This window comes from Phacochoerus africanus, chromosome 1 (assembly GCF_016906955.1).
Source record: "Phacochoerus africanus isolate WHEZ1 chromosome 1, ROS_Pafr_v1, whole genome shotgun sequence".
NCBI classification, from domain to species: Eukaryota; Metazoa; Chordata; class Mammalia; order Artiodactyla; family Suidae; genus Phacochoerus; species Phacochoerus africanus.
In genome coordinates, this window is record NC_062544.1 from 147,428,233 (window position 1) to 148,581,665 (window position 1,153,433).

Here is a 1,153,433-nt window from a genome sequence, read left to right on the forward strand (position 1 = left end):
AATATTGGAGTAGTTTATAAGGAGCAAACACCGGAAATAAATGCGTAATGAATACTGTTTTTTAAGAGGGAAAAAAATGAAGGAAAACAAAATAAGGAAAGAAAGAAGAGAGAGGAAGAGAGAAACAGGGGTAAAAAGAAGTAAGAGGGAGGGTCAGAGAGAAAGTGAGGGAGGAGGAGAACAGGGGAAGCAGACCCCCCCCATGTCCCCTCTTCCCCCACCTGCCAAGATTTCTGCAGCTCCCAGCAGCCTGGGCAGACAAGTGAAATCCCAGGTCTCTGCAGTGTTCTCTCCCATGAAGACATCAGGCTCCTGGCTCCTGCCGCCTCCAGCCCCAACCTCAGGAGAGTGCTTTGTTCCCTTATCAGTGAGAACCAGCAAGGACCACATGGCTGGACCAATGCCTGGCCCACTGATTGCAAATTGTTTCCGAAGGAGCATTTTGCAGTGGGCTTTCCCTCTCCTGGGACTATTCTAGGAATGTCAATAGCTTCTGTTTGGCATAAAAATGCTGAATCCATTTCTCTCATAAATAACGATATTGTGATTAGCTGCCATTCTGAAAGTGGAGCAGGCATTTGCTGCTTCTGGATTTCCTAAGATAGAGATAGATGTATAGATGCCAAAGCCCTGATGGGGCGTCCACTCCAAGCCAGGGTTTGAGAGCTGCAAAGTCCTTCCGCCTCTCAATACCTCTCCTGGGCTGCGCTGTGTAGCAGAGGAAGAAACTGTGGCCCAGGGATGTCACTCAGCTTCAAAGTCCCAGAACGAGCCAGGGACTATTGAGTCTAAGACCAAATACACATGTCTATACCCCAGCTGCCCCTTACTCTTATAAACCCGAGTAGACTCCGGATCAGGCTCCCTGCCTCGGCCTCATCAGACGTCAGCTTTCTTTGCAGTGCCCACCCCTCCCCTGCTGGTGTGTCCTGCATAACCCTGGACCTCATCTTTCCTAGGGGCCCTGGCCAACCTCCCACTCTGTTACCAGCAACTTCATCCTGGGGGCTTCCCCACACCCCAAAAGGCTGCTCTGCCAAGTACCTGCTGGTACACAAGTGCCAGGAAGTGAGCACCTTGGAGCAGTCTTCAACCAAAAGCTGGCAAGAGTTGGTGTATGATACCCCAGCTCACTTTCTCCTCAGGTGGGGGTAACTCTGAGGTGCACCTGCTACCCTGTTTCCTAGTTTTGTCCCTGGAATTAAGAGCCAACTGCCTACCTGGTAGCTGGCTGGATCACACACCCCACGCCAGCTGCCTGCCCTTCGACCTTACGTCCTGTTTCCCCACTGTGTTCCCTGCCCCTCCCAAATAACTATGCGTTCATGTACTTGTCCACAGGTCAGCCTCAGGGAACTCCCAAAAAGATCCCCTCAAGAGCCAAGATCCAGACACTCTCTGAGTCTTAGTTTAATCTGTAAAATGGGAATAACACTACCCATCTCGTGGGGTCACTGGGAGGGTGATTGCAATGATCCAGATGAAGGGCTTGGCACTAAGTATAAGCTTTATAAATACCTGTGTAGTTACAGTACTTAAAATTATAAATGAATGAACTTGCCCTTGGCAGCTCCTGGGTGGTGACTCTGTCTCCCCGCCCCAGGCCTGTGTTCCACAGCACCAATGGTCTCTTCATGCCTTTCTTCCAGGCCTCTGGTTTTCCTCCTGTGCAGTCACCTCACTCCCCCTCCCCAGATCCTCCTGGGGGTCCTCAGTGATCCCCACAGGGGAACCAGTCTGGGTTGGTTGTCAGAGGCCCACAGGTGATGGTGACATTCAGCTCCTTCCTGGGAGTGGCTGTGATGCTCACCAGTGGGCAGGGTTTTGACTTCTGGGAGCCTGGCTGTGCTCAGGGGAGAAAAAATAAGGATTTTCTGAACTCTGAGCCCTGCTCACACCCTGTCTACCTGAGAGGCCAATGGACAGGTCCTCAAGAACCTGCCACCTGAGTGAGACATGAGCTTGTGGTTTTCATGTGTGCGTTTCTCTCTTCATCCGATATTTAGTGAGCACTTTTTGTGTGCCAAGCACTGTGCTGTTTACTCATTCCTGACCTCACAGAGCTTACAGTCAAGCGGGAGAGACAGAGGATGAATCCAGGAGCTAAACAACCCAGCGTGTGCATTTCCACGATAGGGGAATTATGCAGAGTGAAAACAGCTAGGGAACTGGGTCAGGCCAAGAAGGCAGGTGTTGTCCTACTGGCACAAGTTGAAACCTGCAGAGTCGAGGAGAGTCTGTGAGAGAAGAGGATAAGGGAACAGTGTTCCTGGTAGAGGGAACAGCATAGATAAAGGCCCAGAGGAGGGAACCTTTTGAGGAGCACTGAAAGTAGTCTCATATGGCTGGACATCGGCAATGAGTGCAGAAGGAACACAAGAGTCCCAGGCTCTCTGCCCTGGGAGGGAATATAAGGGTCAAGGAGTATTGAGCCCCTATTGTATGCTGGGCACCCAGGGACGGCAGTCCCTGCCCCAGTGAAGGGGGAATGGTGAGTACCTGAAGGGAGGCAGGAACAAGATCTGTGTGGGGATTTGAGGGAAGAAGAAATCCTATGTGGTTGGGCCAAAACCAGGCAAGATTCTTGGAGGCAGTGGCATTTGAGACTGCCTTAAGGTAGCTTGCAGATAGCACCTGAATAGTAAAATTATGTTGAGCAATTATCAAGCCCAGAGCATGAGCTGGCTTTCTCCCCAGCAACACTGTCAGATATAAGCTATATTATTACTATTATTATCATCATTATTATTATTATTACTATTGACTTTAAAAATGCACAACCCAAAGTTAAGTTTTATTTGGGGCAAAGTTAGGACTTTGCCCAGGAGCGAGCATCTCAGGTAGCCCTGAGAAACTGCTCTGAGGAGGCCAGGGGCAGCTAGAACATAAGAGCTTTTGCAACAAAGGGCAGGTTGCAGGAACACAAGAGGTTTGGGCTCACTGAAATCAATCCTTTGATATGTACCTCAGCTATGGGGCCAGTATCCTGAGATTTCACAGTCCTCAGGGCTCACCTGTTCACCCATCTGAGGTGGCCACATCTGCAGATGGCTGTGACATCCTTTGTTTTGTCCATTTAACTACGGCCTGGGCAGATAGCTCTGAAATACTGCACCACAGAGGCAGGAGGAAATAATATCAGTGTATATGATAAAGCTGAGGGGAAAGTGTGTGCAGCCATGCACATATTTTACAAAAGTTTATTGCTGGTCTCATGACATTTACTACTAGTCACAAGGAGCAGACATCACCAAGGATTTTCATGTTTTTCTAGCTATGAGGAGATGCAAGAATTGAGCACATCAAATCTCCTAAAAATATCTGACTATCTGAAGACCTGTTCTTCCAGTTTTCCCAGAGCACAGAAGGCTTCATTCCTGATTTCCACCCTGAGCTCAGCTCAGGCGATGCTGCGGGTCAGCAGCTGCAGTGACTCATGACTGAATCCATGTAGAGGCAGATGACAAGTGCCAAACTCCAGTTCACATTATTATTCCCATTCTATAGATGAGGAAACTGAAGTCTGGGAAGGTGAAGTCACTTGTCCAAGGTCTCTCTACCTCCAAAGCCCACACGTGACCCACAGTGCTGCATGCGGTTGGGAAATATTTATCTGGTCAGCTCAGGATGGGTTCCACCTGCACTGAGCACTGCCTGCTCTCCGCCTTGTGGGGGTTGTCCCTTTGGAAGTGGCCATCTCCCCAACTGTTTAAGTATTGATCCCAGCATGGAACGACATACACAAATATTTGAACATTCAACAACAAGGCTGCTGCTGGGGATCTGTCCCAGCGTGACTCAGGGACAGGATAACAAAATGATCTTATGTCCTATTATCTCCCGCAAGGTTTATTGTGGTTTTTCAAGTGGTTACACGCATTAATGTGGTGGCTCTTTTGCTAATGGGGGAATTTCTGGCGTGGAGGGGGGTGTGGTTAAAGTAATAGCATCCCGTCTGAAAACAAAACATGAAGCCTGGTTTCCCTATGAGAGAGATTTTCTTAGGTCGAAGGGAGGCTTCTCAGTTTTACTATAACTTTGGACAAGCTGGATGAGGGACTTTGTTGTTCATGGAGACAGAGTCTGCTCCAAGCAGCTAAGGGGTTCAGGGTAGGAGGCCTGGGCAGGGCGTGGGGAGCAAATTCAGGCATGGCCCTGTCCTTGAGCCCCTCATCCAACAGCCTTGGATGTAGCAGAAGGGAAGTGCAATCTCTTTAATTTTCAGGTGAGGAAACTGGGGCTCAAAGAGGGAAAGGGACTTGTCCAAGGACACACAGAGGGCTGGAGATAGATCTGGGCGTCCTGGCCCCCCTCAAATCAGGACTTTTTCCACAGCAACACCTGTGGCCTGATGAAAGATTGCCTGGGGGTGGCAGGAAAGCCCCGGGGGCAAGATTAATGAACTGGAGTTCCAGTTGTGGCTCAGTGGGTTAAGAACCCAACAGAGTGTTCATGAGGATGCTGGTTTGATCCCCAGCCTCCCTCAGTGGGTTAAGAATCTGGTGTTGCTGTGAGCTGTGGTGTAGGTCACAGATGCTTTTCGAATCTGGCATTGCTGTGGCTGAGGTGCAGGCTGGCATCTACAGCTCTGATTCAACCCCTATCCTGGGAACTTCCATACGCTGCGGGTCAGGCCACAAAAGAGAAAAAAAAAAAAAGGTTAATGAACTTAATGGCCCAAGGTGCTAGCTTTGGAGCCAGCCAGCCTTAAGTTGGGATCTCAGCTCCTCTTCTACTGTGTGACTTTGGTCCAGTGACTCTCTGGAACTCTGTTTCCCACATGTCAGTGATTAGCATGCAGCTGCTGCTCCAACATGCTGTTCATGGTCACCACCTTCCTGGCTCTGATACCGAGTAGCCAGCTGCTCCCAGGCATGTCACTGCTTTTCTCTGGGTTTCAATTTACTCACTTCTAAAATAAAAGTCTTAGGAGTTCCCGTCGTGGCTCAGTGGTTAACTAGGAACCATGAGGTTGCAGGTTCGATCCCTGGCCTTGCTCAGTGGGTTAAGGATCCGGCGTTGCCATGAGCTGTGGTGTAGGTCGCAGACGCGGCTCGGATCCTGTGTTGCTGTGGCTGTGGCGTAGGCCGGTGGCTACAGCTCCGATTAGACCCCTAGCCTGGGAACCTCCATATGCCGAGGGAGTGGCCCTAGAAAAGGCAAAAAAGAAGACAAAAAATAAAATAAAATAAAATAAAAGACTTCAACTAGGTGATATCTCAGGGCCATTTCCAGTCTGATGCCCCATAAATATATCAACTACCCCAAGTGGGGGAGGGGAGGAGGTCTACAACAATGATATTAACAATAATATCAACCATGCATTGAGGGCCCACTGTGTGTGAGAGAACTTTGCTAGGGCCGGCCCCCCTCATGTCACACCTACAGTATTATAGCAGCCCCCCATTGGCCTCTGGGCTTCCAGTCTTCTTCCGTTCAACCCAACTTGCAGACCTGGCCAGTTTCAGCAATTTTAAACCCTACCTGACTCTTCCGCCCCAGCACATTCAATGGCTCACCCAGCACCTCCCAAGGTCAAGTGCAATTCTTTAACACAGGCTAAGTTTTCCATGATCAGGCCCTGCCCTCTCTGATGAACCAGCCTACCAGCTGCATTGTCTCTTTGTCTCGTCTTTCCCTGTGGCTCCTCTCGAAGGTGCTCAATGAACATTTGTTGAGTGAATGAACACACGGCTGAAATGTTTCTCTAAATTAGGCTACTCAAAAAACTTTTGTTATTTGCAAAGCAGCCACAAGAGTTTTGCAAAAATCTGTGCATTGTGTCTATTTTTATTTACTTAAGTATTTTCCTTTTTTAGATTAAATAAATGTATCTGAAAAGGAAATTGTACATCGTACTGTAACTCGAAGATCAGTATTACTTGCCAGAAATAGGTCTCCACTAAAATAGATACAAGGACAGACAAGGAATGTATTCAATTCTAACTAGATACCGGTGTCCACCAGGGCTGGCCTCCTAGGGCTTATCTCTCATAGTCAAAACAGAATTGCTCAGTACCATGGAGAAGTGTTAAAGACAAATTAGCACCAACCTGAGACTCACCCATGAACAGAAATCACAAGGATGTTACAGGGAAATGAATATGGAAGAGCTATTTCTCTCCAACTTATTCCACTCCACTGAGAATTATCCTGCTACCACCATGGTTGCCAGCCCACAAGTGGGAACTAACAGAACCCATCACTTTAGCCCATGAGGGATGCATGTGAGTTCTCTGGAACACTTGAACTGGGTGACAAAAATGGCTGCCGGCAACTCCAGGCTTTGAAACCAAGGTGGAGATCAAACTTCTGTTTAACAATTGTTTTAGCAAAAGTCCCGGGGAGAGTTCTCAGCAATCCAGCAGGTGTCACACATCCCCCACCCCCCCAAGATCAGGCTGATGTGCTCTGGCTGTACCTGGGTCACTTGTCCACCTCTGAAAAGAGGGAACCCCACCAAACCATATGAATGTGAGTGGAGGAGGGGACGTTTTCCAAATCACAGTGGAGATGCTATCACCTGAGCTAGCTAAAATGAATATCAGGTAAGCAAAACTAGCTTCTATTTTTACTGCCCTCATATCCTTGCTCAAATCTGTGCTCCATATCTCCATCCAGATGGTGTCTATTCATCCTTCAGTCATAGCTCAAATGGCACTTGAGGACTTCCCCACCCATCCCAAGCAGGGCTGGGATCCCCTGAAATGTGTGCTCCCTGCAGAGTTTGTCAGTCTGGGCTTGTGTGGTTATTTGATAGAAGCCTGTCTCCCAGGCTGGACTAGAACCACCTTGGGGTCTGCGGCCTGTTTTGTTCACCATGGTGTCTCCGGAGCCCAGGATAGTTCCTGGCAAATAAAAGGAGCTCAGTAAATATTTACTTGAGGTACAGGGGGAGGTCATAAGCACATGGAAGCTGGTGACTAGTTATGGGGGAGGAATGGATGGGTTAAGTAAGGTTTCAAGATTCCACACCTGGGAGTTCCCATCATGGCTCAGTGGAAACGAATCTGACTAGCATCCGTGAGGACACAGGTTCGATCCCTGGCCTTGATCAGTGGGCTAAAGATCCAGCACTGCCATGAGCTGTGATGTAGTTCACAGATTGGCTCAGATCCTATGTTGCTATGGCTGTGGTGTAGGCTGGCAGCTATGGCTCCAATTTGACCCCTAGCCTGAGAACTTCCATATGCCATGAGTGCAGCCCTAAAACGACAAAAAAAAAAAAAAAATTCCACACTCATAGGTGAGAATGTGGGAAAGTGATGGGGCAGTCATGGTGACCTTGGGAGCACTGGGTATTGTGGGACCCCAGGGTGGGTGACAGGGTGAGGATGGGGAGTCAATCAGCAAATGCCAGCCCTGGATTCAGAGAGAGGAGGCAAAGAGTAGGTCAAGGCTGAGAGAAGGAAATCATTTCTGTGAGTCCATAGGTACCCAGAGAGAAAGGTAGTCGTGGACCCATTCCCAGGAGCCTTTGTGAAAGGGGTCAAGGGTTAGGATTTGGCAAGGGGAAGGAAGTCCTCTAGCACTGGGTGTGCAGAGGAGGCTATCTGGTGGGGAAGTGGAGGGGGGGTTAGTTCTGCTGCCGTCCTTGGGTGTTGTTCCAGGCTGGGTTTCCCTTTTTAATCATCTGTTTATCCATCTGTCCATCCACACATATAGCCACTTGTGTCTCCACCACGGAGCCCTGAGCGCCAACAGGGGGTCCTTCCCAAGCCGCCCCTCCCTGCCATGTGCACACTTTCAGCCTGGTACCAAGAGCCTGGTCGCTCCAGGTCAGAAACGGTTCCGTGTAATAGGCAGGGGGAGGCTGCCCCAGGGAGGAGAGCAGAGAGGTGACAGGAGCCCGCCCCTCACCCACACTGCAGGGACCTTGTGATCTCCAGGGAGAGAAGAGGGTGACAGAGAAAGAGAAAAAAGACCAACATAAGCAGATCGGCAAGGCTGGAAAGAGAAAAGCCAAGAGGGAAATCCATGTGGAAAAGGACTGGGACACAGATACCCGGACGGTCTGGCCAAAGCAGGGAAGAGGACACCAGACTGAAGGAAAAAGAAGTGGGGGTGGGGGGCGGAGAGGGGAGCAGGCGAGGGAGAGGAGAGAGAGAAGAAAGGATAAAAGAGGAGAGGGAGGAGAGATGTAGAGCGAAGTGGAAGCGAGAAACAACAGAGAGGAAAGAGGAGAAGGCAAGGAAAGGAGAAGGGTGAAGTGAAGCGGGAGGGGCGGCCCGGCCGGGGGCGCGCGGTGGGCGGCAGGCGGGCGGTGCGGCAGCGCCCCTCCCCGAGGTGGGCGGGCTCTGGCGCCCCGGCCCCGCCCCCTGCCCTTCCGCGCTCCCCTCCCCTCTCTTCCCCGCGTGCCTCCGCCCGCCCTCGGAAGACCGAGCGAGCGGCGAGGTTGCGGGCGATAGTCGCGGAGCTGAGGAGCCGGGAACGCAGCGGAGCGGCCGAGCTGCCCGCGCAGCGCCCGCCGCGGGCAGCGCAGCCCGGGCCGCAGGTAGGAACGGACGGCCGGCGTCGGGGCGCGGGGCGTAGAGCCCAGGACTGCCAGACAGCGCAGTCCGGCGCCCCAAGCCGCCGCCGGCTGGGAGGGATGTGGGGTCGGGCACATGGAAATTCCAGCGCCTTGCTCGCCTGGCCTTGGGCCACAGCAAGGAGCCTGGGGCGCCTCTCCGACCGTCAGCGCGCATCCCGGCCATCCCCCAGGGAAGCGCGGGGGGCCAGGGGAACTCGCATGAGGAGCGCGAGAATCAGCCCATTCCTGGTCGCGGGCCGCTTGGTTTCTAGTTGGCGCTCAATTCTGCTGGAGCCGTCGAAGCGCCGCGTTCATCCCCAGAGGGTGGTGGAGGACCCTGGAAAGAATGATAGCGTTTGGGGAGCTGTGCGCCACTTCGTCTGGGGTCAGCTGCACCAAGGTCGAGCTGTGCCCCCGTTCTATTCTCTGAGGGCTAAGGGAGCAGGCGACTGGGGAAGGGGACACCTCCTTTCTGTCTCTCAAGAAATGTTGCCTAGAAAGCACACCATGGCTTGGGCTTGAGCTGAGCGCACAGAAGCTCGCGCTCGCACTCTTCCCACTCCTTTCCCGGAGGAATATGGGGTGAGCGGGGTCCTCCTGAAGGTTTGAGGACTGTCTCCTTGCTACCGCGGGGACTATGCTCACTTTCTTGCCTTATGTCCTGGCATTTACTTTCTGGGAATTGGAAAGGGGGGCAACTCTGCTCCGCGCCATTTCCGCGGGGCAGTGACCAGCGGGTCTTCATACGTGGTCCCTTTGTGCCCACTCATCTCTACAGCTGGCACCCACAGATGTCGCATTCTAGCTTAGCTTGCTTCTCAGACAAGGAATTCAGACCCAGCAGCCCGGCTCGGAGGCTCTGAGCTAATCTCCCCAAAATAGACGTGAACCCCAAGGAGAAAATTGGATTTTTAAAAGCCCAGTGGCAATGCTGTTTCTTCCCAATGTGGGGCATGAGCTCTCCCTCCCTCTCCCAGAAAGCTCAGCCTCATCTTCATGAAGAGCTGGGGAGGGGGGGAAGGCACTGAATAAAATGGCTCCTGAGCTTTGATGACACCCCCAAATCAGTGACTCTATCAGGCTGAGTGGACTTTGAGGTTGACCTTCATTTTTCTGTGACACACAAGGTGGGTGCTTGGCAAGAGAGGGGGTGTTGGGTGCTGGGTATTGCCTAGATTCTCTCTTTGGGAACTTTGGGGGAAATGCATTCATAAGGGTGTCTGAAAAGCATATCCTGACTCCCAAATTCCAGAACAAAGGAGTTTCAGTGGGACTTACAAGCATCAGTACTCTGTCTCTCTTGCTCTTTGGAGCACTCTCCAGGAAGGGTTGATCCAGCCCCTGCTCTTGTCCTGGTCAGAGCAGCTTCACACCCTCCCCCACGCACAGGAGGGAGAGGAGAACTTGCCCTTCGGGGCAAAAGTCCCTGGAGAAGTGAAAGGGACCTTTTCCCAGAGCAACGGGGCAAAATGGCTGAGCTTCCCTTGAACCTCAGAAATAAATTGTCAGGCAGGCAGCAAACAAAGAAAGCGCTCTCTCTCTCTCTCTAGCCAAGCGCTGGCTCAATGGCCAGTCCTTGGAGGACAAACAGAGAGTCCCAGGCAGTGGGATGCAGCCGGGCTTGTCTGGCAGAGCATCTGGAGAGTGGGGTGATCCCAAAGAATTACATGGGAAAAGCAGCTGCTGTGGGAGAGAAGTGAGGACCATCTCTGCTCCTGTTCTATCCTTAAGTCCAGGGCTGGAGGCTCAGGGGGAACTGGATCCCCCAGGAACTGAGGATGGGGCTGGGAGGGGTGTCTGGGGGCCGAGGAGGAGGCAGCTCTGACGGTAAAGGAAAGAGCAGGTCCCTCCAAGCTGAAAGATGCACAATAGCTCAGTCTCTCCCCGGATTTCACTTGCCTGGCAACCAGGCTCCAAATGCTGTGGATTTGTTTATGCGGGGCCCAGCACCCAGCAAGCACTCAGTAAATGTCTTAGAATAAAGCCTGCATGGATAGGTGGTGAGGACAGCACCAGCATGGACCTACCTGTGTCACTGAGTAAGAAGGCTACGAAATGTGGTCTCTGAGACCACTGCCAGGAATGAGCCCTGGACAAGCTGGCTTTGAGCTGGGCTCCTGCCATTTTCTTCTGTGACCTTGGGCAAGTTCTCGTCCCTGCGGGAAGGTAGGGATGGAGTACCGAAAGCACCCAGTGTGCCCAGCCCACAATTCCTACAGTGACCTTGTGCAGCAGGTACTCTTCTAATCCCCTACTTGAGAGGTGAAGAAACTGCAGCACAGAGAGGGGCAGTGACTTGCCCAAGGTCACACAGCCAGGAGGAGGCAGGGCAGAGATATGAACACCAATCTTCTGACTTCCAGGCCAACTCTTTGCCTGGTTGCTGGGTCTCTGGGCCTTGGTTTTCACCTCCATGAAGTGTGCTGCTGGGGTGATGGTCAGGATTTGATGACTGACAGTGAGGCCCCTCGGGACTGCCCGCCTTCCTGGTATATGCTAAGAGCAACATTAAGTAAAGCCCAAATGTCAGGGAGCTTCTTACCTTCACATAAAGATGTTCCAGTACTTGGCTCGTGAGCTCAGTAGCTGAGATAGAGACATCCCCAGCCACTTGGAATTTGGAGATTTCTTTTATGTCTCCCCTCCGCCTTTCTTGTGATATATGGATCATAGGCTGAGTGTCAGCCCCAGTTGAAGTCTAGCCCATCACCTCTAGTCCCCCTGCTTCCTGAAGTCCATCCCCTTTGTCCTTGGGAGCAGGTAGCGTGCCTGAGCCCCTCCCCATCACCTGGCCTGAGGTGTGCCTAACAATTCCTTCCTTTGCTCACCTAAGCCCTCCCCCTCAGCCACAGCTCCAAAACTAAACCCAGTTAGAGGCTCTTCATCACCTTGTTCCTCAAACAGAAATGACGTGTCAGCCGGCCTGGCTTTGCCGGTATTAGAACTGCGCCTGCAATTCAACAGGGCCAAGCACAGCCCCTGCCTTAATGAAAACAACCCTGAATTGACAACATTTGTGACAGCAGCAACCTTCCCCCGCCTCCCCCTGCCCCCCCGATCATCAGGTGTTCATCCATTGCTCCGTGGCATTCCTCAGCACCAGCTCCTAAAATGGGCCCAGCACCCACGGGCTGGAAGGGAGGGGAAGAGCCTGGTACTTGAGAGGGGGAAAGGCTGGGAGGCCTGATGTGGATCCCCAAATCAGGCATCCCAGGAAATATGCCTCCTTGATCTTGGTGAACATCCAGCATCTCCACTGTGGGCTTACCTGAGGGCTTCCGGAGCCAGGGAAGGGACTGGGAGTCAGGGGGAAGCTGGCTAATTGTGGAGACAGGGTTGCCTGGCAGAGACGGTAGGTGTGAACGCAAGCTGTGATATTTCAGCACAGACTTGGATCCAGTAATAAATGGGGGGGGGGAACAACACTAAATGTTGTTCCAATGATAATGTCATCAATAACAGTAATAACTAAGCCTTATTGCAAGTTGATGATCTGCCAGGAAGTCTGCTGAGTGCTTGCGTGGAAGCACTACATTTAATTTTCACAAGTCCCCATGGGCTATGTAGTAGAACTGTCCCTGTAAAGATGAGGAAACTAAGGAGAGAGGGTAAGCCACCTGCTACAAGATTGTTGGGCTGGGAAGTGGCCATGGAACCCTGTTGCAGCTGCCACATGCTGACACTCCTGGCACGGAAAAGGCCCTGGCCTTGCTGGCTTGGCAAGAACCGCAGTGCCCCATTTAAGGAGCTGTGCAGTTAAAAAGCATTTCCCGGTTCGTTCCATCAATTGAGCTTTGCCACAGCTCAGGAGGCCTGTGGCCCAATAGCTGCTATTTGGTGACTAGGGAGGCTGAGGCACAGAGAGATGAACTTGTATGCAAGATCTTTAGCTGTGAGGTTGCAGAACTGAAATTCGCACTCAGGTGCTCCTGGTATGGGATATTTGTGACCTATGTTCTGGCTTCATTTCAAGCTGGTGTTGATGTTGTGCACCCAGCCACCTTTCCCTAACTCTAGGGTGGCCCCCCTTTTGTCACCACCTTCTTGCTGCTCTGAAAGCCATAGAGAGCAGCCGAGGAAGTCATCAGTCCTGTTTACCATGATCTGACATGACATGAAAGTGGCATCTGATTTGATGCGAGCTGCCTGCAGCGAACGGCCTTCTATTTTTACATTTCTCACAAATTGGAAATTACAAGGAGACCAGGTCTTGCAGAGTGATTGGCTGTGGCACGCTATAAGCTGGGGGTGTGCAGGAGGTGGAACGGGCCACATTAGGGGGCCAGGGGCCCTCCTGGCTGCAGAAGGGGCCCCTAGCTTCTGGGACTGGATGGGATCCTGGCTCACAAGCCAGGCTGGAGGACGCAGGAGTTAGTGGCTGCTTCAGTGACCTGCAGCTCTGCCTACCTGTCAGCTGCACTATGTCTGCAAGATCAGTGTTATATGCCAGTTCTGGAGATAACTGAGTTCTGGCCAGAGGGACATTCAAGGTCAAAGATGCCCTGAAAGACACCGACAGCAGGTTGCTTTCATGGCTTTATTGTTTGGTAAGGAAGTTCTGTGCAGGGAGAAGGCAGCAGCCACAAGGAGGTGAGAAATGACATTTGGTATCAGTATTGCAGTTTTCTGGAACTGAATACTGATAACGGTTCTCCCAGTCATCAGAACAGCACTTCTAAGTTTGAAAAGGGGGGGGGGGGGCTCTTGTGGCTGTTTTTCCTTTTGCTCCTGTATGAAGTATTACAGGGGAAGAAAATATGGTCTCTGATAGCCTGGAGAAGAGTCCTCTGTCAAACAAAAAGGGATTTTCTAGGGCTCCTTTTCTCAAAAAACCCAAATCAGAACGACCTTGACTCAGATGAGACCTCTTTGCACACACGTGAATACAAACACACTTGACACGTAAGTAGAATTTCACAACGTGATTTCCATTGATGTTTGCAAGTGCCCTAGGATCTCCAAGTGAAATTAATATTATCATCTCTGTCTTTTGGATGAGAAAACAGGCCCAGCAAGCCCTGAACACCCTCATCCCTGACCTCAGGTTTTCCAGCTAAGGGTGGCCACCACTTAGTCTAAATCCAAATTCACCAGGTAGCCCCTTAGAAGGAACCCAGAGGAGCCCCCATCTGTAGGAGGTAGAACATAGCACGGGGATCAGGACTGTTGGACGGTGTGAGATTTTGAGGAAAGGGCCCCAGATCGTCTTCTAGCTTCATCTGAGCTCCAGACAGTGGCAAATGTCTCCTCCGTCATGTTCAGCATTTGGGATCTGGGGTATGCTCATTGATGCAGGATGGGAAAAGAAGGATGATTGCACTCAGATGCATGAGCACGTGTACAATTGTGCTTATCTAGGTGGATTTGGATGAAAATAAACACCAGGGACCCCAAGAGACCATCTCAAAGGATCTAAGGGCCTTGGTAATGAGGAAAAGCATGTGGAAGTGTCTGTATATGAGCCTCAGCATTTGGGACCTGCTGGAGGAGTGGCTTTGTGGTTCTGAGTCGTGCCCAGCCAGGAGGGAAGGGAAGGGGTGGGGCGTGGGATGAAATCACTGACTCTGGCCATGACCCCCTTCCCTTCTGCCCTTGGGCTGCTGCCCATGCTGAAGAGTGTGGACTCTCACGAGTTCTGGGTGAGGTAAGGGCACCTGAGGGTTTGACATGTCCCCTGGCTGAGTGGCCAGCCCAGCCCTGACCACCAGGAAGGGAGCACCTCTAGGGGAACCAGTTGTGGGCTGTCAGAGGCTGGTAAGAAGGATGCTAGGGGATGGATGTGTTGTCCCCATTGGCCAGAGGAGGACCCCGAGGTCCAGGGAGGGATTACATATCAGAGTTCAAAGCCAGGTCTTGAAGGTACCAGCCCCCTGTGCTTTCCCACGCCACCCAGAGAAGAGATTGTAGTAGGGGGCTTGGAGCTTTGACTCAGTGAGAGAGAGGATAAACAACACAAAACAAAAATGACACAGTCAGAGGCCATCGCTTCCCAGGCGCTGTATGCTCCCCATCCTGCGTCCAACCCTTGCAGCCAACTGAGACTCCTAGCACTCTTTGTGGCTGTTGCCAGAGCTTGAGGTCAAGGACCCACCTATGATTATAAAAAAAAAAAAAAAAAGTGGCTTAGGGATGAGGAAGAAGTCATCTGGCTGAAGAGATGAAAAGATGGAATTTAAATGCACTCATGTATTGTGTGTACATTATTAACAGGTTGGTTCAGCACGGTGACACCAAATCATTAGGTCCCTACAAGCCCCAGTTTTGAGCTCTGACTGCAACGTGGGCACTGAGCCCAGCACTTGCCGTGTCCTGGGATCCTCTGTAGGAAACCAAGCCCAGGGTGCTCACTTGGTTGCCCAAGGTTGCCCTGCTGACTGACACACACTGGGAGACCCAGAGCCGGGGCTTGCAGACCCCAGAAAGTGGTGAGAGAGACATGTCCCATGCAGGCTGCCTGTGCACTGGGTCCTTCTCTAATCTGGGTGTCGCTTTCTCAGTCCATAAAGCCAAGGGCTTTGGACTAGACAGGTCGATGGGCTGCTCTCTTTGCCCGGCGCCAGCTCTCCAAGGGGGGAAAGGGAGGCTGCACGCCCCACTTCCTCCTCCATTTCCCCATAATAGCCTCCCCAAGACTAATGACTGGGAAACTAAGAGCCCTTTCTCCAAATGGCAGTGAATGCCACTAATGACAGAGCAGATGCAGCACTGTTAATTATGCCGAGGGTATTAAATGAAAACGCCAGCCCCAGAGGAGTTACATAGCACCACTAGGCTGGCAATGGCTCTGCCTAAAAGTGGTGCCATCAGCCCGCGCCAAGGCAGAACTGCCCCCTCCCCAACCTCGGAGCCAGCCAGGAGTCACAAAGCCTTGTTCACTCTGGCCCCCTCTTCAGCACAGGGTCTGCAGAGTCTCCTGGAGTGGGGCATTGGTGGCCACTCTGGGAGATTTTCCTTTTTTTTTTTTTTTCTGCTTTTTAGGGCTGCACCCACCACATATGGAGGTTCTCAGGCTAGGGGTCTAATCGAAGCTACAGCTGCCAGCCTGCGCCAGAGCCACAGCAACATCAGATCCGAGCTGCATCTGTGGCCTACACCACAGCTCATGGCAATGCTGGATCCTTAACCCACTCAGCGAGGCCAGGGATCAAACTCTCAACCTCATGGTTCCTAGTCAGATTCGTTTCCGCTGCACCACTTTGGGAAATTCACGCTCTGGGAAATTTTCTATGAGACTTCTGGGGGTGGGGTGAGAGGCAGATGTGGGCAAACAACTGGACCAGATAAAACTTTGAGCCCTACTATGCATGATGGAGATAAACCAGATACTGGTTGTGTCCTCCAAATAGCTGCTCACGGTCAAAGCCGTTAAGTTCCCTAAGAGCAGGAATACTGTGTCTTCAGGTGTCTCAGATGCCCAGCATAATTGGGGACACATAGCAAGGACTTACCTCTTGCTTTTGATTGTCTCCATGACTCCTTAAGTGAGAGCCAGAGGCCACACGGATGGAGCCAGAGCAAGACTAGCTGTGGGCTGAAAGGAGCAGAGGGACAGGTAGGAGGACTGGCTCACTTCCCTAGGCAGCACCAGCCTGGCATTTCTGGATAGCTGGACTTGCCACTTGCTGGTGACCATGGATAACCCATTGCCCTCCCAGAGCCTCAGTTTGCATATATGCAAATTGGGCACAGTGAGGTGTGATGGCTGCAGGCAAAACTCTGTCTCTGAACCATCCCTAGCCCTAAACCAATCAGGTTGCAGAGATTGCATGGTCAGAAAAATAACATTTGGGAGGCAGTTCAGCAGGAGAGGGCAGTGTCACCAAAGGCAACTTCCGGTTATTCTTGTGGATTAAAAGTGTCACTCAAACCTTCAACCTTCTCCAGTAGCTCTGGTCCCTTTCCCCCTGCTTCTTGAACCTCAAAAGCCATTTCTTAGGATTTCCTAGGCCAGAGAACATCACAAAACCCACCCATTTAAGGCTCCTCTGTTACAGGTGGCTAAACTGAAGCCTAGAGAGGAGGAGTCCTAGCCTGCAGGTGCTAGGACCCAGAGCTACTAACCCCTAACCAAGTGCTCTTTCCTAACCCCTAACCCAAGCCAGCCCAGCTTCACTGTTGAGAAATTATTAAATAGAGTTGGTGGAAGGACTCTGGTTGCCATGACAACGGATCTTGTGTCCTCGGGAGATAATGGCGTTGCACAAGGCAGAGTGATGTGTGTTGAATGCTGATTCGGGAGCTGCTAGAGCAGTCTAGCAAGCGAGAGAGTTGGGGGCTTGTGTCTAGGGCTTGAGCCTCCCCAAGAAAAAGGTTCTGGGTGGGGGCAGCTGCTGAGAAGGTCGCTTTGCCTGGAAGCATCCTTGCTACAACCTCGCAGAAAGGGATGATTTCCTTTACTCAGTGGAGGTGCAGAGTGATGTGTGGAGGGGTGACATGGCTTCACTTAGGTCACACACCTGGCCAGAAGACAGGGTTGGGATTCAGACCCCCAGCAGCTACAGAAGGTCTAGGCTACAGAGGGCCTGGGAGGGGGCAGGGCGAGGAGGAGGGCAGTTGATGAGCTGGGCACGTGGTGTGCTCAGGGTACCTAGACCTCTCTAGAGACTATTGAGGAGCATCTCAAACATGGAGCTTCTGATGGGCCAGGAGCAACCTTTCCAGCCCAAGAGGGGTGAGAAACACAAAGTCCAAAGTTGAAGTCCACCCTCCTGCTTCTTAGCTGTGTGACTCTGGGCAAGTCATTTCACCTCTCTGAGCTTCACAGTCCTCATCTGCAAAGTGGGTAATAGCAGACCTACTTCCTATGATTGTTAGGAGACCAAATAAGGTAAGATGGGTAGAGCATCAAGGCCTACTGCTGGGCATCTGCCATCGCTGTTATTAACCCAGGAGAAGAGGCTCAGAAAAGAGTCAGCTCCCAGCTGTGTATCAGCTTGTCATGTGTGGTATTGGAAGAGTGAAGCCGGTTAACATGAGTACAAGAGCCATAAATAACAGGGATCTTCATTCCAGGCTACTGACTATCAGCAAAACAAACCAGCAGCCCCCATCCCCCAAAATATGCATATGTACTTTGTCTTTGGAAAGCATGACTGGTGCACCTCACTGTAAATGGACTGTCCCAGAAAGCCTATGCACGGACCACACTGGGGGAAGTCGTGTTTGCTCTGGGCCCACTGACATGATGACCCAGGGCCCTGAGCCCTAGGTCCTGTCACCTCCACTCTGCATTTCTCTGTCCCGAACTGCTGGTGCAATATATTCATTTCCCTACTTGGGGGTTGGGGAGCATGGGGTTAACACCCCGAGAAACCCCAAAGTACATCATTTGCATGCTGGCAAAGATATGAGGCGAGCTGGCAGACAACCCCACTCCGTTCTGGATGCAGAAAGAAGGTGCTGGACTTAGGCACTTGGCTGTTTCCAAAGCAATGGTGAGAGCTGGGGTCCTGATTAGAGACAAGTCACCATTTTGTTTGTTACCACAAACCAGATCCACCCCCAGAGTGGCACCCTGTCCCCAGATTCCCGGAAAGGGAGGGTTCGTCAGTGAGCCCAGGACCCCCAACTCTGACCCCTTCATCCTATGCAAGCAGCAGAGTGTAGGGAGATTCATTCCATGGGCACGTGAAGACAGTTGACATTTAATGGGATTTGAACAGATGTGCTAATTGCAGGGCTAGGTACCAATGTCCACCCGAGGAACCGTGTTCAAAGATGTTTGCCCTGAGGATTTGATGTGATTGGCATCTGCTGGCGGCTCCACAGTTCTCCTTTATCGACTGCCTGTGGGTTAAGGTAACTGTGGCATTCTGCCCAGACCTTTTTTTTCCCCATATAGCTCTTAAAAAAAAAATTGCCCCACACAGGTGATTTATTATCATTTCTGCCAGGTGATACTTGGTACTAGGCTCTGTATTAACCACATTCCGTAGAATCCCATGTCATCCTCACGGTGGCCATAACCATAGCCATCGTCACTTCAGACTTAGGTTCTGCAGTCACACAACATCCACACTGGGACTCAAAGCCAGGTTTTCTTGCCCTGTTCTGTCCTGGCTCATGACAAATAAACCTCTGAACACAGCTGACATCCAAGTGAGTTTCTTCATGTTCATGGAACTCAAGAATGTTTTACTCAACTAAAAATCCCCTTTTCCCAAATGGAGAAGTTATTCTTGGTGCATGGGATTTGTTCCCTTGACAAAGAAAGGGGGATTCCTACTATAAAAATTCCTTTAGAAAGCTTAGTGAATGAATCAGGAACAGATGCATTGGCTTAAGTAAGCATTTGTTTGAGTCTTTTAAAAAATGCAATTGGTTTTCTCTCGTAGGAAATATCCAAGACCAAAGAATCTGACCCTGCATCGACTTTGAAAATACACACCCTCCTCATTCTTGCAAAATATTCTTAAGCAGTGTCTCTCAACATTTAAAAAAAAAAAGCCAACTGAGCTGTACTAAAAGAACAATAGGATTTATTGTATCCCAAATATAAACTCCTAATACTGATCATCCTTGTTTAAACACCCCCACCTCCAGGAGGTTTGCGTATTTCCTAGGAAAGGGGCAACGGTAACCTATCCTCTATCACTCTGAGAAAGAGCTCTCTAGAGTGGCTAGACTATGCCCTCTATGTTAAGGTTGCCAACTCATAGGCCATGGTTGGTCAGGCAGGTCAAAACGATGAGTAGAGAGGTCAGGAACAAGGTGATGCTCACAGTAGGACTGGCAGTAAACTGGAAAACACACACCCACTCTCCCTCCCCAAAGCACACAACCAAATACATGTGTGGGACCCCTTTGGCCCGCGGGGCACTAGTTTGAGATCTCCCACTGGTTCTCATTGTGACTTTTTGTGATCCTAGTCCAGTCTGTGTTTGGGGCTTTGGTGTGCATGTGACCAGCCAGAATGGGGTTGACAAAGCCTACAGAGTTGTCAAGAGGAGGAAATGGAGTCCCAGGTGTGGACACTTGGTAAGGAACCATGGAACCACCCAGGGCCACCATCACCCAAGTACCATTCTGTGGCACACAGTCAGCTCTCCAATTTGGCTGTGCGTCTGCGTGCGCCTTGTTATGGATCACCATTTAGTTCAGCCAGTCCCTGCAGCGTACTGTTTTTCTTTTTCCCAAATCTGAGTTCTTAAAAGGCCTTAATCCTGCTGCCCTTCAGAGTCCTTCATGCTGCACATCTTGAACAGGAGAGAACGGTTATTTAACCTCGGGGTTTTCCTACAAGTTTGTCTTAAAAGGCAGAGAATGATATAAAAGAGTGCCGGGTGGGCATCATGCCCCTCTTATTTCCTGATCTGACTTCATCCTTTCTGGCCAGTGGAGCGGGGCCTTGCCCCAGGCAGCCCCTGAAGTCAAATCTGCAGAATTCCCCACATCGGCAGAGGGAGGGAGGGAGAGGGATGGAAGCTGGAACAGGGCTGCGAGGGCCCAAAGGATGGACCCTTGGCTTTCAGGGTGCCTGCAGCCTGCCCTGGAGGGCCAAGACCTATGGGCTGGCCCAGGGCACATCCACTTAAAGCGGCTGGAGGAGGCCAGCAGGGGTGGGTGTGGGGGCTGCAGCCTGGGCTCCAGGCACAGCTCCTCAACTTCTTGTGACCTTGGGTTCTGCCAACCACAGGTGTCTAAGACACAGGCTCCATCCCTCTTCGGGGTCTCAGGCAGGTTCCCGAGATCACAGAGCAGATCCTCTGCAGCACACACGAAATCAGCACACCCATGTCCCCTGCCTGCCAGCCTTTTTCTCCTTCCTCCCTTCTGCCTCCTGGCCCCTTCTCCCCATCACCCTGCTGCTCCCCTCCTGTCTCCCTCTCCCCTCTTCCCCCTCATCTTCCACGTCCCAGGCTTCCCTTACAGGGAAGCAATCAAGAGCCAAGGAGGCTCATCTCTTCCCCATCTGGTGACCTCATAGCACCCCGTACCTGGCTGTCGTATGAACATGGATACCACAGAAAGCAGTGGATGCCCCAAATGGGGCCGGCTGCTTGCTTTCCAGAGCTCTCTGTTAACCCCTTACCAGCGCACCACTGCTTTGGAGACGGGTCCACCTTATCCAAAGCAGACCTTTCTCAAGAACTTGTAAGTCCCCTGCCACAGGGATGGAAGAGCTGGTGTGTGTCTGGCACCGTGTGAGCTCCTGTGGGGGAAGCTGAGCAAGTCGAAGACCCAGGTCCCATTGGTACAGAGGCGACAGTGGAACTGGGGAGACAGGACAGAAGAATCAGTTGCCGACGGGGTAGAAGCCAATCTGTGTAGAGTGACTAGGCCTCCCCATCACCCCCACGTGGTCCCAGCTCAGGCACCGGACTTCTATCCCCTTGCCCCAACCCCCAAATCACCATCACAGCAAACCTCCCCACCTTCAAAGGCTCCAGGTTCCCCCCTCCAGTGCCCACCAGGGGGGAGGGAGGGGCAGTTAGAAGCAGACACTTGGGAGTTCAGCAGCCACCTCCTGGATCTGGGACCCTGGGCACGTGCTCTCCTTTGAGCCTCAGAATCCATGTCTGTGAGAGATAAATACCACCATCCCTGAAGTGCACTGAATAGAGTAAGCCCTGATTAAGCATTTGGCCTGATCCGTTGTTATGACAGGATACAGTGCACCCTCTTTTCCTGCCCTCAGAGCCCCTTACTGCTACTGCCACCTTCCCAGACATGCTTTGCAAATCACCCCAGATTCTCGCCAACCAAGCCAGCCTCTTTACTGTCTCCAGATGTGTTCTGCTTTTCCCGTGTCTTCTCTGCCCAGCATGGGTCAGAAGCAGTTAGGCTTGTGGCTGGGATTCTAGTCCTGCTTCTCTACCCGTGATTACATGAAGAATACCCCCACTTCTGTCCCCTGTCCACCAGCCCAGATGCCACCGTCTCCCAGTTTCTTGCCTGAACCCAGGCCCCCTGAACAGGGCCCATCCCTGGGGTGTGTCGGAACTTACCGCGTGGATGTTGGTTACCCCTGGCCCATCACCAGCTGTCTCCAGTGCCCTGTGGCAGCACTGCTCGGACTCCAACTGGCATCTTGATCCCTGTCACCCAGTGTGGGCCCTGGCTCCCTGAGGTGCACAGTCAATACAGGCTGGATTGGGTTGAAAATTGCCTTGACAGAGCAAGGTGTGCAGTCAGGCACTGCAGACATTTAGGGGCCAGAACAGATATTAGCAAACCACCGATTCTGTGAGCAAGACAGGCAGGCTGAGAGTGAGGAGAGGAGTCAGGAGGTGCTAGTGGCCAGAGTCTGACTCCTCTCCTTGCACATGGAGGAAACTGAAGCACAGAGAGGGGAAGGGACTGGCAAAGGTCGCACAGCCTGTGATGTGTGGAGTGAGGATTCCAGAAAGGGTGTGCGGGCTCCAGAGCTTCAAACTAATAGCGCTTCCTCCTCTGCTGGCCCCTAGAAAGGCCCTGGTCCAAGCACAGGCTATGACTGCAGGTGGAGGAGTGCTGGGGACCCCCAGAGGGGATCACCACCCCCAGGGAAATTTCATTGGAGCCCCAGCCCCCCAGGGGCCTGGTGAGAGCTGCTCAGCTAGGATCCTGTGTGACCTCTTGGCTCCCAGGACGCCTGTGGGGTTTGCCTAGTGTGACCACGGGGACAAGTTAGCCTTTTGTGGAGCCAGACCTCAGAGCTTGTCATGTCAGCAGCCTCTCTTGGTTTCTTATAAAGAAGAGCAGGCCTTGGAGCTCCCTCTATGGCACAACGGGATCGGCGGCATCTTGGGAGCACTGGGACACAGGTTTGATCCCCAGCCCCCCACGGTGGTTTGGAGATCCGCCATTGCCACAGCTGCAGCTTAGGTCACCACTGCAGTTCAGATCTGATCTATGGCCTGGGAACGCCATATGCCGCAGGGTGGCCAAAGGGGGGAAAAAATAGAGAAGAGCAGGCCTTGTCCTTGGGGGTTGCCCTGGAGGGAATTGCCATGCCCCCACACCCCAGAGGTGGGGCCCCGGCAGCCCACTGACGACTGCAGAGTAGAGTGGTTGAGGGTGTGGACACAGCAGCCCAGCTGCCTGGGTCCCAGTCCTAGCCTGCTGGCTCCTAGCTTGGAGACCTTCGGGAAGCCCCTTCCTCTCACTCTGCCTTGGTTCACCCAGCAGTAAAATGTGGGGGAGGGGCAAGAGGGGCTCATTTGAAAGCATTTAAAACAGGCCCTAGCGTGTAAGTGAGCGCCCAGCCCACTCTCTTCCCACACTCCTCTCTCTCTCTCTCTCCCTCCCTCCCTCCCTCCCTCTCTCTCTCTCCTTGTTTGTTAATGAAGAGTTGGGAGCTTCTCCCTGTGCAACCACAGAGGAAAGAGCCACATGACTTATTTCACCTTTGCATGGGTCCAGGAAGCCTCCAGCAGTTATAAACCTTTTTTTTTTTTCTCTAGTGGGCATGGGGCGTCCTCTAACCTTGATGCGTGTTGTGGCTTCGGAGGCACCCTTGAAACCCAAAGGCCAGGCTCTCTGAGGCTGCAGGCAGAGGGGAAGGGCGTACACCTCAGTTTCCTTGTCTGTCATGGGCTGTGAGGCCAGGCAAACCCCTCTCCACGCCATCACCACTTTTCCTCCCCAGAACCCAGCAGGCAGGCTCAGAAGATCATAGGCCACATCCAAAGGCTTCAGAGAATTTCACACAGGCCAATGTGTGGGAGGCACCTGCTGGGTGAGCACAGGGCCTGGTTTAAGTCCTGTGTGACCTTGGGCAGGTTATTTGACCTCTCTGAGCCTCAGTACCATCATCTGCAAAATGGGACTAATAATCACTTAAGCTTCAATGTGTTTAGCGTTTGCTGGACCAGGCCCAGGACTAGAAAATCTAAATCTAGTCCTCCTACTATGTAAAGTGCTTATTACCTTTGGCCCCATTTCCTGATGAGGAAACACACACTTGGAGAAAAAACAAAACTTACTTGAAAGTCACACTGGGATGTTGTAAAGAATAGGCATTCAATACTTGCTATTGCAGATGGCCCCTAAGCTTTGTGGATGTGTCTGAGGGGTTTGCACCAAGATGTGGCGCTGCCTTCCTTCATTTCTTAAGTAAGAGTGTGCAGTGGGCTGTGAGTTGGGGTGGTGTGGGTAAGGATCATACCACTCATGTGCTGTGTGGCATTGGACCAGCCTCCAGCCCTCTCTGGGCCTTTTTTCTTCATCTACAGACTGCCCATGTAGGCCAGGTGTAGATAGTGTGGCATGAAGCAAGTCTAGAGCAGGAAGGAGGCTGCCCAGGTCCTGACCTGAAGTGCCACTGGCTGAGGGTCCAAGGATGCGGGCCTACCACCTGGACTTGTGGCCATCCTTTGCCTGCAGCTTGCACCCTGGCAAAGATTGACTCCTTGCCCCCAGACTGGGCTCAGGCCTCTGAGACCTGGATCCTGAGGCCTTGGAGGCCCCCTGCAGCTGCCCCTTCCCCAGGGGGCCTTCCCTGACCTCCAGGGCCGAGTGTGTAGGGGCTGCCCACAGCATCTTCCCTCCACCTGCGCTTTCCAGCTCCCTCTAACCTTCTGCAACTGGATCGTCAGCTATTAATTGGTCCTCACATTTGTGGGGTGTTTTTTTGATTACAAAGCACTTCCTTAGCCATTCACCTCTTTGAATGGCCGTCTAAACTGCTATTTATCAAGCACTTCCTGTATGCCAGGCCCTCTGCTTTCTGGGCCTCATTCCCTGCATTATCTCACTTCAGAGTTTACAACAATCCTATTAACTACAGAGGTCCACTTTTTCAGATAAGGAAACTGAGACTCAAGCAAGCTAAATATCTAGCCACTGGTCACACAGGGATTTGAATCAAGCTCCGTGTAATAATCAGGGGCACCCAGAACCTACTGCCTCTGAAGCTGCCGTGTGTACCTAATCCCTGGGACCTTGTTAAAAGGCAGCTTTTGATTCCTTGGGTCTGGAGATGGACCCGGGACTCTGCATTTCTAACAAGCTGCCAGGTGATGCTGATACCACCGTCGGAGAACCAGACTTGGAGTAGCAAGCCCTTGAATCACTGAGCCATTTGAGATTCCTTTCCAATACCCAAGGCTGGCAAGCTTCAGTTTCCTCATCTGTCAGATAAGTGAACTAGCACTTGGCTTTTAGAGATGGGATGAGGCCTGGATGCCATAGCACCTGGGAAATGCCTGGCACACAGTAGGTGCTCAATGAATGCTGGCTCCTCCCTTGATAGGAGCTGGCGTGGGTCTGGGTGCACAACAGATGCTCCCTAAAGCCTTGCCCAATTGACTGAGCCCAGCATTTCTCCCTAAAGCAGAGAATAAACTGCATTCTGTTTCCCCTTGGCATGCTGCCAAACCCAATATTAATTTTTTTTTCTTCAACCGCAGAGTTTCCAAAAGAAATAAAAGCGAGTAGAGTGATTGCAGTCTGAAGCGAGCCTCTGTAATTTCTGTAATTACAGAACGGGAGCAAAACAAAGCAGGAGTGCGCACAGCGTCATGGGAGGGAGGGAGCCCCACTCCCGGGGCCCCTGCTGCCCCTCCCCACCTCTGGCTCTTCGTGGGGCCCCCTTCACACCCAGTGGGTTCCGGCCCAGCCCTGGCCCTGGACAATAGCAGCCTGCGACTTGGCCTTGGCCCTTCTGCCTCTGCCTGGGTTTCCACCCCACGCAGCCGCCCATCCCTCTGATGCAGGGGGACAGAGGGGGATTGTCCAAGGCAGCTGCTACAGGCTCCCCTCCCCCCAGCCTGCCATCTGGCCCAGGGCTGGGCTGCTGACAGCCAATGGGCCAGCAAGGCCTGCTGGGCCCCACCTCCAAAACAGATCCACTCCTCACCCTCACTGCCCCCATTCACGTCACCATCGTCCCTCTCTCTCCTGGACACCTGGCTCTTAAGGAGCCCCTTGCTTCCACCCTTGCTCCTTTGCAGCCAGAATGAGACACGAATGTCAGTCAGACCACCTCTGCAACGTAAACCCTCCACTTTCTCTTGCCCCTTTACAGTAAAATCTGAACTCCTGGCCATGGTCTCTGAGATCTTGCATGATCTGACCCTTGCCTGCTTCTGACTTGATTTGTCCTCTCCCGCCCTGGACTCCAGCCACCCTGGCCTCCACACTGACTCCTGCCTCAGGGCCTTTGCACTTGCTCTTCCCTCTGTTTGAAATGCTGTATCCCTGAGAATCACATTTCTGGCTCCTAATTCAAACTGAAAAATATTTTTGTTCAGGCCAAATGAAACAAGCCCAAGGGCCACTTTTGACCCATTTTTGCCACTCCTGATCTGGAGCTTCCAAACTCCACATGTTTTCTTTTCCTCATGAAGCATTTCCTCATTCAGGGATGGACAGATGAATTCTTTCTGCTTGGTTTGGCCTCATTTTTATCTGTGGTTTTAGGACTTGGTCGCAGAATGCACATCAAGGAAAGACGGGGTGTCATGAGAATACATTTAGCACCTTCCTGTCTCGAATCTCTTTAACTCCATCCTTCCCAGAGCCTCCCTGAGTGAGTCTTCTTCTATAATATGAATCTGGTCATGTTACCCCTGTCCCATCCCTGTAGTTGTCCCTGAGTTCCTTAACCTGGCTTTTAAGGCCCTTCGCAAACTGACCTTCGAACCTCCCTACTTTTGTTCATGAGTTTCCCTCTACTTGGGATGCCCTTTCCCTCTTTCTGAGCCTAAGGAACACCTATACAACCTTCAAAACCCAGCTCCAATGTCCCTTCCTCTGGGATACCTTCTCTGGCTGAATTAAGTCACGCCTTCTAGGCCTACAGTATCTAGTTCATTCCCTCTTGCAGCACTTACCACAAAGTGTAATGACTAGCTATAGCAGAGCGATTTCTCTTTAAAGGCTGTGACCTTGTCAAGGTCAAGGACCTGGCCGTCTTCATCCTTGCCACCTAAGTGTCCAGCCCAGCTCCATGCACACATTAGGCTCTTGGAAAATAGTTACAGAACAGAATCTTTCTGCTGGCACCTGTTCGTTCATGGATTCAGACTCCAGTAACCAGTGCGTAGTTCGGAATGCAAAATGCTTGAAACAATTGTCCTATTGCCCATTCAGCTCTTAGCACGTGTGCAGTGAATGCCTGTTGAATGAAGGCATGAAGGAGTAGGTGAGGGAGTACAGAGGACTTGTCGCTGTGGCCTCACATTAACTATACTCTTTTGAATGCTGCTCTGGCGGAATTCAGTTAATGGTGGCACGTTAAGGACCTGGAGGAATGTGTGGCCGGATTCTTGATCTGCAGAATGTTACCCCTTGATGAGGAAGAGTTGGAAGACCCTGGAAGGCCTTGGAAAATGCCCCAAATCTTGAGGGGATGAGGCCTCCTTCCACCAGCTCTGCCAGCAGGGAAAGGAGGAGGAGAGAGAGGAGGAGACTCCCAACCGCAGACCCGCAGAGCCATCCTCCGACCACAAAGCGCCAGAGCCTGTCTCTGGAAGGATGAAGCAGTGAAAAGGCTGCTTCTGCATCTGAGCTCATTAAATTTCTAGAAAGACAGCGGGTCCCCTTCCCGGGAAAGTGCACACGTCTGTGCTCTCTGCATGCTGTTATAAATGTGACGGAAGCCACTGGTTAACCATCTGGGTCAGGAATTAAAATTCCCAAGCAGCTCTTCCCCCAAGTGCAGCGCATGAGCGAGGCAGCTTCCTGGAACCACTCTGGGTTAACACGGGGTCCCAAGCTCTTTCACTAACAGGAGTTCCTTTATTGTTTTCCTCCCATCGCTGAGAAGTTTTGGATTGTTTTTCCTTACCAGATTTTTTTTACTGTAGAATATTACTTTTTCTTATTAACCAAACATACAGAGGTACCATTTGCAGCTTCTGACTGACCGAGGGTGATCAGCCAGACCACTTGGAGTTGGTGTACAGAGATCAGAGGGCTTGACATTTTTATTAGCTGGTATTCCCCAGGGCGACGAAAAGGTTGATTTCTATCTGGCTTCTGAAAGTGCTGGAAGATGCTCCAGGGCCTGAATAATAAGCCCTCAGTAAATGTTAGCTGCTCTTCTTATTACTGTTAAAATTGTTATGTCATCATCATCCCTGTGGCCTTCTGGGACGCTGAAAAACCAGGTGAAGAGCCCCTAACTGCACACAGATGGCAGCAATCACCTTGGTGATAGCGACCAGTGCTCCCTACACCCTCTCTGGGAGCCTGGCTGTCTTTCCCATGCTTTACGGGCATGATCTCATTTAACCTTCATCACAGCCCAAGGAGGGAGGTGTTATTATCCTCCAATTATGCAGATGAGCATCAAAGACATGATGTCACTCAACCCAGAGTGAGTAAAGGTCAGAGGGAGCCAAGGTCTGTCTGATTTAGCCCCAGGGTGGTCCTTGTAAGACAGACCTTCTCAGTCTGGACATTCAAAGAAGCATCAGTGATATTAATTCCTGGCTTTGCATCCTTGATCCTTATACATTGCATGTCTCTGAAAGGAAAGCTCTGCTTGTGGAGCCTCCCAAGAGGGAATTTACAGACATTGGTGAATCCAAATACATTTGCAAGTTCTGGAAACCACACCTGTGTTTTCCTCGTGATGAGATCTTTGGATCAGCTGCCATCTTGGATCTCTCTGGGTTTGGCATGAGGTGGTCTTCAGGATACGCACGGAGAAGGTCATGGAATAAACTCCTGGAGAACCAGAGCTTTCTTTCCCCCTCAGCCGTGAATGGCTCCCTCAAGGGAAATCCTTAGTTCTGCCCTATGCAGTACACCCTGCCATCTAGTCTGCCTGCTGGGGGCTGAGCCAGAGCTGCACCCCCCGCCTCACTCTCGATTTCAGAGTTTGGGTTGCTTGAGTCTCCTTGATAATCAACAAGGAAACCCAACGTGGAGGCCAGAAGTTGCTGTTTCCACAGGACATGGGTGTGTGAGCAGAGATTCAGGACTGTAGCAGGAACCCCTGAGCCAATGGAAGCAAGAACTGGGAATTTATTTGATGACCATGGTGAGGCTTTGTAAACTCCAAGAGCGGGGATGTAGCCAGAGTAAGAAAGCCTCGAACCGCAAAGTAGAATGCCTGGCAGATTCTTTTGATCTCTGATCTCCTTCCCCCTCAGCCGACCAACTCTCTGTTCCTCTGAGTGCAATGTGGGCCAAGGATGGCTTTCTCAGAGTTCCTAAGTTGCTGGAGAGACGGCCTTCTTTCTCAGCCCCACACCAAATTCCCAGGGAAGGAGCCTTAAGTGACTGGCAGGGGTCAGGTGAACAGCCCTGGTGCAAAGCAGTTGGATCCTTTGAGCAGATATGGAGGCTGGTACTCACAAGGATAAACCATGGAGACAAGGTTAAGGGCATCATTGTCTTGACAGTTAATGGTTGAGCCTTCCCCCAAAAAGGGGGTCTACTTTAGCCTCTCCAGGCTTTCCTGAGGCTGCTCTGTCCCCTGCGTATCCATAGACTAGCTGGTGGGTCGCACAATTGGCTGCCTCCTGAAGTTCCTGATTTAGGAGGCAGTCACCCTGCCTGAGTCTAGAGTACCCTCTGCTGTTGACCTTCTCAGGCCAGGATCTAGGCAGGCACCCAAGACCAGCCTATGGGTCATCCTTGAGAACAAGAAGCAGGGTTGGCGGTAAAGCTTGGATTGTCCGAAGGTGATCTGGTTCTCCTTGAACTCTAGGAAGAGACAGTGGTGTTTGGTAACGGGGACTGCATGTGAGGGGTGGGGGTAGGGGGCACAGGTGCACAGCAAACAGGGTGCCCCCCTCTCCCCGGGGAGGGGGCAGAGCTGAGGGGAGGAGGCCGATGGGGCAAGGGCCAGGGCCCACACTGCACGCTGCTTTGACTCAGCCCCTACTCCTGAGAGCTCCAACCAGCACTCACATGTTCCTTTTGCTCTAAGGGTTCCATAAGTTTATTCTGGTATTTTATTTTATTTATTTTATTTATTTTATTTTATTTTATTTTAATGTGGAACATTACAGAAATCCAGAAAAGCATGGAGAAGAAAACAAAACTCACTTAGAAAGTATTCACTGTGAACAAAATGTATATCCTTATGGTGTTTAGTGTTTTGTTTTTTTAAATGAACTTTTGATGGGGGATGGGGTGGTCAATAATAGGGTCACACTAAATAGACTATTTTTTTTTGTCTTTTTTTTTGTCCTTTTTGTTGTTGTTGTTGTTGTTGTTGTTGCTATTTCTTGGGCCGCTCCCTCGGCATATGGAGGTTCCCAGGCTAGGGGTCCAATCGGAGCTGTAGCCACCGGCCTACGCCAGAGCCACAGCAACGCAGGATCCGAGCCGCGTCTGCGACCTACACCACAGCTCACGGCAACGCCCGATCGTTAACCCACTGAGCAAGGGCAGGGATCGAACCCGCAACCTCATGGTTCCTAGTTGGATTCGTTAACCACTGCGCCACGACGGGAACTCCTAAATAGACTATTTTTGTGGGGTTTTTTTGTTTTTTGTTTTTTTCTTTTCAGGGCCATACTCACGGCATATGGAAGTTTCCAGGCTAGGAGTTGAATCAGAGCTACACTTGCCATAGACCACAGCCACAGCAACATGGGATCCAAGCCGTGTCTTCGACCTACACCGAAGCTCACGGCAACACCAGATCCTTAACCCCCTGAGCAGGGCCAGGGATCAAACCCGTGTCCTCATGGATACTAGTCCTGTTTGTTACTGCTGAGTCACGATAGGAACTCCTAAATAGACTTTTAAAACCTGCTTTCCTCACTCACAGAACATAGTCCTCTCTCCCATGGCTGGACTGCTGCAGCCCCCTCTGTTGATTTCGATTTGCCTTCTGATAAAATTATGGAACGTCTTTCCCATGACGCGAGCATGCTCAGGCCCATCCCCGCCACTGTCCCCACTCCTGCATGTTCCCAGCGCCCCCTGGCTGCATATGCTTGTTGCAGTCACCCTCATTGGGGTGGCTCCGTCCACGTCCATGGTATAGATGTTGGCAGGCTTCCTGCACCCCTGCTGCTCTCTGCCAGGGCTGCCTTCATCCCTGACGGCGAGGTCACCATCCCTCTTCTCCTCTGCTTTGCAGGCTCTCACCTGGGGTTGCAGGGGGAGCTGCTGTGGAGCTGACCCAGCACAGAAAACCATCAGGTAACATCCGCAACCATTTCTGGGATTCCCTTTCTGAACCCATTGGGTGCAATGCACCCTTTCCGCTGTTAAAGTTCATTTTGGCCATTAATTCTACCAGCTGGATAGGATTATCCCCATTTTATAGGTAGGGAACCCGAGGCTAGAGCAATCAGGAATAGTGCTTAGGGTTAGGCAGCCTGGGGATTTGAACCCAGGACTGGTCTGATCTAATGTCATGCGCTGTCCTCTATCTCACACTGCCTCAAGACCTAAGAAGGGCAGAGTGTAAACACAGCATTTGTGGGAGACCAAGTGTCAGGTTATCCTCGCCTGAGAGCTGGGCTGGGCTCTAGGCCTAAGAATCCCCTTTTGCTGGGATCTGTCATAAGTATAGATTGGAAGCTGGGCGCTATATCCAATCTCTTGTGATAGAACACGATGGAGGATAATATGAGAAAAAGTGTGTGTATGACCGGGTCACTTTTCTATACAGCAGAAATTGACAGAACATTGTAAATCAGCGATAATAAAAAAAAATTAAATAAAAGAAGGGAGAGTGAGGCCCATAGAGGTTAAGAAGTTTACTCAAAGTCACACAACTCCATAGTGGCAAAGAGGACTTGGATCACAATCAGAGTCTGTGCCCACAAACCGTCTTCACCCACCAAGTGCAGCTAGGACACCTCCCTGTTCAGCCCCACAGTAAGATCCTGTATTGCTTCCCCTGCTTTGGCTGTTACGGCCTCAGGGAACAAACAATCTCCCAGTTGCATCCTGGGAGGCAAAGAGGAGGTGCAGTTAATATTCCTGTTTGGAAGATTGGTCACCTTGGGCTACTCTCAGACAAGGACACATAATTGAGGGTACATGACACAGACGACCAGCATCAACACTGGCCCCAGAGACACCTAGACCACATCCTCACTTGTTGACCTTGGAGACAAAAGGTGCTTTCCTTCCTCTGGGAGCAGAGGCTGGAGGACAAAGAGGGCTTGGGGGAGAGCTCTCTTTGGCCCCTAGTTTGTGGGTTTTGTGGGGGCGGCTCTAGGATCTTGATACCCCCGTTGCCTGTCACCCGAGCTCCCTCTTCTTCTAGGGTGACCTTGAGCCGCAAAGCTGCTGTCCACGTGGACTGGAGCTGACATCACGCGTCCATCTGCCAGGACCCCTGCATCCAGACTCCGAGACATGGCAACCAATGGCAGCAAGGTGGCCGATGGGCAAATCTCCACGGAGGTCAGCGAGGTCCCTGTGGCCAATGACAAGCCCAAAACCCTGGTGGTCAAGGTGCAGAAGAAGGCAGCGGACCTTCCGGACCGGGACACATGGAAGGGCCGCTTCGACTTCCTCATGTCCTGCGTGGGCTATGCCATTGGTCTGGGCAACGTCTGGAGATTCCCTTATCTCTGCGGGAAGAACGGTGGTGGTAGGTGCTGGCAGCCTTGGGCTGGGGCTGGACCCCGTGGAGAGGGTCCTGCTTAGGCATTTTCTAGGGTGACCTTGGGGAAATGGGTCCCCTAAAGATTCCCCTAAAGGAGTGTCAGTCCCCAATTCCTGTTTCTTATCTTATCCGAAGAATTCCCAGAGGTTGATAGTCCTGCCAATGATATCAAAAAGCTTACCTCTTTATTTTGCCTAGTTGTGTTTTGAGCCAGGGGTGTCCTCAGGCCTCTCTTTGGCTGTGGGCGCTGCTTGTGAGACAGGGTATAAGGAAATCGTGGCAGGAGCCCCAGCACACACCCTATGATGCTCCCCTGACCGATTTCTCAAAGCCCTGGGACCACGAGCCTCTCTCTTCTTGACCCTGCAGGGGCCTTCCTGATCCCCTACTTCCTGACGCTCATCTTTGCGGGTGTCCCGCTCTTCCTGCTGGAGTGCTCCCTGGGCCAGTACACATCCATCGGGGGCCTGGGGGTGTGGAAGCTGGCTCCCATGTTTAAGGGTAAGCGTGCGAAGTGGGGCTGTGGGTCATGGTCCTGCCCCTGCCCACACCTCCAGCCCCTGGACACAGAGGGAGCTGTTGGGTCTGAGCAGGGTGGAGCCTTGCAAGGGGCCAGGTGACCAATGGCAATGCTGTCAGAGCCTCAAGCCACAGAGGGGGAGAGAAAGACCCCATCTAGAGGCCCCGGGCACGTTGGCCGGCCCTGCCCTGTGAGTTCATTTCCCTAGTAGGCCTGGGTGCCACTTTCTTTACTTCCTCATTCAGCACCTGACAGACACTCAGATGGACACCTGGGGGATCATCCTGGCCTATAAGCCAAGACCCCGGCCCCCCCCATGCGACCAGCCTGTGCTGGGTCCCCAGTGCAAGTCCTGGCTCCCTCACTGCCAGATGTGTGTGACCTTAGCCCAGTCCCCGCCTCTCTCCAAGGTCCAGGGAGATTGTTAATGTGGAAAATGACAGCAACTGGAATGGTCATTATTATGACTATATTAAGTGAAGGTCACGGTGGCGGGTCTGCCCCCAGGTGTGGGCCTCGCCGCCGCTGTGCTCTCGTTCTGGCTGAACATCTACTACATCGTCATCATCTCCTGGGCCATCTACTACCTGTACAACTCCTTCACCACAGTGAGTGGCCCCTGGGACCTCCCCTCCAAAGGAGGCAGATGCAGACCCTGCCCTCTGCCTGCTAGAGCCAGCATTCTGCCGACAGGGCTGGTCCTCCGAGTGGGGACAGGGCATCTTGTCCTCAGCAGTCCTTGTCTCCCCACAAGTCCTAGCATCGTTATCCCATTTCATGTGGACTGAGACAGTCTGGGTTCAAATCCTGACCCCAGTATATCAGCTGTGCAGCTTCAGGAAAGAGACTTAACACCTCTGAACCACAGTACTCTCATTTATAAAATGGGGGTAAAAATAAACCCCCCCATAGGCTTCCTGTGAGGATTAAGGAGTAAATATGTGTAAAGTGCTTAGAACTGTACACAGTGAGGAAGAAGCATGTAAGTGCGCACAGGCTCAGGTGGGCAAGGTTTCCTTCACGAGGTCACATAAGCAGGGAGGTGACCCCAGGATGGACAGAGGATACCTTATGGTATAGCTTGGAGAGCTGGTTTTCAGAGCAGAAAAGTTGAAGTTCAGATTCAGTCTGACATTTGGGAGCTGTGTGATCTTGGGCAAGTTGCTGCCCCTCTCTGATCTCTAAAATGGGGGTCACAATATGACCTGCACCCAGGAGCTGTTGGGAAGGGGAGGTGAGGTAATGGCTGTGAGGAGGCTTGGGGACAGTGAGGATGTGCGGGATGGGCTGGGACCACTGCTGCCAGTCCCTGGGGGCTTAAGGGATCTGTCTGTGCCACTGTGTCTTTGTAGACGCTGCCATGGAAACAGTGTGACAACCCCTGGAATACAGACCGCTGCTTCTCCAACTACAGCATCGTCAACACCACCAACATGACCAGCGCCGTGGTGGAGTTCTGGGAGTGAGTGTGGGGCCGTCCACAGGGGCAGTGGTGTAACCCAGAGCCAGGACGCACTGAGACACCCACAGGAGGGTGGTAAAGAGATAGGTGAAGGGCTATTTGCACTATTTGTGCAAATGTGGGCAGGGCTAAGGAAGCTGCAGGGAAGTTGAAGCCCTGTCCTCCCCCAGAGAGAGCTGGGCTGTGGAAGGGGCCGCTAGACATGGACTGTGGCCTTTGATAGAGACACCACCTGCAGACAGAGCCACCTCCAGCAGATGGGACGCCTTCCTCAGCCTCTCTCCTCCTGCTCTCCAGGCTCCTGCCTTTGCTCAAACCTACCTAGAAGCTGAGGGCAAGGGGCCCAGTGATGCAGCCGTTGCAGTCAGCCTCTGGGGATCAGAGCGGGGTGGGTGGATCTGGAGGGCCCGGCAGAGGGCATGACCTGCATTGGCCCAGAAGAATCGCCAGGAGAGGCCAACAAAATCCCATTTCATCCTGAAAACTACTGCAGTCTACTTTGAAACCCAGAATCACTCAGGATAAAGACACACGCACACGTACTGTCCGTAGTGAAGGCCATGCTGATTATACCCTCGGGGGGGCACATCATAGAAGGCATGTGTTGGGGGCATTGATTTTCCAAAATGAGGTCCTAGGGCCCAGATCTCTTGGGCATGGAGGGAGCACCTGTGCTGGGTGGCTCCGTAGGGTCTGGGAGCAGGTGGGAGGGGTCCACTGCACCTTGGACAAGCTGCCAGGAGGAGCTGTTCTAGGAGGTGTCAGAACACGTTGTCTCTTGGTGCTGGATGCTCCTCATCTAGGCTGTCTCCTTCCAGATGAAAATCAGGTTCTGTTCCTGCTGGCTCTGCTTTCCAGCATGTCACATAGAGTTCTGTCACACACATGCATGTTGTTCATTCAGTCATTTCTTTCATAAACATTTCCTGAGCACCTACTGTGTGCCAGGCTGGTTAGTGACAACAGACCAGTGCTAAGAGAAAGGATGCATGGGAGGCTGTGGGGGCTCCCATGAGGCGCCTGGAGCAGCCTAGGAAAGCAGGGGCTTCTAAAGCTGAACAGCACCATAGGGAAGATGACAGGTATTGGCAGGAGGGAGGCGAGGCTTGGGCGAGGGGAGGAAAGTAGCCCCTTCTGATGAGAGCTTAAGCCCTTGCAGGGCTGTCCTGGGGCAGTTGGGCTTTGTTCTGAGGACAACAGCAAGCATTCACTGCAGGATTTTAAGCAGCACAGTGACATGATCAGACGGTAGAAGAATGCCTGGGGCTGCAGTGGGGACAGAGCAAAAGTGAAGGTGGGGTCCTGTTGGGAGGCCCCTGAGGACATTCAGGTAAGAGGTCACTGTGGCTGAACTAAGGTGCTGGCAGGTCCCTTGAGCAAACAGTACGTTCGTTCTCCCAGTGAGTGTAATGGGTCTATGGTTTCTGCCCATCTCCTGGAGCCCAGCTTCCATAGCTGTCAGCACCGTGACAGTGGAGGATCTCACCCATGGCCACGCCCTGGGAACCCCCAGGTCACTCCAGCCCCTACCAGGCCCATGTGACTTTCTTCCCCACTCCCAATGTTCCACCAGGCGCAACATGCATCAGATGACAGACGGGCTGGATAAGCCGGGTCAGATCCGCTGGCCTCTGGCCATCACCCTGGCCATCGCCTGGATCCTTGTGTATTTCTGTATCTGGAAGGGTGTTGGCTGGACTGGAAAGGTAAGGGGTGTGCACCATGGGGGATGGGTCTACAGAGGGATCTCTGTCCTGGCCAAGGACTCTACCTCCCAGGAACCCCATCCAGCCTTGAGTAAAGCAGGTCCCTTCATCTCTCTGTGCCTCAATTTCCTTTCCTGTAAAATGGGAATAATAAAATGACCTGCCTTCTGGGCAGTTGTAAGGATTAAAGGAAATAATGCAAGTCCAGGCCCTTAGCACAGTGCCAGGCTCACGGTGAGTCCCCTTGAGATTCCCCTTGGCCTGACAGAGCCATCGCAGCACAGAGGGCAAGTGTTGCTCCTGGACCATTGAACAAACCATCCCTGAGATTTGTTCTGTTCCCAGCTTTGTTCTAGGTGTGGGTGAGCTGGAGCACGGCACATCCTGGCCTTTGGGGGACAACAGAGATGGATTGACTGATCGTTAAATAGTCAGGCCCTGTGTTCAAATAGTTCTGAGTCCAGAGCCCATCTTGGCTGCTTACATGGCTGTGTGACCTGGGGCAAGTCACTTTGCCTCTCTGAAATTCAGTTTCCTCTTCTGTAAAACAGGGCCAATAACTGCTTATCCATTTGCTTGTTGTGTTAATCAAATGGGCTGGTGATTTTTTGAAGAACTCAGCAGCTAGCAAGTGGAGTTTTGTTTTTGTTTTTATTATCAGCAAGGGCAGAGCCATGCCAAGGTGGGATATCCAGCCCAGGAAAAAATGGAGATCAAACTGCCAGTCAAATCAGGGGTGAGGGTGGGGACTGGCCTCACCACCCCCCAACCTCTTTCCATCTTCAGACCCCATCCCAGGAGTCCAGGGGCAGAAGACGGCCGAGGCTCTCGCCAGCCTGGGCCTGAAGGAAACTCAGAGGGCAAAGGTGTTTTCTGAAGTCTTAGCATAAGTCGTGGAAAGAAAGGACTAGAACTGAATCAGTCCAGGGAGGTCGGACTACCCAAGAAGCTGAAATGAGCAAAACAGAACTGTAATGAATGCCACACTTGGGCATGGACACAGCTGACAAAAAGCTGCCCCATTGCAGGCAGATGGGACCTTTGGACCCATTGGGTTCTCAGACCTAAGACCACCATCAAAACATCCTTGCTTTGTCCCCAGGCTAGGTGAGCAGAGGGGGGCACAGTGTCTCCCAGTCCAACTTCAGGAATTAGAAAAATGCCAGGCCCAAGAAGGGCTTTGGAAGAGACAGCTGGGTTTGAATCTCAGTCCCCTGGTTCTAGCTGTGTGCCCTTGGGCAAGTCACTGCACTCCTCTGAGCCTCAGTCTCCTCATCTATTAAATGGTCACAATAATATACCTTACAGGGTGGTTGCAAGACAGTGGGGGCCAATCGATCTATACAGAGTGTGGAGCATATGCCTTGCACACACTTGGCACTCAGCACATGACGTCTCTTATAATCATTTGTGGATGGTACCTAAGGTTCCTGCTATAGTAGGAGACTGACTGCTTCTTGAGTCAGGCCCCTCTCACTGCATCTTTTGCATGAGTTGACCAATCTATCAGTAAGCATTTACTGAGCACCTACTATATACCTAGCTCCATGCTGAAGACACATTGAAGAGCAAAACCCTGACAACATGTATTAAGCATGTTGTATGTCCTCACGTACCCAGCGTTTCTGAGCCGCAAGGTTGATTGTACCAAGAAAACTGACCCAATGTAGGTAACACGGATGGTTTTAAATTCCTTTTTCCTAATTCCAAGTACAGTGGGTTTTCTGCTGGATCATGGTTGCCTCTCCTAAGGAGATGTCTCAGAGTCAAGTCAGGGAGATGAGACCAACCTGGAGAGCAATTCATGCTGACCAGGAAGTAGGGTCATTGAAAATTGCCCTTTCCTTCTAGTGAGCAAAGAAATGCCACTTCAGACAGTGACATTAGTCTTTTGATAATCAACTTAAAAATAACTTGTAAGGTGATTATCCTCAGTGCTGGCCCCTTTGCAGGAAATGTTGGATCAAGTTCTTTTTCTGGAAGGTAATTAGGCAGTGTGGATCAAATAACCGTTGAAAAGTTCATTCCCTTTTTTTACTCAGTAATTCCACTTCTAAGAATTTTTCTCCAGGATAGTATAGTGATCTTGCAGACAAAGTTTTATCTACAGGATTCTTAGTGTAGTGTTACTGAGACTCGCATAAAATTGGAAGTAACCTAAATGGAAAACAGTAGGGAAATTTTTAAAGGGTGGTGAGAGAATTCCCATTGTGGCTCAGTGGAAATGAACCTGACTAGTAGTATCCATGAGGATGTGGATTTGATCCCTGACCCAGCTGTGGTGTAGGTTGCAGACGGCTTGGATCTGGCGTTGCTATGGCTGTGGTGTAGGCCAGAAGCTGTAGCTCTGATTTGACCCCTAGCCTGGGAACTTCCATATGCTGCTCATCTGGCCCTGAAAAGAAAAAAAGGGTGGTGAGGAGTTCTGGCTGTGGTGCACGGGTTCGGTGGCATCTCTGGAGCACTGGAATGCAGGTTCAATCCCCAGCTGGACACAGTGGTTACGGATTAAGGATCCCGAGTTGCCACAATTTCAGTGTAGGTCACAACTGCAGCTTGCATCTGATCCCTGGCCCAAGAACTCCGTATACCATGGGCAGCCCAAAAAAAAAGTAAAAATAAAAATAAATGAATAAATAAATAAAAAGGGTGGTGAGACCTCCTGAGGGACTGTTTCTATAATTAAAAATCACAATGTTATGTGTCAATAAAATGGCATTCAATAAGCAAAACAAGAAACAAAGCTGTATTACTGTGTGTTTTTTTGAACCTTAAACACATTAAATGAAAAGGTAAGTGTATGATTTGAACCTCATTTGAAGAAAATGTGATCGTATTTGCAAAGAAAAGTCTCAAAAGAAGACATTAAAATACTAACATCCATGGACTTATGTGTTTGTCAGGCACTGAATGAATGTCTGCTGTATACCATGGACTGTGCTAGGCCCTGGGAAAACAAAGACGTGAACAAGACAAGCCCTGTCCCTCTTGTAACTTATGTTCTCTGGGCTGTTGCAAGGAATTTTAATTGTGTGTGATCATGTGTAATTTAAAAATTTTCTTGTTATCCCATGTATTACGTGAACAATTTAAAGAGAAATTTAAAAATAGGGGGAGCAGGGGAAGGCAAAAATGGGTGCTGAGGGAGTTCCCATCATGGTTCAGTAGTTAACAAATCCTACTGGGGACCATGAGGTTGCGGGTTCGATCCCTGGCCTCGCTCAGTGGGTTGAGGATCCAGCATTGCCGTGCACTGTGGTGTAGGTTGCAGACACGGCTCTCATCCTGCATTGCTGTGGCTCTGGCGTAGGCCGGTGGCTACAGCTCGGATTCAACCCCTAGCCTGGGAACCTCCACATGCCCTGTATGCAGCCCTAGAAAAGACAGAAAGACAAAAAAAAAAAAAAAGTGCTGAGCTGGTTGGTTCAGATACCAAGGAGGGCCTTCAGAAGAATGGCCAAGCAGAGTGGGTTAGGAAGCCAGGAAGGCTTCCTGGAGGAAGAAGAACTGGAACCAAGGCCAGAGACACCACAGGTATGAATGTAGGTGAAGTGGGGAAGGGGAAAGCGTGAGCGTGACCCATCACCCTCTTTCCTCTCAGGTGGTCTACTTCTCAGCCACATATCCCTACATCATGCTGATCATCCTGTTCTTCCGTGGGGTGACGCTGCCTGGTGCCAAGGAAGGCATCCTCTTCTACATCACACCCAACTTCCGCAAGCTGTCAGACTCTGAGGTGAGCGCCCCTCCCTTCCTGGTCCTGGGGCCCTGCTGGGATAAGAGCACACCTGAGCCTTGAGCCACTGTTTACCCTCTCTAGGATGTTACCACACCTCTCTGACCTTAGGTAAACTGGGGCTGCTTCTTGTAGAACTGGTTTGCATGTGTAAAAGGCCCTGGGGTGCTGGGGCTTTGATGATAATAATGACTGTTTTTTGAACATTCTGCCTGTAGGTGTGGCTGGATGCAGCTACTCAGATCTTCTTCTCATATGGACTGGGTCTGGGGTCCCTGATTGCCCTTGGGAGTTACAACTCTTTCCACAATAACGTCTACAGGTGCTACCCCATGGCCACGCTCTTCTGTGACCACGCCCCTGGCCTTTCTCTGTGGTCTCCTCCACCCCTTTCTGAGCCAAAAACACTCTGGCCGCTACTCCCAGCTCCACCTCTTCTCTGGGAGTGGGGGTGGGCACACCTGCCCCATAGCTCTGCCCCCCTGCCCTCTCCTCTGCCTGGCCTGTTTGTAACCCCTGCTCACTAGCTCACCTTCTTGCCAGCCCCACTCCTCCTGACTCCACCCCTGCCTCTCTGCAGGGACTCCATCATTGTCTGCTGCATCAATTCCTGCACCAGCATGTTCGCAGGATTTGTTATCTTCTCCATCGTGGGCTTCATGGCCCATGTCACCAAGAGATCCATCGCTGATGTGGCGGCCTCAGGTCAGCACCACACAGGGGAGGGGTGGGGGTGGGGGTGCACACCGTACAGGCTTGGGGTCTTCATCGCCATCACCGTCACAGGGGCTCGCTGGCCTTGAATGGCAGTATCCCTATTACCAGCAGTGCACTGAGCGTTGACGTGGACTGTGAATTTGTCCAACACTGTGGGGTGGACGTTGTTGTTATCCCCATTTCATAGCTGAGGAAACAGACTCACTGAGCTCACCTGCCCAAGTTCATGGAGCTCAAAGGGGGTGGAACTGGAGTTGACCCCAGACCTGGCTGATTGCAAAGCCAGGCACTTCTAGCATGACCTTGGACATCTGTGGAGAAAAGATATATTCTTGCCCTCTGGAATTTAAACTTTGGTCCAACCCAGACACGTTCACTATTGTGACTCAAAGCACTCACTTCAGTGCTTTTGTCCCAGCTCCAAAAAGGTTCTCAGTAAGTGGGCTGTGCCCACTCTGCTTGCCACTTGGTCTTCCGTGCTCAGCCAGCATAAGGGACCCACTGTGTGTAGGGCAGAGCCCCCAAGGCTCAGGGGGGCATGTGACTTGTCTCTTCCCTGCCATGGAGAGTTGGGTGGGTTGTGCAGAAAGGAACGTTCTCCACTGAGGTCCTAATATCCCTACCATCTTATTTCTTTAAAACTTTCCAGCCACCCCAGTTTCCAGAGCCAGACCCCAGGAAAGTTACATTCCCTTTCCTTCCTCCCAGGCTTTCCCTGATCTCTTGAATACCCTCCCAGACACTCATATACAGTATGTCCCAAAAGGAGGAGTTTCCATCATGGCTCAGTGGTTAACGAATCGGACTGGGAACCATGAGATTGCAGGTTCAATCCCTGGCTTTGCTCAGTGGGTTAAGGATCCAGCATTGCCGTGAGCTGTGGTGTAGGTTGCAGAGGTGGCTTGGATCCCACATTGCTGTGGCTCTGGTGTAGGCTGGTGGCTATAGCTCCAATTCGACCCCTAGCCTGGGAACCTCCATATACAGTGGGAGTGGCTCAAGAAATGGCAAAAAGACAAAAAAAAAAAAAAAAAAGGAGCTCCTCCTCAAGCCTTCCCCTACCCTGTGTCCCCATGGCAGCAAAGGGGTCCAACACCCAGTGCCCAGGACCAGCCCATGTGCCTGCTGAGTATCTCTCCATCTGGGCTGCCCTCTGCACCTGCACCATCCCCACCACTGGCCCGGCCACTGCAGTCTCTTATTTCATCTCACAGGTCCCCCTTGGCTCTGAACCAAACTCTATAACCTCCTGCACTCCCCTCATCCCCCCGTTTCCTCGTCTAGAAGAGGAGGCTGACAACACTCACAGGAAAGATTCTTCCGAAGATGAGATGAAATAAAGCTTAGGAAGCCGGCATGCTGGGGATGTCAGGTGCTCAGTATCTTTCGTTTTTTTCTCTCCTCCCTTCCTGCCACAGGCCCCGGGCTGGCGTTCCTGGCATACCCAGAGGCAGTGACACAGCTGCCCATCTCTCCCCTCTGGGCCATCCTCTTCTTCTCCATGCTGCTCATGCTGGGCATTGACAGCCAGGTGAGGCCACTCTCCCTGGCACCTTGAGGGGCCCCCGCCCAGCCTCCTTGGTCTAGGACCAAGCAGAGAAAGAGCCCATTGTCTTAGGCCCCCAAGAAGATGGCCAAGAGTTTCAGACCCCCAGAAGGTTCCACCCTGTGAGATTTCAGGGATCAGCTCAGCCACCTTCCCCATTTTTCAGATGGGGAAACAGATGCCCAGAGGGAAAGGACTTTCCCAAGGTCACTGAGGGAGGCAGAGGTGGGCAGGCCAGGCTCCCAGGGCTCTCCTTGCACTGCTGGTCCCAGAGGGTCAGGCTTTGGGGTTGGGGGCTGACCTCCGCTTCCCCGCAGTTCTGCACCGTGGAGGGCTTCATCACTGCCCTGGTGGACGAGTATCCGAGGCTGCTCCGCAACCGCAGGGAGCTCTTCATCGCTGCCGTCTGCATCGTCTCCTACCTGATCGGCCTCTCCAACATCACCCAGGTGGGCGCACCAGTTCTGCCCACCCAGGGCCACTTCCCAGTCCCCCTGCCCCAGGCTGTCCCATCCCACCCTTCCTCCACTCGTTGAGCACCATCTGCATACCAGACCCTGAGCCCTGAGCCACACGGGGTCTCTGCCTTCAAGGGGCTCCAGGCTGGTGGGAGACACTCTGAGCTGGAAATGAGAGGACTGAGCTAGAAAATATAGCCTCCACCCCAACGTGAGGCCCCAGGGATTGCTTCCTGTTGGGGGTTGGCGTGCAGGGCTGAGCTTGAAAGACTCACAGAATTAACTGGAGAGTCGAGTGGGAGTTGGGCCTTTGAAGTTGACATTGCCCCTTCCTCTCATTCCCACATTTCTATTTCTACCCAGAGTCATGAGCGGTGCTGTCTGCCTTCAAGGGCCTCTCATTCTCATCACAAGATAGACACACAACTGAGCAATTACCCAATAGATATCAATGACCCTAAAGCCATGAGCATAGCGGTGTAGGTGTGCTCTGATGCAGGATTTACAAAACCAGCCCAGGGTCCAAATACAGTCCTACCGTGGGCTTGGCATGACCCTAGAGAGTCAGCAGTTAACTGTTCTCTTGGAGCTGACATTTTAGTGAACAAGACTGATGTGCAAATTGGATCATTAAGTGCTGTGAAGAAAAGAGGACAGTGGGACAGAATGACCAGCAGGGGTGGGAAGAATGCGGCCTCAGACAGAGTAACCAGGGTAGTCCCTCTGAGGAAGTGGCAGGTGAGCTGAAACTCACAGGGCGAGGAGGAGCCAGCCATGGGAAGCTCTTGCTAGGGAAGGAAAGCACAGCAGGTGCAAAGGCCCTGGGGTGAGAATGGCCTTGGTGAGCTTGGGACAGAAAGAAGGCCAGTTGGGGTGGGGACAGAGGGAGCAAAGGGGCAAGTGTGTAGAAACAGATCTTGCAGGACTTTCCAGGGAAGGCATTTGGATTTTATTGCCTTTTATATCTCTTTACTTTTTTAATGTGTTATATTGCTGCCTTATTTAAGCTGTGGAAGGTTTGAATCAGGGGAGACACATGACTGGTTTAATATTGTGGACAGGTGGCTCTAGTGACCAGCTCCTCCCTCTGCCCTCTGGCCTTTCCAGAAATGGGGCATTTCCCTCCACCACCTGGACATTTTTATCCCACTCCCTAGAGTCAGTGCCCACATCCTTTCAGGGTTGTAAGACCTCTGTGCTTCCTTTAATCTACCCTCAAGCCTTCTTGCTGCAGTGTAGCCTAATCCTAACGTGCAAAGCCTGTGTTGACTGTGATCTGAGTGCACTGGGCACTGGAGGAAGTGAGCCCTCTCTCACCTCTTTTCTTCTTGCAGGGGGGCATTTATGTCTTCAAACTCTTTGATTACTACTCTGCCAGTGGCATGAGCCTGCTGTTCCTCGTGTTCTTTGAATGTGTCTCCATTTCCTGGTTTTATGGTGAGCAGTGACCATACCCCCTTCCTCATTCAGTCATTCATTCCTTTCTTCAATCATCACTCAGCAAATACAACTTGAACACCAGGCCCTTTCCATGATTAATTTTTTTGGTCCTCACAGCCATTCGATGCAGTTAGCACAGAACGTCCCATGTTTAGAAGATGCCATAAGAAGAAGGTTTATATTGAACTCATTTAAAATGGGGGTGAAAATTTTTTCATAAATTTTGGGGAAAAGGTTTGTTTGAGGAGTTCCCTGGCAGTCTAGTAGTTAGGACTCAGTGCTTTCAACTGCTGCAGCCAAAAAAAAAAAAAAGTTTGAGGTTTTTGTTTGTTTTTTTTCTGTCTTTCAGGGCCACACCCACAGCATATGGAGGTTCCCAGGCTAGGGGTTGAATTGGAATTGGAGCTACAGCTGCCGGCCTACACCACAGCCCCAGCAATGCCAGATCCAAGTCAAGTCTGTGACCTACACCTCAGCTCACAGCAACGCTGGATCCTTTAACCCACTGAGAGGCCAGGGATCGAACTCGCATCCTCATGCATACTAGCCGGGTTTGTTTCTGCTGAGCCACAATGGGAACTCCTGAGATTTTATCTAGAAAGGGAAGACTGGAACTACAGAAATGTTCTAAAGTTCAATATTTTTTAAAAGCTAGGCTATGATTAAAAGTACACACAGAGTTCTTTTGTGGTGCAGTGGGTTAAGGATCCAGCGTTGTCACTGTAGCAGCTGCGGTCACTCCTGTAGTGCAGGTTCGATTCCTGCCTTGGGAACTTCTGCATGCCATGGGTACAGCAAAAAAACAAACAAACAAAAAAACAAAAACAAAAAACCACTTTCTTAGAACAAAGAATGTAGGAAATGAAGATTTTTATTTGTTTATCTTGTGGCCCAAGTTTCCAGATCCAACTGCATGATAGTCAGAAGGCTGTCCTTCCTTGCATTTCAGTTATCACTCACAGCAAGGTGGTGTTTTTGGAAGGCTTATTCTCCAGGGTCCCTCTGGTCCTTGATGTTCACCGTATCTTCTTTGCAGTCCTACCACCTCTGCCTCCTCGTCAATTTCCCTTCCATTGCTCTTCACAGGTCTAATGCTGTCAGGTCCTCACTGTCAGGGACTTTGCTTTTAATCTGAGCAGTGCCCAGGGTCACTCTCCTGAATTTCATGACCTCTGCAGTTTGGGTGGGTTTTTGTTTTTGTTTTTGTTTTTGTTTTTTTGCAAGATTTGTAGTTCGTATTTGCAGTCTCCCTCCAGTTGCTTATGGCATCAGGTCCACAGGGAAAACCGCCCCTGCCCAGCAAAGCATTGAAGGCATAGTTGGGAAAGATGTTGAGTTGGGGAGACAGAGCGATGGGGCCACTTCTTCTAAGTCCTTTTGTGAGTGGACATTTTCACATTCAGATAACTTGCATTCCCGTGCACCCCATTTGCTGGAGGATTTGTTTTGTATGTGTGTGTGTTTGCCTTTTCTAGGGCCTCTCCCACGGCAAATGGAGGTTCCCAGGCTAGGGGTCGAATCAGAGCTGTACCCAATGGCCTACTCCAGAGCCACAGCAACGTGGGATCTGAGCCGCTCACGGCAACACTGGATCCTTAACCCACTGAGCAAGGCCAGGGATCGAACCCGCAACCTCACAGTTCCTAGTCGGATTTGTTAACCACTGCACCACGGCGGGAACTCTCATTTGCTGGGGGATTTGGTCATTGAATAAGGACCTCCCCACCCCCGACCCCAGAGCATTAGCTCCATGTTACAGATGAGGAAGCTGACACTCAGAGAGGTTAGGTGACTTGTCTGAAGTCACACTATGAAAAAGCAGCAGATCAGGGCCTTGAGCCCAGACCTCACCCATGCCTCCTGCTCTCCCTCCACTTGTCACAGGTGTCAACCGATTCTATGACAACATCCAAGAGATGGTCGGCTCCAGGCCTTGCATCTGGTGGAAGCTCTGCTGGTCCTTCTTCACCCCCATCATTGTGGCGGTAAGAACAGGCCAGACCAGCCCTGGGGTGCTCAGGTCCAGAGAGAAATTTATGGAGCCAAAGGCAGGTGGAAGAGACCCACAGACACCTGTTCCCTAGTAATACCACACTCTCCCATTTGTGCTGAGCATCTGCTCTGTGCCCTGCACTGTACCAGCGTCCTCACTAACCTCAGCAGGATGGGCGTTACTGCCCCACTTTACTGCTGCGGCCCCAGGCTTACTCAGCCAGCATCACCCAGCAGGGTGGTGCTGAACTCAAACTGGGTCACCTGATTCTAAAGCCAAACCATTGGCACAGGGAGGCCTCTTGTCCTCAACATCCCTCGTTCCCTCCTGCAAGGGGCTCCTGGGAGGGGCTGCCCTTGGTCCTTGCAGGGTGCTGGGCGACTGCACAAGGGCACCCAGCCAACGGCAGACAGTTGGGGGGTGGGGTGGGGCAACATTGTACCCTTGTTCTGCTTGCCAAACTGCTTAGCCTGGAGAACGGGGTGCCTTTTTCTGTTGGTCCTCCCAGAGGAGCCCCCATTTGCAGTTGGTCCCTCAGAGAGGGCACCATCTTCATAGGGCTCTCCCACCAGGGCTGTCCTTTTCTATTGGTCCCCCCAGGTATGGTGGCTTTTTCTATTAAACACAAAGGCACCTTCTGTCCTGGCAGTGACCTTGGGTGCAGGATTCCCAAGATGCTGGGTCCTTGTGAGGGTCAGCCCCAGGGCAAGGCTGGAGGTCAGTGGACCTGTCAGCTGCAGGGATTGGGGGGGGGCTTGGCTGTCCAGTCTATGCGACCCCCTGCCCCCGCCCCCTCGCAGGGTGTGTTCATTTTCAGTGCTGTGCAGATGACCCCTCTCACCATGGGAAGCTACGTTTTCCCCAAGTGGGGCCAGGGTGTGGGCTGGCTCATGGCCCTGTCTTCCATGGTCCTCATCCCCGGATACATGGCCTACATGTTCCTCACCCTAAAGGGCTCCCTGAAGCAGGTAAGTCCTCTCTTTACCCTTTGTGTCGCTGGGCTCCTTTCTTCCCTCTGATGGACAAACCCTACCCTTTTGGAGCACAGTCTAACTGGGGAGACAGACAAGTTGATAGCCAATGAGAATAGAGTGTCAGAGGTCACGATTGGGATGAACCAGGGAGATGGGGCCGCCCTGCCTGGGTAGAAGAGGGTTGGAGATAGCTTCCTGAAAGGATAGCAAAAAAGGAGGTCTAAGGATAAGCCAGACTTAAGTCGAAGCAGAAAGAATATTCCTGGAAGGGGATAGGAAGCATGTGCAAAGGCCCGGGGGTATAAACTGATCCATGTGGCTGGAGGGTAGAGTGGAGAGGAGTGCAAGGGGGTGATAAGAGGAATATAAGAAAGTTGGGCCAGATCAGGAAGGGCTTTGAAAATCAGGGCAAGAACTCTGGACTTTATCCTGAGAGCTGTGGGGAGCCATTGAGGTTTCAGAGCAGATGAAGTTTGAGATCAGATGTGTTAGGATCTTAACTCTAGGTTTCATATGAGACACACTGCCCCCAGCAGGGGCCCACTAGCACAGGCAAAGTCCACATCAGCTCTTTGTTAAATTACATTGAACTCTTGAGTGAAACAGGTGGTGCTGGAGGCACCCAGGTCCTGAGACGCTGAAGGAGTAAGTATAGGCGGGGGAGTTTCCCTGAGGAGGGGTGGAGGGCCACAGCTAGGCTCTCAACCTTATTTCCCACCAAGACGTACCTGCCAGACCCACTCAGAGCCAGAAAGAGGGGCTCTAAGGTCTGCAGCTTAGGGAAGATGGTGGGTTGTGTGCAGCCCCCAGAAGTGCTGGGCTAGCTCCTCCCTTGACAGGTAAAGAAACTGAGGCCCCAAGTGGGGAAGCTGCTTCTGCATCCCTTGCAGTCATGTCTGAGCAGAGCCGGGGCCTTACAGCCCTTTCTTCCAGCTTCAGGCCCAGTGCTTTTGTTTTCCATGATTGGCTGCTGAGTGAACAGGTCTGAGAGAGGCAGAGGGGGTGGGTTTGTAGAAGAAAGCACAGCCTGTGCAAAGGCCCAGTGGTGAGAAAGGGTCAGGCCTGTCTGAGGACAACACACTGTCCGATGGGACAGGATGGCAGGGGCATTTGCAGGGAAGGTATGTGTGTGGGGGAGGGGGGTGTCACTCATTCCACAGACATGTTTTGAACACCTGCTGTGTACCAGACACTATTAGCCATGATAGTGTCACAGCTGGAGACACAGCCATGAGCAAAACTCCCACCCTCATAGAGCTTACATCCTAGGAGGGAAAGATCAACAATTAACACAAAATCATGTGAGATGGGATATGTCCTGTGGAGAAACCTAAAGTCGGAAAGGGGTCTTGGGTGTGCTGGGCAAGGCCTGGCTGAAGCGATAACACCCAGCAGAGACCTAGGGAGGTAGAGATGGAGCTGTGTAGCCAGGCAGAGGGTACCACAAGGGCAGAGGCCTGAGCAGGCTCTTGCTTGGTGTGTGGAAAGAGCAGCGAGGAGGCCAGTGTGTCTGGAGCTGGGTAAGTGAGGGGCTGAGGAGAGAACATTGAGGTCTGAGGTGACAGGGGCCCAATGGGGGGGGGGGCTTGCAGGATTTGGTGAAATGGGAGCCATTGCTGGGTCCTGAGGAGCAGAGAGATGTGATATGACTTCTGTTTGAATATAACCTTGTCTCCTGCCGCTGGGGTATTGAAAATGGAATGAAGGGGATGAGGGGCAGAAATGGAATGGGGGTACCAGTGGGGAGATACTGTGATAACCAAGGAAGAGAGGTGGGCGTGGCCCCCATTGGGGGCTGCCCAGGGGAAGGGGGCGGAGTCTGGGTGCCCCTCGCAGGCAGAGACCCAGAGAGGCTGGAAAAAGAAGGTGGGCAGGGAAGAGGGGGCCAGCCGGCTTCCATCCCAGCCCCAATCCTCCCGCTGTCCGCTGTCCGCTGTCCGCAGCGCATCCAGGTCATGATTCAGCCCAGCGAAGACATTGTTCGCCCCGAGAATGGCCCGGAGCAGCCTCAGGCCAGCGGCTCGGCCAGCAAAGAGGCCTACATTTAGGGGTGCGGAGCGGCTCGCCCACCCACACTCTCGCCCCCACCCTGGCTGCACACGACCACCACTTGATGTCTGAAGATACCGTCTAGCTCAACCTACCTCGAGTGGCGAGTCCAGACACCATCACCATGCAAAGAGAGGGAGGTGGGGACAGTCACACCCCCATGGGCCCCCACTATGGGTGAAGATGCTCGATGGCTCCGGCACCTGCGGGCTGGTGACCTTTTTAATCCGGGCCCCATAAGCATCAAGCAGTTGGCCTCTGTGACCGCTGCGCTAGATCATTTTTATTCCGCCGGCGAGTGCGACGTGCTCCTGGCTTTTAGTTGCATTCCTGACTGTTCTCTTACTGCCGAAACCCATGACTGTTACCTTGGACTTCGGTTCGGTCAGAACGCTGCTCTGTGCACGTGAAGAGGGCAGTTTGTATAATGGGCATTTCCAGGGAGAGCTCACTCTTAAGAGCAGGGAGCCAGGAGAGCTCTTTCAGTTTTTGGTTTTTTCCTTCCCGAGGCAGCTCGACAGCCCCCCCGCGCCCCGCCCCCGGTTCGTATCACCAGAGCTGCTTTTTCTCAAGCCATCCGCGTAGTGTCCTATTCCCCGGCCACTCGGCTGAATGGGCATCTCTGCACTAAGCTTTCCCAACCCCCACTCCTGGCCAGGGCCTTCTGATTGTGCCCGGCCGGCAGCCATCCTTCCAGACCGGTCCTGCCCCTGGGAAAACTGCCACAAGCACAACTGACTTTGCTATCTCCGTTTTGTGGGGCCTGAGATCCCGCTGGGGAAATTCCCTAATAGGAGGAGCCCCAGTTTCTCTTAGGCTGCCGGGCTTTCCAGAGCACAGAACCGTTGCAGAGCAAATGTGACCTGGAGTCAGAATGGAGCCAGTTATCTGTCTCCCACACTGCACCCCAGTCAAGGCTGCTGCCTTCAGAGTTCCCACTGTGGCTCAGCAGGTTAAGAACCCTGTCTGTTCTTAACCTCCGTGGCCTAGCTCAGTGGGTTAAGGATCTGAGGTTGCCTCAAGCTGCAGTGCAGGTTGCAGATGCAGCAAGGATCCGGCGTCGCTGTGGCTGTGGCTAGGCTGCGATTCCACCCTTAGCGTGGGAACTTCGTTTTGCCACAGGTGCAGCCCTAAAAAGAAAAAAAAAAAAAAGTTTGCTGCCTTCCCCCTTCTCTGAAATTCTTGAGCAGGAATCCCCTCACTGCCACTAAAATACCCAGCCCCAGTAACTGAGGAGCTAGTGTTCATCCACCCCCACGTGCTTCCAAGATTAAAACTGCTTCAGTGAGAAGTAGTGTTCTTTCCTTTTTGAAATTGGGCTCCACAGTGGTGGTGGCAAATCGGGTGAAGACTTTCTTGCAAGCTTCAGTAACTCAGTGTTTCTCACTTGCCAGGAACATGGGTTCCCATGTAGCAAATCCTACGTCGTGCCCTGTACTCCTTAGCTAGTTAACTCACGAACTGTGTTTTACGACTAATCCTTAATAACCATGGTAAATAACTGTGACTGTGGGGTTTTTAATCTGTCATTCTCATCTGAAAGTGACCAGCATACCAGTTCTTGCAATAAGGTTTTATCCTCAGATTATTAAGCACATTATTGTAGAAGAAAAAAGAGTCTGTGTACACATATAAATGCACACATATGTACATTCATCCTCACCCGTGGTACATAAAGTCTCATTTGATATTGTGTAGGAAACCTAAAACCTTTTCCTGAAGTCATCTGTAAAATAGTCTCATTCTTAAGGCATCGTGAATGCCGTCTGGTGAATCCAGGATCGAAATGCATATGTATTGTTAACTTATAGGGTTTAGAACAAAGGAACCCTTCACTGTCTCATGGTCCCACCCCCCATTCTTTGTGTGAATTCCTTTAGAATAAGGGCAGGAAGAATTCTAACTTTCTCTTTGTTCTTCAGCCTGAGATGGAGAACAAGTCTTCCGAAGACAAAGGCAGTGTGGTATTTAATGTTTGTAAGCAAATCTAAGTGAGATGTTTGGCAAGAAATCCCTTAACTGATTTCCATCCAAACCTACTTATATAGCACAATATTATGTGTCGTAAACTTACTGTGAGAACTGTGAATATGTGTTCCTTTTTTAGTATTTGCCCTGGGGAGGGAAAGATATTGTATTATCATATATGCTTTTTTTTTTTGCAATAAGGATTTATTCTCAGAACACCAAGTAAATCTATCTCTATATTAAAAAATATATGTAATATATACATATTCAAACTATATACAGAGCCTGTTTTAAGAAAAATTACAGTATTATTTAGTAAAATTATCTGTTCTATGGACCAAATGTAAAATATTTATAAATGAAGATGCATTTTAAATGTCTATAAATGGTGTCATAACTAGAGCACGGGCGTTATGTACGTTTCTAAGAATATAGAGGAAAAGTAATAAAGGTTCTATGATATACAATGTCAGACCTTTAATTCTTGGGTTGGGGCACAACAGCCTCTTTCATTAGAACAACAACAGATATACACAAAACTTTTTTCCCCAGCAGAGAGAAAGAGAGATTTGGGCTCAAAATCCAGGGAGATGGAGCTGAACTTCCCCTAAAAGTCTTGGAAGGAGTGGATAGAAAGTGATTCTGAGCCATATAAAGGAAGTGCTTTCACTGTTTTAAGAATCTTTAAGGTAATCAACTAAATAAAGATCTAAACCTGGGGTAATGGGAGCACATTTAGTTAACAACCACACTCATTCATTCACTCGTGATTCATTCCTCAAAGTATTTAATTTTTAAATCTTATTTAGAAAAATTTGAACTTAACAGAGTAGTTGTAGCATGGTTCAACAGACTCCCAGATTCATCAGCTATTGACATGTTTCCACTTTGCCCATCAGGGTTCAATCTGGAAGAAGCAGAGCCACTATAAGCATTATGAAATAAGGGACAAGACCTTATACAGCTGTGAAAGAAGTTAGGAAGTAAGGGCCTGAAAGAGGCTGGAGATCAGAGGAAAGTCACTCATCGGGTGAGCAGCCAAGGAGGGGGCATTAACAGTTCCTCGCTGCTCCTTTGCACAGTGTGGCATTCATGATGCGCCCCCTCCCCACTGCATTTCAGTGGACCCACCATGTGGGAGCTGAATGAGACTCAAAACCAGCACAAGGTAACCCTGTTGTGTCTACTGAATGAAATGAGCCCTGAGAGCCCACACTCTATTGTGCTTGCTCCCAGCACAGGGAAAAGGCAATGATGTTGCAAGAAGTACCCAACTCCACCTTGTTCTGTGGTGGCATAGCAGGTTAAGATGTGGGTTCGATCCCTGGCCAGGGAACTTCCACATGTTAGGACACAGCAAAAAAAAAAAAAAAGAAAAGAAAAGAATAAACACCCAACTCCTAAGGAAGCCTGTCATATTTTTTCTTGCTTGAATTTTTTCCCTTCCCACTTATACTGAAAACAGTGTCATAGAAGGAAAGGGAAAGATATGGTAACCCATGCCTTCTTTCCCTTACTTGTTAGTTAGCTGAAGGTAGTGAGTACTGGCAGAATGTGTGCATATCAAGAAGTGAAATTAAAACAGTTTTGTGCAGTTTCCTACTATTCTGGTGAGAACAAAATGCATATGCATATGTGCAAGCTTCCAAGGACGGTTGTGTGATTCCTGCACAAATTAAATGGGCTTATATTTGCATTTGCTCACTATAAAGATGAAGAATAAAATCATGCTGAAGATTTGGAGTTTGTTTCCTTTACTTAGAATGACATTAAATAGCAAATTAAAAGACACCATGACTAGTTCAGGGAAGAACCATGAAAGAAAGGAAAAGCCTTGTAAATGGGGCTCCTTTCCTGCCCTTTAAACAAGAGGCCCTGCATTTCCCTTTTGTGCTGGAACCTGCAAATAAAGCACTGGCCCTGGGGAAAGTCCTGGGAAAGCTGTTGCCTCCCTCTGCCTAGAATCTGCTTCTGGACACCTGGTGGATGCTGCAGAGAGAGTAGTCCACAGGACAGAGGACAAGGGAGAGTAAGGACAAGCCCTGCCCCACCAGAATTTCTCTGCACATGGGCCTTTTGCTGCACCTGACCCTGAAGACCTTTCGGAGGGTAAAGACTCCTGTTTCATGTCTGCCCCCCAAAACTTGGGCAAACGTTGCTTTTGGCCAGCTATCATCCAAAACTATACAGAGGAGAGGCATCTGGAAAATGCAGTTTTAGCTTAACTAAGCAGACCGTGCAATGCAAACCCCTCCCATTTTCTGTCTTTCACACACAAACATCATCATCCTCATCTGGTAAACTATCTGAGAATGAATTACTAACATTTGGACCCTGTTTCTCTTCAAAAATGAATATGTCTCCTCTGAGAATAAGGACATCCCCTTACATAACCGTGATACATTTATCAAATGCAGGAAGTTTCACAATGTTAGAATACTATTATCTCAACTGCAGGCGATATCCAATTTCTTTATTTGTCCCAATAATGCCCTTTATAGCAGTTTTTGTCTCATCCAGGATCACACATTGCATTTAGTCTCCTGGCAAATAGCTTTGAGTACCTACTACTTCCCAAGGAGAGATGACACAGCCAGCATCCCAAACTCACTGGGCATTGATTTGGCAACTTGACCTTCTCCTTCCCATGCTCCATTGCTTCTCTCTTCTCTGAATGAAGAGTAGGGCCAGGCTCCTGCCTCTACCATCGTCAGCTCTTCGGAGAAACAAGAGCCAGGGTTTTGCTACAGGCATATCAAAAAAGAATTGTGGGAGTTTCCTTCGTGGCACAATGGTTGACAAATCCGACTGGGAACCATGGGGTTGCGGGTTCAATCCCTGGCCTTGCTCAGTGGGTTGGGGATCCGGTGTTGCCGTGAGCTGTGGTGTGGGTCACGGACGCTGCTCAGATCCCGTGTTGCTGTGGCTGTGGCGTAGGCCGGCAGCTATAGCTCCAATTGGACCCCTAGCCTGGGAACCTCCATATGCCACATGAGCAGCCCTAGAAATGGCAAAAAGACAAAAAAAAAAAAAAAGGGGTGTATTCCTCAAGAAAGAGGACAAAAGTTCAACTAAGGAAGCCACCACCTGGGGGAGGAGGCCTCTCTGTTGCTTCTTTCTCTGGCTACCTCTCCTTCCCTCTCTCCTCTCCATGGCTGGCTGGCTGCAGCCCCTTCTGGGCCTTCCTCCCTGAACCATAAGCACTTAAAGCACAAACAGAAAAAAGGAAATCTGAAATGAACCTCACCTATCAAACAAGGCCACAATGATCCTGTATGGTCTCCCCCTGTCTCCCCTACACTAAAGTGGTCTTCTAGACCCCTCCCCAGCTTTCCCTCTCCGCTATTCAGCAGCAAAATGGAAATAGGTCAGAGGATTCAGTTTTGGGAAGAATCTTAAAGGTCATCTGGTTCTATTTAAAGTTCAAACTGTTTTGGGAACTTGCTTCTTCAACTGCAATGTGCATACAAATCACCTGGGGATTTTGTCCAAATGCAGATTTTGATTCACTCGGTCTGGGGTGAGGCCTGAGATTCCACATTTCTAATCAGCTCTCAGGTATTGCTCACAGGAATTTGCCCTGACTTTGCAGAGCAAGGATCTAAAGAAAAGCCATTCGGCCTCTTCTGAAATATTCTCAGGGAGTGGACCACCTCCTTAGGAAACTGACAGGAACTCAAATTGTCAAGAATAAAAGAGGGAGTTCCTGTTATGGCTCAGCAGTAACACACCTGACTAGTATCATGAAGACATGGGTTTGATCCCTGGTCCCGCTCAGTGTGTTAAGGATCTAGCGATGAAGCTATGGTGTAGAACACAGACTCAGCTTGGATCTGGGGTTGCTGTGGCATAGGCCAGCAGCTACAGCTCTGATTTGACCCATAGCTTGGAAACATCCATGTGCCATGGGTGTGGCTCTAAGAAGATAATAAATAAATAAATAGGAGTTTGTTGACACAAAAAAATTCCAAATCACTGGCTCAGGCACAGCTGGATACAGGTGCTCAAAGATGGAATTGAGAATTGATCCCTCTCCACTTCCCAACTCTGCTTTTCTCTGCCCTGGCTTTACCCTCAGAGTGTCTCTACTCTTAATGGGGGGCAAGGGGGCAAGCTCCAGCAACTTTTGCCTACCAGACTGGCAACCACACTATAAAGTAAGATTCCTGTCCCCATCACTTCTGCCACAGTCTGGTACTGGGTCTCAGTGGGCCAGCCTAAATTACATACCCATGTCCTAAATGGTCAGGGTGGCCAAGAGGATGGAGTGTGTTGCCTGGCCAGGCCTGGGTCACCTGGATACCTCTTGAGCTGCACCCAAGCACAGGAATGCACAATCGAGAGAGCAGTGTGTCCCCAAAGGAGGAAGGGAGGAAGAGATGTGGGACAGGCTAACCCCTCAAAGGCCCATCAGAAAAAGCCATTATCTCTTCAAATAACCCTTTGAAAGTCTCCCAATAGGTGTAATATTTCCCTCCAGTTTCTAGTACAAGCCCTTTGTGCTGTAGGCCAATCAGAAAGACAGACTGAGGAGAGGAACTGGGTGTGTCTGAGACGGGTTGATTGATGTTGCTGGGTGGATCCAGAGGTGGAAGTCAGGAACGCTGCCTCCTCTTGGTCCAGACCAGTAGCATGGCTCCACTGGACCCAGCAGTGGACTCCTGACTCCCTGCCTCCAGTCTGGTCCCTGTAATCCATCTTGCAACAGTAGCCAGAGTGAGTTCTTAAAACTATATATCAGATCATGGCATTTCCCTGCTTAAAATGCTCCAGTAGCTTCTCCCACCACATTTAGGGAAAAAGTCCCATTTCCCTGTTCTGACCTGTAATGTTCTCCGTGACCTGACCACTGTCTCACTTTCTGAACTTGGTGAACACCACTCGCTCCCTCATTCACAGCTCTTATCCATTGCTTTGTCCCTTGAGCCCTTCAATCTTGTTCCTGCCACAGGACCTTCGCACTCACTGCTTCCCTGTGCTTCGAACATTGCTCAGGGAGCTGAGGAGTCACCAAGGAGGCACCTATTTCAGCCTGAAAGGACAGGGATGACTTCCAGGGAAGAAGCCACCTAAGGTGGGAAGCAAAAATGACTTAGCCATGGAACTTTGGTCAAACTGAGGTCCCAAACCTGCCCAAAAATGAAGGATGAGGAAGAGCTGGTTCAGAGAGATGGCAGGGGTAGAGCAAAGATCCAGAGCTTTGGAACACAGGGACATGGGCAGAAAAGCCCTGCAGTTCCATACTAGGGGAACCAGGGTTCCCTCTTCCTCTAAGTATCCTCAGGCTGGTCCCCTCCCTTCAGTCGGGTCTCTGCTCAAATGCCACCTCCTCCCAGAAGCCTTCCCTGACCCCCTTAGCTAAAATAAAAATCCCCCCCTTTCTGTCCCCTAATTCTGCTTTATTTTTCTTATTCTCAGCACTCAGATGTTTAATAATTTGTCTATCTCCTTCATTATAAGGAAGCTCCAGGAGAATGGGAACTTCTTCTAGTTCACTGCTGTGTCCCAATGCCCAGAACAGTGCCTGACACACAGTAGGAAGTCACATATACATGAATGCATGAATATGAACGGCCAGGAAAGGACAGTGTAACAGCTGTCAAGAACACTGGCTTTGGGGTCAGATAGCCCTCAGTGTGAGTCCTGGCTCTTCCACTCTCTCTCCATGCAGCCCTGAACACGGTACTTAAATCTCTGTGCCTCAGTACCCTCACAAAATTGTCGTTAAAGTGAAATGAAGTAAGACAAGGGAAGAACAAAGCACAGTGCCTGGCCCAAAATGAGCAAGCAAAAGCCAGCAAGTGTTATGAAAGCAATGGTCCCGGAGATGCTCTTTTAGAAGGACCTCTTTAATCAAGGTCCACCACCGCCCCCACCTCCACAACCCAGAGCTCTGTGTATTGGGGGATTTTTGTCTACCAAACTTTGCTTGATAATTAAGCCCTCCTTTGTATGAATCAGATGTGGCTGCTAATTAGAGCTCCTGATTAGCATGAGGTAACCAGGGTGACAGCACTGAGCTGATATCATTCCAGGCAAAAGCAAAGCAATGGGGCATTTGGGGTGCCCAGCTCACCCCGATGGTGAGGAATTGTGATTCCCTCTGTGCTCTCTGTAATATGGCAAAGAGGTTGTGGATGCCCCATCGGTACCTCCAGGGACCCTCTTTGGTTCAGGGCCACAGGTGGGGCCTGTACCTCCATCAGCTCACAAAAGATTTGGCTGTAGATTTGCATTTTCTTCTCTTTAAAATCAAAGCCATGCAGAGTGCTCCTAGGATCAAACTTCCTTAAAAGTGGGGTGAACAGAACCCTTACTCAAATTAACAAAAAAGGTCATGTATTTGGCTCACGATCTTGAAAGTCAAATTGTGTGTACATGTCTTTTCTTCAGATAAACCTGTGACAGAGGAACTGCCAAGTTAATTTTTAAGAACTGTATGTTTTAAGACCACTCATACCTACTGCTAAACTCTTTTCCAGGACAATTGTGTCCATTTTCATTCCCCCAGAAGTATTGGTAGTGAAAATTTCACATACCCTTTCCAAAGCCAGGTCTTTTATTTTCAAATATCTTCCAATTTCACAGCAAAGACATCTTAATATTTGAGTTTGTGTGTCTTTGAATTTCACTGATGCTGGTCATTTCTCCACATGTTCTCTTTCAAATTTTATTCTGTGAATTTATAGTTCATAGATATTTTGGTTTTTTATCTCATTTGTGTTTTTAAAATATATTGGGAATAATAACTCTTTATCTTATGCATGTTGAAAATATACAGTAAATCTTGGGCACCGAAATCACAGGATACAGGTATAGATATATAGGTGTAGGTGCAGATGTAGGTGTAGGTGAGGAGGTAGGGGGACAGGTAGGAATAGATATAGGGGTAGGTGAAGGTATGGATGTAGGTGTAGGTCTAAGTATAGATGTTGGTGTAGATAAAGATATAGGTGCAGGTGTAGATATAGGTGTAGGTATGGATATAGATATAGGTGTAGTTGTAGGTAGAGGTGTGGATGTAGGTGTAGGTATAGATGTGGATGTAATTGCTGCCCCTTCCTCTTAGGGTTGAGGACTCATGATGCGATAAGTGTAAGTGCTTAGCAGCAGGCCTGGTGCATATCCAAGCTTAGGTGGAGCCATTGTTAGGACTGGCTTTCTGAGCCCCAACAACGGCGCCCACCAATTACTCCCTCTGGGTCCTCACAAACCATCCTTTTCCTGATCCTCTTACAACCCCCCTGGGACACACCTTAGGCTCCCTGAGCTGTTGTGGGACTGCTTGGGGGAGCTGCTCCATGGGCTGTGGGCAGTGGTGGCCATAACAACAGTGCTGATGATAACAGACCTACTGTGGACCTACTGAGCAGGAGGCCCTGCGCCAACGCTTCTCAAGCACCTTCTCACCTAAGGCTCAGGACCCCCCAGGAGGAGCAGACACTCCTCACCCTCACTCCTTGGCTTCACCTGGGCTCCCTTCCCACTTTCATTCTTATACACACTGGCTCCCCACATGCCTTCACCTCCTGTCTGTGCCACTCTTTTATAACGGGAAATACATAACAAACTGTAATTTTTAAAAATCACCAGGCCACGTGGGCTTGCCACTGTGGAGGAGGACAATTTACTGACAAGAACATTTCATTGCAATGCACATACAATTAAGGACTGTGCATATTTTGCTCTGGAAAGAAGTCTTGTGCTAAAAAAAATGCTAATAGGGACATGAGGGAGCCCAGCCGTGATGGAGAGAATCACATCATAATGCTGTCGTCTAAGGAGAAATCAGGGGCTCCAGGGACATGCTCCCTGGAGGTGTCATCTGATATTTTCAAGGAGATTTGTTAGTGTTTTCCTTGAGGTTTGGGTCAGTTCAGATCTGAAAGAAGCAGACACCAAGACAGAGTTAGAAGTGCAAGAGATTTGGGGGATAAATGCCTGAATGGCACATGGGCAAAAGGGCAGGAGCAGGCAGGGAAACACTCAGGCACCTGTGCCAGGAGAGGGGGAAGGAAGGAAGCTGGGGTGGGAAAAGCCTCAGGCTGTGGGACAGCCCCAGTGTCATGGCTGTCATGAAAGGAGCCCCATCTGGAGAACTGCCCAGGCCCCAGCTCGGAGGAGGTCACCATGCTGGATCCTGACCAGGGCTGCTGGGGGAGTGTGGACTTGAAGAAATGCTGCAACTGGAGCTGGAGGCTGATAGCCAGCTGCACTCTCCATAGCACATCTCAAATTACAGGAATGGGGGTGGGAGAGCAAGGAAAAGACAGGTACATTTCTGAAAGCCTTCTACCTGCTCAGCACTTTCTCCTGGAATGCTGTTTACCCACCACTACCAAACTGCAAAAAAGTTACAGGTTACTATTTCCATTTATAAATGAGTACGTGAAGGCTTGCTCAGAGAGGGACAGCAATTGCCCCAAGGCTACGCAGCTCTAAATCAGGGGATTGGACACCACAGCAGCCAACTTGGGCAGAGACACTCATAGGGCACCAGGCGAAGGTCTAAAACCAGGCAGAGTTTAGGCTGGAGGGCCATCAGGAAAAACCTATGGCATGGACATTGGGGCCTTCTGATTCTTTTTGGCTAAAGCCTCAGGAATTAGCCCCACCTCTTCTGCCAGCCCCTCTGGACCTAACAGTGGGCTGACCCAGTGAGTCTGCAGAGGGCTCCAGAGTAGATCTGTATGGATAAGGAAGTTTACGCAGATCATGACTGATTGCACCAGCCCAGAGGCCCAGAGCACAGAGTACCCTGACTGTGTCTTCAGAAGAAGAAAGCTTTAAACCAGCAGTGTACACGAGGGTCAGGTAGGGTGCCAGAGCAAAAGCTTATCCTTAGGTCCCATCTCAAACATTCTTATACAAGAAGTCTGAGCCACAGCTCAGGAACCATCTCCTAGAAAGGACTCTGATGGAAAAAGTTGGCTGCCAAGCACAGCAAGAAGCACTATTTAAAAGAATCCAGGAGGAGTTCCGTCTGTGGTGCAGTGGGTTAAGAATCCAACTGCAGCAGCTTGGGTCACTGAAGAGGTGCCATGGGTTAAAGGATCCTGTGTTGCATAGGTCACAGCTGCAGCTCAGGTTCAATCCCTGGCCTGGAAACTTCCATATGCCATGGGTGTGGCCATCAAAAAAAAAAAAAAAAAAGAAAAAAAGAAGAGAAAAATAATCCAGAAACCTAAACTGAGAGACATTTTACAAAACAACTGGCCTATGCTCTTGGAAAATAACAAGGTCATAAATGACAAAGATGGAAGAATTTTTCAGATTAAGGAGACATGACAACAGAATGCAATGCCTTATTTTTTTATTTTTTGGCTTTTTTTTTTGGCTTTTTGCTATTTCTTTGGGCCGTTCTCGCGGCATATGGAGGTTCCCAGGCTAGGGGTCTAATCGGAGCTGTAGCCGCCAGCCTACGCCAGAGCCACAGCAACGCGGGATCCAAGCCGCGTCTGCAACCTACACCACAGCTCACGACAACGCCGGATCATTAACCCACTGAGCAAGGTCAGGGACCAAACCCGCAACCTCATGGTTCCTAGTCGGATTCGTTAACCACTGCGCCACGACGGGAACTCCTCAATGCCTTATTTTGAATTAGCCTTTTTTCTTTCTTTTGCTGTAAAGGGCATTAGTGGGACAATAGGTGAAATTTGAATAAGACGTGTAGATTAGATAGTAATGTACCAGTGTTAATTTCCTGATTTTGATCAATCAATTGAGGATATGTAAGAGAGTGTCCTTGCTTTCATGAAATGCATGCTGAAATACTCAGGGGTATAAGACAACATTTCTACACTATACTCTCAAAAGATTGAGGAAAAATAATAATTTACACATATGTGGTATGTGCATACGTGTGGTGTGTGTCGGGTGAGAGAATGATGAAACAGGCAAATATGGAGAAAGAACACTTGAAGAATCTGGGAGAAGGACGTACACTTTATACTTGTTTTGCAATTTCTAAGCATGAAGCTCTTTAAACAATCTAGGAAAAGCCTGGGTATCACCTTCATTTGACGAGAACCACATAGCAGGGCTGTGGGATGGGGGTTTCTGCTGGATTGAGGAGTGGGCGAGGAGAACTGGACGCACAGGCTTGGCCTGGACCAGGACCACTCCCAACTCAAACACTCCCACCCCTGTAATTGCCCTTCTTCTTCTGGAAGCCCCTCTTTCATGTCTCAGCCCAGAAGTCACCTCCTTGGAAACTTCCAGGCCCACCATGGCCCAGGCACTCAGAACTGTGGGGTCAGTGTCCTCCCCTGGCTGTGCCCTGTCTTCCCTAACCCCCTGCCCGGCAGCCTCTGGGGGACGGAGGGGAATGGCTGTGTTTCATGGGTCTTCGGGTCCTGACATGATGTTTGCCAATGCACAAATGAGATCTGCCTTTGATTTCTGAGTCCTGAAATCCAGCATTTCATGACACACACTGCCTAACCAAGCCTCGCCCAACCTCTATCTCATTAGTACCCATAGAACCTATAAGGTAGTGGTACCCACACTTCTGAGTCAGGCCCTATAAGGGTCTTCCTGCCCAGGGCTGTTTGAGCCAATAGAATGAGACCAAGTCTGGTTGAGAAGCAGAGGAAAGTTTACTCTTTGATCAAAGAAAATAGAGGCAAGAGGTTGCTCTAAAGCACAAGCTTTACCAGACAGGCCAAGGGCAGGGCCGCCTTATAGGGAATCTCCTCAGTGGGGGGCGGGGAGGAGGAGGTGGAGTTCTCCTGGGGCGAGTACAGCTGGGAGGCTGCTGTGCTGGGCAGAGCATTGGGCGCAGCAATTCCGCACACGGCCCGCCACTGCCGCCATCTTGGACTGAAGAGCGTGGGAGCGTCTGCACACGGCCCCCCCCTGGAGCTGCGTGCGGTGTCCTGCCCGCAGTGTGCACCAGGAGCTGTGGTCGAAAGGGCTGGTGGGAGCCTCTACACACAGCACCCTGTGAGCCAGTGAAGCTACATTAAGGACAAAGGAGAAAAACAGGTTAGACTTTATTTTATTACCCAGCTGCTGTTATTTGCCGGGAATTGTTGTTGGGCTTTGCCTGACTGTTTCCCGCAGGTTGGGGCGTTGTCATATCATATCTGGGTGGAGGAACAGAACGGCTCCCCAGATGCCCTTAGGTGTGTCTGGTTGTCACCAGGCCTCCAGCCTGACTGCTGGCATCCCCGAGTGGCCCCCATTGGTCTAACCTTTTGGAGACAAAGGAAACCAGACAATTTAAGATCTGTGGCCCCAATATTAGCAGGAGAATAAAGGTCACGTGTCAAGTTTTTGCTGAAAATGGAGGTATCTTGGTCTTTGGCTACGGGAAATCCACCCCTAATGTCCAGGCTCTGCTGGGGCTGAATCTCCTTACTCACACTCTTGGAAGAGAAGCTTCAGGTCAGAGAGAGGGGGTCACACAGGGAGTCAAGGGGTTGTTGCCCCAGGTTGCCCTGTGGAGTCTGGGGCTTGGGGGTACTCTTCCCTCTAGTGTGATGCACCCACAAAGTGACCCTCGCAACTTCGGGATAGATAGGCTAGAGTCACTGGGTGGGATTGTTGCCAAAACTCAGCCCCTGTCCACCAATACCAAATAGAAATGCAGAGACAGAGTTTCGGGCTAAGGAGGAAAACAAGTAGCTTTTATTGCTTTGCCAGGCGACGACATAGCAGGCTAATGCCTTAAAGACTATGCCCTCCTTTGGGGAAGAATTGCAGGGCGTTTTATGGTCTAAAAGGAGAAAAACAGGATTTCAGATAAGAATTAGGATTGGGGCAAACATGTTCTTTCTTTTGGGGAAATCTTAGTCCTTGAAGCTGGTGTCAGGAGATCCCGGCCTGATCCTGGTGGGGGTCTTCTGGGTTATTGCCTAGAATAACAGTACTTGTGAAAAGGGCATATTGATCAGAGATGAGAGCAAACTAGGAATGTTTCTGAAAAAATTATGTGTTTATAATCTTTAACACATAGACAATTGCATTCATTGTGCCTACGCTTTAACTCACAGGTGATTGTGTTTAGGGTGCAATTCAATGAGGGAGAAGCACAGGAGTGGCTCCAAGCTGTTCAGTTTTAAAGTGTTCATTTCTAAAAGAAGCATAAGGAATGTAACTTTTCTCTTGGGTGTATAAAATGCCTACATCATTAGGTGTATCCCATGAGAGGGAACCAGGATCCTGCTCCAAGGCTGTACTGTTGTTGCTTGAATGTTCCTCCCTTTTCTTTGAGTCCCTCCCTTCCCTGATCAGCAACTGTCTGAACCTACCCCCTTGGAGCTCAGGGAAGGCTGTGGAGGCTAAATGAGGCCCATTTCCTAAAAACAAGAAATGGGGGACACAGAAAGGGTTTTGTGCCCATGAGCCCCCCAGGACTCTGCTCATTTACAGCATCCATCCACTTAGGGGTGAGTTGGGCTTGTGGGCCACCAGTTTGTCAGGGCTTAGGTGTGCCTGGTCTCCTGGCCAGAAGGGGTAGAGGGCCAAGTGGGTGGGTGCAGCAGCACCTGGTCACCGTGAGGCCTCTCTTGGTTCCTCCTACCGGGAGGACACACTGGGGTTGTTCCATTTCAAGGGGGTTAAGGTGGCCCTTCTTCTAGATTTGGGGAATGGGTCTACCATACAGTTCAAATGCACTTAGCTTTAACTCACCTTTCGGGCCTTGCTGCGGGAAGAACAGGGCAGTCAGAGAAATGTCATGGAATTTTCTTGTATTTCCTGACATAGCTTAGCTAAGGCCCATTTCAAGCTCTAACCGGATCCCTCTACTTTCCCCAATGCCTGGGGTCTCCAGGCTGAATGAAAGGCCCATTCTCTGTCTAGGGCCCTCATTATCTCCTTTGTCACTTGAGATACAAATGCTGGACCATTACTGCTTTGTAGGGATCCTGGGAGCCCAAACCTGAAGATTATTTCTTTAGGAATGCCTTAGCCATTTCAACTGCCTTAGTTCCAACAGGGGTTGCATCTATCCAGGCAGAAAATGTATCTACAAACACCAAGAGATTCCTGAAATTGCCCAGTACGCTTGGCACGACATTGAAAACTATCTGCTTGTCTTTCCCAGGATGTGTCCCCCTGGTCTGAATGGGGGGTGTCTTGTGTTGGGGTTGTTACTCTTCATGCCAGGAGTTACCATGACCAGATATTTAGGGATTCCCTCCTGTAGTGAGTTCCTTGATGAGCCTCCCTGATGGCTTGACAGGCTGCAGTTGGGGAAAGAAGTATTGCCTGTGTTGATTAACAGGCCGCCCATGGCTTCTTAGATTTTTTTTCAGGATTTGTCTAATTCTTCCTTTGTGTAGATTGGGAACTAATCGAATGGATCTAGTCTTCAAGGCGTGAGGGGTAGTTGTAAGTTTCTGGCTCTAGGGACACCCTTTTGGCAGTTTGGTCCACCTTGTTTTCCTTTATTACCACTGCACCCTCTCTTGGTGGCTCCTACAGTGGACGACAGCCACATTTTTTTTTTTTTTTTGGAAGATGCACTGCTTCTAAGAGCTCAGTATGCTTCAGCCACATTTCACTGGTTATTCTCTGCAGTAAGCAGACATTTTTGCTTCCAAATAGCTGTGTGTGTGTGTGTGTGTGTGTGTGTGAGATGGCAGATGCATACCTGGAATCTGCAAACATTTAACATCTTCCCTGTCCCACATTCTAAGACTCAGGTGAGGGCTATCGGCTCCACCTTTGGGCAGAAGTCCCTTGGGGGAGGCATCTTGCTTCTCTGACTTGGGTCTGGGTGGTCACTGTGTGTCCCACCAGCCTTTTTTCCTCGCATAAAACTGCTCCCACCTGTGAAACCTTCCTCTTTGGCCTTTGTGAGGGGCAACTGGAATATATCTTGTCTGTGGTTCCTATACAGTCTTGCTACAGGGGCCCTATTTCTGTGGGTGGGAGGGTGGCAGGATTGAGCATGTGGCAGGTTTCTGTGGTAGCCCCTGGGTTGTCTAAAAGCATAGCCTGAACTTGAATCAACCTTCTGGGGGAGAGTCCTTCTGTTCCCTTAGAACTGACCAAAGCCTGAACCTGCTGTGGGGCCCAAGTAGTGATTGGCTGACCAAACATTACCTTTTTAGCCTCCTTTAGCAGGGTTGTAACAGCTGCCCGTAGGCAAAGAGGCCAGCCCTTAGTGGTTTGATCTGGTTGTTTAGAGAAATTAGCAACCATCGAGTAAGGGGGTCCCAGTTTTTGAGCTAATACCCCAAGGGTGAGTCCCCTTCTCTCCTGAATGTAGAGGTCAAAAGGTTTAGCTAAACCTGGGAGTGCCAGGACAGGGGCCTGAGGTGATAGGTGTTTTAGCTCTTGAAAGGCCCCCTCACTTTCTGAATCCCACTCAAAGGGAAAAGAATCATCCTTTCAGCTTTTCATATAGAGGCTCAGCTAGTGGACATAGTTTGGGACCCAGATGAGGCAAAACCCGGCCATTCCCAAGGGAATCCTTAACCTGTCTTCTAGTTTTAGGAGAGGTGAGGCTGCAAATGGCCCCCTTTCTTTCCTGGGATTGGCTTCTCTGCCCTTCTGTGAAAATGAAGCCTGGGCCTGTCACCCTAGTTTGTGACTTTGAGCCTTTTTCTTGGACGTCGTTTATTCTATGTCAGCTAGGTGGTTCAGGGTTACAGTATTCTTGTCAGAGGCCTCCTTAGTAGGAATGGCCATCAGGTGTCACCCACATACAGGCCTCCAGATGTAGATCTGTTAGGTCTTCAGCTAAAGTTTCCCCAAAGATGGTGGGGGACTTTTTGAACCCTTGGGGCAGGATTGTCCAGCAGTATTGTTGTTTTTATTGCAGGTTTGGGTCCTGCCATTCAAAAGCAAAAATGTCTTGTGGCTCTGGGGCTAATGGAATACAGAGAAAGGCATCTTTTAAATGTAATACAGAATCAGGTCCTAGAGGGCGGTAGAGTAACCAGCCGGGTGTAGACACTGGGGACCACTGGGTATGTATCCTCAGTGGCTTCACCGACTGCCCTGAGGTCCTGTACCATCTGATATTCCCCACTAGGTTTCCTTATGAAGAGAATGAGAGTATTGCAGGCTGATTGGCATGGTCTAGAAGGTCCTGGTCAATTAGCAATACCTAACAAGGCCTCCTGATGGAGAGGATACTATTTTCTTTTCTTTCTTGTAATTAAAGTATACTTTATTTACAGTGTGCCAATTTCTGCTGTACAGCAAAGTGACACACACACACACATTCTTTTTTTATATTATTTTCTATCATGGTCTATCCCAGGAGACTGGATATAGTTTCCTGTGCTGTACAACAGGACCTCACTGCCTATCTATTCTAAATGTAATAGTTTGCATCTTTTAACCCCAAACTCCCCGTCCATCCCACTCCCTCCCCTCCCCCTTGGCAACCACAAGTCTGTTCTCTATGTCTGAGTCTGTTTCTGTTTTGTAGATAGATTCATTTGTACTTTATTTTAGATTCCATAAAGAAGTGATATCATATGGTATTTTTCTCTTTGTGACTTACCTCACTTAGTATGAGAATCTCTAGTTGCAACCATCTTGCTTCAAATGGCATTATTTTGTTGTTGTTTTTTTTTTGGTCTGAGAAGTATTTCATTGTATATATGTATCATTTCTTCTAATCTACTCATCTGTCAATAGCTATTTAGGTTGTTTCCATGTTTTGGGTGTTGTGAATCAGGTTCTGTGTGGGGCCTGTATGTCCAGGTTTTAGTGGACTGTCCCCCTATCACAGGATGGGCTCCTACAGCTTGTCCCACCCATCCCTGGGCCCAGCCCTAGAGATTTACTCCAAGGAGGTCAACTTGCTCTGTCTGGGGAGGTTTGTCCTTGGCCATTAATGTTATTATCTTGTGCCCTTTGTCTAAGGGGACACCAGTATCCCGTTTATATCCTATCAGGTGAGTAGTAGCCCTGATTTACATAAGACTACCTCTTCCTGGTGGGGGTATAGGGCATGGCGACATAAAACAGGAAGGAATGGGTGAGAGTGTGTTCATCCAATTTACATTCTCATGGCTCTGTGAATGCCTATTCTTGGGGCATTTCTGATTCCCTCATAATTATGCAACTCTTGTGACATACTTTGCCTGATCTGGTGCTCAGAACTGAATAAATGGCACCAGTGTTGACTAAGATTCCATGATCTTTCCCCCATGTCAGTGTCAGCATGGGGCTCCTCAGGGGTCAGGTGGAATGTCAGCTTAGGAGCCCTCTGGCCCCATCACTATTCATCTGTTTGGACCATCTCCCTTCTCAGGTGGCTGGGATCTGACATTTCCGTTCCCCTGTGGGGGAAGCAAGGCATTCTCCCGTCCTGGGTCCCTCACTGACTGAGTCCTAGTTTCCTTGGTTTATTGCCCCTTGTTGGGGGCTAGGGGTCACTCACCAGAGTTGAGAGTATCCAGTTAGGCAGTTAGTCCAGATTCCTTTGCCAGTGAGTGATGGCTTGATGTGAGATCTTAATTCTCTGCTGAGGAATCGGACCTGGGCAGCCCGGGTGAAGACCAGCAGTTCTAGCCACTAGATTAGCTAGAGGCTGAAAGCAGAATTGCCGTGATTCTTACCCCTTCTTGAAAGTAAGAATGTTTCAAGCAGGCAGAAGCTGTAAAAACAGGTACAAAGCTTATTGTTAGAAACACAGTACAACATGTGGGAGAGTGCACAGAGAACTAGTCTATTCATCTAAGGCAGAAGCAAAGCAGTAATACACACCGAAAGGCGGAGTGCAGGTGTGGGCGTCCCCCTTGAATGAGGAGCACCCCAGAGAGGTGATTTAAGTCATTTAGATAGGGCAGTTCCTCCGGATCTTTGTTTTCCTTTGGCCAGTTTTACTGCTTTATTTCTAACATCTGACTAGACCCAGGGCCCTCCCTGATATGTGCACACACCTTTTTTTTTTTCTTTTCTTTTCAGGGCCGTGTTTGTGGCATGTGGAAGTCCCCAGGCTAGGGGTGAATCAGAGCTGTAGCTGCCGGCCTACACCACAGCCACAGCCACACCAGATCGAAGCCATATCTGTGAATAATGCCATAGCTTGCAGCAATGCTGGCTCCTTAACCCACCATGCAAGGCCAGGGTCAAACCTGCATCTCATGGATACTAGTTGTGTTCTTAATCCCCTGAGCCACAACGGGAACTTCCTGTGTGCACATCTTTTGGCCAAGATGGATTCTAGAGTAAAGGGTTATGGAATGGTTATCAGGACTTATTAGGGCCTGGCATCCCCTCCCTTTTTGATCCCTAGGAGCATTTCTGCACATGTACAGCTAGGATATCCCTGACCTTGAGGCTAGGAAGTATGTGACCTGTTCATCTTTTGCCCCAGCAGGGCTTAGCCCCTCTCTGCCCCTGCCGTTACCATTGTTTAAATTACCCACAGAAGACAAATTCCAGTTATTTACCTTGTGCCTGTTGTTGTTTCTCTCTTGAAGTATAAACAGATGGCTGGTTCTAAATGTCTATCCTGGAGCCCACCTATCTGCTGCCTCAAGAAATATAAACAAGAGGCTGGCTGTAAATGTCTATGCTGGAGCCCACCTATCTCCTGCTGCAAGCTGACATTGGAGGGCAAAGCCCACCTTGCCTCTGGGCCTTTTTTTCCTCTGACTTTTCTTCCTCTACATCTCAGTTATTAAACACCCGGTAGGCAACCTCAGTCGGGTGAGAGGTAGGGTGCTGAAGTTTACACCTCAAGTCAGGGGCACTTTGAGAAGCAAACATGACCTCGGGATTGCCTTCCTTTCCAGTGCCTCAGGGTCAGCAGTGGACTAGATTTGGAGGCTTCCCCAAGGTGCTCTAGGAATGCCAAAAGGGTTTTCTGTTGGGTGCTGATTGATTTCCTTTATTTTATTCCAATTGACAGGTTTCTTTCTTCCCTGTGCCTGGATTCCCTTGAGGATAATATTATTACAATGGGTCAACCTCTGTCTCCTCCCCTGCCCACTTTCTCCACTGTCCCCATGGTCCAGTTGTATTCATCGTTTGGGACCTCTTGATTCCCTGGCCTGAAAATAGCATAACCTGCATTGTTTCTGGTCCCTTTGTTTGCTTCCTCTCCACCTTTTGAAAAGACCATGACCTTTTCTTCCTCTCTTAGGAGTACTTTGAGGAGGCTCTGGATGTCAGCCCGATGGGTTCATAGGTCTGAAAGATTCTCCTAATAAGATTCAGGAGCCCCTCTAGATCTTCCTCAACCCCTTACTATGGCTTTTCAGTTATATAGATGAGAAATGGCAAATGGGATGTGTACCTGGATAAGCCTTACTTCAAAGGGAGAGCTCTGCCTGAATTTCATCCCCATTCTTTTGTCCAGCAGAACAGGTCCAGTTGTAAAATGACACTGTCATGTAGAGACCCACTGATGGGCCAACTCTCCCCATCTCTCTGCTGGTGCGGAGGCCAGACTACTACCTGGAAAGATTAAATGTGAGGAGGTGAGTGGGTGACACCCCCAACTTCCAGTTCTGTTGGACTCACCCTAACAGGATATCCTTTGTTATGGTGGGTGTTTTGTTCCATACCTAAGATGTTCTGTTTTGGATTTGTTTCCCACCACCCAGGGTGGCCATTGGTGTGATTTGACCCGAATCAGATTTCTGGGAAATTTGGAACAAGCATCAAACTGTTAGTGAATTCTTCTAAAGAACAAAATAGAAGGCATTCACATGGGTGATTCTGCTAAAACTAGGGGTCCCCCTTGGATTTGTAATGGTCTGTGCTTGAGAGTGTCAGTCTCCCCTCAGTCAGAATTCCCACGAGGTTCGATGGGATGCCTCCAGGCCACAGCAGCTTAGTCACATTAATTCCTGAACAACATGGTACAGCTGTCTAAGATGGGGGTGGGGCGGGGGTGGAGAGGGGATTCTTCTCTTTCCTCCTTTCGGCTGAAAAGGGGTTTTTGGACTTCCCACCAATTGAGAGATAAAAGCATGAGGGATTCCAATGGGGTGCTCACCCAGCCACTGGGGCAGCTGCTATTCTGTGCAGGTACTGGGAGGAAAACCCATGAACCTTAGTTGATAAAGAATCACCCAGGTTTCACTTCACAGGCAGAGGGGAAGAGAGATCAGGCAGTGTGTGTTTCCTGCTCTCACCAGCAGCTCACAGCCTCCCCAACAATGGGGTTCCTGTTCTTGCCAGTGGCTGATGAGACTCCCAGCCCACCTTGGAGAAACTAGTGCTGACCAAAAGAGGTCAATTCACTGGTCATGTACCTATTTTGGGACCCTCTCACACCTGAGTGTCCTCGATTCCTTTTCTTGAACTTAGATCAAGCATCCTTTTTTTTTTTTTTTTGTCTTTTTGCCTTCTCTAGGACCACTCCCGTGGCATGTGGAGTTCCCAGGCTAGGGGTCTAATCAGAGCTGTAGCCGCCGGCCTACACCAGAGTCACAGCAATGCCAGATCCGAGCTGCATCTGCGATCTACACCACAGCTCACAGCAACGCCAAATCCTTAACCCACTGAGCAAGGCCAGGGATCGAACCCACAACCTCATGGTTCCTAGTCGGATTTGTTGACCACTGCGCCATGACGGGAACTCCAGATCAAGCATCCTTGTTCCATTTTGTCAGGTGGTCCTCATCACCTGGACCTTTTCCTGGTCACACTTCATGACTCATGGTGCTGGTGACTTTCCTTTACCAAACTGAAGTGACCATGGAGAATGCTACCCTAGACCCCTGGAGGCTGCCAAGGAGGGCAAAAAGCCCTGGTGAGGCAGCTACTGCCTTGTATAGGGGTCAAGAGAACAGCACTATTGGTGAGACAATTAGCCAGACTATGGTGGCTCCCTCTTGTCCACAGGTTCCCACCTTCTCAGTACTGGAAGGCCAGCTAGAGGCAGTGAGCAGATGTGTGCTTGTTTCACGTCTCCAATCCCCAGTGCCACTATGTAATCCCCTCAAGGGGGGCACAGTCCAGCTTACTCATGAGGCTATGTTGTATGTGCAACATACCCAGGTATTAGGTTGCTGAACAGTGTTGCTCTGAATTTGGCCAAAAGCCATCATGCTAGCCTGTTAGAGTGTCTGCAAAAACCAGAGGCAGCCATTCCCACTTGAACTTCCCAAAGCCTCCACAGTCGTCCTGCTGGAGCTGGGGCACACACCAGAGCCTAATGGATAAGTGCAAGCAAAAAGCCCTGGTCTGTCCCATCTGGGTCACCAAAATTTACTACCAGTCTTGCGCCAGGAGAACAAGACCAGGTTTGGTTCAGCAGCAAAGGAAAGTTTTATTCTTTGATCAAAGGATGAAGAGGTGAAAGCTTAGGATATAGAGTGCACGCCCTTGATGGGCCACGGGTGGGGCTGCCTTATAATATCCTTGTCAGCAAGGAGCAGGGCAGGATTCTTACAGGTCAGGTACAATCGTGATGCTCCCAGTTCTAGATCCAGGTGCAAGGTTCACCATCTCTGCACACAGCCCACCAAGTTGAGGTGTTGGTATAACCATTTTGCTTGAGGAGCTCTGGTCTGCAGTGGTAGGAGGCCTTTGCACATGGCACCCTAGGGGCAAGTGAAACTAGACTAAGCACAAAAGAAAAGAAAGAAAAAAGGTTAGGCTTTACTAAGATTCTTTTTATATTCCCTAGGAATTATTAATAGGTTTTGCCAGATAACAGCAGGCTTGATTACTCCTATTTCACAGATATAAAAAATAATGCTTAGTACTCCAAAAACTATTTAAGGTGCTGATCACATAAGTTGAAGATAATGCATATTCTTGAAGACAGAGATTGAAGATAGACCATGTTCTTGGATTGAAAGAATCATTACGGTTAAAATGATCATACTATTCAAGGCAATCTACAGATTTAATGCAATCCCTATCAAAATACCAATGCCATTTTTCACAGAACTAGAATAAATAATTTCAGAACTTGTATGGAAATACAGAAGATCTGGAATAGTCAAAACACTCTTGAGAATGAAGAAAAGAGCTGGAGGAATCATGCTCCCTGACTTAAGACTATACTACAAAGCAATAGTCATCAAAACAGCATGATATTGACATAAAAACAGACACATAAATGGATGGAAAAGGATAGAAAGCTCAGAAACAAACCCACACACTTATGATTGATTAATCTATGACCAAAAAAAGGGAAGAATATACAATGGAGAAAAGAAAGCCTCTTCAATAAATGGTGCTGGGAAAACTGGACAACTACATATAAACGAATGAAATTAGAACATTATCTAACACTCAGTATGAATTACAGACCTAAATGTAAGACCAGATACTTTAAAACCCCTAGAGGAAAACATAGGCAGAGAACACTCTTTGACATAAACTTAAGAAATATTTCTTTGGCCCCCTCTCCTAAAGTAAAGGAAAAAAAAGCAAAAATAAACAAATGGGACCTAATTAAACTTAAAGCCTTTTGCCCAGCAAAGTAAACCAGTTACAGAATGAAAAGACAACCCACTGAATGGAAGAAAATATTCACAGATTTTATTACCAATAAGGGATTAATATCCAACATTTATAAGCAGCTCATACAACTCAACATTTAAGAAAAACCTGATGAAAATATGAGCAGAAGAACTGAAGAGACATTTTTCCAAAGAGGAAATGTAGGTGGTGAACAGGCATGTGAAAAGATGCTCGGCTTCTCTAATCATCAGGGAAATGGAACTAAAAACCACAAAGAGATACCACCTCACAACCGTCACAATGGTTATCATCAAAAAGTCTACAAATTACAAATGCTGGAGAGGATATGAAGAAAAGGGAACACTTGTAAACTGTTGGTGGGAATGTAAATTGTGCAGCCACTGTAGAAAAACAGTTTGGAGGTTTCTCAAAAATCTTAAAATAGAACTACCATATGATCCAGCAATTTTACCCCTGGGTATACATCCAAAAAACCCCCAAAACACTAATTCGAATAGGTATATGCACCCCAATATTTATAGCAGCGTTATTTACAATTGCCAAGATGTGGAAGCAACCATCAGATGAATGGATAAAGAAGATGTGGTATTCATATGTAATGGAATACTACTCTGCCACAGAAAAGAATGAAATTTTGCCATGTGCAGCAACAAGGATGGACTCAGAGGGCATTATGCTAAGTAAGTCAGACAGACTTACACGTGGAATCTAAAAAATACAACAAAAAGTAGTGAAAGTAGGTAAAAGAAGCAGAGTCCCTTATGTAGAGAACAAACTAGTAGTTACCCCTGGAGAGAGGGAAGGGGGGAGGGGAAATAAAGGGGTGAGGAAGTGGAAGGTACAAACTCTAAGGTGTAAAGAGGCTCAAGGATGTATTGTGCAACACAGGGAATGTAGCCAATATTTTGTAATAACTGTAAATGGAATGCCACCTTTAAAAATTGTATAAGGAAATTTAATGTTTAGAGAAAAGTGGTTTGATTTTTTAAAATTTATTGAATGGATAAGTGAATAAGGCAGAAGGTCAAAGTGTTGTGTGACCACAGAGCTGACAAGGGTGTAAGTATAAGGGGTGGGTGGGAGACCCCAGGGGACAGTCTCCAGTTTAACTGAAGGAGGCACATTTTCCTGGTCAGGACTTTCTCCAGCAATGGAACAAGCTGCTGTGGTAGTGAGTGAGCTCCACAGCTCTGGAGGTGTGCAAGCAGGGAGCTTCACCTTGGCAGGGATGAAAGGAAGATGACAAGTGTCTGCATACCTGGGAGGGTTGATTCTGTCACTCTCCTGATAGCAGATGGTTTCTGAGCTGGTCCAGTGGGACAAGGGACTTGGGACACCAGATACCTGAAGATAAGTATTTATTCTCTTTCCTCATCCCCTCAACCCGGCAGCATCAGCTTCCCCAGGGGAAGCAGTGGAGCATGGTAATCACCTGATTCTGGAGATGGTACTGGCGCTGCTGGTTGGGGGGAGTCCTTGGAGGCTCAGGACTCTAGAAGCCCTTTCTCCCCTGTCCTTTACAGAGAAGAAGGATGAGAGGGCTGACAGGTAATGCTTGCTGGTCTGGGAAGGAAGCTACGCAAGGTGGGACAGAGACTGCTCTACCAAGAAACTTTTTCTTTACTTGCCCATTTTTGTGATGGGGAACCTGAGGCTTGGGGGCATTTAGTAACTCGCCCAAGCCTACAATTAAATTTTTTTTTCTTCTTCTTTTTTTGTGTGTCCTTTTTACAGTTGCACCTGTGGCATATGGAAGTTTCCGGGCGAGGGGTCAAATCAAAGCTGCAGAAGAGGCCTACGCCACAGCCACAGCAACACTGGATCTGAGCCACATCTGTGACCTATGCTGCAGCTTGTGGAAATGCCGGATCCTTAGCCCACTGAGCAAGGCTAGGGATCGAATCCGTATCCTCACGGATGATGTTGGGTTCTTAACCCTCTGGGCCACAATGATAACTCCTAGAATCACATCTTTTAAAAAACTGATTTAATGGAATATTTATTGAGCTATGCATCAGGCATGGTTCTGAACTGGGGGTGGGGACAGGCCTCTTAACTGAGCTCTGCCTTCTTCCAAGCTGAATAGGCACCCTAAAGGTTGGAATTGTGGACAAAGAATGTCACCTACCATTTTAGTAAACAAAAGGCATTGCAGCCATCCACGTTTCCCAACCACTGCAGCCAACCTGGATGGTGCACCCTGAGGGGACTCGGGATGGAGAAAACAGGATACTGGGCCTAGATGGTTAAGATGCATATCAAAGAAATAATTTCAGGAGTTCCTGTTGTGGCACAATAGAAACAAATATGACTAGTATCCATAAGGATGCAGGTTTGATCCCAGACCTTGCTCAGTGGGTTAAGGATACAGCATTGCTGTGAGCTGTGGTGTAGGATGCAGATGCAGCTCAGATCCCACATTGCTGTGGTGTAGGCTGGCAGCTGTAGCTCTGATTTGATCCCTAGCCTGGGAACTTCCATATGCTGCAGGTGCAGCCCTAAAAAGAAAAAATGATAATAATTAATTTCAGTAAGGCCATACTCTTGCATCTTTCTACACATAGAAAAACACTAAATTCATTAAATTGAGATGTGTGGTTTTTCTTTAATGAGCAGTAATCTAATGATTTTTATATTCCTGCTTATTCTGACTTCTCCCTTACCTCTTCAGAACAGTCCCTCAGAGATGTCTGAGAGGCTGCATCCTGGGCTTAAATCCTCAGTAATGCCCCAGTAAAGCACAACTCTCAACTTTTAGGTTGTGTTTTTTCTTTTTCAGTTGACAGAACCTAGGGATTGGAGGTCCCTGATGGGGGCTCAGCTCCAATTCAGCTGGCCCAGTCTGCCTGCTTCCCCTACACTCCAGAAGAAGAAGCAGCTCCATCCCTGCTTCCTGGGCCTCTGGGGTCTGCCTAGGCCCAAGGGGGACACAACCAGGAGCAAACGAGGCAGACAGCTAACTGGAGGCACCAGGCTCACAACCACATGGGATGCTCCCTTCCTTGGGGGATGCTCAGAGTCAACACAGCCCATTTTCCTGTCTGCCAAGGTGGGAATCTGGAGAGAGCAAACCAACAACATTTCCTTCCTTCCTCAGTACCAAACCCTGACCCTGTTCAGGTATCAGGCAGCCTCAGAATACGGGAGAGGAGGGGCTCTGCCCCAGCTCCAAAGGGTGAATCTTGATTGGTCTGTGTCAATCATGTGATCCTCTTCTTCTGGGCAGTGATTGGTGGGATTATGGGCATGGGAGCAGTTATGGCCAATGCAGTGTGAGAAGCAAGGTAGTAGGAGGGGACAGGGAATTTTCTGGTTCTTGAAAATAAGATGATGGGGGGAAAAAAAGGATAAAGAATGGATAGACTGTGGATTGATTGATGGAGATGTGATAAAAACAATTGTAATGGAGTTTCCCTTGTAGTTTAGCAGTAATTAACCTGACTCATATCCATGAGGACACAGGTTTGATCCCTGGCCTCACTCAGTGAGTGAAGAATCCAACTTTGCCATGAGCTGTGGTATAGGTTGCTGACTTGGCTTTGCTGTGGTGTAGGCCGGCACCACAGCAAAGCCTACACCACAGATTCGACCCCTAGCCTGGGGACCTCCACAGATGTGGCCCTAAAAAGCAAATAAACAAGCAAAAAACAATTGTAATAAAATGTTAATGGTAGAATCTAGGTGATAGTATATAGGTGCTCACTATACTATTCAACTTTTCTGTATGTTTGTAATTTTTCATAATAGAATGTTTTAAAAAATGAAGACTGATATCAGCTAAATCTAAATATATGCATACTTTATGACCCAACCATTTTTGTTTTAGATAAAAGAGAAATGCATGCTCATGCTCACCCAAAGGTGTGTGTAAGGGTGTTCATAGAGGGAGTTCCCTGGTGGCTCAACAGGTTAAGGATCCAGCGTTATCATTGTTGTGGCTCAGGTTGCTGCTGTGGCAAGGGTTGGATCCTTGGCTCAGGAACTTCTGCATGCTATGGGCACCGCCAAACAAACAAACAAAAGAATGTTGTTTTTTTTTTTTTTTTTTTTAGGGCTGAACCCAGAGCATGTGGAAGTTCCCATTGCTACAGATGAAAATGGAGCTGCAGCTGCCAGCCTGCACCCCAGCCACAGCAATGTGGGATCTAAGCCACATCTGCGACCTCCACCACAGCCCAAGGCAATGCCAGTTCCCTAACTCACTGAGCAAGGCAAGGGATTGAATCCACGTGTTCATGGATTCTAGTCGGGTTCATTTCTGCTGAGTCACAACAGGAACTCCAACCAAAGAGTGTTTATAGAAGCACTATTTGTAACAGCCCAAGACTGAAATGATCCGGTGTTCACTGATGGAAGAATGGGCAGAAAAACTGTGGTGTATTCATGCAACAGAATACTACACAGCAATGAGAACCAACAAACTACAGCTACTCCCAGTAATGGGTGAATCTCACCAATATAACCTTGGCCAAAGATGCAAAAGCGAGAGAGTGTACAATTACATTTCCTTAACACATAAACAGGCTAAACCAAACTAACCTACAGGGTAGTGGCTGGAAGGGAGGACTGGGAGCTCATAGGGTATCTGGAATGTTCTGCTTGTTGAGCTGCTGCTGGGTTCAGGAAATTGAGCTGGGTGCTTCTTTTTGTGTACTTTTCTCTATGTATGTTCTTCGATTCAGAGTTTAAGATACATATGCTTGAAGAGAGACCCCCTTATGGATGTAGGACAGATACCTAAATTGATTTTTTAAAGCTTTCTGGCATGATTTGGTGATGTAGTAAGAATACTTATTCTTTTTTGACTCAGCAATTCCACCTCTAGGAATATCTTAGAAAATACTCAACAATGCTGGGCAAAATCTGTATTAAAAGTTTTTCATTATGGTATTATATTTAACAACAGCAACAGAAGAAAGGAATTCACCTAGAAGTTCAATAGTAGGCTTGGTGGGATGGATGATGGCACTCCCAACCTGTGAAACATGACCCAGCTACTAAAAGTGATGTGGTAAAAGAAAAGTCAGTGTCATTTTTCTAAAAATGTCCAAAATTCAATGATGAGTAAAAATAAATAGGGTACAAAATTATATATACATAGCATCATTTGTGCTGTGTTGGGTTGGGTTGTATTGTATTATTATATGCCTGGAAGGAAATCTGCCCAAAGATTACCACTGAAGCAGCAGTACTGGCTAAATTTATTGAGCAGGACATAGAATGATCTGATTCATCCTCCTAACAATTCCTGAGGTGGCCAATATTATGCTTCCCATTCCACAAATGTGACCCCAGAGGCACAAGAGATTAAGGTCCTCATCAAGGCCAAGACTGGAGTTCCTGTGGTAGCTCAGCAGTAATGAACCTGACTAGTGTCCATGAGGATGCAGGTTCAATCCCTGGCCTCGCTCAGTGGGTTAAGGATCCGGTGTTGCCATGAGCTGTGGTGTAGTTCTCAGATGTGGCTCAGATTCCATGTTGCTGTGGTGGTGGTGTAGGCTAGTAGCTGTAGCACCAATTCGACCCCTAACCTGGGAACTTTCATATGCCACAGGTGCAGCCCTAAAAAGAAAAACGAAAAAGAGGCCAAGACTGTCCAACTCCATAGCCAGTATCTTCCATATTCTTTTCTATGTTCAGTCTCTTGGTGTGGCATTATGGGTAGGCAGTTAAAACTTTTTGTGTGCTCTTTAAAACTTATTTTCCAGGCTGTTTACAATGAACATCTATCACTTATATAATCAAGGGAGGGAAAGCCATAAAGTCATTTGTTTCTGCAAAGTGTCCAGAAAGTTCCGGAAGGTGTACACACCCAGGTGTTCGCAATGATTATCTCCGGCTGGAGGGAAGACTAGGGCATTCTGGCCTCTTTATCTTGCTCTGTTGTCATTTTTCTATAGAAAGTGAGCACAGGAGTTACTTAGAATTGGGCTGCATTTGGTGACTGGGGCCTCCATAGGCCGGCTCTGAGGGGTGGGGGTGGCCCCTGCACACCCCTGGCTGCCTTCTACCCCCCCCCCCCCCAGCCTGGGGTGTGGCCTCTCCCTCCCTGCAGGAAAAGTGCCAGCACCAGCTGGTGTCTCTCCTCGTTCCCTCCCAAGAGGACCATGTCCTTGCTCATCTGTAACTTTCAATTAACCAAGCACTGGGCTCCAGCTCAGAGGCTGAGCCAATGTTCCAAGGAGGAAAAGAAAAACCAGCCCAGCAACTCCAGGGAGGAATTTCCTTTTAATTAAAGTGAGGATCAGGGTGGCTCTGAAAGCCCTTTCTGCTGAAATGTGAAGTTGGGCAGGACAGGTGGTGGGGGAGCTGCCTCCTGCCCCTGCAGCTCCCTCCTGAGGCCCCCTGTGGGACTAGGGTCTTTAATTGCAGTGCAGAAGGATGACTGGTCTCAGCATTCAGGCCCGCCTGCAAGGGGAGGGGGTTACTGCAAACACCAGCTGTTAGAAGAGTAGGAGGGTGTGGGTGTGGACCAAGCTGGGGAACAGGGGCTCTGGGTTCCTAGGCCTCCTGTTCCTTTTCCTGCTCCCTCTTGGCCCACCTGCCAGCCAGCCTGACTTCTACTTAGACAAAATGAAGCAGAGGCAGAACCCTCCCTGCTCACCTTTGTCACTTCTCTTAAGCCAGGTTCCCAGAGGTCTGGCAGCAGGGCTGGAGGTTCAGGCAGTGGTGGGTGATGATCATGGTGGTGTTGGTGGCTGCATCATTAGCCAATATTTACTGAACTTAACTGCTGACCCTGGGGGTGCACTGGTGAGAGCATGGACTGCAGAGCTCAGCTGGTGGATTCGAATCCCGCCTCTGCTACTCTCTAGCTGTGTGACCGAGAGCAGGATGATCTGCCTCTCCGGGCCTCAGTTTCCCTGCAAAATAGGGATAATAGGCCTTTCTCACAAGGCTCTTGTGAGAATTAAATTAGTAAGGATATGTAAAGTGTAAGAGAAGGGTGTGGTACATGGCCTGCACTCAGTAAGTGTTAATTATTATGGAAACACTTAATATTTATACAGGTTAACTCACTGATCCATTCCAATGTCCTACTTTATGGTCACTTTCATTATCCCACTTGGCATATGGAAACACTGAGGCACAGAGGGGCTGGGTCACACAGCACTCCTGGTAGGGAGAGGAGCAGGATTCAGGGCCAGGCCCTAGAGCTCCACAGCCGACATGCTTGGTCATCAGGTTATTCTCCTTCCCAGTGCGGATGTATGGATACGGAAAGGGAGGCATGGGTTGTACTTTGTGGCAATTTTTTAAGATGATGACTATTAAGGAAGTAGATGTCAGAATTGAAAGGGCAGGCACTCAGGTCAGGCAGGCTCATTCAAGCCTCTGTGGGGCTACTTCTTGGTGCATGTCTTGGGACAAGTCATTTGGTCTCCGTGTGTGGCCATTTCCTTGTCTGAAATGGGCTCCCTGCCCCTACCCAGGGATCATATGGTAATTCTGGATCATATGGTAGTTCTATTTTTAGTTTCCTGAGAAATCTCCATATTGTTTTCCATAGTGGTTGCACCAACTTACACTCCCACCAACAGGGTCACAGTAGAGTAAGAGGGTTATGAGATGGATAGGGAGGGGATGGCCACCGAGAGAAGGCCTGTCCCCTCTGGGCCCTGGACCCCTGCTACTGGAAGGGGATCTTCCTACATCCTCTGCTCCCTGCCCCCTCACAGCAGCCCAGAGCCCATAGAGCAGCTAGAGGCAAAGCTTCAGATGCCACCACCACCACCTATGCAAAGCAATGAAGCATGAGGTCCCGTCACATGTGATCCCAGCAGGAGGCCAGCCAGCAGGGCTTAAGAGGAGGGAAGGGGGGACTACGGAGGGCAGGTGGGGTGGAGGCAGCGAGTGAGAATCCCATCACACTGGCCACTACAGTCTGTCACCTCCACAGACACACAGGCAGCCCAAGACCCCCCCCCCCCAAATCTGGCTCCTCCCTTCCCCACCCCCAGTCCTCTTCACTCAAATCTAGCCTCCATGCTGCAGCAGAGGGATCTGTCTAGGGTGCAGACCTGATCTAATCTTGTTACTCTTGCCTAAAACCCTCCCATGGCTCCACCCCCCCATGTGAAGCCCAAACTCTGCTGTGACCATGAAGTCGCCATCCTCCTGACCTGGGGCTGTGGTCACTCTTCCATCTTTTCTGGTCATTGTCCTCCCCCATGCCAACTGCTAAGCTCCGACCACACTGAACATTTTTTTTTTTCTGTGATCTCTTACTTCCATACTTGTCAATGCAGTTCTCTCTGTGGGAAGCTCCCTTCTTGCTCACTTCTCTTTTCACTACCGTGAAAATTGCTGCACTTATACACTCTTCTGTGGATAAAGCCTCCCCAGCACCCCCCCACCTCCAAGCTGAGTCAGCTGCTCCTGCTAAGGGTTTCTACAACCTCCTAAGCTTCCCTCTTTGTGCATTTATTATACTCTGCTGTAATTGTTTTAAAATGTGTCTCATCTATTGGACTTAAGGAACTCCTTGAGGAAGGGGACCAAACTGGGGTTGCTTATTATAAATATTAGTGCCTGGGACAGAGAAAGTGCTAAGGTCTGATGGATGAGTGAATGAGAAGATGGATGAATGGTTGGTGGCTGAGTGGGTAAATGGGTTGCTGAGTGGGCGAGTGAGTGGGTGGATGAACAGGCAGGTGGATCGATGGGTAGATGGATGGATAGATGTATAGATACGTAGTTGAATGTCAAGAGAGAATGCTATATTGGTAGATGAATAATAAGGGAATTGACAGATTAATAGTCGATCGTGGATGAGTAAATGTGGATGGATAGATGAATGATTGGAAGATTAGTGGACCTATAGATAGATGAATGGATGCTGGTCCTTCCTCAATCATTCTAATGATTGAGGGAAGAAAGCTCTAGTTTTGGATTTCAAGGTCTAGAAAGCCACTGCTCCTGCTCCCCAGCCTTACTTAAAATTTTTTTTTAATTTAAAGTGCATTTTATTTATAATGTTGTGCCAATGTATGCTGTACAGCAAAGTGACCCAGAATATATATATATTGTTTTCCATCATGGTCTATCCTAGGAGATTGGATATAGTCCCCTATAGGTCCTATACAGTAGGACCTTGTTTTTTATCCTTTCTAAATGTAATAGTTTGCATCTACTAACCTCAAACACCCAGTCCATCCCACTCCTCCCTTTCCCCATGGCAACCACAAGTCTGTGCTCCATATCCATGGGTCTGTTTGTGTTTTGTAGATAGGTTCACCTGTGCCATATTTTAGATTCCATAAAGAATTGATATCATATGGCATTTGTCTTTCTCTTTCTGACTTACTTCACTTAGTATGAGAATCTCTAGTTGCATCCATGTTACTGCAAGTGGCATTATTCCATTCTTTTTCATGGCTGAATAGTATTCCATTGTATATACATACCACATGTTTTTAATCTCTTCATCTATTGATGGACAATTAGGTTGTTACCATGTCTTAGCTATTGTGAATAGTGCTATGAACACTGGAATGCATTACCTTTTTTAAGTTATAGTTCTGTCTGGATATATGCCCAGGAATAGGATTGCTGGATCCTATTTTTAGTTTCCTGAGAAATCTCCATACTGTTTCCCACAGTGGTTGTACCAACTTATATTCCCACCAACAGTGTTGGAGGGTTCCCTTTCCTCTACACGCTCTCCAGCATTTATTATTTGTAGACTTTTAAATAATGGCCATTCTGACTGGTGCAAGATGGTAGCTCAATATAGTTTTGATTTGTATTTATCTAATAATTAATGATGTTGAGCATTTCTTAACATGCCTAATGGCCATTCGTATGTCTTCTTTGGAGAAATGTCTATTCAGGTCTTCTGCTCATTTTTCAATTGGGTTATTTGTTTTTTGTTGTTGTATGAGTTTGTATATTTTGGAGATTAAGCCCTTATTACTTGCATTGTTTGCAAATATTTTCTCCCATTCTGTAGCTCATCTTGTTTTTATGGTTTCCTTTGCTGTACAAAAGCTTGTAGGTTTGGTTAGGTCCCATTTGTTTATTTTATTTAATCTCTATTGCCTTGGGAGACTGACCTAAGAAAACATTTGTACAATTAATGTCAGAAAATGTTTTGCCTATGTTCTCTTCTAGGAGCTTTATGGTGTCTTGCCTTATGTTTAACTCTTTAAGCCATTTTAGTTTATTTTTGTGCATGGTGTGAGGTTGTATTCTAACTTCATTGATTTACAGGCAGCTGTCCAACTTTCCCAGCATCACTTGCTGAAGACACTGTCTTTTTCCCATTTTATACTCTTTGCCTCCTTTGTCAAATCCACCTTATCATATAAAAATAGTAACATATTCTTAAGTCAGATTTCTTTAAAAAAAAAAGATGTGAAATTACTATTAAATTAACCATTTTATTTATTTTATTTTATTTTTTGTCTTTTTGCCATTCCTTGGGCCGCTCCTGCGGCATATGGAGGTTCCCAGGCTAGGGGTCCAATCGGAGCTGTAGCTGCCAGCCTACGCCAGAGCCACAGCAACGCGGGATCCGAGCCACGTCGGCGACCTACACCACAGCTCACGGCAACGCCGGATCGTTAACCCACTGAGCAAGGGCAGGGATCAAACACACAACCTCATGGTTCCTAGTCGGATTCGTTAACCACTGCGCCACGACGGGAACTCCAAATTAACCATTTTAAAGTGAACAATTCAGTGGTGTTTAGTCCATTCACAATGTTATACAACCTCTCCCTCTATCTAGTACCAAAACATTTCGTCACTCCAAAATAAAACCCTGTTAAATGTCTCTACCCATCCTTCCTTCTTTCTGTCTCTATAGATATACCTTTTCTGGACATTTCATATAAGTGGAATCATACCCCATGTGACCTTTGTCTCTGGTTCTTAAATCAGACTTCTCATGGGCAACAAAAAGTTTTTGAGGTCAGCAAGGAATCTGCAAATGGGACTCCGAAAACCCTTGCCTGGACGCTCTTGTTGGGAAGATGGAAGAGCTCATGCAAACAGCTGGGGCTGAGGAGCAGGTGGGAGAGACTCAGACTGTAAAGTGGCTGGAGAAGAGCTGACCTCTCAGGGTGGTCAAGCACTGGCTCAGGTTCTGGCAGGTGGTGAGAACTTAACTAGAAGGAACTGGAGTGACCTTTAGTGGACGGCAGGAAGAAGAATAAAGATTCCCCTCACCTCCTGGCTCTGTAGTGGTCACAGAGAGAAACTTTCCTCCACATCAAAAGACACCAATAAATGCCAATAAACAGGTAGCACTTGCTGTGTTTTCACTTTTCCTGACAACCCTGCAGAGGGTCAGCAGAAGACCCATTTTACAGATGGCAAAGCAGAAGCCCAGAGAGGTAAAAAGACTTACCCTTGGAGTTCCCGTTGTGGCGCAGTGGTTAACGAATCCGACTAGGAACCATGAGGTTGCGGGTTCGATCCCTGCCCTTGCTCAGTGGGTTAACGATCTGGCGTTGCCGTGAGCTGTGGTGTAGGTTGCAGACGTGGCTCGGATCCCACGTTGCTGTGGCTCTGGCGTAGGCCAGTGGCTACAGCTCCGATTGGACCCCTAGCCTGGGAACCTCCATATGCCGTGGGAGCGGCCCAAGAAATAGCAGCAACAACAACAAAAAAGACCAAAAAAAAAAAAAAAAAAGGACTCACCCAACACCACCCAGCAGAAAAGTGGCTGAGCTGGGCTTGAGCCCAGGTGTGTCCAGAACCAACCTGTTCAGTTCCCCCTACAACATGCAGCCTTTCCTCTCCTCCTTGTTGGGGCCTTGCAGCCTCTGCATTGGATTCAAACTCTGAAGGACATAAGAACCTGTATCTCACCTCCTGGACTCTTGTGAACCACCTCCTGCTGCCCCTGGAGCCCCATACATGCTCCTTCCCAGAGCATCCTTGCTCACTTAAAGGCAGCAGCTGAAGGCCTCTTCTTGGAACAGGGCTTCCACCTGGTGGCTGTGCTGAGTATAGCAGCCACAGAGGGAAGCAGAGAGGGGAGTCTGAGAATTACCTGCCCAGGCTGGACCACCTGGCCTCCCAGAAAGGAACCTGCAGGAGACAGAGCCCATTTGATTCAGGCTTTTCCCTGTGACTGGTCCTGTTCTAGGTGCTTTACCTGCATTGATCTTCAACCTCACTGTAGCAACACAAGAACCACTTCCTATGTATATAGAAGGGGCTCACACGTGACAAAAATATAAAACCTTCCTCTTATATGAGGTGCCTGGAGTAGCCAAAATCATAGAGACAGAAACTAAAATGGTGGGTGCCATGGCATGGGGGAGGGGAAATAGGGAGTTGGTGTTTAATGGGGGCAGAATTTCAGTTTGGGAAGATGAAAAAGTTCTAGAGATGGATGGTGGTGATTATAGCACAACGTGAAGGTACCCAATGCACTTGAACAGCACACTTAAAAATGGTTAAAGTGGTAAAATTTGTGTTATGTATATTTTACCATAATAAAAAAAGAAGTATATGTGTGAGTTAATCAACTAAGAGATGAGCAAATGAATAAAAGCATAAGTGAATAAATGAATGCATAATCACAGTAACAATATTTACTGAATACTTAGAGTCTAAATACAAAGTGTGTTTCAACACATAAGTATTTTTGTCAAGTGTACAATGTGCTCAGCCCTGCAGGAGGCTCTTGGGACACAGCAGCGAGTAAGGTCTTTACCATGATAGAGCTGACATTTTGTGGGAAAGCTAGTGAACAAGGAATATTAAAATGTCAAATGGTGGTATGTGCTATAAAGAAAAAAATAAGGCAAAGTGAAAGGATAAAAAATGGCTTGGAGGAGTTCCCTTTGTGGCTCAGCAGAAATGAATCTGACTGCTATCCATGAGGATGCAGGTTCGATTCTTGGCCTCACTCAGTGGGTTAAGGATCCGGTGTTGCCATGAGTGGTAGTGTAGGTTGCAGACACAGTTCAGATCCTGCGTTGCTGCAGCTGTGCAGCAGGCTGGTGGCTACAGCTCTGATTCAACTCCCAGCCTGGGAACCTCTATATGCTGTGGGTGTAGCCCTAAAAAGAAAAAAAAAATTTGGAGGAAGACAGGGAGCTCTTTCAAATGGGCATAGGCTAGTAAGGCTCCTCTGAGAGGTGGTATGTGGGCATTACTAGCTTGATCCTCACCACCCATTAGGTAGATGCTGTGATCATACCCATTTTACAGATGAGGCATATGAGGCTCAGGGATTGCTCAGGGTTGCACAGCAAGAAAGTGGTCCGGTTTGGAATTGAACCTAGGTCTGTTGGAGCCCAGCTATGGAGCTCTTAACCATGCTGTGAATAAGCATGGGAATGATGGAACATCTTGGCTCACACCCTGTAGGCACATTCTTCACCTCTTTGAGAGCCTGGGGGCTAAGTCCCAGAGCTTGCCTGGTCCCTTCCCTTGCTGCCATGAGGCAGCAACAAGAGATGCAGAAGTATTCATGTGTCCAGCAGGTGGCGCTGCTGCCTGATTCAGAAGCCCCAGCCCTGCAGATCTGCCTATACCAGGCTGAGAAGGGACCAGCCTGAAGTGATGGTAGCCCCCCAGACATTCCAGATAAAGATGAGAAGCCTCCTGTAGTATTGCTGTCGCCCTCCCTGTCAGACGAGCCAGATTTAGAATGTGGGTCTTACTGATGAGTGACCTCTGGTCATATGCTGAGTCTTTGCTTCCTCCTCTGAAGATGGGGTTGAAAAAATCCCTTCCTCATAGATTGTTGGGAAAATTCAAGGAGGCCATGTATTCATCCATTCAAATTAATTTCTTGAGAACCTCCTATGTTGCAGGCTCTGGGGATTCAGCAGGGATCAAAGCCAACAAAAACCCTTGCCCTGGGAGAGGTCCCGTTTCAGTAGAGAGAGAGAGTAAACAAGAGAAATAAGATACCTATTAAATTGAGGGAGAAACAATAGTAAAGCAGAGGAGGCAGATGGGAAGCATGTAGTCAGGGGGTTAAACATTAAGAGGTGCCTGGGAACACCTTCGTGAGAAAGTGATGTTTGAGCAGATAGGGTGAGGTAGCAAAAACATAGGGATAACAGGAACTGCATCCTGGCAGTAGGAAGAGCAAGGGCAAAGGGCTGAGGGGAATCTTGCTTGGCATGCTGGAATAATAGCAAGGAGGCAGAGCAGGTACCAGACAGTGAAGAGCTTTCTAGGTCCTGGTGGGAAGAACCAGGCTTTCACTCCGAATGAGATGGAAGGCCAAGAAAGTTTTCAACATGGAATGCCAGGACTCTTAAATAGTAACAGGGTCAGAGTTCCCATCATGGCTCGGTGGTTAACAAACCCAACTAGTATCCATGAGGATGTGGGTTTGATCCCTGGCCTCATTCAGTGGGATGGTGTGGCCGGAGCTGCGGTATAGGTTGCAGACACCGCTCGGATCCCACATTGCTGTGGCTGTGGTGTAGGCTGGCAGCTGTAGCTCTGATTCAACCCCTGGCCTGGGAACCTCAATATGTTGCAGTGTGGCCCTAAAAAGACACGCGCACGCACACACACACACACACACACACACACACGCAAATAGTAATAGGATCTTTCTAGCTATTTGATAAGGAAAGAACATGACCCATGGGAGATGCTTAATAAATGGTGGCCATTTGTACTGGTAAGGACAACCTAAATTATGCTGGGTAACAAATAATCTCACATCTCAGCAGCTTAAAGCAACAAAGATTTATTTCTTGTTTACACTATATGTCCAACAAAGCACTGGCCCAGGTGGGTGGGGGCCCTTCACTCAGGCATCCAGCTGATTAAGGGCCTGCCCATTTATGACATGGATGTTTCAATACAGGGCTTCAGGGTTACTGAGCCAGGGAAAGCAAGTGGTGAAAAGCTGAGCAGCAGCAGTAGCAACTAGATGCTTCTGACAAGAAACGACATACGGCACTGCCTCTCACTGACTAATTCATTGATCACAATGAGTCACAGGCCCATGTCCAGCTTCAAGGGTGGATTAGTCAGGGTTCTCTAGAGGAACAGAACAGTAGGAGATAAACAGCTATCTATCTACCTTACATCTACATCCATCTTATCTCTATCCGTCTATATCTGTTTCAGTCATATATCAATCATCTGTTAGTCTGTGTGTTTACCATCCATCAGTCATCTGTCTATATCTATCAATCATCTATCTCTGTTTATATCTATCATCTATCTATATCTATCAATAATCTATATCTATCTCATCTATCTATGTCTATATATCATCTATTATCTGTATATATCTACATATCTCTATCAATAATCTATCTCTTTCTATATCTCATCTATTAATCATCTCTTTGTCTATATTTATCTTTATCTGTCATCTGTCTACCTAAGAGATTTATTATGGGAATTGGCTCAGGCTCTTATGGAAGCTGAGAAGTTCCAGTCTTCTGTCTGCAAGCTGGAGTTCTAGGAAAGCTGACGGTGTAGTTCCAGGGTGAGTCTGAAGGCCTGAGCACAAGGAGAGCCAGTTGTGTGAGCCCAGTCCCAGAGCTCAAGCAGTCCTAATTTTTGTTGGATTCAAGCCTTTCACAGGTTGGGTAATGCTCACTTGTCCTGGGGGCAGGGAGCCAAACTTCTTTTCTCAGTCTATCAACACAAACATGAGCCTCCTCGGGAAACACCCTCCCAGACACACCTAGTAATAGTGTTTACCCAGACATCTGGGCTCCCATGGCCCAGTCACGTTAATACATCAGCCATCCCAGGAGTGAGAGGAAGTGTAACCCTCCAGATACTTGGAATCAGGGAGTAGGGTTAGCAGTGAATACCACGCTGCTATTGTGATTCCTATCACGAACCTCTGTTACTGGTTTAATTTTTTTTTTTTAATTATAAGGTTATAAAACCTCCTCTCCCAGCTGGAGGACCGAGTAACTACCTCCTTTTCCCAGGGAGCATTTGGGCTGAAATCAGGACCCTTAAGAAGAGTAGAATCCAAAGCTTCTGCACCCCCTTCCCCCCAGCTTCCCACAGCAGGAACCCAGCATCACTGCGGACTCTTGCGAACGCTCTCTCTCCCATGGCCAGTCATCACGACCTACCTGTTAGTTTCACCTCCCAAAATGCATCTCACCTCCCAAAATGCATCTCAAGTGCATCCTTATCTCTCAGTCCCAGCCACAGACCACTGCCTGGCTCTGATTATCACCTTCTCTCACCTCGTAACAGTCTCCAGGTCTCCCTGTGCAGTCTTGCTGGTGAGGACTCTCCAAATGGCCTCTCTAACCATGTCACTTCCCTGCCCCCTCCCCTGGGGCTCCAAATGGTATCATAAAGCCCAGGCAGTTTCCCCGGCCTCCGGGCCTTTTGGGTTCCAACTTATCTTATTCTCCACCCCTCGCTCCATTTCCAGCCACACTTTCCATCCTCCAGACCCACTGGTTGTCTAGCTCCTCTCTGTGCTCTTCCATGCCTCTCTGCTTTTGCACATGCTGTTCCCTCCACCTACAGTCCCTTTCCTCCTTCTTCAGTGGAAAAACCCCTGCTCCTGTTTCAAGACCCAACTCAAATGTCACCTTCTCTGTACAGCCTTCCCAGTAGAGGGACTGAGCTATGCTTACCCCCAGCACATCCCCCCATAGCACCTGCATGCATGTTGTCATTTATTTCCAGGCCCCCAGCCCCCCAGCAGAAAACACCTTTCCCACTGAAATCCAATACCCACATTCACACGAACATTGGATGCAAAAGTTTCCCTTGCTAACTGTGATACACACTCATATTTTCTATTATAGCCTATTCTGTTTCACTCTTTATGCTAGTGGATCCATTAAATTCATTTCGCTGCAATCTGAAAATCACTGCCTGGAATCTCCTACAGGGCTGTACAGATTGCATTCTTAATTCTCTCTCCGTCTCCCAGAGCTTAAGACATTAATAAATGGCTTACTTAAAAAAAATAAGAAATAAGGGAATGGTTATTTACATGTTAGTGGATGAATGAATGATTGAGTGATTAAGCAAATAAACTGGAGAACAGATAAATGAATGTGTGAATGAATGGTAAAGTGACTCATCATGTTGTGGGGACCAGCAGTACAAGTCAGTGGGTTGCCCGGGCCCTATACTAATTGTGTAGGGGTTTTTGCAGGTGTGGTTCCAGGGGAGCATAGTAAAAATGTAGGTGCTCAGTACCCTCTCAGAACTACTGAATCTGATTTTCTGGGCTGAGGCACAGGAGTCAGCATTTTTGAAAGCTCCCTGCTTGTACTAAAGTTCGAAGATACTGCTCTAGCACCAACCCAAGCTGCTGTTGGAGGGAGCATGGTGAAAAGAAAGGAGCAGTGCAGAAGCAGCAAAGACAGATAAGAGTCTCCCTGAATCCGTCCTGACTAGGGAAGGGGAGGTGGGAAGGGACTTCTGTGAGCCTGCTCCTCCGCTGTGCCCAGGCCTGACAGTGATGGGGTGACAGACAGAACCCCATCCCGTGCTGCTGACATAGTATATGCAGGAGGCAGTGGTTGCCATGGCAGCACATTCGCAGATGCAGAGCCATCTCCAGTTGCAGCATATAGAAAGGCTCAACCCTTTGGGACATGGCGCAGGGAGGGAAATCTCTCCCCTGGCCTTGTAACTAACAAAGCCATAGCACAGTGCCTCTAATGAAACCCTTTCACAGGTGTTACCGCATGGGGTACTCACGAGCAAGCTAGGGAGTGGTGTCCCCATTTTACAGATCAGAAAGCTGGGGCTGGAGTCACCTGCCAAGCCAGTCAGTGGTGGGACTGGTATTTGAATGCAGCTTTCCGGATTTCAAAGTCTGTGCTCTTTTCCCTCTGATAGTTGCCCATCTCTGGGACATGCCGGGCAAGGACACAGAGATGCCAGAATCCCCTTGAGGGACTGGGGTTGGGAGGGGTATACGCATTGACCTGGAACTCTCCATGGCCCACTATACTTGGCACTTATCTAGGAGAGCTCACACTGGCACAGACCTACAAGCAGAAAAGCTTCCAGAATCCACATGTGCAGGCATGTAGCACATGAATACATACTCAAAATGTAACATACAGAGGCAAGTTCATGTGCACATACACCTGCAAATACATAAGCAGGCACACACCTGTATGTACATAGAAGCATACAGAGAATTGATTGTTGTAATGATTGAGTTACCATCCCACCAGTGGCCACTTCTTCTGACAAGGAAGTTCCTCTCCCCTAAGAGGGGGTCTCTTCCCACCCCTTGAATCTGGGCTTGGCCCTGGGACTTGCTTTGGCCGATGGAATGTTAGCAGACTCAATGTAGGTAGAGCCTTGAAAAGTGCTTATGTCTGTCTTCTCTTCCCTCTTTGCCTTTACCGTGAAAACATGCCTAGATAGAAGACAAGGCACATGGTACAGAACCAGGTCACTCCATTGGTCCCAGCTGTATCCTACCTACAGCAGCCATTCCATGGCCAGCCATCATGAGTGGGGCACTAGCTGAAACAAGGACCATCCAACAGAGCACAGATTGACTCATAAGCCAAATAAATGTTTCTTGTGCGCCATGAGGTTTTGTGGTTGTTACACAGCATTACTGTCCCAGTAAAAAGTGATACATATATACAGCAAAGGAGAATTTATGGTGATGTGCATGCCCTTTTAGAAGACCTGGGAGGGCACTGTAGCAATGCGTTCACCTGATCATGTGGTTTTGTATATTTCACAAATGTAAACTTTTTAAAATAACAGCTAGCAATATAACTCACATACCATAAAACTCACCTAAAGTGTATGATCCAGTGGGACTTTTTTTTTTTAGCATATTCAGAGTTGTACAACCATCACTCCTATCTTATTCTAGAACTTTTTTATCACCCCCAAAAGAAACTCCAAACTATTAGCTATCACTGTCCATTCCTGTCCTTCCAGCCCCTGGCAACCACTAATCTACCATCTGACTCTATGGATTTGTCTGTTCTGGACAATTTGTATCAATGGAATCATATAATATGTGGCCTCTTTTGTTGGGCTCCTTTCACTGATGTTTTCAAGGTTCATCCATGTTAAACATGTATCATCCTTCACTTTTTATGACCTGTTGTATTTATCCATTTTCTTTATCCATTCCTTGGGGAAAAGTAGATCATTCTAGCACAATTGGTTAAGACCACCCTGCCTGCCGCTCCGCCATGCTTTCATTCATGACAGCAGCATTTGAGGATACAGGTAGTTTGGGACCAAGTGGTCTATGTGTGTGGTCCATCGTCTCTCATACAGATGGTTTATTATGGCCTCCAGGAATCGTGCCACTGCCGGGTGCCAACGTCCACTGCATCAGGACATGGAGGAGTCGGGCCAGCAGTTGGGCTGAGCTTTCTCAGTGTGTGCTCTGGTTCCTCACACACCAGAAATGTGTGGGTAGTAGCAAGAAAGACAGGAAAGGTGCAGAGCCAGAAGTTAGTCTTAGAAATGGAAATGCAAGATTCTTCTATTCATCAGATATGTAGTATTAGAGTTGGATTCAGTCCTCATTGACACCTCGTCATAGTTTTTTCTCCACTTGGGTATATGTTTGATAATGCAGCGCATGCCCAGATATGCAACATATATCACTCCAAGTACACTGTATATTTTTCTTCCTTTGTGAGAGGAAGAACACAAAATAGAGTTGATCAGAACTCCTGTGTCCATAGGAGGAGCGAAATATCTCCATAAAGTCATGTTTTATTCAGCCTAACTTTTTTTGTTGTTTTGTTTTGTTTTGTTTTTACAGCTGTACCTGCAGCACATGGAAGTTCCTGAGCTAGAGGTTGAATTGGAGGTACAGCTGCTGGCCACACTACAGTCCAGCCATGCCAGATCCAAGCCACATCTTCGACCTATGCCACAGACTTGCAGCAGCGCCAGAACCTTAACCCACTGAGTGAGGCCAGGGATCAAACTCGAATCCTCACAGATACTATGTTGGGTTCTTAACCTGCTGAGCCACAATGAGAACTCCCCTAACTCAATAAAAGCAAACTGCAATTACCTTGCCAGACAAAGACTGGTTTATCTTTCTTTTCTCTGTATAGAAACTATTCTAAAAATCCTGCATATATGAAGAGGCTGTCAAGGAGTATACAGCACCCCCCCCCCAAAAAAAAGAAGAGTAGAAAATGCATTTCTGGGAGTTCCCATTGTGGCTCAGTGGGTTAAGAATCTAACATAGTGTCTGTGAGGATGCAGGTTCAATCCCTGGCCTCGCTCAGTGTGTTAAGGATACAGTGTTGCCACAAACCGTGGCCTAGGTTGTAGATGTAGCTTGGATCTGGTATGGCTGTGGCTGTGGCATAGGCCTCAGCTGCAGCTCCGATTTGACCCCTAGCCTTGGGAACTTCCATGTGCCACAGATGCAATCTGAAAAAAAAAATGCATTTCCAGTGGTATCAGGGAGTTAATGAAATATGTGTGAATTGTCTAGCTCTTGTGATATTTCTGGTATTCTTCAGTTTTTAAAAAATGTGCTCTTTAAAAACTGAAATACATGTGTACCTAAATTCATCTTAATGATATTGAAATCTTTGTCTTAAAGAGGCTTCCCCAAATTGTATAAACCTAAACCCTAAATAAAACATGGATCCATCCCTGATGCACACCAGTGCCCAGGGCATACACATGTGTGCACAGACCTGGGTATCCACAGGCCTGCATGCTCACCATGCAGGCGCTCTCCGAGGGCAGAGGTGGGAGGAGGAAGTGCAGCTCGGCTCTTAGGAGGCAAATGACCCCTAAGTCACAAATGCGATCCCACCTTTCCAAAGCCCCACAGTGGCTCAGTGACACTTGCCAGCACCAGCTCATCTCCGATGACAGCACATTTGCTTTTGCATCCAGTGCATCTGGCTTTCCCTCTCCCTTCTTCCAGGCCTCTGGAAATCTCTGGCAGCCTTGTCTCCTCCTGCAAGATCTCATCAACTAATCCACACTTGCGGTATGGGGTGAGGATCAAAGACCCTCCCCAGGGGGGTATTTGAAAGCAATGCTCTTCCCAAAGGAACAGCTCCAGGTGGTGGAGTTTCATGCTGGCAAAAGATGCCAAGTGGAGATATTTAAGGAACTGCCACCCTCCCGCGTCACACTGCATGGGCGGGTGTCTCCTGTTCTCTCCCAGTTTTCTGGTTGCATGTACTCTCACTTCCTCCTCTCTTCTCTGCTTCTCTTTCTGACTGCACATCTGCTGGGGCTGCATGCCAGAGGCTGGCAAACTTCTATAGAGGGCAGATTGTGGGCCTAAAATTTGTGGGCCACATATAGTCCCTGCTGTAAATACTTAATGCTGCCGTTGGGTGAAAGCAGGCATAAAAAAATACTCAAATGAATGAGCATGGCTGTGTTCCAATAAAACTTTATTTACAAGGACAATCTGTGGGCCAAAGCTAGTCCCTGCTCTAGACTCTAAGCTCCTTTAAAGCAGGGCCTGATTATTTTAAGCACTGAATGTCTAGGGCCTCCCAGAATGGCCCGCATGGAATGAGATCTAGGTATGTATTACTTGGCTCTGACTCTGCCCTTTCACTTCCTATTCCTCTGTCTCCGTCTATCCATGAAACCTCACCAGGCCTCAGCTTTTCAGAATACCGGAGGAATCCAGCAAGGATAAACGCCTTTCACTCTGGCAATCAGCTAACTGGCACAGCTCTGCCAGGTACTCAGGCAGTGAAGGAAGTTTCATGCTTAATTCAGCTTCTTTCCCAAGGATTAACCCAACCTGGGAGATGCATTAAGACACAGGGACCAAGGAAACCTCAGGAAGGGATGGGGCTGGCATCTCTAAGATAGGCAGCAGCTTGCAGCCACATGTCTGCTCCCCTCATCCACAGCCCTGAACCCCTTTCTCCTTTCCTGTCATTTGTTCATACCCTAGTTAGGTATTTCCTGAGTGCCAGCACCATGCTAAACACAGGGATGCAGCAAGGGAGACAGAAAATTAACACTGGCACTGTCATTGGCACTTAGAATATAACCCCCCAAATTGTTCACGAACAAATGGTCAGTTGAACCAAAGGGTGTTGGAGATAAGGCTTGGTTCTGCCAGCAGCAAACAGGCACTTTGCCTAAGGATGAGCATCCTGGGATGGAGGCCTCTGGCTGAGCAACTTTGGCCTCCTGGACAGGACCACCATTGCCAAAACGAAAGATGTTAACCAAGAATTCAATTAAAAAATGGGCAGAGGATCTGACCAGACATTTTTCCAAAGAAGACATACAGATGGCCAGCAGGTACATGAAAAGGTGCTCAACATCACTAGCCAGCAGGAAAACACAAATCTAAACCACAATGAGCTATCACCCCACACCTGTTCCAATATCTATCACCCAAGAGAGAAGACCTGCAAGGGTTGGTGAGGATGTGGAGAAAAGGGAACATCTTGTGCACAGTTTGTGGGAATATAACTTGGTGCAGCCACTATGGAAAACAGTATGGAGGTCCCCCAAAAATAAAAAATTAAAACTACCAACCAATCCAGCAATTCCACATCTGGGTATTTATCTGAAGGAAACAAAAATGCTAGTTAGAAAAGACACATGCACTCCCATGCTCATGGCAGCATTACTTAAAATAGCTAAAGTTTGGAGACCATCCAAGTGTACATCAGTGACCAATGGATAAAGAACACATGATATTGATATGTGATATATATATCTCATATTGTCTTTATTGATATATACACCACACACACAATGAAATATTATTCAGCAATAAAAAGAAGGAAATCTTGCCATTTGCTATGACGTGGATGGACCTTGAGGGCTTGATGCTAAGTGAAGTCAGACAGGGAAAGACAAATGTGTGATCTCACTTGTATGTGGAATCTAAACAAACAGACAAAACCAAGCTCATAAATGCAGAGAACAGATTGATGGTTGCCAGAAGCAGGGGTAGTGAGAGGTGGGAGAAATGAGTAAAGGGTGTCAAAAGGTGCAAACTTCCAGTTTGTAGAGTAAGTCCTGGTAACCCCCAGCATGGTGACCCTTTGTAGTACTGTGTTGCATACACGAAAGTTGCTAAGAGAGTAAATGTTAAAAGTTCTCATCACAAGAAAAAAAAAAAGCAGGAACTCTGTGGTGATGGATGTAAACTAGACTTATTGTGTGATCATTTCACAATATATACAAATATTAAATCTGTGTTGTACTCTTGTGTACCTGAAACTAATGTAATGTTATACATCAGTGATACCTCAGAAAGAGAGATGGAGAGAGGGAGAGAAGGAGGAAGGAAGGAAGGAAAAACATAGGGGTTGAAAAATGTCCAGACTTGTCCATAGGAAGCCTGAAATGGCCTTGCCAGAGACTCTGTCCCCAAAGCAGGGCCTATGCCAAGGATGTAGGGCCCCAGTCACCTTAGAGATGGGGACATTGAGGTGCACTGGGGGAGTTGACTGTCGGAAGTTTACCACCACGATGCTGAAAGTCAAGTCTAAAACACTCTAGAGAAGATAATGTGAGATAAACACATGTTCATGTTCAAACTATAGTGCCAGAGGAGTTTTCAGTTGCTTAACCTGGAATTCACAGTCCAGCTATAAATTCTCTCCAGGAAGGCCTCGCTGGCTCCAGAAGCCACTCGGACAGTGTTGATCAACACCAGAGGCATTGCTGATTAGCATAATGACTGTTAAAAATAAATGAGTTTTCAGAGCTGAAATCAGTGGCTTGTTAGCCAGCTTAATGGATGCTAGAAACAGGCACTTGAGGAAGTTGATGGCATTCAGAGTACATAGCTTGGTTAAAGCATTTTAGAGATGCCCCCTCCACTGGCATGAACAGGGTGTAAGAATTCACAAGCCCGCTGGATCCAGCCACCCATGTAGGGTGATTCTGGTGGCCTGGCGGGGACTCTATTGGTTGCAGAATGTGGCTTTGGAATAGTTTTATATCTGCTTCAGGTTTACTGAATTTAATAGTATGTTGCATGAATTGTGTGGGGCCTGAGCCTTCTTGCTCATAATAACTGCTTAATAAACGTTGTTGTGCAGGCAGAATCCTGCAACCAATTCTGTCCACAACTTACTTTCAGTGTAGCCTGGTAGCAAGACTGTGGCAAAGCTGCACACCCTCACAAGCTCCCACCCAAAAAACCTCCGTTGTGCATTTCACATTGGCTTGGGTCTTTTTGCAGTGATGACCCCAGGAGTCAGTGAACCTTGAACCAGGTCTCTTAATTCCCAGGCTGCTGCTCTGCCCCTGCCAGCCAGGAGGGGCCAAGATGCAGTTCAGCCACCTTCCAGAAGGCATCTTTCCTCCGGTCCCACGACTGGGCTGCTGACTAGAAGCCATTTGTCTAGCAAAAGGGACAACTAAGGAAGAGCAGTGTCTCAGCCTTCCTGAATTCCATGAGAGAGTTGTGCTTGAGATGGGCTTCTTTGGGTTTCTGTATCACCAAGGACGTTCCAGAGATATCCTCCATGACCCCAAATCTGGGCACTGGCCTCCCTTTGTCCTCCTTAGCTTGTCTGGGAGTTTCCTGCCTTCCAAAGCCTTTGAGGGGTCCATGAGGCAGGAAGTCCACAGCAGAGGAGAAGGGGACAAATATACTTCTCATCAATGCCCCCAACACCCATCTGGGTCAATAGCAGAGGCATCTAGTGGAGAGAGCGCACCCTGCTGGATGCTCTGAGAAGTGCAGCTTTGGGTGGGTTCCAGAAGGAGCGGAGTCCTTGGGAAGATGTCCTGTTTCAGAAAACACTTCCACTCCAACTCAGAAATGCCTGGGGCCTGGATTGTGAATTTGGAGCTGTCCCTCCACCTGGCATGTCTCCAGGCCTTCCAAGCTGCAGGGAAAATGTCACCACCTGCAGCCATCTCATCCAGCCAGGGCTGGGCTGGACAGCCACCTTGACCTCCTTCCAGGGGGCACTAGGGGAGTTGGCTGGGTCTCCTACAGGGGCAATGCTCCCTCCTTCCTTTGGCAGGGGACATCAGGAGGTCCTCTGTCCCCTCCTCAGGCAGTCTCAGGTAAGTTGGCCCCAGGTGCCTGCAGTAATGACCTTGATGACATGTCTTTATATTGGCTTCCCTCCTACCCCTTCTCACGTCCCTTCTCCCTCCTTGCTGCTCCCCAGGGTCCCCTCCTAAATAAACCACTTTTAGCCAAGTCTCTGCTCATGCTCTGCTTTTGGAAATTCCAGCTGAGACCCTCCTCGTGCATGCTTTCCCTGACCCCTCAGAGGAGTCTGGGTCACTCCCTTACACTGGCACCTCCACACAGACTGTTCATCATTCTTGTGTTAGCAAGAAAAGACCTGCTGCCTGCACACATAGAAGCCAGCACTACTGCACCAGCTTCTAAGAAGACAGAGCTGTATTGCAAAGTAGATCAGCAAGGACACAGGAGGCAAAATTCTCAGATCTGTCTCCCCAATTCAGGGTTCAGGGTGGGATGGAAGGGGTTAACAGAATTTCAAACTTGGAAGCTGATTGGCCAGAGGGTCCATCCAAGCTACTTGGGTTGCTGGGAGCTGGATTTTCCTAATTGAAGGACTTCTCGCTTCATAAAAGGCTCTAGTGGCAACATTTCTGTGCTTTGAGTTCCGCGGACAAGACTCATGGTCCAGAGTCATCCTGGAGACACAGGCTCCTGTCTGGCACATGTGCAGTGCTGTCTCTGCAAAATAACTCTAGGTTTGATCAATCAACACCTATTTAAGGAGGCACAGCCAGTTTAAGCTGATGCTGTTTCATTTGTGATTAAAAACTCTTGTGTCTGTTTATTCAAGCCTGTCTCCCAGCTTGACTCTAGATTCCACAGGCCAAGATGAGTCTGTACTGGTAACTACTTTATGCTTTGAGCAGGTAGTAAGTACTCAAGAAATATTTGCTGAATGAACGAATGATGGACAGACAGCAGACCTGCCTTGGAAATTTGGAGGAACAGGAAGTAGCACTTAGTCAGCACCTGCTGTATGTCAAGTACTCAGTGGATGTTGTCACGTACACATGTTAACCTGTGTCCTGCTGCACTCCCTGGAGCCTGGGGAGAGCTGTGATGGGAAGGCCTAGCTCTGCTCACACTGGTGGCCTCATTGTTGGGTCAGTAAAAGCCCATCTTCATCTTTAACAAGAATAGAAGACACTCATCACTCTGCACAAGCAAGGTGCCCCCCCCCCACCCCCAAACAAAGGTAAGGACCATTGTTATCCCCATTTGACAGATGAGGAAACCTAGGATCAGACTGTGAAGTCATTTGTATGAGGGCATGTGGTTTAAAATGAGCAAGGCATATTCAAGCCCAGATCTGTCTGCTATCAAAGCCCAGAGCCTTGCCTCTCCCTGTTTCTGGTCAGCCAGAGGAAGGCAAGGGAGCCAGGAATCGTGATTGCCTCCTGGTACCTGGGGCTGTGCCTTTCGGTCCATGTGCAGAATGCAGACAAGAAGGGTGCAGGCTGTGTCCCCAGATCAGTAAACAAACACCAACATTCCCTTATGGCAGGAGTCATTTGAACACCCCCCACCCCCAGCCAAACTTCTGCTGCCATGGCAACTCCAACATAAAGGCAAGCCAGGAAGCCCCCATCTGGGAGAGGCTGAGCCTGGGCCAGAGGGGAGGCTGGGGGCTGGGTCCCTATGCATTAGCTCCCCCTCAGGGGAACCTTGCAAGGTTAGCATAGCACCCTTATTTTCCAGAGGAAGAAAGTGAGGCTCAGAAAGGGGGTACCCTTACCCAGTTTCATAAGCTGGGCTGTGACTGAAGCAGGCTTCTCCTTGCAGTCTGAACCCAAAGTCCACATTCTTTCCTGTTGCTATGTTTCCCCTCTGAGAAAGAAAGTCATTTTAAAAATAAAAAAAGAGGGGGGCTGCTATAGCAGTGTAGAATTCAGTTGCATTGCTGTAACTGATTAAAGTGCCATTATGCTGCTGGGATTGGCAGACCTGAGGATGAAGAGCTGTGAATCCTTAACCCTTGACATCCCACCCAGGGCTTGGCTGTGTCCTGCCATTCTAGAACCTTCTATCAACTTTGAATTGTTTTATTTTTTCACATATCTTACCTTGTTGGTGCTACTCAACCACTCTGTAAGGTCTGGTCATAGCTCCATTTTACAGATGAGGAAATCAAGGCCCAAAGAGCTTAAGCAAGTTTCCTGAAGTTACACAGGCTAGGAAGTGGTGGAGACAGGATTCAACCCAGACTAAACCCCAGACCCATTCTTTTAATGACCGTATTTAACTAGATTGTTTTTTTAAAAAAAAACTCAACTGAGTAATTATAAAGATATTATCAACTTCATTCAATGACTCACGAAACGGGAGCAAATAGAAAGTTGCTCTGAGGAGCTGTGTAGAATGAAAGATTTCCAGGCAGAAAGGGGTGGAACAAGGAAGTTACACTAGCCAAGAGCTATTTGTGACAAGGTCACCTTTCTTTAAGGGACAGCAAACTTCTATCAGGCAGGTTACCTCACATGTACTAACCAGGTAATTCCAGATTGGCTGGTTTAAGATTCTATTCCTGGGGGAGGCTGAATTGTAATTAAATCAGGTTGTAAGTCTCAATGTGGTAACATGAGGTTTAGCACAAATGACTCCATTTTGGACCTGCTATCTGTCTGTCTGTCTCTCTCCCTTTTTTTAACAGCCACACCTGTAGTATGTGGAAGCTCCCAGGCAGGGGATTGAATTAGAGTTACAGCACCACAGCCATTGCCCCTCTGGATCCAAGCCATATCTGTGAGCTACGCTGCAGTTTACAGCAATGCCAGGTCCTTATCCCACTGAGTGAGGTCAGGGATTGAACCCGCATCCTCACAGAGACAAGGTCATGTCCCCAACCCACTGCTGTCTCTTTTTTAATAGGGTTGCAGGTTAAGTGCTTTGGAGTCATTCCTTCACTTAATCCTGGTGATAATCTTGCAATATAGGGGGAATTGTTTAATCCCACTTACAGTTAAAGCAACAGAAACTTGGGGAGAGGATGGCCCTTGCCCAAGTCACTGAGGAAGCAGCATCTATCCACCAGGAAAGCCCAGGGACACACCCCTTGATGCTCTGGGAAAATGACAGCCAAGATTCTCCATCATGGTACTGGGCTTGCATTTGGCCGAGTAAGACAGATGTGAATTTTGGACAAACCTGTGGAAGGAAGCTTGCCATGGTTGTGGGATAGGGCTGGGGGGGCTCCAGTAACTTAACAGGTCAGTTAGTTGGCGTGGCCTGGGATCTTTTCAGCCATCAACTACAGAAAGGGGAAAGGAGCTCAGTCTGACCCATTACCTTTCTCCCATTGTTTTCTCACTGGGTCCTTGAACCTTCCCAGTAGAAATAACTCTCCCCATCTTGCAAACAAAGAAGCAGATGCCTAGGGAAAGTGACTCACCTAAGACTCACTGAATACTGAGGTCTTATTCATGAGGGTCTCCTAAGACCTTGAAAAGTTAAAGAATACATCAATCCTACTTAAGGCCTTTTCTTCCTTTTTGCTTGCTGCTTGACCCTTGCCAGGCTCGGTGCCAGGCTAGGGTTCCACACCAAGGCTGTATTTGCCCAAATCTGTGCCCTCCAGACAACATGAGCCTTGCCCTTTTCCCGGCCTCCCATCCTGGATGGGACCCCAGGGAGAGCAAAGCAGATAGACAAGGCCAAGTGCCAGAGGCTTGAAAGCCTTACAGCTCTTGGGAAGGAAAATGTCAAACTTTATAGGGAGGAAATGGTCTTTCACACACTCAGATCCAGATTCTCAATTCCTTGCCATTTCGTGCCTAAACATATGTCTGTTAAGGAGGAAAAGATTAATTTTTCTCATTTGTTTAAGAAAGATGGTGAAGGAGTTCCCTGGTGGCTCAGCAGGTTAACGATCTGGCATTTTCACTACCATGGTGCAGGTTTGATCCCTGGCCCAGGAACATCTATGAGGAACATCTACCAGGACCATTCCATGGGCACAGCCAAAAAAAAGTGTAAGAGATATGGTGAGATATGGAGAGGATTCAACAAGAGCCTTGATGGGCCAGAGAAGGAAGAGACTTGGCTGGAAACTTAGTTCTGCCTTGACCAAGCTGGGGGACCTTGGGCCAGTCACCCTCCTTCTCTGGGCCTCATGTACAAAATAAAAATGTTGAAACATGATCTTGAAAATTCTGCCATCCAGCCCTGCCTTTCTGTTCACTGAAATCAACATGACCCGTGTCTGTTTTGCTCAAAATATATTGCCCTTGTCCATCAACTGAAGACTGAGTGAATAAAACGAGGTCTAGTCATATAATGGAATACTATTCAGCAATTAAAAAAGAATGGCTGTGGTTAAATGCAACATCATAGATGAATCTCCAAAACATTATATCAAGTGAAAGGAACTAGACACAAAATACTACAGACTGTAAGAGTCCATGATACAAAGTTAAAAACAGACAAAACTTAACCGTGGTGATTCAGAGTCAGAAAATGGTTGCTTTGTGTGTGTGGAGGATGGTGGTTATTGACAGCACAGGAGCACGGGGAACTTTTGGGGGAAATGGATGTGTTCTACCCTGTGATCTGGGTGGGGATTACAGCGTATAGACGGATGTGAATATTCATCAAGCTGCACTAAAATTTATGCACTTTTCTATGCTGTAATAACCAGTCAATATAGTACTATTAATATATAATTATATAAGTGCTAGTACACAAACATTATATGTATATGTGTGTGTTGCTTCTAAAACTATTCACTGTAAAAGCCATTAGAAATGTCCAAGTGCCAAGTTTTCACAAAACAATTAACAAAGTATGCCCCTGGGTGTACTTTTGCTCCAAAAGGAAGAAAAACGATCTGATCCATTTTGATAAGAACTGTTTTTGGTGTGACCAAGCTTTGGAAAATGCCACTTTGACCAAGAGATGAGAGGAGAGAATGCTTCGGTTGGAGGAAGTCGGCTGAAGGCTCTTGGGAGCCCAATCAGTGCGCTGAGGTGGGAACAAGGCTATGAGACTTGTTTTCCAGATGAGGTGGAATTGCCACCAAACCCTGCCCTTGTCAGCACAGCCAGAGCCTTTAAGGGAAGGCAACGTGTCTGGTCAGGGCCCTTCCCGGAGGTTCTCTGAGCAATCCTGGGCCATCTGCCCATCACCCCCAGGCCAAGCCCACCCTGGTCCACAGTCAGTTCTCCTCTGAGAAGCCACAGCGGCTGCCTGAGTGGTGTCCTGGGAGTCAGCTCGGGCTGCTGTAACAAAGTGCCACAGACCAGACAGCTTAAATGATGGGAATGTACTTCCCCATAGTTCTGCCGATTGGAAGTCCAAGATCAAGGTGCTGGCAGTTTGGTTTCTTCTGCGGCGTCTCTCCTTCCTTGTAGATGACTGTCTTTCCTCCATGTCCTCACTGGTCTTCCTGCTGGGTGTCTGTCCAATTGTCCTCTTCTTATAGTGGCACCAGAAATCCTGTATTAGGGCCCACCCATAGTCCCTGATGTTAACTGAATTACCTCTTCAAAGCCCCATGTCTCAAAGCAGTCACATCCTGAGGTACTGGGGTCAGGACCTCAGCACATGGATTTTGAGCAGAACCCACCCCCCCCCCCATCAAGGACACTTTCTGTCCTGTTGCCAAAGGGAGATTTCCAAAACGCAAATGTGTTTCTTGCACTCAAATGTGCTCCATGTCTCCCCCATTCTCAGGGTACATTTTAAATCTCTTGTGCTGACTCCAGGTGTCACTGAGGTCTGGCCCTGCCTCCCGCCCCCTCCTCATCTCTCGCCTCTCCCTCGTTCTCTACTCGTGCCCAGAGCCTTTGCACAAGCAGACCCCTTTGTCTAAGGTGCAGCATCACTTCTTGAGGAACTCATTTCTGACTGATTCTCACCCATTTCTCCCTGATTCAGATGACTCAGAAACATAAGAAGCCTTTATCAACTCCTGTGCTCTCCCTCAAACCTGCTGATAATTCTCATTTTAGATTTTGATACCTGCAGGAGTTTTGTGTTTCAGAGCCTCAAACAGAAGCCTCTGGAAGGGCCCTTACCTATGCCAATCTTAAGATAGAGAAGCGGGAGTGTCTGTGGAGGGAGGCTGGGGTGAAGGCAGAGATCTGTTGGGGGAGGAAGGGGCTGGAAGGGAAAGGAGAGTTTCTCAGTGTGGTTGGTTTGCAAGGCAGGAGGGCGGCCGGTGTCCCTGCAGTTCCAGAATCCCTGGGGAAGCTGTAGAGATGGCCCTTAGAACTTGAGGAATGGACTTTCCAAGGCCAGGTGTGTGGATGGTGGTGAGGGACAATTGTGGAATCAGCAGGGCCTGGTCGATGGAGCACAGAAAAGCAGGCCAAACAGCTGCCTTGGGGAGCAGAAGAATAAATGACCACAGTAGCTTCTCGGTGGGCTGGGGACCAGGCCCTGTCCCTGTTTTCCTATTGTCACTGAAGCCCCAATCCTTGATTCTTGTTTGAGCCTGAAAAAGAGTAGCCTGAGGAGGTCCCATTGTGGCAGAGTGGAAACAAACCCAACTAGTATCCATGAGGATGGAGGTTTGATCCTTGGCCTCACTCAATGGGTTAAGGATCCAGCATTGCCATGAGCAGTGGGGTAGGTTGCAGACACAGCTTGGATTCTGCCTTGCTGTGGCTATGGTGTAGGCCTGCAGCTGTAGCTCTGATTTGACCCCTAGCCTGGCAACTTTCATATGCCACAGGTGTAGGCTCTAAAAAGCAAAAAAAAAAAAAAAAAAAAGAAAAGAAAAAAATATAAGAGTAACCTGAGACTGAAGTTCTTGCCATAACTTTCCTTGATTGAGACAAACAAGATAACGTGATTTTTGTGTACCCACATGTTGTAAAGCAAATCGGTGCCTGTGGTGGTCAATTCTTTTTTGTTTTCTGGGTGTGCATTTATTTAAGTAAACAAAGCCCATCAGCCCCTAAAGGTATACCTGAGTCCCCATCCCCAGTATTCCCTCTTCCCTCAGCTTCACTATGATGATCAATTCTCTATGTCAGTTTGCCTGGACCACAGATATTTGGTCAAACATTATTCTGGATGTTTCTGTGAAGGCATTTTTGGGGATGAGATCAACATTTATATTGGTGGGCTTTGAGTAAAGCAGATTGCCCTTCATAATCAGGGTGGGCCTCAATCAATCAGTTGAAGGCCTTGATAGAACAAAGACTGACCTCTACTAAGCAAGAAGGAATTCTGCCAGCAGATGGCTCTTGGACTCAATCTGCAACTCTTCCCTTAGCCTGCGGGCCTACTCTGCAGATTCTGGATTTATCAAGCCTGCACAATTATGTAAATGAATTCCTTAAAATATACCTTTCTATACACATATGTATACATTCCGTTTATTCTGTTTCTCTGGAAGAACCCTGACTAATACACTGCCATATACTTTTTAGCTTGCCCCAGGCCACACTGCTCATATTCTGGCTAATTCTGCTCACCCTTCAAGACTCTGCTTAGATGGCATTTCCTACAGGAAGTCTTCCCTGACTACCATCAGCCCCACTCCCAAACTAGATGAGGTGCTTCCTCTGTGTTCCCTTAGAATCCTGTAGGCCCTTCTTTGTTGTGCTCAACAAACTGAGTTTTAATTTTCCCATTTTAGAGATTTCCAAATTAAGTATTTTTTAAGTCTGAAAAAGTTATTTTATTCCCAGGCTTTAAAAAAAAATTATTATAGTTGATTTACACTGTTCTGTCAATTTCTGCTGTACAGCAAAATGACCCAGTCATACATCTATGCACAATCTCTTTCTCTGTTCCTTGTGTTTATCATTGCTTTTACAAATAGGTTATTTTTTTTTTCCTTTTAGTTCTGTATAGTGGCTTATTTAAGTGATTCGTTTCCAGTTGTGATTTCCTCCATATCTTCTTACTTCTTTCCTATTTAGAGAAGCCCTTTCGGTATTTCTTTTAGAATAGGCTTACTATTGCTGTATTCTTTTAGTTTTTGTTTGCTGGAGAAATTCTTTATTTCTCCTTCTATTTTAAATGGTAATCTTGCTGGGTGGAAATTTTCTTTTTAGAACTTTGAATATATCTTGCCACTCTCTTCTGGCCTATAATGTTTATGTAGATAAATCAGGTGATAGCCTTATGGGGGTTCCCTTATAATTACTTCTTTGTTTTTCTCTCGCTGCCTTTAGAATTCTCTCCTTATCTTTAATCTTTGCCATTTTTATTATATTATGTCTTGGCATGGGTCTGTTTGGGTTCAACTTTTTTGGGGCCCTCTGTGCTTCCTGTATCTTGACATCTGTTTCCTTTAGATTTAAAACGTTTTCAATCTCAAATATATTTTCAATCCCCTTTTTCTTCACTTTCTGGAATTCCTATTATGTGTAGATTGGTCCACTTTTTATTATTCCATAGATTTCTTATTTTGCTTTCATGTTTTTTTCATTTGGTTTTCTGCCTGCTGTCCTGATTGGGTGATTTCCATTATTCTATTTTCCAAGTCACTTACTTGTTCCTCTGCATTATTCATTCTGTTCTTCAATGCCTTTAATTCAGCTTGCAACTCTGCAAATGAATTTTGTAATTTTTCTTGGCTCCTCTTTATATTTTCTAGTTCCTTTCTAAAGTAATCTGCATTAATTCCTTCAGTATTTTCACTATCTCCTTTTTGAACTCAATGTCTGTTAGACTGCATAGGTTTGTTTCTTTGTTTGCTCTTTTAGGGGAATTTTACTATTCTTTTAACTGGGAATGGTCACTGGGCTTCTTCATTTTGCTTATATTTTTCTTATTCTATAAGTTTAGGAAAAACAACTACTGTGGTCTCAGAGGGCTATTTATATGTGAGGGTGCCCCTGGGTAATTTGTGAGGGCTTATTGGTTTTTTGTTTTTGTATTTTGTTTTGTTTCACTTTGTTTTGTTTTTTGACATGGGGGCTGCTTTTGGTTTGGATACTTGCTGTCTCTTTTCTCAGTGTGTGCAGGCTGTTAGCCCCTTGATAGGGGGTGTGCTGGTGTAAGGTAAGGCCTGCAGTTGTTTCCAAGAAAATGAGGCAATGGGCAGGGCCAGTAGCCAGTGCCTGGTTGCTAGGCCCTTGACAATGGTGAGGACCTGTGGGGAGGTGGTGAAGGTTGCTCCTGGTTGCAGGGCCCTGGGAAGTAGCAGTGACCCTCAGGGAGGTGTAGGTGGTGCCTAGAGCCTTTGACAGTGGCAACAGCAGGGTGTGTGCATTCCCAGGTGAGTGAGGGCAACCAGTGGTGCTAGGTTGCACTACCCTCCTCTGCAGTGACCCTAGAGGCAATTGGGGCTGCAGGTGGTGTCTATTCATGGATGCCTATTGGTGGTGGGCCATGCCCAACTCTGGAGTCTGAGTTTGCCCCTACCACCCATAGCCCATGCAAGAGGTGCCCTACCACCTGAGAGCCCATGTGTGCACAGAGAAAGATATTCCTATGGCAGTCCTGCCCCTCCTCCTCTCACCCTCCCCATCAGTGGTGCCTTGCTTCTCCTGTAGGCCCAACCCTCCTCCTGTGCTCACCAGCCCATGGCACACTACTCCCTATCCCCTCAGCCTTTCTCCACACAGCCAACCCTAGTCCTCTCCTTAGAACTGACCTCTGAAGCCTGAGTCTCAGCACCTAGGCCCCTCCTGAGTGTCTCAGGCTGTGTTGTCCAAGGGTGTTGATAGTGATGGTCTCTGTGGCTCTCTTTCTGTTTTGCCCTCCTCAGTCTAGCTGCTGAGCTTTTCTCTGAGGCTTTGAGGTTCCCCCTCCAGGACCATGGCCTCCCAGGGTGTGAGTTCCTTTCCTCTTTCACAGCTCTCTCTCAGGTGTGCTGGTCCCATCCCGATTCCCTTTTTTTTTTCTTCTCTTTCTCTCTCTTTTTTACCCCTTCACTCTACCCAGTTTTGTGGAGGGTTTCTTGCCCTTTTTGGAGGTTTAAGATCTTCTGTCAGTGTTCAGTAGCTGTTCTGTGCCAATTCTTCTACATGTAAATGGGTTTTTTTGATGTGTTTGTGAGGTGAGTACCACATCTTACTCCTCCATCATCTTGATCCCACTTCCCAGGCATTTGTTTTTTTTTTAATTGTAGTTGATTTAAAATTTTGTGCCAATTTTTGCTGTGCCAGCAAGTGAGCCAGTCACATACATATTCTTTTTCTCAGATTATCTTCCATCATGTTCTATCCCAAGAGATTGGACATAGTTCCCTTTGTTATACAGTAGGATCTCATTGCTTATCCACTCTGAATGTAATGATTTGCATCTCTAAACTCAGCCTCTCAGTCCATCCCACTCTCTCCCTCCTCCCCCTTGGCAACTACAGGTCTGTTCTCTATGTCTGTGAGTCTGTTCCTATTTTGTAGAGAGGTTCATTTGTGCCATATTTTAGATTCCACATATAAAGACTATAATATGATATTTGTCTTTCTCTTTCTGAATTACTTCACTTAGTATGAGAATCTCTAGTTTCATCCATGTTGCTGCAAATGGCATTATTTGGTTCTCTTTTTATGGCTGAGTAATATTCCCTTGTATATGTGTACCACGTCTTCCTTAATCCAATCATCTCTCCTTGGACATTTAGGCTGTTTCCATGTCTTGGCTATTGTGAATAGTGCTTCAATTAACATAGGGGTGCCTGTATCTTTTTCAGTGAAAGTTTTGTCTGGATATATACCCAAGAGTAGGATTTCTGGATGATATTTCATTTTCTCAGGAACTGCCATACTGTTTTCCATAGTGGTTGTACCAATTTACAATCCTACCAACAGTGTAGGAGGGTTCCCTTCTTTCCACAGCCTCTCCAGCACTTGTTATTTGTAGACTTATTAATGACAGCCATTCTGACTGGTGTGAGGTGGTACCTCATTCTAGTTTTGATTTGCATTTCTCTAGTAATTGGTGATGCTGAGCATTTTTTCATGTGCCTACTGGCCATCTGTATGTCTTTGGAGAAATGTCTATTGAGGTGTTTGGCTCATTTTTCAATTGAGTTGTCTGTTTTTTTGTTATTGAATTGTATGAGTTGTTTGTATATTTTGAAGATTACGCACTTGTTGGTTTCATTGTTTGAAAATATTTTCTCCCATTCTGTAGGCTTTCTTTTCATTTTTTTTTAATTAGGCATCATTCGTTTATTTTTGGTTTTATTGTCATTATTATAGGAGGTGGATCAAATCAGATATTGCTGTAGTTTATGTCTAAGAGCGTTCTGCTTATGTTTACCTTTAGGAATTTTATCGTATCTAGTTTTTTGTTTTGTTGTTTGTTTGTTTGTTTGTTTTTTGTCTTTTCTAGAGCCGCACCTGCGGCATATGGAGGTTCCCAAGCTAGGGGTCTAATCAGAGCTGTAGCTGCCGGCCTACACCAGAGTCACAGTAACGCCAGATCCGAGCCGCATCTGTGATCTACACCACAGCTCACAGCAACGCCAGATCCTTAACCCACTGAACAAGGCCAGGGATTGAACCCACATCCTCATGGTTCCTAGTAGGATTCATTAACCACTGAGCCACTACAGGAACTCCCCTAGTCATATATTTCGATCTTTAATTCATTTTGAGTTTACTTTGTCTATGGTATTAGAACATGTTCTAATTTCATTCTTTTGCATGTAGCTGTCCAGTTATCCCAGCACCATTTATTGAAGAGACTGTCTTTTTTCTGTGTTGTGTTCTAGTCTCCTTTGTTGCAGATGAGTTGACTGTAGGTGCGTGGGTTTGTTTCTTGGCTTACTGTCCTGTTCCAGGGACCTGTATTTCTGTTTTTGTGCCAGTACCATACTGTTTTGATAACTATAGCTTTGTAGCATAGTCTGAAGTCAGGAAGCCTAATTCCTCCACTTACATTTCTCTTTTTCAGTATTGCTTTGGGTATTCAGGATCTTTTGTGTTTCCATACAAATTTTAAAATTTTTGGTTCTAGTTCTGTGGAAAATGCCATTGGTAATTTGATAGAGATTGCACTGAATCTGTAGGCGGCCTTGGGCATTATAGTCACTTTGACAATATTGATTCTTCCAATCCATGAGCATGGTATAATCTTTATACCTGTTTGTGTCATCTTTGATTTCTTTCTTATAGTTTTCAGGTCTTTTGTCTCTTTAGGTAGGTTTATTCCTAGGTATTGTATTCTTTTTGATGCAATGGCAAATGGGGTTTTTTTCCCCTAGTTTCTCTTTCTGATCTTTGTTAGTATATAGAAATGTCGTCGATTTCTGTGTATTAATTTTGTATCCTGCAATTTTTCTAACCTCACTGATGAACAGTTTTCTGGTGGTGTTATTAGGATTTTCTAGGTATAGTATCATGTCATCTGCAAACAATGATAGTTTTGCTTCTTTTCCAATTTGGATTCCTTTTATTTATTTTTATTCTCTGATTGCTATGGCTAGGACTTCCAAAACTATGTTGAATAACAGTAGTAAAAATGGCCATCCTTGTTAGCAGACACTCCTAATCTTAGTGGAAATGTGTTCAGTTTTTCACCATTGAGGATGATGTTAGGTGTGGATTTGTCATATATGGCATTTATTATGTTGAGGTAGGTTCCCTCTATGCCCACTTTCTGAAGAGTTTTTTTTTTTTTAATCAGAAATGGGTGTTGATTTTTGTCAAAAGCTTTTTCTGCATATATTGAGATGATCATATGGTTTTTATTCTTCAGTTTTTGGCTGAAGTGTATCACACTGATTGAATTGTGGATACTGAAGAATCTTTGCATCCCTGGGATAAATCCCACTTGATCATGGTGTATGATCCTTTAAACTAAGTATTAATTATCTGTGTCCCCAAATAGATGATGAGCAGAAACTGTGTTTTACTAAGAGGGCCTGGTACATCATTGCTGAATGATGAATGAATGAATGAATGAATGAATGAAAAGAATATTTATGAATACTTAGAACTTTCTACTGCTTCTGTAACAAAGTTAAAAAGCAAAATTCAACTAAGTAAATTTTATTTTTTAAATTGAAGTATAGTTGATTTACAATGTCATGTTAATGTCTATTGCACAGCCAAAGTGATTGATTTTATACATACACACATTCTTTTTTTAAGTATTCTCTTCCATTGTGGTTTATCATAGTATATTGAATATAGTTCCCTGTGCTATATAGTAGGGCCTTGTTGTTTATCCAGCCTATATATAATAGCTTACATCTGGTAACCTCCCACTCCATCCTCCCCCACCCCCACCAGCAACCACAAGTCTGTTCTCTATGTCTACAAGTCTGTTCCTGTTGTGTAGAGAGTTTCATTTGTGCCATATTTTAGATTCCACATGTAAGTGATATCATATGATATTTGTCTTCCTCTTTCTGACTTAGCATGAGAATCTCTAGTTGCATCCATGTTGCTGAAAAGGCATTATTTCGTTCTTTTTTATGGCTGAGTAGTATTCCATTGTGTATGTATCACATCTTAATCCATTCATCTGTCATGGGAAATTTAGATTGTTTCCATGTCTTGACTATTGTGAATAGTGCTGCAATGAACATTGGGGTCATGTAGCTTTTTGAATTATAGTTTTGTCTGGATATATACTTAGGAGTAGGGTTGCTGCATCATATGGTAATTCTATTTTTAGTTTTCTGAGGAGCCTCCATACTGTTTTCCATAGTGGCTGCACCAACTTAGCTGAGTAACTTTTGAAGATCATACTTGCTTTATTTGACAATTCATGATTTGGGTAGCATCTCATATAGCAGATAAAAGGGAGCTCTAAGGAGCTATACACAATGAAAGACTTACAGGCAGAAAGGAACAGGGGGACATGGAAATTATACCAGCAAAAAGTGGATTGATGATGACAAGGTCACCTTCCTATAGAGGATGACAGGTTTTTTTCAAGCAGATGACCTCACAGGTGCTGACCAGGTAATTCTTTTTTTTTTTTTTTTGTCTTTTTGCCATTTCTTGGGCCGCTCCTGCGGCATGTGGAGGCTCCCAGGCTAGGGGTCGAATCGGAGCTGTAGCTGCCAGCCTACGCCAGAGCCACAGCAATGCGGGATCCGAGCTGCCTCTGCAACCTACACCACAGCTCACAGCAACGCCAGATTGTTAACCCACTGAGCAAGGGCAGGGATCGAACTCGCAACCTCATGGTTCTTAGTCGGATTCGTTAACCACTGCACCATGACGGGAACTCCAGACCAGGTAATTCTTGACTGGTTTAAGTTTCCATTCCCAAGAGAGCTTGAAACTGTGATAAAGGTAGGTATTAGTCTCAGTTCGGTTATGTGGGGCCTAGTGTAAGTGACTCTATTTGGGGTCTATTGTCTTTTTTTCTTTCTAACAATTCCCTTCTTTTGATCAAACTCACAGCCTAACTGAGAAATGCAATAAAAATTTAAAGCATTAGCACTCCTCTCAGCTACCTCTCTGGAGTTCTCATAGTTTTCACTGACCCTCTGTGTGGAATTTACAAGTGATGACATCTTTCTGGGGAATCTCTATGGTATTCCCAGGTCAAAATGTCACATTTATATTCTTTAAAGTCGGCCCTTCTCATCCTTCCTTTTCTGACATGCTAGTCTTAGGGAGGTCATTTGCTTGGTGGCTGGTAGCTGCAAACATGAATTTCAATCTTTTAAGAGACTACAATGCACCAGGGGAACTACTGTGATTATTATAAGCGGGATAATTCCCAGTGTCTGGAGTGTACTTCAGAGCCATGTTCCTAAAGACTTCAAAGAATAGAGTCAATTTCTTAAGCCAAGTGCCTTGTTCAGCGATCTTACATAGCTGAGTTTCAGTTTCTTCAGAAGTATTAATCCAGTTTCAGCAAGTGGTGTTGGCCATAACACAAGTACCTCCTTGCTCAGCTAAAGGAGAATCAGGGGCTAGCCTTTTATCAAAAAAAACTGTGTGGAGTTCCCATCGTGGCACAGTGGTTAACGAATCCGACTAGGAACCATGAGGTTGCGGGTTCGGTCCCTGCCCTTGCTCAGTGGGTTAAGGATCCGGCATTGCCGTGAGCTGTGGTGTAGGTTGCAGACACAGCTCGGATCCCACATTGCTGTGGCTCTGGCGTAGGCCGGTGGCTACAGCTCCAATTGGACCCCTAGCCTGGGAACCTCCATATGCCGAGGGAGCGGCCCAAAGAAGTAGCAAAAAGACAAAAACAAAAAAAAAACTGTGGCCAGAGAATTTAAGGATTTTTGTGGGGCGCTATTGCTTTACCAGAGGATTCTGCAAAATCTTCAAGCATTAAGGAGAGGTTTCCGATCACAGCCTCATTTGCATTTACTCCTCTCAAGGGGTGGAGATCTACCAAAGGAAGCTAAATTTGAATCACGAATGCCTCCTCATAATTCCGGTTTGAATCTATGGCTCAGAACTAGAAAGGTGACAGCCAGGGAGCCCAGTATGATGTAAGGGTCTGTACACCACTTAGGAGGTTTTATTCTGCTTCCCCTTGCCTTGTGTCCCTTTCCTTATACACAGCCTGGGTGCAGGGTTCCCTGGGTTTGGGGTTGCTAACCAGAGGAAAGACATCAAAGAGAAGTGTGTGACAGGCAGATCTACACGATCACCAGCATTACAGCAAATCCAAAAGTCAGTTTACCCTCCATAGCGTTGGCTGAAGATATACGAACCGTTATCTTTCCAGGCCAGACCCAAGCAAAAGGTGGATGAAAGGATCATAAAGAGCTTCCAGGTATGAGAATTAGCAACAGGCTAGTCAGCAAGGGAAGAAGGAGTGGAGGGAAACGTGCTCGATCCTCTTGATCTGATGTCTGGGGAGGAGGCAGTCTTCCTCAATGGTGGTTGCGTCTCCCTACTCACTTTGATTCTGAGGTCTCTGGTATTTACACAGATGTCAGATGGGGGCTTCTTCGGTTGCCAAGTACACACCCAAGTTTCAATATTTTAATTTGGCCCTGGTGTCCGTGGTCAAAAATAATTGTTAGGGTCCTTTCCATGCATATTGCTTTTGCAATAGCATCAGAGTAGAACAGTAACTACCTGTAAATGACAAAAGACTTTAATAATGGCCATAGGTAAAGGTCTGATTAGACCTCATTATAATACAATTGACAAAGAAATTTGATTATTTCTGTGACATACAATATTTAAAATAATGACTAGAATTATTTTTTGGCCACACCCACAGCAGATGGAAGTTCTCAGGCAAGGAATCCAACCCGAGTCACTGCAGTGACACCAGATCCTTAACCTGCTGTCTCACAAGGGAACTCCATAATGACTGAAATTATGATTGATAGCATTTTACCAGAACATATCAGAATTTTAGGAATTTCATAGAATTTACAACTTATACCTTTATGAATTCAATGTAAGTAAGGCTTAATATTAACAAAGCTTCCCATATAATTTAACATATCAAATAAGCCTAATTAGCTTGACTTCTCCCTTTTTATGAGGAGAGAGAATATTTCCTCTGAGATGTTCCTCTAGAATATCTCCAAGTTACTTTTCGGTCAAAAAGACTTCTTTTTTTTTTTCTTTTCTTTTCTTTTCTTTCTTTTTTTTTTTTTTCTTTTTGCCATTTTTAGGGCCGTTCCCTCGGCATATGGAGGTTCCCAGGCTGGGGTCGAATCGGAACTGTAGCCACTGGCCTACACCAGAGCCACAGCAACTCGGGATCCGAGCCGCATCTGCAACCTACACCACAGCTCACGGCAACGCCGGATCCTTAACCCACTGAGCAAGGCCAAGGATCAAACCTGCAACCTCATGGTTCCTAGTCGGATTCATTAACCACTGAGCCACAACGGGAACTCCCAAAAAGACTTCTTTTAAACAGACTCACAGACTTTGAAAACAAACTTATGGTTACCAAAGGGGCAGGTGTGGGAAGTGATGGACCGGGGGTTTGGGACTGGCATTTGCACGCTGTAGTATATGAAATGACTGGCCAATGGGGACCTGCTTTATAGCACAGGAAACTCTACCCGATATTCTGTGATAATCTATGAGGGAAAAGAATCCAAAAAAGAAGTGTGTATATATATATATAATTGAATCACTTTGGCTGTACAGCAGCAATTATCACAACATTGTAAATCAACTATTCTTCAATACAAATTTTAAAAATGAAAAAAGACTTCTTTTAGAATTTGATTTGAGGAAGTTGGTAAAAACTATAAAACATTTTTGACATTTGACTAAATAGGGACTAATGCCCTCATGAAACAATACTTAGTTATCTATTTAAGCAAATGATAATACAAGATTTCAAAGGCAAATACAAAAGATTACATGCTATAAGCAAAACTTAGCTCTTTTACCATTGAGACAACTCAGTTTTCTTAAATATTCGAATACCTGATTAAGACAACATGAAGCACAGGAAATTCTTTTGGTAAGACATAAAATCTTTGCTTTTTAGACAGATTACTGAAAAGGTAAAGAAAAATGTTTCACAGTATCTTTCTTATCAAGTGCAGACTGATAGTCAAACAAAAAAAGCTGAGAAAAACCAAATTCTGATTTTTTACAAGTGTGCTTTAGATTTAAAATCCCTCTTTAATTTAAAGAAATTCATTCCAGTCTTAGACAACACATAAGATTCCTTTCCTAAGATTCCTTTCCCACAAATCTTACACAAGTTTTTAAAAATATCCCTTCATATTTTGTTCTATGTTTTTCTTCTTCCTCAGCCTGGAGCAATTATTTTACTTTCTTTACCTAATTTTCATAAGCGCCGACTTACTTTCATCCTTATTAATTCTAATTGGTTTTAATTATATATGCTGGTTAGAATTCTTAACGCTTGTAATCTTTAAACTCCAGTGAAAACTAAGAAGTAAACACTGTCTCTTGCACTAATGTTCTCTAGATTGGCAAATTTATGAATAAGTGAATAGCCTCTAGAAGCATATGCTTTCTCACAGGTGTCTTTTTTTTTCTTTCTTTTTGTGGTTGGAACAAATTAAGTTTACTTGCTCAGATGGCCAAAGGTTTTTCTACTAATATTTTTGGAGGAGACTCTTAAGACTTGTATTCGTCCTTGGCAAGTAATATTATGGAAGCTGTGGACTAGATTTGGGGCAAGGGAGTTTCTATGACAGTTTGTATTTCTAAAAAGCTTCTTTCTCCTTTCTTTTTCAGTCTTAGGAATTGGAGATGGTAAAGATAGGTGGACTTTGAATTGTTTCTAGAGCTGTATTTTTGGTTTTGCAAAAATATGAAAGCAATAGTTGTTTTCATTCTTTAAAGAATGGGTTGTAGGCGGTAGGGCACCAGCGTGTAGGAGCTTGGCGGAGACTCTGGAATCTCAGTGAGTCCCAGCCTACACCGCACCCCGAGTTGCCATCGCAGCTGCCTACAAGCTGGTGCTGAACCGGCACAGTGAGAGCACATGGAACCAGAGAACCGCTTCAGCAGCTGGTACCACACAGACCTGAGCCCAGCGGGGCACAAGGAGGTGAAGCGCAGCAGACAGGTGCTGTGAGATGCTGGCTATGAGTTTGACATCTGCTTCACCTCAGTGAGAAGAGAGCAAATCAGACTCTCTGGACAGTGCTGGATGCCATTAACTAAATGTGGCTGCTAGTGGTGAGGACCTGGCACCTTAATGAGCGACACTATGGGGGTCTGACTGGCCTCAATAAGGCAGAAACTGCTGCCAAGTATGGCGAGGCCCAGGTAAAGATCTGGAGGCGCTCCAGATGTCCCACCACCTCCAGTGGAGCCCAACCATCCCTTCTACAGCAACATCAGTAAGGTCTCAGATATGCAGACCTCACTGAGGATCAGCTGCCCTCCTGTGAGAGTCTGAAGGACACTATTGCCAGAGCTCTGCCCTTTTGGAATGAGGAAATAGCTCCCCAGATCAAGGAGGGGAAATGGGTACTGATTGCAGCCCATGGCAGTAGCCTTCGGGGCATCGTCGAGCATCTGGAGGGTTTCTCTGAAGAGGCGATCATGGAGCTGAACCTGCCGACTGGCATTCACACTGTTTATGAATTGGACACGAAGTTGAAGCCCATCAAGCCCATACAGTTCCTGGGTGATGTAGAGACTGTGCATAAAGCCATGGAGGGTGTGGCTGCCCAGGGCAAGGCCAAGAAATGAGGGCTAGAAGCAGAAGCAGATTACTTTCCCAAGGAGTCCCTTCCCGGCCCCCCACCCACCCCGTCCCATTCCTTTGTACCGCTTCCCTGCACATGTCACACTGATGACATCTGTAGGCATCTTTTTTTTTTTTGTCTTTTTGCTATTTCTAGGGCCACTCCCGTGTGGCATGTGGAGGTTCCCAGGCTAGGGGTCCAATCGGAGCTGTAGCCGCTGGCCTACGCCAGAGCCACAGCAACGCGGGATCCGAGCCACATCTGCAACCTACACCACAGCTCACGGCAACGCCGGATCCTTAACCCACTGAGCAAGGGCATGGACCGAACCCGCAACCTCATGGTTCCTAGTCGGATTCGTTAACCACTGCGCCACAACGGGAACTCCTGTAGGCATCTTAAGTTGTAGCTGCAGATGGGGACCACTGGCTGCCAATTTCATTTTAGCTATTTTATCTCTTGCACCTACTCCCTCATACAGCCTAGTCAGAACAGCACCTTGGGGCATGGCCCTCAGTCCAGGCAGAGGGAAGACTTATCCAAGAGTGTTGAGAGGTAGGAACTAGGTGGTTTGCCAGTTTGTTTATTACTAAGGACCTGCCTGAGTAGGGGATAAGGAGGAACCATGAAGGTGTGACCAATGAGGAGAAGCAAGAGAGCCTATTTATGTTTTCAGGAGGCAGCTGGGCACTGTTCTATTCAAGTGACTAGGGGTTCTAGTCATTCCAGTGAAAGACAAATATAACCTGCACGGTGATTCAAACAAACATTTCCTCCCTTACTCCAAAAGATTGGGATCGATCCTGAATGTTTGTGTGTAGCATTTACTTTTACAAAAAAGTATACACACACACACACACACACACACACACACACACATACATACATATATATACAAAAAAACCCTTGTGGGGTTTTTAGTGGTGGTTGAAATATTCCCACATGTGGTCATCAGAAAATAAGCCATTCCTTATACCATCACAGGATAAACTTGACTCCTAAGAGGTAGGAGTTCATCCTGCTGTGTGTTTTAGAATCTCCTCCCTGCCTTATTGTTTTATGGCAGTGGAATGCCTCTTGATTACATCTAAGTGTGACTTTCACTGTGCCTGAGTTCTGAATCATGTTGCAGTTGCTCAGCCCATCGTTTGGGCTAGGTACTCATTTGAGCATAACTGTACTAAATCTTTTTTCTAGATCAGTATAATAAAGGAGTGATGTGCAATTAAAAAAAAAAAAAGAAGAAGAAGAAGAATGGGTTGTAGCCTAAATGATATCTAGGGGCTGATCTGCCCTGCCAACTGCACTATCTTCACTTTGCTTCTTCATATCAGGGAGCAGATTTCCAACTAAGATGTAAATTAAATGAATTCTGTGTTCTGGATATAGGGCTGTTTGTCTTTGGAATGTTTTAGTAAATCTTTCAATAAGAGCTTCAGAAGGTTTTACTTTCCCTCTAGATACATTTAGCTTAGGAGAAGAGGCCTAAAAAACCATTCCTCTCAGGTTCTGAATATCAGCTTTCAATTTGGCCAACTTCTGACAACACAGCTACGTTGAAAAATCCTTTCAAATACCTTGTCAGGTTTCAGCTGGGGCAAACAGTAAATATTTCTGGTGGTACTGAAAAACCCCATAGACCCAAGAGGTGTCTGCAAGAAGGGTGCAAAAGATAATACCCTCCCAAGATCCAGAGCCACTCCCAAAGAAAGCCAAGAAAGGACTTAGACAGTTCCCCTGAGGGCTGGCAGTAGACCCTAGCCACAAAGGGAGTTCAGTCCACGTTTCTGTCCTGTCATATCTAGCTGTACATGAGGTGTAACCTACATTTCTGTCCAGTCATATTTTGAGGCCCCTAACCTGGCAGTTGCCAAACCAAGCTTTCAAGACACAAAACAAAGCAAACAAGGTTACAGCTGTCCCTTGGAGAGAAAGGATCGATAACCAGTGGGTATGTATTTGGAAAGGGACAGTGTGAAACTGTATTTTCCTTTCTCAACCAAGCACCACAGGCAGAGAGATTCAGGAGGGCTGATTTGGGTAAGAAGTCTCACCCATTCACTGGCTTCTGTCAGTTTTCCCAGGATCCCATCTTCAGGCTCTATTATCTAGAAGAATTCGGCATGGTTTTCCATTAATTTTTTTTTTTTTTTGGCTTTTTAGGGCCGTACCCAAGGCATACGGAGGTTCCCAGGCTAGAGGTCTAATTGGAACTACAGCTTCCACAGCCACAGCAACACCAGATCCGAGCCTTATCTGCAACCTATACCACAGCTCATGGCAATGCCAGATCCTTAACCCACTGAGTGAGGCCAGGGATTGAACCCACAACCTTATGGTTCCTAGTCTGATTTGTTTCTGCTGCAGCACGACAGGAACTCCAGGTTTTCCATTAAATTTAATTTTAGTTTCCCTTGGCCATTTGAGGGAATAGTGGAGCAGGTTACCGAAAAATCCCTCGGAGACCCATCAACCCTGTGAGGGGCTTGTGTGGGAGTTCTTCAGTGGTAGATTTGGGGCATCAGGTTGATGTGGAAGAATTTTCATAAAACCTTTAAAGAAAATCTTTTTTACAGTGTCCCAGTTGATTATGCATGAGCCATTGAACCATGAGCCAACATTTGGATGACAGACTCCTCACAGGGTGTCATGGGAGAGGCCTATGTATTGTTTTAGGTTTCTGGCCTTGGAGCTATTGCAGCTCTAAGGCTAATAGCTTGATAGACCCTGGTTTACAGTCTTATTCCAAAGTCCTTTCAAAGTGCTCAGCTATGGTCAGACCCGTGGCCTCCCATGCTATTTTCTGCCATTTATCAATCCACTGATCTCAAGAGATAATCTATTTACAAATAGAGCAGCTAGCACAGGTTGAGTGGCATCATTTATTGTGTGGAACCCTGAATGTTGTAGGAAGAGAGCTTCCAGATGGGCTTTAAAGTCTGCGGTAGATTCATCTTCCTTTTGTTTGCATGTTTGAATAATAGACCAATTAGTGCAGGCAGGGAAGACTCTAGGAATGGCTTTTAAGAGATGGGTTGCTATTTTGCAAGCTTTTTCTGGTCCATAAGGAAACCACATCGAAGACTGAGATGTTCAAATGTTATCCTCAGGGTCATGCCATTCTGCTTTCTGCATCCATTTTGGGCTTTACCAGGCCCTATAGCATGTGCACAAGCTGATGAAGACCTGGCAGTCTAGGGCCATGGGCCTCAAAAAGGACTCTAAACTCTTTAGAAAATTTTTGGGGATCCTCCCTGGGTTTAGAAAATTCTTTAATTCTTTGTTCAACCCTTGACCAAGACGCAAAAGGTCCCTGGAGAGGACCACCTGGGCAGCCTCAGGTGGTCTTCTTTTGTTTCTCTGTCATTTTAATGTAAGGTTGAAACAGACTGCACAACAGCACTGGCAATTCCACAGAGAACTGCATGATTTTGGTATTAGAAGATATTTGTTGAAACTTTTGAATTTAACCTCTTTTAAAAAAATGAATATGGTCCATAAAGAAGAATGAATAAAGGAGATGTGGTGCATGAATGTGTGTGTGTGTGTGTGTGTGTGTGTGTGTGTGTGTGTGTGTACTGGAACACTACTCAGGCATAAAAAGAATGAAATTCTGCCATTTGCAATAACATTGATGGACCTAGAGAGTATTATGCCCAGTGAAATGTCAGACAAAGACAAATACTGTATGTTATCACATATATGTGGAATATAAAAAAGAAAACAAATGATGGAATGAATATAACAAAATAGAAACAGGAGTTCCCCTTGTGGGGCAGTGGAAACGAATCTGACTAGGAACCATGAGGTTGCAGGTTCGATTCCTGTCCTCACTCAGTGGGTTAAGGATCTGGCGTTTTTGTGAGCTGTGGTGTAGGTCACAGACAAGACTTGGATCCTGCATCGCTGTGGCTGTGGTGTAGGTTGGCAGCTGTAGCTCCAATTAGACCCCTAGCCTGGGAACCTCCATATGCTGTGGGTGCAGCCCAAAAACAGCCAAAAAAAAAAAAGAGAGAGAGAGAAAGAAACAGACTGACAGAACAAACTAGTGGTTACCAGTGGGGGCAGGGGAGGGGAGATGGATGAGATGGGGGAGGGCATTAAGAGATTAAAAATCCTACGTATAAAATAAGTTAAAAGGATATATTGTACAGTACAGGGAATATAGCCAATAATTTACAATAACTTGAAATGGAAAATAATATATAAAATATTCAATCGGTATGTTGTACACTCAAAACTAATATAATATTGTAAGTCAACTATACTTCAGTTTTTAAAGTGAATATGGAGGTTTCATGCGTTTTTGTCAGCACACAGTCATTCACAGCAACCTTCTAGATGTCTACTTTTTCCTCAACATAATTACCATTACCAGAATCTTCCCCACTACAGAAGGATTAACTTAGAATCCTAAATACAACTTAGAATCATCAGAGAAAGAGTTAAAGCCATGGTTTTCCCCAAACTCTCTCAATGTCTTCAGGCCAAGTTCCATGTAATCTGAGTTATACTCCAAGCTACAGGAACCTTTTAGTATATACTGGTCTTCAGAGGAGTTAAAGCCTTCACAGTTCATCAGAGTTTTTACAAATTTGTACACAGTATCTAAATAGGTTGTACATTCCCACTGTACATTGTAACCATTCCAGCCTTTGTTCTGACACTGTATGAATTTGGGGGTACAAGCATCACATTTGGCTGGGCCCCCAACACATTTCACTGTGGGATTGGATCCAACCCACAGGAAGCGGTGCAGTGGAGGGCATAGTGGTCTAGTGAAGTGGTCCTAGTGGAGGGTAAGAGTTTTTACATCCTGCAACAATATTCTGTCTGGGTCGTTCCAGCCCCAGGCAGAGACCGAAATCAGCAGAAGGGAAAGGAAGCTGAGGAGAGGGTAGTGGCTGAACACTTCTGCCCCCCCCCCTTGACTTTGGCCATGGTGCTCAGCTAAGATGGCAAATAAAGAGGGATACAGGGGAACAGTATGAGTTATGTCAGTCTCACAGTCTTTTGTTTTATGTGCATCTTATACCTTTAACTTTTCATTCATCTTTGGCAACTTCTCTTGTTTTTTTTTTGCTATTTCTTTGGGCCGCTCCCGCAGCATATGGAGGTTCCCAGGCTAGGGGTCTAATTGGAGCTGTAGCTGCCAGCCTACGCCAGAGCCACAGCAACGCGGGATCCGAGCCGTGTCTGCAACCTACACCACAGCTCACGGCAACGCCGGATCCTTAACCCACTGAGCAAGGGCAGGGACCGAACACGCAACCTCATGGTTCCTAGTCGGATTCGTTAACCACTTCACCACGATGGGAACTCCCGGCAACTTCTCTTTTAATGAAGCTATTTTGGAGTTCTGAAGCCTTTGGAGGCTTCTGCATGACAACTAAATTAGGTAACCTATTCTGTTTTTTCGATTTGGGAGCCCTTGTTTCAAGTGCATTTCCTAATTGATCTTCACTTGGAACATTCCTCATGATGGCCATTATAATCCTAGGTTGTCTTAGAGTCTGCCAATTTTGTAGATATCCACAGCTCCTGGAACTTCAGTTCTTAGCCATAAAGAAGCAGATGTGCCAAGTGGTGTGCTCAGTTCTTGGGAACTTTAGGATTCCATTTCTCTAGCTAAGCCTTGGGTCTCTTGGAACCAAATTAATACCTAAAAGGCATGTTCTCTGAGTCAGGGATTGCATCTTGTTTTTGCAGTGTACCTGGATGCATGGAAATTTTCTGGAGGGTGGTGGGTGACTAGTGTCAATCTAACCCATTCTGTGACCAACTTATTCTAACACAGGAGTGTTGGAGTTCAGTGGTGAGTGCTCTGACAGCCTTTAAGTTGCTCAATCCATGTCCGCCAGTCTTGTGGCTTTTGGCTTCTGAGATTCCCATTAGCAATAGCCTTTCCCACCTGTGGCATGTTAACACACCAACGCTAACCAGAGATGCTATGGCAGACCAAGGAAGGCCTTCTGGGCATCGCCAGCAGTTCCAATGTGGAACTGGAGGAAGGACTGAACTAGCACATCCTCAACAAACAGGGAATTCCACTCAAGTGGTCACTGTAGACTGAACCACCAGCCTTTCCCAACATGGAATCCAGGGACTGAGCCAAGGCCTGGTAATTCCAATCAAAGGAGAGGCTCGGGACGAAGGACTAGGGTGTGGGTTCCGGGTGGAACTGTCTGCTAACTCAGGGTGATCTGCTCTGGGCTGGAGAGCCATTTAGATCAGGAGCTCAATGCAAAGAGAACTTACCCACAGTCCTAGAAAATGATGAGAAAGAGAACTAAAAGGGTTTGCGGGTACCAAAGCCTATAATGCAAGTTGTCCCCAAAGCAGTCAGACGTTTCCTCCAGGTCCCATTGCTGCAAAAAAAAAAAAAAAAAATTCTGTTTAAAAAACAAAATTCAACTAAGTTTTAAAGCTCCTACCAGCTTTATTCCGGGATTCATGAATCAGGTGGTTTCCCAGCTAGCAGATGGAAAGGAGCTCTAAGGAGCTAGACAGAATGAAAGACTTATAGGAAGGGAGCAGGACAAGGACGTTATCCAGCTGAAGAACAACTGGTTAGGCCCAGCCACCTTCCTTTAGGGGACAGCAGGCTTCTATTAGGTAGGTTCACTAGTGCTTCAGGTCATTCCTGACTATTTCAGATTCTATTCCTGGGAGAGGCTGAAACTGTAATTAAATTAGGTCTCAGTTTGGTAACATGGAGCTTAGAATAAGGGACTCCATTTTTGGCCTGTTGTCTCTTCTTTATCACAAATTACCATCAGTTTGGTGGCTGAAAAACACAAACTAATTAACTGACAGTCCTGGAGATTAGGAGTCTGATGCAGTGTGTTGGCCGGGCTGTGTTCCTTTCCGGTGGCTTCCAGGGAAATTCATCCCCTTGCCTTTTCCAGTTTCTAGAGTCTGCCCATGTCCCTTTGTACAAGGACCCCTTATTCCATCTTCAAGGTCAGCAGTGTTGCATCTCTCTGAACTGATTCTCAAGCTCTTTTAAGAATTTAGGTAATTAATTTTAATTAATCTCAAGATCCTTAATTAAATCCCATCTGCAAAAGCACTTTTGCCATGTAAGTTATTGTCAGTTTCCGGAGATGGGGATGTGGCCACTGCCCTTCCTCTCACGGAACTTCATCATTCCTTAAACAGACCAGCCCAGACTTCCCCTTTAGAATCTGCACTTCCACTAACAAGTGATAGGACACTGTTTAAGGCACCCATCTGACATATGAGAAAACTGAGGCCCTGGGAGACAGGAGCATTTATTTGTGCCTATTGCATGCCAGACCCATGCTAAGTGCCTCACATGGCTTGTCTCACTTGATTCTCCAAACAACCAGAGAGGGCTGTGTTATTGTTGTGCATACAGTACAATTGAAGGACCCTGCAATTGCAAGGGACAGAAAACCTAACCTAAACTGGCTTTGGCCAAAAACAGCAATTAAAAACACTGAGATTAATCTTCAGGCCCAGCTGGATCCAGGTATTCAAAGGACATTATCAAGAACCTCTCTCTCTTCATCTCCAGGCTTTGTGTCGGCTTCTTTCTAAGTCACATTCTGCTTTTGTGGAGGCAAAATGACCATGAGCAGCTCTGAGCAGAAACCTTAATCTTGCTGAGATTCCTGTGGAAAGAGACTTTCTGTGTCTTGGTTTCCAACACAAGTCCTGGAATTGAGCCTCATTGAGACTTCAGGGGTCCAGCATCCGTATCTGAACATTCAAGGAGGGTGTGAGGTTAGAAGATGCTCATAGGCTAGGGCTGAGATTTATGCCCAACATGAATGCTGGAGGTCAAGGCTAACCTTTCCCCAACACAGGGCCTGGGTGTTCCTGGGCCTTTCCCTAGGAAAACAAAGTGCTATTACAGAAGTGACAAGGCATGTATGTAAAGGGGTTAAAAACCCACTATCAGGGAAAGATGCTCATTGTCATTATCATACCCATTTTATAGGAGTAGAAACTGAGGCACAAAGTGGTTCCAAAAAATGCCCTACATCACATAGCTGGTAAGTGGCCATGTCAGGCCTCGACCCCCAGATCTCCTCCCCCACATGTGGCAGTCCCAGAACTCAGGACAGGGCCCCCCACTCCTTGATCTCTTTCCCACTTCCTCTGAACCGCCAGACTCTATCAAAAGATACACTTTAGTTGTTAGCTACTTCAAGGTTAGGCTGTCTGTGCCCTGATCTTTAAGACCTAAAAATCCCCCTTGCCTACAAAGGCACCTTAATGTAGGGAGGAAGCAGGTGCTCAGGCATCCCACCAACAGCCCCTTTCAAGTCCTTATCTGTGATGGCAGATGCCACTAAGGCTGTGTACCATCTTAGCAAGAATTCCAAACAAAAGACATAGCTTACTGGCAAAGGTGTCACCTTGGCCAAACTATCCTTCCAAGGAAAAGGCAGCCGGATGAAGGGACAAAGAGGGTGGTCGTAAAAGAGATGAGTCTCCTGGGAGATGTAAGAAACAGCTGAGAGTAAGTAATTAAGCTTTTATGGGGCAGTTCCTGGAACTGGGGCCCGAAACTGACAGGACGAGGGCCCTTTTCTGAGGGTAAAGAGGTTCATTAGGGTAAACAAGCAGAGTGAGCCGGACCTTCTAGTGCAAGTGGTGAACCTGGGAAAGCTGCTCCCCCAGGGATGACAGCAAAAATACAACATCATTCCAGAGGAGACAGGGGGCAAAGGGTGACTACAAATCAGAGGCTTATTGCATGCTGAGTGCATCACGTGATAAGGCTCTTACTCTTCCTAATCACTTTCTGAGTAAGCACATAAATTTATCCATTTTTTACAGAGGGGGAATCTGAGGCTCAGAAAGGCAAAGCAACTTGATCAAGAGCACACAGCCATCAAATGGCAGAGCTGGATTCACACCCAGGCCTGTCTGACTCCAAAGTCAGTGTTCTTTCCTCCCACAATGTATGTTATTTGAGGCAACATGGGCATCCCAGGAACATTTCTAACTCACTGTTTCTGGAAAGCCCTATCAAGAGCAGAGTCTTGGGTTGGATGTACCAGGAGATGACATCCAGAGGTCCATTTCTCAAGTTCTTAGAAGCACAACATAGAGAAATGTCAGGGGGAGAAGTGGGCACATATGACCAGAGGCTCACCTGTTCCAGGTAGGTGTGCAAGATCCTCCAGGTACATGGAAGGCAGGCAGATGGTGTGGCAAGCTGGCAAGACCAGATGGTAGGTGGCCACTGCCCCAAGTCTCTAAAGGGCTCCGCATTGCCACTCCACCCATCTTCCTTGGGAACCCCAAACTTTCCTATGATCCGGGAGTAAAAGAGAGCCTCTAGGACCCAGGTGCTCTTCCAACTACAGGCTGTTAAGTGTTTCTGTATATTGCTCTTGCTTAGATGCATAGATTTTGGGTTCTCACTCTGCCCTGGTCCCTAAAAAAATACTGCATCTGCAGTAGGCAGGGCACACATTTATGGCACTAGGTACCCTTTCTCTTACAAAGAAATAGTTACTGTTTCTTCACTGCCTATCGTGTGAAATCACAAAAGCCCTGGGTGATGGGTATTTTACCCCTAGAATAGTTGCCTTGGGGCCACAACAGCAGGAGATCTCCTGTCACCAGGCCAGCATGCCCACCCTTTAGTGGTATGTTAAATACTAAGAGCTCACAGCCTGTCCCCCTTCCCCAGAGAACTGCTCTCTGTTGACAGGAGCCTCTCCAGGTGGCCACATCCTTTCAGGAGCATCCCATAGTGAGTGGTGACATAGGGGTGTATCTGGGGTGAGTAAATAACTTTGTGATGTGATCAATCCCAGAGCCCCAGTGGACCTAACCTAAGGCTGGACCTAACTCGTGGCCATTTTCCCCTCTTGACTACCCCCCACCACATTCCTATCCTGTTTCCCTTCCCCCTTACAGATTTTTTCCTAAGTGTTCATCCCCAGGAGATCACCTGACGCCCTAAGACACCCCCAAACCATTTTACAGAACAGGAAACTGGGACTTAAAATAGGATGCCCCCAACTGGGTCTGTCCCCAAAGCCCAAGCCCTTTCTAAAATTCCTCCATCCTGCCTGGACAGAATGGACAGCAGACAGATAAGGAGCAGAAACCTGAAGTCCCCGCAGGAATGGGCAGCTTTTCCTCCCCCAGCTGCAGCCCTGGCCTCCTCCGTGGAGCAGAGCGTGGCTCCTGTCCCCCTCCCCCGCACTGAGTCATCACCCAAGCAGAGCAGTGAGAAATCATGGAGCAGGACTGGGCAGGCGGCTGGTACTTGAAATGACATTTCTCAGAAGCCTCAGGCCTGCTCTGCTCAGGAAAGCAGGGGCTGTGGGGGAGGCCCCTCCCCACTCTCAGTCACTCCAAGACTGGAGGCAGACCCAGCAGCTGAGCATCTCCTCTGGGACCAACTCCCCAAGGTGTTTCAGGAAGGATGGGGCCAACAGCAAAGCCCAGATACTAGGAGCCAGGCTGACTCAGCCACCAAAGCTGCACAGAAGGGGCACCAAGAAAGACAGCTTCCGGGAACACAACAAAGACTCAGCCACCCACCCCAGCTTAAGTGCCTCTTTGTCCTCAGGGCACAGATCATCAAAGGCAGACTCTTTAGTCCTGAATTCCTGCTTCTTCTAATTTGGCTCTGGGCACCTTTCCTCCATTCATCACTTCGGCCTCTCACCTTTTTCACTTCTTTTAATTAAAGTAAAATTTACTTACGCTGAAATGCACGTCTTGAGTGTACCAATAAGCAAATTGGGATAAATGTGCACATCTGTGTCATGAACACAGTTCCCAGCACATAGAACATTTCCGTCACTCCAGATGGTTTGTTCTTTCTTTCTTTCCTTCCTTCCTTCCTTCCTCCTTCCTTCCTTCCTTCCTTCCTTCCTTCCTTCCTTCTTTCCTTCCTTCCTTCCTTCCTTCCTTCCTTCCTTCCTTCCTTCCTTTATAAGGCCACACCTGCGGCATATGCAATTTCCCAGGCTAGGGGTCAAATCAGAGCTACAACTGCCAGCCATAGCCACACAGGATCCAAGCTGCATCTGCGACCTACACCACAGCTCACAGCATTGCCGGATCCTTAACCCACTGATCTATGCCAGGGATCGAACCCAGTTCCTAGTCGGATTTGTTTCTGCTGCGCCACGATGGAGACTCCCTTCGTGTTCCTTTCTAAATAACTCCTGTAGGCAATCACTGTTCTGATTTCTATCACCGGGAATTAAATGTACCTGTTCTGGAACAGCCTATAAATGGAATCACACAGTATGTACTTTTTGGGGTCTGGCTTCTTTCACTTGACATCTGGCCTGTGAAATTTGTCCATGCTGGGCAGACAGCAGTAATGATTCCTGTCCGTTACTGAGTGGTATTCCGTTGTGTGAATATACCACAATTGTTCCTACATTGTCCCTGTTGAGGGACATCAGGGTTGTTTCTACTCCTTGGCTATTACAAATCAGGTGGCTATGAACATTCTTGCGTAAGTCTGTGGACATATGTTTCTGTTTTTGTGGATTAATAGCTAGGAGTGGAATTGGTGGGTCATGGAATAGGTGTTGCTAACTTTACAAGAAGCTAAAAACCTTCTCTAAAATGAGTGTATCATTCTTTTCTCCCACCAGCAATGTTTGACATGTTGAGCTGCTTGATTGCCTCACAAACATTTGGCTTTTCAGTGCTTTGCCTTTAGAAGTGGTATTTCCTTGATGACTTAACGCAGTAAGCTCTTCTGCCCACACTCACTGGCCATTGGTATACGTTACTCTGCGAAGTGTTATTCAAGTCTTTGGCCTATTTTTAAAAAATATTTATTTTATTTATTTCAAATTGTTGTTAAATATTTTTCCATGGAAGCATAGGAAAGAAATATTCTACAAATCACCCCTTCTTAGGAGTAATTAGAAATTAACGCATGTGTGCTGTTGAGGCACATGTATGTCATTCCAAGGAGTTCTCCGTATTCTGTAGCTAAGCTCTCCTGCAGGTGATGTCCAGCTGTTGAAAGATGGAACCTTTCAGGAGATTCTCTGGCAATGAGGATGGAGGTCATGATGCAGCCTTGGTTGTTACTATTGCATCTTAAGTCTCTGTAGAGAATACTGGATTCCACATTGTCCACACACTTCTTTCTAACTCATTGATTGAATATACTAATATTAGGTTAATCAAATTTATAAAAATTGCATCAATCATATTCGGTTGAGATAACTTAATTACACTCTTGGCTTCCTATCAAGCATTCATTTTCCCCTTCTTTCCTAATTCTTACTATGTTCAGGATCCACTCCTTCCCCATCCAGCCACTTGCTGCACCCCCAGTTCAGACAGGATCTTAGTGGTCTGAGGATAATCCTATCTGTGTTTGTAGCGATGGCTATAGGAAAGGCACAGGAGCCAATTCTGACCATGAGCTGTGAGGGCATGTCTGCTGGGGACTTAGGGGTAAATTTCCTCTCTCTTAAGAGAAAACTATAGAAAGACGATCTCTCTTTTTTTTGCCTTGGACATTGCTTTGTCCAAATGTGATGCCTGGGGTCACTTGCAATAACTTACTACCAGCCTGAAGGAAACCTGACACTGAGGACTACAGAGCAGAGAGCTTTTAAAACTCTGGGCCCAGCTACTGGATCAGTCAATCCTGAAGGCTCCTTCTGCCTCTGGACTCCCAAGGTTCATGTGCCAGTAAACTTTTGATTAAATTAGCGGGGGTTGTATTTCTGTTATCTGTAGTTAAAAGTATATGTGCTGCATATGCACATTAGTGTTTTAATTATTTTTATTAAACTAATATAGCATTTAAAGTATACAGTCAGTGTTTTCAGTATGTTCATAAAGTTGTGTATATTAAATACCCCCACTATTTAATTCTAGAATATTTTCATTATCTGAAAGAAAACCTGTACCCATTTTCCATAATTCCCAATTCCCTTCCCCCACAGCTCCTGGCAAGTATGAATCTACTTTCAGATGCTGAATTTGCATATTCTGGAATCATATAATGTGTCCTTTTCTATCTAGCCTCTTTTACTTGGCATATTTTCAAGGTTCATCCATGTTAAGCACATGTAAGTGTGCCTTTTTTATGACTGAGTAATATTCTTTTGTTTGGATATACCACATTTTAATTATTGATTCATCAATTGGTAAACATTTGGGTTCTTTGTTTCTGTCTGATTGTCTGTCTGTCTGTCTTTTTAGGGCTGCACCCATGGCATATGACCCCGAGCTCACAGCAATGTCAAATCCTTTAACCCACTGAGTGAGGCCAGGGGTCAAACCTGCATCCTCATGGATACTGGTCAGGCTCATTACAGCTGAGCCACAATGGGATCTCCCATTTGGGTTGTGTCTACTCTTTGGCTTTTTTGAATAATGCTGTAATGAACATTTGTGTACAGGTTTTTGTGTGAAAGTATGTTCTTAGTTCTCTTGGGCGCATACCTAGGAGTGAAATCTTTGGGTCATTTGGTAATTCTGTGTTTAGCTTTTCAACAGCAACTGCACCTTTTCCATTCCCACTAGAAATGTATAAGAGTTCCAGGTTCTCCACATCTTTGCCAATACTTGTTACTGCTGTTTTTTTCTTTTTTGTTACAATTATAATAGACGTGGAATGGTATCTCATTGTGTTTTTGATTTGCATTTCCCAAATGCTAAGCATTGTTTCCTGTCCTTGTTGGTCATCTGTATATTTTCTTTAGAGAAATGTCTGTCCAGATCATTTGTCCATTTTAAAATAGGATCATTTGTCTTTTATTGTTGAGTTCTAAGAATTTCTGCGTATTCTGAACATTAGACCCCTTATCAGGTATATGATTTACAAATATTTTCTCCTTTTCCGTAGATTGTCTCTTCACTTCCTCGATGATGTCCTTTGAAGCACAAAAGTATTTAATTTTGATGAAGTGTAATTAATTTTTTTCTTTGCTTGTGCTTTTGTCTCATACTAAGAAATTACTTTCTAACTCAAGGTCATTAAAAGTAACACATAGGTTTCCTCTAAGAATTTTCTGGTTTTAGCTTTTCCACTCTGTGATTTATTTTACATGTGGATATCCAGTTCTCCTGGTACCTATTGTTGGAATGACTATTCTTTTTCCTGCTGAATTATCTTGGCACCCTGACAGAAATCACTTTCTGGACCCTCAGTTCTATCCAAATGTCTGTCTATCCTTATGCCAGCATCAGAGTCTTGGTTACTTGATAGATTCGGATTTTCGAAATTAGGAAGTATGACTCTTCCAACCTTGTTATTCTTTTTCAAGGTTATTTTGACTATTTTGGGTCTCTTGCATTTCCATATGAATTTTAGCATCAGCTTGTCAGTTTCAATGAAAAGAAGGCAACTATAATTTTGATAAGGAATGCAGTGAGCTATAGAATATTTGGGCAGTATTGAATCTTAACAATATTGTCTTGCAATTCATGAACACAAATGCCTTTCCATTTATTTAGATCTTTAGTCGCTTTCAAAGATGATTTGTAACTTTCATTGTAAAAGTCTTTCACCTCTTTTGTTAAATTTATTCCTAAGTATTTTAAAGTTTTGGTTGTAAATGGAATTGTTTTCTTAATTTCACTTTTGGACTGTCCATTGCTAGTCCATTGAAATAGAGTTGATTTTTATATACAGATCTTGTGTCCTGCAACCTTCCTGAATTATTATTAGGTCTTTTTGTTTTGTTTTGTTTTCTGTCTTTTTTTAGGGCCACACCCATGGCACATGGAGGTTCCCAGGCTGGGGGTCCAATTGTAGCTGTAGCTACTGGCCTACACCACAGTCACAGCAATGCCAGATCCAAGCCATGTCGGTGACCTACACCAAAGCTCATGGAAATACAGGAACCTTAACTCAATAAGTGAGGCCAGGGATCGAACCTGCATCCTCATGGATGCTAGTCAAATCTGTTTTCCCCTGAGCTGCAATGGAAACTCCTGTTTATTAGCTCTAATAATGCTTTCCTTCTTTCCTTCCTTTCTCTTTGCTTCTGTTTGCTTTTGTTTCAATTGGCTTTTCTCTTTTTAGTTTCTTAGGGTGTAAGGTTAGGTTATTAATTTGAGGTATTGCTCCATTCTGTAGGTATTTACAACTATGATGATTTCTAATTATACTCCACTGTAGTCAGAGGACATGCTTTATATTTTCAATTTTAAAAGTTAGGAGTTCCCATCTTGGCACAGCAGAAACGAATCCAGCTAGGTACTATGAGGTTGCAGGTTCGATCCCTGGCCTTGCTCAGTGGGTTAAGGATCTGGCGTTGCTGTGAGCTGTGGTGTAGGTCTCAGACACGGCTCAGATCTGACATTGCTGTGGCTCTGGTGTAGGCTGGTGGCTGTAGCTCCGATTCGACCCCTAGCCTGGGAAACTCCATATGCCGTGGGTGCGGCCCTAAAAAGACGAAAGGCAATACATACATACATACATACATACATACATACATACATACATACATAAAATTTATAAAGACTCCTTTTAAGGCCTATTACAACTATTGCTATCTTTTGAAAGTCAAAATAAAAATAGATCAAAAATCAAAAAATGGAGGAGTTCCCGTCATGACTCAGTGGAAATGAATCTAACTGGTATCTTTGAAGACACAAGTTCAATCCCTGGCCTCACTCAGTGGGTTAAGGATCTGGTATTTCTGTGAGCTGTGGTGTAGGTTGAAGATGTGCCTCAGATCTGGTGTTGCTGTGGCTGAGGTGTAGGCCAGTGGCTACAGCTCTGATTTGACCCTTATCCTGGGAACCTCCATATGCTGTGGGTGCCACCCTAAAAAGACAAAAAAAAAAAAAGATGGAGGAAGATATATCATCCAAATAGTAATCAAAAAAAAAAAAACAGAGCTTGATGGGGTCCCATTGTGGCTCAGCAGTAACAAAACCCGACTAGTATCCATGAGGACTCAGATTTGATTCCTGACCTCACTCAGTGGGTTAAGGATCCGGCGTTTCCGTAAGCTGTGGTGTAGGTTGCAGACATGGCTTGGTTCTGGCGTTACTGTGGTTCTGGCGCAGGCCGGCAGCTGTAGCTCTGATTCAACCCCTAGCCTGGGAACTTCCATATACCGCAGGTAGAAGGATATTTTATAATAATAAAAGGGTCAATACCTCAAGAAAATGTAATAATTAAAAATATGTATGTACCTAACAATAGAGACCCAAATACCTGAAGCAAAACTGACAGAATTGAAGGAAGAAACAGACAACTCAACAATAAGTTCAGAGACTTTAATACCACACTTTCCTAACTTCTATTTACCTAATAAGGAATGAGGTGGAACATCTTTTCATGTGCTTATTTAACATTCATATGTCTTCTTTGGTGAAGTGCTTGTTCAAATATTTCCCCCATTTTTTATTATTATTATTTTTAAATAGTTACTTCCCCAGCACAATTTTTTTTTCTACTGTACAGCATGGTGACCCAGTTACACATACATGTGCACATTACTATTTTCGTACATTATCATGCTCCATCATAAGTAACTAGACATAGTTCCCGGTGCTACACAGCAGAATCTCATTGCTAATCCATTCCAAAGGCAATAGTCTGTATCTGTTAACCCCAAGCTCCCAATCCACCCCACTCCCTCTCCCTCCCTCTTGGCAACCACAAGTCTATATTCTCCAAGTCCATGATTTTCTTTTCTGTGGAAAGGTTCATTTGTGCCATATATTAGATTCCAGATATAAGTGATATCATATGGTATTTGTCTTTCTGTTTCTGACTGACTTCACTCAGTATGAGAGTCTCTAGTTCCATCCAAATGCTGCAAATGACACTATTTTGTTCTTTTTTATGGCCGACTAGTATTCCATTGTGTATGTATGCCACATCTTCCTAATCCAATCATCTATTGTTGGACATTTGGGTTGTTTCCATGTCTTGGCTATTGTGAATAGAGCTGCAGTGAACATGCGGGTACATGTGTCTTTTTCAAGGAAAGTTTTGTCTGGATATATGCCCAAGAGCGGGATTGCTGGGTCATATGGTAGTTCTATGTATAGATTTCTAAGGTATCTCCATACTGATCCATAGTGGTTGTACCAGCTTACATTCCCACCAACAGTGCAAGAGGGTTCCCTTTACTCCACACCCCCTCCAGCATTTGTTATTTGTGGACTTATTAATGATAGCCATTCTGACTGGTGTGGTGGTATCTCATGGTAGTTTTGTTTTGCATTTCTCTAATAATCAGGGATGTTGAGCATTTGTTCATGTGCTTGTTGGCCATCTATTTTCCCCATTTTTAAATTGAGTCGTTTCCTTGTTTTCTTATTATTGAGTTTTGACAGTTCTTTATATGTTCTAATACAAGTCATTTGTCAGTTTTGTGATTGGAGGTATTTTTTTTTCCAGTATATGGCTTGTCTTTTCATTCCCTTAGTAGTGTCTTTCATGGAGCAAAAGTTTTACATTTTGATGCAGTCCAGTTAAATTCTTTCTCTCACTGATCATACTTTTGTTGTCATATCTAAGAGTTTTCCTGTGTTTTCTTCTTAAATTTTGTGGTTTTATGTTTTCCATTTAGTTCTCATTCCCCTCTTGACTTAATTTTTGTATAAGGTGTGATATATACATTGAAGTTTACTTTTTTGCATATGGATTCCCAATTATTCATGCATCATTGTTGGAAAAAAAAAAAAACTATCCTTGTCCGTTGAATTGACTTTGCACATTTGCTGAAAATCAATCGATGTGTCAGTCTCTTTCTGTACTCTATTCCATTATCTATATACCTATCCTTTTGCAAATACCACACCATTAATCAAGAGATTATTGTAGCTTTATAGTAAATATTGAAATCAGGTGATGAGAGTCTTCACAGTTCTGTTAATTTTCAAAATTGTCTTGGTTATTCTAGTTCCTTTACCTTTTAATAAATTTTAGAACCAATTTGTCAATACCTATAAAAAAAATTCTCCTGGCGTTTTCGATTGAGATTGCATGGAAGTTGGAAAAAATTGACTTCTTAATGATTGAATCTTAACAATCTGTGAATATGGTATATATTTCCATTTTAGATTGTTGATTTTAAACCTTTTTTCTTTCCTGATATAAATATTTAAACTTATAAATTTATCCCTAGTTACATCCTATAAATTTTTTTTTTTTTTTGGCCTTTTTACGGCTGCACACAGCATATGGAGATTCCCAGGCTAGGGATCCAATTGGAGCTGCAGCCACTGGCCTATACCACAGCAATTCCAGATCCGAGTCACATCTGTGACCCACACCAGAGCTCACGGCAACGCCAGATCCTTAACCCACTGAGTGAGGCCAGGGATTGAACCTGCATCCTCTCGGATACTAGTAATATTCATTTCCACTGAGCCGCAATGTGAACTCCCCTATAAGTGTTGATCTGTTGTGTTTTCATTATCATTTAGTTCAAGATATGTTCTTAATTCCCTATTGACCATGGCTTACATAGAAGTGTTAATTTTGATATATTTAGGAATTTCTTTAGTTTTTCTGATTGCTAATTATATCTAACACTAAAGTCAGAGAACACACTCTATAAGACTTCAGTCTTTTGAAATTTATTGAGACTTATTGCCCAGTTTATGATATATCTTGGTGATTGTTTCATGTACTTGGAAAAAGGGGTATTCCCCTGTTATTTTTGAAAATTAAAAGTATAGGTGATTTACAGTGCTGTACCAATTTCTATTGTACAAAAAAATGACCCAGTTTTTCATATATACATATGTGTGTATATATATATACATACACACACATATCTATATACATATGCACGTGCACGCACACACACACAAACACTCTTTTTCTCATACTATCTTCCATCATGGTCTATCTCAGGAGAGTGGACATAGTTCCCTGTGCTGTACAGTAGGACTTCATTGCTTTTCCATCCTAGATATAATAGTTTGCATCGGCCAACCCCAAATTTACAGTCCATCCCACCTCTTCCCCCTCCCCCCCTTGGTAACCACATGCCTGTTCTCTATGTCTGCAAGTCAGTTTCTGTTTTGTAGATAGGTTTCATTTGTGCCATATTTTAGATTTCACACGTAAGTGATATCATATGGTATCTGTCTTTTTCTGACTTCACTTAGTATGAGAATCTCTAGTTCCATCCATGTTGCTGCAAATGGCATTAGTTTGTTCTTTTTATGACTGAGTAGTATTCCATTATATATATATGTACCACATCTTCTTAATCCATTCATCCATTGATGGACATTTAGGTTGTTTCCATATCTTGGCTATTGTGAATAGTGATGCTATAAACATATGGGTTCATGTATCTTTTTGAATTATAGTTTTGTCTGGATATATGCCCAAGGATGCGATTTCTGGATCATATGGTAGCTTTTAAAATGTCAGTAAGATCTGGAGTTCTCCTGTGGTGCAGTGGGTTAAGCATAGAGGTGGATTGGGTCATAGCTCTGGTGCAGGTTCGATCCCTGATCTGGGAACTTCACATGTCACAGGCATAGGCATATCATATATATATGATTGGGGTGATTGATAGTGTTCAAAGTTTCTATTATCCTTATTGATTTTGTCTGCTTTTTCATTAAGTACTGAACTTCTTTTAGCAATTCTTGTAGTGAAGGTCTGTTTCTAAGAAATTCAATTTTTATCTAAAAATGTCTTTTTTAATACTCACTTTTGAGAGATATTTCACTGAAATATATAAAAGGTTGATAGCTTTTTTTTTTTTTTCCTTTCAGCACTTAATGCTATTCCACTGTCTTCTGGCCTCCATTATTTTTAATGAAAATTCAGCTGACCTCCGTCCATGACTAGCAGGAATAGGTGTATAAATGCACCCATTCTATTGCCTCTCCATTGGGTTCATTGAGGCACATTCGACACTGTTTCCCAGAGTTCCCCAGGGGCATAGATAGAGTCTCAGCTGCTGAAAAAGGGATCTGCTCTGTAGTACACCCTTTGTTGTGTTCCTTCCCTTCCCCATTCTCTTCCCTCTCTCCCCTAGTGCTTCCCGGGATAAACTGTTTCCATCCACACCTTTGTCTCAAGGTCTGCTTTCTGGGAATGCGACCCAAGACATTGTATCTTACACCTTGATTTGTTTGCCTAACAATATAGGTCTGAGATGATCCCACATCAACTCTAGCATCCAGCCACTTCTCCCTCTGCCATCTGGGTCAGTGGCATCACTACAGAGGTACCCATACAGGTTTTCTAGATTCCACTCTTGCTTTCATCCCAGTCTATCCTCCCAGAGCAGGTAGGGGGGTCCTGCTAACTCCTCCAGTGCTGTTCCTCTGTTCAAAGCCCTCCATGACTCCCCATGATACTCAGAATACAGGGTGAATCCTGGATACTCAACACAACCCTACGTAAACTGGCCCCATCCCCGACTCTCTCCCACTGCTCACTTTGTCCCAGTCACGCTGGCCCCCTTGCTGTTTCAGTACCTGCCAGGCACTTTTCTGTCTTGGGGCTTTGCACTGGCTCTTGCCTCTCTTCCCAGGTACCTTCATAGCTCATTCCATCACTTCCTTGGGAGTTCATTTAAATAGATTGTTTCTGTGAGGCCGCCTCTACAAACAATCTAAAATTCAACACTCCTTCCTAACCATTCCCATTTCCTTCCTTTTTTAAGAAAAGGTTGTTACATCTCACAAACACACAATGCCGCCCAGGAGTAGCATTACTCCTCTTGGATTTCTGTTACCTCCACACTAGCCAACTCTGACAGCAATCGCAGTAGTGTGTTTTTATTACCAGCATCATCATCACCCACTGCTCAGATCTGGTTTGTAACCTGGGCACTTGCTGCCGCTGTTCTTCCCATGTCTGTCTCCTTCATGAGACTGGGTGCTCTTTAAGGGCCAGGCGGCCCCAGGGGTGTCTGAGATAAGTGCCCTTGGTGTCCAGGACAGGATCTGACACCATCAAGACCCCTCTTTGTTTAATGAAGCCAAGAGGCCCTGTTCTGGCACAGGTATGGACCATGAATCAGACAGACAGACCAAAATGAACTATGACATGTGAACCATGACACAGCTGCCCTCAGGCCAGAGAGAGGAAGGCTCTGATTCCCCAGACTCACTGGTACGGTCCCAGCACAGACACCAGGACTGCAGGATGCAGACACAGGGCCTGTGACTCAGGCAGAGCTGGGTCTAAGTCCAGCCCTGACGCTATTGGTGTGACCTTAGACATGTCCTTTTATCTCCATGAGCTGTGTTGCCTCATCTGTAAATTGGGCACAGCAGACTTACCTCATACAGTGGGTGTGGGCAGTGTGGCACCGCTAGGGCACCTGAGGCGAAATAGATGCTGAATACGTGACTAGAAACACAGGCAAACTTTGCGGAGCACTTCCGGCGTGCCAGGCATAACATACAATCTCATTTAATCTCCACAATATTCTCCATCAGGGAGTATCATCCCCATTTTATGATGAGGAAAATAAGACCTAGAGAAACAACGTAATTTTGCCCAGAGTGACCAAGCTAATTAGTTACAGCACAGACTTCAAAACACAAACCCCTCCAGCTCAGAATTTGTGATCACAGCTGATGCTATGCTTCCAAATGAACAGGGTGCTGCCGGGTTCTCCTCGCTCCCTGCCTTCCACAGCCTTTCTCAGGGATCCCCACCCCTACCTCCTGCCCCTCAAGGAATGGCAGCATTACACAGAGGTCAGGAACCTCGGAACTGAAGATAAGCAACTCTGTGTCCACATCCCAGCTCTGTCAATTACTGGCTGTGTGGTGTTGAGCAATTCACTTGCCCATTCTGAGCCCTAGTTTCCTAGGGCTGCTGTCACCAATTCCCACACTCATTTAATACTACTAATAAAGCTCATTTAACAATAAGCATTAACAACAACAATAATAATAACAAACTCATTTAATTTAATGATAAAGCACAGCTTTATTTTTTCATAGCCTGTAGCTCAGAAGTGCAGGGCCATCAGCTGGCTACTCTGCTTAGAGTGTCACAGGCTGAAATAGAGGTGTCGGCCAGCCCAGGCCCTCACCTGGAGGCTCTGGGAAGGAACCCACTTCAAGGTGGAGTCAAGTCGTAGGCAGAACGCAGATCCTATGACTATGACTGAGGGCCCTGCTTGCTTACTAGTGATCAGCTGGGAGCTAGGCTCTGCTCCTGGGGACTGCCCACATTCTCTCATGCAGGTCAAGTCTCTCCTGCTTTGAAACTCTCCAGCTTTTCCTTCTGCGTTGTCTGCTTTTAGCAGCTCATGTAATTAGATAGAGGCTACCAGGATAATCTCCCTATTTTAGGATCTGTAAATTTAATTACACCTGCAAAGTCCCATTGCCATGTAACATAACATAGTCACATATTCATAATGGGATCAGGCCACTGACATCTTTGGCTGGGGGTTGCGGGGGTGCATTCTGGCAACTGCAATTTCCTTTCCTTTGTTCATTCATTGGACAAACATTTATTAGCTTTGTAGCGGACCCCATCGGTGCCTTCAGTACATGCCCACCCTAGCTTCTTGAGGCCAGTGCCTGCATCACCTGGTCGGAAGCTTTCTGATTTTCCAGCTGCCCGAGCAACTCTGCAGAGCCCATAGGGCAGGACCGAATTCACACCCACCCAGGAGCAACCCTCAACCTATGGCTGACGGGAGCTGGTGGGTAAACACCCCAGCCCCATCACCCTTCGGATGCAGGAACTCAGCCTGTGTCTACACCTGCTCCTAGCCAGCTTCACCTCTGGTTGCCCACTGTGATCACTTAATTAATAGAAACACTTCGTGACCTGCTTTCCTTTCCTTGCCTCACTCCCTACTCCTGGCCTCTGATCTCCCTAAACTAATTACTTCTGCTGGTATCCTTGCCTCAGGAAATGCTTCTGGGGTAATCAAGACAAGCCCTTGCTACATGGCTGGTGCTACTCCAGGCATCATTATCATTCCCTTTTACAGGTGGGGAATCTGAGGCAGGGAGCAGCTATCTAATTTGCCTACACAGCCAGCATCTGGCAGATGCAGAATTGAACCTAGGCCATGGGGTTCCAGGGCCCCTGCTCTTGTAAACTAGACCAAACCAGCTTTCTCCTAAGCCATAAATCAAGAGCAGTGTTCCCTGAATCATAGCATCATGGTGAGGATTAAATGAGATAGGGCTTGTAAAGGCTTAGTTATGATACCACACACAGTGGGCACTCAATAAATGGTAGCTCAAATCAACAATAGCAATAATAGCATGACTAATAGTAATAAGAGTAATTGCTCAAACCCAACTCTGAGGCCAAAGGGGGACCGGCTCCTCTGCAGGCAGATCCATTAACCGAAAGGGAATAAACAGCCTGGCTAAGTGCAGAGGAAGGTGGTGGGCGTTGTTATAGCAACTGATGAGGCTTTTTGTGTCCTCCCGGCCAAGTGGGCGGTGGAGCAGGGGAGGAAGAAGCTCCTCAGAGGAAGCCAGCAGAAGGTAAGGGGGGCAGACCAAGGAAAGCTCCCTGGCCCCATCCTGGCTCGGCAGCCGTAACTTCCATACCTTGGGCTGAGACTGGTTGGGGCCAGACAGGCTACTTTCTTGCTGGGGGTGGGAGCACAGAGATGCTCAGAGGCCAGGAAGAGGGGGAAGGCACCAGCAGCCATTGCCCTCAGGCCCTAATATCTGAGTGACAGACAGTAAGCTTTGTGGACCAAGAATGCAGGTCCCTCACCTAGGGTGGAGTGAGTGTTCGGAAGCATAATTCCAAGAACAGAATCAGACAGCTCCGCAAAGGGACTGGTATGACTCTCATGGACCCCAAAAGCAGAGCCTGCTAAGGGCTAAGGCATAACCACTCAAGTGAAGAAACCAAGCCACCTCTTCTCTCTCTCCCTCTGTGCCTGGTATGGTATAGATTGATACCTATGATTGTATTCCTCCATAAGTTGTGTGATCTCATCCATCCATCCACCTGCCAGCCAGCCTGCCGGCCAGCCAGCCATTTATCATCCAGCCAGCCAGTCATCCAGCCTTATATACATATATAGATCTCTACTGTACACCAGAGACTGAGCTAGGCAGGTGGGATTCTGCTGTAAACAAAGAATCACAATCCTGGCCTCTGAAAGCTCAGGGTCTTCTGAGAGAGGCAGACAGACAGATAGGCATGCCTTTACAGAGAAAGTAGCACACAGTGTAGGTCGCAGACCAGAGGTTTCCAACTGGTGGCCCATAGGATAAATTCATCCCATAGCTACTTTTGTCTGGCCTTCAGAGGGTTGTTGTTGTTTTTTTAAATAACATTTTACATAAAATTTCACATTTTCAGGTTCTCATGAAAAATCTGGTGGTCCTGAGCTTCCATCTCACGTGGTGACAATCACTAGAACCTAGAAGCAGAACTCCTCAAGTGCTCCCCAGTTCCCACTGCTCCATATTGTTCTCCAGCCAGCCTGTCCCTTCCAGGCATTTCTGTCAGCCTGCCCAGGAGTAGAGTCAGGAAGACTCAAGACAGCAAAAAAGACATGAACCTCTGAGGCCTATCCTCAGATTAGCCTATAAGACCTCTCTGGCAATGTCATAGACAGGGATATGTAAGTTGGTGAGAGGTGGGCGTGAAGTGTTCAGGGAACACCGTCCTCAGTATAGGCTCTGGGAACCATCACTGAAACCAACCTGGGACTGGCAGGAACATGCATTGCACCCTGGCCAAGCCTCCAACACAGATGACCTGGCTGCCACACCCACTTCTCCAGCTTTGCTTGACTCAGGGCCTTCTTCAAGCTCACTTTGCCCCTGAGATGGTTCTGGGCTATTATAGTACGTGAGTTTGTCTTACCAGGATTTGGGTTAAGTAAATAATTACACAGTTTGCTGCCGAAGGTCCGTGCTTTTCAGCTTGGTTTCTTAAGGTGCAAGCAACAGAAATGGACTCAGGCTAACGTAAGGCAGAGGGAGTTGGGTGGATTCACATAAGGAGCTGAGAACTTGGTGAAGGCTGGAAAACCTGCCTGGGACCCATGCAGGATCCAAAGCTGAGTCAGAGGACTAGATGCCGGGACCTGGGGAGTGAGACCAGAGCAAGGGCAGCCTGGTCAGTACCCCACCCCCTGAAGAACAAAATCTAACCACTTTCATCTCTTTGTCCCTCTGTGAGACATTCCAACGAAGTATGACTAGTGGGCCAGTTGATGGGCCATGAGTCAACCCTTTAGCTAGAAACCTTTGGCTTCACTCACACTAGCTGCAGCTTAAGAGTAGAGGCAGATCCTCAAAAGGAAACTCTCAGAGATTGAAGTTGGGCTCCTTTGTGCCTTGTTTTGTAGATTTGACTCAGGAAGCATCCAAATATTTTACATGATTATGAAACAAAATTGAAGTTAAAAAATCATTAAGTAAACATAAAATGAGAGAAATAAACCCTCAAAAATAAGTCAGTGATATAACCACATAGAGAAGAATTATTTCTTAAAAAACAGAGTAATTTGACTGTACATCCCTGGTGGGATAAACCTGAAGAGCACTAAGAGCAAAATTAACTACAGGGAGTTCCCCTGTGGCACAGTGGGTTAGGATCCAGTGTTGTCACTGCAGAGGCTCAAGTTGCTGCTGGTTCCATCCCTGGCCCAGGCTAGTGCCCAGGCCGCATGCCGTGGGTGTGGCTAAAAAAAAAAATTAACTGCAGAAAAGAAAAAAAAAAGTGCTTAAGTTCCTACCATGTGTCATGTCTGTGTGAGATGCTAGGAAACACTGATGAATAAGCACATATCCCTGCCCTCATAGACCCTCTTCATTTTGTGGTTCTACTATCCCTATTCCTTTCCAATGTCATCACAGTTTCCTTAATTTCTTTTTTACTATGGAAAGTGTCAAATATATAACAAAGTAGCAGGACAGTATAATAAAACAAAGGCATCTATTACCTAGCATCACCCATTATCAATCTTGTTTCATTTTACCCCCTTCTTTTCTTTCCTCCCATATTATTCTGAAGCAAATTTCAGACTTCATATTATTTCAGTATGCCTTCATCAATATTTCAGTATTCTCTCTAAAAGATAATGACTTTCTCAAAGAAATCAGTAACCGCAATATTATTATCACAGCTAGAACAAATAACATTTTATTAGCATCAAACATTCAGTGTTCAGATATCCAGTTATTTCATAAACACTATAAGGTGTTTTATGGATTGTTTGGGGTTGGTTACACATTTGATTGGTTGGTATGGATATTTCTGAAGGCTGTTAATTTATGGATTCTCTTTTCATTATTTTCCCCTTTACAATGTAAAGAATTTAAAAAAAAAAAAAAAGCTGGGTTGCTTTTCCTGTAGCTTTCTAGAAATCCAAAGTTTCTGGATTTTGCTGATTGCATTGGCGTGCTATTGTTTCACGTGTCCCCTTGTCCTCTGAGTTTCCTGGCAACTGGCAGTTGATCTGGAGCTGTGCTGTCTGGGACAGCCACTGCCAGCCACATGTGACTACTGAGCACTTGAAATGTGACCCATCCAAACCAAGATGTGCTGTATTTGTAAAGTGCACACCAGGTTTCAAAGACTAGCTATGAAAAAAGAATGGAAACTATTTCACTATTTTATATTGGTTATATATTGAATATATATATTCCACCAATATTTTATATGGAAATGATAATATTTTGGATCTATTGGGTTAAATAGGATATATTATTAACATTAATTTATACCTGTTTCTTTTTACTTTTTTCAGTGTGCTTTCTAGAAAATTTTAAATTACATATGTGACATGTTGACTCACCTTCGTATGTGTTACTTTGGCTGGCGCTGGCTTAGGGGTTTGATCAGATTTCCATTAAATTTTCTGGCAATTTCAGGGCCCTAGTAGGTTCTACTATTATAAGGCACTTCCTGTCTGCTGGCCTTCCGATTTGTGACGTTTGCAACCACTGATGCCCGAGACCTGGATCCAGTCATCTCTTAGGGGTGGCAAAATTATGATTTTTTTCATTCTGTTATGTCATGTTTATCTGCTGCCATTCGCTAAGGAAAACTCTTAGGGGAATTAAGTCTGCCCCTCGGAGAGGTTCTCCCCGATGTCTTTGTATAGGGTGGTTCACAGTGGTTTCATTGACTGCACATCACCTCCTTCATGGCCTTCTCACTGTTTGCCATCATCACTGTATTTGCTTGCAGCCTCTTCATCTGTGGGATTTTTTATGACAGTGTAAGCCTGGGAGGGGAGAGTCTACTCTTTTTAGTAGTCTTTTTAGTCAGCCATGAGGTCCCAGCGTCCCAGCATGGAGGTGCTGGGTGAGTATTTAGTGAATGGATGGAGAGCTTCAGAACTGGACAAAGCCCCAAACCACCACACAGGAGGTCTGAGGTCTCATTCCGCCTCTGCTGTGTGCAGAGGGTCGGTCCCACCTCTGGAGGTCTCCTCCTCCTCCTCCTCAGGGCTGAGCAGGTGGGCAGAGAAGTGTGGTTTCAGCTCTGAGGGCTCTCCCTCTGCAAGAAGGGCCTCCCATCAGCTCATGCTTCCAGAGGCCTCTCTCCTCAGGGCTGAGCTGGGGCCAGGTGGCAGATGATTAAAGAGACACCCCACAGCTAAGAAATCCAAAAACTAATTAACCCCAGCCCAGCAGACTCAAGGGAAGCCAGTCTGACCAGTGCTCTGATGGCAGGTGGCATTAATACCTAATGGTTCATTCTAATTGCTGTCTTTCCCCAAGTCCCTCTTGTTTCCCAAAGCACTTTCCATCAGGCAAAAAGCATCCACAGAGTACCTCTGAGCCCTGTCCCCTGGGGAAAAGAGGCCATGAGACAGAAAGCCACCCCACCAGGAGCTAACAAGTGAGCCAGCCAGACAAGATTTAACATTCAGAGCGGAGGAAAGAGCAGAGCCGGCCAGGGTGACCGAGGCTGCTGCACCTGCCTCTCAAAGTTCTCGGAAAAAATTGGAGATGTAACCATTCCTTGCACTCCGCCTGGTGCATCTAAATGCTCCTAACTGGTGTTGGTCCCTCACAGTTGTATGGGTCACCCCAGGGAATGGGATTATCCCCACCAGACCTTTTGGGAAATAGGCTCAGGAGCAGGAATGACTTGCAAAAGTTATAGAGCTGGAAACCCAACCCACACTGCTCTGTTCATTCACTCAAAATATTTACCAGGCACCTGCTGTACAGAGGACTATATGCCAGGCATTCAGGGCCCAAGTGCCTCAGTGCAGGTTCCCAGGAAGGGGTGCCCAAGTGAGGAAGCTTATGCCTGTGGGGCAGGGGGTGGGGGAGCAGTTGCCCTGAATGAGTATGTGGTTTCTGGAGGAGGCTGGCACCTGCCTAGCCCTGCAGGGCAGCACTGATGAGTTGGTCCCACCTTGAGGTAAGGGGACAGGATTTTGTACCTGTGTCAGCCATTGAACACAGGCCATCTCAGGTGTGGAAGGCAATGGTGCTCCCCTTTGGCCAAGACTAATTCTCAGGAGAACTGGGAGGGGCGGAAGAGCACACAGTCAGTAGGCATACACTAGGGAAAGAAAACAGGGCCTTACAGTGAGGAGGATAAATATCAAGGGAAACCCTCTGAAAACTCATGAAACCTCCTGACAGCACCCTTTTATTTCCCACATCTCATGGGAAATAAAAGTAACAGTCATTAAAGACAATTTTGTGATAACTACCATGTGCCAAGCACAGTTTTAAGCACTCGAGAGGCAGTTGTGGGGGTGGTGGGGGGAAGGCAGAACTTATACTCCAATGGGGAGCAGGACCACCTGTTGTGCATCTCCAGGAGGTGACATTGACCTATCACAGTGTAGTCTGTGCAAACAGTGACCTCCGGAACCATGCAGTGCACAGACTGTGCAACAGGACACAGCTGTCCCATTTACAGGAGGTAGATAGGCATAGGTGCAATATGCAGCATGTGAGATGCTGAAACGTGCTGAGGAACGCAAAGCAGAGAATGCAGAGAGGATATGGACATGGGGGCGAGGATGGCCAGGCACAAGCTCCCTGAGAAGACTGCCTGAGCTTGTCATTCAGCAGGATGAAGGAAAACTACAGGGAGAGGGGAGGGGGGCTACTGTCCCCCTGCAGCTGCAAGAAGAAGAGACAAGACTGAGGACAAAGAGGGGGAAGGCTGTGTGCACATGGCCTGCAACAGTCACCTGGCAAGGGAGCCTGGGGAATTAATCCCCATCCTCACGCCTCTCTTCCTGTTCATCAACCTTCTCACGGCGCCCCCCAGCGGCCAAAGCGAGTGAAGCCAGAGGGCAAAGGAGCCTGTGGGTTTCGTCCCTACGGTTGGCACCTGGGACAGGGCAGGGTAGACCTAGGTGTTGACTGGATCCAGGTGTACAAATAGAAGATGCACTCTGACATGTGATCAGAGACCTGAAGGAGGCAAGGTCAAGAGGCCAACTGGAGAAGAGGATTCCAGGCAGAGGACAGAGTGTGGGCAAAGGCCCTGCTGTGGAGAGTGGCTGGCAGGTCAGCGTGGCAACAGAAAGAGAGAGGAAATACATGAAATCCCAGGATTACAGAGGTTCCGGGCAGCAGCATGTTGTCTCGGCTCTCGGATGTGATGAATAGCCCTGGAGGGTGCAGAGCAGAGGAAGGTGTGCTCTGGCTTAGGTTTTGCCAGCATCCCTTGGGCTCAGTGGAGAGATCAGGCCGAGTAAGGCAGAGGGGGAATCAGGGAGAGCAGGGAAGAGGTAGGACAGGCGCCCAGGTGAGAGATGTGGTTACTGGAATGGGAGTGTGATGGGAGCAGAGGTGGTAACAGAAGTTGGATTCTGATTCTATGTTGGAGGTGATGGGATGGAGTTTTCTGTTGGAATAGTTGGGGTGGGGGGAGAAAAAGAACTTGTTACTCTTGTCTGTTACTTTTAGCAACTTACTTATGGCTCACCTGTCCCCCTTCCAAGAGGCAGCTTGAGGTAGGAGAACCTATGACATCTGCAAATTCACTGTGAAGCCTCTTTGGGGATTAGTATTGGTGGTGGGCAGGGCATTGAGCATAATGACAGTGTTATGATTCTGCTTAAAAGTGATGTCTTTGTCTCTTAGAGTTTCATTCTGAAATACTTGCTCACAGTGAAATGATAAAGTGGCTGAAATTTACTGCATAATAGCATGGGAGCATGGAGGCTATAGAGGAAATGATATTGGTCATAAGTTGAGAGTTAGAGTTGGGCGATGGTACATGAGTGTTTGTTTATTCCACTGTGCTTTAGTGTAGCTTCAATTTTTCCATTTTTTTTTTGTCTTTTTGCCTTTTCTAGAGCCACCCCTGCGACATATGGAGGTTCCCAGGCTAGGGGTCGAATCAGAGCTGTAGCCACTGGCCTACGCCAGAGCCACAGCAACGCAGGATCCGAGCCTCGTCTGCGACCTACACCACAGCTCATGGCAACGCCAGATCCTTAACCCACTGAGCAAGGCCGGGGATTGAACCTGCAACCTCATGGTTCCTAGTTGGATTCATTAACCATTGTGCATGACGGAAACTCCCAAAAGATTTTTAAAATCCCTCTTGTGGATCCTCGTGATGGAACTGTTCTGTATCTTGATTGTGGCATTGGTCACATGAATCTATGCATGGGATAAATTTGCAAAAAAAACTGATTCTACACATGCACACGTACATGTAAAACTGGTGACAGCTGAATAAGGTCAGAGGATTGTGTCAGTGCTGATATCCTGACAGTGTGATATTGTGAAAGCTGTGAAAGATATCACCCGTGCATAGAGGTGGGTGAAAAGTATGTGGGGCTCCCCACAGTATTTCTTACAATTGCATGTAAATTGACAAGTATCTCAAAATTTAAACAAAGTTAAGTTCCTATAAAAGATTAGAGGACAAAATAAAAAAAAGAGTTCCCATCGTGGCTCAGTGGTTAAGGAACCTGACTGGCATCTGTGAGGATGCTGGTTCGATCCCTGGCCTCACGCAGTGGGTTAAGGATCCAGCGTTGCTGTGAGCTGTGGAGTAGGTCACAGACACAGCTTGGATCCTGCATTGCCGTGGCTCTGGCGTTAGGCCAGCAGCAATAACTCCAATTCAACCTCTAGCCTGGGAACCTCCATATGCTGTGGGTATGGCCCTAAAAAGACAGAAAGACCAAAAAAAAAAAAAAAAAAGTTAGAGGAGAAAATAACAAGTGTTGTCAAGGATGTAGAGAAATTGGAACCCTTGTGCATTATTGGTGGGAATGTGAAATGGTGAAGACCCTGTGGAAAATAGCAAAGTGATTCATCAATAACATAAACACAGAATTACCATATGATCCCACAATTCCATTTCTGGGTATATATCCAAATGAATTGAAAGTAGGAGTTCGAAGAGATATTCATACACCATGTTCATAGTGGCATTGTTCACAATAACCAAAAGGTGGAAACAATAGCATATTATTTAGCCTTTTAAAGGAATGAAATTTTGGAGTTCCCACCATGGTGCAACGGAATCAGCAGCACTTTAGAAACCCTGGGTTGAGGGTTCGATCCCCGGCCTGACAAAGGGGTTTACGGATCCAGCATTGCTGCAGCTGTGGCTTAGGTCAAGACTGCAGCTTGGATCCGATCCCTGGCCTGGGAACTCCATATGCTTCAGGGTGGCCAAAAATGGAAAAAAAAAAAAAAAAGGAATGAATTCTGACACATGCTGCAACATAGATGAACCCTGAAGACTTTATGCTCAGTGAAATAAGCCAGTCACAACAGGAAAAATACCATATGATTCCTCTATGTGAGGTCCCTAGGGTAGCTAAATTCATGGAGACAGAAAGTAGAATGGTGGTTGCTGGGGGCTGGGAGAGGGTATAATGGGGACTTAGTGTTTAATGGATACAGAGTTTCAGTTTGGGAAGATGAAAATGTTCTGGAGATGGATGGTGGTGATGGCTGCATGACAGTGTGAATGCACTTAGTGTCTTTGAACTGTACACTTAAAAATGACTAGGGTGGTAAATTTTATGTTATGTGTATTTACAACAATAAAAAAGATTAAGGGAAAGCAGGTCCCTTGATGTACTGAAAAAGGTGAAAGTGGATTATAACCCATGTTACCAGGTTCCCTTATTCTCTGCCCAGAATGGCATCATCAAAGGCAGAGGGAAAGCCATTGGCAGTCTTTCTATCAGTGCCTGCATTTCCATTTCAGGGCCATTAGCGGAGTCCCAGGCAGGGCTCTTTCAGACAGCAGGGACATCCCCTGTATGGCCGCCCTGAGACAGTGAGATATCTGCCATCAAATGGTCAATCGACACATGTGACAGCCATTTAGAAGGGATCAACAGGATCTGATAACATATAATGGGTCCTGAGCACCTAGTTGACTTTGACTTACCCTTCAAATCTCAGCTTCAGTGTCCCTTCTTCCTCAAGGAAGTTTTCTCTGATTTCCTGGACTAGATCATGTTTATTTCAGAATCACTGTATATCCCAGTTGCCCCAGGATTGTCTCAGTTTACGCCAGTTGTCCAGGGATAATTATTAGTAGCACTCGCTTTCACTTTCAAAGGGGTGCATATTTCAAACATAAATTATATGTTGACCCCCGCCTGTCATAACATCTCTTTAATTGTGACTGATACATCATGTAATATCTGTCTCCCAGCTGTGGTTTAAAAGCTCCTGAGGGCAGGGGCATGCCTGTCTTATACACTGTGCTTTATGTTTCATGTGAGCTCAACAAATAGAGGTGGGATTAATGAGTATTTCCGTGTGTGTGTGTCTGTGTGTGTGTCTGTGTGTGTGTCTGTGGTGGCCATGGACTTGCCCCTTTAAGATTCCCTCCCGGGGAGGAGTGTATTTGGCTGACAGCCTCCAGCTCCTGCGCCAGCTGTTCCCAGACAATGACTGTGCATGGTGGGAATACCAGAGCTGGAGCCGGGCCTTCCCTTCCCAGTGGGGGCTCCTCTAATGGCCCTGTAGGGTCTTCTCAATGCCACACCACAGTCTGAGCCTCCTTCCACCCAAGCCTCTTCCTCTCCTCTCTTTGCACACATGTCCAACCAGCACTGCAACTGGAGGCTGTCCTGTCTACTTCTTGCTTTCTTTTGGCTTTATTCCTCACTAGGAGCTCCCCCAGTAAATTCCCTGCATGCCTGTTATCTGGGGTTGGCTTCTTGGAGGACCTGAACTGGCATTCCATCATAGTAAGACCATGAGGTGGGAACCAGGGTCCAATGTTCTGGTTCCCAGCAAGACACACCCCTTCCCTTGGGAGGGAGGTGGGACCCTGCCCTGCCTGCTCTCCCATCCCTCATAGTCAACAGCTAGGAAGGATGACCTCTGGCCAGTTCTCTGGTGCTTTCACAGATTTTATTTTCCATTTCTTCACTTACTCTTGCCCAATTAGCTCAAGAAAATGTCTTCATCTTCCTCTCTCCTCTGTCTCTGTGTGTCCCTGTGTCTCTGTGTGTATGTCTGCCTATCTGTTTCTGTCTCTCTCTCACATTCTCTTCTTCCCTATGGGCTCCACCTTTGCGAGTTTCTCTCCAGCTCTTACTTCCTTTAACTGGTTCCTCCAAAAATTAGCCTTATGAACATGAGTTTCTCCTGTGACATAACCTAAACCTAAAACAGCTAAGAGAAAAATAACAAGCAACAATACAACTTGGGAAGCCCTTGAAGGTGTCCAGGCATTGTCATCAGCATTTTCACAAATGCCTCGCCTCCTCTAATTAAATCCACTTTTCTCCAGCTGCAATATTCAAGATCAATTAAATAAAGGGCATTGATTAAACAGCTCTAGCTCCAGTGATACACAAGCCTGGCTGCACATCAAAATCCCTTGGAAGCTTCCTAAAAACAGCAATGCCCAGACCCCATCGCTGAACAGTTAAAATGCTGATACCCAGGCCCTACTCCAAGAGGTTAGGGTTTCATTGTTCATAGATGGAGCCTGGGTGTCCACTGACCGAGGATTAGAATGTGCAGCCAGGGCTAGGATCCACTGATGGGAGAAATTTCACACATGCTTTCGTTTATTCAGTCAAATGAGCACTACTACTTCGTTTTGCAGATGAGGAAACTGAGGCTCAGTTTCAGGAGGAAGTAGAAAAGCAGATGACCCAGGTCTGTGTCTGGTACTGGGCAGAGGTGGGCTGGAGCAGAGACAGAGGAGGAGAGCAGCTTCCTCTCCCTCCCACACCCGCCTCCACCCCCGCAATTCAAGGCTGTCTGTGCTTACCGTGCCATTCTTTAAGACTTGTGGCCCTGGCCTTGATTTGTCAACATATTTACAGCCACCGAAGGGGTTTGAATCTTATTGTTATGGATTTGATTGTAGAGCCCAGCACAGGGCTTGGCCAAAATGTAATGCTTCAAAAATGTTTGTTGAAGGCCTGTTTGGATATATGTCAGACAGAATGAACGAACAGATGGACAGAGAGACAGACATGAATAGCTGGTGATAAGCAGATAAAGGGATATAAGTGAATGGATGGGCAGTCAATTGGATGAGTGGATGGATGGATGCATACATGCATGAATGCAAGAATAAACATATCTTCACCTTGCCTTGTGTCACAAAGAATTTGACATATTTAAAAGGATCTGACATACTTAACAGAACTTGAGATAGAGTAAAATTACAGCATAAAGTTTGAGCACCCTCTCTGTACCTGGCTATTATGCGGTAGGCATTAGAAAACATCCAGTGAACAAGAGGCAAAGGTTCTTCCCCTTGTGAACCTTACAAATGAGCAGCATGAGACAGACAATAAACATAATAAATGAGTACATTACAGAGTTTGTTAGAAGGCTAAGAGCTATTGGTAAGAGAAAAGGGCAGGAAAAGGGAGACTTAGAAAAGCCCAAGAGGCGAGGGTGGGATGCAGTTCTAAATGGGGAGATCAGGGAAGGTCTCATGGAGGAGGTGACCTCTGAGCAAAAACTTGAAGGAAGTGAAGGAGGGAGCCCTGCAGAGACCTAAGGGGAGAACATTCCAGGTTGGGGAAGTGTCTGGGTGGCAGTGTGCCTGCTGAGTTTGAGGGACAGTATCAGATGCCAGGCAACTGGGACAGAGGAAGTGAAGGGGAGAGTAGAGAAGGTCAGAGGTCACAGGGTGGCCAGGTCACACAGGGCCTTGTAGGTGATGGTGAGGACTCTTGTTTTTTGCTGAGTGACATGGGAGCCCTGGGAGGGCATTGAGCAGGGGAGGGATGTGATCTGGCTCAGACTTTTAAAGGATCCCTCTGGCCACGCTGTTATAAATCACCAGGCCGGAGGGGGTTAGGGTGGAAATAGAGCAATGAGAAGTCATCCAGCTAAGAGGGGAGGGGGCTCACACCAGGGTCATGGCAGCTGAGGAGAGTAGAGGTGGTTGGAGTTGGCTATGTTATGAAGGTAGAACCAGCAGGATTTCATGGCAGTTTGGATACGGGTGTGAGAGAAAGACAGGGTGCTGGGGTTTTGGCCTGAGTTACTGCAAGAAAGGAGTTGCCCTCAACCTAAAAATGAAAAGCTGGAGTCAGGTCAAGGTTTTGGTGGGGGGTCAAGCAGGAGTGTGGTTTTGGGCGTGAGGGTTTGTGGGTATACTGGCTATCCGGTGGAGATGTCAAGTAGGCGTCCAATGTTAGTTGGGATTCAGGAGAGGTCCAGGTTGGAGATACACACATGGAGTCACTTACACATAAATGGTATTTAAAGGGATGAGATGGGTGAAATTACCAAGGGAGTGACATGGGTGGAAGAGAGCAGAGGATCCAGGGCTGAACCCCAGCTCATCCCAACATGAAGAGGCTTGGAGAGAAGAGAACTGGTGGAGGAGAATGAGAAGGAGAGACCAGTGACATAGGGGGACTACTAGAAGAACATGGGGTCCAGAAATCAAGTGGAGGGGAGTAGTCGATGGTACCAAGCCACACGGGAGACTAGGCCTGAGAACTGGCCATGAGGAGGCCATTGGCAACCTTGACAAAGGGGGCATCTGTGAAGCAGCAGGGGTGAACACCTGATTGGAATGGAGTGAAGAAAATGGGGAGGAGGGATTGGAAAGACTGAGGATGGACAGCCCTTCTGCAAAGGGGAGTGTGGTGGTTGGTTGGCTGATGGCTCTCAATGACCTTGTCTCCTGGTATTCATGGCCAGGTGTAGCCCCTCCCCTTGGACCTAGGCTCTCTCCATGAATGGCTTTAACCAGTGAATGCTGCGAAGCCACATGGTGCTAGTTCTAGGCCTAAGCCTTCCAAAGACCTGGCAGCTCTTGCACTTTTGGAACCAGACCACCATGTTCTAGGAAGTGCAAGCCACATAGAGACCACATGGAGGAGGGAATGGGGGCCCTGGGCTCAACACACCAAATCGAGCTCCAGCCAACAAACCAGTACCCACCACTGGACCTTGTAACATCCCAGCTCAGTGGAGCCTCCAGAAGCCTACAGTCCCAACCAATTTCACATGAAGCAGAAGGAGCACTCAGCAGAGCTCCATCAACCCACTCAACTGAAGAGATAATAAACTGGTTGTTGTTTGAAAGCCACCAAGTTTGGGGTGGATTGTTACACAGTAATAACTAACCCAAATAGAATAAAGGGGTGATGAGAGGGCAAAGGTTGTTTTATTGTTGTTATTGTTTTAAAGATGGGAGAAATGGAGTTTGCTGATGGCTCAGTGGGTTGAGGATCAGACATTGTCACTGCTGTGGCTTGGGTCCCTGCTGTGCTGAGGGTTCAATCCCTGGCCGGGGAACTGCCACATGCTACAGGTGAAGTCAAAAAAAAAAAAAAAAAAAGACAGGAGAAATAATGGTCTGTTTGTATGCTGATGAGAATGAGCCAGAGGGAGGGTTGCCAGAGAGACATCCTTGAGCAGAGTAAGCGGGTGGGGTCCAGTGTACCACATAGATAGGTAAGAGTGTGGTCAGCTCACCTGTGGCAACAGGTAGGAAGGCTGAGTAGTGGACGAAGATGCTGGTGGGAGGGTTGGTGCCTGGAGTTCTAACTGCTTTGATTTTCTCAGTGAACAGGAAGCCAAGAGTGAGGACTAGGGAGGAGGCATTGAGTATTTGGGGAGCGGGGGAGGTAGCCTGGAGCAGAGCTGGAGAGTGAAAGAAGGTGGAGGTAGAGTGGATTTACCAGGTAGCACTGAGGGCTCTCTTAACATTCAAGGTCGAGATGTAAAGCAAGCCCAGCCAGGGTGGTTACCAGCTCTTCTCCAGCTTCGCCAGCTGCATAGGGGTGGGGGCAGGGTTGGCTGAGAATGGGACACAGCCAGAGTTGTGGCTTTGCCAATCGAATGTGGCAAACAGAGATAATGAATGATGAAATAGAGACCTGAGGAAATGCAACTCAGATTAAAAGCTCAATACAGGGGCAAAATTAGAAAGCAGACCATGGAGGGAGAGGGAGGAAGAAGGAAAAGAAAGAAGAAAAGAAAGGAAGGAACATGGTCATGTTTAGATCAGTATTAACCAGGCAATCACACTCAGATCCTGCCTTTTGGTGGGAAGGGCGGGCAGGGAGCCAGGAGAGTACCAGGAGCCTTGGGGCAGACGTGGAGGGGATAGCTGACCACCACCCCTCATCTCTGTCCCCACCTGGTCCCTACCTGTGACAGACGCCTTTTGAATTTGGCTTCCGTTCTGTCCCTCTCCAACTTTTTCCTCATGCCCCCAAAACTGCCCTTCCCAAGAGTCTGAGGAGAAAGCTCCTCAGAGGAGCTGGCTGCCTGCTGGGAAGTTTGTCTCCCCAGAACATCCTTAAGAGCCAAGTCCACAGCACAGAGGCGAGAAATTTCCAGCAACTTGGCAGGAGGGAAGACAGCCTCTGGCTTCCAAGCCAGGAAAGCAAGGCAGTCTGGCCACCACAGCCCAGACCTAGTGACCCCTCTCCAGAGGCACACCTCAGGATTCTGGGAAGGGAGCCACACCCCACCAGGAGATGGGCCCCTGGAGCTCCCACACTTATCTTGCCTATCCTCCTCTGAGCAGTCAGCTGCCCCCCCCCGCCCCCACTTCCCAGCAGAAGCAACTGTTGAAAAATACAGTGGACGGGCATCTACCCAGCTGGCAGTAAGATTTAGGGAGCCTTATTTCTATCAAATTCCCCTGGTGACCCTAAGACACAGTCAAGGTTGGAAACTATATTCCTCTCTTTGGGCCTTGGTTTCCCCATCTGTTATCAAAGTTAACACAGGGTCTAGCTGGAGGTTTACAGAGGTGAAGGCATGAAGTGGTGGCTCTTTCAGCCCTTGGCTGGAGGAATCTAAGCGGGCAGGGGAATTTGCCTCCCCAGGCTTGGGGTTGACTCAGGCTCCCATATCCCAGGAGCCTCTCAGGTGACTGGGGTGACTCCCAGGTGGGCTAGGTGTCCAAGTGCCTCACTGCACAGGATGAGAAAGGTTCCCTTCTGGGACCCACACCTTTCCCCTTCCCCACACAGACCCCCAGCTCCTCCCTGACCCGATGCTGCCCACCCTGGGCTCTCTTTTGAACGTCTCCACCGGCCCTCTCTTTACTATCCCCAAATCAGAGGGGATGATTCCTGCCCAGCGTGGAGGCGGGGTGAGCTGGGAAATTGGGAAAGGACCCAATCTGGCTGAGTCACTTCAAGAAAGGGGTGGGGAGAACAATCCCAGCCAAAGGTCGCTTCCTGTGCGGCTTTTCTCCTGATGATAGTCAAGGAGAAGTTGTCAGCCAGGGAGCCCCAGGACGGATTTTTACTTAAGACAAGTCACTCTGCTCCTGCGCGGATGGACTGCGCGGATGGACGGGAATGGATTGGAAGGAGCAAGCCGTGAGGTCTGCCCCCTGACTGTGACTGTGAAGCTGGAGCCTCTTCAGGTAACCGCGATCTAGACTGGGTGGGGGGAGAAGGAGGAAGGAGAGGTGTCGGCCTCGGTGGCTGACTGGCTGGCGGTGCGAGGGGGCGGAGTCAAGGCCACCCGGTGGAGGGTTTGGAGAGCCTGGATGATTGACTGGTGGTATTGTTATAGGAGATGGAGAAGCGAGTGAAATGGGGCTGTCTTATCTCCAGATTTAAGACCCTAGTGCCAGGCACGTGTCAGACATGCTCTAAAGGTACAGAGGTGCTACCATGTCCTCTTGGTGAGACTTAGGAGAGATTGTTTCTGTTTTCATGGCAGGAGAGTGACTGGGGCTGTGGCACCAGGGTTAAAGTCCCCACTAGTCCCAAAGGAACCCTGGTAGGAATCAGAAAAAGGCAATGCCCAGAGAATGGGAGAAAATATTTGCAAGTCAGATATCTGATAGGGATCCAGTATCTAGAATATATTAAAAATTCTTAAAATCAATACTAAAAAGCAAATAATCCAACTAAAAAAAATGTACAAAAGATCTGAATGGACATTTCTCCAAAGAGGATGTACACCTGTCCAATAAGCACATGAGAAGATGCTCAATATCATTGGTCATTAGGGAAATGCAAATCAAAACCACAATGAAATATCACTTCACACCCACTAGGATGGATATATAAAAGGAAGAAAAAAACTGACAAGTTGGCAAGGTTGTAGAGACTTTGGAATGTTCAAATACTGCTGATGGAAAAGTAGAATGATGGAGCTGCCATGGAAAGCAGTTTGGTAATTCCTCAAAAAGCTAAGCATAGAATCACCGTATGATCCAGCAATTCCATTCCCAAATATATACACAAAAGATTAAAAAACATAGGGTCACATGCAAAAAAACCTTGTACAAGAATATTCATAGTAGCATTTTTCATAACAGCCAAAAAGAGGTAACAACTCATGTGTCCATCGACAGATGAATGAATACACAAAATGTGGAATATCCACACAATGGAATATTATACATCCATAAAAAGAATGAAAGTACCTATAAAGGCTGCAACATAGACAAACCTTGAAAATGTTATGCTAAGTGAAAGAAGGTACTCATATCAGACAAGGTCGTGAAGTTGATTGCATTTATATGAAGATGCAGAATAGGGAAATCTATAGAGACAGAAAGTAGGAATGAAGAGGGGATTTGGGAGATATGGAGTTCTTTTGGGGGAGTGACGGAAATGTTCTAGAATTGGATAACAGTCATGGTTGTACAAAATTGTGAATATACTAAAGCCACCCAAGAAGCAAAAGAAGCCCCTTTTCCCCTTTAGGCACATGGCTGACTTTGACTCCAGCTTCAAGATCTCTCACTTTGCACATCCCTCCAGTTGCAAGCCTGCCAACACAAATTCCCTAACCAAGCCTCGTCTACACACCCAGACTTGCTCCCTCTTTCCACTGAAGCTATGCTCCCTTTTTGACTTCACGCACCCCTGGAGCCTCCTGGGATCTTACTTTGCACCCCCACCCACACACAACCCTACCATGCCCCACCCTCTCCACTAAGCTGCCTCCCCGTTTCAAAATCCTGCTCCCTGCTCACCTCTTACTGGAACCTCTCTTAGAGGGAACCCACTCCCATCAACACTTTGTAGTTGTGAAAACATTCAATTGCTGAGTTTTATCCTGGGCTCTGCCACTTAAAGCCTGTGTGACTCTTTGAGACACTTATCTGGCCTTCACTGTTCCCATCTGTAAAATGTACATGTCCGTGTATCTTAGTCTGCTTGTGCTGCCATAAAGTACCACAGACTGGATGGTTTGAACAACGTAAACTTACCTTCTCTCAGTTCTGGAGGCTGGAATCTGAGATCAGGGTGGCCAGCATGTTTGAGTTCTGATGAGAGCTTTCTTCCTGACTTGTAAGCAGCCGCCTTCTGGCTGTGTCCTCACATTTTTATTGTGGTAGAATACACATAACATTAAATTTACCATTTTATCCATTTTTAAGTGTACAATTCAGTGGCATTAAGAATATTCGCAATTTTTGTGCAACCATCCCCACTATCCATTTCCAGAAATTTACGTCATCCCAAATAGATGCTTTCTACCCATACAAAAGCTTTATAGTGGAGCCTATATTCATTACAGTGCTTTCAGTTAGAAGTGACAAAAAGCCAACTCAAAAGATCTCTCCAGGAGTTCCCATTGTGGCGCAGTGGAAACAAATCCAACTAGCATCCACGCACGAGATTATGAGTTCAATCCTTGTCCTCGCTCAGGGATCCAGCATTGCCGTGAGCTGTGGTGGAGGTCACAGATGAGGCTCATATGCATGTTGCTGTGGCTGTGGCTTAGGTCGGCAGCTGGGGCTCCAATTTGACCCCTAGCATGGGAACCTCCATTAAAAAAAAAAAAAAGATCACTCCAGGAAAAGAATCTCTTGGCTCACAAAAATGAAAACTCTAGCTTAGTCCTCAGGCATGGCTGGATCTAGGAGCCCAAACAATATTTTCAGACACACAGATACCTCTTTTGTTATGGTTACTGCCTCCCCTTGGCTCCCACAGAGTGCTGTGTGTTTACCTCTTCATGGCACCAGGGGTAGTATATTATTTTTGAAATGTTAGCCTCTGTGTTTTTTAAGGAAAATTTGATTTCTTAAAACTGAGGCATAACAGAAACAGACTCACAGAGGACAGACTTGGGTTTACCAAGAGGGGAGAGGGGAGGGAATGGGATGGATGGTGAGTTTGGGGTTGGTAGATGAAAACTATTGCATTTAGAATGGATAAGCAATGAGGTCTTACTGTACAGCACAGGAAACTATATCCAGTCTCTTGGGATAGACCAGGATGGAAGATAATATAAGAAAGGGAATGTGGTCACTTTGGCATATAGCAGAAATTGGCATAACTATACTCAAATAATTTTTTTAATTGAAGTATAGTTTACGTATGGTAAAATGTCCACATATTAAAAATTTTCCCTATCTGTATATCTGTGTTCCCATCCCAAAGATCAAAGTTTAAAAGCTTTCCATAACCTACTTCCACTGCTCCTCCTGGGTCAATAACAGTTTCCCTCCCTCTTCCCCAGAGGCAAGCACCTCTAAAACTATAGATTCATTCTGCCAGTTACTGAACTTCATGTAAGTAGAATTATATAATATTTACTATTTTATGTTTAGTTTATTTAGAATAATGATTTTGACTTTCATGTCTTATGGACAGTAGTAGTTCATCTACTTTTATGGTTATATGGTTTTCAATAGTATGAACTCACCAAAATTTGTTTATTTAAACATCTGCTAGTGGCTATTTGGGTTGTTTCCAGTTTGGGCTATTCTGAATACAGCTGTTATGATATCTGCACAGTCTTTTGTGGGCATATGTTTTCATTTCTCTTGGAGCTATATATAGGAGTGGATTATAAGGTAGATCTATGTTTATCAGAGTTGCCAAGCAGTGTTCCAAAGTGCCAACACCATTCTGTATTCCCACCAGCCGTGTAGGAGAGTCCCAGGGGCCTCCATCCTGACCAGCACTTGCCGTTGTCAGTCTTCTTAATTCCATCCATTCGAGGTTGATAGGTTGGCATGGAGGGAGCTCATTGAGTTGTTTTTCATTCTTGCCAATTCCTGTTACCTAGAAGCCTTACAGGCACCCCCTGCCTGTGGTGTTACAACAAACAATAGTAGGCCATTGCAGCAAGGCTACCGTCCTTTTCTAACCCTGTAGAAAAAAAGGAACAAGAATCTTTTCTTGGCTTTTAAGTTTGAAAAGTCTAGGGTCTCAGGGCAATAGGAAAATGCTCTTGTGCTTCGATGACGTGATTGGTATGGGGAAGTGTTGGGGGTTTAAGAGCAAGGTTCTGCCTCCTTGAAACTAGACAGGCGTTTCTAGACAAGAGAGGAGAGAGCTGGGGCAGCAGCAAAGGGGGAGATGGATGGTGTAAAACCCCTGAGGAAAGGGACACTTGAACCTGCCCCTTCTCTGAGCAGAGCCCTGAGCTTGGAGGGAGATGCCAAGAGTCCCCAGGTAAGTTGGATGCAGAAAGGACTTGTGCTCTTCTCCCAGGCAGACTCTCTAGTGGGAAATGGCTGCAGGGCTGGACAGAAAAACATCATAGGTCTAGCAGAACCCCCTGTTTCCCAGAGGTCATGGAGCTGAGCAGTGGTTCCTATGGCCTTGGAAGGCCCCCAGAAGCAGCTGAGAGAGGGGATGAGACTTAGAAACAAGGGACAACTTAGCAGTGGCCTGTGTGGATGGGTGACCCTTCCCCAGATAGGAAGAACAATGTCTCAGTAGGCGTTGGCATGGATAAATGATGATGCACCCCAGATGCTCCCCACTAGATCCCTGGAACTGAGACAGCACCCCATAGAAACAGGAAGATCTCAACTTACCTGCGAGTAAGCTTCCCACCCAGTATGGGAGATCATAGCAGGGACTGAGCTCGTGTAACCAAAAATAGAGTTACTTTTTTTGCTCACCTGTGTTCAAGAACTGAAATTGGACCACTATTGTACTTTCCACAAAAAAAAAAAAAAAAAAAAAACCACGGAAAGTGTTATACTTGTCTCTTTATTTTCCTTTCTTCTCCTTGAGACTCTGAGCAGCTGCAGGTTGGGGAGGAGATATGATTCATCCTGGAATCAGCAACTTCTGGCACAGGACTGGCACAGAGTAGGGGCCTGGGGAAATGAATGTAAATGTTCTTGTCCTCAATTTCTCCATTTAAAAAATGGGAATAAATCACCTCAAAAGCCAATCCCAGTTTGGACATGCTCAGTGTCCATTGTATAAATAGTTAAATGGTAAAAAATGAAAACCTAGGGAGTTCCTGTGGTGATGCCATGGGTTAATGATCTGGCTTGTCTCTCTGATCCCTGGCTGGCCTAGTGCAGTGGGTTAAGGATCTGGCATTGCTGCAGAAGCTGCTGCATCCATCACAGATGCAGTTCGGATTAGATCCCTGGCCCGGGAACTTTCATATGCCCAGAGTGCAGCTGAAAAAGGGGGAAAAAGGAGGAAACCAAGCCAACTAGGTGCTATGTATAGCTTTTGTTCTTTACTTCTTCTGCATAAACACATCTACATGTTTTGCATACAAATAGAAATGACCTGCATACTATTCTATAATCAGCAATTTCACTTACTAGCATATGAAGGGGCTGCTTCTTGCTAGGTCAAACTAGCTTGTAGAGATTAATCTTTTCAATAAACAACTAGAAAACCCAATAAAACTGAAAAGAAAATGAAAATGTGTTAGAAGGTACCAAAGAACTATCCAGGAAGCCAGGACTTGAAGGATCAAGAGCCCAGAGTGAAGACAAACACATGAAGTGAGCCTGACATACTATGTGCTTTTCCATGAATTTGCCAGTTTTAATGTAGCTGGACGGAGGGACCAAGAACTGAGCAGAAAACAGATGCTAAAGCACTGAGAGGCCAAGCAGAATTTTCTGCAATCTCACAGGGCTGGGGAGACAAAAATAATTTATGCTGAACACATTTTGGGGTCCCCTGGAACATATGAATGCTCACTGGAATTCACAGAACTTATCCATACTAGAATTTCCACACTGGGAAGAACTGCAGAGATAATGTAACCACATGCTTCATTTTGTAGATGTAGCACCTGAGGCCCAGAGGTGCTAAGGGACTTGCCCAGGGTCACACAGCAAATGGGCCCAGCCTCCTAGTACAGCTGTCTTGCAGTGTTCCATAATTATGGCTGCTGCTCCCAGCCTTTAGCTCCCATTGCTCCCAGAGATATCAATTTAACCTCATTTCTGATTGTGATCTTTTAATAAATGAAAGTGCTTTTTTAAAAGGAAACCAGGACTTCCTGTTGTGGAGCAGTGGAAATGAATCTGACTGGTATCCATGAGGATGTGGGTTCAATCCCTGGCATTGCTCAGTGTGCATCTTCATGAATCCAGTGTTGCTGTGAGCTGTGGTGTAGGTTGCAGACATGGCTCGGATCCCACATTGCTGTGGCTGTGGCGTAGACCAGTAGCTGTAGCTCCAATTTGACCCCTAACCTGGAACTTCCATATGCAGTAGGTACTGCCCTAAAAAAAAAAAAAAAAAAAAATTAATCAAACACAAATCCTTTTATAAAAATTATTGAGCATTTTTCCTAATTAACAAAGTAATACAAATTTACTAAAGAAATGTTAGAAAATATAGGTAACTGAAAACCAAAAGCACCCCAAATTTTTCTCTCTGATACAACCATTTCGAGCTTTTTAATACAAAAACAGGTATATTTTTTCACAAGAGGAGTTGACACAAAACTTAGTCACTTACAACTTGCTCTTTTAACATTCATATTGTAGGAATGTTTCACATAATCCTATATTCTCTAATATTATCAGTATAATAGTGATGTACCATAGTTTACTTAACCAAGTAGAGTAAGGTTAGTCATTTGGATTATTTGCAATCTTTTACTCTTATACACAATCCTGCCATGAACATCTTTATGAATGTCTTGTTGATATCCATGATTATTTTCTCAGGAAAAATTCTTAGGGTATGGAATAATAATCTGAATATTTTAAAAGTTCTCAACATCGGCTTCAGATTACCCTCCAGGAAGGCTGTGGCAATGTGTGTACGACAAAGCCATGTGCTCTACTTGAGGGGGGATGGTGGGAGCTGTATTATATTTCCAGCTCGACGTGTGCCATTCTTGCTCACTTTCCCTTAGATAGCTTTGCATCATGCCTGTCTAACTAAATTTAGAATGGAGAACTCAGACTAACGGCCAGAAACTTGAGAGCCGAGTCAAGGGCCAAGTTGAAAGGGTAAATTTTGACAACTCTCCATCACATGCTTGCTACTCGGTCCACTTTGTCCCTGAAGGATGCACGTCTGCTCTCACAAACTGAGTGGGAAATTAAACAAGAGAAGGGCCGTCTTGCCTACTTTGGGCAGCTATATGAAAAGTGACTGCTTGGACCTCTCAGCACCCAGAGTGCAGAGTCCCCAGAGGGTTCATAATGTGATTGGGGGAAGCTGCAATGGCCCTCAGCCTGATGCACAGCTTGGAGCACAGCTGGGAGCCCAAATGAGTAGCATCGTTTCCTCTGGGTCTTACGTGCTTTGTGATTTTCCAGTCTCTCCTGTGCAAATGCTCCCTTGATTAGTGGGGGATCTAAAAGTTCTCAGCTAAGACTTTAACTGGGATTTGTTTCAGGTCAAAAAATACTGATATTATGACTGATCATCTGGGTTCTATGGCTGATGAGTTGTGTCACCTTGGGCAAGACCCTTCCCCTCTCTGGGCCTCCTTATTTTCTCCATGGAAGCAAGGAAGCTGTTGGCCTGGGTTTGGTGCTACGCAAATCCTGTTTTCCAGAGGAGAGGGAAGAAGTGAGGGACTGAGCACCGACCAGAGCCAAACACTCTGCACACACAAGCGAGCGTGTTCCATCCTAACCATGGCTCCGTGAGGAGGCAGGTGTCTGTGCTGGTCGAGGACCAATGCCCCGTTATTCTGCTAATAGCACCCTGATATTCTTTTAGAGAAACATCCCTCACTCACTTCTAGTCTTTGTGGCTTGGGAGGGGCAGACCCTATCCCCTGACTCCAGTTGTAGGTGTGTGACTCAGGTTTGGCCCATCAGAGTGACCATGATGGTTTCAGGGCTGGCCAGGTTAACCAAGCCAGGCCAAGGGAAATCAGGCCTAGGATTTTTCCTGGAAGACTGAAGAATGTCTTGCTGTGAGAGACCCAGGCTGCTAATAAAACTGATTCAAAAGAAAACAGTAAAAGGACAGAGGGAGACAGCATCATGACAACTTCCTTGAGCTTCTGGCAGGGACTGTGTCTGAATCCAGAACTATTTCCTACAGTTTTCAGTTTAAAACCCCTTTTGGCCGAAGCTGGTTATAACTGAGTTTAATACCCTGCAACCCAAAGAGCATCACTAAAATCCCGGACGTGGCATAGACTGTATTATTCTCATCTTACAGGTGAGGAAACTGAGGCTCAGAGAAGAAAGTCAACAAAGAACTAGCAAGCAGCAGAGCGGATTTTTAATTTTTTAGTATAGTTGATTTACAATGTTCTGTCAATTTCTGATGTACAGCAAAGTGACCCAGTTGTACACACACACACACACACACACACACATATATATTTGTTTTCTCACATTATCTTCTATCATGTTCTATCACAAGTGATTGGATATAGTCCTCTGTGCTATACAGCAGGACCTCATTGCTTATTTGTCCTAAATGTAATAGTTTGCATCTACTAACCCCAAACTCCCAGTCCATCCCACTCCCTCCCTCTCCCCCTTGGCAACCACAAGTCTGTTTTCTATGTCCATGAGTTTGTTTCTTTAATGTAGACAGGTACTACTTTAGATTCCACATGTAAGTGATATCATATGGTATTTGTCTTTCTCTTGCTGACTTATTTCACTTAGTATGAGAACCTCTAGTTCTATCCATGTTGCTGCAAATGACATTATTTTTTTTTATGGTTGAGTAGAATTCCATTGTGTATATGTACCACATCTTCTTAATCCATTCATCTGTTGATGGACATTGAGGTTGTTTCCATGTCTTGGCTGTTGCGAATAGTGCTAAAATGAACATAAGGGTGCATGTATCTTTTTGAATGAAAGGTGTGTCCAGATATATGCCCAAGTTTTGTCGAGATATATTTGTCCAGAGTGGGATGCTGGATCGTATGGTAGTTGTATATTTAGTTTTCTGAGGTACCTCCATACTGTTTTCCATCGGGGTTATACCCAGAGTAGATATTTTTAACCTACTTCTTTCAAAATATGTACCTCTGGCCTCTCCTCAAGGGCTCAAGTGGTCCCCCCCCCCTTTTTTTTTTTTTGTCTTTTTGCTATTTCTTTGGTCGCTTCTGCGGCATATGGAGGTTCCCAGGCTAGGGGTTGAATCGGAGCTGCAGCCACCAGCCTACACCAGAGCCACAGCAATGTTGGATCCGAGCCACGTCTGCAACCTACACCACAGCTCACGGCAACGCCGGATCGTCAACCCACTGAGCAAGGGCAGGGACCGAACCCGCAACCTCATGTTTCCTAGTCAGATTCGTCAACCACTGCGCCACGACAGGAACTCCGGTCCCCCTTTTTAATTTCCTTCCACAAACCACAGAAGTAGGAACAGGCTTGTGGAGGCCCAATGATCCAGGATCCAGACCTAATTCTGTTGCTTCCTACCTGTCTGATCTTGAAGTGATCTGACTGCACACCCTGAACAAGTCTCCTCATCTCTTTGTGCGTCAGTTTTCTTATCTGCAAAATAAGAATACACCTATCTCATGGGATTGCTATGAGGAGTAGCTAAATTAGATTATGTAACACTCTTAGAACAGCACCTGATGCACAGGGTGCTGTGTGTGTCTTAAGGACTGGCTATAGTTATATAGTTTTTCTTCTGCTGCTTGTATACTGTTAGTAAGTTGGCAGATCTCTCCCCACTGCACACATCAAGGATATGGCCCAGGTTGTCTCATGATACATCCATTTCAAATGCCACAACAAAGCAACACATACCCTAAGGGCTTCAAGTTATGTTTGACATACTATTTCTAAAATGCTGATGTTTCTAAGAATGCTGATCACTTTGGACTTAGCAGTCCTAAAACTAGCCCAGGAAGTGAAACTTTGGAGAGGAATTCCAAATAATCATGGCTCTGCTGAATTGCAGAAAGGAGAGAGAGGGGAATGGATATGGACCCAGCCATTTCCGAGATCTTTTTTCCTCTCACTCCTATCAGCCCTACAGCTGTAGGGAGCAGAAATGCATTTCCTCTAGAGTTTATAACAGTTGCTACCACAAGTGCTAACTCAGTTCCAAAGGGTGTATCAGTCTGGTAAAGTGTAGAATGTGGATTCCCAGAGAATCACCAGGGAATGGGAGGGGGTTGCGTGGCTTCAGGGTGAGTTCTGGTTTGGGGGTAATGCTATTGCACAGGGGGTTAGTCAGAGGCAAGGGGAATCCCTTGCCTCTCTGATTTGTAAAGGTCAGAGGTGGTACCTGAGATAGTAACATGCTCTGTCAGTTATCCAGAATCCAAAGCCTTCTATTTGTGGGCCTTAACATCAGCCCTTTAAATCCCCACCTTGTGGTCAGGTTTAGTGGTCTGTGAGCTATTATTTATGGAGCACTTGCTAAGTCCTTTATGTAAATGACCTTCTGGAACTTTCCAGAAGCCTCACTGAGGTGAAGATTATAGTACAGGGATTATGCCTTTGGATCTTGTAGCCAAGGCTGCATTAGGCTGGATTCCTGGTTCTCCTGTGTGACTTTAAGTTACTTAGCCTCTCTCTGTCCCAGTTTTCTTCTCTGCAAAGTAATGATAATAATAGTTCCTACTTATTCAGGATGTTGTGAGGATTAAATGAGTATGCCCCTGCAGCATTTAGAAAAGTGCATGGCACAACAGCCGCTGTTGTCACTAACCCTCGTTTTACAGCTGTGGGCCTCATGGCAGGAGATCACTTAGGTTCCATACACAGCTCATGAAGCTGGGCCTCTCACTATGCATTTAACCACCATGGAGTGGAATTGCCTCTACTCAGAAGAGGCTTGGATACCCCCAAACCTGCACCCAGCCACCCTGCCCCAGTTCCCTCCTTCTCAAACATCCCCCTCTCCCTCTGAGTCTGGGTGTCTCTTTTGAAGTGTTGAGATAAGCTAACAGTGTAGAGGTTCCAGTGGAGACCTCCTGGCACTGAGCAGGGACAGAAAACTGCTTCTGTCCCCAGCTCTGGAAGTGAAGGCAGCCAGGAAGAATTCTCAGGTTTCCAGCGTCAGGGGCAGAGGTTCCTGCAAAAGAGCCATCCCCCTCCCTTACCCTTCAGGATGCCAATTAGAACTTGCTGAATTTTGAAACGTGAGCTCATCTGTACAGACTAGGGGAAAACAGCGGAAGGGTGTGGAGTTCTAGACCTTGCGGGGGGGGGGGGGTGTCTCTCTAGTGCCCCATGGAAACTCTCCAGGAAGGTCCCTGTCTGTCAGTGTTAGTCTTTCTCTCCCTGTCTTTGTCTTTTTCTGGTTTGGCCTCTCTAGAAGGGATCAGGGGAAGTGGGGTATCACTATGCGTCTTTGTCAGTAGAGCTATGGTTCACTTTGCCAAACATCCTCACATCACTGCCTCTGCTTCCTTATCTTGACTTAATCTATTTCTGTCTGCCCTTAGGGTGTGTGTGTGTGTGTGTGTGTGTGTGTGTGTGTGTGTGTGTGTAGCGAGGTGGAGTGGGGAGTTCTCGCCAAGGTTCTGAATCTCCTTTCGCCTCTCCCTCCGGACCCAGGGAGCCTCCCCACCTCTCAGAGCCTAAAGCTAGGAAGCCCTGCGGAAGCGGCTCCAACCCTGGGGCTGCCTAGGAGGCGGGGGCACTGAGGACCCGGGGTCCGGGTCTCCGCCTCCCTCCCCGCCTCCCTCCCTCCCTCCAGGCTGGCCCCCCTCCGCGGGCTCCTCCTCCTGGGCCCCGCCTCCTCGGTCCGCTCCCCTGGTACCCCAACCGCCACCGAGCACCGAGCAGCCTGGCCGCGGCCGCGGTGCCACCAAACTTTCCCCGGAGCCGGTGAGTCGGAGTGGAGCGCCGGCAGGGAGCGAGCAAGGGGCAGGCAGGGGCTGGAGTGGGGCCGCGGGGTGAGGCTGTGCGCGGCCGGGCTTGGGTCTGGACATCCACGCAGAGCCCCCCGGAGCAGAGGACGTGGGGTGGGCGCGCTCGGGAGCCTGGGGATGTGGGCGACGCGGGTAGCGTCCCCGAGTGCAGCTGGCTCCGGCTGACTCCGCGGCACCCTATCTGGCACCTAGCTCCGTCCCCCGCCCTGACGCGCAGACACCTGTGGCTTCACCCGGGTTCGCTGGGGTGTGTGGCCCTAGTGTCTACCTCGGGCTCTGACACAGAGAGAGCGAGCCTCCAGTTTCCCCAGAGCTGCCCCAGCCTCCGAGTTTGATGCTCCCGGTGGTCCCAGCCCATCTGTCGAGTGTGTTGCCTGTGCCAGGCACTGGGCATCCATGATCTCTTTAGGTTCTCCCTGTAACTCAATGAGCCGGGTATTACTATCCCATTTTACAGAGAAAGAAAGAGGCTCAGAGAGAGAAAGTTGTGCCCAGTAGCACTGCCGAGTTAGGAGAGAGCCAGGAATTTGAGACCAAGTTAGCCAGACCCAAGGCACTTAACCACACGCGGGCGATCTCCAGGTTCAGCGTTATCAGGGGGCGGGTGTGGGAAGCGTCCACCGTCCAGCTGCGGACCACCTCCTCCTCGTTGTGCTGCGCGGAGAACCCTTTGGAAAAAGGGCTGGCCATTATTGTAATGAAGTGGATTCTGGTGGCACTCGTGCTTTAGAACGGCCCTTTCAGGTGAGAGGGGCCAAATTCTGAAAGTTGCTCTCGATTTTTCTGGAAGGAGCCAAGGAAGTCAGGAGCAGGGGCTGAAGTGCAGCAGTTCTCCACGGAAGCCTCTTTTCCCCGCCCTGGGTAACTCTCCCCTCCCACTGCCGCCCAAGGAGACCCCACCTCAATCCATTAATGCTGAGGTATCCGCTCTGCCTAGGAACTGCTAGTGCAGAGATGCTCCAGGCAGGGTCGCTCTCCTCCAGCAGGGGGCTCCACCTCAGGTCTGGAGCCCGATGACGAAGGAAAGCTGGGAGTACTGTGTGAGCAAGGTCCCCTGGCAGGAAGGTGCTTGGAGAACTCTTTCCCTGATGAAGACTAGCTCCTGGTGAGTGGAGCACAGATGGAGTGTCTCCAGAGCATGAAGGAGAGGGGAACTGGGAGTCTGACAGGCAGGTCTCAAATGCCCCAATCTTGGCTTTAATCTTGGGGCCAGCCTCAACCAGCAGAGAGGAAAAGAGGGAGAGGGAGGGAAGTTGGGAGAATGGACTCGTCAGAGTATCATTAGGCATTATCCCACTTAGTTTTCACAGGAGCTTTGCAATGTAGACACTATTATTACTACCTTCATTGGACAGATGGTTTGTTGAGGCCCAGAGAGGTTAAATAACTTGCCTGAGGTTGCCCAGCTGGTCCATGGGAGAGTTGGAATTTGAACACAGGTCTTACCTGACTCCTTCCAGATTATCAGTGACACTCACACTGCAGATGAGACCTTCCATCTGCAGCAAAGGTGAAAATAGATGCCAGCCAGCAGGGCCCCCGATGCCCCCACACCACTTTCCTTTCTCTAGGGTAGGTGTTGTGCAAGAGGCTTGCTGCTAAGAAGAAATCCCTGACTCCCCATGTCAATTCCCTAATATGACCCCGGGCTGGCTGAATTCTCACACAGAGGCCTGAGGCTGCTGCCTCAAAAAGTATTTCCCCTGGTGGAGGGAAAGGGAGGCTGGTACCATTTTGAAGGGGAAGAGAGAATCCCTCCAAGGTAGCAATGGCCTTGTTGCTTGAGCATGGTTTCAGAGCTGGGTGGAGGCCAGAGCTTCTTCCAGGTCCCTGCAGCCCAAAGGTGTTTGGCCAGCGCTGGACTGGGAGTGGTCTTTTCTGGCCTGTAGCTGAGTGTCTCAAGTAGGAAGAACTTGTATCTGAACTTCCTCCCCTCAGACTCTCTCAGAATTCCATGTTCCTGTTTGCATGTTCCTTTTTTATGATCAAGGAATGCCTGGTGGAAATGGTGTGGCCTTTCTATAACAAAGGGAAAGCATGGCAAAGAGGTCAAAAGTGTGGATTCCAGAGTTGGCTTAGAACCCAACACTGTCACTTATGAGCTCTGTGGCCTTGGGCAAGTTACTATACCTCTCTGTTCCTCAGTTTCTCCATCTTTAGGATGGGAGTATTCTTAGAACATTTGTCACTGGGTTGGGGAGAAAACTAATTGTGTTCATATGCATAAAGCATCTAGATGGTGTCAGTTGATACATAAAAGTACTATTCGAATGTTAGTCATCACTATGGTTACTACTAAGGTCAAAGAGGCCCGGCTTGGTAGCCTGGCTCTGCCACCTGCAAGCTGCCGGACTTGCGTTAGACTCTTGCTTTCTCATCTGTGAAGGGGGAACAGTCTAGTGTGAGATGGAATGTAAGAAGTCTGAGTGCAGCCTTATTTAAACTTTTGGTGCCTACAAGGCACTCAGCAAACACGATTACCCCACTCCTTCACACTGTAGCTTGAACTGGATGCTCTGGCACGCTTTTGAGGGCCATGGATTGGTGACAGTTTTCTGGCAGGAAAGACACCCTTCTTATCTTTCTACCCAGAATCGCACTTCGTGGTCATTTCCCAGGAACAAGTGTGGGCCTCTTGGTGGCCATGGCCATGGGATGGCAGAGGGTAGGTCTGAAGTTCATTTCATAAGATCTGCCCTGTCCTCACCAAGATAAAGATGTCAATGGAACATATCACCCCAGCTGCCTTTCAGATTGCTATTTTGTGCACCTTTCAGGCAAAGGGGACATACCCAGAGTTCTGAATTTTTTTCCCCTTAAAGATAGAATGGTGGAGAAAAAAAAAAAAAAACAGTTCAGCATTAGAACCCCAGCCCTGGCCCTTTGAGCTGAGTGACCTTGGACATCAGTTTCCTCATCTGCAAAATGGCCATTAATCATATTTTCCAGTGTCTGTATCTCAGGGTTAATTTCAGGATGGAAAAGGAAAAAAAAAAAAGAAGAAGGAAAAAAGCAGATAGTATAAATTGGCAAAGAATTACATGCAATTGTAAGTCATTCTCATTAGCATTCCGGCTGGGCATTAGCTGTAATTGCTCCTGATCCAAGACATTTTATCTGAAAGATGTACCTGGCAGAAGATCATTCAAGCCCAGTCACCTGCTGCCCTCCCTTTCACAGTGACGCTGAGCATTGCTGAATCTTGGGATGTAATTATAATAAAGCTCCAGTGTCTTATTTATAAGTGACTCACTTCTGCCATTAATGGTGGCCGCGGACTCAGCACACACTCATTGGGAACAATGCCGCTGATGCCAGGGGGAGGGGGTACAGGATGCTTCTCTTCTTTTATGCATTCATCTTCCCTGCTGTAATTCTCCAGTGATAATGCATGAGGATCACATGGGCCAGGATCGAAGCTGACAGTTCTTAATTTTTGCAGCAGCTTGGATGGCAAGACCCATTGAAACTTGTCGCTGCCAGTGGAGTGGATGTTAGAAACCATTACATCACAGGAGAGAGGATAGAGCAGAGGAGGGCAAGGAAGGCACCTCAGGGGGTGGTTAGAAGCATGGATTTTGGTTTCCAACAGACCTGAGTTTGAATCTTGGTTATGCCAGCATGTTAGTTGTGCTGTGATTTTTGTCTATCTTCCCACCTCCTCTCTGAGTTCTGAAAGAGCAGGGACCATGTCCATATTCACCAGGGTATTCATAGCTCCTGGCACATAGAAGGGCTTATGAATGAAGAAGGAAGGAAGGAAAGAAGGGAGGGAGGAAGGGAGGAAAGAAAAAGAAAGAAAGGGAAAGAAAGAAAGAAGAGAGAGGAAAAGGAAGAAAAGAAAAGGAAGAAAAAAGCGAGGGAGGAAGAAAGGGAGGGAAGAAGAAAGAAAATATGAATTTTTGGTAAGTTGCTTGATTGTGCCCCAGCTTTCTAATCTGTAAAATGGGGTTAACATAGCACCTGCCTTACAGGTTGCCAGAGGACTAAATGAGGAAATGACACATACAGAATAAGCACTCAGCATTGCCCTTGATGATAAATTGATGTACAGAAGCAAGGACGCAGCTGGCCTTATCTGGGAGAGACACCTTTTCCCCCCACCCTCAGGCCAACAAGGGGCAATAATGCTAGTTGTAAGAATCCCTGTATTTATACAACACTCTGCAAAGTGCTTTGTTTTCTTTCTTTATTGAAATATAGTTGATTTACAATGCTTAGCATGTACAGCAAAGTAATTCATTTACATATATATGTAGCTTATTATGATATTAAATATAGTTCCTTGCGCTATACAGTAAGTCCTTGTTGTTTACCTCTTATACATATATAGTAGTGCTATCCGTTTATCCCAAATTCCCAATTTATCCCGTACTCACCCCCAGCAAAGTTCTTTCTTATCCAATGACTCCTCACAACTAGACGGGAATGGCAATCCCTGTTTTACAGGTGAGGAAACCTGAGGCTCAGAGGGCTTCCCGAACACCCATAGTTGCACATTTTAGAAGCACTAGGGGCTAGAAAACAAGTCCAAGTTACTCCGATCTGCCAAATGGTGTTCCTGCTGAGCTCTCTCTTGTGCATCAGGGTTGGAGGGTGCAGGGTTTACACTTTAGTGAATATGGTATCTCTCTCCATTATTTAGGATACAGTTTAGTTTCCTCATTTTCCCTTGGTGGTCTTGCACAAATTTGTTAGATGTATTCCTAGTTATTTTGATATTTTGTCTGCTATTGTATATCTATCTATATCTATCCACACATACATATTTTTTAAATTAACGCTGTGTTGGTTGCTTTGGAGAGAAATATTTTTGCATTTTGCATATTGATTTTGTTTCAGAAATCTTGCTAAATTCTCTAATTCAAGAAAGTGTATTTGTGGATTATTGTGGAAACGCTGTTTATGCAATTGCAGGAGGTGCAAATAACTATTTTGTTTCTTCCTTTCCAATCCTTTTTTTCCTTTATTCCCACCCACTGCCCCTCGTGGAGGATCTGTCCACATGTGACAATTAGGTATAATGTTTACTCTAGCGTTTTGGGAGATAATCTTTATCAGATTAAAGAAGCTCCATTCTTTTTTTTTTTTTTTCTTGTTTTTTTAGGGCCGCACTCGCAGCATATGGAGGTTCCCAGGCTAAAGGTTGCATCAGAGCTGTAGCCGCCGGCCTATGCCACAACCACAGCAACACCAGATGTGAGCCGTGTCTACAGCCTACACCACAGCTCACGGCAATGCCAGATCCTTAACCCACTGAGCAAGACCATGAATCGAACCAGAATCCTCATGGATACTAGTCAGATTCGTTTCCGCTGAGCCATGACAGGAACTCCAAAAAGTTCCGTTCTATTCCCAGTTTGCTGACTATTTCTTTATAGTCATAAATGAAAGTAGATGTTTTTCTGCATCTGCTCAGGTGATTACATGATTTTTATTTTTCAATTTGTCAACATGGTGAATCACACTGATTTTTACATTTCTGGTTAAACTCAGTGTGGGCTGTCCTGTCGCATCTTCATTGCTGGATTCTGTCTCCCGATGTTTTTGTTGCGGACTTTAGGATCATGAGTTCATGAGTGAGATGCACTGGTGATTTTTCCTTTCTGGTGTTTACTTATCAGACTTTGGTGTCAAGGTTACGCTGGCCTCACAAAACAAGGTGGACCTCGTTCCCACTTGTTCAGTTCTCTAGAAGAGATTGTGTAAGCTGGGTGTTGTTTTGGTCAAGTGTTTGAGGACTCATGAGTGGGCCCCCAGTGGGTGGGAGCCCAGTGCAGGGTGGGGAGGATAGCTGGTTTCAGCTCACTCCAAGGAGGAACTTTCCAACAAAAAGCAGCTCAGCGGCTTGGGAGGAAGTTGGCAGAAGCTGTGCACCCAGCTGTCCTGACCATGGCAGAAGAACCAGCCTTGGTCTCCAGGGAGGGTTCTCCAAACCTGTGATCCTAGATGAAGGGAGTTCCATGCAGGGGGAAAGTCTGGTGTCCATCTCCTCCTGCTTCTAAAATTGCTTCGTCTGCAGACAGTGTTCTGGCAGTGAATTTCTGTTCCCCAGTGCCTGCAGTGGAGGGACCTGACTCCATGCATGCCTCCCCTTTCCATCTCTGTGACAGCAGTTTGCCTGGAATCTTTAGGACCTGGGGCCACACCCTCCAGCCAGTTCCCTGTGACCCCAGGGTAGCTAGATTTTGACAAGCTTCTTAGCCGAATAGTCCCTCAGTCCTCTTTTCTAAGGTGCCAGGCCCTGGGCTAACTTGGATCATCTCTCTTAACCCCCATAACAAAGCCACAAAGTAGCTGCTGTTACCCCCATTACTCAGATTAGGAAAACAAGGTTTCTGGCTGTGAATGGTTGTAATGGTTTCACAGTAAATTATCACCCTCTAACCTCTGTGGGCTTAGGTGTACAATGAAGGTCTCACTCAGTTTTCTTCTCACATATTTCCCTCAATGTCCCTGACCCGTTTCTTTCCCTCACCTCTGTCCCCTGCATCATCAGATCCACAATTGCTCTACGTCTTCAGAGGCAGAGCTCACAACTCCAGGGGGCACCATTCAGGTGGTTTTCTACTGCAGGCCTCGGGCTTTGCAACCTGGACACCCCATCCTTGGCAGCGGGTCTCCTTCCAGCTGTCTGTTGGGGTGTTGAACTTTCTGCTTATTCCAGTGGCTGAGCATCAGAGTCACAGCAGGTCACATGGCAGAGCATGGGGGGAGGAGAGCAATGGGCGTCTGTATGGCGAGGCTCAGTGATTCTCAGAGCATAAATCATAATAGTTCGTAAACTGCTTCCCCCTTCTTTTTCTCTTTTTTTTTTCTTTCTTTCAAAGTTTCTAGGCAGTTTTCACTGGGTTTATTCTTTCAGGAGAACTTGATTTATTTACTAGCTGGCTTTTTTTTTTTTTTTTTCTGTCCCTGGAGAGAATCATCACTCCATAAATCCATCCTCCCGGACCTCTCCCCCAGCTCCCTTGCCAGCCTGCCATTCCAGCCAGAGGTTCTGCACACATGAGTGTTGATGCTGGGCCTTTAATGGAAGCCTGTTTTCTTTCCTTTTTCCTTGGCATTTAACTGCTTGCATGGTGGGTCCACCCTGATGGGCCTAACATGAACCTCTGAGTGAGCTCAGAGTCAGCCTCCCTGGAGCACGATGGGCTAACTGCGAAGCATCTCCCAAGGTCTCCCCAAAGCAGATTTAGGGGAAACCCTGAATTCTGCATTTAAATCAGACCATCTCCTGAAGACAAGTTCATGTGAGGTAAAAAGAGACATAGACAAAATGGACTTATATTTATAAACTCCATTGTATAAAGAATGCATGTAATTCAGTTTCTGGTTAAAAGCAAAGGTTCCAGCCATGTCGACTCGGATCTTGGCTCCACAGCTTTCCAAAATATGTCCCAGGCAGGCCGTCCAATCTGCCTCTGCCTTGATTCCCTCAGTGAGAAGGCAGGGTGAGTGAGTGTGTTAACTTACAGGATTGTTATGAGAATAAAATGAGTCATGAGGTTGGAAAGAATTAATATTTGAAAAGCATTTATAGCAGAACCTGGCACCTTAGGAGTGTTCATTAAAGAAACCAATGAATAAATAACTCTTTTATATGGATTTCTTCCCCCCCAAGAAATTGGGAGTTATTTTTGTCATGTTTCAAAATAAATCCCCCTGGATTTTAAAAATTGGAAGCTATATTAACCCTGCACATTAATTTCTGACTCACCCCATGTGATGAGTGCTTTCTGTGAGATGATATTTTCTTGAATTAGTGTGGAGGCTCCTTGAGGGTGTGCTGCATTCTACTTTGTGGAAGATCTCCAAAGTGAAGATAATTTTTAAAAGTGCAAGACCCTAGAGGCAGGTGGGTTTGGTGGCAATAGTTGGGGTTTCAGAGTTTTGACCTGGATGCACATCCTAATGCCCTAAATAGTTATCTCTTTGGCTTTGGAGGAAGCATGTTAACCTCCCTGGCCTCAGTTTCCACCTCTGTAAAAAGGGAATCGTAATTTTTTTTTGTCTTTTTAGGGCTGCACCCACAGCATATGGAGGTTCCCAGGCTAGGGGTCTAATCGGAGCTGCAATTGCCGGGATCTGAGCCATGTCTGTGACCTACACCACAGCTCACGGCAATGCCGGATCCTTAACCCACTGAGCAAGGCCAGGGGTCAAACCCACTTCCTCTTGGATCCTAGTCCGTTTCGCTAACCACTTAGCCACGATGGCAACTCTGGGAAAAGTAATGCTAATTATATTAACACCACCTCTCACAGCATTATTGAGAGCCTCTTCCCCCAGATCTTGCAATGGCTCATACCTTCCCATCACTGAGGACTCAAAGATGTGTCCTCCTCAGAGAGACCTTCCCTGACTACCCCGTTTTGACCCCAGTCCAGTCCCTGTCTGTTGATTTTCTTTATCACCGCCACCAGGTTGCCAGCTCCAGAGGTATAGGGATGTCATCTGCCCAGCTGATAGCTGTACCCGCCGTGTCTCTTTAATGGCCCCTGGCACCTATTAGGTATGCAATAAAAAGCTTACTGGATGGAGAAAGTGACTTCACAGCTAGATCCTTAAAGACAAGGGCCTGCCCTGATCATGCAAATGCCAGTAAAGACCCCCTGGTTGGTGAGGGTACTGGCACTTCATGGCACTCATGTGCCTGAAAATGCTTTTTAGGCATTTCTGAAGTAGTAAGAAACACTGAGCATAGATGAGCTCTTTTCACAGTTGTAGCAGGAGCTCAGTGAATGGTTGTCAGTCTCTGACGGACTCGTGCTCCCAGCACCCAGCCCCAGGCTTGACAAGGCTGAGAAGCACCACTGACAGGTTGGGAACACAGGACAGGGGCTTCTCCACTCCTCAGTCCTGTAGGGGTTGAGGGGATGGTGAATAGCACTCTTCTGCCAGCCTGAGTTCTGGATCAACTGGGTATTAAGACAAAAAGCAAGGTAGCCGAGAACGAAGTGTCACCATTATTGCTGATCCGACTGACATTGGTGCATGTAGGCTGGCTAATGCCGAAGTCTAGAACATGTGGGGTTCTTCACCTGCCCTGGGAACAGGCAAGACTGGGTTCCTGCAGAGTCTCTTTGGACTCATGCTCCCAGCAAGCAGGCTGGTTCCCAAAAGAATCCTAGAAGAGCTGAATTATATTTGCCTATTTCATCTCTCAAACCTCTTATCAATACATAGTACTGTGCAGGGATGCAGAGAGCAAGTGAAGAGTGGGAGAGAGGCCAGGCTCTGAGACTAGAGGAAGTCCCATTACAACGAAGGAAACAAGGGGCAGGAAACTGACAGGAGGCCCTGTGGGTGGGGAAGTGAGTCAAGAGAGGCAGGGAGATGCAGAGGCCACTGGTGCCTGCTTCTTATATGCGCCAGCAGACTAGGAAAGCAGGAGGGTCCCTCACCTTTCTGAGCCTTTCCAGCTGGCTGACGGAGGAAAGGAACTGTCATCTATTAAGAAAGCATTGCCACCCAGGGCTTTTGGTTCACTATGTCACCCCATCCTCTCAACAGCCGTGTGAGATAAGTGTTAATGCACCCATTTTAGAGGTAAAAAAACTAAGGCTGGAGATGTGGACTGACATATGCTAGAGTGGAGCTGGCGAGACCAGGAAGGAGGCCGCTGCAGTCATCCAGATATGAGAGTAGGGTCTCTTGGACCAAAGGTGGTGGCCCTGGAGAGAAGTGGACAGAATGAGACTCTTTGGAGCAGGTGCAGAAGGACTGACAGGTGGCAGAGTATGTAGCTGGACAGGACAGTACTAGGGAGTGTCAAAGCAGTGCTGCTAGCTAACTTGTGCTGGGAGATTTGTTTTGTTTTTTGCACTTTGGGTAGAATAAATATGACCCTCCTGGGCAAAGATGATTCATTGAATTAAGAATTGCATAAATTCATTGAGTAATAATAAAAAATAATAATAATAAAAATAAATTAAAAAAATAAAAATAAATAAAAATCTGAAAATAAATAAATAAATAAACTGGCAACCCAGAGGCTAAAAAAAAAAAAAAGACTTACACAGGCACCACATCTGCACATGTCAGTGGAACTGAAACTGAAAACCACTGGCTATTAATTGGAAGTGCCTGCTGGGGTGTGCTAAGAGAGACTCGAACATGCAGCCTGTGATGAGAGTGAAAGGGAAAAGACGCTGGGTACACGTGTAAGAGACTTGTAAGCATGGGTCTCCCTTCCACCAGATGGAGAGGGACAGTGCTGTACCCCACTGCTGGTCACTTTCCTCCCTCTCCCAGCCTGACCTTGGGCCTGGTCCTCCACCCAGGGACCCCAATACAGGTCCACTGCCCCTGGGTGGTTCCCTGCCTGTTTCCCAGGGAAGAATCTGATCCAGTCACTTCCCTGTCCAAAACCAGTAACATCCTCTGTAGCCATTAAATAGAATGAAACCCGAGTTGCACTGCTTGGAAAGATGTCTGTGGTAAATGCATAGTTAAATGAAAGGAAGTAGTGGCAGAATAACCTTGACATTGTAGGCTGAGTGTAGTGGTCCAGAGCCTGAGCTCTGGGGCTGCACTGAGTTTGGACCCTGGCTCTACCACTTAGTAGCCATGTGACCAGGAGCAAGTTCTTAACTTCTTTGTGCCTCAGGTTCTTCATCTGACAATAAGAGTAATAACAGTTCTCACTCCCAAAGGGTTGTGAGGGCTGAAAAGGAGTTAATGCATTGCAGTGCCTAGCCCAGTGCTTGGCTCCTAGTAGCACTCCATAAATGTCAGCTCTTACTACAATTATATAGGTTCACATACATCCAAAGGCACGTCTCTCCCTTCTCACCTCAGTCTTCTGAACTGAGATTAGAAGTCCCCTCTTCAAGGAGTTCCTATTGTGGCTTGGCAGATTAAGAATCTGATTAACATACTTGAAGATGTGTGTTTGATCCCTTGCTAAGGATCCGGCGTTGCTGCAAGCCGCAGCTGTGTCATAGGTCGCAGACGTGGCTCGGATCCTGTACTACTGTGGCTCTGGCATAGGCCGGCAACTGCAGCTCTGATTCCACCCCTAGCCTGGAAACTTCCATAGGCTGCAGGTGTGGCTGTAAAACAAACAAACAAACAAATGAACAAAACCAAAAAGTCCTGGGCTAGGCCCCTTCTCTGGACTCAAATCTACCACTTGTTACTCTTTATTGTAACAAAGAACACGGGCTGTGGCTTCCCCATTGTATCCCTTGTACCTGTCACAGGGTCAAGGACATAATCGGCCTGTAGAAATACTTATAGAATGAGTGAGTGGCAGCAGAGCTCTGAAACATCAGGTTTCAAGGTGTGGCGATGAGGCGGAAGGACATTCCAGTCAGGTGGGAAGGCACGTGCTCCAGGAAGAACAGGTGGCCTGGGCGGCCCTCATCAATAGTGTGTGGTTAGGTGGGCAATTAAGGTGGAACAGAAAGCAGTTAAGGTGGGAAGGGGGCATGAGGAGTGGATGTCACAGGGAGAGCATGGATAAGGACAGGGTCTGTAGGGCTGCCATCTCCTCTCACTCCTGCCCTGACCCCCCCAGGCTGGCTTAGGTGCCTCTGGAACACCGTGCTTATCGGAATGGAAAGGAAGTACCTGCTGGAGTTCCCATTGTGGCACATTGGAAACAAATTCAACTAGTATCCATGAGGATGCAAGTTCGATCCCTGCCCTCGCTCAGTGGGTCAGGGATCCAGCGTTGCCATGAGCTGTGGTGTCGGTGGCAGACACAGCTTGGATCCCACATCGCTGTGGCTGTGGTGTAGGCTGTTTCCTCATCCACGCCTGCTTCTTCTCTGCCACATGGGGCTGCAGACCTAGGTTGTGTTGTGGTCTGACATATGGTTCCTGGTAGAAGTCTCTCCTGTTCTTGTGGAAGTCCATGATTTATAGCTTCTCCATTGTAATCGGACCATTCCCCTGACTACGCTTCCATTGTGGAGTGCTTGTATCAAGCCAGAAACAAGAATGGCCTCGCAGTTCATTCTTGGGTCAGACAATGCCTTGGCCTTTGACCAGTCAGTGGTCTGCAGAAGAAAAATCCTCGCTTAAGTTTTGGGGGCTGAACAGAATCCTTGCCAAACCCACAGCAGAGATGCAGGAAGTTAAAGCTGGCGTTGGAGAGTTTATGGAGACAGGGCAGTGGACAGACAGACACAGCTATTGGCTTTAAAGTGTGATAAAGACAGAGGCTGGATGAGTAACAACCAAGTGGGCTGTGATGTTCTTAGATGGGGAAGCGCAGTGCTAACAAAGACTCAGAGAAGCTAAGTGGCTGGCCCAAGGCCACACAGCTAGTTTAGTCTAGTGGGGGTTTGAACTGACACTCAGCCCCCTATCCCCTGTGCTAGGAAGCCCCTCAAGGTGAAGTGCTAATTGCCCAAAGCATTTTTTTGAAATCGCTCAGCCTTAGGTAACCCTTCTTGGTAACTTACACTGCATTTGTCCATTTAGCGTATTCTTCTATAAATATAGAATGTGGGTGTTTCTAGATGTTAGACTGTTAGTGCCCTTTCTCCTGAGCTCCAGGCTAGGTAGCAGGTTAAGTCACAAAACTAAGCCTTGGGTTTCTGATGTTGAAAGCTCACTGATACCCAGAGATTTTGTTTTCTCTCTGTTCCAAGTGGGAAAAAAAACACACAGATGAGAAAGGAAGAAAAATCTAGTGAACATCTGGCTCTTCAGGTTGAAGGACAAGAATGAGTGAGTTACAGGGATGGGGGCCCCAGGTTTGGGCTGACTTGGGGCCAGGCTGAGCTCACCGTGCCGCTTCTGAATACCCAGGGCTCTCTGCGTCCTTGGTCACTAAGGGAAACCAAGCACTTTTCTTAAGAATGCCTTTTATTCCCTTTCATCCCAGACACCAGGCTGTGTGTCTGTCCATGCACTATCCATGTGACTTTGGAAACCCTGCAGCTGGGGGCAGGTCTCCACTTCTTTGCTGTTTGGTTTATAGTATGGTCCTTGGGCGCCTTAGTGCCATCACCTAACATGAGGCAATGATGGTGATGGCTCTGCTGGGTGCCCAGGATTGTGCTCAGCTCTTTATATCTGTTGCCTCATTTGGCCTCCAAGCAGCCTTGTGTGTCAGGACTGTTGTCCCTGTCCCAGAGATAAGGAGCCCAGGCTCACAGAGCGAGGAAGTGGAAGACCTGGGCTTCTAGGCCAGGTCTGGCTCCCAGTCCCATGCTCCTTGAGGGAAGTTAGAGCTCCAAGGGACTTTGAGAGATGAGGGAGGCAGGCTCCTCCTGCAGAGGAGGAGAAAGGGGCTAGGAGGGGGAGGTGACCTCCCTGGGACCACACCTGCTGTAACAGTAGCATGGGCTCTGGAGCCCAGCTCCCCTAACCTCTTCAGGCAGAGCACGCTCTTTCTAAGGCTCTCCACAGGGATCCAGACCCTCCGCCAGCATTCTGGTCCTAGGCTCTTTCAACACTGGCCCTGGATGCCTTTCAGCCCCCACCCCTGGGGCTCTCCATGTGCTTCCTCATCACCGTGTCTGCTGCCAACATACCCTCCTGCCTCCTCTGCCCCCTCTAAGTCTCCAAGAGTTTTATTCTGAGGGTTTTTTTATTGTGATAAAATATACAGAGAGAAATAAGTGAATCTCATGGTATGTAAAGTGCATCTCAATAAGGTGGTCTCCCCGACCCCGCCCAGCCAGGGCCGTACTTGAGGCATATGGAGGCTCCCAGGCTAGTGGTCAAATTGGAGCTGCAGCTGCCGGCCTACACTACAGCCACAGCAATGCCAGATCCAAGCCACATCTGTGACCTACACCACAGCTCATAGCAATCCCAGATCCTTAACCCACTGAGCAGGACCAGGGATTGAACCCACAACCTCATGGATACTTGTCGGATTTGTTACCTATGCCCCAATAGGAACTCCTCAATAAAGCTGTTTTTAAAAAGGAAAGGAAGGAGAGGGGCCTGGGTGGGGTGCCTGTTTCAAATTTCCTTTTCTATGGTGCCTCTTCCAGGAAGGCCTCCCTGTTAGCAGGTTGTCTGGGGTTGCAGGGACTAGAGACGTGCCCAGGTTAGCTTGGGTTAATGGGGTTAATGTGGTTAATGGGTTTTGTTGTCTGATACAGGGGGGATGTAACAAAGGCAGAAAGCAGTGTCGCTGCATACTGCGAAACCCCACAGGAACCGCAGGGTTGTTCGGATCCACTGGAACCCCGCTAACCTGCCTCCCACCCCCCTCACGGATGTCTTTCGCTTACCACTTGGGTTTGAGGAGCCTCTGCCCCTCGCTCTCCACTTTGGCTGATCCTGCTTCTGCCAACTGACTCTTTTCTTCTTCCTTCCTTTTCTCTGCTCCACCTTCATTCATTCAGCAAACACTTACTGAGCACCTATGTGCCCCAGGCCCTCCTACAGGCACTCCAGATGCTGTGCAGAACAAAGCAAAGATGCCTGCCCAGGTGGAGCCTCTTTCTACCTCCTGGCTTCTTCTGGCCCTTGACATCTGTTGTCTCCTGGCTTCTGCAACCTCATGGCTTTTGATTTCTGCCCCTGATTATTACCAACTGCTGCTGTTCTGCGTGTTTCATATTCAGCCTCTCAAGAAGGAATCTTATTAGTTCAGTTAGCCGGTGTCTGGTTGTCCAAAAATTTTTCCCAGGCCACCCTACAGATAACCCATGAATAGGGGTCAAGGACTCCTCTGGGCAGTGAGGTACAGGGATAACAGGATGGACAGTCCTGCCTTCCTGGAGCTTACATGCTTGTGCGGGGCCAGGCAGGAAATATACTGACAGATGGATGTATAATGCAGTGCTGAGCGTCAATGATGAGAAGGTGGGAAAATAGGAGGGGTCATCTGCACAGGGTGGGAGGGGTGGCATTTGAGTCACAAGAGGAATTGATTCAGGCTCGTATCTGAGGGAAAAGCATTCTGAGCAGAGGGAACAGCAAGGCCCTGGGCTGGAGGTAGTTTCGAATGTTCTAGAAAGAGTGAGGGAGCTTCAGTCACTGGAGCAGGGCAAACAAGTGTGAGTGTAGGGGACAGGGTCAGAAAGGTCACAGGCTGGATGAGCAGGTTCCTGACGGCCATAGTGAGGACCTGGCTTTTGTTTGGAAGACACTGGAAAAGTTTTGGCCTCTGATGACAGGATCAAATGTGTGTGAGAAGCACTGCCCTACCTGCCGTGTGGACGAGACACAAAGGGAGGGGTGTGGTGGCCAAGTGACCTTCGGGAGGCTGGCTGTGGCCACCACGGGAAGGGATCAGCTTCCAGGTCTGTTTTGAAGGTCGAACGGAGCCTAACAGGTGTCTCTCATATGCACTCCAGTCACTTGGGGGTCACAGGCACCACACTTTTTCATTCCCGAGGGGCTCCCCTGGACTGCCAGTGTGGGGTTTTCTGACCTATGACACGAGGGTTATGAGTGGGTCTCCCTCCTCTGTGAGTGAGCAGAGCCCCAGCAGGCTCCTGGCACAAAGTGGGTGCTGGCAGCCAAGCGCTATTGCTGTGGGAGGACTAGGGCGACAACGAAGCCTCTGGGCCGCTTCTCCTGGCAGGTGCACAGCCACAGCTCCACTCACCCAGGAACCCTGGCTGGGAGTCACTCCAGTTGGAGAAGGAGAAGCAGACCCCTGACCTGACTCCAGCCAGGAGCTCAGGCCTCAGTCCTCCCTGCCCCTCAGAGCAATGGCCCTCACTGTTGTGCAGAGTCCCAGAGAGGCCAAGGATTCACCCAAGAGCCTGCGGTGTGGCAGAGCCCTGGCCTGAACAACTGAGCCCTGGCCAAGAGGTGAGAAGTGATTAAAGGACTGGGCTTGGGACCCACAGAAATCTGAGTTTGAATCTTGACTCTGCCACTGACTGGCTGTGTGACCCTGAGTGTGTCCCTTCCCCTCTCTGTGCTTCGGTCTCCTTATCTGTGAAATTGGGATAATAGGTTCCCTGCCTGGTCAGGTGATGGATGTGAAGTCTTGGATAGGACCACACGGAGCGGGCACTTGACAGATGAGAGTGCCCTTCCCTCATCCCCAGGCTTGCGTGTCTGCAGCTCCTGCCTGGCATCCCTGCCAGCATTTTGAAGTAGATGCCTCATTGCCAGACGCTGCCATGGAAACCAAGTGATGGGGGAGTAGGAAAGGCCCAGAGGAGGTGTGGGGGAGGGGACGTCCTTTCCTCTCTCACCCTCCAGCCCACCTCAGCCAGCTCATTATAGCAGTGATGCTCAGAGGAAGAGCACAGGGGCGGGAAGCGGGGCAGTGATGGAGACAAAGGCTGGCTGGGCTTCCCTGGAGGCTTTGTTCTTGTGAGGAGTGTGGGATACAGCACCCCACCTGTGGGGCCATGTGCAGCCACCTCCCAGGTCCCCTGAGGCTTGGCTAGGCTGGAGCTGGGATGTGACTCATTCTGGAATCCTTTGCCCCTCTGCCTGTCCCTCTTCAAGAGGCGATGCATTCATTGTCTTTCCCTTTGAAACAGCCTCTCCACCCCATCTTCATCAAGTCAGAGCTGGTGGCACTTCTCTGAATAGATATCAAAGTGCGTGCTCACTGCCTTGCAGGTAGGAACAGTTCTGTTTGAGGACTTGGTCCCCCATCCCAATTCCTGCTCTTACTGCTTCCTCCTCCCTGGTGTGTGACCATTGTCAGGCCTGTCCCTCCCCCATTTTGAATATGAACATCAAGATTTACAGCTTTGTGAACCCAGCAGAAGGACCCCTGTGCATCGAGTCACACAGAGCTGTGCTGGAATCCCCACGTGCTATGCCACGTAGGTGCCACTGACAGCTCACTGGCCCCGTGAGTCTCAGTTTTCTTCTCTGTTCAAGGGGGCTGATAGCAAGACCTGCCTCCCAGGACTCAGTGAGTTAACCCAGGTGAAGCATCTGCAGCCTGGCTTCCTGTTACTATCATTGCACACCTTTCTTTGAACTCAGGAAGAAGGAAGAAGGAAGAAGTCAGAAAGCACACACACGTATTTTTTTAAATAAATCATTTCTCTTTGAGATGGAAAGAATCTACTAATCTCTTTCCTGAGAGATGTTGCTGGCTTTGGATCAGTCTGGCAAATATTAATTGCTCATCTGCTATGTGCCAGGCTCTGTTCTAGGCATTGAGGAGACACAGGAGACAGGCTGATTTGTGCTTTTGAATTTACAGCCCGGTGAGGAAGGCAGACGCAGATGCAGACAGTCTCCATGTGTTATGGTCCAGATGTTCACAAGGGTTATGTGTGTGTAGAAGCCAGGGGCGGGGGCAGGGGGAGGTACTGATCCCAACCTGAGATGTGCACGGTTTTCAAAGATGAGTAGGCCTTAATTCAGCAAAGTAAGTAAGAAGAGCTCTCCAAGCAGAGAGTACAGCCTGAGCAGAGCAACATAGTATCCACAGGGGTGTGGTGTGTACAGGAACCTATAAGGAATTAGGTTTTGCCAGAGCATAGAGTAAGTCTCCAGAGATGGAGACCCCCAGAGAGACATAAGCAGAGCCATCAAGGTCCACCTCCCTCCCTGTTTTGGTCTAACCTAGAATATTTTAATAGCAGTGAAACTTGCTGGAGTTTCAGGTCTCCTTGGGACCTGGTGGGGAGGTGGGGGGCGGGGGGGGGGGGGGCTGTGGGAAGAAGTTTGCTCTTCCTGGGGTGGTCCTAGGACCAGGAAGGCCACCATCACTTGGGCGTTTGTTGGAGATGCAGAGTCTCAGCCCCCACCCAGACCTGCAGAATCAGGCTCTACATTTGAACGAGGTGACACAGATGCACCTTACAGATTGACGTGCACACAGTGCCTGGAGGCACTGAGACATCGCCCAGTCTGCTTCTGGACCCCTGGCAAAGGTGGGCTTTTTGCTCCTTAAGAAAGCAAGGACCCCTGAATAGTCATGTGCCATTGGTCTTGGGGAAGGACCAGGAGGTTGCCCCAACCCTGGGACTGCTGTAAAAGGGGAGACTCTGAACCCCTTTTATTAAATCCCTGGGGTCTCCTACCTCATCTGAAGTAGGATGAAGGGGGACATCTCAACCCAACATTCTTACTTATTTGGTCAAGAGAAAGCTTTCCTCTGTTCCTTGATAAAAAGTCTCCAAATAGAAGATATTAGGGCAAGAGATTTGGCAGGTGCTACTTGGCTTCTTCCATGAGATGGCCAATCTTCAAGGACAGGGCACCTAGACCTCAAGGCTCGTGCTTAACAGTTAATCTGTGTGTTCTCTGGAGAAACGGAAGATGACTACAAAGTCTCTCCCTTTTCCAAAGAAAATCAAGCTCTGTGATCTGGACCTCTGCTGGGGGCACCAGGGAGCCATAGAAGGGTTCCAAGGAGGGGAGAGACACATTGAATATTGCCTGTTGAAAGATCTCTCTGCCAGCAGCCAGGAGGTGACAGGAAGGGTATGGAGACATGAGGGCAGAGGCTGACATAGGCGCCCAAGTGAGAAAGATATGGCCTGGTTTAGCCAGTGGCGTTCTTTGATCAACCGCATTAGCCCTCAGAGGGCCATTCTTTCTCCTCCGAAGTGGGCAAGGGCTCAAGGACTCTGAGTTCCTAGCCTGTCTAGCTTCCAGGATACTCAAGCAACAGCTAAGTTTGAAGCAGTAGCTCAGAACTGGCTGAGAATAAAATTTGGAACCCTCTGTGGGTAATATGTGGTCAATGAGCTCATCTGTTTAGAACTGCACAGTTTTGGAGCTGTCTGCTGGAATCCCAGTCTCTCCTGGGAACCCCTCCTAATTCTTGCACCAGCCCCTGCTGTGATCCCAGAGGGCTGGCTAGGACCAGGGGCCCAGCTGACGAGGGGGACAAAGAAGAGAGCAGGGCCTCTGAAGTCCATTTGTTGCTTTCGGTAAAACTTCTGGAACAGACTGGAGCAGTGTTTCCCAAAGTTGCTCTGTGGAACGCTAGCTGTAAGAAGGGTCCATGGCTGAAGAGGTCTGGAAATGCTATATAGCACCTTCCTTTCTCTAGGATTCATCATATCCAGTAAAGAATTAAGACTTTGGGTCAGGCAGAACCTGATTTTGCATCTCAGCTGTACCACTTATGTGTGATCTTGGGCAATGAACTTCACTCCTTGAGTTCCTTGATTCATTCTTCCTGTCTGCAAAATAGGAATAATGGCAGTGCCATTGACATAAAGTTTTATGGGAATTCTGACATAAAGTTTTATGGGAATTCATGAGCTAATGCATAGCACGTCTTGTGCTTTAGAAAACACCAAACAAAAATAGCTATTAAATTATTATATTTTAATATTGTTAAATTATGTCGTAAAATTTTATTTTTAATATGTAAAATTTTATTATCTTCTTTTACCATAAAAGGCTCTGAGAAGTGCTGCAGTAAAATCTGCTTGGCTTTGCATACTCAATGTTTCTGAAATTTATTTGATCTTGGAGTCTCCTTTCTCACATAACATACAGAGCTTTCCTAAGGAATTCATGTTCTGTGGGACTCTGGGAAATACTGATGTTTGTGTTTTGGGAACAGTATGGGGAAGCCAATGTCTTTGAACCAGGACCCAGTCCAAACATGAATTCTTCTGGGTGCAAAAAGTTGTGTTCCATCCTCAGTTTCTCCTCTATCTCCTGGTCCCCCAGTTGTCATTCAGGATGAAAGGCATGGGCTAACCATGCCAGGATTGTATAGCTTAGAGATAGGGGGTGAAGTTTGGGAGTCTAGCTCAGGCCTTGGAAAACTCCTGCTCATCCTTCAGTACCCCATTCCAGTATTAACTTTTCTCAGAAGTCTTCCCATCTTCCCCAGGAGAATTAGTTGACTATTCTCAGGTGAGAAGGCCCATGGACTCTAGTGTATACCTCCTACTCAGCATGGACCACATCAGACTGCAGTTATTTGTTACATGACTATCCATCTCGGCCAGATTGTGAACTTTTTCAGGGCGGGCCTCCTAGGTGTGTCACCTCTGTATTCTCCTTAAGTACTTGAACAAGACTAATTTCATTCATCAACTTCTTAGGGATTCCTAACAACTCCACCAACAGGAAAAGCTGGCTCTGGGTCTTCTGAGGCTGGGAGGGGCCATCTCAGCTCTGACAGCTCTGCTGGTCCCCATTGCCCTGGGGGAAAGAATCAGTTCCCTCTGACTGCCAGATGCAAGGTTCAAGACCTTTCTGGGGTCACTGCGTGCAGAGGCCCAGGGGGTAGAAATGAAAGCTGAGATCCCTGCTCTCAAAGGGCAGAGAGAACCATGGAGGAACGATGATTTTAAAAAGACAGCCATTAAAAAGAACGAAATACCAGCATTTTTTGCAACATGGATGGACCTAGAAACTATCATGCTAAGTGAAGTCAGCCATACAATGAGACACCAACATCAAATGCTTTCACTGACATGTGGAATCTGAAAAAAGGACAGACTGAACTTCTTTGCAGAACAGATGCTGACTCACAGACATTGAAAAACTTATGGTCTCCAGAGGAGACAGTTTGGGGGGTGGGGGGATGTACTTGGGCTGTGGGATGGAAATCCTGTGAAAGTGGGTTGTTATGATCATTATACAACTACAGATGTGATAATTTCATTTGAGTAATAATAATAATAAAAAAAGACAGCTCCCAGCACCCACTCCAGAGTTCACGCACCCTGAACTGTCGGGTTGGTGGCTCGCTGAGAGCCAGGTAGGGCCCTGTGGATGCTCAGCCTCAGAAGAAGGCAGCTGTTTCCAGTGCTCTGCAGGCCAGGGGCCTGCCTAGTGCAGAGGGGCTGACCTGGAGGCTGCTTCTGGCTGGCCCCACACCCTAGGGACTCAGCATAGGGCATGCCAGGGCCCCAGCAGTGGGGAGGAACACAGGGAACGTGAGCTGGAGGCCAGCATGGAGGCTCAGGGATCTTTTGGGCAAGAATCTGCTTCCCGGTCAGCACCCAGGGCACCATTCAGTAGAGAATGAGGCCTGATTCAGCCCCAGATTGAACAGGGTCCCAGTAGGGGTGTCTTAAGTTTCATGATTTATGTGCATCAGGACCCATCTCCCCATCAGTGTCTAGATTCAGGATGCTGAGCCAGACTGGATGGTTCGGAGAGGAGGGGGAGATGCTAAGGCCAAGTCACATCTCAGTGTCCCAGCTGGGGAGGATTCCTTGGAGAAATAACAACAGCAGTAATAATGATAATAGCAGCCTCTGTTATCATGGATCACTTAATTGGTGTCTTTCTACAGTCTACCTCATATAATCCCCATGATAACCCTCTGAGGTGGGTATTTTATCCCCATTTTGCTGATGAGGAAGCTAAGGGTTAGCAAGGTTATACAGATTCCCCCAGGTTATAGAGCTAGTAAGCAACAGTGCTAGGTTTCAAATTTCCATCCTTCTGGCTCTCATATCCTGGCACTGATCCTTTGGCTATACTGTCTGCCCTCCCAAGGGAAATTGGATAGATTCCCAGTTGTCTGGACCAGGCCAGTGGGTCTGAGTCCTTCAGTCTCAATGCTCCCTTTATAGTAAATAGTTGGTGACACCCTCTCACCATCTTGAAATGCAGTTTATATATAGACCATATAATCTATCTACAAATACTAAAAATAGTAGCAATAGTAATAACATACTAGTCACATGGTAAAGGAAAAATAAAAGGAAAGCCATTTGTAATAAAATAGTAATATTGGAGTTTCCGTTGTGGCTCAGTGGTAATAAATCCAGCTGGTATCCATGAGGATGCGGGTTCAATCCCTGGCCCTGCTCAGTGGGTTAAGGGTCTGACATTGCCGGGAGCTGTGGTGTAGGTCAAAGACACGGCTCCGATCCAGTGTTGCTGTGGCTATGGTGTAGCCTGGTAGCTGCAGCTCTGATTCGACCCCTAGCCCAATAATGTGGCTCTAATGAAATAATATATATCCCGCCACATAAATGCTTGGGCATCTCCACACCCGAAGATTTTCTGAAGCAGTCAGTGCCTATAATCACATCTAAAATTGGGTAAATACACAGCTACACATGCACAGGGATGCAGGTATACTAAATTGGCAACTCAGATATCATCAAGAGCTTCAACTGATGGGAAAGCTCCATACAGAACAGTTCATTCCCTTCCCTCATTTTACATCATCAGAGCAACCTTAGACAATTTAGAGCAGATTAAAGCTGTGCAGTGAGTTTTTGTGTTCATATATAAATGGATTGGATAATTATAAACAGGTTTTCCTAGCTACATATCATCCAGGGGATATTTGGAAGGCGGCAGGACAGAGGACAGGAGTCCAGTATGTGGAACTGCGGTGGCCACTGCCTACTAAGCACTCCTTGTGTCCTTCAACTCACTGCGATAACTCAGAACGCCCCCTCTGTCCATTTCCAGATGTGCTGCAGAAGATGGTACCTCCCCCGCACCAGCAGCATCCCTCCATCCCCCAGAGCCAGTACAGAGGGTCAGGTGGGGTCTGAGGTTTAGAGAGGCACTCAGGCACCACAGTCCCCACCCTCCCACACACAGTGAGTTCCAGGCCCTCTGGCCACAGTTCCAGGTGCCAGGTCCTGGTGACCCTGAAGGTGGTCAGTGTCTCAGGTTGGCCCAGGGCCTGGGCAGGCTAAGCCCATAGCCAGATAAGAAAGGGAGAAAGAAATCAATGAATCCTGAGTGTTTACCCTTAGCTGGTGCCAACATCATGTGGTTAATGAGTGGTGAAGCCAGGATTCAAAAAGGACTGACTCCAAAGGGGATGATTTCTACCACACTTAAAAAATTAATGGGAGTCTCAAGACAGTATTATATAGTATTCATAGCACAACTCAGATTCAAGCACAACCCTAATCCTACTACTCATCAGCCAGGTATCTTTGAGACTATTTCTCTCATTCTTTCTGGTAAACTCCTACTCATCCCTCAAAACCCAATTCAAATTTCACCTTATTTGTGACCTAGCCTCAGCTCCTCCAAGACAATGGAGTATTCTCTCCTCGGGGTTCCTACAATCCCATCCTTAACTCTCACTGTAGCGCTTAAGGCCTTGTGTTATGATTCCTGCTATGTCTCCCCCACTTGACAATGAGCTTTAGAGTAGAGACTTTATTTGATTCATTTTAAGACCCCCAGCGCCTTCCCTTTACCCCCAGTGCCCAACATAATGCCAGCCAGGTGCCTCACAGGCATGAATAAGTGTAGAATGAGGGGATGTTTGATTGAATCAACTCACGATGCCTGGTAAACTCTTCTCAGAGCAGACCCTTCATACTGGGTGACTAAGTGGAACAGGTCACAGTCACCTGAGATTTACCAGCTGTTGACAGCCTCTCTTTAAACACTGCAGCTTCTCTGTTGGCCCAAATAGAGGCAAGAGTCAGCATGTCCCTGCCTCAGTCCAGCCTCCCTCTGAAAAGGTTTATCCAAGAGGATTCCTCCATGGGATTTCTTTCAAACACGTCTGCATCTGCAGTCACCTCTGTTGTCTGGGTCCGTCCACCCCCTACCCAAAGTTCTCAGCAGCGGAGAAGAGGTGGTTGCATTGCATTTAGGTCCAGGCCATTGGGGGGGGGGGCAGTGCTGCTCACCCAAACCGTCATCATCCCATAGCTCCCACCTCATGCTTACTTTCTCCTCTTCTGTCTTCCTTGGGGTCCCTGTTCATGTCCTTCTTGAGCCAATGGGCACCATCCTCCTTTTCCCCTGCCTCTGCTCGCCATCCTCACCCTTGTGGGCCATGCACTAGCTTCTTCTTCAGCCTGGTCTTTGGATGCATCCCTCTTGAAGAGGGTGAGAAGGTCATGGATTGGGGGGCAGACCTGGGTGAAAATTCCAGATCCCTTATTTCCTAGTTAGGTGTCTGGGATAGACGGTGTTGGTGTTCTACCCCGAGCCCCCTGGATCCTTTGCCATTTCTGTGGAGCTCTCCTCCAACAGTTTGCACTTGTGACTCTTCTCTGGAGGCTGCTGTTGGGCTCTGAGCCATGTGTCCACAATGCAGAGACTCAGATGTGTCTGGGATCCCACCTGTATCCCCGAGGCTCTTGATCAAAGGCTGTTGGGTGTGGGAGTAAGAAAGCCCATCTCCCTTGCCCAGCCAGGGCCAAGCCTATGGGGGGGGGCAGGGCTCTCCCTGAGATGCCCACCTGTCCTGCCCCCTCCCTTTTCCACCTTCCCCTCAGAGCACTTCTTTCATATCTCTCTCCAGTTCTGGGGAACTTGAATTAAGACGATGACTCGGGCAAGTCACTACACATTTCAGAGCCTCAGTATTCTCATCTGTGTCTTGAGATTAGTCTTGCATGTTTCTTAGTTGTTGGCAGGATTAGATAAAATAGCATGCGAAGTGCCTGGCGTGGGGCAGTGAGCCCACAGTTCCTTTTTGAACATTCTTTTTAAGAAGTCAGCCAGAGGGGCACTGGCCTGGGAAATGGGAGTCCTAACTCTTGCTCTACAGTTGCTCATTGTCCTTCGGTAAGTGTCTTTGCCTCCCTAGGCCGCAGTTTCTTTCTTTCTTTCTTTCTTTCTTTCTTTCTTTCTTTCTTTCTTTCTTTCTTTCTTTCTTTCTTTCTTTCTTTCTTTCTTTCTTTCTTTCTTTCTTTCTTTCTTTCTTTCTTTCTTTCCGCTTTTTAGGGCCACACCCGAGGCATATGGATGTTCCCAGGCTAGGGGTCCAGTCAGAGCTACAGCTGCTGGCCTACACCACAGCCACAGCAACTTGGGATCCGAGCCACATCTGTGACCTACACCACAGCTCATGGCAATGCCAGGTCCTTAACCCACTGAGCAAGGCCAGGAATCGAACTCGCAGCCTCATTGTTCTAGTTGGATTTGTTTCCTCTGTGCCATAATGGGAACTCCTCTTTCTTTTTTTAAGCATCTTTATTAGGATATAATTTGCATATCATGCAATTTGCCCATTTAAAGTGCACAGTTCAGAGTTTTTCAGTATGTTCACAAAAGTGTGCCGCCATCATCACAGTCTAATTGTAGAACATTTTCATCACCCCCAAAAGAAAGCCCTACCCATTACTGTTTCTCCCCATTTCCTCCCACCCCACCCCCAGCCAATGGCAACCACTAATCTGCTTTCTGTGTCTATAGATTTCCCTATTGTGAACATTTCATATAAGTGGGGTATATAATATATAGTCACTGATGATGGCTGGCTTCTTTCACTTAGCATGTTTTCAAGGTTCATCCCTGGTATATTATGTGTCAGTACTCCGTTCCTTTTCATGGTTGAATAATATTCCACTCTATGGATGTACCACATTTTGTTTATCCATTCATCTGTTGGTGGACATTTGAGATGTTTCCATTTTGTGGCTAATGTTAATAGTGGTGCTGTGAACAGATTTTTTTGTGTGTGGATGTACCTTTTTATTTCTCTCAGACATATATATATATGTATATATTTAGGAGCGAAATGCCTGTGTCTTATGGTGACTGTATTTTTAACATTTTGAAGAACTGCCTGTTTTCCAAAGAGGCTGCACTATTTTACAATCTCATCAGCAGGTATAAAGTTTCCAACATCTCTACATCTTCGATAGCACTTGTTATTGTCTGAGTTTTTGATTGTCACCATCCTGATGGTTGTAAAGAGCAACCCCACTCTGGTTTTAATTTGTATTTGCCTGGTAGGTGATGATGTTGAACATCTTTTCATGTGCTTATTGGCTATTTATATAATCTTCTTTGGAGAAATGTCCGTTCAGAGTGTTTGCTTATTTTTCAGTTGAGTTATGTGTCTTTTTAATATTGATTTGCCTGAGTTCTTTATATTTTCTGGATATTAGTCCCTTATCAGCTACATGAGGCCTTAGTTCCCTTGCCTATAACTTTCCGTGTTCCCCAGATTAGACACAGAATGTGTAAGATGTCTGACACATGCCAGGTGGCTATTATCATTAATAGAACATTCTTTTTTTCCCCTTTTTTGGTCACTCTGTGGCATATGGAGATCCAAGCCTCAATTGCAGGTTCAGATCCAAGCCTCAATTGCAGCTACAGCAATGCCAGATCCTTAACCCACTGTGCTGGGCTGGGGATCAAACCTGTGCCCTGGTGCAGCAGAGATGCCACCAATCCTGTTGCACCACAGCGGGAACTCCTAGAACATTCTTTTAATTCAGAGGACCAGATAGGCCTCCAGATATCATCATATCTGCCCCTCTCCTCTATCCACCCATTTCACAAGTGAAGCAATGGATCCCAGAGAGAAAGAAATTGAAAGAAACTGAGGCCAGAAAGTTACTTCTTGCTTTTGGCTTCAGAAATGATTTAAAGCAGATCTGGGATGGAGCCCAGATCACTCAAGCAGTCACCTCCTCTCCTTGCACCTCTGTGGATTCTTGCATGGAATGGAGGGTGGGGTGACAGCTCTCCAGCCCTGGGCATCTCAGGTATGTGAGCATTGTCTGAAGCACATCATCTTGCTCAGTTCTCCCAACTTTATTAAGTCATAGGTATTCCTACCTGCCCATTTCACAGACGTGGAAACTGACAGGCAGAGAAGTGAGGTCGCTTGCCTGAGGGCTTCTGTCTAGAAAGTGACAATATCAAGATTCAATGCCAGGATTTTTCAACCCCAATGTCCGTCTCTTCATTTGCTGTGACTTCTGGGAAGCATTTTTTTCCTTTTTCTTTTTTTTTTTTTCCCCTAATATTTATTGTGCTTGTATCATGAATTTTCTAACAACAGAGGAAACCTGAGGGAAAAGCAAATGCTTTTATCACTTCTTAGATCTACTGATTCTTTCAAATGCAATCCAGCTGAGTCCCACCTTTTTAAAGTGATGGCCTGAGGAGGCCAGACATTTAACCATTTCCAAGGCCAACTCCGGCCTAGACTAGGCAAGTTCAAGGGCAGAGATCCCCTGGGCCTCTCCTTTTAGACATCAGGCAAATAATATTTTCTCACTGGAGGTGGTGGAGATGTCTCTTGGGGTAGGCGCTGTGTCTCATTCACTGGTGTATCACCAGTGCCTAGCACAGTAAACCAGCATAGCTGGTTCTTAGGCAGGACTTGCTGAATGAAAACAGTGGGTCAGAGAAGATGCCTTCTGCTGGATTAAGTCTTAGCCACGGCTGGCCCCTGACTTTCCACCTCCAACCAGCATATTACTATAATGAAAGCCAGTATTTATGTAAAATTTACTGTATTTGGTGGGCGCTCTTCTAAGTCCTTTACACATATTGACTCAGTTAATCCTCAGACAACCTGTAAGGTTGATATTACCCCATTTTATGGATAAACGGAAACAGAGAGGTTAAGTAACTTGTCTGAAATTGCACAGCTCAGAAGTAATAGAGGCAGAATCTGAACCCAGGCTGGCTCCAAGCTCTTTACCACTTGTGCTCTCTTTCTTAAAAACTGCCTGTGAAGCACAGCCTGCCCTCCCTCCCTCAGGTCTCAAAAGGAGGCCCCCCCTTTTCTCAGACAGGCATACAAAATTCCCAGAAAAACAGAAAAGAAGAAGAAGACATTCCCAGAGCTCAAAGCCTGTCTGACAGTGCCAGGCATTACCAATAGGAGGGAAGGAAGCACTTTCCTAATGTGTGCAGATAATGCTTTCCGAACACAGGGGAGAGCATCATATTGGTTGTGACAGGCTAAATGGATGTGAGATTTATCCCTGGGGCCTCTGGCTTTATTTTTCTATTGAATTTAGAATTTTTATTAAAATCAACCATGTTCATAAAAGAAAAAAATTGCCACTAGCTGCCCATTGGATGGCAGGTCCTAAATATACATTCTCAGATAAAAAGCCAGGAGGCCGTGCAAAAGTTCAAGTGCTTGGGTGCTAGCACTGCAGTTTGGGGTCAGAAGGTCGAGGTGAGGCCTAAGAGTAGGTATTTCTAACAAGCTTCCCTGGAAATTCTAAAGGCCACCAGAGAGGGCAGGAGCCTGGAGTGCCGGAACCTGTGTTTTCAGTCACTGAGGACTAAAACGCCTGCTCATGGTTGATGAGGAAAGCATCATTCAAGTTCTGGCCTATAAGTCGCCTCCTCTGGGAAGCCTGCCCTGATTCAGAGTAGCAAATCACTCCTTCCCCAGCCTCCCACAGCTATTTGTACACCCATTACCCTAAACATCACAGAGTAGTTATTGTCTTTGGTCCTTTTTTTTTTTTCTTCATTTTTGGCCACCCTGCAGCATATGGAGTTCCCAGGCCAGGGATCAGATCTGAGTTGAAGTCATGCCTAAGCTGCCGGGCTGGGGATTGAACCTTCAACCCAGCACTCCCAAGATGCCACTGATCCTGTTGTGCCGCGGCAAGAACTCCTGTCTTTGGTCCTTTTGAACAAGAAATGGGTTTTGTCTACCTCCATACACCTAGCACCTGTTCCATTGATGAGCTGACCATTGCTCGAGGAATATTTGTTGAACAAGTAGATGATTAAACAGACAGTCCACTTTGGCCCTTTCTGGAGCTCCTTATGGTTTGGCCTTCAAGCTGAAAAGACCTGAGTTTGAACTTTGCCGCTTGCCATTGTCTTGACTCTGGGCCACCCATGTGCTCCATCTGAGTCTCAGTTTGCTCATCTAGAAAATGGGAATAATATTAATCCCTCCCTCTTAGAGGAGCTCATATAACATGGGCAAACAGTGCAATGGTGTGTTGTAAACCTGAGGTGCTGTGCTACTGTGGGTGGGGGTGGGCAGCACGGGGGCTCTGTTGTTTCTGCTCTGGAATGTGGCTGCTCAGAGAGACGTTGTTCACAGCGCTTCCGGGGCTCTGTGCCTGGCTTCCCCTGGGCTCCCAGCACTTGGTGACAGCAGGTGAAAGTTCCTGCACAGCAGTGCAGTATGTGATGCCCCTAGGGAACAGCATTGTTGGGTCGCGGGTGTCGTGTGGAAGACTCACCCTCCATCCTCCTTCCCAGCATCCGCATTCTGCCCCCGCATCCCCACTCTGCTCTGTGTCCCTGCCCTGCCCCATGTCCCACTCTGCCCTACATCCCTGCTCTGCCCCAGCATCTCTGTTCTGCCCCATATCCCATCTTTGCCTAGTGTCCCGTCTCTGCCCAGTATCCCTGTTCTGCCCTGTGTCCCTGATCTTCCTGCCCACCCTGCAGGGCCCCTTATGACCCCTGGGCCCCTGCTAGGCAGGTGAGCCAACACTGAGCCCTTTACTACTCTGAGGTCAAACTTAGCACCCCCTGAGTCTGTCCTGCTCTCTTTGGAAGCCCTGGCCTTGGAGTCCTGGGCCCCAGGGGTGTCGGTGGCCAGAACTTTAGACCCCTGAACCAGTCCCTGCTAAATCAGAGGCCAAGCCATGGGCATTATTTGCCTCAGAAGGAGAGAGAGCGGCTCCACTGTGGTGGCAGCGCCCCCCATTGTTGTAACTGTGGTTTTGCCCGGCATCAGATGGCTGCATCCTGAAAATATGACGTTAGTGTTGTTATTATTATTATTACCATTTTGCAGATGGGAAATTGGGGCTCCTAGAGGGGAGCTGACTTACCCAAAGATAAACCACTGCACTCCTGAGGAAGCTGGAGTCCAGCTCAGAGCTGGCAGACGCCATGCACTGCCTCTGAGTGACCCCCACCCCTTCCACCCAGAGTTAGGGTACCATCACCACCCAGTTATGGGAGATAAAGGTGACCTGACTCTGGCCTCACCTGCAGCACAAGTGTGCTTTGGTTTAATGCGACTGTGTGTAAAAGTGGCCCTAGAATAAATAGGCGGGCAGACACACAGAACAGAAGAGAGTCCAGAAACAGACCTAGATACATACATAGGAGGAGTTAGTATATATTAAAGGTGACATAGTATACATTAAAGTCAAAAAACTAATGAGTCACTTGGAGAAAATACTGATCAACATATATCCCAGACAGGAGCTAATGGGACTCCTTAATGGATAAAGAGTCCCTACCAATCGGTAAGAAAAAGATCAAACCCCATAGGAAAATGTTGTCAAAGAACATGAACAGAAATGGAAATACAAATGGCATTTAAGCCTGAAATGATGCTCAACTTCCCTTATGGGAAGTGTACGTTAAACTACAATGAGGTACCATTATAATGCATCAGATTGGCAAAAATTTTAAAACTGGACAAGACATCCTGTTATCAAGATCGTGCAGAGCAGACTCCCTCATAAATTGTGAATGCTACACAAACAGTACAGCCTCTGTGGAGATTACTTTGGATTTTATGAATGTTTAAGTGCAGAAGTCCTTTGACCCAGCAATTCCACTTCTAGAAGTGCATCCTACAGACAGACTTGCATGTGTGTGAAGCGATGATTATATGAGGAGTATCTGTGAAGTGGCAAAAGCTTGGACACAACCATAAATATTCACCAACAGGGCACTGGTTACATAAATGGTCCTCTATCCATATATGGCTTGTTATGCAACTATGGAAAAAAAGAAAGCCAGCCCATAGGAACTGATATAGAACGCTTTTCTAGGACCATTTGTTGAAAAGAAAGAAGGGATGAGTAAGAGAGGGGGGAAAAAAAGAGGACGGAGGAAGCAAAGAGCAAATGCATATACTTACATGCACGTAGCCTTCCAGGGCACACAGGTGGTGACAGATGCTTCTGGGAATAAGATCTGAATGGCTGGGGGGTAGGGCTTGGTTTTTACTCTATTTTCTTTAATATCATTTTTTATTACACTGTGCATAAATCTATTTGTCATATGTTACAATAAATCAATAAAAGAACAAAACAGCACAAAAACACCTGGCACATGTGAGGTGTTTAATAGATCAGCTCCCCTCCCCCTCAGTGAACCACACTTTCCCCTTCTGCTAAAGTGCAAAGCTGAATCCCACCGCTGCCGTCCTCGCCTGGCCAGTGGACTGAGTGCAACAGTCAAACGAGAACATGGTTCAGGTCTTTTGATGCTTGAACGTCAGTAGTAATAATAACAATGTTGTTGTTATTTAAGGTTTTTCTGGGCGTCCCACAGGCCTAGGGACTGAAATTCTTCCTCTCTGGGCTTCAATTGTATCTTCTGTAAAATGGGCCCATCTAGGTCTATTGTGGGTGATTCCTGACCCTGCTTCCTCCTTGTTTTAAAAGGAGCTGCCCAACTCCTTTCCTCCCCAGTTGACTGGAGGCCCCTCGGGATTATGCAATTCCAAACCTGCCTTCTTACCAAAACTCCAGGGTGGGGATGGGAGAGGGACCCAAATGCTTGGGATAACCCACCTCAAGGTCACTATTGTGAACCTGCTTGCTACAGATGGCAAAGATATCCTTTTCTCTTCTGATTAAAATACCAGCCGATTTATTTAAGTAAATCAAAAGTTCCTAATCTCCTGTGACACAAACACAGAAGTTTTTGAAGGACACAGAGAAAGTTCCAAGAAACTGGGAAGGTTCATTTGGAAAGTCAACTGAAAACGTGTGTTTCAAGTATTTTTTCTTTTAACTACACAGGTAATGTAACAGAATTACATAAGATTTTGAAAAAGAGAAGGAAAAAAAGAATGTCTTCAGAAATTCTAACCCTCAAATATAGCTCCTACTGTAATTGGTATCTTTCTATGGGTGTTAACATACATGATACACATTTAGTTTTATAGCTGCTTTTTTTCATTTAACATATGTCATGTTTCCCCACGATGCAAAGCCTCTGTATCCTCAAATTGTAATGACTGCATAATATACCCTCTGTTAGCTGTGTGTTAATTGACTTCATATTTCCCTTTTGCTGGACATTTAGACTTCATCTCATTTTTCCTATTATTAAAATATGTGGAGTGAAGCTTTCCTGCATGTGATATAGAAAATGGTTCTTTAAAAGAGCATTAGGACAAGTCAGAATAAGATATAAATGGCCAGAAGACACTTTGGGGGAAAATATCTTCACTAATAAGCTAAATTTAGGATAACCGTGAAATATCGCTTGTTTAACTTTATCAAACTAACATTCAGTTTTAAAAATGACAATATCCAGGGAGTTCCCATTGTGGCTCAGCAGTAACAAACCCGACTGGTATCCATGAGGATATGGGTTTGATCCATGGCCTTGCTCAGTGGGTTAAGTATCTGGCATTGCCATGAACTGTGGTGTAGATAGATCATAGACATGGCTCGGACCCGGCGTTGCTGTGGGTGTGTGATAGGCCACCAGGTGTAGCTCCAATTCGATCCCTAGCCTGGGAACTTCCATATGCCATGGGTGTAGCCCTAAAAATCAAAAAATGAAATAAAATAAAAATGACAATATCCAGTGTTGGTAAGAATATGATGAAAGCGTGACGTGGTATAGCTTTTACGAGAGCAGTTAGTTATATATGCTAACAGCCCTAAAAATAGTCGTACCTTTAGACCCTGTAATTCCATATGTGGGTATGTATCCTAAAGAAATAAACTGATACATGCACAAATATTCATTTATAAGAAGTGCATTTCAGTTCTATTTATATATTAAAAATTAGAAACAACCTTGAATATTCAAGTATAAGTTAAAGGTATAAATTATGGTAAATCTATTTGATAGAATTTGTATGTAGCTGTTAAAAATCATGGGTTTTTTTATTAATTTTTTTTTCCCACTATACAGCAAGGGGATCAAGCCATCCTTACATGTATACATTTTTCCCCCCACCCTTTGTTCTGTTGCAACATGAGTATCTTGACATAGTTGTCAATGCTACTCAGCAGGATCTCCTTGTAAATCTATTCTAAGTTGTGTCTGATAAGCCCAAGCTCCCGATCCCTCCCACTCCCTCCCTCTCCCATCCAGCAGCCACGAGTCTATTTTCTAAGTCCATGATTAAAAATCATGTTTTTGAGAAATACATAAAGACACAATGTCACATTAAGTAAAAAGTAGAAGATGCAGGAGCTCCCTGGTGGCTCAACAGGTTAAAGGTTAAAGGTGTCGTCACTGCTGTGGCACGGCTTCAGCCCTTGGTCAGGGAACTTCCACATGCCCTGGGTGCAGCAAAAAGAAAAAGAAAAAAAGAAGACAAAAAAAGGATAGGGGAGTTCCCGTCGTGGCGCAGTGGTTAACGAATCCAACTAGGAACCATGAGGTTGCGGGTTCGGTCCATGCCCTTGCTCAGTGGGTTAACGATCCGGCGTTGCCATGAGCTGTGGTGTAGGTTGCAGACGCGGCTCGGATCCCGTGTTGCTGTGGCTCTGGCGTAGGCCGGTGGCTACAGCTCCGATTGGACCCCTAGCCTGGGAACCTCCATATGCCGCGGGAGCGGCCCAAGAAATATCAAAAAAAGACAAAAAAAAAAAAGGATAGGTGTGCCCATTATGGCTCAGCGGGTTAAGGACCTAAGGTTGTCTCTGCAAGGACGCCAGTTTGATCCCTAGCCTCGCTCAGTGGGTTAATGATCTGGTGTTGCCGCAAGCTGTGGCATAGGTCACAGATGCAGCTCCAGCTCAAGCCCTAGGTGGGAACTTCCATGCTGCATGTGTGACCATAAAAAGAAAAAAGAGGAGTTCCCGTTGTGGCACAGTGGAAATGAATCTGACTGGTAACAATGAGGTTGTAGGTTTGATCTCTGGCCTCGCTTAATAGGTTGAGAATCCGGCATTGCCATGAGCTATGGTGTAGGTTGCAGACACAGCTCGGGTCCTGTGTAGCTGTGGCTGTGACGTAGGCCAGCAGCTGTAGCTCCATTTCAACCACTAGCCTGGGAACTTCCATATGCTGCAGGTGAGGCCCTCAAAAGCAAAAAAAAAAAATAATAATAATAATAAAAAGATAAAAAGTAGAGGATGCAAAACCAGTCAGACAGGGTCCTCCAAATTTCAGAAGAGATTTATGTTACATATGTTATTTATATAATGTTATATTTACGTATATACGCACATGCATAAACACATGTGCACATATAATGTTATTTATATATTTTATACATAGAGAAATGGCTGGCAGGAAATTCACCAAAATATACATTAAAAATGCTAACTTTGGGAGTTCCCGAGTGATGCAATGGTTAATGAATCTGACTAGGAACCGTGAGGTTGCGGGTTCAATTCCTGGCCTTGCTCAATGGGTTAAGGATCTGGCGTTGCCGTGAGCTGTGGTGTAGGTCGCAGATATGGCTCAGATCCCGAGTTGTTGTGGCTGTGGCTGTGGCGGCTACAGCTCCAATTAGACCCCTCGCCTGGGAACCTCCACATGCTGAGGGAGAGGCCCTAGAAAAGGCAAAAAGAAAAAGAAAGAAAGAAAGGAAAAAGTTAACTTTGGGGGAATGGGATTAGGAATAATTAAAGAGTATTTAAATTTTCTTTTTATACCTTTTCTCACTTTTCCACGGTAATACTTTTCTTATTGGAGTAAAACAATGCATGTTTTTTTTAAAGCCTGATTATATGAAAAATAATCAGATTATCAGATCAAATAGGTTTGCATAATCATAGTCTCATAAACTCCTGTCACTGACATCCATTAGTTGTTGCAAATGGGTGGGCGTGGGCTTCAGCCAGACAGCAGATGAAGCTGATTTGGTTGGTCTGCTCACATTTCATACATAATTTTGTCTTTCCTTATACTCTTGAAAAAAATCAAGAAGCCTGCCAACACTGGACCCACATTCCTCTGTGGTGAGAGTAGCTGGAGCTGAGGGGGCCAGCTGGCCCATTTGGCTGCAGGATGCATGCAGGCTGTCCACAGCCCCTGTTCCCTGGCTTCCACCATCCCTGTTGTCCACACCTGGCCTGCTGGTGTGGGCAGTCTCGTGACCTCTGCTGACCCTACTCCTCTGCTTGGAGATGAGGTTATGGCTTAATCTCCTGCACATTCCCAGCCCTTCTCTCAGGCTGCATTGCATGCTTGTTGAATGAGTTTTCATGAGAGTAAAGGGAAGCCCAGGGAAGAGCTATGTGTTGTCCAAATTCGCCCAATGATGTGGTGGCAGAGCCAGGACCAGAGAACACCTGAAAGCCCAGAGGGAAACATGATGATAAGCTATTCTTTCCAGGAGAAAGGAGCATTCATGAGCCCCACATTCTCCAACCGGGTAAGGGGGAGTCAGCAACTGTCAGGAATTCCCTTGGGTAGATGTATCCACTTGTTGTGACCCATGGAGGTTTGGGTGAATGTAGGGCAGGAAGGAGGACTTTGCAGAATTCTGGGTTTGTTAAGAAGGGACAAGAGTGGAAGGAACATTGGTCTACCCTGACTTGTTTGGGGTCCATGGGCAAACCATGCTGCCTCCCTCCGCTGATTCCCATGCCATGAACCATTCATCTACCCCCACATAATTTAAGGGTCCTGAGAAGGGCTAGAAATATTGTTAAGAAATGCAAACATCTTATCTTGTCCTTGGCAGTCCCATCCCATCTCCTCTTTTTTTTAAATGTAAACTCTTAGTCTAGACATGACCTGGGTTTTTCCTTTAATTCGAAAGATATTGGCAAATTCACCAAAGTGAACATTATTTGTAAAGTTCTGAAATACTTGCTTCAGTGATAAATCACAAGATGAGAATCACAAACATCTGACTAAAATAAAAAGAAAAAAATCATTTTGGCTAGAAAATTATTACATCATCAGAGAAGGCTTTTGATTTGCATCTTAGTTTCTATAATAAGCACTGTGGAAGAACCAAAGGTGAACAGAATTTGGCTCCATATCGCATACAGAGTAATGCTCATCTAATAGTCTGGGTGCTCCCCTACATTTCCCAGCCCCGTGCAGCCAATCAGGGCCAGTAACTAGTCCACACTGGTCAAGTCCATAGCATTTGATTGGCTATTTGAGACCCTCCAACATGCTTTTCCCTTGTGCTCTTAACCAATAATGTTTCAGATGATGAAACCTCTTCATCCTGGCTCCCTGAGTCACCACACATGGAGCAGAATCTCCTGCTGACCAGCCCTAGCCATTTAGTATGAGTGAGAAATTAATTTTTCATTCTTAGACCTCTGAGATTTGGGTGGAAATTTGTTTCTGCAATATAACCTAGCCTATGCTGGCTATTACAGTCCCTCCCTTCACTAATAACAGCTTCCATTTATTGAATGCCTCTTGTATGCCCAAGGACTTAAGTTGCTTTATCCCATTTAATCTTCACAGCAGCCCCATGAGCAAGCTCTTATTATCTCCATTTTCCAGATGAGGAAGCAGTTCAGAGAGAGAGTCTCACCCAGTGTCATGCAGCTAGTAAGCTGCAGAGTCAGAATTCAACCTCGGGTCTGTCTGACCTCAAGGTTGCTCTTTCCTACTAAATTAGTTTCAAGTCCAAGGGAGCCTAGACAAAAAAAAAAAAAAATGTATTCTATACGGTGAAGGTTGGACTCTGGGGAAGCTTAGTTTCAGGTGAGGAGGAGCATCCAGGCTCAAGATCCCAAACCAGAATTCTGATGTCATGGAGACAGAAATGCTACTTTAAACATTGTTTATGTGTCGCGTGTGTGGACGCCATGGATATCTGCCAGACGCATTTCTATTGCTTGCTCCCACCAACGAGAAGAATTCCTAATGTAAGCAATTTGCTATTTCATAAGTATTTTAACCTAGAAATAAGCTCAAAGCCATAAAACATTAGAACAGGAAGGGACCTCCTCTGAGATGCCCTCGTTTTGTAGCAGAGGAGGGTGAAGCCCAGAGATTGAAGTCTCCTGTTTCAGATCACATAGTGGGTTACCGGCAGACCTCTCAGCTGGGCCTCAAACACTTGGCTGAGTGCAGAATCCACGAAAGAAAACGTGTGTCTGCTCTGTAAGATCCTAGTGCTTCCTGAAGGCAGGGGCAGCACTGAACTCATCCATTTTTCTCTATCCATTCATGCACACATTTGCCAGAAACTGTCTTCACATCAGTTATCTTTTTGACTATGACAGGGACCATCTGGGTGAGCAGAGCAGGTCTTGTCCCCCTTTACAGATGACGACATCCCAGTGAAGTAGGGTGGGTTGTCCAAGGTCACACAGCTCCACATCACTGTAACGCAGATTTCTCTACTCTCAGATAAGCCTGTGATCCTTCCAAATCCAGGAGCCCAGCTCCTGTCGTAGACTGGCCGAGGGGTTATGGGCATGGCTCGCCATTCCTAATCCAGCCAGTCAGTCCTTTGTGACTCAGTTTCTCCATCTGTAAAATTGGGAAGATAATAGCACCTTGAGAGGAATCAAATACGCTCATGTGTACAAAGGTCTTAGTACAGCACTGGTGACATAGTGCTCTGCTGACATCAGCCAGGACTCTAAGAGACCCCAGGCAGCAGTGATTGGGTGGTTTGGCACTTCTCAAGGAACCTTAATGGTCCATGATGTGTTGCAGTTTGCTGTTTTGCTGAGACAGAAGTTGACTACTCATGTGGAATGAATGACACTATGATGATAATGTAAACACACACTTTATAAAAAAGGGCCACTGAGGGAGTGAGAATAGTGAAAATCTAGGTAATTGGATGAGGAGCAGACAGGAAGCCTGCACCTCTAGAGTGACGGCATGTGGGAAGAAAGCCTGGAGTCTCTTGGGTGCCATACGGGAAGTCTTTGGGAAACTCTTTAACGGATGTTAGTAGAAGGGTGTTATCCAGGTGGTGTTTAGCCTGGGGCCTAGGAATACCTCTCGTGACCTGCAGGTCCTAAGGGGGACTATTCTCAGCCCAGATGATGCTAAGCAGCTTGTCATGCTGCAACCCCAGGGCACCAGCAATCCACCTGGACCCTGAGTGAGCACTCCCTGAGCAGTCTGGAAGGCAGCCTTACCTGGTCCTCCCTCGGGCATGAATACTTTCCACCTCAATAGTGAGAGCAGACCTGGTTGTCACAGGCTTCCTCAAGGCCGAGCCAACCCAGGCTGCTCGCCTCAGGCCTCCTGAGTGCAGGGCACGGGGCCAGCCACATGGAAGGAAGAGCTGGTCTTAAGGTTTGGAGTTGTCCAAGCACAGGTGCAAATAGATGCACAGCATATACACAAGGGTTGGGGTTATAGGGGCCAGGTACCAAGTCTGGGGTCTTTATGAGGTCTTCATGACGGACAGTTGTATTTTCCTAGAGAAGAGCGAATGATGGATGGGTGAGGGTGATATGGTGCAGTTAGGTGGTCTGGGCCTGAAGGCAAGCAGATCCACGTGCAAATCCCAACCTTGGCGCTTTCCAGTTCTCTGAGTTTGGACAAGTGTTCTCCTTTCTCCAAGCTCCATTTATCAACTCTAAAATAGGAATGATAATTCCTCCCTGCTTGTTGTAAGGATCAGCGATGACGTAGGTACTTGCTAAGTGGTGGCTGTCATGATGAGGCTCCTGGTCTGTACCAGGTTCTATGCCAGCTGCTTGCCCACCCAGCATCTTGGTGTCCTGCAGATGTCACAGCCTTGGCCTTACTCATGTACCAACTGCACTATTGTTTACTGCATAACTTTCTAAGTCAACTCACTTGGTAATTTAAGCCTCATCCTAAGCAAGAGTAGACATGAAATGAGGGGTTTGATATGCTTTTTTTTCTCATATGCCTTAAAATGTACCTATAACCATTAAAAGAATCATTTTCTTTGTGTGAGACCAAAAAAAAAAAAAATCACTGTGCTTACTAACATTTGTATGCACAGCATACTTTGGGCCACCCCAAGTGTCTATGTTTAATCCTCAAGAAGTCCTATTGCGAGAAGTACCCCCTGTTCAAGATAAAGAAACAGATTTCCTGATTAACAGTGCACATCCACTTGGTAGCTCTCAGAGGTCAGTTTGACATTCCTACAAGACATTTTCGTTTTAAGAGAGATCTTTCAGATCCTGAGTTGCCTTGCCTGTCACCAGAAAAGAGCAGAGCACTGTTGCAAGTGGTTCCCTGGACCCTGAAGCTTCCTGCAAGCTTGTTGTTCCTTTTGAAAAGATTCACATTCATCTCAGTCCCTTGTAAATCAAACCCAAACCTCCAACGTGAGGGGAAACCATAAATAGCTTTGAATGGGGCTGCCTGGAAAGGGCCGGAGGTGGGCCTTCAAAGCTGGTTTGTGCATCCAGCCAGGACCGTATTTAGGCATATCTGTCACGTGGTCCCTCCGCAGTCCTCTGCCTGCTCCTTCCCACCCCGAGGTTGGCTGGAGATCAGCACAGTGGGTGGGAATGACCTCGTGTGACTCTGCCAGGGCTCAGGAACTCACAAGTGTTCATCAGAACCTGGTGACTTTGCAAGGGCATTGGCTCCAATCTTGGGGCACCACCACTTGCCTGTGTGGTACTCATGCATTTTGGAAAGCCTCTGTTCAAGCATGCTGCTAAAGTCTCTAGGACACTCTGGGTTGCAAGGGACAGAAACCATCTCAACCAAGGTGCTCCTTGTGGGGATACAGAGCATCCTAAGGAAGTCAGGGCAAGGCTGAACAGAAGCCTCAGGAGGAGCTGGAAGCAGGAGCCGAAATGCAACAGAGCTCCCCTTTTCTATCCTGCAAGCCTGCTCTCTCCCAGTTCCTTCCTGTGTGTCTGAGCAGACTGTTTGTCCCGCTTCCAGCAGCCATGGGGCAGGAAGTGGCCATCTACTGCTTTAGAGTTTTCTGTCACCCAGAGTGAGACTGAAATGCCATCTCTGTCAGGCCTGATCCCTCCCATGCTCCCTGAGAAGGGACTCCTACTCTGGCCCCTCCAGCCCCTCCTCCTTCCTGCATCAGAGTGATCGTTTCAAAATCCAAATTGTTTATCTTCTACCTCCCCACTTAAGACTGTCCAGTGGCCCCTCACACTCTTAGGATGAAGGTGAAACTCCTCCTGAGGTCCTGCATGTCTCCAGCCCTCAGTATCCCGCATCCAGCCTGGCCCAGTTGCCCTGGGTCCTCAGCTAGGCCCCTGCTGGTATTGTTCTCTCTTCCCCCAGCCCCTCGCCTCCCAACCAAGTCACACTCCCTGTTACAGACACTCCTAACTTTTGTCAGAGATGGCCTTTTATATTCATCTGCATTATGATTCTTTGACTTTTACTTGTATATCGCCACTCAACTGCTCACTCCTCCAGGATGGGGACATGTGCATTAACTTTCCTAGTGCATAGTAGGTGCACCTCAGAATCAGCACCTTGAGCCTAATTGTGTCATCCCTCCGAGCCTTTCAGAGCATCTGTTCTTCTAACCTATGTAGTGTGTTGGAGATGCTGCCCTTTTGGTTTGTTTGTTTGTTTGCTTTAGTTGTACAACAGTCATCACAAACAAATTTTATAGCATTTCCATCCCAAACCCTCAGTGCATCCCTCCAGCACCCCCAACCTGTTTCATTTGGAAACCATAAGTTTGTCAAAGTCTGTGAGTCAGTATCTTTTATGCCAAGAAGTTCATTGAGTCCTTTTTTTTAGATTCCACATGTAAGTGATAGCATTTGATGTTGGTGTCTCATTGCCTGACTGACTTGATTTAGCATGATAATTTCTAAGTCCATCCATGTTCCTACAAATGCCATTATTTCTTTGCTTTTAATGGCTGAGTAATATTCCATTGTGTATATGTACCACTTCTTCTTTATCCACCCCTCTGTAGATGGACATCTAGGTTGTTTCCATGTCTTAGCTATTGCAAATAGTGCTGCAATGAACACTGGAGTACATGTATCTTTTCGAGTCTTGGTTTTCTCTGGATAGATGCCCAGGAGTAGGATTGCTGGATCAAATGGTAGTTCTATTTTTAGCTTTCTGAGGAATCTCCATACTGTTTTCCACAGTGGTTGTGCCAATTTACATTCCCACCAACAGTGTGATAGGGTTCCTTTTTTTCCACACCCTCTCCAGCACTTATTGTTTGTAGACTTTTCGATGATGGCCATTCTGGCCAGTGTGAGATAGTACCTCTTAGTGGTTTTGATTTGCATTTCTCTAATAATGAGTGATGTTGTACCTCTTTTCATGTGTTTTTTGGCCATCTGTATGTCTTCTTTGGAGCATTGTCTGTTTAGATCATCTGCCCATTTTTTGATGGGGTTGTTCGTTTTTTGTTTGTTGTGTGTTTGTTTTTTGGTATTGAGCTGTAGAAGGTGTTTATAAATTTTGGAGATTAATCCCTTGTCAGTCACTTCATTTGCAAATATTTTCTCCCATTCTGTGGGTGGTCTTTTTGTTTTGTTTAGGGTTTCCTTTGCTGTGCAGAAACTTTTAAGTTTAATGAAGTCCCATTTGTTTGTTTTTGTTTTTATTGTCAATACTCTAGGAGGTGGATCTGAGAAGATGTTGGCTGTGGTTTATGTTGGAGAGTGTTTGGCCTTTGTCTTCCTCTAAGAGTTTTATAGTATCTGGCCTTATAGTTAGGTCTTTAATCCATTTCGAGGTTATTTTTGTGTATGGTGTTAGGGAGTTTTCTAATTTCATTCTTTTCCATGTGGCTGTCCAGTTTTCCCAGCACCACTTATTGAAGGGGCTGTCTTTTCTCCATTGTATGTTCTTTCCTCCGTTGTCATAGATGAGTTAACTGTAGGTGCATGGGCTTAATTCTGGGCTTTCTATCCTGTTTCACTGCTCTATATTTCTGTCTTTGTGCCAGTACCATGTAGTTTTTATGATTGTTGCTTTGTAGTATAGTCTGAAGTCAAGGAACCTGATTCCTCCTGCTCCATTTTTCTCTTTCAGGATGTCTTTGGCGATTCTTGGTCTTTTGTGCTTCCAAACAAACTTTAAAATAGTTTGTTCGAGTTCTGTGTATAACGTCCTTGGTAATTGGATAGGGATTGCACTGAATCTGTAGATTGCCTTGGGTAGTATAGTCATTTTGACAATATTGACTCTTCCAATCCAAGAGCATGGTATGTCTTTCCATCTATTTGTGTCATCTTTGATTTCTTTCATCAGTGTCTTATGGTTTTCAGAGTACAGGTCTTTTGTCTCTTTAGGTAGGTTTATTCCTAAGTATTTTATTCTTTTGGATGTGATGGTAAATGGGATTGCTTCCCTAATTTCTCTTTCAGATCTTTTCGTTGTTAGAATGCTGCCCTTTTGTAAACTACATATGATTCTCTTGTAGGGAATTCTATCCCAAATCACAGTAGCCATTCAGTTATTCAAAGTGTGGTCCCCAGACCAGCTGCATCGGCCTCACCTGGGAGCTGGTTAAAAATGCAGAATCTTGGGCCCAACTGCGGCCCTACTCATGTGGAATCTACATTTTAATGAGTGATTCATGTGCAAGAAGAGTTTGAAAAGCACTGGGTTGGGACATACTTTCCTGTGTTCCTATAACCTCCCTCAATTTCTTTCCATTTCTCGTTCTTCTTTAGTGTCGGGCTGCTCTTCTAAACTGTGAGCTTCCTAAGGGCAGAGACCCTGGCTGTGTGCCAGCTCATTGACCTCGGGTCCTGGTATGTCATGTGGCCTTGCATACATAGGCAAAGATTTTTTCCCCTAAAATTAATCCCCCAGGAGGATCCATACAAAGTCTTTCATATTATAGGATGCACTATCAATTACTTTGTTTTGAACAAAAAGTACTGTCTGGGAAGGAAAGGCACATTATCTGAAAATGGCCTCAGTGCTAGTTTATGTGTTTATAGCAGTCACCCAATGGATTCAATAAAAAATAGGTAAAGAAATGCAACCCAATTTAGTCATCATTTCTGGAAAGTATGACTTCACAATTGTAATTGCTGAGTGTCACTGTACACATGCCCTTTGAAGATCATCTTTAAAAGTATTAAAGCATATGGTTATGTTGTGGGGTCACAGCCTACATCCACAAAATTAATTCAGAAAAACAACACAGCTTGTTGGAGGCTTCCCTCCCATCTGCACCGTGTCTAGCCCTGCAGCCTTAGCACTCAGCAGCTGAGCAAGCAGGAGTACATTGGGCACGTTGTGATTGGGAAGCCCTTGCTCTGCCTTTATGAGTTGGTGATTGCAGGTGCACTTTCAACTCCAGCCTTCATTCCGTGCCTGGAAAATGAGGGTGCTGTTAACCAGCTCTGCTCATCTTTCAGCATCATTTATTCCACCGTGTAGCTGAAGACTCCGTTATTCAACTACCCACCAGACCTCTGTTGTTACCCCCTTCACTACCTGTAGCCTCTTCTATCTGTAGCACAGGGGACATGGGGACCCCAGGCCCAGCCTTCTGCAAAGCATTAGATCAAAAGGGCTGCAGTTGGTCCTCTTTGCTCTCATACTTCCTGTTCCTGCACACCCTCCACCTTGCACACCTTCTACCTTGCACACTCCTCCACCTTGCACACACTCCACCTTGCACACCCCTCTACCTTGCATGCTCCTCCACCTGGCACAGCCTCCACCTTATATGCCCGCAGTGCGTGCTCGCCATCTTCCCTGCAAAGTCCCATCCAAACTAACTTCCATTCCCCACCCTCACTTTTTAATTCCCCGTGCTCCAAACATTCTCTCCCTCTGATCTAATTCCCATTTTGTCAGGGCCCTCCTGCTAGGATTTTTATTTAATGAAGGAACTGGATGATAAAAGCATATAAATGACTTAGAGATCTATTTCTTATTATTATAGTAATTGTTGCTCTGTCTTGGACATCTGGTTTTGCCTGGCTTCTGGGCTGGAGGTGCAGGTGGCTGGAGATGCCATTCTTTGGGGTGTAAAAGAGGACAGTGGGGGCTTCCTACTAAAATGGCAGACTGAGTCTTCAACAGAGGACCCATCCCTGGGCCCACCTCTAATGGTTGTGGGGTCTAAGGCAGGAAAGAGTTCAAATGGTCTGGGGCTGGCTGTAATCATGGGTATGGTGGTGGGGGGAGGTGGGAGTTGAGGTTGTTCAGAGCCACTTTGTAAGGGGTCTTTCATGTCCATGACTGGGTTTATCTTGTAGGACATGGGGAGCCAGTGAGGAATGAAGCAGAATGCTGGCATGATCTGATGGCATCTTAGGACAGTCTCTCTAATAGCAGCATAAGGAAAGGATCAGAGAGGGCAAGACTGGCAGAGTGCAGACCAGTAGGAAAGTCTTAGCATTCCTGCCACTTGAACTAAGGCAGTGATGTGAAAATGACAGGATTGGTGTGTAAGACCTTTCCAGGGCAGAAGGGGGATGGGGAACAAAGATGATGAGGATGACTTCCTGCTTTACAGGTGTTCAGCCGGTAAGGAGGGAATCCAGCCTCAGACATAGGCACCCAGCTGGAGGCTGGGAAATGCCGGGTTTGAGGTGCGCTCCACCTCAAACCCGGCATGTTTGAGGAGGTCTTTGGATATGTGGGCCTGGCAGATCTGGGCAGATTTGGGGGTTGAGGCGGGCATACAGAAGCCTGGAGCTGCCGTCCAGATGAGAGATGAAGGTGGCCTGGCCCAAATGTGACAAAATGATCTAGCAAAGTGGACGGAGTTGAGAAGCATTAGGGAGGTAGAATGGGCAGCACTTAGAGGTGGTTGGAACGTGGGAGATGAGGTGGATTTTGGCTCTGGTTTTCCAGGTGACAGCATCTGGGAAGAGCAGCACCATCCAGGGACAAGCACAGCTGTGGGGGAAAGGTGATGGCTTAGTTTGCATTGTCCCCAAAGCAGACTTTGAGGCAAGGATTTGCTTGTAAGGAGATAATTCGAAGAGGCGAGTGGGATGTGGGATGTGAGTGGGAAAGGAGGATACGGATGGAGGGTAAGGTACACGTTACTGTGGTGGACAGCAGTGCCTTGCCCTCCAGGGACCCGCTGAGACAGGGCCACACCTGAGGTTGGTCTCCTGAAGCTGGTTGAAGGGGTTAACTCTCCAGCACTTCCAGCCTGACCCTTGGGGGTGGGGGGAAAACTTCCTTAGGAGCAGAGCCCCTCTGAATGCACGACTGTCGCAGAGGAGACCAAGGAGTCTGCTGGGTCTGCAACGGGTCATGAGACAGCTCGGGTAGGTTGAGTCCCAGGCATCTGAGACTTCCAGCTGTCCCCAGGGGTGATAATATAGTAGCCATCAAAGAGCCCTGAACGCTGTGCCCTGGAAGGATGGCACCTTCATGCTTGTTTAGGGCCCTCACGTGTCCGTGGTCTGGTTGGATCCGGTGCATGTGCTCGTCTCCCCGCCCCTGGGCTGGCTGCAAAGCCCACTCTAGGCCTTTCCCACAGAATAGTCCTCGGCTGTTTCCACACCTCTGCCTTCCCTCTTTCTAGATCACGAGCGCCATTTGTCAACAGTTCCAAGAAACGGGGCTCACTAAGCAAAGAGGAAGCTGGGGGCCTGGGTAGAGGATAGGTCGGTCCACTTGAGGACCATTTGCAGATTGAAAAATAAGAGAGCCGGGTGGTAATGGGGAGCGCTGCCCCATCACATGGCCAGTCTGAGTGAGTTCCTGGGCAGTCGGAGGAGAGGAATGAGAGAAGGCGGGGACTTGGTGCCAGGTCTCTGTCCCCACAGCGCCCTCCTAGCCACTGAACAGGCAGGGTGTTGAATGGGTCTGCATCTCCATTTCTTTACATGTGCAGTGGGATAACATGCCTAGCCCAGCCCCATCTAGTAGAAAAACACAAGCCACATGGGCCACAATGTGATTGTAAATATCCAGTAGCCACATTTTAAGAAGAAACAATTGCCATTCAGTTTAAGAATATAGTTTATCTAACTCACTGTATCCCAAATATTGTCATTTCAGCAGATAATCAACATGAACAGTTTGAAGGAGATATTTTACATGGAGATGAGGGGAGGAGCTAATTCTTCAGGCTCCAGCGTGTATTTTATACTTAACAACAGATCTCAATTCAGGCCGGGCCGCATATCTGATGGCGCAAGCCCAGACCTCCTGCCTTCGCCACAGGGAGGAGTTCAGCCCCACCCACCTCTTCTGGTCAGTGCTTCATTGTAGGGTCCAATCCCCATAATAAGATAATTATGATACTTGGGAATTTACACTGTGGTGTGAGCCCGGATCTGAGTTGAGCCTCACACCCACCATGTGAGATATGTTTATGATCCCTATTCTATAGGTGAAGCAGTAGAATCAGGCACCGAAGGGTGTAACAGCTCTTCTAGAGTCCTGTTCCTTGTTAGTGGTGACTCCAGGATTCAAATCATATCTCTTTGACTCAGGTCTTGTGCTCATCCATAAAACATAATGCCAGTTCCAGGAGAAATGCTTTCATTCACCTCAGGGTCTTTGCACCTGCTTGTTCCTCTGCCTTTAGTGCCACCACACCCCCATTTCCCTGCTTAGCTAAGTCCCACTTTTCCTTCAGGTTGTGGTTTGGGTTATTCCTCCTCCAGGAAGCCTTCCCTGCATACACCCTTATTGTCTTGGGCAGGCTGAGCCTCCTCCCTGGCATCCCTGTCATCCTTGTTCCCCTGCCATAGCACTTGTCACATCATCATATTGTAATTGCCTGATTACCTGTCTAGGTAGAGGACTGTCTGTCTGGCATATTGAAATCCTCCCAGAACCTAGCACAGAGCCTGGCACATGTTAGAGACCCAGGTATATTTGTCATATGCTGTTATGAAACTCAGATAGTGCCTGGCTGAAGACGAGTATGGTTGACCACCATCGTTGGTTCCGTTTCAGATCTTCCCAAGATAAGGAACCTGAGAAAGAGTCATTGTGGTTTATGTGTGTAATAACAACAATTGACAGCCATCCCCCTGTTTCCTGGCCAGTAGAACCCTCATTTTGTTTGGGAAGGTGACCCTGTTCTTAGCTTAGCCAACACTAGGAAATCTAACTCCACTGCTGGTGATCCATTCAGTAGTGGGCAGGAGACATGAAGGAGGTTGGTAGGGCTAGGGTCTGTGCATTTTAGGAAAGTTCTCCTTCATTTTAGGAAAGAAACTCATAGAGCAGGATGTCATCATGTCTGGGTGTGACCTCTGGGTTCAGGCAGCTGTCTTGTGACCAGGAGGTGATCTGCTTTGAGAACATTCCTGACAGACACTGAAGATGGCAGAGCCAAAAGTTGGAGAAAGACTGGAATCCTTGATGATATCCTTGAGATGCTGAATTAACCTGCCTGGAGCTCCCCTATCTTTGGACTTCTCATTAGAGGCAGAGTACATTTCCTTATTACTTCAGCCAAGTGAGTCGAGGTTTTCTATTACTTTTAGTCTAAATCATCCTAACACTTACACTGTGCAATGGAGACTAGTACAGTCTGAGACCAGGTGGAGGACAGAGCCGGAATGTGGGTTCCAACTCCAGCATTGGTGCCCTGGGACCTCTTTCTGCAAAACTCTGATGCCACTTCCCTACAAAGCCTTCCCAGAGGCCCATCAGGAGGTGGGTGCTCCCTCTTTTGGGTTCCTCTGTGTATGTCTCCATGACCCCTGCTCCCACCTTCTCTCCCCGAGGCTTGTAGGCTCCCTGAGAATGGAGCCGGGTGTGGGTCCTTTCTGTATCCCCACGGTGGTACCATGCACAGAGTGGGTGCTTGAAAAGTCATTGGGCATTCAGTGGAAGGCTGAGTAAATCCCTGTTAATATTGCTAATTCCTCATTCATAAGAAAGATGATACTTCCCCTAAACATTCTATCTGGCTGATGGATGAGGAATTGTTTCCCAGCTCTGAGGCTCAGCTTCTTTGGAAAGACTGGACTTGAGCTCCAGGTCAGAGCAACTCCATGATGTGACAGCATTTTATATTGAGGGCTGGCTGTGTTCAGGGCTATGCAGTACAGGAATTAGACATATTCCTGTCCATCGAGACACTTAGGGGCTGGGGTGAAAGTTATATACTTCTAAGGGGGGACAAATCCCTTAGGTGGCCTCTTACCCAGAAAACTGCTTCTACCCTCACATTTTTGCGAACAGTTTTAGGGGATCCATTCAGCTAGAGAAAGGCATCCAGAGGCCCTCCCCTGCCCGCCAGCCCTGTCTGAGCTGGAGCAAGGGGGACAGGGAGGACTCCATCCTCACAGAGGAGCCCTCAATGCAGAAGGGGAGGAACACAAAGGAGTGCAAAGGAACATAGGAGAAGGCTCTGCTGCTTGTGTAGGAGTTCGCCAGGTGCTCAGAGGGAGGAAGGTACACACGCCGGCCACCGCTGCCAAGGTGGAGAAGGCTCTGGATCGTGGAATGTGAGTCACTGTGTGGCCAGAACACAGCAAAGGAGACTGGGGAGGGGGGTGGGGAGGAGGAGGAGGGTGGGTACAGGGTCCTTTGGGGTGTGCCAAGAGTGGGGAGTGGGGCAAGAAGCCTCTGCAGAGGTTCATAAGGAGTTAAGGTCAGATGCAGACTTCCAAGAAACAGGCTGAAAGCAAGGCAACCTCAGGCTCTGTTTGTCAAGGATCATCTTTAAATTCAAGGTGTCTCCAGGCTCCCACTGCTCCCCCCTCCCCGGAGAGGGAACTACTCAGGGAAGGAAGCTCTCCTCTCCAGGATTTGACCTGACCCTGCTGAGCTGCCCAAAGGAAGCTTGTCCAGCTTGGAAAAAAATAAAAGCAGAGACCTTTCCTCTTTGTGTGGTCACATTTCGGGAAGTTAAACAAAATAATTGACCTGCTGCCCAGGCCTCCCTTTCTGTGGGAATCGCCTCAGCACGGCAGCTCTGCACGGCTCCCCTCACACTGGGCAGGCACCAGCCTGGTGGAACAGGATGCCTTTGAGTAATTCAAAGCTTGAAAAGTAGAGTCTCCCTTAATCTGTGGAGTTTTGTGGTAGATGAAATTATTTCATGGCAGGAAAAATTAAAAGGCGCCTTTGCTTGGGAGCCAACTAACCCTTGCAGTGTCAGCACCCCAGCTCCCCACTTGCCTCTATCCCTGGCCAAGCTGCTCTTTGAACCAGCTACACTCCTGCTTCTGACTCCTCCTTAATCCAAAGGAAGAGGGGGATGTGGAGATGGTCTGTTGAGGACCTACTGTGTGCCACAAATCATTTATCATTTCACAATATTGTGATGAGGGGTGGGTATCATGATTCCCACTCGACAGATGCATTCACCGATGTTCAGTGAGGTGTGTATATTCACCCCATTAAACAAATGTGAGTTAAGGACCTGCGTGTGATGGGCACTGAGCTGGGAATGAGACATACAATGCAGAACACAATAGAAGTGTTCCCTACACTCATGGAGCTTACTGGCTAGGAGGGGATAGGGGGTCCTAATGAAATCATCCCATAGATAATTGGTGTTAGGAGAAGTTAGTCTGGGCTGGGGAGGGCTTCCTGGAAGAGGTGCTTCCAAGATCCGAAGCATGCATAAGTATTAACCAGGCAGAGACATGGGCCAGCTGATTCATGCAGAGGGAACAGCATTCGCAAAGCCCTTGAGGCAGGAGGGAACGTAGAGCTTCCCAAGGACTCAGAGGTGTGTGGCAGGAGCATAGAGGTAGGGATGTAATATGCTGCTCACTGAGTCACAGATAGGGATCAGCTTTGCACAACCTCCTGGGCCTTGGGTACATAGAGAGGGCACAGAGAAAGAGAACTAAGTTTGTGCCAGGCATTATGCCCATGATCTCGTCTGATCCCCCAAGCCACCCATCCTGTTTACCCATGGCAGAACTGAGGCTCAGAGAGGCAGGGAGCTGTGGGTCCTGTTGCCAGTCAGAGGCAGAGCCAGGCTTCCCTGGTCCCACAGCCCAGGCCCATCAGCTCACAGATCCAGCCTGGATGCACCAGCTGTGGCTTTTCCAGCTTCAAGGTCTCCCACAGGGACGGTCCAGCCACGCTCTCCTCAGCCCCACTTTTGGCTTCTGGCCTGTCTCTGTGACATCCTTGCTTGGAATCAGAGGGAGAAACTTGGGGTCTGGTAATTGTATTCCATTGAACCTAATTAAGATGCAAATTTGTACAGTTAATGAAGAAGGCAATTTGGAGGCAATTTCACTGGTGACTCGGGCCTCTTGTCAGTGCCTCTCTGCTCAGTAGGTAGGTCTGGGGAGAGCAGAAATGTATGCACTGCCACCCACCATGCTGCATCTGGCTGGCCCCAGGGGGAAATTCTTCCCACCCCAGTAGAACACAAGGTGAAGAAACTGCTTGGATCACGTGGCCCCTGATGGGGGGCTTACCTAGTTCTAAACTCCTGCCACCTCCCTCTCCTTGGGACCCACGAGCCCCAACTGCAGGCTCTGCCCTGACCAGGCCTCCTGGTGTGGCCCAGAAGGGGTTGAAGCTGGTCGCTGGAACCTGATTACCTGGGTTTAAATCCAGCTCTGCCACTCACTGGCTGTGTGTTTGGGGGCAAGTTTCTTAACTTCTCTGAGATTGAGTTTTCTCTTCCCTGAGATGAGACACAGATGGTATTACCTGATGAGGCTGCTGTGAAGATGAAATGAGACAATGCCTGGGAAACCCTTGGCAAGCACCTGGTCCTGTGAATGTTGGACATTTTCATTAACTCTCCTGGTTCCGCACATTGTATGAGTAATTCTCCCCTCACACCCTATGCTCATAAATTTCTTACTGCTGCTGTCAGAGGCCTACTGTCCTGGAGTTCGACTTTCTTGAGGTCCTGGGTGCCCTGTCCGTATGGTCCCACCGGCTGCGAAGTTGGGGTACACCCAATTGCTGCCCTTTTGCATAGATTGGCACCTGTTCATTAGCTGTTTTCCCATCCTTGGATGTCCACATTGGCCTGCTGGGCTAGACTTCCTTCTAGCACCTGACCCCACTTTCTCTCACCACCTCTATGGTCCCTCCACTTGTATTCATTTACAAACAAATTACTCAACTGACATCATAATTATAGCTAATATCTGTGGAGTGTTGCCTTTATCAAGCTCTTTCCCTGTAATTATGTCGTTGCATCCTTACAACAATTTACAAATGTAGAAACTGAGGCTCAGAGGGGGAGAGTGTCTTGCCCAAGGTCACACAACTGGTACACGGCCAAAGTGGAAGTCAAACCATGTCTATCTGACCCCTCACCTCATTTGCAAGCCTCTAGTCAAGCTCTATGATTCCTGAGTGCCTGCTGGGTGCCAGGCTCTCTGCCTTAAGCCCAAGGCAGAGAGATGTCTGCACTTACCCTCAAGAAGCACACAAGCTAGTAGGAAGGGACAGACAGGGGACAGAGTGGGACAGAAGTGCAGTGGTGGAGGGAGCTCAGAGGAGCATGGAGAGGACCTTTGTCTTCTTAGGGAGGAGTCAAGAAAGGAAAGGCGCTCAGAGGAGGGAGCACTTGGCCTGAGAGGTGCTGGAAGGCTGGAAAGCTCTGGAAGTTTGTGGTGGGAAGGGCGTGACCGGAGGGGTAGCACCAGGTGCAGTGGCGTGGAGGTGCAGGATACCTGTGTGCATTGAAATGTAGGGGCCAGGGACCGCTGGTAGGCTGGGAGCAGCAGCTGGGGTGGGGGGGCACAGAAAAAGTGGGTAGGGGCCAGGTGATGCTGAGCATCAAAGGCCAGGCTGGGCATTTCCGTCCTGGCTCAGCAGTTAATGAACCCAACTAGGATCCATGAGGTTGAGAGTTTGATCCCTGGCCTCACTCAGTGTGTCAAGGATCTGGCGTTGCTGTGGCTGTGGCGTAGGCCGGCACCTACATCTCTGACTCAACCCCTAGCCTGGGAACCTCCATGTGCCTCAGGTGCAGCCCTCAAAAGAAAAAAAAAAAAAAAAAAAGGCCAAAGTTAGAATTGACTAGAGGTTTGGAATAGGAAGTTCGAGAATCAGACAGACCTGGAGTGGAGTAGTGTCTTACCTGCTGTGTGACCTTGGACAAGACACTTTGCCTCTCTGAGCCTTGATTTCTTCAACTGTAAAATGGAGGCGGGATAATCAAAAGGCCTGTCTCCTAGGGTGGTTGTGGGGAGATGCACAGAAACAGAGCACAATTTCTATGGCGTGAACCCTTAATCATCAAGACCTGCTTCCGATGCAAACTATTGCCTTTGGAATGGATAAGCAATGAAATCCTGCTGTGTAACCCCGGGGAACTATGTCTAGTCACTTATGATGGAGCGTGATAATGTGCAAAAATAGAATGTGTACATGTATGTGTAACTGGGTCACCATGCTCTACAGTAGGAAAAAAAAAATGTATTGGGGAAATAACAATTAAAAAAAAAAAAAAAAAAGACCTGCTTCCTCTTGCTGCAGGGATGGAGGTGTGGGGACCAGGAGCCACTGCATGAGAGGTGGGTGCTAGAGGGGAAGTCAAGCAGGCTAAGAGGTTAGAGATAACAAGAGAGAGGGCTTAGGGAGGAGAATTATTTAAACCAAATGGACAAGGAAGGTGGCATTTAAGCAGAGATCTGAACATGGTGACATGCACCATGGAAAGCTTTAATGAGCAATTTTGATGCCCAAAGCAGATGCCAGCAGGGCCCTCAAACCAGCCTTGTCAGTCGTGAGGAAGAGGGTAGCCAGGCACTGGATCCGGGCTTGCTCTCCTGAGAATTCTAACCATAGATGCTGAGCTCTTTTATTTCCAGCTGCTCCGGGAGTACCTACTGTCAACACGTAAATTTGACAAATTGAGAAATGAAAGAGTATTTCATAATCACAAGCGGGCCTTTTTGTTATTGTTCATCATCACAGCAAGGTCTGGCATCATCTCCCTGATGGCTGTTTCCAGGGCAGCTGCAAAGCCCAGGCCTGGGCTTCCCTGGGCAGGACCAGGGAGCACCCCCTCGGGGTAGCCAAGTCAGGGTGATCAGTGCAGGGATTTGGATGAACCTCGGCAAGGGCTGGGATTTCAAGATTCTCGTCTGTTCTCCTTTGCCCGGGATGGTTCCCAGCCCTACCAGGAGCCCAAGTGTGCTTCTCACAGTCTGAGAAAAGATTGGAGGCCACTTGTCCTATAGGCTTAGATGCAGAAAGACCGGGCTGTCTACGCTACCTCTCTTCTCAGTTTGGGGCAGTGTTTCTTAGACCACAGTCAGCAGGGACTCTTTATTAAAAAGGCAGCTTCCAGGCCTTGCCCCAGACCTCCTGAGTACAGTTCCCTTTGACCTGCATTTTAGCACGCTCCCCCGTGGTTCTCATGCACTGCAAAGCAGGGGTCAGAGGTCAGCCCATGGGGATTGTCCTAGGACCGCTGAGGCATGCGCCTGCTGTCCTGCAGTCACGGGGTGCTTCTGAGCCAAGTTGCCACATCCCCCATTTGTATTTTTGCCTCAGAGGGGACTGTGGCAAGAATAAAGGCAGGAATTTTAGAAGCTGGTTTGTGTCATGCTGTGAGGCAGTGTGTGTGAGAAGTCTCTGTCATCCTTCAAAAGAGAAGAAAAAAAGAAAAAGCTTGATAGATATATATATATTCTGGAGGCAAATGTGTCACTTTCAAATGGGTTCTTTCCAGCCTGAACACATTTTCATTTTTCTCGGGTGAGTCATTGCAGAAGTTGCGTTTTTCTCAATGCCTCTTATGAGCAAAGGACACATTTCCCGGAGAGGCTGCAATCTCCCTGGTGCCGGGACTGGGAGATGTCCTTTTTATCAGGTCCAGTTAGAGGATCTGGTGAGGCTGTCCCCACCCCATCCTGTGCAGTATAGGAGCCACAGAGGCTTCTGACAATTGAGGGGATGGTCATGCTCCCTTTAATAATCACCCATCCTTGTTAGCTCATATCTTGCCATCTCTTGGCCTGTTTTCAGACTGTCTGGCTGCCAACTTGCTGGTTCTAATGAGAAAACATTCCCAAGTACCTTTTGACTTTCATTCGCATATCCATCAGTTGTGTGGCATGGTAATTAGAGCATGAATTCTGGGAGCCATCCTCTAGTGGCTTCCCATCTCACTCAAAGGCAGAGCCAAAGCCCCTCCCACATCTGCAAAGCCCTTTGTGGTCTAATTCCTGCCATTCTCTAAGTTCTCCTGCTCCTCAGCTCCAGCCCTACTCACCTCCTTTCTGTTACTGAACATGTCATGGATGGATCCACCCCAGGGCCTTTGCACAGGCAGTTTCCTCCTCCTGCCTCTCCTTCCCAGATCCCTGGGAATCATTTCCTCACTTCCTTTATGTCTCTGTTCAGAAGTCACCATGTTACCCTGACCATCCTAAATTAAATAGCACTCATCACAGCCACCACTAACCCCCTTTTTTTCCCTCAGAGCATTTATCACCACCTCACATAGCATTTATTTTCTTGCATTTTCTATGATCTCTCTCTCCCCACCACAATGATAGCTCCTTGTGGATGGGAACTTTGATTTGGCTACTGCTATTTTCCGAACATCTAGAATATGTCTAGTGTATTGTAGGCTCTTTAATAAGTAATGATTGGTTGATTGAATGGCTCTTTTCCTTACTGGTTGTGTGGCCTGGGGCTCCTTAGCATCCCTGAGCCTCAGTTTCGGTCTATAAAATGAAAACAGTTATGAAAGTTTGCATGTTAAATGAGAAAGTGCATGTAAGTGCTTTGCTTGGTGACCAGCACACTTAAAGTTCTCAACAAATGATGACTGGCCTTGACTGTTATTAATTAGACTGTTAGTACGAAGACAAAATGTGCTAAAGAAAATGAAGGAGGTTTGCAAAAGGACAGTGTGTTGACTGCTGGGAGAGTTTCTGTCCAAGTGGCTGGAATCAGGAAAAGCTTCCCAGCAGAGCTGGCATTGGAGGAGGGCCTCTGGGTTAGACAGCTCTCAGGTGGTCAGTGCTCAGTTTGTGGAATTATGGTCTGGGGAGAAGGGGCAGCGTGAGTGAAGAGGCAGAAGGGAGGAAGTTTGGGAACTGGTCAGGCTTGCTTCCTGAACACAGGGAGGGAGGGAGAGCAGAAAAAGGAGGTGGAAGCATTTTTTTTTCCCCCTTTGGAAGAAGAGAAACCAGTGAGTGCTTTCCAACAAGCTGAGCAACAGTAAAACAAAGAGAAATTCTGCTTGGCAGTGCCTTTCTGGGGCAGAGAGCTTCACAGTTAATAAAGCAGTCTGTGGGCATCATACTGTTGGCTCCTCACAACCCTTCTCCAGGTAGGCATGGCTTATTAGGTGTTTGTATTTCTAATCTGGAGTCACCTGCAAATAACGCTGAATGGAGTATCAGATCCCTAAGATATCTATTGGCTATGGTGGGATTTCTGAGTATGGTAGTATCTTGCTGTTTCATAGACTTGGAAGAAGTTCAGAACACAGGTGGAAGGGGAAACGAAGAGGGACGGTATGAGGGAGAGAGACTAAATGGGAAACTTCAGAAAGCAGGAGGACTTGCATTTTTCCTTTCTTCCTTCCTTCTTTCCTTACTTTCTCACTCAGCACATTTTTTTCTTTTTAAGATTTTTTTCTGTTATACTTGATTTATGATGTTCTTTCAATTTCTGCTGTATACCAAAGTGACCCAGGAGATATATGTGTGTGTGTATATATATACATATATCTCCTTTTCTCATATTATCACATTCTCACATTATCCTCCATCATGTTCCATCATAAATGATTAGATATAGTTCCCTGTGCTACGCAGCAGGATCTCATTGCTTATCCACTCCAAATGCAATAGTTTACATCTACTAAACCCAAACTCCCGGTCCATCCCACTCCCTCCCTCTCCCCCTCCCCCTTGGCAACCACCACAAGTCTGTTCTCTGTGTCCATGAGTTTGTTTATTTTCTGTAGACAGGTTCATTTGTGCCGTATATTAGATTCCAGATATAAATGATATCTTATGGTATTTATCTTTCTCTCTCTGACTTACTTCACCTGGTATGAGAGTCTCAAGTTCCCTCCATGTTACTGCAAGTGGAACTCTTTTGTTCCTTTTTATGGCTGAGTAGTATTCCATTGTGTATATGTACCACATCTTCTTTTTTTTTAAGGCTGCACCCATGACATATGGAGGTTCCCAGGCTAGGAGTCAAATCAGAGCTGTGGCTGGTGGCCAGTGACACAGCCACAACAACACCAGATTCAAGCCATGTCTGCGACCTACACCACAGCTCATGGCAACACTGGATTCTTAAGCCACTGAGCAAGGCTAGGGATTGAACCTGTGTCCTCTTGGATACTAGTCAGATTTGTTTCTGCTGAGCCACGACAGGAACTCCCATACCACATCTTCTTAATACATTCATATGTCAGTGTTTAGGTTGTTTCCATGTCTTGGCTATTGTGAATAGTGCTGCAGTGAACATATGGGTGCATGTATCTTTTTCAATAAAAGTTTTGTTCAGATATATGCCCAAGAGTGGGATTGCTGTGTCATACAGTAGTTCTATATTTAGTTTTCTGAGGAATCTCCATACTATTTTCCATAGCAGTTGTACCAATTTATGTTCCCACCAGCAGTGAAGGAGGGTACCCTTTTCTCCACACCCTCTCAGGCATTTATTTGTTGACATTAATAATGGCCATTTTGACCTGTGTGATATGGTACCTCATTGTACTTTTGATTTGCATTTCTCTAATAATTAGTGATGTAGAGCATTTTTTCACATGCCTGTTGGCCATCCATATGTCTTTGGAGAAATTTCTATTCAGGTCTTCTGCCCATTTTTCAATTGGGTTGTTGGGTTTTTTGTGGTTGAATTGTGTAAGTTGTTTATATATTTTAGAGATTAAGCCCCTGTGGGTTGCATCATTTGAAACTATTTTCTCCCATTCTGTAGGTTGTCTTTTTGGTTTTTTTTATGGTTTCCTTTGCTGTGCAAAAGCTTGTAAGTTTAGGTCCCATTGGTTTATTTTTGTTTTTATTTCTGTTGCCTTGGGACACTGACCTAAGGAAACATTTGTACAGTTGATGTTAGACAATGTTTTGCCCTTGTTCTCTTCTAGGAATTTTATGGTGTCTTGTCTTATGTTTAAGTCTTTAAGCAATCTTGAGTTTATTTTTGTGCATGGTATGAGAGTGTGTTCTAGTTTCATTGATTTACATGTGGCTGTACAGTTTCCCCAGCAGCACTTGCTGAAGAGACTGTCTTTTTTCCATGTTATATTCTTACCTCCTTCATTGAAGATTAATTGACCGTAAGTGTCTGGGTTTATTTCTGGGTTCTCTATTCTGTTGCATTGGTCTGTATGTTTTTGTGCCAGTACCACACTGTCTTGATTGCTATGGCTTTGTAATATTGCCTGAAGTCTGGGAGAGTTATGCCTCCTGTTTAGATTGTTTTCCTCAGGATTGCTTTGGTTATTCTGGGTCTCTTATAGTTCCACATAAATTTTTGGGTTGTTTGTTCTAGTTCCGTGAAAAATGTCATGGGTAATTTGATAGGAATTGCACTGAATCTGTAGATCGTTTTGGGTAGTATGGCCATTTTTACAATATTAATTCTTCCAATCTAGAAGCATGGAATATCTTTCCATTTATTTGAATCCTCTTTAATTTCCTTAATTAATGTCTTATACTTCTCAGCATATGTCTTTCTCCTCCTTGGTCAGGTTTATTCCTAGGTATTTAATTTTGGGGAGTGCTATTTCAAAAGGTACTGTATTTTTATATTCCTTTTCTAATATTTCATTATTAATACACAGAAATGCAACCAGTTTCTGAATGTTAATCCTGTATCATGCTAAATTGCTGAATTCATTGATCAGTTTGAGTAGTTTTTGTGTGGAGTCCTTAGGGTTTTCTATATATATAGTATCATGTTATCTGCATAGAGTGACAATTTTACCTCTTCTCCTCCAATTTGGATACATTTTATTTCATGTGTCTGATTGCTGTGGCTAGGACTTCTAATACTATGTTGAATAAAAGTGGTGAGAGTGGGCATCCCTGTATTTTTTTCTCCTTTATTACTCAGTGAATTTTATTACACTTATAGTTGTACAATGATCATCACAACCAAATTTTATAGCATTTCCATCCCAAACCCTCAGTGCATCCCTCCAGCACCCCCAACCTGTTTCATTTGGAAACCATAAGTTTGTCAAAGTCTGTGAGTCAGTATCTTTTATGCCAAGAAGTTCATTGAGTCCTTTTTTTTAGATTCCACATGTAAGTGATAGCATTTGATGTTGGTGTCTCATTGCCTGACTGACTTGATTTAGCATGATAATTTCTAAGTCCATCCATGTTCCTACAAATGCCATTATTTCTTTGCTTTTAATGGCTGAGTAATATTCCATTGTGTATATGTACCACTTCTTCTTTATCCACCCCTCTGTAGATGGACATCTAGGTTGTTTCCATGTCTTAGCTATTGCAAATAGTGCTGCAATGAACACTGGAGTACATGTATCTTTTCGAGTCTTGGTTTTCTCTGGATAGATGCCCAGGAGTAGGATTGCTGGATCAAATGGTAGTTCTATTTTTAGCTTTCTGAGGAATCTCCATACTGTTTTCCACAGTGGTTGTGCCAATTTACATTCCCACCAACAGTGTGATAGGGTTCCTTTTTTTCCACACCCTCTCCAGCACTTATTGTTTGTAGACTTTTCGATGATGGCCATTCTGGCCAGTGTGAGATAGTACCTCTTAGTGGTTTTGATTTGCATTTCTCTAATAATGAGTGATGTTGTACCTCTTTTCATGTGTTTTTTGGCCATCTGTATGTCTTCTTTGGAGCATTGTCTGTTTAGATCATCTGCCCATTTTTTGATGGGGTTGTTCGTTTTTTGTTTGTTGTGTGTTTGTTTTTTGGTATTGAGCTGTAGAAGGTGTTTATAAATTTTGGAGATTAATCCCTTGTCAGTCACTTCATTTGCAAATATTTTCTCCCATTCTGTGGGTGGTCTTTTTGTTTTGTTTAGGGTTTCCTTTGCTGTGCAGAAACTTTTAAGTTTAATGAAGTCCCATTTGTTTGTTTTTGTTTTTATTGTCAATACTCTAGGAGGTGGATCTGAGAAGATGTTGGCTGTGGTTTATGTTGGAGAGTGTTTGGCCTTTGTCTTCCTCTAAGAGTTTTATAGTATCTGGCCTTATAGTTAGGTCTTTAATCCATTTCGAGGTTATTTTTGTGTATGGTGTTAGGGAGTTTTCTAATTTCATTCTTTTCCATGTGGCTGTCCAGTTTTCCCAGCACCACTTATTGAAGGGGCTGTCTTTTCTCCATTGTATGTTCTTTCCTCCGTTGTCATAGATGAGTTAACTGTAGGTGCATGGGCTTAATTCTGGGCTTTCTATCCTGTTTCACTGCTCTATATTTCTGTCTTTGTGCCAGTACCATGTAGTTTTTATGATTGTTGCTTTGTAGTATAGTCTGAAGTCAAGGAACCTGATTCCTCCTGCTCCATTTTTCTCTTTCAGGATGTCTTTGGCGATTCTTGGTCTTTTGTGCTTCCAAACAAACTTTAAAATAGTTTGTTCGAGTTCTGTGTATAACGTCCTTGGTAATTGGATAGGGATTGCACTGAATCTGTAGATTGCCTTGGGTAGTATAGTCATTTTGACAATATTGACTCTTCCAATCCAAGAGCATGGTATGTCTTTCCATCTATTTGTGTCATCTTTGATTTCTTTCATCAGTGTCTTATGGTTTTCAGAGTACAGGTCTTTTGTCTCTTTAGGTAGGTTTATTCCTAAGTATTTTATTCTTTTGGATGTGATGGTAAATGGGATTGCTTCCCTAATTTCTCTTTCTGATCTTTCATTGTTAGTATATAGAAATGCCCTTGATTTCTGTGTATTAATTTTGTATCCTGCAGCTTTGCCAAATTCATGGATGAGCTCTAACAGTTTTCTGGTAGAGTCTTTAGGATTCTCTAGGTTTAGTATCGTGTCATCTACAGGCAGTGATAGTTTTACTTCTTCCTTTCCATTTTGGATTCCTTTTATTTATTTTTCTTCTCTGACTGTTGTGGCTAGGACTTTCCAAAACCAGGTAGAATTTTAGCGGCAAGAGCAGACATCCTTATCTTGTTCCTGATCTCGGTGGGAATTCTTTTAGCTTTTCACCATTGAGAAGGATATTAGCTCTAGGTTTGTCATATATGGCCTTTATTATGTTGAGGTAGGTTCCCTCTATGCCCACTTTCTGAAGGGTTTTTATCAGAAATGGGTGTTGGATTTTGTCATGGGCCTTTTGTGCATTTATTGAGAGGATCACATGGGTTTTTACTCTTCAGTTTGTTAATGTGGTGTATCACACTGTTTGTTTGTAGATATTGAAGAATCCTTGCATCCCTTGGATAAATACCACTTGATCATGATATACAATCCTTTTAATGTATTGTTGGATTCAGGTTGCTAGTATTTTATTGAGGATATTTGCATCTATGTTCATCAGTGAAATTGGCCTGTAATTTTCTTTTTTTGTGCTATCTTTGTCTGGATTTGGTATCAGGGTATTGGTGGCCTCATAGGATGAGTTTGGGAGTGTTCCTCCCTCTGCAAATTTTTGGAGTAGTTTCAGAAGGAGAGGTGTTAGCTCTTCTCTAAATGTTTAATAGAATTCTCCTGTGGTGCCATCTGGTCCTGGACTTCATCTTGTTGGAAGTTTTTTTAATCACAAGTTTCAATTTCTGAAGTTTTGATATGGGAGTCTATATATATATATATGAGATTGTTTTAAGTTGTTGGTCTCTTAATTGCATCTCCAGTGTCCTGCATTTGTACCCTCCTCTTCTCGTGATTTCTGATTTTGGTAGCATAATTGTGCATGAATGATTTCTTATCTTTACTGTATATATGCCTTTATTGGTGAGCCTTGTCATTTGTGGTAAATTCTTTTTCTAGTTGTGGCCTATTCTTTTCTGCCTAGAGAAGTTCCTTTAGTATTTGTTGTAAAGCTGGTTTAGTGTTGCTGAATTCTCTTAGCTTTTGCTTATCTGTAAAGCTTTTGATTACTCCTTCAAATGTGAATGAAAGCCTTGCTGGTTAAAGAAATCTTGGTTGGAGGTTTTTTCCTTTCATCACATTAAGTATATTGTGCCTCTTCCTTATGGCCTGTAGAGTTTCTGCTGAAAAATCTGCCAATAACCTTATTGGGGTTCCCTTGAATGTTGTTTCTTTTCCCTAGCTGCTTTCAGTATTTTCTCTTTGTCTTTAATTTTGGTCAGTTTGATTATTATGTGTCTCAGGGTGTTCCTTCTTGGGTTTATTTTATATGGTACTCGTTGTGCTTCCTGGATTTGAATGAGTGGTTCCTTTCCCAAGTTAGGGACGTTTTCGGCTATTATCTCTTCGAATATTTTTTCTGCCCCTTTCTCTCTCTGTTCTCCTTCTGGCACCCCTATAATCCTATAATATGGATGTTCCTCCATTTAACATTGTCCCAGAGTTCTCTTAGATTGTCTTCATTTCTTTTCAATCTTTTTTCACTTTTCTGTTCTGCTTCAGTGATTTCCACCAGTCTGTCCTCTGCCTCACTTATTTGTTCTTCTGCTTCCTGTATTCTGCTGTTTGTTGCTTCTAATGAATTTTTTATTTCAGTTATTGTATTTTGCAACTCTGCTTGCTTAAGTTTTAAATCTTGTATTTCTTTGCTCAATGTTTCCTGTAAATTATCAGTCTTTGCCTCCATTTTATTTCCAATGTATTGAATCATCTTAGCATCATCAGTCTAAAGTCTTTTTTCCTGGAGGCTGACACTCTCCACATCACTTAGCTGTTTTACTGGGGGTTTTTCCTTCTCCCTCATCTGAGTTATAGTTCTCTGCCTTTTCTTTCTTTCTTTCTTTCTTTTTTTTTTTTTGTCTTTTTGCCATTTCTTGGGCCACTCTCTCGGCATATGGAGGTTCCCAGGCTAGGGGTCCAGTTGGAGCTGTAGCCACTGGCCTACACCAGAGCCACAGCAATGCAGGATCCAAGCCACATCTGTGACCTACACCATAGCTCACGGCAACGCTGAATTCTTAACCCACTGAGAAAGGCCAGGGATCGAACCTACAACCTCATGGTTCCTAGTCGGAGTCATTTCTACTGCTCCACGATGGGAATTCCTGCTTTTTCATTTTTATAGGCTTTTGGTGTGGTGTCCTTTTTGCAGACAGTAGATTTGTAGCCTCTCTTACTTCTAATGTCTGCCCCCCTTGTGGCTGATGGGCATCCATGTGTTGTTCTAGGTTTTAGTGGGAAGGCTTTCAGTTTCTCTCCATTGCGTAATATTTTGGCCCTGGGTTTGTCATTAATGGCTTTTATTATGTTGAGTTATGTTCCCTCTACACCCACTTACATAAGAGTTTTTATCATGAATAGATGTTGGGTTTTGTCAAATGCTTTTTCTGCATCTGTTGATATGATCATGTGGTTTTTGACTTTTCTTTTGTTAATGTGATGTATGACATTGATTGATTTGCATATGTTAAACCATCCTTGTGAACCTGGGATGAATCCCACTTGGCTGTAGTGTATGACCTTTTTTATATGTTGTTGGATTCAGTTGGCTAAAATTTTATTGAGAATTTTTATGGCTATATTCATCAAAGATATTGGCCTATAACTTTCTATTTTCATAGTGTCTTTGTTTTGGCATTAGGGTGATGGTGGCTTCATAGAATATCTTTGGGAGTGTTCCTTCTTCTTCAACCTTATGAAATAGTTTAAGAAAAATAGGTATAAGTTCTTCTTTGTATGTTTGGTTGAATTCACCTGTGAAGCCATCTGGTCCTGGACTTTTGTTTGTTGGGAGTGTTTTTCTTTCTCAGCACTTAACAAGACAATATGTTCAGGCCAAGGACCCAGTGGCTAAGATTTCAGTGACTTCGTATAGGTTTAATTTTCTACCTGATTTATTAAAGGTTTTTTAACGTGAACTTCCCTTGTGGTACAGCAGGTTAAGGATCCAGGTTTGATCACTGGCCTGGGAATTTCCACATGCCACAGGTATGGCCAAAAAATAAAAATAAAACCTAACTTAAGAGAATGGGGGAGGAAGCACAGGTCTAATCTCAAATGTCAACACCAGTAGATTTATTAAGGCTACCCAGAGAGAGTTTCTAAGATGACTGTGTGGACTCAGCAGAAGGAATCTGGTGATTGATTAGTGATGTTTGCCATGAGTCTCAGAGGGAAGAATAGTATGTCAAATTCCATACATTTGCTGCTGTAGCTGTGGATAACTATAATACGCTGACCTGAGGCTTCATAACAAAAGAAAATAGTTTCTTGAGTCTGCCCGGTTGGTGAATTGATGTGGCTGATAACTCACAATGGAGAGCTGTGGACATTCAGGACAACAAAGGGGGCAGGGATTGATGGCCCAGGGTGAAAACTCAGAGAGTAGTTCCCCTCAAAGAGATGGTGTCACCAGACTTCCACGGTTGTCTCATCCACCCCTCAGTGGACACTTGCTAATGCATTTTCCCCAAGCATTCAGCTTTGTTCCATGGACACCTATGTGCACTCATATTTCACTCTCTTGTGCCGTATGTTGTTAATTGACATACAATAATCAAAATACCCAAGTTTAGCTAATTCTTAGTTATTATACAACTCAATGGATGGGAACAAAAGGTGTCAAAACTAGAGGTGTTGGGTCACTGTGTTTTACAAGGACAGGGGAGGGATTTTGGTTAATCTGGTGAATTGGTTAAGTGAAGGTTAGTTAAGACAGCTTCTCCTGTTAACAAATAGTTGTCTTTAAAAAAAAAAAAAAAAAAAGGAGTTCCCGTCGTGGCGCAGTGGTTAACGAATCCGACTAGGAACCATGAGGTTGCGGGTTTGGTCCCTGCCCTTGCTCAGTGGGTTAACGATCCGGCGTTGCCGTGAGCTGTGGTGTAGGTTGCAGACGCGGCTCGGATCCCGCGTTGCTGTGGCTCTGGCGTAGGCCGGTGGCTACAGCTCTGATTCAACCCCTGGCCTGGGAACCTCCATATGCCGCGGGAGCAGCCCAAGAAATAGCAACAACAACAACAAAAAAGACAAAAGACAAAAAAAAAAAAAGATTCACTCTTAATATTCTGTTTTGTAGGCTTTTTTTCCTGAACTTAAGCAATGAGTAGAGGCATCTTTTATGTCATCAAGTACTCGCTAACCACAGTATTATAGATGGCTATATGGGATTCAGATATAGAGATCTACCACTAAATTGGTCCTTTTTGTTGTACCGTTAGATAGTTTCCAGTTTGGAACTTTTATAGGGAACATTACCTTACAGTTACCCCTATGGGCAGTTGAGAGCTCTGAACAGCGAGGATGGTGAAAAGCAGAGATGGACATTCATAGGGAGCAGGGGATAGGATGTGCAGTGGTGCAGCCTCTCTGGAAACCCGTAGGTTAGTTCTTCAACAGTTAAACATAGGATTACCATATAACAGCAATTCCACTTCAGGGTATTTATCCGGAAGAATGGAAGGCAGTGTCTCAAAGAGATATTTGCACGCTTGTGTTCATGGCAGCATCATTCCCATTAGTCAAAGGGTGTAAACAATCCAGGTGGCCAACAGCAGATGAATGGATAACGGAGTGTATTCTGTACACACAGGGAATATAATCCAGCCTTAAAAAGGAAGGACAGGAGTTCCCATCAAGACCTAGCAGAAACAAATCCGACTAGGAACCATGAGGTTGCGGGTTCAATCCCTGCCCTTGCTCAGTGTTAAGGATCCGGCATTGCCGTGAGCTGTGGTGTAGGTCGCAGACGTGGTTCCAATTTAGCATTGCTGTGGCTCTGGCGTAGGCCGGCAGCTACAGCTCCAATTAGACCCCTAGCCTGGGAACCTCCATATGCCGCGAGTGCGGCCCTAAAAAGACAAAAAAAAAAGGGGGGGGAACATTGTGTGGTTCCCGTCATGGCACATAAGAAACGAATCCAACTAGGAACCATGAGGTTGTGAGTTCAATCCCTGGCCTCACTCAGTGGGATAAGGATCTGGTGCTGCTATGAGCTGTGGTGTAGGTTGCAGACGAGGCTTGGATCCCACATTGCTGTGGCTGTTGTGTAGGCCAGCAGCTGTAGCTCTGATTGGACTCCTAGCCTGGGAACCTCCATTTGTTGTATGAGCAGCCCTAAAAAGCGGAAAAAAAAAAAAATGGAAGGACTTTCTGACACATGCTACAGTATGGATAAACCCTGAGAACGCTATGTGAAGCAAAATAAGGCAGTCACACAAGGATAAATACTATGAGATTCCACTTATTTGAGGCCCCTAGAGCAGTCAAATTCAGTCAGAGAGTAGAAGGTTGGTTACCAGGGCCTGGGGGAAGGGTGTGGGAGTTGTTTCATGGAGACACAGATTTAGTTTTGCAAGGTGAAAAGAAGTCTGGATATTGGTTGTGCAACAGTACAAATATACTTACCTCTGTTGAACTTTACACTTCAAAATGGTTAAGATGGTGAATTCTATATTATGTGTATTTTACTGCAATTTAAAAAAAATGTTTTTAAAAAGAATCATATGGGTGGATATAGACACTAAGTATCTGCAGCTGCTAATGTTATCCAAAAATGAGAAAAGCAGATATTATTTACTCCCAAAGAAGCATCTGAGTCTAATCCAGTCTCTGGAACCAGCTGCCAGTTTGTAGGATGGACAGAGGACAGAGGAGCCATTAAACTGGACCCTGGGCACACTTGGCAATGACAGACCGTAGGAGAGGCTGTGGTCAAGCTCCCAGGCTCTTCCAGGGAACACATGACAGGAACAAAAAGAATGGCTGAAGAACCTACAGATTAAAAGAGGTTTAAAAACTAATCGTGGAACTCCCTGGTGGCCTAACAATTAAGGATCTGGCATTGTCACTGCTGGGTTTAGGTCACTGCTGTGGCGTGGATATAGTCCCTGGCCCGGGAAATGCCATGTGCTGTGGGTACAGCCAAAATAAATAAAGACAGATCAAATTTTTCAAATGGACCAGAATATATTGTCCAAGGATACGCATTTGGGTAATAAAACAATTTTTTTAAAAAGACACAGAAAGTGGAGTTCCCACTGTGGCCCAGTGAGTTAACAATCCAGTGGCAGGAGTTCCTCTTGTGGCTCAGTCTGTTAAGAACCCGAGTAGAATCCATGAGGACTCGGATTTAATCCCTGGTCTCGATCAGTGGGTTAAGGATCCAGCATTGCTGTGAGCTGCGGTGTAGGTCAGATACAGTAGCTGTCGTTCCAATTCGACCCCTGGCCTGGGAACTTCCATGGTGTGGCCTTAAAAAGCCCCCCTCCCCCAAAAAAAGTATCCAACTTCAGTGGCTTAGGTTTGATCCCAAGTGGGTTAAAGCATCTGGTATTGCCACAGCTGCAGTTTAGGTCACAGCTATGGCTTGGATTCAAAACCTAGCCCCAGGAACTTCCATATGCCAAGCGTACAGAGAAAAAAAAAAAAAAAAAGGCACAGGAAGTGGTTCCTTAAAAGGCAGTTTAGTGGTTGTGTGGATATGAGTGGAATAGGAAGTGCTTGTGCGGGGGCTTCTGGGCTTGGGTGCAAAGAGGTCTTTCTTTTCTCAGTGGTGTCTGCCTTATGATGTTCCACTAATTCACACCCTAGATTTGTGTGGTTTTCTGTGTTGGGTTTGTTTTTTTTTGGGGGGGGGGAGGTTTAAGGCCACACCTGTGGCATATGGAGGTTCCCAGGCTAGGGGTTGAATCAGAGCTACAGCTTGCAGCCTACTCCAGAGCCACAGCAACATGGGATCTGAGTCATGTCTTTGACCTATACCACAGCTCGCAGCAACACCAGATCCTTAACCCACTGATGAAGCCAGGGATCGAACCCACATACTTACAGATGCTAGTCAGGTTCATTACTGCTGAGCCACAATGGGAATTCCTGTGTTTATGTTTTATTTCACAACAACAACCAAAAAAAAAAAAACTTTTTTAAAGGAAGGAGGAGCTGTTAGATACAGAGAGAGAGAGATCACAGAATCTGGATATGGCTGAGCTTTGCCTCCTGTCAGCTCCATGACCTTTGGGGAGTTACCCTCACTAAGCCTCAATTTCCTCATCTGGAAAAGAAGTTATGATAGTGCTTAGCTCCTAGCACTGCGCTGATCTTTTAGTAAAACTGTGCATACCTTCTACTAGCAGTGTGCTGGTGCCAGTAAATGCTGTGAACGCAAGTTGTTGTTGCTCCTGCAGTAAGAAGCCCTGACTGCCCCCTCCTCCACCCCTGCATGCTGGTCGTCCTGGTCTGGGTGCTTCTCTGCGCTTGGATGCCTCATACTCTCCCTCATAATCCTGAGCCTTTGTGAGATTGCTGACCGAGGCTGTGGGCCGCTTGCTGGGACCTGTGGAGCTCAGGGCTGAGCCTGCCCAAGCTTGTATTTCCTCCAACAAAGCCTCTGTCACCCCAGGAAGCGGAGGCAAGGAAAGGCGTAGACTTGTCAGTGCAGGTGAAAATGCACCCAGACACACGAAAGAGACCGTAAATTGCTTTCTGCCATCCTCTGCTGGGGAAATCATGCTGTTTCTATCCATGTAGGACTGGGCTGTCCTGTTGGCTTTCTGCTGCCTTTATCAGGCTGGGTGAAGTTAAAGAACAGCCAAGTGAAGGATGATGACAGCCACCTTGGGGGAGGGCTACCTGCCTATCAGAGCCACTTTTGACGGCAGATTTCAGGATCCTGCTTCCCCAGCAGCGTGAGAGGGGCGGCCAGTTCCTGATCCCTCAACTGAACTGACAGGGGAATTGAAGTAACAAGGAGTGCCTAGAGTTGCTATTCCATGAAGTTTCTGAACATGGGAATGAGTATGCAAGAAAATTTAATGTGTTACCTAACAGTTTGGTGGAGGTGCTGGCATCTATTAGACACTTGCACTTGCCCTACCCTGGATTCCCAGGAAGATTCCCTCGAAAGATCCCCTTTCAATCAGCAAATACTTTTTTTTTTGTCTTTTTGTTGTTGTTGTTGTTGTTATTGTTGTTGTTGTTGCTATTTCTTGGGCCGCTCCCGCGGCATATGGAGGTTCCCAGGCTAGGGGTCGAATCGGAGCTGTAGCCACCGGCCTACGCCAGAGCCACAGCAACGCGGGATCCGAGCCACATCTGCAACCTACACCACAGCTCACGGCAACGCCGGATCGTTAACCCACTGAGCAAGGGCAGGGACCGAACCCGCAACCTCATGGTTCCTAGTCGGATTCGTTAACCACTGCGCCACGACGGGAACTCCCTCAATCAGCAAATACTTTATGTTTAGGAATCCCTCCCACCCCTGCCTGCCCCACCCCCACCACCTGCCATCACTCAATCCAGAAGGATATAAGGAGCTGCCTGGTTTCTTTCTTTCTCTCTTTCTTTTTCTTTCTTTCTTTCTTTCTTTCTTTCTTTCTTTCTTTCTTTCTTTCTTTCTTTCTTTCTTTCTTTCTTTCGTTCTTTCGTTCTTTCGTTCTTTCGTTCTTTCTTTCTCTCTCTCTCTCTCTTTCTTATTGTGGTAAAATATACGTGACATGAAATGGACTATTTTCAACATTTTTAAAGTGTCCACTTTAGTGGTATTAGGTATATTCACATCGTCATGCAACCATCACCCACCATCTCTAGAATTTTTCGTCTTATAAAACTGAAACTCTTTCCTCAGCAAACACTGACTCCCCACCTTTCTAGCCCCAGCTGCTGGCAACCTGCACACTACTTTCTGTCTCTGAAATTGACTGTTCTAGGTAGGAATCCTACAGTACTTGACTGTTTGTGATTCGTTTATTTCACCTGGCACAACGTCCTCAAGGTTCACCAGTGTTGTAGCAAGTGTCAGAATTCCATTCCTTTGAGGCCAAATAACATTTCATTGTATGGATAAACATGTTTGGTTTATCCATTCATTCATTGATGGATATTTGTGCCAGTTCTATCCTTTGACAATTGTGAGTAATACTGCTATGAACATCAGTATGTATGTTTCTCCTTAAAATTGTTCATTTAAAAAAAAAAAAGAATGGAGTTCCCATTGTGGCTTACCAGCTTAAGAAACCAACGTAGTGTCCCTGAGGATGTGGGTTCCATCCCTGGCCTCACTCAGTGGGTTAAGGATCTGGCATTGCCATGAGCTGTGGTGTAGGTTGCTGATGTGGCTTGGATCTGGCATTGCTGTGGCTGTGGTTTGGCCTGCAATTGCAGCTCCGATTTGACCCCTAGCCTAGGAATTTCCATATGCCAAGGGTGTAGCCATAAAAAGAAAAAAAAAAAAAAAGACTTCCTTAGTGGCCTAGCAGTTAAGAATTTGGTGTTGTCTCCTCTAGTGCTTAGTTTTGATCCTTAGCCTGGGAACTTTTGTATGCCATGGGCACAGTCCCCCAAAAATTGCTTTTTTTTTTTTACTTTTTAGAGCCATACCCTCAGCATATGGAAGTTTCTAGGCTAGAGGTTGAATCAGAGCTGCAGCTGCCATCCTACACCACAGCCACAGCAACGCAAGATCCAAGCCTCATCTGCACAGTTCACAGTGACCTTGGATCCTTAACCCATGAGTGGGGCCAGGAATCAAACCCAAATCCTCATGGATCCTAGTCGGGTTTGTTACTGCTGAGCCATGACGGGAACTCCCCCAAATTGTTCATTAATCCTTTCTTGCAGGTATTGTGTGGTGTCATGATTGTATGGGATACTAATAGGTACTCGGTCAGCTAATACTTGTCTTTAACACCTACGCCCTGAGCCTAGGAGCTGGAGAAATGGCAAAGCAGCAGGAGGCTGAGGCCGGGTAGGGCAGGAACAGCCAGGTCTGGGCCAGGGTTAGGGACTAGGGCGTGCTTGTACATCCACAGCTGCAACCTCCCTGGGTTGGGAAGCTTCTCTTGGCAGCTGTTGATGGAAACAGGGATCATTTTCCATTTCACAGTCTCCGTGATTGTTTTCACAAGAACCTAAGTGGTTCCCATGTGATTATAAATCCCAGGTGTTGTGTGGAATTTTAACTAAAACACCAAGAGCTAAGGCTATTTGCCTATCACTCATCTGTTTGTTCCACTTCCTCTGAGTGCACTGTACTATTTAAATTGCTTACCACCAGTGGAGGTCTTAGTTTTAGCAAACAAGAAGAGGGAAAAATTGGTGGAAAAAAGTGGGGTCAAAACAGATGCCCTTTAGGAAGAAAGACAGCAGGCTGACAGTGGTCCAAGCTGCCAACTGCTATGTGGCAGGCCCACTTATGTATGTGTCAAGACAGACCAAGTGGTCCCCTGGATTCAGGGAAGTTTCAGGCGCTGGGAAGCATCCTTCCACCATCCTGAGACAACCTTCCTTCCCTCTCCCACTCAAGGTACCTCTCTTTCCACCCTTCAAGCAATGATAGTTGTTTAAATGTGTCAGAAAGGATTTCCCCTTTTCGGAGCCACTCTCTTAAAATGCAGATGTCCTTAAAGAACAGCCTGAATTTTCAAGCTGTAAAGACTTTCCGGGTTCATCTAGCATGGTCATTATCAAGCTGTGGCCTGAGGGGCTTCTGAGGAGTCTGGGGGTAAAGAGAGAGGGGATTCTGGGTCCCCCACTTTTTTACTCCAGCCAGAACGATCTGCTTTTGTCTGTTTGATAGAAAGTTTTACAAGAACCAGTAGTTGCACTCCCAAGAAAAGGGGGAAAAGTTGGAAAACCTCTGATCTAATCCAAAAGCTTTGTTTGACAAAGGAGGTCCAGAGAAGTTGAGAGAAGTGTTCAGAGTCACACAGCAGGAGTTCCTGTCATGTCACAGTGCAAACAAATCGGACTAGGAACCATGAGATTGCGGGTTTGATCCTTGGCCTTGCTCGGTGGGTTAAGGATCCAATGTTGCCATGAGCTGTGGTCTGGGTGGCAGATTCAGCTCAGATCCCTTATTGCTATGGCTGTGGCGTAGGCTGGCAGCTGTAGCTCCGATTAGACCCCTAGCCTGGGAACCTCCATGTGCCATGAGTATGGCCCTAAAAAAAAAAAAAAAAAAAAGTCACACAGCAAATTCATTCCACAGATATTTACTGAGCATCTGCTATGGGCCAAATGCCCAATAAATCCATTGCCACGAGGAGTGGGCTCTTCTCTCCAGGATGCTTCCTCTGCAGCCTTGGAGGCACATGAGGAGCTATTGATGAAGAAGGGGACAGCCTCTGCCCCCACCCCCATGGTATATGCCAGCCAGATGATCCTCTCACCCCACATGGCTGATGCCATCACTTCTGGACATGCAAAAGGGGACAGACGTGTCTTCTCTTTAGTATATTGTTCCCTACCCCCCAAATTGTTTCATCCTTCCTGAAGTCCTGGGATATGTGCACCCACTGTGCACCAAGCAGTCCTAGCATTGGAGGCTTCACTCTGATTAAGACAAGGCTGTGCTTCCAAGCAACTTCTAGCCTGATGGTGGGGGAGAAAAACTCGATGTACATGATCACATTACAGAGTCAGCACTAACCATCAGAAAGAGGCACTGATGTCTTTGCCAGCCTTGGTGTTTGGGTGGGAGAAAGAGGAGACCTGTCTATTGAGTAGGGAAGAGAGGAGACCTGTTTGGCCAGGGCAGGTAGCATTGGCACTGGGTCTGTCTCTTACCTTCCCTACTTTTAGGATTTGGATGTTAGAGTCAGGTAGCCCAGCCAGGCCACATAACTGTGAAGTTGGACAAGGGACGGGGACAGGGTCTCAGCTGCGAAATGTGGGTGATAATAATAATTCCTCAGGGGAATACCGTGAGGATTAAATGAGGTGATGCATGTCCAACTCTTAGCCTCAATCAGTGTGGTTCTTGTTTCTAGACTTTAGAGATGAGGTGATGGTGGGAGAGAAACACTGCAGACAAAGGCACTGCCCAGGCACAGAGTAGAGATGGGAGAGTGGGCAGCACTGAAGAGGATGTTCCATCTGCTGATGCTGAGAGCAAAGGAAAAGAAATGCCTGGGAAATGTGGATCCAGGCAGCTGGGGGCCCCTCTGACCCCAAACTAAGGACCTGAGCCCTGAATTCATTAGTTCTAATAGTTTTCTTGAATATTTCTTCAGATTGTCTCTGTGCGAGATAATGTCATCTGTGACTAGAGACAGTTTTACTTCTTCCTTTCAAGTCTAGATGCCTCAGGAGTTCCCATCGTGGCACAGCAGAAACGAATTCGACTAGGAACCATGAGGTTGAGGGTTCGATCCCTGGCCTCACTCAGTGGGTTAAGGATCCTGCGTTGCTGTGGCTGTGGCGTAGTGGCAGCAATAGCTCAGATTAGACCCCTAGCCTGGGAACCTCCATGTGCCGTGGATGCAGCCCTAAAAGGACAAAAGACAAAAAAAAAAAAAAGTCTAGATACCTCTATTTTATTTCTTATGCCTGATTGCTGCACTGCTTTTAACTCCCTTTATTTTTGACTAGGTGAGAACCAGGCCTGGCTGGAGTGAAAGACGGGGACAGGCCACCTTTTGGAGGGCTGGCCAGATGAGGGAGGGTATGTGGGCATTGCTAGGTAAGTGCTAGGGTGATGGCTCAAGTTCCAGCATGACATGCTCCCAGGCTTTCCCAACTGGTGAGCAGAGAGTGGAACACTAGTCAATGCTTTCCTGCACCACTCATAACTGGAGCATATTTCTGGAGCACTCAGAAACTGTTTATGGAGCACCACCCTGGTTCTTGGGGCTGAGGACCAGAGATGAATCAGACTTAAATTTGGCACCTATGGTCTAATGAAAAATCTGATTGGTGGTTAAGGAATCACAGCCCAGCTTGATACAGGTTATAATAGATATCTGAACAAAGTTCAGAAAAACCTTGGAGGAGGAAGCGAATGAACCTGGTAGAATGATAAGGGCCTTAAAGGATATGACACCAGAGCTGGTTGTAAAACATTAGTTTGAAATCTTAGGCTGAGAGGAAGGGAACAGCCATCCATGGCAGAAAGAGCAGCATTTGCAAAGCTGTGAGGATATAAAAAGGGCCAGGCCTATTTAGGGAAAGTGAATTATCAGAAAATGAGGCTACCCAGTAAGTTGTGTCCAGACAAAAAAGGCTCTTGTGTGATAGGATCAGAAGTTTTAATATATAACAGTCACTGCCTGGTCCTCTGCCTCAGTTTCCAGAGTAGAATCTGTTTTCAAATGTATGTCTCATGGGCTTTTCTTGTACTGATTGCAGTAATGAATAAAGAGAAGGTATTGGGAATGCTAAGTGGATTTATGGTGCCTTTCAGAGAGATTGGAGAGTGGGTAAGAGTAGAGCAGAGCCAGTGAGTGCAAGCTCAGGTTTTTTGGGGGGCAAGCAACTGACATGGGAAGTGGTATTATGGCCTGACAGATTGGAGAAGAGGTTCTTTAAGTTTGATTTTTTAAAATTTTATTTTGTTTTGTTTTTTAGGAGTTTTTAAATTTTGTTTTGACTCTTTGAGAGTCTTTAATAGTGGTTTAAGTTATTTTCCACTGTTTTTCTTTTCTGGATGTTGGACTTGAGTTTCTTCTGAATGTAATACCACAGTTAGACTGGACATAAGGCAGCCCAATTTTATTTAGGTTACACTTGCATGATACATGAGCTTATCCCTTGTATCCTATTATATCCTGGCAGCAGTGGCAAGCCATTAAAGAGTTTCAGATAGAAGGGTGTTCCCTGGTGGCCTAGAGGTTAAGGACTCAGCATTGTCTTTGCTGTGGCTTGAGTTACTGCTGTGGCTCAGGTTAGATCCCTGGCCCAGGAACTTGTATATGCAACAAAACGACAACAACAAAGGAGGAAGAAGTCATTGGATTTGTGGTTTTAGAAAAATTATCCGGCTTCTCTGTGTAGGATGGGCTGACCCGGCCAAGTCCAGGATCAGGATGGCCAGTTAGGAAGCTGTTAGGACAGTTGAGAGGAGATACGTGTTATCAAAGTCTGCACCAGAGCAGGTAGCACTAATTGTTAGCTCTGCTCCTCAGTAATCTTTAGTGCAAAATCTTTAAGCAGTGAAGGGATGGCAGCCGGGAAGGAAATTCCCTTTACCTTGGGGTAATTGAGATCTTAATCATATTCTAAGGCCCTAGATTTTCTTTGTGTAAATACACACCCAGAAGGAAGTTTATTTTGGTCTGCCTCCTGAGACTTGCCTTTCTCCTCCGCAGAGTTTGGAGAAGTGTAGACAGAAACACCTTTTTTTTTTTTTTTTTGGTCTTTTGATTCACACACACCCTTCCAGGAAACTTTCTCTCTGGGAATGAATAGTTTGTCCGTACATTGCCAAAGGAAGCAGCCAGGAGTAAGGTTTGCTGTCAGTCACAAGGGAGGTGATTGCAGTTGAGACTGGCCAGTTAACCAGCAGGACAAAGTGTCTGGGTGGATGGGGACTCAGCCAGCCCCAGCAGAAGGGGGGTGTCTTAGTCATGTTTCTGTTTTCAGCAGCTTGCCCTTGCATAGCACCTGGTACTGTATTACTGCTTAATTAATAGTTCCTGAATATATTCGTGAATTAGCATAACAAGAAACCCTGAAAATGAGCATATTGGGTCAGGAATGTGATGTGTTAAAGGCAGGATTCCTCCATTTACTCATTCATCATTTACTGAGCTCCTCCTAGCCCTCCACTTTGGGTTGGGACAATGGTTTGAAATCTTGGCTGCATCTGGAGAGCTTTCAAAAATCCTGAGACCCAGACCACACACCAGACCAATTAAATCAGAATTGTGTCAAAGGGGGGGACCTAGGCATTAGTGGTTTTTTTTTTTTTTGAAGGTCCCCATGTGATTCCAGCGTGCAGGCAAGGTTGAAAACCACGGGCCAGGTGCTGAGTTATAGGAAAATATCCTATTACCCCTACCCTTGTAAGGATCAGTCTAATGAAGGAGACCTGAATTCACTCATTCATTCGTTTACGTAGAAGAAAGAGAGTTATTCATATGCACAATACAGAGAGTTAAATGCCTTGATGGAGATATGGAAAGAACACTGTGGGAACCCAGAGGAAGGCTGCTTGGAGGTGGCTAAAGGATATGGGAAGGATATGGCTTCAAAGAGGAAGAAACTTTTCAGATGGGTTTTGTACAACACATGGAAGCTCACCAGTACCTTCCTTCCTCCCTTCCTCTCTACCCCCTCCCTCCATCCTTCCCTCCCCTCATGCCCACTTTGCTCTCTTCCTTTCTCTTTTATTCCCTTCTTTTTTTTTTTTATCAAACTTTTCATCCCTCCCCCTTTTTCATCCTTCTCACCTACTTTGCTCCAGGAAGGCTCTTCAGTAGGCCTGGAAGGAGACAAGAGTGAACAAAGATGGGTCCCTGACTCTCAAGGCACATGAGGGAATAGCATATAGCTCAAAGGCTGAAAGAATCTGGATTTGGGGGACAGTGAAATCATTTTTACTGGAGTTTAGTGGGTCAAATGTGAAGGAAATGTCATACCAGCAGCAGGAAGAGTTTGTACTTTTCCTGAGAGGCATTTAGGAGCAAAGCAATTGCATGATGAAATTCAAAACTGTAGTTATTGCATTTTAGGTGGTGCCTGAAGTGGCTTTAAATGGTATCCAGATGTGGCATTAATTAATACTGAGTCACACTGGTTTTCAGTCCTTCTGATTACCTCCAGGAGAGTCTCAGTTTGCTGCCGGTAGGTCTTTAACACCTATCTTAAACTTGCTCTTCCTTCTTCTTTCCTTTCTTCCTTGTTTCTTCCTTTCTTTCTTTCTTTCTTTCTTTCTTTCTTTCTTTCTTTCTTTCTTTCTTTCTTTCTTTCTTTCTTTCTGTCTGTCTGTCTGTCTGTCTTTCTTCCTTCCTTTCTTCCTTTCTTCTTCCTCTTTTTTGGCCAAAAGTATGCAGCAGCTTGATGTGGAATCTTAGTTCCCAGACAGGGATCAAGCCAGCTGCATCAGTGAAAGTGCCAAGTCCTAACCACTAGACCACCAGGAACTCCCCTACTCATCTTTTTTTTTTTTTGTCTTTGTAGGGTTGCTTCCATGGCATATGGAGGTTCCCAGGCTAGGGGTCTAATTAGAGCTGTAGCCGCCGGTATACACCACAGCCACAACAATGCCAGATCCGTGACCTACACTGCAGCTAGCAGATACTGGATCCTTTAACCCACTGAGTGAGGCCAGAGGTCGAACCTGCATCCTCATGGATACTAGTTGGGTTCTTAACCTGCTGAGCCACAATGGGAACTCTCCTTATCTTTCTTTTTAATGAAGCAGAGCCTTCTTTGAAATGTCTGGCCAGAATTTAGATTGTTTTGTTGTCACTCTTTATTCTTATAGAAATTTTCCGTAGATGACAAAAAAGCAGATGACTAGTTTTTCATATGTAGTAGTGAAATGAACTTATACTTTAAAAAAATATATGTATGTATACACACACACACACACACACACACACATACACACACACACTTTAAAAGTATATAAAGTAAATGTGGTATAAGAGACACGTAGATCCAGCCAAGATTGTGATGGGAGTAGGTAAATAGCTGAAGGAGAGAGCCAGTTTGTCAGTTTTTCTTTTTATGGTTCCTGCTTTTGGTGTCAAGACTAAGAACTCTTTGCCTTGGCCTGGACCCTGAAGATTTTCTGTAATGTGCCTGCCTTCCCTTCCCTTCGTTCTATTTTATGGCCATACCCATGGCATATGGAAGTTCCCAGGCCAGGGACTGAATCTGAGCCACCGCTGCAACCTACACTGTAGCTATGGAACCCGGATCCTTTAATACACTACACTGGGCTGGGGATGGAACACACTCCTCCACAGCAGGCTTCTACAGTCAGATTCTCAAAACACTACGCCATGGTGGAAACTCCTGTAATGTGTTTTTGTAAAATTTTTTAATGGTTTCATGTTTTATCTTTATGTTTGTGAACCAAAGTAAATTTTTTAATGATGTATGAGACTACAGTTTTTGCCTATGGATGTCCAGTTGTTCCAGTACCATTTGTTGAAAACACTCTTTCCTTAGTTAGATTAATTTTACACCTTTGGCAAAATCTCCTGGGCATATTTGTACACGTCTATTTTCTGGTTCTCTGTTCTATTACATTGCTCTGTGTCTACCCCTCCACTAATACCGCAATCTTGATTATTATAGTCATATAATAAGTCTTAAAATTGTGTGAACTGATTTTTCTATTCTGTTTTTCTTTTTAACAAATTATTTTAGCTATTTCTAGTTAATTTGCCCTTCCATATAGATTTTAGAATAATCTTGTCCATATCTGTACATATCTGTAAGTTATCTTGCTGAGATCTGGCCAGAAATTGTGTTAAATCTGTATATCAATCTGGAGAGAATTGATTTATGTACTATCTTTAATCTTTTTTTTTTTTTTTGCATTTTTAGTGCCACACCTGAGGCATATGGAGGTTCCCAGGCTAGGGGTCTAGTTGGAGCTATAGCTGCCAGCCTGCACCACAGCCACAGCAACACCAGATCCGAGCCATATCTGCAACCCACACCGCAACTCATGGCAACTCCAGATCCTTAATCCACAGAGCAAGGGCAGGGATTGAACTGGATTTGTTTCTGCTGAGCCATGACAGGAACTTCTATTTTGATAATTCCCAACATCATTTTTTTGGGGGGGGTCTTTTTGCGTTTTTTTAGGGCCATATCCACAGCATATGGAGGTTCCCAGGCTAGGGGTCTAATTGGAGCTGTTGCTGCCCGCCTACGCCAGAGCCATAGCAATCCGAGCCACGTCTGCAACCTACACCACAGCTCATGGCAACACTGGATCCTTAACCCACTGAGCGAGGCCAGGGATCGAACCCGCTACCTCATGGTTCCTAGTTGGATTCGTTTCCTATGTGCCACGACCGGAATGCCCCTATTTTGAATCTTCTAACCCATGAGCACTGTGTATCTCTCCATTTATCTAAATCTTTTATTTCTTTCATCAGCATCATATAGTTTTCAGCATACAAGTCCTGTACAAGTTCTTCATCTGAAAATGTGTTGACTTCCCTTTATTCTTTAAGGATATTTTCACTGAGATTCTGGGTTGACAGGTCTTTTCTTTCAGCATCTGAAAAACACCCAGTCACTTCTTTCTCATTTCCATATTTTCAGATGAGAAATCCACTGTCATTCATATTATGGTAAGATTTTTTTTTTTTCCTCTGACTGCTTTCAAGATCTTTTCTTTGTCTTTAGTTTTTAGAAGTTTAATTGTTATGTGTCCTGGTGTGGTTTTTTGTTTTCTTTGTTTGTTTGTTTAGGGCTGTACCTGAAGCATATGGAGGTTCCCAGGCTAGGGGTCAAATCAGAGCTGTAGCCACTGGCCTACGCCACAGCCACAGCAATGCCAGATCTGAGCCGAATCTGCAACTACACCACAGCTCATGGCAACACCGGATCCTTAACCCACTGAGCAAGGCCAGGGATTGAACCTTTGTCCTCATGGATACTAGTCAGATTTGTTTCCACAGAGCCACAATGGGAACTCCAGGGGTTTTTCATTTTGTGTGTGTGTGTGTGTGTGTGTGTGTGTGTGTGTGTGTGTTTGTCAGGGCAAGGGAGTTATCCTGTTTGAGGTTGACTTAGCTTCTTGATTTTGTAGATCTATCTCTTGCCAAATTAGGAAGTTTTCAGCCATTATGTCTTCAAGTATCTTTTCATCTCCACCCTCTTTTTCATCACCTTCCAAGACTCTGATTACAGGAATCTTAGCTCTTTTGTTGTAGTCCCACAGGTCCCTGAGACTGTTCTTTTTTTTTTTTTTTTTTTTTCTTTTCCCAGTCTCTTTTCCTTCGGATGCTCAGATTGGGTTATTTCTACTGTTCTGCCTTCTAATTCACTGATTGTTTCCTCTGCTTCTGCCTCATGTTGAAGTCTTCCCATTGAGGTTTTTTTCAGTTCTTAGATTTTTGAGGTCTAAAATTTCCATTTGGCTCTTCTTTTTATCTCCTGTTGTTTTGCTGAGACTTGTTACTTTTTCATTTGTTTCAAGCATGTTCCTATTTGCATGTGGAAGCCTTTCATGATGATTTCTTTAAAATATTTATCGGATAATTCCCAACATCTTTGCCCTCTTGACAGTGGTGTCTTTGGATTGCTCTCTAAAGACTCCATTTGAAAGTTCCCCGGGTTTTGACATGACCAGTGATTTTTGATTGAAGGGTGGACATTTTAGGTATTAGGTTATGAGTCTCTGGATCACATTTAATTTCTCTTTTTATCTGACTTCATGAGTCACTGCTCTGATGGAGGAAGTAGGGGCATTGGGGGCAGGCAGACTGGCTCATTACTTCCAGGCAAGAGTAAAATTCCAGGTTCCTTGCTTGGCTTCTGAGACACTTGAAGGAAGCGGGAGGGGTCTTCCTTACTGATGAGCAGGAGCAGTTCTGGCTCCCCTCCAAGGCCCCAGGGATAACTCCCTGGCTGGGAGGGGTGGATGTGCCTCCACTGACACTGTGGGAGTGGGGGCAGGGCTTGTCTCCACCTGATGGAGATGAAAGTCCCTGCTAGGCACCACCCCAGCAGCGGGGCTTGGGTCACCTTGTCATAGCCTGGCAAGGCTAGATGCCTTGGCTCCCTTCTCAGCCTTTGCTGGCTAGGATGGGAACAGGGTTCCAGTTTTTTCTGCACTGTTTGGCTACAATAGAGCAGTTATTGTCTAGAAGTTTTCTATTTTGCTGGGCTGTGCCTTTCCTGTGTTTTTGGCTAGATACAGCAGTCTTTTATTGTGGGGTTTTTGTTTGTTTGTTTGTTTGGTTTTTGTCTGTGCCCTCTGGTGTTTTGAATTGCCAGCTTCATCATCACAGAGTCTCCTATATGACCAAATGAAAATCTGAGGAACTTACCATTGTGTTATTCTTTTGAGTCCTGGGATGCCAAAGAATTCCAAAGAATAGCTGGTCTTGCCTTGCCTCTCCACTTCTCAGAGCCATCTTTGGTTTGTTTTAAACATGATGTCCAGGGTTTTTAAGTGTACTTAGCAGAAGAATAGGGAAAAGTACCTGTACCCCATCTTCCTTGAAGCAGATGTCTTAGTATGTTTTAGAAGCTCTCCAGGCAGCCAAGGTTGTGAGCCACCAATATAGGCTGTAAGCTCCATTTGGTCAGGGATTGTGTTTATCCTTTTCCTGTTATAACATCTGTACCTGATACCTCAATAAAGACTTTATGGTTGGGTGGATGGATTGATGGAAGGAAGGGAGAATGGGTGGGTAGATAGATGATGAATAAATGAATGAATGAATGAATGAATATCAGAATGGAACCAGCAGCCAGACTGATTCACACACACCTGTGTCCCACTGCACACATATCCCTGACCAATCTGGGTCCAGAATTGTTGCTGAAATAGCAGCTGCCTCTGTACACCGATGCCAAATAGAAAGATGAAGAAATAGTTGAAGGGGAGTTCCCGTTGTGGCGCAGTGGTTAACGAATCCGACTAGGAACCATGAGGTTGCGTGTTCGATCCCTGCCCTTGCTCAGTGGGTTAACGATCCGGCATTGCCGTGAGCTGTAGTGTAGGTTGCAGATGCGGCTGGGATCCCGCATTGCTGTGGCTCTGGCGTAGGCCGGTGGCTACAGCTCCGATTCGACCCCTGGCCTGGGAACCTCCATATGCCGCGGGAGCGGCCCAAGAAATAGCAACAACAACAACAACAACAAAAAAGACAAAAGACAAAAAAAAAAAGAAAGAAAGAAAGAAATAGTTGAAGGAAATAGAAAAAGTAGCTCTAATTCCCAGGCAGAGAGGGGAGTACAGCAGGCCAGTGCCTCAAAGACTGTGCGCGCCCCCCACCCCCACCTTGGAGGGGGTAGTGAGGAGTCTTATAGTGTTTGAGGAGCAGGGGGTGATCAGCTCATGATGTTTTCCTGATTGGTGGGTGCTGAGGTGGTTGGGAGTCAGCATCATCAACCTTCTCATTCTAACCGGTCTGGGGTCTGCGTGCTTGTGGGCAGCGTACAGTTGACTTCTTCCACCTAGTGGAGGCTTCAGCACCTCCAAAACAGCTCCGAGGACATGGCGCAGCATATTACCTATAGTCCTTAAAGAAGAACTTACTAAAGGTCCTGGACTTTGTTGAATGGCTAAACTACTATTATTCTGTCTTGCTTGACTGTTTTTCTTTTTCTATTTTCTCACTTCTCTGATTAAATTCTTTGACTAAACTTGTTCTACAGACAAAAAGGCAGGTGGAGGACATGAGTTAGGGGTCCTCACAGGGTCCTGCTCTGTTAGAGAACCAAGGGGAGGCTTAACCAGCAGGTGGCGCTAAAGAGCCCCAGATGTGGGGCTGGGGTGGCCACTGCAGTCAGGCTCCCAGTCACTTGACTGGAGACAGAGACATTAAAGAAAGTCCTGTTCAACTAAGAGCTCTGTCTTATAAACACTGTGTATGCCTCTCCTTTCTCTCCTGCCAGTTCTTTTATTTACTTCAATATCATAATTTCTTTTTTTCTTAAGAAGAGGACAGCCTGGATAACTTTGGTCTTTGAGAGTGCCTTTCTCTCAGCTTAATCTCCAGGGATTTGGAACAGCAAGAAAGCATTATTCATCATGTCCTGAAATGATATGTATATGTGTGCTGGGACTGGTGCTGCGTTTGCCACATCCTTGACTAAAGTTAGCACGGATGTTCATATTTCCAATTACATGAAATCTTTATTTAAAGTGTTTATTCACTTCCCTCTCTCACCATAATGAAAAAGAGGATGAGGTGGGGCGGGGGTGGCATGCAGCTCATTCAAACGTCTTAGAAGGTGGATGTCACTTGGGCCTTTAAATGACGTCACTTGCCAACCCTTGGAGCTTAGTGCAAGGCAACCACTAAACTCCAGAAGTCTCTTTCCACATCTTTAAATCAGGGCAAAAACGATTCCTTCACTGTGAGGTCATCAGCACTGTGAGGATTAATGAGGAAAACCTCCCAGTCCAGTGCAGGTAGGTAGAAACATTACTTTTCTTTTTTCTTCATGGCTTTTCTTGCATGAGGGTAAGAGGTAATGGAGCTGGGCTTTTTATGCTTCTTTTCTTTGCCATTAAGGATGATTATTCTTTAGCTTCCCTTTCCTGTGTTGCCTGTTTTTAGAAACCTCAGCCTGTCCCACCCGGGGTGGGGAAGGAAAGGGGCAGGCAAACGAACAAGTCCAGCCTCCCAAACTCTTAAAGTCAAATTATAAGATGAAAGAAAACCAGAGAGGTACGGGGGGCGGGGGGGGGAAGGTTTCCATACTTCCAGTTCTGCTGATTAACTAAGAAATTATGTGTTAACATATTGCTGTGCCAACCTTTAAAAGAAACTATGTGATGCATTTTATCCAAAACCTAGTACCAGCCAGTAGTTTGCTTTCATTTAAATGGCACTAGAGGAGTTCCCCGTCGTGGCGCAGTGGAAATGAATCCGACTGGGAACTATGAGGTTGCAGGTTCGATCCCTGGCCTTGCTCTGTGGGTTAAGGATCCGGCGCTGCCGTGAGCTATGGTGTAGGTCACAGACATGGCTCGGATCCTGCATTGCTGTGGCTCTGGCATAGGCCCGCGGCTACAGCTCCGATTCGACCCCTAGACTGGGAACCTCCATGTGCTCGGGAAGCGGCCCTAGAAAAGGAAAAAAAAAGACAAAATAATAATAATAATAATAATAATAATAATAATAATAAATGACACTAGAGTCTTGTAATTGATCACATATTTCTCCTTGCTCTGGCTCCTAGGAAACTCAGAGCAAAACTGTGGCCTAACTATAGTAGCTCTTTAGGACCCACTCTTAGTTTCATCCATATTTGCCTAACATGTCTTTATTTCCCCTATTAAAAAAACTCCTGTGGTATTTTCAGGAGCAAAACTAGTGTACTAAAATAGATTTTTAAAACAGACAGAACTGGAAACACTCAGGCAGCCTCTCTCTTTCTTGGACCTTTGAATTTCTTTTGTTTCTTTCTCTTTTTTTTTTGGCTGTCCTTGAGGGGTATGGAAATTCCCTGGTCAGGAATCGAATCCGAGCTACAGCTGTAATCTATGCTGCAGCTGCAGCAATGCCAGACCCTTTTAATGCCAGGGATCCAACCTGCATCTCCAAAGCTACCCAGGCTGCTGCAGTCTGATTCTTAACCCACTGTGCCACAGCGAGAACGCCATTCAATTTCTTTTTAAACAACTTTATTAAGATATAATTTACATGCCATGAAATTCACTCTAAGTGAATCATACAATTCGATTATTGTTAGTAAATGTACAGAGTTATATAATCATCACCAGAATCCAATTTTAGAACATTGCCAACATTTGCAAAGACTCCTTCCCATCCCAACCCCCAATCCCAAGCAACCACTAATCTCTTTTCTATCTAAATAGATTTGTCTATCTTGGACATTTCATATAAATGTAATCATATAATATGTGGCCTTTTGTGTCTGGCCTCTTGCACTTTGCATAATGTTTTTGCAGTTCGTCCATGTCATAGCATGGATCAGTACTTTATTGCTGACAAATAATACATAGATATACCATATTTTTATTATCTACTCCTCAGCTGATAAACATTTGCGTTTCTTTCACTTTTTGGCTATTTTGAATAGTGCTGGAAAGATTCATACACACATATATGGACACAGAGCTTCAGTTCTCTTGGGCACATATCTGGATATGGAATTTCAGTGAAATCTGGTAACTATTTTAACTATTCAGGAACTGCCAGACTTTTCCACAGTGTCTGTACCATTTTTACATTCCCCAAAACAATATATGAGAGTTCTAACTTCTCCACATCCTCATCAACATTTATTATTGTCTGTCTTTTAAAAATATATGGAGTTCCTGCTGTGGCACAATGGCATTGGCAGTGTCTCTGCAGCACCAGGATGCAGGTTCAATCCATGGCCTGGCACAGAGGGTTAAAGGATCTGGTGTTGCTGCAGCTGTGGTCACAACTGCAGCTCAGTTTCCAACTGTGGCTTGGTCCAGAAACTCCCATATGCCATGGAGTGGCGAAAAAATGATTGATTGATTAAGATAAAAGTATAGTCCTCTCCTATAATCCTAGTGGATGTAGAGTGGTACCTCATTGTGTTTTGATTTGCATTTCCCTGATGACTAAGACGGCAAGCATCTTTTCATGAGCTTGTGAGCCTTTCCTGCATCTTCTTGGGTGAAATGTCTATTCAAATCCTTTTCCCATTTTTAAATTGAGTTTTTTCTCTTCTCTCTGTTGAGTTGGGAGAGTACTTTATTTATACTGGTTACATCAGATATACAATGTGTCAGCTGTATGATATACAGCTATTTTCTCCATTTCTGTAGCTTTGCACTTTCTTAGAGGTGGCTTTTGAAACACAGAAGTTTTTTGTTGTGATAAAGTCTAATTTAGCAGTGTCTTCCTTTATTGGTTGTGCCTTTGGTGTTGAATCTATGAAATCTTTGCCTTACTCAAGGTGACAAAGATTTTCTTTTGCTTCTAAGATTTTCCAGAGGTACGGCTCTTACACTGAGAACTTGTCAGTGTGGAGTTAACCTTTGTGTGTGGTGTGAGGGAAATGTCTAAATTCATCTTTATGCACAGAAATATCGGTAATTCCAGCACGGGCATTTTTGCGTTTGTCCGCTGCCTCCTGTCCCTGCTTGTCCTTTTGCCTGGAGGTGAGCAACACTGCCCCTCAGTGGCAGCCTCAGCCATCACTTCCCCGTCACTTCAGTTCACGAGACCATCTTATCTGCACACCCCAATTCTTGTTTTCCAGAAGAAAGAATGGGACTGAATGGCTCATTTGGGGTCAGAAGACGACCTCTGGTTCAGCCACGTGTGTCCAGGGGTTGAGTTAAAAGGTGTAACTTTGGCTGCCCGGGCCCGTCCCTAGGTGGGTGATGGTTCTCAGAGAAGAGGCTTGTTGTAAGCTGGGCAAATACCCACAGAGATTCGTTAGCCTGTGGTCATCATCTTGGAGCTTATGAGCTAGATTCACATTTCTAGCTCCAGGCTCACAGGTCAGATCCCCCACATTTGTTTTCATTTGACCTGTGTGTAAGTGTCCAAGAAAACACATGGAACAACTGAATAGTTGAGAGCACTTAAAAATTAAAAGATTTTAGATGACAATCCAGCTTTTAGGCTTCATTTTAAAAATTGACAGACCCAAGCCTGCCACGGTCAGAGGTATCTAGGTGGCTTCTGTCCTCTTAAAACAGCGGATATCCTCTGGCTGGTGGCGCCAGACCCCACCACTCCGTCCTGGTCCACACACTGTCCCCAGTTCTTTTGAACTTTTCCTCCTGGACTCTAGACATTTGAATGTGTACCTCCTCCTCTAGAAGAATCTTCAGGGCCATTGCCTGCCCACAAGGTCATCTGCCTCTTGCATCTCATGCAGAGGCTAACTCCGAGCCCAGCACTGCTCTAGATTCTGAGTCAGCCACATTCCCGCAGCACTGGGCTCATAGGGGATTTTGCTTTTTGCAGTCTGCTCTCTGCACCACCGTGAGTGGCATTGATAAACCTGAGTGTTTTATGGAAATGAGGTGCAGGCCAGACTCAATGAGAATATGCAGTACTTGGGGCCCCCTCATGCATGGCGCCTCTTTCTTAGAATTAGAGCAAAGAATTTAATGTTCTGGCTTCCTTGACTAGAATAACTATCCAACACAAATGAGGCAGAAGGCAGAGCAGTTTGGAATGGGGAGTGGTGGGTGAGGCAATTTAGAATGTATCAAGAAAGGAAATCACAAACTCTCACTTTTTACTAAAGAAAATAAAATATGTACTAAGAATGTGGAAGGCATAACATTTTTTATCCAGTGGAATAAATCTATTCTATTTTGTTTTAAAAATAAATGCAGTTAGTTCTTATTCTTCCTATTACAAAACTAAGATGTCTTCATTGTTGAAGTCTTGGAAAATACCAAAGATAATCACATCACTTACTACCCCGAGGAAACCACTATTAACATAACATTGCGGAAATTCACCCCCTCTCTAAGCCTATTAGTTAGTAGAACTGACATCATCCTGTACAAACAATGTCTGTTGTAAATTTAATTTCATCATAAGCATTTTTCCACATCATTACTTGTGCTCCATAAATGTGATTATCGATGACTGCAGTTATCCCATAAAATGTGTAGTTCCCAAATGTTAGATTATTTCCTTTTATTTCCTACCTTAAATAATGTTGCAGTAAAGTGTCTTTGTCCATAGACCTTTATTCATGTTTTGAATTACCGTGAAAGAAATTTCCAGAATTTTCCAGGAAACAGGAAAGGTAGCTGACAGACAGATACCAAGATTCATAAACAGGATAAATCTTATCTCAAATTTTTATTGGTTTATATAGCTTTGTGAGGGAGTTCCCTGGTGCCTCAGCAGGTTAAGGATCCAGCATTGTCACTGTTGTGGCACAGGTTCAATTCCTGGCCCAAGAACTTTCGCATGCTTTGGGCCATGGTCAAAAAATAAAAGAAAATTCTTGTGAAAAATATGCCGCACTTTCTGCATTTATGTCCTTCTTCCTGTGTCTTCTGCTGCTCTTTATCTGTGAGTGTCTCATTTTCTCAAAGTTCACCCAGGAAACTTCTGTCGAGCACCTGTCGCGTGCCAGCCCAGGAGAATGGCAGTGAGGGAAAAAGTGTGGTCCCTGCCATCAAGGAAGGGGTGTCCTCCTCATGGTCCTGGATGCCAGCCTTCAGAAACAGAATTGGTGGGCACCCTCCATGCTCTAGAGGTGCTCCCTTGTAGTTGGTAAGCATCAGGTAAAGAATGAAAGATAAGATAAGTAATATAAAGGGGACTATTAGAAGTATCATGGGGCACACAAGGAGGAGGCAAAGACAGAGAGGGTAAAAGCACTTCCTTACCCCCGGGCTCCAACCTGTGTCTCCATACTCTTCACTCTGAGCTCCATTCATTCCCAACGATGCCCTTTGATGTCCTTGACATCCCCACTCTACCTTAGGAATGGCTGTTCCTTCCTCCTCTGTCCTGCCACCAGCTGGGATCTTACCTTTTATCATCCTTGTCCCGTTTGCACTGTAGAATTGGTTTTTTGGGTTTTTTTTTTTTTTTTTTAATTTCTCTTTTTAGGGCTCCACTGGCGGCATATGGAAGTTCCCAGGCTAGGGGTCCAGTCGGAGCTGCAGCCGCTGGCCTACGCCACAGCCACAGCAACACCAGATCTGAGCCGCATTTGTGATCTACATCACAGTTCACAGCAATGCAGGATCCTTTAACCCACTGAGTGAGGCCAAGGATCAAGCCCACATCCTCATGGATACTAGTTGGGTTTGTAACCCTCTGAGCCACAATGGGAACTCCCTGTCCAATTTTTAATTACATTTTTCTGATGCTATTTATCTTTTATCCTCTTCTTATCCTAACTGACAAACTCCTTAAAGTCAGGGGTTAATCAGTTAAGAATTGATTTTGGAGTTCATGATAGAAAACCCAAGCTAATCCAGAGGTGGTCCTGGATTGTATGGCAGCTCTGCAATCATCAGAGAGAACTCAGCTCCTTCCAAATTACTGCTTCACTTTCTTCATTTTATGGCTCTTCCTCATGGTCCTAACGTGGCTGCTTAAGCTCTATTCATCCTATCAACATACCAGCCAACTGGAAGAATGAAAGGCCAAAGAAAAGAATATATCCACCTCTGGAGTTCCCACTGTGGTGCAGTGGGTTAAGGATCTGGCATTGCTGCAGCTATAGCAGAGATCACAGCTGTGGCTGGAATTGCATCCCTGCCCTAGGAACTCCCATATGCCATGGATGCAGCACCCCCCCCCCCCAAAGAAAAGAAATACATTCTCCCTCTAGGGCTGTTTTCTGGCAGTTGCAGTTGCAAACTCCATTTCCAAGTCACTGGAGCTTAGTCACACGGTAATACCCAGCCACAAAGGAGCCTGGGAAATGTAGTCTCTATTACAGGCAGCCATGTATTCAGCTGAAATTTAGTCTGTTCCTAAATAGAGATCCGATACTGGAAAACTATTAGCAGTTGCTGCCACAGTGAAAAACCAAGGAGGAATCAAGGATGACTTCTCTGAGCTAGACAGGGCTGCCTGTGGGGCCAGTGTGTCACTCACCAAGAAAGGAAGAAAACACAACAGCTGCTGCTAAATGGGTACTTCCTGTATGTCAAGCACTGTACTCAGTGTTTATCTCTATTTTATTTTATTTTTATTTATTTATTTATCTTTTTGCCTTTTCTAGGGCTGTTCCCTCGGCATATGGAGGTTCCCAGGCTAGGGGTCTAATTGGAGCTGTAGCCACTGGCCTACACCAGAGCCACAGCAACGTCAGCTCACCACAGCTGACGGCAACACCAGATTCTTAACCCACTGAGCAAGGGCAGGGATCGAACCCACAACCTCATGGTTCCCAGTTGGATTCGTTAACCACTGAGCCACGACGGGAACTTGTGAGATGTGAGGAAAAACTCAGTCTTTGTGAAGTGAAATGTCTTGGCCCAGCTAATTAGGGCAGAAGCAGGATGAGAGTAGAGGTTTACTAGTTTACAAAGCCTAGGGTTTTTGTTTTTCTTTTCTTTTTTTTTTTTTTTGGCTGTGCCCTTAGTGTATGGAATTTCCCAAGCTAGGGTTCAATTTGAACCTATACCACAGCAGCGACCCAAGCTGCTGCAATGACAATGCCAGATTCTTAATCCTCTGTACCACAAGAGAACTCCACAAAGTCTAAGTCCTTAACTGCTACCCTACTCTACCAGCCAAACGAGCCCCAACCCTTCTGTGGACCAGCACTGCTGCAATGGGAGAGAAAGTAAAGAAGGTTAGGCCACTTGGAACCTCATTTAATGTGTAGCATTTCTTTAAATCGTATAGTTTCTCTGGCCTCCCTTTCTGGCTGTCAACAAAAATTCCTGTTCATTGGCCCCTTTTGTCTAAAACCAGCAATTACCATTAAGAAAGCAGTATTTCTAATTTGGAATCGTATTCAGGCTACCTCTTCTCATCTCCTATGATGGGGGAGCTTATTATCTCTCAAGCCCATTCAGTGCATCGTTGGATAACATCTGTTTTTAGAAACTCTTCCTTCCCTTGAGCTGAAGGCTGTTTCCTTTGGCAGTTCAGGGTTCATATTCCTCAGTTAGATCAGTGGGTCTCAGCTACCGGTCACTTTACTTCCCAGTGGATACCTGGCAATGTCTAGCTAGAGATACTTGCATTTGTCCTGTCTGGGAATGGGCCGTGGGGGAGGCAGGTATGCTGTTGACATCTGGTGAGCCGAGGCCAGGGGTGCTGCTAAACAGCCAACCGTGCACAGGACAGCCTTTCACAACAAAGAATCACCCAACTCAATGGAAATAGAATGAAAGTTGAGAAACGCTGAGGTAGACAGACCTAGTTTTTGAATCTTGGCTTCACCTTCTACCTCCAGTGTGTGACCTTGAGTAAGTTGCCTCACCCTTCTGAGCCTGAAGCTGACCATTGTACTCATCTCTACCTTGAGGAGCATCAGAAAAACCTCCCTTTGGCCTCGTGGTGGACACTTAATAAACAACATATGAGAAGCTTAGAGCTGGCTTTCTGTCATAGCTGCCCCTGTTAGTGCTCCCAGGACGTGGATGGAATGTTGACTACCTTTGTGTATTTGCTGGCATATGGACCTGATAGGATTATTCTGTAATCACTCTAGTAAAAATTCTACTGCAGCTCATGATTTTGGAGTGGAGCCATTGCCTTAATTCAGAAATGGGGGCTTGCTCATGTATGTGAGCCTCTTAAAGAAAAAGGGTCCCTTTTGGCTTGTCACCAAGCTGTCATCAATGGGGTTAGCAGAGTTCTCCAGTGTCTCAGCAGAGGCTCCAGACAGCCAGGGAGAAAAGGTTATATTCTTTTTCCTGCTTTGTGTGTGGGGGGGGACATTAGTGAGAACTCTCATCCACTGCCCCTCCCTCCTCGAGGGGCATGTGCTATAAAGAGGCTGCAGGTGCCCACCCTTCTGGAAATGCCCTGTCTCCAATGCCTCCTCTAGCTTGCATGCTCTCTCCTTCGGGCATATCCTTTTTGTAGGCCCCAGAGGACTCTGGGGTCTGGGCAGCCCGAGGGGAATGTGGCCTCCCGTGCATCGTGGAGAGAAATAAGAATCTGTGTCCATAGATACCTCCCATTCTCTGCTGGGAGGTATTTAGGGAGGGGAATGGTTCGCAGATCTTCCCCCAGGAACACAGATCCCCAGAGAGAGGAGGGCGCCTTATGTTGGCTGTCTCACTGAGTGGAGCCCTCTCCAGGACTGGGTGATAGAAGAGAGACCAGAATGGCAGCCACACAGGCCCTGGGCTCAGGAGGGCCCCACGCTTGGTTGTGTTCTGCTGCCTCCATCTTGACATTCTTAATAAGATAAAGTCTTTTTAAATTTTCCCCTGGGCCCCACAAATAACACAGCAGGTCCTGACTGGGGCATGCAGGGGCACAGCTGTGCTCCTGTCGCTTCCCCCAGGCCACCGTCCCAGTGGGGCCCCTGCATGAGCAGCGTGGATGCTGTGGTTGCCTTTCCAGGAATTTTTCTGAATCTCATGCTTTCAGAGGACAAAAGTAGGTTTTCTTTCTCCCAAAACAGATCACTGAGTTGAAAAGGACCCTTTCACCAGTGAGTATCTGTCAAATGAGTAAGTTTTGAGTTGAGATATTTCAGCATGTCTTGTCTCTCACTTACTTAGAAAATGCTTCTTGATCCTCTGCTTTTAGTTTTACCCCCAGTGACATGTCCAAGCTAGGAAGGAGGAGACTTGATAAAGAATCAAGCTTACAGTAATAGTTAAGAAGATAAACTTATGCTGTATTACTTTTCTCCAACATTCTTTAAAAAAAAAATTGAAGTATAGATGGCTTAACAGTGTTGTGTTAGTGGAATTCCCTGCTTGGGCTCAGCAGGTTAAGGATCCAGGATTGTCACTGCCGTGGCTCTGGTTACAGCTGTGGCATGGGTTTGCTCCCTGGCCCAGGAACTTCCACATGCCATGGGTATGGCCAAAAAAACCCCAGAAACAAAAACAATGTTGTGTTAGTTTCAGGCATACAGCACAGTGATTTGAGTTATACATTTATGTACACATTCTTTTTCATTGTTGTTTATTACAGGATATTGAATGTAGTCCCCTGTGCTATACAGTAGGACCTTGTTTATTTTATAGTTTCCAACATTTTCTTATGAAAAGTGTCAGTGAAATAGAAAAATTAGAACCATTGTACACTGACCATCCATATACTCAATACCCAGCTCATAAATTAATGTTTTGCTCATTTTGCTTTGTCATATACATATATTCATTTATCTATTCTTCTAACCAATCAGCCATCCAACTGACTTTTTGACTCATTTCAGAGTAAGTTGCAGACACCAGTAGATTTCACCCCTAAACACTTAATACACAACATTAACTTCTTTTTTTTTCGGCCATACCCATGGCATGTAGAAGTTCCTGGGCCAGGAACTGAACCTGCTGCATTGCCATGGGAGCAACACCTGATCCTTAATCTGCTGCACCACACAGGAACTTCCACAACACTAATTTTTATTTCAGGAATTTCAATTCAATCAGGACAACTTTTGTTTTTTCATCAAAAGGGAAAAAAACACATAGATTTGTGTAAAAAGTATTATTTTCTGTCAAACATAACTGCTGTGGAATAAATAAATAGTATATATGCACAGTGAAAAAAATTATTTGTTTTCCCTCTGTGTTTTTGAGATAAAGAGATAAAAGAGAAATAAGAAATTTCCAGAGTTCCTTTGCGGCTTAGCATGTTAAGAATCTGGCATTGTCACTGCCATGGTGCAGATTCGATGCCTGGCCTGGGAACTTCCATATGCCACAGGTGTGGCAAAAAGAAAAAAGAAAAGGAAAGGAAAGGAAAAGAAAAAGAAAATTCCCTCAAGGCAATGAGGAAAGAGAGAAATGAGACATGTCTGTGAGAGTGGGAAGTGAGAGCTACTTTGGGAATGCTAAGCTGTGTTTTCCTGCGTCCTCCCAACCAAAAAAAAAAAATTCCCGAGTTGATACTCACTTAGCCTTCTTTGCCCCTTCCTGAGCTGACTGTGGACAGTTCCAAGTGATTTGGACTTGGTCAGGGTTGAAGGGGAGGCTGTGAAATAATGGGCGTAGGATGTGGGAGTGGAGGGGAGTTCATGCTGAAGCTGTAGATGTGGGGGTGGTCCTCACAGAGGTGATGCTGGAATGGGGTGGGGTGAGTGGATAAGACCCCTGAGGCCAAGAGCAGATAATGGTGGGAGCAGAGAGCGGGTTACAGGAGGGGATGGTGATGCTACTAAAGTAGTCAGAGGAGGCACGGTTGGAGGAGTCAGAGGGCTGCCCTGGCTGTGGAGTTCAGGGCTAGACAACAGCATGGAAAAACACCTACAGAGACTCTAAAAAGGGGGCCTGGAAAGCCCTTAGAGACCACCTGCCCCACCTCTCGCAGTTGCCGCATGAGAAGACATAGGCTGAGAGATCACTCAGAAAGTCAGTGACAGAGCTGGGGCAAAATCAGTGCTAGTGGTGCTTTTCCAACAAAGTAACTCAAAGGGTTCCTTCCACAGGATCAGATGACTTGGAGGCCTTGCTTTTTCTTTTTTTTTTTTTTCTTTTCCTTTTTCTTTTTTAACTGAAGTATAGATGATAAGCAATATTATACAAGTATACAACTTAGTGATTCAATATTTTTGTAATTTATACTCCTTTTCAAATTATTATAAATATTGGCTATATTCCCTGTGTTGTATAATATATCCTTTCAGCTTATTTATTTTATACATAATAGTTTGTACCTCTTAATCCCCTACCTGCTTCTCTATCCTCAGTGGTAACCACTGATTTATCCTCTATATCTGTGACTCTTTTTCGTTATTTTCATTAGTTTTTTAGATTTCACATATAAGTGATATCATACCGTATTTGTCTTTCTCTATGTAACTTATTTCACTTAGCATAATACCCTCCAAGTCCATCCATGTTGTTGCAAAAGGCAAAATGTCATTCTTTTTTATGGCTGAGTAGTATTCCACTACACACACACACACACACACACACACACACACACACACACACACACACACACTACCACATCTTCTTTATCCATTCATCTGTTGATGGTTGCACCCATATCTTTGGCTATCATAAGTAATGCTGCTGTGCCTGTGTATTTTCAAATTAGTGTATGTGAGTGAGTCCAAACAAACCAAAACATTGGAGTTTGGAAGAGAGAAAGGTTTATTGAAGGGCTATGCAAGGCGACAAGTGGCTTGTCATCCCCACCTCCCTCAAATATCCCAAACACCTAGAACCAAAATTTCAAAGCATTTTTAAAGGCAAGGCAAGAGAGGGGTCAGGTTGGTTGTTGCAGAATTCCTGGTGAGGAAATCCTTTCTTCTTGCAGCTATCCACAGAGGTCAGGTCAGGATGTTCCTGTAAACATCCAACAAGATACATGTTACACTTTAGCAAGGAGCTAAAGCAGAGGATATGGGGGAAGAGCCTGCATATGGGGGAAGGGTCTTGTATGGTTACATGTTGACCATCTGCATTTCCTCTTTGAGAAAATGTCTATTCAGTTCATCTGCCCATGTTTTAATCAGTTTTTTCTGGGTTTTTTTTTTTTGATGTTGAGTTGTATAAACTGTGTGTGTAGTCTGGTTATTAACCCCTTATTGATCATATCATTTGCAAATATTTTCTCCCATTCTGTAGGTTGTATTTTCATTTTGTTGTTAGTTTCCTTTGCTGTACAACAGAATAAGTTTAATTAGGTCCCATTTGTTTATTTGGGGTATTGGTTTTTGTTTTTGGTTTTTTTTTTTTTTTTTTTTTTTTTTTGGTCTTTTTAGGCCTATACCCACAGCATATAAAGATTCCCAGGCTAGGGGCCAAATTGGAGCTGTAGCTGCAGGCCTATGCCACAGCCACAGCCATAGCCACACCAGATCTAAGCCGTGTCTGTGACCTACACTACAGCTCATGGCAATGCCAGGTCCTTAACCTACTGAGAGAGGCCAGGGATCAAGCCTGCATCTTCATGGATACTAGTCAGATTCATTTCTGCTGAGCCATGACAGGAACTCTGGGTCTTGCGTTTTGTCTTTAAAAATCATGTGAATTTAGCCTTCTATTCAATAATTTATCTGGATTCATCTTAATGTAAAAATAATTTGTTTTTGCTAAATTATCAAGAGACAGTTACGCACCGTTAGCACTTCCCAGCTTTCTTTAAACTCATACCACTTTTTGATGAATATAAAAATCTAACAATGTCTTCTGAAGGTTTTAATACATACTTTAACTTCCCACCCTAATTGAGGATCATCTATAAGAGATTCCAATCTGTTTTCAGGATAGCCCCACCAGCAAAGATGTTTTTGTTACACATTAGTTTGCACAGTTTATGTTATGAGAAATTCAAATATAAAAGTAAAATAATAAACATGCTTTCTCAAATAACATGCCTCTCTTTCCATTTGAGAACCATTCATCTGAGGAGATGTTGGAGATTTATTTCATGCTCTGTGTGCCCTAGTAACCTCCCCCATATTGGTTAGGATTGCTTTTATTTTAATTTAATTTAGGTTTATTTTATTTTATTTGCCCAAGCCCCCTGCATGCAGAAATTCCCGGGACATAGATCAAAACCAAGCCATAGCAGTAACAGTGCTGAACCCTTAATCACTAGGTCACTGGGGAACTCCTGGAGTGCTTTTAGATGCAAGTAAAAATCCCCACAACAGTGACTTAAACAAAAAAGCATATTTAATTATTTCCCATGATAACCAGCCTGGAAGAAGAAGATTCCAGGGTTGGTTCACTTGCTCTGTAATAATAGGACTATGACTTGGCATCTCAGTGGTTTTCTTGGCTTTTCCCTGGTGACCCAAGATGACTGCTATAGCCCCAGCATCACACCCTGTCCGGAAAAGGGGGCAAGTGGGAAACACCCTTTCACTTCTTTTGCGCATCTGTCAGAGAGGAAGAACTTTGCAAAATACCCCCCCCCCTTTCCTTGAGACTTCCTTGGCCACAGTTGTGTCTCAGACCCACTCATAGACCAGCCACTGACAAAAAGGAATGAGGATGCCATGTGTAGCTTAGACCAGTCATGGTGCAGCCTCTCTCCTAGAACACATGCAACCTGGGACATGTACAAACCTCATCTTGTTTTTGCCCAACCCCCTCAATAGAATGTGAGTTCTTTGAGGGCAGCAATTTTTATTTTGTCCACTGCTCTATCCCCAACCCCAGAATAATGCCCAGGAATATAATAAGTAGTCATGGAAGGAAGGAAGGGAAGGAGGGAGGGGGGAGGGAGGGAGGAGGGGGGAAGGAGGGAGGGAGGAAGACCTAAGGAAGTGGGGGATATAGGCTGTAGGTATCTAGCAGCATCTCTTGCTCCTTGACAGCATACACTCCAGTTTGATTACCATGATAGCACTGAGTCTGCTGATCACCAGGGCTCTGACGTGAATCCTCATGTCTTTCTTCCCAGGGAGTGAACAGGAGCTGGAGGCTACTCTTGTGCCAATGACCTTTCCTAATTCCTCCTTTACCTTGGAAGACAATATGTGTGAGGCGAACAAGACCACCATGGCCAACCCTAAACTGATGCCCCTGGTGGTGGTCCTCAGCGCTGTCTCCCTGGTCACGGTGGGACTCAACCTGCTGGTCCTGTGTGCCGTGCGCAGTGAGCGGAAGCTACACACGGTGGGGAACTTGTACATCGTCAGCCTCTCGGTGGCTGATCTGATCGTGGGGGCCATCGTCATGCCCATGAACATCCTCTACCTCCTCATGTCCAGGTGGTCCCTGGGCCGCCCACTCTGTCTCTTTTGGCTTTCCATGGACTACGTGGCCAGCACAGCGTCCATTTTTAGTGTCTTCATCTTGTGCATCGATCGCTACCGCTCTGTCCAGCAGCCCCTCAGGTACCTGAGGTATCGAACCAAGACCCGAGCGTCGGCCACCATCTTGGTGGCCTGGCTTTTCTCCTTCCTGTGGGTCATTCCCATTCTTGGCTGGCATCGCTTTGTATCACGGACCTCAAGGCGCCGGGAGGACAAGTGTGAGACAGACTTCTATGATGTCACCTGGTTCAAAGTCATGACCGCCATCATCAACTTCTACCTGCCCACCCTGCTCATGCTCTGGTTCTATACCAAGATCTACAAGGCTGTGCGGCGGCACTGTCAACACCGGGAGCTCATCAATGGGTCCCTCCCTTCCTTCTCTGAAATTAAGCTGAAGCCAGAGAACCCCAAGGTGGGGCCTAAGAAAGCAGGGAAGGAGTCTCCCTGGGAGGTTCTGAAAAGGAAGCCGAAAGATGCTGGTGGTGGATCTGTCTTGAAGCCCTCATCCCAAGACTCAGTGGAGATGAAGTCCCCAGGCGTCTCCAGCCAAGAGGATGGAGAACTGGACAAATTCCATTGCTTTACACTTAACATTGTGCAGACGCAGATGGAGGCAGAGGGGAGCAGCAAGGGATACGTAGCCGTCATCCACAGCCAGAGCCAGCTAGAGATGGATGAGCAGGGCCTGAACATGCGTGGGGCCAACGAGATATCAGAGGATCAGACCCTGGGTGACAGCCAGTCCTCTCGGACAGACTCAGACACTCCTGCAGAGCCAGCACCGGGAAAAAGCAAACCGAGAAGTGGGTCTAGCACAGGCTTGGATTATATCAAGTTGACTTGGAAGAGGCTCCGCTCGCATTCGAGACAGTATGTGTCTGGGTTGCACATGAACCGAGAAAGGAAGGCCGCCAAACAATTGGGTTTTATCATGGCGGCATTCATCCTTTGCTGGATTCCTTACTTCATCTTCTTCATGGTCATCGCCTTCTGCAAGAGCTGCTGTAATGAGCATGTGCACATGTTCACCATCTGGCTGGGCTATATCAATTCCACACTGAACCCCCTCATCTACCCCTTGTGCAACGAGAACTTTAAGAAGACATTCAAGAAAATTCTGCACATTCGCTCCTAAGGGGTTTCAACCCAGTGATGTGTATGATGTCCCTGAAGGAAATGGAGGAGGAATGCCTGTGTGTTGCCAGGCACCTGAGCTTTCTGGAGTCAAAAGAATAAGTCATAGGGGCTGCCAAGTAGTTTGGAAAGTTCATGGTTACCACTGGAAAAACAGCAGATGGTGGTGGTCAGCAGAGAGATTGTACCCTGAAAGCAGACTAATTCCAATAGAACTGGAGCTGAATGAACTCTCCTGCTCCTGGGGAAATATGGGAACCTCAGACTCTCCTTGCAAGTCAAGCTTTCAGATTCGAATTAATGGGCCACTGAAGAGCCGTGTGGGTAGAGTTCCACTGGAGAGGTAGACAGAACTCTGGAGCCTTCCTGGAATGGAGCTGTGTGACTATACAGAGACCTTATAACAGACACATGCTGTCCCCTGCCAGGGGTCACCTTGAGAGGCATGACAGCTATTCGACTGTGACTGCCACTTCTCAGAACACCTCTCTTCTGAGCCTCTTTTACAGCATTCTCCAGACCCAGTGTCTGAACCACTCTGGAAATTCTGCCTTATTATTTCTCACTCACATACATCTTGGAGCTGATAGGAAATTATGCAGCTTGCACATCCATCATTTCAAACCCAAATTCCTTTCTGCTGTTAAAAAAGGTTAAATGCTGTCGTCAAAAAAAAAAAAAAAGAGAGAGAAAAGGAATTTTTTTTTTAATGGTTGCACATTAAAAACAAAAAAGGAGAGTGGGGAGAAGAAAGTCATATTTCTTGAGGGCTGTGCCAAGTTGATTGCATTAAAGCCCCATGACACCCCACAGCAGGAGGATGGTGTCACTAGAGAAGCAATTTGAAGTGCAGCAAGGTCAAATTAGGTGCCTGAGATCATAGAGTTAGTTATATGAGAGCTAGAATAAACATCCTGTAGTTTCAGCTAATTATAATACATTTTCTCCAAAAGGCAAGAATTTGTCCTATTTAGCATGTGCAAAGGCAAGAATTTGTTCTATTTCGTAGGCGCCGCGCGCGCGCGCACACACACACACACACACACACACACATACACACACACACACACACTATTCCCTAGAGGGGTGGCAGTTCTCAAGAGTGTATTGAGGTGGAGTTCCCTTGTGGTGCAGTGGGTTAAGAATTCAGCCTTGTCACTGCAGTGGCTCAGGTCACTGCTGTGAGGCAGGTTTGATCCCTGGACTGGGAACTTCCATATGCTGTGGGCATGGCCAAAAAAAAAAAAAAAAAAGAACATACTGAGAGGAGCAGTAATAGCTGATGGAGAAGATGTCTGTGGCCATCTAGGTGATACTTTTGAAGAGACAGTGTGCATTTTCATCCCTGAGTTCTGTGTTTGTTCAAGAAAAGTCATCTTCTTTTATGGTCACACCTCTTAACTAAAAACTAGCAAAGACATGGGAACAGGCAGTTTTCCTTGATGTTTATGTTGCAATCTGGTTGTTATTTGTATTTTAAAACTTGATGTTTAATATATGTAACCATACCAGTGGGAGTACCTATACAAGCTGATATTTTATGTCTTGTGTTCCCATTTGCATGATCTGTTAAAATGAACGATTTTTATCTATCTAAAATATTATATTTGAAACTATACTGTTACAAGTTTATTGATTTAATTCTGCCTTTCTGAGTCTCTTGGACTAAGAAGATGTATTGAAATGTAGTTATCACATGTTACAGGATCTGATATAGGGTTCTCTTTGGTTTCTGGTCACATTTGTAAATATCTTTAGAAAAGGACTTTTTATAACAAGCTCCACCTTCCTCTCCGCATCTCCCAAAACTCTTCTCCCTCAAAACTGGGGGAGCTAAGGAGACTTTTATCCTGGTCTAGAAGCTGCGGCTGGTCCATTTCCAGGTCAGAAACCAGGGATAATTGCTTCCCAGGATCCCTCAGGACCAAGGAGCACTTAAGAAGACCACCCCATATAGACAGATGGCTAAGTGCCTATTATTGATGTTAATGAATGGTTGAGGCAACTAGTGAAGAGAAGTGGTTACAAACTCTGACTTCGGGTCAACAGGAACTGGATTTGAGTCTGACAGGAACAAGAAAAGTCAATATAAATGGCCAGAGCATAGAAAACAAGGCCCATGCGGTATTGTGTATGGGGTTTATGGTGCTTGCAGCATGAATGGTACCCAGTAGGGACACGTAAGTAGTTTTGAAATAAACTGAGCACATACCACGTGCCAGGCAGATCTCTGTGTTTTTATAAACAGGCAAACTAAGGCACAGGGAGATTAAGAATGGGCTGTAAGACCTGATTCTGGAATGGGCTTCCTTTCCATGGTATTAACCTATTCTTCCTACTCCTGTCTGTATGCTTGAATTAATTCTTGAACTGGTGAAAAGCAGTTGACTGTGGTGCAGACACAACTCAGCCCTAACCCACTCAGGAAAGAACCAGTGGGTGATGATTTATGCAGAATCCACTTAAACCAGGCTCTCTGCCCTAAATATGAAAATAAATGCCTTCTTGGGAAAGGCTGTCACAGACCTTGATTGTAGATTAAAACGTACAGAGGCAGAAGCCCCTTCAGGTTTCTTTTTATGAGCTTAAAGCAAATTCCTCCACTGACCAATTTACCAAATGTTGACCTCTTTTGAACTATTTACAAGGTTTGCAACAATGCATCTTGGATAAGGTTTTTTTGTTTTGTTTTTTTTTCTTCTCAGGGCCCCACCTGCAGCATATGGAAGTTCCCAAGCTAGGGGTCCAGTCAGAGCTGCAGCCGCTGGCCTATACTACAGCCACAGCAACACCAGATCCTTAACCCACTGAGTGTAGTCAGGGATTGAATGTGCGACCTCATGGATACTAGTCGGGTTCATTACCACTGAGCCACAACTGGAACTCCCTGGATGAGGTTTTTTGTTTGTTTTTTGTCTTTTTTTTTTTTTAGGGCCACACCCATGGCATATGGAGGTTCCCAGGCTAGGGGTCCAAGCGGAGCTGCAGCCGCCAGACTACACAACAGCCACAGCAACGCAGGATCTGAACCACATCTTCGACCTACACCACCGCTCATGGCAACGCCAGATCCTTAACCCACTGAGCAAGGCCAGGGATTGAACCCACATCCTCATGGATGCTCGTGGGTTCGTTAACCTCTGAGCTACATCGGGAACTCCTGGATGAGGTTTTTAAGAACAGTTTTCTACAGTTGTTATGAAGTTAGAGTAACTGATTTTTGTTTTTCTTCCTTTTGCATATTAGGGAAGGTTCAATATGCTTTGTCCCAGATCACTGCTATTGCAGGGAGAAATCCAGTTGCAGAGAGTAGAGAAGTAGAGGTGAAGAGATGACAGGTGGAGGGCAAGGGGTAGAAATAAGAGGAAACTAGGGCAGGTGGGGGTGTTACCAAGTCCAAGTTCCTACTGCTTGCTACACAATGGGCCAGTAAATTGAGAGGTGAATTGTTGGAGCAAGGAATTGTGACTTTATTTGCAAAGCCAGCAGACCCAGAAGATGGTGGACTGGTGTCCTTAAGACATCTTCCCCAGGTTAGAATCCATGCTGGTTTTATACTAAAAGAGGAGGGGGTCGAGTCCTGCTTCTGGCCAGACTCTCTAGGGGATGTGTTAATTTCTTCTTTGCAAACTTTCACAGGTGTGATCTCAGAGAGACATTGGTGAGTGATGGCTTGATGCAAGATCTGAATTCTCTGCTCAGGAATTGAACCTGGGCAGCCTGGGTGGAGACCAGGAGCCCTAGCCACTAGACTAGCTAGAGGCTGCAAGCAGAATTCCCCTGATTCTTGCCCCCTCTTGAAAGCAAGAATGTTTCAAGGAGACAAAGATTGTAAAAACTGGCACAAAGTTTATTATTAGAGACACAGTATAAAATGAGGGAGATTACATAGGGAAATCGTTTATTTATCTAAGGCAGAAGCAAAGCACTAATACACACCCAAAGGAGGAATGCGGGTGCAGGTGTCTTCCTCCTGAATGACGAGCACACCACCAGAGAGGTGATTTAAATCAATTATATAGGACAGTGCTTCTGGGTCTTTGTTTTTCTTTGGCCAATTATCTTGTTTTATTTCTCACACCTGACTGGACCCCGGGCCCTCCCTAACATGCATGCACAGTTTTTGGCCAAGATGGATTCCAAAGCAAGGCCTTGTGGGAAGGCTAGCTAGACTTATTATGGCTTGGTGTCCCCTCCTTTTCTGACCCAGAGGGGTCTTTCTGTGCATCTCCCTGACCTCAAGGATAGGAGGTATGTGACCTCTTGATCTTTTTCCTAAGCAGGGCTTAGCCCCTCTCTGTCCCTGCCATTACCACTGTTTAAAGTACCCACAAGACAAATTCCAATTATTTACCTTGTGCCTGTTGTTATTTCTTTTTTGAGGTATAAATAGGTGGCTGGTTATAAATGTCTATCCTGGAGCCCACCTATCTTCTGCTTCAAGAAGTATAAGCAAGAGGCTAGTTGTAAATACCTATCCTGGAGCCCATCAATCTCTTACCTCACTTGGGCCAGTCCTTGGGGCCAGGTATTAGGAGACAGTGGAGGACATGACAGACATGGCTTCCATCCAATGAAGCTACTTCAGGGTTGCAAGTGACATAAACCAGCTTGGTAAAGGCTGCTGGGATGTTTGGGGGAGTCCAATAACACTCCGGATGACCTTGCTTCTGAAAGCCAAGTCAGCCGCAGTCAACAACCAGAATATGAGGAAGGTTCCACTAGAATGCTGCTATTAATCTATAGGAATTATTTCTATTCCCACTCACTGTGATCATCCATTCAAAGGTCCAAAGCCCAGGGTAAAGAAGGGACTTATATTGGAGTTCCCATCATGGCTCAGTGGTTAATGAAACCAACTAGCATCCATGAGGATGTGGATTCGATCCCTGGCCTCGATCAGTGGATTAAGGATCTGGCATTGCCGTGAACTGTGGTGTAGGTCACAGATGCGGCTCAGATCAGCTGTGGTATAGGTCAGCAGCTACAGCTCCGCTTGGACCCCTAGCCTGGGAACCTCCATATGCCTCAGGAGTGGCTCAAAAAGACAAAAAAAAAAAAAAAAAGAATGGTCTTATATCCATTTCTGCTATCATCAACTCTAAAGGGAGGTGGGGGCCAGCTGGCATACGCGGTGCAAACATGGCTGGAAAACCAACAGTTCCCAGAGAAGCAGGAATCTTGTGAGCTGGGCAAAAACTCCAAAAAAGTATTAATCACAAGGATCTTGAAATCCAGCAGAGGAAACAAGCTCATGAAGAACTAACATTGCCAAATGAAGTGTGTATATATTTGATAACTGCGTACTTCTGGTGATGGCACAGTTTGGAATATTATTTTTTACTCAAGTTTTATAAAAATGCAGATTTTTTTTTTTTTTGGGTCCTTTTAGGGCCGCACCTGCGGCATATGGAAGTTTCCAGACTAGGGATCTAATCGCAGTTGTAGCCACCAGCCTACACCACAGCCACAGCACATGGGATCTGAGCCACATCTGCAATCTGCACAGTTCACAGCAATGCCAGATCCTTAATCCACTGAGCGAGGCCGGGGATCGAACCTGCAATCTCATGGTTCCTAGTCGGATTTGTTTCCGCTGTACCATGACGGGAACTCCAGAATTTCTGTTTAAAAAAAAAAAAAAACGAAACACAAAAACTGACTTCTCTTGTGGCACAGTGGATTAAGGATCCAGTGCTGTCACTGCAGTGGCTTGGATCACTGCAATGGCATGGTTTGATCCCTGGCCCAGGAACTTCCACATACTGCAGATGTGGCCAAAGAAAGACAAAAACAAAAACTAACATCAGCCCAGCCTCACGTATTTTTAATCAAGTGAAACCCCAAGGTAGGTGAGTGTCAGACCTGCCTTTACTTAGCAGGTGACATCGCTACTGATTTTTTTTTTAATCGAGTTTATTACATTTAATATATACAGTAAAATGCACCCATTATAAAGGCAGAGTTCAATGAGTTTTGACAAATGTGTACACCCATGTCATCCCCATCTCAAACAAGATATAGAACATTTATATCGCCACAGAAAATTTCTCAAGCACTTTGCAGACAATGCTCCCCGTTATGCCCCAGGCAGCCACTGATCTGACTTCTGTCACCATAGATTAGTTTTGCTGATTCTAGAACTTTACATACGTGAAACCATATAGTATGGATGCTTTTTCCATCAACATTTTCTCTAAGATTCACTCACATCAGAATTAATGTGACCCAAGCATGCAGTCTAAGAGGGCAGTGGCAGAAAAGGTGGCGGCAAGACTACACACAGTCCTTTAAGAATTACTATTCTTGGAGTTCCTGTCGTGGCACAATGGTTACCGAATCCGACTAGGAACCATGAGGTTGTGGGTTCGGTCCCTGCCCTTGCTCAGTGGGTTAACGATCCGGCGTTGCCGTGAGCTGTGGTGTAGGTTGCAGACTCGGCTTGGATCCCACGTTGCTGTGGCTCTGGCATAGGCCAGCAGCTGCAGCTCCGATTGGACCCCTAGTCTGGGAACCTCCATATGCTGCAGGTGCAGCCCTAGAAAAGCAAAAAGACAAAAAAAAAAAAAAAGAATTACTATTCTTTACCTTGTAAATGTTTAGCTGGACCACCTATCTCCAGCAAATTTTAAACTTCACTCATTCCCCCAGGCTCCTTACTTTTGTATTGGACTCAGTCTGAGCCAGCATATAAACCCTCCCAAGTACAGGCTGGCCTCAAGGTAAAACATTTTCTGATTTACTGCTATTGGATCAAGCCACCCTTCCTTCCCACTTTTCCACCTCCAGTTTTTTCTAGCTTTTTTCACTCTTTCCAGGAAGGAAAAACTCTTTTGCATAACCCTTGAGACACTGAGCTTTTGGTGGGAGTGGTCTCACCACTGCTATAGTCCTTCTCCACCCCACCTCCCCTAACCCTTACAATAATCTTTTTGAATAAAGTTATCTCCTTACTAAATTTGGATTTGTTTTCTTATTTGGTAAACAGGCTTTGATTAGAATCTTAGCCCCAGGAGTTCCCGTCGTGGCGCAGTGGTTACCGAATCCGACTAGGAACCATGAGGTTGTGGGTTTGGTCCCTGCCCTTGCTCAGTGGGTTAACGATCCGGCGTTGCCGTGAGCTGTGGTGTAGGTTGCAGACGTGGCTCTGATTCCCGAGATGCTGTGGCTCTGGCATAGGCCGGCGGCTACAGCTCCGATTGGACCCCTAGCCTGGGAACCTCCATATATCGCGGGAGCGGCCCAAGAAATAGCTAAAAAGAAAAAAAAAAAAAGAATCTTAGCCCCAGATCTCTTGAACCCTCAACAAGTCACAACTTTTCTTAGGTTATGCTCTTTCATGTGTAAAATGGGGATAATATAATATTTACCTTGTAGGACCTTTGTGCTACTTAGAGATAGGAAGCCATGAAGATATGATAGATAATAAATAGTAGTCTATCGAGTTACATTAGAGTCACAGCTTTATGTGCCTAATAAAGTCAATACTCATTCTTGTGTCTTCAACACTTCTCCAATGCTTGGCACATGGTATATGGTCAATAAACATCTTAGAATGAATAAGGTGATAGCTGGGGAGCTATGACAGTAATACCTGGTTTAGAAAGAACAGGTTGGTCACAGCTGACTTTTTTTTTTTTTTTTTGTCTTTTTAGGGCCGCACCCAGGGCATTTGGAGGTTCCCAGGCTAGGGGGTCCAATCAGAGCTGCTGCTGCTGGCCTATGCCAGAGCCACAGCAATGCCAGATCCCAGCCACCTCTGCGACCTACGTCACAGCTCACAGCCGGACTCTTAACCCACTGAGCCAGGCCAGGGATGGAACCCGCAACGTCATGGTGCTCGGTCGGATTCCTTTCCACTGCACCACAAAGGGAATTCCTGACTTTTTTTTTTTTTTTTTGCTTTTTTGTTGTTGTTATTGTTTTTTAGGGCCTCAGCTGCCGCATATGTAACTTCCCAGGCTAGGTAGGGGTCGAATGGAGCTACAGCTGTTGGCCTAGACCACAGCTATGAGACGTGGGATCCAAGCTGCGTCTGCGACCTACACCACAGCTCATGGCGGCGCAAGATCCCCAACACAGTGAGGCCAGAGATTGAACCTGCATTCTCATGGATACTAGTCAGGTTCGTTTTCACTGCACCACAATGGGAACTCCACGGCTGACTTTCAACCGGCCTTGACATATTAAACAGGCCTGTTTCTCCACACCTGCCTCCCTAATGGTCCCTGGCATACATCTGACGCTGCCTGTCCCTGGAAAATGGAAATGATATTTCCTGTCATCCTTTGAAATCAAAAAAGAGGGAGCACCTTTTAAAAAGCCTGACAGGCACATGCAGTTCCCGCACCTGATGAGGGAAAGTCTCTTCATCGGCTCTCACAAGGGGGCCGGGCCCACATCCCCATGCCCCGCCTTCCCTGCGTCTTAAGTTCCTCCTACCCAGCTGGGTGCTAGGGGCTCCTTTATCCCGTAGGCCAGCGGATCCGCGCACGCGCGCCACCACCCTGCCTGCGGGTGGGGGCGGGGCCACATTGCGTCATCGGGGAGCGCTGCAGACAACGCGAGTTTGCCGGAAGTTGGGCGGTGGTAAGTGAGCCACGCTGGTGAGGGCGCAATGGGGTCCTGCGAGGTCGGTTTTGGAGTCCTGGGGAGAAGGGGCGAGCTCGGCGAGGAGGGCGAGGGTCCCGGAGTGTCTGAGGATCCTCCTCCAAGAGGCAGTCCTCCCTCCTCTTGGGAGTCACTGACTGTGACTCTTGCCTAGCATCTCCAATTTCGTCCCCTCAGACTGGTTGAGCCCGGGTTCTTCTGACTGGGAAGCTCCTGCTAATTAACTAGGTCATTCCCGCCTGTCCCCTGGCAGCGAGTTCTCAGAATCTCCAGTGTTGGGAACGCGGGCGATAGGACGCCTGGGTTCTCATCCTGGCTTCGCCCGGTTTTACTGCGTGACTGACGCGTCGCTCCCCTGGCTGAACCCCTCTTCCTTCATCTGTAGAATGGGAATGAGAATAATGTCAAGTGTGATGCGAGGTTAAATTAAGTCACCTCTAAAGGCTTTTCTGAGCTAAGGTTTTCGGTTCCTTGGTTTGATCCAAGGGTTATAAACTTGAATATTTAAGGGCAAGGTAAATGTAGGTGTGAGATTTCTATGTCAGAGTTTAAACTTTTATTTTTTCTCAATTGGGTTTTGTGAAAACAATACTAAAGAAGTATATTGGAAAAATGTAACCAAAATTCCAGTGTGTATGTGCCCGCACACCCATTGTCTTTAATTTTGAACACTGGCAACTAGTATAATTTTTAAAAATACGGAGTTTCCGTCGTGGCACAGCAGAAACAAATCCGACTAGAAACCATGAGGTTGCGGGTTCGACCCCTGGTCTCGCTCAGTGGGTTAAGGATCCGGCGTTGCCTTGAGCTGTGGTGTAGGTCGCAGATGCGGCTGGGATCCTGCGTTGCTGTGGTTGTGGTGTGGACTGGCAGTTACAGCTCCAATTTGACGCCTGGCCTGGGAACCTCCATATGCCACGAGTGCGGCCCTAAAAAAAAGCCAAAAAATAAAAAATAAAAATACAATTAAAAAATTGACAATTCAAAAAAATTTATTTTTAAAACTCTGTGTAGTGGAAACCAAGGGTATCTATGGCTTCCAGTTTGGGACTTCTGGGTCCTAGACTCCCTTTCCCATTGAATACTTGGATTTCCTCTATGAAACCCCTGCCAACTGTTTATATATCTTAATGACAGAAAGATCACCACTTTCGTTAGCTCCTGTTTGGTCTTCCCACAGTTCTGACTCTTTCAAAGTCTTAATTTTGAACTGAAAGTGGGGTACTCAGTAATCTTAGCTCGCTATCCCTCCTTCAGGCTCTTCGGATCTCCCTTCCAGTTAATTTCCCTGCACACCTTTGAAAGCTACTAATTTGTCTTTCTCTTCCCACTTTTCTTCTGCAGGCTAAGCACATTTCATTTACTTAGCTGTAGTAAACTCCACAATGAATGAGAGTTTTGTCTTGTTTTATGTGTAGTTATATCCCCAGCATATGGAAGAGTGCCTGGCTTGTTTATGCTCAATAAATACTTGTTGAATGAGAGAATAAAACATACCTGAGTGCCTGATGCTCTGCACATTCTTGTAAGCACTGGTGGGGTAGCAGTAAAATAAGAAAGAACCATATTTTCTGGAGCCTACTTTTTGGTCATGCTGTTGGCAGTGGTAGTGGTGATTGGCAATGACTTGGTACTATCAATAACACAGTTCTTTTAATGGGTAGTAGGTGCTTCAGATACTGATAGATGCTTTGAAAAAGAAACAGGGTAATAGGATGGAGAGTAACTGGTGGGAAGCAGAGGGAGCTATTTTGCTTATTTGTTTGTTTTGGCTTACAAAATTCCAGGGCCAGGGACTGAACCCATGCCACAGCTGCAGCCCAGCCACAGCAGTGACAACACTGGATCCTTAACCTGCTGTGCCACCACAAGAGAACTCCAGAGGGAGCTATTTTATTTTATTTTTTATTTTTTGGACAGTTGGAGGCTTTGGGTTGAAGCTTGGATTGTGGGGTGTGGGAGATCCATTCTCTGTATGGTTTACCTCTACCTACCGCAGATCCATCTTTCTTTCTTTTCTTTTCTTTTTTTTTTTTTTTGTCTTTTTAGGGCTGCACCCTCGGCATATGGAGGTTCCCAGACTAGGTGTCAAATTGGAGCTGTAGCCGATGGCCTACACCACAGCCACAGCAACATGGGATCCGAGCCAAATCTGCCAACTCAGATTTGTTTCTGCTGAGCCACGACAGGAACTCCCAGAGGGAGCTATTTTAAAAGATAGGTGGTGGAGTTCCTGTCGTGGCTCAGCGGTAACAAACCCTACTAGTATCCATGAGGATTTGGGTTTGATCCCTGGCCTTGCTCAGTGTGTTAAGGATCCAGTGTTGCTGTGAGCTGTGGTGTAGGTCACAGACACAGCTTGGATTCCAAATTGCCATGGCTGTGGTGTAGGCCAGCGGGCGCAGCTCTAATTCACCTCCTAGCCTGGTAGGGGTGACTTCTCTGAGGAGGTGACATTGGAGCCAATGAGCCAGTTCTTCTGAATGAAGAAAAAGCCAGATCTGTGAAGGCTCTTCTTGCCTAATTGTCCCCCATCTCCTAACTCTGCTCTAGTCTTGTTAAACTGCTTATAGGTTGTGTCTTACCTGTATCTCTTTATTCCTGCTGCTTCTGCTGACTAGAACATCTCCCCTTCCCCTTTTGTTTTTCTGGCTAACTCTTTACCCCTTCATTTGACATGATATTGAAACCTTTTAAGAAACTAAGTACAGGACTGTTTTTTGTTTTTTGGTTTTTTTTTTTTTGTCTTTTCTAGGGCCTCACTCGTGGCTTATGGAGGTTCCCAGGCTAGGGGTCTAATCAGAGCTGTAGCCACCTGCCTACACCAGATCACAGCAACTCTGGATCTGAGCCGTGTCTGTGACCTACACCACAGCTCACAGCAACACTGGATCCTTAACCCACGAGGCCAAGGATCAAACCCGAAACCTCATGGTTCCTAGTCGCATTTGTTAACCACTGAGCCACGACGGGAACTCCATGAGTACAAGACTCTTAATTCAACTACAGGGTCCTGGCCAGTTTTTCATACTAGAGAATAAGTATAAATACTAGTTGAGCTTCTGCTGTGTGCCTGGCACTGCTCTGTAAGCTAGAAATACCAAAATGAGTGAGATACACATCCCTATTCTCAAGGAGTTAATTTTTTTTTTTTTTTTTTAGTCAAGATGCTAGACAGCTGCACTGATGAAGCTATCATAGAGTTTTCTAGAGGAGTACTTATGTGCTCCTGAGTCAGGCTGAGGGATCAGTAAGCTTATGTGAAGTGTTACTTTATCCAAGTCCTAAAGGATGAGCAGGGTTAGTCACGTGAAGTGGGCTGGGAGGTGGGCCCACATCACAGATATTGGGAGTGGTGTGAACGTAAAGCTATACAGTGAATGACCTGCAAGTTCATTGGAGAGTAGAGGTGTAGAAGAGGTGACTGGAAAGCCAGATCATGGAGAATCTTATGGGCAGTAGCATGTGAGGAATATAAACTTTGGAATCTTTGGAAACTGCTGAGCTAGTTTCATGACCTTGGGCAAGTTGCTTCCTTGCAAAGCTTCAGTTACTTCATAAAAAGGGCAAACCTACCTCCTAGGGTTATGGGAAAGAATGAGATGATATATTACCACTTGGTACTAGTTCATAGCAAATAATAAACTATAGCAGTTTATTATTTTTTATTTTTTCAGGTTTTTTTTGGGGGGGGTCTTTTCTAGGGCCACACCCACGGCATATGGAGGTTCCCAGGCTAGGGGTCTAATTGAAACTGTAGCTGCCGGCCTACACCACAGCTACACAGGATCCCAGCTGTGTCTGTGACCTACACCACAGCTCCCGGCAACACCGGATCCTTAACCTGATGAGCAAGGCCAGGGATCGAACCCACAACCTCATGGTTCCTAGTTGGATTCTTTAACCACTGTGCCACGATGGAAACTCCAACTATAGCAGTTTACATTGCCATGTTAAGAAGCTCTATTTGTGTGTGTGTGGGGGGGGGAGTTCCCATTGTGGTTTAGCATAAGGAACCTGACCAGTAAGCCATAAAGACTCAGGTTTGGTCCCTGGCCTCCTTCAGTGGGTTAAGGATCTGGCATTGCTGGGAGCTTTGGTGTAGGCTGCAGATGTGGCGAGGATCCCACATTGCTGTGGCTGTGGTGTAGGCTAGCAGCTGCAGCTCTGATTCAACCCTTAACCTGGAAACTTCCATATGCCACAGGTGTGGCATTTAAAAAAAAAAAGAAGCAGCAGTTCTATTTTGGAGTTCTCTTGGGGCTCAGTGGGTTAAGGATCCAGTGTTGCCACTGTAGCTGCTGTGGTGCAGTTTTAATCCCTGGCCCAGGTTCTGCATGCTGAGGGTGCGGCAAAAAATAAATAAAAAAATAAAAAGGAGTTCCTGTTGTGGCACAGCAGAAACGAATCTGACTAGGAACCATGAGGTTGTGGGTTCAATCCCTGGCCTTGCTCAGTGGGTTAAGGATCCGGGTTGCCATGAGCTGTGGTGTAGGTTGAAGATACGGCTCAGATCTGTTGTGGCTGTGGCTGTGGTGTAGGCCGGCAGCTATAGCTCCGATTTGACCCCTAGCCTGGGCACCTCCATATGCCATGGGTGGGGCCCTAAAAAAAAAAGACCCCCCCCCCCCAAAAAAAGAAGAAGCTCTATTTTGAAAGCGTGGGATGGAGGGTGGGGCCCTGAGGAGTTTTAAGCGGGGGTGTGACAGGCTGTCCTCTGTTCTAACTTACTCAGGCAACTACTCAGTGATTACACTGGACAGGGCAGGACTACGGAGAAACCAGTCAGGGCACCGTTGTCGTGGTCCAGGTGACAAGAGGGAGGCCTGAGCTGCGGCTGGGAGAGATAGAAAGGGATGTGTGATTTGAGAGGCAAACAGTGGGATTTACTGTACTGGAAACTGATTTCGTGATACAGGGAGCAGAGGGAGTCAGGGTACTGGGGGTGGGGAGGAGAATGAATCCTCTGCGTGGAAGTAAGTAGTAAGTTCTTTGGTCATTGCTCCCTGGTTGGTTATCCTTGACCTCAGAGATTTTATGCGGGAGTCTGAATGGCCTCTGTCCTCCACTTTTAGCCTTGGAAATAGGGTTCACTCATGCCTTCCTCTTCTCTGTCTCCTGATCCCTGCTTTTCTCCAGTGTAAGTGAGGCCCCATTGTGTGTTCGAGGGAGATTGAGTAGGTGCTGCTCTGTTAGCAGGTAGATGACATGCATCTCCATGGCCTCGGCAGGCTCGGGGGACAGCCTGTCTGCCTGGCGTCAGTCTCACCCCAGGATGCTCGCCTTTGGGGTTTCTTCACACCCTCTTTCTGGTCACTCTCCTCTGAACTTATCCCTGTGTGTCAGCCTCTGAGTGAGTGTGGCCTGGGAAGTCCTCTTTATGCCAGGAGTCTGGCTGTGCAGAGGAGGATTCGACTCGCCTTGTAGTAACCTAAGTCTTCACTGGGATTTGTTGTAGACACGTAATGCTCCTGAGACTAGCACCCTGTGTGACAGCCAGACTCTCAGTGCTGCCCTGCACCAGTTCTTCTCTCCCACATGGTCAGCCCTCCCCCTCTGCCTCCTACCTCACCTTCACCCTCACTAAGTTGCAGCAAACCATTGCAAACTTATCTCCAGCCGACTCTTTAACTTATTCTTATTCATTGGAAAAAATGGTATTTGTTCTAAGGCAAATTCTTTGCTTATTCTGAGATCTCATCTCCTCCTTTTCCTCAGGGCATGGTTCCTTCATTTGTCTCATTTCTTCCCTGTTTAACTGATCCCTCTCATTTAAATATTCTCTATTTACTCTCATTTTGGGAAAAAAACAAAATACCTTGCTATTAACCTCAGCTGTACCCTATCTTGCCTCCTCTTCCTGGCCACATTTCTTGGACTGCCGCCTCTCCTTCCTGAAGTCATCATTCTCTGAAATTCTACCTCTGCATCACCACCCCTCCCCAACCAAAATGAGCTCCTCAAAGGCCTCAGACCTCAGTGCTGCCAGAACCCCAGAACTTTTTTCCTTCCTTGTCTCTGTGTTCTCAGCATGTCTGACCCTGCTGATACCCCTTTCCTTGTGAAAACCACCCCTACTGTGAACTCTCTCGGTTTCCATTGCAGCCTCTTTCCCTCCATTTGTCCTTTAAATGCTAGTTTTCACCAAGGCCCTGCTTTCTGCTTGTTGCTTTTCTCATCCACAGTGTCAGCCCTCATTTACGCGCCAGTGACCCCTGCTCTGGATCTGGAGTCCAGATCTTTCCTAAGGACCAGCCCTCAAACTCAACTAAGCTTGTTATCTTCTCCAGACCTGCGATACTTTCTCTCTCTCTCTCTCTCTCTCTTTTTTTTCTTTGGCTGTACCTGCGGCATGTGGAGGTTCCTGGGCAAGGAATTAAGCTCACAGTGCAGTTGGTTGTAACCTGTGGCTCCACAACTGCAGCAATGCCACATCCTAAACCCGCTGTGCCACTAGGAACTTCCTTTTTCTCCATTCTTTACTCTTTCCCCTTCTGCAATTATTCATCCCAAACAGAGCCCTGGGAGTCATCTTGGACTTTTCCCTGTCATTGCATCCCACCCTCCCTACTTCCTGGCCCCGGCAGTCATCAGAGTTCTACTCCACAGATTCTCCCTCCTTGATGTCTCCTGACAAGTTCCGCCTCAATCCCCCCCCCCCACCTCCTTAGTTCATGCCCCTCTCACTTCCTGCCCTTTTTCTGCACAGCCTCTGAGCTCTTTGCCCTGCCTCAGCGGTCTGGCTGGTGGGTGCCACTCTGGTGCTGCAGTGCCCTTTCTGAAATACAGATCTTTGCTAAAATGCAAATCCATGGCTTTTCATAGAAACCTTTCATGATTTGGTGTTTGCCTAGTTTTCTGGCCTGGTTTCCAGCTACTCTGCCATGTGAACCTTTCCTTCTAGCCTTATAGAACTCTTTGTATTTTATAAAACATAGCACACGATTCCCTTTGTTCATAGATGCAAGTCATCAGCAAGTATTCTATCAGGCACCTGTGAGGTGCTAGGACCAAGTCAGGTGCTGGGAAAGCTGATGGAGGGAGGAAAATGAGAAATTGCCACAGTCCCTTTCTCAAAGAACTTTTGCTCCAGTACAGCAGACTGACTTTCATCAGGATACATAAAACAACTGCGCGTGTGCTATGAGGGGGGCAGTAATGTTGCACTTTGGGGGTACCTACAGGAGAATTGACCTAAGCAGGAAGTAAGGGGTCAGGGAAGGCTTTTCTCCTGTGATGGTTGAGCTGAGATTTGAAGGGAGAAGAGGAATTAAAGTAGATGATGGGCAGATGATGGACAAGAATATTCTGAGCTTGTGTAGAGGCCATGGGGTATTTCTAGAATTTGAGACATGGAACTGAGACAGCTTCCTCCTTTTGCCTGGAGTGTCCCCACTCCCCTCCTGAAGCCTTCCTCATCCAGTGGTCCTGGCTTGGAGTGGTGCTGCCAACTACTACCACCCCTACCCCTAACCATCAAGAGGCCATTTGGAAGTGTGTGGAGCTGTTTTATTTTGTGGCATGACCACAGGGTGTTACTGCGTTTAAAAGGGTACCAGGTGCTGGACATTCTGCAATGTAGAGGGCTGGCCCCAAATGGAAAAGAATTGTCCCACCCAACCTGTCAAGTTGTGCCCTGTGGAGACTCTACTGCCAATTGTTTTAAAAATCGTGGCTCGAAGTTTTCTGTGGGGAGCACCCCTGTCTCTTCAGTCTAATCTAGCTGTCCTTCCTTCCTCCTCCCATAACACCTGTACAAACACCACACTGTACTGTGCTTGTTTTACCCATGACTTGCTATGCTGTCATTCCTGTTCTATCTTACCCTCAGAACTGTTAGCTCCCTAAAGGCAGTCTATGGATTTTTGCCACCAAGTCCTGAAATGTAGCATAGAGACTAATTCATCATATAAATGTTTATTGAAGAAAAACTGAAATGGAAACCCCAGTGTTTTTGGCAAGTGTTTTGTTGATAGTATTTGTATTTTTCTTTTGAGTGCCTCCTGTGTGCCAGACACATGCATTTCCTAATTGAATCCTCTCGATAACTGCACTGCAGGTGGTATCTCAGCTTACAGATGAGGAAGCAGGCTCAAAGAAGGAAAATGACTTGCCCAGGGTTGTATGGCTGGAAATAGCAGAGGCGGGGTTTGAACTCGGGTCTCTCTGGCCTGTCTGTCTGTCATACCAACCCCAGTGTATCAAACTTCATTATTGTCCATTTGCTTTTTTTGGTCTGAGATTTAAGACCCTAGATTTACATCTGTGACAATTTTAATCTTGTTAAGTAGACTTGTCATTCCAGGATGGTCAGAATCCTTTATTTTGAATTTCTGTTATCCATCATATTGCCTATTCCTTTCTGCTTCGTGTCATGTGTGGAATTGATAAGCAAACCTGTATTGTTATCTAAGTCACTGGTAAAAGGTGGTTATAAGAATATCTTATTCTTACTCAGTAAGAATATCTTACTGAATATATTTGTTTATATCAGTTTCCCTGCTGTAACAAGGTTCAGTATACATGAATGCTTGGCAAATACTGATGAATATTCATTCATATCAATAAGTAAATTGAATAGGTCCCAAGACTGAGCTAAAGACATTCCTATTGGTTCCTCAATTCATTCTTTAATCAACATCTTTGAATACGGTTATTTTTATCAGTTTTAGGTCCTTCTAATTATTTTGGTGTTCAATTCCCACATTGTCATCTTGACTGCTATCTGGAGAAGGCTTGTCAGAGACCTTCTATGAGGTCCATGAATCTTATCTCCGTTGTCTGTGGTTCTTCCATAATCAAGGTAGAAATGCAGTAACTCTGTCATGACTTGTTCTTAGACAAACCATGATGGCCTTTTGTGATTTCTCAGAGTTGCTGCATACAGTTCTGCAGGTTGCCAAGTGCACAAGATGTGACATCTGAGAGGGTTCCATTTAGATCATAGGCATCACGGGTATATTTTTGTAGTGACAACTTTCTGGCAGACAAGGGTAAAGATGTCTTGAGCTAACTTAATATATGATGACAGTTTTCTCAGAAAAGAGGGTAAAATGTCTTGAGGAAGGGGTGCAGTTTTCTAATTGTACAAAGATGCCATGTGACCTAGCATGGACTATATGACACCTTTCCTGGGAGCAGATTCTCTGTGGGCTACAGAATCCAACTATATTCTCATCTTTGGAAGTCAAGTATTTTGAAAATCTGAAAAGAAGTGTTTCGCCCAGTTTTTCAACACTTCTGTCATTTTCCAGGACTCCTTAAAGATCACCGGAAATGGGAGTTCCCGTCATGGCTCAGTGGTTAACGAATCCGACTAGGAACCATGATGTTGCGGGTTCGATCCCTGGCCTTGCTCAGTGGGTTAACGATCCGGCGTTGCCGTGAGCTGTGGTGTAGGTCGCAGATGTGGCTCGGATCCCACGTTGCTGTGGCTCTGGCGTAGGCCAGCGGCTACAGCTCTGATTGGACCCCTAGCCTGGGAACCTTCATATGCCGCAGGAGCGGCTAAGAAATGGCAAAAAGACCAAAAAAAAAAAAAAAAAGAAAAAGAAAAGATCACCAGAAATGAGGACCACACTCTATTACTCTGAAGCAAGCCTTCCTAACTCAGCCAGCTTTTAGGAAACCATCATGGATTTTAGTTGTTGTTTGACCTAGGGGTTCCTTAGTGATTCCAGATGGCTGTACAGTGCTGACACTGCTGATTGGTGGGCATAACTCAGAGGACTCAAAAATGGGCACACTGTTCTCCCTCTTCCTCGTATGATGTTTCTCTCTCCTGCCTGATTTTCTCAGCTCTCACTCTCAGCCACTCATAGGCTTGCCACAGTCCGCAGTGCTGGTAGCAATGCATCTGTTCTCAAACACTGAGACTGAACAAGAGAATAGGTTGTCTGTGAAGGTTGGGTTAGTACAGCAGAAGGAAAATAGGACAGAAGAAAAACCACCCCCAGAAGTAACTATTGAGAGTGAGGGTTAGGGTTTGAAGACTGTGGAGGTGATGGCTGGTTCCCCAGTTGACCTCCCAAAGAAGTGAATAGTGTCGATCCCGTGGGGGCAGAGGAGGCTCACCAGGCTGGGGACACAACTCATCCATAAAAGCAGATACTGGCCTGCTTGTATACCTACCTCAGCATAGTCACAAGCCATTTTAGGTGACTTAGTGGCTTTGGGAGACATCCATTTGGCCCAGGGACAGCTTGACTCTAATGCAGTTTTTAAAAGGAATTGAAGCTTCTGTACCCAGCTGGCTTCCCTGTAGGAGTTCTGAGTTTTCATCTACTGGGAAAGCTAATCTTTCTAAGTTTGGAAGTTTTCTCCCTCTCCTTTTGGAAGGGAAGGCTTTTTAAACCTCCCTCTTCAGCAGCCTTCCAAATTATTTCCCAAGCTTATGAAGTTGCAGAAGCATCGTTAGCCTACAAAATGTGCATTGGCTCCAGCTGTGAGGGGGCCTTCTCCCCACCCTTGGCTGTGTCTACCCCTTCCCCCATCAGCTGCTCAGAGCCTATTGTGTTTGTCAGTGGGGCTGGGTCACGTGGTTCAGTGCTTATTTTACTGACTGCCAGAGCCCACAGCCCCGCAGCTGGGAAAATGAGAACAGAAGCTTGTGCTCCATTTTGGCCCAGAGATGGTACTTCAGGGCCAAATTGCGGTTATTCTGGCACTTCTGCTAAGTGATTGGCCCCATGTGGCCTCAGAGAAATTGAACATAGTGCTCCTAACCCCTCAGCACTTGCTGCTCTCTGGACTTCCCCTGGATGACCCATGGCAGGAGACCATGTATTTCGATTTAATTAAACCTCTGCTGTGTCTGCAATGCCCCTGTGAGGGAGGTGAGACTGAAATGAGGCCTGCTTGAGGCAGGAGACGTTTTCATAGTGAGCGTGGGGAAGGGCGACTGCATTGTCAGGCACTGGTGGCTGATGGGGAGGCAGGATGACAGATACGACAGCTGACTGTAAGCTGGGCACTGGAACACGCACATCACACACTTTCTTGTTTAGCCCTTCCCACAATCTTGAGGCTTGGGTATAATTATCCTCATCTTACAGACAAGGAAATGGAAGCACGGGGGATGGAGTTACCTGCCCCATGCTACTCAGCCAGTGAGAGGAGGAGCTGGAACTCAAAGATGGGTTTATCTGACTGGAGACTAGGTTCCCAAATACCTTAGCTGCTTTTTTTTTAGTTTTTTTTTTTTTTTCCCTTCTATTTTTAGGGCTGCTCCTGAGACATATGGAAGTTCCCAGGCTAGAGATCCAGTTGGAGCTACAGTTGCTGGCCTATACCACAGCCACAGCGACATGGGATCCAGACTTGTCTGCAACCCACACCACAGCTCACAGTGAGGCCAGTGAGGCCAGCTCACAGTGTGTCCTCATGGTTACTTCTCGAGTTTGATACTGCTGCACCACAATGGGAAACTCTTTTTTTTTTTCCAGATGCCTTGGCTTTTACCATCCTTTCTCTGAACCATTAAAGCCCCCTCTGCCTTCCCAAAGCAAACAGATACAACCCCAACAGCACACGTGTGAAAAATTATAGCGAGAGGTGTTTTGGGTAGTTGAGCTGATCTGTTTCTCTCTTTTCCCCTCAAAGGTCTAGTTTCTCTAAGGACAGGTTTGTTTGCCTTTTTTTTTTTTTTCTTTGTATGGCCACACCCACACCATATGGAGGTTCCCAGGCTAAGGGTCAAATTGGAGTACAGCTGCCGGCCTACACCACAGCTCACAGCAGCAGTGGAGCCTTAACCCACTAAGCGAGGCCAGGGATCGAACTTGCAACCTTATGATTTCTAGTCGGATTTGTTGCCACTGCACCACAATGGGAACTTCTGTTTGCTTTTTAATCTCTATGGTTGTTGCTTATTTTCTACCAGTTTTACTTCTTCTTTTCCAAAAATCCTCCCCTGGCCTTACATTTGCTGCCACCAATCCTGTCGGTTCCCCACAAGGAGAGAACTGTTGGGCAGATTCACTCCAGGAGGTGATTATGCCCCAATTTTATAAGCTGCAAAGCCCAAATACTTTCATCTTCAGCATCTTTAATAACAAAATGCTAGAAAGTTTATGGATATGGTATTTCATTTTCACCCCTTAGAGCAATGAGTTTCTTTGCAACAAAGCTAGATTTAAATCAGGTCATCTGTTAACTGTTGAATGAATATAGGAAGGTTCTTTGTGGGATTGGTATAACTTGAATATAGGGTTTTCTGTTATTTTGTATTTAGGTATAACATACATAAAGAAACTGGGTCACCTTGCTGTACCGTAGAAAACTGACAGAACACTGTAAATCAGCTATAATGGAAAAAAGTAGAAATCATTATATAAAAAAAAATACATAAAGAAAGTAAATTGCACTAAACGTGAATATATAGCTCCTGGATTTTTACATACGTACACCCCTAGTAACCAACATACAGCTCATGGAATATAGAGTATTTCCAGCTTTTCAGAGGCTTCTCATACCTCATCCCAGTCAATAGCCTCACCTCACCCTATCATTACTATTCTTCTATCACACTGACTGATTTTGCCTGCTGAATAATAGAACAGGTTGTGTTTGTGCAGGCACATCTTAGTATCTTATTTTAGAATATTTTCAAACTTACAGAAACACCTTAAAGCAGTAACACAAGGACCTTCAGTATACAGTTCTCCCAGAGACTGCATTCCAGTTTTATCCCAATAACTTCCTTCATAGAGCGTCAACGCACGATCATGAATTGCTCCCAGTTGTCAAGTCTTCATAAGCTCTGGAGTTGTTCCTTAGTCTTCCCTTGACTTTTAAGATTTGACACTTTTGAATATTATAAGCCAGTCCCATTCATTTTGGAGAATGTTTTTCAGTTGGATTTATCTGGTGTTTCCTCCCAATTGGACCCAGGTTATGAGTTTTCAGCTGAATACCATAGATGCTGTGTTCTTTGCATTGCCTTCTGTCAGCTAGCACACAGTGTCTAGCTGTGTCGACTTTGATCCCTTCATTAAAGTGGTGTCTGACAGATATTGTCACTTGAGAGTCACTTTTTCTTTTTTGTAGTTAATGGGTTTTGGGTTTTTTTTGAAGAGATACTTTGAGACTGAGTGTGGGCTTTTAACTTATATAACCGTGGAAAACCATTAAGAGAGAAGTCTTTAAGTTTCATTTATTTATTTAATTTTTTTGCTTTTTTAGGGCCGCTCCGGTGGCATATAGAGGTTCCCAGGCTAGGGGTCTAATTGGAGCTATAGTTGCCTGCCTGTGCCATGGTCATAGCAACACAGGATCCGAGCCGTGTCTGTTATCTACACCACAGCTCATAACACCAGATCCCTAACCCGCTAAGCAAGGCCAGGAATCGAACCTGCAACCTCATCATGGTTCCTAGTCGGATTTGTTTCCACTGCGCCACGATGGGAACTCAAGTTTCATTTAAATTAATTTGTGTATGCATATTTCCTATCTTCTAAGATCTTAGTCCTAAAAAAGTTTAGAGACCTTCTATGTCATATGGTGTGTCTCTGTATGTTATTCACGATTTTTTTTTTTTTTTTTTACTCCCATCTCCATCTTCCATGGTAATAAGGTGCTTGTTGTCCCAAAAGCCTGGGTTCGTTCTTTCTCTGATTTCTCTTATGGAAGTTACCCATAAAAGGTTTCCAGAATCCATCTTACTGACATTTGAGCGCCACTCTGAAAGGGACTGGGGTATATTGAGAGGAATATGAGCCAGGATCTATGTGTGTGTGATTTACAGTCAGGTTGTTGGAGGCAACGCATCCAGGTACACAGAATTGAACAACAGTACTAATGTAGAGGTAGCCGTTGGGTAGGCAGGAGGCCAGGAGAGGAATAGAGAGTGAACGGTGGCTCTGGAAGGCCTTCTAGAGCACTCAACCTCTGTGCAGGGGCTTGAAGAGTGCCAGGCAGTCATGGGGGCAGGGGTGCCTTTCAGACAGGGCTGGGGAGGCACAACAGTGGGTATGCTAGCCAAGCAACTGGGTGTTTCTGCAGCATTAGCTCAGAGGTGAGAAGTGGCAGGCCCCCCAGGGTGGCCCTAGAGAACTTGGGAGGCAGTAGCAGGGCTCCAGGAGAAAGTATGAAGGAAACTGCTAGGGGTGTGGTCACGGACCTGCCCAGGACGTGGAATGCTGGGGTGTTTCCTGCTTGTGATGAGCCTCAGGAAATACCGAATGAGCTTGATTTTGGCTTAGTGATGCTGTCACATGTGGGAGAGTGTTGTGTGGAGACCGCATTTACCAGTCCATAAAAATGTTTGTGTAGGAGTTCCCACAGTGGGTTAATGATCTGGCTTGTGTCTTTGGCGGTGCTGGTTCAATCCCTGGCCTGGTGTGCAGCTGTGGTATAGGTTTCAGCTGTGCTCAGATTCCAGCCCTGGCCTAGGAACTTCCAAATGCCTCAGGTATGGCCAGAAAAGAAAAAGCCAAGCCAAATCCTGTGTGCAGCATCGTAAGGTGCACATCACAGACAGCAAATGTGACCTCAGAACCTGGTCTTATAATCTACCTCACCCTCAGCAGCCCTTGAAGATCTCTGCTGCCCTCTGAAAAGATTCTGCCAAAAATGTTAGCCTCCCCAAAACCAAAATGCATTATTGGCATCTTTAAAAAAATAAAAACAACAGTTTGGAAGATCATCTGGTCCAAGGTCAGCAAACAACAGCCTGGGAGGTACACCCTGCCCAAGGCCTCTTTTTGTGCAGTCTATGAGCTGAGAATGTTTTGGAGGGGTGTTTTTTGTTTTTTTTTTTAACATTTATCAAAAGTTATGGAAATAAAGAAGACGAAAATATGACAGAAACTGTTTTTGGTCTGCAGTATCTGAAATATTTACTCCTTGGCCCTTTTCAGAAAAAGCTGGCTAACCCCTGTTCTCATTTGACTGTCCGATACTATAATATTTTGTGCATTGTTACTTGGCAAATGATCAACTAACATGTGTTTGAACACTTCCACTAATGGAAAATTCATCATCTCTATGGTCGGTCTACTTCCTATTTAGACAATTCAGGCTATTAGTAATTTTTCAACTCTGCTAAAATCTTGTCTCACTATAGCATCCATCCATTGGCCTTTTTGGGAGAAGAAAGCTATTATTTCATGTCAACATTTACTGAGGTCCTCATCTATTCTAGGCACTTGCTAAGTGCTGAAGAAAGATGAACAACACAAACTTCTTGCATTATGGTTTCCCAGGAAGGCAGTATTTCTTAGAAACAAGGCAGTTGAGCTGGTCATCTTTTTTAAAAAATTAATTAATTAATTTTATTTTTTTGGCTGCTCCGGATCATATGGAGCTCCCAGGGCCAGGGATCATATCTGAGCTGCAGTTGTGACATACGCTGGATCTTTAACCGCCTGCACTGGGCAGGGGATAGAACTGCATCCCAGGGCTTCAGAGACACTGCCGATCCCATTGTGCCACACAGCAGGAACTCCTGAGCTGGTCATCCTATATCTCATTTCTTCTCTTCTTGCCATTGGGTTAGGGCTTTTTTCTTTAATTATTTTACTTATTTCTGTATGATTATTTCTGAATTTTGCCTCCCAGTACAAAATTCAAAAGACAAAAAGGCCATACAATGAAGTAAATTTCTCCGCACCCCATCTCCTGACCCCAGAGCTTCTCTCCTGGGAGACAGCCACTATGACACATTTCCTTTGGGGATTTGAGGTTGAAGAGTAGCACTGATACCAGGGTTAGGTCCATTTGGACAGGAGCTTTTGGTAAGTACCATACAGTGCCATTTTTGTGAGCTCTTGTTTAAGTTGGTGAGTGTGACTTGGTTTTAGTTCCATGAAAGCCTGAAATTTACCTGTTCTGGTGGTAGATGTAGCCCCAGAGGGTTCCCATTGCTTAACACCCACCTGCTATTTCAGTGAAATTTTAACTGGATATTTTGGTTACCGTTGGGTTTCCTCTCCTGCTGGCATTCTTGTTCATTACAATGTTGAATCTTTGTTAAAGCCTTTCCTCTTTCATTGGAAGTGACACAATCCCATCTTGTGTAACTTTCAGGTTTCACATCCTGAATATCCTGTTGAAGTGTGATAGAAATAAACTTTTAGCTGTTTTTTTGGGGGGTTTTTTTGTTTTTTTTTTTTTTAAAGGGCTGCATTCTCAGCATATGGAAGGTCCCAGGCTAGGGGTCACATCAAAGCTGCAGCTGCTGGCCTACACCACAGCCACAGCACGCTCCCTCTTTTAGCTTTCAAAGCTAAGCAGAAGCCTTGGGTCTCGCCTGTGCTGTTCAGGATTAGCTGGGCAAACCTGACTTTTCAGGACACAGGTAATTTGTAGCTAGGTTAGTTACGCATGAATAACTCTGCACCTAGGACTCACTTCCTCTTCCTCCAGAATTCCCTCTGATCATTACTCCTTAAGTCTTCCCTTCTAGTTTAAGGAAGATGGCAATGTGACAGAGAAGTACAGGTTGCTAAGTGATATCTTTATATGAATATTCTGTTTAGATGTTTCCAGCAAATTCCTAATCACTTGCTGCTGTTGCTTAAGACCTTTCTGCTGCCTTAGACTCTCAGACAGCAGTTTAGCAACTGGACACCAACCACATCCTCTTGTGAAATTGGCTCTTGGGCTCTGTTGAGAGTTTGAGAAAGACTAAGTATGTCAGAAGATGAAGGATGGGCCTCTTATGCAAATTACTTTCTTAGCGTGCCTGTCCATCCTCTTCTGTAGCCCCCCCCCACCTTGAGTCACTTTTTCCTAGCTGCTGAAGTGCTGTATGGAATAGAATTTTCTCTTTTGTCTCTGGAGCTGGTAAAATTCCATCCTGGTGATCTTAGCAGGTCATCATGGTGTGGTATAAGTTATCGTTGACTTTAAGAATAAGTCATGGGGAGTTATGGGGAGTTCCCATTGTGGCTCGGCAGGTTAAGATCCCAGCATAGTGTCCAGGGGGTTGTGGGTTCTATCTCTGGCCTCGCTCAGTGGGTTAAGGATTTGGCATTGCCACAAGCTGCGGCTTGGATCCCATGTTGCCGTGGCTGTGGCTGTGTCTGTGGTGTAGGCCAGCAGCTGCAGCTCTGATTTGACCCCTAGTCTGGGACTTCCATATGCTGCAGGTATGGCCATAATAAGAAAAAAAGAATAAGTTATGGGTGAGTGAAGTGTATAGGGACCTGATGATTGATCCACAGAGGATGTAAGATGAAATCTGTTTGTATTGCTGTCTGCTACTGTGGTGATTCTTACCTCTCAGAACCTCAGTTTTTTCCTCTGCGCAATTGGAATTGTCACTTCTAAGGACTTTGGGGAGGAGTAGATTCAGGTGGCAGGGCCTGGTTCTGGCCAGCACTCAGTAACTGCTACTTTCATCTCATGCCAGAGGACTGTTCAAGGTTGAGCCTGTAGCATTTAGCGAATTATTGGATGTGAGAGAGAAAAATTGCGGATAACTTAGAGTTTTCTTTGTGGATATATGGTGGTGCAATTAAGTAAACTAGGACATATGAGAAAATGGGTAGAATTTTAGTGAAAGGTATGTTCAATTTTGAATTTGTCAAACTTGAAATGTCTGTGAGAAATTCAAGTCCTGGCTTTGGAAGACACATAGGTGGTTGGAGGCTAGCACTAGAAGTACAGTCCTGGAATTCATTGGCTTATAGATGGAAATGGATATAGAAAATGAAAAATTTTGTTTTGTGGAAAGCCTGTAGACTAAGGATTGGGCTGAGCATGGAAACATTCAAAAACCAACAGAAGGAACATGTTAGCTGTGTTGAGAAAGAGAGAAAGGAGCAGTTGGAGGCCTGGAGAACTAAGCAGGAGGCTGTTAGGGGGGTTCTAGACTGGCATTTCTCAAAGTTTGTGGGCCCCAGCTTACCTTTGTGAGGGTCTCTTTCTCCAATGCTGCTGAAGCCACAGTGCATAGGATCTACAAACTTTGTGGTGCCTGTGAGTATAGGAATGACCTGAGCAAAGGTGAACATTCTGAGCAAAGTTATAAAGAACCTTTTGAACAAAAGGCAGAAATTATTTAAAAATGACACAAGGATGCATTTCAGTATGTTTGACATAATTTAGAGGTGGGAGCTTCAAAAGTAAGAGTGTCTGAAGGCTTCAAAATGGTGCCAAACTTGAATCCAAATCACCTGGGGCACTAAGCCTGGCCACCCTCACCATCCTTTCTCTCGCATACCCCAGCATGAGGAGCCCACACATCTTCTTTTTTAAATAAGTCCTCCAGGTGGCGAGAGTTTGAAAACACGGGTCAAGCACTGTCTGATACACGACACCACAAATCTACACTGAGGCAGTGCAGGGTTTTAAGGTCACCTTCACAGAGCCTTCCGCCCTGCTCTGCCCCACACTCAGCTCCTCTTTCTTGATTTTCAGCACGTTTATGTATTACTAACTTTGCACTGTACCATATTGTTCTATCAGACCAAGGCTCCTTGTCTCCAATGCTATTATCTAACAAGTTTAGAAAAGTGAAACATATTTAATGATCTTGGCACAAAACTCACATGAAACCTCTCTGAATAGATGCGACTTGTCTCTTTAAATTTATCTCATGAGTATGCCCGTTCATATGCTCTACTGCAGAAATAGTCATCTGGGGGCAGTTGGACAGGATGGAAAGTGAAGCGACTTCATCAGCTCACGCGTCTTGGAAGTGCCAGCTCCCTCCTGTGTGGTCTTTTCCCCCTAGGGTCTTGGTACCCCTGAGAGTGTGCAGGGGGTATGGGGATTACAGTATACACATGCCTGATCACCGGGATGGACATGTTTATTTGAAGATTTGAGGGGAGCAGTGGAATATTAAAATGCATATGGTAGAGTCAAGTGCAGATTTTCTGCATTTGAAAGGTAAAAGGTGAGATTTCAAAGAAATCGTGGTTCTGTGATTGAGGGGGGAAGTCTTCATCCTTCTCCGCTGGGGTGCTCAGGTGCTGCCTCCCTCGGAACCCTGACATTTTGCATTGCTATGTTGCTAACCAACTGGACTTGGGTTTTTTGCTTGTAAAGTTCTCTAGGGTCACATGGGATGGCGGCAACATCTGAGACTGTGACTGTGGTGGAGGACTTGCACTAGTGTGCCCGTCAGACTGACTTGTACAAGAAAGGAAGAGACGTGGAGGCGAAGGCCAGGAAGGTCAGTTGTGTCATGAGGAGGCTGCATTTGACAAAATAGCCAGACGCCTCCGCTTCACTCCCAAGATTGTGTCTTCAGGTGGCCCCTCTGGTTCTCATTACCTTTTGTTTGTCTGTTCTGATTAAGCATACCCGCACATGTCCTTTTTCACCATGTTTTGTGCAATGTGGCTGTGTTCTGTTTTATTTTTAGCAGGCAAGAAATAATGGCAGCAGCTATGGGGGATCCTGGACTCTGCAAGTTGCAGTTTGCCCCCTTCAGCAGCGCCTTGGATGTGGGATTCTGGCATGAGTTGACCCAGAAGAAGCTGAATGAGTATCGGCTGGATGAAGCTCCCAAGAACATTAAGGGTTATTATTACAATGGTAGGCGATGGGGAACTCCATCTTCCATCATCTTCTGTTACCTTCTGTGCCCAGGTTGGGGTCAGCTTTCCTCTAGAAAGGATATCCTTGACTTTTATAATTAATGCTGTTGACTAGTTTCTATTTTTCTTCCTGACTTTTGACCCAAGTTCACTTTCACTTCTTTCTTTTCTCTTATTGGGAAAAGAAAAGGAGAACCCAATTTATTAATCTAAAAAATTAATACTGGAGTTCCTGTTGTGGCACAGGGGAAATTAATCTGACTATGAACCATGAGGTTGCGGGTTTGATCCCTGGCCTCGCTGAGTGGGTTAAGGATCCGGCTGTTGCGTAGGTTGCAGATGCGGCTTGGACCCTGTGTTGCTGTGGCTGTGATGTAGGCCTGCAGCTACAGTTCCAATTTAACCCCTGACCTGAGAACCTTTATATGTCCCTTGGGTACAGCCCTAAAAAGCAAAAAAAAAAAAGAGAGAAAGATTTAATACTGATTACTTGCTAATGCTGGGGGAGAGAATTGGAAATCTTTTTTCCAGTGAACCTTTTTTTTATATATTCTTGGCAAATTCCTTGACATCACAAAAGCTGTCCTCTTCTGCTAAGTCCCTGTTTTATTTGGATAACCAGGAATTGGATGGGGCACTCAACAAAAACAACAAAACTATTTACACACATCTTTATTATAACTGCTACTTTTATTGCCTTGCAACTGAACATGTGATTCTCCTCCTGTCCAGGTGATTCCGCTGGGCTGCCAGCTCGTTTAACCTTGGAGTTCAGTGCTTTTGACATGTGAGTATTATTTTGCTCAAAATCTAAAATAAAGAACACTTTTTTGTTTTTTGCATTCTTAACTTTCATTGTAGGTGGACCAAGGGGAACTGTGAAAACTTCTGTCCTGTCCTGATTGTCTGGCATCTCCTGTGGCACAGACAAAGCGAGATGCTTAGGATTATCTGGTTCACTTTTTTCAGCAGATATTGCAGAGCCTGTTAGGTGCCAAGTACATTGGATCTATTGAGTTTAGATTACATTCCTCCTGGCTCTTATTGTAGTTAATATTTGAGATTCTTTATTGTTACCCTTGACTTACTCCTTTAGTTGCTTATCCATAGGCATCGATGAACATTTATCAGGCAACTTCCGTATACAAGTCACTGTGCAAGGCATTGTAGAGATATACGAAGAAACATGACATACGCCCTCAAAGAGTTTTTTGGTTTTGTTTTGTTTTTGTTTTGTTTAATCTAATCAGAGGCCGTGGGGAGTTGCTGGAGAGAAGAGAGACATTTATTGACTTAATTAGCTGAGTATTTTCCACACATAATCCTTTTGACCTGCCAAGTGTGCTTTTTCTCTCTTTTACAGATGGGAAACCATGAGTTAAAAGGTAGAATGACATCCCCAAGGTCACATGGGGCTAAATTTAGGAGGCGAGAGTGAGAGAATGGTAAATTGTATTTCTGAGGTTGCAGTCTGAGAAGCTGGGGGCTTTTGTTGTCTTTAGAGCAACTGAGAAGCCAGGAGAGGGATGCACTTTGGGGAGAAGGTAAGTTTGGTTAGAACATGTTGAGTTTGAAATGACAGCAGTGGAGATGACCAGGAGGCACTGGTGTCCATGAGGGAGGGTTGTCCATGAAGAGGAGAGCCTGAGGCTATAAGAGAGGGAGAGACTCAGGCCCAAGGTGAAAAAAGGACCAGAACAGTGATGGGACCTGATGGGGGCAGGGAGACACAACTCTGCAGAGACTCGTCAGAGAAGAACCAGAAAAGAGTTTCAGAAACCAAAGAAGGAGATGTTTTTAGGAGGGCAAGAGAGGGTCAGTAACGTTAGAAGCAGAAAGGTCAGAGTTCAATGTTAAAGTCCCTGGAATTATTGATTGGGTTGTTCGAAAAACTATATTCTTCACAAAAGTGGAGCACAAACCAGGTCAAGAGGCTTTACAATAACCGGGAATTGGAGGGTTCAAGGCTACAGGGAGGGAGGGCAACTTTTTCTGCTCTCTCCTTTGTTAGCCCTTTCAGGGTAAGGGGTCTGGAGAAAGCCAAGAGGGGTTTGTAAGGGCTGCCTGGCTCTGGAAAGTGGTAGTAGTCAAAGGTTACGATATTTCAAATAAAGTCTCTGTAGAATTAAAAAAAAAAACAAACTCTCCAGAAGTCAACGTATTTTATTCATCTTTTGCAATCAAATTGTGAAATTGAATTGCACAACATCAGTCAAAAATGATGTTAGTTTTTATATCTTTAAAAGGTATGTGTTGGCATTTCTTATTCCCTTCAGGGCGCTCTTGTGCCATAATAAATTCCTCGTGATTGCTGTCAAAACAAATGAAGTCCTAGTTATCTCTCTTCTGTGTTGGCAAAGGCTAACCTACTTCTGGAGCAATTACAAGATAATGAGGAAAATACATTCAATGTACAGCCTTAAATTATCTGGATCCAGTAAAGGGGGAATATCAGCACTGGAATTTTAGCATAATCTGAGTCCAGTATTCTTTGCAAGCTAGCCTCCCTCCTGTCTACTCCTGACACTAGACCAAAGTTAGTACTTTTTGAGTTTCAGTAGTTTTATTCTTTGGCACAATTAATTATATAGAAGAAGGCAGTTCACAGAAGTTACATTTGATCTGGTTGCAAAATCCAAGCATCTTAAGCCTTAGCAATCCAGAAGTTTTAGTTGAAGTAGATAAGAAAATCTATGATCCTGTAGCTGTGGCTTTCTCACCAACTGCCCTATTTTCCTGGTCACGGTTTTTCATTTTGCTGTTGCGTACTCACAGTGTGTGAGGGGAGATGAGCAAGAATAAGACATGTGGGGAGTTTCCACTGTGGCTCAGTGGGTTATGAACCCAACTAGTATCCATGAAGATGCAGTTTCGATCCCTGGCCTCGCTCACTGGCTTAAAGGATCCAGTGTTGTGATGAGCTGTGGTGTAGGTCACAGACGTGGCTTGGATCTGGTGTTACTGTGGCTGTTGCATAGGCCGGTGGCTGCAGCTACGATTTGACCCCTAGCCTGGGAACTTCCATGTGCCACAGGTGTGGCCCTAAAAAGCAAAAACAAAAAAACAAACCAAAAAAACCCCTGTGTCTGCAGCCAGATAATTATTATCTGGAATAAGTTCATTTTTTCAGGTTCAGTTTCCTCTTCTCTCTCAGCTTCTAATGTTCTTCCTATTTTTAAAAGTTCCTGATTCAGAGTGCCTTTTTCTTAGGATGGTTAGGGCTGTGGCCTGAACATTTGTGTCCTTCAAAAGCTCATTTGTTGAAAATGCAGTGCCCAAGGTCATCTCATTAGAAGGTAGGGCTTTGGAGGAGCCAAGAGCCTGCAGGACAGCCCTCATCAGTGGAATTAGTGCCCTTATAACAGAGGACCTGGAGGTCCAGCTCGCCCGTCTGCAACTGGAAGGGGGCCTTCACCAGAATCCAACCCCGCTGGCCCCTTGATCTTGGACTTCTAGCTTTCTAAGCTGTGAGAAATAAATATCTGTTGTTTAGCAGACACTCAGTCTGTGGTGGTGCCTTAGCCAGGGTGGACTAAGACAGTTGGGCAGTTTAATGAAAGCAGTTGGAGCACCTCAGGAGAAACGAGGCCTTTGTATTTAGATTATTTTCATTCTTACTGTTCTCTCTTTGCCTTTATTGTGGAACATCTGCATGGGTTTGTAGGGAAAATCTTTATGAATTTGTTCATCAAACACCAAATGCTTCTTATGTGCAGGATGTGTAGATGTTAGGAATACAAAGACTTAGGAAATAGGGTGCTCTGAAGGAGTTCTGGGTGGAGGTAAGAGACAAGTATTGGCATTACAATGCATGGGGTGCTGGAAGAAGTGTGGCAAGATAATGGTTATTTCAGGCACACTTACGGATTGCTTCCTCTGTGTCTTGATGATAGAATGTGCTGGGCACTGGGCAAACAGAAGACTAAGGTACAGTCGGAGAGCTAACAGCCTAGTGTGCATGTATAGCTGCGAAATAAAGCTCAACTTTGCACAGCATCAGAGAAATCCCCTTTCCTCTGAGTCTTGGATGCCTGCTGGATCTCTGCCAGCAATTAGCAACACAGCATCCTGTTCTCTGTATTGTATCCGGTGCATCATCAGTCAAGTTGCATTTTGTCAGGCACCAACTGTCTTGCTCTGGAAGGGGCTATCTTAGGGTGGGGTGTACTGCTGAGCTGACTGCAAAATGTAATGGCCTAGACACAGAGGGAGTCTGTTTCTTGCCCACTTAATTGTCCAGGGCAGGAGTCCAGTCTCCTTCCCTCTTATGGCGCCACCATCCTGGATGGTTTATGTGCTACTGAAAACTGAATTGTCACCTTCGGGTAGCAAGAACTAGAAGGCAGAAGAGAACCAGAGTGAAAATAGGGAGAGATATACCCACTTTCTTAAAGGCCCTCCCCTGCTGGGGCCATGCATCACCCCGCTCAGATTCCATCAGGGAGAGCTCAAGGCCTCACCTTTCTTTCAGGAAAGACTGGGAGATGAGGTGTTGAGCTACAAGCATCAGAAGATTATTTATTTGGGGGATTAAGGATGTAGCTTGGGGGATTAAGGATCCATTGTCGCCGTATCTGTGGTGCATGTTGCAACTATAGTGTGGGTTCAATTCCCCGGCCAGGGAACTTCCAGGTGCTACAGGTGTGGCCAAAAATAAAGTAAAAGAAATTATTTGTTTAAGAAGAGAAAAATAGGAGTTCTCGATGTGGCACAGTGGGTTAAGAATCCAACTGCAGGAGTTCCTGTCGTGGCTCAGTGGAAACAAATCTGACTAGGACCCATGAGGTTTCGAGTTCGATCCCTGGCCTTACTCAGTGGGTTAAGGATCTGGCATTTCCATGAGCTGTGGTGTAGGTCACAGACTTGGCTCAGATCCCGTGTTGCTATGGCTATAACAAAGGCTGGCAGCTGTAGCTCCAACTCAACTCCTAGCCTGGGAACCATATTCCTAAAAAGCAAAAAAAAAAAAAAGAATCCTACCGCAGCAGCTTGGGTCACAATGGAGGCTTGGGTTTGATCCCCTGCCTAGTTCAGTGGGTTAAAGGATCCAGCGTTGCTGCAGCTATGGCAGGTTGCAGCTATGGCTCAGATTCAGTTGCTGGCCTGGGAACTTCCATATGCCTCAGGTGCAGCCATTTAAAAAAAAAAAAAATTCTGGGAGTTCTCATCCTGGCTCAGCGGAGACGAATCTGACTAGCATCCATGAGGACACAGGTTCGATCCCTGGCCTTGCTCAGTGGGTTAAGGATCTGGCACTGCTGTGAGCTGTGGTGTAGGCTGCAGACGCAGCTTGGATCCTGTGTGGCTGTGTTTGTGGCGTAGGCCTGCAGCTTCAGCTCCAGTTCTGGGAACTTCCATATGCCATGGGTATGGCTCTAAAAAGATAACAACAATAATAAAACCCTTTGTTTTGAGAAAGATTTACCTATTTAATCATAAGAAATGTTCTTCTTGGAGCTCCCTTTGTGGCTCAGTGAACTCAACTGTGATCCATGAGGATGTGGGTTTGATTCCTGGCCTCACTCAGTGGGTTAAAGATTTGGTGTTGCTGTGGCTGTGGTGTAGGCCAGTGGCTAAAGCTCCAATTCAGCCCCTAGCCTGGGAACCTCCATATGCTGTGGGTGTGGCCCTTAAAAAGACTGTACCTACAGCATGTGGAAGTTCCTGAACTAGGGGTCGAATCTTCAACACCAGATCTGAGCCTCGTCTGTAACCTACACTAGAGTTTGCGGCAACGCCAGATCCTTACCCCACTGAGCGAGGCAGGATTTGAACTCGAATCCTCACAGAGACAACATTGGGTCCTTAACTTGCTGAGCCACAATGGGACCACTTTCTTTTCTAAGCCTCAAGTTGGACTTAAGAAAAATGGAAGGCCTAACCCTGCCCTCAGTAACTTAAACAGTAGCTAAAGAAAGAAGTCTTGTTTGCAAAGTCACCTGTGCAGGGCACAGGCCCTTATTCTCTGCTGTCTTGCTAGTACCTAACTCAAGTCTGACTGGTACTAGTTGCTCGGATAGTTGTTAGAGTCAATTACAAGCAGTCTACGGGCCTGGCTGGCAAAATGGCATGTGGTGTGGTTGGTGGAAAGATGGCTGTGGACTCTGTTAGCGGCTGGGATAAACACATACTCCCAGAGATTGTTGCAGAAAGCAGGAGATAATGCATTGTGCCCCTGACTGAGTGGGACACATTAGATTCCCGAAGTTCCCCTCGGGCATGCAGTGCTCTGCAGTCTTAGCAAAGATTTCTCGGGGTGTAAAAACTCACCTCTGTCCTGGGGGATTTATTCCATCCCGGCCATCTCCACTGCCTTGCTCTGACCACATGCCTGCCTTTGGCCGGGAGATTACAAAATAGCCGTGGTGCGTTCCTGAGTAATCACAGCGAGACTGGGAAGAGTGAAGGCCAGGTGTCGGAGGTCACATCCCTAAGGAAGCCTGGGCTTCAGGCCTTTGTGGGCTGCACTCTTCACCAGGTAAGTGTGTACATCTTTCAGAGTTCACGCTTGGCTTTGGAGTATGAGGAAGGTTTCTAATTCTGGTTGTTTTTTATTTTATTTTATGGCCGCACCCTTGGCATATGGAAATTCCTCAGTCAGGGACTGATTCTGAGCCATGGCTGCAACTTATGCTGCAGCTGCAGGATAAGTTAATAAGAATTTGACTGCAGCAACGCCAGGTCTTTTAACTCACTGTAGTGGGCCAGGGATTGAACTCACACCTCCAAGGTTACCCAAGCTGCTGCAGTCAAATTCTTATTAACCCACTGCACCGTGGTGGGAACTCCTAATTCTAGTTTTTTAAAATAGCGTAATTGAGATATATTTTACATACCATAACATTGTCCTGTTTAAAATGGACATTTCAGCAGTTTTTAGCATATTCATGAGGTTGAGTGACCACCACCACTATATTTAGAACATTTTCATCACCCCAAAGAGAAGCCCAGTACCCGTTACCCCTCACTCTCCACTCCTCCCCTCCCCCTTTCTCCAGCACTAGGCCACCCCCAGTCTACTTTCTGTCTCTGTGGGTTTGGCTTTTCTAGAGCCAAATGTAAATGGAGTCATAGGAGACTAAATTTGTTAATGTCCAGCCCAGGATTTGGACTAAATTCTCTTGTTTCCATGTCTAGGGCTCTTTCCAGCCCTCATCTGAGCCACCTCTTTGTGGAACGAGTGGAACTTGAACCCTTGAGAAACTACTAGAGTGGTTTCCCTCTCATTATCACTTTCTAAATTCTTTTTCCTGGCCACCTCCCCTGGTAGGATTTTAGTCATGAAAAATGCTTCTCCTTTGAAGTGCAGCTTGTCCTCATTTATTAACTCATGGGGTGGAGAGGGGGGTTGATGTCCTAGAAGTGTAGCCATCCTGGCAGCCCCTTGAGTCCTTGTGCTGTGGTTTCCTCTGCACCTAGAGCAAGCCTTTGGCATGGCCTTTGCACACCTGGGACATTTGGATGCTAGGAGGGAGGGTACCGAACTGGATCATAGCATCCTTCCTTCCATCTTGGCAGTCATCTCATAAAGCCAGGGTGAATGTACGGGGCCTAGTTTACCAACTGCTCTGCTTCCTTCTCCCCCCTGGGCTTAATCTTGTCCCTTTGTTATTTCTTTTTCTCTTTAAGACTGTCCTTCATGTCCTCCTCACCTAGATGAAGAGTGCTTTTATTGGAGTTGAGTGGGGACAAACAACCCAGGGTTTGCTGACTCATCAGCTCCCGAAGGAAGGCTCTGGCCTTTGCAAGTTTCTTCTCTCCCAGGACTTGGCATTTGAGCCATACAGAGGGCACCCCACCGCCTCCTGCACCCATTGCATCCCTCCACACTTGTTCTAGGTTTAGATCTCTCCTTGCAGCCCCCAAACCCAATTTTACTCAGCCTCCAAAGGGAGAAACGCTGCGTCTTTTAAACCATACAGCTACCATCTGTGTCATCAGTAAAAATGCAGACTCTGCAGCAGTTGTAACCACAGCATTCAGCTACTAATGAAATGAGTATTGTTTTCATTTAGCACCTGGAAACTCTGAGACACAGGTTAATCATTTCAGACAAGACCAGACTTTGCCACATCTGAGTTTATGTTCAGGATCATCTCATCCTTCTCCTCTCCTGACCATGGTCACTCTGAGGCCTTCAGGGACAGTGCAGAATGTGACCCACATGTGGTATGACAGACTGATAGGTGGCCCAGGTGCAGCACATCGCTTGGCATGGATCAGATGCCCCTTGGCCTTGTGCAGAGCCTGTTTGTGCCGGGTGAGGTCGAGGTGCAGTCAGAGGAGGGAGGCGTGTTCCCTGCCCTCGGGGAGCTTGCTGTCATCTGTGTGGGTGTGAGACTGCTGGTCTGGAAACCCTTTAAAAATTATGCTCATTGCCAGGGAAGGGGGCTGGATGGCTTCCTGGAAGAGGAGGGTTTGCAACAGGTTCTTTAAGTCAGAGAATAGACTCTCAGGAGAATTCAAACTTTGTACAGTTCTTGGCACAGTAGGAACTCAATAAGTAATGTCTCCCCTTCAGGTTAAAGATGGGAATGAATTTTAAAAATAAGAAAGAATTTATATTTGGGGTGGGTGGAAGAACAGCATGCTGAGAGATTAGGGGAAGGGGGTTGGAGAAGCATTTGGGGAGTATAGGGCCTGTTTTTACTCCCTAGGCAATGATACTCATCTTGTCCCAAAGAAATGCAAATCAGTTTTCTATTTGCCCTGCAGAGTGCTGTCCTTTGTCTCCTACTGTCGTCTGGTTTGTCACTTCCTGGCTCTCTGAGTACCAGATGTGCCTGTTAACTAAATCTCTCCTGTCCAGGAGTGCCCCAACCCCGGCCCGCTGCTGCCCAGCTACGGGAACACTGTATAACACCAACACACTCGAGGCCTTCAAGGCTGCAGATAAGAAGCTACTTTTGGAACAAGCAGCAAACGAGGTTAGCTGGGAACCATGATGGACCCGTCATGTTTTCTGTGGTCCTATGGGCGGGACTTCTGCTTAAGTGCATGAGTCTGTTGTAGAAGCTAGTGAATAGTTGGTTTTCAAACTTAGTTGTGGGCTTCTGTGTTGATGGGAAGGTCAGGGAGAAGGCAGTCCGGCTCTTGCCTCAGGAGAGGCCCAAAAGTCATAATGGATGGCAGGGCTGTGTGTGAAAGCCCTGCTGCTGATCTGCAGTTCGCCTTTTGCAGCAGCTTGGCCTCTGGGTGGGGGTTCTGGTTCTGTGTCTGAATGTGTTTGGGTTTTTGGTCCTTTGTGCCCCTTGGAGAGGCTCTCTAGTCCTAAGTGCTGTCCTGCTATCATGCAGTTTCCCCAGTATCCTCAGGGCTAAATCTAAGCCATTCTGTCTGATTTACAAGGTCCCTTGTGACCTCTGTCCCATCACACTTGCCTGAGCCAGTCTCAGCAGATCACTTAAAATTCCTTCCTTTGCCACTTTTTGTTCTCTTCTCTCCCTTGGGGCATGATGTTCTCTCTGCTTGGAATGTCCTTCCTTTCCTTCTTCACATCTGAGTTAGTGTGAGGCATCGAATGGAACAGTTTACCCCAGTCCCATCTAACAGCCTCTTAACTGAGTGGTCTTCACTCTAGGCTTATAGAATAGTAGAGGCTTATTTACGTGGCTGCTGAGGCCAGAGATGGAAGTCTCCTGCCTTTGGTCTGAGGAAGGTGTCCCTTCTGTCCCTGCTGGTGGAGTCAGCTTGTGACCCCGGGTACCTTCCTTGGCCTGAGGCGTTACTGCTCCTGGGCTCCTGCTTTGGCTGCACATTTCAAAATTCATCTGCAAAGAGGTGGATCAGGCCTCATGGAGAAAAGCAGGGTCTCTGCACAGGAAACCCACAACACCTCCCACCCCCGGCTTTGTCCAGGGCTCAGCTTCCCCCCCACCGCCCGCAAGCAGTTCTCACTTCCCTCAGTTTGTCAGACGCAGGCTTCCTCTGTGGTCCAGCTCCTTCCAGGTTATTATTTATTTCAACAGCAGGAACTTCTCTTTGCATAGTTAACTTTTCCACTCATATGTGGGCAGGGACTATTATTGGCACCACTGTTTGTCTTGCTTGGTGACACAAAGTTTAGCAGCTAATCTTAGTTACTAAAACATCTTGCCATCAGTAGTTGCTGGCCAGGACCAGCTTCTGCTTCCAGTCACAATACTTACTGAGTATTCATAAACCTGATTTTTTTTTTTTCATTACAGGGAGCATTAATCCCAAATAAGATGTTTATGATATCCCCTGCCCGTAGTTCAGGTCACTGCCTGCCAGCCCCCCGCCCCCAGCCCTTTTCCCTCCCCCGTCCTTAGCCGAGTTCATTGCTCCTTCCAGGAACTCCACCTGCTTTAGGGTAGCATCTGCTACCTGGTAGTGTCCATGCCTGTCTCTCTCATAGACTAAGCTTCTTGAGGGTGGGGATGTGTCTTTCATGTCTGTAGCCCCAATGTGCCTATGTAATCAATGATTAGGAAATGTTTGTTGAAGGTGTGAACACGGCCTGGTTGCCTCCTCTGAGCCGAGAGCCCCTGAGAGGAGGCGCCTCGGTTCTCTGACTTCCCGAGGTCTCTGCAGGGAGCGGAGTGAGGGAGAGGCATTGTGAAGCGGGCAGAGTGAGTTGCGACCCCTTACTCCCGGGGTCATCGTGCAGGGCCTGCTGTGCCACCCAAGAGTGAGGAGCTTGGCAACGTGGGAAGTGCCTTGACGCGTTTCTCTCTTCTGGCAGATATGGGAGTCCATCAAGTCAGGGGCCGCTCTTGACAACCCTGTCCTCCTCAACAAATTCCTCCTCTTGACGTTTGCAGTAAGTACATGTACTCGGTGGCTTCCCAGCCACAGGACTGCCCCACCAAGCCCGGCCCACTCCCCTTCCCTTGGAGCATTGCCCTCTGTGAGTCCAGTTGTGGCTGTTGAGTAAATGCTCAGTTAGTTAGTGGCCCAATAGTGCTATCACTTACCAATGATGCAGAATTAATTTGTTCTTACTGATCATGCTGGTGGTTGTTGCATGGTTTGTGTAACATGGTGACCTGACTCTGGTCATTCAGGACATGATGAAGTCGGGTTCTGGGAATAGCGTTGTTCCTAACATCTTTGTTAAATTTAGTACTGAGCTCAGTTGCTGGTCCATTGACAAAGGGAACAGGGGATGATGACTCTGGGATCTTGGCCATCCCCAGGTAGCTTCTCGTTGAGAGGGGATCACACTATGTTGCTTGTCCACACAAGTGTGTTTTTTTAAAGACAGACAAATACGGAGTTCCTGTGCCTCAGCAGTAAGGAAGCTGACTAGTATCCATGAGGACTTGGTTTCGATCCCTGGCCTTGCTCAGTGGGTTAAGGATCTGGCTGTTGCCGTGAGCTGTGATATAGGCTGGCAGCTGCAGCTCTGATTTGACCCCTAGCCTGGGAACTTCTATATGCTGTAGGTGCAGCCCTAAAAAGACAAAAAAAAAAAAAAAGAAAGAAAGAAAGAAAAATGTGTGCTTGTGTGGGGGTGCTGGGAGGCAGGGGGCTATCTGCAAGGAGCATAGTTCTCAGAAGTTACAGTGCTTTCTGTGTGATAGTAGGGAGATAGAAAGATGTTTAAATTCTTCAGGGGATTACTAAGCATAATTTGGCATTGATAATGTGTCTGTAAATTTGAGTCATTTTGTAAGCTCACTACTAATGTGAATATAAGCAGTGCTAATTAAAGATTTGTTTTTTTTTTTTTAAACTTTAACACCAATACATTTTCAGTAGTAAGGATTCTAGTTACTAGAATCTAATCAACAATGATGCCTTTAATGAGGAAGCAGCATTAGCTCACACTTAAAAGTTCTAAGGCATTTCCCAGAATCAGGATATGCACTGGCCTTGTTGCCCTTTCTACTGAGCATTCTTAGCCTGCCTTTAGAAAAATTAAAAGTCTCTTTCTTTTAAAATATTTAGACACAAAGAGCTTTATGTTAAATTTAATCAAGACCCTTTGTATCCTGAAAAGAACCTGAATAAATTCAACCCTTTTGACTTTTGAAGATGACCTGATAATCCTTCTTAAAAACTGTGAAGTCCTTCGTCTTGATGCAGCAGAATCCAAGCTGCATCTTCAACCTCACAGCTCACAGCAACACCGAATCCTTGAATTGTTTACCCTTTTACTAAAGATCAGTTATGACAAATCATTTAAGTAGAAAGAAGAGAGAATAATCTCCAGAGGTGTTTTGCCTTCTTTTTTCCTGTTTTTAGGACTCAAAGATACAGACAATTTTATTAATTTCAATTTTGCAGTTTGTGTTGCTGTTGTCAAAGGGCATTTATTCTTAGTTGATCATTGAGTAGCAGAATTAAAGACTGTGGATCCTATAATTTCTAGACTTTTTCTTTTCTTTTGCTTTTTTGGGTCCCATGTATAGCATATGGAAGTTCCTAGGCTAAGGGTCAAATCGAAGCTACAGCTGCCGGCCTACACCACAGCCACAGCACTCAGAATCCAAGCCTCATCTGCAACCTACACCACAGCTCATGGCAATGCCAATCCTTAACTCACTGCACGAGGCCAGGGATCGAGCCTGAGTCCTCATGGATACTAGTCAGGTTCATTACCACTGAGCCACAACAGGAACTTCTCTAGATTTTTTCATCTGGACACATGTTTATAAGTTTATATTTAAAAAGTCATCTAGTGTGATGCCACTTATATGAAAAGTCCAGAATAGGCACATCCATAGGGATAGGATATAGGCAAGGGGTTTTCAGGGGATAAGAAGGAGGTGAATGAAGAGTTTCTGTGAATGGTATTTCTAATTAGTATACTAATGGGGGTGGGGGGTGTTCTGCTATTGGGGTTTCTTTTGGGGGCAGCGAAAATGTTCTGGAATTGGTGGTGTTGGTGGTACAACCTGGCTAGAATACTAGAAAACCACTCTTGTAGACTTAAACAGGGTGAATTTTAGGGTATGTTAACTATGTCTTCTTAAAAGTTTTTTTTTTCTTTTTTCTTTTTGTCTTTTTAGGGCCACACCCATGGCATATGGAGGTTTCCAGGCTAGGGGTGGAATCAGATCTATAGCTGCCGGCCTACACCACAGCAGTGCAGGATCCAAGCTGCATCTTCGACTTACACCACAGCTCACGGCAACACTGGATCCTTAACGCTCTGAGGCCAGGGATCAAACCTGCATCCTCATGGATACTAGTTGGGTCTGCTAACCGCTGAGCCATGACGGGAAATCCATGTTAGCTATATCTTGATGAAAAATCCCCAGTCAACCATCCAGTCTTTATTCTTGGTAAGATTCATTAGCCAGGGTGGTCGGTGGTAATGGACTGGTGGGGAAGCCATTGAATCCCACATAACTATGGGCTCCTACCCCGTAAGGGCTTCTCAGCACACCTGCTGCAGGAATTCCGGGGCAGGAATATTCGACCTGAGTGGGAACAGCATTTACAGCTCCTTCACAAGCAGTCCTGCATCCTTCCCCCTGGTTGTGAAGCAGGCATACACCCCTGGAGATGTAATGTCTTATGTTATTGACACTCCCGGGTTCTGATCAGGCCCTTCCTTTATCTCTGTCTGTGCAGAGTGAGCTGCCTGAGGGCCAGACTTGGTTTGATTCATCATCTTATTGTCAGATTGTCTCACGTTTTGCCTTGTACACAGCAGGTGCTTGATTGTTGACTTGAATTTCACCAATATGGCATATCTGGAAACAGCATTAAATTATCTCAGGCATGTGTAGGTTATGAATAGCATGTTTTAATCACTTTAATAACATGCTTAGTTCATTCTATGAAGAATAATCAACTGTGTTTGGAGGTCGTGCCCCCACAGATGGCACATCGTATAAGCATGGTGCAGTGGATAAAAGCCTTAGGGAGAATTCTCCTTTTCCTCTCTGCCGCTTAGTATCTTTCTTTAGTTCAAGATTTTTCACCCCTCTCTAAGCTTGTTTTCTCTCTATACTATGGGATGATAATAGCTAACCTCTCAGGGCAATTTTGTGTATTAAAAAATGGTGAGAATGTCAATTACTTATTGAATACTTTCTGTTAGCTAGTAAACAATAAAGTATACTATGTTTATTATGATGTATTAGTATGTGGGGTATGGAAATGTTTTGGATAAAGATGGCAGTTCTGTATTCTATCAGGAGTTCTGTTGGAGATGAGAATTTCTGACAAGCTGATTGAGTCTTTGGTGCATTAGTTTTTCTGTCTTATGTAGCTTTTGGGAAGTTACATTGATGGATGCATTTCAGTTTAATCATTGAGACAGGAAGTAGACAAGGGGTTTCCAGGGAATGGGACGTAATCTGATATGTTATATCATTTCTTCTAGGATCTAAAGAAGTATCATTTCTACTATTGGTTTTGCTCCCCTGCTCTCTGCCTTCCAGAGAGTATTCCCCTCGTTCAGGGGCCAGTGGGCTTGGATCAAAGATTTTCACCAAAACAGGTATTAACCAATAAAACAAAATGCAGGTAAAACTGGGTTTAATGTGCCTGAGTAGTTTGTCTAGCTCATTCTGAAGATAAATTGGCACTTGTCTGGGTGGAGAGGTGGTCACTGTGGAATCCTCCAAAGACAATGCTAGGAGCAGATTGACTTAGGCCATATTTATGAGCTCGTTTTGAAGAGTAGTATGCAACACTTCTCCCAGTTCTCAGTGACATCTGTTAAAATGCTAAGCTGGTATGGAGGAATTACAGAAACATTTTGACAGACTGCACAAATTTGCCCAAGCCTGTCCTTCACTCATTGAGGGGATCCTGAGGCAGCACACTTTGGGGAGAAATCTCTGAAATCAAATAGAAGACCTCCTTCTCCCTTTGTGCCAAGTTATAGAAATTCTCCGTGAAGAATGCTGCATGCAGAGATAGTCTTTTCAGTTTAAGAAAAATAATTAGGTTATTAGAGATGGTTCCCTGAAGAGCAGTGAAAATAATCAAGTTGGTAGAGCCCTCAACAGGCCCCCAACCAAAAAATTCTGATCATTGGGGAGGCAAAGATTGAGTGGCAAGATGACTTGAATTCAGGAAGCACACCAAACACTAAAGCCCTGAATTCTGAAACCAGGGAGCAGCCCTTATTGATTAAAAAATAATAATAAGCTCATTTACTAAGATAAGTTAAAGGTTGTGATTTTGTGGAATTAATTTTTCAAGAAGAAATAGAAGTGGGAGAAGAAGATTAGGCCTCGGATTGACTGCCCAGGGGGTTTGAGGTTTCTTTTAACGGGGACAAAAATGTTCTCTTTCTCTCTCTTTTTTTTTTTTTTTTGTCTTTTTGCTATTTCTTTGGGCCGCTCCCGCGGCATATGGAGGTTCTCAGGCTAGGGGTCGAATCAGAGCTATAGCCACTGGCCTATGCCAGAGCCACAGCAACGCGGGACCCGAGCCACGTCTGCGACCTATACCACAGCTCACGGCAACGCCGGATCGTTAACCCACTGAGCAAGGGCAGGGACCGAACCCGCAACCTCATGGTTCCTAGTCGGATTCATTAACCACTGCGCCACGACGGGAACTCCAAAAATGTTCTTAAGCTATTGTGGTGATGGCTGCAAATTCCTGTGAACATGCTAAAACCAGCATTGAATTGTGCACTGTAATTGAGTCAATTGTATGGTAAGTAAAGTAAGCATGTCCCAGTAAAGCTGCTAAAGATTATAGAAAGGTTCAGGGTAAAATTCATCCATGGTAGATTCATGCTTGGTTATCATAGGAGAGAAATGTTTCAATACCACTCTAAACTTCTGTGGTGACATCTTAGCAAACCATCATGCTCTACCATAAAATGTCCCCTGCCTCTGAGACACACCACCATGCAGGTGGAAAGTGTTACATGTAAATGAGGTGCTGTTATTTGGTTTATTTGCTACAAAAGCCTAACAGGGGTGTGATCGATCACTTCCAGTCTTCTGGCTTGGAAGTACCTTTTATTTTATGTTAACTTCTAGCTCAGAACTAGATACATAATTGTCTGGAGAATAACTCAGTGTTTCCTGTTTTCAGATTCAAGCCCTTGAGCGTGCGTATGATAATCTTTGTCAAACAGAAGGAGTCCCGGCACTTCCTTACTTCCTAATCAAGTATGATGAGAACACGGTGCTGGTTTCCTTGCTTAAACACTACAGTGATTTCTTCCAAAGTCAAAGGACAAAGGTCAGAGAAACTCTGAGTATCATTTTGTTATCCAGTGAAAACAATCTGATGTTCATGTTATGATAGATCACTGCAACATTCCATCTCATTTAGATTTTTGACCCCCATCCCTGCCAAAGAAGGTTTCAGCACATTTCCTCATCTTCATCCTCTTCCTCTGCCTGCAGCAGTTCCCAAATCAGCTCCTCCCCCAGATTTCCTGAGCTCTGTGGCACCTCAGAGTAATGTTGGATTCCTGACTTCCTGTTAGTGGTGAAGTTACTTTAGTTTTTTCTTCCTGATACATTTTGTATCTGTGTTTTAATTTACTCCTGCAGCTGCTCTGTAGTGCAGACCCTGGTCATCTCACTCCTGGTCAGTGAGAGTCTCTTCCCTCCGTCTTGTACTCCTCCAAGAACCAAGGAGCTCCCCCAGGCCCCTCAGGTTCCCTGTGTCATTCACCGATCAAGAGTTCCTAGTGTCTTGCCTCTGCTTCCAAACCCCCTTCCTGCCTCATCCTCCACCATTTCCTCATAAGCCATGGCTCCAGCTAAGTATCTCTTTTTGTCCCTGGACAACCCTCCTAATCAAATAGGCCTTGAACTTCTTCTATATCTCTCTTTGTCCTCATGTTGTATTGCCTTCTTGAAACAGGTACTGCCTGTGGGAACCCTAAGACACTCTCTCCCCTTGTTGACACCCTGCTCCACAGTGAAGCCTTCTCATGCTGTAGCAGGTGGGACATGTTCCCTCTGAACTCACTGCACTCACTCCCCATTCCCTTTGCCTTTTGTGCCATTAGACTGTAAGCTCCCAGAGGGCAGGGACCGAACCTGATGTATCTGTGTCAATGTAGTGTCAGGCCCTTGTCTCAAGCCCTCAATAAAATTATTTTGAATGAATGAAGGAGTACTGTAAGTGTCTTTTAGATGTGGTGAGATAGATAGTAAGCAGTCTTAACCATATTAGACATTGCAACTTAAAAATCCCATTGTGGCTCAGCAGGTTAAGAACCCAAGACTAGTATCCCTGAGGATGAGGGTTTGATCCCTGGCTTCACTCAGTGGGTTAAGGATCTGTTGTTGCCGTAAGCTGCAGTGTAGGTCACAGGTGCAGCTCAGATCTGGTAATGCTGTGGCTCTGGCATAGGCTGGCAGCTGCAGCTCAGATTCAATCCCTAGCCCAAGAACTTCCATATCATATGAGATAAAAATAAAACACTGATAATGAGTATTATGCAGTAATGAAATCCAGTGGGAGAATTTCACTAGCCATGTAGAGTAGAGCTGAGAGGAGACCGGCCTGTCACTGATGCCCTGACTCTTCCTAGCTTGAAGTCCAGGTACCTTTTTTTAAGTAGAATTTTTTTTCTCAACTACATTAGCATTTTCTTTTTCAAAATGAGCCCTTTTTAAATTGATGACTAGGGATTGAATTTTTATTAAAATCATCCCCACACCACCCCCGACCCTGCCCCAGGCAGGTTTGCAGGACTGTAGCTAAATTAGCAGCAGTGAGACCAGCCATTGATGATTTGAAGCCCAGTCGAGGGTAAGGTGCTATTGTGACAGCAGGTGGGATGAAGCAGTCTGGGTGTCAGAGCAGCTGAACTTCAGGTTGTCTGTGGCGAATACTTGGGCCTCCCCAGGGGGCAGCAGCACCAAAATAACCATTTGCAGAGCACTCAACAGTTTAAAAGGAGCTTTCACGTACCTGATGGCATAATAACTTTGTGAAGCAGGGGTCACACAGTATCTGCATTTTCTATTTGACAAAAATGAGACTCCAGGTCACACAACCAAATTGTCCGATTCCAAAGCCTGTGTGCTTTCCTCCATTTGGTTCTCATGTCACTTGGGGATGGCGGTTCTTGCTTGACACTTGAAATCAAACAGGTCTGGCTTTGACACCCACCATCGCCACCTTGCAGCTCTGTGACCTTGAGGAATTTGCACAGCCTTTCTTCATCCAGGTCTACCTGCTCCATGGTGGTAATGCTGCCTCCTCTGAGGCTGTGTGATGTGGATAAAATGCCCCACACAGCAGGTGCTCAGTGTGTGTCCACTTCCTTTCTTCCTCAGCAGCAGCCACTTTTCAACCACCGAACAACTCTTTTTGAAGTAGCCTGGGTGACTTTGCCCTCACCCTTACCGGGAGGCCAACCACTTGCCAAGGCATGCATAGCAGCCTTCACTTGGCTAAAGTTGTATCTCAGGAAAGCCCAGCGTTGCTCAGGGCGTATGTTGAGCACCGCCTGTGAGCCACAAGTTAATGAAATATGATTATAGCTGTTCCCACAGAATCTTAGGTCTTCTAGGGGAGATGAGATGACCGTGGAAGCTAACTAGAAATTCAAGTCATGGAAGAGAAGTGCCAGTGAAATGATTTGGATGACACTTGGGCTGTTTGGTCCATGCATCTATGCCCTGTCTTGTTCTAGAAAGGCTCACCAGAGGCTGTACAGATTGCTGGCCTCTTAAGAGTCTCCTGGCCTTGCAGACCTTCCCATCTGTGGTCCTGAATGTCCCATCCCTGCCCCACACTGCTGCCCAAATGCATTTTCTAACATATATGTTGGATTGAGTCAGTCTTCTACTTAAAATGCTTCTCTGGTTCCTGTTGACTTCAAGATGAAGTTAAAAATACTTAGCTCACATTCAAGGCCTCTTGAAACCTGGTGCCTGCCTGTCCTTCTAGCCTCATCTTCTGACGTTCCCCAAGATGCAGCCTGTGCTGTGGCTGCAACTGTGCCCTCCCAATGCCCCACTTCCCCCTCCCCCCATCTTTCTGCCCTCAGCCATGCCTTTGTTCTGCTCCCTTCACCTGGCTCATGCCTCTCCCACCCCTGTCTGGTTCCTCACCCCTGGGAAAGCTGCTGTTCTATCCCTCCTCTGGGTTCTGATAGCGGCCCCTCCCCTAGCTGACTGACCGGGCAAGGGTGCTCTCAGGTGACTGTTGGTTTGCTGCTCATGTCCCTCACCTGTATCCCCTTATCAGCCCGGAGCTCCTTTAGCGGAGACCATGTCACACTCCACATGGCATCCTTGCGTCAGTGTAACGCCAGATGCTTAGTGTGTGAGTGCTGAGAGAAGAGTTACTTGCGGACTGGCATGATTGCGGAAGGTTCTGGCATAATCTCAAAGGTTGGGATGTGGGAGGTGGGTAGGACTTGAGCTGAGCCCTGAAGAAATGATTTCTGTGAAACCTCTATCACTTCCCTTGAGTTCATGCCTGCCTTGGTGGCATTCATCCAGTTTACTTGCTTTCACAGAATTCCAGTTTCTCTTTAGTATTCCTTGAGTTGTGAAGTTTTCTTGAAACTTTGTATCATCTTCTCCCAGAAATAGGCACTCTTTCCCCAGTGAAGCCCTACAGTTGTGTCCTCCTTTCATATTTCACTCTATTTTCTACCTCTTACCAGGACTTTGACCCCCTGAGAAGCCACTGTTCTCTGTGAGTCGTAGTGTTCTCACATGTAAGATGGAGAAATAAGGGGTCCCTCCAGGTTGCTCTTTTCAGTTTTTTCTCTCCTGGGGAAGCTTGGTGCCCATAGCTCCAGTGCCCCCTTCTTCAGCCTTCTCCATCCGCCTCTTGCCTTCTCCAGCACCTCCAATCCAGTATGTCCAGGCCGAACTCGTGATCTTCACCCCAAGTCTGGTCCTTTTCCTGGCATTACCATCTTGCCGTGACACTGTCATCCATCCAGTCACCAGAGCCACAAATATGGGCAGCCTCTGCACTTTTCTGCCCTATGTCCTCTATATGTCATCTCCTAAACTTCTCTCAGTCTGCCGCCTTTGTGTTTCTCTGCTGCCACACCAGTCTGAGCAACTTGGTCTTTGAGCTTCTTTACGGCAGTGACCCTGTTTCTCCTCAGGCCTCCCTCCCATCCGTCCCTACATCATCCAGATCCTCTGTAGGGCAAATCTGACCATGTCTCTCTTCAAGACTGTTTTTGCTCTTGCGTCTTCAGAATAATGACCACATTCTTCATGTGGCCGACCCCCAGTGTGGGTCTAGCACTGAGTCCTTCTGTGTTCCCTGCAAAAACACTGGCTGCCCTCCTGCTGTGGGCCTTTTGCACATGCCTTTTTTTTTTTTTTTTTTTTTTTTTTGCTGTGCCCGCACATGCAGAGGTTCCAGGGCCAGGGATTGAACTGTGGCCTCAGCAGCTACCTGAGCCACAGCTGTGACAAAGCTGGATCCTTAACCCCTAGGCCACCAGGGAACTCCTTGCACATTCCTTTTGCCTGGAACTCCTGTCTCCCTTCTCTTCTGCTTCTTCCCGCTCTATCTCTATACCTCCCCTTTGCCCAGTGAGGTGTTCACTCTTTCTTCAGATTTAAACTTAATCACCATTCCTTGGGGACAACCCTCCCTGACCTCTGTAAAACAGTTTATTCTGTTCATAACAGGTTCTCGTAGCACTGTGGTGGCTCCTCTTTGTAATATTCAGCACAGTTGTAATTGTACATTTTCTTGGGTGATCTTTAATTCAACTCTTCTTCCCCCATGTAAATGTAAGCTCCATGAGGGCAGGCACCATACCTCTGATTTCCCACCATTATGTCTGTATCCCGTGGTATTGTGTCTGGTGTGTAAAACGTGAGGAATGAGGGCATGTGTGCATGAGCTGTAAGGGTTGGAACTTGCACATATGAAGCAACCGGCTCAGTTCCCCCCACCTAGTAGGCCTTCAGTCAGTTGTGGGTCACTTCTAGTATGGCTCATTGTAGGTATTCCCTTTAATATGCTGTTCCACTGCCTGATTAAGGCCATGTTGCTTATAAAGGCTTTCCCAAGTTATTGATGCACTGTCTAGCATGAGCCGGGGAGGTGCTTAGCAGTCTGACAGGAGACAGGATATGGGAGATGGGGACATGAGGTCTGCAATGGGTAATTTAGATCAGTATTTTTTTTGGGGGGGGGGGCTGCCCCTGCAGTATTTGGAAATTCCAAGGCTAGGGGTCGAATCAGAGCTATGGCCGCCGGCCTACTCCACAGCCACAACACCACCAGATCTGAGCCTCGTCTGTAGCCTATGGCACAGCTCACGTCAGCGCCAGATCCTTAACCCACAAAGCGAGGCCAGGGATTGAACCCGCATCCTCATGGATACTTGTCGGATTGGTAACCTGCTGAGCCGCAACGGGAATTCCTAGAGCAGTCGTTGTTAATTTGGGGCAGGAGTGATGGTCCAAACATATAACCTCTGAGAATTTGGTGGAAGCAGTGGATCCTTGCCCACCAAGAATTCACATCTCTCTACTCAGGGTTCTAGAGTCTAACACCAGGGAACCCACAGAACACTGAAACCCACTCATGGGTCCTGTTTGGGCCCCTAGCTTAAAGGAGAATGAGGAGAAGGACAGGAGTTAGCCTGCCCTGGTTTGGAGGGGAGGCTGTAGGATTGCTGAGATCCAGAGTGGGGTGGCCCACCTCTGTTCCAAGCCAGAGGGGGACCTTTTCATTGGGAGGTACAGCTTGCCCAGGTCCCGAGCCTCAGCTGGCTCCAAAGGAGTGGGTACCTGCCCTGAGGAGGGCACCCGTCCACTTAGCCAGTGGCTGCAGCTACTGTGTGCTGAGCTCAGACCCTGGGTCCACCACTCGTGGTCTCAGTAATCCTTCCAGCTCCCTGAAGAAGGAGTAGCATTGTTCTGGTTTTAGAGGTGACAATGGAAATGAGGCTGGGGAATGGCAGCCCCTTCATGTGGAAATTTTCTTACCTCCTAGAGTCAGAATGCTTCCATAATGAAGAAAAGAGTGTCCATGTTTTTCTCAGTAGTTCACAGCCTGGTGTGATGGAGGAGGAAGGCTAAGGCCTCACCCCTATAGACAGTTGTGAGCATTAAGAGATGATGAGTGTCAACAGACTTCATTAAGTTTTACATGTTATTATTGTTCTTACTGTATTTTACTAGAATAAATTTGTTAGTTTTCATTGTCAAAGGAAAATTATTTTCTCTAGATAGACTTTTGTCCTCTGCTATTCTATAAAAATGGAGTTACGTGGCCCTGAGTCATGCAGCCATCTTTGCCTTTATCAAGAAAAGGCACACTTTTTTGGTTTTTTAAAAAACTGAAGAAATTAGTAGTGGTCTGCCTGCAGGAAAATCCCCTCTGGAAATGTGCAGGGTAGTTGCTTCAGAGGCCCTCAGAGCATCCAGAGAGATTTGAGCAGTTTACTAATGAGGCTTTCCTTTTTTTTTTGTCTTTTTGCCTTTTCTTGAGCTGCTCCCTTCCCAGGCTAGGGGTCCAATCGGAGCTGTAGCCACCAGCCTGTGCCAGAGCCACAGTAACCCGAGATCCGAGTCGTGTCTGTGACCTACACCACAGCTCACGGCAACTCCGGATCCTTAACCCACTGAGCGAGGTCAGGGATTGAACCGGCAACCTCATGGTTCCCACTGCGCCACAACGGGAACTCCAAACGAGGGTTTCTTTAAAGCTCAATAGCAAATGCCACTTTGCTTGGTTTCCTCTCATTTCTTGGACGGCTTATGGGTGATAAAGTTGATTGCGTAACACCCAACTCTTTGACTGCCACTTATAGTTAAAAATACCTGTTGTATTATGATTCAGTAATCATATGTGTCTTTAGATATACACACATAGAAAACTGAAGCAAAACTTGAACAAAATATACTTTGCTAGGTGTTATGCAGTATTTTCTCTTGTATTCCTTCTTTGTGAAAGACACTAAATGTGACCCATTGAGTGATTTTGGGTTCACAATTAAACCATCATTTGTAGTTTGGACAGTGCTGTGTGCCCATTTTGAGAATAGTGGCAGATGAATGAGCTACACTATCTGTTCATTATTTTTATGTCCAACTTCATCCTTGTGTTTTCCCTTTTTTTTTCTCCCATCTTTTCAGGGCCGCACCTGCGGCATATAGAGGTTCCCAGGCTAGGGGTCCAGTTGGAGCTGTAGTTGCCGGCCTACACCAGCAACACAGGATCCAAGCTGTGTCTGCTACCTGCCCCACAGCTCATGGCAACGCAGGATCCTTAACCCACTAAGTGAGGCCGGGGATCAAACCTGCAGCCTCATGGATACTAGTCAGGTTCATTAACTGCTCAGCCATGACAGGAACTCCCCTTCTGTTTTTAAAATCTCACAAAGCTCTTTAATTATTAAGTTTTTTGATTTTTTAAGTAAATATTTTTTGTATTTCCTTCTAATCCTCTGTGCATTTTTGAAAGACTATGGTTGCACTGCATTCTGTTTTATTTTAGCAGTTTAGCATGATAATATTAAAGTCTATATAACTCTGCATCAACATCCTTTTTAATAGATATGTATGATAATGTATTTATCCATTTTTTGACATTTAGGTTTCTCATAATTCTTCACTACTTGGAGCTTCTTTATACATGACCTCCAGCTTCCTATTTCCTTAGGATTTCTAGTATGGAACTTACTGGGTTTAAGAGTTGGAACATTTAGAATTGGTCATGTTCGGGTAAATGTTTCACAGTGGGCTCTCGGGGGTGGGGGTCCCCTGATTTTTGCGGCCGCTGCTGTCTGCGGTATCACTCTCCCCCCATGGCCCGAGTTGGGCCACCAATGTCAAATCACAGGCTGTGGAGCCGGGAGGAGGCTGTCCCTGTTGGCTTTCCCAAGCCCAGGGAGCCAGCCCGGCACACCACTACTGATAGCAACTATTGCCCACAGACTGCCATTTTCTGCTTCTCCAGCTTCTCTTTGCTTAGCAGCATTGAATGTTACATATGTTTTTACACATTTGGTTGGTTGAAAATGGGGCTCGTTTAAGTTCCGTTTTCCCTCAGGGAAATGATTCCACTCTCAGTCACTGTGGCGTTGCCCTGTTACAACACATGGTCCTGGTGGTTACACCAAAACAGCCCATGTCACCACCCCATTGCCTGTCTGTGGGAAAGCCTGCCTGAGTGAGTCGACTTCTTTCTTCAGAGCAGTTACTGAAGAATGAATGTTTGGGAAATGTTCTGTAATTTCGGCAATATTAGTCTTTAATTCTAGGGCTTTAAAATCTTTGGACAAGAGTGGTAGCCAAGGAGCCATAATCAGTGTGCTGTTAGCAGGGCACTTTCCTGACTTATCTGTCTATGCATCTTGGCAGCCGTCTGTGACATCGCTGTGGGTTAGATATTTGGACTTTTCCCCTGTACTTTTAAGACATGTGATCTCTTTGTGCATTTCCTGTTGTATCGAGTGTTTGGGTATTTGATAGCCCTTTGTCAGATAAGTGTGTTTTATGGCACTGGTGTGGAAATTTCTCAAGCTGAAGGCACTCATGTTGACAATTTTGCCCGCTTGTCTTTCTCACATTGTACTTTTCCAGCAAATTGCTGGGTGGATTGTAGCCAGATCATGACTGAACTACTTTAATGAATTGTATGCTCTCAGCCAAGGAGGAAGGGGTGTTTATTTCATAAACCTTCAAAGGGTTTTTTTTTTTTTTTGCAATTGTTTTGTTTCTTTCTGCTGTCTTGCATTATAAAAGGAAGTGATTTGCCCAAGTTCACAGAATGAATTGGTAGCAAAGCCAGTTCTAAACCCCAAAACTTCTAGCCAATAGTTATTTCTTTTCTTTCTTTTTTCCTTTCTTTTTTTTGTTTTCTGTTTTTTGTTTCTTGTTTTTGGCCACGCCTGTGGCATGTGAAAGTTCCTGGGCTAGAGATCAAGCCTGCACCGTGGCAGTGATCTGAGCTATAGCAGTGACAAGGCTGGGTCCTTAACCCACTAGACCACCAGGGAATTCTGCCAGTGGTTATTTCTCACTGCCATTAAAAAAAATCTGTTTACCCACATAGTTAAACTGGCTTACGCAGCCTTGTGCAGACCAGTTCCTGCAATGACTGAGGTTCCTGATTTTGTTCCTAAAGTACTCACAGATTTTGGGAGTCACTTTTTTTGTTTTTTTTTTGTTTTTTTTTGTTTTGTTTTGTTTTTTTTTTTTTGTCTTTTTAGGGCCATCCTCACGGCGTATGGAGGTTCCCAGGCTAGGGGTCAGATTTGAGCTGTAGCTCCTGGCCTATCACAGCAACGCCAGATCCTATCTGTATCTGCGACCTACACTATAGCTCACAGCAATGCCGGATCCTTAACCCACCGAGCAAGGCCAGGAATTGAACCTGCGTCCTTATGGATGCTAGTCAGATTCATTTCCACTGAACCATGACAGGAACTCCGGGAGTCACTTTTGAATCATTAAAGGAATATTAAATGATGTTCAACTTAGTGTCAAATGGATTCTGTCATTTTTCTGTCCAGATGCTTGCTTTTTATACTCATGCATGTCATGTGGGTAGGAGAGTTACTTAAAAGCATTTTCAAGCTGACCTCCCTTTACAAGTGACAGATTTCTCTTTAGCGGTTCATTCTTGCTCTGTAGCTCGTTTTAGGTCAAGTTGCTCTTAGAAAGTTATTCCTGGTCTTCTCAAAAAAGATTTTTTTTTCTTATTCCCTTCCTGCCTCATTGCTTTTGTATTTAGTGCCAGAAATGTGCTCATTCTTTGAAATTAGGTAGCCACTTGCAGTATCTAATATAACATTCAAATTTATGTAATTTAACTATCATTTAGTCCCAGCTCTACAGTTGCACATGATAAAACCTAGACCCAGAAAATATTTGATAAACTCCTTTTTTCTCTGCCAGTTAAGAAAGAATGACCTTAAAACTGAAGGTAAAGAATTAACATTTATCTGAGCTGATCAAGAGGTCAATGAATTTACTACTATGGAGTTTATTTATATTGTTGTTATGTTATCATTTGTTGAATGCTTGCCTGTGCTAGCACTGGTGAGAGTTACCCTATAGATGAGAAAATTAAGGCATAAAGAGGTGAAGTAAATTGCTGAGGGTCAAATGAGAGTAACTCAGAACATTTGGCAAGAGCCTAGGTTTATGGAGTCATATTTGAAAATTGAAACAGCTTTTCTATATGAATGGCATTTTCTGGATCTGTAGTGTCTGGATTCTTCCTAAAAAAAAATTGAAGAGCCTTTAGCCACCTGGTAAGACTGTGACTTAATGTAGTCTGTGTTGTTTTGTAGTTTGTTTGTTTGTTTTTCTCTCTTTAATGGTCTATACAGCTCTATAATTCTGGAACTAGAAGGAATCCTTTGAGATGAAATGATTTTACCCCTTCTTTTTATAGGTGAGGGAAGAACTTCCCCAGGGTCTTAAAATCCAGGATTAGAACACATGCCTGCTGGCTCTCCAGCTGTGCTCTTTTTTTTTTTTTTTGCTGGTCAGGCCCTTCTCTTCTCTAAGCTGTTTCAGATGTTACAGTAGTAGACTGCCAGCTTCTCCCTTCTCCTCCCTTTTCTTGCTGGATAACTGAGCTGTAATGCCTTTGGTGAAGTTTGAAGTGATGACTGCTTAATAAATGTAGTTTGTGTGGAAGATGCTGTCCATCACAGTTGATAGAGAGGAACAAAATAAAAAGGCACTCCATGCAGTGGCGGTGGCCAGGTGCACCAGAAGAGCCCCCGGGGGACACAGCCTCTTCATTCAGAGGGAGCCCGAGGCTGGAGGCCCCATTCTCAGAGTTCTCTTGTTTCTCGTAGGAAACCCTCTCTTAGACCATACTCTCACATTCTCACGCTGGAGAATCTCAGGGGTAAAATGTCACAGAACCGAAAATCTGTGATGTTGAGAAAGAAAAGGGGGGTGAGGGTGGGGAGGAACTTGCCAGGATGTTGCATCACAGGTATAAATGTCAGCTTCAGGTCTCCTGTCAGACACCAACCTTTCCTCCTCCAGCTGCGTCCTAGGATCCCTGCCCCAGGTGCGGGTGGGGTGGGGGGCTTTCTGTCTACTGGGGTCTTAGAAGTTAACCAGTTCTGTCATTTATTCAGCAAATATTTGCTGAGCTTGAGGTACTGTGCCAGGCATTTGGGATGGAAAGTTGAATACGGTAAACACTACTGCCCTCACACTGGTTATAGAGCAGCAAGAGAAACAGGGCATGCATCCTTATTTTCTGCATTCTAAGTGCTTTTTTCCCCACTTTTTAGTCTTCTGAAGTCAGGAAATGTTTACAATTATTGTGTTGTTTAATGCGATGATTTTTCTTTTTTTCTGTACAGTTTGAAAGTGTGTTTTATAATCTATAATGCCTTTGAATCAAGAAAATAAAGATGCTCAACAAATAATCACAGTTACTGTAAGGAAGAATATAGGGTGTGATGAACCACATTTTAGGCAAGGAGTGGTTTTCTCCTTCGTAAACTCTAGGTGGCCAGTGCTGAAATGATAGTATAATAGGAACCACATGGGCAGGTCTTGGTGCAAATATTGGTACTTAGGAATGTCTGGGATGGAGTCTGGGGTGATCCAAGTTCAAAGAGCTTTCCAGGAAATTCTGATGCAGGTGGTCTAAGGTGGACCATGCTTTGAGATACTGCCACAGGCTCTCAGGTTGTGATTTGCAACCTGGCTGCACATAAGATTAACCTGACAGCTTTTAAGCAACTAATATTCAAGCCACAGCTCCGACTGATGAAATGAGACCCTCTGGAGGGACCCCTGCAGTAGGGTTTTTGAAAGCTTCCCGGTGATCCCCATGTGCCTTCAAATTTGAGAACCAGGGCTTGAGGGGGTTAAGGAGCTGAGCAGCACCCCTCAAACTGCACTGAGCGTGCAAGTCACCTGGGTCCTTATTAAAATGCCAATTGCGATTTGGCAGGGCTGGGGACTGGGCCCCAGAGAGTCTGTCTGCATTTCTGACAGGCTCCCCTGGGATGCTGGTGCAACTGGCGCAGGGACCCTGCAGAGCCAATCCAGAGTTTTCAAGGGCATGAAAAAGAGCCCTGCGGGCAATTTTTCCTTTTGTCAAGAAGACTGCTTTCTCTGATGCTTCCCAAATTGAAGTCTGCAAACTGGACCAACTGCATCAGAACCAGTTGGGCACTTTTTACACATACAGATGGCGGGGCTGGCCACTGGAGATTCGGAGCCGCTGATCATCATGTCAGAAGTGCTATGCATGTGCAGGGCTCTCCCTGTTCAGCACCATCTTATTAATCCTCATTACAGCTCTACATTTTCCCCATGATTCAGATTAGAAAAACTGAAGCCTGGAGAAGTTGATGAGTTTGCCCTGGGCCACTCACTGGGGAAGGGCAGGACTCAGAATAATCTGGGAGTTCTGTTTTTAAAAGCTCCATAGATGCTGATATTTTATCTTCCTGTGGAAAAGGAAATTTCAGAGTTACCCTGTATTTCCTGAAAGCATGGTCATGCCTGTGAGTCTTTGGTGAATTAAGTATCAATCTGGCTCTTCGCATTTAAGACATGAAAGTGCATCTAGACCAAAAGCTGAGGAATAAGAAGATTTCACATAGCAGAGGAGGCTGCAAACATTTTTAAAGAATATTTTGGAAATAATGCAGTAATTATCTGATAAGACAATAGTAAAATCCATTTTTAGAGATTTATTGAGCACAGACGAAGACGACTTATTTGTCCTTCACTAGGAAAAAAAAAAAGGTTGTGGTGCATCAATATGACGGAATGCCATTGTGCCACTCCTGACAATGGTTGTAGAATGACATTTTGGCATGGAAGAGAGTTCACAACAGAATAAGAGATAGAAAAAAATATTTCTATAGAGTTCCCACTGTGGCACAGTAGGTTAATTATCTGGCTTATTCTGTGGAGGTGCTTTTTCCATCCCCTGCCTGGCACAGTAGGTTACAGATCCTGCGTTGCCACACCTGTGGCTTGGATTTGATTCCTGGCCAGGGAACTTCCATATGCTGAAAAAGAACATTAATAGTGGCTTTCTCTGGGCTTTATGTGCACGCTTCCTCTTTCCCTCCCTCCCTTTCCCTGGGGAAAGGCTCTTGCTTTGTATCTAACACTGTATTGAGCACTGCAGTGAATAAATGGAATTTTGGGGGCTGATCCCATCCTTCTAGAACTCACTGGCCTAGATTAACCAAAGTCCTGCCATGTTTTTATTTCACCCACATCTATACCTGTAAAGGAACCTGTGGGTTAACTTAGTGGTTTTCCGCATGCCATCTTCCCTCCTTTTTCTCCACCCCCACCCCCACTCAGCCTCCCTTCCTCCTGTCCCCTCCCTGCTTCCCTCCCTTCCTTCTACCCACCCACTTATCATCCAAGCTGAGTTCACTCAGTATATGCTGTGCACCTGTGACCAGATCCTGGTGAGATGAAAGATACTCCCTGCTCTCTAGATGCTTACTGTCTTCTGTTTTTTAATGAACTTTATTTTGGAATCGTTTTAGATTTTCAGAAAAGTTAAAATACTGTACAGAGTGTTCCCATCTACCCTCACCCGTTTCAGTCATCACGTCCTGATATCATCACCTTACATTCCCACTGTGCATTTGTCAAAAGCGAGAAACCAATGTGAATACATAACTATTAACTAAACTCTAGACTCTCTTCAGACTTCCCCGGTTTTTCTGTTAACATCCCCCTTCGTGCCAGGAGCCCATCCAGGAGGCTACCTCACATTCTCTTGTCATGTCTTCTTTGTCCCCTCTGGTCTGTACCAGTTCCTCAGACTTCCTTTGTTTCTAATGACCTTGACCTTGACAGTTTGGAAGAGTACTGGTTCAGTTATTTTGGCTGAATGCCTCTTAATATGGGTGATGTTTTCTCATGATTAGACAGGACTGTGGGTTTGGGCAAAGAAAACCACTCAGGTGAAGTGCCCTTGTTGTCACTTCATATCCGAGGTGCCTCATCCCCACGCGGCATCCCTGGTGGTGGTAAACTTGATCACTTTGCTCTTTAGGACTGCACCCACGGCATATGGAGGTTCCCAGGCTAGGGGTCGAATCGGAGCTACAGCTGCCGGCCTGTGCCACAGCCACAGCAATGCAGGCTCTGAGCTGTATCCATGAGCTGCACTGCAACTCATGGCAACGCTGGATCCTTAACCCACTGAACGAGGCCAGGGATTGAACCCACGTCCTCATGGATACTGTTCGGGTTCATTACCACTGAGCCACTATGGAAACTCCTAAATTATCTTTTTATTAAGGAAAATTCCAAATATACTTGCAAAACTTGATCACTTTTTAGAGTAGTATTTGCCATGTTTCTCCATCTTAAATTTGCTATTTTTGCTTTGGGAATGACTCATGAAGTCGAGCCCCCTTTTGGTTTGAGGAAAGAAAACTACTCAGGGTGGAGAAGGAGTAAGCTCTACTTCTGTGGGGGTATCTACATGTGTTGTTTGGAAATCTTCTGTAAGTGAGACTTGTCCCTTCACTTTCTTAGATTTACTTAACTCTCATTTATTTGTATCAGTACGGACTCATAGATATTTATTTCACCCTTTAGGTTGTAACCCAATACCGCGTTGTTTATTGTGTTGCTCACGTTGTTCCAGCCTTGGCCAGCAGAGCTCTTTCAGGTGTCTCCCGTGCCCCCTTGACACGCGCCCATCCTTCCTTCCTTTCTGGTGCACAAGGTGCTCCAGGCTCTTCTTATGTTTTCCCTGCTTCAACCCTAGAATTAGCCACATGTCCAAGGAGCCCTGCTTCCTTTGCCTGGGGAATGGCATTTAGAAGTGAAGGTCTTGTTGTGTGTTGAGAGGAAGGAGGCAGAGAAGGTGAGAGATGTGAAGTGTAGTGTATGTTATGTATACAAAAGCAGAGAGGACAGGGTGACTGCTTCCACCAAGGGTGCTCTGGGTTGAAGAAACGGTATTTGAAGTTCAGTAGAGTTTTCCAGTTGGAGACCATGGGTGGAGGGAAGAGTGGGAGGAAAGGTATTAAGGCATCTGGCTTTTTAATTTGATCTGACAATAGACGTCCAATACTAATGACCCTTTGATTTTCTCATTACCTGAAATAGCAGTTTTCACAGATGATGTCTCTTTAGGAGAGGATTTTCTCCGTGTAACCCTGACTGTTTACTGCCCTACCCCGCATTCAGTCTTTCTTTCTTCTAAATGTATCTAGTTCCTCCTCTCTGCCACACCCAACATAAAGGTGCAAGGGTGCAGAGAAGGATTTGACGGTCCCTACCGTCAGGAAGTTCTCATGTCTGATGTGAAGTCCTTTTGCTTTCTTATCTTCCCTCTAGCCCTTCACCAAATGTCTAATGGTTGGTGCTTTTGCAAAATAGCATCAACAGGAAAGGAAGGGTTAGCCGTGTTTTATTGTGAATCTGACGTGATACTTGTCTCACTCAGAAAGTCTTTTCTGTTCACAGGTAACTATTGGTGTCTATGATCCCTGTAACTTAGCCCAGTACCCTGGATGGCCTTTGAGGAATTTTTTGGTCCTAGCAGCCCACAGATGGTATTTATGTGTGTGTGTGTGTGTGTGTGTGTGTGTCTGTGTCTGTCTGTCTTTTTGTCTATACATTTTTTGACATTGTGTATGGTTATATCTATATTTCTGGTTTCCCAAATGGATTTTTTTCTTTGATAGCGTAGAAACCAGATAATTAATCAGTCATGATCTGATTTCTGGCAGTGGTGAGCCTCTAAGCAGGTCTGTTATGGAGCTTCAGGCTCTGACCATACTGCACTGAGATATTTTAGAGTAGGGCAGGGCCAACAGCTGGAGGTCCCGATCCAGAAATTTTCGGCACCTCCCTTCAGCTGTCTGAGTCGCTTTCAGATTGGATTTTCCTGTATATTTGAAAAGATGCTCAACATCATTAGTCATCCAGGAAGTAAAATATAACGAGATACTACTCATTAATAAAGATAATGAGATACCTAATGAGATCATGCTACTTTCTCACCAGATAATGAGATACCAGAATGAGTTTAAAAAGATGACAATACCAAGTGTTGTCACAAATGTGGCTGAATTTGAAACCCTCACACACTGCTAGAAAACTGTTTGGCAGAATCTACCAAAGTCAAAAATATTTGTGGCTCAGCAGTTTCCCTCTCTGGTATATGAAGCACAGATGCACATACTCAAATGCAAGCAAAACACATATGCAGGAATGTTTATAGTAGCATCCTTCTTAATAACCCAACATTGGGAATAACCCAGATGTCCTTCAACAATGGAAGGATAATAAATTGGGGTGTATTCATCACAGTGGAATGCAGCATGGTAGTGAATCTGAATCAGCTACTGATACACATATCAACATGGATGAATTTTAAAAAAATAATGCTGAGTGAAAGAGGCTGGACCGACCTAAGAGAATATGTGCTACCTGTTTCTATGATGTAAAGGTCAAAACAGGTAAAACCCAAATAAGAGTAGTAGTTACTTTTGAAGAGGCTGGTTAATGACTGGGAGAAGACATGGGACAGGCTCCTTTAGGATTTATGTCACCTTTGTGTCTGCTTTACTTAAATAACAGTGTTCACTGAAGATAGCTAAATAATACAATAGCTTGTCCCCCAGAGGGAGAGTGTTACACTCACTCATCCTGGTAGGGTCTGTAGTGCTTCCTCACTACTTCTGGAGCTGCTGTTCCATAGATTGCAGGTTCAGATAGGAAGAACCCATGCTTGTCTTAGAGCTTCTTAATGTTTTAAGAGTTTCCCCGACCCCTGCATTTAAGATCCATCTGTCAGAATTATTTGTGTGCACTGTGAAATTGTTAGATAAAGCTCAACTAAAAAGAAATCCTAGCCCGTTCCACACTCAGCCTCTAAGCACTTGGACAAAGGAAGCCTGTGTTCAAAACCTCCCAGAGGTTAAGACTGTCCCCCAGGGGTGTCAGGGAGGCATAATAACAATGAATTGAATCCTCTCCAACTGGGTTTGCCGAAGCTCTCATGCGAGCTCTTTCTTTTCCTTCCTTGAAAAAAATAAAAAATAAAAATCTGGGCCTGACATCAGGAGTAGCAGTTTCCAGTCTGTTGAAGTCCTGTGCTTCCGGGATCGAACGCTGCAGGGGGTGAGAGACATCGCCCACAGCATCATCTTCGAAGTGAAACTCCCAGAAGTGGCATTTAGCCCAGGTAATTTGCCGGTCTTGAGGATACATATAATTATCATTTATCAAAAGCCAAATCAGGTTTAACTTTTCTTTCATCCCTTCACAATGGCAACAGAAGTAGAGAAAAGTACAACTCCTACCTTTTTGCCAATGGGAACACTTCTGTGGAACAGAGGGCAGCTCAGCTATTCATAAAGGAACAAAGGCAAAGATTGTCCTCAGGAAATTTCCTCCAGGCAGTTTTTTCAGAGAATTTTTCTTTCCTTGATTTTTTTGTTTTTGCTTAACATGCAAATCTTTATTCCTTACCCTTCTTACAGGAAGAATAAAGTATTAATGCACCTACATATTTATTTGTTACACAAAATTGTATGTGATCCTATTCTCTGTGTAGGAAACCAGTCAGCAAAAGTGCCCTTTCTCCTTCCATGTTTAATATTCTCCATTTGATCTTGTGCGGTAGGTAGACGTCAGCTCTCATTCCCCTTTCATAATTTAAGAAATGTGGGCTCCCAGATACTTTATATGTATAGGTGTGTGAGTGTATAGATACATACACCTGCATTTATGTATATTTATGGACATGTCACAAAGACGTAATAACATATTCAAATTTGAGTAAAATAAAGATAATAATACCCACCTCATGGAGTGCCCCAGATGAGGAATCTGAGTCCTGTGTAAAAGACAGGTGTAGTGGTGTCATCTTATACTTGCTTATTAAATGCTAACTTACGTTAATTTGCTATTGTACCCAAAGCTCAGAACTCTTTCCAAATGATCCCTCAGATTTCTATGACATACGTGTTTTCCAAATTACTTTTATATACTATCATTGTTTAATTTGCTCCTTACAACATCTTTATTGTCCCAAGGCACATTGCTTTCTTTAATGCATGGGTCATGTGCCTTAAAGTATGTATTTATTTGTTTTAGGGGGATGGGAGTGGGGAGTTTAAAATCTCTCTCTTTTTTTTTTTTTTTGCTTTTTAGGGCTGCACCTGTGGCATATGGAAGTTCTCAGGCTAGGGATTGAATCAGAGCTCTAACTGCCAGCCTATGCCAGAGCCACAACAACCCCAGTGCCAAGATACATCTGCCACCTACACCACAGCTCATGGCAACGCCGGATCCTCAACCCACTGAATGAGGTCATGGATCGAACTCGCGTCCTAATGGATACTAGTCAAGTTTGTTACCACTGAGCCACAACAGGAACTCCTAAAATCTCTTTCGAGATGTCATTTTCAGAGACCAGAGTCCAAAGGATTCAGGATTGGCTCTGAGTACACTTTATCAGTGATTCTCTGTCAGCACTGAAGAATGTCTTCAACAGACTTGTTAGAAAGAGCTAGAGAACACCCTGCTTGGTCAGGCAAGAGGAAGCTGTTTACTTGGTAGTTTAGAGCCTTAGATGTTTGGCCTCTCTGCCTGGTTTAGGAATTTGCATTTGGTTTAGCACCCTCTTCTGGCACATTCTAAAATAGCTTCCAAGTTAGTGAAGTTAACTTAGGTGCCACACCTTTGTTTTATTAAGATAAACTAGAGGGCAGCTCCAGGGGAGTGAGGTGAGCATGAACTGACCAGTCATGGGTGCCTGGCCTGCACTGGGCAGGCCACCAGCCACCTCACACGTTGCTCACTTACTCCTGCCAACCACTGTTTGGGGAAGGCACTTTTCTTTCCATTTTTAAGATAAAGTCACTGAATTACTCCCAGCTCCCAATGATACATACCACTGGTGCTGGGCAAACCTGGCAAGTCCAGGACACCCTGCATTTCCATGTGAAAAAGGAGTTTTAGTGCAGCAGTGCCGGCAGTACAGCTTTACACTTGATACTGAGTGTGGATTATTTAAGCAAGGCGAATGTTCCTGTTTTTTACATGTAAATTAATGTTTTCCTTCTGAGCCGTAAATTAAATGTTATAATAAATAAAACTTTATAGTTATTATATATTGAAATGTAAACTGAAGGTATTAGTATGGTAGTATCTTTCAGTATTTCTAAACATCCCATAGTGGCAATTACAATATTATAAGAAATTTGACTATCCTGTATCTTCCTTGTGTAGCCAAGCTCCTCTCCTTTGCTCATCCCAGGATTCAGGCAGCTGGCTGAAGGAGGCTGCAAACACTGTGGAGAGAGGGAGCTCTCCTCCTTTTAATTCCTGTCCTTAATGTGCTTCTCCTGTTTGTCCAACTATGGGAAAACAGGACCTAATTTTCCCCTAAATTTTTTCTCATTAATTTGGGGTATGTCCTATTGGATGTAGATTTTATGGAAGCAGATGTGATAGATTAAATATTATGGTCACATGTAGTATTTTTAAAAAGTTATGAATAAGTTTAAAGTACACCTAATTTTCTTAAAATATCAATGGCATCTTGAATACAGAGATGTTTTAATTTGAAATGACATTTTATTTTTGTCTTATGATTTCTTATCTGTAACGGGAGAAAGCTTAGGCTAGAGTTATTAATTATAGTCTCCAAGACTGTGGTTGTGAAATTCTTGTCAAAGTTCTGTGCTACGTGTTAGTGAACCATTTTTTTTTTTTTTAAATGGCTATACCCATGGCATATGGAAGTTCCCAGGCCAGGGACTGAATCTGAGCCTCAGCTGTGAACTATGCCACAGCTGTGGCAACACCAGATCATTCAATCTACTGCGCCAGGCTGGGGATCGAACCTGCACTTTCGCAGTGACACAAGCCATTGCAGTCAGGTTCTTAACCTACTGTATCACAATGTGAACTCCTAGAGAACCCATTTTTAAATTTAATGTAAGAATAGTGAAGAAATCATGGAGTTCCCTTGTGGCCCAGTGGATTAAGGATCTGGGGTTGTCACTGCTTATGGCTCTGGTCACTGATGTTGTTGTGCAAGTTCCTGGCCTGGGAACTTCCACATGCTGTGAGCCAAAAAAAAAAAAAAAAGTAAGGAAATCATACAAATTATAAGTATTAACAGTTCTGAATTCTTTTTTATTTTCTCCAGAAAAATAATTTTGGAGTTCTTATCCTCTTTAAGAACTCAAATCTATTATTTCAGTTTTAATTTTTCATGACACCAAAAAAGCACTACACCAGAGCACCTAGGTTAAAAAAGGAAGTGACCTTTGTTTTCCAGCTTCTTGGGGTGAAGGATGTCCCCAGCTGAGTAGCTTTTGAAGGTAATTGGCTCTCTGGTTTCTCATTGGTCATCCTATCCCAGAAATAAAAGGTTGTGTAAAGAAAATCAACACCTCTAGGTCCCATAATTATATCAAGCAGTATTATTTTAAGAAACAAAGGTTGAAAGCTAATGTTCCCAAGAAAAGGAAAATAGAGGTGTTGATAGACAGGTACAAGTATGAGTCTGTCCTCAGAAAAAGTGTACAGTTAAGGACAAACATAAAATTCCTCCCAATAGTCCTGCTCCTCTTAACCTTAAGTCAAGGAGCTTCTGTTTTCTTCAGAGACTGTTAGTTAAAGTAGGTATTGGAGATGATGCTGGAAAGGTTGTCGACTGAGTAAATTCCCTGCTAAGGAGCTGAAGCTTTATTTGAATTTTGAGGATTCAGTGAGGAAGGGAGAGTGAATGAGGTCTCATGTTGTGGTGAGTGTAAGAGTGGTGACCCCCATTAGTAGGGTTTATAAGACTAGATTTTCACCAAGGAAGCCTGGTGCCCACTAAGGTAAGGAGGTAGCAGAAGTATTCTGCAAAGCACTTGAGGGTTTTTAGAGGATTTGGCAGTGGTGGAATAGAGCAGCATTTCCCTGAATGTATCCCATGAGATTTCTTTTTAGGGCCGCACCTGCAGCATAAGTTCCCAGGCTAGGGGTTGAATCACAGCTGCCGCTGCTGGCCTGCACCACAGCCACAGCAACACTGGATCCTGAACCCACTGGGCAAGGCCAGGAATTGAATCCACATCCTTATGGACACTATGCCTGGTTCCTAACCCTCTGAGCCACAATGGGAATGCCTATCCTATGAGATTTTAATTGGTGTCACTGGGTTAGGAAGACGCCAAGAGCCAGGTAAATCTGGAAAAAACTCAAAACCAAATCCAACACAGTGGCTCCTTTCCTGCGGATTCCTCAGAGCTTTATTTCCCTCACGTGCCATGTGACTCTCCAGGTTGGGTAGGGAGCTGGATAGAGGGCCTGGGAGCACAGAAGCATTTCCTTTCCTATTAGCCACAGAATCCTTCTCCTCTCGGAGCTTTGCCTAAGGCACATTTTGAGACCAGCTGGAATTGGAGTTACAGAGGCTCCCATGGCAGAGGTTAAAAAGAGGTTAGTGGAAAAGGTCCAAGTCAGGGAAGAGGAATGTCTGAGTGGATAAGGAAAGTCTGAGTGGTAAGGAAACTGAGAGGCTGGGGGCAGGGGAGTTGGGAAGGAAGAGGAGTGGGAGGGGCTGAAACATAGAAATTAAATCCTGATGGGACTCGGCAGAGCCTGTGTGTAGCCATACTGGCTTGTCTGCCTCAGATGGAGAGCCCTTCACAGGGTTCCACCCTCTCCAGATATAGCATCTGTTTTTGAGCAACTTCCGGTAACTGCACAAGGTGAGGTGGCTCAGGCCAGAGTCCTGGACTATTTCTGAAGCCCCTCTGTGGGAAGACCTCGACTCTTATGGTCTCTCAAGATTCCTCATGGCCGGAGTTCCTGTCATGGCTCAGTGGTTAACAAATCTGACTGGGAACGATGAGGTTTGGGGTTCAATCCCTGGCCTCGCTTAGTGGATTGAGGATCTGGCGTTACTGTGGGCTGTGGTATGGGTCGCATTGCTCTGGCAAAGGCTGGCGGCTACAGCTCCAATTAGACCCCTCGCCTGGGAACCTCCATATGCCTCGGGTGTGGCCCTAGAAAAGAAAAAAAAAAAAAAAAAAAAGATTCCTCATGGCCAAGGAGCATGGGGTGGAACCTGAGGCAGGTAGATGAAATTCAGGTCTGTGAACCTCCCTGAAAAAGAAGTGAGCTGCGTGTGGGCCATCCTGCTGCTTTGACTTACTTTTCATTCTTCCCTCCTTCACCAGACTTACTGTTTTGTTTCCCTTAAGATTGTCCCAAAGCAGTTGGATGGGAAAAGAACCAGAAAGGCGGCATGGGGCCCCGGATGGTGAACCTCAGCGAATGTATGGATCCTAAGAGGTATTGTTGGGAGGCTGTTCTCCCCAGTGGGGCTTTTTGTGACCAGCATGCACCCCAGGTCCCGGCAGGCCAAGGGCTCTGCCCATTCAGTTGGGGGCCATTCATGTTGAGGATGATGAGTGGTGTTCCACTTTGCTGCCTCTTAACCTAATTTGGTGGTGAGAATTAATATTCAGGATGGATATTCTGAGGGGCACACAGGTCTTCTGTTTTCTAGACTTTCTAAATTTTGTTCTCGCTTCAAGCTCAGACTCACACTTGTGTCCCTAAACCACCTTTTAGCTCTTTACTCATTGCCCTTTATTTTTGTCCCATTAGCCTACATTGAAGTTCATGATAAATATTTCACAGAAGCCAGTATTATATTGAAAGTATGATGTAAGAACCTCCCCTTTTATTGAGGGGACAAAAGTTTCTCTTTTTTTGGTATTAGGGAAAACTAGCCTCTTAAGCAGCCTGGCCACAGTAACTCATGTAACTAGTCATCTTTCCTACTTCGCTCGGCTGCTAAGAGCTCAGGATCAGGTCTGTGTCCCACCCCTACCCTTGGAGAGGATTATGATGGTGTGCTTTCTGTGTGGTAACCTTTCTCCTCCTTGCCTACCCTCACCTTTGCTATGTTTTTCCTTTGATTCTCTTTTCTTTAGATTCTCATTTCCTTAGTATTTGTTCTTATTTTCTTATGCAGCTACTTTCCATCTAGAAAGGCCAAGATTGGAGCATAAACGAGTGATGGGCTAAGTAAATAAATAATTCTCTCATTTCTAGGTTAGCTGAGTCATCCGTGGACCTCAATCTCAAGTTGATGTGTTGGAGATTGGTCCCTACTTTGGACTTAGACAAGGTTGTGTCTGTCAAGTGTCTGCTGCTTGGAGCCGGCACCTTGGGTTGTAACGTAGCTAGGACGTTGATGGTAAGTTTGTGGGGGCTGGATGGCACCTCTGAAGCCATGGCTTCTCCTCTTATTTCACTGCATAGTCCACCTGCTGTACCTGTGGGTTTCTCATCCGAGGATATGGATGGCCTTGTATTTTATGTAAGGGGTTGGAGCATCTGGATTTTGGTACCCCTGGGGCTTCTGGAACCAGTCCCCCAGGGACACCAAGGGATGATGGTCCCTGAGTGCCTCCCATCTCCCAGATTCCCCCTCTTCTTTCTCCCTCTCTCTTTTCTCCCTTTCTTTTTTTTTTTTTCTCAGTGTCTCTTTAAGTATAAAAGGAATATATGCTTTCATTATAAAGTAGAAAATGGAAACCTCTCTCCTCCCCCATCGCAAGTCCTCCTTCCCAGAATTAAGCAGATGTTATAATTAGTACAGAGCATCTTTCCCTGAAGTTTTCGTAGGCGTATGCAGATACAGAGCGAGACATTTGTCATCCTTGCTCTTATTTTCTTGTCTGTACTCACAAAAGTTTGATCGTAGCATTCTATCTATAGCAGGTTTTTATTTTGAACTCAATAGAACAATAACTGTGCTTCTCTTTCTATGTATTTCCATATTATGTATATGTAGTATTTTATTGTATGACTTGTTCTCCACTTAATCTATTTTAGCATATTTTTCTTTTGTAGATGCTATTGACATGAACATTCTTATATCTTATTCTTATATGTCCATGGGATTATTTCTTTAGGAGAAAAGCCCTAGAAGTAGAATTAATATGTTAGAAACAATGTAAAACAGAGCTTAGCTTTTTTATTTGCATTTCTTTAAATAGGGTTAATCTTAAATTTTATTTCTTTTGTGAACTTTATTTCTTCTATTCATGTCCTTTGGGCTGTTCTTTTTATTAACTTGGAGTTCTTTTTTTAATGGCTATTAACGTTTTTCTTCTGTAATATGACACATATTTTTCTCGATTTAAGTTATCTTTAGCCCTCTAAATTTTTAAAAATACTTTGTTATTAAATATGTCAGTCTTTACCTTTATGGTTTATAGAACTCTTTTTTTTTTCTTTTTTTTGTCTTTTTAGGGCCACACCTGCGGCATATGGAGGTTCCTAGACTAGGGGTCTAATCAGAGCTGTTGCTGCCGGCCTACTCCACAGCCACAGCAATGCCAGATCCTTAACCCACTGAGCGAGGTCAGGAATTGAACCCTTAACCTCATGATTCGTAGTTGAATTTGTTTCCTCTGCTCCAAGATAGGAACTCCAGAACTCTTGTTTTTTTGTTGAGGTCTTTATCAATGTGGAATTTATTTTTGTTTTATGATGAGAGGTAAAGATCTTAACTTTTTTTCCACAAAATGGATAGTCATTTGGTTGTTTTTTGTTGTGGCTGCGACTATGTGGAAATTCCCAGGTCAGGGATCAAACTGTGCACCACAGCAGTGACCTGAGCCACTGCACTGACAACACTGGATCAAGTGCTCTGCTTGATCCACAAGATAACTTCCTCTGCACCACAGGAAAACTCCAGTAGTCATTTGTTTTAATGGCATCCACTCAGTAATACAAATTATCATTTTTCCATCTTTAGCAAATGTTAAATCCCCTTTTGTACCCAAGTCTCTCTCTCTCTTTTTTTTTTGTCTTTTTTTTAGGGTCGTACCCATGGCATATGGAGGTTCCCAGGCTAGGGGTTGAATCGGAGCTACAGCTGCCAGCCTACACCACAGCCGCAGCAATGAGGGATCTGAGCTGCATCTGCAACCTACACCACAGCTCATGGCAATGCCGGTTCCTTAACCCACTGAGCGAGGCCAGGGATCAAACCCACGTCCTCATGGATGCTAGTCAGATTCGTTTCTGCTGAGCTATGACAAGAACTCCCCAAGTCTCTTTTTGGATTCTCTCTCTTTCTTTTTTTTGGCCATGCCTAAAGCATGTGGAAGTTCCCAGGGCAGGGCTTGAACCTGTGCCACAGCAGTGACAAGGCCAGGTGTTTAACGTGATGAGCCGCAGAGGAGCTCCTTGGTTCTCTTTTCGTTCCATCATTCCATTTGTTCAATCCTGTATTATTATTCACAGCTTTAATTCAAATTACAATTAAGTTATTGATAAGTTGAGAGGGATTGACATCTTTATAATATCAAGCCTTAATTCATCTAGAAGCGTTATTTATCTCTTAAATTATGTAGATCATCTTTGTCCTTCAGTAGCATTTTCTTTATATAGGTCTCCACATGTCTCATTTAGCTTATTTTCACATATTTAATTGTTTTTATTTTTTTTCCTTTTAAAGATAATGTTTCTCCCACTACATTTTCAAGTTGACTATTACTGGGATGTATACTATAGTGAGTTTTGAATGTTCATCTTCTATCTGGCCATCTCTCTAAGCTCTCTTAGTTATAATGGCTTTTTATTTGATTCTTTGGAATTTTGCAAGTTGATAAGTGTTCCTCACCAACATTCACATCTCTTTTCCTTGTCTTATAGGATTGGATAGGACTCTGTTTAGTGTTGAGGAAAGGCAGTGAGAGTTGGAATCCTCATTTTTGTTACTGATTTTAATGAGAAACTTTTAACTTTTGTTCTTTAATTTTGATTTGTGCTGTTGGTTTCTGCTAAATTCTCTTTTATAAGTTGAGGAGGAGTTTTCTTTCTAGTTAACTATGAGATTATATCAGAAATGATCATTGAGTTTTATCAAATACATCTATCAAGATTATGAAAATATTCTAATGTTGAGCATTCCTGGAAAAACCTCTGTTTGTTTATGGTATAGTCTCCTTTTTTTTTTTTTTGTCTTATGTCTTTTGTCTTTTTAGGGCGCACTTGCAGCATATGGAGGTTCCCAGGCTAGGGGTCAAATCGGTGCTATAGCTGCCACCCTACACCACAGCCACAGCCACGCAGGATCTGAGCCACGCCTGCAACCTACACCACAGCTCATAGCAAGGGTGGATCCTTAACCCACTGAGCAAGATCAGGGATCAAACCCACGTCTTCAGATACTAGTTTGGTTCTTTACTGCTAAGCCATGACGGCAACTCCTGTTCTTCTAATATACTGTGGAATTTAACTGGTAATATTTTATTGCTATTTTTTTGTATCTGTATCTGTAGTTCAAGTTGGTTTATAGTAATGCTTTTCTTTTTCTTTGTAGTGTTACTGTATGTCTTATAGCTGAGTTATGCTATGTTTATAAAATAAAATTTTCAGAGTTCCCATCATGGCGCAGTGGTTAACGAATCTGACTAGGAACAATGAGGTTGTGGGTTCGGTCCCTGGCTTTGCTCAGTGGGTTGAGGATCCGGCGTTGCCGTGAGCTGTGGTGTAGGTTGCAGACGTGGCTCTGATCCCGTGTTGCTGTGGCTCTGGCTTAGGCCGGTAGCTATAGCTCCAATTCGACCCCTAGCCTGGGAATCTCCATATGCCGTGGGAAGTGGCCCTAGAAAAGGCAAAAAGACCAAAATAAATAAATAAATAAAATTTTCTGTCTCTTTATATACTCCAGGACACTTTTATGTTTCTGACTTAACAGTTCCTTGATGGTTTTGGTAAAATTCATCTAGAAATACATCTGGGCTCCATGCCTTTTAGAATTTTGTTGGTGTTAAGGGCAGGAAATCTTTGGGAACTTTGACAAATGTTTCTATGTTCATTGACCTTTAAAGATTTTATACCACTTTTGAGTCAGTTTAGTCATGTTGTTTTCCTAGAAAATCATCCATTTCATCTAAATTTGAAAATTAATTAATATAAAATATATGTGTACTCTCTTAGCACCTTTTAAATATTTTTTTTTTTTTTTTAATAGGGCCTCTCCTGCAACATATGGACGTTCCCAAGCTAGGGGTCAAATTGGAGCTGCAGCTGCAGGCCTTCGCCACAGCCACAGCAATGCCAGATCCAAGTCACATCTGCGACCTACACTGCAGTTCAGAGCAACACCAGATCCTTAATCCACTGAGTGGGGCCAGGGATCAAGCCCACATCTTCATGGATACTAGTCAGGTTTGTGACCACTGAGCCACAACGGGAACTCCACTATCTTTTAAATCTTGTCTTTATCTTCTTTTTAATCTCTTCTTATTCCTTACGTTGCATATTTATATTTTCTCTTTTTAGTTCTTATTCATACACGCTAGAGGCTTGTCTATTTTCTCAGTCTTTTCATAGAACTAAATCATTTATTTATTCTATAATTTTTGTTACTGTTTTATTTCCCTTCCAGATTCATTTAATATCTAGTTAATTTCTTCCTCTTTTTTGTGAAATTTCTTTTATTCTTTTCGTAACTTCCAGAATTAGGTGCTTAGGTTTTCTTAACATTTTTAGAATTATAAAGTCAGTATAGACCCATTATAGAAAATTTGTACAGTGTAAAATTTATAAAGCAGGAAAAGAAGGACTTGTTTAATGTATATTTTAAAATATTTTTTTGCGGGGGGGGGGGGTCTTTTGTCTTTTTTAGGGCCACACCCATGGAATATGGAGGTTCCCTGGCTAAGGCCCCAATCAGAGCTGTAGCCGCCAGCCTACACCACAGTCACAGCAACATCAGATCCAAGCCGTGTCTACAACCTACACCACAGCCCACGGCCCCACGGCAACACTAGAGCCTTAACTCACTGCGCGAGGCCAGGGATCAAACCCTCATCCTCATGGATACTAGTTGGGTGCATTAACCACTGAGCCACGATGGGAACTCCTAAAATCTTACATATAAAAATGCCCCTTGCTTTTATCAGTTAACACTGTAAATACTTTCTCATGTTATTAAAAAGGAAACCTAAAAAGCTTTTTTTAATGGCTGTAGAATATGACTTCCTGTATGATAAAACATGATTTATTTAGTCCCCTAATTTTAGACATTGACATTACTTCCAGTTTTTTATACCATAAATTATATTACAGAGAACACCTTTGTGATTACATTTTTGTATATCAGAGTAATTCCTAAGATGGATTGCTGGAAGTAGGTCAAAGGATATGAACCTTTAAAATCTTCTAAAAACATATCACCAAATTGCTTTCCAGAAAAATTACACAAGTTTACATTCTCAAGTAAAATAGTTTTTTCCTCACCTATCCTCATTGGCACTGAGTATTGTAATTTTCTTTAATCTTTGCTAATTAGACATTTAAACTCTGTAGCATTCCAGGAGACCAAAAGTTACGTGTGAAGTCCACCTGCAGAGACTAACTTTTGGCATGTTTGTAGTTTCTCTAGCTTTCTTCCCACTGCCCAGCGTGTTCCCAGACTGCCTTCTTGCTGTCCACTCAGCATTGCTTAAAGAATGCAGGATTACTTCCTAAATAAATATCCCCCAAACCAAGGACAAGTGACTTCTGAATTTTCCATACCTTTACTCCTTCTCTGTGACAGTTTGCTGAGCTGGAAAGAGTCACTTATAAAACCGGGTGGGTAGGCCGAAGTCACCAGTGGGCTTCAGAACTAATGGCCAATCCAAGCTATATTTTTGAAAGGATGGATTCTGGTCCATTCTCAACCCCGACAATGAATCTTAGATTGTTGCCTATCTTCCTGGAACCATCAGGCTAACTGAATTTCAAAGTCTCAAATGGAAGGATGTTGAAATAAGACGGAGGTCAGACTCTTAGATTCGTAGGCAGTCTAACAGGGCTTCATTTTGATTGCTGTGCTTGTTTATGATTTACTGAAATACACACCCCCACCTCAGTCCCAAGAAAGTCAGCATCTTCATTTGATTGCCAGTCTGGGTGTCTTATCTCTTCCGCATCATTAACCAGATCTATGACCTAACATGAGTCACATATTTTTTTCTGGGCTTCAGTTTCTGTATCTGTGAAAGAAAGTAATTGAACTAAAGATTTTAGCCTATCTAACTTAAAATTCATGTGGTTCTGTAAGACTTCATAGGAGCTGTAATTGAAATGAATGAAATGAGAAAACTATTTCTGAGAATGGAGAATTATCCCCTTGGAGAAGTAGTACAAAATCTTCTATGATGTTATATAATTGGAAATAACTTATAAATCACTTTTACGAGGAGTTAATCCAGGTTTTAAGTGAATTTTAGGATGAGCTGTTACTTATGCTTCATTATTCACTAAGGGAAAGGGAGGACAATGGGTGGCCATTGCTAATCCTTTCAAGACAGCAACATGGGCAGTCCTTATGGGACTCACCCCCAGAGCCTCCTCTGGTGCCACTGTCAAAAATAATGAATTGTTAGTCAGACCCACGATGACATCTCTTAGTCTCATTACAGTAGGAAGCCAGGCACTGGGTACATAATTATTTTGTCTTTTAAAGCAAGTTGACACTCTGTTTATCAAAGACTGAATTTGCATAGTTCAGTTTCTAGACTTTCCTATATTTTGAGGTTCCCAAGCTGCTCTAAAACAAAACCCCTTTTAGGGATTTCAAGAAAGACACCCTGTGAAATGTTCATCAGAAACATATCATGATCTCCTCTCTCCATTCAGGGTTGGGGCGTCAGACACATCACATTTGTGGACAATGCCAAGATCTCCTATTCCAACCCCGTGAGGCAGCCGCTCTATGAATTTGAAGATTGCCTGGTGGGTGGTAAGCCCAAGGCCCTGGCAGCAGCAGACCGCCTCCAGAAAATATTCCCCGGAGTGGTACGTTGATGCTGTTTGGGAACATCGGAGGTTTTGTCCTGGGTCTTTCAGTGTTTAAGTCTTGGGGAATGAGGCCTGTGGTTTCGGTGACAGAGAGTCAGACCCCTGTCACTTGCTGCCAGGCTCTCATGTGGCTGAACCTCTGTTTTCTCATCTCAGAGATGGGAATTAAAAGAATGAAACCAAAGCCTCTTGTATTATTGTGAAAATAAAACAAAGAATCCATGAAAAAATGCTTTATAACTTGCAGCGTATCATCTGAGTTTAAGTTGAAGAATTTGAGGTATGCTTATTTTTAGATACTTCCATGTTCCAAAGGGATTTATGGTGGCTCAGGTGCAGGATATTATTTTCCTTCATCACCAGAATACTTGATGGTTGGTACAGGTTTATGAAATAAAATTGAATGTAGGTCTGCAGAAGAAAGATCTGGCTAAATGTTAGCTTTTCACTCTAGCTGCTTGTTTTTGGTTTTCATAGTTTACTTGAAAAACACCAGGTAATAAGAGGCAAGTCGTTCAGCTCATTTGATTAAGAATCTTGCCAGTGTTATTGAAGTCATCCAGCAAAAAAGATTCTGCATCTTGCATGCTTAATCAATTTATGTGACAGAGGTGAGGTTAGGTGTCTCCCAAGCATCTGCTTTTGCTTAAAGTGCCACAGGAGGCTCTCAGCCCTGCCTAAAAAAAGCCTGCTTTCTCGAAGTTTCTCTGTCTAGTCGCTCAGCATTAGATTCATTCATTTTAACAGTCTTTGCTTTATAGCAACTTTGTTTGGTCCCTGTCACCAGTGTCCCAGAGGAATGTCATTGATTGGGTTTAATTCAGCAGTGATGATTGAGCACCCACTGTGTTCCCAGCCAGGTTCTGGATGCCAAAAGAAATAAGGATAAGTTGCACCCCCTCATTGAGGAGCCATGTTAGGTTTCTGCTGTGACAACATTGCACATCACACATTCCCAGCATCCAGGTGGTTCATGGTCATGCACATTCGTTTCATGCTCACAGGTCTGGAGGTTCGCTGTGGCTTGGCTCCTGGGCTGGGCTGGACCCAAGCTTCCAGTCAGGTTCTGGTCTACTCTATATATCATCAGCTCAAAATCTAGGCTCAGGGAGCACCAGCCACCTGGTCCTAATCTTTTCATGGTAGAAAGTGGAAGAGTAAAGGGATGGATGAGATTTACCATTCCTGTACCTCTTAAAGTCTCGGCTTGGTAATGGCCCTGTGCAAGGCCCGCTGTCTCCACTGCCAGAGTAAGTCACAGGGCCCCCCTTAGTCAGTGGGGTGACCTGGTCATTATGCCCTACCTCCCTAATGCATGGTCCTGCAAAGTCTTGTGGCAAAGGCCATGGATGTGTAGTTCTTTCAGAGGGAGGCAGTGCATCATTAGGAAAAATAATCCAGTCTATTCCAGACAGTATTATGAACTCCCCTTGGGGCCCGGACAGACCTGGTCTTGAATCCGAGCTCTGCCATTTATTTGTTGCCTGATACTTTTGCTTGCCCAAATCCTAGCCATGGTCTATGACCCAGTGCAACTCCTCCTATTTATTTGCTCATTTATTCTATTACTTATTCATTCCTTGCATGTTTATTTAAGGCCTACTGTGTGCTGGGGAACAAGGCAGACCAAAAGTCCCCTCACCCTCATGAGTCTAGTGGGGGACACAGTCAATAACAACTAATTTTACAAACAGTTACAATTATAATAAGTACACAAAGGAAACGCTCAGATGCCGTGAACATGTTTAATAGGTAGGCCTGACCTCAACCAGACTCCCTTGAAGAAGCAAAGTACTGAAGCATGGGTGGCAGTTAGCTGGACCAAGACAGGCAGAACTGTCTGTGCAGACGCCTGAGGTAGGAAGCAGCATGGGGCTTCCATGGCCTGAAAGAAGCCCGGACTGCTGAAGCATAGAGGAAGACAGATGTGGAACTAGAGCATAAGCAAGGGCCAGATCATGCTGGCATTTGAGATCAAGTTTAGCTTTTCTTGAAAACATCAGCCCAGCAGGGTCAAACCTTTTCCTCAGGATTTATGTCATGTTACTCCTTTTTCCCTATTAGATTTTTCAGTCCTTACCCCCAGGAGTCAGGTCTCTTATACTTGTATTCTTCCTGCCTTATAAGCAGTGATAGATAACACAGAACCCATCTAAGTATGTCGTCAAATCTGTGAAAAGTACTTGTGAAACTGTTTCACTTGTTAGTTAGCCAGGCTTACATGATTTTCTTCGTATGTTCAATTTAGTGTAGTTTTTTTCCCTTTTTTCATTCAACAAATATTTATTCATCACCTCCCTTATTAGGCCATGAACAGAAGGCTAGTCTGCTATATATACCATGCCTAATCCTGGGGTTGAATTACTTGAATAGGAAAAACAAAAAAAAAAAACCTGACCTTTAATAAATAACTATTTGAGGTCACTATTTTCTCCCCAAAGGTAAGGCAATAAATTATAAGTTGATAGAGCCATATTGGATGTTTTCAAATCCAGCCCTGGACATCTGCATCCAACCCTGATGAGTAACTGATGCTGGACTAGACTCCTACCATGATGTACCTCACAATTGTGCATCTGGGTAAATGCAACAGAATGCCTCTGCAGACAGTGAATGGTAGGCAGTGAAGGCTGTGGTCTCAGGCAGAGGGAAAGAATATTTGTCTCAAGTTATCACATGGAGACACTTTTTAACCATGTCACAGCCCTGGGGAGCCCAAGGAAATGGTGTTGGTTTTGAGGAGCTGAGGAAGAGATCAGAGTTCAGAGCAGCTCAGGTGGCTGGAACTTGTAGGACAGAGTATTGTGGGAACTACGCAGAGAAGGAGTTCCAGAAACCCATCTCGGCAGCACCTTAAGGCTTTGACCGAATGTCGAGTTGCACCTCCTTGGGGCAGGACTCTGTAATCCTGGGAGAAAGCACCTGCATCCTGTAAGCAGGATGGAGATTCCAAAGCTTCTAGAGCCTGGGAGGCATTGGAGTCCCAACTGCCCACTGACTTCTCTGGGCCTGTTGGTAACACTTCAGTAAGGCTGTAGAACTAAACCTAAGGGCTAAGACTAGAACGCTTCTAGGAGAAAGCAGCCTGGTGATCTTGTGGTGGGTTCTTAGGACCCTGGAAATTGTGATCATGAGTAAAAAAAAAAAAACGGATAAATCAGGCTTCATCAAAATTTGAAATTTCTGCTTCTCTGGTAAGAGAGGGAAAAGGCTGGCCAAAGCTGAAACCAGTCACCAAACTTAGGTTCGGCAAACAGCTTGTATCCAGAATATATATGCAGCTCCTGCCATTCAATAGTAAGAAAGCAGACAGACCATTTTTCTTAAAGGGAGCAAAAACTTGGACTGACACTGCTTCATAGTGAAGGGTCTGTCAGTGGCCGGTGAACACATGTCATGTTCAACATCAGCAGTGATCAGGGAGTATAAATTAGAGCCATATCACTACACACCCACTAAAATGGCTAAAATTTAAAAGACTGACAATGCTAAGTGTTGTCAAGGTGGGGAGCAACCAGAACTCTCATATCTGGGGGTAGGAAATAGTGGGGGTTGATTGGGAAGGGGTACAAGAATGTGTTCTGGGGTAACAGTCTACACCTTGAGAGGTGCATGCAGTGGATAATCTGCAGTTTGTCAGAACACATTGAACTGTACATGTGAGATCTGTGACCTTCCCTTGCTGTAAATTATACCTGCTCTGGCTATACATTTGAATCAGAAGAGTTTTGGAAAATATTGGTATCTGGGCACATTCTCAGAGATTCCAGTTTAGACGGTCTGGGGCAAAGCCTGGGAATTAGGCATTTTTAAAAGCCTCTAGGTGGTTCTGATGTGCAGCCAAGATTGAAAACTACTGTGTTGAAACTTGCTGAGTTCCAGCCTCAGATTTAACAGTCTAAATGGTAGGCTAAGATTCAGTCCTCTGTCTGCTTGCTGGCTGGAGTTTTAGCAAGCCGAGATTCATTTAGCTTAGCTAAGTAGATGTGGGTGAGGATCTGAATTATTCAGAAGGTCAGAATTGGTATTGAGTAATTATGCTTTAATCTTAGTATCATTAAAATACCCAAGTAATAGCTTTTTGGATCGAGCAACCATCATTTAAAACATTTGTCAGTTGTGATAAGACAGTAAGGTATTCTTCTTCTTAATATTACAGTGGTTATTGCTTTTGCTACTGTTTATTACAGGATTTGGTAGTGGCCGGTGCACAATACTTAATGAATGAATGAATGAATGAGGTCCTGAGTTGTCTTTGTGGTGTTGTCATTGTTTAAATGGACTTGTGTTGAACCTTTCTTCTTTCTGAAGTCCTTTCTGCCTGATGTCCTTTCCTGCTTTGCTTGCAGTTTTTTTTCCCTTCATTCTTTTTGAAATTTCGCTGTTGTTACTATTGTCCCTTTCTTGAATTCCAGATAATAGGTTTAAAGTTGGAGAAAATAGCTACAATCTATAAAATAGATTTTCCTTTGTAAAAGGACCTACTTAATCTGCCCCTGAGCTATTTTTCTAGTAGGTGAGAGGTTTTGGCAAATGACTGAAAAAGCTGATGTTTTCACACACTGTCCTGTGGCCACTGCCATGCAGGGGATTTAGGAGTCAGTTTGTGGTTCTATAACACTTTCTTTTCTGTGGAAAGTTAATGTCCCTGGCTTCATTGGCACCCATATGTGGCTACTGTTCATCTGCCAGGACACTAATGGAGCCAACAGGGGACAAATGGTAAATTGCAGAGCTATTTTAACCCCAAGAAAAGTCCTGAGTCCCCGCACTTGAAGAAAATCCAGGTTGCTGGGCAGTGTCTACTTTTGGGCAGGAAATGAAGCTTCCCTTTGGTACCATGCTCTGCCCTCTCCCTCTCCCTCTCCCCCAATCCTGCCCCCAGACAAATATCTGCACCCTCCTAAGTCAGTTTGCTGGTTAATGTTAGCACGTAGAGTTTTTGGGGGTTTGAGGCTCTTTGTTGTTGTTGTTGTTGTTGTTAAGGCATATACCCCTAAGAAGATTAACACAAGACTCTTAGGCATTCTAATCTTATGTGAGTTTATTAAATCAAATTAATTTTGTCCTCACATCCCACCCATTTGCAGGTGTTCTACACGAAGGAAGTGGAGGGGAGGGCAGTTTGGGAACAGGTGGGGACAGACAGCCTGGCTGGATGGAGGGACTGGGGCAGGCAGAGAGCCTTCTGAGGACGTTTCTTGGCCTCAGATTGTAGGAAAAAGCCAAAGAAACAGTTTTCTCCAGTGTCTGCCTTTCCTCTCATGGCAAGTGCACCACGGCCACTTTGAAACCAGCATCCACATGTCTCTGCTGCTCCGTCCAGCTCGGGACCCCTGGGGTAGCAGGGCAGGGTAGTCTAGGTGCAGAGGTGAAGAAGGGGGAGGGCACAGGCAGCAAAGACGGGGCAGCATGGTCGTGCCAGAGAGCTGTCAAGTTGTAGGTGACATGTGTCCTTGTGGCCACGGGGAGATGGCCCCTTTGCTTCAGGTGTCCCTCCCTCTGCTGTTTCCCCAGAATGCCAGAGGGTTCAACATGAGCATCCCCATGCCGGGACACCCTGTCAACTCCTCCAGCATCACCCTGGAGCAGGCCCGCAGGGATGTGGAGCAGCTGGAGCAGCTCATCGAAAGCCATGACGTCGTGTTCCTGTTGATGGACACCAGGGAGAGTCGGTGGCTGCCTGCTGTCATCGCTGCCAGCAAGAGAAAGGTAGGGCGTGGGTCCTGCAGTTCCCATCCCCGGCTGGGACTTGGCTCACCATCACCCTAGAAGGGGGAGTGTCCCCAGCCCGCCCCCTCCGGAGAAGAGGTGTGCCAGAGGGCTTCCACTGCAGACTGTCTCTGCCTCACACACCATTATCCCACATGAGTTCACTTTTCATAACAACCTTTTAAGATACTTTACACTAGAAGGAGACTCTGCTTTTACCAACAGTAGCTTCTAGAATTTGATGACACTCATATCCAAACACTTATAAATCTATTTTTAAAGGGACCAAATATGAAGTTAGCCATGGCTTAACATATGTAAGTGTCTATCAGTGTTCCTTGGTGGCTCAGCAGGTTGAGGATCTGGAGCTGTCACTGCCACGGCTTGGGTCACTGCTGTGGCGCACGTTTGATCCCTGGCCTGAGAACTTCTGTGTACTGTGGTCACAGCCAAAAACATAAAGTGTTAACTCTAGTCTTTTATTTTTTGACACTCACAGCTGGTCATCAATGCTGCGTTGGGATTTGACACGTTTGTTGTCATGAGACATGGCCTGAAGAAACCTAAGCAGCAGGGAGCTGGGGACCTGTGTCCCAGCAACCCTGTGACATCTACCGACCTCCTGGGCTCATCACTTTTTGCCAACATCCCTGGCTACAAACTTGGCTGCTATTTCTGCAATGATGTCGTGGCCCCAGGAGATGTAAGTGGACTTCTTTGAGGTTCCAGATATTTCTTACAACTGTCTTGCCCACTAGGGTGGAGAGACCCAATACTTTCCTTTTTGACTGTGTATTACCTTTTAACAAAGGGAAAAATTCTCCTGTTTGCAGGGTTCATTATCCTTCTGTGAGCCTTGATTGTCATCATCAACCAATACAGCTGTTCCTTGTTCTCCAATGTAAACCCAGTGACAACTATTTTTATGGAAAACTTGGCAAGGAAACTGCAGGCTAGATGGGTCCCTGGCAGCACTCAGCACTGTCTGCTGTGCATATCTTAGTGAAGAGGGTGTTAAATGGGAGTCTGAAGGCCCAGCCTTTAGTCTAGGTTTGGACACTGGCTCACAGTGTCATTCAGAATCAATCTCTTGGCTCCCTATGCTTCTGCACAGTGGACCTGAGGACTATAAAGTTGTCGGATTTAGCAAGTCAAAATACAGGATTCATGGCTAACTTTGAATTTCAGTAAATAGTGAAAAATATTTTAGTATAACTACATCTCATGTAATATTTAAGACATGTTTGTGCTAAAAAAAAAAGTTATTTAAAATTCAGATTTAACCCAGTATCTTGTATCTTACCTGCTAACCCCAGTAAGGAAGGGAGGGGTACTTTCACTGACTGCTCACAGTACAAGGTCGAATGTGAAGGTGCTGTGAAGAGCAAGCCCCACACTGTTCCAGTGTAAGGTTCTATGGTCTTAATACTGCCTCGCAAGCAGGGTCAGTACGAGTGGCCTTGTGTCAGAACAGGCAGGTATTTCTAGTAAAACAAAGCAGAGGTGTTCATCCCTCCCTTCCATTTTCCCCTTCTTTTAAAACTTGTTCCTGAGCAATTCATACTACTTTTGGGTGACTGGCTTTTGTGTCTTCCCAGTATTTTTAAGAAAAAAAAAAAAAGATAAATATCTGCCTGTGTGAAGAAGGGTGGCTTTAGCTCCATCATGGGTTATAATATCCAGCTGGCCCTGTTGTTTCCTGATTACCAACATGAGGGACTAAGGGTCAGTTGCAGTTAAGTCATGTCTGTTCATAAGGCACAATTTTCAGAGTTAAAATGATCCCTAACAACCCCTTAGATTTGCCTGGAGTTGACAGGTAAGAACTTCTTGTGTTGAACTAATGAAGGCTTGTGTTTGGAGCCGCGTGGTAGCATAAGTTCTTGTCCTTAAGCCCAGGGGTGATGAGATGCACACGGTGTGGGCGGCACGTAGGGACAGAGGGCCGCAGGATGGCTCATCGTTCCTCCTGCCCCACAGGCGCTCTGAGGCTCTAGCGCAGTCAGAACAGCGGGGTGGGATCATTTTTTCTGTTCAAATGTTACTCCTGTCTGTGTCTCTGACTCCCAGCTAACAAGCACAGTAGAGTTGAGTCACTTAAAAACACGCAGTGTGCAACTCCTGTTTGGGGCAGCTAGGCCCCTAATCTTTCATTTGTTTATAAATGCTAGTCATTTTTAGCGTATGACTGCATTTAGTCACCTAACTTGTATACTTCAATTTTTCTTGGTAGTTGCAAGAAATGATATTATGTGAGGCCGACCGGTCTTTGCCAACAGAGCGACTGGCTCTGTGGTGGAGCTTTATCGTGGAGGGAGTCATGCTTAGATGGCTAGAGCTGGGTAGGATGGAGCTATGAGTGCACAACAGTGACTGTTTCTCTGTAGTCCACCAGAGACCGGACCTTGGACCAGCAGTGCACTGTGAGTCGTCCAGGACTGGCCATGATTGCAGGAGCTCTGGCAGTGGAATTGATGGTTTCTGTTTTGCAGCATCCGGAAGGGTAAGTTTGCTGGTTAGAGGTGGGTGTTTAAACAAAGAAAGCTTTCGTGTCTCCCTTGGCCTTTTCTCAGTCTGACTCTTCTGAGAGTCATTTTTCTCTTCCCAGCCTCAAAAAAAACCAAGATTTTTAAAAGCCTACTCTGATTCCTTGGCCTAGAAAACTTGTCATATAATCTTTAGGGCTGTATCTCTGCATCCTTCTGGAATTGGACTCTCCCATAGTTAATTGGTAATCAGTGATAAGGAAGGATGAAAATTTTGGTACAGGCCTTAAGGACCTTCATGCTTTATTCTGTTAAGCCCTGATCTCCTTAGCCCTGAGCATTTGTAAGGCAGTACCTGAATCACATCGGGTAGAAATTGCATTTGGCTGTATGTAACAGAGATCCATCTTCATCGGCTTAGCCAAATGAGTAGGGCTTTATTTTTCTCTTGCAGCAAAAAGCTCAGAGGCAGGCAGTTCAGGGCTGGTACAAGGGCTCCCACATGCCATCAGGAACTCTAGTTCCTTTTCTTTCACTCAGCGACTTTAGCTTTCTTCTTTATGTTTGTCACCTTGTGGTCACAAGACGACTGCTCTGCCTTCAGTGCTGCTTCTGTGTTAGAGAAGAATTAACCAAAGGATGAAAGTTGTGCTCCGCTGCAGCTGCCCCCTTTTAAAGAGCTCTCCTGGAGAACTTACCCATTGATTCTAAAAGTCTTAATGCACATGACCTTGCACTGTTAACTGCAAGGAAGGCAGACAAATGTAGTTCTTTGGGTGGACACATTGCCTCTCTGACAAAACTGTGATGAAATAGAAGTGAGAATGGACGTTCGGCAGGCCACCAGGAGAATCTGCACACCTGTTTTTTGAAATTATGTATGTATTTTCAACCCCAAGAGATATTATTGTTATATAATTGACAGTCATTTCATTTTGTTGATATTTTCTTTTTTGTTGCTTTTTATCTCTTTCTATATCCTTAGGCCTCCATTCAAGGGCATTTTCCTTTTCCCTGAAGAATACTCTTTATTATTCCTTTAGAAATGCTAGTGGCGAAGATGTTTCAGTTTTTTTTGTCTGAAAATGTCTTTGTTTTATATTTATGTTTGAAAGATATTTTTGCTGTGTACAGAATTCTGGATTGGTGGTAATTTTCCTTGAGCAAGTTGAGACTATAGTCCTATTGTCCCTGGCTGCCTTCATCTTCGTTGAGAAGTAAGGTGTTTATCTCATTGCTGCTCTTTTGATGTAATTTGTTTTTCTCCCTCTTCCTCTACCCTCAGTTGCTTTTATGATTTTCTCATTGTCTTTGGTTTTCAGAAGTTGGAAATATATACCTAATTCTGTCTTTATTATTCTACACCTATTTCTGTATTTATTCTGATTGTGCTTTCTAGTGCTTCTTGAATCCATGGCTTGCTATGTTTTTTTTACCCATTGTGGAAAATTTTCAGCCATTATCTTCTAAAGCATTGCTTCTGCCCCTTTCTTGATTCTTTCCTTCTGAGTCTCCAGTTGCTTGTTAGAATTAGCCTGTGCTCTTTTCTGTATTTTCCATCATTTTGTCTTTCCTTGCTTCAGTCCAGTGATTTTTTTCTGGCTTATCTTCCAGTTTACTACTTCTTCCTTCTTCTTCCTCTTCCTCCTCCTCCTCTTCCTTTTTTTTTTTTTAAGGGCCACACCTACGACGTTTTTAAGTTTCCTGGCCAGGGGTCAAATTGGAGCTGCAACTGCTAGGCTATACCGCAACTTGTGGCAACAACAGATCTTTAATCCATTGCCAGGAATCAAACCCGTATCCTCGTGGATACTGGTTGGGTTCTTAACCCACTGAGCTGCAATGAGAACTCCTTCTTTTCCTTTTTTGTCTATTTGTTAAACCATTTATTGAGTTTTATTTTGCTTATTTATTTCGGCCACAGCTGTGGCATGCAGAAGTTCCTGGGCCAGGGATTGAACCTAGGCCACGGCAATGAACTAAGCCACAGTAACAATGCCAGATCCTTAACCTACTGAGCCACCAGAGAATTCCCAATTGAGTTTTAAATTTCATTATTGTATGTTTCCTTTCTAGAATTTCCATGTGATCTTATTTTATACATTTTTTTCTTCTTTGCTGAAATTGTGATTTTGGTCCTCTTCATTCTTTGAAAACATTTAGTCATGTTTTTCTTTTAAGTCCTTATCAGATATGTCCATTAATGAAATTTCCTGAGTCTGTTCCTACTGTTTTTATTGACTTTTTATTATGTATTATAGCCTCATATATCTGTTTTTTTAAGTAAAACCTTTTTATTGCAGAACAAACAAATATATGAAAGAAAATAACATACATATATAATTTGTGTGTATATATATTTGTATGTATATATAAATTCCCTTTTATGCACCATCCAGCTTCAACAATTACCAACACATAGCCAGTCATCATTTATCTGTACTTCTGTCCACGTTTTTTTCCTCTGCCCACTGACTTTTTTCCCCCCAATGACTTATTTTAAAGTAGTTCCAAGGCATAGCATTTCACTCATAAAATGCCTATTTTTAGTATGTATCTTTACTATTTCTACTTATAAAAACAAATAAAAAGCAATTCCCAATATTATCACATATCCCATCGTTATTTAAATTCCCTTAATTCCTTGCATCTACTTGGCTATATTTGATTGTGCAGTGGACAGTATATATGAAAAATTACAGGAATGCTATGATTTACATTTCTTTCTGGCAAACTGCTTGGCCAGTGGACTACTGATACTGAACCCAAGTTCACTCTCCTTGCTGTATGACAGGCCAAGAAATTCAAAGATGAGTTGTTGGGACAAGGAATAATGACTAATCAGAAAGCCAGCAGACTGAGAAGATGGCAGACTAGTGCCTCAAAAAACTGTCCTGCCTCAGTCCGAATTCAGGCTCCTTTTATACTGAGAAAGGGAAGGGGGAGCAGCCACCAGTCACTCACTAGCAATCACTTGTTTGGGGGAGGGCTCACTGCAATGCTGACCAGCGGCTGAGCAGGACCACTAGTGGTCACTCGCTTACAACTCCCCACTGTCAATGTCCATTCCACAATCTTGCGGGGAAGGGGGCGATGATGGGCAGTGGGGTGATCATGAGATGGAACTGATCAGTCTTGGGCCCGGAATATTAATACAATTCATTTTATCTACAACTATTTAAACTTGATGAAATTCCTTCTACAAGGAAATTCTAACCACAATGGCTTATCCTTTTTAAAGAGCCACCTTACATCTTCTAAGGGTTCACAACCTTATTGCTCTCCAGGCTTCTCAGATGTTGGGTCCTTTTCTGGTGTTAGTGGGGCTACTTTGACCTGAGTGTGATGAACCCGTGGCTTTATTCCAACTAACCTGACAGATGAGTGTGTGGTAAGTAATACCACATGTGGTCCTGTCCGCCTTGCTGTCAGCTGGTGCTTAGACCCTTCTTCTCTCCATGTTTTAAGGAGGACTCGGTCTCCAGGTCAGAAAGGATGTCCAGTTACCTCAGTTGGATAAGCACACTTTGGTCCATGAAGCTGCCTCCACTGGTGAGCAGTTCTACATCCAGCTCAGCCAAGGGCTGGTCCATCAAGTCTGGTCCGCTAGAGCACGCCAGCTCCATGATGTGCAGGCTGTTCTGCTCTGGGGATTGTGCAGCATCAATCGGGAGCAGTGTGGCTGGATTCAGGGCTTTTTGTAGATCTCTGTGGGAAAGAGCTCTGCCTCCTTTTCTGGAGCATCCTTGAGTGCCATATATAGGCTCAGAGTGTTCTCTGGTGGGATCCTGATGTTAAACTCTTCTGGCAAAAAAGTTAATGGAGCATTTAATTTACAAAGAAGATCTTGGCCCAGAAGAGGGATTGGACACCCTGGCGTATATAAGAAATTGTGTTTCAGGATGAGGTCCCCTAACTGGCTCTAGAGGCTGTAAGAAAGAACAACTTTATACTTCTCCAGAAACTCCCATAATCAGGATGGATTGGGATGTCTTGTGTATCACCTTAGTCTTTACCAGAGTATGTTGCACACGTATCTATCAGAAAGTCAATCAAGTTGTCCCCAATTGTCAGTTACCTGGGGCTCCTGTGGGTAAATTGGAATTTGGCCCCTCAAGTCCAAGAGAGCCACCAGACCTCATCATTCCTCATCAGAGTCTTCCTCTCTTCCTACCATGTAAGAGGCTCCCATCTTTCTTTATGGATATTTGTCTTATTCTTTAGCTAAGACACTTTTTCCCAGTGCCCTTCCTCCTTAAAGGAAGCGCACTGTCCCTCCCCAGTGGTGGCTTACCAAGAGAGGTTGCTTGGCTTCCAGGAAACCAATGCTGCTGCAGAAAAGTGGCATTCCGTCTTGCGGCCTCTGGCTTCTGACGTTCCCTGTTGTTGAACACTTGAAAAGCAACATCTACCAGCTGAGAATGATTCATTCCAAATGCACCATCTAACTTTTGTAATTTCCTTTTTATATCTGGGACACTTTGCCCAATGAAAGTCCTGTTTACCATTCTTACATTTTGGGGGGCCTCAGGGTCTACATCAGTGTAGCACCTATAAGCTTGATAAATTCTTTCTAGAAACTCTGATGGATCCTACTTGGATTTTTGGTGTATCTTCTGAATTTTGTTTAAGCCCTTTTGCCTAGGTAGCCCTTTTGAAGACCCACTAAGATACACTTCCTATATTGCTGTAGGTGTGGATATCTCCATTATTGGCATCCCATTCAGGCTCAGCAGTGGGAACTGCCAGGTTTGCTTCAGCGGTTCCATCTGGATCTGCTAGATGGAGATGTGTGTGTGCTTCCTCTTTAGTCTTGTCAATGACCATCCTCCTTTCCTCCCCAGTAAGCATCATGTTTGTAAGAGTGTGAATGTCCACCCAAGAGAGATGGTGAGTGGCAAAGATAGAAGGGAAAAGTTCACTCATACAGAGGGGGCTCCTCTTGGTAAGCTGGGTTATGGTTTCCAGTTAAACAAATCTGAAGTTGAGAATGGCTTGTGCATCCATAGAAACCCAGCTGGTTGGCCATTTTCATTAAGGCCTTCTAAGGGAAACTGTCCTGCTGCGGAAGTGGCTCCCAGTCAAAATTTGCCACCCTGTCAGGTCTTAGATGTGACAGCAAGCAGGGCTTCTGTGCTCTGGGGGTTAACCTCCTAGTTGATCCCCATAAGAAGGGGAAACAAGAGGGTAAATCTGCTGGTGGCATCGGAGCAGTTGGAACAACAGCTGGTGCAGCCTGCTCAGCTAATGGGGGCATTGCGTTGGCTGGAGGGGGGGTTAAGGTTTGAAATAGCATGTCCTCACTCTCATTTTCTCCCTCTCCCTCTTACAGAACAGGTTTTCCCTATAGACCACTGTACCGTAAGGTGGCAGCCCTCTAACTTCTTTTCCTCCTGATGCAATAGCATAAAATGCTTCTATACATGGAATCTCATCTTTTTTACCTGCTCATTCACAAAACAGTTCTAATTGCAAGATTGTATAATAATTAAGTGAGCCATTCAAAGGCCATTTCTCTCCTGATCCTAATACATACTGGGACCACACACCATTGCAATAGGGTACCATCTTTTCCCTAGTCTTATGCCCACAGCTGTATTTTGTGCAATTGTTTAAGGGTTTTCCTTAGGGACAGGTGGAATATTGCCCACATTTTTAAGTTCAAGAACAGCAAAACACAAAAAGCACAAACAAATTCCAATACCAAAGACACAGATTCCATCATGGCTGAATGAAAAACAAAAGCAAATGAACTGGCTCACAAATCAAATCAGGTAGAGTCCAACAACAGTTCCCCTCTCCAGCAAGGTACCCCAATCAAATGCAAAACAAATTGGCTTTTCCTTTAAAGGAAAAGCCTGAGTTGAGAGGGGAGATGGTTCCCGGTTGTACACACTGGAGCGACTTACCCTACTGTATGGAGCCCATCAGCTCCCATATGTCACTTCCTTCCTCCAACTGCTAAGTGCTAGGACAGCTGGAGCTGCTTCAGATAATTCTGAAGGACATATCCTCAGGACAAATGGTCCTGGCAGCTGCTAGGGCCTATCTAGATATTCCCCAACTGGGACTGGCTGGCCAAAGCAGCAAGGCTTTTGGCTTGTCTCACCAAAATTGATACTGAACCTAAGTTCCCTCTGCTCACTTCACGACAGGCCAGTAAGTTTGGAGACCAGTTTTTGGGTCAAGGAATAACGACTTTATTGGAAATCTAGCAGACTGAGAAGATGGCAGACAAGGGTCTCAAAAAAACATCTTGCCTCAGTCCAAATTTGAATTCTGGCTCCTTTTATACTGAGAAAGGGGAGGGAGAGGGGCCAAAGGTCACTTACAAACTGTCACCTGCTTGGAGGAAGGGCTCACTACAATGCTGACCAATGGCTGAGCAGGACCACTAATGGCCACTTGCTTACACTACCATCTTAGAATATCTTATTTAATCAGGGCTTGTCTATTTCTTTTTCTTTTTTCTTTCTTTTTTTTTTGTCTTTTTGCCTTTTCTAGGGCCGCTCCCGCGGCATATGGAGGTTCCCAGGCTAGGGGTCTAATCGGAGCTGTAGCCACTGGCCTATGCCAGAGCCACAGCAACGCGGGATCTGAGCCACGTCTGCAACCTACACCACAGCTCATGGCAATGCCAGATCCTTAACCCACTGTGGAAGGCCAGGGATCGAACCCTCAACCTCATGGTTCCTAGTCGGATTCATTAACCACTGCGCCATGATGGGAACTCCAGGGCTTGTCTATTTCTTTTTCACTCTTAATCTGAGCATCTAGCCCTTCATGATCCCATCTGAAATCCTGGGGGGATTTTCCATGTTTTCTTCTTGTTGGCAGACCTCAAACTCCGGATTTTCCCATCAGCCTCATGAGTCAGCATCACTGCTCAGCTTCTGATCCTGCCCTGCTTTTGGAGATGGGTGATCACTTTATGGGTGAAACTTCCCTTGCAAATGCCTGGCTTACCTCCATGGGCCTTCCTCCTCACAGACCTTGGCTCTGCAGTTCTCCCCTACCTTGGTAGCTCTCTGATGCTTTCAAACAAAGGTTTTTATACTCTGTCTTGCTTTTCTATTTGTTCTCAGTGGGAACGTTGGTCCTTAATTACCATCTAGTCCACCAGTGCCACACCAGTTTTTTTTTTCCCCTTTTACAGCTGCACCTGCGGCATATGGAAGTTCCCAGGCTATGGGGCCTATGCCATAGCCACAGCAACACTGAATCCAAGCTGCATCTGCAACCTGAGCCACATCTGGGACCTGTGCCGTAGCTTCTGGTGACGCCGGATCCTTAACCCACTGAGCAAGGCCAGGGATCAAACCCATATCCTCACAGACATGATTTCACATTCTTAACTCACTGAAGCTCAATGGGAACTCCTGCCACACCAATTACAAAAATATTTTTAAATTTATTAAGTACTTGTAGTGGTAGGCTTGCATGTGCGACAAAGGAAAGGAGTAGGCGGATGTGTTTTGTTTCAACTTGACCTTGGGCCTTTCAATGGTCTATATGTTTAATATGTTTTGTGTTACAGATACAAAAATGAGCACAAATGTGGTCTAGACACCCCATCTTATCCAAGCAAGGAGAAGATCCTACTTTATGACTTATGAACAATAGAAGTAATAGATCTCGTAATAAATAAAAGTGAGACAAAAATTAAATTAATTGAAAAAATAGTAATTAAAAAAAGAAAGGAAAGGAAGAAAAGAACAAGAAAAATTAATAAAGATTCTTTCATGGATTCATCATTCATCTGATGTCTTATAGTGAGATCAGACTGGAGTCAAACAGATGTACACCTGACCGTGTGACAGAAACACTGTAATTTATCTGATTTTCAGCACTTACATAGTGCTTACATTGTGCTAGGCATTATTCTAAGCACTTTATAAATAGTAACTGATTTAATCCTCATAGCAAATGTATTAGGAATGAACTATTATCAGTCCCATCTTTGATGGGGAAATTGAGGCATAGCAAGGATAAGGAAGTTGCTGTCATTCACAAAGCTGGAAAGTAGTAAAGTTGGGAGTTAGTTCAGCCCACTCTGGCTCCAAGCTCTGTTTTTAATCATTCTGCTATGCTCATTGTAATACAGGCAGGAGGGAATTGAATTTTCAAAAGTCTTACTTTTCCAATTCTCAGAAATCAACATGATTATTCTGTTTACTCTATGACTCAGAGTTCTTCACAGTTGAAAAGTTGGCCTCTGTACAATGTTGGTAGCATACGTCACTAGTGTAGATGCTTCACAGTTAAATGAAGAGAAGTAGCTCTTTTGTCTTTCTCTCATCTTTGTCATCCCCCTTGGCTGAACCTGGCACCTATGTTTATTGTGGTCCCTGACAGGAAGCATTTGGGATAAAGTGTTTCAGAACCAACCCGACTCCTTCACACTGATCCCTCTGTCTACTACATTTGCCTTGGTCACAGGCTAAAATCAGGGCCTGTGTTGCATCTCTTCCGTGACATAAGTAAGCATCTCACCATTGTTTGGGATGGACTGTGTTCATTCTGCCCAATACATTCCTCACTTTTCCTCCCCCCACCCCCAGCCCCATTGTGATAGCATTTACATAACCTCAAGAAGTCAAGGTTGGAAGGTTTTCTATTTCAAAATATCAATTCAACAATGTACTTTGGTGTTTTACAGGGCTGTCTCAGAGTAGGGAAATTAATACTTTTTTGGTTTATCATTTGCCAGACGTTGTACTTGACAATTTCTCTAACTTATTACTAATTCATTCTTCACAGCTGTCTTATTTCTATTTCATAGATATGGACCTGAAGCACAGAGAAATTAAGCAACTTGCCTGCAGTCACAAGCTCTGGTCTTTCTGACTCTAAAACACAGGCTTTTTTTGTTGTTGTTGTTAAAACTATTCTTCTGCTTCCCCCCTCCCACCCCTGGAAAATTAGGGTTTTTTTCCTAGCTTATGGTACCTAGCAAGGGGCTTTTCAGTAATCCTTATAAATCCCCCCTTTTATTTTTTTTGGTCTTTTGTGTTTTTTTTTTAGGGCTGCACCTGCGGCATATGGAGGTTCACAGGCTAGGGGTCCATTTGGAGCTACAGCTGCCAGCCTACACCAGAGCCACAGGAATGCAGGATCCAAGCCGCGTCTGTGACCTACACCACAGCTCACGGCAATACCAGATCCTTAACGCACAGAGCAAGGCCAGGGATCGAACCCGCAACCTCATGGTTGCTAGTCGGATTTGTTTCCCCTGCGCCATGACGGGAACTCCTATCCTTATAAATCTTACATGGGCCTCCTCTAGATCATCCTCATAGGAGTTAGGCATAAACTTTCATGAAATGAGCAGCTCTAATTGTTTACTCTTCTCAGGGGCTACGCCATTGCCAGCAGCAGCGACGACCGCATGAATGAGCCTCCGACCTCCCTCGGGCTCGTGCCTCACCAGGTCAGTGGTTGGACGTGAAATCCCAGTTTGGGACCCAATCCCAGTGGTGCCCTGGGAGAGTATTTGGGATCACTACCATGCTGTCCTCCCAGCCCACTCTTCTTCACCCTCCTTATCCTCCAGCTGCTCTAGAATTTCAGTGGGAATTCCTTAGGACCAGCTGGAGGGTATCCCATCCTGTAGGATGGTGACAAGAAGAAATCATGAACAAGCAGCGTGTCCCAAGGTCTTTGGTGCATTTGGCACATTGACTGGGGCCTCATAATGGAGTAGAAAAAAAAGAACAGACTTTGGGATCAGCCAGATGGCAGCATAAATCCTAGCCTTGCAGTTATTAAATGCCCTTCCTTGGCCAAGTCACCAAACTTCTCTCAGTTTTCTTGTCTGTAAGATGGAGGCCAGAATAAAGATCTCAGCTGGTCAGTGCCAGGGTTAGAGATGATATGCAGAAAGGTATGTCACAGCTGTCAGTAAATGATGCTGATACTTTTGTTGCTGTTTTTTGCTATTAAGCATTGACTCCTTAGCCAAACAGAACCCTTAATGGCCATGCCTGGGAAGACCATTAGAAGTGTACAGCATCACCAGAAAGAGGGGAATCTTCGGAAAAAGAATCTGAAGCATCATAAGGAAGGTCCATCCCATAGAGACTGAAAGAGAAAAAAAGTGGTGGAATGAAAATTTTAAATTTGTGTTGCTTTTTCACTAGTTTTGTTGGTTTTGTTTGTTTTGTTTTGTTTCCCCTTTGGTGATGGTGGTAGGGAGGGTTCCTGGGGTTGTTTTTTTGTTTTGTTTTGTTTTGTTTTTGGTTGTGCTTGTAGCATGTAGAAGTTCTGGGGCCAGGAATTGAACCTGGACCACAGCAGTGACAATGCTGAGTTCTTAACCGCTAAGCCACCAGGAAGCTTCTCTTCACCAGTTTTTGTTGCTATGCTTTTGGGGGGTTCCTGGTCTTGCTCCTTGGCAGTGGTTTCTCTGGGCTCTGTGTGTTTGAGTCTATAGCAGGGAGGCTGTCTCGGGAGGGAAGCAGTAAGAGTCCAATTCAGGGACACGTGAGGACAGACTCGAATAGGAGTGCAGAGCTGGGTGAGTCACAGACCACATTTGTCTCTCTCTGCCTCCCCTTGCCTGGCCTGTCATTTTCCACTTGAGGGTCTGACTCAGAAGAGGGGAGATTGCTTGTCCACGGTCACAGAGAGAGGTAGTGAATATGCCGACATCCACACCTAAACCTGGCCCTCTGACCAGTGCTCTCCTGAGGTTTTATGACTGGAAATAGTGTAGCCTGCATATCAGGAGAGCTGACTTTGAATTGCTACTCCTGAGCCGCCCATCATAGACTTGTGTTAGGTCACTGACCCTCCCTCAGCCTCAGCGTCCTATCAGTAAAAGCAGGTGCTTTGCCTTGTGTCCAGAATTGTCTTTGATGAGGCTTTTTGTAAACCAGGAAACACAAGACAAATGTGACTTTTCCAGTGTGTCATTTATTTGAAATGAATGTGTTAATCTCTTCTGCAGAGACATTTCAAGTAGGACCCAGCAGACACTGTCATAACCTCCATCACAGGAGCCGTCCTCCAGAGCCAACCTGTGCAGTTGATGTGCTCATTTGAATCCCTTGCCTCTTCCCCTTTTTGCATGTCTCTCATCTCCTTCCCTCCTTCTGCCCTTGAGATGTGCCCTCCTCTCCTTTACAGATTTCATACGGAGAAGGGCCTTAATTAAATTTTCAGTCATGCCCCTGCACTGGTTTCCTTCTTTAAGTCTTTTATGTTAAATTACTGCAGTTGTAGTTTTCTCAGTGCTGAGGCCAGAGAGCAAATCAGTCCCTTTATAGAAAGGGTTCAGTGTCAAAATGCATGTGCCCATGTTTTTAAAGTACTATGGCAACTAATCCCTGTCAGTGTTATTTACCCCCATTGAGCCTTGCAACTGTTTGTCATTCACCCGCTCTTCTGGTTCTTTCTCCTCGTTGTTAAATGTCTGAAGGATTATTTTGGTTGTTGGCCATCTCTTCATTTGGCCTTTTCAAAGGCTGAAGAATAATGCAGCCATATATGGAAAAAGCCCAGTGTGTGTGTGATTACTTGCTTACATTATTTCAAGTTTCAAGCCTTTATTTTTAGCTACTTTGTAAAAATGACAGCAGAGAAAGAACTTTAAAATTAATCAGGGTTGTGTGGTACCTTTTTATAGGCTTTACATTTCTTTTATTTTTCTCCTTTCTGAAGTGGAGTGAGTCCATTTATGCGACTGTGTTTTGATTAGCAGGACATCGTTTCCACAAAAACACTGGGCTGTGTTGCAATGCAGACTCAGCACCTCCCCCCCTCCTCTTCCTGGCTCTCCTGACAAATGACTTCCTGCTGCAGTGGAACTTGGTAAACCTCTTTGTGTGCTTTGTATACAGAGAGGGGCCTGTGACGCTCCCTGGGCTTTTTTTTTTTTTTTTCTCACCTGCCCGAAGGACAGTGCTTATTACTTGGCTCCTGTAGAATGAGCCGTGGTAGAATAGTGCTTGTCCTTGGCCGGGGAGTCACATGCCACCCCCACCAGCAACTCCTTGTGTAATGTGGGAAGAGGACCTCAGCCTGTGCTCTCCTCTGCATCAGGCCTGAGGCCTGAGGATGACTTAGTTGCTCTTCTTCCTTTGGGGCCATAGGCAGAATTTGGCCCATCCAGAGATTGGCCACATGCAGAAACAGGCTTGATGAAGCCCTGAAATTCAGTGATACTCAGCCTGAAAAAAAAATCTGTTACCGAATTTGAAAACTGTGGGAAAAAACCATTTGAAGGTGAGAAAATAGGCCTCTAGGTTTGTTCTTTTTTTAAAAGTCTTTGGCCCAGTGTATGTGAATGCGATTCTGCAAGTGGGCAGTGATGTGTATAAGCCATTTTCTCTCTATAAAGGGAATATCTTTTTTTTTTTTTGTCTTTTTGCCATTTTCTTGGGCCGCTCTTGCGGCATATGGAGGTTCCCAGGCTAGGGGTTGAATCGGAGCTGTAGCCACCAGCCTACGCCAGAGCCACAGCAATGCTGGATCCCAACCGAGCCACGTCTGCAACCTACACCACAGCTCACGGCAACGCCGGATCGTTAACCCACTGAGCAAGGGCAGGGATCGAACCCGCAACCTCATGGTTCCTAGTCAGATTCGTTAACCACTGCGCCACGATGGGAACTCCGGGAATATCTTTAATTTGCCATTTTTATCTGTATATAAAACACAGAAAATCACACTTAAATCATTAAGTATATATCTTGGATTATCACAAAATGAACACCATTCACCTGCCTGGCACACGGATCAAAATGAAATGTTATTGAGCCTCCCCGCTGCCCCCCTCATGGTTCCACTTATCATCACCTCCTTTCCACACAGAGGCAAGCTTCTCCTCACTCTGAACACCTTGAGAGAAAAGTAGAGAATACTTTTTCATTGTAAATCTTAGCATGCTATTTTTTTCTCTGCTGCTAACAAGTGGGATCTTTTATTGACAGTCAGACAGACAGAAAGAAGAAAGAAAAGGAAGAAAGTAAGTGGTCTTTTCCTGGCTCCTGGGATGGTGCTGAGTTCTGTGAGGCCAGCCAGACCCCTTTTCTGGCTTTTTGTAGAGGCCACTCCTGGTATCTCCAGGAGGTTGGTGTGCAGGCTGATGAGAGACCCTGAATGGGGCACAAATTAGCAGGCAGTGGAGCTGCTGATCATCAGAGAATGCAAATCATGTCCATTTAGTAGCTGTCCAAACAGCATGGTCTTGAGGTTAGTGGTCCTGCTTTTATCTCCCCCAGGTAGTTCACCTTTTCTGTCTTTGGGTGAATGTACTCTTGGTCCTCAAGTCCTAGTGAATGAAGATTTGGATGCGCATGTTCCTCCTAGTGGTTTGGACTTGCCAACTCCTGCTTCTGTCGGGCTCCTGTGTTCTTCATTTGTGTTACTTTTGGAAGAATAGAACAAAGCCCAAACTGGGGCAGGACCTGGGGAGGGAGCAGCCCAGGAACTCTCCACGTGGAACAGCAGCTTTGGTCTCTTGCCACGCCTTGGCCTGCTCTTTATTTGGCCTGTCTGCAGAGGCTCTGCCCCCGAGTCCTCAGGCCATTCGCCTTTAATAAGGTTTCCATTGGGCCCAGAGGCTTATCTCTTGTGCCTCTAGGGATGTGGGTGGACTGACTGTTGAGGAAGGAGGTTAAGAAGACAAGCCAAAAGAGCCAATTTCCTGAGGTAGAGCCCTAGAAAAGGACCGACCCTCTTTCTCCCTCCTATTCCATCACCCTCAAATTGATGGCCCCAGAAATGTCAGGAAAAACAGATAGTTCCAATGTCTGCTGTCTCACTGTTTTGCCATTGTGGTTTGTGACCTGTTCACCCTCCCTCCAGCCATCCCTTCAGCAGGTGATGCCAAACACTGACTCTGTGCCAAGCACCATTTGGTTCAGAGAGGTTAAGTGACTGGCATCTGTCACCAGGTGTCTGGTTCCACTTGCTTTGGAGTCATCTAAGGAGGCGGATGTCCCCCAGGCACTCAGATGTGGTGGGCTCTGGTTCCAGTGGGGAGGCTTCTGAATCCAGGAGGAATCTGGGTGCAAGGCCTGGCATTGTCTGGTCTCATGTGCGAGGCCCTAAAAGAGAGGGGCGTTCCCCTCCCTCCGTGCACAAGAAGTGGGTAAATCACACACCATCCGGAGTTCTGTAGCATCTCAGGTAGCATCTCTTGTCCCAAGAGGATTTGGGCGTAATTTTATCAGTTGAAGGATGGTACTTGTGCCCCACGAGTTTGGCTCACCTGATGAGGCTCTCCTGTTCTGGAGGTCTCACGGGGAGGGAACCGGCAGCTTTGTGACCGTACAGATCTGACTAGAATCCCAATTTTTGTCTCTGACTTTCACTTTCATCCACTTGTTCATTAGCTCCTTTGACAAAAGGATTTGAGACCGTTCTTGCCGCTCATCACTGTGTGACCCTGGGCAGGCTGCTGATCCTTTCTGAACTTCATATTTTAAATGACTAAAATGGGCATAATAATATACTAAACAACCAGAATTCATGTACAGAATAAAACTTCACAGTTCTGGGCACATAGGGATACCTGTAAATGTTTTTATCTTTCTCTCTCACTTTTAATTAAAGTGGAACTTATCTACCCTTCTAAAAAGAAAGTTACAAGGAATCTCATAGAACTTTGGAAGCAGTGAGTGTGTAGGGCAGTGCTGGAAAGATTAGTTCCATCGTGCAGTGTTTTTCTAAGGATGATGCTGGCTCATCTCCAACTTGCTTCTTCTGCCCCTTGGTGACCCTCATGTGATAACAAGAGGTGGGTCCATGGTGGCTGCCAGAACTGTTGTCTGAAACAGACCTCTGTGGTCTCTTGCTAAACTCTATTTTGGCATTGAATTTGATTCAGACTCTTCAGCATCCAAGAGTGATACAGAGTTTGGAGTTGGCTTTTGTTTTTGCGTACTCTAAGCTCTAGAAAACGGTGTGAGGTTAAAGCAGCAGGTTGCTGTTGGGCTGCAACTTCTAAGAATGGCTTTTTGTTGCTGGGCATTGGGTCTTGGCTCCCCATCCAGATGAGGTGGGCTTGGGCCACAGCTGCTTTTACTCTGCTTAGCTGTGAGTACCACCAGGGGTGGCCCAAAATGGAAGTGATCCCTCATCTATTTATTTTGTAGCCAGCTGGACATAATGGAAGATAATTTAATCCACTCAGGCCCCAAAAGTAACCATCTTGACATTAGGTTTGGGGGGGAGTTTTTTTTTTAATTCCTCTGGTCTGCTCTTCCTTCCTCCCTCCCTCCTTGCCTTCCTTTCTTTTTACCTTCTTGCTTTTCCCCCTAAACGTTGGAGGGAAAGGACAGAACTCAGATCCTGGCTTTGCCACTTGGTAGCTGTGGAATCTTGGAAGAGCTGTGCCACATCCCTGAGCCTCAATTTCTTTATCTAGACTATGGGGAACAGTCACAGGATGGTAGTGAGGCCAGGATCAGATGAGTATGTGACAACACTCAAGAGCTGGGATGGCCCATAATGAGTGTTGGTCCTCTGCTCAGTCCCCTTGGCCACCTTTTCCACATTTTGCAGGACATGCCTCCCACACAGCATCCAGGGTTAGGAGGGAGAAGTCCTTTATGTGGAATCGAGAAGGAAAGGGAGCTAGCACTTCAGAGGAGGCACAGGAGAGGTGGAGAAGATGAGCAATAAGAGCGCTTGGTGGGTTTGAGAATCTGAAAGGTGACTGACTTTCCTGTAACAGGAAAACTGGGAGAGCATGGTGGAAGAGGAGGGGAGGCAGGCAGGGTCTCTTAGGCCATCTTGAAGATCTGGACCTTCACCCCAGGAGCAGCAGGAAGCCATTGAAAGTAGAGATGTGACAGGACCAGGCTTGGCTGCTACGTGGAGAATAGACTGAGGGGAAGTGTTAGTGGATCTGTGTACAGAATTGGGGTCAGTTAACCTTTGAGTGGAAGACAACATAATCCAGGGGTTCCTGCATCTGGTGTATCAGAATGACCTGGGGAGCTGTTCCAGAATCCACTTTTCCCAGCCCTGTTCCAGATCCATTGAATGACACCCCAGGGGCATGAGGCATTTGAGAAGGATAGCTTCAGTCTATAAAAACGGTTTCTTAATGGCATCCTTTGGGACAAAGTATATAGCTCGTCAGGTCAACATCGACCAAATCCTGCTCTTTGAACATGCTTTTGAGTTTTGTGCTCCCACCAACACTAGTTCTTTTTCCGAAAGGACCCTTGACTTCCTGTCTCTAGCACATGTGCGTGTACACACACACACACACACACACACACGCACGAAAGCACGCACGCACGCGTGCGCTTACCTCCCCCAAGCCAAACAACAGGCTGTGAACCTTTGGGTACTAATTTGACCCTCACAGGTGTGCCTACCAAAATCAGCGGGGCCCACCCGTTGTGCTGCTGGGAAGGCCTGGAGGGAGGCCAGAGGAGCACAAATAGGCCCTGCGCTGATGCTTCCTGCATCATCTCTGTCATATTTGCACTCCTCTCAGTTAGTGGAGCCTGTCCTGTCTTCCAAGCCTCGTTAACCAAATGCAATAGAACCCAGTGCATCGCTGGTGTTTGACGACAGGGACTTCAACTTAAGCTGCTTTTTGGGGCCTGGGCGTGATGAGAAGGAAGGGAGCCAGGGAACACAGGTAATTGTCCTTCTAGCTTCTGCCGTTCCCAGGTGGGTTTTTTTTTAATATTCAGGAGTTAGCAAATACACGTATTGTAGAGCTGGTTTATACATAAAACTTTTTTTTCCCCCCTAAAAGGCTACACAGGAAAATGATGCTGGAGATTTTTATTTTATTTTATTTTGAGGCAGAGGGATTGGGGGCAATATCGACTTTATGCTTTTCATTTTGTACCTTTCCATACTGTTTTGAAAATGTTAATAGGATCATAAACCTTTTTTTAGTCACCTCTTTTGAGGGATAACTTAGGTACAGTCAAATGCACCCATTTAAATGTGCATTTCAGTGAGTTTTGACACGTGTACGTACTTGTGTATAATCACCACCACCACAAACAAGATTTAGAACATTTCCATTCACCACCAAAGTTGACTTTGTGCTTTTTCTAGGTAATATCCCCATCCTCAGCCCCAGGCAACCACTGATCAGATTTTCACTTGGGCCATTTTAATATCTTCTTTATTCTTTTCAGTATTAGGAGGGAAAAAACTTGATCATTTTAAATTTAGAAAACAAAGTATGCAGGGAGGCAGGCAAAGTTTGGCCCCTCTAAAGAATCCCTCTTACTAGCCAAAAAGCTAAGTAGTGTTTGTGTATGTGTATTTGTGTGTGTGTATGTATGTATGTATAATTGGCAGTTTTTCTGCCTCTGGGGGAGGAGGGGGATTGAGAAGCCAGTAGTATTCAGAAGAGGCTGTTTAAAAGAAAGTTAAATATTTAAATATTCTATTTTTTAAAAATAGGAAAATGAGAGTAAATATGCTATGAGACTGTGGTGGGTTTTTTTGTTTGCTCATTTGTTTTTGCCATACGTTTATTTTTATTATAGGTAGAATTAAACTTTTTAAAAATGGCTGTTTAATACTTACCCTCCTCTAAGGAAAGATTGACAGCAAATATAGTATCAGATAAGAGTTTAGAGTAAGCCGTGTGCAGTCCCCAAAGTTAGAAGATTATACACTGAGCAGCGTAAAGAGGCCTTAGTTCCCGGATGGATAAAGAAAGCACTTTGCAATGCCTTGTCATTTAGATGTGGCTAAATTAGCTGGTTGTGGTGGTGCTATGTTTAGAAAACGTGTGAAGAATGAGATGCTTGCTAACTGCTTCCAACCATTTTCTGACATCCAACAGGTGATATTGAGTATATAGAGCAAACCACAGAAAGGTGTAAATGAGATTGGTAACAAAGCATCTTGTTTCAAATGCCCACCGTATGAGAATCACCTGGGCTCTGTTAAACCTACAGATGCTCAGGCCTTAGCTCAGATTTTTTTAATCAAGTTCCAGGAGAGTCTTCTGACCAGGCAAGTTTTGCAAAACACTGAATGAGCATATGGCTTCATATACTTTGCACACTTCTAAGTAAGAAGGTATTGGTGAATTTTTCTTCACCCAAGTAGGGCAGAGTAGGGCAGAAAACCTTATAATTTCTTTGATTGTGAATTGGTGCCTGGCCTCTCTAAATAGGTAGAATATTTTTATTAGGATTTTGCATCAGTGCCTGGGTTTTAGGCTGCTCTGAGATTTTTATGCATGTCTAAGAAGGGTGCTAAAATTTTAAGTAGCAATTTCTGCTCTTTAAGTTTTATGCATTTCTAAATACAGAGCATATTGTGAGAGCTCAGTGCATGTGTAATACTGGATATTTAAAGTGTTGTTGATGGAGAAGGGCTTCAAATTGCCTGGAAAATGTAAATGGTGGTAAGAGGGAATTTTTCTTTTGGTTTATTTGGAATGTGTTTTCTCTGTATACTTCAGGGATGTTTGTGTTTTTCTCATTCATTCATTTCATAATTAGTATCTCTTCTGAGCAAAGCACTATGCTGTGGACAATGCAAATAGTTCAACTCTTTAAAAGAAAGAGAGAATTTTTAACATAATTTATTATGCAGGCTGATTCTAAAATTCATATGGTAAGGTAAAAGACCCAGAATATAAAATAACCTTGGAAAAAAAACAAAGTTGGAAGACTCATACTTCCCAGTTTCAAAACATACAGAGCTACGTTCATTAGGACAGTGTAGTACTGTCATGAAAATAGACAATGAGGGTCCAAAAATGAACCCTTACATTCATGGTCATTTCTTGACAGTTCAATGAGGGAGGAAGAGTCTTTTCAACTAAGTAGTGGTACAACCAGATTTTCACTTGCAAAAAAATGAACCCTTACCTCACATCATATACAAAAATCACTTCCAACTAGATCATAGACCTAAATGTAAGAGCTAAATCTATTAAATGAGAAGAAAACATACTAAGTCTTAATGATCTTTGGTGAGAAATTGTTGTATATGATACCAAAAGGTCAAGCAACCAAAGGAAAAATAAATAGGGCATCAAGAAATAAAAATGTTCTATGCTTCAAAGGATGCCATCAAGAAATTGAAGAGACAAGCCACAGAATGGGAGAAAATATTTGTAAAATTATATTTTGGATAAGAAACTTGTCAGAATATATAAACAATGATTCAACAATGAAAGGAAAAATAACCCAATTTAAAATTTGGCAAAGGAGGTTCCCATTGTGGCTCAGCGGATACTAGAGCCCAACTAGTATCCATAAGGATGTGGGTTTGATCCCTGGACTCATTAAGTGGGCTGAGGATCTGATGTTGCCATGAGCTGTGGTGTAGGTCACAGAAAAGGCTTGGATCCCGAGTAGCTGTGGCTGTGGCGTAGGCCAGCAGCTGTATCTCTGATTTGACCCCTAGCCTGGGAACTTCCATATGCTGTGGGTGCAGCCCTAAAAAGCAAAATAAATAAATAATAAAGTAAAATAAAATTTGGCAAAGAATTTAAATAGATATTTCTCCAAAGAAAGATAAACAAATGGTCAAGAAGCACATGAAAAAATGCTCCATGCTATCAGTCATTAGATAAATGCAAATCAAAACCACGGTGAGATTCCACTTCACATTCGTTAGGGTGGCTGTACTCAAAATGAAGTAAGTGTTGACAAGAAGGTAGAGAAATTGAAACCCTCATGCATTGCTGGCAGGAGTGTGGTATTTTGTAGTCACTTTGGTCCTCAAAATATTAAACATAGTTACCATGTGACTTGTTAATTCTACTCTATGTATATACCCAAATGTCCATCAACTTATGAATGGAAAAACAAAATATGGTGGAGTTCTTGCTCTGGCATAGTGGGTTAAGGATCTAGGATTTAGCAGTAATGGAGTGAAGTACATACACAATATGCTGAGTGAAGAAGCCAGTCATGTATGATTTCATTTCTAGGAAATATGCAAATTAGGCAAATCAATAGAAATAGGAAACTGGGTGGTTTCCAGGGTCTGTGAAAAGTGGAGAATGGGGACTAATTGCTTATGGGTTCTGAGTTTCTTTTGGGGGTGATTAAAATGTTCTGAAATTAGATATTAGTGATGGTTACAACATTCTAGGAATATACTAATGGGAAGGCTTTCAGCTTTTCTCCACCGAGTATTATATTTGCTGTGAGTTTGTCATAGATGGCTTTTATTATGTTAAAGTATGTTCCCTCTATACCCACTTTGGTAAGAGTTTTGATCATGAACGGATGTTGGACTTTGTCAGATGCTTTTTCTGCATCTATTGAGATGATCATGTGGTTTTTGATGTTGATTTTTTTTGTTAATGTGGTATATGATGTTGATTGATTTGTGTATGTTGAACCATCTTTGTGAACCTGAGGTGAATCCCACTTGGTCGTGGTGTATGATCCTATATATTGTTGGATTTGGTTGGCTAAAATTTTGTTGAGAATTTTTGCATCTATGTTCGTCAAAGATATTGGCCTATAGTTTTCTTTTTTGGTGATATTTTTGTCTGGTTTTTGTATTAGGGTGATGGTGGCGTCATAGGATGTCTTTGGGAGTGTTCCTCCTTCTTCAAGCTTTGGAAAAGTTTAGGAGGATGGATCTAAGATCCTCTTTGTATGTTTGGTAGAATTCACCTGTGAAGCCATCTGGTCCTGGACTTTGTTTATGGGGAGTGTTTTTATTACATATTCAATTTCATTTCTAGTGATTGATCTATTCAGTGGATCTAATTCTTCTTGGTTCGGTTTTGGCAAGCCGTAAGTTTCTAGAAAGTTTTTGTTTTCCATTTCTCCTAGGTTGTCAAATTTGTTGGTATACAATTGTTCATAGTATTCTCTTACGGTTTTTTGTATTTCTGCAGTATCCATTGTGCTTTCTCCTTTTTCATTTCTTATTTTGTTTATTTGGGTTTTTTCTTTCCTCTTCTTGGTGAGTCTGGCCAGAGATTTGTCAATTTTGTTTACCTTTTCAAAGAACGAGCTCTTGGTTTTATTGATTTTTTTTCTATTGTTTTTTGAATCTCTATTTTATTGATTTCCTCTCTGATCTTTATGATTTCCTTCCTTCTGCTGACTTTAGGTTTTGTTTGTTCTTTTTCTAATTAATTTAGGTGATAGGTTCAGTTGTCGATTTGAGAGTTTTCTTCTTTTCTGAGGAAGGCCTGTATCGCTATGAATTTCTTTCTTTCTTTTTTTTTTTTTTTTTTTTTGCCTTTTCTAGGGCCACTCCTGCGGCATATGGAGATTTCTAGGCTAGGGGTTGAATTGGAGCTACAGCTGCCTGCCTGCGCCAGAGCCACAGCAACGGGGGATCCAAGCCCTGTTTGTGTGCGACCTACGTCACAGCTCACGGCAACGCCGGATCCTTAACCCACTGAGCAAGGCCAGGGATCAAACCTGCAACCTCATGGTTCCTAGTCAGATTCGTTAACCACTGCGCCACGACGGGAACTCCATGAATTTCTTTCTAAGCGCTGCTTTTGTGGTATCCCATAGATTTTGAATGGTTGTGTTTTCATTATCATTTGTCTCAAGGTATTTTAATTCCTTCTTGATTTCCTCATTGACCCATTGGTTTTTTTAGTAGCATGTTGTTTAGTCTCCGTGTAGTTATTAGTTTTTATCATTTCTTTTCCTGTGGTTGATTTCTAGTTTCATGCCATTGTGGTCAGAGAAGATACTTGAAATAATTTCTATAGTATTAAATTTGTTGCGATTAGTTTTGTGCCCCAATATGTGATAGATCCTTGAGAATGTTCCATGTGTCCTTGAGAAGAATGTGTATTCCGATTTTTTTGGATGTAATGTCCTGAAAATGTCAATTAAGTCTAACCTTTCCATTGTGTCATTTAGGATCTCTGTTGCCTTATTGAATTTCTCTCTACAGGATCTGTCTATTGATGTGAATAGGGTGTTAAACTCTCCTACTATGATTGTATTCCCATCAATTTCTCCTTTTATGTCTGTTAGTATTGGTTGTATGTACTGGGTGCTCCTGTTTTAGGGGCATATATTTTGACAATTTTAATATCCTCTTCTTGACTGTATCCTTTTACCATTAAATAATGTCCTTCATTGTCTTTCTTTATAGCCTTCATTTTAAAGTCTATTTTGTCTAATACGAGTATTGCAACTCCTGCTTTCCTGTCTTGTCCATTGGCATGAAATATTTTTTCCCATCCCCTCACTTTCCTTCTATATGTGTCCTTTGCCCTAAGATGAGTCTCTTGTAGACAGCAGATTGTAGGGTTTTTTTTTGTTTTGTTTTGTTTTGTTTTTTTGTCTTTTTGCCTTTTGAGGGCCTCTCCTGAGTGCGGCATATGGAGGTTCCCAGGTTAGGGGTCTAATTGGAACTATAGCCACTGGCCTATGCCAGAGCCACAGCAACTCGGGATCCGAGCCACGTGTGCAGCCTACACCACAGCTCACGGCAACGCTGGATCCTTAACCCACTGAGCAAGGCCAGGGATCGAACCTGCAACCTCATGGTTCCTAGTCGGATTCGTTCAACCACTGAGCCACGGCCAGAAACTCCAGGTTTTTGTTTTTTTATCTAATCTTCCACTCTGTGTCTTTTGATTGGAGCATTCAGTCCATTGACATTAAGGTAATTATTGATAAATATGTATTTATTATCATTTTAAACCTTGTTTTCCAGTTGATTCTATGTTTCTCCTTTGTTCCTTTCTTTTTTTGGTTGTATGATTTCCACTTATTTTATGCTTGTGTACTTTTCTTTTTGGTTTTTGTGAATGTCATGTTTCATTTTGATTCGTGGTTACCCAAGAATATACTAAAAGCCACTGAATTGCATATTCTAAAAAGATGGTTCTTATGGTATGTGAATTTTATCTCAGTAAGTCTTTTAATTTTATTTTTAATTTTAATTTTTTAAAGAAATAAATATTACACAAGGTATTTGGGTACAGTGAGTATTTATGAAAGAGGTGTGTTTGAGCTTGAGTGTCTTTTTAAGGAAGATGTGAATATTTAGCTTGTTCCAAAAGGAAGAGTTCTGAATCATGGCAGCCTGAGACAAGGTCAGCAGTGTGGGAATGACTTTGGAGGGTAATCTGTAGTTCAGTTTTGTAGTTGTTTGAAGCCCATGAAGAGATTCAATCCAAGACACAGTTGAAAAGGCAAGATGAGCCCAGATTAGGGAGGGTCTTGAATGCCAACATAAGGGATCCTCTGCTGTATTTGGTCAGCTCTAGGAAGCTGATAAAAAGTGACACATTGCAGCACTGTGTATTAGGAGAATTCATCAAGAACAGGGTGTTGAATTCAGTGGAAGGGAGACAGCTCACCTGCAGAGATGCCTGTTAGGAGTATATTGCAATCAGTGTGAGAAGAGGCATTCCTCTTTTCAGTTACCTAACACTGGAATTAGTTTGGTTGAATCCTGAGTCTCCTGATATCAACTTGGTGAATTTGAAAGGCCTCACACACAGATGTTATTCAACTTCATTTTCTGGGAAAATGAGTCAGTTTCCTGGTAAGGAGCTGTCAAGGATGCTGAACAATGGTGTTTGGGCCCCTGCTTGCCTAGTCCATTCACTTCGGCTCCTTTCTCTTCTGTTGCTCACCACCTGTGTTTTTGTTTATATTTTCTCTTTCCTTCCTCCCTCTCCTTTTTCTCTTTTCTTTACTGCTCCTCACTGGGTCTACTGTCTCCCTTCCCTTTGGCTTTGCCTCCCCACCTCCAATCATGAAACAGTTTCACAGAGAAAGTTACCACTATTCCTTTGCACAGCATAAAGAAAGCTTGATATCAGCTTTATGAGAGGAAAGAGAATTAAGAAATCTTTTCATGAAGCATATATGGAGGCCTTAACATGTAGGCCCATGTCAGTAAACGGAGAATATGCTACATATGATAAAATTTTTGTAGGTAAACTTAGTGTAAAACCTGTTGAGGTATGAGGAGACTCACCGTGAGAATTTTTTCAGACCTACAACTTCCATATCTCCTCAGGATCGCAACCTGCCATTATTCTTTTCTGCTAGTTTGCTGTCTCCTGCTTTGGTGTCCTGGTTAGCAAACTCAGGACCCTGATGGGGCCTCAAGTACTGTATTAGGAAATGGTCACACATTCATGGGATGCAGGGAAATAAAGATCTCACATTTTCACAGGTGCACAAAGAGGCCAGCTAGCTAGTTATCACAACTCTCTCATGTATCATTTCCACCACTCTTTTGCTCTTGGATTACACTGAAATCTCCTTACACATACATAAGGACATTTAAGAGTTTGCCATTGGCATTTCCTTTAAGGTTAGATTTTCCAGGGATAAATATGCAAATGAAGTGACTGCTGGTTGCAGAGTGGAGTTACCTATACTTGGAAAGAAGCCTATTTCTTTATAGTTTGCCAGGTTTTGTTGGTTTTGTTTGGGGGGGTGGTGTTAGTTAAAGGCAACAAGGACTGGGGGCGTGGGGGTGGTTCTTTTGCTCTGTTGAAGTGAGGTTGTTAACGTTTGTGGTGAGCCCAGTATGGAAGACAAATCCGTGCAGTCCTGCGAGGAAGGGAAGGAGAGGGAGCCCAGGGCCTGGCCAGGTTTGCAGCCCGGGGCCCACTTCTGAATCTTAGTTCCTCACTTTCTGTTTTTCTGAGCCAAGTTGCTTCACCCTCCCCAGCCTGAGTTTTAGGGTAGTAAAGATTAAGTAAGTTAACTCATGAGTAAGTTAAGTTTTAGGGTAGTTGTCAAGATTAAGTTAACTCATGAGAAAATTCCTGATGTTTAGAGTATTATAAATGTTGAGTCCCAAGGAGACCTTGGAGGTTTCACCATATATATGTTTAGTAGTAATGTTTTAGTGATGTATTTAACAATGGAAAATTCCCTTTTGGTGTAAATGTAGTTTTGGAGGTATAATGTCTGAATAAATTACTTTAATCAGAGTTCGTGAAATCTGGTTAGGGGCGATACCCCATAATTGGAAATCAGTTGCAGTTCAGAATTTTATGCTCAAGGTGGCGTTGTTTCCCTATGAATTTGGTAATGCTTTGCATTTTATCCAAATAAGTTCCTAGCCAGGCAAGTAACTGGGTATGTATTTAGGACCATTTCTGTCTTCTCTAGTCCCCAGGTCTTCTTACTTTGTGAGGCCCCATCCAGTGTCATCTGCTAGAAATACGCATGTATCTTATATTCACTGTAACATATATGAGAGTTGTCATGATAAACTAATTGACCAGTTATATATTTGAAGATATTTATCAAAATAATACAATTTTATGCCTTTCTTTTTTGTATTTTGGAGTCAACTTGTATTTAGGTCTCAAATATGTGCAAAGCTTATAGGCCTGATTCTTAACAGAATAGAGGACCTAACAAAGTTCTTCCTCAAACTGATTATATAGTGCAAAGGAAAATATCCACATTGAATTTCATTTTTGTTAGTAATTTGTGTCAAGACCGCCATATCAATTGTTTCCCACTTCTTGTCAGAAACTACACATGTATTTCATAGGTGTGTCATTCTGGGCTTGATATGAATTGTTTTGTTTGTTTTTAGATCCGAGGATTTCTGTCACGATTTGATAATGTCCTTCCTGTCAGCCTGGCATTTGACAAATGTACAGCTTGTTCTTCCAAAGTAAGTCGCTTTACATGTGAGGGACTTGTTTTTTAAAATGAGCCCTTTCAGCCTTACCAGCCAGAGGCCCTGAAACCAGCTGAGGGCTTTTTTGTGGGGGAGGGGGAAGGTCTAAAAAACCAGAAAGGATTTTCTTGTTTTCATTTATCTGTTTCCTTCTCACAGAGAAACTAGCCTGAGAAAGTGGGGTTTATGGTGTACAGAGAGACTGAATTAGATTATTATAGTTCTGGATCAATACTTGTATCATGGTAATTTGGGCTTGAATTTAAACTCGACTAGTCTTCATTCCAGATTCCTCACTCACACAGACCATCACAGAGCACTTTTTAAGTGTTACTCAGAGGATGGGGGGGTACCAGCAGTCCTGGTGGTGTGTCTTTTGGAGATCTCCATAATGGCAAAGAAAAAGTAAACAGAGATTAGGGGCCTGGATGGGGAGCCAATAAAAGGGCCCTTTCAGCTTTGATCTCTCCAGAGGCTCTAAAAACAGAGCTGGTGTGTCCTCCATTGTAATGGGAAATGGCTAATGTATCTCAAAACTATAATGATGGCATCTCATTTTTTAATAGACTCAGAGAGTCTGAGTTATTTTTACATGTATACTGTGTGTTATAGCTCATTTCCTTTTGAATGTTTCTTTAAACCTTCTAATGCCCAGTGGTTTGACCTGGGCCTTTAAAACTTAGGATTCTTGATAAGTAAGACTTTCATGTTTAACTTGTAGGCGAAAGAGCGGTGGGAGGTCATTAATCCCAAATTCTCCGCTCTCGGTTATAATTTGAGATTTCTTTGCATACATCAGCCAGTCTAAAAGAGATTGAATTATAGGGTAAACCTCTCCACTCATGAGATGATAAGCTTTCTTTGCAAACTTTACTTGAATCTTTTCTATGAGAAGCACAATCCTGGCCATTTTCTCTAAAATGTTGACTCAAATTTGACAGTGTTTGATAAGTTTAGTTAATTTTAGGTGCTTGAACACTTTTTTTTTCTTCAGAAGTAAACTAAGCTCCTGTCTTACCGTTATGAATCCCGAGTGTCTGTGTTTCAATTTAAAGCTTACCATTTGTCAGTTGTCCTTCATCCTTTCTGTAGGCTCTTTAAGGCACCTTATATCTGCTCAGGTCAAGGCCTCAAGGATGTCTACATGTCTACTTCTGTCTTAAGAAATGGAAGTTTGAGGATGATAGGCTCTTTGGTGGAGCACATTTTTTTCTTTGAATGGCTGAGCTAATTGGTCTCAAAATAACTTGGCAGTATTAATTTTCGTATTGAAGTTGTTTGGCACAGGTGCCAGAGGTTTTTCTGTGACTTTATATAGCTGGTTAGTCAGTGAAATAAAGATAATTGAGTTCTTTAAGTGAAATGCAAACACTCACTTTTTCTTTTTCTATTTCTAATTAAATTAGCCCTTTAGATAGTGTTTGTAAGAGGATCACAAGCATGCCCACTAACTGAGGTCCCTTATATTCTTTGAAAGAGAATAGCTTGGCATTTTTCTTTCACACTTATTGTAAGCATTAAATTAAATATAGGTATCACTTTTTTGTTAGCAAAAATTATTTCCTCTCGGTGATCATTCTGAGAGTCCTGCTTTACATAAACACGCTGGGTGATTTAATACAAACTGACTTGGATTTTAACAGCTGTGCTATTCCCATAGTGATCACTTTTCATGTGGTCTGGGTATTAAATTTCTTTTGTGCTGAAAAGGTTGCTTCATTGGTGCATGTATTTCCTTACAGTAGAAACATAACGTTTACTTACTTGGCGAACTTATTTATTCGCTTATGAGAATGTCATTCTCTATTATCTGCAGACCCAACATTAATACTTTGAAATGACAAATCCAGTTACATTTTTATTTCTTTGCATGTGAATTTTTCTTAATGCGTACTTAGCATAATATTTTTTATATTGAGTCATATCATAGTTGTTACTGTTTCAAAGAAGATTCTTTGGGGCTAAAAATGACTTTTTAAAAATTCTCCTTTGGCTTTTTAAAAATCCCTGAAGTAATTTTTTCCTTTGGTTGTTGTCAGTATTTTTGCTTTTTTTCCCTAGGACTAAGGCTATACTTGTGTTTTGATTTAACCACAAATACAGACAGAAGGCTTAGGGAGGCAGAATAAGCTTTGCTGAGTAATAAATAATGCCTTCAATTACCTTACTTACACAAATAAGGTATAGACTATTTATAAGGCCTGAGGGGGGGAAGAGAACAGTTCTCTGCTTCTGGGGCAGGGAAAGCTGAATCACCTACACACAAATTCCTTGTCCTATTTGATTTTAGCTTGGCATGCAGCCAGGTGAACTGTTCCATCTTCCAGAAAAAATATTGAAGAATCTGGAGGGAAGGAGGGTGCTGAGGAGTCATTTTCATTCCAGTTTCTGTTTATTGCTTTGCAAGACTTTCTAAAATGACATTATATGTCACTGGAATTTCAAAAAACCCTATTTGAAGCTATCTGAGTCCGTTTTCAGTTTTTTTGTTGTTGTTGTTTGTTTGTTTTTAGCTGCACATGCAGCATATGGCAAGTACCCAGGCCAGGGATTGAACCTGAACCACAGCAGTGACCAGGGGTGCTGCATTGACAGTGCCGTATCCTTACCCTGCTGCCCCACAAGGGCACTCCCCTTTTTCAGTTTTAAAAAAGAAATCAGAACCACATAGTTTTGTGGAATTGTTACCAAAGGGAAAATATAATTTTGAAACCAGTATTCCTAAAAGTATTTATGTCAATATGTTGAGTTAGTTTGTTTTTAGCTTTACGCCTAAATATCTGGGGAGAACTTAGAGTATTTGAGGGGTACCTTTCTATTTTGATATTAATTTTAAGCTTAAAAGTTGCAGGAATAGTACAAGGAGCCCCTTTACCCAGACTCACCAGTTGTCTACACATTCCCCAATTGAAAGTGTGCACTCTTCTCTCTCCCTGCCCCCTCCCCTTCTATTTTTTATGAAACTTTGGCAATGAGTTGGAGACATTGTGGTTGTTTACAGCTAAATACTTGAATGTACATTTCCTAAGAAAAAGGTTCTTCTCTTTCCTAAACACAATGCACTTAACAAATTCAGGTAGTTTAATGTTTGCATAACACTGTTATCTAATACACAGTCTCTATTTCAGATTTGTTATTTGTACCAGTAATGTTCTCCATAAGTTTTTTTTTTTTTTTTCTCTCAGATCAGCATCCAGTTCAGGATCGAGCAGTTGCATGTAACTGTCATGTCTCTCTGACTTCTCTCAATCTGAAAAAGTTCCTTAGCCTTTCTTTGTCTTTCTTAACTTCAACGCTTTGACATTTTGCCAGTTATTTTGCAGAATTTCCCTTGACTTGGATTTCCTTATGATTAGATTCAGGTTATGAATTTTTGGCAGGAATACCAAAGAAATGATGATGTATCCTCATGTTAGGACACCCATGATGTACTTCATCCCCTTCGGTAATGCTTCTTTCCCCCTTTCCTTACAAATACCTGGGGAAGGTATTTGTAACTACCTTCCCCAGCAGTGAGAAACCTGGCTCCCATTATCCTGGATATAGTCACTTGCTCAAGCCTAGAATACACAGAAAGTAGTTCTAAAATTGCTAGTCTATACTCCTACAGATAGTAAAGTTACTAACTAGAGATTGGTAATCATACATGGTTCTCTTTTTTTTTTTAGGTAAAATTTACATACAGTGAAACACATGAATCTTAAGAGAACCATTCTTTAATTTTGGCAGTGTTTCCATCACCCCAGAAAGTTCCCGGGTATCCCTTCCCAGCCTGTCCTGGGGGAGAGGAGCAGCATGTTGAATATTGTGACCATTGTCTTTCACTAGAAGGAGTAAAACCAGACACCTTCTGGTGTTTTATGTAGCAGTAGCCTTGTTCCTGATACTGGAAACTTCTCTCAGATCTGTACAGTCAGGAGCAGAGAGACCTGAGGAGACTCTTGGCAGAGTATCCTTACTCTCGTACAATTGTGTCTCTCAGAACCTTGGTGATATTGCAGGAACAGACTGTTTTAAAGAAGCAACTTGGCGTTCATACCATCTGGGACTACCTAGTACACAGATGTGGCACAATGTGCCCGGAAACCTGATCTTCAGAGTTTAATTAGCCATTACCAACCCTAATACTATATATACTCATTCTGGTGTTTACAGTATGATGGGCTCTTCTGCTGATGGGTTATGATTAAACTTCCCAGAGTGACTTGTTATTAGCTTTTTTGTGTGCACCTGTGTATGTGTGTCTTGAGAGGCGATAGGGAGAGGTTGCTATAAGAAGGATGTCTTGCTATCACCATACAGTAAACTGTACGTCCTTTTTGCCTTTGTCATAGCCACCCTGTCCACTTATCTTTTGATATGATAGAGTCCACCTTTCTTCTCTCATTTCTCTTAAATTTGTTACTTAAGCATGAAATACCGAAATTAAATTCAGCTATTTATTTAAACTTTTTTTTTTTTTTAAAGAAAACCTGTATCACAAAGCAACTTGTTACCTAAATGTGCTACAGATGCGCTGTTTATTTTTATTTTTATTTTTTTTGGCCGAGTCCGCAGCATAGGGAAGTTCCCAGGCCAGGAATTGAATTCAGGAGAGAACAGTAACAATACTGGATTTTTAACCCCCTGAGCCACTTAAAGAATAGATACAGTGGAGTTCCCATTGTGGCGCAGCAAAAACAAATCTGACTAGCAACCATGAGGTTGTGGGTTTGATCCCTGGCCTTGCTCAGTGGGTTAAGGATCCGGTGTTGCCGTGAGTTGTGTAGGTCACAGACATGGCTTGGATCTGGCGTTGCTGTGGCTGTGGTGTAGGCCGGCCAGCAACAGCTCTGATTAGACCCCTAGTCTGGGAACCTCCATATGCCACTGGTGCGGCCCTGAAAAGACAAAAGACAAAAGACCAAAAAAAAAAAAAAAGGAATAGATACAGCATTTAGAGAACAGAAAGAAAGACCAATGGTAGATTTAGAGGGAGAAGTTTCCGCTCTTAACTGTGTATCTGTTAGCACACATTCATTTTTCAACTGACATTTGAATGTCTGCTGTATGCCCCAGATACAAAGATGATTAAAGTAACCACTGCCCTCAAAGAACACTGTCTAGAGAGTAAGACCTATAAACCAACATCTCCCTAACACTCTGTTAAGTTCTGCAGGCAGGGTACATCCTCTTGCTCCGGTATCCTGTACTATTGACTTTGTGAATGGGAAAGACCAGAGAGGCCTTGCAGTGTCTTCTAGGTTGATGCTAGAGGATGAATAGGAATTTGTAGAAATTCATGGGAGAGAGGGCAAGAGGAAGGTCCCACAGGCACGGGGATCATGTGTTTGATAGCCAGAGGCCAGCAAACAGTGTTGATGCCATTGTCCTGTGTAGCAGTTGTGATAGAGTCTGGGTCACGTAATTCAGTACTAATTGTTCTCTTGTCTTGGTGAGTGCCATTTTGATTTCAGCTCTTCTTGAGTTGGAGTCTGACGTACTTTTTCTAGCACTTAAGGCTTCTGTTTTGAATTTTATAATTCCGTGTAAAACTTTCTCACCTAGCACAGGCTTAGGGGGTTTCCTAGCCTAAGGAATCCAGCAGCTGTAGTGGTTGGGGAGGGGAGGCCCCAAGGGTGGGGGGGTGCAGGAAGGCAGTCAGGGGATTTCCAGGCCCTGGCTCTCCATCCCCTGCTGGCCACAAGCAAGGTGCCCCCCCCCCATCCCCGTCTGCCCGCCTCCCTTTCTTCTTTTGTTAAATGAGTCAGTCGGATGAGATAAGCCCTGGCTCTCTATTGATGCTCCAAGTTACTAGCGTTTATATTTCCTTTACTTACTTTTATTTAATTCTTTATTCCACAAGCAATGCATTTTCATTGCAGAAAAATCAAAAAATATATTTAACTATAAAGAAGTAATCAACTACATTCCAGCCACTCAGATTATTGTTAGATGTGGATATCTACCATTCTTGGCTTAAAAAAAAAACAAAAAAAAAACTGTATTTCATGGGTATGTGCAGATAATTGTCCTCTCTGACCATTCCTATTGTAGGTTTGAAATGAGCTTTAGAGAGAGGGGTTTATGGGGCTGCCTCAAGGATACTCTCCGCTCAGATTTGATAGGGTTTTAAATCTCAATCATTTACAAGGACTGGCTGGAGCCCAATCGGAAGAGCTCTCCAAAGCTTGTGCCAGGAATTTTTGCATACAGCTTCTCAGTGGCAAATATTGCTCAAAACTGGGCTGCAGCCAGATTTTCCTTCTCTTTTCCAAAAGGCACATAAATCTCTGATCTGGAAAATGATGAGTAACCCCCAGGTTCTCTTTTTCTATCTCATTTACCCAGGGAGAGCTCAAGTCTTCTGTTTTAATGTGTGATGGATTCCATATGTACGATTGTGTGGTGTAAACTGTTATCCCACATCTTGTCCTTAGCAACTAGTGTTTCCCCCATCTCCAGAACCGCTTGGTTCCCAAAAGGAGATGGAATATCCATCCAGAGCCAGTGTGGAGTATTTAGCTACAAGCTCTAACCTCAGAGCTCTTGGCTCTTCACCTCCTTGAAAAACCTTGGACATTTCTCCCTTTGCTTCAATTTCCTCATCCATAGAGTGGGGAAAATATTTTCTGTTTCCCAGGGAAATTGCAATGGCTGACGTGTATCCAGTTCCCCGTGACCAAGTACCAAGGCCTTTGCCCACTCCTGGGACTGATGTTGACATTAGGAATAAGAGGAAAACAAAGACCCCTGTGATCGAGTTGGGTCTCCCAGGGTGTGTGGCACCCTTTCTGGGCTCACTCTTCAGAAGCAGGTATAGTGAAAGGCCTGATTGAAAGTCAAGGCTGTCTTGGCTTTGAGAAGCTGCAGAAACCTCCCATCATGGTTCATGATGACTACTACCACCAAAACATTTTCTGGAATTCCAGAGAACTCAGCCTTACTGGTTACTTCTGACCTGTCTTCTGAGGCCACCTAATCAGTCATTAAGGTTCATGCTCCTTACTCCTGCCCCTGTCACCTGAAGTCACAAAGACCTGCCTCCCTTGTCTAAACACATGCCTTTTTCCTTATAGAATCTCTTTTACCATCCAGGCTAGAAAATTTAGGGCTGTGTTCTCCTTAGATGGTTCTACTGGCTGCCTGGCCCAAGAACAGTCTTCAGGTTATTGAGAATCTGGGTTCCTTTTAATTTGAAATTACTCTCATTCACTTGTAGCCTTTTCCCCAAGCCCAACCCTTGACTTAGTGGTTCTTAATTTTTTTAAGTCAACTGGTCCAGACGGATGAAAGCCTGCTCCCCTTCCCCCAAATGGAAGGCACTCACAATTTTGCCGACAATTTCATGGGCTTCAAGAAGCCCCAGAAATGTACCTGCGGATCCTAGGAAGGCATCCTTGCTGAGTTTCTTTGGTACTGTTCCCACATTCTCCTGGGTGAGACTTTGGGGGATGTGGGTTGCAGCCAGCCCCAGCCCCGCGATGACCTCTCTGTTTAGCTTTAGGAAAGCAGCCCCCTTTCTCTGAGGACTCACTTTCTTCAACTGTAGTAAGTAAAGGGAGGTACATGGGCTGATCCATCACTGGGTTTTGTTACGCGACTCTGAGACTGTGTAGTCTCTTGATCAGTTACTTCGTATCTTGAGGCCCAGCTGTATACAGCTGGCACTGGAGGAAACACTGACCTGCTCAGAATTCTAAGAATTAATTCTCCTTCCTCTGGTGGTTCACTGATTTGACTCCTGATGGGCAAAGTGCCCCAACTGTCATCTGTGGCTGTTCTTTCTTTCCTGCCTATATATGTAATACATCCATCTTCTTCCCTCCTCCTTCCACCCTTAATACCTTTGCCAGGTAGGGAGAGGGAAACATAGTAGTAACTGCTGGTTTTTTGCAATAAGGGAGCTATCAGCTTGGATTGGGAAACCTTTTATGGATGTACATGCTTGTACATACACAAGTTGCATACAGTTATATATTTAGCTGTTTAGATTGAATAAACACCCAAATATATATGTATATGACTTTATTTTAATGACTTGTCATAGTTCAATTCAGCAAATATTGGAGCTTCTGTTTCATGATATACTTTCAGATGATACAGAGGTCAATAAGACAGCCTCTGAAGATTCTGATGCTATCCTTCTGGACAAGATAGTAAAGTTATACTACACAGTTATATACATGCCAGCATATTAACTTATTTAAATATCTTTATTCAGGAAATATTCCTAAGCTTAGATGGGATTACTATTTCCTAGCTGATGATTAAATATGCTTTGAGTGGCAAGAAAAATTAATGAATGTTTTTGTAGATAAATAAGTGAACAGCACAAGAGAAAGGAATGGGAAGAGAGCCTGTGCCCTCTAGGGGCTCAGTCTGGTAGGTAGCTAAGGCTTGGTAGCAGGTGCCCTCTGCCTACTAGTGCGGAAGCGGAAGCATGCTTTATCATGAAGCCATAAGGGGCAGCTGTTATCAAATGATACATTTCAGTGCTCTCATTATTTATTCAGCTGAGCTTCTTTCCAGCTTTTACTATCTTGTGTGCTTTACTTGATGCTTTCGATGATTTGTTATTGTGTTGGAGGATCATTTCCAGAGTATATTAAAATAAGGAGCCTTTGGGATTCATCAAAGATGACTTAACGTTTTATGAAAGGACACATTCTGGCAGTGAGCTCCTCACAAGGTTTTGCTTGCTCTCCTGCAGCATTTGAAAAGTCTCCATTTTATTTTTTCTAAAAGGCCTTCCAATATCCTGTTCAGGTATTTCTAAAAGTTCTTATCACTGCAGCCTTTCTTGCCATAGAAGATGTGAAAGAACTGTGTGAGAACATCCTATTCCCAAAGTTATTGTTGGTATAACTTGTTGATATAATATCCTATGTGATGATAGTGATAAATCCTAAAGTGTCTGGCCTTCCCTAGTTTTAAGCAATTCTTCCAGCATAAAAATTTTGTTAAAGTTTTTTTCTTAACAAGGAGGAAAAGATTACGTGCTTCTGTTTTCTGGAGCATCTAAGGGCTGGCTAAGGCACATACTAAAGTTACACATCTTAAATGTATAGCTGTCAAACTAATGCTGGGGAAATACCTCCTCTGTGGTCATGACAGGGCTGCAGGTGTGCCAAAGGGACAGTCAGTGGGAGAACAGATATGGCAAATTTTGTAAACTGGAAGAAGCATCTGGACACTGTGTAAGTGCATACCCAGCAGTAAGTGTACACTCATAGGGAATGGCAGTATCCCTGGGTAATTGCCCATCTCCCAGGAGGATAGTTTGGAGGGTATGTTGAATGGTCCCAAGGCGTGCAGTCAGAAGGTAACTGTCACCAGAACTCCAGACAGCTGAGGTAGCTTGACAGTTGACTCTGGATTTACTGAAGCATTTGGATATTTTTAAGACTGTTATGAGCCCTCCAACTTGAGGCAGAAATCCATGCAGAAGTATATTTTTGTGTCGCTTGTAAAAGCGGGAGAGAAAATGTGGGTTTCTCCTGGTTCTCAGTTGTACTTAATGTTTCCCTTGCCTTTTATGTTAACTTTTTCGTGAAGGATCCTAAAGGGAGGTGATTTAAAAAAAAAAAAGAAAGTGGGGCTTGAAGCAAGTGGTAACAATTCACTGTTGCATTAAACCCCCTCATATATCCCAAGCGTGGAATGTGAGCTTCATGTCTCTCTTTCTTAAGGGGGAAAGTGACTGACAGATGTCTGGGATTGCTACTGTGCCCGTACCCCGATTTTCTAAAATAGTTCTGTCTGACCTGACAAAACTTGACTTCAATTATAATGCAAGTGGATTTAAAAAAAATAATAATAAATGAGCACAAAATGTCTTCCTGGTAGAATAACATACATAAGTAAGAAAACAAAAACACAGACGCGCCACTTGGCTCTACTGGAGGAGTAAGAGTTTTATTTCACAACATCTGCTGTGCTTTGCCTAATCACTCACTGCTTCCTATTACTGAGAATATTCCAATAGGCACTTAATACCTGAAAAATGAGGCCCACATCACCCTATTACGCTGTCTGCAAAAGAACTGCAAGTCCCAAAAAATTGGCCCTTTGAATGTTCCCCTGGTGGGAGGCGGGGAGAGTAGTGTACTTGTTTTGGGTCTGTGTGTTCGCTCAAAACAGTTGACTAGTTCTTGGGAAATTGCTTTAGATCTCACAATATTTTCCTCTTGACAGCCTCAGCAGTGATGAATTCTTGACTTTTGAGGGTGGGTCTGATTTTTTTTTTTTTTTTAAGAAAGGGCCAAAAATAATATTAAGCTGTGTGTTGGAATAAAGAGAATGAGCCATTTGCAAGAGAAAGTTTTTAAAATTATAAAAGAATGGCTAAGGCTTCAGACGGCTTGTGGGTCTGGGCAAGTATGAGCACCAGTTCAACGGAACCGACCTTTTTGACTCTGAGCTGGCGGAAGGCAACAGGCCACTCGGATAAGGTTCCTGCAGTAGAAATGAGCACTGGCTGTCAAGACAAGGCCGCCAGCTAACTGTATGATCTATGACAGTGATTTTGAAGTTTTTGAGTTTCAGTTTTCCTGAGGTGGAACATAGTTAAAATTCTTTTTTCGTGGCCACAAAGATGAAGTGAGAGCTGGTGTACTGAGGGTCTTGTACGAGCAGAGATCAGGTGCCGTTCTTATTTCCTTTACAAGTGTACTCACTGTGTGATTTCTAGCCATAAAAAAAAAATTTCCATCTTTAGAAGTTAACAAAAAAGGAGGGGGATAAAAAGTAAATAATTCTTTAAAAAAAAGGCATGACCTCAGAGTTTGTGGCTCAGCAGGTTAAGAAACCCACATAGTGTCTGTGAGGATGCAGATTCCATCCCTGGCCTCGCTAAGTGGGTTAAGGATATGGCATTGCCATGAGCTGTGGTGTGGATCACAGATGCAGCTTGGATCCTGTGTGCCATGGCTATGGCCTAGGCTGGCGGCTGCAGCTCCGATTCAACCCCTAGCCTGGGAACTTCCGTATGCTGTGTGTGCAGCCCTAAAAAAGGGGAAAAAGGGGGGGGGGTATCACCTCAAGAGGTGAGCAGATATTAAGTGTGCAGGTTATTAGATTCTCTGTCCTTTTCTTTCCTTTTTTGCTTTTCCAGTACGCTGTTAATCTAGGGGTTTAATTATTGTCCAAGATGAAGTGAGATTTATGTTCCCAGGAGTGAGCACTCAGGGAGGGGTGAACCCTCTTATTTCCTGAAGGTCTGTGCAGGTATCTGTGGTCAACACTGGGTCCATAACTTTAGAGGCGCTAATATGAACCTTGGGGAAGGCTTCTTGGCTGTGTCCCCTCTGCATTCTGAGTTTCTCTGTGCTCTCAGAGGCAGGGACGTGAGAGACTGGGTGGCAGTGCTAGGCTGCTGCTTGTCCTTGGTGTGTTCTCGTCCCTGCCCCACGCTGCCACTCGGAGCCCTGTCCGCTCCGCAGCCATCGTGTGTGCACTGGCAGCCCAGCAGGGAGGGGTCAGCCTCCTTGGCTTAATCTTTTCAAGTGCTACGGCAGCATTTCTGCCTGCCTTTGGCATTATTTGATGGATGTTTTCCCAGTATCTCTTTTTTCGTTTCCTGTGAAGTGACTAGCATGGGGCTGGTTAGAGAGATCATGAGGCTCAGAGACACTGGGCGAAAGTCAAAGATTTCCAATTCCCAGTTCACTTACCTGCTGTGTTACACACCTTTCGGACAGAGAGGTAATAGGGTTAATTCATATTCAGAGAATTCCAGTGTACCCTTTGGTGGTAGGGGCAGGGAGAGGAAGTTTCCACTTCAGATTTTTAGCAGTTTCTAGAACAGATTGGTTAAGCTCCTTGGTGAACCAGTTTGTCGACTACCTTTGGGGGACTTGACCTTTTATTTATTTTTATTTTTATTTTTGTTTTTTGCCTTTCTTTAAGGCCCCACTTGCGGCATATGGAGGTTCCCGGGCTAGGGGTTGAATCGAAGCTGTAGCCACCGGCCTAACCACAGCCTCAGCATCGCAGGATCTGAGCTGCATCTGCGACCTACATCACAGCTCACAGCAACACTGGATCCTTAACCCACTGAGCGAGGCCAGGGAGCAAACCTGTGTCCTCATGGATGCTAGTCAGTTTCATTTCCGCTGAGCCACCATGGGAACTCCGGGACTTGACCTTTTAAAGGGAGATCCTGATACCCAAAGGAATGTGTTTCTTGGGGTTGCATTTTCAGACTGCAACCCATCAGGGACATCATGTTGGGGGGAACAACATCTTGGTGCCCTCCAGTGCAAATGCAGGGTGGGGAGTGAGAGTTTGATAGATACTCCTCAAGAAACTGTTTATGACATAGTTCACTTTCCTATTTCGGTGAATTTTCAAGCTTAAATATTTTTTAAGACATTTGGAGGGCAGGGACTTACAGCAGTTAAGAATCCAAGACAAGTGCTGTTTTGGAAATGCAAATGCTTCTGTTTTGCATTTACTTGAAGAAACAGAATTGCCTCTGCTCTATTCCTTTGAATACAGACACTGTGTAAATGACATCGTTTTGTGTAGAATACTGAGTCTAGGTGGTTTGGGAGAAGGCTTTGGGGCGGGGGGGGGGGGGGGGGGGGGGGAAGCTTGGGTATCATTGCATTCTAGGGGCCAAGAAAGGAAAGGGAATGATGGTATTTTGGGCAGGTTCCCATTCCCAACAAAACCCACACCCCAAGGCTGTCTCTGCAGCTTCCTGTGGTTTTCCCACTGAAGAGAAACAGCCTTTCTCTTTGAGGGTCCAGGTTGTCAAGTTTGTACATCAGCTTGATCAGCATGATGTTCCTGCTTTGAGGTTCCATCCCAACAGGCTTCATTTGGGAAATGTGATGCACCACAGTTACTACAAACTGAATTGAGCCTGTCGCACTGGTCACTCACTAGTGCAAATCTTTTTGGTAGAAATCAGTAGATTCCAATAATTAGAAGTTATTATACTATTGTGTGGTCTGAAACAGTAAATTGAAGTCTCAGATTTTGCCACACATATGAACATTTATCAGCAAGCAGGCACAAGTTAGTCACTCAACCTGTTCTTAGAGACTGGGGAAAGCCCCTCCCTTTTGCCTGTGATATGTACCCCACATCAAAGGTTCAGTAGAGACAACTGCGGGCATACTCTTATTACAGGACATGCAAACCTTGCAGTTGGATCAAGTGATGGAATTCTCTGTTACATGTCCAGACCCAGGACCAAAGCCCCAGGCCCAGAGCAGTACTACAGAGAGTGTTAGGTTCCCTGGTTGCCAAATTCTTAGAACCCATATGTACATACAAGGTTGGATGCTCATGAACAGTTGCTGTAGCCAACCTGTACATATTGAATACTTTTATTTTCACCAGAAAAGTTATTTCTACCTTCTTTTATTCTCATTAGGGAACCCTCTAATACAGATTTAGATAGCTATATTGATACACTTGTGATTGCCTGACTCTGAAGTTTGAACTTCTAGTTAGTGTTTCACATGTGGCAGCCACACCTGGAATATGCTTTTTTTTTTTAATTAAAGTACCTGAAGCACTGCCCACCTACCACTAGTAGTTAACAGTGTGTACATCGTATGTGTGCACACTATGTTTATACGCAAGTATTTAAACATACAGAAAATATAAAAATAGGCATCTTCTGATTGGATCCTGTAATACTGTGTCTCCTGTAATGTTTCCAGACAACGAGTGACCTGAGGTACCAGTTGAGCACTAGCCTGCCATGATGAATTAGCTGAGCCATGAATGAGTAGTTCATCCATGGGCAGAGGAAGGAGGGAAGAGAATTATAATTTTAGTTGGTTTTCTAGGCTTTTTCAAGTTCTTTTGTATTCCTTCATCTGGTCTTATTTTATCTGTGGATGTATTATTTCCCCTATCCAATTTTGCAAACAAATCTTTGTCTACGGTCATAGAGTGAGTAGACGACAGGAACTATAACTTTTTATTGAAGTAGAGTTGATTTATAATAGTTAGTTTCAAGTGTACAACAAAATGATTACATATACATATATATGTATATATCCATATTCTTTTAAAAACTTTTTCCATTATAGGTTGTTATAAGATTGAATATAGTTCCTTGTATTATACAGTAAATCCTTGTTGTTCATCTGTTTTATATATAATAGTGTGTATCTATTAATCACATACTCTCAATTTATCCATCTCCCCTCTTGCACTTTGATAATGATGTTTGTTTTCTTTGTCTGTGAGTCTGTTTGTTTTGTAAAGAAATTGACTTGTACTGTTTTTTAGATTCTACATATAAGTGATACCATGTATTTTTCCTTCTCCGATTTACTTTACTTAATATGATAATCTCTAGCTCTATCCACGTTGCTGCAAATGGACCATTTCATTCTTTTTTATGGCTGAGAAATATTCCATTGTGTGTGTGAGTAATATATATATGGAGGGGAACTATAACGTGAAATCTCATCCTTCACAATTCCTCTGTACTGTAGGAGTAAGTTTCTATGAAGAGGAATTGTCAGTATTCTTCAAAGAATATCCTAGAACATTTTGATCTTGAGGTAGGTGTTGCCAAGGTGTTGCCAAGCTAAGGCCATGTACCAAAATGTTATAACATAAAACAAAATTCTGGGAGCTTTCTACTTCAGCTAGTGGTAAGCCATGTAATTCAAACAGCTCTCTTACTGAAGTCACCTAAAGAAACTAGATATATCTCTTTCGGATGAGATTAAAATGGCAGAGCAGAAGGACTGGAGCTCAACTTCTCCCATAAAAACAACAAAATTACAACCAAATGCTGAACAACCTTCAGCCAAATGGACTAGAAACTTTCAAAAAGATGTCCTCTCCAGAAGACAAAGAGGAGGCCACATCAAGAGGTAGGAGGGGAGATTATGCAATATAAGCAACCCCATACCTGCCGGGTTGGGAAGCCCACAGACTGGAAAGTAACTGTATCACAGAGACTCACCTACAGGAGTGAGAGTTCTGAGCCCCATGTCAAGTCCCCAAACCTGGGGATCTGGCATTGGGAGAAAGAGCCCCTGGAGCATCTTCACTGAAGGCTAGTGGGGCTCGTGTGCAGGAGCTCCACAGGACTGGGGGAAACAGATACCTCATTCTTGAAAGGTGCACACAGGTTTTCATGTGCATTGGGTCCCAGGGCAAAGCAGAGGCTCCATAGGAATCTAGGTTGGACCTGACTGCAATTCTTGGAGGCTCTCCTGGGAAAATGGGGTGACTACGGCATGTTGTGGGGGAAGGGCATTGGAGGCAAAGCTCTCGGGAATATTCATCAGCGTGTGTTTCTCTGGAGGTGGCCATTTTGGGAAAATCTGGCCCCACCCATCAGTGCTGAGAAGCCCCAGGCCAAACAATAACCCAGGTGGGATCACAGTGCCACCCATCAGTAAACAGGTTGCCTAAAGACACCCCAGGTGCACAGCCACCTCTAATCTCATCCACAGACAAAGCCCCACCCACCAGAGGGATAGGAATCAGCCCCGCCTACCATTGGGCAGGCACCAGTCTCTCCCATCAGGAAGGCTACACCAAGCCCCTGTACCAACTTTAGCCACAAGGGGGGAAAAATCAGAAGTAGGAGAGGCTACAACTCTATTGTCTGCAAAAAGGACACCACACCAAAAACCTATAAAAATGAAAAGGCAGAAAACTATAACTCAGATAAGGGAGAAGGAAAAAAATCCCAGAAAAATAGCTAAGTGATCTGGAGATTATCAGCCTCCAGGAAAAAGACTTTAGACTGATGATGCTGAAGATGATGCAATACATTGGAGATAAATTGGAGGCAACGATTGATAATTTACAGCAAATAGAAAAGAAATACATGATTTAAAACTTAAGCAAGCAGAGATGCAAAATACAATAACTGAAATAAATTCATTAGAAGCAACAAACAGCAGAATACAGGAGGCAGAAGAATGAATAATCGAGGTGGAGGACAGACTGGTAGAAATCACTGATGTGGAACAGAAAAGTGAAAAAAGATTGAAAAGAAATGAAGGCAATCTAAGAGAACTCTGGGACATTAAACACACCAACATCCATATTATGGGGGTGCCAGGAGAAGAGAGAGCGAAAGTTTGGACACAAAAAATATCCGAAGAGATAATAGCTAAAAACTTCCCTAACATGGAAAAGGAACCACTCACTCAAATCCAGGAAGCCCAATGAGTCCATATAAAATAAACCCAAGGAGGAACACGCTGAGACACATAATAATCAAAAATGACCAAAATTAAAGACAGAGAGAATATTGAAAGCAGCTAGGGAAAAGAAACAAATAACATACAAGGGAACCCCAATAAGGTTATCAGCAGGTTTTTCAGCAGAAACTCTGCAGACCAAAAGGGAGTGGCACAGTATACTTAATGTGATGAAAGGAAAAAACCTCCAACCAAGATTACTTTACCCAGCAAGGCCCTCATTTAGATTTGAAGGAGTAATCAAAAGCTTTACAGATAAGCAAAAGCTAAGAGAATTCAGCAACACTAAACCAGCTTTACAACAAATACTAAAGGAACTTCACTAGGCAGAAAAGAAAAGGCCACAACTGGAAACAAAAATACCACAAATGACAAGGCTCACAATAAAGGCATATATACAGTAAAGGTAGGAAATCATCCACACACAAATATGCTACCCAAAACAGAAATCATGAGAAGAGGAGGGTACAAATGCAGGACACTGGAGATGCACTTGCAATTAAGAGACCAACAACTTAAAACAATCTCATATATCAGAGCTTCAACGTAACTGCAAACCAAAAATCTACAATTGGTACAAACACAAAGAAGAAAAGTCAACTCAAATGCAACACTAAAGATAGTCATCAAACCACAAGAGGAGAGAAGAAGGGAAGAAAAAAGAGCAACAAAACCAAATCCCAAACAGTTAATAAAATGGCAATAAGAACATATATATCAATAATTACCTTAAATGTAAATGGACTAAATGCCCCAACCAAAAGACATAGACTGGCTGAATGGATACAAAAACAAGATCCATATATATGCTGTCTTCAAGAGACCCACTTCACTTCTAGGGACACAGACAAACTGGAAGTGAGAGGATGGGAGAAAATATTCATGCAAACAGGAATCAAAAGAAAGCTGGAGTAGCAATACTCATATCACACAAAATAGACCTTAAAATAAAGAATATTTTAAGAGACAAGGAAAGACATTACATAATGATCAAAGGATCAATCCAAGAAAAAGATATAACAATTTTAAATATATATGCATCCAACATAGGATCACCTCAATATATAACGCAACTGCTAACAACCTTAGCAGGAGAAATTGACAATAACACAATAATAGTGGGTGACTTTACCACCCCACTTACAGCAATGGACAGACACATCATCCGACAGAAAATCAACAAGGAAACACAGGCCCTGAAAGAGGCATTAGATCAGATGGACTTAATAGATATTTATAGAACATTCCATCCAAAAGCAGCAGAATACACATTCTTCTCAAGTGCACACAGAAGATTCTCTAAGATTGATCATATTCTGGGTCACAAATCAAGCCTCATTAACTTTAAGGAATTTGAAATCATATGAAGCATCCTTTCTGACCACAATGCTATACGACTAGAAATCAATGACAAAAAACTGCAAAAAACACAAACAGGTGAAGACTAAACAACATGCTACTAAACAACCAATGGATCACTGAAGAAATCACAAAGGAAATTAAAAAATACCTAGAAGGAAATGACAACAAAGATATGACACTCCAAAACCTACGGATGCAGCAAAAAGCGGTTCTAATGTAGAAGTTCATAGCAATACAAGCCTACCTCAGGAAATAAGGAAAAGCACAAATAAACAACTTAATTTTACATCTGAAACAGCTACAGAGAGAAGAGCAGACAAGACCTCAAGTTAGCAGAAGGAAAGAAGTCATAAAGATCAGAGCCGAAATCAATGAAATAGAAATGAAGAATACCATAGAAAAGATCAATGAAATGAAAAGCTAGTTCTTTGAAAAGATCAACAAAACTGATAAACCCTTTGCCAGACTTACCAAGAAAAAAAGACAAGGGACTCAAATCAATAAAATTAGAAATGAAAAAGGAGAAGTTAGACATCACAGAAATACAGAGGATCATAAGAGACTATTACATGCAACTGTATGCCAATAAAATGGAAAACCTAGAAGAAATGGACAAATTCTTAGAAAAGTATAATCTTCCAAGATGAAATCAAGATGAAATAGAAAAGATGAACGGACCAATCACAAGTACTGAAATTGAAACTGTGATTGAAAAACTTCCAACAAACAAAAGTCCAGGACAGATGGCTTCACAGGAGAATTCTATCAAAATTTAGAGAAGAGCTAACACCTATCCTTTTGAAACTATTTCAAAAATTTGCAGAGGAGACAAACCTCTCAAACTCATTCTCTGAGGCCACCAATACCCTGATACCAAATCCAGACAAAGATAGCACCAAAAAAGAAAATTATAGGCCAATTTCACTGATGAACATAGCTGCAAAAATCCTCAACAAAATGCTAGCAAACCGAAGCCAACAATACATTAAAAGGATTGTACATCATAATCAAGTGGGATTTATCCCAGGGACACAAGGAGTCTTCAATATCTGAAAATCAGTTAGTATGATATACCACATTAACAAACTGAAGAATAAAAACCTCTTAATAGATGCGGGAAAAAGCCTTTGACAAAATCCAACACCCATTTCTGATAAAAACCCTTCAGAAAGTGGACACAGAGGGAACCTACCTCAACATAATAAAGGCCATATATAACAAACTCAGAGCTAACATCATTCTCAATGGTGGAAATCTGAAAGAATTCCCGCTGAGATGTAGCTAGACAAGGATGTCCGCCCTTGCCACTACTATTCAACATAGTTTTGGAAGTCCTAGCCATAGCAGTCAGAGAAGTAGAAGAAATAAAAGAAATCCAAGTTGGAAAGGAAGAAGTAAAACTATCACTACTTGCAGATGACATGATACTATACCTAAAAAATCCTAAAGACTCTACCAGAAAACTTGAGTTCATCAATGAATTTGACAAAGTCACAAGATACAAAATTAATACACAGAAATCAACTATATTTCTATATACGAACAACAAAAGATCAGAAAGAGAAATTAGGGAAACCATCACATTTACCATCACATCAAAAAAATAAAATACTTAGGAAATAACCTATCCAAAGAGAGAAAAAACCTGTACTCTTAAAACTATAAGACACTGATGAAAGAAATCAAAGATGACACAAACAGATGGAAAGACATACCATGCTCTTGGATTGGAAGAGTCAATATTATCAAAATGACCATACCACCAAGGCAATCCATAGATTCAGTGCCATCCCTATCAAGTTACCAAGGACATTTTCCACAGAACTAGAACAAAATATTTTAAAGTTTGTTTGGAAGTACAAAGGCCCAGAATAGCCAAAGCCACCCTGAAAAAGAAAAATAGAGCTGGAGGAATAAGGCTGCCTGACTTCAGACAATACTACACATCTATAGTCATCAAAACCGTGCAGTACTGGCACAAAGACAGAAATATAGATCAGTAGAACAGGATAGAAAGCCCAGAATTAAGCCCATGCACCTACAGTCAACTCATCTATGACAAAGGAAGCAGGAATATACAATGGAGAAAAGACAGCCCCTTCTATAAGTGGTGCTGGGAATACTGGACAGCCATGTGTAAAAGAATGAAATGAGAACACTTCCCAACACCATATGCAAAAATAAACTCAAAATGGATTAAAGACCTAACTATAAGAGCAGATACTATAAAACTCTTAGAGAAAAACATAGACCAAACACTCTCTGACATAAATGACAGCAACATCTTCTCAGATCCACTTCCAAGAGTAATGACAATAAAAACAAAAATAAACAAATGGGGCTTCATTAAACTTCAAAGTTTCTGCACAGAAAAGGAAACCCTAAACAAAACAAAAAGACAACCCACAGAATGGGAAAAAACATTTGCAAATGAAGCCACTGACAAGGGATTAATCTCCAAAATGTATAAACACCTCCTACAGCTCAATACCAAAAAAAGAACAACCCCATCAAAAAATGGGCAAAAGATCTAAACAGACAATTCTCCAAAGAAACATACTATGGCCAAAAAAACACATGAAAAGAGGTTCAACATCACTCATTATTAGAGAAATGCAAATCAAAACCACTAAGAGGTACCACATTACACCAGCCAGAATGGCCATCGTCAAAAAGTCTACAAACAATAAGTGCTGGAGAAGGTGTGGAGAAAAGGAAACCCTATCACACTGTTGGTGGGAATGTAAATTGGTACAACCACTGTGGAAAACAGTATGGAGATTCTTCAGAAGACTAAAAATAGAACTACCATTTGATCCAGCAATCCTACTCCTGGGCATCTATCCAGAGAAAATCAAGACTCGAAAAGATGCATGTACTCCAGTGTTCACTGCAGCACTATATACAATAGCCAAGACACAGAAACAATCTAAATGTCCACTGACAGAGGACTGGATAAAGAACAGGTGGTATATATACACAATGGACTATTACTCAGCCATTAAAAGGAAAAAAGAATAATAGTAACATGGATGGACCTAGAAATTATCATGCTAAGTGAAGTCAGATGGTAAGACACCAACATCAAATGCTATCACTTACATGTGGAATCTATAAAAAGGACACAATGAACTTCTTTGCAGAATAGATACTGACTCACAGAGTTTGAAAAACTTACAGTTTCCAAATGAGACAGTTTGGGGGTTGGGGAGATGCACTGAGGGTTTGAGATGGAAATGCTATAATTTTTGGTTATGATCATTTTACACCTATAAATGTAATATAATTCATTGAGAAAAAAAAAACTAGATACAAATTTGTTTACTCTCAAAATTGAAGAACTAACCAATTGTGAGGGGTTATTGAGTTAAGTTATTGAGAGAGAATGAAAACACAAAGGAATAAGCCTAGCACTGGGACCATTTTTGTCTTGTGGGTCTTTGCTGATCAGGAAAAGGAAATTGAGAGTCTAAGCTCACCTTTGGTTTCTCTTCAAGGTTAGGGGGACAAAAATTGTAGTCTGAGAGTTCCTGTTGTGGTGCAGTGGAAACGAATCTGACTAGTAACCATGAGGTTGCAGGTTTGATCCCTGGCCTTGCTCTATGGGTTAAGAATCTGGCATTGCTGTGAGCTGTAGTATAGACTCAGCTCAGATCCCACATTGCCATAGCTGTGGCATAGGCCAGCAGCTGTAGTTACAATTAGACCCCTAGCCTGGTAACATCCATATGCCGCAGATGGGGCTGTAAAAAGCAAAAAAAAAAAAAAAATTGTAATCTGAGTCTTTCAAACTTGGAAAATCTGGAGATGTATTTATTAGTTTGGGTTGGGACTCTCTGAAGATATATGTCTAGGACTAAGAGTGAACTAATAGTAAACCAACTCACATTGGTGGCAGCTCAGTTTCACATTATCTAAGTAGTACAGAAACCATAAGGCTTACTTGCAATAAGATAACCCCATTCAGCTAATGACCCTAGGTGCCAGGTAAAAGCAATGAAGTTTTCTTAGAGGAAGGTGTAATGATTCTAGTCCTCAAATGCTTTCTACAAATAAATTTTCAATCAAAGCATCTGGCCACAATCAAAAGTAACCAGGTACACAAAAGAGAAGATACCATAGGTGAGAACCAGCAAAAGTAACAGACAACAGAAATAGACTTAAGAGATTCCAGATACTGTACTTACCAGATGCAGAGTATTAAATACTGTGCTTAAAGTATTAAAGGAAATAAAAGCAAAACCTAGCAAGGACTGGAAACTCTAAAATATAGCTTTGCAGATTAAAAAACAAATTCCAGAAATGAAAATGTAAAAACGAAATGAATAAGTTTATGGGCTCTTAGACACTGCTGAAAAGTAAATAGTGAACTGAAGAATTTCTTAGAAGAAACTATTCAAAATGAAGTACAGAGAGAGAAAAGAAATGAAATATATAAAAGAGAAGTATGAGGATAGAGTAAGGCCTAAAAATCATATAATTGGAGTCCTAGAAAAGAGAACATAAAATGAATGCAATATTGGAAGGATCATTGCTAAACCTTGATAAGTGACCTCAAATTAAGATCCAGGAAGCACCCCCCTTCAAAAAAAAAAAAAAAGCTAAAACAGTTTACAATTAAATCTATACCTAGAGTCATCATAATGCAACGTCTGAAAACAGAATGCAAAGAGATATCTTAAAGCAGTAGTGGGGAGAAATGTCATTAACTTCAGAAGAGTCTGATGGTCAGACTGACAGTTGACTTTTCACTGAAGACTGTGAGCCAATGGACACTGGAATAATGTTTTCAGTGTGTTGAAAGAAAGAAACGCCAACTTCAGATTTTTAAACCCAGTGAAAATAGTGTTCAAGAATGAAAAGAAAGTGGTAAAAGCAAAGGTTAAAGTTATTTTATATAGACAAAACAGTCTACCATGAGCTCCTTTGCACAAAAGGAATTTCTGTTGGGTGTTCTTCAAGTAGGAGAAAAGTAATCTAAATGGGAGGTCAAAAGTGTAGAAAAAAATGAAAACAAAGTAGTCAATATGTGGGTAATTCTAAGTGAACATTGACTGTGTAATGTAATTTAATGGTAGATTTTTTTTTAATTCAGAGAAATTTAAAATACAGGGCAAACATAGCATAAAAGTTGGGAGGAGTTAAGTGGAATTAATCTCTTCTAAGTTTTGTACATTGTTTTGGAGGAGGGTAAATGTGTCAATTAATGTGTTACCTTGATAAGTCATGAGTGTATGTTGTAATACACCAAACATTAGACAAATATAAACATTTTATAACTTCTAATAAAGAGAACACTAATGAGAAAACGATTTAAAGAAAGAAAAAAGGAGCACAGAACAAGTAAAACATAAAAAATAAAAAAGAGGTGGTAGTCTTCAGTTCATAATCAGCAATTACATTAAATATAAATTGACTTTGTGGTTGAGATAAAAATTTTCAATTATTTGCATTATATAAGCAATATATCTTAGATATGTGGATACAGAATGATTAAAAATAAAAAGATGTAAAAATGTGTACTACATAAACACTAATCAGAAGAAAGATGGTGTTGCTCTGTTAATATCACAAAAAATAGACTTCAAGCCAAAATTACTATATTACTGTTTTTTTTTTTTGTCTTTTTGCCATTTTCTTGGGCCGCTCCCAGGCTAGGGGTCTAATCAGAGCCATAGCCACTGGCCTAGGCCATAGCCACAGCAATGCAGGATCCGAGCCACGTCTACGACCTACACCACAGCTCGTGGCAATGCCAGATCCCCAACCCACTGAGCAAGGCCAGGGATCGAACCCACAACCTCATGGTTCCTAGTTGGATTCGTTAACCACTGAGCCACAATGGGAACTCCCTATATTACTGTTACTTTTTAATGATCAGTTTTAGTTCACCAGGAAGGTAGATTTCTAAATTTGTATGTACCTAATAACATGGCTACAAAATATATAAAGTAAAATTCTACAGAAATATTAGAGAAATAGACAATACATAGTCATAGTAGAAATTTTTAACAGATCTTTCTTAGTAATTGCTGAAAGAAGGATATAAAAATATCCATAAATTTTATTGAAAATATGATTAATAAACGTATCTTAGTGAATACATTGTACCAAACTATGAGGTACACATTCTTTTTAAGCAGAAACGTAATATTTTAATGAATTTATGACAGACTGGATTGTTAAGCAAACCTCAACAAATTTCTAAGATTGAAACTATGCTAAATATGTACTTTGATTCTAATGTAACTATGCTCGAAATCAGGAATAGCTAAATAGAATATCATCTCCATATGTTTGGAAATTCAAATATATACCCCTAATAACTAATGAATTTAGGATGATAAATGGAAATTAAGAAACATTTTAAATAAATGATAAAAATATTTCTTATGAAATTTAAAATATACGGTAAAGCAGTACTTGATAGAGAAATGCATATCCTTAAAAGAAAAAAGTCCCCAAATTAACTAGCAAATTTTATCTCAAGTCGGAAAAGCAGCACAATAAATATAAACAAATAGAAGATAGAAACTACTAAAGACAAGAGCAAGAAGATCTTTGGGTCTTCCAAAGCCAGAAGTTGCCTCTTTGGAAGGACCTCTAAAGTTGATAAACCTCTGGTGAGGCTAATCAAAAGCAATTTGATCATATTAACATGTGATTTAAAAACACCGTATTAAAGTTCATATACAAAAGAAGAAATTTATAAGCTTATATTTTAGAAACAGGCAACACTAAGTGATATTGTTAGGGAAGCAGGCTTAGATGGAAAAATTATGCAGCTCAGTATTTACCTCAGAAATGCAGGTAGGATGTTGTGATTGGGAGGTGGCTTTGTAGGAACTCCTGATATGCTAATATTCTTGACTAGGTGGTAGTTAGAGGGTTACTCTACAGTATTCTAAGATATGTATTACATTTCACTTTTCTGTGTTATTTTACAAGAAAAAGAATGTTAAAATAATAAATAAGCATTCCTTTTTTTTCACTTTTTGGGGCCAGACTTGTGGCATATGGAAGTCCTCAGGTTAGGGGTTGAATTGGAGCTGCAGCTGCAAGCCTATGCCACAACCACAGCAATGCCAGATACAAGCTGCATCTGTGACCTACACCACAGCTCATGGCAGTGCCAGATCCATAACCCACTGACTGAGGCCAGGGATCAAACCCACATCCTCATGGATACTAGTCGGTCTTGTTAAACTGAGCCACCATGGAAACTCCTCAGTAGGCACTCTGTATGCAGGTTTTTATAGGCACCCCCATCATTTACACTGTTCTTTTTAGATGCACAAGAAGGGTCTCACCTTGACATACCACTTGGCAGAGAATGCTCATCCTACCTAACCTGAAGGTTTCTAAACCTTAGAATTTTCAAAGACTGGCAGTGGCCTCCTGGTACATCAGACAACTCAAGTTTCTCTGGCCATAAGATACTACGTCCAAAGGAATTTACCTATAGCATACTGAATTTAAACTATTTTATATGTATTTTTGAAATTGAGATGCTACTGGCTATTTCTTCTTATGCCTGGCACTCAAATACACATGCCTAGAGAGGCTAAGCCAATATAGTGGAGATGACTAGGTTGAAGACAACAGGATGTGAATGGGGACGGTGGCCAGCTAGAGTGTTAAGTTCTCTCTGAAGGATAGCTGTGCCTCAAGTCTGGCTGATTATTGACTTGAAAAATTGGGAATAATGTTGCCATATCTTCTGATTTTTTGTGTGTGTGTGTGTGACTTGGTGGAAATCTGAATTTTAATGTGAAAGCACTTGATTTTTAAGTGTTGGATCAAGTATAATTCCACCCCTACCTCCTCAAGTATTCCCTGTATCAAACCAAGTCTGTCTGAGCTACTTCCATCCAAGGGCTGATAGTTTATGGCCATGACCTCAAGGGACATGCAAATATACAGAATAATGTATGAAATAATATAATACAATCAATACAATCCTAATTTTTCTCAATGGAACTTGCTTGACAAATATGTGTTTGTGGTGTTCCCATTGTGGCTCAGTGGCTTAAGGACCCAAAATCAACTCTGTGGGGGTGCAGATTCAATCCCTGGCCTTCTCAGTAGTTTAAGGATCCGACATTGTCATATGCTGTGGCATAGGCCCCAACTGAAGCTCTCATTCAGCCTCTAGCCCAGGAACTTCCATATGCTCCATGTGTGGCCATTCACAAACAAACAAAAAATATGTGCTACTATAACTATAAATTCCAAAATTAAAAAATTTGCTGAACCAAAATTCACACATTACAAAAGTCACTTAGGGTAGTAAATTTCTTGATAAGACCTGGCTCTCTGTGCAGGGGTACTAAGAACTTTTTACCATAAGGAGTTTATTAAAGGGATTGACTAAAACTGCTAACTAAATAGTAATATCACACAAAGTAATTCCTTTTAGGAGGAACAAATAATGATGAGCTTTTAAGTTAATTTAAAGGAGACCTACATTCTTATTCATAGGTTGAATCTGAAGTAAATACCCTCCTGTTCGAACATAAAAGGTGTTTCAAAGGAACCCACTCATCCAAGCCATCCAAGAAGCAGTTCCCCACTCTAGACTTAATTAATCACAAACTCTGGGAGTGGAACCTATCTCTGTGTTTTAACAACATCTCCAGGGGTTTCTTTTTTTTTAATTAATTCTTTTTTTGACATATAGTTGATTTACAATGTTGTGTTAGTTTCAAGTGTCTAAAGTATACAGCAGAGTCATTCAGTTATACATATCCTTTTTCAGATTCTTCCCTTATAGGTTATTATAAGATACTGAGTATTAACACCTGTGCTATGCAGTAGGTCCTGGTTGGTTATCTTTTTTATGTACAGTAGTGTATCTGTTAATCCCAAACTCCTAATTTTTTTTTTTTGGCTTTTTGTCTCTTTTTTGTTGTTGTTGTTGCTATTTCTTGGGCTGCTCCCGCGGTATATGGAGGTTCCCAGGCTAGGGGTTGAATCGGAGCTGTAGCCACCGGCCTACGCCAGAGCCACAGCAACTCGGGATCCGAGCCGTGTCTGCAACCTACACCACAGCTCACGGCAACGCCGGATCGTTAACCCACTGAGCAAGGGCAGGGACTGAACCCGCAACCTCATGGTTCCTAGTCGGACCCGTTAACCACTGCGCCACGACGGGAACTCCTAGGTTGTTCCCTGTCTTCGCTATTGTGAATAGTGCTGCATTGAACATTGGGGTGCATGTATCTTTTCCAATTAGGGTTTTCTCCAGATATATGCCCAAGAGTGGGATCACTGGATCATGTGGTAGTTTTCTTTTTTGTTGAATAAGGAACCTCCATACTGTTCTATGTAGTGGTTGTACCAATTTACATTCCTACAAGCAGTATGGGAGGGTTTCTTTTTCTCCACACCCTTTCCAGCATTTGTTACTTGTAGACTTGTTAATGATGGCATCTTGACCAGTGTGAAATGGTACCTCTTGTAGTGTTGATTTGCATTTCTTGAATAATTAGGGATGTTGAGCATCTTTTCATGTGCCTGTTGGCCATCTGTAGGTCTTCTTTGGTGAAGTCTACTTAGATCTTCTGCTCATCTCTGTTTTAAAAAACCCTCCAGAGGATTCTGATGTATGCTCCAGTTGGAGAATCATTGCTGTATAGTTTTTGTGCTTTGTGACTTGTTTTGAAAATGACTTTAGAAAGTTATATTTTGATATATTAAGATTTCAAGTGTATTTTTTTTAATTCTTGAAATTCTCCAAATGACCCTTTGAAAATCTCCAGGATGTTTCAGTCAGTTAAAAAAAAAATGATTTGGTTTAAAAAGTTGATTGAGAAAAGTTGCATGGAGCTTTTTATGGCCCCATCCGTGGCATGTGGAGGTTCCTAGGCTAAGGATCCAATTGGAGCTGTAGCTGCCGGCCTACACCACAGCCACAGCAACTCGGGATCCGAGCTGTGTCTGCGACCTACACCACAGCGCATGGCAACGCTGGATCGTTAACCCACTGAGCGAGGCTAGGAATTGAACCTGCATCCTCATGGATGCTAGACAGGTTTGTTAACTGCTGAACCATGATGGAAACTCCCAAAAATTTCATTTTAAAGTGAGATTTGTATGACAGTAGATGGAATTATATCCTCTTTCTACCTTTCTTATTTGGTACTCATATGATGAAATAGAGCAACGCATTTTTCAAGGGTATCTTTTCTGTTAAGGGCTTTGGGGGGAAGGTAGTAAGAAACATGTGATTAAGAGCGTTTTGGTTTTTTTTTTTTTTTTTTTTTTGAAATGGTAGGCATTTCAGCTTGTTTGTGTTCAGATGAAAATTTTGAGAAGAAGGGATACTTCTTGTCTGAGTCATTCTGTTTAGATAATGAAGGATGAAAGGAAGATATTTAAGAAATACAGCTTGTGGGAGTTCCCATTGTGGTGCAGTGGAAACAAACCCAACTAGTATCCATGATGACGTAGGTTCAATCCCTGGCCTCACTCAGTGGGTCAAGGATCCAGCATTGTTATAAGCTGTGGTGTAGATCATAGACGTGGCTCAGATCCTGTGTGGCTGTGGCTGTGGTTGGCAGTGGTTGGCAGCTGTAGCTCCAATTCGACCCCTAGCCTGTTAACTTCATCCTGCATCTGTGGCCCTTAAAAAAAAAAAGAAAAGAAAAGACGTACTCCTAGTACCTAATGTAAAATTTAGCTTAGATATTTTAAATATTTTTTCCACTCCTGAGTTACTTGCATTTAATTGGGAGAAAAATCTTCCTTTAATATGTTATAGTTAATTAAGTAGTGTGTAAGTTAGCCTGATTCCTTTTCTCTTACTTGATTTTAGAAATTAATGAGAATGCTTATGGAATAGCAAAGAAAATAAATAAAAACAAACCAACAAAATGTTAGTATATAAGCAAACTGGAGACTGAAGAATGAATATCACAAGTGCAGAAATAGTTTTTGTGTACTGTGCATTAAGGTGTTTGGTTATCTTCTTGACAAGAGATGGCATCCTGAGCAGCCCCCTTGTAGCAGCATTTCTCACAATCGCTAAAACATGGGAGCACTCTCAGTGTCCATCAACAGATGAATGGAAAAACAAAATGTGGATGTACACACAACAGAATATATTATTCATCCTTAAAAACGAAGGAAATGGAGTTCCCGTTGTGGCACAGTGAGAACAAATCTGACTAGTAACAATGAGGTTGTAGGTTTGATCCCTGGCCTTGGGTTAAGGATCTGGTGTTGCCATGGGCTGTGGTGGGTTGCAGATGCAGCCTGGATCCTGCATTGCTGTGGCTGTGGAGTAGGCCAGCAGCTGCAGCTCTGATTCGACCCCTAGCCTGGGAACTTCCATGGGCGCAGGTGTGGCTCTAAAAAGCAAAAAAAAAAAAAGGAAAATTCTCACCCATGCTACAGCATGGATAAAACTTGAGGACATTAGGCTGTGAAATAAGCCAATCACAAAAGGGCAAATACTGTATGACCCCACTTAAATAAGGTGCTTAAATAAGGTACTTAGTCTGACTCATGGAGAAAGTGGAATGATGGTTGTCAGGGGCTGAGAGGAAAGGGAAAATGGGAGTTAAATGAGTATGTAGAGTATGATGAGAAGAATTCTGCAGATAGATAGTGGTGATGATTGTATAACAATGGGAATGCACTTAAAAAATTTATTTATTTATTTTTCTATCTATCTATCTATTGTGGCCATGCCCATAGCACACAGATGTTCCCAGACTAGGTATTGAACCTGTACACAGCAGTGACAACACCATTTCCTTAGCTTGCTGAGCCACCAGGGAGTCTGTGAGTGCACTTAATACTATTGCACTGTACACTAAAAAATGGTTAAGATGGTAAATTTGTATTAGGTACATTTTACCCCAACAAAAACATTGGAAAAATAAAAAGATGGTACCCCTTATACAAAAACACCCTAGATTTCCAGAAGAAGCCTGTAACCTAGATATTTGAATAATGTATTGAGAGATTTGGGCTCTAATTTTTCTTAGAGTGGCTTTTGCATTTTTCCAATTTGCTGTCTTATTGTTTTCTATTAGTATTTAAAATAAACCCTCCTTGATTTATGACACAATAAGTCTAAAAAGATTAGTTTAATTGGTCAGAGCATCCATTTATAAATATTTTGATCCTTATAATATGCTGTTCATTAACCAGCTCATTTTTTTTAACCAGCTCAATTTTGTAAAGTCAAATTAGTTGAGAAAATATTAACTTCATTTTTATGATAGAATTAAAAAGAATTATTTCATAGATTTAGATAAAGTCACTTATTTCAGATTTTTTTTTTCCTATTTTGGGGGGGTAGATTAGTTTTTCTACAAAGGATCTCCACTAGTTCTTAGATCCTGTACCACTCCCCCAAACTTTAAGCTTATGAAATTAAAAAGAACTTTCTTGTCTCCCCTTCTCTTCACCATATTTTATTTCCCCAAGAATCTTCAGAAGTATTCTTAATTAATTAATTAATTTTGTCTTTTTGCCTTTTCCAGGGCTGCTTCCCATGGCATATGGAGGTTCCCAGGCTAGGGGTCTAATCAGAGCTGTAGCTGCTGGCCTACGCCAGAGCCACAGCAACTCAGGATCCGAGCCGCGTCTGCAACCTACACCACAGCTCATGGCAACACCAGATCCTTAACCCACTGAGCAAGGCCAGGGATCGAACCTGCAACCTCATGGTTCCTAGTCAGATTTGTTAACCACTGAGCCACGATGGGAACTCCTTATTAATCTTTTTAAATGATAAAGTAGACATGGTCCTTATTTACCTCCAAAAAACTGATCCGAAATGACGCATTGTTGAAGAACCATTCCCTAGAATTCCCTAGGTTGATGGGGGCAATGTTAAGTTCATCCCCCGTCCCTCCCTCCCTCCAGCCATCCAGATAGTGTTTTTAATTACTCAGGCTGCTTGACAGACATCCTCTGTTGAATCCTCATACTAAAAGCTCATTGTATGGTTTTGTTTTTTTGGGGTTTTTTTTTTGGTTTGTTTTTTGTATTTTTAGGGCTGCATCTGTGGCATGTGGAGGCTAGGGGTTGAATCAGAGCTGTAGCTGCTGGTCTACGCCAAGCCACAGCAACGTGGATCCGAGCCACATCTGCAACCTACACCACAGCTCACGGCAACACCGGATCCTTAACCCACTGAGCAAAGCCAGGGGTTGAACCCGCATCTTTATTACTAGTTGGGTTCGTTAACCACTGAGCCATGATGGGAACTCCTGTATGTCTTTTTTTTTAAATTAAGATATAATTCATAGTCCATAAAATTCACTATTTTAAAGTGTACATTTCAGAGTCCCTGCTGTGGTGTAACAGAATTGGCAAAATTGGCAGTCTTGGGAGCACTGGGACACAGGTTTGATCTCCAGCTCGACATGGTGGGTTAAGGATCCCGTGTATCTGCAGCTGTGGCTTAGGTTGCAATTGCAGCTGAGATCTGATCCCTGGCTGGGAAACTCCATATGCCTTGGGGCAGCCAAAAAAAGAAAAATAAATAAATTTTTTTAAAGTGCATTTCATTGTTTTTGTTTTTGTTTTTGTTTTTGTTTTGGTAATTCACAAGTTTGTGCAGCCATCACCCTATCTAATTCCAGAATAATTTTACCCCCCGAAGCTGTATCCACATAGTAACTTTCCCTCAGACCCTGGCATACACTTTCTATCTCTATGGATTTTCCTATTCTGGACATTTCATATAAATAGAATCATACATGTGGTCTTCTGTAAATGGCTTCTTTCACCTAGCACAATGATTTCAGAGTTCATCCATGTTGTAGCATATGTCAGCTCTTCATTCCTTTTCGTGAATGAATACTATTCCATTGTACAGATAGGATATTTTTATCTGTTCATCAATTGATAGATATTTGGCTGATATAAATTTTTTGGCTATTATGACTAATGTTGCTATTAACATTTGTGTGCAAGTTTTTGTGTGAACAAATGTTTTCACTTCTGGTTATGTACCTATGAGTATAATTACTGGGTCGCATGGTAACTCTATGTTTAACATTTTGTGAAACTGCCAAAATTACTTTCCACAATAGCTAAACCACTTTAAATTCATATCAGCAGTATAGGAGGGTTTCGATTCTCCATCTCCCTGACAACACTTGTTATTGTCTCCTTTTTATTATAACTGGCTATGAAATGGTATTTCATAGTGGTTTTGATTTGTATTTCCCTAAAGACCAATTTTGTTGAGCATCTTTTCATCTGGGTGGTGGCTATTTGCACAGCTTTTTGGTTTTTTTGGAGAAATGTCTATTCAGTCCTTTTGCCTATTTTTAAATTGAGTTGCCTTTTTATTGATAAGTTGTAAGAGTTTTGATATATTTTGGATACCAAATCCTTGTCAGTATTTTCCTTACAAGTATTTTCTCATGTAGCTTATCTTTTTACTTTGTTAATGCAAATGTTAAAGCACAGTTTTTTTTTTAATTTTGATGAAATTCAGTTTTTTTCCTCTTTGGTTGCCTATGGTTTTGTTGTCATAGCTAAGAAATCTTTGTCCCATGTAAAATCATGAAGGTTTATTATGATTTCTTCTGAGAGTGTAATTGTTTTAGCTCTTACATTTAGATCTATAATCTATTCTCAATTAATTTTTTGTGTATGGTATGGGTCCAACTTCATTCTTTTGCATGTAGATAACAACTGTTTCAGCACTCTTTGTTAAAAAGACTATTCTTTCCTCCATTAAATTACTGTGTCAGTCTTATTAAAAAAATAAGGATTTGGAGTTCCCGTCGTGGCGCAGTGGTTAACGAATCCGACTAGGAACCATGAGGATGCGGGTTCGGTCCCTGCCCTTGCTCAGTGGGTTAACGATCCGGCGTTGCCGTGAGCTGTGGTGTAGGTTGCAGACACGGCTCGGATCCCGCGTTGCTGTGGCTCTGGCATAGGCCGGTGGCTACAGCTCCGATTGGACCCCTAGCCTGGGAACCTCCATATGCTGCGGGAGCGGCCCAAGAAATAGCAACAACAACAACAACAACAAAAGACAAAAAAAAAAGGATTTATATTTAGACTTTTAATTATATTCCATTGATCTGTATGTCCATCCTTATGCTAGTACAATATAGTATTGATTATGGTTTTTTTCTAGTAAGTTTTGAAATCATGAAGTGTGATATTTCCAAGTTTTTTTTTAAGAAAAATATTTTGACTATTCTAAATCCCTTGTATTTCCATATGAATTTTAGAAAATATCTACCACACTTACTGAAAGCTAAATGGGATTGAATTGAATATTAGATCAATTTGAGGAGTATTTGCCATCTTACCAATATTAAGTTTTACAGTCCATGAACTTGGGATTTCTTTGTCTTTATTTTGTTGAATTTTTTTTCAGTTGAGTTTTATAGTTTTTAATGTATCAGACTAGAAACTTGGAATAGGAATTTGTTGCTATTCTCCTTTATCCAAACAGCCAAGATAGGAATAAAAATTTCTCTTTATTTAAAAATTCTAATAAACGGAGGTCCCATTGTGGCACAGTGGTTAACAAATCCGACTAGGAACCATGAGGTTGCAGGTTCGATCCCTGGCTTCGATCAGTGGGTTAAGGATCTGGTGTTGCTATGAGCTGTGGTGTAGGTCGCAGACGCAGCTGGGATCCTGAGTTGCTGTGGCTGTGGCTGTGGCCGGCAGCTACAGCTCTGATTAGACCCCTAGCCTGGGAACCTCCATATGCCTTGGGAAGTGGCCCTAGAAAAGACAAAAAAAAAAAAAAATTCTAATAAACACTTAGACTTTGGGGAGAAAAACCCACTTATTTTGTTAAATTTATTTCTAGATATTTTACTCTTTTTTTTGATGCTTTTCAAAATGGAGTTTTCTTAATTTCTTCTTCGAATTGTTCATTGCTAGTGTGTAGAAATACAACTGACTTTTGTATATGGTTCTTGTATCTTGCCGCCATGTTGTACTTACTTGTTCTAAGGGTTTGTATGTGTGTGGGGGGGTTCTTTTGGCTTTTCTATATATAAGATCAACTCATCTGCAGAGAGATAGTTTCACTTCTCCCTTTCCAATCCATATTGAACCTAGAGAAATGCCTTTTTTTTTTTTTTTTTTTGCCTATTACCCTGCATCGACCTCCAATACAATGTTGAATAGAGGTGGTGGTAAGTGTCGGCATCCTTGTCTGGTTCTTGATATTAGTAGGAAAGCTTTGAGTCTTTCAACATGAAGTATAACATTGGTGGTTATTGACGCCCTTCAGCAGGTTGAGGAAAATCTAAATTCTGTTCTGTTCCTGGCTTTTTTTTTTTTTTTTGCTTTTTAGGGCCACATAGGGCATGGGAGGTTCCCAGGCTAGGGGTTGAATTGTAGCTGTAGCCACCAGCTTACACCACAGCCACAGCAATGCCGGATCCTTAACTCACTGAGCAAGGCCAGGGATCGAACCCGCATCCTCATGGATCCTGGTTAGGTTCGTTAACCACTGAGCCACAAAGGATCTCCTGTTCCTAGCTTTTTGAGCGTTTGTTGTCATGAAAGAGTATTGGAATTTGTTAAATGATTTTTTGTGTCTGTTGAGATGATTATGTGTTTTTTGTTGCTTATTCTGTTAACATTCTGCATTACATTGATATATTTTCATATGTTGAACCAAGCTTGCTTTCAAGGGATAAATCCCACTTTCTCATGGTGTCTAATTCTTTTTATATGTTGCTGTATTCAGTTTGCTAGTACTTTATTGAAGATTTTCACATATTCATAAGAAACATTTCTTTGTGATGTCTTTTCTGGTGCTAGTATCAGGATCTACTAGTCTTAGAAATAGCTGAGTGGTTAACAAATCCGACTAGGAACCATGAGGTTGCGAGTTCGATCCCTGGCCTGCTCAGTAGGTTAGGGATCTGGCATTGCTATGAGCTGTGGTGTAGGTCACAGACACGGCTCGGATCTGATGTTGCTGTGGCTGTGGTGTAGGCCAACAGCTATAGCTCTGATTAGACCCCTAGCCTGGAAACCTCCATATGCCATAGGAGCGGCCCTAAAAAAGGCAAAAAAAAAAGAAAGAAAGAAAAAAAAGAAATATCTGAGACATTTCCTCCTTTTTTGTTTGTTGGGAGTTTGTGGAAGTTCAGTTAATTCTTATTTATTTACTTATTTATTTATTTATTTTTCTCTTTTTACAGCTGCACCTGCAGCATGTGAAAGTTCTCCGGCCAGTGGTTGAGGTGGAGCTGCAGCTTCCTGCCTGTGCCAGAGCCACAGCAACACCAGATCTGAGCTGTGTCTGTGACCTACACCACGGTTTGTAGCAATGCTGGATCCTTAACCCATTGAGTGAGGCCAGGGATCAAACCCACATCCTCTCCTCACAAACACTGCATTGGGTTCGTAACCTGCTGAGCCACAATGGGAACTCTCATTTAATTCTTTTTTAAATATTTGGTAGAATTCACCAACAAAATCATCTGGTCCTAGTATTTCTTTGTGGGAAGTTTTTTGGTGACTCACTGTTTTTACTTTTCATAAGCCTATTCAGATTTTCTATTTCAAGTCAGTTTCAATACTTTGTGTCTTTCTCAAAATTTGTCTGTTTCATCTAGGTTATCTAGTTTATTGGCATATAGCTGTGTTTTTTTAATTACTCAATGAATTTTATTACATTTATAGGTGTACAATAGTTGTTAATAGTATTTTTTTTTTTTTGTCTTTTTAGCTATTTCTTGGGCTGCTCCCGCGGCATATGGAGGTTCCCAGGCTAGGGGTCCAATCGGAGCTGTAGCCACCGGCCTACTCCAGAGCCACAGCATTTCGGGATCCGAGCCGCATCTGCAACCTACACCACAGCTCACGGCAACGCCGGATCGTTAACCCACTGAGCAAGGGCAGGGACCGAACCGCAACCTCATGGTTCCTAGTCGGATTCGTTAACCACTGCGCCATGACGGGAACTCCTGTTAATAGTATTATAATCATTTTTTATGTCTGTAAGATTTGTGGTATTGTCTATTCTGTTGTTCTTGATATTAGTAACTTGGGTATTTACTCTTTGATTTTTGGTCAGTCTAGATATAGATTTATCAATTTTGTTAATCTTTTAAAAAAACTAACATTTTATTTTTGCTGAATTCTTCATATTTTTTTCCTTCTGCTTTCTTTGTATTTAGTTTGCTTTTTACTTTGTTTTGTTCTTAGGGTGAAAGTTTAGGTTGTTGATTTGACATTGTTTTTCTTTATTATAGACATTTACAACTATAAATTTCTCTCTAAGCAGTGTGTTCATTGCATCTCATACATTTTGGTATGTTGTGTTTACTTTTAAAAGATAATCTTGGAGTTCCTGTTGTGGCTCAGCAGTAACAAACCCAGCTAGTATCCATGAGGATGAGGGTGTGATCCCTGGCCTCGCTCAGTGGGATAAAAGATCTGGTGTTGCCGTGAGCTGTGGTGTAGGTCGCACACTCAGCTTGGATCTGGCATTGCTGTGGCTGTGGCATAGGCTGGAGGCTACAGCTCCAATTCAACCCCTAGCCTGGGAATTTCCATGCCTCAGGTGTGGCCCTGAAAAAAAGGAAGAAAAAAAAGATTAATCTCAAAATATTTTCTGATTTCCTTTGTGATTGTTTGATCTACTACTTTTAGGAGTATGTTTTTTTAATAACCACCTATTTGTGAGTTTCCTAAATTTCTATTTTGATAATCTAATTTGACTCCATTGTGGCCAAAGAACATATAGTATAATACTTCATTTTTTAATGGTCTAACACATGGTGTATCCTAGAGAATGCGTCATGTGCATTTGAGAATAATATGTGTTCTGCTGTCACTGGATATAGTATTCTATAGATGTCACGTAGATCTAGTCAGTATATGGTAATATTCAAGTCTTCTGTTTCCTTGCTGATCTTCTGTCTAGTTATGTTTGTTACTGAAAGTGCATTATTGACTTCTCCAACAATTGCCGTTTACTTGTGTTATCCCCTTCAGTTCTGTCAGTTTTTGCTTCATGTATTTTGGGGCTGTTTGGTAGGAACATGTATGATTATAATTATTATACATTTTTGATAGATTGACCCTTTTATCATTAGATAATGGCCTTCTTTGTTAACAGTTTTTTTTGTTTGTTTGTTTTTGGTTTTTTTTTTTTTGGTGTTTTTAGGGCTGCACCCGCAGCATTTGGAGGTGCCAGGCTAATGGTTGAGTTGGAGCTGTAGCCGTTGGCCTACATCACAGCCACAGTAATGCCAGATCTGAGCCGCATCTGTGACCTACACCACAGCTCACAGCAACACCAGATCCTTAAACAACTGAGCTAGGCCAAGGATCAAACCTGCATCCTCATGGATACTAGTCAGATTCGTTTCCACTGAGCCATGATGGGAATGCCATTGTTAACAATTTTGAAGTCTATTTTGTCTCATATTAGTATAGCCTCTCTAACTCTCTTTTGGCTACTATTGCATGGAATATCTTCTTAGAAAAACTTTGTTGAGATATCATTGACATATAAAAATTGTACATATTTAAGAGTTCCCATTGTGGCGTAGTGGAAAAGAACCAACTAGTATCCATGAGGACGTGGGTTTGATCCCTTGGCTTGCTCAGTGGGTTAAGAATCTGGTGTTGCTATGAGCTGTGCTATAGGTCACAGACACGGCTTGGATCCCCCATTGCTCTGGCTCTGGTGTAGGCCGGCGGCTGCAGCTCTGATTCAACCCCTAGCCTGGGAACCTCCATATGCTGCAAATGTGGCCCTACAAAGCAAAAAAAAATAAAAAATAAAGAAATAAAAAATACATTTGTTATACAACTTAATGTTTTGATATATGTATGTATTGTGAAATGATCACTACAAATAAGCTAATTAACATACCTATCACCTCCAACACCAGTAGTTACCATTGTTTTGTGTGTGTGTGTGTGTGGTGAGAAGTTTAAGATCTATCCTGTTAGCACAGGATATAAAATAATAGTATTATTAACTATCATCACCATGCCGTACATTAGCTATCTAGAACTTAACTCATCTTGAATAGTTAAAAGTGCATGGAATATCTTTTTCTCTACTTTACTTTCAAATAGTTCTGTCTTTGAATCTAAATTGAATCTCAAGTAGACAGCATATAGGTGGACTATGCTTTTTAATGCATTTTGCTATGTGTGCCCTTTATTTGGCGTCTTCAATGCATTTATATTTAGTGTAATCATCAATAAGACAGGATTTACACTTGCAGTGCTCCCATTTGTTTTCTATGTGTATTCTGTCTTTTTCCTTTCTGTATTTTTCTATTACCACCTTCTTTTATGTTAAATAGATATTTTCTAATGTACCATTAAAATTCTCTTGTATTTTCTTTTGTAATATATTTTTTTAGTTAATTTTCTTAATGGCTCTGAGAATAACAATTAGAATCTCAATTTATAACACTATGACTTGGTTTAACATCAGCTCAATTTCATTAATATACAAAACTTTGCTCCTGTATACATCTGTTTCTCTTTCCTTCCCTTGTGCTTACTGTGACACAAGTTACATTTTCATACATTGTATGACAAAAAAGATTTATAATGATTGCTTTATATATTTTTATTTTAATCATATGGAAGAAAAAATTACAAACAAATATATTTGATCTGTCTTTTATGTTTATATTGTTGCATTTACCTGTGCTCTTTCGTCACGTAGATTTGAGTTAACTGTTAAGTGTCCTTTCATTTCAGCCTAAAGGATTCCCTTTTGTCTTTCTGAAGGGGCAAGTTCGCTAGTGATAAATTCTCTGTTTTCTGTCTACCTTGGATGTGTTAATTTCTCCTTTTTTTAATTGAAGTGAGTTAATTTACAATGTTATATTGGTTTCTGGTGTACAGTGAAGTGATTCAGTTTTTTATATGTATATAATATATATATAATCTTTCAGCTTTTTTTCACATGGTGAGTTATTAAAGGTAATGAGTATACTTCCCTGTGTTATACAGTAGGTCCTTGTTGGTTATCTATTTTATATATAGTGTCTATATGTTAATCCCAAATTCCTAGTTTATCTCTACCCCCTAGCCCCATTATACCCTTTGGTAACCATAAGTTTGTTTCCCATGTCTGTGAGTATAATTCTATTTTGTAAATAAGTTCGTCTATATAATTTTAAAAATTTCCACATATAAGTGATATCATATATTTGTCTTTCTCAGTCTGACTTACTTCACTTAATACGATCATCTCTAGGTTCATCCATGTTGCTGCAAGTGGCATTATTTCATTCTTTTTATGGCTGAGTAATACTGCATTGTATGTATGTATCCCATGTTCTTTATCCATTCATCTGTCAATGGACATTTAGATGGCTTCTGTGGCTTGGCTGTTGTAAATAGTGCTGCATTGAACACTGGGATGCATGTATCTTTTTCAGATTATGATTTTCTTCAGATATATGCCCAGGAATGGGGTTGCAAGATCATATGGTAACTCTATTTTTAAGTTTTTAAGGAACCTCCATACTGTTTTCCATAGCAGTTGCACCAATTTACATTCCACCAATAGCGTAGGAGGATTCTTTTTCTCCACCCTCTCCAACAGTTTTTTTGTTTTTGTTTGTTTGCTTGCTTGCTTGTTTTTTAGGGTGCGCTTGTGACACATGGAAGTTACCAGGCTAGGGGTTGAATTGAAGTTAAAGCTGCCAGCCTATACCACAGCTGTGGCAACATGGGGTCTGAGCTATGTCTGTGACCTATACCACAGCTCATGGAAATGCTGGATCTCCGACCCACTGAGTGAGACCAGGGATTGAACTTGCATCCTCATGAACACCAGTCGAATTCATTTCCACTGTGCCACAATGGGAACTCCCTGCCAAGCATTTATTATTATTTTTGGGAACTTTATTTTATTTTTATTAGAGTATAGTTGATTTACAGTGTTGTATCAATTTATGCTGCACAGCATAGTGACCCAGTCATACATATATGTACATTCTTTTTCTCTTAATATCTTCCGTCATGTTCTATCCCAAGAGATTGGATGTAGTTCTCTGTGCTGTACAATAGGACCTCATTGCTTATCCATTCTAAATGTAATAGTTTTCATCTACCAACCCCAAACTTCCCGTCCATCCCTCTTCCTCCTCACTCCTGCTTGGCAACCACAAGTCTTTTCTCTATGTCTGTGAGTCTCTTTCTGTTTGTAGATAGGTTCATTTGTGCCATATTTTAGATTCCACATATGAGTGATATCATATGGTATTGGTCTTTTTCAGAGTTTCCTCACTTAGTATGACAATCTCCAGTTGGATCCATGTTGCTGCAAATGTCATTATTTTTGTTCTTTTTATGGCTGAGTAGTATTCCTCTGTGTATATGTACACATCTTTATCCATTCATGGCTATTGTAAATAGTGTTTCTATGAACATACAGGTAATGTATCTTTTTGAATTGTATTTATGTCTGGATATGTGCCCAGGAGTGGGATTGCTGGATCATATGGTAGTTCTGTATTTAGTTTTCTGAGGAAACTCCATGCTATTCTCAATAGTGGTTACACCAGTTGACATTCCCATGAACAGTAGAGGAGGGTTCCCTTTTCTCCACACCCTCTCCAGCACTTGTTATTCATAGACTTGTTAATGATGGCCATCCTGACTGGTGTGAGGTACCTCATTGTAGTTTTGATTCACATTTCTCTAATAATTAGTGATGGTGAACACTTTTTCATGTGCCTACTAGCCATCTATATGTCTTTGGAGAAATGTTTATTTAGGTTCCGCCTATTTTTTGATTGGGTTGTTTGTTTTTTTGTTGTTGAGTTGTATGAGTTGTTTATATATTTTATATATTTTGGATATATATATATATACATATATAATAAATTTGCATCATTTGCAAAGATGTTCTGCCATTCTTTGGGTTGTCTTTTCATTTTTCTTTAATGGTTTCATTTGTTGTGCAAAAGCTTTTAAGTTTAATTAGGTCCCACTGGTTTGTTTTTGTTTTTATTGTCATTATTGTAGAAGGTGGATCAAACAAGATGTAGCTGTGATTTATGTCAAAGAGCATTCTGCCTGTGTTTTCCTCTAGAAGTTTTATAGTATCTGGCCTTACATTTAGGTCTTTAATCCATTTTGAGTTTATTTTTGTGTGTAGTGTTAAGGAATGTTCTAATTTCATTCTTTTACATGTAGCTTTCCAGTTATCCTAGCACCACTTATTGACTAGACTGTCTTTCTTCCACTGTATGTTCTTGCCTCCTTTGTCATAGATTAGTTGACCATAGGTGCTTGGATTTATTTCTGGGGTTTCTATCCAGTTCTAGTGATCTATATTTCTGGGGGTTTTTTTTTGTCTGTGAAAATACCATACCATTTTGATGACTGTAGATTTGTAGTATAGTCTGAAGTTAAGGAGCTTCTTTCCCAGGCTAGGGGTTGAATTGGAGCTGCAGCTGCCAGCCACAGCCACAGAAGCAAGGGTTCTGAGCTGCATCTGTCACCTACTCCACAGCTTGTGGCAATGCCGGATCCTTCACCCACTGAGCAAGACCTGGGATTGAACCTGCATCTTTATGGATACTAGTTGGGTTCTTTTTTTTTTTTTTTTTTTTGTCTTTTTGCTATTTCTTTGGGCCACTCCTGCGGCATATGGAGGTTCCCAGGCTAGGGGTCCAATCGGAGCTGTAGCCACCGGCCTACGCCAGAGCCACAGCAACGCAGGATCTGAGCCGCGTCTGCAACCTACACCACAGCTCACGGCAACGCCGGATCCTTAACCCACTGAGCAAGGCCAGGGACCGAACCCGCAACCTCATGGTTCCTAGTCGGATTCGTTAACCACTGCGCCACGACGGGAACTCCCCTAGTTGGGTTCTTAACTTGCTGAGCTACAACAGGAACTCCTGTTTTTTCTTTTTCAATATTGCTTTGGCATTTCAGTGTCTTTTGTGTTTCCATACAAATTTTAAAATATTTTGTTCTAGATCTGTGAAGAAGGTCATTGGTAATTTGATAGGGACTTCATTGAATCCGTAGATGGCCTTGAGTAGTATAGTCATTTTGACAATATTGATTCTTCCACTCCAAGAGCATGGTATATCTTTCCATCTGTGTCATCTTTGATTTCTTTCATTAGTATCTTAAAATTTTCAAAGTACATATCTTTTATCCTTTAGGTTGGTTGATTCCTAGGTATTTTATTCTTTTTTGATGTGATGACAAATGGTATGGTTTCTCTAATTTCTCTTTCTGATTCAGCATTTATTGTTTGTAGACTTTTTTTTGCTGATGGCCATTCTAACTAGAATGAGATGGTACCTCATTGTAGTTTTGATTTGCATTTCTCTAATAATTAGCAATGTTCAGCATCTTTTCAGGTGCCTGTTGGCTATCTATATGTCTTTGGAGAAATGTCTATTTAGGTCCTCTTATTCTTTTTCTTTTTGTTTTATGGCTACACCCCCATGGAAGTTCCTGGGTCAGAGATTTAATCTGAGTCACAGCTATAACCTTCACCACAGCTGTGGCAACGCTGAATCCTTTAATCCACTATGGTGGGCTGGGGATCAGACCCGTGCCATGCAGTGACCAGAGTCCTGTAGTCAGATCCTTAACCCTCTCTATGCCACAGTGGGAACTCTGTCCCCATTGATTGATTGAGGTTTTTTTGAGTTTTGGTTATTAAGCTATGTATGTTTTTGGCATACTCTGGAAATTGATCTCTTTTTGGTAGTATTGTTTGCAAATATTTTGTCTCAGCCTGGAGGTTTTCTTTTCATTTTGCTTATGGTTTTGTTTGCTCTGCAAAGGCTTTTAATTTTAATTAGGTCCCACTTATTTATTTTTGGGTTTTTTTCCCATTGCTCTAGGAGACGCATCCAAAAAAATACGGCTATGATATATGTCATAGAGTGTTCTGCCTCTGTTTTCATCTAGGAATTTAATAGTATCTGGTCTTAGATTTAGGTCTTTAATCCATTTTGAGTTTACTTTTGTAAATGATATTAGAGAATGTTCTAATTTCATTCTTTTACATGTAGCTGTCCACTTTCCCCAGCAGCACTTTTTATTTAAAAGACTGCCTTTTCTCCATTTCATATTCTTGCCTCTTTTGTTGTAGATTAATTGTGTATGGGTTTATTTCTGGGCTTTCTATGCTGTTCCATTGATCTGTATGTTTGTTTTTGTGCCAGTACCATACTGATTTGTTTATTGTAGTCTGAAAGCAGAGAAGATGATCTCTCCTACTTCATTCTTCTTTTTTTTAATTTTATGGCTGTACCTACAGCATATGGAAGTTCCTGGGTCAAGGATTGAATCTGAGCTTCAGCTGCTACCTACACGGCAGCTGTGGCAACACATGGATGGATACTTTAACCCACTGTGCCAAGCTGGGGATTAAACTTGCATCTCCACAGTGACCTCAGCCATTGCAGTCAAATTCTTTTTGTTTTTGTTTTTGTTTTTTCTTTTTCTTTTTAAGGTCACACCTGTGGCATATGGAGGTTCCTGGGCAAGCAGTCAAATCAGAGTCACATCTGCAACCTACACTGCAGCTTGTAGCAACACTGGATCATTAACCCACTGAGTGAGATCAGGAATTAAACCCACATCCTCACAGACACTATTTCAGATTCTTAACTCACTGAGCCACAATGGGAACTCCATGCAGTCAGATTCTTAACCTATTGTACCACCACATGAACTCCCAACTTCATTCTTCTTTCTCAAAATTGTTTTGACTGTTCAAGGTCTTTTGTATTTCTGTACAAATTAAAAAAAATTTTGTTGTAGTTCTGTGAAAAATACCATTAGCAATTTGATAGGAATTGCATTGAGATGGTGGGATCAAGATGGTGGAGGAGTAAGACGTGGCACCCACCTTATCCCACAAACACATACAAAAAAAAATCATCTTTATGTAGACTGTTTCATGCAGAACTACTGAACACTGACAGAAGATCTCAGACTTCCAGAAAGGGCAAGAAATCCTTCACATAACTGGGTATAACCAAAGAAAAAAAAAGAGGGAGAGAGAGGACAGAAAAAAGTAATCAGGATGGAACCAGCATTCCCGAGGGGAGCTGTGAAAGAGGAAAGGAATCTACACCCTGGGAGGCCACCTAAATAATGGGTAGATCCACTGGGACAGATGGAGAACCACAAAGCCTTGGAGAAAAGGATAACGGCCATTCAGAGGAGGGTAAAGCCATTCAGAGGCAGGCAAAGCAGAGAGAGAACAGCACAGACTATTGATACCAAAGCCTGAGACACTCATGCAGGGGCTAGGTGCTGAACGTAGGGCTACAGAAGTCAGTTTTAGGGTGGGGACTAGGGTCGGCAGTGTGGACACAGCCTTAAGCGGTTGGGGAGCAGTGCACTGCAGCCAAGGGAGCATGGGTGGAGGCCTGGGCCTGCAGGAGAAACAAGGCATCATTGTTCCATAGGACAAGAGGGTGAGGGACAGAACTACCATAGGAACATCTTTATCTCCACATGTGTAGGCTCTTGAGCAGCAGGGCACCTCTTGTGCAGGCTGTGGGGGCGGGTGCAAACTGCCACAGCCATCTCAGACTCCTGAGGTAGGCATGGCCTGCCACCACTAAAGGTCCCTTGAACAGGCACCACCTGTGGCCCCAGTCACCTCAGGGGTTGTCACCAAGGAGGGCCCTGCAACTGAGCACCACTTGTTGTCCATACATATACTGCCGTTGCCACTGCCAAGTGCTCAGGTGCTCCCCTTACCTCCCTGAGGGTCATTGTCATTGCCCAGTACCCTGCATCCAAGAGCAGCCTTCCATCCCCACCTCCCCATGGGTACTTGCCACCGTGAAAGGCCTGGAAACCAGGCGCCACCTACAAGTACTGCCCATTGCTCCATATCCCTGAAAGCACACACAGGCCATTCAGCTGCACATCCCCTATCAACGGAATAATGGCCTGCACATACTGAGGAACAAGAGAAGAAGCATCCAGACCAAAAGCAGACCTCACATATAATAAAAATTAAGCCCTCACAAGCTACCCAGGGACACTTGCACATATAATTAGCCCTCCAAGACTACAGTAGATGATTGTTTTCCCAAAACTCTCAGAATCAGAAAAATATAAGCAAAATGAAGAAGCACAGAAACCATTCCCAGTTAAAAGAACATGAGTATTATCCAGAAGGGACAAACAATGAAACAGATCTCTGCAGTCTAACAGACACCAAGTGCAAAAAGGATGTAATGAAAATACTGAAGGAATTAAGAACAGACATAAATAGTAACACAGATTACTTTAAAAAGGAACTCAAAATTATAAAAGGAGCCAAAAAAGATTAGAAAACTCATTTGCATACACAAAAGCTGAGTTAAAGTGTTGAAGATCAGAATGAATAATGCAGAGGAACAAATAAGTGACTTGGAAGGTAGAATAATGGGAATTACCCAATCAGGACGGCAGGCAGAAAACCAAATGAAAAAAAAAAATGAAAGCAGTGTAAGAGGAGTTCTCGTTGTGGCTCATTGGGTTAAGAACCTGACATGGTGTCAGTGACAATGCAGATTTGATCCCTGACTTTCCTCAGTGGGTTGAGGATATGACTTTGCTGCAAGCTGCAGTGTAGGCTGCACATAAAACTCAGAAGTGGTATTGGCATGGCTTTCATATAGGCTGGCAGCTGTAGCTCCAATTTTGCCCCTAGCCTGGGAATTTCCATATGGTGCAGGTGTAGCCATTAAAAAAAAAAAAAAAAGACGCAGTATGAGAGAACTATGGAATACTATAAAGCAGGCCAATCCTGCACATGATAGGGATTCCAGAAGGAGAAGAAAAAGAAAAAGGGATTGAAAATATATTTGAAGAATTATGCCTGAAAACTTTCTAAATCTAAGGAAGGAAACAGATATTCAGATATAGGAAGCATGGAGGACTCCGAAAAAGATGAACCCAAACAGACCTACACCAAGATATACTGTAATAAAAATGGCAAAATAAAGATTAGAAGAGGATTCTAAAGGCAGCACAAGAAAAACAAAGAGTTTACTATAGGGGAACCTCCATAAGGCTATCAGCTGATTTTCTCTGAAGAAACACTACAAGCCAGAAGAGAGTGGTAAGATATGTTCAGAGTTCTAAAAGGGAAGAAATTTCAGCCTAAAATACTATCTACCCAGTAGGATTATCATTTAAAATAGAAGGAGAAATAAAGAATTTCTCTGACAAACAAAAACTAAAAGAATATAACATACTAAACCCATTTTAAAAGAAATACCGAAAGGTCTCCTCTAAATAGGAAATAAGTAAAAAAATACAGGGTGGAGGAAATCACAGTTGGAAAGTAATCACTTAAATAAGTCAGTATATAGATTAAAAAAAGAAAAAAATTAAAAAAAAACGATTTGTGAAAGCAATGGTAAACAAAAGGAACAGCAAAAGGAGAAACATGAAGATGTAAAACAGAACATCAAAAGCGTAAAATGTGGTGAAGAAGAGTAAGAAAATCTAGACTCTTGTTTAGAATGTGTTTGAGCTAGAATGTGTTTGAGCCTATGTGATTATCAGTCTAAAGCAAACAGATATACGTGATATAACATATGTGAAAAACAGGGCAACCACAAATCAAAAGCAAACAATACGTTCACAAAAACCAAAAAGAAGATGACAAAAGCATAAAAGGAAATTATCCAACTGAAAAAAAGAAAAAGGAACAAAGGAGAAACATAGACTCAGTTGGAAAACAAAGTTTAATATGTATTTATTAATAAATACATATTAATAGTTACCATATATGTCAGTGGATTGAATGCTCCAATCAAAAGATATAAAGTTTAAGACTGGATAAAAAAACAAGAGCCTACAATTTACTGTCTAAAAGAGGCTCCCCTTAGGGCAAAGGACATATATAAATTGAAAGTGAGGGGATGTCAAATTACCCATTACATTTTTCACAGAACTAGAACATGTAATCAAAAAATTCACATGGAACCATAGAAGATACAGAATTGCCCAAGCAGTCTTGAGGGGAAAAAAAAACAAAGGGGGAGGCATAACTCTCCTAGACTTGAGACAATATTACAAAGCTACAGTAATCAAGACAATGTGGTACTGGTATAAAAGGAGACATATGGATCAGTGGAACAGAATAGAGAGCCCAGAGATATACCCAGACACCTCTGGTCAATTGATCTTTGACAAAAGAAGCAAGAATATAACATGGGGGAAAAACAGTATCTTCAGCAAATGGTGCTGAGAAAACTGAACAGCTGCATGTAAATCAATGAAACCAGAACACACCCTCACACCGTGCACAAGAAAAACTCAAAATGGCTTAAAGACTGAAACATAAGACATGACATAAAACTCCTAGAAGAGAGCATAGGCAAAACATTCTCTGACATAAACCATACAAGTGTTTTCTTAAGTCAGCCTTCCAAGGCAATAGAAATAAAAACAAAATTAAACAGATGGGATCTAATGAAACTTAGAAACCTCTGCATAACAAAGGAAACCTTAAAAACAAACAAACAGAATGAGAAGACAATGTACAGAATGGGAGTAAATAGTTACAAATGATACAACCAACAAGCCTAAGCACCAAAATATATAAACAACTCATAGAACTCAACAGCAAAAAAACCAACAACACAATTGAAAAATAGGCAGAAGATCTGAATAGATATTTCTCCAAAGAAGACATATAGATGGCCAATAGGCACATGAAGAAATGCCCAACATCACTAAATATTAGAGTAATGCAGATCAAAACTACAATGAGGTACCACATCACAGTGGTCAGGATGGCCATCATTAACAAATAACAAATGCTGGAGAGGGTATGGAGAAAATGGAACTCTCCTACACTATTGGTGAGAATGTAAATTGGTGCAAGCACTACAGACAACAGCATGGAGTTTCCTCAGAAAACTAAATAAAGAGAAAAAGAATGGATATATATATATATGTGTGTGTGTGTGACTAGGTCACTATGCTGTACAGTAGAAATTGACAACACTGTAAACCAACTGTAATGGAAAAAATAAAAATCATTTACAAAGAGGAAAATTCATCAGTAATTACTGAATTGTACACCTATCATGGGTGAGTTTTATGTTATTTTAATTATGCCTCAAAGTTGTTAAATTTTTTAAAGAAAACTAAAAGAGCCATCACATGGGAGTTCCCATTATGGTGCAATGGTTATGAACCCAACTAGTATCCATGAGGATGCAGGTTCAATCCTTGGCCTCACTCAGTGGGTTAAGTATCTGGCATTGCCATGAGCTCTAGTGTAGGTTGCAGACATAGCTCAGATCCTACATTGCTCTGGCTCTGGCTGTGGCTGGCAGCTGCAGCTCCTATTCAACCCCTAGCCTGGGAACTTCCATTTGCTGCAGGTGCAGCCCAAAAAAGCAAAAACAAACAAAAACCCTACCATATGATCCAACAATCTTACTCCTGGGCAAATATCCAGACAAAACTATAACTCAAAAAGATACATGATAGGAACCCCTATGTTCATATCAGCACTATTCGCAATAGCCAGTACATGGAAACAACCTAAATGTCCATCAACAGCTGAATGGATTAGGAAGATGTGGTACATATATACAGTGGAATACTACTCAGCCAAAAAAAGAACCAAATAATGCCATTTGCAGCAACGTGGATGCAACTAGAGATTCTCATACTCAGTGAAGTAAGTCAGAAAGAGAAAGACAAATAGTATATGATATCCCTCATATGCGGAATTTAAAATATGGCACAAATGAACCTATCCACAAAGAAACAGATTCAGACATAAAGATCAGACTTGTAGTTGCCTGATGGGGGTGTTGGGGGAGTAGGGAAGGAGGGGGATGGACTAAGGAGTTGGGGATTAGTAGATGCAAATTATTGCATTTAGAATGCATAAGCAATGAGGTCCTACTGTTTGGTACAGGAAACTATATCAATTCTCTGGATAGATGGAAGATAATATAAGATGGAGAGAGAGAGAGTGTGTGTGTGTGTGTGTATGAGACTGGGTCACTTTGCTGTACTGCAAAAATTGGCAGAACATTGTAAATCAACTATACTATAATTAAAAAATGAAAAAAAAATTTAAAAACTACATTTTAAAAAAAGAATTGCATTGAATCTGTAGATTGCCTTGGACCATATGGTCATTTTAACAATATTAATTCTTTTTAATGCAGGAATGTTATATCTTTCCATCTGTTTCTGTCATTTCCAGTTTCCTTCAACAGTGTCATATAGTTTTCAGACTATAGGTCTTTTGCCTCCTTAAGGAAGTTTATTCCTAGGTATTTTGCTTTTGGTTCAGTGATGGATAATATTGTTTCCTTGATTTCTGATATTTCATTTTTAGTGTACAGAAATACAGCAGATTTCTATATGTTAATTTTGTATCAGCAGTGTTACCAAATTCATTGTTGAACTGTAGTAGCTTTCTAGTAGCAACTGTAGAGTTTCTTATGTATAGCATCATGTCGTATGCAAACAGTGACAGTTTTACTTCTTTTTTTCCAATACAGATTCTTTAATTTCTTTTTCTTCTCTAATTGCTGTGGTTAATACTTCCAAAACTGTGTTCAATAAAAGTAGCAAGGTTGGACATCCTTGTCCTGTTCCTGATCTTGCAAGAAATTCTTTCAGCTTTTCATCATTGAGAATGATGTGAGCTATGGGTTTGCCATATATGGCCTTTACTGTGTTGATGTGTGTTCCCTCTATGCCCACTTTCTGAAGAGTTTTTACCATAAATTAATGTTGAATTTTACCAAAACCTTTTTTTACATCTATTGAGATGATCACATGGTCTTTAGTCTTCAATTTGTTAATGTGGTATATCACACTGATTGATTTGTGGGTATCAAAGAATCCTTGCATTGCTGGGATAAATCTCTCTTGATCACGATATAGAATCCTTTTAATATATTGTTGGAGTCTGCTTGCTATATTTTGTTAAGGATTTTTGCATCTGTGTTTATCAGTGATATTGGCCTGTAATTTTCTATTTTTGTGGTATCTTCGTTTGGTTTTAGTATCAAGGTGATGTTGGCCTTATAGAAAGAGTTCAGGAGTGTTCCTTCCTGTGCAGTTTTTTGGAATAGTTTCAGAAGGATAGATGTTAACGCTTCTCTAAATACTTGGTAGAATTCACCTGTGAAGCCATCTGGTCCTGAACTTTTGCTTTTTGGGAGTTTTAGAATTATTGATTCAAGTTCAGTACTGGTAATTTGTTTGCATTTTCTATTTCTTCCTGGTTCATTCGTGGGGCATTATACCGTTCTAAGAATTTGTACATTTCTTCTAGGTTGTCCATTTTATTGGTGTATAGTTGCTTGAAGTGGTCTCTTAGGAGTTTTGTATTCCTGTGGTATCAATTGTAACTTCTTTTTCACTTCTGATTTTATGTATTTGGGCCTTCTTTTTTTTCTTGTTGAATCTGGCTAGAGGTTGAGTTTATCTATCTTTTTGGAGGACCAGCTTTTGGTTTCATTGATATTTTTTCTATTGTTTTTTAGTCTCTATTTCATTTATTTCTGCTCTGATCTTTATGATTTCTTTCCTTCTACTATCTTTGTGCTTTGATTTTCTTTCTCTAGTTGCTTTAGGCATAAGGTTAGGTTGTTTGTTAACTTGAGATTTTTCTTGTTTCATTAGGTAAGCTTGTATTGCTATAAACTTCCCTCTTAGAACTGTTTTTGCTGCATCCCATAGGTTTTGGATCATCATGTTTTCATTTTCATTTCTCTCTAGGTATTTTTTTATTTCCTTTTTGATTGCTTCAGTGATCCAATGGTTGTTTGCTAGCATATTGTTTAACCTTCACATGTTTGTGTTTTTTGCAGTTTCTTTTTCTTGTTGTTGATTTCTAGTCTTATATTGTTGTGGTTGGAAATAATGCTTGGTATGATTTCAGTTTTCTTAAATTTACCAAGGCTTGATTTGTGGCCAGGAAATGGCCCATATGCACTTGAAAAATGTATATTCTGCTGCTTTCAGATGGAATTATGGATGGAATGTTCTATAAATATCAATTATATTCATCTGGTCTAATGTGTCATGTAAGGCCTGTGTTTCCTTATTGATTTTTGTTCTGGGAGATCTATCCATTGATGCAATTGGGGTTTTAAAGTCCCACATTATTATTGTGTTACTTTCATTTTCTCCTTTTATGTTTGTTAATATTTGCCTTATATATTGAGGTGTTCATATGTTAAATATATTTATATTTTTAGTTCTCTGAGAAATCTCCATACTGTTTTTCACAGTGGTTGCACCAATTAACATTCCCACCAACAGTGTAATAGGGTTCCCTTTTCTCCACACTCTCTCCAGCATTTATTGTCTGTAGACTATTTTAATGATGGCCTTTCATACCTCATAGCGGTTTTGATTTGCATTTCTCTAATAATGAGTGATGTTGAACCTCTTTTCATGTGTTTTTTGGCCATTGTATGTTTCTTTGGAGAATTGTCTGTTTAGATCTTTTGCCCATTTTTTGATGGGGTTGTTTGTTTTGTTGGTGTTGAGCTGTAGGAGGTGTTTATACATTTTGGAGATTAATCCCTTGTCAGTTGCTTCATTTGCAAATGTTTTCTCCCATTCTGTGGGTTGTCTTTTCATTTTGTTTAGGGTTTCCTTTTCTGTGCAGAAACTTTGAAGTTTAATGAAGCCCCATTTGTTTATTTTTGTTTTTATTGTCATTACTCTTGGAAGTGGATCTGAGAAGATGTTGCTGTCATTTATGTCAGAGAGTGTTTGGTCTATGTTTTTCTCTAAGAGTTTTATAGTATCTGCTCTTATAGTTAGGTCTTTAATCCATTTTGAGTTTATTTTTGCATATGGTGTTGGGAAGTGTTCTCATTTCATTCTTTTACACGTGGCTGTCCAGTATTCCCAGCACCACTTATAGAAGGGGCTGTCTTTTCTCCATTGTATATTCTTGCTTCCTTTGTTGTAGATGAGTTGACTGTAGGTGCATGGGTTTAATTCTGGGCTTTCTATCCTGTTCCACTGGTCTCTATTTCTGTCTTTGTGCCAGTACTGCACGGTTTTGATGACTTTAGATGTGTAGTATTGTCTGAAGTCAGGCAGCCTGAATCCTCCAGCTCCATTTTTCTTCCTCAGGATGATTTTGGCTATTCTGCATCCTTTTTGTTTCCAAACAAACTTTAAAATATTTTGTTCTAGTTCTGTAAAAAAAAAACGTCCTTGGTAATTTGATAGGGATTGCACTGAATCTGTAGATTGCCTTTGGTAGTATAGTTATTTTCCAATCCAAGAGTGACAAGGGCTTAATATCTAAAATATAGAAACAACTTATACAACTCAACAGCAAAAAAGACAACAACCCAATGGAAAAATGGTCAAAAGACTGGAATAGACGTTTCTCCAAAGAAGATATACAGATGGCCAACAAGCACATGAAAAAATGCTCAACATCACTGATTATTAGAGAAATGCAAATCAAAACTACTATGAGGTACCACCTCACACCAGTCAGAATGACCATCATTAATAAGTCCACAAATAATAAATGCTGGAGGGGGTGTGGAGAAAAGAGAACCCTCCTGCACTCTTGGTGGGAATATAAGCTGGTACAACCACTATGGAGAACAGTATGGAGGTACCTTAGAAATCTATACATAGAACTACCATATGACCCAGCAATCCGACTCTTGGGCATATACCTGGACAAAACTTTTCTTAAAAAAGACACATGCACCTGCATGTTCATTGCTTTACTATTCGCAATAGCCAAGACATGACGCAACGTCCATTGACAGATGGTTGAATTAGGAAGATGTGGTTTATATACACAATGGAATACTACTCAGCTATAAAAAGAACAAAATAATGCCATTTGCAGCACCATGGGTGGAACTAGAGACTCTCATACTAAGTGAAGTAAGTCAGAAAGAGAAGGATAAATACCATATCTTATCACTCATATCTGGAATCTAATATACAGCACAAATGAACCTTCCCACAGAAAAGAAAATCATGTAAACAGATTTGTGGTTGCCAAAGGGGAGGGGGAGGGAGTGGGATGGATTGAGAATTTGGGGTTAATAAATGCAAACTATGCCTTTGGAATAGATAAGCAATGAGATCCTGCTGTATAGCACTGGAAACTATATCTAGTCATTTATAATGGAATGTGATAATGTGAGAAAAAGAATGTATACATTTATGTGTAACTGGGTCACCTTGCTGTACAGTAGAAAATTGACAGAACACTGTAAACCAGCTATAATGGAAAAAATATAAATCACTATTAAAAAAAAAATCTGACTTAAAAATCTCAGTGGCTGCAGAGGCATAGGTTCAATCCCTGGCCCATTGCAGTGGGTTAAAGGATCTGGCATTGCTGCAGCTGTGGCTCAAGTTCAGTCCCTGGCCCTGGTAACTTCTGTGTGCCGCCAGAAGTTCTACAAAAAAAGAGAAGTGATATTTCTAAAATCATGCCTTAAGAAGAGATTCTAACATCTTTGTCCAAGGGTATTTGCTCAGATATGTCATGAATAAGGATAATGTAGGCTTATGAAACAGTTTAGTAAGGAAATTGTGTCCATCAGGAAAAAATCCGTATCTTTCTAGTAAAAGAATCATTATTATTCCTCTACTTAGCAAACTCTCCTTGTACCTTTAGAATACGATCAACTTTCCAAAATATAACGTGTACAAGACCACATATTACATAATTTACTTGAGGTGTTATATATTTTATGTTTTATAACAGGTTGTCTGTGCTCAAATTCATTGTGGTACTATCCTTTTTTGATAATTTAAAACTCATTTTTCCCCTTTAAGAAGGTTCAGCTGTTTGTAGAGGGGAAAAAACTCCTCCTACCTTTTATAAACTGCTTATACTCGTAACACAGATTAACTTCCCAGCACATAAAGGGAATACTGGGAAAGCTCTTGCATGATTAAATATGCCCCTAGAGGATTATGTTTTTCCACATATTTTTCAAGCCAGAGCTATTAATAATGTTTCAGCATTAAACTTTCTGTACATCCTGATTATGGGGGAGGTCTTTACTCATTCTGCCCATGCTGTTAGTTTTTCCACTGTCCATATTTGTAGCATTACAACATTATCTGTGGAAACATATAATCTGAAATCTGAAAGTTTAATTAGGTTCCAACGAAGTGTCATCTCTGGATTTTTTTTTTTTCAAAGTTGTTGTCCATTTTTCATCTCCTTGTCTTTTTTTTAACTTACCAGAAACCTGGCACAAAGTAGCCATTTAATGAGTCTAATAAGTGATTGCTAAACACATAGTAGTTAGCATTTTGAAAAAGATGGCTCAACTTATCTGTGCATTTTTCCTGAGATAACATCCTGGTTTGTAAGGAATCTTGTAATTACTGAGAGATTCAGTTATTAAGTGTCTTTTTATCCAGGCATTGTGCGATCAAATTAATTTACTGTGGCTAATCAGTCAAAAACTGTACTTTGGTCTTGCCATGGGGGGATGCGCCCCACCCCCAGCCCCACCTCTCCAGGATTGCCTACCTCTCTGTCCCTCCAGCCTATAGGTCTTTCCTCACCAGCCTCAGGTCCCTTCATTGCTACTCATTAGCCCCTCAAATTCTTTGACCCTGTTCTGCCAGTCCCCAGGCTTAGATAGGTCCTTAACTACCTTTATCCCCACATTTTTCTTTTCTGTCCTGAACAGGGGCTTTAGGTTGCTCAGCACCTCTCCTATGCTGCTGAGCGGCTTCCTTTCTCACCTTCCCCGCCCAGCTGTCCCAGATCATTACCAGCACCGCCCCCCTCCGCCCCGCCTCTGTTTAGCTCTGAGGCCCACCCCACCCCCTTATCTGGCAGCTGATGACCTTGCTGCCTACAGTTCAGACCTTAGAACTCCTCAGCCACAGTTCTCACTCTCCTGACTTAACCCTCCAGCCACATTGCTTGTCCCTGCCTACACTTCCTGTGCTAGGGTAGAGCCACCGCTCCTCTCATGCTCTACCTTCCTCATTAGGGCTTTAGAGTTCTTCCTTTTCTGGAAACTTTCTCTGGCACTGAAGAAAAACATAAAAAATAGATTGAGATTTTTAATATTAATTGAATAAGGAAAATGTGTGCATGGTTTTAAAAATTAAGGTAGTATATAGGAAGTTCCCCAGTGGCTCATATGGGTTAAGAATATGGCATCGTTACTGCTGTGGCTTGGGTCACTACTGTGGTGCGAGTTCAGTCCCTGGTCCCAGAATTTCATGCTGTGGGCATGGCCAAAACAAAAGAATTTAAGTACATAAAAGGACATACAGAGGCAACTACTTGATTTCAGTCGTGTGTGTGTATGTGTGTGTGTGCGCATGTATGTTCTTTCAGAGGTATTATATCCACAACCAGGCCTAAATATATGTACATCTCCCTTTCCTCCTCTCTCCTTTTCCAGCTCTATTTCAAAAACATTGATACTAGGCACATGTTCTGGACATTGCTTTTTAATATATCTCTGTCTTGAAAATCAATGTATACCAGTGCTATAGAACTGCCTTGTTCTTTTAGTGGAGCCAGATTATGTTGTTGCTTATAAATATACCACAATTTAGTTAATCTGTCCCCTTTAAAAGTATAGTTATTCCTAATCTTTTGCTGCTCCAAACAGTGTTGCAGTGAGAATGTTTCTCTATCAGTCTTGGTGCCCATACATGCAGGATATAAGCAGGAATGGTGTGGGCATGCTGCTAAAGAGTCAACTTCTCATCGTCAGGTTTTCTTTGAAATGTTCACTTCGGGGAGTTCCCATCGTGGCGCAGTGGTTGACGAATCCAACTAGGAACCATGAGGTTGCGGGTTCGGTCCCTGCCCTTGCTCAGTGGGTTAAGGATCCGGTGTTGCCGTGAGCTATGGTGTAGGTTGCAGACGCGGCTTGGATTCCTCGTTGCTGTGGCTCTGGCGTAGGCCGGTGGCTACAGCTCCGATTCAACCCCTAGCCTGGGAACCTCCATATGCCACGGGAGCGGCCCAAAGAAATAGCAAAAAGACAAAAAATTTAAATAAATAAATAAATAAAATGCTCACTTCGTAAACTAAAAGATAATTGAGATTTTTTTTAAAGGGGGGGTGGATCACCATTCTGTAACCCTCAACAAGTCTTTGGGAAAAAGTCTTTGAAAATTCTTTGAAGTGGAATTGTTGAAATGAAAGGTTTATACATCTTCATTTCTGATGAGGAAAACTTAAAAAACAATTTTTTTTCCTAGAGTTTCCAGATGGCTCAGCAGTTTAAGGATCCAGCATTGTCACTGCTGTGGGTCAGGTTGCTACTGCGGCTTGGGTTTGATCTTTGGCCTGGGAACTTCTGCATGCTGCAGGCATGGCCAAAGAAGATTTTTTTTTTTTTCTTCTATATCTTGTGTTATTGCTTCTCCAACCTTTCTGTTCATGTGTTGATTTCTTGGGTTTATTTTCAATGTCTGCTACCTTTTTGAAACATTCATCTCTTTATTCTGAGTTTTGAGAGAATTTCTGAGGCACTCTCCTTCACTGCTTACTACAATTGACAGTTCCTGTAGTCACTGGATTGTTAAATATGATAATCTTTTTTTTTTTTTTTGTCTTTTTGCCTTTTCTAGGGCCACTCCCGTGGCATTTGGAGATTCCCAGGCTAGGGGTTGAATCGGAGCTGTAGCTGCCAGCCTACGCCAGAGCCACAGTGACTCGGGATCCAAGCCACGTCTGTGACCTACACCACAGCTCACAGCAACGCTGGATCCTTAACCCACTGAGCAAGGCTGGGGATCAAACCCACAACCTCATGGTTCCTAATAGGATTCGTTAACCACTGCACCACGACGGGAACTCCATGATAATCACTTTTTTTGTTTGCTTCTAAGTACTCATATGTTCTTATTTTGTTCTCCTCAAAAGACTACCAGTCTCTTATCTTTTTATTTTTATTGAAGGACAGCATGTATATGAAAAAGTGCTTGATAGTTTTTTGCAAAGTACACTTTTGTTCCCAGAAGCCAGCTAAAGGAACAAATATTTCCAGCACCCCCCAGCCTCCTGTGTGGCCCTTCCAATTACAGTCCTTCCAGGGATAACCACTCTCCTGACTTCTTGATATAGGTTTATTCTGTGTTTGTTTGTTTTTTAATTATATAATTATAATCCTGTAGTGCAGTAGAATAGTACTGCTTCTCCCTTCTTTTGTTTTTCATTGTTTATGGAGTTCCCTTGTGATGTAGTGGGTTAAGGATCTAGTGTTGTCACTGTTGTGGTACAGGTATGATCCCTGGCCTGGGAACTTATGTGTGTTGTGGATGTGCCCCCCCTCCCCCCAAAAATATTGTTTGTGAAAACTGTCTATATTGTTGCATGTGGTTGTCATTTGTTTCATATCTGTGTATCATTCCATTGCATGAGTAAACCACAGTTTGTTAATTGATGCTGCGATAGATAGACTCTTGAGTAGTTCCTAGTTTTGGACTATTATGAATAGTGCTGCTATGGACATTTTTATTCAGGTCTTCTCATGCACATATGTATACAATTTTTGTTGTGTGTTTATATGTAGGAATAAAATTTCTTGATCACAGGGCCTACAAATGTTAAACCTCTAAACTGGTTATCTCACTTTGCATTCATATGAAAATGCTGGTTATTCCACATCCTTGGCAGTACTTGGTATTTTCTGTCTCTTTAATTTTAGCCATTCCAGTAGGTATAAAGTAGTAGTTCATTGTGGTTTTAGTGTTTTCTTTTATCATTCCCCTGATCAATTGTAATGTTGAGCAGCCTTTCATATGTTTACAGGCTATTTGAGCAACTTTTTTTTGTGAAATTCACTTTTACATTAAAAATTTTTGTGGTAGGTCACATTTCCCACCCTTTTGTTCTTCTCTTTCACTTTGTCCTCAAATTTTTTTCTTGGCTCTTCTTTTGTTTATTATTTTTTTCCTAAAAAGTTAACTTTTAGGGGAGTTCCTGGCGTAGCTCAGTGGTTAATGAATCTGACTAGGAACCGTGAGGTTGCGGGTTCGATCCCTGGCCTTGGGTTAAGGATCCGGCGTTGCTGTGAGCTGTGGTGTGGGTCGCAGACGCGTCTCGGATCCCTTGTTGCTGTGGCTCTGGCGTAGGCTGGAAGCTGCGGCTCTGATTCAACCCCTAGCCTGGGAATCTCCATGTGCCGCGGGAGTGGCCCTAGAAAAGGTAAAAAGACAAAAAAAAAAAAGTTAACTTTTAAATCAGTAGCTCAACTCATCTAGAATTTTTAGTGAATTTGCATGTAACTTTTCTTTTGAGAAACATTGTCAGCTGAATTGGAAGATGATACCATTGTTCTTTCTAAGAAAAAAAAAAAAGATAAATACTAATCCCTCCAGTTTTGTGCCTACCAGATTGATTTTTTTCCCCATATTTAATTTTTAATTCTAGTTTTAGTTCCATTTTTGAGAGATGATTATTAGAAGTGAAAATCTTTTAATATGCAATTTAAAACCTACAGCCCCTCATTTTAAAAAATGTAAATGTCTTACAGGTTCTTGATCAATATGAACGGGAAGGATTTAATTTCCTAGCAAAGGTGTTTAATTCTTCACATTCCTTCTTGGAGGACTTGACCGGTCTTACCTTACTACATCAAGAGACCCAGGCTGCTGAGGTAAGATGGGAACAAACTTTTTGTTCAGAAGACTGATGTGTTTGAAACTTATTTGATAGATTTATGAAAAAGAAAGGAAGCAGTTAATTATGATTTTTTTTCCCTTAGAACAAAATCACTAAATAAGTCTGCTGCTTCTCAGAAAATGAACCTTCTGCCATTGCTAGTGTTGCTGTGTGATGGTTGTTGTATGGTAGGTGCCAAATAAATGCACACAGTTGCTGATGAAGGATGTACAGGTCATTGATTTCCATACACCTCTGGTCCTTACTACACAACAGCATGCTGGTGGTTGTTGGAAAGTTGTCTGCAATGTCCATACATCAAACCACAAGTGAGGGAAGACACTGGACTCTGGCCATATTCTTGAGAGAGAACATGCCTGGCTTTTACTTCACAATTGAATGAGTCTTCTTGAGGCCACCGAACCCCATCATGGAATGGCTTCCTCCGTTACAACCTAAGAGAGTTTTATTTTCCTTGTCATTTAGAATTTGCCAGGATCTTAATTTCCTGGGTTGTGGTCCTTTTTTTTTTTTTTTTTTTTAAACTGTGATTACAAAATAGATTATCATTTTTTTTGCTGGGCATGCTGTATATGTGTTGCACTATCAGATCACTTGACAAAATAGACTGTTCCTCAACATGGATGCATGAGATTAAATCAGCATCCTGCTCACCAGTAACCTGAGTAAAAAGCGCTTAGGAAAAAATGTGGTCTGTCCTAGCGTTTCCACAAGCTACTTAAGGAAAACCTCTGGTGCCTCTGTCCAGCAGAGTAGAACACTTGCAAAGTTACCATTAGTCCCATAGTCCTATTCCTTGATTACCACCTGGGGTTGTATAACCTTAGCACTGGGGAAGGCCCTAGTGGTCAGTGAGTGATGGTCAAGCCCAATGCGGGACTAGCTGATAGTGCAAAGATTGCTGTTTGGAAGACTGGAACTAGTACTGAGAATGGGAAAACCATGTAGAAATACCAGGATCAAATCTTTTGAAGCTTTCAGCAGATCGGAATAAGATTTGTAGGCACAGCGGAAAGGAATGATAGTGCTTCTCTAGTGCTAGACTTAGAACTGAAACTTACTCTTCTTTAACTTGCTTTGGTGTCCTCTAGGCATTCACCAGATGGAATCTTCCACTTATGACTAATAGTTAGGCCCACATAGAGTCTCTTAGCTTCATTTTCAGGAGATGAATGGCATCTTTTCAGGACTTTAAGTGACTTTGAGATTTTCCTCAGAGCTATGATTGGCTTCCCAGACAAGGTTCAGAATATTGTATTGACCATGGCTGCCATTTTGTCTTTTGAGCAGCTCCAATGGTGAGGGAAACAAATTTACAGGTCTTTTCAACCATGCAATTGTTTATCTAGTTGACTGGGAGAATTTTTCCACCGAGCTGGAAATAATTCACAAACTTCTCTTTAGTTGCCTAGAAGAATTGCAACTTGAATTCGACTCCATATTTCATTTTTTTAAAAAAGAGCAGATGCTAGCATAATGAGCAGATTGCTTGGTTAAACCTGGCTTGTTTTGTGTCCTACTTGTTCAAACATGAGTAGCCTTTCCAAAGACCCGGAAGGAGAAGGAGAAATTTAAAAGAGCAATAGTGGCTAGATGGTAGGGCAGGAGGGGGTATGATTTCATCTACAGGTCCTAGTTTTCTTTTTGAAGTTTTCCTCCCTTAAATTATATTTATAGTTTTGGGATCCTAAGCCACACATCAAATTTTTAGATTAGAGATGGTGAACAGATTGGCCTATGAGCCAGATATGGCTACAGGTGTGTTTTGTTTGGCCTACCCTATGTGTTAAATTGAGAGTAAAGCCAACATTTTTAAATTATGAGTTTTACATAAAAATGTGAATTTTTCCATTTCCAACTTATTGATCTGGCAACCCTAAGCCTGCATTCCTTAATAGTGAGGGTTAGCTGGAGCCAAGAAACAAATTTTGTAGATAAATAATGTATTTGATACAAAAGTTTAAAAGCATAAAAATAGCCTGTGTGGAAAGAAAACCTTCTTTGTACACCTGTCCCTCACCACCTAGCTCCCTTCCTGAGCACAAATACTGCTGTTAGTTTCTTGCCCAGAGATATCCTTTAGGTGATAGTGCTCTTCAATCGATGACCTTATTGGTATTGGAGTCTGCAACTCCTGTCTTAGAAAAGGACAGTTGTTTTTCCTAAAAAGCTCTAAATAGGACTATGTTTTAAATAGATAATGTTCACCAGCAGACCTCAATAGCAACAAAAATCATTGTCTTACCTACATTACCTTACTGTGAAAAACGTGTGTAAATAAATATGAATATCGAAAAATATATACATATCTGGATAAAGGCAGTGTCGTGATTTGCATAGTAGATTCCTAGTGCATTTATAGATGTTCAGTAATAAAATACAGACTTCTGCATCCTCTATAGAAAGGTCCCAACTTTTTTTTTAAGCAATGCTGTTAAGAATGCCAATTAATTCTCATCTCAGTCTAACTGGTTTCATTCATCAACATCAGAATTGCAAAAGACAGAATTGCAAAAGAGGGCCGCACCCATGGCATATGGAGGATCCCAGGCTAGGTGTCCAATCGGAGCTGTAGCCGCTGGCCTACACCACAGCCACAGCAAATGCCAGATCTAAGCCACATCTGTGACCTACACCACAGCTCATGGCAACACCAGATCCTTAACCCGCTGAGCAAGGCCAGGGATCGAACCCGCAACCTCATGGTTCCTAGTCAGATTCGTTTCCACTGCGCCATGACAGGACGACGGGAGCTCCTTAGAAGACGGTATGATTTTATGTATTGTTTATAAGATATTTATTTGTATAAATACTGGTTTTTTAAAAAAAGCTTTACTGAACATCTTTTGAAAACTTGGTAGCAAGGCACTGTGCTAGTAACTGGATACAGAGGTTAATGGGATGAGCTCACAGTCTAATGTGAGAAGCAGAGATGTAAATAGTGAACTCTAATATCATCGAAAATGTTTTAGTCATTTATATGTTAGATGCTGAGAGAGCAGTTATACTGCCTGGAGAGTAAAGTATCAAGGAAAGCCTCTTAAGGAAGGAAACGAACATTCCGGTTAGTTTTAAAGGATGAGTAAACTCTCTAAAAGTAAGAACTGGGGAATTCCATTGTGACCCAGCGGGTTAAGAACCCAACTAGTATCTGTGAGGTTGCAGGTTTGATCCCTGGCCCCCGCTCAGTGGGTTAAGTATCCAGTGTTGCCACGAGCTGCGGTGTAAACTGCAGATGCAGTTCAGATCTGGCATTGCTGTGGCTGTGATGTAGATCACAGATGCAGCTCCAATTCGACCCCTAGTTTGGGAACTTCCATATACCACAGGTGTAACCCTAAAAAGAGAAGAAAAACAAAAAAATTAAAAATTAAAAAAAAAAAAAACGGATTTGAGCAGGAAAAAGTAGGGAAGGAATAGGACAGGGAGGAGGGCCTGGACGATCTAGGGATAAAGGTCTCAGAGGCCAGGAGTCTTTAATGTGTTACTCAGAATCTCAAGCACTTAAACAGGGCTAGAGTTACTGAGAATAAGATAATGTATTTTTTTAATAACAGCTTTATTGACTTATAACTCACATACCATGAAATTCACCTTTTTAAAGTGTACAATTCAGGAGTTCCCGTCGTGGCGCAGTGGTTAACGAATCCGACTAGGAACCATGAGGTTGCGGGTTCGGTCCCTGCCCTTGCTCAGTGGGTTAAGGATCCGGCGTTGCCGTGAGCTGTAGTGTAGGTTGCAGACGTGGCTCGGATCCCGCGTTGCTGTGGCTCTGGCGTAGGCCGGTGGCTAGAGCTCGGATTCGACCCCTAGCCTGGGAACCTTCATATGCCGCGGGAGTGGCCCAAGAAATAGCAACAACAACAACAACAACAACAAAAGACACACACAAAAAAATAAATAAATAAAATAAAGTGTACAATTCAGTGGTTTTTAGTATATTCAAAGAGTTGTTGTGCTACTGCTACTACTAAGCTTAGTATATTTTCATCTGCAAAAGGGAGCTCTGGACCCATTAAGCAGTTACTCCCCATTCCCATCTCCACCTCCCAGTCCTGGTAACCTTCTGTCTCTGTGGATTTGCCTATTCTGGACATGTCACATAAATGGAATCAAACAACATGTAGCCTTACAGCCTGGTGTCTGTAAGTTAGCATAATGTTTTCTAGGTTCATCCATGTTGTAGCATGATAATTCTTTTCAATTTAAAGAAGAAATATTTTGATGCTGATAAATGTTCACATATCCCTTAACACCCTTGGTCTTTCTCCCAAAATATAGCCCCTTTAATGAAGGATGAATGCAAAGCTGATCCTACCAGAGACTAAAGATCTCTTTATTTTCCTAGAAAGGGGCTCAGAGAGAATGGATTGAAAGATATATTCAAGACAGACTCATCCAGATTTAGTGAGGTGGACCAATACAATTCAATTTTTTGCACCCATCCCCCCTCCATTATCAAATATCCAAAAATGATTGCCATAATTTTAGGCTAGGTTACCAGTATAATGATAGTGCTATTGAGATGAACAGAGGAATTGCCAAATTGGTTTCTTTTGGCAGAGGGGTTGAGGAGCAAGATGTGGAACAGGGCTAGCAGTGGGGTGGTGGGGGGTGTCAGACTTAAAAAGATAAGTTTGTCTTGGTATATGATGATTTTGAGGTAATGGAATAAATGAGTGAAAATGACTAGGGGGTATTAGAGATGGGATGGGGATAGAGCCTGGAGAAAGGACACAGAACCGGCATATTGATTGAGCAGACAAAAGAAAATTTTCCTGGAGTTCCCGTCGTGGCGCAGTGATTAACGAATCTGACTAGGAACCAAGAGGCTACAGGTTTGATCCCTGGCCTTGGTCAGTGGGTTAAGGATCCGGCGTTGCCATGAGCTATGGTGTAGGTTGCAGACGCGACTTGGATCGCGTGTTGCTGTGGCTCTGGTGTAGGCTGGCGGCTGTGGCTCTGTTTGGACCCCTAGCCTGGAAACTTCCATATGCTGCGGGAAGCGGTCCTAGAAAAGGCAAAAAGACAAAAAAGAAAAAAAGAAAAGAAAAGAAAAGAAAATTTTCCTGTTGCATTTAGTGCAAACGCAGAGAAGCCATAGAGCTAGGATGCCATAAAAATACTTAAACAAGAAATGTTTGTGGTTGTTTAATTTTATCTCTAGTTGTAGACTAAAAAATGAAAAACAACCACCTCATAAGTGTTTTTGCTAATGTTAACATTTCTTAAAGAAGGGATATTAGACAGAGACCCATATACTCTGTAGCCTGTTGAGCTGCCAAATCGTAGGTACATTCTGCCCATGAGGTATTAAAAAGGCCCCATTCAGCTTTTTACTCTCTCAAAACGTTGCTGTCTGAATAGGGAATTTTGCATGGAGTTCTGACCTTTACTTCCGTGACCCTTGTTGAAAATGTGTTTGAATCCTCCTTGGAGACTGACCCCACTTTCCTATGGCTCCTTGACAACTGTTGATCCCAGTTGGAACCAAAGGAAGTGGCCTTAAAGTTGATGAAGCACAAGAAATCCAAGGCACGAAAGCTGTTGAAGTGCTTACCAAATACTCTTTAAATTGCTGATTTTGTTGAAGAAAGGCTGTCTAAATCAAACATGTGAGTGACTTAGCCATCTTTTCCTAAAATTTGCTGTGACTTATTTTCTTAGGGTTATTTTTCATCAAGTATCAGTTCACGTGTACTGATTTCATTCCAGCTGTGAGTTCACCATTGTGCTGTGGGAAACACCAAATAATTCTCACATTCTGTCTGACTAGAGAGGAAGTGCTGATTTAAAAAGTTAATAAAACCAGCTATCTTGGTATATCCTTGAGATCCTCAAATTCTAAAATCCTGTAACCCAACTTTCCTGAAAGACCTCATTCTCATTATTGAACATTTGCAAGTTTCTTGATTCCAGGATTAATTTTAGGCTGTTTTCTTCCCTTGATTATATTATCACTATTTGATGCTGTGTCATATGGTTATTTTTCAGGATTTCAGTTACAGCACTCCTTTAAAATAGCTGCATTTTTGTCAGGGTTTTGCTAAGCAGAACTTAGTTTTGAAGAATTGGGGATTAATGGATGATTTAGTTAGAAGGTAAGTTTAGCACACCAACTATAACTTAGGATATAAAATCATAAATAGGCTAGAAATGGACAAGGCTGAGTGATGGGCTGATAACTGACTTAAAACTCAGCTTCTGACTCATCCACTACAGAATTCAGAATTTTAGAAAATAAAATGCCTAGTTCTCTCATAGCAGGAAAGTCATATGAAAAACATTATAATCATGTGATATGACTTCACTGGCATGACAATTTACTATTCAGCAAAGTAAAGAACACAATTAACAAGTGTTTCTGCGGGCCTTTTTGCGCTTACATTGAGTTTTTGGCCTCTCCCCCTCACAGCTGTTTTTGATTTGGTTCCTGTGGAATATTTTTGTTTTGTATTTAACAACAGTCAGATATTTATGTACAGCTTCATCAAGAGCCTCCGATGACAAATACGCCTTTGGAGGCCAGTAGAAGCTGTGGGAAACCCCCGTGTCAGCACTTAAACCTGTTTCCAGCGGAGAGAAATCACTCTAGGGACTGGCGGAGCTTTCTCGTGAATCCACTTCTCTTTTCTCAAGCCTTCTGCTAGCCCACTTCCAACCCTCACTGGCCCCTTCTGAGATACTATCGTGCTTTGATTTTTCCTTATGAAGCAATCCCTCAAGACACAGCCCTGGCCTTTTTTGCTCAGTGAGGGGGGAAAGGCAGAAATAGCAGGCAGAAAGCCATTTATGTCTTAGATTGGACACCAGAGCCCAGTTTTTGAAATAAGGCTTGGCAGTATCCCTTCAGAGCTCACTTTATAAATTGAGTCCCTTTTATTTGTTGTCAGAGCTATCTACATGGATTTGAGACATTCAGATAAGTTGGTTTTAGGGAACGATCCAATTGCAGGATAGACTATGAAGCCTGGGCAGAGTTCCCTGCCCTTTAGAAGAGGAGTCTTGGATGAAACAGCCCACTTAGAGGTCCACAGTGTGTGTGTGGCGGGGGGGGGTGGCATGCCATAAATGCTCAAAGCAGAATTTAAACAGCTAATATGAAGTTTTAGAACATGGAAACTGCTTCCTCAAATTTTAGTCCCTGTTCTTCTGCTCTCATGAATACTTGGGCCAACATTAAGTTCATCAGTTTCCTCACTTAAGGAGATTGAACCATGTGTAAAATCCTTTTTAGCTCTACTAATTCAGTGATTTTTGATTCAATGTACCTAGTATGACCAAGATGTTAAAAAATGGCCAATTTTTATATCAGAGTGATTCCTTTTTATACATTATATAAATATTCGCTGGTATCTTTCATCTCTGGCTGCCATTGCTAGCAGCAGTTTTGATTGCATTCTTTTTGAGATTTAGATCTACTTTGAACCTTAAAAGATCATTTCTCATACTTTGTATGGGCTAGTGTGTATAGCAGTGTATATAAGTCCAAAATGGCACAGTCCAGCCAAATAACTAACCTCATTCTCCAGACTTGGGCACACAGGACTTTTGGTTTCTTCGTAAATTCAAGTCTCCCGTCCCTGTCATTGAATGTGTTCGTAAAACAAGTCGCTCACTACCTTTTCATACAGCCTCCAAAGACAGATTCCAAAACCCTCTTGGTTTAAGTACTGGCAGCATCCTTAGAGTGTTGAATGTATAATATCTGAGAGGTTTGTTTAAAAATCGGCCATAGTAGTCTGCAACAGTCATAGAATATATGAGTGCCTGAACTCTGGCTGGTGAGAAGGCCTGAGTTCATAGCCCAGCATCAGCAGATGGCCAAGATTGCTGTGTTCACCTGTGTGGGCGTGCAGGGCAGGACCATGTGCAGGAGCCCTGAGAAAGACCTTGGGTCACTTATCTCACTGAGCTTCATTTGCCTTATTTGTAGGATGGAGCCAATAATTTCTACTTTTCACAATTACTGTGAGCATTAAATAAGAAAGCACCTAACTAAAGAAAAGACTGATTGGGCTCCATCACAGCTTAAAACCACTTCAAAGGACACTATCAAGAAAGTAAAAGACAGCCTACAGGACTAGAGAAAAAAGTTGTTTGCAAAGCATTTATCTGATTAGGCACTGGTATCCAGAATATATAGGGAACTCTTACAACTCAGTAATAAAAAGACGTCTGACCCAATGTAAAACAGGCAATGTATTTAAATAGATGTTTAAAAGACTTTTGTATCTTCAAATGTCCACTAAGTCCATGAGAAGATGCTCAGCATCATTAGCCATCGAAAAATACCAATCTACACCACTATGAGATAGCACTGCATACCCACTGAGATGGTCGTAGTCAAAAAGATGACAGTGATAAGTGTTGGTGAAGATCTGGAGAAATTGAAACCATCAGACACTGTTGGTAGGAATGTAAAATGGTGCAGTCACTTTGAAAAACAGTCTGGTAGTCCCTCAAAAAGTTAAGTAGCGTCACCATGTGGCTCTGCTCTTCTACTTCTAGGTGTATAACTAAGAGAAATGAAAAAATATGTTCACCCAAATACTTGGACATAGTGTTGATAACAGCGTTATTTATCATAAAAGCCCCAAAGTAGAACCAACCCAGAGGCGCATCACCTGATGAATGGCTCAATAAAATGTGGATATGGCATTTGGAATGATGATGGAATATTATTTGGTAATTAAAAGGAAAGCCACATGCTGCTACATGGATGAACCCTGAAAACATTATGCAAAGTGAAAGAAGCCAGTCACAAAAAGCCCCATTTTAGAGTATTTCATTTATATGAAAAGTCCAGAATTTAAAGAGCCAGAGATCAGAGTAGTAGTTGGCAGGGTATGTTGGGGGACACTTGGGGGAAAGTAGGGAGCTGACCGCTTATGGATAGGGGTTTTCTGCTGAGGTGATGAAATGTTGTAGATGTTGTAATGGGCTGTGATGATGATTGCACACTGTGAATATACTGAAACCATTGAATTACAGACTTTAAACGGGTGAATTGTGTGATATGTGAATTATTTCTCAATAAAGATTTTTTTAAAAAGAAGAAAAGAAAGTACACATGTAGCCCTGACACACATTCTTGGGGCTCTCTGTGTTTCTGCCTCCACTTCTTTCTCTTTCTCTCTGGCTCCTGCAGGAAGTGGTGATTTTCTGTTGGTTACAGTGAGCTTGTTTGTAGGAGTGAACTTTGTATAGAATGGACAGTGATTTCTTCTATTTTTATTGTGCCCTCGTTTTTAAAGCCTTTGTCCCTGAGCACCTCCTTTGACCCTGTCTTGTACCCTGGGTAGCCAGAACATACTTGGGGGTGGGACACTAAAGGGGCCCAATGGCCAAACGCCTCCCTGGGCTTTCTGGGAGGGGCTGCTGACAGAGGAGTTCGGGGAAGATGAGTGTGCTTAGTTATCTATTGTAAATTAAAGTAGATGTTTGAAAGATCCAAATCCAGCCTGGATCTGAAGTTTCCCTCTTTACCTCGGGATTTAATTTTTTCCCAAGACTTTTTGTTTTGAAAATTCTCAAATATGCAGAAAAGCTTGAAGAAAAGTAAAATGAATACCCCAGTACCTTCCACTTAGATTCATCTATTAAACATTTGGCCTCACATGGTTTATCTCCTGTTCTCTTTTTCCTACACACACACATCATATACATACTCACACATTTTCTCTTCCTGAATCATTTGAAAGCAAGTTGCATATACAATGACACCTCCACCTAAATTTTTAGCATGGGGAGTTCCCATGGTGGCTTAGTGATAACAAACCCAGCTAGGATCCATGAGGACATGGGTTCGATATCTGGCCTCACTCACTGGGTTAAGGATCTTGGCATTGCCATGAGCCGTGGTGTAGGTCATAGATGCAGTTTAGATCTGACATTGCCGTGGCTGTAACGTAGGTCAGCAGCTACAGCTCCGATTTGACCATTAGCCTGGGAACTTCCATATGTTGTAGGTTTGGCCCTAAAAAGACAAATAAAAAATAAAAATAGGGAGTTCCCGGCGTGGCGCAGTGGTTAACGAATCCGACTAGGAACCATGAGGTTGCGGGTTCAGTCCCTGCCCTTGCTCAGTGGGTTAATGATCCGGCGTTGCCGTGAGCTGTGGTGTAGGTTGCAGATGCGGCTCGGATCCCGCGTTGCTGTGGCTCTGGCGTAGGCCGGTGGCTACAGCTCCAATTGGACCCCTAGCCTGGGAACCTCCATATGCCGCAGGGGCGGCCCAAGAAATAGCAAAAAGACAAAACAAACAAACAAAAAAAAACAAGAAAAAAAAACAAAAAAATAAATAAAAATAAATAAATTTTTAGCATGAATCTGCTAAGCATACCAACATGCTTCTATGTAACTAGAATACTACTATCATCACAGAACAGTAAATAGTAATTCTATAACACCACCTAAAATCGCACATGTATTCCTGTTTTCCCAGTAGCACACAGCATTTTAAAGGCACCTTTTAACCCATTGTTTGCTTTCTCCTTAAGTTTGTAACTTTATAAAAACTTTAACAGTTTTTTTAAATAATAATTAAGTATCAGTCATTTGGTGTATAAACTTGAGCGTATCTGTAAAGTTCTCTGATCACCCCCATCTCCAAATGAGGAGACACTGTTGTCCTGCCTGCCGCCCCAGGCAGGCCTCTTCCAGATGAGGTCATCCAGGTCTTAGCTGGGCATCCTGGTCTGATTGAGGCAGCCATGTTGCCAACCACCCTGAGCTGTGGTTCTACCCACCCTCCACTAGGGCCCCCAGTGCCTGTGGCTTTGAGGAGGTAGAAATGGGAGGCTATTTTTGATATTTTGTAAAGCCATACAGAAATACAACATTTAAAACATGAGATTACATTGACCAACTAAACAATCAAGTTGTTTCACCACCATCATCGCCCCCCCCCCCCCCCCAGCATTTCTGTGGTCTGCAAAGGGAATGGAATACTTGGTAGCTTTTGGCCCTTTCCACAGCTCTGGTTGGCAGTTATGTGACTTTGAATTAGAAAAATAATGAGATAAAATAGTGTATTTTTTTGGGTAGGAGGGGGTTTTCAGTCCGTGAGAGAGAGGTGGAGATTAGGCCGTGGAGAGCCACTAGCCCAGCACGCCTTGACTTCCTGACTGCATCAGCAGCGGAGGGGCCTGGGGAGCTGTTCCTGCAGTTTGCCCGTGACCATTATTCTAGGGGTTCTATTTTTACAGCTGACCCTTCTCACTTGCAAACATAACAGCTGCTATGTGTTGAGTTTGGGGGGTTTCCATGTTTTGATACTGTAAAATTAAATTGATTCTTGGTTCTGAAATCTTAGTTTTGATCCATCAGGCTTCTCACTTAGCTCTGGGAGAGCGGGGAAGGAGGGGAGTATGAAATACTCTAATATTTTTTAAAGATATTGTTCATATTTAATCATGGCTTCTCTTGGTCAATAAATATTGATTGGTGTCTTTCCAAGTTCATGGTGGTGTGGGGATTCAAAGAGATACAAACCAGGCCTTCACAAGACTCATAAAGCAGAGTGGGAGACAGGATGGGAAAGTGGCCCAGACTGTGGAACAGGGGGGCATGCACAGGAGCTGAGCATATGCCACAGTGAGAGCTGCAGGATTTCAGGAGCATCAGGTGAGGAGAGAAGGCACTGGGCAAGAGCTGGGCTGGGCCTTGACAGATAGAACTTCAAGTTCAGGAAAGGAGAATGAAAGAAGGAGTACCAGAATGGCTGATGGTCCAGGGTACACCCTGGATCTCTGAGAAGAAGTACCACAAGAAGCGTAGCAACCAAAATTGATGATGTTATCTATAATTTTCATGGAACTTTGGTACCTAGACTTGTGATGCTTACAGCCATCTTATGAAGTGGCTATTACCCCATTTTGTGAATGTGGTGGTCAAGGCTCAGAGAAGTGAATTGATTTGCTAAGTTGATTGGACATAGTTACACTTAGCTGTGCTAAGTGTTTTTTCTATATCTTGAGGTTTAAGGGACACCCCATAAGCCCAGGGGCAGACAGGCCAGTGTACATGGAGTGATACATGTGTGCTCTGCTTTGTCAGGGCATGGCTACTCTAAGACTGAATGGTTTTGCCTTTGGTGTTTGATTACTAGTACATTCTAGGGTCTCTTGTGGCTTCTTTCATTGCACCATCCATCCCAGGGCCTAGGCAGCTGGCGTCACTGTTACTTCTTACTTTGAAACTGCTTTTAAGAACATACTGGCTTTTGGTAAAATCTATGAGAATGAAGTTTATATTCATTCATGATTCTATCATGAGACTCACCAATGGGAAAAGGGCAGGTAAGAGAGAGCTTCTTTCTTCCTGGCCTTTACTTTTTTCCTAAATCGTAAAGGGAAATTAAGAGCTTGCCCCCACTTGCCTTTATTTAGCTTGCTGGTTTAAAAAAAAAATTAATAATAAAAAATAATAATTTAATGATACACTAAAAATATTTATATCTTGTTGCAGAACAAAAGCATTGAAATCCTGATTACAATTACAGTGAATTGCTGGGGGTATATATTGTTTCCTATGAAAAGTCTTTTTGTAGCTATGTAGGCTTTGGTTATGATGTCAAACTGGCTTTAACATAAACTAGGAATTTGTGAGCAGACCATGGAGTCCTGGCCCTGAGGATTCTAGACTGGGGGTTTCATGTCACGACCACCAGTGTCCTTACTGCTTATCTCTGTTCTCTGTCTGTTGGCTTCATTCTCTCAGGCAAACCAGTTTTTTTTTTTTTTTTTACCCCCTATTTAGCAAAAAACATGGCCTCAGGCAGGTCCAACATCTTATCTTCCTTTAAGAGCATCTTCCCCAGTGGCTCTTAAAGGAACCCCCCTACCCCACCTGACTCTGATTGACCCGGCCCAAGTCACATGCCTTCCCTGGTTCACTTGGAGCAGGCAGGACAGGCTGCAGAGTTAGCCCATAGGGCCACAGACAGGGCACAGTGACTGGCAGTCTCCCCCAGGACCATGTGGTTGGAGTAAGTGGGCCACAGTGCCCCCAAAGGAGGGGCTGATGAGCGTGGACAGAGCTGGGCACATGCACAGAAGTGCATTCTGAGTCCGCCCTCCTCTTCATTCTAGTCCCTATGTCTCTTCTCATCCCTCCCAAACAGTTCTGCTTTTCTCTGAGGACTTATTGCAGATCTGGAAGTTCCAGTCCCCAGAGTTGCCTCTCAAGCCTGACTTTGTCCACAGCACACACATTTCTCATTCTAGGTAAGGCTCAGCTCTTCCTTCTTGCACACATCCACACACCCTGGCAAGGCCGCACCCCAAGGGTGTGCTGTCTCTGCTGACCAGGTGTGGGCTGGGCCAGTGGGAGGCTGCATCTTTCAGCCCAGATGGTGACGGCCAGTCAGTGTCGCTGCCTCAGGACATGTGCTTTCAGTCTCCACTGCAGTCTAAAAAATTACTTACCGTGCTGAAACTTGTTGATAAACCCAGATCTGTAATTAGGAGCATAAACGGCACAATACAGGCCTTGCACAAATGAATGGTTGTGGAGTATTATGGGCCCCTGTGGATTATCTGACTGAAGCAAAGGGGGGTTGGGAAATGCTGGTTGCTGTTGGACAAATTGCTACCAGATGTAGATTTCAATAAACACCACACTGCTGTTCCCTTGCCTGAAGGTGCTGTGAATTTCTTGAGGCAACAGAGCAATCAGTAAACTGGCGACTGTCCCACTGTGAGTAGTCTCCTGGTGTCCCTGGCCCAGGATGCTGGTCCACTAAAGGCAGACCCTGGGGGCCTCTCTCCCCTACCTGACATTTTAAAGGAGAGTATTATACGTAAAATGCAGCAACCAGATCCCATGGCACCTAAGATAAGTCAGGAACTGTGGCGTGACTGTTGCAGGAAAAAAGTGTCCCTGGGTGGGACTTTCAGAGAATTGGGATCAGCAGTTTTTCTTTAGACACTAATTGTAGCCACAGGATGGACCTGCCTCAGTCAGTGAATAGCTGAAAGCTTCTTTGTGCCACGTGAGGAAGGCCCACTTTCCTTCTCATTGAACTTAGAGATCAGAGGAAGGGTGGCATTAAAGCAGTAGTTGCAAAGCAATAATGGACAACCTGCAGGGTCCCATGACCTTGCAGCGTGGAAGCTGCTTCTCTGCTTTCACCAGCTGCTGCCAGGGGCTGGCCAACACATGAGCCTGAGGATCTGAGACTGAAAGGTCCCAGAGTGTCATGCTACTTTGTTGTATCTTGAAGGGAGTGGAAAGGAGAGGTTGAGATTGAGAGAAGGAGGGAGAGGGAATATGAATGATTTTAGTTTTATTTACTAACAAGCTTCTCACATTCCTTAGAATGAAGTGTGTCTGACTGTAGTGACTTCCCCAACCCTTGGTTATGGCTCTCTAATAAAAAGGCAAGCACCAGATGGATGGTTGGCCTAAACCCAGCACACATGTTTGCATCATGTGCGGTGCCCTAATCTCAGTTGGATGTTCAGGTTCTTGAGGGCAAGGACCACCTCTCCCATTCTCATCGACAAACAGGTGCTTTGCACTTAAGTACTAAGAAAAGTATACATTGGTTGAATGGTCAAAAAAAAAAAGTCAGTTTTACATGAAAAAACATCTTGGCTACTGAGACGATGTTTTTGTGTTGAATTGTGTGTAAGAGTTTCAGGAGCATGGAGCTAATTGGAAATCCTGGAGTTGAAGTAAATTCACCAACATCAAGTTTGTATCTGGCCCTCGGTTGACAAATCTCTGCCTTGACTTGAACTCTGGGGTCTCTGCATCTGATAGGGTGGTCTGTTCCTCCTTGGGACAGTGATGATATGATGGTTGACTTCTGAGAACTTGCTGTGTTCCAGATGTCCTACTAAGCATTTATTTGGATTGTCTTATTTAGTCTTCACAACCATTTTAATTCACAGATGAAGAAATTGAGGTGCCTGGAGGCTAAGTTGCCCAAGTTTATGTAGCTAGTAAGTGTTGGAGCCAAGTAGTTTGGCTCCAGAGACTGCTTTTAAATACTACTTTGTGGTGTCTGTGTTTGTTGGGTCTGCCTAGAGCTAGTTAAATTCCTCTTCTAAATGACAAACCTTTGTATGTTTGGCCACAATTTTCACATTCCCCAGGCCTCTGTTCTCCAGATCTGTGCGTTAGTAGATCATCATGGTGCATGGGTCTCATGCTTTCAAGTCAGAAACTCAATTTTTCTAGAACATGAATACTAACTCCCAGTAGCCAAACTCATAAGAGATCAATGTATAAAGCAGGCTGTTTGCTTTGTTCTGTCTGCCACTCCCCATATGTGGGGAGACAGTTGGTAATTGGAAGGTTACATGATAACCTCATGGAACTGTGATGTGCCAGGCACTAAAGGGATCTGTTCTCCAGTGAGATCATCTTGCTAATTTCTGGACAGTGATAGAGACATTAATAAATTCTTGCGGAAATTCTGGACTCCCTCTTTTCAAACTCCACATGGCCCCTGCTACCATCTATGAAAAATCTTAAGAGAGTTATTTACGTTTTAGCTTTCTTAGTTAAAATATATCTCCTGAGATCACTCCTTTGTTGCTTTGATTGAAGCTGGAAATTCCCTATTTCCTCAATTGCTTTTGTAAAAGTCTCTTCAGATGACTAACTTCCACACATGGCCATTGTTCTCCAGGGTGGGTCAGTTCTACTAATTCCATTCTCCAAGGCTATCCTTACTTTCAAGGTCTGCACAGAGACCTCACTATACCCGACTCATAGGTGCTAAGTATAGTCATTATTGCAGGGGAACATTTCAAATACTTTATTGGAAACCTAGAAGAAACATTCCTTTGATATTAATGGAAAGAAGACAAATTGGGTCCATTTGAAAATAGACTAAAACTTCTGAATTGCTACCAAGGAGGGTGTCTTTTGAAAAGGACAGTTCAAGTACAGGTGCTTGAAAAAATAGGAACCAAGGTAAACATTTGTAGGCCTGATCAGTACCTGAGATAAAGCACTGGGTAGCATCTACTCACTTGAATTGAACCCAAAGGGAAGTGAAGGACCTCTTGGCCTGGGCAAACCACTGGCACAGAGGACCTCTGCTAGCTAATATGAGTGCGACTGTCATGCCCAGGAGAAAACCCTGGGAGGTCTGCACTGAGCAAATGTTTGTTGTTAGACCATGATCAACTAGAAGGCGGGTGCTTAGATTTCACTCAAATCTGTGGTTCCAGCATCCAGCCTGGAAGCTGGCATACCACAGAATAACACAGTAACTTTTTTTAATGAATGAGATTCCATTCACATGGAATATCCAGAATATGCACAACTATAGAGACATAAAGTAGATTAGTGGTTGCCAGGAGCTGCTGAGGGTAGGGTTAGGGGTTGGGAGAGAGCTGGGAAAAATAGGGATTGACTGCTGTGGGTAGAGGGTTTCTTTGCAGGATGATGCATATGTCCTGGAATTAGATATTGGGGATGGTTTCACAGTTCTGGGAATATGCTAAAACCACTGACTTGTACACTTTGAATGAGTGAACTGTATGGTCTGTGAATTATGCAGCATGTGCACTGTATCTCAATAAATTTAGTTTTTAAATGAATAAGAATTTGTTGCTGGTGGGGATGCAAAATGGGACAGCCATTTTTGGAAGACAGTTTGGCAGCTTCTTAACAAGACTAGTCATGCTTTGACTATATGATGCAGAATTGTGCTCCTAGGTATTTACTTAAATGAGTTGGGAACTAATGTCCACACAGAAACCTGCCCATGAATGTTTAGGGCAACCTGCTTAACGTTATCACCAAACAGAAAGCCACTGAGAGGTGCTTCAATAGGTGAATGGATTAAAAAAAAAAAAAGGTGATACAGTCATATAATGGAATATTATTCAGCAGTAAAAAAAAGAGATGAACTATCAAACCACAAAAAGACATGGAGGAAATTTAAATGTATATTATTAAGTGAAAGGATTCAATTGGAAAAGGCTACATACCATATAATTCCAATTATATGACATTCTGGAAAAGGCAAAACTACAGTAATAGTGAAAGGATCAGTGGTTGCCAGGGACTCCAGCGGAAGGAACGAATGCATGGGTAGAGCACAGGAGGTTTCAGTGGCATGCTCTGTGTGATATTATAATGAAGTTTTGCATTTGTCAAAACCCATAGAACTGTAAAACACACAGAGTGAACCCTAGAGTGAATTATGGACCTTACTTAATAATAATGTTTCATAATTGGTTCATCAATTGTAACAAATGTACAACACTGATGGAAGATGTTAGTAATTAGGAAACTTAGGGTTGGGGAGAGAAAACATGGAACTCTTAATTTCTGTTCTATTTTCTGTAAATACAAAACTTCTCTAAGAATTTTTGTCTATTAATTTAAAAAAGCAAGAAATACAAAAAGTAATATGGCAAGCATTTTTATTCCTACCATGCTGTACTGACATTTATATTTTTACTTCAAGTTTTTCTTTCTTTTAGGTAAAAGAAATAAAATACTACTGGTGAAGCACCCCTGACATCTCTCATTTCTGGTCCCCTTCATCCTCCCTAAAGGAAACCCCTATTACTAGTGCACATCCTCACTTTTATATTTTTATATTGAATGAATTATATTATTTTTCAGGTGTTTAAAAACCATATATAAGTTTCATAAACTATAAGTGTTTTGCTCCTTGCATTTTTCATTCAACCTGATACTTGAAAGATCTCTCCATGTTGCTAAATATATGGATCTAATGCTTTTATCTTAAAAAAATCTTTTTAAAATGTAGCATTGTATTCTATTGTAAATATGTTCCTTTGTGTTGTTTTCCTATTTCTCTATTGATGGACAGTCAGATTATATCTAATTTAAATTACTACTACTAATGCAGCAATAAAAAATTTTTTACATAGGAGTTTCCTGGTTAAGGAACTAAGCAGGCTAAGGATCTGGTGTTGTCACTGTTGTGCCTCTGGTTACAGCTGTGACACAGGTGCAGTCTCTGTCCTGGGAGCTTATGCATACCACAGGTGTGGCCCCCCAAAAAAGTTAAACATTTTTTGCCATAAAAAATAAAAGGAAATGAGAAGGTGAAACCCATAAGAAGGCCCAGTAGACATTAAGCAAATGATATGATAGGGGTAAGACTAGGGGCATTCTGCATAGCAAGTTCATTCATGCTAATTGGAGTCCTTGGTAGTTAGCCCTTGAGGACTAGAGGATTATGTTTACATAATCAATTAACTAGTTAACAGAGGCTTGAGATCCATAATAAGGGCCATTTGAAAATTTGAATCACCTTAGGGTTGAAAATTTGTGAGGATTGGGGGACTGAGTTTTCTAGAGTAAAGTAGAAGAGAGGAACTCAGTATTGTTGCTATTAGTATTCCAACCCCTTGTCTTTAATATTTTCTATGCATGGTAACATCTCCACGATACCAGCAATATTCCGCAAATCACCAGTGTTTGGTAAGCACCTACTGTGTGCCAGTTGCCACCCCAAGGGAGGACCCATTCTTATCTGCTAGACGTGTCTGTCCTTCTAGGCTCCAGCCAGCCCAGTGCCAGTCCAGTGGGGACAGACCTGCTACTGCTGAGCTGAGCAATCCCTTACAACCCAGAAAAGATGTTGACGACAAACAGCTCTTCCTTTTTCAGCAATCATGGGGTAATCACAGCTCTGTCCACCAGCCCTAAGAGAGTTGTGCTCAGACTGGGAGATTCACTGTACAGTCATAGGAGGGGTGGCCAGGTTGATGCTGGGCTGAGAGTTCTCTGGATTCTGAGGCAAAGAAAGCAGATGGAGTCATGGGCCTTCTTGCCATGTGGCCTGAGCACTGAATGTCCTTGAAGCGTGGAAAGTCCTGTCCACAACCTTCATTAACTTTTTTTTTCCACCTAGAAAGAAGCCAAGAAGTTTCAGAGTAATTCTCAGAGTAATCCAGAATGATCTTTGCAAAAGATAATACCAGAAAGCTCAGAGGGATTAAAAAGATAGGCTTGCTAAAGAGAATATTTCCCAGCCTCTGCTGGCCTATGAGCCAACAAAAGCAAAACCTCAGTCAGAGTTTAATGAGTGAGAGAGAACAGCTAGAAATGGGTGGAGAAGTAGGCAGAAGGAGGCTATTTAAAAGACCCTAAAGTGCTGCAGCTGTTTTGGCTAATTTTTCTCATCCCAGTGATGTTCCAAGCTCTTTGTCTTCTGTGGGGTGAATTCATTTGGCTCTCTCATGAGTCATCCTGCCCACAAATAATCTCTTGGAGTAGCCCTTATGAAAATAGACCATTCACATTGCATTGTGTGAATTGGCGGTTGTGTATCCTTTCCCTGGGTGGGCTGTACTGCGCCTGCTGTGCCTGCATCCACACATGTCAGGGCTTCTAAGGTCTGAGTACCCCCTCAGTGTGCCAGGGGACTGGGGGAGCACAGAAGGGGACATCTGGCCTCTGAAACTGAAGCAGGGGAGGGAGGCTGCAGATGTCAGGCCATGAGCTGCTGACTGCTCCATCCTAAAGGTGTCTAGATTTCACAGATCTAACCTTTGCCACAAGGGTTTTATGCGAATTATCTATGAAAAGGCAGGCAACATCAGAGGAGATTTGGTATAAATAAATGTTACTAACATTTCAAACTGGATCTTGCCAAATTTAGCTTTTCCTCTTTAGTGTTTTATTTACTATCTGGCCAGCTGATCTGACCAACCAGCATTCTTATTTAAAATTTCCCTAGAGAGACACTGAGCTCTTTAGAGACTAGATTGGATATGTTGTTTCTACTGCCTAACAATTTCCTCTTACCTGATGATTACCTTGATTTTTCTCTGAAAGACCATCCAGGACCTCACTCTATCCCATGTGCTTTTCTGGTGGAATTGGCCCAACCCTGGGTTCAGGGTTGGAGCCTGTCAGTGAGGCCCAAGAGAGTCAACACATCATATTTCCCTGGTTGTAATAATTGGTGTAGAAATAGGCATGTGACCCAGTCCTAACCAATGAGTTCCCATGAGACTTTGGCCTGGATGCTGGGGGAGGACTTGGGGCTTTGCCAGTGCGAGCTCTGGGCTGGGGCAGCCTTCTGGTGACAGTGAGTGGAAAGTCGGTTTGGTGTGGGAACCACAGTAGGAAGAGAGCTGAGGCTAGCTGCGATGAGAGAGGGAGTGAGTGGGTGAGGACAGTCATGGCATTATCCTGCAAGCCCTGAACCAAGCTGCCTGGAAGGCACCATTATCCTGGCCTTTGTCATTCTGTGAGCCAAGTTCCCTTTTGGCTTGAGTGAAGTGTGGTTGAGTTTCCTGTCCCTTGCAACCAGGAACTCTTTTAGGGGCAGCATTTTCCTTATATCTACTAGCTAGTGGAGTGCCTGGCATAGAGGGGAAGCTTAGCACGTCTTTACTGCATAAATCCTCTTTCCGCTGAACAGATGCTTATTGAACACTTACAAGGAACAAAGTATTGCTCTGGACCTTACAGGGCTGTAGTGTCCAGTATGGCAGCTGCTAGCCACATATGGCTCTTTACAGTGAAATGGGTGAAGAATTGAATTTTTTAAAACTTAGTTCCTAAGTCACACCATCTGCATTTCAAGAGCTCAGTAGCCAGAGGTGGCTGGTGGCCACCATATTGGACAATACAGAAATAGAGCACTTCCATCCTTGCAGAAAACTCTGGAGGATGGCACTACATAGAGAATACAAACATGGATAAGATTCAAAACATGCCTCCAAGAAGCTATGTATTTTTGCAGTTGTTTTGAAATTATAAACTGTAGAAAGCATAACATAGAATGATGGTCTGACTTACTGAAAAGACAGATTTATAAAAGACCAGCTTTATTTTTCTCATATATAATTTTTTTAATTTTTATTATTTTATTCAATGAATTTATCACATCTGTAGTTGTATAATGATCATCACAATCCAATTTCACAGGATTTCCATCCCACACCCCAAGCACATCCCCCCACCTACCGAACTGTCTCCTCCGGAGACCATAAGTTTTTCAATGTCTGTGAGTCAGCATCTGTTCTGCAAAGAAGTTCAGTCTGCCCTTTTTTCAGATTTCGCATGTCACTGAAAGCATTTGATGTTGATGTCTCATTGTATGGCTGACTTCACTTAGCATGATAATTTCTAGATGCATCCATGTTGCCAAAAATGCTGGTATTTCGTTCGTTTTAATGGCTGAGTAATATTCCATTGTGTATATATGTACCACATCTTCTTGATTCACTCCTCCGTCGATGGACATTTAGGTTGTTTCCATGTCTTGGCTGTTGAAAATAGTGCTGCAATGAACATCGGAGTACATGTGTCTTTGCGAGTCATGGTTTTCTCTATTTTTCTCATATATAATTATTTATAAAGAAATTCTAATGAAGTAGTTTAATGAAAAAAGTTACTGCATAGAGCCACATATTATACAAAGTAAGGTATGCTTAAATGTTCTTTCATGCAAAAGGAACTAGCATTTACTGGTCTGAAAACTGCAAGATATGTGGAACAGGATGCCTTGTTGATTTTCGGAGCCTTTTCAAGAAATAATTTATTTTTCAATTTAATTGTTATTTCATATCGAAATATACTTGATTTACAATGATGTGTTATTTCAAGTGTACAGCAAAGTAATTCTGTTATACATATACATATGTCTGTTCTTTTTCAGATTCTTTTCCATATACATTATCACAGAATATTGATTAGAGTTCCCCATGCTATACAGCAGGTCCCTATTGCATCTATTCCATATACAATAGTGTATATGGAATATGGATATGCCAGGCCCAAACCCCGAGTCCATCCCTCCCCCCACCTTTCTCCTCTGGTTACCATAAGTCTATTCCAAATTCTGAGTTTATTTTTATTTTGTAAATAAGTTCATTTGTATCATTTTTTTTTTTTTAGATTCTACATGTAAGTCATGTCATATGATATTTGTCTTTATCTGACTTACTTCACTTAGTATAGTAATCTTGGGTCCATTTGAATTGCTGCAAATGGCATTATTTCATTTTTTATGGCCGGGTAATATTCCATCGTGTATATATGCCACATCTTCTTTATTCATTCATCTATTAGTAGACATTCAAGTTGCTTCTATGTCTTGGCTATTGTAAGTAGTGCTGCATTGAACACAGGGATGCATTATCTATTTGAATTATGGTTTTCTCCAGGTATGTGCTCAGGAGTGGGATTATAGAATCATACGGTAACTCTATTTTTTACTTTTTTAAGGAACCTCCATACTGTTCCCCATAGTAGTTGTACAGATTTACATTCCCATCAACAATGTAGGAAGGTTCCCTTTTCTCCACACCCTCTCTGACATTTATTGTTTGTAGACTTTTTTTTTTTTGTCTGTTAGAGCCACATCTGCAGCAAGTAGAGGTTCCCAGGCTAGGGGTTGAATCAGAGCTGCAGCTGCTGGCCTGAACCACCTCCACAGCAATTCTGTGGAATCTGAGCCACGTCTGCAGCCTACACCACAGCTCTTTACAAGGCCAGATCCTTAACCCACTGAGCAAGGCCAGGGATCAAACCCACGTCCTTGTGTATATTAGTCAAGTTAGTTACTGCTGAGCCACAGCAGGAACTCCCAAGCCTGAAATTCTTAATCCATCCTTTAAGCCTCAACAGCATGCTCTGTGCTATTGGTTTTTTTTTTTTTTTTTTTTTTTTGGTAATAGTTTTCTTGAGATAGAATTTACATATCCTATAATTCACCCTTTTTAAATGTACAAATCAATGTTTTTTAAATATATTCAGAGTAGCAACCATCATTATGATCTGTTTAGAAGATTTTCATCACTCCGCAAAAAGACCCTGTAGTACCTAGCAGTAAGCCCTCATTTCCCCAAGCTCCTCCTCCCTCCCCAAGGCCTAGGCAATGACTAATCTACTTTCTGTCTCTGTAGATTTGCCTGTTCTACACATTTCCTATAAATGGAATCCTATAATGTGTGTCCTTTTGTGACTGCTACTTAGCATGATATTTTTAAGGTCCATCCATGTTGTGGCATGAATCAGTACTTCGTTCCTTTTAAGGCCAAGTAAAATTCCATTGTATAGCTACACCATGTTTAGTTGATTCATTCATTAGTCAGTGGGCATTTGGGTTGTTTCTACTCTTGGGCTGTTATGAATAATGCTGCTGTGAACATTTGTTTATAAGTTGTGTGAATATACACTTTCAGTTCTTTGAGGGTATATATAGGAGTGGAATTGCTGGGTCACACGGTAACTCTGTGTTTTGTACCATTCTTTTGGCAACATCAAACATTCCAGTATTTAAATCCCGTGGTACTTAGTTTATCACTGCTACCTCTTGCCTTCTTTAGGCGAGCTAAACCCTTTGGGATAGGAAATAAACCCTCTTTTTCTGCCTACTCCACTTGGTACCCACCACCATGTCTGCCCAGCAGGAAACATAATCACTGATTGTGAAGTTCTCTTCCTTGTTTCACCCTAATTAATGTCACCTTTTTCTTTTTGTGCTGCATCTGTTCTCTTTTCTAAAGCAGGTGGCCTCTCTGAGGCTCGGGCATTGCAGAAGACTGACCTGTGAATGCAGCTGCCCAGGTCTGGGCATTCTGAGGGGGTGTGCTTTGGGGCACAAAAGAGGGTCAGCCTTCTAGACAACAGTGCACAGTGTTGTGCACTGCAGAGGAAGGTCAGAGCTCATGGAAGTGTACCTCTGCCATTAATGTACCTCATGTGTGGGTCCTTGCTCAATTATCACCAAGAATTAAAATGCTTAGGAGTTCCCATTGTGACTCAGCAGTAGCAAACCCCACTAGTATCCATGAGGATGTGGGTTCGATCTCTGGCCTCGCTCAGTGAGTTAAGGATCCAGTGTTGTTGTGAGCTGTGCTGTAGGTCGCAGATGCAGCTTGGATCTGGCACCACTGTGACTGTGGCATAGGCTGGCAGCTGAAGCTCCGATTCGACCCCTAGCCTGGGAACCTCCATATGCCGCAGGTGCGACCCTAAAAAGCAAAAGGAAAAAAAAAAAAAAAAAAGAAAGAACACAGGCCTGGAAATGAAATTTGGGTTTTACTTACATGTCAGCCATTAACACGCTATGTGACCTTAAGCTAGTCAGTTTTCTCTGGGCCTCAGTGTCCTCTATATAATTAAAGAAATGAGAGAGCAGTTCTCCTGGGTCCCCCTTACCCTACTGCTCTCTTCCCGGGCACCCCTTCCCAATAAATTCTTTTTCTTTGTCAGCAAAAAAAAAAAAAAAAAAAAAGAGAGAGAGAGAAATGAAGTCAGTGAGCTCTTTAATTCTATAAATCAGGATAGAGAATGAGAAAGAGAACTAGTTTCTACAACTTAACCTCTCTGTCTTCAGCCCAGCTGTTAGCTTTTCTGATTCCAGCTCCACCTTCTGTCCAAGGAGCAATGATCTTGAGGTAAGTGGAGGAGTGACGTTTTTAAGGATGACCCCCACAGTAAAATGTCAACATAATGAAAACTTTTTCTGGTATCTCTGTATAATGTTACATGAGATTTACCCTGTATTCCAAGATGATTGTGGTATGTGTAATATAGAAAAATACATCATCTCAAGCACATGTCTTGGCTGACATTCAGCATCAGGATTCTGACAAATGTGTTTTTATATTTATGTACATTCTGCCTGATTCTAAAAAAAAGATTTAGGACTGTTACACTCAAAGCCATAGAAATAATTAAGGATAAAAACCTTTAGAATGAGCTGAAAAGGGCAAGAGCCAAGTTTGAGGTGTTTTTTTGTTTGTTTGTTTGTTTGTTTGTTTGTTTTTTTAAGTCATTATCTTAGGAAACCTTAAGAAAAGCTTCCAAGGGTGAACATGAAATGTGATTTTTTGGTTCCTGGCAGCCAAAGCAAAGAGAGAGGTAACAGGTTGCCTAGTTTTCCATGTCTGATAACAGCCAGGTAGTTGGCTTTGGGGGGAAAAAAAGGAAAATGCAGGCACAATTTTTTACCAAGGCAGTAGCCATCAGTTCATAATGAAACTCTGAATTGCAAACAAGAATGACAACATAGACCAAGCCTTATTTAATCAATAATGGCTGTAGTCGCTGACACTTTTATAATGTTTATGTCCTAGACACTGTTCTAAGTGCCTTATGTATATTAATATATTACATCCTTACCACAGCTCTGTGAGTTAGAAACAGTGCTCTAAGGCCTGTGATCCTAACCACTGCACCATACTGCCTCTCACAGGTCTGAAATCATGCAGAGAGCTAACTTAACACCAGTCATACAGCTCAGCTCCCGGCTGTAAGCCATCTCAGGACAGAATGTCCCATTTAAAGCACCAAAACCTAACTGGGTGGATCAGTTGTTTGCTGACATCGGCTGTCTCTTCCTGATGCGGTTACATACCCAGGAAGAGAGAGAGAGGATGAAACGCATCTGCCATGATTGGTCAATGTTTTTCAAGGTTATCAATGATTAAGAACTAGGGGAAGAAGAAGCAGGGATGCAGAAAGTCATACCTGGGCAGGGGAGTCGAGACTCAAAGAGAAAGTAGGAAATGCCAGGATGAGCCAGCACTGGCATCTCCTCCAGGGTCAGTTCCTTGTCCGCTAGGAAATATGTTCTCTCCAAACATAGGAGAACTACAGGGAATCGTGACTGGGGTCAGAGATGGCATCACTGGGGCTGAAAATCCCCCATAAAGTCATTTTGGAACTAATTTTTGATTTCAGAGAGAGATTTGCCCTAATTCTGTTTAGAATTTCCACAGACCTTTTTAAAATATTTATTTATTTATTTATTCTGCTTTTTACGGCCACAGGTTTGGCATACAGAAGTTCCTAGGCTAGTGATTGATTTAGAGCTGCAGCCGCCAGCCTACACCACAACCATAGCAACTCAGGATCCAAGCTGGGTCTGTGACCTACACCACAGCTCACGGCAATGCCGGATCCTTAGCGCACTGAGCGAGGCCAGGGATCGAACCTGCATCCTCATGGATACTAGTCAGGTTCATTACTGTTGAGCCACAACATGAACAACAGACTATTTTCTGAAGGAGCTTTTACTTTTCTCCTTTCATTGCCTTGTGAAGACAGGCATCCAAAATCCTGTCTGCAGGTGAGGAAATCAGATTTATGCCCTGAGATCCCACCATGAATGGAACAAAGACGCAAGAACAAGCAGAGTTTAATCTTTCTCACCCCACATTTGCTAATGCTTAGAATGAGGAGAATTCTTCTTGGTGGTTTTAAGAAAATAACAAAGCTTTATACTATATTTAATCACCAGGAAACAAACATTACAACAGAGAGGGTGCTGGAAACCATGTCTGTGTTCCTGGGCTGAGGTGTGGAGTCTGAATCCGAGGGGCAGCTCTGACTCCTCGAGAGGTCTGGGTGTTAAACCTGTACAGCCCACTCTGCTCAGACTTCTAGGAGTCAGTTGAAGACTTCTTTTGGGGCCCTGGAAGGTACCCCTCCCCTGAATCTGCATCTGAGTTCACGGCCTTCCCTTTGCTGCTCTTAAGGGCCCTGGCTCCCCGTCTCCCACCCCATTAGATCTCTGCCCATTTATCAAACTCACCATTTCCCTAGCAACCACTGACTTCACTTTGCAAAGCAGTTTATAAGGACTCAGTTCCTATTGTGGCTCAGCATCTTAAGAACCTGACATGGTGTCCTTGAGGACTCGGGTTTGATCTATGGCCTCACTCAGTGGTTAAGGCCACTGAGCTGCAGCATAGGTAACAGATGCAGCTCAGATCTGGTGTGGCTGTAGCATAGGCCTGCAGCTGCAGCTCTGATTGGACCCCTAGCCTGGGAACTTCCTTTTGCCACAGGAGCACCCCTAAAAGAGGGAAAAAAAAAAAGGACTCAGATTGTTGACCAAAGTAGAAGAGGTGCCTCACTTGAAGGTGTTATTTACTGATTCCAGCTAAGCTAGCTTGCATTGCAGTGTTTCTTTCCGTAACCGCCCCCCCTTTTGGTTTTGCTTTTTAGGGCCACTCCTGTGGCATATGGAGGTTCCCAGACTAGGGATTGAATCAGAGCTGCAGCTGGCAGCCACAGCAACATGGGATCTGAGCCACATCTGTGACCCACACCCCAGCTCACAGCAACACTGGATCCCTAACCCACTGAGCAAGGCCAGAGATCAAACCCACATCGTCATGGATCCTACTCGAGTTCGTTCACTGCTGAGCCCTGAAGGGAACTCCCTCCCGCCCCCTTTTATAATGTTACAAGAAATAGACGGTGTCTCTGATAATTGGGTGCTTCCCTAAGTCCCCTAAACCTTCAGCCTTGTTAAACCAACTATTTTACCATCTTCTAACAGCAGTTGGGAATTTTTCCACTCTGGATGGTGTGTTTCTCATTCTTTTCTGCATTTAGACTTTGTCACTTTTAACTTTTCATTGCTGGTACCATTTCTAAATTTAGAATGCTGTTGGTTTCCAGCAATATATATCCAACTTGAATTATGAAAGTCAAATGGAAATAGTGGAGCGTTGAACACAATTAAAAGAAAGGTTAATCAGGCAAACCTTAGGAAAAGCTGCAGTTGAGGCAGAACAGGAGCAGGTGTTCTTCCTAGAGACAAGCTCCTTGCATGAAGCAGGAAGCATGGCTGCTGGCAGCTCTGGAGCTTCCTAATTCATGGTTCAGTCACCTGACAAGGACTTGTGCATGATCTTGATTCAAAGATCAGGACCCAGCTTGGGTCTCTGGCACTTTGGGACCAGTCAACTTGGGCCAGAGAGGCAGGTCTGTAAAAGAACATGGTCGGCATGAGGGAAGGAAGAAGTTCCCATTAGAAAGTATTTACCAGGAGTTCCCATCGTGGCTTAGCGGTTAATGAACCCGACTAGCATCCATGAGGACATGGGTTTTGATCCCTTGTCTCGCTCAGTGAGTTAAGGATCTGGTGTTGCCATGAGCTGTGGTGTAGGTCGCAGACGCGGCTTGGATCCTGAATTGCTGTGTGGCACTGGTGTAGGCCGGCGGCCACAGCTCTGATTTGACCCCTAGTCTGGGAACTTCCATATGCCTTGGGTGTGGCCCTAAAATAAAGACAAAAAGACAAAAAAAAATAAGAAAGTATTTGCCATTCCCAGGAGACAGGAGGTACTGGTACAGGTGTCTGGTGCAATCCTGAGTCCATCCTGAGAGGGATGAGTAAGTGGTTTAGGTGACAAGAGCAGGTTAAAAGACAACAGGCTTAATATGCGTGTTTTTTTTTTTAATTACGTATTCACTAAAGCTTCTCTAACTGACTTAGCCTTCCCTTGACCCTCCTGTGCATCCACTTGTTAGAGCATGACCTGATGCCCACAGGATGCTTGCGCTCCCAGTCAGTAGGCTGGTTTCTGGGATGCACCTGCACATTTCTGCTCCCACCCATTGAGGCCTAAGCTTTCCAAGAGTCATTAGTGTTTCTTGCCAGACCTGGAAATGCCAGATGGACTTACTGTTGTCCGTTTAAATAAATAGCCCCCAAACAAAAAAAAACAAAAAGAAAGTTAATTATGTGAAAATCAAGTTCAGTCCGAGAAGATCTGACTATGGTAGTTAGCAGCCGTGACTCTGCCGAGGTGGGGAGAGGGCTTTTACCTTTTATTCCAGAATACATTCTGGAGTCTAATCTCCTCTGTACATATTCTAGCTCACCACTAACATGCTGTGTAACCTTGGCAAGTGGTGAACTCTCCCTGAGACTTAGCCCCTTTACTGTAAAATGGAAATATTAACAGCCTTCTAGGAGAATTCTAACCATCAAATAAAATAATGTGTTCATAATACCTAACACACTTTCTGGCACATAAGCACTAAAACAGGGGGCAGCTGTCATCATCATCATTATTATAATTATAATTAATCACAACTTGGGGTGAGACAGATATATTTATACTGTTTCATATTGCTCATGTTAAATAGTATAATGAGAATGTCATTTCCACTCAGGAATTTAATAAACTTATTTCTTTTAATAACAGAGAGAAGCGATTGTTTGACCATAGATATTAATCATTTTTTATCAAATCAATTTCTGAAAAACCAAATCTATCCTTTAAATGTAAAAGGCTCCCTCCATGAAAACATGGTTTGCTGAGCTGAGACCATGGTACAGTCTCCTCCCCTAATATGTTTGGCTTTTGTAAAAGTTAAAAAGCCAAGGAAAGAAGTAGAGGAGATAATTGGTAAGTCTCCAGGTAGCTTTCAGGAGGCTTTAAGTACATCAGAAGCCCTGTTGGATCTATTCATAGCTTTGTTTTCTGGACCAGTATTCTAGAAGTTGCCACATTCTTTTCATTTGTGTCTTTCACAGAGGGCAGTAAAATTTAGTTCTAATTATATTTAGGGCATCTGGATTCTAGTCAGCATTTCTGGCTCCTTTTTAGAACCGAAAGTCTGCGGCTTATTCCTAATGTGGAAAATGGAATAATCCCCCAGGCCTGGGAAGAAGAACTCCAACATGCAGGCTGCTGTTACTATAGCGAGACTCCGCTACAGACATCACAAGACTTGTTATACAAGGAAACATGATTACAGTGGATTAGAGAAACTTGCCAGGGCCTTGAAGGATTTATTACTTTTTGAATTCTGAATGAGACATAAATATGCTTTTCCCCTTTTAATTTTGGACCCCATACGGAGAAGGTGAAAAAAATTCTTCAGCAAATTCTAGAATGCTTAGCTGCTAGAGCTCGGTGGGTGTTGTGTCCAAGTCATATTGCAAAGGGCATGGATACTTGCTTGGCAGAGACGCAAAACAGGCACTCCTTTCTGTCTGCACTGCCAAGTTCGTTACTGCCCTGTCTCCCAGTGGGAGAAAAATGTAGCTCCTTGGGGAGTCTTCTGGAAGGCAGCGTGGTGTAATGGAAAAAGCAGTGCACTCAGAGGCATGAGGCCTGGATTGCAGCTTCCACACTTAAAAGCTCCATGATTTTCAACAGGTTACACCCTCTGAGCCTTAGTGCCCTTTTATGAAAGGGTAATTCCCATCTCAGAGGGTGGCTTTAACGTTTAACTTATGTTAAATATCACAAATAGAATCTCAAAAGTTAGTTGCATTAGCATTAAAATAGAAACCTGTGGTATACTCAGGTGAATTTGTAGATCTCAGATTCTGCCAATGCCCTAAAAGGAGGGACTTTTAAAAATAAAGATGGCCTCTCACCTTATCTGTTCTCAAGATTTTTTTGGTTTCTCTAGAGACTGACCAGATCGCGTAAGGGTAATAATTACGAACCACATAGGAATCAGACCTGAGTTTAAGTTCCTGCGTACTAGCTGCGAAGCCTTGATAATTCACCTAGCTTCTGTTATCCTCAATTTCCTCATCTGTAAATCGGATATAACAGTAGTGCCTCAGGCATTCCCTATCGCTTTACCTTGTTTTATTTTCTGTGTGGGACTTAATCACTATCTGAAATTGTCTTTATTTTCTGTCTCCCACTCCAGCCCCCACTTAAATATATTCCCCATAAGGGCAAAGCATTTATGACATCTTGTTTACCATTTTATATGTCTTGCCAAAGGTAGTGAGTGACTGGTACCTTATCGTTATTTATTCTTCTGGCCTTTCACTTCTATTTTTAAAACTTCCCCTCCCAGTGTCATGGCTAAATTTATATACAGTAGCTGAGTTAGAAAGTGGGCAGAGTTGTTCTCTGTTTGGAAATGCCTGTGTTCTTACAGTTGAGTTTCTATTTCCTGAAGATGCTTACTCAGCCTTGGATGGCACAGTTTGACTTGTGACATCAGAAGATTGACAGGCAGAAGTCTGACTCAGGGATCCAGCTAGGAAAGAGCATGACTTTCAGCCCAGCTCGCCCTTTGAGGGATGGCTGGGCAGGGCTCAAAAAGGTCTTGGATTTCAATTTATCTAGGAAGGTATTTAGCAAATTATTTTTAACCATTTGGATTTGGTACAGATCACCCTAGGAATCTGCAGCCTCTGCATAAGTGAGGAATGAGGTGGGAGGACAGAGCGGAGCTGAGGTGGAGGGCAGGCTTTCCCTGGAGACGGGCATCTTTCTCCAGGGCCTGGACTGCACTTGCCCCTCTCCACCCAGACCCCCAGAGCATCCTCTTTCATTTTTACCTACTCAACACCTTGGAAACCACAGAGATTCCAGGGTTTTCCACAGCCACTCAGAGTAAGGCACTGCGGACAGGTTATGTTTGGGCTCCGCGTTCGTCATTCATTAGCCCTCTCCCTGCGAAGAGTTCATGGCAACCATCTGTGTCATGGAGAAAACTGAGCCCTAAGAAGAGGAACTCTTGACTCTCCTACCTAATTCTTTCAAGCCCCGTGAACTGGTTCCTCTAAATTCCTATGGAACCAAGGTGAGCTCAGAGGGTAGGGTGAGGATGGTTCCTGAACACTCAGGGCTTGTATACAAAAAGGTGCATGTGTGTGTTTTATGGGGGAGGATTTGTGTCATTGAATTCTCAAGAGATATATTTTGTCTAAAATATATTAGGTCCACTGCCCAAGGTGGACTCTGCAGCTTTGCCTTCCGGCTCTCCAATCTCTCTGTGGTTGGATTGAGGATGGAAATACTGAAACAGTGACAGCTGCCCAATCTTGTTGAGCTTTTGCATTAGGGCTTTACAAAGTTTGCTCTTTGCACAAACATTTAGGCCAGGTCCATTGGAGACCAAGTCCTGACATGTCATCAGAGGGCTTGGTTGGAAAGGGTAGTAGGAAATTCTCTAAACAAGATAGCTTTATAGATATGGCTTTAAGGATAAAATAAAGCCACATCAACAACAAGCCTACCTGTTAGTCTAGAGTTTCTTCCTTCAGTCACCCCTAGCCATTCCTACTGTCTTAGAGCAGGAACCATGATACATTTGACATTTTCACCCAAGGAAGTACAGGATGAGAGCTGCATTTCTGCATCCAGGACCACACCATTCACAGCAACCTAACCAGATTTCTTTTTCTTTCTTTTGTTTTTTCTTTTTTAATGAGGGCAGTATAGTTTTATTAAGCTGTGCCTTAGTACAGGTGCTGGGGCTTGCGCATGGTGTTCTTAAGGTACAAAGCCCAGACATTCTGCCAATTTTTCTTGAGCAGTGACACCAGGAAGTTGACAGCTAAGTGGATGTTGTACACAAGCTCATCATCTGTCATCTTCACGTGGCCAGCAGCCACTGCCAGACATAGCACCTTCTTCATCTGGAACTTGATCGTGGACTTCACTTCATCCACTGTGGCCACCATGTTTTCATTGTGGGTCAGCAAGGAAGGGAGCTTGCCAACCTTATTCAGGCCCAGGCCCAGGATTCATGGGATCTGCTTGATTAGGGACTCTGAAGCCAAAAAGGCATTGTGCTTCTTGGCCAGCTTCTTGACGCGTTTCTTATTCTTGTTGAATTCTTCAGCATCTCTACGTCAGTGTGGGGGATATCTTCAGCCTTGGCCTTGTCACCATGCTGCTGGTCCCCCAGAACATACATGGAGAATTTGGGATGGGGAGTAGACTTACGTCTGATGGTGCCCGAGAAGCGTTTTTCCTTCTGAGGATCATAGTTCTTTGGGGTTATCTGAAGCTCCATCATCTCCAAAAACTTCTGATGCTTGAGCTGGTTCCTGTGCAAGACTTCTCCCACCACCCACAGAGGGTGCTGCAGGAGACTCTACTGCTCATGGCACCTGGCACAGTGATAACTGGAAAAGAGCTGACAGGATTTCTTCTAGGCCTTCAGATACAGTGCTCTTGTGTTAGTGTACATGTTTTAGCTACCAAGTAAAGTGCTTCTGCCTTGTTTTTACAACAAAATTTTATAGACTATCGCCTCTGGGAATCTCTGGCAGGTGAAAACTGCTCCTTGTTTTATGTCACCATTTCTTTCTTTCTTTCTTTCTTTTTTTTTTTTTTTTGCTTTTTAGGGCCCCACCCACAGCATATGGAGGTTCCCAGGCTAGGGGTCCAATCAGAGCTACAGCTGCCGGCCTGCGCCACAGCCACAGCAACTGGGATCTGAGCCTTATCTGCCACCTACACCACAGCTCACGGCAACGCCGGATCCTTAACCTGCTGGGCAAGGCCAGTGACTGAACCTGCAACCTTGTGGTTCCTAGTTGGATTCGATTCTGCTGCACCACAACAGGAACTCCTGTCACCGTTTCTTTGTAGTGGATAGTACAGCTTACTTCATCAGCAGAGGTGTGGCAGCTTCTATGTATCGAGTGGTTATCACATGCCAGGTTCTACGCAGGGTGTGCTATGGAAATTGTCTTATTTGGTCCTTATCCTGAGGTAACTGACAGTATTCCCATTTTAAAGATGAGGAAGTTGAGGATCAGAGCAATGTAGTGAGTGATCAGGCCTAAAATACAGCTGTAGGATCCAGTGGTAAGGGGGTACCCAATGAGCTACAAGCAGGCATGGAGCAGAGGCCTCTCCTGACACTGAGCCCTGTGGGTGAGTTGCATGTAGATTGCGGAAGACCTAGGATGGAGGAGCTGTGACCCAGAGTCTGAGGAGACACAGGCGTTTTTACCCTCTCCCTGAATTACTCTTACTCAGTCTTTGTCATTTAAGATGCAGATGATCCCCTTCTTCTCAAGCCATCTGCATAGGATAGGTTCTCAGTGCTTTCTGAGTTAGGGTTGTAGACCGTTGCCTCTTACTCCAGTCTGACTGTTCTCCACCCAAGCCCCCACAGCCAGTGGTCCCCATTGGTGGCACACACAGTTTCTCAGGGACTTGCAGAGGCTCAGCTTGGCTCCAGGATCAGATCAACTCCTCATCAAGGCAGTGCTAGACAGCTTGTGTAGACCGGCTGCAGCCTGCTTCCCAAGTCACTGGTCCTGGCCACCCTGGACTTGACACACTTTCCGCTCACCCCTCTGCTCTTATTGTCCTCACCTGGCAAATGTGGATTCATCCTTTCCCGAAGAGTTTCAGCCAGCACTTGTCAGCCTGAATCATAATTATTTGTTAGCTTCTTGAAAATAAGAATGTCCTAATCATCTTTGTATCCTCTGAACCTCACGTAATACCCGGCACATATGCACTACTTACTATGAACATTTTTGAAAGAATGAATGAACATTTGATTCTTTGACCAGGAAATAAAGATGGAGGATCGGGGACATAGGAAATATAGATCTCCTCTTCAAACCATAACCTCACCGTGAATAGAACCTCTCATTTCTATTCAGTTTGCATTGATCAGATGGAATTGCTGATATTAGAAATACAGGTGCTTCTCCAGCATCTTGCATGTTTTGGTCTTCTTTTTTTTTTTTTTTTAATGAGAACTCAAAAAGTGGGTCACAGCTGTCTTTTTAGATAACTCCTTTCGGATTAAACTCTCCAAGATTACTCACTGTATTAGACTCTTTTGGTTGAAAATTAGACTCTAACTCAAAGAGATTTAAGCAAACATGGGGATTTATATGTTCAAGTAATTGAAAAATTCATGGATAGTTCTAGCCTTAGGCACTACTAGATCCAAGTGTTCAAGAAATGTCAATAATGACCTTCCTGCATTGTGCCATTGCCTGGCTTTTCTCTGCATTGCCTCTTTCTTGGCAGGCTCTCTCCTCACAATAGCAAGTTGGCACTGGTGGCCCAGGCTAAGCAACTCCAATGGGAAGGGAGCCTTGTTCCCAGTGGCACTACCCAATGTCCTGCTCTGCTGGTCACTAGTGACCCAGTCACAGTGGTGGGGGCAGCCAGGTAACCCTCACTGGTCAGATCTCTGGGATGTGTTCCCATCGTCAGTGGTAAATTGGGTAAACAACCCTCCTAAATCACATGACCTGAGAGTCAGGGAGAGATTGGTAAGAAATCAGAGAGCTGGTATGACTTTCATGGGATAATGATACAGCAGACCGAGCGATCAGCATGAGAGATGGACTGCCTTTCCTTTCTTTTTTGTTGCTAATATTTGTCTTATTAACAAGCGCTAAATGGTGTGATGGACCCCAAGCAGGTGGCTTGTCTTCTCCTTTTTCTGTAAAGATCCATCCCCCAGGATGGTTCAAAACAGCCAGTTTATTGCTTTCTTTGACTTTTCACCCTAGCCTGGTGATGTGTCCAGCAGCTCTGGTATTGGGGTTGGAGGCTTGGAATGACAAATAAACACAACAGTTTTTCATCATGACTTGTGTTTCTTGATAAGGTCAAGGAATACTTAAATTCCCAGTGGTTTTCATATTGGAATCCTGCCACAAGTTCTCTGATACTATATACTATATATAGATTTAAATACTTTTTCAGGAATATCCTTTCTTTTTGCAGTTAACCAGTGATTTCTCATACTCAGTGACTTTCTGATACTCAGCTCTGACTGCCACATGTCACTGGAATCAAGACATAAAATAGGAACATTTGAAGATATTCTTACATGGGGAGTGAAAAACAGAACATCTTAGGACTTTGGTCCTTTTTTTGTTACTTCCACCTGATAACTTGTTTTTTTCCTGCCACTCTTCATATTCTAATTTCCTGGCATGCTTTCCATCTCAATTTGGTTGCCACCTAGTGAGTATTTTTTGAGCTCCTACTGCCTACCCAGGATGGAAATTATAATGCTTTGAGTACCTGTTTTCTGTTAAGTACATCAATAGGCCTTTTTTGTACATCATCCCATTTATTTTTTTATAGCCACCCTTTGTGAAATGAGTATCATTGTCACTACTTAAAAGATGTAAAAGTTAAGGTTAAGAGAGGATAAATAATTTGCCAGATGTTTTAGAACTGGTAGAAGACCTGAGATTCAGTTCCAAGTCTGATAGCCTTCAAAGTTAATTGTACAAGAATTAGGCTAGGAGCAATAACAGACTGGAAAAGTGTAAGATTAAATTTCTGAGCTAAGGTCAAAGGAATAAGACTAATGCATTTGAAACAGAGTACATTCAAGATAGAATAATTTCTTTAAAAAAATTTTTAATGATAGTTTATTTACAATGTTCTGTCAATTTCTGCTGTATAGCAAAGTGACCCAGTCACACACACATATATATATTCTTTTTCTCGCATTATCCTCCATCATGTTCCATCACAAGTGGTTAGATATAGTTCCTTGTGGCATACTGCAGGATCTCATTGCTTATCCACTGCATGTGCAATAGTTGATAAGCACAGGTCGCAGTTAGGAGCCCTTCATTATACATGTGATCTGAAAAGACAGTGGCCAAGGATAGATTTTTATCTGTGCCGTCCTTAGCCATCTTCCCCTCAGTTGAATTCAGCGTAGTTCAGTTCAGTTGCAGCTTTCTGGGTGCCTGGTAACTGGCAGCCTGTGTGTGAAGCTCTGTGCATTCATTGCCTGCTAAAGGCAAGGCCCCTTCCAAGTGCTGGATGCAGTGGCTGTCAAGATAGGCAAGGCTCCATGTTTGCCTGGATCACAAACAAGTGAAAAAAGAAACTTTCAGCTAGTGATGGACACAGAGGTGAAAGCAAAACAGGGTGTTGGGTTAGAATGAGTTGGGATGGGGAGGGAGCAGGAGAGAATAGGGGTCAGGGGTTAGATGATTCAGACTGGCAGGTCTGTGACAGTCCCTGTGGAAAGGTGGTTTCTGAGCTGAGACCTGAATGCAGAGGAAGGAGCTAGACTGGCGAGCATCTGGGGAAAGAGCCGGGAGGCTGAGGGAATACCCTGGGCAAAGACCTAGAACTTGTGTCTGCATCAAGCAGGGGATGACAGGGAGTAACATCCATTGTCTGGTAAGTCTGGGCCGCTCTGTGGGGAATGCTTTGGGGTGAAGGAGGGTTGAGACACGAATGTTTGGGTGTAAGCAGCTGAGCAAGTGAGTTACATTGTGATTACTGACATTATCATTTACTTGGCCAAGAAATCTGAATTTGGATTTTCTCCATAGGCGGTGATGTGTGCCAGTAACAGTTCCCGCTCGTTGAACACTGACCAGTGCCCATCATGGGGCTTGATGTGTGTTGTCATCAAGTCCTCACAGGCCCACACAAGCCCTCATAAGCTGGGTCTATTATCGAAATCACCTTTTATATAGGAAGAGGTGTGGTGGAGAGGTCCTCGGTGCCCACCCTCTTTGGCGAGGGAGGGGAGCAAGGGCAGCGTGTTTGGCAGTGACTTTGAGCTGCAGAGGAGGATAGCTGGCCCTGGTGGGGCTGAGATGGAGGGCACACAGCAGTGGGCAGCTGTATGGTGTTCACCCTGGGAGATGCTATCAGGAGCCTTGGGGGCTTTACAGCCGGCAGTTAGCTATCCCTCCAACATAGAATAAAAAGTGGGGGCCTCTTGAAGGAGAATGTGTCAATGCCCTTAACTTAGAATATCAGGAGAAATCCTACACCTTCCCCTTGGGGGAGGTCTGGCCTGACCTGTGCCCTCTACCTTAGGCAGGCCATCAGTTACTTTGTCCTAACTCTTCCTCTGCACACACCCCAGAGCCCGGACGCCCTGGGGGCACCTCAAAGGCTCTGGGACAGTTTCTTCACCTTGGGACAGAAATGTTCTAGGGTGTGGTTTGTCTCCCTGGGATGCTCATGGTCTTTCCACAGCCCCAAGCCGCTATTAGGATTTCCTGAGGACCAGGGTATCCTGTGGCCTTAATGAGGTCAGGTCCTGCTCCTTTACTCTGAGGTATTAGGAAAGCTGTGGGAACCCAAATCTGTCTGTATCTGTTTATATCCATAGGAACCGTATTGGTTTGGTTTTGCTTTCCCTGCTTAACTCTTCCTTGAGAGGCCTTAGCATGTTGCTTTTAGTTTCTCTCAGCACTCACTGTAGCAGAATCTGGAGGCTCTGGTGTTTATTGTTGGCTGGCCTACATGTCAGCACGTAGAAAATGGCTACAATTCTAGGAATTGCTGTCTTAATTTGTTAGCCAGATACTCTGTGCATCAGCAGTGGCGGTAGCTGCCAGTTGAGCTGAGTTTTATGTGGTGAGATTTTTGTTTTGTTTTGTTTTTTTCCCTCAGATGAGAACTACTGTTTGCTAGAGCTGAGATCATCAAAACCGTTTCAATTAGGACTTTGAGAATATAATTACACTTCCCAAAGATACAGGCCTGACTTAGGAAAGTGAGGATAAAGAATAAATAGAGTAAGTAGGAGAATGATAACTGGTACAAGGTAGATTAAATGGCGCCTTTCTTATTTTCAGTATTATACATATCAAATAAAATCCTATTCCCTTTTATTTTATTTTAGCTAAGTATTCTTGTTCAAAATGAAAATCAGATGTTTTTCTTTTTCATTTTTTTCCAAAGCAAATGGTTACAAACACTTAATGTGATTTACTGGAGTTTTTTTCTTTTTTTTTTTTTTCCTAAAAGAACATTTACATTACTTTCTTTTATGCATGCAGTAACATTTGATCAAAACATGACTCCACTCTCTTGTTTAATGTTGAGCATCTGGATTAAAGGCTTCTTTTAATCTTAAATACAGATTATGGTTCTCTTTCCCTTTAAGCAAACCGCCATAAAACTCTGGACCCTTTCCAGTTTTCTTCATTAAAGCTCTCTTTATTACAGTGTTTTCGGATGGCAGTCATTAAATGATTGTTATGCACAATGGGTACTTGATTATAATTATTTAACTGGCAATCAGTTATTGCAGCAATTTGGTGGTGTAATGAAAAGGGAGCATGTCTGTACCTGCCAGCATCTATGCACTGTTCAGCTCTAGATTAGGGGAAGGAGCAGAGGCTGAACATATGGACAGGAGGGGTTGAGCCCTTGTGGGAAGGGAAGCTCGGCTTTCTTTTTTCCCCATTCTGCTTCTTGGCCTCTTTTGTTCCACAAGGTAGATGAACAATGGTGATAAAATAAGATAAGGAAAGAATTTTTGTGTTACAAACTCCTGAATCGGGGCTACATGAGTAGAAGTATAACTCTGCTTTTTTTTAAACACAAGCATTTTTTTCCCACCCTAATTTATTAGCTTTTCTTTCTTGACATATAAGTGGACACAAGATGCTATTAACAGAAAGTTAGTATGAAAGATAAGTGGCTTTCATGAACACACACCTGGTGGCTGTTCATCACTGAAGTGGTTAGTAACAGTGTGATTTCCAAATTAAGATGGGCCCCTGCATTATTCATTACTCTTTTAGTTGTATCAAAGACCTGATCCTAACCAACCTTAGAGAAAAGGAGATTTCTTGGCCTATGTAACTGGAATGTTATTGGAACTGCTTATAAGTTTAAAGGAAGAGCTGCAGGAACCAGGGCTCTGGGTTAGGAACTGGGATGCAATCTTTCTGGGACCCCCTGTCCATCTCTCCCTGTAGTTGGCCTCATGCTGATGGGCCTTTAGGTTTTTCCCTGTAGCAAGAATCATGTCCATGGGTAGCCCCACATTCCCATCTTCCTAGCTGAGCAGCTCCACTGGAAGGCAACATATGTCTTCCATCTTTGATAAATCGGTCTCAGGGAAGGACTCTAATTGGTCCAACTTGAGGCATACACCTCTCCCTGGACTAATCACTATTGACAAGGAAATGGCCCCATATGATTGGCCCATCCTGGATCATGTGTTATCCCTGGGTGTAAGGTAGGGAAGACGAAGTCCCATGGTTAACAGTCCTGTCAGAGACTGTGGCCCTGTCAGTGGTACCCCAATGACTAGGAAAAACAGTGAAAATGACTGTGAAAACCTGAAATACCCAAACTTCAAAAACATTCTCTACATGTTTCCCCAAAGTGTAGATATCCATCTTTCTTTTAGAAATATTCTACCTTTGTAAGACTGAGTTGCGAAAGTATCCATCTGAGTTTCAAATGATTGCTTAACCTTGCCTGTAGCCATTCTTGAGCTCCAAAGACTTCTTAATAGTGTGATCAAGGAGTTCCCATCATGGTGCACCAGAAATGAATCTGACTAGTAACCATGAGGTTGCGGATTCAATCCCTGGTCTCACTCAGTGTGCTATGGATATGGCCTTCCTGTGAGCTATGGTGTAAGTCATAGACTAGTCTTGGATCTGGTGTTGCTGTGGCTGTGAGGTAGGCTGGCAGCTACAGCTCCAATTTAACCCCTAGCCTGGGGACCTCCATATGCTACCGATGTAGGCCTAAAAAACAAAAACAAAAAAAATATATATGATTGAAGGGCAGGGTCCTGAAGAGACAGGACAGGCACAAATAAAAGATGTCTGCTTTGGGAGTTCCCATGTGGCTTGTGGGTTAAGGTATTGTATTGGTCAAGTGGTATTGTCACTGTGGTGGCTCAGGTTGTTACTGTGGCACAGGTTCAATCCCTGGACTGGGAACTTCAGCCTACCATGTGTGGCCAAAAAAAAAAAAAAAAAAGGATGTCTGCTCTGGTGGTATGGCCACCGTAGCTACATTACCACAAGGGACTCAGGATCCAGGGTTCCAGGGAACACAATCTTCAGCTATCAGAGTATTTAACCACAGTTCTGGCTAATAAAAATTTCCATTTCCCTCATGGTTTAGTTCCATATTTGAATCTTTGGGTGGAAAGGCAAAACAATTTGCAAAATAGCAAACCTAAATAGTAAAAGTCTTTAAAGGAAAATGTTAATTGAAAATTTAAAAGATGAGTATGCCTCCTACCCCCACTCCTCACTCCAGACACACATACACACACCCCAAACTTGATCTAATCAGTCTTACTTATGGGAAAAGTATGAATCATCTTATTTATTAAGAAATAAGGAAGATAATTAAAATGTGCAAGTTCAAACTTGAATTAAAACCAGGTAATTCTCAATTTCATATTTATCTTATTAATCAGCGCACACTTATTTTTATGTTTTGTATTTATTTGTACAACTGAGATATTTAAGCTCAGGGTAGCTTAAACTACTAATATAATACTGCCTGAAGTTGGAGGTGGGGAATCAGCTTCTTTAAGTCAAATAAGTATTTGTGTATTTACACACACTTTTTTAGTTTGTGGATATTGGACACTGCTGGAGGAGTTTCTTGGGAATCTAATCTTCTCAATGGCAAGCTCCATCATTGCCTTTGCCAGTAGTTTAGTTCATATGGACTTGATGCCAATTTTCTTTTCACATATGTGAAATAACAGTTTGGCTCATAGCAAACAAAACAGTGATACCATAGAGAAGACTGGTGCTTTTAAGTGAAATGGGCAGACTCAGAACCAACTTTTTTCTTTAGGTGAACTGAGTTTAAATTAAATTAAATGTTGCAAAAGATTACAGGATTTGTGTGACTCTCAAGAAGTCAAAGGCCGTGGCAATAAAGTATTTTCATTTTACAGAGTTTTTCTTGGAAAGGCTGCACACCATATGACAGCAAAGTGCTTAAAACGCAGAGGCTGGTGCCAGCACAAAATCCAAACATCATAAAGTTACTTCCAAAGCCCAGATATTTATCGGTCCCCTCTCTTGGAACAGAGCATCTCTTAACCAGACCAAGTCTGCCAGCTCCAAATCACCTTCCCAGCCTAAGGTTTTGAGTAGAAAGCACTGGGCAAGCCATGTTCTTCAGGAAGGAAAGGAAAAGCTCTTGAACAACAATTGTCAGATGAGTCACAAACCACAGACAGCAGATCCTCATGGACAATATTTCTCTTTGGCAGAATTTGTTTCTTTAATTATTCTTCAGCCACAGAAAGTCAGGGGAGGCCAACCAGTGGCATAGTGGCCATTGCTATGTACGTGTATGTCTGGTCCCTTGGTCAGTTTTTGAAAACCTAGCCAACCTCCCTCCTACAAATAGCCTACCTCCAGCCACCCTGCCTTTAGCTGAGTAGGAAATTCAGAAGTGAAGGGACCGTCTGTTCAGGCTTTCCATGCGTCAGCAGTGCCCTGGGATCAGAAAGGAGCCTTGTAAACTGTGCTTCTCTGCTTCCCCAACTTCACCCAGCAGGTATGGGGAGGCCATGCCTTCTCTCCAGGCTGCTTCTGTACACAGAAGGCCTCTGAAAGCTTTGCTCAGCAGGACTTGAAACCAGGCTCCTTGGTGAATTTCCATCACAGGGGCACTGCCAAGTCACACACATCTGTCAAAGGAGGTTTGCTGGGAGAGCACTGTGTCCCTGTCCACCAGGTGACAGCTCAGCAACCGGCCCCGGGTGCTGGCTGGCCAGGCATCTCCTCTGCCCCATTGCCATCGTTAGATGTCACCGTCACCTGCTAGTGTGTCTCAAGAGAGCGAGAGGTCTCAGTCACAATGGATGATTAGAGTTGATGCCAGAAGAGTAAACAAGTCATAAATTACTCTTAATCCTTCTTGGCGAGGATGATCTTAGTCTCTAGCTATGGAAAAATAGATTCCCTTTAATCTCTTTTATTTATATTATATAATAGCTTGTCTTCTTGTATGCCTGTAAATCTCACTTTTCTTCAACAAGCATTTCCTAAGCGTGTACTCTGGGCAAAGTGCTGTGGACACCGCTACTTGAAAGCAGATAACGGGAGTTAGTGTCTGAAGGGTACACAGTTTCAGTTTGGGATGATGAAAAATTTCCAGAGGCGGATAGTGGTGATGGTGGCACAGCAGTATCAGAATACTTAATGCCACTGAACTGTACACTTTAAAATGGCCAAAATGGGAGATCTTGTTATATATGTTTTACCACTATGAAAACATTAGGGTTCTTGCACTTTTAATCAAGATGAATTATTATTACTTTTTTTTTTTGCTGTAAGTTATGTTTTTCATATATCCTGTATCAAAATATGTGTATGACTCACCACAAAAACCTAGCATTCCACATTTCTGGTATTTCACATAGCAAATATTTCATTCATTTCTCCCATTATCAGAATGCTTTATATGGTCTTAGTTAACAAGTGATTATCCTCTACAACAGAAGTAAACACAGTCTCGACTAATAAAACCGCATAACACATTCCCAACTTAGGCCTCGGACTTCCCGTCCATACTACAGAGCTTTGTTGAGCTTGGAGAATGAAGGTTCAGATCCTCTTTGAGGCTTGCTGAGTGGAGAACACCTTGGCCCGCAGCCTCCCGTTGCTGCCTCTGCCATCAGCCAGGTGTGTGACAGGGTCCGTCCTTTCTTCTTTGTGGGCTGCCATGTCTTTTTCCACAAAATGAGAGTGAAGATGCCCACCTTGTAAAGTTGTCAGGCCAAACGTGCCAACATTTTGGGATGGTTAGGGGCTGGTAATGAAGTGGAGGCCAAGACAGGCTCTAGACAGCCCTTCACCCCGTGTGTGTGGGAGCACATGTGCCTCCTCCTGCAGTGCTCCCTCCCTCCCCTGGTACCCGGGTGCCCTCTCTAGTCACTACATAGACTCTGTGTTCCTGCTCCACCTGCCTTTGAACTGGGCTGGGAAGTTCATGGTATGAATATCCTGATGTTGTGGGAGAGAGGAAGCAGCCCGGCCTGGTGCCAGCAGCAGCTGTGGAAACACGGCCTTGTTCTCTGTGTCTGGTGGTGTTGGGCCTCCTGCTCTCTCAGGACCCAAGGGCCTCACTGCATCGCTTCTCAGACACACCACCTTTTTCTTGGGTTAGAATCTCTTCCTCTTGATTTCCTTTGAATTGACCTCTTTGCCCTTCAGTCTAAAGCCAGCAGCAATGAATGGCACTGTTACCACAGGCCTGTGTCTTCTTGGCCGGTAGCTTGGCCCCTGTGGGCCTTCTTTGCTGAGGTCAGAAGAGCTGTGTCTGGCAACTGTCACCCTTCTTTCCTTGTGGATCCTTTTGCTCCTGGCTCCAGGGGGACAGTCTGGCCATGAGTCAGGCCTCGCCAAGAGCAAGTATGCACTTTGTTGAAAGATCACTTTGGTGGTACAATTTGTCAGCCTCCCAAGTTAAAATGCTTTTATATCTTATTACCTGAGTGATGAACAGCTGAGCACCTTTCCATGAGTTAAAGGGGATAGCTGGTGCCTTGCTCCTAAGCCCGTGCTTGTCAACCCTTTTATTATTCTTTAACCTTTTTGTTAAGGATTATATAATTTATATACAATCAGATCTTTATTGAAGTATAGTTGATTTACAATGTTGTGTTAGTTTCAGGTGCACAGCAGATTGATTCAGTTATTTTATATATGTGTGTGTATATTTATGTAAACATAATATGTAAACATACACACAAATACACACATATATATATGGTTTTCAGATTTTTTCCCTACAAAATATTGTGTATATGTCCCAATTAAATGTTAATTATATATAAACCTTAAGTGTCCATCTCAATCTCTATATCTGTGTAAATAGCACCCAGGCTGAGATTCAGAACATTTCTAGTTACTTCAGAACCTCCCTCTCTCAAACCCCCTATAGTCACTTCCCCAAAGATAACTACTATTCTGACTAATCCCCTTAGTTTGGATTCTCAACTTTTTTGCACCTACCCACCCTTGGGTCCCACACTCCTTCCTACTTAATTTAAGAATTTAAGAATTCAAAATTAATTATTTCCTCTTATGACCAAAAGGAAACACAGTCTTTTGGAGATGCTCTTCCTGTGCTCCTGTCCCACACACCTTCTGATACACCCTCTGCTCTCACCCCTGTCAGCCATCCAGGTCGTGGGGAGGGAGGGTGACATCCTCATCCTTTCTGGTCAAGTCACACTCAATCCCAAAACCTGGATGAGAAGAGAAACAGACATCAGCCCTGTTTCCTGGTCCCAAGCCTCATAGTAAAGTGTTTTCTATGCCAAAGAAGAGTGTAGTTCTTAGAATCCTCCAGTATCCACCGAGCTCCCAAGGTGCACGGTTTGTGTTTTTTGTCAAAGCAGGGTTGGCTTTCCCCCAGTGATGCTTTGAGTTTTCTTGGGGATGGGAAATGCATTTGCTGAGGACTATCGACATTGCATGCCTCTTTCAACATGTTCATGTTGACTCTCTTTAACTGTTCCTAGTGAGGAATATGATGGGAAGATTATTTACGGGAGGTACACAGAAGCTCCCATTTTGGCGTGTTCTGCCACACTCAAATCCTTGTATTTAAAAGTGGAGCTTAGTCTGTTTATCCTGCAGTAAAAATATCTGCAAGAAGCTATTATTATATTGACGTAGGAGCCAAACAGGAAATCAGAGGATTCAGGATGTTATCTACTTTAATGCAATGGGTTTTCTATAAACTGACTTTGCAGCCAATCAGGACAGACTATACCAAAGGATTTAAGGAACATGTTATTGACATAATGTTTGTTCCTTGAGTTTTGCAGGCTATATTGTGTTCCCAGAGTTCTGAGGGCTAAAGAGAGAGGGAGGCTTAGAGAGATAGAAGATAAATCTGCAAGAAAGAATAGAGATAGATTTCATAATACCATGAAAATAATTGTAATTATAATAGAGTTTGGTATGAATTAGAATTTAGTATAACTCAACAGTTATGTTTAATCACTTATTAGATGCACAGTATTGCACAAATCACAGTTTGCAGCCTAAAGGAAAGGTGACGAACCAAAAATGTTAAGTCCTGGAAACTGTCTTTTTCAGTATTTTTATCCATGATTTAGATTAGGACAGACTTGGTACATCTAGCAAATTCATGGGTGATGCTAAGCCAGGAAAAAGCACTAAAATCAGAATCTAAAGATATTATGACATGAGTTCTCTGGTGATTCAGTGGGTCAAGGATCCAGTGTTGTCATTACTGTGGTATGGGTTCAGTTCCTGGCCTGGGAACTTCCACATGCCATGAGCACAGCCAAAAAAAAAAAAAAAAAAGGTATGACAGATATGAGGCTGAACCTAAGAAATTGAAATATAGCAGGGACAAGTGTAGGTTCTCCTTAGAGTGTAAAAAAGAAGTTTCCCTGAATATAGGATGGGGGAATATGGTAAATATGGTAAATACACCTGTGAAAAGAGGTTCTTGACACTGGTGAGCACAGCGTGACTGAGGCAGTGTGAGGGGCGTCACATGTAGCTTCTGCATCCAAGGCTTCATTTCTAGGCACTGAATAGCCAAAACCACACCTGGCAGGTTGACTTGAGATTGCCATTCCGAAAGAGGTTCAGGGACCTGGAGACCCAGGATCAGGAACCATGTTACCAGGAACACTCTGATAGAAGAATGAATGGTACGTGGAAGGGAAGAAAACAGAGGGGTGCCTGTGTTCCATGCTCAGATTCCCAGTGGCTGTCCCCACACAGGGCATGTGTGGCTTGTGCCTCCAAGACCAACCAAGCTAGGAGTTGGGAGGAGTGACAGAGAAGAGTTTCTGGTCCCGTACCCACCCCCCCGTACCCACCCCTGATGTTGTCAAGCAGGGTGGATCAGGTGGACTCATACCTGCACTAACATGACGGTCACACACCCCCGCCAGCCTTGGGGTGCGGGTGGCCATTGGCAGAGGGGCTGAGAGGCCATCTGTGCACTATGTACAGGTTTGGAACAGACACTTAATAAGGCCTTCTCCCACCTCGATACCCTGGGCCGTTCTCATGTGTGGTCAGAAAACACGTCCAGGCTCGGGTCCAACGGCAATGGGCGGGAATGCCCGGGAAGGGGGCAGGAATTGTCCTGCATCTTGAAGTGGGGACAGAACTAAGGAGCACAAGATGACTACAGGCTTGAGGATAGACATGCCCCGGGGGTGAGGTGAGGCATTGAGAAATGACGAGAGGGGAGCTTGGATCCGTAAAGCGAACAGCAGAGGGGGAAGCGCCAGGCTAGAGATGCAGATCGTGTGCGCAGCTGAGGGTTTTCACTGAGGGCAAGGTGAGGGCACAGCCCTAAGGGAGATGGGCATGGACGTCCTCAGACACCTCTCATAAGAGGACAGAGTGGCCAAGGCCCCCACCCCACCACCCTGGTTGTGTCAGCAGCTCCCTGTTCTGCTGGTCGATAAAGTGAGGTGCCCAGAGAACGGGGCAGCAGCTGCTTCTATAGAAGAGCCACAGGCACTCACCCAAGGGCCCTGAGAGAGGCTCCTTATTAGGACCTCTGCTCACTTTCCACCTACAGCTGTATTTGCTGTTGGGGGTTTCTCTCTGAAGCTCTACGAAAGACTTCCTGGTGGCTGTCCTTCTAACAGCCCTGAATACTGAGTGTCTGTTTCTCAGTTGCTCCAAAGTGTGGTCTTAAGAACTCTTCCTGAGCGCCACCACCAGCACACTGTGTCTAGTTTGCCTTCCACATTCACCCTTTCTCTTCCCTTAACTCATCTGGCAACAGCGAGACGCAGGGTGCGCACAGTGACATTGGCTTGGTGCCGTCGCACTGTGAGCCACACACTGCAGCAAGCATGGCCTGTGTCAGGGCCTCTCGCTTTCACTCACAGCAGCCTGGACGTGCTAAGTGACATGGGGAGAGGATTGTAAGAGTGGCGAATAGCCCGTTTCCTTGGAGGAAAGGCCATTAGAAGGAGGACCTTATCGCTCTCTAACTAAAGAAACATTCGCAGAAAAAGGGTTAGGTGCTGGCAAGGCCAAGTTAAACAGGATGCAGCGTTCTCTCCAAGTGCGTCCGCCGCCACACCCCTCTCCTCTTCCTAATCCTTGAAGGAGCTCACTGACCTGAAAGCAGGGGTGGGAGCTGGCGATTATGCTTGCACTAGTCAACCTGCGGGTTTCCCAGGGACAAGAGGATGTTTCTCTTCCCCTCCTCGCCTCTGTAAAGCAGCCCCACCTCCCTCCTCCAGGAAAACTCTGACACAGAGCTGCATTTAGAGGCTGGCTGCGGCCCTGGTTGTCCTGATCTTCTCTGGGGGCTGCTGAGGCCAGGCTCCATGCCCTCTCTCCACCAGGGCCTCTAAGAAGACATTGCAGGGCTATCAAAGAGCCTGGAATATCCGGGGCTATTTAAAAATCCAAAGGCGGAGTTCCCATCGTGGCGCAGTGGTTAACGAATCCGACTAGGAACCATGAGGTTGCGGGTTCGATCCCTGCCCTTGCTCAGTGGGTTAACAATCCGGCGTTGCCGTGAGCTGTGGTGTAGTTTACAGATGTGGCTCGGATCCTGCGTTGCTGTGGCTCTGGCATAGGCTGGCAGCTACAGCTCCGATTAGACCCCTCGTCCTGGAACCTCCATATGCTGTGGGAACGGCCCAAGAAATGGCAAAAAGACAAAAAAAAAACACCCAAAAAACCAAAGGCGGCTCTGTGACTTATCACCAAGTCCTGACTATTAATAATTGCATCACCATGGGGGTCCCAATACTGTCTCATTTGATCTTATACCCAGTCTGAGTAAAGACTCTGGAGTGCTTTATGGGCGAGTTCTAGAGGATGCACTGTCATTGCTCTTGAAGGTAGAAAGGAAAAATAAAATTGTTATTACTTGAATTAAAATAAACAAAAACCCATAGGACTTTCCTACTGTCCTTGCTGGTGCAGCCTTTATTGTGTATTTCTTATGTTCATAATTATTTCAAGTTCTAAGTTTTTCTGCCCCTGATTTCCCCTGATTTTCCATAGTCTTCACCCAGTCCTACCTGGACCTTCCTACTCTTAGTGCAGGTTAGACAGAGCGTGTTTGTCCCTCAAGATAGAAAGCAGATCAGTGGTTTAGTGTTTATTGTAGATGTTGTGTGTGAGCCATTATCATGATGCAACTTTAGTACATGAGGTTGATTTTTGTTCCCCAGGAGTGTCCACCAAGGAGTTCCCTTGTGGTGTATTGGTTTAAGCATGTGGTGTTGTCACTTCAGTGGCTGCTTTGCTGCTGTGGTGCAAGTTTGGTTCCTACCCTGGGAACTTGTACATGCCATGAGCATAGAGAGAGAGAGGGAGAGGGAGAGAGAGAGAGGGAGAGACAGACAGACAGACAGACAGAAAGAAAGAAAGAAAGAAAAGGTGAGAGGGAAGGAGGAAGGGAAGAAAGGAAGAAAAAAAGAAAGAAATCTCTGTCAATATTCTGGTCTGTTTTATACATTCACTGTTAAACACAAAAGTATATTTCATTAATATAGAACCCTGTGTTGATATAAATGCTTCATTGGGATGAAATACTAAAATCACAATTTTGGCTCTACTTATCAGTATGCAAAAAGATTGAACCTCACTCATCAGGTAGACGCGAGCCCTCCTTGGCAATTCAGTATTTCTTTGTCAGCACCCTTGCTTTAAGAGTAAAGAAGCCAAGGCCTAGGACCACTCTTTGGTGTGTTTGTGGGCAAATCAAGATTCAACTCCAAGTCTCCTATTTGTCTATCCATAATTTTTTTTTCTCCTAGTCCATGTTTACTCCTTCTTTTTATATACTTTCCTAGAGGATAGGCTATGGTCTCCAAGCAGAATTTCTAAAAATTTGATTCCACTGTGCTCCAGTTTGGGACAGTCCTGAAACAGCAATTTTCCAAGTACACAATCAAGGAATTCAGTTCCTTTGATCAGAAATCACAGTTGGGAGGAGGTCCCATCGTGGCTTAGTGGTTAACGAATCTGACTAGGAACTATGAGGTTGTGGGTTTGATCCCTGGCCTCACTCACTGGGTTAAGGATCTGGCGTTGCCGTGAGCTGTGGTGTAGGTCACAGACTCGGCTCGGATCTGGCATTGCTGTGGCTGTGGCGTAGGCTGGAGGCTACAGCTCCAATTAGACCCCTTAGCCTGGGAACCTCCACATGCCACAGGAGCAGCCCTAGAAAAGGCAAAAAGACAAAAAAAAGGAAGGAAGGAAGAGGAAGGAAGGGAAGGGAAGGGAAGGGAGAAAGGAAGGAAGGAAGGAAGGAAGGAAGGAAGGAAGGAAGGAAGGAAGGAAGGAAAGAAAGAAAGAAAGAAAAAAGAAAGAAAGAAAGAAAGAAAGAAAGGAAAGGAAAGCAAAGAAAGAAAGAAAGAAAGAAAGAAAGAAAAAGAAAAGAGAGAGAGAGGAGAGAGAAGAAGAAAGAAAGAAAGAAAGAAAGAAAGAAAAAGAAATTAGAAATTAGAAATTAGAAATTAGAAATTGCAGTTGGGGAACTTGGCAGTGTGGTCCCATGCAGTGCCGTGGTTGAAGGAAGGCACTGACACTTATCCTGTTTTACTTTGTGTAAGTGAATTTGCTTTTTCCTCTGATAGACTTTCCTACCTTCTTATCCCTCCAGTCCATCTACTGCCCCCACTTTATCAAGTAGTTAGGACCAAACAACCTAATAAGCAGCTATGTCCTAACCGTTGAGTAGCTATTCAAAAACATATTGCATGCAGATTGAAAGGAAATAGCATCTTACTATGAAATAACCAGTTATTTGCTAAAAGGATATATGCGCCTGTTGGGCACTGCACAGCTTCCCAAACCTTGGAATCAGATGGGACACTGCCAGACTCCTTTTCTGTGCTGTGCTGATTTTCACACAATGCTTGGTTTAGTGAAATGACTACCAAAAACTTAGTTTTCCAAAGATAGGAGATCATCAAAATGAATGTAGTACAAACTATTGTGGAAGCTATAAACTACCTTGATCTAGTATCTCATGCAGGGCCTGACAGATGTTGCTTATCATATTTCAAAAATTTAAAACACCTCATGGCACAAATTCACTGTGGTGCCCCAAAGCACGCAGTTTGGGAACCATAGCTCTAGAGCACAAGTGTAATATCATCTTCCTCTCATGTATCCCCAAGTGCATTGGGTAATGCACTCCTCATGGTAGGTAACCAACTCATACTTTATGAGGAACTTAATCCTTGAGCGCCGGATAGAGGCCACAAATGCTACAACTTCCTCAATGTGCTGAGTTCCCTGGCCCGGCAATATTTCAAGTTAAATCCACTTGAACATCTTTTGGGGATGCTGTAAAAGGAAATTCCTATACTGAGTGGAAGTTAGCTTAGATGTCTTTTAAATTCCCTTCCATTGCTAAGGTTCTTTTTTTTTTTTAAGGCCACACTTGCAGCATATGCAAGTTCCCAGGCTAGGGGTCGAATCAGAGCTACAGCTGCAGGTCTATGCCACAGCCATAGCCACAGCATCACCAGATCTGAGCTATGTCTGCAAAATACGCTACAGCTCGCAGCAACACTGGATCCTTAACCCACTGAGCAGGACCAGGGATGGAACCCACATTTTCATGGATACTAGTCTGATTCTTAACCCACTGAGCCACAACAGAACTCCCCATTGCTAAGGTTCTTATAATTTGGTAGCAATGACATGCCATATAACACCAACATGAGCACAGTTGCATGACAGTCAGTGACCAGGATGAAATCTGCTAACTCCCATGTCAAAAATATAAAAATATTTTACTTCTAATATGATTTTGGTATAGAGGAGGAGATAGAGATGTAAAGCTGCTGTTTCCTTAATTAATAAGGCAGATTAATTGTTAAACTTTCTTTTTTTAACTGTCTAAAAAATTGACCATATAGTAGGACACTGACCATACAGTAGGACACAGTACATACAAAAAAAGGAGAGATAGCACAAAAAACATATATGGTCACTGTGTAGGGTAACTGAAAAATACAAATCAAAAAAATTAAAAATAATACGCCACTGGGAAAGTTAAAAACTCCTCTAGGGTCAGTGAGGAAATAAAAATCAGAATTGTAAACTCTAGAAAGTTATGTAAAAATTCTACACAATTTTTTTTTTTGATACAGCTAATACAGTGCTTAGGAAAATTCATCAACCTAAGTTCTTATGAATAACAAAAATAAATGAAAATAAAAGAACTTATGCACTAAACATAAAGTTATTAAAAGAACAAGAAAATTAACCCAGGGATGGCAGAAGAAAATCTTCAAAATGTTCCAGACACACAGTAAGCACTTAATAGATGTTAGCCTTCATTATTATTATTTGTCAAAAATACGGAATAGTATGTATTTGAATGGTACAGAAAACCCTCTAAGATATAATGGTAAGTTTAAAAAGCAGGTTTCTGGAGTTTCCATCATGGTGCAGTGGAAACAAATCCAACTAGGAACTGTGAGGTTGCAGGTTCAATCCCTGTCCTTGCTCAGTGGGTTAAGAATCTGGTGTTGCTGTGAGTTGTGGTGTAGGTTGCAGACACGGCTCAGATCCTGAGTTGCTGTGGCTGTGGTGTAGGCCAGCAAATGTAGCTCCAATTCGACCCCTAGCCTGGGAACCTCCATATGCCACGGGTATGGCCCTAAAAAGACAAAAAAAAAAAAAAAAAAAGCAGGTTTCTTTTTTTAACCAGCTGGGGAATTTTGAATACAAACTAACATTAAGTGATATTGTTGAGTTCATGTTAGTTTTCACAGGTGTGGTCAGGTTATTGTGCATGTGCAGGCGGACACCTTTATTCTCAGGGGATACTCCCTGATGTATTAGAAAGATAAGGCTCAAATTCTTGCAGTATACTTCTCAGAGGCTCAGGGGAAAAAATAAACATATATTAAGAGAAAAGTGTGCGAAAATAGTGATCTCTGTATTTAGGTGGACAGTAGAGCGATGGTCATTCACGCTTTCTCTGTTTGAAACTTTTCAAAAGAAAAAGAACAAATATTACAGAAAAGCCAAGGTATAGAACCCCTGGAGTATGTTTTTAAAAATCATATACATGTATATGTTTGTTTCTATGTTCATAGGCTTGTGCAGGTATTAACTATCTCAAAAGGATATACTAGAAATTGAGAACATGGTTACTACCGGGGAGGAGAACTGGGAACTGGTTGGCTGGGGAAAATAACTGTAAGGAGACTTAACTTTTGAATCTTGTACTATGTAGTAACATCTTCTATCTTTCAAAGAAAAAAATAATATGTATATATATGTATATATATATATATCACACACACACGTACACATACACACATATATATATGTACATCTACATGTATGTATAACAAATAACATTAAAAATACTAAACTAAGTCCTGAGCTCAGTTTCACTGTTGTGCCATTAGTGAAGAATGCTGTGCTGGGCTGGGGTGGTGGGCACAGAGGGGCAGCAAAAACTACATAGGCAACCCCTTCTCTGAGGGCAGATTTCTTGGAGTCAGACTGTGCCGCTGCTCTTCCTGCGGGTGAGTAGCCCAAGTGCTTCCTGCCCCACTGTCCTGGCCCCACCTTTGCAGAGCAGCCCTTTGGCCTTGGCTCTGTGGGGGTTTCATGAAGGCGTTTTTACAGCTGGTGGAAGATGGTGGGCACATGGGGTGGTCCTCCGAAGAAAAAGGTGTGGGCTTCCTGTTTTCACTGTGACTCAGGCATGTGGGAGAGCGTTTCTGCAGAATATGTGTAGTAAGTAACTTGTTTATCCTGACACAATGAGGCTCTGCAATGTCAGAGTTAGAATTCAGGTTGCCTCCTTGGAGAGAACCACATCTTTTGGATGTGGCTTGTGGTGCCAGGGATTTGAGAACTGGCAGAACTTAACTGGAGGGGTCCAAACCAGTGGCTTTACAGGTAAAGACACCAAGGCCAGGAGAGGTCCACTGACGTAGCTGAGCAACACGGCTAGTAACCACACATTGCCTGAGACATCTCAGTGCTTCCATGTCACTGTAGCTGCCTGAGAAGCCCTCAGAGAGTCCGAGCTCTGGTGGCTCCTTCCTGTGGGCCTCAGTCAAGTTGACACTGGACAATCGGTGTTGTAGCTGGTGTGCTTGCTGGCTTTTAGAAGAAAAGGGCGAAGTGCAGCTTAAAGCTGGGGAAGCAGGGAGTGAGGCAGGTGAGAAGGTAGGCAAAACCCCTTTATCATGAAAAACCGTATTTTGCTCATGCAAGGCCTAACAAGGAACGCAGTTCACCTCCTACCAGGAAAAGGCTAATAAATCTTATTGTTTGCCCTCAGTGCATTAAAATACACAACACTGGGGATTTTTACATAAAATGCTTGAGAGCTTTTTCTTAACTACTAATTTATTATGAAGTTTCTCAGACATGCAAAAGGGCTTAGTGATGATCCTGAAAGCTTGCATACTACCACTCAGTATTTAGTCGAAGCCCCAACCACCATGGTTGTCCCTCCCCTCAGAGGTAAGCCCCACCCTGAATTTGGTGTTTACCACTGAATTTGGTGCTCCTTCTGTACCCTGACTGCGTGTATGCTGTCTGCCTAGACCACGTATCGCCTTATTTCCCATATCTTATTTTCTTCTTTTCTTAATATTGTTTTCTATATTTAAAAACTTCACATAAATGATGTCAGATTGTATGTATCCTTCCACAACTTTTTTTTCACTCAGCAGCATCTTTTTTGAAATGTATCCATCCATATTGCTGCATGTAGCTCCAAGTCAGCCATTTTCACCACAGCACCGTATTTTACTGTATACATATTTGAAAATCCATCCATTCTTCTGCTGAAAAACAACAGTCAGGTGGTTTTGCAAGCTTTTGATACAGATAATGCCCCAAATATCCCTCAGCTTGCTCCTGTCTTTGAGGGTTCCAGCCTTTTTCTTTTCTCACCATCACTGTATCCTTCATTGATCAACATGCTGAATGAATGGTTTAGGTCCCTCTGTGTTCCAGAAACTGAGAGGTGGCCCTTTTGTTTACCTCAAGGTTTTTAATTTAGAGAATAGTATATTACAGTCTCCTGGAAACTTTTTTTTTTTCCCTTGAAAATAAACTCAGGACTTAGCCTCAGACCTATAGAAGCTGAAATTTCTTGGGAGGAAGAAAAGTTCCTTTTGGAGAAGCTTCGAATGATGGGAGTGATGTGCCCTCCACTGATTCACCACCCCAGCTGGGCTTGGGCAGGCTATTCTCTGCAAACCTGAGGAAGCAAGTCACATCCGTCCCTGACTACATATCAGTAGACTCTGGTCATAGCCCTCGAGAAAGTAGGCAGACCCAGTGAGAGGAAATGGCCTTTTAGCAGAGCAACCGTTGTGAACTCTGGACACCACTGTGGTGAGGTCCTGGCCTGCCAGGACTGCCATTTGACTTCCATCTCTATCATCCCTTCTAGGCATCTGAATTTATGGCAGGTTGGATGATATTTTCGTCTCTTCCTTCTTTGTTGGAAAAAGAACTTTTTAACCCCCAATACTAAGGCTATCGCTTATTCTGGTGTCATCCTGAATACAGGGGTTACAGCTCTACCTTTAGTGAGATTGTGTTTTGGTGCTAAAGGCAGCGCATATATACATTTATAACTATAACACAAGAAACAAATAATATAAAGGCCACTACATAAATATGAAGAGGGGTTCATGAAGAGGAGTATAAAGTGTCAAAGAGGGGAGTTCCCATCGTGGCACAGTGGTTAATGAATCTGACTAGGAACCATGAGGTTGCAGGTTCGATCCCTGCCCTTGCTCATTGGGTTAAGGATCCGGCATTGCCGTGAGCTGTGGTGTAGGTCACAGATGTGGCTCGGATCCTGCGTTGCTGTGGCTCTGGCGTAGGCCAGAGGCTACAGCTCCGATTAGACCCCTCGTCCTGGAACCTCCATATGCCGCGGGAGCGGCTCAAGAAAAGGCAAAAAGACCAATAAATAAATAAAATAAAAAATAAAGTGTCGAAGAGGGAATGATTTTAGTTTAGGGGATGGGAAAGATTTCACAGAAGAGGGGCCATAGTAGGATTTTAACAGAGAAGATGAACGATGAGAACATCAGATTCAAAGACACAGATTTTTGCCTTTTCCAGGTAACTGGAGAGGAGGTGGATATAAAAGTGATACAGAGAGATGAACTTGAAAGATAGGAAGGCATGTGGGTTGAGATGAGGCTGAGGAACATTTGGAATGGACTTTATCCTGAAGATAGGAGGGACTTAAGAGAGACATGGTAGGGACTGTTAGAATGCCTTTGGCAGCCAGGAAAGGCATTAACTGCAAAGGGAGAGCTGGAGGCCTGATCAGGAGGCAGGAGGAGGCAGTAGCAATAGAAAAAAGCAAAGAAAAGGGTGAATTTGAAGGTAGCTGCTCTGTCAGCAGTAAGCATAATGCAGATGGATAGAGAGCAACTTTGGTTGGTTATTCTTTTTCTGTTTCTACTCATTTTGTCAAACTGGGGTCAGATGAAAAATAAATAGGAACAGTATTTCTGTCAATTCTTCGGGCTATGAAAACAAGAGAAAATGAAATGGAGTATAATATGGAAATAGTTACATAAACATCTAAATAAGGCTAAGAGTTTGAAGTATATGAAAGAAATAAGCATCGATTAGAAATGTTTAAGAGCTATGTCATATGTCTTAACTTTCATCTGTTGATGTGTGCACATGCTAAAGTCAGGAAACAAGAGAGGTCCTCTGCATTTGGAATCAGGGAGCCAGCATTTAGTGTCCCTGATCTGCCTCTTGACTATGAGACCTTGTGTAAGCCCCTTGACCTTTCAACACTGTGATCTCTTCCATGTTAAAACAGGATTTGTCTGTTGCCCCAGGATCCCATCAAGGCCTAAAATCCTATAGACTCTCTGGATAGCACTTTTAGGCCTCTCCCCTGGGCATGTCTTTCTAGATACCACTCACCTTTTTTTCTCCTAGAAGGGAAACTGTTTCCCAAATTTCTATAAACCATGTCCATGAGTCATATGATTCCGTTCTAAATCTGATCCACTGAAAATAAATGTGGCCATGTCGGTGTAGGGGCAAGAAAGCTTCTAAAGGATCCATGAAGCAAGGGGTGCCCTATCTTTTGGCTAATGAGCTAATATAAAGAACTCGAGATCTCTGAAGAGGGATTATGCTTTAACTGGCATTTAAGTATGGAAGTTGGACAGAAAGAACTTGATCAGACACCCTTCAGTGTGGCTGCTTCAGACTGCTGCCCTGCCCTTTAAGAGGGCAGTTGTGATATAGAGGTGATGAGATAGAGATTTCTTAGGCTGCCAGCTGACTGCTCAACAGACCTTGACTTCTTTCTCTGGGGGTCAAGGTCTGTCTCTCAATTAGGACGGCCCAGAAACACTTTTTTTCCAACTATCCAGGGATGATACATATGAACCTACCAGAGATAAACAGAACAAAACAGAACTTTTTTCATCAGAATCCTTTGGTTGGCACATTCTATGTGGAAAGCAAAATTATAATCAAGTAATTTGCTGATCATGGATTAGAGCAAGTTGAATGATCTTAATTACCAGAGTTTCCTCTACATTGTAGAGCTCTAACTCCCAGAGGAGGTAACTACATCTTCAAGTCTCTTAGACAACTGAGCTCCTAAAGAAATGACTGTCCAAATCTGAATTGTTATCTTTTTATGCCAAAAAAGATAAATTAAGCTCTCAAAACTTAACAGGTCATGTCCAAAGGACATGGGACCAGGGCAGTCAGGCAAGAAAAGAAAACAAAAGTATCCATATTAGAAAAAAAGAAGTAAAACTGTCTCTATTTGTGATCTTCTATGTAGAATATTCTAAGGCATCCACAAAAGAAGTATTAGAATTAATAAACAAATTCAGCAAGGTTGCTGGATATACAAAAAGACAAATATACAAAAATCAATTTTATTTCTATACACTTGCAATGAACAATTTGTAAATGAAATTTAAGAAGCAATTCCATATTTGAAAGCATCAAAATGAATGGAATTGTCATGAGTAAATTTAATAAAAGTAGTATAATATTTGTATACTGAAAACTACAAAACATTGAAAGAACTTAAATGTTCTTTCAAAACGTTTGGAAGGAGTTCCCATTGTGGCCCAGCAGTTGGGAACCCACCTGGTATCCATGAGAATGCAGGTTTGTTCCCTGGCCCCGCTCAGTGAGTTATGGATCTAGTGTTGCTGTGGCACGGACTGGCAGCTGCAGCTCCGATTCAACCCCTAGTCTGGGAACTTCCAAATGCCATATGTGTGATAAATAAATAAATACATACATACATACATAAATAAATAAATGGAAGACCTCTCACATTCATGGATTGGAATAATTGATACTATTCAGGTGGTGATACCTCCAAAATTGATCTACAAATTCATTGCATTACTTCTTAATCCTAGCTGTGTTTTTATAGAAATTGACACCTGATTTTAAAAATCATAATAGAAATGCAAAGATCCAGAATGGCTAAAACAATCTTGAAGGGAAAATAAAGTTGGAGGCCTCACACTTCCTCATTTCAAAACTTAATGCAAAGCTCTAGTAATCAATGTGGTGTAGTACTGATGGACATGTAGGTCAATGGATTAGAGTTGAGAGTCCAGACATAACCTGTACATTTGTGATCAACTGATTTTTTACCAAAGTGTAGGACAATTCATTGGATAAAATGTGGTCCTTTCAACAAATGATACTGGCACAACTGAATATCTCCATGCAAAAGATTGAAGTTGGACCTCTACTTCACACTATATACAAAAATTACCTTAAAGTGTATCATAAACCTAGTATAAGAGCTAAAGCTATAAAACTCTTTGAAAAAAACACAGGCATAAACCTTCCTGACCTGGATCATGAAGGCAGTGATTTCTAGGTATGACACAAAAGCACAAGAAACTCAAAATAAAAATAAATAAATTTTCCTTTATCAAGATTAAAATTTTGTTCTTTGAAGGACATTATCAATAAAGTGAAAAAACAACCCACAGCATGGGGAAAAAAATATTTTAAAGTTATTTATCCATCTGATAAGGGCCTGAAATCCATAACATATAAATCTCAAAAGTTACCAATAAAAGGAAAACCCAACTGAAAAATAAGCAAAGGATGTAAATAGACTTCTTTTCAAGGACACACAAATAGTTGATAAGCACATGAAAAGATACCAAACATTATTAATCATTAGGAAAATGCAAATCAAAACTGCAGTGAGATACCACTTGATACCCATGAGGATGGCTAAAATAAAAGACAGACAGTAAAAAGTGCTAGTGAGGATGTAGAGTAATTGGAACCCTCATTATTCCTTGTAAGTTGTTAAATGGTACAGCTACTCAGGAAAATATTAAAATTTTAAACATGGATTTTTAAAAACATGGATTGTTGCTGAATCCATTTATTTAGCCAACTTTTTATTGAGTCCCAACTATCAGGTATTTGGGAGTCAGGCATTTCACCATTGGATGGGGGAGAGAGAGTGAGCAGTGGTAAGCTGTGGTAAGTGCTACACTAGAGATGTGGTGGGGAGATAGAGAGAGGAAGTATCCTTGAGATTTCTTGAGTAAGTCTCCCTTCACGTCTGTTCCTTGTCACATGTGTCTTCCTAATATATCAGAAAGAGTATGGACTTTGTCAATGAGTAAACCTGAACCCTAGGCCTGACTGATTCTTATAAGCTGTGTAATCTTGGGCAAATTCCACAACTCAAAGTCTCTGTGTACTCATCTGTAAAATAAGGTTAACAATGCCCACCTTTCAGAGTTGTTAGAAGGTTCAATAAAGCCATATGTGTAAGGGATTTATGAGGGATTTACCTCGTAAGATGATAGGTGCTCATTAAATGGGAACTGCTGTTATTACAACAGAAAAGATGCTTTTAAAAATAGCAGTTTTAAAAAATTCATCTTCCGTTTGTTTTTTGCCAGAATATAGAAGTACAATTATTTTTTGCATGTTGACTTAGTATCCAGTGATCTTTGCTAAATCCACTTACATAGTCTAATAGTTTATTGATTATATTGGATTTTTCAGTGTATGTAATATCTCATCTGTGAATAAGGACCAACTGACTACTTTCCAATTATTATACCTTTTAAGAAATAGTTTTATTGAGGTATAATTTACATACAATGAAATTTACTCATTTTAAGTATAGAATTTGATGAATTTTGTGTCTTTAATTTCTCTCAACAATGTTTTGTAGTTTTCAGTGTACACGTCTCTCACCTCCTTTATTAAGTTTATTCTGGGATACTTTATTCTTTTTGGGGGGGGGCATGCACCCACGGCATGTGAAAGTTCCCAGGCTAAGGGTCAACTAGGAGCTACAGCTGCTGGCCTATACCATAACAACCCAGACCTGAGCTGCATCTGCAACCTACAGTGCAGCTCTTACCAACACCAGATCCTTAACCCACTGAGTGGGGCCAGGGAACAAACCTGCATCCTCATGGATACTAGCTGCATTCGTTACTGCTGAGCCACAACGGCAACTCCTGAGGTATTTTATTCTTTTTGATGCTATTGTAAGTGGGATATTTTTAAATTTTATTTTTGGATTATTCATTGTGTATAGAAATGCAGCTTATTTTGAGGTGTTATTTTTGTATTTTGTGACTTGGTTGAATTATTAATCTTTTTAAATAACCTATTTTGAGCTTTGTTGATTTTCTATTACTTCTGTGTTCTCTTTCATTGATTTCTGCTCTTATGTTTATTATTCTGTCCTTCTATTTTTTTATATGTAGTAGCTTCTTGTGTTTGATGTTTGGGTCATAAATTTTCAACCTTTCTCCTCTTTTACTATATGCATTGCATGTAAAGCTGTAAATTTCCCTCTTAGTACTGCTTCACTGAATCCCACAAATTTTGACATATCATATTTTCATTATTATCCAGTTGGAAATAGATTCTAATTTCCATTGTGATTTTTTAGTTGACCTATGGGTTACTTAGAAGTGTGTCGCTTAATTTCTAATCATTTGGAGATCTTTTCAGTTTTCTGATTTTATACTTAATTTATCCGTTTAATGTGTTTAATTCACAGTAATCAGAAAACATGATTTTAATCTTATAACATTTGTTGAAATATACTTTATGACTTAGAATATAATCTACTTTGGGAAATGTGCCATGTGCACTTGAAAAGAAAATGTATTCTGCAGTTGCTTCATATACTGCTTTATATGTCAATTAGATCTCAAGTTGATGAGTCATGTTCAAATCCTCTATACCTCATTGGGTTTTTTAATCTGCTTATTCTGTCAGCAAGAGAGATACGTTAAAATCTTCAACTATGGGAGTTCCCGTCTTGGCTCAGTGATTAATCATCCAACTGGGAACCATGAGGTTTCGGGTTCGATCCCTGGCCTCACTCAGTGGGTTAAGGATCCGGCGTTGCCGTGAGCTGAGGTGTAGGTCGAAGACACGGCTCAGATCTGGTGTTGCTGTGGCTGTGGTGTAGACCAGTGGCTACAGCTCTGATTAGACCCCTAGTCTGGGAACCTCCATATGCCGCTGGAGCGGCCCTAGAAAAGACAAAAAGACAAAAAAAAAATTCCAACTATGACTATAAACTTGTCCATCTATTTTTTATTCTCAACTTTGCTTTATTTCTTTTAAAGCTGTATTATTTGATGTGTACATGTTTTGGATAGTGATATCTTTCTGTTGCATTGAGCCTTTTATCATTGTGTAATGTCTCTAGTTACCTCTCGTAAACGTCTTTAACATCTGTTAACATCTATTCATCTAATATAGGACAGGAACTTGCTTTTTGTTTTATTGCATGGTATAAATATTTTACTTTTGACCTTCATATGTGAAGTATATTTTTTGTAAATAGCATATAGCTGTATTTCTTATAAGCTACAAATTGCTAGGGAGGTTTTTAAAGTTGCAATTGTGTTTTATTTTTACACCAGTCTACTTTTGTCTTTTAATTAGATTGTTTACTCCATTTACATTTAATGTAATTACTACTATAGTTAAGTTTAATTTTCTTGTCATTTGTTTTATATTTGTCCATTCTGCATTTTCTTCTTTTATTTTTTTTCTCTGGCTTTTTTTTTTTTTAACAAGTCAAGAATTTTTCAATTTTATTTTTTCTTTTCTACTAATGTTTTTGCTATACCTTCAGATTTCAATCTTTTACTAGTTACTGTAGAAATTTCCAAATTTTCTATTACAACATACTTCACCATTTTTGAAACCATGCAAGAAACTTTAAAAAGTGCATTCTTTTTGCCAAAAAAGTTTGCCAAGTTTTTTTCTGTAGTTGCCATATGTTTTATTTTTGCAAAAGTGATAAACCCCAAGGTGTTATTATCATTGTTTCTTTTAACAGTCAGTAGTCTTTTTTATTTATACATATATTTACCATTTTGGACCTGTTGATTCCTTCCTCTAATTGTATACTTCCATATCAAATCACTTGCCTTTGAACCCAAATAATAGCCTATAGCATATTCATCATATTAAATATCCTTTGTATTACTTGTAGCATAATTCTCTGTAAGAAATAAGGAACACTCTCAGTTTTTGTCTTTCTGAGAGTATCTTTACTTTGCATTCCTTTTTAAAGGGCATTCTTCTGGGTCTAGAATTTTTGGTTGACTTTTTTTTTCTTTTCAGAACTTTTCAAATATTTTGCCTTGTGTCATTTTTTTCTTAAAAAGTCAGTATTCATTCTTATAATTGTTTCCCAGAAGGTTATGTGTCTTTTTTTCACTGACTACTTTTAAAATGTTCTGTTTATCTTTGCTTTTTATTATTTAGAAGTGTACCTAGGTTTGGTTCTCTTTTTATTTATCTTGCCTGAATGTCACTGAGCTTATTGAATCTGTGAGGTAGAAATGATTTCTCAGACTTGAAATGTTGTTTGCCATTATTTTTTCAAATTTGGTTTATTTTCCATTCTCTCTCTTTTCCAATAAAGGAGTCTAATTACATTCATGTTAGATCATTTGACCCTGTCTCAAATCTATATTACTTTCTTTTTAAAAAATGGTTGATACTTTATTGTGGCTTATTCAAATATTATATCTTCAAAAACCATTATGGTATTATATCAGAGTAGAGTATTAAAATAAACAATAAAGTCAATTTTTTAAATTCTTGACAATACATAGTTCATTTTTTGTATCACTTAATTTGTTATTTCTTGTGTTATCCAATGAAAAGTAGATGATCTTAATTGAATTTATTATCACTATTGCTTTTTTTTTTTTTGTCTTTTTGCTATTTCTTTGGGCCGCTCCCGTGGCATATGGAGGTTCCCAGGCTAGGGGTTGAATCGGAGCTGTAGCCACTGGCCTAAGCCAGAGCCACAGCAACACGGGATCCAGCCGCGTCTGCACCCTACACCACAGCTCACGGCAACGCCGGATCGTTAACCCACTGAGCAAGGGCAGGGACCGAACCCGGAACCTCATGGTTCCTAGTTGGATTCGTTAACCACTGCGCCACGACGGGAACTCCACTATTGCATTTTTATCAGTTTCATATTCTTCCTACTTTGCAGAGTGTATAATTTCCAAATCATAGCATAACTAGCAATTTGCTTAAAAGACAATGTTGAATATAGAGATATTTTTCTTTTAAAACATTATAGCATACTGTAAATATTATAGAATTCAAAAATATAAATAATTTCTTTAGTGAACTATAGTGGACTAACAATATTATATTAGCTTCAGGTGGACAATATAGCAATTCAGTATTTTTATACATTACACATTGTAGAAAGTTATTACAATATGATTATTTTCCCTCTGCTATACTTTACATCTTCAAGATTTATTTTACAAGTGGTAGTTTGTACCTCTTAATCCCCTCCATCTGTTTTTTTTCCCTGTCCCCTCACTCCCTCACTTCTGGCAACCACTAGGTTGCTTCTTGTCTCTATGTCTATTTCTCTTTTGTTATGTAAATTTTTCAGTTCCATATATAAGTGAAAACATACAGTATTTATCTTTCTCTTTCTGACTTATTTCACTTAACCTAATACCCTCTAGGTCTATCCATGTTGTCACAAATGGTAAGATTTCATTGTTTTTTATAACTGAGAAATATTCTGTTGTATATATATACCACATCTTCTTTATCCATTCACCTCTTGATAGACATTTAGGTTGCTTCCATATCTTGTCAATTGTAAATAATGCTACAGAGAACATAGGGATATATATACATATCTATTTTTTTTTTGTCTCTTTTTTTTGGGGGGGGGAAGTTCCAAAAAAACTAGTGTCAAATCAGAGCTGCAGCTGACAGCCTATATCTCAGCCACAACACCAGATCTGAGCTGCATCTGCCACCACAGCTCATGGCAATGCCAGATCCTTAACCCACTGAGCAAGGCCAGGGATTGAACCCACATTCTCATGGATACTAGTCGGGTTCTTTACCACTGAGCCACAACAGGAACCTACATATCTTTTTGAATTAGTGTTTTCATTTTCTTTGGATAAATACCCAGAAGTTGATATTTCTGGATCATATAATTGTTCTATTTTTAATATTTTGAGAAACGTCCATATTGTTTTCCACAGTGGCTGTGTCATATCAATTTACATTTGCACTAACAATGCATGAAGGTTCCCTTTCCTCTACATCCTTACTAACACTTGTTGTCCTTTTGGTAGTCATTCTAACTGGCATGAAGTGACATCTCATTATAGTTTTGATTTCCATTTCCCTGATGATTAGCTATGTTGAGAATCTTTTCATGTACCTGTTGTCCATCTGTATGTCTTCTTTGCGAAACTGTCTGTTTAGGTCCTCTGCTCATTTTTAAATTGGATTGTGTTCTTTACATTGAGTTGTATGAGTTATTTATATATTTTGGATATTAACCCCTATTGGACTTCTGATTTGCAAATATTTTCTCCCATTTCAGTTGGCTGCCTTTTTGTTTTATTGATGATTTCTTTTACTATACAAAAACTTTAGTTTTATATTGTCCTATTTGTTTATTTTTGCCTCTGTTTTCCTTGCCTGAGGAGACAGATTCAAAAATATATTGCTAAGACCAATGTCAAAAAGTGTCCTGCCCCTTTTTTTCTAGCAGTTTTATAGTTTCAGGTCTTACATTTAAATCTTAAATCCCATGTTAACTTTATCTTTTATGTAGTGTAAGAAAATAGTTTCATTCATTTACAAGTAGCAGCCTAGTTATCTCAACACCATTTAAGAAACTTTCTCTTCCTGATTGTGTATTCCTGCCCTCTTTGTGGTAGATTAATTGACCATATATGTGTGGATTTATTTCTGGGCTCTCTATTCTGTTCCATTGGTCTATGTATCTGTTTTTGTGCCAGTACCACAGTGTTTTGATGACTGTAACTTTGTAGTTTAGTCTGAGGTTAGGAGTGTGATACTTCGACCTTTGTTCTTCTTTCTTAATATTACTTTAGCTATTCGGGATCCATTGTAGTTTCATACAAATTTTAGGCTTATTTGTCCTAGTTCTTTGAGAAATGCCATGGGTATTTTGATGGGGGTTACACTGATTCTGTGTATTGCTTTAGCAATATTAATTTTTCCAACCCATGAACATGATGAATCTTTCCATTTATTTGTGTTGTCTTCAGTTTCTTTGTTTGTCTTATAGTTTTCAGAGTACAAGCTTTTCATTTTGATCCAATTTTAATTCTGTTCTTTTTTTCTCTTTGTGCTTTATTTTGGATATTTAATATTGAGTTATCTACTGGCTCACTAATCCTGTCTGCTGCTGTATCTGGTCCACTGTTAAACCCATCCAATGAGTTCTTAATTTCAATCATTGTTTTTGGAAGTTGTAGAAAGTTTTTTTGGATTTTTTTTTTTCAAATGCTAAGTTCAAAGATTCTATCTTTTCATCCATTTGTTCAACCTTTTCCTCTTTTTAATATATTAATCATAGTTATTTTGAAGTCCTTATCTGTTAAATCAGATATCTGGATTATCTCTGATCTGCTTCTGATCACTTTTTGATATCCTGATAATTGGTTATTTTGTATAGGTTTTTGGGGGCAGGGGAATATTTAGTAACTTTTTATTATAAGCCACACACTGTAAATAATAGATTTACTCTGGATTATGTTATAGTATTCTAAAGAGCATTAAAATTTGTTCAGACAGTCAGCTAAATTAGTAGAAGCTCACTTTGATTTTGTTAAGTTCAGCTTTAGGCTCATTACGAAAGATATATTTATAGTGTTCCCCTCAATCATAAGTATGGTGGATAATCTTAAAGTAGGTCCTTCTGAGCTCCCAAAAAATGTTTGGTGTATTAACCTATGTCCTCCACTCTGACTTGGGCCAAAATCCAATATCTCTACAGTATGTTTAACATCTGGCATTTCCACTCTGTCTCAGCTTCAGCTTCCTAGCTTGTACTTTCTCCCAGACTTTTAATAAGAGTCTCATCCTTTACTCTGCAGCACAAGAGTTAGCCACACCTCCAAGGGCAAGCTCCATGTAGATTGGTGGGTTCCCATTCTAAGTTTCCCCCATTCCTGCTGCCTACTTCCCAAATCCCAGCCTCCTTACCACCATCAAACTTTGATTTCTGCCTTGTTCCTCTATCAAAACTATTACTCTCTGCTTGAGTTCTTGTGTTGAGTTGCTCTTTGAACCTAGTAACAGTTATTTTATGTATTGGTTGAGTTTTTATTATTATTTATGACAAAAAAGTGAGTCTGGGGCCATCTACCTAATTGTCGTCAGAGTGGGAAGTCAGCATTTTGCTTTCTTGATTTCAGGTACATTTCTGTAGATACTAATTTTAAATGGCAAAATTTGTGGATTATTTTTAAATTTTTTATTTAATTTTAATTCATGATAATTTTGTTATTCAATAATGTTTTCCTTTATCATTTAGATAGAACATGATTTTTTTAGCATTAATGTATAAATGTTTAAGTGGTCCTATTCAGCTTTGTGTTCACTACATTAAGAGATAGCTTTCTTTAGCATTTGCTTCGTATTAAATTTGTCTCATGTTGAGAGCCCACTCTGGCTTGACCTTATTTTCCTGGTAAGCATAGTCCCAGTAATAGCACATCTTGGCAAAAGTGAGCTATTGTCCTGGGTGACTCTCTGAATGGCAGCCACTAGAGATTAATTCCTTTGGCCTTAAGTTGTATCTTCTATGAAAATTTAGCCATTCTGGAGATGATTGGCCAAGTGGTCCGTATTAGTCATTCACATGGGAACCATTTATCAGAGCCTTTCTTGTAGAGATAGTTTAATAATAGGTGGTGAGAAGCTTTTGTGGTTACTTCTTAGCATCTGAGGCAGTGAATAGGGCCATAAAAGGTACATAAATGTAAAGTGGAAGGAAAAATAAGGATAAACTTTATCATTGTTTTAATCCTCCCCAAGAACTAGGCTCCTTCAGTGTTATATCTATTTCCTCACTAAGTTTTTGCTACATTGGTGAAAAGTACTTTAGTAATACAGCAAAGTCTAAAATGATACAAGTAGGCTGATATGATAGAGTAGGATCTAAATTGATAAAGGTAGGCTGGAAGGACACCAGAAATTGATAACATTGGTTTCTTCTGAAGAGGGCTCTTGAGTCACTAAGTATGTGAGGGAGACTTATTTATATATACTCTTTTTTTCCCTCTGAAACTTGAACCATATGCATACGCAAAAAAAAAAAAAAAAAGAGAGAGAGAGAGAGAGAGAGAGATGGAGAGTTCCTGTCGTGGTGCAGTGGCTAACGAATCCAACTAGGAACCATGAGGTTTCGGGTTTGATCCCTGCCCTTGCTCAGTAGGTTAAGGATCCAGCATTGCTGTGAGCTGTGGTGTAGGTTGCAAACACAGCTCAGATCCCGCGTTGCTGTGGCTCTGGCATAGGCCGGTGGCTGCAGCTCCAATTTGACCCCTAGCCTGGGAACCTCCATATGCCATGGGAGCAGCCCAAGAAATGGCAAAAAGACAAAAAAAAAAAAGATGATTAAACATATTTATCTTTTTATTCCTTCTCTAATATCCTAAAATCACAGAAAAGGGGTGTTTTTTAAAACCTCCAAAGATGGATAGGAAAGCAAACAACAGCAACAAAATATTTGGCATCTGGAAAGATGGTGTTGTAGACTGACTGTGTCCTCCCAGAATTCAGACATTGTAACCAAATCCCCAGAGTGGTAGATTTTGGAGGTGGGGCCTATGACGGATAATCAGGTCTGAGGGCGGAGCCCTCAGGAATGGGATTTGTCCTTCCAAAATGGACTCCAGAAGGGTTCCTTGCCCCTTCCACCATGTGAGGATGAAGTGAGAAGAGGGCCATCTGTGAACAAGGATGTAAGCCATCACCAGGCATCAAATCTGTAGCCACCTTGGGCTTGGGTCTCCTAGCCTCCATATCTATGAGAAATAAGCCACCAAATATGTGGTATTTTGGATATAGCAGCCCAAACTGACCAAGACAAGTGGACAGCAAGAAAGTTAAATTCTAAGCCAGCCGGTAGAGAAAGCCAGTATTTTCCGCAGAACCACCTGAAGGCTTGCAAATTGGGGACAGTAGATATATCTGAAAATGGGATATAAATATCAGACTTTATTAGTTAAAAGTCTGTCTTAAAGGAATTCCAGTTGGAGCTCATTGGTAAGAAACTTGACTATTATCCATGAGGATGCAGGTTCAATCCCTGGCCCCACCCAGTGGATTAAGGTTCTAGCCATGAGCTGCAGTGTAGGTCACAGACACTGCTCAGATCCCACATTGCTGTGACTGTGGCATAGGCCAGTGGCTGCAGCTCCAATTTGACCCCCAGCCTGGAAACTTCCATATGCTGTGAGTGTGGGCCTAAAAAGCAAAAAAAAGAAAAATCTGTTTTAAGAAGCTGTTAGATCCCCAACTCTCCACCCTAGCTTCACACAACTTGATCAAGAAACTGGAAGTCTACTTTCTGCTAAAAGTAAAGCAGGGTTTCTAGACTAGGACACATCAGCCAAAGTTGAAAATAGGATGTATCACTGAAAACATGGGATTAAATGAATGTTTATATATCAAATACAGAGATGTCAGATCTTCCCTCAGCATGGGCTCCTACCACACAGGTTCTTCAGCTTAAATTCTTCCTGGCAGGAAAGTGGGTGATCCTTCTCCTGGGAATCAGACCAGCCCTGAAGAGAAACATCAGGAGCCTATGACATGATAGCTCAGCCAGGTGGCCCTACAGTGAAGTCCAGAGTAGACTTCAAATAGCTTTGGAGTACTACCTTAAAAGAAGCAGAAACCAAGTATTTCTTGGCATCTAACATGAAAGACAGAGACCAAACTAAATTAGAAGGGAATAGACTATGCCAGGAGATGAAAATTTCATATACTCCTAAAAATTCCACTATCAGTTAGGTTCCCAGTGAGATAAAATATATTATATTCATGAAACAAGAACAAGAGGCTATAAAATGGATATTTAGATAATTTAAAAGAGCTCTCAGAAATTAAAAATACATAGACAAAAAAAAAAAAAAAGGAGTTTCCGTCATGGCTCAGCAGTTAATGAACCCAACTAGCATCTCTGAGGATGCGGGTTCCATCCCTGGCCTTGCTCAGTGGGTTAAGGATCCGGCATTGCCGTGAGCTGTGGTATAGGTCGCAGATATGTCTCTGACCCCTTATTGCTGTGGCCGTGGCATAGTCTGGTGGCTACAGCTCCAGTTTGACCCCTAGCCTGGGAACCTCCATATGCCAGGGGTGTAGCCCTAAAAAAAAAAAAAAAAAAGGAAAAGAAAAAGAAATTTAAAATATAATAAATTTGAAATTCAGGAGTTCCCTGGTAGCCTTGCAGTTGAGGATTCAGCATTGTCACTGCTATGGCTTGCAGTGACCCCTGGCCTAGGAACTTCCACATGCCTTGGGTGTGGCCAAAATAAAAATTCAGTAGACGGATTTGACAGTGAAATTCAGAATATCTTCAAGACAAAAATAAACCAATAGGACCTAATCAAACTAACAAGCTTTTGCACAGCAAAGGAAACAAACAAAAGAGACAACTTACAGAATGGGAGAAAATATAGTTTCAAATGATGCAACTGACAAGGGCTTAATCTCTAAAATATACAAACAACTTATACAACTCAACAACAAAAAAGCCAGCAACCCAAAGGAAGAATGGTCAAAAGACCGGAATAGACATTTCTCCAAAGAAGATATACAGATGGCCAACAAGCACATGAAAAAATGCTCAACATCACTGATTATTAGAGAAATGAAAATCAAAACTACTATGAGGTACCACCTCACACCAGCCATCATCAATAAGTCCACAAATAACAAATGATAGAGAGGGTGTAGAGAAAAGGGAACCCTCCTGCACTGTTGGTGGGAATGTAAATTGGTAAGACCACTACGGAAAACAGTATGGAGGTACCTTAGAAAACTATATATAGAACTACCATATGACCCAGCAATCCCACTCTTGGGCATATACCCGGACAAAACTTTCCTTAAAAAAGACACATGCAGTTGCATGTTCACTGCAGCACTAATCACAATAGCCAAGACATGGAAATGCCCTAAATGTCCATTGACAGATGAATGGATTAAGAAGATGTGGTGTATACACACACACACACACACACACACACTGGAATACTACTCAGCCATAAAAAGAACAAAATCATGCCATTTGCAGCACCATGGATGGAACTAGAAACTCTCATGCTAAGTGAAGTAAGTCAGAGAAAGACAAATACCATATGATATCACATATCTGGAATCTAATATATGGTACAAATGAACCTTTCCACAAAAAAGAAAATCACGGACTTTGAGAACAGACTTGTGGTTGCCAAGGGGGAGGGGGAGGGAGTGGGATGAATTGGGAGTCTGGGGTTAATAGATGCAAATTATTGCCTTTGGAATGGATAAGCAATGAGATCCTGCTGTATAGCACTGGAAACTATATCTAGTCACTTATAATGAAACATGATAATGTGAGAAAAAGAATGTATATGTGTATGTGTGACTGAGTCACCTTGCTGTACAGTAGAAAATTGACAGAACATTGTAAACCAGCTATGATGGAAAAAAATAAAAATAATTAAAAAAATTTTTTTAGAAAGAGTATCTTCAAGAAATTGAAAGGACAAAGAAATGGAAAACAGTGGAGAAAAGATAAGCAAACTAGTGGATTGGGCTAGGAGTACCAACCTCTACTTGGTGTTTCAGAAGGAAAAGCAGAGGAAACATACCAGAAAAAATAAAAAAGGAATGAAATAAAATTTCTGAAACACAGGTTTGTAGATTGAAGAGCCCAGAACAAAGAACAATAGGTCAACACTAAGGCCCTTCAGAGTGAAATATCAGAACAGTGGGGTCAAAAAATACCTATAGTTTAAAGAAAGAAAAGGTCATTTATACAGAATTTAAAAAATCAGAACAGTTTTTGCCTTCTCAGTAACTACAATGAAAATCAGAGTTCAGTGGAACAGTGCTTTCAAATCATATAGGAAAATTACTTCTAGTCTGCAGTTTTTTTTTTCCAGCCAAACTGTTCATTGAGTATGAAGGTAGAATAAAGATATTTTTAAATACATTAGATCTCTGAAAATTTACCTTCTGTTCACTCTTTAGGAGGAAACCACTGAAGGATGAACTCCCAAAAAACAAAAGAGTAAACCAAGAAAGAGGAAGACGGGATATAGGAAGTAGGAAATGGCTGGAGAGAGTCAAAGGAATCCTCAGAGAATTGGTGAAGGGAAATCTCAGGGTGATGCTTGTGGCTGAGGCATGGAGGGCAACTAGAACAGGTGGGATCAGGTCAGAAGGTGCCAGCACAGATTTTGTTAAGGAAGTGAAATTGCTTGAATACCTAATGTGTCTGAGCATCTATTTAGGCGATTTGGACAACTGGCAGAAAGTTTGGGATCAAATTATGGACTTAGTAACAAAGTCGAGTAAACAAACAAGAAAGACACTGGTTAACTGCAGAGAAAGCAATGTTGTAAAAGAAAACAAAAAGTGATCTTAGCATATTGCATATATTACTTATATATAATTCAATATTGATCTAATTAGGGGGATTATAAGTATGTTGAAAGGCTGATAGGACAGGAAGGTAAGAGTTTGTGATCACAGTGGTAAGGGGGTGCTTAGCAGTAGAAGAGAGCTAAATCCTTACCAAAAAGAGAAATAGGTACATAATGCTTAAACCTGAAAAAAAAAAAAAACAAGAAGTTAAGAAGTAGCAATATAGATATTAAAGATTTTGTACCCAGTTCCACCATGGAGTGATGGTTCCCCCACACCAGGCAGTTGTCCAGTACCAGCTGCGTGTCCTGCAAGTCAGCTCCATTCTGACTGTTTACCTGGAGATAGCTTCAGGGCCCACAACTTAGAGGCTCAGTTCCAGGGAACCCAATCACTGGTCCAGGTTGTTACCTATACTTCTTGCTGACTGCCTGTAGATCAGAGGTTCCCACCACCTCCTCTTTGGGTTCAATAATTTTCTGGAGCAGCTCACAGGACTCAGTAACCTGGCTTACTTGGTTACCAGTTTATTACAAAGGATATTAAAGGATGAACATCAACAACCAGATGAAGAGGTGTGTAGAACGAGGTCCTAAACAAAGGAACTCCTGTCCTTGTGGAGTTTGGTGCCCAGCATGGAGGCACTTGGAAGTGATTTTGCCTACCAATCATGGAAGTTCTCTAAGCCCCCTCCTTGTAAGTTTTTATGGAGACTTCATTACATAGATGGGATTGATTATATCATTAGCCATTGGTGAAAGATTCAGCCTCTAGCCTCCCTCGCTGGAGATCAGGAAGTGACACTGAAAGTTACAGCCCTCTATTCATGGTTGGTTCTCATGGTAACCTGCCCCCTGCCTCCATCCTTAGGAAATTTCCAAAAGTTGCCTTATTAACCTGAACCTAGTTACAGTGGAAAGGACTCATTATGAATAACAAGGCACCCATTTCACCTCTATGGTTCTCAAGAGTTTTCAGGAACTGAAGATAAGAGACCAAATAGTAAAGCAAAAGATGCTCCCATTGCTCTTATCACTCAGGAAATTCCAAGGCTTTGGGGAGCTGTGAGCCAAGAAACATGGCTGAAGACCAGATAAGTATGAGAAATGTGTTTCAGTCATCTAATGACTGGATGTATATTTATTAGAAATCACCATATTGTAATCATATTATTTCAACATACAGAGGTAAATATTTGAATAGCATCAGATAACTTGCCATGGGGAGTGGAAGATGGAAGCCTGCTGTTTTTCATAATAAGCCTTGGAATTATTTGGATTTTTAAATTGTGTTCATATAAAGATTAGAATCAAATGAAACTTTAAAAGAACAAAACAAAGTGGAAAAAGTGGTCATGAGAATGGACACACTGGGTTTTTGAAGAATATGTGGAGTTCTAGAGGTCTAGGGAATAGAGGGGTGGGCTGGCAGGTAGTGAGAACCAATATGTAATAAGCAGGGCGAGTATCCTGGCATCTGAATGGAAGCTTGAGATGTGGGGAGTAATCACACCCCAGTATTGACTATTTTCTTGGTGTCTGTGTTGTTCAGAATTTAAGACATGGCCCTTTTGTTACTGATACAATTATAACCTGTTATTATGTTTGGTTATTGTTCTAAAATAACAGTATTCTTTGAACTAATTTCAGACAGAGGAAAATGAGCTGTCATTGAAATGAGCCTTACAGTAAGGTTTGCTGAAAAGGCAGTGTCATTTACAAGTCCTTCCTTGGACTTGAGAAGAGTGTTTCTACCATGCAAGACAGTAGACTCCAAAGGAGATGGGCACTCATCCAAGTATTTGGGAAATTCAGATGCCTGCAGCATCCCAAAGACCACAGGGCCAGAAAAAAGGACTTGGCAGCTGTTTGTGCCCTAGAGGCAAATCTAGGAGGAGGGTAGGGTAGCTAAGTGCTGGCTGTGTGTCTTTTGCAGCTGAGTCACTTCTGACTGCTAACTGCCATTCTACAGGCATTTGAAGTGTAGGAAAGTACAAGGTTTGGTGGTAAGATCTGGAGTTGACTTCTGGCTCTACCATCTTTGTAACTTCAACAAACTTGGCTAACCTCTTTGTGAGTAAGATAGATGCAGTGATAAGCACAGGGTGATTACAGATATTTTAACAGGTAAAATTATGTGTATGGGGGAGTTCCTGTTATAGCTCAGTGGGTTAAGAACCCGACTTGTACCCCTGAGGATTCAAGTTCGATCCCTGGCCTTGCTCATTGGGTTAAGGATCCAGCATTGCTGTGAGCTGTGTTGTAGGTTGAAGACACTGCCTGAATTGCATGTTGCTGTGCCTGTGATGTAGGATGGCAGCTACAGCTCTGAGTCAACCGCTAGCCTGGGAACCTCCATATGCTGAGGGTGTGGCCCAAAAGAAGGAAAGAAAGAAAGAAAAAGAAAGAAAGGAAGAAAGGAAGAAAGAAAGAAAAGAAAAAGAAAAGAGGAGGGAGGGAGGAAGGAAAGGAAAGGAAGAAACTCATGATATAGTAACATATGCTTTACTAATATATCAAATAATGATCTAGGGGCAAGTCTAATGACTACTGTAATTTCAAAATACTGATGAGTGTATATAGTACTTCAAGATAATTCATAACAAGTAAAATGTGATATGAAAATATCTATAAATGTTGATTGGTGACAGAGTCTTGGATACTGCTAATACTGCTGTGGTTTGTTCTGTCCCTGATAACTGAAGGAAATGCTCAGTTTCAAATAGCAGTTAGTGAAAATAAAGTTACACAGGTTTTTTTCCCCCATCCAAGTTTATAGGTCAGCAGTTCAGTGTTAACTTGAGGATTAAGCCCTGCTGGGTGTTGTCAAAGCTGGCTTGGCAATGCCAAGTTCACAATCCAGAATACAAAAAGGGAAAAAGAGAAAGTGGAAGGCAAGTGATTTCCCTTTTGCAGGGCATGACTTAGAAGTTGCTCCCCTCCCATTGGCTGACAACTAGTTACATGGCCATCTGTAGTGTGAGGCAGGCTGGTAAATATAGTCTCCAGGGCTGCCCTGTATCTTGCTAATAAAAACCTGGGAGGAGTTCTAACAGAAAAAGGTAGAAGAGAATGGATATTAGGATAATTAGCAGTCTTGCTATAGCTTTGTTCTTAATTATAGAATTGAAATCAAAAGTGTTTTGTTTTGTTTCTCTCCAAAAATGTACTGCTTATTTTGTACACTTTCAGGTCTAAGTCAGAAATGGCGGGAAGAGTTTCACTCTTAGGAGCTGCTGACAGGCCTTCGCTGTGGTACCAGTCAGTTCCTGGGGCACACAGTGTCTAAGGGATATGACACTTTGTGAGCTAATGTTTCCCAGTTCTGTGCCCATGCCTGAAGTTGCAGGCAACATTGTCACTAGCATAGAGACAACATTTTTATCTGTGCCAGAAGTATGTCAGTCCCTTGGTTAAAGCAAACACGGTGTGCCATGATCTGCACTTAAGGAACTAATAACAGATCAGGTGTCTGCGCCTGTCACCGGTGACCAGTATTCGATGTGCAAGAGAACATCATGTAGAGGGAGGAAGGCTTTTTCTAAACAAACAGATTCCTGAGCAAAGAAATGCCCTTTAAAGTTTAAAATAACAACCCCTTGGGTTGTGCAGGCCTTTAACTTTTCAGAGAGCTTTAAGTACCTTAACCCTTCTTATTTTAAAAAGTGCCCAGATCATGAGTTCCCCCCCCCCCCGCAAGTTAGTTAAATAAATAGCAATTATGATGCAGCACCACATGGGCAGCAGCTTTTAGCTTATAAAAGGAGGGTTTGAAAAGGCATATTTAGAGGCGAACTTGGTTGGCTTCTCCTGGCAGGAGGGAAGCAGAGCTGTTCCAAGGTCAGATAGTACTTAAAGGGCCAGGCGACCCCTCACACGCCCCTTGTCTCCATTCAGGGGATGTTTTTCTGATGCACATGAATGTTTAGTGCATTTTCTTTCAAGTCCCAGATGGTGAGCTCCTCAGGGGCAGGCACTGGGGTCTTCAGAGCCCCCACACCGCCTGGGGCAATTTCTTACACGTCACAGGCGCTAGGCATGTGTGTGCTGACAAATCATTTGTATTTTATGAGCATTTATAATGGCCCTTTAAGTAAGTGCCATTTTAATATCTGCTAATGAAGGGTGGTTTTTATTTAGTCTTAGGGTCACCATTGTTTTGTTTTGTTTATTTGTTTGGCCACCCTTCCCCTAATCCATCTCTAGTTTTAAAATGTGATTCATGAGGAAAATATGACTCTGTTAACTGAATTCATTTTAGAGCCAACTTTTCAGGAACCTATCTATTTCTGTAAAGTGAGATCCACTTGCAAGCATACCGTTTGGTGCCAGCACTCAGATTTTCCCTGACTCAGTGGCTCCAGTGGTGTTTCAAATATCTTCCTATAAATCAGGCAGCCAGCGCCCCGTACTTGTGAGGATTATTTACTGGGTCTTGTGACTGAGCCCAGGATTCTGATAGTTTTCTTGGATGGGTGCTATAAATAGGCTGGGATCTGCCAATGGCTATTTTTATAAAGGAAGCTTTCTAAGTTGATTTCTTTGAACCCAGAATGACTTCCTCCCTCTGGCTCCCCTCTTTGCCCCCACCACTACGGAGATCCTCTCTTCATTCTGCCTGCCTGCCTTTCCCCTCCCCAAGCCAGCTGGTGGGGCAAAAGCAGAAGGACAGTACGTGCCTGACAGAGAGTTGCCTGAAATCATATATCTTCACCCCCTTTCGGGATCATCTTTCTTTCATCCGGCCCAAGAGTGGCACCTAACCCGCCCATCAGGCCACAGGATCTCTGGGACTGGCTGCCTTTTCTGAAATGGATACCTACCAGCTCTCAAGCAGAACAATTCCCTACTTCATACCTGAACATACATTTTACTGTATTACCCCTTGTCTTCGTAGGTTTGCCCCTGCCCCAACTTAAAAAAAAAAAAAAAAATCCTTAGTACAGGTACTGCTAATGAGCTAAACTGCCTCCCTCCCAGTCCCCTACTTTCTTCCCTCCCCCAACTCCTTTGTGGCCAGGCTCTCATCCCCACCCCAAGTGACACAGAGGCTATGGTGCCTGGTCAGACCTTCCCGGAAGACGTCTTTGCCTCTGGGCCTCCAAAGCCTCTTCCCTCCTTATGGAGGCCCCCTCTCCCCCGCCACCACCCATATTTACCACAGTAAGTACCCTGTCAACTGGGAGGAGCTCGCTTTTCCTTGCATCCTTATCCCAGGTGTTCATGCTGAAAACAGCACATTCTCAACATGAAACAAAAATTGATACAGCTCTCTTTATCACCTTGTGTTTCAGATGGTGCTGTTCTTGGCAGCCAAACTTCCAGGCTTGGGGGTAGAATTGACAGCTTAAAGTGTAAATGTTAAATTGGTCGGCAAAATGCCATTAGGAGTCTTAGCTCCCCTGGCTAATTTACCAACATCTGTGGCTTCATCCACCCAGTGGCCTTGACTATCTTCTTGACTTTACAACTGGACTTGCCTCTTGGAGCTCCCCCATCCTTCCACCCCCCAGCCAGCCCTGAGTGGTGGAGCTCTTCTCACTTCCTGGGCCAAGTACTGGAAGCAAAGAGACTGTTTTCAACTTCTCAGTCCCACCCCGGGATCAAAAGCCCTAGATCTTGGTGCTGAGGTCTGGCTAAAGGGACCACAAAACCAGGTCACCAATGATGCTCTGAGCATTGGTTTTCCCTTTGTGTGGGTTTAATGCTCCTTCTCAGAATAGCTATGACGATTGAATGAAATAATATGTTAATGCTTGAAATGTTTTATGAAAAGTAGAGAGCATAACAACAGCAAGAATAAACATAGTAGCTTCTATTTTATAAGTACCTGTGTCCCAGGTGCTGTGTTTATTGTTCCACCGGAAGCTATTTTATTTCATCTCGACAATCACTCATCAAAAGTATTAGTATGGAGACTTCCTGTTGTGGCTCAGCAGAGTTAAGAACTCGACAAGGGGTCAATGATGATTTGGATTTGATCACTGGCTTTTCTCAGCAGGTTAAGGATCGGTGTTGCTGCATGCAGTGGGGTAGGTTGCAGATGCAGCTCGGATCCAGCATTGCTGTGGCTGTGGTATAGGCTGGCAGCTGCAGCTTTGGTTCCACCCCTAGTCCAGGAACTTCCATATGCTGAGGGTGCGACCCTAAAAAGGAAAAAAAAAAAAAAAAGGTATTAGTATGCTTGTTTTACAAAAAGGAAAATAGGCTCAAAAAGATGAAGTTATTGATCAAGATCCCATACCATGCCCAGGGCAAGTGATTGAATCAAAATTCGAATCTGGCCAGTGTGTCTTTATGGCCCATGCTTTCAACTATTAAGCAGAATTTTCCCCTTCCCACTTCAGGATTGGCAAGAGAAGTGTAATTAACTTTAAAGACGGGCATTTATAGTTCCTTCCCTTGGGATTCCTATTTTACCTTCCATTTTCAGATCAACAAGCAGTTTCTTATGCAGTCATTAATCCCTTCAGCAGAAGAAACTCCATACTTTCCCACTGGGAAAGGGAGGCTTAAGATGAGACTGCCTATTCCAAGGAAATGCCACCCACTCTTGTCACCCACACAGAACCTCCCCATGCATTGACTATACTTTAGTCAACTTAGTGGTGACTTTGTTATATAAGCCTCTAGCTGTCAAAATGGTTCAGGCTCAGGAAGTACCTGCTGCGTTTCTGTTTCTGGGGTTGAGAATAGATCAAGCAGGGCTTTTAGAACCACTTCGCTTTTAAGATCCTTTGGGCAGGTGTGAGTTCACCAAGCCTGTGGCATAGCGTGTGGCCAGTCACATGGAGGATCAAATATGGAGTCCTGCATAAGAGGCAGGAAAGGCGTTGTGACTAATCAGTATGTTTATTTTTGGCAGTGTAGGACTAAGTGCATCAATGGCGAATTCAGAGACAGAGGTTAATGTGGGCTCTGGGGAAGCCCCCAGGGAAGATAATTTAATCTGGACTTTGACATATATGGGTAGAATGTTAAGGAGAGTGAAGAATGTTCCCAGTGAGGGAAACAGCCAAGTGTGTCTGGTCAAGGTTTTGAAATGCTTCATTCTTGAGAGAACTTGATAGAAGTTGTGTTTTAATCTTAATTCAAGAAAAGGCACATGAAAAAACCTGCCACTCTTCAGAGTGCTCATGTCTTAGGTGAGAAATGGTGCTCTTTTCTCTAGCAGGTCTTAACCATATAGTCGCCTGAGGGAATAAAAAGTGAGCAAGATTGTGGCCATGTTGGTTACATGGACATATATGTATTAAAATTCATAGACTTTTTAAATTCACCCAAAAAAGATCAGTTTTTTTGTTTGTTTTTTGTTTTTTTACCATGTCTAGGTTTTAAAAACAATTATTTCTTTAAAGAGTGAAAGATGGATCCATCCCCTCACAGAGCTTCCATCTTAATGAAAGAGAAGAAGGTAAACTGTCTCACATGGTTAAATACGGTCTATACCTCAAGAGAGGTTGAGCAAGAGTGTCTTGGGATCTTGAAGCTACTAGCATGGAGCACTGCCAGCCTAGGGAGACCTCAGCTGTCCTGATGGTTGGGTGCACATTCAGTGTGACCTTAGAGTGTAGAGTGGCCGTAGTAAAGGCATGGGAGCAGGGGCGTGTTTTGTGGGGACAGCTCACATTTCCTTTTGTCTTTGGAACATAGGACATACTTCCTAAACTGATGTTGTTGAGCACTAATTCTGTGCCAACCAGTGTCAGGTGCTGGGGCCTCTGAGGTGAGGCCCCACCTACAGCCCCACCTCATGAGTTAGATGTACAAATGGCAGATGAGTGCAGGGAAAGATGCTCCACATCATCTCTCTTGTCAGAGAATTGTAAATTATAGCAATGAGGAGATACCATTGCACACCTGTTAGCGCGGCCCAAGTCCACAACACTGACAACATCAGGTGCTGGCAAGGGTGTGGAGCAACAGGAACTGCATTTCATTGCTGCTAGGAATGTAAAATGGTACAGCCAGTTTGGAAGACCGCTTGGCAATTTCTTATAAAACTAAACATGTCCTTACCATCCATCCAGCAATCTCACTCCTTGTTATTTCACCAAATGAATCGAAAACTTATGTCAACACAGAAACCTGTGCTCAGATGTTTATAGCAAGTTGATTCATAATTGCCAAACTCAAAGCACCAAGATGTCCTTCATTAGATGAATGGGTAAGCAAAGTGTGACACATCCAGACAATGAAATATTAGTCAGTGCTAAAAAGGAGTGCCCTATCAAGCCATGAAAAAGACATGGAGGAACTTAAGTGCATGTTACTGAGTGAAAGAAGCTGAAGACTATACAGTGTATGAACCAGTGGTCTTACAGTCTGGAAAAGGCAAAAGTGGAGGCCAGGGGCTAAGGGAGAGACAGGATAAATAAGGAGATCTGTCCAGCCGGGGAGACAGGCCCACAGGGCAGAGGGATCAGGAGGAACTACGGCTTCCTTGAACAAAGAGGGAACTGACCGGCTTTGGTGGCTTTCAGCAGCTTTATAGAGGAAGACACATCTAAGGTGTGACTCTAGAGCTGCAAAGAGAAAGCAAGCCAGGAGACCATTCCAGGCCACAGAAACTGCATGTGGAAAGGCCTAGTCTAGAGGAGAGAGAGGAGGAGAAGCCATCTGTCATTTGGACACTCCACAGAGCTAGGAGGGCCAGGCAGGAAGGCCGGGGCTACACAGGCTGGGCCGTGCAAGGCCTGGTCAGCTATATGACGACACAAGGACTTGATGTTGAGAGGTGTGGGGGCACTGAAGGGTTTTGAGCAGGGTGACATGACCAGATCCCTGCTTCAGAAAGTGCAGAGTGCAGGACAGACTGGAGATGCTGGGCTGCTCAGCTAAGAGCAGGTGGAAAGAAGTGGAGGCATTGAGAATGTCCAGGCCCTGGTGATTGGGGGTGGGGGTGGGGTGGGGGGAAGAGGAAGGGCTGTGGGACTTCCCTGGGTTCTGGGTCTCACTCAGATAGCAGGTGGGGGTGCACCCAGAGGAAGATGAGGGTCTGGGAGAGGAAGGTTAGGGGAGAAAGCTGGGAATGATGACTAGCGCACCTGCACAGAGGGTCTGTATTAAAAACCTAGGAAGGCACTGACTTGCTGCAAATCACTGTTTTCTTACCACTCTTTTCTTTGACACATAAGACTTCAGCCGAACCTGGAATATAGATGACATCTGGGAATTGTTAGATTCTAGAGTAGACATTTGACAGCCTTTGTATTCCCAGGGTGGCCGATACCCAAATCGACGATCTGGGGCTTGCCGAAGCGTGATGTTAGCCTCAAAGCCAGTGCACTTAGTTAAGAGAGTAGCCTTTGTTGAGTTCTAACAATTATTTCTTAAGGTATTGGATTTAAATGGTAAGGAAAACAATAGAAACAACCTTAAACTCTCTTGACCCCAATTTTCTCGTCTAGTCAATGAAGGACATGTTGATCTCAGAGTTCCCTTCCAGCTCAGAAATTCTAGCGTAATAAAAATTTTCACCAAGATTTAAAAAAAAAAAATCATGTGAATAAACACAGAGTGCATTGTTATCCCATATTGAGCTTAAAACATTTTTTTAATCTAAATTTTTAATTTTGACACTCCAACTTGCCAGATTTCACAAAGTATAAATCTTCCCCTGGCCAGTGGGCTATTATTGTTTGGAAATATTTTCACCTCTGAAGCTCTGACTTTATAAGGAAGGGGGTGGGGGGGAGGAAAGGAGGAAGGAAATAAAGTTCCATGTTTCCAGCAGTAAATTTCCTGATCCTAATAGAAGGCAAAGCTCACAGCTATCTTGTGTCATATTAGGAGCCTGGGTGCAATTATAATCCCCATATTATTAGTGAAGAAATACTAATAGGTGATGGTAATTACTTCAGACCCTGTGCGACCTTGGTAGAACATGGATTGTGAATCTTATTCACACTTTCTTCTGATGCTCTGCTTAGAACTGACTTGAGAAGCAGTGGCCCCAGCTCTCTTGCTCAGAGCAGAGGGAGCACAGGGTGCCAGCTGTCTTGCATTCATGTTCACCACATTGTCTGCCATCATCGCTGCAATCCGCCAGTGAGCGGAGTTTTCATCCTACCCAAAACATTTTTTATTACAACACAGTTATCTTCACTTTCTCCTTCCCTTCCCACTTTCAAATAATGATACCTTTGTGGGGCATTTTAAAGTGGAAATAGTTTGGGGGCCATATTCCTACAGTTGGAGGCTGTGCTGGTCTTAGAGTAAAGGAAGGAGCGAGCCTGCCAGATGCCTTAACGGCAGCTCTGTGCATACATTCATTTGCTTTGCATGCGGGTCTTGTGAGATCAGGAGACAGAGGCTCAGCGAAATTCAGTAAACATACCCCGTGTCCCACAGCCGAAAAGGGGCAGAGCTGGGCCTTGCACCCACTTCAGGTGGACCCCACCATTCAGGGGTCTCCACAAGGGCTCTGCCTTACATTGGGGCAGGAAATACCTACTCAACTGTAGTCTTTACGGTCACTGATAGTGGCTGCTGTGCCAGGCACCATACTAGACGGGCTGGGGACCTTGGGCTGGAGAGGACCTCCCAGCCCTGGAGGAGCTGCCAGAGGAGGAAGCGGCTCCAAAACAAGCATATGGTGGAAGCAGGACCTCAGCGCACAGACTCTGCACATCAGGTCCCCCTCTTCCCTTACAGCAGAGATTACATGGCATGTCAGGCTTGGACATGGAAATCACTCTTGTGGGTCTAGGCGTCAGCATGTCAGGAACCAACAGTGTGTCTAAAAAGTCTTTAAACAGTCAGCACTTTGTAGGGCCACCCCCCACTCCTCCACCTTGCGTCTCCCCTGCTTTCCCCCTGAGAATTAGGCACAGTGCCTGTGAATCCTCTGGGGGTCAACATTCTGCAAACAAGCCAGCATTTTCCAGCACAGGGGGCTGCCCCGTTAGCATAAGGGGAGGGGCTGTTCTCCAGGCCGTGCTTAGGGATGGGAGACGCAGGAGAGCAGAGTGGGCAGCCCCAGACTGCCAGCTTCACGGTGGCCTTTTCTGTAATGTGGGGACGATGGTAAAAATGCTTGCTTAACAGAGGACTGGGAAGAGTCCCGACAGCTCATGGATCATGAGCTAATAGGCCTTCAGATCTGGAAAGCACTCAGCAGAGCTTAGTTGCCGTTACTCATGATGAGTTGGGAGGGCCTGCAACACACGAAACACCTGAATGTGTAAGAGCGCTGGCTGTACATACCATGGGCTGGCAGATGCTAACAGAATCCCGAGTGTGCCTGGAGTTCCTGTTGTGGCTCAGCAGGTAAAGAACTGCACATAGGGTTCTTGAGGATGCAGATTCAATACCCGGCCTTGCTCAGTGGGTTAAGGAGCGTAGGTCTTACAGGTCTGTGGGTCGCAGATCCTGTGTTGCCGTGGCTGTGATGTAGGCCTCAGCTGCAGCTCCGATTTGAACCCTAGCTTGGGAACCTCCATATCCTGCAGGTGCGGCCGTAAAAAAGGAAAAAGAGAATCCAAGTGTGGCTGGACCAGTCTGAGAGAGGACAGTGAGAGGTGTCAGCATGGATATTTGGCACTGCAGGACGATGGCCCTTCTGGAGGGGGAGGCACTGACCACCAGGGGAGCAGGCAGGAGCAAGCTGAGTGGGTGACATTGAAGGCCATCAGGTGCCAGACTCTCACCCGGAGAGTCTCTTTCTAATGCCTCCAGGGCCTACCGTAGGATCAGCTTTTCACAACTGTCCTAGGAATCTTCATGAGGCGTTTTCCTTGCATTTGGTGGGTCTAGATGGCTGGTGCCACCAACAGTGATGAGGTTGATCACCATTTGAGTGCCTACTGGTATTGTGCTAATTAACTCTTTCTGTCACAGGTCTTCACCACTATCCCATGAGGTACCACCATTGTTATCCTCATTTTATAGAAAAGGACACTGAGGGACAAAGAGCTTGTGTGACTTGCCCCCCGGGTCATCAACTAGTAAGTGGCCAAGCCAGAGTTCCATTGAAATCTGTCCTTCCCCAGAACCCAAGCCCTTAACACAGCAGTACATGGTGGTTCTTGGGAAGAGATTTTCATGCCCCTCCCCCCAAGCCTGTTCACCCCTTTTCATCTAGGCCTCCTCTCTGCAGAAACTTTCCCATGGAAGGGTTCAGTCACCCCCCGGTGGGCACATCTCCTGGAACGTTAGGGAGCCCTGACATCCTGAGGCCGCAAGTCAGGTCTCTTGGAACTTCCCATCCTTTTGTGTCTTCCTTTCTCCTAACAAGGGGTGGTTGTACAGTAATTGGGAAGGTGATTGTGTGCTAGGAGACACTGGGGAATTCCTGAAAAGCTCAGAGCTTTCCCATCATTCAGCCAAGCCGACGAGCCTCCTGGAGTTCCCGGCCCTGCATCTCAGCCACAGGAATGGGCCTCGGACCCTCCTCCTGCAAGGAGCTGCATGAGCTGGTGAAGCAGTCATACCCCAGGGTGACGGACGTGATTCTTAATGGAATTTAGACTAGATTCTCATGCTCTTTTATACCAAATGCTGCAGCTAATTTTAATATTTACTGGGCAGTTCTGTGTGACTGTGAACAATGGATTCCAATGAGCCACAGTCTCCAGACTAACCTATTGAATGCTCACTGTGGGTCTTCCATGTGAGATTGACTTGCTGCATTTAAGTGCGGTGGAGAGGTGGCGGGGCTGTCAGGAGATATAGGCAGACTTGGAGCTCCCCCACACTGTTTGGATTCAGTGTTTGTAGGCTCCTTTTCACAAATGAATAAAAATCTCAGGATCTACGATCAGCCTGGTAGTCCCCAGCTACCAGCCATGTGGTTGCTTTTCCTCTCTCAGCTATGTTTCTTCATCCGTAAATTGGACATACTTTTAGGGCTATTCAGAAGGCTTAATGAAATTGTGTGGTTACGCTTCGTGAAGTACCTTGTAAATACTGACAACAATATTGTGTCGTATAGGGAATGGTTCCTCAGCGTTTGTAACACACAACTCAAGTCACTCCCATGCTGTAAGGATCAGCCAGAAGTTATGATGAGGGTTTTGTACATGTTTGACCTTTAAATAAAATTAGTGCCTTTCCCTTCTCATTTTTGGGGTGAGTGATGGTGGGTGTTCATTTCTGGTAAAATAATCTTCATAAAATTCTTACCCAAAGTCTGTCTTACCCTGTCCTGGTGACGCATCCCATGTGAGGCACATCCGACCTAGCCTACCTCTAGGCTAAGGGAGAGGAAGGGGGAGGAGGCTTTTTAAAATTTTTACCATATGCGTGCCTAGTTCCCAGCCCACCTATAGGCAGAGGTGAGTGCTCTGGTGTTTGATTTAGAGTCATGGGGAAATCTGCACCACCCGTCCTCAGGGAGCCCTAAATGTTGATTTGCCTTTGGGGGGGCAGGGGTTTCGGTGAAACCTGATTTACAGCATCACCCTGGTACTGATTTCCTTTCACATACTCCACAGGAAGTGCTCTGGTGATATTGGCACTGAGCAAGTAACAAAGGGCTTAAAATGTCGGCTCTGGAAACAAAACTGCACCTTGTGATGTAAGAATGATTGAACCACACTTGATCTCTGATTACAGCTAAAACAACAGTTGCTAAATCCAGCTAACATGGAAAAACCAGAAAAGAAGAGGCAGAATCAGCCAGACCCATGGCCTGGGCCAGAGAAAGGGGGCCTTTGGGAGACACAGAGCTTGTGTTTCCACTTGTCTGATGCTAAGTGCGCAGCCCCAGCCCCCTCTTTCCTGAAGTCCTCGGCCGCGGCATGTTGACACTAGCAGTGGGAACTCCGTGATTTAAAGTTGAGTTGAAAGAACTGCTTTTATCATTTCAAGTATGCAGCCCCAGGCCAAAACAGACAAAACAATTTTTTAAAGTCCCAGTTCAAAAGCAGTTTGAAACACTCTTTTTCTCACATGAGTGTCTCCATCAAAAGGAACCCCAGATCTTGCCACTGTTCCGTGTGCCCTTCCTCTGATCACCTACCTGGCACAATCCCCGCGGCTAACCGATGAACCCAGTCCACTGGCTCCCCTGGGTTAGCTGTGACTCAGTTAAGCTAAATTGGAACCATGTAAAATGAACGTTCCAGCCACTGACAGGGCAGCCTGTTCCACTGCTGTCACCACAGGGAACCCCAGGTAGGAGCGCTGAAAAATGAGGTTCAGGGACTCCCTGCAACCAGACCATATTACAGAGAAGAAAATCATCACACAAAATGGGGGCAGCCGCTACGTGTCTCTCAGAAAAGCAGAAGAATTCCAATAAAGAATGTCCAGTCTATTTTTAATGCTGCTAATAAATACCATACATTCTGAGTCTACAGCAGATCCCCCATTATCCTGTCATCTTCCAGGTGAGGTTCTGTACTTTGCAGATCGTTAAGAACGCAACTCTCTGTCATTGAGCAGATACTTAAAACGACAACACTGAAATGAACTCCTGCCTTTTCCCTCCATGCTTCGGGAATGGGGATGGAACACGGGGGTATTTATCTATCCCTCTGTCTGCTCACATCTCACATGTGTTACCTCCTCAGGGACAGAGAGAGTGCCCTTCTCTCAAGCGTAAGATTGAGTGTTCTCATAAGAGGGTAGCACTAAATCGTTTGTGGGTTTTTCACTCCCGTATCCTTGTCATTACAGATACATTGTTGGTTGGTTGAGCATCTTTCATGCAACCAGTATGAGTATCTAGGTACAGCCTTTTTTTTTTCAATCAGATGACCAAGTACTGAGAAACTTTATAGCCTTTATTTCCTCATGTATAAAATAGAGATTATCTCTTGCAAGATTGTTTGGAGGGTCTAAGATGCTATTATGATTGCAGACTAGACCCCATGAAAGGAAAAGTATGTTTCTTACTTCTGATGGAAAACTCCGGTACTCTGAATGTGTAGGTCTTTTTCCCACACCAAGTAATTCTCTAATTCTCTGCAGACGCCAGGTGCCTCCAGTCTCATTCCATTCTGACGCTGTCTACCTGGAGATCACGTCAGATCCCACAGGCTGAGGGCTCAGGCCTATAAGACTCCCTCCTCAGGTGACCCACAACTTCCTTCTGACTTGGCTACAAATCCAGAGTTCCCAGGACCACCCTGCCTCAGGCTTATAATTTGCTAGAATTGTTCTCAGAACCCAGGAAAATTTACTTACTAAGTTACCAGTTTTTATAAAAGGATACAACTTAAGAACAAGCTGGAAGAGTCATGTGGAACATGGTATCGGGGGAGGGGCAGGGAGCTTGCAGACCCTCTCTAGGCAGGGCGCCCCCCAGCACCTCCAAGGTGTTCTCTAGCTCCAAAGATTTCCAAACCCCATACAGTACCACAGGGATCGTTATAGAGGCTTCATCATCACTAATTCAATCTCCAGCCCTTCTCCCTTCCCTAGAGGATGAGGGGTGCAGCTGAAAGTTGTAAGCCTCTAATCATGGCTTGGTTTTTCTGGAGACTAGTCCCCATACTGAAACCATCAAGGAGAACACCTCATGAAGACAAAAGATGCTCCTGTCACTCAAGAAATTCTAAGGGGTTTAGGAGCTCTGGGTCAGGGTCCAAACATTAGAACAAAAGATGCTCCTGGCACCTCGATCACTTAGGAAATTACAAAGGTATTAGGAGCTTGGCCAGGAGCCAAGGATAAAGACCAAAAAATAGATTTGTTTGTTTGTTTGTTTATTCACCTACTTGTTCATTATGCGTTAAACAGATATTGACTGAACCTTTTTTTGGGCTGGACTCTGACTAGGTACTGAGGCCGCAATGAAAGAGATTCTTGCCTTCAGGGAGTTTGCAGCTAACCATCTCATTCACGTTTTCCTTCTTTCATAAGCTGTCAGCGTTCATCCTTCAGGACTGTTTCGTTCTTTGGATTCCCCACTTTCAAGAGTAGGCATATTGAACCCAAGTTTCCCTTTCTCCATGAGGTTTTCCTGGGCCACCCTGAGCCCTGTGTTTCAGTTTCTCCAACAATAAAATAAAGCCCAAAGGGAGCAAACAGTAGTATGTCCAAAGATTGTTAGGAGGTTAAAGCAGAAAAGAAAAAGAAATGTATACCTTTAGGAAAAATCTGTCAATCAGGTGGCATTCTAACATGTGTTGGCCTAAAGAAATTCTTTTTGTTTTTTGTTTTTTAATAACAGCTTTATTGAAATCCAATTCACATGTCAGGCATTTTACCAACTTACGGTGTATAATTCAATGGGTTATATTTTAGTGTTTTCAGAGTTGTGTAACCCTAATCACAATCAATTTTGGAACATTTTCATCACCCCCTCCAAAGATCCTGTACCTATTAACAGTCACTCAGTTGGTCCTCCTGTCACTCAGTATGTTTCTTATTATATCGTAATATCATACTCAGTACACTGTGAAGTACTGTGGTAATGTGTGATTAATGCTGCTCTGTTTCCCAGACTCACAGAGATTCTTGGACCATAACCTGCGCTCAGAAACCCTTGCCGTGGTAGAATTTTGACAGTATTTTAAGTTGCTAACTTATAAATAGTAGGATTGTTAATGATGTCCCTAACTCTTTCCATTAATTTTTTCAAGTTGCTTATTATTATTTGTATACAGCAAAATTGATTTTTGTGTATTTATTATATATCTAACAACATTGTTGACTTATCTTACTATTTTTCATAGTTTATCTGCAAGTTCTTTCAGATTTTCATGTAAATTGTCATATCCTTTGCAAATAACAATAGTTTGGGCTCTTCTCTTCCAATATGCATACCTCATTTCATTTTCTTGTTTTTACCCCCCCACCCCCGCCTTTGGTTAAGGCTGCCAAAATAATGTTGAATTGAAACACTAATAAGAGTGTCCTTGATTTATTTCTAACTTTACTGAGAATGCTTCTGAAGTTTCACAGTTTGTCGTGGTATTTGCCATAGGTTTTACTAGGTTCCTGATTTGCAGTTTATTAAAATTATGAGTGAATGTTAGAAGCAGTTCCTGCATCTATTGAGATGTTTATTTTTTTTAGTCCTTTTATTAAAAACTAGTAGTATGGTATATTACTAGATTTTTTGGAAAATGTTGAACCGTCTTTGCATTTCTGAGATAATACTCTTTTCCACTCATCCCAGAGTAACTATGTCCTTAGTTCAGAATTTGCATTCTGAGGAACTAGCTCCCAGGATGTCAGTGACACTGGGCTATTATTTTTCCTGTTGTACCAGAGCCTTATAACATTTATTAATGTGTGTCAGGATTGTGTGGGAAGGAACACCAGGACTTGTGTTCAGGGGCATGATTGTTATGATGCATAACCCACAGAGTTTATTTAGGACACAGATTTATCAAAATGTGAGAAACTTCTATCCTACACAGGACTTTAACTGCATAGGAAACAGTTTAGTGCCTCTTGCTCCTTTAAGACTGATCACTCTTATCTCTGCAGAAATGCAAGAGTGAACTGTTTTGTGGTAACTCCCGTTTCCCTGCCTGTTGGCTTAAATGTGCCTTACTTTGTCTATTGGCTGAAGATCACCCACACAGTCATCTCTCTGCTTGAGTGTGGGCTCTCTGTTGCCTCCTCATTTGTGTGGAACACACATTTTAGCAAAGAAAATGAACATATTAATGAAGTAAGGCCCTGCTTACTTTTCTACTTTGAAAGGTAAGCATTTCACAAGGCAAGGTTTTCCATACTGAATCTCGTTTTCACCCCACAAGAATGTTGACTTCATTCAACAAATACTTATTGAGCTGCAGTTACTAAGTCAGCAAGTATTAGACCCTGCTAATGTGCCCAGGTGTATCCAAGTCCTGATGGCACACACCTTACACCACGTGCATCGTCTGTTCTGCCTTCAGAGAGCTCACGGTCAGTCATTTATTATCGCCAACATCTATGTCAGACAGCTGTGTGCTTCTTGTGTGGCACCACTGCCAGAGACCTGGAGAAGGTGACAGCAAAAAAACCTCATCTCTGACAACATGCCCCAGTGTCCAGCCCAGTAGGGGAGACAATACACAGCACACATGGAGAATTAAAAACAACATCATTAAGAATAAACTCACAGTTTAAGGACACAGTAGCAGAGAAGTCCTAAGTAAACTGTTGTCACATTCACAACTGCACTGGCAGTCAGACGGTCAGTGGGGGCTGGGGAGGTAAAGGGAAGGCTTTCTGCAAAATGCATAGGAATTTCTTGAAGGTGGGCCTGGGGAACATATCAGTAAGGAAAATACTGCATTGGAACCACGGTTGAAAACGGAATGGTACATCCAGGTGACAGTGGCAACCAACCACCATAGCTGTACAGAAAGGTACCTGAAGAGGAATGAAAGGGAGGATTAGGAATTAAGAGCCAGCCTGAGGGCACCAGGGCCAGGGACCTCTATGACCTTCAGTCACCTTCAGGCCCATAGCCCTCTCCCTGCTCCTCCCTCTCAGTGACCATCCTTCATTGTCCTCTCCTGCCGTGTTCCCTCGTCCTTACTCCTTTGTCACTAGAAGGCAGTGGAGCTGCTGGCTGGCTGGTGTGGTAACCCTCTCTTCCTGGCCAGAGGGAGCCAGGTTAGAGGCAGGCCTGAGGCCAGGGTCACTCAGGCAGACGGAGCCAGCACCATGCTCTGTAGTCTTCCCACCTCAGCAGACGTGACTAAACAGACTCTGTCCGCAGTGAACAATTAATGCATTTGTCAGAGCCGCTCACAGGGTGAGTGAGGCCCTTACAAGCAGCAGCACGTCCTAAGCAGCAAAAGTACCACCTGTGCGTCCGGAGCCTTCCTTCTGCAGAACAGGTTTCCAGTAGATGCAGTGAACATTGTGAGGTTAACTTTTTAGGAAGTGCAACCTTTTGAATTTAAGGAACCATGATGACCCAAGCTATAATTGGCCCTGAAGTTGCTTCCACACCTGTTTCTGAGAAACTTGGATGCTGAAATGTGAAGCAATGATTTGCTGTAGTTAAAAATGCAAAAAAAATCGAAATTCTTTCCAACTGGTACCCAGCCTGGACCTGTTCATGAATTGTGCCCCTGCCTCTGAGCTAGATCATCACTACCTTCCTGACTGCCACCTCCATCTCTGACCCCACCTAGCTACAGCCTTTGTCTCTCTGGTTCTTCCTAATAACGAATTGTAACTCTTCACATTTGTTTTACTCTTCCTCCCGTGGCCCCGGGTGAATGCCCCTCACCACAGGGCAGGGCAGCCCGGTGCTCTCAGCTAATAGGTGACAGTGTGTTGAGCTAAAACCTAGTTGTCCTGGCCCCCTGGGTGCGAGAGGCCTAACCAGTACGGGGAGATGAGAGTGGGAAGCTCTGGGACTCCTGTCCCATCAGCCTGAGAGATGGGGGACCTCACAGTGGGAGGGGGCTGAGAGGAAGCTCCAAGGGTCAAGCGAGAGGAAGGACCCCTCCTGTTGCCTGGAGAGGCAAAGCAGTTCCTCACAGGGACACCCCCGCCCCCACACCAGTCCTTTGTCGATGGCACCAAGAGGGCTCAGTCATGTGTACACATCCTCAGGCCCAAGGAACGAATGGCCTGCAAGCCTGTGTTGACTTTCACTAAGCTCCACCTTGACAACAAAGCATTTTGAAGTTTATCAAATGGTTAAAAATGGTCTAATAACAGCAGCTAATTTATCTAGTGCTTTATTTACTGTGTGCCAAATACGCATATACTTTCTTGACATCATTTAATTTAATCATCAGACTTAAGGATTTGATCTTCCTGAGACCATCACTTAGAAAGTGATCACTTAAGACTTAGTTAAAACAAAAAGATTTGCATTTTATACCTACCTACAGACCAGTCCATCACTAAGCCAGGCTCTCCGAGGCACTGCAGAGGGTGCAGGAGGCGGCTGGTCCCTGCCCTCACGGTGCTCTAGATTCACAATGGGAAGAGAATTTCCCTAGCTAATTGGTGCTAAGAATAGGCTCATTCTTTTATTCCCCCATCCAGCAGGCAATTATTGATTATTGATTTATGCCTGGAGTATGGCTCGCTAGTGCTGTGTGAGCTGTTGCAGACACTGGTCTTAAGGAGCATGTCACCTGCAAGGAATAAACCACAGGTGCCCTGTGCTGGGCCCAAAGAGAGGAAGAGGGTGGAGGGCCCGTCTAGAAGGACGAGGTGGAGATGCAAGAAGGGGAAGAGTTGATGTGAAGAACCAGCTTCTCTGCTAAGTTTAACGATAGCCTCGCTGTGGTACAGGGCAGGTTCACCAGTGCCTGACAGGCCCTCAGCGGTTAGGATAATGTTAGTAGAGTGAAAGGGCTTGGGAGAAGCCCTGAGTTAGTTCTTTTGCCTGTACACTATTCCCTGGCCCCAGTGCTGGCTTTGACTGGATGGGTGACTAGGTGCCTGGGTGCTAACCTGGAAGGTTTCTCCCAGGGCTGGGAAAGGACTGGAGGGTGTGCTCTTCTCTCTGCTGGCCTGGGATTGAGGTCTCCCCTGGGGCTGAGAGTGATCCGCCCCCATGGTGCCGCCTGCAGTGGCGCATCAGGCAGGAGGAGCACTCTCGGGTGGCCATGCTGAGTGTTTATCCCCCAGCCCATGTCCCCAGCGCCTTTCGTCATCGCCATGCACGTTCACTGAAACTCAGCAAGACCCATGCCAAGAAAAACAAAGAAAATGATCTCTTAGCGATTATTTATATTGTAAACCTCCTCTGGAATGATTTTTTTCCCCCAGTCCAGCTTGCAATAATTTATTTAGAAAGATAAATTGATTTTTAAGTGTGATTTTAAAGAGTTTGGGCCCATACTTTATTTAGCCTTGGTTTCTGTTATTCTTCTGCTTGGGTTTTATGTTGTTCCCAAAGTGAACTTGGATTTACCTTCTTCTCCTGGTAGTTCAGGACCACTGAGAAAAATCCCCGTTCTGTAAAAATAGTCAGCCATCACCTCAGGACACTCAGGCAGAAATGACTCTGAAATGACTAAGAACTGTCCATGCAAACTACTTTCCGAGAAGAGAGAAGAGATGGGTGGGAATACATGGAGCTGATTCTTTAAAGGTGTTATTGTTACCTAGCCCCTGTTGCTCTTTCTTCTCTACAAACCAAAGTGCAACTTTCTGAACGGAGTGCCTGTTGTTTATCAAGAAAGAGAAAAGACAAAAATGAAAGGGCTTGAACCACAAAACATTGAGTGGTTTAGGAAGGGGGCTTTTAAAAAATATTAAGAGAATGCACCATTCTCCTTTCTCGCTCTTAAACATTGAAGCTCTTTCAAGTTATGGCCAATTAGAAAAAACTTGGAGCGCATCTTGAGGCCCAGACTTCCCACCACCAGAAGTGCGCAGCCGCAAAGTAAAAGTCGAGAATTCAGCACTTCTGAGCTGTGTAGTCTGGAAAAGTACTGACCAGAGGAAAGCCTTGGGCCGGGGCCGTGGGCTCCGTGCTTCTCCAGCCCCCACCAAAAAGCTGTGACCCATCCTGCTGGCATGGCTGTGCCCCTCTGCCAGGTGGGCCGTCAGCTTCACCTGTAGCATGTTCAGGCTGAACAAGAGAGGAGTTGGAGATTCCAGTGACCCCCAGTGAAAAGCTTCTAGAGTCTTAGCACTGAGCCCTTCTGCTGCCAGTTGAGCATGTGGATGCCATGGCTGCAGGCAGATGCCCCTCCTGCATAGGCATCTATATTTAGGTGTGGGCAGGAGGTTGCCAAGGTAAAGAAAGGCATGGTCCGTGTCGCCTCAGCATGCTGTTTGTCTTGGAAGAGAGGCCCTCACCGCCTGTCCCCACATCTGCTCACAGGCCGGCCCTGTATTGCCCCGAGGGTTAGACACTCCCAGAGGAGAAGGCGTTCTCCCCAGAGGCCCACGGTTTGGAAGGCGGCAGAACCTTCCTGAATGGCGTCCTTCATGCGGGAGTCTACGTGCCGCCCAGCAGGACTGCACGCCGTGGCTTGCGCTCAGTCAGCAGGCGTGCGCTCAAGACCCGAGTGACCCGGCGTGTCCAGTGGCTCATCGCCCCTCAGAGAAGCAGTCCTTGAACCTGTAGTGGGCAGCTGCTTTCTCTCCGCTCTGAGTCCTGGCCTGCTGACTGCTTGGGGACGGCCCCAGTCACTGCCTGCCATCGCATACCTGGCTACTCAAGGAGTGTCTCCCCACTCCCCCCAGCCACCCAAAGGCTTCTCCCGCTCTCTACCCGCCACCCAGGAAGCTCCCCTGTCCCTGCTTCCTGACAGGCCTCACTCCTGGCCTTCTGTCCTCATCCCGCACCCCCTCGCCCCAGTGTCTTGGCTCCCTGGCATCTCCCCAGCCTTGCTACCAGGTCACACACACACACCCCATTTGCTTGCGAATCACCTCTTCCAGGAAGCCTTCTATAAAGGGCCAATTGGTTTTTTTCCTGGGATTCCTGATGTGGGGGCCTCCCTTGAGGCCATGCTGGCATTGCTTCTAGAATGTTCCATGTTTAGGGCTTAGATCCTGTGGCTCTAACCTGCTGAGCCACAACAGGAACTCCTACTACAGAATATTGATTAGAGTTCCCTGTGCTATACAGCAGGTCCCCATTGGCCATCTGGTCCATATACATATGCATATGCCAATCCCAAACCCCAAACCATCCCTCCCCCTACCTTTCCCTTTGGTAACCAAAAGTTTGTTTTCAAAGTCTGTGAGTCTAATTCTGTTTTATAAAAAGATTGATTTCTATTATTTTTAAAATTACACATTTAAGTGATATCATATGGTATTTGTCTTTCTCTGTCTGACCTAACTTCTCTTAGTATGATAATTTCTAGGTCCATCCATGTTGCTATTAATGGCATTATTTCATTCTTTTTGAGGCTGCATAGTATTCCATTATGCATATATACCACATCTTCTTTATCCATTTCTCTGTTGCTAGACATTTAGGTTTTTTTCCATTCCTTGGCTGTTGTGAATAGTGCTGCAGTGAACATTGGGGTGTGTGTATCTTTTAAAATTATAGTTTTCTCTGGATATGTGCCCAGGAGTGGGATTGCTGGGTCATATGGTAGTTTTATTTTTAGTTTTCTGAGGAACCTCCATACTGTTCTCCATAGCGGTTGTAAGCAATATACATTCCCCTCAGCAGTGTAGGAGGGCTCCTTTGTCTCCAACCCTCTCCAGCATTTGTTGTTTGTAGACTCTTTGATGATAGCCATTCTGACTGGTGTGAGGTGACCTCACTGTTCTGACCCTGGAGGAGCTGTTCGGGCTGGTCTCCAGCCACCTTCTCAGAGGGCTTTCTTCAGGAGCACCTCAAACTCCGTGGACCCAGGGCTCCTGCTAGCCTCGTACCTTCATTCTCAGGGTGAAACACATCTGTCCTTTTTAAGAAATTTCTGCTGAACTCATCCTCAGCAGAGTAAAAGTGGTTCTATGTGGAAGGGGTAGAGCCCCCCCCAACCACCATCAGGCCGGCTGCCCAGACTGGCCACAGAGCAGGAGGGAAGGGCCTCTCAGCTGGCTGCTGGGGACAAGACCCCCTCCATTGAGCAGGTCAGGCAGTCCCTGGCCTCTCTGGGCCTCTCAGGGCTGTTACATGAGTAAGGGGAGTTTGGAAGGACTGCTACCAGGCGCCAGGTGAGCAGGACTGGAAGGGAACTGAGGGCCTTGCAGTGGGTCCGAATTAGCTCACTGAGGACAGAATATGTAGCAAAAACCATGTCTTTACAGTCTGCTCTGGGCGAGGGCAGCCACCTCCTGATAAATGCTCAGGGGAACGCTGGGCCAGCAGCCAGGACACGGCGAAGGAGGGGGGAGGGTGCTGGGGGCAGGAGAGGGGCTCCACCTTGCCAGCACCTTGTTCTGTCAGCAGTGATTGTCCCCAGGGTAGTTTGTCCTTGCCATGGGGCCTAGATCTTGGGATAGGTCTGTGCCTTCCCAGAACCTCCGCTGGGACTGTAGAGGATAAAAGCCAAAATTTCTGTTTCACAAGAGAGGTGCAGAGTTTCACGCACACCTAGGGAGGATGTTTGTGTTCCACTGAGGTCACTGCCCTTGTTTTCAGAGTAAACGTTTGTGTGAGCACACTCAGAGGGGGGAGTCCAGGGAGAGAGGACCCCCTCACCTCTCTTTCCTCAGGTGTGGACTGGGCCTGTGGCTCCAACCCAGTTCAGTACAGCTGAGAACCCCCTGGTAGTCTAGGGTTGCAGGCCCTGCTCCGCCTATGACCTTGCTGACTCCATGTCCGCTCCCCAGGCCTTAGTTTCCCTTTCTATAAAGTGGGGGGTGTGCACTTGATGTGTGTAAGATTATTTCCAGCTCTGACATTTTAGGACTCTGATCTGAGATATTTATGATCAGCCTGCTGATTCTCCTTTTAAAATATACTTCAGATATGTACACTGCTCTCTGTTTCTCCCGGCACTGTCCATGGTCATGTTGCTTCCTGCTCAAGTTCAGTGGCTTAGAATAAACCAGATTCCTCACCATGGACCCTCTGATAGCTGCCTGGAGCTTTTTCTACCCCAGCCACATGGTCTGCCCTCAGCCCCGGGAGCACATATGCCCTTTCCTGCCTTCGGATCTTTGTACCTGCTGTTCCCTCCACCGAGAGCCACCCTCCCTCCACCCCTTGACTGGCTCCTTCCCATCTTTTGGATCTCAGCTTAAATAGCACCTCTGAGAGGCATTACAGAAAACCCATGACTAAAGTGAGCAGTCCTCTGTTATTCCGCCTCTCACTCGTGTTTACTTTCCTTATGATGCTTAGATGTCTTGGAACTATTTTTTAGTTCTGGTTTATGTTAGTCTCTTGTTGTCTCCACTAGAACGTGAGCTTCACACAAGTGGAGACCTGCTGATAGTGGGGGCCTTCTCTACCCCAACCACCGCTCAACACCCAGAGCCTGCATAGCATCCAGTACACAGTGGCTATTCCCTAAGTGTGTGTAGAATGGATGGCTTGTTCCTCCACAAAGAAGGAGTTCCCTGGTGGATGAGGGTTAAGGCTCCAGTGTTGTCACTGTTGTGGCTCATATTCAATCCCTGGTCAGGAACTTCTGCATGCCACAGGTGCTGCCAAAAAAAAAAAAAAAAGGGAAAGAAAGAAGCATCTAATTTTGCTTCCTGATCTCTCAGTCTCAGGCCCCCTTTCTCCCCTGGGGGTCTAAATGTAGCAATGAGGGAGATGTTACATAAAACAAGAGTCCATTATGAAGTCCTCGGCCAGTAGCCAAGAGGGTTTGACTCCTGTGGCTTTAGCACAGTTGGACTCAGATTCATTTAATATTTCTTAAGAGCCTACTTGGTGCCAGGTTCTGGGTGACAGCTTTCATTATTTTATTTCCCCTTGACAGTCTTTTTGAGATCACAGAGCTATTAAGTGGGAGAGCCCAGATTTGAACTCAGGAGCGCTTTGCTCCCTTCATTCCCAATGCCGCTGAGCTGAGCTATGGCCGTGTTTTTCCCAAAATGGCAAGAAGGCAGAGGGTGGGCAATCCCACAGCGGGCCTCTCCCCCACTTTCAGCATTCAAACTGTCCCCCAACTAGTGTACCCTTAAGTGTAATTTTACAATTGCTTTAAGTGGAACAGAATTATTACAATCTAGTGTCCGTGCTTCCTCAGGCAGACAGCAGGCCTCTTAACCTGGAGACGATTTCTCCTTTAGTCACCCATAGACACCGTGTGGTTTAGAGCTGAGGGTAATAAGCTCTGCCTCTGAAGCCAGACTTCCCGGACTGCATCCCTACTAGCTGTGTGACCTTGGGCAGTGAACATAATATCTCTGTGCCTTGATTTTCTCATCTGAAAAACAAAGACAAAAAGCTGTATCTTCCTCATAGAGTTATTGCAACAATTAAATGACTTAAAGGAAGTATAGTGCTCAGAATAGTACCAGACATGGCGTGTGCACATGAGTATGTGCTGTTATTTCTTTGAAATCATTGAGAACACAAGTTACAAGCTGAAAAAAAATAATTCTTGTTCACACCATGAAGATTTTTTGGTAAGCTCTCAGAAGTTGTGGGTAATTGATCTCACATAAGCACCTAATTAAAGCTTTTCATGTTGAAAAGACCATGATGCTGTTGCGTCCTGTCTGAGAGGCCATCCCGTCACTCAGTCTCAAGAGTTATCAAGTGCCAATTCTGAGTCAGATTCAAAAATGACTCTCTTTAATCTAAACCACACTCAGGTGTCTTTACAGGTAAAGAGCTGATGGCTCAGAGGGCAGATGACGCGACCAGGGTCACACAGCTAGTAAACAGCAGAGCCAAGATTCAAACCCAGCTCAGCTTCCATGGCCCATGTTCTCTCTCCACCATGGCTCCCGGCAAATAGGGTCACTTTGAGGCTCCGAGTGAGTATCTTGCTGAAAGGACTATCCTCTGAGGGGAACTGCATGACAGAGTCTGTGCTGGCCTCAGAAAGGCCTTCCTGAAGTGACCAACAGCTTGCACTGAGAGGGAAGCCCCCACTGAGCCAGTACCCTGGGCTCTTGGCTGTCACTAAGGCCAACACAACCCACGTGCTCTGTGTGATGCCAGGGCTAGAGATGCCACAGACCTTACGGCAGGTTCCCATGATGCCTGGGAACTCAGTCACCCTGGGCCCCAGGTTTCTCTGCATTGGCTGGACAATCAAGGCCATCTGAAATCACACGCGGGTACCTGCTGGCCTTCCCTCCTCCCTTCCCAGGCCCCTGCTATGCTCACGGCCATAGCTCAGCTCAGCGGCATTGGGAATGAAGGGAGCAAAGCGCTCCTGAGTTCAAATCTGGGCTCTCCCACTTAATAGTTCTGTGATCTCACAAAGACTGTCAAGGGAAAATAAAATAATGAACCTGGCACACGTGGTATACACGTGTTGATTTGATACCTTCATTTCTGCAGTGTTAGTGTTAGCTAACCCCTGTCAGTCCCATAATTATCATTTCTTTGTGTTGAGAACAATTACAATCTAGTCTCTTAGCAACTTTGAGGTTTATAATACAGGATCATTTTCTCTAATCACCATGCTGTGTGTTAGCTCCTGAGGACTTACCTATCTACTAGTTACAAGTTTGTACCTTTAAACACCATCTCCCCTATTCCCCAACCTATCAGACCCTGATGACCATCACTCCATGCTCCGTTTTTACAAGTTTGGCTTTTTAGCTTCCACGCATAAGTGATACAACACAATGTTTATCTTTCTCCGTCTCATTTAGCATAATATCCTCAAGGTTCAGCCACACTGAAAATGGCAGGATTTCCTTTCTCGTGGCTGAATAGTATTCCATTTTACATATACAACACATCTTACATGTTTATCTGTTGACAGACAGATTGTTTTTATATCCTGGCTATTGTGAATAATGCTGCAGTAAACTTGGGAGTGGCTGTATTTTTGATATCCTGTTTTCATTTCCTTTGGATGTATACCTTGAGTGGAATTCCTGGACCATAAAGTAGTTCTGTTTAATTATTGAGGAACCAACATACTGTTTTCCACCAGTGACTGAACCAATTTGCATCACCACCAACAGTGCACAAGTATTCCACATCCTTGCCAGCATTTGTTATTTATTGTCCTTTTTTTAAAATTCACTTTTATTGAAGTATAGTTGATTTACAATGTTTCGATAACTTCTGTCTATAGCAAAGTGATTCAGCCATAAATATATACATATCCATTCGCATATAGGTTATCACAGAACATTGAGTAGAGTTCCCTGTGCTATACAGTAGGTCCCTGTTGGTCATCCATCTCATATACAAAAGTGTGCCTTACCATTCCCAAACCCCCAATCCATCCTTCCCCCCACCTTCCTCTTTGCTAAATTAACCATACATTTGTTTTCAAAGTCTGTTTTGTAAATAAACTCATTTGTTTCATTTTTAAAATTCCACATATAAGTAATATATGTTTTTTGTCTGACTTACTACACGTAGCATGATAATCTCTGTGTCAATCCATGTTGCCACAAATGGCATTATTTCATTCTTTTTTATGGTTGAGTAAATATGTATATATGCACATATGCACCACATCTTAATCCGTTCTTCTGCTGAAAGACATTTAGGTTGCTTCCATGTCTTGGCTATTGTAAATAGTGCTGCAGTGAACTTTGGGGTGCATGTGTCTTTTTAAATTATGGTTTTCTCCCAATATATAGCCAAGATTGGGATTTCTGGATCATATAGTAGTTCTATATTTAGTTGTTCAAGGAACCTCAGTACTGTTCTCCGTAGTAGTTGTACCAGTGTACATTCCCATCAATGGTGTAGGAGGTTTCCTTTTGTATCACACCCTCTCCAGCATTTATTGTTTGTAGACCTTTTGATGATGGCCATTCTGCCTGGAGTAAGGTGGTACCTCATAGTAGTTTTGATTTGCATTTCTCTAATAATTAGTGATGTTGAGCATCTTTTTTTGTGCTTTTTGACCACTGTCTCCTTGGAGAAATGTCTACTTAGATCTTCTGCCTGTTTTTGATTGGGTTGTTTTGTTTTGTTTTGTTTGACATAAAGCTGCAGGAGATGATTGTATATTTTAGAGATTTGTCCCTTGTTAGTTGCTCGTTTGAAAAGATTTTCTCTTATTCTGTGGGTTGTCTTTTCATTTTTTTAAAATGGTTTCCTTCGCTATGCAAAAGCTTTTAAGCTTAATTAGGTCCTATTTGTTTACTTTTTAAAATTTTTCATTACTCTAGGAGGTGGATCCAAAAAGATACTGCTGCAATTTATGTCAAAGAGTGTTCTACCTATGTTTTCCTCTAAGAGTTTTAGAGTATCTGGCCTTATATTTAGGTCTTTAATCCATTTTGAGTTTATTTTTGTGTGTGGTGTTAGAGAGTGTTCTGATTTCATTCTGTTACATGTAGCTTTACCCAACACCACTTATTTGGGACTTTTTTTTTTCCATTGCATATTCTTGCCTCCTTTGTCAAAGATTAATTGACCATAGTTGTGTGGCTTTATTTCTGGGCTTTCTATTCTGTTCCATTCATCTTTATGTCTATTTTTGCACTAGTACCATACTGTTTTGATGACTGTAGCTTTGTGGTATAGTCTGAAGTCAAGGAGCCTGATTCTTCCAGCTCTGCTTTTCTTTCCCAGGATAGCTTTGGCTATTTAGGGTCTTCTGGGTTTCCATACAAATTTTGATTTTTTTTTGTTCTAGTTGTGTAAAAAATGCCATTGCTAATTTGATAAGGATTGCATTGAATCTGTAGATTGCCTTGGGTAGTATAGCCATTTTGAAATATTAATTCTTCTAATCCAAGAGCATGGTCTATCTTTCCATTTGTATGTGCCATTTTCAGTTTCTTTCATTGGCATCTTAAAGTTTTCAGAGTTCAGGTCTTTTGCCTCTCTAGGTAGGTTTATTCCTTTTGGATATAATAAATGGGATTGTTTCCTTAATTTCTCTTTATGATCGTTTATTGTTTGTGTATATGAATTCAAGAGTTTTCTGTGTTTTAATTTTGTGTCCAGCAACTTTATTGAATTCATTAATGAGTTCTAGTAGTTTTCCGGTAGCATCTTTAAGATTCCTGGGTATAATATTATGTCATCCATGAACATAAGCAGTTTTCTTTTTTCCCAATTTATATTCCTTTTATTTCTGTTTCTTCTTCTCTGACTGCCATGGATAGCACTTCCAAGACTGTTGAATAACAGTGGTGAGGGTGGACATCCTTGTCTTGTTCCTGATCTCAGCAGAAATTATTTCAGCTTTTCACTGCTGAGAATGATGTTAGCTATGGTTTTGTCATATACGACCTTTATTGTGTTGAGGTAGGTTCCCTCTATGTTCACTTTCTGGAGATTGTTTATCATAAATGGGTGTTGAATTTTGTCAAAAATTTATCTGCATCATTGGAGATGACCATATGGTTTGTATTCTTCAATTTATTAACATGCTGTATCACACTGATTGATTTGTGAATATTGAATCCTTGCATCCCTGGGATAAATTCTACTTGACCATGGTATATGATCCTTTTAGTGTATTGTTGGATTTGGCTTGCTAATGTGTTGTTGAGGATTTTTGCATCCATGTTCATCAGTGATACTGGCCTATAATTTTCTTTTTGTGTGGTGTCTTTGGTTTGGGTATCAGGGTGATGGTGGCCTCATAGAATGAGCTTTAGAGTATTCTTTCCTCTGCAGTTTTTTTGGAATAGTTTCAGAAGGATAGGTGTTAACTGTTCTCTAAATGTTTGACAGATCATTTTCGAAGCTTCCTAGTCCTGGGCTTTTATTTGTTGTAAGTTTTTTAATCAGAAATTCCATTTCATTACTTGTGATTGGTCTGTTCATATTTTCTATTTCTTCCTGGTTCAGTCTTATAAGATTGTACCTTTCTAAGAATTTCTCTAGGGTATCCATTTTATTGGCACATAGTTGCTTATAATAGTCTCTTATGGTCCTTTGTATTTCTGTGGTATCAGCTGTAACTTCTTTTTAATTTCTGATTTTATAGATTTGGGTCCTCTCACTTTTTTTTCTTGATGAGTCTGGATAGAAGTTTATCAATTTTGTTTATCTTTTCAAAGAACCATCTTTTAGTTTCACTGATGTTTTCTATTGTTTTCTTCATTTTTGTTTCATTTATTTCTGCTCTAATCTTTATGATTTCTTTCCTTCTACTAACTCTGGGTTTTGTTTGTTCTTCTTTCTCTAGTTGCTTTAGGTGTAAGATTAGGTTGTTTGAGCTTTTTCTTGTTTCCTGAGGTAGGATTGTATTGCTGTAAACTTCCATCTTAGAACTGTTTAAAAAAAAATTAAAATTAAAAACTGGGATTTCCCATCATGGCACAGCAGAAACAAATCCAGCTAGGAACCATGAGGTTGCGGGTTTGATCCCTGGCCTCGCTCAGTGGGTTAAGGATCCAGCATTGCCCTGAGCTGTGGTGTAGGTCGCAGATGCAGCTTGGATCTGGCATTGCTGTGGCTATGGCTGTTGCCAGTGGCTACAGCTCCAATTAGACCCCTAGCCTAGGAACCTCCATATGCCATGGGTGTGGCCCTAAAAAGACAAAAGGGCAAAAATAAATAAATAAATAAATAAATAATAAAATATAGAACTGCTTTTGCTGTGTCTCATAGGTTTTGGGTTGTAGTGTTTTTGTTTTCATTTGTCTCTAGATATTTTCTGATTTTCTCTTTGATTTCTTCTGTGATCCATTGGTTATTTAGTAATATATTGTTTAGTCTCCACTTGTTTGTGGGGGGGGGTTGCAGTTTTTTTCTTGTAGTTGATTTCTAGTCTTAGAGAGTTGTAGTTAGAAAAGATACTCGATATGATTTCAATTTTCTTAAATTTACTGAAACTTGATTTGTGGTCCAGCATGTGATCCATCCAGAAGAATGTTTCATGTGCACTTGAGAAGAATGTGTATTCTGCTGCTTTCAGATGAAATGTTCCATAAATATCAATTAATTGTTTGGGCACCATTTGTTGACAAGTCTCTCCTTTCCCCATTAAGTTACTTTGGCACCTTTGTTGAAAGTCATTGGACCCATGTACGTGTGGGTCTATTTCTCCCTCTCTCTTCTTTTCTATCCTTATCTCAGAAGCACACTCTCTGGTTCCTATAGCTTGATACAAGGTCCAGGGGGTCAGTTTCTGTCTCATCCCATGGTCTGTGCTAGCAGGCCCTGAGGCCACTGGGGAGTGAGTCTTTGATCTCTGCTGATCTCTGTCCACATAACCTGCATTTGTGTATTTGAAGTTTCAGAATTAGCTTTTGGTACCAAGTCAAGTCTGGTCTGTGTGCTTTGATACTGCATTCACTTCACTACGCTGGGGCTCTGCACGCTCACTCTTTCCTCCTTCCCATCTCCCCCTCTCTAGCGTTGACCCCAGAAGCCCTTTGAGGTAGAGAACAAAAGTGCCAAAGTGTCCACCTTTTTATGGGGCACTTTTCAGAAAGTCCTCTAAGGAACTGAAAAGAAGAACTACATAATGGAAACCATTTTGCAGCCTCCAGCATGGCCATTTATCTCAATAACCATTTCATTTAAAATGTGGGCCAAACATATAAATCATATCTTGAAAGAAAGTATGTTGGTGCCACAGAAATTGCCCTGTGTTCTTACCACCTAATTTGAAAAATGTGTTTTGAAGCCGGAAAGAAAGCAAACAAGCCTGCGGCCCGGCCGTCCTTCTCCCACACGTCCCCTTCCTTCACATCGTCCCCAAAATAAATGTGTGCGACTCCCCAGGCTGAGCAGAGAAGCCGAAGCACGGAACCCACACCCTGTTGTTAGTCACAGCTGCTGCTGCTGCTGCTGCTGCTATTTTAGAGCCTCCTTCGAAGGCCACTTGGAGATGAGGGGCACAGCCCACACCAGGCTGCTCCTCCCCAGTCCTTGACTCCCTGACCGCCGGCACCCGCCCCAGCATAGCTCTGAGGTATAGGTGCTCATTTAAGGACATGCCCAAGGGGAAGGTGCTAAATATAGCAGGGCCTGAGCCCCATTTTCCAGACTAATCACATGGAGAGGTATTGAGCAGCCTGCACTGCGGGCTGGGAATTCCGGGCTGAGTTGCGACCTGCACTACAGCTGCAACACCAGATCCTCAATTTGCTGCACCACGAGGGAGCTTACTAGCCTTCCTCCCCCCACCACCAGGCATGTGTGTCAAGGGGGTCAGACTGAGCATACAGTTTTATTTTCTCTTTTTTATTTCATACATTTTTTTTTTTTTTTCCCCACTGTACAGCAAGGGGATCAAGTTATCCTTACACATATACATTTTTCCCCCACCCTTTGTTCTGTTGCAATATGAGTATCTAGACATAGTTCTCAATGCTACTCAGCAGGATCTCCTTGTAAATCTATTCTAAGTTGTGTCTGATAACCCCAAGCTCCCCATCCCTCCCACTCCCTCCCTCTCCCATCAGACAGCCACAAGTCTATTTTCCAAGTCCATGATTTTCTTTATTTCATACATTTCTGATTACTTTTTCGCACCCTTAAAACTTGCTTGAGGTCATGTCTAAGGCCTGCCCCATACTCCATCCTGCGCGTGGCCAGCACTCCTGCCCAGTCTCCCCCATGGTGTGAGCAGGACAGGGACTCAGCCCTGGCCACTAGTTTCTCTTTCCTGGCCCAGGGGATGGCTTGAGCCCCCACCCTGATGAACTGTACCTTCTCCCCTGCCGCCTGCATCTCTCTGCTCTAACCTAGGAGGCCCAAGCCATCTCTAGGAAGGTGGCAACAAGCATAGGTGGGTTGTCACTGGGTGATGTCACCTGAGGTGTGCACCTCCCTGCTTCGTTACTGTGCTCAGCAGCCTGTCCTCCACCGCTTCCCCCCTGTGCCTCCTTTGAGATGATGGCCCCCTGCGACCCCCTCCAGCACATCCTGTCCCTGTCTGTGTCTGTGTCACATGTTGGCTGTGTTCTTGGTGCCTGGAGCAGTGAAGCGAGGACTGACCGGGCACCCCCCAGCTCTTCTGAGTGCAGGCCTGGTGTGCTGGCCTGTCTTTTGCCCCGGATCTATGTTTTAAGGCATGAGGCCATTTTCTTCAAACCCTCTCCTCTTGTCACTTGGAGCCCAGAGCACCCCTGTGGGGGGAGCAGGGAGGACGGGGGTAGGGGCTGAGGCCTTGGAAGGTGGCGTGCAAGCCTCCTGTGCCCAGACCCTGCCTCCTCCCTCTGAGCCTTTGATCAGCTGTGGGGTTGCAGCAGACAGAAGCATCCCCCCTCCCCCCACGCAGGGGAGAGGCCTGCTGCTGGCACTGCTGCAGCCAGTGGAAAGCACTGCCTTCCTCTTCCTCCCCCGCCATCGGCTGCCCAGCATGCTTTGTGTAAGTCATTATTTGCATCCTACCAGCTGCCTTGGTCACAACAGTTGCTTTTTAGTAAAACCTTAACCTCGTTCCTGGAACAGTGGGGCCATGGGTCCCTGAATTAGACACTGTGGGGAAGGGATGAGAAAGGCTGGTGAGTTCTCCACCAGGAGACTCTAAAGCCCCAAGCTGCCCCTGAAGTTCTAGCTGTGCCTCCACCCTCCTCCACTCCACTAACCTTTAGCTGCCTGGCATCTAGAAGGCTGAGATTGGGACTTGGGTTCCCTGAGAAGAGGGACTTGGCCTTAATTCCACCCCTCTGCCCCATTCTGGTGCCCAGTAGGGGCTGGGCTGGGTGGGATGCAGGAGGGCATCTTTCAAAAGGGGGGCACCAGGGTGGTGGTGCATCAGAGAGGCGCAGGTCCCCAAGGACAGGGTGTGGGGGTCATTTCCTCTCTACCGAGGAGGGTGAAAGGGCAAGTGGGTGGAGCGTGAACGAGGAGGAGTGCTGGCCCCAGACGTCCCCTGCCGGGCACAGGCATCATTCCTGGGAAGTGCTCGCCACCCCCTCCAGCTTCCTTGCTCAGACTCTCTCCCTTCTCCCCGCTTTTGTTTGTCCCTGGCGGCTGCCATCTCACACCAGCCAGCCTAGGCAGTTCCCTTCAGTTACCCTGGTCTGAGAGGCTGAAGGATCTGGAAGCGTTTGGATCCTGTGTGCATCTGTGGACACCAGACATGCACGCCATGCCCCTAGATTCTGGACTTAGAGTGAAAGGGAGGGCGGGGTTGTTCCTGGGGTGTGAGGGGAGCTCCAGGTGGGAATCTGGGACTAGGTCGGAACCTGGGCCTTTACCCAGCGGCCCCTCCTGCTACCTTCCCCAGGTGCATGTGACACAAAGTTAGCTCAAGAGGCCACCAGTGGCCAGCCCCGTGGCTGCGGTGCCATGACACTGTTGCTGACCAGCACCGATCCTGTCCCGGGGCCTCCTGGGGTCCAGAAGCAAGAATTGCCCACCTCTCTGGACTCCTGGGGCCTGATATGTGACCCAATGGGGGTCAGAAGGAGGAGAATAGGGCATCAGTGGCCTGGACTCAAGGTTTCACTCGGAAATTGGGCTCCGCTGGCTGTCCGCCTTCCAGGCTGGAGATGCCCATGGCCCTGCCTCACCCTCCTGTGGGTGTGGAGGCCAAGGGCTTGACCTTCTGGGATCCCCAGCAAGCCGAGTGGCCTGAGGGACCCTTTCTTCACTGCTTGATTCTTGATTATGTTCACACCAAAAATGCCCCTTTTCTCCACTGTGGAATCACACCCAGAGCAGATGGTTCTGATTATGTTCATTCAGAAGATGCATATGGGGCCAGGATCTGCACCAGAGCAGGGGGGCACACAGGGAACTGACAGACCAGGCCCCACCTTCAGGTGGCCTACCGTCCCATGGGGAGTCAGGTGGATGCACCATGACCAGCGATGGGAGGAGCCAAAGAGGTTGTTTGGGCCGGAGCAGAATGGCAGCGAGGGGTCTCCTGTGCCCAGAGGAAAGCCTCTGCAAGCCCAGGGGAAGGGAGAGCTTGTAGCTGGAGCCCAGCGAGCTAGAGGAGAGTGGTGGGAGGCAAGCTTGGAGAGGTGTTGGGGCCCAGTGGCCCAGAAATGGGTCTTGATTGCACCCTTCCTGTGTGAACAGCACCCGAGGAGCTGTGCAGACCCAGAGGGAGCTCCCAGGGGCCAGTGATAGCTGCAAACAGCAGATCCTTCTCTCTGGTGGGCCTCTAGAGCTGCAGTGACCCTGGAAACAGGCCCGTGTCCCTCCTTGGGATCCCAGCCCAGCGTCTCCACCCAGGTGACGGTGGAGGGTGGGGGGGTGGGGAGCTGTGGGAATGCCCAGGGCCAGGGAGGGGTTGGCCCAGAGTTTGGCCTGCAGCCTGCCCTTTGCTGCTCACCACTTTTCTCTCCTCTTGCCAGGACACCTCCTTCTCTCCCTTTCTTGTCCAAGCCTCTGCCCTAGAATGTCAGGGACCAAGCACAGGCCCACAGTCCACTGGCCACAGGAGGCCCGCTAGCCCCGCCCTCTCCCTGGGCTCGGCTCTAATTGGGCCCCCTGTTCTGAGCCCTGCTTGGCCCCGCCCTCTGCTGGCATGCCGCTCTCTGGCCGGATCTGTTTGGGGCCAATTTCTGGGTGCCTCCTGTCCCCTTCCTCCTCTACCCCAGTGGTTCCCCTGGAACTGCTCAGGGCTAACTTATCGCCATATCCCAGCCCCCCATTGTTTCCCATAGGTCTGAGGAAGGTACTGACCACCCAACAGACAGAAAAGGAAGGGAGACCCCCTCCCCCCTTGCCTAGTGCCCGCTACCCAGTGAATTGAGTGAACAGCTGTAGTGACCCACCTGGAAACATGATGGGACCTTCAGTCTTCCCCTAGGGATGGAGCCCTGGCTGGGAGGTCTGCTGGGGTGGCCCAATACCATATCCTCACCTGGTCCCCAGAAAGTTCCACCCCCAGACTCTTCTGCTCTGCCCTTCCCAGATTTACCTGTGAGGATCCCAGCTAGGAGGTGTGAGCAGCAGGGCTGCACAGAGGCCCAGAGAGAACTGGATAGTTTTATTTTTATGAAATGCTAAAACTAGGTTTCAAAACCTGTGGTGTATTTTAAATGTTTACATTTAACAAATGAACACTTTTAATACACACACAAATATAATTATGGCATTTACGGGATAATTACAGTGTTTATGAAAGAAAAACCTTAGTCCATGGTAGGCTCCAGGCAGCATGGTCCAGAAATGGGACCCAAGTTTGAAAATGAATAATGAACGGCTCCTCTGAAAGGCTCTGTCTCGTTGGGAGAATGGGAAGTGAAACCTTGAGGTCCTCTGGGTGTGTGGTCCCGCTCCTGCTGCCTGATCCCTGGTGATTAGCCCCACTGGCTGGAGGGCTCCCCATCTCTTGATTCAGAGCAGTGGCCCCAGCCCCACCGTCCTCACAGCTACACTGGCCGGAGGGCCGCAGCGCCTTCTGGGGGCAGGCAGCTGGTGGAGGGCTATGTCCAGCTGTATGTTCCAGGGCAGGTCCCAGGCCCGAGCCACAGGGCAGGAGCTTAGCCAGCTGTCTGAACAGGGCCAGAGGACAGAGGTAGGGGACCCTGGGAGCCAGGACTGGCTGGCCTGGCCTTTCACTGCCGTGGGTTATCTGTGTTCCCACGTGTGCTCTTGGCCATGGGGCAACTCTCTGTGTGTCAGCCTCACAGGATGGTGGTCCAGGAGGCAGACTTCCGTCCGTCATTGTTTTTCAGAAGGAATTATGCTCAACAATTAAGAAAATGGTGAGATAAAGTGGAAAGAGCCTCTGCTCTACCCATTACTAGTTTGGCTGCCTGGAGAGGTTCCAGCATTTCCTCTGTACTTAAGTTGCCTACTCTGTAACAAGCAAAGGCCCTCAGGCTCTTGAGAAGACAGTAGAGACAGGTATGGGGCCAAACGATACTTCACTGTAGGGAGAGAACACATTTTCCATTCATCCCTTGGTGGACATTGGGGCTGTTTCTACTTTGTGACTATTACAAATAGCGCTGTGAACGTCTGTGCACACAGCTCTGTGTGGACAGGGGTTTTCACTTCTCTGGGGTAGACACCCAGGAGTGGAATTCCTGGGCCATGTGGTAATTCTGTTTAATGATGAACTGCCAGACTGCTTTCCAAAGTGGCTGCACCATTTTACTGTTTCCAATAGAAACGCATGAGGGTGCCTGTTTCTCCCATCTTCGCTGACACTTGTTACTGTCTGATTAAGGCCATCCTAATACATACGTACTTGGCGTTGTTTCCTTGTGGTTTCGATATGCATTTTGCTGATATCTAATGATGATTAAGTCTTTTCATGAGCTACTCGGACATTTATCTTTTTTGGAGAACTGTTTATTCAACTCTTCTACCCATTTAAAAAAACAGATTACTTGTCTTTTTATTATTCAGTTGTAATGGTACAGGTTCCTTATCAGAGACGTTCCAAATATTTTCTCACTTTCACTGTCCATTCACTTTCTGAATAGGGTCCTTTGATGCACAGAAGTTCTTAATTTTAATGATGCCTCAATTTTAATTTTGAAAAAGCCTAATTTTTCTTTTGTGGCTGTGCTTTTGGTTACTTTTCTTTTTAACTTTTTCAAATACATAGAACATTTACTTGGTTCTAAAGTGAAAAGGTATGCTTGGAGCCATCCCACCCTAACAGGCCAGGCCGCCACTTAGATTGAATTCTGGCTTATCATTTCTGTTTATTTTCACACAGTTTACAAAAAATGAGCTTCCTGGGCCAGGAGTGAAGACACAAATACTTCCGTGGATATTGCCAAGTTTTCCAAATTTTCCCGTGCCTCCAGCCTTATAGGAGAGTGGTGTTTTCCACAGCGCTGGGACTATTAAGCTTTGGGAGTTCCATCAGCCTGAGAAGTGAGAACATTTTCTGTGTAGCTTTTTAAAAAAAATCATCAACTTTTTAAAGATGCAGTGTACATATAAGAAAACACACCCCTTTTAAGTGTAGAATTTGGGGAGTGTGACCAATGACTTTCTTTTGTACATCACTGTGGATTGGTCTTGAGAAGCCCCCAGGCCTTTCTCCTGAGAGGCTGTGCCATTTACATGCCCACTGGCAGCAGTGGGGGAGCTCCCTCTACCCCATGTTCTCCCAGCCTTTTTCCATGAGGCCATTCTCGAAGGCAGGGTGTGCTGGTTCTTAGTGCTTTAGATTTGCCTTTCCCTGAAGACCAAGGATGCCGAGCATCCTTCCTCTTTTGTGCATTGTTCAAATCTTCTGACCAGTTTTTAAAAAATCAAGTTGTCTCTTTACGGTTGAGCTGGCAGAGTTCTTAGTATATTCTGGACACAAGTCCTCTTTATGTAGTGTGGATATTTCCTCCTAGGCTGTGGTTTGCCTTTTCATTTTCATAGTGGTGTCTTTCAGAGAAGTTTTGGGTTTTAGGGCCTAAGAAATTTTTACATTTCTCTTATTCTGAGGTTGAACACCTCTTCTTATGTGTAAATGCTATTTGCTTATCTTTTTCTATAAACTGTCCGTGTCTTTGGCCTGTTTTTTTTTTTTTTTTTTTTAATCAGTTTATTGGTCTTTCTCGATTTTTGATTTTTTTTTTTCTTTTAGGGCCACACCCATGGCATATGGAGATTACCAGCCTGGGGGTCAAATCAGAGCTGCAACTGCCGGCCTACACCACAGCCACAGCAATGTGGGATCCCAGCTGAGTATGCCACCTACACCACAGCTCAGGGCAACGCCGGATCCTTATCCGACCGAGCAAGGCCAGGGATCGAAGCTGCGTCCTCATGGATACCAGTAAGATTTGTTAACCACTGAGCCACGATAGGAACTCCTCTTCTTGATTTTTATGAGCTACTTATATGTTAGGGGGATGAGCCCTTTACGGTGTGTTGTAATGTTTTCTCCTAGTGTGTCATTGGTCTTTTCAACTTGGCTTATAGTGTTTTTTCCATAAAAAATTGCTCACGTGTGTTTTTACATAATTCAGTCTATTTGTTTTTAGTGTTTGTAGATTTGAAGTCATAGGCTCCCCACTCCCAAGTTATAAAGAAATTTACCCATGTTTGCATTTAGCATTTGAATGGTTTCTTTTTTTCTTCAATTTAAATCTCTGCTCCATTTGGAATTGATTCTGATACACAGTGAGGCATGGAATCAATTTTATCTTTTGCGAATGACTTTCCAGTTGTCCCCGTATCATTTATTTAAAAGCCTATACTTTCCTAATGATTCGAGATCACATTCCCCAGACCTTTCTTATTAAAATACTAAATTTCCATATGTGTCTGGACATTCTCTTCTGTTCGTTTTCTGTACTCAGTTGGTTCCATTGGCCCATCAGTCTGTTCTGCTAATGCAACCCTCTAAATTACAGACTTTATGACATGTTTAAACATATAGTAGGGCAACCTCCTCACTGCTTTCTTTTCATACTCAAAAGTTTTCTTACTCTGGCTTATTTCTTTTTCCACATAAACTTTAGAACCAGCATGTCTAGCTGCAGGAAGGATACTTGATTTTTTAAAAACTGAGATTGTGTTAACTTTGTAGGTTTTCTTGGGGAAAGTTGGCTTTGTTAGCAGTGTTGTCCTGTGCAAAAACACAGGGTGTTTCCCTGTTTATCCCAGTTTACTTTGCTCATGATTCTTGTGAGGACTGTTACAGGACTGCTTTGAAGGGTTTTTATTTATTTATTTATTTATTTTGGTGTGTGTGTGTTCTATAAAGATGTTGTGTGTTTCAAGTTAGGCTTATGCCCTAGAAATTTATCTTTCCATTGCTCTTACAATGGGTTCTTCTCTCTCATTATGTTTTCTAGCTGGATATTGTGTGTATGCAAGGAGGCTATAATTCAGTGTCATTAATTTCCTATCTTGCTATCTTACTGAATACTCATTATTGTCTGTATTCATCTTAGCATGTATTTTCTTGGGTTTTCTAGTTGTATTTGCATATCATTTGCAGAAAGATCATTTACCTCTTCCTTAGGGTACAAACATTTTTAAAGCTTTGTGTTACCTACTGACAAACCTCTTCTTTTAAGAAATATGTTACCAGTTTATACTCTGCCTGGACGTGTTTCACCATACCCTTGCCGGTACTGGGTACTAATATTTTAAAATTCTCTGCCAATTTATTACAACCTTCATTCATTAAGAGAACATTCATGTGCCAGGTGCCATGTAGGAGGCTGAGGACCTGGCAGGGAACAGACGAACCTTAGCCCCCTGGGAGTCCATAGTCTGGGAGGAGATGAGGCTTAAGTTTCTTTTTATCCCCAACTTTATTGAGCTATAGTTGAGAAAAACTATGTTTTTAGGTTGCATATGTGATTTTTTTTAAGGTGATGACTTAATATACATATACATTGTGAAATGATCACCACAATCAAGTTAATTAACACATCTAGCAACTCACATGCCTTTTTTTTTTGACTGCCCAGTAGCATATGAAGTTCCGAGGCCAAGGATCAGAATCGAGCCACCGTTGCAACCTATGCCACAGCAATAACAATGCTGGAACCTTTAACCCGCTGTGCTAGGCCAGGGATTCAACCTGCATGTTTGCCCTGCAAAGACCTGCTGTTGATCCCATTGTGTCACAGTGGGAACTCCCTCACATCCCTTTTTAAATTTGTGGTGAGAATATTTAACAATCTATTCTCTTAGCAAATTTAAAGTATACAATACTGTAAACTATAGTCACTAGGCTGAACACTAGATCCTCAGAACTTAATTACTGTAACTCACAGCTTGTACCCTTTGACCATCTCCCCATTCCCTCCAGCCCCTGGCAACCATCCATCTAGTCTCTGGTTCTACAAATTTGGCTTTTTTAGTGTCTGTGCCTTAGGTGAGATCACATAGTATTTGTCAAGGCTGAAGTTTTTGGAGATTTATAATTCAGACTGCTCCTATTTTCCTGAGCCCAGCCAACAGCACAAGGCATGGCTGCCCTAGCAGACACCTCACCATGGGCCCAGGGAACTTGAGCAGTTGGTAAAATCCATCACTCTGACCCCTTCCGTAGAGTCCTTATAATAAGCCCTCTGGGTGGCTTCCCTGATGGCCTCCATAGCCCGGGCAGTGCCAGGAGCAAGGGGAGGAGTTGGGTAGGTGCTGAGACCTTTCCCTAGAGCTGAGACTCAATAAAATGGATGAAAGGATGGACGGAGGCGCCTGCTCTCCCCTTGAAAGCCCTGCCTGCCCCTGCCCCCAAGTGCAGTGAACAACCCTGGCAGCCCATTTGCAGAGGGTGTTGCTCATTGACATGGATGGACTCTGCCCGGGCCTCGCTGGTGGCTCCCCTCCCTGGACAGGCGGTCATAGGAGGCCTTGGTCCACTGGCCTCACCCCCTGCCTTTCCTTCATCTCAGCCTGGTAGGGTCCCCAGCCATGGCCCTCTCCATGCGGCTGCCCAGCCCTGCATCCTGGAAGCCTTTTTTACTCTCAAAACCCCTCACTCACCCATGTTCCCAGCTCTGTCACTTCCTGCCGTGTGATCCTGGGCTGGCTGACTTCCCTCTCCGAGTTGGTTTCTATCTGCACCTCACAGGAGTCTGCATCAGAACTGCACAGCAAGTGGCACAGGGAGGGCTCCGTAAACATGTGTTTATTAAACAAGGGAGTGAAAGAATCAATGCGCTTCCCCCAGGCATGTGGTTAGGACCGGGGTGTGGGGGGGGGGCATCAGGTGCAGTCTTGGTTGGAGAAGCAACCACTTCACCCCCCACCCCCCACTGATTCCCACCCGAGGGGGCAGGCCTAAGGGTCTGCACCAGGCCGTGCTGAGGATGAGCTGGGTGGGCAGCCTGGTTGCACTCAGCCTGCACCCCCCAGCCTCTTCAGACGTCTGGATCTTTGTGGCCCCATCCCAGTGTCCTTGCACAGTAGGGTACATGGGGCAGGGGTGAAAGACACACCCAGCCCAGCCCCTGGCCCCAGGTGCCTGGTCCTCAAGAGAGAGGAAATTTCCTTCTCTTGCGATTTATTTTCCACATCCCTGACTCTGAACGCCAGGCTGGCTGCTGTTTACCTTGGCTGAGCCTCCCCTTCTCCCCGGGCCAGCCTCGTGTAAACAGCATGTTCCTTCTCTCAGCTCTGCTAGTGTTGAGGTGGCCTTTTGCAACCAATTCTAGGAATTTTGAAAGTCTGTAGGCCTAAGTTCAGGGCCAGCCCCCCAGGGTGTGAGGAGCCCCTGGGCCTCTGTTGGTCTGGGCTTGCTCCCTGAGGGGGCTTCACGCTGGTGCCCCACAGAGCTGTCCCGTGGGGGCTGCCCCAGCAGGGTCCCCTCTGCTTTCACTCACTCCTCTCCACACAGTGATGCTGTGGGAGCCCTAGTCTCCCCGTATTCACACCCTCAAGGTCAGACCTCCCCCCCAAGGACACACACTCTCTCAGGAACAGAGGCAGGCCCCCATGGGCTGGTGGCAGGAGGGCTTATTCTCGGGGCCTGTGGTCAGGGCCAAGGGAACAAGCGCGGTGGGGACTGGCTGGGGCAGGGAGAGATGCGGAGTCCCCATGCCTGGCTTGGCCAGGGGCTGCCTCACTCACCCGTGGGGCCTGAGGCAAGGACACCTGGTTTCCTTGTACGAGAAACGGGCTGTCAATCCCATAGTGACGAGGGAGCTGCAAGGGGGAGTCGTGTTCCTTTTGCTCATTGCCGTGTCTACATGGATTTGATAGTGTGTCACAGCCACCCCAGTGACTCAACACTCTGCGTGTCTCCCCTTCTCCACGCAGATCTGGGACATGAGCGACGATGAGACCGTCTGACAACACCCCCCCGAGAGGCTGACCCCTCCCTGGCTGCCCCACAGGGGTCTCAGTGGCTGGAGCAGGACGGCCGCCCCCAGGACTGGTGATTCTGGGCCCCAAACCCCTCCAACCTTTCTGGTCCCCTCGTCCCTATACCTTGAGGACTGGGGTCCTTCTTCCGCTGCCCAGGAGCTTCTGGTGTTCTCCATTTCTTATGATTCACAATCCCACCAATTCTGAGCTAAATAATAACCTTGGCTTTGGCATTGCCATTGATCTGGGACTCAGTTCCCTTCACGAGCAGTTCTCTTTTCTTCTTGTCACAAGCGTTCGGTAGTCATGTTCCCAGGATCCTTCTGGTTCTGACCCCCATGGGGTGGCAGTTAAGGACAGGGAGGAGTTGGCCGAACACGGACCAAATGAGGCCGTGAGGAACCAGCTCCAGCTCTGCAGTCTGCACCGAGAGGCCCCCGGGCACCTATGGGTGCTGAGATCCTTGTTGGTGCACGTTCGCATGGCCTGCTGGCGGGAAGGACAGAGGGGACCACAGCTGTCCCAGGGAACACAGGCCTCCACTAAGGACAGAGTGTGCAGCCCACACCGCTCCTGCGCCTCTGGGGGGGAGGGGGGGTGCATGTCTGTGGCCAGGTGTCCACCAGGGGTGGTGAGGTGGTGAGGCGCTCAGGCTGCTTTTCCTCCTCATCCTGGGTGTGCACATCCGTGACACTCACAGAGCTGGGCAGGGAAGCCCAGGAGAGGTGCCCTTCCTGCACTTTTATTTCTGTGGTGTTACCTTCTGTCTTGGGACTAGAACCAAAGTCAAAATCGAGTCTGAGGCTGACTCGTACAAGAGCTGGGGTTTTGTAGGTTATGTTTTATCTCTCTTCTTTTTTTGCTTTTTAGGGCCACACCCTCGGCATATGGAGGTTCCCAGGCTAGGGGCCGGCAGGTTGCAGCTGCCAGCCTACACCACAGCAACGCCAGATCCGAGCCGCATCTGTGACCTACACCACTGCTCACGGAAACACCGGACCCTTAACCCACTAAGCGAGGCCAGGGCTTGAACTCACATCCTCATGGATGACAGTGGGATTCATTTCTGCTGCACCACAATGGGAACTCCAGGTTAGGTTTTAAATATTGCTTCTCATGGCGTTAAAATTAGTTTCCCAGCCAATGTGGGGCTTGAATCCACACAGCCCCTGTACACGGGGGTAGGGCGGCGAGCCCGGCTCCCTCCCGCCCCCACCGCCCCGTCCTGTCACTCCAGGATCCAGGGATCACACATAGTCTGTGGTTTAAGAGCACTTTATTATTGTTCTTAAGGCTACTTTTAAGTACAAAAAAAAGATGGCCTGCCAAACCTTTTTTTTTTCTTCTTCTTCCAGGAAAAACAGGCCACAGAGAATGGTATATTACAGATTTACAAACATGGAGAGAATGGTCAGAGCACACTGCAGATGGCGTGGCTCAGTGAGGAACCTCACTGTGCCCACCCGAGGCCAGGGAGTGTCCCTTCCCGGTGACATGTTTGGTTTTCTGCTTCCCCGTCTGCCTAAGGCCTCCTCCCGGGTGCCGCCTATCCCAGACAGGTCAGCGCGCTGGGGACCCGGCCCTCAGCGCCATTGTCCCCTCCAAAGTGATGGCCTCGCTGGTGGACGGTGGGCGTGTGAGGAACCTATTCTTGACAGAGCCGCCAGCAGCGGGGGAGTTTTCCTGTGGCGACGCTCAGTAGCCTGTAGCAATAACAAACTAGTGGCTATTAAGGCAGATGCAGTGTTCTCATAGAATAACTGTGTTCCTGCACTTTTACAGACAAATCTACGACAAAAAAAAAGATCAACTTTTTTTTTCCAAACAAAAAAAATATGAATGATTACAATAGGAAAGGGAAAAATTAAATAGCTACATATCATTAACAAATTAATTGTTCTTCAAAAAATACCTACAAATTTCTCTGTACATTCTTTACGCACAGCGTAATGATGGTCTTAAAGTTACCTATATAAAAAAAGTGTTCTCAACGATTTTTCCTACAGAAAATATAGGGGCCTGAATGCAAAAGCCTGGAAGCCCAGTTAAGTGGGAGGGAAATGTGTGCGGGGGGCCCAAGGAGGCAGCTTTCCTCCCGCCTGTTAAAAGACCTGCAGCCGCCCTGTGGCCACAAGAGCCAGTCCGCGTGCCTTTTCACCCAAGGCCACGTTTTAAAACGAATCTGCTAACCTGGATCTTTCTCATACTGAAAACCAGCCTCAAGGGCCCCCGTGAGTCCACAGTGCCGCGCAGCCAGGCGAGCGCGCAAGCGCCCTAGTTGGCGAGGTGGGAAGGTAGCGCGGGGCGGGGGGGGTGGGGCATAGAAACATTTATCAAGAGGAGCAGCTGTTGAACATCCACAGCTGGGTCTGTCATGCTTTCTTCTTCACCTAATTTCTAGTTAGTAGCTATTACTAGAGCAAACGATAATAAATGCTGTTGTAACTGTGTAAAATCAGAGGAATGTATGCTGCCTTGGCCGCGGTGTACAAGGACATGTACAAAATCCCGTATCACAGATTGTCAGGAATCTGCTGTTCAGCCAAGAGTTCAAAGAGAGCAGTTTCTGCGAGGAGGGGGCTGGAAGACACAAACGCCAGCTCCCCTAAGATGTGTAATAAGCAGACGGATGCAAAAAATAAATGATGAGGTCAGCCTGCGGCCAAAAACTCCAGCATCCTACCCACGGCTGACCAGCCACTCGCCTGCCCTTCTCCAGGGCCCGCGCCACTTGGGAGTAACGTGAATATCAAACACAAATCTTAGAGTACAACTGTACCAGCAGTAAGTATATCTAGGACTGTAACTGACAAAAATAAACAAACTCTGAAAAGCTAAAGTATTAAGGTTTTTGTTTACTGTCTATACAATTAATAGAAACCAGCTATTTTTATCCATTAAAACATGCATCACGTTTAAAGCACTACGGAATCCTCCAACCTCAGCTCTAGTCTAACAAACTGCAGTGTTTAGAAAAGGTAAAATGCCCGTGATTGGTGGAGTCTGCAGTCCAGTTGCAAGCACCTGATATCTAGACAGAGAAAGACCTATAACCTGCATGAGACTTCCCCTTCCAAAGCAGTTTTGTCTAAATTTTAAAAACAACCAAAAAACCCCCACACAAATGGTCAGAAATGTCATCCTTAAACCCTCTGGTTTTCAGCAGTCTGCCCTCAGAGTACTAGCATCTTGCACCAAGTTGTCAGGCAGGCAACTTCAGTCCTCCTCCCATAGTGCAAATCAGACACGACAGTTCCGTTCTCTTCAAGTAGACGCACACACACAAGCACACACACACCCCGGTCTCAAGAAGCAAATGAGAAAGCACAAAGCGTCTGGTCACCAGTGGCCTGGCCTGTGACTGAAAGCGCCGCGGAGTTCTGGCCCCTGTCAGGCAGCAGCCCTGCACCAGGGTTTCTTTGGTGACTGAGGCAGGAAGTTAGGTGCCGCATCGGACAGGTGCCACCATGGATGCTGCTGTTTGAGGGCCCCATGTACAAATACCAAGCAAGTACAAAACAACAAAAATCCCGACGTCATGGTTTTGCGAATAAACCACCCCTCCCTTCCTCCCACCCCACCCCTGTGACTCCCCCCCGCCCCGCCCCATTTTTTAAGCACTGACTGTTCAAAGCTCAGGCAAACCATGCAGATCCGCATCATGTTCGCGGGCAGCGCTCCTTCAGGAGACCACGGATGGGGAGTGGCTGTGGCTGACCATGTGCGCAGAGGGGCTGGCGGGCTGGCCCCTGCGCGAGGCTGACTCGGGGCTGCTGGATGCGCCGTCCTTGGCTGCCTTGATCTGCAGCCATGTGTCACCCAGGGCTTTGGCAAAGTGGTCGTCCACAGAGCCTGTGATGGACACGGAGTTGGGTGCCGGCTCAGGCTCCTTGTAGTTCTTGCCCAGGCTCCTGCGGAAATGCTCCTCCACCACGGGGTCACAGGTGGTGGCGGCTGTGGGGAGCAGGACAGCAGTCAGGGATGGGACCTGGGGACAGAGGGCCCACTTCACCCGGCCTAGGTGGGTCGCTGGACCTGCCACCAGGCAGCATGCCTGCTGCCCCGGGCTAGGTACACATTCAGATGCAGAGTGTGGCCGTAAGAACAGCAGCCCCCACTGTGCCCCCAAGTAGAGTGGGCCTGGAGGTCAGGGCCAATGTGCCCCTTCCCCTTCCACCCAAGCTGAGCACACGCTGGGCGTACCTGTGCTCAAAGCCACCCTGTCCACCTGGATCAGAAATGGCCCCCAGGGGCTGGTGGTTCCCATCAACATGAGGACACAGAAGAGGCTGGAACTGCACTGAGTCGTGTGCAGAGGGGGTCAGCACTTACAGCTCGAGGCCCTCCGGAAGCTGGCCGGGCTGGCTGCACAGCCGCTGTGCGCCACAGGGCAGTGGGAGAGGTTGCAGTTGCGGGTGCTGGCAGAGGCGCACGTGATCACCGAGGGCCGGTTCTGGGGAGAGGAGAGCTGTCAGCGCGGGTGTGGGAGGATGGGTAGCTGTGCTGCCCCAGCCCCACGGGCAACCCCAGTCCTCGGGTCCCTGCCCAGCTCAGAGGCAGGCCAACCGCCCTGTGCCCCCAACTGTGGCTGGCACCTGTCCAGCACGGAAAGTGGAGTGCCATCGGCCTCCTGGGTGCCTCCAGGTGGGGCCTCCCCAGCATCCACATGGCCCACCTGCCACCTCCTAGTCACAGTGGGGGTCACACTGCTCCACTTCCTGAATCCACAGTGAACAAGCCTTGAGAGTATGAGCTCAGCCCACTCCCAAGCCGTCCTTTCTTGGGGCAGTGACCCTTGTTCGTGGCCATTTGAGTCCATGAGGGACATGGGACAGAGGCTCAGCTGCTGGGAGCTGAAATGGAACCTGGGAGTCAGAGACCAGTGTGCAGATGGCAGAGGGTTGCAAAGGGACCACAGTTCCTACCATTAAGGTCCTCAGAGTGCATGGTCCCCGTCCTTCTCAGTGTGGCCCTCCCAGGACCTTCCAATATACTCCCGGCTTGCTTCAGACTGAAGCTGTGGCTCCAGTCTTTTCTACCAGGACCACACAAGTCACGATGGAGACAGAAATGCAGGAAATCTCTCCAAGCGCCTGAATGACACACGTCACCCTCCCCCAACCCGCCTGCACACACTCTTCTCTCCTTCCCCAAACCTCCACACTGTCTGCCCTGCACACTCCACTGGTGCTTTCAAACCCTGTTCAAATATCACCTCTGTGAAGCCTTTTATGACCACTCTACCAGCACATTCAGCAAACAGACCAGCCCTTACAGATTCACCGGCCTCCTGCAGACCATGCAGGCTTCAGCGCAGGGACTGGCGAGTCTGCATCCCCAGACCTCAGAGCAGAACCGGGACAGAAACCATCTGTGCACCCACATCTCTCTCAAGCAAGTATCTGCCTCCCAACACCCCTGAGGACAAGAGGTAGGAGGACGAGACAGCCAGTGAGGGGCTGGCTGAAGGGTCGCCCCCCATTCCTTTAAAGAAGTGGATCAGTAGCCGGTGTGAAGGCCTGCACACCAAACCTTCCCCTGATGGGATGTGAACAGGAGCGATGAGAATGCGTCCGAGACCAAGATCGGGATCTACACGAGACAAGCCACCCGTCCAAGACATGGGAAGAAGTGGCTTGGCAGCAGCATGTGAAAGAAGTCGGGGCATTGTCAATGGTTGACACATCAGCAATGGGGTGGAGCCACTGAGAGTCAGTGTGACAACTCACCACGTGGGTGAAAATGGCAGAGAAGAGAAAACGTGGATTTTTATCTTCTCATTTTTTGCTTTCTAGGGCCGCACCCGTGGCACTTGGAAGTTCCCGGGCTAGGGGTCCAATTGGAGCTGCAGCTGCCGGCCTACACCACAGCCACAGCAATACAGGATCTGAGCCGCATCTGCAACCTACACCACAGCCCTCAGCAATGCTGGATCCTTAACCCACTGAGTGAGGCCAGGGATGAAACCTGCATCTTCCTGGATACTAGTCGGGTTCTAACTCACTGAGCCACAACAGCAACTCTAAGAACATGGCTTTGAGGCCAGGCTGACCTGGGGTGAACCAGCTTTTCACTCATTAGGCAGGACCTTCATTCATGCCTCTGAGCGCACCTTCCTTCAAGTGTGAAACAGAAAGAACGATACCTCAAGAGGGGCCTGGAGCATCACCTGAGATGGAGGTGTGGGGGCCTGGCCATGGTCACGTATGGGAGTCCTGACCTGCAGCTGAAGGACAGCCAGCAGGCCACCTTTTGAAGTGTCTGTTTAAACTTGAGCCTGTGATCTGCCCACATCCCGCCTCGTAGGAACACACCCTCCATCCTGGGGATGGAGCTATGGCAGCCGTGTTCACAAGTGACCCTGTCCCCCTGGGCCCGACTGGATCGCTGACTCAGGCTGAGGGCCAACTACTGGGGCCAGCTCAGGAGGAGGTTCAAGTTGAGCCATGGGACAGCCCATGCCAAGCTGGCCATGTGACAGAGACGCTGAGAGAGAAAAGGATGCAAAGAGCGGGACAGGCACAGCGCCAGGGGCAGACAGAGGGTCCCATCCCCCTTCCAGCGCTCCCAGACAAGGACCAGCCCTTCGTTCCTGAGTCCAGCTGCACCCATGACCCTGGCTCTGGGCAACGCCCTAGGTCCTCCCAATGTAACTTCCTTTTGTGCTTAAACCAGCTCAGGTGGGTTCTGTTCTTGGAACCAGGTCCCTGACCAAGGCAAAGGTCAGAGCGTGTGGGCGTGTTTGGGGGGAAATGCAGTGTCAGAGAAAGCAGTAAGGGAAGCTTAGGCCGAAGCATATGGTGGATGTCCAGTCTTAGGGCTGTAGGAAAGGCCACTCCAAGAGAGAGCATGGCCCCTGCCAGACAGGGCAGGGCTGGATTCTAAGAAGAGGCTGTGGCAGCTCCCTGGGAATGGGACCACCTCTGTCTCCTGACCCAAGATGAAGTGAACACTGGTGGACGTGGTCAGTGCCTGGGGGCTTCCTCTCCTGCCCACAACCCAGGCTGCAGGTGTCTGGCTGAGCTCGCCCGGGACCTGACACCCGCTGGGTGCCACCCACCACACTTGGAACAGCCTCCTGCTTCCACACGGCCCGTGCCCATGCGCTCATGTGGCCCAACACCCTTACTTTCCGGACCGGGGAGATGAAGGCCACACTGTGACCTGCTGGAGACTGAGAATTTGTCATCAAGTGCTGTTTACCCCTCACCCCACCCACCCCAGCTGCAAGTGGCTCCCACGTGGGGACAATCCCAAGGTTTGCTGTCCCTTGGATGTTTCCTCTTTAAGCTTATCCTGTCTCTCCTCATTGGCTGCCATCCTCTTGGCATCTTTGTAACTTAAGAACAGCTGCTGTCACAAAACCACGGAATGGGTGACACTTTCCGCAGCCACCCCAGACCTGCCTCTCTGGGAGCCTTCCAGTCCCAGTTCCCAGAGATCGGAGTCCCACTCACCACTGCAAGGAGTAAGTTGCCCACTGCCCGCCCCGCAGAGCTGCCAGCTTGGCTGACGCTCCAGGAAGCCTCTCCCCACCGTCATTTCCTGCAGCCCTGCTGACAGCAGGTGACACAGAAGTCCCAGGAATGGGCGGATGACTCTGAAGTCCATCGTCGGCACTGCACCTGCAGAGCCCAGCACTGAGCAGAAGCTCAAGTTGGAGCTGAGCGTCCCAGCCATGTGGGGCCGACAGAGGAGCCGGTAAACAGTTATCCTGGGATGGGACCCGGAGACCAGCAGCCAAGCCGGGGTTTGAGGGTGGGCAGCCAGGCTCCTAACGAAAGCTGGGATCACTGCCATCCCAGAAGAGCTGCTGTCTGCTTCTCTGTCCCAGCAGGAAGCCCAAAGGAACACAGGGGCAGGTCAAGGTTCTCTGCTGGAAAACCCGCCCAGGGCCGGGGGCAGCCAGGCCCATGACACGGTGGGGTGGGAGCTGAGGTCATGACAGCCAGTCAACATCCAGAGGTATCCTTCACACAGCAGCAGTGGCCAGAACCAACCAGAAGGTCCTCAAAAGCCTTGCAAAGCCATGGAAATCCATGATTTCAAGAAGATGTCAAAGAACTGCAGAGAGGGGAGGGAGGGCCCGCCCGCCGCCCTGTTCTGGGCAGAGACCTGGCGCTTGTCCCCCAGGCCACCAAGGGCCACAGCCACCCTTCTGAGGAACTCTGCCCGGGAGTGGCTGGAGCCAGAGGGCTGAATTCCCCAGATTCTAGAAATAAACTCCTCTTCCACGTAGGTCACCTCCCCTCTGCCCCTGAAGCCCTCTCCTCACATCGCCATTTGCATGCAGCCCGCACCGCAAGTCCGCCTCCCCCTCCAGGGCTTCGAGGCTCCAGTGGCGCTGCGCGGTCACTAAGTGGATGACGAGTAGCTCAGCGTGTTCTTACTAACCCTACGTTCACAGGTGAGTCGTCTGATTACCTGTCTCTGAACTCAAACCCTGAGTGCCCGCAGAGAGCTAGACCAGCTTCTAACACATCCTACGCAAAGCAGGGGTCTACACAGTTCTGGAAAAGGAACGAAGGAAACCATGGGCTCCAAGGTTGGAAGTGGAGCTGTTCACTGGCCTCACGGAATCACCGCCTCGCCCAGTTCCTGGGGTCCCCACAGGCAGTTGTCACAGTCGGGGCCAGAACCAAGTGCGGGAGGGGACAAGGGGGCAGGGACACAGCCAGCAGCCCGGAGGCCGAGCCCCAGCTCCGGCCACGCCGGTCCCTCCTCTGCTCAAAGACCCATTAGGTCACAGGCCCCAGAGGTTGAGAGAGAAAGGCTGTGGCTCAGGAGCTGATTCTTAGCCTCGATGCCAGTGTCTACTTTTATTACTATTCCCCCAGAAGCAGAAGCCCCCCTTTTAAGTCTATTTTCCTACCAATCTGTGTTTATCGTGTAGTAACTTAGTTTCCTTATTGTCCTTTAATAATAATAATAATAAAGAAAAAAATCTTTGTCTGCCAATCACAGGTTTCTGACCAGCAGGAGCTAAGAGCCCCATGATCATTGACTTGATGGAATTCCAGCCCAAGGTGAAGCAACCTGACATCTAACCCCACCTGTGAGGCTAATGTAGGATTAATATAGGATTCCCGGAGTTCCCGTCGTGGCACAGTGGTTAACGAATCCGACTAGGAACCATGAGGTTGCGGGTTCGGTCCCTGCCCTTGCTCAGTGGGTTAACGATCTGGCGTTGCCGTGAGCTGTGGTGTAGGTTGCAGACGCAGCTCGGATCCTGCGTTGCTGTGGCTCTGGCATAGGCCGGTGGCTATAGCTCCAATTCAACCCCTAGCCTGGGAACCTCCATATGCCGAGGGAGCGGCCCAAGAAATAGCAACAACAACAACAACAAAAGACAAAAGACAAAAATATATATATATATATAGGATTCCCCTTAGGATCACAGCAGGGGTCCTAGGAAGGCTGCTAGGAATACACCTTATCTAGATGGCATGTGTGCTTTCTGCACAGACCCTGAGCCCCACGGGACAAGGCCCAAGCAGGCTCAGATTGGAATTAAAACGCAAGGTATAGCATTTGGTGAGACGATCCTGCTGCTGGCACCGCGTAGAGCCAAGGTGGGTTACCCCCCATATCTCTCATCACCCGCCTCGGCTCTGCCAGGAGCCACCCATCCCCCACCCCCTGGTGCCTGGACCCACTACCAGCCACCAGCCGAGCCCCACAGAACAAAGACATACCTGCTGCCGCTCCACTGGGGTCAGGGTGGGTGAGATGCCGGCTGGCCTGCTGGTGTCTAGGCTGTTCTTGGTCAGTGCGAGGGGCTGCTCCATGCTGAGGCTGGGGAGGGACGTGTATAGGTGGCTGCCATGCAGGCTCATGGTGGGGGCCGCGGCGCGCTCGATGGGGCTGCGGCTCCGCTCCCGGGGGTCTTTCCGGCAGTCTCCATTGGCAGTCTTGCTCCTGAAAAGAGGAGTGAGCGCTCAGGTGGGAACCTGAAGCTTCCATGGGCGAAGGGGCCTTCGACCACAGCCAGGCGCTCTCACCCATCCCGTCGCCCCCCACCTTGCTGTGGAGAAGTTCCAGACCACTATCGCCCCGTTTTCCGAGGTGGGGGTCAAACAGCTAGTTGGTATTGAAGAGCCAGGATGCTTGCCCAGGTTGGCGCTGGGTGAAGCACCTTCCCAGGCCCGAGTCGGCTCCAGGGGGCCATCCAGACGAAGGCAGCGGCCCATCAGAGTGCTTCTACAACTCCCTGGCTAACAGCCCTGAGACCTCACCCATGTGTTTGAGGCTGGCTTGGTTTGACAAGAACCTGCCATTACCAAGGATGAAGGCGGTGATGACGCCAAAGCAGCCGATGCCTCCCACACGCCGGCTCCTGTTCCAGGCCTCACCAGCCTCAGCGCGTGAGGTCTCCCCAACAGCACTGGGAAGACCCCATAACCACCCCTCCCCAGAGGAGCCACCCTGCAGATGGAGCACATGCCTGTCAGGTGGCAGGGGCTCAGGGGTGAGGCCCTCGCAAGCCTCAGCGGCTCTTAGAGGCCACAGACGGGGGTGTCCTGGTCAAAAGAGCTGCCTCAGAGGGTCTCAGTGGGGAGGGACCATTATACAAACATAAAGGACTGCACTGGTACAGGGCAGGGGGTCTGTGAGCATGAGCGGAACCAAATCTGCCGCAAACATAGTTCATCAGCTACAGAGGCACTAACTGCAAAGGCACAGCATTTCTTCCCTTTACTCTCCGGTCTGCTCTGCAGGAGGACTTGGAGGCAATTACATGGTACATGGCCAGCCACTGGGACCACCATGGAGCGGGTTCTGGTCAGAGTCCAGAAGAAGCGCTCCACACAAGCCACAGGCCTTCCCATGATGATTCAGAAGGCGTCACAGGCCTTGACGGCAGAGTCTCCGCGGCTGTGATCTCGAGCGCCGATGTCCTCCAGAACCTCACAGAAGTGCCATGCCCGCCTGAGGGGTTTCAGGCCTATGGGAGAGGGCCTGGCGTTTACTGGACGGATGTTTATGACTAAGTATCTGAATTCTCAGAGTGTGAAAGACCCCACCGTTACAGACTCACTTTCAGTATCAGCTTTCTTTCTAAATTGGAGTAAAATAAAATGCAATGTATGACAAACTATGTAAATTGTGCTTCCCTGACACAGTCTCCCCTCCCTCCCCCAAAAAGTGAGGTTTTGGGGCCCAAGCAGGCTTAGGGACAGAGGTGCGAGCTTCGTTGTCAGTCTACCTCCGCCCAGTCCCGACTCCACGATATTCACCCAGTGTCCACCCAGCCCATCCCGCGGGTCCCAGGGATGAACACATGGCACTGCTTTCTCCTAGACCCGTGATCTGGCGAGGACAGGAAGGCCGGGGCTACAGGCTCCCACGTGGCGACGGAAGCATGGCAGAGTCAGCGCCGGAGGTGTGTCACCTGTGCTCACAGCCACACCCAGTGGCCCTGAGGACGGGACTTGGGGGAGCAGGCCACCACAGGCAGGACACGGTGGGCATCGCGCAGCAGAAAAGCCACTGAAACACACAGCAAACGTCTGAAGAGCCCGCTGGTTAATTTTAGTAAAATTATACATGACTCACATTTCCAGCTCACTTGCTGGAGCTTCAAGACAGACACTGTTTTCCACCCCCAGTGAATCATAGCCCAGCCTCCTCGCTTCCCGGGCGTCGTGCTCATGGACCCAAACCACACTCTTCCTGCCCGAGAGGCCCCAACATCGCCTCCGTTCTCAGAGAGGGAGTCTGCTCGTGAGGAGCCAAGTGCAGCCCCTTTGGAGCCCAAAGGGCTCAGGGGCAGCCAGATGCTGAGAACCCGCCAGTGACCAGGGCTCGGGGACTGTTCCAAGTCCCAGGGACCCTTCCCCGTCCTGGGGAGGGGATCCTCTCAGCCAACCGTTTCAGGAAGGTGAACAGGGAAGGGGCCCCAAAGTAAAAAGGTGATGCTTTCCTGCAGGACAAAGTGCTCTGGAGAAATGGATGCCACGTGCTGCCACTCCACCCCCTGTGAGGTGTGAAGCTGGGGGAGGTTCATTCGACTCCGGGCAGCGAAAGTGTGAGGAGTCCATCACGTGAGAAAAGTGCACCGCAGCCTCTTGAACTCATTCACATGAGACGCTCTGCCCTTTGACCTACTGGAGCTCAGAGCTGAAGGAAACCCCCAGGAAAGTCTTACTTGACATTCTCAGGCCTGAACTGAATTCCTTCACTGCCGACCCATCCTCATCCCGGGGACCCTTCCTCATCCGGCCATTAATTAACCAAACCAACCTGAGTCTGAACTCTTAGGACAAGGGAGGGGAAGTGGATCTAAGGCACTTCCATCAATCCTTTGGAGGATATGCTCTGGGGCCCTGGGGGTCCCCATGCTGCAGACCCCTCGGCCCAGGTAAGACAAGGCCCAGTCCAGCCCCTCGCCCCCTGGCTTCCCCACCCTGGGGCCCAGGCTCTGGTAACAACTAAACATGCCTGAGGTGACAGGATGACTGTGTGGGGTGCAGGACATTCTTGGCAGGAGTGGACTGACACTGTGGCAACACCCACTATGCACAGGGGTGGGGTTTAGATGGAGTTCAAAGCAGGAAGGAACTGGGAACAGGGTGAGGCCAGGAAGGAGCAGAGCCCATGAGGGTCGCAGGACAGGGCCTGTCTCCAACTCAACCCCCTTCCCTCTGCCCTTCATCCCTCAAAGAACATCCACCCTCTGTGAACCTGTGGGCCGGTACTAAACCTTCACAGCCCAACTAGTAATAATCAAATTGTTAAAGCATCTTTAATTTTTAAAGCTTCCTCAGAGAAGAGACTTAATGCTACCGGACCTTACACTTAACAATGCCTAAAATGGCACTATGTATGTATCACAATTAAATAACAATCAGAGTTCCTGTTGTGGCTCAGCAGTTAGTGAACTCGACTAGCATCCATGAGGACACAAGATCGATCCCTGGCCTCTCTCAGTGGGTTAAGGATCCAGTGTTGCCATGAGCTGTGGTGTAGGTCACAGACGTGGCTCGGATCCTGCATTGCTGTGGCTGTGGCATAGGCCAGTGGCTACAGCTCTGACTGGACCCCTAGCTTGGGAACCTCCATATGCCATGGGTGTGGGTCTAGAAAGACAAAAAGACCAAAAAATAAAATTAAATTAAAATAAAATTTTAAAATAACAATAATTTTAAAAATTAAAGAGTTACTGTTGTGTATCAGCGGATTAAGAACCCAACATATGGAGTTCCCGTTGTGGCGCAGTGGTTAACGAATCCGACTAGGAACCATGAGGTTGCGGGTTCGATCCCTGCCCTTGCTCAGTGGGTTAACGATCCGGCGTTGCCGTGAGCTGTGGTGTAGGTTGCAGACGCGGCTCGGGTCCCGCGTTGCTGTGGCTCTGGCGTAGGCCGGTGGCAACAGCTCCGATTCAACCCCTAGCCTGGGAACCTCCATATGCCGTGGGTGCGGCCCAAGAAATAGCAACAACAACACAACCACAACAACAACAACAACAACAAAAAAGAACCCAACATAGTGTCCATGAGGATGTGGATTTGATCCCTGGCCTTGCTCAGCAGATTATGGACCCCACAGAGCTGCAAGCTGCAGTGTAGGTCACAGATGCTGCTCGGATCCTACATTGCTATGGCATAGACCTCAGCTGCAGCTCTGATTAGACCCCTTGCCCAGGAACTTCCATATGCCATGGGTGTGGCTGTAAAAAAAAATGTTTTTTAAATAAAGAAAATAAAAATAATAAAAAAAATAAAGAACAAAAAGTGTCTCCCCACCACCATTACTTGCTGAGTTGCGGGGTTTATGATGTGGATCAAGTAGATGGCACTGTCTCAGTTTTTCAGAAAAGAGGACCGGGGTGGGGAAAATAAGCGCTCAGCCTGATGTAGGCAGGACATCCACCAGGTGTTCCGCCTCCACCCCAAGCTTCAGGAGGCGTTCCCTGACCCACGAAACTGCAGGGCTGGAGGACACACTGGGGACCTGCATAGCATGAGGGGACAGGCCCCCTGAGGTACCCCCCAGGCCGCTGTTATGTGTGGCTGTTCCCAGGGTGACTGGATGTCGTCACCCTGCCCTTCACGCCCCTCCCCTCCCCAGTGTGCGGCACAGGGCTTAGCACAGATGCCTCAACAGCCCTTCATTCACTGAGGAAGTGAACTATTCAGGGCACGCATCCTGTGTGAGTCCAGTTACCAGCGTCTGTGGTAAAGGAAGGGGCATTAAGGAAATCACAGGGGAAACTCCCAGCAGGAAAGACTCTTTTTTCTGAGAAAGAAGAATTTAGGGAGCATTTAAACAGCAGGCACACACAGCAGTGAAATGGTCTCTCCTTTTTCCTTCCCCACTGGTTTTCCTCCCCCAACTTCGACCTGTCCCCCAGGTCATCCAGACTTCACGTCTCACCTCCTCCTTTCTCCTTGTGAGCAGAACCCACTGCTTCCCAACCAAGCAGGAGGGGATCTGGGTGTGTCTCTGAGACATCCTGGTCCAGTGCGTCACTCTGCTCAGTACCAATTTTATACGGGAAGCGGGGTGGGGGAGGGCACCGCTGAGCAGAAGACAGGTGGTGGCTTGGGGAGGTGGTGGGAGGTCAGGCCCAGACACCCTCCTGAGTACAAAATGGTGAGCTGTGTCTCATGGGCAGGAAAAAGCCGACAAAGACTGGCCTTCAGAGCATCCCAAAGACATAGGATGACCTGCGGATTCTGTGCAGCCACACCAAGGACATCCTGCTCAGCAGTGACCTGGGCCTTTGCCTTGGGGAAGGTTGTATTGTATGTGACAACTGTCACTGCTTAATGTCACTTCATCATTAAGAAAAAAGTCACAGCCCGACCACATCAAAGGTTCAAGGGACCCAACCTGAGCAGAAGAACCCCACAGTTGGCAAACTACATCACTGCCCACCTCCACCCTGGCCCCCACCCTTAACTTAGCATTCCCCTTCCTGCAAGTTCAGATTTCAAAATCCACCATCTGGAAATAAGTGACACCCTCCTCACTGGGTCTGTCACATGACCATCTGGGACACTCATTGGTAGCCTCAGAGACCCCAAAGGAAAGGGTGTTACAAGGCAGGGAACCCCTCTGAATAAACGGTTTACCTTGATTATCTTTATTATCATAGACTATCGTATACTGAATGCAAACCCATCCTCCTACTGGATCCACCACAACATTGCAAAATAAACATCAAAATCCCCACTGCACAGATGAGAAAACTGAGGTTCAGGGAGGTTAAATAACCTGCCTTAAGGTCGCAAAACACGCACGGTACAAGGGTTCTAGTTTATATGTGCCTGGCTCCAAAACCTCTCCTTTGCACCTTTCCAAGACAGAGAGATGTGGAGAAAAGTACAGAGACCCACATACCCAGAACCGACAGATGAAACCTCACCATCCTATTTGCTTCAGATATTTCCTTCCCCCCTTAAGGAAATACTGGCAAGTGATCCAAGTGGCAGAACATGGCAGACACAGTGGACGCTTCTCTTTCACCCCCCACCTGGCCCTTTCAGCACTACGTGCACCGCTGGCCTGTTGGAGACTCCTCCCATCCATGCCGTGTCCTTGGCCCACGCAGGAACACACCTGTGAGCCCCACACGGCACATTTCACATGCCCATTGCATGCTTTTCTCCCTGGCACTTCTGGCCCAGACACCTGGTGTACTCACATTCTCTACCGGCCCTGTGGGGTCCCCCTTCCCAGGAACCCAGAAATTCAGGATCCATGGCTGCCCTGACGGGCATGTGGCCATCTTGGGTTTTCCTAATTATAAACAACCCTTGCACCCAGGTGCCACACAAGTGCTTCTCCAGAAGGAAAGGAACTGCCCACTGAGATCTCCATCGTCAACATCCTGCCAGCTGTGCCCTCTCACACATCTGGCACGGGTGCAACAAAGGATCTCTTCACAGGCTGAGCAGCCATTCCACTTTCCTCTTTAAATGGCTTTGGATCTATCATGAGTTGAATCGTGCCCTCCCCCCAAAGGATGTGGAAGTCCTAACCCTACTGCCTGTGATTTGCAGATAATCAAGTTAAGATGAGGTCATTAGCATGGTCCCTAACCCAATACTACAGGTGTCCTTCTAAAAAGGGGAAATTTGGGAGTCCCTGTTGTGGCTCAATGGTAACAAACCCAATTAGTGTCCATGAGGATGAGGGTTCGATCCCTGGCCTCGCTCAGTGCGTTAAGGATCTGGTGTTGCCGTGAGCTATGGTGTGGGTCACAGACCCGACTGGGATCCGGCATTGCTGTGGCTGTGGCGTAGGCTGGCAGCTGTAGCTCCAAATCAACCCCTAGCCTGGGAACTTCTATATGCCACGGACGTGGCCCTAAAAAGACAAAATAAAGGGTGTGTGTGTGTGTGTGGAAATCTGGAAGTACCCTGATGGCTTGGTGGGTTAAGGATCTGGCATTGTCACTGCTGTAGCTTTGGTTACTGCTGTGACATGGGTTTGATTCCTTGCCTGGGAACTTCTGCATGCCATGGGCACGGCCAAATATATAAATAAATAAATAGGGGAAATGTGGACAAAGTGACAGACATGTACCAGGGTAAAGTGACAGGAGCTGTGAAGACACAGGGAGATGGCAATCTACAAGCCAAGGCCCCCAGAGGCTAAGAAAGAGGCCTCAGAAGGAACAACCCTGCCCTCAGGCCGACCTCAAACATCCAGCCTCCAGAAGTGTTGTTTAAGCCTTCTGGTCTGGGGCACTTGGTCATGGGAGCCCCAGCAAACCAAAGCCACCTCCATGGCCTTTCTCCACACCTGTGTTTCTTCTGCTTTCTCTGTAATTAATCTCCTTCTCCCCTAAAACATTTTTTTAACGTTTTCTCTGGACTTTTCAAAGAAGCCGTTAAGAGCCACTGGACCCCAGGTGTCCTTGTCACAATGGCTGTGATCAGCAGGCACTCTCCATCAGCACCAAGAGAGGACAACACGAGTGGAGACCAGTGTATGAGGGCAGGCCTGCCGGTTAGAAGCTGGACAGCCAGCTGCCCCCCGGTTTCTCCTCCAAGTATAGTCCAGGAAGCCAGGATAGGCATGGGCTCCTGGCTCTCCACACACAGGAAGACACTTGTCAGCCAAGTCACCAGCCAAGCCTTCTGGCTCAGGACCATTTGGGTGGATGAGAGAATGAACTAAGCAGCAAGGCCCACACTGATGGGCCCACTGCGAGCCGAACCGAGGCCGGGCAGTTGTGGGCACTGCCACCTTCTCATTCAGCTCTCCCTTCCCAGCCAAGGTGAGCGTGCAAGATTCCAGGCCACGTGGACACATGGAGGGAGACATGGAGAAGGGGTGCCCAGACCCCAGGGCATGCGTGAGGCAGGGACTTCCTCTGGCCAGGCGGCCCCCTGCTGCCGAAACAGCCAGGTCTGCGGGGCTGGAGGGAAGACAGCAGCACCCAATCACAGTGAGAGGTCAGGCGCAGGTGAGCGAGACTGCTGCCTCCGACTTGGCCTGTCTCTGGAACTGAGTCGAGGGTCTGCCTTGGCCTCCCCTCAGCTGTGCAGCCTTCTCGGTGCCCTGGCTGCCTGAGAGCCTCAAGCGGGTCAGCCCTGCGGGCGCTGTGGGGCCTGCTCCCCTGCTCCCAACACCTTTGTCCCTGAGAATGCAGGCCTTTCCCCTCCTCGGGCACAGCTACCATGCATACCCTCGGGAGGGACAGGAGCACCCAGGACACAGGGCTGCCTTCACCTGGAGCCGCAGCGCCATCCTAAGCCTCTGACATAAAGCTTCTAGGGAACGTAAGCCTCAAGACATAAAACATTTCAAAACCATTTAGAGATCCGTCTAGAACATCCCACAGTTGACTTCTTTTCTCTCTTAGTGACTTGGAATCTTTATCATACACATTATTTTCAGATGCAATGGTTCCACAGCAGACCCGTGGGCCCCAGACTAAGCCCACTGAGATGGCAAAGCGGCTGCTGATCGGGGTCGGGCCTGGTGGAAGGGTTCCTGCCCCACGGGTCCACCACTGCTGCCTCCTGACGGCGGCCCGGCCTCGAGGTCAGGCAGCTCAGGGGCCAGATGAATGGGGCCAGTGCTCCGAGACTCCTGCTAGGGAGAGTCAGGGTGCCATGCCCCGCCCCGCAGTGGAGGGTGAGACCCGCATCCTGGGCCAGAGCAGAGCTGGACCAGAGCAGGGAGACGCCCTATCTCTCAGCAGCTCTGCTTGGTAAATAAGGTGCTGGTTTTCTTTGACTAGAACAGTCTGCCCGTGTTTTCCATCATTAGCTGAGATAAGAGGAAAAACTAAAGTTTTAGAAAAGAGGTAAACCCTAGGAATGTGACTGCTAAAGCACCATGTCCAACCCCCAACACACACACACACACATGTACACAAACACACACACTGTTGGCAACTGTTGTCATGAGAGCAGTGGCGTCCGCCCGGGACCAGGATGGGACCCCGTGCTTACAAACTCAATGGATCACATGGGCCATGCGTGTATACTCGAGAGCTTTCAAATGAATGGAGATGTTGCTGAGACTAATAAAGTCTAAATTAATTTAAAATGCCTATGGCTCCTAAATTTGTAAGTCATCTTTGTCATTATGTATTCTTTCAATGAACAAAATTTAAAAAAATACAATCACTCTCATATTTCGGGCATCAGAGTCCTTGCACCAGAGAAAGGATGGAAACATCTTGCGTTTCCTTCTGTAACAGCCATGGGGCCTGTAGTACACACAAGCCTGGGCCAGATCAGCTCTCCAGCTGCACGGCATCCAGGCATGTCTGTTCTGTGTGGCTATTGTTGCAGGAACATAGCAGGCCAAGGGATAGAGAAAGGGGTGAAGCTGAGGCATCTGCCTCCAGGGATGGGCTAGAGAGGCTTTGGAGCCACACCCACGGCATATGGAGGTTCCCAGGCCAAGGGTTGAATCAGAGTTACAGCTGCCAGCCACAGCCACAGCAACACAGGATCCGAGCCGCGTCTGTGACCTACACCATGGTTCACAGCAATGCTGGATCCCTGACCCACTGAGCGAGGCCAGGGATCATACCAGAAACCTCATGGTTACTGGTCGGATTCGTTTCCACTGTGCCACAATGGGAACTCCCCCAGAGAGGCTTTTAAATGGAATGTGGTGTCTGCAGCAGCTTCGCTGGGGTGAAGCCAGCAGCTCAGATATACCCGCTGTTCCTCACCCTCCACACCCTCAGCCTTTCAGACCCCCTGGTGAAGCCATCCTTGTGCGATAAAAGCTCTCAGGAAGGAGGGAAACGGAAGCACCCCCCCCCTTGCAGCCATCATCCCCTGTCTCCTCCCCACCCCAGGATTCAGACCCACCTGGGGTCAAACAAACACAGAAAGAGTCTAGTTTCCACAAGTCAGTGCCTAGAACAGAGCCTGATGCACAACAGCTAATTCATGAATGAACTGATCAAAAAACAAAGAAATTCTGAGGGAAAGCCAGCACCAACCAGTGTGAATAAGACAGGAATCCATGAAGCTCCAGGGTGGCATCTGGCCCAGGGGTTACCAAAGAAGTGCTGGCCACCACAAAGCCACCGAGAAGGAGTGGCCTGCAAATACCTTCAAGGTCATCTCCACTCCCCTTCTTCTGGGTGGGGACGGGGCCTCTTTCATAATTCCATTCAAATTCTTGGGAAGGTGCATGCTTAGCTTTTACTCCTCCTTTTGTGACAAATCGCTGGAAGATATTATAAAACTGCTCAGAGAAAAGATTGGCTGCTTTGTCTGACTCAGAGGAAATGAACTTCATGGCAGGGTAGCTGTGAAAGATGGTGTGGGGTGCAGACTGGTAGCACCCCTAAATAACGGCCAGTGGCTACTTCTCAGACACCCCCAAGGTCAGGCACTCACTCCACCTGCAGGTGATTCACCCAACTATTGGAAAACTTCCATAAAGCTTCTAGCTCATAATGAACAAAATCTATGTTCCAGTGCAAATCTTTGGTCGAAGATTTGCCCTTTGGAAGAACTCAATGGAGTCTATTTCTTCTTTCAGCTACTGGAAAACTGCTTCTGTGTCAGCCCTGCCATGCCCAGGATTCTCTTCACCAAACAAGAATCCCTCCAAATGATCCTAACACCACACGCCTTACCATCCTGCCACCCACCTCCAGACACTCTCCAAAATAACATTTATCTTTAAGTGTGGTGCCCAGAACTCGATATAATCCTGCAGAGGAAATCTAAAGAACATAGCACCCAAGAGAATTCCCTTCAATTGATGGTAACATGTTTTGAACCAAAAATCAGTTCAGAAGAAGGTCTAATAAACAAGAACCAAGGTCAACAGAATAGAATATCGAAGTCAGGATGATTCAGAGACCTGCAGTCAACTGAACTACACTCTTTTTTTTTTTTTTTGGCCGCATCTGTGGCATATGAACGTTCTGGGCCAGGGATTGAATCTGAGCCACAGCTGCAACCTACACAGCAGCTGCTGCAATGCCTGATCCTTAACCCACTGCACCAGGTCAGGGATCGAACCCATGCCTTGCCAGTGACCAGAGCCACTGCAAAGACAATGCTGGATCCTGAACCTGTTGCACTAGGGCAGGAACTCCTGAACTAGACTTCCTAACATGACCCAAGATGCAAGAGTTCCCTCAGCAGCCGTGTCCTGGCCCAAGCGTGTAGTCTCTTGGAATCCCTTCACTCTTTTTTCTTTAATTCAGCTCTACTTGAGACCCCATATTGGCTAGATGAGTGGTTGGCATCACATGTGCATGCCTATCAGCGACAGGCTCTCAAATCTCCTTCCTGTCCTCTCTGCTTTGCTGCAATTCCTTCTGGCCATGCATGCACCTCATTTCTACACTGGGATGCAAGCAGCCTTCCCATGTCCAGCTCTGGTGGTGGTAACCAGTTCCAAATTATCCTGTAGACTTATTGTTTTTTTTGCTTTTGCTTTTTAGGGCTGAAACTGAGGCCTATGGAGGGTCCCTGGCTAGGGATATAAACAGAGTTGTAGCTGCCAGCCTACACCGAAGCTCACGGCAATGCCAGATCCTCAACCCACTGAGCGAGGCCAGGGATCAAACCTGTGTCCTCATGGCTTCTGGTCGGGTTCGTTACCGCTGAGCCACAACAGGAACTAACTCCCATGGACTTCTTAATAGTAGGGAATAAGCTGTAATTCAACACATTCATTCAACACTAAACAAAAATTAGACAGCCAGCTTTTAAAACCACCCACCTTACCCTGACTGACCTTAGAAACTTGGCAGACAAATGTAAATTATTGAATTAAATTATCATAAACTAGACAAAAAATTTTGAAAATTTAAGTATCAAGTATATAAAGTGATTAAATATTCATTTAAAAAAATACAGAGGTATCTACCAAATATTCTCTAAAACAGTTATTCCTATTACTATTAAATCATTAGTTATTATAATGTTAACTATAAAATTATAATTATTAAAGGGCCTTAAGGATCTTCCACCTGAGAGCAAAGTATGTGGAGCGTTAATTCCCTGTGCACATGTGGGAGTCTGAGCACAACTCCATTTTCCCGAAAACTAGAGGAAAAGTTTAGCTATGTTTTTCCTTAAGAGTAGAGGATAGGAACATGATCTGAATGCCTTGAAGACTATTTCAAGGACTCTCAGGTCCTTCAAGAGGCTCCTAATATATTGATAATTAATAAGCAAATTATCAATCTCTACTCTTCAAGCAAAGTTCCCAAGGGATCTGGAAAAAAACCAATACCAATGGCTTACTTCCTTTTCCAAGTTATAAGCATACATTTCTTCACAAACATTCTCATCTTCAAACTCTTCAGAGAATTCAGAACTGACTTCCCCTAAACTGTCTGCTTCGCTTTTCTGTAACACCACTAACGTCTGACTACTAAAGTCATGCTCAATCCGAAACCTGGACCCAGGGGAACCTGATGGCTCTGTTTAACAATGAAACACCATGGAGTTCTTGTCGTGGCTCAGCAGTTAACCAACCCGACTAGCATCCATGAGGATGTGGGTTCAATCCCTGGCCTTGCTCAGTGGGTTAAGGATCTGGCTCTTGGACCCCTAGCCTGGGAACCTCCATATGCCATGCGTGTGACCCTAAAAAGACAAAAAAAAAAAATTGGGAGTTCCCATCGTGGCACAGTGGTTAACGAATCCGACTAGGAACCATGAGGTTGCAGGTTCAATCCCTGGCCTTGCTCAGTGGGTTAAGGAACCGGCGTTGCCGTGAGCTATGGTATAGGTCACAGATGCGGCTCGGATCCTGCATTGCTGTGGCTGTGGCAAGCTGCAGCTGCAGATCCGATTAGACCCCTAGCCTGGGAACCTCCACATGCCGCGGGAGCGGCCCAAGAAATGGTAAAAAAACAAAACAAAACAAAAAAAACAATGAAACACCATTTCCCTCCCTGACCCCAAAACTCTTGATTTGCTGATTCTACAAATGTCTTCTGAGAATCTGGGACTGCCATTCCCAGTACCCAGGTGACATACCCCTTTCCTTTCCACGAGGAAGTCCCCCAGCAAAGGATCATGGTGAATTCTAACCGCCCTTTAAAGGAAAATGACCACCCTCCAGACCCATCACACTGCCTCTCTCTTCCACTGGGCCAAATATCATATCCTCAGAGCTGACTCTCCAACCTTCAAGTTGCCTGTCCCTCTTTACACAGTGTCCATCCCAGCTCAGCATGGAACACAAAGGCTGAACACATAATAGATTCATTATTGTTTATTCAATTGAACTGAAGTTAATCATTAGCCTTTAGATTTTTTTCAATCTTTTTTCTAAAAACTGTGGAAAAATACACCTACAATTCACCACTTTAGTCATTTTAAAATACACAGTTCAGTGGCATTAAGTACATTTACACTGTGTGTAACTGTCCCCACCATCCAGATCCAGAACTTTTTCATCTTCCCAAAGTGACACTCTGTGCCCATTCCACACAAACTCTCCATCCTCCCCTCCCCGTTGCCTGGCAACCACCACACTCCCTGCTGTCGCCATGAATCTGACTCCTCACATAAGAGGAATCAGGCATTCTTTGTCCTTTTGTGATTAGCACATTTTACTGAGCATAGTGTTTTCAAGGTTCATCCATGCTGGGGCAGGTGCCAGAACTGCGCTCCTTTTTAAAGGCTGAATAATATTCCATCATGTTGGGTCGCCCACACCTGGTGTGTCTACTCATCTGTCAACAGACACTGGGTTGCTCCCACCTTCTGGATGCTGTGAATTCTGCCGCTGTGAGTGCAAGTGTACAGATAGCAGTTTCAGGTCCCTGCTTTCATGTCTTTGGGGTCTATAGCCTCAAGTGGACTTGCTAGATCATTTGGTGATTCTGTTTACTTTTCCGTCCTCAGAAGTTCTGGCAAATCACTAGTAGTAAAGAAGGCTGGAACCACGGGACACATTTATCTCCACAGGTCTGACCCTCCCTACTAGAGAAAAAGAAAAGGTTTCCAAAAGGATAGGTCTGGCCCAAAACATCACCACCAACACAAGTCTCTGTAAACACGGTCCAAGGGGGTCATGAGAGAAGTGCTGATGAATAATATAAGCATCTGACATTAAAAACTAAATGCTCAAAGACCACCCATTGCCCAGATCACCAAAAGCTCCCAAGACTGGTGTCGATATTGCCAGCGAGCATCCTGGAGACTCACAAGCTACATATTTGTGGTTTTCCTTTCTCACCATGGGCCTTTAAAAATGACTTCAAGTCATCCAAGGATGGCTAATGTGAATAATAGTACTAACTACCATTTGTGTAACATTAATGCACAGTTTGCCAAAGTGCTATGCACACATATTATCGTTAACAGACCTGCTTTGATCTGCAGCTCCTCCGTGCTGCCCCAAAATGTGTTCCTCAGACGACGAAATGAAACCCCCATGGTGCCTGCTGCGTGGGCAAGTGAGGGGACCTGGACACCACTGTGCTCTCCATCTCAACCTTTTAGAGCCTAGAGCGGCGCCTCAGCAGGAGGGGCTGCTGAGAGGAGACAAAAGCTGCATCTAAGGCATGTGGAAGGGCTCTCATCTCTACCCGATCTCAGGCTCCAGAGCCACTGGTGGAGGAGGGACCAGCACCATCTCCAGGGAGGGAGGCGGTCAAATAGCTGAGGTCAAAACCTCCAGACTTCAACTGTGGCCAAGTGCTTTTATTTGCCTTGTAATTTTCTTTAAGAATACATGTTAAACCTAAAACATACCCCTTTTTGGAGGCAAGCCTGGCGGCCGGACTGGGTAGGAAGAAAAAGCACCCTGTCCTCCCCAAGCAGCCGCCACGCAAACTATGCATCATTGTCTGGGGCCGGTCACGTGACCGCCCAGCCTGGCAACAACGTGTCAGCCGTCACCTGAAACTTGGCTACCTCCACTCCATTAAGGGAACAATTACCCGTGTGCGGGAACCCTTCCAGCTCACACGCGTCATCAGTGGCCAGGGCTGCAGCCCCCTTAACAGCCTCCCCACCCCCACCCCAGGCCCCTCTCAGAAGAAGCCTGACAGGACATGGGTCTGATGGGACAAGGGGCCGAATGGGGAGGGGAGAGGGATGAGAGGGGAAATCGCTGCTGTCCCTTGTGAGCAGAGGCGGCCCTACCTCTCCCAGTCCTTGCTGTTTCAGAGTTTAAATTAATTACAGCTGAAAATACAGGGTTGCCATCTGGTTTGAAAAAGCAAGGATAAGGGAATAAAATGAAAGGGTTTTTGGTACTAACCTCACTTTAATCATTGCCAAAGAGCATGAAGACAGCCCAGCGTCCGCCCACAAGAAAGCCTTGGGCCTCCCAAACTTGGCACGCGGTCCCCAGCGCAAAACTGGATGGGCAGGAGGCCTGTCAGAATAAAAGTCCCCGCTGAAGGGAGGCACAAGGTGAGGGCCGCCCAGAGCCCCATGCCCCACGCCCCGCACAGTCTCCTGTGGGGGGCTGGGGCTTTGGGGGGGGGGGTTAGGGCCAGAAGGTCCCGAGCATCGTTACAGATCTAGGCTCCCGGGAAGGAGCCACACCAAGCATTTCCTCTTTCTTTGTCTACCCATCTCCCTTAACCTAAGGCTTCTATAAAACTCTAGGACAAGGCTCAACAAGACCCAGGAGAGGCAGGCAGGCTGCTGGGAAGGGGGCGCTCAGAGAAGCAGCGCCCAGCCTGGGTACCCCCACAGCGGGCCCCTCTGCTGAGAAGGTCAGAAGTCCCTGTTTTCCCTGCACTACAGCCACAGCCCCGGACTCCCTTGTGTTTTGTAGGAAGCAACTTCCTCTGCTCTCCTGCCGCCGGATTCTGGCCGAGAGGCTCTGTTCCATGAGGACTCATGGGTCTGCAGAGAAATGCTGACTGCAGGCCTGGACAGTGAAGGGGCCACAGGTCTGTCTCCCAGGTCTGAGGTGGGTGCAAAAAATGCCATGTCTGCAGCTTTCTTAGCCACAGGGGCCAGCCTTGGTCCCATTTCCAGGCCAGTTTAAAGTCTCACCTGCCCACAACCTGAGTTCTTTTCCACCCAGGTGAGTTTTGCAAACAAAACCTAGATGTGCCTGGATCCAGCTGCTTTCAGAAAGTCCTACCCATGAAGGCACAACGGTGTTTGGTGGAATAAATCCTGATGAACCGGTTACTGTCCTTTACAAACCAGAGATCAGAACTGTAACAGAAGATAAAGGCTGATGACGAAGACGACATTTGTGTTCCAGGGAAAAACACATCTTCTGCCCCCAGTGATGCACGGGTTGTCTTCCAAATCCTGCCCTGACAGAATCACTGTCTATAGCAACGGTGTCCATAACATTCAAAATCTCAGGAGTGTAACTTTCGAGTAAATGGTACATCTGTCAAGCCACAGGAAACATCTGGTAAAACGGTTAAATAAAAACAGTATTTAAACTTGTGATTTCAGAGCTTGCTTATGGTACCCAACAAGAGACCATTCAAACAAACACCGAAAGCCTTTAGACCACTCCTGGGGCTCAATGCGAAGATGGAGCGTGTCCTTGGAGGGGGAGGGGGAGGACAGCCCGGAAACGCTGACTGAGATCCTGCTCTTCCGTGGAGCTGCCCTGCACATCACCGCCAAGGAAACTTCCTCAGGCCCAGGGCAGACTCCACGCACACCCACACCCCTCATTACCACCGGCAAAGCAGGCGCCCAGGACGTGTATGAATAAGCACATACAGTTATGCCACCAACACACACAGCCTAGACATGTGTCACAAGGTACTGGCCAACACAGTTCCATCCCTTCTAAAACACTTTAGAAGTCCTGTCCACTAAAGAAAAGATTAATGATACAACTACTTCCAAATTAAAAAAAAAAAAAAAATCTGTATTTCGAAAACCCAGTAAGTTGAAAAGCAAATACAAATTAGGAAAACGGGTTATTTTCCTAACTCATCTGATGGAGCGTCCTTAATATGAAGAGTTATAGCAACAGAAAGATGACCATCCTAATTTTTTTTTTTAAGAAATAGCCACAGGAATTCCCGTCGTGGTGCAGTGGTTAACGAATCCGACTAGGAACCATGAGGTTTCGGGTTCGGTCCCTGCCCTTGCTCAGTGGGTTAAGGATCCGGCGTTGCCGTGAGCTGTGGTGTAGGTCGCAGACGCGGCTCGGATCCCGCGTTGCTGTGGCTCTGGCGTAGGCGGGTGGCTACAGCTCCGATTAGACCCCTAGCCTGGATTAGACCTCCATATGCCGCGGGAGCGGCCCAAGAAATAGCAAAAAGACAAAAAGACAAAAAAAAAAGTTTCAAGATGGAAAAAAAAAAAAAGAAATAGCCACAAAAGAAGAAATCCAAACGACCAAGGAAAATGAAAAGATCATTCACCATTCCTAGTAGCAGAAAGGAAAAATAAAAAAGGCAAGTTACCACAATGATTCTCCTATGAAACTTGCCAAAAAGGTGCTACACAGTAACAGTCATCTCTGTGATGCTATGGGGTGCCAGGCACATGCACAGAGTTGCCAATGGGAATGCCAATCAGCAAACCTACTAGGGACCAGCTGGCAGGGTGCACAGAAGCAGAAATGGGCACCGTCTGACCCAGAAAATCCACTTAGAGAAAAACGGGGAACATGAGATGTGAACAAGAATGGATATACAGGAGTTCCCATCGTGGCACAGTGGTTAACGAATCCGACTAGGAACCATGAGGTTGCAGGTTCGGTCCCTGCCCTTGCTCAGTGGGTTAAGGATCCGGCGTTGCTGTGAGCTGTGGTGTAGGTTGCAGACACGGCTCGGATCCCTCGTTGCTGTGGTTCTGGCATAGGCCGGTGGCTACAGCTCCGATTCGAACCCTAGCCTGGGAACCTCCATATGCCGAGGGAGCGGCCCAAGAAATGGCAAAAAGAAAAAAAAAAAAAAAAGAATGGATATACAGAGATGGCCCCAGAAGTATCAGAAGTAATAGAAAAACACTGGAAACAACCCAAATATCTGTATTTGTTAACAAGCTCTTGTGGTTACTGCACATAAAACAAGGCTTGCTAGCTTAGGCAAAGTAGGGGAAATTACTAGAAAGATACAGTGCTACATTTCTTGGAAATGAAAGAAGAGATGAACAACCAGTGCTCAAAAAGGAAAAAATGAGGCAGCCTGGGATCTGAGCAACAGGAGGAGGAAGGGGCCCCCCTGCTCCCCAGAGACACCCAGAGTTCAGCCTTCCCTTCCACCACCGGGGGAGAGGCCACCGCTCCCACCCCCACCCCCACACTCCAGTTTGAGTGAGAAACCCCACAGTCACCTTTCTAGGTCCTACATCCATCCCCGCTTCCAATCACAGCACCACCAAGGAGTTAACACTGCGTCTCGGAAATTCTGAGGTCGTTTTTATTAGATATCAAATGTGCTGCTGAAAATTAGAAGGTCCCTCCCACCCCTCCACCCCTATTCTACCAGTTTTCAAGTCAAGAGGGTTTACCTAAGCTTTAAATGAGTTTGCGGCAGGCAGGGGGGTGTCTTATTGACAGGACAGGACAGGACAGAGCAGGGCAGGGCAGGGCAGGGCAGAGCAGGGCAGAAGAGAAGAGAAGAGAAGAGAAGAGAAGAGAAGAGAAGAGAAGAGAAGAGAAGAGACGAGACGAGACGAGACGAGACGAGAAGGGAAGAGGTAGACTAGACAGCAGTCTATGAGGGTTTTGCAGGTTTAGGGAGCAGAGGGAGAAGGGAATGTTCCACCTTGGCCATGAATGAGGGAAGGTGCTGGGTTGTCTCTTTTAAGTAAAACTGTTGGGACTGTTGGCTAGAAATAGAAATGAGCCTTCAGGGCAATAATAAAAATGTATGAAAAGCTGACTTCGGCTACCTCAGAGCAGGCACGGACATTTAAATGTGTTCCTTACGGCTCAGCGATCTCATGTTCCAAATCCTTCTCCCCCTCCTTCAACTTGCTTTCTCTCCCTCTGCCTCCGTCCCAGGTTCCGAACTCATACCTCCCACGCCATAATGACCACACACGCCCTGAATCGGTTCGAACAACGAACAACGGCACCCCTCCCAGTGTGGACAGACAGTGCCCTGCCGTCGGTCCAGCTGGTTGCAAAGGGAGGCCTCCCTCCCGTGGAGTGACATCCAAGGCCGGCCCTGCCTGGGTCTCCACTTCCTTCAGCCCCCAACCCACCACCATGCACTCCCACGACATGGGAGAAGCTATCCTAGGCCCAAGATCACTGCAAGGCACAAGGACAAAAGGAATGAACGCATCTCTACAGGGCTGAGTGTGAATATAGGTGGTATGTGAGACCACATCATCGTTGTCTACAACATCAACAAAAGAGAAAGCAAATGTGGCATAATATTCACAACTAGGCAGAATCTGGGGCAGGATATCTAGCTGCTCGTTGTATTAGCTGTTTTATGCTTCTGTAGGTCTGAACTTTTTAAAATACAAAGCTAGTGAGTAAGGTGGGGAGGATGGCGGGTCAGACAATCACAAAACTGGACGGCATGTCTAGAAGGATGAAGTTAAAGTTCAGGCGATCAGGGATGTTGAGAGCCCTTGAACAGTCTTTCAAAAGGGCTGACAGAGGTGTGAAGAGGGGCCTGTGTGCTGGAGAAGAGCAGGCGGCACACACTGAGATGCCCCGGGCACGAAAACGTTGGTCTCAGTATTAGCCTCCAAATGCAAGTCGCGTCAGGTTGACCATCCAAACTGCCCACCTGCAGTCAGGGAGGGCAGTCTCTCGGCATTTGTGTAGCTTTGCCCAAAGGCGTGTAAAACCGGGGATTTGGGTACCTTCTTCATTTAGCCACAGTTAAGGAGGTTTTGATGATTGGAAGTCCAAGGAGACCATCTCTTGAGAATAATTTCAGGAAAGTTTAGGACAGATCATCAAAGTCCTTGAAGGTCACCTTAAAGAACTTGGTTTTCATCTTATTGTTTATAAAGGAGCCAGAGGAGTTCCCATAGTGACGCAGCAGAAATGCATCTGACTCGTAACCATGAGGTTGTGGGTTTGATCCCTGGCCTTGCTCAGTGGGTTAAGGATCTGGCGTTGCTATGAGCTGTGGTGTAGGTCACAGACACGGCTCGGATCCCGCGTTGCTTTGGCTGTGGCATAGGCTGGCAGCTGTAGCTGCAATTCAGCACCTAGCTTGGGAACCTCCATATGCCGCAGGTGCAGCCCTAAAAAGCAAAAAAATTAAAATTAAAAATTAAAATTAAAAAAAAAAAAAAAAAAAGGAACCAGAGCCACTGCCCACATAAACGCTGCCAACCCACCCCCACCCCATGCAGGCTCACAAGAAATACATGTTGATCATAGACCACGTGGCCATCAGCCCCTCTCAGCAGGGTCTCCACTGTAAAGGTCTGTCCACATGATGCCATCAGAAGACAGAGTCTCAATGCTATGGTCACTTGACATAACCTGCTCTAAAGCTAACACCCAAAGTGGTCACACACAAATAAAATAAACATGATGGGTCTATTAGAAAATAGCTGGGGAGTTCCTGTTGCAGCTCAGTGAGTTAAGGACCCGATGCTGTCACCATGAGGATTCAGGTTTGATCCCTGGCTTCGCTCAGTGGGTTAAGGATCCAGCATTGATGCAAGCTCTGGTGTAGGTTGCAGATGTGGCTCAGATACTGTGTTTCTGAGGCTGTGGCACAGGCTGGCAGCTGCAGCTCAATTCAACCCCTACATTGGAAACTTCCATATGCCTCAGGTGCAGCCATTAAAAAAAAAGAACAAAAAATTTAAAAATAAAATAGATAAAAAGCACTTTGGCTTTGAGAACTTTTTCGGTAGATTTGAAAAACTCCACCAATAGTGAACACGTGGGCAGAGGTTTTTATTTAGCTTTTCTAGTATGAACAGATCACTGTTTCACCCAGAAGAGGTGTCTGCTCATCTCTCTGACCTGTGGGATACACTCATGAAAATGGAGTTCTCATCTCCATACACTTGACCTGATGTTCACACTGGGATCAGAAACACAAATAGAGGAGGGGAAAGCAGATTCACTCATACAATGAACTCCAAAGGCTTATTACCCAGAAGTCAACAATGGGATAAGATCACTGGATGCAGTACAAGCATCCCAGGCAGAGCCATTGATTCAGACTGTAAACTGTGTGTGCCCAGGGATTTGAACGTTTCTGTTTGGGGAGAGCTGGGAGGGTATCAGGGAAGTGGTGGCGGTGGGATCCTCTCTTCCAGGAGGTTCCCTGAACTAAACATTGAGGCCACAAGGAAAAAACAGAAGTACAGTAAGTGGTGCCTTTGGGGATTATTACACATGTGAAGGCAATTCCCACCATCCTTTCTCCCAAGGGAAGAGCACTGCCAGTGCTCTCACAAGGACATGTTTTTCATGCAAACATTTACTTACTACCTAGGAGGTGCTGGTGCTGTGCTGGGTGTTAGTGGGACAGACATGAGCAAGGGACCTGCAATCTGGGGAGGGGGACAGACAGACGGGCACACAATTACAGCCAAGTATCATCATTCTATACAAAGAAGTGTCCATCTTGAAGCAGAAGGACTTTCCCTTTGCCAAGACTAGGAGGCAGGAAAAGTGAACGAAGACCAGGGTGAGGGCACAGGGGTTCAACTCAGCAAGGCGGGGCAGAAGCTCCTGCAAACAGGGGTCTAAGCTAGCATTGTTTTTATTCTTTTTAGGGCTGCACGTGTGGCATATGGAAGTTCCAGGCTAGGGGTCAAGTCAGAGCTACAGCTGTCAGCCTATGCCACAGCCACAGCAATGCCAGATCCGAACTGCATCTGCAACCTACATCACAGCTCACAGCAGTGCTGGATCCTTAATCCACTGAGTGAGGCCAGGGATCAAACCCGCATCCTCATGGACACTGTATCAGGTTCTTAAGTTGCTGAGCTATGATGGCAACTGATACAGACAAGGGTCTATTCAGAGTTTCCTGGAACTGACAGGCAGCCACAGGGGAATTCCAAGCAGAAAGTAAGAAGCACCAAGACCAGGAAGGGGGCCCTGCTGTGGGGACGGGGGTCTAAGCCATGGGCCAGGCCAGACCTTCATGGAAAACACTCAGCAGATGGATTTTAACAGGGTCTGGTGATGGAGCAAACGTGGAAGACCAGATAGAAGAAGAGCAGGGGCGACTTCAGGGCACATGGAAAGATGTCCCTCTGTGGAAATGAGGGACAGACCTGGGCAAGTGCCCACTCAAGGAGCCTGTCACGTCCATTCCACTGAAGCAGCCCGGAGCACGTGGGGCATACACTGTATCTGGAAGCGGCAGCTCTGTGGGTGTGAGGGGAGGCTGCAGTTTGACATACAACTCTGGGGACCCGGTAGTGACTCAAACTGTAAGCTGGCAGGGGACTTGTGTCCGGGGTTTGCGCACTGAGAGGAATGGAGCCCTGGGGGAAGGGCTAAGGACAAGTCTTTGAGAGAGTCTGAGGGGAAAAGCAACAGAAGGGAGAGGAGGACCAATGAAAGCAAGAAGGGCCCCGGACACCAGGGAGAAGAGGCCAGGTGAGAGGGGACCATTGGTTCCCCAGGATCCTATGATTAGGAAGGCACCAGTGAGGGAAGGAAAGAGGTTTCATTAAAACTGATGCTAAGGGGAGTTCCTTGGTGGCACAGTGGGTTAAGGATCCAGCACTGTCACTGCAGCAGCTTGGGTCACTGCCGTGGTGCGGGTTCAATCCCTGGCCCTGGGAACATCCACATGCTGTGGGTGTGGCCCCCCAAAAAACTGCTGGTGGGGAACACATGCCGGACTGGGGAATGACACAGAAGTGGAGACAATCTGCTCCCTGGAAACAGCTCAGAGGAAAGGAGGGAGGAGGGGATGGAAGGTGAGGAGCACACAGCCGAGGGGGGATGGGACCCCAGGCATCCTCTAGCTCTCTGGCCTCAGTGAACTCCCCTGAAAGCCCCAAGCATGAACGATGGCACCCACCGACTCCACATCAAGGGGCTGCACAATCATTTCACTACAAAACTTAAGCACCGAAGGAGCCTTGTCAGTCTGAACGCTGATAAGAAAATTTTGACACCAAATAAAATGCTCATTTTTAGACAGCTGTGCTCCCTGGAACACTCCTACAAGGGCTCACGAAAAAGGAAGAAAGGATCCCACAGCCAGTAACCTCTGAGAACCCCTGGGCTGAACCACATTTCTGTACCTCAAACTCTCAGAGCTTGATTCGAGCAGACCCCGGAAGATGGGGTTGGGAGCATCCCAAACTCTGGCCAAGGGGACACTCTGTCCCTTCAAGCGTCTCGAGGCGAGAGGGTCCTGAGACGCTTCTTGGGCAGCGGTGTCCTGAATCCCTGAGGGGGTCACTTCGGGGTGATGAGAAGATGACTCCCAGAGAGTCTGACAAGCCATAACCATTCCTTGATGGAGTCAATGACGGGGACAGGTTTGGGGGAACAGAGAGGGCGCAGCTGCAGACTTCCTTCTAAAGTGCCCTGGGCAACTTCGAGTTGGTTTGTTACTTCCACTGGGCCCTGACCGGGTTTCTAAGTGGATCCACTCGTATTTCTTAGATTTCTTCAGGGAAGGGAGGGCAGGAGGTAGCGAAGTCTGTTTCCTTCTAGCGTGTGGTACATGTTGCCTCTGTTGGGGCTGCGAAGGCTTGGATCCAGAATCCAGATCCCTTGTCTGGCAAGGTTTCTAGCTACTGCCAGACCCAAGCCCTCAGTGCAGCACCAAGCTCTTTAATTACTCTTTAGAGACAAGCTGTGAAGAAAGTTCAAAATGAAGAGAGAAAGATGTGTGTGTGTGCATGTGTGTATCTGGAGAGGAAAGAGGGTAAGAGGCCAAGCACTAGCCTTTATAAAGCAAAAACTACACCAAACATTTCATGGCCATGTTCCAGCTGCATTTAGCACAAGACGATCGACGGACCAGCAAGATTGTAGAAGAAAATCAAAGACCCACCGATACTCACACAAGGCACAGTTCTGCAGAGTCCTCCCTCTGGGCCCCAGTCAGATCTACTGAAGAGACAGCACTTGATATACTTGCAGGACAGACTCACTTTGTGCTGAGACAAGAAGAGGTCTGTGCGGTCATAAAGCAATAGGACTAATCCTCTAACTGTGCATAAAAATAGCTGCCATTTGTGTTCCAGGCGCAGAAGCATCTTCATGAAAACAGCGCTCTAAAAAGGGCCTGAGCGCTTGGAGAGTCAGGCCTGAAGGGGAATAGCCAAACCCCATGTTGTTTTGATTCCTCAACTTTTGAACAAATGCCTTTGCCTTAATCCATAAACTAAAAAACTTCTTTCCATTTTAGTGTGCCGTTTTTAAAAAGTATCTTCACATATGCTGATGAACATTCTCTGATCTATCCTGAATATTCTTGAATTCCTCTCTAGGACAAATGTCCTCTCTTTTCAAGGTCTTACCCCTATGTTTATAACTCTGTGGTATGGAAGAGCCCAGCAGTCCCCAGGGCCAAGAGAGCAGACAAACGGGGACAGCCCTTTGTTATGCTGCCTGGACTGTTGGCATGCCTGGCATTTCTTCACCCTGGGAGTTATTTGGCCAGGAAAACGCCAGTAGCAGGATGGTTATCTGTCTTCCTAGCTCTCTGCAAAGACTCTTAAGGCAGAAATGATGCCTGCTGGGAAAAGGCTGATGTCAGCTCTTAAGAGCACAGCTCCCTGCTTGGATAAGGAGGTCTTTGTTTTCGGCTGAACTGTGAAAATGAGAAAATGCCTCCAGCCTGACAAACAAGAAACCCACACAACACAGGTCAAGCCCATGACCTTTGTTTAAAGGTACCACACTTCATTAACAAAACACGTGCATGCAACACACAGATGTGCCTTGGATGTCACCTGGGAGGGGCCCTAAAATACCAGCTTCATTTCCACCCCTGGCAGGGCTGGCCCACTGCTCCAGCTCCAGCCCTAGGGCATCATCAACCTCGCATGAAGCCAATCTTACTTACCTCTCCCTGACATCACTCATCAGAGTTCTTCTCTCATTGATTTTGTCAAATAAACACACACCTGCTGTACGTTGGAGGGATTAAAACACAAACACACACACGTGCGCGCACACAACTGAACAATATCTCGGTTTCAGAGTCAGTTATTTATGTTAACTAAAATTAAGGCTATGAGACGTCCTCTTAAATCCCAAAACACCCGTGGGAGGAGTTATACGACATTGTATGAAAGTGCAGAAAAAGAGAATTGGGGGCTAAAATTTCCCAAGTTTGGATGATGCCAAGAAGGATGTGGGCGAAAAAAGAGAGAAGGCACATAGTTGGAGGGATCCTATTTTAAGAGTGTTTGATTTATAAAATCTGGATGGAGCAAGGGAGGGTCTTCGCATATTTAAGGCACATTTTTAAATGCTCCAGTGTGACTCTGTCAGACTAAGGCTACATCTGGCCTGGGCTACTAACTTATAACTGGGTCAGAGGTTTCCAACAAGAACATGATTCTAAAGCACTTTCCTGGCACAAGGGAACCTCCTTTGTTCTCATGAGGCTCTCACCTGCACAGAGACGCCACTTCCGCCTCTTCAGGGGAAGAACAACAGCTTCTTCCTCCCACCGTCCAGAAGGGAACCCTGGCTGAGCTGGGCAGACACGCTGCCCAGGACCCCTAAGCACTGATGGGCCTTCATCCCTTAGGCCACTGTGTCCCCTTCACTGCACCCTCACCAAGTCTCTGCCTGGCATCTCCCACGCATCTTCAACTCTGCTGAGACTGCTCACAGAGCAGATGGTCCCAACCACAAGGCCTTAAGGTCCTTTATCAAATGATCCACAGCAACTGGATACATACACTATTTAATATAAATGTAACACGGCTGTCATGCTCGTGAGCTCCAGGAACTGTCAGCCTGGGTTACCAAGCCAGCTCTGTTACCAACCAGCTAGCTTTGTGAACCCGAGCCTCGGTTTTACCACCTGCAAAAGAGGGAGAAACATAGTAGCCACATCACTGCGCTATGCCTGTGGAAGAGGTGAGATCCTGCCTGTGAAGCATCCCCACGGTGCTTGTGCTTGTACACGACAAGGCTCAATAAACAGCCAAGGTCACAAATAAGCCCTGATACAAAGGCTATCATGAGGCTGGGACTCTCCGCCAACCACTGTTTTTAGTGATGCAAAGTTCCATCTACCCTAGGGCTTGCGTAGATACAAACACTGCAGTAACATGCTCTGCCCATACATATGTGTTACTGTGTAACATATGTACTGTTTACCTTTCAAATCCCCAGCTGCTAATAGAGTCAAAGGATTAAAATAACACCAACTCTTCAATTTCCTCTAGGTCTGGGTTTTTAATTGAACCAGAGTTGAACAATATTGTGTTAGTTTCATGTATACAACAAAGTGATATACATACACACATACTCTTTTTCAAATCCTTTTCCATTATAGGTTATTATAAGATACTGAGTACAGTTCCCTGTGCTATACAGTAGGTCCTTGTTTATTTCATATGTAGTAACACCCCGTACCTCTAATTTATCCCTCTCTCAACCTCTCCCCTTTGGTAACCGTAAGTTTGTTTTCTATGCCTGTGAGTCTGTTTCTGTTTTGTAAATAGGCTCATTTGTATTATTTTTTAGATTCCACACATAAGAGATATCATATAGTATTTGTCTTTCTCTGATTTACTTCACTCAGTATGATAATCTCTAGCTCCATCCATGTTGCTGCAAATGGCGATATTTCATTCCTTTTTATGGCTGAGCAATATTCCACTGCATATATATACTACATCTTTTTTATCCATTCCTCTGTCATTTATGGACATTTAGGTTGTTTCCATATCTTGGCCACTGTAAATAGTGCTGTTGTGAACACTGGGGAGCATGTATCTTCTCGAATTTAGAGGTTTTGTCTTTTTGGGATATATGACCAGGGCTGCGTTTGCTGGATCATATGGTAATCCTAGTTTTAGTTTTTCAAGGAATCTCTACACTGTCTTCCTTGGGGGCTGCACCAATTTACATTCCCTCTGGATCTAGCTTTAAGTTGAAATGATGAATTGCTGCTTCTTCTTCTTTCATGGAGTTTGTGGAATAAGCAGTCCCTTGTTGGATGTCCATATACATTCGTAGTAAAGGCACTAATGAGGTCAAGGAATGGAGAATCAGCAAAGAGAGCATGATGATATGGCTGAGGATTATGTGTGTACTTCACAAACTAGGTACTTTCGAGCACCTGAGGTACCAGCTATACCATCAACCCCACTGGGGGAAAAAAAAACCCAGCAATAACCATGTTAGCCAGTAATCAATAGCTTTTTTTTTTTTTAATTTGTTTCTATTTTATGCTCAGCACTTGATTTCAAAGGCCTCCTCCAACCTTCTGTCAAGCTTCAAGAATTACTGGTTTTGAGTTTGTCCGTTTTTTCCCTCTTTTTCTGTTTACCCTTATGGAGTCAAGAGTAAAATAACCAAGGCCAAAGAAAAAAGAAAAGGAGTAAGACCAGTAAAGGGAAGGAGAAAGCAAAGGAGAAAGAAGAAGAGAAAGAGGAGGAACAGGAGTTCCTGTTGTGGCACAGTGGTTAACGAATCCGACTAAGGAAACATGAGGTTGTGTGTTTGATCCCTGGCCTCGCTCAGTGGGTCAAGGATCCAGCATTGCCGTGAGCTGTGGTGTAGGCCGGCGGCTACAGCTCTGATTAGACCCCTAGCCTGGGAAGCTCCATAAGCGGCAGGAAGCGGCCCTAAAAAGGCAAAAAAGACAAAAAAAAAAAAAGAAAAGAAAGAAGAGGAACAAAGAAAACAAAACAGAGGACCCAGAGCCTGGAGACCACACTCCAGGGAACCCAGAACTGGCGACACCAGACTTGACAAGAAACTGGACAGACGTGGCCACGGAAAAGACAGCAACAGGGGGCACATTTCCCACCAGGATGGGATTTCCAAGGAGTACACCACTGAGAGATGCCGGGCTTTCTTTCGCGGGGTCCTGCCTCTTTCAGCTTGGATGGTTAACCAGTCTGGTTAATGCTACAGCCAGTGACCATGGCTTTGATCTCAGTATGAGCACATGGGTTCTGCCCTGTTCTGAGGCCAAGGGCAACTACTTTGCAAACATGTATACCACAGATCAAAAAGAGGACGCCTCCTGCAACTGGGCCAGAGCTCAAAGAGCACATTCTCTGGATGGTGGGTCTAATTTTCAACTCAACACAGAAGGTATTTAGCACCTGCCCTGTGCCAGACACTGGCATGATCAAGTGACATCCTAAGAGTTCCCTGGTGGTATGGCAGATTAAGAACCCGGCGTTGTCATTGCAACAGCTAGGGCTGCTGCTGCAGCACAGGTTGGACCCCCTGGCCCAGGGAACTTCCACATGCTATAGGGTGGGCAAAAAGGAAAAACAAAGCGTCATCCTAAATATGTTATGTCCATCTTTAAGCTGCATGTAATCCTGTCTTAGGTTAGATACAGATGTGACATAAGCAAGTGATCACTGGTTTTGGTGTCACACACAGTAGTGTTGATCCCAGCTCCATCATCACTTTGGACACATTCCTCTCAATTCCTCTTCTCTTTCTTTCTTTCTTTTCTTTTTGTGAGGCCACACCTGCCGCATATGGAGGTCCCCAGGCTAGGGGTTGAATCGCATGTGTGGCCACCGGCCTACACCACAGCCATGCCAGATCTGAGCTGCATCTGCAACCTATACTGCAACTCGCGGCAACACCAGATCCTTAACCCACTGAGCGAGGATACAGATCGAACCTGCATCCTCATGGATACTAGCCAGGTTAGTTACCACTGAACCACAATGGGAATTCCTATCCTCCCAGTTTCTGCTTCTGAAGAACACACACACACACACACACACACACACACACACCCCTACACACCATCTTAAAGGGACACACTGATTGTCAGGGCTAATGAGATAACATATTTACAATGTGTGGCATGGTACCGGGATTTGGTACAAACTCAACATGTGTTCCCTCCCTCTCAGTGGTGATCGAGTGACCACGGCAGCTGCACACCATCATGCACACACAAAAGTGAAAACGGTTCATTTCTGAAAGTCATCTCTTCAGCACAGAGCTCTTACCATATTCTACCAGCTGAGCAGCCTAAAGTCTCAAAACCAGTATGAATTTAGCACGTTGTTGTACTGTATCAATTGTTAGCCTTCGAGTTTTAACTGCATTATAAATGTACAAGACGGTCTATTGCATTATTATTACAAAATGCTGGAAACTAAGAGTCCAAAGAAAGGAGACTGATGGGATGAACAGTGGCACCCACACAGGGCAGAGTGCTATGCAGCTGCAAACAGGGGTGAGGAACTGGCCTGAAGAGATTTCCATCATACGTTGTTGAATGAAAACACCTGAGCTCAAATGCCCACATGAAGTATGGCACCTCATGTGTAAGAAAGGAAGGGAACCAGAAAACATTCACTTATCTGCTTACTTTATCAAAAAGAAATACAAGGAATTCCCTGGTGTCTCACAGGGTTAAGGATCCAGCATTGTCATGGCTGTGGTGAGGGTTACTGTTTGGCAAAGGTTCGCTCCCTGGCCCAGAAACTTCCACAATGCCATGGGGGCAGCCAAAAAGAAAAAAAGAAAGTAAAAAAAAAAAAGACACACAAGAAGGATAATTGCCTTCAGGGAGGGGGAGGGTAGACAAAAGCCATGAAAGAGATAGGGAGGGAATAATACTTCTCTGGTACTTTTCAGTACAGTTTTGACTTTTTTCCTTGCTGTTTTATTGAGATATAATGGACAGACAATACTATTCCCCACTGAAAGGAACCACTGAAAGGAACCAGGGTCCCATGGAGAAATGGCTGATTCCAGGCGGGGGCTGGGAGGTCACACGATGAGCACCTGGTTCCCCAGACAATAAGACAGTACTCCAAAAGAGAGGGGCAGGGGCATGTAAGAAGGATGCATGAGTCACTTAACAGGGCTTCGTATTTGTCAAATCAGGGATGGCTACTTACTGAATAAAATAGGAATCTGTGAGTCCATATAGATGATAGAGGCAAGGGAGAGCTATTCCTCACCTGATCGTACTTGAATACCATGGTCATAGATAAAATTACTGACATTCCCGAGGGACAAATTCCACTCTACCCCTCACCTCATACCTTAATCCATTTTCTTTCTAAGTTGCAGATAGAGAACTTTTCAACTTCTAAATAAAACACGCATGTCCTTAACACCTTTCTTAGGGAACCAAAAAAACAAAACAGAAAAGCAACAAACAAAACAAACAACCCCCCTCTCCCACCCACATGCCAAAAAACCCTCAAGATCACTTTTTTTTTTTTTTTGCTTTTTAGGGCCACACCTGTGGCATATGGAGGTTCCCAGGCTAGGGGTCAAACTGGAGCTGCACCTGTGCCAGCCTACACCAGAGCCACAGCAATGCCAGATCCTTAACCCACTGAGCAAGGCCAGGGATTGAACCTGTGTCCTCCTGGAAACCCCTTCTCTCTTCCCCTCCTCCCCAAATCACGTCAGATGAACGGTAGTCATACCCTGCAGCTTCCTACCCTGGCTCAATCTCCCTATCCTGCTATTGGAAAATATCTCAGTAGGATGGTTATACATCAAATGCAGACAAAGCATGCATCTTTGAGACCTCCTCCATATGAATCTGTAATTTAACACAGAAAACTCCTTGGACATCTTAAATAAAAAGAAGGGGAGACATACTATAACTCAAGTAAGAAACAGTTCATCAAATCCAACAACCCAGTTATAAGCATACTGCCACACTGAAGAAGAGGTGCAGCATCTTTTAAATCTGCTGTGAGAAAAACAAACAACGGAGGTCTTGTCGCGGCACAGGGGAAACGATCTGACTAGGAACCATGAGGTTGCAAGTTCGATCCCTGGCCTTGCTCAGTGGGTTAAGGATCTGGCATTGCTGTGAGCTGTGGTGTAGGTCACAGATGTGGCTCGAGTCTGACGTTGCTCTGGCTGTGGTGCAGGCCAGCAGCTATAGCTGTGATTTGACCCCTAGCCTGGGAACTTCCCTGTGCCCCGAGAGTACGGCCCTCAAAAGCAAAAAGAAGAAGGGCTGCTATGAAACCAGTCATCTAATATTTAAAAAACACGTGAGGAAAGAAATAAAAAAAAGAAAACACACAGAAATATCAGTAATGTTACTGATATAAGGAACTACCCCACTGCCCGCCTTTCCTCTCCGGGTCAGGGAGTTGGCCCAGAGGGTGCTGTTGGTTCTATTTTTCTACACCTGTGCATGGTGACAGCAATTGCGAGTTGCTTGTGAACTTGATAATTCTATTACTTACACTTTAAATTATTTACAGTGACATCACAGATCCGTGCATCAAGGTCATATTCGTAATCACCCAGGGAGTTACAAAATCATTTTCTAAATGCTTTGACATTTTAATAATATTAATAATGATGAAAGCTCTGCTTACAATCTGCCAGGCACTGCGCTAAGCACTTACAATCGCCTGCAAGGAATGAACCACAATCACTCCCACTGAAAGATAAGGAAGCTGGGATTTGCACCCAGATTTTCTGACAAAAACTCACACTTTCAAATAGGACATTCACCATAACCATGCTCTTATCCACTGTTGTTACCAGTATCTGAATAATGCACTTATTAATAATAAAAAGTAATGACTATCATCAATTGAGTGTTGTATTGTGCCAAACTTCTGGCATAGTTCCATGCTACGGCCCTGAAGAGTTCTATACATGAACAATTGTCATTTAACAAAGGATGTGGGGCCTGGATAAATAAAGTGATTGTCCAAGGCCACACAGCTGGTTAGTGGCAGGAATAGGACTGCAACTAAGGGATGTCTGACTGCAAACAGAGTCACCTCCTCCTTCCTTCCTTTAAAAAAAAAAAAAAAAGAGGACCAAATGTCTCTTATTTGGGTTTGGGGAAAAGGAATGGGAAAGAGATTCCTAGTAACAAAAGAATGAACTCCAAACAGTTGGGTGTCCAGGATCTAAATTACGAGCCTCGCCTTGTTTGTGAGAGGTCATTGTTTTGCAGTGCTTGTTGCTGGATTCCTGATCGTAGCAAATTCCAGGGCTCCAGACTGCAGGCTCAGCCTCTGACTAACACTACAGTGATTTATTGAGGATAAATACCTCTGTCAGTGTGTCTTATGACTGCACACAACAGTCCAAGCGGGCTGGAATGCCTGCAATGCTGAGGGCCGCTGGCGCTGTCGGCCCCCTCTCACCGCGCAGGGCCTCCGCCTCCGCCAGTTTCACGTTCCTGCCAGAAACGGCAGCATCCTAGGAAGAACTGGGGAAGCTGAGCATCCTGAATGATCACTAAACAGTAATTCACGCAGGGGGAGGGGAAAGGAGCAGGGCCTTTGACCCAGACAGACAGCTATGCATTCAGTCAGAGTGATCCCCCCTCTGCCATGAGGCCAGGACTCTGATCACACCCACTGACCAGAGAGCCTGGTTGGTGCCACTAAGTCCTGCACACACGTGAAGAAGCACCCCACACCCTCTGCGAGGTGCATGTGTGAGAAATGCAACGGAGAAGTCACAACACTGCGCATGGACTCACACTGGTTTCCAAGTACAAGCATAAGGAGGTCGCACGGAGTCGGAGGCCTTCATGTCACAAATAAGAACACTGGAGTGCAGGGCGTTAGGCGTGGGTACCTCCCACCTAAGGGCTCCTCCTCATCCCAAACACAGGAAGCCATTTCTCCCACTCTGGGAAGGTTCAAGCATACACCGTGAACACACAAGGTGAGAACACACACTTGTTCACGGGTACAACTCGAGACTCCTGAGCAAGACACTTCACAGAGACAATGGCTCAGCTGCCGGCCGCCCCCTCCAATCACCCCACTCCCAACACCAACCTGCACATCAACACACACTCAATCTACCCTCCCAACAACCAGCATGAGTGGTACAGGCGGAAACAAGTAAGGTTTTCAGAAAAACGCCCCAAGACTCCTGCAAGAAAGTTAATGCCCACAGGGAACACACGCAAGTGGTGGCACAAGCTAGCTGGGAGGAGATAAGAGGCCATTGTTTCCCCAGTTACTCAAATCGGTTTAAAAGCCTAGTAGTGGGCATCCTTGCCTTCAGAGTTAGCCCCAAGTTGCAATCGAACAGCGGCCTCGCTTCAGAGACAGGGAACTTACAGGTGGGGGGCGAAGATGCGACTCATCTTGGAAGCATGGTCGCCCTCACAGTCCAGGTCGTCGTCCCCAGGCTCCACACTGAACTTCCTCTTGCTGGGACTGATGGGCGGGGGCCCCGTGCGGTGACCGGTGAGGGCCGAGGCCACAGGGAGGGTCTGCAGCCGGGGCTCCCCCCTGAGAGCAGCTTCACCTGCAAAAAGAGAGAGACTCGTGTCACGGAGCAGGAGCGACGCACCCAGCCCGGCCCCCGGCCCCCGGCGCCATGCCAAAGAGCTCCCAGTGGAAAGTTCTGGCACTGTGACGGGCTGCCTGCCATTCTCAAAACACGGCCGGGCCCATGGTGAGCTGCCAAGCATGAGACACTGTACATAAATGTGGTTTCCCAGCACAATCCTTCTTTTCTCCCCAGCTGGTATGGAGATGTAATTGACATACGACATTGTGTAAGTTTCAGGTGAACAACATATTGCAAAACATCACCACCACCGCTTAACACCTCCATCAAGTCACAGGAGCAAATTTTTAGGGCAGAGTTTAAAATAAAAAGTTGCAATAAAGTAAAACTGCAGGGAGAGGGAGTTTTGACCATAAACCATCTCAAAAGTTAATTTAAAACATGAAAGGTCTTTTGATTTGTAGGTATTCAACTCCATACATATAAGAAAATGACCTAACAGTGGGTTCATTAAATCACTAAACTCACTTTTCTTGCTTGTTACATTTTTATTATGTTTTGGATACCCCCTTTTTTTTAAGAATGAGGAAAATTTATGGGTTAATAGTTCACATATTTGCCCCCCCAAGTTAAAAAACACATTGTTTAATGAAAAACAAACATATTTTATTCTTACACTAAAAAAGGCATGTTAAAAATATTATGATTATGATCAGCACCAAGTTTCTGTGTAGAATTTGTCAGGAACTTAACGCACAGGTGCAGTTCTCAAAACATTTTCAAAGTTAGACACGTCAGCGATCACATTTCAATCTGATTCAACATCTTGGTGTTTTTCAGTTCTGTCTGAGACAGGCTTTGGGTAAAGCGATAACTTTGTGCTGCATTATGAATTAAAATAAGCCCAGCCTTTCACAAGAACGGTTATGTACTTTCTAAAACTTATAAACAAGAGTAAGTTACTTTAATAGAAAACTTCAAGCATACCAAGTCACATTGTGGGGCGAACCTAAGTTTTTCACGAATAATAACCCTTTTGTTGTGCTGTTTGTATTGGTCTCTGAGGCCTGACCAATTTTGTTTCCACTTGGTCACAATCTGAGGGTCCTATTAGGATACAGCTGACTTTGCCTGAGGCCTGTGGTACCTAAGAAAGGAAATCTTTGTTTGCTACACTAATTTTCATATCATTACAGATGTGTGGACCGTTTCAACAGCCATTTACTTCATGCATGTATGACAAATAAGATTTTGTTAGGGAGAGGAGTGAGGGAAAAGGACCCTTCTTAACGTTTACCAGGAAAAATAAAAATTTTGCCAATTTGGTCAGCAAGATATAAATGAGCAAGTATACAGTGACCCCCTAATACACCTCCAGTCAAGGTTTCTTTTAAGGATTCTGGCCCCATGGCGAACTGGAACTTTCCTTTTTTTTTTTTTTTTTTTTTTGCTTTTTAGGGTCCCTCCCAAGGCGCATGGAAGTTCCCAGGCTAGGGGTCGAAACGGAACTATAGCTGCCAGCCTATACTACAGCCAAGGCAGGATCCAAGCCAAGTCTGCAACCTACACCACAGCTCACGGCAATGTTGGATCCTTAACCCACTGAGCGAGACCAGGGATCGAACCCAAAACCTCATGGTTCCTAGTTGGATTCGTTTCCACTGCACCACGATGGGAACTCCTGGAACTTTCCATTTTAAATAAAATACCTTTAAAAAAAAAAGAAAAAGAAAAAACCCAGCCCTATGCTGGCCTGCTACACTCAGAAATTCAGTGGATTTTGGTTGACCTCTATTTTCTATTAAGTCATTTTTTGTTCTGACAAACAAATAGCAGCACTTATATTGATACCTTGATAAACGAGGAAATTTTTTTCCCATAGTCACCCCTCTGTCCTGACCTCTCCTTCCTCACAGAAAGGGGACAGGACATTTCCAATGGGGAAGGTGGCAGCCATGCTAACCTTTGGAGGAGCCCCGATAATATACCTGGGGGGACACAGCAACTGCAAGTGAAGCCTCCAGGAGGTACAGAGCCAGCACCCCCTCCCCCCCCAGGGTTTCTCCACATCCTGGCAGGAGACTCAGGGTGAGGAGTGCTCTATGTGGACCCCTGGGCTTTGGGAGCCATATTATCAGGTGCCAGATGTGTGGCAACAGCCATTACTATGGAAAACTGCCACCCACAGCAACATCACATCCCTTCCACAAAAGGAAGAGTCACTCGTCACCTGTGCAAAATCCTTGGGGTCGGCACAGCATTCCTGCCCCACCCCCAATTTCAATCCTTGGACAAGTTCTTGGGCTTGTTGGCATTTTAAGTTCATCCAGCAGAGCTATCACTTATCTTTGGGACCAAATTGCTGAGGTCTGACCAAGAACGTCCATAGCTATCTTTTGAAAAGTAGAGATGTGTCACCTGGGGAGTAAAGGACCCATGAAAGAACCAGGTGGTCAACCTCTCTGGGGGGGAGGCGTCCTTCAGATTTTATGAGTACAGGCATGCTGTTAGCACTGGGGGTCCTTATACGCACGGACTCCTTCATGTGACAGATGAGAAAACTGTGCCTCTAAACATGGAGTGACCTACTCAGGGCCATGGGGAAGCACGTTGACTACACCAAGAACCACGCCCTCTGCCAGTCAGACTAACTCCTCCTCCTAAACCCTGTGCAAGCCCCACCCACGGGACGGTCTATCAAGTTTTAAAAAAAGCTTCTAGAGAAGTGAGGTTATGCAGGCACTTGGATTCATCAGAGTCCTATTAAGCTCCAGCTCAGCTTTTAATCAGACTGTGTACATGTGAGTGTCTATTACACGCCGAAGGCTGTGGGAAGTGCTGTCAGAAAAACAAATGATGAAATTTATACAGACCCTGACCACAAGCATGGAAGGGAAAAAAATACACACCAAAAGGAACTTATCATGGGTGTACAAAAGACTTTGTTCTTTTGTACTAATGTAATCTAAATCTCACAAGGGCTTGGTAATTGAAAAAGGAGAAAAGATCTTTGTCAAGAACAAACTGGAGGAGGGAGAGTTGGACTGTCTGGGGAACCCAGTATTTTCGGTTTCTCCAGTTGGCTTAGCTACAATTGCCTATTTCACTTTTTTAAAACTCACAATTCTAACTAAAGAAGCTCAACTTTTAAAATGTACTTGGCCTTTTAAATGAAGATAATTTTCCGCAGGTATGTGTTACAGAAGAACAACGCCTAAGGGATACAAAAAAATTACTCAATTGCTGTCTTTGGTCATGGTGGCAGTTCTAGTATAAGGATCAAAAACAGTCCTTAAGGAGTTCCTACTCTGGCTCAGCAGGTTAAGAATCCAACATAGTGTCAGTAAAGATGCAGGTTTGATCCCTGGCCTCGATCACTGGGTTAAAGATCCAGCATGGCTGTGAGCTACAGCATAGATCACAGATGCAGCTTGAATCCTGTGTTGCTGTGGCTGTGGTGTAGGCTGGCATCTGCAACTCCAATTCGACCCCAGCCCAGGAACTTCCATATGCCACAGGTGTGACCATACAAAGAAAAAAAAAAAGTCTTTAAATACTTCTCCCAATTGAAGATGAACAAGGATTTCTTCATAAGAATCAGCATATATTAATTTCAGCCAAAAAAAAAAAAAAAGCTTAACAGAGAAAGAAAAAAGAAAACCACTTAGCCTTATATGATGTGCTATATAATGATTCTGGCAAAATATTTTAAGAAAACTCTGCTTTCAAAGTCAGAATGGAAAAGCAGGTGGGGGTATCTGACCCAGGAGTCTGTAGCCTTATTACAAAATCCTGTTCTTGCCGTATTTAAAAGAGTCCAAGACTCCTTATTTCCTACATTATAAAATAGCTAACACTGAAGCTTGTCTGTAATCAACTGGCACATGTTGATAGAACTTCTTCTTTCTTTGGGAACATGACACAATGGTTCATCTTAGCCTAGATCTGATACAGAAACTAACTGGAAGACCTTCAAAACAGCACCTGTCTCTCTAGGATTGGCTTCTTCATTTGTAACATTAAGTGGTTCGATGAGCTCATCTTGACTGCCTACCTTCGGCTCTCAAAGTCTGCATTCAACATAACGTTTATCTTCCAAGAATTGCTGGTCGAGAAATACTCAACTCTGATAGGACACACTTGACATGGTGGGAGAAAGAGTACCCTTATCTGACAATTTACCTGATAACTGAGGGAGATTCAGTTAAAAATCAAGCACCCTTCTCAGTCTCAGTGTCCTGGCTTCACTGACTTATATTCCAACACAAGAAAGTGGTCCTGAGTCAGCTGAAGCCTGGGATAAATGCAATTTGGTCCACAAAACGCAGACGTGGCTTTTATAGAGCTGGTTGGTGGAGGCCAAGGCCCTCAACATGGAAAAGAGGCAATGGATCCGGCTTCAGAGAGATGAGTGGATCCTACGATAAAGCAGAGGTCAGCACTGGAATGCAGGTCACCTCCCCGCCACAACACCTCCTCACTGACTCTGTAGGCCAAATGCCAGGCCAGGATTTGCGACTGCATTTAAGACTGTGGCATGACTCAGGAGAAATTAATCAAAATAATGGCATTTATTATCGTTCTATGGAGATTAGTCAGACAACACAAGGCTGAAATGACCATGTCTGTGTTTATGGGACAAGGAAAGGGACCATGATACTAAGGGGTATCTTGCTATAACTTTTGAGGATTACTCACAAAAATTCCTCTGCCTTGCCCAGGAGAGAGTTTTCTGCCACAATTTAAATCTTTGCCGAGTCCAAGATTTTATGTTCTACTCTTCTCCCCAGCCCTTCATTGTGTCTGAACCTAAATCAAAGAAAGAAAACCACAGCTTGGTCCCCCAAGTCAGCCACTCGGCTATGGGATACATCTCCTGTCTGACCACAGCCCACAGCAACCAGGCTGACATCACCCTGCTGGCTGGGGAGCACCTGATAAAACAAATGCACACTAACATTTCACAACCCATCTCGCATCTCACATGCTCATGACGTGCAGAGCAGCAGCCCCAGCGGCTGGGGCTTATTCATTTTCTTTCAAAGAATACCTCATTGTCTCAGGGACTAGCAGCTGGGGAGTCTAGAGGGAAGTCAACCTCCTTCACACAGTTCAACTTGTGGCTATCCCCATTCCCACTCTGCTCAACTTTTTTCTTTAAAAAGGAGGGCTGTTAGACAACATGATGAACCCCCGGCAAGCCAGCAGAGATAAAAGATGTGACGCAGTGTCTGCCAGCAGTACCAGGATGACATGCGACTCCACGACTCTGTAATGAGCCCCCTTTCCCATCCCCCCTCGGGGTGCAACACAAAGTACCTTTCCCACTATCACTTGAGACTCATGGCTCTAAACTTGCAGAGCCCAAGCGTATGTTTGGAGCTGAACCTCAGCCAAAGGTCACACTTGTCCAGTCAATCAGGGGTGAGAGTGGGGTCTATGCTAGACCTCTGACTGAGCTTGGCTGGAGCAGCACTCGTCTTTTCTTTAGAGCAACAGTGAGACTGTTGAGAAAAAGAGAGGAAGAAAAAGAAAAAAAACCACAACCTGTATGACTGCTAATAATAATTAAGGCTAACAACATCAGAGTAAAACATGGAGAGTTGAAAATACACCATTTTAATTAGAATTTCAACTACTCCAAACAATCCATGGACATTCACTTTGTCGAGCCTTCTTGTTCCTTGTATTAGTCTATTTTACCTTAAAAGCATTTAAAAATATGAGAAGTTATTCTGGGTTTTCCTGACTATAATCCTGTAAGGAAAGTGGGGAGGAATAACTCCCATCCTACAGCCAAGGAAATTAATGTTTCAGGATGGGTGAATAGCTCAAGTCACAAAGCTGATTAAGAGAAGGGCTGGAAGAAGAAAGCTGGCATTTAGATTTCCCAATTTTCAAAACCTTTCTAGCTGTGCAGGAGTGCTTCACAAGTTAAAGGAAAAGAAGTGGGAGGAAGACAACTGAAGGCAGGAAATGGGAGAAAGAGTCAAAAGGAATGAAGGGATAAAGGGTGAGGGCAGGAAGGGAGTCTTATGAGCTGAACTGTATCCCCCAAATTCCTATGTTTCAGTTTTAACCCAAATACTCAGAATGTGACTGTATGTGAGATAGGGTCAAATGGGTGGGCCCCAATACAATAAGAGGAGTGTTCTTTTTTTTTTTTTCTTTTTATGTTTGCACTCATGGCATATGGAAGTTCCCAAACTAGGAGTTGAATTGTAGCTGCAGCTGCTTGTCTACACCACAGCCACAGCAATGCCAGATCCAGGCCACATCTGCAACCTATGCCACAGCTTGCAGCAAGGCTGGACCCTTAACCCACTGAGCAAGGCCAGGGATCAAACCCACATCCCCATGGATACTAGTCAGGTCTTAATCTGCTGGGCCACAACAGGAACTCCCAAGACCAGTGTTTTTATAAGAGATTAGGATACGGACACAGACACACACAGACACACACAAACACACACAGAGGAAAGACCATGTGAACATGAAGACGGATATCTACAGGCCAAGGGGAGGCATCTCAGGAGAAAACAACCCTGATGGCACCTTGATCTCGAAGTCCAGCCTCCAGAACCATGAGAGAGTGGATGTCTGCTGTGTAGGCCCCCCAGCCTGGGGTACTCTGTTCCAGCAGCCCAAGCTAACTAACAAGCAAGGAAGGAGAGGATGGAAGAGTCAAGGACACGGCTGAAACATGGGTCTTATGCAAAGAATAAAGTGCTTCACTTTGGGACCAAATCGCTTCCACCACTTGGTCTATCCTGAGTAACCTAACCTAGTGGGATGAGCTGAGGTGGAAGCAATCTAACATCTGGAAGCCATGTCTGGATTAGAGCACATCTGCTCCCAGGAGGGGAGCAGAGCAATGGGCTGGCACAGAAAGCAAGTGAACTTCCTGACTCAGTACCAGGAAAAGTGTAGAGACTCAAGTTGTGCCTCAGCACAAGGACGAGAGACCAGGGATCTCTCTGAAAAGCACTGATAAATGGGAAGGTCTCAGAGACAGATGAGGGTCTCACCCAGATTGCACCCAGACAGTGCCAATGCTGCCAGTGTAAACAATCCCTAATGGTTTTAAACATCTGTAATTCTCTGAGGGCAAGAGGAAATGGGGTAAAAAAGTAATCCCAAAGAAATGGTAAGATGTCTACAATTCCCAATTTCCTTTCTATAGACACACATTAAGATAGTTTAGTAAACTAAAGAGAAAGGTTAATCTGATATTGAAAAGCACTAACAATATTTTAAAGTAAATTAAAAATTGTTATATTCAGAGTTCCCATTGTGGCTCAGTGGTTAATGAATCCGACTAGGAACCATAAGGTTGCGGGTTTGATCCCTGGCCTTGCTCAGTGGGTTATGGAACCGGTGTTGCCATGAGCTGTGGTGTAGGTTGCAGACGCAGCTTGGATCCCGCATTGCTATGGCTCTGGCGTAGGCCGGCAGCTACAGCTCCGATTAGACCCCTAGCCTGGGAACCTCCATATGCCGCAGGAAGCAGCCCTAGAAAAGGCAAAAAGACAAAAAAATAAAATAAAAAAAATTTAAAAAGTTATATTCACATCCATATGTTGCTATTCATTAAATTATCAAGTTCTATATCATTTAAAATAACTGTGTCGTGCTATGGGTCAAAAAAAAAAAAAGTCTATGCAATCTCACCCTATTGAATTCACTTTATAACTAAACTGTTTCTTCACAGATTATGTAGTACTAACCTGGGTGAAATGATCACAAAGTAAGAAGACTCAAAGTAATTTACTAAACATATCATCTATGGATATATAGCATCTCATCTTAAAGAAAAATTTAGGTACCTAATGGCAACATAATTAAATTGAAGATGCACAAATCTCAGTGTTAGGTTGTGTTGTGGATTCATAAGTCATAATTGGGGTTCATAAAGATTGAACACCTCTTTGCATCCTTGGTTTCCTGAAGCAGACCTAGGAAGCACATCAGCTTCTGTTCTAGGTCTTCTAAAGCCACAGCCTGCAGCTCTGATCAGAGCTTCAGGGGGTACAGAGTAAATCAGGGAATCTGAGTCTCAAAGAACAAGCCCTGCTTTTACTGTACTGTGTCTGCCTGGATATTGGGACATGGGTACAATGAGTCACACATCCTTACATGTCCGTCTGAGGCCCCAGCACTGACACGTGATCGTGAACTCCAAGGAGATAAGAGCATTTTAAGAACCTTGGATGTCAAGGGCAGAGAACCCTCCTTAATGGAAAAGACTTTCTAAGCCTGCCAGAAATTCTTTGCTGTGTTTACACACAAATCTACTTTTGCAACATGTTACTGTTAATAAGAAAGAGTAGAATTATGAAAGCAAAGTGTTTGCAGATGGTATTGGAATCAGGCGCTTTGCTGGAGGCTCAACTTTCTTTCTAGTAGAGTTTATAAATGCTTAGAAGGACTTGCTGAATGAGGCAAAGCAACGAGCCTGCACTAACTTCTTCAGTAGGAATGCCACCTCCTAGGGGATCCAGCAGCCATGAAGTAGAGGAATTAAGCAGGTGGGGAGTGCAGGAGATGGTCTCACCTCTTCAAAATATAAGTGGGTAAAAATAGCCAAAGAAACGCTCTCTTCCAGTCCTTTGGCATGAAGTAGGTTAAATATCTGAGGTAACAGGCTAGCATCTGCATTTTCTACACATTCTTTCATTGACAGGATACTGACTAGGCCAGGGGCCCTGAAAGCACTGAACCTTAGAATCAGTCACTGACCGTTGGAGGAGGGAAAAAAGAGAGTATTTGGGGAGCGGAAGGAGAGATTAGAAAATTAAACCTTCCCTCCTTTGACTTCCCCTAACACTGAATCTCTGGAGTGGACATCTCACAACTGGCTCCTTTCCGTAATTCTGGCATGTGGGCAGAGTGTGGCCCTGTAACTTATTTCCATGTCTTGACCACACCAGCCTGGAGCAGAGGAACGTGGTGGGCTTTGGAATCAGTGGTGTGATCCTCATCTCTCTCGAGCCTCTACTGCTTCAGCTACCTGGAGGGATTTGTGTGATTATCAGGGAAAACTCACAGGGAAGTCCCAGCCCTCAATAGGCCATTTATTACTACACTATCTGTTGAGTTCCATCCTTTGACAAACTCCCATTTAGAGGATGAGACAATGGGGACAAAGGACCATCTCCGCTGTTACTCCCACGGTTCACGAGAGGCGAGCACACATACAGTTTCCACCAGCAAATCAAAGATGGGACACAGGGCCAAGGAGCACGGGTCAGTGAGCCTTACATAACTGCTCCACAGGGAACAGCCGGTGATCTTGGGGCAGCTCCCTGACTTTCTGGGACTGTTTCCACCTGTGTGAAAGTGACCATGTGAATCCTCGCAGAGGCCCTGATCTAGTTCAAGGATCAAAGGGTGCGGGGTCAACTAGCACTCCTCCCCCATGCAGACTCTCCATTCCTTGGCTTCTTTCCAACACATTTCTCCCCAGGAGAAGGCCTTCAGAATTCCTCTGGACCCATTCGGTCATCTCCACTTTCAAAACCCAACCCAAAGGCAGCCGCCGCCTCCGCCCCTGCCCCAGGAGTGCCCTTTTTGATGCTGGTAGGTTGAGACCAAGGACAGAGCCTGCCCTTCTCCAGCTCCAAAACTACCAGAGTTCTCTTGAGGCACAGCAGGCGAAGGACCCAGCATTGTTGTTGCTGTGGTGCAGGTTTGATCCCCAAGGGCACGGCCATAGACACACAAAACCAACAACTACAGATTTTTGAGCAAAAACCATGATGTTTGCTACTGCCCATCGAGAGAGAAAGGCAATCTTGTTCTTTGCAGAATATCCTAGTCCAGACCCTAAGGAATAAGATGAGGCTCCCAGGAAATGATTCCAAATTCATATACAGAGTGGCATAGGGATGCCTGAAGGCCATGGACGGGCCAGACTCCCCCAAACACAAAATCTATCAGCTCCAAACCCCTGATGGAGTGAAAGCTGGCAGGGAGCTGGGACACGACAAACATCCATCCCAAGCCCAGTATCTCAGAGGGCCAGGCCTTTCTGCTGCCCCACAGAGAGGCAGAAACTCACTGCACTGTTACCTTTCACTGCTCAACAGGCTGGTATCAGACACCACAGAGTGAATTCTCCAAGGAGTAAAATAGGACACAAAGTTCAAAGAGTCCACAACACCAAGAGGGAAACAGCATTGAGAACTCAGGCATGTACATAATTCAAGCACCTCATCACTGTGAAGACTGGCCAAACCAGCAATTTAAAGCGAGATTGTGTAATCTTTATCACTGAAAGAGCCAAGTATCCAAGTACATAATTTTGCCTTTTCCAACTTTTCATTTCAAAAACAACATAAATCTACCGAAAAGTTGAATGAAAAGTGAACATCCCATCACTTTGATTCGTTTTGTCTACTTATTCACATATATACACTTTTTTTTTAACTAAAATTGCTATAACTTTTAAGGTAACTTGCAAACATAATTTTACACCCCAAATACTTCAAGTGTCTCCTACAAGGGAAGACACTCCTCTTCAGAGTCACCATATCCTCATCACACCCAAGAGAGGTAAAGCTGATATACCATTATTATCTAATATCCAATACAGATTCAAATTCCCCAAATGAACTATATATTTCCTTTTTCCTTTTAGGCTCACATGTGCCACATATGGAAGTTCCTGGACTAGAGGTGGAACTGGAGCTGCAACTGCAACCTACACTATAGCTCGTGCCTACACCAGATCCTTAACCCACTGTGCCAGGCCAGGGATGGAACCCGCATCCTCAGGGACACTATGTCAGGTTCTTAACCCACTAAGCCACAATGGGAACTCCACTATATCTTTTATTTGGGGGGGTAGTGTTGGCAAGGGCAGGAGGCGGGGGCAGGATCCAGGAACCAATCAAGAATCACACAATGGGTCCTAAAAGAACTTCTGTTTTTCTTCCTCTTTCATGACACTGATGCATTTAAATGATCTAGATGAATTAACTGTCCTATAACTTTTGGTGATCTGATCATTTCATCATGATTAGATCCAAGGTGAACATTTTTGGCAAGAAAGTGAGAGTGGTGAGGCACAGATCAAATGGGATCGAAGGCATAGCATCAGAGGCACCTGAGGCCACTTTGTCCTATTGCTGGTGACACTAAGCTCGCCTGAGGTAATGCCCACAGAATTTCTCTATCATAAGAAACTAACCTTCTCCCTTCCAGAGTAAAAATACAGTAGTGAGCATCTTGTCACACTCACTCAATCTCTTGCTCATTTATTGAGCATCTTTCATTTGCTCTATAAGAGACTGGAGAGTTAGGGTAGATAAAACAGGGCATCCCCTGATTACAAATCAGCACACATCTGATATAGGACAGAGCATTTTTACATCAAAGACAGTGAAAGAAAAAGATAAGGAAACACCCAACATGATCAGGGACTGGCCTGTATGTTTCCTGGAACACATATAGCAGGCACTCAAAAAACACCTGCTGCGTTAGGGACTTGTATAGGTCAGGCACATAAAAGCTATTGGTACTAAGTTCATCCTTCCAATTATCCCTTCTCACATCACTTCATGCCTTGGAAGAGAGTCCTTCACACGAGATTGGGTGCGTTCAGGGTGGTATGGCCGTAGGCGGGAAGAGAGTCCTTCAACATGGTCGTCCAGCCTCCCACCATCAAGAGTTTTAAGCCCCTGATTGAGATTGTTGAAACCAAGTCTGCAAGTTCTCAACCTAGTGGTTGAGACCTCCACGGCCCATTCCTCCAGCCGTACCCCTCTCCTTCCCATCTTCGCTATTCCCCATGCTGTTCACTCAGGCTGGGATTTTGCACTTCCATCTTCCCACCACCTGGCACATCCAGGGGGCAAACCCTGGTGCATCATCCTTTGCTCTGAGAGCAACCACACAACCACACAAGCTCTCTTCCTGAGACGGTCCTTGTCCCAACCTGACTGTTAATAGAAATGTGCATCCCTGCTGGATCCCCCTGGAAATCAACCTTATTTTAAAGGCAGATTGCTAATTGTTGAATCTAGGCCTACCTAAAGAAAGTGTGGGATTCAGAAATGGCAGAAGAAAAGCAGGGACGTGGTTCATTCAAAAGCATTTTGGTGCCCGATATGTCTGCAGCACTATGCTTGGCCCTAAGGAAAACCCAAAGATGGCTGAGATCTGGTATCTACCTTGAGAAGCTGCAGTGCTAATAGGAGTAGTAGGTCACTGAGATAAGTAATTATAAGGGAGAATGTAAATGCCAAAGCAGAAGAGTTGTTCTTTACACATAAAATTGTCCCTCCTTCCAAATAAATAAATAATTTTTTAAAAGATGCTCTTTAGGTTCCCTCCTTCATTGTTGGTGGGAATGCAAATTGGTACAACCACTATGGAAAACAGTATGGAGCTACCTCAGAAAACTAAATACAGAACTACCATATGACCCAGCAATCCCACTCCTGGGCATATACCAGAAAAAGCTTTCATTGAAAACTATACATGAACCTCTATGTTCACTGCAGCACTATGCACAATAGCCAAGACATGGAAACAACCTAAATGTCCATCGACAGATGAATGGATTAAGAAGATGTGGTACATGTGCACAATGGAATACTATGCAGCCACAAAGAACAAAATAATGCTATTTGCAGCAACATGGATGGAACTAGAGACTCTTATACTAAGTGAAGTAAGTCAGAAAGGGAAAAACAAATACCATATGATATATCATATCTGGAATCTAATATATGGCACAAATGAACCTGTCTACAGAAAAGAAACAAACTCATGGACTTGGAGAACAGACGTGTGGTTGCCGAGGGGGAGGGGGAGGGGGAGGGAATGAGATGGACTGGGAGTTCGGGGTTAGTAGATTCAAACTATTGCATCTGGAGTGGATAAGCAATGAGATCGTGCTGTATAGCACGGGGAACTACATTTAGTCACTTGTGATGGAACATGATGGAGGATAATGTGAAAAAAAAGAACATATATACATGTGTATGTGTGTATATGACTGGTCACTTTGCTATGCAGCAAAAATTGACAGAACATTGTAAATCAACTATAATAAAAAAAATTAAAATCTTGAAAAAAAACCCCACAAAAATAAATAAAAAGATGCTCTTTAAATGGGTGAATTATACGGTATATGAATCATACTTCAATAAAGCTGTGGCACACCAAAAAAAAAAAAAATCACTGAGGACCCCAAAGAACTTCTCACATAGGTTTGATACCTGTCAATGGTTACCATGCTAGGGATTAAAACGGAGAACGTTTTCAAATATCTAAAGATTAATTTAAAGATAAAAATAAACTCATTACATGGGCGGGACTAGCTATGGACATTTTATATGAGGAAGACATCACTCCTAGCTCTAATAATCTAATCAGGGCTGGAATCTGAAAATCAGGCAGGATTTGAACACTTGGAAATGGTGGGGAAGTGCAGGGCAGATGGGAAGAGCTATACGAGCAAGGGCAAGCAGCAAGGACGGCGTTGTGTGGGCATGAGATCCATCTCACTAGAACAAAGGGCCCATTTCAGAATTTAGGCCAGACGGACTGATGTGTCTGATAATAAGAGACTGTGAGCCCAGGCAACGAGTTCAGAGCTGATGGTGGACAAGAGGCGGAGCCACTGTGATGCTGACACCACTGGAGAGGAACGCAGAGAAGGGGTCTGATGACGAGCTGGGATGGGAGATGTTCAGATGGGCAGACCTGGCCCAGAGGACAGGGCAGGGATGCACGTGGGGGTGGGAGGGGACCAATGTTCACACCCGTGAGTGGGAGAAGAGGTCGGTCAAAGAGACACCTTAAGGGACAATGAGAGAAGTGGACAAGTGTTTCAGCTTGTGCTTTCACCCGACCCTTTCAAAACAGGCCACTCTCATCTTCCGCCTAATCACTCCCTCAGTACTTCCGCTGTTCTTCTCTGTAAACTGAGAGACTATGAATTCAAAGAGGCAGAAAGCTACACTTTTTTTCCGGTTTACCAATATATAAGAAGGAAAACAAAGATTGAATTAGCAGTATATTGGGAGTTTGGGGTTGGGAGATGCAAACTATTCCATTTAGAATGGTTAAACAATGAGGTCCTGTAGTACAGCACACGGAACTATATCCAATCTCTTATGATAGAACATGATAAGAGACAATATGAGAAAAAGAATATATATATATACACACACACATATACATATATACACACACACAACTGGTCCCTTTGCTGTACAGTAGAAATTGACAGAACATTGTAAATCAACCGTACTTTAATAAAAAAAAAAATTTTTTTTAAAGAATTAGCAGGAGTTCCCGTCATGGCTCAGCAAAAATGAATCTGACTAGTATCCATGAGGACACAGGTTCGATCCCTGGACTCACTCAGTGGTTTAAGGATCCAGCATTGCCATGAGCTGTGGTGTAGGTCACAGATGCAGCTCAGATCTGACGCTGCTGTGGCTGTGGTGTAGGCTGGCAGCTACAGCTCCACCTTGACCCCCTGGCCTGGGAACCTCCATATGCTGCGGGTGTGGCCCTAAAAAGACAAAATGAAAAAGAAAAAAGAATTAACAGTATAACTCCGTATGTTAAATTCCACAGTTTGGTACTAACAAAGTTTAATTAACCTTCTACATCCATATTTTCATTACCTTCCCTGGACCCTTTTAACATTCTAAGATGATATTTATCACTGGAGAAAAAAAACTTACACCAAATTTTCTGTAAAGTAAAGCAATACATTGAAGTTTCCCTGCAGCACAGTGGGTTAAGTATCATTGTTGTCACTGCAATGGCTTGGGTCACTGCTGTGGTGCAGGTGACCTGGGAACTTCTACAAGCCTTGGGTACTGTCAAAAAAAATTTTAATAACCATCAAAAAAGGTAAAATAATATAGATATCTATTGTTTTAGTGGCAGTGGTTGTGCTATGAACTTCCACTTATTCAGGATTAATCAACACTTATTCAAGGGGTAATTTTCTAGGTAACACCTGAGTTGTGAAGAACAGCAAACACCTCAAATAATAATATTTTATATTATTTATATTTATAAAAGTTGAGAACAGTGATTTAAAACACACTCAAATGAAACTTACCCTATGTTAAAATAAACCAATACTAAAAAATTATAACATGCCATCATTTATTAAATTGATGTCCAAGCTAATACATAGTTACGCTGTTTTTTTGGCTTTTTTTTTCATAGTGTACAACATATTTTGAGGTCCTTTTACAATTTTTTTTTTTTTGTCTTTTTGCCTTTTCCAGGGCCGCTTCCCGCGGCATATGGAGGTTCCCAGGCTAGGGGTCGAATCCGAGCTGTAGTCACCGGCCTATGCCAGAGCCACAGCAATGCGGGATCTGAGCTGCGTCTGCAACCTACACCATAGCTCACGGCAAGGTCGGATCCTTAACCCACTGAGCAAGGCCAGGGATTGAACCGGCAACCTCATGATTCCTAGTCAGATTCATTAACTACTGCACCATGACGGGAACTCCTACAAATTTTATTTCAATAATTATAGTTTGCATAAGCTATTATTAAAAGCTGTTTGCATCCTCCAACATAAAAGTAAGAGACTACTGAAAGTGAAGTCTGAAGTACACTGATCAGATTGAGACAGCACTAAAACTTTCATTGGAGACTTACCGGTAAGGCAAACAGCTAATTTCATATAGACATATGAATATTTAATATCAAACATAATTTTATTTCATTAAGAAAAATGCACAGCCATAGTGTGCAGCCTAACCAAAGACTATGGGACTCTGTGAGTTGCCTTTTAAAGGGACAATGGCAGGTCTGTCACTCAGATTTCTGAAGTAATTGGAAGTCTTTAAGATTTCCTTATAACATCTTATAAGATCCTTGTAAAAATTATATCCAACCAAGGAGAACTTTTTGTATCCTCCCCAAGTTCCAAGAAAAGAGGCTGTTAGGTAATAAACAAAAAAGTCCTAAAAGTTAATCTGAAAACAAACACACCACGAGCATGCTGAATTTAATGTGTTTCCAAAACCTGAACCCCCCCACATGCTGCTGAGTGGACTGGGGAGGGTGGGGGTGGGGTTCCCCCACATGAAACAACCCTCAAATGTCAGGGGAGGGGGTGCTGCCAACATCTTCCTTCTAGTTCTAGCTCTCCACCCCACCCCCATCTGTCCTTTGAAGTTTACATTATCCAGAGAGCAAATTTTATCAATGAGAGGCCAAGGAGGGCTGGCTCCCTCTGGCATATTGACTTAAGATAGCAAGGTCAAACAACCACTGTGCTCATAAAAGCTGGGGCCTCTGGGGCCAACTTCAGGACTCTCCTCACCTCCAAGTGACTCATTAGGGAACCAAAGAAAGAGGAAAATGGAGCTGATCAAAGGCTGGGCTGTCCTTAAGTGAAAATGAAGGAAGATGAAAGGCTTGCCCTCCACTTCAAAGGTGCAGCTGAACTCAGGTGCACAAACGGCAAGAGGTAGGCAGCCTGCAAGGGACTGGGTGGCCTTTGGAGGGCCCCAGGGAGCAGGTCACACAAGGTATAAAGGCAAACTCGGATGTTTTCGTCTTCCGGGGGCAGGGGAGGGGCGTACGTAGCCCCCGAGTATCAAGCGGGGTACATCAGGTCTACACTTGCAAAAATGAAAATGAACAAGGTAAGGAGGTTCAAGGACAGGGGAAGGAGGTAGCACCTCTGAAACAGGGTGCAATTATATTTAAACAATTTTCCCTTATGCCCTGGGGTGTGTCCTGAAACAAATCTTCCTTCTGAGTGGTCTTGGGCGTAGCAGGAAGTCTCCTTCCCCCAGGAGGCTCAGTGCATCGAGACAGAACAGCCCCCAGACTTGCTTAGGTTCCTGGGTGGGAGCAGAGTCGGTCCAGGGTCAGGATGGGGCTGCGGACAAAAAGCAGAGAAACTCGGCCCCTTTATGATTCCAAAACCGTGCCCTCGTCTTACCCCATCTGCTCCCTCAGCCCACACCCAGCACCTGGGCAGGCAACAAAGATCTTGTGTTCTAAGGAGCCCTAAGGTCACTGGGTCAAATCCCTTTCCTCAGCCTCCCCAGAATGACTATTGAAAAGAGATGAGGAGTTCCTGTCGTGGCGCAGTGGTTAACGAATCCGACTAGGAACCATGAGGTTTCAGGTTCGATCCCTGCCCTTGCTCAGTGGGTTAATGATCTGGCGTTGCCGTGAGCTGTGGTGTAGGTTGCAGACGCGGCTCAGATCCCGCGTTGCTGTGGCTCTGGCGTAGGCCAGTGGCTGCAGCTCCGATTCGACCCCTAGCCTGGGAACCTCCATATGCTGCGGGAGCGGCCCAAAGAAATAGCAAAAAAAGACAAAAAAAAAAAAAGAAAAGAGGTGAATGTGAACCCTGCACCCACCCTCTTCATCGAAGAGAACAACCTTATCTGTGCAGCTGTGGCCACGCTGCAGGCTTTTCAGGGACTGTACAGGATTCCCTCCTGTGATTTGCTGTTAGTAAAGGCTGTGTGTGCTGGTGCTGAGGAAGCAGGGGAGGGGGCCAACCCCTCTGCCTGAAATGAATAATCAGGATGATAGATAACATTTAGGAGCATTTACTTGGGGCCAAGAGGTTTTCCAAAAGCTTTATGTACATGAATTTCATGTCCTCTTCCTAATTACCCATACAGTAGGCACCATGACTACTAGTCTTAATCTACAGGGAAGAAAAATGGAAGCAAAACGTGGCTTAGCAACTTGACCAAGGTCACAGGCCTTTGGAGAGGCTTAATGGTGCTGGGTCTTGAAGGATGAGCAGGAGTTTGCCAGTAGGTACAGAGTGGTGGGAAACAGCAATGGCAGCCCTGAGCCCGAGGGGTGTACACGGCATGGTGAAAGCACAGCAAGGGGACAAGGCAGAGGAGAGAAAGCCCCACGGACAGTGGTGTTTGGGGGCATCTTGCGCTTTGGCTGACCCAAGGCTCGAGCACCTCTAAGGCTCCCTCAAAGTGATCACCAGGGGATCAGGCAGTCAAGTCCATGAGCCCTCCCTCTGCGCACTTCCAATGCGACTACCCCCATGGCAGCTGTCCTGCAGGGAAGTTCTGGAGTAGCCTCTGCCACGGGGCCACGCCAAAGAATCTGGACTTCACTCTGCAGGCCGAGGGGAGCGAACGGCCGGGGCTCAAGCTGGAAAGCAACACACCCGGACATGTGGCTACCTGTGCATGTGACTGCTCCGCAGAACCCCATCCCTCTTCTCCACACTCCCAGGATCCAAACACTCAACCCCAACACACACCAAGTATTTTCTGTAAAGATGACCTGAATTTACTGCATGCACAACGCCCATCATAAAGAAAGCATGACGCTAGGCTGTCAGGTCCTTCAGCAGAGCCGATCGTGTTCAGCACAGAAGGTCCCATAACCCAAGACACAAGTCCTAGCACTCAGACCTCCGCTGAATGGACCACCTTACACCGTAGACCATGATCAAGCTAACTAATACTTTATAAAATATTTTCAAGTGAGCAAAGGCTCACGTGAAACATACAACTTTGCTCAGAATCAAAGGAATGGAGTAATAGTAATAAACAATGTTCTCCACTTCAAATCTCCAAGTTTCACAAAAGCTTTATTGAGATATAATTCATATAAATTATGTGAATTCACCCTTTTAAAGTGCCCAATTTGAACGTAAATTGGTACAGCCACTATGGAAAACAGTATGAAGGTTCCTCAAAACAAAAACCAAACAAACAAACATAAAAAAACAGAGCCACCATATGATCCAGCAATCTCACTCTCGGGCATATATCTGGACAAAACTATAATTTGAAAAGATGCATGTACCCCAATGTTCACAAAAACACTATTTACAATAGCCAAGACATGGAAGTAACCTAAATGTCCATCAACAGAGAAATGGACAAATAAGATGTGGTATATATATACAATGGAAGATTACTCAGCCATAAAAAAGAATGAAATAATGCCATTTGCAGCAACATGGGTGGACCTAGAAATTCTCATACTAAGCAAAGTAGGTCAAAAAGAGAAGGACAAATACCATATGAACATCACTTACATATGGAATCTAAACTATGACACAAATGAACCTATCTACAAAACAGAAATAGACTCAGACATAGAGAGCAGACTTTTTGTGATTGCCAAGGGGGAGAGGGGGTTGGGAAGGGATAGACTGGGTATGGGATTAGTACATGCAAACTATTACATACAAAATGGATAATAACAAGGTCCTATTGTATAGCACAGGGAACTATATACAATATCCTGTAATAAATAATAATGGAAAAGAATCTTAAAAAGAATGTATATATGTACAATTGATCCACTATGCTGTACAGCAAAAATTAACACAACATTGTAAATCAACTATAATTCAATAACATTTTTTAAAAGTTAAACAATATTTTTAAAAGTGTCAGTTCAGTGTATTTTGGTGCATTCACAGGGCTGTGCAGCAATCACCACCATCTGAGGTGCAACAGTTCATAGCCCCCCTCCCAGAAAGAAACACACAGTCCTTAGCCATCATGCCCACAGTGCCACCTCTCCAGTCTCTGGCGGCTGTTAGCCTACTGTCTCTACAGGTTTGCCTGTTCCGGACATTTCCTATAAATGACATCACATGTGTGGTCTGCTGCATCAGGCTTCTGTCCCTCAGCAGAATGTTTTCCAGGTCTATCCGTCTCATAATATATGATAGCACATTTGTTTTCACAGCCAAGTAATACTCCACTGTGTGGGATATAGCACATTCTGTTTATATATTTGCCAGGTGATATACATCTGGATCAAGTCTACCTTTCTGCTATTATGACTAATGCTGCTGTGGGTGTCTGTGGACAGATTTTTGTGAAGCTCTGTTTTCTTTTCTCTTGGGTATACACTTAGGAATGGAACTGCTGGGTCAAATGGCAACTCTGTTTAATATTTTGAAGAAGTGCCAAATGGTGTTCCAAAGGGGTTTGCACCATTTTAAATTCCTACCAGTCACAGGAGTTCCTGTTGTGGCATAGCAGTAATGAACCTGACTGGTATCCACGAGGATGCAGGTTCCAATCTTGGCTTCATTCAGTGGGTTAAGGATCCGGTATAGCCATGAGCCATGGTGTAGGTCACAGACACGGATCGGATCCCGTGTTGCTGGGGATGTGGTGTAGGCTGGCAGCTTCTGCTCCAAATTGACCCTGAGCCTGGGAACTTCCATATGCCGCAGGTGTGGCCCTAAAAAAAAAAAAAAGCCAAAAAAAAAGAAGATTTCCTACCAGTCACATGGGAGGGTTCCATTTTCTCCAGATCTTCACCAACACTTGTCACTGTCTTGTTTATTTTGGCCATTTCTGTGGGTATGAAGTTGCATCTCACTATAGTTTTAATGTGAAATTTCCTACTGACTAATGATGTTTCATGTGCCTATTGGCCATTTGTATACCTTCCTTGATAAGTGTTTGTTCAAGTCCTTTTTTCATTTTTTAACCGAGTCACCCATCTTTGTCTTGTTGAGGTTTAAGAGTCTTTTAATATATTTTAGATACAAGTCCCCTATCAGATACTTGACTTGTAAAAATGTCCTCATATTCTGTGGTCCTCCTCCTGTTTTTTTAATTCACATCTACTTTTACAGTTATCTTTGGCCTTCAGGCACAGGCACAAAAATTTGACCCTTACTCTTACCTCTTTTACAAGGCATGAGCATTTTATTACAATACCTTTTATCTTAAAAGCCACTATCTTTCCATCCTGTTTCTTGAGAGGCCATCCCACGCAGAATGAGGTCCCAGCCATTGCTAAATACCCACCACAGACACTCAGGTAGCAAACTCCTAAATAGTAAATAACAGTGACATTCAGCATAGACACTCTAGCATTTCAGAAATTCAATCCGTCTCACAAAGCCTTCTTTTAATGGTTTAACAAAATAAAGACATACAATGTCACACTACTAATAGATTTAAAAACCTTCATGTGTTTGGCCAACCCATTTTCTTTAAAACCATGCTGACAATAATCATTAAAACTGTTCCCATGCTAGAATGCTTCTAAATTGTTTTAGCCTTGACACAAGGTCAATGGGAATTACACTAATGAAGAAATAAAGCAATACCGAAACATTTTAATTTGGGGTCCTCCAGACTATATTAACTTCTAGCAAATTAAATGGATGAGTGGTTTGCAACCATGGACGCTTGTATTTCACTATTAGGTCTCCAGGCTTCTTGTTCTCTCCATGCCATTAACCTTTAGGGTCCAGCTCTTTGTCCATCTCACTTCAACCATGCTTTCTAGGGATTACAAAATCAGTAATTCCACGGCACAATGTGGCACAAACCCAGTCAAATCCCAGAGACAGATGTGAGCTCATGTAATTGAGAGGTTTTTCCATCTGTTCTGCTGAAAGACTGAGGCCGGAAAGACTCCTGCAATGTCTTTCTCACACCCATTCAGAGATGTTCAGGCTTCGATGGCCCATTTAACTGAAGTATTGGGTATTTCAGCAAAGAGCTCAAATGGATAATGTTTCAACCTTCCACGGTGAAGGTGGATGGACACTGATGGAGGATTCTGACATTAGATCTGTTATGAATCCCGAAGATGGCTGAAAGCCCAGAGGTGATGATCCGAGAAGGAGAAAGTGACATCACCTCATTCACGCCCAAACTCTTGCTTCCACATTAACCCCCACATGGTCAGGGTACCGCACAAAGACAGCTGACCATCTACTGGGCTGCTGCCAAGGCACTGGAGACTTGCTGGAGGGAGCACAAGAAGAGATCTATGAAGCAGAAGTGGCAAAGGATCTTATTTTAGTTAGGAGTTAAAAATAGGCATTAGATGCTCAAGAGAAATTATTTCTTTATCTCAGGATTTTCCGTAAGAGACCAATGCTAAATATGCATCAGGTAAAACCAACATCATGTGACAAATGGATTCCTGCAAATTCAAGAGTAAATCAACTTTGGTTAAGTCAGATAATGACCTACCCAACTCCTACTTAAAAAGTTGAATTGGTTTTCAGTTTATTTTCATCAGTCTGGGGAAATGTTCCTTATTATCTCTCATTCAGCTGCTCCAATTCATCATTTAGTACAATGTTTTTCAAAGTGTGGTCCCTGGACCACCTATATCTGAATCACTTGAGATGCTTATTTAAAATGCATACTCCTAAGTGTTCCTTTGTGGCACAGCAGGTTAAGGATCCAGTGTTGTCGCTTCAGCAGCTAGGGTTGCTGCTCTGGGGCAGGTTTGGCCCCTGGCCCAGGAACTTCTGAATGCCACAGGTGCAGCAAACAAACAAAAACTGAACAATACTGTCATCAACCAATATGATGACCAATCTGTCTGAAGGTGTCTGGACAGCGGTGTGGCTGGTAGAATGGAGAATGGTGACAGTGACTGGTTAGGATATGCCTGAAAGTCCAGGTCCAGAGAGCAAGACTGCGGCCGTCCTGGTTCCTCCAGCCCACAGTAACAGGTCAAAAAGCTCAAAACCACCTTCAGCAGGCCCTGTTTTCAAACAACAATGCACTTCTCTAAAGCTTTTTTTTGGCCACACCCATGACCTGCACAAGTTCCCAAGTCAGAGACTGACCCCGTGCCCCAGCAGTGACACGCTGAATCCTCAACCCGCTGAGCCACCAGGAAGCTCCATCTCACTATTTTAAATGGTCACCTCTTTATCGAGGTCAGAACCTTAGGGAGGGGACCTTCATTGGTGCCTCAGTTTCCCTGTAAGGGACAAGGCTATTGCATCTGTTGCCTTGTATTCCCTGTGATGCATTTACCGCCATGTACTTCCTACATGTCTTTAGCCTAATGAAACAACTCATGCCCCCAAAAGCTTTGAATCAAGACAATCAATAAAAGCTCTGCAGATGGAGTCCATGACTACCCATTTGTACATTTCTGCACATCCAAAAATGTGAGAGGGGCAGGGAAGGGAGGCGAGAGGAACGTGCACGCAGAGGGCAGACGCTAGTCTCAACTTGCCAAGCAGGAGGCTACAAGCAACCCCCGCTGGGTCCTCAGGATTCAGCAGAGGCCACAAAGCCTGCAGATCCCTTTGAGAGGCCTCAGAAGGCAAAAGCCCGTGTAAGTGCTGTCAGGACAGAGATCAAAATGCCCTTTGGTGGATCCGCCTGGTCAGGCAGCTTGTTTCACTCTGGGAATATTTGTAAAAGAAGGAATGACATAATTTACAAAGAATCACATGCTACCTTCTCAAGGTTGGTGGCCAAACACTCACAAGTGCCAGAGGCTTCTTTTGTCCCAGATCACTTTTCAAACGCACCTCATGAAGGGACTTGTGCTGGGGCAGCACATTTCTTTTATCCTATGAGCAGGCCTCCTCAATAGGACCGCGGGCATTTGCCGGTGGATCTTATCAGACCCCGTGACAACTGAGAGCAGAACCACAGAACACGTAGTTGAGAATCCATTACAGTTTAGGTTGCCTGACATTTGGTTTTAAAGTCTCTGAAAGTGCGAAGATCTGCTTTCTATCCTATCTATCTATCTACCTATCTACCTACCTATCCAGATAAGTAGATATAGCTGTAGATATATTTTTAAACTTGGTACATAATAGAAATGTTTTAAATATAGGTATATATGTATCGATAGACACCCACGTAAAATTAGAGATCTAACCTGGTGGCCTAGCAGGTTAAGGGTCCAGTGTTGTCCCTGATGTGGCTCTGGTCACTGCTGTGGCATGGGTTCAACCCCTGGCCCAGGAATGTCCACATGTTGCAGACGTGGCCCAAAAGATAAAAGAAATAAAATAGAAAATGCCATTTCACTGACACACACAAACACACACACACAGATGTATATATATAAATCACCACACCTAAAGTGCAAATAACTTGCAAACATGGAATCTACCACCTTCCTATATAGCCACTGCTCTTACAATACCTAAGTGAGCAAAGCTGAAGTAGAATAAGTTCAAAGGCAGAGACTGTCAGTCCACCTGTGAGCAGAAATTATCACTCAGACATTGAAAATAAACCATACTACTGTTCCAGGGGGTTATATTGCAGGACTGGGACCATATTTTGCTGGGCTTCATGCAAACAAATGGCAGCTCTTTCTCCTGTTTTTTTTTGTAACTGAAGAAGACATTGTAGTCTATGTAACTTCTCAGCCCAAACCATATCTAAGAGCTATTACTGCTTCTTAAAAAACCTTTCTTTTGGATAAATAAAATGTGGTATAGCCAACATTCAGCCATAAATAGTAACGAAGTATTGACATCTGCAACAACATGAGTGAGCTTTTCATTACACAAAGTTCAAGAAGCCAGCCACAGAAGACCATGTATATGAAATGTGCAGAACATGTAAATTTGGAGAGACAGAAAGTAAGCTGGTAGTTACCAGGGCTTGGGAGGAAGAGAAGGAATGTGGAAGGACCGCAAACAGGTACAAGATTTCTTCTGAGGGGAATTAAAATGTTCTAAACTCAGATCATGGTAATGGTAGAACAATTCTATGAATATAGCAAAAACCACTGAATTGTGCAATTTTTTTTTTTTTTTGTCTTTTCTGGGGCCGCACCTGGGGCATACGGAGGTTCCTAGGCTAGAGATCCAATTGGAGCTGTAGCACCGGCCTACACCAGAGCCACAGCAATGGGGGATCCGAGCCGAGTCTGCAACCTACACCACAGCTCACGGCAACGCCAGGTCCTTAACCCACTGAGCAAGGGCAGGGATCGAACCCACAACCTCACTGTTCCTAGTCGGATTCATTAACCACTGAGCCATGACAGGAACTCCTGAATTGCACATTTTAAAGTAGTAAATTTTATGGTGTGCAAAACGTATCTCAGTAAAGCTATTAAAAATAATAGATTGGAGTTACCTTGCAGTGTGGCAGGTTAAGGATCTGGTGCAGCAGGCTTGGGTTGCTGCTATGGTGCAGATTTGATCCCTGGCCCAGGAACTTCCACATACCATAGGTGTGGCTGCCACCTCCCCCCACCCCCGCAAAAAAAAAAAAATCCAAAAATAGATTTTTATATATATATATATATATATACACATATATATAGACACACACACATAATCTTAAAAAGCTATAGCAGAAACCCAGCCAACATGTAGGACAGTAACTATGTGGCTCTTTATCTCTCCAAGATTCTCAATGCACCCTGGCAGTCACAAGAATTAGTCAAGCAATTGTCGCAGGTGCAATGTAACCAGGGTGGCATAAACCCAACCCAGAAGGGAAATTTTCTAAACCCAAAGAGATAAACTCTGCAACACACACACACACATACACGCTACAAAATCGAAACAACATGAGTCCCTGTATTGGGTATATGTGTGCCCCAGTATCATTCATGTCAACAGAGAGTTTTGCTCACTCTTCTCTTGTTACTGAAAAGATAAGTGCTGGAAAGGGCAGAACTTGATTTTTTTTGTCTTTTTGCCTTTTCTAGGGCCGCTTCCTGTGGTATATGGAGGTTCCCAGGCTAGGGGTCTAATCGGAGCTGCAGCTGCCAGCCTACACCAGAGACACAGCAGCGCGAGATCTGAGCCGCTTCTGCGACCTACACCACAGCTCACGGCAACACCAGATCCTTAACCCACTGAGCAAGGCCAGGGATGGAACCCGCAACCTCATGGTTCCTAGTCACCACTGCCCCACGACAGGAACTCTGAGAACTTGATTTTTTTTCCCCCTCACAACACATAAGATCTAGCATAATATTTCATAATCTTTAAATTCATAAGTACTTTAAGGTGATGAATAGTCTCTGAACCACATTCTCAACTATGGTCACCAAGAGCTTTTGATGGGAAAGGGGGGGGGGGCGGTTCATGCTACAGAAAATCCCTCATAGACAAAGCAGGTAGCCCTCAAATCTTCCATAAAGGGAGCTGGAGAACAGGTTACTAGAACCTCTGTGCAGCCCATAAATGAGTGAGCTAAGCTGGAGGGAACACAAAGCCAGAGATTCTTAGTCTACCTAGTGTAATGCCCAAATCATCTCAGCCTTCAAAAGCAGGGGCTCTGTGATCGCAGATCATCATTATTCACTTAGTGCCAATGAGATATGCTGGGAGCACAGGGATGCACAAAAGACGGAGACTCCTTGCCTTGTGTGTGTACACACACAGAGCAGTAAAACTGAATTTCAAAATTTTTTGGTTAACCATACACATGAGTGTTGTTATTTTCAAGGTAGTCATGCTGGAATGACTTGAACCTACTTATTCCCAAGAAAACTGTCACTGATTAAAAGATAACTTCAAACTCCACTTACAGAACTGGCTTTAGAAGGACACAGAATAGATAAGTCCATCGTATTCGAAGCATACTTACACAGAACTGTGCCTGGCAAACAGGAAGTCCTCGCCAAGTATCTAACATATATATGAACATTTGAACAGTAATAACATCATATATTACCACCACTGTTTAACACGTTCAAAAGACTATATCTCAGACCATGAAGGCAATGCCTAAGACACCAGCACTGCCCTGGGGGTGAGCTCATCACTGGGTTAGGGTGAGTGTGTCATTTTCCAAGGTGAATGCTTTTGAAGACAAGCTTCAACACCTGACTTATTTAGCTATGTAAGCAGTTACATGTGTTTGCTTTCAATGTCACATGTAAATAAAGTTATTTACATCAGAGATAACAAAATACAAGGTGATATAACTGCCCAAGGAATATTACAGACGGTAAGCTCTATAAAATTCAAAAGAAAATTCCAAAGAAATTCAAAAGAAAAGGATATAACTTTGTCCTGCACCGAGAGAGGACAAGGCATCTTGCCAGGAACTGATGACTTCACAGGTTTCAGCGCAATGCCTGCCCATAGAAAGTTTCAGGTAAAGTTTTATAAAGGGCAGGAAGCTGGAGGATACAGAGATTCATGGTGCTGGAAAGGAGGAGGCACGGCCTTCCAAACTGGGAGGCGAGTGGAGGGGGGTGCGGATGAAAAGAACCCAAGGAGGGCAAACCAGAAGATAAATCAAACCAGAGCTGGGACAGCTGAATCCCTGAGCTTTCTGTTAACAGGCCAGTGGGTGGATGAATCATGACCAAACAAGAACTAAGGCAAAGCCACACTATACCCGAGGAAAGTGTTTCCAAAAAAGAGTCCTCTGGGCCATGTTGGTGTCTATTCACATCTCTCAAGCTGGCTGCCTGCTGGTTGCCATGGCTTTGGACTTACCCACTTGGAAACACAACCCCTCCTTTGAACAACACCAAAATCACTATCTCTGCCCTGAAATTAGACAACAAATACACATATTCCAGCCTCTAGCTTAAACGATCAATGCATCAGAAGCAGAGAATGCATATTTGGGGACATGGTACCAATAAGCAGTGTCATAGCAGGTATTCCACTAAGTAATGGCTAAGAAGTTAACAATGAACAACACTTTGATGTTGTCCCATGAACCCCCAGAAGGGCTGAATTTTAAGACCGACCACACCATGCAGAGTTCCCGGAGGCTCACGCACTATTAGAGGGAGGGTAAGATGGTACAACCAATTTGGAAAACAGCTGAGCAGTTTTTTAAAAACAGTTAAGCAATTCCACACAGATGCACTTACCCAAGACAAAGGAGCACCCATGTCCAGGCTTAATAAAAATGTTCGGAGGCTGCACCACACAGTAAATATACTGAATGCCACTGAACTGTACCCTACAAGTAGTTAAGAATACATTTTACCTTATGTATATTTTACCACGATAAAGAAACGTTGAGCATATCTTTATTCCCAAGTGAAGACCTGGAAACAAGACAAATGTCCATCAGCCCTAAAAAGGAGAAGCCACCTGTGATTTACTCAATCGACTGCTGGGGAGCAAGCCACAAGGACGAGCTGTGGATCTGGGTGTCAGTGTGGATGAGTCTCAGAAATACTATGTGGAGCATGACAAACTAGAATCTAATGATTCTATTTATATGAAGCCCAGAGGCAGGCAAAATAAATGTATGACTTTCCAAGTCAAAACAGTGGTTGTCAAAGTAACTGTCATAACTCAGTGGAAACGAATCTGACTATCATCCATGAGGACACAGGTTCGATCGCTGGCCTCGCTCAGTGGGTTAAGGATCTGGCATTGCCATGAGCTGTGGTGTAGGTTGCAGACTCAGCTCAGATCTGGCATTGCTGTGGCTGTGGTGTAGGCTGACATCTACAGCTCCTGTTTGACCCCTAGCCTGGGAACCTCCATATGTTGCGGGGCGGCCCTAAAAAGCCAAAACAAAACAAAACAAACAACCCAGTGGTTGTCTTTGGGGGATGGATGCTGCCTGGTCGGGAGGCATGAAGTAAATTTCCGTGGTGACAGAGAGGTTGTGATCTGGAGGGCAGTTACAAAAGGTGTGAACATAGGGGGAAACTCATGAAGCCATGCCCAAAAGATGTCACCACAATTAATCAGGTCTCAGGACAAACAAAAGCAAAGAAGGAAAGCAAGGAAGCAAACAGGTGGGATGCGCTGATCCTCTTATTCAGAGCAAGTCCAAGACTGAGCTTTTGTCTGGCCGTCACCAAACTCTGGTATCACAAAACAAGAGCTTACAATAAAAATTACCCCAGGGTGTTATATGATATATCCCAGGCAGCGCAATATCTTTTAGAGTCTTACTAGATTAGTTCAAGAACTTACAACGAATCCATTGATTTCCTGGGCCTTATTTTAATTCACTGAATTTTAAAATTCTAAATATATGTTTTATTCCTATTGGGACCTAACTGAACCATCTGAATACACTGGGTTCTTTCAAGTTGCTAACATTGCATCCCACTCTTGGGCATCTATCCGGACAAAACTCTACTTAAAAGAGACACATGCACCCGCATGTTCATTGCAGCACTATTCACAATAGCCAAGACATGGAAACAACCCAAATGTCCATCAACAGATGACTGGATTCAGAAGAAGTGGTATATATACACAATGGAATACTACTCAGCCATAAAAAAGAATGACATAATGCCATTTGCAGCAACATGGATGGAACTAGAGAATCTCATCCTGAGTGAAATGAGCCAGAAAGACAAAGACAAATACCATATGATATCACTCATAACTGGAATCTAATATCCAGCACAAATGAACATCTCCTCAGAAAAGAAAATCATGGACTTGGAGAAGAGACTTGTGGCTGCCTGATGGGAGGGGGAGGGGGAGGGAGTGGGAGGGATCGGGAGCTTGGGCTTATCAGACACAACTTAGAATAGATTTACAAGGAGATCCTGCTGAATAGCATTGAGAACTTTGTCTAGATACTCATGTTGCAACAGAAGAAAGGCTGGGGGAAAAATGTAATTGTAATGTATACATGTAAGGATAACCTGACCCCCTTGCTGTACAGTGGGAAAATTAAAAAAAAAAAAAAGTTGCTAACATTGCAATAATTACTAGTTTCCAACATATCAGACAGGTACAATGGATAGAGGAGCCTGCCTGACCACGGTTAATAAACCAAGTAGAAGGATCCACGCTTCTAAGATTCCAAAGGAATTTTTTTTAAAGTTTCCTCAACATATTTTTAAGACAATGAGGGAAATAAATCAACCACTCAAAGTTTGGAAGTGAAAGCAGTCACTTTTTAAGAATAGATAAAACAACTATAAACAGTAAATCAGCTAAGAGATATCTACCTGTAATAGTAATGCTTTTCATAATCTGTAATTATCGTATTTATTTACATCTTTATTGTTAGTCTCCCCTGCTTAAATGTAAGCTCCAAAAATTCAAGATTCTTGCTGTCTATTTTGTTGACAGCTATATCCCCAACACATAAAACAGAGTCTGGCATGTAACAGGTAATAAATATTTTCTCAGGGAGTTCCTATTGTGGCTCAGCAGTGACAAACCCAACTGGCATCCACGAGGATGCGGGTTCAATCCCAGTCCCTTCAGTGGGTTAAAGGATCCGGCATTGCTGTGAGCTGTGGTGTAGCTCACAATGTGGCTTGGATCCCAAGTTGCTGTGGCTGTGGTGTAGGCTGGCAGCTGCAGCTTTGATTTGACTCCTAGCCTGGGAACCTCCATATGCTGTGGGTGCAGCCCTGAAAGGACAATAAAATATATATATATATAATTTTATATATATATATAAAATTTTCCTATGTGATCAGTTCACTTATTAGACCAAAATCAATTAATTAGAAAACAAGATGTGAAGAGGAAGTTACTTCTACCCAGGCCACTTCAAATGTTTTTCTCCAGAAACTGCGCCTTAAAGGGTTTTCTCCCCCCTCCACCCTCCCTACCCCCCCCCCACCTTCCCTACCCCGCCCCCCCCGACCCTCTCTTCCCGCTCCCCCTTCACATCCCTGCCTTTCCTGGCAATTTGTCTTCTAAGAACAACATTCTAAGAATTAACAAGCTCATTTGTGGTACCAACTAACTGAGCATCCCCAGGTTCATGACACAACTTCAATGTCTCTTTATCTTTAATGCATAGATTCAGACATAGGCAGACACCATGGTGCTTGGTGCAAGGTGAGAACACGAAGATGAAAGAAAAGCCCCTCACTCCCCCGCCCCGACCAGGGTCCACAGTAAGGTGGACAGGTGAGTGGACAAGACCGGGAGACAGATTCTCTGACAGAAGCACCCATGGCACACCATGGAAACACAAACACGAGCGTAGCTGAGAGGAGGGCCCCTTTCTAGAAGAAGCCTCTGCACGTGGGGATTAACAGAAGCCACAAGAAAGTGGGGCTGTAGGAGGCAGGGGCTCACTCGGGGAGGAAGGAGTCTGGTATTTCTGAGCTGTGGGCGGAGGCAAGTGGGAGTCAGGGTGTGGGTGATGGGACCACGCAGGACGAGGCTGGCGAGAGAATGAGGAGGAACGCTCCGGCAATGCTATGGCCCAGGGCCCGGAGGGGACGCAGGGAGCAGGCAGCCATGTGGGTATTTTAGTAACAATGAGGAAAACCCACTGAGACCTAACAAGAGAAGACCGCTTCCCCTTCATCCGAGGTCCTCTTCCATTTCTACCCTCTGTCCCTAGGTGACCATTCTTGTCCAAAGCTTCACTTATCCTCTATCCCAAATTCATATCCTCTCTCCTCTGAGTGCTACACCCATACATGCAACTTTCTGATATTTATCTCTTCTTTGAAATTTCAAAGATCCTTCAAACTCTACACAGGCAAAAGTAAACTCATGGTCTCACCCCAGATCCCAGTCTTTTCCCCATGTTTCCATCTCTGCAAAGGGCAGCACCCCACACACGTGGACCAGCTAGAAACCAGACTTTCACTGTCCTCCCCGCCCTTTCTCTCACACCCTGCTCCACCCAGGGCCTCTCTCAGTATCACTAAGATCTTCCCGCTTCTCCCTCCTCCAACTCCTCCATCCCCTCTACCCCCTCTGGCCTAAACCACTGCAGGTTCACAGCTCTCCTATTGCTCCTCTTACCCTCCAATCTGCTCTCATGGGCCTGCCTGGCTTTTCTGCGAACTCCTACCCACCACCAGGAGCACATGTTGCTCATCCGTGCTTTGTTCACAATGGAGGGGGGACTGGACAAGTAATTGCACCAAGCGAAGGAGGAATTTGAAGAATTTGGAAGGAGGGGTTCCTGTTGTGGCTCAGCAGAGAAGAACCCAACCAGTAATCCATGAGGATGCGGGTTCGATCCCTGGCCTCGCTCAGTGGGTTAAGGATCCGGCATTGCCAAGAGTTGTGGTGTAAGTTGCAGATGAGGCTCGAATCCGGCATTGCTTGGCTGTGGTGTAGGCTGGTAGCTGCAGGTTCAATCCCTAGCCTGGGAACTTCAAAGGGCTGCAAGTGCAGCCCTAAAAGACCCCCCCCCCCAAAAAAAATTGGAAGGTATCAGCACCAAAAGGCACAGAGACTCAACTAAGGTAAGGACTAGAAAGTGTCCATTAAACGTGCCACTAGGATATCATTTAGTAACCTCGTCCAGAACAATTTCAGTGGAGCCTTGGGAACAGAAGTCAGATGACAGTGACAGTGGATTGAGGAACAGAAGGTAAGGAGGGACACAGTGACCTTCTTCTCCTGGTAACCTGGATGGCAAGGAAAAGACTGTGCAACGGCTAAAGGGTAACACAAGGCTTAGGGATGGACTCGTTTTTGTTTTAAAGTTGGGAGAGACTTGGGCGTTAAGTACATGATGAAGAGAAAGACCCAGGAGAGGAAGAAGGGGAATCAGAAGAGCAAGAGAGCACAGATAAGTTCCTGCGGCCAGGGAGGTTGGGACTTGTGAGCACCGATGCAAGAATCAGCCTTTCACTGAACCTAAGGGAAAGCAAAGAAGGCTGGATTGTGAAGAGAACACAGGTAGGAAAGCCAAGGAGGTGTGGCGGGTACCCTATTTTCTCCTTAAATGGCACATAAGGATCCTTCCAGCTGGGTAAGAAGTCTCTCTCCTATTCTTTCTCTTTGTTGCACAAAATAGAAAGCCATGCATGGCATGCACGTGTGTATGTGTGTGATACAGATGTGTACTTCAATGTGCAGTATTTATTATTATAAATATAAATAATAATACTAGCATTTATACTATTTCACATTTTCAATGTGCTGTATTTATTATTATTACAAATATAAATAATACTAATAAATATTAGTATTTATACTATTTCACATTTTCAATGTGCTGTATTTATTACTGGACACCAAGAGCAATGTCTAATGTCTGCTAGTCCTGGAACTCTACTTCACTCTAGCTCTTCCGGCACCAGTGTCAGTCATCTCTCTCCCACTCTCTCTCTTTTTTTTTTTTTGGCTACAGGTTCGGCATAAGGAAGCTCCCAGCCAGGGGTGGAATCCGAGCTGCAGCTGCAACGTACATCACAGCTTCAGCAACACTGGATCCTCAACCCACTGCGACAAGCCGGGGATCAAACCTGCACCTCACAGCAAACCAAGCTGCTGCAGAGACAATGCCAGATCATTAACCCACTGCACCACAGCGGGAACTCCAGCCATCTCTTAGGGATATAAAGCCTGTAACAGAAAAGGGTCTCCATCAATATCCCCAGAAACTCGTGGTAATTGTTTCCAACTGTCCATTTAGCAGGGCCGTGCTAGAAAACCGGATGGAGGTTTTCTATCAAGAATGACCACTATTTTCCATCAGTGTTTTCCCTCCACTCAGTAGAACTTCAAGCCTGGTACCGCCGCTATTACGTAACCCTTTCAAAAGCTACGCAAGCCACTCTCCTGGGTGATTTGAAGCACTGGCAAAGAGGTCAGAGCTTTTCAAGAGGAAAGTAAAACAAGGGTTCTCCATGGGGTGAGTCAATGGTTTATCAGTTGCTCCTCAGAAAAACATAGTTTAAAAGGACACACGTAGTAAGAAAGGGAGAAAATGGGTACAGGACAAAGCTGCTGACATTGAAATTAAATTAAAAATTAATCCCTTGTCACTTTAATAGGGCTGCCACATAAGAAAAGATGTGTTTGTTTTTAAAGGGGGAAAACATCCAGAAATTTGCACTCATCACTCCCTCAACTGTTATCAGAGAAGAAGCACAGGCTCTGTCCAGCTGGATCTGGGGTAGTGTAAACACTTTGCTAAATTGCTTGGCAGAACGCATCTGCATCAAACCATTAAATTCTGGAATTCACTCTATTAAAATCAAATCATTAGCCAACAAGAATTCACAGGCAACTATTTTCATGCAAAACAGATATACAATAAAAATTAAGAGCGATACATATGGATGATCCTTTCTCATTCATAATTTTAGATGATGCACAATGCTGACTATTGTTTCAGGTCTTTGTTGCCCTCTAACAGCCATCTCTACACAATGTAGAGTATTGTCTGAATCCTGGAACAATTTAAGCTTTTTCTGTATATCTAAAAGTCCCTGGATTAACATCCAAAGAAACCTGGCACTGCAGCAAAGTTGACTTGTAACAAGTCTCAGCCTTTAAGCAAATTGCTTATTAACGCAGAACTAAAGTTTCTGCTCAGACCCTAATTAAGCTGTGTGTCTCCAGAAGTGTCCCCCACTCCGCACTCTCCAAAATGGGGCAGAGTTTTTCTAACACATGATTTTCCATTACAGCATGGACAGTGGAGGATTTTAACAGGTGGTGAAGACTGTGACCAAAATACTGGCTGAAAAAAAAGTTCAGACCAAAGTGTCACCAGGTCTATTAACAGTGGAGCAGCAGGTGAGTGACAAGTGAGGCTGGGACATCTGCATTTATTCCATGGAAAAGTGCCCCACCCCACCCCCACTCCAGAGCAGGCTTCATATGGAAAAGACAAGAAACAACCTTATAAAAGGTCTTATAAACAAAACACAAAAGAAGATTTACAGCATAATTCCAGTTATACAGGACTCGGAAAAAAAAAACAAAAAACAACCGGACAAAACTAAGCTAATTTGTTTAGAATGGCTCACACAGGTCACAAAGGCATGAAGAAAAGCAGTTTACAATTGTGATGACCTTGGGGGTTGGGAGGAATTCTGACTGGGAGAGAACACTTGAAGGAGGCAATTTACTCTTTCTTGACCTGGTGATGATCACAAGGTTGTCTTGTTTTGCTCTATGTTTTTTTTTTTTTTTTTTTTACTGCACCCACGGCATGTGGAAATTCCTGGGCCAGGGATCGAACCTGAGCCACAGCAGTGACAACACTGAATCCCCAAATGCCAGGCCAGAGAACTCCAAGATTGTTTATTTTTTAACTGTAAACTACACATATGTTCTGTGCACTTTTATGTATATATGGTATATTTCACAATCAAAAATGTTAAGAGACAAAGACAAGGAGAGAGACAGACAGACACAGACAGAAAGACCAAGCCCAAGACCTAACACATTCCTTAGCAGAGTAGAGGCATTCCATAAATATTTAAGAGAGTGGATATTGGGTGACAAAAGGACAGTACTAAGTCTTCACTGATCACTTACTAAATATATTTCAGTTCATTATGTTTACAGACTTCTTTGCAAACAGATGGGTGAAATGTTAAGAGTTCGGCAAGATCATGTAAACAGCAACAAATTAAAACCAACTTGCAGAATAGATTTTCTATTTTTTTAGGGTAAATAAACACTCTTTCAACTGGTAGTGATCCACACTGTCAGGATTAAAACATATCCTGTACACCATACCCTGAAATTAAAACAATCTACAGAATTCTAAGAAAGGCAGGAAACAAAACAAAACAAAACAAAAAAAAATCCTGTGGAAAAGGCAAGATAAGAAAGCAAACTGATGGAAATAACCCTTAGAGCTTAGTAGAACATGTAACATTCAGGAAGGAAGAGAGAGAAAGAGAGCAAGAGAGAGAGAAAACTTTCAGACTCTGCTTTTAAAATTAAGTGGTTGGAGGGCTTTTGTGTGTGTGTGTGTGTGTGTGGTGGTTGGGGGAGGCTGATATTTGACCTCATAAAAAAAAAAGACTTTCTAAGACAAACTTGATGTTGCTGTGCTAGGCTAGAACCCAGCTTCATGGAGCTCACGAAGTATATACACGGAGACCACGAAGCATAAACATTCACAGAAGACACGTTAAGATGCACAGAGATAAAACAGATACAGCCAGAAACAATCCCTGGTAAAACTAGTTTTATGTACTTGTGTACATGCAGAAGTGCTAAATCTGGATCTAATTTCTTCAACACAACACAACCCAGGGTTTCTACACCATCCTCACAAGCTTCACAATCAAGCAGGACCAAACTTTATGAGAGGTTTTGAATCTTCTCACACACAGAGGCGGAATTTCTTTGCACCTTATGGCATAAATTTTTTTTTGTTTTTTTAAAAATCTTTCTTTCCAGTGACGAATCCAAACAGCCTAGGAAGAGAAGGCCATGCAGACAATGGGGAAAGAAAGGAGGAAGGAAGGAAGAGAAATCCGCCTTTGAAAACAAAGCCATGTGTAGGTTCCAAGAAACAGCCAAGTGAAATAATCCTTCCAGAGGAGGGCAGGGAAAGAAGGGAGGGGAGCTGGGAGGAAGGGGGGATGGTCACGCCTTCCCTTCACACACATGGTCATTAGAAGGGATCCGAGCTGGCCAGATCTCTCATAGGACTCTTGGGCTCACCTTGGCATATGTCTTATTAATCCATCTCCTCCCAATCTCTCCCTCCCCCCTTACCCGCTCAAATTAAAAGCTACAGTAAAATGAATTTTCACAGCAAAATAGTTACAGATGTTCCGCCTCAGAATACACCCCTGGATTAAGAGCTGGTCACCTGATATCTGGGGCTGGGGACTGAACAGAGCTGGTACAAAATGGCCCTGCTCTATGCCCTTTTCACCTTAGCAGTACCCAGAGGTCCTAAGTTTCCTGATGCCTCTGAGCTCATTAGACAAAGAACAATGAAACCAGGACTCTATTCCACTGCCAGTGGTTAAACTGGCAGAAAACAAAAGAAATCCGGTGCCCGGCCCTGCTCATATATCTCTAGCAGGGTCCTACCCCACTCCACCTCCCCAGTGTACATTTTCCTTTCAATCCCAGAAAATTAATTTAAACGTAGCCTGCGGTGAAACAAGTGAGAGTTAGGTCCTTGAAACAACGAACAGCTCTAAAAGGTGAGGCACTGGGAATACTCTTCTTTTAAGCTTTCAGAAGATCACAATTTGCAATCTATTCTTACTTTCTCCCAACATAAATCACACCATTAAATGAAAAGCGGAGAATTCTTCTACCAAATTACACACTAATGGCTCTTAACCCATAATTAAAGTATCATTAACAGCAGCTTAAAGCCACAGCCAACCATGAGCACATTTATTAGGCCCTAAGTTTTCAGCACGAAGTAATTATGTAAATAGAACCAGCAGCCATCTTGAGAAGAGTCAATGGTCTGATCTGCTCCCGGCTCCCCCTGAGGAAACTCTGTGTGCACTGGTGTCCACACAGGGCCTCCTCCTCTGCACACTCAGAAAAAAAGCAAAGCAAAGCTAAGTGCCAGAGCAGCAAGGAGCGTGAGCTCCGACCAGCCTCGTCACCATCGTCCCTGAATGTCACAATGGTTTCGGAGTCCAGACCAGCAACTGGTTCTGGAGCCAAGAAGAATCCAGGTCAGGCTCAACGGCACAGCGTAATCCCAGACGAAACGCCAGTGCTGTGGGCTGTGAAGGTGTCTGGGACGGAACCATGGTCCCTAACATCAAGGAGGTGATGCCTAATTAAGGAGACAAGACATAAAGTAACCTTGGAGAGGGGGTGTGGAAGAGAAGGATCACTTAGAGTCGAAACCACCAACTGGGTTCTCGTCCCAATTCAATTCTGTTACCAACTTTCTGAACAAACTTGGACAATTTATCTCCTAAGCCTCAATGTCCTCAGCAAAAACGAGGCAAATGTATTAGCTGTATCTCAGGCCCTGGGTAGCTCTGCAATAATTAGATAATGAGCGAACACAAGACAGTATGTAATTAAGTGCTAAATTACACAGGATTGACTGCAGCTGCCGATGGAGAGATTTCATTGACTTCTGAGTCAGCCACCTCCTGAGAGCCACACCAGGCACTGTGCCAGAACTCAGGGAGACAGTGTTGATCAACACAAAGCCCTGCCCTCATGTCGCTTTCAATCCACTAGGGGCACATTCTCAGGAGATCAGGCAGTGGGGGGGCGGAGGGGGGGGCGGGGGAGAGAACGTAGGGGACGAAGGCTGCAGCAGCCCATGACCTTTCTATGCAGGCAGAGGCAAAACTGGGATTCAGGTGGGTATAGTTTCAACATTCAGTTGGTAGGGTGACGAATGATAATCTGGGTAAGTGTTGAGAGCTCAGTAATAAACCAAAGGTTTTTCAACAGAGTTCTGCAGATTGCCTCATCACTGACGAAAGTAAGTATTTTCCAGAAGTTCACCAAATGCACATTGTTCCTGCCCTTTGACAATCTTCTATCCCAACAGGCCCCCACCCCAAGTCTACCATTTATGCTTAATTTTCCCTTGATTCTCTTGTCAATTATGCTTGTAGGTTCTTTGGTGCCAGGGAGCAGTCACCAAGCAGAGTCCACATCTAAACGATTTAGAGCATACCCTAAATGCGGGATTTTCAGGAAGACTTTGTATGCTAAGAGATAAATGGCTGAGAAAGACTTATTTGTGTCTAAGTGCCAAGAGAGGCTGAGGAATGATGCAGACACATGTTTTATTTTTGTGTAGCAGAGTTCTAACACAACTAAAGAGTATAACGAACCTAGGGAATAATGAACTATCAACATCTTTTTAAAACTAAAAATCAAGAAAATTAATTTGTCCCTTATTCATAAGAGATGTGAAATATGCCTGGGCCCTATATGAAATTAAACGCTACCAACCAACTCTACATTCCATTTTCCAAATAACTTCCCTGGAATGCTGGTGCGCTGATAGGTTAAATGCAATTATTCTCAAAGTGTTGGGCTTAAAAGGAACAATAACAGTTTCAACATTTCTTTAAAAAAAAAAATTCCCGTCTAAGATTTCTGCCCATCTTCTAAATACCATTTTGAGTTCTGAGCAGATGTGTGCAGTGTTTACACTGAGAAAACCACGAGGACATAAACAACCCACTATAAACGCCACTCTGATTTTGCTGTGCTTTTCTTCATTTCCTGTGTATTTATTTTGGTGTTAAAATAATGTTAACTCTCATAATAAGGAAAATAGCAGCAGATGTTTAAACCAAACAGACCACAGCACATCATCTTACTTATCTACTCAACTTTCAAAATCAAAGTTTCTTCTGCCCAATTAAGGAGGGAGCCTAGAAAACGACCAGTGTCCTGCATGGTACCTTCTACAACAGATCAAGCTGGACAAGTTCCCTGCCAGCTTTTCCTCACCACCTGCTGACACAAAAAATTAATGTGGTATCTATTTCCAAAGAATCTCTAAATTCCTCTTTTGGGCTGATCATTATGGTTTGTTTTGAAAATATCATGTTACTCAATAACAAAGACAATCCCACAGAAACGGCCTTAAAATTTTTAATTTCGTGCTCACCAAAAAAAAATTTTTTTTTAGCTAGCTGCAATATGTTAATTTCACACGAAACAGGCCCAGTCCACTGCTGCTTAGACCACTGTAAAGTCTGCCTTTTAAGTGAGTGACTTCAGAAGCAGCAGATTCAAAGAAAGCAATTCACCAAAATTCGCATTCCTGGAACAAGTAGGAGTTTAAAAAAAAAAAACTTCAAAAAACAACTTTGAAAGATGAGATTCTTATCTACAGAGTTAAATAAAAAACAACATGAATGAGGGTGGTTTTTTTTTTTTCCCCCTTGAAGGATAAAGGGTAAGTTTTCAACTGCTTAGGCAACAGGCCCAAAGTTTTTACGTGAAAAGATACAACTACGTCAGATCACCCTTCCAAGTTTCCCCAGTGTTTTCTTTTTCAAGAAAAAGCGAGGAGAAAAACACAAAAACTTCTCCTGCTGAATCAGAGAGGAGATGCCACCTCGATTTGTATGTGGTTACAACAAAAAAACACTCTCCCTGCCAAGCCCAAGCTGAATTCCCCTGTCTCCAGCGACTCAGACTCAGACCATTACCACTTTTTCAAATCGCACGTAGATGAAGTTTCAACAGATTAAGGAACTGCTTTTTCTCTCCTTGCTACTAACAGACAGCCTGAAATACTACAGGACAGTGGGGAAATACCTCACCGTTTAGCAGGAGGTAATAAACAGTAAGAATTCAGAGCTCTTTTTTTTTTCTTTTCTTTCTTTTTCTTTTTTTTTTTGGATTTAGCTTTCTGGTTGGTGCGTTGTGCAATCACTTCCACAAGGGACCAGAGTGTGGAGGAACTGTGGAGGAACATCGTTCAATGTCAGAACTCTCCCAGAGCTGAACAGGAAATGGTAAATCAGACAAAGAGCCAGTCTGTGCTCTGTGACATGGGTGCCCTCCCAGTCCCCCAAACTGAATAGAAAAATTCTTCATTGTTTGGGACAATCGCTCCCGAAAACAAAAACTCACTGTAACTTTCTGTTCCTCTCTACAGGAAAATGCAAAGTGCTTGCTGGCTGTTGGAATACAACAGGAATACTGTATGTAGATGGTGTGTGTTTAAAATGAGTATCAAAAAGAGAGAGAGAACCTGACATGTTTCACTTTTTACTTGGGTCCTAGAAGTTCTTCCTCTAAAAAAACACCAACGGAAATAAAAAAAAGAAATACACTGTAAAAACGCTAAAAGAGTGAAAAGTTAGTATGTAGCAAGCATAAAGCAAACTTTTAACAATGTATATTTCAACACCTCCCCGCCCCGCCCCCGCCCTCTCCACTGTAACCCCTGAAGCCTCTGATCAAAACAACAAACTTTGTCCTGAAACAGCACCTAAGCACCGCTCTCCTTTCAAAGCATGCTAAAGTCCCAAGAAAGAGAACAAAATGCACAGAAGTCCATCAGGACCGGAAAGGAGGAGTGGCCTTGACCAAAGCAACAGGGTAGCAATTTCTAGAAGGGAACGTCTACCTTCATAGCACAGAATGCCGATATTGTTGTTCATCTTGTCCAAGTACTGGTAGTTCAACAGGTCCATCTTCATAAATAGCATTTATTGGGCTAGCGCAGAAAACCAGCTCTTTGCTTTCGCCCTGAAAGAGTACGTTTCAAAAAGCAATTATTGCTGAGTAGCTCCTGGCTCTTCTCTTGAAACTTCACAAAGACGGAGGCCCAGCCTCAGCTGATCAAAACAAAGTAAGCTAAAAAAAAAAAAAAAAGAAAGAAAAAGAAAGAAAGAAAAAAGAACGCACTCGCAAAAAATCGAACTGCAGAAAACCCTTCAAGGGTTTATTTGTAGACGGTACACGTCCTGGATCCTCAATCAAGCATTTAAAAATCGTTTCAGAAGTCCTGATGAAGCTTTCTTCGACGTAAGGAAGGAGCAAGGAAGAAAACCACGAAGCACATTTCCTAGGACAAAGCGGCGCCCGCGTCCCTCACAGCCCGCTGCAAGTCCGCGGCGCCCACACGCCACTATGCCTGGTATGACTCGTATGCAAATGAGCTTCCTCTTCCCAGCGGGAGGGAGCACAGAGCATGCTCACTGCATCCCCGGGGCTCCTCAAATGTCAGGGATATTTTCTGCACAAGATCAGGCTCTAAATGTATTAAGTGTTTGAAAGAAAAAGAGGAGGTGGAGAGTCTGCACAGAGAGGCTGGGGCAGGGCTGCTCTGGACAGGAAGCAGCCCTGCCACTGAGAGACCGTAGGAGGAAAAGAAAACCCAGGAAGTTGCTTTTTCAGGACCTGAGTAAAAAGTCAAAAATCCTTCATGGAAGCAAACTTCCATGGAATTTAACTCTGGTGTAGCTTCACTTTGGGGCTTCAGAAACTCTTTAACTGTTTTGCTGTGGGACACATACCACACATTTTATTCTTTTTTTTTTCCTTTCTTTCTCTTTGAAAAGTTATTTTACAATGTCCATTTACACTTTCACTGTATATTTAAAATGCTGATGCCATGTTATATATACCTTCCCTCACAACCCTCATAAACAACTCACATAAACTGGGCAGGGATGGTATCACTTTTTACAGCAGCAGAAACTGAGGCTCACAGGGATTAAATAATGGTCTGTGGCTCCCAAAATAGTTGCCAGAACTACATTTAGAGTGTCTTATTCACTAATAGTATAACCTTCTAAAAAACGACGGGAAGAGAAAGAGAAAGAGAGAAGCTTAAACAAGTAAGAATATGTATCCAAGACAGAAAGCCTACTGGAAATGATGGGGGGAGTGGTGGGGATAAAATTATTTTCACTTTGCATATAGGAAAGCTGTTCTGTGTATTGGAGGCCAATAGAGTAGCATAGCACCATGTCACTCCTGACAGGAAGGGCTGGGAGCTTAAACTTCATATAACCAGTATCCAGTGCAAGCGGTGTTTAGTGAACAAGTAAATCGCTGAATGTTCAGAGCCTTCAGCACAGGAAAAACTTGCTAACAAAGTAAGGGGGAAAATAGTTTTATCTTTGGAGATGGTAGTTAGCTTTTGGCACTGTAAATAGACTAATCACCATAGGAAATGTTTCTATACTGATACTGTTGTATGCTATCAGGAAATTCAGAAAATATCAAGGGGTGTGCTATACTGTAAACCAAAAACTTACAATTTTTTTTTTCCCTTTTTTCAGCCACCTCCCAGGGGCATATGGAAGTTCCTGGGCTAGGGACTAAATCTGAGCGGGAGCTGTGACCTACACCACAGTTGCAGCAATGCCTAACCCACTGGGCAGGCTAGGGATCAAATCAGGGCCTCCACAGAGACAAGCTGGATCATTAACACACTGTGCCACAGCAGGAACTCCAAAACCGGCAATTTTAATACTCTAAAGAACTGAGTAAATAATGCCAAGGGTTTATATGTAAAAAGATTAGCAACAGTTGCATCTTGGGTAATGGGCATGTTCAGGACAAGTTGTTCAAATCAAATCTTACTTGGAGATTAATACAATACCCTACTATTGCCATCACTGCTGCAGTAGGAGTAACTGGGATAGCAGGGGTGAAGTGGACAACAGAAAAATCAAGAGTTCACAAGCTTTAATTTATAAGCATTTATTAATGCTAGAGTACATATCCCAGTATCTGAATAAGCTATACTGAAAGGTATGCATACCATCAATTGCAATGAAAATACTTAATGGAGAGGGTCAGAAAAAGACTCTTATTATGTGTATACAAATCTGATGTATATTATTGTACTTAATATCTTTAGGTACAGATTCAAATTCAACTGATAGTTCTGGTTCAAATTCGACTATACAGATAGTTTGAGAGACCAATGGTTATCTTATGTTTTTTGACAGAAGTTCTCAATAGGAAAACTTCATGAGTCATTTCCATGCCCCTATGGGAGAAAGCTGACTGTGCCTTAGAATTGGTGTACAGCTTTGGAAAATCCTGAGTCTGAGGGTGCATCCCAAATTAATCTGAGGGGGTACAGCCCAGCCTTGGTATCAATTTTAGAGTCCCAGTCTTTCCTAACACTCAGCCAAGGTTGACAACCATTGCATTTATCTCAGAGGGAAAAAAATCACCTGCTTAAGATACTTCGTTTTATTCACTTACTTTGACAAGGAAAAGTTTTAAAGTAAAGGAATTTAACCAGATTCAAACAATCCAATGGTAAAGATACCAGGAGAATATTTAGTAACTTTCCTTTAGTGACTCAGTAGCACTTACAAGGTGGTTTTCAGCATCTGAGTGGCAACCACCTGTGTGGACACAGGTACCACCTTGACCTCTATTTGGAGAGACCTGTGGTGACATCCTGGCTCTCATGGTGTCCTTCCCACAGATCACGACACCGTTGGGCTGCTACTCAGAGAAAAGATAGAGGAAAGGAGAATGAACACTTAGAAACCTTTGCAGCAACTTGAGAGTCATCTTGAGCCATTTTACGTCCTTTTACGCCCCTGTAGATCGTAAACCATCCAGTCACAGTCAAGAGGCCCCAGCTGGAGGGTGGTGGCCACACTCACCAACTCTACTGGGCAGTCAGCGCCCTTCCAGAGGGACCTGTCACCTCCCTGCTTCCCATATCTTGCCCCTTATGCTTCAAGCATGTAAACTACCAACCATTACTCTCAAAACTCCCATCATTTCACTTCTCAGCACACGTTCCCTCTTTGTGAAAAGACTTTTCCAGCCTGTCTACCAGCAAACACCCATCCCTCCCACAAGACTGGGCACAGGCCTCCTATGTCCCAAGACACCCGGTCCTTCTGTATCCTCTCTCCCTGCTCTGTGCTATCATTTGCCCCCAGGCTTCCACCCTAACCAAGTCTACGCTTTAGGAGCAAGGACTATGCCTTCCGCACCTCTGCGGGTCAGTCTGGCAGAAGCCTGGCACCTGGCAGGCCAACCAGCAATACGGTGACTAAAATCCCTAACATGAAAACCTCTCAAAGGCAGGTTCTCCATTCCCCCCCCAGCACACACCTGATTATTCAGCTCGATATTTCTCAAACTGGATTTTGCCACCATCTTCTGGGGACACCAGACCTCATGTTTGAGAAACACTCACCTAGATTCTGATCAGGCTTCAGGTTACAGTCACCACATCCATTAAAAAAAATCTGTGTACTGGAAAATGTCACTGCTTCTCGAGCTCATTAACAGGCTAATACAGTCATAGTTAAAGTACAACCGGATTGTTCTCAGGAAATGTGGAGAGGTGGTTCTATTTTACCCACAAAAAAATCAGGCAGAAAGGTTCTTTTTTAAGGATGAAGAAATTTGATCAGATATTTAAAACATAAAGAACATTTTAAGCATAGAACTGGGTATAGAATAAAACACTAAACAGACACTGTCACAGAGTTTTAACTGTAAAAATATTAAAATTGTAAGAAAATATTCTTACCATCTAATATGGAACAGGGAAACATATTCTAAGCCAAAAAAACCAAACCAAAACAAAAAAACCCTCTTCAATAAAAAAAAGAAGTCACAGGGGAGAAAAAAGAGAAGTTGAAGAAGTCACAGGAGGTCCCTGGTGGCTGAGTGGGTTAAGGACTTGGCATTGTCAATGCTATGATGTGGTCCCTGGCCTGGGAACTTCCGCCTGTTGCAGGCATGGCCAAAAAAAAAAGGAGGAGGAGAAACAGAGAAAACTACTGAAGGATTTGGCTGACTAAATATACAAACGTTATGTGTTTGTATACCTGAAAACATCAAAAGCAAGTAGAGAAGCAAAACACAAAATGGAAGAATATATTTGTAACATCTACTATGGTGGATAAAAAGGAATGTTCTTTGTATATAAAGAATATTAAAAAAAATAAGAGCAAGAAAAAACTTTATTTTTATTTATTTTTTGTCTTTTTGCCTTTTCCAGGGCCGCTTCCGAGGCACATGGAGATTCCCAGGCTAGGGATCTAATCGGAGCCGTAGCCACCACCGGCCTACACCAGAGCCACGGCAACGCGGGATCCGAGCTGCGTCTGCAACCTACGCCACAGCTCACAGCAAGGTCGGATCCTTAACCCACTGAGCAAGGGCAGGGATCAAACCCGCAACCTCATGGTTCCTAGTCAGATTCGTTAACCACTGTGCCATGATGGGAACTCCAAAAAACTTTATTTTTAAACAAGCAAAGAACTGACAAACAAGTGGCCAATAGTTTTAAAAAGCCTAGTTGACCTCATTAAAAATAGAAAAAAATAGGAGTTCCCACTGTGGCGCAGCAGAAATGAATCTGACCAGTATCCATGAGGATGCCATTTCGATCCCTGACCTCACTCAGTGGGTTAAGGATCCAGTGTTGCCGTGACTTGTGGTGGAGGTCACAGATGTGGCTCAGATCCTGCACAGTTGTGGCTGTGGCCAGTGGCTAATGCTCCAATTTGACCCCTAGCCTGGGAATTTCCATATGCCGAGGGTGTGGCCCTAAAAAGCCAAAAAAATATGTGTGTATATACACAAATTTTAAAAAATCAAGTGATTCTCCATCTGGCAAATTAACAGAAAGAAAAGGCATTTCAATTTTATTTAATGCTGGTGAGGTGAGATGCCATTGGGATTTGTATCGCTGCTAGTGAACATGTAAGCTGGTCACTCCTTTCTACTAGCAATCAGCATACACATCAAGTTGTTTGTTGTGCTGAAAATGTTCGCACCCTTTCCCCTACAATGGACTCTACTAGAACTCTCTTTAAAAAAATATATATGACATGGTCAAAGAATTACATAAAGATACAATAGCTTCTATTCATAATAATGAAAACTTAAAAACCTATAAGTCCAAAATTAAAGGAATGCATAAAACAACACTGTATCAATGACAGAATAGTATGCCACCATTATAATTCCTTCTAAAACATAATGACAGGAGGAAAGGTTAAACTCAAAATGTATGATAATAGCACTACGTGTGTTAACTGAAAACAACAAAAATAAGTTATAAAAGTAGTATGAACACTAAATACCAATTTTGCTTATGTATTTATGAGTATACACACACACACATATATAAATATACACATGTATTTTAAAAACTGGAAAGCATACCAAAATGTTAGGAGTGCCTATCTTTGAGGAGTGGGCAATTTTCACATTTTTCTATAACTCTAATTTACTTTAAAAAGCTATATTCCTTATATAATCAAAGGGAGAGTGGAGGGAAATTCTCCACTTTTTAAAAGGCAGACACATAGTGAGAAAATAAGTCTTGGTAAGGAATAAGCAATGAATCATATTATCTAATTTTTGAACAGCATATGTCCTTTGATTTAAACTTAACAACTAAAGATTAAAAATTTCAAACACTGGGAGTTCCATGGTGGCTCAGTGGGTTAAGGACCCAGTGTCTCTCTATGAGGATGTGGGTTCAATTCCTGGCCTCGCTCAGTGAGTTAAGGATACAGCATTGCTGCAAGCTGCAGCATAAATTGCAGATGCGGCTTGGATCTGGCTTGCCATGGCTGTGGCATACCACAGCTGCAGCTCCAATTCAGCCCCTAGCCTGGGAACTTCCACATGCTGCAGGTGTGGCCCTGAATAGAAAAAAAGAAGAAAAAAAAATCCAAATATTCATTTAGAACTTTGTAAGATTTAAAGATGTTTATGATAAGGTATCTGTCCTAAAGAAGAGTCTAGAGTTCTCTTGTGGCTCAGTGGGTTAAGGATCTGGCATTGTCACTGCTGTGGCACAGGTTCAGTCCCTGACCTGGGAACTTCCACATGCCATGAGCATGGCCAAAAAAAAAAAAGTCTGCAAAACAGAGGTGTATGCCAATCACATCTCAGTAAAACTGGGGAGGCTGGAGAAAATAGTCTACAGGGAGAAACTCTCTGTACTGTAAATTTTCAGAGAACACAAACATGTACACATATACTTTTCCCTTCTACTATTTACTAATTATTTCTTGTATTAGTATCAATTCTCTAAACCAGACCTTAAGCTTCTGGAGAAAAGGAAAACTAAGCTGTTGTTCTTGGTATAGAGTTCCTGAAGCATAAAATAAGGGCTCCATAAATGTTCATTAGGGCAGTGTCTCACCATCTTTGTGGAATAATGACAGGAAAATGGTGACAGAAGAAAGGCCAGGCTAATTATTGGGTTAAATGATTCTTTGCCCCAGAGTCGACTAGTAGTTTAAAATGGAATCAGCAAGACTGTGAGCTGCTTCGTAAAAGCCAAATGATCAAAATCACTCTCCAGATACTTACTAAAGAATAAAATGCTTTCATTAGCACGCTTTCAGAAGAGGGAATACTTTAACGTTAAGTCGCACAATCATCTCTTCAAAGACAGTGGGAAATGTAAATAATGCTATTGGGCTTCTCAGTTCCCCCACTGGGTCCACCTGCTCTCTTCCTCCCAGGGTTCTCAGTAACCTACATACTCAGCTAAGGCTTTCATGTTAAGGTTTTTTTCTTCTTCTTCTTCTTCTTCTTAGCATAAATTTTTTTTTTAATAAACCACTTTAACCTAATATGTGAAGAGTAGTCAAAAAGACCCTGCCAAAGGAAGAAAATAAATTTGACTATAACTTGATACACAGTTTCAGTTTAAAAAGTCGGAGATGCAAAAATGCCATGTTAAGAGTATTTCTAGAATCCACTAAAATCTATGAACATGTTCTTCAGCATAATAGCAACAGTAACAATAACGATGATGACAAGGTTTGTGACACACTTCTTTGCGCAAGGCACTGTCACTTTTTAGGTAATTATCTTAATTACAAAAACAAGGTTATGAAAAGGAAAGTACAGAAGAGCATTTAAGTGGAGTTCCTGTCATGGTTCAGTGATTAACGAATCCAACTAGGAACCATGAAGTGTCGGGTTCGATCCCTGGCCTTGTTCAGTGGGTTAAGGATCCGGTGTTGCCATGAGCTGTGGTGTAGGTTGCAGACGCAGCTTGAACCCCGCGTTCCTGTGGCTCTGGCATAGGCTGGCAGCTGCAGCTCCGATTAGACCCCTAGCCTGGGAACCTCCATATGCTGCGGGAGCGGCCCAAGAAATAGCAAAAAGACAAAAAAAAAAAGAACATTTAAGTGAAAACAGAATTAGCAGTGAGTGGTACGAAAGACAAGCAACCAAACTCTCTTTTCCTTATGTGTTGTTTAGAATGCAAAGTTCTGTGGCTCAAAGACTCAGCTAAAATCCAATCTTCCACAAGAACCCCATTAGCTAGGTAGGATTAACCCCCTTATCCACTGTATTTTAGGTCTATACTGCACTTTTTTCTAACTTTTTTTTAAAAAATTGAAATATAGTTAATTTACAATGTTGTGTTAGTTTCAGATGAAAAGTTACAGTGTGTGTAGTTATATAACTACATACACACACATTTTTTTCAGATTCTTCTCCATTATAGGTTATTATAAGATATTTAATATAGTTCCCTGTGCTATATAGTAGGTTGTTGTTTATTTTATATGTAGTGGTGTATATCTGTTAATCTCAAACTCCTCATTTATTCCTCCTCCACCCTTCCCCTCTGGTAACCATAAGTTTGTTTTCTATGTCTATTTCTGTTTTGTAAATAAGTTCACTTGTATCATTTTTTAAAGATTTTTTATATATAAGTGATCTCATATGATATTGGTCCCTCTCTGACTTATTTCATGTAGTATGATAATTTCTAGATACATTCATGTTGCTGCAAATGGCATTATTTCATTTTTTTTTTATGGCTATATACTGCATTTTAAAACAAGGCAGACTATGAGATAATTTATCTATCTCTCCCCTACCAGATTATAAAGGCTGCTTTGCACACAGTAGGTCTTTCAACAGTATAGCTGTTAAAGAGGACACCAAAACAAAAAATTTTCAAATGATTCAAGTATCAAGTAGGTGAACATGAGTATCTATTAAGTTCCCCGTGTTATTACATTTTCTCTCAAGGAAAGAATACCTAAATATATCACAAAATATTGCTTATTTCTCTAAATTGGAGTTGCTCACACTGAAATGATAGTGAAAAACATACAGTATTTTTTGTCAATTTTTTCACAAAAGCAAATGCCACTAAGCTGTATGTTTTGACATTTATTGTTTATAAAATAGTACCTCTCCTAAGTTAAAGTATTCTCAACCTCTATGAAGTATGTCTTGATCATTTACTGTAATATAGTGGGATTTTAACACAAATGTATATATTTTTTAAAAAAAACTTAAAATGGTTCTTCTCAAAGATTTAAACTTTCAATGCAACAGCACCCTCTAGGGATGAATTTTAAATTGCAAAGAATTTTGGGAAAGCAAACTGCCTGATTTCCGTCTGAGTTCAAACACAATAAGCCTTTTATTTTAATTTAAAAAGTTACAGTAATTATCTTTTAACCAATAATTTCACTCTCACTAAACTTTACAAAAATTAAAATAAAACACAAAACCAACTCACTTGATTATCAAATGAGTGAACAGGAATCTGCTTTATTAACATGAATTTAAGATAAAAATAGCATGTAAAAGTGCAGACTAGGACTGATGTTTTAAATAAGTCAGAATAAATCAGTACTGGGGAAGGAGATTAATTAATTAGCATTCCTAAGAAAGAAGAAATATCTTGCAAAACACTACCTCTGCACCCAAATAGCAGCAATGCTGCAGCTAAGAAAGCATGATGGAAGGGAAGTGCCGTTAGAACTGTTCTCCTTAGTCAGGTAATCAATGGCTGGTGCAGCTCAAGTCATCAATTTCCTACTGTCCTCAAACGTCATTTTCTCCCTAGAGCAGGTGGGGTGTGGCCTGTGGCAGAGCACCAGCTTCTCTCCTGTACCCTGTTTCTTTTTAAATCTTCCCAACAATGCTAGCAGGTCCCTTCACCATTTTACAAATGAGGAAACAGATATTAGGCAGAGAAGCCTGTCCAAACTCCCATAAAGAGTGTAGATCTGGGTTCAGAAGCTGAGATTTCATTCCACCCAGGGTCTTATTTTAACAAAAATAAGAAGAATTTTAAAGTTCACGATGACTGCTGACTTGCAAGGGGCAAGTTTCATGCTAGATTTGCAAAAAGCAATTGAATAAAAACTAGGTATGAAGACTAGATCATCGGCAACCTTAAGGTTAATACATACTTATAAGAGTTGTACCTTAAAGTTTTTAAAACAAATTCATCTTCAGAGTTCCCATTGTGGCGCAGTGGAAACAAATCCGACTAAGAACCATGAGGTTATGGGTTCCATCCCTGGCCTCGCTCAGTGGGTTAAGGATCCGGTGTTGCTGTGACCTGTGGTGTAGGTCGCAGATGTGGTTCAGATCCCGAGTTGCTATGGCTGTGGTGTAGGCCGGCAGCTACAGCACTGATTCAACCCCTAGCCTGGGAACCTCCATATGCCATGGGTGTGGCCCTAAAAAGCAAAAAAAAAAAAAAACAAAAAACAAAAAACAAAAAAAACCCAAACCCAAAACCCAAACCCTCACCACATTGCGATCTCGTTAAAGTTAAATCCACACCCCAATGCCTATTGGAATAGACATTTATTAGTTTTCTGGATTAACTCCTGACCTACACACACCAGGAAGACAGTCTTCCAAAAGCAGGTAGACGGTTCAGATTTTAGTTAGTTCACCAAGTGTATTTCAGTAATGTATTGAGAGAACAAAATGTACTGGTTGAAGACATTCACTTAAATCAAAGAAAGGCCAATACAATCAAATTCTTTTCACAACGCACACAATTCATTTTTTCCAAGGATGGATTTGCCAACCTGACCTTGGAAATTACTTATTGATGTTTCTATCTGTAAGGAAATTATAGTCATAGGCTGACCAGAAATCCACCAACTGGAAAAGCAGTTTTCAACCCTAGCCATGCATTCAAATCACCCGTGAAGCTTTGAAAGCCACAGGTACCAGGCCCCAGATCTCGCAGTTGGTTTAGTGAGTCTGGGATGGGGCCCCGTGCAGAAAATGTATTTTGAATTTATATCCAGGAAACAACTATACTCAGCAGCACAGTATGAAAATAGCTCTCCCTGTAATTCTGATACACTCCCCACCCCTGAGGCTCAGGACCACTGCCCTAGGGATTCTGACTGAATTTAATAGAGCACCTGGCTGAGGAAACTCCTGCCTTAGACACCTTCCAGAGCTCAAGGGCATCCCAACTAGTTACCTGAGGACAGGACCCAGGGGTGACGTGAGCCAACCTAAGCAACAGTTCAACTTCCTACTCACAGAGATGTGATTCCATCACTGGAATTAACACAGCTTCTATCTTGCTTTACACAGAAAGGGCAGAGGAACCCTCTCATTCTCAGCCTCTTTCTTAGACAGGACTAGAAATTTATAAACTACCCATACATGACTGTATTAACATCAGGATTGCCATTTATCCCCTTCTCCGAATTCACATGGGATGTGTGGTGCATGAGGGTCCCAGGAATGAAACAGAGCATTCCCTGGAGGAGCAGATTAGGTTTCCCATGTGTGGGTGTCTTACTATGGCTGGTGATGGTGAGTTTTTAGTGAACCTCCCACCAGAGGACTTGGTGTCCATGTGAGCGGCCCCCCCACCCCTGGTTTTCCTTATCACTGCTCCCCCAGCACCTGGCACAATGCCTGGCACCCAGTAGGTGGTGAATAAAGATTTGCTGAGATAACAAACAAGGAGGCAAGAACTCTAGAATCTAAGCTGGGAAGGGAGGAAGGCCAGAAGAGGTGGGGAGCCCCAAGTTCTGGATGGCATCTGGCGGAGTCAGGGCAGAGAGAGTGGACTAGGTCCCCAACCAGGTTTAGAGGACAGGCCACATCCTAGTCTTCCAGGGAAGCACCCACTGCCAACAGGAACCACAGCCCCAGGGAGGGAGTCAGCTACCAGGGAGGAGAGAGGTGGGCTTGTGACTCACCTGAGCAGGGAAGGGCTGTGGGGACCATGGCCACCTGCAGATGCAGCCAGCAGTGGCTCAGCTCCTCCAGAGGAGGAGGCAGAAGGCAGAGCGGGAAGCACAGGCAGGGATGAGCCCCAACTTCCTGAGCTCTCTGCACCTCATGCTGTGTTCTCAGCACAAGAGAGTACCGAACATGGAGTACCTCCCAGCCTCAGTTTCCTCATCTGCAAAAGGTGGGGCAGCGGCGGGGTGGGGGGGGGGGGGGGGAAATAAAAGCTCCCATGCCCAGCAGAGACAATGGGGATCAGAGTTTCCAGAACCACCAAGTAGCCAGAGCCTTGGGAAAGAGGACCACCCCCCTCTTCCCAAAGAAGAGGGGCTGCTTTGAATTCCAGGAGAGGCGGGGCCTGTTCCTATGAGGAGACTGCCCAGCTCCGCCCCACCTGCCAAGAACCTCAAACAGCAACATCGTCCATAAAAAAGGAGCAGGAACAAAGGTTGTCTTATACCAATCAGCCGTTTCCTTAAGTTTAATTAGACTCTGTGGATTTCTGAAAGCACCTCAGTAATTCGAGATAGCAGAGGCCCTGTGAAGGAATCAATATAAATCTTTTCTTTTTTTTAGCTTTAAAATATGATCATAATGCATCCTCAGTTAAATGTAGCTTTCTTACCCCAAAAGCTGTCAAATGGTCAAAAATCACACAGATCAGCCATTACTTCAATGAAACAAACACGCATCCTAAAGAATGCATTAAAAACAGGGCCCAGGAGTTCCCTGGCAGCTCAGTGGGTTAAGGATCCAGCATTGTCACTGCAGCAGCTCAGGTTGCTGCTATGGCCCAGGAATTTGCACAGGCCACAGGCATGACCAAAAAACAAAACAAACAAAGAAACAAACAAAAAATTTTTTTTAAAAAGGAAGGGGGATAAATTAGGAGTTTGGGATGAACAGATACACACTAGTAAAAAAACAAGGACCTACTTACTGTACAGCACAGGGAACTCTACTCATCTTATAACCTATAATGGAAAAGAATCTGGAGAAGAATACCTCCAGATAGATAGATAGAGATAGATAGATAGAGGAAGAGAGAATATCTCTCTTGAGATTCTTTTCCATTATATTATATATATATATATATAGAGAGAGAGAGAGAGAGACTCAAGAGATTCTCTCTCCAGATTCTTTTCCATTATATATAGAGAGAGCAAAAGCGAGATTTTTATACATAGAGAGGAAAAAATATATAAATATGTATTTTAGTTATATATATAACTGAATCACTGAAGCCTGAAACTAACACAACGTTGTTTTTCAACTATACTTCAGTTAAAAACAAAACAAAGGTCTAATACTAGACAAGATCTATTCTGTTGACTTCACACAAAATGGACCACATTTACCCCCATGTCCCCCAGTCCTCACCTCTTCTCTCTGGTCAACCACACACCCCACTTTAATAAACATACTCCTCGACCTCTACGGTATCTGAATCAACCCCAAATTCTTGGGTTCTGGACAATTTCTCTCTCCCCTTTTGCCCCTCATCCACACCCATCTCCAGGCTGCCACTTTCATTTGCAGTCTCAATATAAATTCCTATTTTATATAATAAGTGATGGTAAGTGTTATTTAGAGAGTTGTTTCTGCCGAACTGAGTTTCTCTTTGGTTTTTCTTACTCAAAGGATGTGGAGACTGAATGAGTTGTACATCCCAAGACAAAAAGAGAGAGAGACAGACCTTTTTAGCACAATAGACATGAAGAATATTGTTTAGCTCATTCTCCAGACGGTTTGAATTCACAACAGCAACAGGAACAGTGGGAGGCCCCAAAGTGCCTACATTTCTTTGGGGAGAACACTGAGGCTACCTAGAAGAAATGTGGCTTTGCTCTCCAATAAGAATGGGGGAAAAAAAAAATTCTCGTTGTCTCTAGTTCAAGGTGAGGCTAGTTACCATAGGGTTAAGAAGCCTAACCACTTCAGGCATAATCTTATTACTCATGAATGCTGCTCCGGTGTTCTTTGACATTCTGATTATCCTGGGATTACTGTTACAGGATCTCTGTGCTAACAGCCCTGTGCCACAGGCTGCCAAGAAGAAAATTAGGATCCCTGTTGCTGTCATGCCAATTTACACCGCATCTAAATAAATGCTTCTTCCTGCTTTCTCACCCCCACCTCCCCAGTAAAACAAATTTTAAAAAGAGGGAGGGGGGAGTTCCCGTCGTGGCGCAGTGGTTAATGAATCCGACTAGGAACCATGAGGTTGCGGGTTCGGTCCCTGCCCTTGCTCAGTGGGTTAACGATCCGGCGTTGCCGTGAGCTGTGGTGTAGGTTGCAGACGTGGCTCGGATCCCGAGTTGCTGTGGCTCTGGCGTAGGCCGGTGGCTACAGCTCCGATTCAACCCCTAGCCTGGGAACCTCCATATGCCGCGGGAGCGGCCCAAGAAATAGCAACAACAACAACAATAACAACAACAAAAGACAAAAAAAAAAAAAAAAGAGGGAGAGGAACATGACCAAGGACAGCACTGCACCTGCATGCTCAGTGGTGTCTATTCCCCACAGCAGTAACTCAAGGGCCATATTTTATTTATAGATGCACTGAAGGAACAAGGGTTTAGGGCAGTCTGACCTGGAACCACCAAGAAAAGATAACCAGTACATATTCCTTTGGAAGACTGACTCACCAAACAGAAGCTCTCTTCTTCTTATGGAAGACGACCTTCCAATCCTCTTTTGACTGAGCACCGGGGGAGGTGCGCAGGGAAAAAAGAACACTTGACCTCTTCCTGAATCTTTCTGCTTATTCATCTGGCACGTGGCCCACTACTCCTCATGAAAGAGAAAAATCACGCCCTCAATTCTCACATGTCAATGCACTGAACAAAAAGAAAAGAGGAGTTCTCGTCGTGGCTAAGTGGTTAATGAATCTGACTAGGAACCATGGGTTGCAGGTTCAATCCCTGGCCTCGCTCAGTGGGTTAAGGATCCGGCGTTGCCCTGAGCTGTGGTGTAGGTTGCAGACGCAGATGGGATCCTGCGTTGCTGTGGCTCTGGTGTAGGCCGGCAGCTACAGCTTAGATTCGACCCCTAGCCTGGGAACCTCCATATGCCGCAGGGGGGCGGCCCTAAAAAGACAAAAGACAAAAGACAAAAAAAAAGAAAAGAAAAGAATCTGAAGAAGTTGTCCAATAGGCCCCTATAAAATGTTTTAAATGCCTACAGTAAACACTTAGTATATGAATGTGAAAACTCTTCAAAAGGGTCAACAAGTGCTGTTTGGCTGTTGACAAAAGACACTATACAAAATGTACCATCCAGAATTATTATCATTATTATTATTATTACTACTACTACTAATAAATGAGTCTTGCTGAGCCCCAGAAGCAGAGACCTTGAGCAATGCTCCCATACACACTTGACTCACCTCCAAGCCTCAGACACAAGTGCCCACTGTCCAGGGTCATGACAGAAGTTAACGATCTAGACGTCAAACCCAACACAGATACAACTGTCATGCCTCTGAGTGCTGTGTCTTCAGAACCCGAGATACTACTGTGCACTTGTCTTCAGAGGATGGGGTCCAAGGGTGAAGAAGCCCTGGTCCCTGTCCTGGCAGGGCTCATACTGAGGACAGCTCAGCCAAACTACCAACAAAAACAGAAGGCAGAGGAGAGAGAAACACTATTTTCTGAGGGGATTTAGCTGTGAATTTCATAAGGAAAGTAGCATTTAACTGGACCCTGAATAGAACACAATTTCAAAGCAGGACTGAGGGACAAGGCATTCCAAACAGCAACCTAAATGTCCATTAAACACAAACAAAATAAAATATGGGCTGTAACTCATTCATTATTCCAACGGCATATGAAATGAACTTTGATTACTGCGGACAAAGGTAACTTAAGATACAGGACTAATTAATTAATTAATTAATTATTTGTTTGATTTATTTACTCAGGAATATTTGAAATTTTCGATCTGGGAGGCCAGGGCTTAGTCAGAAGCAGGTTCCAATTCTGGTTTTTGCTACAAACCGCCTCTGTGAGCAGAGGGGTATAACTGAAACCCTCTGGTCTAATTCTCCATCTCTGGCAATGGGGATGAAGGTAGTGGATCCACTCCTTGGACACCAGCGCTCAGCATGGCATTAAACACAGCCTGCTCTAATCACACTGGGCTTTTATCTCCTCTATACAACAACAGCTTCTGGGGGTCCTGCACTTAGTCTGAAGTACTCGGCACATGGCTAGTGCAAGCAACACCCTATAAATGCCAAGTGCTCTTCCTTCTACTGAATTTCTATTTACTACGAAAATAGTTTCCTTTGTGCTAGAAAGTATGCTATTCTTCAAACTGTGAAATACCCCAATCTCAAAGTTTTACCTTGCACGCTTCAGCACATATCTTTCCCATTAGGATTCCTTTTTTGTTTGATTTAATGCTACAGCCTTAAAAATATATATAGCTCTTGGGAGTACCCACTGTGGCACAGCAGAAACAAACCAACTAGTATCCATGAGGACACCAGTTCACTCCCTGGCCTCGCTCAGTGGGTTAAAGATCCAGCATTGCTGTGAGCTGCGGTGTAGGTCTAAGACGTGGCTCAGATCCTGTGTTGCTATGGCTGTGGCGTAGGCCAGCAGGTGCAGCTCAGATTCAACCCCTAGCCTGGGAACTTCCATAGGCTGCAGGTGCAGAACTAAAAAGCAAAAAAATACACACACACACACACACACACACACACACACACGGTTCTTGGGGGACTTGGGCCTATGAAACACCAAATGGAAATCATTTGAATTTAGTACTCAAAACTAAAAATGAAGTAATTGTGGGATCCTAAGACTTTTAAGCATTGTATTAACTGAACTTTCACGCCAGCCTTACTTCCAACAGATCAAGGAAATTGCAGAACACCAAAGAGCTACAAAACTAGTCCCTTGCACACTTTCATCTCATCAGGGTAGCTGTCAGACCTAACAGCAAGACTATCACACACTAAAGACTTCACAAAAATGGACACAGGTACCCCGCTTGTTTCTTTGCAGACACTAAGTGAAAAGGACCTGAGCATACTGATTTCAAAGTCAAAATTCTTGCCACACCAGAGAGAAGGACCCTCCCAGTGGAACATATTCATTCAGAGGCAGCTGCTTGTAGCCCCACACTCCCCAAACACACAGAGCAGTCAATGGCTACCCTGAAAGATCAACACACCAGAGAAATTACACTACAAAGAATTTGAAATTTATGAACTAACATTTCCCCCTGAGATAAAAAGAAAGGGTATAACCTCTTTTTTTTGTTCTTTTTAGGGCCACACACCTGGCATGTGGGAGTTCCCAGGCTAAGGGTCAAAGTGGAGCTACTGCTGCTGCTTATGCCACAGCCACAGCAACTGAGGATCTAAGCCATGTCTGTGACCTACACCATAGCTCATGGCAACTCTGGATACCTTATCTCCTGAGCAGGGCCAGGGATTGAACCCACATCCTCATGTATACTCCTCGGATTCGTTTCTACTGCACCACAATGGGAACTCCCAGGCATAACTTCCTTGAAATAAGAACTCAAAGGAGAAAGAGTAAGACAACAAGGAGAGGTGATGAGAGTTCAGGGAAGAAATAGAAAAGAAGAACTAGGCTATGGCAGAAATGGATGCTACATTAGAAGAAATCAAAGAAAGAGACGATGATGAAAAACTGAGCTTCAGTTCAGTATATGAAGGACAGGATTCAGGAAATCACAGGGTTTGGTACATGGGTGAGCTGTCACTTGGCCAATGTTTTCTGCAGACTTTCTGGAAAGAAGCCGAGGAGAGCTATCAGAAGAGACATTCTTCTCTGGTGAATATGGTGTAGCCACCCTGTTACTACAAAGGAGGTCAGCCAAGGACAAAGCCACAGAGAAATGAAGCCAGAACCTGAAAACACCAGGAGCCTTTGAATCAAACTGCATCTGGAGGCCACCTGATCTTCACACTGTCCTGCTATGTGAATTTTGAAACTCCTTTTATTTTTAAGCTCATCTTTGAGTTTTCTATTACCTGCATCAAAAGCTTCTTCTTACGAGAGTTTTTAAAACCACCGAAATAGAAAACAGAAAATCTTTCACAATTTTAAAATAACACACCACAAAGACAAAATTGAAAAATTATTCAAAACAGTAGGAGAAAGCAGCAAAATGGCTTGTTATAAAATTAACTTATCAAAACCCATAATAATAAAATTACAGGTGTGGTAGACGCAATCTGGTAGCCAATTCAAAATACACTCCCTGGAGTTCCCATTGTGGCACAGCAGAAGTGAATCTGACTAGGAACTGTGAGACTGTAGGTTTGAACCCTGGCCTCACTTGGTGGGTTAAGGATCCGGCATTGCTGTGAGCTGTGGTGTAGGTCACAAATGCAGCTCGGATCTGGCGTTGCTGTGCCTAGGGTATAGGCTGACAACTGTAGCTCCGATTCGACCCCTAGCCTGAGAACCTCCATATGTCATGGGTGCGGCCCTAAAAAGAAAAAAAGAAAAATACACTCCCAACTCCTTTCTTCCTTATTACCTCCACTGGAGGGACTGAAAAAACTAAATATCTACTCTGTATTCCAGAGTTTCTTATAATTAAGAGTAGCCATGTAACACAGACCTGGCCAATGAAACATAAACAAAAGTTTGCTCTGGGCTTTTGGGAAAGCTTTTGCTTTTTAAAAAAAAAAAAAAAAAAAAGTTAGATACAGCTGATGATACCCTTTTTTCTCCCCCTCCCTTCCTTGACTTACTGTCTTAAATGCAAATGTGATGCCTGGAGATAAGGCAGCCATTTTGTGACCGTGAGTGAAAAGCATCAGAAGGCTGCAAAAGAAATTCAACAGTAGTTACTTCAGAAAAACTAGGAACTTGAGATGGGAGAGGATTTTCTTCACTGATTGAATCTTTTTTAAAAACATTTTATAATAAAGACTGGTAAATAAAGGTGGAGTTTTTTTATATAATGATTTTTTTTTATTTTTTTTCATTATAGCTGGCTTACAGTGTTCTGTCAATTTTCTACTGCACAGCATGGTGACCCAGTTACACATACATGTGTAGATTCTTTTTTCTCACATTATTCATGCTCCATCATAAGTGACTAGACATAGTTCCCAGTGCTATACAGCAGCATCTCATTGCTTATCCATTTCAAAGGCAACAGTTTGCATCTATTAACTCCAAGTTCCCAATCCATGTTTTTTTGCTTTTTTTAGAAATACAGAAGGAAGCGTTATCGGGGTCACTGAGCGTAGTTAGGAGATTTTAAAGAGAGAACAACTAAAGGCTGAGTAGGCAAAATAGCAGAGGAAAAGGTATTCAGGATCAAAATGATATGAAGCATGACTTTACTGAAGCAAAAGATTTCAGGGAGAGAAAGTAATAGAAAACATAACTGAAAAGACAGTTAAATATTAAATAAAGGTTGAGGACCAGGAATAAATCAGATAGAAATCAAACTTGACTCTATAGTAACACACTGTAGTAAAGAGTCCCATAGGTTCACTTTGGGGAAAGAGAGGGAGTAATATGATAAAAACAATGTTTGAAGATCAGTCCAAGATGCAAAATAAGTTGTGAGAGAAAGAAGCAAAAGAAAAAGGAGGCGAAAGTCACAATCAATTCATCCAACTCCACTTTCAGTTTTCAAAATTAAATTAGCAGTACCTGATAAAAGGAATTGTGTTGTTGCACATGATAAAGAACTTGGACAGCTCGATTACTACACATTATTTCTTTACATACTATTTCTGAGAGCAGCAATATGATGGATTTAACTTCTCAATGCTGAACCCAATGTAGAATACATTTGCCATTTCTTCTTCCACTTCAAGTATAAATTCCAACCAAACAGTTTCAAAAAGCATCACCTCTTCTTTCCGAAGATCAGCATTCTCATCTATTAAATAAAGGAGATGGACCAAAAGTGCCCTTTTCAAGTCTAAGACTCTGTGTCTAGTTTAACCTCAGAACTGGTGGGAATGGTAGCTGAGAGAATCTGGGAACAGAGAGAGCTGGGGACCTGGGATTGAGTAACTGAGGCTGTGTTTAACGGGTTACTAATGACACCTGAGCACAAAGCAACTGAATCACACTGGATAAAACTTCCTAAACATTATTTCAGAGGTCTTCCACTTAGGAACCTGTACTCCCCAGTTATTTATCTTGAATGGGGGCTCCCTAACAGCTACAGTAACTATAAGATACATAGATACATGAGTAACTTGCTATATAAAAAGTAAAAACTCACCCAGAATACCATCATTTTTTCCCCTTCTTTTCTTTTTCTTTTCTTTTTTTTTTTTCTTCTTCTTTTTTAACAGCTGTACCTGCAGCATATGGAAGTTTCCAGGCTAGGGGTCGAACTGGAACTGTAGCTGTGACCTGTGCCACAGTCTTGGCAACACTGGATCCAAGTTGCATCTGTGACCTTCACCACTGCTTACAGCAACACTGGATCTTTTAACCCACTGGGTGAGGCCAGAAATCGAACCTGCATCCTCACAGAGACAACATCAGGTCCTTAAAACCTGCTGAGCCACAACAGGGAACTCCACTATCATCTTAATGCATAAATGGTTTCTGTTTTTTATTGAGTTAGTTCCCCTCTATTTCTTTACAATAAGAAAATGTGACTCATACATGCCAATGGTGTATTACTCAGCCTTTAAAAAGAAAGAAATCCTCCCATATGCGACGGCATGGGTGAGCCTGGAGGACATTACGATAAATGAAGTAAGCCAGTCACAGGATAAATACTGCATGATTATCTTAGATAGGAATCTAAACCGGTTAGATTCATGGAAACAGCAGGATGATGGTCATGAGGGGCTGGGTGCAACGGGAGTTGCTGTTCAACAGGATGAAGTTTGAGCTAGCAAGATAAATACGTTCTAGAGCTCTGCTGTATAGTACTGTACCTACATTTAATAACACTGTAGTGTGCACTTAAAATCTGTTAAGAGGGTAGATGATTTCACATTAATTGTTCTCACCAAAATTTTTAAAACACCAATAACATATATTGAAGAACATCATTCACTATCATGTTTTGTTTCTATACACATTGCTGTGATAAAATCATCTAATCAATACAGCATTTGGATCAATTACAGAAATCATCTTTAATATTCAGCTTCTCAGTATTTTTTATCATCAACTTTTTAGACATTGTGAACTTTCATTGTTACCTAATTAATGCAATGATAGATTTCTGACACTGAGATATTCTCTTTTGTAAATCTACATTTGCACATAAAGATATGTATTTTTCAAATTTTTTTAGGAGTTCCCATCATGGCGCAGCAGAAACGAATCTGACTAGGAACCATGAGGTTTCAGGTTCCATCCCTGGCCTTGCTCAGTGGGTTAAGGATCCAGCATTGCCTTGAGTTATGGTGTAGGTCGCAGACACGGCTTGGATCTGGCGTTGCTGTGGCTCTGGCGTAGGCTGGCAGCAACAGCTCCAATTAGACCCCTAGCCTGGGAACCTCCATATGCCACGGGTGTGGCCCTAAAAAGGACAAAAGACAAAAAAAAAATTTAAAAGACGTTTTTGGAGGAGTTCCCATCAATGGCGCAGCAGAAACGAATCTGACTAGAAACTATTAAGTGGCAGGTTTGATCCCTGGCCTCGCTCAGGGAGTTAAGGATCCAGCGCTGCCATAAGCTGTGGTGTATGTCGAAGACACAGCTCGGATCTGGTGCTGCTGTGGCCAGCAGCTGTAGCTCCAATTAGACCCCTAGCCTGGGAATCTCCATATGCCTTGGGTGTGGCCCTAAAAAGGCAACAACAACAACAAAAAAAAAAAAAAAGAGAGAGAGAGAGAGAGAAGAATGTTTATAGCCCTGGGATGCAACCCAGACTCAAGTAAGTAACTGTGTCATCGCAGAATGCAGCTGCAGAGCCAACAGAAGTTTCAATAGAAAAGCATTTAAATTTTTTAAACTAAATAACAGGGAGTTCCCATCATGACTCAGTGGTCACAAACCCAACTAGTCCCAACTAGAAGACACAGGTTTGATCCCTGGCCCTGCTCTGTGGGTTAAGGATCTGTCACTGCTGTGAACAGATGCAGTAGGTCACAAATGCAGCTCACATCCCATGTTGCTATGGCCATGGCATAGGCGGGCAGCTACAGCTCTGATTCCACCCCTAGCCTGGGAACGTCTATATGCCCTGGGTGTGGCTCCAAAAAGACAAAAATTAAATTAATTAATTAATTAATTAAATGACAGGAAATAGACTTTTGTGGCGAAGCATTTGATTTGAGCACTTCACTAGGCAATGTATAAAATTCTAACATTTCAGAACTTAAAGGGATCTAGGGCTTGTCTCACTCTCCTACACTGCTGGCAGGAATATAAATTGGTACAACCACTATGGAAAACAGTATGGCAGCTCCTCAGAAAACTAAAAACTGAACTAGAGTAGAATCCAGCAATCCCACTTCTGGGCATATATCCTGAGAAAACCATAATTCAAAAAGATAACATGCACCCAAATGTTCACTGCAACACTATTTACAATAGCCAGGACATCAAAGCAATCTAAATGTCTGTCGACAGAAGAATGGATCGAAATGATGTGGTACATCTATACAATGGAATATTACTCAGCCATAAAATAGAAAGAAATAATGCCATTTGCAGCAACATGGATAGACCTGGATATTATCATACTAAGTGAAATTAGTGAAAAACAAACATCATGTGATACCACTTACATGTGGTATCTTTAAAAAAAAGAAAAGGATACAAATGAACTTATTTGTACAAGAGAAATAGATTTACAAACTTTGAAAACTTGTGGTTATCAAAGGGAAGGAGAGAGGAGCAGGGATGGACTGGGGGTTTGGGACTGGCACCTGTGCACTGAGATACATGGAATGACTGGCCAACGGGGACCTGCTATATATAGCACAGAGAACTCTACCCACTATTCTGTGATAACCTGTATGTGAAAAGAACCTGAAAAAAGAATGGATGTGTGTATATGTATAACTGAATCACTCTGCTGTACAGTGGAAAGATCACAACATTGCAAATCAATTAAACATCAATAAAATTTTTTAAAATGAAAAAAAAAAATCTCACCTCCTCACCAGAGTTTAAGAAACCACTGTACAGAAGACCCATGGATGGTGGTCCCACTCAGCTCCAGCTCTGGGCAGGGACTCGATCTCTCTCCTGGGAGCCTGTTACCCAGTGCTGGACCACTCCTCACGTTAGACATTTTTTATTTCCAGGGAGCTGAAATCAACTCCTACAACTTCTGGGATAGATCCTAGTGGGGTCCACTGGAGCAACACCCATAAGCTTAATCCTTCCTTTAAAATGAGATCTGTCATTTAGAAGCCAACAATCTGTGTCAACTTTAGTCTTCTTCCCTCAGAAAAAGAAAAAGCATTTCAGTTTTAACCTCACATCACTCTGTTCAACTTCCTTCGTGCAAATTTAGTTTGTTATTGATATTCTTTTAAAACAGTACTCAACTGAACACAATATTTCAGGAGAGAACTGGCCATTAGGATGGGATGATTGCCTCCAGAGATCTAACCCTTCCAACCATGGATTCTTTACTCTCTACTTCTTGCTTTTAAGATCACACTCCCTTCATTCTCTCCTTCAGACTACTTTGTCCCTTGCTCCCTGGAGCAACTGAAATAAACCACAACAAAGCAAAAACAAACCAAACAGCACTGAGACTACTTACTAGGGAAGTTTCAAAGTGTATTTGAGAAAAATTAGAACTGGTAGGACCTGTCTGAACAGAGAATTCATATGCATCGTAGAGTAAATTACCTGACAATTGAGATTCTGTTTGCTTAAGGAATTTTTCCAAGGACATCTATGGTAGAACCATGTTTAGAAATAGAGTCCAGGAGTTCCCATCGTGGATCAGTGGTTAACGAATCCAACTAGGAACCATGAGATAGCGGGTTCGATCCCTGGCCTCGCTCAGTGGGTTAAGGATCCGGCGTTGCCATGAGATGTGGTGTAGGTCGCAGACGCGGCTCGGATCCCGTGTTGCTGTGGCTCTGGCATAGGCTGGTGGCTACAGCTCCGATTCGACCCTTAGCCTGGGAACCTCCATATGCCAGAGGAGGAGGCTCAAGAAAAGGCAAAAAGACGAAATAAAAAATATATATACATATATTAGAAGCAATTGCAGTAAACTATTTATTTGAAGGAGTGGCTTCAAGAAAAGGCAAAAAGACAAAAAAAAATATTAGAAGCAATTGTAGTAAACTCCTATTTATTTGAAGTTTGGGAGAAACAAGAGTATTAATGAAATGCTCTGGTTAACTGAAAGTTACCAAACATAAACAATTTTCAATTACTTGGAAGACAATCACAGAACATATATTTTAATAAGCACTCAGACCCAAGCACATGTAGAACCTCAACTATACAAGGGAACTCAGCTTCCTGTGACCACAGACAGGATGTTTGACGCAGGTCATCACTAGGAAGATCAATTACCTCAGTCCAGCGCTGTATATGAAACTAATAAACATTAATAACTAGTAACCATCTATCCCAATTTCCCAAGACAATTCCAACTTCATATATTTTTCCTCCAATATTTGCAATTCTTTTAAAAGGACTAGATTTCTCTTGGGTCACATCTCCACAGATCAGAGAAAAAAGTGTGTGACCATGTCTTAGTATTTTATTTGAAGAAAAATGATTATACCCTCACCTATCAAGCAAACAGCCATAAAAACACATTAATGATAAACACAAAAACACATATGTATACACAAATCTATTCATAACATTGTTATCACTGGGAAAATGACCTGAACTTATAACTAAATCACAACTACATAATGTAGTCATTGAAAATGACAATGTTGATCATTTAGTGATATGGAAAAAAGGTTCAGAATAATTCCAAGTGGAAAAAGCAGGTAATACATATGGTATAACTCTAGTTTTGTTTAGATACGTATGATCCCATTTTTGGTTTATATACATAGTGTATCTAATTGTATATCTAGCTAACAACATATAAATATTGTTATGTTAGATATTATTCTATTTTTGTGATGTGTTATATGTTTGTATGGGAAAATGTTTGAAGCCTGCACACCAAAACTAATAGCAAGTTATCTTGTGGACAAGACTCCAGGTTTTTGTTTTGGTTTTTCATAAGTGTTCTAATTTTTAATGAATGACAAGAAGCAAATGACAAGTTGTATCATTTTTTTAAAATCTCTAATACAGATTTCTTTTCTGTCATATGTCTCTCACCTAGAAGATACAGAAGTGTAGTGTACTGAAACCTCTAGGAGTTCCTGCTGTGGCACAATGGGTTAAGAATCCAACTGCAGGGTTCAGGTGGCTGCAGAGGCACTGTTTCGTCCCCAGCCGAATGCAGTAGGTTTAAAGAATCTGGTGCAGGCTACAACTGTGGCTCAGATTCAGTCCATGGCCTGGGAACTTCCATATGCCATGAGTGCAACCACAAAAAAAATGACACACACACACACACACACACACACACACACACACACACGGTCATTTGTAAAAACTCCTTCAAGGGTTTCTGATATGCCCAGAGGCAAAATGCTTCCCACATAAAAGAGACTCTGGTTGAGACTTTGGAGACAGAGATGGGCTTGTCAAGACTTAGTACTGGAAACACCTTTTGCAAAGAGAACCGAGTGCTCACCAGAAATAAGTGGAAGAGAATAAACATTAAGCTTTGAGATTTTTTCCAAAATGCACTTCTTCCATGTTCAAACTCTACAGCCCCAGATCCCTGCAATCGACAGAATTCTCACTCAGAAAACACAACTGAACCCAAATACAACAAAATATTTATGGCACTCATTGGGCTGAAGTGCATTCCTATTCTGTTTTTCCTCAAAGCTGGGCAGCCTCATCCTGCATTTCTTTCAGGACACAGGCTCTCCGTAGCAACTACTGGAGGTTTTTTTAATGTTCTCTCATTTTTTAATGCATTTGATTACTTCCAAAACAAAGTTCCAAACAGTGTTCATCAAAATGAAAGAGATTTGAATGTCTTCATTTACTCCAAAAATTCCACCATATTCAAATCCCAGCATGTCTTCATGCACTTGTAACTTTGCCAAAGCCAATTTACACCAAGCTGCCAGTCCACGACCTGGAGGATGAGTAACTGCTGAGTGGGCAGAAAGCTAGTGAGCAGCAGTGTGTGAGAGAGGGACCGAGGGCGGCTCCCCGGGAAACCAGCAGTTGGTGGAGAAGAGGGGCATCCTGTCAGCACTACTGCTGGCCAGGCACTGTCCTCGGTGCTGGGGATTCTAGTGAACAAAGCAAAATAGAAATCCCTACTGTCACTTACAACAGCCAAGACATGGAAGCAACCCAAGTGCCTCTCAACAGATGATTGGCTTAAACAGATGTTTTGTGTGTGTGTGTGTGTGTACTCCAACATACAATGGAATATGACTCAGGCATAAAAAGAAATGAAAAAATGCCATTTTGGCAACATGAATGGACCTAGAGATTATTGCGCTTATTGAAATAAGTCAGACTGAGAAACAAATACTACATCACTTATATGTGAAATCTAAAAAAGAATACAGGAGTTCCCATCAGGGTGCAGTGGTTAACAAATCCGACTAGGAACCATGAGGTTGCAGGTTCGATCCCTGGCCTTGCTCTGTGGGTTAAGGAACCAGCATTGCCGTGAGCTGTGGTGTAGGTTGCAGAGGCAGCTCGGATCCCACGTTGCTGTGGCTGTGGTGTAGGCTGGTGGCTACAGCTCTGATTCAACCCCTAGCCTGGGAACCTCCATATGCCGCAGGAAGCAGCCCTAGAAAAGGCAAAAAGACAAAATAAAATTAAATAAATAATACAAATGAATCTATATTCAAAACAGAAAGTGACTCACAGACAGAAAACAAAGGGGAAGGGGAGGGCAGGAAGAACAAATTCAGGCATGAGATTAATAGATACAAAGTACTATACATAAAACAAATAAACAACAAATATTTACCAGATAGCACAGGGATTATTCCCAATATCTTGCAATAAACTATAATGGAATATAATCTGTGAAAAACAATAAAATGAATGACTATGCTGAACACAATCTTGTAAATCAACTATACTTCAATAAAAAATAGTAATTAAAAAGAATAAAATATTAAGGATATTCCTCAAGCTGCTAAAAAAAAAAATCCCTGTGCTCATGGAGCATACATTCTAGTGCAAGTGAGAGACAAATAAGATAAATAAGAATAAAACAGAAAAGTGCAGAAAGGCACTAATTATAGTCAGGGGAAGGGAGAGGAGTCAGGGATCAAGAAAGGCTATTTTGAGAAGGTGCATCTGAGGGAAGACACGAAGCAAAGGAGGATGCAATCCACCAGGATATCTGAAAGAAGATCATTCTCTGCTGAGGGACCAGCAAGTGCAAAGGCCCTGAGGCAGGAGGAGGGGCAAGCTTCCTAGGAACAGTAAGGAGGTCAGCTTGGCTTAGAGGTTATATAAGAATATCAGCTCTCATATCTAAGTGAGATGGAAAGCCAATGGAAGGTTTCTGAACTGAGCAGTGACATAATCTGATTTACATTTTGGGGGGTTTTTTTGTTTGTTTTGTCTTTTTAGGGCCACACCCTCGGCATATGGAGGTTCCCAGGCTAGGGGTCGAATCAGAGCTGCAGCCGCCAGCCTACACCACAGCCACAGCAATGTCAGATCCAAGCCGCATCTGCGACCTACACCACAGCACATGAAAATGCCAGATCCTTGACCCACTGAGTGAGGTCAGGGACCAAACCCGCAACCTCATGGTTCCTAGTTGGATTCGTTCCACTGCACCACGACAGGAACTCCTGATTTACATTTTTAAAGGATCACTTTCTAGTTGAGAACAGGTTGAAAAGGAACAGGGTGAGAATTAGTGATAGCAGCTGGGAAACTTCTGCAATAATCCAAGCAAGAAACGAGTGCCTGCTTCTCAAAAAACTAAAATAGAACTACCACACAATTCCATTCCTGGGTATATATCCAAAAAAACAAAAACACTTCTTTGAAAAGATGCTTGTGTACCCCAATGTTCACATATAATTGCCAAGATGTGGAAGCAACCCAAGTGTCCATCAACAGATGAATGAAGCAGATGTGGCCATCATTAGTAAGTCTACAAATAACAAACGCTAGAGAGGGTGTGGAGAAAAGGGAACCCTCCTCCACTGTTGGTGGGACTGTAAATTGGTACAACCACTATGGAAAACAGTATGGAGGTACCCCAGAAAACTAAGTATAGAACTACCATATGACCCAGCAATCCCACTTCTGGGTATATATCCAAACAACACTTTCCTTGAAAAAGACACATGCACCCGTATGTTCATTGCAGCACTATTCACAATAGCTAAGACATGGAAACAACCTAAATGTCCATGGACAGATGAATGGATACAGAAGGTGTGATACATATACATGATGTAATACTATTCAGCCATAAACAGGAATAAAATAATGCCATTTACAGCACCACGGATGGAACTAGAGATTCCCATACTGACTGAAGTCAGTCAGGAAGAGAAAGACAAATACTATATGATATCACTTATATCTGGAATCTAATATATGGTACAATGAACCTAACTACTGAAAAGAAACAAACTCATGGACTTGGAGAACAAACTTGTGGTTCCCTAGGGGGTGGGGGAGGGAGTAGGATGGACTGGCAGTTTGCGGTTAGTAGATGCAAACTATTGCATTTGGAGTGGATAAGCAATGAGATCCTGCTGTACAGCAGAGAGAACTAGGTCTAACCACTTGTGATGGAACATGATGGAGGATAATGTGCAAAAAGTAATGTATATAAATGTATGACTAGGTCATGTTGCTGTACAGCAGAAATTGACAGAACATTGTAAATCAACTATAATAAAAAATTTTAAAAATTTAATAAAAAATTTTAATATATATACAATGAACTACAACTCAGCCATAAAAAGGAATTAAATTTTGCCATTTGCAACAACATGAATGGTCCCAGAGGGGTATTACACTAAGTGAAATAAGTCAGAAAGAGAAAGACAAATAATATAAATGTATATGTGGAATCTAAAAAATACAATAAACTAGTGAATGTAAGAAAAAATAAGCAGACCCATAGATATAGAGAACAAACTAGAGGTTACCAGTGAGTAAGGGTAAAGGGCAAAGCAGGGGTAGGGGATTAAGAGAAACCAGCTATTATGTATAAAATAAGCTATAAGGATATACTGTACAAAATGGGGAATATAGTCAACATTTTACAATAACTATAAATAGAACATAACCATTAAAAGTGTGAATCACTATTTTGTACACCTATAATATTTAATATTGTACATCAACTACACTTCAATTTTTTAAAAGACATTTTAAAAGATACGAGTGGCTGTGGACTACAGAGGTAACACTAGTGAAAAGTGGTCAGATCTGGGGTATATTAGAAGGTAGATCCAACAGAATTTACTGGTAGATGTTTTGTGAGAGAAACAAAATCAAGAGTGATGCTAAAGTTTTTGGTCTCCACATAGATTTTCAAAAATATATATTCAGGTATGACTACTACTCACCCTGAAAACTGGCTTGGAATCCTGAGCCAAAGAAACCTTGAAAGTTGTAAAAAGGCCTCCACAGGAACCTATAAACCCACAAGTTTCTTTCTTGCTTTTTTTTTCTTGGTTTTTTTTTTTTTTGCCTTTTGTTGTTGTTGTTGTTGCTATTTCTTGGGCCGCTTCCGCAGCATATGGAGGTTCCCAGGCTAGGGGTCCAATCGGAGCTGTAGCCACCCGCCTACGCCAGAGCCACAGCAACGGGGGATCCGAGCCGCATCTGCAACCTACACCACAGTTCACGGCAACGCTGGATCGTTAACCCACTGAGCGAGGGCAGGGACCGAACCCGCAACCTCATGGTTCCTAGTCGGATTCGTTAACCACTGCGCCACGACGGGAACTCCTTTTCTTGCTTTTTTTTTCGAGCAACACCCACAGCATATGGAAGTTCCCAGGCTAGGGGTCAACCAGGAGCTGCAGCTGCCAGCCACAGCCATCAGCCACAGCCACGTGGAATCTGAGCTGCATCTGTGACCTACACCATAGCTCACAGCAGTGCCAGATCCTTAACCCACTGAGGAGGTCAGGGATCAAACCCGAATCCTAATGGATACTAGTTGGGTTCCTTCCACTGAGCCATGATAGGAACTCTATAAGCATACAGTTTTCTAAGGCTCCATAAAACACCAACCCTATAAAAAATTTCATTGCAAAAATATTAATACTACTATAGTTTTACTAAGTTCCACTCTATTCTCTGTAGAGATTCTTATACATTCATGAGAAACTTATCCTCATGTATCACTGACAACATATTTAGTTCTCTCTCTCTCTCTTTTTTTTTTTTTTTTGTGCTTTGTAGGGCTGTACAGCGGCACATGGAGGTTCCCAGGCTAGGGGTCCAATAGGAGCCACAGCCAGTACAGCCACAACCACAGCCACATCAGATCTGAGCCGAGTCTGTTACCTACACCACAGCTCAGAGCAACGGCAGATCCTTAACCCACTGAGCGAGTCCAGGGATTGAACCCTCAACCTCACGGTTCCTACTCAGATTCATTTCTGCTGCGCCATGATGGCAACTCCTCTCACTCTTTCTTAACAACCTCTCTGTGCATGCAGAGACCGCCAGCCCCCCTTCTTGATGAAATTCCTCTTCGATGCTCTCCTGTGGTTCCCCACCTTCCCAAGTCCTCCTTGATCCCATTTTCTCACTCACACACCTGACGCTAGTCTGTTTCAATTTTATCCTCATCTATCTTCCCCCGTCTCTGTAGTCTTCCACTCAGCAATTATGACCATTTCCTGCAACAATGCCAAGGTGGAGAGCACACAAATGCCACCTCCAGCCTAACTTTCTCTGGACCAGTTCTCACCTTCACATTGCATCCCTGACACGTCCACTGAGTATCCTGTAGCCCCTCAAACTCACAAAACCCTAAACTAAGCATCTAATCTTCACTGTTCTCTTGTGCTTAAGCCAGGGGCATGTGATTCTGAGTGACAGGCTCTGCATCTTGGGCTTCATTCAGTGACTAATATGGAGCAAAATAAGGTCATGAGCCTCCTGATAACCTTTCCTTATCTCTCCCCTGAATTTGCATAGTATGTTATCTGTCTTCTTTTTATGGTTTATGGTACTTTCTACCTGATATAAGGTAAGAAGTGGCAGATCCTATTTATATGTCTATATAACATGTGTGAACACACACAAACACACACAATTTATCATCAATCTGATCACTTTATCATCCCTGCCACACTATATAATCATTCAGGACCTACTGATTCATTTTACATAACTTCTGCCTAGCACCACAGAAGAATGTAGAGGGGCCACAATAAATATTTGTTGTATCAATACCATATGATATCACTTATATATGGAATCTAAAATACTGCACAAATGAACCAATCTACAAAACTGAAACAGACTCACAGACAGAGAACAGCTTGTGGTCGTCAAGAGAGAGAGGAGAGGGAGTGGATGGATGGGGAATTTGGGGTTAGCAGATGCAAACTATGATATTTAGAATGAAGAAGCAATGAGGTCCTACTATATACAGCACAGAGAACTATATCTTAATCTCCTGGGATAGACCATAATGGAAGATAACATAAGAAAAAGAATGTTTATATGTGTATGACTGGTCACTTTGCTGTACAACAGAAATAGGCACAACTTTGTAAATCAACTATAATTCAAATTTAAAAAAAGATCCTGCTGTATAGCACAGGGAACTATATCTAGTGGTTTGTGATGGAACATGATGGAGGATAATGTGAGAAAAAGAATATGTGTGTGTGTGTATATATATATAAATATATATATGTATAACTGGTTCACTTTGCTATACAGCAGAAATTGACAGAACACTGTAAATCAACTATAATGGAAAAAATAAAAATCCTTAAAAATTAAAAATAAAATTATAATGTAAAATATACACATATATGTTGTATCACCAAAAAATGTATAAAAGACAATGGAAAGTGGCCAAACATCAAAGCCCGCTCAAATAAAATTTCTTGAAAGTCACTTCCTTTTAAACTCCCTAGATATCAAAATCACTTGGGTTGCATTTTCTTTATTCTGCAATGACCAAAGCTTCCTTACAAATAGGGACTCTTTCTCTCCTATTTCATGAGGATCTCAAATTTCTATCTTTAAGCTACAGGAAGTAATCCATTTCTTCCAGATATAGACAAACAAAAATGAGAAAACAAACCAAAATGAAAGGTAGTATTTTGAAGGGAGATAGAAATTTAAACATCAAAACAGCTGCACTCTCATCTTCTAAATCCAAAGTCAGTCTTTCAGAGTAACCACTATTTCTAAAGGCATCATGCTCATGGCTGCTCCTTGAAAACTTCCTTTTTGAAATGATCCCATCCACTGTACCCTTGCTACTAAAAGTAAGGCAACCAGCAATACCATCAACTCCTGGGAGCTGGGAGCTTGTCAGAAAACCAAATAAGTAATGGGCCCTCCCCCAGATCCACTGCATCATATTGGCTCTTGTAAACACTGGAGGACAGTTCTACCACCTCCATTCCACTGGCAGAGTTAAATTTTGAAAATACACCTAAACATGCCCTATCTCTCAAGATAAACCTCCATTGGCCACGGGATAAAGTCCAAAACCTTGGCAAAAAGGGAAGGATCTTCATAATTTAATTTCAACAATCTTCCCATTAAATCAATGAACACGTGCTGACTACATGCCATAGGCCAGGCACGCTGGCGGGTGGCAAGGATGCAGCCGATGCCCTTGCTTGCTTACAACTCACCTCCAGTGGGGAAACGGCCGTCAGGACTCATGGCCCAGCAACGACCCCATCACCTGCATTCCAGTCTCACTACCTTATCCAGCCCTCTCCAAACATACCCTTGCACGGTACTGACTTCGTGCCAGGTTCACACAATTTCCTTTACCTAGAATTACTTCTGCACCTGTCAAAACTTCCTGCATCTCAACTGTCATTAATAGAGGCACTTCCACCCCTGCACACCCTGTCCTTGACTCAACACCAGCCCGGCTGAAACACTTCCTCCTGTCTCTGGGCTTCCACTTAATCCTCCAACACAGCGAGGGCAGCATCCCTAAATTGTCATTTGTATTTAAATGTCTCTTTCTCTTCACTGGGCATGGGGCACTGTGAGCCCCCAGGGCAGGACAAAATACGGCTCTTCTCTGAAGTCTTGGCACCTTCCACAGGCTTGGAACAAACAGGCATTTAATTAAATGTTTCTGAAAAAGCAAATCAGAGACATAATTTTCTCTGTTTAAAATGCTTCCCTTGGGGAGTTCCCGTCGTGGCTCAGTAGTTAACAAACCCAACTAGCATCCATGAGGACTCGGATTTGATCCCTGGCCTTGATCAGTGGGTTAAGGATCTGGTGTTGCCATGAGCTGTGGTGTAGGTCGCAGGCACGGCTCAGATCCCACGGTTCCGTGGCTGTGGTGTAGGCTGGAAGCTACAGCTCCAACTTGACCCCTAGCCTGGGAACCTCCATATGCAGCAAGTGCAGCCCTAAAAAGACAAAAGACCAAAAAATAAAATAAAATAAAATCCTTCTTTTGGAAGTCCTTACATTTTCAAGAGTTTATGAAGTCTTTTTAATGGCATTCTTTGAAGTGATGGAAAATATCCTTTGAAAGCATAATTAGAATTTTAGAAAACATCTAATCATTTAAATATAAGTGGTGTAAAATTTTTTTATTAAATAAAAAATATAAGTGCTGTGAATCAAAGGAGTGATTAAGATGGGTAATACAATTGCAATTATAAAACAGAGTTTAAATGTTAATAAAACTGGAATTCCTATTGTGGCTCAGTGGGTTAAGAACCCAACACAGTGTCCATGAGGATGTGGGTTCAATCCTTGGCCTCGATCAGTGGGTTAAAGGATCTGGTGTTGCCTCAAGTTGCAGCATAGGTCACAGATGTGGTTTAGATCTGGTGTTGCTGTGGCTGTGGTGTAGGCTGGCAGCTGTAGCTCTGATTCAACCCCTAGCCTGGGAATTTCCATATGCCGCAGGTTTGGTCATTAAAAGAAAAAAAAATTAATAAAACTGATTACTTTGGTGCATTTTATAAATTCTTCCCCAAGACAACTCCAAAAGTGTCTTAAACAGTGACAGTATCACGGTATCATTTTTTATTCTAGAGTAAAGGTTAAATAGAATAACATTCTTTTTAATATATCAATTTTGGAACGCTTCTTTTTTTTAAATTACTCAATGAATTTTATTACATTTATAATTGTACAAAGATCATCACAACCCAATTTTATAGCATTTCCATCCCAAATCCACAGCCCATTCCCCGCCTCCCAGCCCCAACATGTCTCCTTTGGAAACCACAAGTTTTTCAAAGTCTGTGACTAAGTATCTGTTCAGCAAAGTTCACTGTGTACTTTTTATAGATTCCACATGTCAGTGATAGGATTTGATGTTGGTGTCTCACTGTCTGACTGACTTCACTTGGCATGATAGTTTCTAGGTCCATCCAAGTTGCTGCAAATGCTGTTATTTCTTTCCTTTTAATGGCTGAGTGATATTCCATTGTGTATATGTACCACATCTTCTTTACCCACTCCTCTGTTGATGGACCTGGCATGCTTCCTTAAAACTAAATAGGAAAAAAGAATCAATTCTCCACCAGGTATGTCTGTTAAGATGATCATATGTTCTCAGGAATGAACTATGTACAGGCCTCTTTGTTTATAAAATGGATAAAAGCAAAAACATTCAGATTAGAGACAGGCTGCCAGAGGCCCCTCCTACCGTCCTTCCTTCTTCCACCCACAACCTTGGCATCAGAGGCACCAGCACAGAAACCCCAGGTTCCCTGGTAGATAGTCAGACGCCAAAGAATCAACAGAAAGAAAACTGAAGTATAAGTTGGAAAACTTCTGTCTTAGTCCTGGGTATTACAACCTTAGGCAAGTACTTCTACTGTTGGATCTCAGTTTCTTTAATATTTAAAATAAGAAAAGCCTAGGTTCCTTCCCACTTAAAATTTGTCATTTTCAAATATCCTCGATGCTAGAAACAGAGGACATGCTATTGCACCTGAACCCCATGTGCCCTTTCAGGATGCAGACACATGGTTACCAGTTGGATTTGGTTTAATCAAGTGACACACTGTTAAAAATCTGTCCAACATTCATACCCCAAATGCGTACATTCATTTAAAAAGTACATCTAAGTAGTATCATCAATATCTATATTACCTATCAGCAAAGCTTACTTTCATTTTTAGACAAAAGTAAATATCACAACTTACTGTGTCTGGAGCCCCCTGACTGAGAGGCCCTCTAGAGTGCTGAGAGCAGCAACACAGACAAACACTAGGCAGAGGCAGGAACCCCTGACCTTAAGGAAATTCTAGTCTGACCTCAAGCACCACAGTGTTTCTCTGAAGTGATGAGATATGTACATAAACATAACAAACCTTTTTTTGCAAGAAAGCCGCTACAATAATACCATTTTGCCAGGTCAATTAAGAACACATGGAAAAAAAATTTTTAAGTGGTAACCAAGTGAAATGATGAATGTCTCAATTGTGGTAATCATTTCACAATGTATATCAAGTCACCACGTGGTACATTTTATATATTTAAATATATCTATTTACATATTGACAATTTCGTCAGGTATACCTCACACTGGGGGAAAAAAAACCTGTTGAGTTTCCTCTCCTGCTCCCCTACAACAAAGAAAGAAAATGTGGAAATAAAGAGAACATCTTAGTATAGTGCAGAGCTGTGTTTTTCAAATTTTAGTGTGCACAGGACTCACTCAGGGGATTGGTCACAGGGCAGCCTCCCCATCAGTACCCTGCTGTGACGACCTTGTTTCCACATTTCTAATAAGACCCCAGGTGGACACCATGGACGCCCATGGAGTAGCAAAGATGTAGGAAAATATATTCTGCATAGCAACAAACTTCCTAAAGGGTCTCATTCTGAAAATATATAATCTAAAAATTCACTTAAAAAAAAAAAAAACTTCAACTGGGAAAATTCCAGGCAGCCAGACCCTGGCTCCAAGCCCAGGATCCCAGCCACACGCCTCTTAAAAATAGGTTTTCAAAATGCCTAGCATTTTTTTTAAAAAAGAAGAGGACACTTGCCCAACATTCTAGCAAAGTTCTGATACTCACCAATCCGATATCATTTTTATTAACTTCATCCTCTTTTCCTCCTATTAATTTTCACTTCCTGCTCTACTACGTCATTAAATTGTGTCCCAGAATTGTCAAATCTCTGTTTTTATTTGCCAGGTACATGAAATCCCTTTTGCCATTTTCTTATCTCCTACAAAGGCAGAGGAAGGTTTCTTTCCTGGCAAGCTTTCTAAATTACTTTATTTATTTCTTTCAACTTTACAGAGGTCTAACTGACATAAAATTGTAAGATATTTAAAGTATACACCGTGATTTGATAAACATGTACATTGTGAAAAGATTCCCACCCATCTAGTTAAATAACATACCTATCACCTCACACACCTTTTTTTTTTCATGAGAACATTTAGGTTCTACTTTCTTAGCAAATTTCAATTATACAATACAGAGTTATCAACTCTAGTCACTGCATTTTACATTAGCTGTTGAGACCTTATGTGTTGGAAACCTTTTACCAACCTCCTCCTACTGTTCTAAATTCTTTAAGATTCCTAATGATACACAGTATCACATGGCAGAGTTACAGAATTAGGAAACCAACAAGAACCACTGTACTTTCTGAAAGTTTGTGATTGATTGTTTTAAATCATCTTCCCATGGAGAGGGTGCATATGGATCCTCTTTGCTAAGCAAAAATGCTAATTACAAATGCAGCATTTAGGTTAGAAAGTCAACTCGAAAGGAATTTAAGATGCAACGATCTTTCAGGCCTCAAAACAGAAACTTGATTTTCTAAGACTGTACTCTCAATATTAAAATAGCTTGAGAAAAAAGCATATGCTTCTACTTAGCATTTTTTCTTCCTGTTGTAAATTCTACTATCCTATTATTTTCTTATTTTTAAAAACATCTTCAGAGTTCCTGCCGTAGTCCAGCAGTAACGAACCCCACTAGTATCCGTGAGGATTCAGATTTAATCCCTGGCCTCGCTCAGTGGGTTAAGGATCTGGCATTGCTGTGAGGTGTGGTGTATATCGCAGACTCAGCTTGGATCTGGCATTGCTGTGACTGTGGTGTAGGCTGCGGCTACAGCTCCAATTTGACCCCTGGCCTGGGAACTTCTGTATATCACAGGTGTGACCCTAAGAAGACAGAAAAATAAAAAATTAAAAAGTAAGAACATCTTCATTCCCATTCAATTTCCTGGCAAATTCTTCAGAATCCCCTGGGAATTTTCTACCACAGCTATGGGTTTCCACAGCAAAACCCATGTAAACATCACCTGTCAAATTTCTGTAAGGAAATGACGTATGCATCCCGACCTCTATCACCTTGCCCTGGCTGAGGCTTTGCTCAATTTCTTAGCACAGGAAGACCTTTTCGGACAGTCTCCTGCAGCCTCTTCACTTCACAGGTGAAAACCAAGAACCAAACAGGTTCAGGGACCTGCTCAATGCTACACCGCTCTTGAAACCGAGTCCCCCAGCTACTTCACTTGTGTGTTTTCTAATGATCCACAGGTCCACTGAGAGCAAAGTACGATAAATAAGAGATCTCTATTGAAATGTAAATCAAAGCTACAATGAGGTGCCACCTCACACTGGTCAGAATGGCCATCACTATAAAGCCTACAAGGTAGATTCCTTCTATGCCCACTTTCTAGAGAACGCATAGAGGGAAACTACCTCAACATAACAAAAATCATATATTAAAAACCCACAGCTAACGTAATTCTCAATGGTGAAAAATTGAAAACATTTCCACTAAGATCAGGAACAAGATAAGGATGTCCTCTTTCACCACTATTTTTCAACATAGTTTTAGAAGTCCTAGCCATGGCAATCAGAAAAAGAAATAAAAGGAATCCAAATTGGAAAATAAGAAGTAACACTATCACTGTTTGCAGATGACATACTATACCTAGAAAACCCTAAAGATAGCACCAGAAAACTGTTAGAACTCATCAATGAATTTGGCCAAGTTGCAGCCTACAAAATTAATACACAGAAACTAATTGCATTTCTATATACTAATATGAAAGCTCAGAAAGAGAAATCAGAGAAACCATTCTATTTACAATCACACCAAAAAGAATAGAATACCTAGAAATAAACCTACCTAAAGCGACAAAAGACCTATACCCTGAAAACTATAAGATGTTGATTAAAAAAAAAAATCAAAGACAACACAAACAGATGGAAAGATATACCATACTCTTGGATTGGAAGAATCAATACTGTCAAAACGACTATACTACCCAAGGCAATCTACAGATTCAATGCAATCCCTAACAAATTACCAAAGACATTCTTCACAGAACAAGGGCAGAATATTTTTAAATTTGTATAGAAACACAAGAGACCCTGAAGAGCCAAAGCAATATTGAAAAAGAAATACAAAAATGGAGGAATAAAGCTTCCTGACTAGACAATACTACAAAGCTACAGTCCTTAAAACAATATGGTACTGGCATGAAAACAGAAATATAGATCAATGGAACAGGCAGAAAGCCCAGAAATAAACCCAAGCACCTGTGGTCAACTAATCTATGACAAAGGAGAACAAAACATACAGTGGAAGAAAGATAGTCTCTTCAATAAATGGTGCTGTGAAAACTGGAAAGCTACATGTAAGAGAATAAAAGTAGAACACTATCTAACACCATATACAAAAATAAACTCAAAATGGATTAAAGACCTAAATCTAAGGCCAGATACAATTAAAACTCATAAAGGAAAAGAAAGGCAGAACGTTCTTTGACATAAATCATAGCAACAGCTTGTTTGATCCACCTCCTAGACTAATGACAATAAAGACACAAATAAACCAATGGGACCGAATTAAACTCAAAAGCTTTTGCACAGCAAAGGACACCATTAAAAAAACCAAAAAGATAACCCACAGAATGGGAGAAAGTCTTTGCCAATGATGCAACAAACAAGGGTCTGATCTCCAAAATATACAAACAACTCATGCAACTCAACAACAAAAAAAAACCCAAACAACCCAACTGAAAAAAAAATGGGCAGAAGAGCTAAATAGATGTTTCTCCAAAGAAGACATAAGGATGGCCAACAGGCATATGAAAAAACACTCAATATCACTCATTATTACAGAAATGCAAATCAAAACTACAGTGTACCACCTCACCCCAGTCAGAATTGCCATCATTAATAAACCAACACATAACAAATGCTGGAGAGGATGTGAAGAAAAAGGTACCCTTCTTCACTGTTGGTGGGAATGTTATCTGGTATAACCACTATGGAAAACAGTATGTAGGTACCTCAGAAAACTAAACATAGAACTACTATATGATCCAACAATCCCATTCCTGGGCATATATCCAGACAAAACTTTCACTGAAAAAGATGCACACACCTCTATGTTCATTGCAGCACCATTCACAATAGACAAGACATGGAAACAACCCAATTGTCCCTCAACAGATGAATGGATTAAGAAGATGTGGTACATATATACAATGGAATATTATTCAGCCATAAAACAGACAAACTAATGACATTTGCAGCAACATGGATGGAACTAGTTTCTCATACTAAATGAAGTAGGCCAGAGAGACAAAGACAAATACCATATGATATCACTTATTTGTGGAATCTAAAATATGGAACAGGTGATCCTTTCTAAAAAAACAGAAACAGTCTGCCAAGGAGAGCAGACTTGGGGTCCCTGAGGGGAACCAAAAAAAATAAAAAAATAAAAAGTTTAAAAGTGACAGATGCTGGAGAGGGTGTGGAGAGAAGGGAACCCTCCTACACTATTGGTGGGAACATAAACTGGTATGGCCACTACGGAGAACAGCATAGAATTCCACAGAAAACTAAACAGAGAGCTACCATATGATCTAGCAATCCCACTCCTAGGCATATATCCACACAAAACTATAATTCAAAAAGATACATGCACCCCTATGTTCATAGCAGCACTATTTACAATCGTCAAGATGTAGTAACAATCTAACTGTCAATTCACGGATGGATTAAGAAGATGTGGTACATGTATACAATGGAGTATTACTCAGCCACGAAAAAGAATGAAAGAATGCCATTTGCAGCAACACGGATGGACCTAGAGATTATCATACTAAACAAAGTTAAGTCAGAAAGAGAAAGCCAAATACCATATGATCTCACTTATATATGGAATCTAAAATCCGACCCAAATGAACTTTTCTATAAAACAAAAACCATCTCATAGACATGGAGAACAGACTTGCGGTCGCCAAGCAGGAGCGGGAAGGGAAGGACTGGGAGTTTGGGATTAGCAGATGCAAACTATTATATATAGGATGGATAAACAACAAGGTCTTACTATATAGCACAGGGAACTATATTTAATATCCTGTGATACGAATTTCCTAGTGGACTAGCGGTTAAGGAGCCCACATTGTCATTGCAGTGGCTTGGGTTACTGCTGTGGCACGGGTTTGATCCCTGGCCCAGGAATTTCCCCACACCACAGACACAGCCAGAGGGAAAAAAAAAATCCTGTGATAAATCATAATGGAAAAGGATATGAAAAAGAATATATACATGTAAAATGAGTCACTTTGTTGTACAGCAGAAATAAATACAACATTGTAAATCAACTACATTTCAAGTTAAAAAAACTTTTTAGGGCGTTCCTGTCATGGCTCAGAGGTAACAAAGCCAACTAGTATCCATGACAACACTGGTTTGATGCCTGGCCTTGCTCAGTGGGTTAAGGATCTGGCTTTGCAATGAGCTGCGGTGTAGGTCAAAGATGCGGCTCTGATCCTGCATTGCTATGGCTGTGGTGTAGGCCAGTGGCTACAGCTCTGATTCAACCCCTAGCCTGGGAACTTCCATATGCTACAGGTGTGGCCCTAAAAAGACCCCCCCTCAAAAAAGTCTTTAAACAGCTGTTACTTATAAACATTTACCTCAGAAGTTACTAACAAAAAAAATTCTATAAAAGGAAAAAAAAGAATGTGGAGATTTACCTTAATGGATAAAGAAAGGGTAATATTCTCCCTAGTGAACTCTCAGGCCAATATTCAGAGAACCAAATTTATAACAGCAAATATTCACTCATCTATTCCACCAGGGCAGGTTTCACAGCAAATCTCCACTATTCAGTAGAGGGAAGAAATCCTTCTTTATTAGTATCACTGACCCAAGCAGGAGGAAAGAAAAACAATGAAGTATCATTCATAAATAAAAGAATTAAAGTTTAATTTTTCAGAAAAATATATCATATACAATTAACTTTTGAAAATATGAACAGAGACCAATAAACTTCACTCAGGATATTCATGAATTGTTTAATTATATACTTTTATTTTATGCTGGAGGCAATCACAAGAGGCATCCCAGATGAAAGACAATCCACGTACCTCCCTGAGGACAGGGTTTGGGGTTGTTCACTGCTGTGTCCCACTGCCCAAAAGACTGCCAAGCTCAGGACATCTTCAAGCCTTTGCAAAAACTGAGCTGAAGACCAACACCTGCCTTTAGGCTCCAGGTTCCCTGCTTCCTGACCAATATTTATCAGCAAGTGTCACTAAACAGCAAGTTCAATTCCAAATAATAATTATTAGTTTGGAAAGAAAGGATCTTGGAATCCTATTTACCTATATCCAATTAAAAAAGGAAAGTGGACATTTTCAATGAATGTGCATTAAATTAACCTCAGTTTGAAAACAACACTGCAGCTGGCTCTCAGGAATAATATGGCACTGTTTCCTTAGCTAGCTATCACTAAGTTAACTACACAAACTTGGCCATTTAAGAGTTGGTGGGGGGTGTCCCTTTTGTTGGTTTTTTTTTTTTTCTTTTTACCACCGCACCTGTGGCATAGGGAAGTGCCCAGGTTAGGGGGTGAATCGGAGCTGCAGCTGCCGGCCTACACCACAGCCACAGCCACACAGGATCCAAGTTGTGTCTGTGACCTATACTGCAGCTCACAGCAATACCAGATTCTTCAACTCACTAAGCGAGGCCAGGGATCAAACCCAGATGCTCATGGACACTATGTTGGGTTCTTAACCCACTGAGCCACAATAGGAACTCCAGAGGTTTTTTTTTAAACACCCATAAATATAATACTTTCTGCACATATTGTATTATCACCTTCCCAATACGGTAATATCACAATAATCCCTCTATAGCCTGCCCTAACCCCCAAAGACAGCACCATGTAAGAGACTCTGCTACTACTCTTGAACTCAGCATATACTAGTTGCCCCCAAGGCTATTCTACTACCATTAACTAAGCCAACTTTCAAAAGTTAAGAGCTTGAAATTTTGTCAACAAATTTGTCCATCATTTTTTAATGTCCTGAGTTGGAACAGCACTGTGTAGATTTTTTAAAGCATGTGATCATCTCAAGGGAAGTAGGGAGAACGGGTATTGGTCGCTCTAAGAAAAATGGAATAGAAAAAAGTTAAGTAAATAACATAGTTATTGCCAGAACAAGAAGTGAAACAGGTCTCTGAAACATTTAATCCCAAACGCCATCATTAGTTCAATGTTCTTCAACAAGCAGCTTCATGATCACTGACAAAAGGTGAGAGCAAAAGAGGGTTTAAAGGGAAGGGAGCCCACATACACATTTCAAGTGGACATCCAGGCAAGTAACGCATACCATTGGGCATGAACCAGGGCAGGCCCTATTCTACACACTGGGACTCGGCAGTGAAGAATTCCCAGCCCTCCTGGAGTGAAGATTCCAGTAAGGGAAAGAGATGGTGCACAAATACATAACAAACTCTCAGGAAGAAAGAAATGCTCTAGGAAGAAATGCAGGTTTCACTTATATGCAGAACCTAAAAAAGCCAAACTCATAAAACTGGTGTTTAGGGGTGCAAACTTGCAACTGATAGATCAATCAGTCCTAGAGATCTAATGCACAGTACAGGGAATACGGACAACACTGTATTATAATCATCACACTTACCAAGAGGCTAGATCTTAACTATTCCCACCACAAAAAAAAAGAAATGATAATTATGTGACATGACAGAGGTGCTGTTACTACAAGGGCAATCATATTACAATATACAAATGTATCAAATAAATATGCTGTACACTTTAACTTTACACAATGTTACATGTCATATATGTCAACTTTCAAAAAAGAAAAGCAAACTTGCAGAATGAGAGAAAATAGTTTCAAATGATGCAAATGACAAGGGCTTAATCTCTAAAATATACAAGGGCAACTTACACAACTCAACAGCAAAAAAGCCAACAACCCAATGGAAAAATGGGCAAAAGACCTGAATAGACATTTCTCCAAAGAAGATATACAGATGGCCAACAAGCACATGGAAAAATGCTCAACATCGCTGATTATTAGAGAAATGCAAATCAAAACTACTATGAGGTATCACCTCACACCAGTCAGAATGGCCATCATTAATAAGTCCACAAATAACAAATGCTGGAGGGGGTGTGGAGAAAAGGGAACCCTCCTCCACTGTTGGTGGGAATGTAAGCTGGTACAACCACTATGGAGAACAGTATGGAGGTACCTTAGAAGACTATATATAGAACTGCCATATGACCCAGCAATCCCACTCTTGGGCATACACCTAGATAAAACTTTCCTTAAAAAAGACACATGCACCTGCATGTTCACTGCAGCACTGTTCACAATAACCAAGACATGGAAACAACCCAAACGTCATCGACAGATGAATGGATTAGAAAGATGTGGTATATATATACAATGGAATACTAGTCGGCCATAAAAAAGAACAAAATAGTGTCATTTGCAGCAACATGGATGGAACTACAGACTCTCATCCTGAGTGAAGTAAGTCAGAAAAAGAAAGACAAATACCATAGAATATCACTTATATCTGGAATCTAATATAATGCACAAAGGAACCTTTCCACAGAAAAGAAAATCATGGACTTGGAGAATAGACTTGTGGTTGCCAAGGGGGAGGGGGAGGGAGTAGGATGGATTGGGAGCTTGGGTTTAATAGATGCAGACTATTGCCTTTGGAATGGATTAGCAATGAGATCCTGCTGTGCAGCACTGGGAACTATGTCTAGCCACTTATGATGAGCATGATAATGGGAAAAAAAAGAATGTATACATGTATGTGTAACTGGGTCACCATTATGTACCGTAGGAAAAAAAATGTATTGAGGAAATAACAATTAAAAAAAAAAAGCAGGTTAAACAACACTGTAAATACATTACCCTGGACATACTACCACCATTGAACTATACACACTTTAAATTGCATCAATCAAACTCATCAAATGCATCAATCTCAATATCTCAATAAAGCTGTCATTTAAAATGCAGAGTAAGGAGTTCCCGTCATGGTGCAGTGGTTAATGAATCCGACTAGGAACCATGAGGTTTCGGGTTCGGTCCCTGCCCTTGCTCAGTGGGTTAACGATCCGGCGCTGCTGTAAGCTGTGGTGTAGGTTGCAGACGCGGCTCGGATCCAGCGTTGCTGTGGCCCTGGTGTAGGCCAGTAGCTTCAGCTCTGATTCGACCCCTAGCCTGGGAACTTCCATATGCTGCGGGAGCGGCCCAAGAAATGGCAAAAAGACAAAAAAATAAAAAAATTAAAAAAATAAAATGCAGAGTAAGGAGTTCCCATCATGGCCCAGTGGTTAATGAATCCGACTAGGAACCATGAGGTTTTGGTTTCGATCCCTGGCCTCGCTCAGTGGGTTAAGGATCCAGCGTTGCCGTGAGCTAAGGTGTAGGTTGCAGACGCCGCTTGGATCCTGTCCTGCTGTGGCTCTGGCAAAGGCCCGTGGCTACAGCTCTGATTAGACCTCTAGCCTGGGAACCTTCATATGCCGTGGGTGCAGCCCTAGAAAAGGCAAAAAGACAAAAAAATAAAATAAAATGCAGAGTAAGAGTTTCCATTGTAGCACAGTGGGTTAAGCATCCAACTGCAATGGTTCAGGTTCCTTGGTAGTGTGGGTTTGATCCCCAACCTGGCACAGTGGGTTAAAAGATCCAGTAGTACCATAAAAAAAAAATAAATAAATGCAGAGTAAGTGTTCCCATTGTGGCTCAGGAATTTAAGAGCCCAACTAGTATCCATGAGGATGTGGGTTTGATTCCTGGCCTCACTCAGTGGGTTCAAGGATCCAGCGTTGCTGCAAGCTGCAGTGTAGGCCAGCAGTGCAGCTCTAATTCGACCCCTAGCGTGGGAATTTCCATATGCTGCAAGTAGGGCTGTAAAAGAAAAGAAAATGCAGCGTAAAGGAATAGAGGGACAACCCAATAGAGAGTTGGGTAGGAAACATAACTTCTGTGCTACTGTGAGTACCTATAGCCAGGGAAAGGCAGCAGACTGCCTCCACATCCCCCACATGGCTCCCAGACTGCTGGCAGCCAGACTCCTCAACTCTGGGAAGCTCTGAGAAATGACTGGCCCAAGATGAAAGACTCAGGACACTGAGACAGGAGGTTCTCCATATAGTGGCTTCAGAGATCCCTCCACAGTGGGGCTCAGCCCCCACCTCTTGTCTTTTACTGATGCAGTAATGCCTTCCTGACCTTAGTTACGAGTAGATAGGCAGACATACTAGAAGACAGAAGCCAAATCAAACCCCCAAAGCAACCCAAGGACATGAAGATTAAGCAAGAAGAAAAGCTTTAAAAAAATCCTCCATTGAATGCTTCAGAGATACAGCATCCATTACCAAGCACCCAAAGAGGTAGAAGTTTTGAAAAGAATTAATAGAAAAACTGGGAAATAGGAGTTCCTATTGTGGCTCAGCAGGTTAAGAACCTGACATAGCATCCATGAGGATAAAGGTTCAATCCCTGGCCTCACTCAGTGGGTTAAGGATCCGGCGTTGCTGTGAGCTGCAGCATAGATTGCAGGTGCAGCTCAGATCCAGTGTTGCTGTAGCTGTGGTGTAGTCCAGTAGCTGCAGCTCCAGTTCCACCCCTAGCCTAGGAACTTTCATATGTTGCAAGTGTAGCCCTAAAAAGAAAACAAAAAAATAAAAAGAACTGGGAAATAAAGTTGAAAAAAGTCTTTTAGAAAACAAAACAAAAAGTAAAGAAGGAAAGAAAGGAGAAAAGGGTGGAAACATGAGGAGACCAATCCAGGAAGCCCGTCAGAAAAATAAAATTGCCAGAAGCAGAGAAGAAAGACAACAGAGTTAACAAGAATTATCAATGAAATTATTTCAGAAATTTCCCCAGAGATGAGTTTCCAGGTACAAGGGCCTTGCAGAGTCTCCAACATTCTGGATTGAAAGAAACCCACAAAAAGTCACAGCACTCTAAAATTTCAGAACACTGGGAACGAAAGGGCGATGCCAAAAATTTCCAGAGAGAGGAGTTCCCGTCATGGCTCAGTGGTTAACAAATCCAACTAGGAACCATGAAGTTGCAGGTTCGATCCCTGGCCTTGCTCAGTGGGTTAAGGATCTGGTGTTGCCGTGAGCTGTGGTGTAGGTTGAAGATGCGGCTCGGATCCCGAGTTGCTGTGGCTGTGGCATAGGCTGGAGACTACAGCTCTGATTGGACCCGTAGCCTGAGAACCTGCTATGCCACGGGTGTAGTCCTGAAAAGACAAAAAAAAAATTTTTTTTCCAGAGAAAAAAGAAGTGGTCACACATTATCACATAAGAAATCAGAATGGCTTCAGGCTTTCTAACAGTAAGAGGGCCAGAAGGCAACAGAGCCTCAAGGATTCTGGAGATTTTCCAGCTGAGAATTCTGTACTCACTCAGACTAGCAATCTAATGGGAACAGAGAATAAACGTGTATCTGCATCTCCAAACACCCAACTGCCGCATGCTCCTTCTCAGGAAAACTCTCCCAAAATAAGAGAGTAGATCTGCAAAGAGAACTGCCTGAGACACAGGAGGAAGGTGAAGGGATCATGGTTGAAGTGAAGAGGGACCCAGGATGACTGCACGTGTCACAGATCCAGTGGCCAACCATCCCGCCGGACCGGGGACAGTGCACACTGCCTGGAGCCATGCTCTATCCAGGCACCACGCGAAGCAGGTTACATGCAAAATTTCATTTATATTTCACAACAACCCTGTGAGATGAGCTAGCCTAGCTGCTATGACAGCGATTTCAGAGATGAAGAAATTTAGGCTCGGACAGGTTTACTTCCCGACACTATATTGTGCTAGGGGCAGAGGTGAAAACTCAAACCTGGGCCCATCCGTCATTTATACCAATGCTTGCAACCACAATGGGTGCTGTGAGATGGAACAGGAATCTGGAAACCGGAAAGGAGAGAGAGGGAAGGAAGATAAGAAGGCAGAGGACAGCAGAGGGGGCAGGAGATACAGAACAAGGTCAACACTTGATGCTACACTGCCCTGTGTTCACTTTCTAACTTCAAAGATTTTTCCAAATGAACAAAGAAGAGGAGAAGGATGACACAGAGGAGAAGAAAGTGATACGGGAAGGAAAAACCAGAAAGAAATAAAGACAAGACAGAACAAGGGATGAAGGAAGATGCCTGAATGATGTGCCAGGAGTGCAGCAAGTCTCAGCTTCAGTGGTACATCCTATCTCAGTGATGGTGTCCTGTAGCATCTATTGCTAAAGAATCAAATCCAACAGATTCCCAAGTTCCTTTGACCCATCTTTTCAGTTTTCATGAAAATGCAACAGGCTCTGAGATGCAATAGGTGCTGACTTCACCCAGAGTGTCCCAGGGCAACTTGGGTACCCAGCTCCCCCACTGAGCCCACTCACTCACCTAACCCCAAGCCAGCCCAGATGTGTCTGTACAAAAAAAATATTTTGATGCTCTTTTCAGTATAAAACTCAGGGGAGAAAGAAAAGTAGTGAAAGTGTATCGCATGAGTATCTGCTCCATTATCTGCTCCATAATTATGTATCTGCTCCATAATCCTTTACAGAAGCTCACCTTCATAATCTCATTACTGTGAGGTAGAAAACAAATCTGCACCACATCTGCAAACTCAGGGAGAACAGTCACACTTCTTCATTTTTAGATTCCTTTAAGAGATTAGGCAATATCGAGAAACACATGAAAAGATATTCAACATCACTCATGATTAGAGAAATGCAAATCAAAACCACGATGAGGTACCACCTTACACCAGCCAGAATGGCCATCATCCAAAAGTCTACAAACAATAAGTGCTGGAGAGGGTGTGGAGAAAAAGGAACCCTAGTACACTGTTGGTGGGATTGTAAATTGGTGCAACCACTGTGGAAAGCAATATGGAGATTCCTCAGAAAACTGAAAAGAGAACTACCATTTGATCCAGCAATCCCACTCCTGGGCATCTATCCAGAGAAAACAACAACTCACAAAGACACATGTACTCTGATGTTCATTGCAGCACTATTTACAATAGCCAAGACGTGGAAACAACCTAAATGTCCATCGACAGAGGAGTGGATCAAGAAGATGTGGTACATATACACAATGGAATATTACTCAGCCATTAAAAAGAATGAAATACTGGCATTCTCAGAAACATGGATGGACCTAGAAACTATCATGCTAAGTGAAATCAGCCATACAATGAGACACCAACATCAAATGCTTTCACTGACATGTGGAATCTGAAAAAAAAGACAGACTGAACTTCTTTGCAGAACAGATGCTGACTCACAGACATTGAAAAACTTATGGTCTCCGGAGGAGACAGTTTGGGGGGTAGGGGGATGTGCTTGGGCTGTGGGATGGAAATCCTGTGAAATCAGATTGTTATGATCATTATACAACAACAGATGTGATAAATTCATTTGAATAATAAAAACAAGTTTAAAAAAGGTGCTTAAATAAACTACTACTGACAGATACAAAAAAAAAGAGATTAGGCAATATATAAATAGAGATTAGACAATATACATCGTTCTCTTACTAATTTTCAATTACAGCAACTACATTATGTAAGCTATCCTCAATAGGGTTAAAAAACCCTCCTCAATAAAGCTACTTGTTAAGTTAACTGGAGCCACATTGAGTTCAATAAAGGTGATCCACTTTATGTGGGTGTTTTCGTTTGATTTTCCGCTCATACAATAACGTATACCAAACTTCCATAAAAATATACTTTACCTTCACGAGAACCTAATTTATTGTATCACATTTATTCTTTACTCTCACTTTCTATTAATTGTTACTCACCCAGCGTGACCTCCAAAAATCAAAGAACCAAGGACTATGAACAGTACAAAACCCAATGGATTTGTGCAATTAAAAAATAATTCTAAGTAAGATGGTGGTTATGGTTGCACAACTCTAATATACTAAAAAGCACTGGGAGTTCCCATCATGGCGCAGTGGTTAACGAATCCGACTAGGAACCATGAGGTTGCGGGTTCGGTCCCTGCCCTTGCTCAGTGGGTTAATGATCCGGCGTTGCCATGAGCTGTGGTGTAGGTTGCAGATGCGGCTCGGATCCTGCGTTGCTGTGGTTCTGGCGTGGGCCGGCGGCTACAGCTCCGATTAGACCCCTAGCCTGGGAACCTCCATATGCCGCAGGTGCAGCTCTAGAAAAAGGCAAAAAGACAAAAAAAAAAATTAAAAATATCTATGGGCTATTCATATCAGTTAATAATCAAAGTACAAAGAAGTGTAGCACTGAAATATAATATTTTATCCACTGGATCACAAACTTTAAGAAAAGAAAAAGAGGAGATTGATTCAGGTGAAATAGATATAAATATAACTATTCTATAGTACAGTAAATTGGTACAAAAGAAAAAGCCTTGGAGTTCCCATCATGGCCCAGCGGAAATGAATCCGACTAGGAACCACGAGGTTACGGGTTTGAACCCTGGCCTCACTCAGGATCCGGCGTTGCAGGTCACAGACATGGCTCAGATGGATCTCATGTTGCTGTGGCTGTGGTGTAGGCCAGAAGCTGTAGCTCTGATTCAACCCCTAGCCTGGGAACTTCCATATGCTGCGGGTGTGGCCCTAAAAAGCAGGAAAAAAAAAAAAAAAGAAAGAAAGAAAGAAATGACATTGTTATACAGCACCCCAATGTTCATGGAAGCACTACTTACAACTGCCAAGGCATGGAAGAAACCTAAGTGTTTGTCAACAGATGAATGGATAAATAAGATGTATATGTGTATGTACACACACACACACACACACACACACACACACAGAGAGGAATACTACTTAGTCATAAAAAAAGAATGAAGTCTTGCCATTTGCAACAATGTGAATGGACCTGGAGGGTATTATGCTAAGCGAAATAAGTCAGAGAAACACAAATACTATATGGTATCACTTATACATGGAATCTAAAAATAAAACAAACTAGTGACTATAACAAAAAACAGACTCACAGAACAAACCAGTGGTTTGGGGGTGGGGGAGGAATGAAGGGTGAGACAAGACAGGGGCAGGGAATTAAGAGGCACCAACTACTACGTATAAAATAAATAAGCTGCAAAGATATATTGTACAACACAGGGAATAAAACCAATGTTTTATAATAACTATAAATGGAGTATAACCTTTAAAAATTGTGAATCTGGAGTTCCCATCGTGGCTCAGTGGTAACAAACCCGACTAGGATCCATGAGGACACAGATTCGATCCGTGACCTCACTCAGTGGGTTAAGGATCCAGCGTTGCCATGAGCTGTGGTGTTAAGTCACAGAGGCAGCTATGATCCCGCATTGCTGTGGCTGTGGCGTTGGCCAGCAGCTACAGCTCCAATTCAACCCCTAGCCTGAGAACTTCCCTATGCTGTGGGTGAAGCCCTAAAAAAAAAGAACGAGAGAGAGAGAGAGAGAGAGAGAGAGAGAGAGAGAGAGAGAGAGAGAGAGAGAAATAATAATTAATTAATTAATTGTAAATCTCTATGTTGTATATCAGAAACTTATATAATATTGTACATAAACCATGCATATGTACATGAATAAATGATACTTTTTTTACTCAGTAATCTTCTTGGAATTAGGAAATAACTAGAAAGAAGAAAAATGCTGTAAGGCAAGAAAATAGTCACTATCTACCATAACTATTTCTGAGCAACTCTTTGAATAAAAGGAGGAATAATAAGTAAATTATGCTCCATCAGCTTCACTAGCACTGTGAAATAGGTTAAAGTATTTGAAAAATTTTACATTTAACCCATCCATTAAATTTTAGGAAAGCAGAAGAAAAAATGCCAAAAAAGAAAATTAAAATCACTCATAATCCTACCAGTAAGGGACAAATATAGCTAAAACTGATACATGTTTTTGCATAGTGAGACTCATTTCTAGCAAAATTAGCATCATACCATATATGTAGTTTTATTGTTAAACATGTAGGGTGTTCCCACTCCTGAGCATATATCTGGACAAAACTAGAATTCAAAAACATACATGTACCTGTAAGTTCACAGCAGCACTATTCACAATGCCAAGACATGGAAACAACTTAAATGTTGTTGACAGATGAAAAGATTAAGAAGATGTGATACATATACACAATGGAATACCATTCGGGCATAAAAAAAGAATGAAATAATGCCATTTGCAGCATCCTGGATGCAACCAGTGATTATTATACTAAGTGAAGTAAGTCAGAAAAAGAAACACAAATAAGATGCTATCACTTATATGCGGAATCTAAAATATGGCACAAATGAACCTATCTACAAAAGAGAAACAGACTCACAGACGTAGAGAACAGACTTGTGCTTGCCTGGGGTGGAGGGAAGAGTAGGCTGGACAGGGGGTTTGGGGTTAGTAGACGCAAACTATTACATTTAGAATGGATAAGCAATGAGGTCCTACTGTATTGCGCAAGGAACTGTGTCCAATCTCTTGCAATAGAACATGATGGAAAACGATGTGAGAAAAAGAATATATACATGTATGACTAGGTCACTTTTCTGTACTGCAGAAATTGGCAAAACACTGTAAATCAACTATAATTTTAAAAAATAGATGGGTAAAAAAATTTAGTTTTCTCAATATCATGATACCACAAGAAGAATCAATTTTCCTGGGATAAATTCCTACAAGTAGAACTACTGACCTAAGTTGAGTGGACTGTTAATTTGTACTCCCATCAGTAACTATGAATATGATTCATTAGATGAAAAAAAAAAAGACTGCAAATTTTTAAGTGCTATAATGAGTAGAATATGAACAAAAAAGAGGGAATACACAGGTCATCATTTTTTTAATTTGCACTTAATGTTTACAATTTAAAATTAATAATCCCATGGGCTTGCTTAAGTGAAAGCCATTTTTCTCAGATCTTAGTAACAGAAGCTCCCTAAAGATTCACACTAAATAAACGCCTCAGACCCATAGCTAAACTCTTAATATCATGGCATTTTTCATTCCAAAAACACATCATATTAATTCTGATCTAAATACAAATTACCTTTCAGCAGGAATGCCATTCCCACTCACAAGGTTCCTTCCTTTTAAACTGGTTTTTGTTTAGCTGTGACCCTCAACAGCAATCCTAATCCAGGCGAAGGGCATAATAGAGTCCAAAGGGATGTTCCTTCTATTAGAAATTTTCCATAACAACAACAAAAAAATTAATTTAATTTTAATTATTTTTGGCCATGCCCGTGGCATGTGGAATTTCCACGCCAGGGATCGAACCCATGCCACAGCAGCAACCCAAGCCACAGCAATGGCAATGCCTGGTCTTTAATCCACTGAGCCAGAGACAAACTCCTAAATTTTTTTTTTTTTTTTTAATCACAGCAGCGGTTCCCTGGTGGCACAGCAGGTTAAGGATACAGTGTTGTCACTGCAGTGCTGTGGGTTTGCTTCCTAGCCCAGGAACTTCCACATGCCACAAGTGTGGCAAAAAATAAAGTTAATTTGGAATTCCAATCATGGCTCGGCAGAAATGAATCTGATTAGTATCTATGAGGACGCAGGTTCTATCCCTGGTCTTGCTCAGTAGGGTAAGGATCTGGCATTACCGTGAGCACAATGTAGGTCGCAGACACGGCTTGGATCCCGCATTGCTGTGGCTGTGGCGCAAGCTGGTGGCTACTGCTCAGATTCGATCCCTAGCCTGGGAACGTCCATGTGCCACAGGTGCAGCCCTAAAAAAAAAAAAAAAATTTTTTTTTTTTTTTTTGGTCTTTTTGCCTTTTCTAGAGCTGCACCCTCGGCATGTGGAGATTCCCAAGCTAGGGATCAAATCTGAGCAGTAGCCGCTGGCCTATGCCAGAACCACAGCAACTCAAGATCCGAGCCGCATCTGTGACCTACACCACAGCTCACAGCAACGCTGGATCCTTAAGCCACTGAGCGAGGCCAGGGATCAAACCTGCAACCTCCTGGTTCTTGGTCGGATTTGTTAACCACTGAGCCACAAAGGGAACTCCAAAAAGAATTTTTTTTTTAATTTAAAAAATCACAGCAAAGACATGTTCCCAAGAAATGCGATTTCATTAAGTACTCCCGATTATGACAACCATGTGCTATTTTCTACAGCAGCATGATAATCAAATATTTCAAATGCTACCAAATTTACACCTATTAAGAGAAATAATAATATTCAACTTAAAATTTAAAATGCATTTTGTTTAAAGTACTACAGAAAGGCTCCAGGAAATCACGATGTGTGGGGGAGATGGCAGACTCTCATGGTGCAAGACTGACAACATTAAAAGGCAGGTCCCGAAATATTCAAAGACTAAGCCCCAAAGGGCAAGGAGAGGACAGTGGGAAGGCACGACAGACTTGTGGGTACCATTTTGCCACCTTCTTCTCATCCCCAGCACTTAAATCCTTAACAAAATTCTAAATAACCTGCATTAACAGAATTCTGCATTCTTAACAGTGTAAGCATTCTTAACAATGTAATCAATTCTACATTCTTAACAGAATTCTAAATAACTCCAAATAGTCAATGTATTGTCCATCTACTTTGCCACAGCACAGTGGAAAAGGACACGCACTATGAAACCAGTCAAGTCTGGTGTCCACCTGTCTCTGCCACCAACTTAACTGTGAGACAAAAGGGTGAAGTCCCAGTCTTGGCTAGCACCTTACTCAGCAGAGCATCACACATGCCATTAAGTACTCAATAAATATGTGCTGGATGAATGGATGGATGGGTGGGAATTGAATGTGGAAACACCATTATAAATGCCACACCATTCTAACAGGTATTCGGTCACGGCAGCAGTCCTCTTCCCCTCCCCAGGGCTCGGTCCCTTGCCTGTTCTCATCAGCTGTTTTTCTCTCCTTCAGAGATGATCCATTCCCAGGGAGTTGACTATTTTCCTCTCTAGAATAAATTCCCAGTTCATATGTCTATAAATGGCAATTGATCTGATATCAATAAAACTGTATCATCTTTCCTCAGAATTAGGTCCTCTTCTAAAATTCTTTTTCTCAATCAAAACTAAGCATCTACTCTGAATTTTATCCTGTGTTAGGCATGATGAGAAATTGAGACTATAAAATCCTACCTTCAGAATTGTACCAATCAAATGTAAGCAGTAAGCTATTCATTCCACTGATCAAAAAGTTATTTAGGAGTTCCCATCGTGGCGCAGTGGTTAACGAATCCGACTAGGAACCATGAGGTTGCGGGTTCGGTCCCTGCCCTTGCTCAGTGGGTTAACGATCCGGCGTTGCCGTGAGCTGTGGTGTAGGTTGCAGAAGTGGCTCGGATCCCGAGTTGCTGTGGCTTTGGCGTAGGCTGGCAGCTGCAGCTCCGATTAGACCCCTAGCCTGGGAACTTCAAGAAATGGCAAAAAGACAAAAAAAAAAAAAGTTATTTAACTGAAACTTTAGGTCTATGTGCTAAAGATAGGAGTCCGAGAAAAGTTGCTGTTTTTTTTTTTTTTTAAAGAAAAAAGACCCCAGGACAGTCAGGATAGAGGTAGTGATAATAGCACATGTACATTCTTAGACCTAGTAATTCATGTCTGTGAACTCGCCCTAAAGAAATAATCCTAAAAGGATGAAAAAGGGATGAATATATCAGACTTTCCTCAATAAGCACGTATTACTTATACAATAAAAGCTTAATAAAGGTTGAAACATTGTAAAAACATATAATTCTCAGGTACCTGGGTCAGAGCAGAACTTTTCACTTGAAGCCCAGTGTATCTTTCTTTGTTCAGTCACTCATTAGTGAGCTCAGCTCCATACCAGACACTGAGTATACAGAGGTAGATACAGCATGTGCAGAGCAGGACACCACTCTGAGGGGCATTTGGGCTGATTTCCATTAGGCAAGGGAGTGCCTACAGACCACAATATTTGGGGGGGGGGGCATGAAAACAGTTCAATTATTTTCAAAATCAGAAGGAAAAAAATGAACCATTAGGTAAAAGGGAATGTTTTAATGTACAACATCAATTCATTCATCTTTATACCAAAGCAGTCGTAAAATAAATTTTTTTTAACTTTTCCTAAGAAGGCAGCAGTTTTTTGTTTTGTTTTGTTTTGTTTTTTTAAGGCAGCTTCTTCACCTCCTTTCCAGTTTTTTGTTTGTTTGGGGTGGTATTTCTTTATGGTGAGTTCCCATAGGTTCATATGAGTTGATGTTGGGGGTTAACATTACATAACCCTGTTTATATAATATAAAGGAATTAATATTGAGTATTATGCTACTCAACACTCAAGAGCAAAAAACCAAAAATTTTTAAAAAACCACCAATTTAAAAATGGGCAAAGGACCTGAATAGACATTTTTCCAAAGAAGACATACAGATGGCCAACAGGTACATAAAAAGATGTCCAACTACTCCTTTTTATCACAGGAAAATACAAATCAAAACCACAAAGAGGTGTCACCTCATACTAGGATGGCTGTTATCAAAAAGATGAGATAACCAAGCATGGGCAAAGTTGTGGGGGGAAAAAAAAAAGGAACCCTTGTTACACTGTTATAGGAACATAAACGGGTATGGCCACTATGGAAAACAGTATGGAAGTTCCTCAAAAAATTAAAAATAGAACTACCATACAATCCAGAAATCCCACTATTGGGCATATATCCAAAAGAATGAAATCAGTATCTCAAAGAGAGATCAACATTCCCACATTCAATGCAGCATCATCCACAATAGCCAAAATATGGAAACAACCAAGTGTCAGTCGACAGATGCACAGACAAAGAAAATGTGATTATGGAAGGTTCCCGTTGTGGTTCAGTGGTAACAAACCTGACTGGTATCCATGAGGATGTGGGTTTGATCCCTGGCCTTGCTCAGTGCGTTAAGGATCCAGCGTTGCTGTGAGCTGTGGTGTAGGTCACAGACATGGCTCAGATCCCGTGTTGCTGTGGCTGTGGCGTAGGCCGGCATTTGTAGCTCTGATTCGACTCCTAGCCTGGGAACTTCCATATGGGGTACATGCGGCCCTAAAAAAGGAGAGAGAGAGATATTAATGTGAAATGTAGATGTTATATATTAATATATATTGCAATACTACTGTGAGAAAGTGAGAATATACATATTAAAAGTGAGTATATATATGAATGTAAAACATGAGATAGTATACATATATTTTACATTAATATATATTATATATTAATATACAAATTTATAAATGTAGACATTATTCAGCTACAAAAAAGGAAACCCTGCCATTTGCAACAACATGGATGAATCTGGAGGACATTATGCTAACTGAAATAAGCCAGACAGGGGACGACAAATATATGAGTCCATATATATATGGACTCTAAAAAAAACAACAAATGAACGAATATAATAAAATAGAAACGGAGTCACAGATATAGAGAACAAATAGGCAGTTGCCAGAGGACAGGGTGGAGCCGAGGTCAAAGAAACAGATGAGGGAGATTAAAAGGTACAAACTATTATGCATAAAATAAATAAGCTACAAGGATACATATGGTACAACATAGAAAATTTCATAACTACAAATGGAGCATAACATTTAAAACCTGTGAATCACCATGTTGTACACCTATAACTTACATAATATACATCAGCTCTACTTCAATTTTTTTCCTTTTTTTTTTTTTTTTATTTTCTTAGGGCCACACCCACGGCATATGGAGGTTCCCAGGCTAGAGGTCAAATTGGAGCTACAGTTGCCGGCCACAGCCACAGCAACGCAGGATCTGAGCCAAGTCTGCGACCTATGCCATAGCTCATGGCAACTCCGAATCTTGACCCACTGATAGAGGCCAGGGATCAAACCTGTGTCCTCACAGATGCTAGTCAGGTTCGTTTCTGCTGTGCCACAACAGAAACTCCAGCTATAGCTCAGTTTTTAAGAAAGAGGTAAAACCTTCTGGTTACAAAATAAACGAGTCACAGGATGAAATGTATAGTGTGAGGAATACAGTCAGTAAAAATGTAATATCTGTACCTGGTGACAGATGGTAACTAGACATTGTGGTGATCATTTTGTAATGCATAGAAATATCAAATCACTATGTCATGCCCCCAAACTAACACAGTATTGTAGGTCGATTATACTTCAAAAATGAACAAATTCATAGAAAAAGAGATCAGATTTGTGATCACCAGAGGCAGTAGTGCAGGTGTAGGTAGGGTAATTGGATGAAGGTGGTCAAAAGGTACAAACTTCCAATTATAAGACAAATAAGTATTAGGGATAGAATGTACAACATGATAAATACAATTAACACTGCTGAACTTACATATGAAAGAGTAAACCCTAAGAGTTCTTATCACAAAGAAAAAAATTTCTTTTCTTCTGTGTCTACATGAGATGATGGATGTTCAGCAAATTACTGTGATAATCATTTCATGTAGGTAAGTCAAATCTTTATGCTGTATACCTTAAACAGTGCTGTGTGTCAACTATATCTCAATAAAACCAGGAGAAAAATAAATAATAATAAAAAAATTTTAAATTAAAACTCAAATTCACAGAAACAATAAATAGAGAAGTTGATGCCTGGGGCTGGGGGTTAGAGTGAATGGGAAAATGCTGGTCAAAGTGTACAAATTTCAGTTATAAGATGAATAAGTTCTGTGGAATCTAATGCACAGCATGGTGACTAGAATTAATAATACTATATTATATACTTGAAAATTGCTCACAGATCTTAACTGTTTGCTTCACCAAGTTAAAAAAAATTGGTAACAATGTGAGGTGACAAAGGTGTTAATTAACTTGATTATGGTAATCGCTTCACAATGTATTTGTGCATCCAGCCATGATGCTTACGTAGATACAACTTTTCTTTGTCAATTATATCTCAATAAAGCTGGGGCGAAAAGAAGGCACTCATATAAGAAATAAGATGAGAAAGGAGGCATCTCAGTATGAGAGAGAAAACTCTAAGGGAATGTGTTAACTTTCTTCAAGTATCTCAAAGATGGACACTGGAACAATTCCAAGGATTCAAGGTTCTGAGTAGCTGGGAGTAGAAATGTGTCCAAGGAGTGAAGATTACAGGGATGTAGATTTCCACTCAATAATAAAACTGTCCTAACTCCTCCAAGTATTTAACAACTGACAATGGACTGAAGGAATAAATTATCTTATATTCAAACAGCAGCTAGAGGCAAATGTGGGGAACATTGCTAGGGTACCTGTGCACAAAAGGAAAGACTGAACACGAGAGTAATAAAGTCCCACTCTATTAAAAAAAAAAAAAAAGTCCTGTGGCCTGAAAGCAGCATCTTTTTGCATAGGGCAGAGGTCTGGGGCAGGAGGAGTTTTCCAGAAAGCAGACTAAGAGGAGACCGTATGCAGAGATTTGCTAGGGAGCCCTCTCAGGACCCTCCCTGCAGAGGAAAGGAGATAGGAGCAGGCAGAGAAGCTGGGCTGCAATGCAATCACAAGGGCCACAGCGACCTTCAGAGTCAGAGCAAGAGGGCTAGCTGGACCTTCTCACCCCTTACCCTTCAGTCATTGCCTGCCAGCTGCACCCAGGGAGAGGCAGGACCTCAGACAGGGGGTTCCTGTGGGCTCAGAGCAGCAGGGGGAGGGGGCATCTGCAAAGCCTTATGTAAAATGTGTGTGTCAATTATTTCAGTAGGATAACACACACCAAATGCCAAAGCCAGACATTAGCACTTCACAACATGGTGAGAAACATTCAGCAGCTTACTGGTCTCTCTTGAAAACACCACAGCACACAAATATCATTACCTTTACAAACAAATCAAATCAGAGAAACACCAACTTTCTTTCTTATGATAAGAAGACCCCATCCCAGTCTCCACAGGCAAAGTTTAGCGAGTAGAAAATCCTTACCTAGCACACTATGATTATGTACAATTTAGAGGTTCAACAATAGCCAAATCAACCAGTAATATTCAAATCGAATGTAAAACCCCTCCCTCTCCTCGAAGATGTAAACAATGACTTCACTCACTGATTATCTTCCAACTGATAAGCTTTCACTGGGCTAATCCTTCATGCTACAAATATTAGGACATTAATTTATTTACAAAATTATCTATTCTACACATAGGAAATGGGAATATCAAATAATGAGCCTTCCAAAAATCTCAACAGAAATTCAAGTTCAAGCCATGAAAAATAACTAAATCCAAAGAAGAAAACAAAATCTGACTCACTTTTCAAATATGTTCTATGCATATACTTCAGGGACAATTAACAAACATTTTATATTTTAATTCTGTACTCTTGAAAAAACAGACACCTAACAGCTAGTCGTTTACAATTAGAGCAGCTGGATTTTCAACAAGTTTTAAGGATAATTTACTGTGTTTGATTAAAATGTTTCTGATGGAACATATGCCCAGTTACAATACAAATATTAACAAGGCTTTCCTTTCACTCATAAAGTTTATATTTACACTAGACAGAAAAAAGTAAAGTGATATAGACATAGACAAGCAGGGCCTGTCCTGAAACTTAATTATCTGAAAAGTCACCTCTTAGGTAACCAGATTGACCCATTTTTAGAGAAAAAAAAATTTCAATTCAATACAGGAAGATTGTTTTTAATGGTCTACTCAAAGGCAAAGTAGCTTTTTGTGGTTTTTCTCTGAAATTCTTCTGAAAGCTCAGAGAGAAGGAAAAGTAGACCTACTACAGTACCACAGTCAAAACAAAAATTCCTTAATTCAGGAACATTTAGAGAAATCAAATTGAGATCAAGGGAACAATAAAATAAGTGAGCGGTGTTTCTGAGCTGCTAAGTTTGCAGTGATTGTTACTGCAGCAAGGAAAATTAATACAATTGTTGATCAAAGTCTATCTCTTGCTAGCTTTTCAGACGATTTTGTGTCTTACACATTGCATTGTGTTCTATTCAAATCAAGCATGATTCTTTATACAAATTGGGCCTTCAATAATATTTTCTGAATGAATGAAATCTTGTAAATCCCCTCACTGCATTCAATGGAGGAAAAATTATATTAGCACAGCCTAGATCAAACTTCTGTAGTTGGGCCCTTTATGACAGAGCTCAAGAGCTTACAGATTCATATTTTTTCAATTTTAATGCTCATTGATCTTTATTTGATTTCTCTAAATGCTCCTGAAATACATAAACCTCTACAAGGTTGTTTTTTGTCTTTTTGCCTTTTATAGGGCCATTTCCTGTGGCATATGGAGGTTCCCAGGCTAGGGATTGAATCGGAGCTGTAGCCACCAGTCTACGCCAGAGCCACAGCAACTCCGGATCCGAGCTGTGTTTGCAACATACACCACAGCTCACAGCAACGCCGGATCCTTAACCCACTGAGCAAGGCCAAGGGATCAAACCCGCAACCTCATGGTTCCTAGTCAGATTCGTTAACCACTGAGCCATGAGAGGAACTCCTACAAGGTTGTTTTTTTAAAAGAATGACAAGTTTTCTAATAACAACATAGTCAAGGATCCCTAACTAAGCTGAAGAATTCAACTCCTACTAATTTAGTATTTTTTTTTCTTTTTATGGTCTGTGGCACATGAAGTTTTTGGACTAGGAGATGAATCGAAGCTGCAGCTGCCGACTTAAACCACAGCCATGGCAATGATGGATCTGAGTCGCATCTGCAACCTATGCTGCTGCTTGTGGCAAGCCATGGATCCTTAACCCATTCAGTGAGGCCAGAAACTGAATCTTCATCCTCATGACCCTATGTCAGGTCCTCAACTGGCTGAGCCACAATAGGAAATCCAATCCAGTATTTTTTACTGTCATATCTGATAAATCAAAAACACAATTTTATCTTCCTGTTATAAAATCAGTGTTTTTTAAAATTAGTGTCTATTAATAACTTGAACCTTCTAAAAATGACCCTTCACTTTCACCTTGATTGTGGTATCACGTAATAGAAAACATGTCATTTTTATATGGTCTTTTACTTTTTTTTAAGTTTTATTGTAGTTAATTTACAAGGCTGTGTAGTCTTTTATTTTTTTAAGTTCTAGATAATACCCTGCTTAAGAAGGACCATTACCATAAGTTTGTCTTCTATATAATAAACATGTATGAAGTACATAAGCTTTTAAAAATATATCTAAGTTCTTTAACCACCTGAAATTTTGGTGAATAACATGAGGCAAGAAACCTTCCCAACTTAACTTTCTTTCAAATAATAGCCCAACTGTCCTAGCTTTTTCTTAAAAAACAATTCACTCACTCTCCATAGATTTTAAGTTTTGCCTTATGATCTATTAAATTCGTGTGTGTGTGTGTGTGTACTTTATTGTTTCAATGACTCTAGCTCAGGGTTTTTCAAACTGCAAGATGACCCCAACAGTGACTCCTAAAATCACAGCTGCTGTCTTTTAATGAAGTAGAATGGAACAGGAAGGAGCAGAGGACTTTTGATATAGCTAAGTCTTATTCCATGAAATGTGGTTCATATATATGTGTATATGTATACTTGGCTGAATCATAAAATGCTTTGTTACTATGGATTAGTTTTTAAAAAAGTTTAAGAAACACTGCTACAGTACAACTGTAAGTGCAATAAAATTCATTGAATAATTTAAAAAATAATAGTAATAATGCTGCTGAACAAGTGATCAGATATTTTTAAAAAATTATAAATTTTTCAGTATTTAAAAAAAAAACAGAAAAAAAGAAACACTGTTACAGTTATCCCTATGCCAACATCATCCCATTTTAATTACTTTGTAATAGTAAAATACATAGTGTTTTTAAATATCTGATACAGCAAGTCCCTTCTCTCCCTACCTTTTACTTTTTAAAAATATTGAGTTCCCATCATGGCGCAGTGGAAACGAATCCGCTAGGAACCATGAGGTTGCGCGTTCGATCCCTGGTCTCGCTCAGTGGGTTAAGGATCCAGCATTGCCATGAGCTGTGGGGTAGGTCACAGACGCGGATCCAATACCAGGTTGCTGTGGCTGTGGTGTAGGCTGGCAGCTGCAGCTCTGATTCGACCCCTAGCCTGGGAACCTCCATACGCCACAGGTGCCACCCTAAAGACAAAAAGGCAAAAAAAATTTTAAAAATAAATAAAAATATTGAGATACACCTTAGACTGAGTATATCAGTTTAAAAATTTATTTGATGACTAATTAGGATTACACTGAATTTATAGATTAATTTGAATGTAATATACTTTGATAGAATCTTCTTGAGAAATATGGTATTTACTTCCCTTTATTCATGTTCATATAAATAAAAGATCACCTTCATATCACTCATTAGTATTTTGATTTATTTATATAGGTCCTACCTGTTTTGTTGGGTTTTTTCTTTTTTTTTTTTTGTCTTTTTAGGGCCGCCCCCCTGCGGCATATGGAGGTTCCCAGGCTAGTGGTCAAATTGGAGCTGTAGCTGCCAGCCTACGCCAGAGCCACAGCAATGCCAGATCCGAGCCACATCTGCAACCTACACCACAGCTCAGGCAACACCGGATCCTTAACCCACCGAGCAAGGCCGGGGATCGAACCCACAACCTCATGGTTCTTAGTCGGATTCGTTAACCACTGAGCCACGACGAGAACTCTGCAGTGATCTTAAGTCAGTTATTTTTCAGTCTTTCCTATAATTATTGACCAATTCAGGTTTTCAACCTCTTCCCGATGATTTCAAGTAAAATCATTCATCCATATTTTAAACTTCTGGTTAAATGTACAAATATTTACATATTATTCTCATCTACAATAACAATAATGTCCCTTTTCTCATTTCTAATGTTCTGTAATTATTTTCTTTTTTCCTTAATCAAATACACTGAATTTTTTTATTTATATTTTTTGGCACAGCACGCACAAGTTGCCAGGCTAGGGACTGAACCCAAGCTACAGCAGTGACAACGCCAGATCCTTAACCACTAGGTCACCAGGGAACACCTCACTAAAGGTTTCTACATTTCACTGATCTTTTTCTAAAAAAAGAATATGTAGGAATTCCCGTTGTGGCACAGCAGAAACCAATCTGACTAGTAACCGTGAGATTGCAGGTTCGATCCCTTGCCTCGATCAGTGGGTTAAGGATCCAGAGTTGTGGTGAGCTGTGGTGTAGGGTGAAGACAAGGCTTGGATCTGGCATTGCTGTGACTGTGGCATAGGCCGGCGGCTACAGCTCCAATTAGACCCCTAGCCTGGGAACTTCCATATGTGGTGGGTGCAGCCCTAAAAAAAAGAGTATGTATGTATAACTGAATCACTTTGCTGTACACTTGAAACTAACACCACATTGTAATTTAACTACAATTCAATAAAAAACAACAGCAACAATATTTCAATATTTGGTTTTACTGTTTGTGTGTGCTGGTTTATTTTCATTTTCATTTATAAAGATAAAAGCGGATTTCAATGTTTTCTTTCTACCTTGGTTATCATCATCATCATCATTATTGCGGTTGTTTGCTTGTCTATTTGACTCACTTATTTCCTAATTTCCTAATAAGTGCATCTCCTTCTCAGTAATGCTTTGGCCTCATCCTACCAGCACTTCTATCTTGCTGTACTAGATCCTAATATCTTTGTAAAATTCTGCAACCTTTCTTTCTTGCAGACCCTTAATTTTGTCTTTAATCATATCCATCCAGTCTTCAAGCTGATCTACTTAATCCTTCAAATTCAACAATCATGGTTTTAGTTTCCACAAACGCCGTTGTTCTAAATGCTCTTCCTTTCACAGCAGGCTACTTTAACATGTTGTTACTCCTCCTATATTCCCCCAAACCTGCTGACTTGAGATCTCTTCTTCCATCCTATTTGTTTTCCTCAAATTCATTTGTAGCTAAGAATAAAAGACTGGGAGTTCCCCTCGTGGTGCAGCAGAAACGAATCTGACTAGGAACCACGAGGTTGCAGGTTCTATCCCTGGCCTCCCCCAGTGAGTTAAGCGGTATAGGTTGAAGATGAGGCTTGGATCCCGCTTTACTGTGGCTCTGATGTAGGCCGACAGCTGTAGCTCCAATTCCCTAGCCTGGGAACCTCCACATGCCACAAGCGTGGCCCTCAAAAGCCAAAAAAAAAAATAACAAAAGACTGGGGTGATCCACAAGGGGAACTAATGCCTGCATCCTCTCTAGCAGGAGGTCGATGCTCAGAGAGGCTCAATACTGTAGGGCCCTACCTTCAGGAGTACAGGACTATGTCCGATGATAGACTTTGCTTTAGGGTGTAGGAGTGAGGAACAAGCAGCAGCCAGGTTGGGAGATAAATACACCAACCTGCTAGAACAAGAAAATTCTTGCCTTGGAGTTCCCATTGTGGCTCTGTGGTAACAAACCCAACTAGTATCCCTGAGGACACAGGTTCTGCCCCTGGCCTCGCTCAGTGGGTTAAGGATCCAGTGTTGCCATGAGCTGTGGTGCAGGTTGCAGACTCAGCTTGGATCCCATGTTGCTGTGGCTGTGGTGTAGGCTGGCAGCTGCAGCTCCAATTTGACCTCTAGCCTGGAAGTTTCGATATGTTGCAGGTGTGGCCCTAAAAAGACAAAAAAAAAAAAGGAAGTACAGGAATTGGTTCTATCTTCCCTCCCCCTTTTATTCTTTTTTTCCCCTAGCCATAGGCCACAGGTGCAGCCCTAAAAAGACCACACACACACACAAAGGAGAAAGTCTTGCCTCTGGAGTGAAGGAAGATACTGCCCATCAGAAGGAAGGCTTAGACTTCCTTCCCAGGCGCCCTTTCTGTTGCAGGTGCCGATGGTGGTCCTAAAATCCTCTCTGCTTCTCTCAAGTCGCTAAACCCACACGATAAAGGCTCCCAGGCAGGAGGTCAACTCTCTTGAGAGCTTGGTCTAAGTTCTCAGCCAGAGGTCATGGTTAAAAAGGGAATACTTTAATTTCCTGACGTTTGCTCCAGGGCCCCTTCACATTGGCAGTAGTTAATCACTGGTCACTGGTCAGTTCTGCTTTGAATTCAGTCTTGCACCTGTGTTTTGGATTATGATATTTTTTATTTTTGTTTTCTTATTTTCCTGTATCTTGTTTTCTTGTGTCAATCCAATGCCATCAGTTTTCAGTTTTCCAGGAATTCTTCCTGTTGGTCTACTGGAGGTAGGTACCCTTTCTAGAAACTTTTCCAGTAGTGTTACAGATCTTTTTTCAAATGTCCATAGTTCGTTATTTTAAAAGATTTTTGGTTAGAGAGGAGCCTGGTGCATGTGTTCAGGCTGCCATTTTACTCCAAAAATTCAGTTTGTCCTCCTGAATTCCCAAATGAAACACCGTAATTTAAAGAGTTTTGTAATTTAAACAGTTTTATTCAAAGCACCCTAAGCTAGCACCTTTGCTAGGCAACTGAAGAAAATCATTCTTTTCAACCTCTGCCTACTAGTAAACACAACAGATTTCTGCCTTGTCCACTTCATTACAAAAGTGACCACAGACCAGTTAAACAAGGTAAGTTCCATGAAAGAAGGGACATTTAAACATATTTTTCAAAATGAGAAAAAAAAACACATGTATGTAAAGTTTGATGACAAAGACAGTCCTAAAGAAAAAAAATGGTAACTTCCCCCAATTTCAAATGAAAAATATTCATTTCATTTACAAGGAATCAAGAGTTTGTTCCCATGAAAAGCAGTTATAATAACTCAAAAGCCACTGAAAATACAACAGATTAATTTTTCAAACTTGATTTGATTATTCTAAAAGCATAAATGCCACGTGTATTGCTTGTACAAATTATATCCACATAAAATGCCATGTCAACAAGCATTTTATAAGTGTGCAACATAAATCTTTAAGAAAGCAAAAGAACAGGAAGAAAAGATGTGGCCTTTGTCTTTTGACAATGAAAAAATTCTAAATGGGAAGAAAAAAATACCACACATACCCCAATTAATTTCCACACTGAGATAATGATAGATACCAGGATATGATTGTTTGTTTGTTTGTTTGCTATCTAGGGCCACACTCATGGCATACGGAGGTTCCCAGGCTAGGGGTTGAATCAGAGCTACAGCTATGCCACAACCACAGCAATGCAGGATCCAAGCCACGTCTGCAACCTACACCACAGCTCCTGGTAACGCTGGATCCTTATGGATCCTAGTTGGGTTCGTTAACTGCTCAGTCACATAGGGAGCTCTGATACCAGGATATGTTTTAAAACTAAAAACCACCTTTTTCAGCTCATGGATCCTAGTTGGGTTCGTTAACTGCTCAGCCACACAGGGAACTCTGATACCAGGATATGTTTTAAAACTAAAAACCACCTTTTTTCAGCTCTTAAAGAAGTGTTATAGTAATTCACAACTGAAAAGGGAGAGGGGAAACAAGCTGATGGAAGTTGCTTTAAAAAAAAAAAAATCTGTTCTTAGAGTTACCGTAGTCGTGGCTCTGCAGAAATGAATCTGACTAGTATCCATGACAATGAAGGTTCAATCCCTAGCATTGCTCAGTGGGTTAAGAATCCAGGGTAGCCATGAGCTGTGGAAGGTCACAGACATGGCACAGATCCCGAGTTGCTGTGGCGTAGGCCAGCAGCTGCAGCTTCGATTCAACCCCTAGCCTGGGAAATTCCATATGCTGAGGGTGCAGCCCTAAAAAAAAAAAAAAAAAAGTATGTTCTTTTTAGAACCATTGGTACTAGACCAGAAAGCACCTACTAGATAGACACTTAAAGGTTCCTTCTTGGCAAGGGAACTACTGTTTGCCTCAAAAGGAATTTTAGATAACCAGAAATTTTAGAATCTAGGCTTCAGTGTGTCTTTTTTTTTTTTTTTTGTCTTTTTGCCATTTCTTGGGCCACTCCCACGGCATATGGAGGTTCCCAGGCTAGGGGTCGAATCGGAGCCTGTAGCCGCTGGCCTACACCAGAACCACAGCAACATGGGATCCAAGCCGCGTCTGCAACCTACACCACAGCTCATGGCAACACCGGATCCTCAACCCACTGAGCGAGGCCAGGGATCGAATCCACAACCTCATTGTTCCTAGTCAGATTCGTTAACCACTGAGCCATGGCGGGAACTCCCAGGCTTCGGTGTATCTTAACAATCAGAGATCCACATTCCCAAGTAAAAGTAGCCAGCAGGACCCACTGGTATGCACATAAGTGGTAATGACTGGCTTGTAGAGGGGGTTGGGGAGAAGCCCTAATCACTCCCACGAGGGCTAATTTCAAGCTCCCAACCCAATACCCAGGGTTGGGAAGAGGCCAGCACACTGGTTCTGTGGGCCAGCTCTGGCACTGGGGTGGCCATTGCTGGGTGGGGGCTGCCCCCTGAATAGAAGGAAGAGCAGCTGTGCCTTCCTTCTATTCAGGGGCCCCAATGCTCCCTCCATCTTATACTTGGCTGCTTCATGCACCTGTCACCAGTCCACCCCACTCCCTTCTGTCCCTTCACCCTCAAGAACCCTTCGACTAAATCAAAGGTGGTGGTGGGCTCCTGGGTCCACTGTACCAAGATCACAGACACAGATCACTATTTAGATCTGCATGGTCCATCCTACAGGAGGGACACTGATGAGGCCAGGGAGGGTAGAGAAGACCATAATTTCAAGTGATGAGTTTGGCAGACACCCAACAAAGAAGGGGTGCTGGTGATGCCAGGACAAGATTCTGATTAGGGCAAGCCTTCTCAAGATGCAGGGAGGGGAAGGGCGGATGGGGACGGAAGGACCTGCAGGGAGACAAAGGGGCTGGGAGGAAGGAAAGTATCATGTGGGAAAAAATTAAGTACTTCAAGGATTCTTGACTCTGATAGTTTAAATTGAATTGCAAATGACTTTAAAATAGCTCAAAACATTTTTATGTGAACTGAAGGAAAGGAGGGATTTCTAAAGATTGAAAAATATTCATTTAAAGGAAATATAATAAACCATCCTCAAGTGTCTAATAGATGGAAGATCTATTTCCAACATCCATTATGCTAATTAACAAGCCATTATTTTCACCAGTGAGATCCATTTCTAACATTTAATATGCTAATTTGATCTGATATAAAACTACAAAAATAGCAGAGACATTCGTAGGACGTGTCTCTGGAGGGTAGCCTCCTTGTTAAATGCCAGGTGCTACCCTGGGAAGCGAACTTTGATTAAAGCATCTAACCACACCTAGAGAGGGTCTTAAATAAGCACATAATACTATCCCACCTTACGTTTTACAGTAAAATGGGCTACTGGGGGATGACCCCTTCAATGGGCCATCATCACTGGAAGGTATATAACTGAAGGCACAAAATGTATTAGTAATGACTCCAACCTTTAGAAAAGGCAGTAAATTCAGTCTCCTTATTTTGAAAATTAAAAGGCAGCTTGGGAACGTGGAGGAAGAGAAGAAGATGGCACCCAAGACCTGTGACTTCCTCCCTGGAGGACTCTACACTACTCAAGAGCAGCTGACACCCAGTTGGCAGGTTCTTTTCCGATGACTGTAGCACCTTACTGCATGGGAAGATATTGGGGGGGGGGGGGGAAACACCTCAAGCTTTTTTTTTGAACACTCATCCTGAATTAGGTACCCCCAAGTCTTAAAGCTTAATTTTTTTCCTGATACCTCCCACTCAGTCTACTGCAAAGGTTCTTGGTATAAGAATCAAAAGAAAATGTTTTGCAAACTCTAAAGTCTTATCAAGAAGGAAACAGTATTCCTTGGAATCTGTACATTATTAGTAGTAACAGTGATAATTACAGTAAGTCATTTTTGCCAGTGTCCAGTAAATTAATTCCTGAAAGATGAGCTTTTCAATCCAGTGGTGACTGTATTACCTACAGATGTTGATTAAAGACTGATCATATGCACCAAATGGCACATGCTTGGGGTACAAGGCAGTATGGGGCAGAATCCTTGCCTCGAACAGGCCTAGGGTCTATACAGACCCACAGAATCTATACAGACCAGCCTGGACTGAGGGAGGTCCTCAAGTCCAGCCACCCAGCCAAGGCCTAACCCCTTCTACAAAGCCTCCAAATAATGGCTGGCTCACAACTGCTCAGGCACTTTGGCAATGAGGGATCCTGTTATCATCAGAACTGAGATCCTCTCCTTGAGCTGAATGAGGTACTTATAGAAAAGAAAGTTCAGTGTAAAGAGAGGCTCCTCAGCAGTAGGCATCTGAGGCAAGTCATTTAAGCTCTGTATACCTCTTTCCTTGTCCATAAAATGGGCCTGTTATAGTGGGACCTACTGAATAGGGCTCTTGTGGGAACTGAATGAGAAAGCACAGTAATCCTCAAGCTGAGGGGCCTGTGAGGACACTCCACTATGTTGGTATTTCAATGAGAAACTTTTTTAAAAATGTCTGACATAAACATATCTTGAGTCAGATACCTACTCCATAATCAAGTGTTGGCACATGATTCTGGTGACTGTGTCTGCATTTTTTTTCCTGGCCTAATGAGAAAAGGACAGAAACAAATTTAGTATGAAATGGAGGCATTTGCACTGGGAGAAAACCGATGTATGTCACCATAATCTAGATTTCACAAGCGTGTGCACTGATAGGAGTTCCTGTTGTGGCAGTGGAAACGAATCCGACTAGGAACCATGAGGTCATGAGTTCGATCCCTGGCCTCACTCAATGGGTTAAGGATCTGGTGTTGCTGTGGCTGTGGTGTGGGCTGGCAGCTGTAGCTCCGATTCGACCCCTAGCCTGGGAACTTCTGTATGCCATGGGTGCGGCCCTAAAAAAGCAAAAAAAAAAAAGAGTTTGCACTGATACAAACGGTAGGGAAATTGTGCCAAGGACATATGGCAGTACAGCCACAATGACGTTGAAGAGTCAAGGCCCGCGCAAAGGAGGCAGGTACCAGACAGCAGCGGGACAGGATTTAGTTCTAGCAGATCGTCAGCTATTGGGTCACAGCTAACTTTTATAAGCTGTATTTAAATTATAAGTCCATGTTCTGGTTATGAAGTTGTAAAAGAACTATAAGTATAAAGATTTTATGCCCAGTTTTATGCTTATATATAAGTAACACTGTAATAAAGATAACCATACTGTGGTTATGTAAGACAGTGTTCTTATTTGTTAAGAAATACATAAGTTTTTAGGAGTAAAGAGGTAGGCCAGCTCTCATTTGCTCTCCAATCTTTCAGTAAAAATAATCCACATATATGTGGATATTTTATAGAGAGAAGGGGGAAGGGAAGGAAGGAGAGAGGAGGAAATGGGACAAAATATAAGCAACTGAACCTGGTTAAAGGATGAATGACAGCCAAAGAATTACAGCATCTCAATCCTAGAAGGATCTAGCCCCTCCTTTTTTTTTTTTTTCTTTTTCTTTTTCTTTTTCTTTTCAAGGCTGCACCTGTGACATATAGAAGTTCCCAGGCTAGGAACTGAATCAGAGCTGCAGCTACTGGCCTACACCACAACCATGGCAACACCAGATCCAAGGTGTATATGCAATCTACACTGCAGCTTGTGGCACTGCCAGACGCTTAACCCACTCTGCAAGGCTAGCGATTGAACCCACATCCTCAAGGACACTATGCAGGGCCCTTAACCAGCTGAGCCATAGTGGGAACTCCTAGCCCCTTCCTCTTAAAGCTACAGATCCAGAACTCCCCCAGGAGTATTATCAGATCAGTGAGTCAGTAAGTGACATGTGGGTTAAGGACTCAACATCAGAATCACCGGGGTGGGTGTTTGCAGAATGTTTACAAATACTCCTTCCTCCTCTCTTTGGGGTTCGCTGCCACAAGTGAGCCTCAGTCTTGAATGCATGGTATCCCTACAGGTGTTTAGGACAGGAAGGATAAAGATCACAAAGGCAGCAACCTAAGGCATCAAATTAGGCTGCAGAAGATCTGACCAGCCTGCTCTCAAACAGGGTCTCTCAGGCAGTCTCCATGGAACCATGGTGCAGCTAGGAGCATGCCTTGGGGAACAAGAGGGACCTCAACAGGTTTAGCCAAAGGGAAATGACCATTTTCTAGAGCACTGACTCTAAAAATCAGGAACAACACAGGCTTAGGATAGAGAGGCAATGACTCTGAGGGAGCAGTCCTGCTTGCCAACAGTGGATGGGCCGAGTCCTTCAGGGCTCTCGACCAAGAACAATGTGATGAGGTCACCTGTCCAGTCACCAATGATTCCAGCTCGGACTAATACCCTGGCTCACTGTACCTGAATGCCCCACGTGCTAGTCAAATCCAGTACATAAATGGAGGCACCAGAAGGGTTTATCCAGAGAAAGGTATAAACCAAATTATATTCTTTAAGCTGCAAGTCCCAACTGATTTGTGTATCCTAAAGTCAACTTGATGAGTCACGACACAACTTCTATTTGGATAAAGTAACATGCAGAGAAATACAGGCAAATCAGGCTACATTGTTCAAGCTGTTTCATGACACTTTTGTATCAGTTGTGTCATTATGAGTACAAGGGTCACAATGTAAATGCTTTTTTACTCTGGCCCATGGCCAAAATGTTTGAAAGCTGCGGCATCAGATGCTGAGAGGAAAGGCAAGAGAATAAGAGGAAAGATAGAAAATAAAAAAATTACAGGAGCAGCCGCAGCTGGTCTGGTCACAGGAAAGTTCTGGCTAAAGTACCATAACCTATACACACAGTGACTTTATTGATGAGGAGGCTGACTAATAGTGGTGGTGATCCTGGAGGAAAGAAAACATCTGAGAAGACAGTACTTACGCGCAGCTGATCTCTGTGTTTCTAATTAGTCAGACAGGTTTCTCGTTTCCCTTTTTAAGGCAAAATAGACCATAACCTATACATGTGAAAATGGTCCACACATCTGGGGCATCAGTCCCTATAATAACAAAAGCTTGTGCTCCCAGGAATGCCTTCCTTGGAAGGATTATGGTAATTTATGTTTCCACAATTCGTCAACTTTCAGTGACCTTCACCCAACAAGGAGTTAGTGAATCTCTAGGAGCAGATGCAGCAGCAACCCTGAAAAAGTTCCCCTCTTCTCCGGCTGCTCTTGGAATCACTCACACCAGCCTGATCCAGCTTGTTCTGATCAGACACGTATTCGTTAGACTGGATCTAAAGTACCACCCCCTCCACCAAAATCCTTAAAAGCAAAGTTGCACGTTCCTTGCACTTATTTCAACCTAAGTGAGGAAGTCAGCAGATACAAGAACTTCCCATCGGAAGATACATACACATCTGAACCCATAGGTGGTTTTGAACATCAGTGCCTATGAGTCCTGTCCTCGAATTCTGTTTAATTTTCATTCCCCAAAACATAGACTTGGAGAAAGGCTACACTCTTCCCAGCAACAGCATTAATAATCCCTGAAAGGAGAGATTCCTCAAGCACATGGAAAACTGGCCATCTCACGTTGTCTTTTCATTAAGTACCTTCCAGGATTACCCTGGATGTTGATTAAATCAGTGTCTCGGGAGCAGTGGGGTGATTATTTTAAGTAAATGTATTCCTTCCAGGCCATCCAGATAAGAGGCTATTGTGTTACTACCATTTCACTATTGACTTTAGCTCCGAGGTGTACCCTTGAGATCTTTCTTTTATTCTCCGCTGGTAGACAGAATGAAGCCTTAAGGCTATCAGGTATTATACTCGACTCCTAACAGGCCCTGTTCTCCCCCAAATGCTAAAACAACAGCATCTTCAAAAACGCCCAAGTTTTTGGTTCTCCAGCAGCAAAAGAAAAGAGAACCATTTAGGTCACCCACAGGAGTTGGAAAACTGATCGCAAGGAGAATATTTTTCTGTATGTAATAATACACCCAAATCAGATTACACACACAAGACTTTTTTAAGGTGGAGGAGAATGTGAAGTGTAAGAGTAATTTATAACAAAAGCTAAAATAGAATTAATGTAGGTCAGAGAAAGCTGAATCAGGCTGAACAAGCACAAATAGGTCTCAAGAAATCAAGTGAAAGGCTTTAAACTTAACGTTCAACTTTCTCTATAAATGGCAAGAATTTTCAGACTTACATTAGGTAATAGAAAATACAGCAAAAATCCCTGGTTTTTGAGCTTTGCTCCCTTGTGGGTGGTGCACAGAGCACCACAGTAAAAAAAAAAAAAAAAAAAAAGTTCTCAAAAAAAAAAGTTGCCTCCCTGTTAATAATATCAATTACAAACATCTTTGGGCTTTTTTTGCTCTTCCTTATATGTAAAAAATGATTCCAAGGGAGTTCCCATTGTGGCTCAGAAGTAATGAGCTCAACTAGTATTCGTGAATACTGGGGTTCGATCCCTGGTCTCAATCGGTGGGTTAAGGATCTGGTGTTGCCATGAGCTGTGGTTTAGGTCACAGACTCAGCTCAGATTCTGCATTGCCAAGGCCAAAGAACATTCCAGAATGAAGTATTCTCTGTGATCATTCTGGTCTTACCTATGCACACATCATTCTTCAGTAAAACACTGATACTATGTTTAAGGCAGGAGGAAAGTAAGCATTCCCTGTCTATACACTTTACAGCTGCAACAGTCTAGGCGTAACTAAGTTCATAAGCCCCATGAAGGCAGGACTGCCCCTTGTGCATCCATAAACACCCTTTATCCATAAGCCTTCAATCACTGCTCTCTGCATCTGGAACCATCCAGGCCTCCAACCTAACCAGAATGATACAAAAGCCAGTGCCAGGAGATCAGCAGAGAAGGTAGCAGGAAGAGTGAAGAGGAGTGCCTGTTGCGGTGCAGCAGAAATGAACCCGACCAGTATCCATGAGGGCACGGGTTTGATCCCTGCCTCGCACAGCGGGTTAACCCTAACCCTCCATCATTGCCGTGAGCTGTGGTGTAGGTCGAAGACTCAGCTCGGATCTGGCATTGCTGTGGCTGTGGTGTAGGCCAGCAGCTGCAACTCCTATTGGACCCCTAGCCTGGGAACTTGCATATGCTGAAGGTGTGGCTCTAAAAAGCAAAAAAAAAAAAAAAGAGTGAAGAAACTTTTACTCTCTACACTCAGGACACCTGAAGCCACCCTGAGGTCCTTACTGGTATTTCCTTTGTATAAATATGATTTTGTTATATTGATCCGAATTCAATGTGGGCATTATAAAGCAGAGGAATTCAAAATAATGTCCTATATAAAAAAAAACTTCTAAATTAGCTGTATTAATGTTCAACGAAATTTGTAACTAGCTGCTCAAGTCAGTCACAGGTATTGAAGTCTTAGAGGCATAAAGGAGGTTTTTGTTGTTTAGATAAAAGCCTACAACCTGAGCTTCCCTCCTCGCTCAGTGTCCCTGGAAATGACACTCAACAACCCTAAGCTTCAATTTCCTTGGCAGGGATAATTATACCCCCCAATAATCAAAAGCTAAACAAATGTAAATTATACAAAAGGGTGGAAAAAACTGTAATGACTATCTAGTGACTCATCTACAGACAATCTCGTGTGAGTGGTGGTAGTCAGAAGGTGGGAAGATACATAGGGGGCCAAAGTCCCATTAGAGGGCTGCCAAAGGGCTAAGAGAAAACAAGGTAAAGCAGTCACCCCAGGAGTGAGAGCTAAGGTAAGCACTATATACAAAATAGCCCATTTAATCTTCACAGATGCTAAGTAGGTAGTCTTAGTTCATGTTACTAATGAGGAACCTGAGACTCGGACAGATAAAAGTCCTATCAGGTAGCAAAAATGCAGACCTTAAGTCTTAAGAACTAAACTGGAAGAATTCCCTGGTAGCTCAGGGGTAAAGGACCTGGCAGCATTGTCACTGGTATGACACAGGTTTGATCCCTGGCTTGAGAACTGCATGACTGCATGCTGCAGATGCAGCCAAAAAAAAAAAGAAAAAAAAGAAAAAGAAACAAACTGGAAAGTTGCACATCTTCAAGAACTTAAAACACAGTCATCTTGTAAATCAAAAACAACTCAAAATGCATAAAAGCTCAACCTCACAAATCTTTTTGCTAGTAGCATTTCTGTGCTTAAGAAAAGAACACTCAAACGTGCTTCCACCTAAGATAGTCATTCTTGCAAATACTGCTTAGCGAGCAATTTTAACTCTGAACAGTAACATATAAAAACAAATATACCATAGGATAAGCAGGAAAATCACTTTAACACAATGACAAATGCTCTTCCAACGTTGATGTCCTCTCTTTTCCTCCACCCTCACTGCATTAGTGATTGCTTCCCGACACATACTCATGCTTACTCTCTCTCAACTATGCATGTGGAATTTGCACAACTGTTTCCCATTATATGTACTGCACACTTCCAATGACACAAATGATCCTGGATGATTCTTTGCCTCTCTAGTTCTCTTCTAATCAACTAGTTTATCCACCAACACATATTTATCTAAACTTCTAGAGACACCTAAAAAGCAGCTCCATTCCAGATGCCGCTAGCGTAAGCTGCAAATGAAAAGACTTCCTGGAGTGAACAACTCAAGCCCCAACATCCAAAGGTAACATTTATAAGCCTTACATGTTTTGGCACTTGAAAACAAACCAAAGATGCCAAGCTGTTGTCTCTGAAGAAAACAGCCAAAATTAACAGCAGAAAGCCACAAAACACATGGAGAAAGACGTGACTGTATCCTACTGCAAAAGACTGGGGGCCTAGGTAAAAACACTTAAAATGTATTCCCTGACTTACGTTTTTCATCGTCAGCATGCACCAGGGATGCTGCCCTTGACAAAACATCCAATGGCGTCTCCATTCCTGGCTGGAGCCTAAAAGAAGAAAAAGAGTGGGAGAAAAAAAAGAATTTAATGGGACTTCAAAAGGCTCTCATTAGAATTCTGGCAGTTAACAATTAGAATGATTTCTCCACCAAATGCAGATAACAATTCTGAAGGTGAACCTCTTCCTGTCCTGGGAAGGAATCCAATGGACGTGGTTCAGGAACAGATAGAGAAAGGGGTTAAATTCCACTCTGTCTACTAAGCTAAACCTTGCCAATTCCAGAAGCAGCTCAAGTCAGAACTAAAAGGAGGGATACTGTGAATATTCATGCACTGCTATTTGTGCTTATAAATGTTTATGTGCACGCATAACATGCCTGCACAGACACAGTCAGGAAAACACAGTCCTCAGAACAAAAGCTACTCTATGAACACAGCATTACTACCAGTCTGAGGTTTTTGTTGTGGTGGCAGTTGTTGTTGGTTTATTAGTTTTCATAAAAATTACTAAGATTGGGAGTTCCTGTCGTGGCTCAGCAGTTAACGAATCTGATTAGGATCCTTGAGGATGCAGGTTCTATCCCTGGCCTTGCTCAGTAGGTTAAGGATCCAGCATTGCCATAAGCTGTGGTGTAGGTCACAGACGTGGCTCATGTCCCGAATTGCTATGACTGAGGTGTAGGCCGGCAGCTACAGTTGCTATTGGATCCCTAGCCTGGGAGCCTCTGTATGACATGGGTGCGGCCCTAAAAAAAGCAAAAAACAAACAAACAAACAAATAAAAAAACTAAGATTGAACCATCCTGTTCTTTTGCCTCCTTAGCTGAGAGACGCTGAAAAACTGTGCAGCTTAAAATATGCAATGTACTCATGAAACGTGTGAATTCCACTGGTAAGTCAAATGGTATTTTAAGTCCACTAGGAATCTTTATTTTCAAATGTCATGTTTTGGAACAAAATAATGCCATTTGCAGCAACAAGGATGGACCTAGAGATTATCATACTCTAAGATTATCATTATCATAAGCAAAGTAAGCCAGAAAAAAGACAAATAGCATATGTTATGACTTATAAGCAGAATCTAAAAAAAAAAAAAAAAGGTAAAAGGAACTTACATACAAAATAGAAATAGATCCACGGACATAAAAAACAAATTTAGTTACCAAAGGGGAAAGAGGGGGAATAAATTAGGAGTTGGGGTTAACATATACACTCTACCACGTATAAAGCAGATAACCAGCAAAAACCTACTGTACAGCAGAGATATACTCAATATTTTCTAACAACCCATAAGGGAAAAGAATCTTGGCGTTCTCCTTGTGGTACAGCAGAAACGAATCTGACTAGAATCCATGAGGATCTGGGTTCGCTCGCTGGCCTCGCTCAGTTGGTTGGGGATCTGTCATTGCCCTGAGCTGTGGTGTGGCTTGCTGACATGGCTCAGATCCTAAGTTACTGTGGCTGTGGCATGGCCGATTTGACCCCAGCCTAGGAACTTAAAAAAAAGGAATCCGAAAAAAAATAGGTACATAAGTATGTATAACTGAATCACTTCACTGTACACCTGAAACTAACACATTGTAAATGAACTATACTTCAATTAAAAAAACAAAATCATGAGTTCCCATCATGGCTCAGTGGTTAACGAATCCAACTAGGAACCATGAGGTTGCAGGTTCGATCCCTGGCCTTGCTCAGTGGGTTAAGGATCCAGCGTCACCATGAGCTGTGGCATAGGTCGAAGATGAGGCTCAGATCCCAAGTTTCTGTGGCTGTGGCGCAGGCCGGCAGCTACAGCTCCGATTAGACTCCTAGCCTGAGAACCTCCATGTGCCACGGGCGCAGTGCTAAAAAGACAAAAAAAAAAAATAGAAAAAAAAAAGAAAAAAAAAAAGCTGTTCCCGTTGTGGCTCAGCGGTAACAAACCCAACTAGTATCCATGAGGATGCGGGTTCAATCCCTGGCCCTGCTCAGTGGTTTGGGGATCCAGTGTTGCCATGGGCTGTGGTGTAGGTCACAGACTGCCGGCTCAGATCCAGAGTTGCTGTGGCTGTGGCTGTGGCGTGGGCCGGCAGCTACAGCTCCGATTTGACCCCTAGCCTGGGAATTTCCATATGCCGTGGGCACGGCCCTAAAAAGACAAAAATGATAATACTACCAAATTATAAAGAAATATAATGCAAGCCATAAAAATAAATAAATTTTGTCATGTTTTATAGCTCTCACCACCACCCATCACGAATTTATCTAGTTTTGTGTTTTTTAATAAACCTGGATTTTTTTTATGGCCACACCCACAGTATATGGGAAGTTCAAAGCTGCCGGCCCACACCACAGCCACAGCAACACTAGATCCAAGCCACATCTGTGAACTACGCCACACCCTGTGGCAACGCCAGATTGTTAACCCACTGATGGAGGCCAGGGATTGAACCCTCATCCTCATGGATACCAATCAGATTCTTAACCTGCCAAGCTACAACAGGAACTCCTGGATTATTTATTTTTTATTTGTTATTTTTATTTTTTAGGACCGCACCTGTGACATATGTAAGTTCCTAGGCCAGAGGTCAAATCGGAGCTGTAGCTGCCGGCCCACGCCACAGCCAGAGCCACAGCAACTCTGGATCTGAGCCGGCAGTCTGTGACCTACACCACAGCCCATGGCAACAATGGATCCCTAACCTACTGATCAAGGCCAGGGATCAAATCTGCATCCTCATAGATAACAGTTGGATTCACTTCCATTGCGCCACAGTGGGAACACCTGGATTTTCATTTTTAATTCTGTTTTCTTAAATTACAGCATACCTATAAAAGCAAACATTGCAAAAGAGTTTAAAATGGTGGAAAAATCTAGATTATCATGCAACTTTTACCCAGCTTTCCTTCTTTGGATTATTTAAACATGCGCGCGCGCACACACGTGCACACACACACAATTATTAGGAAAACAGACACACCCTATTAGTTCAACAACTAAGGAAAAAACACCTTCTTCTGTGCACCCTTCAGAGACACTGAGCATTCTTTGGCCTTTACTGAGTACCTACCACGTATGTATGTGCCAATCTACAAGGCATAGCAGACCAGCTTTACTTTACAATAATCACGCTTCAGGCCTCCAAAGAAACATCAGGTCTTGGTCTTGCATGTGGCTTCATTCAATAAATAGTATCTACTACATACTAAGGCAGGAAAAGTAAACAAAGCCCAATAGCTGCCTTCAAAGAGCTTTCAATTTTCAAGATACGCCTACAAGAAACCTAGTTTTAAATTTGTTTAGTTTTGCTTTTTAGGGCCACGCTCACGGCATATGGAGGTTCCCAGGCTAGGGGTCCAATTGGAGCTATAGCTGCCAGCCTACACCACAGCCACATAGGTTCCGAGCCAAGTCTGCCACCTACACCATAGTTCTCGGCAATGCCTGCTCCTTAACCCACTGAGCAAGGCCAGGGATCAAACCTGCAACCTCATGGTTCCTAGTCGGATTCATTGCTGCTGTGCCACGACAGGAACTCCAAGAAATCTGGTTTAAAGCAGTGGTTTTCCAAGGTGTTTGGCACTACATGTTCATATATTGTAAGAAAATAATTTTTCTAGGACAAGTAAGTTTGGGGAGCACTGAAAAAAACCAAATTAATCAGTTTCTTTTCCTTCCTGTGCTTTCCTCTTCTTTTTTTGGCCATTCCCACTTCATGCAGAAGGTCCCAGGCCAGGGATCAAGTCCAAGCCACAGCAGTGACAACACCAAGTCCTTAACCTCTAGGCCACCAGGGAACGCCATTCCTTCCTGTTTTTGATGTGCTGCCCTGCCTTCTGCTGGGGACAGAGGCAGCAAGGATGGCAGCTGTACACTTGAAATTTCTCAAATTTCATTGGTCATTCTTTTAACCTGAAACAGCTCTTAGGGAACACTTAGGGAAACCACGGATTGACAATACATTATGTGTCAAAACGGTGCTATAAACAAAATCCTATAGAAATACAAATGAATTCTGAAAGGTTTTGTGGAGGAAAGAGAAGGTGAGCTGGGCCTCTGAAAAATGAATATAAAAAGCCCAGAAGGGAAGGACAGAGGCAGAGTCCACCCCAGAGAAAGTTGCCCAAATCGGCCAGAAGAGGTGAATGAACTGGGGACAGGAAGTAACAAGGATGAAGATTTGGGCAGGCACCACATCATGCAAGGACTGAGGGCTTCACCGGGATTTGGGCTGGATTTCATTTGCATTAGGGAGCCACTGAAATCACAGAGCAGAGAAATAACTCGGCCATCTACATGTTCCAGGAAAGTGACTCTGGTGGTTCCATGTGATCCCAGCCCACGGAGCAAGAAGCCAGAGGCAAGGGGATGACTGGAAAGACACAGGGATGACTGGAAAGACACGGCGATGCGGCAAGCACAAGGTGACAAGGAGTGCAGGATCGGGGCAGTGAGAGAAAACAGCAACAAAGTGTGGGGGGTAAGACAGTAGAGCTAAGTCACATCAGAGGTATATGAGAGAAAAATGAGTGACAGTCACTGGCCTCCTCTTCCTTGTCCAATAAAAGAGATCATCTCCTGAGTAAGGATTTGGGAACTTGCTCCAAGGCAGAGGAAACAAAGAAAAGTCTGGAACAGACTGAAAGAAAAGGTTTGAGGAAACTCAGTCACATTCTCTTCACCCAAGCCAGTTTCCTACTCAGGTAAGAGATTTGGGGTTCGTCTCATTTTGATTAGATAGAAGCTGATAAGCATTCCACTCTAAAATGCAGTAGTATTTCGACTCACAATTCCTTACATTAATTGCCTCATTAAGTTGAAGGACAATGCTTTCAAAATTCTAAACCCAAAAAGATGCCTTAACATATGCCTTAAGTTACGCAAAATATGTGCAGAAGTGTTATATACATAGAAGCAAAATACCAGAGCATAAAAATACCGCATGACATAAAGAAGGGGACTCAAAATCCTAGCATCATGTAAGGTTAGCTACTGAAGTTTATTCACCCCAAGCAAACGACCTTCAAATCAGGAGCTAAGAGATTAGGTGTTTAAGGTTCATCAACAAGGCACCTGCCATCTGTGGTAGCCTCATTATTGCAACCAACCAATTTTTATTACACAATTATTGTGCTCAGCAAAGTATTCAGGAGAGGTCACAGAGAAATAGAAGATATGACCCCTGCTTTGAAAGAATTACAATCTGGTTCATGAACCTAGTTTATGAAATGGTAAAACAAGAGACAAATATAAGAGCATAATAAAAGACAAAATAGAGTTAAACACTAAAATGTGTAGTGTGTGATAGAAGAGAGGTCAAGGTCAGCTGAAGGGTTTACCTCGTGAATACCTATTTTTTGTCAGTTTGGTGTTTGTGTGTGTCTTCAAAAGTCACCTCAAAGGCTTCCTTCACTCCTCTCCCCTGGGCACTTTCCTCCCTGACCTCGCCTGCCTGCTCGCCTGGATCACCCTGCCTGTTGGAATAGTTCCTGGGTGCAAGCACCCCACCTTAGCCTTACAAGTACCCTTAGCCTTACAAGTACAGTCCTGTTGGACCCAGAGGCAGGAATGATAACCTGAGAACCAGGGATGAGGGGTGGGGGGACCAGCCTGGCCAGGACTGAGAATCCTCTGTCAGGAGCAGCAGCAGCTAAGTTGGGGAGCACAATGTGGGTGGACTTGGGATCGAGCCCAAGGCTGGCCTGACGGGTTGACACTTACCTTGGCAGGCACCGGGCATCACAAGCAAGGGCCTGGTAGGCAGGCTGGTGGGGGAACGTCGAGGTCATTTTAATTGAGCAGTTGTGAGGACGATGTTTTAACTGGGAGGGATGAAGTGGGGAGCTGCTGGTGATCAGTTAGGAGGCTTCTCTAGGAACCAGGTACAAGGACAAGGGGGCAGGCACAATGATATGTGGGAAATGAGGCCCAGGGACTAGGCATTATCTGGCCACAAAAGATCAAGGCAAATAAAGGGGAACTATAAAAGTAATAAAAAATATAAAAATAAAAAGATTTGTGATTTTTACAATTTATGTAATATCCATAGCCCAAGAAACTCAATAAAACCTGTGAGTAACCCAGGGGTGGGAACTACGGTTATAGGGTTACAGTATTTGATGGAGGGTCACACTCCCTTGAGAGGTGAATTAACATAATGGTTGTAAGAGGGCCATCTTGGGATACTAACCAGTGAGTCTGAACTGGCTCAACCATTTCCTAGCTGTATGACCTGGAAAATGACTTTAACAATGTGTGTCTGTTTCTTCATCTGCAAAATGGGGATGTTGATATTACCTCCTTCATAGGGTGTTATGAGAAGTGAGTGGGCTTTATATGTATTAGAATGATTATTGTCAAAACATATGCAAACATATCAAATAAATTGCAAATGATTGTAAATATACTGAAAAAAGGGCACTGGCCACTCCTCTAGACAGAGTCATCTGGAGAGATTTCTGAGATAAGAGGAATTAGATTTGTGAAGGAGAGGCAAGGGACAGACCAAAGCGGGACACGGGACAAGGAGGGCTGCTTGACTACAGCACAGGGGGTGAGGCCAGAGGACAGGAGGCAGAGGCAGGGATATGGGCTGGGCCATATTACGCTAATCTACAGGGAATGACAGAGCCAAGATCTTGGTCTAAGTCAGTGAGGAGACCTTGAGTGGTTTGAGCAGTTTTAAACAGGGGACAGACATGTCTGGTTGATTTCATATCTTTATGGACCACAAATCATCCACTACCTTTTGCAAAGAACCATGCAGCATCCAGAAAATAAATCTAAGAACATCACAATGATGTGTTCTCATTTCTGTGGTCATTTTTTTACAATAGCATGATAACCAAAAATATAATCATTTGAAAGGCTGACCCCCAGGAACATAATAACACCATTAAAGGAAGAGGAATGTGGTTCTGAATAAAGACAAAGTCCATCTGTAAGCATTCTACTGTGTTGCAACCCATTTCTGGTCTATCCATTCATCTTTTCGTGTGGTTGTTGTCAATTAAATAACTCATCACGAAGAGAATACACATTTTGTTTTTTGAGGGTATTTTTTCCCAAGCAATGTTCAGTATTTTCTCTGTAGGCCCATATTCCTTTCCTGAGACTCCCTTATCCCCAATAATATTCCAACGAGCTTAAGGATGAAAATTAGGAAATAATAGGTATCAATTATAAAGGTTCTAAAATTTAGGGACATTCAGTGCTAATGACAAGCCCAGCTCTAAATTAGACCATTATTTTGGGCTTCCACAAAGGACTGTCTTTTGATCAAAAGGAGGACATGAGCACTTATCCTGGGAAGAACTATGGAACAGATTAGAATTGGGGTTCTTTTCAGGCAAGGGAATAGAATTTCAAGATGCCATGAAAGTGTTCCAAGGAGATTTCCAGGGTAGAGACCACACAGCACCAGGCTTTGCTCCCCCAGGGCTCCTCCAGTGACAGTGGCAGAGCTACAACGTCCTCCAGGGGAGAGTGTGAGAACACAGAGCAACTGCCTTGGATAGAAGTAGAAACCAGTGGAGTGGGGGGGAGCAGCGCCCACTCAAACCCTCTGATATTCCAGTCAAAAAGTCACTTGGCTAAAGCCTAGAAAGAGGAAGACATCCCTCCTGGGGTCCTGACAGCACACCCGACTTCCAGATGCACACTCTGCAGTATCCCTCATTCCCACTGGGAACTCCCCATCACTCTGTCAGGACCCCTTCCTGAGCTAATCTAATTTGGCCTCAGCTAATACCATACAACTTAAAGGACAAGGCTACAAGGATTAAGTATCACAACACAACAGGGGGTGCAGGACCCTTCTGGCCATCAAGAATACAGGGGCTTTTGGGAGCTCTAGTCGTGGTGCAGCAGAAATGAATCCGACTAGGAACCATGGGACTGCAGGTTCCACCCCTGGCCTCATTCGGTGGGTTAAGGATCCGGCGTTGCCATGAGCTGTGGTGTAGGTCGCAGGTGCAGCTCGGAACCCGAATTGCTGTGGCTGTGGTGCAGGACGGCAGCTGTAGCTCCGGTTCAACACCTAGCCGGGGAACCTCCATATGCAGAGTCTGGCCCTAGAAAGCAAAAGAATTGAGAGGCTTTCACTGCTATCTCCTATTTGTAGTAAACACTGTACACAGATGTTACAGGAACCGTGAACTCACTGCCCTAGGTGTGGATCACAAGTGGTTAATCTGGCTAAATGTATGTCTCAGCAAGGATAACTGAAATGAAATTTCAGACCGAATGGTCACCAGATTCTAGTGCCCACATGCAAGCACAGCTTCAGGCATGCCAAGTAGATGTGAATTAACCTCCCAGATGTATCTTCTCCATAGTGTATCCAACTGATGCCCCTCCCCCAACTTCTTGCCACACACATCCTAGCTGTCAATAGCCAATCCTCAGATCATCCCTCTCTGTTCTTCTTGCTAAAAATCTCTCTCATTTGTGTAACCCTTTATTTTTCTCATTTTTAAAAGTTTTATTGTAGTTGATTTACAGTATTGTGATAATTTCTGCTATACAAAAAGTAATTCAGTTACACATATACACACATCCATTCTTTTTCATATTCTCCTCCCATATAGATTATTACAGAATATCTGATAGAGTTCCCTGTGCTATACAGCAGGTCCCCGTTGGCCAGTCATTCCATATACCTCAGTGGGCATATCCCAGTCCCAAACCCCCAGTCCACCCTCCCCCACCTGTCCCCTATAGTAACCAGAAATTTGTTGAAGTCTGTGAGTCTATTTCTCCTCTGCAATAAGTTCATTTGTATCTTTTTAGATTCCACATAAGTGATATCATATGATGGTTGCTTTTCACTAACTTCACTTAGTATGATCATCTCTAGTTGCATCAAATGGCATTATTTTCTTTTTTTATGGCCAAGTAATAGTCTATTGTATATATGTACCACTTCTTCTTTGTACAGCATATATATGGGTCTTGTTCTCGTATCCATTCAGCCAGTCTATGTCTTTTGATTGGAGCATTCAGAAGTCCATTTTGTTTAAGGTAATTAGTGATACATACATTTTTACTGCCATTTTGTTAATTGTTTTGGATTTGTTTTTTGTTGGTCTTCTTCCCTTCTTTTGTTCTCTTCTCTTGTGGTTTGATGACTATCTTTAGTGTTGTGTTTGGATTGCTTTTTCTCATTTGTGTGTGTATCCATTGCAGAATTTGGTTTGTGGTTACCAAGAGGTTTTGATGTAGAAGTCTATACATACTCAAGATTACTTTAAGTTGCTAGTCTCTTGATTGCAAATACATTTCCAGGATCCTTCATGTGAACCCTCCACACAACTGCTCGGTTTTGGTATCACATTTATGTATGAATGATTTCCTACCTTTACTATATGTTTGCCTTAACTGGTGTTCTCCTTTCTAGTTGTGTATTTTCTTTTCTGCCTAGAGAAGTTCCTTCAGTATTTGTTGTAAAGCTAGTTTAGTGGTGCTAAATCCTCTTAGTTTTTGCTTGTCTGTAAGGCTTTTGATTTCTCCTTCAAATCTGAATGACAGCCTCACTAGGTAGAATAATCTTGGAGATTTTTTACTTTCATCACTTTAAGTATATCATGCAACTCGCTTCTGTCCTGCAGTTTCTGCTGAAAAATCAGCTGATGACCTTATCAGTGTTCACTTGAATGTTATTTGCTGCTTTTCTCTAGCTGCTTTCAGTACTTTCTCTGTTTTTAATTTTGGTCAGTTTGATTAAAATGCATCTTGAGGTGTTCCTCCTATATGGTATTTGTTGAACTTCCTGGATTTAAGTGAGTGATTCCTTTCCCATGTTAGGAAAATTTTCAGCTATTATTTCCTCAAATATTTTCTCTAGCCTTTCTCTCTCTCTCATTCTTCTGGCTCGCCTATAATGTAAATGCTGGTGTGTTTAAAGTTGTCCCAGAGTTCTCATAGACTCTCCTCAACTCTTTACATTCTTTTTTTTTTCTTTTTTTGTCTTTCTAGGGCCACACTCACGGCACATGGAAGTTCCCAGGCTAGGGGTCGAATTGGAGCTGTAGCCTCCAGCCTACATCACAGCCACAGCAATGCCAGATCCAAGCTGCATTTGCAACCTATACCACAGCTCACAGTAATGCCGGATCCTTAATGCACTGAGCAAGGCCACGGATTGAACCTGAGTCCTCATGGTTGCTAGTCAGATTCATTTCTGCTGAGCCATGGTGGGAACTCAACTCTTTTCATTCTTTATTCTTTTCCACATCAGTGATTCCTACCAGTCTGTCTTCGACCTTGCTTTTTTGTTCTTCTGCCTCCTGTATTATGCTATTGGTTCCTTCTAGGGAATTTTTTATTTTCATTATTGTGTTCATCTCTGCTTGTTGAATCTTTAAATATTCTATTCCTTTGTTAAACATTTTTTCTAGTTCATCAATCTTTGCCTCTAGTTTTCTTTTTTTTCCCAAGATCTTGGATCATGTTTACTAGCATTACTCTAAAGTCTTGTTCAGGTAGGTTTCTTATCTCCATTTAGCTGTTCTTCTGGAGTTTTGTCTTTTTCCTTCAACTGGCTCATATTTCTCTGACTTTTCATTCTGTATAGCTTTTTGTGTGGTCTCCTTTTTGCAGGCTACAGGATTTTAGCCTCTCTTGTTTCTGGTGTCTGCCCCTCCTTGTGGCTGCAGTTAGTACAGGGGCTTGGTGCAGGCTTCCTGATGGGAGGGACTGGTGCCTGGCCACTGCTAGGTGAAGCTGAGTCTTGTTCCTCTGGTGGGTGGGGTTTTGTCTTTGGGTGTAATTAGAGGTGGCTCTGTGCCTAGGAGGGCTGTAGGCAGCCTGTTTGCTGATTGGTGAAGCTGTGCTCCCACGCTGTTTGTTGTTTGGCCTGAGCCTTCTAAACCCTGATGGGTGGGTCCAGATTTTTCCAAAATGGCAGTCTCCAGGGGGAGCCCATGCTGATGATATTCCCGGAACCTCTGCCTCCAATGTCCTGTCCCCAGAGTGAGCCACAGCCACCCCCGGCTCTCCCAGAAGACCCTCCAAGACCCACAGGTGGGCCTGATCCAGATTCTTATGGAGTACCTGCTTTGACCCAGTGCACATGAAACCCTGCGTGCACCCTCCAGCAGTGGAGCTCTGTTTCCCCCGGTCCTGTGGAGATCTTGCGCTCAAGCCTCACTGGTCCTCAATGCCAAATACTCCAGGGGCTCCTCCCAATGCCAGACCCCCAGGCACAGGAGCCAGACACAGGGCCCCAAACTCTCACTCCTGTGGGAGAACCTCTGTGATTGTTATTTTCCAGTCTCTAGGTCACCACTCAGTGTTTATGGGATTGCTTATTTCATGAAAGCACCCCCCCCCACCATCTTGATGTGACTTCTTCTTTGTCTTTGGGAATAGGATATCTGTGTTGGTAGCTTCCAGTCTATTTTGTCGATGGCTGTTCAACAGTTAGTTGTAATTTTGGTTTTCTTGGCAGAGGAGGTAAGCTTGAGTCCTTCTACTCCACAATGTTGTCTCTGCCGAGACAGTCTTTTCAATAAGTGGTGCTGGGAAAACATGGCCCTGGGTCCTCAGGACTGCAGGTGGGGGAGCCCCAGCCCCACACTCCTCCCCACCAGTGCCCAGTGCCCTCCTTCCTTCCTCCAATTCTTCTTTCTTTTCACATTTACTATCTGTTAACTAAGCAGAACCAGGATTTGAGCATCAGAAAACCAAAGTTTGAGCCCTACCTTAATACATGCACTCGTCCAGTCAATCATCACTGAAAGACTATTACGTTCCAGGCTTTGCTCTCAGTGCCTCCCACCAATTGTAGGGCCATTTAACCTCCCCAGGCCTAGGGTCACTCACTTGAAGAAAATGGTAACCATGTTGCCCACCTCATAGGGTCACAAGCTTGGCATGTAGATTAAATAATACAATGTAACTGAAAATACCTTGTAAAGTCAAGTGAGAAATACCATGCCATCCTTCTGCCATCTTAGGGCTGTGCAGCATGTACTTTTCATAACACACTCACATGAGTTACCTCATCACATTCCCTCTGTGAGTTGGCCAACTAGGATTATTATGTATTTCTACAGATGAAAAACTAAGGTGCCAAGAATATAAGTGACTTCCTGAAGAATCTAAACTGGATTCCAAGTCTCCTGACTCACCATCCAATGCTATTTTTAGTATTCTGAAGCTGATTTTCATAAAGACTTTTTGGAGAAAAGCATTTATCTAGCTGAAGTTAGCTGGGAAAAAAGGGGGGGCGGGGGGAATGAAAATAAAGAATACCTTTCAGCAGCAACTAAGACAAGACTTCTACTCCTGTGCTCTTTCCCCTATACCTTGAGATGTATATGAGGCAATAATCTGATAATTTCTAAAGAGAGCAAAGGAAGACAAGCCCTCCCCTCCAGGGAACATGAAAACCACACCCTATTTTACTTTCTTTGACTAGAGATGGGCACAGAAGCACATGAATAGTGAGCAAGGCAGGTGAGAAGATTCTCCCAGCAAGCTGGTGGGTGAGAGTGTGGGGCAGACAACACAGGCAGCAGGGCCCTGGAGTCCTGGGGCCCCCACTGAACAGGAATTAAACATAAGCCCTGAGGACTTCAGACTCTGAGAACAGGTTCAGTATCAGGAAGGATGGTATCTACTTAGTCATGCTCAAGAAAACCTGCCGCTAAACTCCAGCGGATAACTCTTAAGGTTCAGAAAATGGTACTTAAAAGCTTTCACCTTATGGTCTGTATTTCTCACAATCCTAAATTATATGCCACATTCCCAAAGAGAAGCCAGGCCTTATTCAAAATACTCTTTCACTGGTCCTACTACCAACAAAAGAGCACAAACAGATGGATCCTTTTCTTGTCCAGCTTCCCTTACCCATACATGTCCCAAGCACGATTTATGGACCTGTCTTGCCATAATCTGAAGCATCCAACCAGATATAATGTCAGAAGGACTTGGCTAACCTCCACTTACATCCCATTCCTTATTTCTACACATAATCATTTCTGAAAATGCATGTACAGGCCAAATGCCGGAAATCTGAACAAGTATACATGTTCTATACTTGTTTCCAGAGGATTAAAAATACAGGCATGTAGGAGTTCCCGTTGTGGCGCAGTGGTTAACGAATCCGACTAGGAACCATGAGGTTGCGGGTTCGGTCCCTGGCCTCCATCAGTGGGTTAAGGATCTGGCGTTGCCATGAGCTGTGGCGTAGGTTGCAGACGTGGCTCGGATCCCGCGTTGCTGTGGCTCTGGCGTAGGCCGGTGGCTACAGCTCCAATTCGACCCCTGGCCTGGGAACCTCCATATGCCGCGGGTGCGGCCCAAGAAATAGCAACAACAACAACGACAAAAAAAAAAAAAATACAGGCATGTAAAAGCCCTAGTTAGGCTTCTTTCAGGTGCTTGTCAATCTCAAGCATAAGGTCCAGTCTGAGAGCCAGCCTGCTGGCAGTCCTCCCAACTGTCCTAGAAAACTAAAGAACTTGGTAAGCTAGTAGAGGTGTGTACCCTTCCCAGGCTTAAGACCCCTCCCATCATATCAACCTAGAGATTGATGTCCCAGGAAACCTAGGCTGAATAAGGGGTAGGTACCACTCTGAACTGAAATGCTTTCGTGAATGTTCAACACAACTATGGTAGGTTTTCTGGTGCTCTATGGACCCCATTAACTCTACTGACCCCTGGCAGAGGATGTGATAGTCATCTTGATGACCCCGGCAACTGGAGCTGCCAATTGATGCTGCCACTCAATAACTAAAATCCTTAGTTACTACAGTACAATTTGGCATCAGTGTAAGCTGAGCAAAAACGGACTGTATGAAAGCTGTGCCCGTTAAGGACCATGAACAAAGACATAAAGCTGCAACACCAAACTTAAGTTATAGCATATTTCACGACCTTTATGGGAGGCTGCCTAATGCTGGTGAAAATCCTACTGCTGGCTTAGGTTCACCCATCTCCCTCAAGTGCCCCTGGCAAGTGCCTGGATGGGGGGCCCACACTAGCACTGTAACCAAGGAGGAAAAATAAAATTCAAATCTGGACTTTTTGAGGAGACTACCAATTCCCACCAATTTTCAACACTGTTGTCAAACAAACAAACAAACAAAAAACCTTATCCTCTTCTTTCTCATATTGAGATTGCTATCAATCTGTCTCTTCATTTTCAAGATCTCAGCCTTCTAGAGCACCTCATATGAAATAAAAGAAACACTTTGGCATTTTTAGTTTTCTCTGGATATGCTTGTTCTTGCCAATTTTTTTATTTGGATACTTAGAATCTTCTATTCACAAGTACCAAGGTGCCAGGTCCTCTCAGGGACTTGTTACCCCCAAGAATGAGAGGTGCGGACCTGTGTTATAGTCTAAGCTGGACAACATCCCATAATACCCCAGTTCTAGCCCCCTACTGTGCCAAAAATCTCAACTCCCAGCCTATTAGCATCCTAGAAAAAGGCTTCTATCCCATGACACGCTGCATCATTAGGAAGTACTTTTGTTATGGGCATCATCATGAAATGTGGTCAATTCTCACCAGTCACAGTAGTTATGTTCTCTAAAGTGTCAGAGAACACTAAATTAGTGAATACTGAGCCACAGTGCCTAAGACAAAACTACCTCAAGTACTAATCTGAGGATACAAAGTCACCAGTTTAGGAATCCACAAATAACAAGGATGGAAGGCATCTGGTTAAGACCTGAGGCCTGAGACATGGAAAGCACATCCCACTAGGTTTTCCTTCTTTGCAGTAATTACACTGTACCCCAGGTAGAAAGAATTTTTCTAATTTTAGCCCCTCCTGCACATACTCCTTCCTCCCCTACTTTGGCAGTTTATACTATCAAGTTCAGCAACCCAATTTCTAAGTTGTTAGGTTTTTTGTTAGTTGGTTTTTTGTTTTAATGTGGACAGATCCTGGAGTTCCTGTCGTGGCTCAGCAGTTAACAAACCCAACTAGCATCCATGAGGACTTGGGTTCGATCCCTGGCCTTGTTCAGTGGGTCAAGGATCCGGTGTTGCCATGAGCCGTGGCATAGGTTGCAGATGCCGCTTGGATCCTGTGTTGCTGTGGCTCTGGTACAGGCTGGCAGCTACAGCTCCATTTGGACCCCTAGCCTCAGAACCTCCACATGCCTCGGGTGCAGCCTTAAAAGACAAAAAAATAAAAATAAAAATAATGTGGACAGATTCCTACATGGCTAGAGATTGATGAGTAGCATACCCTTTTCTGTTCTCTTACGCTCCCACACATAAACCTAATTAACTTCAGATAAGTTCCCTAAGAGAATCACAAAAGAGCCTCAGTTAACAAACCCTACAGAAACTTAACCATAAAAAGCTTTCTCCAGGTTCTCACAGCTGCAACAGCTTATCTAACACAAGCAATAAACAGACAACTTGATATGTTAAAATTGCCCCACAGTATCATAATTTTAGTTACAGTAGAACTTTCCCAATGTATTTGACTTTTACATCCTAAACTTAGGACTCTTTTTTTTTGTGGGGGGCACACCCATGGCATATGGAAGTTCCTGGGCCAGGGATCAAAGCCGTGCCACAGCAGTGACAATGCTGAATTCTTAACCGTCAGGCCACCAGGGAACTCCGAGACTCTTAATAAGTCATGTTCAGAGCTGCAAAGCAACTTGTATTATGGTTATTTTACTTATTATTTTATAGCCGCAAACAAAAGCTGCAGGCAAAACTATCCAAGAGATAGAGCTCCTGTGGTGGGCAGAGGAAATGAATCTGACTAGGAACCTTGAGGGTGCGGGTTCGATCCCTGGCCCCACTCAGTGGGTTAAGGATCCAGCATTGCCGTGAGCATTGCTGTGTAGGTCGCAGACTGGCTCAGATCCCGAGTTGCAGTGGCTGTGGCATAGGCCAGCAGCTGTAGTTCCGATTAGACCCCTAGCTTGGGAAATTTCATATGCCGCAACAACAACAACACCAACAACAACACCAACAACACCATCCAGGAGAAATACCTGGAAGAAACACAAAGTAAAATCTTCCTTTGGCTTTTTTTGGGCAACCACCTCCCTAAGGAGTTAAAAGAAACTTCCCACCACAGAACTCTTATCAAACAGACCATTTGAAAGTGAAAGTTTTCACTTCATAATTACCATTTTGTAAGAACTGTTAAAAAGTCTTAAGGTAAAGCCAGAGTTCTCTACTAGTTGGGGGTTAGTAACAACTGTATTTATGAAACTCTTTGAAGTCTTCAGAGACTTTTATAAATAACATAACACAAAATACTTTTCAAAGAACATTATTCCCTGTAATTCCTGAAACTGTGATGTGATCGGAACAGATTTTATCCCCGTCTTACAGAAGAAAATAACAGTGTTAAGTAATGTTTTCTGGTCACACACTTAGTAGGCAACAGAGATCAGACTTGAACTCAAGCCTCCAGAAATAAGCCAGAGTTGTTTTTACTACAACATTCACAGTTTTGGAATGTAGTTCATGGTTATTTATAGCAGAATTATCTTCTTAATTGTATTGTGTTTTGGTCAACATAAAAATTAGTTTGCATTCCCTTCCAAATGGAAAGCAGAGGCAGGCTGCCCAGAAGTGTGAAAAAACGGTGGCGGGGGAAATCAGCCTGGGATTAAAATTTTGCCAGAGTTAAACAACAAATTGAGGGTTTACATCATTTCCACCATGGGGGAGATGACTTTTTAGCCAGATGCAACAGGAAACACAGAGAACAAATACACACAAAACTGTCTTGAGAATAAGCAACAAACTTCTGAGTCAAGTATTTCTAAACGCTTTATTTAAAACAGAGCCCTGAAATTGAGAGATACAGGGTACGTAACTTAGTCCAAGATCTCGCCCTGGGTACAGCCTTGAGGCGTTGACCCCTAAGTGCTCTTTACCCACGCTACCAGCCTCACGGCCAGGCGCAAGCAGGAAACAATGAACGTTACAAGCCTGTGGACTCAGGCGCGAGAGCAAAGAGTTAAAGTTTGGTATGCTAAAATGGAACGCAAAACTGACCTTCGAATACTAATGGGAAAATTAACATCTATTGTTTTTGTCTTTAACTGTTTAGAGGAAACAAATGCGGGCCTTCGAGCCTTCATCAAGGTAGGCCTAGCTTTAAAGAAGAGAAACTCTACAGACCAAGAGACAGGACCTTTCAAAGAGAGGGGGCAACCAGGTGCTGATAAAGACTGGAAGAGCCGCCTCCACCCCCGCCCCCCAGGCCGCTGGTTTTTATTAACCGCAGAGAAGAAACTACAACTAGCAAACATGCAGTACCAATGATCAAAGTGAAACCGACTTTTTAAAATCATCTGGCTTAAACAGACCAACACATGCCATTAAAGCGCATAAAGACTAATAGCCCCAGCACATACTGTCATCCCAATCTAAGACATTTAAAGGTCTCGGTGTGATGAATCAAAGGAGACTTTAAGCAAAACAAAAAAGGAAAAGACCTCTGCTTTTCGACAAGGCCTGCACTCGGTGTAGGAAGAGTGTGCAGTTTAGTTCTGGCGAGCGGGCAGGAAGTGTAGAAAGGAAAGAGCCGGTCCCAACTGCCCATCCTCTGACCTTTCCTGTGGTCCCACACCAAAGCCGTCCTTGGCCGCCGGCCGAGACCAAGGGGCTGCAGAGCGCGAGGCCCCCCTGGCGGCCCCGCGCCTCCGACTCTCAGGGCACCTTCCTACTCCAGACGCTGGAGCTCTCCCTCCGAGAACCCTGGCGCTTAGGTTCCCAGAAGGAGCTTCAAGTTGCCCCGCAAGAACAATCTGCCTTGTCCTTCCAGGAGGACACCGCGGTCCCGCACCGAGACAGCCCACCCACCCCTCCTTGAGCTCCCTGCAGGCCAACCCTCGCCCAGCCCGCCTCTCCCGCACTCACCTCCGGGAGGCCCTGGGCGCGCCCGCCTCGGGCCGGCGGGGCCCCGCGCAGGGCAGAGGCGGGGGCGGGACCGCTGGAAGCGCGGGACCCGGCGCACTCCCGGGGCGCGCAGACGCGCAGGCGCCCTCGCGCCCGCGCTCCCGCACGACCGCCCCCTCCGCACACCCACACGCACACGCGGGCAGCGCGCGCCGAGCCGGCTCCGCCGCGGACGCGAGCGCGGGAGCGAGAGGAATCCCTGGAATGAGGCGCCGCCCGCCCTCACCCGGGTCCCGCCGGGCTCAGCGGGCCTGTCAGGCCACGCCCCCGGGCCCACCCCTCCCGCCCAGCAGGTGGGGGCCGGGTCCAGGTGAGCCTTCAGGGAGGCGGGGGTGGGGCCTCACACGCCCGGCAGAGGCTTGTTTCCCCTCCCCCGCCCGCAGCGCGGCAGCTAGCTCGCACCCAGCCCGCGGGTGCCGACGCTCTCCTGCAGCCAATGTCGGCGGAGACCCTGGGCTGCGCTCGGGGAGCGCGTGGACCCGGCGCGCGTTGCCTGTACCAGCCTGTGACACATGCCAGATCCCAAAGGCCCAGGCAGCGGGGACGCACCTTTGGTGCACACGCACAAACACAGGCGAACCTCTGGTGCGCGCCAGGCACGGCCCCCCACTCACACAGTAGGCTCTCGCACCCGGGGGACACAGCACACGTGAGCACGACATCCACGGTCGAGCCAGACTCCGGACCCGCTGGGCTCGCGGCCCCTTAAGGACCATGCAGCCGGCCAAGTGCCGGCGCGTTGGAGCCGGACCTGCAGCACCTTCGCGGCGCTCGGCTACAGACCTGCACGCGTCCCCGCCTCTTACACACACCTGTTCACAAAGCGGCCCCTGGAAGGGCGCCCTGGGGTCGATGCTCACACTCGCACAGCCGCCGGAGCGCCGCAAACACAGGCGTCTTCCGCCTCCCTGGGCTCCACGCTCCATAGGCCACCGACCTGGGGCACTGCCTCGACCGCTTGTTACCCGCACACACCCTGCCCGGCCACGCCGGCGGCCACACGTACCTGAAGGGACAGGTCACACTTGCTTGGGGAAGTGTGTGCTCAGGTGCCACTGCGATCAGAAGGGCCGCTGCAGTCCCAGGCACTCAGATGCCTCTCGGCTGCCTCCCATTACAGCATTTTACACTCCACACTTCACACACACACACACACACACCCCAGGCGCTCGGCAGCGCCTTTCCTCCCCCTCCCTCCCTCGCCCGGAGGAGGAAGTCCTAGTAAATCAAAACAGTGTGGACGCGAGGGAACAGAGAAGAAAGGGAGACAAGATCGGAGTGGAAAGAGCCCCTCCAGCCGCTCACACACCAGTGTTTGCTGTGTTTGGCAAACTCCTGGAGTCCACAACCCGGTCTGCTCCGAAGTGTGCCCGGGGAGGGGCGGAGAGGAGGAGGTGAAACATTTCTAATTGGTGCAGGTTCTTATTACAGCAGCAGCGTAGACATGTGACCACGAAAAGAAAAGCCCCGTCTTTAATTTTTCCTGTCATTCTCCAGAGATTTTGGGGTGGGAGTAGGAGGGGTGGAGGCCTGACAGTCCCGGTCGGTCCCCCGCAGCCCTTGCCCCATTGTTTTCTCATACTGCCACAATTAAAAAAAAAAAATTTGCTTAACATATCCAGCCCCTAACTTCATAAAATAAATAGTCAAGCACTGGACTTCCTCTGGTTTGCTTTAAATGGCTTCATGTTGCTTGCCTTCTGGCTGTTCTCAAGCCTCAGTCACTATTAGGAGCTCCTACTATAGGGCTTTCCCTGGCAGAAGGCTCTGCTGAGAGGGAAATGATAACAAAAACAAATACCAGCTTATATTAGTGCTGGGAGAAAATGCCTTCCCCATCTATTACCTCATCCAGTTCTATCAAGTCAAGGCCTATTATCTCATTTGATCTTAGCTGCCCTTGGGGAACAGGACAGGTACTAATAGTTCCATTTTACAGTGAGATTGGGTTTACCTAAACCACAGAGAGGCATTACCTGAACCAGCACAGCCTTCTTGCAACCCTGGGTGAACCCCCCCACCCCACCCCGAAAAGCTCTCTCCTCTGGTCCACACAGGGCCAATGTAGACAGAACAGCCCAAGTGACAGGTTGACCCAAGCATAGGTGCTCCTGTTTTCCTGATCCCCAGATGAAAATTCACAGATGCAAGCTGGGAAGTCTCCTAGTCTTCCCTAAGATATTTTTATTTGGACTACATTTTAGTTCATTAATAGGCTCAGACCCCCCCCAAAAAAAAATTCCTGTGAAAGATCATAAAGGAAAGGTTTCATTCTGGAAGATTTTCATCCAGGAAGTATGACAATAGACAAAGGGATTTGGACAGACCTGGATTTGAATCCAAACGGCACCTCTATTTGTTATGGGGCTTTGGGCATGTTATCAAGCTCAGCTTTCTTGTCTGTAAAACAGAGGCAGTTTTTACTTTGAAGAGCTGTTGCAGGGACTAAAAACCAGCCAGGCAAGATATTTGGTGAATATTCACATATTCCTCCTTCTCTCTTCCTGCCTTAAATCCAGTCTTGCTGGGCACCTTGTAAACAGACACCCAGCTTAATCCGGGAGGGATAGGAAAATGATCTAGACAGATAATGCAAATGAATAATGATAGCAATATGAATACAACTACACATTTATAAAAATGGCTCTGCGGGAGTTCCCGTCGTGGCGCAGTGGTTAACGAATCCAACTAGGAACCATGAGGTTGCGGGTTCGGTCCCTGCGCTTGCTCAGTGCGTTAATGATCCGGCATTGCTGTGGCTCTGGCGTAGGCCGGTGGCTACAGCTCCGATTCAACCCCTAGCCTGGGAACCTCCATATGCCGCGGGAGCAGCCCAAGAAATAGCAACAACAACAAAAAAGACAAAAGACAAAAATAAATAAATAAATAAATAAATAATAAAAATAAAAATGACTCTAGGGTTTACAAAGTGTTCCCACATATCATTATCTCATTTGATCTGTATGACAACTCTGCCATTTGTGTGCTGCTAAATGATTTCCATTTTGGGTCAGTGTGGAGGTCCTAAAGCTGCCTCTTTAATTTCCATCACCGCTTAGAGTAGGCCGTACTGCGCAGATAAGTCATGAGAACAGGGGGCCTTTTCTCATGGATGTGACCAGTCTTTGACCTTCCTGAGGATTAATCTCACTGCTTCCCTTACATCAGCATTAGTGTGACTTTACCCTGGCAACATGGAAGCAGGGTTGTTTCCGTCTGAATGTTGTGGTCATGCAGACGAGACACACACAAACTACCTTAAGAGAAAGACGGTGTGCTGTCAGATAGCGGTGCATGGGAGGTAGAAAGTGTCAGACACAAGACTATCCATATTAGGCAGCAGCCTAAGCAAGAGACTTACAGTGGCCTGGAACAAGAGAGATGAATCTTGACAATATTAAGTGAAAAAAGCAAGTCCCCAAAGATTACATATAGCATAATATCCTATTTATAATGTTATAGATAGCATGAAAAATGATCATATTATATATGTACCTGCAATAAACTGCACACAAAAAGTAAGGGAAGGATGATGGGAGGATTCAGAATGGTTACCTGGGGATGGGAAGTGCATGGGGTGTATGGGTGGGAACACTTGATTAGATGTGGGTTATTGTCAAGATCTTAGTTTTTGTTGGTGAGTTCACAGCTTCACCATTAAAGTAAACTATTAAGTGATAGTTGCACAATAATGTGAACGCTCCTGAACTACACACTTAAAATGGTTAAAATAGAAAATTTTACATTATGTATATTTTACCACAATTAAAAAAAAAAACAAATAAAAGGAGGTTAAAAAGATTGGGCCAATTTCTGAAAACAAACCAAAAAAACTGTTTATGTAACTAAAAAAATTAAGCCAAGCTGAACATGGGCCTCTGATAAGAATGCATTTCAAGGATTTTATAAACGTGCCAGAAGTTTATGAAAAATTTTGGTGTGTTGGTGGTATAGCGGTGAGCATAGCTGCCTTCCAGAAGTTTATGAAAAATAAAGAAAAATGATAACGACTGTGGATGAGTGAAGCAGAGAGGAAACCAGGTGAGGCCTGACTTGGTCATGGTTGGAGCCAAATAATGGGTACGGGGAAGGTGGGGGCTTGTTATGTTGTCCTGTCTACTCTCGCACATATTTGAAATGTTCCATGCTAAAAGATTTAAAAATTAAAAGGAAAAGAAAGTGTAGGAGAAGGATGCTCCAGGAACCATTATTCTACCTCCTTCATGGGCCACAAAGGCATCACTCTGTCTCCGTCTGTTTCTCTATGCCTCCTTTCTGTCCAGTCCTTCTTCATCTATCTAGGAGCTTGGTAGATAGGGCTCGTCCCTTCAGAGACCTTGCTATTGGCCCTACTACCCCTTTTGGCTTTGCCTCCACTGGTAACTGACTCCTTTCACCTTCAAATTTCGAATTGCGGGAGTTCCCATCATGGCGCAGGGCTAACGAATCCGACTAGGAACCAAGAGGTTGCGGTACGATCCCTTGCTCAGTGGGTTAATGATCCAGCGTTGTGGTGAGCTGTGGTGTAGGTCGCAGACGTGGCTCGGATCCCGAGTTGCTGTGGCTGTGGCGTGGGCTGGCAGCTACAGCTCCGATTAGACCCCTAGCCTGGGAACTTCCATATGCCGCGGGAACGGCCCAAGAAATGGCAAAAAAGACAAAAAAAAAATTTTTTTTTTGAATTGCTCAGAAAAGAACATGATTCTTGTCTTTATACCAATTTCTGAAAATGACAGCAATCTGATCTACCTTGAAGTCATGTGTCCATGAGGGTATGAGAAGTCGAGCATGGTCCAGTGGTGAGAAATGAGAGGAGGAAGAGGCAGAATTACAGGGTATAGGACACAGCCACCGGCCTCAGGACTGGGATTCAGGCTTCAAGACTGACAGAACTCACACCAACCAGGGAAAAGCCCTCCGGAGCTCTCTTAAGTGAGAATAAGGTCTTTGCCTTTCCATCTGCTCGTTATAATTTTTTACAGCTCCCCAGTTAGTGAGTATTGTAAAGACAGTTCTCTTTTCCACACCACATTCTCAGTAAGTAGTTCATTTTCCAATTTGTCCTCCCATGTCATACTCCATGGGGACAATAACGGAAAAATAGTCACAGTGCACAGGGACTCTTACTGTTCTGGATGCCCTAACCTGTCTAGGAAGAAAGTCTTTTTCCACTCATGCCCCTTGCTTTTCATGTGTCCTCATGAATCCCTGCTGGTCTTCTTTTCTTGTCTTTACTCCAGTTTGTTCTACAAAGAGCACAGATGTGAGTTTTAGTTCATACTCAGTTTCTAGGTGACATTGTGCACTCATAAAAGTCAGTTTGTACCCCTGCAGCTAAGCCTCCACTTCTGGGTGGAGCTTAGACCAGATCAGGTTTGGTAGATCAGCACCAGCTCTGCCTGAAGCCGTTTCTTAAGAAAGCCCCTGTAGCCACTGTTGAGGTTCACTGGAGGAAAAAAAAAAAAAAAGAATGTCAGGATTGATTAGTAATGTCTGCTAGGGTGGTGAATAGGAACTGATGGATCAGATGTGTGCCATTTTTGATCTGGAAGAGCTCTAGAAATCCCTTCTAACAATAACTTTTCTCTTTTCTCATAGAGAACATGTGTATTTCTGCTTTTCTGGAGGCCAACGTAACCAGTGGAAAAACTCAAATGATCTTATTCCAATGAGAGAGTACAGGATAAGAAATCATCTAAAGTAACAATGGTACCTAACACTTATTGAGCACTTACTATGGCCCAGGCACTATTCTAAGTGCTTTAAGATAATTACCTAATTCAAACCTCCAGACCTATGAGGTAGGGGCTATAAATATTCCCATGAAGCAGATGAAGAAATTGAGGCCTAGAGAAGTAATTTGTCCAAGATCTTAAAGACAATAAAGGCACAACTAGACTTGAACCCTCGCATTCTGATTCTGGAGTCCACGTGCTTAGGCTGTCAGAGACATTAGACGCTCCCTGGAAGCTTACTAGTAATGCAGACTCTCAGGCCCACTCAGACCTACTATGTTAGAATCTGAACTTTAGCAAGTCATGCCCCCCCATGATTCATATTCACATTCTGCTTTGAGCAGCAAAGATTTACATTTTGTTGTCTACTAGAAGGATATTAGCTGCCATTATTAAATGTTTATAATATGCATGCACTGTGGTAAACCTTATGGCCACGTAATTGCATTTAATCCATGTAAAAATCCTAGAAGGGAACTCCTACAAGAGCAATGGATGGATCCATGTTAATACCCTGGTTGTGATATTGTGCTCTGGTCTTGCAAGATGTTACCACTGAGGGAAAGAATGCATGAGCTCTCTCTGTATTATTTCTTACAAATGCACATGAATCTACAACTATCTCAAAATTTAAAATGTAATTTAAAAATCCTTTTATCTAGGTTTTATTTTTCCTACTTTGATTATTGAGGGAATATAAGCTTTAAAGAAGCTAAGTTTAAAAAGAAAAAAAAAGGAGGGGGAGTTCCCTGGTGGTCTCTAGGTTAGGATTCGGCACTTTTACCTACACAGCCTGAGTTCAATTCTTGATCTGGGAACTGAGATCCCACATCAAGCCACTGCACGGCACAGCCAAAAATAAGTAAATAAGTAAATGAAAAATAAGAAAGAGGCCAAGTAAGCAGCCTAGTGATAATTCAACTTAACACATAAGTACTGGGGCCCTCCTATGTGTGAGGAGGTAGGGCTATAGGCACTGGGGCTACAGCAGTGAACAAACTGCCCTCACTGAGCTATCATTCTAGTGGGGACAGTCAGAATTAAAACTCAGACTGGCTTTCCAAGTCCTCTATTGCTCAGATTTCAGAGGTATGGCCCCAGGGTCAGGACGTGGTAAATAACAGAGCTATGAACAGTTAAAACATTTGCAGAATTTCTAGGCAGATGTATATGAAGTCGTGGGCTAAGCACCCCATTCACCTTCTTCTTTCCTGTCTCAGAGCCCAGAAGTGAGCCTCACCCCCATTAAGGCTCAACGGGGAGTGTGCCCTTTATGAACTGGATGGAGTCCAGCGGCGGGGCCATTGTGAGTGGTGGTAACCTGAGCTTTGAGACCCATGCAGAATTCATTGGAGAGCCATGCTTGGGGGCCATGTTCCAAGGTTTGGGGAGGTACCATCTGAAACCTGTCAAGGAGTCAATGGTGAGCATTTCTCTGAATGTCAGCTCTTTTCACAGCATGGACCTGAATGAGTCCCCTTAAGCAAGACCAGATTTATGGCCAGAACAATTGCTCAGACCTCAGATCTTTGAGTGATGTTTAACACTGATCCAACGATTGGATTTGTCTTCACACAAGGAATTTTCCTTCAAGTGCTAAAATAACAATTCCACTTGGCAATATATTCCACCTGTCTTTCTTAGAGACAGACTTCAGTGGACTGGGACAGGAAATAAGAGCCATTTTCCATTGAAAAGAGTGTTACAGGAGTTCCCGTCGTGGCGCAGTGGTTAACAAATCTGACTAGGAACCATGAGGTTGCGGGTTCGGTCCCTGCCCTTGCTCAGTGGGTTAACGATCCGGCGTTGCCGTGAGCTGTGGTGTAGGTTGCAGACGTGGCTCGGATCCCGAGTTGCTGTGGCTCTGGCGTAGGCCGGTGGCTACAGCTCTGATTAGACCCCCTAGCCTGGAAACCTCCATATGCCGTGGGAGCGGCCCAAGAAATAGCAAAAAAAAAAAAAAAAAAGAGTGTTACAGACCCTGTATCCAAGGGCAGCTAGAGTTTGGCCATAGTTAACTCCTCAGATGGAATATGATTTGAATTGTGGAACCTACCAAAAATAAGCCTGAGTATGTGGGCACGCTCAGAGGACAGTACCTGGGAGAGAGATTTTTCAAGTGGAGATGGCCATGTCTCTCACGCCTCTAATTCCTTCTTTTGCATTCAGCTCATCCAAGCATGTACTGTCCATAGGCAAGAAGACCACAAACAAGGAAGGAAGGAGATCAGCATCACCAGGTGCCAATTCCATGCAAGGCACTGTGCTCAGTGCAGTGTGATCCTAGGAGGAAGCCATGGAAGCCCCCATTATACAGATGAGGCAAAATACTTGTCCTAGTGCAACTCCTTGAGTAGTGCCAAACCAGGACTCAAACCAGTTGGCCTGACGCCTCATTCAACAATCATTCAACAAGATCACTAAGTTCACCCAGAAAAAGACCACTTGACAATCTCTAAATAAATCATTGAATCTACACTTGCAGATGGACACTTCAATTATGAAAGGAAATACCTCCTTTTGCTGTCCATTCCCTGAGGGCTATCACCTGGGATTGGAATTTACTAGGGTGTGAATATCATTTTTGACATTGTCAAAGGATGGAGGAGCCCTTGGCAATTCTCTGAGAACTGCCAAGACTTTGGCATCAGACAGACCAGAGTTCAAATCTTGGTTTCACCATTTTCTAGCTGCATGACCCTGGGCACAAACGTGGACCCTGCTGAAACCTCCGTTCTCTCACCTTTATAATAGGAATGGTTCCTACTTGTAGAGGTGCTTGGAATACTGACAGTTACAGACAGAGAAAGACAAATAGTGTATGATCTCCTTTATATGTGCAACCTAAGGAAGAAAGAAAGAAACCAAACTCATAAAAAATAAATCACATTTGTGGTAACCAGAGTTGTGGATGGAGTGGAGGAGAGGGAATTGGATGAAGGGGGTCAAAAGGTACAAACTTCCAGGTATAAGATACGAGAGTACTAGCAATGTAATGCACAGCATGGTCAATATAGAGAACACTGCTTTATGGTGTATTTGAAAGCTGTCAAGAGAATAAATCCTAAGAGTTTTCATCATGAGTCAAAAAGCCATTTTTTTCTTTTTAAAAAATCTATTTGAGATGATGGATCCTAACTACACTTATTGCAGTAACCATTTCACAATACATGTAAGTTAAGTCGTTATGCTGTACACCTGAGACTTATTCAGTGCTGTATGTCAATCACATCTCAGTAAAACCGGGAAAAAAGAAAAGGGAACAGCCTTATAACTGAAAAAAGGGCTTCAGGGTTTTTAAAATTATTAAGTACTTTAGAAGGTATTAAAATGATTCAATGGCTATTTTTTCCCACTTCATCATTCATCTGATTGACCCTACAGTAGATTCCTTAAAACAGCTTTAAAATCCAAGTCAACCTTGCTTAGGCTGATGAAGTCATATTAACTGGTAATTTTTTTCTTTTTTGGTCTTTTTTTGCCTTTTCTAAGGCTGCTCCCATGGCATATGGAGATTCCCAGGCTAGGGGTCGAATGGGAGCTGTAGCCACCAGCCTACACCACAGCCACAGCAATGCCAGGTCTGAGCCTCGTCTGCGACCTACACCACAGCTCACAGCAACGCCGGATCCTTAACCCACTGAGCAAGGGCAGGGATCAAACCCGAAACCTCATGGTTCCTAGTCGGATTCGTAAACCACTAAGCCATGATGGGAACTCCTGGTAATTTTTAAAAAATACTTGTATAGTAGTTCCCTTGCAGTGCAGCCAGTTAAGGATTCTGCATTGTTACTGCAGCAGCTCGGGTTGCTGCTATGGCATGGGTTCGATCTCTGGCCCCAGGGAACTTTCATAGGCTGCAGGCATGGCCAAAAAAAAAGTGTTTGTATGTACTGAAACAGTTACATAATCAATAAAAGTGGGTCCCATTTAAAGTCCAATGAGCCCCCACTGCATGCAGCCCCAGAACACCCATGGAGCAGACTCTGTTAGTATTTAGGGCACGATGTACAAAACTATTTTTGAAGGGTTTAATACATATCAATGAATGACTAGTCATCTTGGACAAGCCTCCTCTATACTATCGTGACAGCTTCATATCTGGAACTACACAGATGAGGAGGCACTATCACTTTTCCAGTGCTCACTGGTAGCAAGGAAAGTGGGTGTGGGTCCAAAATAGTCAAGGTGTCTTTACAGAGAGAAAAAAAGAAGGACAAAGGGGTTGTTTGTGTTTTTCCTTCCAAAGGGGGAGAGAGCTTTCCAAAGAATAGGAGCTGGTGGCCCAGGCGGTAGGTGATTTCATTTCTGTATCTTTAAGGCTGCTTCAGGAGGGCTGCCCGGCTTGCCTGGCATCTGCCCCTCCCCAGCCACTCCTCCTCTTCTCTAGCAACTTTGTGGGGATCCTGGGCTTGCGCTGTGAGGGTCCTTGATCTGATGAGGGCAATTCTTCCTCCCACCCTCCTCCCTCCTTCCCTCCCTTTCCTCCTTCTGTCCAGGGCACCTTCTGTTTGCCATTTACTGCTCTAGACATTGAAGATTCAACTGCCAGTAAAACAGACAGGTTCCTCTCCTGTGGAGCTTGCACCCTAATGGGGAGGTGTTGGGGAGAAGGTGGGGAGAGGCATCATTAGCCAGGAAACCCAGTGGAAGTCAAGTAAGTTAACTTAAAAGAAATCATTTAAAAGAGCGATCAGATCAGTGAAGGAAATACAACAGGGAATAGGATAGAGAATGACCAGTTGTGGCAGCAGAATAGTATTAGTCTGACAGTGTGATCACAAAGGACTTCTGCAAGGAGGTGACATTTGAGTTGAGACCTGAATGATGACAACAAGCCAGTCATGCCAAAAACTGGGGAAAAGATTTCCAAGCATAAGGAACAACAGGTGCAAAGTCTCTGGGGCAGGAACAAGTCTGCCATTCGTGAAGGCCAGGGTGGCTGGACCATAACAATGGATGTGGTGGGTGGGGAGAGGTTTGAGATGAAGTTGGAGGAGTGGACAGGCCATGGTAAGGTATTCAGACTTTATTCTATATGCAAAGGGAAGCTCTTTGAGGGCATGACCTGATTTGAGTTCTTAAAAGATCTCTCAGCTGGCTGTGTTGAGAATAGACCATGGGAGATATCTCTGTCCTTCCGGGCTGCTATGACAAAAATACCATGGTGGGGGCAGGGGGGTGGGGTGTTAAACCACGTCTATATCTCACAGTTCTGGAGACTGGCAAGTCCAAGATTCAGGCACATGTGGTGTCTGGAAGGACTGGCTTTTTGGTTCTTAGATGGGCATCCTTTTGCAGAGCCCTTACAAGGCAGAAGGGGAAGGGGAGCTCTCTAGGGTCTTACATAAAAGCACTAATCCCATGAGTGAAGTGCCCTAATCACCTTCCAAAGACCCATCCTCCAAATACCATCACGTTGGGAGGTAGGTTTCAACCTAGGCATTGGGGGAGGGGCACAAACATCCAGTCTAGAGCAGGCAACAGAGTCAGTTAGGAAATGCCTGCAATCTTTCTGATGAGTGAGGATGGCTATTTCAAATAAAATTAGAGATTCATGAAGACAGGTGAACAGATTTGAGATATGTTTTGGAGACAGATGTACTAGTTAAGGTAACGCCAGCTACTGTCCCCGAAAACCTGGTGGTTTTTCACATAAAGTTCAAACAAGGGTTCTAGAAGAGCAAGTAGCTCTCCAAGTGGTGACTTGGGGACCCAGGATCCTTCCATCTTGGACTCTGCCAGCCCTGGGGTCCCAGAATTCTTTGCAGGGTCCTCTTTACCCTGAGGACAGAGGGAGAAAGCAAGCATACAGGAGGTACACACAGGTACCTGCCCGTAGCACAGATCATTCTGCTTATATCTGCTGAGGAAATCTAGTCACACACCACACATGAATGACTACAAGCTAGGAAAAGTCGTCCCTGTGTGGGCAGCCATTTGCCATCAAGGGTTCTACACTGTGGAAAGGGAGCACAGATGGGCAGCCAGCTGCCACTTCTGTCATGGCAGATGGCAAACTTTCTGGTGCATGCACGAAGAGGCTGCGGGAAAGCAAGGTCCCAAAGATAACTCCTTGGCTTTTTGCCGGAGGAGTGGTGGAAGGTGGTCAATAGCTGAAACGGAAAGTTTGGGAAGGAGATTTATGGTGGGAGCGGGAGGGACCATGAGTTCCATTTTGGACGTACGTGGTATGAGCTGCCTTTGAGACACCCAAAGAGAAAGCTGGAAAGGCAGCTGGTATGCGAGCCAGGACTGCAGATGAGGCAACAAGATTGAAGATTTTTAAAATTTTTTTTAATTTTTTTTTTTTTGCTTTTTAGGGCTGCTCCCACACCATATGGAGGTTCCCAGGCTAGGGGTTGAATAGGAGCTGCAGCTGCCAGCCTACACAACAGCCACAGCAATGCCAGATCTGAGCCACGTTTGCGACCTACACCACAGCTCATGGCAGTGACGGATCCTTAATCCCCTGAGCAAGGCCAGGGATCGAACCCGAGTCCTCATGGATATTACTCAGATTCATTTCCGCTGCACCACAACAGGAACAGATTGAAGATTTAAACATTTCGTTTTCCCTTTACCCAATGGCTTCTGATCCCGTACGGCCCTCTCATTACCCTCGATCCTCGGTGCCTTAACCACATCAGCAGAAATTCTCTCCTTCTCAGAGACAAGGTTTACAATTTCACTACTTGTGAAATGATGTGTTACTATTTCACACATTCACTCACCCACCAAGTTTTCTGAGTGTCTACCATGTGCCCTAGTGATTAGTGAGGGAGATATAGACTCCGCCTCATGAAGATTGAGTCTACTAGGAGAAGATAGATAATAAACAAATAAAGAAATAACTGTTAGAGTTCCTGCTGTGGTGCAGTGGGTTAATAATCCAACTGTAGGAGTTCCCGTAGTGGCACAGTGGTTAACGAATCCGACTAGGAACCATGAGGTTGCGGGTTCGATCCCTGCCCTTGCTCAGTGGGTTGACGATCCGGCGTTGCTGTGAGCTGTAGTGTGGGTTGCAGACCCGGCTCGGATCCCGCATTGCTGTGGCTCTGGCATAGGCTGGTGGCTGCAGCTCCGATTCGACCCCTAGCCTGGGAACCTCCATATGCTGTGGGAGCGGCCCAAGAAATGGCAAAAAGACAGAAAAAAAAAAAAAGAAAGAATCCAACTGTATCCACCCAGGGTTGGTACAGAGGTATGGGTTCAATCCCCCGCACCCCAGCATAGTAGGTTAAAGGATCTGGTGTTGCAGCATAGGTTGCAGCTATGGGTGATTCAGCCTCAGTCTCTGGCCTGGGAACTTCCACATGCCTTGGGGGTGGCCAAAAAGGAAAAAAAAAAAAGAAAAAGAAATATTTAATCAGATGCTGGAAGGAACTTCAAGGAACATGCTGTGTTTCTCTATGGGGGGGCGGGGGTGATGGCAGGCAAGAACGAAAGCAGGTGCAAAGGCCCAGAGGCAGAAGCATGGCCAAGTGGGGTGGGAATGGGGAAGACTGGTGGGGGATGAGGTCAGAGAGGTGGGCGGTGGCTAGATCATGCAGTTACCAAAACAGGTTTTTCCCCCCCAACACCGTCATGTAACTGGAGAAGGAGGGAGAAAAACACTCCTATTTCCGGGTGCAGAAATCTTTGCAAAGAAACTTATGCACAGTCAAGAACTTCCTGTGCAGTTCCTCCAGTGAAAGGCCTTCAGAGTGGAGGACTTGTGACCAAAATAAGAAAGGGTCACAGTCTCCTACTGCAGAGCCCAGAACACATGATTTCTCCTCCTGCAGTCGGTTTTCTGCACAGTTAATTGCAGCCACATGTGAAGCCCTGCAGGGGAGTGTTTGAAGCCCTGCCATCAGAGACCTGGACAAACACTCCCCAGTGCGCCTGCTCTGAGCAAAACCAGTTGTGTGATCAGCCCAGGAGGATGGGACCAAAAAGTGCTGCAATGAGAAATGCTATGTTTTCTGGATTTCAACTCCAAAATCTGAGCGAGAGGCCTTTCTTGACATGTTTTTATAAATATCAGAAGAAGCTCGTTTAAATGGAAAAAAAAAATTTTTTTTTCCCCAGGAAGACACGGTTTCACTGTTATGTTACTGTCATGGTTCCCTCCTGATCTGCCCACTGCAGGGAGGCTGAGAAACAAAAATAGCCACGGTGGGGGCTGGACTTTTTATCCTCACTCTTGATCACAGCAGGACCTGGACAGTAACTGCTGACACAAGGGCAGGGCTTTCTAGCTGATGCCCCTGAGGTTATTGCACTCAAGGCTGACATCCAGAGAACTGGGCCCAGCTCTCTGTGTAGAGTGGGGTGGGTTTTACCTCCCCAGCATCTAGAGGTGTAGCCTACCCTACTGGGGTAAAATTTTCCACTGGTGGGGTCAACACATGGCCCCTCCCTGACAGCCAGGAGGCAGGGGAATGACTCAGATTCAGCCAACCCATTTTGCTCCCGCTGGGCACCTTCAAATGCTGTCTATCACTATTTGATCCTCAGTACCTGAAGGGTACATTTACTTGCACTTGTGTTCTGTAACTTACTTGTGATGGAACTAGGGCTTGAACTCAAATCTGTCTCCAAAGTTCATACTCTTTTGACCACAAACCTGGAAACTGGAATCCTCTGGTCATTTGCTTTGGGTCCTGGCCACCAAAGCCTGTTTCCTTTGCTTTACAAGGACTAGGGTGTCCCGGACAGCCCCCGAATTCTGTGCAACTCCAACCTACATAGGAAAGACAGTCCACTGTTGCTGCAATTGGTCAGGATCTGCTGGTAGATTTTCTTTCTTTTTTGGACGTGTATTTCTTTTTATTGACAATTGTGTTCAGTGCAAATCAATTCCATAACATGAGAAGTTACTGTGAATCAAAGTATAAACACACAATGTGCAATCCAAAACAGATGTACAGCTTTCAGGCTATGAAGCAAAAAGGCAGTGTTCATTCACACTCACAGTAGCTTGAGGTCTATTAGGTCTGCTTGTTTCCATGTTGGATTGACTTTGGTTATGAAGATTACTGAGGCCATCCTGGGTCCTGGAATATCTCAACAGTGGCATGTGACCACATGACGAAAGACTCCCAGGAGTGTCCATTTCTAAAAAGCTTTCTCAGGAGTTCCCATTGTGGCTCAGTGGTTAACAAATCTGACTAGCATCTATGAGGAAACAGGTTCGATCCCTGGCCTTGCTCAGTGGGCCAAGGATCTGGTGTTGCCGTGAGCTATGGTGTAGGTCGAAGATGTGGCTGGGATCTGGCATTGCTGTGGCTGTGGTCCAGGCCAGTGGCTACAGCTCTGATTCGACCCCTAGCCTGGGAACCTCGACATGCCGCGGGTGCAGCTCTAAAAAGAACAACAACAACAAAAAAGATCTACTTTCAGAATCAGGCCCTTGTTAGGATTCTGGACCTCCTTAGACCCAGGTTCTCTAAAAATATCGACAGATGGTGGTGGGTATTCTGATTGCTCACAGCATTCTGCTGATTGCAGGCCCAGGCTTAGAGTCACGTCCTGCTTCAGTAAAATCTGTTGCAGAGTCTGGGCGTCAACAAAGGCCTGGTTGACATCTACAAGCCAGCAGATGCACAGGGTGACATCCTGCTTGGATGGGTCAGGCTCCTTTTCCTGTACTGAAGCGTCGGGGGGTTGGGCTCCAAATAGGGCTTGTTTCCACAGACCCACAGTCATCGAGGCCTGGTTTTTCCCTCCCTCAGCTGTCCCCCCCTCTGGTGGGACCAAGTTTATCTCCAGGCTCCAAGCTTTGCTTCTATAGCAGCGAAGTGGCTACCAATAGGTCCAGGTGATACACTCTTATACCATGACATCCAGAGGAAGAGAAAGGCAGACTAAATCAACAGCTGAGTGAGCATCTCCTTGGATGTCCTTGACTGTGTCTGGTCCTGCGCTGAGCACTGCGGGAGGCTAGCACGTCACTGTGACCAGGAAGCTCCTGTTCTGGGGCCAAGGAGGTCAGGCCCTCCAAACCACGAGGCTGCAGGAGAATATGGGGGCACGTTCCCTCCTGATCAGCTTCCATCATACTTTGAACCAACCAGCTTAACCCCAAAAGGTGTCAAGTGCAGACATCGTTCAGTCCTTAGATCTGTGAAACTCCCTGCTGCATTCGCCACCCCTGATCCTTCTTGAAATTCCTTACTCGACAGGTTCCTGACTTGGCTGTCAATGGAATACATCAAAATGGAGAATTTTACACTTACCGATGCCCAGGGAATCAGGCATGTGCACGCTGACCAAACTTTGTGGGTGACTTCAACGCAAGCAGTCCTGATTGAGAACCACTGCCCTAGGCTGCTGTGACACCACCCCCTCCTGGTCCATTCATTCTTTCTGCACAGATTTACTGAGTGTGTACTAGGTGCTAGGCTCTCAGGGAGATGCTGAGCACACAGAGCTCATGTCCTTATGGAGGTTATGTTTTAACAGGGGTGGGGGTGGGGAGAGAGACAAACAAATAAATGCCCCAGTGATTTCAGATAGTGCAATGAGCTATAAAGGAAGGAACTCAGGATGAAGTGAGAATAAAGACTACCTAAGATGGGATGTTGAGAGTGGCTGCCCTGCTTTATTCATAGCAAGCCAAGGCAGGGAAGCAACCTAAGTGTCCATCGATGGATGAATGGAGAAATAGGGCGTGGTATCCACAAAAACCAGAATATTATTCAGCCTTAAAAAAGAAGGGGAACTCCTGCCTTTTGTGCCAATGTGGATGGAGCTGGAGGAACTCTACTAAATGAAATATGCCGGAGAAAGACAAGTGGTGTATGACTGCAGTTATACGGGGAATCTGAAATAGTCAAACCCATAGAGGGAAAGAGAAGAATGAGCTCAGGGGAGAGGGAAATGAGCTGATGGTCAAAGGGTACAGACTGCAGGCAGGCAAGATAAGTAATTTCCAGTGATCTGTTACACAGCAAAATGCCTGGAGGTAACAATATCATACTGTATACCTAAGATTTGCTAAGAGGGCAGCTCTTATGTTCAGTGCTCTTACGCACACACACATGTGGAAAGTAACATGTCTTTTCTATCAAAGGAAACCTTGGTTACTGCATTTTGCTCCTGTTAGCCTTCCTGTGACCCCCACCCCTCCCCTTTCCCTCTTCTTCAATAACAATTTGTTTCAAATTAGCCAACCGGGAAGAATGTGCGCCCTGACCTGACCAATGGGAAGGGGACAGGAAAATCACCTGTGTTAGGGATAAATAGGGGAGGGTCCTTTGTTCGGCGCGCACTTTTTGGAGTATCTGCGCCCTTCTGCAGAAGTAAAGAGCCTTGTCAAGATCTCCCTGTGTTCAGGTGTCTCATTTTTTGACACCGATGATCCGAGCCATGTCCCTAACACACACACCACACACACACACACACACACACATGCACACACGCACACACGCACACACGCACACACTAATAATAATTAAGGGAGGGCAGAGGAACCCAGTAGTAGTAATAATTGGGAGGTGATGGATACTGGATATGGATATGTTTATGACCTTGATGATGGCGGTTTCACAGGTGTGTACTTAGCTCCAAACCTATAGCATTGTATATGTTAAATCTGCACAGCTTTTTACCTGTCAATCATACCTCAATAAAGTGGTGTTTTATTTTAATTTTTGGCCATGAGGCATATGGCATGCAGAAGTTCCTGGGCTAGGGACTGAACCCAAGACACAGCAGCAACCCAAGCCCCGGCAGTGACAAGGCCGGATCCTTAACCCAATAAAGTGGTTTTGAACAACAGCTGCCCTGGAAAGCAGCAACGGTCAGAAGGAACGTGCTTAGGGCCTCAGAGGAAAGGGAGGAGGGGCAAGAGGCATGAGATAAAGGAGGCGGGTGATCACCACCACGCTGGGCCCAGTGGGCAGCTGTAAGGAGTTTGGATTTTTCTCAAAGCAACAAGCCTCGACTCCTTCTCATATTCTCACTGGGCTCTCTGGGTTTTTGTTGTTGTTTGTTTTGTGTTTTGTTTTTGCTTTTTAGGGCTGCACCTGCAGCACATGGAAGTTTTCTAGGCTAGGGGTTGAATCAGAGCTGCAGCTGCCGGCCTGCACCACAGCCACAGCAACTCAGAATCCACAACCCACTGAGTGAGGCCAGGGATCAAACCCACATCCTAATGGATACTAGGTGGATTCATTTCCGCTGAGCCACAGTGGGAACTCCAGGGCTTTTCTCTATCTGCTGCATAAGCACCACTGTTCTCCCAGCTTCCCCCTCGCTCATCTTATTTTACCTGGGGGTGGCTCTTGGTTGGCCATTAGGGCCTCTCTGTGGGATCTCAGACTCATGAATCAAATGCAGGCTGGAGCCTTCATCTGTCTGTCCCACAGACTCCTCAAATTTGTGCAAAGCCCTCAGGCAGAATCCCCCTCCATCTGCTCCACCTCTGTCTCTCTGGGGCAGGTAACAACACTACCTGCTACTCAGACATCCTCCTAGAAACTTGAGTGTCCCTGTGAGCTCCTGCCCCCATCCCACAGCCAATCAACTGCCAATTTATTCAAACCTCCTACATATTTCTCAAGACTCTCTTTTCCTTACCCTCCTGCCGAATGGCAGTCCTAAACCTGACGACCACAGCTCTCCCCTGGGTAGCTGCAGTTGCGCCCCAACTCCCTTGTCCTGTCCCTGTCCCCCTACCACAGTCCTCTTACCCTCAACTACGCTCTTCCCACTGACTGCCAAGGCGAACTTGCTCAAGTCTAAGTCTGCCGGCCGTGAACCTGGAAAAGTCTGAATTCCTCCCAGTGGAGTGGTGGAATCCATTTTTTCTCTCTCCTTCCCACCCCCCAGCCCTATTCTTCTTGACCTTGGCCTAAGCCTGGATAACAAAAGGTGGCCTTGGGAATGGGATTCAAGGAAGGGGGAGAGACAGGATAGCCGAAGAGCGCACAGACCCAAGATAGGCAAAGAGGGCTTGTGGAGAGTCTGCAGTTCCAGGCCTTGGAATCCGGGCTGAAACAAAGAAGGGTGGGCTCCAGGGAGATAATGCGAGTGGCTGGAGGGGCTGCAGGGGAGGGACTACGCAACGGGGATGAAGAAGAGAAAGTGAAGGCGCAGGCCAGTTTCCTGGAGCCACTGGCACTGTGCGGTGGTCCCAGCCCCGGTGGACACATGCAGATCAACAGTGTGGGAAAAGGCATCAGGACCAGGCTCACCACAGGGCACTCTGAACGCTCCAGGTACCTTCAAGCTGGAACACAATGATTGAACCTCAAAAGGACCTGTTCGCGGGCCCTGGTGCGGGAGCTGAATCCACTTGATCAAGTGCCCTCCTGTCCTTGCGTCAAGCCTCTCCCACCTCCTTGATCACCTTCCTGGAAAGGACTCTGACCCTCCTGTGAGCCTCTGCTGCTCCCCTGCAGCTCTCAAACCTGAAGTGACTTCACCCCTGCCCATCACCTGGCTACTCTCTGTTCATCCTTTTAATTGCCATTAGATGGCTGAGTATTTTGGGAAGGCGAGGAAAGCAGGCTTGGGCATCACCCAGCCCACGGTTAGAACTCCAGCTTTCCCGTGTGCTCCCTATGAGCCTGTAGCGGTTATTTTATCTGTCTTAGTACCAGGAAACCAGACAACCCCTTCCTTGTGGGTCTTTCTGAGGCTCAAATGGACTTCATTTTTTTTAAAAAAAATTTTTTTAGGGCCGTACCCATGGCATATGGAGATTCCCAGACTAGGGCTCCAACTGGAACTGTAGCTGCCAGCCTGGGCCACAGCCACAGCAATGCCAGATCTGAGCTGCATCTGTGACAGCTCATGGCAACACCGGATTCTTAACCTATTGAGCGAGGCCAGGGATCAAACCTGTGTCCTCATGGATGCTAGTCAGATTTGTTTCTGCTGAGCCATGATGAGACCTCCTTGAATGGACTTCTTTAAGTTCCTGGGGGAGTTTCCGTTGTGGCTCAGCAGATTAAGAACCAGACATAGTGTCCATGAGGATGCGGATTTGATCCCTGGCCTCACTTAGTAGGTTAAGGATCTGGCATAGTTTGCAGATATGGCTGGAATCTGGTGTGGCTGTGGCTGTGGCTGTGGCTGTGTCATGGACTGGCAGCTGCACCTCTGATTTGATCCCTAGCCTGGGAACAGGGACTTCCATATGCCCTAGGTGTGGCCCTAAAAACAAACAAATAAATTTCCTGGGACACAGGGGGTGCTCAAACAATGTAAGCTCCCTTTCTTGCCCTCGGGGTGCTCAATAAATGTCAGTCCTAATTCTAGAGTCACTGAACCAGCTAGTCCACAGGAGGCTACCAGCGGAGTCTGAGAGTACAGCCTTCCCTTCTCCCTTGACTCCCTTTACAGGTTATGGTGGACTCAAGTCTCACTTATTATGTATTGGAAATGATGCATTTTCCATGCAGAGTGACAGGGGCGATAACTTACTGGAGTCTACTCTGCATCTGACCTTCACTAGCTGTTTTCTAGCTAGACTCTCAGTTAATATTCCCCATGACTATAGGGCGTCAGTCCTACTAATCACTGCCCTAATATATCCAAGTTGAGGCCTTAAGTTCAATAACTTTCCTGAAGTCACATAGTCAGTAATTGATGGAGACAAGATAGAAAACCAGTCTTCTGGATTCCAAGGCCCATGTCCTTATAAACAGACCACATTTTTCTCTCATTAAAAATATAATAATAGTGGTGATAGAAATAGTTAACATTTGGTGATTACCTATTTGCTGGACATCATTATAACTCTGTATATGTATTAATTCAATTAACTTCTGCAAACACCCTATTAACTAGTTACTGTTATTATCCTGTTTTGTTTTGGTTTTTTTGTTGTTGGGTTTTTATTTTTGTTTTTGTTTGGTCTTTTTAGGGCCACACCCATGGCATATGGAGATTCCCAGGCCAGGGGTTGAATCAGAGCTGTAGCAGCCTGCCTAAGCCACAGCCACAGCAATGCCAGATCCCAGCTGTGTCTGTGACCTATACCACAACTCACAGCAATGCTGGATCCTTAACCCACTGAGTGAGGCCAAGGATAGAACCTGCATCCTCATGGATGCTAGCCAGGTTTGTTTCCACTGAGCCATGATGGGAATTTCTTGGTTTGTTTGTTTTTTACCACACCTGAGAATGCAGAAGTTCCTGGTCCAGGGATCAAATCTGGGTCAGAGCAGCAACCTGAGCTGTTGCAGTGACAATGCCAGCTCCTTAAACTGCTAGGCCATTAGGGAACTTCTGCATTTTTCAGAGAAGAATTGAAGCATAAGAAGGTGAAACAGCTTGCCCAGATCACTAGGCAGAAGCTGTCTTTATATATAACATGTCCTGGAACACTGCAAACTTCAACCTTTTTTCTTCAATGAGCATAAGACCTACAGTCGAGAGTGGGAATAAGTGGGTAAGTTTTACACACAAAGATGTCAGCTGTTGAAAGATGTCAGATGTTGAAATTCAAGGAAGGAGGAATTCTGAGTGTGCTCAGGGTTTGCAAGCCTGTGAGCAAAAGCCCTGTTTTCCTGGGACTCTGTGTGTGCAGTGGAGGCCACCACCCAGAAGGGTGGGTGAGATCCTGGGGGTCACAAGGAGGGGGAAGGAACTGGAGACTGAAGCTTGTCACCCATCCCTGGAGACCTACAGTGTCATAAGCTGTGCAAAGATGATGAGCATCCCCAGGGAACAAGGACACACTCTTCCAATCAGCAAACAGAGCAGACAGCTTGCACAATCTCCCTGCCCCCCCTGGAGTGTGTCACCATGATGTCACCTTGTTTATTCCCCGTGTGGGAATCAGGTCCCACTGGGGCTTGATTAACCGCCAGCCACAGAGAGTGAAATGACAGTGCTTTTAAACTTATTCTTCAGACCCTCAGGAGCTCCTCATCTAACTCGGAAGTAAATCATAGGGTTGTTTAATCTTTGCTCTGATTCTGCGATTTAGAAGCAATTCTATGTCATTCCCCTTCAATCACTGGGCATGTCATCACTTAAGTGCAGTGTGAAAATCATCCATGCAGACAAACCATATTCATGGCAAGTCCCTTCCAGGTCCAGACAGGAGGGGGGCCTGGGAAAAGGTGCTACCTAAGGATGGTTCCATCCCCATGGATTAGCAACTGAGGCATGGGGATGTTTAAGAAACAATTAGAGTTGTACTAGGAGCCTTTAAAGGAGATGAACATGACCCATAGGAGCACATGACAGGGGGCAAAGGACGCCTCCCTACAGAGCTGATGTCCAACTGGGACCGGGAGGTAGGTAGGGTAGGAGTGAGGCAGGTGACAGAAGGAAAGAACAGCATGTATGAAAGCAGGAGACAAGACAATTCCAGCTGCATGAAGGGTAGGAAGTCAGAGGGAGGGCACCTCAAGGATGAGCAGCTGGGGCAGATCATCTGGGACTCCATAGGCCAGGTTAGGGTGTGAGCATTTTTAGGGCTCTTTCTTTCTTTCTTTCTTTCTTTCTTTCTTTCTTTCTTTCTTTCTTCTCTCTCTCTCTCTCCTCTTTCTTTCTCTCTCTCTCTCCTCTTTCTTTCTTTCTTTCTCTCTTTCTCCCTTTCTCTCTTTCTTTTTTGCTTTTTAGGGCCACACCCGCGGTATATGGTTTCCAGGCTAGGGGTCTAATCGGAGATGCAGCTGCCACCATACATCACAGCCACAGCAATGCAGGATCCAAGCCATGTCTGCAACCTACATCACAGCTCACAGCAATGGTGGATCCTTAACCCACTGAACAAGGCCAGGGATTGAACCCACAACCGCATGGATACTAGTTGGATTCGTTTCTGCTGTGCCACTACGGGAACTCTGGTTTTTCATTTTTTAAGGGTGATGGAAAATTCAAGGATTTTAGGCAGGGAGTGACATGATGGTCTCTGTGACAGAGGGATGGATGGAAGGGAGAGGTGGGCAGCCAGGGGAGAGGCCATTGCTGCTGTGGAGGTGAGGAATCAAGGTGTCTTGGGCAGGGATGGAGAGGATCTAATGGTTTGAGAGATGTTTAAGAGCAAGGATTAGCAGGATTTGGTGAGATTAAGGACTGCTGAGATTATGTAAAAGCAACTCCTTTTCATCTCTCTCATAAAAGATTTTCATCAGGGATTCACTGGCTAATGCGTGGTATTAATTAGTTCCTTTCTGTACTATTAAGTGATCTCCTGTTTAGGAGCTAAGGTTGAGCAATGGGGCTTCCATTCTCAGGGCAAATTCTTATTAGGCATCTTTCAAGTGCCAGACACTGTCCTAGGCACCAGGAATACAAATTTTAAAAAATGACATATTATCTATTTGAGGTGGAAAGAGCGTTGGAACTAGCAGACATAGGTTCAGATTCCTGCCTCACCACCTCCTGGCCTCTGGAGGAAATTTGATTGAAGTCCTTTACCCTTTTGGAGTCTCAGTTTGTAACATGGGGATCAAAACACCCAACTTCCAGAATTGGTGTGTGGATTAATGAGAAAATGTATGGAAAACAAGCACAGGGTGTGACGCAGTAAATAGTCACCCCTTCCACCAGCTCCTCCTCTTTCCAGGGTTAATCATCTAGATTAAAACCAAATTCTAGGAGTTCCCGTCATGGCGCAGTGGTTAACGAATCAGACTGGGAACCATGAGGTTGCGGGTTCGATCCCTGCCCTTGCTCAGTGGGTTAACGATCCGGCGTTGCCGTGAGCTGTGGTGTAGGTTGCAGATGCGGCTCGGATCCCGAGTTGCTGTGGCTCTGGCGTAGGCCGGTGGCTACAGCTCCGATTGGACCCCTAGCCTGGGAACCTCCATATGCCGTGGGAGCGGCCCAAGAAATAGCAACAACAACAACAACAACAACAAAAAGACAAAAGACAAAAAAAAAAAAACCAAATTCTATAAATCAGGTTTAAGAAAACATCCCTCAGTAGAAAACACACAAGATGATGGACCTAATAATAATATTTCCATAACACACAATTGTAGTTATTCTGGATGGGCAAGTTGCCGCCCTCCCAGGAAGGTTTCCAATGTAAGGAAATATGTTTTTGGCTCTGTGTCTTAGCACTGCTTCTTCCTTATAGACGCTGGCATTCTGGTTTGCACGCTCATTCTGAGGACGCTCTCCCCCACCCCCCAGCCCCCCGGCTCTCTGCTTTCTCCTGCTTCCCGTCCAGGTTTCTGGTGGCCACCATCCAGCCCCTTGAGCTCCTGGTCTGGAATCAAGTGTCATGTTGGTGCTCTGGGTGCCTGCACTGTGCTCTCCACACACACGGGGAAAGGCAGATCCAGGCGCCCATCACTGGAAAGGCTGGCCCAGGCCTTGGCCCCTCACTTCCAGAGACTTACCTGTACAAGCCATAGGTCCACAGAGCTGCAGATTTCTTAGCCTCCTTTCTCATGTGTATGTCTGTGTGTGAGCGCACATGGGAGAACAAAGAGGATGCCCTTAGGCCCTGATTTTCAGCAGGGGGCCTGAGACTGCCCTATCCCCTCGATTGATGCCCCTGCCGCTCCTGTGGTTACCGACTCCTGGTCACCTGTGCCTGCTTTTCCACCCAGGGTCCTGCCAGCCTATTTATCACTCTCTGTGTTCCATTTATGTTCCACAGAGATAGTTATTACATCTTTCAATGTGGCTATTTTTTTTTTCTCCCTCTTCTCATAGTTTTCTATCATTTCATATATTTGGAGCAGGGGAAAGTGTCAAAGTCTGACCTTACGACATCACTTGACCAGCAGCCTCCCAGAACCTTTGCACATGCCTCTGTTAGCCCACTCTTACCTTGTATTAAAAGTGCTTACACTGTTGACTGCACCATTTGCCCAAAGCCATAGGTCAGGCTGCAGAGCCAGGATTTGAACCTGTCTATTGACTCCAAGATCTCTTGTCTAGAACACTGAAGAATGCATAACTGGCATAAAACAGGTGCTCAATTAATTTTTTTTGGTCTATTTAGTGCCACATCTATGGCATATGGAGGTTCCCAGGCTAGGGGTTGAATCAGACCTGCAGCTGCCAGCCGACGCCACAGCCACAGCAACGCCAGATCTGAGCCACATCTGTGACCTAAGCCTCAGCTTGCAGCAAGGTCAGATCCTTAACCCACTGAGTGAGGCCACGGATTGGACCTGCATCCTCATGGATACTAGTTGGGTTCTTAACCTGCTGAGCCACAGTGGGAACTCCACAATTAATGTTTGTTGAGTGACTTAGTCTTGGGTTCTCATTACTATCTTCTAATGACAGATTTTTTTTTTCTTTTCTTTCTTTTTTTTTTTTTTTTTTTTTTTTTGGCCACCAGCAGCATATGGAGATGCCAGGCAGGGATTAGATCCTACCTATGCTGCAGCTGTAGCAATGAAAAATCCTTTAACCCACAGAGCTGGGCCAGGGATTGAACCTGCATCCTAGTGCCAATCTTGTTGCACCACATCGAGAATTCCTCCATTACTATCTTCTAGATTCATCATAATCCTTCTTTTTTTGTTTGTTTGTTAGTTTGTCATCCTTTTAGGGCCCTACGGCAATGTGGGATCCTTCACTCACTAAGAGAGGCCAGGGTTTGAACCCGTGTCCTCATGGATACTAGTCGGGTTTGTTACCACTGAGCCGCAATGGGAATTCCAATCCTTTGTTTTCTCTTCCTTGAGCTAACCCACTCTTTAGAAATGCAAGGTCACCCCACTGCTGCCGCCTCCTCCTTCTGCCGCTCTTGGTGCTGCTTGCGTGTGCTTGTATGGTGAGGACCTTGTACCTCTTTTGTGAAGCGGCAGCTGAGGAGACTCCAGTGCACGCCATGGCCGATGAAAAGCCCCAGGAAGGAGTCAAGAGAGAACAACGATCATATTAATTTGAAGGTGATGGGGCAGGATGCTTCTGTGGTGCAGTTTAAGATTAAGAGGCATACACCACTTAGTAAACTAATGAAAGCCTATTGTGAATGACACAGTTTGTCAGTGAGGCAGATGAGATGCCGATTGGATGGGCAGCCAATCAATGAACCAGACACATTGCACAGTTGGAAATGGAGGGTGAAGATACAACGGATGTGTTCCAGCAGCAGACGGGAGGTATCTACTAAAAAGGGAACCTGCTACTTTACTCTAGAATTCTGTTCCTCCAGACCAAGAAGACATTCTCAATTAGAAAACCACAATTTGGTTCTACCACATCCTAACTACTACAGTATACTTGTCTCTATTCTTTCATTTTCTCCTTCCCCATTCCTTTGTTGTACTTAAAATAACCGGTGTATGTGCACAAGCATATTGCATTTTTTTTTTAAACTAAATGGCCAATGGTATGTTTTGATTGACATCAAATGCAGCCGGGATGGGGAAAAATACTGGTTCTGTGAACATACCCCCTTTCTCCATTAGTGGCATGCTCATTCATTTCTTACCTTTATATTCCAGTAAGTTATTTTGCTCTCAATGTTTAACCAGAAAAAAAAAAAACCATAAAAATTCTTGCATATTTTGTTCAATTGGAGACTTTTAATGTTTTTTATCACTGCAAAACCAAGGACAATTTTATAACTTTTTGGTATGTAGCTGTTACATGCAGGGCAATCTGTCTTTAAGTAGGGGTACATTACTCTAAAAGAAATGAGTCCTACAGAATGAACTTCTTTGCAGAACAGATACTGACTCACAGACTTTGAAAAACTTATGGTCTCCAAAGGAGACAGTTTGGGGGGTGGCGGGATGCGCTGGGATTGTGGGTTGGAAATCCTATAAAATTGGATTGTGATGATCATGGTACAACTATAAATGTAATAAGTTCATTGAATAATAAAAAAAATTCCTGTTAAAAAATAAATAATAAAAGAAGTGAGTCCTAGATAGTTTTTCCTTCATGTCAAGCATCTTCTTGTTTAAATAAATATATTGTTTAAAATGAAACAAAAGAAAAAAGAAATGCAAGGTTGCTGAACACCCAACCCTTCCCTACTCTGCCCTGCCTGTGCACATTGCAAACATTATAATCAGTCAGACTCTCTCACAGTCTGGACCCTGCTGCATGACCCGGCATTCCGCGCACACACACTAATTGATGAGCATTTGCCCTCCCAGTGTAGACTCACATTTTTCTTTTACCAATTGAATGTCCTCAATGTCTTGAAAAACAAATAATAAAAAGTTATAAATTAGGTTCATGCAGTGGGCTCCTTCTAATGTTCTGGAATTTTTACTTCCCACTCTAATTTTGGCCTAAAACATGAAAAACAAACACATTTAGAAATAATACAGGAGTTCCTGTTGTGGTTCAGTGGAAATGAATCTGACTAGTATCCCATGAGGATGTGGCTTCAATGCCCGGCCTCGCTCAGTGGGTTAAGGATCCGGCGTGGCCATGAGCTGTAGTGTAGGCCGCAGACATGGCTCAGAACTTGTGTTGCTGTGGCTGTGGCGTGGGCTAGCAGCTACAGCTCTGCAGACATGGCTCAGAACTTGTGTTGCTGTGGCTGTGGCGTGGGCTAGCAGCTACAGCTCTGATTCAGCCCCCGGCCTGGGAACCTCCATATGCCATGGGTGTGGCCCTAGAAAAGACGAAAAAAAAGGAAAAGAATAAAAGAAATAATACAATTCTGTGATCCTGGTTATCTGTAAACAGACTACAACTAAGAACATTTTCTATAATTTTCTACAATGTTATATTTGAACAAAACTCAGTTTCTCTCACTCATTTTCATACCAAACCAGTGAGGCAGGTATTACCATTCTTTCTTTTTTCCCAGTGAAGAAACTGAAGCACAGAGAAGTTAAATGAATTGGCTAAAGTTGCACAGTATGTATGTGGCAGAACATGTAACACAATGCAGATCTTTTTATATCTAATCTTTGCACAGCCTAGTATATCAGTGCTATTTCTACTGTTTTTTTTTTTTTTTTTTCCTAAAACACTGCTTTTCAAGTGCTGGACATGTGAATATGAACTTCACGATCATTTTTGTTTCAAAATTATCTTTGACTAGAAAGATAAAAACATTCACAGAATCACTGATTTTTATTTGTTACAGATCCCTTTTTTGTGTGTATTTGTTTGTATTATTTCATTTTGCTTTATTGCTTGTCTTTGACATTTTATCCATATAGTACTGTGAATGCCAGAGGGACTATTTTGCATCCTCAGTGAGGTGCCAGCCCCAGACACAAGTTTGCAGAGCTCTTCCAAATAGTTACCCCAGAGGTTACACAACCTGAAAGCTCAGGCTTGCCATCGAGGTCCCAAGTCACATATTCTTACTCTTTTCAAAAAAAGGTAAATGAATAAATGTATAACCAAATTTGTTTGAAGTTGCACCCAAGCTTTTCACGGATACCACAAATCTCATGCATTTTTAAAAAGAGCCTTTTAAGAACAGGTATCTTGTGTTTTAGCAAGGAAAAATACAAAAATTGTCAGATCATGATTTGTATGAAATGCTCTGTGACTCAGTCAACCACTAGCTGACCTCAGGATGCAAATCTCAGCTTCTACCCAACTCCCCTGCTACCGCCCCACCCTGGGGTTTTCCCACACTGTTTTTGTAGCTTTCACTTAAAATAATGTTAGCTGGAGCCTTCAGTGTAACCAGGCCATTGCTCTCTAACTTTGACTGTTCCTCCAGCAGAACAGACAATAGAAGCTGTCCCTCTCACTTGTTAAGTATAAACCCACTGTCGAGTGGAGCCAAGGGCCTACTGGACTCAAGGCTTTTATCATCAGCCCTAGTGACCTACAAATATCTGTCAGGGACAACACTGTGCAAATCACCATCCCAGGTATTATCATCATCATCATAACTGCCTTACTATGGGGCATGTACCGAGCCTTTCACATGAATTAGTTATTCATGTAATTTTAACCTTCACAGCACCTCTAATTTTCTTTTCACAAATAACAAAGTTGAGACTTAAGAAGCTTAGAAACGTTATCTAAAGCCCCAGTGCCAAAAGAGGTAAGGACAGGATTCCAAACTGAGTGACTTCTGGGTTTCAAGTCCTCATGACACCCAATGTCAAGTATGTATAATACACATATATGTGTGTGCGCGCACACACACACACACACACACACAGAAGCATATATGTTGAGTTACTATAAGATGTAAGATTATAGTTTATAGACATTGAAACATATATCAATGATTCTGTTGTTTTCTTTTCACCTTGTGGAGTCAATAAACAATTTGGGGGCATTCAACACTTTGGTCAACTCTTGAAAAATTCATAGCATGGATGACCTAGGCCTGTGGTTTCCAGCAAGTAAAGGATGCCACAAATAGCAACATCTTTTAAAGAGCAGGGACGTGATGCTCCTGGGAAATTCTTATTTTAGGTGGAGAGGAATAGGAAAGAGATCGATGTTTTCAAATTAAACTTCTTAATTTTAGATCACTCTAGATTCCGTGAAGTTGTAATTAATAGAGAGAGATCCTATGTACTTTTTACCCAGTTTCTCTCAGTGGTAACACCATGAAAAACTATAGTACAAACTAGAACAAATAACTTTAAAATCTGTATGGCAACACAGAAGACCCTGAATAGCTAAAACAATCTTGAGAAAAAAAGAACAGAGCTGGAGGTATCAGGCTCCCTGACTTTAGACTATATTACAAAGCCACTCATTAAAACCATATGGTATTGGCACAAAAGCAGACACATAGATCAATGGATCAGAATAGAGAAGTCATAAATAAACCTAAACACCTAAAGCCCATTAATCTAGGACAAAAGAGGCAAGAATATACAATGGAGAAAAGACAATCTCTTCAATAAGTGGTTCTGGGAAAACTGGACAGCTACAGGTATAAGAATGAAATTAAAACATTCTCTAACACCGTATACAAAAATAAACCCAAAATGGATTAAAGACCCAAATGTAAGACCATAAACCATAAAACTCTGAGAGGAAAACATAGGCAGAACACTCTTTGATATAAATTGTAATGATTATGTCATTAAATAATCTCTCTCCTAAAGCGAAGGAAATAAAAGCAAAAAATAAACAAAGGAGACCTAATTAAACTTATAAGCTTTTGTACAGCAAAGGAAACCATCCACACAACAAAAAGACATCCTATTGAATGGGAGAAAATATTTGCAAATGATATGACCGATAAAGGGTTAATATCCAAAATACATAAACTGTTCATACAACTCAACATCAAAAAAACAAGCAACCTTATTAAAAAATGGACAGAAGACCTGAATGAACATTTTTTTCAAAGAGGACATGCAGGCAGCCAACAGGAACATGAGAAGATTGCTAATCATCAGGCAAACGCAAATCAAGACCGGAGAGAGCACCTCATACTGGTCAGAATAATTATCATCAAAAAGAACACAAATAGGACTTCCCATTGTGGGGCAGTGGAAACAAATCCGACTAGGAACCATGAGGTTTCTGGTTCGATCCCTGGCCTTGTTCAGTGGGTTAAGGATCTGGCATAGCCGTGAGATGTGGTGCAGGTCACAGATGCGGCTCGGATTTGGCGTTGCTGTGGCTGTGGTGTAAGCTGGCAGCTGTAGCTCTGATTAGACCCCTAGCCTGGGAATTTCCATATGCCACAGGTGCAGCCCTAAAAAGCAAAAAACAAACAAACAAACAAAAACCACAAAAAAAACACAACACAAATTTTGTTGAGGATGTGGAGAAAAGGGAACTCTCATACACTATTAATGGGAAAGTAAATTGGTGCAGTCACTGTGGAAAACAGTATGGAGGTTTCTTAGAAAACTAGAAGAACTACCATATGACCCAGTAATTCCACTCCTGGGTATATATTCAAAAGAAACAAAAACACTAAATTGAAATGATGCATGCATCCCAATGTTCATAGCAGCATTATTTACAATGGCCAAGAAATGGAAACAACCTAAGTGTCCATCAACAGGTGAATGGATAAAGATGTGGTGAGCACACACACACACACACACACACACACACACACAATGAGATATTACTCAGCCATAAGAAAGAATGAATTTTGCTATTTACTATTTGCAATAACATGGATGGCCTTGAAGAGTATTATGCTAAGTGGAATAAGCTAGAGAAAGAAAGACAAATACTGTGTGATATCACTTAATCTAAAAAAATGCAACAAACAAGAGAATATATATATATAAAAGAAGTAGGCCCACAGATACAGAAAACAAATTAGTGGTTACCAGTGGGGAGAAGGAAGGGTGGATGGACCACACAGGGGTAGGGGGTTCAGAGGTACAAACTTATGAAATAAGCTATAAGGATATATTATACAATATAGGGATATAGCCATTATTTTATAATAATTATACATAATTTTAAAACTGTGAATCACTATATCAAACACCTGAAACATATAATATTGTAAATCGACAATACAATTTAAAAACTTATAGTTCAATTTCCCAGTCAGAATATTGAATTGATAGAATTCACCAACTTTAGCTCTATTCAATGCAGAGCACACACACACAAAAAAACCACACATATTTGTAATCCACTAGCATAAAATTAACTCATTTAGTTATTTATTTTTCTCTCTCAGATTGGCTCTGTGTTGGCCCTCGTTTTTTTTTTTTTTTTTTTTTTAAAGGGAAACACCCATGGCATAGATAGTCCCAGGCTAGGGGTCAAATTGGAGATACAGGTGCCAGCCTGCACCACAGCTCACAACAACGCCAGATCCTTAACCCACTGAGCAAGGTTAAGGAATCTCATGGGTCCAAGTCAGGTTTGTTAACTGCTGAGCCATGAAAGGAACTTCAAAATTAACTCATTTGAAGTGTACAGTTCAATTATTTTAGTATAGTCACAAAGTTGTACAGCTATCACCACTATCTGATTCCAGAACATCTTTATCAACCCAAAAAGAAACTCCCTGCCCATTAGCAGTTACTGCTCTGCTCATCTCTTGCCCCACCTCCATTCCCACTCATCCTAGGCCATCATAAATCTATTTTCTGTCTCCGTGGATTTGCCCATTCCGGACGTATCACATAAATGCAATCATACAATGTGTGGCCTTTTGCGATTGTTTTTTTTTCACTTAGCGTACTGTTTGCAAGGTTCATCCATCCCATGGCACATACCAGAATTGCATTCCTTTCGAAGGCTGCATAATATTTCATTGTATGGGATACATTACATTTTATTTACCCATTTATCAATCGATGAACATTTATGTTGTTTCTGTGCTGTTTGAATAATGCTGCTGTTACTATCTCCATGCATGCTTTTGTGTGGAGGCATGTTTTCATTCCTCCTGAGTCTGTCCATACTTAGGAGTGGAATTGCTGGATCATTTGGAGACTCTATGGAAGCGACAAACTTTTCTACAGCATCTGCACCATTCCCACCAGCAGTGTACAAGGGTTTCAATTAGCCTTCACTAACACATGTGTCTTTCCGATTATGGCCATCCTAGTGGATGTGAAGCAGTATCTCATTAATTAATAATGTTGAGCATCTTTTCATGTACTTATTGGCCATTTGTATATTTTTGGATGAAGGTAAACTACTTTTTTTTTTTTTGGTCTTTTTTGGGCTGTACTCACAACATATGGAGGTTCCCAGGCTAGGAGTTGAATCAGAGCTACAGCTGCCGGCCTATATCACAGCCAAGGCAATGCAGGATCTGAGCCGCATCTGTGACTTACACCACAGGTAACAATGCCAGATCCTTAACCCTCTGAGGGAGGCCAGAGGTCGAACCCATGACCTCATGGTTCCTAGTTGGATTTGTTTCCACTGTGTCACAATGGGAACTCCATAAGTTAAACTAGTTTAAAACGTGCTGAGCGTACTTGATGATAAAGGAAATGTAAAAATGTGTTTACTGAATTTTGATATTAGAATAGAAGAAAAAAAGGTATGTGTTTACACACTCACTCATTAAAACATTTTCTGAGCATCTATAATATTCCAGCTACCAGGCAGAACAGAAGAAACTCCACCGTCAATCACAAGAGGTGGCAGAGAGATGTCACAGGCAGGGTCCTGGCACTTTTATAAAGGTCTGTTTCTGACTTATCATCCAAATGATTCATCTTTGTTCTTGGCAGGGGCAGAAGGGCAGTGAGACAAGGTCTCTGATCTCTAGTAGCTCACTGTCTAATGGGGAGACAAATACATAAACACGTCACTGCGATCCCACATGGTCAATGCAATGGCGGTTGTCTGTCCACAGAGCGGGGAGCAATTAATTGTGCTGAGTATCTAGGAAGGGTACATAGGAGAAGTGACATTTGAATGTGGCATTAAAAGATGTCTAGAGGCTTGACAGATGGAGAAAGCAGAAGGGTATTCTAGGCTGGACAAAGGTGTGACATCAGAGCTTATCACAAGCAGAGGGGCAGGGGGAGCAGATGGAAGTGGAGATGGAAGGGAGGGAGGGCCAGGTTGTGTCAGCCACACGAAGGAGCATTTGTCTACATGATGTGGATTTGGAGCGGATTTTTTTTGGCCATGCCCACAGCATGTACAAGTTTCCGGGATCAAACCTGCACCATAGCAGGGCCCAAGTTGCTTCGGTGACAACACAAGATCCTTAGCCCATTGTGCCACAAAAGAACTGGAGATTTTTTGTTTGTTTAAGCAATAGAGTGGTGTGATTGGATCTGAGGTTTAAGAGCTCAGTCTGGGGCAGCCAGGTAGATGAATTAAGAGGTGAGCAAACTCTCTAAAGGGCCAAATAGTAAATATTTTTGGCTTTGCCAAAATAAGATCTTCATCTCTCCTTTTTACCTCTGCTGTTGCAGCATGAAGGCAGCCGGAGACAGTACTCAAATATATAAGCCTGGCTGTGTGGGAAAACAGCTTTATTTACAAAACCAGGCAGAGTCTGTTCCTTAGGAGCGTGGTGGTTTACTGACTGCTACTTCAGACCAAAGGAAGAATGGAAGCAAGCAGACCCCTGATTATCCAGAAGTTCTCTTGTTGGTTTTGAAAATCAAAACCGAAGGGAAGTTTTAACTGAGGGAGAGGCTCCCTTCAGAGATCCAGAAGCATCAGGTGCTCAACATGCAGGGGGCTGGAAAGTGGAACTCTGCTTCCCATCCTGACCCAAACCCAGCCAGCCTTTGGTACAAGGCAAGGGGGACCCTCAAGGCCAAAGTACATCATTCATTCAGGCCACTGGAGTTGTCTGTTGGCCCTGGGTTAGCCACGTGGTTGATATGACGCCTAAACCAAGGACAATCCTGCCTGAGGAACCCATATAAAGGAGGGGCCTGGTAACAAGGTCCACTGTCTTGTCAAAGTGTAACTTGGTCCAATTAATTTAGAGAATTTATTCAGGGCACCCTCTGGAACCCAGAGGTGGGATGCACAGGTGGTCCTGGACTAGAGCCAGGAGTGGCAACGTTAGGAGGTGGGGTTTTGCTCGGTGTCTGCAGCAGGCTTTGCAAACCAGCTTTCACCTCCATGAGCAGATGGCTCACTGTCAGCACGGTGTGCAGACACGGAGAAAATTTATATGTGGCCCTATAAGACTATGCAGGCTTTCAAAAAGCCCTTTAAAAGGCTCGGCCTGCTGAGGGAAACTGTTGAGCTCTGCCCTCAGCTGATTCCTGCTGATCCGCCTCTTTGATTGGCTGATGGTGACATAATGTAAGTTCAGGACTGGGATTGGCGGGCGGAGCCGCAGAGCCAGGAAGTGGAGCACAGGAACCGTGAAGGTCCAGAACCGGAACGGAAGTATGGGGGAACCACCAGCTAACATCTTTTAAAGCATCAGGGCCACGTTTTAAATAATAAAGTTGGTCTTCAAGACAGTGATAGCTCTGTACGGTCCCTCAGGTGCATCTGGGTTCCTTTGTGTTGCTTCTGCCTGCTCTGTCCAGAGTGTCTCTCTTTCTCTCCCTGGAGACTCGCAGGCAAGTGCTGACACGTCCCCTCCACTCCCAGTCCCCTTCTCTCTGCCCAGACCTGCTCTCTGCAGCCCTGAGGCAGACAGCCCGCTGCCGCCTGCAGCCCAGGTCAGGCTGAGGGGCGGGGGCCTCCCTGCTCCATCCAGGTGGCCACATGGCAGCATCTCCAGCCATGCCTTTTGCTGGGGCAGGCACACTCCCTGACAAATTCTCCACCAGGCAAAGCCATGGCGAGAGGGGTAAATCTAGCATGTGGGCAGGGAGAGAAGTGTTTTCTTTAATCAGAACCACAACCAGGGACCGGAGCCGGCTCACCTGGTGAGTCACTACACACTCTCTTCTCTTGGCAGGGGACCAAAGGAGAAGAGAATGTGTGCGACAGCTGGTGGCCTCAAGGGACAACGTGGGGACTCTTTAGAAAGGCTCTGAGTTTGCAGAAGGGAACAGCAGGGAAGCCGAATGTGTTGGGATTAGGCAGACTTGCTGTATAATCTGGGCTCCTCCCTGAGTCTCTGTCGCCTCCTCTGTGGGACCCTGGACAGAATTCAAACCTCTCAAGGTCTTTTCCAGCTCCATCTTTCCCTCCAAATGGAACAGTGGTGTTCCAGGAGCCGAACCAAGACTTCCCATGCCAAGAGCATTAACAATACCTGGCTTTTATTAAGCCTCCTACTATGGGCCGGGCAGTGTGCTGGGGCTTTACTGACACTAGCGCTAGTCTTGAGAATAATCCTGCCAAGTAGGTATTATCTCCATTTTAAAGAAGAGGAAGCAGGTTCCAAGAGATTGACTAACTTGCCCACCACCACAGAGTTTATACTCTTGACTTAAAGCCAATTTCTGACTGCAAACTCCAATATGATTTTTTTTTTTTCTTTTAGAGCTGCAACAGTGAAAGAAGGAAGGAAGGAAGGATGGATGGAAGGAAGAAAGAAAAGCTAATGACTAGTCCCTTGTCAATTTCAAATTTTTCTCCCAACATTTTTCTTTGATGACTGCTATCAAAATACTAGTAGAACATCCAAAGCTCTTGGCAAATGGATATTGGGAATGAAATGAATGAAAGACTTTTGGAAACTGGACCCTGAGGAAACTTGTCTGAATCCCCAACGGCTTGCCTCCTCCCTGAACCAGGCTGCTTAAGGCTGTGATTTTGTTGTTTTACATCCGTGTGCACGTTTAATTAAGCAGAACATTTCCAGCCCAGCTGGATGCTAAGTCCGTCAATGTATTCTGAGCTAAATCATGTTTTGGATGAGACAGAGAAATGCAGGTGTTTCATCATCTTCTGCAAAGGAACCCGGCTACCAGGTGTTCTGCCACTGAAAACAGGTTTGAGCACCCTCATTCTGACTCCATGAAGGCACAGCTCATGGGCAGGAAAACTTCCTGGACAAAGAAAGTGAGGGAGAGTCCCCTCACTGCCTTTGAAATCCCAGCCCTGGGATTGTTGGCTTCTCTTCCCTGGCAGTCAGGAGGTATTCTTTCCCTTTGAAGGTACTCCTGGAAAGTTCTCCATCAAATCAGGCTGACCCAGGCAGGCCCTCCACCCTGCCAACAAGAGCAGTAATCAAGTTCCAGGGTGACTGTTTACTAGCTGGTCATGCTGGCACAAGCTGGACCAGTGGTGCCCTGGACAGGAGAGGGGAACTTTCCAGGAAGGAACCACATGCCACAGGCCCAGGGAGTTGAGGCTGCCATCTCCTGACTCCCACGACTGCCCTTGGACTCACCTCTTTCCTGTTGAGGTTCAGGGCATGAGCCAAAATGCTTCGCCTATTGCTACCTCCCAATGACCTGCGATACTTGGTGCAGGCTTTGGAGCCCTGCTCACCACCCTCCTTCTTTCTGGTCATATCCCCAGCCTCCGTCCCAGCAATTTCTTCTATCCATGTGAACAGCTCACCCATCAGCTATATTTTCAGGACACCATTGCCATTTCAGCAGGTGGCCAGGATCTGGCCATTCTGCAGTCCCACCTCCACTAGGTAGATTGCTACACATTTTAAGAGATGTGTTTGCTGAGACGTTTCAATAAAGTCAAGCCAGCGTGCAGTGTGTTTGGGGAGGAACTTAATTCATGTCCAGATGCCGTGATTATTTACTGAACTCCTGAGAGCTAACTGTTATGATGCCTATCACCCCCCTGGACCCTAAAGGTAAACATTTGAACTTTTACTTTTGTATTTATAGTTAATCCAGCCCTAAAAAGGGTTTGGGCATCTCTGAAAAAGCAGTTGAGGTGCTGCTATGTGATGTCCGGATGACTATCACTATAGTTGTACAGATTAAAAAGAAACAAAACTGAGCCTTAGAATATTTGTCCCCAAGGCTGCATAATAATTGGCATAATGGAAACTTGAACTTGTATCTAAGAGGTCGAGCAAGAAGGACAGAATGCGCAATGGGAATGTTAACACCCACCTGACTGGGTTAGTGTAGGAAAATGATACGGTGTCTCTAAAGCGCAGGGGAGCAGAAGGAATGTTGCCTTCTTTACCCCACATCTTCACATTCTGAGCTCTTTCCCTACACTACTCCGCCTCCGCATCCCTGCACTTCATCTAAGAGGATATTCTACGTAACTTTTATGATGGATAAAGCACCACCATACTCATTTAGTTTGAGCCTCAGGCCAACTCTTGCAAAATAGGTATTATCCACATTTTCCAGAAGAGGAAGCCCAACTTTTTTTTTTTTTTTTGTCTTTTCGCCTTTTCTAGGGCCGCTCTCGCGGCATATGGAGGTTCCCAGGCTAGGGGTCTAATCGGAGATGTAGCCGCTGGCCTACGCCAGAGCCACCGCAACACGGGATCCGAGCCATGTCTGTGACCTACCCCACAGCTCACGGCAATGCTGGATCCTTGACCCACTGAGTAAGGCCAGGGATCAAACCCGCAACCTCATAGTTCCTAGTCAGATACGTTAACCACTGCGCCACGACAGGAACTCTGGAAAACTCAGTTGACAAGCAGAAGGGTAGGGATTTGAGCCTGTATCTGAGGATCCCTGGAGGCCACCTCTTTCTCATTAAACCACACAGTCACTTTCTGAATCATAATTAAGCTTCTAACAGCCATAAGCATCGAAAGAATACGTATTTCCTTTAGATAAGTTAATACTATGTGAAAATAATGTTTGGGAATTGGAAAGTGGAAGTGCTTTCTCTTATGTGAATAAAAAGGAAGGAGAGGGAGTTCCCGTCGTGGCGCAGTGGTTAACGAATCAGACTGGGAACCATGAGGTTGCGGGTTCAGTCCCTGCCCTTGCTCAGTGGGTTAATGATCCGGCATTGCCATGAGCTGTGGTGCAGGTCGCAGATGTGGCTCGGATCCCGCGTTGCTGTGGCTCTGGCGTAGGCCGGTGGCTACAGCTCCGATTGGACCCCTAGCCTGGGAACCTCCATATGCCGCGGGAGCGGCCCAAGAAATAGCAAAAAGACAAAAAAAAAAAAGGAAGGAGAAACTGGGAAGAGTGTTTGCTACATAATCATACACATATACGCCATCACATGTAAAATAATCACATAGTAAGGTTCACATGCAAACCTGATGGAAACAGCATAAGCAATACATAAAAATAAAGCATATATAAGAACATGCGATGGAAACATCATAAAAATATGCTAATTGCATATTTTAAAAATGCATTTTACATTTATAAATGAGTTGAACATTTCTAAAATTCTCATTCTTTTATTGGAAGAAAAATCTCCTGCTTTTTTTGGTCTTGAATAAAAATATCTGGAAAACATATGTTTGTTGTTCAAGTTAAATAAAACCACTGACAGCTTTACATTTGTGCTAGCCGTGACTGTATTCCTAATAAAAAGAGTGAAAATATTGCCCCATACCTGTCCCTGACCTGCTGAATTGGAAATAGGTCACCTCCCAGTGAATTCACAGTTCTCTGCTTCAATTTGTTTCAGATTCTGGAAAAGCTCCAAAATTTGAAGAATAAACTGCTTTCAACATCTGGTCCTCCCAAAGAGGAAACCTTAAAATTATTTTTGAGTTATGAAAGATGCATATAATAAGGGTATGTTAATCAACTCTAGTGTTCTTTTTTTTTTTTTGGTCTTTTTGCCATTTTCTTGGGCCGCTCTCGCGGCATATGGAGGTTCCCAGGCTAGGGGTCCAATCGGAGCTGTAGCCACCAGCCTACGCCAGAGCCACAGCAACGCGGGATCCGAGCCACGTCTGCAACCTGCACCACAGCTCACGGCAACGCCGGATCGATAACCCACTGAGCAAGGGCAGGGATCGAACTGCAACTTCTTGGTTCCCAGTCGGATTTGTTAACCACTGCGCCCCGACGGGAACTCCTCTAGTGTTCTTAAAAATGAAAAACTTAAATGAAATCTCCTGTACTAGGGATCAAATCAGGTCAACGAATGTTTAAATCAATGCAAATGCACTTGGTTAAAAAATCCGAATCAAGGAGTTCACATCATGGTGCAGTGGAAACGAATCTGACTAAGAACCATGAGGTTGCGGGTTCGATCCCTGGCCTCCATCAGTGGGTTAAGGATCTGGCGTTGCCATGAGCTGTGGCGTAGGTTGCAGACGCAGCTTGGATCTGGCATTGCTGTGGCTGTGGCGTAGGCTGGCAGCTGTAGCTCTGATTGGACCCCTAGTCTGGGAACCTCCATATGCCACTGGTACAGCCCTAAAAAGCAAAAAAAAAAAAAAAAAAAAAAAATTCTGAATCAAGGTTTTTGAAGTAAAATATAGGCTGGAACGCTACTCATTTGGTTTCAATCAACCTCTTAATATAAAAATATGTAACTGGTCAAGGAATAGGGGATCAAAACCTCAGATCCCATCAGGTCAGGCAGGTAATATAAACCAGAGTTTGGAGAGATGAGAGTTCCCTTACCTTCAAAATGAGGATAATAAAAATATACGTCTCACAGCACTGTTAGGAGGCTTAAAATTGCCCATGAAAGAGCATTCAGACATGTTGGTAGCTGTTAAGCCTCTGCACAAATAATAGCCATTGTTTTGGGATAATCTTTGCCCAATTTCTTTCTTTGAATGACATCACAAGGTCCTAATAAGCTAGTCTTTCTTTCACACACCCTCAGCACATCCAGTCTTTCTTCTTTCTTATCTGTGCCACAGCTCAGAAGCTGATCAACAAAATGACACACTAGCATCTAAAAGAGGGAAATAAAACAAAGTGGGATGTCCCTGCTTCATCACTTTCCTCACTAAGCCTTTGTGAGAACTTCTTATGGGCAAGGCTTGGGTGACTAGAAATGAATAGAATTCTCACCATTCATGCAAGACCAGCCTTCATCCCACTTTGGAGGGAACCAGTACATACTCTGTCTGAAAAGGCCCAGGGGAACACATGTCATTTTGAACGGTTTAGTGGCACATTAAAAAAAAGTGAAAAGTAACAGGTGAAATTGGTATTAATATTAGCATTAACGGCATCTTAAGCCAAGATATCTAAGATAGTATCATCTCAATATACAATCAATATTTAAAAATTATTCATGAGACATTCTATATTCTTTCTTTCATACTATGTCTTTGAAATCTGGTGTGAATTCAACATTTACATTGCACCTCACCTTGGAGCAGTTATATTTCAAGGGCCTTATGGCCATCTGTGTCTAGTGGTCACCATACTGGGCCTAACAGGTACACGAGAGCTTTGGAGAAAAGTGCTGAAGAAAAGCATTAACACATACATGTTCTGTATTTGAACGTATTTGTTCTGTGTTATGGGGGCTCTGAGGTTTTATAGCTGAAAAGGTCTGGAAGGCCCTTCTGACTTCAGCACCATTCAGATCTCCCTCCAGAAATGGAGCCAACCTCCCTCCAGCAGCCAGGACTGTTGACTGCTGGTGGCTCACAGCCGAGTCTTTCTGTGGGACTTGCCACAGGCCAAACAAGTCACCTCGCTAAGGGAAGGCTCCACATCCAATAAAGAGTTATTGCCTTGGGACAAGACCGGCTGCCTTGCTTCAACTGGGGGCTGCCCTGCAAGGCCACCAGGCTCCAGAGCTTCACTGGAACAATAGCCAAAGCCTCTATTGCAGCTGCATCTCAGCCCAGATTCTCCCTCTGTCTGACCTGCCACCTTTGCTTTCTTCCAGGTGTTGTTCCTGACAGCACCCTGCCCTATTCATACACCTCCTACAAGCTGGTCCTCTTCTCAGAGTCTGTTTCCAGGGAGCCCACTTAAGCCTTACACCCCCAGTGGTATGTGGTCCTTCTCTGATACTTTCGTCTCTCATATTTGCTCAAGGACACAGAGGTCTATGGGCCTCTGCCAGACGATTAACTACATCTCCACGGCAGAGGAGAAAATGCAGAATCACTGCAAATTCTCTTAACAGACCTTCAATGTCGGAAATCATACTTGCTTCTCCAAGTGCTATAGGAGATTGGTGAGAAGCTTGCCACTCAGTGTACAAATGCGGTAAGATTGGATGTCATTGGACTGTCCAAGGGGCCCCTCGTTTTGGCCCTGCTTTGTCACAGGGTGGGGCCCTGGGACCTTTACCTCGAACTTGAAGGTCCCAGCAGCCTCTCCCAGAGAAACACGGGCTCTGGGGCAGGCCGAGGCTTCCTACCTTCCAAAAGAGGCTTGGAAGAAAAGTAGCGAATAGCCAGGCATTTCTTGCCCTAGTATCAGAGAGCAACTTGTCAGAGCAGGACCCCCTGTGCTTTGTCTCTGGGTCCTCAAATCTAGATTGGCTTAGAGATGAGAGGCAGCTCTGGTGTGAACCCTAAAACAAACCCCTAAATTCTCAGGCCAAAAAAAAAAAGTGAACCCCTACTTCCTGTTTCCTGTCAGCCCCATACCCTTCCAGCCTCTGTGGGCTTTCTTCCTTGTCCTTCTTCCACGTAACCCTTGCCGCTCCTCTGAGGCCACCCCATGTGACCTCTCCTACACCGAACCTTTCTCTTATGGTTAAAAGCTTTACTGTGACATCATTCACATACCATACAATTTGCTGTTTAATGTACTTAAACCACTGAATTTAAGCACAATTCAATGGTTCTGGGTATATTCACAGAGCTGTGCTAATCCTAACCATGATTAATTTTAGAACATTTTTGATCACCCCAAAAGAAACCCCTCATCTCTTAGTTGTCACTCCCAAGCCCACACTACCCACCTCTGGCTCCAAGTAACCACTAACCTACTGTCTCTATACATTTGTCTATTCTGGGCTCTTAATAGAAATGGAATCATACAATATGTGGTCTTTCATGTGTGGCTCCCTTGGCATAATGTTTTCAAGGTCCATCCACGTTGTAGCTTGTGTCAGTAGTGTGTAGAATGTAGCATGTGTCAGTGCTTCATTCTTTCTTTTTCTTTTCTTTTTTCTTTTTAGGGCCACACATGTAGCGTATGGAAGTTTCCAGGCTAGGGGTCAAATCAGAGCTGTAGTTTCCTGCTTATGCTACAGCCATAGCAATGCCAGATCCGAGGCATGTCTGTGACCCAGACCACAGCTCACAGCAATGCTGGATCCTTAACCCACGGAGTGAGGCCAGGGATTGAACCTGCATCCTCATGGATACTAGTTGGATTTGTTATTGCTGAGCTTCATTCTTTCTTACTAATGAATGATATTCCATTGTAAGGGGCATGCCACATTTGATTTCTCCATCCATCAGGACAGACACTGGGATGATTCCCCTTCTTGGCTATTGTAGATAATGGTGCTGTGAGTGTTCATGGACACATTTTTCCTGTGTGCATGTCTTTTCATTTCTTAGGGTGTATAGTTTGAAGGAGAGTTGTTGGATGATGTGGTACATATATGTTTAACCATTTGAAGAACTGCCAGATTGTCTTCCACAGCAGCTGCACCATTACATTCCCACAAGGAGTGGACGGGGCTTCCAATAGGGTTATCTTTTTATTATTGAATCGTAATAGTTCTTTATATATGCTAGGAACAAGGACCTTCTCCAGTATATGATTTGCAGATATTTTCTCCTGTTCTGTGGGTTGCCATTACACTTTCTTGATGGTGTCTGTTGAAGCACAGAAGTTTTATATTTTGAGCTTATCTAGTTTATTTTTTTCTTTTATTTTTTATCTTTTTCTATGGCCACACCTGTGACATATGGAGGTTCCCAGGCTAGGGGTCTAATCAGAACTGCAGCTGCTGGCCTACACCAGAGTCACAACAATGCGGGATCCGAGCCGCTTCTGGGACCTACACCACAGCTCACCGCAATGCCGTATCCTTACCTCACTGAGCAAGGGCAAGGATCAAACCTGCGTCCTCATGGATGCTCGTCAGATTCGTTTCTGCTGAGCCATGACGGGAACTCCTATTTTTTTCTTTTGTTGCTTGTGCTTTAGTGTCATGTCTGAGAAATCATGGACTAATCCAAGGTTATCAGGATTTACTCATGTTTTCTTCTGAGATTTATATAGTTTTAGCTGTTCTATTTAGGCTTTGACCCATTTAATTTTGGTACGGTGTGAGGTAAACGTTTACCTTCATTTTCTTTTTTAATATGGACATGGAACCGTCCCAATCCCACTTGTTGAAAAAAAAGATCATTCTTTCTTCCATTTATGCTTTGGTACCCTTGTCAAAAATGAATAAATCAACTGACTTTTTGAAACCTTCTTTGAACTGAATGTGACCTTTCCCACTTTTATCAATCAGGATGGGCTAGGTTATACTGAAGTAAAAAATGTTTCTGAAATCTTGGAGGCTACAACCACAAATGTGTTTTTCACTCATGCTAAGAGTGTGTCATGGGGTCAGCTGTGGTTCTGCTCCATGTTTTCCTCACTCTGGGACCCAGAGGGATGGAGGTGCCTCTGCCTGGAACCCCACCAGTCCTGTGGCAGGGGGAAAATCAGACATGATAAACTCTGGCCTGATTTCTTAAGTTTCCGCTCAGAAGTGACATTCTCACTTCATTAGCCCAGACAAGTCAAAAGGCCAAACCTGATGTTTATGGGGAAAGGAAATTATCCTCCCATTGGGCAGGGCCCTGCAAGGAGGAAGCACGGATTATTCGGGAGACGAATGACACAGTTTAATGTCTCCTCACCCTCCCTGTGTGCCTGGACACCTTGTTCTCCGGGGTTTCCCTCCTCTGCTCCATACCTCTGGGACTTTTCAGCCCATCCCTGTCCTGCTGGCTTCCCCAGAGCTGTGCTCCGGCTCTCCTCTCTTCACAGGCTACAGGCTTCCCGGGGGTAGGAAGCTCATCCACCCCATGGGGTCCTTAACCGCCAGCTCATAGCTGCCAACTCTCACAGTGACATTTTCAGCTCCAGATCTGTGCAGCCAACTGTCTACTGAACATCCCCCATGACATCCCAAATTCAGCACACCCAGACCTGAATTTATTGCCAATTCTCCTGCTACCCCCAAACCTGCTCTTCCTCCTGATCTCCTACTTGGGAAATGGCACCTCATTCTCCCGGGTGCCCCAGCCAGAACCTTGGCACCACCCTCTTCATATTCAACCATCAAGTCTTACGGAATCTGCTTCCTACACACCAGTAGAATTTGTCCCTTTGGGTCCATTCTCAGTGACGGTGCCCTCAACCACTTTTCCCTCTCAGTTGGGATGATCAGTCTTGCCCCATCTAATCCAGCCTCCAGGTTGAGGCCACAGTCATTTTCATAAAATGCAAATCCAGTATGCCTCTTTCTGGCTCAAAATCCCTTGCTGGCTCCCCACTGCTCTCAAGATAAGGATAAGGACACAGCAGGCCTGATGAGAACTTTCACTTTTCGGCCTCTGTCCCCTCTCCAGCCTCTGTCCCTGACTGCTGTACAGGGTCTGTCTGGCATTTTATTGCTCTTGAGCCAACTTTAGTTCCCTAAACACACTGTGACCACTTCACTCAGGGCTTTTACCCCTACATGTGGGATTACTGCCCTTTCCCTTCTGGGTAACTCGTACTTGTTCCTAAAGTCACAGGCTGGACATCACCTGCTCCCTTCCCTTCAGATGGGGTGAGGTGAACACTAAGCGACGGAAAGGGAGTTTAGAGGAGGTTAGAGGGAGGGCTTTGCAACCTAACGGTCCAGGCTGGACTCCTGGCTCTCACATATGAGCTTTTAACAGTGTGCGAGGTATCACTTCCTCAGGCAGGAAATGCGGGGTCCCTATTATATAGCAGAAATTGACAGAACATTGTAAACCAACCATAATAAAAATATAAAGTACAAGAAAAAAAAGAGTCCCTATTACATAAGGCTGGGGAGGATTAAACGAATAAATATATATAGAAAGAGTACTTAGAATAGTGACTGACATGATGTAAGGGCTCAACCAATACTCATCCTTACTTTTTTTTTCTTTCTTTTTGGACACCCCAAAGCATATGGAGTGTTCGCCAGGGATCAAACCTTCGTCCCAGTGCTCCAGAGATGCCTCCAATCCCGTCGTGTCACAGCAGGAACTCCAATACTTGTCTTTATTTTATGTATCTTCGGGTGCCCTAGAGTGAGCCTTGTGATTCAGCATTGATCAGAGAAATATAATTCTCAATTTAATAACCCGATGACTTTCCTACATTGTAAAGTCCTCAGAGTTGGGACAAGGTCTCATCCATTATCAGGGCCCCAGTTCTTGCCATGTAGTAAGCATTTATTAAATATTTTTAAGTGCTACGTCCACTAACTAATGACCTTCCCATCCTGGCATGGATCATGTCTCATCTTGGGTTATGCGGGTGAATGCCGTCCTCCCTACCTGCTAACCTTACGGAGGGCAGGACCCCAGGTATGGTCAGCTCAGCAGATCCCATCTCCCTCCAACCCCATGTCGTGTGGCAACACTGAATTACTGCCAGTTGAATTACATGCTCTTGAGAGCCTTCGGCCTTCAGACTTTTCCTGCTTTTCCACCTGTTACAGCCTTTTGTCTATTTCTACAGAACCTACTGTAACCTGGACTTACAGGTAGAGACTTTCTTTCATCTGTAGCCCAATTGTTAGAGGAGGTTAGTCATGGAGTTGAGGATAATGAAGCTCCAGTTAGAGCCAGGAGTTACATTTAGGTGAGATGTCCTGTAATTTCTGACATGAATAGTGAGCCTAGAGATTTTCTTCTTCCTGATCATGCAAACACTACTGAAACCCTAGGTGCTGTTATAATTTACCTACCTCCTGGCAGGGAGAATAGCAGGGTGGAGTGAAAGGGGGATTAAGTAGGATGTAAAGGCTGCAGGTTGTAGTCCGGGCTGTCACGAATACATGTGACCTTGGAAGTCACAACCTGTCTGTGGCCTCCTTATCCCACCTGCCAAGTGAGGGAGGGTACATGGTCTCTAAGTTTCACAGCGGTTCTGACGTTTCATGAGTCATCGCTCCACAAGTAGATGATTCTAGGAAGGAATTTTTAATCCTTCCACTTGATCTCAGGAAAGACGAAAAGATAGGAGGGGTGTAGGAGAAACTACACCAGGTGCCTCTGGCCCCATGGCCAGTGATGGCTGAAAATAATCGTAGGAGAGATCATCTGGATAGACTTGCAGAGAACTATCCTGGTGTTGCAGGCAAGGCCCAAAGTGGGTGTGATACTGGCAAGCGAGTGGACTTTTGGGTCGGATAGACCTGAATTCAAACCCCAGCTTTGCCATGTACTACTATCACTGAACCTTTTTTATCCTGAATTTCCTTGTCTGTTAAACAAGGGATGATGTCGATGTTGTAGGAGCAGGGTCAGGATTAAATGAAGCGGTTTCTGTACCACACCTGGTGTTCATAGGCCTTCGGTTCATGTTGGGTCATTTCCCTGGTTGTTTCATCTTGCACTAGTTTAAAGGCCTTTCACAGATGCTCACTGGCGCCTGTGATACTTGGCTCATTTGCTCCTTAGCACAGGTTGGAAATGGCATTTCCATGGGTTACATGAGCTCAGGTCAGGACTAGACAGAGTGCCTGGGCCGATAAGCATCTTCTCTTGGGCAGATGCAGTGTGTTTGGAAACATTCTCACTTCCTCTGCTTCTTACTGTTCACTGGGGGTGTTTTGACAGTGACAGGAATCTCCAGCTCTGAGGGTCGAGGGCAGGGCTCAGGTGGGAGACACAGGGCCACAAGTAGCTCAAAAGAGTAAGAATCCATGGTGCAGAAGGAACCTTGATCCATGGCCATGGCCATGGAGACCCCGTAGGGCTGTGGGATCACCTCTGACTTCTAAGGCATCCTGTTCCTGTGACACAGTGTGAAGGAGCCTCTCTGAGCACATGGCTCTTCAGATGCTCATTTGGGGCCATTTGGGACCCAGACTTCTGGACAGAGCGGCCCTCTGTGCCGGGCTGTCCTGTATTGGTGGGCTTACCATTTCTTCTCTAGTCAGCCTGGAGCCATGTGAGGAAACTCCACCATTGCTTTCCTCAGATAGGCCCATTGTCACCTAGCTGGCTGGGCAGAGCTAACCTGGGAGGTGGTCCTGAGCCTTTAGTCACCAAGTCCAATGTTTCTTCCAAGGTCACCTGGCTAATGAAGGGACATGTTAAGACTGGAAGCCAGGACACATTTTGTAGGGAAGCTGTTTTGGGAATCAGGCTTTTCATTAAACAGCTGTAAATTCTGAAACAGTGCTTTAAGGAATTTGGGCCAGAAATCAGGGAGATTACTTTAGGGTTTTTTTAAGTCAATTGGTCATTTTTACAGGGCGGTAAGTAAGGTTCTCCAAGAGAAAAGGATCAGTCAGGTAGGGGCAATATCAACACTAACTTTCTGTGTGCCCAGCCGTGGATTTAGCCCAGGGGCTAGGAGCACTGAGGCTGGACTCAGACTATTCAAATGTGTGTTTGAATCTTTTTTTTTTTTTTTAGGTTCCCAGGCTAGGGGTCAAATCAGAGCTGTAGCCACTGGCCTACACCACAGCTCATGGCAACGCTGGATCCTTAACCCACTGAGCGAGGCCAGGAATCAAACCCATGTCCTCATGGATGCTAGTCGGGTTTGTTAACCACTGAGCCACAACGGGAAATCCTGTGTTTGAATCTTGGCTCTACCACTTAACCAGCTGTGTGGCTTTGGGCAAATTACTCATCTGAGCCTGTTTCCTCATCTGTAGAATAATAACAGTACCTGCCTTACAGGGTTGCTGTGAGGGTAAATGATTTCATATAAGAAACTTTCCTTAGAATTGTCAGCACCACCAAGTTCTCACTACTCGACTTGTAAAATTTGGGACCGTGTTCAACAGTAGAACTTAATAAAAGACAAGGGCGATACAATAAAAACAGCGCCACTAAGGATGCTGGTCCTGCAGGAATGAAGACTTGGGTCACCCCACTGGGCAAGGAACGCTGACCAGTGGAAGGGCAGACACAGGACAGGAGAAACGTGGATGGGTGATGAGAGAAAGATGCTGTCCGTGTCCACTGTGACATCCTGACCAGTTCCGGAAAATGAGATTGGTGTACTTTCTTCCTTGCGTGATAATGTGTACATACACACACTTCGACACCCAGACTCACTAACTGGCATGCATGCGTTTTTAACCCCTTCCTTCCTCCTCTATCATCTTCTCTAAGGAGTGTCAATGATGGTGAACTCTACAGGTTAGTTTCTAGATTACACGATAATCAAGTGAGACCATGACTGCAAGAGGAATGTGCACCAACCAGAGATGGATACCACGCTCTTTTCTGCCAGAAAGCAGGAGCATGGTTCTTTGTAATAAGGCTGTGCCTGGTGTTGGGTGGAGCTGGAAGCTGTTGCTGTTACCATCGGAAGCTCATGTATGGATTAAAGGGCATCTGTGAAGGCCCTGTCACTGGAGTGGGCATGTAAGTTTTTACCTGGTGGGTCTTAGCCACACACCTGCTCTGTGCTCCACTCTGGACTGTAAACTACCTTTCCCAGGTTTACTGGTGACTATCAGGTTTTGCTAACTGGAGACAGTGGTGGGGCATGGGAGTTGGGGGTGAAGGAAGTGAGAAGTTCCCAGGTTTGCCTCTAATAGCAGCTGCTGTTAATTTGTGGTCTGGGCAATGGTGGCACCACTCTGGCAGCTCCCACAGGGGCCTTGGGCCAACTACCTAATGCTGCATAACAAGTCTCCCCCAAACTTAATAACTTTTAACAACAATAATCATTTGGTCATTCCTCCGAAGTTCTGGGAGTTGACTGGGCTCAGCCAGGCAGTCCTGGCTTGGGGTCCTGCACTTGACTGTGAGCAGCAGCAGCTAGTGCTGGAGTGACCACAAAGCTTTGCTCATTCAGTCACTCATCTGGAAGTTGGTGCTGTCAGCTGGAGCAGTGACACCTGTCTGCTCTTTGTGGCCTAGGCTTCCTCATAACATGGTGGCTGGGCTCTAAGAGCACCTGTCCTGAGAGCCAGGGGGAAGCTGTCACCTTTTAGGACCTCATCTTGTTAAATCAGAGAATCTGCTGCGTTCTATCTGTTAGAAACGAGTCAGAGGTCAGCCCATACTCCAGGAAGGAGAATCAAGAGGCCACCTACTGAAGAAAGAGGGCCAAAGGATTTGCAAACATTTTTTGAAACCACCACAGGCATCGTCTCCAGATCACAGCTAGCAGGTCAGCTTGGAGATTCCAGCCCAAGGCTGTTAGCTGCTTTCTGATCCCTGGGAGTCAGCCCTTCCTCCTCCCCAGCTATCCCTTCTCTTTGGTTTGCCAGCTCTCCTGACATGTTTGTAACTAGTTCCCTTTACTAAATCCCCTCTATTTGATATACTCAGGATGGCTTCCTGACGAACATACATGGGCATCCCTAGCTATCCAAACTCGCCATCTGAACTGAGCTGTAGAGCGACCTGCAGAAACATGAACCATTCTTATGTGCCAAGAACTGTACCAGATGCTGCAGATGTCCCCTCACTGCATTCTAACAGCAGCCCTGCAGAAAGCATTCATATATCCACTTCATGGCATGGAGAAGAACGCTCAGAAAGGTTAAGTCACTTGCCCAAGAACATGGCTGGGAGGAGGTCCAATTCGCAAGTACATTTATTTTGGGGGTCTTCCGGAATTTGAGAAAAGCTACTTCCTGCCAAAGAATAATTTTCCTAGAGGAAATTTTAGGTCTCATCCTTATATACCTGTTTGGTGAATCCCAACTTACATTATTTATACTTCAAAACAAACTAAAGAAGGTAAGGCTATGCCTTGGGGAACCGGAACACAAGAACACAAGTATGCATCCATTATGAAGACTGCAGGCTGTGCACAAAGCCCCCAACCAGGGATCTGCAGCCCAGGTCAGGTCTCACGTGCACTGTGACCCTTGGCAGTTACTTCCTCTCCTGGGGCTCTGGTTCCCACTAGGAAATGACCCTGACAACACTGTGCTCCAGGAGCATCTACTTGGCCAAGCAGTTGGGGACATTAAAAGCTAGATCAGATACAGAGGGCTGAAGTTAAATAAAGCCAGCTTATAGGTCCTGAATAGGCATGTTATGGATTGAATGTTTGGGTCCCCTCAAAATCCACACCTCTCAACATGACTGTGTTCAGAGGAGGGGAATAGGGGAGGTAGTGTGGTCATGAGGGTGGGGCCCTTATGAATGGGATTAGTATCCTTAAAAGAAGAGATCTAAGAGCTGGCTTTGGTTCTGCCCCTTCCACCGTGAGAGGAACAGCCCTCTACAACCAGGAGGAGGACTCCCTCCAGAAACCAGCCATGCAGGCACCTTGATCTTGGACTTCCAGGCTCCAGAACTGTGAAAAATCAATTTCTGCTGATTATAAACTAATTGATATGTGCTATCTGCTATGGCAGCCCAAGTGACTAAGGCTGATGAGAAATACTTTACCCTATAAGCAGTGGGGAATCATTATAGCTTCCTGAGGAAGAACCTGACCCAAGAAACAAAAAGGCTTGGAGAGGAAAATAGTAACAAAAACAGTAATACAAAGTCATGATAGAAGGGACATTTACTGAATGCTACCAGGCAGAGACCCTATACACAGGACACTTGGCCTGCAGGACCTTCACCACAGCCCAAGGAGGCTTGCATGGTTATTCTTGTTTCAGAGATGGTAAAACTGTTCAGAGACGCCAAACAACTTGCCCAAAGTCACACAGCTAGTCAGCATTGGGGCATAGATTAAACCCAGTTTGGTCATATCCTAAGCCTGAGCTCTTCTGGATTGGAATGAGCTGAAGCCAAAGGTAGAAAAAATAAATAGAAAACTAATGTTCAAATTTCCAAAAGAACCAAAGGGTATGCACTAGAGCACTGGGCAACGGAACAGTGCAAGGTGAGGAGACAATCTGAGGAAAGGAAGCAAGACCTGAGGTTGGACTGCAGAGATGATGCTGGTGAGGGGACAGACGCTGTCTCCCAACAGTCACCCTCAACCCCCCGCCACCCCACCCCCTGGCCTGCTCCTCCTGCAGCCTGAGAGCTGGTGGCAGGGAGTCTCAGGCCCAGCCTTGTTCCACCTCTGTCATTACTGATGCCAGGACAGGCAAGTTACCAATCAGGGCCCAGGAGTCCAGACAGGTCTGCTGGGGGCCTCAGAGTTTCCTTGCTTTTCTAAGAGAACTTCAGATGTGCTGTGGGTGCATGCATCCTGTGTTTGTTGTCAGGGTCTCAGACTTAAGAGGGGAGCTGGCCTGAGTATGATATTAACTCAGCAAAGGGCAGGGAGAGGAGGCAAACTGGTTCCAGGTGACCAGATAACCTGCTGGATCAAACCAGCTCTGAAACCACAACCTCTGACTTTCCACCTCTTTGAGCTCAGGAGTCCTTGGCTATTTCCCGGCCCCAACACTTGTGCAATGAAGGAAAAGCTCTGCATGGGTCTGTCGCAGGCTCCTCACTTGGGTCACCACACACACACCTCTGTGGACACAGAGATCCAGGAAGATGCTAATGGGCACTGGTGAGCTCTCACTGGGGAACAAAGCCCAGGCGGACAGAGCCAACCTCCTGCCCTTGTTTGCACCACTTCTTAGGCCTCCAACCCTCACGCCAAACAGCCTATAGCCGAAGTGCTGGGAACACAGCCCAGATGTGTAAAGAGGATGCTTCTCAACTTGAGTCCTCAGAGGTACTGGGACCCCCCTGGGTAAAGTCTGATGCATACATTCCCAAAGTTAAGTTTTATGCAAACCAAGATGTCAAATTCGGGGTCAAAGTAACAGACACTGTTCTGTCAAAAAGGATCATTTTATTAATCTACACATAAGACAGATAAAAGTGAGCAAAATCAGATTGTTTTTCTCAGCCATCCTTTCCACATTTTATGTAGTTTTAGTGAACTATAAATCACTGACTTCTTCAGGCCTAAAAGAGAAAAGAAGAGACAGTGAGAACATGGAGGCTTCCTGGGTGGAGGCGCGTGGAGGTGCCATAATGTTTGGATGAGACCCACTTCAGCGTGGACGGGAGATGGGTTGCCAGTGGGGTCCAGGAGACCTGGGGACACCGAGAGCAATGTGAGGGGGAAAGGCCGATTCTGCATCTACTGAAGCAGGGATACGGATGCCAAAGGCACCTGAGCTTCTGGGCTCAGGGAGTCTGAGTTACAAGTAAATTGCCACCTTTGAATTTAGCAGCTCTTCTAAAAAGGAGTTAGAAAGGAAGACAAAAACAAGCCTCTGTGTATGTGGGCATCCTTGGCCTCTTCCCAGCCCATGGCCTCCCGGATCCCTGCTGCCGCATCCCTGCATGGATGCCCGTCTGCCTGTAGTGTAGGCATGTCTGCCTGAGACCCCGAGGCCCCTTTCAGATTTCTCCTCCCTAAGCACCCGACTCTCCAGTCAATTCAGACACTGTTCCTACTGCTCCACGGCACCTGTGCTGACCTCCAGCATGGCGCTCACTATGCTGCACGGAGCATACCTGGCCCCCCCTAGACTGGGAGCTCCTTGAGGACAGGGACCTTGTCCTATCCATCCCTGTGTCCCCATCACCTACTGGTACCCAGCACAGGTGGGTGCTCAGTCAACACTGGTAATGACACAACAGATGCAACTCATCCACGTACCTGTCCTTCTAGCAGCTGGGGCCCCCCTATACCGCATCACAAGTACCTGAGGAAACTGGAGAAGAGGTTCACTGGGGGCTCACAGGAAAGAGGTCAAATGAGATGGGACAACCAGGAAGTCACTGCTGGGTCTCAGGATCCCATGTGCAGACCGTGTTATGGGTTTGACCTCCTTTGTGTCGAGGATGAGATCACTCAGTCTGTGTTTCAGGGTGTGGCCCAAAGATCCGCACAGTCTTCTTCACCCTGAGACGCAGACCGTGGTCTGCGCTGTGGGTGTGAGCGCACAGCGCACCGTATGGGCACTGCTGACGAGGTCACAGGACCGGTTCCTGAGACGCCAAGCACCAGAGTGTGAATGCTTGCTTGAAAATACCTGGTCACATTACCTGCAGGCTGCCTGGTGCACCTGGGACCTTTTACAAGGCTACTGCAGGCAGTGGCAGGTAAAAAGGCAGGGCGTCGGTAAAACCATTAGTGGAAGCTTCTAGAAACCCTGGCCTGGCTTGTCCACTGACTATCGCAAACAACAGCCTCACCGAGAAACTCAGAGCTCCTTTCCCTGCCTCCCCACCCCTTTTAGTTTTCTCCCTGGAGCAACCACTCTGGTAAACCTCACCCACTTGAGCACTGGGACTGGAAACTTATTACGTAAGGTGCTTTTTCAAATTCCAGCCAGAACTAATCAAGACACTAAGGTAGCTGCACACAGTAAGGCTCAACACAGCAACCCCAGGGCAATGAGTCATAGCGAGAGGAAGATGCCTCGACCATGATGAGTCCCAGCTCCGCTTCGCAAGCCTTCGTCACACACTGGAGCTTAACATTTAAGGTAAATACACTACAGTGCGTGAGCATCACCATGGAGCCAGTTTTTCACCGCTAGTGGATAGAAACCTCCCTTAATTAAAAAGTCTCTCTCTTAGCTGGCTCTGCCAGAGACATATTCTCACAAAGACTGCCGCAGGGAATGGTGCTGGGGTCAGGAGACCAGGGTGCTAGTGCTGGGTGCAGGGCGACTCCCCTCTATGGGCATCAATTTCCTCATCTGCAAAACAACAACCTGGACCCGATGAAGAGTTCTCCGATAAGGGGCCCACGGAGAGCTTTGACATCAGGCTGTGAACTTCCTGAAGCTGCAGTCAAATTTGCTTCTTTAGGCAAATGCCCATTTACCTAAAGCTTGTTGTTATGAACTCTGATTAGTACCCAAAGTCAGGATTTTGTTTCGGAAACATACGGAAATCTACTCCAATACATGGCTCCTAAGGTTTTGCTTCTGTTGACTTTCAGCTTGTCTCATGTGACCTACAGCAAAATTAGCACCTGTGTGAGACTATCAATTTTCCTGAGAGACCTAAACTGCTAGGTCCAATGACAGACAAAATTCTCCAGGAAACAATGTGATGCAGAGATGAGACCAGGCTGGGAACGGTCTGTAGCCTCCCATAATTCTCTATTTCAGATCTTTAGGGCAGAAAATCAGTAAGCCCCAATATTCTTCCAATTAATTTCCATCCAAGTTAGCTATACTTATAAAGAAAATCTCTTCTGAGGCAATTTTATTTTTAAAACTTTTATGTTTAAATGATAAATATATCACCAGAAAAATCTTGACTATTATTATATGTTCTTCTCATTTAAACATGTAGGTACCAAAAATTGGGGGAAAACATTTTAGTTCTAAGAAAGGAGAAGCAGAGGATCAGCAGCGATCCATTCTATTATGTTCAGGAAAGGGCTGGGAAGGATTAAATGAAGCATGCCAGAATCTTTCTAAGATCAAGACTAAACCTGTCTTGGAAACTCAGTTGAATCTTTTGAAGCTAGAGAAGTAAATAGGTATTTGACCCCAAAGTTAATTCTGATTGACTAGAAAGTCAGGTGGAGAATAAAGCAAGATCTCAAACATGAAGCCTGTCATCCTCCCCCACTTCCAGGAAGGGCACCACTGCCACCTGCTCCCTAAGCCCGATGCCTGGGACCTGACTCCTCCCCTCACTGCCACACTCCTCACCCCCCAGGACTGTGTGCCTTCCAAGGACTGCCTGCATCTCTCTACTCTTCACCATGAAGCCAAGCCCGGGCGCCATCCTCACCTGGCCAATGGGACAGTAGCCTCGGTTTCCCAAGTAACAGTGGTCTCTCCCCTGAGGCTGGTCGCTATTCTCTGGTGACGGTGGTCTTTCTACAATCCTTCAGCCGCTTCCCTCCACCCTCAGTGAAACTCTGGATTCTCTTTCAGGCTTTGAAGGCCTTCCCCTGTCTGACTCCTACTCACTTCTCAGTCTACTTGCTAAGTCCCCCTTTCTCTCTAAGCTCCCTGCACCCACCACCACCCCTGCCCCAGATGCAACAGTTCCACTTCTCTGCTCAGGTTAGAAACAGAAAGGCTGTGTCTGAGCAGAACATGACAGTTTGCTCGCTGGTCTCTGTTACCAGCTTGAGCTGTGATGCCATCTGCTGCCACCGTAGAAGGAGGAGCAGGCAAGTACTGAGCTGGAACATTCTTCCACTCTCCTGAGAGGCCCTCTGGCTGTGACCCAAGACCCTGATGAGAACTGGGCTACAGCACAGTCTTAGGATCAGCATTAGTTTCCTAATAACCAACTCCCAGGCTAAGGGGAGGAAGCGGTGCTTGTCTTGGGAAGCAGTTCTGTATGCACCTTGGAGGATGGGTATATCTGGTGGCAGGGGAACTTCAGGGGACAGAAGGACAGAGTGTCAGACCACGTGAGCATGGTGTCATCATTATGACAGAATTAGTTGCCTCAGTCTCTGTCTCAGAGTAGCAAAACATTGGAATGGTGGACGTTTTACAAATTTATTAAAGAGAAAGTACATTTTCAAAGAGAGTGAGAGAGCCCTTGCAGGTAAAAAGAGACGAGACTCACTTTACAACTGTTTTTGTACCCCTCTCTGTGGGGAACAGGTTACAGAGAGGTGGTGTGAGGAATGACCGACACTCCTTTTCCAGCAGGGAGCAAGCAGCCCAGGCTGCTCAAGATGCGGGGAAGGGGCATTACAATGAAATATGGTGAGAGACTCTTAGGTCTTGATCTTTGAAGGGGACTTAAACCTTATAACATTACACCTGCCATGCCCCCCAACACCATTCACTAGAAAGGGCAACCCTCTGGGCTGCCGTCAATGGCTGGCTTCCACCTTCTAGGAACAGAGTGATCCTTAGACCTAGCCTCACTCAAGTTAATAGGGCACCTGCTGGGTGCTGGGTACACAGTAGACACTCTTGGAACATGCAGAGAGCTGGATATTAGTATCTTCTATCTCCTCTATTTAAAGGAAGAAGGGCTAATGAGCACTCCAAGGTTATACAGCGAAGGCATGAACTACAACTTCAAACCAGGGTCTTCTGATGGCAATCTTAGCTTAGCTCTCCCTAATTTAACGGTATTTGAATAGAAAAGGTATTCACTAGCTCAGGAAAAGAAGACCCTTGCCCTTTACTGCTACTGTGAGTGGGTGGTTGCAGGGGGAGGAGTGACAAGGGCTACAGAGGAGTCAGAATGCAACCACATACACTGGGGCTTTCTCACCCTGCAGGTGATACACCAGCTGCCTGAGAAACTGAACAGAGGCCTAACCTTGGAGACTGCAGGAAGATGGACCCTGAAAGAGCCAGGCAGCATAACAGCAACTATGACTACTGCAAGAGGACTCCTAAAGAGCAAAGTGCGGGAGCACGGAGGTTCTGAAGCCCAATGTGAAGTTAGAGGAAAGAGAAGCAATAAAGCAGCCACTCAGGCCTCTGGTGAAGGTGTCGACACTATGGAAGTATGACAATGCAGGGAAGCCTGCTGTACAGAGACCTCAGGAAACTTAGGTTATGGGACCAAAGTGGAAAGACTACCCCACTCACATCAATAATGGACAGATCCTCTAGACAGAAAATCAATAAGGCAACAGAGATCCTAAAGGACACAATAGAAAAATTAGACTTAATAAACACTTTCAGGACATTACATTCAAAAAAACCAGAATATATGTTCTTCTCAAGTACATGTGGAACATTCTCAAGGATCGATCACATACTGGGGCACAAAGCTAACCTTAACAAATTTAAGACTATAGAAATTATTTAAAGTATCTTCTCTGACCACAATGGCATGAAACTAGAAACCCACCACAGGAAAAGAAATGAGAAAAAACTAACTACACAGAGACTAAACAATATGCTACTAAAAAACCAAAGGGTCAATGAGAAAATCAAGAAGGAAATTAAAAAATACCTTGAGACAAATGATAATGAAGACACAACTACTCAAAATCTATGGGATGCCACAAAAGCAGTGCTCAGAGGGAAATTCATAGCAAAACAGGCCTTCCTCAAAAAAAGAAGAAAAATCTCAGATTGACAACTTAACCCACCACCTAAATGAATTAGAAAAAGAAGAACAAGTGAAACCTAAAGTCAGCAGAAGGAAGGAAATCATAAAAGCTGGTTCTTTGAAAAGGTAAACAAAATTTGACAAGCCTCTGGCCAGACTCACCAAGAAGAGGAGAGAAAAAACCCAAATAAACAAAATAAGAAATGAAAAGGGAGAAATCACAATGGATACTGGAGAAATACAAAAAACAATAAGAGAATGCTATGAACAATTGTATGCCAACAAATTTGACAACCTAGAAGAAATGGACAACTTTCTAGAAACTTAGAGCCTGCTAAAACTGAATCAAGAAGAAATAGATCAACTGAATAGGCTGATCACTAGAAATGAAACCAAATATGTAATAAAAACACTCCCTACAAACAAAAGTCCAGGACCAGATGGCTTCACAAGCGAATTCTACCAAACATACAAAAAGGAACTTATACCCAATCTCCTTAAACCTTTCCAAAAGGTTGAAGAAGGAACACTCCCAAAGACATTCTGTGATGCCACCATCACTCTAACACCAAAACCAGACAAAGATACTATGAAAAAAGAAAACTATAGACCAACATCTCTAAAGAATAAATGCAAAAATTCTCAACAAAATTTAGCCAACCGAATCCAACAACATATAAAAAAGATCATATACCATGACCAAGTGGGATTCATCCCAGGTTCACAAGGATGATTCAATGTATGCAAATCAATCAACATCACACACCACATTAACAAGAGAAAAGTCAAAAACCACATGATCATTTCAATAGATGCAGAAGAAGCATCTGACAAAGTCCAACATCCATTCATGATCAAAACTCTTACCAAAGGGGGTATAGAGGAAACAAACCTGAATATAATAAAAGCCATTTATGACAAACCCAAAGCCAATATAATACTCAATGTAGAAAAGCTGAAAGTCTTCCCACTAAAATCTGGAATAAGACAAGGATGACCACTCTCACTACTTTGATTCAACATAGTATTGGAAGTCCTATCCACAGCAATCAGACAAACAAAAGAAATAAAAGTTATCCAAATTGGAAGAGAAGAGGTAAAATTGTCACTCTTATGCAGATGACATGATACCATATATAGAAAACCCTAAGGACTCAACCCAAAAACTACTTGAACTGATCAACAAATTCAGCAAAGTAGCAGGATATAAGATTAACATTCAGAAACCAGTTACGTTTCTATATACTAACAATGAAATATTAGAAAAGGAATATAAAAATACAATACCTTTTAAAATTGTACCCCAAAAAATCAAATACCTGGGAATACACCTGACCAAGGAGGTGAAAGACATATGCTAAGAACTATAAAATATTAATCAAGGAAATTAAAGAGGATGCAAAGAAATGGAAAGATATCCCATGCTCCTGGGTTGGAAAAATTAATATTGTAAAAATGGCCATACTACCCAAAGCAATCTACAGATTCAATGCAATCCCTATCAAAATACCCATGACATTTTTACAGAACTAGAACAAACAATCCAAGAATTTATATGGAACCACAAAAGACCCAGAATTGCCAAAGTAATTCTGAGGAACAAAAACCAAGCAGGAGGCATAACTCTCCCAGACTTCAGGCAATATTACAAACCCACAGTCATCAAGACAGTGTGGTACTGGTACCAAAACAGACAGGCAGACCAATGGAAAAGAATAGAGAATCCAGAAATAAACCCAGACACCTACGGTCAATTAATCTTTGACAAAGGAGGCAAGAATATAAAATGGGAAAAAGAGTCTTTTCAGCAGTTGGTGCTGGGAAAACTGGACAGCTATATGGAAATCACTGAAACTAGAACACACCCTCACACTATGCACAAAAATAAACTCAAAATGGCTTAAAGACTTCAATATTAGGACAAGACACCATCAAACTCCTGGAAGAGAACATAGGCAAAACATTCTCTGACATCAACCTTACAAATGTTTTCTCAGGTCAGTCTCCCAAAGCAATAGAAATGAAAGTAAAAATAAACCAATGGGACCTAATCAAACGGACAAGCTTTTGCACAGCAAAGGAAACCATAAAAAAAACAAAAAGACAAATTACATAATGGGAGAAAATAGTTTCAAATGCTGCAACTGACAAGGGCCTAATCTCTAAAATATACAAACAACTTATACAACTCAACAGCAAAAAAGCCAACAACAACCCAATGGAAAAATGGTCAAAAGACCGGAATAGACATTTCTCCAAAAAAGATACACAGATGGCCAACAAGCACATGAAAAAATGCTCAATATCACTGATTATTAGAGAAATGCAAATCAAAACTACTATGAGGTATCACCTCACACCAGTCAGAATGGCCATTGTTAGTAAGTCTACAAATAACAAATGCTGGAGTGGGTGTGGAGAAAAGGGAACCCTCCTGCACTGTTGGTGGGAATGTAAATTGGTATAACCACTATGGAAAACCCTCCTGCACTGTTGGTGGGAATGTAAATTGGTATAACCACTATGGAAAACCACTTAGAAAACTATATATAGAACTGCCATATGAGCCAACAATCCCACTCTTGGGCATATATCCGGACAAAACTTTCCTTGAAAAAGACATATGCACTTCATGTTCATTGCAGCACTATTCACAATAGCCAAGACATGGAAACAACCCAAACGTCATCGACAGATGAATGGATTAAGAAGATGTGGTTTATATACACAAGGGAATACTACTCTGCCATAAAAAAGAACAAAATAATGCCATTTGCAGCAACATGGATGGAACTAGAGACTCTCACACTAAGTGAAGTAGGACAGAAAGAGAAAGACAAATACTATATGATTTCACTTATATCGGGAATCTAATATATGGCACAAATGAACCTTTCCACAGAAAAGAAAATCATGGACCTGGAGAAGAGACTTGAGGTTGCCAAGAGGGAAGGGAAGACAGTGGGAGGGACTGGGAATCTGGGGGTAATAGATGCAAACTTTTGCCTTTGGAATGGATAAGCAACGCGATCCTGCCATATAGCACTGGGAACTAAGTCTGGTCACTTCTGATGAAGCATGACAATGTGAGAAAAAAGAATGTATACATGAAAAAAAAAAAGTGGAAAGAGTAGGCACGGTGCTAGATGCCTTTTTAAAAAAATTATAGTTGACTTACAGTGTTCTTTCAATTTCTGCTATATATATATGTATATACATATATATATGTATGTGTGTATATATTCTTTTTGTCACACATCCTCCATCATGTTTCATCACAAGTGACTAGATATAGTTCCCTGGGCTATACAGCAGGATCTCATTGCTTATCCACTCTAAATGCAATAGTTTGCATCTACTAGAGGCTTTTTTTTTTTTGGTCTTTTTGCCATTTCTTGGGCAGCTTCCACGGCATATGGAGGTTCCCAGGCTAGGGGTCTAATCGGAGCTGTAGCCACCAGCCTATACCAGAGCCACAGCAACGAGGGATCGAGCTGCATCTGCAACCTACACCACAGCTCAGGGCAACACTGGATCCTTAACCCACTGAGCAAGGCCAGGGATCGAATCTGCAATCTCATGGTTCTTAGTCAGATTCGTTAACCACTGAGCCACGATGGGAACTCCTAGACGCCCCCCCCCCCTTTTTTTTTGTCTTTTTGCCATTTCTTGGGCCGCTCCCGTGGCATATGGAGGTTGCCAGGCTAGGGGTCTAATCAGAGCTGTAGCTGCTGGCCTACACCACAGCCACAGCAATGTGGGATCCGAGCCACTTCTGCAACCTACACCACAGCTCACGGCAATACCGGATCCTTAACCCACTAAGCAAGGCCAGGGATCGAACCCGCAATCTCATGGTTCCTAGTTGGATTCGTTAACCACTGCGCCATGACGGGAACTCCCGAGACGCCTTTTTCTTAAAGTTGCTCCCACAGCATGCAAGTTCCCAGGCTGGGGATCAAACCCATGCCACGGCAGTGACCAAAGCTGCAGCAGTGACAATGTCAGCTCCTTAACCCAATGTGCCACAAGTAAATTCCAGTTTAATGCTTTTATATATCAAGATACAATTTTCATAATCTGATGAGGCAGGCCTAATTATCCCTATGAAATTGAAACTCAGAAAAGTTAGGGAACGTACCCAAGTCACAGGAGTTAAGCTGGAATTTGAACCCCAGTCTCTGGGGCTCCCAAATGCCTGTCCTTGGCCTGAGCCACCTTCATCACAGCCCTCAACCACCATAAGCCAGAGAAGCCAGAGCATAGGGTAAGTCAACCCAGTGACTCTGAAGAAGTGCTCATCTCTTTTTACCATTCCTTCAGCCTCAGTGCAGCTGTGTACATTCTGTCACTCTGGTTCCACAATCCAATGAGGTGACACTGGGAGTGGGGAACAGCCCTGGGCTCACCAAGGCCACAGGAAATCTGGACTGTGGGTTCTGCGAGGGGATGCCTACCACCCTTTGCTGGAGATGAGAAAGATCAGGAGGAAAGAGGACCAAAGATTACTTTAGGTGACAGCTCAAGAGATGATGATGATGGATTTTAAGATACTTTTACTTGAGGTGAATTCAAACTTATAAAATAATAGCATAATTTCTTCCCATGTATCTTCATCCAGCTTCAATAATGTATCAACTCGGGGCCAATCTTGTGTCATCTGCCCCTTCCTAGTTCCCTCCATCATGCTTTCTTGTGAGGTAAATCTCAGACACTCTTATCTTTCATCTGTAAATATTTTAGTAGGTACTTCTAAAGAAAGTGATTTTTAACCCCCCCCAACACCACCATTATCACAACTAAATCAATAAATAAATCTAGTACTTCCTTATAGGAGAGGAAGCCAAAAATAAAAAAAGCCAAACCAACCAGCCTCACCTAGGGAGCTGCAATCATGCAACACACAGATTAAAAGCCTGAGCCACCCAAGCAAACAAAAGCACCTCATCTTCAGTCTTGCCAAGATAAGTCAGCAGGAAAATTGATTAAATAAATACCTTCATTGGAAATGCAAAGCCATGCAGCCCTGAGAGGCAGGAAAATCTTTAACTATGTAGATCTGGCACATGAGCTACCTGGCTCTTCACCTTCATCTTCCCAAAGACTCAGGAGGATGGCACTTGGCCATGTCCCCAGGCAGCTGGTGCAAGACGCTCAGTGGTGTGATCATGTAGCTGCCTCACCTGGGGATCAGAATCAGCCTGAAAGAAGGCTCCCTTCTTTGTGCCATTTATCCCCGGCACTGCAGATTTATGCACCTGAATCCCTTCTAGATGACAAAGTCCCTGAGGGCAGGACGGTCTCGTGTTCACTTTGTATCCTGGATGGCCGGGTGCCGCAGGTGGTGACATAAAAGGAATGAACTAGAAAAGTCACTGACAACACCAAGCACTGGAAAGAATGGGGAGAAACAAGAATTTTTCTTTACTGCTCAAGAGATGGTAAGTTGATCAACCACTTTGGAGGGCAATTCAGCAATATCCAAAGATGTGTTCAAATGCTTAGGCCCATAAAACAACAACAGGATGTTTCAAAAAGAATGTTCATAGAAAGAAAAAGAAAAAAAAAAGAGCTCCTAGAAATTAAAATGGCAGAAATAAAAAACTCAGTAGAAGAGTTGGAAACTAGAGAAGCTCTCCCAGAGAGCAAAGCAAGAGGACAAAGGGATTTTAAAAAGGGAGATGAAAGGAAGGAAATTGAAGGACTAGTCTAGGAGGTGCAATATTTGAGTAACAGGAATTCCAGAAGGAGAAGACAGAAAACTGAGAAAGAATACAGTAAATTTCCCCTATATTCCTATATTCTGAATTTCTAAACAGAAAGGCAATTAGTTTCCAATATAACAGACAAAACCAGACTCTCATCAAAGCACCACTGAGCACTGTCAGAGCCCTGGGGGAAAGCAGACCTAAAGGGCTTCCAGAAAGAACATACACAAGGGTTAAGAATCAGAACAGTGTTTGACTTCACAGCAACCCTAGAAGGGAGAAGGGAAGTGGAGCAAGGCTATCAGTACTCTAAAGGACCACCGTTCCTCATTTAGCGCCAGTCGTGGTCTCAGCTACGCGTGAGGGTGGATGGAAGATGTCTGGCCACAGGAGGTCGCCAAACCTGCCTCCCAGGCAACCTCTCTCAGGAAGTCCCCTGGAAGGTGTGCTTCACCTCAACAGAGTGTGCGCCATGAAAACCCAAGGCAGGGATACAGGAACAGGCTCCTTCACACGAGACAGGTGATGACAACCTCCCGGGAAAGAAAGTTGTGCAGGGAAGGAAAAGCATGTCACGTGGCTCAGCTATGAATCTGAGTAATATAATTGGACAATGGAAGCTGAAGACTGAGCTCACCAGAGCTATGACACAAACATCTGGAGCACAGAGAGGTGTGTGTGTGTGGGGGTGTGTGTGGGCGTATGCGTGTGGCAGGGAAGGAGGTAGGTCATTTGCTAGAGTAAGAGGTCCACAGAGGATGCCTAAGATTAAAAAGGATAGAAGCAGCACTCTGAGCTTATTATTCAGAGAATTAGCAGTGAAAACAAAAATACCCCACTAGGACAGTTGTAAGCGGTTGTCTCTAGAGATGAGTAAAGGGAGAAAGCAGGGTACCACTGTTTTTGTGATAGTATCATATGTAACCTTCATAAATATAAAAACATGAGGGGAAACTGCATGTAAGGAGCAACGGGAAAATGCAGAGGGGCGGCAAAGCCATCCAACAGCACCTCAGATGCCTGGATTACAGCACCGGCTGCCTGTCTGATGTTACTGCAGTGTCCTAGGTTAGGACCGTTAAAAGCCAGCACTGCACAAGCGCTGGTAAGATACACATAAAGCTTCACATTTTCACCAGCAGCACTGAGGCCCTTCAATCCAGCAGGTATGGTGAGTGTGGATTTTAAAAAATTCTTACCAGCAGTGAAAATGCCTTTCGTGCTCTGTCTCATGCTGGAAGGTCTCACGATTGCTGAGAGCGCTGTGAGAAAAAACCAACAAGGATGCCAAGAAAGCCAGATGTTAGTCATCTTAACACTGTGGAACCTTGAAACCAGATAGTCTTCCCAGTTACAAATCTCTCTCTCTCCTGGTGTCAGAGTGACAGTGCAAAGGACATCAGGATCGAGAGCCAGGAGGCTGGAGCTTCCAGCTGTGTCACTAACCAGCTGTGTCACTGACCAGCTGTGTGAACACGAGCACATGACTGCCCCCCTCTGGGCCTGGGCCTTCTCATCTTACAAATGGGTGGGTTAGGTGACCCTCCAAGGTCATTTTTTCCCTTTAAATCTGCTTACGTCTACTGTATCTCAATTCCAAGATGAGAAAAGAATGGGAAAAAACCCCAAACACCAAACATTTCTGCCTTCGGGGAAAACCCATCCTGAAGACACTGAGAAGGCTCCTCTGTGACGACGGCCCTTCCACCCCTCAGAAGGGCCGCGGAGCCCACAATGGGGACAGAACCACGTTAGATGAAAAGCAGATAGTGACTGGCTTCCCTGTGTATCTGCAGAAGACACACGTGGGGCCTTCAACACATGCTCCACTCTGCCAGCTGGGCCAGGGGCTCTCTCTGCACAGCTCTGTCACTGTGACTGTGACCCGCATCCTGCATGGTGGTTGGGCTGCTCCCGGGGAAGCTCAGCACACAAATGTGGGCTGGTCTGAGGTCGTTCCAAGTTCACAAGGACTTCCTCCCTGACTGACCTCGTGAACCACCTCTGAGGCCCAAAGGGCAGTGGGTCTCTGACAATCAGGTTCAGATCTTTGGTCCAAGTCAGGGGGGCCCTGGCAATAAGGGAAGAGACCTACTGAGCACCCCACGAGACACAGTGCCAGGGCACCAGCCAGGACAGCAGTGTTCTTGATGTTATAAAGGTATTAAAAATGTCACCAGCCTCCTTCCTCCTCAGACCACCATGAAGAACACAGAATGTCTTTGAAATAACTTATAGAAGTTATGCTTTTGGGACCAAAGGAATCATTGTTTCCCTCTCTGACAGTGATTTAGGGCCCAGGGATCTGAAAACAAAAGTACTTCCAGCATCGTACTTCAAACAGATGAGGATTCAGGTTTGGAAAACCCCCAGATTGTGAGTGTTTTTCGCCTCCTAGAAGCAACCTCTCTCTCCATCTCACTAGACAATAAAGAAAAGAGTTTGTCTCGGCCACCACGTGTGCTTTTACCCACGGCCAGAACTTCCTCCACGTCTAATTCGTCAACGCACCTAGTCGCACCACGTCTCCACAGTCGGGATCATGAGCAACTTGTAATAAGGTTTCTTCCACATCTCTGTTCTTTCCAGGAAGGTCCATAATATGATTTATTTGCTGCTGTAAGGTTTTAGGCAATGTCAATAGCTGAGTGAATTGTCCCTCTGGGCTTTTATCTATCTAAGGAAAAAAAAAGGATAACGTCTATGAAAAGTGCTTTGAAATGTACAAATAATTCAAAGACACATGGCTTCTCCTTAAAATCACACAAACAGATATGAACTCACACCCTAGCCTAGGCAGTGTGCTAAGGGGACGTTCTCCCCACTCCCACCCGTTTTTTTTTTTTTTTTTTTTTGGTCATGCCCATAGCATGTAGGAGGTCTCAGATCAGGAATCAAACCTGTGCCACAGCAGCGACCTGAGGCACAGCAGTGACAACATCAGATCCTTAATCCACTGAGCCATCAGGGACTCCATGTCCTTCCTGAAAGTGAACACGTGCCAAGGATTCTAAGTTCCTTCAAACAGACCAAATTTCTCAGTTTTAAATTTTCTATTTGTCTTAAATCTAGTAGTTAAACAAAGTGAAGCTGCAGCTAAAATTCACCAACACCCTGGCAAACCCAAGCACTTGTTTGAAACAGAGGGACATAGGGTAACAAAGCCAGGAACAGACAGCCCATCAGAGTAGGATCTAAATTTGTGTCTCCTGTCTTCAGAGCATTTTCTGTACCATGATGTATTTCATAAAATAAAGGAATAAACAGATCACAAAGACTAATTTTATACACTTTTAATCCACTGGCACATAATAGGTACTCAAAAAACACTGGTTGAATAAGAGCATGAACAGGTATACCAATAAAACTGAGTTGCATTATTTCTTAAATAGCAGTACATTACACCAGTGGTTTCTATTCTCAATGTGTTTCCAAATACATCAAGTTTAAAGATAAATACAGAAATAAAACATATATAAAACTATGCATTAGGCTTTTTACTTAGAAAACTTTGAATCAAAAGTTAGCTACAGCTGAGTCCACACCCAGTTCCCCTAACTCCTAGTCTAATATACTTTACTTCATAGAACTAAATTTTTCCAAAATTATGTAGACATTGACTGCAGGCCAAGCGAGAACCCACACCATGGCCCTCAACAGCTCAGTACATTATTTTCCCAAGAAGAATCTGTCTTATATTCTTATAATAAGTGTTTAGATTTAACTTCAACCAAGAGAACAATAAGAAAAATATCAGACATATGAACGCATTAAATTTTAGATTCAGATTTTCCAGATATGACCAACTTTCTTAATTAGAATTCAATCACTGTATCACTTTTTTCATTCAATAAATATTTATTGAGTATATGCCAATGTCTGGATTTTCTAGTTTTATCCATTAAAGTCTATGCAGAAGAGAAGAAAGTGCTATTATTTAGTGGCTCCAGTAAGGCGAAGGGTTTTTTTTTTGGTCTTTTTGTCTTTTTAGAGCTGCACCCAAGGCATACGGAGGTTCCCAGGATAGGGGTCTAATCAGAGCTGCAGCTGCTGGCCTACACCACAGCAATACCAGATCTGAGCTGCATCTGTGATCTACACCACAGTTCATGGCAATGCTAGATCCTTAACCCACCGCATGAGGCCAGGGATTGAACCGCAACCTCATGGTTCCTTGCTGGATTCGTTTCTGCTGTGTCATGATGGGAACTCCAGGTGACGTTTTTTTTAAACTAAATATTTTATATTTATCATTAAAACAGTCCTAAATTCATAGGGGTCAACCTCTGTTTAGCTTTGGCTAGATAAAAGACAAAAATGTGGGTATTTCTGTAAAATATGTTAGAAATGATATTTATATGGAGCTCCTGTTGTGGCTCAGTGGATTACGAACCCGACTAGTATCCGTGAGGATGAGGGTTTGATCCCTGGCCCCGCTCACTAGGTTAAAGATCTGGCATTGCCACAAGCTGTGGCACAGGTTGCAGATGTATCTTGAATCTGCATTGCTGTGGCTGTGGCTGTGCCCAGCAGCTGAAGCTCCGATTCGACCCCTAGCCTGGGAACTTCCTTGTGCCGCAGGTGTGGCCCTAACAAGAAAAAAAAAAAAAAGAAATGACATTATAGACTCATATTTGGGGCCAAGTACTGACATTAGTCAATAGGATCTCATATTTCTGGTAATGCTTTACCTGTGACTTCCAGGAATTTCAGAGATGCCAAAATGGCTTGAGTAATATGAGGAATAAGCAAACAGTATTTGCCACTGCTTTCTCTTGAGGAAAAGAATGCACTGGAGTTTTTGCATGAAAGCATGTGTTTAAAGACAAAATATTAGATGACATATTGAAATAAATTGCAAAATTCTACTTATCCTTAGTCTTTAATTCTTATTAAAACATGACAATGAAAACATTCAGTTAAACTATGAGTCGAATTGCTTTTTAAAAGCAGATATGGGAAAGATCACATGTTGTCTGATTCCACTGACAGGAAGTGTCCAGAACAAGCAAATCCATGGAGGCAGAAAGTAGATGAGCAGTGCCTGGGGGGAGGGGAAGCCAGGGACTACTAATGGGAATGGGGTTTCTTTCAGGAGTGTTGAAAATGTTCTAAAATTAGACTGTGGTGATGGTTGCATAACTCTGTGAATGTACTAAAAACTACCGAATTTTATGGTATGTAAATTATATCTCAGTAGGGCTGGTGTTTTAAAAAAGGAGACAAGGTCATGACAGTGGGTGCAGTGTTGCACCAACCAGCTCCTGGCTTCAGGGCCAAGGTGCTTGTTCCACCAGCTGCTGGGAAAGTTGGCCAACTCTCTCTCTGAGTCCTTCCCAGCACTGTCCTCAGCCAAAGGGAGCTACCTGCATCCAAGAACTGGAAAATGCAGGAGTACAAAGGCCTGGCCTCTTTGTCCTGAATTGGGACAGCGTGGAAGGACCAGCGAGCTCCACTGCGCCATCATAGGATCAGATGAAGGCCCTGTTTCCAATCTGCCCAATCCTGATCCTACACACTGCTACTAGAAGCAGTCCTAGAAAGCACACTTTAGGATGACATTCTGGAGCTGCCTTACTGTAGAAAGCCAAATGGAAGCCTCTGAAGCTGTCACTCTTACTCCCTGGCCAAGAGTAATGAAAAAACAAAATCACATCCTGGGAGGAATGGCAGAGATTAATGCCACTTGTAGACCTAAAAGATGCAAGGGTGTGATGTTTGACCACTTGGCCTGGTCAAACTTGAGTCTAGAAGTTACTGTAAAGGTATCTTTTTAGATATAATTAACACTTAAGTCAGGAGACTTTGAGAAAAGCAGATGACCCCCTTTACTTATTTTCTTTTTTCTTTTTAGGGCCACACCTGTGGCATACAGAAGTTCCCCGGCCAGGGGTCAAATTGGACCTGCAGCTGCCCCCCTATACCACAGCCACAGCAATGTGAGATCCAAGCCGCATGTGAGACCTACACTATGGCTTGTGGCAACACGGGATCCTTAACTCACTAAGCAAGGACAAGGATCAAACCTGCATCCTAACGGAAACTGTTGAGCTTGCCCTGCAAATTTCAAACATGCCAACCCTCACAACCGTGTGAGCTAATTCCTTAAAACAGATGTCTCTATATATCCCATTGGTTCCGTTTCTCTGGAGAATCCCAACCAACACTAGAGCTGCTGGTCCCACCATATCTGTCAAAATACAAATGGATTCCAGCAGACTGTAAAAGATCCCCCTCCCCAAACTCAACCAAGTAGAAGCCCCTATGGTATCTGCTCTGCCAGTGGTGGTAAATCTGTTGAACCTTATGCACAGAACTGCAGGTACCTGGGTGGGCTGCAGACCTGGTGTGTGCAATCTTCTCCATCCCTATTAGGAAGGAGGATCAGAAGCAGCTCTCGGAGTTCCCGTCGTGGCGCAGTGGTTAACGAATCCGACTAGGAACCATGAGGTTGCGGGTTTGGTCCCTGCCCTTGCTCAGTGGGTTAACGATCCGGCGTTGCCGTGAGCTGTGGTGTAGGTTGCAGACGCGGCTCGGATCCTGCGTTGCTGTGGCTCTGGCGTAGGCCAGCGGCTACAGCTCCGATTGGACCCCTAGCCTGGGAACCTCCATATGCCGCTGGAGCGGCCCAAAGAAATGGCAAAAAGACAAAAAAAAAAAAAAAAAAGAAGCAGCTCTCGTTCATATGGGACAGTTGAGCACCTCATGACTTGCCTCAGGGATATGTTAACTCTCCCGTCCTCTGTCATAAGATATTCAAAGGAAACCAAACTCTCTGGATATTCTGTATAATCTCAGGCTGGTCCACGACATCAAGGACATGTTGCTACTGTCCCTGGTGAGCAGTACGGGGCAAGTACATGGGAGGCCTCGATCAACAGATGCACTTCAGAGGGTAAAAGATAATTGCCCTGAAGTTTCTGGAGCCTGTGACATCAGTGACATTTTTAGGGTTCCAGTGATCTGGGGCATGCTGGGACAGCCTCTCTAGAGCAAAGATAAACTCAACGGCACCTTGTACCTCTTACTCCCAAGAAAGAAGCACAGGGCCTGACAGGCCTCTTCAGGTTCTAGGGGCAGCATACTCCACATCTGGGAATAACACTCAGAGCCATTTCCCAGGTGATATAAAAGCATGACAGGTTTGTGAGGGGCCCAGAGCAGAAACGAGCCCTGCAATATCCCCTCCACCACCTGGGCCCTACAACCCTGTTAACCATGGCACTAGAGGTATCCTCAGTATAAAAAGAAGCCATAGGATGTTCATGGTGGGCTCCAAGTAGGAGAATCTCAATGGAAACTGCTAGAGTTCTGGAGCAAGGCCACGCCATCTGTAGTGAAGAGCCACAAGTATTTGAAATCAGCTCCTGGATGCTAGACCCTGGCAGAGATGGAGCTTCTAACAGTGGGGCATCAAATGACCACACATCAAGAATCATCCATCATGAGCTGGGATCTGTCAGATCCACCAAGTCATAAGGTCAGGAAGCCCAAGAGCAATCCACTGTAAGATGGAAGAGAGACACCAGCAGGGCCAGAGGGCACAAGTAAGCTGCATAGACAGGACACCCAAACCCCATAATTTCCACTCTGTGTCGTTGCACCAGCACATACTGCTCTTCTTTTCCAGCAGCTCATGTATATGGTGAAAAGGAGGCTTTTGGAGGAGGATAAAGGATGAGCTTGCTTCAGAGATCATTTGGCTTGTAGCATGTATGAGCAAAAAATGATGCATCACAACCTCATCTAGGGGTGGTCCTCAAAGACGGCAATGAGGGGATATCCTCCCAGAGAGTATGCTGAGAGGGTGGCCTGGTTGTCCACTTCACATGGGAAAAGTAGCCCAAGATAAGAACATACAAAGGCTCAAAGAGAGCATAATGGTTCACTGGCTGGTTAGGGGCCTGAACAGAAAAGAACTGAAGGCCCTAAACACCGAATTTGGGGGAAGAGGCATGCGGATGGACCTATGGGAGTGGGGACAAAGTATGAAGATGGTTGTATTGTATGTCAATGTCCTTCATTCACAGAAGAAGCAACAACAACCAAAGAACAATTCAGCCAGCTGATTCACCAGGCTCTGCCACCCCAGCGCTGGCAAGTGGCTGATCAGAGTAGCAGTGAGTGGCAGGGAGGGAGGCTCTGCTTACATCCAATGTCATGGGCTTCTACTCACCAAGGCTGACTCAGCTACTGCTGCTGTTGCAAGTATGTCCTGACAGAAACAGAGGCCAATCTGAGACCCTGATAACAGGACCATTTTGTGAGACTAACCAGCCACTTGGTGTAAGTTGACTAATCAGACCCCTTCCACCTGGAAACAGGCAGCAATTCCTCTTGACTGGAATCAACTCATATTCTGAACATGAGCTTGCCTTTCCTGCCCAAAGGACCGAGCCAACACCACTGTACATGGCTGACAGAATGTGATTCAGTGACATGGTTGTACCGTGCAACATGCCTATGGGACCCACTTCAGAGCAAAGGAGGAGCAGAGGTGCAGCAATGGGCACAGGATCATGGCTCTACCATGCCTTCCACACATTGTACCAAACTGCCAGCCTAGAAGAGCAGCCATTCTCAAAGGGGGGACACCTTTGGCCTCCACAACAAAGAATTATCCAGCCTAAAATGTCAATAGAATCACTGTTGAAACACCCAATAAAAGAACAATGAAGAACATCTGAGGCACCAGCTTAGAGATGATACCCTGTGACAGCAGGGCACAGTCTATATGCCCTACATTAATGACCGTTACTTTGTACTATGTCCCCACATGGCAGAATGCATGAGTCTGGGGACCAAAGGGTAGAAGGAGAAACAGCCTCACTGACCATCACTCCCAGTGACGCACCTTGGAAATCTGTCCTTCCCATCTCCACTGGGCCTGGAGGTTCCAGTTCCAGAGAAGGAATGCTCCTCCCAGAAGACACGGTAAACATCCCATTAGACTTAAAGCTGTAACTGCCACCCAGTCACTTTAGAATCCCAGGCAAAAGTCCAGCAGACAAAGAAATGAGTCAGCACACTGGTAGAGGTAACTGACCCAGAACATCAGGAGGTAGAGCTGCCAAAACACATCTCTTACTAGCTCTTGCCCAACTGTGACGGTAAACAGGAAGTGCAGCAGCCACAGCCTGAGAGGGCATGATGACCAGGATCTCAGGCTCCCCTAGCACTAGACCACCCAAAGTGCTAGAAAAGGTGAGGGGAATCTGGAATGGGCAGTAGAAGAGGAAGAAGGTGGGTATCAGTTGCAGCTTTAAGCCCAGATGCAGCTCAATCCATTCATCTTGTTCTTCTCCATTTCCCCAGGACAAGAAAGCAATTAGATCAAAGTTCCCTGGCATCCTAGCGGTTAAGGATCCATCATTATCACTGCCATGGCTCAGGTCTGATCCTTGGTCTAGCAACTTCGGTATGCCACAGGCATTGTTAAAACAAAACAAAAAAGCCAACCAATTAGAATCTAGATTATGAAGGTCTTTCAGAGGCCAAGGTGAGGGTTTGGAAGTTTATCTTCATGGTTAAAGGATTTCCAGTGTATTTTCCTTGCTCAGTTTCTAAAAGTTGACAGCAAGGCACATTACCCTTCCCTATCCTCTAATCAAAGAGTAGGTGATGTCCCTCTAGAGAAATTCCACTGAAACTTGGAGTCCTCCAAGAAAAGTGCCAGGTCCTCATCCCATAATCCTATAGTGAGGCTCACCAGTTGACAAGCTCTATTCATTACAAAGAATTCTCATCTTGCTTTTAGAGTGCCTTGCTCTTTAAAACAACAACAACAACAACAAAAACAGGCGAAGGGCATCCAAACATTTTAGGAAAACTTCTCATACAACAGATAAGAATGTATCAACAGAAAAAAGGAACTAAGAGGTACCGAGACAATGAAGAGAGCAAAAAAAGCCTTCAAAAATTATAATTAAAGATCATTAAAGATGAGGCAAGATAATGTATTCATGAAACAGGAACAGAATGCTATTTTTTTTAGAACATTAAGAAAAAACTAAAAATTCAACAGAAGTGTTAGAAGACCAATTTAAAAAAAATTCTTCTGGAAAACAGAACAAAAAAATCCCAAAGAAACAGGACAGAGGGAAAAAAAAAAAAATCAAACAAGTTAGTCCAACAACCAACTAACATGAATTCCAGAAAGAAAAAACCAACAAAATGAATATGAAGTAAATGTTATGGAAATGATAAAAGAAAACTGCCTATAGTTGAAACTTGCAAATTTCCAGAACAGGCTTATGAAGTGCCAGGATACTAAATGAAAAAAATAAATACAAAGACAAAGGCAAATTATCATTAAATTTAATATTGGAAAGGCATTTCACATAAGAAACCAGTAACTCAGAACAATCATATGTGTGTGTGTGCGTGTGTGTGTGACATGACAACTGCAAATCAAAAATCTACAATAGATACAGACACAAAAAAACCTGAAAAGCAGTCTAAACACAACATTAAAGATAGTTTTCAAACCACAAGAGAAGAAAAGAGAAAGGGAAGAAAAAGACCTACAAAAACAAAATCAAAACAATTAACAAAATGCCAATAAGAACATATATCAATAAGTACCTTAAATGCAAACGGATTAAATGCTCCAACAAAAAGACTTAAAACTGGCTGAATGGATACAAAAACAAGACCCACTGCACATCTAGGGACATATATAACCTGAAAGTGAGGGGATGGAGAAAGATATTCTATGCAAATAGAAAGCTAAAGAAAGCTGGAGTAGCACACTCATATCAGACAAAACAGATTTTAAAATAAGTTGGTTACAAGAGACAAAGGACACAACATCAAGGGATTAATCTGAGAAAAAGATTTAATAATTGTAAATATATATGCAACCAACACAGGAGCACCTCAATATATAACGCAAATGCTAACAGCCATAGAAGGAGAAATTGACAAAAACACAGTAATAGTGGGGGACTTTGATATCCTACTTACATGAATGGACAGATCATTGAGACAGAAAATCAATAAGGACAAACAGGGCTTAAAAGACACATTAGATCAGATGGGCTTAATTGATATATAACATTTCATCTGAAAGCAGCAGGATATACATTCTTCTCAGGTGTACACAGAACATTCTCTATGATAGAGCACATGCTGGGTCACAAATCAAGCCTTGATATATTTAAGAAAACTGAAATCATATCAAGCATCTTTTCCAACTGTTTAAGACTAAAATCAACTACAAGAAAAAAATGCAAACACCACAAACATGTGCATACTAAACCATATGCCACTAAGCAACGAATGGATCACTGAAGAAATCTAAGAGGAAATGAAAAGTACCTAGAGACAAATGAAAATGAAAACATGGTGATCCAAAACCTATGGGACAGAGCAAAAGCAGTTCTAAGAGGGAAGTTTACAGCAATACTACCTTACCTCAGAAAACAAGAAAAATCTCAAATAAACAACCTAATCTTGTACCTAGAGCAACTAGAGAAAGGAGGACAAATAAAAGCCAAAGTTAGCAGAAATAAAGAAATCATAAAGATTAGAGCAGAAATAGAGATGAAGAAAACAACAGAAAAGATCGATGCAACTAAAAGCTATTTTTAGTTCTATTTTTTATCTTTGAAAAGATAAAACTGATAAACTTTTAGACAGATTCATCAAGAAAAAAAGGGAGAGGACTCAAATCAATAAAATTAGAAACAAAAAGGCTAAGTTACAACTAATGTGATGGAAATACAAAGGATCATAGAGACTACTGCAAGCAACTATATGCGAGTAAAGTAGTCAATCTAGAAGGAATGGACAAATTCTTAGATAGGTACAATATTCCAAAACTGAACCAGGAAGACATAGAAAATATGAACAGGCCAATCCAAGTACCGAAATTGAAACTCTGATTAAAAATTTTCCTGGAGTTCCCATCATGGCTCTGTGGACAACAAACCCAGCTAGCATCCATGAGGTCATGGGTTTGATCCCTGGCCTCACTCAGTGGGTTAAGGATCTGGCATTGCTGTGAGCTATGGTGTAGGTCACAGAAGCAGCTTGGATCTGATGTTGCTGTGGCTGTGGTGTGGGCCAGAAGCTACAGCTCCAATTGGATCCCTAGCCCGGAAGCCTCCATATCCTGTGGGTGCGGCCCTAAAAAGACAAAAACAAAATAAAAAAACAAAACAAAAACAAATCTTCCAACAAACAAAAGTAAAGGATCAGATGGCATCACAGGTGATATATCAAACATTAAGAGAAAAGTTAACACCTATCCTTCTGAAACTATTCTGAAAAACTGCAGAGGAAGGAACACTCTCAAGCTCATTCTATAAGGCCATCACCACCCTGATGCCAAAATCAGACAAAGATACCACACAAAAAAAGAAAACTGTAGGCAAATATCACTGATGAACATAGATGCAAAAATCCTCAACAAAATACCAGCAAACTAAGTCCAACAACACATTAAAAGGATCATATATCAAGATCAAGTGGGGCTTATCCCAGGGGTGCGAATATTTTTCAGTATCTGCAAATCAATCAGTGTGATACACCACATTAACAATTTGAAGAATAAAAATCATATGACCACCTCAAAAGATGCAGAGAAAGCTTTTGACAAAATTCAACACTCACATGATAAAACTCTCCAGAAAGTGGGCATAGAGGGAAACTATCTCAACATAATAAAGGCCATATATGACAAACTCACAGTTAACATCATACTCAATGGTGAAAAGCTGAGAGCATTTCCTCTAAGATCACAAACAAGACAAGGATGTCCATGCTCACCACTTTTATTCAATGTAGTTTTGGAAGTCCTAGCTACCACATCAGAGAAGAAAAAGAAATAAAAGGATTCCAAATTGGAAAAGAAGAAGTAAAATTCTGCTGTTGGCAGATGGTATGATACTATATAAAGAAAAACCTAAAGATGCTATCAGAAAACTGCTAGAGCTCATCAATGACTTTGCTAAAATTTCATGACACAAAATTAATAGAAATTTCTTGCTTTTTCATACACTAACAATGAAAGATCAGAAAGAGAAATTAAGAAAACCATCCCATTTACCATCACATCAAAAAGAATAAAATACCCAGGAATAAACCTACCTAAGGAGGCAAAAGAACTGCACCCTGAAAACTCTAAGATGCTAATGAAAGAAACTGAAGATGACAAAAACAGATGGAAAGATAAACCCCATGTTTTTGGATTGGAAGAATCAGTATTGTCAAAATGACTATACTACCCAAGGTAGTCTACAGATTCAATGCAATCCCTATCAAACTACCAAACGCATTTTTCATAGAACTAGAATAAAAATTTGTTAAATTTGTATGGAAACACAAAAGACCTAGAAACAACCCTGAGAAAGAAAAACAGAGCTGGAGGAATCAGGTTCCTTGTCTTCAGACTATACTACAAAGCTAGAGTCATCAAAACAGAATGGTACTGGCACAAAACCAGAAATATAGATTAATGGAACAGAATAGAAAGCCCAGAAACAAACCCATGCACCTATGATCAACTAACCTACAACAAAGCAGGCAAGAATACACAACAGAGAAAAGACAGACCCTTCAATAAGTAGCACTGAGAAAACTGGATGGCTACATGTAAAAGAATGAAGTTAGAATATTCTATAACACTATACACAAAAATAAACTCAAAATGGATTAAAGATCTAAATGTAAGACTGGATACTGTAAAACTCATTAGGCAGAACACTCTCTGACATAAATCTCAGCAATATCTTTTTGGATCTGCCTCCTAGAATAGTGGAAGTAAAACCAAAAATAAACAAATGGGACCTAATTAAACTTAAAAGCTTTTGAGCAGCAAATGAAACCAAAACAAAGTGAAAAGACAACACAGAGAATGGGAGAAAATATCTGTAAGTAATGTGACCAACAAGGGATTAATCTCCAAAATACACAATTCATGAAGCTCAGTATAAAAAAAAAATTAAAAATGGGCAGAAGATCTAAATAGACATTTCTCCAAAGACGACATACAGATAACCAAAACGCACATGAAAAGATGTTCAACACTGCTAATTATTAGGGAAATGCACATCAAAATACAATGAAGTATCACCTCACAACAGTCAGAATGGCCATCTTTAAGAGTCTACAAACAATAAATGCTGGAGAGGGTGTAGAGAAAAGGGAACCCTCCTACACTGCTGATGGGAACATTAACTGGTATAACTACTATGGAGAACAGCATGGAGGTTTCCTCAAAGAACTAAATATAGAGCTACCATATATTCAGCAATTCCACTCTTGGGCATATATCTGGAGAAAACCACAATTCAAATTGATACATGTACCCCAATGTTCAATGCAGCACTATTTACAATAGCCAAGACATAGAAGCAACATAAATGTCCACCAACAGAGGAATGGACAATAAAGATGTGGTAAATATATACAACGGACTATTACTCAGCCATAAAAAAAATGAAATAATGCCATTTGCAACAACATGGATAGATCTAGAAATTATCATATTAAATGAAGTAAGTCAAAAAGAGATAAGACAAATATATTATATCACTTATATGTGGAATCTAAAAAAAAGGATACAAATGAACTTATTTATAAAACAGAAACAGACTCACAGACTTCAAAAACAAATGCATGGTTACCAAAGGGGAAAGGCTGGGGGAGGAGTGGATTGGGGTTTGGAGATTAGCATATGCACAATATTGTATATGGAATGGATGGTCAATGGGGACCTGCTCTATGCACAGGGAACTCCACTCAATACTGTGTGATAACTTACGTGGGAAAAGAATTTGAAAAAGAATGGATCTGTGTATGTGTATAACTGAATCACTTTGTTGTAGAGGAGAAGTTATTACAACATTGTAAATCACCTATATTTCAATAAAACTAGAAAATTTAAAAAATATAAAAAAGATTATATATAACTGAATCACTTTGCTGTACCCCATAAACAAATGCAACACTGTAAACCAACTATACTTTAATAGAAAATAAGTTTTACATACACACACACACAAATATATATACATATATATATATCTGAATGGACTGAAAACAAACAAAAAAAAATATGAAACAGGCAAGAGGTAAAAAAAAATTAAACAAGAAGGTCTAACAACCAACTAACAGGAATTCCAGAAAGAAAACACCAAGAAAATAGATATAAAGAAAATGTTAAAAAAAAAAATTCCCCAAAAATTGAAGCTTGTAATTTCCAGAGTAAACTCATGAAGTGCCAGAATGAAAAATATAAAATTATCATGAAATTTAAGGATGATGGAAAAAAGGAGGAGATCCTAAATACTGTAAGAGAGATAAAAATAAAAAGGCCACATCCAACGGACAGAGAATCTGAAATTTGTTGGATTCTCTCCTTGCTTCTTCTGTTCTTTCCTTTCTCCCTCCTTCTGTCCCTCCCTCCTTTCCTTCCTCCCTTCCTTCCAGCTTGCAGCAATGCTGGATCCTTTAACCCACTGCACTGGGCTGGGGATCAAATCCTCCACAGGGACCCAAGCCACTGTAGTCAGGTTCTTAACCCACTGCACCACAGCAGGAACTCCTGCTGAATTTTTTAATGCAATACTGGCAACTAGAAGAAATGAAGCCATAACCTAGGAACTCTGTGGGAAAATTATTTTTAACCTAGAATTTGATATCTAGCCCAAACCATCAATCATGCAAGGATACAATTTTCAGATGTACCTGGTCTCAAAAAATTTACCTCCCTCACAACCTATGTTAGGAAGTACTAAAAGCTATATTTCATCAAATCTAAAGTGTAAGCCATGAAAGAGGAAAAGATCCAGAAAAAACCCAAAAAACTACCAAAGGAGAAAGGAAGAAATTCTCAGGTGATAATGAAAGAGAGTTCCAGGAGAAGAACTACGCAGCAAGCCTAGAAATCAACCAGCGCCAAAAGGAACTCCAGGAAGCATGTCCCCAAGGAAAGCAAGAGATAAAGAAAACATCTGATGTGTCTGTCTAGAGTGGGAGAAGTTTCACACATCTGTAAGACAGTCTGAGGATGAATGAGTTACATACAAGTGAAAATATAAGCGAAAAAGATGAGGCAACAATTAATGCTAAGAAAGATACAGTTGTACAGGAAAGGAAATTTCACAGTGGTATGTATATTTTAGCAATGAAGAAAGTCAACTGTCATAATGAAGTAAATACTGAATATGAACCTAACCAAAAATTATGAAATAACTACGTGTGAAGCATGAGGTGGGAGGGGAAGAGAGAAAGAAGGAGGGAGAATGTTCATGGGGGTGCCTCAGAGTAAAAATATCCTTGTATTCCATAAAAATAAAGTACAAAGTAGAAAAAAAATCAAGAGATAACAATCAAATCATATTACTTAGAATTACGGCGGTAAAACATGAGAGGAATCAGCAAATGAGATTCTGCTCTGGGAGGTAGCACTGACAGGCAGGAGGGTGTATAGTTGATAAATGATACTTTTTGTTATAAATCTTGGAGTACCATTTGGTTTTTAAACAATGCGCATGTATTACTTTGAGAAAAGTAAAAATGAAAAACAAAGACCTCAATCTAAAGCAAATATGGCAAAATCTGTAAACCTGAGTAATGGGTATTCTGGGCATTGATGTTATTCTCCAATCTTATGTTTAAAATAATTCCTGTTTCTTAAAAGTTCCTTTTCAGTTCTAGAAATTCCATTAATTTGTTATTCAACCCAATATTAACTGCCCCTATTACCTGGAAGAGGAAGACCATTAAAACAGTAAAAAGTATACTTTACCTTAAAGATTAAAAAAACTTGTGGTTTCTATAGTTTATAAAATCTTCAATTCAAATTACTTTCTCAAAGGAAAGGTTCTTTGACTTTTATTTTTGAAACACAAATACTATTTTGAAAAATGCCTTGAAAGAAAGTTGTGTTTGCTATATCAAAAGAAAAGTTCCAAGACATGACACATACAACAAGTAGGGAAAAAATAAGCTTCAGAAAAACACATGAGTACATTTATGTAAAGTAAAAACAAACAAAAAAGACCACACTTCTTCACCCGTGTGTCTATGTACAAATATATACAAAGGTGCATGTAATAAGGTCTGGAAGGACACATGCCAAATTGTCATGTCCCTTTGGGAGGGCAGATGTGCCTTGGGATGGAAAGAAGGTAATCTGAGAGTTTCTTTTCACTTGTTTTTGATTGATAATTAATACACAAAGTAAGAATTCAAATGGCAGAAAAGATACACAGGGTGAAGATCAGTCCCCACCCCTGGTCCCCTTCTGCAAAGGAGCCTCTTAGCACTAGTCATTTCTGTTACCTTTTAGCCTTGTTCCCAATATAGAGAAAAACATGTTTACATATAAAATGTACTTTTAAAAAATATGTTATCACACTAGTCACACTGCTCACCCCCTACTTTCCCCTTAAAACAGTTCATGACTTAGAAAGAATCCACACAAGTTCCCACACAGTTACCTCCAGGCTGCCTTGTTGGATTTTATACACCACTTGGGGGTTCTCCTGTAGAATGCTGCCATAGAGTTCACGAAAGTGGGCTATGTTGGGCTTCACAATATTCAACACTTTCATCCTATCCTCTCCAACCACCATGCGAAAGTCACCTGGTTAAAACAAAAAAAAGAATTTTCCACAGCGAATCCACATTCTGACCCATGAACTACAGTCTCCACACCGATACTGAACTAGTTCAAACTGGTAGGATCTCTCACTGAAAACACTTGCTTTTCCTCCTTAAAACCTCAACAAAATGCCCCATGAATACAAGGCACTTATTTAGGAGAAAAAAGGTTCTCAAATCACAAAGCCCTTTAGTCACATAAAATTTAGTTACCTAAATACAAAAGGTTGTCATCACTGAGAAGCTAATATGTGTTTTTTTTCAAAGCAGAAGATTCTGGGGTTTTGTTTGTTTGTTTGTTTTTGTCTTTTTAGGGCCATACCCGCGGCATATGGAGGTTCCCAGACTAGGGGTCAAATTGGAGCTACAGCTGCCGGCCTATACCACAGCCACAGAAACGTGAGATCTAAGCTGTGTCTGTGACCTACACCACAGCTTATGGCAATGCCGGATCCTTAACCCACTGAGTGAGGCCAGGGATCAAACCTGCATCCTCAGGGATGCGAGTCAGATTCGTTTTTGCTGAGTCACAATGGGAACTCTGAAAGCAGAAGATTCTGTATTTATAAACTTTCATCCTATGAACAAAACACTGCCTGTGACCAATCACAGACAAGGGGGTTGTGTCTATCACCTTAGCCATGTCCTTGGTACTGTTTGCTCAGCTAGGCTCTGCTTCCTGTGTTTGCATGAGGGCTTTTGAGGTGCTTTATGAATATAAATAACATTATTATATTTGATAAGGGCAAGAGTAGTGAATGTTAAAAGTTCTAGTAAGAAGAGGTTTACATTTAGGATAAACTTGAAAGCAGATATAATTTTAAAAATTGCAAGTGGTGAACATGCTGATCTTCTAGAGAAGCAAGAGCATGTAGGACTCTTCCTGGGGACATAGACGATGATGGCAGTCATTCTGAGGAGCTCATTCTACCCTAAGGACATTGGTGGGCGGCACACATTATCTTGGAGTTCTCCCTCTAGCGTATTAGCAGGCCGGAACCAGCCTCAGGTCCTGCAGCCATCTACCCTTAGACCAGCCCCAACACCAACAGGTCAGCAGCCATTGCATAAGGCAGGGTCTGGAAGCTAACAGGAGTAGGGGCCAGCCCTGCCTATGAGCATGCCCCACCACAACAGAAAAGCCCATGAGGGCCATATAGGAAGCACCCCTAGAGCAGACAGCCCTAGTGACCAGAAGGGGGAGTGCTGCTGGGTCCCCTAGGGCATCTCCTATATAAGGCCATTCCTCCAAGGTCAGGAAACATCCAGCTTCACCCTGACACCAAACAAGCAACGAGCATCACCCTGAAACCAAAACCAGACAAAGACAGTGAAAAGAAAAAAAAAAAGAAAAATACAGGCCAGTATTACTGATGAACACAGATGCAAAAACTCTCAACAAAATATCAGCAAACCAAATTTAACATTATAGTGAAAGGATCACACACTATGATCAAGTGGGATTTATTCTAGGGATGCAAGCATGGTTCAGTATCTTCAAATCAATCAAAGAGATATATCAGATCAACAAATTGAATAAAAATCATATGATCATCTCAATAGCTGCAGAAAAAACTTCATAAAATTCAACATGACTTTATGATAAAAAAAAATCTCAACAAAGTAGGTATACAGGGAACATACCTCAACATAATAAAGACTCTGTATGACAAACATACAGCTAACTTCATCCTCAGCGGTGAAAAGCTGAATTCATTTCCTCTAAGATCAGGAACAAACATACCCACACTTGCCACTTTTATTCAACACAGTATTAGAAGCCTTAGCCACAACAATCAGATCAGAAAAAGAGATAAAAGGAATCCAAACTGGAAAGTAAGAAGTAAAAAAGTTACAAGATAAAAATTAATATATAGAAATCAGTTGCATTTCTATACAATAATGAAATATCAGAAAGAAGAAAACAACCTCATTTACATTTAATCAAAAAGAATGAAATATTTAGGAATAAATCTAACCAAGGAGGTAAAGGACTTGTACTCAGAAAATTGTAAGACATTGATGAAAGAAAATGAAGACGACACAAGTAGAAAAATAAACCATGCTTATAGACTGGAAGAATTAATATTGTTAAAATGAACATACTACCTAAGGCAACCTATAGTTTCAATGCAATCCCTATCAAAACACCAATGGTGGAGTTCCTGTTGTGGTTCAGCGGTTAAAAAACCCAACTAGCATCCATGAGGATGCAGGTTTGATCCCTGGCCTCCTTCAGTGGGTCAAGGATTCGGCGTTGCTGTGAGCTGTGGTGTAGGTTGCAGACATGGCTCGGATCCCATGTTGCTGTGGCTCTGGTGTAGGCCAGTGGCTACAGCTCTGATTGGACCCCTAGCCTGAAAACCTCCCTGTGCCTCGGGTACAGCCCTAAAACGACAAAAACAAACAAAAAAGCCAAAAAACAAACCCCCAAACAAAAAACCAATGGTATTTTTCACAGAACTAGAATGTATAATTCTAAAATTTATATAAAAACATAAGAGACCCCAAGTAGCCAAAACAATCCTGAGAAAAAGGAACAAAGTTGGATGTATCATACTCCCTGATTTCAAACTATGTGACAAAATTACAGTAATTAAAATAGTATGGTATTGGCACAAAAAACAGACATATAGATCAATGGACCAGAATAGAGAGACCAGAAATAAATCCATGCTTATATGGTCAATGAGTCTATAACAAAGAAGGCATGAACATGCCATAGGGAAAAGACAGCCTCTTCAATGAATGGTATTAGGAAAACTGGATAGCTACATACAAAAGAATGAAACTGGACTACTTTCCCATACCACATAAAAAAATAAACTCAAAATAGATTAAAGACTTAAATATAAGAGCAGAAACCATAAAACTCCTGACAGAAAACACAGGCAATATGCTTCTCCTTTTTTTTATGGCCACACCCACAGCATATGGAAGTTCCTGGGCCAGGGACTGAATCTGAACCACAGCTGTGATCTATGCTATAACTGCATCATCGCCAGATCCTTTAACCCACCGTGCCGGGCTGGGGATTGAACTCATGCCTCTGTAGTGACCCTAACAGATGCAGTCGGATTCTTAATCCACTGTGCCACAGCAAGAACTTGGCAGTATGCTCCTTTGATATCAGTCTTAGTGATATTTTGGGGGGAATCTGTCTCCTTAGGCAAGGGACATAAAATCAAAAATAAACAAGTGGACTACATAAAACTTAAACCTTTTGCATGGCAAGGAAATCAACAAAACAAAATGGCGGCCTTACTGAATGGGAGATGATATTTGCAAATGATATATCTGATGAGGTTAATATTCAAAATACAAAGAACTCACACAACTCAATATCAAAAAAATCCAAAGAACCAGATTTTAAAAATGGGCAGAGGATCTGTGTAGGCATTTTTCCAAAGACATAAGGATGGCCAACAAGAGCATGAAAAGATGCTTAACATCACTAATCATTAGGGAAGTACAAATTAAAGGCAACAAGGTATCACCTCACACCTATCAGAATGGCTAGCACCAAAAAGACCACAAGTAACAAGTGTTGGTGAGGGTGTGGAAAAAAGGGAACCCTATTGCACTGTTGGCAGGAATATAAATTGGTACAGTCACTATGGAAAACAGTAGAGTTTCCTCCCAAAATTAAAAACAGAACTACCACATGATCCAGGGATCCCACTTCTGAGTATTTTTCCAAAGAAAACAAAAACACTAATTTGAAAAGATATGCGCAATCTTATGTTCACAGCAGCATTATTTACAATAGCCAAGATATGGAAGCAACCTAAGTGCCCATCGATAGATGAATGGCTGAAGAAGGTGTGATACATATACACAACGGAATATTAGCCATAAAAAATGAAATACTGCCATTTGTGACAACATGGATGGACCTAGAGGGTATTACTATGTGAACCAGACAGAAAAAGACAAGTATGATTTCACTTATATGTGGAAACTAAAAAACAAAACAAACATAACAAAATTGAAAGAGACCCACAGAGAACAAATAGGTGGTTAGCAGAGAGGAGAATGGGTAGAGATATGAATAAAATAAATGAGGGATATTAAGAGGTATAAACTTACAGTTATGAAATAAATAAGTCAGATAAAATGTACAGCACAGAGAATATAGTCATTAATATCGTAGTAACTTTGTATGGTGACAGATGGTAACTAGACTTATCGTGGTGATCATTTTGTAATGTATAAAAACATCACATCACTATGTTGTACACCTGAAACTAATATAAAATTGTTAAGTCAATTATGCTTCCATTTTTTAAAAAAAGGAACATCAAAAGCCTGCCTCGATATGATGCCAAAGCGTCTGGAAGAAAGTATAAAATGTAGTTAATAATTTCTTTTTACCAAAAGGACTAGGCCCAGTTTACAGTTAAAAAAATGCAAGTGGTGAGAAAGGAGGAACTTTACATTTGCCTATGAGATGAACTGAGCCGCAAAAGTAGTAATTCAAAAGACAAAGAGAAAACTTTTGAAACAAAGTGCCCACCCTGCCTATGCCATTGGCAATCATCAGCAAGATAGGGGGCAAAAGAGTTACAAAATGGGGAGTTTCCACTGTGGCACAGTGGGTTAAAAAAATATCCAACTGCAGCAGCTCAGGTAGCCATAAAGGCACAGATTAGATCCCTGGCCCTGGAACTGCCACATGCTGCAGGTGTGGCCATTAAGAAAAAAAGAAAAAAAAAAAAGAGTGATGAAATGGGAAACCTTGATTGAAGGCCTAAGGGCAAATGTTAAGTCAAGAGCCTGGGCACAGTGAGGACCTCCCGGGAAGCCTGGAGAAAGCAGCGTGCCAGAAGCCTCTGCTGGACAAAGTCATCAGAGAAAGAGCAGGAGAAACCTCAGCTGCTGAGGAATCCCCTGGGGCAAGGTGACAATTTATTTATCATCCCAAGCAGGTCACTGCTGAGGCCGCTACAGGTAATCACAAGAGGACAATGTAAACTGGGCAAACCAGGACACGTGGTTACCCCCCCACCCCCACCCCAGGTTCTTTTCTTGGGAGCAGGGAAGAGAATCGTGGAAATTATGACCTGTCACAGCCTCTCTGAGCACAAACTGCTGGCTTGTTTTGGAAAAATAAAGATACCCAATGGTAAGTACTTCAGTAAGAATAAGATACACAGGGGTTTCAAGCTCCAAGGACCAACATGGGCTATAGTTTGGCAGAAGGCATGTGGAGACTGTGAGCTTTGGACAAAGACTTAAAAATGGCCTCTGGAACTGAGCTGTGCGGGGAGATGGGGACCAGTTAGGGCAGTGAAGGCAGTCCTGTCACAACACGTTGTGCGACGTGCACCATGCTGTTTTCACTATTACTTAGAGAGAGCTGCAGTTAAGCCCGATGACGGCGAGAGAGCATACAGAGAAGTGGGTTCTTTCACATAACGGCTTTTGACTTCATAAAACTGTCTCCTAAAGCTGTCTGGAGCTGAGGATGACGAAACCTCATCTCTGGAGAGGAAGCCAAAGCAACAAACCCAGAAGTTTGGCCCTAAAGTCTGCTGAGCATGTGCTAAGTGCCAGGCCCTGCTCCGACCTCATTTGGTCCACGTGGCCGTCCTCTTGGGGAGACACTGCCCGCACCCCATGGGGAATGAAGATGCAGAGATGATTTCCCGGGAAGAGGCTACACTGCACAGTACACCTGTTCACTGAAGCACAACCTGTAACACTGAAATCCTGGCAGCAACCCTGATGTCCCACGGCAGGGTGGCAACTGAGCTGTGACGGTGCTCCCACATCCCACCACAGTGTGACACTGTTACAAATGATAAGGATCACACACAGCAAGATGGAAAATGATCATGTGATAATAGGCAGTTACGAAACCAGGATGCAAAAGCACAAAAAGGAAACATCATGGAAAAAACAGGAAAAATAAGACAAAAGGATTACTTAAAAAATGATTAGGTTTAATAAGATAGACATTTTATTGTTGGCTTTAAAAAAAAAATTTATGGCTGCACCTGTGGCATGTAAGTTCTCAGGGCAGGGATTGAACCAAGCTGTGGCTGCGGCAACACTGGATCCTTTAACCTACTGCACCGGGCCAGGAATCGAACCTGCACCTCCACATTGACTCGAACTGCTGCAGTTGGATTCTTGCCCTGTTATACCAGGGCCGGAACTCCTATTGTGGGCTTTTTAAAGGCGTGTGCTTCACATCCGCTCTCTCATTGAGTCTGGCAAAGCCTCATAAAGAAGGTGCTGATTATTCTCAATTTCACAGGTGAGGAGAATAGATGGTGGTACAAACACAGCCTGCTCAAGGCCCAGCCACCTCTCAGGACCAGGGTAGGGACATTTTAGGCACTAGCTTTATGTCATTTCTTCTCCATGTCCCTCACTTCTGCAGGACTGGCATACTACTAGCAGTTTTTTTTTTGCTTTTTGTTTTTTTGTTTTTGTCTCGTAAGGGCCACACCTGCAGTATATGGAAGTTCCCAGGCTAGGGCTTGAATTGGAGCTGTAGCCACTGGCCTACACCACAGCCACAGCAAAGTGGGATCCAAGACACATCTGTGACCTACACCACAGCTTGTGGCAATGCCAGATCCTTAACCCACTAAGCAAGGTCAGGAATCGAACTTTCATCCTCATGGATCCTAGTTGGGTTCATTACCACTGAGAAGCTCCTACTTCTAGCATTTTAAAATAGATTCACGGATGCACAGACACGTTTCAGCAAACATGAATGGAGAGGCAACTGGGTCACTTTCAATTGTGTAAATGCTTATACTTTTATTCAAGCCTACCAAAGCTTTCTGTTAATCTCTGAAAGGTGGAATGTCATCAAACTCTGAATCTAACACCACTGGCTTGGAAATGAAAGATCAGTTTGCATCACTGTTGCATTCTAAAAATCTGTGCCATTTCTTCTTGTTCTGTAGGTTCAACCAAGAAAAAGCTCTTATATTTTAAGACATAACCTCCTGAGAGAGGGACTGTATTCCACCAGCAGGTAAAAGCAAACACATGCAAATGCTCCCAAAAGAACAAGTGCCATGATTCAAGGACCTGGAAATACCATGGACTTCCTGAGAACAGGGATGGAAGCTTATGCATTCCTGAGTCCCCTGGGCGCCACCTGGCACATGGAGGCGCATCAATAAACATCTGCGGAATTGAATCTCTCCAACTCCTGTGCAACCAGCTCAGCCACGGGGAAGAGCAAGCACATGGGCTTATGACCTGCTGCTTCAGAACAAAATGAATAAAATCGTGGGCACAGCGTGAACCAGCATCTGATCCTAGGAATCAATTTTTCTTACCTCCAGAGATATGCTTGCAACAAAACACAGGGATTGAGAAAAACCGACTGTTGACTTTCATTATGTGCCTCTACTGCTGGGTTTAACTCTTAACTGCTCAAGCCAGAGAAGTGCCAGTCTAACCCAAAGCCTAACCAAAGGGCTTCTCGACTGTACATGAAACAAAGTCACAGGCTTGTGACTCGCAGGCTGGCTCCATGATTTCAGCACAGCCCCAGTGACTGGGGACCTGATCACGAAAGTAGGGGTGTGAGTGGAAAGGCCCCAGCTTTCCAGGCCGGCAATGTCCCAGTGAGGCTGGAGTTGTTACCTAACCTCACTGAGTCACTTTCCTTCTCTGCAAAATGGCCATGACAGTCACACTAACCTTGTCAAGTGGCTTGTAGGTTGAAATGACTAAGGTATGAGAGATGATCCTGCATTAGGATCTGTACATGGGGAGGGCAGGATGGAGGGTACCTGCCATACTGCTGCCATTTCAGTTCAATAAACATCTGGGTGGCTACTAAGTGCTAGGAACTGGGCCGGACTCTGGAGATATAGACACAGGTCCTACCTTGGGCACAGGAGACAAGTGACAAGAAGGCACAGCCCTTTGGTGCAGGTCATGGTGTGAGACTTGCTCCAAGAAGTGCTCAAGACAGGAACCCAAATCAGACACTGACATGGCAAAATCATATTCATCTTAAAGATTTTTGAGATATAAATCATATACCATATAATTCATCTATGTAAAGCACATAATTCCACATGTTTTAGTCTATTTACAGGGTTATGCAAACATCCAATTTTAGAATATTTCCTCCTCCCTACAAGCAACCCTGTGCTGTTAGCAGCCACTGTGCCCCCACCCTCCCACCCGCAGCCCCAGGCAAAGACTAATCTCTTTCTGTCTCTCTAGATCTGCCTCTTCTGGGGATTTTATTTAAGTGGAATTGTAGAGCATATGGTCTCTTAGGACAAAGCACAATGTTTGCAAAGTTCAGCACGTTGTAGTACACATCAGCAGTTATTCCTCTTTATGGAGGAATGATATTTCACTGAACAGATGTGCCATATTTTATTTATCCATCTCTCAGTTGATGGGCTTTAGGGCTGTTTCTGCTTATTATGAAGAATGCCATGGTTTTTGTGTGGATATATGCTCTCATTCTCTTGGGTAGATACCTAGGAGTAGAAGTGCTGAGTCATAGAGTAACTTTAATATTTTGAGCAACTGCTAAACTGTTTTTCCAAAGCAGCAGCACCACTTTACATCCCTACCAGCAATGTATGAGGGTTTCAATTTCTCCACATTCTTGTTAACACCTGCTCTCATGTTGTTTTGATTACAGCCATTGTAATGGGTATGAAATGGTGTCTCTGTGGTAATGACTAACATTGAGCATTTTTTAAAAAATTTTAAAGTTTTTGTCTTTTTTAGGGCCTCACTCACAGCATATGGAAATTCCTAGGCTAGGCCTCAAATGGAGCTGTAGCTGCTGGTCTACGCCACAGCCACAACCACGCCAGATATGAGCCCCATCTGCAAACTACACTGCAGCTCACAGCAACGCCAGATCCTTTACCTGCTGAATGAGGCCAGGGATTGAACCTGTGTCCTCATGAATACTAGTCAGATTCGTTTCCACTGAGGCATGACGGGAACTCCTTTTTTAATTTTTATTTTTTGAGTATCTTCTCATGTGCTTTTTTGCTATCTGTTTACTTTTTTTTTTGAAAGAAAATGCCTATCAAATCCTTTGCCCATTTCTGTATTGGGTTGTCTTTTTATTGCATTCTAAGAAGGCTTTGTATGTTCCGGATACTAGTCCCTTATTAGATATATGATTTGTAAATATTTTCTCCCATTTTGCTTGTTGTCTTTTCACTTTCTTGTTAGTTTCGTTTGTAGCACAGAAGTTTAATTTTTCTACAGTCTCATTTTTCTACTTCTTTTGTTGTTCATGCTTTTGGTGTATAACTAAGAGACCACTGCACAACCCAAAATCACTCTTTGAAGACTGACTTTAGTTCTTACATTTAGCTCTTACATCCATGATACATTCTGAGTTAACTTCATGTTAATTTTGTGTGTGGTGTTAGGGATCCAACTTCATTCTTTTACATGTGGACAAAAGAATTCTTTTTTTTTTTTTTTTTGTCTTTTTGCTATTTCTTTGGGCCACTCCAGCGGCATATGGAGGTTCCCAGGCTAGGGGTCGAATCCGAGCTCTAGCCACCGGCCCACGCCAGAGCCACAGCAACGCGGGATCCGAGCCGCGTCTGCAACCTACACCACAGCTCACGGCAACGCCGGATCCTTAACCCACTGAGCAAGGGCAGGGACCGAACCCGCAACCTCATGGTTCCTAGTCGGATTCGTTAACCACTGCACCACGACGGGAACTCCCAAGAATTCTTATTTGAACAAAGATGACTGAGGCAGTATGACTAGGAGTCAGTCTAACATACCATTCAAAATATATCCTTAAAAATATCTCCATGGAGTTTCTGTTGTGGCGCAGTGGTTAACGAATCCAACTAGGAACCATGAGGTTGCGGGTTTAATCCCTGGCCTTGCTCGATGGGTTAAGGATCCAGCATTGCCGTGAGCTGTGGTGAAGCTTGCAGACGCGGCTTGGATCCTGTGATGCTGTGGCTCTGATGTAGAGGCCGGTGGCTACAGCTCCAATTAGACCCCTAGCCTGGGAACCTCCATATGCCACGGGAGCAGCCCAAGAAATGGCAAAAAACAAAAACAAAAACAAAAAAACCCCAAAAAACAAACAAAAAAAATCTCCACGGCTGCAGAAAATATGCCATCATTCCACTAACTCACACACATGAAGGAGAATGAGTTAAGAATAAATGGCTGATGCACTTGGTAATGTAAAGTTGAGTCACCTTTCTCTTCCACACTTCAAAGAACACAAAACAGACAGGGGTAGGGAAGGATGGGGAGAAGTCAGCTTTACAATCCTGGTTTAGGAAGGAACCACTATCACAACCATTCTGCTATCCATGCAAGTATTTACTGAGCATCAGGGTCTGCCAGGCATTCGTGTAAGCACTGTGGGGAGTGCGCAAAACAGGACAGAAATGTCTGCCCTCTGCACTCCAGCAGTGGAACAGAGACCAAAGACACGTAACTCAACAAATAAACATATTTTGTATGGTCGAGTGCTAAGAAGAAAACACATAGAAAGATGACAGGGAATGGGGAGAAACACAAAAGTGCCCTGGGGGCAGATCATCCCAGGTGGGGACAGGGAACGACATGAGCCACAGCAGTGCAGGGTTAGTAGTGAGGTTCTAGAACCATGCCAAGTTCAACACTTAAAAGGCCCCATGACCCAGGACAAGGCACTTGACCTCTCTGGGCTTCAATATCCTCAATGTAAAATGGAAGCAGAAACTAGCTAGTTTACAAGTCTGCAGGATTAAATGAGTTAATACATGTGAGGCACTTAGAACAACGCACACAGCAAGAAATCTATAAACGTTAGACACTACCGGTGGTTAACATCCCTTCAGAAGTGTTGTTGCATGCTCGGAAATTAGCAAGTGACTAAGTTAAAAAAAGTTCTAACCGAGGCTCGGAAAAGCTCAAACTTGCCAAGCACAGAGAAACATGCTTCCCAATAACGGAAAAGCCCACCCCAAGGTGCAGTTGTGCAGTGAAACTGCCTGCAAGGTTACAGATGGTGCGACTGACAGTGAACAAATCTTAGTGGCTCTCACCCCAGAAAAAAGTTTCTTTATTGGCTTTTACCAGGATCTAGAAATGGGGATGTTTACTTGCATTCTAGAATTCTGGCACCCATTTCTAATTTTTTTCCTCCAAGAATCGCTCAATTGGCAACTTCCTCCCTGCTTTGTCTTATTCCTAGAAGGAGCTGAGCCTTGTTGAAACAATCCGGGGTTGAAAAAAAAAACCCATGTTCCCTCTCAGTAGGAGTGCTTGAAGGTATTTTTCATTCCTGAAGGAAGTGAATCCACCTGATTTAAGTACTCTGCTAATTTTGACAGGCTATTATTTGTTTGTCAAAATGCAACAAGTTTTGTGATTATTATTCTAACTGACGACATTATTACATTTTGGAGAATGTGCCCAAGGAAGTTAGAGGCCCCCTCTGTCTCCTTCCCCTACCAAAGAAATCTGTCCAAAGTGATTCACAACTGTGTCTTTAATAAAACTATGATAAACAGAGGCAACCAAAGTATCCATTAATCAGAAGATGATTGAGTGAATAACAGTGTCAGTCTGAGAAAAGCCTCTTAGCCAGCAATAGCACATAATAATAGGCATAAATAATACCAGCAGTCATTTTCTGGATATCAACCATCAATGAGGTATGATGTCGGAGGCTTTTATCAATTTTATCTCAGTGAAGACCTTTTATGAGATAATTATTTTCATTTTGCAAATAAGAAAACTGGGCCTCAGTAAGGTCCTAGCACCTCTACGAGGCTAGCGTTCAAACTCAGGTCTGACTGTAGTCTTTCCCTTTCTGTTGTCTATAGCAGGCGGCTGTGCTAATACAAACAAACATGTATCCAGAATAATAAGGGCAAACAGTCACTTAGCATTTACTATGTGCCAGGCACTGGGCTAAGCACTTCACATGTATGATTTAATTTAATCCATATAAAAACCTCTTGAGAGAAAAAGAAATTGAGTCACAAGGAGATAAGAAACTTGCCCAAAGACAGAGTTAGTGAAGGGTGCAGCTAAGATGTGAACCCAGGAGGCTGACTCCAGAGTTCCAGTTTTTAAATGCTTCACTAATGCGGCCATATGAAGTTACATTATGATTAAAAAAAAAAAAAAAAAAAAGAAAGAGTTCCTGCAGTTCCTGCTGTGGCTCAGTGGGTTAAGAACCTAACTGGTATCCATGAGGATTCGGGTTCGATCCCTGCCCTTGCTTAGTGGGTTAAGGATCCGGTGTTACCGTAAGGTGTAGTGTGGATCACAGACACGGCTTGGATCTGGCGTTACTGTGGCTGTGGCATATGTAAGCCACAACTGCAGTTCTGATTCAACCCCCTAGCCTGCAAACTTCCATATGCTCCAGGTTCAGCCCTAAAAAGACATTATAAAAAAAAAAAGAAAGGCAAGTTAGAAAATAGATTACTTGATCAGAAGTAGTGAAGGGTTTAACATTGATGATTTCCATGTGAAACTCTTCAATCCCTGAGGCACTGCCCTATAGTTTAATCCCCCATCACCACCCACACTTGCTGGGCTCCCTGTCCACCCACTCAACAAATATGCAGAGGGCCCACCAGCTGTGTCCAGAGGCTGCAGACATGGGGCGACCCAACACAGACTTGTGCTCACCATTCTCCCGTAGGCTCCTCTATGCCTGGACAGGTCTCACCTGAGCTCTCCACAGGGGTCCTCAATGGCTGGTGCTCAGTTCAAATGTCACCTCCCAGCGGGGCTGTCCCTGGTCACACTAAGACATGTTCGCCTCCTTCCCATTCTGTGCTGCCATGTGTTTGCCGTCTGACTTTTTTTTTTTTTTTTTTTTTTGCTTTTTAGGGCTGCACCCATGGAGGTTCCCAGGATATGGGTCTAATCAGAGCTACAGCTGCCTCCTTATGCGACAGCCCCAGATCTGAGCCAAGTCTGTGACCTACACTGCAGCTCATGGCAACACCGGATCCTTAACGCACTGAGTGAGGCCAGGGATCAAACCTGCAACCTCATGGTTCCTAGTTGGATTCATCTCCACGGCGCCACGATGGGAACTCTCTGTCTGACTTTTCAACTACAAAGCAAGTCCCATGAGAGCAGGGGCTGGGCCTGCCTGGTTTGCTTCCTCCACCCCCGGAGCTTAGAAGTGTGCCTAGCAGAGGACACTTGCATACTTATGTGCTGAGAGAATAAAACTTTCTGGTTTTCAGCCTCTCTCTCTTCTGCATAGTGCTGGCAAAATGATCTTTCTGTAGCAACAAACCTCGGGCCATCCTGCAGTGCTGTAAAAGTGTGTGGCTCTTAGCTGTGTACAGGTTGTCAAACTGTCATCTCTGCTCACTCTGTATTCAACATCCTGCCCAACCTGGCTCTAACCTCTTCTCTAAAATACCAGAGAGGCAGTGAATTTAGGGGATTAAGTGTGTGGGCTAAGATTTCAGATCCACCATCTATTAATCCACCAGAGAACTGACCTGAGACAGATTCGGGACTCAAGTTTTCTAATCTGTAAAATGGGGGTAATAACAGAGCATCCAAATCAAAGGGCTGTGGTGAAGAGTACACTGGTTATTAGATCAGAAGTATTGAGAGTCATTCCTGGCACACAGGAAGAAATGTGACTTTTTCCTGCCACAAGCCATGGACCTCGGTCACATCAGTCTGCTCCTTCTTCCCTAATTGAGCCACGCTCATTACACTCCCCTGCTTTTTTCACATGGGCTGTTTTTCAGTTTACCACTGACTCACTATGACTGCATGTTGTTTACTAATGTGAAGCTCCTTCGAGCAGAAATTATACCTTTAATTCTTCATAAGGTATAGGACACTGATTCATTTGAAAAATGTGAAACCAGGATCATTACCTAAAATCAGTCACTTTTATAGTTTGTATTTTCATAATAAGAATGTTGAAGGTGGCCCTTTAAAGTTCATTTTCTATTTACTTTAAATGCTGACTTCTAAGAATAACTGAAGGATTAGAAAGCTTTCTCCTCCTTGATTTTACAAGCTCTCATCTTCCACCTACTCCTTTCTCACCATCATTTATAGCAATAATGCCACAGATACTGACCTCAGGGCAGTTAAAGTGATCCTTAAATATTATGTAAAATATAGGGGTTATTATTACAACTGGTATTACTGACAGATATTGCCTCTGCCAGTTATAACTGGCAGGAACTTGTCCAATAGCACAGACACACTGTTTTCCATGTCTCCCCACCCCACCCCCTTTGCCCAGGAGAAACAGTGAACTTCACCGGTTAGGACAACACTCTCTCTCGAGTGGAAACAGGTGGCAAATAAATGTCAAAGCTGTAAATAAAAATGATATTGGTGGGTAATTTGAAGTTTAGAATATTCTGAGGGCTTGGGAGGTTTGGGCAGTTTGTCCAAGGGAGAGATTCTGATCAATTCAAGGATACTGGGTTCTCAGAAGCCTAGGAAAGGCAGGTAGAAGATCTTGCCTTTCAACATATCACCTGGGGCAAGTCTCATACCTATGCAAGACACCTGCCTGCAGGTCCTAGCTTTTTCCCTATCAGCACTGTTTTAGTCTAGTTCCATCGTATTATGGGCTAGTCAACCATTAATTACACACTGTGTCCTGGCTTAGGAACAACCATCATATATATTATTGTTTCAGTGGGAAAATATGTCCCCAGTCTAAACAACGGGCTTCTAGAAGACGTTTTGGGAAACATCTCATTTATAAGGTGGGACTACAGAAAGTTGGAATCAGGTCCCTCTGGAGAGGCCTTGCCAAGTATTGTGTCCCACATTTTGCAGGAAAAAGGAGCCAACATCTTTGAAATGAATAATTTTGGACACTTAGCCAAATTCTCAGATCCAAATATGGGTTAAGCAATAAAAAAATAAAATGGCAAGAAAACAAAAGGAGGCAGAATGAGGAATGGCAGAGATGGAGGTTAGGAAAGCTGGAGTCAGACACGGCAAGGTCTGAAGGCCGGTTCTGAGGGAGGAGCCTGCTTTCCCTGTTCCCTCTTCCGCCAACAGCCCTGGGCTGGCTCCTTGGCACTGCTGCCATCTAGGCCAATACTACCACCTCAGGGGCCTTCCCAGGCTATCTACCGCCTGCCTCCTGATTTATTTTTTTCTCTTCATGGCCCTCACCACTACCTGAACTGTCTACTGCTCTTTACTGTGTGTCTCTCCCTAAGAATGTCCACCAGGATCGTCCCTTGCGTCATGCTCACTAGTGCACATCTGGGCCTCACCTAGTATGTGGTACACAGGAGACACAATACACATTTATAGAATGAACAGGGCTATAGTATAGGATTTGGTGACAAAATACAGGTCTAAGTGATCCATCCACCTACATCTCTGTGTCTGAGACCACATGGATACACAGCAGTCCTTACCAGCTACTACAGAAGTGAAAGAGGGTGACACTGTTTCAAATCAGCAAGTGTTCACTGAAAAACAGGAAAAACCAGGAGTATAAAACATGGTCCTTCTAGGAGGCAGAGCAAAAGCTAGCTCAAGATTGAGAGCAGCCTGAATGCTTAAAGTCTGTAAATAGATGAGAGCAGTTACGTGATTTGATCAATGTCTTCAGTCGATGTTCACAATTCACAGACAACTCCTAAGACCCACCTGACCCTACATGGATGCTGACGACATGAGGAAATGGAGGAGCAGAACGTGAGGGTGAAGCAGAGAATGGTTCTGTGTCTTTTCCCACAAAGTCACCAAAAAGTTCTGCTCTCCCCCCAACCCCTCCCCTGCTGGTGTGCAGCTGGTTCTCCACCTGCTGGAAGGTAGGGACGCTGCCCTGAGACCTGCGAGCAACCCAAGGCGGAGATTACTTCACTTCCCTTCTCGCAGGGATGCAGGGACAGCTGTGTTAAAGCCAGACACATTTTGGCAAAAAGACTCAAGACCAGGACTGTTAGGGTCTCTTTGAGTGCTGCATTTCCACGAACTCTTATCTGCACAGGGGCTCAGAAAACAACTAAACTGCCTTTGCAATATCTGGAGCATAGAGTTCTTTGATTCAAGAGGACACTTACATAAGTTTTATGTAAGTTTTCAAACCACTTTTAAGTAGCAGACTCCTTTTTTTATATGGCCGCACCCATGGCATATGGAAGCTCCCAGGCCTGGGGTTGAATCCAAACCACAGCTGTGACCTATACTACAACTGCGGCAACACTGGATCCTTTAACCCACTGTGCCAGACTGGGGACTGAACCTGTACTTCCGCAGTGACCTGAGAAACTGCAGTCAGATTCTTAACCCACTGTGCCGTGGCAGGAACTCCAGACTACCTCTTGGTAAATAGAGTTGTACACGGCTCCTCAATGCACTGAGTAGGTCAGTGTGGTGCTCCTCCCCTGGGCCAGTGTGGCGGCCCTGTGAGGGCTGGGCTCTTTCCTCTGGGCCTGCCCCTTGCCCTGACCCTCTGAGGAGCACAGGTGGTTTCAGGGGAAAGGAAGTTGCTATTAGACCAAGAGATGTCTGGAGCAGGAAGAAAAACTCTCCATGAGGTGAGGAGAGGTGGATCCGGAGACACCACTTTGCACCCCTCATGGTAAAGGCCAGCTCCAGCAAGAATCATTGATGGAAACACCCTGGGAGGGAAAGTCTTCAAGAGGCAGGATATTTGCATGATCTTCAAATGCCTCCCCAGAGTTTGCTTAGAAGGGAGAAAGCACTGCTTCTTGGGATGCCCAACATCACTGGTCTGTAGACTTCAAAAATTTGACTGTCATGTAAGACTAAGAAAGGCCAAGGAAATGCTATAAATTGAAAGATAAAAGAGACAACGCATCCAAACACAATGTGTGATTCTTGACTGGATTATGTACTTGAGGGAAAAAGTATCATAAAGGATATTATTGGGACAAGTGACCACATTTGGAATATGGATTGTCAATGTGACAAGTGCTGTTATTGGTGTTAAATTTCCTGAATTTGATAACCATAGTGCAGTTATATAAGAGAACATCCTCATTCTTAGGAAACACATACTGAAGCATCTGGTGTAGATGTGACATGATACACGTGACCTACTCTCTAACAGTTCAGAAAAAAAGTAAATAATACAGTGCATCTGCCAGTACAGAAAACAGTGGTTCTCAAAGCGGGTTCCCTGGGGCAGCATCAACATCAATGGGAACTTGCTAGAAACACAAATTCTTGGGCCCCCTCTGCCCTAGATCTTCTAAAGCAGCATTTGGGGGTGGGCTCAGCAGGCTGTTTTTTCACAAGCCCACCAGGGAATTCTGATGCTTGCCGAAAACCTCTGATTATGGAGAGAAAGACATAACACGTGCGGTGAAGCATTTCTGGGGAAAGGGCATGTGGCAGTTTTCTGTATGACTGCCAAAACTTCTCTGTAAGTTTGAAATTGTTTCAAAATAAAAATTAACACAAAAGAAAACGAAAAGATTATCCTGGGGTAATGTATGTACAGATGCGGAAAGGAAGAGACCTCGGGGGCAAGGAGTTCCTGTGGTGACCTTCCCAGGGGCGGTGGGATTCCGAACCTAGAGCAGAAGATTTGAGCACGGACCGTACTAACCTGAGTAGGAGAGACCAGCAATCTCCAAAAACAGGTCTTCTTCAGAAAAGCTTTCGGGGAGCATGAGGAAAGCAGCAGTCACAGCACTTTTCAGATTTTTATCAAGGGCTGACCTAAGAGCCACATTCTCATTCATTGCTACGATTTTCACCTGGAAAAAGCAGAACATTCAGAAGGAAAATTCCATAAACCTATGCGCTCATACATGCACTGGAACTGTCCCAAACTCTCAGCCCTGAAGAGCTTGGCATATTAGGCCAGGTGACATGAAACAATTATTATTCTAATAAGCAATTCCGGAGTCTCCTGTTTTATGCCAAAATCAGAGAAATCACGACACAGGAAAGAAAACAAATATTTCTCTTAAATGAGGAAATTCTAAATGAATTTTAAAAAAGTCAGTACAAATTGGGATAAATGACCTTTGGGAAATTTAATATTTAAAAAATGTTTAATCACATTGCTCTTCACTCAATTTTATGATGGACAAGGGCATTTTACTTCCTTATTAAGAACTCGCCTGTTTTTGTTTTTGTCTTTTTAGGGCTGTATCTGCAGCATACGGAAGTTCCCAGGCTAGGGGTCGAATCGGAGCTTCAGAGCTGGCTTATGCCACAGCCACAGCATGCTAGATTCGAGTCACATCTCCCAAGCTACACCCCAGCTCATGGCAATGCCAGATCCTTAACCCACTGGTCGAGACCAGGGACTGAACCTGCGTCCTCATGGATACTAGTTGGGTTCATTACCACCGAGCCACAATGGGAACTCCTCACCTCTGTTCTTATCCATACATGACCTGAGCAGTTCATACTCTATTTTGAACTGATTTCAAACATGACTAAGGGAAAAAAAAATTAGCTACAGTAAAAACTGCTTTGACTTTTCCCACACCTATTAAAATACACTGTTTCAGGAGTTCCCCTCCTAGCACAGTGGAAACGAATCAGACTAGGAACCATGAGGCTGTGGGTTCAATCCCTGGCTCCACTCAGTGGGTTAAGGATGCGGCGTTGCTGTGAGCTGTGGTGTAGGTCACAGATGCGGCTCAGATCTGGCATTGCTGTGGCTGTGGCAGAGGCCAGTGGCTACAGCTCCAATTCGATCCCTAGCCTGGGAACCTCCATATGCCAAGGGTATGGTCCTAAAAAGCAAAATAAAATAAAAAAATAAAATAAAATACAATGTTTCAGAGTGTTCTGAGATTTTTGGTTTTAAAGACTGCACTTTAGTTCAGAGAACATGTGAAAGTCCCAGCTCCATCCTTTACTAGCTCTGTGACTATGGGAATAATTCCTTATCAGTACAATGGGGTTTTAAGACTGAATCAAGCTTATAAGGTTTCTGGGAAGATTAAATGAGACATTGTATCTGAACCTGCAGTTGAAGTCAGCTTCCTTGTGCTTTTTTTTTTTTTTTTTGTCTTTTTGCCATATCTTGGGCCGCTCCTGCGGCATATGGAGATTCCCAGGCTAGGGGTCCAATCGGAGCTGTAGCCACCGGCTTACGCCAGAGCCACAGCAACGCTGGATCCGAGCCGCGTCTGCGACCTACACCACAGCTCACAGCAACACCGCATCCTTAACCCACTGAGCAAGGGCAGGGACCGAACCTGCAACCTCATGGTTCCTAGTTGGATTCGCCAACCACTGCGCCACGACGGGAACTCCCCTTGTGCATTTCTTGATGCACAATGCAGGCTCCTCTCCAAGTCAAGGTTCTCACCTTTGGCAAGCAATGGAATCACCTGGAGGACTTATTCAAACAGGCATTACCAGGCCTGTCCCCAGAATTTCAAAATCAGTAGGTCTGGGTGAGGCCTGAAAATGTACATTTCTACAGGTTCCCAGGTAATGTTGATTCTGCTGTTCCAGGCACCACATTTTGAGAACCACTGCTCTACAGTACATGCTTAGAACTAAAACTGCCAAACTGCTCTTTGTAGCAACTGTGCCAATTTATACTCCCAACATAATTTTTGTAAACCATCATGCTGCTTCTGATTGCTTTTCTAAAGAAGGAAAAAGTCTAAAAATCCCTTATAAGGATGTTGATATATCTGAAATGTATCCACCATCTCTAAACCATGTAGAGCTGTCAGCAAATTTTCCTCTTATTCTAGAAAGCAGGGCTTACATTGCCTTTTATTTAACAAATACAGATCATTTCTGACAAAATTTAGATGGCACATAAAAGACACAAGAACTATGACAAACTCAAAAGTTTATTAGATAGCAAGGAAAGGGGAATGATATATATCCCAAACTATAGTTTCTTCTCTATTTTACAAAGTAACTGTAAAAAGCAATATTAGAAAACATAACTAATTTATAAGTGAGGCTTAAAAACCTAAATTCTTTTACCTTTCGTCCTTACTTTTTTTTAATGGAATATTTATAACACACAAACCTCTCACATGGTAGGGAAGCCACTTAACTCCATACTACTGCCTCCTCCCTTATAATTACAAGGACTTAATAGCACTGAATTAAGACTTTCAGCACTCGCATGAGTTCAGTATTATTGCAACCGTCTGCAGAAAGTCAAAGCAAGCAAGAAGCCCAGGAGCATGATGTGCCCAAGGTTGCACAATGAGTCAATGGCAAAAACCAGGGGAACACCCTTGTACCTGACAAAGCTGGCTCTAAATATTTTGAGTTATTCTCATGTATTCTGTTCTAGTTAACCTTTTTAAAAAACTGAAGTAGAGTTGATTCACAACGTAGTGCCAATTTCTGATGTATAGCAGGTGACCCAGTCATACATATATATACATTCCTTTCCTACTATTATCTTCCATCATGGTCTGTCCCAAGAGACTGGATATAGTTCCCTGTGCTGGACCTCACTGCTTATCCAGCTGGTTAATTTTTTATCTTGAAAGATGATTTTTTTTTTTGGCTTTTTTTAGAGCTGCAGGTGTGGCAAATGGAAGTTCCCAGTCTAGGGGTCAAGTCAGAGCTGCAGCTGCTGGCCTATGCCACAGCCTCAGTAACACCGGATCTGAGCCGTATCTGGGACCTATACCACAGCTCACAGCAACCCGGGATCCTTAAGCTATCGAGCAAGGCCAGAGATTGAACTGGATACTAGTTACTTTCATTACCACTGAACCACAATAGGAACTCCTTGAAAGATGATTAAAACAAATGTTACGGTCCTATGGTAACTACTATGTCTATTCCTTGAGTAACTTTCCCCAAACCTTATTTTTCATACAAAGGGAACTAGAAGGGCAACCTCTTCATCTTACTAATGCAGAAACTGAGAACCAGAGGGTTCAAAGATCTCCCCATGAGAAATAGTGGCTCACAGGCCCAGGACCCAGGACCCCAGACCCCATGTGCCTCCTGACTTCCAAATTCCTAGTCTGCATTCTCATTCACTACGTGCTGCTCAAGAATTCCCTCCCCCGTCCCTGTGGCTTTTATGGACACTCAATGAAACTAGAAGCTATTTTGAGAGGCTAACAAATCAAGGATGCAAAGGAAAGAGTGAAAGTTTGAGAGGATTTCCTACTCAATGAGATACCCCCTTTTCTCCAAGAAAATTTCTACTTAGGTTGCAGGGGGAAGAAAAAACAGCAGCCTGTTTGCTACTTAAGAGGGTGAAGAGAGAAGCATCCTCACTCAAAGGAAACATGTTAGTTGCAAGAGTCTACTGAGGTGCTGCCCTCGTTCTCCAGTGTAGGGGAAATGGAAACTTGTCTCAGCAGCACTGTTACTTGCTGTTCAGAGTGAAAAGCCAGTGAACTCCTGGGACGCTGCCAGAGAGGCCTGGGAAAAAAAGGAAGCCCTCAGATTTGTGAATAGCTATTTGTATCTTACTGGGAATGCCCCGACCTGGACCACTGAGATACCATTAGCATTGCTGCCAGAGGACAATCTCTGCTGGAGAGAGGAAGGGGTGACACTTGAAGGGACTTTCAAAAGGCCAACTTGAGAGATTTGTGAGTACCTTTCAAGATAGAAAAAAGGAGAAAGTCACATGTGGCCTCCTCTATAATAGTCACATGGAGACAGAACTTGAATTGCAAAGAGTGAAGCTATAGTCAAAAAGAACACAGTCCTACCCCGTGTTCGAATACTCAGCCATTAACCAAATGACACTGCCTGGGGTAGTTTTCCATTCCAAGTGAACAGAAAGGCTAGTTTTTCTAAATGGACTTGCTTGACCAAAAAGAAACTGTGAACGTTCAAGTTGGATTTAAAAAAAAGGCAAAAAAAACACTTTATTATCTACCTGTTGGACTATGGGCTCTTGAGACTAGCAATGTGGTGGTTTTTTAAAAAGATGCTTTTGGCATACACAGAGAAAAAACTTAGTTGTCTTTTGAATAAGTAAATGAATGGCTCCATCTTTTTAATTCAAAGGCTAGAGGCCCAGAGATTTGCTCACAGCCAGGCAGAGCCAAGACCAGTAAGCAGGCTTTCTAAATCCCTTTCAGGGACCTTTTGTACTACTGAGATTTTTCTAGCTACAAAAAAGTAAATCAATGAAGTTACAATATGGTGATGCTTGAAAACCATGAATATACTAAAAACCACTGCATTGTACACTTTAAATGGCTGAGTTGCATGGTATGTGATTATGTCTCAATAAAGCTGTTACAAAAAAGCTGTATTACGAGCAAGTAACAGAGAAAATATATTGGAATGAATACATTAAAATAAATTAAAATCTTAACAAGGTGGCAAAACACCACTGCATCAGTGTGAATGCTTTAAAAATTCAAGCTGAAAAAATAAACAAATAAAAATTCGAGCTGAATTATCTATACACTAAAAACAACATGAAATACAAAAATCCAATCTACGTTAAATAAATTGGAAAAATGACTATTAATAATACTTTGGAATTCAAAAAATAGATAGTACTTTAGAGTTTTTCTGATTTAAAAGAGTGGCCATAAAAAGGTTCTATTAAATACTTTTCATGTTTTTTGACTTTGAAAATGGCTTGGTAAATGACTCAGAAACTTAAAGCTGCACTAGAAGTAAAAATTGGTTATCTCCTCAATTATGAGGTAAGTTAATGGTACAGTATGATAGACATTTAATTTGCCCTCAACTTTTCCCCAGAAATGTCCATCTTTTCAAGCAAAGTACTCCTTTATGTTACTTTAAAAAAATTATTAATAAACTTTATTTTTTTAGAGCAGTTAGAGTCATAGCAAAACTGAATGGAAAGTACAGCCCATAAAACCTTTGCATATTCCTTTTAAAAACTTAAATTGTTAGTGATTGACCAACTTTATTCTATTTGGAATACGTAAGATAATTTTAGAGCTTTAGACTTTTAATTTAATGCCATGCCCTCTTTTAAACCACATAAAAACAGAGAATCCACACTTATTCTCACAATTCTTTCTTAAGACATACACCCATTTTTTGGGTCCAAAATGCTAGCTACCCAAGCCTTTCTTTTCATCAGATCTGTTCAAGTTTGACTAATATTTGCTGCCACCTAGAGGTAAAACTAGTTTGTTTATAGAGAGTTACCCAAAGAATGTTCCAGTTAACAGTGACTTCCACAGGAAAGGCAAAAGTGGGTGGAAGAGTTAATTCACTCATTTATGATTTTGTTGTTGTTGTTGTTGTTGTTGTTGCTATTTCTTGGGCCGCTCCTGCGGCATATGGAGGTTCCCAGGCTAGGGGTTGAATCGGAGCTGTGGCCACCGGCCTACGCCAGAGCCACAGCAACGCGGGATCCGAGCTGCGTCTGCAACCTACACCACAGCTCACGGCAACGTTGGATTTAACCCACTGAGCAAGGGCAGGGACCGAACCCGCAACCTCATGGTTCCCAGTCGGATTCGTTAACCACTGCGCCACGACGGAAACTCCTGATTTTTTTTTTTTTTTTTTTTTTGCTCTTTAGGGCTGAACCTGCGGCATATGAAAGTTCCCAGGATAGGGGTCGAATTGGAGCTGCAGCTACTGGCATACACCTGAGCCACAGCAACGTGTCTGTAACCAACACCTCACCTCATGGCAATGCCGATCCTTAACCCACTGAGTGAAGCCAGGGATCGAACCCGCGTCCTCACAGATACTAGTTGGGTTTGTTACTGCTGAACCATGATAAGAACTCGGATTTTTTATTTTTTAATTTTTTTTGCCTTTTTTTTGGGCCCTACCTGTGGCATAGGGAGAGTCCCCGGCTAGGGGTCTAATCAGAGCTACAGTTGCCAGCCTACACCACAGCCACAACAACGCCAGATCTGAACTGCGTCTGCAACCTACAGCACAGCTCACAGCAATGCCGGATCTTTAACCCACTGAGCAAGGCCAGGGATCGACCCACAACCTCATGCTTCCTAGCTGGATTCATTTCCACTGTGCCACAATGGGAAGTTCGATTTTTGATTTTTTTTAAATCATGTGTTATGTTCGACACCTCAAATGATTTTTAAGCTAGCTTAATTTTCTTGTGCTAGAAGCTTCTTAATGAGCCTAAGGGAAAGTCATTGCTATGAGCAGTATTTTTTTCTCCAAGTAAGCTGAGGAATGAGGTTTTATATGATACAAGTGTAGCTGCCACTACTTGCACTGAATTGATATTTTTATCAGGTTATATGACATTTAGGTGAAATCTGAGATCATTTCCAGTGCTTACATTCTGAGATTTCATGGCATTTGTCTCCTAAAACCTATTTTGGAAAAAAACTTGAAATATTCCAAGCACAGAGCATAGTACAGAGAATAATACATTTCCACATTCACTATCTCATTTTATCTCAAAATAACTCTAGATAAGCAAGGATGGAGAGAAGGGAAAGATTTTTTCCTGAGTGTCTACTAGGTGCTGTGCATTTTAATTTTAGACCTAGGTGTTACTCAAAGCCTTTTGAGGTCCATGTCATCAGCCTCATACACAGAAGAGGATGTCCCAAGGCCCAGGGAGGCTAAGTCACTGGCGCAAGGTCACACAGCTGGGGAGTATCAGAGCTGGGACCCACCCCGGATCTGTCTGATTTTAAAACACCTGTGTTGGAGTTCCCATCGTGGCTCAACGGTAAGGATCCCAACTAATATCTGTGAGGATGTAGGTTCCATCCTTGGCCTCAATCAGTGGTTTAAGGATCTGGCATTGCCATGAGCTGTGGTGTAGGTCACAGACGTGACTCAGATCTGGTGTTGCTGTGGCTGTGGTGTAGGCTGGCAGCTGCGGCTCCAATTTTCACATGCCACAGATGCAGACCTAAAAAGATTTAACTTTTTTTTTTTTAAAGAAGAAATTTGGAAAGAAAAGGAGTATTTAGAAATCTCCAATCACATTTATTTGCTCAAATATTAGGTTTACTAGTTATCCAACCTAAAAATGAGAAATTCATACATATACATATGAAATTAAATCATATCAAATAAAGTAAGCCTATTATTTCCAGATTTAAAGTTTTTACTGAAATAAAAATTACATACAATAAAGCAAGTATATCTAATCAGCAGAGCTTGACAAATTCTTATAAACAGATACACCCATGTATCTATCACCCTGATCACATGTTTCTGAACCTCTAAATGAGCTACACTGTTAAATTTTAAGCCGAGATGCAAAGCTAGAGTATCCTGACCTCCCACATTTATCATGAGCGACTTTATGACACAACCAAGTGTCAAAAAGATGGTACAACTCTCTCTAATTTCTTGCCATAACTGACAAAAAAAGGATCAGCATAGTGACTCTTATGGGAGACATTTCAGAACAATCCATGTATCCTCTTTTGGGCCTAAGACCACCTGACGCACAGAGAAAATTCTTCCTTGCTGGGAGATAAGTGATGGTGACTCTCTCGTATAGCTCTCAAACTATGAAAGTACCCCTTCTGAGGAAATAAACTATACCTCTGCAAGAGAAGAAACCTGATGTTTGCAAATGTGTCCAAATGTCAAGGCCTCTACACTTTTTTTTTTCCTGTTTGTTTTCATTTCTATTAAGGCTCAGGGAGCAGCCTGCCCCTACAGCCTCTCCAGCAATGTCCCAAATGGGGTGAAGGGGACTGGGACAGGACCTCACCAGTGGCCTGAGGAGAACGAAGGGGATCAGAATCACCCACCTCATAATGACCTGGTTCATTCATTTGTTCAACAAACATTTCCTGAATGCTTACAACGTGCCAGGCATTGTGCTGGGCACTGTGGGGCCAAATCCTCGCACAAAGAGTGCCCTGTGGCACCTGTGTTCTAGAAGAGAAGGTGATCTGAGGTGTGCTGACAGAGGCACTGGGCACCTCCTCTGCCATCCTCCCTGCCAAAAGGACCGACTTCGAACATGACTCATTCAGACAATAGGAGAATCTGGAGAGAGAAGGAAGGGGTAGTGGGGGTAATACCTGGGTTTTGTTTGGCAATAAATTCTGCAGGGAGTACAAGGATCAGAGGGAGTACACTAGTTTCTGGAGTTCCTCTCCTGGCATCACCAGAGATCACAGTAAGGTTGGGTTCAGAGAGGAGAGACATCTCCAAGAAGACATTCACGCACCGGTTTCTGGAGTCTTCCAGCAATGTATAAGTTATTCCAGTTGAGGAGGTCTTCAATCAAAATATTAGTGCTAATAACCCCATACTTGATAAGCTGGAAAAGAAGAGAAATGGGCATGAAAAAGAGCAAAATACCATACTGATGCTTATGCAAACACAAAATATAAGGAAACAGATTAAACTTCTAACCTGAAGAGAAGCCTGACTTCCAAAGCCACTTCTACTGCCTACTTTGTAAAAACATACACCTCCACCAAATCTTGTGCAAAGGATGAGATTCCAGACTGTTTCCTTAGGAATTCCGATGAAGTGGCCACTACTGTAGGTCAGGCTCTTAGGAGGTTAAAGCTCTTGGAGGCTATGTGTTGCCAGTCCTCGGCAGACTGGAAATTCAAAACTGGTCCTTCACCACACATGATACAGTTCATGCTTCTCATTTGAGAAATAAGAAACCTTACGCTCAGTGAGAATAAATGACACGGCCCAGGTGACACCACAAGGAGCAGAGGAAACTAGGTCCCTGCATTTCAGTCCAGTGTTGTTTTCATGACAAAGCAGAAGAAATTTTCTTTAACGTTTTTCACTGACATCCTTTACATGCTGAACTTCTCTTTCACTGTTGATTATTTCAAACATTTTTATAATTACAAAGCAACATCCAAAAATAAAACCTCTTTATCAGTGCTGAACACACGGAATTATGGTCAAGCTCATTTCCATAATAATTTGCACAAACCCTGAATGTAGTTGTTCCAGGGTATAAAATTCCATTTGCTTTAACAAGTATCTTCAGACTCACTTCACTGAACTTCAGTGTCCAAACAGCTTTCTTTCTAAAAAGTAGCTAAAGAATTTCAATTAAAAAGTATAGTCCCTTTGGCATATAATTATGCCCAAACATTCAGTTACTGCAGCTTATAATCCATTGGAAACTACTAATTAGAGATAGGCTCAGCATAATATTAATTATGGAGAAAGAACAAAGCTACGTGTTTGGCATGACTAAAGCAGACGCGGAAGCCCAGGCCAAATAATCTTCTTCCCTCCACTCTGGCCACAGGATTGCAGAGAGCCCTTTATATTTTTTTATTTTTTATTTTTACTTATTTATTTATTTATTTATTTACTTTAACTTTTTAGGGCTGCACCCATGGCATATGGAGGTTCCCAGGCTATGGATCGAATTGGAGCTGTAGCTGCTGGCCTATGGCACAGCCACAGCAACATGGGATCCAAGCTGTGTCTGCGACCTACACCACAGCTCACGGCAATGCCGGATCCTTAACCCACTAATCGAGGCCAGGGATTGAACCTGCATCTTTGTGGATACTAGTTGGGTTCATTAACTGCTGAGCCACGAAGGGAACTCTATGAGAGCCCTTTTTAAAAACAACAAAAAACATCCAATTTTTCTAGATTTCAATGTTCTTTTTTTGAGTCCTGTACATAGCATGCAGGGATCAAACCTGTGCCACAGCAGTGACAACACCAGATCCTTAACCCACTGAGCCACCAGGGAACTCTGCAGAGAGCCCTCTTTCAGTAGGCATGTAACAGCTAGGAGGTAATGGAACCCTCACGGGGTCCTGTCACAATCTAACTGCATGGCCTCAGGGAAGTCATTTCCTCTCTCTGAACCTCGGTTCCTTCATCTGCAAAACGCAGGCAGAGCAGGACTGGACCTCAACCAGAAAAAGTAAATGCATGGCCCAAAGGCTATGCAGACATCACTCATCAGTCACAGCCACTCCTGCCACGTTCAAACAGGTCTTCAAAATCCTTCTCAAGTCAGACTCCAACATCCTGCCCTTCAAAGTATGGTCCATGAACCAGTAGCACCAGCATCACCAGGGAGCTTGTAAGAAAATGCAGAACATCAGACTCCATTCCAGACCAACCGCATCAGAAGCTGCATTTCAACAAGATGCTCAGAGGACCAGTCTGCACATCAGAGTATGACTGCTCTAAGCCCTGGGCCGCATGGAGCTGAGCTGGCACAGCAGCCATCCTCAGCCAGCTATCCTCTAGAGGTATCTGATTTAGTTCCCCACTGGTCCTCTGAAACTGGGATCCTGCCCAGTTCCCAGCCACTCTCTGAGACCCTGGTCCCTTCACCCGAAAGACAGCTAGGCAGGGTTGCTTGGATGGGATCTGGGGTTCTCACCTGCTCTCCAACACCCATCATCAAATCCACCCACCTGCTGGCACCAAGAGATTCCTATCACTAGGCACCACATGCTCCCACCAACCTGTCAGATGTTCTTAATTCTCAACTTCTTTCTGGCAGTGTCTGCCCCACTGGATGGAGGAACTTAATTTCTACCCTGACCCACAACAGGCCTGCCTATGTCTCCCACTGACCAAACCAACAGTTCTCAGTGTGTTGCCCAGACCAGCAGCATCAGTATATCACTTGAAAGCTTGTTAGAAATGCAAATCCTTGTTGCTTAGAGAACAAATTAAATGTTCTTATCACGGGGCGGGGGGGGGGATGTGTAACTGCAGTGGGGCTGGATATATTGTGATCATCGGCTCACAATATATATAAATATCAAATTATTATATTGTACACCTAAAACTAACTCAATGTTACATGACCATTACCTCTCAATTTAAAAAAAAAGCAAATCCTCAGATCCTAACCTAGACCTACTGAGTCAGAAACTCTGAGGGTGGGCCCAGCAATCCGTGTGTCCAAAAGGCACTCTTAAGTGATTCTCATGTGCCCTAAAATTTGAGAACCAAAAAAATAAAGACTGTCACACCCACCACCTTCATCCAGCAGGCGTGTGAACATCCCCTGTGGTAAGAACATACATACTTAGCTGGTATTCTAGTAACAAAGGTTAATAACCACCCAGTTAAGACAAAGGCCCAAGTCACTTACCCTACCATCACACATGATCAACGGATTATAGTAAACTCCAGCGCCGTAGTTATTCTGGACAGTGCTGATAATCCTGGGCCCAAAAATTTTTAGGAAAGAGTAATGGTTCCAGTTTTTCTTCAGGTTCTTGGAATGCCATTCTACAGGGTCATCGACTGTGAACACAAAGTCCAGCATGGCCTTCTGGGTGGTGAAGAAAAAAGAATGACTTTAGTTTTTTTTTCACAGCCACACCTGTGGCATATGGGTTTCCAGGCCGGGGTCAAATTGGAGCTGCAGCTGCCGGCCAATGCCACAGCCATAGAAACACCAGGTCTGAGCCACATCTGTAAACTATGCTGCAGCTTGCAGCAATGCCAGATCCTTAACCTACTGAGTGAGGCCAGGGATCAAACCCATATCCTCAAAAAGACAATGCCAGGTCCTTAACTTGCTGAGCCACAATGGGAACCCCTGGTTTTAGTTTCAATTCCTAGAAATGTAGCACCTGGATAGAGTGGAAAGCTCTAGGAGTCTATGCCTCTGTGATTAACAGCAGACCTGGGGTTGTCATCAAAAATATAAGCAAGTCTTTGGAACCAATATGAGCTGTTTTCATCCACAAACATAACAGCAAGGCTCACCAAGTGAAGCTGTGTCAGTTTCTTCTAAATACTACACATTTTATATATAGTAGTTCTTTCTATCTTCAAAACAATCCTACAAGGTAGGTACTATTATTATCCCACTTTTATAGGAAAGGAAACCATGGTACAGATTCAATTCCTTGCCTAAGGATACACGGCTAATGAGTGGCAGACATAGCCTGGTTCCAATTTCTGTGCTGGACCACTATACTACACTGCCTTTCATCCAAATATAGTTATATGTGCTCTACTTTTCTTCCAGATCAAATAACACCACATGGACAAACTCTATAAAGTATTATGTAAAAGGAAGTAAGTTATTTTAACTCTCACCCATCGCCAACCACTCACTGAGCACCTACAATGAGCTCTGATGGGTCCTGGGAGAGAGGTAAAGAGCTTAAAGTTGACCGGGAAGAAGAGACAGACTATCACCAAAGGGTCTTGATAGTGGAATGCAAAATGCCCTAGCTGCACCCAGAATGGGGTCAGAAAGGAAGGAGAAAATTTCCTATGAGATTATATTCTTTGAGACTGAATCTCGGGTCTTAAATCTCAAATCTTGAGTCTTGAGACTTTTTGAGTCTGAGTCTTCAATAATGAGTAAGAGTAAAACTGACTTGGTGGAAGTATTAGGGGAGGCATGAGGCAGGGATGGAGCCCTGTAGAGGAAAACACCCCCATGTAGATGGGAGCTGGTTGTTCTGGGTGCGGCAGCAGTAAGGGTGAGTTGGGACATGAGCGGGCATGGTGGGAGATGGGACTGGGGAAGGAGGCCACTTGCCATGCTAAGAAACGTTCCTGCAGAAGAAAGGGAGGAGGAGAGACTAAAGGATGGGTGATCATATCCCAGGAGACTAAAGGTTACTGACTACAGCACTGAGGGCAGGTACTGATCTGGGAGAGACTTGGGTGCTGGAATCCATACTTGTTAACCTGTAGGGAACTCGGGCAAGGGAAAAGGAAGGCCCTTTTCTGGGCAGGAATTGCAGGTCTGCTCAAAGGAAAGTCTTCACCGGCAGATGAAGAGGTGGCTCTGGAATCAGGAGGCCTGCTCTGAGTTTCCCCCGATCTGATTCACAAACCAGTGGTGATACTTGAAACTTGGGATGTACATGTTCTCAAACATTTTACAATTATGTGAATGTATGTTAGAAAAAATAACTAGCCTACTATAACCTATAGTTTCTCATATGCCCTCAAGCTAAAGAAAAGTCTTACTTAAATACCGGTATAGGTAGGAAACTGGAAATCCAAGCAACGGCATAGGTAGGAAGTGAACCCGCAAAGGTTAACAAAGACTACAGCCAAGTGTCCAAATCCAGAAGGCCCTCCTGCAAACTGCACACTACCATTTCCTTTGTTTATTCAAGATGACAATAAACTGTTAGGCTGGGCCTGAATTACACCTAGCAAAAACCCAGTCCAGAACACGAGTTGCACACACAGAGAACATCTCTACCGGGACTCGTGTTCCTTTTATGTTAATTCAGTAAAAGCTCAAAAGCCTCTGAAAACCTCAGCAGGCAAATAACAGCCTCACTTAAGTGGAAAATATTTGCCTGCCTCTATTCTACTTGGCCTTGAATCTTCTCAGCAAACTTCTTTTTTTTTTTCCATTTACAGAAAAAGAAATCTACAATCTTAAGAAACACTGTACCCTCACTGCTGTTGTGCTCAGTCAGCTTTGAAGAATAACAATGTCTAATCCTAAACACTCTCGCTAAAAGTCCTGAGGCTGGGCGAACAAACTGGCCACTGACTCTTGCTGTAGTTAGTCACTGCACCTGCCCTGACCCTCCATTCAGCCCACCAGCTTCCTAAAGTCCAGAGAAGTATTTCGTATTTTCTCTTTACAGACAGAGTCGTGACTCTCAAGCTTGGCTGCGTATTAGAATCACCTAGGAAGTTTTTAAAAATTCCTGAAGCCCAGGGCTTGACCCAGACCAATTAAATCTGAAATCTCCGTAAATGGTACCCAGAACATCAGCATTTTTTTAAAGCTTCCCAGAAAACTCTAATGTTCACGCAAGCGTGAGAACACTGGCAAATACTTATTTTCCTTTCTTCCATCCTGCCCCGGCACCAGCTTTTCCCTCCGCTAACTGCAGCTCCTGCTCTAGACCGAAGTGGACTCCTACGGAACCTTCAAAACTCGGCTCACGCTGTCTTTCTACCAGAAGCACTTTCGTACGATTTGTATTTCGCTAGTTAGTGCGTGGAATGCGCAGAGCAGACAGGAGAGCTCTAGAGGGACTGAAGGCAAAGGAAAGTAGTGAGAATACTCTGGCGTGGGGCTGGCCCGGGCTCACCTTCTGGTCTGAGCTGGGCCCCGCCTGGCGGTACACTCCAGAACCGTAGGCGAAAGCCAGGCTCAGCTCTTCGGGGAAGTGAGACAGGATCTTGCGGAAGGTCACCCCGGAGCTTTGCAACGCCTGCAGCGCCATGGGGCCGGGGCTCAGCGACAGGGACCCTTGGCGGGGAGGGGAGCGGAGCTCAGCGGGGCGAGGAACTGATACCCGCTAAGGGTGGGAGATGGAAGTCGAGGACTGGTCAGATCAGGAGAAGGCTGAGGCTGGGGGCAGGAAATGGCGTGGCCGGCAGGGACTCGCGGGGGTACTCCAGTCCGGGAGCAGGCTGGAGAACACCTACTAGAGAGCCAGGTGGGCGCTGGCCCAGCCGGTCCAGCGGCCACGTGGGCCACGCCTCCCTCACGCACACGTGCTCCATCTTGGGATGGCGCAAGAGCGGACACCCGCCAGTGGATGGCGACGCGAAGCCTTCGCAGAGACCCCTGGTGGCGGGAGGAGCGGGCTGCAGGCTGGCCGCCTGGGATTTGTCTTGGGTGGGGAAGAGTGACAGCTGATTGAACTGTTTTTGAGCCTTAAAAGTACTTTTTTGTTCTTGCCTCAAACCACATTTAAAAAATGGGTATAAGATCATGGTGTAGCGTTTAAAAAGGTCTTTTTGATGGGGTGAAATGCACATAACATAAAAACATATGCTTTACAATTCGGTGGCATTTAGTACACTTACAGTGTTGTGCAACCATGGTCTTCATCCAGCTCCAAAACTGCAGAACATTTTCAAAGCTTAGGAAGACACAAATAAGATTAAAATCATGCCCAATCCCACCATCGAGAGATTATCACTGTTAAGATTTGGTTGTGCTTTCTGCCCATTAAAGCCCTCCTTCAAACACGATAACAGGCATGAACGTGCTCCATAAATGGTAAAAATCAAACAAAAAACTGCACCAAGGGTCTCTGATGTTTGTATTGAATTTTAATGGGGTGGAGAGCCTTTGGTCCTTTGCCTTGTGGATTGGACTCACAAAAGGGCATATTAAATGCAGTTTCTGGTGGAAACAGGATCCCAGGTGAGAGCTTGCCTCTTTGTGTACAATTAGAGAAACTTGCTCGGGGCCACAGGGCCATTCAGGATGTAGTATGACCTCCTGGACAGAGACTTTTCAGATATCCTTTCCTTCTTCCCTGATGTACATGGCCTCTCAACCATAACAGAGTAGTAATAGCTAAATTTGGGTAATGTTGAACCATTTCCCAGGCATTTTTTCATGGGTTCCCTCTACTGCCTTGTGGAAGGAGGTGATTGCCTTCATTTCACAGATGAAGAAGCTAAGTGTTGGAGAAAACAATGTGCTTGGGATCACATCAGCCTGTGGCAAATCTGGAATGAAAATGCTGGCTCCACAGCTTAGAATTCTACTCTGTCCTTGAACCGTTTTGAGCAGGAAGCTGTCAAGGCTCAAATGTTGGCTCGGATCAGAGTGGGGAAAGAAGAGGCAGGGACCAGTTAGGAAGCCATTACCATAGTTTCACTGTGAATTAAATTGCCTGGCCTGGGGTGATAGAGGCAGGACTGGGATTAATTCAATTGAAAAATGATTATTGGAATTCAAACTCTGGATAAGTGCTGAGGATTTGAGATGACTAGAACAAGGCTGCTCCTGGCAGGCTCGTAGGAGACAGACAAGCAAACCCAGCATGTAATGTGCAGTGATAAAGCTGGACACCCAGTGTCCTGCAGGACCTGTCATGAGGGCAGTCAATCAGCTCTGGCTGTGCAGGGAGAGACCAGAGGAGATTTTGCAGGTATGTCATCTGAGCCAGACCTTGAAGGATGGGTAGAAATTTATCAAGCAGAAGATAGATGGGGGATATTGCCAAGGAAGGATAAGATAATAATAATAGGAAGGAAGGAAGGAAGGAAGGAAAAGCTTGAGACTAGAAAATAAACAATTGTCTCCTTAACCCACTGAGCGAGGCCAGGGATTGAACCCATGTCCTCATGGATACTGGTTGGGTTCGTTAACCACTGAGCCATGATGGAAACTCTTAGTCTCAAGCACTTTGTAACTCTTCTCATCATTCCAAAGATCCCCATGACGAGTTCTCTTAGACCATATTTTTTTTTTTTTCTTTTTAATGATTCTTTTTAGGATTGCACCTATGGCTTATGGAAGTACCCAGGCCAGGGGTTGAATCGAAGCTGCAGCTGAGGGCTATGCCACAGCCACAGCAACAACAGATCGGAGCCACAGCTATGGCAATGCTGGATCCCTAAGCCGCTGAGCAAGGCCAGGGATGGAACCCGCATCACAGAGACAATGTAGGGTTCTTAATCTGCTGAGCCACAATGGAACTCCTAGACTATCATTTTTCACATGAGGAAATGGACCATCTAAAAGGAAAAGGAAATTTCCTCATGTCCCCCAGTTTGGAGTGTGTTGAAGTTTGTATATGAACCCAGGGCCCCTGAACTCCAAATGCCAAGCTCTTTTTTTAAATGTCATTTCACTTAAAAAAAAAGTTTATTGAAATATAGTTGATTTACAATGTGCCAATTTCTACTGTATAGCAAAGTGACTCAGTTATACATATATATATATATTCCTTTGTGTATTCTTTTACATTATGGTTAATTACAGGATATTGAATATAGTTCCCTGTGCTATACAGTAGGACCTTGTTATTTGTCCATCCTGTGTATAACAGTTTGCTTCTCTTAATCCCAAACTCCCAATCTATCCCTCTTCTACCAGCCTCCCCTTTGGAAACCACAAATCTCTTCTCTATGTCTGTGAGTCTGCTTTTGTTTCATAGATATGTTGGTTTGTGTCATATTTTAGATTCTACGTATAAGTAATATCATATAGTATTTGTCTTTCTCTTTCTGACTTACTTTACTTAGTATGATAATTTCTAGGTTCATCCATGTTACTGCAAATTGGCATTGTTTCATTCCCTTTTTTTTTGTCTTTTTATGGCCGAACCCATGGCATGTGGAAGTTTGCAGGCTAGGGGTTGAATTAGAGCTGTACCTGCTGGCCTGCACTACAGCCACAGCAACACGGGATCCGAGCCATGTCTGCAACCTACCCCGTAGCTCAAGGCAATGATGGATCCTTAATCCACTACGCAAGGCCAGGGATTGAACCTGCATCCTCATGGACGCTAGTCAGATTTGTTTCTGCTGAGCCACGATGGGAACTCCAACATGTATCTTTTCAAATTAGAGCTTTGTCTGGGTCAAAGGCCAACCTTTACCTCCTTGTTCTGGCGCTCTCTAAAGTGGGTAGCTTGTAAGGCAAGAGAGAGAAATGGGAAATCAGCTGGTTTTACTCCATCAGCCAAGGTTGAGGAGCAGCAGCTTTTGCCACCTAGAGGCTAGAATGAGAACAGCAGAAGAGAATCACTGTGCCTGGGTGAACACAGACTTTCTGGTTCATTCTGACTAAATACCATCCTTCCCAGATTGCCAGAATCTGATATACACTCAGCATGAAATTACACTAAAACCTTTCGCCTAAAGACAGTGAATAAATCTCTGCCAGAATGTTTCTTTTATTCTTTACTTGAGGAAATAATTCAGCTTTTTTTGTCCCCCCCTTTTCAAAAGTACTCCATATTCATAAAAATGTAAACCTTACAAAAATATGTATGCCATCCCCGGAGATCTCCCCTGGTGCTCTTTGGTACATATATATCCAGATACTTTTCCTATGAATATATTAACATTGAAAACCTTTTAAAATGGAAGTATATGATAAGACATTCTTTTGCAATTTGCTTCCCCACCCCCCCACTTAAAATAGCAGGAACAGAAGTTCCCATTGTGGCTCAGCAGAAATGAACCTGACTAGGATCCATGAGGATGCAGGATTGATCCCTGGCCTCGCTCAGAGGGTTAAGGATCTGGTGTTGCCCTGAGCTGTGGTGTAGTTCACGGATGCACCTCAGATCTGGCATTGTTGTGGCTGGGGCATAGGCTGGCAGCTGCAGCTCCAATTCGACCCTTAGCCTGGGAACTTCCATGTGCCACAGGTGCGGCCCTAGAAAAAAAATAGCAGGAGCATCTTTTCATGTGATAACACCTAGATATATCTCATTTCATTTATTAGCAAAATTTTCTAAAATATGGATATGGCGTCATTTGTTTAAATATTTTCATGTTGATGGATATAAATTATTTCCATTTTTCACATGTGCAAGCACCCTTGTACCTAGAACTTTTGTACACGTGCAAGGATATGTGCAAGTATTGCTATAAAGTTGATTCCAAAACATTGCTAAAGTCTCCTCTGAATAAATGTACCAATTCACACTTCCACCAACGGGGTTCAGCCCTGGATATAAATAAAGATTCTACAATGTTTCTCCATTTTTCTCCCTTGCAGGCTTTCACACATAATTATCAGTAATTTTCATTTTCATAAACACTTTCCTTTCTGATAATGCAAAAGCACCAGCTGGAAAGTTCTGTCACGTTCCTGTGAGCATTTTGCCTCTCCCCAGAAAGAGGCAGAAGCAACATAGCAGAGAACACATTTGTATTCTTCAGCAGAACTCTCCCCGTTCCTAGCAGCTCATCCACTTCCTTTTAAATTACCGTGGCTTGCTAAGTTAGGGGCTATTATAATACCCTAGTGCCCTATATAATCACTTTAGGGTTCTATTGGAAACTCATACCAATGAAATAAAAGTGTCAGAGAGCCATTTTAAAATATATATAAATGCCACTTGATTTGAGTAATGTTGGACCCCATTTTTTTCTGATTGATCCAGCTGTTGGCTTTGTATTCTTCAACAGTGACCTTATCAGGCTAGGTTTCACTAGGAGAGTGTTCACCTATTCCTTTTTCTAAAAAGCCCTGTAAAATTTCTACAACTTTTATGTCTTGGTTTTTCTTCTAATCAGTATTTAAATAAAGGCCATAAAATGTATGAGAAAAGAAAACCCAGGTTCCATGATTCTTACAATTAACCACATTTTCAGCTGCTCTGCTAATTGAGGTAAAGGAGAGGGGTCTTGATCTCTGTCTCATCATGGGTGGGTCACTCTGCCACATCTGTACATTCTTAGCTGATTGATGTGTCATAACTGGGCCAGACTGAGAGCATCTGTAATACATCTTTAGTCTCTCATCAGTGTGATGTATTCATTCCACACATATTTTATGAGCGTATGTATATGCCACGCACTGGCTAGACCCTGGATCTGTAACAGTGAAAAAAAGAGGCATGGTCGCTGCCTTCTTAAAGTTTATAATCTACTGTGGTCACACCCTGTGTAACCTTTGAAATAAATTTCTATCACAGAAACTGTATTTATTAAGTGTAACTCCATTTCTACATCTGCAGAACTGTTGGGGTTAAGAGTATGGCCACCAGGTTAGCAAAGCTATTTCTGCTCCTACCTTTTTTTTGTTTTGAGAGGTGTAACTCCATTTGAGAGGTGTAACTCCGTTTATTAAGTGTAACTCCATTTCTACATCTGCAGAACCCTTGGGGTTAAGAGTATGGCCACCAGGTTAGCAAGCTATTTCTCCTGCTACCCTTTTTTGTTTTGAGAGGTGTCTCCATTTGGCTTCTTTCTGTTACACATAACATGTCTGCATACACAGTAGCTTAAAATAAATTTAGGGGTTAAGTAGTCTTCAGACCCAGAACAAGGCTCTGGTTCCATTTTTCTCCTCTTCTCTAGGTTCTAGCCTTCTCTATATTGGCCTCTTGGTTTCAAAATGGTTGCTGGTATTAACTGAACCAACATGCTTCCCCACTACATGTTTGGTGGGACAGATCAAAACTCTCTCCATCCCCCTTATTATTTTCAGCCTGACTGGGTCACTTGCCCACCTGATTGGCTTGAGCCTGGGTACCTGAACCAATCACTAGCAAGGTGGACTGTCTCTGTCTAATAGATGGTCTCCTGGAGCTGAGAGGGGTATCAGCTTCCCCCTTCCTGGGGGAGAAATAAATCTCTGGGAGAGAAACAAGATCTGCTAGTAAGGATCCAACAATTGCACTTCTGGGTATATACCCAAAGAAAATGAAATTAGGATGTTAAAGAGATACCTGCACTCCCATGTTTACTGCAGCTTTATTCACAATAGCTGAGATAAGAAAATAGCTGAAATGCCTGTCAACAGATGAATAGTTAAAGATGATGTTGTTTATAAATATATATTGCACAATGGAAAATTATTCAAGCATGAGAAAAAAGGAAATCCTGCCATTTGTAGCAACACAGATGGACCTTGAGGACATCATGCTAAGTGAGATAAGCCAAACATAGAAAGACAAATACTTTAGGATATTGCTTATATGTGGAATCTTAAAAAGGCAAACCCATAAAAACAGAGAGTAAAATGGTAGTTACCAGGAGCCGGGGGGTGGGGAGTCAGAGAGATGCAGTTAATGCACAGTACAGTGAGTACTATGTACAACAATGCTGGTATCATAATCATTAGACTTACTAAGAGACTAGACCTTAGTTATTCCAACCACAAAAAAGAAATGATAATGATGTGACAAGCTAGAGATGCTTAACTCTCAGTACCATCACACTAAAATATATCAGTGTATCAAATCAACATGTTGTACGCCTTAAATTTATTTATTACTGTAGTATAGTTTGTCCTGACTGATACAGTAGGGCAGTGGTTTTCAGGGTCGTCAAACCAGCAGCTTCAGCACTGCCTTGTTAGATGCAAATTCTCTGGTCCTTACCCAGGCCTGCTGATATAAAATATCTGGGTGGGGTGGGGTGGGATAGGCAGGGTAGCAGAACCCAGGGTCCTGCGCTTTAACATGCCTTTAGGTGATTGTGTCACAGGCTATGTTTTGAGAACCACTAATTAAGGGCATCAACAGTGTCAAGAATGGCTGTCTAGTCTTCTCAGCTGCTGTGTAGCGACTGTCATGTTCCTCCTCTCCTCCCCCAGCCACCGGGACTGACTCCAGTTGTCTTAGAACCTGAACACATTATTGCTTCAATTGCAATGATATTTTGCCTGCCTTGGGTACTGGGCTCATTCAGAAATGACCTCCTTCTCTCCTTCTCCAGCTGAAGGTGATGCAGCCCTTGTTCAAACTGCTGTGCCCTTTGCTGGCTCTGAAGTGCCTCCCCAGTTAGCCACCATGCTGACACTCCCCCTCCCCGGCACCAGGAGCAGCTGTTCCATAAGCAGCTTGAACCCATCCCTTCCTCCTCTATAAAAATTATAACTGATGACATATTAGTCATCCTAAAGACCGATAATCCCGGTCTAGTCTACAGGAGAGAAACCTGATGATTTTTGTTGCTCCAGGCAGGTTTTTTTTTTTTTTTTTTTTTTTGGTCTTTTTAGGGCCGTACCTGAGGCATATGGAGGCTCCCAAGCTAGGGGTCCAATGGAAACTGTAGTCGCTGGCCTACACCAGAGCAACAGCAACACGGAATCTGAGCCACAGCTTCAACCTACACCACAGCTCATGGCAACACTGGATCCTTTGTGGGCAGGCTTTTGGAGGGTAAAATAATAATTTGTTTGTTTTCTTTTTTGGCTGCCCCTAGGCATATGGAGTTCCTGGGCCAATGATCAGATCTGAGTTGCAGTTGTGACCTAAGCCACAGCTGCAGCAACACCAGATCCCTAACCCACTGTGCTGGGCTGGGAATGGAACCTGTGTCCCGTTGCTCCCAAGACGTGGCCAATCCCGTTGCACCACAGAGAGAACTCCAAGAATAATTGTATTAGGCTTTACTTGGAAGTATTGAAAGTAACCAGAGGATCTTTTTTTATTATAACATTTGGAGTTGACAGGGGTCCTAAGACTCCAAGCTAGGAGTAGGTCTGATTTGGTCCTTCCCACCTCATTTTTAAGATGAAGCCACAAGGTTTAGGGAGGTGCATTGGCCTGCCTTCCTAGTGTCTCCAAATTTACCATCAGTGGCTTCAGTGTTTTTTTTTTTTTTTTGTCTTTTTGTCTCTTTGTCAATTTTCTAGGGCTGCACCCGCAGCATACAGAGGTTCCTATACTAGGGGTCTAATTGGGAGCTGTAGCCAGCAGGCTAGACCACAGCCACAGCAACGCCAGATCCAAGCCGCACATGCAACCTACACCACAGCTCACGGCTGGATTCCTGACCACTGAGCAAGGCCAGGGATTGAACCTGCATCCTCATGGATATTAGTGGGGTTCATTAACTACTAAGCCATGACGGGAACTCCTTTGATTCATCTTGAGTTAGTTTTTGCATATGACGAGGTAGGGTTCCATCTTCATTCTTTCACATATGGATACTCAGTCATTCTGGAGCTATTTGTTGAAAAAACTGTTCATTGTTCATTGAATTATCCTAGCACCCTGGTAAAAAAATCAGTTGATTATAGATGTAAGGGTTTATTTCTGGACCATCATTTCTATGCCATTGATCCATGTGTTTATTCTTATGCCAAGATAACACTGACTCTTTTCTTTTGTCTTTTTAGGGTCTCACCCAATGCATATGGAAGTTCCCAGGCTAGGGGTCTAATTGGAGCTGCAGCCACCAGCCTATGCCACAGCCACAGCAATGCCAGATCTGAGCCATGTCTATGATCTACACCGCAGCTCACGGCAACACCAGATCCTTAACCCACTGAGCAAGGCCAGAGATCGAACCCACATCCTCATGTATACTAGTTGGGTTTGTTACCACTGGGCCACATGGGAACTCCTGATTTTTTTAAAAAAGTTTTTAACTTTATTGTTAGATCAGTGGGGAGTGACCAGTTTTAAACAGGAAAGTGACACAGTCACATTTGCAGGTTATTTGTATTTTACCACGCCTGCTGCATGTGGAATTTCCCAGGCCATGAACCGGAGCTGCTGCAGAGACAACCCTGGATCCCAAACCTGCTGTGCCACAGTGGAACTCCCAAGGACCACACTGTCTTGATTACTATCGCTTTGTTTATTCTTGATCCCTGGAGTTCCTGCATGAATTTTAGAATCACCTATTTAATTTCTGTGAGGAAGTCATCTTGGATTTTCATAGGGATTGCATTGAATATGCAGGTCAATTTGGGGAGTCCTGATTATTTCACAGAATCTGGCATATATTGAGGTTGAGACCAGCACAGAGAGAATAAGGAAGGCTGCCCTGAGTGTCAGAGGTGACCTCTGAAAGGAGCTTGAAGGACAAAGAGAATTTAGCCAGGAGAAGGGCAAGGGGAGAGAGAAGCATTTAGACAGGTAAGCATGTACAGAGCTTGGTGTGTGTGTGTGTGTGTGTGTGTGTGAGAGAGAGAGAGAGAGAGAGGATGAGAGGTGAGGAACATAGAGATAAAGGACAGAGAGACAGAGTGAGACAGAAGGAGAAAGAAGAGACATAGAAGAATCAAGAGGGAAAGATTTAAGAAGGTGGTGGGAGAGAGGAAGAGGGTGAGAGATGGGAGAAGGGAGAGGTGAGACAGAGACAGGGAGAGATTGAAAGACACATTGAGACTGAGAGGCAGGGTGGGGATGGGAGATGAGAATTAAGGAAGTGCAGGTAGCTCAGTCCTGTGGAGCAAGGGCCATAAGGACTGAGAGATGAGTCTGGGGAGAGTGCAAAGTGAATCATGAAGGGCTTCTTAAAGCAAGCTGAGCCATCTCTCTCTTTCTGGGATCAGGACTCTGTTCTTGACCTTGTCCCCACGTGCCCTGACTCTAACAGGGTCTCCAGTTAACAGGGTCAGCTCAGACCCTGTGTCCAACAATTCTCAAAATATTTGTGAATTTACTTTTCCCCAGAGAACAAGTCTTGGATTGAATGGCTGGGAGGTGATTACTGTGTGTACTGACCGTGGTGCTGAATGGGTCCTTTCTCCAGGGGACCTCATGCTATTTAGCCAGTGAAATCTAGGTTCAGAAACTGTCTCAGGTCTGTAACTGGGTAGAGGATCAGGCTGTTTCTTAAGACAACTGCTCCAAGTCTCCAGACCTCCCCTCCCTGATTTCCTGTGATGTTTCAGTGTGCCCGTCTGTTCTGTCTTTGGACGTCGTGCACTATTAACCAGCTCTGTGGATCAGGCCCCTAGGCTGCTGCTCCAACCCTGCTGTTCACTGTGATAATTGCATCCAGCTGGCTTCTGGTGATCAAGTGCCACCACCTGGCCTCCACTGTGGGTCCTATCCTCTCCATAGCTATCAGTGAGCTGAGGTTTTATCACTCTTTCCTAATGTCGGCCCTTGCTTATGGAGGAGATCCATCCCTCATTCAATTGTTAGTGATGCTAGTATTCTTCTCACCAACCCATGCTTTACAGCCTTAGATGGTGTGGCCTCTGGGTCTTCCTGTGACACACAGTCATCTTCGGTCTGTCATAGTGTATCCACTTTTCTGAGCATTTTAATACCTTCTCCCATGGTCAGCTGTGGCAATTGCAACTTCACATAGCATGGGCCATCAATCTCCCCATGCTTTTAGGAACCATCCTAAGAGGAAGTTTTTGCAGCATCTTGTGGGGTTCTATGCCAGCACATTAATTCCTAAGTTTTGGGAGAGTGCTTGGAAATCAACCAGCTGTCCAGAATCCAAGGCCATATTCCTTTTTTTTTCTTTTTTTTGTCTTTTTAGGGCCACACCCATGGCATATGGAAGGTTCCATGCTAGGGGTCGAATCGGAGCTGCAGCTGCTGACCTACACCACAGCCACAGCAATGCCAGATCCTTAACCCACTGAGTGAGGCCAGGGATCAAACCTGCATCCTCATGGATACTAGTCGGGTTTGTTACCACTGGGCCACAATGGGAACACCTCCAATGCTATATTCATGATCAGAAACCTTCTTAATCAAACATCCTTGAATCCTATCCTACACGTAACCCCCTGGCTCCTGCAGATACATGCTCACCAGGTCTTACACCTCTTTGCAGGTATAGCCCCTTGGCTTCCTGACCAGGCCCACCATGTCACCTAGCAATAGGTCTGGTGGCCAGGAGAGAAGGTGGGGTACATCCTCAATGGGGCTACCTGTCTTGTTGGGGAGAGGCCTCTCTGTGGTTTCCAAGCAAGTGGGTAAGGAGTGCTAGCCCTCAACAAGAGGGGTAGACTACTTACATTGACTCTGGGCTTTTTGAGGAGGTCTGGACCAGATGCCCCCTTTCCAAGTGTGAGAGGCCATTTTTCCCCTGCAGGGCACTGCCCTTGACTTGACAGATCTTCTCTGACTTAGCAGTTCATCTCTCTGGAGCTTGGCCACTCTGGCTCCTGCCTCTGGGGCCTGGTCTTCAACCCTCTGCCCTCCTGCTGCAGAAGATACCTCTGCCTCTTTGTCAGATACCTCGAGGGCCTTTGGCTGTCACAGATGGCTTTCAATTGCCTGTTGATCCAGCAGCTTTTCATGATCCCCATTAAAAGCAACAGTGCTGTGATGCAATAACCATCTGTGGTGGGTTGAACTGTGGTCCCCAAACATAGTCTGCCCCAAATCTCAGAAAGATCATACTTGGTAACAGAATCTTTACAGATATAATTAAGGGTCTAGAGATGAGTTTGTCCTAGATGCAGGGTGGCTCTAAATCCAGTGACTAGTGTCCTTGTAAGAGAAAGGAGTGGGAGGGAGTTCCCACTGTGGCACAGTGGGTTAGGAATCTGACTGCAGCAGCTTGAGTTGCTGTGGAGGTGAGGGTTTGACCCCCTGCCCAGTGCAGTGGGCTAAAGAATCCAGCATTGCTGTACCTGTGGCATTGGTCTCCTTATGAGAGAAAGGAAAGAGGGTTTTTTTTTTTTTTTCTTAACTGCCTCACTTGTGGCATATGGAAATTTCCAGGCTACAGGTCCATTCAGAGCTGCAGCTGGAGACCTGCACCAAAGCTCACTGGCAAGGGCAACACCAGATCCTTAACCTACTGTATGAGACCAGGGATCAAACCTGCGTTCTTCGAGAGATCACCTGGGGATCTTAGCCTGCTGAGCCACAACAGGAACTCCCAGGAGAGGGAGATTTGAGAGGCAGAGGCAGAGAGAAGGCCCTGTGAGGATGGAGGTGGAGATTGATGCCCCCAAAGCTGGCAGTGGCCAGGAGGCCATGAAGAGAGAAGCCCAGGACAGACTCCCCAGAGCCTCCAGAAGAAACCCATCCTGCTGACACTTTGATTCTGGACTCTGGCCTCCAGAACTAGGACAGAATTTATTTCTGTTGTTTCAAGCTGCCAACTTTGTGGTTATTTGTTACCACAGCCCTAGGAAACAAATGCTCGGCCCAGTCCCATTGACCTCCTGGCCCCGACCCCCTCATCCATGAGCGCTTCTTGCCCACCTGACTCACAGCTCCCGCTCATGGGGCCCTTCTGCCAGCACGCGTGGTCCCAGTTCACCACGGGTGAGGGTTTAACAATTGGACCATCATCATCTTGTGCCATGGCTGACTGTGCCCCGCCTACCGTTAGTGACAGGTTTCTCCCTGGCGAGTGATCTTGCTCCAAACCAGCATCTGCCACCTGCTTTCAGAGACTCCTCCTGATGCCAGCAATCATAGCTGGGGCTTTCTGTAAGCGGTGCTGAGATGGGATGTGGCATGCAGGATACTTCGTAGAGATTACTATTGTGGGAGGGAAAGGGAGGAAGATGGGTTGGGCGTGTCTGTAGTGCACCTGAGAGGAGACCTTGGCAGCCCCATGAGGGCTGCGCTGTGGTGAGCGAAACCGATCTGGATCCCTCCCACCCCCTGCCGCATTCAGTGTCTGTATGGAGACGCGCCCTGAAGCCGAGGGTGCAGGAGCTGACAGCTGGGACGACAGGTCCTTCCTATACCAGGCGCCTGGGCATCTCCCTTCTGTGACCACCTTCAGCATAAAAGTGAAATGAAGTCTTATCCTCATGAAGAAAGGAGGACTCTGAGGCTGAAAAAGGCTAAGTAACCAGCCCACTGTTAGTAACCAGCAGAATCAAACTACGAAAATCCAAGAAAGAAGGAAACTGAGGCTGAGAGCGACTATGTGTCAGGCACTTTAGAAAATGTCCTATTTACTTTGTCTTAGTTTCCTCATAAACAACCTCAAAAGCCATCCATCTCTTTATCTAATTTTAGAGAAAAGGAAACTAGAGCTCAGAGGAGTTAAGTATCTCACTCAGGGTCAAGTGTTGGTAAGAGATGAGAAGAGAGACAGACCTTGAACCTAAGTCTGTGTGATTCTATAACACTTTAGAAGCCAGGAGGAAGCATTGTCTCTCAAGTTCTTACAGTCAACATTCCAGAGAGAAGCATACCATAATTAGCTCCAGTTCAATGATTATCTGGTAGAAGGCAAAATGTGTTTCTAGTCTTTATTTAGAACAACGGGATTGCAGGCAAATCTGAATCAGAGACATCATCTGGAAGCCTTGCAGGAGGCTCCTTGCTGGAAAATTTGGTTCCTTCTTGGATGATGTGGAATAGGATGAGTGGTTAGTCACAACCTATGACAAGAAAACAAGACTGGCTTCTTGGAAAAAGCTAGAAAAGATGGGGCTTAAAAAAACAAAAATAAAAACACTGACAGTTTGTGGTGAGAGAATCCTGGTGCTGGAGTCAACAGCCTTGGATTTTTAAAATAATTTTCTTTCCAATTATAAAAGTAATTTATGTTTATTACATGATAATACTGAACAGCAAATAGAAGGAAATTACAATCATTTAGATGCCTACCACACTGAGATAATCATTGCTGACATTTTATGCTGAACCCTCTAGTCTTTTCTCTTATGAATAACTACTGATATATTGAATTCATTTAAGTAAAAAATATATAATTATATGCCTTATAGGTTTTATTTTACCAATATGGGACCATAGTGTATAAACTGGTTCTTTTTTTAAGAGCAACTCTTTCTTATTAAAAAGCAACACATGTTCATGGAAAGATGTGGAAAATATAGAATTTTAGAAAGAAGAAAATAAAAGGTCCCTGTAGTGCTATTTGTTGTGTTTTAACCTAATACTTTTTAAGTTAGAGCTAAAATGGAGCTCTTTTTTTTAAAAAAAATTGTGACATAATTGATGTAAAACATTACATTAGTTTTAGGTGTACAACATAATGACCTCATATGTGTATATACTGTTAAATCATTACTAGAGTAAGTTTAGCTGACATCCATCACCAAAGTTACAAATATTTTTTTCTTGTGATGAGAACTTTTAAGATCTACATTCTTAGCAATTTTCAAAAATAACATACGGTATTATTAGCTATAGTCACTGTGCTGTACATTACATCCCTAGGACTTATAAGCGAAAGTTTGTACCTTTTGACCTCCTTCATTCATTTTGCTCATCCCCCCTCACAGGATCCCAGTATTCAGTTCAGTCCACTACTCCCTATATAAGCAAAGGCAAATTCTCAATCCTCTCTCTAAGTCTCAGTTTCTTTAGCTGGAAAATGGGAATTATGTCAGTGTCTCTCTCACAAGATTGCTGTGAACAAGGCAGGAAAAGCACTTGTTTTAGTGCCTGGTACTTTGTACGCAATCAAATGTCTGAGTTGTTGCAGATACAGTCATTAGTCATTATTATAAGAGGAGAAAATATTTAAAATAATAACCACTTTTTTCCCTTAGTATATTTTCAATTCCTCCTCAACCCCTTCCCAACCCACTTCATCTCTTCATTGAGCCATCAGCCAAGCAATCATTTTCAAACTGTACCTTGTGTCTGCATTGCCTAGAGGGCTGGTTACAACAGATTGCTAAGCAGAAGCTCTGGAGTTTCCCACTTGTAGGCCAGGGTGGGGTACTTGCTACTTGTACCAGGAGCAAGTTCCCTGGTTATGCGTTTACTGATAATTACCTTGAGAAGCAGGGGGCTACATTATTCTGGGACCTCTTATCCCAGGGAGGCAAACTGTTGGTAGAGAAAAGGAGTTTGGAGTTCCTGGCTTTTGAGTCCCCAAAGCCTAGACTTTCAAGGGAATGAAAAGAACTCAGGGCATGTGCACTACATTGGAGAGAACAATTCGAGGACTCCAATCAATGCCTCTTGTCCTCAAAACTGCAGAATGTAACCCCACCAACTTGATTCCTTAGTTTTCTTCTCTTGAACCTCTGACCTGAATGTGGGTAGGCGTTACAGACAGAGAGAGCAAGAGGAAGCAGAGTTTGTGGGTTTGAACCCAGAATAACCCTGTGGACAGGAGCTGAGCCAGCTTCTGCTCACCATCCAGCTTCTGCCTGCAAGAACACTGTCCTCCACTTGCCATCAGGAGCATTTGAGCTTCTCAGTTTTAAGGGCTCTGCTGCCTTCTGCCAGTAAGGAGTGATGATCCCCATCAATGGCACCAGGCAGGGTCCTTCGGGAGTAACCCACTTGTGCCCGAAGACATGACTCAGTCCCGTGCAGCTAGGTGGTCCAGGGCACATGGTAACTATGGCAACAACTCCTCTTTCCACATCTAAGGAAGGACACTCCTGACCCTTCTGAGACAGATGGTAGGGATCTTGATCTGAATGCACAATATCCACATGTAACCCCACCAACTTGGCTCTTAGTTTTCTTCTCCTAAGCCTCTGATCTGAATGTGGGGAGGTGTTAGGATGATTTCATTCCACTCTAATCACCTTAACAGGTGCTGCTGACTTGAGCCCCGCCTCCAACTGCACATAAACAAGCCATAAATAGCATGAATATTTGCTCACAGGTGGATTGAGCCTTGGGATGGCAGCGCCTGTGAAAAGGAAGGGAAAGAAAGGCTATGTTTTATTGAGTATCTACTACGGACCATCCTCTTGCCAGGTGCTTTCACATATGTATCCCACCATACTCTGACAGACGTGTAATAAACCCCACCTAACAGAGGAGGGAACTGGGTTGCAGAAGGTGGAATTAAGGTACAAGCTCACACTCTAAATAGTGGAAAAGCCCACACACCATGAAGACTCTTTGCCTACCAGGATGGTGTTAACCCCCAGGCATCTCCCACCACTCAGGGCAGCCATGGCATCTACTCCTCTGTGCCTTGAGCGTGCACTGCATCACACATGGCCAGGTCTTTGCCTGGCGAAAAAGGGTACATGCTATGCTTGGCAACATGACCAGGACCAGTTAGCAGTGACAAGAGCTGGGTTGGAGCTGTAGAAGAAAGTCACTCACAAGCTTCACATGTTCTTGGGCAAGGAACAGCCCCTCAGTTCCCATAACCATAAAATGCCATGAGACTGTGCACCTCAGAGGGTTGTTGTGAAGACCAAAGGAGGTAACCTTTGAAATACAGAATTTCTGACAGCTGGGCAAGGAGTGGGTGGGCTCAGAAAAATTGCACCCTGTTGACTTCTCTTCTTGGCTATGCATCCTGATACTTCTGAGTTTGAGTTTCTTCATGGGGTTAGGAGGATTAAATGAGAAACTTTATTTTTTTATTTTATGTTATTTTATTTCTTTTTACAGCCACATCTGTGGCATATGGAAGTTCCTGGACTAGGGAGTCAAATTGGAGCTTCAGCTGCTGGCCTACACCACAGCTACAGCAACATGGGATCCAAGCAGAATCTATGACCTACACTGCAGCTTGCAGCAATGCTGGAATCCTTGACCCACTGAGTGAGGTCAGGGATTGAACCTGCATCCTCATAGACACTATGCTGGGTTCTTAACCCACTAAGCCATAATAGGAACTCTGAGAAACTTTAAATGAAAGTGTTTTCCAGAGTACCAGCAGATCCTTAACAAAGTGAATCCACTGGTCCTTTCTCACCTTAATCCCTAAGTGATCAGTAGAGGTTGGATGGATGGATGGATGGATGCATGAATGGATGGATGGAATGTCACTCTACTTTCCTTGCAGGTTTTCCCAGGACACTGCACCTGCCATCACTCACATCATCTTTTTTTGCACTTCCAGAAACCCTCTCATAGATGGACATGACTTTCCCTGATCTGTAGACAAGGAAACCCTGAAATGGGACTCAGTGAGGTTGAGTGATTTGTCCAGGATTCATCTACTGGGAAATAGCAAAGTGGGTTTCAAACCTAAGTCTATTTTAGTTTGAGAAAATGGGGGGAATAATAGGTGAGAAAAAAAAATAATGTTCTCAGTAGGTTTCCAGAGGTAGAAACTGACTAGAAACAAACAGAACTGAATTTACCATACATTTCCTTCTTCATTCTTCACATTTACCTGGTTGTTAATGACTTCTGCATGTTACCACTTTTTTCATTTTTAAAAATTAAAGTATAATTTACATACAGTAAAAGTCAGCCTTTCTAATGCACGGTTCTGCAAGTCTTGACAAATGTATACATTTGTGTGACCACTACCATAATCAAAATATAAAACCATTCTATTCCCCATTTAAATTTCCTAATCCAGGAGTTCCTGACGTGGCTCAGTGGTTAACGAATCTGACCAAGAACCATGAGGTTGTGGGTTCGATCCCTGGCCTTGCTCAGTGGGTTAAGGGTACGGTGTTGCTGTGAGCTGTGGTGTAGGTCACAGATGTGGCTTGGAAATGGCGTTGCTGTGGCTCTGGCATAGGCTGGGGGCTACAGCTCTGACTGGACCCCTAGTCTGGGAACATCCATATGCTATGAGTGTGGCCCTAAAGTCAAAAAGATAAAAAATAAAAAATAAAAATTTCCTAATCCTTCAACTCCCAGAAACTACTGATGTTTTCTGAACTTACATTTTTGCCTTTGCAAGAATGTCATATAAATGGAATTATATGATATTTGGCCTTTTAAGTCTGCCTTATTTCATTTGGCCTATCTGCATAGTATATCTTCAAATGTTTCCTAGGCACAGTTCCTTGGTCATAATTCTTGCAGTCTTTTTTTTTTCTTCTTCTTCAGAATGCAGGGGAATAAAAACCTCTGTAATTTTCCAAAGGCAATTTCTCTTTGTAGGAAAATGGGTGGGGGAGGAAGGAAGATTTGAGTTGTTTTCTCTTTATATCTTCTATGCCCTAGGAAACACAGCATAGAGTCTGGTTAACTTTTCACAACATCAAAGGCAAAACCCCACATAATCCTAAGTCATCAGTCATTCCCGATTAAACCTTCAGGAGATTCTTAGGAGTTGGGATGGCAACTAAAGAGAAATGAGTCTGTTTTAAGCCATATAAGCACTAACCACACAAATGAGGTTTTGCTTGGAAGCTAGGTGAGACAGTGGGTTGGTTAGAGGTGAGCAGAGCAAATGGGAGATGACAAGGGTAATGAAAAATGAAGATTTTCATAGGCCAGCAGACATGGAGATCAAGGAGCAAATTCTGTATCCCTCAACCCATTCATCATCCATCTCTCCATCCATCAGTTCAACAACTATTTTCTGAGCACCCGTGTTAGACAAGAGTGAACAGAAAGAGTCCTCCTCCAGGGGGTTACATGTAGGACTTCCAGATACAGTTGTAGATGGTGTACACTGCATAACTTCAGGGGCCATTCTTTACATCATTGTCTCTTGTGAGTTGTGCAATATATAACCCATGCAGCTATGCCACAGTCTGGAAAGGAAGAGGAAGACAAACAAGTAAAGAGGCCATCACGGCACCATATTTAAGGTAAGTAGGAAGGGAGACTGTGGGAACAGAAAGGAGGAGTATGGAAATCATTGGACACGAAGGCGGGTTTCACATAAAGCTTCTTGGAGAAAGTGATATTTAACCTGAGCCTTGTGGAAAAATGGAAGTTAGTCTGATGCAGATGTGGAAGGAAGAGGTCTGAGCAGAGGAAACTGAATTTGAAGAGCTCTGGAGGCAAGAGAAGGCTTGGTACATTCAAGGGTCTGTGAGCAGTTTATGTAGTGAGTTTAGAGAGGTTGGCAGGGGCTGTATCACAGGGGGTCTTGTACAGCAGGCTAAGGAACATGGACTCAATCCTAAGGCCAGTGAGGACCAACCAAAGGAGGGACATGACACGGTCAGAGTTGCTCTTTAGAATAATCATTCTGGCTGCTGTACAGAAGGTGGGGTGGAAGGGGACCAGATAGGAAGCATGGAGTTGAGTTAGAGTTGAGTTAGGAATCTGGGGCACCATCCAGGTGCAAGATGAGAGGGCCCAGAGCAAGATTGTGGTAGTAAGTTTGGAAAGAAGGGGGCGGAGATGAAATATGATCGGAAGTAGGATTGTCAGGATTTGGTGATTGGTTAGATAAACAGAGGCAATAGAGAGGCTAGGAATGAAGGGTGACCCAGGTTGCTGGCTTTACCCTTAGGTAGATAGTGGGGCCATTACTGAGATGAATAGGGGAATGATGTTGTGAGTAAGATGATGAGCTCCATTTGGGATCTGTTGAGTTTGAGAGGCCTGTGGGACCCAGGAGTGTTGAAAATAACTCAAGAAGGTGATGGAGGTCCTCATCTCCCACAGTCATTGGAGGTGATCATTCAGGGACCTTGTGAGGAGTGAGAGGAGGAGAAGACCTAGACTAGAACTCCAGAAAGCAGTGAATCTAAGGGACACACTGAGGTCAGAGAGAGGAGACTGAGGGGAGTGGCCCTATTATCTTCTTGTGCCTCGTGGGTTTCCAAGGTAGCTTTAGCTAAAGTAGGGTGGAGTCAGGGTGATCCATGAGCTCTCAAAATATTCATCGCCACACCCCAACTATTGGCATAGAACCTGGAAAATAGAGGTATTCATGTGATGTTGGTTGGAAAAAAATGATTGAATGAATAAATTAAGAAGTGTGACTATAAAGCACCAAGACTTTAAAAACAATACACCAGTGTTTATAGATCCAAAACCATGTTGTTCCCCACAAAGCATCTCCTTAATGAATATTTACCTCCATGTTGGAAAAGGCTTTTAAAGTGTACCAGCAAAAATAGCACATAGAAAAAGATCTGTGTATTTGATTACATGAAAGTAAAAAACATGATTTAAAAAATTATCAAAGATTGAAAGGCAAGTAACAAATTAGGGAAAATGACGACACATAAACGGTTGGCTTCCTTAGCATAAGCATTTATTACACAAAAGAAAAAACTAAATGCTTCAATGTGAAAATAAGCCAAAGTTATAAATAGGCACACAAAGAACAAACAAACCTATTAAAATTTTTCCATCTTACTAATAATTAAAACATTCACCTTAAAATAACATTCTCACTTATCAACTGAGCACTGAATGTCATAAGTTTTAAAAACATACATACTCTCTGATCCAGAAATTCTATGTATTAAGGGAATAATCAGGGATGTGTAAGAAATAGATGAATACAAGAATATTACTGCATCATAATTTTGACAGCAACAAAATTGGAAACAACAAAACAATACTAGGAAATTACAAATAATTTATGTTTTTGTTTTTAATCTCTCTTATTTTTTTCTTTCTCTGGTAAAGATAAATGGCCTTTGCAATTCAGAAAACAAATAAACGCTGCTTTTTGAAAAAGTAAAAAGTAAGAAGTCACCTTGACTACAAATATTCTTTTGGAAGGCTGCCACTGCTTGAAATCTTCCAGAGCCCCCTCTTTAGCAGTCTTAAGAGCTAGTTTCTGAGACACATAGGAAAGTGATTATATTACTCTATAGTCATCATTTCATTTTGGATCAGAAGAAAAAAAAAAGCTGTGATTCAGTTCCATCACCCACCTAATTCATCTGCCTTTATACAAAATAACTTTAGGGTCTGGTGAAAAATCACTCTTCTTAAAGTATGAAAATTATCCCTTCCTGAAGAAATTGCAAAGGAATGTTGTTTGGATTTTAGGAATATGTATATTTGGAATACATATATACTTATCACAGTGCTCAGCATATGGAGCTCAATAAATAGTAGCAGTTGTTATTCCCATTTTCTTATTTGGTTTTATTTATTTCCGCAGTTGTCTAGGAGGCCAGATTGCTCAGGCCAGATGGGTGAATTCTCCAGCCAATGCTTTTGATAAAATACTGACTCATTCTATCAGTTTTTTTTTGGGGTTCACGTTCTGTAGCCTCCCACCTTGAAATGTCAAGATTTCAGGACCCAGAGAAGCAACTGAATACTGTCCAATTACCTGCCTTAGCAACATCCGTGGCCTGTGCAAGTGGACACTGCAGTTCCTCAATACACATTAGGGTATGATCTTTAAGATAAAAGGCTGGGTTTGGGGCTGAGCTTTGGTCTGCCCTCCACTGTCCTCTAGGAGTGGCGAGGGGAAGTGCTGCCTCTCCTGCCTGCTGGTACCTTCTGGAGAAGATGGTGGATTGCACAGCGTCACCTCTAGAGGGAGCTCAAGCCTGTCTTCCTCAACTCCAAAGCTGGGTCTGGATGAAGACAAGATGAAGTGGATCAAAACAGACTTCCTTTGAATCCCAGCTCTATCATTTAATGGCTACATGACTTCAAGCAGTCACTCTCCCTATCTGAGTTTCATCCTCCTTCAAAATGGGGACATAATAATGGGTATTTCATAGGGGGGTTTATGGTAAATTGAGACAGCAAAAATAACCACTTAAAATAAGGTCTGATATATTGCAGGTGCTCCACAGATGGTGTTTCCACAGTTTCAAAGCCCATGATTAGTACATACTGCTAGGGGAGTGTAAAGAGATCATTAAAAGAACTGGTTGTGGGGAAGACACACTTAGATTTTTCTTTCTTTGAAATTTCAGGACCACATTATTCTTCTCTCCAGTGAAACCATTGCAGGGGGCTACCTCGCCTGAAGTCAGGCTCTGGCCCCCTGGAAGATCAATCCGTTTTGGGGAGAGTGGACATGAAGGCTAGAGGGGATGAGTCAGGACAGAAGCTCTGCAAAGTCAAAGGAGCCCATTTCAGATTGTGGGGCTGGAACAAGAGAACTGGGGATAGCAAATAGTTTTCCTTTTGAATTCCCATCTTAATTTCTGGAGTAGGGGAAAGTGCTGAGAAGGGATTTGGGACTGCATTAAAGAATGAGAGTTGTGATGAATTAGCAATGTCTGCTATGGTTGTGGGATTGGGGACTGGTGGCACATCTCCTGCCTCTTTGCCCCTCAGTGATCTGACAAATGCAATTAATCATGCTGACTAGTGCTCATCTCTAAGCTATTTGAAACTGGTCCGTGACAGGGTAAGGACTGAAATTGAGAGTATGTGTTCAAAAAATTTTATAGCAGTTTAAGTCATTTTATTGCATCTGTTGAATCTAATCGAAGGTACTGAATTTATTGAATGTAATAACAAAAGCTTCAGGCTTTTATTTGTATGTTTTTTCTTATTTTTTTCTGGTAATTCACTTTTACTATATTTTATAAAATTATCTCTCCATGACAGATTTGGGGACACAAGTTATCCTTTACCAAAGAGACTTTAAGACATGCTTGCTGAGAGCTTCAGGCAAAAAGGAGTTCACTCTGCTCCTATGTTGGCTATCAGGCTTATTAGAATAGGAGACAACAAAGTAACTAACAGAGTGGGAATTGCTCAGGTGCCCGGGGCTCTTCCTCAGGGAGCTGCAGCGGAAAGAGGCTGGCAGAGATTTGGGGTCCTGGCTGCCTCTGCCTCCGAGAAGGGTCCATAAACCAAATACTCCCATTTGCTTTTCTGCCTTCTGTCCTCCCAAAGGTTGATTGCTTTTGGGGAAACTGAGGCAGCTCAGCAAATACGACCTAAGTTCTCACAAAAAGTCGCCAAGGTGGAGTTGTTGTTGTGCATAAGGCTCCCGTGGAGACCTTGGGAGGGGAATGCACTCATGTGGGGTGGTGACAGGCTGCCTCTGTGGCAGGCCCCAGGATGCACTCCGATCAAATGACACGGCGGCAAGTGTACAGGGCTGCCTGCTGACTCGCTCCTGGATCCTTAGAGCTAAGGGTACATTTACCTTCCGTGTTCAGCCTAACTGGAGGTTTGGGCAATCTGATTTCTGTAGCAGCTGAGCACTGCAGGGAACGACAATTCCCTGTAAATCATTTGTATGGAAATCATGAGAGAAGAAACCCATGGTAGAAGCAGAGCAAAGCTGAAGGCTTTGCAGAAAACGATACTCATGTAGGCAGACAATGCATAGGAAGGATGGGTGGGCGGATGACAGCCCTGCCCCTCACCTGGGAGCTCTTTCAACTCCCCTAAAGCAAGAGCACCTTTCCAGCAGCCAAGGCTCTGCACTGTAGCTTCAGAGGCTCCATTCTCAGGGGGTGTGGGGCCAGCATTGGTAGAGGCCACATGTCAGGGTGGTCCAGAGCCTGGGAGGGAGTCGGGAAGACCTGGGTTCAAACCCTGGTCCCGGCTTCCTAACTGTCAAATTGGGCAAGTTGCCTTACTCCTGAGATGTCGTTTCCCATCTTTAATGTGGGAAGGTACTGGGACCTCCTCTGAGGGTATCTGAGCTGATAAAGACTGAGAGACAAGTATTGAAGGCCCCTGAGGTGTTTCCCCCAGCACGTTATCATGGGATGGGCTCTGAGGAGCTGAGCTGTGTCAGACGTAGGGACCTCGGGCACAGCTTTCTTGTGTTTTCAGAGGGAGACAGTGAAGTTCAGGGACATGGAATTGCCTAAGATTAATTTGCCAATTAGTGCCAGGATTGGGCCTAAGACCCACATTTCCTGACTGGCCAGCTAGCTAAAAAGAATTTAAAACTGCTTTGTCATCCTTGTTCAAGAGTGCTCTAAAGCCAAAATGCTTCCTTAGTTTTTAGCTTATGTGAGTCGCCAGGGTTCCAGCTCAAGCCTGAGCAGGGGTTCAAATCAGAATCCTGGCTCCACTGCCTCCTGGAAAAGAACTCATCCTAAAAAGAGAAGGCACTCAGCCTTAAGAGCTTGGCTCACCAGCAAATTCTGGTCTTCAGATGGGGCCAAGTGCACTGCAAGGTGGTTCCCTCTTGGCTCTGGCTCAGCCTCAGACATTTAGGTCCTTGCAAAGGAGAGGATTGAAAGTGATCTCTTTCACTAAAAATTCTGTAATGTTTTGAGCACAGCAGGATAACCCCATGACAATTCTAACAGAGGGTAGCATGAAAGAGGTGAGAAGTGTTTACTCCCCTCGGTGGCTACACACAGGGCAGCGATCACCTGGAGGCTTTAGCTGTAGCAGAAGTCTCATGAAAGCTAGGGAAAGACCTGGTAAAAGATTAATGTTTGGGTTTTGTAGCCAACGTGATAAAAAATCAAGATGGTCCCTCAAATTATTCACTTGCATGCTTGCTAGCTAAAGAGTTTCCAAACTAAGATGAATCTGAGCCAACAAAAGAGTTCGAAATCCACCATGGAGTCCAGTTACTCCCTAGCTTGTTAGCTGGCTCTGAACTTGAAGGAAAATGTTTCCTCATTAGCTTGCAAGTTAAAAGATAAGACAATTCAAATACTTCACTCACTAATTTGTTACCTACCTAAAAGCCTAAGACTGAAGACTGCTCCCAGCTTTTTGCTTACAATTGCCCTCCCAAGACGCTCCTGGTTGTAAGTTGCCAAAGGATTCCTGATGATTCTAGGTCTTTGCTGGCAGATAGGCTGGAAAGCCGTCACCCTGCCTTTCTCCTGGCCATCTGCCTGTAAGCCTTGTCTCCAATTATGGAAGAAAAGCTTTTGTCCTCCTATGAAAGTGTTTTCAGGCTTCAGAGATCAGATGGGAAGTGGATAATGCTGTATCCTTGGAATCACCTTGGTGGAGGACATAGAACCATGGTATGCCCTGCGGTGGAGAGCATAAAATAAGCACCAGGAATAATCCTGCGCTTTAGAGCCAAAACCTGCCAGCTGGTTCAATATGTCACCTGATCTTTTTTTTTTTTTTTTTTAAAGGTAGGAAATTAAGTGACCACACCTGTAGTTGTTTCTGCATGAAGCCTTTAGAACAGAGACGGCTTGTCTTTCCAGATCCCTGGGGCAAAATAAAACAGCAGAAAGCTCTGATGAAAAACTAAAGACAGGGGCTCTCAGAACCACCTCTCTCTCTCTGTTGCTGGCGCCCTTCAAAGCTGAGTACATTAATTTGTTTCTTTCTTTGGGGCCCTGCAGCCATCGCAAAGCCAGCTCCATTCCTCCCTGGAGAGCAGGTGCTTGGAAGGATGGATGTGGATACAAGGAACCGCTGGGCTCTGTGTCTCCTCAGCTTAGTGGGGATCATTATTATGCTGCATAGTCAGAAAAAGAATCTTTCTTTGTTTAAAGGCCAAAATAAGCAGTGATCCGTATGGCTCAGAGTGAAAAGGAAAATATAAAGTGGGTAAGAGCTAGAGTGGGGTCCAAACTTCCAAACCACAACTCTGTCACTTACTTAGCTGGGTGACTTTGGGATTTGTGAACTTTAATCCCCTTGCCTACTCAGAGGGTCGAAGAATACCCACTTCCTAGGGTGCTGGAGAGGGCTAGATGAGATAATGCATGGAGAGTACCTAAGCACAGAGCCTGGTGCACAGCAGGCCCTCGAGAAATGATAGCTTTTATTTTTATTATTCATGTGAAGTGGTGCCACTCACAGCTACTGAAATTACAGTCTCTTTTGACATCCCTGCTCTGCTCTGAGCCCTCCAAATGGATTTTGGGGTTGGAATGTTTGTCTGTCTCCGGTGGCCTGGCGTTCTAGTTAGTTAAGCCACGGACGTCTGTTCCTTGGAGACGTTTCTTTGGGATAATTGGTAAGAAATTGAGTTAGGGGCTGCTGCCCTTTTCTCGAGGCTGACCAATCGTGCCTCTCATCTTGGGGCCAGGGCAACCTGGCTTTCGTCTCCATTTTCAAAAAGCTGTCAGTGTGGGTGTGAGGTGAGTTCAGGCCCCAGCAGCTGCTCTGCCATTTGGAGGGTTGCCAGCAGGAGAGGGAGGTGGCACACACCCACGTTCTTCTGCTTGTCTGCCCTTGCTTGGGAGAACCAAAGCAGGCACTCTCCTGTGCTATACTGCTGGCCAGGCCCGCTTAGGGTCTGCTAATTCCTAGTTATGATCCCAGCCTTATGCTACCGCTCTGTGCCTTGCTTTTGGGGCCCTCCCACCAATAATGATAATATTCGGAATGATAATATCAGTTACCATTTTGTACACTCTTCTCACAAGATACTTGGCTTGGCCATTTTAGTTCTATGAACTTGACCTCTATGACTTTTACCTAAACTGGTGGTTCTCAAACTTTGCTATAGGGTAGAGTCATCTGGGAGGGCTTTAAAAATTCCAATGTCCAGGCCACATCCCTACTAACTACATCGGAATCTGTGGGGGCAGGACCTAGGAATGTGCATTTTTAGTGGACACCAAACAGCAGCTGCCTGAGGACCAGTGAGCTCACTCTCCAGATTTGCCCTTCCACACAGTATGGTCCTCAGGCTGCTGGGTAGACATCGCCCAGCAGCTTGCTAGAACTCCTGGACCTCAAGTCCCACCCACAGCTACTGAATCAGAATCCCCGGTGAGTCTCCTGCCTGTTCAAGTGCACAGCGGAAAAAAAAAAAAAATTAATAAGTGCACAGGAGAAGCACTGATTGAAGACTTCCTTATCAATCAAATAGGGGTACTAGTAACACCCATTGTGTTTCTCAAACTTACCTGCTCACAAGAGCCCTCCGGAACACCTGGTGAAAATTCGGACTTGTTAGACCTGACCTCAGTCCCGTGGAATCAGAATGTCCAGGGTGAGAATCTGTGAATCTTTAATTGGACCATGTTCCCTCCAGGTGATTCTTAAAACCAGGCAAGTTTGGAAAACACAGTTCTAATCCTTAAAGGATTATTGTCAGGATTAAGTGAGAGAATAAAACTCTATTTCTGTTATTGTCATATATCTACTACGGTTGACTCTTGCGTGACACAGCTGTTTTGTGTATGCTCTGATTGAATGAAGTAAACATTATTGCCTACATTTTACAGAGAAAGAAACAATTTCCTTTTGGGTTATTATAAAAAGTGTGTCTCTTGGTTGGTTCCCTGGGACCCCCAGGCCAGCATCCTCCTCGTGCTGGCACTCATGACCTAGAGGGAGAGAAGCAGAGAGAACTCAGGTCTGCTCTTGGGAGCTTGGCCCTGGAAGGGACACTCGTCACCTCTTCAGAAGCCTGCAAGCCAGGGCTAGCCACAAGGGACTGGAAAGCTGTAAGGGTGTTCTCTTCAAATGTGTTTGGAAAGAGGACAAGGAAAACCAGATCCTGATGAGCACAAGTCATGTCTATCCAGGGCAGGCTAATCATTGGGCATCCCTTCATTATTCTTCAAATATTTGTTAAAAGGGTATTTAGAGAAGAGGCTGAATGTCGTTGGGTGTTAAATAAGAGTCCTCTTGACAGTATTTAGTCTCTCTATTGTCTAGGCAAACAGCTCTGGATTCAAACTCACATCTCCATTTAGCAAAAGAGAGGCCTGCATTAATCTAAACTCTCCTTCCTAAAAGATGAGTTAGGGATCCATGATTATTGGACCACCATGCTTCTTGGGTGTCTTATCATCTACCTACGTGGTTCATCAGAGAATCCTTCCCAACCATGCACAGATGGAATTGTAAGGATGGAGCAGTACCTACCCAACATCCAGTCTCCTTTCCGTCTTTTTAAAGATAGTACAGTAGTCATAACTAGCTACTTAGTTACAATTTTCCTTCTTCTTTTTCTTCTTTTTTTTCCTTCTTTTTTTTCTTCTTTTTTTTTCCTTCTTGCTTTTTAGGGCTGTACCTGCGGCATATGGAGGTTCCCAGGCTAGGGGTCTAATTGGAGCTACAACCACCAGCCTATGCCACGGCCACAGCACCTTGGAATCTGAGTCGAGTCTGCGACCTAAACCACAGTTCAAGGCAATGCTGGATCCTTAACCCACTGAGCGAGGCCAGGGATCTTCCTGGATCCTAATCAGGTTCCATGAAGGGAACTCCCAATTTTCCTTCTTTAATAATAGAACTGTATTGGGAGTAGCAGCATGCCCACATGAAAAACCATATTTCTCAGTCTCCTCTGAAGATAAGAAAGGCCAAAAGACAATATTTAGGTGGGACTTCAAGGAAAACTCTTTTAAGGATATTGACAATGCTGAGTGAAAAATGTTACCTCTTGTAAGCATGCCCCTTACTACTACTTGGAATTTAGATGTGATGGCTAGAAATGCAGCAACTCTTGTCACCATGAGGTGATTTTGACAATGGAAGCTATTAGATGAGCATCACAGCTTGAGGATGGAGCTCTCATGCCTGCTCTGAATTACCCATTTCCAGACTTATTTTATGTAAGGGAAAAGGAAGAGAAAATTAAAATGTGTTTAAGCCACTGGAGTTGGGTCTCTGATATAGCTAATGTTATAGTCTGTCCTCAGCTCCAAGCTTGTTGCTGAGGGAAAGAGATGGAGAAGGAGAAGCAGAGATAAAATTTGGTAAGAATGAATAAGGAGACAAGGACCTGTATCTTAGGGATACAAGGAAAGAGGTGGGCTGTGAAGGGGAGGAAGAATGATGGGGGAGGAGAGGAAATTAGAGATGATGGATGAAGGCTGGTTAGTAGTTAGAAGTGCTGATTCAGGATCAGACAATGCTGACTTTTAATCCTGTCTTCACTCATTACTAGCTCATGAACTAGGGCTCAAAGCAGGTGTTCAATATGGTATAATAATAATAATAGCAATAGCAGAGTTACATAACACATTTGATTAAGACATGTTAGGCAGTATTCTAGGTCCTTTGAATACATTAACTCATTTAATCCTCACAACAACCCTGAAAGGTAAATACTATTATTATCCCCATTTTTGTGTGTGTGTGTGTGTGTGTGTGTGTCTTTTTAAGGCTATCTGTGGCAGATGGAATTTCTCAGGCAAGGACCTGCATCCGAGCTGCAGCTGGCCACTTACGCTATGGCCACGTCAATGTGGGATCCAAGCTGCGTCTGTGACTTACACCATAGCTCACAGCAATGCTGGATCCTTAATACACTGAGCAAGGCCAGAGATCAAACCCGATCATGGATACTAGTTGGGTTCATTACTGTGAGCCACGATGGGAACTCAATTATCCCCATTTTCTAAATGACACAACTGTGGCAGAGAGACTTTAGGTCACTTGATCAAGGTCAGAGCAGATAAGTGTCAGAACCATGAACCATCTCTGCTCAGAATGATATGCTATGAAGCAAACGGACTGGGTCCTCAAAGTCTGCTCCTAAATCCACTTGCTTTAAGTCCTAAGTGACAATGTACAAGACTGCTCTGCTGATAGAGGACAGAGTTGAGCACCTTCTCCTTTGGCATATGCTTGCCCTAGTTCACAATAACTCAAGATTATAGGCTGAGATTTCAAAAGTTGTTGAGCTCCCCTAATTAGTGTTATTGACATTAATTGAGCATATACTAAGTGTCTGATACCACGTAAGAACCTTTCACTTATGCTGTTTCATAAAACTATCAAATTAGTCCTATGGGGTAAGTAATACTATTTCATTTAACACATAAAGAATTTGGGATCCAGAGAGTTAAGCAACTTTCTCAATATGGGTGGTTAAGTAGTGGAAGGAGGATTTGAACTTGAGTGTAGCTGAAGGCACAGCTGGAGCTCTTCCCTGAGTAACACTGCGCTGGGGGTGGCAGGTGGGAAAGGCTGGATGGAGAGGTGAAGAGGGAGGGCAGAGGACAGGAGCCTGAAGTGAGGTGAAGAGGCCCAGACATTGAAAGAGGCTTTATGTGAGCCTGACTCATTGCTTGAAACATGGGAAATAAGCCTTTTGTGCTGTGCTTCATCAACCTCCACTTGCCTCAGTGTAACCGTGACTGTGAAATTTCATCTATAAGCTTCCTGATTTTCTTTCTTTTTTTTCTTTTCTTTTCTTTCTTTCTTTCTTTTTTTTTTTTTTTTTGTCTGTGCCCAGGCATGTGGAATTTTCTGGGCCAGGGATTGAACCCGTGCCACAGCTGTAACCAGAGCCACAGCAGCAACAACACTGGATCCTGAACCCACTGAGTCATCAGGAAACTTTTGTTTGTTTGTTTGCTTGTTTTTGTATTTTAGGGCCGCATCCATGGAATACAGAAGTTCTCAGGCTAGGGGTCCAATTGGAGCTGCACCTGCTGGTCTACACCACAGCCATAGCAATCCCAGATCTGAGCCCCACAGCTCATTGGCAATGCTGGATCCTCAACCCACTGAGTGAGGCCAGGGATTGAACCCGAATCCTCATGGTTACTAGTCAGGTTCGTTACCGCTGAGCTGCAATGGGAACTCCAGCTTCATGATCTTTAACAGCAAGCTGCTGTAATAGAAAATTCAGAGGATTTGGAATCTGGATACCTGCATTCTTTCTTCAGTGTTATCAATAACTTGCTTTGTGTCCTTGGAAGTCATTCTACTTCAGAACTTTACTTTGTCCTAAAACAAGAGTAAGATTATCTAGGGTAAGGCATTGGGAGAGTCAAACGAGGCAATGCATTTGGTTTCTAAGCATTGTTTATTTGTATTTAATTAAATATTACACTTACGGTAAATGCAATATTTGTCGACAGTGGAAAAATTCTAAGACACAGAGAAGCAAGAAGTAAAAAGAATGTAGCTATCCCCTGTGGTAGGCACCACAGGTAGGCTGACCCCAGGCCAAAAAGCCCCCTGGTTTTCCCAGCCTCCCTTGAAGCTGGGGTGGCCATGTGACCCAGTTCTGACCAATGAGATGAAAGTGTAAGACTTTGTCTTTTCCTGTTAAATGAACAGATGGGGCTGGTGCTATCCCATCTCCCTTGTATGTGGGATGTAATGTGTGGTGTTGCAACCATCTCTAGACCACAGAGAAAGGCCAAGGGAAATGCACAGATGCTGGCCCTGACCATGCTGTGTTGCTGAGCTAACGCCTGCAGCCGCCTACTTCCAGACTTATTTTGTGAGAATAAACCCTTGTTATTTTAAGCCACTGTTAGTTGAATTTTCAGTAGCTTTCATCATAATTATTACCCGAATATATTCTCTTCATTCAGGGATCATAAATGATGACAGCACAGAGTGCACATTTTCAGATCTTTTCTGATGCATATGTAGCAGGAAAATATTTTGAGATAAGATGTTTCCTCCTAATACATGCTGCCTTTTACCTGTGTTTAACGCCCATCAATTTCCAGGCACTACCCATGAGGGACAATAAATAGTTTAGAAAAACAAACTATAGCAGGGACAAAACTTTGGAAGTTAGAGTAAAAATATTTTATTTTATTTTTTTTATTTTTAGGGCGCTATCTGCAGCATATGGAGATTCCCAGACCAGAGGTTGAAGCAGAGCTGCAGCTTCCAGCCCACACCATAGCCTATGCCACAGCTTATGGCAACGCTGGATCCTTAACCCACTGAGCGAGATAAGGGATCGAACCCACAACCTCATGGTTCGTAGTTGGATTTGTTAACCACTGAGCCACGACAGGAACTCCTGGTTTGTTTTTCTCACATCATAAAAGATTTAGAGGAAGCAGCTTGGTACAAACTCAATAATGCCATCAAGGACCCATACCTTTGCTCTCTTTCTGCTGTGGTCCGCTTAGCTTTTTGTCTTGTCATCTCATGTTACAAAATGGCTGCTGCAGCACCAGATATCATGTCCTTGTTTAAGGCAGGATGAGGAGGGGAAAAGGCAATACTTTTATCAGGAACTTTTGCTTAAGTCTCAATAGCCAGAACTAGATCACATGTTTATAGGCCTCTAAAGGAGACTAAAAGAGTAAACATTGTATTTTTCCAGGCTTTTTTTTTTTTTTTACTGGAAGGAGTTAAGGGAGAAGAGGTTCGACGGTGGATTTTAGGCTAATCGGTATGTCACATAGGGCTCAAGTTTCTGAACATTTTAAAGGAGTTGATCTATAGAGGCAACATATTGAAAGGGTTTTATAAACCAACCAAATAATCTGTACAAATGTGAGGTATGTAATTTATTAGAAGTGATGCTGTGTTTTCTCAGCAGATTGAATATGTAGTATTATTGCTAATCTCTGGGCAACTGCCTTGCTAATTGGCCACCTGTGTTCAGATACATTGTTAAAAAGCTATTTTTATAGAAACAGCCTTTCCGTACCCAGTGACCAAATTACTTGTTTAGACCCTGTTTTAATATTTCAGTCACCTCCCACTGGGGTGTCAGGGAAACAGCCTTAGGCATGGGGTCCAAAGACCTGAGTTTATTTCTCATGAGCTCTTCCACCTGACCACGAGGAAGACATTTCTCTGGGCCTTGGGTTCCTTACCTATAGGATGTGAATAATAATTTCTACTTTACAGCATTGCTAGAGGGGCAAGATAAGGTTTGGGGTGAGGAAGTGCTGTAAAGTGGAAAATAAATTGTGGTTACTGTTGTTGTTTAACAGTCATTCTTACCAGTGATTTTTAGACCTGTTTAATCAAGGTTGGGGCCTGGGCTTTGCTGATAAACAAACTCTCCAAGGGGAAAAAAATAAACTTGATTTGTAGTGTTTGGTGAGATCCATGGTATAAATACTCTCACCATAGCCAATTTCAAACTACCAGTGGTTTAACAACCAGCTGCAAAAAAATCCCAGATACTTAACAAATTCTCTTGTTAGCTGGTACAAGCCAGCTCCGGCACTCCACTGTCCCAGAGCACAGAATCAGCCGCCTTGTAGTCAAGTATGCTGGCTGGACCAGAATCAGCATTTTGGATCCACCTGGCAGGTGTAGTTATCAGTCAGCTCTCATTTTCTATCCCCTCCATCTCCAACATCTCTTTGCACACTTACCCCTGGATTTGTGAAAGGTGTTTGTAAACTCCAAAGGGAGTTTACATGCAAGTTGTTTGACGAATTGATTTTTAGTAGAGAATAGTTCTATTCCTGCAGAGAAAGAATCAGAATTACACGTGGAGAGAAGTTATTGAGAACTAATCCTGTATGTGCCATTCATTTGGTTGATAAGTGACGGGATTCCAAGTCAAACCAATTTAAGACATGAGGAATGTTTATTGGCTCACATCAACATAATGCTCAGGGTTAGGCTGGTTTCAGGCAAGGTTAAATCCAGGTGCTCAAATAACGTAGCCAAGATCCCAGGGAGGCTTTCCCAAGATGATGGCAAAATGGCCATTGTAAGTTTTAGTTTAGCAACCGTGGTAAAAAGAGAGCACTTCTTCCCTGGCAGTTCCTGTCAAACTTCCAGGAATTGCTGATTTTCCCAGTTGCAGTCCTATGCTAGTCTCTGAGCCAGCCACAGTTAACCAGAGAATGTAGTGCTCTCAATGGCAAGCCCAAGCCTCTGCCCACCTAAACCACATGGGCTGGGAATGTTGGAGGGTGCTTCCCCAGAAGAAAAGTGGAATTCTGTTTCCAGAAAGGGAATCAGCGCTTGGCAGATCAAAATAGCAAATGCCCACTACAAATCTGATGTATGTCCTATTATCCTGGGGAGATGTGTGTGGTATGAAAGACAGGTCTAAATATAGCTCCAACAACCCTGTGCTTCATCAGCCTGTGATTCCCAAGGAGGTCATATAACATTAATATTCATTTTTTTCCATTAAAAAAAAAAAACATGCTTTTAAAGGCGGCTCCTGCGATATTTTGGAAAGTCCCTCTGGGATATATTCACGTGGCCTCAGAGGGCTGGGCTGCTATTCCAGCACTGCTGCCCAGCCGGTGCCCAGCTGCTCACGTTATACTCCAGAGCCACGAAGATGAAAGGCATGAGCCCTGCCCCTGAGCCCCAGCCTAGGGTGGAGTTGAGCTGAACAATAAACACTGTGTATGGAACATATGCTACAGACCAGTCAACCTCTTTATGATATACCCTATATGATAAAAACGGTGGCTAAAAGGAAGTTCCTGTTGTGGCTTAGCCGTAACGAACCCAACAGCTCCAATTTGACTCCTAGCCTGGGAACTTCCATATGCCAAGGGTGTGGCCCTTAAAAAAAAAAAAAGCAAAGAAATGAAATAAAATAAAATAAAATAAAATAAAATAAAATAAAATAAAATAAAATAAAATAAAATAAAATAAACTGGTGGCCAAAAGCCTAGGCCAGTCTACTCAGCTTGTAAGAGGTAGAGTCAGGATTTGATGATAAGGTGTTCTGATTTTTTTTTCTTTCTTTCTTTTTTAGTCACCCTGAGGCATAGGGAGTTCCCTGGCCAGGTGTCAGATCTGAGCCACAGTTGTGACTTATGTTGCAGATGCAGCAATGATGGATCGTTTAACCCACTGTGTAAGGTCGGGGATCGAACCTGTGTCCTGGCACTGGAGAGATGCTGCCGATCCTATTGCGCCACAGTGGGACCTCCAGGTCTTGTGATTTGAGGTCTAGCACTCTTTCTCACCTTCCTATTTATTTCTAGCCAGAATTAAAACTAACTCAATTTGTTATCACCCCCAAACCTAAAACAGTGCTTCCTTCACAAGAGATGCTCAATTAAATTTCAATAAATATAAGAACTCAAACTTATGTCTTAGAGGGCCACTGATCTGAACAGTGTGAGTTCACTGGTGTGGAGCAGCGTTATGGGCTGAACTGCATCCTCCATAGCTGAGGTCCTAATTCCCAGGCCTCCGAATGTGACTGAATATGGAGACAGGGTCTTTAAAGAAGTAAAATTGGGTCATGTGAGTGAGCCCTAATCCAGTGTGACTGGTGTCCTTGTAAGAAGAGATTAGGACCAAGACAGGCTCAGAGAGAAGGCCAGGTGAGGACAAAGGAGAAGATGGCCATCTATAAGATAAGGGGAGAAGCTTCAGGAGAAACCAACCCTGCAGACATCTCTATCTTGTACTTGTAGCCTCTAGAATTATCAGAACATACATTTCTTACAGATGGCCAGCAGGCACATGAAAAAATGCTCAACATCACTAATTATGAGAGAAATTCAAATCAAAAATACAATGAGGTACCACCGCATACCAGTCAGAATGGCCATCATTAACAACTCTACAAATAACATTGTGCTATTGGTGGGAATGTAAATTGGTACAACCACTATGGAAAATAGTAGGGAAGGGCCTCAGAAAACTAAATACAGAACTACCATATGACCCAGCAATCCCACTCTTGGGCATATACCTAGAAAAAACATTCATTAAAAAATATACATGCACCCCTATGTTCACTGCAGCCCTATTCACAATAGCCAAGTCATGGAAATAACCCAAGTGTCCATCGACAGATGAATGGATTAAGATATAGTACGTATATACAATGAAATGCTACTCAGCCATAAAAAAAGGACAAAATAATGCCTTTTGCAGCAACATGGATGCAATCGGACATTCTCATACTAAGTGAAAGAGAAAGACAAATACTATATGATATCACATGTGTGGAACCTAAAATATGGCACAAATGGTCCTATCTACAGAACAGAAAGAGATCATGGACATGGAAAGCAGATTTGTGTTTGCCAGAGGGGAAGAGGAGAAAGAAGGGGATGGATGGGGATTTGGGGGTTGGTAGATGCAAAGTATTACATTTAGAATGGATAAGTAATAGGGTCTTACTTGACAGCATGCGGAACTGTGTCCAGCCTCTGGGGTTAGAATATGATGGAAGATAGTATGAAAAAAAAAAAGAATGTATATATATGTATAGCTAGGCCACTTTGCTGTACAGCAGAAATTGAAGGAACATTGTAAATCAACTATACTTTAATAAAAATTAAACAAAAAAATACATTTCTGTTGTGGAAGGCACCAAGTCTGTACTCTGATGTGGTGCCTAGCAAATTAATACAGCCAGGAATATCTTTGAAAAAGAGGAGTCAAAATTAAATACTGTTGAGATGGAGAAAGAAAAGAAATGCTGTCTTGAGTTAAAAGAAATTGCCTAGGTGATAATACATGCACTCTCAAGAGGCATCAAGTCTCCCTCCTACCCCTGCCCCTCCCCCAACCCACCTGGGAGGCGAATGGTTGCCAGTCTCTCCTGTTTCCACCCAGGCTTATTCATACTTACTCTCTCCACAAACAGACACAAATGTACATTTAAATTATTTTTTTCAGCCTCTACACACTGTTTTGCACCTTGGTTTTTTGTTTAATAAAACACCCTAAAGATCCTGCAAGAATGACACTTTAACAAAGCCTGTTTGGAAAGTCAGAGAGATACCCTGGTGAATCACCAATATGATTAAAAACTAACAGCAATGCATTAAATCAGCTCTGCCACTCTGTCAGATATTTTAAGCCTGCTGCCTTCTGCGGAGCAGGGAAAGAGGCACCAGAAGTCTCTGAGCTGGGCACTGACAGAACCATTAGCACGAAAGAGAAGAGCCTGGCTTCTCGGAGGGCAAACCTTTGGTTCTTCGCCCCCGCCTTAGGCCTCCTCTCTGCCCTTCTCTCCCCCACACAAAGTAGGTCAGCTTGAGAGATGCTGCCTCCAGCAGGCTGGCGGGCGGGAGAATGGTCCTGCTGAGTGGGAGGGCAGGATTCTAGGCCCATATTGGGAGGCCATCTGTAATTGTAGACTCGCAGAGCTGCAAGAGATCTTAAAGATCATCTTGTCTAATTCCTTCAGTTTAAAATGGGGGCTGAGCCTAAAGAAAAAAACAACAACAACAAAAAAAACAAACAGAACTTTGCTAAGGTCACATTGCTAGGTGGTGACAGAGCAGGGCCAGAACGTGGATGTCCTGCCTTGCAGGCCAGTGCTCTTTTCATGCTGCCACAATGTCCTGCTGGTTCTGTGGTTTTTGTCTAGATTTTACTGTATCTTCTTTGTCATGCCCTATGTATCTCCCCTCTGCAATTAAAAATAATTGCAAATAATTCCAAAGTCATACAACCTGTGTTTCAAAACCTGTTCCATTCACTAGCTGGGTAATGTGGGATAAGCTAATTAGCATCTTTGTGCCTCATTTTCTTCTTCTATAGAATAAAGATTATCAGAGTATCTGCCCCCAAGAATGGTTGACAGGGTGGCATTGCCGCATGGCTCCAAGAAGCACCATTCATAGCACCGTCCAGAATGTAGACCATATACAGTGTGGTGTTCCCAGGAGTTGTGCAGTGCACAGACTGGAAGGCTGTACATGGGATGTGGCAGTGATGCGTTAAATGAAATTCTACCTGTCAATCCTTTAGCATACTAAGAGAAAATTAAATGTTGGCTATTATTATCATCATTATCTTTTTCATTGTTATCATGAAGAACCAATTGTCTTTAGAAACAGCAAGGAATGAGAGAATTGAGGAGAAAAAGTCATCTTTTCATAAGTTTCATTTCTGTTATAAAGGTAATGAGCATTCAGAACATAAAACATGGGAAACACCTATAAAGACAAACCAAACAACAAAAATAATATAATTCCACCAATCAGAAATAACCTCTTTGGACATATGGCATATTTTTTTCAGGTAGTTTTTCCTTTTTTAGTTACCAGTACATTGGAAACACTTTCCCATGTCAACGAATGTTTATTGACAACATCAGCTTCAATGACAGGACCACAGCCTAGTGGTTAAGCACACGGATTCTGAATCTAGGTGGGCTGTGTTCAAATGTCAGCTCTACTACTTACTAGCTGTGTCACCTTGGGCAAGATAATTAGCCTCTCTCCACTTTAGTTTCTTCATCTGTAAAATGGAGCTAATAGTAATAACATCTACCTTGTATGGGGTGTTTGTCATATTACTCTTTTTTAGATCTGTCCATTTTGTGAATATGCTATAATTGGCAAAGCTGGTCCCCTATTGGTGGCCCTTTAGATGATTTCTGGTGGTTCCCCATCATAAATAATGTGGCCACAAGTATTCTCAACCATGTATCTTTGAGCACATCTATGGTTATTTTATTAAATTCCTAGAAGTGGAATTGCCAGTGTATAGAGGATATACTTGCCAAATTATCTGGAGCTTATACCAATTTACATTCTAGCAGCATTTGGAAGGACTGGAGAGTGGCCTGTGTCCCTAGGGTCCTGGAAATAGCACAGGGGACTATGGGGATGCAACTTAGGACTAGGAAATGTGCTTCAGTTGCCATGAGATCCGTGTAGTTCCCTGGAAAGGCCATGTCTGCCAGTTTCTGCACTTGAAACATTTAAGTACCACCTTCATGATTTTTTTCTATATCTAAGAACCTTATATGTCATAATAGTTTAATATTAAACAAGAGACTTTAAAATTACATTTTCGGAGTTCCCGTCATGGTTCAGTGGTTAACGAACCCGACTAGCATCTATGAGGACACAGTTTCGATCCCTGAACTAGTTCCATGGGTTAAGGATCTGGCATTGCTGTGGCTGTGGTGTAGGACGGCAGCTACATCTCAGATTGGCCCCCTAGCCTGGGAACTTCCGTATGTTACGGGTGCAGCCCTAAAAGACAAAAAGACAAAGAAAAAATGCATTTACTTTAGAATAACACTTTAAATCATGACTATGAATGCAAAACCAGAATCACTCAAGTAAAAAGAAAATGACCTTAAAAATAAATAGAGCAAAAGCAAAATATTATTACATTGTAGCTGGACATTGTTGCTTGGGAAGTCTCTGAGCTCCAGGCCCTGCACTTTGCATTGTTGGAGAGGAGGATTAGCAGGTCAGCAAGAGCCAGAGAGATGTTAAGACTTACTCCACCAAGATGACACCTTCTCTTTGGAACAGTCAGAAGGGGTCAAAAGATCATTGAAAAGTGATTTCAGTGGGGGTGGAGAGGGATGTGTGATTTTATGCTGAAGGACCTGTGACCTTACCTCTTAAAATTGCCCTCTAACCATTGTCTTCACTTTGGGAAACATGAGTCGGAATTGCCTCTTTGAGAGACAGCTTCCTAGGAGTGAAAGAACTCTTAATGCAGTGCCCAGGTAATCTCAATAACCCTACCTAGAGGCTGCTGGAAGTGGTTATCACCTCTCTTTGACAGATGATGAAACTGAGGCATAGAAAGGCTAAGTAAGTAACACATGCAAGACTGGTATATCTTATTGGCAGTAGGGCTGGAATTCGGAACTCAAGAGTCCTGGCTCCAGAGTTCAAACTCCTGAATAAGATGTTATCCTGGCAAGAGATGGTCCTATGACCAGTTGTCAGCTGCTTTCCTGGTTGTATCTCATTCTCAGAGCTGAAAAGGTATATTTAGACAATAGGACTCACCTTGGACCCCTTGTATCTGGCCGCTTATCTTGCTAAATTGACCCTACTTTGAACTTGATTTGACCTTGATCTTTCCTTGTTACCTGGACTGATGACTGAGACTCTTAGACCCTCTGCTGGCACTGATGGCTGAAGGCCTTCTTGCACCAGGGGTTCTTGGGTCCAGAGGTGAGTATGACATCGGCATGAACTTTGTGGTGTCTCCATGAGAGAGGAGTGATTTTAGCCAAGGGTTGCAGAGTGAATAACTGGCAAAAGCTGGACTAGAACTCAGATATGCTGATACTTGGTCACTTGGTTGACCATATCTTGCCACATTTTTGTTTGTTTGTTTGTTTTTAGGGCTGCACCTGTACCATATGGAAGTTCCCAGGCTAGGGTCTTGCCACTTTCTTAACTACATGGACAATTGGACAATTTGTCTTCATAACAGTTGTCTTATTTGCTTTCCCCAGCAATCTTGGGAAACAGGTAGGTATTGTTGTGAATGATTTATAAATGAGGAAATTGGGGCTGTGCTCAAGTCACATAGCTAATAGTGGCTTAGCCAGTTCTTCACATTAGAGGAAATTCTGTCAGAAAGGGGCAGGATGAGGACTAGAACCCAGTCCTGTCTGCCTTTGAGTCCAGCTCTCTTCCTACTAAATACTCCATGTCCATTTCTGCCTCTTCAGTTTCATAGGCCCTATATCTGTTTTCCTAAGACTTTTAATCTCATCTCTCTTCTCGTAGGGATGGAGAAGTGGTGCCAAATATGGGTGATTCATACTAAAGTGTGAATGACTACACCTAGGGTCATATGTTTCTCCATCTGGATGTGTTTTCACTTTGAGAGATTGCTTTCTGCTGCAACTGAGGGTTTCATCCCTATATTTGCAATCTATTACTTTATAGCAGATTACCCTAAGACCTGGTGGCTTGATTCAATAGCAATAATTTATTATCCCTCACAATTTCTGAGTCAGGCAGAAAGGAGAAGTCTTGACTCTGTTCCATGATATCTTGGTCCTCAGCTGAGATTCTCAAAGGCTGGGGGCAGAATGAAGAATCATGCACATGCATGTCTGGTGGTTGGAACTGGCTAGAACACTTCCTCAGGGCCTCTCCATGTGGCATGAGCTTCCTTTCTACATGGCAACTGAGTTCCCAGGGCAAGTATCCCCAAAGAAAGCCAGACAAACTCAGTGTCTTTTATGATCTAGTCTTGGAGTTCGTGTAATTTCATTTCTGCCTCATCTCTGGCTGAGGCAGTACCAAAGGTCCACCCACTTCTCAGTTCAGGGAAGTCCGTGTCACACCATAGGAAGAACACGTGGGATGAACATGTATTGGTGTAGTATCTTTGGAAAATATAATCTGGCCCAACTCTCTAATGGTGGGATCTCATGCACAGATCAGGTGGATCTATGGGAACAGATCTGGGCCACTGAGGGATCCTCTACATGTGGTTCCCATCAGATTCCATTGCACCCAGTGTCTCTGTGCTCTAGCCTCCCGCATTCATAATTCTGCTTTTCTCTGGTCTGCATTTATACTGCAGTTAGTTTGTGATCCATTTTTCTTAAAAGGTTCAGACATCCCTCATCACTGACAGGCAGGGGCATGATCCTGCCTTCCAAGAGGACCTGATATTGAAAATAAATAGGAATAAAAAGTGCTGATCTGCTTCTGTGCCATTGGATGGAGCCCAGCCAACAATGACTAGAAAGTTTCCTGCATCAGAGTAGGCCTTCCCTGGCCCCCAGGAGGAATTTAAAGACTGAAAGTGGGCTAAGCTCTGGGTAAGGGATTTTGTATACTAGGTGGTGAGGAGGTTATCAAGATCTGCCCAGCAAAGCGGTGGTAGTTCCAGAATCCCTATATTGTGGGTGAGGGACTATAGAAGAAAGGATTGGAAGTTCTATTTGCATAACATTTTACATGCATTTGAGAAAGCATTAGTTGTCCATTTCAAAGATTTGGGAAGGAGGGCTGTCTTAGTTTGTGTTTGACCACAGGTGAACCTAAGATAAAGATTCAAGAATGGAGAAGTGAAACAAACAAGGGGAGGCAGGCAATAAAGGGCACATTATTCAGCTACGATTGTGGGTGAACCGAGCTGATCTTGCTGGGGAAATCATGAGAGCAAGTGTAAAACTCTCACCTTCAGAAGTATCCCACCCAAGGGATGACAGAGCTGGAGTACTGATAATCCAGTTGCCATTAGGGCTGCTCTTATAGGGCAGGGTTTAACTCCATCTTGCTGCTCTGAGCAGAGCAGCCTTCCAAGGCTTTGGCGAAATCCTTTAGATAACAACATGCAGGAACTGGCAGTGGAAAGGCGGCTAGTACACACCCAAGTGTAAGGGTTATAGGCACGATACTGACGATGTATCCTATAGGTAAGGTGATCACCCAGAACTAAGGAGGTTCCTGGGATGTGGGACTTTCAGAAGTAAGCTAGCAGGGTCCCAGACAAACCAGAAAGAGGTGGTCACCCTGGCTACAGGGGTAAAACAAAATGAGCAAATAAGCCCACCCATCACTCAAAACTACTGTCTGGAGAGAAAGGATCAAAAAGAAAAAAAAAAAAAAAGGATTTACAGATGATAAAAATTTCTGGAATTAGATAGTAGGGATGGTTGCATGATTTTGTGAATATATTATAACCCACTGAATTGTACACTTAAGGGTGACTTACAGTATATGAATTTTATCTCAGTTTAAAACATGATTCACATGAGGATAGGCATATAGATAGATCAAGGGAATAGAACTGGGAATCCAGAAGTAACTCCACTTTTTTTACAGTCAATTGATTGTTGACATTTGTCACTGGATTTAGGGCTCACAGGGTAGCCCATTATGACCCCATTCCAAGGGGTCTATGTTTATGAAGACCTTACCCCCTTTTTCCCCCATATCAGATTACATTAAAAAATTCTGGGGATCAGGATTTGGATGTATCTTTTGGGGGGGCCACTGTTCAACCCACCACAACCCCATTTTACAGATGATGAAACTGAATAACTTACCCAAGCAACACAGCAGGGCAATCAGCAGGGCAGAGATGTAAATCCAGGCAGTCTGTCTCCAAAGGCCTCATTCTTAACCACAGAGAAACAAAGAGACCAGACCAGATCAGATTTCTCTAGCGGCATGGTGAAGGATGGATGGGGGAGGAGAGAGAAGTGGCACGCAGACTAATCAGGAGGCTGTTCTAAGCATCCTGGACAGACACTCAGGAAGGATTGGACAAAGACTGTGACAAAGTGAATGGAGAGAAGGAAAAGAGGCCTGGATCTCATCCCAGTAACTGGTTCCTCCCCAGCCTCCCATGAGGTAGATGGGATGGATGGTCCACCTGGGCTTCAAGCCACAACTTGTTTCCTAGGGAGCTGGATTATGTCTTTCCTGCCTGTGGTGATGGAGATGGGACAGAGGGATGGGTTCTGCCCTCAAGATGCAGGTAGGAAATCCCGCATCTCACCACCCTTCCCTGTATATACATTTAAGTAGGGCTGGTGAAAAAAATGAAACTTCAGAGTGAGGTATACATCTTAGCCTGGGCTGCTGCCACAAAGTACCAAAGGCTGGATGGCTTAAATAACAAATTTATTTCTCACAGTTCTGGAAGCTAGAACTCCAAGATCTTCATTTGTCAAGCTGGAGCCCCAGGAGAGCCAATGGTATAGTTCCAGCCTGAGTCCAAAAGCCTAAGAACCAGGAGTCGATGGTATAGCCCAGCCCATGCCCAGGTCCCGAGGCAGGAGAAGACTTATGTCCCAGCTCGAAGACAGGCAGAGAGAAAGAATTCTTTCTTACTCAAATTCACTTCAGGCCTTCCACGGATTGGATGAGGCCCACCCACACAGGGGAGGGAAATCTGCATTACTTCATCCACCATTCAGATATTAACCTCGTCCAGAAACATTCTCATAGACACATCCAGAATAATGTTTAACCAAATATCTAGGTGCCCCACAGTCCAGTCAAGCCGACACACACGATTAACTACCACAAGTCAAAGCTGTCTTAGCCCAGGCTGCCATAACAAAGCACCTTAGACTGGTTAGCTTAAACAGTTGAGATTCATTTCCTCACAGTTCTAGAGGCCAGTGCCTCCAGTGAGAGCTCTCTCCTGGTTTGCGGTTGGCTGCCTTCTCACTGGGGCCACACATGGTAGAGAGGTCTCTCTCTTTTTATAGGCATAGAGTTGATTTACAACACTATGTTAATTTCTGCTGTATGGCAAAGAGATTCAGTTTTATATATATATATATATAATATATATAAAGAATGTGTACATATACATATGTATACATTCTTTTTATATTCTTTTCCATTATGATTCATAAGATATTGAATAGAGTTTCCTGTGCTATACAATAGGACCATGTTATTTACCCATTCTATATATAGTAGTTTGCACCTGCTAACCCTAAATTCTCAATCCATCCCTTCCTGTTCCCCCTCCCCCTTGGCAACCACAAGTCTGTTCTCTATGTCTGTGAGTCTGTCTCTGTTTTGTAGAGAGGTTCATATATGTCATATTGTAGATTCTACATGTAAGTGATAATATATGGTATTTGTCTTCCTCTTTCTGACTTCACTTAGTATAAAAATCTCTAGATCCATCCACGTTGCTGCAAATGGCATGATTTCATTCTTTTTTTCATGGCTACATAGTATTCCATTATATACCACATCTTCTTTATCCATTCCTCTGTCAATGGACATTTAGGTTGCTTCCATGTCTTGGCTATTGTGAGTAGTGCTGCTATGAACATAGGGGTGCATGTATATTTTTGAATTATAGTTTTGTCTGGATAGATGCCCAGTTGTGAGATTGATGGATCATATGGCAACTCTACTTTTAGTCTTTTGAAAAACTTCCATAGTGGCTACAATCAACTTATATTCCCACCAACAGTGTACGAGGGTTCCCTTTCTCCACACACTCTCTAGCATTTGCTATTTGTAGACTTTTTAATGATGGCCATTCTGACCAGTATGAGGTGGTAGAGAGGTGCCTCTTCTTACAAAATCACTAGTCCCCTCATGAGGGCCCTCCCTTCAAGATCTCATTTAAACATAATTATCTCCTGATAATTCCCATCACACTGGGGGTTAGGGCTTTATATGAATTGGGTGAGGGGATATAATCCAGCCTGTAGCAGTATGAGAGGGGTCTTCAGTAACTCCCTTTGACCATGGTATAAAGGCCAGCTCCTAAAGTCTAGCCCCTGCCTACTTTCCAGAACCTATGTCCTGTGGCCAATTCCCCTGAAACTCCCTTCTGCTCCATCGGATGACGTATGGCTTGTACCAGTTTTTTGAGAAGTGAGACTAATGGCTGAAGACACAAAAGTCATGGATTTCGTTTAGCCAGTGAGACTCATAGGTGCCCAGGAGAAAGAACAGAGATAAGAATCCAACAGATCTGGGTTCCTGTTGTGGATCTGCCACCTCCTTGTTCGGAGACCATGGCCAAGCTACAAACCCCCTTTCAGACTTTGTGTTCTCATGTATGACAAAGGAATAAGAATACCTGTCTCAGGGGGTTGTTGTGGGGATTCAATGAAACAGTGCTTTAAATGATACCATTACGGGACTGCCCAAATTCTTTACTCTGCTTGTTGGTGTAGATGAGCCCAAGGGAAAACCAAGTGATAGGGCTGAGCTGATTGACAATTTCTCTGTAGGCAGCAACATCAGTTTGGAGAGAAGAGCTTACTTCACTGAGCCTCTCTCTGGCTGGAGGGAGGAGTGTTTTGGCTGAATTTCAAGCATTCTCCCTCACTCTCAGCATACTCAGAGGCTGCCTCCCCGGTGGAATCCTATACCACCATAACTGACTGTCTGCCTTTCTGCCTCAAATCCTTCTCACATTCACAGCTGAGATCTCCACCGCCCCCTGCAGCCTCAGCACTACCCTAACTTCAGGCAGAATCTAAGGAGACCGAGGACAGGGGAAGGGTGTCATCATTACCAATGAGAGTATTTTTCGCAGCTTACATTTACTGTGTATTTGCTACATAGCAGGTCCTAGGCTTAGAATTTCACATGTATGATCTCGTTTAGTCCCCTCAAAAAACTTACAAGGTAGGTACTATTATTATCCTCATTTTACTGATGAAGAAACTTAAGTCCAAGAAAGTTATATAAATTGCCAAAGCCCCTTAAACCTTAGCTGACTGGATCAGGATTGGACAGTGGACCCAAGCTGGGTCCCTCAGATTCACTCTCCCAGAAATTTGGGGATTGGACTTGGATCCTTGACTGTCTCTGCTGGTCACTCAAAATGAAGACATGTACACTAGGAGGCCATGGGGTGGTCCTTAATGGTCATGTACTCACAAAGGCAGAAAAATCTGTAGAAAGGAAAGAATGAGGCAGAGCCAGAGAAAAAAAAGAGATGAATGGGCCTTTAGAGAAAGAAAAAGTGAGAAAGAAAATGACTTCCTAGATTCCCCAGCTATACTTTTTGCCTGTGTTAGTGAGGACTCTAGGAAGTAGATGATAGAAATCTGACCTTTCTTGACTTAAATGAAAGAGAATCCATTGGCTCTAGGGAGAACCCTGGCTTCAGGCATGAACATCCAATGCTCAGTTGTCAGGATCCTGTCTCTGTTCCTTGGATCAACTTCTGTGTTGGTGTCAGCTTCAGGCAGGCTCTTCTTCCATGGTAGAAGGACAGCCATGGGAAGTCCCAGGGAAAGTCTTACACTTTCATCCTCAGCAGAGAGCATTTCTTTCCCAAAAGTCCCAAGAAAGATCTCATCATTGAGCCACTGGTTGGTTTGAGTCTTATGCTCAACTCTGAGGCTATCACTGTGTTCAAGGAGACGGAATGCCTGATTGGCTGGACATGGTTCCAGGCATTGGTGTCAGTTCCACATGGAACTGTGAACTGTTCACATGGCTTGAGAATGGGGAAAGGTGGTTCCCCCCACAAAATATGGTGCTATCTTTCGAGGAAGGGAGACTGGACACAGCGCAATAAATCAAATAAGCGTTCATTGCATGCTGCTCTATTCTTTTTTTTTTTTTTTTTCAGGGCTGCATGTGCAGCATACAGAGGTTCCCAGGCTAGGGGTCGAATTGGAGCCATAGCTGCTGGCCTACATCACAGCTCACGGCAACGCTAGATTCTTAACCCACTGAGTGAGGCCAGGGTTCGAACTTATATCCTTGTGGGTAATAGTTGGGTTTGTTACTGCTGAACCACGATGGGAACTCCTGCTCTATTCTTATAATAAATTCTTTTTCTCCAGTTTAGCTGGCTGAAAATAGTTTTGAGGAGGATTCTGTGATTTGTAACCTCAAGAATCCTTGACTGAGATGGTCAGATTTCTACCATATGCTTCCAGATCTCCTGCCTCACCTCTGAAACCCCCAGCCACCAGCCACAAGGGCTTGTCCCCCCTGCTCTTACACTTAACTGTAATCACAGGTAAAGGTTGCTATGTTCTTTCCCTTTCCACCAGTCTGATGCAGATGAAGTTCCTGTAAAAAATGTTTGAGATGGTAGAGTCTCAAGTTAGAAAGAACTTGGTCTCTTAAAGATCCTGGTAATTAGGAACACACAGATTGGAGTACACGTACACAAGAAATAATCTTATATTTTTCTAAGTATCTGAGATTTGAGAGTTAGTATATTTAGTAGATACCATTGCCTTAATTAATATAAAAATAAAGTCCAGGTCAAGGAGTTTAGATGTGATTTGCAAGCTGGCTAGCCTTGCTAGTTAGAGGTCTTGCTTGCAAACAACACAAACTATCTCTGGATTATATAAGCAAGAAAGGAATTAAGTGAAAGGACATCAGTAACACACTGAGGTGCCAGCCAGGCTAGGGATCCAGCATGGAAAATGGGCAGGAACAAAAGGAAATTATATAGCCAAAATCACAGGCCAAAAATCAATCTCAGGACCAGACTGTGGGGAATCTGCCACTGTTACTGTGGAACACTGGACATTCTGTTCGCATGGCCTACACCTCTAGCCCTGGATACCTCTGCCATTTCCACGCCTAGAAACTGGGTGTTGGGGCTGCTCTTCTGAGTTTATTTCTTTTCATTACCAACTCCAGATTCAAATCGATGAGAACCCAAATCAATAGCAACAACTACTGTACTACTACTATTACGAAAACAACTGCCCACTCCGGGGACCACCAAAGGGCTTTAAGTAGGGAAGTGACATCATCAAAGCTGCTTTAGAAAGAGTCTTTTGTTACCCAAATGTGGGTTGGATTGGAAGAAGGCCAAGCTGAGAGCAGGGAGACAAATGAAGGGGCACTGAAAGTGTGTCTGAGGAGGAGCCCCTCAGGAATCAACTCGGAGCGTGTTAGAAATGCAGAATGTGACACCCTACTCCTGATCTGGTCTAGTGCTATGCTCTTGAAACTTTAAGGTACATGAGAACTATGGAGTTCCCATTGTGGGTCAGGGGTAACAAACCTGACTAGTATCCATGAAGATGCTGGTTCAATCCCTGGCCCTGCTCAGTGGATTAAGGATCTGACATTGCCATGAGCTGCAGTATAGGTGGCAGATGCAGCTCAGATCCCACACTGCTGTGGCTGTGGCATAGGGTGGTAGCTGCGGCTCTGATTTGACTCCTAGGCTGGGAATTTCCGTATGTGGTGGGTGCGGCCCTAAAAAGAAAAAAAAGAAAAAAAAAAGGTACATAAGAATTACCCAAAGAGTTTGTTAAAATGCAATCCTGCTTAAGTAGGTCTGCGGTGGGACCTGTGATCCTGCAGGTCTAACACTTTCTCGGGTGATGTCAATGGGGCTGTTCCGTGGGTTGCATTTAGAGTACCAAGGATCCAGTTCAGACAGGAAGGGGGCTTGACCTAGGTTGGTGGCAATGGAACGGAGAGATTCCAGCTTCCAGAGCTAAGAAAGAGGAGGAACTGACAAGATTAGATGACTTTTCTGATGTGTGGGGAAATCAACGATGAGGTCTAGGTTTCTGGCTTGGCAGAGTTTGGGGGATTTTCTTTTCTTTTTGCCAATTTTTATTTCTTATAAAAACTGCATTTACTTGTGCATTAAAGGGAAGAGATGGAAAAGAAATCAATCAGGTAAGTAAGGAGGTATTTTAAAATACGATAAACATTTTAACTTTTGATGAATAAAATATACGTACACTTTTCTGTTGAATAGTTTCTTGGGTATGAGCCATGCTGAATTATTACAAATTTTGAGCTGCTAGAATCCAACTTTATTTCCAAAAAGACTTAATAAAATGTGATAGCCCCCCTGTTAATTAAAGAACTAATCAAGTTATAATGCTGACCAGGTGTGACATATTGATTTTTCTTTAAGAATACTTTCCAGGGGCTGATTATGAAAACATAAGGCGGATAATGTGCTTCTTTCAATAATGAACCCAATTAATTTCAGTGACTCATAAATGATAGGGTAAAAAATTAATTATTACAGTTCCATTTTTTAAAGAAAAAACCCTTTTTCCTTCTTCTTAATAGACTTCTGATTCTTTTGAACATATATTTCTCTCTAAAGTCAGGTTAAAGGATTCACTAAAGCTAAAATAAAGGTTCATCCCCAAGCTTTATTGGAAGAATATCCAACTATCAGGTGACAGCCTGCTGGCTGAGGAAGAACTGATCACCCTTTAAGGAAAGATAATGATTATGATAATATTTATTAAGCCCTTTCATGTACCATACAACTTGTTGAGTTTCTCACAATACTCTGAGGTAGGTACATTTACTACCTATTATATAGACAGAGAACATAGGCTTAGTGAGGTTCAGTGACTTGCCAAATTCTCCCAGATGGTGACAGACATGATACCCTAATATAGGTCTAACTGCTTGCAGAATCTTGATCCTTAAAAATTCATATTGAATTCCAGAATGTCAAGCAGAGGTTGTAAAATACAACCTCCACTGCTTACATATACAGAAAGTAAAGTTCAGATGATTTCTGGTCCAGAGTGGCTTCTAATGCACCACACTGCCTCTTACTGAAACTGCCTCAAATCTATAAAGTTGGTGAAATTGATCTGTTTATAATGCACGTAGGTGGGTCCCTATTCCTGTGGTTTGAGAGCCCTAGGAAGACTTTGTTTTCTGAAGATATGATTCTCTCCCCACCACCGTTAGATGATCTCTGAGGTTCTACCATTAAGTATTAATTCCTCTAACTTAAGCCACACTCATATTTTTGTTAAAATGCTGTTGATCAAGCATTCCGATGTGGATATGTTCTCCCTTTCCTGAAAGCAGTTTTTAATTGGAGAGGGGGAATTGGGAGGGAGAACAGGAGCAGAGTGAGAGGAGTCCTGGGGCAAGAGAAAGAGGAATAAGGAAAAACATGAAAAATGTGTGTGTGTGTTAGGGGGGAGGTTGAGGATCTGGACGACAAATCTTTCTAACTACTTTTCTGAAGAACTAATTTAGAACAAAAGGGGGCACTCGGTGTTAATGATACATTTCTGTTTTGAATGGGATAAAGAGCACAGTGAGCAGACCTGATTTCTCTAAGATCACTTACAGATACCATGCAGAAGTGGAGCAGAGCTACAAAGAGCCCGAATCAGATACTTCCTTGTTCTGACCCCACCTCTGCTCCCCCCAAAGCTTTAGCTTTTAAGAGTTGCTCTCGGGTTGGGCAAAGTGAGGAATGGTCGGAACTAAGAAATGATTTGGCTGCCGGGTAGACACATTTTTGCAACACTCTGAACCTGTCCTAGCATTAAATCTTCCTACAGCTTCTCCATGCTGGATGTGCTTCAAGCAAGGTTGGTATTAAATGTCCTCCTGGAGAATTCTCAACCCCTAGTGGCTTCTCTGGTTCATATCCCTCTCCTGCTTCAGTCATCTTGCTTAGCATTCTCATCCAGCCAGAGACATCTCTGCCAAGGTCCTCTTCCTGGAGGGGTCCTTTCTCACCTCTGGGTGAAGGAGAAAGAGAAAGAAACAGGTTATGTAATGGTGAGGTGGCTCATTTTTTCTCCAATTACCACATTTTCTGACAGCTAGTTTGGAAGTTGTTACCAAAAAAATTTTTTTCCCAGCCAGAGAGCTTTCAGTTTATAGATCCAAGTTTATCAGAGCATAACTTTAAAGAACACATTTAAAAAGAACTTCAGATTTCAAGACAGAGATAATGAATGCTTTTTCATCGATGACACAGATTGGAAAGAGGGTGACTCCTTCTCTGAGAAATCTTGTAAAAGATGTTAATTTTTGGGAATTCCCCCCCAATTAACCTCACAGGTGAAATCCTTCTTAACACAGTTACCTTAGGATAAGACTCAGCTTGGGGAACTGTGACAGCACGTTTCATGAGCTGCTTCCGGCTAGGGAGTGAGTTGCCAGGAATACTACTGGCAAGTGCGTTCCTGGAAAACCAGAATCCCTTGATGACTGATTTTGTCTGGAGGACTTCCCAACAGCTATCGCATCTTTCTCAACCACCATGGTGGTCTAGGATGCTGCTTTCCTCTGTCCTTTATGTGAAGTCAGACTTGCATGGCAGTCTGATCATTCTCCCGGCCTTATGCGGCTCCTTTCCCCTTTTTTCTCACTGGTGACTTGCCTAATAAAATCCTTGAACATTTAATCCTGTTTTAGTGTCTACTTCTCAGAGGACTGGACTAACAGACTCCTTCAAGTCAACTCAGGGAGCAGGGTTGACTGAAAGGTCCAGCTCTATGCCTCTGGACCCACCATGGCATTTTGCGGAAGCCATATTTCCCCCAGACTGTTTCCAGGTGATAATTAAGTAGGTGGGAGTTTAATGCTGGTCCATTCCTCTAATGGGCAACTTGGTTTGGCGACTCCTTATAGGCCTGGCCCAAACCTGCTAAGGACTGTGCAGCCGTCTGAAACTTTTCCTAACCAGTCTTCTTTCCTTCGACTTTCCTTTCATAGGGGTCAGACCTGCACTGCAGCCTGGGCTCTCCTTGCTCTCCTCCTTCTCACTCCTCTTTATCCTTCCCCTTTATCCTTTATCCTCACTCCCCTTTGTCCCCTTTAATCTCTTCTATGTCTAATCCCACTTAGTATATGCTTTTCAGAAGACTGATACAAGGGGTAAAAAGGAATTGGTTAAGTCCTGCATTTCATGTTAGAGTTCCTACCACTGTAAAGACTAGTTATTATTCTTTCATCTAATTGTTTGGGCTTTTTGTTTGTTTTTAATCTCCCAAATAAAACTGATTAGCTTGGCCTGAGTCAGGTGGACCAATTAACTGTAGTCAAGAGAGTGTGAGTCATGTGAAAAACATGGCAGCCATTTAGTTGGATTATGGGGGAAAATTCCCAAGAAAAGGCTGCAGTAGAGGATGCTCAATGAGAACATGATAAAAAATTTCCACATGGTCTTGGAGGCATTGAAGATTTTCAGAACTCCTTGAGAAAATCCATAGCAAAAGGTGGTAGGGAGAGTCATCCTTAAACTTATCAGCTGCTATCTTGAGGGTATTGATGGTTGTTAACTCAGAGTGAAGCATTATGGAAAGTGCTCAGGAGAGAATAGCATTATTAAGTCTGGACCATCAGGGGCCCTGAAATGGGAGTGGGAAGGAATTAGAGGCAAACCCGTACCTCCTTCTCAATTCTGCCAGCCTTATCTGAGTTCCCCTTAATGGAAGAACAAAGGTATGGTCCTTAACTAATATAATGGCTATGCAAATAAAAATAATATAGGATCCCTGAGGTTTAAATGCCAAGGGAGACACAAGATACAAAAATTTAGAAGGGGCCAGAGGCAGGGATCAAAATCTGGGAATGAGGCCAGGAGTTTAGACCAGGGAGGCAGATTGATTGGGGGGTGGGGTTGGGATCAGATAGCAGTGAGGACTGATGAGTCTTAGGAGATCAGCCACCATTTAGAACTTGTCTTTAAGGTCTGGCAAGAATGTGATATGTGGGTGGGATGGTCTTAGTGAAATTTCCTGAGATGGAACGGCCACAGCACAGCGCAAAATGCACATGGAAATCTTACCATGAGCTGAATTGAGCCACAATTATAGATGAGTATATCTGGAGCCTTAATGGAATTTTCCGGGAGAATTCAGGACCAGAGAGCCCTGTGTATGTCAACAGAAATCTGTAATTCTTGGGTATCAGAGACTTTGGGAAATAAAGAAAATAAGTACAAAAGAGGATTTGGTGTATTTGTTTGTTACAGATCTTTTGAGATCAAAGGAGGTGAGTTTTCAACTGTCAGTGAGGAGCACAGACACAGCTTGACAGGTGGCAGGGTGGGGGATTCAGAGGTCTAGGACTCTGTACCTATCCTGCACAGCCACTAAGCTGTCACATCCACTCTCTTCTGAGCAAGGTGCCTTCATGCATTTACTATACACCAGACATTGCCCTAAGCACTTTTTGGAGCGTCTCCTCTTTGGACCTCAAATCTATGAGGTAGACTATGATTGTTCCCTTTACACAGATGAAAAAATTGAGGGTCATAGAATGAAGTCAATTGTCAAAGTCTCACAGATAGCATAAAAGATCTGGAATTTGAATACCAAAGCTTGTTCTATTGATCAAACCACTAAAACTCCCCCAACCTTGCTCTTAATTTTACCTTTCTTGGCTATCAACGTTATTACTTGTTTTCCCATGTATGACTTTGATGCCCACACTTGTCCTTTCAGCTAGTGCCCAGAGTCTTACTGAATATTATTTTAAAATAATTTTTCTGGGGAGGGGGAGCTGTGGTGTGCAACGGCTTGATGTGGGGTGCTCATTTCGAAGATCAGGGATCGAACCCAGGCCACAGTGGTGAAAGCCTAACCACTAGACCTTCAGAGAACTGCCTGTTTGTTCTTTTTTTTTTTTTTTTTTGAGCTTGAGTTTTTTTGTTTTTTGTTTTTTAAACTGGGTAATATAGCCAGGTGATATAAAATTTAGAGATACAAAAGAACAGACAGGCATTTCTCCATCACGCAGTTCTCTTATTATGATGAGGTTTAGAAGTCATTTATACTTCCTTTCTTTCATGTCTATTAACTATTTTGCCATAGAATTGTTTTTTTTCCTTCGATACATAGAAGCTTTTAATATATTAAGTGAATTAGACCTATGCCTATGGTATGAATTGCCAGTATTTTTCCCAGTTTGCCTTTTGCCTTTTGAATATATGAAGGTTTTTTTCCATGGAGAAACATTATGGCAGTCAGATTTGTCAATTTTTAAGTTTTATGACTGGGATGTCTTTCTTAGACAGCTTTCCTCACCCCAAGATTATAAAGCAAAATTCCCTTCATTTTTTTTCTATTACTGTTCTGGGTTAGATCTATCTGAAACTTTTTTTGCTATAATAAGTGAGATATGGATCTAATTTAAGTTTTTCCCAAAATAACTAACCAGTTATTCCAACAATGTTTATTGAATAATCTTGTTTCTCACTGATTTGAAATGCCACATTTGTTCTGTACTAGATCTCTGGATATATTTAGATTTACTTCTGAGCTTTATATCATTGATCTGTTTGTCTCTTGATGCACAAGTACCACACTGTTTAAATTACTGTAACTTAATACCATATTTTAATATCTAAGAGAGCCACTCCGTCCCTTTCTATTCCTTTTCAGAACTCTCTTGGCTATTCCTGATTGTTTATTTTTTCAAGTGAATTTCAGAATCCATTTGTCTAGTTCCCCTGCCTCCAAATCTGCTGTTATTTTTCCTATTGGAATTGCATTAACATTACAGATTAATTTAGGGATAAATGACATCTCTGTGATGTTAAGTCTCCCTACCCAAGAAAAAATATACCTTCTTTTTTTAAAGTGTTCTTTGGTGTCCCTTAAAATGTTAACTTTTTTCAAATAGAATTTGCATACTAAGTTTACTGATGGATAATCTAGATATTTTATTGCTATTATAAATATTTTTCCCTTCCCTCATATTTCCTAACTGCTGTTTGGTGGCAATTGTAAATCTCCACTCTGGCAGTATTGCCTCAACGTATCTTGGGGAAAATCACATCTGACTTGACTTGGGTTCCAGTTTTTGCCACCAGCCTGCAGGCAAGACCCAGACCCCTTGAGACAGAGCTGGTGGCTAAGGGTTCTGTCAGAGGAATGACCTATCCATACAGCTAAGCTCCTCCAGGATGGGCACCATGGATACTAAAATAGGTTGATGGTGGTGTGCATGCTATGAACAATTACAAATTTGTGTGAATGCAATGCCGTTTTATCCTCTGCAAGGTGTCTGTCCACACCAGGGCAGAAGATGGCAAAGTAAAACTTATGTTGCTTCAGTCTGAGACAATTTGGATAGACTAATCTTTTGTATCCTGATAATTAATCATTTTGAGGAAATGGAGGCAGATTCAGTATTATACTTTCTAAAGACATGATACAATTTCTCCTGAAATTACAAAAGGCAACCAGGTCTCCGGCGTCCTTCCAGAGAAAATCGTGTCTTGGGCTGGCTTTGGAATTTGTCAGTGTTCATTAGCATTCTTGACCATCACTGATGTTTAATGAGCACCTATTATCTAATGTGCCATTCTGTGCTAGGAGTTGAGGACACATATGTTAATAAAGCCACAGCTCCTATCCTAGAGGAGCCCACAGTCCAATGGAGAAGATAGGCAGAAAATCACTACAATGAATAAAGAGAGATGTTCAGTAGAGTTATGTTCAACATGCCCTGGGAATGCAGAGGGGGTTTTGAAATTTTATTGGGATTGGCTTTTGAGCTAGGTCTTAAAGATAAGGAGTAGTTAGCTGGTTTGGCAAGGGTAGCTGATGCTACTAGTATCCTATAATGCTCTACTTGAGAGCTAGCACTGGTGGTGGGATGAACCTGGCTCTTGCATGGGGTAGGATGCCGGGGGCAGAGGGGGGTGATAGTTAATGCTCCCAGGGACAGTACTCAACCAATATGGAACAGGATTTGGTGGCTAAATGCCCTAGTTTCTCACTCATGGAGTGGGACAGCTCCAAGATGTGTTCTACAATATCTACCCACATTGCTCGATGGGATTGAGCCCCAGCTGCCCAAAGTGGTAACCTGCTCACCAATGCACGTTTTCTGGGCTTCCATCCCTTCCTGGTCCCACTTGTCCACGTCTGCACTGGTGCTTCTTGGGATCACCTCTTAAGCAAAGTGTTTATACTCAAATCTTAGTCTCAGGGTCTGCTTCTGGGAAACTGACCCCACACAGCAGAGCATGGGCAGAGTGCATTCCTGGAAAAGGGAACAGCATCAGCAAAGGCACAGAGGTATGGCAGAACAAGGCTTGTTTGAGGACCAGAAAGAAGTTGAATATGGTTGCAGAGCAGTTCAAACAAGACCAGATGAGCTAGTCAAGCAGGATGGAGAAGCATGAATGCCTGACTACCAAGTGGCTTTACGATTTGTGGAGGAAGGATGATGGGATTAGAAAGGAATTTTACAAGTCCCCCGGATGATGTGGTGGTTGGCCGGGGCACTTGTCTGGGGAGCAGGGAGGAAGGAGACCCTCCTCTCCTCTCCTCCTCTCTGATGCTTTTACCCAAGGCTTGGGGCTCCCAGCTCCTGCGCTGCACAACTGTGGGGCTCCGCACGCTCCACCACCCCCGCCCCCAACAGGGTCGAGCCTCCTGCCTTCCTGCTGAGACAACGTAGCTGCCTTCACCACCCGCGGGCTGAGCTGTTGCCCAAGCGGCAACGCAGTGCTGGGGTGGGCGGAGCTGGTCGACAGCCAGCACGCGCTGTTACCAGGCCTGGGCCGGCTGTCGGTCCCCAGAGGCAGCACTGGCGGAATTTTCCTTTCTGCAGCCGCGCCTACCACGGTCCCTACTCTCAATGCGGGCTCATCCAAGGCTTCCTACTCAGGCGGTCATTGATATTCTCATCCTGCTGTTGGCTCCGGTCAACGGAGGAATTGGGAGGCATTCTCAGAAGAGCCTGGGGGAGGACCAGGTGCTTCTCCGGTCCGCCTGGATAGAGACGAAGCATGGGGGGAAGGGGAGTAGGTTTTCATACGCAGTCTTGTGCCTTGTTTTCTTTTCCTTCTGTCTTTCCTTTTTCTTTTTCCTTCCTTCCTCCTGCCAGGCCCTGGACTAGGCATTCAGGATTCAGAAATGACCCAGTCGAAAATCTCTGCCCTCAGAAAGGTCCCAGGCTAATGAGGGAAGTGGATTGTGACCCAATAATTACTGTGCTGAGTACTGTGATTGTTATTTATGTATTTTAAATATTTGTTGAATGAAGAAAGAAAAAAATGAATGACTGTTAGGGCATAGAGCAGGGAGGGGCAGTCAGGGAGGGCTTCACAGAGGTGGTGGTGCCTGAGCTTAAGGGGAAGGGCTGGTTATAATCACCAGCACCTACTAACTGCCAGGTAACATGCTAGGCCCTTTTAGCATGAATCCCCATGACAACTCTATGACATAGACAGCCCTTTACAGAGGAAGAAAACCTCAGAGAGATTGGACAAATTGTCTGAGATTGTAAAGCTGCAAGTGGTAGAGTCAGGATCCAAAACAGCTCTGTCTACTGCAAAGTCTGCAGTTGTTTGACTGCACCATGCTGCGAGGCATGGGAAGGGTATCCCAGACAGAGGGAACATCTTGGGCAAAGACTTGGGGACACACTAGAGATGACACAGGGGCTGATTTTCTGCAACCCTTGGCTGCCATGCTTTCCAATCCCTAGCACTTTCCAAAGCTCTCACTATGGCTTGTAGGAAAAGCAAGTGGCAAATGAGTGTTCAATACTTCCTCCCAAAGCTGGAAATTAGAGTTTGAATCTCAGCTCTTCTGTGACAGACTGTGCAAACTTGGAGAAGTCCCTTCCCCTCTCTGAGCCTCTGTTGCCTCATTTGTTTAAATGAGAGTATGATTTCTTCCTTGTAGAGTTGTTTTAAGAATTCAAGGCAATGTGTGAAGACTTGAATCACAATCGATCTGTTCAAGGTGACTTTAGGATACCCAGGACTGGTTCTTGATAGAGAGGTTGGCTGAATCACCAGGCAAAGGGACTTTTAGGTAATTGGATAGGGGATGCCTTCCGTCTTCCAAGAAATGAGGGTGCTGGCAGAGAGCCTATTGCTAGCCTGTTTCAAATGGACCAGATGCTATTTTGGAGACGAGAAAAGACATTCTCTTGACAGTGGCAGTGTAGGGAAAAGATAAAACCAAGAAATAGGACTACTGACTCACTCCTGGTCAGGAACAGGAGACAGGCAAGACAACCAGGTGTCTTCAGCCCTCGAGAGGGCCTCTTATCCTGGCAGAGTCCTGCAGACGTGCAGAGTGAAGGGGAGGAGATGGACAGAGAGTGCTGATGGACTTTCAGGCTGAATCACACTCATTAAAACAACAGTCAAGTGTTTGACCTTGGACTGTGACTCTGTTTTTCTCTGATTCCTGGAGCTAGTTGTTTTCAAGAGAAGAATTGGGGCCATCTGCTCAGAGCTGGCCCTGGCACTGAGAAAACTTTCCCTGGGGACAGCCAGGCAGGAACTCACATAATGTGGTGTCAGGGATGGGGGTGGGGAAAGGTTCTTCTTAATGTACAGATATTTGCATTAAGGAGTGATGCTATTAATGCCTCACACTCTTTCACCAATTGAGAGGAGGATGTCTTTTTCTTTTCTTTTTAGTTCAAATCCTCAGATTCCCAGTAGAGACATTATAACCATATTTTCTTTTTTATTTTGAGGGTCTGTACCCACAGCATATGGAAATTCCTGAGGTAGGGGTCCAATGAGTATTGCACCTGCTGGCCAAGGCCACAGCCACAGCAGTGCAGGATCTGAGTTGCATCTGTGACCTCTGCTGCAGCCTGAGGCAATGATGGATACTTAACGCACTGTGTGAGGTCAGGGATCAAACATGCATCCTCATGGACACTATTAGGGTTCTTAAGCCACTGAGTCACAGTGGGAACTCCTATAACCATATATTCGAAATAATAGAATATATGGTTATAGGAGTCTGAGTTTATGAATCTCATCCTAACCTCTTCATTTTATGTATAAGGAAACAGCTTTAAAAAACTGACTTCAGAATATTACATTGCTCTTAAGCTATTAAGTGGTGAACCTGGGATTCAATGTTGTCTGTCCCAAATCAGAACATAAGTTTCATTACATTTCTTCTTAAAAATAATTTCTATCATAAATATGAATTGGTCATGTGCCAGACACTGTATTGGACACTGTTTATACATGATCTCATTTAATTTTTTTCAACAATTCTGCAAAAAAATGATTAACCCCACTTTAAAATAATCTCAGTTTCATTAAAGAAATTGCATGAGATTGCCTTACTAATAGGTGGCTGAAGCAGAGGATAAACCTATATGGGTCTGACACCAAAGATCTAATTGACTCACAGTCTGGGAGTGGCCAAGATGGAGAGTCAGGGGCTGCCCACTGTTTCTGTAAACAGCTAATTTACTGGCATTTTGCAAATACCTCTTCCTACCACCTGCAAGGCACTTTCTTGAAGAGGAACTGTCCCAGAGGTAGAGGGAGGGGGCTGCCTTCTTCATGGACTTGGTATAAAAGGCTCAGCTCTGTCCCTGGGGTGGGGTCAAATGCTAAGCGGAAGGGATGCTCTTTTACTTGTCTGTGAAGTGCTATGCAGATGCTGCTGGAAAACAACCTAGTGATGAATCCTCTGAGTCTTCCAGGCGGGGGAAACCTACTCTATGCTGCTTCTGCATGCGTGACAGTAATGTTCCTCTATCACCATGGCAACAGCCAATACCCGGACATCCCGCAAGAGGCCAGAGCTGCTCTGTGGGGAGCTGTGGTCCAAGCTTGGTGGGAGTAGGAGTGGGGTTTATGGGGGAGGGGTGTCTCCTCAGCCAGATTCTTCTTGCTTGAAGCTAGCTTGTTTCTGGGGTGGGAATGTTTACACAGGATGCCAAGCCTCCTATGTCTGCAGGAATCTGGGCAAAGGGAGATGTCAGGGAAGCTGAGGCAAGTCCAGGGAGCATATCATTTCGCCTATGGCTTCCAATAAGTGTGTTTCTTAGGCAAGCTGCTGAAGGATGGCACCTGTCAGTCTACCCTAATGCAGACTCTCTTGGGCTTTGGAGGCAACCAGACTGGATGTACAGCTCTGTAATTCTTTAGTTCTAAGATCTCATGTTAGTTGGTGTACCTACTCTGAAGTCTAATTGCTTCTGGTGAAAAGGGAATATTTTACACCTCCCTTGTGGGAAGTTAAATGAGACAACACATGGATAGTTTCTGGCATCTGGTCGGCATCTAATCAGTTGTAGTTATTATTGTGTCCCCTGTACTTCTGGAGAAATGGAAACTTGGTGAGGGGACCATCTCTGAGTCCCTTAAGTCAGGGGCAGACTTGGAATGAGAATTTATGCCACCTGTGTTTTTTCTGGGCACCCCCGTGTCTCTCTCTTCCTAAAACCATCTGCCAGGGCTCAGTGTTTGCCCTATGTTTCCTCGCTCAGCCTGGTGATGTCAGGTGCTTATTTGCCCTGGGGGGCCCCTCCCAGGGAATCTCACAACACCAGACCTTGGGGATCACCCAGCTTAGCTCACTTCCCCTCATTTTTCAGGCAAGGAAATAGATGCCTGGAGATCAAAGTGAAGTGCCTTGTTCAAGGTCATCCAGAAAGGTAGAAGCCATCAGCTGAAGTGGTTGTTGCATTTATTTTGGCAGGTATGACTATACCTGGGAGTAGCTTCAGAGGGCCAACCTCATGCCTTCCATGAATTCTCTTGGGTGTGTAACATGGGGATAAGTATGTGTGAGGAGAGCCCCTTTTTGTGTGTGTGTGTGTGTGTGTTTTAGTTGTACTATTGGCAAATTCTGTGATTCCCTTGGTGTCAGAAATATTAACAGCTAACATTTGCACAGTGCTTTACGGCTGATAAAATACATTCAAATACTTGATCTTATTTAGTCCTCGAAATAGTCCTTCAGGGTCATTATGGTAATTATCACCATTCTTTTACAGATCAGGAAACTGAGGCTGAAAATGATTTGTTCAATGTTATCATTACCAGGAGTTCCCATCATGGCTCAGTGGAAACGAATCTGACTAGTATCCATAAGGATGCAGGTTTGATCCCAGGCCTTGCTCAGTGGGTTAAGGATCTGGCATTGCCTTGAGTCAGATCCCTAGTTGCTGTGGCTATAGTGTAGGCCAGCAGCTACAGCTCCGATTTGACCCCTAGCCTGGGAACTGCCATATGCCGCAGGTGCTGCTCTTAAAAAAAAAAAAAAAAAAAAAGGTTATCATTACCACGAAGCAGATTTAGAATTGAACTTATATTCCTAAGTATAGCAAATGGGCCAAGCTGATGGGGCAACCTTTGGGGAATTCAGAGTTGGGGACATAGCTGCTTTCTATACAGAGGTAGAGGAGGAAGGCATACTGTCTCGAAGGCCCACCTGAATGGAGATGACAAACTCTCAATTCACTCAGGCTCTCCAAACGGCAGTAAGAAGACAGTATAGAAGGCAATAATGATGCCTCTTCTGGTAAAGCTTTGTCTCCTTCAAAGTGTTCCCATGTTATTTCATAAGAAGCCCAAGGCAGAACCTCTTCCTTCATTTTGCATAAGAGGCCCAGGGAGCTAAACAACTTGTTGAAAATTGCAAAGCCAATGAGTGACAGAGCCAGGACTAGAACCCACAGTTTCTGCATCCCAAACTCTTTCTACTTCTCTTTAGAGCAGGTGGGTCTGAATGGGGTCCCTGATCCTGAGGAGTGAGCAAGAGCCAGTGGTGGGAAATTCCAGCAAACTTCCTTGTCTGGATAGAACTGAGACAGTAAGCATTCTGTCAGGTGGCTCGGTATGCCAAAGTTTTCCTTTAAGATCTGCTTTTTGAGCTCTGAGAAGGCACTTCAATTGCTCCTCTGGCTTGTTCCCAGCTTGTCTCCCTGTGAGCCTTCTCCACTGCATTGTTGTTGCTCAAGGGGAACAGAGAAATCAGAGAGGCGGTAAAGTATTTAAATTGGTTCCGGATTTTAGCGGGATTTTTTCATCTGCAGTTGCCAGATGTTTACTTATGTTTACAAAGATAAAGATTCCACAAGGATGGACCTCAAAGAGTCCCAGGCTTCTGGACCTGAAGGATACCTCTGAGATTCTGACAGTTGGCTCTTCCATTCCCGAATGATTAAGAAAGGTGGGAGAGACCCTACCCCCTCACTGATTGCTCTGCCAGAAATGCCTTCTACCTGGAGATGGGGAATGGTTGGCTGGTCTTAGGGCCTAACTGCACCAGAAGTTTACATTTTATAGCATTTCCAAATCCTGCTCCCCCTTCAATTCCAGAGCAAAGGCAAGACATAAGATAGATGAAGAGTGGAGTTCCCGTCGTGGCGCAGTGGTTAATGAATCCGACTAGGAACCATGAGGTCGCGGGTTTGATCCCTGGCCTTGCTCAGTGGGTTAAGGATCTGGTGTTGCCATGAGCTGTGGTGTAGGTCTCAGAGGCAGCTCAGATCCCACGTTGCTGTGGCTCTGGTGTTGGCCAGTGGCTACAGCCCCGATTGGACCCCTAGCCTGGGAACCTCCATATGCTGTAGGAAGCGGCCCTAGAAAAGGCAAAAAGACAAAAAGAAAAAAAAAAAGATAGATGAAGAGTGCTATGTTCTTCCTGTAGCTGGAACCTAAATCCACAGGTAAGGATAGGAGAAAGATTTTTATTACAGCTCATTAAAAACTCAAGCCCATTTATAATTCCTGACAAGGACTATGGAACACGGAGTGTACTGGTTTAAGCAGATGAAAATCTTATATTTATTTATTTATTTATTTATTTATTTATTTATTTATCTTTTCTGGGGCTGCACCTGCGGCATATGGAGGTTCCCAGGCTAGGGGTCTAATTGGAGCTGTAGCCTCCAGCCTACACCAGAGCCACAGCAACTCGGGATCTGAGCAGTGTCTGTGACCTACACCACAGCTCACGGCAACACCAGATCCTTAACTCACTGAGCAAGGCCAGGGATTAAACCCACAACCTCATGGTTCCTAGTCGGATTGGTTAACCACTGAGCCACGACGGGAAGTCCATGAAGGTCTTCTAATCATAGTCAATTGATTAATAACCACTCATGTCCAATCATAAGAACATAGTCTGTTCTTCCATAAGAATATTATTCTTATTAAAATCTACCAGAAAATAATTACAAATGAGTAGAATATTTGATGAATATCTTTAATGGTTTGGGGGGGCCTCCACTGTATCAGTGAAGGAAACTATAGTTAACCAGACTCTGGGAACATTCTGATCCAGCATCTAAGACTGGGATACTTCCTTTGTGTTGGATGTTATGTCAGGCTTTGCAGCTCTTTCTGAGAAGTAGAAGACAGAATTCCTCACTGTAAGGTGCTTGCCATCTAACAAAATAAACATACACATAAGTATAGCCTCTCAGAGTCTCTCTTACAAACATTTGAGTGCTTTCTACATGCCAGGGGCCAGTCTAAGTCTTAAGGAGTATAGTCATAATATAGGGAAGGTCTTTGCCTTCAAGGAAAGATCTATACATTCTTGTAACTGATCTGGTCCAGCTTTCCTGACTGCTCTTGCCATCACTTCTGTCTCAGTTGTCTCTCCACCCTGTCCTGGTTATCCAAATTCTACCTGTTATGAGGCCTGAGCTCTACCTCCCCCATGAAATCTGCTCCTACCCCAGAGATCTCTCCCTCCTCTGCTCCTCTAAGACTCACTGCCTGCTCCACTTTCTGGCCACACGCAGACTGCTCTGCTATTGCTAGTTATGTGTTCATGTCTCTGGGCTGTCTTTTTTTGTTGTTGTTTTTTCCTTACTGCTGCACCTGAGGCATGTGGAAGTTCCTGGGCCAGGGACTGAATCTGAGCCGCAGCTTTGTCCTATGCTCCAGCTGCGGCAACCCTGGATCCTTAACCCACTGCACAGGGCAGGGGATTGAACCTGAACCTTCACAGCAACCCGGGCTGCTGCAGTTGGATTTTTAACCCACTGCACCATGGTGTGAAGTTCCTGAGCCATCTTTTTAAGGGCAGAGTTGGGTTTTCTTCATCCCTAAGTCTCCTTTATTCTCCAGGGCCTAGTGTAATGCCTGTGTGTCTTAGGTACTCAGTTTGGTAATTGGCTGATTTGTTTGTTTGTTTTTTGCTTTTTTTAGGGCAGCACTGGTGACATATGGAAGTTCCCAGGCTAGGGGTTGAATCAGAGCTACAGCTGCCAGCCTATGCCACACCATAGCAATGTGGGATGGGATCTGAGCCTAGTCTGTGACCTATACCACAGATCACGGCAACGGTGGATCCTTAACCCACTGAGCGACTGCAGGGATCGAACCCGCATCCTCATGGATACAGGTTGAGCCACAATGGGAACTCCAGTTGATTTAAAATTTTTTTTAATATAGTTGACAATGTTCTGTCAATTTCTGCTGTATAGTGACCCAGTTATGCATTTATATACATTCTTTTTTTCACATTATTCTCCATCATGTTCCGTCTTAAGTTACTAGATAAAACAAGCGACTGTGCTGTATTATAGCAGGATCTCACTGGGTAATTGGTTCGTTTTTTAAAAAGAAACACACTACAAGCTTAATGCTTAGGGGGAATAACTTAGTGAAATATAAAAAGAGATAACTTGATCATCCAAAAAATTGAAATGATAGTGTCTGAAATCCCATCATTAGAGATTCATGCCTTTGGAAAAGATCCCTCTCATTTTCTAAAAAATACATTCAACTAAGTTTATTTACTTAAGTTGCTGCTGACATCAGTTTTGTTCTCCAAAAGACAGAAGATCTAAGTTGGATTCTCAAACAGTTGAGTCCTTACTATGTATCAGACACCATGCTTGGTGTTAGGGTCCAGAGATGACTAAGACACGATCCTATCCTTGAAAAGCTTACATGCTAGTCACCAGAATATTTTATTATCATTTCTTCAGGGGCTATGACAAAGCTAAGCACAGGTGACAAAATAGCTCACCATGGAGGATTGAGGCAAGGCTTCCCAGAATAATTATCAAGGAGCATTCCTCCTGGCCTTCTCTGAGTGCTTTCCCCACTTCTCTGCTGGTAAACTCTTAGGGCTGCCTCAAGATCCATCTCAAAATGTCCCCTCCTCTGAGGAGCCATCCTTAAGCCCCAAAGGCAGAATGAATCCCTTGCTGTATTATTACAGTGTTTCACACACTTTATTGTGGTGATTGTTCTATGTCTGTGTTCCCTAGTCTCCCCTCCAGCCCACATAGATGAACTAATAAAACAGGTGCCACTTACCATTCACATCATTCTATCCAGCTCTAACCACACCTGGCACACAGTAGATGAGAAGACTATATATTACTATAGTTGACTGAAGACCTCTTGGACATCCCTGGGTCTCCGGCTCAGAGCAGGATTGTGAACCTCCAGCTCCCAAGATGAGTGCCAGCTGGAATGGAGGAAGTGAGAACTGCCTGCCAACATTAGTGACAAGCTGCTCATTGATTCCATTCAGCCTGATAAACATTTACTGAGAATAATTCCAATAAGACTAAGAATCCTGGTGCCACTACTAGCATACCTACTGTGTGCCAGGTGCTTTACATACATGATATCATTTACTGTGTAACAACGTTGAATAGTGTTATCTCCTTTTATCAGGTGAGGAAAAGAGGCTCAGAGGGCTGATTTGCCCAAGGTCACACATCACCCAGAGAGATCTGAATGTAAAGTGTACCTGCTGTGACCTGCTCCAATACATCACAGGGATTTCACCTCATGAGAGCTGAAAACAAAGGTCCAGGGGGCACACAAGATTTATAGTGTGCGTTTGGGAAGGTGGTAATCAGACTTCATGGAGGTTTAGGCAGATCTGGCCAATGAATGAACTGGAAAAACAAATAGAAAGATCTTGAGAAGGTGACCTTCTTGATCTTACATAGGATGCACCAACTCCTGTCAGCAAATAGAACACATAAGAGGTGGGAGAGCCTTAGATATAAGACTGGGGGCGGAGAGGCGGGGTTGGGGGGGATCTTCAGCCTTACACTTGTGGAAGAGAAGGGGGAGAGGAGTGCGTGCTTTGAGGTAAGGAAGGCACCGAGAGTGCATCCTACACATCCTTCCAAGACGGGGTGGAGAGGGCCTGTCTCCCATCCCCTTCCTCCCCAAAGTAGAGGAGATGAGAGTTCGCTTTACCACTAGGGCTTGCCTCGTCACCCTGGATGGGATGTCTTTCTCCCCCAGTACCGAGGAAGGGATTGTTTTTGTTCTCTCACCGGTGTGTGTGTGTGTGTCCACGCGCAGGAAGGTTATGGCTTCTCCCTCACCTCAGGGTAGGAAGGCTGACACCTCTCTTCCTGCCAAAGGGAGTGAGGATAGTTTCCTTCGCCTCCATCTCGGCTGGGACATGGTTTTTTTCTCCCCCAACCAAAAAGGTGGTGGTGGGGGGGGTTTCAGCTCCCTTTTCCCTATACTCGGGCAGCAGAAATAGTTCACACGCCCTCCCCACAGAGCCACGTTCTGGACGCTAGAGGCCTGGCGCTCGCGCTCGCCATCCGGAGTCCCCAGACCCCGCAGGCTGGCTGCTAAGTGCCTGGTGCGCAGGCGGACAGTCGGGGGCGGTGCCGGCTCTGCGGCGAGGGGCGGGGGAGACCATTGGCCCCGCCCCCGGCCCCGCCCGCTTCCTGGCGCTGAGCCTCGCGCCGCTCCGCCTGCCTGGCCCACTCCGCCGCGGCTGTCTGCTGGGCTCACCCGCCGCGGACAGAGCTTCAGCCGCCTCTGTCACCTCAGCCACCTCAGCCCCCGCCGCCGACGCCTCCTTCTCGCCCTCCGCGCCCCCCGGCCCCGACGCCTCGCGCGCCCCCAGCCCCTCTAGCCAGATGATGAACTTCCTGCGGCGCCGGCTGTCGGACAGCAGCTTCATCGCCAACCTGCCCAATGGCTACATGACCGACCTGCAGCGGCCGGAGCCCCAGCAGCCCCCGCCGCCCCCGCCCCCCGGCCCGGGCGCGGCCTCGGCCTCGTCCGCGCCCCCGGCCGCCTCGCCGGGCCCTGAGCGGAGGCCGCCGCCGGCCCCCGCGCCCGCGCCGCAACCCGCACCACAAGCAGCGGCGGCGGCGGCGCCGTCGGTGGGCAGCAGCTTCTTCAGCTCGCTGTCCCAGGCGGTGAAGCAGACGGCCGCCTCGGCCGGCCTGGTGGACGCGCCCGCGCCCCCGCCCGCCGCCGCCAGGAAGGCCAAGGTGCTGCTGGTCGTCGACGAGCCGCACACCGACTGGTAGGGGCCCGGGGCCCGGGGCTTGGGCAGCTGGGGCCGCACAGAGTAGGCTCCGGCGCGGGGAAAGCGTGTCGGACCATAGAAAGGAGGGTCCCGGGTCCCTCAGCGAGGAAACGGGGTCCAACGGGAGTGTATGTGTCCCGGGGGCGGGGGCGCGGGCGGGGAGGCACTGACCCGCTGGAAAGGTGAAGTCTGAGGTAAAATAGCCCCTCAATTGGCTCAAATTCCCAAACACAGAAAAGCTGGAGCTACTTTATGCAACAGGGAAGAAGAGTCTTAGGAAATAGAGTTTTTGGGGAGGGGGTGCGGGGGAGACAGTCTTTTCACCCTCGACACATAGAAGCTGGGGTGAAAATGGTCCCAGATCCCCGAAGGAACATTTGAGGCCAATAAGAAAGGTTCTGCTTTATGAGGCACGGAGCGAATCAGGAATAAAAGTGGGTGAGGGGTGGGGGAGGCGAGGGGTGTATTTTCACCTGGCCTGATGAAGGTTATCAGATCACAGATGTGGGAGCCCAGGTGGACACGGGTTTGTTCCCGTGCAGCACAGTGAAGTCGTTTAAGAATAATGCAATTCTTGTGTTTTGTGCAGCCCTGGGGGAAGGGGGGGCAGATTTGCGGAGTAAAAAAAAAAAAAATTTTTTTTGTATGTGTTTTGGGGTGGACGTGATGGTGGCTTTTTCCAGCTGAAAAGGTGATGACCCAGGTATAATATTCTGGATTACTAAAGGGACACAAATAAAAAGATCTGCCTTAATGCAGTAGAAGGGGAACCCCCATTTATTTATTTGTTTATTTTTAAGGAATATTCCAACTCGGAAGGGTGAAGGCTGGGGGAAAAATGTGACCTCCAGTTGATAAAAGCATGAATGACATGCTTTAAGACAAATCAGTTAAAAGAGGTTCTATTTTATGGAGCAGGAAGTTGACCCAGGGCATGGTTGGGGTGGGAAGTGATAGTGAAATTGACTGCTTAAGGGCTTGAAGACATGAAGAAGAGGTGAGGAAAAAGAGGATTCTTTTGGAACATGGAAAGCCCCCCCACCCCCAAGAGTTGGGTTTGGAAACTAGACCTGTGTTTCCTCCCAAGAGGAAGGCACAGAGGGACCACAGAGCTGTTTATTTCCATTTCCTCTTTTGGTTGCTTTGCTGCCTTTATCATTTTCTCACTGGAAGACCAGGAGGGAGAAAGTGCTGGCATGGGAGTGATGGAAGTGAGATGTAAACGTGGAGATGCCCTCTGGCTGGCCTCTGATATGACCATTCTGAATAGTCATTTGGGTGACTTGTGTAGTTGGCTTTTTCTCAGGACTATAGAGTAGAAAATTTGAAGGAATCTTTGTTAGGAAACGACAAAGGCACAAGCAAGAGGGTAATTCGGAAAGCAAAAGAGTATATAATGGTGCCATTGGCAGCCCCTAGGAGAGTTACACTAACTCAGTTTATATCAACAAGTGCTTATTAAGTGGGAGAGAAGGTAACTAAGCTTTATTGTGTCCGTTATGTGCCAGACCCTGTACTAGGTGCTCTAATATCTATATTGATTGAATTCTCACCACCAAACTGAGCTTTTGAAGGAATGCGTTCACAGTCAAATGGTAGAGCCAGAATTTGACCTCTACCATTGCCGCTCCATTATTTTATATTGCCTCACTGTTTTTTTTTTATTATATTATTAACAGTATTAATAATTAGCTCCCTCTAGGGGCTAGACAACATAGGGCTCTTACAGAGAACTCACACTCAATTTGAGGGACAAAATGAAAACATGAAACAGTTAACAAAAAGGAATCTAGAATCATTAGTTGAGACTAGTGTTTCAGGCATTCAATAAATAGAGTGATTAGTGAGAGTCAGTTATTGGAGAAAGCTTCACAAAAGATGAGTCTTAAAGGTCAGGAAAAGGAGGGGAGAGATGAGAATGATATTGGTGCTTTTTTTTTTTTTTTTTTTTCGGTCTTTTTAGGGCCACACCTGCGGCATATGGAGGTTCCCAGGCTAGGAGTTGAATTGGAGCTGTAGCCACTGGCCTGTGCCACAGCCACAGCAATACTAGATCTCAGCTGCATCTGCAACCTACACCACAGCTCACAGCAACAGAGCTCACAGCAACACGGGATCCTTAAACATTGAGCGAGGCCAGGGATCAAACCTGAGTCCTCATCGATACAAGTCAGGTTCATTTCTGCTGAGCCACGATGGGAACTCTCCTGCTTCATTTTTTTTTTTTTTTATGCAAGAATCTCACCCTCTCATACCTGGTCCTGATCTCCTACTCTATTGAAGGCATTTATTTTGGGACTAATTACTAGTTAGCTCCCTCCAGGTAGGAAGATACCCATATGTTTATAACTGCTTCAGTGGCTTGAGATTTGAAACTCTCCTTGGATAGTAGTATTCTCTAGGAAGACTGCCTGCCTGGCACGAACCAGAGAATTTTCCTTGCTCAGGAGAGTAGACCTCTGATGGAAGTAATAGAAGCCACTTTTTTATGTACTGACTCCCAACTGTTTTCTGATTTTCTCTGAAGTAATAACACTGATTTACTTAAACTAATAAACCCAGTTTTTATCTTGTGCCTGACAGCAGTTTTGTGCTTCTGTGTTTCTGTGCTTAGTAGCAGTTCTGAGAATTGCGGAGTCTGGAGTTCCCGTCATGGCTCAGCAGAAATGAATCTGACTAGGAACCATGAGGTTGTGGGTTCGATCCTTGGCCTTGCTCAGTGGGTTAAGGATCTGGCATTGCCGTGAGCTGTGGTGTAGGTTGCAGACGCGGCTCGGATCCCGCGTTGCTGTGGCTCTGGCGTAGGCCTGCAGCCATAGCTTTGATTAGACCTGTAGCCTGGGAACTTCTATATGCCATGGGCGGGGCCCTAAAAAGACAAAAGACAATTAAAAAAAAAAAAAAAGAATTGCAGAGTCTGTCTTCTTTTGAGGTATCTAAATTTGTTAAAAACATCTCAGTTAAATATTGGTGAGTGGTTTTATTGAAAGGGCTCTATGAGTTAAGAAGCAGTTGCCTATCTATGACAAGCTCAGTGACCTAAAAAAGTGCTTTTTGCTCTGAAGACTGATTTTAGTAAATTCGCCTCACAGTTTAAGGTATCTAGATAGTATTCTGTGAATAGGTGTCATACAGGGCCAACATTATTTTCCTGGTGCTTGAATAGGAAGTCAGAGTATAGTTTCCCAGTAAAATTTAAGAATATTTGTTCTGTCTGAATTAGGGAATGCTAAAATAGAGTTTTAACAAGTATTTAAATAATTAGAGATTTAAAAGAAGGGCTTAAAATAAGCAGCTTCTCAGAGAAGCCTTGATATACAGCAGATTCTTTTGAATTTCTATAGTTGCAGACATGGAGTTTGGAGATCTTATCACTGACCAGGTTGATGAGAAAATTGGAGGGTGTTTCTTTCTCTCTCTTTTTTGCTTGAAATGTGTTTTCACTGGTTGCCTGAGACCTTTAGATTAATTGCACACTAAAGGATCACTGAAAAATGTTTCTGTTCCACTAAAAATGAAGTCAAGCTCTTTATATACCTTTTAATAATTATTACTAATTAAAAAAATATGTACCTGAAAAATACATGTCTTCTTTTAAGGTTTGTCCTAAATTTGAAGTGTAGTTAAGATCGCACTTTAATGACTTTGGTGTTTGAACAAGGAATGAGCATCCATGTGTATATGTTATTTTTTTTTGTAATATTCTTCTGGTGAAGAGGTAAGTTTTCTCTCAGATTCACCCCTGCCTCTGTTCCAGTGATTCCAGCCAGCTGCATTAACCAAGTGACTTTTTCGACCTCAAATGTCTTAGTGTTTGAATTTGAAAATCAGTATGGTACAAGCATGCTAGAGATTATCTAGAATATCTAGAGACTGCATATTTGATAAGTCTATAGATGTTTATTGAACACCTGTATATACAGCACATATATGTTAAGAAAAATGAGACATAGTTTCTCTCTTCTAAAATCTTTCTATCTGGGTGGATAGATAAGATAAATACATTCTAAAAAAAAAGTTTACTAAAAACTTCCCCTTGTATTCAAAGTGTGGTCCTTGGATCAGCAACATTGGCATCAACCAAGAGCTTTTTGAACTAAAGATCATCAGGTTCCACCTCACACTTGCTTAATCATAATTTACATTTGAGTAAGATCTCCAGGTGATTCACACGCACATTAAATTTAAGATGCACTGAACTAAAGTGTATATGATTAGTGCTGAAGGTGTGGGAACAGCGCTGACTACTACTTTTTGAGCAACTGCTATATGCCAGATGTTATACCAAGTTCTTCACAAATATCATTTAATTCCTACCACAATGATGTACTGTACTATAGATGTTGTGGGCTAGAATTGGAAAGGAATACTTCATGAAAGTAGTGAGATTTGAACTGAGCCTAGAAGAATTTAAATCAAAAGAGATAGGTTTAGCTCAGTCTAGACAGTGGATTGTATAAGGAAAGTACAGTAGTAGAAAAGAGGGAGACAACCAAGAGACTGAATTGATGCATTATCTGAGAGGCACCTGTTTCTATTCTTTTCTGGTCAGTCTTTGGGCATTACATTAAAAATAGGGGACTTCAAAGTACAGTTGTCTGGACCAGTGCTTGTGAATGGCTCTGGAAAATTTTTGAATTGGAACTTGTGGGGGAGCTCGAGTGAGGTTTAAGGCTTCTCTCTGCCAAATATTTTATCGTTATGTCCTGTTTCTGACTAACACAAACATATTGGTTCCATAGAATTTCATCGTTCATAGCAGTAGTAGCCTATAGCTTAGAATTTGAGGTTATTAGAGCTGGAAGGTCATCTGTGTTACTTGATAAATGAGGGAAATCTTGATCTGAAGTGGGGAGAGTGGCTTGTTCAAGTTTTCTCAGAACTAGGATCTAGAACTTCAGTCTTTCTTCTACGAACAGAGAAATGGAATAATTTGCCCAAGGTACAATAAGAAGTTAGTGAGAGAACAGAGACTAGAACCCACATCTTCTGACCCTTAAGTCACTCTGTGAGTAGATTCCTTAAATTCACCACTTTTTCTCATTAGAAATTTTGTTTGTGTCTGCTTCTTTTAGAGTCATTGTTGAGTTGTAAATGCTTAAAAAAGAATTGCATGAGCATATTGCAATACATCCCCACCAGAAGTTTCACTGTCTTATTTATGTTATTGTTGTTTCAGCAAAAGTCATTGTAAAATGATTGAAGGAGACTCTTAGAAACCTTGTCATAAACTCTAATAAAGTAATATAGTGGGACTGTGCTACTATGATGATCTTGCTTTTAGGGACCGGTTTTTACCTGTGTCCTTTTCCATATAAGATTGCCTACTGTCGGAGTTCCCTTTGTGGCTCAGTGGTGAGGAACCCAACTAGTATCCATGACGATGCAGGTTCCACCCCTGGCCTCATTCAGTGGGTTAAGGATCTGGTTTTGCTGTGAGTTGTGGTGTAGCTTGCAGACATGGCTCGTATCCCATGTTGCAGTGGCTGTGGCATAGGCTGGTGGCTGTAGCTCCAATTGGACTCCTAGCCTGGGAACTTCCATATGCTGCAGGTGTGGCCCTGAAAAGCAAAAAAAAAAAAAAAAAAAAAAAAAATTGCCTGCTGTCTTTTTGTACCCAAATTCAGATCTATAGAAACATTAGCCTTTTTAATATCTCGCTAAGCCAAGAATGATGGAGGCCTAAATAGCAAGTTTTCTAGAAACTTCCCTTCAAGTTTACCTTCCCCTTGAGTTTACAAAACAGTTTTAACTGGTATATGCTCAGTGCAGTTGAACATCTAAACAGGCCAGGTACTGGGAATATAAGATTAATATGGGGGTAGGCCTTGTCTACTGGAGTCCATCCAGACATTTAAATAGGATTTTAATATGGTAATTAATCTGCATAAAATGCTGTAGGAACACAGAGGAATGAAGATGTAGTGGTTAGAAATATCTGTACCATTAAAAAATGCTACTGTGGGAGTTCCCGCTGTGATGCAGTGGATTAAGAATGCAGAGGCACAGATTTGATCCTCAGCCAGCACAGTAGGTTAAAGGATCTGGCTTTGTCACATCTGTGGCTTGGATTCAATCCATGGCTTGAGAACTTCCACGGGTGCAGAATAAAAAAATTTTTTTGAAAAAATATGCTACTGGGTATTCTTAGCTAAACAGCTTTTTCTCTTTGGATTTTGATTTTCTGAATGAGAGGATTGAAACAGATAGACATTCAGTAAGATCCTTCATAGCACTACATTGTTTCCTTTCAAAAACTTTAGCTCTGTGATTTATTCTATGTAGTACTGCTTGTGAATCTTTGGAAGAGGTGGCATAGGTCAATAAGTGACTAAACATGTCCTTGGATGAAAACATCAAAACATCATCTTCAGGTCCTCTCCATTCAGAATGCCTTCTCACAGTATTGCTACCGTGATTAAGAGGAGGCTAATCTTGTAATAACCGTGGTGTATGTTTCCTCCTCAGTGATGGGAATTGTGGACTTGTGGTTGAATTCTTCTCTCCCTGATAAATCTAAGAACTTTGTATACATACATTGAAATGTTGATTAACAGCATTTATTTCTTGATCCCTGACAGGTGCACTGGGTTGTAGTTTGCACATATTCATACCCATTGTCTCATTTTATCTTCACAATGATTCTGAGTAGTAGGTAGAATATCCATTATATAGATGAATAAACAGACTTATTAAAGTAGCCACTTATCAAATATAAAATAGCTATTAAGCTGAAGTGTCAAGATCTGAACCCAGATTGATAGATTCCCAAATAAAAGAGAGAAATTTACCAGCAGAAAAATTAGGAGATACTCAAGTCAGAAGGTTACCCCATTGCCTTTTAGAAAGAGGAGATGGTATAGAATGCTTTTCTGTTCTGCAGACCCAACTTAAATGTAGCGAGAGGAAGGAGCTTAGAATAGGGCAAGAGAATAAAGTGAACGAATGCCACAGCTCCTCGAACTCTAAGGATGCCCATGCAGCCTAAGAATAGGAGGAAGTATACTGACCTTGGTTACTTGACAGCAGGCATTTCTGAAATTTGAATCAGTTCATGTACAGTTGTAAAGCACATTATAATTATATTCAATCACTTCACTCAGTTCTCCTCCTCTTTTCAGCAGCATGAAACAATATGAACATGTAGGATTGAGGGTCAGAGGACCTATGGTTGAAATCTATGCTCTGCCATTAACTATATGACCCTATCAGAGTTAAATGACCTCTTCTGAGCCTCCCTCTCCCCCCATGCATTTGACGTATTTTCTTTGGAGACCTACTGTGTATCAGAAACTGTACTAGGTTGTAGAATCACAGTTAAAGAGTAGTTTTCTTATCTGTAAAGTGAGTTAACAGTATGGATATCTTACAGCACTGTTGTGAGAATTAAGTGAAATAAGGCTCTGAAAAAGCACTTTGTAAAGGGTAAAGAGCCATACTGATAATTGTTGCACCTTCCATGTTTCTGCAGGTACCTAACCTATCTTGGTCCCCTTTTTTTGAGTTTTCCAAATTTTATCGTGCAGGTGATTGTCTATTTTGCACACTTCAGGGATGGGGAATTTTTTAAAATTGAGAGCTAGGGCTCAAAGACAAGATTATTGACATCTCTCTTTGGTATTTTTTTAAAAGGCAATATAACTTAGGGTGAGGGTAGTTTTTTTGTTTGTTTGTTTTTTGGTTTTTGGTTTTTTTTTTTGGTCTTTTTGCTATTTCTTGGGCCGCTCCCGTGGCATATGGAGATTCCCAGGCTAGAGGTCCAATCGGAGCTGTAGCCACCGGCCTACACCAGAGCCACAGCAACGCTGGATCCGAGCCAAGTCTGCGACCTACACCACAGCTCACAGCAACGCCGGATTGTTAACCCACTGAGCAAGGGCAGGGACCAAACCTGCAACCTCATGGTTCCTAGTCGGGTTCATTAACCACTGCGCCCTGACGGGAACTCCTTTTTTTTTTTTTTTTTGATTAGAGAAACACCCATTTGATGCAGCTATTTTAAACAGTTAGGGACAGAACCACATAAATCTTTACTTAATAAATGAAATGCAAAAAAAACCTTCAGTTTCACTTGTGATTAATTAAGAAAAGTGGTTACAGAGGGAAATGAAGGAAGAGTGAAATACACAGAATGGCTTTAAAAGGTGATACCTGTATTCTTTTCCTCTATCCAGTCCATCATTCACATTGCGTTCGGAATATTCTTAAACGGAATCAAAGAATTCACAGATTTTACAGAGTTAATTTCCTGCATAACATTGTTCTCTAACACAATTGCTCACCAAGCTTATTCAGTCTGTCCCAGTTTACCTTTTCTGACTCATTTCTCTTCTCTCTCTCTCTCTCTCTCTCTTTTTTTTTTGTCTTTCCTAGGGCTGCTCCCGTGGCATATGGAGTTCCCAGGCTAGGGGTCTAATGGGAGCTGTAGCCACCAGCCTACACCAGAGCCACAGCAACGTGGGATCCGAGCCGCATCTGCGACCTACGCCACAGCTCACGGCAACGCTGGATTGTTAACCCACTGAACAAGGGCAGGGATCGAACCTGCAGCCTCATGGTTCCTAGTCGGATTTGTTAACCACTGCGCCACGATGGGAACTCCCTCACTCTTAATTCTAAACTTTTGCTGTACTCTGGATTACCCTCTCCCTGGACATGTACTTGACTTTCAGGATTCTGTACCATTATTGCACAGTTGTCTTTGAATGCTCTTCTTCTGCTTCTTTCTTTTACCTCAACTCTCATTTTCTTTATTCCATTCTCAGGGGATGAGGGTATCTGTTTAAAAAAGACCTGTCTCCCACTGCCTTCTTCATTACCTTGCTCTAAATTTCATCCCTTTTTTTTCCTTCTGTTCATGCTCTTATTTCCTAGAGGGTGCTTCTACTGTTTGTTCCATGCCTGTAAATAAACAAGCAAAAACTACTCCTCACCTTCTTAATCACTCTTCTAGACATCAGAGAGAAATCTAACTCCTTTTTTCTCCTTCCTTATTCCATTATTCCCTTCCTGCATTGACTTTTAACCTTTGCCCTTTCCATTATACTACAAATGGTTATTGTGAGGTTACTTAATTGCTAAATCCAAAGGAAGATATCAGTCTACACACTCGTGATTAGTTTGACACAGTTTTGTCTTTCATTTAGAAATGCCTTGGCTTCTGAACACTGCATTTGTTGTTATCTTCATACCTGTTTTTTTGAAGTTCCTTCTTACTCCTTTTCCTTTGCTTACTTCATTAAACGCAGCTGTTCCTCAGGGCTCCATTTTCTGCCTGCATTTTCTACTCTGTATACTCTCCCTGGTCCATCTACCCTCAAGATATTAGTTATCTCCTAAATGCAGTTAGTTTCCAAATCTTTATTTTTAGCCCATAACTTTGACCTGATTGTCAAACATGTGTTCATTTGTCTGCTGGACATCTCCATCTGGGTGGTTAAGGGTAACTCAACATCATTTGTTCCAGCATTGTATTCCTTATCTTTCCTTCTTTTCCAGCTCTTCACATATTCTCTATCTCAACTGAAGGCACCATTGGTCCCTTATTTCAAGTTCTCATTAGCTTTCACCTAGAACTTCTCCAGATCTCACCATGATTTCCACTTAATAGCTTGAATGAGTTCTTTAAAATGCAAATCTGACTTTTTCATTTCTTTGCTTAAAGCTTTTCAGTGTCTTCCCATATCCTATAGGTGAGGTTCATGGTCCTCCTGTTTGACCCATCCTTACTTCTCCAACCTCTGTCTAACTATTTCCATCCCTAAATTTCAATTTCCAGCAATACTGGACTGTTTTCAGTTCTGTACACACATTATGGCATTTCTCTTCCTTGTCCGTTTATACTGTCTACTCCTACTGTAATTGCCTCTCCTTTTCTTCTTTTTCTTGACTAAACACATATTCATCTTTTGAGACTGAGATGAATACTTCCTTTTCCAGAAATCTTTCTTTTACTCCCTAGGTTATTGGGTGTCTATGTCCTCTCCATGCCCTGTTTCAATTCTGTGAACATCTTTATCATTGTACTCAACACAGTGATCCATTTCCATTTATGTGATAGTGAATTCTTTGCAGTCAAAGCATAGTATTTTATTCATCTTTTAATTTTTAGCATGCAGCAGAGTCTCTGACGCATAACTTGAGTTCAGTAAATCTTCACTGAATTGAGTGGAGGAGAGAGAGAGATCCATAGAATGAGAAAAGGGATAGAAGAGAGGGACAGAGAGAGTATTCTAGGAGTAGAGATATGTTATTATGTTGAATCTCATCCTTATTCACTGCCCTTGTAAGGTTTAGAATACTTTTGCTCTTGCTTATGCCCTGTGAAATGCAAATTAACTCAATTACTAATTTTCACCCAGTCCAAACCATAAATCTTTAGAGATTTAGCTCTGAATGAGAGCCATTTCAGCTTGCAATACCGGAAAGTATTAGCTGGTCCACTTCTCTAAGCTGAGGGAAAGCAAATGGAATAAAATTAAGGGCTGAATTTCCCTTCCTTGTCTGTATTGACACTTGGTTTTCAAGGAGCCCATTCTTCTGAAGTTAATCCTACTTTCTTGCAAATGCAGAGAACTTTTCCCTCAGTATGGAAACTCCAGTCTTGTACTACCCAAGCGGCTTGTTTCTTTCTTTCTAGTGAAAAAGTTCTTTCGGGTTACCCAGAGGATAGTTTTTGAAAGATATACAGAATAGTGACTGAAACATGGTGAAAGTATACAGTAAGCTTTTCTCATCTGACTCTCTTATCTCTTTAGTCTTACCTTTCTTTCATTCCACACCCACTTGGATCTAGCCATGATAGACTACTTAGATTTAACTGAATATGCCATGACCCTGTGTATTTATACTAGTCTTGTGACCTGAAAGACTTTTTCTCCCCTAGTCTTTGCCTGGACAATTATGGATAATCTTCAAGATTCAGTTCAGTTGTTGACTCTGCTAGAGTCAGGATTAGACTTACTACTTCCTTAAATTCTTTCAATTTGTGTTAAAAACCATAATACATTTACTTACTTCTCATACCTATTAACTTATTGTATTATAATCAGGTTTTATTTGTCTGTCTTCTCATCTCCCCACTTTTAACACTGGTATTCCCCTGAGGGCAGTGACTATAACTTTAATTTCAGTATCCCCAGGATTTGGTATGACAATGAAGGTCATAAAAATTATGAAAATCTGAATTATGAGCAAAAGCAACTCTTCAGCTCCCTGAAAATATAAACAATAGCTACATTAACCACAGTGACTATTCAATAAGAAGTGTTATGTATAAAAATCTTTTTATGAACTGTAAAGTACTATAAAAGTATTAGTTATTGTTTTTAGCTTAGAATGTCCTACACCCTGCCTTACATGAGGCTGACAATGGACTTGCTCTGCCTTTCTCTAACTCCCCCTTTTCTGATGTGCCTGAACACCCCGCACTTTTTCTTCCTTCCTTTCTAGAGAACACTGTTGTGCTCTCTGCTTCTTCCCCTCCTTCAGCCTAGGCACTAAGATGTCTTTGTTTACTTGAGCCTTTCTCAAATTTTATAGTCTGTTCTTTCTTTTTTCTGTTTGTCTAATATAATTTTTTTTTCCATTCCACACCTCCCAAGCACAACTATAATTAATCCATTTCCAGGATATATACCTCTTATCTATTTCTCCGTTCAAGGGACCTAACAGCTTTGAGGTACCCTTTCTCTATTGTGGACTTGGATCCTTGTAAGACCCTAATGTGAAGGCTGTTTTCTTTTATACTTTCAGGCTCCAGTAATAAAGAATGAGTCCTTTTTTGTTGTTGGCCCCTGTGATGTGACTCTAGAGATAAATACGGATATAATTCCCTTTTCAGTGCCTGTTACCCTCTGATGAATAGCTGATGATGAGATTTTAAGTTCTATAGAGTCTTAGGTTACTAACATTTTAACTACTGGACAAAAGATCACCACTGAAAAACTGATCTGCTGATCACTTAGTAAAGAGCTGCCAATAACTTCATGTGTTAGTTTCCATGAAGGCTACAAAATCAGTGAAATACTTGGAATCAGATACATGCTTTCATTTTTGAGAACTTATGCAGAATCTCAAGGAAGACAAAATTAGAATTGTATAGTGGAAAGAGCATTGCCAACGTTTAAAATATCTGGATTGAAGCCTTTACTCTGCCATGTAACTTTTATGTCACCATAGGCAGTTTAACTCTTTAAGCTTTAGTTTCTATTTCAGAAATTAGGGATTTGGGCTAAATTATCTTTGGAGGCTTTTTATAAATCAAGTGATTTCTAAAGGTTAGATTTTGACAGTAAAGGGTTTTTCACAGAAGGGGTAGATCTGAGCTAAGCTTTGAAGGCTGAGTGAGATTTAGATTAGTAAGGATTAGTTACAGTTAAAAGGAAGAGAAAGAGCAAAATTATAATAACAGTAATGAGTAAGATGTGTATAAGAGCTTTAGGCTAGTTAGCTTGCAGGTTTCAGGGCAAGGAAAAGAGGGAGAGAGATTTGGATAAGCAGGATGGAAGAAATGACAATAATATCTAATGTATTGGGTATACAATGTGATAGGTAGCTGTTCTAAGTTGATGTATTAACTCACTTACTAGGTTATGAAATATGTTACTGCTACTAACCTAATTTTTCAAATGAGGAAACTCACAGTAAATCCGGGATTTGAACCCAGGTGGTCCAATTTTGAGACCATGTTTCTAACCACCAGGCTCTGTAATCACTAGATAACAATGTTCCAAATTTCTCCTTGCCCCTGGACACCTTGGTGTTTCTTTTCCTCGGTGACACAGACGTGTTTTACCTTGAGCAATTTCTTGGTCATTGTGAATTTCAGTTACTTCATTTATAAAGAGGAGATAAAATATATCTCAGAGGGTTCTTTTGAGAATCAATTGAAATAAGCTCTGAAAATGTCTAATGTAGTGACTAGGAGGTGTTCAATTAATGTTACACTTTGATGACCAGATTTTCATAGCAGCTTTGAGGCAACAGCTTACCATATGAGTATTTATAGGAGCTTTCAAGTCAAGTAAAATCATTTGTAGACAGGTTTCTATAATGCTAAAAATAATTTTGAAATATAGGACAAACCTAGATGAATATTCTTTCATTTTGGTTGGAGTAGTTTGTTGCACAAAGTTTAGAAAACACTGATTACTACTATTTTGAAACAGTTTCTGGGGAAGATGTATTTGAGATGGCTTATTTGTAGACACTTTATACTTTGAGCACTGTCACATCCATTGTCTCACATAATCTTTCATACTGTAGTATTTGTGGGGCAGTAATTAATGTTATTTTCATTTTACATATGAAGGAATTAAGATGAGGTTACTCAAGTTCACATAGTGAGGACGTGATAGAGTCAGGACTTTGGATCTTGTGTATTTTTCTTCAGGCTTCCTAGACTGAGTTATAGGTGCCCTCGATCTACAGGGTTAGCTCATTGAGTTGGAAATTTGGATTAAGTGGGCATGGTTATCAATTCTTTCAGCCTTTTAACAAACTTCTTTGTTTTCCAAAGGTACTTAGCTTGATGATTTTCCTTTAGTGCTACCTTGGGATTCTCTTGGAGAACTGCTAGATTCTGACACAAAAAGCCAGTGAGTAGTGCATGGAAGGTGCTCACAGGAAGTTTGGGACTGGTATTTATTTTCTCTGGCGAGTCTGGAACCAGCACACCTTTGGAAACATCGTGATGTTGTGGACAGTATAGGTAGGAGATCTGGAGTCAGGAGGTCTGGGTTTAATTCAGGCCATAGCAAGATGCTATTCTCTGAATCTCAGTTTCCTCATCTTTAAAATTGGAGAAATAAAACCTGCCGTACTTTCTTTTATAGGATCAGTGTGAGGTCAGATTGCAGATTGTAACACACACAGCAGATTTAAATATATGTAGTCTGAAACTCTAGCAACAGGTGAGACCAAGTGTAGATATGAGGAAGAATTCCCCAATTAATTTTCTCTTAAATAGTGTCATGGGCAATTCTCCTAGTTATTAGGAGTAAGAATTTAGGGGAGAAAGTAGGTTTTTCCCTGGTATCAGGGCTGCTGATTCTCGTCAGAAGTGTGGAGATGGTGAATTTCTTTTTTTTTCTTTTTTCTTTTCTATGCCTTCTTTCCCCACAGAATGCCTTTCATTCTGTGTCCATGGCCTCCTGTGACCTGGACTCATTCCAGAGGTGAACATATTTTCTGAAACAAAATTGCGACACAGTCTTATTTTTCAGTGTAAGAAATAGTCTGAGAGATTTTTATATGCTGAAATGTGGAAATTGGGAAATTTTGGTTGAAGACAATGGTGTTTGGTGGTTGGAACCTCCTTGAAATCAGGAGGTTCTTGGGAATTATAGGTGAAATTCCTGTTGTCATCCCTTTTTCCTGGCTTTTAATTTTCAGAAGACTGAGTTAATCTCTGCTCAATAGGAGTTGTTAATGGCTACTGGCAATCACTTTTCACAGGTTTTTTTTTTTTTTTGCATTTTCATGGAAGGAGCTAGAAAATAGAAAAACTCTCTAACCCTAAGTAATGAATAGTAAAATTTCAGCATTAAGATTGTGGGAAAAAGAGAATCATTGTTTATTGCCACCTGCCCACATGAAAAGTCTACTGTTTGAAAGAATAAACTATCAGTTGACTTGGCAAAGTGGGATGAGAATGATTTTCCTGTAGCCTCAAGGTGACACATAGCTCTGAACTTTGACCCTTGAAGGAAATTGTAGCATTTGTCGTTCTGTAATAAGGTCATAAGTTTAAGTAAAACTTTGTAATTTATTGTATACTTCAGCTTGCATTAATTATCTCATTTAATTGTCACCTTAATCTTGTTGGGTGATTTGGTATGGTTACCTGTTTTGATTAGGAAACCAGGACTCAGGGAAAGTGTGGTTTGCTTAAAGCCACATGAAATAGGTAACGCTGCATCTAAAACCTAGATACTTCTTTCTCTGTAACCTTTTCTCCTTACTCAATGTCCCTTTTCTCTAATCAGCTGAACTTTTTGAGCTCTGCATTAGTCCATTATGATGCTTTTGCCTTAAAACACCAAGGATGGATAAAAAATTACTTAAGCTGGAAAGATCTTGTATGGTCTGTGACAGGTGTTGTGTAGGTTGGTTGAAAAATAATTTAAAGATTGTTTCCTTTCCCTATGTGTTTTTGTTAATGCCTATAATACTTTTATGTCTTAGAGTCCTTCTGGTGCCTCTGAATATTTCAAACTGATTTTAAGTTGTCAGGAAAGGAGATTTTCACTCTACAGCTCAATTCCTTTAAAGCTTCTTATTTTTCTTTTGTACCTGGAAATGTTTATTTCTTAGCCAAAGCTCTGGGTGGCATCAAACTTAAGTTCGTAGTAAAAAAAACCCTGTTTCCTGCTGATCTATTTTTTTCTGCCTTTTTTCTCCCCACATAACCAGTCCATCTCCCTACACCCTTTCCTGCCTCCCTGCCTTAATTCCAGCTATAGTTATATGCAAGGTTCCGGGAGTCAAAGGGCGGTGAGTTTGAGGGTAGAGGAAGAACATGAAGCCCTTGTCCCTTCTGATTCCACATGGACTCTGAAAATTCCGCAACTGTCCTTCTGCTGTGCTCACTTCCCAGAACCCTGGGTCTTTCTCTAGACCCTTCAAGGGCAAAGATCTGGGCAGTTGCCTTGAGGGAAGAAAGACTTTCCAGAGATTCTTCATTGGGTTGACTTGGTTTTCCCCATAGTTGGAGCTTATAAATAGACACATAGAGATCAGCCTTTTTTTTTTAAATGATGCACTTCTCCCCTTTACTGGGGATTTAAAGTTTCCTATTTATTTCATTAATTCCTTCATGAATTATTTAGTAGGAACTGGTGCTATAAGGCTGAGCACAAGAGACATTGTCCTATCTTCACAAAGCTTATAGTTTATTTGGGAAGAGTGTCAATTAAACAAGCAGTGTAGTAAAGTGTGATTTATTGTTATATCAACATGATTAAAGGAAGTTTTAAATAGCACATGCTTCTCTCATAATTTTACCATAGCGATAGAGCAGCTGCTTTCACATTTTTTAATATTCTCCTCCAATTAATTGTCCATATGCAAGCATATTTTTACATAATTGTGATTATCATGTGGCTATAATTTCATATTTTGTTTTTTCTACTTATAATTTTTGCATATTGTTACATAGTCTTAATAATTATATGTATTCATAACTACTGTACCATGGTTTATATAGTTATATTTCTTTTAGGGAACCATATTTACTTACAATTTTTTTACCATTATTACATACTAAGACTATGTGCATTCTCAATTTTCAGCAAATCCACTACTTGATCAGAGATTATTTATGATGACTCTTAATGGTAAAATCTCTTTGCTTGAACATCTATGAAAAACACAGCTGGCTGCCAGAATTAATGTAAATTGCAGAATGCATTGATCGACACATTGAATGCAATTGAAGCCCAGAGCTACACCTGTCTGAGCATTGCTTAAAAAAAAAAAAAAAAAAAGGATTATGGTGATACATATAGCTTTTGATAGATAGTGCTGTATTGCTTCCTATAAAAAGTTTTACCAGTTTGCAGTCCATCAACCATATTCACCTCACTTTTTAGTACACAGTTTTATTCTTTTAACTGCTAATATAATAGGTATAAAGGCAGCATTTGACTCTTTTAATTTGTGTTTAAGTACGGGTGAGGTTGAATGTTTTCCTTATGTTTGTTTATAAATAGGTTATGTGAAATGATTCCTCTTTTTTTTTTTGGCATTTTACTGGTTGATTCACTAACTTGATGGTGTGATTTTGAGTGGGACATTTCATTGTCAGTGAAGAGGAATGGATGACAGTCTTCTTGGGGATTTGCTCTAATTTTTTTTTTTTCTGCTTTTTAGGGCCGCACCTGCAGCACATGAAAGTTCCCAGGCTAGGGGTTGAATCAGAGCTGCAGCTGTCAGCCTATGCCACAGCCACAGCAACACTGGATCCCAGCTACACCTGTAACCTGCATCACAGCTCATGGCAATGCTAGATCCTTAACCCATTGAGAGAGGCCAGGGATCAAACCTGCATCCTCATGGATACTAGTTGGGTTCATTTCCACTGAGCTGCAATGGGAGCTCCAATTTGCTCTAATTTGACAAAAAAACTTTGTTGTTTGTGGATTTAAGAATGAGATTCTTTGAGCTAGAATCAGTACTGTGTTGGGACTGACACCTCTGGGGTATATAATGGTCTATAAGTTCCTTCAGGGCAAGGGCCATTCTTTATTCTTTGTCTCAGCATTTAGCAGCCTGGCCAGTAGTAGACGTCAAACAATTGTTGAAGGAATATGAATTTCTTGGGGGCATTGGATAGTCTCCTCTAAATATCATTCTCACATCTTCACCATTTAAAATTCATTCTTTGGATCTCAAAGATTTCTAAACTTGGAGGTCTCTAGGAATTTATAAATACCTAGAGGAGGATGAGTGTTATGATCCCAGGCAACATACTGGTGATTATAACCACAATACAAGAACAATACTCTGTAGGAGTGGAAAATAGAATAGATACCTGATGGTAGAGTGGTGAAGATGGGTGAGAGAGATGCTCATAAGAGTTGTAGGAAGCTGTTAGGAATAAACCTCATCTATTGCAGAGGATCCGAGGAGTATGAGAATAGGAATGTAATCTTGATGATGACCTGAGCTTTAATGTCCTTAGGTGTAAACGTGGATGAGAATGCATACGTTCCAGGGTGGTTGTGAGACTTTATTTAAATAAAGTAGGTTATAAAGGTGCCTTTGTAAACTCTAAACTGCTATGTGAATAAAAAAAAAAATCATTATCATCACCATCATGTAGGACACCAAGGAGTAGGGATAAAGTTACTATTATTTTTGTCAGGAGGTAGGTTTAGTCTTCATATTTTACAGCCAGTCTTTATCATTTGAAGGTGAAATGAAAGTTTCTAAAGTATTATTTCCCCCGCCAAGGAAATAGTGAGGAAAGATGGAAGATGGGGTTGGGTAGCTTTAGGAAGTAAATAGACTTTATTAAGCTTTTTACCACTTTACCAAATAATCAGTTTCTTTTTGCCCAAGTTCTTTTCCTGGAGAATGAAGCACAGCGAAAAGAGGAAGATAAGACAAGATGAGCGTGGCAAAACATGGGCCGTGTTCAGAGGCAGTAAGTGATTTGGTTGAAGCATTGGGTTAAAATAAGGAAGACTCACAAGCTGATCCTGGAATAGTAGATTGGGATCCAACAAGGAGAACCTTGAATGCCAAACTCATAGGTTTTTCTTGAGCTTGTAGTCTCTGGGGAATAGTGAAGGTTTTGACTTCAGGGGACTGACTCGATCAATGCTGTGCTTAGGAAGGTTATCTGGATACAGTGTAGAAAAGGGGAGGAGGGGAGTTCCCGTCGTGGCGCAGTGGTTAATGAATCCGACTAGGAACCATGAGGTTGCGGGTTCGGTCCCTGCCCTTGCTCAGTGGGTTAACGATCCGGCATTGTCGTGAGCTGTGGTGTAGGTTGCAGACGCGGCTCGGATCCCGTGTTGCTGTGGCTCTGGCATAGGCCAGGTGGCTACAGCTCCGATTCAGTTCCCTAGCCTGGGAACCTCCATATGCCGCGGGAGCGGCCCAAGAAATAGCAAAAAGACAAAAAAAAAAAGGGGGGGGGGGAGGAAGAACTTGTGCCATCTGGATACCAGTTTAGAAGTATGTTTTTGTTGTCCACTTCTGAGATACTGGAAGTTTCTAATAGGACCATGGTAGTAGAGAAGAAGTGGATACAAGTATCAGAGAGTACAGTCCTGGGATGAAGAAGTCAGGACCTTATGACCTTCAACCTGGTTGAAACCTGGGTTCAACTCACCCAGAAGTTTGTTTTCCCTATAAACTTAAAAAAAAATTGAAATATAAAAGTGTACAAATAATATTTTACAAAGTTTTTACGAAGTATAAAGTATGATTAGAGTCTAAACCTAATTGCTTCCCAAACTCCCCACCTCCAAATATGATCACATTGGGGATTAGGGCTTCAGCATTTGCATTTTGGCAGGGGACACAAACATTCAGTCCATAACAACTAAGTACTGAAGTATTTTTAAATATCCAAGGCTTTTATGTTATAAGAAACTTGAACAGAGAGGCCTCTATCAAACATAAAAGAAAAAGGGACCACTGTACTGTTCTCCCTCCTCCATATCCTTAGAGGATAGTTTCAGCTGCTCCCCCACCCCTGCTGCCCCCCAAAACAACCAAAGTCCAGGAATGCGAAGGTCCCTTGTATAAAATGGTGCAATATTTGTGTATAACCTACACACACCCTCCTGTATACCTTAAATCATCTCTAAATTACTTATAATACCTAATACAGTGTAAATAGTTACTTCATGACAAGTTCAAGTTTTGCCCTTTGGAACTTTCTGGAATTTTTTTCCCAAATATTTTTGATCCCTGGTTCTTAGAATCTGCAGGTACAGAGGGCAGACTGTACTGGTTATTGAAGTCTTGTCACATACTGGGTGCTGCCTAAGTGCTTTTACTTACAGTCTCACTTAATCAAAATAATACTCATGTAAACTGTGAGATTAATGTTATTATATTGATTTTACAGGCCAGAAAACTGGGACTAACAGGTTAGGCATCTTGTAATTGGCATCCAGAATCCATCCTAGATCTTCTTGAATCTAAACAGTCACATCACTTTAAACTGCATTGTGTCAGTGAGATGTTTTTGGCTTTTTGGTTGATAGAGGGGGCTCTTCTTGAAGCCATCATATCAGTAACCACCTTCTGAGACTTAGTACTTAGCTGACCCTTTAAACAGCAGTCTTCCAACTGGGCACCTTCTCCTTCCTTATGCCCGGTTTCCCCACTGAATCTCTTAGCAGCCACTCATTAAGTCTGTCTCAGGGTAGATATTTACTAGTACATCCTCTGCTTCAGCTGGCAGGATGATGGAAGAAGCTCCCATAAAAATTTTAACACTACCCAAGCCTCTTATTTTTCTTTCTCACCAACTTCCTTCCTTCCTCCTTTCCTCCCTCCCTCCCTTCTTTCCTCCCTCCTTCCCTTCCTTTCTTCTTTTTTTATCTCTGGCCTGGGAATGTGGAAGTTCCCTGTCCAGGTATCAAACCTGCACCATAGCAGCAACCGCGGCCACTGCAGTGACAATACTAGATCCTTAACCCACTGTGCCACAAGGGAACTCCCTCACCAGCTTTATTCATGTAGCTTCCCCTACCACACAGACTAAGAAGGCAGGAATGACATGTAATAGAAAGATCTAGAAGGCAGGAGACCTAGGTCCTGACATAATATTAAATTGTATGCTCTTATATGTCACAATTACCTGCTCTTGATCTACGTTTTCTAATTTATAGGATGACTCGGTTGTATTGGGATTAGTGGTCACAAGGGCCATCCTCAATGTCTACTGTGGGAAAACTCAAATAGGAAGTACTTTGAATCCTCTGAATATTATTGTAAACAGAGCATATCTGGTTTTATTTGTATGTGTATTGAGCTTCCTCCTGAGAGATTGTAGTTAAAGAGAAGGATTATATGATAAGTGTATGCTTAAAATCCACTAGACTAGGTGATATCTACTAAGTGGATGTATCACTTTATGAAAACTTTATGGAAGATGATGAGTGGCAAAACTGAAATGAGTTCTTCTTCTGTGGTACAGCAGGTTAAGGATCTGATGTTGTTACTGCAACAGCTCAGGTCAGTGCTGTGGTGCGGGTTCATTCCCTGGCTTGGAAACTTCCACATGCCACAGGCACATCCAAAAAAACAGCAGCAACAACACAGAAAATCTGAAATGAGCAAAATTTTATCCTTTACATTTTCTTTATATATACAAGGCTTCATGCTATCCTTTGATCATTATGAGGGAATGGAGAGGGGTGTAATTAATTTTGCCTGTTGGAGATTGGGGAAGAATTAACCGAAGAGGAGGCATCTGAGCTGGACCTAAAGGAAGAGTAGAGTTTCACTGGGTGGATTAGAAGATTGGGAAGACGAGGCATTTCAGGTAGAGAAATAAGACTGGAAGGCATGAAAAGACATTGCTATTTTGGAAATACTGTGTCCTTGGTATAGACAGTGTGTATGATGGAAAGGGGAAGAAAGAGGAATGCTAGGAGATGAGGCCACTTTGTAAATGGACTTAACCTTTCTGGACTAATGGAGAAGTTTAAATCTCATTTGAATTAACACTGATTAGTGAATTTGGGGCTTCTTTAGACTCATGATCCCTGATTCACACAGCAGTATTTTTGCATGGTAGCTATGGCAGTAGTGATGCTCACACATTCAGAAGTGATATTGATGAGAGAGCGTCTACATTAATTTCTTCTTAATTGGCTCATAGTACTGGATATATATGTATAATACTTGGGTGAAACAAAAGAGTAGGGGAGTGGGGGAGGCTCTGCTGATGGGCAGCATGTCTCCAAACTATAATAAACTCAATGGTTTCCTTACCATTTAAACTCATCATCAGGAGAGGAAGTGGCAAGATTGTAATTTTACCTCCTGTGTGAAAAATTAGATTCAGGCTTGTGGCTCAGAATTCCCAACTCTTCTCTGTAATGAATCTCTTCATTCTGCCGCTGGAAATATATGTTTATTTGTAATGCGTTCCATTTGTGGTAATTGGAGCAGTGTGCCTTTGCATTCTCCTGTCAAACACCCATCTCCCTGCCTAGAGAGCCTGTGAGCTTGATATAAAGAGTCTATGAATTGCATTAGGTTGGGAATCAGGTTCCCAATTAAACATGTGTGAAGGGTGTCTCACCCCTTTGCCCTCTTTTTCTCATTTGTGACCTTGATCTCATGAGTCCTAATATGGTTGAGGACAGGTTTCAGATTGGGGCACAGTATTGCCCAGTTGGGGCCAGTGTCAGCTTCGTCCATTTTAGAAAACAGTGAGAAGGAGCAAACTGACATTGAAAAGTCACTATGACCAGGCACTTTACATACATTATCACATTGAATCCTTACACCTTAATAGAGGTGTTATCACCATTTTGCATGTGAACAGATAATTAAATAACTTCTCCAAAGTTGTATATAGATGGAAAGTGGCAAGGGTGTGAATCTTTTTCTTTCTTTCTTTTTCTTTTTTTGAGGAATTGAATCTTTGAATACAAAACTCATGTTTTTTTTTTTTTTTCCGTTTCATGACTCTGAAAGCAGAATAATTGTGCTAATAGTGTCATAGCAATTTCATAGCTCAGTGAAAAAATTTAAGGGGGAGGACTTTAGGTAGTATAGCCAGAAAAGAAGCTTTGGAGAATCAACACTTAGGAGAGTAGCCTTTATGAAGTGTACAGAATAAAGAGTTATGATCAATTCTAGTACTTTGGGAATGAAACACATTATGCTGTGGCCAGTGTTAAGTTTAGATAATATCCAAGTGTGAAGCTGAATAGGGAGCAAGAAATTGATATGATATATTGCTGCAGGTTTTTTAAAAATTGAGATATAATTTGGATACCATAAAATTCTCCTTTCTAAAGTGTACAATTCATTGGTTTTAGTATACTCACCGGATTATGTAACTATCACCACTGTCTAATTCCAGACCTTCTAAATCACTCCAAAAAGAAAACCCCATACCCATTAGCAGTCATTCCCCATGTCTCCTTCCTCCAATCCCAGACAATTGATTATCTTTTTGTCTCTATGGATTTGCCTTCTAGACATTTCATGTAAATGGAATTTTTCTTCTAGCTTCTTTCACTTAGCATAATGTTTTCAAGGTTTATCCCCATTTTATTTTTTATTATTATTATTTTTTTGTCTTTTTGCCTTTTCTAGGGCCGCTCCTGTGGCATATGGAGGTTCCCAGGCTAGGGGTCCAATCGGAGCTGTAGATGCCAGCCTACACCACAGCCATAGCAATGCGGGATCCGAGCTGTGTCTGCGACCTACACCGCAGCTCACGGCAACGCTGGATCCTTAACCCACTGAGCAAGGCCAGAGATCAAACCCACAACCTCATGGTTCCTAGTCGGATTTGTTAACCACTGCACCACGATGGAAACTCCAGTTTATCCACATTTTAACATCTACATAAAAAGGAACTGAGCAAGTAGTACTTAGTAGTACTTAGTTCCTTTTTATGGAATTTTATTCTTCTGTTCCTCTTCATAATGTTCCATTGTGTAGAAATATCACGTTTTATTTATCCATTCATCAGTCAATGGATATTTGGGTTGTTTCCACTTTCTGTGCTATTGCAAATGATGCTGCTCTGAACATTTGTGTACAAGTTATGTGAACGTGGTTTCAGTTTTCTTATGTACACAACCAGGAGTGGAATAGGGGTAACTTCATGTTTAGCTTTTCAAGGTACTGCCAAACTGCTTTCACAAGAGGCTGAGCCATGTTACATTCCTACCAGTAGATGCATGATATTATATAAATTTTAGGTGTACAACATAGTGATTCATAATTTTTAAAGTTACATTCCATTTATAGTTATAAAATATTGGCTATAAGAAATCTTTTTTAACGTATTGCTAGATTTGGTTTGCTAGCATTTTGTTTGTAGCTGGAACTTTTTGAAAAGTGTTTTTAGTAGATCTGACATTATACAGAGAGAAATAGAAGGTGCCTCGTATTTCACCAACTGCTGTATGCCACTGCCATGCTAAAGGTCTTATGTATGTATGCTCTTATTTAAACTTCTACCTTTGTGCTAGGTAGAGGCCATTTAATCTTCCATGTAGCAGTGTTCCTTTCTTGCAGATGAAAAAACAAAGAGGCAAAAAAAAAATTTTTTTTTTTGGTTCAGCACCTATGTTTTTTTTTGGTTCAGCACCTATGTTTTTTAAATTAGAGTTGATATGGTAGGGAAAAGAAGTAAGCCAGAGCCAGATAGCCCAATAAAGCAGAGTATTTTTTGAAGGTGTGTCATGAGTTATAAAGCTAGCTTTATGTATGTAATAACAAAATTGGACCTGTCATGGGTATAATCATAGGCTAGATATGTTATATCAAGTGAAGGGTTGGGGATAGAAAGAAGTGCAAGTTTTTCTTAGTTGTATGATTACCCTTTTTTGATATTGGATAGGGAGGATCAGTCCTTAATGCCTCAATCAAAATGTTTTTAAACCTCAAGCTTATAGAACACATTTCCTGCCCGTAAGCAGCTAATACTTGAGTGTGGATGATGTGTCAGCTGTACAGTGAGGTTCTGGGCCTCTAGCAATGCCCACATTAACCAGGTGGACATTGGTGTTGGAGAAGCCTGAAATACTTATTTTATACTTAGATAATAATAATAAAGTATGGAATGATTAGGTATATAGTGTGCTGATTCAGGACACAAGTTGGTGATTTGGGGAGTTTGTGCCCATGTTTGGGGAGGAAAGATTCCTTAGGTGTTCACCAGTTGGATCACCATGAGTTAGGATTTCATGGGGATTCAGCTTCCCAAATATCATTGGAATTTGATGAGAGAGTGCCTGGCAGACAGAAAGGGCAATGAAAGCAAACCTTAGCACGGAAAAGTAGGAGATAGGAGGTCTTTGGATTAGCAAATTAGTCTAGTTCTCATGAATAGAAGAGAATTCTGTGTGGTGATTACTTCTGATGGAAGCCAGGGTGAGGCAGGAGGGTGTGGTAGAGAATCAAGTCCCAGCCAGGAACTAATGCCAGGCAATCTTTCCTTAATACATGTTGTATTGTAGTCATCTTGCCCATTTGGAGTTATTAGGGGAATATATGTTTCTCTATTCTCTTCCATAACATATAACTGAAAGGTAATTTCTTAGAGATAAGCTTTGGGAAGAGGAGGAAAAAATAAAGCTTTGAAACAGATTTTGTTTCTGCTTCTCAGAGGAGAAAGTGGTGGGTATGGGAGTGGGAGCTCATGTGTCCAGGCACCAAACTTGGCAGACAGCTCCCTCAGAGCAGATGGAGTGAGGATTTCATTGCCTGACAGACTGACTCAGACCTGCCTCCCTGCAGCCAGCCACTACTGGGTATGGCTTGAATATCTGTCAGAAGCCGCAGGATCATGTTGTTCCTCCTTCCACTCCAGCAGTGGTGAACTCTAACCTTCCCAGACGAAGAGCTGCCTAGGGCTTATGCAGACCGAGTGTTCAGGCAAGGAGCTGAAGCATTTGATCTCTGCGGAGACAGTGGTTTGGGTGGAATGGGCATTTTGAGGGGCTAAAGTGATTAAGCAGAGGCTGTAACTCCCAAAGAATGACTCTCCCAGTCCATGTTGCTTTAGGGAGGATTTTTACATTAAATTGGATTGCCTGCGTGTCCTCCATGCCTCTTTTCTGCCCTGAGATTATGAGAAATATGAAGTGGAAGCTTTGGTATAGTTCAGTGATTGGTTTAGTGAGGTCAGCACAGGAAAAAACCCTGGGAGAGACTTAGAATTATTGCCTAAGAAGTAACAGGCTTTCTGGAAATGACAGGTCTTGCTGTCAATCATGATTTTAGCAACTAGTAAAGATGTGTAGGTTCTGGATTAGGGCCACAGCCTTTAAGTTGTTGTCTTTGCCTTCAGTCTCTCTTCTGCCAATCTAGACTGTAAATGCTGCCAGGCTTATTTTCTAAAGGCCTGCTTTCATCATGGCACTCTCCACTCAGGTAGATCCAGTAGCTGCTGCTCTGTATCAAGTCTAGGCATACTGTCTGGCTTTGAAATTTGTTGTATCTGGTCTTAATGTCTTCTTTTTCTCCCCAGCATTCATTCCTTTCTTCTCTAGCTAGAACCCACCTACCTGTCCTGTAAGTCAGTTCAATTTCTTCCTCCTTCAAATTAGCAGTGATTACTATATTCTTTTCTTCTTCAAGCATATGTAGTAATTTCTAAATAATGTAGTGGTAAATTGATTCATAATCTTTATTTTTATACTAGTGTTTGACTGTGAGCCCTTGGAAGTTATGGGCCATGGTTCCTTCTCTTCCCCATGGTATTTAAGATGGTGTCTGGCACATCTCAGTATATTTTGTTAAGTAATTAAACACTGAAAGTTTTGTTTAGTAATAACTAGTATTTGTATATTATTTTAGAGTTCACAAATGCTTTCACATTTATTATCTCAATTATCCCAGAAATTTTGTGATAATCTCATTTAAAGATGAAGAAATTGACTCTTAAAAGGTAATAATTTGCTCAAGATCTCAAAGTTGCTAACTGGTAGAGAGGAGTGGATTCCAAGTTTTTAGGTCTGTTGAAAATGCTGGGGAGTTGCTGTTGTGGCGCAGTGGTTAATTGACTCGCCTAGTATCCAGGAGGACGCGGGTTCGATCCCTGGTCTTGCCCAGAGGGTTAAGGATTTGGCGTTGCCATGAGCTGTGGTGTAGGTCACAGACTTGGCTTGGATCCAGTGTTGCTGTGGCTGTGGAGTAGGCCAGTAGCTGTAGCTCCGACTTGACCCCTAGCCTGGGAAGCTCCTTATGTCATGGTCCTAAAAAGAAAGAAAAGAAAAGAAAATGCTGACTTGGAGTTCCTGTTGTGGCTCAGCAGGTTAAGAACCTGACTGGTATCCATAAGGATGTGGGTTTGATCCCTGGACTCACTCAGTGGGTTAACAATCCACTGTTGCTGTGAGCTGCGGTGTAGGTCGCACATGTGGCTTGGATCTGGCGTTACTGTTGTGTTGGCCGGCAATTGCAGTTCCGATTCGACCCCTAGCCTGGGAACTTCCATATGCTGCAAGTGCAGCTCTAAAACGAAAAAAAGAAAAAGCCAATTTGACTTAGGTCTGCTTAAAATCCTAGTTTTCCTTAAGGGATTTGTAGATATTGTTGTTCAGTTCCATGGAAATATGCTGGGAATGCAATGTAAAGGCAATGTCTTCCTGTGAAATAGGAAAGATATTGTGTTTCAAACTGAAATTAATCTGAAGAAGGAAGGTGTAATAGTGTCCCTCCAAAATTCATGTCTACCTATCAGCTCAGAATGTGACCTTTTTTTGGAAATAGGATCTTTGCAGATGTAATTCATTAAGGATCATGAGATGAAATCATCCTAGACTTATAGCGGGCTCTAGATTCAATTACCGGTGTCCTTTAAGGAGAGGAGAGGACACAGAGAAAAACTGGAGGAAAAGACCTTGTGAAGGCAGGCAGAGATTGGAGCTATGTAGCTATACACCAGGGAGCTGCAGGGATTGCTGATAGCCACTAGAAACTGGAAGAAGCAAGGAACCAATGGTCCCCTACAGCTTTCAGAGGGAACATAGCCCTGCCAACACCCTAATTTCAGACTTCCTAGCCTCCCAAACTGCGAGAGAATAAATTTTGCTGGTTTTAAGCCATGATGTTTGTGATAATTTATTATAGTAGCCTTAGGAAACTAATACAGAGGGGAAGAAAAAGTAATATTTACTAAATTTTACTCTTATATACCAGGCTAGTTCTAGGCCCTCTCATATGTTCTTTTACTTTATCTCCCAAGAACTTTATGTGGGTAGGTGTTATTTATCCATGTTTTATGATCAGAAAAAATAAGGTTCAGAAAGATAAAATATAAAACTCATATTTTATCCTTCTGTTTTACTGTATATATATTTTTTCTATTGCCTTAGGAACTTATTTTGTGGTCCTCATAGTGACTGGGCACTGAATGAGATGGTCTGACCCTACTAGATTGGTTAAAGATGTGAAAGATAGAGTAGTCAAAAGAGGGACTGACTTTCAGCTTCTCTTTCCCAACATCCTTACCTACATATTCACAAGGCCTACTGAAACTTTCCTAGATTCCTCTTCACCTAATATTCCTTCCTTCTTATCTGAAAGTCCATAGCAGTATATCTGTTGAATTTTATTACATGTATCATAATCTGTCTTTTATGTGATTTCTGCCTATGTCTTATTTGTCCAGGTACATTGTTGGCTTCTTAAAGATGAGCATCTTGTCTTGTTTATTTTTTTTTGCTCATGCCCATGGCATGCAGAAGTTCTGAGGCCAGGGATTGAACCCATGCCACAACTGCAGCCTGAGCCACAGCAATGACAATGCTGTATCCTTAACCTGCTGTGCCACTGAGGAACTTCATATTACCTACTAGGAATCTTTATTTGTAACATCTGCTAATGGTTAGCTGAATTTCTGTTTTCCTCTTCTCCCTCTTCCCCAGTTTTCAGGTTCTAGTGCCAACCTTTGGAAGGCAAAGTTCATCTTTGGTTTCTCTCCTATCTTCCTTTTCAGTGACATTATTATTATCCTTTGTGTGCATCATACCCTCTCTGGGCCTTGTTGTCTGCTGACTCTCATTTACTTCTGTTCTGAAGTGTTGTTATGTTCTCTTCCAAATCACTTTATAAGAGATCTCTCATAGCTCTTTCACATTGTGTTATAAGCATGTTACATTTCTGCATCCCAAACTGCAAACTCCTCAGAAGGAAGTTTTTCTTGCTCATTCTGGTACCCCAAATGCTTAGCTTTTTTCTTCACATTCATTAAATGTTGGTTGAGTGAGTAAAATAAAGGATGTCTGTATTTTTTAAAGGAAAACTGATAGCCTGATAGGCCTTCCAAATCCAAACTAAATTTGGTGGTGGAAGTTTAAAAAATATTAGCAAGTATCGAGGTAGGGATCTATCTTGGGAGCCTTTTGATTCACTAATGTTCAACCTTATTGATTACCCTCTATTTTATATAGCTAGTCTTGCCAGGTATAGATGAGAAGTAGATCATAAGGCCAAGATCATCTTGAAAGGTGATGCTGAAACTGTCCATATAGAGAAGAATTATTTCCTAGAGAGTTTTGTGAAGTTGTTTTCATGAAAACAGCTTTTAAGAAGCAAAGCAAAACATTTTAAATTTCAGATAATTCAGGGCTTGAGAAGTGATTGAGATCCTCTTTTATAGTTTCTTCCTCAAGGAAAGTAGCATAGTATGAGAGAAAGAACACTGAGTTAGGTACAAGTTCTGGTCCCAGATATGACTGTAATTAGTTATGTGATTACAGTGGACTTTTGTTGTTTTTGCCTTCCAATGTCTATTTCCCCTTCTTTTAGTCCTCATGTCCAGATCGCCCTCTGGGGAGCCATCTCCTGCCTAGAACTTGGGCCTTGTGCTTTGGACAGGGCCCACTTCACCCTGGCTCCAAGGATGGGCATATGATTCATGCCTTACTAATTGGAGTATTGCATTTTTCCAATCATGGAATTGGATTTAGGAATGGGCAGCAATCTCACTTTGGACCTATGACTGACTTTTGATCAATATTTTGGAGAAGCTATGTATTCTTTTTATAATGAACATGAACTGGGATCTTCAGGAGAAGTTCTGCCTTAGAGTGAAGCCAAAACCAAGAGGAAGAGAAACCAAGTCCTTTGAACTCCTAAAATCTCTTGAACTCAATGTCTAGACTTTTCATCCATGTGAATTAGTATATTTTTTTCCTAGCTTACTTTTGCAAGTATTAGAGTCCTAGTTGAAAAGGTGACTGACTTTAAATAAGCTTTTCTGAGCCTTTATTATCTTTAAAAAGAGTGCATTGGGCTCATAAAGAGGTAGATTTATTTCTATGTTGTTATCTGTTTGAAAAAAACTGGAGTTTTCCCCCCACTAGAATAATCCAGCTTGGTGGTCTAGATGTTCTTGGTGGTACTAAATTGTGTTTCCTTGTAGTTAAATCTCACTACTGATATTTCAATGAATTTGTAAAAGCATTGGTGATGATTGAGCATTGCACTCATCAGGTCTGTAAACTTGAGCAAATCTTTTAGCCTCTGAGTTTTAGTTTCCTCTTTTAGGATGCTGATGCTGATAGCTAGCTGTCTTGTTCAACTCACAAAGTCAAATAGTGGAATGAAATTAGAGGGTCAGAAGAGAAGTATAATTTGGACCATAAAGGATAGGTAGGATTCACATGAGGAGAGGGGAGGTAAGGCATGAACAATGTGAGCAAAGGCAAGAAAAGAATGGGAATTATTCTGTAAATCAAACTCGTTCAGACTTCTGGTGGAATATTGAGTTTCGGTCTGTCTTTCCCACTACATCAATAATTAGGGTGCTGAAAGTTTTGAAATAAGATCTTTGTGGAAAAGTGAAGGGTTTAAGAAATATGTCTGAAAACTTAGTAACTGTCTGTATTGCTCTGTGGTTGAAATTATTCTGCATAACTGCATTCCATTCTTTCAGAGAAGAGAATGAGGGAAATTGATAAGAGATACTTGAAATCTAATGAAGATATATGGTTAAACATTGGAACCCCTCAAAATAGGTGGACTCTCTTTGTCTTGAGTCATAATCATCTAGTTTTATTGAAGTATATGGATACACTGAGATTTCTAGATGAGCAAATGGTAACCCCCTCCTTTTTTTTTTTTTTTTTTTGGTCTTTATAGGGCCATACTCACAGCATATGGAAGTTCCCAGGCTAGGGGTTGAATCAGAGCTGCAGCTGCTGGCCTACGCCACAGCCACAGCAATGTCAGATCCTTAACCCACTGAGCAAGGCCAGGGATTGAATCTGCATCTTCATGGATAACTGGTTGGGTTCCTTACCACTGAGCCATGATGGGAACTCCCAGTTGGCATCCCTTTTAACTACAAATCTACCTGGTCATGGTTCTTGTTGTGAACTACAGACATTTCTGCTATTGAGGAATAAGAACAATACCTATAAATAAGTTTTCTATATTTTATTGTACTCAATGGCATTAGGTTTATAGAATTCATTGGACTTTAAATGGGATAGTAAGAATAATAGAGAAGATATTTATTGAGTACTAATTGTGTGCTATGCACTGTGCTAATTTCTTTACATATATTAAAAATCTTCCTTGATTTATGATAGGGTTACATCTCAATAAACCCATCATAAGTTGAAAATATTATAAATTGAAAGTGTATTTTATATACCTAACTTACTGATTATCACAGGTTGGCCTAGCTTACTTTAAATGTGCCCAGAACACTTCCATTAGCCTATAATTGGGCAGAATCATCTCACACAAAGCCTATTTTGAAATAAAGTGTTGGAGTTCCTGTCATGGCTCAGTGGTTAACAAATCCGACTAGGAACCATGAGGTTGCGGGTTCGATCCCTGGCCTCGCTCAGTGGGTTAAGGATCTGGTGTTGCTGTGAGCTGTGGTGTAGGTCGCTTAGATCCCGAGTTGCTGTGGTGTAGGTGGCTTAGATCCCGAGTTGCTGTGGCTCTGGCATAGGCCGGCGTCTACAGCTCCGATTCAACCTCTAGCCTGGGAACTTCCATATGCCGCGGGAATGGCCCTGAAAAAGACAATAAATAAATTAATTAATTAAATAAAGTAAAATGAAGTGTTGAATATCTCATGTAATTTATTGAATACTATACTGAAAGTGAGTAACAGAGTGGTTGTCTAGGTACAGAATAGTTCTAAGTTATCATGATTGTGTGGCTGGCTGGTTTCGAGACTGCCCAGCATCATGGGATAGTATCCTACCACATGTCATAAGCCTGGTTAAAGACCAAAATTCAGAAATTCGGTATACGGTTTGTACTGAATGCATACTGCTTTTGCACCATTGTAAAATCAAAAAATTGTAAGTCAAATCATTGTCAGTTGGGGACCGTTCTGTGTTTAATTCTCACAGTTACCCTATAAAATAGGTACAATTATCATTTCTATTTTTAAGATTGAAATGTAGTTGATGTACAGTGTTTCAGGTATATAAATCATTCCTATTTTGAGTGAGGAAATTGAAGATTAACAGGTTAAGAAATGTACCCCAGGTCATGCAGCTAAGAAGTGGTAGAGCCAGAATAATTAAAAGTCTGTAATTGTATGCCTTAAAGATTCTGTAGCCCAGGAGTCCCCATTGTGGCTCAGTGGGTTATGAACCCAACTGGTATCCGTGAGGATGCTGGTTCAGTCCTTGGCCTCTCAGTGGGTTTAGGATCTGGCGTTGCCATGAGCTGTGGTGTAGGTCACAGATGTGGCTTGGATCCCACATTGCTGTGGCTGTGGTGTAGGCTGGCAGCTGTAGCTGCAGTTCGACCCCTAACTTCCATATGCACCTGTGGCATTAAAAAGAAAAAAAAATTATGTAGTCCAGATTTTCTAGAGTCACAGTTCTCTTTCCACCCAGTGTCATTCCACTGTACCACCACCAGGGGCTGTACTTGTGGTGTAATAAAATCTGTGCTGAAAAATGAAATTTAGAGGGAGTTTACTATATTTAGTGTTTTAGTGGGTTTTTTTTTTTAAAACTTTAGTGACTGCTTAATGACTGAGATATTATGATGTTAGGACTTTCAGCCTTGTAAGATTTTTCTGATGCAATAAAAGTAGATAAAAAGCAAAATGTATAAATTAATTTTCCTTTGCTGCAAATAAGAGTTTTGTATTTAAGGTGATTTAAAATGAGATGCTAAGGGAGTTCCAATCGTGGCTCAGTGGTTAATGAACCTGACTAGCATCCATGAGGACTTGGGTTCAATCCCTGACCATGCTCATTGGATTAAGGATCAGGAGTTGCCGTGAGCTGTGGTGTAGGTTGCAGATGCAGCTTGTATCTGGCATTGCTGTGGCTGTGGTTTAGGCTGGCATCTGCAGCTCCAATTCGATCCCTGGCCTGGCAACCTCTATATGCTGCAGGTGCAGCCCTAAAAAGACAAAACAAAACAAAGAGAGATGATAAGAATGAATGAGAAGTATATTTCAGTTTTTATGCCTGTGTTAAGTAAATGACCATACTGTTTTTCTGTTTTAACGGATTTTTTTTCTTTTCTTTCTTTTTTTTGTCCCCGAAGGATTACATTACTTAGAGAGACTACCACCACTAATAATAATCATTTCAATGATTTTTACATTTTATAGAGCACTTTCACTTACATTATTGCCCCAGACAAAATTAGTCTTTCCACCTTTTGTGGTCTCATAATCCCCTGCACTGTATGATAACATTTTTAATTTTTTAAAAATTATTATTATTATTATTATTATTTTTGTCTTTTTTTTTGCTATTTCTTGGGCCGCTCCTGCGGCATGTGGAGGTTCCCAGGCTAGGGGTCGAATCAGAGCTGTAGCCACCAGTCTACGCCAGAGCCACAGCAACGCGGGATCCGAGCCGCGTCTGCAGCCTACACCACAGCTCACGGCAACGCCGGATCGTTAACCCACTGAGCAAGGGCAGGGATCGAACCCGCAACCTCATGGTTCCTAGTGGGATTCGTTAACCACTGCACCACGGCGGGAACTCCTATTATTTTTTTTTTATAAATAGTTTTATGGGAAATTTACTATTTTATTTATTTTTTTTTATTTTCCCACTGTACAGCAAGGGGATCAAGTTATCCTTACATGTATACATTACAATTACATTTTTCCCCCAGCCTTTCTTCTGTTGCAACATGAGGATCTAGACAAAGTTCTCAATGCTATTCAGCAGGATCTCCTTGTAAATCTATTCTAAGTTGTGTCTGATAAGCCCAAGCTCCCGATCCCTCCCACTCCCTCCTCCTCCTCCCATCAGGCAGCCACAAGTCTCTTCTCCAAGTCCATGATTTTCTTTTCTGAGGAGATGTTCATTTGTGGTGGATATTAGATTCCAGTTATAAGTGATATCATATGGTATTTGTCTTTGTCTTTCTGGCTCATTTCACTCAGGATGAGACTCTCTAGCTCCATCCATGTTGCTGCAAATGGCATTATGTCATTCTTTTTTATGGCTGAGTAGTATTCCATTGTGTATATATACCACATCTTCTGAATCCAATCATCTGTTGATGGACATTTGGGTTGATTCCATGTCTTGGCTATTGTGAATAGTGCTGCAATGAACATGCGGGTGCACGTGTCTCTTTTAAGTAGAGTTTTGTCTGGATAGATGCCCAGGAGTGGGATTGTGGGGTCATATGGAAGTTCTATGTATAGATTTCTAAGGTATCTCCAAACTGTTCTCCATAGTGGCTGTACCAGTTGACATTCCCACCAACAGTGCAGGAGGGTTCCCTTTTCTCCACAACCCCTCCAGCACTTGTTATTTGTGGATTTATTAATGATGGCCATTCTGACTGGTGTGAGGTGATATCTCATGGTAGTTTTGATTTGCATTTCTCTTATAATCAACGATGTTGAGCATTTTTTCATGTGTTTGCTGGCCATCTGTATATGTATGATAACATTTTTTAATATGTCATTTACTCTCCACAGTCCCTACCCCACTGTAGTCTCCCAGAGCAGTGTTTCCAGTGAACTGATTTGTGGGCTCTATGAGGTTAGTACTGCCATGTTGAGTGGTCAGGAGCTCAGGGATGCGTCCCAGAAGTACAAGAGAGAGCTATATAGAATTTTAATCTGTTGGAGTAGAGAAAAAAGTTAAAATCAGTACGCTTAGAAATAAAAATGAAGCTTCTATTTATAGCATAGTGGAGCAGGAAAAGACATGGAATTTGGAGTCAGAAGATCTGGATTTGAATTCCTTCTCCTATTTTCCAGACATTCATTAATTCTCAAAGCACCCTTATACTTCTCTTTAATAGTATTTATTATAATTGTAACTAAATAATTATTTTGTTAATGATTATATTTCCATTAGTGTATAAATTTAATCAGTAAAGAGACTATCCGTGTTATATTCTCTGTACCTAGCGCAGGAACTGGTACAGTGTAGGCATGAAATAAATTTTTGTTGAATGAGTAAATGAATGTCCAGTAAATTGGGAAAGGGGTGTTAAAATCGGCTTGACTGAATCCAAGGAGTTGGAAAATTTTTCATGGAGGTTATTACATTTAAATTGAGCCTTGAAAGGCAAATGGAAGTTGGTTAGGCAAATAAAGAGAAAAACATTCTGATGGGAGAAAAATCTGTGAAAGGGAAACAGCCTAGTTTGAAGAAACACACCCCTGTATAACTGGTACATAAAGGGAGAGAGGTACAAAATGAGACTGGAGTAAGCAGGCTAGATCATGCAGAGACTTACACACTTTACTAAAGATTTTGCTTTTCTATTATTCTAATGGAAATTGGAAGCTTTCAGAGTTTTAATAGAGGAGAGCCATGGTTAGATGTTCGTTTTGAAATGACTGTTCTAGCTGTGATCTAGTGCAGACTGGATTGGAGGAGGGGAAATGTGGATGCTGGGAAACCATTAAAAGACTATTGCAGAAGCCCAGGTCAGAGGTGATGATGACTTGGACAAAGATAGTGGCAGTGGAGATGGAGAGAGGTGGAATAATATAAGAAATACTTACCAGATAAGATTATTAAGTCTTGATGACTAATTGGATGTGAGGTGAAGGAGAAAGAGATAGAAAAGTATGTCTAATAGGTTTCTGATTGGGCACCCAAGTGGATGGGGGTGCCATTTACTGAGATGAGGAACATGGAAGGAGACTGAGAGAACAGATTTTAGTGTGAGAGGATGAGTGTTATTTTAGACACATTTTAGACGTGTTTCAAGTGCCTGTGAGACAATAAAGTAGATGACTTTGGGCAGTTAAGTATATGGGTTTGAACTTCAGGAAAGTATATTGTGTTCTGTGACTGTTCCATATGGGGACAGAAAGAAATACATTTTCTTTTTTCATGACTGCATGTGTAAATACTAAGGTACCAATTATGTGCCATAATTAACCTAAGGAAAAGGTTAAATAATATGGAGACAGAAGACCAATTTTTTGCCCAGATCTTTTTTTTTTAAATTGAAGTATAAGTTGATTTACAATACTGTGTTAATTTCAGGTGTACAGCAAAGTGATTCATTTATACATATATATATTCTTTTTCAGATTTTTTTTCCTTTTTAGGTTATTACAAGATAATGAATATAGTTTCACCCTTAATGTGCCTGATCATGTCTGATCTTGGAAGCTAAACAGGGTTGGGTCTGGTTAATACTTGGGTGGGAGAGAAGTGTAATTTATAAATGTGAGTTGTTTTTAAGAGAAAAGGAAAATTAGGTTCAGCTAACAGGTGGTTTTGGTCTTAGATAAGAGGAGGGCCACCTGATTTATTACTTAACAGAAGGGATGGAGGGGAAGATACAGAAAGTTGTGTAGATTGAATAGTGGGAAGTTGAGGATGTATCCATCTGGTGGATTCTATTTTCTCTGTTAAGTAGGAGGCTAGGTCATCTACTGAGAAGAAAGAAGGGGTTCTATTTGAAGAGAATGAATAAACTTTGAAATGACCATTGTCTTTTGACCAAACACATGATTTATTGACAGCCGAAGCCTTTGTTGAGGTGCCTTTTTGCCCTATTGTGTGTTTTGGCACTCCTCAGCAACTTGGGGATATATTTGGAGAAGATAAGCTTATCAGGGGTTTTTAAGATTTTACCAGGTGGAGATGCTAAAAGGCAAAGGTAAAATAGGCTGTTAAAATGCTAGGTTATGGAATCCAAATTGAATAGAGAGGCAAAAGAAGATAGGAGAGAAGTAGTGGACTGAGATAGTGGTTCTCAAACTTCAGTGTGCATCAGAATTGTCCTGGGGATTGTTAAGACATAGATTACTTTCATTTGTAAAACCAGAGGACAAGTTCTGTTGACTTTCTCATTTGGTTGTTGTAGGTATTAAGGAGGCAGCATGTGAATGTTCTCTTTAATTCGAAGAGAGCTTATAACTTTTTTTTTTTTTCAGTAAGGCATTCAGATTTAATGTTGTTCAGTATATTAGCAAGCAAGTCTTGGTATGAGAGTACCCTAGTTTCCTAGGTACCTGATTATATATAGGTTACATACTTTGTGCACTGAAGCCTTTTGTTTCTGACTTACATGCAAAATGCCCATTATTTGTCTTTAGCAGATTGAGCATTTTCTGTGATCCGAGGTGAAAGATTTTAAAAATGAAGCAGTTAATATTTGCATTGTTTTACTTCCCCATGGGGATAGTGTGAGATTTCATTATTTTTTAAAGTGCGAATTTTTGCATTCTTTTGAGACTGTTTTTCACATGTAATGAAAGTCTTCACTTAGTTACAGAATCTGATGATTTCTTATAAAGATGGTGATAATATAGCTATATAACTATAACATGATGATAGCTAACATTTATTGAGCATTAATTGTGGACTAGGCATTGTGCCAGTTTTGTAGTAAATAAGATAATCTAAGGAAGTACCTACTTAGTGTTTGAATATAGTATTTCATTTAATCCTGTTAGCAGTCTTATAAGCATTTAAACTATATTTCCCCAATTTTACAAATAATTAAGTAAGGCTTAGGTAAGGAATATGTCCAAATCATGCAGCTTATAAGTGGTAGCTGGAGTTCGAATCCAAGTTTGTCTAATTCCACACCCCTGCTCATAATCACTATACTAGGATTGTGGAAGTCAACACAATCTACTTTTGGTCATTAAATCTGCTGGTTTATTAATTTTGCAATCACATGCAGACCTACATCCTGGGAGCTTATGTGTCAGTCTTTTGAGTTCTACATAAGATGGGCTTGTCAGGGTTTATGATTACGCAGATGAGATTGAAGGCACTTGAAATAAGAAATAGCCTTGGCCCCATTTTTATTATTCATTCAACAAAATTTTTTTGAAAACTTAGGTTATGTCAGGACATTGTGCTAGGTGTATGATAAATAAGACAGTCTGAATTCTTAATAGTTTATCATAACTTTGGGAAATTTAACATTGGGGCTTGAAAGAGAAGCAGAAAGGAATTGTGGGAAGAACATTGGAATGAAACTTGAGAGATCTGGGTTCTAGTCTAATACCAGTGTGCTGTAGATGTCTTGGGGGACATATAGGAAATGGCATAGTGGTTCCTGTAGAATGGCTAGAGTGTGTTGAGTGAAAACCATGGTTTGCAATGGTGTGATGTTTTCTATTATGAAATTCTTCTGTTTTGTTTACTCATGTATTCATTGGGCAGTACATATGTTTGTGCCATACCTCTGCTTGGGTAGTTGGTTGATTTGTAAACATGATTGTGTCCAGAGGAGTGGAGGGCAGATACCAGCCAGAGATGGAATCAGTACCCTGGAGAGCTCCAAGTGGCATGAGATCTGAGATCAACACAACACAAACCAATGCTAGCACTTCTTAAGCTGTCAATGATTATAATTCTCTGCAAGAATCTTAGAATGTTGGCAGATCCTGAAGTTATTACCTTCACTTAGTGTAGACTCCATGACAATGATGATTTGATAGGTTTGTAGGCTTGGAAAGATCAACAGTCATTAGAATAGTCTTTACAAGAATCCATTCTTTTGACTCGCAGGCCAGTGCTTAGTGTGTGACGATGGACCTGTTTTTGATTCTTGAAGCGTCCTCATAATAAAACCAGTTTAGATTATTAGGATAAATGAGAAATCCTACACAATATTTTCAGAAAAAAAATTATAGTTTTCTTGATGAATAGGAATTTAAGATTACCTCATAGGACTGTGGCCAGGGGTTATTAGTAATTTCTTTAGGTACTCTTGGTGTCTCTCAGTAGATAATATTCTTCTTTATTATTGGAACATAAGCAGAAGGTACTATGTTGAGAGGTGAGTTGCTACATTGTTCTACATCTCTGGGAGGGGCACAAAAACTGTTAATTTCTTCTCTAGACCTGCTACTGGTCTTCTAGTTTTGGGTGGTGGTGGTCTATTCTTCACATTGCTGCTGCCTCAGTAAGTTTTCTTAGTATAAATGAATCTCCAAATGTCAGAACTGAAAGGTTTTACCTTTGGTTTACCTCCTTTATTGTACTTTGGAGTACTTTTAGTTTTGAGCTATTCTCTAACATTAAGTGCATCTTGGGGCTCTGAAACTGAACATTCAGACTTGTTCTTGCATTAGCACACTTAGAAATGGCTTACTAGAGATCTTCTCTAGACCAGAGGAAATATTCTTAGATGAGTCAGATGCAAAGAACATCCTTTGAAGCATTCTCTAGAATGGCATCTGGCCTGAGGTGTTAAGATCTCACTTCTTCAGGAAAGAACTTTCTCAGATATTCATTCAGCTTCTCCAAGAAAGAAGCTTTTTAGAAATCTTATTAAATAAATCCACTATATATTTTCCATGTGGAATACTGCTTCTGGGCTGGCTTTCTCCTAGTTTCTTCTTCCATTCTAATTCTTTATTCTGTACTTTTTCATGATGGTAATTATTTGCATTTGATAAGTGTTTCAGTTTTAAATTTGTTGAAACATCCTTTTTTAATCCTCTCAATCATATGAGATAGATATTATATATATTTTATTTTATTTTTATTTTTATGGCTGTACCTGTGGCATATGGAGATTCCTGGGCTAGGGGGTCTAATCAGAGTTGCAGCTGCTGGGCTATGCCACAGCCACAGCAACGCTGGATCCTTAACCACTGAGCAAGGTCAGAGATCGAACCTGCATCCTTGTGGAACTATGTCAGGTTCTTAACCCTCTAAACCAGAGTGGGAACGCCAACATTTTAGTATTTAGATTTAGCAAATACTTGTGAGTGCTAGCTACATGCTACATCGTCATATATATCACTTTTAAAGTAGGAGTTCCCTGGTGGCATAGCTATTAGGGATTCAGTTTGTCACTGCTGTGGTTTGGGTTCAGACCCTGGCCTGGGAAGTGCATGCTGTGGGTGCAGTCAAAAAACCAAAAAACAAAACAAACAAAAAAACAAAACTTAGCATAAAGGCTCTGTAAAGTATCACCACATTTTAGGGAAGGGAAACTAGAAGCTTAGAGAGGTTAAGTAAGTTCTTTTTTGTTCATTTTTGGTTTTTTGTACTACCACCTGATTAAAACTGTGCTCAGCACTAAGTAGAAGTAAAAGACATGACAGAATTCATGCAGTGTCTAAGGGAGTTAAGATTTGTAAATACAGGGTAAAATTTAATCAAGTGTTAAGAGTTAAATTGTTGATTACACTTCTAAGAAAAAAAATTAAGTTGAATTGTTGGAAGAGGGCCAGAAAAAAAAAATCTGAGTGGACCAAATAAATTTTATGAAAAGAAGATAAAACCTAAATTAAGGGATCTGGAGCCATTATAGGTTCTTGATCTAAGGATAAGATGATAAAGAGTTAAGTTAGGAACGTTAAACTAGCTAGAGAGATTAGTGGGAAAAGATATTAGAGGCAGGAAAACAAGTTAGGAGGTTGTTTTAATCTAGATTACCCATAGGAGCTGGGCCTGGTCATGTCTTTCTACTTCTTAGAGAAAAGAGAATTTTTTTTTTAAGCCAAAGGATTGTAACATTCTTAAAATTCTTAGCTTGACCCCTGCAGTTTAGCTTTCAAAGAAGTGGTAGATTAGGGGATTTGAACTCATATCTCACTTCTTTTTCCTTTGACCCCAAAATGCTGCTTTGAACTTGTTACTGGTTCCCATGCCTCTTTTGAAAGATGACCTTTCTTTCTTTTTTTTAACATCTTCCTCATGCATTGTTTCATTTTACTTTTACAACAGTCATGCCTCTAAAGGCATGGCAGGTGTTATTCCCATTTGGTAAATGAAGAGACAATCAAGGTAAATTAGACAACCTATACAAGATCACACATTGAAGTACCTTTGACCTAAGAATAGGATTCCAATGAGTAATCCTTTCTCATTACCTGGTAGAGGTAAACTTAGCTCTAACACCTCCCTCTACTTTCTAGCCATCAAATATAATTATTCCACAATTTGTACTTGTATCAGTGATCAGGGTTTACATTATTATAATTATGGAAATATTGTTTTATGCAGTGCTAGATAATATATTGTACTAAGATTGTAATGCTTACCTCATGCAACCCCCCCCCCCCACCCTGGGAATTAACAGTATTCTGATTTTTAAATCTAAATTAAAAATTTTCATATTGTTTCATCAGAATTCAGCATACACCTATAACTTGGTCAGTGTTCCCTAGTAAACAGGGCTTGAGGCAAGCGTTAAATGCTGATTGAGAGGTGCAATCCCAGGGCAGCAAGAACAAGGGTAAAAAAAGTGAGGTGTGAGAAATGGGAAGCAAATTCGGGATGATGCATTACTGCACTGACCACTGCTCTAGCTGTGTAGAGATAACAGCTGTTCGTTTGGCAGGTTCACCAACTCACCCACTTGGCATTTTCTGTATGGGCTATACTCAAAATTGTTACAACAGTTTACTGGAAAGAGGGAAAGAAATTCTGTTGGCTCCCCTCTGTTTTTTGGTTAAAGTTGGTTAAAATTTGCCCCAGTAAGAATAAACACCCAACTCTTGGTTGCATCATCAGATATGTCCTTGGTAGTTTGGAGGGAAGCAAGATCCTACCTTCTGTACTTTAACACTCTGTACTCTGAATCTGCAAGTTGTGGAAGGAGCCGGAGACCTCAGGGCATGTAGCTGGTTGGCCTCAGGATGAGGAACTATACGAGCCCACGCAGAATCACTATAGAGGAACTGAGGATAGAATGAGTAAAGCTGAGAAATTCTGAAGAATAGCAAGATATGTGTCTATACAATCAGTTACTAACAATATCTGAAAAATCTACCAATATTCTCCTCTCCCACCCCCTGCCTGGAGAGTTCCCTCCCAGAGCCCTCTATTCTGTTTCAATCTGCACAATTTGTTATCTAGGCCTATTGTATCCTGGGACTTTGTTTTTTTTTTTTTTTTTTTTAATGCTCTCCTGAGGAATAACTACTGCTACATGGGTCCCACTTTTTCTTTTTACTTTACTTCTGTTCCATCATTTTACAAGAGCACATCTTCCAGGAGGTTTTCAGGAAAGAATGCCTAAGAGATGAACCTTTTGAGAAGTGCATATTCAAAAATGTTGTTATTCTGCTCATACATTTGGTTTATAGTTTAGTAGAATACAAAACTCTAGATTTAAAATGTTAATTTTCCCCAAAATTTATAAAAGTATTGCTTTTATCTTCTAGCATCTTGTATTTGAGAAATTTAATATTGATAGAAGGCAAAATGAAAAACTTAAAAGCTTGATGCTTGAACTGTTTCTTATACTTAATGATTTAATGATACACATGTTTTTTCAAATATATGCGGAACATTTATAAAAATTAGTATGGGAGTTCCCATCATGGCTCAGTGGTGATGAACTCGACTAGTATCCATGAGGACACAGGTTCGATCCCTGGCCCCACCCAGTGGGTTAAGGATCCAGTGTTGCCATGAGCTGTGGTGTAGGTCACAGGTGTGGCTTGGATTTGTTGTTGCTGTGGCGTGGCAACTGCAACTCTGGTTTGGCCCCTAACCTGGGAACTTCCACATGTCTCGGGTGTGACCTTAAAAAGACAACAATAAATAAATAAATAAATAAATATATTAGTATGAACAAATCATAGAGAATACATGAACAGAGTTAAGAAATAGAAATTATAAAGAATGGTCTTTGACTGCAACACAGCAAAATTAGAAGTTAATACAAAAAGGTGGATTTTTAAAATTCCCCATATCTTTTGAAAGTTTAAAAGCATACTGCTAAATAACTAATGCCAATTTAAGATACTTAGAAGTTAATGACAATGAAAATATTACATAGCAATATATATATATATTTTTTGTCTTTTCTAGGGCTGCACCCACAACATATGAGGGTTCCCAGGCTAGGGGTCTAATCGGAGCTGTAGTCACTGGCCTATGCCAGAGCCACAGCAATGTGACATCCCAGCTGTGTCTTCGACCTACACCACAGCTCAGGGCAACACCGGATCCTTAACCCACTGAGCAAGGCCAGGGACTGAACCCGCAACCTCATGGTTCCTAGTCGGATTTGTTAATCACTGAGCCATGATGGGAAGTCCTACATAGCAATATTTGAAGGATAAAGCAAAGCTAAGAGTTTTGAAGAAAATTTATATTTTAAATACATAAGTTAGGAGATTCCATTGTGGCCCATTGGGTTAAGACCCTGACCAGTATATGTGAGGATATAAATTCAATCCCTGGCCTTGCTCACTGGGTTAAGGATCTTGCGTTGCTGCAAGCTGAGATATAGGTTGTGGATGATGCTCAGATCTGGCGTTGCTGTGCCTGTGGTGTAGGCTGACAGCTGTGGCTCTGATTCAACCCCTAGCCTAGAAACCTCCATGTGCCGTGGGTGTGCCCCCCAAAAAAAGACAAATAAATACATAAATTAGATAAGAAAACTTTAAAATGAATGAGCTATGTGTCTATTTTATACAGTTAGAAAATGAAGAGAATAAACTGAAAGGAAAAAAGAGTGGATTTACATGCACACAGAAAAGACCTGCTATGATTTTGTGATTGTATTGATTCTGTGGATCAGTTTTGGGAAAATGACATCTTTGCGGTTATGAATCTTCTAGTTCATAAACATGATGTATCATACCATTTATTTGTTGTCTCTAACTTCTATAAATTTCATTTTGTGTTTTTTTTGTCTTTTGTTGTTGTTATTGTTGTTGTTGTTGTTGTTGCTATTTCTTGGGCCGCTCCCGCGGCATATGGAGGTTCCCAGGCTAGGGGTTGAATCGGAGCTGTAGCCACCGGCCTACGCCAGAGCCACAGCAACTCGGGATCCGAGCCACGTCTGCAACCTACACCACAGCTCACGGCAACGCCGGATCGTTAACCCACTGAGCAAGGGCAGGGACCGAACCCGCAACCTCATGATTCCTAGTCAGATTCGTTAACCACTGCGCCACGACGGGAACTCCCGTTTTGTGTTTTTTTTTTTTGTTGTTGTTGTTGTTGTTGGTGTAGAAGGCTTTCACAGATTTCATGGCCTTTAACCCTGGGTGTGTTTGTTTGTTTTAATTTTTGGGTTTTTTTCTTGGCCACGCCTGAAGCATGTGGAAGTTCCCAGGCTAGGGATCAAACCCGAGCCACTGACTCGACCCACTGCAGTGACAATGCTGGATATTTAACCCAAGTGAGGATTTTTTTATTCTTTTCTTTTTGGCAGCTCTTTGGCATATGGAGTTCCCTGGCCGGGTGACAGATCTGAGCCGCACTTACGACCTAAGCTGCAGCTGTGGATCCTCAACCCACTTTGTTGGACGGGAGATCAGACATGAGTCCCAGCACTCCCAAGATGCTGCTGATCCCATTGCACCACAGTGGAACTCCAGCCTTGGGTATTTTGATGGTTTTTCTGTAGATGGCATTACTCTTTGAATTTCATTTTTTATTTATTGGTTCCTGACAATAGAAACAAGTAAATTTTTACATAAATAAGACAAAATTAGAATATTATAATTTTGTAACTCCTAGTGAATTAATGTATCTGGGCATTGAACATCAGTAGCTGTTAATATCACAAGAATGAGAGACAGTGGGTATTATGATAAAAGAACATAAAGGGATCTAACATGAGTCTGATCAAGCCTCTGGATCCACCAGCCAATTTGTAGGAAACACAGAGGCCCATCAGACGTTGATTTTCCTCTTGGAAAATTCTGAATTTGGGTCAAATGCTCCAGGTTCCTTAACAGAGCAGCTATAAGGGGGCCAAAACCGAAAAACACCCCCCCCGGCAGATCAAGGGGGAAACCTGTGGATTAAAAGGGATTTAAAAGACCAACAACATATAAAAAGACCATACAACATATAAAAAAGATCATCCCAGATTCACAAGGATGGTTCAATATATGCAAATCAATCAACATCAGACACCACATTTACAAAAGAAAAGTCAAAAACCTCATGGTCATCTCAATAGATGCAGAAAAAAGCATTTGACAAAATCCACCATCCATTCATGATAAAAATTCTTACCAACGTGGGTTTAGAGGGAGCATACCTTAACATAATAAAAGCCATTTATGACAAACCCACAGCCAATATAATACTCAATGTAGAAAAACTGAAAGCCTTCCTACCAAAATCTGGAACAAGACAAGGATGCCCACTCTCACCACTTTTATTCAACATAGTATTGGAAGTCCTAGCTACAGCAATCAGACAAACAAAAGAAATAAAGGGTTTCCAAATTGGAAGAGAAGAGGGAAAATTGTCGCTCTATGCAGATGACATGATACTATATATAGAAAACCCTAAGGACTCTACACAAACTGCTCAAACTGATCAATGAATTCGGCAAAGTAGCAAGATACAAGATTAACATAAATCAGTTGCATTTCTATACACTAACAATGAAATATTAGAAAATGAATATAAAAATACAGTACCTTTTATTTTTTATTTTTTTGTATTTTTTAGGGCAACACCTGTGGCATATGGAGTTTCCCAGGCTAGGGGTCGAATCAGAGCTGTAGCCACTGGCCTATGCCACAGCCTCAGCAACACCAGATCCAAGCCATGTCTACGACCTACACCACAGCTCATGGCAATGCCAGATCCCTAACCCACTGAGTGAGGCCAGGGATCAAACATGCAACCTCATGGTTCATAGTTGGATTCATTTCTGCTGTACCACACTGGGAACTCTGAAAAAATATGGAATACCTTTTAAAATCGCACCCCAAAAATTAAATACCTAAGAATAAACTTTACTTAAGGAGGTGAAAGACGTATATGCTGAGAACTATAAAACGTTAATCAAGGAGATTAAAGAGGATGCAAAGATATGGAAAGATGTTCCAGCCTGCTGGATTGGAAGAATTAATATTGTTAAAATGGCCATACTACCCAAAGCACAGCTTCAATGCAATCCCTATCAAATTACCTGTCATTTTTCACAGAACTAGAACAAACAACCTAAAAATTTATATGGAATCATAAAAGACCCAGAATTGCTAAAGCAATCCTGAGGAACAAAAACCAAGCAGGAGGCATATCTCTCTCAGACTTCAGACAATGTTACAAAGCCACAGTAATCAAGACAATGTGATACTAGTACAAAAACAGACATACAAACCAATGGAACAGAATAGAGAATCCAGAAATAAACCCAGACACCAATGGTCCATTAATCTTTGACAAAAGAGGCAAGAATATAAAATGGGAAAAAGACAGTCTCTTCAGCAGGTGGTGCTGGGAAAACTGGACAGCTGCATGTAAATCAATGAAAATAGAACATACCCTCACACCATGCACGAAAATAAACTCAAAATGGCTTAAAGACTTAAATATAAGACAAGACACCATCAAACTCCTAGAAGAAAACATAGGCAAAACATTCTCTGACATCAACCATACAAATGTGCTCTTAGGTCAGTCTCCCAAAGCAATAAAAGTAAAAACAAAAATAAACCAATGGGACCTCATCAAACTGACAAGCTTTTGCGTAGCAAAGGAAGCCATAAAAAAAGAGAACCTACATAATGGGAGAAAATAGTTGCAAATGATGCAACTAACAAGGGCTTAATCTCCAAAACATACAAACAAACAACTCACACAAGTCAATAACAAAAAACCAACAACCCAACTGAAAAATGGGCAGAATACTTGAATAGACATTTCTCCAAAGATGACATGCAGATGGCCAATAGACACATGAAAAAATGCTCAACATCCCTGATTATTAGAGAAATGCAAATCAAGACTACATTGAGGTACCACCTCACACCAGTCAGAATGGTTATTGTTAGTAAGTCTATAAATAACAAATGCTGAAGAGGGTGTGGAGAAAAGGGAACCCTCCTGCACTGTTGGTGGGAATGTAAATTGGTAAAACCACTATGGAAAATTGTATGGAGATATCTCAAAAAACTAAATATAGAACTATCATATGAGCCAGAAATCCCACTCTTGGGCATATATCCAGACAAAACTTTCATTCATAAAGACACATGCACCCCTATGTTCATTGCAACAATATTCACAATAGCCAAGACATGGAAACAATCTAAATGTCCATTGACAGGTAAATGTATTCAGAAGATGTGAATACTATGGAATACTACTCAGCCATAAAAAGAACAAAATAATGCCTTTTGCAAGCAACATGGATGGAACTAGAAACTCTCGTACTACATGAAGTAAGTCAGACAGAGAAAGACAAATACCATATGATATTACTTATATCTGGAATCTAAAATATGGCACAAATGAACCTATCTACAGAAAAGAAACTCATGGACTTGGAAAACAGACTTGTACTTGCCAAGGGGGAAAGGGAGAGAGTAGGGTGGACTGGGAGTTTGGGGTTAGTAGATGCAAACTATTTCATTTGGAATGAATAAGCAGTGAGATCCTGCTGTATAGTACAGGGAGTCATATCTAAACACTTTGATGGAACATGATGGAAGATAATATGAATAAAAGAATGTATATTTAAATGTACACCTGGGTCACTTTGCTGTACAGCAGAAATTGACAGAACATTGTAAATCAAGTATAATAAAATTTTTTTTAAAGATACCTACAGTTTTTTTTTTAATTGGCAGCTCTATAGTGTAAGAATATATATTTGGGTGCAAACATAAAGAAGCATTCACTATAAAAGTTGGGTTAGAGATTACTTTTAGGGAAAGGGAGGAGTTTAAGGTTGGGACAGGGTACTGGGGATTTGCTGGTACGCCAGGCAAAATTCTGTTTCTTAGCTTGGATGGTGAATACATGGGTATTTACCTTATAACAACTCACTCATTGAACTCATTAAGTAATGCGTTTTTTAGTGTGGCTTTATCTTATTTTACAATTCGAAATTTGAAGAAAAGAATGTTTTCTGTGGTCTAAAATAATGAACAAGGGGACTGGTGGGCACAGAGAGTTTTATAAGTTTTTGTTTTCCTACTCTATGCAGGCTCTTTGCTGGGGCATTTTAAATATATTGTCTTAATATTCAAAACAATATTCAAAACTGTCTCTCTTTTACTGAGTCTTATAGAGGTTAAATAACTTGCTCATGCTAGTGAGTAGCAGAGTAGAAATTCAAGCCCAATCTTTACCTGGTTCAAAAATACAGATTACTTCTACTTTCACCGTTGACTGATGTTGGCAAGTGGAAGTATGGGTGGCACACTAATTTCTAACTTGAATGCCTGTAGTATCTATTCTTCAATTAGTCATTTTTCTAAAAAGTTGTGTGTTTTGCGTATATGAAAAATTTTATGGAAACTTGTATGTTAAATTCTCTTTCCCCAACTGATCTACTATGTAGAAAGACCAGTTAAATCATTCATTCTAACAGAAAAAAAAGGTAATTCTAAGAAGGTAACATGAGATATGAAAATACAGTGATACTTGGAGTTCCCACTGTGGCTCAGCGGGTTAAGAACCTGATACAGTGTCTGTGAAGATTCAGGTTCGATCCCTGGCTTTGCTCAGTAGGTTAAGGATCTGGCATTGCTGCAAGCTACAGCATAGGTTGCAGATGCGGCTCAGATCTGGTGTTCCCATGGCTGTGGCATAGGCTTGCAGCTGCAGCTCCAATTGGTCCCCTGGCCTGGGAACTTCCATATGCCATAGGTATATTTAAATTATATAAATATACTTGAAACATACTATTTGTTTTGATCATTTTAGAGCATGATTCTTCAAAATGTGGTACTCTAACTACTTGCATCAGAATCACTGGGGATGCTTTATGGTTTAAAAGCATACTCCATAGGCCTCACTCCAACTCTTGTGAATCAGAATCTCTCCATTTTTTAACAAAAACACATGCCTGGAATTTATTTGATCCTTATCCATTATTTAGTTTCCATATTTATTTCTTCATTTGTTTGAATTTCTTATCTATAACATCTTTAAGGACATGTGGTTATCACAGGCCATCTGGAGGTTGATTTGGTAGACCATTTGCAAGTTTTTGAAACAATAAATTTGTGATGTAATTTGTAGCTCTTGATAGCGTAAATACATTTTCTTTCCAGCAAATTAATCTCTTTAATGATAGTATATGATTTTTGAATAATTCACAGCTGTATTATCCAAGACATCAAATTGAAATTGCTGTTATGCTGTGTGTATATATAAACTAAAAAAGAAATCAAGGCTCAGAATTTCTTTTTCCAGAATGAGTGTCACTTATTCCAGTCATTATTAACCTTTGTATGTTTGTATAGTTTAAGATAACAGTAGTTTTTACTTCTCTTCCTGACAAGCAGTTTTTCCCTTTCTGTTTAAATATGCCAATGGCAGGAAACTCTCTCCTAAAGCAAAGCATTCCTTACAATGATGGACAGTTTGCCTCTGTTATTTCCACTTGTTCTAGTATCAGCCCTTCTGATAATAAGCTCTGTCATGTCAAAGTGGACCCAGTACATAAGTCAGGATAAAAGCATTGGGGAGGGAATATAAAGGCAGTGCTGAAACAGGGAGAGAGGCGTGGACAGAAAAACCCAGAAAGGAGCAGGGGTGCTGGAGATCTGATGATTTTGCTTTCTAGTCAAACGATTCTGTTAGTGTCACAACAGCGCTGAGAATGGCTTCTAAAAGGAGTGCTCACCTTTATCATCCCCCACCCTATCCCACGTCCTGAGAGACCATTCTCATTCCAGTTCCATGCTAGTTTCAACTACATTCTCTTCTTATAAAACAGTCCTCTAATGGTAACACTTGAGCCCCATATCACTACCAATTTGGATGCGGGAGCCTTAGTTGATGATGGGCCAAGAGCTGGGTCCCATCACTGAGGCATACATAAATCTACCTCCCTGCATCTCAGGTATTATGCTGCCCAGGTGATTCCTCAAGAGAGCAACTGATTATACCATATTGATGAAAATGCAAGCAACAGGTGTCAGTTCCAACATACAAAGAGCTTAAAAGTCATCACACCCATCCTTATACAAGAAACAGCTAAGTGAGGAGTTTCCACTGTGCCATAGTGAATTAAGGATCTGGCATTGTCTCTGCAAGTGGTTCAGGTCACTGCTGAGGCACCAGTTTGATCCCTGGCCCAGAGCAGTGGGTTAATTGCTGCTGTGTCTGGGATTCAGTCCCTGGCCTGGGGACATCTATATGCTGTGGGTGTGGCTAAAAACAAACAAACAAAAACACCCAAAAAACAAGATGAGCAAAATGAAAATTGGTAAATCAGAGAAATGAAGTTGCTGACCCTAAATATGGAGAATCAGGTGAATCCAGAAAGTCACAGCTGAGACCTGCTTATTTGAAACAGAAGCTGCTGGAGTTCTGAGCTGGTAGGAACACTTAAGTAGTAATTGTGATTAATGACTGGAGGCCGAATGTGGGCTAGCTTGAGAGTGAGGAACTCCTAAGATCTCCATAATCTTAGAGATGCCCCACAATTTCATGAGTTTTATATTCAGGAACCTCATCAGGCTCTCACTGTAAAGAGTCAAGAAAGATCCCATCTTGATTCTTGAAGGAAGAGAAGAGTAACCATTATAAATAGACCTAGAGCCTTTTCCTTAATAAAGGTCTATTCTCCAGGAGAGAAGACTTTTTCCCAGAGCCTTATTCCACCTGGGGAAAGGAAATTTCTCCTACTCCAGCCCCTTGAGTCTTACTGTCTTACCTAAGTGAGGAGAGGAGAAAGAAGCCAAGCAATACTTGTGAAGGTCGCATCCCAGAGAAACAAGCCATTAAAAGATTGAGATATCGTTGTAAGATTATAGAATGCTTCCTTCCCCCCACATTAAGAGGGCTCTGATATAATAACTGGATTATAGCCAAAAAAGCTGCAACACACAAACTCTGTCTGAGGGGGAGTTCTCTGGGAAGCCCAGGAACAGCACAGGAGATACAACAGGAACACTAGCAAAACAGGAAGATCTTGGCACCTACTGCCACAGCAAATATTATACATAGCCAAACTCCTAGCCAAAGTATCATAAAACCTCACACTAAAGGCCTCTTTGGCCCCCCTCCCCCAACACCCAATTCTGATTCCTGATAAACCATGTCTGGCTTTCAACAAAGTACTGACAAAGCATGCTAAAAGGAATAAAAAACAGTCTTGAGAGAAAAAGCAAACATCAGAACCAAACTCAGATATCATACAGATCTTGGAATTATCAGACAGGAAATTTAGAATAACAATGAGTAATATATAGAAGACTATAATGGAAAAATTAGGCAAAATAAAAGAAGAGATAGATAATGTAAGTAGAGAGATGAAAATTGTAAGAATGAAAAAGAAATGCTAGAAATAATACTGTAACAGAAATGAAGAATGCTTTGATGAGCTAATCAGACTGGACATAGCCAAGGATAGTATCATTATGCTTAAAGACGTCATTAAAATCTTCTCAGAAATTCAGTTTTTAAAATGGTACAGAACATCCAAGAACTGTGGGGCAGTTTCCACAGGTTTAAGATGTATGTAATTAGGATAACAGATAAGAAAGAACAAAAGAAATATTTGAATAATAATATCAGGAATCGATGCTGAAAAACCTTTGACACAATGCAATACCGTTTATGATTAACACTTTCAGCAAACTAGAAATAGAGGCAAGTTTTCTCCACTTGTTAAAGAACATCTTACAAAAAACCTACAGCTGGGAGTTCCTGCTGTGGTGCAGCGGGATCAGCGGTGTCTCTGAAGTGCTGGGATGCAGGTTTGATCCCTGGCCCAGTGTAGTGGATTAAAGATCTGATATCGCTGGAGCTGTGGCATGGGTTGCAGCTATGGCTTGGATCTGATCCCTGGCCTGGGAATTCCATGTTTTGCAAAGTGTCCAAAAAAAAAATTACTACAGCTAACATCATAATTAATGGAGAGAAACTGTATGCTTTCTCCCTAAGATTGGGAATAAAGATATATTCACTCTTGCCACTCTTATTCAGTATTGTACTGGATGACTTAGTGTGGTAAGAGAAGAAAAGGAAGTAAAAGGTATATAGATTGAGAAAGAAGAAATAAAACACTTTGTTCAAAGATGACATGAATGTCTATGTAGAAAATTACTAAGAATTAACAACAAAACTCCCTCTTGGAAATAATAAGCGAGTAGAGCAAAGTTGCAGAATACAAGGTTCATATACAAAAATTGGTTGTTTTCCTGTATACCAGCAATGAACGATTGGAATTTGAAATTCACAAAATACCAACATTTACAGTAGCACTACAAAAAGTGAGAAATACTTAGGTATAATTCTAACAAAATATGTATAGAAAACTATAAAACTTTGATGAAAGAAATCAAAGAAGATCTAAATAAATGGAAAGATAGTCTGTGTTTATGGATTGGAAGACAATATTGTTGGGATATCAGTTCTTCACAACTTGATTTATAGATTCAGTGGAATCCCAGTTGAAACAACAGCAAACTATTTTTGCATTTTTGTTCAAGAAGTTTCTATTTACCTATCTTCAAGTATGCTGATACCAACAAATTGATTCTAAAGTTTATATGGAAAGACAAGATATGGAATAGCCAGTACAACAGGAGGAAGAACAAGTGTGGAGGATTTACATTATCTGATTGAAGAGCTATTATAAAAGCCATGGTAGTCAAGGCAGTGTGGTACTGGTAAAAGAACAGATTAAATCAAAATGAACCATAGACTGAAAGCTAAAATGCAAAATCTTCTAGAAGAAAACACAGAAGGAAATCTAGGTGACCTTTGGCTTGGCAATGATTTTTGGCAAAACCAAATGCACAATTCATAGATGAAAAATTTAATTAGTTGGACCTGATTAAAATTAAAAACTTCTGGTCTCTGAAAGACACTGTTAAGAGAATTAAAAGGCCACAGAGTGGGAGAAAATAGTTGCAAAGCATACCTGATTAAGGACTTGTATATACAAAGAATTCCAAGACTCGACAATAGAAGTGTAGACTTTGGAAGACAGTTTGGCAGTTTCTTACAAAACTAAACATAATTTTACCATACAATCTAGCATTCATACTCCTAGATATTTACCCAACTGGTTTGAAAACATATGCCCACACAAAAACCTACTTACAGATGTTTATAGCAACTTTATTTGCAATGGCCAGAAACTAGAAGCAACCTCCAGTATGTAATATTATGATAAAATATTCCAATAGTAAAAAGAAATGCTGTCAAGCCATGAAAAGACATGGATGCATACTTCAATTTGAAAGATTACTTGCTATATGATTTCAACTATATTACATTTTTGAAAAGGCGAAACTATTAGTGACAAATGACTGGTTGCTGGGGAAACGGGGAGGAGGGAACTCAAATTGGTGAATAATTGGTGATTTTTTTGCAGGGGTGAGGGGAGGCAATGAATCTATTCTATATGATAGTGTAATTATACATACATGACTCCGCATTTGTCAAGATCTGTGGAACTCCACAGCACAAAGAGTGAACCATAGTGTTTGGAATTTTCAAAAATCATTTAGGAGGTTGGGTGATCCCAGGGTGGAATGCAGAATATAATAGAACTACAAGTGTGAGAAATAAGCACGCTGAAGTAAGTGAGGTGAAAAAGTGCTGACCTAATTAACTATGATAATAAATATAGTTTATCTTCTTTGGAGGAATATCTATTTAGATATTCTGCCCATTTTTTGGATTTGGTTGTTTGTTTTTTGCTATTGAGCTATTTGAGCTGTTTGTATATTTTGGATTAATTCCTTGTTGATTGCATCGTTTGCAAATATTTTCTCCCACATTTCTCCGAGGAGGACACACAGATGGCCAAAAGGCACATGAAAAGATGCTCATCATCACTATTAGATAAATGCAAATGAAAACTACAATGAAGTATCACCTCACACCAAAAGGCCATCATCAAAAAGCCAGAAAATAAAAAATGCTGGAGAGGGTATAGAGAAAAAGGAACCTTCCTACACCGTTGGTGGAAGTGTAAACTCGTACAGCCATTATGATAAACAGTATGGAGGGTCCTTAAAAAATTGAAAATAGAGCTACCATATATCCTGCAGTCTTACTCCTGGGTGTACATTCAGAGAAAACCATAATTCATAAAGATACCTGCACCCCAGTGTTCATGGACATTTAGATTGCTTCCATTGTACTTTGTTATGGTACTATTTGCAATAACGAAGACATGGAAGCAATCTAAATGTTCATTGACAGATGAATGGATAAAGATGTAGTGTATTTATGCAACAGAGTATTACTTAGTATTATTCCGCCATAAAAAAGAATGAAGTAATGCTATTTTCACTAACATGGGTGGACCTAGAGATTATCATACTAAGTGAAGTAATACCATATTATATAACTTTTATGTGGAATCTTAAACAAAATGACAAGTTAACTTATATACAAAGTAGAAATTGACACAATCATAGAAAACAAACTTATGGTTACTAAAGGGGAAAGGAAGGGTGTAAATTAGGTGTTCGGACTTAACGTCTACACACTGCTATATATAAAATAGATAACCAAACAAGGACCTATTACACAGCACAGGGAGCTATAGTCAATATTTTGCAATAACCTATAAGGGAAAAGAATCTGTGTATATATATGTATAATTGAATCACTCTGCCATACACCTGAAACTAACACAACATTGTAAATCAACTATACTTCAATTTTTTAAAAAAATGTAAAGTACAGTTTCTAAGACCAAAGGCAAAAGAAACTATAAATAAGCATTGTACATGAGTTGGTAATATTGTATCCCATTGGAGTATAGATTATCGTTTTTTTTTTTTCTTTTTTGATTACCGACTGTGTAGAAAGTTCCCAGGCCAGAGATCAAATCTGAACCCCAGCAGTGACCTATGCCACAGCTCCAGCAATGCTGGATCCTTAATCTGCTGCACTGGGCCAGGGATGGAACCGGTGCCTCCACAGAGATGTGCTGGGTCATTAATGCACTGAACCATAGCAGGAACTCTGTAGATTATTAGTTCTTTTTTTTTTTCTTTTGTCTTTTTGCCTTTTCTAGGGCCACTCCCAAGGCATATGGAGATTCCCAGGCTAGGGGTCTAATTGGTGCCGTGGCCACCAGCCTACGCCAGAGCCACAGCAATGTAGGATCATTAATCCACTGACCAAGGCCAGGGATCGAACCCGCAACCTCATGGTTCCTAGTCAGATTCATTAACCACTGCGCCATGATGGGAACTCCTGTAGATTATTAGTTCTGATACTGCTATACATGTATATTGAAACAATGATTAAGTAAATGGATGGCAAATAGTGGGAGCCAGGTTTCTTGCTGTTGGTGTGGGAGTTCACAAATTAGCATGGAAAGGAGGCTAGAATAATCCACATAGCAATGGATTAGAGTTGGAGATAATACTGTGAACTCATGTTCAGCTTAATGTAGGTACACACAGTTGCATATAGAAACGTTTATGCGTATATTAAAAAAATGATGGAGGTATGTCAATGGAGCATAGTAGTCAACTGAAAGAGCAAAGGCTAAAGCTAGAACAGTTTGAGCAATAAAATAAAGTAATATTGGGTTATAATCCAAAATATGTAATAAATATCCGTGGGTCCATGTCGATATAAATAAATTATTGAATAATGAAATGCAGAGAGAAAAATATCCCTTCTAGAATAATTACAAATAATTTATGTAGGAGTTCTCTTCGTGGCTCAGCAATTAGCAAATCCGACTAGGATCCATGAGGATGCAGGTTCGATCCCTGGCCTCACTCAATGGGTTAAGGATCTGGCATTGCCATGAGCTTTGTTGTAGGTCGCAGATGCCTCTCAGATCCCGCATTGCTGTGGCTGTGGTTGTGGTTAGGCTGGCAGCTGTAGCTCCAATTTGACCCCTATCCTGGCAACTTCCATTATGCCGTGGGTGCAGCGCTAAAAAGAAAAAAAAAATGTAGATTATCTCTCATCAGAGAGGTAGAGCATACCTCCCCACATCTTAATTTGAGCTGTGCATAATGACTTCCTTTCAAAGAGCACTGTACAGAAAGTGGGGAAAAAAGTTACTTCATAGTAGAAAACCTGGCAAACACTTCTGCCTCAGTCAGATGATCAAGACCATCATTAATAGTGATAAATAATGCTGGTAGTATATACCTCTGATGTGATGTGTCTAAATTAGCACTTTATGTCTGTGTTCTTTATCCCCAAAACCTATAACTTCAGTATAGTCATGAGAAAAACATTAGATATATCCCATTTGAGGTACCTGGCCAGTACTTATTAAAACTGTCAACATTATAAAAAACAAAGGCTGAGAAACTGTCAATAGCCAAGAGGACCTTAAGGAAACATGACAGCTAAAGGTAATGTGGTATACTGTATGCAATCCTGGAATGAAAAAGGTCTATAGATAAAGCCTAAGGAAATCTATACTTAAAAAACTAGAGTTCCTTGGTGTCTCAGCAGGTTAAGAATCCTCTGTTGTCAATGATGTGGCTCACTGTCACTGCTGTGGCTCCGGTTTGATCCCTGACTAAGGAACTTCCGATGCCATGGGCGTGGCAAAACAAAACAAACAAACAAAACCACCAACCAACCAAAGAAAATAAAAATAAATTAAACTTAATAAAAAATTAAACCTTGTGCTTTAAATGACATTATTAAGCAAGTGAAAAGAGTCTACAGAAATGGAAAGCAATTATATAACTAGAAGGTTCTAGAATCCAGACTATATAAAGGACTTTTATAACTAACAATAAAATGACAACTCAGTTTTTAAAAGGGCAAAGAATTTGAATAGACATTTCTCTAAAGAACATAGACAGATGGACAATAACAGGAAAAGGTGCTTGACATTATTAGTCATTATGGAATAAAACCAAAGCCACAGTGAGATACAACTTCATACTCACTAAAAGGTAGACCATAGATGTCGGAAAGGATAGGGAGAATCAGAACCCTCATACTGGTGACGGGTATGTAAAATTATGGTGCACTTTGGAAAACATTTTGGCAGTTCCTCAAAATGTTAAACTTGGAGTAAACATACAGGCTAGCAATGCCACTCCTGGGTATACCCAAGAAAATTTAAAACATGTATTCACATCACTTGTACACTAATATTTATAACAGGATTATTTTTAATAGCCAAATAGTGAAAATAATCCAAATACCCATAAGCTGATAAATGGATAAACAAAATATGGTTTAATACTGCAGAGGAATGTTATTCAGCAAAAAAATGAAGTACTGTTACATGCTATAATGTGGATGATGAACCTATGCTAACTGAAAGAGCCAGCTGCTAGAGACCACATATTATATGATTCTATATGAAATGTCCAGAACTGGCAAATCCTTAGAGACAGAAAGTAGGTTAGAGGTTGCTTTGGGATGGGGATGAGGCATTGAGAGGTGACTGCCAATGGGCACATGGTTTCTGTTTGGATAGTGAAAATATTCTAGAATTAGATAGTTGGTAATGTTTGTACAACCTTCTGAATACAGTAACACCCACTGAATTGTACATTTTAAAAGGATCAATTTTATTGTAAGTGAATTATGTACCTCATTAAGAAAAAAACTAAAGAATTCTGAATAAAGTTTGTACTTTGGTTAACAATAATGACTAAAAGTGGTTTATTATAACAAATGTATCATACTAACATAAGATGTTAATAGGGGAAGCTGGGTTTAGGCATTGTGAGAACTCTGTTCCATCTTTTCAGTTTTTCTATAAAATCTAAAATTGTCTTAAAAATGAAGTTAGTTTTAAAAAAGAAAGGCAGCTGTTTAAATATCAAGAAATGAAAACAAAAACTCAGTTATGAAAACAGAAGTAGTTGGAGTTTTAGAAGAAAAGATTCAGAGGGAGAGAAGAATCTAATCCATCCTGCAAAGGATGGATTGAATATGTTCACCAAAACTCTTAGAGGCATTGGTAGAAAATCTGGCTGATTCTTATGCAAGCTGGATATCTTATTTGCATAACTACTGAGTTTTTCAACCCAAATAATTCCTTTTCTCCTCCCTAACACCATTTATATACTTACATTAAAATGTTTATAGCATGTAGGACACAGAAATAAATATGCTGGAGTCCTGACATCATAGGGTGCCATGGTAGTTACGTTTGGAATGTAGAACACTACATTCTGCTCGGGATCCTCTTTTCAAGCTTTGTTAAATTCTGTTTCATGTCTCCTTAAGGAAGAAAGGACAGATGTGGATTTTAGCAAGGGAAAAGAAACAGAGCAAACCCATGGCAAGATTTAACTCAAGTCATGTTCAGTAATAAAAAGAGAATGTTGTTCTTTTATTGTTTCAACTGTGTATGATCTTCTTTCCTTGTGAAAGTCTTTCCATCCTCCAAGACTATGTCTTCCATGAAACCTCTGTTTATCTCTAGTCCATATTATGTCTCTTTGCTGAATTGCTTCAACTATATTTGCATCACTACTTTGGTTCTTAAATAAAAGTCTGTCAGAATATAAAAATTATTGGCGTTCCTGTTGTGGCTCAGCCGAAAGGAATCTGACTAGCATCCATGAGGACGAAGGTTCGATCCCTGGCCTCTCTCATTGGGTTAAGGATCCGGCACTGCCATGAACTGTGACGTAGTTTGCAGATGAAGCTCAGATTTGACGTTGCTATGGCTGTGGCATAGGCCAGCAGCTACAGCTCTGATTCGACACCTAGCCTGAGAACCTCCATAAGCCGCCGGTACAGCCCTAAAAAGACAAAAAAAAATTACTGATTATTCATGATATTACATATCACTTCTATGGCATGTTTCCTTTTTGTGAGAATCTATGAGAGAAGTTCCTTTTAGTTCTTATTGTAAGGTGTTATTAGGCTACTCCAAACTAACAGGTTTGTTTTCATTTAATGATACTATAAGTCATTGGTTTTCCCTGGTTGATTTCTTGTACATAAACAGAGTGCCAGATTTATTGTCCATCACTTGCAACTGTATGTAGGATGTTATGGCATGCACCTGAACTATTCTTCCTCCTGGCTTCATTATTTTCTACTGCTTGCCTTGACACCATCAATCATTTATTCTTTATTCTTCTCTACTCTGTATATGTGGGGAAGCACTCTTAAATCCTGTATAAAATGATTTAAACATTAAAATTACTTGTGTGTGATTATATAGTTGGTATGGTAAGAACAGTAATTAGAAAGACTTGGATTTTCACATGGTCTGGGACATGCTTTTCCTAGTCTCTATTTCCCCACTTAAAAAATGAGAGAACTACCTTATATAATTTCTAAGGACATTTCTTGACATAAAATAAGTATGTATGTCAGTCTCTTCCTACTATGTGAAAGTCTCTGACAGCAGAAATTGTCCTTTGCCTCTTACATCTTGCAGGATGTCTTATACAGGGCTGAATATCACATTAGGAGCATAATCATTTTTTAATTAAATATTTTCCAGGTGCTTTTTCCTGTGTGTAAGTCATTGTTATTTGTATTTTTAAGTTGAGATCACTCATTTTTATTAAAAGATGAGAAAGTACATTTATTTCACATAACATTTATTTCTATGCTGCAGGCATTGTGAACTGTTTGCACATATCCTGGGGCTTTCTGTAGGGCTTTGGCAAGTAAGTGGTTGCACTTGTGCCAATATCATTGATGTTGTGTTTGGCCCATTTATCAACTGAGTTACTCTAACCTCTGTAGTATACATTGATATGGTAACAGAGGATTGTCAGGCATACAGGGAGGAGATAGCAGGTGTACAACTGTGTTATCATTGATAAAAGGCAGGTAGGAGCATATAAGAGAATTAAACTTAGAGTTATTGATTCTGTTCTGGTTCTGGCTCTGATCCTCCTTTTTATTTTATTTTTTTGAATCAATAAAGGCATTATTTTAAAAATCTGATCCCTTGGAGTTCCCGTCATGGCGCAGTGGTTAACGAATCCGACTAGGAACCATGCGGTTGCGGGTTCGATCCCTGGCCTTGCTCAGTGGGTTAAGGATCTGGTGTTGCCGTGAGCTGTGGTGTAGGTTGCAGACGTGGCTCGGATCCTGTGTTGCTGTGGCTCTGGCATAGGCTGGCAGCTACAGCTCTGATTAGACCCCTAGCCTGGGAACCTCCAAATGCCACGGAAGTGGCCCTAGAAAAGGCAAAAAGGCAAAAAGGCAAAAAAAAAAAAAAATCTGATCCCAACATTATTGATCCCAAATCATTTTACACAGAATTTTTTATCTTCTTTTAACCTTAGGAAAATCACTCTCAATCCTTTAGATTCTTCATCTTCACACAGAGGAATTGAACAAGGTGATTTTTGCAGTCCTTTCCAGAGCTAACATTCCAGAGCTTGTATGACTTAAGTATTAGGTTGAAGATGATAGACTTTGCTTGAAGCTTCTGATAGGTGATAAAAGTTTCAGAAATCATAATCACATTCATAGCTTGATCCTAGAGCACTGAAAGAATCAAGATTTTCTCCTAGATTGTTTGTAATGATTGCCTCTAGCATTATATACACTATCAGCAGTATTACCTCCCAAACAGAGTCACTTTAGGGTCTTTGCAGCTGTACACAAGAAGGTTTATATGAAATTACACAGGACCAGCCTAAGGAACTGATTGCAGTTGGTGCTGATGTATACAAAATGTTTTTAGGAGTTCCTGTTGTGGTGCAGCAGAAACAAATCTGACTAGGAACCATGGGGTTGCGGGTTTGATCCCTGCCTCTCTCAGTGGGTTAAGGATCTGGCATTGTTGTGAGCTGTGGTGTAGGTTGCAGATGTGGCTTGGATCTGGCATTGCTGAGACTGTGACATAGGCCAGCAGCTATAGCTTCAATTGGACCCTGCCTGGGAACCTCCATTTGCCACAGGTGCAGCCCTAAAAAGCAAAAAAAAAAAAAAAAAAAAAAAAAAAAATTGGGATTTATAAGGTATCTACATAACTCTTTTGGAAGCTATATGCTGCTATAAAAGAGACCTCATAGAGCTGATGGAGGGGACATTCCAAGTAGCATCAGTTTTCTCTCTACTGCATCATTTCTACCAGTGTGTAAAAGCTCTAGACTCAAATAAAAATAAAATAAAAAAATAAAAACTTCCCTGACTCCCACACTCTATATAGCTATCATAATTTTCTCGTTCCTTTCCTAGGAAAAATCCTCAAACTTATCCTTGTCTTCATGTCTTCACATGGAGGCTAAACAATATGCTACTAAACAACCCATGGATCACTGAAGAAATCAAAGAGGAAATCTGAAAATATCCAGAAACAAATGAAAATGAAATCATGAGAGCCCAAAACCTATGGAATGCAGCAAAAGCAGTTTTAAGAGGGAAGTTTATGGTGATACAGGCTTACCTCAGGAAACAAGAAAAACATCAAATAAATGACATAACTTTATACTTAAAGCAACTAGAGAAAAAAAATAAAATCCAAAGTTAGTAGAAGGAAATAAATCATAAAGATTAGAGAATAAATAAAAAAAAAACAATGAAACTAAAAGCTGGTTCTTTGAAAAGATAAACATAATTGATAAACCTTTATTCAAATTCATTGAGAAAAAAAGGGAGAGGGCCCGAATGGATAAAATCAGAAATAAAAAAAAAGTTATAACCAATACCACAGAAATATAAAGAATCATAGGAGACTACTATGAGCAGCTACATGCTAATAAAATGGACAACCTAGAAGAAATGGACAAATTATTAGAAAGGTACAATCAGCCTCCCAAGGCTGAACTGGGAAGAAACAGAAAATATAAGCAGACCAATTACTCAAGTACTAACTTGAATCACTAATTTAAAAACTTCCAGTAAACAAATGTCCAGGATCAGATGGCTTCACTGGTGAATTATACCAAACAGAGGAATTAACACTTATCCTTATGAAACCATTCCAGAAAATTGCAGAGGGAGGAACACTTCTGATTTAATTCTGTGAGGCTACCATCACCCTGATACCAAAACCAGAGAAAGATATCACAAAAAAGAAAATTATAGGCCAATGTCATTGAACATAGATGCAAAAACCTCAGTAAAATACTAGCAGATTGAATGCAACAATATGTTAAAAAGATCATACACTGTAATCAAGTGAGAATTATCCCAGGGACATAATGATTTTTCTTTTCTTTAATTTTTTTTTTTTTTACTTTTTAAAAAAATTTCTTTATATATGTATTTTTCTACTGTACAGCATGGTGACCCAGTTACACATACATGTATACATTCTTTTTTCCTCATATTACGTGCTCCATCATAATTGACTAGACAGAGTTCCCAGTGCTACAAGGCAGGATCCTAAAATTTTTTTTTAATTAAATTATGGTTGACTTACAATGTTGTGCCAATTTCTACTGTATAGCAGAGTGACTTAGTTGTATTCATATATACATTCTTTTTTTATATTATTTTTCATCATAGTCTGTTCCAGGAGATTGGGTATAGTTCCCTGTGCTCTTCAGTAGGACCTTGTTGTTTACTCATTCTAAATATAGTAGTTTGCATCTACTAACCCCAAACTACCAGTCTGTCACCCCCCCCCCGCCACTTGGCAATCACAAATCCATTCTCTATGGGAGTCTTTCTATTTTGTAGATAGGTGCATTTGTGCCATATTTTAGATTCCACATGTAAGTGATATCATAGGGTATCTGTCCTTCTCTTTTTGACTTACTTCACTTAGTATCATAATCTCTGGTTGCAACTGGTATTATTTCATTCTTTTTTTGATGGCTGAATAGCATTCCATTGTATATATGTACTTATCTATCCATACATCTGTTGATGGACATTTAGATTGCTTCCATGTCTTGGCTATGGCAAATAATGCTACAGTGGACATAGGGGAGCATGTATCTTTTCAAATTAGAGTTTTGTTCAGATATATGCCCAGGAGTGAGATTGCTTCATCATATGGTAAGTCTATATTTAGTTTCCTGAAGAACCTGCATACTGTTTTCCATAGTGGCTGTACTGCAAGGATTTTTCAATATACACAAATCAGTGCATGTGATACACCACATAAAAAAAGTAAAGATTGACCCAGTTACACATACATGTACACATTCTATTTTCTTACATTATCATGCTCCATCATGAATGACTAGACATAGTTGTAACTGGGTCACCATGCTGTACAGTAGAAAAAAAAATTGTATTGGGGAAATAATTAAAAAAATAAAATAAAAAGAGCCAAAAAGATAGGTTTTTAAGCTTTTTAAAAAAATTAGATTGAAAACTATGATCATTTCAATATAAGCCAAAAAAGCTTTGGATAAAATTCAACATCCATTTATGATAAAAAAAAATCCTGAGAAAGGGGACATGGAGGGAATTCACTTCAGCAAAATAAAGACCATCTATGACAAACTCACAGCTAACATCATACTCAATGGTGAAAAGCTGAAAGCATTTCCTCTAAGATCAGGAATAAGACAAGGATGCCCACTCTTGCCAATTTTATTCAACATAGTTTTGGAAGTACTAGCCAAAGCAATCAGAGAGAAAAAGAAAATGAATTCAGGAGTTCCCATCATGGCTCAGCAGAAACAAATCTGACTAGCATCCATGAGGACACAGTTTCGATCCCTGGCCTTGCCCAGTGGGTTAAGGATCCCGCATTGGTGTGAGCTGTGGTGTAGGTCCCAGACATGGCCTGGATCTGGCATTGGTGTGGCTGTGGCTGGCAGCTGTAGCTCGGACCCCTAGCCTGGGAACCTCCATATGCTGCTGGTGCAGCCCTAAAAAGACCAAAACAAAACAAAACAAAAAAACCAAAACAAAACAACAACTCGAATTCAAATTGGAAAAGAAGTAGTAAAACTGTCACTGTTTGCAGATGACATGGTGCTATATGTAAAAAATCCTAAAGACACTACCAGAAAACTACTAGAGCTCATCAATGAATTTGGTAAAGTTGCTGGATACAAAATTAATACACAGAACTCTGTTGGATTTCTATACAATAACAACAAAATATCAGAAAGAGAAATTAAGGAAACAGTCCCATTTACCATTGCATTAAAAAGAATAAAATACTTAGGAATACACCTATCTAATTAAGCAAAAGACCTGTACTCCTAAAACTGTAAGACACTAATTAAAGAAATTAAAGATGGCACAAACAGGTGGAGAGATATACCATGTTCTTGGATTGGAAGAATTAATATTGTTAAAATGACCCTACTACCCAAGGCCATCTACAGATTCAATGCAAGCCCTATCAAATAGCCTTTTTCACAGAACTAGAACAAAAAAATTTTTTAATTTGTGTAGGAACACGAAAGACCCTGAACAGCCAAACTGATCTTGAGAGAGAAGAACAGAGCTGGAGGAATCAGGCTTCAGGCTATACTACAAAGCTAAAGTCATCAAAACAGTATGGTACTGGTACAAAAACAGAAATAGAGATCAATGGAACAGGATAGAAAAGCCGGAAATAAACCCACACAACTATGGTCAATTAATCTATGATAAAGGAGGAAAGAATATAAAATGGAGAAAAGTCAGTCTCTTCAGTAAGTGGTGCTGGGGAAACTGGACAGCTACATGCAAAAGAATGAAATTAGAACCTTCTATAACACCATATACAAAAACCCCAAATGGATTAAAGACCCAAATGTATGACTGAATACTATAAAACTTCTGGAGGAAAACATAGCTAGAACACTATTACATAATTCACAGCAATATTTTTGGATCCATCTCCTAGAGTAATAGAAATAAAAGCAAAAATAAACAAGTAGAGGTATCCAGCAGGCACATGAAAAAAATGCTCAGCATCATTAATTGTTAAAAAATGAAAATCAAAACAACAATCAAGTACCACCTCACACCAGTTAGAATGGCCATCATTAATAAGTCCACAAACAACAAATGCTGGAGAGGATGTGGAAAAAGGGAACCCTTGTTCACTGTTGTTGGAAATGTAAGTTGGTACAACCACTATGGAAAACAGTACAGAAATACCTCAGAAAACTAAATATAGAACTACCATTTGACCCAGCAATCCCACTCCTGGCACACATCCAGACAAAATTTTCATCGAAAAAGATAGATGCACCTGTATGTTCACTGCAGCACTATTCACAATAGCCAAGGCATGGAAACAACCTAAAGGCCCATCTACAGATGTATGGATTTAGAAGATGTGATACATATATGCAATGAAATACTACTCAGCCATAAAATGGACAAAATAATTAATGTCATTTGCAGCAACATGGATGGAACTAGAGACTCTCATACTGAGTGAAATAAGTCAGAAAGAGAGAGACACCACATATCACTTATATGTGGAGTCTAATATATGGCACAAATGATCCATCTACAAAATAGAAAACATCATGGACATGGAGGACAGACTCGTGTTTGCCAGGATGGAGGGACAAGGAGTGGGATGGATTGGGAATCTGGGGTTAGTAGTTGAAAGCTGTTGCATTTGGAGTGGAATGGCACTGGGATCCTGTGGTATAGCACAGGGAACTATATATCTAATCACTTGTGATGGAACATGATGGAGGATAATGTGAGAAAAAAATGTGTATATAAACATATACCTGGGTCACTTTGCTGTACCGCAGAAATTGACAGAAATTATAAATCAATTATAATAAAAATTTTTTAAAAGTCTACAAACAATGAATGTTGGAGAGGGTGTGGAGAAAAGGGAACCCTCTTACACTGTTGGTGGGAATGTAAATTGATCCAGCTATTAATGAGAATGGCATAGAGGTTCCTTTAAAAACTAAAAAGTGTTACCATATGATCCAGCAAAAACTAAAAATAGTGTTACCATATGATCCCACTCCTAAGAACATATCCGGAAAAGATGAAAACTCTAATTCGAAAAGATACATGCACCCCAATGTTCACTGCTGTGATATTTTAAAAATAGCCAAGACATGGAAGCAAACTAAGTATCCACCAACAGAGAAATGGATAAAGAAGAGGTGGTATATGTGTGTGTGTGTGTGTGTGTGTGTATGTGTGTGTGTGTATACCGAATCACTTTGCTGTACATGTGAAACTGACACAATATTGTAAATCAACTATACTTCAATAAAAAGGAAAGAAATTGGAACCAAATTAATGCCCATCAACAGGAGAAGAAATAAATGTAATGTGGCATCATCATAATTGGGACATCACACCAGTGTTGACAGTGAGTAACTAGATGACAGGCATTGATGTTTACAAATGTAAGAAACAACATGTGTGTGTGTGTGTTGTGGGGGAGGAAGCTAGAGAAGGTCACACTGAAGTGATATCATTTATCTTAAAAATGTTAACATAAGCAGAACAATATATCATTTCATGTATATAGCAAAATAAAGACATGAAAATGCTAAAAAATAAAGGGGACCTAATTAAACTTAGAAACTTTTGTACAGCAAAGGAAACTGTAAACAAACATAATCTATAGACTAGAATAAGATATTTGCAAGTGATGTTACCAACAATTTCCAAAAAATATAGTTTAATATCAAACAAACAACTTGATCAAAAAATGAGCAGAAGTCCTAAATAGACAAAGAAGACACACAGATGGCCAATAGGCACAAGAAAAGATGCTCAGTATTGCTATTATTAGAGAAATACAAATCAGAAATATTCACACCAACCAGAAGGGCCGTCATGGATCCTTTTGTAGTTCATAAGCATGATGATTGGGTTGTTCACGTGCCTGTGTGGCCTGTGCCTCCCTCAAACCTTGTTACAACATCAGCACATTACCCATCTGACATGAAGGGAAAAAAAAGGGCTATCATTAAAAAGCCTGTAAATAATAAATGCTGGAGAGGGTGTAGAGAAAAAGGAACTTTCCTACACTGTTGGTGGGAATGTAAATTGGTGCACCCACAATGGAGAACAGTATGGCGGTTCCTTAAAAACCTAAAAATAGAGTTATAATGTGATCCTGCAGTACCACTCCAGGGCATAAATCCAGAGAAAACTAATTTTTATTTTACTTTATTTTTTTATGGCTGTACCCGCTGCATATGGAAGTTCCCCGGCAAGGGGTTGCAGATCAGAACTACAGCTGCTGGTCTACGCCACAGCCACAGCAATGTGGGATCTGAGTTGCATTTGCAACCTACATTGCAGCTTGTGGCAATGCCGGATCCTTAACCCACTGAGCAAGGCTAGGGATTGAATCCACATCTTCATGGACACTATGTTGGGTTCTTAACCCACTGAACCAGAATGGGAACTCCCAGGGAAAACTAATTTAAAAAGATACATGCACCCCTATGTTCATAGCAGCACTGTTTATAATAGCCGAGACATGGAAGCAACCTAAATGTTCATCAACAGACATATGGATAACAATGGTATGGAATGGAATGGAATATTACTCAGCTACAAAAAAGAATGAAATAATGCGTCAATGAATGAATAATCCAACATGGTTGGACCTAGAGATTATCATATTAAGTGCAGTTAAGTCAGAGAAAGACAAACATCTTATGATAATCAATTATATGTGGAATCTAAAAAATTATATAAATGAACTTATTTACAAAACAGAAATAGACTCAGACTTTGAAAACAAATTTATGGTTACCAAAGGGGATAGTGGGTTATGAGGTAAGGAGAGATAAATTAGAAGTTTGAGGTTAAAATATATACATACTATTATATATAAAAGAGAAAATCAACAGGGAACTATTATATAGTACAGGGAACTATATTCAATATCTTGTAATAACATGGAAAATATTCTGAAAAAGATTTTTTGTTAATGGCCTCACCCCTGGCATATGGAAATTCCTGGGCCAGAGATTCAATCCGAGCCACAGCTGTGACCTATGCCACACCTGTGGCAATGCTGGAAACTTTAAACCCTTGCACCAGGCTGGGGAGCAAACCCTTACCTCCGCAGCGACCCGAGTTGCTTCAGTTGGATTCTTTTTGTTGTTGTTGTTGTTGTTGCTATTTCTTGGGCCGCTCCCGCGGCATATGGAGGTTCCCAGGCTAGGGGTCGAATCGGAGCTGCAGCCACCGGCCTACGCCAGAGCCACAGCAACGCGGGATCCGAGCCGCGTCTGCAACCTACACCACAGCTCACGGCAACGCCGGATCGTTAACCCACTGAGCAAGGGCAGGAACCGAACCCGCAACCTCATGGTTCCTAGTCGGATTCGTTAACCACTGCGCCACGACAGGAACTCCTTCAGTTGGATTCTTAACCCACTGTGCCACAGTATGAACTCCTGAAAGAGAATTTTTAATATATAATTGAACATATATCTCTGAATCACTTTGCTGTACACCCAAAACTAATGCAGCATTGTAAATTAACTATACTTTGATTTTATTTATTTTATTTTATTTTGTTTTTGTCTTTTCTAGGGCCACACCCGAGGCATATGGAGTTCCCAAGCTAAGGGTCTAATCAGAGCTGTAACCACTGATGTACGCCAGAACCACAGCAGTGCGGGATCTGAGCAACCTAAACCACAGCTCATGGCAACACAGGACCCTCAACCCACTGAGCAAGGCCAGGGATCAAACCCACAACCTAATGGTTCCTAGTCAGATTCGTTAACCGCTGAGCCACGACGGGAACTCCTATACTTTGACTTTAAAAAATGATTAAAAGAATCCTCAAATTCATTCTGTTCTCATGTCTTCACCTCTCAAGCATTCTTGAAATTTTTTAAAGTTTGAATGAACTCAAGTGTAATAAGCTCTTTGGGGGCATGTACTTGATCTCTCTCTTTATGGAAACATTTAAAGTTCCACTTTTGATTTCTGAAAATATCTTTATACTACTCTTAATTGATAGTTTGCTGGCTTTCAAAATTTAGGTTGGAAGTCATTTTCCCCTAGAATGTGGAAGGCATTGCTCAGTTATCTTCTGGATTCCACTGTTGTTCCTGGGAAGTTCAAAGCTGCTTTGATTCCTGATCTTTTGTATGGGATCTGTTTCCACCCTCCTCCCTGAAAGCTTTAAGAATTTTCTCTTTGGCTTGCTCTTCTGAAATTTATAATGATGAACCTTTGTGTGAGAATCTATTTTCTTTCAATGTGCTTTGCTCTGGCACCCTTTCATCTGGAAAACAAGTCATTCAATTCTGTGACATATTCTTAAATTCTTTTATTGTTCATTTCTTACTCATGTTTTTCTGATCTCTCTGGATCTATTGTTACTTGGATGTTGAACTTTCTGAACCAATCAGCTAATTTTCTTAATTTTTTTCTTCTGTTTTCCATCTCTGCAAAGTGTATTTTTGGAAGAGTTCCTCAGTTTTTCTTACAATCTTCCTATTGAGATTTTTTTAAACAATATTTTTGTTCTCTTAAAAAAAAAACTCCCCATTTAAATTGTATGTTTTAAATGTATGTTGTTCAACCAGCACTACAATTAATCTTAGAATATTTTCATTGCCCCCTAAAGAACTCTTTGGTCATAGTCAATCACCCTGTCTCCCCTCACCTTCTCAGCCATAGGTATCATTAATCTACTTTCTGTTTCTCCATTATTTGCCTGTTCTGGCTCTATGTTTAACCTTTTGAGGAAGTGACAAATTGTATTCCCAGTTGATGGAAATTTCATCAGTTGGTGGACATTTGGGTTTTGGCTCCCATAAATAATGCTGCTGTGAACAGTCATGTATACATTTTTGTGTGAATATACATTTGATTTATCTTGTATATGCATGTGAGTAGAATTGCTCTGTCTTTTGTCTTAGTGAGTTGAAAGATTTCCTTACTTATTTTGGATTTTATACTTCTATCAGACATATGATTTTCAATTATTTTCTCTCCTGTGAGTAGTCTTCTCACTTTATTGATAGTGTCTTTGGAAGCATGATTTCTTTGCTTTTAATAAAGTTCAATATATTAATTTTTTCCTTTGTTGATTGTGCTTTTGAGGTCATATCTGAGACTCTTGTTTAACCCAAAGATATATGGCTGTTTTCTTCTCAGAGTTCTATAGGTTTAGCTGTAACATTTAGGCCTTTGATCCATTTTGAGTTAATTTCTGCATAAAATATGAAGTAGTTGTCCAAATTACTTTTTCTTTTTCTTTCTTTCTTTCTTTCTTTATTCTTTTGTATTTTTGTCTTTTCTAGGGCTGCACCCATGGCATATGGAGGTTCCCAGGCTAGGGGTCGAATTGAAACTGTAGCCTCCAGCCCACGCCACAACCACAACAACACGAGATCCAAGCCGCTCCTGCAAACTACACCACAGCTCATGGCAATGCCGGATCCTTAACCCACTGAGCGATGCCAGGGGTCGAACCCTCACCCTCACGGTTCTTAGCCGGGTTTGTTAACCACTGAGCCACAGTGGGAACACCCAAATTCATTTTTCTGTACATGGATGGATATACAGTTGTCCCAGGCCCATTTCTTGAAAATATCCTTTTCTCTCTGTTGATTCATCTTGTCACACTTGTCAAGAATCAATGTATTGTAAATGTTAAGATTTATTTCTGAGCTTCTCCTATATGTTTTTAACTTGTAAGAACTCTCCCCCCCCCCGATTATTCCCTTTTAATCCTGCTTTTATATGGTTCTGTTATTTTCCTGAGGATATTGATAGCCTTTAAAGCTTCACTTGCCTATATAGTCTCTCTTTCTCTATGTTGCTTTTTGATCTATTTGTAGGTTTGATCTCTGTATTTCATGTCATAGTGTCCACTAAAATGTATTTTATTCTCAAGTATCTGCTCAGGTCTAAAGATAGGGCACTAAACCTGACTGAAAGCTCCGTGTTTGGATGGAGCCTATTTAGTATTAGCCTTTCTGTAAGGTGATCCAGCTGGACCTGATCAAGATGTCAATATCTTAATTTTTTTTTTTTTAACCGTTCAGAAGACGCTCACTCCTCTTCCTGGGAGGGTATAGTTATGCCTTCCAGAGTTCTGGAATTTCAGCAGGCATGGTCAGGGGTTTCTCAGCAGTTAGAAAGTAATCTTTCCCTTAATCTACCTCCCCCCCCCTTTTGTTTTCTTTTTAGAGCCGCACCCATGGCATATGGAGTTTTCCAGGCTAGGGGTTGAATCAGAGCTACAGCTGCCAGCCTACACCACAGCCCCGGCAATTCGGGATCCAAGCTGCATTTGTGACCTACACCACAGCTCACAGCAATGCCAGATCCTTAACCCACTGAACAAGGCCAGGCATCGAACCCGAATCCTCATGGATCCCAAGCAGGTTCATTAACTACTGAGCCACCAAGGGAACTCCAGTCTACTTTGTTTTTAGTTAAGTATCCTTACCCTCAAATGGTTCCAGGCCAAAAACCCTGTTTTTAACTCTCCAGAGAATTAATTCTACTTTCTTCTTGTATTAAGAAGGGTCAGGGAATTTTTTACCAAACTAAGTATAGTAGTAGAGGATATAGAGACCTAACTACTTCTTAACACTTAATTGATCTGCTTACTTTTACCTGTAATGCCACTTACAGCCCAGAGACCTGGAGCTTTTGGGGATTCCATGGTATAAACCAGGTTACTTTTTTGCCTTCCCCACTATTGGCTTAGGATTCAGCTTTCATTTTCAAGTCTGCTGTCAGTTACCACTTCTTCCAGTTTCCACTGTCCACAATTTTGTGGCTCTTATTCCTTCATCTGTCCTCTTTCCTTGTGTGTTTATATCTTTAAAGGAAAACAAAAAATATAGCAACCTTTTACATTTATTATAGATGGATTTCTGCCTTTTTAAAATGATTTTTATTTTTCCATTACAGTTGGTTTACAGTGTTTTGTCAATTTTCTACTGTACAGAAAATTGACCCAGTCGCACATACACATATGTATATGTATATATACACAAACATTCTTTTTCTCACATTATCCTCCATCATGCTCCATCACAAGTGACTAGATATAGTTCCCTGTGCTATACAGCAGGATCTTGTTGCTTATCCACTCCAAATGCAATGGTTGGCATCTATTATCCCCAGATTCCCAGTCCATCCCACTCCCTCCCTCTCCCCCTTGGCAACCACAAGTCTGTTCTCCATGTCCATAAGTTTCTTTTCTATGGAAAGGTTCATTTGTGCTATATATTAGATTCCAGATATAAGTGATATCATACAGTAAAAATGTCTTTCTCTTTCTGACTTGCTTCACTTAGTATGAGAGTCTCTAGATACATCCATGTTGCTGCAAATGGCATTATTTTGTTCTTTTTTATGGCTGAGTAGTATTCCATTGTGTATATATACCACTTCTTCTTCTTCTTCTTTTTTTTTTTTGTCTTTTGTCTTTTCAGGGCCACACCCACAGCATATGGCAGTTCCCAGGCTAGGGGTCTAATCAGAGCTGTAGCTGCCGGCCTATGCCACAGCCACAGCCACAGCAATGCCAGATCTGAGCTGCATCTGTGACCTACACCACAGCTCATGGCAGTGCTGGATGCTTAACTCACAGAGTGAGGCCAAGGATCGAACCCGAAGCCTCATGGTTCATAGTCGGATTTGTTTCCTCTCCACCACAACGGTAACTCCATAAACCACATCTTCTTAATCCATTCCTCTGTTGATGGACATTCTGGAGGTAACAGATATTTGTAATCATTTTTTCATCTTTAACCAAAGACAGAATATTAAAAATATGTTTTTTTTGTTATTGATTTCTAATGTAGTGCATTGGAATCAGGCATTGAAACTCTGAAGTTTGTTGAAGCTTAAAGCCTTTGATAATCAGTTTTTACAAATGGTTCCACATGTGCTGAAGAAGAATATGTGTTCTTTAATTCTTAGTATCTAAGCCACTTCTTGGATCAAGATTACTAATTATTATACAAATATTTATGGACTTAATTCTTTTCTTTTTGATTTATCAGTTACCTAGAGATGTTTCTTAAAATCTACCACTTCAATTGTAAATTTCTCAGTTTCTCCTTGCAGTTTCATCAGCTTGCTTCATAGCTGTCAATGTGGGCCAAACATGTTTCCAAGTAGTTATATCTTATTGCTAGATTACTACTATTAACTATATATAATGAGCGTCTTTATTCCTCCATCATTGCCTTTCGCCTTTAGTTCCATTTTTCCTGATGTATAGTTTTCTATGATATTTGGTCTGATATATCTTTTCCATTCCTTTACTTTCAGCCTACCCAAGTTTATATATATTTAGGTATATCTCTTACAAATAGTATATAAATGGATTTTTTAAAATAAATTTGATAATTTTTGAAAATTTACATTTATTATAATTATAGATATGTTGGATTAACTTCTATTGTTTGTATTATGCTCACTACCCTACTTTTACTATTCATTATTTTCTTTTTCTTTTCTGCCTCCTATCAGACTATAAGATTTTTTCTGCTTGCTTTTCTCTGTTTGTTTGAAAGTTATATATTCTGTTTGTATTCCTTTAGTTAGTACTCTTAACGTTTTAAATTTTCAGTTGACTTAAAGTCTGAATTCAGTAAACTTCCCTATTCTTCTCTAGAACAGTTCCTCAATCTTAATCTCATTACTCTCTCCCATTTTATATGTTCTCGTTATCTAGTTTTTATATTTCACTGGCTTTTATATTCAAATTAGTCATTATTGTTATTATTATTCTATGTGCAAGCTTTACATAAGAGTTTTAGGAGTTCCCTTTGTGGCTCAGTGGTTAACGAATCCAACTAGGAACCATTAGGTTGCGGGTTTGATCCCTGGCCTTGCTCAGTGGGTTAAGGATCTGGCATTGCTGTGAGCTGTGATGTGGGTTGCAGATGCAGCTCGGATCTTGAGTTGCTGTGGCTCTGGTATAAGCTGGTGGCTACAGCTCCAATTAGACCCCTAGCCTGGGAACCTCCATGCTGTGGGAGTGGCCCTAGAAAAGGCAAAAAGACAAAAAAAAAAAAAAAGAGTCTTAGTTCCACTGTTTGCCTTGTGTAGGCCTAACACTTCATTTCTGGCTCTAGGTTAGGCATCAGCATCCAAGTCCATATTATTTGTGATAGTGACAAATTGAAAAAAAATCCCAGATGTCCATTATTATGATGTATCTACTCAATGGTATGCTATACAACCATAAAAAAGAAATGAGGACTTATCTCCCACACATAATAAGTGAACAAAGTAAGGTATAAAATAGTTTATACTATATGCTATTTTATACCTTACTTTGTTTAAAGAAGTATGAATATCTATTCATTTATTTATATTTTACAAAAAGAAACATAGGAAGAATAAATGAAAACTAATAAAAATTATTAGCTATAGGAGATGTGGCTTTTGGAGAACAGGGGGCACAGGACAGGACTAGGAGTAAGACTTTTCTGAATATACTTTCATATTCAGGACCAGGTCACTAGGGTGCTAATATTTAGGAGCTGGGTGAAGGAAGGGAGGAGAAAAAGGAATTGAAAAAGCACCAGTGAGATAAGAAGAAAGGCACTGTTCTGACTTTCTCCTTACTTTGTTAAGCCATCGTCTAGTCCTGACTTTCTCATCCTTTCTATCTTCCATAAGTAACCTCATACCATCTCTGCTTGGCAAGGCCGTTTCCTTTATAGTGCTTATCAGTATTAATGATTATTTATTTGTTTACTTGTTTATTCTTTCTCTTCTAGCTTATAAACTCTCTAAGGGCTTGTGTAGTGCTTAGAATAATGTTTGGATGCTCAGGTAATTTTTGTCGAATGAGTAAGTAGAGCATGTGCATAGTATGGGGGGGCATGAAAATGCACAACATATTTGGGGAACATAAGCAGTACAGTAGGTTGGAATATAGTTAGTGCATATTGGAATGAGGGTGGGTAGTTGGGTAAGACAATTCTGTGAGTTGTTTAATGCTCGGAGTCTAAGTTTTAAAACTGGATTCATCTCTTCTAGCTCACTGTATGTGAGAGAATCACACTAGGTTTAAGTTAATTATGTAAATAATTTGCATTTTTAAAATAATTGTTTTTTACTGAGGTATACTTGACATAACATTTATTAGTTTTAACTGTACAAATAATTATTGAATATTTGTATATATTGCAAAATTATCACCATAAGAAGTCTAATTAACATCCATCACCCTACATAGTAACAAACATTTTTCTCTTGTGATAAGAACCTTTAAGATATACTCTCTTAGTATTTTCACATATGCAATACAGTATTATTAACTATAGTCATCATATTGTACATTACATCCTCATGACTTATTTATCTTATATGTGGAAATTTGTACCTTTAACATATTTATATTACATTACCTTACCTTTACTTTGCTTTTAAACATGTTACATTTCCCTTGCTCAGCCCACTTTGGTCACACTATGTGACCTGGAAGAAAACAAAGTTCTTGCCCTGAAGGTTTAATAATAAAAGTATTTCTAACTTGCCTATAGTAGAAAAATTTGAGGTGTTTGTCTGGCTCATGATGCTCTCCTTTTTCTGAGAACCTTTTTATCCCCTCTACTCTGTTGATTGGACCAGGAACATACAAGAGAATCAAGTTAAATTTGAGGAAACTCAGGCCTAGACTGATGAAGTATCTTGCCCTAATTCTTATTGATACTGCTGATGAGCTCAGAGTAAAAAAAAAAAAAAAAAACCAGGTCGTATTTTTAGTCCAGTGGCTTTCTATGCATCATTCCATTTCTGAATTATCCTAGGGTTGTCACACAGGTTGTTTTCCCAACACAGAGCTTCATCATCTTCAAAGAAGTAGAGTGGAAGTCAAAGGAAAAAACTTTTACATTACATGCTTAGATAATATAATGAAAATTTATTATTCTATTTGAGAAAAAATTGCTTGGAGTACAATTGATGTGATCTGTGGATTTTTAAAATGCCTAACACAGGTAAAGGCTTATATCGAAAGGATGCCCTGCCATTATAGGAGAAGAGTGAAATATCCTCCAGTCCACATTTATCTGTAGATGCTGCTGAGTTTCTTTTTCTTCTTAGCCTTGCAGTTTTCTTTAAATTATAAATGAGGAGTTCCCATTGTAGCTCAGTGGGTTAAGAACCCGACATAGTGTCTGTGAGGATGTGGGTTTGATCCCTGGCCTTGCTCAGTGGGTTAAGGATCCAGCGATGCTGCCAGCTGTGGGGTAGGTTGCTGATGTGGCTTGGAGAGGTAGGCCTGCAGCTGCAGCTCTGATTTGACGCCTGGCCCAGGAACTTTCATATGTCACAGGTGTGGCTGTTCAAAAAAAATCTTCTGGGTCTTTATTTGAAAAGGTACTCTTTTCTTTCTCTTTCCCTTGATAACAATTTCCTATACTAAGAATTACTAACACAGTATTTCCTCTTATATTTGGCCAGTAACTTAAAGAGATACTTTCCAATTCTTAAATCTCATTAGGAGTACATAAATAATTTTAAAACATATTCATTTAATAAAAATAGCATTTTATTTGCAATACCAGGCCACATTTGAAATTTCTAAAATAGGTTAGTCAGTTACTGTCTTTAAAGAGCATACAGCTGGTAATATTACTAGCCAATGTTCCTTGAGTAGTTACTATTTGCTACACACTCTTCTAAATGCTTTAGGACATGTAATTATTTGTTCAATCCTCACAACAATCCTGTAAAGTAGATAATATTATCCCCATTTTATAGATGGGGATATTGAGTTACATAAATTTGGAGTAACAAGCTCAAGCTCACATAAATAATTAGTTGTAGAGCAAGGACTAGAATACATGTCTGACTCACTCCAAAGTTCATACTTTTCTCATTATGCTATGCTGCCTTTCAAGGCAAGAAAAAGCAGGCCATTAAGGAGGCTAATGAAGTACTTTCAGTGTGAAGTGATAAGGCCCTGGACTAAGGGCCCTTGTGTTACCGTAGTTCTTGAATTCTTTCAGTACTAATTTCATATAGTCTCCTTGTCCCATGAGCCATGAAAAGATTAGACAAGATCCAGTGTTAGGACATGCAAAACATATTTCTCTTATTGCTTTTGAACCTAGAAGTAATAACAAGTGCTGGAGGGGCTGTGGAGAAAAGGGAACCCTCCTGCACTGCTGGTGGGAATGTAAACTGGTACAGTCAATATGGAGAACAGTTTGGAGATACCTTAGAAATCTATACATAGAACTTCCATATGACCCCACAATCCCACTCTTGGGCATCTATCCAGACAAAACTCTACTTAAAAGAGACACGTGCACCCGCATGTTCATTGCAGCACTATTCACAATAGCCAAGACATGGAATCAACCCAAATGTCCATCAACAGATGATTGGATTCAGAAGATGTGGTATATATACACAATGGAATACTACTCAGCCATAAAAAAGAATGACATAATGCCATTTGCAGCAACATGGATGGAGCTAGAGAATCTCATCCTGAGTGAAATGAGCCAGAAAGACAAAGACAAATACCATATGATATCACTCATAACTGGAATCTAATATCCAGCACAAATGAACATCTCCTCAGAAAAGAAAATCATGGACTTGGAGAAGAGACTTGTGGCTGCCTGATGGGAGGAGGAGGAGGGAGTGGGAGGGATTGGGAGCTTGGGCTTATCAGACACAACTTAGAATAGATTTACAAGGAGATCCTGCTGAATAGCATTGAGAACTTTGTCTAGATCCTCATGTTGCAACAGAAGAAAGGCTGGGGGAAAAATGTAATTGTAATGTATACATGTAAGGATAACTTGATCCCCTTGCTGTACAGTGGGAAAATAAATAAAAAAAAAGAAATGTTTTTATCACACCCTGTGTACCAATTTTATTATGATAATATGATCACCATGAGAAGTGAGACTGAAGAAAAAAATAATTTCAAGGGAATAATGCTAATAATAGCTAGCTTTTTAAGCAATCATTAGTAGGTGCCAGACCTATGGCAAGTGTTTTACCTGTATTGATTAATCATCACAACAGTCCTTTTGGGTAAGTATTATTTCCTGACAAGGCTAAGAAAGGTTTGGTAACTTGTCTAATAGCACATGGTTCTTCGTACTGTAGAGCTGTATTTTGAACCTATGTCTATGTCATTACAAAGTCCTGGGACTTCCAGTTACATTGCTCTGGACACAAACTGGCATCATTCTTACAGCCCAGGGAAAGATAAATTCACTCTCAGGAAAATTCATATAAGAATAACCTCCATGCCTGGCTACAGGTTTCAAAAAATTTTGGGGAGTTCCCGTGGTGGTGCAGCGGAAACGAACTCGGCTAGTAACTGAGGGTTCGATTCCTGGCCTTGCTCAGGGGGTTAAGGATCTGGCATTGCCATGAGCTGTGGTAGGTTGCAGATGCGGCTTGGATCTGGCATTGCTGTGGCTGTGGCTTAGGCCAGCAGCTGTAGCTCCAGTAGGACCCCTAGCCTGGGAACCTCCATGTACTTTGGGTGTGGCCCTAAAAGCAAAAAACAAAAACAAAAACAAACAAACAAAACCACATAAAATGTTTTAGGGTACTTGTTGTCCTAATTGTGGTAGAAGAAACATATTCAAGTTTAAGAATTTGAAGACTTATAATTTAGGGGAAAGATAATTAAATTGTTAAATAGTATGAAAAAAAGTAAATAGCATCTGCTGTTAGTTTATTTTTACTGATGAGAAGATTTATCACACCTGGATTTTAGAGCATTTTTAGACAGCAAAGCACAAAGTTTATTCAAAGGTTAATCTGCCTGTTAGTCTGGTAGTACTTGGCATATAAATGCTTGGTGAATGCTCATTGAATAAACACGTGAAAAGCTGCCTTTTTTTTAGGCACACAGATTATCTTTTCTAATACAATGTTAATGTTGTAAGTGTGTCCATAATATCAAATCACAAAAAGAACGACTTGAAAGGAAAATAGAATATGTAATATTACCTTCTGTTGGTTTCTGAAGGAATGGGCTATTGTTCTAAATATTTTGCATCTGTACAGTAAAAGCATAGCTGAAAGATGATTTGCCTTTTTGGCAGTTTTTATTTTTGTGCCTATTATCAAATTGTTCTTTTAGATATTTGAGCTTTTAGCTCCTTCCCTTAATTTACCTCTTTTGTTACCAATGTAAATAGCAAATGTACTGAAAGAATACTTGAGAAGACAATTTAGGAGTTCCTGTCATTGGCGCAGTGGTTAACGAATCCGACTAGGAACCATGAGGTTGCGGGTTCGATCCCTGGCCTTGCTCAGTGGGTTAAGGATCCGGCGTTGCCGTGAGCTGTGGTGTAGGTTGCAGACGCGGCTCGGATCCCGCGTTGCTGTGGCTCTGGCGTAGGTCGGTGGCTACGGCTCCGATCGACCCCTAGCCTGGGAACCTCCATATGCCGCGGGAGCGGCCCAAAGAAATAGCAAAAAGACAAAAAAAAAAAAAAAGACAATTTACTGATCAGTCCTTTGTAATAGACCCAAAGAATGTGTTTTGCACACTTCTGAGTTAGCAAAATTCTGTGATTGAATTGATGGTTTCTAACAGTCCTTGCAAGTTAGAGAATTAGAATCTGAGATGTATTTTTCTCAGTAGCCATCTGACCCATCCTTCTGCCACCATGTATGCCCCTCCCCCACCAATCACTAGCTTTTTCTAATTTCAAAGTGCTTGCCTATCTACATGGATTGAATTGTAATTTTTTTCATCCTTCTTTATGACATTATTTCTTCAAGGCCCAAGTCAAGTATTACTTCCTGCAGTGAGATTTCCTATAGCTCACACTGTTCTTTCTTTGTATGCTTACTGGTTTGTCATTAACTTCAGCATTTGTTCTAAGGTGTAGAACTGAATGATCAATGGGAAGAAACTAAGGAATAGGAATTAGGCTCAGTATATGTGTCAGGGGTTCCCAAAACCACCCCCAGGTTTGATAGGAGGTAAGATTCCCAGGCCTCAGCATGAAGTCATACTTACAGCTAAGATTTATTATAGCAGAAGGAGACAAAGTATCACTGAAGGGAAAAGGTACATGAGATGAAGTCTGGAGGAAACTATATGCAAGCTTCTAAGTGTCCTCTTTGGTGGAGTCACACAGGATATATTTAATTCCCCCAGCACGTGCTGTGACAAGTGTAAAATGTTACCTACCAAGGTCGCTTATTAGAGACTTAGTGCCCAAAGTTTTTACTGGGGTTGGTCACTTATGCACATACATATTCTAGGCTCCTAGGAGGAAAGCAGCTGTTCAGCATAAACCACATTGTTTGTACAAACAGTCTAGGCACAATAAGGCATTCTTATGAGTAATGAGAATGTTGATACTTCCTAAAATCCAAATTCCTAGATGCCAGCCAAGGGCCAACCTTGCAAGCAGGCATTTCTAAGGATAGCATTCTTGGGTCTGCTCTGGTACCTCTTTTCTGTATGGTATTAGAAAGACTTAAAAAGTGCTGTCGCAAGGTGAAATAGGCTAACTTAGGAGATAAATGTTACTTGTTAATGAAAGATATTTATAAATAAATTAGATAAAAACCTGTATAAGACATTTTAGAAGAGATATATCCATTGCTGCTATCCATCTCTGGGATTTTTTTTTTAATAATGATTTTTACTTTTTCTATGATAGTTGGTTAACAGTGTTCTGTCGATTTTCTACTGTACAGAAAAGTGACCCAGTCACACATATACAGTATATTCCTTTTCTCACATTATCCTTCATCATGCTCCATCGCAAGTGACTAGATATAATTCCCAGTGCTATACAACAGAATCTCATTGTTTATCCATTCCAAAGGTAATAGTTTGCATCTATTAACCCCAGATTCCCAGTTCATCCCATTCCCCTCTCCCTCCTCCTTGGCAACCATGAGTCTGTTTTCCAAGTCCATGAGTTTCTTTTCTGTGGAAAGGTTCATTTGTGCTATATATTAGATTCCAGATATAAGTGATATCATAAGGTAAAAATGTCTTTCTCTTTCTGACTTTCTTCACTTAGTATGAGAGTCTCTAGTTCCATCCATGTTGCTTCAAATGGCATTATTTTGTTCTTTTTTATGGCTGAGTAGTATTCCATTGTATATATATATACCACATCTTCTTATTCCATTCATCTGTCAATGGACACTTAAGTTGTTTCCATGTCTTGGCTATCATGAATAGTGCTGCAGTGAACATGGGGTGCATGTGTCTTTTTCAATGAAAGTTTTGTCCGGATATGTGCCTAAGAGTGGGATTGCTGGGCCATATGGTAGCTCTATATTTAGTTTTCTGAGGTACCTCCATACTGTTTTCCATAGTGGTTGGACTAATTTTCATTTCCACCAGCAGTGAAGGAGGGTTTTGTTTTCTCTACACCCTCTCCAGCATTTGTTATTTGTGCACTTATTAATGGTGGCCATTCTGACTGGTGTGAGATGGTATCTCATGGTAGTTTTGATTTGCATTTCTCTAATAATCAGGGATGTTGAGCATTTTTTCATGTGATTGTTGGCCATCTGCATATCTTCTTCAGAGAAATGCCTATTCATGTCTTTTGCCCATTTTTCAGTTGGGTTGTTGGGTTTTTTTTTTTTTACTGTTGAGTTGCATAAGTTTTTGTATATTTTAGAGATTAAGCCCTTGTCAGTTGCATCATTTGAAACTATTTTCTCCCATTCTGTAGGTTGTCTTTTTTTTTTTTTTTCCTTTGCTGTGCTAAAACTTGTCAGTTCTCTGGGACTTTTATAGTCTCATAGTATATGTTATTTTGTAGGTTCTTTGTCCATGTGCTAGTCCTTTAGTACACTGGGGAATGGTACTGGATTAGAAATCAGAAGACCTGGGAGTTCTCTTGTGTGTTAAGAATGGGCATTGTCACTGCAGTGGCATGGGTTGGATCCCTGACCGGGGAACTTCTGTATGCTGTGGCTGTGGCCAAAAGAGAGAGAGAAAAAAAAAAGAAATCAGACTTTTTTTGACTGACTTAGTCCTATTGCACTTGACTTGTCTCCATAATTTTTATAAAGAACTTGAACTTTTTGATCTCAGAGGTTCTGCCTGGTTCTCATATCTCTGCCACCTTAAGAGTCTGTTGGATTACTTTGATCGTTAAAAAGTCTTAATGATATTGAGGTAAAAATCTACTTACATATAATGTCTAAGCATTCCTGTTGTTCTTAATAGTGTCTTTGGACAAATCTCCATTTTTACCTAGAATGCCTGTGACTTAAGTCTCACCATTCTTAGCATTAGTGACAGTGAATCTTGCAAATTAAATTTGAGTTTAGCATCTTACCCCAGGTTAGTGGAACTGGGGAAGTGAGGAGTGGGAAAACTCAAGGGGAGAGCTAAGCACAATAGGAATGTTTATTTTTTTCCCTTAATTCTCCCTTAAACTTAGAAAGCCTTCAAATTTAAAAAAACACTCAAATTACTGTAAGTGCTTGAATTTTTCTGAAGCTTCTATGTCCCTATAACTTCTGTTTCTGTGGACTGCCGTGACTCTCCCTGAGCATAGCGAGCCTATATATGACTGTTGCTTCCACTGAAGATGGTCCTTCATCATCTACTCCACCCAGCGGTCTCTGGTGAGGATGGTGCAGAGCCCACCCATCTGCGAGTTTTAATCTCTCTGGAAACAGAAGCCTGCCCATTGGGGTTGAGGAAAACCTAACCCCTCCATCTACTAGCAGAATCACCACGACATCTAAATTTTACCCCCATATGTTGCCAATACTCTACCGAGTAGAAAATGACCAAAGCTAGGGGGCAAGAAATCTATAAAGGCCATGTAATGTTTTTCATGAATTGAAGGGAGAAGAGGAGAGTGCTGGGACAGTGCTTTGTCCAGACATGTCTCTCCTCATTGATGTAATTCAAAAGAAATCCCATTTATGGCATACCTATTGGATAGTCATCAGGTTTTAATTAAAACTCTCCTTGATCAGCAGTTTATTTCTGCCACTTGAGATAATCCACTGGATCACTTTGAATATTATTTATTTATAATTTAAGGTCAATCCTACTTCCCCATAGTATCTAATGTTTTCTCATTTTCTGAATTAAATCTCTTGGTGTCATTCACACTACTCCATTATCCTCTGAGGGGTCTTTCAGAATTTTAGAGAGTTTTATTCTCTTTGTTAAGGTATTCTGTTGTACTCTCTGATGCCTCTGGAAAGTGTAATCTATTAAATACATATGCAAAATAGTTGATCAGTTTCTTTCCTTCTGGATAGGGAATTAGATGAGAATCTAGAAGGAATAATAGATTTTAGAGCAATCCTGGGTGAATTGTGTTATAGCAGCATGTAGGAAACCTAAAGGCATTAGGTGTCTAGGAGGAATTAGGAGAAATTAGGTGGGGAGTGGTAGAGGGTGCAAAAGGTACCCTCAAAATATTCTGGCAGTTGCCTGTTATCTGAAGATGAGTACAGAACAGTGGGGAGATCCTGGGCTAGATTCAAGACAGTTGAGTCTTGCCTTTGTTCCTGACAAGCTCTGTAATTCTGGGCAGTCACTTTTGGTACTTAGTTTTATCTTTAGTGTGAGGTAGTTAGATTGAAGAGTGTAACAAGCACTATAGGCTATGATTACCAGGAAATAGACTAATTGCATTTAAAAAAAATTTCTGCTTAGATGTCTGACTTGGCCTTCAGTCATATATGTTCAGGGGACACATATCATTGGCACCAGCAAATTTAATTCTGAACTTTTTTTTTTCCTTTTGGTCCTTATGGGTTATAAAATTAACAGCTCCTTAAGTGATCTATACCCAAAGCTGATGAAGAAAGGAAGTCTATAGCTGTGGCCTTCAGAAAGCTTATACTGCAAATGTGTTGTTATTTATAAAGGACCACCAGGAATCTCTAGCTTATTTCTGAATAGCCAGGCAGGACTTGCCAGATTTAGGGTAGACTTTTATTCTTTCTCTCCCTTCCTTCCTTCCCTCCTTCCTTTCTATCTGTTGCACCTGTAGCATATGGAAGGTCCCAGGCTTGGGGTCAAATAGGGGCTGTAGCTGCTGACCTATGCCATAGCTACAGCATTGTAGGATCTGCGTTGCATCTGCAACCTGTGCTGCAGCTTGCAGCAACCCTGGATTCTTAACCTACTGAGTGGGGCCATGGATTGAACCTGCAACCTCATGTATAGTAGTTGGGTTCTTAACCCACTGAGCCTCAATGGGAACTCTTGGGGTAGACTTTAAGCCATGTAAATGAAACAGGAGAGACCCAAGATCCCCTGGCAACATTAACTACAAACAGTGAGTTCATGTGAATTAGAGCACTCAAGAAGAGGGATAACACAATGCAGCAGAAAGAACACCGAATTGAGAATCTGAAGACTCAAGTTTAAGTCCTGCACATCATTACCAATAAGTCCTTGAGCTACTAAGTTTCCTTCTCTGTGCCTCAGTATCTTCAGTTGTAAAATAAGAGAGTTGGACTGACTTTCAAGTTTTAGTAATTGTGACTTAGTGACTCAGAAGTAAGGGGATAGAGCTGGAAGCCCCTGGATAGAAGGTCATCTGGGATGACAGCAGCAATGGCAGGATATTCCTGACCAAGAGCCTGAAAATACAGCTTTTCTTCCAATTGTACCTTGGCCTAATTGAAGTCATGGTGTTTTATCTTATTGTGCCCCTGACAGGCTTGCTTTTCTAACTTTTTCTCCACAGATATCCCAACTGACAGAGAAAGATTAACCCTAAAGTTTTGTCAGAGAGAGGAATGGTATAGCACTAAATAGTTTATCTCAAGTTGAGTGGTAGATTTATATTTTAAATGTTATATTAGAATAAGCTCAAGTAAAATTTAAAAAATGTATTCCATAATATATCTCTGGGTTGTTTTTACAAGTATCAACATTGTGTTTTAAATTATTTTTAGGGAAAAGAAAATTCAAAACTTACTTCCTCTATATCTTCTCATAATCTTGGTAGATAGAAGGGTTGAGTCTGGAATAATGACAAACATTAATTTTATTTAGTAGTTTATATTCAGAGGAGACATTGAAGAGGACTTTCATTTAAGTTTATATTTTTATATTGAATTTATTACCAGTATATACTCAGAAAAATTAAGATTTTAAAAAATTCCCACCTTTCTCCTCAAAAATCATTGCATAAAATTGATACTGCAGGAAGAATCTCTATGCATATTCTGTGGAGATATATACTTTTTGACACATTACTCCAATTTAAGGAGCATGAGGCCAGAAGAAGGAGATGATAACTTCACCCTAATCTTTGAGAGATATTTTGACAGTTTATAGGCCAAGTGATAACTTTTTTTTTTCCCACTGTACAGCAAGGGGATCAAGTTATCCTTACATGTATACATTACAATTACATTTTTCCCCCAGCCTTTCTTCTGTTGCAACATGAGGATCTAGACAAAGTTCTCAATGCTATTCAGCAGGATCTCCTTGTAAATCTATTCTAAGTTGTGTCTGATAAGCCCAAGCTCCCGATCCCTCCCACTCCCTCCTCCTCCTCCCATCAGGCAGCCACAAGTCTCTTCTCCAAGTCCATGATTTTCTTTTCTGAGGAGATGTTCATTTGTGCTGGATATTAGATTCCAGTTATGAGTGATATCATATGGTATTTGTCTTTGTCTTTCTGGCTCATTTCACTCAGGATGAGATTCTCTAGCTCCATCCATGTTGCTGCAAATGGCATTATGTCATTCTTTTTTATGGCTGAGTAGTATTCCATTGTGTATATATACCACATCTTCTGAATCCAATCATCTGTTGATGGACATTTGGGTTGATTCCATGTCTTGGCTATTGTGAATAGTGCTGCAATGAACATGCGGGTGCACGTGTCTCTTTTAAGTAGAGTTTTGTCTGGATAGATGCCCAGGAGTGGGATTGTGGGGTCATATGGAAGTTCTATGTATAGATTTCTAAGGTATCTCCAAACTGTTCTCCATAGTGGCTGTACCAGTTGACATTCCCACCAACAGTGCAGGAGGGTTCCCTTTTCTCCACAGCCCCTCCAGCACTTGTTATTTGTGGATTTATTAATGATGGCCATTCTGACTGGTGTGAGGTGGTATCTCATGGTAGTTTTGATTTGCATTTCTCTTATAATCAACGATGTTGAGCATTTTTTCATGTGTTTGTTGGCCATCTGTATATCTTCTTTGGAGAAATGTCTATTCAGGTCTTTTGCCCATTTTTCCATTGATTGATTGGCTTTTTTGCTGTTGGGTTGTATAAGTTGTTTGTGTATTCTAGAGATTAAGCCCTTGTCGGTTGCATCATTTGAAACTATTTTCTCCCATTCTGTAAGTTGTCTTTTTGTTTTCTTTTGGGTTTCCTTTGCTGTGCAAAAGCTTTTCAGTTTGATGAGGTCCCATGGGTTTATTTTTGCTCTAATTTCTATTGCTTTGGGAGACTGACCTGAGAAAATATTCATGATGTTGATGTCAGAGAGTGTTTTGCCTATGTTTTCTTCTAGGAGTTTGATGGTGTCCTGTCGTATATTTAAGTCTTTCAGCCATTTTGAGTTTATTTTTGTGCATGGTGTGAGGGTGTGTTCTAGTTTCATTACTTTGCATACAGCTGTCCAGGTTTCCCAGCAATGCTTGCTGAATAGACTTTCTTTTTCCCATTTTATGTTCTTGCCTCCCTTGTCAAAGATTAATTGACCATAGGTGTCCGGGTTTATTTCCGGATTCTCTATTGTGTTCCATTGGTCTGTCTGTCTGTTTTGATACCAGTACCACACTGTTTTGACGACTGTGGCTTTGTAGTATTTCTTGAAGTCTGGGAGAGTTATGCCTCCTGCTTAGTTTTTGTTTCTCAGGATTGCTTTGGCGATTCTGGGTCTTTTGTGGCTCCATATAAATGTTTGGATTGTTTGTTCTAGTTCTGTGAAAAATGTCCTGGGTAATTTGATAGGGATTGCATTGAATCTGTAGATTGCTTTGGGTAGTATGGCCATTTTTACAATATTGATTTTCCCAATCCGGGAACATGGAGTATCTTTCCATTTCTTTACATCTTCTTTGATTTCTTTGATTAAAGTTTTATAGTTCTCAGCATATAGGTCCTTTACCTCCTTGGTCAGGTGTATTCTGAGGTATTTGATTTTGTGAGGTGCAGTTTTAAAAGGTATTATATTTTTGTATTCCTTTTCTAATATTTCATTGCTGGTATACAGAAATGCAACTGACTTCTGAATGTTAATCTTATATCCTGCTACTTTGCTGAATTTATGAATCAGTTCAAGTAGTTTTGGGGTTGAGTCCTTAGGGTTTTCTATGTATAGTATCATGTCATCTGCATACAGTGACAGTTTGATCTCTTCTCTTCCTATATGGATGCCTCTTATTTCTTTTGTTTGTCTAATTGCTGTGGCTAGGACTTCCAAAACTATGTTGAAGAGCAGTGGTGAGAGTGGGCATCCCTGTCTTGTTCCAGATTTGAGTGAGAAGGCTTTCAGTTTTTCCCCATTGAGGATTATATTTGCTGTGGGTTTGTCATAAATGGCTTTGATTATATTCAGGAATGTTCCCTCTATACCCACTTTGGCGAGGGTCTTGATCTTGAATGGATGTTAGACTTTGTCAAATGCTTTTTCTGCATCTATTGAGATGATCATATGATTTTTGACTTTTTTTTGTTAATGTGGTGTATGATGCTGATTGATTTGCGTATGTTGAACCATCCTTGTGAACCTGGGATGAACCCAACCTGGTCATGGTGTATAATTTTTTTGATATGTTGTTGGATTCAGTTGGCTAAGATTTTGTTGAGAATTTTTGCATCTATATTCATCAATGATATTGGGCGATAGTTTTCTTTTTTGGTGGTATCTCTGTCTGGTTTTGGAATGAGGGTGATGGTGGCAACATAGAATGTCTTTGGGAGTATTCCTTCTTCTTCAACCTTTTGAAAGAGTTTAAGGAGGATGGGCACCAATTCCTCTTTATATGTTTGATAAAATTCACCTGTGAAGCCATCTGGTCCTGGACTTTTATTTGTAGGGAGTGATTTTATGACCTCTTCAATTTCATTTCTAGTGATCGGTCTGTTCAGTTGGTCTGTTTCTACTTGATTCAGTTTTGGCAGGCTGTAAGATTCTAGAAAATTGTCCATTTCTTCCAGATTGTCAAACTTGTTGCCATATAGTTGTTCATAGTATTCTCTTATGGTTTTTTGTATTTCTGCTGTATCCATTGTGATTTCTCCTTTTTCATTTATAATTTTGGTTATTTGGGTTCTTTCTCTCTTTTTAGTGAGTCTGGCCAGGGGTTTGTTAATTTTGTTTACCTTTTCAAAGAACCAGCTCTTGGTTTTATTAATTTTCTCTATTGTTTTTTGAGTCTCTATTTTATTGATTTCTTCTTTGATCTTTATAATTTCCTTCCTTCTGCTGACTTTAGGACTTTTTTGTTCTTCTTTTTCTAATTCATTTAGGTGGAGGGTTAAGTTGTCAATTTGGGATCTTTCTTCTTTTTTGAGAAAGGCCTGTATCGCTATAAATTTCCCTCTGAGCACTGCTTTCGCAGCATCCCATAGATTTTGAGAGGTTGTGTCTTCATTATCATTTGTCTCAAGGTAGTTTTTAATTTCCTTCTTAATTTCCTCATTGACCCATTGGTTTTTTAGTAGCATGTTGTTTAGTCTCCATGCAGTAGGTTTTTTCTCTTTCCTTTTCCCATGGTTGATTTCTAATTTCATGGCATTGTGGTCAGAGAAGATACTTGAGATAATTTCTATGCTCCTAAATTTATTGAGATTAGCTTTGTGTCCCAATATGTGGTCGATTCTTGAGAATGTTCCATGAGCATTTGAGAAGAATGTGTATTCTGATTTTTTTGGATGTAGTGTCCTGAAGATATCCATGAAGTATAACTTTTCTATTGTTTCCTTTAGGATCTCTGTTGCTTTATTGGTTTTCTGTCTAGAGGATCTGTGCATTGATGTGAGGGGGGTATTAAGGTCTCCTACTATGATTGTATTCTCATCAATATCTCCCTTTATGTCTGTTAATATTTGTTGTATGTATCTGGGTGCTCCTGTACTTGGGGCATAAATGTTGACGATAGTAACATCCTCTCCTTGGATGGATCCCTTAATCATTAAGTAGTGTCCTTCTTTGTCTTTCTTTATGTTTTTTTGTTTTAAAGTCTATTTTGTCTGATATGAGTGTTGCAACTCTTGCTTTCCTGTCATGTCTATTGGCGTGAAATATTTTTCCCCACCCTTTCACTTTCAATCTATATGTATCTTTTGTCCTAAGGTGAGTTTCTTGTAGGCAGCATATTGAAGGTTTTTGCCTTTTTATCCACTCAGCCACTCTGTGTCTTTTGATTGGGGCATTCAGTCCATTGACATTTAAGGTGATAATTGATAGATGATTATTTATTGCCATTTGAACCTCGTGTTCCAGTTGATTCTATGGTTTCTCCATTCTTCCTTTCTTTTTTTTTTTTTTTTTTTGGTTGGATGGTCTCCTGTTATTATCTGCTTGAGTGTATTTTTTTTTCATTTTTTGCAAATGCAGTATTTGGTTTTGGCTTGTGGTTGCCCTGTTTTTTAAGTATGCTAACCCCTTCCCATAATTGTGTGTTTTAGCCTGATGGTCCTGTAAGTTCAAACACTTCATTACTATATTAAAATTAAGAAGAGAAACATACAAACAAACAAAAAGGGTTTTTTACTTCCTAACATCCCTTGCCCACATTTTATGGTTTTGATAACTCTTTTTTATTTTTTTCTTTTTAATTTTATTTTGTTTGAAGCATGTTCATGATTAAATCTGTATGCTGGCTTATTTGAGTGACTGCTCTCTGATTGCGGTTTCCTCAGTCCTAGTTCTTCCTCTTCTTCTTCTTTTTTTTTTTCTTTTCTTTTTTCTTCCCTTTCCTTCCTTTCTTTTTGGTTTAGAGAAGCCCTTTCAATATTTCCTTTAACCTGGGTTTTGTGTTGCAGTATTCTTTAAGTTTTTGTTTGTTGGAAAAAAAATTTTATTTCCCCTTCTATTTTAAATGATATTCTTGCTGGATAGAGTATTCTAGGTTGCATATTTTTTCCTTTGAGCACTTTAAATATCTCTTGCCATTCCCTCCTGGCCTGTAGTGTTTCTGTAGAGAAGTCAGCTGATATTCTTATGGGGGTTCCCTTGTAGGTAACATTCTGTTTTTCTCTTGCTGCCTTTAGGATCCTCTCTTTATCACTAACTTTTGCCATTTTATTATGATGTGTCTTGCTGTGGGTCTGTTTGGGTTCAGTTTGTTTGGGGCCCTCTGTGCTTCTTGTATCTTGAACCCAGCATCCTTTAGATTTGGGAAGTTTCCAGTGATAATTTCTTCAAATATATTTTCCATCCCCTTATCTTTTTCTACTCCTTCTGGAATTCCTATTATGTGTAGATTGGCCCACTGTATATTATCCCATAGGTCTCTTATATTGCTTTCCAGTTTTTTGATTCGGTTTTCTGTCTGTTGACCAGATTGAGTGATTTCCATTATTCTATCTTCCATATCACTGATTCGTTCTTCTGCATTATTCATTCTGGTTTTTACTGCCCTTAGTTCAGTTTGCATCTCTGCAAATGAATGTTCTAGTTTTTCTTGGCTCCTCCTTATATTTTCTAGTTCCTTTCTGAGGGTATCTGCATTACTGTTCATATCTTCTCTTAATTCCTTCAGTATTTTCACTATTTCTCTTTTGAACTCCAGGTGTGTCAGACTGCAGAGATCTGTTTCATTGTTGACTGTTTTAGGTGAGTTCTCCTGTTGGTTTGACTGGGGGTGGTTTCTCAGCTTCTTCATCTTGCTTGTTGTTTTCTTTCTCCTGAGGGAGTTGTACTCTTCGTTATCGGGCAGTGTTTGCCTTGTCACTGCCGTGGAATATTTCCTGAGGGCTGGCATTGTTGGTCAATCTTTTTTGAGGCAGTGTGGCTTTTCTGGAGTGTTGATGGGGCTAACAGTGTTTCTTTGAAGTAAAGGAGGACTTCCTGAGGGCAGACAGGACTGGGAGGTCCACACCACGATGGTAGCAGATTTCACTTGGTCATGCAGAGCTTGCTCTGGTGTTTTTAGGCTGTGGGGTTCTTGCAGGGGGTTGGCGGTGTTGGGCAGCTGTTCCTCAGGAGTGCAGTACCCCCTGGGGGCTGGAGCAGCTATCTGGGTCACTGAGAACCTAAGAGGCTCTTCCCTAGGGCAGCCCAACTCAGAAGGATGGCCTGCGAATGTAGGCGGATCTTTTCACAGTCTGGCCAAGCTTGTTGCAGCTTTTCTGGGCTGCAGGGGCTCTTCTAGGGGGCTGGTGGTGCTGAGCAGCTATTCCGAGGGAGTGGGGCACCCCCTGGGGGCTTGGGTGGGTAGCAGGGCCACTGGAAACCCAAGAGGCTCCTCCCCAGGGCAGCCTGACTCAGAAAGACCGTCTGAGATCTTTTCCCGGCTTGGCCAGGCTTGTTGCAGCTTTTCTGGGCTGTAGGGGGTCCTGCCTGGAGCTGGCAGTCCTATGCAGCTGATCCACTAGGGCACCCCCTGGTGGCTTGGGCGGGTAGCAGGGCCGTTGGAAACCGAAGAGGCTCCTCCCCGGGGCAGCCCGACTCAGAAAAACCGTCCGGGAATTAGGCAGATCTATTCACTGCCTGGCTAGGCTTGTTCTAGCTTTTCTGGGCTGCAGGCCTTTTCTCGGGGGCTGGTGGTGTTTGGTGCTACTCTGCGGAAGTGTAGCCCCTCCAAAGGGCAAGCAGGCCTGTGCAGGGACAGCCCCTGCGGTGGTAGGCTTCAGGCAGTTGTTGAGGCCAGCCCTCCTGGATGGCAGGCAGCCCCAGGTTCGGCGAGAGCGTAGTGGGTGGGGGGGGGGGGGGGGGGAGGGGATGCACTGGGAAGCACAGCTTTCAGTTAGCTAGCGGGCCTGTAAGCTTGCTGTGGCGTGGGTTGTATTCTATGGGACCCACCCCTTCTTCTCTCCCCTCCCCAGCACGGGCGCAGACCAGGCTCTTTTCCCAGGTTCCCTCTGATGCGGCTTTCCACTTCCCCGCCCTTAGAGTATTGCTCCCTCCCTCTGCGACAGCTTTGTTTTCTAGTCTCCCAGGCAGTCTCTGCCCCGTCAAATGGTTTCTAGACCTCCCAAGCAGTTTCCGCTCCACCCCCGCCCCCCCAGCCCAGGGACTAACCTCTGGAGCCTAGGTCTCGGTGCACAGCCCCCACCCAGGCGTCCCCCGGCCCTTTCTCGGGGACTAACCTTCAGAGGCAAGGTCTCGGTGCACAGCCCCCACCCAGGCGTCCCCCAGCCCTTTCCCAGGGACTAACCTCTGGAGTCTAGGTCTCGGTGCCCAGCCCCCACCCAGGCGTCTCAATTTTTGGTGACTGTGCCCGTAGTTCAGATGGTCCTTTCGGTTCTTGATCGGCTTTTCCGTACTCCAACTTACTGCTACACTCTTCTCTGCATCTGGAGATTCCTCCGGTTCGTTTGATCTTTCGCCGTGTAGGTGACTTTCCAGGGTGTGGGATCCCTTTCTCCTCCGCAGTTCCCTTTCGGGAGCGCCCGTCCCGCTCGGATTCACCCTCTCTCACTCTCCTCTTTTCTCCCGTTCTGCCCCGTAATGGCAGGAACTTCTTGCCGTTATTGGAGTTTAGGTTCCTCTGCCAGCGATTGGTTGCTGTTCTATGCGAGTCATTTATTCTGTAGATGTGCTTTTTTTTGTTGTGTTTGTGGGAGAGGGCGAGCGTGTCCTCCTACTCCTCCGCCATCTTGTCCTCTCTCTCCAAGTGATAACTTTTAATGTTAATGTTTCTTAAGCTGTTTGCTTTGACACGTATGGGAAAATTTGATTATTTCAACTGAGGGGAGTGGTATGGAGAGGAGGTGTGATTGTAACAGTATTTTTGAGAAACAGAATGAAGTAACAGGAAAAAGACTAGGTTTTATTTTTTTTTAATTTTTATTTTTTTGTCTTTTGTCTTTTTCTAGGGCTGTGCCCATGGCATATGGAGGTTCCCAGGCTAGGGGTCTAATCAGAGCTGTAGCCGATGGCCTACGCCAGAGCCACAGCAACGCAGGATCCGAGCTGTGTCTGCGACCTACACCACAGCTCACAGCAACTCCAGATCCTTAACCCACTGAGCGAGGCCAGGGATCGAACCCGCAACCTCATGGTTCCTAGTCAGTTTCGCTTCCCCTGCACCACAATGGGAACTCTGAAATTAGATTTTAGACTGAAAAAAGTCTCTCTCTTTCTCTGTGTGTGTTTGTGTGTGTCTGTGTCTCTCTCTGTTTCTTTCTCATCTATTTGTCTCTATGCAAAAACCAAAAGCAGGGCAACTTGAGTTCCATTTCAGTGTTATAAGGCCTTGGCAATATATCTAACTTCACTGAACTTCCATGGTGTTGGATGATCCCTACCCTCTTTTAGGGTTGCTGTGAAAATTAAATAAGATAATGTATAAGTACCGAGTATAGCACTTGGCACATAATAAATTTTTTTTTTCCTTGCTTCGTTGTTTTTATTGAGGAAACAGTTACTCCTTTCAAAGGGCTTTCATATTCACGTCTTTTTTGTAATCCTCATAGCTCAAGTGATATCATCCTTATTTTATAAGTTAGACCCTACACGGGAAGGTGACTTATCTGAGATCACTTCCCATGTAAGCAGAAGAACTGGTACTTGAAGCCATACCTTTTGATTTGTCGCAGGGCTCTTATTTTCTACTTAATTTAGGGAGACTTTTAAAAAACTTAAATTGGATTTTGGGTATTATTTATGTACATATTTACTTCTGTCAAAATAATGAAACCTCAAGACTTAGTGGGAACTTAATAGTGGTCTAGCTTCTATATTTAGAGGCCATCACTCAACATCTCTGCTTGCTTATTATTGGAAGCAGTCAGCAAGGAGCTGATTTATTTGAGGGCCTGACTTAAATAAATATAAGGCAGCAGCTTATGGGGAAATAAGGAAAGGGATTATTGGACCAGAATTTGAGGTGATGTCAGAATACTCTTTTAGATTTCTTGATAAGTATCAAAGAACCGCAGGAGCTCTGAGAGTAATTCTATAATTTTCCTCTCCTCCCCCTTTTCATTACTACAGGGGCCCTAGGTGACTCTCCTTCAGGGTCTGTTGGCCATTCTCAAGGATCCCTTGGACCTTGAACTTACCATTTGTCCTCTTTGGGCCTCTGTGTCTTTGTGAGTGAAACAAGACCAACATATGCAAATCCATCAACATCATATACCACATTAACAGAAGAAAAGTCAAAAACCACATGATCACCTCAATAGATGCAGAAAAAGCATTTGACAAAATTCGACATTCATTCATGATAAAAACTCTTACCAAAGTGGTTTTAGAGGGAACATACCTTAATGTAATAAAAGCCATTTACGACAGACCTACAGCCAATATAATAGTCAATGAAGAAAAACTGAAAGCTTTCCCCCCAAAATCTGGAACAAGACAAGGATGCCTACTCTCACCACTTTTTTTCAACATAGTATTGGAAGTCCTAGCTACAGCAATAAGACAAACGAAAGAAATAAAAGTATCCAAATTGGAAGAGAAGAGGTAAAATTGTCACTCGATGCAGATGACATACTATATGTAGAAAACCCTAAGAACTCTGCACAAAAACTACTTGAACTGATCAATGAATTCAGCCAAGTAACAGGATACAAGATTAACTTTCAGAAATCAGTTGCATTTCAATATTAACAATGAAATATTAGAAAAGGAATATGAAAATATAACACCTTTTAAAATTGCATTCCAAAAAATTAAATACCTAGGAATAAACCTGAATAAGAAGGTGAAAGACTTATATACTAAGAACTATAAAACATTAATCAAGGAAATTAAGGAGGATCCAAAGAAATGGTAAGAGATAGTCTATGCTCCTGGATTGGAAAAATTAATATTGATAAAATGGCCATGCTACCGAAAGCAATCTACAGATTCAATGAAATCCCTATCAAATTACCCAGGACATTTTTCACAGAACTAGAACAAACAATCCAAAAATGTATATGAAACTATAAAAGACCCATAATTGCCAAAGCGATCCTGAGGAACAAAAACCAAGCAGGAGGCATAACTCTCCCAGACTTCAGACAATGTTACAAAGCTACAGTAATCAAGACAGTGTGGTACTAGTACAAAAACAGACATACAAACCAATGGAACAGAATAGAGAACCCAGAAATAAACCCAGACACTGATGGTCCATTAATCTTTGACAAAGGAGGCAAGAATATAAAATGGGGAGTTCCCGTCATGGTGCAGTGGTTAACAAATCCAGCTAGGAACCATGGGGTTGCAGGTTCAGTCCCTGGCCTTTCTCAGTGGGTTAAGGACCTGGCATTGCCATGAGCTATGGTGTAGGTTGCGGATGCAGCTCAGATCTGACATTGCTGTGGCTGTGGTGTAGGCTGGTGGCTACAGCTCCAATTTGAACCCTAGCCTGGGAATCTCCATATGCCACAGGAGCGGCCTTAGAAAAGGCAAAAAGACAAAAAAAAAAGAATATAAAATGGGAAAAAGACAGTCTCTTCAGCACATGGTGCTGGGAAAACTGGACAGCTGATAAAAATCAATGAAATTAGGACACCATACACAAAAATAAACTCAAAATGGCTTAAAGACTTAAATATAAGACAAGACATCATAAAACTCCTAGAAGAGAACACAGGCAAAACATTTTCTGATATCAACTGTACAAATGTTTTCTTAAGTCAGTCTCCCAAGGCAACAGAGATAAAAACAAAAATAAACCAGTGGGACCTAAACAAACTTAAAAGTTTTTGCACAGCAAAGGAAACCATTAAACAAACAAACCAAAAAAACCCCCAAAAATACAACCTACAGAATGGGAGAAAATAGTTTCAAATGATGCAACTGACAAGGGCTTAATCTCTAAAATATACAAATAACTATACAACTCAATAGCCAAAAACCAACAACTAAATTGAAAAATGGGCAGAAGACCTGAATAGACATTTCTCCAAAGAAGACATGCAGATGGCCAATAGACACATGAAAAAATAGTCAACATCACTAATTATGAGAGAAATGCAAGTTGAAACTACATTGAGGTACCACCTCATACCAGTCAGAATGGCCATCGTTAACAAGTAGTTAACAAATAACAAATGCTGGAGAGGGTGTGGAGAAAAAGATGCCCTCCTTCACTGTTGGTGGATGTAAATTGGTACAACCACTGTGGAAAGCAGTATGGAGGTACCTCAGAAAACTAAATATAGAGCTACCATATGACCCAGCAATCCCACTCCTGAGCACATGTCTGGGCACAACTTTCATTGAAAAAGACACATGCACCCCATGTTCACTGCAGCACTATTCATGATTGGCAAGACACGGAAACAACCTAAATGTCCAACAACAGATGAATGGATTCAGAAGATGTGGTACATATACACAATATAATACTTCTTAGTCATAAAAAAGAACAAAACAATGCCGTTTGCAGCATCATGGATGAATGACAGACTCATACTAAGTGAAGTAAGTCAGAAAGAGAAAAAATACCATATGATATCACTTATATATGGAATCTAAAATACGGCACAATGAATCTATCTACAGAAAAGAAACGAACTCACGGACTTGGAGAACAGACTTATGGTTGCCAAGGGGGAGAGGGAGGGAATGGGATGGATTGGGAGTTTGGATTTAGTAGATACAAACTATTTCATTTGGAATGGATAAGCAATGAGATCCTGCTGTATAGCACTGGGAACTATATCTAGTCACTTGTGATGGAACATGACGGAGGATAATGTGAGAAAAAACATATATATATATATATATATAGACGGGGTATTTGTATATATACACACACACACATATATATATATACTCTGGGTATATATATATACACACATATACACATACACGCACACATATGTTGACTGGGTCACTTTGCTATACAGCAGAAATTGACAGAACATTGTAAATCAACTATAATAAAAAAATAAAAGTCTTAAAAATAAAAAACAAGACCAAAGTAATCATCATGTTTCTTTCCAGTTCTAGTATTCTATGATGTCTTTGTCCAGAAACTCTGCTGAATGGTGAAACAAATCATGTACCACATTTCCTTGTCAGAAGTCAGACTGGTTTATTGAACAGGCTCTGGAGAATTAAAACCTATTAATCTAAGCCCCAGATATACTGGATATACTAGTATTGGCAGTTTCTGTGGGCTTTTATCCAAGGAATTTTTTTTTTCTTTTTTTCTTTTTATGGCTACACCTGTGGTATGTGGAAGTTCCTACACCAGGGATGGAATCAGAGCTGCACCTGCAGGTCTATGCCATAGCAACACCGGATCAGAGCTGCATCTGTGACCTATGCCACAGATTGTAGCAACATGAGCTCCTTAACCCACTTAGTGAGGCCAGGAATCGAACCCACATCCTTAGAGAGACAACGTCAGGTCCTTAACCTGCTGAGCCACAACAAGTACTCCTCCAAGGAAACTTTGGACATGCCAATATTCAACTTTTGTTGGTGTTAGTAGCTGCAACTGAGAGATACAAGCTAGGAAAAGGTGACTGACATCATTAGACCCATTTTGACAGTGTGATGTAATTCTCAAAGCCCACCCCAGCATCTGAGCTGTTTTCATCTCATGGGTTAGAGTCTGGGGCTTATTTCCATTCCCTGGGAAGATGAGTAGACAGTTTAATGATGGCTCTGCCTACTGGACAGTTGATCTTAATGGGCTCAAATTGTCTTTTGTTCCACTGGGAACTTAAACTGTTTCAAGGCAAATTAGTAGTAAAAATAGTTTGATATGGGGAAAAATAGGCACCTTTTACTGAATTCAGTTTGCTCTCATCACTGACCCTGAGCATGTTATTTTCATTTTCCACATCAATATCTTTTTTTTCTGAGTGTCCTGCCCCTTTGCCAATATCCTTTCTGTATATCCTAATTGTTGTAATAGACTGTTTCAAGAGCCTTCTCACATTTCCACCCCCAATCACCCTTTTTCTCTCTGAAATTTTATGTTAAGAAGCCTCTGCTGTGCAGTGTGATCTTAGTTATCTACTGACATATATTATTATCTCATTGTTTTATGTGTGTTCATTTTGTCCCCCTAAATTATTTGCTTCTTGAAAGCAAGGAGCAGTCTTTGTTCATCTCTGTAATCCTAATATTGTTGAATTAGCCCCAGGAAAAAGTATAGAGGAAGGAGTGACAGGCTATAAGAGACTTAACACTTACTGAATTCATACCCAGTACTAGGGTTATGTTACCTTATATTTTATTTTTTAATTTTTATTATAACCTAAAGATAGGATATATTAGGTGCATTTTACTCTTGAAGAGATTTGACCTCAGAGAGATTTAAGTAGTGGGGGTCAGAGATGTTTAATATTAAATCCCTCCTTCTCTGACATTTACTTTTTGTGTTATCATAGTAAGTTACTTAGCCTTTCTGAGCTTCAGTTTCAAGACAGGGATAACACCTACTGCATTCCCTGAGTATTCGTGAACCTTAATGAGAGAGATAATATGGAAAAAGTGCCTTTGGATGCTTGGCCCACAGACAGTCTGTAAATCAGACATATTTGAGGGTAAAATGAACAGGTCTTCCTATTGGATTGGTTGTGGTACACAGGGAGAAAAAAAATGAAGCACGGCTCCCAGGATTCTTTCTTGGATTATTGAGAAGATAATGATATAATTTACAGAGACCTGGCACACTGGATGAAAAACAAGTGCGGAAGGGGAATATTGAGTTTAATTTTGAGATCTTGAATAGGCATGAACATGCAATTCTAGAACTCAGAGGAGAGATATAAAACAAAAATACAGTATAAAGTTTGGGAGGTACTGGCCTACGTGTGGTAGCTGAAGCCCTTATGGGGAAGAGAGAGAACAGAATTTGATAACTTAAATTCTGAAGAACTTTAACATTTAAAAATAAGTAGAGGATAACCAAGCAAAGCTGACCAAAAAAAAAAAAAAAAAAAGGCAGCCAGATTGGTTGGAGAATCGGGAAAGTATAATGTCACTGAAGCCAAGAGGAAAAAAAGTTTCAAGAAAGAATTGTCTGTACATGATATCTTTTCTCTTTCTCACCTTCCATTTACTCTTCACCTCAGTACAGTCTGGCTCCTGCACCTTCTTCAATTGCACTGAAATGGATTTGAAAAGATCCATCACTCCCCACTGGACAAACTCAGTGGGTGTTTCCTCATTGAACTTGCTCTGTTAGCAGCATTCAGCACAGCTGGCCATTCCTTCTTTCTTTCCTCCACCTCAGTAGCTGTAGTTTTTCAGTACCTTATTCCCCTTCTGCCTAATCCCTAAATGTTGGTATTCCTCAGGGCTCAGAACTGAGGCCTTACCTCTTCTCTCTATATAAATTATTTTCTTAGGCAGTCTTGGCCATTGCCATAGGTTTTATACCATCTTGATCTTATAACTCCCCAATTTTTATCTCCAGTAAGACCTGTCCTTTGAATTTCAGTTATCTGCATGACATCACCACTTACATGTCTAATACTCATGTCCAAAACAGAGCCCTTAATTTTTTCCTTTCAAATATGTCTTCTCCTCAACATGTTTTTCCCATCTTAATAAATACTACTACCATCCAACCATTCAAGCTGGAACTCTGAATTGAGTTTGACTCCCTTTCCCTCATTCTTGACATCTAGTCTAACACCAAATCAAATATGTTCTGTCTCCATAATTTCTTTTTTCTTCCTTCCTTCCTTCCTTCCTTCCTTCCTCCCTTCCTTCCTTCCTCCCTCCCTCCCTCCCTCTCTCTCTCTCTTTCTCTTTCTTTCTTTCTTTCTTTCTTTCTTTCTTTCTTTCTTTCTTTCTTTCTTTCTTTCTTTCTTTCTTTCTTTCTTTTTCTTTCACTTTTTAGGGCTGTACCTGCAGCATATGGAAGTTCCTAGGCTAGGGGTCAAATTGGAGCTACAGCTGGGCTGACCTACACTATAGCCATAGCAATGCAGGATCCAATCCACATCTGCGACCTAACCTACCGAGTGAGGCCAGGGATCGAACCTGCATCCTCAGGGATTCTAGTTGGGTTCCTTAACCACTGAGCCACAAAGGGAACTCCCTGTCTCCATAATTTCTCTCATTATATCATTTCACTCTGGTCCAGGTTACCATCAATTTTCACCTAGACTTTTGAAGTAGCCTCCCACCTACTCTTCCTACTTTCAGAATGTCTTCTTATAATTCTTTCTCCATATAGCAGGGGAAGAGAACTCTTTAAAATATAAATTTGATAGGGCATGTATGAATTAAATATGAAATTAATCAATTTCACATTAAGGGGCAGGCTCTTTTTGGCTCCTTCGGATCCTACAGCATGTCAGGGAGTGGCTTAGAAGAGAATCCACGTGTCCAGAAAAGCAGTCCAAAATGGCATTCTCACTATTCTGATTCAAAGTAACATTTTCTCAAAGTTAATAAAAAGAATTACATGACTTTTATGTTTATTCTATTAATTATAAGACTTTTGGTTATTATATTTGTTTTATAAAATTCAGTTGTGATCATCAGCTTCTGCTTATGGCTGAGGGCTCAGTGCCTTGGATAAGATTGGTTCATTCTACCAGTGGAGTGATAACTTCTTTACTGATAATCAATTCAAACAACATTTTCTCAGTACCTTCTCTGTATTAGGTTTCAAGTGTACAAAGATGAATAGGGTATAGTATCTGTCCTCAAAGATTCACAGTCTAGTAAATCAGACAGAGTACATTAAATATAAGCTATAATAGATTCATGTAAAGAAGGCTATAGAAAGTGCAGGAGTGAGTGATTTGGCTCATGACTAGATGGAGTGAGAAGAACCTAACAGAGGAGTTGATACTTGAACTAGATCATAAAGAATGAATCAGAGTTTACTGTAGCAAGAAGAGGGTATTTTGGAAGAGAACATGACCAGATATAAAACTACATCAGAGGCTGACATGGAAATGGCTCATAAAAGTGCATAGTCATTGGAGTTCCTATTGTGGTGCAGTAGAAACAAATCTGACTAGGAACCATGAGGTTGTGGGTTCGATCCCTGGCCTCAGTGGGTTAAGGATCTGGTATTGCCATGAGCTATAGTGTGGCTCACAGATGCAGTTTGGATCCCATGTTGCTGTGGCTGTGGCGTAGGCTGGCAGCTACAGCTCTAATTCAGCCCCTAGCTTGGGAACCTCCATATGCTGCAAGTGTGGCCCTAAAAAGCAAAAAAAAAAAAAAAAAAAGCAGTATTTCCTACTGGATTCAGGAGGAAAGACTGTGCACTAGAAGATAGAGACATTAAGGGAATATGAATTAAAAAAGGTGAAAAGTGGGTCAAGTTAAGAACTGCCTTAGGAAAGAAGAGTTGCTTCAGTGAGAATGATGGAGTAAAGACTTTTGACAATCCTCTCCGTAAGAGCAATGAAAGTACTGGCAAAAAATGTCATAGTCAACTTTGTCAGAACTATGGAAATTAACACTTAAACAAACAAAAAAAAATTAGGGAATTAGATTCCCATAGAGGACTTTGACAAGCTCTGGCACATTTCTTGGAATCTAGAAGACTATACACATGTGCAGGGCCTTGTGCATATACTAGAAATACCCAAGAAGGCCCTAATCTCTCCCCTTGGGCCAACATGAGGCTTAGTATGAGAAGGATGTGTAGGCTACAGAAGAATTGTAAACTTTCTGGCTGAGCATTGGAATCCTTCCCCAACACACACAGATCCCTCAGGAAAGACTGAGAGACTTACTGGTTTCATGTTTTTAAGGAAATCTCCAATCATTAGGAGCATACTAACCTAACCAAGCAGTGACTTCACTGGCCACATAAAACAAGGAATATAGACTGTTTATCAAAATCACTAGACAAACAAACAGTAAAAAAAAAAACAGAAGCAGAAACAATAACTAACTCTGGAGACATGAAAGATTCTGGTTTCTAGAGTTGCCAAATTATATTATTTAAAATGTCTGCTTTTCAAAAAAAAATTTTCAAGACATGTAAATAAGCAGAAAAGTATGGCCCATACACAGGGGGAGAAAAAGGCACTCAACTGAAACTGTCCCTGAGAACCCCAGTTGTAGGACATTTTATAGGCAAACGCTTTAGTCAACTATTTTAAACATGTTCACATAACTAAAGCTAATGATGTATAAAGAATTAAAGGAAAATATGAGGAAGATATATCCTCAAATAGAGAATAATAAAAAGATAGAAAATGTGTTTGTGCACATATTATATTTGTATGTATACACATATAATAGAAATTCTGCAGTTTAAAAGTATAGTCATTGAAATGAAAAATTCACTAGAGAGGTTCAATAGCAGATTTAAGCAGGCATAAAAGAGAATCAGTGAACTTGAAGATTCAGCAATTGAAATTATATGGTCTAGGGAACAGAAGTTAAAAAAAAGAAAGATGGGAGTTCCCGTTGTGGCTCAGCAGAAACAAATCTGACTAGTTATCCATGAGGCTGCAGTTTCAATCCCTGGCCTCACTCAGTGGGTTAAGAATCTGGCATTGCCATGAGCTGTGGTGTAGTTTGCAGATGTGGCTAGGATCTTGTATTGATGTGGCTGTGGTGTAGGCTGGTGGCTACAGCTCCAATTTGACCCCTAGCCTGGTAGCCTCCATATGCCATGGGTGTGGCCCTAAAAAGACAAAAGAAGAAGGAGAAGGAGAAGGAGGAGGAGAAGAAGGAGAAGGAGGAGAAGAAGGAGAAGAAGAAAGAAGAAGAAAGATGAAAATGAACTGAGCTCTCACGGACGTGTGGAGCACCAATAAGCATACTAACATAAACATAATGGGAGTTCTTAGAGGAGAGAGAAAAAGGAGCAGAAAGAATATTTGAAGAAATAGAGCCAGAATACTCAAATATGATGATTTGATGAAATACATGAATTTATACATTCAAGAAGCTCATAAAAACCTGCCAAGTAAGATAACTCAAAAAGATCCACACCTAGACCCATCATAATCAATTGTTGGTTTGGTTGAAAGCCAAACTCAAAGATAGTCTTGAAAGTGGCAAAAATGTTTCATCATTTATAAGGGAACTTTAAAAAAATTAACAGCTTCTTTTTTTATCAGAAATGATAAAGGTCAGATGGCAGTGGGATGATACCTTCAAATACTAAAAGACTATCAGTCAAAAACTCAATATCCAACATTATCCTTCAAAAACTTGGGAAATTAGGAGTTCCCATTGTGGCTCAGCAGTAACAAACCGTACTCATATCCATGAGGATTCAGGTTCGATCTCTGGCCCTGCTCAGTGTGTTAAGGATCCAGCATTGCTGTGAGCTTTGGTCAAGTTCACAGATATGGCTCAGATCCTTCATTGCTGTGGCTATTGCCTAGGCTGGCAGCCATAGCTCCAATTGGACCCGTAGCCTGGGAACTTCCATATGCCAGTGGTGAGGTCCTAAAAAGACAAAAAAAAAAAAAAAAAAAAAGAAAAGAAAAAGAAAGAAAGAAAGAATTTTAAGATATTCCCAGATAAACAAAAAACTGAGAGAATTCATTCCTGGCAATAGTTATAAATCTGTGTGATGACATATAATGTATAAAGATATACTTTGTATGATAATAACAGCACAAAAGATTGGGGAAGGGAATGGAGCTATACAGGAGCAAAGTTTCCATATAATACTTTAATTTGATATTAATCTATCTAAGACTGTTACAAGTTAAGATGTTAATTGTAACCTCCTGGGCAGTGACTAAGAAAATAATTTTTTAAGTAAACTAAATGGTAAGGATATTAAAATGATACACTGGAAGTTACCTAGTAGCATAAAAGAATTCAAATTCCACATGTCAGTGAAAGCATTTGATGTTGGTGTCTCACTGATTGACTTCACTTAGCATGATAATTTCTAGGTCCATCCATGTTGCTACAAATGCCGGTATTTCTTTCCTTTTAATGGCCGGGTGATATTCCATTGTGTATATGTATCACATCTTCTTGATCCACTCCTCTGTCGATCGACATTTAGGTTGTTTCCATGTCTTGGCTATTGAAGAGTGCTGCAGTGAACATCAGAGTACATGTGTCTTTGTGAGTCCTGGTTTTCTCTGGATAGATGCCCAGGAGTGGGATTGCTGGATCAAATGGTAGTTCTATTTTCAGTTTTCTGAGGAATCTCCTTACTGTTTTCCACAGTGGTTGGTTACACCAATTTCCACTCCCACCAACAGTGTACTAGGGTTCCTTTTTCTCCACACCCTCTCCAGCACTGATTGTTTGTAGACTTTTTGATGATGGCCATTCTGGCTGGTGTAAGGTGGTACCTCATAGTGGTTTTGATTTACATTTCTCTAATCATGAGTGATGTTGAACATCTTTTCATGTGTTTTTTGGCCATCCATAAGTCTTCTTTGGAGAATTGTCTGTTTGGATCTTCTGCCCATTTTTTGATGGTTTATTTATTTATTTATTTATTTATTGGTATTGAGCTGCAGAAGGTGTTTATAAATTTTGGAGATGAATCCCTTGTCAGTTGATTCACTTGCAAAGATTTTCTCCCATTCTGTGGGTTGTCTTTTTGTTTTGTTTAGGGTTTCCTTTGCTGTGCAGAAACTTTTAAGTTTAATGAAGTCCCATTTGTTTGTTTTTGTTTTTATTGTCAATACTCTAAGAGGTGGATCTGAGAAGATGTTGCTGTCGTTTATGTTGGAGAGTGTTTGGCCTATGTTTTCCTCTAAGAGTTTTACAGTGTCTGGTCTTATATCTAGGTCTTTAATCCATTTTGAGTTTATTTTTGTGTATGGTGTTAGGGAGTGTTTTAATTTCATTCTTTTCCATGTGGCTGTCCAGTTTTCCCAGCACACTTATTGAACAAGCTGTCCTTTCTCCATTGTATATTCTTGCCTACTTTGTCATAGATTAGTTGGCTGTAGGTGTGTGGGTTTAATTCTGGGCTTTCTGTCTTGTTCCACTGATCTGTATTTCTGTCTTTGTGCCAGTACTATATGGTTTTTATGATTGTTGCTTTGTAGTATAGTCTGAAGTCCAAGAGCCTGATTCCTCCAGCTCCATTTTTCATTTTCAGGATGTCTTTGGCTATTCTGGGTCTTTTGTGCTTCCAATGAAACTTTAAAATATTTTGTTTGAGTTCTGTGAAAAATGTCCTTGGTAATTTGATAGGGATTGCATTGAATCTGTAGATTGCCTTAGGTAGTATAGTCATTTTGATAATATTAGCTCTTCCAATCCACGAGCATGGTGTGTCTTTCCATCTATTTGTGTCATCTTTGATTTCTTTCACCAGTGTCTTATAGTTTTCAGAGTACAGGTCTTTTGTCTCTTTAGGTAGATTTACTCCTAGGTATTTTATTCTTTTGGATGCAGTGGTAAACAGAATGAATTTTTAAAAAAAACCCGTGATCCAACTATGTGCTCTCTACAGGAGACAACCTTTAGATTCCAAGTCACAAATAGGTTATAAGTAAAGCCATGAAAGCTGAAGTGCCAATACTAATCTCAGATGAAGTAAACTTTAGACAAAAATTGTTACTATATCTCTGGTAAGACAAACAACATTATATATTGATAAAAGGTTATTCTGCCAATAAAATGTAATTATAAACATATAAACTGTGAACCTCATACTAATGGTGAAAGAATAAAAGCTTTCCTCCAAAGATTGGGAACACAGTAAGGATGCTCACTCTTATACAACACAACAGCAAAAAAGCCAACAACCCAATTGAAAAATGGGCAAAAGACATGAACAGGCATTTCTCCAAGGAAGATATACAGATGGTCAACAAACACATGAAAAAATGCTCAACATCACTAATTATTAGAGAAATGCAAATCAAAACTACCATGAGATACCACCTCACACCTAGTCAGAATGGCCATCATTAATAAGTCCACAAATAACAAATGCTGGAGGGGGTTTGGAGAAAAGGGAACCCTCCTGCACTGTTCTCTCCACTATGGAGAACGGTATGGAGGTACCTTAGAAATCTATACATAGAACTACCATATGACCCAGCAATCCCACTCTTGGGCATGTATCTGGACAAAACTTTCCTTGAAAAAGACACATGCACCCGCACGTCCATTACAGCACTTTTCACAATAGCCAAGACATGGAAACAACTTAAGTGTCCATCAACAGATGATTGGATTAGGAAGATGTGGCATGTATATATAATGGAATACTACTCAGCCATAAAAAAGAACAAAATAATACCATTTGCAGCAACATGGATGGAACTAGAGACTCTCATCCTCAGTGAAGTTAAGTCAGAAAGAAAAAGACAAATACCAGTGTAATATCACTTATATATGGAATCTAATATATGGCACAAATGAACCTTTCTCCAGAAAAGAAAATCATGGACTTGGAGAAGAGACTTGTGGTTGCCAAGGGGGAGGGAGTGGGGTGGATTGGGAGCTTGGGGTTAATAGATGCAGACTATTGCCTTTGGAATGGATTAGCAATGAGATCCTGCTGTGTAGCACTGGGAACTATGTCTAGTCGCTTATGAAGGGACATGATAATGTGAGAAAAAAGAATGTATACATGTATGTGTAACTGGGTCACCATGCTGTACAGTTGAAAAAAAATTAATAATGTATTGGGGAAATGAAAAAAAGAAAATAAAACAATGAGGATGCTCACTCCTAAATTTTTTTTATATTTTCTTTTTAAGTAAAACTATTAAAATTGACTTACAACATCCTGTCAATTTCTGATGTATAGCAAAATGACCCAGTTATGCATATATGTATATGTATGTATACACATATATATGTATACATATGTGTATATATATGTGTGTATATATACATTTTCTCACATTATCCTCTATCATGTTCCATCAAAAGTGACTAGATATAGCTCTCTGTGCTATACAACAGGATCTCAGTGCTTATCCATTCCAAATGAAATAGTTTGCATCTACTAAATCCAAACTCCCAATCCATCCCACTCCCTCTCCCTCCCCCTTGGTAACCATGAGTCTGTTTTCCAAGTCCATGAGTTTGTTTCTTTTCTATAGATAGATTCATTTGTTCCATATTTTATATTCCAGATATAAGTGACATCATGTGGTATTTGTATTTCTCTTTCTGACTTACTTTACTTAGTATGATAGTCTCTTGTTCATCCATGTTGCACCAAATGGTATTATTTTGTTCTTTTTTATGGCTGAGTAGTATTCCATTATATATACATGCCACATCTTCCTAATCCAATCATCTGTTGATGGACACTTAAGTTGTTTCCATGTCTTGGCTATTGTGAAAAGTGCTGTAATGGACATGCGGGTGCATGTATCTTTTTCAAAGAAAGTTGTGTCCAGACATATGCCCAGGAATGGGATTGCTGGGTCATATGGTAGTTCTATATTTAGTTTTCTGAGGTACTTCCATACTGTTTTCTACAGTAGTTGTACTAATTTACATTCCCATCAGTAGTGTAGGAGGGTCCCCCTTTCTCTACACCCTCTCCAGCATTTGTAGACTTACTAATTATGGCCATTCTGACTTGTGTGAAGTGGTACCTCATTGCAGTTTTGATTTGCATTTCTCTCATAATTAGTGATGTTGAGCATTTTTTCATGAGTCTGTTGGCCATCTGCATGTCTTCTTTAGAGAAATGTCTATTCAGGTTTTCTACCCATTTTTCAATTGGCTTTTCTGCAACCTACATCACAGCTCAAGGCAGTGCTGGATCCTTAACACATTGAGCGAGGCCAGGACTCAGATCTGCATACTCATGGATACTAGTCAGGTTCATAACCTGCTGAGCCACAATGGGAACTCCCTATCCTTGTTATATTTTAATTGCTGCTTATGTAAAAGCAAAATTTTGCAAATTGCTTTTTCACATAAATATCTTCTGTATTTTTTTTTCTGGTATAAAGAGATGAGCACCTGAATAGGAAATGAAAGTGAGATTTAGCTCTTGACTACATCTAACTAGCTGGAAGGGTGTGTATGTGTTTTAGGGGTGAGGACAAGTTGATTTAGATAATCTTTTACATTCCAATGTCCAGTGCTACTATTGTACATACTATTCAGCTATTCAAACATATTATTTCATATAACTCTGTGCCTTACACATTTTGATTCCAGATATCCAGCAGAAGTATTCCAAGTAAAAGAAGAAATACTTAAAGTTCGGTATCAGAGGGATTAACCGTTTCTTCCTGGCATACAGATGGATGCCAATAATAGGTTCCAGTACAAGCTTATCTTTGGAATTGAAAGTCTATTACCCTGGGACTATCTAATGTTAATGTTTTCCTTCCTGCTTGAATAGCTTTTTAACCTGTAGTTTTGAGTGATGGGTATTGTTATTGCAATTTAATGACATTTGCTCAGCCCTTATTGATTATCTGTTCAAATAAATAGATTAGTGGATACTTACACCATCAGAGAGCTTGTCTGTGTAATGATGTCACTATAATCAGACTGGGTAATAAAATTTTCTGCTTAGCTCAGTTGCTAATGGTCATTCAGAGAGGTCATTTGCATTTGAGATGACTCACATGAAGGCTTCTGGGATATGATACTATATTTCAAAGAATAATACCATGTAAGGAGGAATTATATGACTTATTCATCGTCTCTGACTTTCCAGTGTAGGATGCGTTTTAACCCACCTTTTCCTAATATCATTTGACTACAGAAGCCCTACCACTGCCCACTCAATAAATTTCATGGGATACAGTTTGGGAAAGGCTGATTTTTATAATCAAAATTAAGACCAATTCTTAGGAACATTATAGACTAATTTTATTAGAGATAGCTTTAGATGTCATTTGGTTGAACTACTATATTACAACCGGATAATCTGGGGCTCTGGAGGATTGAAGAGATTTGTCCAAGATAGTGAGTTGATGACAAAGTTTGAATGAAAACAATTCAGTTGTCTTGTCTCTCAGTTCTGTGCTTTTTTTTTTTACTATAATGCAGTTCTTCACAAACTATGGTTCACCTAGCAACCATGAGCCATAAACTTTTTTTTCTAAAGATGACCAGACCTTTAACATTGACTGGGCTTCAGTTTGGGGATAGCAGTGGGAAGAGGGCTTTGTCTTTAAAAATATACTTTTTTTTTTTAAAGAATGTCACACAATAGCTTTTTCCAACTCCAGTTCCATCCTTTTTATATGCAGAGTCCCTGTTTTAAGTAAAGGTTTTTTATCTTTCCTTCTCCCTTCAGGGGTAAAAACTGGTTTTGTGTGTGTGTGAGTGTGTGTGTTTGTGTGTTTTAAAATTAAAATATAGCTGATTTACAATGCTGTGCCAGTTTCTGCTATATAGCAATATATTACACATTACATACATATATATATATGTAATGTGTAATCTGGTATTTGTCCTCTTTCCGACTTTCTTCACTTAGTATGATAATCTCTAGTTGCATCCATGTTGCTGTGAATTCCATTATTTCATTCTTTTTTAAGGCAGAGTAGTATTCCATTCCGTATATATATGTAATGTGTAATATATTCTTATATTATCTTACATCATGGCCTATCCCAAGAGACTGGATATAGTTCCCTGTGCTATACAGTAGGACCTCATTGCTTATCCATTATAAACATAATAGTTAGCATCTGATAACTTCCAACTCCCTGTCTAACCCACTCCCTCCCCCACACTTGGCAACCACAAGTTTGTTCTATATATGTGAGTCTGTTTCTATTTTGTATATAGGTTCATTTGTCCCATATTTTAGATTCCACATATAAATGATAAAATCTGGCATTTGTCCTCTTTCTGACTTTCTTCAGTTAGTATGATAATCTCTAGTTGCATCCATGTTGCTGTGAATTTCATTATTTCATTTTTTTTAAGGCAGAGTAGTATTCCATTCTGTATATGTACCACATCCTTAATCCATTCATCTGTTCATAGACATTTAGGTTGTTTCTATGTCTTGGCTATTGTGAATAGAGATGCATGTATCTTTTTTAATTATAGCTTTGTCTGGATATATGCCAGGAGTGGGTTTGCTGGATTGTATGATAGTTCTATTTTTAGTTTCCTGAGGAACCTCCATACTGTTCTCTACAGTGGTTGTACAAATTTACATTCCCACCAGCAGTGTAGGAGGGTTCCTTTTTCTCAACACCCATTCCAGCATTTGTTATTTGTAGACTTATTAATGATGGCCATTCTGACCAGTGTGTTGAACATTTTTTTCATGTGCCTGCTGGCCATCCATATGTCTTCTTTGGAGAGATGTCTATTTAGGTCTTCTGCTCATTTTTTTGGGATTGGGTTGCTTGTTCTTTGTTGTTGTTGAGTTGTATAAGTTGTTTGTGTATTTTAGAGATTAAGCCCTTCTTGGCTACATCATTTGCAGCTATTTTCTCCCATTCCATAGGCTTTTTATTTTTATTTTTATTATTTCCTTTGCTGTGCAAAAGCTTGTAAGTTTGATCAGGTCCCATTTGTTTCTTTTTATAAAAACTGTTCTCAAGTTATCATATATCAGCCATCTTTTCTAACGTTGGTACTATAGGAATGTATGTTACAAGTGATGACTTGCATTCTTCATACATTAGTTGGTAGGGGGCGGAGGTTGTTAGTTTTTTGTTTGATTGGTTGGTTTTTTAGTTTTAATCCATTTAGGAGCCAATTTTCTTAGAGCTTTTCCTGACAATTGACTTAACAGAAAGGGAGAAATAGATGGAAAGTTTAGGGGAGATGGATTAAATGGAGAGAACACAAATACCTATTCTTAATATTGGTCTGTTCAATTGAAAAAAGCCATGAAGACTCAATGAGATTTGCATGTTGCTCCTGTTTATAGCCTGTAATTCCATCCCTAAATACCTATTTCTTTATTTTTTTTGTTTACAAGATTTTTTTTCTGTTATAGTTGATTTACAATGTTCTTTCAATTTCTGCTGTACAGCAAAGTGACCCAGTTATACATTTATGTGTATACATTCTTTTTCTCACATTATCCTCCATCATGTTCCATCACAAGTGACTAGATAGAGTTCCCTTTGCTATATAGCAGGATCTCATTGCTTATCCACTCCAAATGCAATAGTTTGGCTGAATAATATTCCATTGTATAGCTATATCATATTTTATACATTCATTCATTGGTTGATGCACATTTGGGCTCTTTCCCTCTTTTTCCTATTGCTATGAACATTCATGTAAAAGATTTGTTTGAACACCTGTTTTCAATTCCTTTGGATGTATGCCAAGCTTCCAAGTATAGCATTATTGCATCCAGTTTTTATTCCTAGAGAAAATTACAAACAGATTTGTTCAGTAATGACTACTGAGTCATTCAGCATATATCTTCTGAGTGACAACTTTGCTAGGTGCTTTAAATTCAATGTTGACAATGAGTTAGTTCCTAAATTATATCTTACCAAGGTACAAATTTTAGGAAAAGGAGTACCTTATTTTGTTTAAATATGGTCTCAAAATCTACAAAGAAATGCTGGAAATTACTAAAGATATACTGCTCTGGATTTTGTACCATTCAGTGCTGGCTCATATAAGATCTGTTTTCATTGTTTATAAAGGCCCTGGGGGATAGGGGACTAACTACATCCCAGCCCACCCTCCCAAATAATATTAGGAACTGGAATCAAGAGAAATCTGGATGATATGAGTGGGTAGTGCCAGAATCTGTTATATAACCTGATAAAAATTCTGCCTTGAGGTTGCAGTTAGAGTTGTTAAGCTTTAAATCCTCTCCTATGTATTAATGTTTTCTGCCTTTTGCCCCCTCAGAAAAAGGACAGAACTTCATACTCAGAAGTCAGTAACATCTTTCCTAGAGGCAGGTGTCAGCCTTCCTGGAGTGAGTTGGAAATTAGGGATTCCCAGACCTTCATATCTTGGCCCTCTTTGCCACATTCTACTTAGTCTTAATTCTAAGTTGGCTTCAGAGATGAATATGGCATGGATATTGCATTCAAATAACTTAGTCTGGTTAAGGACATGGGACATATACAGGAAGAGCTAAATAAATAGCAGGAGCGACAAGTGTTAGATGAGTGTTTATGCAGTAAGAGAGTGCATCAAGTAATGGAGAGAGCAGTGACCTTATAGTTAGAAGACCCAGGTTCAGAGGCTCAGTTTTATGTGCATGAACAAATGGACCTTTTTTTTCCCCTTAGTTTACTAATCTATAAAGTGGAGAAAATTATTTTTACCGTGTCTAAATCTCAAGGTTGTAGTAAGGGTCAAATGAGATCTTACATGAGAAACTTTGGAAAACACAAAATACAAACATAGTGAAAAGTGATCTTATCTCATTTTACACTAGAGGAAACAGACATAGAGATGAAAACCCTTGCTGAAACTCTCACATGCTTGGTATGAAATAGCCCTCCATTATTTAAACACAAAATAGGATGTTTTTTAAGATTTTTCTCCTTCCTTTACAGACCTTTGTCCACTGCAAGATCAGTAAGTAGCCTGTATCCTGTTGGCACAATATAAAGTGTGTTTTGGTAGAGCGTGAGGAAGTTTAGAGATCCATATTTTATCCTAAAGATATTGGTCAAAGGATTATGCTGTCACTTTATTCATTGGGCTTGGCAAAGGCTTCACTTTATTCATTTATTCAAAGGTATATTATATAGAAATGTAATGCAAATTGCAAATGTGAGCCTTATGTGAAATTTTAGATTTTCTAGTAGCCACAGTAAAAAAGAAAAAAAAAGTATAAGGAAACAGGTGAAATTAATAATATATTTTACTTAACACAATAAGACCAAAATATACTCATTTGAACATGTGATTAATATAAAACAGACTATTAAAGATGTATTTACATTCCCTTTTTTATATTAAATCTTCAAAACTGGATTCACAGCACATCTTGATTTGCCCTAGCCACACTTCAGGTGCTCAGTAGCCACATGTAATTATTGGCTGCTCTATTGGACAATGCAGCCTTCCATAGTCCCCATTCTTCCCACCATTCAGTTTTGGCTTTCTCACCTTCATTCCTGTCCTCATTATTTCTTTTTAATGGATCTATATAATTTCCCTTTCCTTGGTTCCTCAAGAGACGAGCTTCTTTTCTAACTGCCAGGTATCCTTCTTTGTTCAGGTAAGAAAATATCTTCTCTTTTAGCTATAATTTGAAATCAACCAGTGTTTCTTGAACTGCACCTTTCCTTCTCTGTGAACATTTTGAACTGAGCTCCCCATCCTATTTTACTTGTGTGTCTCTTCTAAATTTTTTACCTCTTCAGGTACAAAAGTGGTTTATTATTATTATTTATTTCTGTAATCCCAGCAACCTAGCACAGTTTCTGGCCTGTAGCAGAAATGTGATAAATTTTAAATAATTGAATGAATAAATGAGTTTTTTCTAGATACCTCAGCATCTTTCTTCCTCTGAACAGTGATTGTTCTCTCTAACAATAGTTTTTGTTACAGAGCTATATGCTGCAGCACTTATAGGCAACACTTGTAATTTGTGTTTTTTTATGATTTGTAGGAAAACAAATTTTAAATTTTAGACCATATTCCAGTTCTTTCCAGAAGGCTTTTATTTATTCACTTTTAAGTTTATCTGATTTTACCTTTGAGGAAAGCCTTTGCCGCATATTAGGCTTGGCCCTTTAACTGCCTACTTCTTGATTTCTGATGTTGCTCCCAGGTTAATTTCCTCTTCTTGCTTTCGTACTTGCGATTGTGCCCTCTCTTTGGACCTTCCCTTCACCAAGAGTTTCTTATGCAATCTCAGCCCCAATTGACCTTAACAGCAACTTATCATGAAACCACAAATTCATAAACCTGTGAAGTTAGAAAGGGTCTTAAAGATTCAATCCAAGGGTCTTTATATTTTTGTAAGTAGTTGAATTTTTTTTCAAACAGACAGAACTCAGTATATAAAACTGCTGAAAATGGAGCTGCTTTAGTTGAAATAGGGGTAGGGGTTCCCAGAGATAGTCTGGGGCTCCACAGAACATGATTTGTAAACCACTAGTCTAGTTCGACTCCCTCACAGTACAACTGGGGAAACAGAGCTCAAGAGAAGTGAAACAACTTATCTCATCCACACAGCAAGATAGCGATAGGATCTGGACTAGAATTCAGGTTTCCTTTCCAGGTCAGTGCTCTTTCAACCACAATTTACTGTTTAGAGCCTTATTTCACAAGGAGAGAAACAGTAACAATGACTCTTTTATTTTATTCTCCTTGATGAGACCTGACAGGGTCCACCTCTTCTTCCCAGCTAGTAAATCAGGTTGGCCCCCCTCTTGTTATTGTTTTTCTCTAGAACCCAGGCCAGGGCTTGTCTTGGCCTTTGTTCTGTTCCCAATTTTTATAGTGCCAAGAAGGATAGGGGAGAGAGCGGATTCAGGCAGGTCGTGGTGGCACAGATGTTTCCTGTCCCTTGGCTAGTCTGGCTGTGCCTTTCAGAGGCAGCTGAATGCCATGGCCAGGTGTGTCTTTCGTGGCCTTCCAAGCTTTTGGAGGTGGTAGGTGTTTATAACCGCAATTTCCTGATTAGCTTCTGTTTTTCACAGGCCTCTAGCCACTACCTGAGGGAATACATCTAAGCCTCTACTCTGGAAGTCATCATTCATTCAAAGCTCTCTGTAGTCTGGCCATAATCTACCTCTGTATTCTTATTTCCCAGTGTCCCTTTCATGCGTCCTATGTTTTCTCCCTCCGTCCTCATCTTCACATATTAAAATATTGCTAATATTACTCATTTCCCTTGAGCAAGCTTAAATGCCACCTTCTTCAAGAAGCCTTTTTAAACTTGCAGCATTATGTAGTCTCCCTCTATTGTAGTAGTATAACTTCTTAGTCCCATCTCCCATCACTCCCTGCCACATATTTTACGTACAGAAAATTTGCACCATGTTGTTTCTCACTTCCATACCTTTGTTAATGCTGTTTTTGTTCTCTTTTGTTTTGTTTTTTGCCTAGAATCCCTGCCTTAATTTTTATTTTACTTTTGCCTAGCTAAGTTCAATTTAAATTTAGAATAAGTTCAAGTATCACTTCTTTCAGGATGGCTTCCCTGACCCCTCCAAGTTAGTCAGGCTACTTACATAATAGAATATACCTATCTCTGTCTTTGTCCTTTCATTCTGTATTTTATATATATGTACCTGGTTCTCATACTAGATATTGTTCCAAAGGAGAGAGCTATGCCTTATATTTTCTATTTCTGGCAGCTAGCAACATCTCACTAACAGTAGATGCTTAGTGAATATCCATGGAATAGATAAGTAAATAACTTTTTATGCTATTATAATGGTGTGAGTTAAGCTATCCTTTTTTTGGTATCTGTTTATCTATCACTAAACTATATATTCTGTGAGGGCAAGGAAAGGGATTGAGTCTTACTTATCTTTTTGTCCCTCACAAGGCCTTATTCCTAGTAAGTATATCAGTTAGGTTTCTCTAGATAAACAGAACCAATAGGCGATATATAGATATATAGATGTATTTTAAGGAATTGATTTCTATGATTGTGGAGACTGGCAAGGGAAAATCTATAGGGCAAGCTACAGACTGGGAATTCAAGCAAGAGTTGATGTTGCAGACTTCATTTTGAAATCTGCAGGGCAGGCCAGAAGGCCAGAAACTGAGGAAGGATTTTTATGTTAGTCTTGAGGCAGAATTTCTTCTTCTCTGGGAAACCTGTTTTTGCTGTTAAGGTCTTTAATTGATTGGAGGAGGCCCACACACATTATCAAGTATAATTGCCTTTGCTTAAAGTCAATAGATTGTGGATAGTAATCACATCTACTAAATACCTTCATAGCAACATATAAACTAGTGTTCAGCTAAACAGCAGGGCACCATAGCCTAGCCAAGTTGACACATAAAAATCTAATCATCAGAGTAAGTGACTAATGTTTGCTGAATTGAAGTATATTTTTGAGCTTCTTGTCTGAAGCTCAGAAAAAGAGAACAATCTTACTTTCATTTCCAGCAGTAGTTTGAACTCAGTAACCCGAGTTCTTCTTCTGCCACTAAACTCCTAACAGCCCTGAATTAAAAAAAAAAAAAATGCCAATACATAACTGAACTTACAAGAAAGTACGGGACTCTCTTGAGGCTGAAAATGAAGACAGACTAAGTAGTAAGTCTATAAGATGATGCTGTATTTCAGGCCTTTTGAAATATCTGTCTTCATGACCTTGGGACTTGAATTTAAATATTTGTGGAGGAACAGACAGTGAAGACTTGAGTCTTCACAAGACAGGTATTAAAGTGGAAACCCACAGTGAGACTGGGACCTATGGTGGTTAAAAAAAAAATTCACTAATACATGGATACAAGAAGTTTGTCTTTCTCAGCTTAATCTCTTGAAAGAAAAAATGTCTCTGTGAATTCAGAATGATAGGTCTATCTTCAGTTGGTTTCAGAATTTAGATCTCTACCCCCTGAGTGGTCTGAGATCCTGCAAGTTGATTAATTAACATAAAAGTATATCCAGCCATTGATGTCCTGGGATGCCTAGCAGAAGAAAGCTTAAACCCTCTTAAGATGATAAAAGATCTAGACAAAAAAAAAAAAAATCCCTTTAGGAGTTCCCGTCATGGCTCAGTGGTTAAAGAATCTGACTAGGAACCATGAGGTTGTGGGTTCAATCCCTAGCCTTGCTCAGTGGGTTAAGGATCCGGCATTCCTGTGAGCTGTGGTGTAGGTTGAAGACGTGGCTTGGAGCCTACATTTCTGTGGCTGTGGCGTAGGCCGGTGGCTACAGCTCCAATTAGACCCCTAGCTTGGGAACCTCCATATGCCGCGGGAGCGGGCCAAGAAATGGCAAAAAGACAAAAAAAAAAAAGGTGATGATAAAAGATCTAAAACTATAATATTATATTTGAAATCTATAAAATTAACATATTTAAATGATTAAGAACAAATAATTTAAAATATGAGGTTAGAACAACATACCATGAATAATATAAGGCAGATATGACATAGAATTTTCAGAAATTAAAAAAAAACAGTCACTGAAATGTAAAAAAGAACATAAGGGACTGTTTAAATGGGAGGTTGGACACTGCTGAAGAGAAAATTGGTGAACTGGAAGATAAAGCAGAAACTACCCATGAAGCCTGTCAAAGAGACAAAGGGAAGAAAAATATGAAAGCAAAGTAAGAGACATGGAGGATAGAACGAGAAATTTCAATACATGTTTAATAATAGTTCTAGGGAGTTCCTATTGTGGTACAGTGGAGATGAACACAACTAGTTTCCATGAGGATGTGGCTTTGATACCTGGCCTTGCTCATTGGGTTAAGGATCCAGCATTGCTGTGAGCTGTGATATAGGTCACAGACATGACTCGGATCCCACATTGCTATGGCTGTAGTGTAGGCTGGCAGCTGTAGCTCCAATTCCACTCCTAGCCTGGGAGCTCCCATATGCCACAAGTGTGCCCTAAAAAGCAAAATAATAATAATAATAATAACAATGATAATAGCTCTAGTAGGAGAGAACAGAAAGATGGAAAAGAGACAATATTTGGAGGTAATGGTCGAAAATTTGATTTGATGAAGGAACTCAATTAGGAAGCACATTGAGTTCCAAGGGATAAATTAAAATAAAGGCACTTCTAGACATACTGTATTGAAACTATATAGCAACAAAGACAAAAAATAACTATTAAGAACATCCAAAATAAGAGATATCTTATAAGAAACCACAATTAAACTGAGAACAGTAGCAAAATGAACAAAGAAATAATGCCCTCAGAAGCTGAGAGAGGAGTTCCCTGGTGGCCTAGCACTTAAAGGATCCAGCATTGTCACTGCTGTGGCTTGGGTCACTGCTGTGGTATGGGTTTAATCCCTGCCTGGGAACTTTTGCATTTCTGCATGCCATGGACAAAGAAAACAAACAAACAAAAGCTGAGAGAAAAAAATCCTACCAATCTAGAATTTTCCACCTAGTTAAACATTCATTCGAGTGAAGGTAAACTAGAAACAATTTTAGAAGATAAAGACTGTCTAAATTAAAGATTAAATTTGCATCTTAGAGATCATTTCTGAAAGGACTACTATAAATGGGTATTCTTCAGGAAGCAGGAAATTGAATTTAAAAGGAAGTAATGGGAGTTCCCATTGTGGTGCAGCAGAAACAAATCCGACTAGTATCCATGAGGATGCAGGTTCAATCCCTGGCCTTGCTCAGTGGGCTAAGGATCCAGCCTTGCAGACGCAGCTCAGATCTTGAGTTGCTGTGGCTGTGGTGTAGGCTGACATCTGTAGCTCCAATTCGACCCCTGGCCTGGGAACTTCCATATGCTGTAGGTATGGCCCTAAAAAGATCAAAAAAAAAAAAAAAAAAAGGGAAGTAGGGACATGAAAAAGGCAATAGGGCCTAGATAAATTGGTAAACATGTGAGTAAATATAAAACAAAAACAGAAAAAACTTGACTGTACTGTATAACAAAAATAATGACTAAGGAGTATACAAACAAGGTGAAATTAAGATATTGGGCAATAATATGTGACATGATAAGGGAGTAAAGAGAAAAAAGGAGTGATAAGTCTTAAAACATACTAAAACTAGGGAGGACAGTAGAGCTCCCAATTAAATTTATATTTGATAATTAAAATAGGCATGTTTTTAAAAAGTTAAGGCTAACTACACAAAGGATAGAAATAAAACATGTAATTACTGGCAGTTAAAGGAAGAAGACTTGTACAAAGGACTCCATACACAAAGATCAACTCTGCGTAATTTGTAATAATTCAGAATAACCTAAGTGTCTATTTTTTGGGGGAAAATACAAACTGCGATAATACTCAATGAAAATAAATGAGCAGGGTTTTATGTATTACAATAAATACATGTCAAAATTATAACACTTGCTGGAAAAAGGCAGAAATAGAATAACATCATTTATATAAAGTCCCAAGCAAGCAAAAGAGTCTGTATATAGATTATGTATACATACACGTAGTAAAACTAAATAAATACATTTATGGAAATAATACACATTAATTCAGAATAGTTATCCCTGGGGAGTAGAGGTAGAGGTGTGGGATTGGGAAGGAATGTGTAAGACATTTCAATGGTGTATACTAATGTTGCATTTTTTTTTTAAATTGAAAAAATATAGAAAAATGCTGATTTGAGCTGGGTGGTAGACTAACAGGCATTAGATTACATCATTCTTTAAATATTCCTGTATATTTGAAATCTTTCTTCATTTAGACAAATAATAAATTTAGAGAAATGTGTATAATTGCTTAAAGATTCTAACTAGCTAAGTTTTTTTTCTTTTTTCACAGCAAGCCATGATATAAAGTGATGGCAGAAATTTAGACAGATACTGCTGCATTTGATTAAAATTCATAACTTTAAAGAAATAAAAGACTTATTTTTCTCTCAGGTCATGTTTTCCCTAAGTGGTAGTTTGCCAAGAGAAAGTGACACTGAATAAAATCTCAGATTAGTCCAGTTTTCAATACTTGCTGCTTTACTTAGGTTTGATCTTACACATCCAAAAGAATTTCATTAAGTTCTAGTCATCATGCCCTGATAACATAAGTGAAGCATTTCACAGAAGAGCCTTTATATCAGCAGAGCCAAAACCAAACAACAGACTACAAGATGGCCTACTTTAAAAATCAGCTGACTGAAAATGAAAAAAACGAAACAAAACCTGAAAAAACTTTATGACTCTTTGTTACGTACATTGTAGTATATAGGTTCTTGCATTGGGGTGGGAGATGGGATTTTTATTTTATTTTATTTTATTTTATTTTATTTTATTTTATTTTATTTTATTTTATTTTATTTGCTTTTTAGGGCCGTACCCGTGTCATATGGAGGTTCCAGGCTAGGGGTCTAATTGGAGCTGCAGCTGCTGGCCTACACCACAGCCACAGCAATGCGGGATCCAAGCTGCATCTGCAACCTGCACCACAGACCACGGCAAAGCTGGATCCTTAACCCACTAAGCGAGGCCAAGGATCAAACCTTCTTTATTTTATCTTAGGGCTGCAGGTGCAGGATATGGAAGTTCCTGGGCTAGGGTCAAATAGGAGCTGCTGCTGCCAGCCTGTGCCACAACCAGATCCTTAAACCACTGAGCAGGGCCAGGGATCAAATCATGTCTTCATGTATACTAGTTGTGTTTGTTTCCACTGAGCCGTAATGGGAACTCCAGGAGATGAGATTTAATGACCTAGTTCTAAGTTTGCTACACATGAATGATAGACAGACAATACATAAAGTCTTTAAGTCATTCAAGTGAACCTAGACACATATCGAAATTGTTGACACAGGAAAGGTACTTTTGGTCTCAGGATTTTAGTTTTATCTTAGAGAAATCCCCAAAGCACAATATCTAGAACCTGGAAAATAAACAACATTCAAGTAGAAATGTCTCTTCTAGAGAGTACTTGTCAAGGTTTCTATGTTATCATTCCCAAGATTCCAAATTACTAGCATCATAGGTCTTCAGAGGCCTGTCTTCTGGATATTGGCAAACCAGGAAGCAAGGAACTGGCTCCATCCTACCTTTCCACCTTATCCTCATTGCCCCTCTGCCATATGCATATCCTATATTATACCATAACTGCACCACCACTTAGCAGGGCTTTGATTACATTTTCATGCTGCAGTACTTTTGTTTAAGCCACTTTAATGCTTAAAGTGCCCTTTCCACATCACATATTGAAATCCTACTATATTTAACTCCCATACTGTCAGAGCCTAAAAAATGTCTTTAGCGACCATGTGGTTAAGGAAAGGTCAAGAGAGGGGAAAGGGGGTTAAGAGATATAAGCTACTAGGTATAAAATAAATAAGATACAAAAGTGTAATATACAGCACAGGGAATATAACCAATATTTATAATCACTTTAAAAAGAGTGTAATCTATAAAAATACTTAATCACTGTGATGTACACCTGAAACCGTTATAACATAGATCAACAATACTTCAATTAAAAAGAAGAAAGAAACCCTATGGTTAAATTTTCTCACTTACATATGAAGAACAGGCAGTTCAGATGACTTCCTAAGCTACACAAAATTTCTCTCATTCACCCTATAATCAAAATTTGTCACTCCTTTCTTCGTCCAATAACACAGAAAATCATATATGTAGAATGTGTGGGACCTTATCTGTTTTAAATTAACAATATCTTTGAAGTTTGAGTATTCTAACTTTGAAAGAGCGTAAGACATTTTTATTTTTAATTGTGGTAAATAATATAAAAATAATATAAAATTTATCACCTTAACCATTTTTAAAGTACAGTTTAGTAGTGTTAGTACATTCACATTGTTGTACATCCAACCTCCAGAACTCTTTTTGTCTTGCAAAACTGAATCTCTATTCATCAAACAACAAATCCACATTGAATGCAGGGAATTGTAAAGAGATCTTTACCGTGTATGGTGTGATAAAAGAAAAGAACTTATATTTTTATTTTTTGCTTTTTAAGGCTGCACCTGTGGCACATGGAAATTCCCAGGCTCGGGGTCGAATCAGAGCTACAGCTTTCAGCCTATGTCACAGCCCCAGCAATGCCAGATTTGAGCTGTGTCTGAGACCTACAGCACAGCTCATGGCAGCGTGGGATCCCCAACCCACTGAGAGGCAAGGATCAAACCTGAATTCTCATGAATACTGGTTGGATTCATTTCTGCTCTGCCACAATGGGAACTCCAAAAGAATTTTTAAAGTATATATGTCTTAACTAAAAAGAAACTGAAAATTTTAATTTCAAGAGTTGGAGAGTTACTTAAAGGTGTTGGTTGTCTTTACTCTCTTGTGTAAATAAAAACTATATTTTGGAGTTCCCGTCGTGGCACAGTGGTTAACGAATCCGACAAGGAACCATGAGGTTGCGGGTTTGATCCCTGCCCTTGCTCAGTGGGTTAAGGATCCGGCGTTGCCATGAGCTGTGGTGTAGGTCGCAGACGCGGCTTGGATCCCGAGTTGCTGTGGTTCTGGCATAGGCTGGCAGCTACAGCTCCGTTTCAACCCTAGCCTGGGAACCTCCATATGCTGCGAGAGCGGCCCAAGAAATCGCAAAAAGACAAAAAAACAAACAAACAAAAACTATATTTTTATTACAAAAATCATACTTCCTAGGAAGCCATTTAAAAATAGTAATAGAAATTATTGTGCTCAATTGTTCTATATTACAAAATTTTACCTTAAAAATAAAATAGAAAAGCATGCATAAAGTGAATATTTTAGATTACTAGCTAATTGTAAGATTTTATTTTTCTTTCTTTATTTTTATTGACCAAAGCTAATTTTTATTTATTTTATTTTTATATAATGATTTTTATTTTTTTCCATTATAGCTGGTTTACAGTGTTCTGTCAATTTTCTACTGTACAGCATGGTGACCCAGTTACACATACATGTATACATTCTTTTTTCTCACATATAAATTGTAAGATTTTAAAATATGAATTCTCTTTTAAAATTTTTTAAATAATTCCATATTTCATTAGTAGTGTGAAGAAATTAAAAAGATCTGGTCTGAAATCTATTTGCATGGTCTCAAATTCTGAATCCACCACTCAGTAGTGAACTAGTTAATCAGTTAATTGAACTTAGTTACAAGTTAATTAGTCTTGACAAGTTAATCAGTCTCTCTGTGCCTTAGTTATCTATAAGATCAGGAGATAATCCTAACTGGTTTATATGATTGATATGAGGATTAACTGAATAAGGTGTATAAAATCAGCATAGAAACTAGTGCTTACTAAGTACTTAATAAATATAAGCTATTACCAATTTTACTGTAGTTGCTATAACTTGGTGCTTAGACTCTGGGATAAATAATCCTCCGTGCTTCTGTTAAGACTAATTTATTTGTATTTGTTGTGCCAGAGCTAGGTGAGGTCTGTAAGTCTTTCCTTCTCCTACCCTCTATCCAGTGCTTTGCATACTGCTATGAAAACAGTAGATAACTAATCTAATGAATCTTTGTTCAATGAGGAAGTAATGAGAATATTTTTAAAGGTTTATAAAATATATTTTGCTATAACAATACTGTATAATAAAGTCTTTTTCAAAGGACTGAATCCGAACTCCAAGGATAAAATTAAAAGTGTTTTCAGGCAAATCAGTTTGGGTTGGTTTTTAAAACTACTTTTTGGGCTCATTGAAGGTGAAGATCATGGATTCTCAGCGGCTCATTAGAGGTGGCTGAGAGGATGGAAAAATTAATTGAGGAGAAAAGGGCCAGCACAGTACCATCTATTTTTGTGCTTCTATACTAAGGCATGAGCTTCTATGCAGATCCACTCTGAACTAAACTTGGTGTAACAAAAAGAGCACTGTTGAGACAAGATCAGGGTTCCCACAGAGTTCCCACTTCATGACCTTGGGCCACTTTTATCCTTTAAGCCTCAGGGTTTTTTTTTTTTTTTTTTTTCCACTTGTAAAAATGAGAGTATCTGAGGTCCATTTCTCCATCCGGAACATGCATGGTTCCATGTTGCTAAACTTGAGTGTATCTGGGAGCCTGTGGCATGTCTCTCCCAGGACAGTGCCAGATCTTCTCCTAGCCTGCCAAAATTCAGTTGTTAGCGCCTATTCTGGTGAATAATATCTCCCCCCTGAATTGATGCCAGTTAAAAAATTGTAGAATGGAATGTGCCACCTGGGTTTGGATTTGGAAATCCAAAGTGTTATTGCCTTAAGGTGTAAGGACGTTTCTGCCCAGCCATGGTGGTGAGTAGGCTGATAATACCAGTCATGGCAGTTTGCACTCGGACTGGGAAAAGAGGGTCAAGTCTCCTCTGCTAATGAGAGCAGAATAAGGGGAGATCTTTTCTTATTTCATTCCAGCAGTGTGCTGTGTGAACTGTGCCTTGGTGATTGAGTATCACAGACAGAATTGGTGCATCAGTAAAGTGATAAAAAATAAAAATTTCTTATGCTTCTGTAATGCTTAGCTGTTTATATTCTTTATCATACTTGATCTCACAAACACTTTAAATGGAAATCAAGTCCTTAGTCTCCACATCCTGTAATATCATATATGGATCTTGGTTGAATTCTACTGTTTCTCAAGTTTTGAAGAATTGCCTTTCTTGCTCTAAGGGGGCATGATGGTGGAATGAACTTGAACTAGGTGTTTGAATGTGAACTCCCCGCTCTGGACCTTTGTTTTCTCATAAATAAAAGAACTTCAAGCAAAATTTTCCCTCTCAGAAGGCTGAGGGAATATTATGTTATTAACATCTCATATGAGAGTAAAGTCTATAAACACTTCGACAACTGGTATGTTGATTAGTACCTATAATAAAACATTAAGATCATGGATGGTCTAATCACACATTGGAGTAAATGACCATATTTCTGTCTACATTTATAAATGCCTGATCAGTGTTCAAACAATGAATCCATTTTGTTGAAACACTCTGCATTTCAAAGGACTCACACAGGCACATTGTTTAACCCAGTGATTTTTTTACACAGAAAGGGGAAAGAAAATGATCTAAAAATGTGTGAATGAGTGCTGTGCTAGATAATTTACATACTCATTGATTCTTTCAATAAACATTAATGGGTATCTAACATGTACCAGGCATTATAGTAAAGCTGGACATGGGTTTGATACAGCAGTTACCATAGTGACAAGGTCTCTGCTCTTATAGAACTTACATTTTGGTTGAGGGGATGAAAATAAACAGTCAAGGAAATTTTAAAATAAAGAAATCTATGAAGATTATATGAAGAGAATGTTGGGAGAGAAGGGGACCACATTAGCTCAGGTAGTCAGAAAATAAACATCACCGAGGAAGTAATGTTTAAGCTGACAAATGGTGAGAAAGAGCAGGTGCTGCAAAGGTTTGGGGTAAGGGTGTATCCAACAGCAAGGGCAAAAGCCCAGAAGAGATGGTGAGTTTAGCATGTTTGAGGAGTACATTAAAGGCAGTGTCATTTAAATCTAACAAACTTTAGAAGTACTATAGATGAAAATACAGAGAAGTAAAGAGCCCTAGTTGAGGTAGTAAGTTCATGACCTGAAATTTAAACCCAGGTTAGTCTGGCTCTAAAACCCATGATTTTTCCACTGCTACAGGCAGTTGATTAAAATGCAAAGTTTATTAGTTAGCTTGGATAACTCCTTTCTATGTAACATGGTGGGGAAAGTTTGATTGTTGTCCCAGTCCACTTAAAAATCTAGATGCATTTATTCTTTTGTAACATAATAACTAATAGAATCTAATTAGGTATTTAAAAGAATGTATATGATATGATATAATATGATATAACAGAGTAAGATTTATTCCTATACCTACAGTAGAAAACTTATTATTCCTTCACAGATGAACTCTCCCAAATGTTTATGGTAGAGATAGTACAATTTCCACAAAAATTCTTACTTTTCAACTCATTCCATGAAGCCAGCATTATTACTCTGACACCAAACCAGACAAAGACACCACAAGAATAGAAAACCACAAACCAAAATCCCCAGTAAACAAAGTGGCAGTAATTCTTAACTGCATTTAAGCAAATTGGGCCCCATGATACATGAAAAGGACCATATATTATGACCCAATGGAGTTCATCCCAGGAACTAACCTTTCATGTATCATTTGAATATCAATCAGTATAATTCACCATACCAGCAAGTGCCATAAGAAAAACAATATGGTATTCTTAATGAATACATCCAAAGCCTTTGAGATTACCTCCTCCCCATTTTTTTCCTCTTCATTTTTTGTTTGTTTGTTTGTTTTTTCCTTTTTCTTTTTATGGCTGCACCTATGGCTAGGGGTCAAATCAGAGCTAAACCACAGCTACAGCTAGGGCCTACAGCAATGCCAGATCCTTAACCCACTGAGGGAGGCCAGGGATTTAACCTGCATCCTCACAAATACTATGTTGGGTTCTTAACCTGCTGAGCCACAGCAAGAATGTCTTTTTTCTTCTTTTCCTTCTCCTTTTCCTTCTCCTCTTTTTCCTCCTTCTTCTCTTAGCAAATTTCAAGTTTACAATACAGCATTGTTAACTATCATTACCATGCTGTATATCAGATCTCCAAAATTCATTCATCTTGCATAACCGAAACTTTGGATTTTTTGACCAATACTTCTTTATTCCCCCCCTCCCCCCGCCCCATCCCCCACACACAGCTGACAACCACCATTCTATTCTCTGCTTCTGAGTTTGACTACATGAGACTCCACATATGAGATCATGCAGTATTAGTCTTTCTGTGTCTGCCTTATTTTTCTTAGCGTAATGTCTTCCAGGTTCAACCATGTTGTTGCAAGTGGCAGAATTTCCTTTTTTTTTTTAAAGGCTGAATAATAGTCCATCATATGTATATGTCATATTTTCTTTATCCATTTGTTTGTTCACCACTGGACATTTAGGTTGTTTCCATAGATTGGATATTTGTGAGAAAAGGGTGATTTCTAAGTGGACCAACACACAGAAGCAGTATTTTGATAAGAGGTGGTTGAGAAACAGTGTCTGAATGGCAGATTGACATAGTAGTACCACTCAGTGTCTGAATTCAGTGTCTGAATGATAGTAGGACAAGGCTTCTGCTTGTGCTTGTGCAGCTTGTTCACTGCACAGGGGCATTTGACTGAGGAGACGAGCAGGGGTGAAACGCAGCCCCACATTCTACCTGCCATGCCAAGTACCCTGGTGCAGGAATGTCCCCATGGAGGAAGAAATGCCTTTTTCTAATTCACACAGACTGCAGCAGTCTTGCAGGAGGGAAATGGTGGGAGATAAGTTTAGAATAGAAGGTTAGGGCCCGGTCATTGAGGATGTTTCTGTGTATCTAGAGACGAATAGCTTTTATGGTAGGGTGGTGGTGTTTGTGGGTATGATTTATGACCTTACACTGGAATTAAATCTGGAGATTTGTCAGTGCTAGGATCCCCATTTTTCTGGTGTAAAATAAATCCATATCTTTTGAAAATTATATTTGCTTGATATTTCTCCAAAGCAGACTTTAATGCTGACCTACTTTAGTCCAATATCAAAGCAGCCTGATTTAATTTTATAAGCCAGTCATGGAAAGAGAATCTGTCCCATGACTCCAAAGCATTCTGTTCTGTAGCTCCACTATAATTACAGACAAATGCATCTAATCTTCCCATCATGTGTTCTCCTGAGTTACAGGATTCTTTTTTTTTTCCTTGTGTTTGATAATCTTGTTATCTTGTGATACTGCATCACTTAATTATTCCCCGAAATAGAGATCTTCAGAAAATCTGCTCAGAAGAAGTGATTTGCTGTTCCCAGCTGAAATCACAGCTGGCATGTTTACTCAGAAATTAGTCATTTTCAGAACTTTAGATTGCTGTTTTTCTTAAGGGGTCTCATCTGCCATCTAGGTCTGTTGAAGTCCTTCTGCAGATAACTTGAGAGAATTTTATAATCTCCAGAGAAAGACTAAGTAAGTATCCTCAGAGATCTACAAGTCCAGGGCTCTATCAGATTGGGCATGGCTACTCTTTCTGATATTAACCTCCAGATGTTTAGCTGTATTCATTTCAATAGCTCCATAAACATCTCCTGGGCATCTACTATCTGCCAAAGAGTAGGACAGGCACTGAGGATACAAAAATGAGTAGAGCACAATCCCCATCTAAAGAAATATACAGTCTCTAAAGCTGATCATCAGAAGTGCTGAAATAAGGGAGCTCCCATCGTGACTCAGTGGTTAACGAATCTGACTAGCATCCATGAGGAGGAGGGTTTGATCCCTGGCCTCACTCAGTGGGTTGGGGATCCAGCATTTCCGTGAACTGCTGTGTGGGTTGCAGATGCGGCTCAGATCTGGCTTTGCTGTGGCTGTGGTGTAGGCCAGCAGCTACAGCTCCAATTCGACCCCTACCTGGGAACCTCCGCATGCCATGGGTGCAGCCCCAAAAAGACAAAAACAAAAACAAAAACCTGCTGAAATATAATTTGACTAGCTCTGCCACTAACTGCTACTTTTAAGCAAGTCACTTAATTTACGAGCCTCGTTTTCCTATGAAACCAGTAACATTGAAATGCCATTCCTGTAAGGTGTAAAATTTTGTAAGATTAATTTGGCTATCTAGGATGAATGATGTGTGTAATAAACACAATCACTCAAGTTCTCTTTCCCTCCTTCACACCCTTCTATCCCCTTTGGATCTTTACCTTTACGGACTGAAGAAGACTCATTCTATCAGACTTTGCTAAAAATCAGAGCCTTTTCATTTTGTTCTGTTTTTCTGTGGGCCATTTCTACTTTCATCATGTCATTTGTGTTGAGGTATGCTGTATCACAAACATGAAAGTACTATGTCTTGTATGAGATGAGGTCAGAGTATAGGAAACCCTTTACGTTGAATTTCCAATAAACTTTCTGATGATAACCAACATTTTTTTTTTTTTTTGCCTTTCACTCTCTTAACCTTTTTGTGTTTTGTCTGTGACATCTCACAGGACTTAAGGAAACAATTTTCTGTCATTTCATGTTCTTTTCTGGATTGTAGTTGAACACTCATGATACCCTGATAAAATCATTTCCTATTGAATATGTTTTCTTACACTTAGTCACATTAAAACTCCTCTGCCACTTTTCTGCCCACGTCCACATCTTCTTTCACTTTATCCCTAATCAACTTGGCATTTTAATCCCTGGAAAAGCTGAATGCCATCTGCAAACTTGGCAGTTTCCCCATGCATTCTCTTCCAGATCATTTATGTGAATGTTAACTAAGACACCATGCAGCTTGCTTTTTATCTTAGAAATAATTTAGTTACAGCGAATTTGATTTAACTACTTAATCACTGAATTAATAACATCAAGGACCAGCATGTTGCTTTATCCAGAAAAGTGGTCACTTCTTCCTATTCTTATTCCTAAACCAGTTACCCATAACAGACATTTCTCCGTGTACTTAAAGAAAGTTTTATGCTTCATGAATTAGATTTGAGTTAAGAACCCTTTTACCAATGTAAGGCCTACCTATATTAGGTCTCATTTTTGTCTTTGTTCCAGAACATCTGTAGGGGATGTCTTTGTATCACTTAATTAGAGCCATTTTTTTTTCTTTTTTATTTTAGGGCCATGCCCGAGGCATATGGAGGTTCCCAGGCTAGGGGTCGAATCAGAGCTGTAGCTGCTGACCTACGCCATAGCCACAGCAATGCGGGATCCGAGCCGCATCTGCCACTTACACCACAGCTCAGGGCAATGCTGGATCCTTAACCCACTGAGCAAGGCCAGGGATCGAATGAACCTGCATCCTCATGGATGCTAGTCAGATTCGTTAACCACTGAGCCACTATGGGAACTCCTAAAGCCTATTTTTAATATCACTATCATTTCCCAGTTATCTTCAAAGTTTCTAGGCCTAACCAATCAAATGATCAATTGAGTTGCCTGATGGGTGTTATGCAGTAGCTACTGGTTTGCCATGTACTAGTAAACAGCAGTCCTTTAGTCTAGTTACAGCACCAGCTTCCCAAATGCTCTTGATTCCTGGTTGGCTCCCTCTAGTCATTTCTATGTCCCAGACAAAGTGGTCTCTCAGATCGTAGGCACATCTGATTATGTCACCTTTCCAACTAAAATCTTTGACAATGTTTTGGGAAACAGTTGGGAAAATTTGATTATCAACTCAGTAAAGATACTTTAAATTATTATTAATTATCAAATAATAATAATTATTAAAGACTCATCACCCTAGGATAGGCAAATCCATAGAGAGAAGTAAATTACGTTCTTCCTCTCTTATTCTTTCTCTCTGTCTCTCTCTCCCTTTCCATCCCTGACCCTGACCCAGCCTGTCTGTGCCTGTATTTTCCCCGCACCTATCTTCTCACTCTTCTCTCTTTAAATAAACACTTAATTGCTTCGCAAAAAAAAATAAAAAATAAAAATAAAAATAAAAAGAGGGAGAAAGAGAGAGAAGTTAATTAGAAGTTACAGGGGCTAGGAGAAGGGAGGAATGGGTAGTTATTGCCTAATGGTTACATAGTTTCTGTTTTAGATAATGAAAAAGTTTTGGAAATAGTGTTGCTGGTTGCACAACATTGTGAATGTACTGAATGCCACTGAGTTGTACACTTGAAAATAGTTTAAATGGCAAATTTTGTTATATATTTGGCCACAATAAAAAAAATTTTAAGCCATTGTAAGTTAGAGATATTACTTAAAATTTTACAAGAGAAATGACATGATATTTGGGATTTTCTTTAGCACACCCAGTAGTCTCAACAACAGTGAGAATGATAAACGAAAAAGATTTGCAAAATGTTGAAAACTATTGAGGATATATTTTTTTCATAATAAAAGATTAAAAAAAGGTCTTTTGGAGGCTATTATGTCCCACCTACTCAGCTTGACATTTCTTATTCTTTGACAGTCTGTCCCTTCCCTTTCTCCGCTGCCTCAGCTCTGGCTTCTCAGTCTGTGTGACCTACTCCCAAGGCAGCTGGGCTGTGCAGTGCTCAGTGCTCAGGCAGCCTCTGTGCCTTGGCACTGGCCTTTCAATTCTGCTTTCTCCTTCTGTGGCAAAGTCCCCCTCATTCTTTAAGACTCAGGTCTGTCTCTGGAGCCTTCCTGGACTTCTCCAGGCAGAGATTTCCCTTTTTTGGGTTCCTACAGTGTAGTGTCCACACTCCTAATGCATCTTATGCCTTATGTTCTGGGCTTTTATTTATGTTTCTGCTCCCTGCTAACTTGTAAAATTCATGAAGGCAGAGGAAACTTAGTTTGCACTTTAAATCTTTCTGAGCTCTATGAAATTTTGTTGCTATTATTTTAGTTGTGGGCATTAAATACTTTTTAAAGGAGAATATTGAGAGGTAGGAGTGTGAATACTAGTTATAAATATCGAGTTAAAAAGGACCTTAGCAAATTACCCATAAGCATATTGGTATCCTTTTCTGGACGTGTTTTCTCTGCTTGGCAACTACTAATGTATTTTTATGTTTCCAGCATCTTCCACTGGGTGTTTAGTAAATTATTGCTGAATTTACTGACAAATCACAGCCTTTCTTTCTACAGTTGGCAAAAAAGCCAACAATCTAGATTTGGGTGTGGGGACACACACTTTTTAGAAGCAATAGTTAATTTTCAGGCTTGGTTTGTCAGAGCAGCAAATAAGCACCTGGAGAGAATCACCCGTGCAGCGAAGTCGGCTCCATGGGTGAGCGAGCTGGGGCTACAGCCTGTCTGCAGCACACATCTTGCCAGGGGGTGGCGCCAGGCCCTCACAAACTCTCCCCAAGACTGGCAGGCCTGATTTTACCCTTTGAGTGCAGGGTGGGAAATAGGAATCCTCTACTATTTCTAGCTTCTTTTCTAACTTCTTGATGCCTACAGATGCTTGGCTGAAAGAATAGGACCTGAGTTATAGACAATAATATCTAGAAACTAGGGAACCTTGTTAGAGATAAATGTCCAGACTAGTGCTAGGTATTTACTAGGAACACTGTTGGTGCTTTTATCTTCTAGCTTGAGGTTCTGATTCTTGTGCAAGCCTCAGGCACCCAGGGAAGATCTACACTCTGTGCTGTTTATAGGTCTTTTAGTTTGGATATAGATTGAGAACATATTTTCATGTGGGGAAGAAGAGAAAAAAAAAACAAAAACCATGACACCCTGGGCCATGCACATGCAAGAAGGAAGAAGACGGCTCAGTCCTGAGGGCAGCCTCTTCTGATTTTCTACATGTGTTCAGCCACAACCATCACTCCTAAATTTCCAGTCAATAAGCAAAGCCTGATTGTGAATAAGTACACAGTTTGAGGAAGGGGTTGCAAATTTATAGATTTGATGATCACATTTGTACAGTCCTTAGACCATATAATATGACAACAGGACATAATATTTAAAATCCAAAATGTTGGAAAATCCAGGACTCTCATATGGGTGGTTCTTGCTCTGAAGTATTGTTACATAATCCATTGGTCTGAGGCTTGGGTGGAGGAAGGGTATCACAGATTTTTTTAGACAACTGAGTTTGTAATGTGGTATCAGATGGTGATGCTATGAGCCAAATATCATGAGTAGACAAAAAATGGGATGAATGTTCAGAAGAGGAAGAAGCCACGCTGGCTGTGGTAATAGTAAAACGACGATAATACCTGGTGTATAAATGTTTATTGCATTTTGCCAATAGTACTTCATATTTGCGTAACATTTCAGAGTTTCCAATACACTTTCCTATCATTTGTTCTCATATGCCTTCATTAAGTCTTCACAACAACCTGAGAGTCAAGTATTATTAAATGAGATAAAATATATAAAATACTTAGGACAGTGGTTAGTATGTAATGAATGTTTGCTATTATTATTAAAATCATTATTAGACATATTTTTAATATGAGAAAACTGAGGCTCAGAGAGGCTGTTACTTGCTCAAAGTCACGTAGCTGAGAAGTGGTCAAACTAGGCCTGAACTCAGCTACCCTGGCTATTTCTAGACTTTTCTGCCTTTTCTGAAGCATGAAGAGGGAGTGTTTAAGCTGTGCTTACCAATATGGGCCAAGTTTTGAGGCAACCTTAGCAGAAAAATCTCTGATGAAGTCTCCTCAGCTTCATGAGCCCTAGTTGACAGGTGGATGGGAATTGCTGTGGGTATTCTGTGCCTTGAGTCAGAAGAGTTAAATACAGAAGCCTCTACTCATTTTAGCAGTAAGGGGAGATGGTTCATTGCCTGGTGGATCAAGGAAGCTGCAAGCCATTAAACTCACATAGATCCTCAGCTGCTAGTCTTGTTAAGAAAATGTTACAATAGGGGGAAATTGACAACACAGGCACCATAGATATTTTTAGTCTGGGCTTCAAGGATGTACATCTTGGGATCTGTTTAGCTGTGAATTGGATTGATTTGACAAGATTGGCAGTCTCAAAGTCCTTACTAAGCACCTTCTCTGTGCCCAGCTTATGCAGGGGACTATGGGGAGGTGGGGGTAACCAAGGGAAGTGAAGTAACTTTCTCAAGCTTTCAAACACTGGAAAATGATATAATCATTTTCTTGGATGGGGGGCAGTGTGCCAATATCAGTAAAAGCTATGTCTCTTCCTTGCACCAGCAATTTTGTAATAATAAACTATTTATCCTTCTGATGTACAATTTGGTATCTATAGTTGATAATACTGTATTGAAGAGTTCCTGTCGTGGCGCAGTGGTTAACGAATCCGATTAGGAACCATGAGGTTGTGGGTTCGGTCCCTGGCCTTGCTCAGTGGGTTAAGGATCTGGCGTTGCATGGTATAGGTTGCAGACGTGGCTTGGATCCCACGTTGCTGTGACTCTGGGAACCTCTATATGCCATAGGAATGACCCTAGCAAAGGCAAAAGGACAAAAAAAAAAAATACTGTATTGAATGCTTGAAATTTGTTAAGAGAGTAACATATACATACACACAAGGTACTAATGTGAGGCGATGGGTATGTTTATTAATCTGATTGTGGTTATGCTATTTCACAAAATATACATATATCATCATGGTGTACACTTTAAATATTATAATTTTATTTGTCAATTATACTTTAGTAAAGTTGGAAAAAATAATTTATCTTATGGATATATTCTTAAATGTAAGCCATTGCAGCTCTGTTTGTAATAGCAAAAATAATCCCCAAACTGGAAATCTAAATGCTCACCAGTAAATATTGGTTAAATTACTGTATGACCTTCAAATGGAATTTCATGCAACTGTTTAAAAAAAGAAGCCTGTCAGTATATGCTGAGAGCATATCACTAAGATGTAATTTTTTTTTGGCTGTACCTGTGGGATGTGGAAGTTCCCAGGTCAGGGATTGTGGCCTGTACCACAGCTGCTACAGCCAAATTCTTAACCCACTGCACCACAAGGGAACTTCCTAAGATGTATTTTTTTAATTGAATGATAGCTGACTTAGAGTATTATATTAGTTTCATGCATACAACATAGTAATTTGATATTTTTATAGATTATTCTCTATACAAAGTTATTATAAAATAAAATATTAAATGGAAAGATATCCTATGTTCATGGATTGGAAGAATTAATGTGTTAAAATGTTGATACTATCCAAAGGACTGATAGGTTTTTAAGTGCAATAAAAAATTAAGGTTTGAAAAAGGAGAGAAGCTTCCTGTCATGGCTCAGTGGTCACGAACCTGACTAATATCCATAATATCCATGAGGACACAGGTTCGATCCCTGGCCTCTCTCAGTGGGTTAAGGATCTGGCTTTGCCATGAGCTGTGGTGTAGGTTGCAGACACGACTCAGATCCCATGTTGCTGTGGCTGTGGTGTAGGCCGGCATCTGTAGCTCCAATTCTACCCCAGCCTGCGAACTTCCATATGCCTTGAATGTGGCCCTAAAAAGACCAAAAAAAAAAAAAAAAGAACTTATATAGTATGATGCCAATATGTATGTTTGAGGCATATATGTATGCAGATATATATATATATATGCACGCATTTTCCCCACACTGGAAGGATATACTTACAACTGGTAATAGGGAGTATATGTGATGAGCAAGGAATGGAAAAGGAGAAACTTATTTTTCATTTTATCCTCTTAAGTGCTTGTGAATATAGATCGGTTTAACCATGTGACATACTTTTTTTTTTTTTTTGAAAAATGTGAGCCACTTGCAACACAGCCAAAAAAAGGTACAGCCAGGAAACCCACCCAGACTGTGCATCCAGAACCCCTCTGGCTTCTAGCACACAGCCCCTAACAGTGCTTTCTTAGAATTGGGAGATAATTCTGTCACTTGCTTGTGAGTTACACAGTTTTTCATGAAAATACCTGGGATAATGTGCTCATTCTCCAAAAGAAGGCTCTGTGCCCCATCACCTGCCATCTCGTCTCCTTTTTTATAAGATTTTGGCTCAGTCAAGAGAGGCCAGTAACCCAGAGCTAGGAAACACAAAATAAGATTTCCAACAGGACAAATTACCTTAAGGAAAAGGCATTAAGATCATTGGAGAGATGGGGGTGGGAAAAGGCATGAAAACAGTATCATTAGCCAACTTGGTCAACAAGCAGGTGCAGGAAGTGGCAGATAAAACACAGCCAGAATTTATAAATATACTTCAACATCAGTGTTTAAAACCCACAAACTAAATGAGTGAATTTAAAAACTTGGCAGCACCTAAGCACCTAGATATAAACTCTTAGTTCTAAACTTAACTCCTATGAACTTTTCTGTGATTTGAGTGTACTCTTTAGCTGCTCTGGGTTTGTTTCTCCATTGGTCAGATGGACAGTACTGTGTGTTGTGGCTGCTTCACTGAATTATAAGGAGCAAGTAAGGCAAGGAATGTGCTTTAAAAATGCAAGGCATTTTTATATAGAATGAGAGGTTATTGCTAATATCTTTGAGACTTACCTCACAGAAGGAGAGCTATCTTGAGACAGGAAGATGGGAGGAAGCATCAGGAAAGCATTGCTGGTAACAAGGTAGACACACAGTCACCAATGTAAGGACGGAACCTCATCGGATCATTTCCTCCATGTACTTCTGTTTATAGTCGTGGACAGAGCCCTGCAGAGTCCTGAAGATCTGCAGAGCCATGATAGTGCCATGCAGAGACTGTTATTTAAACTCATAATACGATGCAACAGTAAAAAGGATGGGGTACACTGCAGTGCCCTTGCCTGAGGGGCTTGCTGAGTCGTGAACATTGAACAGGGTCCTGGAAGCAAGCTGATGAAGCTTAGTAAGGAACTGGGGCAGAGGTGGGGGGATGGACCTCAGTGATTCAACTGCAGGATGGCTGAGTGCCTCTGAGGAGCAATTTGAGGGTAGCCAGGGACTTTGGATAGGACAAATGACAATTTCCTAGAACAGACTGTTCCAGGACAGAGAGAGGAAAGGAAGTAGCCTGGCCTCATCCCGGGTAGTTTGTAGGAAGTATGTGTAGTGGAACGAGTGCTCACCACATCCAGTCCCTTTTGAGGGGAAGAAGGAAAATGGGAAAAGAAACATGCAATGCAGCATACATGACAAGTCAGTTTTTGTAATGGTGGGAATGAAGACAGAGAGAATGGATGAGTGGAGGGAGACAGGGCTGTGCAGCATCGATGGCAGTGGACTCAGACTTGGGTGAATATTGGCTCTGTTGCTGACTTGCCAGGTGACCTTGAATATGCCATTTTCTTCCTCTTAGTTTCCTCATCTCAAAAATGAATACTTTTCTCCCTATCTCATAAGTTGTTTTAAGGATAAATGAGATGCTTTTGAAAGCAACTAGCACATAATTCCTAAAACATAATGTCCAATAAATGTTAGCTTATCCCTTTGTTTTGGAGGAGGGCTTTTAAAAACCTCCAGTGAAACATGCTGTTTGAGGACCCATCATGGCTCAGCAGTAACAAACCCAACTAGTATCCATGAGGACACTGGTTCGATCCCTGGCCTCGCTCAGCGTGTTAAGGATCTGATGTTGCTGTGAGCTGTGGTGTAGGTCACAGACACAACTTGGCTCCCACATTGTTGTGGCTGTGTTGTAGGCCAGCAGCTACAGCTCCAATTAAAGCCCTAGCCTGGGAACTTCCATATGCCTCGAGTGCGGCCCTAAAAAGGGAAAAAAAGATAAAAAGAAACATGCTATTTGAAATTTCAACCTCTGGGAAAGCAAGCCCAACATAGCTAACAGGTACATGTGGAAAGGCCCTTTTTACAGATGGAGAATCAACTTAAATAGACAGATAAACTCTTATGGGGGAGTTTCCACTGCGGCAGAGCAGGTTAAAGATGCAAGTTGTCTCTGCGGCAGCACAGGTTCGATCCCTGGCTCAGTGCAGAGTGTTAAGGATCTGGCATTGCCAAGTAGCATAGGTCACACCTGTGCCTTGGATTCAGTCCCTGGCCCAGAAACTTCAATATGCCACAGATGCAGCAAATAAAAGAAAGAAAGAGAATTCTATGGGAGGGAGGGTAGTGAAGGTCAAAGTAGCAATGGATATAAATATAAGCATAAATATAGTCTACTTACCAGCAGCTATAATGTGAGGTTCCTCCAGATCTGTGACAAAATGGGAACTATATCTCAGCTTGACTCATTCTCTCGACTGCCTAGAAATACAGGATAGGTTTTGTGTTCAATTATAGTAGCTTTCCTCAGCTCCCCATCCTCTTTTTTTCTGGTATAATTAACTCTCCTTCATTCATTGATTGTCCTTTAATTGTTTTGTTGGTTATATTTGCTTTTTAAATTATTAGTTGCCTCAAGTCTTTTTTGGAAGTATGAGTATGAAGTGGTAAAATGATAACAGTTTCTTTAGAAACTAAAATTCCAAGGGTGGAAACCAACTAGAAGATCAGAGTGAAAAAGATAAGGAAACTGTAGAGATGTATAAAATTGACCTAGTCTTTACTAACATTAGGGAAATTCCTACTTCTAGACTTCTTTTGCAGCCGAAAGGCCCAGGATGTTATCATAAAATCACAAAACCTGAGAGTGAAAGGCCTTTTGGTTTCTTTTATGGGTGAGCAAGTTGAGCAAAGTGGGGAGGTAGTGGTTTGCTTGAGGCTTTCTTATGGTGACCCGATAGCAGACTTAGTTAGACTCTAACCCTTACCCTGATCTCTTGACTCTCATTCTGAGGTTCTGTCTGCTGTAGTTCTCTTCTTGGTGAGAGTGGCTTTCTGACCTCAAACACCTATACAAAATTAATTTGTATGCTTTTTTTTTTTTTTCCTTTTTCCAGGGCCAAGTGCTTTCGGGGCAAAAAAGTCCTTGGAGATTATGACATCAAAGTGGAACAGGTAACCAGCCTGGAGCCCAGGTTGCATCTGCATCACCCTTGTTCCCTCTGGACATTCCAGAGTGAGCCATCTAGTTCTGCCAAGCAGTGAACAGTGTCCATCACTAGCTTCCAGGCTCTCTATCTCCTTCCCCGACCCTTTCCAGTAATTCTGTCTGTGAGACTGAGGGCTGCATCTTTCAGCTGCTCTGACTTCTTTTCATGGTTCTAGTGTCTGTAGAGAGGCAAGCAGTGTGACTCTTTGCGTTCTTTGGGGGCGCAGGGTTCTCAGGCAGAGGGACACTTGAGAGGAGTGTCTTCCTGAAGCATGGCCACACCTCTGTATTGCTGGTGGCATGGTCTTCCTGGGTAGACGCACATTTGCCATTCAGGTGTGTGGCCTCTAGCAGTGCCTCATCTGGGCCTGAAACTACCAACACTTCAGAGAGAACTTAGAAAAGAACACCTTCTGTTTTTAATGCAGTTAAGTCCTGAAAGGCTCATTTTTTATCTTTCTCTATCCTTTGCTTCATGATAAATAGAAATTAGGTCTATTGGAGTGGAGAGGGGAGTGTCCATTTTAAGCAATGCATGTATTTTCTATGTAATGATCACAGTTACTCATCATTCCTTACACACTGTGCTGTCATTTACAAAGTACTTTTCCTATCCATCGTTACATTCAGTTCTTAAAATAACTTGTTAGATAGGCAAGGTTGATAAAAAATTATTCCCATTTTAGAGATGGGAGAAACTGTGTGCCTTAGTGAGAACAAGTGACTTACCTAATATCCTATGCATTTAGCTGGGGGCAGAGCAGAACTAAAATCCAGTTGCCTAAAACTAAAACTTGGTGCTTTTATGTTGAAACTGATGAAGGGCATGTTTGCCCCAGTTTGCATTCCTGCTCCGTAGAGAGGCAGCACAATGGATGCTGAGCTGGGCGTCAGAAGACCTGAGTTTTATTCTTGTCTCTGCCAACAATAAGTTGGGTTTGTCCAGAAAAGTCATTTAACTGCTCCTTTAGTAAATAGGAATAATTATCTCTGTCCCTCCTGCCTCACGGAGTAGCTCTGAGAGCTAGATGACATCAGGTTTTGAACATGCTTTGAAAACTATAAATAAATGTTTGGTGGGAGGGATGCTGCTGCTGTTCTGTGAAGGACCTGGCAGAGTCAGTAGGAATAAACCCCTACTGTTATCTTTATTTTTTATGGTAGTAAAAAATATATGACATGAAATCTGCCTTCTTAATCTTGTCCTGTTATTTTTCAGGCGGAATTTTCAGAGCTCAACCTGGTGGCCCATGCAGATGGGACCTATGCTGTGGATATGCAGGTGCTCCGGAATGGCACAAAGGTTGTCCGGTAAGGTCCTTTCTGTCCTCAGGGTCTCCAGAGTTACCATCTCTGGCTTGCAGAGGTAGTTTCATAGTCAAGTCTTGGAGTTGGATAGCATTGCTCTGTGTAGCATACAGAACTTGATGATGTGTGCTGGACAGAAGTGGTAGAAGAAGGCAAAGAGTGGTAGAGACCTGGATTCCAGTCAGAGGTGTTCCAGGACTCCAGCCTCGCCTCAGCCAGTGCAGTTGTGCTTTTATATCCAAATATATTTCTCCTGGAAAACAGGATTCCGTTGGCTTAAAATTTTTTTTGAAAACATTTGCTCTAGTTTAGCCTCCCATTTTACATTAATTTGCTTAGATTCACTCAGTGAGTTGGTAGCAGGGCCCTGTATTCTAGAATTCTCTTAACTCCCAGCCCAGTGTTACTTCTATATTCCAAATTCCTGGGAACTCATAAGTCTGATAGGAAAGCCTGGTATTGTGGGTGGAAGAAAAATTGCAATTATAAAGCACTTACATGCCAGGTGGGGGTGCTGGCTGGTTTATAAACATTGTTAAATGCAGTACAAGAATTCTGTGAAGGAGGTGATGAGGATTCCAGATGAAGGAAAATGATTGCCACAGTGTTATTCTTCCCAGGGGCTCAGCGTGGCTTCAGGTTTTCAGACAGTAGAGTCTTGCTCCAGGAAGAGTCTTCACCTCACCCTTTTCTCTACCTTAATCTGCAGTACACTGACACGGGGACCTCCACTGTCCAACAGGACCTGGGTCCATGACAGGGAAGGCAGAGCTCAGGTGTCTGGAGCCTAATTTCAGGAAATGTGAGTTCTGCCATCCTGGAGATGGAGGTGGACAGAAAAAGAGATGTCTGTGCAGATGGGGAAGCAGCTCAGGGAGCTCCCGCTGGAGAGAGTGGCAGACTCCTCCCACTGCAGATGGAATGAGTCATAGGGATGCATGACACAGGCAGGTGGTGACCGAGGGGCCCATATCGGGGTGCTGGGAGGGATCTGGCAAAAATAAGGCAGACCCTTCCAGAAACCAGCATAGGAACTCAGGAGCTGACCACAAGTCCAGAGCTCAGCTCCTATAGCTGGGTTATAAGGTTTGGTCTCAGGCATACAGCTGGGGCCATTTTCCCAGAACTAGAGCACAGGTAGGTCAGAGAACATGCCATACTGACTTGATGCTAAGTCTTGAGTGACCAAAGAGGGGTCCTTCTCCCCCCACTTTAAAAGCCTGAGCCTGGGCAGGGCTGGGGCTGTAGGTAGGGATTGGATGGATGCCTGGAGAGAGAACCAGGTAGGGCATTGCACACGTGTGAATGGCCTGTAGCCTTGAGGGCAGATGCTGCCACAGAATTGACTCTCTGGAAAGAGAGTGGGGGTAGGGGTCCTCCAGAGTCAGGGCATGAAGATGGGGTCCTTGGTTCTGTGGAGCAGCTGTGACTAGGAGCATTACTGGCTAGAGGTGAAATGCAGGGAGCCTTCCCATGCTTCAGAACACTTGGTACTCTCAGCACTTTCTGTAGCTGTTGCTCAACCTCAGTTCTATGAAAAATATTTGTACCCCTCCTGGGCATCCTCTTTGGAGGAATAACATGGAGAAATCTGGCATCTGTTCTCAGCCAGCCTGGACTCTTCTGGGGGCCTGAAGAGGGCATTGCCTGTTTTTAAGGAGCACCTTTTAAGGAGTGAGATTAGGGATCTACGTGGCAGGCAGTGACATCAGTATGTTGTCTTTAGAGTCTGCTGGGAACCCCTTGGAGTACCAATTCTGGAGCCACAAGAGCTTCAGCTCTCACACTGCCCCGAAGGGATGGGGAGAATTCTTGTTCATTTAAGTTATGAGGGTCTAAAAGTATTTCTTCTCTCCTGAGGGCCTTTGCACCTTTAGGAAAAGGCAGTGCCTGGAGTTCCCGCTGTGGCATAGTGGGAATCAGTGGCATCTCTACAGTGTCAGGATGCAGGTTTGATCCCCAGCCAGGCACAGTGGGTTAAAGGATCTGGCATTGCTGAAGTTGCATTGTAGGTCACAACTGCACCTTAGATCTGATCCTGGCCCAGGAACTCCATGTGCTGCATGGCAGCCAAAAAAGAAAAAAAAAAAAATGAGGATCAAACTTAATTAAAAAAAGAAAGAAAGAAAAAGCCAGTGCTTAACCCAGAGAAATAAGAGAATGTCAGGAATCTTTTCCTCAAATCTCCTTTGAGAAATGCCATACATAGTACTTCATTTCCTAGCCCATAAAAGAATCATAAAGATAAAATGAGGGGCTTGGTCCAGGTAGCCCTTAAGACCTTTCTCTGTTTTGGGCTTTGGAAATGGGAGACACAAGATCATGTATGACATGACATACTGGTTGACGGCAGACTCACTTCTACATTCTCACCAGGTCCTTCCGGCCAGACTTTGTGCTCATCCGGCAGCATGCATTTGGCATGGCAGAGAATGAGGACTTCCGCCACCTGATCATTGGCATGCAGTATGCAGGCCTCCCCAGCATCAACTCATTGGAATCCATTTACAACTTCTGTGACAAGCCGTGGGTGGTGAGTAAGGTCCCTTTTCCCCAGGTAAAAGGGTGGGACCCAGGTCCTCTTTCTCCCAGAATCCCAGAGGCAAGACTGGCAATCCAGAGGCAGTAAGGCCAGCTGAGAGGATGTGGGAGGAGCTTCAGATGGGACATGGGTCCAGCAGGCTCTCACTATAGAGCATCATCACAGGCTGGGCTGCCCTTGCAGCAGGCTGGACCTTTGGCCTCACAGCAAAGTCACACAAAGATTCTGTGAAGAAGCCCTTATAGACTTAGAGGTTCTTGCCTTAGCCATAGGATACAGCACTATAAATACCTGTTTCTTGGCTCTGAAAGGTCTAATCATTAGAAAGGCCTGAGGCCAGTAGGGACCAGGGGGATAGTCCATCTCAAAGGGATTTTAGTGTTAGAGTCCTACCAAGTGTTTAGCAACTTTACATTGGGTTCATCCACACACATATCAATCAGATACTTATATGCTCTGTAAGTGCCCCTTCATGGTAGAGATGTGCATATTAAAGAAGGAAGGTAAGGAGCATAAAACTACTCACTGCATGCTGCCAACTTCTGAGATTTTCCTACATTAATTTCATTTAATCCTCATAATAACCTTACAAGGAAGATATTATTATCATTATTATTACTTTTTACAGAGAAATGAGACCCAGATAGGATTAAGTAACTTCCCAAGTTATAGAGCTAGGGTTTCTCTAGATCGCATGTTCACATAAATTGGGTTACCATGTGAGGAAGAAGCTACTTTGGTATTCCCATCCTTGGCCAATCTGGAAATTGTGGAGGCCATGGAAACTTTTGAGCGGAGACAAGAATGGAGCTGGGAGGGAAAGCAGCCTGTAACAGTCCTGGGCTGCTCTGGCCTCCCTCTGACAGCTGAGGGGTCAACTTCTATAACTTTGCTGCTCTGGTCCTCTTGGAAGGAAGCACCTGCCCCTAATCACATCCTCCCCCCTCTTGTTTTTCAAAAATCTTTTCAACTATTGCATCCTAGCTTGCCAAGGGTCATGGCACTGGTGGCCGATTGTGACGTTCCCAGACCCTAAGCCTTTACACCATTCAGGAGCTGAAGGGAATGCTTTTTATTTTATTTTTGCTTTTTAGGGCCACACCCATGGCATATGGAGGTTCCCAGGCTAGGGGTCCAATTAGAGCTATAGCGGCCGGCCTGCACCACAGCAGCTCGGGATTCAAGCTGCATCTCTGACCTGCACCACAGCTCATGGCAACATCAGATCCTTAACACGCTGAGTGAGGCCAGGGATCAAACCCTCAACCTCATGGATACTAGTTGGATTCGTTTCTGCTGCGCCACAATGGGAACTCCTGAAGGGAATGCTTTTTAACCCAATGGACCCATCACCTCTGCACTTGATCTTTTTTTCCACACCTTAACTCAGTTTCCCTGTTCCTTTGGAAGCAAGGAGAGCTACAGTGTGAGAGAAAGACCAAAGAGCAAGGAGTCAGAAGATCTGGGCGCTGCTGTAGTTGAGGAGGGACTGCCCTTTGTTCAGCTTTTCCTTCTGTCTGGCCCAAGGATCTGGAGTCCTAGAGTTTTGCATTTCAGGCTCCAAGAGCTATGTGATTTGAATGAGTTGCTGATCACAAAAAGTTTCTCCTTGGTCATGTGACCTTCCCTACTTCCCTAAACCTTTCCTCCCTCACCCCTTCAATGCCTGTCAGAATTTGGCTCCCTCATAGCCACACAAGGCAATTCTGCTATTCAGCTCTTTTCTGGGCCATCTCACTCATCAGCCTTCTGACTAAACATCTCTTTGCCCCAGTTTCTTTGTTTGTAAACTAGGAATAATCATAGTACCTGCCACAAGTTTGCCAGCCTGGTGTTACAGCCCAGTATTGGGATCTGAAAGAAACTAATTCCCTGCTTTATGTTCCAAAATTGTGCCAGAGACCAGGCAGGGACAAATCAGAGAGCCTGTGCCTGGGGCTTTGCTCCTCCTGGGATCTGGGATCTGGTGAGGGTTCACATTCTCACCCATTCACAATCCCAGCACATTGCCTTTGGCATCTCATGAGAACAGCAGGGCTCCCTGGCCAGACACCAAGTTCTCCCTTCATTTTCACTAAGCAGCTGCCATGCTAATGGCATTTTGTATGTTATTCTCTGCCTGTTAATGGGAATGAACAAATTTGGTGACTGTGAGGGGAAGGTCCCTCTAAGATGGTGACTTTGGTTCATATTTTCTAAATTTATTTATTGTGGCTGCTCTTGGTATGAGGAGAGGCCTCGGCTGGGTTGGGATAAGGCTCTGCCTTGTACACTGTGTCTCTGAGCACATCCACTATCTCATAAATTGGTCAGGGCAGGCACACCAGGATTTTGGGAGCAGAAGTAGACCTATCAATGAAAGTCATGTTCCAGAGAAATCAAGAATGCTACCATCCCATATTGCTGCCAGTATCTGAAAATCCTGTTCCTCTTTCTGGGGTTTTTTTAGAGACAAATGCACAAGAGTTGAATGAAAGCATTTTATTTCCAGGAGGGATAAGGACAACATATTAAATTCAGATGGATCTTGAAATCCCATTTCATCTAAGTCTTTCCTGATACACTGGATAAGCGATTATACTGAACATCATCTTCCTACTCATTGCCAATGCCACCCCCAGCTCCCAAATCCATTCTTTTGTCTCTGCATAGAGGAAATAACCCTTATCAGATATTACTTTTGTTTAATTGATGACTGTGTGCTTATAACTGAATCTAAGTTTCCAAGGATGGGGGTTTGATGCCAAACCCAGGACTTTGAGCAGACAGGGACTGCAGGAGGTGGAGGAGGGTAGTGTGAGCTCCCAGGAACCCCTAGCGCCTGGGAACTGGCTGCCATTTTAGTCTTGGCTGTCCCAGGACTCTGGGAGTCTGCCGTGGGCCTTCTTGGCATCAATGTGGTTGTCTGTGTAACTCTCCCACATGCTGGGAAGATAGGGCCCACATGCCTTGGTGCCATGCCAGGGTGTGGGCTGTAGCAGGACAGAGGTTGTTAGGCAGAGCTGGCATCAGCTTGCTGGGGATATTGGAGAGCGTTGGGAGCTCAGGCAGGTATCCAGTCACAGAGCAGGAGTTCAGGCAGGCTGAGGTGGGCAGGCAGGACTTAAAGGTCAGATGAGATGGTGGAGAGAATCGCAGAAGGCAGGAAAGGCCTGAAGGGTGGTCTTGATAGTCAAAAAAAGTGAAGAATCAAAGAATGGCAGGGATATCAGGATAGACCAGAGAGTGTACTGGGCAGGAGGAGGCCTGGGTGCCATCCCAGTGCAGCCTGACTCCAGGCATGCTATGGGAGCCTGTGCTTTCCTTTGCATGTCTAGCCTTGGCCTCCTTATTAGTAAAATGAAGTTTCTACTCTAGAGACTCTCTCAAGTCTCTTTCAGTAACAAAATCTTAGGGGCTTGAGAGTCCATCAGTCATCTCCTCAGCCATGGAGGAGGCCTTAGAGATCTATAGTCACCAACTGCATGTGACTAAGGGAAGTGACTCAGAAATCCCAGTGTTCCCCCCTCCCCAGGATTTCAAAAACGACAACATTCTATCTTTACTCACAAAAGGACTACAGCAGATGATTGTTTAAACAGCAGTTCGATCATGGAGTTTGAGAGGAAATGTAATAAAATATGTTCTTTTGTGGTAAAAAGTTTAAGGAACTGATCACATTCACTTCTCTCATTTTATATATGAAGAAAATGAGGCCTGAGAGGAGAAATTGTTTGCCCAAGGACACCTAAGCAAGTTTGAGGCAGCACAAGAAGAATCAGAAGACTCCAGTTTTCTAACAACCCAGTTCTGGCTTTTATTACACCATCCTTATCTCCCCACACCAGCTCATGTGCCAGCATCCCTGAAAGAGAATAAGACCTCAGCATTTGAAAATGTTCGAGCTTTCCTTTCTCTGATACATAGAAGGCAGGTTTAAATCTGGCATGTTTCCTTGTAGCAGTTCCAAATATCAGTGGCTTAGAGTGTGAACTCAGTAGCACTGAAGAGAAGATGCTGGGCTACCCCTGCTACCAGTGCACTGACAGTGGAATCAACTGGAAAGTTTTCTGTGGGACGATCATGGTCTCTTGAGAGCCTGAAAGGCAGATACATTAAGGAATAGAGAGAGTTGTGGGTTAGGAATGAAGGGATCTGGCTATGAACCTACTCAACTACTGTGTGACCTTGGGCATGTGACCTCTCTGGGCTTCACTTTCTTCACTTATAAAGTATGGGAGTCAGGGGGCACCCTGAGGGCGCTTAAGTATGTGTACCTCACTCTTCCCTGTGGAGTTGTTCTGGCTTCTCATCAGCGAAGGTTCCTATAAGTTGGGTTCTTAGATGAGTAGTGAGTCCCAGGAGACTGGGTCTGTCTGTCCTACATTTCATGACCATCTAAATGTTCTTGAAGAACAGCTTCCTTCATGACCCCCCTGCTTAAACTCTGATGACTCCATACTCCCTACAGGAAAAAGCTACCATTCTTTTGCTTGGCATTTGAACTTCCAAGACTGGGCCCGGTGTTACCTACCCAGCTTCTCACTTATCATCTATAGAGATGCAGGTATTTAGAGTTAGAGACACAGTTTTCAATGCCAACTTTATCTCTTTGCAGCTCTGATTCCAGGCAAGTTTCCTACCCTCCCTGAGCTTTATATATAAAATGAAGATGATAAAGAACCTAGTTCATCAATTTGATATGAAGATTAAATGAAATATCATTAAAATTGAGTAGGTACTGAATGAATGTTAGCTCACTTCCCCTTCCCCAACTAAATTATATGTTCTTGGAGAGAAGGGATGAGACACCTCTTTTATATCCTCAGAGTGCTCTGCACAGAGCCCTTAGTGGGACAGATGCTTAATAAATATTTGTTCAATAGATTGACATTTTGTCTGTCTGTTCCAGAAGCTGTTCAGGTAAACCAAAACCTTTGCTTCTCTTTTGCAGTTTGCCCAGCTGGTGGCCATCTACAAGACATTGGGAGGAGAAAAGTTCCCACTCATTGAGCAGACCTACTACCCCAACCACAAAGAAATGGTAGGTGACTGAGTAGGGACTTCAGGCTCTCTGCTGTTTGCTCTCTGAGCTTAGTTGCATGGTGACTATGGGGCTCTGAAGAGGAGGACCTCAGCATCTCAACCCCAGAGATTCCGGTGAGGTTGAACTGCAGACCTGCTTTGTGGGGCCAGAGTGGCTGGCTTTTAGCTGACAGCCCCTTGTCTTCAAAACCTGGAGACAGAATAGGAAAGAACAGAAACCAGGGCAGTGTATCAGACTAAAAGAGTAAGAAACCTATGGATCAACAATCAGAAGATTCCACTGCTTGGGTGAAGATTCCACTCCTTCTAACCCTGGCCTGGCCACAAGTCACCAACAGTTACATTCCCTCACTGTGTGTCAGTTTCCCAGTCCAAAAGTCAAGTGGCCATAATTATTCCTGACCAAGATATCTTATATGGCACTTGCATAATTTAAGTGAGATTCTTTAAGTAATAGTCTGAAAAGTATGAAATACTCCTCAGATGTAAGGGTTATTCACGAGACCCTTCCATTCTTTGATTCCAGTCCTCAAGATTTTGATAAGACTCAAGATTTCAATAATGCCTTTTGATAAGGCATTTTCACTATGCCTTCTGTGAGGCCACCTTGGGATGATGGCATAAGGCACAGAGAGATGGGGTGGGTGGTTGGTATGAAGGCTGTTACTCATGTTTCTCCTCTGTGGTGACCTGGAGCTTAACCTCTTTTTCTCTGTCTCTATATCCTCTGCCTGAGGCCTGCACGGTCAATTGGTGATCCTACTTAACCTACCAATGGAGATTCTCTGCCACAGCTTTCCAAATCTTGTACTCTCAGACAGAGACCTCCAGAAGGGATCTCCATTTGTACCATCTCTGTGACTCAGGAGCCTTCTTCTGGCAGTTTGTCAGCAAGCCACACATAGAAGATGTATAACAACCTTGAACCTTAAAAAGAACTACCTCCTTCATCTTTGCCAGAGCTTCTCCAAGAGAGGCACTGGAACTTAAAGCCCTCGTCCTTAATAAATCCTTGAGACCCACATCAGGGCTTTTCCTTTCAGGGCAAGTCAGGGAGCCTTGCAGAGGCTGAGGAACTCTAGGGGGCTGTGCTTAGAGAGTTCAGGGAGTCCAAGAGGGGACTGGAGAGGCTGAGGGTTGGAGGGGCTCTCTGGGGGATCAAAGCTGACCTTTTTCTGCTGTAGCATGTAGCAGGCTGTCCACTGGAAAAAGCCTGCAATGCTTAGAAAGTATATTCCCCATCTACCTTCCTTTTCCCCAAGGGCCTTTGTGCTATTTCTCTCCTGTCCTCTATCCTGAAATTTGCTCCCAAGAGAGGACCCTCTAAGATCTCTCTGAGGTGTCAAAAGCTAAGGGGGAATTTCAACTCTAAAAGAGAAAGGCTTTTTTAGCGTAAAAAAATTTTTTTAAGTAGGAATGAAAACATTAATAATCTAGTAGAGAAGGACCTTCTAAAACAGAGGAGAAGCCTTCTGGACATCAGCCGAGGGCATCAAGTATGGTTAACCCGGAGACACAATACCCAAGTCTGTTCTTGTCCAAGAAGGTGTGCTAACTGGACCAGGCCCTCTGCCAGGAATGGTTTAGAGGGGGTTACAGCATACAGAGGGAGGTTAGGCTTCACACTGAACCACTCCGTGTCCCCCAAGTCACTCCTCCAGACAGATGCAGGTGTATCAGAGGATTAGGATGAGTTGAGCCAGGAGCAGTAGAGGATGCATAGGCAAAGTATGTTGTTCTTTTCATTCCTCCAGATCAGCCTGTTTATGATACTGTCAACCCACCTCCTAGTCTTGTACACTGCAAGGCTCCTGCATCTCATGTGTATGATATGTACAACCATTTCTCCCCTGTCAGATCAATTAAGATAAAACACATTTATCTGGGGGAGAGAAAGGAGTAGTCATAGCTTAGGAAAAGAAACTTAGCCAAAATCAGTAACAAGTACTACCTTAACTAAAGGCAGGAGAGAAAAGCCATGCTACTTTCCCTAGCCCTTGACAGGTTCTGGGCTGGGGTCTTGGACACAAGCTGTAACGTGCCCACCCCTGCCCTAATGCTGGCCGGACCACCCACTTGGTACTTCCCGTTATCTGGCAGTGATAAGGCAGGTGGTGACAGCCAGGGCTCTGCAGGGAAGGAAGATGGCTTGGTCTTCAGGACTCTTGAAGTATGTGGTGGTCCCTCCTAGGGCTGGATAATGTCAACAAACTCCTTCCTAAGGTGCAGGCGTCCCTGGTACCAGCTGCAGGTGCCATCAGCATGCTTCATGCAGACATAATGCTGGGCCTGGTACCCATAGAGCTTCTGTTCCAACAGCCAGTCTGTCCAGAGGCACTCGTTGGGGGCCGCGATGGTACAGGGCACCACATAGCAGGTGGTGATCTAGAGCCATAGCCATACAACATCAGAGTGAGTAGGGTGTCCTTCTTCTATTAGGCTTTTGGCCTCCTACATATCCCTATAGCCTTGCTCAGATGCCCCCCTCCCTTAGGAAGCCCTGTCCAGTCTCCAACGTTCTCTCTTAGCTGTCCTTCCCCTGTGCTCTCTCTAGTGGCATCTCTGGAGTCAAAAGCATCTGAGGATCTTTACTCCACCACTGACCTTAAGCAAGTCACTTCACTTCCTAGAGTATTCATTTCTTCACCTTAAAAGGAAAATCTTAATTCCTCGTAAATTTGTTTTAAAGCCTAAATTAAACATTTTAAATAAATTAACCGTTATAGGGCCTGGCAAAGAGTAGACTCTCTTTAAACAGTAGTGTACTATCCTAGTCTACCTTACGTCATGGCTGCCTTCCCAGCCAAAGTGTCACTACTTTGATATCAGGGCTGTGGGCTATCTTGCTTTTCCCAGCACCAGTTTCATACAATGCCTGGTCCATGCCAGATCTCAAATATAGTACAGTACATGAATAAATCATGCATGTATGCAGGAAGAAAGGAATATATGAAAGGTGAGGCTGCAAGGCTCAAGACCTTTCCCCCACCCCAAAAAGCTTTGGAAATGGACATTCCTTACTTGGCAGCCACAGTTCAGGTGATAGTGGTGATTCAGACTTTCTCTCTGCAAAAAGGATAGGTTCTCCCAGGGCTCAATGTAGTTGCACAGATGGATGAAGACCTTTCCGTCGCTGAGGATCTGACCTTCAAAGGGAGATAGCAGAGAGCCTAGCATGAGGAATTTGCTCGTGGAACTCCGGGAGCCCAGAATCATAGCCTCTTCAATGTCTTTTGGTGGCAGTGGTGACATGGGGCTCAATGAAGGAACCAGAAAAGCCTCTATTGTCTTTATATCAAAGCTATTACCAGGAGTTCCTGTTGTGGTTCTGTGGAAATGAACCTGGCTAGTATCCAGGAGGATTTGGGCTAGATCCCTGGCCTCACTCAGTGGGTTAAGGATCTGGCATAGCTGTGAGCTGCGGTATAGGTCACAGATATGGCTTGAATCTGGCATTGCTGCGGCTGTGGTGCAGGTTGGCAGCTCCATCTCTGATTCAACCCCTATCCTGGGAACTTCCATATGCTGAGGGTGTAGCCTTTAAAAAAAAAGCTATTACTAGACAATGTTTGTATGAGGGAAAATTGTGGGGTGAAGTCCTTTACAATAGCTTTGGTGCAGACAGAGGGATATGGGCTTTAATCATGGTGAACCCCCCCCTTTTTTGTCATTTACTAGTGTATGACCTTAAGAAAGTCATGTAGCTTCTCAGCCAGATGAGAATAATAAGGTTGTTGTCAAGATTAAATGAGAGAATGTCTGTGAAGTTCCCAGCACAGATTTGGGCCCACTGAAGATGTGCAATAAATAGTAGGTCTCTTTTCCTTTCCAGCCTTTTCCAACCCTTCCCAGTATCTACATAGGCCAGTCTCCTGCCCCAATGATGCCTGTCATAGTGAGTCTTTCCCCTTCCTCGTCTTTACTTATCAAACTCCTTCCTATCTTCCAAACCCTTTTTAGTACCACTTTGTCCTCAAAGCCATCCCTGACCCAGCATGCTAGCCCACACCTCTGTTAGAACTTGGTCAATCAATCACTTATTGACTGAGGAACTACTATGACCTAGTACCAGGAACACAGAAATAAATATGACAGGATCTCTGTCCCGTAGTAGGGAGACAGAAAAGTAAACAAATATCACACTGTTGTGTGACTATATAAAAGACATAGTATAAGAACAAGAAGAAGCACAGTTATCTCTGTCTATGGAAAGAGTTGGGGAAGAAAGGTGTCTGAGAGCAAATGATGCTTGCATTGGGCTTCAAAGGGGATGGGAAGGAATTCACCTGCCAGACAAGCTGGGGAAGGACTTCTGGGCATAGGGACAGAGGGGCACATCCCAGCAGAATACCTTCTGCAACTGCAAGTAGTTTAGTTCAGCTTTAGGAGAAACATGGGCTGGGAACAGTCACTGACAAGTGGCAGGAATCAAGGCTGGAGAGGTCTGCAGGGTCTGGTCGTAGAGGGCATTCAGTATTAGTCAAAAGAACTTGAGCCTTCTCCTATAGAACCTTCTCCTGCAATACACTTGTGCTTTGCCATTTAACCCAATATTTGCCTATACTTGACCTCCTTGAGGTCAGCCAGCATGTTTCCTGCTTCCCCTGATGCACCACCGCACCCAGCAGAGGGCTAGGCACACAGAGGGCCAGGTGCCTAGTCGGGAGGTGGCCTTGTTTGCTAGTCCTGGGACCCAGAGGGCTCAGGGGTGTGCCCTTCCTTGGCCTCTCCCATCCAGAGGCTCCCAGATCAACACAATTCCACATGCCCAGAGCTTGGGAGCCCCTACCAGTTTGGCCTCTAATGTCTATGGCTTCTCAAGAGCCACGTGTGAACTGTGAGCTCTCTGAGGTCTGTGATTTATTTCTGAGTCTCTCTCCTGCCCACGGCCTGCCAGTGAGTAGGTGGTCACTCATTGCTGAATGGATGACCAGATAGTAGAATTCCTCCTCCTGTCTGCCCCCAGCTGCTCTGTTTTTCCTTGCCTTGCCTTCTTTCTAAATATTTGTCATCCTTTAGGGCCAATTTAGATTCTACTTTTACACAGTGAAGCTTCCCTAATTTTTTACAACCACACAAACACCTCCTTTCCCTGACCTACAAAATAATTCAGTATTGCATTCATTCATTTATGGAGTATATTCTCGTGTGGTACTTTAACTGTTCTATCCCAACCAGTTTGATATGAGGAGATCTGCCTTGGCCCAAGTTCCCAGAGACAGAATCATCACATCAAGCCTAGGGCCTATGTTTTACTGTACCCCCAGAAGTACTGTGAGCCAAGAGTGTGACCTGGTTTAAAGCTAATGCCATCATAGGCTACAGTAATTATTATGTGTGTGTTGCAGGAGGAAAGGATTTACAAGTGCACAATCCTCCTTTACTCTGTGAAACTAAGACCTCACCTGAAGTGTGGTATCTAGTTCAGGGTCCTGCGCCAGGCAAAGGACAGGGGCAGACTATATCTCGTTGAAGGTGGCCAGACAGGGAACCACGGCCAGCAGACCTGGAGCCACAGTGCATGTAACTGTCATCCTCAGGCCCTGAGAGGATCATCATAAGACAGAGGGCAGAGCGGAACCCCCAATGGACAGTGTCAGAGGGGCAGATTTGGGTTCAAGATATCAAAACTCTTGTACCAATTAAAAGTGTTTGGAAATGGAACCAGATGTCCTAGTCTGGGAGGGCAACCTGTGAAATAGCAAGGCGGTGGCAAGGAAGACTCTTGTGTTGAAACCAAGGTTACCAAGGCTCCTCCCAACTCAGAGGCTGCTTTTTAGTAACACAGCTCTGATTTAAGCCCAAGAAAATGCCACCTGGCTCAGCTTGCTGCCAGAGCTCAGCCCTTGACAGCCTTCTCTAAGACTCAGGGCCACTTTGCTGGTCTTTAACTTACCAGTCAAGAGATACTGCTTCTGGCTGTTAGTTTCCAGTTTCACCCCACAGAGGGAAGAATCAAAAGGTGTATAGATATACTGAATATCGCTGATTTTCTCAAACCCTTTGAACATCTAAAAGGCAATTATAAAAGAGCAATATTGAGTCAGTAAGTGTACTTTATATCTTAACAGGAAAAACTTCTTGTTTCTTAATTTCAAAAAACTAAGTGAAAGTCTTGTTCAAGTCCTGTTGCACACAGATGGCCCAACTGGGTCCTTTTCTCTTAAAAACAAAAACCAAAACCTAAACCTTGGCTTATTCTGGTGAGAAGGGAGGTACCTCTAGCAGCCCCCTGCACAAGCAGCTATAGGACTAGGTGGATGCTAAGGGCCTGTTCTGCACTGTCTCTTGGATTCTGTGGGCCCTGTTCCCTATGTGTCATTCACTCCACTTCAGCATCTGTATGCCAGCATCCCCAAGCCAGGCTGCCTGCCCTACCAGCCCCACCCTCCCAGATCACACACCCCACTCCTGCTAACAGTCCAAGGGGGTAAACACCCTGTCCTGTCCCCATGTACCTTTATCTGTTTGATTTCATACCGGATCATTTTTTGAGTGTCACCTGGGTCTGTACTGGCAGGAACTACCTTCTCACTGGAGATTTTGGCCCGGATTACTGCATGGGAAGAGAAAAGAGGGAACCTTTAGCAACCTGTGGAAGAAGTCCATCTGGGATCTGGATGACGTGGGGCCCCTGGAGGATTTTTGTGGGGGGAATTCTGGGTGTAGGTCTTGTTGGGTTGGGAGGAAGATGCTGGGAGTGAGGGAAACTCCTCTGTTGCTGAAAGTTCCAAACCTCTCAGGCCTATTAGGTCCTCCAGTCTCTACACTTCACCTGCTGGTCTGGGGAGTCTAGCTCTCCTCAGCCCTAGGAGCAGTGGGGTGGAGGTGAGTGGCAGGCAGAGGAGGCAGGAGGAGCCACTGGAAGGGCCTGTGAGTTGCATCCACAGGGCTCCCCCAGAACCTGTTGCACCCCTCTCCCCTGGCTTTATGAGCCTGAGGCCTCAGAGAGAGATGGCCCAGAGCTGATATTAGTCAATGTTTATTGAGTTAATAAATATTCTGACTCTCCATAGAGGTAGTTCATCTCTTGCCATTTGGGCATTAATCAAAACCCTTAAGTTCTTCCTCTGTGCCTGGCCTAACACTAGGTACTAAGCCACAAACACAATTAGGACAGGGTCCCCATCCTGCAGAACTCTTGGTCTAGTGGAGAACACACTTATAAAGACCAACAGGGAGTTCCCATTGTGGTGCAGTGGTTAACGAATCTGACTAGGAACCATGAGGTTGTGGGTTCGATCTCTGGCCTTGCTCAGTGGGTTACGGATCTGGCATTGCCTTGAGCTGTGGTGTAGGTTGCAGATGTGGCTTGGATCCCACGTTGCTGTGGCTCTGGCATAGGCCAGTTCAGCTCCGATTAGACCCCTAGCCTGGGAACCTCCATATGCCTCGGGAAATGGCCCTAGAAAAGGCAAAAAAAAAAAAAAAGACCAACAGCACAGGATGGAAGGAGCACAGAAATGTTGAGGCGCTGTGGAAGCAACAAGGAGGCAGGAAACCTTCAGAGAAGAGATACTGAGAAAGATCTTGAAGGATAAATAGGAGTTTGCTAGGAATTTTTGTTGTTGTTGTTGTTGTTTGTTTTTCAGTGCTGCACCCTCCGGATATGGAGGTTCCCAGGCTAGGTGTCTAATCAGAGCTGTTGCTGACGACCTATGCCAGAGCCACAGCAACGCCACATCCGAGCCACGACTGGGACCTACATACACCACAGCTCACGGCAATGCCAGATCCTTAACCCGCTGAGCAAGGCCAGGGATCGAACCCGAAATCTCATCGTTCCTAGTTGGATTCGTTTCCGCTGTGCCACGATGGGAACTCCGTGAGTTTGCTAGGAATTTAAGGGTTTCAAGGAAGGGCATTCCAGGCGGAGGGAGGGAGAGAAAGGGCAAAAGGTGTGTGTTGGGGTGGGGGCATGGTGGCACCCTCAGTTATAGGTTTGGACACAGAGGGGTGTTTATAACGAAAGACCCCACCTCCCGCCCCACTTCTGGCTTCCCCTCCCCCCATCCAGTAGATCAGAATAATCACTAATAGTCCCAGTAGCTTGCTCAATGACACCCCATAGTTACAGTAGGCAGGTTAGAGGGGATCTCTGTGGCGGCCCTTGGCAGTCTATTCCCTTGCTAATCAGCCTGTCTCTGCGCTTGCAAGGTTGCTATGGTGCCGGCCCCGCCCGACCCATTAGCCTCTGCAGGCGGCAACGGGTGCGGCGATTTGAGCTCCTCCCTTTCCCTCCAGACTCGAGGTCTCCAGCTCCGGCCCACATAGATCCCACACAACCACCCCCAGCTGGGATCTCCAGGCTCCCCGGGACTCACCAAGCGCCGAGTGGCAGACGTGCTGCTGGGGGTGCGCGGGGGCGCAGCTGCACGCTTCACTCAGCCCCGGCGGCCGAAGCAGTGCCAGCAACCGCAGCAACAGCGCCCAGCTCGGCGCGGTCCGGGGGCTCCGGGGCATGACACTGCAGAGACCCAACTGAGCCTGTGGGGTCGGTCGGACCAAACAGCCCCTCCAGAGCTCTTCCAGAACGCGTCGCGCCCCTTGCCCCTGGCTTTATGAGATGGACCTAGGGCCAATCCCGCCCCATTTGCTCCGCCCTCTTTTGGCTGTAGGCCATTCGGGCTGCGGACTCGCGGCCCTCCTGGCGGGCAGGTTCGGTAAGATGAGGGAAGCAAGGAGAGAGTCCCCTACCTGTGTTTCCTGCCTGAGCTTTCTATAAGTAGAGGGATGGCACTGGGAAAGGGGGTGGTTTCAGGGCAGAAGATAGCACAGCAAAACAAAGGCGAACAGGGGCAAAGACACAAGGGACTGTGATTCAGGCAAAAAGAACAAGAGTTCGGAGAGGCACAAAGAGGGAGACAGGCAGAGTCAGAGAGAGGCAGACGGAATTACAACAGGCAAAAGAGACAGTGACAGAGGAGGACAGACCCCTTGCGGAGCTGCACACTGGGAATGAGACAAGCTACTCAGGGCTTCTTTCAGCTGCAGGAAGTGTTTTCAATGCCCTATTTATGAGGCTCCAAAGCAACAGCAAACAGTAATGGAATGGGACAGAGAAAGTTGGGGGGGGGGCAATGTGTGTCTTGGCTCTGTCCACTGGTGGGTGGGGAGAGATAGCCCAGAAAGCAGCCAGTGCTTTAGAAACCCTTTCCCTTTCCTGTACCCAGCCTCAGACTCTGCCCATAGCTGAGGACAGCACTCTTGGTGGGGGCTCAGAGCACAGGGTATCCTATCACTTAGGGCAAACCCAGCCCTCAAAGCCCTCTCCAGATCCTAGGCTACACTGATCCCTACCTCAGGTCCCCACTCAGCCAAAAGACTAAGTCTTGTTATAGAGGGTAGGGCAGCTTAGAAAGCAAAGAAGCACGGAGCCTGAAGTCATCTGACTAGAACCTTGTCCACTGTTTGACATACAGCATAGTGCTCCAAGGCTTCATATAGAAAGAAACCTATGGGATTATTATTGTGGAATGTTTCCACACAGCATTCCTTCAGAAGGTAGGAAGCTGGGTACTGAATCTATCACCAGGTAGCTTTGCAGTTTGTGTTTGTTTGTTCGTTTGTTTTTGTCTTTTCTAGGGCCGCACCCACAGCATATGGAGGTTCCCAGGCTAGGGGTCTGATTAGAGCTGTAGCCATTGGCCTACGTCAGCGCCACAGCAACGTCAGATCTGTGCTGCATCTGTGACCTACACCACATCTCACGGCAATGCCAGATCCTTAGCCCACTGAGCATTGAGGCCAGGGATTAAACCCACATCCTCATGGATACCAGTTGGGTTCGCTAACCACTGAGCCACAATGGGAACTCCTAGCTTTGCATCTTTTGCCTGAGCCAAACTGCCTTTTCCATAAAGTAGGGTTGAACTACGAGGCCCTTTGAAACTGAACTGGCCTCAGTCAGAAATACTGAAATCCTCAGGTCAGGTACTCCCTGTATCTGGTCACCCTTAGGATTCCCATGGGAATCTGACTTATCATCAGAATCAACATTATTTCCTGTGAAAGATGTCTTTTCATTTCAATGTGGTGATGTTGGAAAAGAAGGAAGCTGAAAGAGCTGAGCCTGACTGAGAAGGATGAGATTTGGTGTCTAGGTTTGGTTCTTCATACAACACCCAGACCAAGATAGAGTCTGATGTGTTAGCAGATGGGATCTCAGAAACATCCAGTCTAGACTCTTCCTTGGGCAGATGTGAAGGCTGAGGCTTGCAGGACTTGCAGAGAGGACTGGAATGCAAGACTCCTGACGCCTAGCATAGTGCTCCTTCTACTCCAACCATGGTACTTCTCCCATTGCCGCTTCATCAGAGCTTGAAATCCTGCCCTTGGAGGGCAGTTCTTCTTTCACATTTTTATTGTTCCTCTGTTACAATACGGCTACCTCAAGGTAGTGTTCACTCTCCTAGGATCTCTTTTGGAAGATAAACATGTTTAATTCTTTTGTCGGGTGTCTTCCAAGCCCCAAGCTGGCCTTCACATAGTAAGCTGTGTTTGGTGGTAAGGTAAGAGTGTTGGTGAGCAAGAAAGAGAGTGAGAAAGGGGAGAAAAGCCAGGTTCAGTACAGGAAAGCTGCACACGTGAAGGAGGAGAGGAGGGTACTAAGAAGTACCTGACAAAAGGGACATTAAGATTCCAAAGATACACTTCTTTTAAAATTTGAGTTTACTAAAGAATATTTTACATACAGTAAAATTTACCCTTTCAAAGATGCATTTTAAAAAAAAAAATTCTTCTTTGCTAAGGGCCAGTCCAAGTCCAGGCCAGGGTTTGTCCAATGCAGAGAGGTTTGAAGCAATAAGTTTTAAAAATGTAGAGAGTAGCAAGTAGGAAAGCGGGTTTTTATAGCTCTACCGCTAATATGTTGTGATCTTAAGCAAGTCACTGTTCCCCTATAGGCTTCAGTTTTTAAATTTGTGAAGCAAGTAGGTTGCATTATTTTTTTAAAGAGCCCTTCCAAGCATGTTCCCAAGAAAAATATCTGTAAGATTCCACAGAGACACAGGTACAGTCTGACCAATTCGTTCCTTTCTCTGCTTTCAGCTGACACTGCCCACGTTCCCTGTGGTGGTGAAGATCGGCCATGCTCACTCGGGCATGGGCAAGGTAAGGCCGGGGCCTGCTGTGCTCTGGGGTTGAGGCCAAGAAGGACCTTTCCAGAAAGCTGGTTGTACACTGTTCTTCTCTCTGTTGCTGATGAATTCTTTCCAAGGAGAAGATGCTTTGGCCTCTCTGAAGCCATGAATGTTACCCAAACAGCCGTCTTTCAGCTGGAAGAATGCCAATCACCTGAGAGATCCCTGTGCCCTTTGCAGCAAATGTGGCTCCTGAGCCCTGGGAAGGGAAGCTCAAGTATAGGGACCTCCTAGGGAGATGTGGCACCCACGTTTGCATCTGGAAGGAAATATTTTGATGGGTTTGGAGGCTCAGGGCTCTCATGACTCTCAGTGTGTATGTAAGTCTCCCTTTCTCCCTCTCTGCCTTGTTCCAACATTAGGTCAAAGTGGAAAACCACTATGACTTCCAAGACATTGCCAGCGTGGTGGCCCTCACCCAGACCTATGCCACAGCAGAGCCTTTCATTGATGCCAAGTATGACATCCGGGTCCAGAAGATAGGCAACAACTACAAGGCTTACATGTAAGTGGGGTGGGGTATCCCTAGATACCCTTCACTGTCTCTTCAGCTCAGGGGAGAATCTCAGCCTCCAGGTAGGAGCCAGCTGTCAGTTCAGCCTCCTCCGGCCACATGCAGAGAACAGAGAGAGGGCACCATTCAAGTCAGGGAGTCTTGGCCTGGCTTCCTTTCAAGGCAGAGGAGGGGTTCCTGAACCAAGATGAGAAATAAAATTAATATTTATTTTCACTAGCTTTTAAGTAAAACCTGACGTTCTCCTCAGTTCTGAATAGAGGCAACTCTCTAGTCACAGCATCGTGTGTGATTTGTTACTAAAGATAACCAGAGAGATTTTTGTATCGCATATACTTGTGACAGGTATCTCTACATACCAGTTACTTTTATCACTACTTAAGAATCTTGTAGTTAGACTTGCCACTACATTTATACCTGTAAATACTCTTGTTATTTACAAAGGAACTTTTTTTTCTAAGTTCACATTGGTTTGTTTTATTTTTGATAATTCTACTTTTTATTTATTTTGATAACTATTTTTTTCTATTTAATTATTTTAAATAATTGAGTTCCTTTGTTGTCCTGTGTACTTTATTTTATACATTTATGCACTATATATATATATATATATATATAGGCCACACCTGCAGCATATGGAAGTTCCTGGGCCAAGGATTGAGTCTAACCTGCAGCTATGACCTATGCCACAGCTACAGCAATGCCAGATCCTTGATCCACTGTGTTGGGCCTGGGAATCAAACCTGTACCTCAGCGGCAACCTGAGCTGCTGCAGAAACATTGCCAGAGCCTTCACCTGCCGTACCACAAGGGAACCACCATACACATCTTATATATTTTATACATCGAAAGGAATCCACAGGCTTCCCCTGGCTGCCAGAGGATGAAAAGGTTAAGAAACTCCTGATGTAAATATATAGCCCTGCAAACACTACAGAGCATTAAGAGCCTAGGTGGCTATGAAAATTGATGACATTTCCACATAACTGTCCACTTGCCAGAATGGAACAATAAAGTTTCCCTCCAATAGAATTTAGAAAAAGAAAAGATTTCAAGACTACCCAATCTTCCATAATATACATAAGAATGAATAGGGCTTACAAGTCCAATTTTGGAAATATTAACTTCAAACTTGAGAAAAAAACTTAAGGTAGTATTTTCTTTACAAATGAAGAACGTTACAGAGTATGAATTTGATCTTTGCCTCTCAGAACTTGAGCAGACATCAGGGTTGAGCAGCTTCCCTCTCCCTTACCCACCCATTTCCATTTTCCTTCCCTCATCTTTCTTTTTACTGTTATACTCCTTCTCCTCCCCCAAGTTAGTTAGGAGCCCCTTCCCTGCACTCCCTTCTTTTAACCCTTCACACATTTCTGGTTTAGCACTTTTCACACATAAGTGTTTGTACCACTCTCCTCTGAGCTCTAGGCTGGAAAGACAGAGTCCTGGCCTGCTTCCTAGGACAGTAGCAGCTGCCTTGAAGGTGCCCAGCAAGTGTGCGGGGAAGAGCCTTTGTGGAGAACTGAGGCATAGAATCTTTTTTACCTTTATTGACTGGATAAATACTTTTTTTTAAAAAAAATAATTTTTAATTTAAGGTCTTTCTGCTTGAGAAAGGAATTTATGGTTTCTTTAATATTATGTACAATGTAAGACAGGATAATTTAAAAGACCATTATGAAAACTAGTTAATATAATCAGAAAAATCGATAAGTTCAGGCACCTAGGAAAGCAGATTTTCTATCCTTTAATTTCAAAATCCCCTACATTGGAGTTCCTGCTAAGCACAGTGCTTAAGGATCTGGCATTGTTACTGTAGTGGCTCAGGTTGCTACAGAGGCACGGGTTTGATCCCCAGCCCAGTGCTGGGCGTTAAGGATCTGGCATTGCTGCAGTGGGGCATAGATCGCAGCTGCAGCTTGAATTTGACCCCTGTACCAGGAACTTCCATATGCCACAAGTATGGCAAAAAAAAATCCCCTAAATAATCACAAAATATTTATGACAGTGAGGCAACGGTATCTTGATCCTTAAAAGGAGACACTGCATTTTTAAAGGTTGGGATTTCCAAAAACAATTTAAATGAAGCATAAGAAAAGAGAATCCTCAAACATTGATGAAGGGTGGGCGACTAGAGCAGCTTTAGAAAACATTTATTTACTTTCTTATTTGCAAGGGGCTGTCAGTTATTTGGGAGAATGTTGAGGTCCTCTCAGCTCCTCATCCCAAAATTTGTGGCCATCCTCTTGCTCTCAGAAGAAGGAATTGACTTGGCAATAGCCAAGATAAAGTTTGAGATTTTTCCCTTCTCCCCCAGCTCTCACCCAAGGGACCCAGAGACAGCCATATTGGGTGGAAGGAAGAAAGGTGCTGTTCCTGCTCCTCTGTCAGTAGGCAATAACGTGGGTCCCTCTGGAGGTCCTGTGATGACCTGTGAGTCCTGAGAGGCAGTCAAGCTGTCCCTGAATGGCTTCTTGGTTTCTCCTCTGCTCCCATATGCCCCAGGTGGCCTGTGTGGATCTGTGCCCTGCATCCCATTGTTAGAGAAAGGTGTAAAGTGTAAGGGACATTATTGTTACTTGTTCAAAGTTTCTGAGACCCTATTGTGTACGAAGGTGTTGTGCTGGGGACATGAAGCCCAGCCTGGTCACAGGAATACACCTGTGAAACACCAATGTTAGGGAGACAGTGTAATCTTTACTATGATCTGTCTTTGTGTTTCTACTTGTGTTTGCAAGCCTCTCAGTTGTCAGTTGTTTGTTTTTTCTGAACTAGGTAGTGGGGTATAGGGGAAAGCACAGCACAATAAGAGTCCTGCATTCTTATCTTGTATCTACTTTGAATAGATGTACCATCTGGACAAGACAGCTAACTGTTCTGAGTCTTAATTTCCTTGTCTGTAAAGTGGGGGCAAGAATCCCAGCTTACTCACAACAGGGGGTTTGCAGTGAGGCTCTGGTGGGGGATTTGGGAAGGAAGAATCTTGGAAGGTAGCCAGTACCGTACAAATGTGAGGAGTTGTTATTACCATATCAGTCGACTCACTGGCTGCCTCAGGGCTGAAAGACCAGCTGGGTGTCTCAGTTTCTCAATGTCTGAAATCAGATTTCTGGGGAGAGTACACCTGAGAACTGCTGAGTGAGAAGCACATCATCCAATCTTCCGTCATAATGAGTGATAAGGACGGCACATGAAGGGCTCTGTCAGTGGTTGAGCAGGGCTTTTCTGTCCCCTAGGCCACCACCTTCCTCTTGACTGTCTGAGTGAAGACTAATTTAAAAGACATATTTTTGATGTCTTACAGTTTATTTAAAATCATATCAATTGGTCTTCATGACAACCCTGTTCACACTAGGATGAAGGAGACTCAGAGAGGTGAAAGGATTCACCAGAGGTCACCCTGCCAGTCAAGGGCAAATCCAGAACCAGAAACCAGGCCATCTGCCTCCAGTTTAACCCAAGACTAGTTGAGTCTAGCACATGTTCATAAACAGAGGGTGCAGAGGGTACGAAAGAGAAGAGGTTATTGACTTGATTCCATCAGCTCCATTTGATGGATGAAGGAATTTCCCTGAAGAGGTTACCTGGCTTGCCCAGAGTCACATTGCTGATAAATAGGCCCGCAGAATTGAATGAATGAATATGTGAGTCCGTAAGGAAGCCATTGAAGGAGTTCCTATTGTGGCACACCAGAAACAAATCTGACTAGGAACCATGAGGTTGCGGGTTTGATCCCTGGCCTTGCTCAGTGGGTTAAGGATCCAGCGTTGCCATGAGCTGTGGTGTAGGTTGCAGATGCAGCTTGGATCTGGTGTTGCTGTGGCTCCGGCATAGGCCTGCAGCAACAGCTCCAATTAGACCCCTAGCCTGGGAACCTCCGTGTGCTGCAGGTGCAACCCTAAAAGGACAAAAGACAAAAAAAAAAAAAAAAGCAAGTCATTGGGAGACATTCCTGGGAACCCTGAGGGTATTCCCAGGGTCAGTAGAATTCAATTTGTATAGCCCGAGTCAGCCCAGATATCTAGTGGGGAGGCTGCTGGGAATACAGACACAATGTATACCCTCAAGTGGCTTATAGACTTGTGGACAGAAGACTTAGCTCAAATAACTGAAGTAAACGTGGAAAAAGGATTTTAAGTGAGGTGCAAGCTCTCTGCATCCTAAGGAGAACGTGTGCTCCACGGAACCAGAGCAGTCTGAGTGGGACTCTTGTAGAAGGAGGAGAGCATTGCAGGTCGAGGTTGGCAGAGGTGGCCAGGCTCTAGGCTGAGATGGGCCCCTGGGCTGTTTGTGGGAGAAGCAGGTGGGAAAGCAGCAATGAGCCCTCCTCTTGCTGGCACACCTCACTGTCTTCCCTGTCCTGGCGGGACCTTGTTGTAGGAGGACGTCGATCTCAGGGAACTGGAAGACCAACACCGGCTCTGCAATGCTGGAGCAGATCGCCATGTCAGACAGGTGAGTGAGAGGATGAATCACCCCTGAGCCTGGCGAGGGGCGGGGGCTTCTGTAGACGAAGAGAAATGAGCCCTGTCCAAAGGGAGCCCCTAATCAGCCCAGACAGATGTAACACGAAGGCCCAAGCACCTAGTTAACAAGATCAGGCAGGACTAAGTTATGTGCTAAATTATGGAGATAAAGACTGGACAGACCATAGAAGCTCCAAGAAAGAAGGAGTCACTTTGGGCCGGAATAGCCAAGGACGGCCTCCTAGAGTAGATGAGACCTGCTCTGAGCCTGGAAAGATAGGTAGGATCTGGAGAGCGAAGCAGGAGGGCACCATAGATAAGGCAGTGTGCTTGATGGGGATGGCAGGCCAAGGGGAGGAAGGGGAGGGGCAGGAGAGGTGGAGGCAGGAAGGAGAGCATGACCAGCAAACAGGCTTGATGGGAGCCAGGGCCCCAGCCTCAGGATACCTTCCCATCCCCTCCAGGTACAAGCTGTGGGTGGATACCTGCTCTGAGATGTTTGGTGGCCTGGACATCTGTGCTGTCAAAGCTGTACATGGCAAAGATGGGAAAGACTACATTTTTGAGGTAAGGCTTGCCCACGGAGTATCTCAGTAAGAGACAATCCCAATGGCTGGAGGCCAAGCTTTTGGCTTGAGAATGACATAGGCAGCCTGGACTGCCTTTAGCTTAGCATCCCCTGGGCCATGGGAAGGTTCCAGATGATATGATCGGGGGTGTACATAGCAAAAAGCATCTGCCAGTGGGAGGTATTGTTTCCAGCCAGCGAGGCTGACCCACACCATCGGTAAGAGATGCCAGACCAGGATTCCTGGGTCCTAGCCTGCCACTCCTCTGGGAAGACTAGTGATTTTGACATTCTTGGTTTCAGAAAGCTGGCCTTGGGCATCATTCAGTCCAGTCTGCTCATTTTGCCAGTGAGGAAACTGAGGCCTAATACCGTGAGCATGTGCCCAAGACCACAGAGTGAATAGGTGTCTCAGCTTGGGCTAGAACTCAGGTCTCCTGGATGCAGGAGGTTCTTCTAAGCTCTTCTCTGAGCCTTGGAGATACTTAACACACCTGGGCTTCCAGCACAACTTTTCTGACTCTTTGGCCATATTAAAGGAATCAGTGGCCACATGATCTTTCACATACATTCCTGCCCAGTTTTCCTGGGAGCAGGAGAGGCTCCGTGCCAGGAGTTGGTGAAATTTGCAAAGGATTAGCATCTGGAGCCCAAAGTGGACTATGGAATCTACTCCATAGTCTGCTTAGCATATAACCTTCTGGATGGTCATACTTCCTCACTCTGGGCAGGCCTCAGTTTTCTCATCCATGAATGAGAGCATTGGGCTAGAGTCTATGATCCTGGGCAGGCAGACACTTCCTAAAGGAGGAACACACTGATCTGGACCTTGAGGTACAGGGAAAACCAGGATTGGTGGTAAAATGAGAAGGTATTCCAGATCATTGGCAAAGGCAGGAATCCGTCATTTAGTTGGGCAGAGTATGTTGTGTAGGGGCAGAAAATCTGTGGGTGAAAATGACCTTCCAGTGTCCTGGGGCTCCTGTCTGCAAGCCTCAGAGCCCCAGGCTGGACTCTCTCCTTGCTCTCCCCCTTTCCTCATGACCTTCAGTCACTAGACTGAAGTCTCACTGATCCTTGGCCTAGGTGAAGGTTGGGGGAGGCCCAAGGCAAAGATTTGCAAGAGAAGGAGACAGAGGGCCAATTTGTGCAAAGGAACATGCTTCCAACTGAAGACAAAAGCTCCAGCTTCACCCTGACCTATCTCTGCTGACTTAAGTCCTACTCACTCTGAAAGACTGTACTAGGCTCTGGATGTTTCCAGACCTTCTCCTAACCTGGACCACTCCTCCACCAGGTCATGGACTGTAGCATGCCACTCATCGGGGAACACCAGGTGGAGGACAGACAACTCATCACCGAACTGGTCATCAGCAAGATGAACCAGCTACTGTCCAGGACCCCTGCCCTGTCTCCTCAGAGACCTTTAACCACCCAGCAGCCACAGGTGAGCAGGGGATAGACACAGGAGAGCCAAGAACCACTCCCAAGCCCACTGCTCTAGACTTTGGTGGCTCTAGGATGGAGCAGAGGTCAGATACCCGCAGGCCTGGGTGGGATCTATGGAGTCTTTTCCTTCTCCCCCTCTTTACCTTCTCTCCCCCCTAGACACCTGATTATCTTCCACTACCCCTTATAGGAACCTTCTCATTAGCAGTCTGCAGGATCAGCTATAGAACTGTCCAGAGATGGAGTGCCGGATCTCTTTCCTCTAAACTTGAAGTCTCCAGGGAACCAGAATCATGTTCCCCTGGGACTTAAGATGCTCCCACTTTTTAACCTGAGAGGTCTCTGAGGAAGGTCTGGGTCATATCTCTCATTAGCTGTTCACTGCCTGAGGGGTCTGCCACATTTACAGAGAAAGAAGGGTATTTCTGAGAAATCTGCTGATAGGGAGAAAGGGAGAGTCAAGTCCCTAATTCTGGGAGAGAATAACAAGGTAAAACTCAAAGTAGAAATCTGCTTTCCTTCCTATGGGACAGGAGGCAGCTTTCTTCAGTTGACTGTGGTACGTGACCATGGCCAATCATGTTCACAGAGACAGTACTCCAGCTGCACGTCTAGTGGAAAATCCACACTCAAGTTTTTGTAGAACCTCAGGCCCTGTGCTTCTAGAATAGGCCAAAGAAAGTCAGGGACCCTGGGTCTGAGGGCCTTTAGTCCCACGTAGGAGGCAGCTCATTTTGTGAAAACATCCCCAAACTCTTCTCTGCATTGAACTTTTCCACAATGGAGTAGTAAGAACTTGGAACAATGAATCCAAGAACTGAGTCCTAGTCTAGCTCTTCCCCCTCAATAGCTGTGTGACTTTAGGGGGAAGTTACTACCATTTCACTTATCCCTTGTAAATGAAAATCTCTCAGCAATCTTTCTTTTAAGATCCTACTTCAAACAGTTAGGGAGGCTAACTCAGAATGTGGGCTTTGAAGCAAGAAATACCCAGGTCTGAATCCTAGGCGCTCCATTTACTGGCTTTGTGACCTTGAACAAGGGCCTTATCTGTGGCTCAAGAGAAATGTGAATAACAGCACCTATCTTCTAGGTTGTTACAAGGATCAAATGAAATACGGCATAGTGCGTCATAAATGCTCAGCGAAAGTTACCTATGTTATTATGTAAGAAAGCAGCCTCTGGGTGTGGGGCCCTAGGCTTAGGCTCTGAGATCATCACACCGTCTTCTAAAGATCAGGGATTATACTTTAATCAGAAACCAAGTCATTGGATTCTTGAAATCTTTCAGTAAAAAAGAAGAAAAGGAGGGGGAGAGGAACACAAACGGTATAAGATAATTTGGATTATTTAGTATAGAAGCAAACTACCCCACATTTATCTTCTCATCATTTGAACATCACAGGATCATAGCCTGGAGGCATAGTTGCCTTTCCTAACAATGGGCCTGAACCATCAGCAGAGTTATATTTTAGTCAGTATTCCATGTTCTGTTTAAGAAGGCCAGAATCATAATGTATAAGAAGGATTTCTGTAGAAAATGACTAAAATAAAACAATATGGTAAGTGGCAAGTGAATTCCTTCTCTGAATCTCAGTCGTGCCTCCCACCACAGCCACTCCCGTAATAGAAATGATAGCTGAATACCTTTTGAGCTTTAAAAATCTCTTTGAGTAGAATTCTCCTTCCATGCTGACTGATATTGGATGAGCTTCTGGGCCAACAGATGTCAGCATTCCCTTTGGGTATCTAAGTTGAGAGAAGCTCCATATCTAAGCTTTCGTGTGGGTGCTTCACACCTTCTACAGGCAGCTTGTGCTGTGTGGGGCCTCTGACCAAGTGCAAGTGCAACCCATTCCTCTGCTTCAGGAGCACAGTCACTAGAGAATTACGTAGGGTAATTAGGAGAACACAGCTTAGCTGTTTGTTAGAGATATAAGTCTGGTGTTCCTGTTGCGGCTCAGCGGGTTAAAAACCTGACTTGTATCCATGAGGATGCAGGTTTGATCCCTGGCCTCCCTCAGCGGGTTAAGGATCCAGCATTGCCACAAGCTGTGGTTTAAGCCGGTGGCAATAGCTCCGATTTGAGCCTGGGAACTTCCATATGCCATGGGCGTGACCCTTAAAAAAAAAAAAAGAGAGAGATAAGCCCATTTTTAAAATATTGTGCTTAACTGCAGGTGATAAAAACATTTCCCTGGTTAAAATAATATCAGGCCTGCAATAGATTTTATGATTTTGTAAATCTGATGGAATCAAGGTGTTTGAGTTTTAGTCTTGGCTTTTGTTCTAGGGGTTGAGACATTCAGGAGCTAGTTTCAGTGTTCAGAGTTTTTGTTGGGTTTCATAGGCATGCTTGCTTGGTTGATCACCTGGTTGAACTCAGTCTCCAACATCTCCCTCCCTAGAGGTCAGTCGAATACCACAGGGCCTGAGAGGCACCCCCCCCCCCAGGAGCTACCTCTTCTTCACACACTCTTGGGTCTGAGGGGCCCCCACCTTGAATAATTAAGACACTCCTATCGTTCAGGAAATTCCAAAAGTTTAGAGGCTACTTCCCAAAGTGGGAGGAGCTTGGGAACAAAGGCCAGATCTCTCTTTGGGCAAGGCCAGATTCTTTACTACATACATAATTAGCAAATGTCTCTCAGATACTTTCATGTCTTATTCATCTGTGTTCTCACTGATTAGCACAGACCTAGCCCAAAGTACATGCTTAAAATTAGTTCATAGGACTTAGGGCCACAGTGATAAATGAGATGCCCATAACCATCCTGGCTTTGCTCACTGTGCCCAGCCACACCATCAAGGGCCTTTGTGGTTTTTTGTTTTGTTTTGTTTTGTTTTGTTTTTTGCCATTTCTTGGGCCGCTCTTGTGGCATATGGAGGTTCCCAGGCTAGGGGTCTAATCAGAGCTGTAGCCGCCTGTCTACACCAGAACCACATCAATGCAGGATCCGAGCCACATCTGCGACCCACACCACAGCTCACGGCAACGCCGGATCCTTAACCCACTGAGCAAGGCCAGGGATACAACCCGCCACCCCATGGTTCCCAGTCGGATTCGTTAACCACTGCGCCATGACAGGAACTCCCATCAAGGGCCTTTGTATTAGCTGTGTCCTTTCTCTGAAGTGCTTCCCCCCCCCCTTTTTTTTTGCATGGCTGGTTCCTTTATGACTGTATACCTGATATTCCCTCAACCATCCAATCCAAAGTTGCCCCCTAGCCACTGGCTACCACCCCTCCCTTCTTTAATTTTCTGCACAGCACTTGCTGTCAGTTAAGGTAATTTTCATCTGTGTGTTTCTTTGTCTCTTCCACTCGAATGTAAGCACCTCAAGAGTGGGGATTGTTCACTGCTGCATCTCTCAGTAGCCAGTACCTGGCAGCTACTGGATGTGCTAAGGGTGCACCAAGGAGGGGTGGGGGCATGGTCTGCTCAGGTAGAAAAGTCCATCAACAATAAAAAACTGTCTGCTTTTTATTATCACTACGTGATAGCAATTCTATGTAAATGACAATGATAAGCCACTCCCACCTACCCCTCCCTCCATCTGCCATTGCAACACATATTTGTTAGAGGAGTTCCCAATTGGAGTAAGTGTCTTTAACAGCTCTAGCAGCATATTGGGCTTGGTGTCCTATGAAGGATTCTGGTAGAGTGCAAATGGAAGAGATGTAAACAAAGCACGTCACCTGGGTCCCAGCCAGGACTTGGCACAGCGAACTGAACCCTTCAGTGCTGACTAACTAACGCACGTTCCACTCCTCACACTCAGGCCCCTCTTGCTGGCCTCTTTCTTCTGTGGCTCTGGCAGCTCAGGCTGCAAGAGATTCTGTCCTGAGTCACAAGTCTAGATGCTGCTTCTTACCCAGTATTCTAGGTCAAGACCGAGACAGACTTATGGCAAGCCATTTGTCTCTCTTTCTTTCTCCCTCTCTATCCTTGCCTGCAGCTCCCTCGTTAGAGCTTTCATTTCTTGGACTCTCAAAGCACGACGAAAAGAGGCTTGGGGGCTGGGGGGAACAGAGAGCCTCCCTTACCTTGTTGTTGGCCAGCCTCCTAGCCCAAAGTAGATTAATTACAGAAAGCTGAGAGGAAAATCATGGAGGTGGGCCCAGGTCAGCTGCTGGACCCAGTTCAAAGGAATAGGGGCAGGGATGTAAGAGGCCCTATCACTGAAAGCAGGCAGATGAGTGGCAGAGCCTTATCTGGCTGATGACAACTTGACCCCAGCCTGGCTAGACTCCCTGCTTTGGGGCTGCCCTGAGAATTGGCCAGGGCAAGTGACCCCCCCACCCCACTCCATGGGCTCTGGAATGTTTTAGGGAGACTGTTCTCGAGGTGGCAGTGACACCTGGTGGCCAGTGACAGCCGAAACCTCCAGGCTCTGTACCCGCAGAACCTAGGTTCCCTGTAGGCCTGCCCTGCCATTCCCCTCACACTCACTAACCCCGGGGTCTGTCGTCTGGCTCTGAGTTGGGCCTTATATCTTGGGCTCTGGAGAAGTGTGTGCTGCTCCTGAGACTCCCAGGAACCAGGGAGAGAACTACAGGTGGACAGAGCTTTCAGGTCATGAAAAAGGTGGCAGCATGGGGTTCTTCTTCTTGTGGCTAGTCTGTTGTCATTTCCCATCTCACGGCTCTTTTTTATTTTCTTGTAAAATCTTCCAGAGCTGAAGGGCTAAGTTGCTAATGAAGGGTTTGCAGACACCCATGAGCTTTCTATTTGGGTTAGATCCTTGAGGACAGATTCTAAGATTCGACCTTTGGAAATATTCATGGACAAAATGTGCCCAGAAGGAAGATGAGGCTCATTCCCCACCTTGAGCTGATCAGAGCACACCTCCAATGTTGCTTCTGATCTGAGGGTCACAGCATAACAAGGATGAAGTTTAACTGGCAGGTGCTCAGAGGACAGAGGCCTGGAGGTCAGGGCATTTGGCAGATGTGTTCTAAACACTAAAGTGGCTGCTGTGGAGTAGCAGTCGTCTCAAGGAGCCCATGACTTAATGTGGTCAGCTCTCTGACAGCTGTCGTGGGACAGAACTGGTGCTAAAGGCAAAGCTGCTGGAAGACGTGAGTAAAGTCTCTGAGAGGAAATGGCTGCTTGGGGAAGCGGTACTGCTGATGGCCCAGCCACTTGTCAGGCACATTGTGAAAGGCTGGGCTGGGGGCTAGAGCTGTTGGAACAGGCAACTTTTAAAAATCTCCTTTCCGGATCTGAGATGCTCTGATCCAGGCCGTGTGCTAGCCATGGACCCAGGAAAGGCAGCCATGAGGCTTTGAATTCAAGGACTGAGACCTCATAACCTCTGGCCTCTGGTAGAGCATTATGCAAGTCCTTTTTCACTGGCTCTCTGGTTTAAAGAGCTACTCAAAAATATTCCCAGCCAGGTCTTTCCAGCTACAAAGGGCTCAGAAAGATGAAGTCTCATGAGTGTAATAAGACCAAGATTGAGAAGGGGTTTCCCTGGAGTTTAAAGGGCCATGTAGGTAGGGAGGAAACACAGCTCAGACCCCACACACAGTACTAAGAGAGCTCTACTCAGCTTAGAAGTCGGTTTCAGACAAGAAAGGCCTTCCTGCTTCCCACAGCAGGACTGCTTTAGGGAATTTGTTCCCCAGTGAGTATAAGCTGGAGATGTGAGATTTGAGGCAGGTTCAGATAAAGTCACTAGTGACCAGATCCCTTAAAAGACTATTAAGGGAAACTGACTATTTTGGGGCTGTCCTAAGTTTTAAGGGACATCTTTAATCACTTGTAGCTGACATTCTAACCTCGGGTGACCTGGCCCTCAGGGCCCCCATAGGTCTCATGGACTGCCCCCACGGGACCTTCCTGGTGTCTTTAGGAAACCACTGATTGTGGGAGGAGATGAGTGCTGCCGTTGGAGAAGCAGTTCCCCTCACCAAAGGAGGAGGGGCTCATTCTTGGGCACCTTTTATAACCTTTCAGAAGAAGGAAGATGGGCACTGGTGCCTGCAGGAGTGATCCCAGAAAGGTCCCAAGGTGCCTGCAAACATGCTGTCCCCTTTGCTCTGACTGAACCTACAGCCTCCCGACCACATTCCTTCCCGCTGCCTCATTCCCCCTGGGGTCCTGAACCGGGGGAGTGGGGCCTGGGGAGCTGATCAGAATAGCTCTGTGGCGTGTCCGGCAAGTAGCCTGGCCTGGCCTCTTTCCTGGGGCCAGACCCTGAGACCCTTTCCCAATTTCCTGTCTCAGATATGCTGAGCAAGCACTGGCTTTCCTCTGTGGTGGGGGCAGATGGACTCAGGCCAGCAGCTCTCAGGAGTTGAGTCACTGGATGTCTTTCCTTCCTCAACTTTCCATCCTGCTGGGACCTCAGAGAGGAGCTCCTCTCTCCCAGCCTGTCTGCTGAAAGCCATGGGATGGCATATTAAAGGTGCCTTTGGGAGAAACCCGCAAACCTTCATCCATGGGCTTGGTTTCTCTCCCAGACCAGTGATTTCCTTTCTAATCAGCTCAAGAGCTAACATCCACTGTTTTTGAAATGACTTTTCTGCATCTTCAGGGACGTTGCTGGAACAAGTCAGTGATATACAGAGGGCATGGCATAGCCTAACCCAGAATCCACACCCTCCCCTTCCCACCCTGAACTGCTGTGCACCAGGCAACAGAAACCACTCCACAATATCTTCTCCACTGATGCACAAAATCCTAACATTAAAGCTTAATTCCTTTGGATTGATATTTATTATTATTTAAATAATAGTAATGATGCCTGGTTTACAAAGCACAGCGATTATTTGAGCCTCACAACCTGAGATGGTTTGAGCTGGTGTTTCTATCTCTGTTTTACATATCATCAAAGAGAATGTAAATAATTTGTCCAGGGTCCCACAGCTTCTAGGAGAGCTAGATCTTTTGGTCCCCAGTTCCAGGAGTGCTCTACAGTACCCTGCACTGTGCCCTTTTGATGCTTCATCAGAGTGTAAGGATGGTAAGAATGGAGAGAGCCAGCCCTTGTGACCCTGTGTGGAGGAAACCCTCCCTCTCCCCCTCCTTTAAGCCCATCCTGAACCTCCCAACCTGGAGGCACGGGTAGCTTCACTAACTCTCTCCTGCTCTCCCTTCCCTGGCTTCCCTGGTCACTAACGCCCATGGTCTCAGAATGCGGGACCCAAGTCCGGTCTGCTTGGATGGGGAGCAGCAGTACACTCTCCTTGCCAAGCGCCTTAAAGCCTGCACCTGCAGGATACCTCTGCTCGGGCCTGATACCCCTGGATTCTTGGTGGGCTCAAGACTCCAGCTAAGGGAATCTTGTCTCCTACCTCAGTCACCTATAGGACCAAAAAGAGCATGAAGGACTTAATGGAAGCCCAGAGCCAGAAGAGCCTTAGAAGTCACCTGCCTTCAACTGCATGAGCCCCTGCATGGCATCAACTGCATGTCCAGGCCCTGCTTAAACACTAATGCCAGGAGGTTCACTATTACCCATACCAGCCCTTGATCTTGATCAAATTTACATTTGACTAATGATCTTCTACTCAGTCCTGAGGACTTCCACAGTTACCTCATTTAATTCTTAGATAGCCCTGTTTGAGAAACTGAGACTCAGAGATTAAGTTAGTTGCCCAAAGTCACATGAGGAAAGATGTCATTTCATACTTCTCACCATCCTATCTGCTCCATGTACCTATTTTATTCCACTGGTGTCCACCTTAAAAGAAGTGCCCGGGGAGTTCCCGTCATGGCACAGCAGAAACAAAGCTGACTAGGGTCCATGAGGACACAGGCTTGATCCCTGGCCTCACTCAGTGGGTTGAGGATCCAGCGTTGCTGCGGATCTGGCATTGCTATGGCTGTGGTGCAGGCCGGCAGCTACAGCTCTGATTTGACCCCTAGTCTGGGAACCTCCATATGCCAAGGGTGTGGCCCTAAAAAGAAAAAAAAAAAAAAAAAGTGCCCAGAACCGGTGTTCTGTCTCATTGCTGTCTCATGAGGCTTATCAGCCAAAGAGCAATGGACCTGTGACCTCCCCGTATTGGGACACTGATGCACCGCCAGCTGCATCACATTTTTGGCGGCAGCATTACAAACTAACACTGAGCTTGTCTTTCCCTAAGCCCAGGATTGTTTGCGGGTTTTTCCTTATGCTTTTGTAAGCCCATTCATTCCTCTTTTTTGTGTGCAGCTGGGCACAAGCATTGGACCTCACATTCTTACCTGTTTGAGTCAACCCAGCTTCCTGAGGGAAATGCTGCAGCTCAGTCTGGCCCTGAGTTCCTGCTGTGGGCTGGCTACAGGCCAGACTTTGGCAGTGACGCCAGAGTGGCCAGACTTCTGTGGAATTCGGCATCCCAGGCGGCTCTTGGTGACTGGAGACAGATTCCATGGTAGCCAAACCCCACAGGGAATAGGCCCTCTGCCCCAGCAGACGGAAGGCTTGTAGGCGGGGCCAGAGAGTCTCAGCCTGGCAAGGGACAGTCCTGCGGGACTCTTCTCCCGCCTCCCATAACCCTTGGGAGATCTTCCGTCCACAACTTCAGTGAAGGGTGGAGCCGGGGACAGGAGAAGCTCCCTAGGCGCCAGACAAGGGTGGCCAAGGCGCATTCCCAGGCTCCAGCCTGGAGGACAGCTTCTGGAAGCTCGTTCCTTAAAGCTTTTGGAAGGGAACTCTGGGACGTAGTTCATCCTTGGGTGTCTCATTTATCTATTTCTGAGGCTAAGGGAAGCCAGGGCGAGGCTTCATGGTATGATTACCCCTCTCAGCTCATGCTGTGAGTTTTACCATCAGAACTTAATCTGTGGGATTTTTGGAGTTTTTCCTGGAATCATAAGCTCTCAAAGTTGGAAGAAACCATATGCTCATCTAATCTGTCTCATATTTAATAAAGGTATAGTCTCTACAGTGTCTTTATCAGGTAATTCTCTGGCCTCTGCCTGAACACACCCACCTCCTAAGACAGCCTCTTCCACTCCTTTTACTACAGGAAGTGCTTCCTGTAAGTGAAAGCCTACCTTTAGGAGCTTTTCCCTCTTGGCCCTGATTCTGCCCTGGTGCTGTCTTGACTCCATAATTGTCTCTGAAAATATGTCTTCTCTCGGGGGAGAACATCTTAAGTTGTTCTTGATCAGTGACTGAGGCAAGTCATAGACAGCTGTCAGTGGTACAAGGTGAGGTCCTGGGGGAGGGAGCCAGTCTAGTGGCCCCACAAACTGTATGATTTTCCTATCTTTCATCTGAGTGTCCCTCTCAGGCAGTGGCATGACACTGCTGGCTTGTCAGGGAGCCCAGAGGAGGCTGTACCATCATAGCTGAATGAAGTTCCCTGAAGCCCAGGAATAGGAGCACACTGAAGGAGGTGATCCATCACGGGAATGAGACCTAAAAAACAATAAAGCTTCAGAGGAAAAGGCTTATCAGTGTCACCATTACCATCGCCTGTTGTATCTTATGTAGCACCTATTTGGGACAGGTGCTTATAGATATCTCGATAGATAATCTCACTTTTATTTTATTTTACTTTATTTTATTTTATTGCTTTTCAGGGCCACACCCGTGGCATATGGAAGCTCCCTGGCTGGGGGTCCAATTGGAGCTATAGCCGCCAGCCACAGCCACAGCAACACCAGATCCAAGCTGCGTCTGCGACCTACACCAGAGCTCATGGCAACACTGGATCCTTAACCCACTGAGCAAGGCCAGGGATTGAACCCACATCCTCATGGATCCTAGGTGGATTCATTACCGCTGAGCCATGATGGGAACTCTGATAATCTCACTTTATATCACAGAAACCTTTTGAGGAAAGGCAGGTGCAGGAGGAAAAATAACTTGCCCAAGGTCACAAAGCTAGTAAGTGGGAGATTTAGATTTAACCCCAAAGCTCAAATTCTTCAGCCACTCTACTGCCTAATCTTAAAAACTTTCAATTGGAGCCCCAATAGCAGTGTGCATGTGTTTGTTTGGGGGTGGGGTTGATGCCCTGCTCAGGTAAAAAGGCAGCCCTGGTATCCTCTGTGCCCATTACCCAAACACTGTACCCTACAGACTTCTCTTCCAATTGGCAGCTGGGCCAAGAGAAAGAACTCACAACGGGAAGGACCCTTAGGCCTGAAGTGTCCCTAACTTGGCTGAGTTCTGCAGTCTTGATGGAAACAATTTCTGCTGCTTTGAGGCTTATTTTGACTTTACCTTCTGTGCCTAATATGTAGGCACTTGTAGCAGGCCTCATGTTTAATTCTCTAACCCAAGGATTTTCAGAGATGCTCACCAGAGTTGACACCAAATACAATGTAGTTTAACATTTATGGTTTAACATTCTTCTCTTAAAAGATTTATACTCTAGTCTGTTTTGGTTTTCATTGTTGTTACATGGTCATTTATCTAATAAGCATTTATAAAGGACCTCTTATATGCTCAGTCCAGTGCTTGATGACATTGGTAAAATGATGATAGTCTTAAATTTTCTAAAACATTCCCAATTTTAACTCTTACCTTTTTATTTTATTTTATTTTATTTATTTATTTTTTGTCTTTCTGCTATTAGCTTGGGCCGCTCCCACGGCATATGGAGGTTCCCAGGCTAGGGGTCGAATCAGAGCTGCAGCCACCAGCCTACGCCAGAGCCACAGCAATGCTGGATCCGAGCCGCATCTGCGACCTACACCACAGCTCACGGCAACGCTGGATTGTCAACCCACTGAGCAAGGGCAGGGACCGAACCTGCAACCTCATGGTTCCTAGTCGGATTCATTAACCACTGCGCCACGACGGGAACTGCAACTCTTACCTTTTTAATAAATAGTTCCCATATTGGGCCATATATCCAAATTTCTCTTTGAAAAAAATGGGCACCGGTTAGGGAATTCATGAGAAGGTGAAGACACATAGTCCATGTCCTTTAGGACCTGGCAGTCTTCTTAGGCACATCATCCCAGTCTTCAAGATAACAAGACAGCACTGCAAATGCCCCCTTCAGACGTACAAGTCTAGTAAGTGCTACCATCGGATTTCAGGGAGGAGATGACAGTTGAAAGGCACAGTCCGAGGAGAGATTTCATGGAAGGGGTAGAATTTGACTTAACTTCCAGGATATGTTGGAGTGGATTGGTAGACAAGGAGAAAAAGGTATTTCTGGAGAACTAGCATAAACATTGGAGTGGCCTAGACTAGAGAATAGCCAGTGAAGGGTCAGGCCTGGAAGGAGCAGATTTGTTTAGAACATGAAGGCAAGAGGCTAGAAGGGCCAGTCTGTCCATGCTGGAACAAGTTTCTGCTGTCAGCCTGAAGAATGTAGATGTCATCCTGTAGGCAATGGGAAGAGAACGTTGGACTGCCAGGGCTCACATGCCAGCTGCATTGGCCATTTCTGGGCAAATGACCTGTTGGCCTCAGTGTCCTTATCTAAAACTTAGGGACGTTGATAATAGTATCTACCTCATAGAACTGTTGTGAGGTTTAAGGGAAATACTGCATACAATGGTCCACTGTGTTAGCCAGGAATTATTTAGAGCAGTAAAGTGATACAGTAAGAGAAGGAGTTTCAGAGGATAGGAGGTGTCCAGAAGATCAACTGGAGAGAGAATATACCAGAGAACTGGGAAACTAGTCTAATAGTCCAAATAAGAAATGGTATAGGCCTGACCAGAGTTGGTCAAGAGGAAGTGGTGCATCTTAGATGCCAAGACGGAAAAACTGGTGGGCCTTGATGGCTGACTGGACAGTGTGGGCTCCAGCTGGCTTATCGGGTGTGGGTGTTTCAGTGCCAGGGCTCAGATCCACATCTTGGATTCTCCAAAAGTCCTTAGAAGAAGAGGAAAGGAAGTGTGGGTGTTCTTGCTATGATCTGTGAGAGAGGGTCAGGATTGCGATAGAACGGGCACCCTCTGATGAGGTGGCACTGAGGACATTTCAAAGGCCCCCTGCCTCCTACAGTCTGAACTCCTCTTAGGCAATGCTGTTATTAAAAGACCATGATACTAGAAAGGTGAGCATTTTTGCTCTCCCAGTAGTTGAGCTGAAAATGGGCCTGAAGAGGCAGGAAGGGAGACAGAACGCCAGGTCGGGGCCCATGGGAACAGGGAGCGGTTTGGATGTGGGAGTAGGGCTGGGGGGCCTGTCACAAGGAGGAAAAGTGGGAGAGGCTGAAAGAGGAAGTGGGAGAAGGCTGAAGACACACAACCACCTCGCAGCCTTGCCTCCGAAGCTCCCTCTTTGACACCACTTGGCAGCCCTTGGGCTTTACAGAGCTTTTCAAGCCCTGTGCCGGCTTTAAGCTCCACATACTCACTGCCTTGAGTACAAATGTTAGACAGAGTGAAGTCACAGGCATCTTTGATCCTGTCAGGGCATAATCCGAATCACAGCTGGGAGGAGAGGAGGCCTGGGAGTGGAGCCATGTTGTTGGGTAAAACGCAATTATGCTGTTTGAGAGGGAAAAACAGCTTGGCCTTGAGCACTTTCACAAACATTAACTGTCTTACTCCTTCCCTCTGGGTAAGGAGGGTTCTGGGAAACAAAAGACTGTCCCCTCCTTCAAGTCCCTCCCTGTGGGAGTTCCAGCCCAGCCCAAAGCTCGGATCTGACCCCTGAGTCAGCCCCAGAGCTGATCCCACCAGGAGCTACCTCCACAGGGGAAGTGAGCCAGGTCTAGGCTAGTTACCTGGTCCGGCCCCCTGCCTCTCCTGCCGCTCTCTGGAGTTGGGTGTTGATCCTTCCTTCAGGAAGCTGGGCCTGTGAGTATCCATGGGAGCTGGATAGCAGCCCCTGGAGAAGAAACCAGGTGCTATTAGAAGACTCAAAGCTTCCAGAAAGAGTGAAATGAAAAGGGGGCTGGGAGGTCTCCAACACTGCCTGTCAGAGTGGTTCTAAGCCCCAGACTGCCTACACGTGGGGCCTCAGCAACACCCCAGAAGCTGTGAATCCCCTTGAGGCGTTTCTGGGACAGCAGAAGCTCCTGGGCCAGATCCCACTGGATCCCATGCTACAGCCATGCTACAGAGCCACACATTTCTCTTTGGAATCTGCTTGGAGTTCTGTTTTTATCTCTTCTGCATTTTTGTCTTCCAGAGTGGAACACTTAAGGATCCGGACTCGAGCAAGACCCCACCTCAGCGGCCAGCCCCGCAAGGTTGTTTACAGTATATTCTCGACTGTAATGGCATTGCAGTAGGGCCAAAACAAGTCCAAGCTTCTTAAAGTGATTGGTAGTTCATTTTCGAGACAGAAATTTTAAGCCAAAAACAAACAAGGGAAGAAAGGAAAGTGGGGAGGGGAGCCCAGACCCTCCCATCGGTGCCGGTTCTGCGTTTTTTCAGTGCTGCCTGGACTGTGTGCTTCCTGTGCAGTGTCGGCGCCTCTGTCTGGTTGTTTACCTGTTCCTGTTCGTGCTTGTAATGCTCACTTTTGTTTCTCTGTATAACTTGTGATTCCAGGGCTGTTTGTCAACAGTGTACAAAAGAATCATGCCTCTCCCAAGTTCAGTGTGACTATCCTCTGGGTGGTTTGATAGTATTTTTTAAAATATTACGTCATGTGGAGTGACATAGGACTGGGGGTGGACAGGGGAGAAACAAAGACTGCAAGAGTAAATCCCAGCTCCTCTCCTCCCTCCAGACTCAGATGAACCACCCTCCACCCGCCAACCCCCGCTGACCTCCATCCGTGTGCTTGGGATCTTCAATGAACTGTGTGCTTTTTGCTTCCTTTCTGCATGACTAGGGTAAATAGGTAGAAGTGTAAGAGATTCTCAAGGTCTAATTTCCATAGCTTTGTCCGTTGAATCTGGAGGCACCTGCCTTTTAATCCATTTGCTAAAATTTGGTGCATTTGAGTTTATGTGACTAGGCTGGCTGTGCCTGTAGAGCTCTTTTGTTTCTAGTGATGATGTGAAATACAAAGAACAAGCTATTTCCAGGAATGTGTTCTGTATCTGACATCCCAGTCTACCCTTTATTATTAACTAATTAGCTATGAGATTAGACAAAAAAAAAAAAAAAAAAGGGGCCGCTGATGTGCAATATCAAAGTGGACTTGTGAGTATTTTCTGTGTGTGGATCTCAGTCCCCCTAAGTTGTTTCTACTTTGTTGCTACTTCTGAATTGGCCTTATGTGCGCTTGTGGAACTGAGGCTGCTTCGTATTCCCCAAAGCTTGTCAGAGATGATTCTTGAACACTTTGGGACATATAGAATGCAGGGAGCTGGTGAAAGTCTGGGGAGGATTCCACCCCTCTGCTCCGGGCCTCTCCTGAGGTGTCACAACTTGTGAGTCAACACCCTCCAGTGGGTGCACTGCCTCCAGAACTCTGAGGTCCTCCTGCTGCTTTACTTTTCAGCTGTTCCAAGAGCCCTCCAGAGTCCAGAGAATGAAGAGCTTTATCTTTCCTGAGTCCTTCCTGAGAAGGACTGTCTCAGATTTTAGCTTGTGTTTGTTTGGGGCCACAGCTCCATAGCTGTGGCTCACGCATTTGTCCTCTTTCCTTCGTCCTGCTGCTTCTGGGCAGGGACGAGGCAGTTACTTAAATCAGGCCGGGTCAGTGCCTCGTCTTGCCATCTCCCTGCCAGGCCGGGAACAGGCACCACGTGGCCTCCTCTAGCACCACGGTCCGTGGGGGTTCAGGCCAACCGTTTGCCTTTTAGAAGAAGTGCTTCTCACTCTCCTTTTACCTTCCCTCTCACTTTTGTACTGACATGTCACCTTTCTGGATCACCAGGATTGAGGAATAACTGGTATTGGTGGTGTGTAACATGATTTCTGTCAAGGGACACGTGTCCTGGTTCCTCTTTTGATTGCTGGCAAATTCTGAGCTACAGGGAAATGCACTGAGTGTGAATGTTCTTGTCTGTGATTCCTCCCTTAGATGATGACAGTAGTCGATCTGTTGTAAATATATACATACATATGCAGTTACACGCTTCCGGGTGGGTTGCATAAGAATCAGGTCCTTAAATACCTCCCAGTCTGATGAAATGATAGAAAGGAATAGAGTAACATTTCGCAGAATGGAGGAATACATTTTATTTTTTTAATTTATTTTTGTCCAAGTGGTGAGCTGATGGTGGTGTTGCTTCTCTGCATGTTATCAGTGTGAACATTCAGGTGCTTTTCATGTGACATTTGTGAGCCACAAATACAAAGTTGCCATTTGATTCAGTCAGGCTCCAGGGTGGTGTCGGCCATGCTCTGTCAGGTGGGGGAGAATCAGCTTAGGTCTCCCTCGCACTGCCAAGCTCTAGCAGCCAGTGTACCCTGACTGTCATGTGCCCTCAGGCAGCATGCTAAAGACAACTCTGAGGCCTGGGGCATCCGTGTCACAGTGTAGGATTGCCGTTCAGGTGTTTTGTACCCATTTCTTTTCTGATGTTGTCCCCTTTTTTTGTACCGATCCAGCTGGGAGAACCCCAGCCAATTCTGGAAGTGTGATTGAAGCACCTCTCTTTTGTGACTCTTGTACAGCTTAATGTGCAATAAAGGAAAAGTTATATCTGTCTTCAGTGTTAAGTTGTAAAGTTTCTGGCTATTCAAGCATCTCTGTACAGGTGGGAAAAGCACTCAGGTTTCTGGTATAAGAGGCTGAGCTGTCAGCCTGCAGTACTTTACAAGAAAACGCTGATACAACGATGCCAAACTTTGGAAGAGGCACAAACTGGTTAACCTGAAATAATCTGCTAAATCTATCATCTTCACTAGTTATCTGATTTGAACTTAGAATTTCTTCAACATGCAAAAATCCATTTATTTATTTACTTATTTGTGTGTAACTAACCTTGGTGTTAATTGGTCATTAACGATAAAGTGGAGCCCACACCATGTAGAGGGGAAACTGGCTTACAGTCATGGATATGCAATGGTATAGACATACCGTTCTGCCTCTCCGGAGGTTTTAGGCATCCTGGTGTTTCTAGAAAACTAAGTTACAATATAACTCTTAGCTGTTGCTGCGTTTCTGTGAGGCCCATGAATGTGGACTCTGGGATTGAGACTGAGAAGTGAGATCTTCCAGGCCAATTGTGCATCAGGTCCATTAGTCAATATGTGCTGATGACGGCATCTTTTGACTTCTGAGTGTAGGAACCTCTGTCAGCAAAATCTGAGCAATCTGGTACCACCCTTACTGCCCATCAGCCCCCAAGGAAGGGATGGCCTTTTTTTCTCTCCAGGTCACCAGACGGTTTTCTGCCTCATGCTGGAAGGTGGGGAGTGGGGGGATCCTGGTCATTTGGAGGGCCTCTTCTTTGCCAAATGGTGCCCACAGCATCTCCAGGGGAAGATGGGAGAATCTCACCACACACGCCTGGGAAGGACTGGAGCCGCAGAGGATGGTGCTAAGAGGCAAAAGAGTGCCTGCACACAAAAGGTCCTAGTTGTGGGCATGAGTTCATGCTAAAAGGAAGACTTTCGGCAGGGCTTAGCAATCAGACACATAGGCATGGAGCGGGACGGACTAAGGCCAACTCCACAAAGACTGTGGAAGTCAGTGGTCATCAATGATCGTAAGGCACAGAATACTAACTGAAGAACTTTTTTGGTCCATTTGCATCTTTGAAACATTGCTACCTTGAAAGATAACTAAGACGAGGTGTTAATTTTTGATAGTTCCATGGCTGGAAACACCAAGGTCCAGAGAAGTCTGCTGACTTGCTCAAGGAGTCACTGATAGACTCTGTCTCGGGTTTTCTGACTCCCCAGTTCAGGCCAATCCAGGGCTCTTCCCACCACCTGCACTTTGTCTGATGTGTAGAACTTGAGACCTCCTAGTTTTTAGAAGCCTAGTGTGGGAGCCTCTGGGGAAGAGGGGTGGGTCCCTGTGGTCCGGGGGCCTTCTGTGGAGAGCTCACCTATGAAGGGGGTCACTCACCCTATGGTTTCCTTCCTGTCCTCCTGACTTCTGCTGTGACTGAGGTGCTGTGGGTCTGAGGAGGGGCACGTAGTCTGAGGGTAACCCGGGACTTGGGACTTGCGCTGGAGCCAGTCAGAGTCTCGGGTAGCTTCTTGTAATAGAGCTTATCCTTTGATTAATTAAGTAACCACACCCTTTGAGACATAGGTTCTAGTTAGGAAACCCTTTGATATGGTTAAATTATGAAGTTTTTCTTGTACTGAACCTAGGGGGCCCTGGGCAACCCCAAGGAGTGCAACCCCCAGGCAAGGTGCTGCCTCCACGCCGGCTCCCCCCTGGACCATCACTGCCACCTTCCTCTTCTTCCTCCTCCTCTTCTTCCTCCTTCTCGGCTCCTCAGCGGCCGGGCGGCCCCACCACCCACGGAGATGCACCCTCCAGCAGCAGCTCCCTGGCAGAGGCCCAGCCACAGAAGCCCCAGCCTCACCCACAGCTCAAGTAAGAGACAACTCAGCAGCACCTTCCCCTCCCCTCTTCCTGCCCCTCCTCTCAGGCCTTGGGCTCCAGAGCTGCTAGAAAGCACCTTCAATCAGACCTCCTCCTACAGATATTTTTGGGGGGTTTTTGGGGGGTTTTGTGTTTTGGTGTTTTTTGTTTTTTGTTTTTTTTGGTTGGGGGCAGGGTCGGGTTGATTAGGGAGGGTAGGAAAGAGGGAAGTGAAAGTCTGAGGTCTGGCTAGAAGCTCAAACCCCCCCCCCCTTCTTCCTGGGGAGTGGAGTGAGGCAGTTACTACCCCCTCCCCCATTCTTATACTAGCTTAGGGTTTTGAGGGTTTTTTTTTTAAACCCTATCTCCCACTGTTTTTTCCATTCCTTTTCTCTATGTATGTATGTATGTATGTGTCTCTCTCTTTCTGAAAAAAAAAAAAAAATTTTTTTTTTAATTCTCTTTCCTGCCTCTGACTCACAGTTTAGGGTGTGCCAATCACCAAGGCTGCCCAAAAGGAAAAGGGGGAAGTAGTTAAATCCATTTCAACTTTTTACCTTCAGCTTTGTCAGAAGGAGGTTGGTTCCCAGTTGGTCATCAGAGGAGAGGCCCAGATAGAGACCCCGAGGAACTCCATCCTTTGGGGCTCCCTCATTCCAGCAGTAACCCTAGAAACCCCATTGCACTATCCTGCTTCAGAGGAAGGAACTACAACTGGAAAGAACTGAGGGCCCCCAGAAAATAGTATAGCTGCACTTGGGAGGGGCAGTCCCTAGGTGCTCAGCTCCACCCTCTCCCCCAGAACCAGAGATGTCCCCAGACACAGATCCCAGTCATCAGTGTCAGCACAGACAGCCGCAGCCTCGGGGGAATGGAAGCCACCCACCAGTGCATCTCAGAGTAAAAAGATAAGACTCTTCAGGGAGGGAGAACAGGGGGCGTTGGAGCTCAAGGGAGCCACTCAGATCGTCTAGTCTCTGCACAATTGAGAAAACACTGCTCAAAAAGGTCTGATTCTCTCTGTCAAAGCCCTTTTGCTGGTTAGTGGCAGAGCCAGGAGGAGGGCTCAGGTAGTCCAGATGACTACTTTCTCTGGGTCTTCCAGTCCTACGTGATGGGATGGCCATCCCCTAGTCCTGTTCCCCAGCCCTGGCCAGGGCCGTGCTTCACAGCTCGCCTCCCTCCTCACCTCACCCAGTCCTTGTAGGCATGATGACTTTTCATCTCTCCTACCTTCTCTTGAGCCAGCTCTGGCCCCAGTCTGAGGGCAGATCTCTGGGTTGTCACTGCCTCTGGTCTGAAGCTGTTGAGTAGAGCCAAGTGGGAGGCTTATACCTGGTGCCCTCGGCCTGTGCATGCAGATGAGTCCCTGCTCCCAGGGGCCAGCATGTCGAGGCTCATCCCAGGCCAAGTGAAAGGCAGGGCACCTGTTCAGTCACTGCAGGAGGAGAGCCGAGCTCAGGTTCCTGTAGAAGGGAGTTTCCGGGGCTGTGCCCAAGTGCAGGGGAGGGCTGAGAGCGCTGAGGCACTGGGAGAGGAGTGCTGGAGCCAGAGACCAGCAGGAGAGAGACGAGGAAGAGCGAAGACAGCCATGGAGATGCCAGCCCACGTGTCCTCTTCTGCAGTGCTGCGTCTGGCCTCCTCGCGACCTTCCTGCCTTCACAGTTTTTTCTCTGTCAGTCACGAGTGTCCCAAGGGAAAAACTGGTCCCTAAAGTGTGTGCAGTGGGGTTTTTTTTCCATGGGAAAACTTGTCTGCTAAGCTTGCATAGGCCTGAGTGTGGCTCTCCCCCCCCCCCCCCCGGATACCCTGAAACTCATAGTCCTCCAGTCAGGTTCCTCTGAGCAAGGCTGCAGGGCGATTATGTCCCTTCTAAGATTGGTAACTGGAGGCAATGGAGTTTGTGCCAAGTCAAAAAGTTCTTTTGAAATCAGAGAATAAAAGTCATCTACATAGTGCAGTTAAGAAACCAAACAATGGAGTTCCCATTGTGGCGCAGTGGTTAACGAATCCGACTAGGAACCATGAGGTTGCAGGTTCAGTCCCTGGCCTCGCTCAGTGGATTAAGGATCCGGCGTTGCCGTGAGCTGTGGTGTAGGTCTCAGATGTGGCTCGGATCCTGCATTGCTGTGACTCTGGCATAGGTCAGCGGCTACAGCTCTGATTTGACCCCTACCCTGGGAACCTCCATATGCTGCGCGAGCTGCCCTAGAAAAGAGAAACCAAATAAGAAACCAAGTCCCAGAGAGGCACGTGGCTTACCTGAGATCAAGAGCGAGTGAGGGGTGGAACCAAGACTTTGACCCAGGGCTTCTGATGCTGACTCCACTACTGGACAGTTGACGGGGAAGAAGGTACAAGAGTCCACAGGCCCCTGGTTGCTACCTTTCATCCGAGGGGAAGATTGAGATCCCTGGATAAGTTCTGATCAGGTTGAGGCTCTGAAGTCTAGCCTGCGGACCCATTAGCATTAAGTAAAAGAGAAGATCACCCCTTCTTCTTCTTTCCTTTCTCCTTCCACCTCTTCTCTCTTTTCCCGTCTCCTTCTCTCCTGTGCTGCCCCCATCCTTTCCTGTTTAGCAGCAGTGCAGGTGAAGACAATAGGGGCCCCCAGAGGCCTGGTAGCTCACCCCATGCTGGCTTTCCCTCTGTGACCCTGGTCTCCCTGGGGTGGGAGTGGGGGTTCTGGTGTGTACCCTCATGTCACCATCCTTCCCCGCCTCACTGGGAAGCACCACCCTCTCATGTTCTCTCTGGTTTTTATCTTCAAGCAAGTCGCAGTCCCTGACAAATGCCTTCAGCTTCTCTGAGTCCTCCTTCTTCCGGTCTTCAGCCACTGAGGATGAAGCCAAAGCAGAGACCATCCGGAGCTTGAGGAAGTCCTTTGCCAGCCTCTTTTCAGATTAGCTCTCCAGACACACAGGGACACCCGGCTCAACCGGGAAAGGCATCTGAGACATTTGCCAACAACAGTCAGCCACGTGTGGTGGTGATGTCCCCGTGACCTTGACGTGTGTGGCCCCTTCCTCTGCTCCGTTGTGCTCAGTTATGTGGTGCAGCTCAGAAAGGACCGTGACGGTGTCAGGGAAGGTGCCTAGCCAGCAAGGAGCACCTGACATCAGAGAGGATGGAGCTGCTTTCCTGTCGTAGGAGAGCTTCCCCTGAGGTCATCGTTTGCTGTGATTTTAGTGGCCTTATTGTGACAGTGCCATCCTGTCTTATTCTTCCTTGTGAAACCAGGATCCCCTTCACTGAGGGACACCTGGTGGCTTAATGCAGCTCAGATGCAGTGCTAAGCATGCCCCCTGTAGTCAGAGATGCCTGCTTGCAGAGAATATATTAACCCCCACATACTCCTGGCTCTAAGCGTTAGGGACATACCCACACCTGGATCCCTTGTCACACCTGTTTAGCTGTTTAAAACATAACTGCCTGGCATAGGCGATTCCTCCGAGGCTGTGGTGGTGAAGCATCTGTAGTCTGCTGCTCCGGGAGAGATCAAGGACCTGCAGCTCCCCTCCCCCACCTGAGCGCACTGCTTCTGTGCCAGCTCCTCCCCAAGCCGCGCTGTAGAGAATGCATGCCAGTATGCCAAGTTTTGTGTTCCTCTCCAAATAAATGTGAAGACTTTTGGTATAATAAAAGCAGCAGCATTAACCAGCATTTGATTCAGCCATGAGGTCTCCCCTAGGCCACCTTTTAGACAGAGTGTATAAGGTACGCATGTGTGTGTGCCCTCCGGGGTCTGGGGCGGGAGTCGGGGGGCCTAGGAGGGTAAAGCTGTTTGTGTCAGTGTGTGTGTGAATGTGTCTGTGAGTGTGACTGCCTTTGTGAGTGGTTGAGACTGTGGCTCTCCTTTAGATGCCTCCTCTGCTGTGCTTCCTGACACCTCCCCTGTGACTGTTTCCTCCAGGACAGCTGGACTTGCTTCAGTAACTCAGAAGTCCTATCAGTTTTACTGAATTTGGAGCCTAATAAGCATAGCACCCTTGCTTCCAGAGCAACTGACTCCTTCTCTGGTTCATCAGTCTTCTCAGCTAAAACCCACACAGTAGTGCCAATGAGGCAGGACCAACCTGCTCTGATGAATGGAGTTCCCCAAGCTCCAGGCATCCTGAAGATTGAGGTGGGCTCCAAGGGATGTCACTCGGGCTCCTTCATGACACACTGGTACTCAGAAGTGTGATCTCCCAAACCGCAAATGCTGTGATGACCCATACTGCATCTGCACTGATACTAACCTTTTAAGTAATTTCCTACACATGACACCTATACTACTAACAACCTGAGAAAGTGACACCCACACTAATGCCACTGTCTTGCTAACTCCGCAGAAGCATTAGGTGCTAAGAGGTCAGAGAGTGAATTTCTCTGGTGTCAGGGTCTCCATTCTAACTCAGCCTATGCTTCCAGGATTCAAGGACCTAGAACTGCACCTTCATCTTACACTTTAAAAAAATATGAAGTAGAGGAGTTCCCGCAGTGGCTCAGCAGAAACAAATCTGACTAGCATCCATTAGGACGTAGGTTCGATCCCTCGCTTTGTTCAGTGGGTTAAGGACTCAGTGTTGCTGTGAACTGTGGTGTAGGTCTCAGACATGGCTTGGATCTGATGTTGCTGTGGCTGTGGTGTAGCCAGTAGCTATAGCTCCGATTTGACCCCTAGCCTGGGAACTTCCATATGCCATGGGTGCGGCCCTAAAAAGAGAAAAAAGAAAAAAAAGAAATAGAACCTCCCACTGACACAGGGGTAGGGGGGCGGTGCAGGGAGGCAGCCCTCCTCCTGCCACAATCCACATCACTAAGAAACAAACTAGCAACAAACAAAAGGCAGGCAGGCAAACTGAATACCTGTGCTCAAGGGAATTGATTTTTATGGGTCTTCTCTTTCCAGCCAAGAGTCTACCACTTGTAGTCACCTCTCTCCCCCAGTTCCAAATATGTTTTAATAGAACGCATTCATTTCATCAAGAACCATTTATTGAACATTTAATATGAGCATAAACGTTGTGGTGGACTCACAGAAATATTTAGTCATATTTCCATAGTGCTTACTAAGTTCCAGACAATTCTAAGCACTCAACATATATCAATTCATTTATTCCTGACAACAACCCTACATCATAGATACTATTATTTTACAAATGAGGAAATGCAGGCGAATCAAGGATCAGTAACTTGCCCAACTGGTATGTGGTGAAGCTGGGATTTGAACCCAAGCAGCAGAGCCCCCAGGCCTTACCTACTTTGCTATATTACTTTTATTTAATCTGGAAGTGGCAACAAGATATAATTTTACTGTACATAATGTATTAACAAAATTAGAGATGCACACAAAAATTCTTCATATCCATCCCCACCTCCTTCCTTGGCCTTCTTCCTGTCCCTCAGCCCCAGGGAAAGGAGGGGTGGGAGAAGCTTAGGGTACTTGTTACCAGCGTTGACCCCTTGTCCTAGAACCATGAGTAACGTACACAATGTATCTTATTCTGATCGACTATAATTCTGGTTCTTAAAAAATTACTCAGTCTTCCACATGTGATGTCAGACCAAAAACCACAAGTGGCTTATTTAGAAAATGACTCAGCCTGGAACTGCTGGGGTGACAAAAGGGGGAGGCATTTACCATCGGTTATGCAGCTTCCTAGTCCAAAGGACACATGGATTCTAGCCAACCCTTAATAATAGGGTGGGGCCAGAGGTGAGAGAGTTCCATTCAGAAACAGGGCTCTTAGTACATAAAAAGATGGCCCCAGAGACTGGGAAATTTTCTACTCCCAATAATGAATATTTGATGAATATCATGAGAAAAAATTATCTAAAGCTGGAATCTCCAAAGGTTGGTGACAGTCCTCTACAGAACTTGCAACGTTTGATCTGTCAGCCCATTCTCACCACTTTGCAGCCATCTCTGCAGCTGATGGGGATTCCCTGCCCACATCCTCACCTCAGATTAATGGAGATAGAGCACCTCATCCCTGCCCTCATGGAAGCCCCATCTCCTTAGGTCTAGGTGAATTCACTCTGCTCATCATTTATTTGTTCACAACTCCTTTTTGTGCACTTACAAAGCTCAGTAAAATTTGTGGGACGAATATAGAAATGAGTTAAGCGAGCATTCTGCCTTCACAAAGTTTAGGATGCTTGGAGTTCCCATTGTGGTGAAGTGGAAACGAATCTGACTAGGAACCATGAGGTCGAGGGTTCAATCCCTGGCCTCGCTATGTGGATTAAGGATCTTGAGTTGCCGTGAGATGTGGTGTACGTCGCAGACTCGGCTTGGATCCTGCGCTGCTTTGGCTGTGGAGTAGGCTGGCAGCTGTAGCTCCTTTTAGACCCCTAGGCTGGGAACCTTGATGTGCTGCTGGTACGGCCCTAAAACACAGACAAACAAAACAAACAAAAAACAAAGTTTACGATCCAGTGGGGAGGTAGCATATAAACAAATGTAAAAAAAGAATGTGGCAAGTGCTATAAGGCAAATGCAGCCAAAATGTTACTTTGGAAAAATATTAAGCTTGATTAGATATTGATGGGGATATGAGAAACAGAACGCTTACGTTGCAAGTGGGAACATATGTTGGTATGGGCACTTCGGGGAACAATTTGGCAATATCTACTACACAAACCCTATGACTCAGCAATTCCATTTCTAGACATTCGTTCTAGAGAATCTCTTGCACATGTACTCAAGGAGGCAAGTAAATGAATAATGGTTTCAGCACTGTTGGTGAAAGACAGACACAATCATCTCTCGTGGAGGAATTAAAACATAAATTGGTGTATTCATACATTGGAATACTCTATAAGAGTTAAAGAAATAAGCAAAAACATTTGAGGAATTTGGATAAAATGTGGAAGGAAAATGGAAAAGATGAGCTGAGCAAGTGTAAAATGGACACCAACCGTACATGTGGTTGGGGTAGAGCACCCTTCTAGCTGGGTATTCAGGAGACAGCACCCTGGTGGGGAGTTGTGAGCAGCCCACAGGACCGGGAAGCCTGCCGGCTGCTGGCAATGAGCTGAGCACACAGAATTCAGTCACTGAATTTTTCAACTGGAAGTTTCACCTAGTTCTGTTCTCTCCTTTTATGGATGAGAAAACAGATCCAGGTAACTTTAGGAGCTTGAGGTCAGGACGGAAGTTAGTAATAGAAGCAAATGAGGCTGTGTCCCAAGTGTCAGGTCACTATCCTTGATGAGATAAATGAATGGCTTTGGGACTCACAGAGCATCTCCCAGAGGCAGGGAAGAAGTGCAAGAGAGAGTCTTGGGCAGCAGAAGGTGCCTGGATTCTAAAATCAAACCTGAGTACACTTCCTTGCTTGGCTAATTATTAGCTAATTGGCTTTGATCATTAGTTGCTTTGCTTTTCTGTATCTCGGTTTTCTCATCCATGAGAACAACACTGTCTTTCTGAGGAGGTTTAGAGTTCAAGGAGCTAATTCATTTAAAGTCTGTTTCTAGCAGTGGTTGGCATGGGACAGGATCACAAGATATTCCCCTGTCTGATAAAGACAACACCAGTGTAAGCTCCAACCGCCCTTGGCCAGGATGCCCCCAAGAGTAGCCACATGAATGCCAATCATGCCTTTCTTCAGCTCCTGTAACCAGGTGGGCCTCATGGGCAATTTCACCCCTTCTGATGCCTTTTCCTAAGGCTGAGGCTCTTTCAGGTTGAGTTGGTTAAACTGAGTTGAGGGTAGACACCTGGCGAAGCAAATGCTGCTGCCTAACAAACCCACCAGCAGTGAACACACACACTCACCCCCAAAACCACTGCAGCTATAGAAATGACAACACAAACCCCATATGATGTTAATGAACTGATTTTTAAACACTCATACCATATGATCATTCCTACAGTGGTGTGGTTTCCTTCAACCAATTCATTTGGGAGGCTAAGCTTTTCTTCCAGCTAGCCTGCTGCTTATTAAGCTCAGAAAATAATTGCCCTCAGATCTGTAGCCCTGAAATTTGATTGTCTATAACTCTTGGAAAATCAAGAATTCTTTACCTTGGGAATCTAGAAATTGCCATGCAAACTATTCTTCTGTGCATTGTGCATTTTGGCAGGTCCTCAACACACACACAAAAAGATTAAGAATCATTGCTTTAGAGAGTAAATTTAGATTTAAAAAAACTTAAATTTCTTTTGGAGTCAGCTCTAATGATTAAGCTAGATAACACGTAAGATTTGAAACACAATGTGACTATAAATTGAGATAACTTTGTGTGGCTTATACACTGGTTCTGAAGGAAATTACTTCCAGAAAAGGAGTCTCCTATGTTTTGAATACTTTAAAATAAACGTCAAGCTCCATCAAGATTATTGATTTTGAGAGAGAAGATACATTGCAACATCCAAATTCTGCTGTTTGTTTAAAAATAATCTTGGAGTTCCCGTTGTGGCGCAGCGGTTAAAGGTTAACGAATCCGACTAGGAACCATGAGATTGCAGGTTCGGTCCCTGGTCTCGCTCATTGGGTTAAGGATCTGGCGTTGCCATGAGCTGTGGTGTAGGTTGCAGATGCGGCTCATATCCCGCGTTGCTGTGGCTCTGGTGTAGGCTGGCGGCTACAGCTCCGAACCTACAGCCTGGGAACCTCCATATGCTGCGGAAGCGGCCCTAGAAAAGGCAAAAAGACTAAATAAATAAATAAATAAATAAATAAATAAAAATAATCTTATTTCTAATTCTCAAATCACAGACTACATTCAGAATAATGTTTTCCTCCTCAAATAATCATAATCATCATCCCTTTTATTTGTGTAGTATTTTACAGTTTGTACAGCACCTTGCAATTTAAAGGCACTACACAGTTTATAAAGCACTAATTCATCTCTCAATGTGTTGGATTCTCACAGTAGCCCCATGAGCCTGTCCCTCATTATAGACAACTTCTGAGTGTCTAAGCTTTGGGCTCACACCTGAATGGTGTTCTTCTTCCTACAAATCTCTTTGGACTTCAAAGCCTGTGATTGTAAACATGTGGGAAACTCATGCAATTATTCATCCCCTCTGACACACCCTCCTCTTTTTCAAAACCCTCTCACTGTCTGAGAACTGACTTTTCCATCTTGGATATTGATATAGTTATCCACACACACACATTTGTGCTTGCCCACTGGTCTATTTTTCAGGAATCTTTTCTTCCCTTGTTTCATGGTGGGTTCGCCTCAGCATGTCACCTTTATTAGGGAAATAACGAGAGAGAGAAGGGAGGGAGGAACATCAGAGAGCTATTTCTGGACCCCACCCCAAATGTAAATGAATGCTCCCCAGGGAACACCACCTCCATATCCACATACATCTCTTTTGATAAGAATTTCCACCCTTCAGCTAACTTGTCTAGGCAGCTTACAGCAGAAAGCCACAAGCATCCCCGTGGATCAGGTTAAGTGACAGCCTAACAAGCCCTAGTGGCTCTAGATCCGTTCTTAGGGAAGGGAGATTAGCTCTATCAGATTACTGATGGGACAATCAGGTTTGGACTTCTTAGATCCCTTTTGGAGCTCACCAGTAGACAGAGGACTGTAGGACCGGGTCCAAAGGAGCCCCATGGGCAGCTCAGACAAGCTGACCATCAACACTTTGAAGACCCTCACACCATCCCTGAGGCCCGAGTGGGTTGGCAAGTGAACGGGAATGATATTTGGGCTGCTCACTCGTCTTTGGGGTTTCACTGGCCTAATACAACGTGATGCTTGGGATTTCAAGATGCTTTTACTTTGAATATTTAATGCCAAACAGTGCATTTCTCCATATATTTCAATATAATATTAGGAAGAGGCCAGTAGATTATTTCTTCTGAAAGATTGTTCCTTTATTCTGGTCCCATTGCTAGTATTCTAGATTAGGGCTTTTATTCACACCGTATTGTAATAGCTCCCTAGTTGGGCTTCCTAGCTTCAATCCCTTGCCTATTTCTGTAAGGTACACTTTTTAAAAATTTTCTAATCATCGAAATCATCAACATCTCTAATCATCAAAATCCCATCAAAATTTGGGCTCTACTCTCCAGGCTTAGAGACTAACATTCAAATTCCGTATACCAAACTCCTTGGTACAAGAGGTACAAGCCTCACTTTACCAAGGAAGTGGTATGTCTAGTGGTTAGGTGTTTGGGCGTTGGGCTCAGACAAACCTGGTTCTACTGCTTATTAGCTGTAGACCTTGGGCAAATGACTAAATTTCTCTAAACCTCAGTTTCCTTACGAGCAACAATTGTAGTTGAAATACTTCATATATTTGTTACAAGGAGTAAATGGTTAGATGCATGTAAAGTGCTGTGTGCAAGTACCTCACACATATAAGATCCTAATAAATTTTGTCATCCTCGTTGCTGTTCAGTCTTATCTTTCCATATTTAAAATGGATGTGAAACTCATCGCCCTTGTGTGTTTTCTTGCTTTACACATATGCTCACTTTATCATTTTTGGCTGTCCTCAACCCCTTAAAAATTCCTTTTCTTAAACTCATTACCCATTCAAATTATGTATATCCTTCAAGGCCCAGCTGAAATCTCATCTACTCCATGAAGCACTTTTTTGCCTGTCTCGGTAGTGTCCCACGATCATTCTCTTTCCTCTAAACTCTTACCATACACTTATTGATTGCCTCTACTACTTGTTTAGATTTTTTTGCAAGTTCACACAATTTTATTAAAATGTGTACATCTATTTTGTCTCTTTGTCCTATTTATAATCTTGAGCGCTTTTTGATGATTTTTATATTGAATCATTTTCTTGAGCTTTTTTTTCCCCTACCGACATTTATGTTTTAGGCTATTCTGAACCCCACATTTTCCCCAGCATTTTATTATGAAAAACCTTATTATAAAAACCTTATTATGAAACACAAAGAAAACTGAAGTCACTGAGCAGTGAACATCCTTATACTCACTGCCTGTATTCTACAATTAACATTGTATTATGCTTGCTCTATCCATCCATATCTATCCATCCCCTGTGCATGCAACAATCTGTCTTATGTTTTTAACACTTTTCACAGTAAGCAGCAAACATCGGTGCATTTCACAGATCATGATATAAATTAGTTCCATCTGGTAAGGACTTTGAGGATGATTTAATTTATCTCCTGATTTTATAGATGAAAAAACAAAAGCCCTAAGCTATTAAGCAATTAGTCTAACCTTGGTCCATTAATCAACAAACATATACTGATCATCCACTGTGTTCCTAGTAGTCCGCTAGGTCCTGGGAATACAGTAATGAATAAAACAGATAAAAGCTCTGCCATCATAGTGCTTAGAGTTTAACGGGGAAGGTAGATGTTGAACAGATTGTTACAAATGGTTGACTAATAAAGTACATGGGGATCCAACTAAGTGGTGGGTTAGAAAAAGGATTCTAAGAGTCATTTCTTACTGTTCGGATCTTCAGAGCCCTGCTGTTGCTGATTTCCAAAGGCTTTCATGTATAATAATACTTTTTCTTCTACATTGAATAAGTGACTATTAGTGTATTATTATTATTATTATTATTATTATTATTTTGTCTTTTTGTCTTTTCAGTGCCACATCCATGGCATATGGAGGTTCCCAGGCTAGGGGTCTAATTGGAGCTGTAGCCTCCGACCTACGCCAGAGTCCCAGCAATGCCAGGTCTGAGCCACGTCTGTGACCCACACCACAGCTCACGGCAATGCCAGATCCTTAACCCACTGAGCGAGGCCAGGGATCAAACCCGTAACCTCATGGTTCCTAGTCAGATTCATTTCCACTGCACCATGAGGGGAATTCCCTGTAATAATATTATTATTATAAAAATAAGAGATACCTCTTAAATTCCTCCAGAAGAGACCAAATGCTGTAGGCAGTTGAAGGTGAAACCTCTGTGGAAGAAAAGACTCTCGGGTCTGTGCGGATGGCAGCCAGAGCACACTGGTTAAAGCCACGAAGTAGAAACATTGGCCTCTCAGGAGGTACAGCAGAGACACTCAGGTCAGACTACAGGAAACATATGAAATGAGGACCTGGGGCCCTAAACTTTCAGAAAGTCCCATGTAGGGTGGGATCAAAGAATTACAGATAAAAGGATTTCAGAATGCCCTTTTGAGCTGGACATGGTACCTATTTCTAGAGTTGTAACTTCCTAGTAGGCTGAGTAAGATTATATTATGCCTATTATCAAAATGAAGAAGTAGAAGCTGCTCAAATCAAGACCTACCTGGGATGCACAGGTCAGGAGTCTTTAACGAACAGTCAGTGCGCCAGGGAAGATAGGGAAGTCGAGCCCAGGGAAGGCAGGCAGGAGCTCCACGGAGCTACCTTGGAAAATGGGATTGGGCTCTTTGGTGTATCTTTATTTGTTATCATTGCTTTAAGCCTCAGGGCTGCTGGCTCTTGGAAATATCATTTTAATTAAAACATTCACTCTAAGTGACAGGATCAGTCTAATGAAAGACTGCAAAGCCTAAGAGTAGAGAATATTAAAAATGTGTTTCATATTGCTGCCTTGTCAGTAATGCCCTCTTGGCTCTCTCTCTTTTGTTATGAAGTCCAAGACTTCAATAGATGAGATCTTCCAGGATCACAGAATACATGTGTTTTTCCTTCCTAGAAAAGGGAGCTTCTAAAAACCGATAAACATTTAGAGGTGGCATTGTGGGAAAGTGGGATTCCTCATGCCAGGTTCCAAGTCCAAATGAACCAAGGAAAAGTACTGTGTGACAAGTAGTCATGCGTAAGCAGAAATGGGGAGCTTGACTTCCTACCAGTGGTCGTCCAGATCCTCTTGGTGTAACCATGGGAAGGCTATGGCAGAGCAACCACTTCCACCCCTGAGTTAGGTGTTACGGTCTTACAACAAACCTTCAAAGCTGAGGCCTGTGAGAGAGAAGGATACAACTCTATACAAAAGGAAGTGATTCATTTAAAAATACATATTAAAGTGAGCATAGGATTCCACACTCTACTGTGAGGATGGGTGTGACTCTGGAACCCAAACTGGGAAAAAACAAACCAACCAAAGTTGGATTTTGGTAGATGTGTGTCAGCCCACAAATAAAATGCCAGCAGGGTGCCAGCGGGGAGCGGGTATATCAGAGAGCAGTGTTTCTGAGAAAACACTTGGTGAACTCTCAGAACATGGAACTCAGGCAACAAACACAACACAAAACCTAGCAATCAATCACTTTACTGCTTCTTTTCTTTTCTTTTTAGGGCTGTACCCACAGCATATGGAAGTTCCCAGGCTAGGGGTGTAATCAGAGCTGTAGCCACCAGCCTACATCACCACCACAGCAACAAGAGATCCGAGCCAAGTCTGCAACCTACACCACAGTGCACGGCAACACAGGATCTTTAACCCACTGAGTGAGGCCAGAGATCAAACCCATGTCCTCATAGGTACTATTCGGGTTCGTTTCCACTGAGTGACAATGGGAGCTCCATTTTGCTGCTTCTGAACTATGCTGACAGTGGCAGCATTGTTCCCAATACAGGTTGGTTATTTAATGGAAGCAACACAATGCTGGCATAGGTCGTTTCAGGGTGTCATTGTATGAACAGGAGTCACGTGGGGACTGGCTGCAAATTCCTATTGCTGGAGATAAACCATGTGGGCGATTTCTGTTCCAACAGTACATAGCATCAACTGCCTTTAGTGAGATGAAGTGACACTGGATGGTGGCCCTGAAAACAGGCGGCTCTGGTTGGTAACAGTCAGATTTGTTTTCAGTTTCCTGCACTTTTGCTACTTCCACTTTATTCTAAACTCACCTCCTTGGGAGTTCTTATTCTGGCGCAGTGGAAATGAATCCTACTAGTATCCATGAGGGTGCAGGTTTGATTCCTGGCTTCACTCGGTGGGTCGGGGATCCAGCATTGCGTGAGCTGGGGTGTAGGTTGCAGACATGGCTCAGATCTTGCATTGCTGTGGCTGTGGCATAGACCAGCGACTACAGCTCCAATTTGACCCCTAGCCTGGGGACTTCCATATGCCTCAGGTGTGGCCCTAAAACTAAAAAATAAGTAAATAAATAAACAGACAAACAAACTCACCTCCTTCAAGAAGTTTTCTATCTGCCAGCAGTCAGTCTAAATGTGAGGCTTGGAAAGAGGACATTTGCTTGCTCTTTGAGAACTGTAAGATCTTTCAGAGAGAAACATCCACTAAAAAAAAAAAAAAAAGAATTTTAAGATCTAATTTACATGTACATATAGAAGAATTGAATCTTAGAATTGAAAAGCATTTCAGAGGGCATCTATCCCAAACTCACCTATCACAAACCTGGCGTGGAGCAGTGCATGAGGCTTGCGAAGTGCAAACAGATGAAGATAGAGACAGAGATGGAGAGATAGAACAGAGATATCCCACCCCCGAGGCTAGCATCTTACATAATGCCAAACACCAAACATACTCCAAATAAAGTCAGAGTGAAGACAAGGGTGACCACAATCACCATTACTACTTAACCTGCTATTTGAGGTGTTAGTCACTGCTGTTAAATCAGAGAAATCAATTAGAGGCATAACAGTTAGAAAAGAGGCATAAAATTATCTCTTTGAGGGATTGTAGAAAACTACAAATATTTAGAGAGCTTAACTAAGAAGCTGGAAATTAGGTGCCCCCCCCCCTTATTTAGCATACCAGATTTCTGTTTACTGGGTTTTTTTGTTTGTTTGCTTGTTTGCTGCAACCACAGCATATAGAAGTTCCTGACCCAGGGATTGAACCCACACCACAGCAGAACCAAGCCATTCAGTGACATTGCTGGATTCTTAACCCACTGCACCATAAGAGAACTCTTATTTTTTTATTTGTATACCAGTGTCACACCATTTTAATAACTATAACTTTACAATGTGTTTTGATGGCATTAGGAAAATCATAGCCTTTTCTTCCTATTCAAATCATCTCAATTATTGTCTCTTGCATTTTTTTCCCATTCAATGTGAAACTTAGGACCAAATTATCAAATTCCATTAAAAAGCTTTTTGATGTCATGATTGGGAAGGCATTGAATTTTCATATTTATTTGCTGGGAGAATTGACATCTCTGTGATATAAGACTTTCCACTGTGTAGTGTACACTGTCTCTCTAAAGCTAGGCCTTCTCTGACCACCCTATTTTAACTTGCATCCTTTTACCTCCTTAAATGGGTTTATTCTTAGATATTTTATCGTAAATCTCTAGAGGTCTGTTTCTGAACTCTGTTATGTTTCATTGGTCTATCCTTTTTTAAATACCACGTTGTCTGAATTACTGTAGCTTTATAGTAAGCTTTGTTCTCAAGGAGCTTTGCCCTCCCTCCCATGTTAGTCTTCATCAGAATTATCTTTACTATTCTTCCGCTTGTCAGTTTCCACCAAGCCTTCTGAAATTTTTATTAGAATTGTATCAGTTGCAGAAAAATTGACATGTTTACAACATTGAGCCCACCAGTCCATGGATGTGGTATATCCTTCTATTTATTTAGATCTTTAATCCCTCTAAGTAATGTTTTATATGTTTCTGTGTAGAGTCTTCCACAAGTTTTGTTAGTTTTCCTTCCTGGATATTTGATTTTTTCATATTATAAGTAAACACATTTATTTTTAAATGTATGTCGTATTTGAAAATTTAGATTACATTTATAAATACATATTAAAATAATCATTTAAAATTTTGTGTTATCTAATTTTTCATTTATACTGTATGAATATACAACTGATATTTTTGTATTGTATGTTGACGTAATTTCTAATAATGTAATGGTTTTTCTGTAGATCATTTTGGATTCTACATGTGCAATCAGGTCATCTGTGGATGATGATAGTCATTTCTTTTATTCCAATCATTATATCTTTTTTCTTTCCGGCCTTATTATATAGCTAGGACTTTCAGTATAGTGTTTGCTGACATGTGATAGCCGACATTCTTGTCTTGTTCCTGATTTTAAGTAGAGAGCTTTCAATATTTCTTTTTTTTTTCTTTTTTTCTTTTTTTTTGCCATTTCTTGGGCCACTCCCACGGCATTTGGAGGTTCCCAGGCTAGGGGTCTAATCAGAGCTGTAGCTGCCGGCCTACACCAGAGCCACAGCAACGCAGGATCCGAGCCACGTATGCAACCTACACCACAGCTCACGGTAACGCCAGGTCCTTAACCCACTGAGCAAGGGCAGGGATCGAACCCGCAACCTCATGGTTCCTAGTTGGATTCGTTAACCACTGCGCCATGACGGGAACTCCAAGCTTTCAATATTTCTCCATTAAATATATTTGCCATATCTAGTCCTATTGTTTGATTGGTTAGCTAATTTTTATCATATTCTATATCTGATTAACAAGGTTCCCTTGTATGCCTACTTTGCTGAGTTTCCTTCTTTTTAACCAAGAGTAGATGTTTTATTTTATTTATTTATTTATTTGTCTTTTTAGGGCCGCTTTAGGCCTCCAAAGCATGTGGAGGTTCCCAGGCTAGGAGATGAATCAGAGCTGTAGCTGCTGGCCTACACAACAGCCATAGAAATGCCAGATCCAAGCCATGTCTGTTACCTACACCACCGCTCACAGCAATGCCAGATTCTTAACCCACTGGGCAAGGCCAGGGATTGAACCTGCATCTTCACAGATGCTAGTCAGATTTGTTTCTGCTGAACCACAATGGGAACTCCCAGATGTTGAATTTTATCAAATGCTTTTCTCCATCTATTAAGATGATCCTATGAATTTTCTTCCTTAGTCTGTTCTGTGAATTACGTTATTTGACTGTCAAATTTTCAATCAACCTTGCATTCCTGGAATAAAGCAGACTCAGTCAAAATGTATTATTGTTTCTATATCTCAGTGGATTTGATTTGCTAATATTTTGCTTGGGCCTTTTTTTTTTCTATATTTATGACAGAGATTGATCTGGAATTTTCTTAATTCATGGTGTCCTTGCCAAGTTTTTTTTTGTCACAACTGCACTGACCTCATGAAGTGAGTCGGAAAACGATCTCTCCTTTTATTTTCTCTGTGAAAGATTTGCATTAGAATAATGTTTTTGTTTTTTTTTTCTGTTATAGTTGATTTACATTGTAATAATATTACTTCTTCCTTAAATAGCTGAAAATTCACTCATGAAGCCATCTGAGCCTGAAATTTTTTTCATGAGGAAGTTTTGTTTTGTTCTGTTTTTTTAGGGCTGCACTTGTGGCATATGGAAGTTCCTAGGCTAGGGGTCAAATTGAAGCTACAGCTGCCGGCCTACACCACAGCCGCAGCAATGCCAGATCAAAGCTGTGTCTGTCATCTACACCACAGCTCATGGCAATACTGGATCCTTAACCCACTGAGTGAGGCCAGGGATCGAACCCACATCCTTTTATACTAGTCAGGTTCATTTCCACTGAGCCACAATGGGAATTCCCCAGAGAAGATTTTAAATTACAATTCATCTTCTTTAGTAGACATAGGACAAGTCATATTTTCTATGTCTTGTGTCATTATTGGTAGAAGGTGTTTTACTAGGAATGTGTTCCTTTTTGTTAAAATTTCAAGTTTATTGGCATAAAGTTTTTCATGATTTTTGAAAAACATCTGCAGTACCACATAGTTATGCTTCTTTTTTCATTCCAAATATTGGTAATTCTGCTTTGTCTAATATTACTATAGCTACAGCAGCTGTTATTGGTAGTATATGAGTTTGACAAGACTAACATAACAAATGACCACAGACTGTGTGGTTTAAAACAGAAATTTACTTTCTCACAGTTCTGAGGCTAGAAGTCCAAGATCAAGGTGTCAGCAGATTTGTTTTCTCCTGAGGCCTGTCTCCTTGGTCAGACTTCCTTCTTGCTCTACCCTCACATGGCCTTTTCTCTGTAAATGTACATCACTGGTGTCTCCTATAATCCTAATCTCTTCTTTTAAGGACACTAGTGGATTGGATTAGGGCCTGCCCTAATGACCTCATTTCATTTTAACTCTTGTAAGGCCCTGTCTGCAAGTACAGTCTGAGATATTAGGGGTTAGGAATTTACCATATGAATTTGAAGGGACACAATTCAGTTCATAACAGTTAGTATGGTCTGGTTTTTCCCTCTTTCTTGCAACTTCTTTTCTTTTCTTTTTGGTCTTTTTAGGGCTGCACCCACGGCACATGGAGGTTCCCAGGCTAGGGGTCAAATTGGAGCTATAGCCTCTGGCCTATGTCACAGCCACAACACCAATTCTGAGCTGTGTTTGCAAACTATACCACAGCACATGGTAACACTGGATCCTTACCCACTGAGTGAAGTCAGGGATTGAACCTGCTCCTCACAGCTACTAGATAGTAGTCAGATTCATTTCCACTGAGCCAGGATGAGAAGCCTTGCAACTTTTCTTTGTCTTTAGAATGAAGGTGGATCTTGTATAGGCAATATATACTTAGATTCTCTTAATTAGACAATCTCTCTTTGAAAGGGAGTGAAATGTTCATGTAATTGCAGTATATTTGATATATCTATTTTTTTTCTGCCAAATAGGTCCCTCATCCTTTTTAAACTCCTTTCATGTTTTCTTTTGAGTTAATTAGATTTTTTTTCTTTTTATGGCACCTGGGGAACATGGAAGTTCCCAGGCCAAGGGTTGAATCAGAGCTGTGGCTGAGGCCTACACTACAGCTTATGCAACACTGGATCCTTAACCTATTGAGTGAGGCCAGGAATCAAACCTGCATCTTCACAGAGATAATGTCAAGTACTTAATGTGCTGAGCCACAACAGGACTCCTAGACATTTTTCATTATTTTATCTTACCCCTTCTCTATGTATTTATTTATTTATTTATTTTATGGCCACACCAGCAGCATGTGGAAGTTCCTGGGCCAGGGATTGAATCTGAGCTGCAGCTGTGATCTATGCCACAGCTGCAGCAACATCAGATCCTTTAAACCACTGCACTGGGCTGGGGATCTAACCTGCACCTCCACAGCGACCCAAGCTGCTGCAGTCAGATTCTTAATCCACTGTGCCACAGCAGAAACTCCACAATTTTCAAGTTTTCTTTGATTGTTACTCTAGAAATTACAATACACTTTTGGTAACAGCTTTATTATGAAATGTAATTCACATACTGTGCAATTCACCCACTTGAAATGTCCAATTAAATGTTACCTAGTATATTCACAGGTTTGTGCAATTATCACTGTAATCTAAGTTTGAAACATTCTCATCATCCCCCAAAGAAACCAGTCACTCCCCCGCCACCCCTCAGTCCTAGGAAACTACTAGTCTAGTTTCTCTCTCTATGAATTTGCCTATGCTGGACACTTCATGTAAATGGAATTATAAAGCCAAAAAAAACCTCATTCATCCATCTTGTAGTTTTTAGTATGTATCAATACTTCATTCCTTTTAATTGCTGGATAATATTCCTTTTTAATGGATATACCACATTTTATTTATCCATTTATTAGTGATGGACATTTGGGTTGTTTCTACCTTTAGGCCATTATAAATAATGCTATTATGAATAATTGTGTATCAGTTTTTGCAAAGACATATGTTTCAAATTGTCTTGTATATGTGCCTAGGAGTGGAATTACTGGGTCTCTTTAACCTTTTGAGGAACTTTCAGGCTGTTGCCATACTATGTTTGCCATTTTGTATCCCCACTAGCTGTATATGAGATTCCACTTTCTTTGCACCTTTGCCACACTTGTAATAATTTATCATTTTGATTATAGCCATTTTAGTGAGTAAGAAGTAGTATTTTATGGTGGCTTTAATGTGTATTTAATGTGTGTTTCCATAATGATCATTAGCTTTTTGTGTGCTTTTTGGCCATTTGTATGTCGTCATTGGAGAAATGTCTATTCAGATCCTTTGACCATTTTTAATTTGGGTTATCTTTTAATTATTGAATTGTACTTTGTATATTTTGGATACTAGACCATTATCAGATACATTTTATGCAAAATTTTTCTTTCTGTGTGTTGTATTTTCACTTTCTTGATTGTGTCCTTTGAAATACAAAGTTTTAAATTTTGATGAAATCCAATATTTCTATTTTTTCTAAGGTTTTTTTGTGCTTTAGGTGTCATGAAGATTTATGCCTAAATTTTTTTTTCTAAGAGCTTTCATTGTTTTAGTTCTTACAATTAGTCTTTGATTTGTTTTGAATTATCTTTATATATTGTGTGAGGTAGTGGTCCAACTTCATTCTTTTGCATGTATATATCTGATTGTCCTAACACCATCTGTTGAAAATATTCTTTCTTTCATTGAATTGTTTTTGAACTCTTTTTGAGATTCCATTGACCATGAATGTAAGGAGCTTTTGGGGTTTTGCTTTTTATAGGTTACAGTCACTTTTACAAGTTTGAAGGAGAGAGGGTACATGAGAGTGTGAATTTACTGCAACATTTTAATGGAAAGTCACTATATTTATTTCACACTCTTCTATTAGCTCCAGAATTAATGTCTTTATTAAGTTTAATGCTTCTGTTAATATGCTGTTGATTTCCTTCAAATGTCTGATAATTCTTTTTTGAATGATTATTTGGTGTTTGAGATTTCTTATTTGGATGCTTTCTGTTTGTTTGTTTGTTTGTGGAGACTCCCTGACTCTCTTATGGTTGGCTTTTACTAGTGCACTGGCCAATTTGATTACTCCAGTGCCATGTTCACTGCTCAGGTTTGGAAGTAGTTGTGGATTGTTGCCAAGAACAAGGGGGAATGATGAGGGTCTAAGTGTCCTAATGGCTCCAAATGCATCTCCCCAGTTCATAACCCTGATGAGTGCTATAAAGTCACTTCTAGCAACTTGAGAATCCTGATTCAGTGCCTACAACTGCTCTGAATGTGCTTGGGATCATGCTTTTTCAGCAATTTTCTCTTGTGCACACTTTCATTATGGTTTCCTCTGAGTCTTTTTCTCCATAGATTTGGTCAAATATTCTATTTTTGACATATTCCTCAAAGTTCTGGTCTGTAAGAGCTTTTTCCCCTTTTTCTTTCTTACTATTTATTCTTTGTATAACATATATCTTTTGGTCCTCACATAGAATTTTGCATGGGAAGAATTTATGGATTTGCTTCATGTTTATTTTACTATCAAGTCAATCTATATAGTTTGATAATAAAAGGGATTTGATCAGGAAATGGTTTTCTAGGTAAATTAAAAATATAAAGATCTTAGAACATTTAAGATATTAAAAAGAATGCTACCATACACTTTAGAAACATCCAGTTATGAATAATTGGCATTACTAACTGCTTGCCATTGATCATGGGGTCTACACAGTGTTTGACATAATTGAAATACATTCGGTATTTGCTGAATGAATGATAAATACACCATATGGAAACAGGACAATCATCCCCAAACTTAATAGTGCATTAAAATCATCTAGATTCTGGAGATAGAGAGATTTTACAATCAGTAGGTCTGTGTAGATAGAATGTGATCAAGGAATCAGATTTTCACAACCTCTTCCTCAAAGATTCTGCTGGTAGCCGGGTTTGGAAACTACTCTTTTAAGGAAGTCTTAAGAGTTTGAACTTTACATGCTGAATTTTAAAAAGTCATAGCTAAGTTTTTACTGATATCTCTGTTCATTTATAGCAATAATCAGAATTTACATAGTGTTCTATGTATTTTTTGCAAAGGACTTTTATGTAATTCTGTCATTTGATCCTCACAAAGTCCTATGTTATATATGTTATAAATTAAGTCTAAACTTAATAGGAAAGAAAAGCTAATATTTAGTATATCCCTTCCAAACACTGTGCTAAGTGAATTTTTTTTTTTTTTTTGGTCTTTTTAGGGCTGCACCCGCGGCATATGGAGGTTCCCAGGCTAGGGGTGTAATCGGAGCTGTAGCCACCGGCCTACACCAGAGCCACAGCAACGTGGGATCTGAGCCGAGTCTGCAACTTACACCACAGCCCACGGCAATGCCAGATCCTTTACCCACTGAGCAAGGGCAGGGATTAAACCAGCAACCTCATGGTTCCTGGTCAGATTTGTTAACCACTGTGCCACGACGGGACCTCCCGTGCTAAGTGATTTAACTTAAATCATATTATTTAATTTTTATAGAAGTCTTTCATAAATTCACCTTGCCCTATAAACAAAAAATTGAGGCTCAAAGACCGTAGGTCACTTGCCAAAGGACATGTAATTAATAAATACCAAGTTGGAGTTTAAGGTGGTAAAGTGGGTTGGGAGTTTGGGCTCCAGAATCAATAAACTTGAGTTCAATCCCTGGCTTTGTCAATTATAAGCTGTGCATATTTGGGCAAAGTTAAGTTCCTTAACCTATCGAATCTTCAATTTTCTCATCTGTAAATGGATAATAATAATAAAAATAATAATACTTACTTTACAGATTAATTTATGAAGAGTCAATAAAGCATGCAAAGATCTTAGCACACTGCTAGGCACCTGGTAAACCCTCATAAATGCTGGTTATTATTATTATTATTATTATTACAATAGTATTAGCTTTTTCTCCAAAGCCCACACTTGCTCCATCATGCCAATGTCTCCATAAAATTGTATGATAAAGAAAAACATATATATAATGCCTATCGGTTCATTATCTATTAATTCTACCTTTAAAATTCCAAATTATTTGACTTTGTATTCAAAAAGAATTTCACAAATATACTTTGCAGATTATTATAAATTACAGTTGATAGGTAGGATCTGAGTGGATGTGTTTCATGGTTTGTTGTACATGGTTGTATGTAGGTTTTATGGTGGATGGCCTGCCCCAATCCATGCCCCCAGCAGCTGAATCCACATTATTTCTGTAAGCTTTTGGAAGACTAGAACTAAGTTTTGTCCCTTTATAGCACTATGAAATTGTAAAAAGGATATGCTCACGGTGTGTTTTGTACAATAATTATCTATATATCTATTTGTCTCAAAGGTGTATGAAGGCAAGGCCATGTCTAATTCAACTTTGTGTTCCCTCTGCATTTAGTAAAAAGTTGTATTGTATTAAATCAATATGCCTGTTAACCAAATGTTACTATGATCTGCTTTTAAAAAACTTTTAGAAATAAACTTTCCTGAGGTATAATTGACACACAATAAAATCTATTCATTTTTAAAAAATGCACAGTTTGATGAGATTTGGCAAATGTCTACACTCATGTAACCCTCCTGCAATCAGGATGTAGAATATTTCTATCACCCCCCAGAAGTTCCCTCGTGCCCTTTGCAGTCAATTCCTGGTACTTTTCCAGCACCCTGCCACCCCCAGGCTATAGGCAATCACTGATCTGATTTCTATCACTACAGATTCGTTTTACCTGTTCTAGAATTTCATTAAATGGAATCATGTAGCAGATACTCTTTTGTGTCCAGCTTCCTGCTCAGCATAATATTTTTGAAAATCATCTGTGTTGCATACACCAATAGTTCATTCCTTTCTAGTGCTGAGTGGTAGTCCATTGTACACCACAATTGTCTTATCTGTTTATCAGTTGATGGGCATTTGAATTTTTTTTACAGTTTGGGGTATTAATATAATGATTTTTATTTTTTTCTATTATAGATAGTTTGGGGGTATTAAAATGAAAGTGCCATAAACGTCCATTTACAAGTCTTTGTGCGGTTTATGTTTTTATTTTCTTAAGGAGTATCTAGAAATGAAATTTCTGGGTCAGATGGTAAGAATACATTAACTTTATAGAAGGCTGACAAATAGTTTTCCAAAGTGGTTGAACCATGTTACACTCCCACCAGCAATGTAAAGCAGGCCTAGCTGTTCTATTCTTACCAAAACCTGATAATATTGTCGTTTTAATTTTAACCATTCTGGAGAGTGTGTGGTGGTCTCTCATTGTGGTTTTAAGCAGCATTTCCCTAATGACAAGCATCTTTTAAGGTGCTTAGTGGTTATTTGTATATCCTCTTTTGTAAAGTATTTATTCAAATCTTTTGTCCTTTTAAAAGGAGTTTGGGCAAATCAATGTTTTTTTTTGTCTTAATATGTATAAGTTCTTTGTATTTTCTGGACACAAGTGTCTTGTCAGATATATGGATATATGAAGAGTATTTTCTTCTATTATGTAGCTTATCTTTTTATTTTTAGCAGATTATATTCTCCTAAGAGCAGATTATAATTGTAATGAAGTCAAATTTATGTTTATTTTTCTTTTACGATTAGTGTTTTTGTTTGTTTTTGCATCTTATATAAGAGAGATGCTTTGCTCATCCTAAGGTAGTGAAGATTTTTCTCCTAAGTGTTTTTCTGGAGTTACACAATTTTTGATTTTACACGCAGGTCATTCATTTCAAGGTAGCTTTGTGAGATGAAGTTTGAGGCTTATTTTCTTTCTTTATGGATATTCAGTTGTTCCACCATCATTGGATGAAAAGACTTTTCTACCCTATTGAATTACCTTGAATTTTTTTTTGTTGAAACTTAAATTATGTATATGTACACACATGTATTTTATTGCACTTTGCTCTATTGTGCTTTGCAGATATTGCAATTTCTTTTTTTACACAAATGGAAGGTGTGTAGCAGCCCTGCATTGAGCAAGTCTATTGGAGCCATTTTTCCAATAGCATTTGCTCACTTCATGTCTCTGTCATATTGTGATAATTCTTGCAATATTTCAAAGGCTCCACCAGCAAAAAAGATTACAACTCACTGAAGGCTCAGATGGTTAGCATTTTCTAGCAACAAAATACCTTTAAACTAAGGTATATATGTTGTTTTTGTAGACATAGTTTTGTTATACATCTAATAGAGTACAGGATAGTGTAAAGATAACTTTTTGGAGTTCTCCTGTGGCACAGCTTAAGGATCTGGCATTGTCTCTGAAGCAGCTCAGGTCCTGCTGAGGTACATGTTTGATCCCTGGCCCACTGCAGTGGGTTAAGAATCCGGCATTGCCACAGCTGTGGCATAGGTCACAGCTCCAGTTCAGATTCAGTTCCTGTCCTGGGAACTTCCATATGCCGCAGGTGTGGCCAAAAAAATATAACTTTTGTATGTAATGGGAAACTAAAAAATTCATGTGACTCACTTTAATGAAATATTCACTTTACTGCAGTGGTCTGGAACCAAACTAATAATATCTCTGAGATCTGTCTGTGCATGTAATGAAATATTCAGCCACAGAAAGAAAAGGAGTTCTGATACATCCTGCAACATGGATGAACTTGAAAACATTGTGAAATAAGCAAAGGGACAAATATTTATTTTCCATTATAGATTATTATAAGACATTGAATATAGTTCCCTGCACTGTACATAAATCCTTGTTACTTATCCATTTTATATGCAGTAGTTTGTATTTGTTAATCCCATACTCTTAATTTATCCCTCCCTCCACCCCTTTCCCTTTTGGTAACTGTAAGTTTGTTTTCTATGTCTATGAGTCTCTTTCTGTTCTATATATAGATTCATTTGTATTATTTTTAATTTAAATTTTTTTGGGGGGCCATGCCTGTGGCCTGTGGAAGTTCCTGGGCCAGGGATCAAATCTGTGCCACAGTAGTGACCTGGGCTGCTGCAGTGGCAATGCCAGATAATTAACCTGCTGAACCACAAGGAAAATTCTCTATTATTTTTTTTAGTTCCACATGTAAGTTCTATCATAGTATTTGGTTTTTTTTAAATAATCTATAATGGAAAATCATCTGAAAAAAAGTATATATAACGGAATCATTTTGTGTATACCTGAAACTTAACACAATATTGTAAATCAACTATACTTCAATTAAAAAAAAAACCCTCCATCATCTGCCCCTCAGCCCATGGTTACTTCTATTCTACTTTTGGTTTCCATGAATTTGCCTAGTCCAGTTATCTCATATAATTAGATCATCCAATATTAGGATCATATGTTGTGGCTGTGGTGTAGGCTGACAGCTATAGTTCCAATTTGATGCCTAGCCTGAGAACTTCCATATGCTGTGGGTGTGGCCCTAAAAAAGCAATAAATACATACATACATACATACACACATACATACATAAAACTAACCTATCAAAGATGCTTAATGAATCTAAGCAAAATAAATATAAAGGGAACTACATCAAGGTATATCATAATCGAATTGCTGAAAACAAGTTATAAAGAGAAAATCTTAAAAGCAGACAGAGAGGGAAGAAAAAGACACATTCTAATACAGAGGAAACAAAGAAATAATGACTTCTTTCTTCAGAAACCATGCAAACCAGATGTTTTTTAAATACTGAAGAAAAAAAAAAAACCCTGGAAATATTCTTTAAAAATAAAGGTGAAATGATGATATTATCAAACAAACCCTGGGAGAATTTAGTAGCAGCAGACCAGTGCTGCAAAAAATTCTAAAGGAAGTTCTTCAGAATAAAGGGTAATGACATCAGAGGGAAATTTGGATCTGGACAAAGGAATGATGGGTCTTGGACATAGTACATGTGTAGGTAAATAGTAAAGATTTTTTTATGTTTTATTTATTTTAAAGATAATTTACTATTTGAAGCAAAAATAACAATAATATACTGTTTATAATGTATAAAATTTTTAAAGTATACAAAAGCAGGAAAGAGGAGTGGAACATCCTTTCCGAATTTTTTATTTCACATATATATATCATAGATATAGTGCATATATATATATATATATATATATATAAAATATAAATTTGTCCTTCGAACCATTTTTTTTCTTTTTTTTAAGGGCCCACCCATGGCATATGAAGGTTTCTAGGCCAGGGACTGAATCCGAGCCACAGCTGTGGCAATGCCAGATCTTTAACCCACTGTGCCTGGCTGGGGATCGAACTTGCACCTTCACAGAGACCCAAGCTGCTGCAGTTGCATCCTTAACCAACTGTGCCACAGCAGGAACTCATGTCTTTTTAACCATTTAAAATGTACAGTTCAGTGACATTAATTATATTCACAATGTTGTGCAAGTTGTGTCACCACTATCTATTTCCAGAATATTTTAATCTCAAACAGAAATTCCAAACCCATTAAATAGTAACTCCCTGGCATAATCCTCCCAGACTTCACACAATGCTGCAAAGCTACAGAAATCTATAGGACCAGATACTACAAAACTCTTAGAGGAAAACATAGGCCAAACACTCTCCAACATAAACGACAGCAACATCTTCTCAGATCCACCTCTTAGAGTATTGACACTAAAAACAAAAATAAACAAATGGGACCTAATCAAACTTCAAAGTTTCTGCACAGCAAAGGAAACCCTAAACAAAACAAAAAGACAACCCACAGAATGGGAGAAAATCTTTGCAAATGAATCAACTGACAAAGGATTGATCTCCAAAATTTATAAACAACTTCTGCAGCTCAATACCAAAACAAACAAACAAATGAAAAAAAAAAACAAAAAAAAAACATCAAAAAATGGGCAGAAGATCCAAACAGACAATTCTCCAAAGAAGACTTACCGATGGCCGAGAAACACATGAAAAGATGTTCAACATCACTCATTATTAGAGAAATACAAATCGAAACCACTATGAGGTACCACCTTACACCAGCCAGAATGGCCATCATCAAAAAGTCTACAAACAATAAGTGCTGGAGAGGGTGTGGAGAAAAAGGAACCCTAGTACACTGTTGGTGGGAATGGAAATTGGTGCAACCACTGTGGAAAACAGTAAGGAGATTCCTCAGAAAACTAAAAATAGAACTACCATTTGATCCAGCCATCCCACTCCTGGGCATCTATCCAGAGAAAACCACAACTCACAAAGACACATGTACTCTGATGTTCATTGCAGCACTCTTTGCAATAGCCAAGACATGGAAACAACCTAAATGTCAATCGACAGAGGAGTGGATCAAGAAGATGTGGTACATATACACAATGGAATATCACCCAGCCATTAAAAGGAAAGAAATAATGGCATTTGTAGCAACATGGATGGACCTAGAAATTATCATGCTAAGTGAAGTCAGCCATACAATGAGACACCAACATCAAATGCTTTCACTGACATGTGGAATCTGATAAAAGGACAGAATGAACTTTGCAGAACAGATACTGACTCACAGACTTTGAAAACCTATGGTCTCCAGAGGAGACAGTTTGGGAGTTGGGGGGATGCGCTGGGGTTGTGGGTTGAAAATCCTATAAAACTGGATTGTGATGATCATTGTACAACTATAAATGTAATAAATTCATTGAGTAATTAAAAAAAGCTACAGAAATCAAAATAACATGGTGTTGGCACAAAGACAGACATATAAATCAATGGAGCACAGAACAGAGTCCAAAAATACCACATACCTATGGTCACTCTAAGAAAAGAAAGTAAGACTATATAATGGAGAACAGACAGTCTCTTCAGCAAGTGGTGTTGGTAAAGTTAGACAGCTACATGAAAATCAATGAAATTAGCCCACTCCCTCACACCATATATAAAAATAAATGCAAAATGGTTAGAAAATCTAAATATAAGACATGATACCATAAAACTTCTAGAAGAGCACATAGGCAAAACACTCTCAGACATAAATAATAGCAATATTTTCTTCCCATTCTGTAGGTTTTCTTTTCATTTTGTTGTGGTTTCCCTTGCTGTGCAAAAGCAAGTTTGATTAGGTCCCATTTGTTTATGTCCATTCAGTTCTTTTCTTTTCTTTTATTTTTATTTGCTTTTTAGGGCTGCACTCGCAGCACATGGAGGTTTCCAGGCTAGGGGTCGAAGTGGAGCTACTGCTGCTGGCCTATGCCACACCAACTCGCTATCCACACCACATATGCAACCTATCCCACAGCTTATGGCAATGCCAGATACTTAACCCACTGAGTGAGGCCAGGGATGGAACCTGCAACCTCATGGTTCCTAGTTGGATTTGTTTCCACTGCACTACAATGGGAACTCCCATTCAATCCTTTTACACATCTTTAATTTCACTCCTATTGTGTCCATGTTTTTATTCAAACCTTTAGATATTTACTTAGCTTTCAAAGTTCTTGTCTGATCATTCCACCATCTCTGTCATTTTTAGGACTGTCTTTGTTGACTAAATTTTATTATGGCTACAGATCACATTTCTTGTTTCTTCACAGGTCTAAGTTTTTTACTGGATACTGGACTTTGTGATGTTTTGTATTGATTGTTTTGATTTGGTTATATTCTGTCAAAGAGTATTATGGGATTTTGGCAGGCAATTAAAATACTTGGGTATGAATTTTGTCTCGTCAAGTCTAGGTTTTTAACTTTTGTTATACATATAGAATAGCCTTAAACTGTGGTTCATTTAGCCCTAGTTCTAAAGCATGGTCTTTCTGGGGTCTTGTCTGAATGATCTAGGTGCTTAAAGAAGTCTGTCTCTGAATGCCTCCAAGCATTGTGGGAGTTCTATGAATTTTGTTACCTGCTGGTTATATTTTCCTCAGTATTTGTTATAGTTGTTATCAGCCCTGCCTTGTGGTCTCATTCTATGCATACTTGGCTTAGGATTCAGGCACAGACCAAAGGGGAACTCCTGCAAACTTCTAGAGATGTTTCTCAGTGTAGCTCCTTCTCCCTATTATTCTACCTCTTAAACTTCAGCCACCTCAGCTTCCCAGGACTCTCATCTCTGTCTCCTCAGTTAGCAAGAGCTACATGTTCTGCTTATGTTCCCCCTCCCTACACTGTAGTCCAGAAAGTGCATTGACAGAAAGCTGGGGTGAGCATAGGGCTTACCTCATTTTTTTTCTCTTAAAGATCACAGTCCTGGGCTCTCTGCTGTCTAATTCTGAAGAACATTTGTTTTATAAATTTTGTTCCATTTTCTAGTGGTTTCGTGGGAGGGCAAGTCTGGTACTAGTTATTCCATCATGGCTAGAAGCAGAACTATAACCTGCTTTTTAGTCCTCCTGGAACAATGATAGCTTATAGCTGTGTTCCTGCTCAAGGTTAGGTAGGAATGAACGAAATAGAGTAAAATAAATCACCAGTGGTGTAATCAGTTCTCTATAGTTTGGAGAAACTTTAACTTCTCACTTTAAACAAGAATACTTTAAGTTATGTTGACAGTTTAACACAAGGTCCATTCCTCTCCCAGGCCAGGCATATTCTAGAAATTACCCCCTTAACAATGGGCCTTTAGTTGATCTTTAACAGCAATGGAATGCTACCTCCAGTGACATTAGCTGTCTTCAGTGATTCCCTTCTATGTAAAATTGGGAAGACTTGGGTATCTTCCAAATGTGCCTCATTTTACTGGGGTACAAATAATAAGTTTTGGTTTGCTCCAATTAAGTCATCCAACCATATTTTTTTGAGGTCAATTATACTAATATTTGTACATGGTTTCACAGAGAAAATAAAATCTTTCTTTATGAGATAGAGGATATGAAAACCTAAGATCCTGGTTTTAGATTATGGCCCATTTCCTTGATTTTTGCTAGCAGAGTGGTTGCTAGCAAAATCAAGGAAATGGTAGTACATGTTTTACTTTTCACATTGTGAAGACCTAGCAAACAATATGTATGCCAGGAATGCCAATGTAAGCCAGAAGGCTTGTCTGAGACAAAGAATGATGAGGGGGAGGAGAGAGGCAGAGAATGAATACGATCTTTATACATTTAAGATTAGATGACTCCCAGGATCTCCAAGAGTTTTCAGTACTTCCCTCCTTCACGATAGCCAAGATAAGGGAACAACCTAAGACTCCTTCACAGACGAGCACAGGATGAACTTGTGGCACACACACAAAATGAGATACTATCCAGCCTCGAAAATAAAGGAAATTCTGCCATGTGAGGCAGCATGACTGGACCTTGAGGATATCGTGCTAAGTGAAATAAGCCCGTCACCAAAAGACATGCATGATTCCATTTAGATGAAGTATCTAAAACAGTCAAATTCATAGAATCATGGAGTAGAATGGTGGTTGCCAGGGGCTAGGGGTGGGGGAAATGGGGAGTTAGTTACTAATCAATGGGCATAAAGTTTCAATTAAACAAGATGAATAAGTTCTAGATATCTGGTATACAATGTTATCCTTATAGTCAACAATGCTGTACTGTACACTGAAAATTTTGTTGAGGGTAGATCTCATGGTAAATGTTCTTAATACAATGACTTTCTTTTTTTTTTTTAAAGATTAGACAATTCCTGGCGCAGTGGGTTAAGAATCTGACTGCAGCATCTCGGGTCACTGTGGTGGCACAGATTCAATCCCTGACCTGGCCCAGTGGGTTAAAGGATCCGGCACTGTCAACTGCAGCTGTGGCCCAGATTCAATCCCTGGCCCTGGAATTTCCATATGCCATTGGTGTAACCATAAAAAATAATAATAAAGATTAGAGGATTCCTAATTGTTTTCATGATATAAAGATCTTACAGGAATGTTAAAAAGACAAGTTAAAAAAAAATTGAAGCCCAGTTCTTTAACAACTTTCAGTTTTTCAGCACATGCCTAGTTGTTTGACTCTATGAATGGAAAAAGGTGGCATGTATCCACTGGCTTAATCTAAGGTGTCAACAATCCCTCTCTGAAGCTATTGAAATAAGAGGAGTGCCCACAATTACTAAAGATCTTCCGGTGATAAAAGAGAAATTGCATAAACTTCTGGCTCCATGCATCAGAATGATTCAGCGTTTCACTACAAAATGTACTTCCATTGACTTTCCAGTCAGGTAAATTTTCAGGAATACTTTCTCCTCAAACTTAGCTGAGTCAGTTTAGAGGCAACAAATGCTCACCTCCACCCCCCAGCAGCAGGCATGGCTTCTGAAAGCTGGTCAGATATCTTTTTAGGGCCACACCTGCGGCATATGGAAGTTCCCAGGCTAGGGGGCGAATTGGAGCTGAAGCCACCAGCCTATGCCATAACCACAGCAACGCCGGATCTGAGCCACATCTGCGACCTACACCACATCTCATAGCAACGCTGGATCCTTGAACCTACTGAGCAAGGCCAGGGATTGAACCCGCATCCTCATGGATACTAGTTGGCTTCGTTACTGCTGAGCTGCAACGGGAACTCCAGATAGATGTTTTTATTATGTCTTCTATATATGATAGGAAAGAGGCTAGCTAGATGGCTGATCTACAGCAGAATTCTACCTGCTGGCAGAAGCCAGGTTAGAAATGGTGAGACAGCTGGTGAGGCAAAGGGCATGCCCCAAACTTGCAATTGACCCAGAAGAACTCACCTGAAAGAATCTGTACCTGGTCTCTTGCTTATCAAGTGTACTCCCTAGGGGACCTGATTAAGGAAGGAAAGAAATAGGATATAGGGCCACTGCCACAGATCTGCGATGGGAACATTAACCTAATAAGGCCTTTGTTGAAGCCATGCCTGTTAACCTTTAATCACCACGTCCATGCATGCAGTAAACACTTGGCTACACAGATCCCTCAGAAGAGGAGGTGGAGTCTGACTAGCTGGGAATAAGCAGTCAAGCTTTTTTTTTTTTTTTTTTGGCTTTTTGCTATTTCTTTGGGCCACTCCCGTGGCATATGGAGTTTCCCAGGCTAGGGGTCAAATCGGAGCTGTAGCCACCAGTCTATGCCAGGGCCACAGCAACGCGGGATCCGAGCTGCATCTGCAACCTACACCACAGCTCACGGCAACGCCAGATCCTTAACCCACTGAGCAAGCGCAGGGACCAAACCCGCAACCTCATGGTTCCTAGTCGGATTCGTTAACCACTGCACCACGACGGGAACTCCCCAGTCAAGCTTTTTTTTTTTTTTTTTTTTTTTGTCTTTTGTTGTTGTTGTTGCTATCTCTTGGGCCGCTCCCGCGGCACATGGAGGTTCCCAGGCCAGGGGTCGAATCGGAGCTGTAGCCACCGGCCTACGCCAGAGCCACAGCAACGTGGGATCCGAGCCGCGTCTGCAACCTACACCACAGCTCACAGCAACGCCGGATCCTTAACCCACTGAGCAAGAGCAGGGACTGAACCCGCAACCTCATGGTTCCTAGTCGGATTCGTCAACCACTGCACCACGACGGGAACTCCCCAGTCAAGCTTTTTAAACCATTAACCATTCTTGAAGGAAATTATTCTGAAATTTGTTTTTCCTTTATAAACAAAATGTATAGAATAACATTTTCTTAAAGATCTAATTGTTATCAATTTCAGTTACAGTGATGTTCTGTAATAGGATGTTGCCATTAGGCATAGCAAGAGGTCAGGATAATTTTCCCTCTGACACTAAATGATTCCAGACTCTTGTGCCCTTTCAGCTGTTGTATTTTTTCCCCCTCATGTCATTTTCTTTGGTGCCTCCCTCACAGATACACTGGTAGTGGTCACGACATCCATTATTAAGTTATTTTTGGAGTTCCCTGGTGACTCATCAGGTGAAGGATTCAGTGTTGTCACTGCTGTGGTACAGGTCTGATCCCTGGCCCGGGAAATTCTGCATGCCATAGGAGCAGCCAGGGGAAAAGGATTTTTTTTTTAGGGCCATACCCATGGGATATGGAAGTCCCAGGCTAGGGGTCAAATCGGAGCTACAGCTGCCAGCCTATACCACAGCCACAGCAATGCAGAATCTGAGCAGTGTCTGCAGCCTACACCACAGCTCATGGCAACGCTAGATCCTTAACCCACTGAGCGAGGTCAGGGATCAAACCTGAGTCCTCATGGATACTAGTTGGGATCTTTACCTCTGAGCCATGATGGGAACTCCAAAAAAAGGTATTTTTAATTCTTCTCTTAATGTATTATTTCTCACTGGATATGGGCATAGATAATCTGTTTCCAGGTTTCTTGTGCAGGTACTCTCCTATGAATCAAGTTCATTATCTGTGGTACATAGACTTGGTGACATCTAGTTCAAGGCCCCAGGTCCCCCTCCCTCCAGGTCAGGACTGAGATATTCTTTTCCTCAGCAGCTGACAGCAGTGGCTGCTTCAAACACATTGCTGAGTTTCTCGCTGGGTATTGCCCTCAGCCACAGGGAGATGCTTCTCAAAAGGTGATCCTCCCTTCCCAGATGCAGCCTACAGCCAGTGACCAGCTTCTGTGATTGCACAAAGGCCCAGCCTTCTTACTTGGACTTGAGAAAATCTGAAAAGCCTTTTCAGCTCCAGAACTTCCTGTGGGATTGGCTGAAGCTTTGGTTGCAACTGCATCACAGCTTGACTTCTCCTCCTGCCCAGTCCTGCTTCCCCCACTCCCTTCCAGGTGCTGCTCCTGAGAGAATTCCTACTGAACCTCCTGCAGGCAAATCTCCATCTCTGGGCCTGTCTCCCAGGGAATCTTGTTGAAGACAGATGGTGGTGAGCTCCTGGGCTGGCCACAGCCTGGCTAGTGTCCTTTGTGGTTCCGTGACATGCACCTGTATGCCTCAGGATAGTACCTCCGTCTTGCCCCACTTCTGCTCCAACATTTTTTTTTCTTTTATTTGGCCTCACCTGCAGCATATGGGCATTCCCGAGCCAAGGATCAACTCTGAGCCACAGCTGTGACTTACACCACGGCTGCACCAATGCTGGATCTTTAACCCACTGAGCTGGTCCCAGGATTGAACCTGCACCTCCGCAGCAACTGCAGGAACTTACTGCGGCACAGTGGGAACTCTGCTCCAACTTCTTGATTTCCATATTTTCTATAGTATTCCTACTTTGTGTGGAGATTTTGAAGTTTACTAGTTGAGGTTATAAAAATTAGGCTTCCAAAGATAGATTATAGGTAATGTTTATTCGGATACCCACCTTTATTGTAGGGATCTTATGTCCTTGCTTGCAAACTATGAAGTATCAAGGATTTCTTAATGTTGTTTTATTTCTTCAATGTTATAAATGTTTATTTTGATCATCCTCTATGTTTTCTTTATTCTTTTCAAAGCTTTCGGTCCAAAAGAAAAGAATATTTATGAACACATATTTTCCTACTGTGGCCTTCCTCAAATTCCCTAGCTCTCATACTCTTGCTGCTTGCATTTAGACAAGTGTTATATACCTGCATTCTTCTCTTTAATTGAAGGTCTCAATCCTACTATTTTGACAATTTGCCCTGATAATCTCCCTACCCCATTAATTTTTTTTAATTGAGGTATAACTGACAATCCTACCCCATTAAATTCTACCTGGAAGTTTCTAGTCTCTTTTTTTTTTTTGGTCTTTTTGCCTTTTCTAGGGCCGCTCTCATGGCATGTGGAGGTCCCCAGGCTAGGGGTCTAATCAGAGCTGCGGCCAACGGCCTACGTCAGAGCCACAGCAACACGGGATCCGAGCCTCATCTGCAACCTGTACCACAGCTCATGGCAATGCCGGATCCTCAATCCACTGAGCAAGGCCAGGGATCAAACCCACAACCTCATGGTTCCTAGTTGGATTTGTTAACTACTGCGCCAGGACAGGAACTCCTGGAAGTTTCTAGTCTTAAACTATTTAAATAGCCTGGTTAAACAAGTTGAATGCAAAAAAAAAAAAAAAAAAAGGAAAAATCCTAAGCATGCCAATAGAGTACAAACTTTTCATTTAAGTCATGTATAAACAAAAAATAAACAAAAAATGCATTGCTGATCAAGATTGGCATACTCTAAACTGATGTCACCTGTTTCACAGACTTATCGACACGAAAGGGACTTCAGAGATCATCTAATTCAAGCACCTCATTCTGTGGATGAAGCCCAGAGAGGAGAAATGCGTTCTCTGGGGTGAGGTGACAAACGCTGGAATCTGAAGTTAGATCCCTTGACTGTTCGGAAATCTTACTACTCTACCTACCGCAGAACCACTGAGTTCCTTTTACTTTCTCTCCAACATACTCCGTGAACCCAGAACGTTTTCTTGACTCAATACTTTGGAGACCACAGTTATTTTGACTTCATTGCTCTTCAACCTCAAGTGGGTTTCTGGCATTCCTGCTTCCTAATTCAGTTATGCAACCCTTCAGTCTAACTTAACCAACACAAATTAGCTTGGGTGAGAAAATATTTACACACTTTCATCAATATCAGGGTTTTTCTTTTTTAAAAGAATAACTTTATAAGAACTTTTTGTAAGCTCTACTTGAACCCAATGTACTAAAATAGTTAGAAAATGTGCATATCCCTTTTAGAAAGTGCCTTACACACAACCCTTCTTTATGTGAAGTTAGCCTCACTTGTGTAAGGATGAAGCTCCCATTCTGATCAGAAAGTACAGGTAAATAGGTTCCATTCCATATACTTAGGCTGCATCTAAAATAAATTGGTTAGCTAAATGAGTAACAAATGAACATCCAATTATACAAATATTCATCATGGAAAGGCAGCAGGCTGAGCTTTCAACTTGAATAAGAATCTTAGAATTACTCTAGAAAGATAAGAGTGGTGCCAAGTGGAGGGAGCAGAAACTCTGATTTTATTTCACAAATATTTTCCTTTCACATATCTGGTTTTTGACAATCTATTTAGAGCCACCAAGGCAGACAGGCAATTGATAGTTTCTTGCAGTAAATCATTTTGCTTAGAAATCCTGCATAGCAGGTATTGCCTGACTTAACTGGAAATGATAAACTAGCAATGTTGCTATTCAAGTCAGAAGGACCTGAAGGAGCATAAAGCTACCTGCTACGTTGTCATGGTATCTCTGTAAACGAGTGATAAAGAACTTCAGTTTGGGGTGGAAGGCAGTTTGCAACTTTTTTTTTTTTTTTGTCTTCAGCATGACGCAAAGAACTAGAACTCTCCAAAGCCTTTAATGTGAGTTAAACTACCCAGGGAAGAAGCTGAACCCAGTTTTGACCTTACCTATAATTTCATCCTCTAGCACATCTCCAAAGATATCACAAATCTACAAAGCTTTCATCTATAGAAATGTTTCCCAGTTCCCTGGCTTCTCATGAAGTTTTCTCACAGTCTTAATGTGGGTGGATCTGACCTTGCTTTTATGTTTGCCTGAAGTGAATGGACCACACCAGAATGAGCCACGACCCTGCCACGGGTTCGATAGTGCTGGTACCTAGTGGCAATGCATCAGGCTGCTTCTCTAGAGCCAGGTGTTCTCATTCAGAAATTCTTATCCCTCTTTCTGTACCACCAGCACCAGTGGCACCACTAGCACCCACACCAGCACCACCACCACCAGCCACCACCAGCACCACTGTCACCACCACCAGTACCACCATCACCACCAGCCACCACCGGTACCAGCCCACCAGCACCACCATCACTACCACCACCACCCTCTTGGCATTCTTTATTGGAGCATTGAGATTCAGGCTGAGACCTGCTTCCTTACAAAAGACTTGGTTCCTTCCTATCTGGCATATCCCAGGTAGAAATCACGTTTCATAATGTTTTTCTCCTTTTGTTCTCAGGTGTTCTAAGTTGCCTTCCCGCAGCACATGTCAACATTAGAACACCTGGGGCAGAGCGGCTCCCAGATCAACAGGAGAGACTTGCCAACAAGCTTGCTTAGGATTTCTCTGCCATGGAAATTCTGGGACTGGAGCCTGTTTGGAAATATCAGAGATAACTTGAGGGGAAAAAAAAATTGTCATTGCCTCCTATTAGGATAGAAAACCACACAGATCATTTTAAAGAAACCAAGCTTTTCACTGGACGTGAGAGGAAATGGTATAGGAGAGGTCACAGGCCACTGCCCCCTTCTTGCCACTCATACTTTGGCTTTCTTTCCTCTCTTTCTCTCCTCGGTCAGAGTTGAAAAAGCCCCTGTTGCTCGCCGTTTCCCAAGATGCTCATTGTATAACTTGGGTTCCAGTATCATCTTGAGGGAAGGGAAAAGCTCCCAAATGTATGTAAACTAGGACGTCCTTCCCACGCGCTATCTTTTCAATCACTAAGTATGTTGATTCATTGAGGTCTAAACTTTTGCTGGCACCACCTGGGCCTCTGATGCCCTACCTCGGCCTCTCACGGTCACCTCCATTAAAGCCCCGGGTGAGTCAGCTGAAATGGGAAAGAGTAAAGAGGTGTGTTTCTGGCGCCTCCACTCAAGACTCTGAGCAACGAAGGACTGCAAACAAAGCCTTTCAACCTGAAACTCTCAAGGGTAGGGTGTGGGAAAGCGTGTGGCACGGTGTGTGTTGAACAGGTTGGACATGTGTACTTTCCTTCCCTTTAATAATTAGAAAGGAATTAACTCTCCCCACCACTCTGAGACCCAGCTTCTGAAGCTCCTCATGGAAAAATGCCACCAGGACAACACGAAGCTTCAAAACCCTTGCTTTTCTGGCCTAGGATGAAGAGTTCCTCCTGTCCCTGCAGTGATCACCGCGCCCCCCCCACCCAGGTTCTCCCCTTCTAAAATGTTCAGTAATTAAATGTGGCTCCTCTGGTTGATTTTGTAGAAAGATTTTTCTCGCACGTCAATGTTAAGCAGCTGCACGTGTAATGGATGATGGTCCATTGACAGCCCAGGGCACCGTCACAAAAGCCCTCTGCCTCCATCCTGTGCTGTGCTGGCAGAGCCCTGTCTTTCATGCAGTTCTTCACGTTCTTCTAAATTAGAAGAAGTTATCTGCAGGCCAGCAGAGAAGACAACATCACTCCCCTCAGAGCTCTATGGAATGTTGCCAGGTAAGAAGTAAGAATTGCCGAGCCAAAGCCTCAGGAGGCTGATGGTCTGCCTCTCGTGAAAGACCAGCAAATATTTTGCAGGAATCTGGGATTGTTTTCCTTGATGGGAGGTTTAAAAATCTAGAAAAACATTATGAAATGTGAATTCTGTCTGCTTGGCAGCGAGGGATGCTGTGGCATTAGATTTAAACACACACACACACACACACACACACACACACAGTGGAGACACGTTTTCATGTTTTAACCTGTATTTTGGAACCCCTGTTTAAATCCTAGGAGACAAAAGAAGAGCTGGTGTGGAGTGGGGTTTCAGCACACGGACTTGAGTCAGGCTGCCCAGATTCCTATCCTACCTCCTTTACTAACCAAGTAGGAGACTTTGGGCATGGTACTTTATCTCCACATGCTTTGGTTATGCCATCTGTAAAATGGGGACCAGAGTCCCTACCTCCTAGAGCTGTTGTGAGGATTAAATCAATATTCATAAAGGGCATAAAGCATGCCTGGCATCTAGTAAGCTCTATATAGGTGTTTGTTAAGTAAATAAAATACAAAGATATGTGTTACGACTACATTAGCTTGGGGCACTGTAACCGTACCACAGAATGGGGGGGCTTGAACAGCAGAAATGTATCATCTCACAATTCTGGAGGCTGGAAGTCCAAGATCAAGGTGACCTCTGGGGTGGTTCCTTGTGAGGGCCATGGTGGGAAGATCTGCTCCAGGCCTCGCTCCTTGGCTTGAACACGGCCATCTTGGAGTTCCTGTTGAGGCCTGGTGGTAATAAACCCGACTAGTATCTCTGAGGATGCTGGTTCAATCCCTGACCTCGCTCAGTGGGTTAAGAATCCAGCTTGCCACAAGCTGCAGCATCGTTTGCAGATGTGCCTCAGATCTGGCATTGCCATGGCTGTGGCATACATGGGCTGCTACAGCTCTGATTTGACCCCTAGCCCGGGAACCTCCATATGCCACAGGTATGGTCCTTAAAAAAAAGAAAAAAGAAAATGGCCATCTTCTCCCTTTGTCTTTGCACCATCTTCCTTCTCTGTGTCTGTATCCAAGTTTACCCTTCTTATCAGGACATTCGTCATGCTGGATTAGGGTCCATCCTAATGACCTCATTTTACCTTAATCACCTCTGTGGGCATGCTGTCATCACATGTGGTTGCATTCTGAAGTCCTGGGGGTTAGGCTTCAATATATGAACTGGGGAGGACACACCATTCAGCCCATGGTGACAGCAGTTTCAACAGGAGCTCCTTGTCGCCAGAGGGACTGCATGCCCATGCAGAGCAGTAGCTGTCAGACCACGTGGAAGGGGGAGTCATTTGTCTATTTGTCTTTCCTTTAAGCCTATTACATTCATCTATCAAACTCTTATTTAAAGCTCTGCTTACAGCCTCTGCCTCTCAAGAATTAACGAGTTCAAAAAGCATTTCTTCAGAGTCGCGCTTGTCTTAAATGTCTTTCGGCTTCCTTAATGGGTACAGAGTCTGTTGGATTCTCCCTAGTTACAGTGTCCTTCATTAAAGTCTATCAATATTTATTAGACTTTGATGGGGTGCTCATAATTCCTCATCGCTGTAGAGTAGGACTCGTAATCCTTTAAGGCTGCTTGCATACACTCCACACTTGTTGGGAATTCTAGTTCTTCCTCATGACATGGCTTCATGGGTGAACTGCAGAAGGCTGCATACTATTCTGTACATGGAAGCACTCTAGCTTATGAGGGACTGGATTTGTGTTGGTGTCCACCAGATCAAACCAACCAGCCTAGTGTTCTGAATGGGGAAGGAACACCAAAGAAATACCACAAGCTTAATCAATTTTAGAAACAGCAGTGAAAATAAAATCCAAGTATAACTTATTATAAGTTGAAAGGAAATTTCTAAAAATGAATAATCCCTCCAAACCTGATGCAGCTGACTAGGTTTTGAACTTCCTAAGAACAGTACCATTGTCTTATACAGCTCTATTTTTGTTTGTTTTTCTTTTTTTTTTTTAAGCCTCCACATTGACTAACATAATTCTGGACATATATGTGTTCAATAAATATTTGTGTATTAAAAATGATTGAGGCAGAGTTCCCATAATGGTGCGGTGGTTAACAAATCTGACTAAGAACCATGAGGTTGCGTGTTTGATACCTGGCCTTGCTCAGTGGGTTAAGGAACTGGCGTTGCCATGAGCTGTGGTGTAGGTCGCAGATGCGGCTCAGATCCTGCATTGCTGTGGCTCTGGCGTAGGCCGGCGGCTACAGCTCTGATTGAACCCCTGGCCTGGGAACCTCCATATGCCATGAGTGTGGTCCTAGAAATGGCAAAAAGACAAAAAAAAAACCCAAAAAACAAACAAACAAAACGATTGAGGCTAATGGTTAAAAGAAACAATCTTCAAGTTAACCTATAGGAAACTTAGAAAACTCATTACATGTCAAAGGCAGTACAAGTGGAAAATAGAAACAGACTCACAAGGAATTTGACATTGGAGGCTTTTCTCTCTCTCTTTTTTTTTTTTTTGTCTTTTTGCCATTTCTTGAGCTGCTCCCACAGCATATGGAGGTTCTCAGGCTAGGGGTCCAATCAGAGCTGTAGTCACCAGCCTACGCCAGAGCCACAGCAACACAGGATCTGAGCCGCATCTGTGACCTACACCACAGCTCATGGCAACACCGGATCCTTAACCCACAGAGCGAGGCCAGGGATCGAACCCACAATCCCATGGTTCCTAGTTGGATTTGTTAACCACTGAGCCACGATGGGAACTCCTGGAGGCTTTTCTCTTAAGGTATCATCTACTCAAAGGGAAAAAAATGCAAAATAGTCTCATCCAAGTGAGGAACTATCTACTTGATTTGAGATAATTAACAGTCCTGCTTTCAACAGAGGAGGAGAGAACAAGAAAACATAGACCTTAGGAGGACATTCATTTGGACCAGATCCCTCTTTTTACAGATGTACGCAGACGCAGCAATATTAATTAACTTGCCCAAGACTGACCTGATTTCCACATCTTATGCTTCCTGCCTCTCTCCTGACAATACATTTAGTAAATAAATAAGGTAAAATATACTTAAGTTTCCTGATGTGTACAATTAAGGAAGAGGGAAAGGAACTGCTAGAAATGGAAAGCACACACAATAGCCAAGAGGTGGAAGCACCTCCAGGGTCCGTCAACGGATGAATAGAGACACAAAATGTGGTCACACACGCAACGGAATATTATTCATCCTGGAAAAGGAAGGCGATTCTGACACATGCTGCCACATAGGCATTAAGTAAAGTGAAATAAGCCAGTCACAAAGCAACAAATGCTGCAAGACTCCACTCTTCTGGGGTGCCTGGTGTAATCAAATTCACAGAAACAGAAAGCGGAATGGTGGTTGCCAGGGTCTGAGAAGAGGGGAAATGAGGAGATGTTATTTAATGGGTGCAGTTTCAGTTTTGCAAGATGAAGTTCTGGATATTGGTTGCACATCAGTATCAATAAACTTAAAGCTACTCAACTTTACACTTAGAAATAGTTATGAGCTACATTTTATGTTGTGTTTTTAAAAACACATTTAAAAGAAACAAGCAAAAAGGAAAGATGGGACAAACACAGAGAGAGAAAAAGACAAAGAGGGCACAATGCCAAAGAAAGAGCAAAGGTCAGTACAGCTTTTCCCAGCCACAGGGCTCCTCCTCACCTGCCCCCTAGCCCCCATATCCAGCCTCTGTCCTGGCTCTTAGTTCCACTTACTATATGTCTGCTTACCAGGATCACTCTGCTCTTCACACCAGAAGTCTCTCCTCTGCTGTCAAACTCCGATCCCAGCTTACACACACACACCAGGGCAAGTCAAAACCCTCCTCCATCCTGCAGTCCTTTCTTCCCGAGAGCTGACTGGTCCCCAAAGCCAAAATCTTTATCATACCTTCTACTTTCTAGGAGGACAAGGGTCAGATTTAAACCAAATTGTGAAAATCAGATCTATTTCAGGAACCCCTTACCTCCTCCCTCTCCGTGCTTTGGCTGCTCAGCAGCCACATACAACTCCCATGCAGCAAGATGCCCTCGCTGTGCTCAGCAAGAGATTCCTGGGTCAGTGCCCTTGCTGTGCACAACTTTCCCTGCTTGGTTCATGCTCCATCTGTGTGCCACCCCACACCCCACTCCTCACCAGTGCCTTGGCACTTCTACATACTCTCAAATTTGTTCTTAGGCAAAGATAATGCTAAAAATAGACTCAGACTACAGAAATCACACTGTGGCAGTATAGAGAGATAACAGTGTATTAATATGTGATAATCTTTCAGGGAATATTTGCTTTGTAGTAGGGTTGCAATTCAAATGGCCATCTCTTGAGGGGTGAAATTTTAACTATGAGAGACAGGCCTTTAGAAACATGATGCTAGGAAATTTACTGATTTGTCTGTCTCAAAACTGCTGCTTGATAAGTTGGTCAATTCTGAAAACATTTCATTGGGAGACTCTGAAACAGTTAAAACATAATTCTTAAATCCCTGGGAGATAGTTTCAGCTTCTTCCTCAGAACATTTTCCCAAATGTGCCGCTTTTGCACAGGATTCACCTTCTTGTTTGAGTGCTGTCTTTTTAAAAGAGTTTTTATTGAAATATAGTTAATTTACAATGTGTTAGTTTCAGGAGTATAGTAAAGTGATTCAGTTATACATTTATACAATATATACACATATTCTGTAAAAATATTCCCTTCCATTAATGGCTATTACAAGATACTGAGTATAGTTCCCTGTACTATACAGTAGGTGAGCACTATCTTTAAAAATTTCTTTGTTCTCTTGGACAAGCTAGTGAGCCATAAAAAAAAAAAAAGTCATAATAAAAAAAATTCCTAGGGAAGGTAGAAGAGAAATGAAGATTACAAATTCTGTGGAATTATCAGCACCTTTTTTCACTGAAAGTCAAGTTGGCAGAAGTGATTTTTTTTGAACCATGTGTTTCTGTTATACAGGGTACACATGGATTGTGGAAGTGAAGTCCTGAAAATCGATTCTTCTCTGAAAAGCATGTCAATGAACCACGAACCATATATATATCCTTCTAAGCTACCAAAAGAGGCTCAGGCACTGTGGTCAAGTCATAGCTGGCTTTATGGTTGATGAGGAGATTCCCAAGTCATTCTAAATGCAGTAATATGAAAATGTGTGGCTCCTTGCATGCCTTTTTTTTTTTGCTTTTTAGGACTGCATTTGTGGCATATGGAGGTTCCCAGGCTAGGGGTCAAATAGGAGCTACACCACAGCCACAGCAACTTGGGGTCCAAGCTGCGTCTGCAACCTACACCACAGCTCACTGCAACGCCGGATCCTTAACCCACTGAGCAAGGGCAGGGATCGAACCCGCAACCTCATGGTTCCTAGTTGGATTTTTTTCCGCTGCACCACAACAGGAACTCCATCCTTTCATGTCTTTTTAATGATAGCTCATCTTTTGTTCTCCAGCAAGACACCCAAATATCTGTGTGTCAGGCTTCATCTTAACGAAGGGACTTTCTGTTCTCACACCCTTGAGATGTGAGGATGAAAGATCTGATAACGTTCACTGTTCTTTTTTTTTTTTTTTTGTCTTTTTAGGGCCACACCCACAGCATGTGGATGTTCCCAGGTGAGGAGTCGAATCGGAGCTGTAGCCTCCGGCCTACGCAGAGCCACAGCAATGCCAGATCCGAGCCATGTCTACAACCTACACCACAGCTCAGTGCAATGCCAGATCCCTAACGCACTGAGTGAGGCCAGGGATCAAACATGCAACCTCATGGTTCCTAGTCAGACTCATTTCCACTGCACCACAACAGGAACTCCCACATTCACTGTTCTTAATTGTACTTAGCTTAAGAGTTCCCTCCCTTCATTTTCCTTTTATTACTCTTGCCTTGAAGCGTCATGCCAAATAAAGCAAGAATCTCTTCTATAGAGTATTTAAAGCCACCCTCATGCTCCTAGCACCAGAGTAAATCAGGAGAAAGTTTAAAAGGGGCATTTGTTTTCTCAGGAAGACCAACACAAATAAACCATCTCTCTTACTCAGACAGCCATCAAACAAGGAAGATGTAACCGCCAGTAAACCAATGAAGCCACACCACTGTGCTAGCTATTATGGTGTTTAATAACTACAGTGTCTTCCAAAAGCAAATCCAGTTCTCTAAGGAGAGGAGTTGTGCTAACATCCTGGGCAATCCTATAAAGCTTCCAGCAATTCTTTTTTTTTTTTTTTTCCTGCTCTCATTTTATTTTTGTCCTTTGCTTATCATTTGGAATGATGACTCATATTTGTTACTGGGCAGTTACCTGTGACTACTCAACTTTTGTTTTATACTTGGGACATATTAGTTCTTTCCAATTGCATGGAATTCCTTTTCCAGGGAACATATTATGGCAAATCCTAGAGACCATAAACCTAAGTAAGTTGTATTTATAAACCATTTACCTCCTTTCATTTCCTAAAAAAACAGTGTTTCTTTTTCTTTTTAATGCACTTTCAAAAAGAAAGAAATAGCCTAGTCTTTCCAAGGACTAAAATCTTCTTTTGTCTCCATTTCAAATATGTCTTTATCTACTTGAATTCCAATATCTTTTGAATGGATTGAGCAAAGCCTGGCTATTAGAAGCCAGAAAAGAAAGACACCTCTCCTAGGATCCCACTAAACATAATTAATTTAGCAGTTTGACTAGGGATGGACCCTCAAGGAATTTAATTAATTTTCTTCTGCCGAAACCAATGTTTTGAAAGGAAGAGTAAAACAGAAACCACCGAGAGGTTTCTCTGAAGATTTTTAAATGTCAGGCATTAGAATGTCAACGTTTGCAGTATATTTTATAATTGTTGTCATCATCACATTGAAAAATACTTATTAAGCTATTGAGTGTGTATGGTGCTGTGGTAAGCAGTGTATAAAGAGAACTACATAGAGATAATTCCCATTTTGCTGGGTGGAAAGGGAAGCTGAGACCAAGAAGAATATAGATTTGTTCCAGTGGGTAAGGAATTATGAAGATTAAGAAAAATAGGGGTTTTTGTTTTTTTGTTTTCACAGTCGAATTTGTTAAAAAGCAAAAAATCATACTTATAGAAGTAGAAAAAAAATTGAATAATATGGATCAAAAAACTGCATAGGAGAAAGGCAAAGCAACTTCCCCAAAGCTATCAAAAATTAAAGATGTACTTGGGATTACAACCTAGGATTCCTAAATCCAAGTCTAATCATCTTTTTTATTGCATGATTTTGCCACAACATTTTTGAAAATGCACGAAGTTGTTTGTAGATGCTATCTCAGCAAAGATTCAAACACTTTAAGGTTAGAAGCTACAGGATTTTTTTATGAGAACCAGGGAAAGATCTGAGGCCAAGAGTGTGCCTGGGAGGTAGACAAGCCATGGGGGTCAAGGACTGGGCATCAGAGACTTAACATCTTCCTTCCTTCATGGGGAGAACAAAGGTTGGACCAAATTCCCTGAGGTGTCCTTTCCTGCTCTCACATGTTGCAGTTCTATTATGGGATGGGCACCAACCCAAAGGTGGTTCTGGAAAGAGAATCCTATGTTGTTAAGAAGAATTGTAGCTGCCTACAAGGTCATGTCGGAAAAGGTAGTAGTCCAAAGCAAAGAAGATTTGTGTCTTTCACCGAAGACCTCGGAAACTCTGTAAACCAGGAAGCATTTTTGCTTGTTTCTATCTGTTACTTCTTTACCACCTAGGAGGACTTGGTTTTGGTCTTTATTCACTTTGAGGTTGGAACTCTGAGAGCTGGATTTTTTGTCGTTGGTTCTATATCCATATTTAGGTATGTACATGTATGGATAAAAATCTTCAGGGGCAGGAAATTCCCTTGGTGGCTCAGCGGTTAATGAATCTGACTAGGATCTATAAGGATGCATGTTCGATCCCTGGCCTGGCTCAGGTGGGTTAAGGATCCGGCGTTGCCATGAACTGTGGTGTAGTTTGCAGATGTGTCTTGGATCTGGCATTGCTGTGGCTGTGGCTATAGTTGGCAGCCATAGCTCCAATTTCACCCCTAGCCTGGGAACTTCCATATGCTGTGGGTGCAGCCTAAAAAGCCAAAAAACAGAAACAAAAACAAAGACAAAACTTGAGGAGTTTTTGGTCAGGGACACTTTTCTTTGTTTTCCCCACTCATTTGGTTAACTTCTGCCCCCGATCTTCAAAATTTTGGGCAGGTGAGTTTAGGCAAATGCTCCTCTGGTGGAGCAGGTGCTCTTCATTCTTGGATCTCTTAGGGGAACATTGTGGTTCAAGAGGATGCTCCTTCCTGCACTGTCCTCAGCTCAATCAAAAAGGACAACAAGGTCACACCTGGTTGGCTGCTTTCTGTTCTGTTCAAAAATTCTGCTACCAGGTTGTCCACTCGAGACCAAAGTGATCACTAAAACAAATTTAACAAACTCCCAACCCAAGTTTAGAAACCCCAGTGTCCACATCTTTTTTTTCCTTGATGCGCGCAACAACACTGTCCAACTTGTGCGTGTGATTATTGAAGTAAAGAGTTGCAGTCATAACTCATTTCAGCAGAAAGTCAAGCTGGCTTAAGGCAGATTTAAACAAAGTCATGCACTTTGCACGGCCCACTTCCTGAGGCCTGAGATAAGAGCAGTGCCCATTTAGCCCTACCATCCAAATATCTGGACACAACCTGCAAGATTCTGTGAAATGTCTGTGCGTTCAGCTTATGTCATTTGTATGTTTTGTCCACACGGCACTGAGTATCGACATGTTTGGAAACATCAGGATCATGGGCTCAAACCCTTTTGTATCCATGGGATATTTGGTGTTATAACCAAGAAGCATTTCCAATGAATAGCACTGACACCGTCAGCCTTTGAAAAAGCGTATGCTTCGTTTTACTTCAGATTGACACAAGAGAGTAAAGAAATTCCGTAACCATAGAATTTTAACTCAGTTTTACATGTTGGCTTCCATTTGCCACAGACTATAAAGCAATGAAAATGCCTTCCAAGTTTTTAGAAGCTTCTCACTTCTTGCCTGCTTGCCTGTCTTTTCCCTTTTTACATTAAAAATTTGATCTTTCCCTCCTTGGAACTATGAAGAAATCTAAATCTGAATAGCCCTTTATATAATACACAGTCATTGTTTGTACTTGCAAAACTGGATTAAGAAATCACTAGTATTCTTACACGTGTTTTTTTGCCAAAGAAAATTCAGCATATTTCTGCTTAGCTGTAAAATTTCCACCAACCAGACTGAGTGACTGTGTACCGCCCACACTCTCCTCCTTGGCGCCCCCTCTTCCCTAGGGAAATCTCACTTGAAACCCTTATAACATGTAGAAACTCCTCTTGTGCCCTGCTCTGTTACACCTGTCCTGCAGGTGAAATAATTCCCCAGCTGTGGCACTTTATGAGCTCTAGCACCTACTCTGAAAAAAAAAAAAATCAAATAAACATCTTTGCTGTGTTTCCCCCTTTCCATCCTGTTCTGTATCCAAAAAATATAGACAAGAACCTTGGAGTTGCTGTTGTGGCTCCACTGTAACGAACCCAACTAGTATCCATGAGGACATGGGTTTGATCCCTGGCCTCACTCAGTGGGTTAAGGATCTGGCGTTGCCATGAGCTGTGGTGTAGGTCGAAGACTCTGCTTGGATCTAGCGTTGCTGTGGCTGTGGTGTAGGCCTGCAGCTGCAGCTACACCTCTGATTTGACCGCCAGCCTTGGAACATCCATATGCTCGTGGATGGATGCGGCCCTAAAAAGACCAAACAAACAAACAAACACACACCCTTTAGTTGATGAGAACACCTCTCTTTGCATTTCCTTGTTTTATTCATAGGCATTGAGCTCCACGTGGGTCCTAATTATTCTCTTGAGCATGAGCTTATTATAAAGCATGTAAATGTTTATAGGTTCCTTCTTAAGTTTTGCAAATATCTGAATTATTCAAAATCCAAACCTTTCCTTCTCACCCTTTCAAAACCCATACATACACATACATACCAACCTATACTCACAGCTTTAAAAAATTAACATAAGAAACTAAGTTCCATCATGAATGTAATGATCACACCTTCTTAGTCAGCAGCTCTCCTTAACTTTACCTATATCTTAGTGCTATCAAAAAAAAAGGAAATGCAGGAGTTCCTGTCCTGGGTCAGCCAAAATGAATCTGACCGGCATCCATGAGGAGGCCGATTTGATCCCTGGCCTTGTTCAGTGGTTCGGAGATCCAGCGTTGCCATGACCTGTGGTGTAGGTCACAGACTCAGCCTAGACCCTGCGTTGCTGTGGCTGTGGTGTAAGCTGGTGTAAGCCGGGAGCTGTAGCTCTGATTTGACCTCTAGCCTGGGAACTCCATACGCCAGGGGTGTGGCCCTAAAAAGACAAAAGACAAAAAAAAAAAAAAAGGGAAACGCAAAATAAAACACATTGTTGATCATCATAGTGAGCCAAAACTTGGGTTTTAAAATCTTTTCATTTATCCAAACCATCAATGTATATAAATTAAACAATATTACAAAACTTATTACGAATGAGCCCTCCCAAAAAATTCATTTCCTTACACCACCATCTCTGAGTTCTCCTTGTCAGAACTTCTAAATCCTTCACCTCTTTCTTCTGCTATTTCTCTGTTTCTTTTAATATTTCCCCCATATCTCTAAATGATTTGCTCATGCTGCCTTTTCTTTATTAGTCAACTTGGGCATTGTCTCACTTGCAACTTTGGAAGCTGTGAATTGAGCATTTTATACCCCCATCCACCCACATCTATCCCTTTCCTTCACTCCTTTCTTTTACTTTCTCAGTACGGGTTTTATCACAATTTTTGGAGAAAGGAACAATCTGTGTTTACATTTATTATTTCCATGTAAATATTGTTCACAAGTGAGCCAAGTAATATATCATCACATTCCTTTTCTTGTACAAAGTTAGTTTCCCTAGAGTTATTAATCACATTTTTTTTTTTTTTTTTTTTACTTCCACTGATTTTTCCCAAACTCTAAAAGTCCTTCCAACACAGTCAGGTAGTCTATTGGCATCGTTTTGGGGGTTGGGGAAACATCTTTCTGGAATCTCTCCCTCTTCCCACTCCAGGTAGGATTAATTGTTCTTTTTTTTTGCCTCTTATGAACTCCTTGCCAATTTTGCATTGTCCTGAGAATTACTCTTCCTTTCCCCAGCGGTGGTTCCCCAGTTTCCTGGATTTTTTTTTTTTTTTTTTTGTCCTCTTTGTAATTGACCTACTGCTTTTCTTTGTTGGAGTTACATCATCTAGTAACTTTCTAACAAAAGGTGAGTGGGAGGAAATTTTTAACAACTTTTTATTTGTAAATCATTTCAGGACTACACAAATGTAATTGTATATTATCTGCCCAAGATTATTCTACTCATAACATTTCCCCCCATTTGCACACACGCACACGTGTGTGTATATGTATACATATAATAAAAATATTTTTCTGAACCATTTAAAACTAAGTTCTATATGTAAGCGTCCTTTATCACTAAATACTTCAATATATTTTTCATAAAAATAAAGATATTCTCTTGTATAGTTATAGTTCCATTATCAATTTTGGTAAATATAACATTGATACTGTACTTTAAACTGCCATTTGTATTCCAATGGATCAATTTTGTCAGTTGACCCAAAGATTTTTTTTTTGTATTAAATTATTCCCTCCACTACAGGATCCAGCCTAGGATCAGGTGTTGTATTTAGCAGTCATGTCCCTTTGGTCTCCTTTAACCTGGAACAGCCTATCTTTGTCTCTTATGATGCTTTATTTTGTTTTTTTAAAGAATAAAGTCCCCCCCTTTTTATTTTAAATGGAGTGCTCCACATTTTGGTTTCCTGATGATTCTCCCAAGTTATGCATTCCTGGTCAGAGTACAATGTAAGCGATGCTGTTCTTTTTTAAGTCATCACATCTGGAGACATCCATTGTGCATCCATTCCTGCTGATGATGTTAATTTTTGTCATTGAGTCAAGGTGCTATTCCATTTTTTTCTCTGTTGGATGGTTATTTTATCCTTTGCAGTAAGAAATCTGTGGGAAGATATTTTAAGGCTATGCCAATATCCTCTTCATCATGGAAACTTCCCCCTAGATTTCACATGTGTTGATGACTCTTGTCTGAACCAATCTTTACTTCGATAGTTACAAATGGTGATTTAACTCCTGCATTTACCAGCCAGCACTCAGCATTCCACCAAAGCCAAGAGCCCACCCTTCTCTTCCTTTCTATCCATTCATCCGTCCTTCTATCTATCCATTCTCTGTCTCTGTACCACCCTCTGTCTGTCTGTCTGTAAGTCTATCTATCAATCATCTATCTATGTATCATCTGTCTTTGGTATGGAAGACTCATTTATTTCTCCCCTACACACAATGGTTTATATTCATTATCATCCCTACTCTCTTTCTAGGAGTTATATTCTTCCAACTCTAGCATGATCTTCTAATTTTCTTACCTTTTCTCTCCCATATTTTATCTCCTGGTCTTTGGATTCTACTTTCTGGGGCAGTTTCTTAACCTTATCTGCTAATGCTTAAGTGTAATTTTAAAAATTATAGCTATCATTTCAAGATTCTTTTCTTGTTTCTGCCTGTTCTTATTTCATAGATGCAATGTATACTCTTTTGCCTCTCAGAATATTATTAAGCTCATTTTCTGTATGTTGTTTCCATTTCTTTTCTCTGAGTTCCTTTTTCCCCAGATTCTTTGTTTGGTTTTAATTACTTGCATGTTTTCATGTTGAAGGTGCTCCTCAAACATTTAGTGACCTTTGACAAATTGTGTTTGAGTGATTCCGGGGCAGGCTTGGCTGCCTGGTGGGCTTCACTGTGATGTGCTTTGGTAGAGCTCATTTGTTTCAATGAGATGCCCCTAAATGTCAATGTTTTTAAATTTTTTTCCACTTGAGGTGCTTTCTCCAGGAGAGTATCATCTACTTTCTAGCTTGGGGGAAAGTGTGTTGGGGAGAGGGGAGAGTGGGGAGCTGGAGGGATGATTGGAGGGAAGAGGACAATATAAACTTGGATGCTGGAGAGCAAAAGAGGGGCTTTTTGCACGGTGCTCACCCCACACTCTCCATTATGCCTCCAGTCTTTGCCTGCATCCCTTTCTCTCCCTTTCAATTTCTTCAAAGATTAAACCTCCATTCTTGTACAGGGTAAGAGAGGAGTAGTCACTTAGCTGGATGGAGTAATGGAGGAAATGTGGAGAGCTAAGTGTTCTTGATACAGACTTTCAACCCGTCCTCAATCCTCCCCATCCCAAGGTGCACCTCATGCCTGCAATTCATGAACTTTTGCAGGCTCTATAGAATGAATTATCTCTCTTCTCACTGCCCTCTGCCATCTGCAGACTTAGATTGTAGCTTCCTCCACTCTACTAAGTCAGGCCACTCTACTTTCTATCTTGTAGAAATTTGAGGAATCTTTCAGCCATCGTTGCCTCCTCCCCCATTCCCTTTGTACTAGAGAGCTTATGCCATTTTATATTCCTATTCTGTCATTTTGGTGTTGCTTTAAAGGAGAAGAGAGTAAAAGCATGGATCTGATCCACCTTGTTACCTGGAATGCAAACAAAAATTTGAATCAGGGTAAGAGAATGAAAGTGCAAGATTATACTTAACATTCTAGCTACTTAATCCTTTCAGGTTCAAGTGGAAATGGCTTCTGGGTCTGAGTTCTGTGTGCATAAATTTGTTTGGTGATCAAGGGGAAAGAAATGATCCTAAAGGATTAGTATGGGGAGAAATGTGATGTAGCTGCTCAGGAAAGAGCATGGAGGGAAACTATTTACATCATATTTCTTTATATAGTATGTAAAATTGTATTTTATATGCATTGACCTATGTGCCTTTGCAGGATGAATCTAAAAAAAAAAATTGAGCAACTTTAAGAAGACCTAATAACTGAGGATTTCCCTTGTGGAACAGTATAAGGATCCAGTGTTATCACTACAGTGGCTTGGGGTCACTGCTGTGGCACAGGTTTGATCCCTGGCCTGGGAACTTCCACATGCCACATGTGCGGCAAAAAAAAAAAAAACAAACAGTGATGGAAATTATCATATGGAGGATAGGATGCAAATGACGTACACTTCACCATTTAAAATGTCAATTCAAATATAATACGGAATACCGGCATGGATTTAATAGAAAATTAAATCAGGAAATAAGACTTAATTTTTACATGTTCAGCAACTAACATTCAATGGCTATTATGTACCAGGCACACTATTAGAAACTTATTTCCTAGATTTTCATGCTGGGTTATCGTTAATATTCTCAGCAGGACAAGACGTGTTTTTGACAGAAATGCAGAAAAACCCAGGTCACAATGATGAAATAAGAAAACTCCATACACTAAAAAACCAACAAACAAACAGTAACAACAACAAAAAAACTGGAGAGTGACTGTAAAATATAATCTGCCTAGAGTGCAGTTTGACTTAATGCAGAGGGATTCACCCAATAAAATATTACTTAGATGTCTAAGGACACTATATTTTATAATTTCATAACTAAAAATTAAGCAATTTGGCTGATCTACCGTGATAAATAGGGTGTGTGTGTGTGTGTGTGTGTGTGTGTGTGTGTGTGTAACCACAGTCAGTTTTCAGGTACAGTTTATCTTCTCAGTGATATAGTTTAGGAAGAAGAAGATCCTTTGGAGGATCTGCTAGATCAACAGGAAAAAGGTTTACATATTGTTTAGGATTTTCAACTTGATACTCCTTAAAACTTTACTGAGTTTTAATAAAATTATGTGATAAAGGAAGAAAGGGATATTTTTTCTAAACAATTTCTTCACAGAATTTGTTGTTGGTGAGAGGTAAAAGAAAGAGGCATTGTGGAGCTCTCCACAATATATTGTTAAATAAAAAAAGATCATGATATGTACCATAACATCCACTCTGTTTAAAATGGAGGGAATATTCATATATTTTTAGAGAGGGTCTAGAAGTGTTCACATGGTTGAAAAAGTTTATATCAAATTTTCAGGCTATATTAGGCCAACTGGAGACCATTCTCATTACCCACCTTTCAAGCATGGGCAACTGTGTGGGACAGGATCAATGCTAATATACATCTAATGGGAGTGAAAGCTGGGACAGTCACTATGCAAAGCATTCTGGAGCTTCACATCAGAAAAATGCAAAATAAAACAGTAATGAGGTACCATTTTGTGCACATCAGTTTGGAAGAATTTAAACAATCAGGCTAAATGTTGGCCAGCAGGTGGGAAAGTTGCTATTGTGAATGCTTGATATAATGTCAATCCAAAGAACCACTTTGAAGAGAATGTTGGCAATGGCAATAGAGTCTAAAATAGGCCTTCTCTGTTACTCAGACACTGCAGCTTTTCATTTTATTTCAACTCTTGGTTGACTAATTATATCATCAAGTAGACTTTCCAGAAATGGTTTATCTCCAGAATCCTTGCCTCTCTAAGGTTCTCTATTGCCTGTATGTTGCCTGTTTTTATCTATTGCCTGAATGACACTTGGGCATTGAGTTTTTCAGTCAAAAATCTCTTATCACTCAAAACATTTAAACGTTGCTTCACTGTTTTCAAATGAATGAATCTGAGAAGAAGGCTCAGGGCAGCCCAATTCCTTTTCCCTAGGTAGGGGGTTTGAACCCTTTTCCAGGAAGCCTATAAAATTTTTTCTTTGCTTTCAGCAGCTCCACCAATGTTCTTCTTGGTGTTAATTATTTTCTATTATTTTTCCTGAAAACTTTTAATATGCCAATTAAACTAATCATTTAAGAAATGTTACTCTCCATCACAGAACATATCTTTGACATGATTTTCCTCATGTTCATTCCTGGCCTCTTAATTTCTGACACATTTCTTTGTTCTGGGACTCTACAGTTTTCTCCTTACTTCCTCTTCCTGGCCAGCTCTTTTTGGACCTTATTGTGTCATTTTGTTATTTCATATTCTTCATTTCCTCAAGAATATGAAAAATATGATATCCAAACATTTTTTTCTCTTTCCAGGGTAAGTTTTCTTCCAATTTGGATTCTTCACTACATTTCTTTTTCTGCAGGGGTGAGGGGGAGTCGAGGGGAGGGAAATACAGAGAGGAGACTAATACATGTTTGCATAGGTCCCCTTTCAGCTTGTTTTGCCCACTCACCTTTGGCACAGCATTTCTATACTGGCCTCTTTGCCCCCAGAGTGATGCAGGCAAGTTCTCTTTGACTCCAGACCTTGTTTATCTGGTTAATATTTGAATCCTCCCTGCAGAACATGAGTTTTGGGGCTCATGTTAATGGCTTGTGGTTATGCTCTGTCCCTTTCCTGCGTATGGAAGCAGGAAGGGACTTGAGAGGGTTGGGACTTGGAGCAGATGAGGTCATGGAGCTTTATCACCACCCTTTCTAATGAATCCTGTACAAAGAAATCATTTTGTTGAGTTGCAGAGAGATGGGCTGCCCTTGTACACAGATAGTGGAGGCCATGGGGTTCTCTTGAGCTTCAATTTGTTCCCCTGTTTTAGGGTCATTAAGCTAGCGTATTTAGTGTGAAAGCACTGGGTGTTTCAACCTTTAGTGTGGTATGGCCTAGGGTTCCTCCCTCTGACCCACCATCCAAAAACTTTATTTGCTACTTAAAAAAAAAAAAAAAAAATCTCTCTTTCACTTTCCACCTGGCCAAAGGGAAAAAGAGGCAAATCCTGAATTTTTCTAAATTTGGCTCATGAACTATTTATCTAGGGTCTGAAGGAGGGGCTTTAAATTAGAAGTTCTCTACACTTTGTTCCTATATCCTCACTCTTCATACCACCAGACCTCAGTGAGGTTTTCTGGAATTTTCTCCAATTACTCATCAACCCACTGCATTTCTCCCTTGAGAGGAAAAAGTCAAAGAGTCTAATCCCTGCATCTTCTTTCTTTTATTTTTTTTCCCCCAAGTTTGGGCTGATACATTTATTTATCTTAAAGAGTGAAAATTCCTATTTGAATGTGAATGGGCTTCAACACATCTTTTAAATAATTGATTTTTATTATCTTAAAATTGAAGTATAGTTCATTTACAATTCTGTTAGTTTCAAGTGTATTGCATCTCCTTTTCACCTGATGAAATTTGTGTTTTAGCTGATGATATTTCTTGAAGTTTGTAACATGAGATGGAGATCCTTGCAAGGTGTCAACATAAGTTGTGTATTCTTTGTTCTTTTCACTTCATTTTTGTACCATTGGCTTAACTCAAGGGATGAGAGTTCTTTTGTGATCTTGCATTTTAACTATTGTCTAAAATTCTTTGCAAGTTCATCTTGTATTTTATATCTTCCCTGTTATGAATATGGTTGGGTTAAGTATAAATTATTTACATTGAAGTTTTCTATGGCAAATCAAGCCTTCAAATTTTTATTTGAGTGTTTTTGCCTGGCCTTCTTTAAAAAATCTTTTGTGGTTATTATTGCTATTTTTACATACATATTCCTACAGGTAGCCTACAGTCCAGAAGAAGATGGAATATATCTGACTGTTTTTAAGTTTCAAGCAAAGGGGTAACTATAACAACAGCATACTTAGAGCAGATAATTCTCTTTAGGTTAGTGTGTAGTGTTATCTTAAAGATTATCTATCCACTATCAGTCCACCTTTAATATCAATAAGTAGAGCATAAAGAAAAATGAAGAAATTCATAACCTCCAGGATATTATTTATAAATTAGGTTTTTATAGAATGACTTTTGTCAGTTTTTTTTACAAGTTTAATATCTTCTACTTAGATATACCCAACTTAATGCCATACATTAAAATGTCACTTGAGCATTCATATTAACAGTCTAACACTAAAATTTCAATAGGAAAATGAGAAGAGGGTATTAAACGATTTAAGGGGGGGAAGTACAATTAGTCATTGTAAATATTCACCCCATTTGTTATCAAATACATTTAAATTAAAAGAAGATATTATTTGTTCATCAAATAATAAAGATAAATATTTTATTACCATTGTTGATAGGAGTGTAATGAGATACACTGACATAAAAATGAGTACACTCTTGATGGAGTGTAATTTGAAAATTCTTAGAAATATTTGAGGATTTCGCACTTTGATCTAGACATTCTGTTGCCAGGAAATCATCCCAAGGAAATGATCAGAGAAGAATATAAGTATTTATATACAAGAACATTCATTGCACTGTTGCTAATGAGAAGAAAAAAGTCAAACACAACCTGATGTCAAGTACTAGGAAAATGCATAAATAAATCTTACTACTTTAGATAAAATACTATGCAGTCATTAAAATTGTGCTTTAGAAGAGTTTAGCAGCATGGGAAAAGTACAAGGTTGAATGTTGAGCAAAAGAAGCAGACCATTCCATTTATGCTGAATCGTGAGATATCATACATGTAAAAAAATCTGGAGAGAAATATACAAAATACCATCAGTGATACTATCTGGGTAATGGGATGATAGGCGACATTTACTTTTCTCTTTAAATTTTGTTCTAGTTTCCAAATGTTCTTTAGTGAGCATGTGTTATTTTATAACAAAACAGATTTTAAAATATGTATCATATTTATATGAGCTATATAAAGTAGCTATATATGCACAATAGGTCCCTGGCAGGATGAGGACATATACATCCTTAAAAATGACACATAAGGGCTTTCATGATATATTCTCTACTTACCTTGCTAATTTTATCGTTTGCCCTTCTCAGATCTTTCCACTTTATTTCCAGTCATGCTGAAACTACTTCCATCTCCCTGAATGTGCTATGTTTATCTACACAGGCTGAGTTTTGGTTTTTTTTTTTCCCCCTGGAATGCCCTGGGCTTGATTTCAGGATCAGAGATGTTCATTCCTTTGGAGAAAAGACTTGTAAGAACAAGACAGGGCCTAAGGTGGAGAGGGTCTGGGGTATCAGGAGAAGCACTAACACAGGAACTCAGGCAGAGGAGAGGAGGGTGGAACCCCAGTTATCAGAGCTGAGATACCATGAAACACTGAAATAAGTAACTAGAGCTACTTGATGCCAGCTCCTCTGCTGCTGGGCTAAAACCCTTCAATTCCCACTCCTGAAGATATGAGAGATGGCCATATTTTATCTAAAAATAAAATTGAATTCTACAGCTAAATTTAAAAATGACTTGCAATCCTTGTTATTATCATTTATCTGCATGAGAAGGAATGATGATGAATTTAGGATATCTCTAATCCTTACCGAAGAATCATCTAGTTCGACCTCTGGCAAGCCTTATCTAAATCCAAGCTTCCCAACCTTTTTCACATCTAGGGCACATGGAAATTGGCATTTACATGGCACACAGGGGTAAAGCTAAAAGGACACTTGCGGATGAAGACGGTCAGCCTTGGGTCTCTGTGGGCCCCAGGCCCTGCCCAGCTTCCCTTAGGGCTGAAACGATCACTATCTCTGCACACCTGAAACACATTCCCGGCTTACCAGCTCTGATCTACATCATTCTAGCCAGAGGTGCATCTGTTCTGTGTAGCAATGTCCCCAGGAAATTTTTCCTTTGGCTATCTCTTCAGATTTTGCTACTTGAACAGCAGCCAGAGATCCCTCATTGCAAACTCTAGGGTAGTCTGGGCCACCACTATCATGTAAGGACTTTCTGTTAGGTGTAGACTCCTGAGCACATTCTTGAAAGAAGCCATTTCCTGTCACACTTTCTTTTGTAAACCACCCTCCCTTCACCATGCATACCTTACTCAGTGACCAGGCTCTGACTTGTACTTTCACAGATTGCTTAATGAGGATCTTTTCTATCAGAGGTCAGCAAAACTTTACAAGTAGATACAGAAGTGAATCAGTTAGCAATCAGCCAACAGTTCTTTTACATGGTTGTGTGTGGGATTAAGGGAGGGAATGAGGAAGAAAAGAAAGAGAGGACCTGAGAGGTTTTACGTAGACCCCTGCCTTCTGGTATTTTATTATTCATTAAAAAAGACCTATTTCCATTTTTCTTTTTCTCTGGTAAAGGACTAGGCCTGTAATTGTCCTGCTTAATTTTGGTGTTCATGTTTCAAAGGAATAATGGGAAGGGTCCATTATACAAAGTAATGGCATTATACAAAAACCATTATACAAAAGTGCTGATAGATGGCTTATTTTTTAAGGGACTAGTTTAAGTGATATCCATTACAAACTACTTGGGTTTAATTTCTTTCCACCAAGGACAGGCAAATGATTAAATATCTTTTGACTTTTTAAACTTGCCAATCAATACCCAAGCTAGCTCCTACCATGAGTGGTTAATGGGAAGGAATGATATTCTAGACTCTAGATTCACTGTTTTTTTTATTTGTTTGTTTCTTTTCTGTGCCTCCTTTCTGTCCCACGGTAGAAGTGTCTATGTGGAAAAGCTGTATAATCGAGTTTTCTTTTCCTTCTACCAAATGCTTCCTTAAAACAATGTGTACATCCCTTGCACTAGAAAATAGTAGCAGCTGTTCCTTCCTTGGTTCCTGTTTTCTTTATCATAATACTTAGCCCTGATAGTGATAGTGGCAGCCTTAGAAGAGTTTCAGAAAGAGGATTTGGGCAAACAGCTTACTCTGTGCACCTAGAAGAAGAACTAGACCTCAGACAGGCCGAGCTTTCTCATCATAATTTATTTTATTTTATTTTATATTTTTTTCTCACAGGAGTTTTAGAGACTTTATTTATATACAAACAATTTAAACACTTTGCCATAAATTATCCTGGCCTGTCCCTAGTCTTTGCTTAGCAGCCAATTAAAATTAATATAAAAACTCAATGAACAATTCATACAGGTACATTACAAAAAAAGTTCCTGTACCAAAGTTCTTATTAGACCTCTTCGGTTTTGGTTTTGGTTTTTAACTTTTTTGTGGGTTTTTAAAATTTTTTTAGTTTCTCTCCTTGTGGTGACTGTCATGTGATTGTCTCAGTTTCTGGACCAAACACACAATTTTAAATCTCAAACCATGATTGTGCCTTGAGGCTTATGTATGTACAGGTGATTGGAAGTGGTGCCCAATAGCAAAAGAGTGTCACGATATCACACCTCTACTGCACCTGACAACCCATGAACCGTGGAATCTAAACAGACTACACCCGGTAACTGCGTATCACTGTCCACAATGGAGTCTCTTGATGTGGCCTCCTCTTTGACTTCTGGAGTAGGATAGCTTTTTGAAAGTGTTCAGTTCATTTGGTTGAAGGTTGTTCAGCATTTGGTTGTAATTTTGTTGTTTTTATGAGAGAAGGTGAGCTCCAGTCCTTCTCTTCTCCCGTCTTGATCCCGTGTCGGGTCTGGTTTTCTGAGTGAAGCCAAACACTATGGTTCCCCTTTACTTCCACACGCCCTCTCTGCCTTTGGTGAGGAACAAAAACTCATCATAGAGTTTAAAACAGAATCTCGTGATATGTGGGATCTGTTTGTTTTTTTTTTTTTCCAGGGCATATAAATAGTGTTATTTACCATAGGTTTATAAAATGGGATGTGTAGGCAGGTTTTTATGAAGCTGTTTTTGTTCATCTTAGTCAACATGCTTGCAATTTGGGTACCTGCCAACAGATGAGAGGTGGGGCCTTGTGTTATGCCTTTTAGGGCCCTTGGCTAGATTTTCCTAGCCTGTGGATAACTGAAAGCAGGAACAGCCCACAACCTAGTCAGCCATGTTTCTCTCTGTAAAAATAGCTCAGTTATACCCAGCAACTCCACTCCTATATATTTAGCCAAGAGAAGTGAAAACATATGTCCTCAGAAAAGCTTGTGTACGATATTCATGTCAACGTTATTCACAGTAGCCCCCCAAAAGGAAAGCAGTCCACATGTCCATTGAGGGATGGGTGGGTGAACAATGTGTGGTCTATCCACACAGTAGAAGACTACTCAGCAACCGAGAGCAGTGAGGTACTGATACATATGGCCACACACTCATGCTCAAAAACATCATGCTCACTGAAGGAAGACAGTCACGAAACACCATGATTCCATTTATATGAAATGTCCAGAATAGGCAAATCCATAGAGACAGGGGTAGATTAGGTTGCCATGGGTGGGGGAGGGAGGATGTGTGAAGAGGGGAATGACCATTGATGGGTATGGCGTTTCGTTTTTGGGTGATGAAAATGTTTGAAGGTTGATTGTGGTGATGTTTTCACAACTCTGAATATACCAAGAACTCCTGACTTGGACCCTTTAAACAGATGAATTGTATGCTGTATGAGTTATGTCTCAATAAAGCTGTTATCAGAATAATAGCTAAGTTATAACTCTCCACCCCTTAAGTGTGGGCTGGGAATTGTGACTTCCTTCCAAAGAAGGCAGTACAGAAAGAGGGGGAAGAAGAGTCACTTCTCATGGGGAAACCTGACAAACACCACCTCAGCAGGGTGATCAAGGTGGATAGAATACATTGAGAACGGCGATGGGTAAAACTCTCTGGCCTTCCTCCCCAAATCCATAACCCTTGTCTAAACCCCAGAAAAACATCAAACAAATCCCAGTTGAGGGACATTCCGCAGAATACCTGACCAGGACTCCTCAAAACTGTCAAGGTCATCAAAAACAAGCAAAGTCTGAGAACAGTCACAGCCAAGAGGAACCAGAGGAGGCATTATAACTAAATGTAAGACAATGTACTGATGGGATCCTGGAACAAAAAAAAAAGGGACATTAGGTAAAAACTAAGAGGTTATGAATAAAGCATGGACTTAAATAGTTATATATATCAATATTGGTCCATTCGTTGTGTCAGAGGTACCATGCTAATGTATAATGTAAATATCAGAGGAAACGGAAGGTTACCTAACTTCCCCTAGCCTCAGTTTCCTCTTCTCTAAAGTGAGGCTGATCATAGTTTTCACCTTATTGGTTTGGGGGATTTAAATGATTTAAGCCTTTTTTCCACCATCTTTTAAAAAAGTTTTGTTGAAGTATGATTGATTTACAATGTTGTGATCATTGATTTAAGCCATTTTGTATGTAATGTTTCAACAGCGCCTGACAAATAGGAAGTGGTCAATAAATGTTAGCTATTACGATTAGTGTAGTTATACTTTCTTTCAGGTATTTTATTTTATTGTTGTATTTTCATTAAAGTATAGTTGATTTTACAGTGTTATACCAATTTCTGCTGTACGGCAAGGTGACCCAGTCAGATATTTTATTTTTAAATGAGAGATTAAGAAAAAAATCTATCTAGTGCAACTTATAAGGCTGACTTTTATAAGGGGCTCAGAAATGCTGCCCTTTTACAATGTTTATCAAATAAATGCATGCCTGTTTCAGAGGGAGGTGATCAAAAACTGAATATGTAGGTACATTTTTGTCCTTAAACCATATACATTTTAGATGGAATTGGAAGGAAGAAAATATACACATCTTTTTTCTGGGGGGGAGGGGAATATAAAGTCAAGACCTTGTTTTGAATTCAGCATTAGTGGGGGACAGATAAATGAGAAATGTACTGTTCACTCCCATAGAACCTCATGCTGGAAGAAGTAAATAGAAAGACGAATTAATTTTAATTATAATGTTTTCACTGTCACATATCTTTATTCAAAGGGAAGGCCATCCAGAGGAGCAGTAAAATCTCAGTGGGACACTGCACCAGGGAACTCTAAATATAGACGCAGCAAGGAACTCCAAATACAATTAATTCCCAAATTAAAAACACCCAGCTTACAAATATTACATACATACATAAAAGGTCAATTATAAAATACTGAATGCCCAGTTAAATTTCTGATAAACAACAAATACTTTTTTAGTATGTATCTATCTCAAATATTGCACAGGACATAACTTAAATGAAATGATTATTTGCTGTTTATCTGAAATTTAACTGGTATCTTGTATTTTTATTTGCTACCTCTGGTCCCCCTCCCCAAGGGAGACCAAGCAATGGAAACATTGCTTTTCAATGTTTACGATAGTTTCTTTCTAAAATTATCCTAATAAATTTAGAAAAACTTAACAGGACCCCCCTCTGAATAGCTCACATATTTCCTAAGTGATAATGCTGTAAGCGGTAGTAAGAATGATTTCTTTCTATCAAAGATCACTGATGCATGGAAACAAAAACTAACAACAATTATACCTTTGAAAAATTTAAATTTATCAAATCACCAGCTTCTCATCTTAATTCAAGAAAGAAACTGGCTTAAACAATAATTTAGAAGTTTTTGCAAGAAAAATGGAGAAAATGTGAATGAATGAGAAGGAAACAGGGAGAGCAGCAAAAAAGGAGACAGAGGGAGGCAGGCAGATAGATAAAGAGAAAGGCAAATGTGAAAGGCAGAGGAGGGATCGGAAAGTGGAGGGAGAAGGAAATACAGGAAGCCAGGCTCTGGGCTCTGAGATGCGAGGTAGTGGAGGCACAGTGCTGTTCAGAGGCCACTGTCTTCCTGGAATAGCTGGTAGCACAGCAGGGCTGCTTGGGTGCACTGGTCCCAACAGCCCAGTCAGCGTCTCCCTAAGGGCCAGATGCAATGAAACTGAGGGGTGGATAAGGAGGTGTCCTACCTCCCCTGCTGCCAAAGAATCCTGCGCTTTCAGCTGAGATGACACTATTGTGAGGGAAGGCAGGAAGAAAGGGAGGAAGGCAGGGAAGGAGAGCAAAAAGGGAGAAGGAAGGAAGAATTCTTCCTGGGGAGGGAGAAATAGAAGGAGGGAGGAAGAAAAGATACCCAGCTTTCTCTTTAGTTCTCTGTAATGATTTCATCCACCTCAGCAAAAGAGAGACTTTGTTTTTAAATGGACAGTCTTGAGTTGACTTGGGAATTTAATCTGTCTTTGTCTTTCTCTCTGTGCCACACACCTACATACATAAACACACACACACACACACACACACACACACACACACACACACACACACACCCTGTGATTTCACTCAATGAGGTTGACCCTGACTCATTTCAGCTTCCTTTCAGGATCCTTGAACCTGGCTCAGGTGGCAGAGGTAAGAAAGAGCTGAGTCACCAATGATAAACTATAATTCAAGTAATCCACCTATAAATCATAAAAATTTACTTGTACATTGTTACCAGGCCCAAAGAGTCGGACTTTGAGAAAAGATCTTGAGCTGCTATAGTTTGGATCATTCCAAGAATGAAAAATGATATAATAGTATTTTACTACTAAGGGCGACAAAATTGTTTCTTATATGAGCACAGATTCTCTGGAGAGAAAATGCCTAATATCAAGAAGCAAGGATGGTAAGAGTAGTCTTTGGGATCGTTTAATTTAGAAAGAAGGCTGGACAATAGCCAAAAAATGTCTTGGCCTTAAAAAGACCCTGGTGACATGTTTCATTTTGATTTCTGAGATTAATTAATTATGGGAAAACTTTAGCATTTATTTAAAGAGTCACATGGGAAAAGTCATACACTAGTAGAGGGGTTTGCTCTGAGATTGAGGAGTTCCAAAATGGGATGACTGACATGCGGAAAATTACTAAGAAGCAAATAATGGCTTATGTTCTCGCTTTCCTAATTGGAAAGGAGATTATTTTTTGATACCCCTATGGAGATCATTATAACCTTTACAGAGTTTTTTGGGAAAGAACTGAGTGTACAGTGAGAATGGGAACTGTTTCTGACCTGTCCAGTATGGTGTCTCCAGTACCTAGCACAATTCTTGGCATATACACACACACACACACACACACACACACACACACACACACACACACATATATAAAACAATAAATTGCATTATCAAACTTTTAAATGGAAGAGAACAAATTTAAGAGCAGTTTCAAAATCTGACAGAAGATTTAATAAATAGGATCAATGGGAATTCTGGTAGTGGCTCAATGGAAACGAACCTGAGTAGCATCCATGAGGATGCAGGTTTGATCTCTGGCCTTGCTCAGTGGGTTAAGGATCTAGTGTTGCCATGAGCTGTGATATAGGTCACAGATGCCGCTCAGATCTGGTGTTGCTGTGGCTGTAGCACAGGTCAGCAGCTACAGCTCTGCTCTAACTCCTAGCCTGGGAACTTCCATATGCCATTGGTGCCGCCCTAAAAAGACAAAAAAAAAAAAATCAATGAAGAAAGTACAGATCATTTTACTAGGTTGGAAATGGTTTTTGCAATTTAGGTTCCTTAAGAATTTGTCAAAATTATGGCAAAAAGGACTGCAAATTTTAGAGCAGTATAAGCATCAGATTTTAATGACTACAACAGTTCTATTGAACTTTAAAATGCAAAGGTGGAGATTTATTTTTGGTCTCTCTTCTAGCTATGCCTGAGAAGAGTTTCACATACCTCGTTTTCTTTTCAATTTTAATTATAAAATATAATTTTATATTTCTACTACTACTTGAGAGAGCTTTCTATCATGAAATATACTTTTTTTAATATACTTTTTTAAAAAAAGAAAAAAGTAAAATCCAAGCAGAAGATCTTATCAAGAGAGTTCGCTTTTAGCTTGTCTTCTCCTCAATCCTCTTCCTTCATTAGTCTGAGGTTTTTGGCAAAGATAATAAAAATATGACAAAGTCACATGTCCAGTCACATACTCAAACTTTTCTTTCAATTCCTCTCCTCTCTTAGAATTCTTTTACAACTTCTGATTATTTTTTAAAAGTTGTAGTAGTTCATCCTCAAGAGTTGTAATAATAGTTTGTTCCATGTATTAATTACTTTTGTCCAAAAAAAAATCTTTAGCCAACATTTCATTCTTCTTTTTTTTTACTACCCAATGTCCCTTGCTTCATCTGCCTGTAACTCCAGACTTTGCAGCTTTCCACACACATTGCTTCACATTTTCCTATGAAAAAGATCACTCATTTAGAATTGCCAGTCTATAAGTGTTATTTTTCTTAAAAAAATTCTACTGAAGTTAAATTTATCCCCACCAAGAGCATCTGTTTAGGTAAACCAATCCTCATATATTCAATGTTTTCTGTTGGGTACAAGTAGCAGTTTTGATGAAAATAATCAAGTAATTCTTAACGCTTAAAATGTAAATAGCTATAGTTTAATTAAAAAATCATCAAGATTTCAGTTACAGCACTGAGTTATATTCTGCAATATCTACTCTTCCTTGTAAAAACTGCCTAGCATGGTAACCTCTGAAAAATACCTTATTACTAATAACTACTGTCTCACAGATTCTATCATATTCATGCCAAGAGGTAAAACTTTCACTTTGGTGTGTAATAGTCAGTGGAAAAGTGGGCTTCGATACTTTTCCCTAATTTAGGAAGACTATTCAGTAGCTACATTTTGTTGGCGCTGCATGGGGATACAGGTGCAGTTCCTTTCTAGATTTCACATTGTCTGGAATGTTCCATGTTTCGATCCAAAATATACTTTATGTTCCACAAATGAGAGGAAGAGCTTGGGGCCTTGATTATTTCATAAAAGTAATTTTGTCATGTGTAAAAAGTGACTTTAGAAAACTCAGTGTTTTCCATGTTTTATTTACATGCTAATGACCAGTAGGCTGTTCTCCCCGTTTTCCATACTGGGCTAAATGTAAAAGTAATACATGAATTTCTGAAATGTTCAGAAACTATGAGGAAAAGAAAAATCACCAGTAGTCCATACCCCAGAGATAAGACCCCTCAACAATTTGTGGTATTTGTCTTCAGGTTGTTAGTTTTAAATTTTATGAAAGTTTTGCATCTACTTTGTAAATAACATATTGCATGCCCTTCATTTTCAACTTCCTAAGATGGGAAAACAGTTTTATTAGCTACTATTTCTCTTCAAAAAAAAAGTCCTAGATTTGATTATGTGAATTGGGTGTGTGTGTGTTGGGGGGCAGAGGGTTCAAAAATGAAAACATCTGTTGTGACATAACAAAGAGAAGATCATCAAAGGGAGTAAATCTAGAGACAACGTGTACAAAGGGAGAGTGCCCTGAACACAAAACACAAAGCTAACAGAGCCTTAAATTCTCATGCAGTTCACTTCAGGAATTACACTCTCTCTTTAAGTGCAAGTCGCTTAAATAAATTTCATCCTGTGAGTCCTTCTAAATCCTTCCCAGGTTTTTTTGCTTTTTTGTTTGTTTGTTGTTTTTGTTTGAAAGGTTATTTATGGGCTTGCAAATGTTCAGGAAAGTATTAGGATATAAGAAAAATTTTTTGGTATCAGTATCCTAGGTTTAAATAATGAGTAATAATTGTTAACTATTTCCCAAACAACTTGGTTTGAATAAATCATGGCAAAGATATTCTTTCCCTCAAAATATAGTAACTGAGTAATAGAGATCAAAGCCTAAGTTATGTTATTTATAATATGTGTAGGATTCACAAGCTCTTATATTTCAACATTTAACTAATCATTTCTGAAGACAAACATTTACTTCCTTTCAAAATTAAATGAACAAATGTGAAGTCTTATTTAAGATTTAAATGGGCTGACACATTACAGAACCTGAAGCTTGTTATTTCTATCTGAGACAACACTCATTTCAGATGGGTGCTGAGCTAACAGGTTTATGACTTCCACTGGCATGCAAAACAGTATGTGCAGGGGTTTGTTTGGTTGGGTTTTTGACAGTCAATTCCCTGCACTGCTGGCCTGGTCTTAGACAGTTCCATCATATTTTTCAATTCAGTTTATTCCAATGACAGCATGTGTCCCCCTTGCTCTTTCTTTTCACTAAACATTAGCTAATTCTTTAAACTGGAAATTTGTTTTTTTGCAAAGATCCAGAAACAGAGGCAAGGGGAGTATCTGTTGCTAAATACAATGGGCTACCTTGTAATCACATTTTTATAAGTAATTTGTAAAAAATCTCTATTGCCATTTCCTAACAAATACTACTTGAATTCTCATGCAGTTCACTTCAGGAATTACACTCTCTCCCACAATACAAAAAAATAATGTCACAAAGGTGAATTCTAAGATACATATTGACAATAAAGGGCCGTAAGCACACAGTGGGCAAAAGTCCTAGCAAACTTGAAAAATATTTAACTGAACAATAATGGAGCAATGCCAAATGCTAAAAGTCACCAAAGATAATTTTAATTGTTGTAGATATAATGGTGTTCAATGACAGCTGTTTGGGAACAAAAAGGTTATTTCCTGAAAATTTCAGTAAGTTTTCTCCTAAAATAAACTCTCATTGATTGTTAAAATTACCAATTGTCCTTAATGGCAACTGGACACCCAAGTTGGCTAATAACTTTGAATATGGAGTCACTGCTACATGTTGATTTGTAAACACTATCTGGAGGAAAAATTAAAAAGTCATAATGTAGCCCCGTGTTATTTCTCCCTATGGAGATATTACAGGACTCTTATGTAAGAGAAGTAGTTGAAAAAAAAAATCTAAAGCAAAAAGTACTTACGAACTGAATGTTGCAACTTTCCCAGTAAACACAGCTTCCTCTCTCCTTTCCCCTGTCTTTTTTTGGAAATGACAAGAATAAGCTTTTTGAAAAAACTGAATTTTGCCAAACTATAAATTACAAATAGTAGTTATTTAACAAAAGAGATTGAACATATTAGTCAATAAAAATGTATTTTTTGAGCTGGCCTAATGGTACTAGATAAGAGACTTTGGATGCTATGTTTAGTTATATATTACACGTCTATTTTTGAGTTTATTTGACACAAGATTATAATTTTATACATTACACTTAATGGTCCAATGCTATTTTTGTTCTTATAAATTTTTAAAGTTTGACAGCTGCTTGAGTAAAAGCAATGTGGGGAAATATAAAGAGGGCACAGTTCTTTTTCTTAAATCTAGAGACAGTCACTCAGTCTGCTTATTATTAATTCATTTTATTTTGCTTCAGTATTTTTTCTAATTAAGAAAACTGTAAGTACTTTTAAAATTTGAAAGTTCAGAAAAAGATAAAGAATAACAGCCATCTTGAATACATCCCACCACCCACCAATAACCACTGTTAAAATATAAATTTTTTTCTAGGCATTTTTCCATATATGTGTATGTAAATATATATTTTAAAATAAGATGTACACAGCATTTTGGGTTTTTTTTTTAAGATTTTAGTTATTAGTTTAACAACGATGAGAAAAGAACAGAAAAATTTAAAAAGAACCCATTGTCCTTAGGTGCCATTAGAATTCCCATTATTATTATAGGAGATTAAAAAAAAAATTTATTCTATTTCTGCCTTGTGGGATCCACAGCATTCCATTATAGCTTATTATAGCTTGTTAATAAGCTATAGTATTCTAGTATTTTGGTGTTTCCTACTTAAGTATTCCTTTTAAACAAAATATTCATGTATGGTCTTTTATATATCAAAATAATGCCTTAAATCTATGTTCTTAAAAGATGGAAAAGTTAGGAGGAAATTTCTATGAGATTTAGTTTTCTCAAACAAGAAATGAAACATGGAAGTAATTTAATACAATCACCAGTGCTTACCAATCACAAGTTTTAGAACTTAGGCATTCTGCTTCATTCTTTTGTAGGATGCATGTAAATCTGTAGTTTTCTATAGGAATACTACACTGACTTTAAACAGAATAGATCTGTATGTTCTGACATGAAAAGACCTTACTGAGTGAAAAATTCACAGAACAATACATTTCAAATAATTTATGTAAAATAGCTATAAAAGTGTGTGTGCTCAAGTACATGTGAAATTCTGTATCTATGAAAATGCAAGAGACGCCTCCATCTGGGAAGGGAAGTGGAAGTGGGGAGGTAATAAGGGGGAACTTTTACAGTTTATTCTAGATATTTCTGCATTCCTTTCAGCAAAAATCAACTCCTTTACCACTCTGAATTCCAGTCACTTCTGTAACCAGTAATCTCTTAAGAGAGCTGAAACCTCCTGGAAAAGATATGTGCCCCATACTTTGCATTTTCCCCTTAGCCCTGACACTAGGGCCTCAGCCCAGGAAGTCCTAGTATGTCTGTCTTGAATGTATAAAATAATGACCTAGGAGTTCCTGCTGTGGCAGAGTGGGTTAAGAAGCTGAATGCACCAGCTCGGGTCACTGTGGAGGCATGGTTTAATCCCCAGCCAGGCGCAGTAGATTAAAGGATCTGACAGCTACTATGTAGATTGCTGCTGTGACAGGGGTTCAATCCCTGGCCCAGGGAATTTCCATATGCTATGGGTGTGGGCAATTAAAAAAAAAGAAAGAAAGAAAAAAAGCATGTAGCTTAGAATAAGACCCTGACAGTAAAATATAAAAACAAAAATAAAAATAAATGATGTAGACTGATTTAGAAGCCACTACTCCACCAGAGCAGCACAATGATCATCTTTCAGAGAAGAATATACAAAGAGCTCTGGTGGGTCTGTAGGCAATTTGTTATTAAGTCCTTTACAAACAAAAAGCATTGAATTTTACTGACCTTTCTAGTATAATTGCTAGAAGCTTGGTTTAAAGTTTAAGTATACATGGCATATATTTTTTGAAGATAAGATTTGGGAGAACTGAAAGTAACTAATTCTAGTGCCACAGCGGCAGCTCCCAGGAGCTCTGCAGTGGGTGGGCATCTTTTTTCTGTTACAAAAGAGAGGCCTTTGGGCAGCCTGTTAGATCACAGCAGCTGATGGAAGGAAAGAAGATGCCAGAGTTTATAATGTGAACGTAGGAGGAGCACGTGTAAAAGAGCCCATTCCTGACTGTATTTACCTTGAACCTAGATAAACAGGGCTGAGTTTGAGACGGTGAGCACATGTGAATTGTAGTGAAACAAGAAATCCACTCTACTTCATCATGAATTATATTAATTACATTAAAAGATTCCAAAGTGAAAAAAAGTTGTTGGTGATTTCTTTAATAAAACATATTGATACAGTAGAAAATAGCTTCAGTTATTCAAACTGACAGCCTCTTTCCAGATCTGTTCTGAGCTAGCCATAGAAATGGAAGTCTGGCTAGAAATGCATCAACCCCTTTATTCTAGAGACCTCTTTTTCTTTCTTTCTTTTCACTAGCTCTTTCTCCTGAGCTTATCATCATGTGCAAACCTCTCTCATGTTAAAAACAAAAGGTAAAAACAGAAAGCCACCTGTTTAGACTCAGCTTCTCCCTGGTAAAATCTACACTCTTTCCTTCACTGACGCATGTCTCTAATGAGCCATCTGCATTTACTATCTCCACTTTCTCACCTCCATTGATAACCAGCATTGGCTGAAAAGCTGGGCCCAGAAGTTGGATGGAGCTGGGTTATCTCCTGTCTGCTACAGACTAGTTGTATGACTCTGGTTAAGGCCATTCAGTGCCTCTATTTACTCATCTGTAATGTGAGAATGACGTATTAATATCTCAGAGAGCTGCAGTGAAGATTAACTAGCATGATACCTTACAATGCCTGGCACATAGTAGGTGCTCAGTAAACATTCCAGACCAACATGGTTTCTGCCTCTGTCTTATCTTTCACCAAAATTACCAGGCCAATCTTTTTTTTTTTTTTTTTGTCTTTTTAGGGCTACACCCATGGCATATGGAAGTTCCCAGTCTGAGTCGAATCAGAGCTGCAGCTGCCAGCCTACACCACAGCCACAGCAACACAGGATCCTTAACCCACTGAGTGAGACCAGGGATCAAACCTGTGTCTTCATGGATACTAGCTGGGTTCCTCTGAGCCTTGATGGGAACGCCCCAGGCCAATCTCAATTGATATTTCTGGCCATCTGAGAGTACTGTATGCTCTCTTCCTTTGACTGTCATTATTCCAGCCCATTCCTATTTCTACGTCTCCAACTGTTCCTTCTCAGATTCCCTCTATACCATAAAAGCTCATCCTCTGCAGAGATGTCTCCTCAGCCTCCTCCCCTTGCTCTCCTGGGCAACCAGATCACATCAAAGGCTTCAGTCCTTTGTGAGACGTCCAATGACAGCTCCATGTCGTATTTCCATTTCAGATTCCCTTCCAAAGTTGCAGGAGTTGGGAACGAGCTATCTGTGGTGGGCATCTTCCCTTGGACACTCCCCCAAACACCTAGAACTCAGCATGCCTCCAACTTATCCCCTCTACTGCTCAGGTCGGACACCTGGGCAAATCTTTTGTTTGTTTGTTTTTTAACTATCTTGGACTCTACCTCGGATGTTTTTGTATGGCTGCATTGCACACATCCATCAGGACTGAGCTCAAGTACTGCATCTCTGGGAAACTTCCCATTATTGCTCCCCTCCCCAACCTGTGTTAGATTCCTCCCCTTTCTATGCACCCCCAGCACTCTGTAACACCTCTTTTGTTGCACTGAACCCTCATGTTCCACTTTTCTTTAAATTGTCTGCCTCCTCTACAGTGAGCTCCCTAAAAGCAGGATTGTTGCTTTACAGCTAACACAGTGTGTGGCAAAGAAGATATAATCAATGGGGATTTGAAAGTGAACCTATAGCAGCAACCCCACCACCACCCCACACCTCATTCAGCTTGGTTAATTACTCTGCTATTCAGGCACATGGCTGATAGCCTAGAATCTATCAAAATGATGGGGGAAAGCTTGATGACATTACAAACAACTTTCAAAAGAGTAAATCTGTTCCTAGATAAGTAAGAGTTAACTGTCTGCTAGAGTTCAAGGGAACCTTGCCAAGTCAATAAATTACTTGGTGTTTACTGAATACCAACTGTTTTCCGCATATACTGAATATATTTACTATTTCCATTGCTCACATTTCTTACTGTGGGTAAGAAATTAAACATTTTTTTTTTCATGAGAAGGAAGAGATTCTTTTGGTAAGATGTCATCTTAAACGATGGCCCTCAAATACTTGAAAAGGCAATTCTTCTGTCTTGATAGGGTCTTGGAGTCTGTAATTCACACGACAGAGAAAACACTAAAAATCTGGTCTTGGGAGTTCCCATTGTGGCTCAGTGGTAATGAACCTGACTAGTATGCATGAGGATGCGAGTTCCATTCCTGGACTTACTCAATGGGTTAAGGATCTGGTGTTGCCGTGAGCTGTGGTGTAGGTCGCAGGCACGGCCTGGATCCCGTGATGCTATCTATGGCTGTGGTTAGGCCAGCAGGCACAGCTCCCATTGGACTCTTAGCCTGGGAACTTTCATGTGCTGTGGGTGTGACCCTGAAAAGACAAAAAAAAAAAAAAATCTGGTCTTGTATTTGAGTTCTAACTGTTTCAGTTTACTATGTCTGACCTTTTCATTATAGCACTGGTTCTCAAATTTTAATGTGCTTAAGAAGTGTGCCTGGAGTTCCCGTCGTGGCTCAGTGGTTAACGAATCTGACTAGGAACCATGAGGTTGCGGGTTCGATCCCTGCCCTTGCTCAGTGGGTTAAGGATCTGGCGTTGCCGTGAGCTGTGGTGTAGGTCGCAGACGCAGCTCGGATCCCGCGTTGCTGTGTCTCTGGCGTAGGCTGGCAGCTACAGCTCCGATTAGACCCCTAGCCTGGGAACCTCCATATGCCACGGGAACAGCCCAAGAAATGGCAAAAAAAAAGACAAAAAAAAAAAGTGCACCTAAGTCAGGGAAGGAGAGAAAGAATCAAGATTGGGAATGACGATGAGAATTTGGCATTATTTGAAATATTTCCTTTTTTTTTAACAAGGAAACTTTGTTCATGTATAATTTGTGTAGGTAAAAATAAAATCTTAAAATATCATTTAGGGTGTTTCTTAAATTTAAGATTCTTGAACTCAACCAGGTGATTCTAACTAGACTGGGAATCCTGGCTTCCATCTTTCTAGGACTGGATACAAACAAACACAAAAACAAAAATATTAAGTGTTTTATGTACTGATTATTGATTTGTATATGGAAACACAATGAATAATCAAGAAAGTCAACAGTAAATATTCCTTCATAAACAGGCATTCCCATAGTGGCTCAGTGGTTAATGACTCTGACTAGGAACCACGAGGTTGCAGGTTCGATCCCTGGCCTCACTCACTTGGTTAAGGATCCAGTGTTGCCGTGAGCTGTGGTCGCAGACTTGGCTCAGATCCCACATTGCTGTGGCTCTAGTGTAGGCTGATGGCTATAGCTCTGATTAGATCCCTAGCTTGGGAAACTCCATATGCCATGGGTGCAGCCTTAGAAAAAGGCAAAAAAAAAATATATATATATATATATATATTCTTTCATAAACAGGCAAAGTAGACCCCAAAAATTGGTGAAGAAAATGAGCAGCTTAAAACACAACAAATACTTGACACTAAAATAATTATTAGTTTGCCAGAATTATGGCATTTATCTTAGAAGTAGTCACTGATTACATCACATTTTTTTTTAGCATCGGCTCCCCGCTTTCTCTAACGGTGGAATTAAACACCTATTAAATTCTATGGTTATTTGTCAGTGTCGAATCTTTAGTCATCACACACAAAAAAATTGCTCTTATCCATTGATTCATTTATAAGTATTTATTGAGTACCTACTATATGCCAAGCACTTAAGGACTTCATATATAAAGTACCAGGATTTGGGGGCTCTTCCTGTTTGGAATAGACTGTTATTTTGACCATAATAATAATTCAATAAATGTGTGTTGACTCACGGATTAAATTTAGTCTAGAAAATACTATTATTTGAGCTCTTTTGAAATCTATACAAGAATACCGTCAGAAACGTTGCATTGTTAGAACAAGTAAGTATCAGGAAATCCTCTTGGTAGTGGTGGTATCAAACATAAAATCTGTATGGGAGGATCATAATGTAAAGTTGAACAATGCACTGAATCCTTTTCAAACAAAAAAAAGGCAAGCTTAAAGGAACTGTATAACACATTTTTTGAATTAGAAATATACTTTTAAAGATTAATCAGATAATTTTCAACCCCCTTCACAAAGAGCGGACCAAGGAGTATTCTACCCTAGAAAATAGTCCACGAATAGTATTAGAGTAAAATGAAGTGCTTGACTTTTACTCCAAGACAGTAGACTAAGTACATATATACATTTGCCAGCCTTCCCTATTCCAGAGGCCCATGCAGATGGTTAAAGTCCTGTGAATCTCTAAGGCACGTTGTGTGAATCAGAAGAAAGACACCTCCTCTTTCTGGAAGAAGGAGTGCATGGCGAGGATGTCATCCCCTCTGTCCACTTGGCCAGCCCCTTTGGCCAGAGTTATAACCTGCACAGCAATCTGCTGCAGCCCTGGAACAATGGAATGACAAAACAAGGGAGGTGATGCGGGAGAAGTAAGAACACGCTGGTTGTTGGAGTTCCCGTCATAGCTCAGTGGAAATGAATCTGACTAGCATTCATGAGGATCCCTGGCCTTGTTCAGTGGGTTAAGGATCCAGGGTGGCCGTGAGCTGTGGGGTAGGCTGCAGACACAGCTCAGATCTTGTGTTGCTGTGCCTGTGGTGTAGGCCAGCAGCTGCAGCTCCGATTTGACCCCTAGCCTGGGAACCTCCATATGTGAATGCGGTCCTAAAAAGACAAAACAAAACAAAACAAAACCTGCTGGTTGTTATTCAGTAAGGAAAGGGTGTAAATAATCATCTTTTTCTCAACATTATCTTGGTAGTAGATATATCCACACACCATAAAATTCACCCTTTTAAATGCATGATTCAGCTGGTTTTAGGATAGTTAGCAAAGTTGTGCAACCATCACCACTGTCTAATTCTGGAACGTTTTGTCACGCCCCCCCGCCAAAGATACTGTACTCATTAATAATCATTCTCTATTTTTTCCTCTCCCCATTCCCTGGCAACTGCTAATCTTCTTTCCATCACTGTGGATTTGCCTATTCTGGACATTTCATATAGATGGAGTTATACAATATGAGGTCTGTTGTTAGGAGAATTGAGGCTCATACATGTTGTAAAATTATTAGCACTTCGTTCCTTTTATTGCTTAATGATATTCCATTATATGGGTGCCCCACAAGCTGCTTATCTATTCATCAATTGACAGATATTTGGATGGTTTGGTGGCTACTCTGGGGCTACTATGAATAATGCTACTATGGACATTGGTCTACAAGTGCTTGACCTGTTAAAAGAAGCTTTTATAACTTCCGTAATTTTTTAAATAATTAGAGAGAAGGGAAAAGTCTTAATTTACACAAAAGTCCAAGGCTGCGATTTCTTATTTTCTATTTTTTTTTTGTTTTTGTTCTTAGATTTAAATATCTTTTCATTATTTGCTTGTATTGGCTTTAGTTGTCCGTATATTACAATTGTTACTGATTTTGTGGTTTGTAAATGTTTTGTTCATTTTATATAATATTGCCTCCCTTAAGCATGCTATATAATAGATAGATTTTAAAAACTGGGGGGAAGGGGCAGTCTCTTGGGATAAACCATCATGGAAGATAATATAAGAAAGGGAATGTGTATATACGTATGACTGGGTCGCTTTGCTATACAGCAGAAATTGGCACAACATTGTAAGTCAACTATAATTTTTTTTAAAAAGAAGAAAAAATAAAAAATTCAGGAGGAATGTCTAATTATACTCTAGGGTTAAATATAATTACTGAAAAATCATAGTGAGGATTATGTTCTACAGAACCAGACTAAACTTTGCCCTAAATGCTAATAATTTGATTTCTGTCATTAACAAATTATGCAAATAATTTAGGCCACTACAATTCCATTTGGCAGGAGAATAGTTAAAGAGGTCCACTAAATTTACCTTTTCTTTTTTCTGGCCACAACTGTGGCATGTGGAAGTTCCAGGGCCAGGGACTGAACCCACACCACAGCAGCAAC

At 43.5% G+C, this 1,153,433-nt stretch overlaps 7 protein-coding genes, 1 long non-coding RNA gene, 1 other non-coding gene and 3 pseudogenes across 25 annotated transcripts; 7 read left to right on the forward strand and 5 right to left on the reverse strand.

The window, feature by feature from the left end:
- Window positions 1–8,408: 8,408 nt before the first annotated feature.
- Window positions 8,409–49,705, forward strand: SLC6A1 (solute carrier family 6 member 1). Of its 3 annotated transcripts, none has more exons than XM_047780855.1 (16): window positions 8,409–8,494; window positions 30,483–30,544; window positions 31,623–31,952; window positions 32,337–32,468; window positions 32,995–33,095; window positions 33,840–33,949; window positions 35,523–35,655; window positions 39,257–39,391; window positions 39,610–39,713; window positions 39,972–40,096; window positions 41,527–41,639; window positions 41,972–42,103; window positions 43,447–43,549; window positions 45,437–45,537; window positions 46,346–46,513; window positions 48,463–49,705. In XM_047780855.1, the coding sequence occupies exons 3-16, from the start codon at window positions 31,715–31,717 to the stop codon at window positions 48,565–48,567; spliced, it is 1,800 nt and encodes a 599-aa protein (XP_047636811.1). In that variant the 5' UTR covers window positions 8,409–8,494; window positions 30,483–30,544; window positions 31,623–31,714; the 3' UTR covers window positions 48,568–49,705. The 3 variants fall into 3 exon arrangements, with proteins under 3 accessions (XP_047636811.1, XP_047636828.1, XP_047636821.1); XM_047780865.1 differs by having other exon boundaries at window positions 8,419–8,494; window positions 31,690–31,952; window positions 48,463–49,543; XM_047780872.1 differs by lacking the exons at window positions 43,447–43,549; window positions 48,463–49,705 and having other exon boundaries at window positions 8,418–8,494; window positions 46,346–46,455.
- A 42,808-nt stretch (window positions 49,706–92,513) lies between these two features.
- On the forward strand, window positions 92,514–115,824 carry LOC125110657 (phosphoglycerate mutase 1-like; annotated as a pseudogene).
- Window positions 115,825–165,883: 50,059 nt separating this feature from the next.
- Window positions 165,884–263,754, forward strand: HRH1 (histamine receptor H1). Of its 2 annotated transcripts, XM_047780961.1 has the most exons (3): window positions 165,947–166,003; window positions 251,716–251,896; window positions 260,645–263,754. In XM_047780961.1, exon 3 carries the CDS (start codon window positions 260,680–260,682, stop codon window positions 262,135–262,137), a length of 1,458 nt encoding a protein of 485 aa, XP_047636917.1. In that variant the 5' UTR covers window positions 165,947–166,003; window positions 251,716–251,896; window positions 260,645–260,679; the 3' UTR covers window positions 262,138–263,754. The 2 variants fall into 2 exon arrangements, with proteins under 2 accessions (XP_047636907.1, XP_047636917.1); XM_047780951.1 differs by lacking the exon at window positions 251,716–251,896 and having other exon boundaries at window positions 165,884–166,003.
- ATG7 (autophagy related 7) lies at window positions 165,960–542,208 on the forward strand. Of its 10 annotated transcripts, none has more exons than XR_007135006.1 (21): window positions 165,960–166,003; window positions 289,743–289,869; window positions 290,062–290,234; window positions 290,969–291,023; window positions 299,046–299,163; window positions 300,942–301,019; window positions 304,539–304,655; window positions 306,215–306,364; window positions 321,532–321,620; window positions 323,124–323,257; window positions 328,284–328,374; window positions 329,143–329,287; window positions 335,740–335,898; window positions 341,419–341,613; window positions 342,113–342,316; window positions 344,001–344,116; window positions 353,454–353,529; window positions 369,567–369,647; window positions 427,642–427,764; window positions 534,286–534,441; window positions 541,897–542,208. XR_007135006.1 is itself a non-coding variant. In XM_047780900.1 (20 exons), the coding sequence occupies exons 3-20, from the start codon at window positions 290,075–290,077 to the stop codon at window positions 541,927–541,929; spliced, it is 2,124 nt and encodes a 707-aa protein (XP_047636856.1). In that variant the 5' UTR covers window positions 270,594–270,725; window positions 289,743–289,869; window positions 290,062–290,074; the 3' UTR covers window positions 541,930–542,208. The 10 variants fall into 10 exon arrangements, 4 of the variants coding, with proteins under 4 accessions (XP_047636856.1, XP_047636866.1, XP_047636875.1 ...); XR_007135007.1 differs by lacking the exon at window positions 165,960–166,003 and adding an exon at window positions 270,593–270,725 and having other exon boundaries at window positions 290,065–290,234; XR_007135009.1 differs by lacking the exons at window positions 165,960–166,003; window positions 534,286–534,441 and adding exons at window positions 270,594–270,725; window positions 510,795–510,901.
- LOC125127637 (60S ribosomal protein L10a-like) lies at window positions 459,721–460,372 on the reverse strand (annotated as a pseudogene).
- Window positions 542,209–543,203: 995 nt separating the features above from the next.
- Window positions 543,204–719,602, reverse strand: VGLL4 (vestigial like family member 4). Of its 5 annotated transcripts, none has more exons than XM_047781016.1 (6): window positions 719,586–719,602; window positions 700,369–700,445; window positions 584,463–584,652; window positions 551,640–551,862; window positions 546,277–546,397; window positions 543,204–545,898 (listed from the first exon to the last, which is right to left on the reverse strand). In XM_047781016.1, exons 2-6 carry the CDS (start codon window positions 700,430–700,432, stop codon window positions 545,627–545,629), a joined length of 870 nt encoding a protein of 289 aa, XP_047636972.1. In that variant the 5' UTR covers window positions 700,433–700,445; window positions 719,586–719,602; the 3' UTR covers window positions 543,204–545,626. The 5 variants fall into 5 exon arrangements, with proteins under 5 accessions (XP_047636972.1, XP_047636962.1, XP_047636951.1 ...); XM_047781006.1 differs by lacking the exon at window positions 719,586–719,602 and adding an exon at window positions 719,283–719,536; XM_047780995.1 differs by lacking the exon at window positions 719,586–719,602 and adding an exon at window positions 718,238–718,363.
- Window positions 719,603–743,761: 24,159 nt separating this feature from the next.
- On the forward strand, window positions 743,762–744,046 carry LOC125112439 (small ubiquitin-related modifier 2-like; annotated as a pseudogene).
- Window positions 744,047–769,899: 25,853 nt separating this feature from the next.
- TAMM41 (TAM41 mitochondrial translocator assembly and maintenance homolog) lies at window positions 769,900–830,659 on the reverse strand. Its single transcript, XM_047781034.1, has 8 exons — window positions 830,253–830,659; window positions 827,315–827,497; window positions 824,429–824,521; window positions 815,945–816,095; window positions 798,246–798,391; window positions 783,307–783,472; window positions 781,995–782,057; window positions 769,900–770,035 (listed from the first exon to the last, which is right to left on the reverse strand). The coding sequence occupies exons 1-8, from the start codon at window positions 830,385–830,387 to the stop codon at window positions 769,959–769,961; spliced, it is 1,014 nt and encodes a 337-aa protein (XP_047636990.1). The 5' UTR covers window positions 830,388–830,659; the 3' UTR covers window positions 769,900–769,958.
- Window positions 830,660–895,698: 65,039 nt separating this feature from the next.
- Window positions 895,699–1,081,126, forward strand: SYN2 (synapsin II). The gene is made up of 13 exons (XM_047781047.1): window positions 895,699–896,253; window positions 1,033,059–1,033,116; window positions 1,034,370–1,034,461; window positions 1,036,835–1,036,991; window positions 1,041,934–1,042,023; window positions 1,053,075–1,053,137; window positions 1,053,529–1,053,671; window positions 1,058,061–1,058,135; window positions 1,058,611–1,058,713; window positions 1,060,012–1,060,161; window positions 1,073,210–1,073,270; window positions 1,077,250–1,077,478; window positions 1,080,238–1,081,126. The coding sequence occupies exons 1-13, from the start codon at window positions 895,859–895,861 to the stop codon at window positions 1,080,371–1,080,373; spliced, it is 1,752 nt and encodes a 583-aa protein (XP_047637003.1). The 5' UTR covers window positions 895,699–895,858; the 3' UTR covers window positions 1,080,374–1,081,126.
- LOC125114525 (small nucleolar RNA U13) lies at window positions 962,332–962,436 on the forward strand. The gene has a single exon (XR_007131838.1). It is a non-coding gene; the product is annotated as a small nucleolar RNA U13 (small nucleolar RNA).
- On the reverse strand, window positions 1,039,467–1,050,900 carry TIMP4 (TIMP metallopeptidase inhibitor 4). Its single transcript, XM_047781058.1, has 5 exons — window positions 1,050,350–1,050,900; window positions 1,048,484–1,048,581; window positions 1,047,922–1,048,036; window positions 1,045,047–1,045,171; window positions 1,039,467–1,044,410 (listed from the first exon to the last, which is right to left on the reverse strand). The coding sequence occupies exons 1-5, from the start codon at window positions 1,050,486–1,050,488 to the stop codon at window positions 1,044,213–1,044,215; spliced, it is 675 nt and encodes a 224-aa protein (XP_047637014.1). The 5' UTR covers window positions 1,050,489–1,050,900; the 3' UTR covers window positions 1,039,467–1,044,212.
- LOC125127678 (uncharacterized) lies at window positions 1,053,618–1,079,116 on the reverse strand. Its single transcript, XR_007135034.1, has 3 exons — window positions 1,078,700–1,079,116; window positions 1,072,803–1,072,906; window positions 1,053,618–1,053,857 (listed from the first exon to the last, which is right to left on the reverse strand). It is a non-coding gene; the product is annotated as an uncharacterized LOC125127678 (long non-coding RNA).
- Window positions 1,081,127–1,153,433: the final 72,307 nt, after the last annotated feature.

Excerpts from the sequence above, each read along its gene's own strand:
- SLC6A1 (XM_047780855.1), top strand. The coding sequence starts at position 31,715 with ATGGCAACCAATGGCAGCAAGGTGGCCGATGGGCAAATCTCCACGGAG. Across the intron at positions 35,656-39,256 it reads GTGTTGGCTGGACTGGAAAG|GTGGTCTACTTCTCAGCCAC; the intron begins GTAAGGGGTGTG and ends CTTTCCTCTCAG. Across the intron at positions 41,640-41,971 it reads TGCTGGGCATTGACAGCCAG|TTCTGCACCGTGGAGGGCTT; the intron begins GTGAGGCCACTC and ends GCTTCCCCGCAG.
- HRH1 (XM_047780951.1), top strand. The coding sequence starts at position 260,680 with ATGACCTTTCCTAATTCCTCCTTTACCTTGGAAGACAATATGTGTGAG.
- ATG7 (XM_047780900.1), top strand. The coding sequence starts at position 290,075 with ATGGCAGCAGCTATGGGGGATCCTGGACTCTGCAAGTTGCAGTTTGCC. Across the intron at positions 306,365-321,531 it reads TCCAAAGTCAAAGGACAAAG|GTAACTATTGGTGTCTATGA; the intron begins GTCAGAGAAACT and ends TTCTGTTCACAG. Across the intron at positions 353,530-369,566 it reads TCGGGCTCGTGCCTCACCAG|ATCCGAGGATTTCTGTCACG; the intron begins GTCAGTGGTTGG and ends GTTTGTTTTTAG.
- VGLL4 (XM_047780987.1), bottom strand. The coding sequence starts at position 625,113 with ATGCTATTTATGAAGATGGACCTGTTGAACTACCAGTACTTGGACAAG. Across the intron at positions 584,653-625,031 it reads CGGCATTCTGTGCTATGAAG|GTGAAGCTGCTCTCAGGGGG; the intron begins GTAGACGTTCCC and ends CTCTTTTTGCAG. Across the intron at positions 545,899-546,276 it reads CTTCCGGAGGGCCTCGAGCT|CCGCCACCACCTGTGACCCC; the intron begins GTAAGTGCTGAC and ends TGCTCCCCACAG.
- TAMM41 (XM_047781034.1), bottom strand. The coding sequence starts at position 830,387 with ATGGCGCTGCAGGCGTTGCAAAGCTCCGGGGTGACCTTCCGCAAGATC. Across the intron at positions 816,096-824,428 it reads CTGGAAGACTCCAGAAACCG|GTGAAAATCGTAGCAATGAA; the intron begins GTGCGTGAATGT and ends TGCTTTTTCCAG. Across the intron at positions 770,036-781,994 it reads GAAAGGCATTTTCACTGCTG|GCCTGAAGAAGTCAGTGATT; the intron begins GTAAGAATTTTT and ends TTTCTCTTTTAG.
- SYN2 (XM_047781047.1), top strand. The coding sequence starts at position 895,859 with ATGATGAACTTCCTGCGGCGCCGGCTGTCGGACAGCAGCTTCATCGCC. Across the intron at positions 1,036,992-1,041,933 it reads TCTGTGACAAGCCGTGGGTG|TTTGCCCAGCTGGTGGCCAT; the intron begins GTGAGTAAGGTC and ends TCTCTTTTGCAG. Across the intron at positions 1,042,024-1,053,074 it reads ACCCCAACCACAAAGAAATG|CTGACACTGCCCACGTTCCC; the intron begins GTAGGTGACTGA and ends CTCTGCTTTCAG.
- TIMP4 (XM_047781058.1), bottom strand. The coding sequence starts at position 1,050,488 with ATGCCCCGGAGCCCCCGGACCGCGCCGAGCTGGGCGCTGTTGCTGCGG. Across the intron at positions 1,045,172-1,047,921 it reads GAAGCAGTATCTCTTGACTG|GTCAGATCCTCAGCGACGGA; the intron begins GTAAGTTAAAGA and ends CTCCCTTTGAAG. Across the intron at positions 1,044,411-1,045,046 it reads ACCTGAACTGTGGCTGCCAA|ATCACCACCTGCTATGTGGT; the intron begins GTAAGGAATGTC and ends CTATGGCTCTAG.